Source organism: Hemiscyllium ocellatum, chromosome 8, assembly GCF_020745735.1.
Source record: "Hemiscyllium ocellatum isolate sHemOce1 chromosome 8, sHemOce1.pat.X.cur, whole genome shotgun sequence".
Classification (NCBI taxonomy): domain Eukaryota; kingdom Metazoa; phylum Chordata; class Chondrichthyes; order Orectolobiformes; family Hemiscylliidae; genus Hemiscyllium; species Hemiscyllium ocellatum.
Window position 1 is genome coordinate 105,946,375 of NC_083408.1, and position 1,153,433 is coordinate 107,099,807.

General features: G+C 43.1%; 1 protein-coding gene across 2 annotated transcripts; it reads left to right on the forward strand.

Annotated features, from left to right (window-relative positions):
* The first annotated feature begins 10,114 nt into the window (after positions 1-10,114).
* nrxn3a (neurexin 3a) lies at positions 10,115-872,473 on the forward strand. 2 transcript variants are annotated; one of them, XM_060829429.1, is made up of 11 exons: positions 10,115-11,407; positions 529,629-529,930; positions 532,889-533,050; positions 611,704-612,142; positions 620,770-621,153; positions 770,178-770,381; positions 777,400-777,426; positions 852,023-852,142; positions 868,242-868,623; positions 870,916-871,106; positions 872,053-872,473. In XM_060829429.1, exons 1-11 carry the CDS (start codon positions 10,714-10,716, stop codon positions 872,388-872,390), a joined length of 3,243 nt encoding a protein of 1,080 aa, XP_060685412.1. In that variant the 5' UTR covers positions 10,115-10,713; the 3' UTR covers positions 872,391-872,473. The 2 variants fall into 2 exon arrangements, with proteins under 2 accessions (XP_060685412.1, XP_060685413.1); XM_060829430.1 differs by having other exon boundaries at positions 852,023-852,100.
* Positions 872,474-1,153,433: the final 280,960 nt, after the last annotated feature.

Genomic DNA, 1,153,433 nt, shown 5'->3' on the forward strand with positions numbered 1-1,153,433 from the left:
TCTGAAATGCATCCAATAACCCTTCATGTGGCTAGCAATAAATGGACAATTTTAATAATTAATGACTGTGCCTTCCCATGGAAAAAGATGCAAGTAATTTCTGGAGGAAATGATGAATGAAACTGGGAAATCTTGAATATGTAATAAAGCTACTGGTAACTTTTAAATTAGATGTTACTTTTACATTTGAATTGAAGTTTCAAAGTAATGTTTAAACTGGAATTCATGCTTTTCCCAACCCTCTATTTTTGAAACAAGGAAGTATTGATTGGTCAGTCTCTGTCTGGAGCTGACTGAATGGAGATTATATACTTAATGTTCTCGAGGGGCTTACGAGTGTGATTGTCTTGTAAAGTCATAAATAATGAAGTCTGTCGATTACTTCCCTGATTGTTCATCTTAGAATGCAAGGTTATTGCAACACAGAATTTACAGTAAAATGGGATGAGGTGGAGAGGTGTGAACGAGATGAAAGTCAAAAAACAAGTACTGGAAATCAGAAAAATAAAGCATTAGAACATCAACTGTTATATGTGCAGAATGCTGCATGAATGGTGAGAGGACATGGTCTCAGAATTAAGGGGCACCAATTTAGGACTAAGATGAGGAGGAATTTCTTCTGAGGATTCTGAGTCTTTGAAATTCCTTGCCTCGGAGACCTGTGGGGGCAGAGACCTTGTGGCCATTTAGGATTGAGATAATAGATTCTTGATTAGTCGGGGTATCAGGTTAAAGAGAAAGTGAGGAATGTCGGATCAGCCATGATCCTATTGAAGTGTGGAGCAGTGTCGAAGCTTCCTGTTCCTATTTTTAATGGGTTTGTGTTCTTAATAGATCAATAGGATAAGTCAGGTTAAGGAATTTTGGATTCCACTCTTTATTAGAAATAATTTAAGCTTTTTATTTTCTTTTGAGAAGGGTAGCAATTATGTGAATCTTTTTATAAAATCATGAGGGGTGTAGATAAGGTGAATGACAAGGGTCTTTTCCCTAGGATGGGGAAGTTCAGAACTCATGGACATAATTTTAAGGTGAGAGGAGAAAGATTTCAAAAGTACATGAGGGGGTCATGAAGGGCATGAAACATTTTTACAAAGAGAATGGTGCCTGTGTGGAATGAACTGCCAGAGGAAGTGGTGGATGCAGGTACAATTACAACATTTAAAAGACATGAATAGGAAAGGTTTGGAGGGATATGGGGTTTGAAAATGTGTTGCTGGAAAAGCGCAGCAGGTCAGGCAGCATCAAAGGAACAGGAGAATCGACGTTTCGGGCATAAGCCCTTCTTCAGGAATGAGGAGGGTGTGCCAAGCAGGCTAAGATAAAAGGTAGGGAGGAGGGACTTGGGGGAGGGGCATTGGAAATGTGATAGGTGGAAGGAGGTTAAGGTGAGGGTGATAGGCCGGAGTGGGGGTGGGGGTGGAGAGGTCAGGAAGAAGATTGCAGGTTAGGAAGGTGATGCTGAGTTCGAGAGTTGGGACTGAGACAAGGTTGGGGGAGAGGAAACGAGGAAACTGGAGAAATCTGAGTTCATCCCTTGTGGTTGGAGGGTTCCTATGCGGAAGATGAGGCGCTCTTCCTCCAGCTGTCATGTTGCTGTTGGGACTGGCGATGGAGGAGTCCAAGGACCTGCATGTCCTTGGTGGAGTGGGAGGGGGAGTTAAAGTGTTCAGCCGCGGGGTGGTTGGGTTGGTTAGTCCGGGCGTCCCAGAGGTGCCTTGATGTCATGAGGAATTAAGGGCTACGGGGAGAATGCTGGTAAGTGGAGTTGAAATGCCCATCAGCCATGATTGAATGGCGGAGTGGACTCGATGGGCCGAATGGCCTTACTTCCACTCCTATGTCTTATGGTCTTATGGTCTTAGGTGTTCTCTGAAACGTTCCGCAAGTATGCGGCCTGTCTCCCCAATACAGAGGAGGCCACATTGGGTGCAGCGGATGTAGTAAATGATGTGTGTGGAGGTGCAGGTGAATTTCTGATGGATATGGAAGGATCCCTTGGGGCCTTGGAGGGAAGTGAGGGGGGAGGTGTGGGCGCAAGTTTTGCATTTCTTGCGGTTGCAGGGGAAGGTGCCGGGAGTGGGGGTTGGGTTGATGGGGGGTGTAGATCTGATGAGGGAGTCGCGGAGGGAGTGGTCTTTCCGGAACACTGGTAGGGGTGGGGAGGGAAATATATCCTTGGTGGTGGGGTCTGTTTGGAGGTGGCGGAAATGACGAAGGATGATACGATGTATCTGGAGGTTGGTGGGGTGGTAAGTGAGGACCAGTGGGGTTCTGTCTTGGTGGCGATTGGAGGGGCGGGGTTCAAGGGCGGAAGAGCGGGAAGTGGAGGAGATACGGTGGAGAGCATCATCAACCACGTCTGAGGAGAAATCGAGGTCTTTGAAGAAGGAGGCCATCTGGGTTGTTCGGTATTGGAATTGGTCCCCCTGGGAGCAGATGCGGCGAAGGCGAAGTAATTGGGAATATGGGATGGCGTTTTTACGGGGGGAAGGGTGGGAGGAGGTGTAATCTAGGTAACTGTGGGAGTCAGTCGGTTTATAGTAAACATCTGTGTTGAGTTGGTCGTCCGAGATAGAAATGGAGAGGTCTAGGAAGGGGAGCGAGGAGTCTGAGACAGTTAAATTTGGGGAGACAGGCTGCCTACTTGCGGAACGTTTCAGAGAACACCTCTGGGACACCCGCACCAACCAACCCAACCGTCCCGTGGCTGAACACTTTAACTCCCCCTCCCACTTCACCAAGGACATGCAGGTCCTTGGCCTCCTCCATCGCCAGACCATGACAACACAATGCCTGGAGGAAGAGCGCCTCATCTTCCGCCTAGGAACCCTCCAACCACAAGGGGTGAATGCAGATTTCTCCAGCTTTCTCATTTTCCCTCCCTCCCACCTTTTCTCAGTCCCAACTCTCAGACTCAGCACCTCCTTCTTGACCTGCAATCTTCTTCCTGACCTCTCCGCCCCCACCCCCTCTCCGGCCTATCACCCCTCACCTCCTTCCACCTATTGTATTCCCAACGCCCCTCCCCAAGTCGCTCATCCCTACCTTTTATCTTAACCTGCTTGGCACACCCTCCTCATTCTTGAAGAAGGGCTTATACCCGAAACGTCGATTCTCCTGTTCCTTTGATGCTGCCTGACCTGCTGCGCTTTTCCAGCAACACATTTTTCAGCTCTGATCTCCAGCATCTGCGGTCCTCACTTTCTCCTTGGAGGGATATGGGCCAAGCACAGGCAGGTGGAATGAGTTTAGTTTGGGGACGTGGTTGGCGTGGACTGGTTGGACTAAAGGGTCTGTTTCCATGCTGTATGACTGTATAACTCTACTTTGGGAAATATTGGCCTCCACATATTTGGAAATAAAAGTGACAACATTGAATGATGCAGCACAGAAGGAGCCCCTCAATCCTGTACTCATTCAAAGAGCTGTTCAATTAATCCTGTTACTTTGCTCTTTCCCCAAAACATTGGAACTGTTTTCTCCTCTCTTCATATATTTACCCAGTTCCTTTTTTGTGAACTATTATTGAGCCCACTTCCACTATCTTTCAAGGCCGCTTGTTTTAAATCATGACAATTTTGTAAGTTCATGATGAAAATATTCTTCTTATCGCCACTCTCTTTCTTTATTTTTGTCAATGGCCTTAAATCTAAATCTTAGCATACTGACATTTCTGTCAGTGGAAACAGGTTCTTGTATTCACCCAATCAGAACTTCAGCATTTCAAACATCAGTACTAACTTTCTCTGCTCTGAGGAGTGAAACCACAGTCTCTCTTACACAACATGAAACTGAAATTATTCTTCTGTTGTTTCATTCTTTAGAATTTCCTCTGTACCTTAATGTTCAAGATCTTGATAACCTTTCCAAAGCCTTGGCATCACACTTCACTTCTGTGCTGACGGAATTCCATAAAGTTCGACCTTCTTTGTTTCTTCCCTAAAAAGTCCTACTACCCAAAGACCCGTGAACTTTCAGCACTAGGTCTTAATGTTCACGTGTCACTTGAAAATGGTATCATTTATTTTCTGTTTCTCCTCTTTATTATTCCTGTTTAAAGGAATCACATCACACTTCCACATCAACTATCACCTGCCATTTCTTTGCAAGTCTGTCTATGCTCAACAGCGAAATGCTCCAGATGTTGGAAATCTGAAATAACAACAGGAAGTCTGGAAATATTCATTAGACCAAGCAACATCTCTGGAGGGAGAAAAGACACAGTTAAGTTTTTCAGATTGATAATATTTTTTTCCAGGAGTTCTGAAGGAAAGACCATTGACCTGAAAGATTGACTCCATTTTGTCTCTCCACAGGTGCAGTCTGACCTGCTGAATATTATCATATTTTCTGATTCTCAGTCCTTTTGAAATCTGTTACTGTGCTCCTCACTGCTGACTATATTTGAGTTTAATATGATCTGCACAGTTAGACATTTTGCCCTTGAGTTCAAGTCAGAAAGTTCTGTAATTAAGCTTTCTAAAATTGGGTTTTTAAAATGGGATTACGCTATTCTCCCACCAGACTGTTATGTGATTGTAAAAAAATGATCTAGCAGTTCCAGAGGCAGTCCTACTCCATAGCTTCTTTGACAGCATCTTCGGATTCCGTGACATTTTCCACACAGAAAACATTAAATGGGAGCATCTCCTGCAAGTTCTCCAAGTGACTTTGAAATATATTTTTTCTCTTATCATTGAGTCATAGAGATGTACAGCAGGGAAACAGACCCTTCGGTCCAACTTGTTCATGCCGACCACATATCCGAACCTAATCTAGTCCCGATTTGGAGATGCAGGTGTTGGACTGGGGTGTACAAAGTTAAAAATCACACAACACCAGGTTATAGTCCAACAGGTTTAATTGGAAGCACACTAGCTTTCGGAGCGACGCTCCTTCATCACCTGATGAAGGAGCGTTGCTCCGAAAGCTAGTGTGCTTCCAATTAAACCTGTTGGATTATAACCTGGTGTTGTGTGATTTTTAACCTAATCTAGTCCCATTTGCCAGGATTTGGCCCATATCCTCTAAGGAGAAAGTGATGACTGCAGATGCTAGAGATTACAGTTGACAGTGTGGTGCTGGAAACACACAGCAGGTCAGGCAGCATCTGAGGAGCAGGAGGAATGACGTTTCCTGATGAAGAGGTTTTGCCTAAAACATCGATTTTCCTGCTCTTCTGATGCTGCTGGACCTTCTGTGCTTTTCCAGTACTACGCTCTCGATCCATATCCCTCTAAACCCTTCCTATTCAGATGCCCATTCAGATGTTTTTTTAAATGCTGTAATTGTACCAATCTCCAGCATTTCCTTTGGCAGTTCATTCCATACACTCACCACCCTCTGCGTGAAAATGTTGCCCTTTAGGTCCCTTTTATATCTTTCCCCCTCACCCTGAACCTATGCCATCTAGTTCTGGACTCCTCCACTCTTGTTTACTTATCTCATCTATGCCCCTCATGATCTTATGAACCTCTATAGCGTGATCCCTCAGCCTCTGACGCTCCAGGGAAAACAGCCCAAGCCTATTCAGCCTCTCCCTATAACTCAAATCTTCCGACCCTGGCAACATCCTTATCAGTCTTTTCTGAACCCTTTCAAGTTTCACAACATCTTTCCGATAGGAAGGAGACCGGAATTGCACACAGTATTCCAAAAATGAACCTGCACTTCAAGGTGTCTATTCAGCAACACTCCCCACTGTCTTACCATTAAGTGTATAAGTCCTGCTCTGTTTGCCTTTCCAAAATGCAGCACCTCACATTTATCTGAATTAAACTCCATCTGCCACTTCTCAGCCCATTGGCCCATCTGATCAAGATCCTGTTGGACTCTGAGGTAACCTCCTTCACTGTCCACCACACTTCCAATTTTGGTGTTATCTGCAAACTTACTAACTATACCTCCTATGCTCACATCCAAATCATTTATATAAATGATGAAAATTAGTGGACCCAGCAGCGATCCTTGTGGCATACCACAGGTTACAAGCTTCCAGTCTGAAAAGCAACCCTCCACTACCACCCTCTGTCTTCTACCTTTAAGCCAGTTCTATATCCAAATGTGTAGCTCTCCCTGTATTCCATGAGATCTAACCTTGCCAACCAGTGTACCGCTGGGTCAAAATCCTGAAGAACAACACACACACACACACACACACACACACACTTCCCAGTCCGTCCACCCACCACCAGCCTGGATTGTTTGTGAAACTTTAAAGACTGCAGTGATTGAACATGGCTTACCATCACCTTCGTACACGCACTTAGGGTGAAGCTAAAAATGCCAGCAACTGCTATGAGTGGAAATTCAGTTCTCTTCCACTTTCAAGACTCTCCAGTAGATACAAAAGCTGAAACACACATGCTAAGAGATTCAAGAACAGCTTCTTCCCGCTGTTATTAGACTTTGAATGACCCTCTCAACATTTAAATGTAAATGTTGATCTCACTCGTTGTTCACCTCTGCAGCTGTAACATTGTATTCCTAGCTCTGTTCCATCACCCTAATGCACTTTGTATGGTATGATTTGTCTGTACTGTATGTAAAACAAAACTTTTCACTGTAGCTAGGTACATGTGACAATAATAAATCAAATCAAAAATCATAATTCTTTCTTTACATCATTGTTGATCTTTGTTTGATTATATTGCTGGCAAGTGTCTTGGGATATTTTGTCTTTGCCTATGTCGGAGTGGATTCAAAGGTGATTCACTGGCAAGGTACCAAAGATGAGGCTGTTCAGTTATGTGGGGAGGTTAGAACAGCTGGGATTGTTCTTTTTAAAGCAGGACAGGTTGAAGAAAGATTTATTTGAGGCGTTCAAGTGGAGTGAAGTGCCTTAAGGTGTCTATGGGAAGAAACAAGTTTCTATTTGTAAGAAATAGGCAAATAGCGGGCACAGATTTAAGATAGTTTTGGAAAGAACCAAAACTCGATACTTCACAGAGGACTGCAAATGCTGCTCTCGTCCTGCTACATCACAGAGCTCAACATAAAGTGAAAGGTTGTTCCAGATACTGAAGTGGCCAATTAAATATTTTACTACATCAGGTTTTAAAAGAATTATTAGTTTGTTATCGAAATAAAACTTATTTGATGAAGATGCAGTAATTGGTTAACGTACTCAGTTGGTTATAAAGACGTATACATGCTTCTCCCTCCAAAGATGCTGACCGGCTCCTGACCACAGTACATTCACTTTGGTTTTTGGAGAGTATCTGTTTGTGGAACAGCTGAAGCATTGAAATTTGGTACATACTTGTGATAGCAATCACACATCCCAGAAATCTAATTATTTTTCATTTAGTGTTAGGGATGGGTAACTTTACAAACGTTTACATTTTCACTGTTTGTATTGATCGCTCATGGGATGTGGGTGTTGTTGCCTGGGCCATTATTTATTGCCTATTATCCGTTGCCGTTGAGAAGGTGGTGGTGGTGAGTTGCATTCTTGAACTGCAGCAGTCTATTTTCTGCAGGCAGACCCATAATGCCCTGAGGGAGGGATTGCCAGGATTTTGACCCTGCGACAGTGAAGGAACGACAATGCCTTCCTAATGGTGGCTTGGAGGGAACTCTGCAGGTGGTGGTGTTCCCACATATCTGCTGCACCTGCCCTTCAAGATGGAAGTGGGTTTGGCAGGTGCTGTCTAATGAGGCTTAATTAATTTCTATAGTGTATGTTGTAGAAGTTGCACGCTGCTACAGAGCATTATTGGTCAAGAGGTCTGTGGTGCTGGAAAAGCAAAGCAAGTCAGGCAGCATCCAAGGAACAGGAGACTCCCTTGTCGGATCCACACCCCCACCAGCCCTTCTCCCTCACCTTCATCAATCTATCACTTTCCCAGCTACCTTTCCCCCACCCCACCCCTTCCCATTTATCTCTCAGCCCTGACCCATAAGCCTCAGTCCTGATGATGGGTTTATGCCTGAAACATCGATCCCTTGCCACGTGGTTGATGATGCCCTCCAGCGCATCTCCTCCATTTCATGCACCACCGCCTTTGAACACCACCCCTCCCAACGCAACAAGGACAGAACCCCCCGGTCCTCGCCTTCCACCCCACCAACCTCCGCTTACAACGCATCATCCTCTGCCACTTTTGCCACCTCCAAACAGACCCCACCACCAGAGATATATTTCTATCCCCACCCCTATCAGCATTCCGAAGAAACTATTATCTTTGCAACTCCCTTGTCAGATCCACACCCCTCACCAGCCCACACCCCACTCCGGGCACCTTTCCCTGCCACCGCAGGAAGTGCAAAACTTGCACCCACACCATTCCCCTCACCTCCATCCAAGGCCCCAAGGGATCCTTCTACATCTGCCATAAATTTGCCTGTACCTCTCCCAATGTTATCTACTGCATCCATTGCACCCCGTGTGGTCTCCTCTATATTGGGGAGACAGGACTTCTTGTGGGTCATTTCAGAGAATATCCCTGGGACATCTGCACCCACCAACCCCACTGCCCTGTGGTTGAACACTTCAACTCCCCCTCCCACTCCTTCAAGGACATGCAGCTCCTGGGCTTCCTCCACTGCCAAACCGTTACCACCCCTCGCCTGGAGGAAGAACGCCTCATATTCTGCCTTGGAACCCTGCAACCACATGGGATAAATGTGTATTTTAACAGCTTCCTCATTTTCTCCCCCCCGCATATTATTCCATCCCAAGCCTCCAACTCAGCACTGCCCCCCAGACCCATCTATCACTGTCCCCTCTGACCTATCACCGTCTCCCTCACCTTCATCCACCTATTGCTTTCCAAGCTACCTCCCCCCAGCCCCACCTCCACCCCTACCATTTATCTCTCAGCCCTGACCCAGAAGCCTCATTCCTGGTGGAGAGCTTATGCCCGAAACGTCGACTTTGCTTTTCCAGCACCACACTGTCGACACTGATCTGCAGTCCTCACTTTCTGCTGGTCAAGAGATCTGCCTTGTCCTAGATCATAGAATCATGTCCACACTGACCCTCCACAGAGCATCCCACCCTGACCACACCCCCATCCTATCCCTGGGACCCTGCATTTTCCATGGCCAATCCACTTAACCTGCACCCTGGGAGAAAACGGGAGAACCCAGAGGAAACCCACACAAACAGTCACCCAAAAGTGGGATCAAATCTGGGTGTGAGACAGCAATGCTAATCACTAAGCCACCGTGTCTCGGATGGTGTCCAGCTTCTTGAGTGGTGTTGGAGTTGCAACCATCCAGGCAAGTGGGGAGTATTCCATCGCACTCCTGGTTTGTGCCTTGCAGATGGTGGACAGGCTTTTGGGAAGTCAGGAGGTGAGTTCTTGTAGGATTAGGCTGTCATAACTAGTTCTAGAAAGCTTTTGAGCAAAGTTTTACTTTCTCAGTTAATTCAGAGAGTTGAGCCTGAGATTTCTCTTAATATTTTAAGGAAGGAAAGATACTTCCCTCTCAGATGACTGACCAGCTGGGTACTGAATGAATGAATGAATCTATCGTATCAGCAGTAGTGTGAGTGAATTATAATTTGGGATGTTCACAGAGGGTTTTGACAGATTTTGTTCAGTTACACAAATCACGGATGAGTTCACTGCTTGATGAAGCTGCTAACCTTCAGTGGCATTGCTCTTGTAGCCAAGTGGCAGTGTCCCACCCTCAAGCCTAGGAAGCTCCAGTTTGACTCCCACCTCTCTGAGATGTGACTGAACAGGTCGATTGAAAAATCTAGTTTAAAACTGTTGTTTATTTAGGAAGGTGTTTCTAAAATATTTGATCTGTGATTTAAGCAAAAATGCAGAGTTAAGGAGCTGCAGATGATGGAAATCAGAAACGAAAACAAATGCATTAAAAAATGCATACAAAAAACAGAACTGCGAATGATGGAAATCAGAAATAAATACAGAAATTGCTGGAAAAGCTCAGGAGGTCTGACAGCATCACAACCTGCTGATCCTTTCCAGCAATTTCTGTTTTTGTTTGTAAAATTAAATGCATGTTTTTAATCATGTTCTAATTTCATTTGCAGGTTGTCAGGGGTGATTTGGCTTCTCTGTGGCTGGAGCAGATACAAAAGCATCATGTGGCGCCTGTGGGTTACGCTAATAGCATCCAACAAGTGACAGTCAGGATCGATCTGCATCTTCCCATCCGCAGAGAGGAATACCGGTGCAGTTTTTGCCCTGTGGATGGTGGTTTTCTGTTGAATGACTCAGAGGAGTTTACATCTTTGACTATCCGGACAAACTGTTGGTCAGATTTGTTTGCGGACACATACACACACACACACACACACACACACACACACATACACACACACACACACGCACACACACACACACACACACACAGAACTGAAAGCTTTGCTGTGAATTTTTCTCATTGTCCGCTGCCTGTGCCTTTGGAATGTGGACAATCTTCTAAAACTGGGGATCTGCTGGTATTTGAGGGATTGCTTTGATCTAACTCAGCTGGTGACCTCTCAGATTTTGACCAATGTGGATTTAAACTACATCTTGCTGTGAGCGGGGAATTGTTTTTGTCTTAAAGAAAGAACCATAAATCAGAAACGAAAGCAGAAATTGCTGGAAAAAGCTCAACAGGTCTGGCAGCATCTGTGGAGAGAAATCTGAGTTAACAGGGGTGGAGTAATCTATTTTGTTTAGTCTGTTTGCTTTATCCCTCCCCTGGCTGTGTGTGTGCGTTTATATCTGTGCTTCTGTTAACACAATGTTAACCATGGATTCTTTCTGCTTGGTGCTGCTCCTGGGCCCCTTGGCTGGGATCTGCCTGGGGCTGGAGTTCACGGGGAGCCCCGGTTTGTGGAGTCGTTTCTCACGTTGGGAGGCTGGCAGTCGAAGTGACCTGAGTTTCCAGTTTAAGACCGATCTGCCCGAAGCGCTTCTGCTGTACCTGGACGACGGCGGCTTCTGCGACTTCCTGCAGCTGGCCATCGCTGGCGGCAGGGTCCAGCTCAAGTACAGCATCGATTGCTATGAAGCCTCGGTGGAGATGGACAGGAGGGTGGACGATGGCAAGTGGCACTTTCTGATGGTCAGCCGCAACTTCCTCAGGACCGTGCTGGTCCTGGACGGGGACACACGGTCAGCAGAGGTCAAGCCCCAGCGGCAGTACATGAAGGTGGCCAGCGACCTATTCGTGGGTGGGGTCCCCCAGGACATTCGAGAGACCACCTTGACTTCTGTCCTGGTGCAACGTGCACCCCCCTTCAAAGGATTTATCGAAGACTTGAAGTATGGAGACTCTGCGCCAGTGCTGCTTGGGAGTCACTTGGTGAGACTGGACAAGGAAGTCATTTGCACTGAGAATCCTTGTGAAAACGGTGGAGTGTGCTCGTGGATAGAAGGGGAGATTACCTGTGACTGTACTAACACGAGCTATATGGGGCGGTACTGCACTGAAGGTGAGAACCAATCTCTTTGCCAACTCATTACCCTGTGACCTGTTACAATGTGAATGAAATAGGATGTTCTCATTTCTTTGGCAATGAATTATTCACTCTCCTATCAAACTGGGTGCTCAGACTGACGGTTCAATGGCTTGCCATGGTGTGGAGGTGCCAGTGTTGGGACTGGATTGGACAAGGTCAGAAGTTACATGACACCAGGTTATACTCAAACAGGTTTATTTGAAACCAAAGCACAACTTTTAAACCAGAACTTGTGATTCCAAATAAACTTGTTGGATTATAACCTGGTGTCATGTGACTTCTGATGGATTGATGTCTCTCACTGGTTCCATCACACTGCAGACCATTACAGTTTGGAGTGGTAGTCAGGATGCCTCTTACACTTTACCTCAAACAATTTGGGCTGGGGGCAAGTAATGGGAACCCCACCATCAATTGCTAAATAGCAGTATGCACCTTTGCACTGTCATTGAGCTTGAGGTGATGTCCATTCAATTCGCTGGTGTTGTTCAAGGCTCAAAGGTGAACAACGACTACTTAAGCGCTAGTCTTCGAAGGGGTTTAGCATCTGCAGAATCTGGAGAGGCAGGAAAAGATCGGCAAGGAAGCATAACTTGCAGTCTTGATTCAGTCAGCTGAATGGTTAAAATTATTTTCAAATCCACCCATCAGTTTGTAAATGGAATTGATTCTCAGAGAAGCAGGAGGATTTGTGTTCATTCCCCTTTCTAAATCTCTTCACTTTTTTAAAAAAAATCCATCTTGCTTCACAGATAATTAGAATAGTATATTCATGTGAATATAAATGGCTCAAAATCTAAACCAAGTTCCTGACCATGTTTAAACCAATTGATTTTAAGCTTTGTTTTTCACAGTTATGTAATTGTCAGTACGGAATCAGGATATTGTATATTTTTCAATTTATTGGAAAATGCATTTGCAAATCATAATGATGTCTTAACACTTATAGTGTGTGAATGTACCTTACTTGTTTTAATTCTAACTGAACTGCATCATTTCACAATAGAGCTCTCGCCTGGCAAGATGGGACATGAACATTGTGTCATCGACTACCATTAGGATTCTTTGTGTATATTCTTGGTATCGTTTGGAAATATTTGCCTACTTAGTCAAGTTCTACTGCATTTGTGTTTTCATGGTTTATGCATCTCAGGGAATAGTGATTGTATCCGACATTTGTGTGGTTGGCATGTCTTTTCAAAAAACTGATCTTTTTTCAGCTGTAATTGATTGTGTATTTATCCCACTTTCTTATAGCCTTCATAATCCTTGTCTATTTGCTCCAGTGCTCACAGTTGAGAATTCATGTCGTAATCTACAAAGCAATTCTACTAAATTTTGCTTACTTAAAACAACTTAAACCTCAAATAATTGATGAAAGCTAACCAGACAGGTTTCTCATGGCTCAAAAGGTAAGAGTGCTAACCCATTTCACCCTGGAATGGTGCGACTCAGATTTACATCTGTCTGTGTCACCTGGTGGGTTGCAGGTTTTCATCAAAGCCATTGGGAGAGACAACTGAGAGTTGAAATATTTTCTCCAAAGGAATGGGAATTGTATGGAAACAGAAAACGCCTTGCAAAACAGAGACTTCCAGAAAGAAAATGGCTAACTAATATGAGTAGGAAGATCGCTAATACTAACTAGTCCTTTGACACTGCATTTCAAAATATTGATTATTTGTTGTGAATAATACAAATATGTGCACCAATCTCAACATGTTGATGTGTGTACCCTGCGCTTATCTTTGTGTGTTTCAAGTATCTGAGCAAACTTGAGAGAAAACAGTGATGGCTAAAGAAAGTTACCTTTTTCCTAAAGTGTAACAGATGCCCAGAAAAGAAAATTCATCATTTGAAAAATTGTAGAGTTGGTAAAGATTGGGAACAGTAAGCTTGGTAGCTAAATTTGTGTGGTTTCTTGGTAATCTTCATTGCAGACAATTGATTACATTTGAAATGACAGAACGATGACATAATAGTTTCTGGATCACTTGAATGAATGACTCCTATTTCATATAACTTCCCTTTAAGCTCTTTTCCCCCTTAATTGTAGGTGCTAAATTGAAACATCAATAGATTACAGCTCATTTTCATTGCAACTAAAAGTTAAGATTGCAGTCTTGTAGAAGCTGTTTAAAAGGTGGTGATGGTCGCAGATACTTATTATATTAACATGTATAATTCAAAGTGTCAGTTCTAAATATCGGATTTGTACCTTTTATAGCAAGGTAGATATCTGGCTGTTGATCCACTTTCAGGGATTGATATGCAGTGACAGTAATGACTACAGGTAATTTTGGACCATCAAACACTTGCATATTTACAACTGATCAATATCTTAAAGTTATTATGCAGGAGGCTTCAGGTAAACTGTTCGAACAGTTAGTGCTTCTGAATTGCTTTCAGGAATTGATCTGTTCATATTTGTTTGCACACACAAAGAATGTCACACGAGCATTTACAGAGTTGTAACATGCTCAGTACATCCTGAAGACCTGCCACAGCACAACATTTTCCTTTGTATATCATGGGCCATTGAGACAACAGCATGATCAGTTTTGTTCAGGACCCAACAGAGAATTCAACACACCTGAGAGTAAATTGATGACAGATCCTTGCTAAACGTGCAAAGAATATCTGGGGCAGATCTTTTGTACTGTTACTTTAGTCAGATTTTTAATGTAAAAAAACAACATAGTAGCTTCAGGCAAGATCTTAAAAGATGCACCCTGTTGTGGAACAAATCCCTCAAATGCTGCTGAAAAATCACGAACAGATTTTGCCTTTGTTCCTTAGTTATTATATTTAAATTTACATATTGAGAAGCTGTCATCCTGAGTTGACGAGCTGCTGTTTAAAATAGACACATACAGAATTCTTTGTTAGACTGTCTATCATACCCTTATAAATCACTTATGCTGCTTTTTAAAAAAATTGACCCTGACATTTTATTCTACTCTCCTCCCATTCTCAAATGTCATTCCAATCCATTTAAGCATTGATAGACACCAACAGTACGATGACCATGGACTGTTCTGTGCTGTTGGATTGTGGGATATTCCAGGGTAAGACTTGCAAAAGATAAATACATCAAATCCAAATAGTGCCACCTTAAGATTTCCATTTGTCCCCTTTCACAGTTATCTCACCACCAAGTGTTAGGATGATAAACTGATGAAGGTAAACTGTCATGAAAATTGGCATATTTACGTGATAGTAGGTAGAGGAGTAGAAGTAGACCATTTAATGCCTTGAGCCTTGACCACCATCATGGTTGATCATCAAGCTCAATACCCTATTTCTGCTGTCTCGCCCTATACTCCTTGATCCCTTTAGCCAAAGCAGCTCTTTTCGGGATGAGGTTAAACTCATGATCTTAATGAATGGTGGAGCAGGCTCAAAGACTCAGCTGGCCTATTTTTCTTCCTTTCTTGAATGACATCATTTTGATATGAGTAGAGGCAAGAACTACTGGTTTGCAGCTGGCTGTTCACCATATTTAACAAGATAAAACATGAAGCAATTGAGACGAATACCTGCTGAAGTCATATGCTCATTACCACACTCCCACTCTCCCATTCCCTCCTGACTTCATTTTACTGCAGACTGATTATTTAAAGCACACTCTTGACTTTCAGAGAGCAATCCAGTTGGTACCATTCAGTAGGAAGAAGGGAGAGAGAGCAAGACCAGCAAATCTGAATGATACAGTTTTGGAGAAACAGATAAGATGGGTCAAACAGCCTCCCTCTGCAGCGTAACGACTCTGTAAAGAACTGAAGGTGTTTGTGCACAACACTATTTGCAGATGATTGGAGAGCTTAACTAAGCAGTTTATAAAGACAGTGAAAACAGGAGGTGTTGGGTATGTTCGGTAGGTCAGGCAGCACCTATGGACAGAGACAAGGAGCTGAGCATGCCCAGGCCCTGGAATTCACAGGCAGTGATAAGTCAGTTGGGAAGATATGGTGAGAACAGAGAAGTAGTATTTTTCCAAACAGCCTTTCAATAGCTAGATGAGAAGATTGCTAGTGAGTAACAAGGGAGCTATTTACGTGCACCAACATTTCATTAGTACACATGCAGTTTGCAATTTTCCCAGGCAGTGGAGAGAAGTGAGATATTGACAATTCCTAACATGAAAGTCTGAGAGGAGACCTGTTGGCTACAGGCCTTCCGTTTGGTCGAGGAAGGGGAACTCAATCTTGGACAGCATTCACCAACGTCTCAGGGCACACTGCACGGGTGGCAACTGCCTGTACCCTCTGTCCAGAGAGATTGGCATTGCCCAAACACCTGCCTCACTACATCATCATGGCACATCTTAGTCTCAAGATAGCATTCAGTACTTCAATTCTCACCGGCACTTAACATTGCAATGCTTGCTTTGCTTCCTTAGTCTTTACTCACTTTGTGCCCACTTGGATGCTCACAGCATCTTTGCCTTGACCTTTTGCTGAGGCAGATAGTTCGGGAACTTGTCTTTCTTGGCAGTGAGCAGTCAAGGGAGACTATGTTCAACCAGGGTCTTGGTCTGCTTATCTGTCAGGAAAAGTGGTGAGGTTTCATGAGTAAATGGGAGGTATAGAGGACAGGAAGGATCAATATTTGAGGGATGCAGTAGGCAGGTGAGAGTCATTGAGGGAAAGTGCAGCACACAGTACTTAGAGTGGTAAACCATGGGTTTGGTGGGTGCAGGGGTGGAGTTAGTGAATGTGAGGCAGCAGGGATAAAGTGCTTGGTCTTCTGGAATACAGAAAGTAATTAAACTTCTTGTGACATTGCTGCACATTCCTCCAGACTAAGGACATGGTGAAGTGTTAGCATTTCCACAGCTACTGAGTGCAAGATTCCACTTGTGTGGTGCTGTGGATGTGCATGTGTACCTAATAAAGTGAGCAGTGTAAAATTGTGTGAGAAAGGTCACCAGGGCTCACAGAGGGGAACACTCCATGAAACTCCTTGAAGTTGTGAATTAGCTGATTTTTTTTGTGGCCATGGGGGAGGGCAAATTCAGCCCTGGATTTTGTTTCATGTTTCATCAGAACTGAAGGAAGTTCATTGGCCTGAATCATGAACTCTATCTCTCTCCACTGTTGCTGCCTGACCTATCTCGAGCATTTTCTGTCCTTGTGTCAGATCCCCAGAATCTAGAGTGTTCAAATTTTGCATTAGCATTCCAAGCATCATAAATACAGTACAAAAGCCAAGAAGGTATGCAAAATCTAGGTCAACTCTATATAACCACATGTTAGAAAGGATGTGAAGGCTTTGGTAAGTGCACAGAAGAGATTTAATAAAATGGTTCCTTGACTAAGGGATATCATTTCCACGGCTGACCAGAGAGTTGTGATTCCTTCACAGGTAGTGATGGCTAAGAGGAAATTTGATCAAGATTTTTTTTTAAATTATGAGGGATTTAGATCAAAGTAAATAGAAACTTTTTTTTCCATTTGCTAATGGGTTGATAAACAGAGGGCAGAGATTTTACACATTAGGCAAAAGAATATGAGGAGACAGGAAGTAAATGTTTTCACTCAGTCAGAGGCTAATTACTTATAATGACTGTGGCTAATTACTTATAATTTGGTTGAGTGGGGCTAGGAAATGGAACACTTGCACTGTGAGGAGTCCCAAAATTTGCCACTTTGACAAGTGATTGCTAGCCTGATGGCCTAAGTCAATCCAAATCTCAAAACTGTAGTTGTCACACGAGGACGAGAAATTCCTTCCTTAGAATGAGAAGATTGGACTTTGGAGAAAGACTCCAGCTTCTGGCAGTAAGTTGATGGTGTCTATCTATTCATTTTTAGAGGGAGAAGGAGCTGTTGAAAGTCTCGGTGAATTCATTCTGAGCTGACAGATGCATTGGCCTGCATTTTGCCAGATGTATTTACAGATTACACGGGGGAACATTAGTCCAAACTAATCAGTTTTTCTGTAGATTTAAAAGGATTTCTGCTTAAATCAGTGACTTACAACCAATCCAAAACTAATCAGTTCTTCTGTTTTTAATATTTCAGTCATAGTTTTTTTAGTGTGTTCCTGCACTTCACATCTGGTGTACTTGGTCTGCAATTTATTGAATGTTATACAAGCACCTCAATCAAGTGTCATTTGCATTTGAATTGACACCAACAACCTCAATTTAAATGTATAAATTTGTAATATATTAGCATAAATTGTTCTGGACATCTTATTTTGCAATGGTAAACTCTTGAAGGTTTCCTGATTAAACACTGATTGCATTGCAATCTTTGATCCTTAAAGGTTAACATCATTGCAGATCAAGCCTTGCAGATTGTATTGCTTGTCAACAGCAGTATTTGCTGTTGCATCGGAGTTTACAGAATATGCCAATGGCCCAGGAACTAAATAAGATGATCTACATTTTCACTGCCAATTCACAACACTTATTCACTGAAATGATTGCAGTCCTGTACTCTAAATGCTGGGCTCAGATTTAAATAGATTTTCCAAACCACTGTTATGATTCCACATCATCCACACCTTTATCATCTATACTTCCTGCAGCCAACATATAAAGGCCCATCCCACCCCGATTGTAATCTCTTCTAACCTCTTCCTCAGGCAGCTGACATAAACACAGGTATCAAAGGTTTCAAGAAGAGCTCCTGCCCTGCTGTTATTAGACTTCTGAACGGACCTGTCAAGTTTTAAATTTAATGTGGATCTCACTCTTTGTGCACCTTCTCTGCAGCTTTAACATTGTATTCCTCACTTTGTTCAATTACCCTGATGCATATTGTATCATATGATCTGCCTGTGCCACATGTAAAACAAAACATTTTACTGTACTTCAGTACATGTGCCAACAATAAATTAAATAAAAAATCAAATCAATAAAATTAGATTCTTGTAATCATCCATAATATCTTCTCATCATCCCTACGAGCTGAACTCTACTTGGCATAGATTCTATCTTCTGCACGTTGCCTACATTTCTGACAGTGCGACACTTTTTTTGGGAGGCAATACTCTTTTTTTTATTGACAAGTTTTCAGGGAATGACCATAAAGCTTTAGGAGCCCTAAAAGCATTAGCCATGGCTGGAGCATCATCAGTGTAGAGATAGGTGTGGCCCCAATAGTCACTTGATATAGAAGCAGAGGCAGGAAGATTAGTGTTAAGGTCGGGATGATGGAGAAGGGAGGTGCCATATCAAAAAAAAAGTAAAGGTTATAGGGAAACATTAGACTAGATTGGGAGGATTGGGATGACCAAGTACTGGGGAAGGAGAAGTGGCAATAGAAACAGAAGGTGAACAGTACCGAGCTCCAAAGAGAAATTGAGAATCTTTTCTGTCGTTCACTGAAAACATCAGCCGTGTCTTCAATACCATGAAACAACAAAGTTTGTTTAAAATCCTGGTTTCAGCTCTAAATGGAGTCTAAATCACTTTATTCATGCAATACCATCATTGAATACCAGAAATGAGAGCGGAACTGAATCATGTTGGTACTTGAGTTGTTGTCAGATGAGAAAGAAGCTGACTGTGTGTTTTCACAGGATAAAACATGGATCTACAATTGTGAGAGACCAGGGAAACGGAATACTTTTGCTGGGAAAGAGTCCATTCAGGCAGCTATGACAGCTTTTATGATACTGCAGGGGTTAAAGATGAACTGAACTTTAGTAGATTGCTTGGCACAACCGCTAACCCAGTAGCTACGAGGCATGGACTTAAACTCAGAAGGCGAATGGAGATTAGTGTTCTTATGTTGCTTTTTCACATGGGATGGTCGATCACAGAATCCGAAACATCAGCCTCCACCTTTTCTCTTCTAGATCATTCCCCTGACCAGAAACACCCCCCCACTGCAAAGGAACTTAGCTCTCTACCAGTTTATTCAATTCTCCAATTACAGTTATCAAACAGTAAATACTGCCCACCGGAGACTGTGTTTAAAATAAAAGCCAAAAAGGTGGGGAAACAAGCGAAGGGACTGAATGAAAATGGAGACGGATATAATGCGCCTCAGCAGCTATGGTGTCCACTTCTCTCAATAAGCTTTGAGGCTCCCAGGGGATATCGCATGGTCCCTCTCCAAGGATCCCAGGCATGAATGTAGCCATGGGGGAGGGGCAGGCAGTTATGAACTACAACCTCTCCTCAACCTGCTTATCTTAGTCCAGGAGTTGGGAGAGCTAACCTTTTTCTTGTGAGAAACCAACCACCAAATCAACCAATGACCTAATTTGTAAAAGTTTGATTCAATCTATTTTCTAATCAACCTGTTCAATGATGTTATTACACACCTCTGGAACTGGTGGGACATGAACCATGGCCTCCTGGCTAATAGATAGGGACATTGCCACTGCATCACAAAAGCCCTCCAATGAGCGAATTAAAGAAAGAATAATCAACAACCATTGACTGTAGTGGACAATGTCACAATGGCAAAAGGTGAACAAAAGGGTGGGGAGATGGGAGAGAACTAAATGGTCAGTGCATTGAGGATAGGAGTTGGGAGGTCATGTTGTGGCTGTACAGATCATTAGTTCGGTCACTTTTGGAATACTGTGTTCGGTTCTGGTTTCCCTGCAATAGGAAGTATGTTGTTAAACTTTGAATGATGCCAGGGTTGGAGGGCTTGAGCTGTTGGGAGAGGCTGGATAGGCTGGGGCTATTTTCCATGGAGCATCAGAGGCTGAGGGGTGACTTTATCAAAGTATGTAAAATCATGAGGGGCATAGATCAGGTGGATAGCTGATGTGTTTTCCTCATGGGTGGGGGTGTGGGGGGGACAGGGGAGTCCGAAAGCAGAGGGCATAGGCTTAAGGTGAGGGGGGAAAGATTTAAAAAGGACTTAAGGACCAACTTTTTCAAGCAGAGGGTGGTATGTGTATGGAATGAGCTGCCAGAGGATGTGGCAGAGGCTGGTACAATTACAACATTTAAAAGGCATCTGGAAAGGGATATGAATATGGGCGAAATGCTGGCAAATGGGATGAGATTAATTTAGGATATCTGGTCAGCCCATGCTGTACAACGCTATGACTCTATAATAGTGGTGGATCAGGGAAGGTTGGGGGAAACTATTCTAACTAATTAAAGAATTAATGCTTTAAAAATGCTGCCCAACTGGGGCAGAATGAAAACAAAAAGTACAGGGGAGGGTAGGTAGAGAGGGAGGGAACTAAATTAAAATGGAGATGGAAGAGGAAATGATGTAACCCCCATAGTAACCACCTCTCCTATTAAGTGTGTTGGTGGACACCACGTGTTGCCTGTGTAAGGGCACCCGGATGTGAATGCAGCCACAGGGGAGGGGAAGAGAAAAAAAAACTGCAGATGCTGGAATCCAAAGTAGACAGGCACTAGGCTGGAAGAACACAGCAAGCCAAGCAGCATCAGGAGGTGGAGAAGTTGATTTTTCGGCTCCAACCTCCTGATCCTCTTTGCAGGAGAGGGGAAGACAGTCGGGAAATATGAACCCTTCTCTGTTTCAGGCCTACTGCCTGGGCCTGTTGATGGCCACCTTGGCCAGGGCCAGCAGCTGACCCGAGTGGCCCTCTGACTTGCCCAACCCCTGTGCACTAAGTGCCCCAAGATCAGAACGGTGGAACTGATGTGCAACTGAAAGAACAACTAAAAGTTTTTTTTTTAAATGATCAAACAGGATGCAACCACCCACAACCAATATACGCATAAAGAACACAATTTTAAAAAATTCTTTTGTTGTTTTATAACTTGAAGTGCTTGAGCACATCACTGAACAGTTCTTTCCACCACAAGATCACCTGTGTGAATATGAAAGTATTAATTTACATGCAAAGCCCGTCAAGGGTAGTGCAAATGACAATGAACATGAGGGAAAGATAGAGAGGGAGCTGATGAAACCAAAATGGAGTTGGAGGTGGAAGCAAGGCATTCCTTCCCCCTCCTGCAATTTGTTTGATACTATTGCATTCAGCATCACATTTACGTTTTAGTGAAAATACAACCATAAGAAGTAGGAACAGAAGTAGGCTTGTCACACCATTATATGTGCCTCACCAATCAGTGAGATCATGGCTGATCTGGTAATCTTCAACTCCACTTCCTTGCCTTTTCTCCAAATCCTTTCATTGATTAAAAATTTGTCTATCTCAACTTCGAATGCACTGAATGAATCAGTCTTGACAGTGCTCTGCAGGAAAAAGTTCCACAGATTCACTAACCTCTGAGAGAAGTCATGATTTGGAGATGTTGGTGTTGGACTGGGGTGTACCAGGTTATAGTCCAACAGGTTTAATTGGAAGCATCAGCTTTTGGAGCGCCGCTCCTTCATCAGGCTCCAAAAACTAGTGAGAGAAGAACTTTCTCCTCATCTTGTCTTAAATGCGTACTCTCTTATTCCGAGATTATGTCCTTTAGTCCTGGACTGTCCCACCGTTCGGTAATGGAATGGAAAAGTTCATTGTGCCATTTTTTAGAATCATGCCTGGAGCATCCTTCAAAAAGTAGTGAATGATAAGCTGAACTCTGAATACTTTTTTGTTGGAATTATCCTAGTTGGCTTGTGGAATAGTGCTACCATGTCAAAATGTTTCAACAGGATAGCCTCTCCTCCTTATAAATTTCAATGAATACAGGCCCAACCTACTGAACCTCTCCGAATATGACAGTTCTTTCATACCTGCTATCAGCCAAGTGAATCTTGTTTAGTCTATCCTCTGCAGTTGCATTGTGACATTTGTGCCCATTATTAGGGTGCTAGCCAAGTTCTCTACCCCTGTTGAGCTAGGCAAGCATTATGCAAGTTGGCAATCCCACTGGTGTATTCTCCATGGCAATTCTTCTCCGATTCAGAGTCTTCTTCCACCTTCAAACTATAGATTGTTGTTCACTTTTTTTTAGAATCCTACCTTGTGGAAATAGGCCCTTCAGCCCAAGTCCACACTGACCCTCTAAAGAGTAACCCACCTAGACCCATTCCCCAAACCTATTGCTCTACATTTACCCCTGACTATTGCACCTATCCTGAACACAATGGGCAATTTAGCATGGCCAATTCACCGAACCTGCACATCTTTGGATTCCTCCAGAGCATCCCTAAGACTGGAATCAAAGCCGGGTCTCTGGTGATGTGAGGCAGGAGTGCTAACCACTGAGCCACCCTATTGAAATTTGGTATTCCAGTAATTCTGTTCTGATCAGCATGAGATAAAACACTTCTCGTTTTTTTCATCAATGCACACATATTTTTCTTCACTATGAAAATTCTCACTTTCAAAACAACATCTTCTGTTGAAATATTGTAAGATTTTGTGGCTCATGTCTTGTCTTGGCTAAGTATTTCTCACAGCACAGCTGGCAAACCATGGGAACATTTAAAAAGGCAAATAGGATAAATCATTAGAATTATTAAAACATTCTGATATGATGAATTTCATTGATAAACTGAGCTTTAGTATAATTTCTGATTCTTGCTGTAGCTACGGAGGAAATTTTCTTCACTTAACCTTCAAGATATTACACATCACATTTGAAATGAATGTATCTTTTTTTCGCAGTAGTTTGGAGAGCCTCAAGTTAGGAAAAGAAAACAAAATTTTAATAAATAAGAGAAGTTGTTAAGTGAAAATGAGCTGTTTTCTCATATGATAGGCTATGGAAAATATAATGTTGTTTCAATATGACCAATATGTGCCAATTTAATCAACTAACCTACTGTGTCTGCAATGAAAATGACTTAGCAAACTACCAACTGTTTGTATGGTATCTTGGTACTGTTAGTTCTACAAATGGTAGTAAATTTTTTCATCCTTTTTAGAGGAGCATGTTTAACATGCAAAAAATTTACGGGAGACTCCTTTTGTAGGGAATAAAGAACTTCAGTCAGTACAGTGCATAAAGAATATTTTCAAATATTCTTACTTAAAGCTGAGTAGCTTTCTTGATGTAAATCAAAATGATCTGATTCCAGCTGCCGGGACAGGTGATGAAGTGCAAGGTTTCTTTTGTTAAATTCACACATGCACAGTGTTTAATCGCTTGCATGTTCATGAGCATGGTACTTCTGTTCTTGTGCATGAAATAGTTCCATGCAAAGACAAGTGCATTCAGTGTGTCTAACATCTGATTCTCTCCTTCTTTGAAATTTCTGCTGTCAGAAGTCAACCGTGTGCCAGGTGAGTTCTCCCTCCACTGGGTGAACTGAGTTTAACCAATGACTAATTTACAGACTGTACGTATTCTTGTGCTGTGCAAGGAAAAAGCTTGTGGAAAGCTATGTTTGGGAGAAACAAAAAAAACACATAGTTCAGAACCCAATCCTTGATAATGAGGCTTTGTTTCTTGCTTTATACATCTGAAGTTATTTGATAAAACAAACTCATTGAAGTGTAGGACTTGCTTCTGGAAAAGTGCAGGAGAGGTTAAGCAAATCCCAGATCTTATTGAGAATAAGTAAATCTGAAATTGGAAAGGCTTAAATATTACGAATAGATACAGTGGATTAGCACTAAACCTTAATAAAGTGTTAAGGGAGAAAGATATTAACTTACTAGTTTTCGCAAAGCCTCCTGAATGACACCTTTTTAATACTTAATGACTAAAACTAATCTCATTAGGAAGCAAATTGCTTTTGAGTTGGCCGGTAATCTAAATTGTAGACTATATAGGAATTAACCTACATTCTTAGCAAAACAATTTATGGAATAAGTACTTGACTTAATTAATTCACCATCTTTGTCCTTCCTCCTCTGCCCCATCTTTACAAATAATAGATTACACTGTTTTATCTATGTTACTGTAAGTAAATGACCTTAATTCAGAAATAACTTTCCATTCCATTGTAATTATTCTGTCTGTTATCATAATGGGAATTAGTGCATGCTGCATTTTTATTGCTGAAAGGACAAAGAATGGTTATGTTACCAGGTTGAATGCCTTTCCTGTAAATCAATTGCATGTTTAATTCCCTGCAGCAAACTAATTCACTGATACATTCATTGTTGAGCCCTTAACTTGATAATAAATAATGATTTATTGCCTGTTTAAGAATAACTATAATGCCTAGATGTAAAAAAATTATTTGAAAAAGGGAGAAAATATTAAACTGAAAAATCTGCGTACAGCTTTAACTGTATGATGTACAAAATATTAATACAAAGTTAGCAGTTTCCATGATAGTTAGATATTATCAAGGACAAAAGATTACTCTTTTAAATCTCCATGGATTTTAACATCCATGTCAACATTTGAAGCCTCAAAATAGCTCAAAACACCGAGGTCAGCTTAAACACCTTGTTGACTGATGCAGTGAGATCTATGGTACTCTTACTCTACTCTTTTGTGAGCTAAGCTTTTATGCTCATGTTAGAAAGCTTTCTCAGTTTGATTGATGCCATACTTAGGCATAAGTATGGGACATCACAATACCAACTGGTATTGTATGAAACTCTCTGTTTATTCTCTTTTGACTGTCTTTCTTCCTCTTCAAAGGTTTCTCGCATCTGACGATGGGCGAGCAAGGTACGCTACCCTTTTCTCTCTTTCTCTTTCTACTAACTTGCTTTTTTTTCCTCCTGCTGCTGGTTTATTGAATAGCAATGCAGCGGGTGAATTCCTGTTTCTAAAAGAGAGCCATTTTTTTTTGGACCTATAGACAAATGCAATCATTTCAGTGGTTGTGTTGAATACTGAGTGGATCATTTAGACGGCTCTGTCAAAGTGTGACTGCAATCATGGGCTGAATGCTGACATTCAGAATGCTTTTTAATGTGATGCTACTCACACTTTCCGTGGCCACAAAATACGTTTATCTGAATACACACAGATACGTACTCTTTTTCAATATTGGTATTGCATGCCCCGAAGAACCCTTGGAAAATCTATTATTGACTGATCCAGCTGGGCTACCAATGTACTGAAATAATGCATATGGTACATTTTCATGTTGGTAAGCATTGATGCCCAGATTTGCATTTGTGGGTCTAGAAGATTTTTTTTCCCTTTGCATTCTGGGTTTGCCATTGCACGCAATTGTGTATTTTGTTTTACAGTGTGCTTTTTTTTTCCTGTGTGCATATAATCTTAAACTAATTTTGTGCATTACTGCAGAATGCTGCAACAATTCATAGTGCTTAAGTTTTTTTTATTGCTGTTTTGATTGTGTGTGGTGTGTTCAAGTGTTCCTAATCTGTTATCCTTCCCCCTTCTTCATTGCCCCTCAATGATGGAACTCATGCTTACTTGGATCCAATCTTCATTTCTATAGGTAGAAGTAAAGGTAGAGTTCTGTTCTTATTTCCACTTCCTATTAAATATGATGTCTTTTTAAAAATTTATTTTTATATTGTTGATCTGTTATTGTGGTATTACAGCTGAACTGTGAAGTCCATTATTTGTTGGCCTGATAATGATGACAAAGAGAAGTCATTTTCATCCGCATGAGTTTTGGTTTCTCTGTGTTAATTTATCTTGATTGCTAAGTGTATGCACAGAACAAACTCTTAGAGTATCTGTACTCTAATGGTGACATGGGTTTTATTTTAAATTGCAGTAAAGGATGATTACAGTCTCAATGTTTAAAGTCTGGATGTTTATCTTGATGAGCATTGAAAATGCTTTGTTTCATTAAAGTTCCATCACTACTTCGCTGTTTTCGATTAACTAAGCTGAGGGAAGGTTTTGCAATTGTCTTATGCGGAATCATGTTCTTTATCATGTGCAGGGTATGTAGTGCATATGGGATTGACTGTCAAAAAATGTGGTTGCTGAGACTTATTCTTGGCAATTAAATAGTGTTGGAAGTTAATTGAGCCGATCAATTCAGCACTTCATGCTCAACAATAAAAATAAACTTGAACAAGTATCTTCTTTAAAATCAAGATTCATGTTTCCCTGAATTTTAATTGTGCAAATTGAATTCTTAATAACAGTTGCTTAGAAATTCCTTTGCCTGTCAGATGAAGAGCTCAATGTCATATTCCATGTTTTATTTTCATGCTATGCATACGTGACTTTATTTGACAGAAAATGACTTCAACTCACTATAAATAGCTTAGAAAGAATGTGTGGTAACTATCATTTTATTTTCAGTCTGGTTTCAGGAATAGGGTGACAGCTTTTTGATAAATGATTTCATCATTTACACTTTCCGTTTGCTGTCTAATTAGGTTTTTCAGCATTATGTTGCTCTGTGTGTTTTTTGCTTGTATAAAAAGGAAAGACGCATGTGTTCACTGTGGGTGATGTGTCAACTTGCTAGTTAGTGCTTTCAAAAATCTTTGATAAGGTTTCTGAGGAATAACAGATGTTGGTTGAGATTCTGTCAGATCAAAATTAAAAGCTACTCTAGCTATAGATAAATACTTCAGTGAACAAAGGTTAGTACATTACGTTGAGCTCTTATTCACTTATTGGCTGGGGCAGTGGAGATGGGATAAAATCCAATGGCAAGTAGATTTGAGCAGATTCCTAACAGATTTCTATCTAGTGCTTCCTACTGTGTGACCTGGCTGGAATTGTATTTCACCTTTCGGAGTTACATGTAGCTTTAAGTTGTGCTGAATGATATCTGAACTCATAAGGAAGTCTTTGTGGCACATTGGGTAGCATCTCTGCCTCTCAGCCAGAAGTTCTGGGTTCAAGTCCTACTACAGGAATTAAGGACCTAGGTTCATCATAAGTAAATCCTTTCAATGTATCACAGTGGTGTGCAGTAAGATGACGGGATATACACCAAAATTAATTTGAATCCCTGTGTTAACGTAGGCTGCAGCATACATGAAAGAGTGTGTGTTGCCACCAGCATAGCCAGTTAGATCAGATTGGTGCTAACACCATGGGTTTATCCCTTTCTCAGATACAGTGGAATTAGAACTTGCCTCCTTGTCTGATCTGTTCTGGAGGTTGCAGGGCTACTGATTGGACAGCCTTCTGGCAGAGAGCATCAAGAGGAAGACTGTTGATATTTGTGTGAAGTTCCGTTGTTTGCTTTTTCAATAACAATTGCAATCTCTTTTTGTTAAGAATATGCTGGTTAACATTTATGTGAAAGAAATTTCAGCAGCTTCCATGAGTCATTTCCATAGAATTATCCTGCAGTATAATTTCAGAGCAATTAAGATGAGCTCTTTTCATCAGAAATAAAGCCTTTGATATCAATTGAAACACTCATGGAAACAGACATCATAAATTCATATATGCTTTTGTTTGTTGTTGTGCATAGTGCAAACATTAATGTTGCAACTGCTGTGATCTTCACATGTACCTCTGGCCATTTTTGTTCTCTCAGCACAGCTTTCAGGTTGTATAGAGAATAAATAATGACTGTGTTTTCTTTTTATTTGATAAGGTGTGCAGGCCATATCAAATAAAATGGCATTTGGTTTACAACAGTTTTTAGAACTTTCATACAAGTTCTAGAATTTGATTCTCTTGTGTGCCTGCTTTCGTCTGTCCGATATATAACGAGATGGTCGAAGGCATTTAGTTGATTGTTGAATATATATGGACGATTAAGAATTGTGCAAGATAAAGGGAAGAATTTTATGTGTATATATTCTATGCAGCATAAAATAAAGTTTGGATACAACAGATGTTGAATTCAAAGAAAGTGTTGGATTCTTATTGTATTTGGCCTCCAACTTCTTCCATCGTTATGTTAAATACTTTGCATTTTTCCAAGTAACACAGCAATGTTTGCATATGCTTAAAGTCATGAAGATACTTAGATGCTTTTGCAGTTTGATGTGCACATGCTTTATGTTGGCCAACATCTTTGATTGTGAGAGAGGACCTGACCAATTAACTGAGTTCGCAAACTTGCATTTTCCTTGTACCAATTTCAAAATTTTATTTTTTATATTTTAGTATTGAGTGAGTGTTTCTTGAGGAATGATCTTCCCCCTACTCATCAGTAATCTTTTAGTCACGCTCTAGTAATTGCCTGTTCTCTGCTCCTGGAAGTCAGCTTTCCTTTTTTGAAACTTTGAAACCAATACTACAATGTCAACTTAAAACAGCATTTTCATTTCTAAGAAGATCACTCTACCTTGAACAGACATCCTGTCCAAAACAAACTTTCCTGTTTCAATTTTAATTCGATTTTTCAACATCTCTATGACTCTACAATGAAGTCATTGTCTTAACTTCATTTGTCAGGTGACACTAAAAATGAAGTCTCTGAAACTAATTTCTGCTGAAAGTTGAAGGGCCTTACTCTGTTTCTGTTAATTCTGGGAACAGCTTGAGGTTAAGCTAACAAAAACAGAAATTGCTGGAGAAACTCAGTATCTGTGGGGAGAGAAACAGATTTACTGTTTCGAGTTTATTGACCCTTGAACAGAACTGAAAGCAGTTAATTGAATTAACTTTATTATCACGTACTCAAATATGTACTGCAAAAAAAAGGATAAGTCACTACATATGGCGCCATCTTAGGTACAAGGCACCTAAGCACAGATTCATCGGTAGAAGTTCTTAAGGGAAAAAAAAAGAAAAATACAGAAATAAAAAGTGCATCATTACGGATCTTAAGAATAAATTAGAAAGTAGAGAAATAAGAAGTTCAGAACAACAGCCCTTCCAACCCAGTCCATGCTAGCACCTAGCCTCCAGTCCGTGCTGGGCCTTGGCTTCAGATTGTGCCAGAATTCACTCAAGGCCGGGAGACCATTCTAGAATCACCTTGAGGTCGATAGGCCACTCTGGAATTCCCTTGAGGCTGGAAGACTACTCTGGAATCACCTCAAGGCTAGAGGCCGACGCTAAGGCCTGGCCAGGCCAAAAGACCTATATGGGTTGCTGATAGACCAGCATGCTGGGCCGAGAGACCATCACGTAGCACTGAGAGACTGCCAGGAGTTGGGGGCATTTATCCCTTACACCATGAGCTTTTACCTTCATCATATCTTCATTGTGGCACTTTATCAACTGCCTTCTGGAAGTCTCAAAACAGTATATCCACCAGCTTCCCGTTTTCCAGAGCATGTATTATCTTCTCAAGAATTACTACCTATAGCAATTAAATGCCTTATGAATGTTTGCTGTAATAATTTCCACAGTGACATCTCTCTGTAAAGTTCATTAATGAAATAATCTGTGCATTCCCTTGGATGCTGTATTTGGTTAAATCATGGTCTTTCAAGAATTGTATTCATTCTGAGGGCGAAATGCTTGTCATGTGTGTTCAGTATCTCTTCAAATGTTTTTGTTATTCCTTGTGCCCCTTCATGATCAATAATAGATCAGATAGAAGTAGGAAGACTGCTTCCACTGGTGGGTGAAATGAGAACTAAGAGCCTTAGCCTCAAATTAAGGGGGAGCAGATTTAGGACTGAGATGAGGAGAGACTTCTTCACCCAAAGGGTTGTCAGTCTGTGGAATTCCCTACCTAGTGAAGCGGTTGATGCTGCCTCACTGAATGTTTTCACAGCAAAGATAGATCGATATTTGAATAGTAAGTAACTTAAGGGTTATGGTGAGTGGATTTGTAAATGGAGCTGAGTCCATGAAAAGGTCAGCCATGACCTTGTTGAATGGCAGAGCAGTCTACTCCTGCTCTTATTTCTTACATTCTTATAATATCTAGACACCCAGATGTCAATAGAAGTATATTTAATTGCTCAACTTCTGTTCTACTATTCAGTTTAAAAGCTATTCTCTGCTTCAAGAATTATTTTCAGTAGGGTGGCCAGCTTTGTGTTATATTTAGCATGACTCAAATCTGAGTTGGCATTTTATCATCTTAAAGCTTTTATTTTGCGGTCATGGCGGGGAGACAGTCCCACGCTTTGCTGTTGTTCTGGAGGGTTTCTCATTCTTTTCAGTTTTAATAACAAATTCCATTTTTTTTATGTGATTATTCTGAAAGATTTCTGCCTTTTGTAGAGTCTCCTGAATGAACTTCCACCAGAATCGCTCACTCCTTTGAATTCTCCAGTGCTAATGTTCACGACTTCCCCAGCTCTCTGCTTGTGGATTAGGAGTTTTCTCTTTTGGCCCTGTTAGTTTTTTTTTCCCAACTGTGCGCCTCACAGTATCTGCTGATACGAGCCACAATTTAATTTTTTAGATTCTCGCCTTTCAGCCTGAATTACTGCACCTTTGTAAAGTTCCCAGAGATTTTTAGTTTGAATCATGCAATCTCAGCAGTTTGCTCACAGCTGAACTCTCACAGACCATAGTGCGCCTCGAGCTGTGCAGCTGCAAGCTCTGCTCTTTCAGCATATTCTCTTCCAGGTCAGAAACAATTTCCGGTGTTCCTTGAAATATCCTTTGGTGTTGAGTGTTGCCACATGGTATTTGAAGGTTGGCTATTCTCAGCAATCAGCAATTTAAAAGAAAAATGTTTACTTGTGGGATGTGGGTGATGCCCAGCATTTAATGTCCATGGCCAGTTATCCCTGAGAAAGATGGTGGTGAGCTGCCTTCTTGAACTGCTGCACTGTGCTGCTCAGAATGGAATTTCAGAATCCTGACCCAGCAACACTGAAGTAATAAAGTTTGAGAGAAGGTTTGTAGCTCGGGTGCTCGTTGTTGTGGTTCTGTTTGCCGAGCTGGGAATTTGTGCTGCAGACGTTTTTGTCCCCTGTCTAGGTGACATCCTCAGTGCTTGAGAGCCTCCTGTGAAGCGCTTCTGTGATCTTTCCTCCGGCATTTATAGTGGTTTGTATCTGCTGCTTCTGGTTGTCAGTTCCAGCTGTCCGCTGCAGTGGCTGGTATATTGGGTCGATGTGTTTGTTGATAGAATCTGTGGATGAGTGCCATGCCTCTAGGAATTCCCTGGCTGTTCTCTGGTTGGCTTGTCCTATAATAGTAGTGTTGTCCCAGTCGAACTCATGTTGCTAATCATCAGTGTGTGTGGCTACTAAGGATAGCTGGTCGTGTCGTTTTGTGGCTAGTTGGTGTTCATGGATACAGATCGTTAGCTGTCTTGCTGTTTGTCCTATGTAGTGTTTTGTGCAGTCCTTGCATGGGATTTTGTACACTACGTTGGTTTTGCTCATGCTGGGTATCGGGTCCTTCGTCCTAGTGAGTTGTCTGAGAGTCTGTTGGTTTGTGTGCTGTTATGAGTCCTAGTGGTTGTAGTGCTCTGGCTGTCAGTTCAGAAATGTTCTTGATATGTGATAACGTGGCTAGTCCTTTGGGCTGTGTCCTTGTTCCGTTATCTTTCCCTTAGACATCTGTTGATGAAATTATGGGGGTATCCATTTTTGGTGAATACATTGTATAGGTGTTCTTCTTCCTTTTCTTTTGCAGTTCTGGTGTACTGCAGTGTGTTGTGGCCCTTTTGAACAGTGTCTTGATGCAACTTCTTTTGTGTGTGTTGGATCAGCAGATCCAGACACTTTATACAGGCAACACAAGAATTCTTGGACATTATCAGAAATATACACATAGACAAGGAAGAAGCTATGGTCTCATTTGATGTATTCACTATTCACCTCTATCGACAAAACCCTAGCCAGAGAAACAATAGCCAACCTGCTGGACATACAGAACAGACAACAAGACGGGGAACCTATCAACAATGACTGCATACTCAAACTACTAGACCTGTGCCTCCCAACACACTTCACATTCAACAACCAAATATATGAACAAATCAATGGCACACCCATGGGCTCACCCATCTTTGGACTCATAGCAGAAGCTGTAATGCAAAGATTAGAACAAACAGTCTTAGCGCAAATTCAACCCAAACTAGATATGTGGATGACACCTTTGTAATCATTAAAAACACAGAAATAGACAACACACATCAGATCATCAACACCACACTCACAGGAATCCGATTCACTAGAGAGGAAGAAAAGGACAACCAACTCCCATTCCTAGACATGATGGTACAGAGAACACCGAATGGAGAATTCACCACAAAGGTATACAGGAAAGTCACACACACAGACCAAATCCTAAACTACGAAAGCAAACACACCCAACACACACAAAAGAAGCTGCATCAAGACACTGATCAAAAGGGCCACAACACACTGCAGTTCACCAGAACTGCAAAAAGAGGAAGAAGAACACCTATACAATGTATTCACCAAAAACGGATACCCCTGCAATTTCATCAACAGATGCCTAAGGGAAAGACAACGGAATGAGGACATGCCACAATCCAAAGGACTAGCCACACTACCATACATCAAGAGCATTTCTGAACTGACAGCCAGACTACTACGACCACTAGGTCTCATAACAGCACACAAACCAACAGCCACTCTCAGACAATAACTCACCAGGACGAAGGACCCGATACCCAGCATGAGCAAAACCAATGTAGTTTACAAAATCCCATGCAAAGACTGCACAAAACACTACATAGGACAAACAGCAAGACAGGTAACGATCCGTATCCATGAACACCAAATAGCCATGAAATAACACAACCAGCTATCCTTAGTAGCCACACACTCAGATGACAAACAACATGAATTCGATTGGGACAACACCACTATTATAGGACAAGCCAAACAGAGAACAGCCAGAGAATTGCTAGAGGCATGGCACTCATCCACAAATTCTATCAACAAACACATCGACCTAGGCCCAATATACCGGCCACTGCAACGGACAGCTGGAACTGACAACCGGAAGCGGCAGAGACAAACCACTATAAATACCGGAGGAAACATCACAGAAGCGCTTCACAGGAGGCTCCCAAACATTGAGGATATCACCTAGACAGGAACGAAACGTCTGCAACACAAATTCCGAGCTTGGCAAACAGAACCACAACACTGAAGTAATAACGCTATATTTCAAAGTCAGGATGGTGGATGGGTTGGAGGGGAAAGTGCCTTTTCCTTAAAATTTTTTCGGTTACCAGGATGTTTGCCTCATCGGAACTGGTACCGCTTAGTCAGATCTCACATTGATCACCATGTAGCGTGTGCTGCTATAGATTTCTTCTAAATGTGATGGTTCTTTGGGGCTTGTGTGGGCAAGACAGTGTGTGAATAATCACCATCTGGTCCAATGGGAAGAGCCTTGTAGAGTAAGGGTAGGGTTAAAATCCTGGAATTCCCTCCCTCATGGCATTGTGGGTCAATCCACAACTCATGGACTGCAATGGTTCAAGAAGGCAGCTCACCACCACGTTCTCAAGGGCAACTAGGGACAGGCAATAAGTGCTGGCCCAACCAGCCCCATCCCACAGAGGAATTTTAAAAAAAGCAAGATGCTGTTTATTGCATCTCCTCAACAAGTTGCAGGTTTTAAGAATAGGCTGTACATTACTACAAAGACTATTTGGAGAACCCAGCTTGAGATCTGTCTTCAAGAGATCCCACTTTACTGCCTCATGATATAATCACAGTGAATGGTGCTCATTTCATGCAATCAAGTATTAACCCTTCTGGACTTGTAAACAACAGCTTCCACTGTAGTATTCCATCTGCGATTGTGAGAATTTCTGATAACTACAGGAAGTTCATAGAAGATGAGTGGCAATCTTGGTTCAACCAGTTAATTAAAAATTTATGTATTGGGGACTGGATGATGGATTATAAAGCACTTTCCATTCTGTACCAGCTATCTAATATGCATTATTTATTTTTCCTTCCTCCCCATGTGTTTCTTTTTCCCTAATTTGCTTCCACATGAGTAAGGTCGACTGTATTTCTTTTGGATATATTGATTGGAGTTATTTAAATCAACTTGTTAAGAAATGTTCTAACACATCTCTGGAGGAGGTGGGATTTGAACCCAGGCCTCCTAGCTCTGACGTAGGGGCACTACAAGAGCCCCTACAGTGGACGTATCAGTTTAGACTGTGACATGTGACATGGAGGTTGGTAATAATTGGAAACATTGATTTACAGGTTTGCCAAAAGAGTAATATTTAGCTGCTAATCCTCAAATTCTAGTGTATCACAGAATGAAAGTTCAATTTGACTGATTTAGTTGCTGTGAACCAATAGCCCTCATGACCCATCTCACAGCAGTCATTAGGCTGCTTTCAAATGGGTCAGGCATGTAGTGCTCTACAGAGGGTGGTTAGCAGAGCAAATTGCATTTTCTTCCTTCACACTGATAACAAATACACAATCACAAACTTGCACAAGCTGACATACATTGAGATGGATTTTTTGGGGGCAACAGTGGCTCTCAGTGATGGGATATAGACCCTGCCCATTGTGTACCTAATGTGCTTCTGTCCCATCACTTTCAAGGAGAGGCATCTGCCTTCACGTTGCTGAGCAGTCAGGTGACTGCATCTCTTTAGTCAGGGCCATGCCAACTGGGTGTGGCCATCACTATCACTGCCACTGGCACAATTCTGAGGTGGCACCGAAAGGTGAGCGCATTCCAGCCCATACCTTCCTTCATTCTATTCTGCCTACCCTATCTCCCATCTGTCTCACTCTTGCAGGTCCCTGAAAATACAGACCATCATGTGCGGTGCCTTACGTAATGATATAACTTTAAACCCAGCTAAATTCAAACTGATAATCCAAACAAACTGGGTGTCCAGTGCTCTGCCAATGCAGACATTGGCTTGCTTCATTACATGAGGCCATTTCCTGAGGCACGAGTTCACTCATTTGTAACTAATCCACAACCTTAAGCTGGAGTCTGTTAACTGAATGAACTCTGGAAATGAGATGCTCAATGTTAAGATGTAAATTTCAAACTGTGATTAAAGGGGAAAAGATTCTTGTAAACGAGAATTAATTAACAATATATGCTTGTTGTATTTCTGTAATAGATCAAGGAATATTGAGCTATCATGCTGTTTTGTGAATCCAGTGGAAAGACTAATCATTTAGTCAGTATAACTAATTTTTTAACATATCCTAAATCGTAATCTGTTAATAAGTGACATTTTCACCATTAGAACAATTGTGTACATTAAGGTGGAATCACATGTACTGGTGCACTTAATACTATTAAACGTCACATTGGCTTTCAAATATTTTGCCATATAATATTGTAAAAAGGTCTGGAATTAAGCTAATAAAATATATTATTCTGCAATGGCTGGGATATAGAGTCAAGAGTGTGATGCTGGAATAGCACAGGAGGTCAGGCAGCATCCAAGGAACAGGAAAATTGAAATTTCTGGCAAAAGCCCTTTCCTCAGCCCTTTGCCTGAAACGTTGATTTCCTGCTCCTTGGATGCTGCCTGACCTGCTGTGCTTTTTCAGCATCACACTTCCGACTCCAATCTCCAGCATCTGCAGTCCTCACTTTCGCCTAATGGGTGGGATATGTTGACCCTTAAAACCTTCACGACTCGAAGTTCATACTGAACATTAAGGTTAATGAATAAATATGAAAATACACTTCCTTTGTACAATTATCTTGTTTGTTCCTTGTCACCTCCACTCCCTCCTTCCATGGTTAGGTCCAGTTTTATCATTTCAATTTATGGAAGTGACTGATGTTTTAAAACTGAAACTTTCTTGCGCAGTCCTGCTTCATTGCACCCTAGTGACTGGTTCTAATCTGCTCTGATTAAGACATCATCTTGAATGTGCATTGTTGGAGATAAAAGATAAAGATTGTTGAAGGAGATATGTGAATAATAATTGAAAACATTGATTTACAGACTTGTCATAAAAGTAATATAAAGATATTAATCCTCAAATTCTAGTGTATCTCTGAATGAATGTGCAATTTGACTGATTTGGTTGCTGTAAACGAATAACCCTCATGACCCATCTCACAGCAGTCATTAGGCTGCTTTCAAATGGGACTAAAGAACATCTCTTTCAAACATGTGGTTCTGTACAGTGGCTGGTTAGCTTAGTTAAGAGTGTGTGAGTGTGTGTGAGAGAGTGAGATTGTGTATGTGAGTGTGTCTATGTGTGTATGTGTATCTGTGGGGAGATGTGTGGGCGCAAATGGCGGAGTGGAGAGAGAAAACACACAAATGTTAAGGGTCAGGGACCCCATTTCATCATGATTCTGAACCCACTCCCATTCCTTCCCTTTCTTTTAGCTTTACTTGTTAAATTCGCTGTCACCATGCCCTCTCTCCCTTCCTTCACACTCCAATGGGACTGTCTGTTCTTTACATGAGGAACGTTTGAGGACTCTGGGTCTATCATCAATGGAGTTTGGAAAGATGAGGAGTTTCTAATTGCAAATTACAGAATACAGAATGGCTTGGACAAAGTGAATGTTGGGATAATGGAGAGACTAAGACCCAAGGGCACAGTAATACAGTAAAGGCAAGACCCTTAAGAACGGAGATAAGGAAAAACTTATTCAGCCAGAGAGTGGTGAATCTATGGAATCCATTCCCACAGAATTTAAAAGACATCTGATGGGTACAGGAATAGGAAAAGTTTAGAGGGATATGGGCCAAGTACTGGCAAATGGGACTAGATTAATTTTGGATATCAGATTGACATGGACAAGTTGAACCGAAGGGTCTGTTCTGTGCTGTACATCTCCATGACTCTAAGGCTGTGGAGGCCAGGCCATATATTTAAGACAGAGATAGATACGTTCTTGAATGTTAAGAGGATCAAAGGTTACAGGGAGAAGACAGAAGAATGGGCTTGAAAAACTTATTAGCCATGATTGAATGGTGGAGTAGACTTAGTGGGCTAATTTCTGCACCTATGTCTTATTGTCTTATTCCAATTACTTAATCTCCACTATCAACATCCTTTCTCCCCCAGCACTCCACTTTCCCTCCTAACTATTGCATAAATGCTATCCTCTCCACACTTCACGTCAGCTCTGATGAAAAGTCAACTATATTCAAAACGTTAGCTTGCTTTCTCTCCATAGGTAGCCCATGAATCTCTGTGATCTCTGGCATTTTTTGTTTTCAATTATCATTATTCCAAATTGGACAGGCTGAAGAATGGCAGGTGGAGTTTACTTTGAATAAATGTGAGGTATTGCACTTTGGTAATACAAATAAGGACAGGACTTGTACAATTAATGGTGGGGCCCTGTATAATGTCTCTAATGTTCAAACATTCCAATATAGGTTACTGACAGTGCTGATGTTGGGAGTTGTGTGGTGTTGTAGAACAGAGAGACCTAGGTGTTCAGGTGCATAATTCTTTAAAGTTTGCATCAAAGGTAGATGGGATGGTTAAGAAGACATTTAGCAAGTTTGCCTTTGTTGCTCAGACCATTGAGTATAAGAGTTGGGACATCATGTTAAGGTTGTACAGGATATTGTTGAGGCCTCTTCTGGAGTACTGTGTCCAGTTCTACTCGTCCTGTTATAAGAAGGATATTATCAAATTGGAGAGGGTTCAGAAAAGTATTTCCAGGATAATGCTGGGAATGGAGGATTTAAGGTATGAAAATGGGCTGAAAAGGTAAGGACTTCTTTCACTGGAGAGTAAGAGGCTGCGGAGTGACCTTATTGAGGTTTATAAAATCATGAGGGGGCGCACATAAGCTGAATGACAAGGGTCCTTTCTCCAGGGTGAGGGAGTTCAAAACTAGGGGGTGTGTCTTTACGGTGAGAGGAGAAAGAACATGAGGGGCAACTTCTTTACACAGAGTGGTTTATGTGTGAAATGAACTACCAGAGAAAGTGGTGGATTCAGGTACAGTTTATAACATTTAAAAGACGTTTGGGTAAGTTCATGAACAGGAAACGTTTGGAGGGATATGGGCCAAGTGCAGGCAAGTCTGACCAGTTTAGTTTGGGAACATGGTTGGCGTGGACTGGTTGGATGGGAGGATCTGTTTCTGTGGTGTATGACTCAATGACTCTTTGGATACCCGGAATTGTTAAATTTCTGGTTGAGGAGGATGAGCTGGGTCTCCTCCTTTATTTACCTGCCACCTCAGTCAGTTGCAACAAGGTTGATTTGAGAAGTGTCCCTTCCCTTTCTTATCTCTCAAATGAAGCTATGGTTTAAAAAGGAGTCAATTTAGCCAAGCGTTCTTCAACTAGCAGAAAGAGTGAGTTTATTAATTACGGCATGAGAATAGATATGAATGAATCACACATACACATAGATCAGTTACAGGAGTTGATTTCAAGATGCTGAAAGAGGAAAAGACACAGACACATAGCTCAGTCTCTAATGTTGCAACCATTCCATTATAGGTTACTGACAGCATTGATGTTGGGAGTTGAAACGTTGGTCATTGTTTCCAGGCCTGTTAGTTGGTTTGAGGGTCTATATTTCTGACTTCTTTTGACCATGAATGAATTCTAGCATTTTGAGTGAGTGAAGGTTTTTACCTGCAGCACAGGAATGACTAAGGGATTTAAAAAAAACTGTAACCTTCACAATACGCTAATGCTTGAACATAGGCTGATAGATTTTGAGTTAAGGGCTGCGGATTCCCTTTGTGCTTTGGGGTTTTGACCCATTGTTGTAATGATATTGACGTGTAGCACCTTCACATACTTAGTTTTTCAATTCTTTTGTCTGTAGAGGATCACCTTTTAGAAATGAGGTAGTCCCCCACTATGTTGTTTACCAGCTGTTCCTTTTTGATCTTGCTTTATCAATCACCGTTCTAGGACTATTTCTCTCAACCTTCTGTTGTATTATTTTCTGATTGCTCCTCCATTTCCTTGTACCTGTCTCCTTCCTGCAGCCACCCTCCCAAACCCTATCCTCCTAAGAAGTCCCCTTTTTGAGTATTTTCCTATTCCCCTGCTTTGGATCTGGATCTCACTTCCTGTATTCCTCTGCCATTGTTTTGGATAATCCTCCCCATAATGACGCATTTATTGGTAGTTACTTTGGCCAGCCTTGTTAAAGTTTCTGCTGCAGAATATCCTTGTGACGACAGCACTGCCACATTCATGCCCTTGGTCTTCTGTTTATCTTTTGAGCCACATAGTGCCTCCACGTCCTTTAGTTGAGAAACACTGAGAGTCTGTTCCTGGTCTACCCACCTTCCAACCAAGATTGTCTCGATCTGGGCCCTTTTGTAGTGAAGGCTGCTACGATTTCGCGAGTTCCTTACCTTCAGAAAGCACACTAAGCTGAAAGATGTACAGTGTAAATAAACACTCTTGAAACTTGAGAGCAAGCTTTTTGTATTTTCTGTGTTTTCAACTTAAACCATCCTGTTGAGTCACATACAGACAGTGAGCCATTGGGGTTATAGAAATTAAGTGAGGTAATCAACTTGCCCCCATGATAGTGAAGAGAAGAAATGAGAGTCACAGATATTCTCAATCTGTCTAGTGCCCCTTGTCCTTCCAGCAAATGTCACTGGGTCGTGATCGAGTGCAAATGCTGTAGCTAATTCCCAGTTTTCTGGCCATTTTCCTTCCTCTGCAAGCAAGAGATGCTGTGACCAGCTGTAAAGCCACCCAATTGCTAGGAATAAGTCACATCTGAATTTTCAGTCAGTAAAAGTGAGAGAGATGGAAAAAGTGTTGTTGATTTCCTAGCACACATTTCATACTAAAGTCACAATAATTCCATATGAATAGGAGTTTCCAAAAGCACCTCTTTTTAACTAAGTATGAGTTGGAATCCATAATGTGTCAAACATGTCTTTATTACTGATTGTTGGAACGGAACTGTTGAACTAGCTGGTGATTTCCTTCTATCAAATGCATGTAATATATTGCTTGCAACCTTTTTTCTCACATTGTCCATTTAGTTACATTAGTGTTGACAAAAGCACTTTAAGATGAAGTATGTCTATTCTGTAAATGAATGTTGGCTTTTCTGATTTATTGAATATGCACCTTCAATATTTTAAAGTCAGCATGATTGAATCAGAAGAAAATAAGGATTTTTTCGAAATTTTAAAATGTAGCTTTTTTCAAAATGCATTGCTCAAGTTGCACTTGGTAATGCATTAGAAGTATGACCAAAATGTGGTAGATGGTGTATGTCAAATTTAATGTGTACTTTGAAAGCTGGAAAGTACATTAGGTGTTCCAGAGGGTTAATGGGGTCTAGACCTTGGACAGCTCCAGACTGTGAAGCTTGTCCAGTATGTGTTGTCATTCAGGCTGTGTTCAGTTTATTCCTGCTTTCTGCTTTAGCCATGACAAAGAGTCTGCTGTCTTGTTGCGTTCTGTTCTCCCAGCTACAAGAGGAGATCAAACGCATTTTGGCCCTATTATTTAAAGGATTTGATTTTCAAGGAGATAGTTTGTTCATTTATGATGAAAAGATTTAAAGGATGTGTGAATGCTTCACTCTTTTTAACAGGCACCTCTAATCCTTTTGTTACTGTGGTCAGTCTGACTCGAGCAAAGAAAAACATGTAGATTATCCAGGAAATCAGATTATTGATCTGCAAAAGTCAGTCAGCAATGTATGCGAGTGGGCAAAATGAATTTTGTGGCAGAATTATTTTCAGTTCACAGATTTATATCCATTGGCTAGTTTACCTAGCAGTCTATTTAAATATGATTAGAATCAGCAGGTTGATGCAGTTAGTAGCAAACCATTCTTGTGCTCCCTCAGAGTTGTATTGCAGAAACAGGTTTTGTCATAGCTAAATGCCCAATTTTATTTTTTCTTTGGGTTGAGTGAGTCACGTGCACAGTTCCCCAACAAAGGGTAAGAGCAGAGTGGTTTTGCTGTCATTCTGCAATGCCTTCTCTTTTCCTGTAAAGTGGTGATAAAAATGTATGATAGAAAATAAAACAGTTAAAGAGGATTAAATATGTACAGCAGAGATTTTAATCATCGGCCCTTACATATTGTCTCTTCTTTTTAATGTTAGCTGCTGGTTATGAGAATGTTGTTAAACTGGAGCTGTGAAGGTCATTGCATGCCACAATGTCAAAGTGATTTACCAAGAAAAAACGGCATTTTTCTTTCACAGCTTGGCTTATCTCTGTTTAATAAGTGCCACTAGAGCCAGCATGAGATTTTGTGGGGCTTTTCCCACTCTATGTTGACTCCACCTGGAAGAGAAAATAATAATAAAGAATAATGAATTTTACACCTTTGGCAAAGATTGTCTGAGAGCTAGGCGTTTGTAGTAAGTAGTGTGCAATCGTGTTAATCATTTCTCTGGTAATATTGAATTTTACTGTTGTAATTTAAAAGAAAAAATCCGTGAACTTATGTAATATGTCTGAAGCACTTAATTTGATGTACAGCAATTCATAAGAATGATTATGTTAAAGCAGTTTAATTGAAATGTTGACAGCAATATAATAATGCCAGCATGGCTCGAGTTGTCTGCCAATATTAATTTTAAAGGTGGCACTCAAGAAAGAAATATATAATTCCAATTAAAGATGGTCTCCTGCTTTAATATGTCTGTGATTGAATCTTGGCAAAATGAATGTAGAATATAACACTGTCCATAACCAGCTTTGAATAGCTGTCGTCTCGTTTCTCAGGTAAAGGACTTGGGGCTATTGTCTCAGCATAGTGGATTCAGTCATTTGGGATTGAAATGTGGAAAATTTTATTCATTCAGAGTGCTGTGAATTTCTTTGGAAATTTCTACTCTGGGGTCCTGTGCATGTTTACTTGTTGAGTACATCCCAGGCTGGGATTTGGACATTTAGGGGAATTAAATGATATGAGGGTAAGGTAGGAAAGTGGAGTTAATGTGTGCAGAAAAAGGCACGTTCTTATTGAGAGGTGGAGAGACTCAATGTGTCCCTTGATGTACAATTGCTCCTATATCTTACGTTTTTATGTTGGACAAGTATTGGACCTTGGTAAAATTTGCTGCTTTCAAAACTTTTCTATACAAATTTATCTCATTGTTGATAATTTATTGTGTCACGCTTTCAGATTTCCTTTGTCCTCAATAGAATGTTTTTCCTTGCCTTCCATAGGCTTTTGTTTTTAGAGTTATTATTATGATTGAACTGCTCAGATTTAATAAAAATTTTATTCCATTTGAAAATATTAGAATGTTGTTGGTGCTGAATACCTGTTGTAGCCATGATTCTCAAGATGGGGGCTTTATTTTCCCCTTTTTCCATAGGGAGACTTTGTTTGCTATGGAATAATTTGATTAAGTTGAGAGACAAATTCAGTTGACATAAGGATGAATCAGAGAAAAGAATAGTGTTAGCATTATACTGCTGATGTTCACAACTGTCTCCAGTGATCTGGTTTTGGATTTTGGTAAGACAGTTTAGTTAAGACTCAAGATGGGCATTATGTATGACGTGCACAGTCAGGCGGGCAGGTTCTTGAGAAAGATAGTGTTAAGAGGAACCTGTTTGAACCAGCAAGGAAAGCTCACTGATGTTGGCTGTGTGATGACAGCAAAAGGCAGAGTATTTGGAGGAAAAAGTGTTATGCAACGCAATCCCTGGAAAACAGACTCTAGAATGATGCAAGATGACATATGCAGATAAGAGCAAAAAGTGGCTTCTCCACAGGACAGGCAGTGAGCACAGTGGAAAATATAATTCTGTGGATTAAGGTTGGCTAACCCTCTGAATGAAAATAAAAGACAATTCAATTTTCTTAATAGGTATTTATCTGTTGGTAGCTCATTATAATAGTGTTTATGTCAATAATAAATGCATAATGCATTATTAGGAGAAACCTTTCATATTGCTAAGAACAAGGCTAAATTTGGGAGATTCCTTTTGAAATTTGTCATTCTTGCCACTGTACTGATGATAGCAAGATGGAAATCTTCAACAGCATGTGTCTTTTTTTAATTCAGTAATGCTCATGTTTGATAAATAGCCTTCCTTGTTCTCTGAACCATTGCTTACTATTGAGCTTTGAGGGTTTTCTAATATGGAAATGCAGCAACACAAGCTCCAATAGATGTCTAACTTCTCAACTGCTCATGTGAACCAGAGCAGCTAGTGTCTAGCAACTATTTAATTACACGCCATTAACCAACAAGTCTATTCTCGCCTTCCTTGACTTTAAATATTCCATTTCACTCGATGAAGGAGCAGCACTCCTAAAGCTTGTGATTTCAACCAAACCTGTTGGACTATAACTTGGTGTCGTGTGACTTCTGACTTTGTTCATCCCAGTCCAATACCGGCACCTCCACATCAGTATAGAGACTTTCATTTATCTCTTCTCCCTTCGCCCAGTGTCCACTTCTGTCCCAAATAAGAACATAAAATAGACAAAAGACAAGAAAAACCTTGCTCATTTATCCAAAAGAACCTATTGTTCAGTGTTTCAGGGCTGATCAGTCTATGCTATTCAAAGTTAAAAATCACACAACACCAGGTTATAGTCCAACAGGTGAATGAGGAAGCACAAGCTTCCAGCATTTCATTGCAGGTCTAAATCTGCATCTGATTTTTTTAAAAAAAATCAGCCTTTGTCCCACTGTCACAGTTTATCTTAGGTTTGCATTTTCCACACGAATTGTTATTTTGGTTAGCCCTTGAGAATCGCCTCCTAGTTACCTGTAATTCAAGGTTGTGGGGCTCGACCTTCTTCAGTTGTACCTTGCAGCTGTGGTTCTGCCCTGTACCTTTGCTTGTCAATATTCTCATGTGTCTTGGTTTCCAAGGTGTGGTCTGCACAGAGCAGTTGCAGAGTTTGGATCCATGATTTTTCCAACTTCTACTCTCTTGCTTTGTCTATGTGGTTTGTGTTGTTTCTTCATCTTCCACAGTAATGGAGTATTTTATTAGTATGGCTTGATATTATTCAGTTTCACCATGAATGAGTTAAAAGATCCAGTGAGAGGGTCTTCTAAAGAAAAAGGGATCAAGAACCTTAACCACACAGTCCCCCAAAATAGAATATTCATGTGGCCTCCAAGAACAATGAAGGTGACATTCACTTCTGATCAGACTGAAGTGGTCATTTACATTGGATCAAAGAACACGTAATTCAGAACCAGTAGTTAGACGCATCAATTATGAGAAAACCTTGACAAAAGACTCATTATCATCATTCAGGCACCATAACCAATATACAGTGAAGGCACGTATTGAGATTCTGCATCAGAACTGAACACCTTGTAACTCCAGGAATGTTAATGCACCTTCAAGTCGTGATCTGAACGAGAGGGAAAAAAAAACACTTAAATACATTATTGCCCATTTACTGAGAAATTCCATTTGATTTCAATTACTTAGCAATAATGCTCTATGCATGTACAAAATTGCTGTCATTTGCATAAAGCCAACTAGTTAAAAATCACAAATGTGTAAGAATCCCACCACACTCGAACACACATTCCAACTATTATTATTTAGTTGTATGTTCCTTATGTCATGTCACCTGTAGGGTTTATATTTTTAAAATATATTTATTGTAAGTTTAAGTTTTGTTTTTTTTTCAGGTAATAACCATCTGTCTGATGTTAATAACTATCTTGTACTTATTTCTGTAGCCATGGTCATTTCTTTTAAAACAGCATTTGGGGCCGAGCCTTTGAGGGAACGGGTTTGTGCAACACCAAGTGACTCTGGTTATTTTAGACTGTTTTGGGACAAAGCAGGTAAAAAGCAGGTTTGTTAGAGATTTCTGGAGCTTGTATTTCTTAAACTGAAGGTGAACACACAGAAGAGATGGATTTCCTTGGGTTTCAATTTTTGCTCTGAGTTTGTGGCAGTCCTGCGATGTCATTGGAATAGGTTGGCTGTATAAACCCATTTTCCAGACCAGGGAAGGATGTATAGTGAACTGTGTTCTCTGAGTGAGGACGTGATGTTAATCCAGACCAGAAGTAGACAAACCCCTGAAGAGGTTACTTAAAACTGATTACATTGAAGCTTGATGGAGAATAGCTTCTTCCTGGAGCTAGCTGCAGTTCTGATCTCAAAATTGTATCTGCAGTTTCAGTCTAAAAGTGGGACTCATTAGTGACTTAAACCTACCAAAGTCCAGTATGGCTGTGTACTGGAGCATGTGAGTATTGTGTGAGTAGTGTTTTGTTTACTGCGCCAGGGGTGTGTTTCAGGTACTGTACAAAAGCTGTTTTGTTTCTTTTCAATTTATAAAAGAAGATTTTGAGATTAATGGGATTATAATTTTTACTGCATGCTCAAAATACTTTGAATTTATATTTTAAGTCGATAGTTTGGTAGATTCTAACTTATCCTCTTATCTCCTGTTAATATAATTCAGTTTTATTGCTGAAGAAAATGTTGCAACATTGCTTGCCTATGTTTCAGTGAAAGACCATTTTGTGAAAATCAAAATTATGACCAATCAAGTTGGTTCCTGTCTGTAATCTGAATTGCCCGGTATTAAACAGGGCTTAGAACACATCTTGGGATGAATTTATCCCCCCTGTATCCTGAATGTGAACACAATCTTAAATGCATCATGAGTCCCAAGATGGGAATACAGCATTGCTACCTAGATCTGCGCTACTTTAGGTATGACTGCTTGCTTGGTTAGTAAATTAGTTAATTTGCCCTAACAACAAAACTATTACCAACTATTACAGGTTCAATTGTAGGAAAATTATGGCCCGTAGCCTTTTCCACCATTCAAAGACATTGTGTTTGTTCATGGGCAACATATATGCCATTTTTTGTCCCAATTCTCTTCATAGTTTTGAATGTTAAAACCTATTAATCTTAGGATTATAATAAACAATTCATCTCAGTTCAGTTACTAGTATGAGGATGTGGGTTCCGTAATTCTAGCACTCTTTTTAGAATCACTGTGATTGGTAACTCTGCTGTTACCAATGTCAAATGTCTTAGTTTTCATTTCCCAATTTACTTCTGTGATGTATTTTCTCATTCTCAGTCCTGTTTTCCTATTTGCTTATGTGATGTGGGTCTTGCTGGTTTGGCCATCCCTAATTGCCCAAGAGATGAAGATAGTAACATTCTTTCTTGGGTTGAAGAGACAGTGGTGCTAGGAACCTAAAAGTGATGGCAATCTCATCCATTTTCTCATCCTTATCTTTCTGGTTGGGAGAAGTTACAGGTTGGGAATGTATTGTCAAAGGAACCTTGCTGAGATAGTGTTGTGTGTTGTGTAAATGATACACACTGCTGCTACTGAGAATCAATGGTGAAAGGAATATGAATGTTGGAAGTGGTAGATGTGGTGCCAGTCAACTTGGCTGCACTGTCCTGGATGGTGTCAAGCATTTTGAGAATTTTTGAAGCTGCATCAAATTAGGCAAGTGGGGAGTATCCCATCATAATCCTGAATTCTGCCTTGTAGATGGTGGATGAGCTTTGGGGGAAATAGGGAGTGAGTTTAGCATGTCAGGATTCCTGATGTCTGACCTGCTCTTGTAGCCTTTATGTGGCTTGTTCAGGTCAGTTTCTGGTAAATGGTAACTGCCAGGTTATTGATCATGAGGGATTCGGCAATGGGACTGTAGTCAGAATGGACACAACCAATATTGTGTCATTGGAGGTATTCACTGTCTGGCTTTGTGTGGTCTGAATGGTGCTTGCCACCTATGAGGATATCGTACAGGTCTTTCTGCATTTGGACATGGACTGCTTCAGTAGCTGAGGTGTTGCTAATGATGGTGCACACTGTGTGCAAATATCAGTGAACATTCCCATTTCTGATCTTAATGTTGAAGGGAAGAACTTAGATTACTTAGATTAGATTAGATTAGATTACTTACAGTGTAGAAACAGGCCCTTCGGCCCAACATGTCCACACCGACTCTCCAAAGAGCAACCCACCCAGACCCATTCCCCTACACCTAACACTACAGGCAATTTAGCATGGCCAATTCACCTAACCTGCACATTTTTGGACTGTGGGAGGAAGCAGGAGCACCTGGAGGAAACTCACGCAGACACTGGGAGAATGTGCAAACTCCACACAGTCAGTCGCCTGAGGCGGGAATTGAACCCAGGTCTCTGGTGCTGTGAGGCAGCAGTGCTAACCACTGTGCCACCGTGCCACCCATAAAATAGTTTAAGATTGGCCTAGAAACGCCTGCGAAGAGGTCGTGAACTGAGATGAATGACCTCTAACAACCACAACCATCTTCCTACGTGCCAGCTATGACTTCATCCAGTGAAGAGTTTTCCCCCAAATTGTCGTTGACTCCAGTGTTGCAAGGGCTCCTTAATGCCACACTTAGTCAAATGACAGTCATCTGTGTGTGTTGACCTCACCTCATCTTGGGAGCTCAACTCCTCTGCCTGTGTTTAGATGAATGCTATAATGAGGTCAAGAGCTGACTGGCTCCGATGGAAACCTAACTTAGCATTATTCCTTTGTAAGTGCTACTTGAAAGTGATGTTGAAGGCCCTTCTAGCACTTTGCTAATGATTGGTTAATGAGATCAGGTTGGGTGTTTTTTATGCTTTTCCACATGGTCAGGTAGATGGTAATACTGTAGCTTCACTGAAACACCCTGGCTAGGGGCAAGGCTGGTTTTGGAGCACAAGTTGTCAGTACTATTGGTGTAATATTGTCAGGGCCCATATCTTTAGCAGTAATTTGTTCCTTCAGTCAATTCTTGATAACGTGGAATGAATCAAATTGAAGACATGCATCTGTGATGATGAGGGCCTCTGGCAGAAACTGATGGGGATCATCCATTTGCCTCATCTGGCTGGAGATAGTTCAAATCGTAAGCCTTATCTTTTGCGCTGATGTCCTGAGCTCCCCACAAGGGTGGACGATTTGTGAAGCCGCCATATCTGTTGGCTTTACTCCCTCTCTCTTTAGTTCTTTGCGTACTAATAATTACTCGAACCAAATATCATTGGAGAGGGAAATCAGGCCAGTGCATTACAAGATATCTCATTTATTTCCAGATTGGTAGGTTAGATTAAAATTGGTGCAGGCTTAACCCTGAATGAACTTTAATCCAACCAATAGTGATGAAATGCTGTCAAATGGGCAGAAGTGGGAGCAGCCCGGTTTTCCAGTCTTACCAGCTAGTGCAAATGGCAAGCCTTTGTCCTTGCCATTGCTGTTTTATTATTCTCCCAATTAGTAGTTGGATTACTGTGAACAGTTTCAGTTCTGCTTCATTGAAAAGGATTGATACAACAGAGTGAGTCCAGTTCTTATTCACCAGGCTGCTTCCTGGCATGCAGAAGTGCATTTAGGCTGAGACAACCACGTAGGGTTAATCCCACTGGATACGTAATCCATAGACCGAACCAAATGCTCTGAGGATTCATATCTCTGACAGGAGCTGGTCAAATTTAAAGTTAGTTCAGTCCATGGCAACCATGAAACTTCACAAATTGTACTAAAAAGCCATCTGGTTCACAATGTCCAAAGTGGAAGGTAATTTGCCGTCCTTGCCTCACCTGGCCTGCAGGTGACTCCAGACCAACAGCAATATGGTTGGCTCTTGAATATGAATGTTGAAAGTGGTGGACGTGGTGCCAATCAAGCGGGCTGCTTTGCCCTGGATGGTGTTAACCATCTTCTGCATTCTTGATGCTGTACTCATCCAGGCAAGTCATCATACTCCTGATTTGTGCCTAGTAGGTGGTGGACAGGGTTTGTTGAATTAGGGGGTGAGTTTGACACGTTAGGATTCCTGACCTCTAACCTACTCTTGTAGCCTTTATGTGGCTCATCCAGTTCAGCTTCTGGTCACCCTTGGGTTTGACTCTTAACTGGCACCTAAAGTGGCCCAAGCAAGCCACTCAATTCAAGGGGCCATAGGTTTGGTTGGAGGAATGAACTGGCAGAGAATTGGTGGGGGTGGTAGGATGTGAGACGTGAGGACTAGGAAGCTCCAGATTGAATAAAACAAATGGGATGAAGTCAGATGAGGTAGACCACTAAAATGGCTGGGCTCAGCAGTCAGCAGCTCCTGTGACTTCCCATGTTCTCCATTCAACAACAATCAACTCAATTCAATCTCACACCGAATGAAGACAGCACCGTCTGGGGGAGCATCAGGCAAAATGGACACTTGTGTGAGCTGGCAAATTTCCTGACCCTGTCTTAGGAGCAAAACATTTGTGCCATGGATTTGGGAGTGCAGTTTGGTGGAATAGAAGCAACAGGGGCTGATTGTGCTGAACAATTTGTGTTGTTGCAATTTACCTGCAATAAAAGAAAAGGCTGCTCTTTCATTGGAGAGAGAGAGAGAGAGAGAGAAACGACGTGTGGTGGTTTAACCTGAGGGTCACTACGCCTCAGTTGAGGAATATTGTTGCAAAGGACAGTCTGCTATGGTAATCGCAGCCAGTGTGGGATATAATGCAATGTAATAAATCAGCACAACAATTGTTTTCAACAACGGATTTGAGTCTTTCTTTGAGCGATGTGTAACTGAAGCATCACATTCATCAGGAAAGATGATTTATTCTTATGCTAAGCTGCTGATACATGGAAACGTAAATGCGCAAGAAGATTTCAAAGTGATGCCAACTCCAATTTGTCTCTGTAAAAATGCTCCTTTCGTAAATGTTTGAAATATTACAAAAGGAGAGAAGGGACAGTATTGAACTTTCAAAAGTAATTATTGCTGAGAAGTGGGACGTGTTGCTAAAGATTTTCATGTTGCATTCATGAGGACAAACACATTAATGCCACATTTCAATGATCACAAGTTACATGCTAAGAGAAAAAAGCTGCTCTTTGATTGGCAAGTTAGACTGGGCATCTTGCAATAAAAAGTATCCAGAGAGTCTTAATCATCTGTGTCCATGATGTAACATTTTGAAATTCTCCAAATGATTGAATACCTGGGTCATAAAATCTGATGACTGAGAATGCCATTGTTAACTTTATTCTGTAGTTAATGAAATCGTTTGTTTTTAATACAGTCCTGGTTATGTGATTACTTGGAAATGAAATTTGCAATTGAAGAACTTTCTATAACATTACAATGCTTCACAATTTTCTCCCAGCTGAAGAAGATCAGGTTTTTAAAAAATATATTCACAGGATGTGTTTGTGTCACTAACTGGGCAGCATTTACTACTGAAAGGGCAGTTAAGAGTCAACCATATTGCTCCAGGTCACATATAGGCCAGACCAGGGACAGATGGCAGTTTCCTTCCCTCAAGGGCATGAGTAAACCAGATCGGATTTTCCCCAACAATTAATTCATGGTCATCATTAGACTTGTAATTCCAATTTTTATTGGCTTCAAATGCCACCATCAGTCAAGGCAGAGATGTGAACCCAGGTCCCGAGAGCATTACCTGAGACTCTGGATAATACTGTTTGGCCATTGCCTTCCAATTCCTAGGTCAGGAATCATGTGTATTTTCTCCACTTCTGATGAATCTGAGCCTTGATTTACTTTGAACACTGAACAAGTTTACATGTGTCTTTCATTGTTGGCAATGTAATTGAGTACCTTTGCCTTTTAATGCTCGTTTCAGTTGACTTTATGTCTGCAAAATTAAATAACGCACTTTTTCACCCATATTTTGCTCTTGTATATTGCCTTGTATTTCAGTGAATAATGAGACATTTTGCACTTACAAATTCCTGGAACTATCAGTAGTCAGTTAGATGGCATATTAGTGTAATGTTTTAGGTAAGAGCTAAGCAGCTCTTTATTCTGAGTTCCTTTCTTAAGGATAGAAGTCAATAAGACAAAGTCTCTCTCTGGGAGTGGTAATAGGACTCAATTGCTCAGTAGTGAGCACTGCTGTCTCACAGTGTCAGGGACCCAGGTGTGATTCCACCCTTGAGTGACTGTGTGGAGTTTGCACATTCTCCCTGGGTTTCCTCTGGGTGCTTCAGTTTCCTCCCACAGTCCAAAGATGCGCAGGTTAGGTGGATTAGCTATGGGAAATGCAGAATAACAAAGAGTAGGGCGGGGAATTGGGTGAGATGCCCCTTGGAGGGTCAGTGTGGGTTGAATGGCCTGCTGCTGTACTGTAGAGGTTCTATGAATCTGAGTAGACCAGTACTGCTCACTTGTTTTACATCAATGAGCATTTGATCGGCCCTAATACAGGGAGTTGTACGGTGCAGTGGCAGTGTCCCTACCTGTGAGCCAGAAGGATTGTAGTTTAAGACTCATCTGGTCCAGCCATGTGTCATAACACCTTTGAATAGGCTGATTAAAATATTGACTCAGCACTATAACAGGGAAGTGGTATTATGAATCACATGAGGTGCACCACCTTACAGTGAGCATGACAACAGACTTACTGGGTTAATATGCTGTTTGTGTGCATTAATATTCTACAGCTGAAGCCCATTTTACATTCCAAGAGGTGTAACAGTGATGCTGTTTAGTTTGTCTTCATTCTCAATAGGACAGTTTCCAGTGTCTGAAGCCAGATTTAATTGATTATCCTTTAAGAGTTTGATGTTATGGCATTTAATTAAATCATATATATTGGATCAAATTAAGTCCTTTCACTCAAATTCAGAGTAAAATCTTCCAAACTATATCCATTCAGGGATCTTGTGGCACAATGGTAAAATCCATAGCCCTAACCCAGGAGGCCTGGCTTCAAGTTCCACCTGCTCCATCGAGATGTGTGTGATACCATTTTTGGAATATATAATGCAGTGTGGTTTCGCGTGTACAGCTGTTAAATAAGTAATCAATAAATATTTTGTAAAAGCAATCGAAAATGAAAAATGTTCACGTTCTAGTGAAACACTGTCCACTTTAAATCAGAAAAAAAAAGCAGAACTTGCTGGAGAAGCTCAGCAGGTTGGGCAGCATCTATGGAGAGAATTCAGAGTTAATATTTCAGGTTGAGTTACCCTTCCTCAGAACACACATGCTGCCAGATCTACTGAACCTTTCCAGGAAATTTTCATTTTCAATTCTGATTTACAGCATCCACATGTCTTTCGTATTTTATGCAGTATTTCATTTTAAAACAGTGTGGATTAACCTTGAATTTCACACAAAAATAATGCTGAATCTAACCATGCTATAACCCTGAATTTCACATGGCTATAACGCTGAACCTAACCATGCTATAACCCTGAATTTCACATTGTTATAACTGTGAATTTAATAGTGCTATCACAATGAATTTCACAGTGCTATATTGCTGAATTTTATCATGCTATAACACTGACTTTGACACAGCTATAACGCTGAATTTAACCATGCTATCACTCTCAATTTAACATTGCTGTAATGTTGAATTAAACCATGCTATAACCCTGAATTTCACACTGCTGTAATGCTGAATTTAACCATGCTGTAACCCTGAATTTCACAATACAGTAATGCTGAATTTAACCATGCTATAACCCTGAATTTCACAATAGTATAATACTGAATGTAACCATGGTATTATCCTGAATTTCACATGGTAATAACGCTGAATTCAACATGCTGAAACCCTGAATATCACGTGGCTATATTGCTGAATTTAAAACTGCTGTAACTCTGAATTTCACACTGATGTAATGCTGAATTTAACATGGTATTACCCTGAATTTCACATGGCTATTACGCTGAATTTAACCATGCAATAACACTGAATTTCATAATGGGATAAGGCTGAATTTAACCATGCTATGACCAGGAATTTCACATGGGTATAATGCTGAATTTAACTATGCTATAATCCTGAATTTCGCCTGGCTACAATGCTGAATTTAACCTGATATAACCCTGAAATTCACAATGCTGTAACGCTGAATTTAACCATGCTGTAACCCTGAATTTCAAATCAGAATAATGTTGAATTTAACTGTGCTATACCCCAGAATTTCACAAGATGGTAATGTTAAATTTAACAACCCTGATGCAACCCTGAATTTGACAATGCTATAACACTGAGTTTCACAATGCTTTATTGCTGAATTTAACCATGCTATAATAATGAATTTCGAATGGCAATAACGCTGAATTTAACCATGCCATAACCCTGACTTTCACAATGCTGCAACGCTGAGTTTAACCATGCTATAACCCTTAATTTCACATTGCTATAACGCTGAATTTAATCATCTTATAATCCTGAATTTGACATGGCTATAACGCTGAATATAACCATGCTATAACCCTTAATTTCACACTGCTATAATGCTGAATTTAACCATGTTATAACCCTGAATTTCACATGGCTATAATGCTGAATTTAACCATGGTATAACCCTGGATTTCTCACTGCTGTAACACTGAATTTGACCATGTTATAACCCTAATTTCACAATGCTATAACCTGAATTTTTCATTGCTGTAATGCTGAATTTAACCATGCTGTAAACCTTATTTTTACATGGCTATAATGCTGAATTTAACAGTACTATAACCTTGAATTTCACATGGCTATAATGCTGAATTTAACCTGATATGACCCTGAATTTAACCCTGAATTTCACGCTGCTATGATGCTGAATTTAAGCATGCTATAACCCTGAATTTCACATGGGTATAATGCTGAATTAAACATGCTATAACCCTGATTTTCAAATCGGTATAATGCTGAATTTAACTGTAGGCTATACCCCAGTACTTCACATGGCGATAATGCTAAATTTACGAGCTGGGAATTTTGGTTGCAGACGTTTCGTCCCCTGTCTGGGTGACATCCTTAGTGCTTGGGAGCCTCCTGTGAAGCGCTTCCGTGATGTTTCCTCCGGCATTTATAGTGGTTTGTCTCTGCCGCTTCCGGTTGTCAGTTCCAGCTGTCCGCTGCAGTGGCCGGTATATTGGGTCCAGGTCGATGTGTTTGTTGATAGAATCTGTGGATGAGTGCCATGCCTCTAGGAATTCCCTGGCTGTTCTCTGTTTGGCTTGTCCTATAATAGTAGTGTCGTCCTAGTCGAACTCATGTTGCTTGTCATCTGAGTGTGTGGCTACTAAGGATAGCTGGTCATGTCGTTTTGTGACTAGTTGGTGTTCATGGATGCGGATCGTTAGCTGTCTTCCTGTTTGTCCTATGTAGTGTTTTGTGCAGTCCTTGCATGGGATTTTATACACTACATTGGTTTTGCTCATGCTGGGTATTGGGTCATTCATCCTGGTGAGTTGTTGTCTGAGAGTGGCTGTTGGTTTGTGTGCTGTTATGAGTCCTAGTGGTCGCTGTAGTCTGGCTGTCAGTTCAGAAATGTTTTTGATGTATGGTAGTGTGGCTAGTCCTTTGGGTTGTGGCATGTCCTCATTCCGTTGTCTTTCCCTTAGGCATCTGTTGATGAAATTGCGCGGGTATCCGTTTTTGGCGAATACATTGTATAGGTGTTCTTCTTCCTTTTTTTGCAGTTCTGGTGTACTGCAGTATGTTGTGGCTCTTTTGAACAGTGTCTTGATGCAACTTCTTTTGTGTGTGTTGGGGTGGTTGCTTTCGCAGTTTAGGATTTGGTCTGTGTGTGTGGCTTTTCTGTATACCTTTGTGGTGAATTCTCCATTCGGTGTTCTCTGTACCATCACTGAGAACCGGAAGTGGCAGATACAAACTACTGTAAATACCGGACGAAACATCACAGAAGCGCTTCACAGGAGACTCCCAAGCACTGAGGATGTCGCCTGGACAGGGGACGAAACGTCTGCAACACAAATTCCCAGCTCGGCGAACAGAACGAGCACTACAACGAGCACCCGAGCTACGAATCTTCTCCCAAACTTTGAATGCTAAATTTAACCTGATATAACCCTGAATTTGACAATGCTATAACCCTGAATTTCACATAACTATAACACTGAATTTAACCATGTTATAATCCTGAATTTCACATGGCTATAATGCTGAATATAACCATGCTATATTCCTGAATTTCACATGACTATAATGCTGGATATAACCATGGTATAACCCTGAATTTCACATGGGTATAATGCTGAATTTAACCATGCTATAATCTTGAATTTTACAGTGCTGTAATGCTGAATTTAACCATGCTATAATGCTGAATTTCACGCTGCTATAATGCTGAATTTAACCATGCTGTAACCCTGAATTTTACATGGCTATAATGCTGAATTTAACGGTTCTATAATCTTGAATTCAACCATGCCATAACACTGAATTTCACGCTGCTATGACGCTGAATTTAAGCACGCTATAACCCTGAATTTCACAATGCTACAACACTGAATTTAACCATGCTGTAACCCTGAATTTCACACTGCTATAACGCTGAATTTAACCATGCTATAACCCTGAATTTCACACTTCTATGATGCTGGATTTAAGCACTCTATCACTCTGAATTTCACATGGTTATAACACTGAATTTAACCATGCTATAACCCTGTTTTCACAATGCTTTGATGCTGAATTTAACATGCTATAACCCTGAATTTCAGATCGCTATAATGCTGAATTTAACCATAGTATAACCCTGAATTTCATTGGCTGAGTTTAACCGTGCTATAACCCAAGATTTTACATGGCTCTAAAGCTGAATTTAAGTATCCAATAACCCTGAATTTCACATGGCTATTACGCTGAATTTTACCATGCTATAACCCTCATTTTTACGCTGGTATAAAGCTGAAATTAACCATGCTGTAACCCAGAATTTCACATGGCTATAATGCTGAGTTTAACCATGGTATAACCCTGAATTTCACAACTGTAATGCTGAATTTAACATGCTGTAACATTGAATTTAACCATGCTTTAAACCAAAATTCTGCATGGCTCTAATGCTGATTTTAAGTATTCTATAACACGGAATTTCACATGGCTATTACGCTGAATTTCACCATGCTATAACCCGGAATTTCATAGTGGGATCACGCTGAAATTAACCATGCTATAATCCTGAATGTCACATGGCTATAACACAGAATTTTACCATGCTATAACCCTGAATTTCACACTGGTATAACGCTGAAATTAACCATGCTATAACCCAGAATTTTACGTGGCTATCATGCTGAGTTTAACCATGCTATAACCCTGAATTTCACACTGCTGCAACGCTGAATTTAACCATGCTATAATGCTGAATTTAACCATGCTATTACCATGAATTTCACAATGCTTTAATGCTGAATTTAACCATGCTATAACCCTGAATTTAACATGCTACAACCCTGAATTTAACATGCTATAACCCTGAATTTAACATGCTACAACCCTGAATTTAACATGCTATAACCCCGAATCTCACACTGCTATAACACTGAATTTAACCATGCTGTAACCCTGAATTTCACATGCTATAACCCTGAATTTCACATAGCTATAACTTTAAATTTAACCATGCTATAACCCTTAATTTGATGCTGCTATTGTCCTGATTTTAACGTGCTAAAACCCCAAATCTCATACTGCTATAACACTGAATTTAACCATGAATTTCACATGGCTATAACCCTGAATTTAACATGCTATAACACTGAATTTAACATGCTATAACCTTGAATTTCACATACTATAACCCTGAGTTTCACATACTATAACCCTGAGTTTCACATAGCTATAACGCTAAATTTAACCATGCTATAACCCTTAATTTCATGCTGCTATCGCCCTGAATTTAACCATGCTATAACCCTAAATTTCACGTGGCTATGATGCTGAAAGTAACCATGCTATAACCCAGAATTGCATATGGCCATAACGCTGAATTTAATCATGCTCTCATGCTGAATTTAACCATGTTATAACTCTGAATTTCACGCTGCTATAATGCTGAATTTAACAATGCTATACCCAGAATTTCACCTGGCCATAATGCTGAATTTAACCATGGTATAACCCTGACTTTCACATGGCTATAACGCTGAATATAACTGTGCTATAACCCTGAATTTCACATAGCTATAACGCTGAATTTAACCATGAATTAATCCTGAATTTCACGTAGCTAAAATGCTGAATTTAACCATGGTATAATGCTAAATTTCATGCTGCTATAATGCTGAATTTAACCATGCTATAGCCCTGAATTTCACATGGTTATAATGCTGAATTTAACAATGCTATAACCCTGAATTTAACCATGCTATAAACCAGAATTTCACAATGCTATAATGCTGAATTTAACATGGCTGTAACGCTGATTTTAACTATGCTATAATGCTGTATTTAACCATGGAATGCTGAATTTAACAATGGAATGCTGAATTTAACAATGGTATAAACCTGAATTTCAAATGGCTATTACACTGAATTTCACAAAGCTATAACACTGAATTTAACCATGTTATAACTCTGAAGTTCACACTGATGTGACGCTGAAAGTAATGTGCAATAGCCCTGATTTTCACATGGCTATGACATTGAATTTAACATGCAATAACTCTGAATTTCACATAGTTACAATGCTGAACTTAACCATGCTATAACTCTGAATTTCACATGACTATAGTGCTGAATTTAACCAAGCTATAACCCTGCATTTCACAATGCTGTAATGCTGAATATAACCATGCTATAACCCTGAATTTCACAATGCTGTAACGCTGAATTTAACATGCTATAACCCTGACTTTCACATGGCAAAAGCGCTGAATTTAACCATGCTACAAACCCTAATTTCACGCTGCTATAACGCTGAATTTAATCATACTATAACCCTGAATTTCATACTGCTATAACGCTGAATTTAACCATGCTATAACCCTGAATTTCACACTGCTATAATACTGAATTTGACCATGTTATACCCCTGAATTTCACATTGCTATAATGCTGAATTTAACCATGCTTAACCCAAATTTTTACATGACATTAATGCTGAATTTAACTATGCTATAACCCTGACTTTCACATGGCTATAATGCTGAATTTAACCTGATATAACCCTGAATTTCACAATGCTGTAATGTTGAATTTAACCATGCTCTAATCCTGAATTTCACAATGCTATATTGCTGAATTTAACCATGGTATAACCCAGAATTTCAAATGGGTATAATGCTGAATTTAACATGCTATAACCCTGAATTTCACAATAGTATAATGCTGAATTTAACCATTTTATAACCCTGAAATTCTCATGGCTATAACGCTGAATTTCAAAATGCCATAACCCTGAATTTTACAATGCTATAACACTGAATTTACCTGTTCTATAACCCTGAATGTCACACTACTGTAACGCTGAATTTAACATGCTATAGCCCTGAATTTCACATACTATAACCCTGAATTTCACATAGCTATAATGCTAAATTTAACCATGCTATAACCCTTAATTTCATGCTGCGATCGCCCTGAATTTAACATGCTATAACCCCGAATCTCACACTGCTATAACAGTGAATTTAATCATGCTATAACCCTGAATTTCACATGGCCATAATGCTGAAAGTAACCATACTATAACCCAGAATTTCATATGGCCATAATGCTGAATTTAATCATGGTATAATCCTGGATTTCACATGGCCATAACGCTGCAATTAGCCATGCTATAACCCAGAATTTCACATAGCTATAATGCTGAGTTTAACCATGGTATAACCCTGAATTTCACACTGCTGTAACGCTGAATTTAACATGCTATAACCCTGACTTTCACATGGCTATAACGTTGAATAAAACCATTCTATAACCCTGAATTTCACGCTGCTATAACGCTGAATTTAACCATGCTATAACCCAGAATTTTAAAAGGCTCTAAGGCTGAATTTAACAATGCCATAACCCTGAATTTCACATGGCTATAACACTGAATTTCACACTGCTCTAACGCTGAATTTAACCATGCTATAACCCTGAATTTGACCATGCTATAATCCTGAATTTAATCATGCTATAACCCTGAATTAAACATGCTACAACCCTGAATATAACATGCTATAACCCCGAATCTCACACTGCTATAACACTGAATTTAACCATACTATAACCCTGAATTTAACATGCTATAACTCTGAATTTCACATGCTATAACCCTAAATTTCACGTGGCTATGATGCTGAAAGTAACCATGCTATAACCCAGAATTTCATTTGGCCATAATGCTGAATTTAAACATGGTATAATCCTGGATTTCACATGGCTATAACACTGAATTTAACCATGCTATAATGCTGAATTTAACCATGCTCTCATGGTGAATTTAACCATGTTATAACCCTGAATTTCACACTGCTATAATGCTGAATTTAACAATGCTGTAACCCTGAATTTCAACTGATATAATGCTGAATTTAACAATGCTATACCCAGAATTTCACCTGGCCATAATGCTGAATTTAACCATGGTTTAACCCTGAATTTCACAATGCTACAACCCTCAATTTAACCCTGAATTTCACAGTAGTATAATGCTGAATTTAACCATGGTATAACCCTGAATTTCTCATGGCTATAACCCTGAATGTCACACTGCTGTAACGCTGAATTTAACATGCTATAACCCTGAATTTCACATGGTTATAATGCTGAATTTAACCATTCTATAATATGGAATTTCACAATGCTATAACACTGAATTTAACAATGCTCTAACCCTGAATTTGACGCTGATGTAATGCTGAATTTAACATGCTATAACCCTAAATTTTACATGGCGAAAACACTGAATTTCACCATGCTATAACCCTGAATTTCACATACCAATATTGCTGAATTTAGCCATGCTATAACTCTGAATTTCACATGGCAATAATACTGATTTTAACTATGGTATTACCTTGAATTTCACACTGCTATAACACTGAATTTCATACTGCTATCATGTTGAATTTAACCATGGTATAACTCTGAGTTTCACATGGCTATTACACTGAATGTAACCATGCTATAACCCAGAATTTCACATGGCTATAATGCTGAATTTAACAATGCTATAACCCAGAATTTCACATGGCTATAACACTGAATTTGATCAAGCTATAACCCTGAATCTCTCACTGCTATAACACTGGATTTAACATGCTATAATGCTGAATTTAACCATGGTATAATGCTGAATTAAACCATGCTATAACCCAAAATTTTAGATGGCTCTAATGCTGAATTTAACTATTTTATAACCCTGAATTTCCCATGTCTATAATGCTGAATTTAACCTGATATAACCCTGAATTTCACAATGCTGTAATGCTGAATTTAACCATGCTCTAACCCTGAATTTCACAATGCTATATTGCTGAATTTAACCATGGTATAACCCAGAATTTCAAATGGGTATAATGCTGAATTTAACATGCTATAACCCTGAATTTCACAATAGTATAATGCTTGAATTTAACCATGGTATAACCCTGAATTTCTCATGGCTTTAACGCTGAATTTCAAAATGCTATAACCCTGAATTTCACAATGCTATAACACTGAATTTAACTGTGCTATAACCCTGAATGTTACACTGCTGTAACGCTGAATTTAACATGCTATAACCCTGAATTTCACATGGCGAAAACACTGAATTTCACCATGCTATAACCTTGAAATTGCTGAATGTAACCATGCTATAACTCTGAATTTCACATGGCTATAATACTGAATTTCATACTGCTACCATGTTGAATTTAACCATGGTATAACCCTAAGTTTCACATGGCTATTACGCTGAATGTAACCATGCTATAACCCAGAATTTCACATGGCTATAATGCTGAATTTAACAATGCTATAACCCAGAATTTCACATGGCTATAACACTAAATTTCATCATGCTATAACCCTGAATCTCTCACTGCTATAACACTGAATTTAACCATGCTATAACCCAAACTTTTAGATGGCTCTAATGCTGAATTGAACTATTATATAACCCTGAATTTCCCATGTCTATAATGCTGAATTTAACCTGATATAACCCTGAATTTCACAATGCTGTAACACTGAATGTAACCATGTTATAACTCTGACATTCACACTGATGTGACACTGAACATAATGTGCAATAGCCCTGATTTCCACATGGCTATAACGCTGAATTTAACATGCTATAATCCTGAATATCGCATAGCTATAATGCTGAATTTAACCATGCTGTATCTCTGAATTTCACATGGCTATAGTCCTGAATTTAACCATGCTATAACCCTGAATTTCACAATGCTGTAATGCTGAATTTAACATGCTATAACCCTAACTTTCACATGGCTGTAATGCTGAATTTTATCATGCTATAACCCTGAATTTCGCATGGCTATAATATTGAATTTAACCATGCTATAACCCTGAATTTCACATGGCTATAATGTTGAATTTAACCTGATATAACACTGAATTTCACATGGGTATAATGCTGAATTTAATTGTGCACGAACCCTGAATTTCATAAGGGTATAACACTGAATTTAACCATGCTATAACCCTGAATTTCATACTGCTATATTGCTGAATTTAACCTGGTATAACGCTGAATATCACGTGGCTATAATGCTGAATTTAATTGTGTACTAATCCTGAATTTCTCATGGCTAAAATGCTGTATTTAACCATGCTATAACCCTGAATTTCACATTGCTATAACACTGAATTTAACCATGCTATAACCCTGAATTTCACATGGCTATAACACTGAATTTAACCATGCTATAACCCTGTTTTCACAATGCTTTGATGCTGAATTTAACATGCTATAACCCTGAATTTCACATGGCTGTGATGCTGAATTTAACCATGCTATAACCCTGAATTTCACATGGCTGTAATGCTGAATTTAACCATGCTATAACTGAATGTCATTTGGCTATAACGCTGAATTTAATCATACTATATCCCTGAATTTCACGTGGCTATAACGCTGAATTTAACCATGCTATAATCCTGAATTTCACTAACTATAATGCTCAATTTAGCCATGCCGTAATACTGAGTTCCACCAAGCTATAACCCAGACTTTCATGTGGCTATTACTCTGCTGTAATCCGAAATTCTAACACTGCTATAATGCTGAATTTAACCATGCTATAATGCTGAATGTAACTATGCTCTACCCTGAATTTCATATGACTATAACGTTGAATTTAACCATGCTATAACCCTGACTTTAACATGGCTATAACACTGAATTTCATCATGCTATAACCCTGAATCTCTCACTGCTATAACACTGGATTTAACATGCTATAATGCTGAATTTAACCATGCTATAATACTAAATTAAACCATGCTATAACCCAAAATTTTAGATGGCTCTAATGCTGAATTTAACTATTCTATAAGCCTGAATTTCCCATGTCTATAATGCTGAATTTAACCTGATATAACCCTGAATTTCACAATGCTGTAATGCTGAATTTAACCATGCTCTAATCCTGAATTTCACAATGCTATATTGCTGAATTTAACCATGGTATAACCCAGAATTTCAAATGGGTATAATGCTGAATTTAACATGCTATAACCCTGAATTTCACAATAGTATAATGCTTGAATTTAACCATGGTATAACCCTGAATTTCTCATGGCTATAACGCTGAATTTCAAAATGCCATAACCCTGAATGCCACAATGCTGTAATGCTGAATTTAACATGCTATAACCCTGAATTTCACATACCAATATTGCTGAATTTAACCATGCTATAACTCTGAATTTCACATGGCAATAATACTGATTTTAACTATGGTATTACCTTGAATTTCACACTGCTATAACACTGAATTTCATACTGCTATCATGTTGAATTTAACCATGGTATAACACTGAGTTTCACATGGCTATTATGCTGAATGTAACCATGCTATAACCCAGAATTTCACATGGCTATAATGCTGAATTTAACAATGCTATAACCCAGAATTTCACATGGCTATAACACTGAATTTCATCATGCTATAACCCTGAATCTCTCACTGCTATAACACTGAATTAAACCATGCTATAACCCAAACTTTTAGATGGCTCTAATGCTGAATTGAACTATTATATAACCCTGAATTTCCCATGTCTATAATGCTGAATTTAACCTGATATAACCCTGAATTTCACAATGCTGTAACACTGAATGTAACCATGTTATAACTCTGACATTCACACTGATGTGACACTGAACATAATGTGCAATAGCCCTGATTTCCACATGGCTATAATGCTGAATTTAACATGCTATAACCCTGAATTTCACATATTTATAATGCTGAATTTAACACGCCATAATTCTGAATTTCACATAGCTATAATGCTGAATTTAACCATGCTGTATCTCTGAATTTCACATGGCTATAGTCCTGAATTTAACCATGCTATAACCCTGAATTTCACAATGCTGTAATGCTGAATTTAACATGCTATAACCCTAACTTTCAGATGGCTATAATGTTGAATGTAACCATGCTATAACTCTGAATTTCACATAGCATGTTAAATTCAGCATAATAGCTATAATTCTGAATTTCACAAAGCTATAATGCTGAATTTAACCATGCTATAACTCTGAATTTCACATGGCTATAGTCCTGAATTTAACCATGCTATAACCCTGAATTTCACAATGCCGTAATGCTGAATTTAACCATGCTATAACCCTGAATTACACACTGCTATAACTATGAATTGAACTATGCGATAACCGTGAATTTCCCAATGCTATAAATGCTGAATTTAACCATGCTATAACCCTGAATTTCATGTGGCTATAATGTTGAATTTAACCTGATATAACACTGAATTCCACATGGCTATAATGCTGGATTTAACCTGATATAACACTGAATTTCACATGGCTATAATGCTGAATTTAATTGTGCACTAATCCTGAATTTCACATGGCTAAAATGCTGTATTTAACCATGCTATAACCCTGAATTTCACATGGCTATAGCACTAAATTTAACCATGCTATAACCTGAATTTCACTTGGCTATAACACTGCATTTAACCACGTTATAACCCTGACCATTACATGGCTATAACGCTGAATTTAACATGCTATAGCCCTGAATGTCACACTGCTATAGTGCTAAATTTAACCATGGTATAACCCTGAATTTCACATGGTATAATGTTGAATTTAACCATGGTATTATCCTAAATTTCACACGGTGATATCGCTGAATTTCAACATGCTATAACCCTAAATTTCACACTGCTATGACACTGAATTTAACCATGCTATAATCCTGAATTTCACATGGCTATAACTCTGAATATAATGGCTGTAACCCAAAATTTCACACTGTTGTGACCCTGAATTTCATACTTCTGTGATCCTGAATTTCACTTGGCTATAATGCTGAATTTAACAATGCTATAACCCAGAATTTCACATGGCTATAACACAGAATTTAACCATGCTATAACCCTGAATTTCACACAGCTGTAATGTTGAATTTAACCATAGTGTAACCCTGACTTTCACATGGCTGTAATGCTGAATTTAACCATGGTATAAACCGTAACTTCACACTGATATAACTCTGAATTTAACTCTGCTGTAACCCGAAGTTTCACACTGCGGTAACCCTGAATTCGGTACTGCTATAACCATGAATTCCATATTGCTGTGTCCCTGAATTTGATTCTGCTGTAACCCTGACTTTCACATGGCTTTAATGCTGATGTTAATCCTGAATTTCATACTGTTATTACCTTGAATTTAAAACTGCTATCACAATGAATTTTAAACTGCTATAACTCTGAATTTAGCTATGCTGGAACCCAAAATTTCACACTGCTGTTACCCAGAATTTAACGCGCTATGACCCTGAATTTCACACTGCTATAACTCTGAATATCAAACTGCTGTGACCCTGAACTTCAAACTGCTGTAACCCTGAATTTCAAACTGCTGTTACCCTGAATTTCACAGTGCTATGACTCTGATTTTCTCATTGCTGTAATCCTGAATTTCTCACTGCTGTAACTCTGAATTTGATACTGCTATAACCCTGAATTTCACATTGCCATAACACTGAATTTCACACATCTCTGACTGTGTATTTCACACTGCTGTGACCCTGAATTTCACACTGCTGTGACTCTGAATTTTACACTTCTGTGACCCTGAATTCCACAGTGCTGTGACCCTGAATTTCCCTGTGCTGTGACCCTGAATTTCACAGTGCTGTGACCCTGAATTTCACACTGCTGTGACTCTGAATTTCACACTTCTGTGACCCTGAATTCCACAGTGCTGTGACCCTGAATTCCACAGTGCTGTGACCCTGAATTTCTCAGTGCTGTGACCCTGAATTTCACAGGGCTGTGACCCTGAATTTCACACGGCTGGGACCCTGAATTTCACAGGGCTGTGACCCTGAATTCCACAGCCTGTGACCCTGAATTTCACAGGGCTGTGACCCTGAATTTCACTGTGCTGTGACCCTGAATTTCACAGGGCTGTGACCCTGAAATTCACAGGGCTGTGACCCTGAATTTCACACTGCTGTGACCCTGAATTTCACAGGGTTGTGGCCCTGAATTTCCCAGTGCTGTGACTCTGAATTTCACAGTGCTGTGACCCTGAATTTCACACTGCTGTGACTCTGAATTTCACACTTCTGTGACCCTGAATTCCACAGTGCTGTGACCCTGAATTCCACAGTGCTGTGACCCTGAATTTCTCAGTGCTGGGACCCTGAATTTCACAGGGCTGTGACCCTGAATTCCACAGCCTGTGACCCTGAATTTCACAGGGCTGTGACCCTGAATTTCACTGTGCTGTGACCCTGAATTTCACAGGGCTGTGACCCTGAAATTCACAGGGCTGTGACCCTGAATTTCACACTGCTGTGACCCTGAATTTCACAGGGTTGTGGCCCTGAATTTCACAGGGCTGTGACCCTGAAATTCACAGGGCTGTGACCCTGAATTTCACATTGCTGTGACCCTGAATTTCACAGGGTTGTGGCCCTGAATTTCACAGGGCTGTGACCCTGGATTCCACACTGCAGTGACCCTGAATTTCACAGGGCTGGAACCCTGAATTTCACACTTGTGGGTCCATGAATTTCACAGGGCTGTGACCCTGAATTTCACAGGGCTGTGACCCTGAATTTCACAGGGTTGTGGCCCTGAATTTCCCACTGCTGTGACCCTGAATTTCACAGGGCTGTGACCCTGGATTCCACACAGCAGTGACCATGAATTTCACAGCACTGGGACCCTGCATTTCACAGGGCTGTGACCCTGAATTTCACAGGGCTGTGACCCTGAATTTCACAGGGCTGTGACCCTGAATTTCACAGGGTTGTGGCCCTGAATTTCCCACTGCTGTGACCCTGAATTTCACAGGGCTGTGACCCTGGATTCCACACAGCAGTGACCATGAATTTCACAGCACTGGGACCCTGCATTTCACAGGGCTGTGACCCTGAATTTCACATCGCTGGGACCCTGAATTTCACAGGGGTGTGACCCTGAATTCCACAGGGCTGTGACCCTGAAATTCACAGGGCTGTGACCCTGAATTTCACACTGCTGTGACCCTGAATTTCACAGGGCTGTGACCCTGAATTTCACAAGGCTGTGACCCTGAATTTCACAGGGCTGTGACCCTGAATTTCACGAGGCTGTGACCCTGAAATTCACAGGGCTGTGACCCTGAATTTCACACTGCTGTGACCCTGAATTTCACAGGGCTGGGACCCTGAATTTCACAGGGCTGTGACCCTGAATTTCACACTGCAGTGACCCTGAATTTCACAGTGCTGTCTCTCTGAATTTCACAGGGCTGTGACCCTGAATTTCACAGGACTGTGACCCTGAATTTCACGAGGCTGTGACACTGATTTTCACAGGGCTGTGACCCTGAATTTCACACTGCAGTGACCCTGAATTTCACAGGGCTGTGACCCTGAATTTCACACTGCAGTGACCCTGAATTTCACAGTGCCGTCTCTCTGAATTTCACAGCGCTGTGACCCTGAATTTCACACTGCAGTGACCCTGAATATCACAGGGCTGTGACCCTGACTTTCACAAGGCTGTGACCCTGAATTTCACAGGGCTGTGACCCTGAATTTCACGAGGCTGTGACCCTGAATTTCACGAGGCTGTGACCCTGAAATTCACAGGGCTGTGACCCTGAATTTCACACTGCTGTGACCCTGAATTTCACAGGGCTGGGACCCTGAATTTCACACTGCAGTGACTCTGAATTTCACACTGCAGTGACCCTGAATTTCACAGTGCCGTCTCTCTGAATTTCACAGCGCTGTGACCCTGAATTTCACACTGCAGTGACCCTGAATATCACAGTGCTGGGACCCTGAATTTCACAGGGCTGTGACCCTGAATTTCACAGGGCTGTGACCCTGAATTTCACAGGGCTGTATCTCTGAATTTCACACTGGTCTAATCCTGAATTTAGTTGGGGATGTTCTCTTTCATTTGGGGCCATCTCACCAAGATATCACAAGACCTGCTTGAAGTTTTAATTTTGGATTTCTCGTGATTAGCTTCCTCCATTCCAAAAAGAGCTGGGTTTTGTGCTAGACCTGCTGCACAAGCTTTTGATTTACTTTGATTTATTGTTGCCACACGTACTAAGATACAGTGAAAATTATTGTTTTGTGTTCTTCCCAGACAAATCATACTTTACACAGGGACTTTAGGTTCATAGAATAAAATGCAGAATATAATGTTACAGTTGCCGAGAAGGTGCAGAGAAATATCAACTTTAAATTATAAATGATTAATAGTCCATGCATCCATTTTCCCAAACTAAACTCTTCCAACCTGTCTGCATTTGATCTTCCCAACCTTTCCTTTTCATGTATTTATAGTGCAAGTTTAATCTGGGATGCTCTGAACTGTGGGAAGACAAGGGAGAGGTGGGGGCAAAGCCATAGAACTTTAGACTCATACAGCACAGAAAGAGACCCTTTGCTGCCAACAGTTCAAGCTGACCATAATCGCAAACTAAATACGCCTCATATCCCTCCAAACATTTCTTATTCATGTACTCATCCAAATGTCTGTTAAATTTTGTAACTGTACCTGCGACCTTCACTTTCTCTGGCAGTTCATTCCACACACTGACCACTCTCTGTGTCAAACAATTGCCCCTCATATCCTTTTGAAAGCATCCTCCTCTCATCTTAAAAATATTGCTCCTAGTTTTGACCTCTCTCACACTTGGGAAAAGACACTTGGGAAAAGACACTTGCTGTTCAACTTGTCTATGCCTCTCATGATTTTATAAACCTCTGTAAAGCCTTGAAGTGATGACACTCCCACCATGTATTTATTGACTGTGTCACAAACAAACCAATGCACTATCCCATTCCTGGATTTGAGACTGCAACCAAGCAGCATAACTTGGATCCCAGAGACTGTGAGTTGACATTTTAGTTTCCGACTTGAGCTGAGCAGCTATTTTCCAACGGAACCCGAGTGATGCAGTAGTCAATAATGTGTACGGAATTGGATGTTCTTCAGAAACATTATTGCTTGTGTAGTGAAATAAAGTGCCATTAATTAATTTTATGTTTTTAGTATTCTCAGTGTGGAGCTTGTAGATTGATAGTTGCCTGAGCCCCTTCCAGTCTGAGTGATACCAGGTGTCAAACAAATCTCTCTCTTGTACTGAGTAAGAACCAGTGCAAATAGGTTAATTCCCCTGTCACAGTGAAAAGGTTAAGTCAACCGACTTAAGCATCCCTTGTGCCTCATAAATGTGAAGGAGTAAAGCTTGTACGTAGGTGGAAATTACTTCACAGTAGACTTTTTAAACATCTGTTTTGAATTGTCACGAGACGCTTTCCAATAGCACAAATGTATTCCAGCAGGAAATCCTCTGAGTTTTTGTACTATTTAGTCAGAGTGCTTTGTATTCCACCAAAGTTGCAACTGTCTTTTCTTTCACTCCCGAGTGCCTTGGGCTAGCTGGGCATCATTCTTATTCGATGTAAATTTGTGCTGTATTTGTGCCCTTACATAATCAGGTGTTACATCCATTTCACAGAGTTGGAAATGCTTGATGTGTTGCCAGAAATATTTGTGGGTTTTAAGCGCAGTCTTCACCTGGTCTCAAATTGTTATGCAAAGGATCTTGCAGTATTATTTGAAATAAAGTAGGGACGTTCTCCCACTTCATGTAAGAAAGGCAAACTATTGCAGATGCTGGAAATCTGAAATAAGCGCAGAGAATGCTGGAGAAACTCAGCAGGTCTGACAGCATCTGTGGAGAGTGAAACAGGGTTAACATTTTAAGTCTGGTATGACACTTCCTCAGAAGACTGTGTTTTGAAGAAAAGTCACACGAGTAATAAAGTCAAAATACTGCAGATGCTGGTAATCTGAAGAAACACAGAGAATGCTGGAGAAATCAGCTGTGCAGAGACAATTAATGTTTCCACCATGACTCTTCTTCTTTATCAGTCAGAAGTTCAGTTCTGAAGAAGTATCACTGGACTCGAAATATTAACTCTGTTTCTCTTTCCTCAGACCTGCTGAGTTTCTCCAGCATTCTCTCTGCTTGTTTCCCACTGACCTGTGGACTCAGTGTAGTCTTCCATCCGGTCCGTCTCTGGTAGAGGAGGGGAAATTTAAAGACGGCTTTGTTGCCTCATTTGACTTGGTACCACCAGCCATTTGGTGTCCTCAGTGGGAGCCTATCTGTAATCACTGAGATTCTGCAGGTATAAGTACACCAGTGGCAACTGCACACTTCATTGCTGCATGCCACTGCTGGATGGGTGAGCCAGTGCTGTCCTAAACAGCCTCTGACATAAGATTGTTCATGGTGGGAATATATCAGGTCAAGGACCCAACATGTGACTTCCATGAGTTCCCTTTCCATCTGCCAATAGGAAGGATATTTTTAAACTGGACAGGGTGCAGAAAAGATTTACAAGGATGTGACTGGAATTGGAGGGTTTGAGCTATCGGGAGAAGCTGGGATATTTTCCCTGGAGCGTAGGAAGTTGAGGGGTGACTTTATAGATTTTTAAAATCATGAGGGACATAAATAAGGTGAATAGCAAAGGTCATATCCCTGGGGTGGAGGAATTCAAAACTACAGGGCACAGCTCTGATGATGAGTCATCTCGACTCATAACTTTAGCTTGCTCTCTTTCCATGTGTGCTGCCTGACACCCTGTGATTTCCAGCATTTTTGTTTGCATGGTTCAAGGTGAGAAGAAGAAAGATTTTAAGATGGACAACTTTTTCCACACAGAGGATGGTGCATTTGGGAAAGGAACTGCCCGAGGAAGTGACAGACGCAGGTACAGCTGAAAGAGTTACAAGACTTTTGGATAGGTACATGAATAGGAAAGGTTTAGAGGGATATGGGCCAAACATTGGCAAGTGGGACTAGTTTAGTTTAGGAAATCTGGTTGGTGTGGAGAAGTTGGATTTAAGGGTTTGTTTCCATTCTCTATGACTCTATAACTCCCATTAAATATTGAACCTTCCACCAATAGTTTGGATCCTTTAATTCTGATTCTGTGCATTTGCATTTTGCCAGTCTCTGTTGTGCCCTACATTTTGTGCAGTAAGATTTATTGGAATCTATTTACTTCTACAATGAACTGAAAGTGTATAGTAGAGTGTGAAAGAGAAAAGGCACATTGTTTTCCTTTTGTGCAAGAAAATAATTTGAACAATGTCTCCCATCCTACTATGGTTCAAACATAGAAGGTTACTGTACATTATTTCAGAGTTTGTTATCTATGCATTCAACTGTTAAACCAGCTTCCAGGTTATACAATTTAACTGAATATATAGCTCTGAAATTTGCAATTATTCTTGCCCCAGATTGCTACATAAACGTTCAAGGAAATTGAACACATGGGAACACGACATAGCAGACATTTTCAAATTATACTTCCTCTTGGAAATACCTGACATTGTTAGTTTGTGAAAATTAATTGAAAACCTCTGAACGCACATCTAAAGGGAGACACATAAAATGTAGGAAGGGTGCATTATTTCAAAGTGAGAACCAACATTTATCCAGTAGTTAAATCAAAAGGCACTCCTTCAAGAGTGTAGAAATCTAGAGCTCTTTATTCCCCCCCCCCCGAGAAAGCGATGGATGCTAATTCAACTGAAGCCTTCATCTTTGATGGGATGTGCAAACTTTGGAATCTGGGGAAAAGCTTTCCTGCTTGATTTACCATAAGAAGTGCTGTATGTCATTTACTTTGCAAGCACTGATGGTGATAGTGTTTCTTGGATTTGCCATGATCCCTTTTTCCTGGCTAATCTGTCCTAAAACTGTAATCTTAATTTGAGAAGATTATGATCTCTCATTTCCTGTAAAGCTTGCATCTGTGGTGCCTGTAGCATATCACTGTCCCTCTGGTTGTGTTCCAGCTCATCACAGTTACATGAACCTTTCGATAATGCTGTTGGCTTTGCACTGAATGGTTGTGACTTTCATTCCGAACAGCATAAAGTCCATCTGGAGTTACAAAAACTGATTGCTTTTAGTTGCAGAAATTAATTAAATTAGCCAATGTCTCTTCGATAAAAATTTTTTTAAAAAAAGTTAAAGATCATGCTTATCCATTCCTCTCTATATATTATTCCAGTTGGAAAACGGAGTAAAATGTGGGAAAACATGAAATATAGTCAAGCATTTGATTTAGATCTTTGAGATGCAGTGGGATCTGGTTGTCCTAGTGCAAGAATTATGTACGGCCAGTATGCAGGTATGGCCAAGTAATTGAGAAGGTTAACAAATCTTATTGTTCATTGCTCAGGGAATTGAATCCAAAAGTAGGTCATGGTTCAGTTGTAAAGGGCACTGGTGAGGCTGCATCTGGAGTACTGTGTACATCTTTAAGGAAGGATGTAAATACATTGAAAGCAGTTTAGAGGAAGTTTTCCCAGAATGACCAGGTTGGACAGGCTGAGCATACATCCACCGAAGTTCAGAGGTGTAACGTACAACTTGACTGAAATGTATAAGAGTCTAGCGGCATCAGCAGGCTGTATGTCGAAAGACAATCAAGAGCTTTGGGTCACTGTTTAACAAACAGGGCTGGCTCATTTGAAACAGAGATTATGTTACTTCACTTTAGAGTATCAATAGTCCCAATATCGATAGTGGCTCCCACCAACTTTACAGGACAAATAGTCTTAAATATTTTTGATGTAGAGGTAGATGTATTTTTGTTAAAGGAGTGATTGATTATCAGAGTTAGGCAGGAATGTGGTTTTTGAGGTTACATTCCAATCAGCCGTGATCTTCTTGAATGTCAGATCTGGTTCATGAGGCTGAATAGCCTACTCCTGCTCCTAAATCATATGTTTTGTTCCCAACTATTCATTATTTCTTCAAATACTTGCAGTATTAAATTTGAACCTTGATCTCATGTATTTCCTTGGGTAACCCGTATCCTGTGTAAAAAATTCAACTTCTGCGCTGCCATTTTTGCCTTCATTTTTCCCAAAGTTGCTGCTTCAGGAAGTTTTGTCAGAACATCCATAAATGTTGCAAGACATAGGTTCCCACTTTGGATTTAAGTAGAGGTTCTACTTAATTTATATTGAGTCAAGATTAGAATGGTGCTGGAAAAGCACAGCAGGTCAGGCAGCATCCAAGGTGCAGGAGAATCGATGTTTCAGGCAGGAGCCCTTCATCAGGATCGTTCCTTTCAGAAGCCCTTCATTCCTGATCTGGACTCTAATCCTGACTCTAATCTCCAGCATCTGCAGTCCTCACTTCACCTACTTAATTTATATTGATGCAAATGTGTTGCTGGTCAAAGCACAGCAGGTTAGGCAGCATCTCAGGAATAGAGAATTCGACGTTTCGAGCATAAGCCCTTCATCAGGAATAAGAGAGAGAGCCAAGCAGGCTAAGGTAAAAGGTAGGGAGGAGGGACTAGGGGGAGGGGCGATGGAGGTGGGATAGGTGGAAGGAGGTCAAGGTGAGGGTGATAGGCCGGAGTGGGGTGGGGGCGGAGAGGTCAGGAAGAGGATTGCAGGTTAGGAGGGCGGTGCTGAGTTGAGGGAACCGACTGAGACAAGGTGGGGGGAGGGGAAATGAGGAAACTGGAGAAATCTGAATTCATACCTTGTGGTTGGAGGGTTCCCAGGCGGAAGATGAGGCGCTCCTCCTCCAGCCGTCGTGTAGTTGTGTTCTGCCGGTGGAGGAGTCCAAGGACCTGCATGTCCTCGGTGGAGTGGGAGGGGGAGTTAAAGTGTTGAGCCACGGGGTGATTGGGTTGGTTGGTTCGGGCGGCCCAGAGGTGTTCTCTGAAGCGTTCCGCAAGTAAGCGGCCTGTCTCACCAATATAGAGGAGGCCACATCGGGTGCAGCGGATGCAATAGATGATGTGTGTGGAGGTACAGGTGAACTTGTGGCGGATATGGAAGGATCCCTTGGGGCCTTGGAGGGAAGTGAGTGTGGAGGTGTGGGCGCAAGTTTTACATTTCCTGCGGTTGCAGGGGAAGGTGCCGGGGGTGGAGGTTGGGTTGGTGGGGGGTGTGGATCTGACAAGGGAGTCACGAAGGGAGTGGTCCTTGCGGAACGCTGATAGGGGAGGGGAGGGAAATATATCCTTGGTGGTGGGGTCCGTTTGGAGGTGGCGGAAATGGCGGCGGATAATACGTTGTATGCGCAGGTTGGTGGGGTGGTAGGTGAGAACCAGTGGGGTTCTGTCTTGGTGGCGGTTGGAGGAGCGGGGCTCAAGGGCGGAGGAGCGGGAAGTGGAGGAGATGCGGTGGAGGGCATCGTCGATCACGTCTGGGGGGAATCTGCGGTCCTTGAAGAAGGAGGCCATCTGGGCTGTGCGGTGTTGGAATTGGTTCTCCTGGGAGCAGATGCGGCGGAGACGAAGGAATTGGGAATATGGGATGGCGTTTTTACAGGGGGCAGGGTGGGAGGAGGTGTAGTCCAGGTAGCTGTGGGAGTCAGTCGGTTTATAATAGATGTCTGTGTTGAGTCGGTCGCCCGAGATAGAAATGGAAAGGTCTAGGAAGGGGAGGGAGGAGTCTGAGACAGTCCAGGTGAATTTCAGGTCGGGATGGAAGGTGTTAGTAAAGTTGATGAACTGTTCAACCTCCTCGTGGGAGCACGAGGCAGCGCCGATACAGTCATCGATGTAGCGGAGGAAAAGGTGGGGGGTGGTGCCAGTGTAGTTGCGGAAGATGGACTGTTCCACATATCCTACGAAGAGGCAGGCATAGCTGGGGCCCATGCGGGTGCCCATGGCAACTCCTTTAGTTTGGAGGAAGTGGGAGGATTGAAAAGAGAAGTTATTCAGGGTGAGGACCAGTTCAGTCAGTCGAAGGAGGGTGTCAGCGGAAGGGTACTGGTTGGTGCGGCGGGAAAGGAAGAAGCGGAGGGCTTTGAGTCCTTCGTGATGGGGGATGGAGGTGTACAGGGACTGGATGTCCATAGTGAAAATAAGGCGTTGGGGACCGGGGAAGCGAAAATCCTGGAGGAGGTGGAGGGCGTGGGTGGTGTCCCGAACTCGATTAATTTATATTGAGCCTGCTAAACACTTCCTTAAAGTTGGTGTCAGAATTAAACAGACTATTAAATGTAGAAAAACTGCAGAAATCTGCCACACAAAGGGACTTGGGTGCATTTGTGCATGAAACACAGAGAGCTAGCATACAGGTACAGCAGGCAATCAGGAAGGCTAATTGAATGCTGGCCCTTATTTCAAGGGCCAGAGTATAAGAGTAGGGAAATCTTACTGCAACTATACAAGTTGCAGGTGAGACCTGATATGTGGAGTACTCTGTACAGTTTTGGTTCCTTATTAAAGAAAATATATAATTTCAATGGAGGCAGTTCAAAGAATGTTCACCAGGATGATCCCTGGTATGGAGGGATGGTCTTGTGAGCAGAGGTTAAACAGGTTGGGACCCTACTCACTGGAATTCAGAAGAGTGGATTCTTGAAGGGCTTGATAGGGTAAATGGTGAGAGGCTGTTTCCCTTCAAGGAGAGTCTCGGACTAGAGATCATTGTTTCAGAACAACAGGGTGCCAATTTAAGACTGAGACAAGGTGGAGGTCCGGTCAACTCCTTGCTCTGGAAGACCAAGAAGTTTCCACGTTCCAGCCGTGGGCAGCACAGTGGCTCAGTGGTTAGCTCTGATGCCTCACAGCACCAGGGTCCCAGGTTCAGTTCTAACCTCAGGTGACTGACTGTGTGGAGTTTGCTCATTCTCCCCGTGTCTGCGTGGGTTCCCTCCTGGTGCTCCTGTTTCCTCCCACAGTCCAAAGATGTGCAGGTTAGGTGAATTGGCCATGCTAAATTGCCCCTAGTGTGAGGGGAATGGGTCTGGGTGGGTTACTCTTCGGAGGGTCAGTGTGGATTGGTTGGGTCGAAGGGCCTGTTTCCACAGACAGGAATCTAATCTAATCAGCCCATCCCACTTTGAAGCTGTTAAAATAGTACGTTTGCCCACAAGAGTCACTTCTCTCGGAATGAAGCTGCACGCTGTTTGACTTATTCTGCACTATTCTGAATTCTCAATTTTTCTGGCTTTGTGTTACGGGACTACATTGCTGACTAACAGCTGTTATGCTTTCTCTCTTTTTCCCTTTTTTCTCTTAAAGAAGTGACCTGTTAATCTCAAAGATTGAAATGTATGTAAACAAATCTCCAGCCACTACCACGACCACTCAGAAACCAAATCTGCAAAGAAACTAAAAGACAATTTCCTATTCGTAACGCACATAAAAAATTTCAAATTAAAACATTACATTGTCCTTTCAATTCAGAACCCAAACTTTCCATCACAGTAGCAAATTGGATTGCCTGCTCCAATGTTAGATCTTCCTTAGATTGACGGAAGCCTGGAAACTGCTCATCCCTCATGCTCACTAGTATGTAATTTCTAATTAATCCATCCTTCAAAGCTCTGCACAGACATTATCCTGGCAGTTGATATAAATTCATTAAAAAGACTACTTTTTTTTCCAGAATTTATTGCCAGTTCTCAGTTGTCCTTGAGAAGGTGATGGTGAGCTGTCTTCTTAGATTAGATTAGATTACTTTGATTAGATTACTTACAGTGTGGAAACAAGGCCCTTCGGCCCAACAAGTCCACACCGACCCGCCGAAGCACAACCCACCCAGACCCATTCCCCTACATTTACCCCTTCACTTAACACTACGGGCAATTTAGCATGGCCAATTTACCTAACCTGCACATTTTTGGACTGTGGGAGGAAACCGGAGCACCCAAAGGAAACCCACGCAGACACAGGGAGAATGTGCTAGCTCCACACACAACTGTCGCCTGAGGCGGGAATTGAACCCGGGTCTCTGGCGCTGTCTATATGCTGCAGATCGACCCACAATGCAGTTAAGGAGGGGATTCTAGGGTTCTGTCCCAATGACACTAAAGGAGCTGTGATGTATTTCCAAATCAGGATGATAAGTGGCTTGGTGAAGAACCTGCAGGTGGTGGTGCTGGTCTTGTCCTTCTTAATGGAAGTGGTCATGGTTTGGAAGGTGCTGTCTGAGGATCTTTGGTGAGTTTCTGCAGTGGGCCTTGTAGGTGGTACACACTGCGACCACTGAAAGCAGATCTAACTGACACCATATCCACAAACATTGATACTCCAAAATATCCAGCTTGCTGTTTGCATTTCATCAGTTCTCAATATAACTTTTGAACTAAAGTATACATCGACTGTTTCACCAATAGTACCTGTTCACAGTGCCTTCTTTCACACCTTGCCTGACCAGAACATCATCAGGTATTGGATGTACCGTGTATGACAATGTGTGACTTGGTGACACTGCCTTCCATATGTAAGCCTGGAGTGGTTCAATAGCTCTGCAGCTGCCATTAAAGCTGCCACTTCTAACCTCCTTGTAGACCTTCGACTATACCTCAACCATTTGAGAATGGTAAGGTCCCTGCCAGTACTGCCATCCCTCCAGATTATCTGACCGGGATGACCTGGGTTATTTGCTTGCTTGCTTCTTCTTACTGCCAGAGTGTTCCAGCTGTACGTTTACTTGCAGGATTGTTGCAGGATTGTTGCCTGTTTGTGGTTCAGCTTCGAAGTCTCACAAAGTCTTTTCTCTGCCATTGTCGTTCTCCTGCTTTTTCTCAGCAGCTCCTTCAAAGGCTTTTTGATGTTTGTCGTGCCTTGAAAGGCTTCCCTTTTCAGCTGTGCCCCTTGGATTCTTTATGTCCTCACATTCTGTCTGAAGAGATATTTTCCCAAGCTGCCACCTGTGACTTCATCCTGTGCTTTTGCTAATACTTCTATCTGTTCCTCGACAGACTGGTCTGAAGTACTTAGGCTGTGAGTGTCTGCCCATACACTGTCCTTGAGATTGCTCGCTCCTTATTGACAAGGAAGGCTTTTCCATTCCTTATCCAAAGCTTTACTCTTTTTTTTGGACCCGTACATAGATGATCAAATGCACTTGTCCAGTGTAGTGCCTGAGAGCCGCCTTTTCACATACTCACTCCAGGTTTATATTAACTCTCTTACTGATGTCTAACTCAGATATAAACATACTAGCATATGAACAAGGAACAAGAGTAGCCTGCTACTCCATTCAACATCTCATCTTCTGCCTGGGCAGCCAACAGCCTGGAGGACTCAGCATTGAGTTCTCCAATTTCAAATAACCTCCCTTCCCATTCCCCAACTCCTTTCCAGTTCCTCTCCCTCCCTCTCATTCCTTTGACCAACCCTTCCTTCCAGGTACTGACTGGATTCATTCCAACCAATGACTAACCTGGCCATACTCACTACCTGTGCTCAACTGTCACTACCTCACCACTCTACTCCTCTTCCCATCCAAAACCCTTCCCCAACCCCCACCCCCCTTAATCTGTATCTTCCCTTACACCTACCCTAGCCCTGAAGAAGGGTTACACCTGAAACGGTGACTTGTCCATCTCCTGATGCTGCCTAGCTTGCTGTGTTCTTCTAGCCTCCTGCCTGTCTACCACCATTCAATAAGATCATGGCTGATCTCATTTTAACCTCAACCCTACATACCTGCAGATCCCTAAGAATTTTCACGCGCTTGGTCATCGAGAGTCTATCTACCTCTGTCTTTAAAATATTTAAAGATTCCATATTCACTGCTTTTTCAGGAATGGAATTCCAAAGGCTCACAATGCTTTGAGAAAAAAGTCTTAAATGGGTATCTCCTTATTTTTAAGCTGTGCTTCCTCGTACTAGATTGTTCCACAAAAGGAAACATCATTTCCACATCCATCCAGTCAAGTCCCTCAGGATCCTATACAGAGTCATAGAGATGTACAGCATGGAAACAGACCCTTCGGTCCAACCTGTCCATGCCAACCAGGTATTCTAAATAACTCCAATCCCATTTGCTAGCATTTGACCATATCCCTCTAAACCTTTCCTATATACCCTCCAGATGCCTTTTAAATGCTGTAATCAGGGGTGGCACAGTGGCTCAGTGGTTAGCACTGCTGCATCACAGCACCAGGGTCCCAGTTTCAATTCCAGCCTTGAGCGACTGTCTGTGTGGAATTTGCACATTCTCCCTGTGTCTGTTTGGGTTTCCTCCGGGTGCTCCAGTTTCCTCCCACAGTCCAAAGATGTGCAGGTCAGGTGAATCGGCCGTGCTAAATTGCCCATAGGTTAGGTGTGTTAGTCAGAGGGAAAAGGGCCTGGGTAGGTTACTCTTCGGAGGATCGGTGTGGACTTGTTGGGCCGAAGGGCCTGTTCCCACACTGTAAGTAATGTAATCTAATCTTGTACCAGCCTCCACCACTTCCTCTGGCAGCTCATTCCATACACGTACCACCTCTGCATGAAAAAGTTGCCCCTTGGATCCCTTTTAAACCTTTCTCCTTTCATCACACTGAATGTACTATGCACAGTAAAGGTCACCGTATGGATTAATGCATTGGAAGCAATTCAGCGAACCCTTAAGCTAATAAGCAAATTGAGCAAATTGCCTTTCTGAGGAAGTCAAGGCAAATTAACCAATTTCCTCCAGAGTTTAAAAGAGGTGACTAAATTGAAACATACTTAATGGTAAGGTCCTGGGGGGTGTTGCTGAACAGAGATCTTGGTAAAATAAAGGGGGGTTCCCATTTAACAATGAGAATTTATCTTTCCTCACTTGATCATTGACCGGTAGCATTCACTTCCCAAAGAGTGGTGGAGGTTGAGTGACTGAATATTTCACGAGGGGTAAATAGATCCTGACTAACAAGGGAGTCAAATGGTATGGGTAGACAAGGGAATTGAGGCCACAATCAAATCAGCCATGATCTTAACGATTGGCAGAACACACTCAAAGGGTTGTATGCTCCACTTCCACTTGTGTTAAGGGAGGTGATGGCCCAGTGTTGTTAATGTTACACAGTAATCCAGAGACCCAGGTAATGTTCTGAGGAAGCTGAAAGAACTGCAGATGCTGTAAATCAGAAACAAAAATAGAAATTGCTAGAAATGCTCAGCAGATCTGGCAGCGTCTGTGGACAGAAATCGAAGCTAATGTTTCGGGTCCAGTGACCCTTCCTCAGAATGTTCTGAGGAAGGGTCACTCAACCCGAAATGTTAACTCTGATTTCTCTCTGCAGATGCTGCAGGACCTGCTGAGCTTTTCCAGCAATTTCTATCTTTATCTGTTAATGCCCTGGGAAGCTGGGTTTGAATTCTGCTGTGGCACATGATAGAATTCAAATTCGATAGAAATCTGGATTTAAGAGTCCAGCGAAGACCATGAATCCATTGTCGATCGTCGGAAAAACCCATCTGACTGTCTGGTGTCCTTTAGGGAGGGAAACCACCGTCCTTACCTGATCTGGCCTACATGTGACTCTGGACCCACAGCAATGTGGTGGCTGTTAGCTGCCATCTAGGATGGACAACAAGCCGCTAACTTAGCCAGCGATGTCCTCATCACATTGAATGAAACAAAAAATTGTACTGTTTATACTTTTCCGGCTTCTCTTTCTTAGATGACCACTTTATTGAATTATTTTTGATTATCTCATGACCTCATGTGCCAAGGTCAGAGTTTGGAGTGAGGAATATCCGCTTACTTCATCAAATACTTGTTGAACAGATTCTGCATTTACCACAAACTCCTCTGAGAGAGGCAATGGGAAAGGTTATACAGTTGTTTTGTAAATATCTGATGACTTGTGCATGTTGCTGGCGCAAAACAGATGCTACTGTGTAATTTGAAATTGGCTTTTCATGATCGACGTTTTTTTTGGGCGCTGAAAGGAAGCTGTAAAAATTATTTCCAAACTCCGGGCAGTTAGCATCTGGTAATATTATTTGCAATCTCAGCAATCAGGAAATTACTCGATATGCCGATGTAGTTATTTTCACATTAGTCAATGATATGTCCAATAGGAGTAAATGGAATCGACCAATGAATAATACATATTTTATCATTCAAGCCGACCTCATCGGCAGGACAGAAGTCATTGATGCTTCTCTGATATAAGCAGTTTATTATAAACCATTTCAGCAATGGAAACTCAATATGTGTTCATATGATGTTGCATTTTCACTAAACTGGTGTAATTGTTTATTGTAAAATGGCAAAAGACACAGGTCTAGATTTTGCGGTCAGTGGCAAAGAAACCGTCATTCAACCTACCTTGTTAATAGGCTTGTGCTCTGTGATTTAAGAAATTGGAAATCCAAAACACTAACGCAACAAATCTGAGACTTACACAAAACAGCATGCAGCTGTGTAAGTGCTTAACCAACGCAGTTGAAAAAATGGTCCTGATACTTGCTGACTCTAAACAGAAAGTGCCAAAATACCTAATTCGCAGTAAGATACTGTTTGAATATTTTAATAGATGGGGGAGAGTGATGCAATTGAAAGAGATTAGATTAGATTAGATGATTACTTTGTGTAGAAAGAGGCCCTTCGGCTCAACCAGTCCACACCAACCCACCGAAGCGCACCCACCCAGACCCATTCCCCTACATTTACCCCTGCACATAACACTATGGGCAATTTAGCATGGCCAATTCACCTAGCCTGCACATTTTTGGATTGTGGGAGGAAACCCATGCAGACACTGGGAGAATGTGCAAATGAACCCAGGTCTCTGGCGCTGTGAGGCAGCAGTGCTAACCACTGTGCCACCGTGCCGCCCACAACAGAAGATGTGATAAACACAACTTCATATTTCCAATAAAAATTAAAACCTAAATGAATGAGAATCTTATTTAAGTAAGTTTTCAGAAATAAAGATTGTTTGACAGTAATTTATCACACTATTAAAAATCAAACAGCTGAAGCCTAATGTAATTGTGGTATGTCTCATCATCACTATATGTCTAAGGGCCATGGTTATAATATCATTACTGTCATATCATATGACCAGAAGATATAAAAACCACATGCTCCACTTTAAACAAATCCGAAAGAACTGCAGATGCTTTAAATCAGAAAAAAACCCAGAAATTGTTGGAAAAGCTCAGCAGGTCTGGCAGCATCTGTGAAGAGAAGTCAATGTTAATGTTTTGGGTGCTGTGACCCTTCCTCAGAACTGATGGTATCTAGGAAAATGTTGGTTTATATGCAGAAATATCAGAGGAATTGTAGATGTATGTGGGCAGGGACTGGACCAGGGGAGAGAAGACAGGGTCAAGGCAGGCAGAGATGAATTCTGTGGAGCAGGAACAGACTGAAACAATGGGTCTACCCGGGCGGTCCTGTTTGTGGATTTTCAGAAGGAGGTAGAAGTGGGGTTGGGAGACTGTCAGCTTGGAGGCAGTGGGGGAGAAATGAGGTCAGTGATTGTAGTTCATATAGTGGCTTGATGTGCCATGGTGGAGTTATGATCCAGGGGAAGGTAGGAGGAGGTATCTGAGAGTTGATGCTCAGCCTCTGCAATGTCGAGATCAGTATACCAGACTACAACAGCAACTGCTCATCTTACCTGGAATCTCAAGAAGCATGGCGCTCTGCTCTATATTTGCACCGGTGGTGCAGACTGATAGCTTAATATGAATCCACATACTATTTGTCTGAAGTTTGAGATGATTATATATAATACTTAGTTGTAACAAATTTCTGTCAGATTATGTAATAATATAGTGTATCCACTTGCAGTTTCTGACTGTTATGGCTATTTCCTGCCTGAGGGAACTCAATTCCTAATGATTCTGGATGAGATACTCCCAAATGGTCCTGGTCCTGGATGAGGGGAGACAAATACCTTCTCCTCTTTACACAGCTCCTCCCTCGGCCGCTCACAACAAGCTGAAGTTTAAAGAAACAATTGTTCCCTCATGGGCACACTCGGTCAATCCAGTGTCGCCAGGATTTCTCAAGATAACAAAAAGAATTAATTTAATACCCACAGAGACACACACGCACAGACATACCTACTCCAAAGTATAGCCTTTGGCTTGTCTGATTGTGAAACATCATGGCCATTAAGGAGGATCATTCTTGTGGTACTGCATTTTGGCAGTTAAGTGGTTGTTTCAGAATTCTTGGTTTTGCAGCTAGCTGAAAGGATTGTGTACAGCAGTGACATTATTGACCTGACTTATTTTCAGCAGTCTGAGAGAGAGAATGAAACTTCTACTACTTTTAACCTGAGTGTACAAAGGTATCTAATGGAAGTTCTCTGCTGTGCCCCTACACAGCACATATTAGCACAGTGAAACATCAACCACAAACTGTCCTTCCAGCATGGCAGCTCTCTATCACACTGCCATAAGAGACCCTGGATTGCAATTGGTCTTTACTCCTTTTCCTATTTTTGAAAGGGTGAAACAGAAACATGCCTTTGTTCCAAGAATACCTTTCTTTCAACTCATCACATCCCTCCTTGGATATAAAGCCACGGGAGATCACAGCTCATTTTTTACAATGGCACCTCTCGCTTTGAAGGGTTGTTGTCTGAAGTTCTCCTGACACCCTTCAAGTGCACCATTTCACCGTTCCTCTTACATGGAAGAACACTTGGTGCAATTGGATTGTCAATTAGAGCCACCGCAGGTGCATTCTTAGCTATCTTCTGGCTTAAATATCATTATTTAAAATAAAAATGTAATTACACTCGAAAACTACATATTCATTAGTAATTTGGGTTATGATCCAATGTCATGACATGGAAAATAATCTAAGCATTGCTGCATTAGATAAAACACCCAGCTGAAACTCTTTGTGGCCTGTTCAATGGATGAAATCTGCTGTGTCTCTCTCGTGAATTAATGTAATCTCAGAATACAGGGGCATTAATTTAAGACTGAGATGAGGAGGAATTTCTTCTCTGAGGGTTGAGTGTCTTTGGAACTCCGTGCCACAGAGAGATGTAGGGGAAGAGTCCTTGTGTACATTTAAGGCTGAGATAGAGAGATTCTTGATCAGAAAGGGCATCAAGAGCAGTGGAGAATGGACTGTAAAGTGGACATGAGGAATGTTGGATCAACCATGATCCTATTAATAGCTGAGCAGGCTCGAGGAGCTGAACGGCCTTCTCCTGTTCCTATTTCCTGTGGTCATACAGTCTTATGGCACAGTGCAACTTTTGTAAGATTCCCCTGATTTTCTTTTTATTTGTTCAATGTGGGCCACACTGGGTGGTCCAGCATTTATTATCTATCCCTAATTATCCTGGAGAAGGTGGTTGCTTTTTGTTTTTGCAACATTGTATCCCTGCACTCCAAGGAATATAATGTAATTTGGAATGGAGGCACAGAAGTTTAAATCCACGATAATGAAGAAGCAGCAATGTATTTCCAAGTCTGGAAGGTGGGTGATTTGGAGGGGAGCCTGAAGTTGGTGCTTTTCCCATGTAACAGTTGTTTTACTAGATGGTACTGGTCACAGATTTGGAAGGTGTTTCTGAGAGAACTTTGGTGATTTACTGCGGTGCATTGTGTAGGTGATAAACACTTGTGATAATGCTATAGCTTTTGAAGAGAGGTTTTAAGGCATAGGTGCAGAGCTGTTTACTTGGAGCCACCAGAGTGAAGAGTTTGTGAGGCTTAGTTTTCTTTGAAAGGTAGAACAATTGAAGCAGCCTGAATGGGTGGGATCAAACTCACATACAGCCAAAAATTTTTAGTTTTATTTTTTCAGTAGCAATTGCTGAGGTCTTGAAGTGGGATTTGGAAGCTGCAGTACATCTTTCCCTGCTATTCTCTCTCTCGCTCTCTCTCTCTGTCTCTTGCTCTCTCTGTCTCGCTCTCTCTCTCACACAATTATTTTTAGTCTGGGCAAGAGAATTCCCTGTGAGACAATCTGTTTTACTGAATGTGCCTTTGCCAAGGTTGGGTTTATGGGATGTTGCTATATTGGAATAGTTACTGTTTAGTAATTCAATAATCTGTTATTCTGTTAAGTTTTCCAATAGAGTTAAGTTATTCCACTTCCATTTTGTATTTTAACTGTGGTGTATGAATGAAGAATGTTTGCTTCAAATCTGGTAGTTTGACCAATCGAATTGCATCTGCAACACAACATCTAGCACTTGCCTTTAAAATATAAAAAAAGTTAAGGTCTAGGCTATCTTCTTAATATATTTTGAGGGGGGTTTGGTCTGGTCCATGACACAGTGCTGTCACTGTGATTCAGTGATGAAAGGAGTGAGTATTGAAAATGGTGAATGAGCTGCCAATCAAGTGGGTTGCTTTTGCCTTGGATACTGTCAAGCTTCATGTGTGTTGATGGAGCTGTCCCCATCCAGGCAAGTGAGGAATATTCCATCACCCTCCTGACTTTTGTCTTGTAGATGAAGAGACAAGAAGTGAGTTCCTCATGCAGATATCCCAGCCACTGACCTACTCTTGTAGCCACAGTATTTACATTGCTGGTTGGGTTCAGTTTCTGGTCAAAAGCACTCCCAATCATAGTGGGGATTTCAGCGATGATGAAACAATTGAACAGTATGGGTCAGTAATTGGATTCTCTCTTGCTGGAGATGGTCATTCCCTGAGTTGAGATTAGAGTGGTGCTGGAAAATCACAGCAGCTCAGGCAGCATCCGAGGAGCAGGAACCCTGAAACTTACATGCACAATTGCTACTTGTCACTTAACACCCGGGCTGTCTAGATCTTGCTGCATTTGGTCATGGACTGCTTCATATCTGAGGAGTTGTGAATAGTGCTGAGCATTGTGTACTCACCAGCAAATACCCACAATCATTGAGGAGGCAACTGGAAATGTTTGGGCCAACAACACTGCCCTGATGGATTCAGGCTTTATGTCCTACAGCTGACGTAATTGACTGCCAATAATCCTAACAATGTTCCTTTCTGGTTGGTATGACTTCTACTAGTGGGGACCCTTTCTTCCCAGTTCTCTTGATTCCAGGTTTTCTAGGGTTCCTTGATACCACGTTTGTTTGAATGCTTCCTTAATCCAGTTACTCTCATCTCGTCTCCCAGGTTCAACTCTTTTTTTTCGATCTTTTGACCAAGACATGTCATGACCTGAGTAGTCCTGGTGAAACCCAAACTGAGTGTCAGTGAACAGGTAATTTTGCAGCAAGTGCTGCTTGAAACCACTGTCGACAACCCCTTTCATCCCTCTGATGATTGAGAACAGAATGATAGTCGCTTCATTAGATTTATATGTGCTTCTTTATCTGCTGAGTGGGACTGATTGATTGTAAGCAGCCGGAGGTTTCCTTGTCCAAATCTGACCTGATGCCATGAGACTTCACAGTGTCTAGAGTCAATGTTGAGGTCTCCCAGGGCAACTCCTTTTCTTACTGAATACTGTTGCTTCACCAGCCCTGTTGGGTTCTCCTGCCAGTGGGGCAGGATGTACACAATGCAAGCATTTGTGAACTTTGGGACATTGGAAGTAATGCTAAGACACTGTTCCTTGAATACTGTGTCTGACACTATTCCCAATGTTGGAAAAAAACCTTCAGATGTGGGTCTTACAACAGCACTCTGTTTGCCGTTGTTGTTTCTAGTTCCTCGGCTGATGCTGGGTGGTCCTTTAGTTTCATTCCTTTGCTTAGCAGCTTCTAACAACTAAGTGGCTGGCTAGACCATTTCAGAGAGCAGTTAAAGTCTATTTCTCAATTTTTTTTCTATCACATGTAAAGGGCTTAACCTAACTGTTGCTTCAACTCCTGGAAGGAGAGTCTGATAGTCGTCTTGCAATTGAGCTTAGACTTTCTCAGCATCCAACTTTACTAGCCACTTATGATCTGAAACTTTCAAACTGAACGCTTTACAGTTCAGAAATATATTTCTTAACAGTTTTAAACTACCTCCCTTCTTTAAGAGCAACTGTCTTACACATCTAACTTAATCCAAGATTTCTGCAAGGATTTTCAACTTATTGATTTTTCCCATGGGCCAAAATAAAGTATTTCTGGAAACTTCTAACTGAAGCCTAATGTTTTTGGTTTACTTTGTATGTTTGGAAGAAGAAAAAAACCTCTCCCAATGAAAATAAAACTCCCTTACTCCCCAGGAAGCCTTTGTCTCATATAGGTTATTATGCTATAATGTGCGTTTCATCAACGCAAATTCGCTTTAATGCGTTTGATGAATTGGGGATGCTTTTCTACAATGCAAACTTTTAAAATATGTTGGTTGTAACTTGATAACAGTGCCAACAATCTAAGTGCTGTTTCTCAAGTGCAATTTTTCTACAAGAAACACAAGAAAGCAACCATCATATCACAGAAGAACTGACTGTTCTCTATTTTAATAGAAATCACCATGGCTCCAGAAATACTTAGAAGTTAATTATTAAACCCCTTCTCACTCATGCAGATCAAATACCACATGTCACTAGATCAAACTCCAAGCTCTAAAACAACTGATATTAAAGCATATATAAATTACGCATTTTATATTATAGTGGATCTGGAGTTCTACGCAGGCTTGACCAGGTAAGGTTGACAGATTTTCTTCCTTAAAATACATTAGTGAACCAGTATGTTTTTAGAACAATTGACAATGGTTATACCATTATCATTAGATTGGATTTTACTTCCAGATGTTATCGGATTCAAATTTCACCATTCACTATAATATGATTCAAATCCGTATCCTCAGAAGATTAGCCTGGTGTTCTGACACGAAAACAGAAGTTGCTGAAGAAGGGTCAGTGGACCATAAGACTGGAAGACCATGAGACGTAGGAGAAGAAATTAAGCTGGCGAGTCTGCTCTGCCATTCACTCATGGCTGCTAGGTTGCCCAATTCCATTCTCCCATTTTCTCCCTGTAACCCTTGATCCCCATGATACTCAAAAACATATCTAACTCAGTCTTAAATATACTCAATGACCTGCCTTCCACAGCCTTCAGTGGCAGTGAATTTGATAGATTCACCACTCTCTAACTGAAGAAGTTTTTCCTTATCTCTATTTTAAGCGGGCTTCCTGTTACTCTAAGGCTGTGCCCTCAGGTCCTAGTCTCTCCAAGAAATGGAAGCATCTTCCCAAATCCAGTCCATTCAGTATTCTGTATGTTTCAATTAGGTACCCCTCATCCTTCTAAACTCCATCGAGCACAAACCCAGAGTTCTCAAACATTCCTTATATGTTAAGCTTTTTATTCCTGGGACCATTCCTGAGATATGGGGCCCAAACGTGCATACAAAACTCTAAATGAGGTCTTACCTGAAACATTAATGCTGTTTTCTCTTCATAGTTGCTGCTAGACCTCTTGTGTTTTTTCAGTAATTTCTGTTTTTGTTTCTGATTTCCAGCATCCAGAGTTCTTTGGTTTGTTTTTAGCCCGGAATTCTGGATTGCTAGTCCAAGGGCATTGTCACTATGGTGCTGCCTCCTTTTTTAACTGCACTTCTGTGAACACTGGAAGGTCCTTGTACTTATGCACCTGTGTACTTGTTAGTGGTGAACATCCCCACCATTCTTACTAAAATCCAAGGCATGAACTGCATTCACTAATCACAGCTGACACTCACTATTGTAATAAGAAAACAGCCAGCATCCTAATTTAAAGATTCCTGTAGATAATATAGTAGTCATGAGGGACTACTCACTCTGGAAAACAAAAGTTCTTTGTTAATTTGCTTGAACTTCTTTTTGAAGAAATTATTAGGTTTTCAGGGAGGTCTTGCAGCACAATCCCTACCCGAGGGATGAGAATATACGAGTCCTTTAGGAAGTGTTTGATTATTAAAGGTAACATCAGCATACTTCTACCAGATCATAGGACTGCAGTCTCATTAGAAAGAGAGAGAGCGAGAGAGACAGAGATAACTTGGTGGGGATTTAAGTTGAGGATCACATTTCTCAGGGTAAAAATGAGGTCTGCAGAAGCTGGAGATCAGAGCTGAAAATGTGTTGCTGGTTGAAGCACAGCAGGTTAGACAGCATCCAAGGAACAGGAAATTCGACGTTTCGGGCATAAGCCCTTCATCAGGAATGAGAATATACAAGTCCTTTAGAAAGTGTTTGATTATTAAAGGTAACATCAGCATACTTCTACCAGACCATAGGACTGCATTCCTGATGAAGGGCTTATGCCCGAAACGTCGAATTTCCAGTTCCTTGGATCACATTTCTCAGGCAAGGGGAGAGGATAAAAAAAAGAAGAGTCTTTCATTGTAACTGAAATAACTGCACAGAGGCTGGTATCCCATCGCCAGGTCACTCTTTATTGACAGGTGTGTATTAGTTGACACTGGTCCAGCTTCCTCAGAGCCAGCTCTGAGTGAACAGGATGTCTGACACTGTTGTTTATATCTATCAGCCAAGACTATCCGATTGGACCAAATTAATAGCCCCAATCAGGGAACTCAGATTTTGTGATGTCCACCTCACTACCCTCTTTACAATCATTACAGTAGCCTGAGCCAGTGCAGGAGTAGAGCCCATGCTGTATACACCACTCTGCATTGCAAGCCAACCAGTTGAGCAAAGTAACCCATATGTACATTTGTAATACATTGAGCTGCAAAGTTGAATCATGTGAAGTCAGTGTGCGATATTGTTTCAGTAGATTAAGAATTCCCTTCATTGACTTTTTTAAAATTTAAAACAAGATCCATCATGATATTGATTTGACCAGATTTAGAATGCTAGGCCCAGGCTTGGACCCCTCATTGTTGGCAGTATATTGGTAGCAAGGTGTTGGAGAATCAATTTAAAAATGTCTGCCAGTTTAAACAACCTTTTAAAGAGTTTTAACTGCAGGTTTATTCATGTTCTAGCAACGCAAGGCATTGCAGAAAGTGGTTGCATAGCAGTAATATCATTGGGCTGGTAAACCAGAACTCCGAGTTCATGTTTAGGATTTTCGGTTCAAATCCTATCAAGGTAAAATTTGAATTCAGTATGAATCTGGAATTAAGAATACAGCTAGCCCAATGGGGTGTCCATGTAGCCATGGTCAATTGTCATACAAACTCATCTGATTCACTGATTTCCCCCACAGAAGAAGATCTGCCATCCTTATCTGGTCTGGCTGAGATGTAATTCCAGACAAGGAGAAAGTGAGGACTATAGATGTTGGAGATCAGAGTCAAAAGAGTGTGGTGCTGGGAAAGCTCCACTGGTCAGACAGCTTCTGAGGATCAGGAGAGTCAACATTTCAGACATTTCATCAAGAATCAGTCCCTCACAGCAATGGGGTTGATTCAGAAATGGCCCTAGTACGTGACTCAGTTCAGTGCCTTTTGGGATGGGCAACAAATGCTGGCCTGCCCATGTTTCAATCAAAGTATCATGGTTATGCAATCACACCCACAAAAGGCTCAGGCTGCATTATTTCTATGATTACCTCAGAAGAGTGGCCAGAGAGAAATTTTCCAGACACTTTTCATCTTCGTATTGTGTTGTTGTTTTTGTTTGTAATACAGTGGTGAGCCCGGAATTCGAATGCCCTAATGTTCGAACAACTTGGAATCCGAACAATTATTGCCCTAAAATCCGAACACATTTTCAGAATCCAACACCACGTCCCATTCAGGTCGCACATTGTTTGTTCAGTTCGTCCCGGGAAGTAGTTGTGAAAGCATCTCTCATGTGTCCATCACTAGTTTACCTCGTGTTTTCACCTTGATTTGTGCTGGGTTTTTTTAATTATCACCCTTGTGCCTTCACCATGGCACCAAAGAAGAGCAGTGAAGCAAATAAGTGCATTCACCATTAGCACCCCTCACTAAGGTAAATGAAGTTATTTTCATGCTAGTACATTTATTTCTTGCTTTTATTACTGTTACTTGATATTTAGGTCATTTACTCATCTTATTTTACTTTAACCATGTGTATTTGCAGTTAAAAGTGTCTTGAAAATGTTTTTTTTGGGGGGTTCAGGAACGGATTAATTCACTTTCCGTTATTTCTTATGGAGAAAATTGTTTCGGAAACCAAACTTTTCACAATCCGAACAGCCTCCTGGAACGAATAAAGTCGGATTCCGAGGCATCACTGTATTTTGCTTCTCCAAGGAAATTCTGTGACTGCCCGTGGGTGTTGGACACCTGAACATAATGGTTTGACCAAGAGAGTGGGTGGTCTCAATGATCAGGTTGGCATTTTCCTTTGTTCAAGTCAAAACATTTTATATGTCTGGACTTTTTGAATCTTTACTTACCTTTGGCTGATGAACCCTTCAATTTTGTTGCAGTCAGTCTAACAGTGTATTTAGCTAAAACGTTGACCTTTACTTCATGCCAAAAATGTTCAAAGCAGTAACAAGGTATTTTGTTTGCTTGACATAATTTCTAATTAAATCACATGGTGAGCAGCATTATGGAGATTGCGACCTCGGTACAATACAGAAGAGGGTCATTTGATCCATTGTGTCTGTACCGATTCCCAGAATGAGCATCATGACTTGGTGCCCATCTCTCACCCATTCCCTGTATTTGTGCACATTTTGTTTGATTAAATAATCACCCATGTCCTTTCCAATGCTTCCATTGGACCTGCTTCCAACACACTTCCAGGCTGTCTACTCCAGACCCGAACCACTCATTGTGCGGAGATGTTTTTCCTCACATTATGTTTACTTCTTCTGCAAATTGCTCTTTAAATCTGTGCCTCTCTTCTTCATCCTTTTTACGAGTGAGAGGAAGTTCTCCCTGTTTGCTCAAATTTCCTATGTTTTTCCTTGTGATTGATCATTGCTGTTGCATCCCTAAAGTGTAGAAGTTGACCATTCGGCATATCGAGGCCACACTGGTCTTCTGAAGAGCATCTCACCCAGACTCACCACCATTATCCTATCCCAGTGAACCTGCACTTACCATAGCTAACATGTGTAGCCTGCACATGCCTGGACACTATGTGCACCTGACCTGCACATTGTTGGACTGTGGGACAAAACCAGAGCACACCACACGGACTCAGGGAGAGCATGCAAACTCCACACAGACAGTTGCCCAAGAGTGGAATCGAACCCAGGTCCTAGGTGCTGTGAGGCAGCAGTGCTAAGCACTGAGCCACCGTGCCACCCAGAATCTTTAGATTATGGAGGAAAGTGGGCTAAACTAAACCTTTGTTCTTATTAAACATTGGCTCAACTCAATGGTGTCTTCTGAGACAGAAACCTCTAGATTCATTCCCTGCTACAGGAACTAAGAACATTATTTAGATGCAGTGCTGAAGGAATACTGCACTGTTGGTGATACAATCTTATCATCATAACCTAAGTACTATCAACCTATTCAGGTGTTTGCAGATGATCCTTTAGTACTAATTGAAGAAGCACAGGAGATTTCTCCTGATAACCTGGTCACGATTTATTTCCTCGGTCAAATGCAAACAAAACTAGGTTAAATAGTCATTTATCTTGTTGCTATTTGTGGAGCCTTGCTTCATACAAATTTGCTGCTATGTTTGCCTATTTGGCCACAGTTAATATATTTCAAACTGTAATTAATAGCCTGTGAAGACATTTCAGACATCCTGAGGACACAAAAGAGGTTTAGATAAATGCAAGTTCTTCCTCTGATTGTTACTCATGTTAAAGCAGCTGCAAAATATTTTGCAGACCTTATAAAAAGGTTGACTGCAATTTCCTTGTAATTATTACATTGCAGTGCAACATCATATATTAATTCTGATCACAAATGAATTGTGGGTGGCTGTTAAGTCCAATTCGATAAGTAAAAAAAAAATTTTCGTAAGAAATTGCATACAAACTGTGACAATAACGCATAAATTGCTGTGCTCTCAAGAATGAGTAAGACTCCACTGGACTTCAGATTCCAGTGTTGCTGGTGTATTTGTAATGTGTTGCTGGTTAAAGCGCAGCAGGTCAGGCAGCATCCAAGGAACAGGAAATTCGACGTTTCAGGCGCAAGCCCTTCGTCAGGAATGAGGAAAGTGTGTCCAGCAGGCTAAGATAAAAGGTAGGGAGGAGGGACTTGGGGGAGGGGCGATGGAGATGTGATAGGTGGAAGGAGGTCAAGGTGAGGGTGATAGGCCGGAGTGGGGTGGGGGCGGAGAGGTCAGGAAGAAAATTGCTGGTTAGGAGGGCGGTGCTGAGTTCGAGGGAATCGACTGAGTCAAGGTGGGGGGAGGGGAAATGAGGAAACTGCAGAAATCTGAGTTCATCCCTTGTGGTTGGAGGGTTCCCAGGCGGAAGATGAGGCGCTCTTCCTCCAACCGTCGTGTTGTTATGTTCTGGCGATGGAGGAGTCCAAGGACCTGCATGTCCTTAGTGGAGTGGGAGGGAGAGTTAAAGTGTTGAGCCACGGGGTGGTTGGGTTGGTTGGTCCGGGCGTCCCAGAGGTGTTCCCTGGAGAGTTCCGCAAGTAGGCGGCCCGTCTCCGTCTCCCAGGAGCTCTCCGCCCCCACCCCACTCCGGCCTATTGACCTCTCCGCCCCCATCCCACTCCGGGCTATCACCCTCACCTTGACCTCCTTTCACCTATCACATCTCCATCGCCCCTCTCCCAGGTCCCTCCTCCCTACCTTTTATCTTAGCCTGCTGGACACACTTTCCTCATTCCTGACGAAGGGCTTGTGCCTGAAACGTTGAATTTCCTGTTCCTTGGATGCTGCCTAACCTGCTGTGCTTTAACCGGCAACACATTTTCAGCTCTGATCTCCAGCATCTGCAGACCTCACTTTTTACTCGGTGTATTTGTAATTTCAAGTAGGAAAAGATAAATTGCATATACTTGAAAATAATTAATTTACTTGTGTGGGCTCTCCTGATATGTTTAAATACTCTACTACTTGGCACCCAAGATTTGGACTCAACACCTTAGAATAATACTGTAAGTGTGAAAAACATTCTCGTCTTGCCTGTTGCAACGTGTTAGTGAGACCACATCTGAACTACTGTGAGCAGTTTTGCTCGCCTTATTTTTAGAAATATATTATTTCGTTGGGGGCAGTTGGACAAGGATGATTCCAGTTATTGAGGATTGTCTTACGAGCAAAGGTTTGATTAGATTCCCGACAGCGTGGAAACAGGCCCTTCGGCCCAACCAGCCCACAGTGACCATCCGAAGAGTAACCCACCCAGACCCATTTCCCTCTGAATGATGGGCCTAACACCATAGGAAATTTAGCATGGCCAATTCACCTGACTTGCACATCTTTGAACTGCGGGAGGAAACCGGAGGAAACCCACGCAGACACGGGGAGAATGTGCAAACTCCACACAGACAGTCACCTGAGGCTGGAATCGAACCTGGGATCCTGGTACTGTGAGGCATCAATGCTAACCACTGCTGGGACTGTACTTTTTGGGATTTAGAAGAATGAAAGAGGTGATCTCATTGAAACATCAAGGATTCTTAAGGGGCTTGGCAGGGTAAATGCTGAGAGGGTGTAACCCCTCCCACTCCCGGGGAGAGTCCAGGGCCAGACGAAAAAATCTCAGAATAAACAGGCACCGGTTTAAGAGTAAGATGAGGACGACTTTCTTTTCTCAGAGGGTTGTGAGTCTTTGGAACTCCTTGTCACAAAGAGCTGGAGGGACAGAGTCCAAGTAGATACTTAAGGCTGAGAGAAGTACATTCTTGATCAGGTTGGTAAAAACAATGACTGCAGATGCTGGAAACCAGATGCTGGATCAGTGGTGCTGGAAGAGCACAGCAGTTCAGGCAGCATCCAAGGAGCAGTGAAATTGACGTTTCAGGCAAAAGTCCTTCATCAGGAATAAAGGCAGAGAGCCTGAAGTGTGCACAGGTAAGCTAGAGGAGGGTGGGGGTGAGGAGAAAGTAGCATAGAGTACAATGGGTGAGTGGGGGAGGGGATGAAGGTGATAGGTCAGAGAGGAGAGAGTGGAGTGGATAGGTGGAAAAGAAGATAGGCAGGTAGGACAAGTCAGGACAAGTCATGGGGACAGTGCTGAGCTGGAAGTTTGGAAATAGGGTGAGGTCGGGGAAGGGGAAATGAGGAAGCTGTTGAAGTCCACATTGATGCCCTGGGGTTGAAGTGTTCCAAGGCGGAAGATGAGGCATTCTTCCTGCAGGCATCTGGTGGTGAGGGAGCGGTGGTGAAGGAGGCCCAGGACCTTCATGTCCTCGGCAGAGCGGGAGGGGGAGTTGAAATGTTTCGCAACAGGGCAGTGTGGTTGATTGGTGCGGGTGTCCCAGAAATGTTCCCTAAAGCGCTCTGCTAGGAGGCGCCCAGTCTCCCCAATGTAGAGGAGACCGCATCGGGAACAACGGATACAATAAATGATATTAGTGGCCTTGGGAATCTTCTGGAATGTTTGAGGAGCGTTGGTTATGGAGGTGGGTAGATAAAAGTTTGTTGTATTTAGTTTTTGATGATTTGGAGATGCCGATGTTGGACTAGGGTGTACAAAGTTAAAAATCACACAACACCACGTTATAGATCAACAGGTTTAAGGATGATGAAGGAGCGTCACTCCGAAAGCTAGTGTGCTTCTAATTAAACCTGTTGGACTATAACCTGGTGTTGTGTGATTTTTAACTTAGTTTTTGATGTTTGAGATGGAATTGAAATACTGTTTGTTGAGAGTATGAATTCTCCTGAGGATGTAGTACAGAGTGGGTCCTTTGCAATTCTGAGAGAGTGTGGCCCTCAGCTGAAGCAGGGGTGACTGTAGAGAGGTTAGGTGCCGGCGGATTGCTGCGAGCGTGGAGTGGAGGATCTTGAAGGAGGGCCATTGCTGGTGTTTTTGAATCTGTAGTCTGTATTGTTTGTCCTGTTCGCACCTGAACTCTGCTGTTTAAAGGTGGCCCGGAGTCCGTGTGGGACGAGTTGGTTATGGAGGCAGGCACTGAGGAAGCAAATGTGGCTGTGGTAGTGAGTCTGTTTCATGACGTGGTTGACGAGCTTCAGGGCAGAGGAAATGACCTGGGAATTGCAGTGGGAGAGGTAGAGGAATCATGGATTATGGGGAAATGCGGGGACAGTAGACACGAGGAACATCAGATCAGCCATAATCCTAAATGGCAGCACAGGCTCAAGGGCCGTAACTCCTGTTCCAATTTCTTCTCATGCTGGTTTTGATGATAGTACTCAATGCTCAGAGATTTTAATCTGGGATAGCAAAATCAACATCTTAAAGAGAAAGTTCACAATTTGGGTGCAAAGCCATCCCTGATTCATCAACTGCAGTGTTCTTCTTTTTGAATTCGATTTAAGCTCTTCTAATATTAATAGCTTCTTTTGGAAACAGTTCTTTTTTTTTAAAAGTTACAAGCCGCCTCAACACAGACTTGAACCTGAGCAGTCAGCAATATTCCAAATGGTCAGATTTGAAATTTACCCCTAAAATAAAGCAAGATTCAGCAGAGTTAAATTAGGATTGTTCATTGTGTCAGCAATGCTTTCAGAAGCGACAACAAATAATTTCCAGAAAAACCAAATCTTTCCATCATCAAACTTTGATATCTTTTGTACGACTCTACTTCTGAGATTTGACATTTACGGTAATTTGATGCTGTCTGTATAAACTGGAAGATGAATGAACTCAATCACTGAGCAGCAATAGCCACAAACCATGTGCACAGATACATTAGAAGTTTCATTGGGTCGAGTCACTTAATTTTGTACGAGATTTCATGCCCATTTGCCAGCATGTTTTCTAGGTTGGTTTTTGAGGAAATAAAATTGAAGGACTTTGTAAATGTTTGGGAGAAGAGAGAATGATCAACTTGCATTAGTATAGCACCTTCTTGCTCATCCTCACATTAGACAATTAGGTGCAGTTCAATGTAGGAAATGTGAGCAGGCACTTTGCGAATGGAAAGACCACAGAAGGAGATAATGACCAGACGTGTTTTGTCAATGAATTTTCAGGCAAACGTATTGATAATTCTTTTATACTTCTATGATATCATGTGATGGGATCTTTTTATCTGTTAAAGTAGATCGATGGGGCTTGGAAGTCTTAGGAGAAATCCAACATCAGTAATGCTGCAGCATTCCCTCAGTAAGACACTGGGAGTGGCAGTGTGGATTTCTGTGCTCCAGGAGTGGGAATTGAACCCACAGTGGTGCTGATTTAGAGTTGAGAGTTGTAACCACTGAGCTGTAGCAAATGCTAATGCCTGGTTTTTAACTCCGTGCAGAATTGGGAGAGAGGAAAATATGTTCCAGAGGTTTGACCCTTCATTCCAGGGTCACTGTGAGTCCAAGAATTGTGGTAGGTGACCCACAAACAGCAAGGAGGCTGTTTGGTATGGGAGTTTCCTGAGTGATAGATAGGCCTCCAGTGCTCCAACTATTAGTCAAATATATGGAATTTATAAAAAAAAAATCAATCCTCCAGCTCCCACTCCCCACATAATGCCCATGCCCCATCAATGCCAACCCATGCCTCCACTCATGGACCCTTGGACTCTCCTTAGCAACCGACAGTCCTCCATATTTCCTCCTTGGTTCTGACCTAGTTATGGCTCTATAGCTGTCACCTGTAAAGTCGACAAGGTTGAGGAGCCCTCGTAGTTACTAAGAGAATAAAACCAGAAGATTCCAGTTTTGAATGAACAAACAAAAAAGCAAGCTAAACATTATTATGCAGAGTTAGAACAGTCAAGCAATCTACTACATATATGATGTACTCAATATTTAACATTCCGAATTAATTAGATATTGTAGACATGCTATTGTCAAACACCTGACAAGTAGCAAATATACTAACGCAAGAAACTATGGATTTCTTAACAAAGCCCTTGCCCTCTGCCAGATATGAGTGACATTTAAAACTTTGTCTGTTAGGAACACAGCAACATAAGAGCAGAGTGAATTATTCAGACCCTTGAACTGTTCTGCCATTGTAGATCATTAAAAGCATGCTGTCTGGGTGCATAATGGCCTGGTATGGCAGCTGCACTGCCCAGATCCATAAGAAACCACAGAAGATTGTATCCAGACCACCATGGAAGCTAACCTTACATCCATGGACTGCATTCACACTTGTCGTTGCTGCAGAAAGGCTGCTAATATCACCAAAGACCCCTCCCACTCAAGTCATCCTCTCCCACAACCCAGAAGATAACAGAAGCTTGAGTACATGCACGAACAGGTTCAAAAACGGCTTCATCCCTGCTATTATTAGACTGATAAATGGACTCTTTAGCATCAAATAATGGTCTTCTTGTTAATGTTTATCTTGCCGGGTGCACAATCTGTGTGCTGTAACCTGTGTGCCTCACTCTGTCCAAGTTCTTTTTCACCTTATATTCTGTAACTCATATCAAATACAATCATGGCTGAAATTGAGCTGGAGCTCTGTTGATCCAGATAGGCCTCTGTACCAAGCTCTTTTCTGAAGAGACAGAAGTCACATTTTGTAACAACCCTGCTGACCTATGCTCTTGACCCCATCTTTATAGTCCCTTTGTCAACTTAGAGCCAATTAGGCCCTGCCCACCATGGTTTGTCCCTACACCTACCATGTCAAAGCATTACCATGGGCATATCTCATGACTGATGCTGAGATTAAATAATGCTTTTAAGAGTCTGCTGATTAATTTACTATATTCTTTAATAAACAAAAAAAATCTCTCTGTAGGCCAGATAAGATAGAGATGCAGATTTCCTTCTCTAATAGACATCAGTGAGTCAGATGGGTTTTGACGCTAATCAGCACTGGTTACATGGTTCCCACTGGGCTAGCATCTTATTGAATTCAGATTTCACCAACTGTCATGGTGGGATTTGAACCCATGCCCTATTGGTCCAGTGACATCATCACCTCCCACAATTATGCAGAAGATCTATTGAAAAGAAACAAAGATAGCTTTAGAAAGTGTGATTTAATACCGGGCAAGAAATGATGGAATGTGAGTAAGGCAATAAGAAAAGACATTATGTACGTTGTCTCTCAAGATACATCACCTCTAGGACTCACTCACCTGGATCAAGTTGAAAACTGGAATGGATTAAACAGATTGAGCTTTTTAACTTTCTAGTTTTCCATGATCAGCATTACAATGTCCATTTCATCCTTAAATTCAATTCACAAACTTCTCACTTGGATATTTTGGGAGCTGAGAATTGAAAATTGCAGGTTGGTGGTGTTGGGAGCAGTGGCGGGGGGATTTTGACCACCTCATGGTTGCCATACAGCCTGTGATACCATGTTCAAGAGGCTCTGCAAATTGGCATACTGTTGCTTTTCAGTATAAGTCTGTGGTGTCCACACTGGTTTCTGGGCAGATGCAAAAGTCTGGTAGGGATGAGAGATGTTTGCATTGTGTGACTTCCACCTAGTTGCACCAGATCTTGGGTGATGGAAAGAAAATTCAACCTGATGTAGGATTTGCCTTTGCTAAAACTGGCAGGGAATGACACCAGAAGCAGTTAGGTCTGTTGACCCATTGTGCGCTTGGTCAGTTAGTTCAATTAACTGGATGCCTGGTCAGTGATGCCAACAGCATGGGTTTAATTCCTGCACTGGTTGAGGTTACCATGAAGGACTCTTTTTCTCAATTTCTCCCCACCCCTGAGGTGTAGTGACCCTCTGGTTAAACCATCATCACTACTCATCTCTCTTGATCAAGAGATCAGACCAATTCTCGCAGTGTTAGGGACCAGACTATATGCCCTCATAATATGTTAAGAAGGTAGCCTAGACCCTAACGTTTTCTTATTTTAAAGTTGACTGTCAGGCATTGCGTTCCAGATACAATTTGATTGGTCAAACTACTCAACTTTAAACAAAACACACTTTATTTTTAAACTACAGTTAAAATACAGTCAGAATAATAAGAAAAGAAAGAACTAGAGGGCTTAGGTTTAGAGTGAGAGGGGAAAGAGAAAAAATAGACCCAAGGGGCAATGTTTTCATGCAGAGGATGGTACATGTATGGAATGAGCTGCCAGAGGAAGTGGTGGAGGCTGGTACAATTGCAACATTTAAGAGGCATTTTGATGGGTATATGAATAGGAAGGGTTTGGAGGGATATGGGTTGGATGCTGGCAGGTGGGACTAGATTGGGTTGGGGTATCTGGTCGGCATGGACGGGTTGGACCCAAGCGTCTATTTCCATGCTGTACATCTCCTGACTCTAATTGGCTTAGCTATAACTCCATCGAACTGCTTAACAAAATAATAGATATGTTGATTACTTTAATTAACTGTTCCAATGTAGTAATATCCCATAACACACCCTGGGCAAAGGCAAATTCAGTAAAATTGACTCACATGCAATTCTAGCAGCAGGAAGCGAACCCCAGCTTTTAACTGTAACTGAGAGGGGAATAAGAACTCTTACATCTAGATCTAAGCAACTGCAGAAAGCTAAACATAGAAATCCTGATTCAGTGGGAGCTGGACCTCACCCATTCGGGCTGCTTCTATTGTTCCAAATTTTGAAAAGAAACCTCAAGGCCTCACAAGCTGTTTACTCTATTGAATGTACTGCTCGGTATCTCTGTCTCAACCATTCTTCACAAAAAACAAGGACAAAATACACCTCTTAAAGCTTTAGTATCATCACAATAGAGTCTAGGATGAGAGGGCATAGTCTCAGAACAAAGGGGTGCCAAATTAAGACTGAGATGAGGGGGAATTTCTTTTTTCAGAGAATTATGAAACTTTGGAACTGTTTGCTACAGAGAGCTGTGGGGACAGAGTCCTTGTTTAGATTTAAGGCTGAAGTTGATGGGTCTTGATCAGTCGGGGAATCAATGGTGACGGGGAATGGGCAGCAAAGTGGCCGTGAAGAATTTCGCGTCAGCATGATCCTATTGAATATCAGAGCAGGCTGGAGGGGCTGAATGGCCTTTTGTTCCTATTTCTCATGGCCTGGTAGGACTACGATGAATTCACCTTTTCGTTTTGCTTTGAATGCAAGTGACCTTTCTCCCCTATTGCTTTTCTTCTGCTCAATTCTTTAACTATTTCAGTTTGTCAGTGGCAAACTGTTGAATGTAGAATTTATCTCTTGAGTTATTTTCATACCAAATGCAGATTGAGTTGAAAAGGTTCCATTTGTCAGCAGGATAAATGCTGCATTGTTTAGCTCCGTTCTCTTGCTGTATACTCTAGTTGTTTCCATGTAAAATGTAGTAGCTTCATTTTATTATTTTATGAGTTTTACTGTAGTCTGAACTGCAGTAAACATCATAGTTACTTAAATACCGTTCATGTCTTTTGGTTGTGATGTATTTTACACCCCTATCCCCCATTCCTTGCTATCTTAAAAACAAAATCATTACTGGAGAATAAGTTTGGCAGCTGAGTGCTGACAGGCATGTAATCTCTGAAAGCAAGGTATGCTGCTTTTCTACATGGATGTGGAAATGAGCTACATAGATCAAGAAGGTTTTTTTTTAAACCATACAAGATTTAAAAGAATAAAGAGAAAATTTATTCCAGTAGCTGTTGGAGGCAATAATCACCAGGCACCGAGTTAAGCTGATTGACCATAAAACCATAACCAAAGCAGGCCATTTAGCCCATTAAGTCCAATCTATTATTCAGTGAATTCATGGTTGCTTTGATAATCCTCAATTCCACTGTCCTGCCTTTTCCCCAAATCCTGACTGATTAAAAATCTATCTTAGCTCCAACCCACCCTCCAAAGCTCTTTGCAGTAAAGAATTCCACTGATTCACTCGTCTGTGGATAGAAATTCCACCTTATTGCTGTCTTAAAAAGGGCAAATCTTTATTTTGAGATTATGCCTTTGTAGTGATTGTAACAACGTCAGTCAGGTGGACCTCATAGAATATGAGTTCCCTGATTGGGGGTGTCAACCTGGTCCAATCAGGGAGCCCTGGTTGACAGATATAAACAGGAGGGTCAGGGATTCTGTTCACTGAGAGCTGGCTCTGAGGAAGCTGGACCAGTGTTGAGCACGTTGCACTCAGGTACTTTGTAAACAAAGGGTGATTTGCTGAGAGGATACCAGCCTCTGAAGTTATTACAGTGTAGCTTCTCCCACAAGGGGAAACAACCTTCCCGCATCTACTCTATCAAGTCCTTTAAGAATCTTGTATGCTTTAATAAGGTTACCGCTTATTCTCGATGAAATGACTTTTTTACACAGTGATTAGTTAGGATTTGGAATGCGCACTCTCGTAGGATTGGGGAAACAGACTCAGCTGTAGCCTTCAAATGCTTATTGAGTAAGTACTTGAGAACGGAAAGAAAAATTGGATGTGGGAATAGAGCTGAGCGGTACAAAGTTGGATTGCTTCCCGAAAGAGTCACACTAGTCTCAGTGGGTCAAATAGCTTCCTTTTTATACTGCAGTTAGCTTCTGTAGTTCGGCAGGAAGAAAGGTAGTGAACCAACTGGAGGCTCTGTGACTAATTCTCTACCCAGTAGTTCCCGCTGAATGTGATTTCTATGATCAGTCAGTCTGTCAATGTTCATGATCCTGCCTCTCGTATGAAAAATGATCCTTGGGCGAAGTACGAGGGGGTGCCTGACATGTATACAAGCATACTTCAGTAGAGGAGAAAATTGAATAAATGTTTTTTTAAAAACCTTTTCTCCCCAAGGCACTGCATAGTATGAAGCCTTTTATCTTTATGCCTTTTTAGTACTTGGTATTGAAGCTTCCAACAATCTATTTGATATTTCTCTGTCTTACACTGTTTGGTTTTGAGATTTTGTCCATTTTATCAGTAAGCACCTTGGCAGAAATCAGGATGTGGTTTTGATGCTAGCCTTGGAGCTGGCCATGTTGAAAAATGGGGAAAGTGGACAATCTCAAAGTAGTCAAACGATGGTGCATCATAAAATCTGTTTGAATACGCTCAGCATTTAAATCAGGGAATTGACTTGAGCGTTAGTGCCTGTAAGCTGTTACCAGGCTCTGATGAGCCATAAATCACCTCCCTGTGCCAAACAAAATTTCAGGAGCTTTGTGTTTGCATTGTACACGTGAAAAATTGAAGAGACCTCCCCCATGAGTGGTTTACAATTTTGGCTTTTCTGCAGAGTGTTGTAACATGCAACGTTTGCTGGGATGGAGCATATCAGCTATGGAGAGAGTAAAAAGTGAGGTCTGCAGATACTGGAGATCAGAGCTGAAAATGTGTTGCTGGTTAAAGCACAGCAGGTCAGGCAGCATCCAAGGAACAGGAAATTCGACGTTTTGGGCCAGAGCCCTTCATCAGCACCAGGGTCCCAGGTTCGATTCTAGCCTCGGGCGACTGTCTGTGTGGAGTTTGCACATTCTCCCCGTGTCTGCATGGGTTTGCTTCGGTTTCCTCCCACTGTCCAAAGATGTGCAGGTTAGGGTGAATTGGCCATGCTACATTGTCCATAGTGTTAGGTGCATCAGTCAGAGGGAAATGGGTCTGGGTGGGTTACTCTTTGGAGGGTCAGTGTGGACTGGTTGGGCCGAAGGGCCTGTTTCCACACTGTCGGGAATCTAATCTAAAGCTGATCCAAAAGAGATCACCTCAAGGAGAGGGGCTCATTGATTTGGGCAGAGTACAGTTGCAGGCACTACTGGTTAACTGTGCTGACACCGTGAAGAAATCAGTCCACTGGTATCTGAATGGAAAATACGTACATTTAATAGCTGTGGTCGTCCTTATTTCAGCCACATCTAATGTTTCATATTAAGGTAGCTGGAGGATTAGTTGAGCTTTTCCCCAGTTGTATTAACAAGGGAGAATGATTGAGCAGTTGAGTTGTTTGCTAAACCTTTGATCATTGACATTTTTTCATCAATGTGAATTTTGACATTTAAATAGGATGTGAACTTTTCAGTTTCAGATTGATTTGAATACCTTTCATCAGTTTTTGTGGTGAAAATTAAGCATGCTGTGCCATACAAAAAAAAATGTAGATGAATGTAATGTCATGAAATGGATGAAGGTCAGTGAGGCAGACTGAGCATTTAGTTTCTATGAACTGTTATTAATTATTATACAGCATTGGGTTATTCATAAATTGTCTAAAATTGTCAGGACCCTCTGTCCTGAGAATAATGGTCCTGAAATGAGAACAATAAGGAAGCACACCAATTCGGTTCCAATTGAAGGAATGTGTTCAATGGGAATACAGCACAAAGAACAGTACAGCGCAGGAACAGGCCCTTCGGCCCATCATGCTGACACATGATGTCTTTGTAAACTAAAAGCCTTTCGGCAATAAACGGTTGATATTCCTCTATTCACTGCCTATTCATGTATCTGTCGAGGTACCACCGAAACTTTGTTATTATATCTACTTCGAATGTTTCCTCTGGCAGTGCATTTTCCAGGCACTTACCACTCTCTGTGTAAAACACCTGCCTTTCACATCTCCTTTAAACTTTGTCTCTATATCTTAAATCTATGTCCCCCAGTCACTGACATTTCTAGCCCGGGAAAAAAAGACTTGGATTATCCATTCTATTCATGCCTCTCATAATTTTGTAAAATTCTATCAGGTCACCCCTTAGTCTCCATGTGCAAACAAACTACACTTGGCCAATCTCTGCTAATAACTAATATCTTCCAAACCAGGCAATATCATGGTAAACCTTACTTTCCAAAGTCCACACATCCTTTTGGTTAAAAGTGAGGATAGCAGATGCTGGAGATCCAGAGTCGAGAGTTGGAAAGGCACAGTAGGTCAGGCAGCATTCGAGGAGCAGGAGAATCGATGTTTCAGGCAAAAGCCCTTCATCAGCCATTCCTGATGAAGGGCTTATGCACAAAATGTCGATTCTCCTACTCCTTGGATGCTGCCTGACTTGCTGTGCTTTTCCAGCATCACATCCTTCTGGTAATGTGGTGACCAGAACTGTACAATGTACACAATGCTCCAAATGTGGCCTAACTAAAGTTCTATTCAGCTGCAACATGACTTGCCTATTTTTACACTCCATGCCCCGACCAATGAAGGCAAGTGTACCATACAGCTTCTTGACCACTTTCATTGTTACTTTCAGGGAACTGTGGACCCGTACACTTAGATCCCTCTGCATCTTAATGCTTCTAAGAGTCCTACCACTTACTGTTCTGGGTGTCCTGGTCAGGGATTTTTAAGAGGTGGTGTTTCCCTTCTCACCACCCTCAAGATGTAATGCAGCCATTTAACACTCCAAAGCGTGTTCATCGCACGAGACTAGGATTTCAGCAAATCCACCCCCCGCCAACAATCAGGCGGATGTCTCATCTCAGTTCTCTGAGCCCAGCGGTGTCAGAGGTTGCAAGTTTTCCCTGGAACCAAAGGCCAGGGAGCCCTGGACCCAAGTGTTTGGATCTTGGGTTAGGAGATGAGCTGAGGGGAAGATAATGTTGTGTGCAGGTTGATGGGAGACCCCTTGTATGTGGAACAGAGAAAGCACCCATTGCTGAAAGGAGACTATTGATCAAGGCCACCATCCCTCCCATCTTAGGTCTGAGTGGGGTCACTTTTCAGGTAAAAAGTGAGGTCTGCAGATGCTGGAGATCAGAGCTGAAAATGTGTTGCTGGTTAAAGCACAGCAGGTCAGGCAGCATCCAAGGAACAGGAAATTCGACGTTTCGGGCCAGAGCCCTTCATCAGGAATTCCTGATGAAGGGTTCTGGCCCAAAACATCAAATTTCCTGTTCCTTGGACGCTGCCTGACCTACTGTGCTTTAACCAGCAACACATTTTCAGCTGGGGTCACTTTTCAGCCTCCTCCACCAACATGTACCTCAGAGGTCCGTCCACTAACCTTGGAATTCAGGCTGTGCAGGAAATCACCATTATGGTCACAAATTACCTACTTGAGGGCCTCAATTGGGGCAAGGAAATATGGACCAGAGAATCACAGAATGCCTAGAGTGTGGAAGGAGGCCATTCATCCCATGGGGAATATGAGGAAGGAAAAGGGGGACATTGAAGGACCAAATGGCCTCATGCTGCAGGACAAGATCTACAAAGCATGAAAACAAAAAGTGCTGGAAATCACAGCAGGCCAGGCAACATCCATGGAGAGAAAGCTAGTCCAGACTGGAGACATTAGCTTGCTGTCTCTTCATGGATGCTGCCTGGCCTGCTGTGATCTTCAGCATTTGTTGTTTTCAATACAGATTCCAGCATCTGCAGTAATTTGCTCCAATTCTGTGAAGTATGGGAGAAAGTGAGGTCTGCAGATGCTGGAGATCAGAGTCGAGAGTATGTTGCTGGAAAAGCACTGCAGCTCAGGCAGCATCTGAGGAGCAGCAAAATCAACATTTTGGCCTTAAGCCCTTCATCAGGAATGAGGCTTGTGGTCCAGGGGGCTGAGAGATAAATGGGAGGGGTTGAGGCTAGGGGGAAGGTAGCTGAGACTGTGAAAGGTAGATGAAGGTGGGGGGGGAAAGTGATACGTCAGAGAGGAGGGAAGGACGATGGAGAGGTCAAGAGGGTGGTGCCGAGTTGGAGACCTGGAATTGGGATAAGGTGGGGGGAGGGGAAATTAGGAAACTGGTGGAATCCACATTAATCCCATGTGGTTGCAGAGTCCCAAGTTGGAAGATGAGGCATTCTTCCTCCAGGCATTGGGTAGTTAGGGTTTGGCGCTGGAGGACCTGCATGTCCTTGACAGGATGGGAGGGGGAGTTAAAGTGTTCAGCCACGGGGCAGTGGGGTTGGCTGGTGCGGGTGATATGTTTTGTTCAAGAGTTTAAGGAGTGGATTTAGAAAACAATTGTAAAATATCACAGCAGCACACAATGAATGAATGGGACTTGTTAAGGTGCTAATTGACCTTCAGCATTTTGAGAATAAAATGCATTTGTTTTTCTTCTCCAGTTTATATTTCTCATCAAACACTCTACATTTGGTGCAGGTGCTTCCTAATGGTTTAATCAATAGTGTGAGTTTTGAAATTTGCCTTTTGGTGTTGTGCTTCCTGCTTTGCATTTGGAGAAAATTCTTGCAGCATTTCTTTGATTGTCAGTAAGTTTTCAAAAGCCCCAAATGAATTATTCACAGCTTCTGGAACAATTACCAGGACGTGCTCTTTTCAGCTGAATCTCACTATATTCAAAAATGCAACGGGATTTTAAAAAAATCACTTAACTGCTCTGTGAAGTGGCTTAGTAGAATTGTCAAATGATGAGGTGTGGAAATTCCACCTCTCCAAAAGGTTTATCATTACAAATAGAAAGATTTAATGTCTAGATAGACATTATCCAGGATCTGTTGAAATCCTATTCCACCCAGAATTATTACTGCTTTAAAATCTATCTTGCATAGATTGATTTCTGCACATGCACACATGTAGGTTGAGAAATTGAACTTCTGTAAAGAATTCTACCTTTGGCCTTCATGTGGAGGTGTGCTGGCTCCAAAAGCTTGCAGTTTCAAATAAACCTATTGGATATAATCTGGTGTTGTGTGACTTTTGAACTTTGGCCTTAGTTAAGTTTCAAGCTGATGACAATGAGTCAATTTGTCACCCTGTATATAATGAGGCCACAGGTTTGCGTTACTTCAACCATCTATGGATTTTTAAAAATCTTTCAAAAACATATCGTGCAATATAATGAGAATACATATGTTATTGGTGCATATGCAATGATATGGCTCTGAAATTAACAGTCACATGCTGTCCAAATTTTGCAAAGAATGAAATAGAGATTTACAAGGATGTTGCCAGGATTGGAGGATTTGAGCTATAGGGAGAGGTTGAATAGGCTAGGGCTGTTTTCCCTGGAGCGTCGGAGGCTGACAGTTGACCTTGTGGAGGTTTACAAAATGATGAGGGGCATGGATAGGGTAAATAGACAAAGTCTTTTCCCTGCGATGGGGGAGTCCAGAAATTGAGGGCATAGGTTTAGGGTGAGAAGGGAAAGATATAAAAGAGACTAAGAGGCAACTTTTCATGCAGAGGGTGGTATGTGTATGGAATGAGCTGCCAGAGGAAGTGGTGGAGGCTGGTACATTTGCAACATTTAAAAGACACCTGGATGGGTATATGAATAAGAAGGGTTTGGAGGGATATGGGCTGGGTGCTGGCAGGTGGGACTAGATTGGGTTGGGATGTCTGGTTGGCATGGACAAGTTAGACCGAAGGGTATGTTTCCATGCTGTACATCTCTATGACACGAAGAACTATACTGGGTAGCTGAAATTCGTATTCTGTATTAGAGATCGCAAATAAAAGAGTGCGTGATGGACGCCCTGTGAATATTCACTCGTGGATAATACAGAGGCAGAGATGCTGCAGACTCAGTGTAGGAAATTCTCCCAAGCTGCTTTGACACTGACTTCCAAATCTATGAGCACTTCCATTTTGAAGGACAGGGCAGCTGATATATGGGAGCACCACCAACTGCACGTTCCCCTCCACGAGTTCTCCAGAGACGTTAGGGATGGGCAGTAAATGCTGGCCAAACCAATGAATGAATTAAGAAAAAACACAAAAAGTGTTGAGTCCAGGAGTGTAGCCTCAATTTCCAGATCCCATGAAGCTGAGTCCATGAGGATAGAGCAACTTGGGATCCATGGAGGTACATCAGTCCATTGTATCAAGTTAAACCATATTATCATCCTGCAAATACAGAGAATTGTTAATTTTCTGAAATCACCCCCAGAAGGTTAACTGTGAGCTGATCAAGAAGACATAAGTGACATTCCAGTGGCTTTGAGTGGCACTAAACTGAACTTCAGGAGAAACCAGAACTCCTCGAATAGAAAGATTCTTTCCTGCTTTTACTAATAGAAGGTACCACATGCTACTTCTTGTATCCTGATACCTCTTGGTGAATATAACAGGATGGCCGAAGGGATCTGGGTGCATGCTCTATAGAGAAGCTTATCAGATTGTATTTGAAAATTTAGTACTTGGGATTTGTAATGTCTATATTAAGCACAAATAATTTATTGACCGTTTTGCTGATCTGTGGTATGGCATTTTGAAATGATTGGTAATTCGTTTTGTATTATATTGAGCTGTCCCAAAAGAGTTAGCACTGGAAGATAAGGTGTGATTTATGCCCTCTAATATTTTACATTTATATAATATTTATTTTATTATGTTCTGTGCCTCTTTATGATATTCATTCAGAGAATAAATCAAATAAAAACCTGAAAGTATGCAACATTACTTTTTCCCACACCAGCATGACAGAACATAAAATGCACTTTGGCATCTCACACAGTCCTCTTAACCAGCACCTTCCAAACTCAAGATCACTGCCACCAAATAGGACAAGGGCAGCAGGTACTTGGGAACACCATCACATGAAAGTTCACTGTCTAAGAATAAGGCGTAAGCCATTCAGGACTGAGCTGAGAAAGAATTTTTTTCACTCAGTGTTGTGAATCTGTGGAATTCTAGATATATAGAATCCCTGCAGTGTGGAAACAGGCCCTTCAACCCAACAAATCCACACCGACCCCTCTGAAGAATAACCCACCCCAACCCATTTCCTTCCCCTATTATCTTACTGACTACCCTATGCATCCCTGAACATTGTGGGCAGTTTAGCAAAGCCAATTCACCTGGCCTGCACATCTTTGAATTGTGGGTGGAAACCGGTACACCCGGAGGAAACCCACGCAGACACGGAGACTGTGCAAACTCCACTCAGACTGATATCCCAGGCTGGAATCAAACCTGAGTCCCTGGCACTGCAAGGCTGCAGTGGTAACCAATGAGCCACCGTGTCACTCCTTCTCTACCAAAGAAAGCTGTTGGGGCCAGCTCGTTAGATATATTCAAGAGGGAACTGGACGTGGCTCCTGCAGCTAAAGGAATCAAGGGGTACAGAGAGATATCTGAAGTGAGGTACTGAAAATGGATGACCAGCCACAATCATATTGAATGGTGGTGTAAGCTTGAAGGGCTGAATGGCCTGCTCCTGTACCTATTTTCTATGTTTCTATGTTTTCATCCAAGCTACACACAATCCTGACTTGTAACTGTATTAATTTACCTTCATTGTTGCTCAGTTCTTTCCTAGCATGACTGTGGATGATTCATTCCAAGGACTGCAGTGGCTCAGGAAGGCAGCTCACCATCTGGTATAGTCAATGTTCACCACATAACTGTTGGCAGGGAGTCTATTTGTCTTTTATGATGACACAACTGAGGCAAAATTAAAGTCATCACCACTTGCATTTTATTTTAAGGGAGAGTGGCTATTTAATGCAAATGAGCATCGTCACTAGGATTGTGACTTCACCTGTCATCTCGGATCTTCTTAAGACTGCCTCAGAGTCATTTCATTTGGAGTCTTTGAAACTTTGGAGATGCATCCAATAATACTGAAGGAATGAGCATGGGAATTATAGTGACATTGGCCATAATCTTTCAGTCCTCCACATGGCCATCTATACCCATCACTCAACAATCTTGTTTAAGATGGTTTACAAAGGAAGTGAGTATGATGTGGGAATAAACATTTTGACACAGTAAGTGGTTTGGATCTGGAATGCATTGCCAGGAAGAATGAGGGCAGGAAGGGTTAATCAAGACATTCAAATGAACATTTGAATTTAAGCACTGTGCAGGCTTACAGGGAAAAGAACATAAGGATAGCACTACGTTGGGCTGAATGGCCTCCTTCTGCACTGTGAAGATTCTGATTCTGTGAAGTTCACCTCGCTGGAAGGTACAGTTAAAAATGCATTGGCTTTCTCTGCAGTGTTTCCCTTTTCATAGGAATGAGGCATTATTTCTGCACTCCATTCCATCTCCGATTACACCAAGAAGACAGTAGAGTCACAGTTCACTGTTACATTACTGGATAATGGAACTAGATAAGTAACTTGCTGATGTTGTTGTGTCTGAAAAATAAGCAGAGACCAGAACAAAATGAACCAAATATAATTTATTTGGCTAAGTTTTGTTGGAAGCGTGTATCACAAGATCTGCTGGATTAATTAATCCAGCTGGTGAATGTTTAGGCTTCAGAAGAATGTTGTCAAGATTAGAGTGGTGCTGGAAAAACACAGCAGGTCAGGCAGCATCCGAGGAGCTGGAAGATCAATGTTTCAGGCAAAAGCCCTTCAGCAGGAATGAGCTGATGAAGGGCTATTGCCCGAAACATCAATCTTCCTGTTCCTCAGATGCTGCCTGACCTGCTGTGCTTTTCTAGCACCACTCTAATTTTTGACTCTAATCTCCAGTATCTGCAGTACCCACCTCCATTTAGGAGAATGTTGTCCACTATCATGCCAGATTAGTTATGCACAGCGACACATGGAGGGCAGTTGGGCACCTGGAACGTTGGTGGAAAATGGGCAGAGCATGTCTCTCCTTTGACAGCAAAATGAATGAAATTCTCTCCTAATGGCATTGGGAGTCAAGCCACAGCAGATGAACAGCAGCGGTTCAGGAAGGCAGCTCACCACCACCTTCTCAAGGACGACTCTGGATGGACGATAAATGCTGGGCCCAACAAGCTATGCCCACGTCCCATGAATGAACGAGAAAAATAAGCAGAGGAAGATCAAAGATAGAAGAGTGGGCATATTTAAAACAAATCATGTGCAGAAACAGGGATTTAAAAAGGACAAGAAAGATCACAAACAGGGAAAGGAAAGAGGCTGAAATGAAAAGGAGAGAAAGAAATAAAGTGGCATTTCTTAAATTCCAATGTAATTCACAACCTGAGGGAACGGGGCCTTTCCTTAATTCATTTATGGAATGTGACATTGAAGGCTGGACAAGCATTTATTTCCCAAATCGCTTGTTTACTTTATGGCAGGAGACGGTAATTAGTCTTTAACAGTTATCATATTGTTAAAATGGTACTTGCGCTGATAGATGCCGGACTTAATTCTCTGTGGTCTGTTTAATGGCTCTATATGAAATGAGCAATGAAGACTTTGAGAATCCTCTGCTTAAAGTGTGCGGTGAAGGAAGTGACCACAAGGCACAGTCCAAGATCATTTTCAGTTGTTTTGGGGCTTCTCCATTGCCTGGAGACCCTTTGCAAAAGCCAACAGTGGCATGACAAGCATGGCATTAGAGTCTGTTTCTGTGCTGTACAACTCTATGATTCTATGCCTAAATTGTTGGCTGGTTTACTTATTTATGACAGCATTCACCGTGATTTTTTTTATTGCAAAATGTATCCCATTATTAATTTAAAACTTGCATTTTTAGCATACTGTGTCCCTAGATTAGCTTAGTTAGTTGGATGGCTGTTTTGTGATTTTGCAATGTAGATTGACACCAACAGTGCAAATTCTGTTCCCATAGTAACTGAGTTCACCACAAAGGTCCCAACGTCTCCCCTTGCATATTCACTCTGAGGTTAAACCACCACCAGTTGTTTCTCTCTCTCTCTAAAGAGAAGAGAGCAGCCCCTATTGTCCTCATAGATTATGGGAACTTTTGCATTTGATGGGGTTGAGGAGTGAAGAACACAGAGGAACATTAAAAGCCATTCAGCCCCTTTAGCTTGCTTCACCATTCATTGAGGTCATGGTTGGTCCACACCCCACAATACCTTTGCTTAACAAAAATGTATCTATCTCAGATCTTTGTCTGAATGTGTTTAACTGCTGCTATTGTTCTTGAGCACAGCATAGAGCACTGCATATTGCTTCAAAGTCATTATCTGAAAAATGAAAATCAAAATATATTGCTGAAAACTCATCTCTTTAATTTACATCCAGATTCTAATGTTAATTGGATTGAATGAAAACTTGACTATTGTTCTCTTTTATTGTTAAAACTGCAGTAAGCATTGAAGCTCATCTGCATTACACAGGCAAGAATAAAGTGAGATTGAGGTTAATAAGGGTTATGTTTTCATCACCTGATTGTGAAAAGGCATATTGCAAAGCGAGAACTTTAATCATTTTACCTGCAAATTTGTCAAAAAAAATTGCATTCATATATATGGTGCTCAGGGGCTTGTTAGCTCAGTTTTCCTGACAAGTGGTACATGCTATTAAATTAGCAAGAACAATGCAGGGTTCAATCCTTGTTCCAGCTGTGCTAGATTTGGGGCCTATCTCCTCTCCCTACCTGTAAGAAAAAAATTGATGTGGTTTGGTGTGCAATTGCCAAAGACCTGCCCTCTGGCAGAGAACTGAAAATGAATGTGATTACGTCATTCAACTTTATTAAAGCACATCACATTAAATTTATTCATCAGCGTTATGTGGGATACTGCAAGATCTTGCCAGCAGCAATGAATTGGATGACCATGTTAGGACAATTTCTTGACATTCCTAATGTAACAAAAAAACTAGAAATTCAATCTACAGGAGAAATTCCAGTAATAGCTGCTGAACTTCACTTAATGCATTGAGCATAACCTAGCTGAACTGAACCTTTGTGAAATTCTGCTATACGTATTGATGTCTTACTGACACATCAATTAATATAAAATGCTAACTTTTGCTGTTTATTTTAGCATCCTTTTCTGTGAAAGAAATTTCTGGAATCCTGATTGTAGTAGTTACAAAAAAACTAGCTGAAACAGTAAACTTGATAATAAATTGAAAATACATTGCCATCTGCTGGAGAGAATATTTTAACCCAGAATTATTTACATTTGTGCTGAAACTACAATGTTTGTTTCTCCAAACCTGTCAATTTTGTTATTTGAAATACCAAATCTATTTAATAAATGGCTTACCTTCAATCAACAGTGGATGGAATTACTTGCCAAGTTGTGTACCAAAGTTTAACATTTAAGATGGCATGTTCAACACAAAAGATTAAATTTATTGATTATGTTATTGGCATGGATTTCCAAACTAATAGCAAAGTAGTTTTGCTTTCTCTTGATTGCAAAGTCAGCTGTCCACAAAGTTCTAATAATCTTTCTGTTGCAGGATTCTTCTTGATGCCAATTGCAATCTTATGCTGTCAAGAGGACCTCCAGGCATGCAGTAGCAATGATGATAGCAAACTAGGCTAACAATCAACCACATTGAAGTACTCTCATAGTTGTCAAACCAGGGAGTAAAAACCCATCGAATATTTCTTTTTTACTCAAAACTTTATAGGGAATTAAATAAACAAAATAGAATTAAGTTAGAAGTTGAACTGTTTTAAAAATGTTTTATTTTCATCAGTTTGGAGAAATTTGAAATTTTGTAAAATATCAAATTAGTTATTCAGGCCAATGAGGCAGTGCAGCAGCAATTATACACATAGAAAGCTATTTAAAATCCAATTACATCTCATTCAAGGCAGTGTAACTTCTTCAGTGTTCTTTACAGCAAGGCTATTAGGATAAGATGGAAAGTTTCTGTCAATTCAGTAATTTCTAATTGAGTGCAGTCAAATGGGGTGGTGGCTGAGGCTATAGGATGTCTGCACACCATCTACAAATGAATAGGAGACTGACAGCAACTTCTGATCTTTTGTGTCTTACTGACATGACTGCCACAAATCTGCATCAATACATTGTTATGCCTGTGGTGTGTCACACATTTCTATTGCATCCATGGCATGCACAATTTTGTATTTAAAAGCCCACTTAATAATTGCTTAATTGCAATTGCATGCAATTTCTCAGAAGCCTCCCTATGCCTTCCCATGAATGTGAGCAACATCACAGGAGATCTCATCACATATTTTCATTAGTTGTTTGTATTTCAGTGTTTTTTTTTCCCTCCTCCAGTTCTATAGGTATAACTTGCCAGTGTACTGAGTTAGTGAATGCAACCAGAATTTGGCTACGTTTCTGTCTTGGGGACTTTTATGGACAGATTATCTCAGTGAGTTCTAGTAAGTTTTCTGAAGTAGTTCTCTGCTTACCTCATTATGTAAGCATCCGACCTTAACCAGAAATGGAAGGCTTTCTTTGAAGCCCAGCTGTGTATCAGGTTAAATGCTGCCAGCCAAGAATAGCTCTTCACAGTAGATGTACTGGGAGGGAAATGAGAAAAAAAATCTTTCAGGGACACTCTGGGGAGGCAGTGGCCTAGTCATATTATGACTGGACTGCTAATCCAGGAACCAACAAAATGTTCTGAGTTTGAATCCCAGCCAATTGTGGCATTTGAATCCAATGCAAATCTGGAATTAAGAGTCTAATGAATCCATTGCCAAGTGTCAGGAAAAATGCATCTGGTTCACTAAAGTCCTTTAGGGAAAGAAACTGCTATCCTTACCTAGTCTGGCCATGTTAGAATCCTATCTGAGGGAGTGCAGCTCTTTCTGTAATAACCAACAGAGCATAGCATCTTGTCATTGTTGGATGTCAAGTCATCACCTGTTGTAAACCTTTCAGACAGATGTTAACTGTAACTTTTATTAAGCAATACGAAGAGCAAAGAAAGAATACACAAAGAAGCTGCACTCAGTTCTGGGACTAAACAGGGGCAGTTCCAGTCAATGAAAGGGTGGTTTCATCCAACTCTGATCTATTGGAAGTGAGTGTCACCAAGCGCCTGCCTGTTCTTGTCCTGCTCTGTTTTAGCAATGGTGATCTTTCCCCTGCTCTTTCCTCACTCTTTACTATCGCGTGCCCACTTTGCTGACCTTAGTTGTGCAGAACACAGCATGCAAACATTATGCAGCGCTCTCTGTCTGGAAAGTGGTACAAGGCTTGTCCCAGACTGATCCCAGCGTCGGGAACTCATTTTCAGGAGGCATAGCGTCAGTTCTCTGATAGCCCTGGTCAAAGAATGGGTCATATTCCATTGATGTTACACCTCAGTCAGGGGTTTGTGTAAAGCAACAAAGGGTAGCTTGTTCCTCCCCATAAACGTGCTCATTTGGCATAGGACCTTTGAAATGAACCAGGGGTCTGAGAGTCATCAAGGATGTTGGTGTCCTGACAGTTCCCCGAATATCTGGCAGAGTTCTATGATGTGACTCTAATGGTCGCAAATGACTTGCACAAATGCGATCAATTTAGCCATGGTCATAGAGTTGTACAGGACAGAATCAGATCCTTCAGTCCAACTCATCCATGCCGACCAGGTACCCTAAATTAATCTAGTCCCACTTGCCAACATTTTGTGCATATCCCTCTAAACCCTTCCTTTTCATATACCCATCCAGATGCTTTTCAAATGCTGTAATTATACCTCCTCCACTTCCTCTGGCAGCTCATTCCATACACACACCACCCTCTGCATGAAAAAACTGCCCCCTTGGTCCCTTTTAAATCTTTCTCCTCTGACCTGAAACCTATGCCCTCCAGTTTTGGACTCCCCTATCCTGGGGGAAAAAAACCTTAACTATTCACCTATCCATGCCCTTCATGGTTTTATAAACGTCGATAAAGTCACCCCTCAGCCTCTGATGCTCCAGGGAAAATAGCCCCAGCATATCCAGCCTCTCCCTCTCGTTCAAACCCTCCAACTCCGGCAACATCCTTGTAAATATTTTCTACCCCTCTCAGGTTTAACAATATCTTTCCTATTTCTATTTCTATTTCTATTGATGAAGTCAGTCACATTCTGACATAATGCTCTCAACATGATGTGAGTACATAAAACCCATAAGAACTGCAGATGCTGGAAATCACAAAGTAAAACAGATTGCTGGAAATGTTCAGCAGGTCTGGAAGCATCTGTGAAGAGAAATCAATGTTAATATTGTGGGTCCAGTGAGCCTGTGTGTATAGTCTCAATTGGAGGCCAATGATGTTGGTACAGGACTGACCACATCACAGGGAAACAAGATGAAATGGCATGTTGTGGCACAAATATCATTGGTTATCATTTTGACACATTTATGTGTTGAGGATTCAGAGATCCCAAATGGGTCCCTAGTGGATTCTTGGAAGCAGCCAGTTATGCGTAACATTGAAACAGAAATTGCTGGTGAAACTCAGCAGGCCTGGCCACATCCGTGGGAACAAAGCAGCGTTAACATTTTGAGGAGAGTCTGGTGAAGAATCACCAAGTCCAAAATTTTCAACTCCGCTTTCTCCCCATAGATGATGCCAGGCCTGCTGAGTTTTACCAGCAATTTCTGTTTTTGTTCCAGATTTCCAGCATCCTCAGCTCTTTGTTTTATTGTGTATGAAACAGAACAGTGCTGTCACGTTGACAGCCACTGGAATATGATTGTCATCCACCTGTTTAGAACCAGGATTTTCGCTCTGGCAGAGAAGACTGTGGTGTCTGTTTGAGGACACCCTATTTAGTGCCAGCACTGAGAGTCGCCCATCTGGAGAAATGGCTTTGAAAATGATAGATTCTGGGGCTTCTTTACCTCCTCCACACCTGACACACTGTCTTCATGTGGAGTCTATTCACCAGTCACTGAACATTGTTCCTAGTCTTACTGATGCATTTATCCCTCCTCAGGTTCAGCCATCTAGTTCCATTATTGGTTCCAGGGATGGGACGCATAATTTATCAGGTAAGTCTGGGAAGTTACGACTGTCTTTCCTGGGAAAGGAGAAGGCATAGAGGAGAATTGTTAGAAGTTTTCAAAACAATGGGGGGTCTGGACAGAGTTGGTGGAGAGAGACTGTTCCCGCTTGTCAACAGCTTCAGAACCAGAGACCACCATTTTAAAGTGTGTTGCAAAAGAAACAAATGCAAGGTGAGAAAAATCTTTTTGAGCTCCATGCGATGCCTGAAAGTGTGGTGGAGGCAGATTCAGTTGAAGAATTGGATGATTATTGCATAGGGGTTATGAGGAAAAGGCACTAAAAAGATTGGATCTCAGTTAAAATTCTCAGAGTGCCTGTGTACATATTATGATCTGAATGGCGACCGTAATGATTCTGAGGTAATCTTTTCAGGAAAGACGTTCCCTATCTACGTGGCCTATTTATAAGAAAAAGAAAATCTCCTTTCGTCAGCTCTGCTTCTTTTGCCAATTGCCTTTAACTCCTATTGGCTTCTTTTGTGCAGTAAGGTTCTGTTGTTTGCTGACCCAGAATTGAAAGAAGCAAACTGGGGGCAAGGTCAATTGCAATTCTATTCATAAACCTTGTAGAAGTCACTTGAACATTATCAGGTGTTATCAGATAAATCAGACTGCTGTGTGCTCATCCATGTTTCAGCTCAGGTTTGCCATGTTCTTTGGTCAACGTAAGTTAAAATTATGTAGAGGTTAGCTTGATTGGCTGGACAGCTGGTTTGCAATACAGAGTAATGCCAACAGCATGGGCTCAGTTCCTGCACTGGCTGAGGTTGGGACGAAGGTCCAGCCTTCTCAACCTCTCCCCTTGCCTGAGGAGTAGTGATCCTCAGGTTAAATCACTGCTGGTTATCGCTTTCTTAGAATACAATGTGGTCGGACTGTGGTGACCTTTGCAGGTAATGAGGTCTGTTTGGGAAGGGAGTGTGAGATGACTTTCTGGGCTTCACAGAGACGAACCATCCATGAAACTCTCCAAAAGTTGATAATTATAGAGCCACAGAGGTGTACAGCACAGAAACAGACCCTTCAGTCCGACTTGTCCATGTCGACCAGATATACTAAATTAATCCAGCCCCATTTTCCAGCATTTGGCCCATATCCCTGTAAACCCTTCCTATTCACATATCAGCATCCAGATGCCTTTTGAATATTGTAATTGTGCCAGCCTCCCCCATTTCCTCTGGCAGCTAATGACATACACGTACCATTCTCTGCATGAAAACGTTGTCCCTCAGGTCACTTTTATATCAATCTCCTCTCACCTTAAACCTATGCCCCCTCGGGTCATAGAGTCATATAGTGCAGAAACAGACCCTTTGGTTCAAACCAGTCCATGCTAAACATTATCCCAAAGTAAACTAGTCCCACCTGCCTGCTGTTGGCCCATATCCCTCCAAACCTTTCCCATTAGCTGATTCCTAGTAAGATTCAGCCCTGTGTAATTACCATTCATTGTCATAAAAATTCATTGGATTCACTGATGTCCTGAAGGGCAGGAAATCTGCCACCCTGCTTTGGTCTGATGTACATGTAACTCTCTGTGCCCAGTCATGTGGTTGACTCTTAACTACATCTTGAAATGGTCTCTCAGATCAAGCAAACTTAGAGACAGGCAACACATGGCAATAATGCTCCCATGCATAAAATTAAGTGATTCTCATCATAAACTGGAGTTTCAATTAGATTAGTTTCCCTACAGTGTGGAAACATGACCTTCGGCCCAACCAGTCCACACAGACCCTCCGAAGAGTAACCCACCCAAACCCATTTCCCTCTGACTAATGAAACCTAACACTATGGGCAATTTAGCATGGCCAATACACCTCACCCGCATATCTTTGAACTGTGGGAGGAAACTGGAGTACCCAGAGGAAACCCACGCAGACACAGGGAGAATGTGCAAACTCCACACAGACAGTCTGCCCAAGGCTGGAATTGAACCTGGGAACCTGGTGCTGTGAGGCAGCAGTGCTAACCACTGAGCCACTGTACAACGAGTTCAGTAGTTTTACAGGACCATGGAGAGTGCTAAATTGACATGTTCTGAACTACTTCCAGGGATAAAATATTGAAGCCTTTCTGCTTGAGTTGTCTTCCCCAGTCTGTTTTATTACTATTGCTGCCAGCTTCCCCAAGTGAAGATTTGACATCAAACAAGACTTCCGAATGTTGGAGGAGAAGTTTGATGTGCAGTATTTTTTGGAAAGGGTTTGAAATGGTAAGACTCTGCAATGAGAAGAGTAGAAAGAGCACATTGAACGTCTGAAGAATTATTCTGTTCAGTTTAGTCACTGTCTTTAAAGTGACGAGCAAATGAATCAGATTCTGTGGTGAAAAAAACTGTAAAACTGTTGGTTTTCACTGTCAGTCCTCCACTGAAAATGACAAGAACCTCTGGAGTCTGCATATTCTCGGACTGTGGAGGTGCCAGTGTTGGCCTGGGGTGGACATGGCCAGAAGTCACATGACACCAGGTTATAGTCCAACAGGTTTATTTGAAACCACAAACTTTTGGTGCACTGTTCCTTTACCTTCTGAAAGCTTGTGGTTTCCAATAAACCTGTTGGACTGTAACCTGGTGCCATGTGACTTCCGACCTTTATTTTCAGAATAACATGGAAAGGTGAATGAATTGAGGAGAAACAAAAACAGAAATTGCTGCAAAAGCTCTGCAGTTCTGGCAGCATCTGTGGAGTGAAAGCAGAGTTAACATTTTGAGTCCAGTGACCCTTCTTCAGAATCTGATAAGAACTTCCACTTTTGTGCTGAGTTCTTCCCTGCCACTGCGCTCCCCCAATATCCTTAAACTAATCAGGTAAACTAGGTTTTTAATTGCATACTAACTTCGTAATTGCTTCTAAGTAATTGAAAGGATTGTGTTTATATTTCTAAATATCTCAATAAAAAAAATCAATGTTTTTAAAAAAACATCCTACATTTTAGGAAAGTTTTTAATCTTTAGTATAGCTTCTTTCTTAAACCAAACATATCTGTTTATTTTGCTAACTGTAAATTTAAATCAAAAGGGATGGATTATTGAAATGCTTTTAATGCCTGGCTATCTATAAGAAGACAGCATCCAAGGAATAGGAAATTCGACGTTTCGGGCATAAGCCCTTCCTGATGAAGGGCTTATGCCCGAAACGTCGAATTTCCTATTCCTTGGATGCTGCCTGACCTGCTGTGCTTTAACCAGCAACACATTTTCAACTGTGATCTCCAGCATCTGCAGACCTCATTTTTTATCTATAAGAAGACGTCAGTATGATTGGCTGCCTATTCTGCTCATCGACATTAGTGTGGCAGAGAGAGCAAGGAATTCCCCTTGACCTGACCAGAAGACTAGTGAAAGGGCTTAGGCCCGATTCTCCTGCTCCTCAGATGCTGCCTGACCAGAAGACTGTAAGAGTTAGGAGCAGAATTAGACCCTTCGGCCCACTGAATCTGCTCCACCATTCGATCCTAGCTGATATGTTTGCCTGCCTTCTCCCTGTAACCTTTCACCTCTAATGTTTGTTGGGAATGGTAAATGGATGTCATAGAGAGCACCAGCTCATTGTGAGCAGCTTTCTCCATATCGTAGCAAACATCCTTACTTCACAGATCCTGCAAAATAAGGACCACGACTGATAAAGAAACATGGTTTTCAACACAGCTGATTTTGAAAAAGATGAAGTTGCATTGATATTCAGCTTTGAAGGAAAGTGAAATGAGTCAGCACAAAGTACTTGCCGTGCAAAATTTAATTGTGCTTTTGAACAGAATACCATAATGGTGCAACCTGAGTGGTTTAGATGACATCTTTAAAAGTTCAAGATTAAATGTCAAATGCTTTGTGATTACATCCTTGATCTCTGGGTAATTCTAGTCTCATCTGCAGATGTCTGTGATCTACATCAGAATAGCATGTTTAATGTTTGGTTGTTAAAATTCCTTTTTTGTTTAAAAAAAAGAGAATGTTTGCAAGTGTACCAGCTGTCCCCAAAGGTGCCTATAAATTCTGTAATGAGGGATGTACACAGATGGGCGTTCTGCTGTTTTTGGTGGTTATAATGTAGATTTTCTGTTAAGCAAGTAGCAGCATATTAGTAACAAGGAAATATGCTGTGCATTGTAACTGTCTCAATCACCAAAATGACTGGTCAAAAATTGGAATTACCGTATATACTCGAGTAATAGTCGAATGTTTTTACTACTTTAAAGGTTAAATTTATGGGAACAGCTATTGCATGGATACTCTTTCTGATGGGCTGACATTCATGCCCGTCAAAATTCAAACCGTATTATTAGCAGAAGCCCAACTTCTCTCTAAACAAGTAATGATTTATGGCAATTCTGAAAACCTAGAACGGAACATAACAGCCAGCGGACTGGAAAGCTGGAGCAGAACATGACGGCTGGCACACTGAGTCATAAACATCGATCTGTTATCTGTGAAGAACTAGGGTCGACTTTTACATGAGATGTATGGAAAATTCCAAATAATTTGGCCAAAAATAGGGAATCAACTTTTGCATGAGATCTACTATTACTTGAGTATATATGGTACCTGATTGAACAGCAAACTTAACTTAGTCAAAGGAGAAGCTCCACTTTAGCAGAATACCAATAAAAGCAATTAAAACCTTTCTTCCTGGATGTAAATTTGACAGAAGAAAATCATTTGGAGATCATCATTTTAAGACTTTTTCTTACAACTTTAAAGATTTTTACTGGAATTTTAATTCTGTAATCTGCTGAAAGAATCAACATAATCATTTTAGTTATCAATATGGAGATAGCATAAAAAGATAGAAATAGCATCAGCACTTCATACGTTTGGTTTAATTTGCCAAATTTTTAGATCAAATAAATTACGATGTTCCATTGTACAATTGTTGCATGGTAAACCACAAAATTGCACTTGTACAATCTAATCTATCAAATTGATCCATTCCACGGGTGGTGTTGAAGACCTAAAAACAGGTCCAAACTAAATTGTGCTTCAAGACATTCAGAGACTAATCATTTACATTAATTGTGTTTGATTGTGGACAGGTGCCAGGCATTAACTAGGGATTAACTCGTGCCTCCTAGAAATAAACACATCATTTTAAGTTATTCACTTTAAGGTTTTGGTTTATTTTTGTTATATTGAGGTACAATTGCCTCTTTCGACAGGGTGCTTAATTGGTGATGGGTTTGTCAAAGAATTGTAAGTAAACACTGATTTAATGCTAAAAATGTGTTGCTGGTTAAAGCACAGCAGGTTAGGCAGCATCCAAGGAATAGGAAATTCAACGTTTCGGGCATAAGCCCTTCATCAGGAATGATGAAGGGCTTATGCCTGAAACGTCAAATTTCCTATTCCTTGGATGCTGCCTAACCTGCTGTGCTTTAACCAGCAACACATTTTTAGCTGTGATCTCCAGCATCTGCAGACCTCATTTTTTACCTGAAGATTTTAACACTGATTTAATCTCAAGTTGTTGGGAGTTGGAATTGCTTGCTTGTTACCTATTAAAAAACAACACAACACCAGGCTATAGTCAAACAGGTTTATTTGGAAGCACTGGTCCTTCATCAGGTGGTTGTGATTATAACCTGGAGTTGTGTGATTTTTAACTTTGTCCACCCCAGTCCAACACTGGTTCCTCTACATCATGCTTGTTATCTGTAATTCTGTAAATGCATGTTTGTAAAAATAAATGTTGGCTCCACTTACGTCCTTCTGGAATATAAAACATCACGCAGGCTTGATCTGGAGACCATGTATGATTCCAGAAAGGAGCTTTTTTTTTCACTGGCTTACATCATCATCCTGTTCTGTTCCAATTCTGGGAACACAATTCCTTAGGTAGAAAACTGTGTTACTGTTGAAAAAAAAGACCATACTCTATCAAAGCTTTTCACCCGCATTAGAGCCTCAGTGTGGAAGGGGTTATCAACAGTGCTACCAAGCATCAGTTACTCAGTAATAACCCACTCAGTTTGGGTTCTGCCAAGGCCACTCTGCTTCTGACCCCATTGGTTCAAACATGGACATGGGGAAGCAATGGCCTAGTGGTATTATTGCTGGGCTATTAATCCAGAGACCCAGGTATTGTTCTGGGGGCCTGGGTTCAAAATACTGCTATGAAAAATGGTGGAATTTGAATTCAACAAAAAGAAAAATCTGGAATTAAGAGTCTAATGACCATGATTCCATTTTTGATTGTCAGAAAAATCCATCTGGTTCACCATTGCCCTTTCGGGAAAGAAACTGCTATCCCTACCTGGTCTGGCCTACATGTGACTTCAGACCCACATCAATGTGACTGACTCTCTGGGCAATAGGGATGGTCACTGAATGCTGACCTAGCCAGCGATGGCCTCATCCCATGAATGAATTAAGAAAAAGAAAGGGGTGAAATTGTCTGTTTTGGACTGCAAAAGGAGAAATCAGGGTACATTCTGGATGGTATGAAGTTAAGTACAGTGGATGTCCAGGGAGACTTGGGAGTTCAGGGGCACAGATCTTTGGAATATCATGAACAGGTGTGGAAGATAATCAATAAAGCTAATGGAATGCTGGTCTTAATACAGAGAGGATTGGCGTATAAGGATACAGACGTTACACTGCAGTTATACCAAACCCTGGTTAGACCCCACTAGGAGTACTGTGAGCAGATGTGGACACCACACCTTAGGAACGATATATCAGTCTTGGAAGGAGTACAAAGTAGGTTTACAACAACGATACCTGGCCTTCAGGAGTTAAGTTATGAGGAGAGATTCAAAAGTTAAGCCTGTTTTCTCTCGAATTTCGAGGTTGAAAGGGTGTTCTGATTGAAATCTTCAAGACCTTAACAGGAAAAGACAAGGTAGGTAAAGATAAATTATTTCCACTGGTGGGGGATTCTGGAACTAGGGGCATAGCCTGAGAATTAGGGCTGGATCATTGAGCAGAGATGTGAGGAAACACTTCTTACAGAAAAGTATTCGACAAACAGCAGTAGATACATGATCAGTTGTTAATTTTAAATCTGAGATGGATAAACTTGTGTTGCACAAAGGTATTAAAGAATATGGGACAAAGGCAGTCAGACCATAGATCAACCATGATCTCACTGAATTGTGAAACAGGTTTGAAGGGCTCGATAGCCTATTCGGACAATTTGCAAGAATACCAATTTAAGGAGAAAACCATTGCCTACATTTTAACAGGAGAGTGCAGATTGGTTGGCCAGTAGACTCTGATTGCTTGATTGTCACATTGAGAAAACGTTTCCACCAGATTTTTAAAACTTGGGGGGAGATGGATACAGAATAAGTGACATTCATTTAAAACAGAGATGTAAAAGAATTGCTTCTTCCAGAGGATAAGTCATGCCTGTAACTTCCTACCCCAGAGAGTTGTGGAGGTTTAGAGCAAATTACTGCAGATTAGATTCCCCACAGTGTGGAAACAGGCCCTTCAGCCCAATAAGTCCACACCGACTCTCCAAATTGTATCCTACTCAGACTCATTTCCCTCTGACTAATGCACCTAGCACTATAGGCAATTTGGCATGGCCAATTCACTGACCTGCACATCTTTGGACTGTGGGAGGAGACCAGAGGAAACCCACGCAGACACGGGGAGAATTTGCAAACTCCACACAGAGTCAGTCAAGGCTGGAATCGAACCTGGGGTCCTGGTGCTGTGAGGCAGCAGTGCTAACCACTGAACCACTGTGCCACCGTGCCGCCTGCTGAAGTCTGTACTGAAAACAAGAAAATGCTGGAAATCGCAGCAGGGCAGGCAGCATTTGTGGAGAGACAGTCGTGGAGGCTCCATCACTCAAAGTAGCAAAGTGGTAGTAGGTAGATTTTTGAACTCTCTCAAGTCTGAGGGCTAGAATGAGCTGGCATGAAAGAGGAGTTAAAACTTGCAATGATCAGCATGATCTTGTTGAATGGCAGTGTAGGCTTGAGGGACTTTATTGTGTTCAGTTGGGCAATGCATCAGTTCATGATGATCAACAGTTAAATGCTCTGGTAGAATTTCAGCTTGCTTCTCTGGATCATTAGTTCGAGCCACTGGATTCTGTGTTCAATAACATAACCGTTACACTCCTGTAGCTTGTGATAGAGAAGTAACTATGGAGAATAAAGCAGATGAACTCTGAGCGCTAAAGGAAAAGATGTTATTCATTATTTAATATTATGCAATTGCTTAAGATGAGTATTGGCTTGGACTTGGTCATCAGACAGGAGGAAGGGCAAAGTAATAAATAACTTCAAAGTGGAGATGCTATGACAGGCTTCAAAAAGTAATGTACTGAGAAAACTTACAGCTGTGCTATACCAACAAAGAGATTGCGTAGACTTAAAGAAATAGGATCTAAACAGAAAGTGCTGTCTGGATTGGCAGAGACTCCAACAAAATGAAAATAAACCATTGCAATTACTTATTGGACAACTTAACAATGACAATAACTGCTCTGGTGGTTTTTTTTAATGCATTTACAGGATGTGGGGATCACAGGCCAGCCAGCATTCATTGCCTATCCCTAATTGCCCAGAGGGCAATTAACATTGTGTGGGTCTAGAGTCAGAAGTAGGCCAGACCCGGTAAGTGACAGTTTCCTTCCCTAAAGGGCATGAATGAACGCACAGCAGGTCAGGCAGCATCCAAGGAGCAGGAAAATCAAAAAAGCCTGATGAAGGGCTTTTGCCCGAAATATTGATATTCCTGCTCCTCGGATGATGCCTGACCTGTTGTGCTTTTTCAGCACCACACTCTTGACTCTAATCTCTAGCATCTGCAGTACTCACTTTTGCCCATTCTAAATTCTAACCTCTCTCTACATTTGAAAAGATTCACCTTATGTCACCACTGGTTCTTTCATCAGTAACCTGAAATCTGTGATCTCTGGTTCTCCATTCTTCCCCCACTGGGGACTGTTTTTCTCTCTCTGTTCTTTCTACACCCTTCACAGCTTGTAAAACCTGTATCAAATCTCTTCTGAGAAGAACCCCAAATTTGTTGAACTCTCCCTATAATTTAAGCCCTTCTTTGCTGGAATCATTTTCATGACCCTTTTCTGCATCCTCACATCATTTCCAAAATGGACCAAAATTGGATGTAGTTCGCAGTTCAGATTTGTCATAATTTCTTTGCTTTAGTACTCTGTTCCTTTTAAATTATTGCATGGAATGTCATTGGCAAGACTGGCACATCTGGCTCATTCCCAATTGTCAGATCGCTACTGCAGTGTGGAAGCAGGCCGTTCAGCCCATCGAGTCCATGCCAACTCTCCGAAGAACATCCCATCAAGGTCCACCCATTCCCTGTAACCCTGCCTTCCCCATGGCTAATTCACCTCCCTACACACCCCTGGGCAATTTAGCACAGCCACCTAACCTGCACATCTTTGTACTGTGGAATGGAATTGGAGCACCTGGAGGGAACCCACACAGACATGTGGAGAATGTGCAAACTCCACACAGACAGACAGTTATCTGAGGTTGGAATTGAACCCAGATCCCTGGTGATGTGAGGTAGCAGTGCTAACCACTGAGTCACTGTGCTACCCTATATACTTGAACTGAGTGGCTTGGCAGACCTTTGCACGGGACAGTGAAGATTAAACCACAGTGTTGTGGGTCTGGAGTCACATGAAGGCTAGACCAGGTAAAGATGGTAAATTTCCTTCCTTAAAGGAATCAATTGTGTTTTTAATGACAACCAACAGTAATTATCATGGTGATTATTGCTGAGACTAGCTTCCAATTTGGGATTGTTACAATGCAGTGGTTGAACCTTTCTGCTAATTAAACCCCAGAAAAGCTCACCTCACATCGTAATTCGCTAAAAGGCTGATTGAGTGATTTCCACTGTTTAACAGTGAACGCTAAACAAAACTATTAACAAGTCCGAGCCCTCTTTTTCATAACTAATCACTCTATCTGACCCCACTGTAAAATGCTGTGTCAGTAACGCAATTATTAAACATTGAATCAACTTAATCCCTCAAAGTCCATAAAGTCTGTTGTGTTGTCTTCCATCCAGTCTTCCAAACCTTCTTACTTTTTACTGCTTTTACGGGAAAAGGTACCTTTGATAGAAAATGTCTTCTGAGAGATTTCTTTTTGCAAGCCCTTTTAGATGATGTGTGCTCTCCAATTCAATGGACAGCTAGCTCTCTAATTTTCAACATGCCCTTCCTTTTTAAATGGAGAAAGTGAGGACTGCAGATGCTGGAGATCAGAGCTGAAAATGTGTTGCTGGAAAAGCGCAGCAGGTCAGGCAGCATCCAAGGAGCAGGAGAAGGGCTCATTCGAGAAACATCGATTCTCCTGCTCCTTGGATGCTGCCTGACCTGCTGCACTTTTCCAGCAACACATTTTCAGCTTCCTTTTTAAATCCCTAACATCATACCCTCTCATTGGTCTGATGTTGTCAACACAATAAATTCAAATTCAATTGGATTTTGGTATCCTGGGCATAATTTAAATTAATTTGTTAAATTCAAATCCATTTCCCTTAACATTAAAACACAACCCCAAGTTGACTGTTACCAATTCTCAGCACTCTCTCTATACCTGTCAGCTAGATACAGATACATGTTCTATCATAATCTCTCAGCTCAGAAAAGCGCTTTCAGTCTTAAAGTGACAATACACTTTAAATTTTGTAACAAGATGTTACTAATTGCATTTAAGTTTCACCAGATGCTGTGATGGGATTTGAACCCTTGTCGCCCCAGAGCATGGATTTCTGGATGACTCACTTAGTGACACTACCACTACAGCATGAGCTCAACTCAGAATAACCATGGTGTTAATCAATAATGATTAGAATAATATACTTGAATTTATGTTGTGCTTTCCAATATCAAAATATTAAATATGACTTTGTGCAGTAAATTATTTTGGAAGATTAGTGACTATTAATTCAGGAATATAGCCAACACCAACACCCTGCACTGAGGTCAATGACCAGTTCATTTAAGCTGAGGAGGGGCTTACTTTGCTCCATATCAATTTTGATCTCGCTGAGTTGCAGTAGGGCATTTTTATATATTATGAGATACTTTGTCAGCGCAAATTACTGGTGCACCACCTCCCATCATGAACCTAAACACTGAAGTTGATCCAGGCCATTCAGAAAGCATTTCTGGACATAAGGAATAAGTGATCATTTGTAACTGCCTTTGGTAAGATTCAGTGTTGATTGAAATTTTAAGCTTGAGTTTCATAGATTTTTATTAAGGTACTGTTCAACCATGGTCTCATTTGATAGTAGACCAAGTCTGAAGGATGGAACAGCCGACAACTGTTTCTATATTTCAGATCAAACTGGGCTTTGTATAATGCTATAAAATGGCAAGGAGATGATAAGTTACCATCCTGTTCTGTATTGCACCCAATGTTTATTTTCATGCTACAGGTAGAACCACAAGCACCACAAAAGCACTGGAGTTTACAGACTGTCAAAGCACTCTCATTATCCAGTGCCTGTCATATTGCAACAAAACAAGATTGTCTCCCTCATTCACATTCCCCTTGTAACTTGAGTGTCTTCAAATGGCAGGTCATATTTGACTTTGATGTACATTAAAAACAGCCTCTTTTCATTGCAATTGTAAAAATCCTATGGATCAAATACTGGCAATCGCTCAGTAGCAGGTATTTTTCTGTTTTCATCTACTTTATTACTCTGTATCTTATAAACTTATCCCTATTTTTTCTTCTGTCTTTACAGTACAGTAATAGGCATTTAGTGGTGTTGCCATCACTGAATCCCCCACTGTTAACATCCTGGGGGTTATCATTGACCCAAAACCCAACTGCTTCACCACATAAATACAATGGCTACAAGAACAGGTCAGAGGCTAGGATTACGGTGGTGAGTAACTCACCTCCTGACTCCCCAAAACTTGTCTGCCTACAAGGCACAAGTCAGGGGGTGATGGAATACCCACCACTTGTCCTGGATGAGTGTAGCCCCATCAACAGTCAAGAAGTTTGATACCATCCTGGACAACGTAGCCTGCTTGATTGGCACTGCATCCACAGACATTCACTCCCTCCACCACTAGCACTCAGTAGCATCAATGTGTACTGTCTACCTACACGGTGCATCGCAGAAATTCACCAAAGATCCTCAGAGAGCACCTTCCAAAGTGGTATGACCACTTCCATCTAGAAGGACAAGGGCAACAGATATATGGGAACCACCTTCAAGTTCCCCTCCAAACTACTCACCGTCCTGACTTGGAAACGTATTGTCATTCCTTCAATATCGCTGGGTTAAAATGCTGGAATTCCCTCCCACAGCAGGCTGACTGCAGCCGTTCAAGAAGGCAACTCAGTACCAACTTCTCAAAGGCACCTAGGGATGGGCAGCAAGTGCTGGCCGGGCAGCGATGCCCACATCCCACAAAATGAATTTTGAAAAAGCTGTCAGCTTTTATTTCCATGCAAGACTGTGCGCTTTTTAGATTAGAGAGGTACTGAGCATCACAGTGGGTCAGAACATTTCCTATACATGCAGAGTGCATTTTCTACATTGAATCATATATCAAGCAAGGAGGCTATTCAAAGTATTGAGTCTTGTATCAGCTCTGAGAAGCATGTTACAGTATAGCCTGTCCCTCAGGTCACTCCCCATACAACTGCAAATTTCTCCTCTTTTGAATAGAAGCATAAAGTCAGAGAATGGTTCAGCATAGAAGGTAACTGTTAAACTTGGTGTAATCTTACTGACTCTCTGGAACAGGAACTTGCCTCATCTCACTTTCTTGGCTCTTCCACAGTGCCCTGAACATGTCCTTTCTTCAGATCAGAATCCAAATCAGCCCTGAAAGCCTAGATTCTCTGCCAGTGCGTCTCGAATCCTAGTTGCTCGTGGTGGACAGTTTTTCCTTGTGTCAGTGTTGGTTCTTTTGCTAATCCATCTTAAATGGGTGTCCTCTGCATCTCAGTCCTACCACCAGCATGAACAGTTTCTCCTTGCCTGCCCTGTCCAGTCCCCTGATGATAGCTACACTTGTACCTAAGCCTTTTGTGTTTCCTATTTGAGTCCAGACTACCAACTGTTCATAGTAGTTTATTGTGGCACTGGAGTACCTGGTAGCCCTTTCTGGTGAGAGTATGGAGACGATGGGCTGAATGTACTGTAAAAGATCTGATTCTATAGAGGAAATCACAGAGATGGGAAGAGGAAAAAAACAAGAATGTGAATTTTAAAAATGAGATTTGATATATTGTAGTCACATGTACGTAAGTACAGTGAAGCATTTTGTTTTGGCGAGCAGTACAGGCAGACCGTAGGGTATTTAGACAGAGCAAGGCACAGGAGATTTACAAAAACAAGATCAATATTAGGTAGGAGCCATGAGGGTCAGTGAGCACAGGACTGGCAAGGGAGTGGGACTTAGTACATGGGCAGTTGATTTTGTAATACCATGAGTTTGCAGAGAGAACATGGGGGGGGGTCACCCTGGAATGTATTGGAGTAGTCAGGTCTAGATATAACAAGGACTTCAGCACCAGATGAGCTGAGACTGGAATGATGTTGGCCGATACTATAGAGGTAAAAATGAACTGTCTTATTGAAGGTGTAAATAAGAGGTGAGATGCTGTCCTTGCAGACAGATGTGACCCTAAGGTTCTGAACTTGCTCAGTCTGTTACTGTGGAAAGGAATGGAGTCATCAACAAGGTAGTGGAGTTTGGAACAAAGACTGAGCACAAAGGCTTCAATCTGCCCAGTAATTAATTGCAGGAAATCTCCAACTCAACAGAAAGATACTTAACTTCCTTTTTCTCTCTCTCAGCTGTTAATCCAGTGAAAAGTTAGGAAATCTAAATTTAGCCCTGTGTTGGAACTTCTATTTTATGATGTAGTGATCTGTGTCTGTGCAGTCCCACACCACTGCTAACAGTCAGCAATGTGTCTGTGTCTGTGCAGTCCCACACCACTGCTAACAGTCAGCAATGTGTCTGTGTCTGTGCAGTCCCACACCACTGCTAACAGTCAGCAATGTGTCTGTGTCTGTGCAGTCCCACACCACTGCTAACAGTCAGCAATGCTCTGAGAAACCCCAAGTACAGCAACAAATGTGATCTTTACCACAGTGTCTTAAATGTTATCACAGCAGGATAGCTTCTTCAGAGGTGAAAGTCTGAGCATAAATCTTCAATTGTTTAGTCCACAGGAATCTTACACTTCAGTGGAAACTGATACCTGGAGTTAATCTGCGCTTGTACGCTGATTGATTTGTTTCCTCAAACTAAATATCCAGTCATGGGTTGGTAGTTTTTTTTAAGTGACATTTATGAGAGTTAGTTTCAGGTCAGAGCTGCAGTCTTAGGAATGTGAAGTGTTGTTTGGTTTAGAATGTTTGAATTATTTTCTGAAGCAGTTTACCAAGTACACTGATCTCACTGGATTCTCATTGATGGTTTCAGCGCATATTCGGGAAGTTAAACTCCCCTCGTCTTATTGCCTGTTGTTCTTCCACTTCTCTGAAGTTTGATTGAATATTAATTTCTCCCTGATTGTTTTGGGATTTGTATTTGCTCCTTTTGTGTTTTTGTCACTTCTATTCCTTAGTCCTTATTTTTTTACCTTTCCAGGGTATTGCCACTCCTCAGTGTAATAGCTGATTTATTGAAGAATATTGTGACTCCCCATTCCACTTCACCCTCTATCTTGTCTGAATATCTGATAGCCAGGAATACTGAGCTGCCAATCCTGTCCATCTTTCAGTCACAGCTATAATGTCATATTTCCACATGCCCTATTTGTGCCCTCATCTCATCTGTTTGAATTCTCACGCTCTTTATATTAACATATATATTCCATTTTGTCTTGCTAAGCTCACTTCTCAACCAGACTATGTATCCTCTGCCTTCTTAAGGCACTTATTAGCATTTTAGCATCTAATTCATTTCTGTTTCCCGCTCCTCTAAGCTGCTTGTCAGGAGTTTATCACCCCCTCGATCTATTTTAAATTGCGAGGATGTTGGACTCATCCTTGTTCAGCTGTAACCCATTGCACAGCTCTGCCGGTGATTTGTCTGCTTCTGAGACCTATCTGTGCGCTCTGCTCCTTCTAAGCTCACTGCTGCCACTGCCAAGTCCCACACAGGCCCACTGAGTCGGTCAGCTTCTGGGATTTCTGATCTCCTTTAAACCTCACTGTTACTGCTCCTGAGTCATACACAGCTCTGCCACCAGTACCATCTGCTCCTGAGACCATTCTCCGTGCTTTCTGCTCCCTTTTACCCTCATTGTCTGAACCCAACAGGTCTACCTAGTTTTTGAAAGCAAAGTTGAATTTTGGGTTTTCACTTTCATCGATAGCATTTCTGATTTGTACATGGAATCCCAGCTCAGTGAACGCTCAAAAAGAGGAATACTGCAATTGTGACTTCTTAACAAGTAAATATATCTTGTGGAGCATTAATATTCTTGTATGGTGCTGTCACTGCAGCATTGTATGAACAGGAAGGTGCACTGATGGTATCAATGTGCTGGAGGTCATGTAGAAAAGGACAATCAGTTTGAGTTTTGAGAGATTGGCTAGTTTTAGGTTCTCAAGAAGAGAGGGCTCAAGAGTAATGATTATTCTTGTCTCTTGAGGGAATCTTGATAAACTGATGAACTTGATTACAAGGATGTTGCCAGGGTTGGACGGTTTGAGCTATAGGGAGAGACTGAATACACTGTTATCTCGGAGGCTGAGGGGTGACCTTCTAGACGTTTATAAAATCATGAGGGGCATGGACAGGGTAAATAGACAAAGTCTTTTTCCTGGGGTAGGGGAGTCCTGAACATAAGTTTAGGGTGAGAGGGGAAAGATTGAAAGGGGACCTAAGAGTCAACATTTTCACACAAAGGGTGGTATGTGTATGGAATGAGCTGCCAGAGGAAGTGGTGGAGGTTTGGACAATTGCAACATTTAAAAAACATCTGGATGGGTACATGAAGAAGAATATGGGCTAGGTGCTGGCAAATAGGACTAGATTAATTTAGAATATCTGGTCACCGTGGATGGGTTGGACCGAAGGGTCTGTTTCCATACTGTATATCTCAATAACTCTAAGACTCTATAAAATCTAGAACCAGGAAACAGACTTTCGTATGGACAGTGGACAGTTTGAATTTTACAGCCACAGTCAGAAGGTGGTAAACATACAGAACAGCAGACCCAGGATAAGGCAGAATGTGGAAATTCTTGAAGGAGTGGAGAGTTGTAGTTTTTTTTGACAAATATCAGAAGTCTATGCTGCATATTCTCTTGTGCTCAAAGGCAATGGGCAGCTAATTGAATGGTCAGTATCTGTGAACAATGAGATATTGCTCATTGTTCAGTTAAATGATGGCTCAGTCTAGGGGATATGAACACTAATCTCTTTTGTTACATATTTAGAAACTTGTGTGCTTCCAGTGTGTATTCCTCAGCCTTTATGGAATGTAAGTTAAAAAGCACTTGTGAGGTACGGCATGATTATAAAGTCTGTTTCCTGGTTCTAGATTTTATAGAGTCTTAGAGTTATCGAGATATACAGCATGGAAACAGACCCTTCGGTCCAACCCATCCACGGTGACCAGATATCCTAAATCAATCTAGTCCCATTTGCCAGCACCTAGCCCATATTCTTCTTCATGTACCCATCCAGATGTTATATTTGTGGGCGGCACGGTGGCACAGTGGTTAGCACTGCGGCCTCACAGCGCCAGAGACCCAGGTTCAATTCCCGCCTCAGGCGATTGACTGTGTGGAGTTTGCACGTTCTTCCCGTGTCTGCGTGGGTGTGCTCCGGTTTCCTCCCACAGTCCAAAGATGTGCGGGTCAGGTGAATTGGCCATGCTAAATTGCCCGTAGTGTTAGGTAAGGGGTAAATGTAGGGGTATGGGTGGGTTGCGCTTCGGCGGGTCGGTGTGGACTTGTTGGGCCGAAGGGCCTGTTTCCACACTGTAAGTAATCTAATCTAATCTAATCTATAAGTCAAACTTCTCCATGAACAGCAACAATTTCATTGCATTTCACAAATAAGCAGTGGATTCCAAGCAATGATGGTCACCGATATTTGGGAATCCTGTTCTTAATCTTGCGCTTGGTGTTCCTGTCAGATTTTTCCATCCCAATAAAAGCAGGAAAAACTGCATCAGGTGGCAGAGAATGGAAGTGGGAGAATCATAAATTGAAATTTCTTGGTATTTTTCCATTTTAGCTGGCACTGGGAATGTGACAGCTGTGGCTTGGTACCTGCAACAGGTGACACTGATATCAGCCTTTTAAGTAGTGGCTTCAACTTTAAATATCCCTGAACATGAGATCTCCTGTGAGACAGGTGGTTTCTGAAAGCCTGGCTGAATTATGTTGGGTCAGGGAGCGTGCAAACCGTGGGGAAAGCAGGTGCAAAGCACAAAAGTATTTAACAGGTAAATTCAAAAGATTATGCCAACGTCAAATCTTATTACATGCTATTTAATGTGTGCTTTTCAATGAAGTAAATGGTTTTAGTGTCCAGCCCTTAAAGAATAAAAGAATATTAAACCATTAGGCCAATGCACCACTTCCTCTGGCAGCTCATTCCTTACGCGCACCATCCTCTACGTGAGAATGTTGCCCCTCTGGTCCCTTTTAAATCCTTCCCCTCTCACCTTAAACCTATGCCTTCTATTTCTCCCCCAGCCCAGGGAAAACACCTTGGCTATTCATCCTACCTTTGCCCCCTCTGATTTTATAAATCTCTCTCAGGTCTCCCCTCAGCCTCTGATGCTCCAGGGAAAACAGCCCCAGCCTATTCAACTCTCCCAAAAGTGCAAATCCTCCAACCATGGCAACATCCTTGTAAATCTTTTCTGAACCCTTTCGAGTTTCACAACATCCTTCCTATAGCAGGGAGTCCAGAACTGCATGCAGTATTCCAAATGTTGCCTAACCAGCTGCAACGTGACCTCCCTAGTCTCAATATTCTGACCAATAAAGGAAAGCATACCAAATGCCTCCTTCACTATCCTGTCTACTTGCGACTCCACTTTCAAGGAGCTATGAACCTGCACTCCAAGGTCTCTTTGTTCAGCAACGTTCCCCAGGACCTTACCATTAAGTGTATAAGTCCTGCCTTGATTTACATTTCCAAAGTGCAGTACTGTCCATTTATCTACATTAATCTCGATCTGCAACTCCGCCCATTGGCCTATGTGATCAAGATTCCATTGTACTCTGAGGTAACTTTCTTCGCTGTCGACAACATTTCCAAGAGTCTTTTAAAAATGAATATTGTTTTCCGATTTACGCATGAAACTCTAAAACCGCCATCGTAATGAGGATTGCTTGTACCGATGTGGAATTTAAGATTTTGCAGTTTTGTTATTAGAGCTTATGGGCTGCCAGTATTGCTGTAAAAAGAATGCAGAGCTGCTTGGGAGATATGAAGGTGCATTAATAGTGCATGAGAATGTTTGGGGATTTGGGTGAAGCAATAGTGAATTAGCTGAGAGTGATAGGTGGTCTAATTGTCATGAGTAGAATTTTCCCAATGACATGAGGTAGGGTCTCTAACCTGCTGGTCCCAGCAGCAATCCTGGGAAGAAGCAACCCAGGCTTCATTCCATCCCTGACTCGTCAGCTGAAAATAATGGCCATGCCCAGGGTCGTTCAGTATGTCGGGAAATAGTCTAACTTGTTATTCCCGAGTATCTCGTGAAAATCGAACTTGTTTCCTAATCTCCAAAAGATGTTTGACCAAGATCTGCATGGAATGCTGTTTGTGGAGCTCTTATCAATTATGATTTGAGGGAAATCTTGTCAATGTATAAAACACTTAGTTTAATGAAAACAACAGTTGGTTATGAGAAAGGTCATCCTGCACTGGCCAAAAACAATAATTGCAGTGTCCAATAAGGTACCACGTATTCAATGACTATTTCAATGATTCAATAAACTGATCAATTTGCAAATAGAAAGGAAACCTGGGAGACAGACTCCAAGTATTTATACTTTCCAAATGGATAGCTGTGATACCCAGAGGGGTGGCACGGTAGCTCAGTGGTTAGCACTGCTGCCTTATGGCACCAGGGTCCTAGGTTTGATTCCAGCCTTGGGTGACTGTCGGTGTGGAGTTTGCACATTGTCCCCGTGTCTGTGTGGGTTTCTTCAGATGCTCCGGTTTACTCCAAAAGATGTGCAGGTTAGATGAATTGGCTGTGCTCAATTGCCCACTGTGTGTAGGTTATGTGCATTATTCATGGGTCTTTGGCGGGTTGGTGTGGACTTGTTGGGCCAAATGGCCTGTTCCACACTGTAGGGATTCTATGATATCATCTATGACTTAAGGGTCTTGCCTGACTTGGCACTCAACGTGTCTGACCAATGCAGAACACCAAAGAACAATCTGATGAAATTTATTTTGCCAAAATTAGTAAATTATGAGCCAAGGTATAATGATTAAACTCAGCTTCTTGGGTGATGCCTTGGGAATTGACTTTCTACCTTCTCACTGAGGCACAGGAGCGATATTTGTACTTTGGCTCCAAGGATACGCAGAGAAAGCAGGAGCAGAACACTGAGTTGAATGATCAGCCTTAATCACTGGAAAGGCAGAGCAGGGTCGAAGGGCCGAATGGCCTTTCTCCTGCTCCTGTTTCTATGTTTCAATGTGACACCATAGAGAAGGTCACAAGGCTGATCCCGAAAGTTATTTGCCTCATACTATGATCCAAGATAGATTAAACAGGTTTTATAATATTTGAAGGACACATTTCAGAGGTGATCGTATGTAAGTTATGAATAAGACATTGAGAATTGCACAAAATTGCTTCATATAATTTAAGCATTAGTGAGGCCAAGAGGGTAAGATTCTACATTTGCAGCTGAAAACAGGACTTGCAGACCCAGCAGTGGTTCCTACCCTCCTGGGGTAGAAGGGATTTTCAGATATTTTTGGATCTGCAAACCACGATGTGTTCAATGCTTTCCGTAGTTATCTTCTGAGGTAGGTGTGTTGGCAGTTCATTGTCTGTAGGCCCAACTGTTTTCCCAGACAGCTTAACGTTATCTACCAGGGCAATTGGAAACTACTGGGCTCATTAAAACGCACAAAGTTCTCTCAGACTCTTCCACTGCTTTCTCTTCCAGCACTACCTCTAGTTCAATAAACGCTGCAGATCCTGGAAACCCGAAACAAACATAGAGAATGCTGGAGAAACCAGGCAGGTGTGGCAGCATCCTTGTAGAGAGAAACAGAGTTAATGTTTCAAGTCCAGTCCACTTCTTCCAACTAGTTCTGCCTGCTGCATTTCTTGAGCTTTCTGTGTTTATTACCACCTCTACTTCAATTTGTAATGCAATATAGATCCAGGGGAAAGAGGACCCAAAATACCAGGTCTTCACTGAGGTCAGTGTTTTTAAATTAAATTTTTCTCAATTCTTGTAACAAAGTATGCTTCATGAGACCCTTAAACATTCAATACTTCTTTTGCTAATCCCTGTTTCAGTGCGCAAGATGAAGCAATTGAGTACAGTACATTAGAATTCTAAAATTGAAATTAATTGAAAGCAGCACCTTTATTGAAAGCAGCACCTTTATTGAGTCCAGTCTCCACGCTGATCAAGTGATATCAGTTTCATGATAACATTCATAATATCTGTTTTGAAGCATAAGCCAATGTCAGATCATTATGTGGAATCCCAGCAGTACCAAAGGAAGGTCTATCCGTGATTGAAATCAGATTTCTGAAGGTAATCAATATCCTTCCCAACTATAACATGGCTGTCATAGTAACGATTTGAGCCAGGAGAATAGAACACATTTAAATGCAACACTACTTGGCAAACTTGTCAGCTAGAAATTGCAGCTGGACTTGCTCTGAGCTTTTGAAACAATGATGTTCATCACAGCAAGAAATCATTGAAAGATCTTAGAAGCACTCATGGCCTTTATTTCGTTCTCTCCTTGACTAGTTTCTCATATCTGGTTCGGTGATTACTATGCATGACTCAATGAGAGCGAATATTATTTTGCTTAAATGCACTCCTAATGCTTACTCATGAAACAGTTTGGAGGAAATTTGTGAAGCCAGGAGCACTGGATCCTCTTTCAGTTGATTTCTCCAGCTGAGTCTTGTGTAGGGGGTATCACAGTACCCTAGTGAAGTGTGAATTTTCAAGTGGCCTCTATTCCAACTCACCGATCCCAGCCACCACATTGCAAGGTGGATTTGGAATCTGTGGAAATGAGGGATCATACTTTGTGCACCTGGGGTAGGACTGGAAGACAGCAAGTGAATAATCAAGGTAAAATCCCATCTCTTGTTGCAGAAGTATGCCTCAGTCCTCATTTCAGGAGCATTCCCCCTTGATATTGGTTTGATGGTCAATATTATAGGGCTCGTCATCCAGAAGCACATTCTGGGGACATGAGCTCAGATCCTACCACAGCAGCTGGTCGGATTTAAATTCAATTAGTAAATCTGGAATCGTAAACCAGTTTTAGTAGTGGTGACCCAGACAAAATATGTTGGAAAGCTCACCTAGTTCATTCATGTCAAAATCACAGCGAGTCAGGCCGCATCCATGGAGAGACAGCAAGCTAATGTTTCGAGTCTAGATGACCTTTCATCAGAGCATGAAGTGTCATCTAGATTCAAAACATTAGCTTGCTCTCTCTCCAGGGATGTTGCCTGACCCACTGTGATCTCCAGCATCTTTTGTTTTCAGTAATTTGCTCCTACCTAGTTCATTAATGCCCTCCATGGAAGGAAATCTGCCATCCTTACCTGTCCTGGCCTAATTGATTTGTACAGGATGATTAGGGGTTTAGATAGGGTTGACCATGAGAACCTTTTTCCACGTATGGAGTCAGATATTAGAAGGGGGCATAGCTTTAAATTAAGGGGTGGTAGATATAGGACTGATGTTAGGGGTAGATTCTTTACTCAGCAAGCCGTAAGTTCATGGAATGCCCTGCCAGTAACAGTGGTGGACTCTCCCTCTTTATGGGCATTTAAACGGGCATTGGATAGGCATATGGAGGAAAGTGGGCTAGTGTAGGTTAGGTGGGCTTGGATCGGCGCAACATCGAGGGCCAAAGGGCCTGTACTGCGCTGTATTTTTCTATGTTTCTATGTTTCTATGTAATTGTGACCCTCAGCAATATGGTCCACTACTCTCTGAAGTTGCTGAGTAAGTCACTCAGTTCTAGGGCAGTTGGGGATGGGCAGCAAATAATGGGCTTAACAGTGGTGTACACATTCTATGTCAGAACTAAGGGAATTAAACATTCATTTGTACACTCACTATTGTTATAGTGTACATCCTGAAATATCTTAGAATAGGAAGTTATCCCAGCAAGTCCTTAAAATTTACACAATACCATGTACATGAAATTTCCTTAACCAGTTGAGAAACCAGGGCATTATTGAGTTGGCAGTTTGTGGCTCAGGTTGATGATAAGCATGTAAGTTAGCTTGCTGAGCTGGACAGTTTGTTTTCAGATGTTTCATCACCATGACTAAGTAACATCATCAGTGAGAGTCTCTGGTGAAGTGCTGGTGGTATGTCCTGCCTCTCTCTACTTATAGGTCTTGGTTTCATAAGGTGGGTGATGTCATTTATGGTTCTTTTTTTCAAGGGAAGGTAGATGGGATCTAAATTGATGTGTTTATTGATGGAGTTTTAGTTAGAATGCCATGCCTCTAAGGGTCGTGTCTTTTGGTCACTAGTTGGTGTTTGAATGACACGACCCATTACCACTGGTTTCTATACATACAGACAAAGAAGGACACCACTTTTATTGGGACAACACACTTTATTCCTGATGAAGGGTTTTTGCCCGAAACGTCGATTTCGCTGCATTTTGGATGCTGCCTAAACGGCTGTGCTCTTCCAGCACCACTGATCCAGACACACATTCAGGGATAGGCAAAACAAAGACAGGCACAAGAATTCTTAGAGGCATGGCATTCTAACCAAAAGTCCATCGATAAATGCATCGATTTACATCCCCATCTGTCTTCCTTTTGAAAAAAAGCACTGTAAATGTCATCATCCACCTGAAGAAAGCAAGACCTATAAATAGAGAGGCAGGACATACCACCAGTGCTTCACCAGAGACTCTCACTGATGATGTTACCTAGTCATGGTGACGAAATGTCTGAAAATAAAGCTTCCAGCTCAGCGAGCTAACCGACGTACTTATAATTGAGTTGGATTTAGATCAGGTCTCACTTTTGTCTAACTCGCTCTGTCCATAAATGTGTGTGGGAATTAAAATATTAGCCAACTGTTGACTGCTGCTTGCTGCTTGCTGACTTATTTTGTTGACTAATGTCATATCTGATAATGCTTGTTTTTCTGTGGCTATCTGTGTCTTAGTCAAGAACCTGCAGTGGTTGTATTATTACAGTACAGAATACATGTATTTGTTTTTTTTGTATTCTTAATAGTTGTCAGTAGGAAGGTGTTGCCTTCCATGAAGGGCTGTTAATTGTTAGGCTACAACATTTAACCTAATCATTAATTGCTGTTACTTTTTGGAGCTCTATAAATTCAGTATATAATATTTGCTAAAAGATCAGTAAGAATAAACTTGAGAGTACTATAACAATAACTAATATATTCCTGAACAGAGAGTCACCATCATGAAATGTGCAGGTTAGGTGAAGTGGCCATGCTAAATTGCCCATAGTGTTTGGTGAAGGGGTAAATGTAGGAGTATGGGTCTGGATGGTATAAGCTTCGGCGGGTCGGTGTGGACTTGTTGGGCCGAAGGGCCTGTTTCCACACTGTAGGTAATCTAATCTAATCTAATCACCCTGTAGGGCTGCTCTCTCCTCAGAGAAAGAGATCTGGTGGTAGTTTAACTCAAGGGTCACCATGCCTCAGGTGTGAGGAGAGGTTGAGAAAGAGAGTCCTTCACTGTAACCTTCGCCAGTTTGGGAATTGAACCGACGCTGCTGGCTTCATTCTGCATCATTAACCACCTGTCTAGCCAACCAACCCCTATATGTACAATAGTCCCTGATGGTTAACAGGAATTTGTTTCAATTTTGAGAAGAGCTGATGAGAAAGCATTGTGCAGGAACAAAACAGAACAGGAGGCATTATCTGCTGCAGAGACTGAAATATTGTACAACAGACTCCTACCCTGACTTTATTGGAAGAAATTAAAGAATTATCAATCTCTTGTGGATATTTACATTTAGTTTTCCTGCTAATCTTCTGTTATGCGAAGCCTCTGAGATGCGTAAATCATAAATAAACAAACCAGTTCATTTGATTATGAAGAGTCAATTTCTGTTTAAAATCATGAACTGCTTACAGCACAGCTCATTCTGTCTATTCAAGGAGCAATTTATCTTTAAATTCTAATTCATGTTGAGTTGCGAGATAATATCGTGTGAAGCTATTTAAGATCCAAAGTTCAGGTAACTGAGATCGGACCATTGTTTCCTCTGAGTAACAGAAGGGCGGATGAGTGTATAGTAAACATCTGTTCTCAAGAAAGGCTGGTGAACTCTTCAGAGAAAATAGTACAATTAGAGCTTTTACAACATAAAGGTTATAAATTGGAACACCTGAAAAACATTTGCTTTGTCTGACTTATTTAAATGGAAACTATATTGGGATAATGTTTGACCTTTATGTGTTTGTAATCAGATGTGTGCACTGCACTGACATTCCAGTGTTACTAAGGAAACATGTTAACTGCACAACCCCTCACTGGTGTTTGTTGGAGTTTTGTTGTGTATAAAACAGCTGTTGAATTTCTAAGATCATAAAAGAAACTTCAAAGTACAAGTGGCCTGAAAGGTGCTATAAAAATGCAAGGCTGATGTTTGTTTATTTGTTTGTTCTTAATTCGCAATGCACAAAAATGGCACATGATTCTCCTCTAATAATCTGACAACTCTTATCCTGAATAGACAATATTTCCCAAAAGCTGTAAGATACTACAGGCTACATACAGATACAACATTTTTCTTTCTCCTTAGAGATGCTGTTTGAATATTAGTTTCTTTCAGTTGCAATATACTGATTAACTTATCTTTTGGGGGAACTCAACAGATCTGGCAGCATCTGTGGTGAGAGAAACAGAGGTAATGTTTCAAGTCCAGTGAAGACGAGTCATAAACTGAAGATGGATCACTGGACTTGAACCGTTAACTCCAATTTGATGCTGGCAGAGCTGTTATTAGATTAGATTACTTACAGTGTGTGAACAGGCCCTTCGGCCCAACAAGTCCACACCGACCCGCCGAAGCGCAACCCACCCATACCCCTAACCCCTACATTTACCCCTTATCTCACACTACGGGCAATTTAGCATGGCCAATATTTGGACTGTGGGAGGAAGCAGGAGCACCTGGAGGAAACTCACGCAGACACTGGGAGAATGTACAAACTCCACACAGTCAGTTGCCTCAGGCGGGAATTGAACCCGGGTCTCTGGTGCTGTGAGGCAGCAGTGCTAACCACTGTGCCACCGTGCCGCTGAGCTTTTCCAGCAATTTCTGTTTCAGATTTCCAGCATCTGCAGTTCTTTCGGTTTTAAACTTCTGCATGTTGTTTGTTTTAGATTGCCAGCATCTGCAAGTTTTTGATGAACTTGCTCTTTAGTAAGTTCATTCTATGTCATTTTTTAACATTTGCAAGTAAGTTGTGTAAAGTGTTCTAAGTAGTTCTGCATTTGCTTTTAAAGATGTTATTGATTTTAATTAGTGCTGTACAATTGGTTTATTAGAAAATATCTGTAAGAGAGTGCGCAGTAAGATGGATGTGAAATAATCAACACTGAATTAATTTAAAAGATTAATTTTTAAACAAGCAAGAAGATCTCAAATGTCTGCCATACGTCACGTCTCAAGATACCTTGGGACCGCATGCATGGGGCATGGCTGTGTTGTTGTTTCAAAAAGCTTATGGTAGGGGTTAGATTGGGTCTAAATATAGCAAAGTGTTTCTGACACATTTGTCTGCACTGTCCTCTGAACAAAAGGGAGAAGGGTGACATCAGTACTCGAAGAAAAATAAGACGTTATTGTTCTGTGAAAGAATAAATAAAACTGCTGCTGTCAACCTTGTAAAATTCACTAGTGGCAGACTGCAATTATATCAAATTGCAGTTAAAGAAACTTCCATTGTAAATGTAGATATAGGTATTTCTGGTTATAAGTAACGATAAAGACAAGATACGTGTCTTTCTTTTATTCATTAATGGGATGTGGGCATTAAAGACTAGCCCAGCATTTGCTGCCTATCCCCAATTGCTCAGAGGGCAGTTAAGAGTCAACCACATTGTTAAGGGTCTGGAGTCACATGTAAGCCTGACCAGGTAAGGGATTGACTAACTTGACTTGTAACAGGCATTAATGGGCCAAATAGGTTTTTCCCAACAATCAACAATGGTTGTATGGTTGCATTATTTAGATTTTCTATTCCATTGAAAATGTACCATTTTCCAGGGCTGGATTAAAATTCAGCATTGCTCCAGAACACTACCAGGGTTATTGGTTTAATAGCTTAGTGATAATACCATCAGGTCAGCATCTCCTCTTGAAATCGAGTCTCACCCAGGTCCATGAAATAAAGCAATTTTAAAATTCAGTCACTTTGCATGTACTCACTGTAGAGAAAAAATTAAAATCTGCATTAAAATCCTGCTCGGCAGTCTTATTGTTTGAGAGGGTGTGTAGAAGATAAACATGCATGTTGCTTTTTCTCAGTGCCTCACATTCACAAGAAATCACTGTTTGGATGTTAGACTCTTAGGGCTGGATTATAGGCTGAGCGTGGAATTCCAGCAACCCATCATTAATGTTGGAGATGAGCATCTTTCCATTTGCCAACTCACCCCACTTTAAGGTTTTGGGTGGTGGCTTTTAATTATGATTAGCTGGTTTTCCATTGGTCTATAGGAGGAAGTCCCACTAAATAGAGCTGTCAGAAAATTGGAAGCTAGTGGCTTTGCTCATGGCAAAGCAGGCAGGCACACCTTGGAGATTGCTGATAGGACAGGAGGCCCTTTCCTGCGGAGCTGAGAGCACTTGGATCATTACAGCTGCTGCTACAGTAGCCATGAAATGCCACAGATAACTCAACTCCACCTTGTGGGACTTCGACACTGTTGGCAAGGCAGAGCACCCAATTTTATAGCTGCATCTTTGACCAACCTACCTTTTGGGCGTTGGTAAGGGTGCTGAGGCGCTGGGTTGCACAATCAGCTGCCCCTACATTATAACATGAAAATTTGAGAGGAGTTGAGGAGTGTAGTGCTGGAAAAGCACAGCCGGTCAGGCAGCAACTGAGGAGCTGAAGAGCCGACGTTTCGGCCATAAGCCCTTCATCAGGAATGATACTTGTGGGTCAAGGGGATTGAGAGATAAATGGGAGGGGGTGGGGCTGGAGAGAAGGTAGCTAGAATGTGATAAGTAGATGGAGGTGGGGGTGAAAGTGATAGGTCAGAGTGGAGGGTAGAGCAGATATGTGGGAAGGAAAATGGACAGGTAGGAATGTTCAGGAGGGAGGTTGGGATGGGATGAGGTGAGGGGAGGGGAAATGGGGAAACTGGTGAAATCCACATTGATCTCATGTGGTTGCAGGGTCCCAAGACAGAAGATGAGGTGTTCTTCCTTCAGGCGTGGGTGGGGAGGGTTTGGCAATGGAGGAGGTCCATGACATGCATGGGTCTGAGAGTCCAATTTTGTGTCAGTCTCTGGCACAAAAATGAACCAAAAACCAGTTCCTGCTGAAGCACTTTAGTGTCAGAAAAAAATCATTTCAAAGCACAGTCTCTAATCTTGGGGGAACAAAATTGGAGCCAGTCCATCATGAGCTAGTGAGGGCTGCCTGTGTTTAGATATTTTCACAGCGTGATAATTAAAGAAATGATGTTTAAAAGCACCTCTTTAAAATGAGTTCCAAAATTGTTTACATTGACCACCATATTCAAGATTACTTCAGTAAGAAACCTGTATATATGTTATGAATCATAGTTGAAGTTACAGACTGAGACCATGGAATTGTTTGAGGGAAAATGTCAATTCTGTACTTTTTCTCATGATGTGGCAAATATCAATAGTGCAGTTGAGGGTAACCGGAGGGAGTTCTGAATGGTCTACTGTCAGTTTTCACAGTACAAATAATACGTGTGGTTGTGAAGAGTTCACAAGATATTTTCATCTGATGTTTCCCAAGTTGTGTGCTCAAACTGTGAGATGTATCATTTTCGACAACCATTCTTACTTAACAAGATCTCCTAGTGTCGAACATTCCTTGGTACCTTTAATGCCAGAACTTCTATCTATTTTTTATTATCATACTCTGAAAATATCTATTCACATGTTTCAAATAAAGCAACCTCTGCTGAAACAGCAAAATGGTCAAATATCTAGATTTACAATAAATGATAGATAGAAAGGGATAGCAGTTGCATGCAATGCAGTCTTAATAACCTGGAGTAAGCGGTTAAATCAGTCATGGACGTAGAATGATGCAAGATACTTTTTACATTAGTTTAATCTCTGAATTATAGTTACTCCTGTTACCTTCATTCAGAGTGTGATACCCCAATTTCCTATGGCACCCATCCTTACGCCCGGAAGAGTTTCAGACTGGGTGTGCAAACCTGGTCAACAATGTCTAAGCTCACTTGACCTGTAGGAGTATGAGGTAGTTAAAAAAAACACTTGTAATGTAAATGGAGAAAGAAATATAAATGTTTCCTCAGGTGTGGAAGGTCCAGAGTGACAAGTCATCACCCTAAAATGAAAGTGAGGTCATTCAGCATGATGTTAAGCAGCACACTTCACACACAAAGTATTGAGGGAGTCATCTTCAGCTAAAAGCAGCTGAGCTAGGGTTAAATGGAAATTTCAAAACTGAAATTTAATATTTCTTTTTAGTCAGGATCAAGAGTGAAGCATTTTTAAAATTGCAAGAAATGAATGAGGAGTATGATGAGGTATAGTGAGTCCTATCATGTAGGAAATAGACCGTCTGGTATTGACCCTTTCCAGGCAGGTACCCAGCCATTCTGTAGCTACAAGGGAAGAGAAAGAAGCGGTAGTTTACATTTAAATATATCAGTGGTTCAGTCCCAGGGAGTTTAGTGCAATGTAGTAAAAGGTTTAATGATCCATCGTGAGTTGTCTAGAATGTGAGTTCATCTTCAAAATAACATATTCTATTACCTACACTACCAACTTAGCCCCTGGCTCAACTTACTTCTAGTCACCGAATAACAAAGATACTGTTCAGAAACCATGGTCCTAATTTCAGCAGCTTTCACCTGGTGGAAACAGAGCTGAGGTGGGCCGATGGAATTAAGGTGCAGATTATCCATGACCAAATTGAATGGTGTAGCAGACTCATGGGGCTGAATGGTCTGCTCATTTTCCTTTTTATTCCAATCCCATCGGTTCAAGCAAAACTTGATCCCAGATCCTGGAGATGAAAGACTGATGCGCTAACCGATTTAGTCCCTTGGGAAGACGTACTTTGATTACTGTTTTTAATTATAATGAAATTTTAATTTACGTGGGTTTTTTTAATAATCTTGATTTTGATGTATTGTTCACTCCAGGGTTTGTGTCAGGGATATTATCTTGCAGCATGAGATTAATCCCTCACAGACCAACTGGTGCTATTGTTAAAACAGAAACAGCATATACTATTACCATGTGTGACAGACTGAAATTGAACCCATACCATTCCAGTATAAATAGTGCAATTTAATTGCAGGAACTGATGGTAGAGAGGTTGAACATTTACAAACAGCAAAAAAAAACAAACACTTTGGAAATTGAATAAATATTTAGCCACGGCTCAGTTGGCATAGCTCTCGTCTATGGGTTAGTAGTTTATGGGTTCATATCCAGCACCTTACACACATGCATTCATTTAATTCTCCCCAGATGGCAAAATCTTCTATTTAGCAATCTTCCCAGTTCTCTATAACCATATAATCCCTAGAGTGTGGAAGCAGGCCATTCAACCTATCAAGTTGACACCAACCTTCCAAAGAGCATACTACCCAGACCCATCCCCTCCCCTGTAACCACTGAGCCACCGTGCCGCCCATCATCAGTGGACATCCATTATTCTGATATTATGACAGAGTGAAAGTCACTGATGCCCGATGAAAATAGTTGGCTCCATGTAGACTACCCTGAGGAATGCCCTGTGACTAAGATGATTGTCCCCTCAGAAGTACAAATATTTCTTTGTGCTGGGAATGTCTTCAATCAGTGGAGTTTCCACCCTTTCTTCCCATTGACTTCAATTTTGTTTGCATGTCTTGGCACTGACTGCCAAACCTTGCACCTCATAACCTGTGTTTCAACCAACACAATGTTCAAAGGTTTAGATTTATGGAGCCATAGAGATGTACAGCATGGAAACAGACCCTTCGGTCCAACTTGTCCATGCCAACCAGATATCCCAAACCAATCTAGTCCCACCTGCCAGCACCCGGCCCATATCCCTCCAAACCCTTCCTATTCATATGCCCATCCAGATACCTTTTAAATGTTGTAATTGTACCAGACTTCATCACTTTCTCTGGCAGCTCATTCCATACATGCACCACCCTCTGCGTGAAAAAAAATTGCCCCTTAGGTCTCTTTTATATCTTTCCTCCCTTACCTTAAACCTCTGCCCTCTATTTTTGCACTACACCACCCAGGGAAACAACCTTGTCTATTTACCCTATCCGTGCTCCTCATGATTTTATAAACCTCTAAAATGTCACCCTTCAGCCTCCGACGCTCCAGGGGAAACAGCCTCAGCCTCTCCCTATACCTCAAATCCTCCAACACTGGCAACATCCTTGTCAAACTTTTCCAAAACCTTTCACAATTTCCTTCTGATAGCAGAGAGACCAGAATTGAAAGCAGTATTCCAAACCAATGTCCTGTACAGCTGTAACATTTAAAATAAATGATCGAGGCGAGTGTGTGGCGGTTAGAGAAACTGACTTTGTGTGCAGCACAATGACATGCGCAGAAAGGGGTGAAGGTAAAGCAATCTGGAATGTCACTGATAATGTAAGCGTGATTAAAGCAGAGTGGTCTGAACTGGAGCAAATACGGAGAATACTGGAGAAACTCAACCGGTCTGGCAGCATCTGAGGACAGAGAAACAGAGTTACTACTTCGGGGCTAGAATGACTCCACTTCAGTGAGTAACTTTTTCTGTCTACCCCAAAACCTGCCCAACACCTGTCAGGAGTATGATGGATTACTTTCCACTTGTTCTGAAGAAAAGTCATACCAGACTTGAAAGGTTAATGCTGATTCTGTCTCCAACAAATACTGCCAGACCTGCTGAGCTTGTTCAGTACTTTTGGAGTTTATTTCAGCTTTGCAGCATCTACAGTATTGTGCCTTTGGTCTGATCTGGAAAGGAAGAAAGCATATTGAATGGCAGGCTCGAAGGGCTGAATGGCCTACTCCTGCACCTATTGTCTATTGTCTAACACTCTTTTCCTGAAAACGTCTGGTTCCAACCAATGCACTAGCACTGTATGTAACATAAACAAAGAGTCAGACAAATGTTTACCATGTTTATATCCAGATTACTGGGAGAGGACATATTCCTCAGGGTGGTCTACACAGAGCCAACTATCTTCATCAGCATCATTGACTTTCTCTCTATCACAACATCAGAAGTATGGATGTCCAGTGATGATTACATAGTCTCAAGCCCCATACATGACTCCACAGATACTGAAACAGTCCGTATCCATATGCAGAGACACCATTTGCATGTTGCATAGTTTATGAACTAATCCATCAGAAAGGGGACTGTGATCAACCAAGCTATACATAATGTTTGGAACATGCTATAGTGACAGAGGTTCCTTCCATGGTCACTCCCAATCAGTCGTAAGGTGCCCCCATGACTCCTCATGTCTTTATGTGAAACATTTTTATTCTCTACTCGCATCATATTATTTCCCTGCTCTCGTATTTACTGCTGACTAATCTTTGCAGAAATAACGTGCTGTAAAATATACTGCATTCATGAGCACATAAAACCTATAAAATTTGTGATTTTGTAGTTAGTAGCTTTTAATTGGTCATTAAAATGTGATACTATTGGGAGTCGGCTAAATCAAGTTTGGCATTAGTATTGGTCTGAGGCTCTCAACTGTGGATATGTTATTATTCTGTACCTGCAGCTGCTAACTTCCCTCCTGAGGGGAATGAATCCCTTATGTCATTTTACTGCAGAGAGCTGATGGAAATAGTAACTTAAGAAAAGCAGATTAATGTGTACTGCAGACATTTATCTAATACGCCTGTGTGTTTGTATGTGGTTGTGTGTGTGTTCACGTGTGTCTGTGTATATGTGGGTGTGTGTTCATGTGTGTCTGTGTCTGTGTATATGTGGATGTGCGTGTGGGGGGTCTGTGTGTGTATGTCTGCACACGTGTTTGTGTGTGTATTTGGGTCTGTGTGTGGGTCTGTGTGAATGTGTATGAGTGTTTACACATATTGCTGTGTGTGTCTGTGTGGGTTTGGGTGCATGTGTATGTGTGTGTTACTCTGTGTGTGTCTGTGTGCCTGTATCTGTGTGAGTATGTGTCTGTGTGCATGTATCTGTGTGTGTGTGTCTGTGTTTGTGTTGTGTGCCTGTGTGTGTCTATGTGTTTGACTGTATTTGTCTGTGTCTGTTTGTGTGTGTGTCTGTGTGTCTGTGTTTGTGTTTGTGTGAGTGTCTATGTGTTTGTGTTTGTGTGTGTGTCTGTTGGAGTGTCTGTATCTGTGTTTTGTGTGTGTGTCTCTATGTGTGTGTGTGTCTGGGCCTGTGTCTGTGTGTGTGTGTGGTCAACAAAGGTGAATTCCTAATAAATTTGGGAGAGAGGAAAATGAAATTGACAGAGATAAAGAGCTCAAATGACTTTTTCTGTAAGAACGAATCCATCATCTTTGTTTAAAATTTTCCATTGTTGTGTATGGGGAGAAAAAGCTGAGGGGTGTGCAATATGTAAACAGCATTCCTAATGACATTTGCGATGCTGTCACAATGTATTCTATACATTATACAGGAGCTGGAGGATAACAAATTATGTAATATTGTTTAGTATTTGTCTTCTTTTGGAGAAATAAAAATTTTGTATTATGGTTCACTTCTGAGGATGAAAACATGAGGATAAAAGAATGGGAAATGGGGGAAATTTAGCATTTTATGTCTCTTTTATATTTTCTTTCTCCAAAGTTTATGAGGGGAGAAATCAGTAACACACATTGGAATTAGATAACCATGATAGTACATCCTTTGCCTCTTTTCTACAGTGGCTGGATGGCTCCTAACTTTCATGTGTAAGGGCTACTTGAACATCCATTCATAGTCAATGTATACGTGGGTGTACAACTTGCTACTCCTGTATCTGTCTAATTGAGTTTGATGCTGAAGCCGTTTTGCAGCTAGCTCAGGAGACCATATGGCCAGTTCCACCCTGATTTCAGTTTACACTGTAGCTTCTGCTGCCAAATCAAAATATGGTCCAGAATATGGTTTAATTCCAGGTGGTTTTATTTTCACAAATAATCTCTTTGTACAGATCCTTAATTAAATGTCTTTTCCAAACTCACAGAGATAATTGCCTATCTAACAACTCAGTAACCACATTGAGCAATCACTGAGAATATTTAGATACAATCCATCCTTCACAAATTCATACTGACTCTCTTCTATCAGCTCGCACTTATTCAAATATGCAGCTACTATTTCTGGTGAGAGATTTCAGTAACCTCACCAGAATTGATGGTGAAACTATCTGACAGGTCTGGAGAGACAATGAAGATGTTTCACATGATGATACCCATGCATGGAAAATGTTGGAAGAGGAATTGAAAAAGGTTTAACTGAGAAGTTCCATCAAACAGACGAGATGAAGAGGTGACAGAAGTTTTCAAGATACTGAGGAATTTCAATTGAGTGCATCCAAAAAAGGCTATGCTTCTGCTGAACGGGAATTAAACTAATGTGATGTTTATGTCAAGCAGAGGATTTTACCTAATGCAATGATGCTTATGTCATTGCTTGCATCACAAATTGGGCAGGGATGTCATGGTATTGCAGCATCCAACAGGTGGCAATTAACTAATTTGGCTGGAAGACTGGTTTGCGATACAGAGTGACACCACTGGCATAGGTTCCAATCCTGTACCAAACTAGCAATACCATGAAGGGCTTTTGTTTCAACCTCCCCCTCATCTGTTATGTGGCAATTGTAACATTAAGCCAGCACCAGTCATCTTTCTCTATGGAGAGAACAGTCCCATGGTCTGGGAGGACTATGTTGACTTGATTATTAAGTATGACATGCTACTGTAAAAAAGCTTTACATTCACAAGCACATCCATGTCTGGGCTTATATTGCTATTAATTTACACAGAGCAGAATGTTTTTGATAGCATGTCATACTGAAAATGATCCAAGTTAAGATGGAGTTTGGAATCTTTACACATTCAGCTCTGATGCAGTGACGATATCGTGACCATGTCTTTTAAAGTGCACTGACCATGAGACATTACACAATGAATCAGGCACCATTTATTTAGATCTGGAGGATAATGAGATTTCCGCTCCCCCCACCCCCATTCAACCCCCCCCCCCACCCAAGTACTTCAGATTTGGAATGCTGTACCTACAAGGGCAATATAAGTTGATGCACAAATAAATTGAATTGGATTCAATAGGGCAGGTATTTGATGAGAAATTGTAAGGCCACAAGCTAAAAGGAGGAGCTGTGAGATTGATCTATTTCTTTGCTTAAAATTTCTTTTTCAATATTGCAACATAGAGGCCCAACGTCTGAATTAACAGAGATTTAGGGACATAAGGACTAATGCATCCACCATCCCCTCACCTGTTTCTTTTAATATCCTGAAGTGGAAAGCATCAAGTCTTGGAGATTCTCCATTGTTTCATTACATTTTTCCCATTAGCCTTTCTTTTAACATTAAATTTAATAAGTTCTTCCACTTGACTTATTTTAGGTTCTCTTGCATTGCTGATCTATTGCCCTCTTCCTCTAATGCACAGTGGAAGCATTATTAAAGATAATTCCACAAATCTGCAATGAATTATCCATTGTTGTCTTACATCTGTGTTGTTAATGGGCCACAGTCCTCCTTTTGCACACACTGGCTTAGAATTACAAGAATTACAAAAAAAAGGCCATTTTTCATGTTTTTGCATTGAATTGCTTGCTTTGCATACCCTTTTAATAGATCACACAATCGACTGAATTTTCAGTTTACCTTAAGGAGTGTTAGTTAACAGGGGAAGCACTTTACAGGGAATCAAAAATTGGTTGTGGTTAAAGAGCAAATATTAAGCACGTGCAGTGTGACATTCTGAATCATTGTTGCTGAATTTGTTATTGAGGTCTAAATATCAGTGAGAGTGTTAATGGGTGACATGGTGGCTCAGTGGTTAGCACTGCTGCCTCACAGTGCTCAGGAGCTGGGTTCAAGTCTAGCCTCAGTTGACTGTGTGGAGTTTGTATGTTCTCCCCCATGTCTGTGTGGGTTTGCTCTGGTTTCCTCCCACGGTCCAGAGATGTGCAGGCTAGGTGGCTTGACCATGCTAAATTGCCTCATAGAATCCAGGGATGCGTGACTGGATAGGAGGCTGTTTGGAGGATTGGTGATGGGCTGAATGGTCTCTTTATATACTGTAGGGGCTTTATAATTAAACTCCTGTTGATTTTGAGCCTTTTCTATTGGATTACAAAAGCTGTATATATACAAAATTAAGAAAATGTTTCAGTGATACTTAAATAATATACATATTTAATTTCATCATATGTCTAGACTGTAACAGGAAAATAATGATTTTTTTTATCCTTAAAGTCATGGTCATGCATGATACTTAAACATATGTATGATCCACAGGGATTAGAATGGTTGGGTGGTTGCTTTTGACCAGCATGGGCAGAGTGGGGCTGAAGGACCCTTTTCTGTGCTGTAGAACCCTATGACTCTACAATATCAGCTTGCCCGATGAACTTACTTGACTTTGACTTTGTACAAAGTACCTGCTTAGCTTATTCATATTTATGATCTATACAAGTGCTCTCCCAAGTTAAATGATGAAAGAGGCTTCAAAGTGGGAGGATGCAAAAAGTCAATAACAGCTTAGGAAAAAAAGACAGAAATGCAGATGTGAAGTGGCAGCTGTGGCTTTTATTGAACAGAAATGATTAGTGAGTACAGAAAATCTTTGCATTTTTCAGGAGGCAGACCAAGAGGAGGCGTATCTACATGTGCCATCCATCATGTGTGGAAGAAAAGGACATTATGCACCCATTCCGTCCAACTTTGGTGTGGCTCTTAAATGTTTGTGTGATAAGGGTTTTAAAGTGAAGTCATTCGATTCAAAAACACGTAACACCTTTCCATCCTTTTCTTCTATCTGCTGGAAGTGTAAGTTCAGACTACATTACAGTTCCATGAGTCCTTGCATCCATCTACCCTTCTCATTGTCATGGAAAAGCAGCCAACACCAACAAAGACTTCTCCCAGCTATAATCTCTTCCAACCTCTCCAATCAGGCAGAGATACAAAAGCTGAAACAGATGCACCAGCTGGCTCAGGAACTGCTTCTTCTCCAATGTTAATAGACTGCTGAATGGGCCTCTCACATTTCAAATCTAAAGCTGACCTTACTATTGTACACCACCTGTGCAGCCGTAACCTCATATGCCTCATCCTATCTTTTGCCCGTAATGTTGATTTTCCTGCTCCTCGGATGCTGCCTGACTGGCTGTGCTTTTCCAGCACCATTCTAACCTTGACTCTGACCTTCAGCATCTGCCGTTCTCACGTTCGCCTCATCCTATCATCTATATGTCCTTGCTGTTATGATCTGCCTATACTGCACACAAAACAAAACTTTTCATTGTACTTAGGTACATGTGACAGCAATAAATCAAATCAAAACAATTCTTCTAAAAGAAAGGGTTTACAGTTGTAGAGCTTAATAATCTCAGGAATACCATGTCTTGTACAAAATGATGGTGCTGAAAGGGTTAGTGTTTATGTTACATTGGCTCCATCTCTTCTGTAGATACACTGTGCTGATGCATCATCTGTCACTCATTGCTAGACAGGCCTGAAGCAAAGATCTGAAATAACTCTCACTCAGTGCAACCTGCTGATAAAGATAGACAATGCCATGATACCAGGTGTGGTCATCTGGGAATAATTTGCAGTAAGTGTTATTCAACCAATGAAATACTTTCCAAAGTATATTCACTGTTGCAGTATGAGAAACAGGGCAGCCATGTGCACTGAGTCAGACAAAAGTGGTAATAATCTGACAATCGTTCAGTGATGGTGAATGATCAATATTAGCCAGCACACTGGGAAAAGCAAAATACCTGTTCTTCAAAAAGAGCCACTTCTGATGGAAGGAGCCTCTGTGGTGCAGTGGTAGTGTCCCCCCCTCATATTCCACCTTCACCAGAAGTGCTGAACCGGATTGATTACAAAATATTAAACCCAGAGGTACTACCCAACTCTTCTCCCAAAAGTTGACAACAGCTGAGTTTTTTTTATTCATTCACAGGACGTAGATATCGCTGACCAGGCCAGAATTTAGTGCCCATCCCTAATCGCCCAGAGGGAAGTTAAAAGTCAACCACATTGCTGTGGGTCTGGAATCACATGGAGGCCAGACCAGGCAGTTTCCTTCCCTTTAGGACATTAGTGAACTTGATGGACTTTTCCAACAATCGACAATGGATTCACGGTCATCATTGGACTCATAATTCCAGTCCTGAGCAGTCCTGATCTCACCCAAACCTACGTATGCACGTACCAGGACAAATTGTTCGACAGCAATCAAGAACCTTACCCGCCTGATCCGATAGGCCACAGGCATTTACACACTGGCTGTGACCATCCTAACTGTTCATCACATTGATTCTGGTTCATCTCATAATGTTGGTAAGAATTAATTTGGGAATCACTTCAGCCACTATAAGTTTGATTAGATTTATAGTAGCTACATGTACCTTAAATACAGTGAAAAGTTTTGTTTTGTGAGCAGTACAGGCAGATCATAGCAAACAAGGTGATGTAGATCATCAGGATGCTGAGACAGAGTGAGGACTACAGGGTTACAGCTGCACAGCAGGTGCACAAAGCAAGATAAACATCAGCAAGGTCAGCATTGTTTGAAGTTAGAGAGTCCATTCAGCAGTCTAATAACGGCTGTTCCTGAACCTGTTGCTGCATGTATTCAAGCGTCTGTATCTTTTGCCTGATGGAAAAGTTTGGAAGAGAGTATTACCAGGATGTGATAGGTCTTTGAGGATGTCGGCAGCCTTTCTGTGACAATGAGCTCTGTAAATGGAATCCATGGTTGGATGGAAGGTTGGCTTTCATGATGGTCTGGGCTGTGCACACAACTGTCTGTAGTTTCTTACAATCCCGGGGAGAGCAGCTGGACCAGTCCTTTCTGCAGCTGTATAAATTGCTTTCTGTGGTGCATCTGTAGAAGTTGGTGAGGTCCTCATGGATGTGCCGAATTTCCTCAACTTCTTGATGAGGAAAAGGTGCTGTTGTGCCTTCTTGACCGATGCATCTATGTGGTACGTCCAGGACACGTATGTTCTCGTCACTCCTCGGAACTTGATGTTGTTCACCCCCTCCACCTCAGCTCCATTGATGTAGATGGGAGCATGTTATCCTCCTTTATTCCTGAAGTCAATGATCAATTTTTTAGTTTTTCCAATATTGAGGGAGAGAAAGATTGTTATTACACCATGACTCGAAGCATTGTGTCTCGTGTGTGTGTGTGTGTGTGTGTGTGTGTGTGTGTGTGTGTGTGTGTGTGTGAGAGAGAGGGATATGAGTAATTCTAGTGAATAGGGAAGTTGTACAAAGGTGAAAACAGAATACTGAAATAAAGAACAGCGAATGCTGAAACGGCGATCTGAAACAAAAACCGAAATTGCTGGAGATACTCAGCAGGTCTGGCAGCATCAGCATCGGACTCAAAACATTAACACTGATTTCTCTCCACAGATGCTGCCATACTTGATGAGAATTTTCAGCATCACCAGTCTCTCTTTAAGATTTCTAGCATCTGCAGCATTTTGCTTTTGTAAACATGTGTAAAACAACTCACCTCCAGTGCTATCCTTCACTAGCTGGCTTTGTGGAACAGATTATTAATACTATATTTGGTAAATTAGCGCAGACCAGTTATTGAATGTGGAACATGTGGTCTGTGATATAAAGGAAATGGTGGCATTGCTCCCTGACGTTGAGAAAGCTACAGGGAGTAATCCTGTGCAGCATCAACACAGGGACCCATATACCTGGATATAGCAGAAGATAAACTGCTAAAAATGGAATGCTGAGTACGCTCTTGGGCTCCTGTTCAGTCACATCATCTAGGCAGCTGACCGTACTCCTTTACTGCAGTAGGCATTGGAAATATTAAAAATACATGAATCTACCTAGTTGCTGGCTTGGAAAAGACAGTCACGGAGGCAGTATTTCAAATTAAGAGGTGCACACAAAACTGTCATTCTCTCAAATTTGGAAAAGTTGCAGTCCGTCCTGAGGGAAGAGAACTGGAGTTCTTTTTCTGTCTTTTCACTGTTTCCTTTGGTACCACTCCTGTCTCTTGAGTTTGAGTTTGTCCACTCAAGTCTCAGTTCATAGTTTCACACCGGAGGATTGGGCTAGCATTTCCAGTGAAGGGCTGAGGGAGTTGTGCACTGCTGGAGGTGCCCAGCTTTGGATCAAGCCTGAAAGCAGGAGAGATCGGAGGATCTGTCGGGATGTCACTAGGATTTTCCATCACTATAATTCACAGTGCTGGATTTCTCCTCCAAATTTGAACATGCTCTTAAATGCTGACTGCTGAGAGAGATTCATCCATTTACATTGGTAAATGCAAAGAGAGTGCTGTCTGCTCAGATTAGGCTCTGTGTAACATGTAGTGCACTGCAATTCCTGTACAGCATCAACAATTGCAATGAAACTTTGTAAAGATTCAGCATGTACACGAATACAATGATATTTGATTAAACTGATGGAGAAGGTGGCTTTACTTGAATTATGTACTCTGCAGAATTTCATTACACACTGACATGCAGCGTAGGGAATAGAAGCGGTGAAGTGAGAGGGAAAAACCTTTGATTTCATCTTGTTGTTTTTATACCTCAGTACTAAATCAATGGCAGCTTAGTTAAAAGTGTGTTTGGATCTTCTGTTGCAGTGGTAGTCTCTTACTCCTGTCCAGAAGATACTGTCAGAGAGAGAGAGAGAGAGAGAGTGTATGTGTGTGTGTCTGTCTTTAGTAACTTTAGAACAGTATTTCACTGTGAAGTATTTATTTGCAGAGTGTCCCATTGTTATCCACCTTCTATAATTGGTAGCTCCACAACTGGTTAATTGCCATCCCAAACAAAGAGTTTGCTTTTTTAAACAAAATGCAATTTACACTAGGTATTGCTTTATTCATGTTGCCATTGTCAGATGGCACGGGTTACATTACAATAAATATCAATATCATCTCATTATAGGATCAGATTTCGTGGATGTATTTTGACTCTACCAGAGATGTGTAGTCTGGAGCCTAGCTCCCTGACTGTAAAAGCTGCTGTGTGATATGCCTGATAGATTCCATGTATCTCACTGTGAGCATCGTGCAGGGGACCTACTTTCAGATGCTTTTCTGTTACCAGGGCCAGGGACTCTCATGGCTGGGATTCAGCCACCTTCCTGATTGGCTTGCAGATCTCGAGCTTAGTTTAACCGGAGGGCCACGGGACTGTGGCAGTCTCCATCCCCAGCCGTGTGCCAATGTTTCGATCCACCTGGTAAAATCCATACTGCCCTGAACCTCTTGAGGGCGGGCTGGGGAAGATGTGACCACAGGCAGGGCGGGTGGAATAACAAGGAGTGGCCGACACGGTGATTGTGGACAAGTGGTTTAGACCGTTGTCTCACCAACACTGAACTCAATCTGGGAGAAATCACTCCTGCTGCCAATCCAACCATTTTCCATTGCAACTATGTAGCAGCTGAAGCAGGATTGTCGGTATTGACATCCAATTCTAATGGATTACCTCCCAGCATTGTGAATAAAAATAGAGCCAAAGATCAGTGATTCAGTTTTACTTGACACTAGGTTGGAAATTTTATTCTGAAAAGCCCAGAAGGTGTAGGTAAGACAGAGAATTGTAAATTTCTGTTCAGCCCCTTCATTTGGAGAATCATGTCCAATTTATACACAGCACCTCTAATTGTCTGCTTCTTGCAACAAATAAAAGGGCCTTATTTCCTCCTCTTAAACAACATTGATTAATTCAGTTCCATCAAATTCCAGGAGTCATTCTTCGAAGTTTTAACGCATCTGATGGTGGTGGGGGGTGGGGGGGGGGGTACAGGCTAGTTTCCAGCCTGGGATGTCAGTGATGAAATAGTGCAGGAGGAAAGTTGTCAGTTAAACTTCTGCATGAAGGAACGTCACAGTTTACCTGTCGACTACTGGAGGAAATTATGAATCGCAGGAAGTTTTATATCCCTAAGGCTTCATGTCAAACATAGGGGCACTTTTCTTTGCCCCTTCAATATTGCACTACAGACACATTTGCTTTGACTTTTACTCAAGTCGTAGAGTCATTTGGTAAAGATGCAGCCCCTTCGGCCCACCATGTCTATGCTAACCAAAACGGTACTAATCCCATTTATCTGCATTGCTCCATAGCTTACTATGCCCTAGTATTTTTAGTGCTCATCAGATGCTTCTTAAATGTTGGAGAACTATCTGCCTGTACCACCCTCTCAGCAATATGTTCCATATTTCTGACACCTCTGGGAGAAGATTCTGTTTCTCAGGTTTCCCCTAAACCACTTGCTTCTCACCTTACACTTGTGTCCTGTGGTCTTTGTCACATCTGCCATGCGGAGACGATTCTTCAAATTCTTTGAAGGTAGACAGAGTAGTTAAGAAGGTGTTTACCATGCTTGCCTTCATTGCTGAGACCTTTGTTTGAGTATTGGAGTGGGGGCAGCATGCTGAGGTTATTCAGGATGTTAGTGAGGCGTCTTCAGGAATACTGTGTCCAGTTCTAGTCACCTGTTATAGGAAGGATATTATTAAACTGGACAGGGTTTGAAAAAGATTTACCAGGAGGTTGCTGGTAATGAAGGGTTTGAGTTATAAGGAGAGGCTGGATAGGCTGGGACATTTTTCACTGGAGCTTAGGAGGTTGAGGTTTACAGATTGAAATGACCTGTAGAGGTTTATAGCATCATGAGGGGTATAGGTAAGGTGACGGGCAGATGCCTTTTCCCTAGGTTGCGGGATTTTAAAACTGGGAGGCATATTTTTAAGGGTAAAAAATGAGGTCTGCAGATGCTGGAGATCACAGTTGAAAATTTGTTGCTGGTTAAAGCACAGCAGGTTAGGGAGCATCCAAGGAATAGGATGCTGATGAAGGGCCTATGCCCGAAACGTTGAATTTCCTATTCCTTGGATGCTGCCTAACCTGCTGTGCTTTAACCAGCAACACATTTTCAGGCATATTTTTAAGGTGAGAGGAGAAAGATTTTAAAAAGACATGAGGGGCATTTTTTTTGCACAGAGAGTAGTTCATGTGTGGAAAGAACTTCCAGAGGAAGTGGTGGGTGCAGGTCCAGCTGCAATGGTTAAAAGACATTTAGATAAGTTCATGAATAAGAAGTGTTTGGAGGGATATGAGCCAAGTGCAGGCAGGTGGGACATGTTTAGTTTATGGTTGGCATGGACTGGTTGGACCAAAGGGTCTGTTTCCGTGCTGTATGATACAATGGCTTTGCCCCCACGTACCCCCTTTGCCTTCCCACAGTTCAGAGCATCCCAGATTAAAATTGCACTGGTGGCAAACCGCCTTTGTTGCAGTCGATCAGAGAATTTGTTTTCTCTCCTCAATGTGAACAGATGACTGTTACAAATGAGGATGAGAAGGTTGCACCGAAGCCTTGAAAAATGAACATTGGGTTGAACGGAAAGCAAACAATTGCAGAACATTTAAGTTTGAGAATTGTTTGTAGTAATGATTGTCTTAATGATTGTCATTCTTGAGAATCGTGAAACTTTGAATGTGGAAGGAAAGCAGCCTCCTTGATTTCCTTGTGAAGCTGTTAATGGGTATCATGGCAATGTCTGTGAAATCACAGATTAAAGCATTCAGAATTTTACACTAATTTAGATATAAGACTGCTGGGCAACGGCAACAACTTGTGTTTGCGTTGTGCCTGTAATAGAGTGTAATACCCGAGAGTTTTTGCAGGAGCATTTGTTGCTCAAAAAGCCAAAGCAGATGACTAAATTGCTTAACTGGTCAAATAAATTGTTCTGAATGACTGACTGGAAGGAAAACGAGTTTGCGAGGTGGAGAGGTTAAAGAGGGAATTCCAGAATTTATAGAGCCATAGGCGGCGGGAGATACAATTGTCAAAGGTGGAGTGATGAAAATCAGGCATGCACAAAATGGCAGGATGGGTGCAATGGAGAAATCTCAAGTGGTTCATGGCTGTTCCAGAGACGGGGCGACCCAAAGGCAAAGAGAGAATTGAGGGTAAAGAAGATGGGATTTTGTGAAAAAGGTCAGAATCCAAAAAAACCTGAAGGAGAATGCTCATGACAGATTGCTGGGGATGATGCAGAGTGGAGTTTGATAGGAATCACTAATTGTACCTTCCGTGCCTTTATGTCGGATGGCCAATGATAGGGCAAACAATCGGGAAAAACTCTGCAGCAGAAGATATTCAGTGGGACGTAAATTTTAAAATTATGCTGGATCTGGAGAAATGAAATCTAAGTATGAAATGTAAGCTGCTCAATTAATGGGATACATAGAGCTACACTGAATGACATTGTAGCTTGGAGAATAACCTTGGTTATAGCAGCAGACATATCATTTGAGGTGAAAGATTGAGAAAGGTAATATAATTGGAACAGGATTCTACAGACTGGTCTTGTCATGGGCAGGTTAAGTGGTGTCCAAAACAGCCACTTTGTTGTTACTGGCAGTGTGACAAGCAATACCTCTGAGGTTGATGGACAAGGTGGGGAAGTAGATTTTCCATCACATAGCTACCAGGTCACAACTATCTCCACAGAGGGAGTCTAACCATTGCCCTTTGATGCTGAACGGATGGTCCCTATCTCTATGCAAGAATCTCTGCATTCACCCCCGCTCCAGGATGTGGTGGTCACAAAAGGTGTGTTTGTCAAGTGGTCAGACAGTTGAGAATCAGCCTGTAAATGCTCCCAACCTATGGTTAGGACAAGCAGTAAGACCAACAGAGATTCCCAGTCAGCTCATAAGATGGAGGAGCAATAAACCATTTGGCCCAGTGACTCTGCTTTAGTGTTGAATGAGATCTGGAAGTCCTCAGCTTCTCTTTCTTACCTTAATTCCAGTGTTATAGTCCAGGCCAGACCCTCTCAAAATATTTCAGAAAGGCAACCCAGGCCCTAACTTTGTTCGTTGTTTTAATCTGGTGTTAAGTGGATATTGGTTAGCACTGTTGCCTCAAAGCACCAGAGACCCGGGTTGAATTCCCGCCTCAGGCGACTGTGTGGAGTTTGCACATTCTCCCCGTGTCTGCGTGGGTTTCCTCTGGGTGCTCCGGTTTCCTCCCACAGTCCAAAGATGTGCAGGTCAGGTGAATTGGCCATGCTAAATTGCCCATAGCAGTGGGTGAAATGTAGGGGAATGGGTCTGGGTGGGTTGCGCTTCGGCGGGTCGGTGTGGACTTGTTGGGCCGAAGGGCCTGTTTCCACACTGTAAGTAATTTAAAAAAAAAGAATCAGCTGGTCAAACAAAGCAGAATTTATTTACAAGATTGCTGAATGAAACACAAACAACAGAAAACAGAATACCAAATAACCTAACCTCTCCAAGAACCCAACAGATATCCCACCTTAATGATACTGTTCCCAATACTTGCAACAATCCCCATAATCACCCCTTGGCACAAAAGGTAAAATGAAACACACGGTTTTACAGAATGGAAGTCAGAGAGAGAGTACTAACATGGACCTGAATCTGAGTCCAGTAATATTTTCACATTACTCTGCTAAAAAAAAGAAAAGCCGAGCTAGGAGAACGCGCCAAACTCCTTTCATTGTACAAGTGTCTTTCTTTACTTGAAAGCCTTCTGCCTGATGCAGTATCTGTTAGGTAATATCAACTTGGCCCTAAAACCTTTCAATCTCCAGACTTTTCAGAGTCTGTATTGTTTACAACCTCTCTGGAAAAAATCTAAGGACTGCATCAGCTTGTTAAAGGAGCAGCTTTGTCACACCATAGACCTTGATCCCCTTACTGATTAAAATCCTGTCTATCTCAGCTTTGAATGTACTTAATGACCCAGCCTGTACAGCCCTCTGTGGTAAAGAATTCCTTCTCATCTGGGTTGCACGCTGGCTCAGTGGCTAGTACTGCTGCCTCACAGCACCAGAGACCCTGTTGGATTCCAGACTTGGCTGACAATTTGTGTGGAGTTTGCATATTCTCTCTGTGTCTGTGTTGGTTCCCTCCCAGTGCTCTGGTTTCCTCCCACAGTATCATGCTGAGGTGCGATTTTACCAATACAACTGAACATGAGTTTATCACAAAACACAAACATTTCATTCAGTGTCTAATCTGGCATCTTTGAGTAACCTGCATAAAATGTAGTCCTGTTTAGGGCAGCACAGTGACTCAGTGGTTAGCACAATGCCGGAAATCTGGATTCCATTCCAGCTTTAGGTGTCTGTGTGGAGTTTGCACATTCTCCCCATGTCCGTGTGGCTTTCCTCCGGGTGCTCTGGCTTCCTCCCACAGTCCAAAGATGAATAGGTTAGGTGGATTGGCCATGCTAAATTGCCCATAGTGTTCCGGTTGTGCTGGTTAGGCAGATTAGTGATGGGAAATGCAGGGTTACAGGGATAGGTTGAGATACTGTATGGAGGGTTGGATGAAACTCAATGGGCTGATTGGCCTCTATCTGCACTGTCGGGTTCTATCTCTGTCTTAGATGTGCACAGCCTTATTTGAAATTTTGCCCTCTGGTCCTATACTCTCCCATATTGGAAAACAACCTTTTCACATTCCCCTGTCAAGCCCTCTAAGATTATTATAATCTAATATGGACCATGTGAAGTGAAGAAAGTACCTCTACCAGGACTATGCATAGTCTCAGGCTGCAACATGCATGTCACATTGTAAGTTCCCACTGTTGAATTTCTTGCGGGAGCTGGCTGGTTGACCACTGGATGAGATTGGTGACAACAGCACCGCATCCAATCTCCAGTAAAGCTTGTGTGGGTTCAGGACCTGTCTCCTTGGCGATTTCCATGCTGTGGGTCAGATCTGCTATCAGGTGGAGAACTCGAAGCAGAGAAATTCATACTTTCATGCTTGTGTGTGTTCTCCTGAGGCTCGTTGTCTGCCAATGTCCAATAGTCTGGGCTGTTTGTGTGGCAGTTTTGGACATTGCCTTCCACTCCCACTCCCAGTGCTGAGGGAGGAGGCAAGTCCCAAGTCAATGTTGGGAGTCTAACCCTTGCGAACATTAATCTGGACCACACTAGCAATCTTGCAGACAGAACTAACCATCTCCTGAAATGCAGGTATAATAATCCAAAACTTTAAGATGTTTTTGACAACAAAGTATCAAACCTGCTTTCATCATGAGCTTTATGAACAAGTAGAAGGACTTTTGACCTTGCCTCCTCAATAGCTTTGGCAAGATTAATTATTAATGGTGAGGTTTAATTTACATCAATGGAGGTACAACCCCATAAAGTCTTCAGTCAATTACCAGAGGGAGAAATTTCAGAAAACATGTTAAGCTTGCTAATTTATGAAGAACCTTAGTTCAAGGTGTTGTATTGTAGCAAATAAACAGTAATTACAAAACAACTAATTAATATTTCCTCCAATTATAATAAGCACTGCATTGTATCACACAGGTTGTTACAGTCTTTTCCCAAAGGATCTACAGTTTGATGCTTAACTGAATCAGCTATTGCTTATTTTAATGAATTGTGTTTTTCCTTGAAATGTAATTTAATTGTGTAATTTCTTTGCAAAATGCTGCAGTGTCAGCAAATTTGTCGTGCCTCTTGAGCACAGACTACATATATACAAAAATGTACCTGGTAATTAAGTAGGAAAAATGGAGTGTGTCACACAAGATATTTATTCAATGACTAGCATATTCTATGGTCGTCCATGACAAACATGGCTCAGGTTTTTTGTGACACAATTATTAAACAAATACTCAAAGGATATCTAAATTTAACTTTGAGGGTTTTCTTCCGAGACTGGAACAGAGTTGCAGAGTTCCTGACCTTGCAGATTTAATGGGAGAGAAATTGCATCAATTTAAAGCCCCATCTCATGGTGTTTTTTTCCTTCATTGAGACGCTTTTACATTTTCCACTTTCCTGTTTTGGTTTTAAGATCCGTATGTTCACTGAACAATGCAAAGCTTTGCCGAGAGAATGTTGAATTGATATCTTCGCTTTGGTGAAGAGTAAATGTGCAGTGGGTTTTCTTAAAATGCATTTGCTCCATTTGATTCTTAGTGAGTTGGCAACGGCAGTGTGGTGGTAAATGTATGCTCACGGCTCTTTAGAAGCCATGAGTGGATAAACCATGTTTATTAACATAATACTTCCATATGAAGTAGCACAGGATTTTGTCAGTGATGAATAATGCATGTTGTATTTAAACTAATGATTATGAATCCTACAGTTGCAAGCATTTTGTACTGCTTTGCGATTTGTACTGCGGGCATTTGCTGAATATCTCCAGCTGGCGTGACCAGTCTGACTCCAGTGAGACTGACCAACGTTTTTCAGAATGCATCCAAATGCTTATGACATTGAAACAAATGAAAGATTAACTGTTGGGACGTTAGCAATCACTTGTATGTTTTAAAACTGACCTGTGGCTTGAACTACTCTTTTCAAAGGTTGGTCTGATGTAATTACATTACAGTGGTGTTTGGTTTGCATGTCAATTTTTGCACACAGCAGAACTGGTCTTGAGAACCTCCCTTTGCTTTTGTGCTGCACAAGATTCTAAGTCGATAAAGAATAATTTGAAATAATTATTTAAAATACCCACTGGTCTGTTCAGAAACTTACCTTCAGTACTGCAAGGAAACACTGTTATGCCAGGATGTGACATTTTGAACAGCTTTTAGTTTCCCTTTGAAATTGTATCTCTTGTGACATTTTACCATTTTACACAGCTTGTGTGTGTGCAGGATACAGATGTAAAGTTTACACATGCATTATGGTACACATGTTATATAATGGGTACATTATGTGGAGGAATTACTGGAACTCAAGTTTACTTTATGCATGGATAAGACCAACTGGAATGATGGGATCACCTTCATTGAAAATAACCTTGAATAAAGCTACTAGTTACTAGGAATAGATCCCTCTTGCATGTACTTGATGCATGCAAATCAGAGTTGAGTGGATTGCTGTAAGATGAATACAATGCTGCTTTAATTCCATATTGCAACGAAAAGGTTTTTTCTCATTCCTTTGTGTGCTGTGGGTATCACTGGCTAGGCCAGCATTCATTGTCCAGCCCAATTGCCCTTGTGAAGCTGATGGTAACCTGCCTTCTTGAAGCATTGCAGTCTGTGTGGTGTAAATCCACCTGCAGTGTCAGTATGAAGAGAGCTAAAGGGTATTGACCTGACAGGAGTGAAGGAATTCAGGATGGTGTTGTCGACAGGAAGGGTTGTGGCATTCCCATGTATCTGCCACCTTGGTCTTCTAGGTTGTCCAGGCAGGTGAAAGGAACCTTAGTGAGTTGCTGTTGAAGCATTGAGTTAAATACTAGACCATTTAATTATGAGTTCTATTAGTTGTGGAGGTGACAATCATATTTCAGTCATGTGCATTGTGATGGTGCCAGGAAGCCCATAGTGTGATGTGCTCACTGATTCGTGGGTTAAACTATAAGCATGTTGCTATAATACTGGGTAATTGGTTTCCCACTTTAAGTGTTGGCTATGTCTGCAATTTGCTGCAGGTACTTGTGTTTGATTCTCCACATGGAGCGTTCGAAGGGTCAAGTATCCACTGGGGAGAGATGTGTTTCAGAAAGCCATTTTAACCGATGCCATGTGTCACAGAAATGCTTGTCACATGAAACCTATTGTAATTATAGTTCAATCGTGGAATTCTAAACATTTTCACCTGTCTCTTTCTTTTGAACAGTTGCAATTATGACAAATGGTTTTATCGTTGGTTTAATTGGTTTTGAATAATTATCTTAAGTGTCAAATCACAAACAATTTTAAAATAAGCATTAATCATTGGATGTGAGTATCCCTGGGTGTTATGTGGAGAAGGTTATGAGTGGGGTCTCCATGGTCCTCTCAATGAGACAGCAAATGTTTTGAACCAAGGAACCTCTAGATGTATCATAGAATCCCTACAGTATGGAAACAGGCCATTTGGCCCAACAAGTCCATACCGCCCTCTGAAGAGTATCCCACCCAAAACCATTCCCCTACCCTATTACTCTGCATTTCCCCCTGAATAATGCACCTAACCTACACGTCCCTGAACACAATGGACAATTTAGCATGGCCATTTCACCTAACCTGCACATCTTTGGATTGTGGGAGGAAACCATAGCACCTAGGTACAACCCACATAGATATAGGGAGAACGTGCAATTGCCACACAGACAGTCACCCAAGGCTAGAATCGAACCTTGGTCCCTGGTGCTGTGAGGCAGTACTGCTAACCATTGAGCCACTGAACCTGACAAATGGAGCTCCCTGCCTACTGTTCTTTGAAAAGCAGTAGTGGAGGGATGAGGACCTGCAGTGGACTTAATTGATATCAGTGTTGGAATCAGAGGGAAGACAGGGTTTCATCACCCTGCACCCTTCCATCAATCAAACTTCCTTTGAGTTGGCACTTGCCCCAGAGGAGACAGAATGGGTTAAATTCCCGATCATTTTTCTTTTAATCATTCGCAGGATGAGGGTGTCTCTGGCTAAGCCAGCAATTTATTGCCTATCCCTAATTGCCCAGAGGGCAGCTGAGAGTCAACTGCATTGTTGTGGGTTTGGAGTCACATGTAGGCCATACCATGTAGGTTGACAGTTTCCTTCCCTAAAGAACTTTCGTGAATCTTTTGGAGTTTTCCAACTGAAAGAACTGTGGATGCTGTAAATCAGAAACAAAAGCAGAAGTTGCTGGAAAAGCTCAGTAGATCTAGAGTTATCATTTCGGGTCCAGTGACTCTTCCTCTGTTCAGAATAGATAAGCTTTTCCAGTAGCTTCTGTTTTTGTTTGGCTTTTGCCAATAATTGGCAATGGAATTGTGGCAAATGTTAGACTCTTTATTCTACTGACTGCCATTTTGGGACTTGAACTCATGTCCCCAGATCATTTCCAGATTCTCTGGTTTAACAGATGAGTAACAACCACTCAAAAGGCTCCGCTCCAATTTCAAGATAATGCTTCATAATTCTCTATCAATCCTGCTTGTTCCCCTTTACATTTTCTCAAGTCTGGGGTTAGTTAGCTTGATTGCTGACTTGCGATACAGAGTGAGATTCAATCCCTGCACCAGTTGGGGATCACCAATAAGGACTTTCATTCTCATCCTCAACACAGACAGACAGACACAGACACACACACACACAGACACAGACACACACACACACACACACAGACACACACACAGAGCAGGCTTATGGTCTGGTGGGGCAATGTCACTTTATCTTTATTCTCAGATCATCCATTTGTTCATCACATCCTCTCCCCACTCTGCGTGCAGGTGTTTAAGGTAAAGGAGTCGAAGAGTGTGGTGCTGGAAAAACACAGCTGGTCAGGCACCATCCGAGCAGGAGAATCGACGTTTTGAGAATGCGCCTCATCCCTGATGAAGGGCATATGCTTAAAATGTCGACTCTCCTACTCCTTGGATGCTGCCTGTCTGACTGTGCTTTTCCAGCATCACACTCTTCGACTCTGATCTCCAGCGTCAGGAGCCCTTATTTTCTCCTAGTTTAAGGTAAAGGACCTTATGATACAGGTTCACAATATTAGATGTTATCAGAGTGGAAAAGATGGTGGAGCAAATTGACGCTGAAGAGAAAACTGATTGACTTAAGTTCCAGTCCTGAGAAAGATGGAATTAGGTTAAGATTTTTTACAATAAGACCAGAGAAGAATTGAGCTGGGCTCCAGCGGAACAGTTGAGATGAGCTCAGAACAGGAATAATCATAGCAGCACAATGGGAAAACAATTGGGGAAAAAAATCACAGTATCAATACAATAAAGTGAGAGATTGCAGTAGAGAGTGAAGTCGGATTGTCATTGAGCAGTACATAATGTAGTCTTTTAGCAGTCTTAACGACTGCATATTGTTTTGGGTCTAGTATATCACAAATCAATGAGAAAAGAGCTGAAAAATGTTAGGCCCTTTTTATGGTTAATGAGCAATGGGTAATCAATTCCAATTGTAGCCTGTGAGGAGTGAATAATTATAGGTGTGATTGATGGTTTAAATTCTTTAAGTTTAAGATTCTAATGTTTTCTACAAAATGACTCTGAAGAATTATTTGGACGCTATAGTCAGTAGATGGTGTGGCACTGTGACAGACTGTGAAGTCTTGTGATTCAGTATGTGATCAATGTTGAGTTAACAGATCTGTGTTGTAGTGGTGATACAGGTGACATGGATAAGAAGAGGAAATGCGCAAATATTCTTGCTGTTATTCCTGTATTGTGGGTCTGAGGAGAATCTGCATGTGTGGATGTTGCAAGAAGGCAGAATTAAGCTTGAACCACAGTGCTACTGTTAGCTCCACAGCAGTATCTGTACACGCTGTGTGCCACTATTTCAGAGGAAACAGTCTCTTCCATTTCGATCATACCAGCATCTGGTTTCAGACGGCTAGAATGCAGATCTTCTTATCAGGCCTGATCTCCTGAAGATCAGTAACGATGCTGAGCTTAGTACCAAGTGGCATGGTACTAATGAGCTTAGATGATGATAAATCTGGTCTCAGGTTAGGAGCAATGGTCTAACTTCACAGAGACGCACAATGGTCCCTGCAGCAGAAAGATGACAGAGCCTGTTCTCAACACAGGAGCACTTGCAGTGTAGCTGCCAGCAGACTTATCCAGAAATTTAGTAACTTTGAAAAAGAACTAACATCTTTAATCCCGCTTTCCTCATGTTGACATAGAGTAGGCAACCATTTCAACAACCCCAGGTCAAGAAGAATGCTAGGTTACTCTTAAATGTTCATACATGAAGTTTTAAAGATGCATTCATTTGTGGGAGGTGCGCATCACTGGCTGGGCGAGCATTTTATTGCCCATCCCTAAATGCCATTGAGAAGGTGGTTTAAAGTCTGGTTGAAGATTTGTAGCTCGGGTGTCCATTGTTGTGGTTCTGTTCGCCGAGCTGGAAGTTTTTGCTGCAAACGTTTCGTTCCCTGGCTAGGGAACATCATCAGTGCTATTGGAGCCTCCTGTGAAGCGCTGCTTTGATGTTTCTTCCGATATTTATATATATATTCCACTATAAATACCGGAAGAAACATCAAAGCAGCGCTTCACAGGAGGCTCCAATAGCACTGATGATGTTCCCTAGCCAGGGAACGAAACGTTTGCAGCAAAAACTTCCACCTCGGCGAACAGAACCACAACAAGAAGGTGGTGGTGAGCTGCCTTCTTGAACTGCTGTAGTCCACCTGTAGGTTAATCCACAATGCCCTGAGGGAGGAAATTCCATCTGTCATGCGCATTGTATTAGGCTTAGGTGTGCCAGATTTGCAGGACAGTGACTCTGTGGTTAGCACTGCTGCCTCACAGCACCAGGGATCCAGGATTGATTCCAGCCTTGGGTGCCTGTCTGTGTGAAGTTTGCATATTCTCCCTGTGACTGTGTTAGTTTCCTCTGGGTGCTCTGGTTTCCTCCCACAATTCAACGATGTGCAGGTTCAGTGCATTGGTCATGCTAAATTGCCCATTGTGTTCAGTAATGTGTAGGTTAGGTGCATTAGTCAGGGGTAAATGTAGATAATGGGTCTGGGTAGATTACTCTTCGGAGGGTCAGTGTGGACCTGTTGGGCCAAAGGGCATGTTTCCACATTGTAGGGGTTCAATGATAATGGTAATATCACTGGGCTAGTAATCCTGGGACCTAGACTTATGCTCTGGGACACTGGTTCAAACGACAAGTGGTGCAGTTTAAAATCAATAAAGTAAATCTGGAATTAAAAGCCTGTTTCAATAATAAAGCCCCAGAATTATTATTTTTCTGTCATTAAAAACTGATCTGTTCACTAATGTTCCATTAGGAAAGGAAGCCTTTATCCAAACCTGCTTGCATGTGACTCCAGGCTTATAGGAATACAATCGATTCTTAATTGCCCTCAAAAATTGCGAAGCAACACCCTCATTTCAAGAACAACTAACACTGGCCTTATCAACAATCATACCCATTGGAGTAATGAGAAGTAGGTTTCGAGTATTTGAATGTGTCCTCTGTCGGTTGCTGCTGTTTCTATCGTGCACTGGGCTTGTAAGCAAGAAGCCTGAAATAATGCTGTGGTTAAACAGTTTCAAATCCCACCACTGTACCTCATGGCATTTAAAATGATTATTATATTAACACACAAAACAGAAATCTGGAGTGTAAGATATGTCTCAGTTATACTGCCCATGACAACTAATATTGGTGAGACAAGGGTATCTGACCTCCTTTCCTGGTTTGGCCCAGTCTAGATGTGACTCCAGACCCACAACAATGTGGTATGGGAATTGAATCCATGCTGGGATATTACTCTGCATTGCAAACCAGACTTGGTACTGGTGAATGGAACCTGTTTGTCTCTGGGTCTATTATTGAGTCGTAGAGTCATTCTGCACAGAAACAGACCCTTCAGTCCAGCCAGTCCATACCGAACATAATCCTAAATTGCCTCCAGTGATCTTCAGTATAACGATAGTTTGGGGCACTTACAATAATTATTAATTAGTCCCATATCCCTCCAAACCGTTCCTGTTCATGTATCTATCCAAACATCTTTTAAACAGTGTAATTGTAGCCGCATCCACGACTTTCTTAGGAAGTTCATTCCACAAATGAATCACCCTCTATGATTGCCTCTTATTGCCTCTGGATTGGCTCTGTGATAGCCAAAAAAAATTGCCTCTTCTGTTTCTTGATTTGCTTTCAGCTTGTGGGCATTCTGACAGAGCCCTGTCTGAACAGGTAGGGAGTGAGCCTTTACCTTGAACTGATGCTGTCCTCACACTGACGGGGTTCCTACAGTGGTGTTAGGTAGTAATTTCTGGGCATTGTCCCATCGGTGATGACACACTGATGATCTGTCTCCAACTCAGGATAATTGTAATTTTATAGCTGATAGTTTCCCCATACAACTACTTCAAGTTAAATTTGCAAGACCATGTACTAATAGTGAACTTGCCACAAATATGGGACAATTTGTAATGCGTGACACAGAATTGAGTTTGATTATTGTCTGAGTGAAAAATATCAACCAAACCTGGATCGAGTGCAACACTTGGTTCCTGTATCTTTTGAACCCTCTGATTGAAGGAAGCATGCTCATTCACACACACACAGCCATTATCCAAAAATTACATGTCATTGATAAAACAGTGTGGGATACCTATTTCCAAATCCTTTGAAAATTATCCATTAAGGCAAAATTACTCCGCTTAACCAGGTATTCCTGATCTGTGGCCAACATCTATTGAAGAACAGACTGTCTCAACTATTATCCTTTTAAGCAAAACCTACTAAATACACACATCGACGTTGATTATCTGGCCACTGAAGAGATACTTTAATCAATCGGGCTAACTGGACTTTAGAAGCATGATGGGTGATCTCATTGAAGCATATCGGAATCTTAAGGAGGTTGACGGGGTAAATGCTGAGAGGATGTTTCCTCCACATGGAGAGTGTAGGAGCGGGGGGTGGGGTGGGGGGTGGGGTGCAGGGAATGGGCTCAGAATAATGGAGGACCAGTTTAAGACTGAGACGAGGAGAAATTTCTTCTTCTGGGGGGTTATGAGTCTTTGAAACCTTCTCACAGAGGACTGTAGGGGCAGCCTCCTTGAGATAGATTCTTGATCAGTTGGAGAATCAAGGGTAAAGGCGAAGGAAAGCAGGCATGATCAGCCACAACCCTATTGAATGACAGAGCAGGCTTGAAGGGCAGAATGGCCTACTCCTGTTCCTATTCCTTATGGTCTCTTTCAGGAATGTTTGGCTGTCTCCATCCCAGTGATCATTTTCATCCTCACTTGTGCTTGGGTATGGATGGTGTAGAGATTTTGTGGCAACAGAGCATGAGCCATTTGTCATGGAGTTATCTCAAGACAATTGGTCTTCCTTTGCACTTACAGCCACTCTTTTGTTTTGGCTGGTGCAGTCATAATTATTGTCTCCAGTGACCTTTAGTACAACAATGGTTTGGGGCACTTACTAAAGGAGGTGCTATACATTAATGTGTTTTTCATATCCAGCAAAAAAATTAACACCGGATCCACTCAAGGGTTTAATTAGCATACATAGTCATAGAGTCATACAACACGGAAACAGACCCTTGTCCATGCCACATAATCCCAGACTAAACTAGTTCCGCTTGCCTGATCCTGGCCAATATATGTCCAAACCTTTCCTAATGTATCCATTCAAAAGTCTTTTAAATGTTATAATTGTACCCGTATCCACCATTTCCTTAGGAAATACAAAATTGCCTGCTATGTCTTTTTTAAATATCTCTCCACTCACCTTAGAAAAGGGAGTTATAGTTCTTACAGCTGCGCCTGCAGAACGTCAGTTGTGGGTAAGCAAAATTGGAGAGAGAACATTGAGCGACATTGATAGCTCTGTACAGTGTATTGCAGAGTTAACTGGAAGGAAATTTCCTTCAAGTACAGAAACAATGCAATTGGGGGCAGTGGGACAGCAATCTTATGTGACTTCTTTGTGAGTTATGCTTAAGGTGTGGAAAGATGGTTTCCTGTAGTGGAGTTCACTCTAAGATGCTCTTCACACTGACAACACTAGATGAAGCTCCATTAGCAAGTGTACTTGATTTAACGCTGTGGTGACAGATTAATAGTTGAATTCCATAGAGGCCAATATCCTGTCACCAAGTCACCCTTTATTTACACATGGAGAGTCCTTGGCACTGATCCAGCTCCCTCAGAGCCAGCTCTGAGTGAACAAAATCTCTGACATTCCTGTTCTTTTTTTTCCCCAGCACTCAGAGTGAACAGGATGTCTTGCACTTCTATCTTCTTTTTTTCTTTCTCCTGTTTTTCTTTTTCTTTTTTTCTTAAACTACCACCTAACTGCAGCATTTTTAATTTTTTCTCCGGCATCCATGTTGAGTGCGTGCAGGTGACATTCCTGTTCTTATCTGTCAGCCAGGGCTCCCTGATTGGGGCTGTTAATTTGGTCCAATGAGGGAACTCGTATTCCATGAGGCCCAACTGGCTGATGTTGTTACAATCACTACAGTAGTGACTATAATGGTATTCTACTCATGTGCTCCTGATGAAAACTGTCTAGCCGTTTTTTTTGTTACCAATAACTGTGACACCTGTGAGAAAACAAGGAATAATCAGCAAAAAGTGCTTTAAAAATCAATCTCCACTTTGGCTAAGGTCAAGAACAGGAGAATTACTAATTGACTTGACACAAATGGAGACTCTCATGGGAGAAAATTGAGGATTTAGATGGAGAATTACTGAAATGCTGTCTACAGAGTCTTTGAAAACATGCTTAACCTGCTGAAAATTTATATAACATGTTCAGAGAACTGTATTTTGTATTCAATTTGAGAATTAAGCTGATGCTGTAGAGGTGGAGAAGCCTTTTTTTTTAAAGATATGCTCGTTGGTTAGGAATGAATTGTTTTTCTTACCAATTGATTGGCTTCTTTTTTCCCTTCAACATCTGTAGGTTTTTCACGTATTTCCTGGAGGTTAATTTGTGAACTGTATCTGATTCGAACTGGCACATATTAGGAATTTCTGAACTTTGCTGCAGAGTCTTCGGAGAATAGTGGAGCTGAATTAAATGATTGACGGTCACTGGCCATCGATGTGACATGCTTCCAAGTGTCCATGGAAACGCTAAATAGCGCAACATTGGGAAAAGTGTTGAAAAAGTGTTTCCAATACAAAATTGAGATGTTGTAGAGGGCGTTGAGTGTTTCTTTAGATAATAATGATGTGCAGGGACATGGGGAAAGGGCAGGAAATTGGTACAGGATAATAGAGGTGGTTGCAGGTACAATGGGCCAAATGGCTTCCTTCTGTACAATTAGGCTTCTGTCACTTTGTGAAAGGTTCTCATGGGAGCAATTCAGGATTTAAAACAGACACCAGTCAAATTCATCTGATCTCTTTTTCAAGTGTTGTTTGACTTTATAGTGAACGATCTAGACCAAGTGTATTTAGGTTCCTTGTTGCTATAATGACTATTGCCAACATCAAGCAAGATATCAGAGTTCAGAGCCTCAACAGGTTAGGGTTACAATTAGTGTGAGCCATTGGTTCAAAGTCATAAGAGTATCTAAATTCTGATCAAATGCTGTTGCAGTTGTTTAATGTATATTGCCCAGGCTCTGAGGAAGACTGTTTGGATGCTGGACATCAGTCCCCTCAGCTCCAGGATATCTCTTAAGGGGTATGGAGCAGATAACTATGGAGCAGGTGGGACCTGAACCTGGGCCCCAGGCTCAGAGGTAGGGATACTACCACTATATCACAAGAGAGCTAAACAGTTACTGAGGCTAATGTTCTGTGCTCAATCATCTTCAGCTACTTCTTCACTCTGAAGATCAGAGGTGTGGATGTAAGCTGATGATCGGACACTGTTCAGCAACACTTACAACACCTCAGATACCTCAGCACTCTGTGTGTAAATGCAGCAAGACCTGGGCAACATTTGAACTTGGGTTGGTATGTGGCAAGCAACATTTGTGCCTCACAAGTGCCAGGCAATGAACATCTCATGCAAGAGAGAATCAAACACCTTGCCTTGAGTTCAAGGTTGCTGAATTTCCCACTGTCAACAGCCTAGGGATTACCATTGACCAGAAACTGAGCTGTATGAGCCATATGAACAGTGTAACTATTAAGATCAGGTAAAACCTGGATATTCTGCAGTGAGTAACTCACCTCCTGTCTCTCAGTGTCTGTCCGTTATCTACAAGGCATAAGTCAGGTGTGTGATGGAATTTAAAGTCAATAGATGTGAAGCTGGCAAAGCACAGCAGGTCAGACAGCATTAGAGGAGCAGGAAAGCCAAAACATTGCCCTTCCTACTCCTCGGATGCTGTCTGACCTGCTGTGTTTTTCCAGCTTCACACCTGTTGACTCTGGCTCCAGCATCTGCAACCCTTCTGTCTCCATGTGTGATGGAAATCTCTCCACTTGCCTGGGTGAGATGCCCAGCACCATTCATGACAATGCAGCTCACTTGATTGGCACCCTATTCACCGGGTTAAACGTTCACTCCCTCTGAAACACAGTGGCAGCAGTTTTATACAATATACAAATTGTGTTGCAGCAACTTCACAGGGGCAGCAGCTCCCCCTGCAAGTTTGCCTCCAAGTCACACATTACGCTGACTTGGAAGCATATTGCTATTCCAACACTGCTGCAATGTCAACATCCGAGAATTCCATTCCTATCAGCACCATGTGGACTTCAGTGATTCAAGAACGTGGATCACTGCAGCTTTTTGTTGGATACCGAGTGATGGAAAACAAATGTTATCCGAGCCTATGGTGCCCTCATTGCAACTAAATGCAACAAAAATTCATTCATAAAAGGCTTGTTTTCATTGAGATTTTATCCAGAAAATGTTGGCCTCCATATCACAAGGTGTAGAGGTGGGCACCTCTCACGACTTTGCTTTTAACCATTTACACATTGACTTTTGGAAATAGGAACAGGTGGAGGCCATTTGGCCCCTTGAGCCAGCTCTGCCATTTAATTAGATCAGGGCTGAGCCTACATTCCTTGCATCCACTTTTTCGTCCTTTCCCTGTAACCCTTGATTTCCCCAGCTGATCAAGAATCTATCTGTCTCAGATTTAAAGATACACAAATTTCTGTACAACTCTCCATAACAATGAGTTCCAGACTCACAACCCTCTAAGAGAAGAAATTCCTCCTCATCTCAGCCTTAAATTGATGCTCCCTTAAACTGAGACAATGATATCTGGTCTTTGACTCTCCTTGAGGTGAAACATCCACCCCGCATTTAACATGGAAAATCCCATAAGAATCCTACATGTTTCAATGAGACCAATGATTGTAATAATACAATGGAACAGAATTGAAACAAACAAACATTCTGACATACTCTCAACTTTTTATTGCGAGCACTTGAGTTCTGAGACAGTGTAACTTATTCTGCAAGTTAAGCACTGTTAAATTGATGATCTTGATGTATTATTTTGCCTGGATTTAATTTTAATTCTTATGAATAGATATGACTTGAAGCTTGAGTTTGAAAGATATTTCAGCAATGTGATTCTTTTTCTGACTTTTGAATGGTGGATAACTTACAGTGTGAAATAACTCAGTTAAAATGGTGATTGTAATTCTGTGGTGCAGTGTTTTCATCATGGTATGCGAAATAGTGTATCACTCAATTTATAAGAGTTATGGGCTCAACTCTAGAAACTACAGTTTGCTACGAAAACACAGGACAGAGCTCAAATTGCACAATCTCAAATATAAAATCTTCCATGAGCTAGCCCTGCCAGGCAGCATTCGCTTTAAAAATATTCATTGCTATGTATAGTACTGAGGTGCAGTTTTACCAATACAACTGAACATGAGTTTATCACAAAACACAAGCATTTCATTCAGTGTCTAATCTGGCATCTTTGAGTAACGTGCATAAGATGTAGGCCTGTTTAGGGCAGCACGGTGACTCAGTGGTTAGCACAATGCCAGAAATTTGGGTTCCATTCCAGCTTTGGGTGTCTGTGTGGAGTTTGCACATTCTCCCCATGTCCGTGTGGCTTTCCTCCGGGTGCTCTGGTTTCCTCCCACAGTGCAAAGATGTGCGGGTTGGGGTGGATTGGTCATGCCAAATTGCCCATACTGTTCAAGTTAGATGTTTTAGTCATGGTAAATGTGCAATTATGGCAAATAGAGTGAGGGGCTTGGTCTGGGTGGGACTTGATGGGCTTAATGGTCTTCTTCCAAACTGTAGGGGATACGATGGAAAATGTAATGAAAATAACTTTAAGTAAAACCTGTGAAGTGCCTTTTACTAAACCCCTTGGTGTATGCTAGTCATTTTCTTGGACAATTAAATATTTCTAATAGGTAGAAAAACGTTTAAAAAGTGCCTATTTATGCCTTTGTGCTAAGAAATCTTAATGTTAAGAGTCTTTCTAAGGAACTGCTATTGGCAGTAAGTTGTCAGCCAGTTGTATCGATCATAGGGGCAGCTAGGTTTGTGGCTGAATGAGCTGATGTGACATGATGTTGAAGATCATTTAAATTCCGATGTCATTTGCATTTAACGTCCTTTGAACTTGCACACTGTTTGGCCTCTATTGAACAGATGAAGGTGGTAAAACCATTGTATTGTTGCATAAATTCCAACCATTGTTCACTAATGTTGAAATCTCAAATGATTATGCTGTCTGTAAGAGTCAAATCAGCATAAATATCAATACTCCACTTTGCTGTGTACAATGCAATTTGTTCCAATTTGTTTTCCAGATTTTTAAAGGGTCCTTTATTGGAACGTTATGCACTGATGTGGGTGAGAGTTACAGCAGGATGTAAGGAGGCTTATATTGAGTATTGTCAGTGTCTGCGACCTGTTGCATCGAATCGACTGCTGTAAAATTCTCCCCTGACAATGAATGGCTGAATCAATTAAATTGCTAAGGTGGTCAAAGCTCTGAAGCCGATGTCTGAAAAAGAGCTGCCAATCGTGTGCTGTTTTAGCAATTGATTTTCAGTTTTTCTGATTCATGTTATTCTCGTGCCTTCAAAAGAATGGGAAAAGGAATACACTTTTACAGCTGAGGGTCAAGGGAGTAGGAGTCCTATGACATTACAGTGAGTGGCATTGCCTTTATGTCACGTATGTTGATGGAGCAAAGTGTGATTTTCTGTGATAGGAGGTGGGTCGTTCTGCTTTTTAAATGATGAAGATAGGCCCTTCAATCCTCCTCCACTATTCATCGTGGCTGATCATCTAACTCAGTATTCTCTTCTTCTTCCTCCCTCCTTCCGAGCCTTGAGCCTTAAGACCGATATCTAACTCCTTCTTGAAAACATTCAATACTTTAGCCTCAACTTCTTTCTGCAGTAGAGAATTTCACAGACTCACCATTCTCTGGGTCAAGACATTTCTCCTCATCTCAACCCTAAATGGTCCATCCTGTCTCCTGAGAGTGAGATCCCTGGTTCTGGATTCTCAGACCATTAGGAATATCTTGCTAGCATTTACTCTGTCTCCTGCTGTTATGGTGTTTATAGACTCGGGATGACTGGTACTGTGGACTGCATTTTTGTGTTCACTTACACTTGGGCCTTCCAACAAGGGTAATCTCCACCAAAGACCCCCAAAACCCTCCCCATCCCTGCCCCACTACCCCTACCCCAGGCTGTGCAACTTCAGAGTTTGGTGCAGAGGACAACTGAAAAGATGTAATGCATTATACAGACTGCCAACATGTAACAGCAACAACTTGCCTTTATACAGCACCTTTACCATGGGAAGACACTTTTGCATTAAGTGATATTAGGACAGGTGACCAAAAGTTACAGCTAAGAGTTAGCTTTCAAAGGACAGTTTGTAGGAGAATTGTATGTGGGAGACCAAGCTCCGAAATGGAGTTGAAGAGCTTAAGGCCCAGGCAGATGAAGGCACGCACTCCGCCCCCAGCCCCTATCCCAGTGCTTGAGCCATGGAGATTGGGAATGCTTAAAAAGCTGGAACTGCAGGAGTGCCAAGACCTTGGATATGCAACATCAGAACCGGGAAAACCCAAGGAATCTACCTCCAACCCTGGACTCGCACTTGCTCAGCTTGATTCAAAATGCAAACCCGCAATGCCTTCGAAGATAGCCACCCGAGGGCAGGTCCTACTGCCTGCCTGTTTGGGAAACTACCCCACTGTTGGCCTGTTGAAATGTAATGGTCCTAAAGCAAATCTTTGCAAGGTGAATACAACATCCAAAATCTTCACATCACAATCGTGGAATTTTCAATAAAAATGGTGTAAGCTCTGGCTTTCAGGTGAACATTCACAGCCACAATTTTGAGCCACATGCAGTTCCAATGTAATGTAGCATCATAATCCATTGATGTAAACGTACAGTTCTTATGTGAAGATCTCTGTGATATACTTGACCTATATTCAAAGAAATAGATTGCACAGTAACAAGTTACCTTTAAGGAGCATCTTTAATGTCATAAAACAGTTCCAGTTGCTTATTGCTATTGAAATGCGATCAGACAGAACAATTTACCAATTTTTGTATGTGCATCAGAGAAAGCATCCTATCGGGATGCATCACAGTGTGCTCTGCACAAGACCACAAGAAGCTACAGAGAGTCATGAACAGCTCAGTCCATCACACAAACCAATGATCCACTGACTCCATCTATACTTCCTGCTGCATCAGGAAAGCAGCCAACATAACCACAGACCTCTCCCACCCTGGTTATGCTCTCTTCCACTGGCCAGAAGATATAAACTTTTATACATACAAATAGATTCAAGAACAGCTTCTGCCCTGCTGTTATTAGACTTCTCAATCTAAGCTCCACTGAATGTAGTCTTAACTGATCCAATCTCTCTTCATATGTCAGTCCTGCTCTCAAATTTTAAATTCAGTATCGATCTCATTCTTTGTGCACCTTCTCTGCACTTGTAACACTGTATTCCTCACTCAGTTCTATGACCCTAATGTATTTTGTATGGTATGTACTGCTCACAAAATAAAACTTTTTCACTGTACCTAGGTGCATGTGACAATAATAAATCAAATCAAATCAAATCAAAATCTTGATCAAGGGAGCTTAGAAAAAGAGGGAGGAATCTTATAGAAGTCTGTAAACTTCTAACAGGACTAGACAGGGTAAATGCAGGATCATGGCTTTTGTTGCACCCCAATAATATCTTGTATGTTTTTACCCTGAGTAACTTTGGGACAGATTGTACCTTCCCTTTGGGTGTAAAACTGACCATAGAAATTGTCCCACTTTCATTATTGTGCCAAGCTATTAGTCTGCAAAGCAAATTTTGCATTTGGGAGTGATTTATTACTCGTACAATGTTTACTTTGCCCTTTGTCTGTTCAACAATGTGACCATGCAATAAACTTGCCAATTTACTGCAAAGCAATTTAACACGTGCTTTTAGCACTGCTGTATCAGTGACTGCTCTCCTGTAACCATGAGTAACACCATGGAAGATCTACACGTATTTCATAATTATCACAATCAGTATTTCGTTACTGACCTTTTGCAAACCACTTCAAGAAGGAGACATTTCAGAAAGATCACACAATAATTTCACTTACAATCTCGATCAATATTGCAGTTTTTGCAGGCAAAGCCAATTCTAGTTTCCATTATGCTTTCAAAATCTCATACAGGCACCACTTTATTCCTGTGTTAGAGGCACTCCAAGTTCATGCAGTATTTTGAGATTCATCGATTTAATGGTTGGTTAAAAAGCCATGTTGGCACTTCATTTTGAGTTATGTCATGAGCTGTTAGTTTGTGGTGTCATGACCACCATTTCCTTTCTTGTCAGATTCCATCTCTCATCAATGATATTTTGAGAAGGTGCCAAGTGATCTCCAGGTCAGTCCCATAAAGGAGGAAGGGGTTTCATGCTGTGATTCCTCATTGTCTTGCATTGCCTGTTTCCCATACTTGGTTGAAATCACAATGCTCACTGCACACCATGTCCATTGAAAAGTCAACTGATTCCTTATTGTTCGATTGATTGTCTTGCTGCAATTATACTGGCCCTTGGTGAGACCACACCTGGAATACTGTGTGCAGTTTTGGTCCACCTTTCTGAGGAAAGATGTTCTGACCATGGTGGGAGTGCAGCAAAGGTTTATCAGACTGCTTGCTGGGATAACAGGACTGACATATGAAGAGAGATTGGATCAGTTAAGACTACATTCAGTGGAGCTTAGAAAAAGAAGGAGGAATCTTATAGAAGTCTGTAAACTTCTAACAGGACTAGACAGGGTAAATGCAGGAATGATTTTCCTGATGTCTAAGAAGTCGGGAACCAGGCGTCACAGTATAAAGTTACGGGATAAGTCATTTAAGACAGAGATTTCTTCACCTAGAGAGTGGTGAACCCAGGGAATTCTCTGCCACAGAAAGCAGTTGAGGCCAAAATATTGAATGTCTTCAGGAAGGAATTGGATACCATTCTTAAGGATCAAAGGATATGAGGAGAAAACAAGAACAAGGGGCTGAGTTGGATGATCAGCCATGATCATACTGAATGGCGGAGCAGGCTCGAAGGGCTGAATGGCCAGTCAAGCTCTGATATTGCATGTTTATCTATTGTAATGATCATTGACTGCCTCTCAAATAACCTTTCGTCTCACACCCATCTCCCTGACAGTGCCATGAGAGTACCAACATCCCTAGTAGCTATCCCTAGTAGCCACACACGCAGACAACAAGCAACATGAATTTGACTGGGAAAACACTACTATCATAGGGCAAGCCAGACAGAGAACAGCCAGGGAATTCCTAGAGGCATGGCATTCATCCACAAACTCCATCAACAAACACATCGACCTGGACCCAATATACCAACCACTACAGCGGACAGCTGAAACTGACACCCGGAAGCGGCAAGGACAGACCACTATAAATACCGGAAGAAACATCAAAGAAGCGCTTCGCAGGAGGCTCCAAAGCACTGATGATGTTGCCTAGCCAGGGGACGAAACGTTTGCAACAAAAACTTCCAGCTCGGCAAACAGAACCACAACAACGAGCACCCGAGCTACAAATCTTCGCGCAAACCTTGAGTACCAACATCATGTTGACTGTAGCAGTTGAAGAGAGCAGCCTACCACCATGTTCTTGATGGCGGTTTAGTGACGGACAATAAATAATGGATACCTTAACCCTGTAAGGAGATATTAGGAAAAGTGTACAAAATATTGGCCAAAAAGTTACGTTTCATGGATTGTCTTGAAGATAGAGTGCAAATGGGAAGGAGAGGGTTGAGAGACACTCATGGAGCCTGGAGCCAGGTGGGCTGAAAGTGCCCTGCAAGAGACCAAAACTGGAGAAGTTCTGAGCATTGTGGGCTTGGGGGATGGCACTCATATAGCAAAAAAGAAGAGAATTTTGAAGTCAAAGTGTTGCATGATTTGATTCTGATAAAGACTTGGTGTGGGACTGGTCCCTTGGATTTGTATAGTGTGGATGTTCCTGAGTTCCAATTAGGGCTCAAACATTGGGTTGACCATATAAACGATTTTAATTTTCTAACCATGAAATCTTGTGTTCGATTATTAGGTTGCATTGCATTTGTTCAGAAACTCTCTCCTTTATCTCCTATTATACCTGAAAGATTCTTCTTGTTTGTTCCAAAGATCTGAATATCCATTGCCCATTTTTATTATGCTTCCTGAAGCCTATTGTGATTCCTGAAGAAGGGCTCATGCCCGAAACATCGATTCTCCTGCTCCTTGGATGCTGCCTGACCTGCTGCGCTTTTCTAGCAACACATTTTTCAGCTTTGATCTCCAGCATCTGCAGTCCTCACTTTCTCCCATTCCTATTGTGCCTTGCTGTTGAATGGAAGAGACGTACAGTAACCATTTTGAAAGCACAGTCGTAAAATAATCTTCAGTGAAACAATATAAGAAAAGAATTCTGGTAGAAATCTGGCCACGAGGAAAAAAATTCCAAAAATCAAGTGAGCATTGAACCAAATGATGGGATTTTGCATAAATTTCTGTATAATTGTGCCTAAATTAAATATTCCAGCATTCAAGCACAAAATACACTGTTGCCAGACTTATCAAATTGTCATTAAACATATTTCAGTGAATACAAGCTGCCTGAATTAGAGTTTACATTTAGAAACAAAGTTTGTTCATTTGTTGGCATACAGTTTTGTTCACTCTTTGTTAACTTCATTTATTTTTCCTCAAATTTTCATCTTAATGGACAGGGTGTTTCTTTGGTCAAGTGTAGAACAGTATGGAGTCAGGAATATGCCTCAGTGCTGCGACTTACTTTACAGTCAAGCAAGTACCACAGTCAAATTTGTACAGCCTCGATTTGACTGACAAATTGGAAAACCATTAGAAACAGCAAATGGCACCTTGCAGCAGCTTTAAGTTGCAAGAACAGGAGTAGGATGTGAAGGAGTCCATGGTGAGATGTTCAAATTTGAATATAATGAGGACAAAATTAAGATGTGAAGGTGGCTATTTATTAACTTCGAAAAATAGGAACAAGAGAAACCCTTTCAGCCTCTCGAGTCTGTTCCATCATTTGATGAGGCCACAGTCGATCTGAGGCCTCACTCCATATACTTACCTTTGGTTCATATCTTTGCTTAACAAAAATTTATCCATCTCAGATTTAGAATTAACAACTGATCTAGCATCCATTCCTGTTTACGGAAAGGAGTTCTGAAACATCTACTACCCTTTGTGTGTAGAAGTGCTTCCTTACATCTCTCCTGAAGGATCGGCCTGAACACTCAGTCTAAGTCCCCTAGCTCTAGAATCCACAACCAGTGGAAAGCTTACCTTTATTTACCCTGACTTTCCCTATCTGGCCCTTTGAACCTGCTCCATCATTCAAGATCATTGTTTGTCCTCTACCTCAACTTTAGCATTGCCCCACTATACCCATACCTTCTGATTTATCAACCTCTGTTTTTAATATGCTCTGTGACTGAGCACTCACAATTGTCTGTGAGGTTCAGATATCCACAGTGAAGACATTTCTCCTCAGAATATAAGAAGAGGGAGGTTTTGCTAAAATTGTACAAGGCAGACCCCAGTTGGAATACTGTAAGCCCTTATCTAAGGAAAGATATATGGTGTTGGAGGCTGTCCAGGGAAGGTTTCTTATGTTGAAATCAGGCATAGGGTATCTGTATGAGGAGAGGTTAAGCCTGTACTCCTTGGAGTTTAGAAGAATAAGAGGTGACACTGTTAAAACCTATAAGATTCTAAGAGAACTTGACAGGGTAGATGCAACAAAAAGTGTTTCCCCTTCTCGGAGAGTCGACACCAGAGACATTTTCTCTGAGTCAGATGTTGCCCACTTAAGGCAGAAATGAGGATTTTTTTTCTCTCGGTGGGTAGTCAACTGTTGAACTATTTACTGCAGAGGGTTGTCGAGGCTGGGTCATTAAGTATATTCAGGTCCATGATAGATAGACTTTTAACCAGTAAGGGAATCAAGAGTTATAGGGAACAGGAGGAAAATGATTTTGAGGATTATCAGATTGGCCATGATCTCATTGAATGGCAGACCATGCCTGAAGGCTGAATGGCCTACTTCTGCTCCCATGTCTTGTTGTCTTGTCTCAGTCTTCAATGACTGACTCATCATTGTGAGAGGCCATGACCATGTGTTTTTGATCCCCTGGCCGTGGATTTTTGTCGCATCTACTATGTCAAACCCTTTCCGATTTTATATTGTTCAATTAGAACAACTTTGATTTCTCTTACCTCCAATGATGTAGACATAGTCTACTGAAAGAATGATCACCTTAGTCCCGGAAACAGTTTAGTCAACTTGTGTTTTATTTCCTGTAGGAAAGTGAAAGTTAAAGTCGTCATATTCCCAGAGGACCTTAGGACTGCTCTGTCATTACAGAGGGATGATTGGTGGTGAGTTTAACCTGGGGGGTTCACCATGCCTCAGGCGAGGGGAGAGGTTGAGAAGGTGGGATCTTCTTGGTGATCCCAAAATGGCCTTGGGGATCAAAACTTGTACATCGTTCTCCAGCCTGTATAATGTGTTAAAAAAAAATTTCATTGTGAAAATGTGCCCACTGTGCCCACAAACCTTTGCAATTGTTGCAAATTGCTCGTATGAATTAAACATTTTGAATCTACTGATTTACAATGACTCATCTCAATTCTTCCATCTTTTATGATTTATGGTGCCCTAAATGGAGTCATAAGGGCCTCTTCTTTGAGAAAAAATACATTTCCATTTCTGTTGGGGCCAGTGAAAAATGCATATTTTTTCCCCGTCTTGAATAAGCCATACACATTTTGTCTTTGTATACTTTGTGCTCTTGATGAAAAGATTCATCAAGTTTGTCATTTTAATAGCTGTTGGTATTTTTTGATTTTTTTAAAAGCTAATGTTTACTTCATCCTTTTCTTCAAATATTGCTGGTGCTGACTATCGACTTGCTAATGACTTAGTTAATTACTTATAGGAACACGGCCACTTTGACTGCCAGGTTGACTCAGTTGGTAGCATTCTCCCACTTCTTAATCAAAGTGTTACATGTTCAAGTGCCACACTTGCATCTTTGCATGTTAATTGGGTTAGCCCTTCTGTGTAGTACTGAGAGGATGCTGAATTGTAAGATGTTCTGTTTCAGCGTGAGATGTTAAAACAAAGGTTCCATTGATACTGCCAACATTGATGCAAAAATAACATGAACGAAAAAGAAATAGCAGATTACCAAATGATTCATTCATTTAATGTTTATGGAATCTCGGTGTGTACAAATCAGTTGCCGCATCTGCTGACAGCAATAATCCAGCCATCACAAAACACTTGGCAAGACTGTGGTAATGAGCTAAATTAATGCAAGTTCTTTCAAGTAATTCAACTTCAACCTTTTATTGTCCTGAACTTACAGTGAATACTCAATTTGCATGCCCCTATCTGTACACCATGTTAAAATCTTTAACCCCACTCAGCCAGAGCTGTTGCGGTGCCTGGATGTACTGAAGCACAGCTGACCACCTCTTAGTGTCACAAGATCCAGTGATAGGGTGGATCATCTATTGGCTAAGCACCCTGTTATCACAGGAACCATAGGACTCCAGAGCAGGAGGATTGCATGTGACCCTGATTCACAATTCAGTAGGATCAAGGCTAATCTGGTTGTGGTCTCAGCATCACATTTCAGTCAACCCCATTAGCCACGAACCCTTGCCTATCAAAAAAATCTATCTAACTTGACTGTGAAAATAGTGCGTTGAATCGTTTGAGCAAAATAGCCTGACCTTTATACTCCATTCCCTTTGAAGTAAAGGCCAACTTTCTATTTGCCTTCTCTATTTGATTTGATTCATTGTTGACACATGTACCTAAGTAGAGTGAAAAGTTTTGTTTTGTGTGCATTACAAGCAGATCATAACATAGAAGGACATACAAATCATAGGGTGCATGAACAGAGCGAGGCATACATCTGCACAGGAGGTGGACAAAAGCAAGATCAACATTTGGAGGTGCAGGAGTTGGATTGGGGTGTACAAAATTAAAAATCACGCGACACCAGGTTATAGTCCAACAGGTTTGTTTGGAAGCATTAGTTTTCGGAGTGCTGCTCCTTCATCTGGTGGTTGTCCTGATGAAGGAGCAGTGCTTAGAAAGCTAGTGCTTCAAATACCCTTGTTGGACTATAACCTGGTGGTGTGTGATATTTAACAAAGCTCAACACTAGATTTGAAATTTGAGCGGTCCATTCATCAGTCTAATAACAACGGGGAAGGAGCTGTTCTTGAACCTGTTGGTCAGTGTGTTTGAGCTGATTTGTTGAACTCAGATGCCAGCCTTTGCAATCCAGCAGCAGAATAGAGCATTAGAGCAGGAGAGAGACACCAGGGGGAAATTCCAGAGCACCGGGCTGTAACAACAGAACACGTGGCCACCAATGGCATGGGTATTAAAACCAGAGTGTTCAGAAGAGTCCTAATTATTTGAAGGAGACCAGAGGGTTGTAGGACTGGAGGAGTTTGCAGAGATTGGGAGGGACAAGGCGATGAAGGGAATTGTAAAAAAAGAATGCAAATTTTACACCAGGACTAAATATAGGTCAGTGAACTTAGAGATGATGACAGGCAAACCGCTTCATTTGCCAAGGGCACAAAAGGCTTGACATCTTCTTAAATAAATAGGTTGCAAAGTTGGACATTATAAATTAGCTGGCAACCTTTGTCTGCACGGAGAAAATCAGTTTGTGTTAGTATAAGTTCATTGAAGATAATTTTGACTGTTGAGAAATGAAACAACTCTTTATTGTACAAATTTTAAATTCAGAGTGCTTTATCTGGCTGAGAGCAGTAGAGCAAAATCAGAGGATGTTTGAATGGCTTGAAGTCTGCAAATTGTCTGTTCGTGGCACATTTTCAATGCGGGTTCAAGCAGACCATTTTTGTGATTGATTTTGAATTCTGAGGAATTTGAACCCATTTTCCCAGTCTGCTCCCTCCTCACCTCCAACAACAGGCCCAATGAGCACTTAGCTCCCACTTACCTCCCTTCCCCTTAGCTCGTCAGGTCAAACTTCCTTTGAAATTCCCCAATTGCATGATGCATGTACTGTCATCGTCTGTAGTCTCTCTTCTATGTCCCACATGCCCCTTCTGCTCTCACCTATAGGCAACTCGATTCTCCCTTCGTTCTATTCCCACTAAACTGCTGACCAATGGAATATCCTTCCTGGATCCCATGTTAATTGACACTTCTTTGTGTTTGAGTGTTTGTCCTCTCCCTTCCGACTCACCCATCTCTGAAAAACAAACTTCTTGATCCTTCCATTGTTGAAGAATGCCATTCCATCTCTAACCTCCCTTTCATGTCAAGGCCTTGATTGACCCTACAAATAACGACTTGTAAATTTTCTGTGGTCTCATTTGAGTACATGTGACAGTAAAGCTATCTCAATTCAATTCAATTCAATTCATTGTTATCACCACTTAGACCTGTACCGTGAATTTCATGTTAGAATGTTCCCAGCCAGGTTTCTGCATGTTTCATGCACTGAAGCGGTTCTAATAAAATGTTCCTTAACTTTATTGACCGACCAGCCATTGACACAGCTGACAACACCATTCTGTGCAGCCACTACCAAAGAACTACCCATTCTGGCACCATTACCATTGTCACAACCCAAGGATATATCCTTGGCCCTCTCATATTTGTCATCTATTGTTCATCGATGATATCATTGGAAAGAAACCACAACACCAGATTCCAAATCCATGCTGAAAACATCAAGCTATCTTTCACCAGCCCATCTCCTGACTTGTCCACTCTCGCTTTCAATTGTCATACTGGTTTTCCAGCTTCTAGAACATCGAACATTACAGCACAGTCCAGGCCCTTCGGCCCTCGATGTTGCGCCGACCTGTGAAATCAATCTAAAGCCCATTTAACCTGTACTATTCCATTATAATCAGTATGTTTATCCAATGACCTTAAAGTTTGCGAGTCTACTGCAGTTGCAGGCAGGACATTCCATGCCCCTACTACTCTCTGAGTAAAGAAACTACCTCTGACAACTATCCTATATCTATCACCCCTCAATTTAAAGCTATGTCCCCTCGTACTAGCCATCACCATCTGAGGAAAAAGGTTCACACAGTCCACTCTATCTAATCCTCTGATCATCTTGTATGCTTCTATTAAGTCATCCCTTAACCTTCTCTATAACAAAAATAGCCTCTTGTCCCTCAGCCTTTCCTGATAAGACCTCCCCTCCATACCAGGCAACAGCCTGGTAAATCTCTTCCGCATCCTTTCCGATGCTTCCACATCCTTCCTATAATGTGGTGACCAGAACTGTACGCAATACCCCAAGTGCAGCTCGAGTTTTGTACAGCTGCAAGATGACCTCATGGCTCTGAAAGCATCTATTATCAAAGGAGCCAAAATTTCCTGTTCAGTTATCCAAAACCCTTACTTGGATCTCACCTAGAGTACTTTGAGCAGATCTGGGTACCACACCTTATGAAAAATATATTTACTTGGAGGGAATACAACATGGGTTTACAAGAATGATACCTGGACTTCAGGGGTTAGGTTATGAGAAGAGATTACCTAAATAATTAGGCCTCTTTTTTTGAGAATTTAGAAGGTTAAGGGTTGACCTAATTGAAGTCTTCAAGGTGTTAACAGGAAACGTTCAGGTAGATGAAGATAAAACTATTTCCGCTGATTGGGAATTCTAGAACTAGGGGCATAGTCTGAGGATTAGGGCCAGACCGTTTAGGAGAGATGTTAGGAAGCACTTCTACATACAAAGGGCATTTGAGGTTTAGAACCTCTTCCACAAATGGCAATGGATGCAGAATCAGTTGTTAGTTTTAAATCTGAGAAAGATAAATATGGGTCAAATGCAGGTACTAGGAGTTAGGCCTCAGCTTAGCTATTGAGGCCTGTTATAGGAAGGATATTTTTAAGCTGGAGAGGGATCGGAAAAGATTTACCAGGATGTTGCTGAGAATGGAGAGTTTGAGTCTTAAGAAGAGGCTGGATAGGCTGGGGCTTTTTTCACTGGAGCTTAGGTGCTTGAGGATGACTTCAGAGGTTTACAAAATAATGAGGAGTGTAGAAAAGATGAATGGCAGATGTCTTTTCCCTGGGGTGGGGTTGGTGAGGGATTTCAAAGCAAGGGGGCGTATTCCTAAGATGAAAGGAGCAAGATTTTAAAAAGATGTTGACTCTGTAACATGAGTGGCAATTTTTTTTACTCAGAATGGTTTATGTGTGGAATGAACTTCCAGAGGAAGTGGTGGATGTGGGTACAGTTACAATATCTAAAAAACATTTGGATAAGTACATGAATAAGAAATGTTTGGAGGGATATGGCCCAAGTGCAGGTGGGGCTAGTATAGTTTGGGATTATGGCCAACATGGACTAGTTGGACCAAAGGGTCTGTTTCTGTGCTGTATGATTCATGGATCCTATAAATGACAGAACAGACACACCAACCAACCCCACCGCCCTGTGGCTGAACACTTCAACCCCCCCTCCCCCACCCCACTCTGCTGAGGACATGCAGATCCTGGGCTCCTCCATGGCTACTCCCTTACCACCCAACACCTCGAGGGCGAATGTTTCATCTTCTGCCTCGGGACCCTCCAACCCCACAGCATCAATGTGGATTTCACCAGTTTCCTCATTTCCCCTTCCCACCTTATCCTAGTTCCAACCTTCCAGCTCACCACCACCCTCATGACCTGTCCTACCTGTCCATTTTCCATCCCACCTATCCACTTCAACCTCCCCTCCGACCTATCACCTTTAACCCAACTCCACCCACCTATTGCACTCTCAGCTACCTTCCCCCCAGTGCCATCCCTTCCCATTTATGTCTCCACCCCCGAGCCTCCCAGCTTCATTCCTGATTAAGGGTTTTTGCCCGAAACACTCATTTTCCTGCTTCTTGAATACAGCCTGACCTGCTGTGCTTTTCCAGCACCACTCTCTGAACAAAGGGCAGAATGGTCTCTTCAAATTCCTACATTCCAAGTTTTATTCTCTTTTTCTCGCTAGGTCACTGAAGGGGTCAGTGAGGAGACGACCACTCGGTTATGGGTTGAGAGTCACATGGATCATGGAAACATTTAACACAAAAGAGGCCCTTCAGCCCATTGAATCAGCAACAAGAAAAATTACTCTAAATCTAGTCTTACCTCGCAATACCAGGCCCATCGCCTTGAATATGATGACATTTATTGTGCTCATCCAAAGTACATTTTAAAGTTTGTGCAGTTTCCCTCTTCAGTTACCATCCCCCCCACTGCTCACCAGGCAGTGCATTCCAGACCTTTACCATCCTCTAGGTGAGAGAGAATTCCTCAAATCCCTTCTAAACCTCCTGCCTTTCACATTAAAATTATATTCCTTTGTTGTTGACCCTTATCCCTCTCCTTTTCATCTTTAAAAACCCCTGTTTGAACCCATTTCTTTGAATAAGCCTTTGGTTACCAGACCAAGTACTTCCTTTATTGGGTTGGAATCAAGTTTCCTTTGATAACTTGCCTGTGAATACTAGGTGTCAGTAACAGTTAGTCCCTGAGTCATCCGAATGAATTGATTATCCTTTAAAATTATCCCATTAGTTGCTGGGGAGAAACAAATACATCAAGATATAAAAATCCTTAGTATTGGGTTGCTTAAAGCTCTTTTCTGGGTTCACATATTTGTACGCTGTCTTCTGGAGCCGTGAAAGTCATTTCCCAAATGGCCGTGGGTGCCACACTATAGGAAGGATGTGAGTGCATTGGAGAGAGTGCAGAAGCAATTTACGAGAACGGTTCTAGAGATAAGAAATTTCAGTTATGGGGATAAATTGAAAATATTGGGACTCTCCTTCGTGGAGAGAAGAAGGGAGAGAGGAGATTTGAGAAAGGTTTCCAAAATTATGAGTAGGCTGGACAGGGTAGATAGGGAGAAGTTTTTCCTACTTATAAAAGACACATGAATGAAAGGGCGGAATTTTAAAATTATCTGCAAAGAAGCAAGGGTGATATGAGAAAGCCAATTTTTTTTGTGCAGCAAGTATACAATTCCAACATTTCAAAGGCATCTGGATGGGTATATGGATAGGAAGGGTTTAGAGGGATATGGACCAAATGCTGACAAATGGGACTAGATTGAGTCAGGATATCTGGTTGGCATGGACGAGTTGGACCGAATGGTCTATTTCTGTGCTGTATACCTCTACTATTCTAAGAAGTTTAAGTATAGAATGTGCTGTCTGGAAATGTGGAAGAGGCAGGTTCAGCTCTAGAGGGTATTTAATTGGTTATTTCGGCAGAAATGGTGTGCTGAGATCTGAGGAGAAGACAGGAGATTGGCACTCAGTATTGATGTTTGTTTGAAGAACCAGTTGAGAAATGATGGGCTGAATGGCCTCTGGTGCCAAAACCATTCTGTGATTTTAAATTTGGGTCTCAAAATGATTAAACTCCACTGTGCTTAACTTAATTATTCATCAAAGTGAAATTTCAAACGTGACAGATCAGATGGATTTTCAACGTCCATTCTGCTTCAGGAATCCTTTGGGAAAAATAAAATGATAAATGCCTTGCTTCTTTTGTCACAGTATAAAAAAAGCGTTTTCAATTTTCCTTTGCCAATTTCACAATGAACCAGTGTCAATTTCTCAATGAGCCCTGCCAGACTTGCAATCATTTGTTGTTTTCCAGGATCCATTTTGATTGCACCTGTTGGCATCTATCCTTGGAAATGATACAAGCGGGATCTCCAGCGATCCTTTCTATGTCCAAGTGTCCACTGAAAGATTATTTATGGCCTCAGAACACGTGTTCCCCAGTTTTGTGCGGATTATTGTGTTATGAACCAGCGTAAACCCTCCTGCTAAATTTAAAACCAGCAACACAGAAAAGATTTATCCCGTGCAGTCATCTGTAAAACGTTGAGTGGCCAAGAACTGTTTAAAGTAAAAATTAACAACTTTATTTCTTAAAGTATAACAGAGAATAATTAACAAACAGCTATTTACAATTCCTTACTCTAACCTATCTGTTACCTTCCCTTCCATAATCCTAGTCCAACAAAACTCCCAGTTAAGATTTACAAAACAAGACTTTTTATCTCAAAGCCAAGCAGCTTTCAGTTCTTCTGTTTGGATCTTCCTGTGTCTTTTTTTTAGGGATTTTTGCTTCACAGGTTACTGATCAAAAAAGGTACTTTTAAGAGAACTATTTATCAGGCACTCCTTTACCTGCCAAAGCTTGGCAGTTCTCCTCCCAACTGTTCAATTTTCTGTAGCTAGAGCACATGTTATATTGTGTCTTATTGAGAACACTTGGTGCTGTCACAGCTAGCTTTCAACTCTCTAAACAGATATAGTTCACCCACATTTTCATAACAATTGAAAGCACCAATTTCTTCCTTTTCAGGGTAAGTTCGATTCAGTTTTCTTTATTTTCATTCATGGGACGTGGGCATTGCTGACTGTCCCAGCATTTATTGCCCATCCCTAGTTGCCCATTGAGAAGATGGTGGTGAGCTGTCTCCTTGAACCACTGCAGTCCACATGTTGTAGGTTGACCCACAATGCCCTTAGGATTTGATTTGATTTGATTAATTGTTGCCACATGTACCTAAGAACAGTGAAAAGTTTTATTTTGCGAGCAGTGCAGGCAGATCGTAACAAGCAAGGATATATAGATCATTGGGTGCTTAGAGTGAGACACACCAGGTTATGTGTGCACAAAAGGTGCCCAACAGTAAGGTTAACATTACAATGAAATTTGAGAGAGGTCCATTCAGTCTAATAACGGCAGGGAAGAAGCTGTCCTTGAATCTGCTGGTGCGTGTGTTCAAGCTTCTGTATCTTCTATCTGAGGGAAGAGGTTGTAGGAGAGCATTACAGGGGTGGGAGGGGTCTTTGATGATGTTGGCAGCCTTCCCATGGCAATGAGAAGTGTAAATGGAGTCCGTTTGGCTTCCATGATTTCCACCCAGCCCTTTCCTCCTGCTCCCTGCTTCCCCTCCATTTTGGACGTGTTTCCATTGGCACCAAATAAGTTTGAATAAATGAGGACATAAATCAATCAAGAGGATGCAATGGCTGAGTGGTATTATTGCTGGACTGTTAATCCAGAGACCCCAGTAATGTCTTGGGGAGCCGGGTTTGAATCTTGCCATGGCAAATGGTGGACTTTGAATTCAATAAAAAATTTGGAATTAAGAGTCTAATGATGACCATGAATTCATTGCCAATTGTTGGAAAAAAAACCCATTTGGTTCACGAACACGAACATCATTACCTAGTCTGACCTACATGTGACTCCACACTCACAGCAATATGGTTGACACTTAACTGTCCTCTAGGCAATTAGGGTTGGGCAATAAATGCTGACCTAGCCAGCGACGTCCTCATCCTATGAATGAATAATAATAAAAAATACTTAACTGTGAAAGATGCCAGGACTGGCTGGCCGAACGAACAAGGCCCAAGAACCCTGTGAATGAATAAGGAAAAGTCTTATTCACAACCACCATCCAATTGAAATTACTCAATCCTAATCATATAGAAACATCATAAATACGAGTAGGTAAAAACAATGACTGCAGATGCTGGAAACCAGATTCTGGATCAGTGGTGCTGGAAGAGCACAGCAGTTCAGGCAGCGTTGGATGCTGCCTGAACTGCTGTGCTCTTCCAGCACCACTGATCCATAAATACGAGTAGGGCAGTTCCCGCTCAGAACCTGCTCTGTCATTAATTATGATCGTAGCCAATCAACCAACTCAGTACTCTGTGCATTTCAGTCTCTTTGATCCCTTTCGCCCTAAGAACCATATCTAATTCCACCTTGAAAACCTTTGATGTTTTGGCCTCAACCTCTTCCTGCAGCAGAGGGGTCCCACACTCTGCTTGAAGAAATTTCTCCACCATTTCAGGGAACTCTGGCTATTTTCTTACCCCTTCCTGTTCAGTTGGGTGGTTGAGGTCAATTGTTACAGAAGAGAATAAGAAAGAGGAGCAGGAGTAGGCCATTCAGCCCATCAAACATGCTCCACCATTCAACAACATCATGGCTGATCTACCTCAGGCCCTCAACTTCTCTTTTGTGTCACTGACTCAAAACCCTGATATTTAAATAATCTATCGATCGCCTCTTTAAATATTTTCAGTGATGGAACCTGCAGGGTAGCGAATTCCAGATGTTTGCGACCCTCTAGGAAGAAATGCCTTCACATCTCAGTTTTGAAAGAGTGACCGTTTATTCTATAACCATGCCCCCTACTTCAGATTTCACGGTGGAATTTGAACTCGTGTCCTCAGTGGGTAAGCCCAAGGTTCTGGATTACTAGTGCAGTGACATAACCAGAATATCACTGCCTCCTGTCTCTGCCTGTAGTGCTGATGTCCTTCTAGAAGGTGGAACTTTTAGAAGATGCTGTCAAAGGAGCCTTGTGAGAGCAACCTTTGTCACTCTGGGCTGACCCGTCTGATGATGTTACCTGAAAGAAAAACAAGAGCCTCTTCATTGTTTGTGTGACTCCTGAATGTCTGTGCTTCCCTATGAAAGGCCTTGACCCAAAATGTCGATTCTCCTTCTCTTCGGATGCTGCCTGACTTGCTGTGCTTTTCCAGCACCACACACTCGTCTGTGCTCGTCAAATACCTATAAACGCCTTCAGCTCTGACGAAGCGTCACCTCGACTTGAAACGTTAGCTCGCTGCCTCTCCACAGGTGCTACCTGACCTACTGTGATTCTACCATTTTTTGTTCCCGACCACAAATGAATGTGCTGTTCTGCAGTTGGATAGTGAATGGCCGGGTGGGTAGTATTCACACTCCGGGCCCACCTGCTTCGTATCACCAGGCCTGCTACATCCCTTTATCCTACCATCTTATGGTAGCCTTGGGTGAGGAAGGAGGTTCCGAGAGGCTGCTGCAGTGGAAAATGTGGTGTGGATCTGGCCATTCCTCATGGCGGTGTCCTTCAACTGGGCTGCTTTGAAGATGACATGGGGGCCGGGCCTGGGATTCCAATGGTCCAGGTTTTCCTGGAGACTTCTACAGCATCTCAAGATGCTGGGATATTATTGTGGAAGGATGTTTAAGACGGAGATAGATAGGTTCCTGGTTGTAAAGGGAATTAAGGGTTATGGAGAGAAAGCAGGAGAATGGGTTTGAGAAACTTAACAGCCATGATTGAATGGCAGAGCAGATTCAAAGGGCTGAATGGCCTAATTTCTGCTCCTATGGTTTATGGTCTAATGGTCTTCACAGTGGTATTGTTTATCTGGTTTAACCTGGGACACCTTTCACCAGTTTTGGCTGCTGCCTGGGATATTATCGTGGAAGGACTCTTACCCTGAACTTTTTATTTCTTTGTTTTTCTAATTTATACCACGATTTCATATTTTTAAGGGTATATATGCTGGACGTTTTATTGTTTTGCCTGCGAATTTATACTGAACAAGTTGTACCTAGGTACCTTTGTATCTGAGATGGCACTGCAAGTAGTGACTTGTAAACTTTTCACTGTACTCATGTGAACATAAAGCTAATTCAGTTCCATAAATGTCTGACCTTCTCCATGTGTTCAGCCCCTGAGCGGGCGACCAACTCCAGGCAAAGCTTGACATTATCTTGCCGCAGCAATGACACAAAATGGAGCCATATGTCTGCTGTCACACTGACCGCTTCTGCACTTACCCTCAATTTGCTGAACGAGAGCCAGTATCCCTCCTGAAGCTCTGAAAACAATTCCACTTGTAAATGCAAGCATGCGGAAGATTGTTCTGGGATGAAGCATTTGATTGGAAATGGCCAGAGCTGGGGCTTGGTTGGATTTGATTTTGACTTTGCATTTATATAGCTCCTTTCATAACATCAGGCTTTGTCCAAAGTGTAGCAGTTTCTTGTGGTCGTCTTTTGAAATGTTGACCTCACTCAGCCATTAGCTACTGAATATATGCCCCCTTTGAAAGATAGAATGAATGCATTTTGTCAGACTGCATATTAAAAACTATATGTTGTTGTTCAGACAAGAACCTTTCCACTTTCAGCATTTCATAAGGCAGCAGGAATGACTTCTACACGTGGGCTTGCAGAAGTTTTCAATAAGAAGAAAGAGTGGAAAAAGAATCTACAGTATATTTAAAAATGAGTCGTTATGCATTGGAGTGGAGGTTTGATACTTTAACCTTGTTAAAGCTGGCCACCTTTCAATCTTCGAGTAAAAAATGAGGTCTGCAGATGCTGGAGATCACAGCTGAAAATGTGTTGCTGGTCAAAGCACAGCAGGCCAGGCAGCATCTCAGGAATAGAGAATTTGACGTTTCGTGCATAAGCCCTTCATCAGGAATGAGAGAGAGAGAGCCAAGCAGGCTAAGATAAAAGGTAGGGAGGAGGGACTTGGGGGAGGGGCGATGGAGGTGGGATAGGTGGAAGGAGGTCAAGGTGAGGGTGATAGGCCGGAGTGGGGTGGGGGCGGAGAGGTCAGGAAGAAGATTGCAGGTTAGGAGGGCGGTGCTGAGTTGAGGGAACCGACTGAGACAAGGTGGGGGGAGGGGAAATGAGGAAACTGGAGAAATCTGAATTCATACCTTGTGGTTGGAGGGTTAGTCCGTGTGGGATCAGTCGGTTCCGTAGGCAGGTGATGAGGAAGGAGATGTGGCTGTCTTTTGAGGTCTCTCATCAATTTTTTTTTGGTAACTGCTGTGGTCTGTAATGCCACAAAATCGGAGAATCACTGCAGTTTGGAAGTATGCTATTTGGACCATACCCCCCGCCGTCCCTGTCACCCCACTTTTCCCAAGCTTGCCCACTTAACCTACACATCCCTGAACACTATGGGAAATTTAGCATGGCCAATCCACCGAAACTGCACATCTTTGGGCTGTGGGAAGAAATTCACACAGAGGGAGAAAATGTAAACTCCACACCGATAGTCATCCAGGGTTGGAATCGATCCCAGTTCCCTGGGGCCGGGAGGCAGCAATGCTAACCACTGAGCCACCACGCCACCCCACAGTGAAAAGTGGTTTAATTTCAATTCCTCTTCTGTTGAAAGAAGTACGTAGAATTTAATGATCCAATTCCATGATGTTATGAGCACCACGAACACAGCTGTTAATGCATATTTTATCCATTCCATTCCATTTGTTAAACGATTATTTCAACCATGTTGTAAAAAGAGCTATATCAAATATATTGTTCACTTCAATTTTTATTTAACCACCGTGATGTGAGTTGAAAGCACAAAAAAGACAAAATGGAAAACACCAGTAGTGAATTCAGGACAGTTTGAATGTGAAGCAGGAAGATTCAGCGGTTGACGTGAAACATTAACTTTGTCTCTCATTCAGAAGCTGCTGTCAGTTTGCACAAAGCAAGATCTTTTCAGACTCCCATCAGATAAATTACAAGATGATCTTTTTTAGTTGCGTAAAACAAAAGGCAGAAGTTGCTGGAAAAGCTCAGCAGGTCTGGCAGCATCTGTGAAGTGAAACTAAAGTTTACATTTCGGGTTCTCGGAACTGAGGAAGGGTCACCGGACCTGAAACGTTAACTTTCCCAGCAACTTCTGTTTTTGTGTCTGTTTTACAGTATCTGCAGTTATTTTGGGTTGTCTTTTAGTTGTGTTGGTCGAGCTCAAAGTGTTAATTGGATCATTGGGGATAAATCACCTGCTTCTCTTTGAAATGTGGTTACCTGGTCATAGGTTTCACATATGAGCATACGGCCAAGAAATTAGGCAAGGCAACTTGGTCTTTGAGTCTACTCCTCCTTTCAATAAGATTGTAGCTCATCTGATTTTAATCTCAGCTGTACATTCCTGCATATCCCCAAAAAGTCTTTCACCGCCCCTCCCTCTGGGAGTCAAGAATCTATCTCCCTCAGCCTTTAAAATATTTAAAGATTCTGTCTCCAGTCTCTTTTGAGGAAGAGTCAGAAGGTGGTGGGTGCCTGGAACGTGTTGCCAGTGGAGGTGGTAGGGGGCGGGAATGATAGAGACATTTAAGGTGCACCTTGACAGATACATGAATGGGCTGGGAGAGAAGGGATACAGACCCTTGGAAAATAGGCAGCAGGTTTAGATAGACGATATGGATTGGCACAGGCTTGGAGGGCCAAGGGAACTGTTCCTGCGCTGTCACGTTCTTTATTCTTTGAAGGGAATTCCATAGACTCACAACCCCCTGAGGGAAACAAATGTTTCATCGTCCCTGTCTTAAATGGATGCCCCTTATTTTTAAACTACAACAATGTATCGCTGAAAGGTGGTAGTAACATCAGTGTTTCAGCTTAGGTTGTCATATTCAAGTCAATGGGAACTGAGCAGTACTGTAATCAAATTGAGAGTGGCACTCCTGAGCTGTGGCCATCATGTTGACCTCTTGAAGTTCACCTTGATCAGCATCATACCCTTTTACAAAGAAGCAACATCCAAAAACAGATAGCGTCATAGTTAGTGTTTATCTTGGAGTTTGACCATCATTTTTCTTCTAGATGAGCAATTTCTTGTAAATACCTTCTGTATTGATCACTTGCAGTTAACTAGATAATTATCATTGAATTCAACTGTGAAATAGCTCCACAGAAGATTAGATTAGATTACTTACAGTGTGGAAACAGGCCCTTCGGCCCAACAAGTCCACACCGACCCGCCGAAGTACAACCCACCCATACCCCTACATTTGCCCCTTACCTAACACTACAGGCAATTTAGCATGGCCAATTCACCTGGCCCGCACATCTTTGGACTGTGGGAGGAAACCAGAGCACCCGGAGGAAACCCACGCAGACACAGGAAGAACGTGCAAACTCCACACAGTCTGTCGCCTGAGTCGGGAATTGAACCCAGGTCTCTGGCGCTGTGAGGCAGCAGTGCTAACCACTGTGCCACCGTGCCGCCCTTAAGCTGGTATCCTGTCACCAAATCACCTTTTATTTAGGCTTGGTGAGGCCTGGACACTGCTCCCGCTCCCTCAGAGCCAAATCTGAGTGGACGGGATCCTGACACTCCTTTCCTGTCAGAGCTGAAAATGTGTTGCTGGAAAAGCGCAGCAGGTCAGGCAGCATCCAAGGAACAGAAAATTCGACGTTTCGGGCATAAGCCCCTCATCAGTATTCTGTTCCTTGGATGCTGCCTGACCTGCTGCGCTTTTCCAGCAACACATTTTCAGCTCTAATACTCCAGCATCTGCAGACCTCACTTACTCCTTTCCTGTCAGCCAAAGGTCCCTGATTAATAGCCTTAATCAGGGAACTCATGTTCTGTGAGATCCACCTGGCCGAACTTGTTATAGTCACTACAAAGTACTTGTCAAGAGACTCAGTCTCCCCTTCCTGTTACTGCTTCTTCCTGCACTAACATCTAAGAGCCACCTTCAAGTGTTATGAAACTGCGTAATGACCAGTCGTCAATTATGCACTTTCCCATTTTCAGCCGAGTTCATTTTTATTCAGTGTCTTGAATTTATGCAGATAAACAAACATTTTGAATCAGAGCTGCTTAAAAGACAGCTGTTTTTCCTCTGGAAATTTCTTACAAATCAGAAACGTTGCAGAAGTGCGTTGGCAAAGTTAAATAGTGTATACAGTAACTAATTAAATTCCCAAGGGGCTGATTAGATTTGACTTGCAGATTTGCACTACATCAATCCCTCCCCATCCCTTCCCTCGGCACATATTTGACATTTGTACGAGCAGAAATGAAATCTTTCCACATAGAATCATAGAATCCCGACAGTGTGGAAGCAGGCCATTCAGCTCATCAAGTCCATGCTGTTCAGAATGGAATAGTTACATGGAAACAGCGTTAAATACGCTTCCAGCTTTCCATATTTGCCACTTGGAATGGGAGAACCTGAGGAAACAGCTATAAATACATGATCTGTACTGCCTTGCAAGTGCAAATGCATTTTTATAACCTTTTCCTGAGAGAAGAAGTAAGTCTGCTTAGACCCCAGGTGTGGGAATGTGAAGGCTAATTTCACTTTATGTTAAGGATTCACCATTTTGTTTCTCCTCATCTCTTTCATGAGATGTGGGCATTACTGGGAAAGCCAGCAATTGTTGCCTATCCTTAATTACCCTTGCCCTTGCCAGTGCCATTTCAGAGGGCAGTTAAGAGTCAACCACATTGCTATGGGCCTGCAGTCACTTGCAGGCCAGATCAGGTAAAGGAGGCAGATTTCCTGTGAAAGCCGATGCATTTTTACAACAATTGACAATGGTTTTGTGGTAATTATTGGACTCCTAATCCAGATTCAAATACTCAGTGTCAAGAACGCACTATAAGAACTAAGAGCGAGAGTAGGTAATTCAGCACCTCAAGCCTGCTCCACCAATTAATACATTCATGGCTGATGTCATCTTGACCTCAAATCAACTTTCCTGCTTTTGAAATTTTTTTTTACAACAGTTGGTGATGGTTATAAACTTTAGAATCACTGGTGCCAAAGTGGACTCATTTTCCCAGAACATTAGCCTCGACAGTGGATTACTAGCCTGGTGACATTTCTAATGTGCCATCAGTCACCCTAATAGGAAGAGGATCATTGACAATAGAAACATAGAAGATAGGACCAGAAATAGGTCATTCGACCCCATCAATATGGTCATGGCTGACCATTAGATCCAATATGCTAATCCTGCCCTCCCCCCACCCCTTAATCACTTTAGTCACAAGAGCTATGTCTACCTTCTTCTTGAAATGTAAATCCATAATTTGCTCCTGTCTTTACAGAGGATGACATAAATCATGTACCAGTAACGTTAGGGAACACAGGGTTTAGTGAGGGTGAGAAACTGAAGCAAATCTGTAGTCAAGAAATAATATTGGAGAAGTTGATAGGGTTGAAAACTGATAAGTTCTCAGGCCCTGATGATCTACATCTCACAGTACTCAGGGAAGTGGCCCTAGAAATAGTGGATATTTTGGTGGGCTTCTTTCTTCCACCTTTGGACTCCACCTCTTAAATTAGACTAGATTAGATTAGATTCCCTATAGTGTGGAAACAGGCCCTTCGGCCCAACAAGTCCACACCGACCCTCCGAAGAGTAACCCACCCAGATCTACTTCCCTCTGACTAATGCACCTAACACTATGGACAATTTACCATGGTCAATTCGCCCGACCTAACTCTTGAAGCTTGTCAAGATGATTCCCACATTTACCTTCCTGCACAACTCCCTTTTTCAAGTGTTCTCGTTATTCATGAGATTAATTCCAAATGTGAAAGGTTTGTTTTATGAGGAGAGATTGTACAGTTAGGTCTTTCCTCACTAGGGTTTAAAAGGATGAGAGGAAATCTAATTCAGGTGTATGAGTTTTAGGATGAGGGGTAGCAGATGAGAAATTACTTCTAACAAAAAGTTGTGCATTTGTGGAATACACTATCTCAAAGTGCGACGGATGCTGACATACTGAGTAAATTTAAGGAGGAGACAGACAGATTTTTAATTACTCATAGGTTAAAGGTTATGGGAAGCATAAGCTCGGACTAAACCATTTACTTCTGCCTATTCAGGAAAAACCTTTGTTCAGGCTGGCAAGGTCTCCAGAAATTTATACATGAATCGAAAGTTTATATCTCTTTATTAACCCCCAGATTCTATTTCGTATGTTAATCACTTTTTATGTGAAGTAGAGCTTTTTGTCATCAGTGTTGAACTGCCTTTTACGAGTTTAACCCAATCCTTTTTAGATATTTTCTAATCAATGGTTATAATCTTGAGGATTACTACCTGAGTTGCATGAAAATTGGGCAGATGATAGATCAAATTAGAGAGATGAATACGAGGCTCAAAGACTCATAGAAGGGGGTTCCAGATTGTGGGCCATTGGCATCTATTTTGGGAGATCTTCGACTGTACTGTTGGGACAGTTTACATCTGAACCAGTGTTTTCTGTGAATAATATATTCAAGGAAGTAGAGAGGGCATTAAACTAAACAGCGGAGGCGAGGGAGTCTGAAATAACTCCACAAAGGTCAGTATCCCATCACCAAGCTACCCTTATTTATATACACATAGTACATGACACTGACCCTGCTAGCTCAGAGCCAGTTCTGAATGAACAGAGCCTCTGACACTCCGATTTATGTCTGTCAGCCAGGGCTCCTTGACTCGACCAGATTAACAGCCCCAGTCAGGAACTCGTTTTCTATGGGGTACACCTTTCTGACTTTGTTCCAATCACTACAGGGTCACATGTGGAAAGGTGTGAGAAGGGAAGAGAGGAACAGAGTAATATAGGATATGAGGTGCAGAGGATGACAAGAAGGAACAGAGCAAATAAACTTAGGAATACATCAATAATAATGATTAGATAATATAAAGGTAGCAAAACTAAAGAATCTATGACTATGTCCAAATGCTTGGAGCAATCAAAATAAAGTAAATGAATTGATAGAAGTAAATAATTATAGTTTAATAGCCATATGGAGAGGTATCTACAAGATAAATAGGATTAGATTAGATTTTAGATTACTTACAGTGTGGAAACAGGCCCTTCGGCCCACCAAGTCCACACCGACCCGCCAAAGCGCAACCCACCCATACCCCTACATTTTACCCCTTACCTAACACTACGGGCAATTTAACATGGCCAATTCACCTGACCCACACATCTTTGGAATGTGGGAGGAAACCGGAGCACCCGGAGGAAACCCACGCAGACACGGGGAGAACGTGCAAACTCCACACAGTCAGTCGCCTGAGTCGGGAATTGAACCCGGGTCTCAGGCGCTGTGAGACAGCAGTGCTAACCACTGTGCCACCGTGCCGCATTGAGTCCTGCATTTTGATGCTTATACGACCTTCATTCAAAACAAGAAGCTAGGTAAAGGTGGAGGGCTAGCATTGTTAGTCAAGAATGGCATTTATGCAATAGTTAGAGACGACCTTGGTTTAGGAGGTGAGGAAGTAGAATTAGTTTGCATGGTAGGGATGAATATTTGAGGAAGCAGTTAATAGTTAGAGTGTGTACAGGCCCCTGAATGGTTATTAAAACAGTCTCTCATGGCATGTGGGCATTGCTGACAGGCAGGTATTTATTGCCTGTCCCTAGTTGCCCTTGAGAATGAGGTGGTGAGCTGTCTTCTTGAACTGCTGCAGTCCAGATGCTGTAGGAAGACCCACAGTGCTCTGAGGGAAGGAATTCACAAAATCCACAGTGTGGTTCAAAGTATGCAGGAAGAAATAATTGCTGCTTGTGATAAGACCATAAAATACAGGAATAGAATTAGGGCATTCAGCCCATTGAGTCTGCTCCACCATTCAATCAAGGCTGATGTGTTTCTCTATCATATTTACCTGCCTTCTCCCTAGAACCCTTGATCCCCAGACTAATAAAGGAATTCTCATTTACAGTTAACTTGGAGAAATAAGATTAGCAGTTGTTGTCTGGATGAGAAGAATGCTTGTGAAATTGTTTCTTTGGAACTGACTGGGCAGAAGGTTTTATTAGACTCGGTGTTGAGTAATGTGGCAGCATTAATTAATGACCTTTGAGAAAAGGCACCCCCATGTAGAAGAGACCAGAATAAGATTGAATATAACATCCAGTTTGAAAGGGAGAAGATTGGCACTACTGCAAGCATTTTAAATCTAAGTAAGGGCAACAATGTTGGCATAAAAGCTATCATGTGGAGATGCTGGTGTTGGACTGGCGTGGACAAGGTCAGAAGTCACATGACAGCAGGTTATAGTCCAACAGGTTTATTTGAAAGCACAAGCTTTCAGAGAGGTCTGATATAGTGACTCCTGATATGAAAACTGAGCTTGCTGAAGTGAACTGGCTTGCTGTGTTTTTCCAGCCTCCTGCTTATCTACCTTGGATTCCAACATCTCCAGATTTCTTTGTCTCTAGCTGAAGTGGACTGGCATTCTAGACTAAGTCCAGATGGATTTAATTCTTGAATCTTAAAAGAGGTTGCTAGTGAGCTAATAGATGGGTTGCTGTTAATTTTCCAATATTGCTTTGATTCTGGAAAGGTTTCATCTTCTGAAAAAATGACAAATGTGACCCCTTTGTTCAAGAAGGTACAGGAAGCAAAAAACAATATGTTACAGGCCAGTTAGGTTGATGTTCATTATAGGAAAGGTATTGGAATGAACTATTAAACTCAATGTAGCTGCATATTTAGAAAACCAAAAACACTTGGGATAAGTCAACATTGAATCATAGATTCATAAAATCCTTGGAATGTGGAAAGAGGCCATTTGACCTTTCGGGTCTGTACCAACCCTTCCAAGAGCATGCCACCCACACTCTGTCCCTATAATCCCACCTTTACCATGGCTAACCCTCCTAGCCTGCACATCCCTGGGAACATGGTTCCATGGAAGGAAGATTTCTTTGAAGGGGTAACATGCGCTGTGGACAAGGGGGAGCCAGCTCCTGTCCTGTGAAGGTACTGTACTTGGATTGCAAGAGGAATTTTAAAAGGTACCACACCAAATGTGAACTTGTTTATTCGGGCAGGAGGAGGGAATGAACAGCATGGTACGTCAGTGCAGAACAGCTGCAAAACTCCAAGATGCAGAGGAATCTAGGTGTTTGAGAGAATGAATTAGACTGTGGTTACATCACAGGATCAAACAGACTAATAGGATGCTATCATTTATTATGAGAGGAGTTGAAAAAAACATTAAGGGTGTAGTAATTCAATTATAAAGGGCATTCATGAGACTGCATCATGAATACTGTGTGCAGTTTTGGTCTCCTTATTGAAGGAAGAATGTAAATGCATTGGAAACAGTTCAGAGGAGTCATAGAGTCATACAGCACAGAAAAGGCCTGTCAAGTCTGCACCGACAATAATTTCCACTAAAAGTGCTCGAATCCCAATTTCCTGCACTTGTCCCACCTCCTTGAATGTTATGATATTTCAAGTACTCATCCAAATATTGTTTTAAGGGTAATAAGGTTTCCAACCTTCACTACCTTCCTAGGCAGTGCATTCCAGATCTGAAAATGTGTTGCTGGTTAAAGCGCAGTAGGTCAGGCAGCATCCAAGGAACAGGAAATTCGACGTTTTGGACTAAAGCCCTTCATCAGGAATGAAGGGCTTTAGCCCGAAACGTTGAATTTCCTGTTCCTTGGATGCTGCCTGACCTACTGCGCTTTAACCAGCAACACATTTTCAGCTCTGATCTCCAGCATCTGCAGTCCTCACTTTTTACTGGTGCATTCCAGATTCCCACCACCCTTTGAGTGAAAAAGGTTTTTTCTCAAATCCCATCTAAGTGTCTTGCCCCTTCATGATTAACCCCTCAATCAAGGAGAACAGCTCTCTACTCACCCTGACCATACCCCTTATAATCTTATATACCTCAATCACATTCCCCCTTGACCATCTCTGCTCTAAAGAAAACAGAATCAGAAGTCACATGATACCAGGTTATAGTACAGGTTTATTTAAAATCACAAGCTTTCAGAGTGCTGCTACTTCATCAGGTGAGGTTTTCCAAAAGCATGTGATTTTAAATAAACCTGTCGGACTATAATCTAGTGTAATGTGACTTCTGACTTTGGCCACCCCTGTCCAACACCAACACTTCCGCATTATGACTAAAGTAAAAATTTCCAAGCCTACCTAATCTCTCCCCATAGCCCAATTGCTCCATCACAGGCAACATCCGAGTGAACCTCCTCTGTGCACCCTCTCATACTATCATATCCTTCCTGGAGTGAGGTGAATTGACCTGCACACTGTACTCCAGCTGTGGCCTGATCAATGCTCTGTGCAACTCCAATATTACCTCTAATACACTCGGTCATGACTGATGAAAGCAAATGTCCCATATGCCTTCTTTAACAATCCTATTCATGTTATTTGCCGACTGCAGGTATCTATGAATAATTACCCCAAGATCCCTTTGTTCCTCTGAGCTACCCAGGGTCCTGCCACTCATTAAATACTCCCTCACCCCTCCCTCCCAGCTCGGCGAACAGAACCACAACAACGAGCACCCGAGCTACAAATCTTCTCACAAACTTTGAACTCCCTCATCTTATTTCTTCAAAGTGCATCACCTTGCACTTATCAGGGTTAAATACTGTCTGCCACTGCTCAGTCCATCTGACCAATCCATCTATACCTTCCTGCAACTTAAACCCATCTTATTCACAATTAACCATCTTGGTGTCGTCTGCAAACATGCTTAACATTCTCCCCACATTTTCATCTATATCGTTTATGTGTATAACAAACAATAAGGGTCCCAGTATTGATCCTTGTAGTACACCACTGGACACTGGACACTGGCCTCCAGTCACTTTGGCATCCCTCTACCCACTGCCCTTTGTGTCCTATTAATAAGCCCATTTCTGATCCATCTTACCAGGTTTCCCTGAATTCCATGTACATTAAGTTTCTTTGCTAAATTCCATATAAATTACATCAACTGAACTTCCCTCATCCACACAAATGATCACATTTTCATAAAATTCTAACCGAATTCATTAGGCATGACATCTCTCTCGTAAAGCCATGCTGACTATCCCAAATTAAGCCAGGCTTTTTCAAGTGAGTATTAATTCTGTCCTTCAGAATTTTCTCCAGTAGTGACATGAGATTCACTAGTCTGTAATTTGCTGGCTCATCTCTACCAGCTTTCTCGAAAAGTGAAACCATATTACCAGTCCTCTGGCACATCCCCTATGGCCAGAGAGTAATTAAAACATTGTGTCGGGGCCCCTGCAATTTCCGGCATCACCTCCCACAGCAGTCTGGGGGGCAATTTATCCAGGCCACAGGATTTGTCTGTTTTAAGCCTGACAGAGCCTCCATTACCTCCCTATTTCCTATGTCAAACTGTGCACGTTCCTCCCAGTCCACCTTCCTGAATTCCATACCCACTTTCTTCTTTTCCAGAGGAAAGATTGAAGAGAAATACTTATTTAACATCCTTCCAATATCCTGCAGCTTCACACACAGATTGTCCCCTTGGTCCCTAATGGAACCTACTCTTTCCTTAGTTAACCTCTTCCCTTTGATATATTTGTAAAATATCTTTGGATTCTCCCTAATCCTGTTTGCGAATCCTTTGTTGTGCCTTTTTTGCTCTTCTAATTGCTTTCTTAAGCTCCGTCTTGTACTATCTATCTTCCTCTGGGACTGCAGCTGAATTGCTCTGTATGTACTTGCTAAAAGCCTTTCTCTTCTTCCTCATTAAGTTCTGAATTGTCCTGAACTTCGAGTTCTCTGAACTTATTGCTCCTACATTCTCCTGTAAAATGTATCTCCATTCTCCTCAGCTCCTTTTTGAATGTCCCCCATTGCTCTGCTGTAGACCTGCCCACAAGTAACTGTTCTCAATCATTTTTGGCCAGATCTTTCTTTATTTTAATAAAATCTGCCTTCCCCAGGAAGTTAATCAGATTGATACATGGAATGAGTGAGTTCAAAGAAGTATGGGCTAGCTGAATTGGCCATGCTAAATTACCCATAATGTCCAAGGATGCGCAGACTTGGTGGATTAGCCATGGCAAATGCAGAGTTACAGGGGTAGGGTGGGGGTTGGGTCTGGTAAGGATGCTACTCGGAGGGTCAGTGTGGACTGGATGGGCTGATTAGCCTGCTTCGATACTGTAGGGTTTCTGTGATTCTGTAGGTGGGCTCATTTCTGCAGGAGTTTAGAAAAGTGAGTGATGACTTGATTGATGTATGTAAAATCTTGAATGGTCATGGCAATATGGATGTGGAAAGGATGTTTCCTCTTGTGGTTGAGTCTAGAACTAAGGGGCACTGATTTCAAATTAGCGGTGGCATTTGTAGGACAGAGTTGAAGAGATTTTCTTGTTTCAGGTTGTAAAGGTCTCTAGCCCAGAAGGCAGCTGCAGCAGTCATTGAGTATTTTTTTACGTACGTAGGTTCTTGTTCGGGATGGGAATGCGAAATTTAGAATGCAAACAGATCAGCCATGGTCTCCTCAAATGATGCAACAGGTTTGATAGGCTGAATGGTCTACATCTATTTCATATGTTTGTATGTTAAGGACTTTGACTGATAACAGTGAAGGAATGGAGATGTATCTCCAGGTCAGGACTGTGTATGGCTTGAAGGGGGACTTGCAGGTGGTAGTGCTCCCGTGTATTTGCTGTCCTTGTCCTTCAGAGCAATAAAGGTCACAGATTAGGAAGGTGCTGTCTAAGCCTTTGTTGTGTTACTGCCATTCATCTGATCAATGGCACACACCACTGATGCTGTACGTTGGCAGTGAAGGGAATGGGTGTTAAAGGTTGCGATTAGGATGACAGTCCAAACAGGCTGCTTGATCATGGATGCTGTCAATCCTCTTGAGTGTCCTAAAGGAACACTCACCCAGGATACACATTGATTTATTTTATTTGTTCACGGGATGAGGGCATTGCTGACCAGGCGAGCATTAATTGCCCATCCCTCATTGTTAAAAGTCAAGTAAATGAAGAGGAAAGAGCACTAAGTCAGCATTATGTTGTCATTGGGACATAATGAGTCATGAAAAATGGGCACATGGCATTCAGTTATATGTTGGCATGGTTGTGCCATGGGAAATGTGTCAGGTGAAGGTACATCAGGAGTGAGTGATGGAAGAATGTTTATATTTCTCACCTTTTGGAGAGGTATGGTACCCGGCGGCATTATGCAAAGACATGCTCATGTGTGAAAAGTGCATGAACTCAGTCGGCCTTGCAAAATGGTCAAGAAACTGTCCAAAGTAAAGTTCAATTTTAAAATGAAAGACTGCTAGCAAATTCACTAGAGTGGCCAGCTGTACCATACCATTACAGGATGTATGCTGAATGACTGCTTTCCCAAACTCTGATTTTTACAATGTGGAGCCAATTGATGGACCGCTCTAATTGCTTATTGAATGGAATAGTTTATTGACTTACAGTACTTACATACTTGAGGGAAATGTTTATTAGTTTCAGGTATTAACCACAATATGTTCCAACCACCTTCACCTGCTTCATTAGTGACCTTCTCTCAATCTTAAGGTTAGAATTGGGAATGTTCATTGACGTTTGCACAATGTTCAGCATCATTTACAACTTTCCAACACTGAAATAGTCCATGTTCAAATGCAACAAATCTGGATAATACCCAGCTTGGGCTGACAAGTGGCACACAAATGGCAGGCAATGACCATCACCGTAAGAGACAATCTGACCACTGCCCCCTGACAAGTAATGGTGTTCCCATCACTGAATCCCCCACCATCAACATCCTTAGATTACCATTAAATAGAAACTCAACTGGACTTGTCACATAAACACAGTGACTACAAAAGCAGGTCAGAGGCTAGGAATCTGTGGTAAGTAGCTCATCTTCTGACTCCCAAAAGCAAGTCTTTCATCTACAAGGCACAAGTCAAGAATGTGTGGAGTACCCCACACTTTCCTGATGGGTGCAGCTCCAACACCACTCAAAACGTTTGATACTATCCAGGACAAAGCAACCCATTTGATTGTCACAACATCCATGAACATCTGCTCCAGTGTGTCCTGTCGACAAGATGAACTGCAGCAATCCACCAAACATCTTTTAGTCAGCAGCTTCCAAACCCATGACCACTTCCACCAAGAAGGCCAAGGGCAGCAGATCCATGAGAGCATCACCACCTGCAAGGGCCCCTCCAAGCCCCTTGCTATCCTGACTTGGAAATACATTGCCGTTCCTTCAATGGCACTGGGTCGGAATCTTGGAATTCCCTCCCTAAGTGCATTGTGGGTCAACCTCCAGCATGTGGAATGCAGTGGTTCAAGAAGGCAGCTCACTCCCATCTTCTCAAGGGCAACTAGGGACAGGCAATAAATGCTGGCCCAGCCAGCTATGTCCACGTCCCATGCATAAATTAAAAAAGTCATTGAAAACTTGTTCGTTTTCATAAGGAATTTGTTCTTGTAATTTTACTGCATTGGATGTTAGTTTTGTATCAATAATAATGTGCTTTCTTTAAATAGTGAAATAACCAATGGTCTAGTAACTTTACTTCTTGTACTGATTAATGTCTATCCTAGTTAGTAGGTGGGTTTTCATGGACGGAAAAGGGCAATGGTTGATGGTTCAGAGGTGAATTGGCACTGAGTTGGTGTGTGTGCGTATTATAAAGGACTGTGAGGGATTATGGAGTGTGAGGAGCCACGATATATGGACATAGGGTGGTGTAAGGGGAAAGACAAGGGTGGCACTGGGGAAATGGATGGTCACGGGAATGGGTAGATAGGTTTAGGGTGACACATGGGTAGATGGGTGTTGGATGACACATGGTGTACGAGGTGCCAATGGATAAGCTGCAGGGGTATTAGAACATAGAACATAGAACATTACCGTGCAGTACAGGCCCTTTGGCCCTCGATGTTGCGCCGCCCTGTCATACTAATCTGAAACCCATCCCACCTACACGTTTCCATGTACGTCCATATGCCTGTCCAATGACGACTTAAATGCACTTAAACTTGGCGAATCTACTACCGATGCAGGCAAAGCATTCCATACCCTTACTACTCTCTGAGTAAAGAAACTACCTCTAACATCTGTCTTATATCTGTCTCCCCTCACTTTAAAGTTGTGTCCCATCGTGTTTGCTGTCCCCCTACTTGGAAAAAGGCTCTCCCTGTCCACCCTATCTAACCCTCTGATTATCTTATATGTCTCTATTAAGTCACCTCTCAACCTTCTTCTCTCTAACGAGAACAGCGTCTCTAACGAGAATCTCCTCGGCACCCTTTCCAAAGCTTCCACATCCTTCTTATAATGCGGTGACCAGGACTGTATAGAATATTCCAAGTGTGGCCGTACCAGTGATTTGTACAGCTGCAGCATAATCTCCTGGTTCCAGAACTCAATCCCTCTATTAATAAAGGCCAAAACATTGTATGCCTTCTTAACAACCCTGTCAATCTGGGTGGCAACTTTCAGGGATCTGTGTACATGGATACCGAGATCTCTCTGCTCATCTGCACTCCCAAGAATCTTACCATTAGCCCAGTACTTTGCATTCCGATTACTCTGGCCAAAGTGTATCACCTCACACTTGTCTACATTAAACTCCATTTGCTACCTCTCAGCCCAGCTCTGCATCCTATCTATGTCTCTCTGCAACTTACCACATCCTTCATCACTATCCACAACTCCACCGACCTTAGTGTCAACTGCAAAATTACTAACCCACCCTTCTAAGCCCTCATTCAGGTCATTTATAAAAATGACGAATAGCAATGGACCCAACACTGACCCTTGCGGTAAGCCGCTAGGAACTGGACACCAAGATGAACATGTTCCGTCAACTATAACGCTGTTTTCTTTCAGCAAGCCAATTACTGATCCAAACTGCTATACCTCCCACAATCCCATTCCTCCGCATTTTGTATAATAACCTACTGTGGAGAACCTTATTGTTTGGCCTTATTGTTTGGCCTGGATAAGGAATGGAATGAAGGGTGAGAGACATTTTCTGATTAAATTTCATTTCAAACTCTGTATACAGTGGCAGAATTCCCTAGACAGTTTTCCCTCCAACCTGCCTTCTGGGAACTTCCTGAAAATAAAATCTCTCCCACCCCCTACTCAAATATCCATGGATTTTAAATGTTAGGTGTACAGAAACTGTATATCACCCAACTCCGTGCCTGACGTTGACCGAGGGAGAAAATCTGGTCCCAAAAATGTGAATTCATGTTTCCTGGTTCATTCCATCAGCTGCTGAGAGATTCTTTCTCTTTTGCTAAAGTTATTAAACTCAGTCAGGCTTAGAACAGCCTAACTCCATTTGTAATAACTCCACAGAGACAGGTGTCCTGTCACTAAGTCACCCTTTATTTAAACATGAACGAGACTTGACTTTAATACAACCTCATTCAGATGCAGGTTCTCGAGAGCGAGTATCTCTGACACTCCCTCCTTTCATCTGTCAGCCAGGACTTTTTGGTTGGATCAGATCGACAGCCCCAATCGGGGAACTCATACTCTCTCAGTCCACCTTTCTGACCTCGTTACAATCACTACACTGTTATGAAGTAACTGCAAATGTAAAATCATGTGATCAGATTGCATGTAATATATTCAGCAATATAAGTAAAGTACATCCCATGGCACAGTTGAGCATGAATGTCTGCATCAATTTAGTTTGTACTTAATGACAAATATCTATGACTTTTGAGCACTTGATGTAAATGGAATGCATGGGAGATTTATCTGGATTTTCCATTCATGTTGCTGACCATAATGTCATTCGTCGGATTAAAATCAAATCCTCTCGGTACTTCATCCTTTATCCCCTGTGTGCTTTTTTTCTTCCCCGTGATAGCTCCCAGTGAAATTAATCCCTTTCGAATTACACAGATCTGATGATTATTTCTGTCATACTGGTGCTTTTCAAAACTCATCATCTGCGATAAATTGTTGGATAAGAGTCCACCGCCTGGTTGGCAGAGGCATGCATTTTTGAATGAGCTGGTGAATAAAATCAATCTTTACACTGGAAATATCCGAACGTCAACATCTTCAACCTTGAGCAAATCCGATGGGCTCTCAAGATAACTCTGTCGGATAATTAAATGTGTTGCTTGATAAATCCATGGACTCGTTGAGCAAAATTGACCATTAATCTGAATTGTTTCCTATGCTGGTTTTACATTTGAGGTAAAGCCTTCTCTGTATAATTAACCTACATGATTGTAATTGTACTAATTACACTCAGCATATTCCAATGCTGCCAATTAGGACACAGGTTTTTAAGCTGAGAGCCCTCAAGGTCATCAGATTTCTATCCATCTGCTTCTAGTTTTCTGTATTTGATTTGCTAGCACATTATTCCTTCTACTGTACGCTGTGAAATATTCTATCAGCAGGCAATAAGAAAGAGGAAGACTTGCATTTAAAGAGTGTCTTTAGGATATTCCAAAGGACTTTGCAGTTATAATGTAGGAAACGGGGCCACCAATTTGCCCCACAAACAACAAAGTAACAATGACCAGGTAATTGTCTTTTGTGATATTCATTGTGAGATAAGTATTGGCCATGACCGGGATGGGGATAGGAATCGGGGGTTAAAAATGTGTTGCTGGTAAAGCGCAGCAGGTCAGGCAGCATCCAAGGAGCAGGAGAATCGACGTTTCGGGCATAAGCCTTCTTCAGGACTTATGCCTGAAACGTCGATTCTCCTTCTCCTTTGATGCTGCCTGACCTGCTGCACTTTTCCAGCAACACATTTTTAAGCTCTGATCCCCAGCATCTGCAGTCCTCACTTTCTCATAGAAATCGGGGGCACTGGTGCTGCTCCTGACGGGGGTTTCAAGAACACAGTGTCTGTCCCCGGTTCGCGAGCAACAGTTCCATGTTGACCCCAAGCATAGTGGGATCCCTCTGGAGCCATAGGCCCCCAGTTATAGAGCCCTGATGTATCCCATGATCATGGGCCGAACATTGGGAGAACTTCCCTGCTGTTTTTCGAGAAAGTAACATGAGATCTTTTGCATTCACCCAGCAGTCACATATGACCTCTGTTAACATCACATCTGAAAGACAGCACCTCCAACAGAGCAGCAGTCCCTTAGTCATAGAGTCATAGAATCATACAGATGTCTAGCAAGGAAACAGACCCTTCAGTCCAACCTGCCCATGCCAACCAGATATCCAAACCCAATCTATTACCACCTGCCAGCACCCGGCCCATATCCCTCCAAACCCTTCCTATTCATATACACGTCTAAATGCCTCTTAAATGTTGCAATTGTACCAGCATTCACCACTTCCTCTGGCAGCTCATTCCATTAATGTACCACACTCTGTGTGAAAAAGTTGCCCCTTAGGTCTCTTTTATACCTTTCCCCTCTCACCCTAAACCTATGCCCTTTAGTTCTGGGCTCCCCGACCCCAGGGAAAAGATTTTGCCTATTTATCCTACCCATGCCCCTCATAATTTTATAAACCGCTATAAGGTCACCCCTCAGCCTCCGACGCTCCAGGGAAAACAGCCCCTGCCTGTTCAGCCTTTCCCTGTAGCTCAGATCCTCCAACCCTGGCAACATCCTTGTAAATCTTTTCTTAACCCTTTCAAGTTTCACAACATCTTTCCGATGGGAAGCAGATCAGAATTTCCCGCAATATTCCAACAGTGGCCTAGCCAATATTCTGTACAGCTGCAACATGACCTCCCAATTCCTGTACTCAATACTCTGACCAATAAAGGAAAGCATACCAAACACCTTCTTCACTATCCTATCTACCTGCAACTCCACTTTCAAGGAGCTATGAACCTGCACTCCAAGGTCTCTTTGCTCAGCAACACTCCCTAGGACATAGAACATAGAACATAGAAGGATACAGCGCAGTACAGGCCCTTCGGCCCTCGATGTTGCGCCGACCGAATCCTACCTAACCTATACTAGCCCAATAACTTCCAAATGCCTATCCAATGCCCGCTTAAATGACCATAAAGAAGGAGAGTTCACCACTGATACGGGCAGGGCATTCCATGAACTCACAACCCGCTGTGTGAAGAATCTACCCCTAACATCTGTCCTATACCTACCACCCCTTAATTTAAAGCCATGTCCCCTAGTAACACCTGACTCCATTAGCGGTAAAAGGTTCTTAGTATCTACCCTATCTAAACCCCTAATTATCTTATACACTTCTATCAGATCTCCCCTAAACCTTCTCTTCTCCAATGAGAACAGCCCCAAGTGCCTCAGCCTTTCCTCATAAGATTTTCCTACCATTCCAGGCAACATCCTGGTAAACCTCCTCTGCACTCGTTCTAAAGCTTCCACATCCTTCCTATAGTATGGCGACCAAAACTGCACACAATACTCCAGATGAGGCCGCACCAGAGTCTTATACAACTGCAACATGACCTCAGGACTCCGGAACTCAATTCCTCTGCCAATAAAGCCCAGTACACCATATGCCTTCCTCACAGCACTATTTACCTGGGTGGCAACTTTCAGAGATCTGTGTACATGGACACCAAGATCCCTCTGCTCATCCACACTACCAAGTAGCCTACCATTAGCCCAGTAATCCATCATCTTGTTATTCCTACCAAAGTGAATGACTTCGCACTTAGCTACATTGAATTCCATTTGCCACATTTCCGCCCAGCTCTGCAACTTATCTATATCCCGCTGTAACCTACCACTTCCTTCCTCACTATCCACAACTCCACCGACTTTTGTGTCATCCGCAAACTTGCTTACCCAGCTTTCAAGTCCTTCCTCTAGATCATTTATAAAGATAACAAAAAGCAATGGTCCCAAAACAGATCCTTGTGGTACACCGCTAGTAACTGCGCTCCAAGATGAACATAATCCATCAACTACTACCCTCTGTCTCCTTCCAGCCAGCCAATTCCTAATCCAAACCTCTAATGTATCCTCAATGCCATACCTCCGAAGTTTTAGCATTAGCCTACCATGGGGAACCTTATCGAACGCCTTACTAAAATCCATATACACAACATCTACTGCTTTACCCTCATCCACTTCCTTGGTCACCTTCTCAAAGAACTCAATAAGGTTTGTGAGGCACGACCTGCCCTTCACAAAACCATGCTGGCTATCCCTGATCACGTTATTCCTACCCAGATGTTCATAAATCTTATCCCTTACCATTCTCTCTAAGACTTTGCCCACCACTGAAGTCAGACTCACTGGCCTATAGTTGCTAGGGCTATCCCTACTCCCTTTCTTGAACAATGGGACCACATTCGCTATCCTCCAGTCCTCTGGTACTATTCCTGTTGACAACGACGACATAAAAATCCAGGCCAATGGCTCTGCTATCTCCTCCCTAGCTTCCCATAGGATCCTGGGGTAAATGCCATCAGGCCCAGGAGACTTATCTATATTCATCCTTTCCAATATTCCCAAAACCTCTTCCCTGCATATTTCCAGGGCATCCATTCTAATTATTTGTGATTCCATATTCACATCAGCAACAGTGTCCTGTTCCTGAGTGAATACTGATGAAAAGTACTGATTTAATGTCTCTCCAATCTCCTCCGCCTCCACACACAACTTCCCACTACTATCCTTGACTGGACCGATACCTACCCTAGTCATCCTTTTATTCTTGCCATTAAATGTATAAGTCCTGCTAAGATTTGCTTTCCCAAAATTCAGCACCTCACATTACTCTCAGTCCTGCATGGGAGCACTAGTCTTGACTCTATTGAGATTTTTTTTGTGTCCAATTCTATAGCCTTCTGACTCACATGCGAGAATATTACTAGCAGAACCACTTATGATTATACATGACAAGATTATAGACCTATATCTAATGTAATTGGAGCACAGGAAATTAAGGGGTGACCTTATAGCGGTCTATAAAATCAAGAGAAGCTTCAATAAGGTAACAGCCTTTCCCCATGGTCGGCGAGTCTAAAACTAGAGGGCATAGGTTTAGGATGAGAGCGGAGAGATACAAAAGGGTCCTGAGGGGCAGTTTTTTTCACACAGAGCATGGTGAGTGTCAAGAATGGGTTGTCAGAGGTGGTGCTGGAAATGAGAACTTTTTTTTCTTTTACATGGATGGAATGAGTATGGAGAGATATGGATCACGCGGGCAAATGGGACTAATCTAATGTGAAAACTGGGATACCTAGGCAGTTTGGGCTGAAAGGCCTTTTTCCATGATGTAGATCTCTCTGACTCTGACTGCATAAGGGTTTATATAAGAAAGACGTGCATTTAGTTGGAAGCAAAACATTCCAGGTGCTACAAATCTGAGACAACCACAAAGAAAGCTGGAGAAACTCAGCAGGTCTGGCTGTATCTGTGGAGAGAGAAAAACAGAGTTAATATTTCACGTCTGGTGTGACTGTTTTTGGAACTGAATGTGGTTGTAATTGTTATTTTATACTTGTAGTACAGGCAAAGGAGGAGCAAGAGGGCAGATGGTATGGAGGCAAAGGAGCAAGATTGTTAATGATGTGAAAGAGAAAAGGAATGTAAGATGCGTGTAAGTTAAGACGTGAAAGGGAGAGAGTGAGTCCTCGTACCAGATACACTGAGTTTCTTCAGTATTCACTATGTTTTTGCATTTATATAGTATCTTTTATGATTTCAGGATACTCCAAAATGTTTTACATTACAGCCCATGAGGTACGGTTGAGTTGTGGTCACTGATCTACTGTAATATGTCAATAATCATCTTCAATAAGCATGTCCTGAACTCCCTAATTGCATTCATGCTGTCATTGCCCGCCTCTAGTTGCCCTTGAGAAGGTGGGTGGTGAGCTGACTTGATAAAGCGTTAAAACAGAAAAGAGCCCTGTGTTCAGATTTTCTTGCAGTGTGTGGCCGAGGCTGAAACATCACTGTGACTGGATGGCATGCACTCTGCTGTTCACGTTTCTTGTCACTGAGCTACCAGCTGTATCAATGGATTGTGAGTACAGCTATACAGCCTTTTATTGCAGAAGGTGACTGCAGCAATTTCCACTGTGCATGGAGATATTGGGGAGCTCATGTCGGAGCTATCCCTCTGTAAAAGGTTAAATTTGTAGATAGTAAAATTAACGCTCCTTGTTTTATCTGTTTTAAAAAAACATTTTAGGCAATGTAATTTCCTGTCTGCTGTGCATATATTATTGATTGGAAGTAGGTCTATGTCAGAAGATTAACTCAGTTTATCCGAAGCATCAAATATGAAGGTAAGTCTTGCAGTTCGTGCACTAGTCCTTCAATTATTTCCATGCTCCTTCTGTAGACTTATCAAGAATTCCCTCTCTCTCCCCATGATAAGGAGTGAGAATCTTCCTGAAAGGTAGACATCTAGGAGGCTGGAAGAACACAGCAAGCCAGGCAGTGTCAGGAAGTGGAGAAAGGTCCTGAAGAAGGGTTACACCTGAAACGTTGACTTCTCCACCTCCTGATGCTGCCTGGCTTGCTGTGTTCTTCCAGCCTCCTGCTTGTCTACCTTGGATTCCAGCATCTGCAGCTTATTTTTGTCTCTAACCTTCCTGAAAGGGCCGGAAGTCTGTCAGATTCATCATCAATCTTCCTGAAGCTTTGCGAGTTGAGCTTTCTGTTTCGATTCACTCGAAGGACATGGGCATCACTCAGTGGTCAGCATTCATTGCCCATCCCTAGTTGCCCTTGAGAAGGTGATGGTGAGCCGCTTTCTCGAACCCCTGCAGTACGTTTTCTCGTAATTGTTACAACTGAGTGACTTGCCAGGGCCATTTGAGAGGGCAGTTCAGAGTCAACCATGATGGTATGACTCTGGAGTCACAGATGAGCCAGCAGTTCTCTCCCGTAGAGGACATTAATGAACAAGATGGGTTTTGAACATGGTTCATGGTCACCATTCAATTCTTAATTCCAGATTTTTATTGAACTGAAATTTTTAGATCTGCCATGTCAAACTTTTGTATGATCATAGAATCCCTACAGTGTGGATATAGGCCATTCAGCCCATTGAGCCCACACTGCCCCACCAAGAACATCCCAGCCAGACCCACCCTGTAATCCTGCATTTCCCATGCCTAACCCATGGAAATTGCACATCCCTGATACTATGAGAAATTTAGCTCGGCCAATACACTTTTAACCAGCACGTCTTTGGGCGCTGGGAGGAAACCAGAGCACCCTGAAGAAACCCACGCAGACACGGAGAGAACATGCAAACTCCACACAGATGGTCATCCGAGGGTGGAATCGAACCTAATCACTGAGCCACCAGGATGCCCACGTCCCCAGAACAATGCAGTACCTGGTTCTCTGGACTGATAGCCCACCAGTAGCATATGTAGACCATTACCTTTCCAACAGGAATCTGGCAGTAAAACTAACAACTCTGTCATTTGAGCTTTCTCTAGCTGGACACAGGCTCACGTTCTGTGTCCAAGGACTGCTGCTTGCTCCCTGTGCTATCTTTCTCCTTTTTTCAACAAGGCTTGAACTGAGTTGACCTTAATGAGACCAACAGAGCCCCAGTGAAGGAACAATCTTGCTTGCCTGGAAATTCAGCTGTTAGCCTTGAAATGTTTACACACAGCATGCACGCCGCACTTATACCTCCCAGCTGAAAGCAAACCCTGAAACATCAGGTAAGAATGATAGCACTGCTCCATGTTCATTGCTGGGCTAGAGAAATTGCATTGGTTTAAAAACTTTAAAACGTCTACACCTGGAAAGATTTCCACCAAATGTCTGCCGTTCCTTCCATTTTACATGAAGATGTAGACATTGGTATACAGTATACCCTGACACTTCTCATACACTCTTCAAAAAAAGATGGATTTACTGCATGCAGGTTTGAAAATGACAGGTCAAACGTCATTGGAGGTTAACATCATGGTCAGAGAAAATACTTGTCTGGAAGAGCTTATCTCTGATCCACAAATGCTATCCAGTCGAGGGCGTGCCACAGTTAACTCCTGTTCAATACTGGGGAAAAGCCATTGCCTTTGAACCTGTCATAGACACCCTTCAGAACCCTGCCATCAGTTCCTTCTCTCACTCTAGCCACTGACTCACATTGAACCAGACTCTTTCCAACTCTGATTGTATGGAGTTTGTGCTTGTGACAATAATGGAAGGCAGATCACCAAAATCTTCTCAGTGGCAACTTGGGGTGGGCCAAGCCAAAATCAACATCAACATCTCAAGTATGAAAGTAAAGAAAAATGTTTTAGAAATGAGGCAATAAAGTGAAAATTAAATTTTTATCAAAATTTCTGAGCGTTGATGACAGGGTGTCATTGCATATGTTGTAAAAGTTCATTTGCACGTGTGCGCATGTGTGTTTGTTTAGACAATTACTAATATTAGTCCTGATGATAATGATCAACTAGCTGAACTTCTCTCTGATTGGTTTTGGCATTTGGATGACTTCTCCATGATTAATAATTTGCATGTTCTTCGGAGACTGAATTTATAAGCTTCCATTCACCTGTAAGTGACTAAAAATGTGTTTCCCTCGAACTGAAAATAACGATTTGGTGAAAATTGTAGGCGAAAACTTGTGTGGAACATAAATCTTAGCATTGACTTAGTTGGGCCTAATGGCTTGATTATTTGCCATATCCTTGTAGTATCTGGGGAAGGTAGGAATTTGTAGGGCATACATATCTCCCTGCTCTTGTCTTGAGTAGCTTTCGTGGAAGTTGTAACACTGTTGATGGTGAGTATTGGAACATGAGAGAAAAGGACTACTTCATACAATGAAAATGAAAAAGAAATGCTTAAGAAGATATACAGCAACCTGACTTGCAGATTGAGTCCGTGGTTAAGAAAACAAATGTAATGTTGTTGTTTATTTCAAGAGGGTTGGAATGTAAAAGCAGTGATGTGCTACTGAGACTTTATAAAGCTCTGATTAGGCTCCATTTAGAATACTGTGTCCAGCTTTGGGCTCCTCACCTCAAGAAGGACATACTGGCACTGGAGTGTGTCCAGTGGAGATTCACACGGATGATCCCTGGAATGGTAGGCCTAACAGATGATGAACGGCTGAGGATCCTGGGATTGTCTTTGCTAGAGTTTAGAAGGTTTAAGGGGGATTTAATAGAAGCGTACAAAATAATGCATGGCTTAGAAAGGGTGGACTCTGGGAAATTGTTTCTATCAGGCAGCAATACTAGGCTTAGAATTAGAGGGCGGCCAATTTAGAACGGAAATGAGGAGACATTTCTTCAGCAGAGAGTTTTGGCCCTTGGAATTCATTGCCACGCAGCACAATGGAGGCCGGGATGTTAAATGTCTTCAAGTCAGAGATTGATAAATTCTTAATCTCACAAGGAATTAAGGGATACGTGGAGAGTGCGGGTAAGTGGCGTTGAAATTCCCATCAGCCATGATTGAATGGCAGAGTGGACTCGTTGGGCCAAATGGCCTTACTTCCACCCCTATGTCTTATGGTTTTAAATGCACGAATCTTCCAGTCATCTGTCATAATCATAGACTTAGCAGAAAACTGAAATATTAGGTCTTCTGTAGTAATCCTTGAGGAGAGACTTAGAAGATAATAAATTCTCACAGGAAGTTTTTATTCCTCAATAAGCTTTTAGAAGGTTCTTATTCTGATGATGCAGAGGAATCATCAGAATGCTGTGCTTTGATGATAATTATGCCAATGTAATCTGGCTGCTGATCTTGTCACCTTTACTCCCGGTGAAAGTGAATCAAAAACAAATAATTTATTTTTATTTGTTTATGGGTTGCAAGCATTGGTGGATAGATGAGCATTTATTGCCAATCCCTAATTGCCCAGAGGGCAGTTCATAGTCACACGTAGGCCATACCAGGTAAGGATGGCAGATTTCCTTCCTTAAAGAACATGAGTGAACTCGGTGTTTCTTTTTACAGCAATCGTTATGTGCTCTTTATTGCAGACTTTTTTTTGTTGAATCTTCATTTCCCCATCTGCCCAAATTGGAATCTAAGGCATTGGCCTGGGCTTTCTGGATTGCTACACCAGTGACATCACCGCAACACCACCACCTCCCCTCACTGGAGGGATTGGAAACCTCCTCTTCCTCCCTTGAAACCCAGTTAAATTTCTGAGTGCAAGTTGCACTCTCAGAGGGTGAGCACAATCTCTGGCCTGGTGCTTTAGTGCGGTGTGCTGCTGGAGTGGTTTCACTCTTGGAGATGTAATTTTTGGATGAGGTGGTTAACCAGTGCCACTTGTACCCTTCATTGTTGAAAATAAACTTTGCCACAGCAATATTTCAAAATAGAGCAGCAATATTTTGCATGTGTCCTGGCCATTATTCATCACTCAGCTAGCATCACAAAAGAAAGACAATTAAATCGCCTCACTGTCCCTTTGCTACTTGTGGGATCTCGTTTTGGATATGACATTACAGCAGGACTCTATTACCCAGGGAGCACTTTGGGATGTTCTAAGGTTAGGGATCATCAATACCGATCAGTTATTTTCTCAAAGGACTCATTGAGTTATAGAGGTGAAAGTGAGTACTGCAGATGCTCGAGATTAGAGTTGAGAGTGTGGTACTGGAACAGCACAGTGGGCCAGGCAGAATGAGCCATCATTTCTGATGAAGGCCTTTTGCCTGAAACATCGATTTTCCTGCTCTTCAGATGCTGACTCACCTGCTGTGCTTTTCCAGCACCACACTCTCAACTCATTGAGTTATAGAGACATACAGAGTCGAAAGATGTGGCGTTGGAAAAAGCACAGCAGGTCAGGCAGTATCCGAGGAGCAGGAAATTTGATGTTTCGGGCATAAACCCTTCATCAAGAATATAGAGAGGGAAGGAGGTTGAGGGATAAATAGGAGTGTGGGGGTGGGGCTGGAGGCTAGGGGGCTGGGATGGCAATTGTTAGATGTAGGTGGAGAGTAGCTGTGACAGGTCGGTGGGAAGGAAGATGGACAGGTAGGACTGGTGAAGAGTGTGGTGCTGAGTTGGAGGGTTGGATCTGAGATGAGGTTGGGGGGAGAGGAGATGAGGAAACTGGTGAAGTCAGTGTTGATGTCGTAGGGTTGTAGGGTCCTGAGGCAGAAGATGATGCCTTCTTCCTCCAGTCAGAGGGTGGCTTTGATTTGGCAGTGGAGGATTAGCATGTCCTTGAGAGGGTGGGGGTGGGGGGAGTTGAAATGGTTGACCACAGGGCGGTGGGGTTGGTTCATGCATGTGGACCAGAGATGCTCCTTGAACCACTTATCCAAAACAAAAACAGGTTCTTTGATCCAACCCATCCATGCCCATCAATTTTCACAAACAAAACTAGTCCCATTTGGCTGCGAGTGCCCCATATCTCTTGAAACTGTTCCTATTCATGTCAGTTTCCGAATGTCTTTTAAATGTCACTCTTCCTCCAGCTGCCACTTTCTCTTCATTCCACATACGTACCACCCTCTGTGTGAAAAGGTTACCCCTTAGGTTCCTTTTAAATCTCTTTGCTCTCATCTTAAACCTATGCCCTCTTGTTTTGAACTTGCACACCCGTGGGAAAAGACACCTGTCATTCACCTTACCTATGCCCCTCATGATTTTATAAAGTTCCATAAGGTCACCCTTCAACCCCTTACACTCCATTGAAAAGAAGTCCCAACCTATTTTTAAATCTCAAACCCTCCATTCCTGACGACATCCTTAAAATCTTGTCTGAATCCACTTCAGTTTAATAATATTCCTCCTATAGCGGGGCAAGCAGAACTGTACATAGTACTGCAAAAGTAGCTTCACCAATGTTTTGTCAAACCTCAACATGACATCCCAACTCCTACAGGAGAAAGTGAGGACCGCAGATGCTGGAGATCAGAGCTGAAAATGTGTTGTTTGAAAAGCCCATCAGGTCAGGCAGCATCCAAAGAGCAGGAGAATCGACGTTTCGGGCATGAGCCCTTCTTCGGCTCATGCCCGAAACGTCGATTCTCCTGCTCTTTGGATGCTGCCTGACCTGCTGCGCTTTTCCAGCAACACATTTTCTGATCCCAACTCCTACACTCAATAGTTTTGAGTGATTCTGTTGCAAATTCAGTGGGATTCCAGATTCCGCTCTCATTTTTCCGATAGGTTGCAGCCGTGGAGTTTGCTCTGTATTGCCATCCTCCTCCCATTACACACAGCAACGAAAATGGCAAATGATACAACATTGGATGATTAATGGTTCAGCAGGAATCCACCATCAGATCTGCTTCCAGTACTCATTTCTATTTTTACCTCCTTCCACTCAGCAGTGGATGGTAAATGATTAACGTTCATATATGCAGTTTAGCTCCACTGCTATTTAAACGCAAGATGACAGGACTTTCCCACAACTTGACTTTATTTTCCAGCAAAGTGAGTTGACATTTAAAAATCCAGAGTTTTTATTGATGATAATATGGTCTCAATTCATTTTGATTGTAACAGACATCTGAAATGCCATTTGTCTCATGTTGGAGCTTCGCAGTGGATCCAGCTGAATGCCTAATCCTCCTTACTCTCAGTCATTAATAAATTAATTATTCATGCAAAAGCAAAGCTGAATGCCTATATAATATCACATTTCCATTTCGAATGACAGACCTGGAAATGGCACGGCCAGATAGTCAGAGTCCTCAAATGAGAGAAATCGAATTTAAAATAAGTATCCGTGCAATTCCTGTCCTTCCATGCTTTGGGCTAATTAAAATGAACACAGCAAAGTGAATTAATTAACGTGACTAAATGAAGCATGCAGCTCATTGCTGTCAGGGAAAGCACTCAGCAATCTGGGGCAAGGTGAACAATATAACCCAATCGTTTCTCTCTCTCCCACTCTTGTTCCTTTCACTGGGTAATACTTGTGTAAAAAGGGGCCACACATTTCTCTCTGGTACCTGAAACTGTAAGAGTCAAACGATTGAAAGGTTTCTCTAGGAAATGATCGTGTCATTGAGATGTAAGGGATGGAAACAGACTCTTTCATCCAACTTGTCCATGCCGACCAGATATCCGAAATCAATCTAATCCCATTTGCCAGCACTTGGCCCATATCCCTCAAAACCCTTCCTATTCACATACTCATTCAGATGCCTTTTAAATGTTGTAATTGCACCAGCCTCCGCCACTTCCTTTGGCAGCTCATTCCATACACAGACTATCCTCTGCGTGAAAAAGTTTACCCCTTTCACCATAAACTAACCCTAGTTTTGGACTCCCCTATCTTTGGAAAAAAAGACCTTGACTATTCACCCTATCCATACCCCTCATGATTTAATAAACCTCTTTAGGGTCACCCCTCAGCCTCTGATGCTGCAGAGAAAACAGCCCCAGCCTGTTCAACTCTCCCTGTAGCTCAAACCCTCCAACCTTAGCAACATCCTCGTAATTTCTTTCTGGACCTTTTGTAGACATGGTGGCTCAGTGGTTAGCACTGCTGCGTCACAGCGCCAGGGATCCAGGTTCAATTCCAGCCTCTGGTGACTGTCCGTGTGGAGTTTGCACATTCTCCCTGTGTCTGCGTGGGTTTCCTCTGGGTGCTCTGGTTTCCTCCCACAGTCCAAAGATGTGCAGGGCAGGTGGATTGGCCACGCTAAATTATCCATCATATTAGGTGCATTAGTCAGAGGGGAAATAGGTCGAGAGGGGTAACTGTTCGGAGGGTCGGCGTGGACCAAATATGTTGGGCCTGATTCCACATTGTAGGAAATCACAACATCTTTCCTGCAGCCAGGAAATCAGAATTGAATGCAGTATTCCAATGGTGTCCTAACCAATGTTCTGTATCGCCACAACATTACCTCCGAACCCCTCTTAGTCAATGCACTGACCACATTTATCAAAAAAATTGAAGAGTATTGATGATAAGTTGTGCTTGCATTCATCAGTTAATCCATGTAATTAAGAACATTGGGGTAGGAGTAGGTCATTCAGCCCATCAAGCCTGTTCCACCATTCAAACAGATCATGACTGATCTTCCCACTCAGTGGCATTTCCCCACACTATCCCTGTATCACTTGATGTCTTTAAAATCTAGAAATCAATTGGGTCCTTTATTGAACATACTCAATGCCTGAGCTTCCACAGCCCTCTAGATGGAGACTTCCAGAAACTCCTGCACCAGAGTTCAGAGAAAGTTCACAACGATGACAAAGTTCACTAGGATAATTCCTGGTATGAAGGCATTGTCTTTTGAGCAAAGGTTAAACAGGTTAGGGCTCTACTCATTGGACTTTAGGAATATGAGAGGTCATCCTGGTAATGCATTTAGGATTCTTGGGCTTGGACGCAGTAATTGCTGAGGAGAGGTTTCCTTTTCATGGGAGAGTCTGGGACAGTGTTTCAGAATAAACGGGCACAATTTAAGAGGAGAACTTTCTTCTCTCAGAGGTTTTTGAGTCCTTGCCACAGAAAGCTGTTGGAGCAGAGTCCTTGTGTACGTTTAAGACTGAGATAGAGAGATTCTTGATCAGATGAGGAATTGTGGACTGAGGAAAGGGCAGGAAAGTGGACATGAGGAATGCTGGATCAGCCATGATCTTATTGAATGACAGAGCAGGCTTGAGGGGCTGAACAACCTTTTCCTGTTCCTATTCCTTATGATCTAAAGGTCACCCTGAATGAAGAAATTTGATTTTAGTATGGTTGCTTCCTTGTATTTCCAAAATCATTACTAAGATATTTGCACTCTGAAAACCAGTACATTGCTTGTTTTCTGTATGGACATACAATACTGGCTCAAGCTTCCTGTAATATTGACTGCTTGTGTTTTGCATTTTGGTGGATTCAGTGATGAACTGTTTAACTTAAGGCTTGTTTGCTGGGCTATTTATGCAAATATCCACCAAGTATCCACTCCTTGTGAAATAAATGAATCCTTGTGCATTGAAAAATAATCATCAAACATAGAAACATAGAAGAGAGGAGGAGCCAATTTGTCCCTTTGAGCCCAGTCTCCCATTCATCACAGACATGGCTGATCGTCCAACCCAATATTCTCATTCTGCTCTCTCCCCATGCAACAGGATCAGGTATTCAGGTAATTCATTGCTAAACAAGCATTCAGTGACAGCACACGAGAGTCACAAAGACTTTTCTTTCATTTGTTCATTGGATGTCGATATCCCTGGCTCAGGACCATCATTGATTGCTGAAAATGTGTTGCTGGTCAAAGCACAGCAGGCCAGGCAGCATCTCAGGAATAGGGAATTCGACGTTTCGAGCATAAGCCCTTCGAATTCCCTATTCCTGAGATGCTGCCTGGCCTGCTGTGCTTTGACCAGCAACACATTTTCAGCTGTGATCTCCAGCATCTGCAGACCTCATTTTTTACCATCATTGATTGCTCATCCCTAACTGCCCAATTGAATCAGACATATTTCTGGGGATCTGGACTCACCGGTTGGCCAGATCAGGTAAGGATGGCAGATTCCCTTCCTTAAAGAATATTTGTGAACCTCATGGGTTTTCAGTCAATCGACAATGGTTTCATGGCCAGCATTCGACTCATAATAGGCAAAGGTGAGGACTGCAGATGTTGGAGATTAGAGTCGAGAGTGTGGCGCTGGAAAAGCACAGCAGGTCAGGCAGCATCCGAGGTGCAGGAGAATCGACGTTTCATGCAAAAGCCCTTCATCAAGAATGGCAATTCTCCGGCATGTTAGACTCATAATTTCAGATGCTTATTTAATTCAAATTCCAAGATCTGCCATTTATCCCCAGAACAAGATGGGTTACTGGGCTACTGGTCGGATACTTGGTAGTGTGGATGAGCAGAGGGATCTTGGTGTCCATGTACACAGGTCTCTGAAAGTTGCCACCCAGGTAAATAGTGCTGTGAAGAAGGCATATGGCGTACTGGCTTTTATTGGTAGAAGAATTGAGTTCCGGAGTCCTGAGGTCATGTTGCGGTCCTGAGGTATAAGACTCTGGTGCGGCCGCATCTGGAGTATTGTGTGCAGTTTTGGTTGCCATACTATAGGAAGGATGTGGAGGCACTGGAACGGGTGCAGAGGAGGTTTACCAGGATGTTGCCTGGTATGGTAGGAAGATCGTATGAGGAAAGGCTGAGGCACTTGGGGCTGTTTTCATTGGAGAAAAGAAGGTTTAGGGGTGACTTGATAGCGGTGTACAAGATGATTAGGGGTTTATATAGGGTTGACTATGAGAACCTTTTTCCATGTATGGAGTCAGATATTACGAGGGGGCATAGCTTTAAATTAAGGGGTGATAGGTATAGGACAGATGTTAGGGGTAGATTCTTTACTCAGTGAGTCGTGAGTTCATGGAATGCCCTGCCAGTAGCAATGGTGGTATCTCCCTCTTTATGAGCATTTGAACGGGCATTGGATAAGCATATGGAGGATAGTGGGCTAGTGTAGGTTAGGTGGGCTTAGATCGGCGCAACATCGAGGGCCGAAGAGCCTGTACTGCGCTGTATTTTTCTATGTTCTATGTTCTATGTAACATTACCTGGGTCTCTGGATTACTAGTCCTGGGAAAATATTACTATAAGCCCATAGGAAATAGGTACTTGAGTAGGCCATTCAGCCCCTCAAGCCTACTCTGCCTTTCAGTAGGATCATGGCTGGTCTAACATTCTTCAATGTCCACTTCCCTGCCCTTTTCCCATAACCCTTCATTCCTTTGTTGATCAAGAATCTATCTTTTCAGAGAATAAATTCCTCCTCATTTCCATCTTAAATTGGTGCCCATTTATACTGTGACTATACCCTCTGGTCCAAGACACTCCCATGAAGGGACGTACCTGTCTCAGTATTTACTTGTCAAGCCCCCTAAGAACCCTTTTTGTTTCATGCGATCATCTCTCATTCTTCTAAGCTGCAGTGCAACCTGCTTAGAAGCTGTTCATAAAATAATCCCTGTACACTGGCGATCATCCTGGGTAATACTTCTAGGCTATAACCTTCTCCAAGATTAAATGCACTGAATGAATCATTTTACTTTGCGCAATAAAATGTAAATTTGTCATTCAGAAATTTTTCCTCTGTAGATGTTGAGAAGGTATATCTTCGTTTCTTTCATTTCTTTTCAAAGATGCCCTGTACAATGAAGGTCCGGTTGATTCAAACTGTGGGATCAAAGTTTCCACACCACTTTGCCTCTTTGGTTAAATGTGCTGCACCTTGTGTAATCTAGTGTGGCATCTTCTAGGTCTAGGACAGTGGCATTCCTCAGCGACTGAATTTGTTGTTGGATGGAAGTGGAGATCTTTGCATAGAGTGATAAATTAATTCCACAAGCTGCTCTGTACACTCAGTGTAATGCACCCCGCTCCAGGAAACCGCCAGTGAAAAGGCAGTCAGTGTTTCAGGCACCAACCCTGTGCCAGCCCTGCTTGCTCTCAGTCGCACACACAACAAAACGGCAATACTGGAATCCAAAGTAGGTGAGCAGGAGGCTAAAAGAACACAGCAAGCCAGACAGCATCAAGAGGTGGAGAAGTTGATGTTTCAGGTATTAACCCTTCTTCAGGAATGGAGGTGGGATGAAGGAGCTACAGACAAAGAGCGGGACAAGGGTTTTGGGTGGGGAGATGGGCGGAATGGTGAGGTAGTGATAGGTGAACATAGGTGTTGGATACGACCTGATAGGTCAATGGGAGGGATGAATCTGGTTGGTAGAGCCCCACCACCTTCCTTCCATTCTACCTTCTGACTCTTCCTTCCAGCTACCAAATGGATTAATTCCTGCCATCGGCCTATCAGGTCATGCCCACTACCTGCGTGCACCTATCACTACCTCACCATTTCACCTCTCTACCCACCAAAAACCTTTCCCCCTCTTTATCTGCAGCTCCCTCTACACCCACCTTTTTCCTGAAGAAGGGTTAATACCTGAAACGTCAACTTTCCCACCTCCTGACGCTGTGTTCTTCCAGCCTCCTGCTTGTTAACTTCAGTTGTAGACATTTGGCGCCATTTCAGGATCACTAATGTCCTTTGGGAAGGAATCTGCCTACTTTACCAGCTCTGGCCTACACCTGACTCAAGACTCACAGTAATATGGTTGACTCTTAACTGCCCTCTTGGCAATTAGGGATGGGCAATAAATGCTGGTCCACCCAGTGACGCCCACATCACATGAATGTAGAAAATAAACAAAAATGGATTTGATCTGCAGCCTGCAGATAGAACAGTGTTTCCACCCAATGTCAGCTTGTGAAATCAGCACCTCTGATGACCATCTCATAGGGTCAGAATCCTTGTCTGTGACCCGCTGTTGATTTTTGGTTGGCTGAATGCATTGCACCCATTTGGCACCCGCTGAGGTTGGCCTTGCATTCTTTGTACCTTTTATGTGACATGCCTTTCAAGTCTGGAAGTTCTGCATTTTACAAGCAAGTAAAGTTTCTGAACAAAATCTCCTCAATTTCATGATTTGGAGATGCTGGAGTTGGACTGGGGTGTACAAAGTTAAAAATCACACCACACCAGGTTATAGTCCAACAGGTTTATTTGGAAGCACTAGCTTTCGGAGCATTACTCCTTCATCAGGTGGTTGTGGAGGACACAATTGTAAGGCACAGAATTTATAGCAAAAGTTTACAGTGCGATGTAACTGAAATTATATGTTGAAAAATACCTTGATTGTTTGTTGAGTCTTTCATCTGTTTGAATACCATGACAGAATACCATGAATTGAAACTATCATGGCATTCAAAACAGATGAAAGACTCAGCAGATAATCAAGGTATTTTTGAATGTATAATTTCAGTTACATCACAGTGTTGAACCACCTGATGAAGGAGCATCGCTCCGAAAGCTAGTGCTTCCAATTAAACCTGTTGGACTATAACCTGGTGTTGTGTGACTTTTAATTTTGTACACCCCAGTCTGACACCGGCACCTCCACATCAGTTTAAAATGAACCTCCATTTACATTCACATACAGAGGTACACAAGCCTCTCTTCTGATGAGAAAAAAAAACCTACGTTCGGAGAGCTCCAGCATATTGAGTGATAAAAGCAACAGTGTTTTTCAAAACCACAGATCCTGACAACAAGTTTTATTAATATTTTACATTGGTGGAGCCTTTTGAAAGGTGAACATAGCATGTTCTCTAATTGTCTTAAATTGCATGAGATACCTTTTAACGAGATTTTCATGTATTTCCTTTCAATTTGGGATCCTGTTTGAAATTATCCACATTTTCCTTTTTTGTTTAGTCCTGTTGTTAAATAGCACAGAGATCAGCAATTCATAATTGCTCAAGTGTGCTTCAGTTATTGGAAAACTTACAGGAAAGACATTGAAAAATTAAAACATAGATTTATTTTAATTTTTGAAATGGCAATATGTTTTGAATGTTTTTTCCCAAAGCTGGATTAGTTAGTTCATTTGGCTGGCCAGCTGGTTTGTGAGGCAGAGTCATGTCAGCAATTCCTGCACTGGCTGAGGTTACCATAAAGATCCCTTCTTTGCAACCACTCCCCTCCGTTGAGGTGTGCTGACCCTCAGCTTAAATTTATGTAGAGGATAGCAAAGACCATTCAACCCCTTGAGCCTGCTCTGCGATTCAGTTGATCATTAAGATGCATACTGTAATCCCACCTCAGTGCTCTCCATATTGTGCTCCATACTGTAGTCCCACCTCAATACCCACCATGCTGAGCTTGATACTGTAATCCCACCTCAGTGCCCTCCGTTCTGAGCTACATACTGTAATCCCAACTCAGTGCCCTCCATTCTGAGCTATACACTGTAATCCCATCTCAGTGCCCTCCATTCTGAGCTTGATAATGTAATCCCACTTCAGTGTCCTCCATTCTGAGCTACATACTGTAATCCCACCTCAGTGCCCTCCATTCTGAGCTTGATAATGTAATCCCACCTCAGTGCCCTCCATTCTGAGCTACATTCTGTAATCCCACCTCAGTGCCCTCCACTCTGAGCTTGATAATGTAATCCCACCTCAGTGCCCTCCATTCTGAGCTACATACTGTAATCCCACCTCAGTGCCCTCCATTCTGAGCTTGATAATGTAATCCCACCTCAGTGCTCTCCATTCTGAGCTTGATAATGTAATCCCACCTCAGTACCCTCCATTCTGAGCTTGATAATGTAATCCCACTTCAGTGTCCTCCATTCTGAGCTACATACTGTAATCCCACCTCAGTGCCCTCCACTCTGAGCTTGATAATGTAATCCCACCTCAGTGCCCTCCATTCTGAGCTACATACTGTAATCCCACCTCAGTGCCCTCCATTCTGAGCTTGATAATGTAATCCCACCTCAGTGCCCTCCATTCTGAGCTACATTCTGTAATCCCACCTCAGTGCCCTCCATTCTGAGCTTGATAATGTAATCCCACCTCAGTGCCCTCCATTCTCAGCTACATACTGTAATCCCACCTCAGTGTCCTCCATCCTGAGCTACATACTGTAATCCCACCTCTGTGCCCTCCATCCTGAGCTACATACTGTAATCCCACCTCAGTGCCCTCCATACTGAGCTCCACATATAATCCCACCTCAGTACCTTCCATTCTGAGCTCCATGCTGTAATCCCATCTCAGTGCCCTCCATTCTGATCTTGATAATATAATCCCACCTCAGTGCTCTCCATTCTGAGCTCCATTATGTAATCCCACCTCAGAGCTCTCCATACTTAGCTCTGTACTGTAGTCCCATCTCAGTGCTTTCCATACTGAGCTCTGTACTGTAATCCCACCTCAGTGCTCTGCTTACTGAGCTATATACGGAGCTCTGTACTATAATCCCATATCCCTTTAGTCACGAGAGCAATGTTTAATTCCTTCTTGAAGACACATAATGTTTTGATCTCAATCACTTTCTGTGACCTTGAATTCTATAGGCTCACCACGCTTCTGGGGAAGAAACGTCTCCTTACCTCAAGCCTAAAAGGCCTACCTCTTTAAACTATGATGCCTGGTTCTGGACACTGCTGACACCAGGAACATCCTTATTGTATCTGGTCCTGTTAAAATTTCAGAGGTTTCTATGAGATTCTCTCTCATCCTTATAAACTCCAGGGAATGCAATCTTAACTGATTCAATCGTCAGCAAGAAGTGCTCCATGGATGATTCATCTTGGCCTACGCTGGTTGTTCCCAGTGTCGCATGCCAGAATTCAGCCATGTGATATCAAGAAATGATTGGAGGCACAGGATACTGCAAAGGCTATGAACCCTGACAACATTCCAGCAATTGTAATGAAGACTTGTGCTCCAGAACTTGCTGTTCCCAAGCCAAGCTGTTGCAGTATGGTCTCAATGTGAAACATTGCTGAGGTATGTTCTGGACATAAAAATAAGGACAAATCCAACCTGGCCAATTACTGCCCCATCAGTCTTAGTAAAGTGATGGAAGGTGTCATCAACAGTGCTGTCAAGCAGCACCTGCTCAGCAATAACCTGCTCGGTGACACCCAGTTTGGGTTCCACCAGGGCCACTCAGCTCCTGACCTCATTACAGCCTTGGTTCAAACACGGACAGAAGAGCTGTTTTCCAGAGGGTGAGGTGAGAGTGACAGACCGAGTGTGGCAGCAAGGAGAGCAAGCCGAGCTGGAATCAATATGAACAAGACAAAAGATGGAAAATTATAGGCCAGTTAGCCTAACCTCGGTTGTTGGTAAAATTCTAGAATCCATCATTAAGGATGAGGTTTCTAAATTCTTGGAAGAGCAGAGTCTGATTAGAACAAGTCAACATGGATTTAGTAAGGGGAGGTCATGCCTGACAAACCTGTTGGAATTCTTTGAAGAGGTGACAAGTAGGTTAGACCAGGGAAACCCAGTGGATGTGGTCTATCTAGACTTCCAAAAGGCCTTTGATAAGGTGCCACATGGGAGACTGCTGAGCAAGGTGAGGGCCCATGAGTGTTCGAGGTGAGCTACTGGGATGGATTGAGGATTGGCTGTCTGACAGAAGGCAGAGAGTTGGGATAAAAGGTTCCTTTTCGGAATGGCAGCCGGTGACAAGCGGTGTCCACAGGGTTCAGTGTTGGGGCCACAGCTGTTCGCATTATATATTAATGATCTGGATGAAGGGACTGGGGGCATTCTAGTGAAGTTTGCCGATGATACGAAGTTAGGTGGACAGGCAGGTAGTACTGAGGAAGCGGGGAGGCTACAGAAGGATCTCGACAGTTTGGGAGAGTGGTCCAGCAAATGGCTGATGGAATTCAACGTGAGCAAGTGCGAGGTCTTGCACTTTGGCAAAAAGAATAAAAGCATAGATTACTTTCTAAACAGTGAGAAAATTCGTAAAACCAAAGTACAAAGGGATCTGGGAGTGCTAGTCGAGGATTCTCTAAAGATAAACATGCAGGTTGAGTCCGTGATAAAGAAAGCGAATGCAATGTTGTCACTTATCTCAAGAGGGTTGGAATATAAAAGCACCGTTGTACTACTGAGACTTTATAAAGCTCTGGTTAGGCCCCATTTGGAGTAATGTGTCCAGTTTTGGTCCCCACATCTCAGGAAGGACATACTGGCACTGGAACGTGTCCAGCAGAGATTCACACGGATGATCCCTGGAATGGTTGGTCTAACATACGAGGAACGGCTGAGGATCCTGGAATTGTATTCATTGGTGTTTAGAAGATTAAGGGGAGACTTAATAGAAACTTACAAGATAACACATGGCTTGGAAAGGGTGGACACTAGGAATTTTTTTCCGTTAGGCGAGGAGACTAGGACCCGTGAACACAGCCTTAAAATTAGAGGGGGTAAATTCAGAACAGAAATGCGGAGACATTTCTTCAGCCAGAGAGTGGTGAGCCTGTGGAATTCATTGCCGCAGAGTGCAGTGGAGGCCGGAACGCTAAATGTCTTCAAGGCAGAGATTGATAGATTCTTGATGTCACGAGGAATTAAGGGCTACGGGGAGAATGCGGGTAAGTGGAGTTGAAATGCCCATCAGCCATGGTTGAATGGTGGAGTGGACTCGATGGGCTGAATGCCCTTATTTCCACTCCTATGTCTTATGGTCTTATGGTCTTATGGGGTGAACTCTAGTTCTATATCACTCTCAATGAACATCCCCCCCCCCTCTTAATTTACAGCCATTCAAATAATAACCTGCCTTCCTATTTCTGCACCCAAAGTGGATAATGTCACATTTTCCCAAACTATAGTGCATCTGTTATGTATTTGACCACTCACTCAGCCTGTCCATGTCACAGTGCCATGTATCTGAGTCCTCCTCAGAGCTCACCCTCCCAACCCACTTTGTGTCATTTGCAAATTTTGAGATATTATGTTTTTTGTTGCCTCATCTAAATTATTAACACATCTTGTAAATAGCTGAGGTCCTAGTACCAATCCTTGCAGTCCTCCACTAGTCACTGCCTGCCATTCAGAAAATGACAGATTAATTCTGTCATCTTTGCTTCTGGTCTGCTAAATCCATCTCAGAACACTAACCCAATCTCACGTGCTTTTTACTTGACACATTGATGTTTTTTTTTAAATAATTTAAATATTATGTTAATAATTTACGTGCTTTTTACTTGACACATTGATGTCTTATGTGGATCTTTGTCAAACTCACCACCAGTTGTCTCATGCTTTGTAATGAGAGAGTGGTCCTCTGTGATTATGGTAACATGTACTATTTGGTATAATGGTACAGTACGAATCCTTGCCATTCATTATCAATAGGAACATTTTAATTCCAATTGTGAGTCTTTCAGTATAGTGTGAAGAGAGTTGTGTGCTGATGAGACGTTGGAGATGGCAGGTGGAGTAAGATCATTGTTGTAGACTGAGATCACAAAAAGAAACTATCATTGTTAAGGAAACTAAATATATGTTGTGATGAAATATACTGCAATGCTGTATTTCTACCACTGATTATCATTTTATTCAAAAATGTTTCTTACTGTGTATAATGACTGTTGCACAAAAAGGCCATAAGAAATATAAACATAAGTAGGTCATTTGGCCTTTGAGCCTGCTCTGTCATTCAATAGGATCAAGGCTGATCCAGCATTCCTTGCATCCATTTTCCTGACCATTCCATCTTTATGCCCTTTCTGATCAGGAATCTGCCAATCTCAGCCTTAAATATAATCAAGGACCCTCATAGCTTTCTAAGAGATGAAACTTCTCACTATCAAACTTATGAGTATTCTTATACTCATAATATTTACTTCTGTGCAAAAATGGAATGCAATTCAAAATCTCATCAGATGCTGGAGGATGTTCGTGTATTTTAATTTTGTCTATCACGTGTACACAATGATCAGTCTAATAAGCCAGTTTATCTCAGCCATAAAACATTATCATTTGTATGAAGATTAATTTCTGATTGCAAGCTGTCTCAGTGTAGTACCAATGAATAGGACTCAGGTGTATTTAGAAGGCTATATTTCAGTTTCTGGTATCATGAAGTGTCTCGAGGCATTTATTTCAAAGGAAAGAAATGTCTTTGCCAGCAAAACAGTTCACACTCATATCGTTGTGTATACTGTATTGAAATGCAGTTTGTCATTTAAGAATGTTGCGTGCAAAGTGAGGAATTGGCCACACATATTGCTATTTTTATTCATTCTTGGAACATAAACGTTACGGGCTAGCATTAATTACCCATCAGCCATTTGGGCAGGCAGTCAACCTGCAGCTCTGGAGCCACATGTAGGCTAATCTGAGGAAGGAGGGCTAATTTTCTTTTCCTTCTGGAGGGCATTACTAAGCTGAAAAAGGTCTTTATAATGGTCAAGTTACTTAGTGATCTTCATGACTGAATATAGCTTTTTCTAAATATCCAATCCAGAAGGAAAACAAAACAGCTAAATTTGAAAATGATGCAGTCCAACAGCAAGTAATTAAGAGGACAAATGGAATTTTGGTCTTAATTTGCTAAGGGTTGGGAGCTTAAAAGGTCTTGTTACAGCTTTATGGGCTGTTGGTGAGGCTGCACTTGGAGTGCTACGTACAGTTTTGGTCTCCGTATTTAAGAAAGGATAGGCTAGAGTTGGAGGCAGTTCAAAAGAGATTCACTGATTCCTGGGATGAAGGGATTAGTTTGTCAAGAATAACTAAACAGATTAAGCCTTTATTCATTAGAATTTCAAAGAATAAGGGATGATCTTATTCAAACATACAATACTCTGAAAGGCCTTGCCAAGGAAGGTTTCAAAAGATGTTTCTACTATTGGGGAAGTCTCAGACAAAGTGTCAGAGTTACTTTATGAGGGGACACTCATTTAAGACTGAGATATGAAGACATTTCTTGTCTCAGAGGTAGTAATCTTCTAGAATTTTCTAGCCATGAGAGTTGTTGAGGCAAGATGACTGAAAGTATTTAAAAGGGAGGTGGAGAAATTTTGAAATGTTGAGGAGTTAAGGGCTTTGAGGACCTGGCATGAATGAGGAATTGGGACTTGGGACAGGTCTGCCATGATCTTGCAGAATGGCAGGACAGGCTTGATGGGCAGAGTGGCCTCCACCTGCTCTTATTTCGTCTGTTCTTATGACTTGAGTACTTCAAACTGGACCTGCAGTACCATCATTTCCACATATTATTTATGACATTATTTGGGACAGATATTATGAATTGAACTTAAATTCTCATAGCTCCTTTGGTGGCATTTGAAATTGTGTTGTGTAGGTCATTGGCGTGCGGTAGTCCAATATATTACCACGATAGTTTTGTCGTCTTCTCAAGTGATTAAAGTTTTACCATGCATGCTGATGAAGGTGGAATAATCCAGTGAGGATTTATTTTAAATTTCATTCAACTCACTATCTGCCAATTAGGATTGCTACAGTGGGTAAACAGGCTATTCAGCCCAACAACTCCACACTGCCCTTCCGAAGTGTATCCCACCCAGACCCATTAGCCTACATTTCCCCCGATTAATGCATCTAACCTATACATTCCTGGACACTGTGGACAATTTAGCATGGACAATTTAGCATGGCCAATTCACCTAACTTGCACATCTTTGGACCATGAAAGAAACCCATGCAACACAGGGAGAATGTGCAAACTTCACACAGTCAGTCACTCAAGGCTGGAATCGAGCCCACACCCCTGGCGTTGTGAGGCAACAGTGCTAACCACTGAGCCACCATGCCATCCTGTTGAGCAAATGTTGGAGAGTATGGGTTGTATCGATGGTGAGAACACTAATCCTTTACATCTGACATAATGTTTAACCCAGGTTAGAGGGGGTGAAATTTAATATTGCACATTGTAGAGATCATTTTTTCTTTTCCATTCACGGAATGGCAGCATCACTGGCTAGACCAACATCTATTGCCCATCCTTAATTACCCAGAGTGCAGTTAAGAGTCAACTACATTGCTGTGTGTTTGGAGTCACATGTAGGCCATATTATGGAAGTTGGCAGTTTCCTTCTCTAAAGGACAATAGTGAACCAGATGGGTTTTTCCAACAACTAACAGTGGATTCATGGTCATTCAGTGTCCTTTAGGGGAGGAAACTGCCCTTCTTACCTGGCCTGGCCTGCAAGTGACTCCAGACTCACTGCAATGCAGTTGACTCTTAACTGCCCTTGGGACATTAGGGATGGGCAATAAATGTTGACCTAGCCAGTTATGTCTCTATCCCTAAAAAACAGTTACACTGTTAATTCCAGATTTTTATCGAATTCAAATTTCGCCATCTGCCCTGGTCCCACAACATTACTTGGTCTCTTGATTAACAGTCCAGTGATAATAGCAGTAAGCCATCACTTCCTCGAATTGTTATTTTTTTGAGTATGTGAGTCTGTTTACTGTTGATGCTCATTGTTTTTGATTGGTTTAGTCTGGGTTTGGAGGCAGAGAAAAGGTAAATAAATGATAAACGTTGCTGGAACCAAAAACCTACTAGTACGTCAGATATTTTACAAAATCTCTAGTAACTTAATATCCTGCATGCATCAAAACTGGTGTGGAAATCTGCATTTGCTCCAAGGTGTAAAAATAATTCACATTGCATTCAGAAGTAATAGAATGAAGGAGAATGGGTCCATGAAGGGATTTAAAAACAAAGATGAACCAGAGCAAATGACGATCAGTGGTGATTGAATGAAATGGTGTAGAATAGAATACATGATGTCGATATTTAGATGGGCCAAAATATAGAAAAGAAGACACTAAACAGTCATGAGAGCATTGAAAAATCTAGGGAACAATAAAGAAAGTTATACAAGATTACAAAGAGATCTTGATCAATTGGATCAACGTGCTGAGGAGTGGCCAATGAAGTTTAATTTGAATAAATGTGAGGTATTTCATTTTGGTAAACAAATGTGGGCAGGACTTACTCAGTAAATGGTAGGGCCCTGGGTGGATCAGAGAGACCTAGGGGTTCATGTGCATAATTCTTTGTAATTTGTGTCATAGGTAGACAGGGTGGTTAAGAAGGTGTTTAGCACGCCTGCATTCATTGCTCAGACCATTGACTACAGGAGTTGGGATGTTATGTTGAGGTTGTACAGGGTGTTGATGAGGCCTCTTCTGAAGTAATGTATGCAGTTCTGGTTGCCTGTTACAGCAAGGATATTATTAAACTAGATAAGATTCAGGAAAAGATTTACCAGGATGTTGTGGCATGGAGGGTTTGAGATATAAGATTAGACTGAAAAGGCTGGGACTCTTCACTGGAGCAAAGGAGATTGAGAGGTGACCTTTTTAAGGTTTATAAAATCATTAGGGGGAATAGATGAGGTGAATGACTAGGGTCATTTTCCTATGATGGGAGGTGTTCAAAACAAGGGGGCATATTTTTAAGGTGAGAGGAGAAAGGTTTAAAAAGGTCATGAGGGGAAACGTTTTTTACACAGAGAGTGGTTAGTATGTGGAATGAACTGACAGAGGAAGTGGTGGATGTAGGTACAGTTACAATGTTTAAAAGATATTTGTTTAAATACATGAACACGAAAGGTTTGGAGGGATATGGACCAAGCGCAAGCATGTGGGACTAGTTTAGTTTGGAAACATGGTTTGGCATAGACTGCTCGGACCAAAGGGTCTGTTTCCATGCTGTATGACCGTCTGACTCTGAGACTGGACCTCTTTCCTGTACCTGAAAATCTGTAAAATCCTAATAGCACCAGACAGGTTAAAGGCAGAAGGATGTTCCCGAGGACTGGAGAATCTAGACCAGGGGTGACAGTCTAAGGATGCATGATGAACCATTTAGGAATAACATGAGGAGAATTGTTTACACACAGAGAGTGGTGAGCCTCTGGAGTTCTCAACACAGGAAGACACAGGTAATTTCAGAAAAACAAAGTTACCTACAATCTCGCGGTAAAACTTCAATTCGTTTAGTGGTAAAAAGGTTTTGTCAGTGAATGTTTTCCCAAATGTCGGTGTGTGTTTTGTTTGGGTTTTCTCTCGACTCTCTTTCTGGTGCAATCAGGACACAAAGTGGTTGAGTTGAGCTCTCCATTATTTAATAGGAAGACATCAATAAAACACATTGGAGCCCTGAGGCTACAGCATCTGAAAGCAAACTTGCAATTTGCCAAACTAACATCACATGGCTTTCTATTCTCATCTCAAACTTGTCTTAACGAGCACCTCTGCTGTTCCTGCATTTATCCTGCACATTTGGGTTTTACTGGTTCATTCAATGCTTGGTCCCTCGGCACTATTCACTTTCCCCATTTGTGGTGTTTCACTCTCTCCCACGAGCAATTTTAATTATACGCATTTTGGAATAAGAGCAATTTTAATTATACGCATTTTGGAATAATTGCTAAAATGACACGTGCTTTTCATTCAGCAGTAATGTTAGGTAAAGATTATAGAGAATTCAATTTACATAAATGTGATTTTAAATCTTCAACATCTGTTTCATGAATATACCTACTGCAGTGCCAATGGCACATCCCTGAGGGAAAGCTCAAACAGATGCGGTCTATCTTTGTTTCGATTGATCAATGAAAAAAGCAATTTATTTGCCCATAGATTGTTGCCGGTATATTACTGTTATGAAAATACATTTTTTTTCTAAATTGTTGCTGATGTGTGCATTTGCTTAAAACCAAGAAAATCAAAAATCTGCAAACATGTGCAAGGTTACAAGGTCTTGGCAAACCAGAGGAGGCCAGTCAGCCTGCTGACACCAAGTCAGCTCCTGGAATGATTAATTCAAATAAGTCTCACAGCCCAGCGTTTTCTCACAGCTCGGCAAAATTAATTCTGTTGAAGTGCATGACCATGCATCAGGTCAAGTTTGTATGGTTTACAGGGAGAGATACTAGAGGCTCAGGGTGGGAGGATGTGGTGAAATGCGACTGGGTGGCCATCATTCGAGGAGTAACTCGCCTTCTGCAATTCTGTGTCCCCTGACCAGCAGAATTAGCGGAAATAAAGGTTGATGCATAACAGCAACAGGGCCGCTTTTAGATTCCAACTCAGAGTGCAGTCAATCCCCTTTGCTACACACACACGCACACACACTTTGCAAGGTTGCAATTTTAACCAGGAAGCCCTCAATTTTGAATCAGCCAACCTAACTCTATACGTTTTCATAATCTGAATGGTAAATTACAGACTGAAAGCAAGCATGCTTAATTTCAAATTCTCATAACTATTTATACTGCTGGAGAAAAGGATTGCTTGGCAATTCTGATTGGTGGAGGTCTTGGCTCAGGGAGAGCAACTGGGAACAATGGGATCCCAAACTGCTGGGCAATTAAAACAAGTGCAAAGCTTAAACTAATTCCTTCTATTTGCAGGAAACAGGTATCTCTGTGTGAATTTATGTTGCTTCCAGCAAGTATTAATGAGTTCCACTGATTTTCTTAATTTGGTTACTGATGTAGCTTTTTAACACAGTTAGAATTGTTTGTCAAATGTTGCCCCATTGTGGAATCACATCTGTTAGTTTAAAGACCTGGAACAAGCTTATGTTAAAATGACTGACTTTCTGATTGTTTCTGTATCATTCTCCATTTTGTTGGGATTCGCTGGAAAGATGGGTGCATTGTGGATTTGATCACTTACAAAATTATCAGTTTGTGAGGCTGATCTATTTTCCAGCCTGCCACTTTAAAGATTTATCAATCGCCCGAGGTTTTAACTGCTCCGATTTCCTCCTCCCCTTCTTCGAAAGCACTGACTTACACAGAGAATAGTTCCACAGGGATTTGATGCTGTTCAGGACCCAATCCAAGCAGCCTGTCTTCATATGGAGGCTGAGACAATGAGAGTTAGCAGGTCATTCCACCACAGGGAAGCATCTTATCAAATGGGTTTGCAGTTTGCATTCTTCCTGTCTGGTGCATGCTTGAAGTCAGAGACAAAGTGCATGCATTTAATTTTGTTACCTGGGGAGATGAGATAAATGTATTCCCAAGCTATCAGAAATATAAAAGATGAGATAGCAAGGTTTAACTTAGCCTCAGGGTTAATTTACAAGCAAGAACTTGCTGTGTTCAACAATACTGACATTTTTCAATGAGATGGTGAACGCTAGAATGGCAAAACATTCATGGGCATGCCTTCTTTTCTACTCTCCTTCCTCCCCCCCACCAAAACTTTGCTCAGTTGCACAAGACGCCGTCTCCCTCCATTACGCTGGTATCTGTCTTCTTCCAATTACCATGGATCAGTGCTTTTCCTCAGCCCTAATCCCAGTATTAGGTTACCTTTCCTGGTTCCCTGGACATCTCCTGGGTCCTTACATCTCAGAATCGGTTGGAGCAGCACTTATTTGGGATGGGACCTTCCTCCCACTCTGCCAAGGACATACAGGTCCTGGGCTTCCTCCACCGCCGCTCCCTCACCATCCGATGCCTGGAGGAAGAACGCCTCATTTTCCGCCTTGGAACACTTCAACACCAGGGCATCAATGTGGTCTTCACCAGTTTCCTCATTTCCCCTCCCCCCACCTTACCTCAGTTCCAACCTTCCAGCTCAGCACTGTCCTCATGACCTGTCCTACCTGTCAATCCTTACACCCACCTGTCCACTCCATCCTCCTCTCTGACCTATCACCTCCATCCCCACCCCCCATTCACCTATTGTTCTCTTTGCTACCTTCTCCCTAGCCCCAACCTCCTCCCATTTATCTCTCCACCCTGGAGGCTCCCTGCCTCTATTCCTGATGAAGGGCTTTTGCCCGAAATGTCGATTTTCCTGCTGCTTGGATGCTGCCTGACGTGCTGTGCTTTTCCAGCACCACTCTGATCTAAACTCCTTTCTCTCCCTGCTGCTAATTACCTGACTGATTAACAAGCTAAAAGTCTTCTCCCAGCCAGTGACACCCTTGTTCAATGAGTGCACAGGAGAAAAAAACCCCAAGAAAATGGAATCCATATGGCTCAGTAATTAACTGTAATTTAACCGTTTACTTCCTTGTTGATGTTGAGGATTGTGAAATGACACTGCCTCAAAAGTCAAGGTAACATTGTCATTTTATCTTCACAAATGCTCGGTATGATTCAAAAGCAGCATTGTGTAAATAGTAAATGTATAACCATATATCTCAGCTGAAAACTTACATTCAAACACATAAATATAATACCTACACAGTACAAGACCTTGAAATGGACATGCCTCGAAACTATTTTTAAATGATTACATCTGAAGTACTGTGTACAGTTCTGGTCAGTGTACTTTAGGAAGGATGTTAGTGCATCGAAAGCAGTTCAGAGAAAGTTTATTGGACTAATACCTGGAATGAGCAAATTGCCTTATGGGGAAAGGCTGGACCTGTATCCTCTGGATTCTGGATTAGTGGTGCTGGAAGAACACAGCAGTTCAGGCAACATCCAAAGTGCAGCGAAATTGACGTTTTGAGCAAAAGCCCTTCATCAGCTTTTATTCCTGATGAAGGGCTTTTGCCCGAAACGTCGATTTCGCTGCACTTTGGATGCTGCCTGAACTGCTCTGCTCTCCTAGCACCACTAATCCAGAATCTGGTTTCCAGCATCTGCTGTCATTGTTTTTAACCTCTGTATCCTCTGGAGCTTAGAAGAGTCTGAGGTGACTTGATTGAAACAAGATCTTGAGAGGACTTGACCAGGTGGATGTCGAAAGGATGTTTCCTCTTGTGGATCGTAGTTTAAATATAAAGGGGTGCCCATTTAAATGGAGATGAGGAAACATCTTTTTTCTCTGAGAGGGTTGTGAGTCTTTGGAATTCCCTTCTTCAAAAGGCAATGGAGGCAGAATCTTTGAATATTTTTAAGGCAAATATAAATAGATTCTTGATGAACAAGGGGATGAAAGGTTATTGGAAATGTTCGGGAATGTAGAGTTGGGGTTAAAATCAGATCAGCTAAGATCTTACTGAATGGTGGAGCACACTGAAATGGCTTATTCCTGTTTTTTATGTTTGTATATCCTCTGCCACTTTAGCAGACTGTTCTCTCAGCTGGAGCACCTAGTGTTTTGTTTTATGGGGTATGGGGAAGGATTGAGATTTGTGCATTTCTCACCTCCCTGCCTGGTCCACCACCTTCACAATAAAGCTGCCCAGCAGTGAGAAAAATTGGAGGGACACCTCAATGTCAGAAGCAACTAGTAGGCACTGCTGAGACTATAAGGTAGTCCCTAGGAACATCAGTGATAGATGCTGGTCTATGGTAATAGGGGTATTTTTGGCTGGGAGGGATCGGGAACCATTGGGTGGGCTGGTTGGGCTTTGTAGGGCTGTTGTCAAGCTTTATGACCAGAACTTGCATCTTCACAGCCTTTCTGGAACCAGAGACAATAGTAGTTGACATAAAGAGAGCAGGGCCCACTATTATTAACCCCTTCAGCAAACTTTCTGGAATATTCAGCCCATTGTGACTGCACCAGTTCTGTGATCTAGTCCAGCTCTATTATCTAGGACTAATGTCTTTTCCACATATCCCAGGATATCACTATGATCCAAAAAAAACAGCTTGATGGCCTCAATAAAACCTGCCTCGACCACATTTCCAACAGTGTATTCAATACTCTAAGTACTCACTGAGCGGAAAAGGTTTGGTTCACGTCATCCTTGCTTAGTTTAAATCTGCACCCCCTTGTTCTAATTTCTTTTAGGAGTGGGAACAGCTCTCTATCTATTCTGTCCAGCCTGCTCGTTATTTTGAAATCACCAATCAAATCGCCTCTCAGCTGCTTTCTGTACAGGGAGAACAGTCCCAACTTTCTCAAGTGGAAATTAATCCACTTGTTATTTTTACAGCCTTCTGCAGTCATCTGGAATTTTTGAACCATACAGGCAAGCCAGGCATTGCTCACTGAAGTAAAATTATTTGAGTAATTGTTTCCTTGTTGCTTATTGATGAACCCTCGGCCAGTTATTCCTTTATGTTCCAGTGAACATAATTACAGTTAAGTACAGTATGCATTTATATAACTTTTAAACATCTCAATACAGTAATTGGAAAGAAGAAGGCTAAGGGGGGATTTGATAGAGACATACAAGATGATCAGAGGATTAGATAGGGTAGACAGAGAAAGATTTTTTCCTAGGATGATGATGTCAGCTTGTACGAGGGGGCATAGCTACAAATTGAGGGGTGATATTTTAAAGACTGATGTCAGAGGCAGGTTCTTTACACAGAGAGTGATAAGGGCGTGGAATGCCCTACCTGCTAAGGTAATCAACTCAGCCACATTAGGGAGGTTTAAACAATCCTTAGATAAGCTTATGGATGAGTTTGGGCTAATGTAGGGGGACAAGCTGAGAAAAGTCCACAGGTCGGCGCAACATTGAGGGCCGAAGGGCCTGTTCTGAGCTGTATTGATCTGTGTTCTGTGTAACATGGCCATGTGCAACTTGTAATGGAGGCCAACCCAAGATCCCGCAAGTGACAACCAGATCAATAAAGAATTGAGCTGTGGTCAGGGCACCAAGCTCTGTGTTCCTTTGCTATCTTCAATGCTGACTAGACCCATGGAACAGAAGAGCTCTTGGTTCAGAGGCGACTGCAATCCTTTATTGCTGTTCTGTATTTTCAAGTTAACTGATGTGGAGAAAGTTAAAAAAATCACACAACATCAAGTTATAGGCCAACAGGTTTATTTGGAAGTACTAGCTTTTGGAGTGCTGCTCCTTCATCAGGTAATTAAAGGAGCAGCACTCCGAAAGCAAGTGCACCCAAATAAACTTGTTGGATTATAATGTGGTGTTGTGTGATTTTTTAACTTTGTCCACCCCAGTCCAACACCACCACCTCCACATGATGTGGAGAAGACCTTGAAGCCGCAATACACTGACTTATGAGGGAGAGGTTGTACCAACTGAGCCAACCTAGTCCCTGCCCTTGATGTTAAAGATGTCACAAGATATGTGTACCATGTGGTACAGTGCTGTAGAGGTAGAAGATCAGCCAGGATCATGTTGAATGGCAGAGTAGCCAAAAGGCCTATGACCTGTTTCCTATGGTCAAATAACTTATTTATACGTTTGACTTTTCAATCAATTTTATGAAAGGGATTTGAAATCATTTGAATAAAGATAAGATACAATATGTTCTGGTTGGTTCAGCATTGAGTGTTGTCAGTCTATTGAGAACTGAGATATTCCTACGATATATAGGATGTCCTTGACATGTGTTTTGGGACCACAGTGATGTCAGTAAGGAAGCCATTCCAGTAACAAAATGAATTGTGTGGAAAATGACTCAAGATGGGTAACAAGTTTTTTTCTTAATTTTCCTTGATCTAAGACATGTGGAAGATATGAAGGCATTTGTAGACTTCCTTGGGAGATTGATTAGATTGAGTCAAAATCATGGTCGATTGCACATAGTTGCTGGTGAATTGAAAGCACTTTTCTTATTCTAGCCATTTCTCCATTATTTAACTTGGTAGTATGGGGAAATAGGGATTAATACATGCAGCTGAAATGATGTCTGAAGCATTTGTTAATAACGGCATTTTGCAATACTTCCAGTCCCATTCCACTGCCGAGCGCAATATTCCTGTGTAATCAGACCTATGTGTATTGTTTGACTTTACTGCAGTAAATCAGTGCTCCTTATCAGGTCTAAAACAAAAAGTTCAAGATTAAAGGATTACTTCATGTAATTCAAGGAAATGATTGGTCTATCTCCACATCTGTGTTATTTTCCCAGAACTCCTGATTTTCAGCTTGAAGAGATAAACCCATTCTTGCAGACAGTATTTTTGATAAACATTCAACACACAGTCCATTGACATCTGTGATACTTTGTCTAAATATTTGATAATGGAATAACAGTCATGTTTGTTGAGGCATGCACCAAATATCATTGAGATCAGATTTGATCTTTGTCACAAAGGCTTGCCTGGTCATTTATTTATTGCAGCCTTATTTTGTATAGATTCTTGGATTACAGCAGCAGTTAACATAGCTGCCACATCACAAAGAACAGAGACAGGACAGTGGATTGACAGCAACATCTTTTCATCTTGCAAGATTATTATCTGCTTCTTTGAAACCTTGTAAACAATGTACATTTTATTTAATAAAATCATCCAGTTGAATAAAAACAAGAAATGCTGGAAATTCTTCTCTGCTTTGGTGATATCTGTGGAAAGAACAATGCATCGGGCCAATGACCTTTCATTATGATGGACATCAGTTCCAGTTCTGATTCTCTCCACAGAAGCTGCCTGATCTGCTGAGCATTTGCAGCAAACTTGTTTTCTCTTTCAGTTTTCCAGAATCCATAGTATTTTGCGTTAGTATGAGTGAATACCATCACTGTCTGGGTAGAAGAGAGAAAAGTAGCAGCTTGCATTTACGTAGTGCTTTTCATTATCTTTGCACACCCAAGAGTACCTCACAGCTCGCTGAGCTCCTCGTAAAATGTAGGCACCATGTAAGGTATGAATTTGGGCACAGTGCTCTCGCTTAGAAACAAAAACAGAAATTGCTGGAAAAGCTCAGCAGGTCTGGCAGCATCTAATCATAGTGTGGAAGCAGGCCATTTGGCCCATCAAGTCCACACTGACCCTCTGAAGACCAGTCCACCTAGATATCCTATCTTTGTAACCTTGCTTTCCCCATGGCTAATCCAATTAGCCTGCACATCCCTGGACACTATGGGCAATCTAGCATAGCCAATCCACCCTAACCTGTACACCTTTGGACTGTGGGAGGAAACCAGAGCATCCGGGGGGAAAACCCACGCAGACACGGGGAGAACTGCAGACTGCACACAGACAGTCACCCAAGGCTGGAATCAAACCCGGGTCCCTGATGCTGTGAGGCAGCAATGCTAACCGCTGAGCCACTGTGCTGCTCCACTGAGGTTCTGAGGAGGGGGGGTCACTGGACCCAAAATGTTAACTCTGATTTCTGTACACAGATGCTGCCAGACTTACCGAGTTTTTCCAGCAACTTCTGATTTGGTTTCGGATTTTCAGCATCAGCAGTTCTTTCGGTTTTCATTTTGTATTTTAATTAGATATTGATGGATAAAAATTGGCCTGAATTCCAGGAAAATTTCCTCTGTTGTGGTTTGAGGACAGGTAAGGACTCAGGTTTAGTCTTTTTTGAAAAGTGGCCCCTCCAATATTGCCGCACTCCCTCAACGCCATTCTGATGTGTTAGCCTAGATTTTTGTGCATGTTTAATGTGTTCGTCAGGCTTTCACCCCATTAACTTAATGCTTCCCCTGATTGAAATAATCATTTTACATTGACATGATAATATAAAATCCAGACTATTAATCTTTAAAACGTCATCAATGATCTTGAAAGCATTTGACTTTAGGTTGAGAAAGGCATGATTTAAAATGGGCTGGGATGCTTTAAAATGGCTTCCAAAGTCACCTGACCTGAAAGTAGACAGCTCCCAGGAGTCTACGAAACAATTTCAAAACAGCATGGGTACGTCACACCCTTAGGAGATCACAATTTGGATGTTGAAATTCATCAACTGGAATGTATGACTCACAATGAAACCATCAAATGTCTGTACATGGGGAGTGAGACTTCTCAAATTTTCTTAGTGCTAGAATAAGCTGAAACTCGTTTTGCATTCAGGAAAATAAGAGAGCACATCCTTAATGCCTTCCTTAGTACCAGTTCATAAATTTACCTGCTTCTTTACTTCAGAAAACCTTATTGGTTGGCTCCTGGTGTATTTTTATTCACTGCTGGGACATGGGCATTGCTGTCCCTTGAAAAGAGGGTGGTGTGCCACCTTGAAACATTGTAGTCCATGTGCTGTAGTAGACCCACAATGTGAGGGGATTCCAGGATTTTGACCCAATGATTGTGAAGGAACGGCGATATATTTCCAAGTCGAGATGGTGAGTGATTTGGAGGGGATCTTGCAGGTGGTGGGGTTCCTATCTATCTGCTGCGCTTATCCTTCAAAATGAAAGTGGTTGTTGGTTTGGAAGGTGCTACCTGAGGATCTTTGGTGAACTTCTGCAGTGCATCTTGTAGATAGTACACACTGCTGCTACTGAGTGTCAGTGGTGGAGGGAGTGGATGCAGTGCCAATCCAGTGGGCTACTTTGTCCTGGATGGTGTTAAAGTTCTTGAGTGTTGTTATTCCTCCCAACAAAACACAGTTAACATAGAATCACAGTCATAGAGATGTACGGCATGGAAACAGACCCTTCAGTCCAACCCGTCCATGTCGACCAGATATCCCAATCCAATCTAGTCCCACCTGCCTGTACCCGGCCCATATCCCTCCAAACCCTTCCAATTCATATATCCATCCAAATGCCTCTTCAATGTTGCAATTGTACCAGCCTCCACCACTTCCTCTGGCAGCTCATTCGATACACGTACCACCCTCTGTGTGAAAAGGTTGCTCCTTAGGTCTCTTTTATATCTTTCCCCCTCACCTTAAACCTATGCCCTCTAGTTCTGGACTCCCTGACCCCAGGGAAAAGACTTTGCCTATTTAGCCTATCCATGCCCTTCATAATTTTGTAAACCTCCATAAGGTCACCCCTCAGCCTCCGATGCTCCAGTGAAAACAACCCCAGCCTGTTCAGCCTCTCCCTATAGCTCAAATCCCCCAACCCTGGCAACATCCTTGTAAATCTTTTCTGAACCCTTTCAAGTTTTACAACATCTTTCCAATAGGAAGGAGATCAGAACTGCGCGCAATATTCCAACAGTGGCCTAACCAATGTCCTGTACAGTCACAACATGACCTCCCAACTCCTGTACTCAATACTCTGACCAATAAAGGAAAGCATACCAAATGCCTTCTTCACTATCCTATCTACCTGCAACTCCACTTTCAAGGAGCTATGAACCTGCACTCCAAGGTCTCTTTGTTCAGCAACACTCCCTAGGACCTTACCATTAAGTGTATAAGTCCTGCTAAGATTTGCTTTCCCAAAATGCAGCAATATTTTGAATTGGACGTGGGTCTAGCCTTGAGCAGAAATGAATTAAACCTTTGTTGTGACTAACTAATGAGGTTGAACAGAGGGGTGCAGATGCATCCATCCTCACCAGGTCATAATATCCAGAGTGAGTTATTGCTGCTTTTTGTTCACTTTAACTATTTTATTCTGGCTCTAATACAGCAGTGTCATTTAAAATGGTGGCCGTGATCCATCTGCGCAATTCAATCACACAATTCCTTTTGGTTAGAACGTGTTGCTTACTTCACTGTTAATATCAGCCAAAGCTGTTGTCAAGATGAGAAAAATTTCTGTTGTTTTGTGACATCCTGAATACTTTATATTAATTAAGTCAGAGGACAGGATCTGGAATGAAGAGAAATTTCACTCTGTAGGAACTTTGCTGATCTTCAAGACCCAGGAATGTGAATAGACTTGGGGTAGCCAGTCTTGTGAGATCCTTCTCAGGAGGCATAACAGCAGACCATCTAGCCCATTGATTCTGCACTGCCATGTATACCCATGGGCTCACCCATCTCTAGACTCATAGCAGAAGCGGTAATGCAAAGATTAGAACAAACAGTCTTACTGCAAATTCAACCCAAACTCTGGGTCAGATATGTGGATGACACCTTCGTATTCTTTAAAAACACAGGAATAGAGAACACACACCGGATCATCAACGCCACACTCACAGGAATCAGATTCACTAGAGAGGAAGAAAAGGACAACCAACTCCCATTCCTAGATGTGATGGTACAGAGAACACTGAACGTAGAATTCACCACAAAGGTATACAGGAAAGCCACACACACAGACCAAGTCCTAAACTACGAAAGCAACCACCCTAACACACACAAAAGAAGTTGCATCAAGACTCTGATCAAAAGGGCCACAACACACTGCAGTACACCAAAACTGCAAAAAGAGGAAGAACACCTATGCAATGTATTCACCAAAAACGGATACCCGTGCAATTTCATCAACAGATGCCTAAGGGAAAGACGATGGAACGAGGACATGCCGCAACCCAAAGGACTAGCCACACTACCATACATCAAGAGTATTTCTGAACTGACAGCCAGACTACTGCGACCACTAGGACTCATAACAGCACACAAACCAACAGCCACTCTCAATAATTCCACAGATTCACCACCCTCCAAGAGAACATAATCCTCCTCATCTCAGTCTTAAATGTGTGACCCCTTATTCTGCAATCATACTTTCTGGTCCTAGATTCTTCAACAAGAGGAAACAGACTTTCCACATTTATCCTGTCAAACCACGTAAGAATCTTCCATGTTTCAATAAGGTCACCACTTGTCCTTCTATACTCCAATGTGTACATGCCCAGTCTTCTCAACCAGCTCTGATTGGACAGTCCTTCTGTTCCTGCAGTCAGCCTTGTGTCCCTGCACAGACTGAATGCATTTTGACCTGGGGCTAATACGTCCTGCTCTGTGGGCAGTTGTTTGTTTGAAATACGACTGAATAGAATTAATGTTCAGCCAACATTGCACTGCATTTCTGCTCATATTTCCACCAAGAGGTGACATGATTTGTAAATGCAGCCTCCAGACATAGGATGAGGAGAAAGTGAGGACTGCAGATGCTGGAGATCAGAGTTGAGAGTGTGGCTCTGGAAAAGCACAGCAGGTCAGGCAGCACCCGAGGAGCAGGAGAATCGATGTTTCGGGCATAAGCCCTTCATCAGGAATGAGGCTTGTGGGTCTGGGCTGAGAGATAAATGGGAGGGGGGGTGTGGGGTTGGAATCCTGCATGGGACCCAGCTATGCCTGCCAGTTTGTCAGATATGTGGAACAGGCCATCTTCCACAGTTACACTGGCACCACTCCCCACCTGTTCCTTCAGTACATCAATGACTGTATCGGTGCTGCCTTGTGCTCCCACGAGGAGGATGAACAGTTCATCAACTTTACCAACACCGTCCACCCTGACCTCAGATTCACCTGGATCATCTCGGCAACCTCCCTCCCCTTCCTGGACCTCTGTATCACCGTCTCTGGAGACCAACTAACCACAGACATATACTACAAACCTACCGACTCCCACAGCTACCTAGACTACACCACACCCGTCCTAATCCCTGTAAAAACGTCATCCCTTGTTGCCAATTGCTCCGTCTCTGCTGCATCTGTTGCCAGGATGACCAATTCCACCTCAGAAAGTCCCAGATGGCCGCCTTCTTCCACGATTGCAACTTCCCTTCCCACATGGTTGACGATGCCCTCCACCGTATCTCCTCCACTTCACGCACCATCGCCCTTGAACCCCACCCCTTCCAACACAACAAGGACAGAACCCCCCCGGTCCTCACCTTCCACCCCATTAACTTCCACTTACAACGCATCATCTTTCGCCACTTTCGCCACTTCCAAATAGACCCCATTATCAGAGATATATTTCTCTCCTCACTACCATGCATTTCAAAAAGACCATTCCCTCCACGACTCCCTCGTCAGGTCCACACCCCCCACCAGCCCACACACCACTCCTGGCACTTTTCCCTGCTACCACAGGAAGTATAAAACCTGCGCCACACCACTCCCCTCATCCCTGTCCAAGGCCTCAAGGGATCCTTCCACATCTGTCAGAAATTCACCTGTACCTCTCCCAATGTCATCTACTGCATCCGTTGCACCCAATGCAGTCTCCTCTACATTGGGGAGACAGGACGCCTTCTTGTGGATCGTTTCAGAGAACATCTCTGGGACACCCACACCCAACGACCCCACTACCCCATGGCTGAACACTTCAACTCCCCCTCCCACTTCATCAAGGACATGCAGGTCCTGGGCCTCCTTCACCGCCAAACCATTACCAACCGACGGCTGGAGGAGGAATGTCTCATATTCCACCTAGGGACTCTGCAACCACACGGGATAAATATGGATTTCCACAGCTTCCTCTTTTCGCCTCCCCCCACAGTATCGCAATTCCAAGCCTCCAATTCAGCACTGCCCTTCAGACCTGTCCATCATTGTCCCCTCTGACCTATCACCTTCTCCCTCACCTTTATCTACCTTTCACTTTCCCAGCTACCTGCCCCCACCCACCCCCCTCCCACCTATCTCTCAGCCCCGACCCACAAGCGTCATTCCCGGTGAAGGGTTTATACCTGGAACATCAATTCTCCTGCTCCTCAGATGCTGCCTAACCGGCTGTGCTTTTCCAGCACCACACTCTTGACTCCAGATAAATAACTGCTTGATTCGATGTGAAACTTGTAGATACAGTAAACTTCTTATTATCTGGCATCTATGGAATCAGGAGTGTCCTGATTGATCAAATAATCTGGAGAATCAAGAGGTCCACATAATTAATGTAAAAATCGGGTGTCTCAGTGGCACAGTGATTAGCACTGCTGCCTCACAGCGCCAGAGACCCGGGTTCAATTCCTGCCTCAGGCGACTGACTGTGTGGAGTTTGCATGTTCTCCCCGTGTCTGCGTGGGTTTCCTCCGGGTGCTCCGGTTTCCTCCCGTAGTCCAAAAACCTGCAGGTCAGGTGAATTGGCCATGCTAAATTTCCCATAGTGTTAGGTAAGGGGTAAATGTATGGGTGGGTTGCGCTTCGGCAGGTCGGTGTGGACTTGTTGGGCTGAAGGGCCTGTTTCCACGCTGTAAGTAATCTAATCTAATCTAAAAAAAATAGTAAAACACACACTAATTAATGGAAACATAATGCAGGTATACACATCGCTGTGACACTATATTTACAGCATCAGTCACTTCAATAATAATGCAATTTTTCCTTAAATAATACTTATCGACAGACAGCCTTCTCACTTGCACCCTCAACTGACCACTTGTATATCGCGGTAGATCACTGGATTTGAGGAGAAATTAACTCGAAATTCAATCAACTGTTAGTATTTAATGTTACCATTTGAATGAACAAGTATATTTACATTGAGATAATTCAATTTTTAAAAAAAACTATAGTAATTGGACAGAATGATACAGTAAACTCTGCAGTATTTGAGGTGTATATAATTTTTGACAGATTATCAAGAGTGCTGGAAATAAGGTGCCAATTAAAGCAAAGTTTGCTGTATTTCTTCATCAACCTGTTTGCAGATGCAATGAAAAACGTTTGTAGAACAGGTGGGCCTTTGCTGGCCCAAACATAGGGACACTACCACCTGCCAAACTTGCTTCTTTGCAGTTGACTCAGCACAATGCCAATTAGCAATGGGTAATAAACATGGGTATCAGACAGTTAGCAATGGGTAATAAACGTGGGTAAGAGGCAATTAGCAATGGGTAATAAACATGGGTAAGGGGAAATTAGCAATGGGTTAATAAACGTGGGTAATGTGCAGTTAGCAATGGGTAGTCAACATGGGTAATGGGCAATTAGCAATGGGTAATAAATGTGGGTACTGAGCAATTAGCAGTGGGAAATAAATTAGGGTAATGGGCAATTAGCTGTGGGTAAGAAAATGTGGGTAATGGGCAATTAACAATGGATAATGTTAATAATAGGAAATTAGCAATGGGTAATAAGTATGGGTAATGGGCAATTAGCAATGTGTAATAAGCCATGAGTAGTGGGCAATGAGCAATGGGGAGTGAACGTGGCAATGGGCAATGGGCAATTAGCAATGGGCAATAAATCTAAATAATGGGCAATTAACAATTGCTAATAAATCTAAATAATGGACAATTAGCAATGGGTAATAAATGTGGGTAATGGGAAATTAGCAATGGGTAATAAACGTGGGTGATGGGCAATTGGTAATAAACATCGGTAATGGACGATTTGCAATGGGCAATAAACTTGGGTAATGGGCAATTAGTAATGGGTAATAAATGTGAATAATGGGCAATTAGTAATGGATAATAAATGTGCGTAATAGGCAATTTACAATGTGTAATAAATCTGAATAATGGGCAATTAGCAATGGGTAATAACGTGGATATTGGCAATTACCAGTGGGTAGTAAACATGGATATTGGCAATTAGCAATGGATAATAAATGTGGGTAATGGGCAAATCGCAATTGGTAATAAACATGGATAATGAGCAATTAGCAATGGGAAACAAAAGGTAATGGACAATTAGCAATGGGTAATAATTGTGGGTAATGGGCAATTAGCAATGGGTAATAAATATGGTAATGGCAATTAGGAATGGGTAATAAATGTGGATAATGGGCAATTAATAATGGGTAATAAACATGGGTAATGGGCAATTAGCAATGGGTAATAAACATGGGTAATGGGCAGTTAGCAATGGGTAATAAACATGGGTAATGGGCAGTTAGCAATGGGTAATAATTGTGGGTAATGGGCAGTTAGCAATGGGTAATAAACATGGGTAATGGCATTTAGCAATGGGTAATAAACATGGGTAATGGGCAGTTAGCAATGGGTAATAATTGTGGGTAATGGGCAGTTAGCAATGGGTAATAATTGTGGCCTTGCTGGCAACACCCAAACCCTATGAAAGAATTTTTTTTTAAATGTCTTGACATTGGGACCGCTTGAGTAATGGTTTTCCTGTCTTTATTCTGCGCTGACTTCCTCAGGAAACCAAACGTGTTAGAGCAAATCCTCACATTCTTAACAAAGTCAAAATGCTGCAGATGCTGGAAGTCTAAAACAAGCACAGAGGATGCTGGAGAAACTCAACATGTCTGGCAGCATCCGTGGAGAGAGCAACAGAGTTAATGTTTCAAGTCCTGCAAGACTCTTCTTCAGAACTCAAAACCGATCTGATGAAGGATCATTAGACTCAAAATGTTCAGTCTGTTTCTGTCTCCACAGATGCTGCTCAAGGTTCGAGCATGGCTTGGCTTTTTTATTTCTGTCTTCATCAGATTTTCCCTCCGTGACCAGCTCTCACTTTTGGGAATTTGAGTACTGCAAATTGGGATTTCGGATCTCATCAGTTGGTCACATCGATGCCTTCTGGTTCTGCAGCACAGTACAATGTTTGTTTTTGATACGGCTGATATTCCTAGTGATCCTGAAGACAAAAAAAACCCAACCATTTTGGCCAGTAGCCGCCAAACTCATTTCTGACCAAGCAATAATTTGTTGCTGATTCAGCACCTGTACAGATTTAGCAAAATAGGGACATCATCAGTGGCTCACAAAGTACATGCTGTGACTGTGTAGCATTATGCAAGAACAATTCTGTTTAAATCTGTGCTCTCCCACAGTGCACATTCCTTTCAATGAAAGAAAATACTGCACTTAGACACAGGAGCTCCTGAAGCAAGATTTAAGTCTGTTTATATATCATTCCATCAAAATTTTATATATGTATATGTGGCTACCTATGTCAGGGTGAGTACCAGAGTCCGTGGATAGACAGTAAAATCAAGGACCCTGCTGCCTTTGTAACAGAGAACAGACAGGCAGAATCAATAAATGTACAGCCAGTTCCTTCCTCAATTTGTGACAGAATAGTCTATTTACCATTCCATTAAGGGGAACAATAACGTTGAGAGACTGCAAATGTCTTGGAAGTACATAGTTAATGAATTCCTGCCAGGTCATCTTTGGAAGAGACGGGATATGCAGTATGCAGTAAGGAGCACGGCATCTTCCTGATGTTGAAGGAACTTGGAAGAAAACAGGACAAGGCATCCTCCATTACAAGGGAAGGATTCCACGCCCAAGTAGACATTCTTTTCAGGGAGCGAGAAGAAACAAAGAGTCCTGGAAAGAATGCTGAAGAAATATACAAGGATGCTGCCAGGACTCAATGGTCTGAGTTATAGGGAGAGGTTGGACAAGCTAGGTCTTTTGTCTTCAAACCATAAGAGATTGAGGGAGGATCTTATAGAAGTGTACAAGATAATGAGAGACATGGACAGGGTGAATGCACTCTGTCTTTTTCCCAGGTTTGTGGAATCAAGGATTAGAGGGCACCAGTTTAAGGTTAGAGGGGAAAGAATCAAAGGGAACCTGAGGGGCAGCCTTTTTGTACAGAGGATGGTATGCATATGGAATGAGCTGCCAGCGGAAGTAGTTGAGGTGGGTACATTAACAACATTTACAAGGCATTTGGACAAATACGTGGATAGGAAAGATGTGGAGGTGCCGATGTTGGACTAGGGTGGACAAAGTTGAAAATCACACAACATGAGGTTATAATCCGACAGGTTTATTTGAAAGTACTAGCTTTCAGAGCACTGCTACTTCATGAAGTAACTAGAGGGACAGGATCATAAGACACAGAATACATGGGCCAAGTAGCATGGATGGTCAACATGGACCAGTTTGGGCCAAAGGGCTCTTCTCCGTGCTGTAGGACTGTATGACTCTATGACTCTAAGATGCTGTTCCTGATCCACAGCGAGTTGTGAGGCTTTGCGGCTCACTTGAGAATGTCAGCTTCGGTTGCTGAGGCCTGGGGATTCCTTTGGTGATGTACCTACAGCTGTCACTTTGTCTGTCATATGGCTGACCACTCCCTCAAATCCCACCCTCACCCCTACCTTCCACAGGAGTGGGATGTTTACCGGTGTCACGTCATCTGAACAGGAGAGGCTTGCAGGAAATTTCCAATCGTGGCATTTTCCTTTACGTCCACTAGGCCCTGGCCACTATAGTTCACCAAGGTCAGTGTGAGGTGGATTATGCTTTGGTAGATTCTGTAATCAATATGAAATATGATATTTTATATTTGATTGTACTTCTAATTTTAAATAGTGCAATGCAGAAAACCTGACCCATGAGCAGCGTACTTTAAAACCTTTATTCCTGTGTATTTGAAGAATTATGATACGCACCGGGAAACATTCTCTGGCATTTCTCACAAAGGGTATACCATTACCTATTTCAGCATGTGGTATTTACGCCTAAATTATGCAGCACTGTTGGTTGGCCCGTAGAAAATAATCACAGACATTTTATGGTATAGATGGAGGCCAATCAGCCCATTGTGCCTGCCCTGATTGTTCATCATTATCTATTGCCAATCCCCTGCTTTTACCATGCCCTTGCAGGTTATTTCTAACCAGACAACCATCCAGTGCCCCTCTTGAATGCCTTAGTGGATCCTGCCTCCCTCACATTTCCAGGCAGTGCGTTCTATCCCCAAACTACTCACCATGTGAAAACATTTTTTCTCACATTACCCTTTTATCTTTTGCAAATCACTTTAGACTCATGTCCTCTCATTCTTGTTTCTAGTATAAGTGGGAACTGTCTCTCCCTCTGTTTTCTGTCCAGATCAATCATGATATTGAAATCATCTGTCAGATCTCTCCTATCTCCCAGGAGAACTTCAATCTTATCCTCATAACTGAAGCTCCTCCTTCCTGGAGCCATTCTTGTAAACTGCTTCTGCACTTTAGAAACATAATAACTTAGAAAATAGGTGCAGGGGTAGGCCCTTTGGCCCTTCGAGCCTGCTTCACCGTTCAATATGATCTTGCAAGCTCAGTATCCCATTCCCGCCATCTCTCCATACCCCTTGATCCCCTCAGCTACAACTCCCTCTTGAATATATTGAACAAACTGGCCCCAACAACTCTCTCCAACGCATTGGTGTCATTTCTACAACTGTACACAATACTCCAGCTGAGATCTAACAAGTGTGTTAGACTTTGGAGACTTCTTTCTTTTTCACAGTTGTTACCTGAAAAAGGCATTGGGCTGTTTGAAAATGCAAGTTTTAGCTGGCAGCAGTGTTATCCTTCTGAATGTAATCCTTCTGAGAGCAAATGAGTGCAGCTTGCATTGCTTAATCATTTACCTCATTCCTAAGGGGGTTATGACATCAGAGGCTGGCATAGTGTCATTGATGTGTTCCTGCATTCATACTTCAGAGGACATGTTTAATAATCTAAAGAACATAAGTTCAAATCCCACTGTGGTTACTTTGAGAATTTCCAATCTGTATTAAACAAAACATTCTGAAAATAAACTTAGAACAACTGGTATTGTGAAGGCTACTTAAATAATTAACAAGTAAATGGGTAAATATTTAAAACATGCATGAATAACTTTTTCGATGTTGTCCACTGATAGCTTTCCCTGTTAAATTAATAAAATGTTTAAATAAATTGTAAAAGGCCGAATTGAAGTTCTGAGCCTGCCTCAGGCTTGTTGCAGTCCATGCATTGAACTTTTTATTCCATGTTTGCTTTTTTTGCTGTCTTATTGTAGATGTTGCCCAGTAACCAAATAACCTAAAGCACTTTCGACAAGGAGATGGAACAGACAAAAATACTCCAGATGCTGTCTTCTCCAATTTCAAATAATCTCCCTTCCCATCCCCCAACTCCCTTCCCAGCCCCTCCTCCTCGCTTCCATCCCTCTGATCGACCCTTTCTTCCAACCACCAACCAGACTCAATCCTCCCATTTACCAACCAGGTCCTATCCTCTACCTGTGTTCAGTTGTCCTTACCTCATCACCCCCTCCCCCACCCTCCCCTTTGTCTGCAGCTCCCCTGACACCCACCCCTAGTCCTGAAGAAGGGTGACACCCGAAAGGTCAACTTCTCCACCTCCTGAAGCTTGCAGTGTTCTTCCAGCCTCCTGCTTGTCAGCCAAGAAGATGGAACATGATGCTTTGGTTTAACTTTGAAAGGGCCACATCAGGTGCTGGATTCCAAATTCTGTGCTGCTCACAGCTTGCTCGTGCTTTAGTGAGGCAGGGCAAAATATTTCTTGGGAATAACTGGGGTTAACCTGACTTTGGCACCAAATCCATGCTGTAAGCCCCACAGGCAAAGTCAGCCAAACAGGCAAAACAGCAAGCCATGGAATTGGATGGAGCTCCAGCTTTACACCCTGCCTAATATCACTCTTCATTGTCTTAAATCGTAGCAGCAAAAAAGTAGTGATCTGCCTTAGAGCAGGTCCTCTCTGTTCATTCCTCTGCCCCTTGTGCACTTCTCTAATCAGATAGTTGTGGGATGCTCCCATTTTCAACGTCAAGTTGCCTTACCTCACAGCATTCTCCCTCATTCTCTAATCTTCCTTCAGCAATTTCTCATTTCAAAATTTGTGAGAAGATTTGTAGCTCGGGTGCTCGTTGTTGTTCTGTTCGCCGAGCTGGGAATTTGTGTCGCAGACATTTCGTCCCCTGTCTAGGTGATATCCTCAGTGCTTGGGAGCCTCCTGTGAAGCGCTTCTATGATGTTTCCTCCGGCATTTATAGTGATTTGAATCTGCCACTTCCAGTTGTCAGGTTCAGCTGTCCGTTGCAGTGGTTAGTATATTGGGTCCAGGTCGATGTGCTTATTAATTGAATCTGTGGATGAATGCCATGCCTCTAGGAATTCCCTGGCTGTTCTCTGTTTGGCTTGTCCTATAATAGTAGTGTTGTCCCAGTCGAATTCATGTTGCTTGTCATCTGAGTGTGTGGCTACTAAGGATGGCTGGTCGTGTCATTTCGTGGCTAATTGGTGTTATCCTTACCTGGTGTTACCAGCTATCCTTAGTAGCCACACACTCAGATGACAAGCAACATGAATTCGACTGGGACAACACTACTATTATAGGACAAGCCAAACAGAGAACAGCCAGGGAATTCCTAGAGGCATGGCATTCATCCACAGATTCAATCAATAAGCACATCGACCTGGACCCAATATACCAGCCACTGCAACGGACAGCTGAACCTGACAACTGGAAGTGGCAGATTCAAATCACTATAAATGACGGAGGAAACATCATAGAAGTGCTTCACAGGAGGCTCCCAAGCACTGAGGATGTCACCCAGACAGGGGACGAAACGTCTGCAACACAAATTCCCAACTTGGCGAACAGAACCACAGTATTTCTCATTTCATATGACCAACCCAACCTAGTTAACTCTACTTGGTGCTCACCAACTATCTTCCCACCCCACTTTATCCTGAGTGCTTTAATGTCACTCTCATCTTCTCAGCAACAGATCCAGTCCAACGTTCTGCAGAATTACATTTCATAACTTGCTGGATTTTGGATTGACATTGTTACAGCCCCATGCAACATAGAATCCTGAGGGTCTACAGCCCAGAGAAGTGTCCTTCATCCTGTTGAGTCTGCTCTGGTCAAAAACATGCACCTAACTATTCTAATCCCATTTGCTTCTACCACCCTGACAGGCAGTGAGTTCCAGATTCCTGCCAGCCTCTGGGTGCAAAAGATATTCCTCACATCTCTTCTAAAAATGCCCCAGGTCATTGATCCCTCCATCAAAAGGTTGGATAGTAACCAAATGGAATGCTTTGGTGGGAAGAGCTTGTGCCCTTAACATTGACACTCCTGCTCCTCAGATGCTGCCTGACCTGCTGTGCTTTTCCAGCACCAACTTTTCGAGTCCGACTCTCCAGCATCTGCAATCTTCACTTTCTCCTAACGCACCAGGAATACTTGGTATTCTTAGCATTGCAATATGGTTATCTGTATTAAATTGTTAAATCTTTAATCTTCCTGTCTGCCCTATCTATGCCCCTTATAATTTGATACATCCCAATTATGACTCCTCTCAATCTGATCTGCTGTAAGGAAAACAACCCCAGTCTCTCCAGTCAGAAGACTTCTCGAGGACTACAGTGCTCCCATTGGTGAAGAGGAAAATACCACAAAATAATAAGGGCATGGCATCATTTCTTTGATACAGATGCACTGAAGCAGAGGACAAAGGGAGGCTGTGGTGCAGTGGTAATGTTATTGGGCAAGTAGTTCTGAGACTGGAGGTATGGGTTCACATTTCCCATGGCAGCTGGGAGGAATTGAACACAGATCTGGAGTAGATTTGATTCCCTACAGTGTGGAAATAGGCCCTATGGCCCAACAAGTCCACATCAACACTCCGAAGAGCAACTCCCCAAACCCATTCCTCTACATTCACCCCGACCAATGTACCTAACACTATAGGCAGTTTAGCATGACCAATTCACCTAACCTGCACATCTTTTGGACTGTGGGAGGAAACCGGAACACCCAGAGGAGAATGTGTAAACTCCTCACAGATAGTTGCCCAAGGCGGGAATTGAACCCAGATCCCGGGTGCTGTGAAGCAGCAGTGCTAACCACTGAGCCACTATGCCGCCAAGTATAGACACGTCACTGGATATACTCAAGAAAGTGGTAGTTTAAATGCTTAAATTTTGAAGGCATCGAGGAGAATGGCGAGAAAGCGGGAATATGGCATTGAGATAGAGTATCAGCCATGATCATACTGAAATGGCAGACCAGACTTTAAGAGTGAAATGGCCAACTCCTCTTCTTAATTTCGATGTAAAGCTATTCTCATGCATGTTAACCATGAAACATATCATTTAATGTTGTGTTAAAATCCATTCGGTTCACCAATGCTCTTCAGGGAAGGAAATTTACCAGCTTTACCTGATCTGGTCTACTTTATTCCCTAACCTTTGAAATGGCCAAGAGAGCGACCCAGTTCAAGGGCAATTAGGGATTAGCAACACGTGCAAACTTTACCAATGATGCCCACATAATCACGGCTCAGTGGTTAGCACAGCTGCCCCACAGCACCAGTGACTGAGTTTAATACCACCCTCCGGCCACTGTCTGTGTGGAGTTTGCACATTCTCCCCATGTCTGCGTGGGTATCCTCCGGCTGCTCTGCTTTCCTCCCACAGTCCAAAGGTGTGCAGGTTAGGTAGTTTAGCCATGCTAAATTGCCCGTAGTGTCCAAGGATGTGCAGGCTATGTGGGCTAGCCATGGGAATTGCTGGGTTACAGGGATAGAGTAAGGGAGCTGGGTGGGTGGAATGCTCTTCAGAGGGTTGGTATGGGCTTGCTGGGCCAAGTCGTCTGCTTTCACACTGTAGGGTTTCTATGACATGATGAATAACAAAACAGAAAATGTTTTAAAAATCCATTGCAAGTAGAAAAGTACCAAAGTGGTACATTACATTGTGCTGCACTGTGTAACATTTATGAAGTGTTGTGGAATGAGAGGCACTACAGCAGTGATGAGGTTGTTAAGCAAAAGAAGCATTGAATATCAGCATGAGGTATACGCCTGCTCTGTGGATTTTGAAATTGTGTTCGACTGGATGAGCTGAGAAGAAAAGCTGTTGAAATTGCTGGAGGTGATCAGAGTTGACTGGGACGATGATTGTCCCTCTGTCTACAGGTCAGATTGCTAATTTCAAGGGTGTATTTGGTGAAACTGTAATCAGATGAGAGATGAGACAAGTCCATCTACAATCCCCATCACTCTTCAATACCTGCATGGTCGCCGTGATAAAAGAATCACTTGACAAAGTGCGGAATAGCCTCCAAGTGTGAGGGAAGTTGATGAAAGTTGTGAGATTTGATGATGGCAAAGCAGTTGACCTGCAGATACTGATAGACAGAGTGAATGAAATGGTGAACGCTTCAGAAATGGGAGTTCACGTTAGAAAGATTTCAATGATGTGAGCTGCAAAATTGGCATTGCGCCAGTTATTGTGGGAATATTGGAGGTGTGGAACATTGCGTGGGCATTTTCGCTCAAGTCTGATGCTTGTGTGGGTTGATTCATAATTAATTCAACTCTCCTTACTTGTAGCATGACTTTACCTGCTTTGCATACTGAAAATGTTAGTGTTTCTGACACCTGCATAAATGGCCTATTTCTGTGATTGAATATTGAACTTCTTCTGAAGACACTGCACTGAAGTTCAAGAGCTGCTGGGGGAGGTTTTCCATTTGTGTGTCAAATATCTGAAGTTCTTTGTTCAAACACACTTCTTCAATTTAATTACATGTAACGCAAAGTTAACATTGGATATTCATAAGTGGGGATGTAAGAGCAAAATGCAAGATAAATACAAAAATCCCAGAAAATCTTGTTCAGATACAACTCCAAAAGGACTGAACTCTGACAGAATGAGAATTCCATTAGAGTCAAATGCCATTGAAGCTTTGGCTGAGACATGATTCTACAATTGATGTGATAGCTTTATGCAGTAGGACAACAACGTCTTTCAGTGTGGATGCTCATTTCTGATGCCAACACTATTCTTACTGAATGTTACAACAACAGCAGCAGCTTGCATCTATATAGCACCTTTAACTTAATAAAATGTCCCCAAAGCACCTTGTAGGAGTGTTGGCAAGATTTGACACGGAATCATGTAAGAACATTTCAAGATCAATGAAAGAGGTAGCAGTTTGATTGAAGGAACGGAGAGATAGATGTATTCAGGGAGGGAATTCCACAGCTCAGGACCTAAGTAGCTGAAGGATATGGAGGATGCAGACTCGGAGGACCTAAGTGGCTTTGAGGATGTTAGGGCTGCTGGATCTTACAGATATGATTGGGAAGTTTGGGGACATGGAGATGGATTTGATGACAGAATTTTAAATTTTGACTTGCAAAGTTTAGTATCGCATAGGCTGCAGGCAGCACTGATCTGAATAGTCCACCACACTGTTGTATCAGTGTTGTTGTAAATGCTCTTTAACTTGTTAGGTTGTAATTATCAATCACCCATTTAAATAAAGTAGAGAGATAAATATTAATACATTTCTTTCCTCTGAAGCGATTTGTTTTCGGCAACTATTTAACTTATGGTCTGGAGACGAATGTTAATTATTGGAGTGCTGTGTCCATTTAGCAAACTGTATGGAAGCACCATTAATACTGATTTAATGAGAACTGGTAAATGATGATGTGCCTGCGAGGAAAATGTGAAGTATGGTCAAACTTTGAATATTAGACATTGCTCATAAAGACCATTATTTTTGCAACATGTTCCCAAGTGTTAAGTACCTTCAGTGGCCAACAGCAACTCTTTTTCTTTCTGAATGCAAAAATTGCATTCTCATTGCCATGTGTGTATAATGCCTTAATAACCACCTAAGGTGCTTTTGATCTTTTTGCACTAATCAGTTTTGGAATAAAGAAGTATTTTTAAAAGACATGAACTCAGCAAATAAAACTTTCACAGCTTTTGGATCTATCTTACTTTTAGAGTAGTGCAATCACACCTTTGAACTGAGACAGGGAGAAAGTGAGGACTGCAGATGCTGGAGATCAGAGCTGAAAATGTGTTGCTGGAAAAGCGCAGCAGGTCAGGCAGCATCCAAGGAGCAGGAGAATCAATGTTTCGGGGGAGCAGGAGAATCGACGTTTTGGGCATAAGTTCTTCTTCAGGAAGGGCTTATGCCCGAAACGTCGATTCTCCTGCTCCTTTGATGGTGCCTGACCGGCTGCGCTTTTCCAGCAACACATTTTTCAGCTTTGAATTAGATTACTTTAGATTACTTACAATGTGGAAACAGGCCCTTCGGCCCAACAAGTCCACACCGACCCGCCGAAGCGCAACCCACCCATTCCCCTACATTTACCCCTTTACCTAACACTATGGGCAATTTAGCATGGTCAATTTACCTAACCTGCACATCTTTGGACTGTGGGAGGAAACCCACGCAGACATGGGGAGAATGTGCAAACTCCATACAGTCAGTTGCCTGAGTCGGGAATTGAACCCAGGTCTCTGGCGCTGTGAGGCAGCAGTGCTAGCCACTGTGCCGCCCACAAATTGAGACAACCCTGTTCAACTTTTACACAAAAAAACCCAGAAATTGCTGGAAAAGCTCTGCAGGTCTGGCAGCATCTCTGCAGAGAAATCAAAACTAATGTTTGGAGTGACCCTTAGCCACATACAACCATAGAGATGTACATTACCGAAACAGACCCTTCGATCCAACTCGTCCATGCTGACCAGATATCCTAAGTTAATCTAGTCTCATTTGCCAGCACTTGGCCCATATTTCTCCAAACCCTTCCTATTCATATACCCAGCCAGATACCTTTTAAATGTTGTGATTGTACTAGCCTCCACCACTTCCTTTACTTGCCACCCTCTGTAGGAAAAACTTGCACCTTAGGTCCCTTTTAAGTCTTTTCCCTCTCACCCTAAACCTATGCCGTCTGATTCTGGACTCCCCTCACCCGTGGGAAAAGACCTTGTCTATTTATCCTTTCCATGCCCCTCATGATTTTGGATTCCTGAAGAAGGGCTTATGCCCGAAACATCGATTCTCCTGCTCCTCGGATGTTGCCTGGCCTGCTGCGCTTTTCCAGCACCACACTTTTCAACCCTCATGATTTTGTAAGCCTCTATAAGGTCACCTCTCAGCTTCTGATGGTCCAGAGAAAACAGCCCCAGCCTATTAAATCTCTCCCTGTAGCTCAAATCCTCCAACCCTGGCAACATATCTGTAAGTCTTTTCTGAACCCTTTTGAGCTATAGGGAGAGGTTGGGGATGTTTTCCCTGGAGCGTTGGAAACTGAGGGGTGACATTGTAGCAGTTTATAAAATCATGAGGGGCATGGATAGGATAAATAGATAAGGTCTTTTCCCTGGGGTGGGGCAGTCCAGAACTGGAGAGCATAGGTTCAGAGTGAGAGGGGAAAGATATAAAAGGGACCTAAGGGGCAACTTTTTCATGTAGAGGGTGGTGCGTGTATGGAATGAGAGGAAATGGTGGAGGCTAGTACAGTTACAGCATTTAAAAGGCATCTGGATGGGTATACTAATAGGAAGGGTTTAGAGGGACAGGGGCCAAGTGCTGTCAAATGGGACTAGGTTAAGTTAGGATATCTGGTTGGCCTGGACGAGTTGGACCAAAGGGTCTGTTTCTGTGCTGTACATCTCTGTGACTCTATGACTGTATGTGTGAAAAATGCTGATTTCTGAAGAAGCCATATTGGACTCAAAATGTTATTGTGTTTCTCCTGGCAAAGATACTGGCAGACTTAATGGGTTTCTCCAACATTCTCTGTGTTCGTCTCAAATATGCAGCACCTGCAGTATTTTTGCTTTTATTATGCTTCTGAGAATGTACTGCTTTGCTGTAATGTAAGGTCTACCTGCTGTTGGAATGAAAAGCACTAGACCTGATTGGAATAAGGAGTTTCCTCTCTCAGAGATGAGTGAATCTTTGGAACCCTTTACTGCAGAGGGCTGTCAAGCCTGCATAGTTAAGCAGATTCAAGGCTGAGACAGACAGATTTTTAATCAGTAAGGGCGTTGAAAAGAGAAAGGTAGGAAAGTAGAGTTGAGGATTATTAGGTCAGCCATGATTTCACTGAGCAGACTTGCTGGGCTGAATGGCCACCTTGAGTCCGTATGTCTCATAGTTTTGTGATCTAATATAACTGTATGTAGAGAATGGTAGAGAGGCCATCGAAACAAGTTTTGAAGAAGGAGGTGGGATCTGATTGAAACTTACAGAATACTGAACGGGCTGGACGTTGGGAAAATGTTTACATTCGAATAGGATCCCTACAGTGCGAAAACAGGCCCTTCAACCCAACAAGTCCTTGCCGACCCTCCGAAGAGTAACCCACCCAGACACATTCTCCTACATTTACCTCAGACTAATGCATCTAACCTACACATCCCTCAACACTGCAGGCAATTCAACATGGCCAATTCACCTAACTTGCACATCTTTGGACTGTGGGAGGAAACCAGGGTACCCTGAGGAAACCAACACAGACACAGGGAGAATGTGCAAATTCCACACAAATAGTTGCCCAATGCAGGAATCAAATTCGGGTCCCTGTTACTGTGAGGCAGCAGTACTAACCACTGAACCACTGTGCCATCCCATTGGTAGGAGAGACCAGTACCTGAGGGCATAGCCTTAGAGCAAAGGGAAGACCTCTTAGAATGGAGATAAGGAGAAACCTTTTTGGCCAGAGAGTGATGAATCTGTGGAATTTATTGCCACAGGTGGCTATGGAGGCCAGGTCATTGAGTATATTTAAGATAGAACTAGATCGGTTCTTGATTGACAAGGGGATCAAAGGTTATGGTGAGAAACTGGGACAATGAGTTTGAGAAACTTATCAGCCATGATTGAATGGCAGAGCAGATTCAATGGGGGCAGAATGGCCTAATTTCTGCTCTAATGTCTTATGGTCTAAATAACTCCACAGTGGTCAGTATTCTGTCACAAAGTCACCTTTTATTTAAACATGGACAGTCATTGACTTTAGTGCTGCCTCATACAAAGTCAGATACTAGAGTATCAGCAACTCTGACACTCCTGATTTTTTCTCTTTTTTTCTTTTTCTTTTTTTTTTCCCCAGCCCCCATGTTGTGTGTGTGCAGGTGTGAGATACAGTGAAAGACACAAGGTGCATGAATCTTTATTCAAATTTCCACCACCAGGAAGCAAAGAAACACCTGAGTAGCCAGTGACAAGCAGTGCCCTTCACATCAAAGGGCAATGCTGTGTGATCAAACAGTGAAGGGGAGGGCAGGGATTAAATCAAAAAACAGTTGGAGGGGGGAATAATGCACTCCACTCCCTGCGGTGCCCACCTCCCCCTGAACAACTTCAGGGTGTTGGTGGACACCGCGTGCTCCTTTTCTAGAGACACCCGGGCTCTAACGTAACACTCTCCTTTTTGCCTGTAGGCCACAACTCCCTGATTGAACCAGATTAACAACCCTAATCAGAAAACTCATATTCTATGAGGTCCATCTGACTGACCTCATTATAATCACTCCACATGTGACCTCATGTCATTATGACAAAGCTCCTTTTATCTTGTTCAACAACATGCTAAAAGTTAAAGTACAATTCCCTTCACTCTACACTGCATCATCAAGGATGTCATCATGTGGATGAGCCATTAAACAGATTAAGTGAATGTAAATGATTCCACTGTGCTATTTTGAAGAGGAGCAGGAGTGTCCTGTCTCGTATGCTGGTCAATATTTTAGGGAAAGAAATCTGCTGTCCTTACCTGGTCTGGCCTATCTAGGCACTAGAAACGACAATAGCAGAAACAGCCCAATCAACTCTGTAAAATCTTCCTTACTCACATCTGGGGGCCAGTGCCAAAACTGGGAGAACTGCCTCACTGACTAATCAATCAACAGCCTGACATTGTCTGTAAGTTATGATCCTGTGAGAATGGCAATGTCTCAGGCACCATCATCACCAATCCTGAATGAGCCATCAGAGGTAACAGGACAGTTAAAGTCATAGAGGTCTCCATTACAGAAAAAGGCCCTTTGGCCCATTGATCCTGCAAATTCTCATACAAATTTCCAGCGCTTGACATCACAAGTGTATATCTAAAAACTTCTTAAATGTTATGAGGGTATCAGCCTCTACAGTCCCTGCAGGCAGTGAGTTCCAGACTCCCATCACCCTTTGGGTAAAAATATTTTTCTCTCATCTCCTCTTAACCTCCTGTCCCTTACTCTAAATCTACATCCTTAGTTATTGATTCCTCTACCAAAGGGAAGAGTTCCTTTCTGTCTACCCTATCAGCGCCCCTCATAATTTTAAGTCTTGTTTTCACTTTGAAGATACCACCATAATTCTGTGTGGCTTGATTGCTATGCTAGATAGATTGGACTTAAAGTAGGAAAAAGTGGGAACTGCAGATGATGGAGATCAGAGTCAAAAAGTGTGGCACTAGAAAAGCAATCAGGCAGCGTCCGAGGAGCAGGAGAATCAACATTTTGAGCATTAGCTCTTCATTCCTGATGAAGAGCTTATACTCGAAATGTCGACTCTCCTGCTCCTCGGATGCTGCCTGACTGGCTGCGCTTTTCCAGCACCACACCTTTTGACTCTGGATTTAAAGTAGATCTAGTAAGTGAAGACTTGGACATTAATTAACTATTGTGGGCCATTTACAGCGGGAGAACTGCATTTCAATTCATTCTGCCATCTCATGCTGTCCCCCACTCTACCATTACCATCGAGTCAGGGGATCAAGCCTGGTTCAGGAGACCGGACCAGGAACCACAGCAGACCTACCTGCACATAAAATGTCAACCTGGTGAAGCTAAAAAACAAGACTACCTGTGTGCCAAACAGCAGAAGCAGCAAGTGGTAGTAAGGACAAAGTGATTCCACAACCAATGGATTAGATCTAAGTTCTGCAGTCCTCCCACATCCAGTCATGAATGGTGGTGGACAATTAACCAACTGATTGGAGAAGGAAAAGGCTTGTAGGGCGGCACGGTGGCACAGTGGTTAGCACTGCTGCCTCACAGCGCCTGAGACCCGGGTTCAATTCCCGACTCAGGCGACTGACTGTGTGGAGTTTGCACATTCTCCCCGTGTCTGCGTGGGTTTCCTCCGGGTGCTCCGGTTTCCTCCCACAGTCCAAAGATGTGCGGGTCAGGTGAATTGGCCATGCTAAAATTGCCCGTAGTGTTAAGTAAGGGGTAAATGTATGGGTATGGGTGGGTTGCGCTTCGGCGGGTCAGTGTGGACTTGTTGGGCCGAAGGGGCTGTTTCCACACTGTAAGTAATCTAATCTAAATTTTTATGGGCGGCACGGTGGCACAGTGGTTAGCACTGCTGCCTCACAGCGCCTGTAGACCCGGGTTCAATTCCCAACTCAGGCGACTGACTGTGTGGAGTTTGCACGTTCTCCCCGTGTCTGCGTGGGTTTCCTCCGGGTGCTCCGGTTTCCTCCCACAGTCACAAAGATGTGCGGGTCTGGTGAATTGGCCAAGCTAAATTGCCCATAGTGTTAGGTAAGGGGTAAATGTATGGGTATGGGTGGGTTGCGCTTCGGCGGGTCGGTGTGGACTTGTTGGGCCGAAGGGCCTGTTTCCACACTGTAAGTCTAATCTAATCTAAATATCCCCATTCTCAATGAAGAAAGAGTCCAGCCTATCAGTGCAAAAGATAAGGCTGAAACATTCACAACCTTCAGCCAGAAGTTCAGAATGAATGATCCATTTCAGCCTCTCAGAGGTTCCCAGCATCAAAGAGGCCAGCCTTCACCTAATTTGATCTACTCTATGTGATATCAAGAAATGACTGAAGTCACTGGATATGGCTAAGGCTATGGGCCCTGACAACATTTTGGCAGTGCTACTGAAGACATGAGCTCCAGATCTTGCTGTACCACTAAGCTGATCCAGTACAGTCGCAACACTGGCATCTACTAGAAATGAGAACATTGTCCAGTATTATCCTGTAGACTCAAAACAGGACAGATCTACCTGGCCAACTCCCACCCATCAGTCTACTCTGAATCATCTGTAACTGAAGCGGTACGGTGACAAGTGGTTAGTACTGCTAACTCACAGCGTCAGGAACCTGGATTCATTCCCAGCCTGGGGTGACTGTCTGTGTGGCGTTTGCACATTCTCCCCGTGTCTGTGTGGGTTTCCTCTGGGTGCACCAGTTTCCTCCCGCAATCTAAAGATGTGTGAGTTAGGTGAATCGGTCCTGCTAAATGGCCCATAGTGTTCGGGAATGTGTAGGTTAGGTGCATTAGTCAGGGGTAAATGTAGGGTAATAAGGCATGGGAATGGGTTTGGGTGGGATAGTCTTTGGTGGGTCAGTGTGGATGTGTTGGGCTGAAGGGCCTGTTTCCACTCTGTAGGGATTCTATGATGGAAGATGTCTTCAACAATCCTATCAAGTAGCACCTGCTCAGTGGCGCCCAGTTTGGGTTCTGCCAGGGCCTCTCAGCTCCTGACCTCATTATAGTCTTAGTCTAAAACATGGACAAAACAGCTGAATTCCAGAGATGAGCCCTTGATATCAAGACTACATTCAACCAAAAAGATCAAGCAAAGCTAAAATCTGGGAACTTTCTCCACTTGTTAGAGTCATATCTGGCACAGTAAAGATAGTTGTTATTTGAAGTCCGTCATTTCACCCCCCCAGACGTCTCTGCAGTTCCTCAGGGAAGTGTCCTCTGCTTAACCATCTTCAGTTGCTCCACCAATGATCTTCCCTCCATAAGGTCAGAAGTGGGAATGGCCACCAATGGTTGTACAAAGGTCAACACCATTCAGGACCATTCAGACATTTAAAAGCAGCAAGACAAGTAGCAAGTAACATTTGTGCCATGCTAGTACAAGGGAATGACCACCTCCAACAAGAGAGAATCTAACCATTGCGCTTTGACATTCCTGATGAAGGGCTTATGCCCGAAACGTCGAATTTCCTTTTCCTTGGATGCTGCCTAACCTGCTGTGCTTTAACCAGCAACACATTTTCAGCTCGATTGCGCTTTGACAGTCAATAGCATGGTAATCACTGAATCTCCCACGATCAAATGTTGCAGTTCATTCATCAGAAGCTAAACTGGATCAGCTGTATAAATACTATGGCTACAAGAGCATTGTGGCAGTGGGTGTACCTAACCATGTGGACTGCAGCCATTCAAAGGGAGCTGACCACCATCTTCTCAATATGGCAACTAGGGATGGGCAATTCATGCTTGCCCAGCCAAGGACATCCCCAAATGATTAAAAAAAACACTCAACTAATCAAACATAATGAAAATACCAGATAATCTGATCTTTCTGAGCCAGCAAGATACACTGAGACAATGCTGCTTATTGGAGCTCTCTGTTTGCAAATTCAATATTGCATTAGAGCAGCAACCATGCTTCAAAGGAGAACTTAAGTTCTAGTGAAACCACAATTGCCGAATGGTCTCTTTCGGTACCATAACAGCATGTGTTTTGAACATCCTGATTCTTCTCAATTCATTTGCATTATATTTTGAAGAGGACAGTAAATGTGAAACTTGACATTTCTTGAAGTAAAATACCTTTTGTTTTTTGACTCAAACTTTGAGCAGGGAGAAGGGTAAAAGATTGACACAGAAAACCATCATTGTAAAAGTTTTTTTTTAATTTAAGGGAGTCATGAACACCACAGTAATATAAAACGTGGAACTGTGGATGCTGGAAATCTGAAACCGTGGTGTCAGCATCTGTGGAAGAGAGAAACCGAATTAATGTTTCAAGTCCAGTAACTCAATTCCGAAGACGAATCCATGGATTTGAAACGTGAAGTCTGTTTTCTCTCCACAGATGCTGCCAGACCTGCTGAGTTTCTCCAGCAATTTCCATTTTTGTTTGTTATGAACACCACAGTTTAATCAATGTTTTGAGTGCTGTAACAGCCTTTATCCCCTCCCTCCCAAAACAGAATTGTAAGATTGTAATCTTTTACATTGGACCAAAAGTATCACAATGTCAAAGTTCTGTATCTTTCTGCTTTAACACGACTGTCTAGTACAGTCAGCTGTGGAAGAAATTCAAGTGTGGATTAAGGGTCAGCCAGGCTGGTGAATTGCCATTGACTGTAACAATATGCCATGCAGTCCATCAGCCTGAAGTGCTAACTTCTCTTTGTCCCACCGATGTTACCATGACCTGCTGTGTGTATTTAGCATTTTCTGTCTTTATTCCAGATCCCCACCATATACAGTAATCTACTTTTCAATTAGTTCAAAGGGGAGTTTTTTTTTCTCTTTTCTGAATTTCTTGTAACCATCCAAAAGGCAAACACTGAAATAAGTAATAAAAGATACATGATCTTGCATTGTTCAGTAAATCACAGCCTTCAGCAGCTTGTAGCAAAGTATAAGAAACCATGTACTTTTGTATAATATTGAGAATGACATTTGATCGTAAAGGCAATTTTAAATGTACACCAAGTACATAGTATGCTTTGCCTAAGCTGATAGCAGTGTTTGTATGTAATGCAGTAGAAAAAGGATTAAAATGACCTTTGTTATTTATTACTGGACTAAATCATCTTGAAAACCAACCATGCAGAAATGTCTAAAGCAACCAGCAAGAATAGGGAGGAAGAAAAACACTAGGAGTTGCAGGACTCACTTGTTAATTTACATCTCTGCCATTGGCTCTGCTATTACCTTTAGCTCTCTATTAATGCATTCAGAACTTGAATATTAATTGGTTATGAAACTCTGCACATGAAAATGGTACCTTATAATTAATAGCATCCCTTTGACAATGTGGCAATTGCTAACATAATGCCACTCTGTCCCTCCAGCCCAGAAAGTGAACAACGTAACTGTGGAGTCCTCTGTTGGAAATGGTTGAGTTTTTTTGAAAATTAAGTGTGTCTGTCGTATTTTTCTTTTTTTAAGATATCACTCGAGTATCTTTTCCTCGCTTTATTTCCCTTTCTTTTCCTGATTAGCCTCTGGTTCATCTAGTTACTATCTCCTGTGTGTTTCCCTCTAAATAAGTTTCTTTCATTAAAGAGATCGATTGGTCATTATGCTCCCAAATGTGTCACATTTTCAGCATGGTAAGATGCAAATAGTCCTTAAAGTTTAAAATGCAGGAAATTAGCTAATGATAATGCATCGGCAAACTTCAGCTCAGTGATGTTGGAAATTGTACCATCCTCGAAATTTGAGAAATGGGAATGTACTATTCAACATTCAGATAGTAACCAGGATGCTGAGGAATTTTTCTATCCTGGAAAGACCTGTTGATTCTTTCCCAGGAACAAGGAAGAAACATTAAGACAAGTGGCAATTGCTGATTGAACAGAGAGGAAAGCATCTCCAAGAGGACCCGATGGTTCACTCACAAGTTCATTAAGGAAGTAACCAATGAAATTGATCACTTACCAGCAGGAATCTTTAAGGTGTCTGTGGAACCAGGAAGTGTAGTGTTGGAGTAGAGAGAAGGCAGCATAATCTTGGAGTTATAGAATGATTGGGCGGCACAGTGGCTCAGTGGTTAGCACTGCTGCCTCAGGGTGCCAGGTTCGATTCCAGCCTTGGGTGACTGTCTGTGTGGAGTTTGCACATTCTCCCTGTGTCTGCGTGGGTTTCCTCTGGATGCTCCGGTTTCCTCCCACAGTCCAAAGATGTGCAGGTCAGGTGAATTGGCCATGCTAAATTGCCTATAGAGTTAGGTGCATTAGTCAGAGGTAAATGGGTCTGGGTGGGTTACTCTTCGGAGGGTCAGTGTGGACTTGTTGGGCCAAAGGGCCTGTTTCCACACTGTAGGGAATCTAATCTAATGCAGTGCAAAAGGAAACCATTCAGCCTATTGAATAAATTAGACAGACTAATTCTCTGTCTAAGCATTTTTCCCCTTGGATTATTCAACAAACTTGAATACTTTTTTTGAGCCTGCTTCCAGCACTCTTTCAAACTTTGCATTCTCAATCATCTGCAGCAAAGGAATCCTCATCTCACCTCTAGGTCTTTTATCGATTGCCACAAATCTGAGTCCTCCAGGTATAGAATTATAGAATCCCCACAGTGTGGAAACAGGCCATTCAACCCAACAAGTCCAAATTGACCCTTAGAAGAGCATCCCACCCATATCCCTACCTGATTCGTGTAACCCTGTAGAACCCGTGGCCAACATATTTATCTCTGAATACTATGGGCTATTTGGCATGGCCAATCCACCTAACTTACACATCTTTGGACTGTGGGAGGAAACGGGAGTACCCAGAGGACACTCCAAACAGACACTGGAAGAACATGCAAACTCCACACTGACAGTTGCCTGAGGTTGGTATTGAACCCAGGTCCCTGGCACTGTGAGGCAGCAGTGCTAACCACTGAGCCCCGTGCCACCCTTTCAGCCGGGGAAAGAGTGGAAGACTTCAGTTACATGCAGAGACTGGAGAAGCCGGGTTTATCCTCCTCAGAGCAGAGGAGGTTGAAGGGAGAAGGTTTTGAAAATTATGACTGGTTTTGGTTGAATAAAATATGAAGTCATGTTTCCACCCAAACTCAAGTCATGGCAAAGGGTTTTGGACCGAAATGTTGACATTCCTACTCCTCGGATGCTATCTGACCTGCTGTGCTTTTCCAGCTTCACATCTATTGACCCAATAAACCTGCTTCACCTCTTCTGAAAAGACACCTCAGCTTGTACATAACTCAGTGGATATTTTTCCTTAAATCATCTTTTTGGCGAGCCTGTTGTTATGATGCCACACACATGGCAGGTTAGTTTATAGATTTGGAAAGCATGGGTTAGGAGGACAATCAAGCAACTGCATAACAGACCATTTCTGAATGGAGCTATAAGTTAATCATTAGATATCAGAGCCCCTTTTTTTGTTCATGTATGGGGTCAGGGCATCACTGGCTAAGCCAGCATTTATTGCCCATCCCTAATTGCCCAGGAGTTAGTTAAGAGACAGTCACATTGTTGTGGGTCTGGAATCACATATAGGCCAGATCAGCTAAGCACTAAGGTAAGCAGGATGGGATTTTCCCGCCAATTAACAGTGGATTCATGGTCATCATTAGGCTCTTAATTCTGCATATTTATTGAATATGCATTCCGCCGTCTTCCATGGCATGATTCAAACCGTGTCCCCAGAGCGTCACCTGGGACTCTTGATTAATAGCCTAGCAATAAGGCCATCACCTCCCCATATTCCTTCCCATAGTCACGTCAAGGGATTGGAGGGCAACCAACAAAGTCACAAACGAGGAGAAAATGAGGACTGCAGATGCTGGAGATCGGAGTCAAGAGCGCCATGTTGGAAAAGCACAGCCAGTCAGGCAGTCTCCGAGGAGACTGGAATGCCGATTCTCCTGCTGCTTGGATGCTGCCTGACCTGCTGTGCTTTTCCAGCGCCACACTGTCAAATTCACAAATGAACATAATGCAGAAGATGTCATTTGATCTTTTAAGCCTGGCCCTGTTTCCTAAAAGAGGAAGCGACTTGTGGGAATTAGTGCTAACAGTGGCTCAGTGGTAAGCACTGCTACCTCATAGCACTGGGGACCCTTGGGCGATGTCTGTATAGAATTTGCACATTCACCCTGTGACTCTGTGAATTTCTCTCGATTCCTCTGACAATCGCAAGATTTGCAGGTTAGAGTGGATTTGGTCATGCTAAATTTCCCTTAGTGACTCAGCATGTGCAGCCAAGGTGGATTGGCCATGGGAATTGTGAAGTTACAAGGATGGGATTAGGATGTTCTTTGAGGGGGGCAGTGTGGACTTGATGGGCTGAATGGCCTGCTTCCACACTGTAGGAATTCTGTGATTGCTGTTTATCATTCATTGAGTGTATCAGTGATTTGAAACTGAGAAGACAGAAAAATAACTGGCAGCACCAAAGAGCTTGCTAAGATCCAAATGGGTTGATCAGGTAGAAAAAGTCCTGTCAGTTTGTAAAGTTTGGCCATGTAAAGGTAAATTACATTGTGTGTTTGCAACTGCAAAGTATTGACATTTGAGAAGCACAGCAGACCACATAAGTGTTAGCCATAATATAATTTAAGTGGGAGTCCATTATCCAGGCCATTGAGTCTGCTGAGCTATTTAATAAAGGTAGGTAAAGACAGTGCCAGATCATAGGGCAGTCCTGTCATTGGAGATAATGCTTTAACATGTGGATCATCTTATCTGGGAGAGATTGAGAAGGAGAGTCCTTCATGATAACATGGGCTGGTCTCGGAATTGAGCCTGCAATGTTGGCATCATCTTGTATCGCAAACTAGCCATCCAGTCAACCATCATCCCTCTGTCGAATAAGATGATGGTTGAATCTCTGGAGTGACTCCATTTTTCTACCTGAAAAACAGGAATCTAATCTAATCTAATCTAAAGAATTCTGAGATTCCCAAAAAAATCATCATACTACACTATTAAATGGATCATAGAATCCCAACAGTGTGGAAACAGGCCCTTCAACCCACACCAACTCTCCGAAGAGTAACCCACTCAGACCTCACCTTATATTTGGCCCAACTAATGCACCTAACCTACACATCCCTCAACACAATGGGCAAATTTATCATAGCCAGTTCATCTAAGCTGCAGATCTTTGGACTGTGGGAGGAAACCCACACAGACAGTTGTCCAAGGCTGGAATCGAACCCGGGTTCCTGGTGCTGTGAGGTAACCACTGAGCCACCGTGCTGCCCCAAATATGTGTGTCAGCTCAGCGTCCATTGTGTGCTAGATTAGAAAGCCTTAAAGATTCACAACATTCTTGTCAGACTTGAGGCCTGTGACTAGTGACGTACCTCAGGAATTGGTTCTGGGCTCATTACTGTTTGTTATCTGTATCAATGATTGGACTAGAATGTACAAGGCTTGATAAGTTTGCAGATGACACTAAAATAAGTTGTGTTGTGGACAGTGAGGAAAGTTATCAGAAGTTGAAGGTTATCAGAAACTGCAGCAGGACCTTGATCAGCTGGGGGAGTAGGCTGAGAAATGGCAAATGGAGTTTAATGTAGATAAGTGTGCGGTCTTGCGTTTTGGAAAGTCAAATCAAGGTAGAAGTTTTATGGTGAATGGCAGGGTCTTAAGAAATGTAGTGAAACAGAGGGAGTTCAGGGGCATGGTTCTCTGAAAGTGGACTTACAGGTAGACGGGACAGTGAACAAGGCTTTTGGCACACCGGCTTTCATCAGGGCGCTAAGTACAGAACTTGGGAAGTTACGTTACAGTTACGCAGTACGTTGGTGAAGCCGCACTTTGGGCACCTTGTTGTAGGAAAAATATTATTAAACTGGAAAAAGTGCAAAGAAATTTACAAGGATGTTGCCAGGACTCAAGGGTCTGAATTATAGGGCGAGAATGGACAAGCTAAGACGTTTCTCTTTAGACTGTAGGACACTGAGGTGGGATCTTACAGAAGCATATGAGATCATGAGAGGCTTGGAAGGGGTGAATGCACTCAGTCTTTTTCTCAGGGTTAGGGAATCGAAGACTAAAGGACATCAGTTTAAGGTGAGATGGGAAAGAATAAATGGGAACCTCAGGAGCAATGTTTTTACACAGAGGTTGGTGCACATGAGTATGAGCTGCCAGTGGAAGTGTTTGAGGTAGATACATTAACACCATTTAAAAGCCATTTGGACAAATACATAGTTAGGAAAGAATTTGAAGGATAAGTGCAGGGAAAAGGGGTGAGCGTGCATGGATATTTTTGGTCAGCATGGACCAGTTTGGGTCAAAGGGCCTGTTTCCATGCTGTTGGACTTTCTGACTCTCTGACGTCTGAGTGAAGATGTTTCTGTTCATGTGACCTACGAAATCTGAGAATTCTCAATCAACGAAAGCAGCCTTTCAACTCCTCCCTTTCAGTGAGATCAGACTTTAGTCTCTAAACTTCAGAGAATGTTGATTTCCTTGCAACAGAGGGAAGGATTTAGAGAATTAATGGACAATATATTGAAAATATTGAAACAATGGTACAAAATATAAATAGACGTTTAATTTACTATTTTCATCTGGTGGGCAAATCTCTTCATGGAACCCAATTTTCTTGAACAGTTGAATTCTGCATTGGAATTTCTATTGGGTCGGCATTCTACTAATGTGATTGTGGTGCCATAATTGTGTTTTTGTTTGTTTCCATTCTTCTTTTTGTTTCTTGTATCTGCAACTTTCTGTGACCACATTAAGCATGTGAAATGCCAGCCATCTGTAAGAAATCGGACTGGGATTTGCAGAAGCAGAGCTGTTGCAAGTTGGCGGGCACGCAGACAGTTTGCTCAGCTGGCACTGTGTTATGTAAAATTAGTTTACACTGTTGAAGAAAAACATGCAAATTATTCAATCTGGTAACATCATTTATGTATCCAATGGGTTACTGATCTTTGATGGTCCCTTTTGCAAACAAAACTTGCTCGTTTTTTGTTGCCCACATGACAGTCTCAGCTCAGCTTTTTGGTTTCAATATCATAAAACACGGAAGCAGAGCTGGGCCCTTCGGTCCATCAAGTGTGCTCCACTGTTCATTGGATCGCGCAAGTCAGGTGGAATCCTTGCAGAGTTCTCCTGATCTGGCAGATGACTGATGTAAGCACTGTACCCTAAATATGATTCCTAGAGTAGTTTTGTGCAGAAGAAGGCCAGTTGGCCCATCAATTCTGTGCCAGCTCTTTTGAAAAGCAGTGCAGTCTATCCCATTCCCTGGCTATTATTGAATTTAGAGTCATAGAAGCAGACCCTTCGGTCCAACTTGCTGACCAGATATCCTAAATTGAACTCGTCTCATTTGCCAGCATTTGGCCTGTATCCCTCCATACCTTTCCTATTTGTGTACCCATCCAAATGCCTTTTAAGTGTTGTAATTGTACCTTCCTCTCTCAACTCCACTGGCAGTGCATTCCATACACTCATCACCCTTTGTGGGAATAAGTTGACCCTCAGGTCCCTTTTGAATCTTTCCCCTCTCATCTTAAGCCTATGCCCTCTAGTCTTGGACTCCCCTACAAGAAAAAGACTTTGACTATTCACTCTATCCATGCCCTTCATGATTTTATAAACCACTATACGGTCACCTCCTCAGCCTCTGATGTTTCATGGAAAAAAATTGCAGCCTAGCTAACCTCTCCTTCTCGCTCAAACCCTGCAGTCCTAGCAACATCCTTGTCGATTTTCTCAGTACGCTTTATAGTTTAACAATTTCCTTCCTATGGCAGGGTGACCAGAATTGTTTGCAGTATTCCAAAAGTGGCGTCACCAACATCTCATGCAGAAAGTGGTGGTAGAGAGTGTTATTTGGGCTGGAGGCCTGTGGTGTGCCGCAAGGATGGTTCCTAGGTCCACTATTGTTTGTCATTTACATTAACGATTTGGGTGAGAATTTAGGTGGTATGGTTAGTAAGTGTGTGGATGACACCAGAATTGGTGGCATTGAGGACTGAGAAGAAGATTATCTCAGAGTACTACAAGATTTTGATCAGATGAGCCAATGAGCCAAGGAGTGGCGGATAGAGTTTAATTTGGATAAATGCGAGATGGTAAGACAAACCGAAGCAGGACTTACAATGTTAACGGTGGTCCTCTGTGGAGTGTTGTTGAACAGAGGGACCAAGAGATTCATAGTTCCTTGAAAGTGGTGTTGCAGGTATACAGGGTCATGAGGAAGGCATTTGCCATGCTTTTTTTTATTTCAAAAATATACTTTATTCATAAAAAATTCATAAAATAATTTGATAGACTGTACATTTGGTAATGCCATACATATGTCCACATTTACATACACAGCTCAGAATTATTAGTATTACATACAGGTCTGTGCATTTCTCGCCCATATATTGAGCTGAGGCATCAGCAAAGCCCAAATGACTGCATGGGCCCCCTGATCTTCTTTAGACAGGCAGATGTTAAACGGTGGTCTTTCCCCACCGCGCCTTGGTGGCAGCTGCCTCAAGCTTCAGCGCATCCCTCAACACGTAGTCCTGGACCTTGGAATGTGCCAGTCTGCAACATTCAGTCGGGGTCAACTCCTTCAGCTGGAAGATCAACAGGTTTCGGACCACCCAGAGAGTGTCCTTCACCGAGTTGATGATCCTCCAGGCTTAGTTGATATTCATCTCGGTGTGTGTCCCAGGGAACAGGCCGTAGAGCACGGAGTCCCGCGTCACGGCGCTGCTCGGGATGAACCTCGACAAACACCACTGCATCCCTCTCCAGACTTCCTCTGCATAGGCACATTCCAGAAGGAGGTGTGTGACAGTCTCATCCCCCCCGCAGCTGCTTCGAGGGCAGCGTGCGGTGCGGCAGAGAGTCCGGGCATGCATAAATGATCTCACAGGTAGAGCCCTTCTCACCACCAGCCAAGCCATGTCTTGGTGCTTGTTGGAAAGTTCTGGCGATGAGGCATTCTGCCAAATTGCTTTGACAGTCTGCTCAGGGAACCACTCAACAGGATCCACCCTCTCCTTTTCCTGAAGGGTCTCAAGGACGCTACGTGCTGACCACTTCCTGATGGACTTGTGGTCAAAGGGGTTTTTCTTCAGAAATTTCTCCACGAAGGACAGGTGGTACGGAACGGTACAACTACTCAGAGCGTTCCGTGGCAGCGAGGCCAGGCCCATCCTTCGCAGCACCGGGGACAGGTAGAATCTCAGTACGTAGTGACACTTGGTGTTTGCGTACCGGGGATCCACGCACAGCTTGATGCAGCCACACACAAAGGTGGCCATCAGGGTGAGGGTGGCATTGGGAGTGTTTCTTCCCCCATTGCACCGGTCTTTGTACATGGTGTCTCTTCAGACCCGGTCCATCTTTGATCTCCACATGAAGTAGAAGATGGCCCGGGTGACTGCGACAGCACAGGGTCTGGGGATAGGCCAGACCTGTGCCACATATAACAATACTGAGAGTACCTCGCACCTTGCCTTCATTGATCCTAGCATTGATTATAGGAGTTGGGATGTCATGTTGCAGTTCAATTTCTTTTCTCCTTCAAGTATGTCACAGTTTGGTTATAGTAGAAAGAAGCTGCTTGGGCTGTTCACTGGCCATGTGAAGGAAAACAATGTACGAGTACCCTGCTTTCTCCCTGCAGCCCTGCACATTTTTCCTTTTCAGTTAACAACCCAATTCTTTCTCAAATGCCTTACTACAACAAGCATCCACCAAAGTCAATTAGCAACACAGTCCAGATCCCAGCCACTAAATTCACGATAAATGGTTTTCTCAATCGCCATTGCAAATTTTCTCAATTACCTTTAAATCTGTGTCCTCTTGTTCTGTTTTCTTTTATGCAATGTGAACAGTTTTCATTTATTTACTTCCCATTAGAAAGTTACTGCTGAGTCCATTGTTATTTCAGGCAGTGCTTTCTATTTGCTGTCAAAGTGTTTTACACCGTGGAGCCTGGCTGATTCTAAATCAGCACACTTTCAACCATTAGAAATGGTTTCTGTTTATTCTACTTAGTCCTTTTTTTAAAACACCTTCATCGAATCTCCTCTTAGCCTCCTCTGCTTTAAGGAGATTGCTGAGCTCTAAGCTTTTCAACCTGTCCCTCTAAATGTGATGAAAGACCACATAGGAGAAATGCACAAAGGGTGTTTCTGATGACTGGGGAGTCTGGAACCAGGGGTCATGATCTGAGAATATGGGGTAGACCATTCAGGATTGAGATGAGAAATTTAATCACCTACAGAGTGGTGAGCCCTGTGGAATTTTCAAGCACACAATGCGGATGAGGCCAAGATTTAGAATGTTTTCAAGGAGAAGTTAGGTATAGTTCTTAGGGCTAAAGGGATCCAAGGGTATGCGGAGAAAGTGGGAACAGGGGACTGAGTTGAATGATCAACCATGGTCGTATTAAACAGCAGAGAAAGCTCGAAGGGCCAAATGGTCCACTGCTGCTCCTATTTCGTATGCTTCTATGATCCCTCATCTCTGGAACCGTTCCAAGAAACAAAACCACTAAAACAGAAAATTGGGAAAAGACATGTGGAAACAAGTCGCTCAGTAAAGGGACCCATAGCCACACTGGGTTTGTTTGTGATTGGCAAGATTGATTTAATCCTTGATTTGATTTATTTTTGTCACATGCACCTAAGTACAGTGAAAAGTCTTGTTTTATGTGCTGTACAGGCAGATCAACAAATCATGCAAAATGCGTTAGGGTATTTGGTATGAAGTTGAAGGTGTGTACTATATCTTTAAGAGAGAACAACTGCCATCGAGAAAGAAATGCCTGGACAATTAACATCTTGTCTGCAAGAAATTAGGAAACACTCTCCATCAAAGGGATCTTTTGATATGAAACATAACCACAGTAAAATGAAAGAAGATGACCCAGGGAGAGCTTCAGCCAGAAGAAGAAAGGCACAGAAGAAGATAGTGGCTGTTGAGTTTTAAAATTAAGTTGATGTAATTTTAATAAGTGTTTTAATGGAACAGCATATTGTTATAAAGTTGGAGTCAAATGATAAGCAGTTAAGAGAAAAATGGGTTTAGAATTGTGAATAGTTGTTTAATGTTCACTTTTAGAGTTAAAAAATAAATTGATGATATTTTCCTTAAATAGTGGAATTTGTGAGGTCTCTGTCACTCACTTCAACAGATTACAAGGCAAGGTGAGCTTTTCTGGTTTAATTAACAGAGTGAGTCACGTCTGTGTCATAACAGTAACTGAGTGAGGAATACAATGTTATAGTTGCAGAAAATGTATACAAAGAGCGAGGTCCGCATTAAATTTAACATTTGTGAGGTCCATTCAGAAGTTGAATAACAGTGAGGAAGAAGTTGTTCTTGAACTTGTTTTTACATGTCTTCTGCCTGGTGGAAAAAGTTGGAAGATATTATAACCGGGGTGGGAGGAGTCCTCGATGATTTTGGCTGCCTTCCTGAGGCAGCAAGTAGTATGGATGGAGTCAGTGGATGGAAGGCTGGCTTGCGTGATGGATTGTCACTGTGGAGTGGAATATTGCTAGCACAGGCATCACTTCTAACTGAAGCACATAATGCTCTAGTTAATTTGAGGGAACAACTGGACTGTTGAAAGTGCTTGTCTTTGGATTCATTGGGAGCATAGCTTCCTGTGATTTACTTTCGCTGTTCAAAATCCCCCCCGTGACACTTTTCGAAGAATGCTACTCTGAAAATATTAATTTTTAAACCAATGCTGCCAAATGAACTAATCTTGCTGCTTTGTCACCTCATTGTTGTTTGCAAAACTCCTGTGGCTCCGACCAATGCAAGTCAATGCAGTCCAATGCAATAGGCAGCTTTTGCAGTAATTGGCAATTAGCAACCCATTCAGCCTGGCCAGTGTTTCTCATTTCTGCTGAAGAATAGTCCAGGCCTGTATTTGCTGCTAAAGATTCTCGTGGTTCACAAGTGCATTAATGATATCCGCCATTGTTATGAGCTCACTTAATTTCTCCACTGCTCCCCTGTTGTACAGGTTTCAGAGGGAAGAGGGCACATAAAATAGGTCAGGTAGCTGGCCCATTGATACCCTGTGCATACCTGACCCAATTCCCATGGAACATTAGGGAGGCAGACACCAAAATCAGCTATCTGCTCACCCTCCCACCATTTGTAGAATAATAATTAACAGGTTGAAATAACTTATTAGAGGCCGTATCCTGTCATCCTTTATTTATATATACTCAATGCTTGAGCAATGACCAGCTAGCTTAGAGCCAGTCCCTAGAATGTGGAGACTCTCTGAATCTTCTGTTTATTTTTTCTTTTTTTTTCTTTTATTTTCTTCTTAGAGTGAACAAGATATCTGACACTCCTGTTTTTATTTTTTATTTTTAAAATTTTTTTTCTATTAACCCCCACACTACCGCCTAACTGTGGTAGTGCTTATATTTTCCCCAGCACCCATGGTGTGTGCGTGCAGGTGTGAGACACAATGAGAGACACAAAGTGCACGAATCTTTATTCAATTTCCACCACCAGGAAGATAGGAAAACACCCGGGTGGCCAGTGACAAGCAGTGCCCTTCACATCAAAGGGCAATGCTGTGTAATCAAACAGTGAAGGGGAGGGCAGGGACTAAATCAAAATAGAGTTGGAGGGGGAAATGATGCACTCCACTCCCTGCGGCGCCCACCTCTCCCTGAACAACTCCAGGGTGTTGGTGGACACTGCGTGCTCCTTCTCCAAGGAATCTTCTGTTTATCTCTGTCAGCCAGGGCTTCCTGATTGGCCCGGGGTTAACAACCCCATTCGGGGATCTTATAGTCAGTGAGATCCACCTGGTCTTCATTCCAGTCACTACATAGATAATTGAGCATGTTAACTATCCCTTTCATCTAAATATGGCACTGTCCATGTTATAATATGGTCAATGTGTGCAGGCAGTTGACAGATTGATCATTTTTTTAACCCAGCTGGTAAACATGTGAGAAGGAAGGGGGTTGACGACTTTAGTCTGAGTGGTGTTTACACTGACGGCACTGCCATCCAAATCTTATCTACTTAACTCCTGTCAACCAAGGCTGTTCTAGCCTGGTTAGCAAAATCCATACACCCAACTATTCCCCCTCCTTAAATCCCTCACTACCTCCCTGAATGCATAGCCAAGAATTTACCAGGGTCTGGGATTCATCCCTGATCATTGTGATCTTCAATTGCTGAATTGCTAGAATTGTGCAGGAAGATCTGGATGACATCTGGGCTTGGGCTAACAACTGGCATTCGGACCACACAAATGTCAGGCTTATGACTATCACCAACAAGAGACAATCTAACCACTGCACCTTGACATTCAGTGGGGTTACCATCACTGAAATCTCACTATCACCATCTGGTGGGTTACCATTGACCAGAAACGCAACTGGACTAGCTGTATGAACACAGTGGCTACTAGAGCACATCAGAGGCTACAACTACCACAGCAAATGACCCATCTCCTGACTTCCCAAAGCCTATCCACCATCTACAAGGCACAAGTCAGGTGTGTGATGGAACACTCCCGCTTGCCTGGATGGATGCAGCCCCAACAACACTCAAGAAATGGGACACCATCTGGGACAAAGCAACCCCCTTTGATTGGCACCACATCCACAAGCATCTACTCCCTCAACCACCAACACTCAGCAACAGCAGAGAGTTCTATCTATCCGACGTATTCATCAAAGATCCTATGACAGCACCTTCCAAACCCATGGATAACTCCATCTGCAAGGATAAGGATAACAAATATATGGGAACTCCAACACTTGCAAGATGTCTTCTAAGCCACTCACCATCCTGAATCAGAAATATATCACCGTTCTTTTACATTTACCAGAGCAAAATCTTGGAATTCCCTCACTAATGGCATTGTGGGTCAATTCATAACAGGTGGACTGCAGCGGTTCAAGACGGCAGCTCATCACCACCTTCTCAATGGCAACTATGGATGGACAATAAATGCTGGCCCAACACTTCACATCCATGTCCCTTAAGTGAATTAAACGTTATGGCGGAGGAACTTCCTCCAAGAAGCAGTGAAGGGAGTGAATGTTTGTGGAGCTTGAATCGTCACCACCTCAAGGCTGTCTTGAATCAATGCATATGGTGGAGTCTTCCTGTTTGTCCTCTTGCAATGGCCCTCCTACAGGGAGCGTGAGTGGTGTGCACCCCTACCCCACCCCCCGTCCCCCTCACACCCATCACCCCTCCAACCTTTCCCCCCCCCCCGCCTTATAACTCATAACCTACATAACCTACATAAAGGTTTTGGAGAACATGAATGTCAATATATTACGGTTGCAGAAATTATATCACTAAGAAGCCTTCTTTTACGAAAATTTTGTTTACAAACTTCAATTGGCTTTTTGAGAAGATACACGGAGAATACTGGAGCTACCCAGCAGGACAGGTGGAACCTATAGGGAGGGAGGACTAGAGTGGATTTTGAAAGTCAGGCGTGGTAACAGGTATCCGGGAGATCTCCAGGTACTGACCCTGTATCATCCCACCATAAAAATTCAGGTGGGCTGATTGGTCCAGAGGCAAATTAGTGGCACTGAGGATCTCTGGGAAATGAAAACTGTCTGTCTGGAGCCAAAGGTAGAGTTAGGTGCCAGCCATTTTGGGGGCCTCCCCACAACACCCCACCCCGCCCTGCCCCCGTAACTCTGGACTCCCTTGTCAGTCGAAAAAAATCTGTCTAACTCAACCTTGAACTTATCAGTGGCTCAGCCTTCATTGCTCTTTAGGGAAGTGAATGTGAAGATTAACACAGCCAACATTGGAGAAACTCAGCAAATGTGGCAGCGTCAACACTGCAACTCTGGAATGACTCTTTTTCACATGCCAGACTCAACTTTGTATCTCTCTCTCTCCACAGACACCGCTGAGTTTCTCCAGTATTCTCTGTGCTGGTTTCAGATTTCCGGCATCCACAGGATTTGGCTTTTATTGTGTATTTTAGCAAAGAATAACGATCCTATGAGAGAAGGAATTCCATCTTAAAAGGGGAACCCCTTATTTGTAAACTGTACCTCATGGGTTCTAGATTCCCTCTTGAGGGGAAACATGCTCTCAGCAGCTGTCCTTGCAAATGCCTGAAGAATCTTAGATGTTTCAGTAGGATCACCTACCATCTTTTGAAACTCCACTGGGTTTGAGCCCGACCTGCTCTATTGTAGCTCCTTCGACAACATCCTTTTCCTAGTGACCATCCTTATAAACCTTCTCTGAACTGCTGCTTCCTTAAATAAGGAAAACTAAGCAGTATCGAGTATTTCAGATTAGCAGTCACTGACAGCAAGACTGTCCCACTGTTGCACACCCTCATCCTTGCAATAAAGACCAATGTTCCATTTGTTTGTCCAGACTTAAAACTGTTCCACATCTAAACCCGGCCAATTCCAACGAACAGTCATCAACCAGAAATTTTGGGCTAGACATTTAAAGGGCTGTGGTGCCACAAGGCATGAGGAAGATACAAAGAGTCTGCAAAGCGATAGAGAGATTAAAGGAGTCAGCTAAGCAATGACAGATAGAGGATAACAGGAGTAAACGTTATCCTCTTTAGCAGGCTGCATAAGTTAATTGCCAATAGAAGTTCCCTGATTTCCGAACGTGTGACTTACGAAAGCGGTATTATTTAGGGGAGCATTTCCTATAATTAGGGATGGCTCTTTTATATTGCCTTGCGTTGTGTTCCATCTTGTGTACAAATCACTAGTGATCAGACTTCAGAATGGAACCTATTTACAACTGTCTGTATTATTGAAATTGGAAAAGACAGCTGTGTCCTTGTGGAAGGTTGTAAAATTTCTTATATTTTTGCATTGTGGTGTAGCTGTTGGTGAGGCCACACCCGGACTACTGCACAGGGAACCTTGATTATCCAAACATGATGGGTAGGCAGTATTTCGGTAGGATAATCGATTATTTGGTTAATCGATTAAATGCCTTCCCCCTGGGGCTCGGGGTTTTAAAAGTCTGCTCCCCGCAGCGCACCACAAGCGAGACCCCGCCCCCAACACTGCCTCCCTTTCCCCGACGCTGTGCAATACCACCCCCACCCCCGGCTGCGTCCAACAACAATCCCAACCATCCCACACACACACACGCCCTCTCCGGGGCAACCGAATTGGACACCAACAACATGATTGCTGCAGCGCGTGCGTACACACACACACACACATCAGTACCTGACCCATATTCCTCTTAAACCTTCATATTCATATACCCATCCAGATGTTATAATGTTATAATTGTAACCACTTCCTCTGGCAGCTCATTTCATACATGCACCACGCTCTGCACGAAAAAGTTGCCCCTTAGGACTCTTTTACATCTTTCCCCTCTCACCCTAAACCAATGTCCTCCAGTTCTGGACTCCCTCACCCTAGCGAAAAATCCTTGTCTATTGACCCTATCTATGCCCCTCATGATTTTATAAACCTCTGTAAGATTACCCTCAGTCTCTGATGTTCCAGGAAAAACAGCCCCAGCCTATTCAACCTCTCCCTATAGCTCAAATCCTCCAACCCTGGCAACATCCTTGTAAATCTTTTCTGAACCCTTTCAAGTTTCACAACATCCTTCTGATAGGAGGGAGACCAGAGTTGTACATAATATTCCAACAGTGGCCTAACCAAGGCCCTGTACAGCCGCAACATAACTTCCCAACTCCTACATAAATAAAATTATGAAGGGAATAGACAAGATAGAAGCAGGGAGGTTGTTCCACTGGTGGGTGAAACTAGAGCTCGGGGGCATAGCTCCAAACTTTGGGGGAGCAGCTTTAGGACTGAGTTGAGGAGGAACGTCTTCACCCAAAGGGTTGTGAATCTGTGGAATTCCCTGCCCAGGGAAGCAGTTGAGGCTACATCATTGAATGTTTTTAAGCCAAAGATAGATTAGTTTTGAACAGTAAAGGAATTAAGAGTCATAGTGAGTGGGCAGGTAAGTGGAGTTGCGTCCATGAAAAGATCAGCCATGATCTTATGGAATGGCGGAGCAGGCTTAGGGATCAGATGGCCTACTCCTGCTCCAATTGCTTATGTTCTGATGAAACTATTCTTAAAACGAAAATTGAATGCTTGCCATTTTTAACATGAATAGCCAAAGTGAAAGTAGCCATTAATTCTGAATGTTTTATCTTTTTAACATTTTAGGATGAGGCCTAGACTGCAGGAGGTGTGTTCAAAAACTCTTTAAAATTTAAATGACTAGTTATTTGACTGGTATTGATCAAACTCAGATAATCCAGTTTAATGCCTCTCTGGTCTCTTATTCCAGCTGCTCTTTTTTCCCGTTCCTCTCCCTCTGTTGTATAATCAATATTTAAATTTTGATTAACAAAATACAATTACCAGTGATTAGTTTGTGATTAGGCATCTTGTCAACTTTCCAGAGGGCTTTGCATGGTGGAAATGGATGATAAGAATGAAAATTAAATTTTAAGAAGCACAATCGATCCCACAAAGCGAGCTGTAAACAGTTTTTACAATCTTGCCATGGGCTTCTGCAGACGTGAATGACTCCTCATTTTCCTTGCCCTCGACATTGCTACAGAATGAGACCTGTGTTGCATTCCAGCCCTGGGGAGGCAACAACATCCATCAACCATGAGCTATGGACTCTCTTGGACAGGTAGTGAAATCTTCAAACAGTGTCTATTCTAACATGGCACTGGAACCTCCAGAGAGTGTGATTCAGTTCAATTTAATGCAATCTTATTCAGTGTTGACAAGTAGTTTAACCCTCTGATGCCTGAGCAACTCATGGATGAAACTGTTTTATTTTGTCCTTTGCTAAGCAGACGTCCCCAACTGATTGAAAAGATTTACAAGGATGTTGCCAGGGTCAGAAATTTTGAGCTACAGGGAGAGGCTGAATAAGCTGTGGCTATTTTCCCTGGATCATTGGAGACTGAAGGGTGCCTTTATGGAGGTTTATTAAATCATGAGGGGCATAGATAGGGTAAGTAGACAAGGTCTTTTCCCTGAGGTGGAGTCGTCCAGAACTAGCGGGCATAGGTTTCGGATGAGAGGTGAAAAATTTAAAAGGGATCTAAGGGGCAACCTTTTCACTCATGGGTGGTACGCGTATGGAATGAGCTGCCAGAGGAAGTGGTCGAGGCTGGTACAATTACAACATTTAAGAAGTATCTGGTTGGGTATAGAGAGATATGGGCCCATTGCTGACAAATGGCACTCGATTAGGTAAGGACATCTAGTTGGCATGGACAAGTTGGACTGAAGAGTCTGTTTCCATGCTGTACATCTCGATGGCTCTATGACTGTAACTGACCTCTTAGCTCGTATTATTTTGAAGAAGAGCAAGTGATATCTCTCCAGTGGACTAGCCAATATTGATCATTTGACCCAACAACTCTTTCTTTCGGAAAGTCTTGACTATCTATCAAAAGTAGAAGACAGAGGGTGGTGGTGGAAGGTTGTTTTTCAGACTGGAGGCCTGTGACCAGTGGGGTGTCACAAGGATCGGTGCAGGGCCCTCTACTTTTTGTCATTTATATAAATGACTTGGATGCGAGCATAAGAGGTACAGTTAGTAAGTTTGCAGATGACACCAAAATTGGAGGTGTAGTGGACAGCGAAGAGGGTTACCTCAGATTACAACAGGATATGGACCAGATGGGCCAATGGGATGAGAAGTGGCAGATGGAGTTTAATTCAGATAAATGCGAAGTGCTGCATTTTGGGAAAGCAAATCTTAGCAGGACTTATACACTTAATGGTAAGGTCCTAGGGAGTGTTGCTGAACAAAGAGACCTTGGCATGCAGGTTCATAGCTCCTTGAAAGTGGAGTCGTAGGTAAATAGGATAGTGAAGAAGGCGTTTGGTATGCTTTGCTTTATCGGTCAGAGTATTGAGTACAGGAGTTGGAAGGTCATGCTGCAGATGTACAGGACATTGGTTAGACCACTGTTGGAATATTGCGTGCAATTCTGGTCTCCTTCCTATCGGAAAAATGTTGTGAAACTTGAAAGGGTTCAGAAAAGATTTACAATGATGTTGCCAGGGTTGGAGGATTTGAGCTACAGGGAGAGGCTGAAAAGGCTGGGGCTGATTTCCCTGGAGCATCAGAGGCTGAGGGGTGACCTTATAGAGGTTTACAAAATTATGAGGGGCATGGGTAGGATAAATAGATAAAGTCTTTTCCCTGGGATCGGGGAGTCCAGAACTAGAGAGCATAGGTTTAGGGTGAGAGGGGAAAGATATAAAAGAGACCTAAGGGGCAATTTTTTCACGCAGAGGATGGTACGTGTATGGAATGAGCTGCCAGAGGATGTGGTGGAGGCTGGTACAATTGCAACATTTAAGAGGCATTTGGATGGATATCTAAATAGGAAGGGTTTGGAGGGATATGGGCCAGGTGCTGGCAGGTGGGATTGTATTGGGTTGGGATATCTGTTTTGTATGGACAGGTTGGACCGAAGGGTCTGTTTCCATGCTGTACATCTCTATGACTCTACTTGCTCATTATTGGGAGTGCTGTTTGTGGGAATTTTCATTGTGCAAATTGACTTGCCAGGCTTCCATACATGACCACAATGGCTGCACCTAAAATGCTTAGAGTCATACAGCACAGAAACAGACTCATTGGTCGAACCAGTCCATACTGACCGCATTCCCAAACTAAACTAGCATCACCTGCCTGTGCTTGGCCCATATCTCTCAAAATCTTTTCTATTCATGAACTTATCCCTTTCATTAGCTCGAAAGAGATTTTGGACGTCCCATGGCCATGACAGGTATGATACCTTACCAATTTGTAATCTCTACCACCCAGAGAGTCCATGGCAAAAGTCACATGGTCTGTGTGATTCCCTCTGAGCCATATACCTTCCTGACATGGAGCAATGCTATTGTTCTTTCACTGGTGCTGAGTAAGATTCCTGGACACCTCTCCTTAACAGCACACTGGGTCTCTCTACACTCCAAGAGGGGCCATTAGGGATGGTGACCTAGCTAGCAATGCACACAACCCATGGAAGAATAATTGTAAAATGTAAATCTGTTAATTAAGTAAACTCTTTAAACAGAACAAACAACATTGTACTGTACGTACTGTAAGAAATTGTTTCTCAACATTAATGCATTAGGCTTGATTTGATTTGATTTGATTTGATTTATTGTCACGTGTATTTATTACAAATACAGTGACAAGTATTGTTTGCTTCTAGTTAAAGATTCTATCACCATCTGGAACCAAAATTCAATCCTTGAACCAGAAATAAATTGCCAGAGTAACAAGGCTATCACTTTTGGAGGTTTAGTTGATGACCATAAAAATCTTGGTTGGTTAGATGGCTGCTTTGCAATGTGGAGTGATGCCAATAGAGTGGATTTCCCCTCTCAGTCTCTCCCCTCACCTGAGATGTGGTGACCCTCAGGTTAAATCACCACCTGTCGCCTCTGTCTAATGAGAGAGCAGCCCTCCGGTGCTCTGGGACTGTGGTGACTTTACATAATACACCATTAAAGAAGTTACTGCCTTGTGCTTAACCATTCTCCATATGGAGCCTGATCAGGCGTGGACCTAACCAGGTAGTCACGGAGGGAATGGTTTTTGCGGAAGGCAGAAAGGGGTGGGGAGGGAAATATATCCCTGGTGGTGGGGTCTTTTTGGAGGTGGTTTCTTTTGGAAATGTTGGCCGATGATTTGGTTTATGCGGAGGTTGGTAGGTCGGAAGGTGAACACCAGGGGCATTCTGTCCTTGTTACGGTTGGAGGGGTGGGTCTGAGAGCGGAGATGCGGGATGTAAAGACCCCACCACCAGGGATATATTTCCCTCCCCACCCCTTTCCGCCTTCCGCAAAGACCATTCCCTCTGTGACAACCTGGTTAGGTCCACGTCCCCCTACGACCCACCCTCCCATCCTGGCACCTTCCCCTGCCACCGCAGGAACTATAAAACCTATGCCCACACCTCCTCCCTCACCTCCATCTAAGGCCCTAAAGGAGCCTTCCACATCCTTCAAAGTTTTACCTGCACATCCACCACTATCATTTATTGTATCCATTTCTCCTGATGCGGTCTACTCTACATTGGGGAGACTGGACGCCTCCGAGCAGAGCGCTTTAGGGAACATCTCCGGGACACCCACACCAATCAACCACACCGCTCTGTGATCCAACATTTCAACTCCTTCTCCCACTCTGCGGAGGACATGGAGGTCCTGGGCCTCCTTCACCGCCGCTCCCTCACCACCAGACACCTGAAGGAAGAATGCCTCATCTTCCGCCTCAGAACACTTCAACCCCAGGGCATCAATGTGGACTTCAACAGTTTCCTCATTTCCCCTTCCCCCACCTCACCCTAGTTCCAAACTTCCAGCTCGGCACTGTCCCCATGACTTGTCCTATCTGCCTATCTTCTTTTCCACCTATCCACTCCACCCTCCTCCCTGGCCTATCACCTTCATCTCCTCCCCCCCCCCCCCCACTCACCTATTGTACTCTATGCTACTTTCTCCCTACCCCCACCCTCCTCTAGCTTATCTCTCCACCGTTCAGGCTCTCTGCCTTTATTCCTGAAGAAGGGATTTTGCCTGAAATGTCGATTTTACTGCTCCTTCGATGCTGCCTGAACTGCTATGCTCTTCCAGCACCACTAATCCAAAAAATGACAATGACCATTAACTCTATCTATAACCCTCATTATTTTATAAAATTCTATCAAGTCAACTGTTAACCTCCTACGCTCCAGTACGAAAAGAGTCCCAGCCTATCTAGCCCTTCATTATAACTCAAACCTTCCATACCTGACAACATCCTGGTAAAGCTGAAAATGTGTTGCTGGTTAAAGCACAGCAGGTTAGGCAGCATCCAAGGAACAGGAAATTGGACGTTTCAGGCCAGAGCCCTTCATCAGGAATTCAACATCCTGGTAAATCTCTTCTGAGCCCTCTCCAGCAAAGGAAATCTGCCAGTTTGATGTAGTCTGGCCTACATGCAACTCCAAATCCACAGCAATGTGCTTGTATCTTAACTGTCGCTTTGAAAGTCACTTAACAAACCATTCAGTCATATCAAACTTCTCAAGGAACAGCACAGTGGATTGTCCACCTTAGGGACTGTAGTGGTTCCAGAAGGATATTGCCTTATCGGTGAATCCAGAACCACAGGACACTGTTTTAGAATTGAGGATTGCCCAGTTAACACTGACTGAGGGGAATATTTTTCTCTCAAATGGTTGTGGAAACTCTCTCCCAAAGAAGTCAATGGTGACATGGCTCATTGAATGATTTTTCAATTTCATTTCTTCAACAATTTTTGCGTTAAAAAGTTTTTCGTCCAACAATTCATGTGTAAAATGTTTTTTCTTTAATTTGTGATATCCTGTGTATCCTAAAAAGTCAAAGCTCTATATAGAGTCTTTGTTTCCCTGCAATAACATTTCAATAATGATATATTGGTCTTATTGCTAGACTGTCAATCTGAATGACCCAGGTATTATTCAGGGCGCCCGATTCAAATCCAGCCATGACAAATAATGGAATTTGAATTCAATACAAAATCTGGAATGAAGACTCTAATAATGACCATTAAACTCTTACTAACTGTTGTGGGGAAATCCCATATGGCTCACTGATATCTCTTAGTGAAGGAAATCTGCTCATTCTGTCTTGGTCTGGTCTGTATGGGACTCCAGACCCACACCAGTGTGGTTGACTCCGAGCTGCTCCCTGGGGTGATAAATCCAGGCCTATCCAACGATGTCCATGTTCTGTGAATGGATTAGAGAAAAAGTCTTAGCAGGGGTAGAGTGTGTGTAAAACCTGACTTGGTTGTTTGAGTGAGTAAATGAGGAACATTCAGATTGTGGGCAGTGTGCAGTATAACAGCTCAGCTCCTTCAATATCAGCGCTAATCAATTCACCCTCAGGTCTATTGGCCTTCAGTGCTGTGACCCAGACAGCAGCATGATTCAAGACCATGGGATATTTCGCAGCATTTCACAGCTGATGAAGTCATACAATCCCTACAGTGTGGAAAGAGGCCATTCAGCCTATCAAGTCTGCGCTGACCCTCTGAAGAGCATCCCAACCTATCCTCATAGCCCTGCAATTACCATGGCCGATCTACCTCACCTGCCCATCTTTGGACTGTGGGAGGAAACTGGAGCATCCAGTGGAAACCCACTCTGTAATGTACGAAATGTAGATGCATAAAATAAATTGGACAGGAGTCAAGTGCCATTGTCATTTTTTATATATCTGACCATCATTGTGGCTTGGGTCAAAATCCTGGAACTCCCTCTCTCCCAGCATTGTGAATCTACTCACAGTATAGGGCCTGCAGCGATTCCAGAAGGCAGCTTACAATTACCTTCTCAAGGGCAACTAAGGATGGACAATAAATGTTGGTCCATCCAGTGATACCCTTGCCCATGAGTGAATTTTAAAAAGTGCAATATTTAAATATCACGTTGAGGGGACGCAGTGTCGCATCTGTATGCTTACCCAAAAGCCCAGGCTAATTTTCTGGGCATAGATGCTCTTCAGAGGGTCAGTGTGGACTTGTTGGGCCAAATGGCCTGTTTCCACACTGGTGGGATTCTGTGATTTATTTGAGATTAGATCCCAACATTGCAGATGATGAAATTTGTATTCCATTGGTACAATCTGTTATGATCTATTGGTGTCCAGGAAACCATCGTCTGTTGTCTTTAAAATAATTTAGTGGGCGGCACGGTGGCACAGTGGTTAGCACTGCTGCCTCACAGCGCCTGAGACCCGGGTTCAATTCCCGACTCAGGCAATTGACTGTGCGGAGTTTGCACGTTCTCCCCGTGTCTGCGTGGGTTTCCTCCGGGTGCTCCGGTTTCCTCCCACAGTCACAAAGATGTGCGGGTCAGGTGAATTGGCCATGCTAAATTGCCCGTAGTGTTAGGTAAGGGGTAAATGTAGGGGTATGGGTGGGTTGCGCTTCGGCGGGTCGGTGTGGACTTGTTGGGCCGAAGGGCCTGTTTCCACACTGTAAGTCTAATCAAAAAAATCTAATCAATCTGTTATGATCTATTGGTGTCCAGGAAACCATCGTCTGTTGTCTTTAAAATAAAATCCACGTGGTTCACCAAGACCCTTCAGGGAAGGAAATCTGCCGTCTTTACCTGGTCTTGCCTACATGTGACTCCAGGTTGATGTGGTTGCCAAGATGTCCCCTGGAAAACCACTCGATTCACCGCATTTAGAGTTAGGCATCAAAGACTGATCCTGCCAGTGACCATATCCCAAAGGAAAAACACAGTTGGTGTTCTTATAAAGACAGGGAAGTGAGATATTTTTTCCAAACTATGTATTAATTCAACTGTACCATCGCACCTTTACTCTGAACCTTGGTGTCGCCCTCAAAGGTTTCAGACATAATTTTATATTTAAATAATCTGGTGCTAAATATAGTGCAGCCATGCACAGTAACAGTGCGTTTTTTTTTAAAAGGTTACGCAGCAAGATAATTGGCAGTGGGCTCGATGTAGCCTTAAAGAGGTGTGTTCAGAGCAAAGCCTACAAAAGATGAATACCAATTTCCACTGAATCGCAAGCGTGAAGCACAGACAAATAGCACTGCAGCATGTTGTTGAACAAATGATGCATTTCAAAAGATAAAGGGCATGCACCTTCCTGGAGAATTACAGCAGCTGTAGGCTCCTGGGGCATTAAAACCTCGACAACATGGCAATAAGATACAGTTAATGAATCTTGATGAAGCTGTATTTATTTATGCAGATTTTATTTTCCTCTTAATCGAAATGCAGCTGAAATGTGACCCCGATCGGCCCAGATGACAGCAAAGGTCAACTATAATTAATTCCATCTGCACAGATGTAGCAAACATGGTAAACCTACTGAAAAGTGGTAAATAATAACAGAAGGAGGTTAGGCAAAAGTATTAAAATCATTGACCTTGAGATCTCACAGCAAGTTTAATGAAGCTTTTTGTACCTGTTTTGTTCCGAAGATGCTAGTTACTTGCTCTTTTTTTTAAGTTTTAACAATGTGGATGTCTACACATGGAAATTTAGTGTGAACCACACATGCAAGATAATTCTAAATTAACAGTTTAGATCACGGTGCTCTGTGGAGGGAATCCCTGGAATACTGATTCCACTCCATTAGCGTAGCATGGTGTCTCACAGCGCCAGGGACCTGGGTACAATTCCAGTCTGGTGCATCTGTCTGTGTGAAGTTTGCATGTTCTCCTGTATCTGTGTAGATACCCCTCTGGGTGCTTTGGTTTCCTCCCACAAGTCCAATGATGTGCAGGTAGGTGGTTGGCCATGCTAAGTTGCCTATTGTATTCAGGAACGTGCAGGCTAGGTGGGTTAGCCGTGGGAAATGCAGGGTGACAAGAGTAGGGAGGAGGGATACTCTTATGAGGGTCAGTGTGGACTCAATGGGCCAGATGGTCTGCTAGGTGAAAGTGGGTACTGCAGATGCTGGAGATCAGAGTCAAGATTAGAGTGGTGCTGGAAAAAGCACAGCAGGTCAGGCAGCATCTGAAGAGAAGGAAAATCCATGTTTCAGGCAGGAGCCTTTCATCAGGATTCCTGTCACTCTAATCTTGACGAATGGCCTGTTTCCACACTGTAGGGATCTATGATCTCCTCCCTTTGCAGCCATTACACATATTCAACCTTGTTATAGCCTCATAAACTGGCAACATTACAAAATAAATTGCTGTAATCGGTGCTGGAGTCAAAGTGCTCAGCCACCTTCTTAATATTTTCTGTTGTTCACCTATACAAGCAGCAACTGCCCTTTTGACAGCATCTCCTAAACCCTCCACCTCTCTCAGCTCCAAGGGCAGCAGAACGTCAACATCTGCAAATTCCTCTCCAAACCACACACCATCCTGACTCAGAAATATATCACTGTTCCTTCACTTTTGCTCGATCAAAACATGAGGTACATGTATGAGATGGACAGCAGCGGTTCAAGATGGCAGCTCCCTGCCGCCTTCTCAAGGATACCTAGGGACAGGCAGTAAATGCTGGCCCAGCTCACTTCCTGGTGAAAGAAGCCCACAGCCAGAGGAAGGTTCTAAGTCACTGCTGCCACTAAGCAACAATCTTAGGAGAACTATCTTTCATTTTCAGAAACAAAAACAGAATTTGCTGGAAAGGCTCATCAGGTCTGGCAGCATCTGTGGAGAGAAATCAGAGTTAATGTTTCGGGTTGAGTGATCCTTGCTCAGAACCCTTCCTCCATCATTTGCAGTTTTCATTTGCTTGCTCAGAGCTAGCCGACAGTGTACTGAGTTGACAGCCTATAAGTTGGAGGATTGGGATATCTCATAAGAGATCCTGCCATGAGATCATATCAGCTGAGTGACGGGAAACATAGCTTTCTTGACACTATCAATATGTGCATAACCTTGGAGACTGTCAATTGTCCATATGCTGTGGATCTGGGGATTAATGGAAGAATAAACCAGACATTGCATGATGCTGAGGGGCATTCCAGGCCAAATGAGAACAACAGATTAGGGAAAAAAGAAGGAATATTTGCAGAAGAGTTGTCAGAGAGCTAGAATGGAAAATTAGAGAGAACATCAAACTAAAGAAAAGGAAGCATGCCCAGCATGTGACAAACAGTGTTCTCATTGAGAGGAGTGGAATCACTTTGCATGTAAGAGATGAGTTTAAAGGAACTGAAACAAGACGCGATACATATACTGCAGATACAATTTTAAAGAAAAGCCATAACAGACTCAAAGCATTAACTCTGTTTCTCTTTTCACAAATGCTGCCAGAGGTTCTGAGTTTCTCCAGCATTCTCTGTGTTTGTTGCAGATTACTCGCATCTGCAGTATTTTGCTTTCATTTCAGGACTGGGGCCGCTTGAATAAACAGTGACTGTTGCCTGTGCCGTTGCAACCTGGCACAAGGAGGTAGAATAGTGAGAAACTAACAACCTCTCACCAGTAAGTCCATGTACTTCAAGATAAATAAGTGCTGCAGAGTGGGGCAAATACCTTTCAGTCTTGCTGAAGCCTCAAGTTGATTTTACTTACCAACCTTTGTCAACACCATGATTGACAAAGAAGGTGATGTCCTAGGATAAGAACTCAAGTAGAAATAAGCCCAGTATGGGTAAGAGTTAGAGCGATAGCACCTGACTTCCTGTTTGAAGGCTTAGATATGGATGAGGTGTGTGTGTATGAAAAATAATAAACGATATATACGTTTTGAGGTGGACTGAAGGTGTAGGGGTTAGTTATATAATATAGGGGAACTGTGGCCCCTCCAAACCTGACCATAATAAAACCATAGTCCGTTATTTAGCAAGTTGAGCCACATTTATATCAAAATAATCATAAAACATTCCACTCTATAACTGCACTATATGAGGACAAAATGATTAATGAGAAGTCTTCACCAGCCTGGTGATAATTTTTAATTTAATAATTAATAATTTTTATATTTATACAGCACTTTTAAAGACATTACACTTCCCCTGGTGGAGTGTAAAAATGTTTCACAGCCATAATTTGACACTGAGTTATATAAAAAGAGAATCAGTCCAACGGCTTCTCATACGTCTCCCATTTTTTGTGAAGCCTGAGAGTTTCACCGTAATAGAAACCTGTCTGTGGTGAAAGTGGGAGACAATTCTTGAAATATGGCATTGTCTACTTTAGCAGAAGTGGGATCCGGTCAGGATTTCATAGAGTCACAGAGTTGTACAAGCAGAGAAATGGACCCTCCTGTCCAACTGTCCATGGCAACCAGATACCCTAACTTGAATTGAATTGGCCTTTATTGTCATGTGTTTGTAATGTCCATTTTAGGCACAGAATACTTAAATATGTGTTACAGACTTGAAAGATTCAGAAATAAACTTTCAACATAAGAATAAAGAATAAAAAAAGTTTTCTTCTTAAAAAGCACTCAAATTTGAGGCTTTTCACCAAATCTGTGCCAGCACCAAACCTTCAGATTGCCCCAGGTGAGTCTCGAGACCGAGCTGGGCTTCAAACCTCCAGGCCTTGCTTCCAGTCCCCAGAGCTCACCACACTCCCAACCCCCACTGGCCTCCACCTCAGGAGTCACTGACTCCCCTGGCCTCCACGCTGAGACCCTCTGCGCTGCCATCTGCTGTAGGACTTGCCACTTCCCCACTCACATCCCCAACTTGCTGGACTGTGCCCCGGTACTCACTGCACTCCCATCCCTGCCAGGCTCCACCCCGGGACGCACCGATACCCGCGCTGGCTTCTGCTCCGGGACTCCCCCAACGTCCCGACATTGGCCTGTGCTTGGGGATCCATCACCTCATTCCCCCCCACCAACCCGCTGGTCTCTGCTCCAGGACTCTCCCCCGCCAATGCTGGCCTGGGACTTACCTCAGGGATTCGTTGACCATCGTTTTGATATTACATCTCCCGGCGGTAAATAAAGATTAAAGTGGAGACCAGTGTTCGGCACAATATTCCAATAAGAAGGATTCACAATTATCCAGTTTTCCCATGCCGCGTTTTAAGCCGCACCGCAGACAGACTCAGGCCTCTTCCCAGAAACAGGCATGGATGAATGACTGCCATCTTGGTTCTAGTCCCATTTGCCAGCATTTGGCCCATATCCGAATGCCTTTTAAATGTTGTAATTGTACTAGCCTCCATCACTTCCTCTGGCAGCCCATTCCATACACGTACCAGCCACAGTGTGACAAAGGTGCCCCTTAGGTCTTTTTTACATTTTCCCCTCTCACCCTAAACCTATGCCCTCTTGTTTTGGACTCCCCTGTCCCGGGGAAATGACCTTGTCTATTTACCTTATCCATGCCCCTCGTGATAATATAAACTCCAGTAAAGTCACCCCTCAGCCTCCGCAGTTGCTCATGGCCAGTTCACCAGGGCAGCTGGCTATTTAAATGAACAGCTGGCTCCACTGAAATGGGATAGTGTAAATAATGCATCTTGAAACCTCCAGTGTGCAGAATAGAGGTGGAATGAACCACCCTGAATGGTATACATTTCTTTGGATGTAGCTAGGGTCTACCTTTGTTGAGATACCGTTTGAACCTAGCCCCCAGCAACCCTTTGGGAGAGGCAAGGTGCCCTTTGGAATTTGTTTTAATGTTAGGCACATTGAGTAAAAGAAGTGGATAAGCTCATTACTATCAAACTCATTGGAACTGTCAACAGTCCTGTCAAAATCAGCCATCAAGCATTTGTCAAAGACACATCTCAACAACGTCGAGACAACCTCTCAAAGGGATTTATCAAGGTGAGCTGTCAAAGTGTACAAAAGGACCTGGCAGAGGGAGCTGTCAAGGCATTTAAAGTCCCGCCTTTTAAATGTGTGAAATAAAAATGTCTGGGTTGTTAAAGGGAATATGTACTTGCTACTTGACTCTGTTGGCATTCATCTAACTTTTTCCTTTACTGGATTTCTGCTGCATGATCAATTTCACTGCCACTCAATGTCTCAGTTTGAAGAGCAGGTAAATGTGGTTCCGAACACTTTGATGTTGGACAATGAATTCCAGTACTTGTTAAACGAGATTATACACATGAAACAAATGTTTATTGTTATGAGGCATTACTTATTTGGAGGAATGTGGTTTTCTCATTATAGCATAGTGTGCAGTAGAGACTTAAAACGTAATCTGATAGAAGTTTATATTATCACAACCGTGGTAGATGCAATGTGAGATGGTGTGAGGGTGAAGGGGTGGGATGGGGTTGAGTTGACGTAAATTGATACGATGTTGATAAGGGGCTATAATGAAAGAATAAATGACTTATTGTCGGGTGTATTTTAGAATGAAATAGAATAAAATAGTGAAAAGCTTTCACTTATCCCCATCATGCACCACCATTTTGAAGTTTAAGAGTAAGAGAAAGTAAAAATATATAGTTTAAATAGAAATCCATCGATGTATGAGCTTTGATTGGGCTCAGAAACACAGCCCCTTGCCAGACTCAACTATCAGCAAAGTTGTTGATCCTCAGGCACCATCTTCAGCTACTGGACCAATTCATCTTTGCCATAGCCCACGCCGGGCACCCCAACATGACCACTATTGCCATGGTCAATGGAGGCTGTGGTGCCTCCTGCTGCCATCAGTGTTAGAACCAGCCAATTACAAAGTTGCCTATGCTGATAAAGGATCATGGGAAGTGGTGGAGGGGCATAAGGAGCAATAGGCTTTTTTTGGTAGACGTGAGTTGCATTGGGGGTTGGTGTTAGGGATCATGGAGGCAGGTGGGAAGGCTCGACGCATCTCGAGTTGACTTAGATGTGGCATGGTGAAGCACGTATGGGAGTTGAGAAGGGGATGAGAGCCAAAGGGATATTTCCTGTTTCATTCTTTATTTTTAATCTTTGGACATATGCTGGATGCCAGCCTTTCACCCATCCCTCCTCCACACCCAACAGCCTCCTCAGTTGTTCTGGGCCTGTCTTCCCTGACTTCCAAAATGATCCCAACTTTCGCAGCAAACACTCACAGACATTTTGAAAGTCAGGATCGTGGAGCAGAGAATCCTTCTAAGCCTGCAAACTGGGAGCGAAAATCTGATCCTTAGTCAAGTAACTTCTTCCTGCATTACTCTGCTTTTTTCTGTTAATGTGTATTGGCACTGGGTCGGGGGGGGAGGTGGGGGTGCTGGATGGATGTTTCACAGCTGCGATGGATGATGACTATGTTCACTATCAAAACCACACCAAAAGGAAAGAGCTTGTTAGCTGTGTGTTTCACACTGATGTTGGCGTGGGTCGATATGGCACCAATCCTAACAGAGTGTGCTTGCTGTAAAATATAATGAGTTTACAGTTTGCTACTTGCCTTTGCCAGTCATGCTGTGAAATAGAATTGCTCACAATAAGTGCAGCTCAGTCAGACGGTGCCTAAGAAAGGGAAAACAAAACATAGACAGTGAGAGAAAGGGAGAGAGAGAGTGAGAAGGAAGAACTAAATGGACACCTCACCATTTTCATCGTATGACAAGCATGAATACAAAGGGTGAGCAAAGACTAAGGTTAGTATTTTTCCACAGTTGGACAGTGTTGGACTCTTGCTTGAAGAAAACTGTGTTGATTTTAATCCGCTATCTTGATCAACATTGCAGAGAACAAATGGAATGCAGTTGCAGTTGGGATAGAACAGAATGGCCCTAGTTATCAAGTATTCACAGAATCACCGAACTGTTAATGGTGTAGAAGGAGGCCATTCAGCCTATCATATACTATTACCTAGTGCCAACTTCTACCATTTCAATCCAATCAACTATCCAATGTCTTAGAATGCCTCCATCGAACCTGCCCCCACCACATTTCCAGACAGTGTAGCCTTGCTGAATTAAAATATTTTTCTCACCACATCTTCGCTTCATCTGCACATTACTTTCTTGTCCTTTTCTCTTTTCTGAGTGGTGCCAGTCTCTCCCACTTCAGCCCCGCTGATGATTTTGAAAACCTCTATCAAATCTCTTCTCAGTCCCCATCTCTCCAGGGTAAACAGCCCCAACTTCCTCAGTCTAACCTCAAATTGGAAATCCATGAGTGTGTTCAAGGATGCGGTCTAAATCAACTTGTTCAGAGATGTTATGACACACCTCTGGAGTGGGTGGAACTTGAACCTGGGTTGAAAGGTTACGGACAGCGGGCAAGAAAGTGGAGTTGATTCTGCGACAAGGTCAGCCAAGATTGTATCAAATGATGGAGCAGGCTCGAGGGCCGAATGGTCTGCACCAGCCCCTAGTTCGTACCGGTATGGTGAGAAGCCTTTCAAAAAGATTTGACACAGCTAGTACTTAGCCAATAAAAAGTAACATTTAGCCCATTAAAGTTCTTTTTTTTTGAAGAAACCTGTTGCATTGATTTAGAGTCATAGAGTCATAGAGATGTACAGCATGGAAACAGACCCTTCGGTCCAACCCGTCCATGCCAACCAGATATCCCAACCCAATCTAGTCCCACCTGCCAGCACCCAGCCCATATCCTTCCAAACCTTCCTATTCATATACCCATCCAAATGCCTCTTAAATATTGCAATTGTACCAGCCTCCACCACTTCCTCTGGCAGCTCATTCCATACACGTACCACTCTCTGTGTAAAAACGTTGCCCCGTAGGTCTCTTCTTTATCTTTCCCCTCTCACCCTAAACCTATGCCCTCTAGTTCTGGACTCCCCGACCCCAGGGAAAAGACGTTGCCTATTTACCTTATCCTTGCCCCTCATGATTTTATAAACCTCTATAAGGTCATCCCTCAGCCTCCAACGCTCCAGGGAAAACAACCCCAGCCTGTTCAACCTCTCCCTATAGCTCAAATCCTCCAACCCTAGCAACATCCCTATAAATCTTTTCTGAACCCTTTCAAGTTTCAGAACATCTTTCCGATAGGAAGGAGACCAGAATTGCATGCAATATTCCAACAGTGGCCTAACCAATGTCCTGTACAGCCGCAACATGATCTCCCAACTCCTGTACCCAATACTCTGACCAATAAAAGAAAGCATACCAAACTCCTTCACTATCCTATCTACCTGCAACTCCACTTTCAAGGAGCTATGAACCTGCACTCCAGGTCTCTTTGTTCAGCAACATTCCCTAGGACCTTACCATTAAGTGTAGAAGTCCTGCTAATACCTGCTTTCCCAAAATGCAGCACCTCGCATTTATCTGAATTAAACCCCATCTGCCACTTCTCAGCCCATTGACCCATCTGGTCAAGACCCTGTTGTAATCTGGGGTAATCCTCTTTGCTGTCCACTACACCTCCAATTTTGGTGTCATCTGCAAATTTACTAACTGTACCTCTTATGCTCGCATCATTTATGTAATCATTTATGTAAATGACAAAAAGTAGAAGACCCAGCACCGAACAATGAGTTATTTTTAGGAAATTATTAGAACACCAAAAGTAGTAGAGATTTCCACCTGGTTGGGAACATGGGGCAGAGATGTCCTGAGTCCATAGTCATTGGGTTGGAGATTGGTGGTGGGAATCCAGGAAGATAGTGGGGGAGCCATACCCTGCTCTGCCAGCTTTTTCCAGGCTTGAACCTGGATCAGTGACAACAAATCAATTTACATAATTAAGTCCTGCATTAGAAGTGATTTAGAGGGCCATGCTACATTTTTCTAACATTATAATCTACCACATGCAGAATTAACCCTTGGAGTATAATGAGAATGCATACATGAATAATACAGTGATGTAAAGGGTGATCTGATCCTGATGTCAAAAGTCACATCTGTGATGATGCTGTGACTTTAAGAGGTGTATTTTGTCCCCATTTCTTTTAAGAGATGATGTGAAGGAGCTGGTGTTGGACTGGGGTGGACAAAATTAAAAATCACACAACACCAGGTTATAGTCCAACAGGTTTATTTGGACGCACTAGCTTTCAGAATGCTGCTCCTTCATCAGCTAGCTCCAAAAGCTAGTACTTCCAAATAAACCTGTTGGACTATAACCTTGTGTTATGGGATTTTTAATTCTTTCAAGAGAGAAGATTGAAGGAAAGGTGGTGGGAAACCTGTGGTAATGCAAACAGCTTGTGAGGCCTCAGGTTTTTTCTTTGTTTAAGTTGGTACAATAGAAGCAGTCTGGATGGGTGTGGCCAACTCTCAGACCAGGATTTTGAGAGTTTTGTTTTCAGCTTTTAGATTCAGAAGAAGCTGTTAGAGTCTTGACAAAGTAGAAGCCACTTTGTGCCCTCTCTTAGTTACAGCTAAAGGCTGGGGTTTCTCTTCCTACTGCAGGCATCACATGGGAGAAAATCTGATTTCTGAATTTGCCTTTTTGCCAAAGGGTGTGTTAATGGAATGTTACTATATTGGAACAGTTAATTAGTAATAGTTAATGTATCCATTATTTTGTTAAGTTATTGTAAGGTCTTTTGTTTTGTATTTTAACTACAGTGAATGAATAAATTGTGTTTTGTGTAAAATTGAGTAGTCTGACCAGTCGCATTGCATCTGGAACACAGCGCTTCACATTTGCTTTTAAAATAAGAAAAAGTGAGAGTCTAGGCTACTTCAAATATTTTGAGGGGCCTGGTCTGGCCAATAACAGATGGTGTTGTAATTTGAGAAGAGAGGAATGGTAGAAGTGTACATGAGAACTATCATGCAAAGTTTGGAATTCTGTGTGATAGTCTGTAAATAGTAGCTTTTATTGGAACTTCTGAATGTCAGAGGTTGATCACTTAACCCCATCACCTAAACCATGGTCTCAGTTTAGATCATAGTGTAAGCAGAAATCAGCCAACACCACAGAGGCATCCTCCCTAATGGGATCCTCCCTAATGGGATCCAAGGGGTGTGTGAAGCATTCATCGAAAACAGGGGCTCAGTATTGCAAAGCCTCAGGACCCCAATGATCCAAACAAAGCCAATAATGGATGTTTCGCTTCCACACTGCGGGGCTGATTACCCTCCTCACCACTAGGATCACTATTCATTTGTATCCTTCCATGCTGAGGTGAAGCCCCTGCTCCTCCCATTGACCCATCAGCAACGTGTGCATCTTTCCCAGTGCGGCTGCTGACAGAATCGGGAGCGAGCTCATGGGACAGTTAGGGAGATCCTGAAGCCAGTGGAAAAAGTCCTGCCTGTGGAATGGCAGAATGGTGAGGAGGCCAATCAGCCCAGAAACCTCTTCTGGCTCTCTGCAAGAGTAATCCCACTCATCTCTCCCCATCACTGCCCAGTACAGAGGAAGCTAGATTATCTGGCATTCGATTCCCGAATATCAGATTATCTAGCAAGATCGCAAGGTCTCAATGCTCGGCTAAGCTATGTTATCCGGCATTCAATTTTCCGGAATTTGATTAACCGAACAAAATACTGCTCACCTCTGTACTTCGGATAATTGAGGTTCCTCTGTCATTTTAATTTCCCCCTTTGTGTGCTTATCCGATCTCCTTAATACATTGCGATTGAACCTTTTCCATGGCAGTACCTTCCACATCCTAACCCCTCGAAGTATCAATATTTGATGACACACTGTGCCCTCGATAATTATTGCTAATCCCCTTAAAGCTTTGCCCCCTGGTTCTATGCCCTGCTGTCAATGGAAACAGTTTATTTCTTCTTTCTACTCTTTCCAGACCCCTTAGGATATTGAACGCCTCCTAATAAATCTTCTATTAGCCTTCTCTAAATCAGACAACCCCAGCATCTCCAATCTATCCAAGCTCATTTATTTATCATAGAAATATTACAGTGCAGAAGGAGGCCACTCACTCCATCATACCTGCACCTGTTCTATACCCAGTGCCAATCTCTTGACTTTTTCCTATCTTTCTGTGGTCACTTGTTTTGCCTAACTAGCTTTACATCATCAAACTGGGCGTGTTCCTCCTCAATTCCCACTTCCCCAGTACTGATGTCATTAATACCTGATGGATTACAATTCTTCAGGAACCAGCCTGCCATTCCAGACTATTCTTCCAAGTCCAAGTGGCGATGGGCTATTCAGTCATGGGAGCAGCATCGCTGACCTCAGTGCTAGAAGAAGCCTAATTTCCAGCTGGAGTCTTGGCCAGCATCATGAAAAAAAGCTTTGTTTATTTTTTTCTCTTGTCCAAGGACATTGGGGGAAAGACGTGCTAACTGGAACACTATGAGTTACAGGAGTAGAATTAAGCCATTCAGCCCATCAAGTCTTGATTGATTTGGTTATCAACCCCATTCTTTCTGTAACCTTTGACCCCTGACTACTCAATAACCTATCAATCCTGATCTTAAAAACACTCAATGACTTGGCCTCCACAGCCCTCTGTACCAATGAGTTCCACAGATTTACTGCCCTCTAGTTAGAGAAATTCCTCCCAATCTCCATACAAAAGGGTCATCCCTTCACTCCGAGGCCTGGAAACGTCTTCTCCATATCCCAGAATGCTGTGCACAACCTCAGGGCCCTCAAAGTGTTTTGCGGCCAGTTAAATACTTGACAAATGTTGGCGATGTTGTACTGGAAGAAAAATGGCAACAAATTTGCACAAACTCTCACACTTAGCAATGTGATAATGACAAGATTAACAGTGTTTTGTTTAAAATACTGGTTGAGAAATAACTGGACACATAATTCTCCCACTCTTCCTTAAAGTAATGATGTTTTCCATCCACCTGAAAGCGCATACAGAGTTTCAATCCATGTTCCTATCAAAGGATAAACTTATGGGAGGTAATTAACCACAGACACATCCCATACAAAATATCAAACCTAATACCCTTTGCTTCTCTAGCTCAACACTACATGACATAATGCACTCATGAAATCTGTGTGGTTTAATCTTATTTCAAACGTAATAACAAATCATGGACAAAATACCATTTGCGACGCTTTATTGCGCACATCTTCTCCCAGCCAAAGGGAATGTCATTGCTTTTAATTACCCAGATTTGGTCAGTGCCTCAGAATTTACTGATGCATTATGTAAATAATGACATGCCTGCAGCATCATTAGAGAAGAAAATCGTAAAGCGAAATGTACATTGAAACAATTGCACAAAAATATAAGGCAGCTTGGGCAGCGAAATAGAGGATTGTTTCACCAGATATGTTCCTGTGAGTCGAGGTTGACCCCGTCAAAGCTCTTTACTTTGCAGTAGAATTGTATTGATCAAACCATACTAATAACTCAGACTGATGTATGACATATATTGAACAAGCCTTTGTCTTTCCTCATGGAGCCTGTTATGTTTTACGAGGTTATTTGCAGTATTGTATTTTTTTGTCAGTGCCCTTAACACCATTTTGAAGATCTCTTAAATCATTGATGTAGCTTTGAATTTTTCCCAGGTAAGGATAGGACAGAAGGCTCACATAAACGCCAAGCACAAACCCTGGGATACTTCCCTTTATTAGCCGAGGCATAGAGTTTATGAGAAGCTGGTGATACTGAAACATTGTAAACCGTTGGTTAGGTCTTTTCCCTGGGTTGGGGGAGTCCAGAACTAAAGGGCATAGGTTTAGGGTGAGAGGGGAAAGATATAAAAGGGATCTAAGGGCCAACTTTTTCACACAGAGGGTGGTACTTGTATGGAATGAGCTGCCAGAGGAAGTGGTGGAGGCTAGTACAATTACAACATTTAAAAAGCATCTGGATGGGTATTTGAATAAAAAGGTTTGGAGGGATATGGGCCAGGTAGGACTAGATTGGGTTGGGATATCTGGTCGGCATGGACGAGTTGGACTGAAGGGTCTGTTTCCGTGCTATACATCTCTAGGACTATGTTATCCCTGGTAGGATTCGAACCATGTCCTCAGAGCATTACCCTGGAGTTCTGGATTATCAATGCACTGTAATAGCACTTCCCCCTCGGCGGACTTGAAACATTAACTCTCTATCTTTCTTTGCTGCCAGACCTGTTGAGTTTCTCTTTTATTTCAGATCTCTGCAGTGTTTTAATTTTATATAGCTCATTGGGGTCTTGCATTAGGTCAAACAAGGGCTCGAGTTGGAGAGGTCCGAGCATGCTACAGGTGAGGTCCACACCATCCTTGTAGGACTTGGCAGAGCACCCTTGCCCTTCTTAGCTCCCAGTTGATGTGTGGATCTCCTCTCAGCCTAACCTTCTTCCCACTTGGTAGTGACCTAGCAATGATACTGCTGAGGCTTGATGCTCAGGTATTCAGTTAAAATAGCACACTAGGCCGCGGTACCACTACTGGGAGCCAAATGGAAGGAAAGAATTCTGTCTGTTTTGCGTGGGTGTGTTCACTGGCTGGATAGATACAAGAAGAACGGTCCTGATGACAGGGGTGTCCAGAACCAGGGGTCACAGTGTAAGGATGCAGGATGGGCCATTTAGGGCTGAGTCAAGGAGAAATTTCTTCCCCTTGAGGGTTGTGAACCAGTGGAATTCTCTGCCACAAAAAAGCAGTCGAAGCCAAAACATTATACGATTTCAAGTGGAAGTTGGATATAGCAGTTGGAGCTAAAAGGATCAAAAGACATGGAGGAAAGCAGGAACAACAGCAACATCATGAGTTGGATGATCAGCCATGATCACAATGAATGCTGTAACAGGCTCAGAGGACTGAATGGCCTATTCCCGCTCCTATTTCATATGTTTCAATGTTTAAAATAACCATTTGACTTAGTGTTTTCAGTTAAGCACCCCCGACGATTCGTTTTGAATTGTTGCCATTGTTTCTTCTGTTCCAATTAATAACCTTTGTTCTGAGTTTGTCCCATGTATTTGGGAGAGACAATGAATGAGGAAAGTATGTTGCAGTTGGAATAAACAAGAAAAAGCTTCACTTCCTTTGAATGAGAGGGCCCCAATTTAAAATAACCAGAGAAAGAACCAAAGGCAACGTGAACAAAGCACAAAGAAATGCTGGAAATCCAAAACCGAAACCGAAATTGTTGGAGAAACTCAGTAGGAATGGCAATGCCCGTGGAGAGAAAGCAGATTTATCGTTTTGGGTTCAGTTCTGCAAAAGGGTCACTGGACTCGAAACGTTAACTTCGCTTTCTCTCCACTGATGCTACCAGAGCTGCTGAGTTTCACCAGGAACTTTTCTGTTGGTTCAACATAAAGAAAATTACTTTTCCTCCCCAGCAAATGTTTTGGGTCTGGAACATATGGCCTGAGATTGCAGGAGAGAGGTTCAAGCCGTGGTCCTCAACGAATTATCTCAAGAAAAGTATGTAGGGCTTCGGAGATAAAGCAGGGGCGTGAGTCTACTGAGTTGCCCTGTCAGACAGCTGGTGTGGACGTGATGCCAAATACTCTTCCTACTCCACTTCAAGCATTCCATCACTCTAGATTATAGTTCTGTAAATTGTATTTCACATTCTTTGCCTCTGACTTAAGAGTAATTTATATAATGAGAATCTTAATATAGACTGTATGACCTACTTACCATTCAACATAAAATTAAATGACAGTTAAAATTACTTTCTTGGCTGTAGTATTTACATAGTTAGCATCATAATTGTAATTATTGATGCTGTTAGGATCTGTGTGGATAACAATATATCTGGGGGGAAAGAAATTAGAATGATTCATTCCCCAAGTAAATTAATGGCTTATTCTATAATGAATTAACCTTTGGACATTGTATTCTCCCTCCCTTCAATCATTATCAGGTTATATTGATGTATTATGACTGTCTTGTTGTAAAATAATGATTCAAACCTCAGTCACGCAGCAGTGTCTGTCATTTTAAAGAAAATAAATCATGTTTACATCAATTGTAATAATTTTGTGAAACTGATTCCGAAATGTAGTCAACAGAAAGTGTGCTGGTGGCTGAGTGGTCACTGGGTGAGTAATCCAGAGATCCAGGGGACAATGGGCTTAGATCCCACTACAGTAGGTGGGCAGCATGGTGGCTTAGTGGTTAGCACTGCAGTCTGACAATGCCACTGACTCAGGTTTGATTCCAGCATTGGGTGACCATCTAAGTGGAGATTGCATGTTCTCCCTCTGTCTGTGTGGATTTCCTTTCACCGTTTAAAGATGGACAGTTAAGGTGGATTGGACATGTAGGCTAGGCGGATTAGCCATGGGCAAAAATGCAGAGTTCCAGGGATAGAGTGGGTAGGATGCTCTACAAAGGGTTGGTGTGGACTTAATGAGCCAAATGGCTTGCTTCCACATAGTAGAGATTCTAAATGATGGAACATAAATTCAATTTATTCTCTTAGCTTGGAATAGAAAGCAAATCTCAGTAATGGTGATCATAAAGCTATCATTGCCTGTTGTAAAAATCTATCTGGCTGTTTTTGTTTTAATTTGTTCATGGGAATTGGGCATCCCTAGCTAGGCCAGCACTCATTACCTATCTCAAATGTGCCCATAGAGCGTCAATTAAGCATCAAACCACATTCGTATGGGTTGAGAGTCAAGTATAGGCCAGACTAGATAAGCACAGCAGATATCCTTCCTTAAAGGACATTAATGATCAGATTATTTTGAAAAATCATAATTGATCATTAGACTTTTCTTTGTTCCATATCTTCCTTTGAACTTAAGTTTCACTTCAGGTGTGGATTCAGCAATCCAGAATACAAAACAAAAACTGAAGTTGCTGGGAAAACTCATCAGATCTGGCGGTATCTATGGAGAAAAAGCAGAGTTAATGTTTCAGGTCCAGTCACCCTGTTTCAGACTGATTGTAGCCATAAATGGCTGGTATATATGCTAGAGAAGGGGTGGAGATGGCGCCCAGAGAAGGAGAACAGCAATTGGGCAAAGGAGTGGGCAAAGGTCAGCCTGGGAGAATCATTAGTTGCTAATGGCGACCATTAGTAGCTGACAATGGGTTGACTGTGGGAGTTGCCCATGCAATGACAAGGCCTGGTGTGTGGGGATGGGGTAAGGACATGGGAGAAGGTGCTCAGGCCCAAAAATGATCGAAAATGAGGTGCTGTCCTTCCAGCTTACCCCGAGCTTCCTGGAGCACTGCTGCAAGCCCGAGAGGACTTGAATATAACAGCAGGGATGTACTTCTCAGGCTCTTGTCAGACAACATTTGGAGTATTGTGTACAGTTTTGGGCCCCATATTTGAGGAAGGATGCACTGGCCCTGGTGTGGGTTCAGAGGAGGTTCATGAGAATGGTCCCAGGAATGACCGTTTGAGGACTCTAGGTCCGACTCCACAGACCGCTGTGGAGGCTCGGTCATTGAGTATACTTAAGATGGTGATAGATAGGTTTTTGAGTATGAAGGGGATCGAGTGTTACAGGAAGAAAGCAGCAGAATGGGAGTTGAGATACTTATCAGCTGTGATTGAATGGTGGAGCAGGCTCAATGGGATGAATGGCCTCATTTCTGCTCCTATGTCTTATGGTCTTATGATCTTATGGAGCCAGAGATGTTGGGCAGGGAACAGAGTGGCATATTAAAAAGGCAGGCACCTGGAAGCTCAGGGTCATTTTTACAGGTGGAGCGAAGCATACCAACGTATATACCAAGCTTTTCCTAGCTATAATCAGTCTGAAGAAGGATCATTGGACTCGAGATCTTCACATTTTTCTCTCCACACATGCTGCCAGACCTGCTGAGTTTTTCAGCAATTTCTGCTTTTGTTTCTGATTTCAAGCATCTGCTGTTCTTTAGATTTTTTTAAAATTACAGAATATGAGCCTGGCTTTCAGATTCCTAATCAAATAATACTACTATTTATCCAGCACCTCCCACTTTTGCATATGCCTTTCAGGGAAGGAAATCCTCTATCCTTACCCAATCTGGCCTACACATGACTCCAAACTAGCAGCAATGTGGCTGACTCTTAACTGCTCTCTCCAAATCCCCTTGCAAGCCATTGAGATTGAGAGGAATTAGCTATCAGCAAAATATGCTGGCCTTTCCAATCATGCCATTTTGTCTGATGTAGGCTGAGAGAGGTACTTGACCCCAACCTTTCTTGCCCCCTCAGCAATGAGATACTGGACGTGACTCTCAGATGGGTTGACCTTCTCAACCCATCAAGGTGAAAGTAGGTACTACAGATGCTGGAGATTAGAGTCAAGATTAGAGTGGTGCTGGAAATACACAGCAGGTCAGGCAGCATCCAAGGAGCAGAAGCCCTTCATCTTCTTAACCCACCACCAATTATTGAAGGAACAGTCAAGCACAGTGATCAAAGGGTATGGAGAGAGGATCCGGTTACTGAGCAAGGTGACCAGCCATGATCATACTGAATAGTGGAGCAGGCTTGAAAGATTGAATAGCCAACACCTGCTGCTATTTTCTGTATTCCTATGTTTCTTTCCTAATGGGTTCGCTTCTTCCCAGCTTGTCAGGGTGGTCCTCCATTGGGTGTCACTTGGATCAGAGATGCTGAGGCGTACAGGGGCTGTGACAGCTGAAAGCAAAGCACTGTTCATTATCTCCAGCCACCTCTCCAGGCCTCCACCCCTCCCTCCTCCGCCCGCAAAAAAATTCTCACTTCTTCATCAATGCAGCTCTCCCATGGCTGAACAGCCTGGGTGTCCAGGGGATATCCTTCAGGTCTCTGAGGCTGGGAAGCAGGGAAGGGGCTCTGAGATCTCCTCTGTGACTAGGTTGTTGATTGGGTGAAATGTTCTCCTGACATCACATAGGGGATCTGATTGGTCCTTGATCTGGTGAGCCTTCTGTCTTGTGAAGTTGGCAGTCACAGTGCATACTTATGATGTGGAGGTGCTGGTGTTGGACAGGGGTGACCATAGTTAATAAAAAATTGCACAACATCAGGTTATAGTCCAACAGGTTTATTTGAAAGGAGCAGTGCTCCGAAAGCTTGTACTTTCAAATGAACCTTTTGGATTATAACCCAGTGTTGTCTGATTTTTAATGTAGTACATAGTGTCATGGAGCATTAAATCTCAGGAGACTAAATCACAACCCTTGTTGTGTTATCTCCTACCTTGTTGAGGCAGACACCATACAGTTTGCATTCTGCAGCTAAGTATGACATACATGATCCATATCGATAAAGAAAATTGCAAATGCTGCAGATTTGAGGCAAGTGGGCTCAGTAACTTGTGAGTGGACTTCTTCAAAGGAGATTGGTGAGAAATGAAAAGTGATAGGTGATGTTCAGAGGTCATTACAGGGTCTAGAAACAGCTTCAACAAATCCAATTATTTAGACCAACTCTGTGATCAAAGGCACAAATGTATTTGTTGTTTGCATAAAGCCTTGGAACACCAACAGATACAAATTGAAGACAGTATTCATGCTGGGAGATTTTGTCTCAATCAATCTGCTGTCTGCATGCAGTTATTACTCAGTGTTTTGCTGTCCAGTGTTATCGCACATGTTGGAAGTTGTGTTGACATGGAAATGTGCAGCAACAAATTAGTCCATTATTATTTGACTAATTTGCTCTGATCATATGTTAACTTATTGCTCAGTACTTTGGATATCAGCATTTGAGATTTGTCAAATAAATCTAGAAATGTGTTCAAATTTATCAGTTGGGCATATTGATGAAAAAAATAGCATCTCGTGTTTTCATGATGTTGTCATGAGCTGGGCAAATTGTCATAGAAATAATTAGCGAATATTTGTTTGTGGGTGTCAGTTGTGGTTTTTGTTTCCTGGCTTTGCCTTTACCTGAGATGCAATTACAGAATTAATTCACTTTCTAACATTTGTTGACAAATAAACTGTTGGCACCCTTAACTGGGATGATGACTTGATTGTGTTAGTGCTGTGGAAAAAGTGAGGACTGCAGATACTGGTGATCAGAGATGAAGAGGGTGGCACTGGAAAAGCACAGCAGGTCAGGTAGTATCTGAGGAGCAGGAGAGTCAACGTTTCGAGCATAAGCCCTTCATCAGGAATGATGTGTGTGGCCCAAGGGGACTGAGCGATAAATGAATGGTGGCTGGTTTGGAGGGGTTGGGGAAAGCTAGCCAGAAATGCGATAGGTAGGTGAAAGTAGGGGTGATGGTCAGAGAGGAGGGTGGACTGGATAGGTGGGATGGAAGTGGACAGGGAGGACAGTTCAAGTGAGTGGGGCTGAGCTGGAAGGTTGGATCTGGGTAAGGTGGAGGGAGCTGTCAGGACAGAATAGCACTGATTTTCAAATTAATAGTCATACGGGACTCGAGACATTAATTCAGTTTTTCTTTCCACTGATGCTGCCAGACCTGCTGAGTTTCTCTAGTGTTCTCTGTGTTTGTGTCAGATATTTCTAGCAGCCACACTATTTCCCATTAATCAATGTGTAGTCTTTGTAGTATTGTGTGCAGCATTAACCACTTGCATTGACATGGTGCTGCTCAGGACCACTAGACACTCCCAACACTTTGCAGTCAATGAAAACCTTTTGAAGAATAGTAGCAGTGCAGGAATTAAGCATAATAGCCATTGGGTCATCGAGCACGGAAACAGACTCTTCAGCCCAACTCAACCATGCTAACCCAGTTTCCTAAACTGAACTAGTCTTTTGCCTGTGTTTGGCTCCTATTCCTCTAAACCTTTCCGATTCATGTACTTGTCCAGATGTCTTTCAAATGTTGTAATTATACTTATCTCTAACACTTCCTTTGGCCATTCGTTCCATACACGCACCACCCTCAGGTTCGTTTTAAATCTTTCCCCTCTTATCTTAAACCTATGGCCTCCAGTTTTGGACTCCCATATCCTGGGGGAAATCACTATGGCTATTCAACATAGCTGTGCCCCTTATGATATTACAAACCTCTATGAGATTGTCACTCAGCTCCAAGAGAAGAAGTCCCAGCCTATCCTGCTGCTGAGTACAAGTCGAACCTTCCATTCTTGGGAACATCATGTTAAATGTGTTTTGCATGCTTTCCAGTTAAATAACATCCTTCCTATAGCAGGGTGACCAGATTGTGTGCAGTACTCCCAATGTGGCCTTACCAATGTCTGGTACAGCCAATCTGTGCAGAGGGAACTCCGACAAATTGCATTATGATGATGACTGGATAATCTCTTGTGATGTTGATTGAGGGGTAAATATTGTTCAGGACATTAGTGATAACTTCGCTAACCCTCTCGGAAATAGTGCCGTGGGATATTTTTGCAACCACCTGAGAACATTAAGATGTCCTGAAATTATATAAGGTTTTATGAATTGAGCATTTTCTCTCTAACAAACTTTTCAGCTACTCAGCTGAGAGGCATCCCTTTTGAAAATGTAAGAAATTTTAAGATGTAAAGGTATGAAACAAAGTCTTAAATTAATTCAGATTTCCTTTCATTTAAAGGCAGACTCTAGTTGATACTAAAGTTGTAGTTAAAACAAAATGTACCATGAAAAGTGTCAAAAATTGAAATTTCCTGGGGAAAGGAATGGGATTTGGAACATAGTTCCAAACTATCCTACAAAATTTGGTTGCTCTGTACTGAACATGGTCTTGTCTTTTTGGAAGAGCTAAGTGGACAAGATTCTGCCTGATGAGCAAGATAAAACTGTCTGCAATGAACTCTCAGCCTTTTTAGAATCATGGCTGAAAATGTGTTGCTGGAAAAGCGCAGCAGGTCAGGCAACATCCAAGGAGCAGGAGAATCGACGTTTCGGGCATGAGCCCTTCTTCAGGAATGAGGAGAGTGTGCCAAGCAGGCTAAGATAAAAGGTAGGGAGGAGGGACTTGGGGGAGGGGTGTTGGAAATGCGATAGGTGGAAGGAAGTTAAGGTGAGGGTCTTAGGCTGGAGTGGGGTGGGGGCGGAGAGGTCAGGAAGAAGATAGCAGTTAGGAAGGTGGTGCTGAGTTCGAAGGTTGGGACTGAGACAAGGTGGGGGGAGGGAAAATGAACTCAGATTTCTCCAGCTTCCTTATTTCTCCTCCCCCCACCTTGTCTCAGTCCCAACCCTCGAACTCAGCACCACCTTCCTAACCTGCTATCTTCTTCCTGACCTCTCCGCCCCCACCCCCACTCCAGCCTATCACCCCACCTTAACCTCCTTCCACATATCGTATTCCCAACGCCCCTCCCCCAAGTCCCTCCTCCCTGCCTTTTATCTTAGCCCGCTTGGCACAACCTCCTCATTCCTGAAGAAGGGCTTATGCCTGAAACTTTGATCCTCCTGCTCCTTGGATGCTGCCTGATCTGCTGCGCTTTTCCAGCAACACATTTTCAGCTCTGATCTCCAGCATCTGCAGACCTCACTTTCTCCTTTTTAGAATCTCCTTTTTAAATCTTTAAATCTCGTCTTAAACCTGTGGCCTCCAATTTTGGACATCCATACCCTGGGGAAAATCACTATGGCTATTCAACATATCTATGTTGAATTGTCAGGCAGAGTATGGAGGTGACTGTGATCTTCCAAACTTACAGACCGTAGCAACAATTAATGATTTGAAGTTCTGGTTAAGTTAGTCTTTAATCCTGTATCTCTACTTACTTCAGTGTCAGCCTCTTGCTCTCCATTCATTACTCTTTGGAGTGATTAGGTACATCAATCCTTCTTCACGGATCACATGCCCAGAGAACTCCATTTGTCTTTTGATGTTTTTTAAGAGTTCTCATTTTCTAACTGGGTCATTTAGGGCTATATTAATTGAAGGTTAGAAGAATGAAGTGGAATCTCCTTAAGATACAGGAACAGGATTAGGCCGTTTTGTCTATTGATTCTACAATATGTTTCTCATGCCTTCTCCCAGTAACCCTTAGAGTAGCTTTTATTTGTCATTTCTACCATATACAACTGGTAGAGTAAAAAATAACAGAACAGCGTTCCTCCAGGACCAAGGTAGCTACATGAACAGTGCAAACTACATGATCATGCCAAGGGCAGCATAAAGTGCATAAGAAGTGCAAAATACTCAAATTACAGTGTAATAAAGAATAATATACATTGTTCTAGCATCAACTTTCGACGTTGTGCAAAGAATTTCAAATGAAAAAGAGTCCGATCATACAGTGTTAAGGAGCCTGATGGCTTGGGGGAAGAAACTGTTGCACAGTCTGGCCTTGATCCCCTTGCTAATGAAGAATCCATCTACACCACAGCAACCTGTAAATTTCTAACGGGGCACTGCAGGATGAATGTGGGAAAAATGTTCCTGATGACAAGGGAGCCCAGAACCAAAGGTCATTGTCAAAGGATCTATGTTTCTGTGTTTCTAGCCTCAGTCACTATTTCTTCATCACTCCTTTCTTCCACCCTTTCTTAAGGACCACATTTCACAGAGCATTCCAGTAAGATCCCTTCCAGCAATTCCGTACGATACCCCTGCATTCTCCCTTTCCTCCTAGTATTTACCCAGTTCCCTGACCGAAACATTTTCCACGAGTAAAGATATACACCATCCTTAAAAGGTGAATATTCAAAAAGGTAAGAATGTAAGAAGTGTTGGCTCGAGTCTTGAAATGAATGTTACGTTAAGGAGTTGGAATGTCATGTCAAGGTTGTACAGGATATTGGTGAGGCCTCTTCTGGAGTACTGTGTCCAGTTCTGGTTGCCCTGCTATAGGAGGGATATTATTATGTTGGAGAGGTTTCAGAAATGATTTACCAGAGCATTGACAGGATATGAAAGGTTTCAGATATAAAAATAGACTGGAAAGGCTGGGACTTTTTTCACTGGAATGTAGGAGGCTGGGACTTTTTTCACTGGAATGTAGGAGGTTGAGGGATGACGTTATTGAGGTTTATAAAATCGTGAGAGGCATTGGTAAGGTGAATGGCAGGTGTCTTTTCCCTAAGGTGGGTTATTTCAAGGCTTGGGAGCACATTATGAAGGTGAGAGGAGAAAGATCTAAAAAGAATATGAGCAGCAACCTTTTTACACAGAGAGTGGTTCATGTGTGGAATAAACTATGAAAGGAATTGGTGGATGCAGAAACGGTTACGATATTAAAAATCATATGGATACATACATGAATAGGAAAGGTTTGGAGGGGTTTAAGCCAGGAGCAGGCAGGTGGGACAAGTTTAATTTGGGAACTTAGTTGGCATGGACTAGTTTCTGTGATGTATGACTCTATGACTCTATGTCTGGTTATGAATGAATTACAGGAGTTCAAGTTTGAATGCTTGAAGAAAGGAACTAAAATAAGCAATAAATTAGAAGGACAGTGGAGTTAACCTTCAATCTCTGGCATAGCAGGTTGTCTCTCACCTGCTAATTTACGCATTCAGGAACAGGAACCTTAACTTCAAGTAGCTAAAGGGTGTAATGATGTTGGTGAAAAACACATGAAATAATGAAGGGCTGAGATCAAGCAAGGGAGGATAAACTGTCTGGATTGATAACTGTAGAGGCACTGATTGGAGGTGATTGGCAGAAGAACCATCAGCAATGTAGGGGTTGTGTGGGGAGTTGCTAAAAGGGATCTCACTAGATGGCTCTTTGAAATTGTTACTCAGTGGCCTCCCCAGTGTTGTGTGAACTTATGTGGAACCTTGAGCTTCTCTTTCTTTCTCCACTGACAACCACTGGCTGAAAGAATGGACAGTTCTCAAGATTATCCATTGTGATGTTCTGGTTTGCTTCAAAGCTGTGATTACAGACCAGATACGCACATGTTTACTTGTTTCTAGAATCTGAATGTAAAGAGGAATTTATTTTCTGGAGACACTTTAATACATTCCAGCAGCATATCACTGCAGGAAGACAGAAATCCCATGGCTGTTGATGTCTGTTTGAAACGCAGTACTATCATCAGAAGCACACCATTTTGACCTGGTGATGAGATTTGTGGACAGTGACGCCTTTGGGTGAATTTGTCCTTTGAAGCAGTATCTTGAATGTGGAAACATCTTTTTGTGTGCGAGATGACAGGCATAACTCATTTACATTTTGATCTCAGCGATGGTTTGTACTATTTCAGTGGATGTTGCCCATCTTGCACAGAGATCAAGTGGAAACCGTAGGCCAGAGATTTTCCACTCAAACTTATTTAAATTTGTCCTGAGGCTTTGGAATGGCCTATTGATCTACTTCAAAAAAACTAAGAGTATTGTCTGTAGCTACTTCAGGAATGTACACATGTAAATTGAACGGGTACTTACATTAGTTTGTGGCCCTGACTCACCATTGAAATGATAAGACAGGAGCAGGTCCATCAGTCCAATTGATCCATGCTATAATTTATAGACCACATGAGTTTTTTCTCACCCCTTTAATCAAAACTATGCAAGGAGCCACTTATTACTTTCTCCTGTATGCATTTATCAAGCTCTCCCTAAAATGCTACTCGCCATGGCTGTTCTTTCTCAGTGCCACCTTCTAATAATTCATTGGGAAAAGAAGCTTCTCCTGATGTCCCTCTCAGTGACAACTCTGTATTATGGCGTTCGGTTTAGTCTCTCCCAAAAATTGGGAACATCTCCTGGGCACAGCTTCTGCTCTATAAGGAGACCAAGTAGCAGCTATCACCCTTCATGATCTTGACCTTCAAGATCAAGCCACCCCCCAACCTATTCTTTTCAAGAGAAAATAACAGAAACCTATTCACCCCGTCCTGACCTCCTGATCATTTGGCAATGACCCCGAGTCGCGTGATATTTCCAGAAATTAGGTTAATTTTGCAGGCACATTCATTAACATCTGAAAGAAAGAAACAGAACAATCAAGGTCTTTTTACCAGGCTTGGGGAATCCAGACCTAGAGAGCACAGGTTTGAGGTGAGAGCTGAAGGATGTAAAAGGGACCTGAGGGGCAACTTTTTCACACAGTGGGTGATGCACGTTTGGAATGAGTTGCCTGAGGAAATGGTGGAAGCTGATACAATTACAACATTTAAAAGACATCTGGATGGGTGCATGAAGAGGATGGGCCAAATTCCAGTTAAATGGGATGAATTAATGTTGGATATCTGGTCAGCATAGACAAGTTGGACAGAAGGGTTTGTTTCTGTGCTGTATATCTCTATGACTCCATGTGTCTGGGTGTATTGATACCTTAAGCAGGATATCTTGTTGTCCAGAACATGAGCTGGTGTTCACCTTTGAATGCCAGTTGACCGGCTCTGCTTTGACAGTATTGCACTGGTCTCTTTACAGCCTTTCGGCATTCACAGGTTTCACTGATTTACTCAGCACAGGAGGAGGCCATTCAGCCTATCATATCAGTGCTGGATCTTTGAAAGAGTTCTCCAACTAATCACTCAAATCCCTTAAAATATTTATCCCGTTCCAATTTGAAAATGGCCTTTGTATCATTACTGGGGCGATACGTTCCACATCTTTATGATTGCCTAAGGTAGTCCTGGAATTTTTTTCTCAATTAGGGTGAGAGGGGAAAGATGTAAAAGAGACCTAAGGGACAACGTTTTCACACAGAGGGTGGTGTGTGTATGGAATGAACTCCCAGTGGAAGTGGTGGAGTCTGGTACAATTGCAACATTTAAAAAGGGTTTGGAGGGATATGGGCCATGTGCTGGAACGTGGGACTAGATTGGGTTAGGATATCTGGTCAGCATGGATGAGTTGGACCGAAGGGTCTGTTTCCATGCTGTACATCTCTATGACTCTATGACTCTTCATTCTCATCTTTGACCCTGATGCCAGTGGAAATCATTCCTCCCTGTTTATTTTCAACCAAGACCTTCAAAATTTTGCAAGCTCCCCAGCATCATGTTCCTGAGCTTTCTTTAGTTTGAGGGGAACCACGTTTGGTCAAGTATTTCCTAATTACTTGAACAGCAGTGGGCTAATAATTGAGAGCTTCAGACTAATATTCTGGAAGGTGGGGGAGGGTGCATGGGTTCAAATCCATCCCTTGTCAGGAGTGAAGTTGAACTCAACAAAAGCTGTGCTTCAAACAAAATCAAATGATGAGCTTGCAACAGTTGTGGATTGTCGTGAAAATGTATTGAATGCTTTTAGGGGTGGAAATCTGCTGTCCCTGCCCAGTCTGTGACTCCAGATCCCAACATAACACAGTTGACTTTGACTGCTGTCAGAAGTGGCCAAGTCAATTATGTATTTTTAGCAATAATGATTGGGCAACAAATCCTAGACTTTTCAATGGCATCCAAATCCCATGATGCCATGTTTTAAAATGCCCCTTATGAAGTTTACTTTATCCCTCACTATTTTCTCAAAGATTCTTCCCTGCCATGCCTTAGCCCTCTACTTTGCCATCCCTCACCAGTGTTGGCAAGTATTTGGACCAACAACATTTTCTTTTTCTATACTCCCAGGTGCTTGAAGGGAACAGCACCGACAAATTTCATAGAGAGTCTGCTGTGGACCTTGGAATATGCATCTCTGCAGAGAGTATTTTGTCGTGAAAGAGATCTGACATGCTTGCAGGCATTCCCCCCCCATGCCTAACCATTGCCTCTCGCTGACATATACCTGTAACCAACTGGAAACATCCACAACATCAACTATATCATGTCGTTTAGGAAGATTTATTATTGTTCAGCGTATATGCCACCTAACAGTGTGCTGTGCAGCATTCTAATGACCTTCCTGTGGCTTCTGATAACACAGCAGATGGAAGATGCTCAACTCAGCTTTTGTAGAGATAACTTGAGTCGAGATGGATATCTGCACTAGCTTTTTCCAATTTTGTAAGGGTCAATGTTGTTTCAAAAGAAAATTGCTTCTCTAATATTCCATTTTTCTCCAGCTAATTTCTATTTGAGGGAATCGCTTCATCTATGTTTGTGAGATACAGAAATATACCACACAATGGAATGGGTTGAATGTGTGGTGTAGTCATTGCACAGTACTGAATTTGCAGTATTTGATTGGGGTAGTGGAGCTAGGGAAATTCATCAGAGGTAAACACAAATCATTTTTCTTGTATTTTATTTTTGACGAGTTATTTTGACGAGTTATGTTAGGCTTGTACCCAGAGTGCACAGAATCCAAGCACCATTCAACTGTTTGTCTTTAGCATGTGGATTTCGATATTACAATTCCAACCAGGAAATCAGGAGCAGGAGTTGGCCATTTGGTCCTTCAAGCCTGCTCCACACTTCAGTTATGATAGTGGCTGATCACCCAGATCAGTCCCCTGTTCCCCATTTGCTCGCCATGCCCTTTGATCCCTTCACCCCTAAGAACTATATTTAACGCTTTCTTGAAAACATTCAATGTTTTGGCTTTCTGTAGCCAAGTGTTCTACAGGCTCCTGGGTGAAGATATTTCTCCTCACCTCAGTCCCGAATGGCCGATGCCATATCCTCGGGCTGTGACCCCTGCCTCATATTTCCAAATAAATTACAATTAAACAATTGGAGGACATACCAATGAGAAGTGATGGCGTGAAGTGATCCAGAGATGACAATGACCTGTTAAATCAAGCAGTCAGAAACCGTCTTCCAATAGATAGAAGACCAAGGAAGGGAGTTTTGAACCAGATTCGTAGAATTTAAAGTAAATTTGTATTAATGCTTCATGTTAACCTTCTCCCATTTTTAAAATTTATCTCACTCCATCAATACTCTTTCTTTTCTTCCTCGTTGTTCTGCTAACTGACAATTATATACTGCCATACCAATCACATCCATCGTTCCATGTGGGAGCGAATGACACGTTCTCATCTCTGTCGGGGAAAAGACATTTTCTTTCTCAATTCCTTAATGTATTTTGAGGGTCTGCTTCATAAATGTGAAGCTAAGCCCCTACACAAATCTCAAGTCATTCTGAATAATTTTTTGAGATCTCTATCATTGGTTCAACAGTCAGGAGAGTACTTAATTCACAACTGTCTCATTGGGTTCCTGAGTGTGCGATGGAGACAGATTCGGTCATGACTTTCAAGAGAAAATTTGGTTATTTTACGCGTTCTTCCGTGGGATATGGGTGTCATGGTGAGGCCAACATTTATTGCCCATCCCTAATTCCCTTGAATTGAGTGGCTTTTGAGGGATGTTTCTCACTGATGCTGCCAGACTGGCAGAGTTTGGCCAGCAATTTCTGTTTTTGCTTTTTTCCCTCAAGCTTTTGAGACTTGATTTATAGACTTTGGTTAGTTGTGTGTATCTTAAAGATGATGGAATTGGATGTGTAAATGGTGTTAAAACACAGATCGGCCATGATTTAATTCGAATAACAGAACAAGTTTGAGAGCTGAATGGCCTCTTCCTCCGATGCCTCTGCCCCTAATGCTGATGAATGACTACTTGAAACTCTTTCTTGTTATTTTCTCTGTAGTGTAAGTTGGGATTGTTTGAAATTTGGCATTCTTGCATTTGTCCTGATCAGTACAGCAGGAAAATTTTCAGCATCATGTCTTTCTACTGAGCAAGAAACAAGCTCTATATCATTCAGTGACTGTCGGAATACTTAGAGTCATACAACACGGAAATAGACCCTTCGGTCCAACCAGTCCATGCTAGCCGTGTTCCCAAGCTAAACTAGTCTCACTTGCCTGCTCCTGGCCATTATTCCTACAAACATTTCTTACTTATGTACTTATCTAAGTGTCTTTTAAACATGATAACTGAGTCCACATCCATCACTTTCTAAGGAAGTTTTCACACGCCAACCAACTTCTCTGCGTTAAAAAAAAATTGGCCCTCGTGTCTTTTTAAAATCTCTCTCTTTTCACCTTAAAAATATATCCCTGGTCTTGAAATCCCCCATCCCAAGGAATAGGCACTTTTCATTAATTCCATCTATACCCTCATGATTTGATAAACCTCCATAAGGTCACCTCTCAGCCTCCTATGCTCTAGTGAACAAAGTCCCACCCTGTTTGTCAGTGAGGTTTTCAACAGAAATCTGAGATATCAGGGTTTATTTAGCGTACAGTCAGGGGAAAGAAAGAGCTTGCTGTGAATATGGTTACTTTCTCCAGTTAATACTTTGACCAGAAGCCACTGCTGATGTCCTAAGTATCTTCAGAATGGGTCAGTGTAATAGCAAAGTTGAATTCCAGTTAATCGGATTGGGGTTTTTCTAGTGAAGTAATGTTGTTTCCTCAACTGAGACTTAACTCTGATTTGTTCTGATACGCGGATTTGGTGGATTTGTGCAATACTCAAGTTGCAATGTAGTTTTGAAGCAGAAGGCCAATGTTACCACTATCAGCCTCCCTCAGTGCAATGCCTATTGATGATTCATAAGATTCAGAGCTTCAGCTGTCATCAACCCTTATAGACAAAGAATTTGCATTAGACTACATTTGCTAGGTTTGCATGTACTAAATTAAAGCAGAACATTCTGGAAGTGCATAATATGCCAGTTGCCACCTGGTGGAGAAAGATAGGTTTACATTTAGATGCGATACAGGAACATAGGAGCAGGAATAGGCCATTCGGCCTGTTGAGTCTGTTCTGCCATTTAACGAGATCATGGCTGACATGTGACCCAACTTCATTTACCTGACTTTGGTCCATATCCCTTAACACCTTTGCTTGATAAAAAATGTATCTGTCCCAGATTTAACATGAATAACTATCCAGCATGATCCAGCTGCCATTGACTAGAACCTATGTATTTCTGCTCTCATTAATTGCTGTCGGACTGTGGCCACCAAGATTCTGATCGGACTGCACCGTGGGAGCCCTTTCACCACGTGTGTTTCCGAAGTAGACACATTACTGTTTTTGTATGGGTTTAAAAGGGTTAATAACGAGGAGGGACATGCGTAATGCCCACCATGTTGATACTTTGTGGGGAGATACAGCGACCCTTCCCTCTTTATAGTTTCCTTAACAATATCTCTCTCACCAATGAAACCTGGAACTAGTCGCAAATCAGTTGCCAAAATGCTTCTTGTTCAATATTCCAGTTAGACCAGGGAGAGGTTTTTGTCTGGGAGGTCTGCAGATGCTGGAGGTCAGAGTTGAGAGTGTGCTGCTGGAAAAGCACAGTCAGTCAGGTAGCATCCAAGGAGCAGGAGAATTGAAGTTTGGGGCCAGAGCCCTTCATCAGGAATCAGGTCTTTGTTTGCTGTACTAGACCAATCAGACCTTGGAGATCCCTGAATGTAGAGCAGGTGGTGTCAGCAAACATAACCCGTGATGAAGTGCGCACCTGGTTTCAGTGCACTGACATCAACTGGCACAATCTTGAGCGTACCTGGGGATGGGAGAAACAAGTGCAACTCTCAGAAGCAACAGCCAAAACTCAGCAATCTATTGGCTTCATAAACATGTTTGGATGGGGCCTCCATCTATGACTGACAAAATCAGGCAGCCAGTGATGAGAAGTCAGTATTTCCTTCACAAGGGGAGAATGCTCCTGTGACTCATGCCTGTGAATTTGTCTTCCTCCGAACAGTGACAAAACATGTAAAGACCTTTGCAAAGGGTGATGTCAGGCTTCTCCTCTTATTGGACGACACAGTATTTCTGAGGTCCGCCCCAGCAAATGTAGCTGTGTCTACATCAAGTGCAGATCCACTCTGTCTACAAGGGTCTTATTTATCATATAATTTATGAATGTCTGAGTTACAAATGCAATCTCATATAGGACTGTAATTTTAAAGATCCTGCATTGAACATTTCCTAAATACTTAGGAACATCTCCTTTGTAATGTCTTGCATTGTGTTCTGAGAGAAAGTGAGGACTGTAGACGCTGGAGAGTCAGAATGGAAAAGTGTGACCTTGGAAAAGCCCAGCAGGTCGGGCAGCATCGAGGAGCAGGAAAATCGACATTTTGGGCAAAAGCCCTTCCTGGTGAAGGGCTTATGCCCAAAACGTCAACTCTCCTGCTCCTCAGAGGCTGCCTGACCTGCTGTGTTTTTCCAGTGCCACACTGTCCCATTCTGCGTTGTGTTCTGACTTTCAGACAAATCGACTTGCGAGAGGATTCAAGAATGGAACCCATTCCCAACCCAGGCACTGCCTGTATCATAATCAGGCAGGGGAGAGTTTTATTTATGTCCTTTTTTATTTTGTGAGCCAGTGAAGGGGCACATCTCTGATGCCAATGCCTCAGTTTGTCAGCAGATCTCCTGCACACAGAGTCTCTCCAGGTCTTTTTCTGCACAGCTCCAGGGTCTGTGTTCATCTGGGATAGCATATTGGAACCTTCACAGGGAAACCTCTCTACTCGTCTGTGCATGGGTTAGCTGTTGAGATGATTCTGCTATGTTCTGATGAGGATTCTCATGCCTCTCTTTGTGAAGAGTTTCTAAAATTCTGAGGAAGAGTTATACCAGACTCAAAACATTAACTGGGTATCTCTCTCCAGAGCTGCTGAGTTTCTCCAGCAATTTCACTTGTTCACTTATGGAGGTGGGAATCCTTTGGTTGAGTTTAAAGTAATAACTTGCTCTATGGCATAGTTTAACAGTTGTGAATCCCAGAGAGTGCAAAGCATATTCATGGATTGGGGAAATGGACAGCAGCAGGACCAGAAGAGTTAAAGAAGGTGATTGAAGTAGTTGAGGTGAAAGGGATTGGTCTGCTTCTGTGTTTTTTGAGCTTGGCCAGAGGTGTTGGGAGATGGAATGGTTTGGGATATGAGTTTGTCAGTGTTGATGTAGGATCTTCCACTGATGATGCAGGAGCACTCACAGTGGGCTGAAATTGGGAAGCTGAAGAGTGTGCATAGGGAACATGAGCGGGAGTGAGATTGAAGAGGTAGGGAAGATTCGGGAAGGATTTTTGCATGGCGCATCTTACTAAGCTTGCATAAACATGGTGATGAAAAATGTGATAAAAAAAACCTTTTTATTCTTTCGTCTTCGACACTTACAAAAAGAACTTTGATGGTGGTTTCCTTGGCAACAATTTTATTTGGAGCCATTTGTGTTGCACGTGTACTCCTTGAAGAACTAATAATGTTTTTTTAAAGTAGGGAATGTATTTACATATTACTTTTCACAATGTTAACATGCTCAAAACACTTAATAGCCAATGAAATACTTATTAAAATATCACACTTACTGCAGTGTTGGAAAAACAACAGCCAATTTACACACAGTAAACTCCCCACAGCCAGCAACACAATAATGTGTAGGCCGTCTACTATGGTGATATTGATTGTGGGAATAATATTAACAAGAATATAAATGATAGTCCTCCTGGTCTTCTTTAAATTGCTGTCATAGATCTTTTACCTTTGAGTGTTTCTGTTTAATCTCTGACACATAGAGATGGTCATTGTGACAGTAATTTTGATCCCTCACACTGCACTGGGGGTGACTGCTGCCCTCAGAGTTAAGAATTGGGATAAATTACTGCCACTCCGACACTGCCAGTTCCTGTAAATATAGTGCTATTGTGGTTTGTAGAAGAGTAGATGCAAATGTCAGCAGTGGCACACCTGAAAAAATGTAGTTTCACTTAAAATGAAAGTGCTTCTAATTTTACGGTGTATCCATTTTAAAATTATAAGCTCGGCTTTAACTGGAGACAAATGGCCCATATGGTGGCAGCAGACAAAATATGTTGGCAGCTAATGGAAGTTATGCCTAGTATTGTAGCCAAGGTAAAAAAAATCAGTTATATTTAAGGTAAGCGCATATGGGAATACTTTCAAAGCAAGTAAATCCCTCTATCTAATTAGGGTGTGAGAGTTGTTTCAGTTTTTCTTGTAAAGTAAGGGATATTTATAATTTTAATCCCCCTCTTGCAAATTTTGGAAACAAGCCATTTGAGTCTGTAACTTTTGTCAGAGCCGATTTCAGCTGCAAGTGCGATTAGTGAACAGCTTTGTTGGATCCAACTGTGATTGGAATCCTGCTTTGTTCTGGGTGGAAGTCATGAAAAGGCATCCAGCATTGAAATACTCAGCATCAGATGGATGCCACTGTGCACTGTATTCTTTCAGAACCAGATGGCGGGGAGTACTTTACATTGAAAGTACTCTCTCTATATTTAACATGTTAATGGAGCAATCTTAAAGCAGGTCACGGTAACACCTCATGATTAATGGTATACCAGCTGATTTGAAGAAGCACAGGATTGACTGAGTCATATATATTGAAGTCACATGTTTTGCAGCAACATTTTGTGATTTGCATGTTGCAAAAATTCTTGTTGTTAACATTTCAATTGGCAATGTATACATTTTGAGAAGTATTGCTCTTCATGAGTAATGGACATATACATAAGCTTTAGTGTTAATGGGACAATTAATTCACAACATTTTTAATTGCGACTTCCCTGATGGTTTGCTTTGGACAATATTAATTTGCATTTATATGATGCATTTAATGTATCAAATGATTTAAGGTGCATCAGAGAAACACTATCAAACAATATTTGATTTTCAACCACATAAGGAGCTATCGAAACATTTGGTCAAATGGGTAAGTTTTAAAGAATTCGAGGAGAAAGTGAGGGCTGCAGATGCTGGAGATCAGAGCTGAAAATGTGTTGCTGGAAAAGCGCAGCAGGTCAGGCAGCATCCAAAGAGCAGGAGAATCGACGTTTCGGGCTTAGAAACATCGATTCTCCTGCTCTTTGGATGCTGCCTGACCTGCTGCGCTTTTCCAGCAACACATTTTCAGCAAGTTTTAAAGAATCTCCTAATGGAAGAGGAAGAGGTAGAGATGTTAAGAAAGCAAGTTCTAGAGCTTGGGTCGAGACAGCTGAAGACACGGTGATCAATGACAGAGCACTGGAAGTAAGAGATGAGCGAGTGGCCAGAAACAGAGATACATTAAGATTTCAGATGTCTGTGAGGCTGGAGGAGGTGACAGAGATGTAGGTTGGATAAAACCATGAAATCATTTGGACAGTAAAAGATTGGAATTTTAAACTGGGACATTTCAGGACTGAGAGGGCAATATTAACCAGTATTGAGTGACAGGACTTGAACATGACCAGGGTTTGCAAGATTTCAAGGGATGTCTTCCAGAGCTCTCTGCCTGAAAACTGTGATGCCTCCACAGTTAGACCATCCGACCAATATCAAAACATCACCCTCTCTGAAAGGCATCTGAGTTGCCATGGCAACATGCATCCATACATGTTGTAGTCTGAAGCTAAGGATAGTGATGGCAGAGGCTCCAATTTCCTTTCACTCTCATGTAATGTTTGACTGTGTTATTACCCCACCTCCCTTGGCCATGAAATGCTGGAATGGATTAAAAACAACAAGTGTTGGAGAAACTCAGGAGGTCATACAGTCATAGAGATGGACTGCAAGGACACAGTCCCTTCAGCCCAATTTGTCCATGCTGACCAGATATTCTTCCCTAGTCTAGTTCCATTTGCCAGCACTTGACCCATATCCCCAATTCATATACCCATCCAGATGCCTTTTAAATGTTGTCATTGTACCAGCCTCCACCACTTTCCCGGCAGCTCATTCCATACACGCACCACCTTTTGCATGAAAAAGTTGTCCCCTACCAAACGCCTTCTTCACTATCCTAACTTCCTGTGACTCCACTTTAAAGGAGCTATGAACTTGCACTCCAAGGTCTCTTTGTTCAGCAACACTCCTCAGGATCTTATCATTATGTGTATAAGTCCTGCCCTGATTTGCCTTTCCAAAATGCAGCACCTCACATTTATCTAAAGTAAACTCCATTTGCCACTCCTCAGCCCATTGGCCCATCTGATCAAGACGCCATTGTACTCTGAGGTAACTTTCTTCACTGTCCAATAAACACCTCCAATTTTGCTGTCATCTGCAAACTTACTAAGTATACCTCCTATGTTCACATCCAAATCATTTCTATAAATGACGAAAAGTAGTGGACCCAGCACTGATCCTTGTGGCCACAGGCTCCAGCCTGAAAAGCAACCTTCCACCACCACCTTCTACCTTCAAGCTAGTTATGTATCCAATTGGTCAGTTCTCCCTATATTTTATGTGATCTAACCTTGCTCACCAGTCTACCGTGAGGAAGCTTGTCAAACACCTTACCTTTAGGGCGGCACGGTGGCACAGTAGTTAGCACTGCTGCCTCACAGCGCCAGGGACCTGGGTTCAATTCCCGCCTCAGGCGACTGACTGTGTGGAGTTTGCACGTTCTCCCCATGTCTGCGTGGGTTTCCTCCGGGTGCTCCGGTTTCCTCCCACCGTCCAAAGATGTGCGGGTCAGGTGAATTGGTCATGCTAAATTGCCCGTAGTGTTAGGTAAGGGGTATGGGTGGGTTGCGCTTCGGCGGGTCGGTGTGGACTTGTTGGGCCGAAGGGCCTGTTTCCACACTGTAAATCTAATCTAATCTAATCTAAAGTCCATAAAGACTATGTCTACCGCTATACCCTCATCAATCCTTTGTGTTACTTCTGCAAAAAACTCAATCAAGTTAGTGAGACATGATTTTCTCTGCACAAGAGCATGTTGACTGTCCCTAATCAAGGTGTTGTAGCATCTGTGGAGAGAAAAACAGAGTTTAACCTTTAGAGAACAATTTGACCCTCCTTCAGAAGTGCTGGTGTAGAATTGGGGCTCAGAGGGAGGACGTTAGCACAGGACTTTGTATCTGTTCTGTTAATTTGCAAACTTCATGTAGTTATTGCAAAGAGAGAGAGATCTGTAGGATTTGTTAATTTTGTCAGGAATCTCTTATCTTATGATTTGCATAATTTTAAACTGCCAAATGAGAGCAAGCTGTGTTAGTTGGTTTGTGCAGAATGTTCCATGCTGATTTATTGTTTAGCAGATACCTAGCAAGCCAGAAGTTGCCTTTTCCCAGACTGCCAAGTGTTGGACTTGCCCCTTTTCTGTTCATCATCTTTCCCCCTGCTTTCTATTATGCAGAGGTTAGTGGCCAGGCTCCCTCTCAACAATGTCACTGATCGTTGGATACTTTTCTCAAATGATGAAAACTAATATAAAATAAAAATCCAAAAGAAGGGGTTGGTAGCTAAGCTGTTACATCATTCAAAGTCAAGATCCAGCCCTGTGTCTCTAAGTAAAATAATCTATGTTTTTGTCTTTTTTTCACAATTTTTCTTTTTTATATTTCCAACATTCTTTTGTTCTGAGTTGTTAATGATCTTAAAACATTGCGGCCAAATATATGACTAATTGAATGAAGAATGGTACTTCACCAGAGCAAAGAAGATTTGCCAGGTTAAGTTACAGGAAGGTCGAGTATTCTGTGTCACTCACTATAAGACTTTGTCATTTCCTGGCTGTTGTGTTACAGTATAAAAAAGAACTAGCCTTGATGCAGCAGATTTAATGTCAAAAATATTTCGCACCACTTTACTGAAGAGTTTCAGACATTGATCCCGATGGTGTTTAGAGTGGTAACTAAAAGCATGGTTGAATAGCAAGGTTTTGTAGAGGCTTTTGGAATCAAAATGGAGGAATAATAAGTTAGTCAAGTTCCACAGAGGCAGGTTACAATAGCTGCAGGTTTTGCTGCTGATTGTGAACTGGGAGGAAGATGAGGTATACATACAAGAAAACCAGTGTTGGAGGGTATAGAGAGGAACTTGAGGATGGATAACATTTCTGAGCTAGCATTGGGTAATGTTATAGAACAGGAAGAGACGGAAGTGTCTTAAAGGCCTGTTCTATCATTCAAAAAAAATAGAGCGAGTCTCTTCACCTTTACCTTCCTGACTTAGCCTCTTGATTCCCTTAATGTTGAGGAAGACTGCATCTTTAATTGAGGGAGGGGAAATTAAAATGTAGATTGTGGATTTGTTACTTTGGTGTGAAGGAATGAAAGGAGCTTGTTATATTCATCTGTTGAGTGTAAATGTACCAATTACACAGCAGAGTAGGTGAAGCGATAATTGAGTTATTCATTTTAAAATTAGACTATATACAGATAAGGTTTTCTGGGATCTCACTATAGAACATCTAATCTCTATCACTGCTGATTCAAACTGACTAATGAGTCCTGGAAGAAATCATCCCATCCTGCTGTTGTATGCAGTGATTGACACCAGTTTAAGATGCACCTCTTTAAAGGTGTATGCACATGATATGACAATACTGGATTTGCATGGAATGGAACAGTGGAGGGGCTGGAGGCAGAATGTTGGTGGGGCTGTTTCTGGATCCAGCAACCTAGAATATGTGTAGTTCCTGAGGACCAGAGGAAGAGATCCTGCTTGAGTGCTGCGGGGGGTCGTGTTGCGAGTTTTCGGAGCTGCTGGAGATCATCGCTGGATCGTGATTGGACATTGGAGGTTCGTTTGGTTGTGCTGACCTGACCTGCTCTTGGTGGATCTTTATGCTGGTTTCAGCCTAACGCCAATTCAGGTACCAGTCAATTTCGGAGCTATGGCCTCAGCAGCCGCTCGCAGCCCAGGCCAGGGCATTCGCAACACAGTCAGGGTGACTGTGAAGAAGGTGGAGGAGCGTACACTGGTCGATCGGATGGTGTTTGTCAAGGAGATTTTGTTGGAATGCTGCAGGTTTGAAGCAGCGGATGTCCTGACCTTCCTGAGAAGATAGGTCCAAGTTGAGGGAGAAAGCACCGATGTGGATGATCCTTTTGGGATCTGGACCAGCAAACGACAGGTCAGGGTAACCCTGAGGGTCAATGCCAGTGGGAACATCCTCCACCCACCCTCCAGCTTTGCCATCAGAGGAAGCAGAGGTTACCTGACATACGCAGAGCAGCTGAAAGTGTGCCGAACCTGCGGGAGGTCAGGCTACATGACGACGGATTGCAAGGTGACCGTCTGCTGAAACTGCAAGCAGGAAGGAATGTAAGGAGGACAAGAACTGTAATCTGTGCGGAGAGGCGGGCCACATGTACAAGGCCTGCCCAAGACGAGGGGCCGCCACCTATGCACAGATGACCGAAGGTGGCAACACGAGCTGTGGACCGCCTAAGGCCAGCAAGGTACCACAAAACAGCACAGGAATGGTGTCTGGAGGCTCCCAGAAGGAAGGGCAGGCTGTAGCGGAGCAGATTGCGGACAGCGGGGAGGTGCAGCAGTCGATCCAAGCTCCGTCAAGACAGACGGAGGAAATGGAAGAGGCGGGAACAAAGGAGGCAGAGGATTGGATTACTGTCAAAAACAGGAAGAGGAAACCTCCCAAGGGCCCCAAAGCCACCCAGCGAAGTGGGAAGCGACACCTACACGACAAGGATACAGGCAGCTCTTTCGACGGTGAGGACGGGCGCAAGGAGGGTTGTCACCAGAGGAAGAGACAGCACCGTAGGGAGAAAGGAGGGCAGCCCAAGCAGGAAAGGACGATCCCTCTGAGGGGATGGGTAAAGGCCTCCCCCCACCCGGTGAGAACCAAGAGGTACCCACCGGCCCACAGCTCCAGGTAACTGGGAGCAGCGGTCCTGTGACAGCCCCGCTGTCAGATGGAGAACTGGACGTTGCGGACCCTGGGCTCGACACGAAGACACCAGAGCGGGGAAATGGCCCCGGCGTGGAGCCGGACAGCTACCTCAGCCCTGGAACGGTCCAGCAGTTTGCCGTTACCACGGGGATGCACACAGCTACCCCAGAGGGGCAAGACCAGCAGCAAATGGACACTGGTAGCCTCGTAAACTGTTAAAATGGGGATAAAAATTGCCAGCATCAATGTGCATAGCATCAAATTGACTACACGATGTGTTTCTACAATGGCCTTCCTGGCCAATGTTAAAGCCGACATCCTGTTTCTGCAGGAGTGTAGGATACCGCACCTCAGCAGCTACAGGAGATGGTTGAGCTTGTGGGCCCATGGGCCGTCAGTTTGGTCGGGGGGCAATGATAGCCGCTCCTCCGGCCTGGGTATCCTGTTGTGAGAGGGCAACTTCACCATCTCTGAGGTTAAGGAGGTGGTGGGCGGGCGCCTCCTCGTCATCGACATCATGTACAGGAATGCTCCCCTGAGACTGATTAATGTGTACGCCCCCGTGGGTAAGAGTGAACGGTTGGCCGTCCTGCAGCAGCTTCCACTGTTGCTGGCTACGTCCAGGCTGGTCATTCTGGCCAGATACTTCAACTGTATCATTGATGCAGATGGATGATCCGGCGGGGGGGACAGTAAACTGGGACAGAGCCCTGATGGACACGGTAAAAGATGCCAAGCTGCACGACATCTTCAGCGCCCCTGCTGACGGAGCACAGCGTAGATACACCTGGTCACGGGCAGACGGGTCTATCCGCTCAAGGATAGATTACCTGTTTGTGTCCCGAATGCTCTCAGTCAGATCTACCGACGTCAAGCCGGTGTTCTTCTCTAACCACTGCCTCCTGCTGGCCGACTGTCATCTACAGGATGAGCAGCGGGCTGATAAGGGAACGTAGAAGCTGAACACAAGGCTGTTGACCCTGGGAAAAATTGAGGAGCTCAAGAGGGATTACACAGGTTGGAGAACCGTGAAGCCCCTCTTCGAGTCCCCAGCAGACTGGTGGGAAATAGTAAAAGGGGACGAGAGAGACGCGGGGAAAACTGTCCCAGCTCCAGGAAAGTATGTAGAACCTGTTCCTGCTGCAGACGTTGGGGGTGGATGTCATGGAGGACCTCAAGGAGTGAAGGGCCAGCAAGCCTCGCTCTTTGCCTCAGAGGCCTCCTCAAAATTCTTCCGGACCAGGGTCCGCTCAGTGGAGCAGGACGAGACGTGCTCACGTTTCTTCTTCCAGAAGGTGCACAAAGAGAGCTCTGTGCTCAGCAGCCTGAAGGAAGAAGATGGCTTGATAACGTCATCTCAGGCTGACATCATGAGAATCAGCAAATCCTTCTATGCCAGTCTGTATGACGCGAAGCCGACCGACAGCGCGGCCTCCCAGTCATTCCTGTCCTCTATCATGGAGGTCTTAGACGACAGAACACGCGAGAGGCTGGACCAGCCGCTATCTCTGGACGAGCTGACCAAGGCCCTCAAGTCCTTCGAAAAGAATAAAACTCCAGAAGTGACGGTTTACCGGTCGAGCTCTATTCCGCTCTGTGGGACTTGATTGGCCAGGACCTGCTGGAGTAAAAAATGAGGTCTGCAGATGCTGGAGATCACAGCTGCAAATGTGTTGCTGGTCAAAGCACAGCAGGTTAGGCAGCATCTCAGGAATAGAGATGCTGCCTAACCTGCTGTGCTTTGACCAACAGGACCTGCTGGAGGTGTATGTCAGTGTGCTTCGGGCAGGTACCATGAGTAAATCCGTGAGAAAAGGCATCATCACCCTCATCTACAAGCAGAAGGGGGAGAGGGAGGAACTCAGAAATTGGAGACCAATCTCACTATTGAATGCAGATAACAAACTTCTGTCAACCTCTGTTATCGCCAACCGGATCAGGTCTGCTCTGGGGTCGGTGATTCACCCTGACCAAACCTTTGCTGTACCAGGCAGTAAGATTACTGAGAATCTCGCACTCCTCAGGGATATGATCGCCTACGTGCAGGACAGAGGGTTGGACTTCTGCCTGATCAGCCTGAACCAGGAGAAAACCTTTGACAGGATATCACACAGGTATATGAGAGATGTTCTCTCCAAAATGGGCTTTGGGGAGGGAATCTGTAATTGGATCATACTGCTCTATACCAACATTGTCAGTGCAGTCTCAATCAATGGGTGGGAATCAGATAGCTTCCCAGTCAGATCTGGAGTCAGGCAGGGCTGCCCTCTCTCTCCTGCCTTGTCTGTGTGCTGCATAGAGCCATTTGCCGAGTCTATCAGGAAGGATGCGAGCCTGAGAGGGGTGACTATTCCGGGCAGCGGGGGCCTGCAGGTTAAGGCCTCCCTGTACATGGATGACGTCGCCGTTTTCTGCTCGGATCCGCTGTCCGTGCGCAGATTCATGTGCATATGTGACCAGTTCAAACGGGCCACGGGGGCCAAGGTAAACTGCAGCAAGAGCGAGGCCATGCTCTTCGGGAACTGGGCCGACCAATCCTCAATCCCCTTCACCATCAGGACCAATCACCTGAAGGTGCTGGGTATTTGGTTCGGGGGGGCTGGGTGTGCGCCAAGTCATGGGAGGAGCGTATCAGCAAAGTGAGGCAGAAACTGGGCAGATGGAAGCTACGGTCGCTCTCCATCGCGGGAAAAAACCTGGTCATCAGGTGTGAGGCACTGTCAGTGTTGTTATAGGTGGCACAGGTCTGGCCTATTCCCAGAACCTGCACCGCTGCAGTCACCCGGGCCATCTTCCAATTTATATGGAGATCAAAGATGGACCAGGTCCGAAGGGACTTGATGTATAAAGATCTGGGCGACGGGGGAAAACATACATCCAATGCCACCCTCACCCCGATGGGCACCTTTGTGTGTGGCTGCATCAAGCTGTGCGTGGATCCCCAGTACGCAAACACCAAGTGTCACTATGTACTGAGTTCTACCTGTCCCCGGTGTTGCGAAGGATGGGCCTGGCCTCGCTGCCATGGAACGCTCTGAGTAGTTGGACCGTTTCGTATAACCTGCCCTTCGTGGAGAAGTTTATGAAGAAAAACACCTTTGACCTTAAGTCCATCAGGAAGTGGTCAGCATGTAGTGTCCTTGAGACCCTTTGGGAAGAGGAGAGGCCGGATCCTATCGAGCGATTCCCTGAGTAGCCTGTCAAAGCCATTTGGCAGAATGCCTCATCGCCAGAACTTGCCAACAAGCACCAAGACATGGCTTGGCTGGTGGTGAGAAGGGCTCTGCCTGTGAGATCCTTTATGCACGCCTGGACTCTCAGCCGCACCGCACACTGCCCTCAAAGTGGCTGCGGGGGAGACGAGACTGTCACACACCTCCTTCTGGAATGTGCCTGTGCAAAGGAAGTCTGAAGAGGAATGCAGTGGTGTTTGTCGAGGTTCGTCCTGATGTGGGACTCCATGCTCCATGGTCTGTTCCCCGGGACGCACACCAAGACAAACTGTGCCTGGAGGATCATCAACTCAGTGAAGGATGCTCTCTGGGCGGTCTGAAACCTGTTGATCTTCCAGCTGAAGGAGTTGACCCCGACTGAGTGTTGCAGACTGGCACATTCCAAGGTCCAGGACTACGTGTTGAGGGACGCGCTGAAGCTTGGGACAGCTGCTGCCAAGGCGGGTGTGGAAAGACCACCGTGTAACATCTGCCTGCCTAAGAACAGGGGGCCTTTGCAGTCATTTGGGTTCTGCTGACGCCTCGGCTAAATATATGGACATATGATTGACAAACATACAGACCAGTATATACAAATGATAAATTCTGATCTCTGTATGCAAATAAATGGAATGTTTCCGTATGTATGGCATGACCAACTGTACAGCCCATCAAAATACTTTATGAATAAAGTATATTTTTGAAATGAAAAAAAGTTTCTGGATCCAGCAACCTGGTTCAACAGTAAGGGAAAGATAGTAGACATCGTAGCAAGGCATAAAACTATGGCTAAGGCAGCAGTGTGATTAAAGTAGAGAGAAGTGGGTATGAAATTGGGTTGGAAGATAAGCTTTCAACTGAACTGGGCAATAAAGTTATGTCTCAGCTAATTTGGCCAAGAAATGCAGCCAGTTAAGAAGGTGGTCTCTGGGAACAGTACAGAGTTTCTGACAAATACTAATTAAGTTGACTTCAATCCTCCTGGTGTTGAGTTGAAGGAAATGTTGGATGGCTTATGATTTATTGTCAGATAGGAAGTCCAACATTTACAATATTGTATTTTCCTATTCTAAAATCTCTGTACTGCAATATCCCACGAGCCCCAATCAAAGATATGATGCAGGATCACTCGACAGGTTTATCGTGTTGTTGCAAAATTGACATACAGCCCAGTAATATGAATGGCTGTTTGAGCTCATGTGTAGTGAGGTTGCACTAAACTTTAAGGTGAGAGTATTGATTTCCTGTTTCACTAATGTAGCTAAGTTATTTAATGGTATTCAAAACTAAAATACTGCAGGTACTGGCAGTCTGAAATGGAATCAGCAAATGCTGGAAACTCTCATCAAGTCTGCCAGCATCAGTGGAGAGATGGGGGAAAAGAACAGTTCATGTTTCAGGTCAAATCAGAGCCAAACAATAGGTTGTACATCAGAAACCTTAACTGGGTAAATCCTCTCTCCAACAGATGCTGCCAGAGCTGCTGAGCATTTTCAGATTTTACTTAATGTTGCTGTGAAATACAAAAGTTAAGATACCCAGTGGCATCTTTAATTCTGTTTTCCAAACCATTCCTCAATAATATAATGTTGTGCATTGACATTTGAAAATTCCAGTTGATAAGAGTGGTGCTTGCCGATGATTGCATTTTCTAGTGGTGTTCAGGAGCCTGATGATTTCAAGAGCATAATCCTGTTGTGAACTGCTTGGTCCATCTGTTGTTTGTGTTCACCTACTTGGCAGATGACATCTCTCTTTCAGAATCAGGAGATATATAGTTTTACTTTTCCAGAAATGGCCAGTGTTCTAAAATTTGCATTTGTTATAGAGTTATTAGATTAGATTAGATTACTTAGAGTGTGGAAACAGGCCCTCTGGCCCAACAAGTCCACACCGACCCGCCAAAGCACAACCCATCCATACATTTACCCCTTTACCTAACACTACGGGCAATTTAGCATGGCCAATTCACCTGACCCGCACATCTTTGGACTGTGGGAGGAAACCGGAGCACCCGGAGGAAACCCACGCAGACATGGGGAGAAGGTGCAAACTCCACACAGTCAGTCGCCTGAGTTGGGAATTGAACCTGGGTCTCTGGCGCTGTGAGGCAGCAGTGCTAACCACTGTGCCACCCACTATACAGCAAGGAAACACATCCTTCGGTCCAACCAGTCCATGCCGACCATAATCCCAAACTAAACTAGTCCCACCTACCTGTGCTTAGCCCATATCTCTCCAAACATTTCTTATTCATGTACTTATCCAAATGTCTTTTACATATTTAAACTGTACTTGCACCCAATACTTCCACTGGAAGTTCATTCCACACAGTCTGTGTAATAAAAGTTATCCCTCATGTCTTTTTTAAAATCTTTATCCTCTCACCTTAAAAATGTACCCCCTAGTTTTGAACACCCCCACCCTGGGGAAAAGGCATCTGTCATTCACTTTTTCTGACCCCTCATGATTTAATGAACCTCAAAAGGTCACCCCTCAGCCTCCTAACTCCAGTGAAAAAAATCCCAGTCTAGATCAGAGTGGTGCTGGAAAAGCACAGCAGGTCAGGCAGCATCCGAGGAGCAGGAAAATCATCGTTTCGGGCAAAACCCCTTGATCAGGAATGAAAGCAGGGACCCTCGGGGGTGGGGACTTTCCACCCTGGAGGCTCCCTGCCTTCATTCCTGATGAAGGACTTTTGCCCGAAACGTCGATTTTCCTGTTCCTCGGATGCTGCCTGACCTGCTGTGCTTTTCCAGCACCACTCTAATCTGGACTCTGATCTCCAGCATCTGCAGTTCCCACTTTGGCCCTGAAAAAAGTCCCAGCCTCTCCTTAAAACTCAAACCCTTCATTCCCAGTAACATTGTGGTCAATCTCTTCTGAACTCTCTCCAGTTTAATAATATCCTTCCTATAACAGGGAGACTAGAACTGGACACAGTACTCAAAGTTGGAGTTTCATCTATTCATTAATCTTAAACAGCGACTCTTAAGATATTCAAACATTCAACATTCATAGAAGCCAGAGGTAAAGTTGCTGATCGATGTTTTCTTAAACATTTTTCCATTATATCTCCCAGCTGACCTTCACAGCCCTGTATGGATAACATTTGCTGATCCTGTAGCTTTATTCTCAGGAGCAGCATCCCACTTTACATGACTATAACAATCAGTAGAGTTATTCTCAGGGTAGAGGGTAGGCCATTTAGAAATTTCTTCATCCAGAGAGTGGTGGGACTGTGGAATTCTCTGTCATAGTAAGTGGTCGAAGCCAAAATATTGAATGTTCTCAAGCAGTTAGATATAGTTCTGAGGGCTGAAGGCATCAAAAGATCTGGGATAAAAGTGGAAGCAGAAAGCTGAGCTGGATGATTAGCTATGATCATATTGAATAGTTGGGTAGGCTCAAAGGGCTGAATGGTCTCCTCCTTTTCCTGTTTTCTATGTTTTTATTTTAACAGCTGGCTAGGATTTTCTGTCTCTCACTTTGCTCCCCCTGCTTTCACTGCTGTCGTTCTCTCTCCCAACCTTGTGTAAGCAGCTAACACAGATCTGCTATTGTAGGTAATGACAATGTCTCACAGTGAAAACCATGGGACCCGCTGACCATACCTCCATTTGACATGAGCACTCTGAGTCATCAGTCACTTGTGTTCACTTTATATTACAGTTTTCCTTTCCTCAGGACAGTAAGAGATAATTGAGAACTTGTCACAGGTTGGAATCTGATTGGGGATTTCACATATTTTGGAGGGTTCAGATGATTATGAGATTTCATCTTTTTCATCAATTTCAACCATCTGTTGTTCTAACTAGAAAAATTTAGAGCTCTGGATTAGATTGCAGCCTGGTAATCATTCCCATCTATCTATTATTGCTTATGATTGATACTGCAAAGTCGTTTTTATTTAATTTTTCAGCCATTTGTTTTTCTGACTCATGTCATGACAGGATACTGTATGTCAATGTCCTGAAGATTGATGATGTGATATTATCACTGCAGGTTTATTGGATGATAATCAATGCCATATAATGTGGGAAATACAGAAATGTTTATTTGAAAAGACAGGTTCAGGTTGTAGCAAGAGATATGTGGTTTTACTGAGGGCCGCGCTATTGTTAATCAGAGCATTCGTTCTCATATAATTTAATATGTTCTCGAAATGTGCAAAAGGAGGAATCAATTTTGAGCTAAAACAGAATTGGCTAGAGAGACCTGCTGAGCGTTTCTGTCTTTGTTTCTGATTTCCAGCATCTGCAGGTGTTTGTTTGATTTCAGATTTGAGCTATTGCCTCAGTCAATGGAATGAGGTACCTCTCCGACACTGAAAAGGCTGAGTAAAGCGATGTAATCACGTTATAGCCAATGCACATTTTAAACATTCATGCTTCAGAAACAGAGTCCCCATTCGTCAATCACGTTGCAGCCAATTCAAAGAGAACTTAGAGTTTAGAATAATGAGGGATACAGCATACAAGATTTCCAAGTTTAAACAATGAGAGACCTTAATGCAAATTATTACCCATTTATTTATTTGTGCATTATTCTGTGGAGTAATGCTTAACTTTTATAATTCTTATTTCTTTTACTACTTTGCACTTAAGGTTTTCTTTTGGACCTAGGTACCTAAGATGGCACCATGCGTGGCAACATTACAGTACGCGCATTTTGTCAATGCGAATTATGCAATTAATGGATGAGCCTTGGGAAAAGTTGAGGGGCAGAGAGATCTGGGAGTGCAGGTCCATTGTACCCTGAAGGTTGCTGCACAGGTGGATAGAGTGGTCAAGAAGGCATATAGTATGCTTGCCTTCATTGGACGGGGTATTGAGTATAAGAGCTGGGCAAGTCATGTTAACATTGTACAAGACATTAGTTCGGCTGCATTTAGAATACTGTGTACAGTTCTGGTCGCCACATTACCAAAAGGATGTGGACACTTTGGAGAGGGTGCAGAGAAGGTTTACGAGGATGTTGCCTGGTATGGAAGGTGCTAGCTATGAAGAGAGGTTGAGTAGGTTAGGTTTATTTTCATTAGAAAAAGGGAGATTGAGGGGGGACCTGATTGAGGGTTACAAAATCATGAAGGGTATAGACAGGGTGGATAGAGACAAGCTTTTTCCCAGGGTGAAGGATTCAGTAACGAGAGGTCACGCTTTCAAGGTAAGAGGTGGAAAGTTTAAGGGGGTTACATGCGGCAAGTACTTAACACAGAGAGTGGTGGGCATTTGGAACGCATTGCCAGCAGAGGTGGTAGAGGCAGGCACGGTAGATTCATTTAAGATGCGTCTGGATAAATGCAGGAGTAGCTGGGGAGCAGAAGGGTACAGATGTTTAAGAATTGACCGACAGGTTTAGACAGTACATTTGGATTGTCTCAGGCTTGGCAGGCTGAAGGGCCTGTTCCTGGGCTGTAAATTTTCTTTGTTCTTTCTTTGTTCTCTCTGAATTGGCTGCAACGTGATTGACAAATGGGGACTCTGTTGCTGAAGCATGAATGTTTAAAATGTGCATTGGCTATATCGTGATTGCATCGCCAACACATTAAATGCAATTTAGATTGCGTGATTCTTTTGTATAGCACAGGGTTGCGCAGGGATGGAACCTGTCGCACAATAGAAGAAATGACTGTATACAGACAATAGACAATAGGTGCAGGAGTAGGCCATTCTGCACTTTGAGCCAGCACCACCATTCATTATGATCATGGCTGATCATCCTCAATCAGTATCCTGTTCCTGCCTTATCCCCATAATCCTTGATTCCACTATCCTTAAGAGCTCTATCCAACTCTTTCTTGAAAGTATCCAGAGACTTGGCCTCCACAGCCTTCTGGGGCAGAGCATTCCAAACACCCACCACTCTCCGGGTGAAGAAGTTTCTCCTCAACTCTGTTCTAAATGGCCTACCCGTTATTTCTAAACTGTGTCCTCTGGTTCGGGACTGACCCATCAGCGGAAACATGTTTCCTGCCTCCAGAGTGTCCAATTATTTAATAATCTTATATGTCTCAATCAGATCCCCTCTCAGTCTTCTAAACCCAAGCGTATACAAGTCCAGTCGCTCCAATCTTTCAATGTAAGATAGTCCCGCCATTCTGGGAATTGACCTCGTGAACCTACTCTGCACTCCCTCAATAGCCAGAATGTCTTTCCTCAAATTTGGAGACCAAAACTGCACACAATACTCCAGGTGTGGTCTCACCAGGACCCTGTACAGCTGCAGACGAACCTCTTTACTTCTATACTCAATCCCTCTTGTTATGAAGGCCAGCATGCTATTAGCCTTCTTCACTACCTGCTGTACCTGCATGCTTGCTTTAATTGACTGATGTACAAGAACACCTAGTACTCGTTGTACTGTCCCTTTACCTAACTTGACTCCATTTGGGTAGTAATCTGCCTTTCTGTTCTTGACACCAAAGTGGATAACCATACATTTACCCACATGAAACTGCATCTGCCGTGCATCCGTCCACTCACCTGGCCTGTCCAGGTCACCCTGTAATCTCCTAACATCCTCCTCACATTTCACCCTGCCACCCAGCTTTGTGTCATCAGCAAATTTGCTAATAGTACTTTTAACACCATCACCTATATCATTAATGTACATTGTAAAAAGCTGCGGTCCCAGCACTGATCCCTGCTGTACCCCACTGGTCACCACCTGCCATTCCAAAAGGGAGCCATTTATCACTATTCTTTGTTTCCTGTCAGCCAACCAATTTTCAATCCATGTCAGTATTTTGCCCCCAATACCATGTGCCCTAATTTTGCTTACTAACCTCTTACGTGGGACTTTATCAAAAGCTTTCTGAAAGTCCAGGTACACTACATTCACTGGATCTCCCTTGTCCATCTTCAGAGTTACATCCTCAAAAAATTCCAGGAGATTAGTCAAGCATGATTTCCCCTTCATAAATCCATGCTGACTCTGACCTATCCTGCTACTGCTATCCAGATGTGTCATAATTTCATCCTTTATAATTGACTCCAGCATCTTTCCCACCACTGAGGTCAGACTGACTGGCCTATAATTCCCTGTTTTCTCTCTCACTCCTTTCTTAAAAAGTGGGACAACATTAGCCACCCTCCAATCCGCAGGAACTGATCCTGAATCTATAGAACATTGGAAAATGATCACCAACGCACCCACGATTTCTAGAGCCACCTCCTTCAGTACCCTGGGATGCAAACCATCAGATCCCGGGGACCTATTAGCCTTCAGACCTGACAGTCTCTCCAACACCATTTCCTGGCAAATATAAATTCCCGTCAGTTCAGGTCCTTCAGCCACTATTATATCTGGGAGATTGATCGTGTCTTCCCCAGTGAAGACAGATCTGAAGTACCAATTCAACTCTTCTGCCATTTCTTTGTTCCCGTAATACATTCCTCTGTTTCTGTCTTCAAGGGCCCAATTTTAGTCTTAACCATTTTTTTTCCTTTCACATACCTAAAAAAGCTTTTACTATCCTCCTTTATATTTTTGGTCAGTTTACTTTCGGACCTCATTTTTTCTCTGTGTATTTCCTTCTTAGTTATCCTCTATTGTTCTTTAAAAGCTTCCCAGTCCTCTGTTTTCCCACTCATCTTTGCTATGTTATACTTTTTCTCTTTTGACTTTATATGTTTCTTAACTTCCCTCATCACCCACAGCCACCCCTTCCTCCCCTTAGGATCTTTCTTCCTTTTTGGAATGAACTGATCCTGCATCTTCTGCATTACACCCAGAATTACCTGCCATTGTTGTTCCACTGCCGTCCCTGCTAGGGTATTGCATTATTAAACTTTGGCCAGCTCCTCCCTCATAGCTCCATAGTTCCCCTTATTCAACTGAAATATTGTCAATTCCGATTGTACCCGCTTCCTTTCAAATTGCAGATTAAAGCTTATTGTATTGTGGTCACTACCTCCTAATGGCTCCTTTACTTCAAGGTCCCTGATCAAATCCGGTTCATTGCACAATACCAGATCCAGAATTGCCTTCCCCCAAGTAGGCTCCAGCACAAGCTGTTCTAAGAATCCATCTCAGAGGCACTCCACAAACTCCCTTTCTTGGGGTCCAGTACCATCCTGATTCTCCCAGTCTACCTGCATGTTGAAATCCCCCATAACAACTGTAGTAATATCTTTGCATAGGCCAATTTCAGCTCCTTATTCAACTTACACCCTACATCCAGACTACTGTTTGGGGGCCTGTAGATAACTCCCATGAGGGTCTTTCTACCCTTAGAATTTCTCAGCTCTATCCATGCTGACTCTACATCCCCTGATTCTAGGTCGTCCTGCGCAAGGGACTGAATATCATTCCTTACCAACAGGGCCACCCCACCCTCTCTGCCAGTCAGTCTGTCCTTACGATAGCACGTATCGCCTTGAATATTCATTTCCCAGGCTCTGTCCACTTGAAGCCATGTCTCCATTATCCCCACAATATTGTAACTGCCAATTTCCAAATGAGCCACAAGCTCATCCACCTTATTTCTAACACTTTGTGCGTTTATATATAATTTTTAATTTGTTACTGCCTTCACCCTTCGTATCAATCCCTATTTCACTCAACCTTACGGCATGATCCCTTTTTGAGTTTTCTGCTTCGTTGATACAGTTGTCTTTCTTGACTTCTCTTGTTCTAACTTTCCCTTCAATTTCCTTCTTAAAAATCCAGTTTGTCCCCTCCCTCCTGCTATTTAGTTTAAACGCAGCTATATTGCAGTAGCAAACCAGCCTGCCAGAATGCTGGTCCCCAACCTATTAAGGTGTAAACTGTCTCTCTTGTATAATTTATCTTTACCGCTAAACATACCCCAGTGATCCAAGAATTGAAATTCTTACTTCCTGCACCAGTTCCCCAGCCACACATTCAAGTCCATTATCTCCCTGTTTCTGGCCTCACCAGCCTGAGGAACTGGAAGCAAACCGGAAATAACCACCCTGGACGTCCTGCTTTTCACCATTCTTCCTAGTTCTCCGATGTCCCACTGTAGAATGTCCCTCCTGTCCTTCCCGACATCATTTGTGTCGACATGTACCACCACCTCTGGCTCTTCACCTTCGCCCTTGAGGATTTCCTGCACTCAGTCTGCCATGTCCTTAATCCTGGCACCAGGAAGGCAACAAACCATCCTCAAAGCCTGCCTCTTGCCACAGAAACCCCGTTGAGTTCCTCTCACGATGAAGTCCCCTATTGCCATGCCTCTGTGCAATGTCTGACTCCTCGGCTCTGCCTCCATGCCAACTTTTGATTGACAGACCTGACCGCCTCACGGACTGGCAGTGTTGTCTGTCTCTACTGTTTCCAAAAGATTAAACCTGTTCCTGACAGGTACTTCCTCTGGGGTCTCTTGCACTTGTCTCCTCTCTGCCTTCCTCATCATCTTCTCCATTCTACTCTCTTTGGTATGGTCAGTGTAATAACCTCACTGAAGGTCCTGTCCAGAAAGATCACGTTCTCTCGGATGAGCCTGAGGTCATCGAGTTCTTTCATCAGTGCTGCAATATCCTCTGTCAGAAGCTGAACATGTACACACTTTCCACAGTTAACAATCACACAACACCAGGTTATAGTCCAACAGGTTTAATTGGAAGCACACTAGCTTTCGGAGCGACGCTCCTTCATCAGGTGATTGTGGAGGGCTTGATCGTAACACAGAATTTATAGCTATAAATTCTGTGTTACGATCGAGCCCTCCACAATCACCTGATGAAGGAGCGTCGCTCCGAAAGCTAGTGTGCTTCCAATTAAACCTGTTGGACTATAACCTGGTGTTGTGTGATTTTTAACTTTGTACACCCCAGTCCAACACCGACGTCTCCAAATCATGACACTTTCCACAGTTATACGAGCCAGCTACACCGGAGTCCTTGACCTCCCACATCATGCACACAACACACTGAACCAGCTTGGCTGTCATATCTTCACCCTCTTCAACTGTGGCGTAGTACTTCACTCAACCTCCTTGTCGAAGACTCCTGTGCTAAAAACCCACTCTTTTCTCAACAGAAACTCCCCTGGACCTCTTTTTTTGGTGCAAGTCTGCGGACTTTTAATTTAGGTTAAAGGAGGAGGTTGGGAGGGAGGCCCTACTGTGTAGGACCTGGGGTTTAGAACACACCTGTTTAAATAACAGTTACTCACTTTCCCAACCGCCTCTGCGCTCTGACTTCACTTCCGCCCAGCTCCCGCCGCTCTGTGCTTTTCACTGTACTCCTGTTCTTGAGTACTTGAGTACATGTGCCAATAAAATCTGAAATCTAGAAAGGCTAAATCTCAGATAGATATTGAGAGACGGTTTTGGCTGATAGGGAAATCTAAAACTCAAGAAACAGGAAATGGAGCTAGTCCTTCAAGGCTGAGATGGGGAGAAATTATGTCATCTGATGGGTTCAGAATCTTTGGAATTCTCTATCCTAGGGGGTTTTGAATGCTTGCATGTTGAATACATTTATAAGATAAATGTGTGGTCTGTTAAGAAATCAAGGGAGTGGCTGGGACAGTGGAGTTGAAGCCCAAGTTGAAGCTATGGTCTGGCTGAGTAGGCCTATTCCTCTTGTTTCCCGTTTTCTGGGCATAAAGCTAGTTTGTTTTTTGATACCTCGTCCCATGTAACCATCCTGTAAGGCTCACAACTCCTCAAACAAAACAAGCACCTCCAGCATTACTGTACTTCCTCTTTGACTCACATATGAACCAGGTTGAAATGGGAATATATAAGGCTGGATTTCAGTGACGTTCTGGAACCACCCATGGATCTTTTAGAAAGTTGGTGCAGTTTAGATTTCTGATCAATCCCACTGTTGCTAGAAGAGGGAAGGGCTTGGGAGCTCACACAGAAGAGGGAAACTCAAACTTTGTCAGGTCATTTGTGCTCACGACTAAGTTTACACAGACCCCATTCTCACTCTAACCTGGATTGTGTGAAAAATTACAAACATTTAGAGTTTATATCGGTGATTTTAAAGAATGGATAAGGCTGTGCAACTGTCAAGATGTGAAGTTATTTAAATCTCCAGTCCTTTAAAATTTTAAGCTCAGCTTCCTGTATGGTGACAGTTAAAGGCAATCTTTGTCAGCAGGACAGTAGCTGTTTATTGATATTTCCCTAAGGTTTATCATTATTTCATGATTAATGTGGCTGTTTTCCACCAGTTTTTAATCTTTCAGCAAAGGGGTCTTAGGTTCACGGTTTGACAGTTCTTCCTAGATCTCCAGCATCTGCAGACCTCACTTTCCCCTTGCTCAAAAGGTTATAAAAGTATTAGTTATCTTTGATGCAGGATTAAGACTTTGATATTTTATAAATGATTCAATATTTGAGGGAATTTACAGGCTTTGATGAAGTCTTGATCAGTGGCTTTTTGAAAAAATATAATTAAGCTATAATACATATTTAGATGTTTATTTTACTTTACCTTGACATTGCTACTGAGATCTGGGCAGTACGTAGTTCAGTGTTAGCACTGCTGCCTCACGGCACCAGGGATGATTCCACCCTCGGGTGACTGTCCGTGTGCAGTTTGCATGCTCTCCCTGTGTCTGAGTGGGTCCCCTCCCAGTGCTCCAGTTTCCTCCCAAAGTCCAAAGATGTGTAGATTGTGTGGATTGGTCATGGGAAATGCAGGGTTATAAGGATAGGCTAGGGGTGTGGGTCAGGATGGGATGCTCTTTGGAGGGTCAATGTGGATTTGATGGGCTGAATGGCCTGCTTCCGCATTGTAGGCATTCTATGATCTGCTCATGCTGAATATAGTGATGAGTTGGAATGGACAACTCATGAATAGAGTATGGTAAGTGGGACCATTATGTTGATTTGAGGTTGAAAGAGATCATCTGAGTGGCTGGAAAGCAAGGATTAATATAGGGACATAAAGGTAACATAAGGATTGAAAGTAGGTGAGGTTAGAAGGCCTAAGATTTATGAAGACAATGAGGATGAATTGCCAGCGATCTGGGGTAGGCTGTTTAAAAGGATTGAAATGTCCATGGCACGTCCTCCTTTGCTTAGTTTTTTGATTGTCCATCAACATTCACTACAGGATGTAAAGACGGCAAAGGTTTGAATCTGATCAACTGGTTCTGGAATCACTGAGATTTGTCTACTGTCTGTAAACAGTAACATGTAAACTCGCTTCACCAGCTTTACACTTCATTTTAGACAGGCTTATTGTTGTTCCTGGGATATTGTCCTGCACTCATTGTATATAATAATTAGATTAGATTACCTACAGTGTGGAAACAGGCCCTTCGGCCCAACAAGTCCACACCGACCTTCTGAAGAGTAACCCACCCTGACCCATTCCCCCTAACTAATGCACCTAACACTACGGGCAATTTAGCATGACCAATTCACCTAACCTGCACATCTTTGGACTGTGGGAGGAAACTGGAGCACCAGGAGGAAACCCACGCAGACACGGGGAGAATGTGCAAACTCCACACAGACTGTCGCCTGAGGCTGGAATCGAACCCTGGTCCCTGGCGCTGTGAGGCAGCAGTGCTAACCACTGAGCCACTGTGCCCCCCCCAATGATAGCACGAAGTCAAAAATCATATGACTCTGTGGTATAATCCAACAGGTTTGTTTGAAACCACAAGCTTTCAGAGTCCCCACTTCTTCCTCAGGCAGCTCATGAGAGAGAATATGTCGGACACAGAATTTATAAGTACCCTCACATCAATAGTAGCACAATCAGCATTACACTAAACCATGTTGATCAGTTTTGAGCTGGAAAATCTGTTCTGAATCTATCCATTTAGCACGATATAGGGACATACAACAGGGTGACAAATGTCCTCATTGTGGAGATGGAATTTGTCTTCACAAGGATTCTACGGTGGTCGCTCTGTGAATACTTTCATGGACAAACAGGGGGTTTGCCATATATATATTGAACACATGAGTAAGGGGTTCAATGCAGTTTATCTTTGTGTTGGCCTCCTCATACCTGCTGCAAACCCAATATGACAGCTATGTCCTTCAGTATCTGACCATCTTGGGTGATCATGGTGCTATTCCAGTATGTTTTACGAACTTGCTTCCCTCAGTGCTTTTTCAATCCAGTTTTCAACATGGAGTATTGCTTCATCCCTTGGCCGAGGGTGAAGGAAAAATGTAGGTGGTAATCAGGAGATTTCCTTACCTGTGTTGAACCTAAGATGTGGGACTTCCTGAGCTTAGTTGTCAATGCTGGGGCCAGGACCTTGCCACCGTGTAACAGCAGCTTGTTCATGGGATAAGATATTAACCCAGGGATGGGATTGGCTGTCAGGTATGACGTTTGACCTTTCCCAATTTTGATACAACAAGCCTCCAGATTTTAATGAGAAGGGTTTGCAGAGTTGACTGGGCTGGACATGTGTTTATCATAGCCAGTTCCTAGTCAGTTCCAGGTGGTTTATCTAATTTTATTGCACCATTCCTGTTTCCAGTTGGCGTACCTACCAGTGATTTCTGTTCTCATTGCTAAGCTAATTTCCACTGAGCTAATAACCAGGCCAATCATTGCATGGGTTTCAACTTTTGCCAGCAGTCTCTTGTGTGAGATTCTATTCACATGAACTTCCATAAGGCATTTGATAAGAGCAGCGACATTCCCCTTGTCCTTTGCTTCAGTCACCTCTACAAAGAAATTCAATCAAGTTGGTCAGGCATAACCTACCATTTACAAATCCATGCTGGCTGTCTCCAATCAACTGAACATTTTCAAGGTGTTCAGTCACTCTCTCCTTAATTATAGACTCTAATAATTTCCTCACAACAGATGTTAGGCGAACTGATCCATAACTCCCTGGTTCCCTGTATCACTGCTTTTAAATAGCAGGGTAATTCATGTCTGTTCGATGAAGAGGCATTGAATAAAATTGATTTACTAGAACTCAAGATGCACTGTGGAAATGCACCAAAGATCCTTCGACAGCACCTTCCAAACCCACAACCACTCCCAGCAGAACAACAACAGCTGATACATGGGAATATCACCCCTTCCAAGTTCCTTGCTCAGGTACTCACCATCCTGACTTGGAAATATATCACTATTCTGACAGTGTTGCTGGGTCAAACTGCTGGAATTTCCTCCCTAAGGGCATTGTGGGTCACCCTACAGCACATGGACTGCAGGGGTTCAAGAAGGTAGCTCAACCCCACCTTCTCAAGGGCAATTATAAATGGGCAATAAATGCTAGCCACGTCTCAAGAGTAAATTTTTTAAAAAGTGGCTCATTTATGCAAACATAGAAAAGGATTAGGGAGCTTTAGATTCCCTACAGTGTGGAAACAGAGCCTTTAGCCCAACAAGTCCACACCAGCCCCTCTGAACAGTAACCCATCCAGACTCATTTCCCCTGACTAATGCACCTAACACGATGGGCAATTCACCCGAGCTGCACATCATTTGGAATGTGGGAGGAAACCAGAGCACCTGGAGGAAATCCACACAGATATAGGCAGAATGCTCCACACAGATAGTCATCTGAGGACAGAATTGAACACAGATCCCAACTTTGTGATGCAGCAATACTAACCACTGAGCCACCTAAATAGTGGACTGATGGTGGGAGCATGTTACCCTGACTGTAAAGTTTAGAAGCAGGAGTCACTAGGATGAAATCTAGTTCTCCTGGATGTACTCCCTGCCCAACCTGTTCAGAGATATTATCACACACCTCTGGTGCAGGTGGGAGGAGTTAAATGCAGGCCTCCTAGCTCAGAGGTAGGAACATGAGAAGTGCACAATTAGAAACCTTCCTGTGTTCCTGGGAAGTGAAGAGGGAGGAGGCAGGCAGCACATTTAATTCGGCAGGCAGCTGGTCTGAATCCCCACTATGGCAGATGGTGGAATTTCATTTCAATAAAAATCTGCAATTAAAAGTCTAATGATAACCATAAAGCCGATGCTGATTGTTGTAAAAATGCAACAGGTTCACTCATATCATTTAAGGAAGGAAATTTGCTACATCTGACTCGAGACCCACAGCAGTGTGCTCTTAATTGTCCTAACAAGCCACTGAGTTCATAGGCAATGGGGGATGGGTAACAAATGCTGGCCTTGGCAACAAAGTCCACAATTCATTATGGAAGAATAGAAAAAATATGCTACCCTTGTCCTGTGAGGTGGAAGATGATGTTGAAGGAGGCTTGTTGAGTTGCTGCAGTGTCAGTGGTTCATTCTACTGGTACCATGGTGGAAAAGGTGTCAGTCAAGAGGACTACTGTGACCTGGATGGCGTTGATTCTCCTAAATACTGTTGGAGTTGCACTCATCCAGATGTACATACTTTGAGGAGTTGGAAGGTGAGTTACCTATCACAGAATTCCCAGCCTCTGCCCTTTTTTTGTCGTCACATATTTATATGACAGGTCCAGTTCAGTTCCTGGTCAATGGTAGCCCCCTGCATGTTGATGCTGGGGAATTCGGAAATGTTAAGGAGCATTCTCGTGTTACGCATGGTCATTGTTTTGTTGCATGGGTGTTGATTTGCCATTTGACAGTGCCCAGGTCTTGCTGGATATGGACGCAGATTGCTTCATTATCTGACAAGTTATGGATGATACTGAACAATATGTGAACATCCCACTTATTACCTTATGATTGAGAGAAGATTGTTGAAGAAGCAATTGAAGATGGTTAGATCTAGAACACTACCTGAGAAACTCTGAGCTAGGAGCCCTGGGTTCAAGTCCCACCTGCTTCAGAGGTGTGTAATAGTATCTCTGAGCAGGTTGTTGAGACAATATCTACTGTAAGGAGCTCCTGCAGTGATGTCGTGGGAACGGTGTGACTTCCAGCAGTCATGAGCACTTTCCATTGTGTCAGGTCTGACTCCAACCAGTGCAGAGATTTCCCCTGGATCCCCAATGACTTGAGTCTTGCTAGGGGTCTTTGAGGTCATGTGCTATCAAAGTGACAGCTCTTGACATGAAGGCTGCATATTACCTCCCTCCTCTTTTGCCCATGTTTAGACCAATGCTACAATGAGGTCAGAAATGAACCCAAACTGAGTGTCAGCAAACAGGTTTTTGGTGTGTAAGTGGTCACTGTACATCACTGTCACTGACAACCTACATCATTTTGTATTTTATGTGTACAGGACATACTAGGCAATTTTCCACTTTGTCGTGTTGATGCCAGTGATGGATCCACACTGGAACAGCTTGGCTAGTGGAATGGCAAGTTCTGGAGCTTACATGGTCAGTACTATTGCCGGAATGTTGGCAGGGCCAATACCCTTTGCAATATCCAGTCTCTTCAACCATTTCTTGATATCCCATGGAGTGAATTGAATTTTCTGAATGAAGACTGGCAGCTGTGATACTGGGGACCTCTGGAGAAGGCTGAGATGGATCATCTACTCAGCACTTCTGACTGATGAGGTTACAGAGAGGTCAGACTTACTGATGTGCTGAGCTCCCCCTTCAGTAAGGATGAGGATATTTGCGGAGCTGCCCTCCTTCTGTTAAGCTGACTAATTGTCTGTCATTATTGACAGGTGGGTGTGGCAGGATTGCAAGTTTTCAAGTCTGATCTGTTGGCGTAGGATTGTTCAGCTCAGCCGATTGCATTCTGCCTCTGCTCTATGGCAGTCCAGTGATGTAGCTTCACCTCATTTTTAGGTTTGCTGGCATTCCTATCTTCGTTGAGCCTGGGTTGATCACCTGGCAATGGTAGAGTGGGGGAGTATGCTAGGCCATGATATTGTAGACTATTGTTGAATACTATTCTGCTGTTGCTGGCCTCCAGCACATCATGGATAACCAGTTTTGAGTTGGTAGATCTCTATTACATTTTGCACCAATTACACTGGTGCCACACAATGCAATGAGGATATTTTCAGTGTGATGGCTGGGCTTTATCTCCACAAGGACTGTCCCTATTCCTACTCTCATTTCTTATTTCTCAAGGAACAGTTACGGAGGCTGTGTGATACGTGGGAGTTTGGCAAGGAGTGCAGAATTACCGGCAGAAGAATAAGGGTGGTTGGATCTTAGTAGAAGGAGGTCGTTGAATCATAGAATCTCTACAGTGTGAAGCAGGCCATTTGGCCCATCGAGTCCATGCTGACCCTCTGAAGAGCAGCCTTTCCAGGCAATCCTACAACCATTCATCCTTCCCATCCCCTTACACCATCCATAAGACATAGGAATGGAAGTAAGGCCACTAGCTCATCAAGTCCACTCGGCCATTTAATCATGGCTGGTGAGCATTTCAATTCCATTTACCTGCACTCTTCCCGTAGTCCTTAATTCCTTGTGGGACCAAGAGTTTATCAATCTCCGTCTTGAAGACATTTAACGTCCTGCCCTCCATTGCACTCCGTGGCAATGAATCCCTGAAACCCTGCACCTCCCTTGGCCAATCCATCTAACCTGCACATCTTTTGACCGTGGGAGGAAACCAGAGGACTTAGAGAAAATACCCCACACACGGGAGGACTGTGCAAACTCCACACAGACTGTCGCTCAAGGCTGGATCGAACCCAGGCACAGTGAGGTGCCAGTGCTAACCACTGAGCTACCGCGCCATCCCCATGATTGCCATAGGAGAAGGACCGAGGTCTGAAGCTCTCTCAACTTAATGCAAAAAAAAACCATTCAGAGCTATGATTGATAATATGCAGAGATATAAACATAGAATATAGGAGTAGAAGTGGGTCATACAACCCCTCGCGAGTACTCCAACATTCAGTGTGATCTTGGTTGATCATCTTACTCTGTACTCTGTTCCTGTTTCCTTCCCATCCATTTGATTCCTTTAGCCCTAAGAATTGATCTAACTCCTTCTTGAAAACATTCAATGCTTTAGCCTCAACAACTGCCTGAGGAAGAGAATTTCACAGGATCGCCACTCTCTAGGGGAAGAAATGTCTCCTTATCTCAGGCCTAAGTAGCCTCCCCTACATTTAGAGATAGTGACCCCTGGTTTTGGACACCCCAGTCATCAGGAACATCCATCCTGTACTGACTATCTAATCCTGGTAGAAGTTAGCAGGTTTGTTTGCAACCCCCCTCATTCTTAACTCCAGTGAGTATGTAAGTATATTTGAAAGGATGCAAGTAGTACTATCATATATTTAATAGGCTGGGGCTATTTCCTCTGGTGTATTGAAGGTTGAGGGGTCACTTTAGAGGTTTATAAAATCATGTGGGACATGGACAGGATAAATAGACAAGGTAAAAACAATGACTGCAGATGCTGGAAACCAGATTCTGGATTAGTGGTGCTGGAAGAGCACAGCAGTTCAGGCAGCATCCAAAGTGCAGTGAAATTGACATTACGGGCAAAAGCCCTTCATCAGGAATAAAGGCAGTGAGTCTGAAGTGTGGAGAGATAAGCTAGAGGAGGGTGGGGGTGGGGAGAAAGTAGCATACAGTACAGTGGGGGAGGGGATGAAGGTGATAGGTCAGGGAGGAGAGGGTGGAGTGGACAGGTGGAAAAGGAGATAGGCAGGTAGGACAAGTCCGGACAAGTCATGGGGACAGTGCTGAGCTGGAGGTTTGGAACTAGGGTGAGGTGGGGGAAGGGGAAGTGAGGTCCTTTCCCAGGTTAGGGGAGTCCAAAACTAGACGGCATAGGTTTAAAGTGAGAGGAGAAAGATTTAAAAGTGATCTAAGGGGCAACTTTTTCACACAGAGTGGTGCATATATGGAATGAGCTGCCAGAGGAAGCGGTGAAGGCTGGTACAATTACAGCATTTGGATGGGTATATGAATAGGAAGGGTTTAGAGAGACGTGGGCCAAGTGCTGGCAAATGGGACTAGATTAATTTAGGATATCTGGTCAGCATGGACGAGTTGGACCAAAAGGTCTACTTCTGTGCTGTACATCTGTATGGTGGGAGGCAGTGCGATGATAAATAAGGATGAAGTGTGGTTTTTCTTTACCTTGATTCTTGTGAGAAGTGCAAATTAATAGGTCAGTAGATAATTACCCATAATTCACAGGGGACCATAGGCATCATTGTCTATCAAACAATTGGATACTTAGCTTGAAGGACATCACTTTACAAAATAAGGCAGGTCTATATCTACCTCAACCGGAATGGGAATGGAAAGTCCTGCTCACCATCCAGATGACTGAAATAACCAGCCCCTCCACAGGATTATTGTTTCATGTTTGGCTCTATTCTTTGTTCTTTATCCCACAATGAAAGTGCCAGGAATTGAGTGAACGCCAACAGTGGATCACTCTCGGTAATGTCATCGGAATGTGGAATCCTGCTGGGAATTTACTGCCTGTAGGCCAGTGCATAAATGATCCAGTCACCAGCATGGGATAAATGGAACATAGCTGCAGATTCTAGAAACTTAAAATAGAGGAAGAAAATACTGGAGATGCACTATATATTCATTAGCATCGTGAAGAGAAGGACAGGATAATATTTCAACTGCAAAGGTTTCATCAGCTCTCCTGTATTTTTTCTGACACTATCAAGATAGGAAAGGTTTTTGAAACAGTTTGGGGAAATAAGGTTTCGCTGGGATAAATGTTACAAGTCTTCAATACCAGCCAAGGAATTTTGCACATTATTGATAAGATGCCTGATAACTCTTGCCACCTATTGGAAAATAAATCATTGGTCTTTCCTTCTGCAGCAGTCCTCCGGTTTTTTGCTGATGCATGATGGGTGAGGTACAGAGAAGCATTTATGCTTGAGAACATCCTTTTATCTCTGAACCTCAGAGGACCTTTTACTGTACAACAATGACACATCCATTTCTCTTGCCATCCATTATTTGAGCTTCTTCAGAGCAAGACTGACGTTTATGTCAATTAGAGCTGAGCGGCTGTCAGTTTTAAACTATGGATTCACATGTACACAAGAATCTGGATAGACTGCCAAACTCATTTCATTTCTGAACCTTCAGTGCAACAGAGAGAAAGGCAGCACTCGTTCTATCAATCTGGATTTGGACTCCCCAAGTGTTACTATGCAGTCTGCAAAAAGTCAGATTCTAAATGGCTAATGTCAGATGTTTATATTCCATCGCATGAAACAACAGCAGCATGCATTCATCTAGTGCCTTTCATGTCATAAAACATCTCAAGGACTTCCTGCGAGTATTATCAAGCAAGATATGACACCAAGACACAGGGGAGATATTCAGGAATTGGCCGAGATGTTGTTTAAAAGGTGTGCCTTAAGGAGGACTATGTTGCCCCTGGGAAGACCACTCTAGAGCTTGTGGTCTCCACAGCTAAAGACACAGCCAATTGCAAATAAGCAAGACCACACATAACCATATTTCTGCTATACCAAACTTAAATGAATCATTCTACTGAAGTGACCTTGAAATAAAAGAATGATGTGGGCATTGTTAGTTGGGCCAGCATTTATTGCCCATCTCCAGTTGTCCTTGAGGTTGAGTTGCTTTCTTGAACTGGTGCAGTCCCTTTTCCTACAGGGCTGGTAGGGAGGAAATTCCAGGATTTAAACCCAGTAACACTGAAGGAACAATGACATAATTCCAAGTCTGGATTGTGTGTGGCTTGTAGGACAACTTCCAGGTGCTGCCCTTGTCCTTCTAGTTGGGAGTGGTCATGGGTTTGATTGATGCAGTCTGAGGAGCTTTGGTGAGTTCACTGTCTGATGGCTACACATCTGGTACTCTAATCCCATTTTACTGCCTCGTACGTATGAACAAGGAGCAGGAGTAGACCATTTGGCCCCTCAAGTCTGCTGAACCACTTGATAAGATCATGGTGGGTCCAATTGTAACCTCAAATCCACATTCAAGCCTAATCCTGATAACAAATAAGCATGTTTACCTCCAAATTGGCAGCAATGAATGGGAAGTTCACTGACAGCTGAACCACTGATGGGCATGAATTATGTAAGACAAAAAATATTTTGGAAGGCAGCAGTCATAATATATGCACATGTAAACTTTGAAACATAACTTACCTATCTGCAAATATGCCAAGCGATATTCATGAAATTGACTGCAGTGCTTAGATAAAGCTCTTTTTCCTCTTGGGAAGGCTGATCAATACAATTCAATTAAGAAAGTACATGCAATTTTGTGTTGAGCTTGAGTTAAGTGAAGGGTGCTGTCTAGATTGTAGATTCTGATTTCAGGTTTGAGAATTCATCAAGGAAACCTGAATCTTTAGGTCATTGCTATTCTAGTTAGCCTTCTGTTTGAAGTGAGCGGTTAGTTTTGAAAAGCACTCAGTCTCTCTCAATCAGCAGACCAAACCCACAATTCTGAAATCGGATTCTCATTTTTTTCATTCAGAATGAACCCAAAATGATTGTGTCTGTCTGTGAGATGAAAGAAGAACTGTGTATGACATCAAATATTGTACCAGATATTCGTCCAATATTTGAGTGCTGTGAACCCCATAGACTTGCAAATAACTTTAACAAAAATGCAAAGTTCCACTTAATTTCTGACAGGACCATGAAAAGACATTTTACATTTTAACTGATGGTAAGAGATCATCTCCATGTTGTCTGCTGTTTCTTCTGTCAGCAGCCTGGGATTCATTTCATCTAGGACTAATGGTTTGCTTACTTAATTCCTCAATATATTAATGGAGCAAAGTGTTTGCACTGTTTAAAATGGGCCATTGAGCTGATAGGGGAGTAAAATGTGTGCTATCAGTTACTATCCTTAAAGCACAAAATTTAAAAACAGACGTGATAGTTTGAAGACTAGAATAAGGGCAAACTCTTTTGACTATACCATGCAAAATTTGATTTTTCAGGGCTACCCAGTGAAATTTATCAACTAATCTGGATTATGACACAAAGAATTAAAAAGACTCAAATTCATCTTCCACCTTTCACATCCACCAGATGTTGCAAAGAATAAAAGCAAGTTACTGTGGATGCTGGAAATCTAGAACAAGTACAGAGAATGCTGGAGAAACCCAGCAAGTCATTCTGTAACAAGGAGCAGCAACTAAATGTAAATTATGTAGGTAGTGGACCATTTAACACCACTGCCAAATGGCTGGAGTGGAATGTATTTCCAAGTCAAGTTGGTGAGTGGCTTGGAGGGCAACTAGAAGATGATGGTGTTCCATGTATCTGCTGCCCTTGTCCTTCTGGATGGAAGTGGTCATGAGTTTGGAAGGTGCTAAGTGAGGATCTTTGGTGAATTTTGGCAGTGTCTATAGTGCACACTGCCAGGTACAACTCCAACCAGTGGAGAGTTTGCACTGATCGCCAGTTTAGCTTGGGCTCCTTGATGCCACACCTGTTCAAATGCATCCTTGATATCAAGGGCTGTCACTCTCTCCTCCCAACTGGAGATCAGCTGCTATTTCCGTGATTGGACCAAGACTAAAATGAGGTCAGGAGCTGAGTGACCCTGGTGGAACCCAAACTGGGCATCACTGAGCAGGTGCTGCTTGACACTTTCCATCATTCTACTGATGATCGATAGTAGCCTGATGGGGTGATAATCAGCTTTTCATGTACAGGATATATCTGAGCCATTTGCCACATTGTTGGATAGATGTCAGTGTTGTAATTGCACTAGAAGAGCTTGGCTAGGTGAGCATACGTCTTCTGTACTATTGCTGGAATGTTGCCAGGACTCGCAGCCTTTGAAGTATCCAGTACCTCAAACAGTTTTGTGATATCTTATGGAGTGAATCGAATTGGCCGAGGACTGGTATCCGTGATGCTGAGGACCACTGGAGGAGGCCGAGGTGGATCATCCACCTGGAGCTTCTGGCTGATGATGTCTGCGAATGCTTCAGCCTTACCTTTTGCACTGCGGAGTCATCTGGAAGTTGTGAAAGGTGCAAGATGACTGTGAGAATCTTCTTCGCTCCCTGGTGCAATATTCCAGGTTAGCTGATAAATTCCACAGTGCAACCCGAAAGAAAAAAAAATCAGTATTGGCTGGATTAATGATTTTGCTGTTCTCTAGACTTCAAACCGTATCAGCCTTGTGTTTTTTTTTCCTTTTGTGCTTTAGGGATCGTAAGTGATCTTACACGGGGAAATAAAATGTGTGCTATCAGACCAATGTCACATTTTAAACAGTGCAAACACTTTGTTCCATTAATAAATTGAAGAATTACGGCATTACGCACCTTTTGAAAGTGCATTAAAACATCAGTCCCAGGTGGAATAAATCCCAAGGCTGCTGAGAGACAAAGAGAGGAGCATACTGGAGTCCATCTACGACCATCACTTTCCCATCTTCATGGCTACTACTGCCGAAAAGCTGCTAACATTATACTTCTGTTATCGTTTAAAACTGAGGCAGTGTGTTACCTGAGGAGTTGCAAAATTTGATAGCAAGAAGCAAAATGAAATGGTTCACTGATGTTGTTTCTGTGGAGTCCCGCCAGGCTCTGAGCTGGTTGTTTTTTTTGAGGATTAGGAGAAAGTGAGGACTGCAGATGCTGGAGATCAGAGCTGAAAATGTGTTGCTGGAAAAGCACAGCAGGTCAGTCAGCATCCAAGGATCATGCCCGAAACATCGACTCTCCTGGTCCTTGGATGCTGCCTGACCTGCTGCGCTTTTCCAGCAACACATTTTCAGCTTTTTTTGAGATTATACAGCATTCTAGAAGTCCAGTAGCGGGCAAGATTAAGGTGTTTCCAAACATGAGCCCTGTGGTTGAGAATGAGGAAGGAGGCTGTGCACTGTAAGGAAGTGTCAAAGGTTTGGGCAGGTGGGCAGGTAATTAGGAAATAGAATTCAGTATGGAGGTGTATGAGGTAATTCACCTGAGGAAGGGAAACCAGGCAAGCAAGTAGACATTAGATGGCGAGATCTTGAGAGGGATGAAAAAGACGTCAAAGAAACTAAGGTAAAGAGATCCCTAAAATGATTCCAGGGATGATGAACTTAATTGAAGCAGAAATATTTCAGAAGTTGAGATTGTTCTGATTGCGGAAGGAAAGGGGACTCGTTAGAAGTCAGAAGGAGTCTGCACAGATTTTGGGCTGATTGGTCTCTTGCTGAGATGCTCGTTTATGTTTTGTGTTATATAATGTCCAGGAACACTTCAAAGTGACATGGTCTAAAAAGTGGATGACCGGGCGGTTTAATTTGGATGCAGTTTCTGTGAAGAAAATCTTAAATCTTTATTAAAGTGACTAAATTTGGAAAAGACACTGAATTTCTGTTTTATTGAGATTCTTATTTTCTCAGCTGCAGGTAATTTTCTTTATTGGATTAGGGGAGCATGGTTTAATGCTGTGTTAAAGTATTGGTGATGCAATTTTTTTAAATAGCTAGAATTTTAAAGAATATTTTTATTGCAAGAATAAAAAAGTCGTTTCTTCAGATGACTTAATGTTTAGACTAGTGGTTAACTAACTGAGCGAATAGTAAGTTTATTGTGTTGTCTTATTTCTCCAATCTGACTTTGTTCTGGCCTAATTAGATAGCCCACTAATCTCTGAGACAGGTGATGGAATTTTCCTCTCCCTTGGGGGTTATAAGGTGTCAGAAAGGGGAAATATTGAGGTGAATTTGCCCTGAAGAGCGACATGTCCCCTTCTGGCCACATTTTGCAGTTACGTGCTGGGCGAGAACGTCCATGGCCAACTTGTTCAACGTACCAATGATTCAGGCTGTTAAAGTGGTCAATTAATGTCAACTTCGGGGCCTTAACTCAATCGACTCCTCTATCACCTGATGCCCTGGTGGATGGAAACTGTGGCTAGTTTCCTGACTGGGAAATTTCAGCGACCAGCCTGCCCAGTTGATGGGGGTGGCCTCTAATTATTCTGATTGGTGGCAGTGCAAATGAGGGACGATGTGTCTTTCTTGGAAAGTCACCCTCCCACCTGTAGCTTTGACCCCACATCCCTCCCTCCCCCGTGGAAAGAAGGGTTTAAAAACGATCTTACCTTCTCATGGCTATATCATGTCATACCAGGGTAGGCCTCAAACAGCATACATTAGAATGTAGAGGTTGCCGGTCTCTGGTTGGTCTGGACCTTCTGGTAACATCATCTGTCAAGGTATCAGATAGGATGAGATATTCACCCTCACCTTGACCCTGAACTCTTCATGCTTTAATTGGCAAGCACTCTGTTGTATTCCCTGGCCCATGGAGAATACCCATGTTCATCACCTCCTAACAACAGGATTGCCCCCACCCTTAGCAAAACAAATGTGAACAGGCTGACCAAAAAGTTGTGCATTCAAATTCTCACCTGGAGTCTCGAGTGAAATGTAAGATGAGAGTTGAGTGCTGAACAAGTGCTGTCCTGTCAGACATGCTGTTTTTCAAATGAGTTGAGTTAAAGATTAAGGTCATCAAGGTACAAGAACATAAAGAGCAGCAGGAGTAAACCATTGCACTCACTTAGCCTTCTCTATGACCAAGTCTGGTCTTGGGCTTTGATTCCAGTTTCCTGATCACTCCCTATCTGCCTGGATTCCCTGAGAAACTGAAAATATATTTGTCTCAACCTTAAATGTTTTCTACGTTGGAGCATCCACAGCCCCCTGGAATTCACAACTCTTTGGATGATGAAGCATCTCCTCATCATAGTTGTAAATAATAGTCCCCTTGCCCTGAGACTGTGCTCCTATATCACAGACTCCCCGACCAACAGAAACAATCTGTGTCCGCACAATCAAGCTACTTCAGAATGATCACCTCTCATTCTTCTAAACTCTGGAAAGTACAGGCCCAATTTCAGCCTCTCGTTTCCAGGGACCAATTTAACAAAGCCTGAGCTGCATTCAATCCAAGTTTATCCTTCCTTAAACATGGAGATTGAAACTAAACATAATTTTCCAGGTGCGTTATCCCCAAAATCATGTGCAATTGCAGCAACACTTCGCTATTCCTTTACTCTGAACCAGTTGCAACAAAAGCCGGCATGCTATTTGTCTTCCTAATTGTGACTGTGACTTGCATGCTAACTTTTTAGTTCCTTGTACAGACAGGCGATGAGTGTTCCCTCCGGTAAAAATGCAAAGAAATGGAAGGAAGTTACAATGCTCTCCCGACCAATATTCATTCCTCAGTTGACACAACAAAAACCAGTTTGTTTGGTCATGATCACATTTTTGCCTGTTGAAGCATAACCTATTTGCTGCATGTAGTAAACTGGATGAACATTTAGAATAAAAACAACGTGCACTGGGACAAACAGGAAATTGGCACAAGGCAAATTTGTAATAAGTCACTGCAGGCACGATGGGCCAAATGGTCTCCTCTGTGCTGTAACATTTCTGTGATTTCTTGCAATGACTGTTCTTCAAAGCACATTATTGCCTGTGCAGGGATTTGAGTTATCTCATGTTGTTATGGTATCCCACATACATCCAAGTCAGTCTACCTTTACTCCTGGTGATGGGAGTGCAAGGAAAAATAAATTGAACTTTTTGTGATGATTTTGTACTTTGTGGCATTTTGCAGCAGTGTGTGTTGACACTCTTAACATTTTATTTAAGACATTTCATCCTTTCCAAGTTTGGAACAGTTTGCAGTGACCCGAGCTATTTTATCTTGATGGCATGAAAGGGCGTTTTTATTTTAATCCAAGCAACCTTTACAAAAAGCTCTGCCATGAGAACAACCTACTAAGAGTCTGTCTGAAATCTTGGTTTCATCTATCATATAAATCGCAGGCAAATGTGACACTCACTCTGGTATTGCCTTGTTACATTGTTTTTGCTCTCTCGACCATACTCACACTGGGAAAAGAGATGCTGACCAAATTATGTCACTCATTTATTTTCAACTGAGCTTTCAAATAGGTGAGACTCTCATCAAAAATTTAAGGTAGGGTGCTGCACTGATGATAGTTTTCATTGTCTGATACATCTCCATCTATACTTTCTGCTGTGTCAGAATTGACAGGCAGTGTCATTTAAAGACCACTCCTGCCCTGGTTATAATCTCTTCCAAACTCTCCTACTGGGCAGAAGGTACAAAAGCTGAAACACACGTACCAACAGATTCAAAAACAGCTCCTTCCCTGCTGTTATTAGACTGCCGAATGGATCTCTCAAATTTTAAATTTAATATCGTGTACCTTCTCTGCAGCCATGACATTGTATTCCTCACTCCGTTCCATTATCCTAATGCATTTTGTAGGTGTGATCTGCCTGCACTGCACACAAAACAAAACTTTTCACTGTACCTCGGTACACATGACAATAATAAATTAAATCAAAAAAATCATTAGGACTTGTCACAGACTAAAGCAGCTAACCAAATCTGGAGGCTATGAGGTTCATTGTTGTCCTGACTGGGTCTATGAGGGAGCAATTTACTTTGCATCAAAACTCCTGCCTTTATCCCAGTAGCTCTGCCCATTCTTCCTTTTTTAATTAACCATCTAATTCTTTTTTTAAATCTCCCAATTAAGCTTGCCTGCATGCACAGTCTTGGGCATTACCGTCCAGTCCTTAATCACCCACTATGCGAGACAATTTTCTTCTGCTGTTGTCTCTTTTCCCAATTACTTTGAATCTGATCCTGTGCGTTCTTCATCCTAAAACTATTCTGGAAACACTAGGCCTTCAACAATAATCATCAAAGAAATGTTACAGCACAGAAGGAGACCATTTAATCCATTGTGTCTCTGCCAGCTGTTCAAATGATATCATTACCAATTTCCTGCTTTTTCTACATACCTTTGCATATTCTTTTCTCTCCACATATTCATCCAGTACCCTACTGAAAATCTGAAGTGAACCTAACTCCACCACACTTCCAGGCAGTGCATTCAATACCCTAACTACTCAATCAACGAAAGCAAAATCTTGCGTCCCATCTGCTCATTTTACAAATTACTTTACATTTGTGTCCTCTGATTCTTGACCCTTTTTCCCAGCATTTCCAATGAGCTATTCTCTCCAACCTGCTCATGATCTGGAAAACCTCTATCAGGTCTTTTTGTACCCTCCTTTTTCAATCTGTCTGCATGACGATAGGGGAGGTGATGGCATAGTGGTATTATCACTGGGCCATTAATTCAGAGACATGGGTAATGTTCTGGGAACATGGTTTGGATCCTGACCTGGTGGAATTTGAATTCATTAATTTTTTTTAAAAAAAGAAGAATTGAGAGTCTAATGATGACAGCGAATCCATTGTCATTTGTCAGGAAAGACCCACCTAGTTCACTAATGCTCTTTAGGGAAGGAAACTGCAATCCTTATCTGATGTGTTCAACATGTGGCCACGATCACAGCAATATGGTTAACTCTATGCTTCTCTCTGAGTAATTAGGAATGGATAATAATTGCTGGTTGAGCCAGTGATGCCATCATCCTGTGAATGAATTTTAAAAAAAACTACTGAGGTTTCTTATCCGTGGAGCTGAAAATGTGTTGCTGAAAAAGCGCAGCAGGTCAGGCAGCATCCAAAGAGCAGGAGAATCGACGTTTCGGGCATGAGCCCTTCTTCAGGAATGAGGACTTTCCTGCAACATATTTTCAGCTCTGATTTCCAGCATCTGCAGTCCTCACTTTCTCCCCTTCTTATCCCAGGAACCGTTCTTGCAAATAACTTGTGCATTCTCTCCAATGTATTCACATCCTTCTGCTGCTCGCAATATTCCAGCTGAGGTCTAGCACAGAAAACCGCAAGCCTACCACCAGTCTTCTTGTTCCACCCACCTTGTACCTGAGCATTACCAACATCCCCTTCTTTGGAGCCATGTGGAGAAGCCATTCGATGTTTCCCTCTCCTCTCTTCCTAGCTTCATTTCAACACTGGAGAAAGTGAGGACTGCAAATGCTGGAGAGTCAGAATCGAAAAGAGTGACACTGGAATGCACAGCAGGTCAGGCAGCATCCGAGGAGCAGGAGAATCGACATTTGCCCGAAGCATTTGAGGAACAGGAGAGTGGATGCTGCCTGACCTGCAGTGCTTTTCCAGTGCCACATTTTTCGACTTCACTCAAAGTGACCTGTTCATTAGAGTTCATTAAAATGAGAGCTGGTGATGCAAGTGATCCACACTCCTTGTGCTGATGCTGCCATCACTCCTCCTCTCTCACTGCCTGCATATGGGCACTGATTGTCAGCCTCATATGTCTGAAATACTATGGTTATAGCAAATATTTGCTTTGGATTATGAATTTTGTTGTCATATCACATTTTGTGTTCACCTGAAGAAAGTCAGGCTAAACAAATGATACTGGTGAGTGCAAACCTTGGTTCAGTTTTCCTTTGGTAAACCTCCCTTTTTAAGTATGAGAGATATCTGCTTCACCACAGTCCCAGCTGGGCTGGATATTAAAATCCAGGATCTTCCTGAATCGTCACATTGTAGCTGACCCCTCTCATAAGCAGGTTAACCATGTGATAAAAGTTGAGTAATAGGTGTTTGCATGGGCCAAGTTAGAGGAAATGTGAGATAAAAACAATTGCCAAACACGTCATTCAGATTAAACCACATTTTAAAAATCAATGGGTTTTTACAAAACCTGTTTTGAATTGTATGTGAACACATTGTATCCACCTTCCTGAATAATCATTAAAAATGTTGTTGAATGAAGATTTGTCAGCTCATATCCAACGGGCCCAATTTTAACTCATGTGAGTCGGTGAATTCAGAAAGAGTTAAAATCTCATCTGATAATTGAGTTCCTGATGCTCAAGTTATGCAACATTTATTGTCCTTGTCAGTCAGAGCAAATAAAATGCAGCACTATTTATAGTGTCCTGTTTCTGAATTATTATATTACATGTATATTATTGATTACTCGTTGGTCTGTGAAATCTAAAACTTCCATCAAAGTTTGTAAGCAGTGACTCAATTGAGAAGGTGACTCGTACAACGTGGAGGTGTCATGTTAACGGATGTCACTTGGAGCACAGTGCATGTTCCACAGGGGGATAGTGCAGGAACTAAATGCCGAAACAGATATTATTGATGGAACGGAAAATAATTTTTCTTCGAGTTATATTTGTTCACAGCTCTGAAGAGTTTTCTCAGTACTTCACTGTTTTAACTCAGCACAAAACTTCAAAGTACTTGTAGCATTGAAGACAAGATTCATTTGCCTTGTTTGTTTATGAAGCAAACACTTGCACATCTCAATTAGTATCCTTCATGCACATCTTCCAACCTCACAACCTCTACTACCTGGAAGGACAAGGACAGCAGCTACATGGGAATATGGTTCAGCCTTTTGTTCAGCGGGTTCTGCCTTTATATTAAAGGCTCCTCCTGTCTTTATATTAGCAGGTCCTGTTTGACCTTATTCAAAGAAGGACCTACACTTTTGTATTAATGTACACAATTACGAGGCATCCGAAAGTGCCATATAGCCAATTATGTTCTTTCTGAAATAAAATCATGAGCAAATGCGACTCTGCAAGTTCCTACAAGCAGCAATATGACGGTGACTAGATCATTTGACTTGAGCTATGCTCTGATGCTCGTCAAAGTAGTGCCACGGAATCCACCCGGGGGAACAAATATTGAAGCATATTAGCACACAAAATAGGAGGAGTCAGAGACTATTCAGCCCTTTGATCTTGCTCCTTCTTTTGCTAAGATCATGACTGATGTGATTGTGTTGTAAATTTTACATACCCTTCTACCCACATAACCCCCACCTAGCAGGAATCTATACAAGGATCAGATATAGCCTGGGATTAAGGTCTCATTGAAAATCAAAGTGGATGGAATCTTACAGGGGTGTGAATGACCGAGGCAATAGCAAGAAATGTGGCAGAATTGCCTGAGATGTCCAGGGAAGCCTATCGCAACATCGGGAACAACTTGCTGCATCTTATGACTAAGTTCTGGGTGTCAAAGTCAGGATTCTTGCTAGGTAGTGGCAAGTTACTTATTAAAGAGGTTCATTGTTTCTTAGTGACCTTATTAAATGCACTTTGCAGCTCATTAAGAGGCAGTTTTCCCATGCTGCCATCTGGTGTGGGCAAGCTAGATGCTGAGAATAAAGCTACCTGGCGAATTCCACTCGCTACTTGACACCCATGGACACCAACACCTCTGGGCACTGGGTGCGAGACAGTTACCCATGTACACGGACATTGGCATCTAGAGTGATAAAGTCATAGAGGTGTACAGTACGGAAACAAACCCTTCGGTCCAACTCGTCCATGCCGACCAGATATCCCAACCCAATCTAGTCCCACCTGCCAGCAGCCAGCCCATAACCCTCTATGTCGATCTCTCAGAACCTTCAGGACAAATCTCCGATCTGTGTGTAGTATATCTTTGCACTGTAGTACACCACAGGCTGCCCCAATAACTCTCTTTGTAATGCTGCAACAAGGACACTCTACCCAGGGACATGCACCCAGCTCATAGATTAGACCAGGCTATAGCTCTAGTCTACATAATGCTCAGTCACTGTGAGCCTATGTGGATGCCCAGCCTCACTGTGCTTTTCACCTCCTCAGTCAAAGATTCTGGGCTAACCATACCACTGTATTGTTGTGATACCTAATGCAGGCACAAAGCTAGGAAGCTTGACATGGTTACCAGCAGGCCCCAGTCCAATCATGGGAGATAGCCTCTGCTTAAGGAGTCCTGGCACATTATGTCAAGGGTAGCCTCTGAAATCAGGGCTTGGATGTGATTAGTCAGCCGCTGTGAATGGTCAGAATTCATGTTCAGTCCTCATAAGGAGTGAAGTTCTGAATGCTACCCATCTTGACTCTTTCTGCCTTTTCCTGGCTGCCTTCCACTTGGAATGAGATAGAGCTCCATGTTAAGGGAGATGATAGGGCGTGGCACAAATATTATACTTCGAGCTGTTGGAGAGATTTCCCGAATGAGTGAATAGGCAGCACAGAGGGAATGCAGGGTTAGTGCTGTCAGAGGTTTAGGATGGGTGACAGTGAGTGAGGGAAGGTGTTGCAGTTGTTAGAGAGAGAGTGGTAGAGCCTGAGCCTTGGTGGGAGGTGGCAATAGAGGGATTGTGAGGGATTGTGGAGAGGTTTGTGGCACTTACCCTGGCAGAGTGGAGCAGGCCTTTGACCTTTTCCTGGCATTACCGTGCATTCCTCCAACTAGCTGAGACAGCACTGACCCAGGTGGTTACCTCAGGCCAGGATGGCAGGGTATGGTGTCTTGGCTCCCGCTGCCAACCCTGGGGGCAGTGAGTATTATGCCACTGCAACTGCATCATTTAGCAGGACCTCCAGGCTGTTGCCCAGAGAGTGGTGCACTACTATTCTGTCGTCTGGCATGCCTACGGTAAATGTCAGGAACCATGCAGGACAGTTCTGGACTAACAGCACTTTCCTGGCTGCACAATAGCCTTTTAAAGATGATTTTAGATTTAAGATTCCCTACAGTGTGGAAACAGGCCCTTTGACCCAACAAATCCACACCGACCCTCTGAAGAGTAACCCATCTAGACCCATTTCCATCTGACAAATGCACCTATCACTCTGGACAATTTAGCATGGCAAATTCACCTGACCTGAACACCTTTGGACTGTGGGAGGAAACCGGAGCACCCAGAGGAAACCCACACAGACACGGGGAGAATATGCAAACTCCACACAGACTCGAGGCTGGAATCGAACCTGTGACCCTGGTGCTGTGAGGCAGCAGTGCTAACCACTGAGCCACCGTGCCGTCCAGAGATGATGTCAGGGATGTTGGTCCTATACAGGCAGCTGTGAGTTGTAGCATGATGATGGATAGAACAGGACTAGAAATCGACGAGTGATGCTGCAGGAGTAGGGTAGGTGGTGAATGAGGTGCGTTTCAGGGGTCGAAGAGAAAACTCTTTAAGCTTCACAGAGAGAAACTCCCCGTGAAACCTGATGAACCAGATACTTGGCTAAAGAAGTGTAAGCTTCAGCTCAATATCACCAAGAGCGAGCAGTACTCTGGTGACAGCAGTACTATCGGGCCTCAGCTGGCCAGACAGCTGGTTTGAAATACACAGTGACACCAAAAGCATAGATCGAGCATCAGCTGAGGTTCCCATGAAGGACTCCCCTTCTCAACCTCTCCCCTCGCCTCAGGCGTGGGAACCCACAGGTTAACTCACTATCAATCATCTCTCTCTAATGAGGTCTGGTAGAGCTAGAGTGACTTCGTAGTGTCACTTTAGACTTTGATTGTTATTGGAATATATTTTCCTCAATTAAACTGTTGAGATCAAAATATTAGTCTTCAGAATAATTACTTTTTTGCTCTTTGACTTTCTGAAAACAAAATGTATTCCATTCTGCCTTTGAACCCTGATCTAATTTGTTCAACTGGTTAGTCAGACAGCAGAGTATGCTGCACTGTGGGGAATGCCAAATTTAAGAGAGACAGTCACTATCTGAAATATTGCAACACATTTGCTGTTATACCGAAAATCTTTGCAAATAATTCCAAATGCTGAATGCTAATATTTATAGCGATTAGCTTTTGGAGCGCGATCAACTTTGCCTAATTCATTTTAATAATCCTTTTAAATGAGGTTTATGTTCTTATCAGTGTGGTAGAGGAAGTCCACTATTTTGCAATTGTAAGGCAACAGTTTCAGCCCAGGTATATTTTATAAGAATAGTACTAAGGTTAGAAGGCGTCTTGAGGCACTTCCTTCGATTTTGACTCTACCAATGAGCAGACGATAGGGTGGGTTCCTCTTTAGGCATTTCTTCCCTTTCTCTCTTTCAACAGCCTTAGGTCCAGGACTAGGGAAAAAAATGCTCATATGTTCACTCTGTGCACATTCATTTGAAATGATTCAGAGTAAAAATCTAACCAATTTGACACATTTCCACTGCCAATGATGGGATCTTTACAAGCTCTGTAAACCTGACCAGGGAGAAACTGCCTTGGAAAGTTGCTTCTTTGTTTTGGAGTGGGGGTGGTCCTTCTGCATGGAGAGCAGTCACTGATGGTTTGGCCTGGGGTAAGATCTGTTTCTGTGCAGGGGCTCTATGTGGAAATAAAACATCAAGCCATAAAACAGCACGGCCCTACAGACCTCACAGCTCATGGTTCCCCTTCCTGTGCACACTTCCTGTTCTCCATCCGTGCTAACACTGCCTGCTAATGGCTTGTACTCACACCTTGCATGGCCTCCATCCGTCCTTCTCATGCTACCATGCCACCTTATGATTTCGTGCCCATTTCCGTGATTCCCCCTTCATGTCTATGACAGTCAGTTCCTCCCTGCTGCGCTCATCTCTGTGGTGCTTTTTAACTGCCATGCCAACTTAGTGCTAACATATCAGTCCATAACATGTCTCCCACCTTCCACCTTTTGCCCTCCTCAGTGATAATGCACCTAACATATGCCACAGACAGATCTCAGGAGCAATCCTGACATAAAATAAAGTTGTGTTTCCTGACTCATTCAGCTAATCTCTTACGTAGATATTTGTAGTCAAAGTTATTTGACAGTTTTGACATCTTGAGCAGTACATTGACAGTTTAACAGTTCCATTGTACTCATTAAGCCCATTCTTGCCTATTTTTGATAACCTCAAAGGGTACCAGACACTGTCTAAAGGCACTTGATTATCTGAAGAGCATCTGACACTCCCCCCTCGTATTCCACACAGATCGCCTGACCTCTTTCACCTGCTTCCCAATGTGTCCTTGCACATTATCCACAGAGCTGTCTCAGACGACCAAAGAAGTATGTTAGCTGTTCGAAATAAAGTTGCTGAAACAGACCTCGTTCTGTCTGTGCACTCCAGGTTCCCGAGTGTGGTGGTATTTAGAATGTGAAATACATTTGCAGTATACAAATGTGCAATATATGTATGTGGTCATAGATTCATTTGCCAAGCTGATGTGCTTTTCTGCAAACATTTCTTCGCCTTGCTAGGTGACATAATCTTTGAGAAAGCATTGGTATCCTGCCTGGTATTTATAATATATACATGGATTTGTTTTTCATTCCTTCATGGGATGTGGGTGTTACTGGCCAGGCCAGCATTCATTGCCTATCCCTAATTACCCCGAGGGCAGTTACCCTGAGGGCAGTTCAGAGTTGACTACATTGCCGTGGGTCTGGAGTCAGGTGTAGGCCAACAGATTTCCTTCCCTGAAGGACATTAGTGAACCAAATGGTTTTCCCTTACAATCGACAATGGCTTCATGGTCGTTATTAAATGTTTAGTGGCAGATATTTACTGAATTCAAATTCCAACATCTGCCATGGCAGGATTTGAATGCAGGTTTCCAGAATATATCCTATGTTCCGAATTAATAGTCTGGCAATAATGCCATTAGGCTATTACCTCCCTGTACTGTAAGAGTGTAGACATTAACTTCTGATATAGAAATGAGGAATGTATTTCCTTTTGGTCAGTTAATAAAGCACTATGTGGGCATTGTTAGGGCACTTTTTTAAAAATTAGATTAGATTCCCTACAGTGTGGAAACAGGCCCTTCGGCTCAACCAGTCCGTACCGACCCTTCGAAGAGTAACCCACCCAGACCCAATTCCTTCTGACGAATGCACCTAACACTATGGACAATTGAGCATGGCGAATTCACCTAACACGCACATCTCTGGATTGTGGGAGGAAACTGGAGTACCCGGAGGAAACCCATGCAGACACAGGGAGAATGTGCAAACTCCACACAGATAGTCGCTTGAGGCTGGAATCAAATCAACTTAGTTGGCTGGATGCAGTTTCCAATGCAGAATAATCCCAACAGCATAGGTTCAATTCCTGCACCGGCTGAAGTTGCCACATAAGGTTCTCCTTCTCCACCCCATCCCTCATCTGAGGCATGGTGACACTTAGGTTAAAGTACCACCAGTCACCTCTCTGGGTGGTACAATGGTTAGCACTGCTGCCTCACAACGCCAGGGACCCAAGTTTGATTCCAGCCTTGGGTGACTGTGTGGAGTTTGCACATTCTCCCAGAGTCTGTGTAGGTTTCCTCTAGGTGCTCTGGTTTCCTCCCACAGTCCAAAGATATACAGGTTCATGGATTACCTATAGTATCCAAGGATATGCAGGCTAAGAGGGTTAGCTATAATATTTACTGAATTATGGGGAGGGGATAGGGAGATGGATCTGGATGGGATCCTGTTCGGAGCATCAATGTGAACTTGATGGGCCGAATGGCATGCTCCAACACTGTAGGGATTTGATGCTATTCTCAGTTCCTCTGGGCTGTGAGGGGTTTCCCCTTGATTACACAGACAAAATGGAGAGCTTAGACTTTCTCAGGCTTTTCATAATCTACAGGTTTCACCAAGATACTCCTCACCTAGATGTTTTCATGAACTAAACTCTCTCTCTCTCTCTGAGGTAATCTATTCCCCAATTGTTCCAAATAATTTCCTTTTACACAGAAAAAATATTCTTGCTCCTGACTCCAGGCTGGTCACAAAAGCTTGCTGTACTTTGCATTTTTCTAAGTTAACAATCGGTCCTTAAATATCCTAAACCCAAAAGCAAACTAATATTTCTCAATGTTTTCTCTCTTCTATTGTCAATCTCCATGATAAGAACAAACTTCACCAACACTTCAGAAGGCCTTCTGTCATTTGCACTCTGATGCACATTAGCATAAAACCATGGTGGTGGAAAAGCTGACTTAGTTCATAATTTTCAACTCTTTCACACAAAAAAAATCAACAATACTCATATGCCACTAGTACAAAATCCACACTTGTAAGAATAATTGAAATTGATCAAGATAAATCATATACATTTCATCCTAACAGTCATGTCAGAGGTATTTTTTGTTGACTCATGGGACGTGGGTATCATTAGCGTGGGCAGCATCTATTACATATCTCTAGCTGACCTTGAAGGTGGTGATGAACTGTATCCTGCTTCAGGCCATAATCAAAAGAAAAGTTGCTCTTGCCTCATGTTACTCCCAAGTCCTTTGCCTCAGGAGTTTTAACAGTAAGGTGTGACTTTGAGAAATTTGGGGTGGTGAGGTGTTGCTTGAGAAGACAATAAAAGGGATGTTTAAATTCCAAATAATTTCTACCATGAACTGTTAGGAATCCGCCTGCTGTTGCTTTCAGCGTTTGATCACTTCCTTCAACTGGGTCAAAGCCCCTGTGAGTGGTATGATGTAGCAGTCAGTTAGCTCAATGCCTGGCTTGTAATGAATGTTGAGTGATGCCAACAATATCAGATCAATTCCTGTACAGCTGAGGTTACCATGAAGGGCTTCCTCCTCAACTTTTCCCCTTACCTGAGGTGTGGTGACCTTCTGTTTGAACCAGCAGCAGTCAGAGAGCACGCAATGGTCTGTTAGGATTGCAGTGACTTTAATGAACTGTTCAGGAACAAGAAATCCTTTTGCTTTAGTTATTGTTTTCTTCAATTCCACAATTTGTTTGGTGTATTGAAGAATCATGCCAGGAAAATTTATAAGAGGTGAGAAAAAGGTGTTCTAATTTTGAATAATTCTGATCCAGCAACTATTGTGCATTGATGTAATTAGTCACAATTTTTTAAATATAAACCATGATTGCATTTTGTTTGGACCAGAGTGCAAAATGGATAGCAAATTACTTTGTGACCCTTTTAACCTGTAGCAAACAGTACTCTAAAACTGTCATTATCTGTTTAAATTGCTTTGTGTACAGAAAGACTGTGAGAAAAATGCATAAACTGAGTGTGTTTGATTCACATTATTACGCTGTGTACTTGATGGCAATGATAAATTGCCAAGGCCACAAATGTTTGTTTAAAAAATACATTCTAGTTCTAAAATGTAATCTTCAAAGTGATGGTTAAAAATAACAAAAATAGCAGTTGTCTTAGGCAGGCACAGTGTTTTCCACATACTTTAAGAGAGTTAACCCATTCCTGACTACCCTTTTTTCTTCCTTCTTGATTCAAGGACTTTGCACTGTTCGCTTACACATGATGGTGAGGGGATGTATTTCCATGGTCCTGAGTGTGTCATGTTCAAGCTCACTATGAAAAGATGCAAAGTCTGAGGCAAGGGAAGCTCAGTGTTCCTGATGTGGAGCCAAGCTGCCTGTCGAGAATGTAGTAGCATTGGGTGCAGTGCCCTTGCACAATGTAATTCAACACAGTGTAAATGTGAAGCAAGATGCAGAATTGGCACTCTACCTGATCAGCTGGTGGACGAGATTGATCCTGTGGCATTTTGTTTGGCTCAATTCATGGCACTCGTGCATGTGGATGCAAAGGATCACATGAAGAATTCAGGATGGCGCTAATGAAGGACTGCTTCAGAGGTGCTAATTGGGTGTGATGTTAAAGGAAATTATTGAGGGTCTGTTCAGAGGCACTTTAAGATTGTTATGGGAAATGAATAGAGTTGATATCCTGGGAAGATGACATTAAATTGATAGAAAGACAACTTCTTCTGAACCATCTATCTTTTAGGAATATAGGAACAGGAGTAGACCATTCATGAGGAGATAGATAACAAGTGATTGTTTACTTCAATACCATATTTCTGCACTATCTCCACATCCCTCAACGTATATCCAATTCTGTCTTGAAATTAATGATTTGAGTCTCTGGATTGAGAATTCCAAAGAATCACCAGCTTCTGAGTAAAGGCATTCCTCCTCATCTCAGTCTGAAATGGCTTGTCTTTTATTCTGAGGCGATGTTCTCTGGTTGTAGACCCCACAGAGTCAGGGCAAACATCCTTTCCATGAGATTGCCTGTATTTCTTCTAAACTCCAGTGAATGCAGGGACAGCCTCTTAAATTACTTCTCAAAGGACAGCCCCACCATATCAGGAATCAGGCTGGAGAACATCCACTGCAGCCCTTCTATGGCAGTAAATATCCTTCGTTAGGTTAGGGACCAGAACTGTATACAGTATTGTAGGTGCATTCTTTCCAATGTTCTATACAATTGAAGCAAGACCTCTTTGCTCCTGTACTCCATCCTCTTGTGCCAAAAGCTAACACACTACTTGCCTTCTAAGTTACTTGCTGCACTTGCGTGTTAACTTTCAGTGATTTATGCACAAGGACACTTCAGTCCCTTTGAAAATCAATGCTTTGCAACTTCTCATCATTAAATAAATACTCTGCACCTCTCTGATAACTTCATATTTACCATAACTATATTCTATCTGACGTGCTCTTGGCCACTCCCATGAACTGTCTCAATCTCCTGAAAGCCTCTTTGCATCCACACCAACCTCATTCACATCAATGTTGTGTCATCTGCAAATTCAGAAATAATACTTGAAGAATCCTTGAAGAAACAAACTTGGAAGTATTGATGTAGACTGTGAACAGCTACAGTCCAGGTACTGGTCTTGGCTGTACCCAGAGGGAAAACCAGTAAAATTTATGAGTGATGCATCGATCATGTTTTGTCCACTTTAGCACTATGCTGCAGAATGACCAGTATGTTCACTTCTAAGTAGCACCGTTAGTTTTTACCTTCTGGTGGACACAGCCTGCCAAGAATGAGCTATTTGTTCCTACTCTCTGCCTTTGTGACCAATCCTCAATCCATGCTAGTTTATCACACACAATTCCGGTCACTTTAATTCCAGTTCTTTTTTGTTACTTTAATTTTGATATAAACTTTTGCTATTCCATTCAATAGCTAAAAGAAAATAATTAGATTAATGTATTGGGAAGAAATGCACAGTTCACGTGTGCATTTTATTTGAACTGAAGAAATACAAGATCTGCTTCGTATCAAGCTAAATATCTTGATGCACCATGTGAATGATGCAATGGTGTTGTGGTAATCACAAAATAAAGTGTATGAACCTGGTACATGTTCCTTCCAGTATCTCAGTCGAAGCAAAAATGCTGAAATACATTTGCATACATATGTCATTGTCCCCATGGTGTTATCCATTGGAAAATCATACGTCTTTATGTTTTGGCTGTCAATGCTCTATTCAGGTAGCAGTTAAGAGAAAGGTTGAAGGATTGGGCGATGTTATTAGGTGTCCTCCAGACTATTAAAATGCCCCACAACACTGTAGCTCCCATGTAAGCATTGAGTTAGAACTGCATCTGTTTTTCTTGACAGCTAAAATCTTGAGGAGTTTGAACTCAGAACTATGTTAAGATTAAACTTTTCAGCTGTGGAGAAATGCAGAAATATAACAGAGGGCTGTAAAAGCAGTTCAGCATCTTCCTTCCACTGAAATTATTTTGTCGTCCAGCAGAAACGCGAGCATTTTTAGGATGTTAACTTGTAACCAGTAGAGTGACTCATAGAAATTTACAGATGGAGACCATTCTTTCCACCATAACAGCACTAGTCAACAATGATCTGACCAGACTAGTCCCATTTTCCAGCAATTGGCCTATCACCTTGGTGGCTGTGGAAAACACACACATGAATGACGAAATACCTCTTCGATGTTACAAGGTATTTTGAAGCAACTGCCCTTTCAGGCTTGAGAGTGTGTTGCTGGAAAAACACAGCAGGTCAGAGCATCCGAGGAGAGGAAAATCAACGTTTCAGGCAGGACCCCTTTCAAGCAGTGAGTTCCAGTCTCCTACCATCCTCAAGGAGAAAAAGTTCCTCCTAACTCTCTTCAATCTTTTATCTTAAATCCATGTCCTCCAGCTACTGACTTCTAACAGAAAAGATACCTTTCTATCCATCGCTACTCCCTTACCACCTGATGCCTGGAGGAAGAATGCCTCATCGTCCACATCTTACACCTCGGGACTGTTCAGCCCCATGGCATCAATGTGGATTTCACCAGTTTCCTCATTTTCCTACCTCCTGCCTTACCCCAGTTCCAACTTTCCAGCTCAGCACCACTGCCATGACCTGTCCCATCTGTCCATCTTCCTTCTGCTCCATCCTCCCCTCTGACCTATCACCTTTACCCCCACCTCCATCAACCTATTGCACTCTCAGCTACTTTCGACCTCAGCCCCCACACCCTCCCATTTATCTCTCCACTCCCGAGACTCCCAGCCTGAAACGTCGATTTTCCTGCTCCTCAGATGTTGCCTGACTGGCTTTGCTTTTCCAGCACCACACTCTTGGCTACCTTCCTATCCATCCAATCTAAACCTATCACAGTTTTGTAAACCTCCATACCTCTCTCAACTTTCACTGCTCTAAGGAAAACAGTCCCAGACTTTCCAATCTTTCCTCATAGCTCAGACCCTCCAGCCCAGGCTGCATCTTGGTGAATGTCCTCTGCACCTGTCTTCTATCATGCATTGACCAGGACAGCACACAGTACTCCAGTTGTGGCCTAACTACCATTTTGTACAGTTCCAATGCACCCTCCCTGCAGAAAGCTGTAGCACAGCATGTAATGATGAAGGTAATGAATGTTGGCCTTCATTTCGAAGAGAATAGTGTATAAGATGGGGAAGTCTTGCTAAAATTATACAAGGTACTATTGAGACCATTGCTAGAATGCTGTGGACAGTTTTTGGCCCCTTATCTTCACGACAGTCAGAAGAAAGAGACAGCTAAAGCTGACAATATGACTTAATTTATACAGCTTGTCACCATGGAAACCATGGTGGTCAGTTCCCGGCAATCCTGGGAGAGGCACTTCAAATGCTTGGCAAAGGGACCACCCATCCCACCTCCTGGACGGATGGCTTCTGAGGAAGTGTTGTTTGTTTCAGTACTTATGGTCAGAATTAGCAAATTATGATACTGGTAGTGAGGGATATCAGTGGAGTGGGGTGGGAAGCAGTCATTAATATTTTAATGGCTTAGCTGTTGTTGGGTTGACAAATGTATTGTCCATCCACCCAGGAGGTGGGAAGGGTGGTCCCTTTGTCAAGCGTTTGAGTTGGGGCCTCTCCCAGGATTGCCGGGAACTGGCCACCATAGTTTCCATGGTGACAAGCTGGATAAATTAAGCCCAATGACTCAATCATCTCGATCAAGGTGCTTTCCGCCATATCGTCAGTTTTAGTTGTCTCTTTCTTCTGACTGTCGTGAAGATAGGGCCCAAGCTTCCAAAAATCGGAGGAATGAGGGAATGGGTCAGGGTGAGTGGGCAATTGGCTGAGGGAGAATGTCAAAGGCACCTCAGCTCCCCCCTTCCCTTAAATGCCTGAAGACCCCTGCTGCCAGATGTGGAAGATTTACCACCAATGGAATAGTTTGCATGATTGGGGCCTCTGACATAGAGCTCAGTAGCTGCTGCATCATCCACACACAAGAGTCACAAATTTGTAAAGATCACCCAATGTCCTCTCCACACCTCCCCAACCCTACCAAACAATCCACTGAAAATAAATATTAAAAATTAGTACAATTCTCTAAGCATGATGGATATTAGAGATGTTGAACTAAGAACAACGAGTGGGACTGAGCTACATCCCAGCTCTGAACTAATTGAACAGTGAAAGGGCTTAGGTGGACTATTCCTTCTCCTACTCCAGTTCCTATTTGCAAAAGGAACAAACGTGTTGTGAGAAAAAGCTTTATCACTCAGTGAGCAGTTGGGGTTTGGAGTGCACCCCCTGGAAATGTGGGGGAAGCAGGTTCAATTGAGGCATTCAAGAGGGCATTGCATGATTACCTGGATAGAAATGGCATGCAGAGTTATAAGGGAGAGGCAGGAGATTGGTCCTAGGTAATGGTGTTCATTTGAAGAGCCAGTGCTGACATGACGAGCTGATTGGGACCTCTGCTGTTTGTAATATACAGATAAGTGGAGGTGGATTGATTAGTAACTTTGCAGATGATACAAAAATTGTTGGAGTGTTGGACCGTGAAGAAGATTATCAAAGGACACAGCAGGCTATAGACCAGTTGGAAAGTTGAGAAAGTTGCCTTCGAGAAATGGCAGATGGAGTTTAATCCGGAGAAGTGTGTGAGATGATACATTTTAGGAGACTAAGTGTAAGAGGAAAGTATACAATAAATTACAGGACCCTTTGGTGCATTGATGTGCAGAGGGATATTGGGGTGCAAGTCCATAGCACCCTGAAAGTGGCAACACAAGTGAATAAGGTGGTAAAGAAGGCACATGGCAGATTTGCCTTCATCAGTTGGGACATTGAGTATTAAAGTTGTCAAATGATGTTGCAGCTTGTATAAAAATTTAGTTAGGCAACTTTTCAAGTATTGTGTGCAATTCTGATCACAACACTATCGGAACGACGTGAAGGCTTTGGAAAGGGTGTAAAAGAGGTTTATCTGGATATTGCTTGGATTGGAGTGTATTGACTATAAGGACTATATGAAATGGCAATTTACATCCAAGATATGAGTGGCTGGGAGGGGACCTTGTAGGTGATGGCTGACTGTTATATGGACACACTTGGAACAAGGAGCAAGTCTGTATGATTCTAACAGAGCTCCATGCTACCTATTTCCCAGAGAGGCCACTCCGAGAACAGCTCCTTATACATTTAAAGAAGGGCATGTATATGAGCTTTCAGTGAGGAAAGTTACCTGGGAAATATTGATTGGTCAAACACCTGGTTTCCCTCAGTGGACTGGATTAAAATTGCTCTTTTTTTAATTTTATTTTTAAAATTGCTCTTTTTAAACATGGTCTTGAGTTTTGTGGCACTGTGATAATGCCCCTGTCTCTATCCCTAGGCAAGGAAACCTGTTGAACAGGTTGATTAGAAAATATCTTGCCAATGATCGAACTGCCATGAGGTAGATGGCAATCCAGGGAGTTAGGCTTATACTCTAGGGAGATGGGTTCAAATCCCACCATACAGCATCTGGTGAAATTTCTATTTAGTTAATGATTCACCATCATTGACCTTAGCTGTATAAATCTTCAGTTCGGTCACATTTTGAGTAATGTATACAGTTCTACTTATGACAACATAGGAAGGCTGTATAGGCCTTTTTGAAAAGGATGCAAGAGTTTTACCAGGATGTTGCTGGATTGGAGTGTATTAGCTATATGGCAAAGTTGGACAAACTTGGATTGTTTTCACTAGAGTGTGTAAAACAAGGGTGACCTGATAGCAGTGTAAACAATTATGAGAGGCATGGATAGGGTGGATAGTCAGAGTCTCTTTGTCAAAGTAGAAATGTCACACACAAGGGAACCTGAGTTCAACGTAACAGAGGGAAAAGTTTAAAGGAAATGTGCAAGGCAAGAATGTTTTACACGAAGTGGGAGGTGCCTGGAACGAATTGTCAGGGGAGGTGGTAGAGGCAGCTACATTTGTAAGAGGCATTTAGACAGAGACACGAACACAAATAGAGGGATATAGGTGAAAGTGAGGACTGCAGATGCTGGAGATTAGAGTCGAGAGTGGGGTGCTGGATTAGGCAGCATCCGAGGAGCAGGAGAATCAACGTTTTGGGCAAAAGTCCTTCATCAGGAATGAGGTTGGAAGCCTAAGGGGGTGGGGAGATAAATAGGAGGGGCGGGGTGGGGGTAAGGTAGTTGAGAGCACAATAGGTGAATGGAGGCGGGGGTAATGGTGATAGGTCTCCCCAATGTAGAGGAGACCACATCGTGAGCGACAGATACAGTAAATGACATGTGGAAGTGCAGGTGAAACTTTGATGGATTTGGAAGGCCCTCCAGTAGGGCCTTGGACAGAGGTGAGGGGGGAGTGTGGACACAGGATTTGCAATTCCTGCGTTGGCATTGGAAGGTGCCAGGAGGGGAGGGTGGGTTGGTGGGGGAGGCGTAGATCTGACCCGGGAGTTGTAGAGGATTGGGTCTTTACGGAAAGCAGATAGGGGTGGGGAGGGAAATATATCTCTGGTGACTTGTAGATGGCAGAAATGGCGGAGATGATGCAATGTGTACAAAAGTTAGTGGGGTGGAAGGTGAGGACCAGGGGCATTCTGTCCTTGTTGCAATTGGAGGGATGAGGTTCATCATTGTGTTGGAGGGCATCATCAACCATGTGGGAGGGGAAATTATGGTCTTTAAAGAAGGAGGCCTTCTGATGTGTTCTGTGGTGGAACTGATCCTCCTAGGAGCAGCTGCGGCTGAGGCGGAGGAATTGGGAATAAGGAATAGCATTCTTACAGGAGGCAGGGTGGGAGGAGGTGTAGTCCAGGTAGCTGTGGGAGTCAGTGGTAGAAGATGTCAGTGTTGAGTTGGTCCCCGTTGATTGAGATGGAGAGGTCCAGGAAGGGGAGGGAGGTGGCTGAGATGGTCCAGGTGAATTTAAGGTCAGGGTAGACTGTGCTGGTGAAGCTGATGAACTATTCAATCTCCTCATGGGAGTACAAGGTGGAGCCGATGCAGTCATCGATGTAGTGGAAGAAAAGGTGGGGTGTGGTGCCGGTGTCACTGCGGAAGGTGGACTGTTCCACGGAGCAGACATAGAGACAGGCATAGCTGGGGGCCATGCGGGTGCCCATGGCTAACCCTTTCATCTGGAGGAAATGGGAGGATTCAAAGGAGAAATTATTGAGAGTGAGGACCAGTTCAGCCAAATAAATGAGTGTCAGTGGAAGTGTACTGTTGGGGATGATGGGACATGAAGAAATGGAGGGCTTGGAGGCTCTGGTCATGGTGGATGGAGGTATATAGGGACTGGTTGTCCATGGTGAAGATGAGGCGTTGGGGGCCAGGGAAACAAAAGTCGTGGAGGAGGTGGAGGGTGTAGGTGGTGTCCCGAAAGTATGTGGGCCGTTCCTGGGCCATGGGGACAGGACAGTATTGAAGTATATTGAGATGAGTTTGGTGGGGCAGGAGCAGGCCGAGACGATAGGTCGAACAGGGTAGTCAGGCTTGTGGATCTTGGGTATGAGGTAGAACCTCTCAGACTATGAGGTTGGAAACTGTGGGTGGAAGACCGCTGAGGTGATGTGATTGTGTATGGTCTGGGAGATGATGGTTTGGTGATGGGAGGTGAGGTCGTAGTTGAGGGGGCAGTAAGAGGAGGCGTCTTCAAGTTGGCACCTGGCTTCAGCAGTGTAGAGGTCAGTGCACCAAACTACTGCTGCACTCCACTTTGTCTGTTGGTTTGTTGGTGAGGTTGGGGTTGGAACAGAGGGAGTGGAGGGCTGCGTGTTCTGAGGGCAGGAGGTTGGAGTGGGTGAGAGGGGTGGAAAGGTTGAGGTGGTCAATGTCGCAGCGACAGTTGGAATTAAAGAGATCAAGAGCGGGTAACATGGGATGTCCAGATAGATGGGGTGTCTTAGAGGTGGGCAAAGGGGTCCTCGGAAGGTGGGTGGGAGTCATGATGGAAGTCTTGATGGTTTTTCCTGACAATTGATCATCATTAGATTCTTAATTATAGAATTTATTTTTTGAATTCATGGTGGCATTCGAACCCAGGTCCTCCAGAACATTATGTGGGTCTCTGGGTTAGTAGCCCAGTGATCATACCACCAGGCCATCATCTCCTGAGGGTCACCACACCTCAGGCAAGGGGAGAGGTTGAGAAGGAGAATCCTTCATAGTCACCTCAGCTGGAATTAAACCCATGCTGTCTGTGTCATTCTGCATTACAAACATGACTACCCAGCCAACTTAGCTAACCAACCCTCATTGCAGGAGCAATACAGAAATGGATGGCAGAGAGGTTTTGTGAAGGAATTCCAAAGCTGTGGGCCAGAAGCTTTGAAAGGAACAGCAATCAAGCATGAAGGGATTAAAGCATGGAAGTAGGCAAGAGATTGGGACAAGAGGAGTGTTAAGATTTGGGAATGTTGTTGGGAAGTTGGCGGCGACAGGGAGGGACAAGGCCAAGAGGGATTTGGACAGAGGATGAGGGCTTTAAAGCCAAAGTACTGCTGACTCGACATCGATGTGTTATACTCTATAACAAAGGTAGGAGAATGATTGATGGCTTTAAATACTATAGCCAATGGAGGCAAATATCTTGATCAATTTTTGCAATTCATATTCTAACAACATTTGGGCTGATTGCTGCCAGAGAGCTGTTGCAGAATGAAGAGGGTGAATCAGTGAAGGAGACTGCAGGCACCCAGTGAAATTTGCTTGGGAACAAAATTGCCTTGTTGCTATCTTTAATCTTCACAGCTGATCAGCTGATCTTTGTTTGCCTGTTCAGCTTAGTAGCCCCTGAACAGATTTTAATCATTGAAAATTGGCGCAGAATGAATGATGGATAGGTACTGAAGTGCATGTCGGCTTGTATTTTCGGAGCAAACAGCAGGAGTTTGTTTTATTCATTCATTCAGGGGATGTGGGTGTTGCTGGTTGGGCCAGCATTTGTTGTTTGTCCCGCATTGAGCTTGAGAATCGCGAGAATCCTTTTTCATTCATTCAAACAAAGTTCTAATGGTGCTTTGTAAAATAACTGCAGAAAGGCCAATATCCCATCACCAAGTCACCCTTTATTCACCCGTGCATAGTACATGACAGTGACCCAGCTAGCTCAGAGCCAACATGTATTGCCCATCCCTAATAGTTCAGAGGGCAGTTAAGAATCAACCACATGGGGTCATGAGTCACGTGTCGGCCAGACCAGGTGAGGATAACGAGTTTCCTTCCCTGAAATGCATTAGTGAACCAAATGGGTTTCCCCACCCCCAACAATTGGCAATGGTTTCATGGTCATCATATTAATTCCAGATTATTACTGAATTGAAATTCCACCATCTGCATGGCAGGATTTGAACCCAGGTTCCCAGAACATTACCTGGGTCTCTGGATTAATAGCCCAGTGATAATACTACCAGACCATCAATCGCCAGTTTGGGGCTCTATGTGTTCTGAAGAAAGGTCCTGGACCTAAAATATTAACCCTGTTCCTGTCTCCATTTCGCGAGACCAGCTGAGTTTCTCCAGCAATTTCAGATTTTATTTTGGATTTCCAGCCTCCACAGTTGTTTGTTTTATGTTATTGAATTGGCTGATCAGCACGGTCATTGGATAGTGAAGCAGGCCTCCTCCTGCTCTTATATTCTGTCCTTCCGTGTTAAGCCATGAGTAAATACAATTTTTTGTTCCGAGGGAGTCCCACGTGCACACACACACAATGCAACCAGATAGGTTCAGTATCAATTTCCAAACGCCTGCCAGTTAACACAAACAATACATCTGTATGTCTTAAGAATGATGGTCAGCCATCTGCACAAGGCAACATTTGAACAAGCTAAGCATAACCATAGGTCAATGTACAAATCAATGATTGGTTGCTGTACTGAAAGAGAGACAGACAGACAGACAGAGTGTGTGAGAGAGAGAGAGTGCAGTGTAAGAAAGGCCTCATGCAATTGAACCCTTGAATCATGTCATTGAGTATTTCCAAATGCCCATCCCTACTGTGGTAGAATTGTGTGGACCTATTTGTTCTAGCAATTGCTATGAATCATGCATGGAATCACAGCATGGTGCAGTTGATTCAGACATATACGGCCTTCCCAAGTGTGCAGTCAAAGTATTGAAATTATGTTTGTTTTCATTGAATAAATACACCCAGGAATATTTGTGTTTGAATTGTCAGTCTTTTGCGCGAGAATGCTTCGGTGAACCTGATGTTTTTTTAATTGAATGCATGATAAATCCTTGATAAATGTTAACATTTTAACTCATTAAATTATGGAAGATTGATTGGTATTTATTTAGCAGTGTGGCTGCCAATTTTACAAAAACATACTGTGAGACATATTTTATTTTGCCCTCAATAGTGCAGCAGCCTCTGGTTGGATCTATGCAGAACGTTTTTATTGGGCCAATTTCCATTGATTTATAACTCCAGTTTTCTGAAAGTTTGTTGATGTGTTCTATGTCAAACTTAAAGGAATAGCTAGGGCAGATGAAGGGAAGATGTTTCTCCAGAATCAGGGCCACAATTTAAAGATGAGCGAGATTCCACTTACGTCTGAGATGAGGAGAATATCTTTTACTCAGAGCGTTTGCAGTCCTCAGTCAGTTCTCAGCTCTATGTTTGAGTATGTTCAAGGAAAAGATTGTTAGATTTCTGATTACCAGTACCCATGGTATACAGTGTGTTTAAAAATATTTTATCAAACTGTATGGTTGTTTGGTGACCCAGGTTCAATTCTAACCCCTGACAGACTGTCTGTGTCTGTGTAGGTTTCCTCTGGGTGCTCCAGTTTCCTCCCACACTCCAAAGATGTGCAGGTTAGGTGAATTGGCCGTGCTAAATTGCCCTTAGTGTTCAAGGATGTGTAGATTAGGTGCATTAGTCAGGGGTAAAGGTAGAGTAATGGGGAATGATTTTGGGTAGGATAGTCTTTGGAGGGTTGGTGTGGACTTGTTGGGATTCGATACAAAATATAAACAGTCAACAGATGTGGAGGTGCTGGTGTTGGACTGGGGTGGACAAAGTTAAAAATCTCATGACACCAGGTTATAGTCCCACAGGTTTATTTGGAAGCACTAGCTTTCGGAGGTCTGCTCTTTCGTCAAGTGGACTAGCTACCTGATGAAGGACCAGTGCTGTGAAAGCTTGTACTTGCAAATAAACCTGGTGCAGTGTAACCTGGTGTCATGTGATTTTTAAACAGAGAACAATAAACAGCAACTTACAGGGGAAAGTGATGGCAAAGCCAAACCCCAAATCCCACTGTCCAACCAATTCACAGGGAAATGTGGACAAATCCCAAATCCCACCTTAATTTACCAAAGCAGAAACAGTAGACACAAAAACGTACAAAACACTCTGATCAACCACACAGTAAAACAATGCATGTTACACAGAGAGCCCTGGTAAACCAGCGAATGGCCACCCCCTGCCACTTGTTGGCCACTCGAAGGCAGCCGGCCGCTATGTTGCTTCCAGTTCTTGGTCTGCCCTAACACACCTCTGGCCACCTCTCAGACAACCTGTTCAGGTACCTTTCCAGGACAACAGCACTTAGAATGGCCTCCCCGCTTTCCTAGTCTCAGTTTGCCCCGACACATCATATGGCCCATGGACTGCCCGTTCTATACGTCCCTGGGACAATAGTGATCAGGACGGCCCACATGCCTTCTAGCTCTCGGCCCACCCCCATCCACCTTCCAGCTTTTGGTTTACCCTGACACAACCTTCGGCCACCTCTAGGACAGCCTGTCTTGCTCCTTCCTCAGGACAATGGAACACAGAGTGGCCTACCCACCATCCAGTTCCCAGAGCGGCTGGCATCGGGATGGCCTACCCACCTTCTGGCTCTGAGCGACTGGCATCAGGATGGCCTACCCACCTTCTGGCTCTCGTAGCGGCCTTCTCACCTTCTGGCCCTCAGGGTGACCGGCATGAGGATGGCCTACCCCACTTCCTTTCCGGTCCTCGGAGCGACTGGCATGGGGATGGCCAACCCACCTTCCAGCTCTCGGGGTGACCAGCATTGGAATGGCCTACCCACTGGCTGGCTCTCTGAGTGACAGCTTTCAGGATGACCTATAAACCTTCCGGCTCGCAGTAAGGTCTGCCAGACCCATGGGCACACAAGACAGCACAGGTAATAAAAACCAACCATCAATAAAGCGGAGTCCACGCCCATATGCGGAGTGCCCGTCCGTATGTGGAGTCCACACCCGTATGTGGAATCCACGCCCATATGCGAAATCCACGTCCGTATGCGGAGTGCACGTCCGTATGTGGATTCCACACCAGTATGTGGATTCCATGCCAGTATGTGGATTCCACACCAGTATGCAGCGAATGCAGACCTCACAGCACACACACAGGTGTTCAGTTTCTGTAGAGGCCTGGTCCATCCACAGAGGCTCTTGTGTGAGTTCGCTTGTAAATGTGCAGTTGACTCTCAGGGACTCAGTCCAAGCACCAAAAAGTCAAAGCACATGCAAAAGGAAAGTGCAGACACTAAAAACCATAATACAAGGGCTAAGACCTGCATCAAAATCAACAAAAAGAGTAACGCACAGTCTACAACCAGCCATTGAAACAACAGTTCCCCATGAGAACTGAAATGCAACTGTGTGGTCAGCCAGCCCAGAAATCAGTCTCTAAGAAGGAACAACAGTAACAAGCTGGCTGTGTTGATCAGCCAATTCAGGAACCATTTACCAAAAAAAACCAACAGTAACTCACTGGCTGTGAGGCCAGCCATCTCAGAGTCAGTCACCTGAACTGAGGTGGTTCAAAATCCCCTGTTTTTATTTTTCTTTTCCTTTTTCTTTTTCATACAGTCCAGTTAAAGAAAATACACCCAGGAACACAAAAATAAAGATTAAAAATGCTAGGAAATGTCTTCTAGTCCAGGGAATTAATTTCTTCCCGCAGTACAGTGGCTCTGGCCAGCCAGCACACAATTCAGTCCTGAATTTAGGAGATTCTCTGAATCCCCTGTTTATATTTTTTTCTTTTTTCTTTATTTTTTTTTTCTTAGGGGATTTGGAATCCCTGTTTATAGTTTTTCTTACCCTGCACTACCATTAGACAGCTGTAGTACTTATTTATTACCCAGCACCCAAGTTGTGTGTGTGCAGGTGTGGGACATAGTGAGAAGAAATGATTGCAGGAATCTTTATTCATACTTCACCACCAGGAAGGAAACACCTAAGTGGCCAGTGACAAGCAGTGCCTCCTCAACAGAGAGCAGTGCTGAGTGAATCCCCTTTTTATCTTTGTATTTTTTAGCAGAACCCCAGACACCCCTTTTTTATTTCCCCCCACAGTACTGCCTAACAACGGGATTGCCGTGTCTGTGCAGATGGAGGACACAGTGAAGAACAAGCGTATAAATCTTTGTTTTATTTCACCATCAGGGAGAAAAGAAACATCTGAGCCGTCAGTGACAAGCAGTGCGCTTCTCGACAGAGGGCAATGCTGAGTCAATTCCCTGTTCTATTTTTACCCCAACACCACCTCCTCACTCCAGTAGTGCTTATATTTTCCCCAGCACCCATGGTGTCTGTATGTCTGTGTGTGTGAGACACAGTGAAAGGTACCAGGTGTACAAATCTTTATTCAATTTTCCCTGTTTTTTTCTTTCTTTTTTTCTTTTGTTTTGTTCTTTCTTATTTTTTCTTTCTTTCTTCCCACACTACCACCTATTTTTTCCCCCAGCACCCATGTTGTGTGTGTGCAGGTGTAAGACACAGTGAAAGACACAAGGTGCACGAATCTTCATTCAAATTTCCACCATCAGGAAGAAAGGAAACACTGGAGTGGCCAGTGACAAGCAGTGCCCTTCTCGACAGAGGGCAATGCTGAGTCAATCCCCTTTTCCTTTTCTACCACCACCACCTAACTGCATTAGTGCTTATATTTTTTTTTCCCCAACACCTATGGTGTCTGTGTGTGTGAGACACAGTGAAAGGTACCAGGTGTACAAATCTTTATTCAATTTCCTCTGTTTTTATTGGTCAGTCAGGGTTTCCAGATTGACCCAGGTTGACAACCCCAATCAAGGATCTTGTAGTCAACAAAATCCACCTGATTCCAATCACTACAAGATGTTCAATCAGCCATGATCACATTGAATGACGAGGCAAACTGGATGGGCTGAATGGACTACTTGCATTCCTATACTCATGAATCTTCTTTGATTTCAAAAGATGCCGCTTAGACCTGCTTATAAAAGCATAAGCTACATCGTTTGTTCTTGGACTGAGCATTCTTGGTTACCCATCACAATGTAGTATTGACATTTATGACTGATTCATTGTAAAGACACTGAATGTAAGTGATAGCTCTTCAGATGTTTCAAAGCAATGGAATTCTTTTTATATGTATTGCTTTCCTCAAATGTGAAGGATTGTTGATGTCTTCCATTACTACAGTGTACTTTGTTTCCCTGCAGCTTGTTTCTAGTCTCAATAAATTCACAGTGTATTCATGTAGCTTTAACATTGACGAATAAAAAATGTGCTTCAATCCGAAGCACAGGGCATTTCAGGAATCGTTATAAATGCATAAATTTTCATCAGTCAAAGTAGTGGGTAGTCAGCCTAAACCATCTTTGATTCAACATTGACCTTCAGCATTAGATAGTGTGGGCTTTTGTTTCCCAAAGCTAACCTCTTTTTTGTCACATGATAAGTAGGAGCTGAGGTAGACCATTCAGCCCATCAATTCTGCTCTGCTATTCAATGAGAATAATGCCTGGTCTGATAATCCTCAACAACACTTTCCTGCCCATTCCCTGTTACCCTTGAACCTTCACTGATTAAAAACGCCTGTCTCAGTTCTGAATGTACTTAATGACCCAGCCTTGGGAACCACCTACGGTTAAGAATTCCACAGATCATAGAAACTGTACAGTGCCAAAGGAGGCCATTTGGCCCATCAAGACAACACTAACCCTCTGAATGGCATTTCACCCAGATCCAGACCACCACCCTATCCCCATAACCCTGCCTTTCCCATTGCTGACCCATCTAGCCTGCACATCTGTGGGACAATTCAGCATGGCCAATCCATCTAACCTGTACATCTTTGAACTGTGGAAGGAAACTGAAGCACCCAGAGGAGAGCCATGCAGACACAGGGAGGATGTGTAAATTCCACACTGACAATTGCCCAAGGCTGGAATTGAACCTGGGCTCCTGATGCTATGAGGCATCAGTGCTAACCACTAAGCCACCATGCTATCTACTGCCCCTGATTCACTACCCTCTAAGAGGGTATTTCTCAATAACACTGTAACATGGATTTAAAGTTGGGGGAAGGGGGAGGTGAGTCTTTGTTTAAGCCAGAGGACTGCAGCTCACTGCTGAAAGGGTATTAGAAATACAATATAATACAATACAATACAATTCCCTCTATTCCTGATGAAGGGCTTTTGCCCGAAATGTCGATTTTCCTGCTCCTCAGATGCTGCCTGACCTGCTGTGCTTTTCCAGCACCACTCTAATCTAGAATCTGATTTCCAGCATCTGCAGTCATTGTTTTTACCTACTCAATTCAGCACAGCAAAGGAACACCAAGTCTTCACCAATTCTAATCCTTATTTACACCCGCTACTTATTGCCTATATGCAGTTTCTATCTGTTCACCTTCCGTTCAGGTGTCTATCAACTTATACCTTAAACATTAATAACATACCTGCATCCACCACCTCCATTGGCAGTACATTCCAATACTCCTCCCCCCACCTTCTGTGTGAAGAACTTTCCTCGAATTTCTCCCTTAAATAGAAACTGTTTTGCATTAAAAAAAAATAGATTGGCAACTACAAAGGAACAGACCAAGTCCTGGAAATATGGACTGGTGACCCTGACCTTTTGGACCAGGCAGATGGCCCTGTTCCATATTGCAAAGTTCAATATCTCTCAAGCCCATTGGAAACACAGGACAGCAAGTTGCAAAATGACCATTGAAAAGTCTTACGCATCGGCATTCAGTGACAGTCAGTCACTGGTTCCGTAGGTCAAAATATTTATTTTTCCCCTGTTGCTGTGTCACTAAAATGAAGGCAGTTTTGATGCGTCTGTCAACTCCATGATCCTCCTCCAATGTGGTTGCTAATACGGTGATGTTGGATGAGGGATCACTTTTGATAAGGGAAGTATTCCCAGCTGAGTGGGTTTAAATCCCACTCCTTTAACTTGAGCTCGCAATCCAGGCTGATGGTACAGCAGGGATGGTGACGTGGTAATGTCACCCAGTGCATAATAGACACAGGCTCAAATCTCACCACAACAACTGGAATTAGGAAAGTCTGAATCTGCAAGATTCTGAAGGGGGAGGATGAGCAGCTAGAAGTCGTAGTGCACATTGATACCAATGACATAGTCAGGAAAAGGGATAGTGGTAGCAGAGTCAGAGACATTAGGACTGTTTACGTGACTGCTCAAACAAGCACAGGGATGTGTAGGTTAGGTTGATCTTAGATTAAGATAAGTGCTCGTCACAATTAGATTAGATTACTTACAGTGTGGAAACAGGCCCTTCGGCCCAACAAGTCCACACCAACCCACCGAAGCGCAACCCACCCATACCCCTACATTTACCCCTTACCTAACACTACAGGCAATTTAGCATGGCCAATTCACCTGACCCGCACATCTTTGTGACTGTGGGAGGAAACCGGAGCACCCGGAGGAAACCCAGGCAGACACAGGGAGAATGTGCAAACTCCACACAGTCAGTCGCCTGAGGCGGGAATTGAACCCGGGTCTCTGGCGCTGTGAGGCAGCAGTGCTAACCACTGTGCCACTGTGCTGCCCACAATGTTGTGGGCCGAAGGGCCTGCACTGTTCTATGTTCAATTCGCTGACTGAAATTTAGGTTAATGTTACCACTCCAACATATGTTTGAAAGAACATAGAGATTCAAGTTGAAATTTTGACTCTTTCTACAGTACTGAGTTTCTGCAGCACTTTGTTTGCAATAAAATCTGGAACTGGGCAGCAAAGTGGTTCAGTGTTTAGCACTGTTGCCTCACAGTCCTAGGGATTTGGGTTCGAATCCAGCCTCAGGCAATTGTCTGTGTGGAATTTGCACGTTTTCCCGGTGTTTATGTGGGTTTCCTCTGGGTGTGCCGGTTTCCTCTCTCAATCTAAAGCTGTGCAGGTTAGCTGCATTGGCCATGCTAAATTGCCAGTAGTGTCCAAGGATGTGCAGGCTAAGTGGGTTAGCCATGGGAAAAATGGAGTGGGTCTGTGTGGACTTGATGGGCCAAATGGCCGAGGTCCACACAGTAGCCATTCTATGAAAGCTTGTCTCAATAATGGTGACTATTATTGATCTTGGTTTTTAAAAAAAAGCCTATCTGTTTCATTAATACCCTTTAGGGAGGAAAACCTACCATCATTACCTGGTCTGGCCAAATGTAACTGCAGACCCACAGCAGTCTGACTGTTTCTTAACTTCCTTCTCACTGCCACTCAAGGGCACTTAGGGCAACAATTGATGTCCAAATGCCAGCAACAACCGCATTCAATGAAAGAATAAAGGACATGAGGTGCATTGTTTTTTGGGTGCAGTTCCCCCCATCTGTGAATCGTGGGAGAGTCTGGGACCAGAGGACATAATCTCAGACAAAATGGAGTACCAATCTAAGGCTGAGATGAGGAGGAATTTCTTCTGTCAGACAGTTGTGAGTTTTTGGAACTCATTGCCACAGAGAGCTGTGGGGCCAGATCTTTTATATATATTGAAGGCCGAGACAGATTGATTCCCCTACTCATCAAGAATTGAGGGTTATCAGCAATGCTCCATGAGGAACGAGGAATGAGGAATGTCCCATTATTGTATTGGATGGCGGAGAAGTCTTGAGGGGCTAAATAGTCTGTTCCTGCTCCAGTTTCTATCATCTAAGGTCTTTTTCAAATGGATGCAAGTGATCCCACAGCATTAAATTGAGAAAAACCAAGGACTTTCTTTCAATGACTTGGTCAAAAATCATTTCTCAGCTAACATGGGATGTGGGCGTCATTGGCTTGACCAATATCTATACCACAGAGGGCAGTTTAGAATCGACCACATTGCTGTGGATCCAGAGTCACACATAGGGCTGGCCAACTTTGCTAAAGGGCGTTAATGAACGGGTGGAGTTTTTACAAAACTTGGCAATGGCTATCACTAGGTTTTTGAACTCAAACTTCACCCGCTGCTGTGATGGGATTCAAGCTGACCTCGTCAGGATATTAGCATAGTTTTGTGGATGACTAACTCGGTGACATTCCCATTATATCACCACCTTGCCTACCTACTGAGTTATCATCCACTCCATTTGGAGTGGCTTGCACTGCGCTGAGATGCACACTGAATTTACCCAATAATGAAGAGGAGCGCAGACCACTGATGGAAGCGGGCAAGTCTCTCTGCACGTGCAGCTGTTGAAAAAGATATCGGTGATTTTTTTTTCTTTTGACTGTGGACTTTCTCAGTTGGACAGCGATCCACATCAGTGAGCAATGTAAAAAGCCAATTGTTGATCTTTACAGATGGGCTGCCCTGCATTCGTGGCATAATTACACATCATATGCCAGGAAATGAACGGTATAAAAATTGAACAAACATATTTATTTGTCTTCAGTTGAACTGCATCTGCTGCTCTCAAGAAAAACCCTGTAGCCATAATGTTGATGAATGGGAGTTTGATATTAACTGCTGCAATAGCCCATATTACCAGCCATTTTACAGACTCAGGAGGAACACGTATGTATGATAGTTGACTCTCTGTCGCTTTATTTTTGTTTGAAAGAATGAGAAAGCACTTGACTGGGAACTACAGTTCACACCATCTATAAAATTGAAGTAACATTCAAACTGTTTGTCACAATGAATCTGGTTTGCTTGCGGCGAGTGTGCTGAGACTTAGATTGCTGGGTGTTACACTCGAGTTGGAGCCTTTATTGTGGCCGTGGTAAAAATAAAACGATTCCACTGAATATAAAGCTTTGTGTCCCTCAATCCCTGCATCCTGGTGTTGCTAAGGAGAGAATGGCTCACGGTGAATGGTCGCCGCTGTTTCTCGAAGTTTCCCCCTTCGGTTCACCAACTTCTTTGAGACTTCCTCAAGTGCCAAGCATTCCAAAATATAATCTGGAGGACTAAATTGCAATGCACTCCCAACTGCATACACCACAGGCTGAAAGTGCGCTGATTTACTTTAAATGATTATTATTTGACTGGATATCTTTTCCTCTTATTTTCAACGTCCTTTTACTTTCTCTGTTCTTGTCTTATCTAAATTCTATTATCTAACATTAGGAGAGTTTAGCCCAATGCACCAACCTAAATAGCGGATGGATAACATTCTATAAGTAACGCCTTTCAATGACTGTATGATTCAGTTGAATATATTACTGCAGTTGCAGCATGAGTTCTGGTATCATCTTTGTTTTAAGTCTCTGGTTTGATCATTGTTTCTCAGTTAGCAAGGCAGTCATATGTACGACATCTCAGTTGAGAATATCTTGTTGAGTCATAGCATGGAAATAGATCCTTCCACTAAACTTGTCCCACCTGCCTGTGCTTGGCCCACATTCCTTCTAACATTTCTTATGTATCTACTTATCCAAATATCTTTTAAACGCTGTAACTTCTCTGAGGTGTATGGAAGATGCACCTGACAGTGCTGCCATCCTTCAGGTGAATGTTTGTTCCTGACTTTGTCCATCCTAGAGTCAGCACAACTAAATCCAAAGACTAAAGAGGAAAGGGATAACATCGTGGCATTATTGCTAATCTATTGATCCAGGGACCCAGGGAGATTTGGTGTTTCATGTTTTTGTGATCTGTGCTCAATTCCTTGTGAATTTGAATTCAATCTTTTTTAAAAAATGCTCTGGAATTAAGTGCTTAATGATAACCATGAAACCTTTGTTGATTGTCAGAGAAAAGTCCATCTGGTTCACTAGTGTCCCTCAGGGAAGGAAACTGCTGCCTTTATTTGTTCTGGCCTCCATGCGTCTCCACAGCAATGTGGTTGATTCTGAACTGCCCTCTGGGCCATGAGAAACAGGCAATAATTGCTTCCGAGACAGTAATGCTCCCATACTAGGAATGAATCATGCAGGAATTGGTTTGTTCAAACCTTCCTGACTCTGTAGGACACCAATTACATGATGCCAAGTGAAGATTTATTGAATTTGTTCAGGGCAATTTACGTATAGCATTCCAGTAGTAAAACCAAAGCATTCACATGTCATAAAGCCAGCCATGAGTAGTCATCGGAGCCAGTTGTAGTTGGAGATTCCAAAAGATAGTTTCGGATTCAGTTTGATCCTTAGTGAAGGAATGAATTTAATGTTAGAGTTTAAAATGTCATGTGCACAAATCATGGTTTTGATTACCTGTTGCCTGAGCTGAATTATTGAACCTACCTTGCAACTTGGTTATGAAAAGTTAAGCAGCATTCGGATGTACTGGTGGTGACAACATGAGTATTTTCAGAAAAATGTATTAAAAATCTATAAGATTAAAAACAAGGGGTAAATCTTTTAAAATGAAAGGCAAGAAGTTTAGAGGTGATTTGAGGAAAAGCCATTTCTCCCAGAGGGTGGTGGGAGAATGGAATGGACTCCCTGAGAGGGTAGAGAGTCAAGATGAGAGTGGTGCTAGAAAAGCGCAGCAGGTCAGGCAGCATCCGAGAAGCAGGAAGATTGATGCTTCAGGCAGCAGCCCTTCAACAGGAAGGGCTGATGAAGGGCTCCTGCCTGAAATGCCAATTTTCCTGCTCCTCGGATGCTGCCTGACCTGCTGTGCTTTTCCAGCATCACTCTAATCTTGAATCTGATTTCCAGCATCTGCAGTCCTCACTTTCACCTCCCTGAGAGGGTAGCTGAGATGGGAAACCCCATAACTTGTAAAACTCATATGGGAAAGTGAGACTGGTGTATGTAGTAATGTATTTTTGATAGTACAGACTTGATCGGCAGAAGGGCCTCGTCTGTAATGTATGATTCTATGAATTGATGTTCTAGAAGATTGCATGGATTTGATTGAGTTTAATTTTAGATATGTTTTTCTTAGAATGTGTTAATTTCATGTGTGTTGAGGTGGTGAGTATTAATTGAGACAACAACTGCACTGATAGATGGGCTAAAACTGGATTGCCAGCTAGGAGTTGGGTGATGATGATGCGTGTGTCTGTGCTAAAAAGCTTCTAAATATATAAAAGCAAGACTACTGCTTGATCTTTCTAAACCTGATTATTTGAATTCTGATGATTAATTAGTCTTGTGGCAAATGTTGAAACAGAGAAAGACAGAAAGGGAAATTTGATGATGATTGTGTAAACTAAATTTTCTGATCGTCTTGAGAAGTGCAGCACACAGCGTGATTCGTGATCTTCTGTTATTGCTCACTCTGTGATGTGTGTAATGTATTTATGGAACATTCTGAAAGGATAGTGCATCAGAGCCACAACGAGAATGCACCAATTGAATGCAAATTTTGTAAACTGCTTTGATTTATTTATTCAACAGACACTTTTTTTAAAAACATGAGCGTTGCTATTTCGTGATAGGTTAGTACCGCAGGGTCTGATGAGTGAAAAAGAAACCAGAAAAATAATACAATTTGGTTAATGTATTAAAGTATCTCAGGGTCTTTCAAGGAACAAATATGTAATGCAGTTTGACGTTGAGTGTTATGGCAGGTGACCAACAACTTGGTCAAAAGCTTGTGGAACATTTTAATGGATTAATTAAATTTGAAGAGATGGCAGTGTTTAGGGAGAGAGTTTTAGAGCTGAGGGCTGAGACCAATGCTTCCCAAACATTTTCCCGCCACAACCCCATTTCGTGGTTGGATAATTGTTGCTTATCCCTCGGAGAGAACTGTGGGAGTGAGGGCCCATTAGGGCAAGAGCATGGGTCTTATCTATTGCTGGCCATTACTGCCTCGCATCTCACAACCCCAAAAATGTTGACTCCCAACTTCAGGAAGCCAAAATCAAAGTTTCAAAATAATATCAATTTCAACGTTCACATCCCCATTTTCCAATTTTGCCTTTCTGTAAACTCTGCCAGCCCCACAACCTTTGAAGTTGCTGTGTTCCTCTACTTCTAGCATTTTCAGCAACATGCATGGTTCTATCCCCAGGAGCCTTTCAATCACATTCAAGCTCAGTAATTTCCTGGCCAAACCTTTCTGTCTCTCCCCTATTCCTTTAGGTTCTCTTAAAACCTAACTACTTGACCAGGCTTTTCACCACCTGTACTGATAGCCCCTGATCAAAATCAGAAAATGCGAGAATTAAAACACTGGATGCTGGAAATCTGAATTGACAACAGTAAACACTGGAGAAACTCAGCAGGTCTGGAAGGTCAGGAGAGAAACAGAGTAAACGTTTCAAGTCGGATACGACTCCTCTTCAGTTCTGGAGTTCTGAAGAAGAGGCGTGTGGTTATACAGGCCGAAGTATCATGGTGTCTGTGCTAACGTAGCAGCCTCAAAAAGCTGATACTTTCTTCACAGATCTTGCCAGACCTGCTGAGGAGTTTTTCCAGAACTTTCTGTTTTTAGTGTTGAAAATACTCAGGAGGTCAGACAGTCTCTGTGGAGAGAGAAACAGAATAACAGGGGATTTGTGGAGGAGATTCAGAGCCTTCAAGAATAAGGTGATGTGCAATTTCAACAGCAGGTTCCGATGCAGGGATAAAGTCGGTTTTTTAAAATTTGTTTGTAGGATATGGGCCTCGATATCTAGTGCCAGCTTTCACTGCCAATCCTTAATTGCCCAGAGGGCAGTTAAGAGTCAAACACTTTGCTGGAGTCACATGTGACCAGACCAGGTTAAGGTTGGCAGATTTCCTTCCCTAAAGGATATTAGTGAACCAGATTGGGTTCTTCTGAACTGTCAACATGGTCATCATTAGGTTTGTGTTTCGAGCTTTTTATTGAATTCACATTCCACCACCTCGCATGGAAGGATTCAAACCCAGGTCCCCTGAACATTTCCTGCGTCTCTGGGTTAATAGTCTGGCAATAATACCACCATTCTGGATTAGTGGTGCTGGAAAAGCACAGCAGTTCAGGCAGCATCCAACGAGCAGCGAAATCTCGTTGGATGCTGCCTGAACCGCTGTGCTCTTCCAGCACCACTAATCAAGAATCTGGTTTCCAGCATCTGCAGTCATTGTTTTTACCTCAGTAATACAACCAGGCCATCGCCTCACTTACTGTAAAATAAATGTTGATGTCACTTCTGATATGGAAATGTGGAATGTTTCCTTTTGGTCAGTCAATACAACACTGAGAGGATGTTGTTAACGTGGGCGGATATTTAAAACCACTCCCATCTTCCATTACCTTTCATCTTACCTTTGTATCTTATTACCTTTCATCAGTCAAGTACAAATTAATGAGGAGATAAGATTGGCAGTGATTTGATGCAATCGTTTGTGGAACTTAAAACCGTGATTTGAACTCAGGTCCCCAGAACGTTACCTGGGTCTCTGGATTAACAGCCCAGCCAGTAGGCCATTGCTTGTAAAATGTTGAGTATGACACCAGCATATGGGTTCAGGCTTTTTACATACTCACATGCCATCTATAGTTATTCCCATGTAATAGTTTCCAATAAATTCTGAACTTCAGGGTAAAATCGCAGGCACGAGGAGTCTCTTAACATTGGAAGGCTGTTGTACTGCTGCTACCACATGGTTTCTGACAGACCAGGAAACTCTTCTATTCCTGACAAGGGCCTATCAGAAGGAATTATAGAAACTGGTAACCGAACCATTTGACCATGCTGTGAACACAGCTTTCAGTCCTGAAGTGAGACTTGAAGCCAGAGGCTCCTGGTCTGGAGGTGAGAACACAACCCACAGTGTGATGAGACTTTCACTCACTGAATTTTGTAGAAAAGCTGTCAATGAAGCAGTTCCTTTTCATTTTATTCATTTATGGGATGAGGGCGTCACTGGCTGGGCCAGCAGTTATAATCCATCCCTAAGTTAGGAGTCAACTGCATTGTTGTGGGCCTGGAATCATGTGTAGGCCAGACCAGGTAAGGATGGCAGACTCCTTCCCTAAAGGGTATTAGTGAACCAGATGGGGTTTTTCCTGACAATCAGTAATCGATTCACGGTCATCATTAGATTCTGCATTCCAGATATTTATTGAATTCCAATTCCACCACTTGCCATGGCAGGATTTGAATGTGGGTCCCCAGAACATTATTTAGTCTCTGGATTAACAGTGCAGTGATAATACCATTCCAAGCTTCCTTTCTGTTTGCTATGTTGGGATCTTTATCTCTTCATCTTCACTTATGTTGCAATATCTTCAGACTTGAGAATGAAATGTTCTGATGCAAATTAGAATAAAATTCATGCTGGGTCTAGGTCCCTCTGGGCTCCGAAGTAGTGTTTTGTATTGTTTTATTCATCATTTAATGCCCTTTCAAATGATGCTGTTATCTTCAGCAGTTGGTTTCAATTAACTTGACTGGTTGTGCTGCTGTTCCACAGTAAGTAGGCTCCAGGCTATGTGCCATTTTTCTGCTAAACTCTCCAATCATGTTAATTGTTTCTGACCCATTTGAATTTAAGGGATTTAAAGGTAACTAAGAGATGAAGAGGAATTAGTTTCCAGGGCTGGTTACAGGCACAGAGCTTACAATGGTCATAACCCTGCGACCATTCCAATTCATCCCAGCAGCAAACCACATGCATGTGTAGTGCTTAAGAGAGCATGCCCACTGAGTCTTATCTTGGGACCTTTGATACTGTCTGACTGAGCTAACTTCAATCAAGGCAGAACTGAGCTAGTATCACTTCCTGTAATGGTAATATTTGATGCTTTTTCACATGGTGACTTTGATTAGATTCCCTACAATGTGGAAACAGGCCCTTTGGCCCAACAAGTCTACACCGATCCCCCGAAGAGTAACATACTCAGACTCATGCACCTAACACGATAGGCAATTTAGCATGGCCAATTCACCTGACCTGCACATCTTTTTGGAATGTGGGAGTAAACTGGAGCAGACCTACACAGACACAGGGAGAATATGCAAACTCCACACAGACAGTTGCCCGAGTCCAGAATCGAACCCTGTTCCTTTGCTGTGAGGCAGCAGTGCTAACTGCTGAGTCACTGTGCCACCCTTTGGGAATGGGCGGATATTTAATAAGATAAGTGGGCGGGGATGCCACCATCTTCCTACTTCCTTCCCGTGTACAGTATTACAGCCTGAGCAAAGGTTAACGTTTTGAACTGGTCTGGTGAGTAGGAACATGGTGGCTCAGTGGTTAGTACAGATGCCTCACAGCACCAGGGACCCAGGTTCGATTCCACCCTTGGGTTACAGTCTGTGTAGAGTTTGCATGTCTCCCAGGAAGGTTTCCTTCAGGTGCTCTAGTTTCTTCCCACAGTCCAAAGATATGGCAGCTCGGCAGATTAGTCATGGGAAATTCAGGGTTACAGGGTCTTGGTGGGATGCTCATTGGAAGGACTTGATGGGCTGAACAGCCTGCTTCCACATTGTAGGGATTCCAACAGTTGCTACCATTGACCAAACGCTGAACTGGACTCGCCATATACAGTGGCCACAAGAGCAGGTCAGAGACTAGGAATACTACAACAAATAGGCTCATCTCCTGAATCCCCAAATCCTATCTGTCATCTATAATGCACAAGTCAAGATTGTAATTAAATATCCCCCATGTGCCTGGATAGGTCCAGCCCCACCAATGCTCAAAACATTTAACACCATCCAAGAAAAGCATTCTGCTTGAGTGGCACCACAACCACTCTCTCCACTACTAAGCTCAGTAACAGCAGTGTACCACAGAAATTCATGAGGGCACTTTAAACTAAACCTTCCAAACCTACCACCAGTGGCACTTAGAAGGACAAGGGCAGCAGATACATGGGAATGCCACCATAACTGGAAGTTCGCCTCCAAGCCACTCACTGTTCTGACTTGGAAATATATTGCCGTTCCTTCAGTGTCATTGGATCAAAATCCTGGAATTCCATCCCTGGGGGCATTGTGGGTTGACCTGCAGCACATGGACTGCAGTGGTTCAAGAAAGCAGCTCACCACCACCTTCTCAATGGCAACTAGGGAGAGGAAATATCAGCCTACATCCCATGAGTGAATAATAAAAAAATATAATGGGAGAGACGGGACACTTAAATGGGCGGCATTAAACTCCCTCCATGTCACAGTAAGAGGATTAAACAAAAATCTTCTTAATGCTTACTATTTGGCAATTCGCATTGAAGAGGAGCAGGGAGAAAATAATAGGAGGGATTTCCTTGTAAATAATGTCTCAGAGTCAAACAAAGGAAATGTGAATGAGCGAAAGTATAACTACATCCCCAACTGTATGTAAAATCACAGGAGGAAGATGCTGCAGCCATTAAACAGGTCAAACATTTATGTGGAAAATGATCCAGTTCAATGTTAAATGTTTCAGGTACAACCTGCTGAGGGCTTCCAGTCTCTATTTTGTAGCTTTTAATTGTTTTGGTTTCTTCAGTGTATAAGCAGCTAGAAATCTGTTGTATTTGTGTTACTAAGTGCTGTTGGCTTTAAAAATCAAAACACACCCTTCAAAGTCGATTTCTCATCTAGTCATGTTAGATCAGAAGTATTATATTAGGCAAGTAACCAGTGAATGAATACCTAAGATAAAATGTTGTGTAATTTTGAGACTTGTTCATGTCAATAAATTTTATTAAAGGAACTAAAAATGTAGTGCTGTATACCTTACTTCAAGTTCATTGTCCTTTATGATGGAGTCATGTTCAAGTGCTGTTTTAACTGCCTTGTGAAAAAGGAGTAATACGTGGCATGAACCAAACTTGTTCAGAATCTATTAATGTTAATGGCTACCTTTGGTACAAGATAGAGAATTCAAATAGTTTCAGTAATAAGAGTAGAATTTAAATCCACTGAGACTGATCCATCGTTAAATCATGGTCGATATATTTCGTTGCCCCATCCTCCTGCCTTCTCCCTGTAACCCTTGGTCCCTTTACTAATCAAGAACCTATCTATCTCTGCCTGAAAAGCACTTAATGATTTGGATGTCCATGCCCATTGAACCGCTGCAGCCATAGAACGTGGTTTTGTAAAAAACACTTTAAAAAGAATACATTTCTTCTTTCTGAAAAAAATTCCTCTCATTGCAGACCAACAAAAGACTCAATTGTCCAGATCCTTTTAAAGTGTCAGTAGCAGCGACTGCAAACACTTGAAATCTTGTGGAAATAAATGTCGCACCGTTGAGAGAAGAAATTAGAGAGCTGGGAGTTTTTGTTGCAAACGTTTCGTCCCTGTCTAGGTGACATCCTCAGTGCTTGGGAGCCTCTATATCACCACTATAAATGCCGGAGGAATCAGCACAGAAGCGCTTCACAGGAGGCTCCCAAGCACTGAGGATGTCACCTAGGAAGGGGACGAAACGTTTGCAAAAAAAACTCCCAGCTCGGCGAACAGAACCACAACGAGCACCCGAGCTACAAATCTTATCACAAACTTTGAAGAAATGAGAGAGCCAGAGCTGTCTATCAAATAGTGTTTCCTTAAGGGCTCAGCTGTTTCAACAATCTAATGGATGACTTGGCCCTCTACCAAGTCTCAGAATCACAACCAGCTGCCATGATATTGGTTCTATCCAGTGTGTATTATGGTTGAATGGGCATGCAGGTGCAATAGCTTGGCATAATGGATAAGAGGGACCCTGGAGAGAATAGGTACCCTTGGGGGCATAGTTTAGCATTGATTGTATGAATGACCATGGGAGTCGGTGGAGGGTTTGAAGGGCAATGGGAATTGAGAGATGGCAGAAGATTCAGAAACTTGAACACGCGCACCAACAGATTCAAGAACAGTTTCTTCCCTGCCCTTATTAGACTGCTAAATGGATGTCTCTAACTTTCAATAATGTTGATCTTGCTAATGTTGATCCAGCTTTGCACACCTCTATGCAGCTTTACCCTTGTATGCCTCACTCTGCCTAAGCAGCCTATGATCTAAATGTCCTTCTTTGCTATGACATGCCTGTACTGCTCACAAAACAAAGCTTTTCACTGTATTTAGGTACATGTGACTACAATAAATCAAATAAAATCAAATCTTGCTTCCCCTTCAGAATTGTATTTATTTTAATAAACTTGTTCCGATGTGTTGTGACACACGTGTAGGACAGATGGAATTCAAACGGCATGCTTCCTGGCTCAGAGGTAGGGACGTGATGATTTCATTGCCACCCCCCTGCCCCCGCCCCCGCCCCCACTTCCACCCACGATCCCCCTTAGAATTGTATGCCTTATTTTGTTTAGTTTCTCTGCCTCCTTCCTATCGAAATGAATCACTCCAACTTCAAATTGGATTGCTGTGTGTTTTTCGATCTTTTCTTCTAGGAGATTATTTGGCAGGGATGAGAAGGAGAGGTAGCATCTGGTCATAATGCACGAGCCATCATGACAGTAAGGCAGACTTGATGCACCAACTGGTAATTTCCTACCCATCAGTTTCACAGACTGTGTATCGCTTGCAAGTCCCGGCTCATATTCCACACTGGAAATGCTGTGCTAACATGTACATTAAAAATATTCACCAACATGGTGCTGACACATGGATTCAAGGATACACAGCAATACTCTGTTTCCTGATGTATTTCACAACTGAGGAAAGGTAGGCGTCTTCTCTGTAAAGTTGCAGATCTTCAGGATTGGTTTTCCTGAGACATTGGGAAACCTGACCAGGGCACTTCCGAAATGTGAACCAAGCCCATTGTCTGGAATTCTGATTTTTCACCCAGCATTTGGGGTGCACGGTTGAGAGCTGCGGTGGAGTACTTGGGGAGTATTGATACAGAATCCCAGCTTAGTTCCCCAACAGATCTGCCCAGCTTTCAGCATCATTTGCAGTTCTCCTGAACATCACTGCTGAGACCTCTCACCATCCCAGCCCTTCGCGCGCACAATCTTTCTCAGATTACCCATTTTGCCATATGCTATTTCTACCCCCACCCATCCCCATTTTCATTATCATATTATAAAATGATTGATGAATTTTCTTACATTCAGACAAAAATCTGAAGAAAAACCCGCCCGATGCGAGATGCTGTAAATGCTGGAGGGGGAAAGGATGATGAGGGGGAGCTGGTGTATTGTGAGGGTGGATGGAGAATGGACGAGGAGGGGGAGCTGGTGTATTGTAGGGGCGGATGCTGGATGGGTGAGGAAGAGGAGCTGTTGTATTGTGGGAGTGGATGGGGGATTGGTGAGGAGGGGGTGCTGGTGTATTGTGGGTTTAGATAGTTAAGTTTAAGAAGTTATTTTCTGCTGGTTTCATTTAAGAGCGAGATTAAATAAGAGGTAGTAAGCTGGCTACTGAAGATACTTGAGTAAACAGCTTGGGGGGCCTTGTTTTAATTTTATTGGATGAATGTGGCCATCTCTCACAGATCAGGGTGTCTGGTTTTTGATTTTTCAGCAGTGCCAGAAACCATTGGGGTACCAATAGACTTGGAACATTCAGTAAAAGTGTTCCTAGCTGCTACTCCCACTGAATTTGTCTTGATGATTTTTTCCTCCTGGATTGGAGAACTGTATGTGAGAATCTGTGTCTGAATTTGCCTTTCTGTCAAAGGGTGTGTTTATGGCATGTTACTATATTGGAACAGTTAATTAGCCCTGATGAAGGGCTTTTGCCTGAAATGTCGATTTTCCTGCTACTCGAATGCTGCCTGACCGCATATGCTTTTTCAGAACCACTCTAATCTAAACTCTGATTTCCAGCATCTGCAGTCCTCACTTTTGCCTAATTAGTAATAGTTACTGTATCAATTATTCTGTTAAGCATGCCAATAGAGTTAAATTCCTTTCTCTTTTGTTGTGTTTTTAATTACAATGTTAAATATATTGTATTTTCATAGAATCTCTACACTGTGGAAACAGGCCCTTTGGCCCAACAAGTCCACTCCAACCCTCTGAGGAGTAGGCCACCCAGATTCATTCCCCTACCCCACATTTACCCCTGACTTATGCACCTAGCCTACACGTCCTTGAACACTATGGGTAATTTAGCATGGCCAGTTCACCTGACCTGCATATCTTTGGATTGTGGGAGAAAACTGGAACACCCAGAGGAAACCCACGCAGACACGGGGAGAATGTACAAACTCCACACAGACAGTGGCCCAAGACTGGAGTCAAACCCAGGACCCTGGCACTGAGAGCTAGCAGCGATAACCACTGAGCCACCATGACACCCTAGCGTGGCCAATTCACCTAACCTGCATATCTTTGGATTGTGGGAAGAAACCTGAGCATCTGGAGGGAACCCACGCAGACAAGGGAAGAATGTACAAACTCCATACAGACAGTCACCTGAGGCTGGAATCGAACCTGGGTCCCTGGTACTATGAGGCAGCAGTGCTAACCACTGAGACACTGTGCCATTTTGTTTAAGGTTGAGCAGTTCGACCAGTCACATTGCATCTAGAACACTGCATCTTTAAAATAAAAAAGTTAGGGTCTCGGCTAAATAATTTGAGGGGGCCTGGTCTAACCCATAACAATTGATCCCAAAAAGAAAACAAATGTACTCAAGTTTAAAGAAAAGTATAATACTTTAAGGCTTATCAGGTTTATAAACAAACAGGAAACCAGATTCGAAACATACTTGGTTAGTGCATGTTTGAATAATGTGTATCATATTTGGATTAATGGGCCACCTGCTAAACTGGAGATGATTGAACTTTTGAAACTCAGCCAAACATTCATAATGGCTAAACATTCATAATGGCTAATTCTGTCAGCACAAACTTCTCCAGCTACATTGCCTGCAGCTAACAGAGTGTAAAGATGGCCCATTCCGATTTCAACATCTGTCAACCATTGGAGAGGAGTCAAAAAGTGTGGTGCTGGAAAAACACAGCTGGTCAGGCAGCATCCGAGGAGCAGAAGTGTCGATGTTTCAAGCATTAGTCCTTCATGAAGAATATGAGGGGGCCAAGGGAGCTGAGAGGTAAATGAGGTGGGACTGAGGAGAAGGTAGCTGGAATGTGATAAGTAGATGAAGGTGGGCGGGGTGGGGGGGGAGTGTGATGGTGATAGGTTGCGGGGGGGGGGGGGTCGGCCAGAGAGGTGGGAAGAAAGATGGACAGTACAAGTGGGTGGTGCTGAGTTGGAGGGTTGGATCTGGGATAAGGTGGTGAGAGGGGATATGAGGAAACTAATGAAATCGGCATTGATTCTGTGTAGTTGAAGGGCCCCAAGGTGGAAGATTAGGTGTTAAGTCCTCACTTTCTCCTAACCATTGGAGAGGGTTGGGTGCAGAGTTATATTTTTCAGATTCCTTGAGAAAGGTTTTTAAGAACCAAAAGCTGCCAGTCAACTTAAATGACAATGCAAAATATGACAGCAAAAGGTTGACAGGGCATTTTGTTTGCATTTTAAATACATTATACGACTTTCTTCAATGGAAAATTTATTGAAATGTATTCGAACACTTACCTGTTGCTAGTCAACGTAAGAGAGCCTACAGGAGTAGGTCAGATGCATGTGATGAATCATTCATTAAAAACATACCTACATTACAATATAACATTTAATTGTGACATTCAAAGCTGTCAAATCATTTTCACTGAACTTTCACAATACTCCTGACACTGTACCTTTCCCCCATTCATCACAGAATCTCCAAACAGGTACTTATAGAGTCAAGTCATAAAGCATGGAAACAGATCCCAACCAGTCCATGTTGACCATAATCCCAAACTAAACTAGCCCCACCTGCCTGCATTTGGCCCATATCCCTCCAAACCTTTCCTATTCACGTACTTATCCAAATGTATTTAAAAGGTGTAATCGTACCTGCACCCACCACTTCCTCTGGCAATTCATTCCACACATGAATCTCATGTAAAAAAATTGTCCCTCATGTCTATTTTAAATCTTTCTCCTCTCACCTTAAAAATTTGGCTGGAGTCTTGGATATCCCTTATCCTCAGGAAAAGACAACTACCATTAACTATGTCTGTATCCCTCATTATTTTATAAACTTTTTATTAGATCACATTTCAACTTCCTATGTTCCAGTGAAAAAAAGCCCCAACCTTTCTTTATAACTCAAACCTTCCATACCTGGCAACATCCTGGTAAATCTCCTCTGAACCCTATCAAACTTAATAGTACCCTTCCTATAACTGGGTGAACAGAACTGGAGACAGTGTACCAGAAGAGGCCTCACCAATGTCCTGCACAGCGTCAACTTGACTTCCAAACTCCTATACTCAAAGGACTGAGCAATGAAGGCAAGCATGTATTTCAACTTCTCTATTAAAAAGAGATTCCAAAATCTACACCAGCAGAAGAACATTGTGCACGAGAGGAAATACACTTTTTTTTCCCTGAGGTTTTACAATAGAGACTCTGACCTTAGAAGTGCTCCTTGTGCAGTTTTCCATCCAAGGCCTTCCTGACCCACAAGCTATTGCATGAAAATCTTGTTTGATGTTGAAAATGCATTGGGACATTATTTTTCCGACAAAAAGGCCAACATTGGGCGGCCTGATTCACACTTCTATTGGCAGACAAAATGACCCTTCCCGATTATTTTTTCTCTTATAGTAAAATAATTTGTTTATTAAGTCATGTGCTACATAAGTAGTGTAAAATCTGCCCATTGGGACGCAGAATGGTGAATTTGTGCAGTTCAGGGACTAACCCTATCTTCTTCATGTGATCAATTAAGAACTAAATTTAATGTTGACTTTTATCCTCTTCTCATTTCTCAATTGAATTCCACTATTTATGACTTCAATCCAGATTATATATTATTTGATTGAACTATCCTTAAAAAAATTCAATTGGGAATGTAGGCCCATGTATCTTTGTTATTCCCATATCTCATTAGTTAAATCATATTCATGGGTTTATTTATTAACCAATCATCTGAAAACCAATTAAATATGATAAACAATCACATGGCTGGAATAAGAGATATTTAAAAGCAGAAAGTTCTTTTCACCTAATTTTACAAGATTAGGGAATGTTGCAAGTTAAGAGTAATTGTCGCTGGCATTAATTTTCAAGACCTTTTGGGAGGGGAACTTAGAGCTGTATACTGCACTGGTTAACAGGAAGTTTAGAGTTTCATTTTGCAGTTAGCACAAAAGCAGTCAATTCCTTCCAGATATTTGACTCCATCCGTTGTATTCTCCCATAATGGTGTTATCATTTTTAGCTTGTCCCATTGATATGACCTTCTCTGCCCTCCATGCTGTCCCTTCCCTCCAGGTAGGGTGAAACATAATGTGAGTTTCGGCTGTCTTATAGTTTGATGACCTGATCAGAGACCATAACCATATCTGACCATTGATCTCACAGTGGAAGACAAGTCCACAGTCTAGAATAAACATGCAGGTCATTGGAGGGAGCAAACATAATATCTAAATGACCTTTCCTTACTGTGTTCCCAGGGACACTGCATTGTTCTCTGCAGTCTTCAATTACAAGGCATTAGAGAGCAGCACAATGGAACCCATTGGATGTGTTATGTACATTAATTTGAATGCCAATTAAGTGAAGAAATATAGGACAGCCTTTTCCCTTTCCCTTTTGCTAATCATTTAGTGGTGTGTGTGTGCTGTCTCATGGTTTTATGCAAGATAACACAATAGAAAATAGGACCGGGAGTAGCATTCAGCCTGTTCAGTGTGTACCACCATTTCATACGATCAAGGTTGATCATCCAACTCAGTTTCACTTTCTCACTTTAGCCCTAAGAACTATATCTGGCTCCTTCTTGAAGACATTCAGTATTTCGATCGCAACTACTTTCTCTGACAGAGAATTCCACAGGCTCACCACTCTCTGTGTGAAGATATTTCTCTTCACCTTAGCCCTATCCTCAGACTGTGATGCTATGACCCTATAAATTGATCTTGTTTGTACCTTAATGATCTGTGATGTCACTTAAGTGTTGGAGTCAGTGTTTAATGCTTTTAACTGGATTTGAAGGACCTTGGAACCTGGTGTGGCATGATGGCACCATGGCTAGCACTGCTGCTTCACAGCACTAGGTTCCTAGGTTCAATTCCAGCCTCAGATGACTGTCTGTGTGGAGTTTGCACATTGTCTGCGTGGGTTTGCTCCGGTTTCCTTCCACAATCCAAAGATGTGCAGGTTAGGTGAATTGGCCATGTTAAATTGCCCATTGTGTTAGGTGCATTAGTCAGAGGGAAATGGGTCTGGGTGGGCTACTCTTCGGAGGGTCAGTGTGGACTGGTTGGGCTGAAGGGCATGTTTCCACACTATAGCAAAGCAAAACTTTTGCAAAACCTACAATTCCTGACTGAATAATCATGTTTACTTGATACATGTTCAGCAAATTCTTCAAAGGTTGGCTGTTTCAAAACAATTAATTTCACAAATGCTGATGAAAAGCCATGGTAAGACAACACTGGAAACAGTCGATGAGAAGGTTCGGTCAGTTGAGAACAGGCTTGGTGTTCCAAGACAGCGAGAATAATTGGAGAGCACATCCACTCCAATCTAAAGGAAAACAGTTTGGACATTGCTGCTGTTTGTGCTATCATCAGGACGCTTAGCGCATCATGCCAGTGAAGCACCCATTGACTGCTGCCATCTGGTGTTGACAATACAGCTGAATGGCTTATTTCTCTTCATATTTCCTCTTCAATTGACATCACTGGGTATTCTGTCTTGCCTGCCATTTTTGGATGACAACTGGAGTTCGTTGAAATAATTTACTTTTAAAAAAATTGCATTTTTTGCAAAAAATTCCCTTTCCATCACGTTATCTCTTTGCCAATGTGACAGAGATCGAATCTATCGGAATTGAATCTCCAGCTGACTATGCCAACAGATTTTGAGTATTTGTTTCACAAAGCAGGTTTTCAGATGCGATTTTGCAACAATCTGACTGTGCAAAAGGGATTATTCAACTAGTAAGTGCAGTGAAATGAGATTCGTGTAAATCGAGATATGAAACTGATCCCAAGAGTTTAATCTCAGCAGGTGAAGGAGACACTTGTCCCAAATGAGCTGACAGAGACATCTTACATCGCTTCAAATCAACCTATTCAGAGATGTTATTACACACCTCTGGAGCAGGTGGGAATTGTACCCAGGCATTGTAGCTCAGAGGTAGGGACATTACCACTGCATGACGACAGCCTGATATGAGAACAACAGAAAAAAACAACTGCGGATGCTAGCAATCTGAAACAATAGCAAAAATTACTGGTATATCTCAGTAAATCTGGCAGCATTTGTTGAGATAAAGCAGAATTAACATAAATTTCTTCAGAAATGAAGAAAGGTCAATGGACCTGAAATGTTAACTCTGCTTTCTGTGCACAGACACAGACACTGCCATACTTGCTGAGTTTGCAGTAATTTCTGTTTTCATTCCTGTATGAGAATAGTCCAAGACATGACAATAGAGAATTGTATTTGGTAATCTGTATACTGATGTACATAAACACTGTCAGTAGAATATGTAAGGAGTTTTTAAAATCAGATAAGGACAGTGTAAATGCAGATCCCCCACAGCCAGTGGTTTCTCTAATTTTCTTCTTGGCCATACTGTGTCACCAAGATCTGTGTGTGGCAGTGACTTCCAGAAACATATATTTTGTTTTCCAATGGTTCTCATGACAGGTGTTCCTCTATATTATATTATACGTAAGGGGCTGAAAATAGGCACAACAGTTTTCTGTCTTCCTCAAGGGATTTTATGGGTTGAGAGAGAGCAGCTACCAGGTGAGCGAGAAGGAACAGACATTGCAAAGTGTCTGCAGGTAAAGCAAGACCTTGGACCATTTTTGCACTTCCTGCTGTGGCACCGGGTTGGTGTTGGGAGGTTCGATAATTCAGGACACCATCATTAGTGGCAATTGCACCATGTCCTTCGAGGAGGTGGCAACATTATTACACTATTTCGAGGACTCATAGACAATTGCTTGAGACAATACCTGCATTAAGGAACCTGCCAAATCATGATAAGCCAACAAGATTGATTAATTTGCCCAACTTATAAGCCATAGACTGTTAGCCTGCTCCACTTTGCTTGCAGCATGCCAAATTCTCACATGTATGCAGGCTTCAGTGTAGCGTACATTCATGATGAAACTAAGCTCAACCCCTCCCCATCAAATTAGACACATGTTAACCATCAGTGACTCCCTGTGCCTCAGGGAAAACCCCCATTGAGTATAGCGTTTAGTGGAGAAAGATGTGCTCAGTAGTCCATGGCACCCCTTGTTGATTCATACCATTCTGCAAATTGACAAGATGAATACAAACTCCATGAGGGCATTGTAGATCATAGCAGATTGCCCTGTTCTTGTGTTGCATATTTGCTGCATGGAGTTATACAGCACGGAAACAGACCCTTCGGTCTAACCAGAGTCGAGAGTATGGTGCTGGAAAAACCCAGCAGGTCAGTCAGTATTGTAGAAGCAAGAAAATCAATGTTTTGGGCAAAAGCCTCGGTCTAACCAGTCTGTGCCAAACATAATCCCAGACTAAACCGGTCTCTTCTGCCTGCTCCTGGCCCATACCTTTCCAAACCTTTCCTATTCATGCAGTGATCTGTCTGTTGTCCCTGCTGGTGGAGTTGAAGGCAGTGGACACGGGGGGTGGGGGTGGTGGGGAGAGGTTGTAAAATACACCATGTGACTTGTTAATAATTGGAGATTACATCCAGTCCACTGCCACTATGTTATTTGTGGCATGGGGACATTTTTGTAGTGGTATCCTGGCAATGCACAGGCTAGTGTTGCACAATGGGGTATATATCTCCTTTGGGTTGTCCCCTGTGCCCATCAGATACATCCCTTGCCCAAGAGTGAGGCCCAACCTTCAGCTATCAACCCAGAACCCCTCACTGGGGTTCAGCCAACTCTGACATAGCCATAGGGATCAATAGCATGGAAAAAGCCCATTGAGTGGGCGCTGATCAAAAACAACCACCCGACTATTCTCATCCCATTTTCTAGCCCATAGCCTTGAGTGCCTTGACATTGTGCACGTAAAGTGAAGTACTTCTATCATGTCATGAGAGTTTCTGCCTCCATTTTTCACTCAGAGGATGGTGCTTGTATGGAATGAGCTGCCAGAGGAAGTGGTGGAGGCTGGTACAATTGTAGCATTTAAAAGGCATCTGGATGGGTATATAAATAGGAAGGATTTAGAGTGATATGTGCCAAATGCTGGCAAATGAGACTAGATTTATTTAGGATGTCTGTTTGGCATGGACAAGTTGGACGAAAGAGTCCGTTTCCGTGCTGTATATCTCTATGACTCTGAGTGGGACATGCCTACAGGGAAAGCGGTATCTGACTGGTAGCACAGGAAACTCCGCCATCTAAAAGGTCCTGCTCTTTGCTCTGTCTAATAACTGTGATGCAGCAAGCTTGGGGCCATTGACAGGCTAATGCTTCAAGCACGACAGAATGGTCCATGATACACTAATCTCCCTTCTGTGCACGCTTCCATTAAGTACCACTTGCAGAAAACCTCTTGAGTTGCTTTCAAAGTAAACAGGAAATGAAAATAAAATCAGATTATTTAAAAGTGAAATGAACAAAATTTTTATAGTCTAGCTAAAAATAATCACAATTTTACAGTATCATGCATAAAAAGAATACTTTTAAGAGCTATTAGACAATTGCACTCTCGAGGTCCTTCTTACTTACAAAGCATAAGGGGATATGAAGCAGACAGAGCACAGCGAGCACAGATAATACTGAAGTGCTCTTGGTGCATATTGAAATATTTTTGCATTAACAAGGCTCAGGAAAATTCCCAGAGTGTTTCACTTCATGAAAAGTAGAATGGCAGGCCAGTCAAAAAGGAAATTAAACTGGAGAGGGTTCAGGATATCACCAGAAATAGAAGGTTTGAGGTATAAAGAGAGGCTGGGTAAGCTAGGACTTTTCTCACTGGAGCATAGGAGGTTGAGGGGATGACCTTACAGAGGTTTACCAAATCATGGGCAGTATAGATAAATTGAATGTCGAGTGTCTTTTTTCGAGGGTGGGAGATTTCAAGATGAGGCGGCATATTAGATTAGATTACAGTGTGGAAACAGGCCCTTCGGCCCAACTAGTCCACACCGACCCACCGAAGCGTAACCCACCCATACCCCTTACCTACCCACAGCCCTAACCTAACACTACGGGCAATTTAGCATGGCCAATTCACCTGACCTGTACATCTTTGGACTGTGGGAGGAAACCGGAGCACCCGGAGGAAACCCACACAGACACGGGGAGAACGTGCAAACTCCACACAGTCAGTCACCTGAGTCGGGAATTGAACCCAGGTCTCTGGCGCTGTGAGGCAGCAGTGCTAACCACTGTGCCACCATGCCGCCCGTTATATTTAAGGTAACAGGAGAAAGATTTACAAAGACATAAAGGGCACCTTTTTTATATGCAGAATGATTCACGTGTGGAATGAACTTCCTGAGCAAGTGGTGAATGTGGGTACAGTTGCAATGTTTAAAAGATATTTGGATAAGTTCATGAATAGGAAAGGTTTGGAGGGATTTGGGCCATGCGTGGGCAGGTGGGACTAGTTTAGTTTGGGGTTATGGTTGGCATGGACTGATTGGACCAAAGGGTCTGTTGCTGTGCCGTATGATTCTATGAAAGCCTAATCTCCTGGTTCATTGTCTTCTGCTACCCTTCCAGACTCCAGACTGAGGCATTACACCCTTTGTCGTTCTGGGTAGTCATTTAGCTCAGTTGCCAGGACAGATGGCCTCCACTGCACAGTGTCAGCTCAATTCCTACATTGCTTGAGATTGCTGTGGAAGTCTCAACCTCACCTCTCACTTGAGGTCTGGTGGCTCTGAGGTTAAACCAACACCTGGAGAAAGTGTGGACTGCAGATGCTGGAGATCAGAGTCAAGAATGTGGCGCTGGAAAACCATCGATTCTCCTGTTCCTAGGATGCTGCCTGACCTGCTGTGCTTTTCCAGCACTACTCTCTCAACTCTGTCTTCACCTATCCCCAAATCACCAACCTGCCTTCCCCCCCCAATCCCCTTTATCTGCAGCTCCCCCTACACCCACCTCAGTCCTGAAGAAGTGTTACACCTGAAACGTCGACTTCTCCACCTCCTGATGCTGCCTGGTTTGCTGTGTTTTTCCAGTCTCTTGTTTGCCTACTAAGAATACAAGGCAGGCCATTTAGGACTGAGTCAAGGAGAGGCTTCTTCACCCAGTGAGTGGCAAGCCTGTGGAATTCTCTGCCACAGAAAGCAGTCAAGGTCAAATCATTGTATGAGTTCAAGAAGGGGTTGAATATCGCACTTGGGTGTAAAAGGATCAAAGATTATGGGGGAAAAACAGAAACAGGCCATTGAGCTGGATGAAAGTGAGTACTACAGATGCTCTGACTTATCACCTTCACCCCCACCTCCATCTACCTATTGCACTCTCAGCTACCTTCCCTCAGCCCCACTCCCCCTCCCATTTCTCTATCCGCTCCTGAGGCTCCTAGCGTCATTCCTGATGAAGGGCTTTGCCCAAAGCGTTGACCCTCCTGCTCCTCGGATGCTGCCTGACCTGCTGTGCTTTTCTAGCACCACACTAACATTGAGCTGGACGATCAACCATGATTATAACAAATGGGGGAGGAGGCTTGGATACCGAATGGCAGCATCCAAGGAGCAAGAGAATCAACATTTTGGGCAAAAGCTCTTGCCATTAAAGGTCATGGAACCAAGGTGTGTGATGCAGTTTACGTTTAATGTTCAAGTTGAACAGGCCCATAGGGTTACATTCCTGACGGCTTTTACATAAAATCCTCATCCTTGTTTTCAAACCTCTTGCTCCCTTACCATCTCTAATCTTCTCCCATACTCCATCTCTCTGGAGTAGCTGCAGTTCTGGTTTTGATTGGAATCATTCCATTATTTGTAGATGCAAGGATCCTGAGCTTTCCCTGATTTTTTTTTCCACTCCCTACCTCGCTCTCTGCCTCTCTCTATTGCTCTCCCAGTTTTTACTTTGTTTGTTAAAACCTATCTCATTGACCAAATTTTATTTTCATCAGTCTTATTGAGAAGCTTGGTGTCAAATTTTGATTGATAATGCACCTGCCTTGGAATATTTTTCCTCCATTAAAATTGTCATAAAATGTAATGATGTTCAATATACATAACTTCAAGCATTGGGGAGCCAATAGTAGAGTCCAAGGAAGTACAAAAATCAGCTGTCCTGGTACCTAACCCAGAGGTAACTCCATAACAAAACTGAAAGCCCATTTTTACTGTATCCTTTTAATATTTTTCCACTTCATGTTTCTATCTAATTCCTTCTTCAACACCTTGATTAAATTGGCTTCATAAGCCACTTGTGATAATGAATTCCATTATCTCCCCCTTATACTGGGGCTAACATCAAATAGACACTCCAGTAAAGTATTTCAATTCAATTTATACCGTTGTACAGTATGTTTGTTAATAAATGGGAAAGTTCACTGAATACCTATTTTCTTTGGAAGTGACAGTCAAGGTATCCGAGATCTACAGCAGAGCAAAAGATGCTTTGGCCCATCATGTCCTCACCAGTCAAAAACAACTACATAATGGTTCTCTTCCCATTTCCCAGCACTTGGTACATCACCTTGTATACCTTGGTATTGCAAGTACTTATCTAAATACTTCTTCAAAGTAATGAAGGTTTCTGTCTCTACAGGCAGCGAGTTCCAGATTCCCACCACCCTCTGGGTGAAATTGTTTCTCATCATACCTCCTTCTGCCACTTCCTTTAAATTTATGCACCCTGGTTATTGATTTCTCCATCAAAGGGAAATAATTTTTTCCTGTCTACCTTGCCTGTGCCCTCCGTAATTTTATATATTTCAGACATGGTCTCTGTCAATCTCGACTTCTCAATGAAAGCAACATAACTGAAAGCCCAGCCAATATTCTGGTAATTTTCCTCTACACCTTTTTCAGTGCTGTCGCATCCTTTTAATAATGTGGATTCCAGAACTGCACAGAATACTCTAGCTGTGGCCTAACCAACATGCTATACAATTCCAGCATCATTCTCTACTCTTTAACTATATGTCTCAGCTAATATACCAAGGTAAGCATACCATATACCTTCTTAACAAAAGGGAGGCATGGTGGCTCAGTGGTTAGCACTGTTGTCTCACAGCATCAGGGACCTGGGTTCAATTCCTGCCTCAAGCAACTGCCTCAAGAATGTTGAGTTTGCACATTCTCCCTGTGTCTGTGTGGGTTTCCTCCAGGTGCTCCAGTTTCCTCCCACAGTCCAAAGATGTGCAGGTTAGGTGAACTGGCCATGGGAAATTGCCTGTAGTGTTAGGTGCATTTGACAAAGGGAAATGAGTCGGGGTGGGTTAATCTTCAGAGGGTCGGTGTGGGCTGAGTGGCCTGTTTCCACACTGTGGGGAATCTAATCTGAAGAAGAACAGGCCCTTTGGCCCATCAAGACTGTACTGGCACATGTTGCATTTCTAAACTAAAAAGCTTTTGCATCGATTCTGTACATATCCTTCTATTCCCTGACTATTCATGTATCTGTCAAGATACCTTTTAACTGCTGCTATGGTATCTGCCTTTACCACCTCCTCTGACTGTACATTGCAGGCATTTACCACCCTCTGTGTAAAACCCCTGCCTGTCATACTTCCTTTAAACATTCCCCCTTTTACCTTAAATCTACGTTGCCTAGTAGTTGACATTATCTTGGGAAAAAAACTCTGACTATCCATCCTATCCAGGCCTCTCATAAATTTGTAAACTTCTATCAGGCCATCCCTCATCATTCAACATTTAAGTGAAAATAAACTGAGTTTGTCAAATCTCTCCTCATAGCTAAACACTCCAATACGGGTTCTGGCATTTACTTCCATCGTGCATTAGATCTCCCAAAATGCATCACCTCACATTTGTCCAGATTCAATTCCATCTGACATTTCTTTGCCCAAGTCTTCAGCCTATCTGTATCCTCCTCACTATCAGCAACTCCTGTGGTCTTTGTATCATCTGCAAATTTACTAATCAGGCCACCTACATTCGCCTCCAAATCGTAATGTGTATATTACGAACAACAGGGACCCAGGACTGATCCCTATGAAACACTAAAAAAATTGAAGAACTGCCGATGCTAGAAATCAGAATCTAGAGGTGACCTAGTTGAGCCTTGAGGTGAACAGCAGCATGTATGAGTGTTTCAGCAGCCGATGAGCTGAGATGAGGTGATGTTGTGTGTTGCTACAGTGCTTTAGGCTTAACTATTCCAATACCCTGCCCCCGACAGTTCTCCCACACTTTACTCTGAGGCTAACCGATTCTCTGCTTTCTGTGTTTTAATTAGCACCAAGGCCCCATTTCCCAATCACTCCTGAGCTCACTGACCTACATTGGCTCGAAGTCAAGCAATGTCTTGACATTAAAATTCCCTCAACTTTGTTTTCAAATCTATCAGTGGCCTCACCCCTCCCTATCTCTGTTATTAGCGCAGTTCTTAATGAATATTCCTGTACCGATATTCCTGTTTATAACCCTCCTATCTCAATATTATAAATCCTTCCCCCTACCCAATGTAAATAGCAATCTCTGTCTTTGCAGTTTATGCTGCAAGTGTTATCAAAAAGACAGCAGAATGTAGGAGTATTGTAATAATTTTGCATTAAAAAACAATTGCATACAAAGTAAATTAAATGTCATATCCTGGAAAAAGTCCCAAATATTCATGAAGCAGAAATGTCAAGTTTAAATTTATAGCAGAAAGGTTACGTGTTTCATGCTTTCTGCCACCAAATTTCCATAATTAATGCATTAATACAGCTCATTTTGGACAGACAAAAGTCTTCAGAAAGCTTTTACAACTATTGTGAAACCTAAATCTGCTCCGCTGGTATTTATGCAGGTTCATCTGATAGTCCAGTTACCATTTGTACTGTTAGTGATGTGGACCTGGGCTTTTACAGATCACAAAGTGTCCTGTCTAAACTTTCACCCGTTTAGGAGTTAGCTCAGACATCCCTTCAGCAAAAAGTAGCCACACCATAATCTGCCATCTATGGTTCTTGATTGTGCATGAGAAAAAACTCATTCAAAATTCCCTTTCCTCCTGAAAATGCACAGACTTATGCTTGGAGGTATGTCGGTGCGGTTGTCAGGTTAAGTTAAACATTTGATACATTTCGCACACCACCCCTGAGCCTGTAAGTTAACATCCCTCACAGCAGTAGCTCACAGCAGAATCACTCTCAGACTATAAGGTGCAGGAGCTGAATCAGGCCATTTGGCCCATTGGCTCTTCTCTACCATTCAATCATTGCTGATATGTTTCTCAATCCCTGCCTTCTCCCCAGAAATTTTGATCCCCTTACTATCCAAAGATGTGCAGGTCGGGTGAATTGGCCATGCTAAATTGCCCATAGTGGTTTAGTCAGGGATCTGAATGGGTTACTCTTTGGAGGGTCAGTGTGGACTTGTTGGGCCGAAGGGCCTGTTTCCAAACTGTAGGGAATCTAATCTAAAATCTAATCAAGGACCTATCTATTTCTGACTGAAATACACTCAATGACTTGACCTCCACTTCTGCCGTACTGGGTTCGCCAGACTCATCATCCTCTGGCTGAAGAAATTCCTCCTCATCTCAGTGCTAAAGAGCCATCCTTTCACTCTAAGGCCAGGCCCTTGGGTGCTGATCTCTCTGACTGGTGGAAACATCACCTCAAGTCCATTCTATCCGGGCCTATCAGCATTCTGTAAGTTTCCTCATCAGGCTTCAAGAGAGGAAGAAACAAGCATAGGGATAGTTTTAACTGAATGGAAACATCAAGTTTATCTAAAGCTGAGAGACCAAACATCTGCCTCGGGGAGACAGGTGGTTGGCCTGTCCAAGAATTGTGGGAAAAAGCTGAGAAAGCGGTGATGGAGCCGAGCGTCAACCATGATTGTATGGTTGCCCCAATTCCCAGCTCCGAAATAGCACACAAACTCCAGGTGGACAGAGGAAGCACTGCAGTGATGCCCTCAAGGACTCACTGGCAAAGTGTGGCATGCTGAAATTTGAATGGGAGAGGTAAATAACAACCCGTTTATTCTGGCAGTGTCATGACACCAGAATAGCATCTGCATTACGTACATGAAGCCCTGTGCTCTAAACTTGGATAAGGATCCAACTTTTAGGTTCAGGAACAGGAGTGGGCTAGCTGGTCTTTCTAGCTTGCTCTGCCATTCGATAGGATCTTGGCTGACCTGACAGTCCTCACATCCACTCTCCTGCCCTTCCCCGATAACCCCTTGATCACCCACTGATCAAAAATGCACTTCAGCGTTAAATATACACAAGGACTCTGCCTCCCACAACTCGCTGTTGCAAGGAGTTCGTCCTCCTCACTTAAATCTTAACTTGGTGCCATTTTATTCTGGGGCTATTCCCTCTATTCCTAGACTGTCCCATGATGGGGAAACATCCTCCCAGAATTTTATCTGTTAAGCCTCGAATGAATTCTATATGTTTCAATGAGATCACTTTTCATTCTTCAAAATTTGGTGAGTAGAGTTCCAACCTGTTTAATCCTTGCTCATAAGACAATCCTTACATTCTGGAGATCATCTTAGTGAGCCTTTTATGAGCTACCTCCAACGAAATATCCTTTCCTTAATTAGGGGACCTTGCACAATTGCAGTGTGACTTTCCTACTCTTATATTCCAACCTCCTTGAAATAAGAGCCAACATTTTAACAGCCTTCCTAGTTACCTGCTGCTCCTGTTTGCTAGCTTTCTATGTTTTGTGTCCAAGTATCCCCAAGTATCTTTGTGTTGCAACTCTGGACTTGGCGCTCACAGCTTTGTTGTAAAACGTTAAATTGCAGATGAGTTTGAGCTTGACAAGGCTGAACACTTGGATCCATTTCAAGTCATTTGTTCCATCTTAAACCAGCAATGTACAATGTCAACATTCAACCTGACCTTGTACTGAGCTTCAAGTTGTACATCCCATCCAACTCCAAGATCATCTTATTTTCCAATCTCTGGCATTGCTTGCATCTATTCTTACATTGTCCTATAGTCATTAATGCGCTTTCTCACACGTGAATCATGTCCAAACTGAACTTAACACCTTAAGCCAAAGGAACAGAAATTAGACCATTCAGCCCATCAAATCTGCTGTGCCAAGAATCATTGCTGATAAGTTTCTCATCACCATTCTACCACTTTCTCCTCCTAACCATTGATCCTCCTATACTCAAGAATCTATCTATTTCAGTCTTAAATATATTCAATGGCCTGGCCTCCACAGCCTTCTGTGGCAATGAATTCCATAGATTCACCTCTCTCTGGCGAAAGAAATTTCTCCTTAACTCCATTCCAAAAGGTCTTCCCTTTACTTTTAGGCTGTGCCCTCAGGTCCTAGTCTCTCCGACCAATGGAAACATCGTCCCAACATCTGCTCTGACCAGGCCATTCAGTATTCTGAAAGTTTCAATTAGAGTCCCCCTCATCCTTCTAAACTTCATTGAGTATAAGCCAAGAGTGCTGAAATGTTCATCATATGTTCAGCTTTTCATTCCTAGGACCATTCTCACGAACCTTTCTTCGAACACACTCCACGGCCAGTACGTCTTTCCTGAGATATGGGACCCAAAACTGTGCACAGTGTGGTCTGACCAGAGCCTTGTAGAGCCTCAGAAATACATCGCTGCTTAAATATTCAAGTCCTCTCAAAATAAATGGCATCACTTCTCCAACATTCCTGGCCCCTAAGTTCAATCCAACTCTAGCTCCACACCACTCAAACATCCACCACTCCCACTCATTAATATTCACATCTTTCTCATTTTGCTTGTTTAATGGATCATATCCTGGGTGAAGGGTGGGGGAGCGATTAGAAATGAAATCGGTCTATAGATTTAATAAGAATTGATGGAACTCGACAGGGGAAATGTCAAACTGACCATTCCAGTCGTAGTATTCCATGGCTTCCCCCTCATCTGCCCATTTTTTTAAACAAGTTCCGCTGGACCATTCTACTTTCACTATTCCTTTGACTGTTAGTGACTGTATGACTTTTAATTCTCATCTTTATTGCCCTGGTCCTATTATAAGGTAAGCATGCAGGTGCAGCAGGTGGTAAAGAAGGTGAATGGTATGTCGACCTTCATTGTGAGAGGGTTTGAGTACAGGAGCAGGGATGTGTTGTTGCAGTTATACAGGGCCTTGGTGAGGCCACACTGAGAATATTATGTGCAGTTTTTGTCTCCTTTTCTGAGGAAGGATGCTCTTGCCCTCGAGGGAGTGTAGCAACAGTTTGCCAGGCTGATTCTGGGGATGGTGTGACTGACATATGAGGAGGGATTGACTAGTTTGGATAGTTTTTGCTGGGGTTCAGAAGAATGAAGGGGGGAGGGGGCTCATAGAGACTTACGACATTCTAACAGGACTAGACAAGGTAGGTGCCGGGGGCATGTTCCCAATGGTAGGTGCATCCAGAATTAGGGATCACAGTTTGCGGATTCGGAGTGGATAGAGATGAGGAGACATTTCTTCACCCAATGTTTGGTGAACCTGTGCAAGTAGTTGATGCCAGAACATTGAATGTATTCAAGAAACAGCTAGATATCGCACTTGGGGCAAATGGGATTAAAGGTTATGGGGAGAAAGCAGGATTAGGCTATTGAGTTGGACGATCAGCCATGACCATGATGAATGGCAGAGCGGGTTTGAAGAGCTGAATGGTCTCCTCCTGTTCCTATCTTATATGTTTCTATGTTTCTACATGCCAGAGCTTTCAATTGTCATGCATCTGTGCTCTGAAACTCTATGGTTATGTCCGTCCAATCTTCCTGTGAATCCTCCTCGGAGCCTATCTGTTTGACATTATCTTTGGTCATCTATTCCCCCCTGCTGTTTCTAACTGCTGCTCCGAGCACATTTCTTTCCTGTAATAGACTTACTTTCAAAAATTTAACAGCATGAAAGGTATAAATATAAGACTTGCATTTTTGGAAAGACGGAGAGGGTCTGTGGCTTAGACAAAAATGTCTCTGGCTGTCCACCCTACGTATGCCTCTCAACATCCCTCATATTTCTTTGTTCCAATGTGAAAAGCCCTTGCTCCCTCAACCTTTCTTCATAACACAGGCCCACCAGTCCAGGCACCATCCTGGTAAATCTCCTCTGCACCCTCTCTAAAGCTTACACATCATTGCCAAATGTTAATGTGAAGATCCACTTTTCATCAGTGGAATGTTCAAAATGCAGCTTGTGGGTTTTGCACTTTTCAGGAGAAGGTGTGAAGAGGGACCTTTTATGTTGGTCACCTTTGGGTGGGAGATGTCCAGCACTAACTTTAAGTGGGCATGTGCTCTTTAGGATTGCTGAGAGTAGACAGGAACATACGTAAGTAGGGGATGAACTCATTGGAGCTGTCAAGCTGTCAAAGGATTGATGAAACAGCCAAAGGGACTGTCAATCAGTTGTAACTGTCAAGCTGTCAATGCATTTGTATCTTCTGGCCTTGAAATCAAATATTGCCTGCAATTTTAAAGAAAATAATTGCTTGCTATTTCACTCTCTGTTGACGTAGGATGGGGGCTGCCTTTCTAGGATTTGTGCTGCCTGAATGATTTCATAACCTGTCATTATCACAGTGGGATATCTGTCAGGTCGCAGTTTGATTGACAGCTCTAAATGTTTTTAAAGTCTTCGAAGTCAGGGTATATCTTTGCTTTTATTCATCAGGAAACAAGTCGTTAAAGGATGGTTAATTATATATAGAATGCATTTTTATCAGACTTAGTTTTTAAATAATGAATTATCCACACTTTGAACTTTATTTTATTACAGTCCAAGTCCCAAAGTCTACCCAGAGTGAATCTGAATAAGTTGACATGGCAGATGTAATAGCAAAGGATGGTGGGTTTAGGGCACGGCTAGGAATGTGTTGATACTGTTGATATAGAGCTACAAAAGAACATGAGAGTGAACAGAGTGGCATAGGTTGGCATTCAGATATGAGGATATATGAGGGTTGAATAGAGGAACAGAAATTGGGTTGGAGGGTGGTATGGAGGCTACAGGAGGTTGGTCGAGAGGCATTGGTTGATGTGGACAATATGAAGAGTTGTGGGGAGTGTTGGATGAGGCATAGCGTGGCATGGTTAGGCATGGATAGGTTCTGGGAGTGTGTGAGCTGACATGAGGCTGGGGCCTAGGGTTCATTTATTTTATTTATTGGCTGAGATTTAATGTTTTCTGCACTGGGTTTTGGATCAGGCATCTTCAGTAACTGCAAACATCCCCTAACCCAGGAGCAGGAAAGCCCACAGAACAAGCTCCTACAGACCAACAGGGCTGTCAGAATATCATGGGTCCTAACACTGAGGTTCCACTCTGCCCAGAATCTACTGACCAATAAGAGAACTTGAGATCATTGCCAGAGACCCAGGCTGCTCAACCATGTTGTCCTGTAATAATGGGATAGAATTTGTTTTATGGGTTTGCTGGCTGCGATAATGGGTTAAGGAGTGTAGGACTAGGAGATCCAAGCCAGAGGCTTTCTGCAACCTCATGCCTGCCTTCCCCCGCAACAAACTCTGATCCCATTTCCCCCCCATATTCTGGCAAATGGAAGTCCCCGCCCTCCCTCACCATCACAATGCAACACGTTGGTCACACTTGTTTCTCTTTTTTAAAAAGACTTTTACCTGTTTTTCAAATCAACCTGTTCAGAGATATTATAATACCCTTGTGGAACAGGTGGGACTTGAACCCAGACCTCCCACTGTGCCACAAGAGGAACCCCCTCACCTTCATTTCTGTTTCACGAAGCTGGTCACTCACTTTGCCAGGCTGCTGTAGAGGGTGGTGGGGGACTTAAACCTGTAAGGGGCTATAAACTGATTACCAAAAGGGGAATTGTTTTGATGAGGAGGCAAGAGATGCTGTGGCCACCTCGAGGGAAGGGATGATCCCACCCATTGATTTTTTTTGGTTTCTTTTGAAGCCCTATATCAAATGTCAACACATTCCAACCCATGCCAAGCATCGAGATGGGTCCTTCCTCGCAGTTTGCCTCTGTTGCTGATGGTTCCCGTGGCTCCAGGAACAGTGGGTCCAGCCCCCACTAACAGGTGCAGACCTCCAGCTCCCCAGAGCAACTACTCCCCCCCCCCCCACTCCAGTGTACATTCTCCCATGTTGGCCCTGCAGGGTGTGTGGTGGTTCACTGAAACTCTGCAGCAGTGTTTGATGCAATCATAGGTCAATTTATAAGTTGCATTAAATTTTGATTGTTTCTGCAAATATGAATAATTGTGTTATAATGTTTGCATCTTGTTGAAACAATAAAGAAATCATTGTACTGATGATTAAATTACTTTCCCCATTGCTGTTTAGTGCAATGGGAGTGTGCATTTAGATTTGATCTTAAGGTGATGGAACTTCAGAAGGAGACAATTACTGTACGATATTGCCAATTACCAGGCTCCTCAATCTATTCTGTTGGAATTTCTGGTCTTGTTTGCTTGTATTTCTTAAATTTAATGTGCCTGTTTTGATAGAATAAAAGTGCACACACGGCTGAGTGAAACACCTTTACGGTTCAGATTCAACTTTGTCTCTCACCACTCAGATACTTACTCACTTGCTGTGTTCTGCACTCTATTCTGCTATCCAATGCATTTTGTATGATATAATCTGCCTGTATAGCACAAAAAACAACACCTTTCACTGTGTCTTGGTACATATTGCCAGGGTTGGAGGATTTGAGCTAGTGGGAGAGTTTGAATAAGCTAGGGCTGTTGTCCCTGGAATGTCAGAGGCTGAAGGGTGACCTTTTAGAGGTTTATAAAATCATGAGGGGCATGGATAGGATAAATAGACAAGGTCTTTTCCCTGGGGTGGGGGAGTCCAAAACTAGAGGGCATAGGTTTAGGGTGAGAGAGGTAAAATATAAAAGAGACCGAAGGGGCAACTTTTTCACACAGAGGGTGGTGCATGTATAGAATGAGCTGCCAGAGGAAGTGGTGGAGGCTGGTACAATTGCAACATTTAAAAGGCATCTGGATGGGTATATGAATAAGAAGGGTTTGGAGGGATATGGGCCGGGTGCTGGCAAGTGGGACTAGGTTGGGTTGGGATATCTGGTCAGCATGGACAGGTTGAAACAAAGGGTCTGTTTCTGTGCTGTACATCTCTATGACTCTATGACTCTATTTAACAACAATCAATCAAACTCAGAGTAGGATAACATTAACAGGGAAATAGATTGGCACAATTTTGGCAATTCTGGTCTATCCCAAAATCACAGAATTCTTACAGTGCAGAAGAATCCCATTCAGTCCATTATGTCAACACCAATGAACGTTATGACTTAGTGCCAATCTCTTTCCTTTCCCTGTGTCCTTGAACACTGAGTAAAAAATGAGGTCTGCAGATGCTGGAGATCACAGCTGCAAATGTGTTGCTGGTCAAAGCACAGCAGGCCAGGCAGCATCTCAGGAATAGAGAATTCGACGTTTCGAGCATAAGCCCTTCATCAGGAATAAGAGAGAGAGCCAAGCAGGCTAAGATAAAAGGTAGGGAGGAGGGACTAGGGGGAGGGGCGATGGAGATGTGATAGGTGGAAGGAGGTAAGAGTTTCTGTGCAGAGGAGATGACCTGGGGGGTGCAGTGAGAAAGGGACTCACTGAAATCCTTGTAGAGGGAGGAAGAGAGCTTCTTGTAAGAATCCTCTTACAAGGATGCCTTCCTTGAAGAAGCTCTCTTCCTCCCTCTACAAGGATTTCAGTGAGTCCCTCTCTCACTGCACCCCCCAGGTCATCTCCTCTGCACAGAAACTCTTACCTCCTTCCACCTATCCCACCTCCATCGCCCCTCCCCCTAGTCCCTCCTCCCTACCTTTTATCTTAGCCTGCTTGGCTCTCTCTCTTATTCCTGATGAAGGGCTTATGCTCGAAACGTCGAATTCTCTATTCCTGAGATGCTGCCTGACCTTGAACACTGACTCTATTCAAGTAAGTATCTTGAGTGCCTCAATCAATTCTGCCTCCCCCACACCTCTAGGCGGTGCATTCCAGACCCCAACTATAAGTCTTGTGGAGATTTTATTTTCCTCATGTCACATTTGCTAATTTTTGATTTGGTCAGATTTATTTTCAACCATCTTTCAGCACTGAGATCTTTCTTAAAAACAAAGGTCAGCCCTTTCTCCTCTGAAATTGGCTAAACTCCTATCCTGGATTATGCCACACTCTTCCAGAATGACCGTCTATGCAGTGTTCGCCTGAGATTGAAAGGTAGAAGGCAGGCAAAGCTATTTGCAGTTTCTTCAATCTTGCTCACCCTCAACATTGGACAAGATTTTTTCTAAAGCTCGCACCTGTGCTCCTTTTCCAGCAGCTTCCGTCAGATGATGATCAGAGGCAGGAGGATTTGCTGACCCTTCATTTTCTAATTTTCATGGAGCCAAAGCAGTCTGCAGCAAGATAAAGGCCCTTTGGTCCATTGAGTCTGTGCCAGTCAAAAACAAGCATCTCGTTTTCACCTTCCATTTCGGTCGATTTGTCCACAGGATGTGGCACTGCTGGCTGGGCCAGCGTTTAGTTCCCTTCCCTAATTGGGGAGGTGGTGGTGAACACGCTTGGTGTGCAACTGCAGTCCATTTAGTGAAGGCATAACCTGAATGCTGTGCAAGAGGTTTGACTCAGTGACAGGCAAGGGACCACAATATATTTCCACATCTGGATCATGTGTGGCTTGGAGGAGAACTTTGTTTGTTATTATATGTGTTTTTTCGCAAGCTGAAGAGAAACTACTGAATTTCTTTCAAACAGCGCCTGTTCCCTATAAGTACATGATGGTAAGGCTGCGGAGTTGCAATCTCTGAGTCAGAGAAGTCCAACCTTCTAGCAGAATCCTATCACGTGATTAGCAGATTGATGGTCATACCCAGCATTCCTCAGAGACCCATCTCCATATTTGTTCAACCATGACCCTCAATGTTCATATGCATCTACAGCCCTTGTTCTTGGGGTAAGGGCCAAGGGTTTGAAAGGCATTGTGGAAGGAGCCCTGATGAGTTCTTGCAGTGCACCTTTCAAATGGTACACATTGCTGTCATTTGGTGTCATATGAGGAAGGATCAAGACTAGGCCACTTGGCCTTCGAGTTTGCTTCACCGTTCAATAAGGTGGCGGTTGATTTGATTTTAACTTCAACTCTGCATTCTTGCAAAATCCATGATAATCTTTCATCCCTTTGGTAATCAAGATTAATTGTGAAAATTGGACAGCGTGGGCAGTTTGGCCGAAAGGTCTGTTTCCCTGCTGTGGGACTCTGTGACTAAGGTTCTATCTACCTCTGCCTTACAGATATTTAAAGATTCAGTACCCACTGTCTTTTGAGGAGGGGAATTCCAAAGACGCACAACCCTCTGAGAGAAGAAAATTGCTTCCTTCGCTCTGTTTTAAATGGGATACCACTTAATTTTAAACTGTGATCTCTAGTTCTAGATTCTCCCAGAAGAGGAAACATCCTTTCAACATCTACCTGGTCAAATCCTCTCAGGGTCTTATATTAAGTTCTCTCTGACTCTTCTAAACTTGAGAGGTACAGGCCTAGCCTGTCTGGCCTTTCCTTATAAGGCAAACCACTCATTCTCAGTATTAATCTAATAAACCTCCTTTGAATTGGTTCCAATGCATTAACCTCCTTCTGTAAGTGCAGTGACCTGTAATGTACACAGAATTCCAGATGTGGTCTTATCATTGCCATGTAAAACTGATACATAACTATCTTATATTCAATTCCCCTTGCAAGAAATAAATATCAGAGTTGGAGGAAAGGAAAGTGGTGGAATGATGCCAGTCAAATGGACTGTTGTATTGTGCAGGCTTTCTGAGTTTCTCAAGTGTTTATTTTACCCATCCAATCAATTGGAGAGTAGTCCCTGACACTACTGGCTTGTGTCTTGTAAGTAGTGAGCTGATGTTCAGAAATCAAGAGGTCGCTACAGAATTCCCAGCCACTGACCTGCTCTATGTTCACGTTATTTACTTGGCTAGTCCGATTCAGCTTCTGGTCAATGGTAACTCCCTGGCTACTAATAGCAGCAAATTCAGAGATGGTAATGTCATTGAGTTTCCAGGTTTGTCACCCCACCTATATTCTCTCCAGCCCCACCCCACCACCCCCCTATTTATCTCTCAGCCCCTTCCCCCCTCCACATTCCTGATGAAGGGCTTATGCCCGAAACGTTGATTCTCCTGCTCCTCGGATGCTGCCTGACTGGCTGTGCTTTTCCAGCATCACGTGTTTTGACACTCTCTCCTGTCAGAGCCGATCATTGTCTTGTAGTTATGTGGCTCAAATGTTACTTGCCGCCTATCAGCCCAGGCCTGAATGCTGTCTCAGTCTTGCTGCATATCTTAATGCTGAGGTCAAATTTGGTCTTTCCTGAATTAACTTACGAGAACCAGATTTGGAATTGAATGAGAGACTTCCTGGGTTACATGCTGTAGCACCACTGTAACTATGTCACCTTACCCCTTAAATCACCTGGTGAAACTAAAATGCTGATATGTAAATCTAATATATCATTTATATTTACAATCATAAGGAGAGCACTTCAATTTTAAATCTGATACTTTGATAATCTGCTTGTGTGTTTGGTGCTTCAAGTGCAGGTCATAGTATTCTCCAAAGTCTGTCAAGCTAAAACAAAAAGTGCTTGAAAAACTCAGTTGGTTGAAGAGCTTCTGAGAGAAGACATTTCCAGTGGGAATTGGCTCTCAATTCAACATGACAAATCAGTTCCAATGAAGACTCATACTTGGCTTGAAACAGTTCCTTTCACCACAGATGCTTGTTTTACCTTTGGCTTCCTGTTTCTATTTCAGACTTCTGTAGTGTTTCACTTTCATACTTGTTAGTTTGTTAGAAAGCCAGAGGTTAACAATGTAGCAGAGCAGATCTGATGGGCTGGATGGCCTAATTATGCTCCTACATAGAATCATCGAGTCACAGAGCAGTATAGCACAAATCCAGACCCTTGTGTCCAACTTAGCCATGCTGACCAGACATCTTCAATTAATCTAGCCCCATTTACCAGCATTTGGACCTTATCCTTCTAAGCCCTTCCTATTCACATATCCATCCAGATGCTTTTTAAATGTTGTATTGTACCAACGTCCACCAATTCCTCTGGCAGCTCATTCCATTATAGCACCACCCTAGGTGTGAAAAGGTTGTCCCTTAGGTCCTTTTTAAATCTTTCCCTTCTCTCCTTAAACCTGTGCCTTCTAGTTCTGGGCTCCCCCACCCCAGGGAAAAGGCCTAGGCTATTTGCCCTATGTTCTTCATGATTTTATAAACCTCTATAAAGTCGCCCCTCAGTCTCCAACGCTCCAAGGAAAATAGCCCCAGTCTATTCAACCTCTCCCTGTAGCTCACACCCTCCAAACTCAGCAACATCTTTGTAAATCTTTTCTAAATCCTTTCAAGTTTCACAACATACTTCCTGTAGCTTGTATGTACCAGAATTGAACACAATATTCCAAAAGTGGCCGAACCAATGTCCTGTAGACCTACAACATGACCTCCCAACTCCTAATATCTTAGGGTCTCATGGTCTTACAATGCTTAAAGATCATCAAATGCACAGGAGACAAGGGTATTGGATATTCTGTGAGTACATTGGAGCTCTCAGTATATATCAGTCCTTTTGTGAACTCATAAGGACACGGATGCAGAGCTATCTGGTTGTAATGAACTTGGACAAGCAGGCTGCAGATGAGCTTTTGTCATTTGTAATCTATTAACGTGTTTGTGTAGTTATGCTGCAACGTGCAAGTTGCTCAAGGACCTGCCTATTTACTTTTCCCTTTAAATTATCTCTTACAAATTACATTTTTATTTTCAATTTTCTCACCTCTCTGGAAGACATGCTGAGATAATGTTTCATGAGTGCTGATGGCCTTCTGCTGCAGTGCCAGCCTGTTACATTGCCAGACTGCTACATTGCCAGAGGGAGTATTCTTCCAATGTTTACCTGGAATGTAGGTCTTGGCTGACTTTGGAGCTGTAGAGGGCAAAAATGTAGTTGAATCCAATCCAGCTCTCACTTGGCTTATTTTCCAGGACAACTATTGATCAAAAAGTGGAATCTTTGATTTTTTTTTCTACTGATTATACATTATATTTTTCCATGCCCAAGTTATTCACAAGTTCTGCATGCCTCATGGTGCCCATCTGAAAATCAGTATAGAATGGGAATCAAAGCTGACATCTCATTGTCTGCACAGTTTAAAGATTTGCCTTTATAAAGTACTTTTCATGACTTTGGCTCTAAAGTGCTTTAACATAGCGCAATGATGTACTTTTGAAATGTAGTCACAATGGAGTACCTCAGGCATTGAATTGCAAGGTCCTCCAAAGGACTGTGTGAGAATGACGAGATAGTCTATTCGTGATTATCATTGATAAAGATTGGCCGGAAAGTGACGTAAAACTCATCCTCTCTTCTCTTCGTAAGAACTTGAGGAGGCTTCAGTAGAGCATAGATCTCAAGCACAATTAGAGCTAGGGAGTAAGTGCTGGCCCAGCCAACACTGCCCGCATCCCAGAGTGAATAATAAAAAATAATATATTTACAATGAATTACCATTCTTTTTCATGATCTTAGCACATTGCCATCTGCAAGCCTGATTGTTTATCCTTATTGCAGTCCATAATGTTTAAAGAATCTTGGTAACATTTTAAGTGACCCTCTTGTGGTGCAGTGGTAATGTCCCTACTCTTAGATCAAGAGGCCCAGGTTCAAGTCCCACTTGCGCCAGGTGTGTAATAACATCTCTGAACAGATTGATTAGAAAAATGAATCCATTCTATACATTGTGAATGTGGGTTTGTTGTCTGACACTGCACAATCAAATGAGTGTTGTTGGATTGAAGGATCAGTTACTGGACTATATAACTTACGTGATTGTAGTGATGGGAGTTTGAGTTGCTCTTACAACATATATTGATGTATGCACATTTTAGTTTTGAGCTATGGATTTCAAGTACAGATGCTTCAACGTTCTTTCAATTACATTATTGGGCCTCTTGCTAAGATATTTGTACCATCGATAGTCACAGGTGAGGTGCTGGAAGACTGGAGGTTGGCGAATGTGGTGCCACAGTTTAAGAAGGGTGGTACGGACAAGCCAGGGAACTATAGACCAGTGAGCCTACTGTTGGTGGTGGGCAAGTTGTTGGAGGGAATCCTGAGGGACAGTGTGTACATGTATTTGGAATAGCAAGGCCTGATTAGGATAATCAACATGGCTTTGTGCATGGGAAATAGTGTCTCACAAATTTGATTGAGTTTTTTTGAAGAAGTAACAAGGAGGATTGATGAGGACAGAGCAGTAGATGTGATCTATATGGACTTCAGTAAGGCATTCAACAAGGTTTCACATGGGAGACTGGTTCGCAAGATTAGATCTCAAGGAATACTTGGGACTACTCACCACTTGGATATGTAACTGGCTGAAAGGTAGAAGACAGAGGATGGTGGTGGAGGGTTGCTTTACAGACTGGAGGCCTGTGACCAGTGGAGTGACACAAGGATCGGTGCTGGGTCCTCTATATTTTGTCATTCACATAAATGATTTGGATGTGAGCATAAGAGTTACAGTTAGTAAGTTTGCAGATGACACCAAAATTGGAGGTGCAGTGGACAGAGAAGAGGAAGCAGCTATGAGGACCTGGGCTATGTCTTCACTAACAAAACAAAAATAAAATAATGTCCTTGGAATTGTGGTTGCCCACTGGAACCATGATGCATTCTCAGAGCTAGAAGCTCAACAACTGGGCATTGAAGACGGATTGAACATTCTATTAAAATGCATGGACCAACTTTTCATGAAATATATGTATGAGGCCTGATCAGATTTTAATAAACTTAGAAAATGGGATTGGTATTCTACAGAGAATATATAATGGAATTTAACAGACGATATACAAGGTTGTAAAATTTTTATTTGGAAATTTCTCAGTCAGTGCTCACCTTTAAAGTTGTTGGACTGTGCTAAGGTATCAAATGTGGCTAGACCCCAGTGCTGACTGGAGTTAAATTTTCACAAAGTATCACACTTTTGGAATAGATGCCAGAAGCCTTAAATATTTCCTTGGAATGCATTTATTCTTAGTAAACCTTCACAGCTAAAGTGGGACATTCAGCACTAATACAAAGAATAGAGGATTCAATGATAGTGACAATGTGGGACCACCTAAATACAAGCTGAAAATGTTATTATAAAAAGAGAAACGTAGCTAAAAGGAGTGAGGGTAGAGAGTACCTCTGGCAACTGGAACCATGCTAAAAATCGCACAACACCAGATTATAGTCCAATAGGCTTATTTCAAAATACTAGCTTTTAAAGTGCTGCTCCTTTGTTATGAGGCAGGATCATAGGACACAGAGTTTATAGCAAAAGATCATAGTATCATACAACTGATGCGATATATTGCACAAACAAAAGGTGCCTGATTAAGTGACGCACATAATTCTAATTAATAGGATGATATTAAAAAGGTATATGAACATGGACGTGGGTTTGACGAAAAGAAGACAAAGTGTTGCAATGAAGTGAGCATTTCATGATGGCAACCTGTAACTGTTTGGAGTGTCACAGGGATCAGTGCTGGTGCCAGAATAATATACAGCATTATCAATGTCTTGGATGACAGAAGTGAATGTGCTATCATAGTGGATGTCACAAAAATAGAAGGGAACAGAAATAGCAAGAATGATAAAAAGTTTGTAGAGGAATATAAGCAGGTCAAGTGATAAGCCAATAGCCTATCAGATGAATAAAATGTTGGAAAATGTCAGCCATGAACTTTGGCAGGAAGAATAGAAGAGCTGAATATTATTAAAGTGGAGAAGGGATGAAGAAAACTGAAGGATTTGGGGGTCCTAGTACAGGAAAAGTGAACATACAGGTTAAGCAGTTAATAGGGAAGGGAGGTAGGCTGTTGGCCTTTGTTTAAAAGGGAATGGTATGATAATAGGGTGACACGGTGGCTTGGTGGCTAGCACTGCTGCCTCATAGCACCGAGGTCCTAGGTTCGATTCCAGCCTCGGGCGATGGTCTGTGTGGAGTTTGCACATTCTCCCTGTGTCTGCGTGGGTTTCCTCCCACAGTCCAAAGATGTGCACTAAATTGCCTATAGTGTTAGGTGCATTAGTCAGAGGGGAAAGGTTCTGGGTGGGTTACTCTTCAGAGGGTCGGTGTGGACTTGTTGGGCTGAAGGGCCTGTTTCCACACTGTAGGGAATCTAATCTAATAGGACTATCTCACTAAAACAATGCAAGGCACAAGACGGACAACACCTACAATACAGTGAACAATTTGGTCCCTTTGATTTTCTTATGAGGAGACGGTGAGTAAGCCAAGCCATTGGAATTTAGAAGAGTGAGAGGTGACCTTATTGAAACATACAAGAATCTTAGAGGACTTGACAGGGTGGATGCAGAAAGTCTGTTTCCCTGTGTGAGAGTCTAGGACCAGAGGGAATTATCACAGAGTAAATGAATACAGAGATATGGATGCTTTGCAGAGGGTACAAAAATCATTTACTAGGATATTGTCTGGTATGGGGATTTAAACTATGAAGAAATGTTTGTTTTCACTGGAATGCAGGAGATTGAGGGGTGACCTGATAGAAGTTGATAAAATTGTAAATGGGATGGATAGACTGGAATGTATGAGGCCTTTTCCTTTTGGAAGAGTCAATTACTAGGAGACACAAGTTCAAGGTGCGAAGGCAGAAGTTGAAAAGAGATGTGTGAGGCACATTTTTCGCACAAAGGGTGGTGAGTGCCTGGAACACACTGACAGAGGAGGTGTTTGAAGCAAACATAATAGCAGCATTCAGGAAGCACCTGGACATTTGGAAGTCAGATTTAAGTGATCTTCAAATATATTACGCTAGATATGAAACACAACGAATTAGTAGTGACTTTAGATAAAGTCTTATGTGCAAAGTGTTGATCATGATGATTTTGCAAACATCAAAGAAATTGGACAGTTAAATTAGTTGTGCACTCAGATGAGGCCTGTTACCAATTTTTGTTTAGATTAGATTCCAGAAGCAGGCCCAACAAATCCACACTGACCCTCCGACAAGTAACCCATCCCCCTCTAACTAATGCCCCTAACACTATGGGCAATTTAGCATGACCAATTCACCTGGCCTGCACGAGGAAACTGGAGCATCCAGAGGAAACCCACGCAGACAAGGGGAGAATGTGCAAACTCCACATAGACAGTTGCCCAAGGCTGGGATTGAACCCGAGACCCTAGTGCTATGACGCAGTAGTGCTAACCACTGTGCCACCCTTATGGTATGTGGAAATGGGATACCCTTATGCTATTTTGAGGCAATCGTGAGAGTAAATAAACATGAAAGAAATTAAATTCAAGAAAAATGTAAAGGTAAGTTTGTAGCCTGCGATGATGCAGCAGGTATAAAGCAAGTCCTTTTCATTTGTTTGAACACAACAGAATTTAACCTATTCTTGTTGGAAAGAGCATTGCCTGTTCAAGAAAATTTTAAAAAGTCATTAAAAGTACTTTAGCTGCTGAAGCCATGGTGCTAGTAGAAGTTAGAGATACAGGGGTATATTAATCCAACAGTCCAAAGGAAATCACATAGAACGGACAATCTGAGAAATGTTTGCCCACAGAATGTTATGTTGATAACTGTTCTGTTTGGGATAATGTACAATCAGCAAAGGAGTATTGTTGAGAAAAGGTTGAGAAATAACCTTGCTCGCATAAAGGACACGCGAGAAAGAAAAGGCATTTCCAAAATAAATGTGACTGACACAAATCGCCAGTTGTCAGATTGTTTCACAAACATGGATACTTGCGGCAAGAAATTATTGGAGATCTGTAAAGTGGATATGAGAAGTGTACGTCAGAACAAATCATCGTTTATTTGGGTCGCTTGATAATTAAATGTGTCATATTTTTGTACAAATAAAGAAAACAAATATTTTCAAGATTCATTGTATTATATGGAATGTGTGAAAAATATAATTCTGTTCCTGATTGTTTATATTATGATGCGATGTGGAGAACATGAGAAAACCTATTATGCTTCCCCTTTATTAGTTTGTATGTCTTCAAAAGATATTAGTTAAGAAGAAGAGGGGAGTCTGTTGATAAAGCAAGTAGTTAAGCATGTGATTAGGGTTAGTTTATTAATTAATTAACTGGATAGGTATAACAGGACAACAGGTTAGAGCTGTGTGAGCAAGGCTTAGCAGTCCCTTAACAGACTTTGCATGTAAATTAATCAATTAGAAAATGATTTACGGTGATCATAATAGTGTCATAGAGTTGAATGGAAACAGACCTTTTGGATAACTCATCTGCACCGACCAGATATCCTGAGCTGATCAAGTTCCATTTGCCAGCTTTTGGCCCATATTCCTCTGACCCCTTCCTATTCATGTACTAATCCAGACGCCTTTTAATCAGTGAAAAAGAAACACCACTTTAGTGATGGGAAAAGAAAATGTTGAGTTGTGTGCAAGAGCACCTTCTGGATATGACAAAAAGAGGCAAAAAAGAGCTTTAAAAGTAAAACCTAGTAGTCAATAAACTCTGTTTAGGAAGATATGTGTCTGCGATTTTGTCTCACTGATTGACCTGGACCTGAATTGACAACTCTTTTGTAGGTTAAGATAAATAAATGAGAGTTAGAGGTCACTCAGAATGAGGAGTGTTGGTGATATTTCAAACAACAGTACAGTAGAAAACCAGGCCCTTTGACCCACCAAGACTGTGCTAACCCATGCTGCCTTCCTAATCTAAAGAAACTTTTGCCTCGATGCTTCAATGAAGTGGTTAGTACTGGATCAAGGTTAACAGAAACCAGTTCTGTGCTATAATGTCTACTTCTATAGCAACTGAGGATTCATAGTACCCATTTTCCTGTAGTATCTGATTCAATAGCATTCGATGGCTAATCCACACTGAATGCTCAATAGAGTGTATGATGTGGAGAAGCTGGTATTGAATTGGGGTGGACAAAGTTAGAAATGACATAACACTAGGTTATAGTCCAACAGGTTTATTTGGAAGCACTAGCTTTTGGAGCGCTGCTCCTTCATCAGCTGGTTTTGGAGTTTAAGATTATAAGACACAGAATTTATAGCAAAAGATTAGTGTCACACAGTGATATATTAAACAAACCTGGATTGTTAAGTTTTTCATGTTTTCGAGTGCAGGCTTTGGTTCATTAATATGTAAATCCCAGAACTCCTTTTAAGTCACCTTCTCGAGATAACTGAGGGTTTTATAACAAAAGGTGACATCTCAGCTCAGACAATGTATTAAAGGTGTGAGGTCAGAGTCTGTCTGTATCCCAGTCTTGAGTCAGACTGGTTCTATTTCAAAAGTGGAATTTACAAAATATTACATGGATTGACTGTCTGCATTGACTGCCTGCAGATTGTGCATTGTGGACAACCCTGTCATGTCAATCATTGTAAGATGTGTCAGAGTGTAGACACAGATACCACCATTACACGTGGGACACCATTCATTATGTATGCGACAGGTACTCATATGACTCGGCCAACATTGTCTATCTCATACGCTGCAGGCCAGGATGCCCTGAGGCATGGTACATTGGCGAAACCAAGCAGATGCTACGACAATGGAAAAATGGGCTTGCCACAACAATGGCTGTTGTAAGGCTGTTCCCTCCCAGTTGGGGAGCACTACAGCAGTCTGGGACATTCGGCATCGAATCTTCGGGTGATCGTCCTCCACGGCGGATTTTGGGATAGTCAACAACGCAAAGTGGCCGAGCAGAGGCTGATAGCCAAGTTCGGTATCCATGAGGATGGCCTCAATTGGGACCTTGGGTTCATGTCGCACTACAGGTGACCCCACTAACTAGGCACTCTTCCCCCCCCCCCCCCCAACACACACACAAGCACATATACACACACGCACTCTCTCACATGCACTCACACTCAATGCATACACTTACATGCACACAGCTCTCTCTCTTGCACGCACACACACTTACAAGTCTATGGGGTGAATTTGTATTTGCAGAATTATATTTGCTGATACATTCTATTTTGTTCAAAAGAATGCACAATCTATAGACAGTTAATGCAGGCAGCCAGTCCATGTAATATTTTGTAAATTCCACTTTGGAAACAGACTCTGACCTCACACCTTTAATGCACTGTTTGAGCTGAGATGTCACGTTTTGTTATAAAACCTTAAATTATCTTGAGAAAGTGATTTAAACAAAGTTCTGGGATTTGCATATTAATGAACCGAAACCTGTATTCTAAAAGATGAAAGACTTAACAACAATTCAGGTTTGTTTAATATATCACTGTATGACACTGTAATCTTTTGCAATAAATTTTGTGTCCACAACTACCTGATGAAGGAGCAGCACTCTGAAAGCTAGTGCTTCCAAATCAATCTGTTGGAGTATAACCTGGTGTGGTGTGATTTCGAACAATAGAATATAGTTAACTTTGGTAACACACTGCCTGAGAGGTTGCATGAAAAGCTGTATCATCTTGCATGAAGTTACTAAAACATTCTGTGTTCATTAGTGCACTGACAGTGGAAATTAAACGTGTGTTGTTTGAGGGATAGAATCATAAAATAGAATCCCTACAGTGTGGAGGTAGGCTATTTAGTACATTGAGTTCACACTGACCCTCTGAAGATCATCCCACCCATACCCACCCCAATTCACTACCCCTGTAACCCTGTATTCCCAATGGCTAATCTACCTAGCCTGCACATTCCTGGATAATAGGGACAATTTAACATGGCCAGTTCACCTAACCTGTACAGCTTTGGACCGGACGAGTAAACCGTAGCACCTGGAGGAAACCCACACAGGCACGGTGAGAATGTGCAACCTTCACACAGTCGCCCGAGGCCAGAATTACCTGGTGCTGTGAGGGCTAACCACTGATCCACCGTGCAGCCCGTGTATGAATAGGAGAGAAGGGAGCTTCACATCATACGGAATCAAAGCAGATGTGAATGTCTGGTGCTGGTTTTTATTCTAATAATTGTTAACTAAGATAATCAAAACATCCTCTCAAATTGTCACAAGAAGTTGGAATAGGAATGTTGGAACGTGAAGAGAGATCTTGTTTTTGTCGAATGGGAAAAAATGTCGTAGATTGGGGGTGGGTGGGTGGATTTGGTGGGTGGGGGAGCCCAACATCATCAGAGCAGATACAAATGCCTTGTTGTTTTAATGTTCGTGTATTGAGCCACTTGTCTCATCCGAGAGAAAGAAATTTGCCGCACTCTTGGTGATCCTCATTTATTACTACAAATGTTTGAACTTAATTATGCCATCTTGCAGAACCTTTTAAGCAGCCATAATTAGGAGCCATAATAATAATTGCCGCTGTTACAGATGTTCAATAAAACAGAGATGACATGCCTCCACTTGTATGTGAAGAACTTGCAACAAGCAGCTGTCTTCTGGTTGTGCCTGCTGTGGATGGCATTTACTGGAGAACAGTGGCCAATTATGGACTGGTGTCGCTTAAATCATGGCGTGAGGTGGCAATGAAAATCTGAAGATGTTCGACAGTCTAACAATCTATTACAGGAAGTCATTTGCGGCAACTAGCAATGATTTTGTTCCCATCAGTGTTCAGTGATAATTAGGATGTTGCTATCCCAAAGCACTGTGTAATTTGTACTTTCTGGATGAGTAAAAGATGACTGTGTAAATGGAACAAAACATGAAATGGAATCAATCAGATCAGATCTGTACATAGCTTTTTTTTTATTGTTCTCCTCTTTAGTTTTGGACAGGGCTCATGTACCTTCAGATACGAAACCACTAAGTGCCTCAACAGGATATATATTGTACAATTCAAAACGAGGATGTTTGTTCAGTAAAAAGTTATTAAGGTTTAATGTAGTAGGAGGCAGTAGAAGGTGTTAAGACATATATCAGCAATGACCACAACAACAGTAACGGCATAGATTTATATAGGACCTTTAATGGAATGAATTCTGTTAAAGTGCTTCAGAGGACTGTTAGAGAACATTGTATGATACTCAACTCCATAAGGAGATATTGGGGAGGTGATGAAAAGCTCAATCAAGGAGGTAAAATTTAGAGGAGTGTCCTATAAACGATAAGGGTTTGGAGACTTATAGCAAGGATATTCCAAAGTTTGGGGCCCAGGCAACTGAAGGGATGTAGCCACCATAATTTGGAATCAACCATAATTTGGAATCAACCATAATTTGGAATTCCCGAAAGTCCACAATTAGAAGAAGCCTGGTATCTCAGAGCATTGCTGGGCAGGTGAAGATGACAGCCCATGGAGGGATTTGTAGATGAGGACACAAATGCTAAAGTCCAGATAGTTCACTGAGCGGGAAATGTAGGCGAGTAAGCACTGCGCTGATGGCGGAGTGGGACTTGCTGTGAGTTAATACGGGGACAGGAAAAGTTTGGATACTGTCATGATTAGAGAAAATGGGATATAGGTGAGCAGCTAAGAATGCGTGAAATAGTCAAAATGGAAGTTAGTGAGGGTTTCAGCAGCTGGTGAGTTGAGACAGAGGTTGTCGGGCGATGTTCTGGAGATGGAAACTGGCGATCTTAGTGATGGAGAAAGTGAAGACTGCAGATGCTGAAGATCAGAGCTGAAAATGTGTCACTGGAAAAGTGCAGCAGGTCAGGCAGCATCCAAGGAGCAGGAGAATCGACGTTTCAGACATGAGCCCTTCTTCAGGAATCTTAGTGATGGCATGAATAAGATCAGAGGCTCATTGCAAGATCAAATATGACACCAGGGGTTTAGATTAGATTCCCTACAGTGTGGAAACAGGCCCTTTGGCCCAACCAGTCCACATCGACCCTCCGAAGAGTGACCCACACAGACGCATTTCCCTCTGACTAATGCACCTAATTCTATGGGCAATTTAGCGTGGCCAATTCACCTGACCTGCATATCTTTGGACTGTGGGAGGAAACCGGAGCACCTGGAGGAAACCCACGCAGACACGGGGAGAATATGCAAACTCCACACAGGTAGTCACCCAAGGCTGGAATTGAGCCTGGGATCCTGGTGCTGTGAGGCAGCAATGCTGACCACTGAGCCACCATGGGTTCCACGGACCAGAATAGAGGAGCAGAATTTACATTTCTGCGTGTGTGTTTGTGTGTGTGTGTAAGAGAAAAAGTTTTAAAAGGGATCACAGTCAATAGGAAATAGTGTTGTTTACTAAAGAACGATAGACATATATTAGAGGGAAATGTTGCACAGTTTATAATCATTGACATTACAGAGAAAAACAAAAATGGAAAAAATGGTATTTTGTTGAGTTGAACGTGTTACATAAAATAAACCCCTTAGCGTGGTTCACAGGAGTGCTTATGAACAACTACCCCCCGCCCCCAACCTCCCAGCCTCGGGCGACTGTCTGTGTGGAGTTTGCACATTCTCCCCGTGTCTGCGTGGGTTTCCTCCAGGTGCTCCAGTTTCCTCCCACAGTCCAAAGATGTGCAGGTTAGGTGAATTGGCCATGCTAATTTGCCCATAGTGTTAGGTGCATTGGTCAGAGAGAAATGGGTCTGGGTGGGTTACTCTTCAGAGGGTCAGTGTGGACTGGTTGGGCTGAAGGGCCTGTTTCCACACTGTAGGGAATCTAATCTAATCTAAATTGACAGCACCCAGTTTTCACATCATGAGCCTTGTTGTAAGGCTAGGTTATACACTCATCTAATATGAGGAACTAACAGAAACCTGCCCCCTTAGAAACTAGTGAAGTTGGAGAGAGTTTCTAGTGATACCTGTTATGGAGTCATAGAGATGTGCAGCATGGAAACCGACCCTTCGGTCCCACCCGTCCATGCTGACCAGATATCCCAACCCAACCTAGTCCCACCTGCCAGCACCCGGCCCATATCCCTCCAAACCCTTCTTATTCATATACCCATCCAAATGCCTTTTAAATGTTGCAATTGTACCAGTCTCCACCACCTCCTCCTTCCATACACATACCACTCTCTGTGTGAAAAAGTTGACTCTGAGATCACTTTTATATCTTTCCCCTCTCACCCTAAACCTATGCCCTCTAGTTCTGGACTCCCCGACCCCAGGGAAAAGACTTTGTCTATTTATCCTATCCATGCCCCTCGTAATTTTGTAAACCTCGATAAGGTCACCCCTCAGCCTCCGACACTCCAGGGAAAACAGCCCCAGCCTGTTCAGCCTCTCCCTATAGCTCAAATCTCCAACCCTGGCAACATCCTTGTAAATCTTTTCTGAACCCTTTCAAGTTTCACAACATCTTTCCGTTAGGAAGGAGACTAGAATTGCACGCAATATTCCAACAGTGGCCTAACCAATGTCCTGTACGGCCACAACATGACCTCCCAACTCCTGTACTCAATACTTTGACCAATAAAGGAAAGCATACCAAATGCCTTCTTCACTATGTACCTGTGTCTATGTACCTGTGACTCCACTTTTAAGGAGCTATGAACCTGCACTCCAAGGTCTTTTTGTTCAGCAACACTCCCTAGGACCTTACCATTAAGTGTATAAGTCTTGCTAAGATTTGCTTTCCTAAAATGCAGCACCTCGCATTTATCTGAATTAAACTCCATCTGCCACTTGTCAGCCCATTGGCACATCTGGTCCAGATCCTGTTGTAATCTGATGTAACCCTCTTCACTGTCCACTGCACCTCTGATTTTGGTGTCACCTGCAAACTTTCTAACTGTACCTCTGATGTTCACATCCAAATCATTTACGTAAATGACAAAAAGTAGAGGACCCGCGCCGATCTTTGTGGCACTCCACTGATCACAGGCCTCCAGTCTGAAAAACAACCCTCCACCACCACCCTCTGTCTTCTACCTTTGAGCCAGGTATGAAAAGAGTTCACCTTTTAGAACTCCATGTAGGTATACCCTGCCTGCCGACTGTGAGTTGCAAGCTGGCCAGGTGTAGCAATCTGTTTTCTTTTTGCTGAACTGTCTGCTTCTTGAAGATAATGTTTTTGACTGTTTGAAATAAATTAATCATTCCCTAACGAGCACTTGATGATTAAAACTATTTGCATTGCGACAACAAAAAAAAAAGAAATTTGGTCAAATTAGCAACTGAATGAAGCGACATTCCAATCTCAAAATCGAGTTTTGCGATTGTTAAGACCAGGAGTAGTACATTGTGCGATTGGATTTTTTTAGATCTGTTTGGATTCAGAAAATATTTGTGCTTTGTTTTTGTTCATGTTGTATTTGGTGGCAAGGGAATGACGCATTCTGGAAACATAGCAGGTAGATGGGTTGAAGGTGCAGATTAGCCATGATCTACCTGAATGGGAGAATAGGCACAGGAGGCTGAATGATTTCCTCCTGTTATTATGTGCCTAGTATGTGTCATCCCAGATTTCATTCCAGACAAGAAAACTCTTGGGTCACGTAATTACATATACAGCTGCTTCTTGCCTTCATAATGATCAGGAGACATGCAGAACAATGTGCAGTGGATGTTTTACATGGATTTTATTTGTTCTGGAGTCACGAACCAAAGGTGCACTGCATAGTCTATGACAAATCTTACAATTGGCTTTCAGCACGTGAGGATTGGATATGGATTTTCTGCCAGTGAAAATGCTGAACTCCCACTAAGTTTTGAACTCCAAATTGTTGGTTTGTAGTTCACTCCACTTGTTTGCCTGAGGTAGTTGGTTCCAGAGCTCCGCCATCTGGAAGTAAGCTGCCTTATGTGTTTGGATACAATAGAGGGTTAGAATTCATTCCAATGTTTGCAGACGGTTGCACGCATCTTTGGAAATGTGTGGAGATGAATATTGAGTAGAGTTGAGAGTGGGGTGCTGGAAAAGCACAGCAGGTCAGGCAGCATCCAAGGAGCAGGAGAATCGACATTTCGGGCAAGAGCCCTTCAGCAGGAAGTCTGCTCCTCGGATGCTGCCTGACCGGCTCTGCTTTTCCATTACCCTATTCTTGACTCTGATCTCCAGCATCTGCAGTCCTCACTTTCTCCTATGAATAGTGGGTGGTTTTGCTGAGAAATTGAACTTGAGTATGCTATGCATTAAGCAAAGTCCTTCCTTCTCTAAGAAGTATGGATGCCAATGTCAAAGTCATTTTGTTGTGCTCACAGATTAGCAATTCGACCAACATATCTGATGTCTACGTAGATTGGTTGCCAGTTTCCAATACACTGCACAACCCACATTAAGCTGTCACCTTCTCAACTGAAGCAAACTTGTGTTCAAAGCCAGCTGGATGTAAAATCCTGCAGGCAAATACTGAAATGTTTGGGATTTTAAATACCAGAAGGGCTGCTGCTTGTTTCTTTTTAAGTTTGTAATAACACAAAAAATGCTTTCGTTTATGTGTTGAAAGCTGACTGCGGAACTCATGCACCACAATGTTTTTATTCATACACAGCAACAGATCAGCAATTTGGCAAAATCACAGAAGTAGAGAAATCTGTTCAAAAATGTAGGTTGATGTTAGGTATGAACACACAGAATTGACAGGCAGGAAAATACCAGATGGTTTGTCAAACCTGCCCCACATAGCAGCAGGGCCTGGAGAAACGTCACGGTTAGGCACCTGATTCCACATGCTCACAGACCGATCTCACTATTACTATCAATCATGCAATCCCTGAAGAGAGCACAATAACCCAGAAATAAGAACTCACATGGCCACAAAGGGAATTTGAGAATATGTTGAATTCCTCTCCAGTTACTTTCAGTGTTCGACGTTAGTCCAGGTGACCATGCCAGCCATTATACAGCACCTTTGTGTTACCTAACTATACATTTTGTAATTCACAAACCTCTTCCACATTAAGAGCTGTTCCCATTGCCCTCCATCAAGGCCTTGCACTATCATAATGAGACAAAACAAGTTATTTCATTCTACCTGCTATCCATTGGGAAAAGATGTATAATCCAATATTGAACCATATCCTGATATAGAACACATGCACGACCTCTGCAATTCCCCAATCCATGTAGTTGAAAAGCCTCCCATGAAAGATGTAGTCAAGTCCAAGAACTATTTAGGATTCCTAAAGTCTATGCATTAGACCCAACCTTTCAAGCCATTCTGAATACCTAAGGTGTTTAAAGTTGACAATGATTCTCTTGACCCTTCTGTCCAAGTCTCCTAAAGCTTCCCAACCACCTACATAGTGAGAAGATCGAAGTTGCATTTAATATTTCAAATGCATATTAGCTGAGAACCAGTGCCAAGACAAAGATAGTGCGTGTTTAATTGCATTCAATGCTTCTATTATTTAACCAAATTGTTTGGCTACAGTATCTCAACAATGATCATAAAACCTGGGAGACAGGCAATAATGCTATGACCCCTTTGGTTTGCAATTGATTTTAATTTGTTGCCACGTAGTTTGTAATGAGACTTGGCATTGACTTGCACAAGTGCATTAAACATCATCCATCTAAGCTAGAGGCATCTGCTCGAGCTTGGTCTGTTCCCCCAAGTGCATTTTGATTTGCTATCTGAAGTTCCTCTTCTTTTGTTGTCCCAAATTCTAGCATCTCGTGAGAACTTGTCAGCCATTCCTTGAACATCTGCAGCTAGGTCAATTATGAAAGTAGCAGAAATGAAATTTACAGCGACTGTTAGGGATCCTTTTGTGCACCTTCTAATACCTGGAAAGCTCAGTTTAGAAATCTAATGCCAGTGCAATGTGCAGCTCAGATATGAAATTCCACTAGACCTTTCAGATTACTGGTGCACTCACCATAAGTAAACGTGGGTATATTATTGTGTCTAACAAGAGTTCCAAAATGTTCGCTGCATTATTCCCCATAGACTTTGATAAAATTGCATTGAATCACTGTTAGACCAACAAGGATCTGATGTGTTACACATCCATTTCATTGCTAAAGATAAGGTGATTTAACAACATCTTTGCTGTAACCCTTCAAGAACAGGCCCATTGCCCATGCAACTAACTCACAAAACAAATGTGAGAGCTTCAGAGATCTGATGTATTATTGCTACTCAAGGATCTTAGATGGTCAGAATCATTGTGCATAGTATGTCCCATTTCACCTTGCAACAATTGCATATTGCATTGCAAGTGAATTGCCAACTTTATTTTTGGAACATGGGCACCATTGGCTGGGCCAGCATTTATTGCCTGTCCCTGGTTGTCCTCAAGAAGGTGGTGTTGAGCTGCCTTCTTGAACTGCTGCCATCCATGTTCTGTAGGTAGGCCCACAATGCCCTGAGGGAGAGAATGCCAGGATTCTGACCCCTTCACAGTAAAGGAACAGTGATATATTTCCAAGTCAGGATGATGGTGATTGGCTTGGAGGGAGGCACACAGATGGTGATGTTTCCATGTATTGGCTGCCCTTGTCCTTCTCAAGGGAAATGGTTGTGGGTTTGGAAGATGCTGGCTAAGGATTTTAATGAATTTCTGCAGTGCATCTCGTAGATAGTACACACTACTGCTACTGAGTTTTGGTGGTGGAGGGAATGGATGCTTGTGGATGTGATATCAATCAATTGGGCTACTTTGCCCTGGATGGTATCAGGCTTCTTGAATGGTGTTGGAGCTAACACTACGGGCAATTTAGCATGGCCAATTCACCTGAGCTGCACATCTTTGGAAGGTGGGAAGAAACTGGAGCACCCGGAGAAAACCCACGCAGACGCAGGGAGAATGTGCAATCCTCCACACAGACAGTCACCTGAGATTGGAATAAAATCTGGGTCCCTGGTAAGTGGGGAGTATTCCATCACACTCTTGACTTGTGCTTTGTAGATGGTGGGGTGTCAGGAGGTGAGTTACTCGCTACATTAATCCTAGCCTCTGATCTGCCCTTGTAGCCTTTATAGGTTCATCCATATTACTACTTTAATCTCTGGTCGGCCAAAACCTTTAGATATTGATTGAGAGAGCTAACTCATTGAGGATCATCTGATTGTGTGGGTTAAGGCAGAATCTTCCTTGTATATGTTATATATCAAATTTTTCAGTGGTTTGACTTCAAATATTTTTTGTCTGGTCATGAGACATCAGTGAACCACGTTCACTATTTGTTGGGTAATAAATAAACAGAAGACAGATCAGGCAGAAAGCTACGAAAAACTATTCATGGATGATAGAATGTTGTATGGTAGGATGCTCAGTCCAAAGATGTGCAGCTCAGGTGAATTGGCCATGCTAAATTGCCCGTAGTGTTAGGCGCATTATTCAGAGGGAAATAGGTCTGGATGGGTTACGCTTTGGAGGGTCGGTGTGGACTTGTTGGGCTGAAGGGCCTGTTTCCATACTGTAGGGAATCTAATCTACTGTTTGAAATGACTCGTCAATTTGCCCATAATGTAATAGAATTTATTTGATTTTCTCAGCAAAAAAGAACACAAAGTCCTGTTGGATGATAGAATGTTGTATGGTAGGATGCTCTGTCAAAGTGCATTGGAAACGTATGGTCGTATTATAAATAAACTTCTGCCCCAGAAGCATTAGCTTGCTCAAAGTGTCCAGGCATGTGCAGGCTAGGTGGCACAGTGGTTAGCACTGCTGCCTCACAGCGCCAGAGACCTGTGTTCAATTCCCACCTCAGGCAACTGTCTGTGTGGAGTTTGCACATTCTCCCCGTGTCTGTGTGGGTTTCCTCCCACAGTCCAAAAATGTGCAGGTTAGGTGAATTGGCCATGCTAAATTGCCCATAGTGTTCGGTGAAGGGGTAAATGTAGAGGTGTGGGTGGGTTGGTCTTCGGAGGGTTGGTGTGGACTTGCTGGGCCGACGGGCCTGTTTCCACACTGTAAGTAATCTAATTAGCCTGAATCTGGGCGGGATGCTTTTTGGAAAGTTGGTGTGGATTTGATGGGCTGAGTGGCCTCTACAATGTAGGAATTCTACAATTCTAAGAACAAACAAAAATTAATAAAATGCACCCCTTTTTAAGTATTTCAGTGACAGACTGGCTGACTCTGAATCTATGTTCAATCATCTGACTTGTGGCTCCAGCATTCTAGGTAAAAACAATGACTTCAGATGCTGGAAACCAGATTCTGGATTAGTGGTGCTGGAAAAGCACAGCAGTTCAGGCAGCATCCGAGGAGCAGGAAAATCGACATTTTGGGCAATAGCCCTTCGTCAGGAATAGAGGCAGAGTGCCTGAAGGATGGAGAGATAAATGAGTGGAGGGTGGGGGTGGGGAGAAAGTAGCATAGAGTAAATGACCTGGGAGTTGCAGTGGGAGAGGGACTCCCTGAGATTCTTATAGAGAGAGGAGGAAAACTTCTTCAAAGCAGGCATCTTTGCAACATTCTGTAGGAGGTGACACCAGCTCAGCCAGCCCCACTACAGAATCTTGAGTGAAGACCAGAATTCCTGAGTAATTTCCACTTTGGATTTCTGACTTCTCCCCAGAAGACTATTGTATGTTTCAAAGGCAGAGTTAATCACATAGAATATATGTTACAGGAACAGATCATGGTCCCTGGCAATGTGCAAGCTTAACATAAGCATTTCCACAGTCTATTGTTTTTAACTGTATCAGCATATCTTTCTCGTCCTTCCTCCCTCATGTATTTAGCATGGTACTATGTTGTCTGCCACAAAAGGGAAACAGTTGAGTCCATTGTTTCTCCACCGGCTTTATTACAGATCATTCCTTAATCTTGTCCTCCAGCTCTTTTTCCTGTAGTGCTGTAGTGTTTTCTCTGGTTTTTAATCATGCTCCCCACCTAACTGAAAAACAAAATATTGTGTAAGTCTGAAACAAAGCAGAAAGTGCTGGAAGCACTCAGCAGGTCTGGCAGCATCTGTGGAGAGAGAGAAGACAGAGGCAATGATTCAAGTTGAATATGAAGGGACATGATTGGTTTGAAATGTTAACTCTGTTTTGCAGTTCACAGGTACTGCCAGACTGACTGAGTATTCCCAGCATTTTCTGTACTCATGCCTTATCCAGCTTCCCCCTCAATGCATCTATGTCATAGATTATTACGTTGATGCTAGACAGATTTATGAGAATTTAGCTTTGCTAAGCTAAGAGTTTATATTTTACTTACTATCCTTGAACCTCTTAAATCTCTGTACTGAAGGCTATTTCTGGCAAGCAGAAAGTATCTGAGAATAGCTTTCCTTGTATTTTCTTCCCTTTTTTGTTGTAAATGACAGGATTTCTACATAGCAACATGCTTAAAAGGGGGAACACAAGACAGTAATTGTTCCTGACCTTTACATCTCAGCTCGCCCTCACATTGTGATGTATCATTCTCCAATCGCATTGACCCAACAGGGCTCCTGCCAGCATCACCCAGACCTATCCAACTAGTCCTCCCCAAACAATTTCCAGACAGTCCTGCAAATTGCTTCACTTTTAATTCTCTTCTGAAATTTAAGATTGAACCTGCTTCCACCAGCCATTTACAACATGCATTCTAGATCATAAACACCACAGAATCAGAGAATCAGATATAGAAGAGGCCATTTGGCCCATTGAGTTTGTACTGCCAAAAATACACTATAACCTACACTGGTCCCACTTGCTACAGCCCTGAATGTTAAGACACTTCAAGTCTCATCCACATACGTTTTAAAGGTTGTGAGGTTTCCTGCCTCAACTACCCACCCAGACAGAGCATTCCAGACCCTAGTACCCTCTGCATGAAAATACGTTTCCCCACATCGAGCCTTTCACTTTAAAATTGTGGAGTCCTCTTGTTATTGACCCTTCAATGACAAGGTGCAGGTGCTTTCTGTCCACCCTGTCCATGTCCCTCTTTACATACCTCAATCAGCTCTCTCAACCTTACCTGCTCCAAAGGAAACAACCCAAGCTTATCCAGCCTCTCTTCATATCTTAAACGAGACAACATCTTGTGAATTGCCTTTGCACCCCCTCCCATGCAATCATGTCTTTCCTATCATGTGGTCACTCGAACAGCACTACAACTATGACCTAACTAAGGTTGTGTGCAGTTCTGACGTGACCTCCTTGCTCTTCCAACCTGCTGTACAATCAGATAGATAGTTCTTTCAAAAATTCAGCAAGCAGACAGGATGGCTGGTCAGCACGAAGCTTTATAATGTTTTGTTTATTTTGTCTCCTGTTTATTTCGGACCATTTTATTCTTTTGCAGTTATATTAATCAGGTGTGGTGAAAGTGAGGACTGCAGAAGCTGGAGATCAGAGACAAGATTAGAGTGGTGCTGGAAAAACGCAGCGGGTCAGGCAGCATCCGAGGAGCAGAAAGATCAATGGTTCAGGTAAAAACCCTTCATCAGGAACCTTCCTGATGAAAGGCTTTTCCCCAAAACGTCGATTTTCCTGCTCCTTGGATGCTGCCTGACGTGCTGTGCTTTTCTAGCACCACTCTAATCTTGACTATTAATTAAGTGTGTCACTCACAACACTGGAGCTTTGAACAACTACTGAGCCAATTTGAGTTAGATACTGAACTTGACAGTGCAAAGTCACAATATGGAAACAGGACAAGGCCATTTAGCCTCCTAAACCTTTTTGCCAATTAATGAGGCCATTTGGCCCATTGTGTCCTTGCTGGTAGTTACAGCGGCTCAACGATCTCACTCCACATCCTTCTCTCTATATCATTTTTTGATTTTGATTTGATATCTTTACTGTCACATGGACCTCAGTACGTTGTAAAGCTTTGTTCATGACCGGTACAGGCGCATTATAGTAAGCAAGCACATATAGATTATTGGGTGACAAATGGAACAGAGGCTTACAGATGCATGAGGCAAGATCAACATTAGCAAGATCAGCATTATTTGAAGTTAGAAAGTCCATTCATCAGTCTAATAACTGCAGGGAAGAAGCGTGGGTTGCAAAATATTCATTAATCTGATTTTCAAAATTAGCGATTGATCCACCATCAGTTGCCATTTATGAACAAAATTTCCAACACTGTTTCGTGAACAAGTGTTACCTAATTTCATCCTGAAAGACTTGAGTTTTGTCTATGGTACCTCATCCTGTACTCAGCAATGAGCAGGAATAGTTTCTCCCAGTCTCCATCATGAGTTCCCCCCAAACGCTTTTGAGATCTCTGACCAAATTATCACATTTCATCCTTCAGATTCCAGGTTGAATCAGGTGCCCAGTTTGATTGTATGAAGATTCAGAATTTGACATGAAACCTTATGGTATGAAGTTGCTGAATTAACACAAATGCTTCAAGTAAGGTAACATGCAAAACACCAGGTTGTATGACTTTACTGACGTGCATGATATCACCAGCGTCTTGGAGCTAAATTAACTCCCCCAAGCTAAGGTGTAGCTTCTCTCTAATAATGGAAAATCGACAGTGCAGTAATAAAATTGGAATTGCCACTTGTGGTACCCTGTTAGCTCCAGCTCAGCGGAAAATTTAACACGTTGTGTTCATTAAGAAATGTGTCATCATGCTAAAAACATTTTTTTATAACTGTTAATTGCACACAAATATGAGGTAAGCTTCACTGTACAAACATTTGTCATATCTTGAGGTATTTTTTGTTGATTTTTGAAAAGGATTTGTTCATGGAAGCAGAAATTGCTAGCTAAAGTTGCACTTTTGTGCCTATGTTCAATTCTATTGGAGAAGGAAATGGTGAGCTACCGTCTGGAACCTTTTCAGGTGTTAGGGTATGCTGCTATTAGGAAGGGAGTTCCAGGATTTTGACCCATGATAGTGAAAGAATGATAATATAGTTTCCAATCAGGATGGTGTGTGACTTGGAGTGGAACTTATAGATGGTGATGACCATTTACTTGTTGTCCTTATCCTTCTGGGTGGAGGTTATGGCTTTGGAAGATGCAGTTGAAGGAGACTTACTGCATCACTACAGTGCATTCTTATAGATGGTACACACTGCTACCACTGTGCCAAAAAAGTAGGCGGCATTGTCCAAGGTGATGTGAAATCTCTTGAGTGTTGTTGGAGCTCTACCCATCCAGGCAAGTGGAGAGTATCCTATCATACTCCTAACCTGTGCCTTGAAGATGGTGCTCAAGCAGTGGTGAGATATTTAAAACACAGAAACATAAATAGAAGCTGGACATTTGACCCTTCAAACTTGCTGTGCTATTCATTATGGCATGGCTGATCATCTGATTCAGTATCCTGTTCCCTCTTTTGCCCCATACCCATTAGTGCCTTTATCCTAAAGAACAAAAGTTAACTCATTCTTGCAAACATTCAATGTTTTGGCCTTAAACTATTTCTGTAGCAGAGAATTCCACAGGCTCACCACTCCCTGGGTGAAGGCATTTCTCCTCATTCAAGTGGCCCACCCCATATGCTTAGATTATGACCCCTGATCTTGGACTCCCTGGTCATTGGTAGTGTCCTTCCTGAGACAGAAGGTGATTGATTTGCTGGAGAATTCTTAACCTCTGACCTGCTCTTGTAGCCACAGAATCTATATTATATTGTCAACGGTAACCTCCAGAATGCTGATAGTGTGGTAGACAGCACTGGTAATGGCATTGTATGTCAAGGATGAATCATTAAATTCTCTGCTGTTGGAGATGTTCATTGGTATGTGAAGGATTTAGTGGAAGCCCCTTAAATCTGAGTTAACATTATTATGGTTCCCGTAGGATGCAGGAAGTAGGGAATAGAGAGGAATGCGGAGTTGAAACCACAGTCAAATCATTTCACAATGGAGATAATATAACAGCTAATGCCCTGTTCCTGCTCCTATTTCGAGGTTTTGTATCATTTACTTACAGCTTTCCATTTTAGTGTCATCTGCACTTCAAAAGTGAAATACCTGCACAGAGGCTGGTATCCCATCACAGCTCCAAGCCAATACCCAGGACTCAGGAGACCTTTTGAATCCCCTGTTAGTTTTATTTTTCTTTGTTTCTTTTCTAATTTTTTAAAATTTAATTAACCCCCACACTACCGCCTAACTGCGGTAGTGAATCCCCTGTTAATATCTGTCAGCCAGGGCTTCCTGATTAGCCAAGCTGAGCAGCCCCATGTAAAGATAATGACTTCAGTTTGATGGATCAATATACTTTGAACACTGTTGCTCAACATTCAGGAATGGGACTTGAACCCACAACGTTCTTGGCTCACATTGTGAGAGCAATACTAATCGTGTCGAGCAATACTAACTCTGAGACATCTGGCTTTGCAATACCTGCATTCCATGAATACATTAAAACAAGATATCTTGGATTATTATAAATATTTGTGCCCTGAAGCTAAATTTGTGCTCCAGTGTGTAATTAAGTTATAAAAAAAAACACTTGATTTGTCCAAAAAGCTTATAGTCATGTGCATTTAATGCAAGATTTCATTTTTAAAAAAGCGTAAGAATTCGCTGCAAGGAATATGGCCCCTCAAGCTTTCTGCATCATTCAGTGAAATCTACTCCTCAATTACATCATTGGAGAAAAGAAGGTTTAGGGGAGATTTGATAGAGGTGTACAAGATGATTAGGGGTTTAGATAGGGTTGACAGTGAGAACCTTTTTCCGCTAATGCAGTCAGCTGTTACTAGGGGACACAGCTTTAAATTAAGGGGTGGTAGGTATAGGACAGATGTTAGGGGTAGATTCTTTACTCAGTGGGTTGTGAGTTCATGGAATGCCCTGCCAGTAGCAGTGGTGGACTCTCCCTCTTTATGGTCATTTAAGCGGGAGCATATGGAGGTTATTGGGCTAGTGTAGGTTAGGTAGGTTTTGGTCGGCGCAACATCGAGGGCCAAAGGGCCTGTACTGCGCTGTATTTTTCTATGTTCTATGTTCTATGCATCTATTCCCCACATTCCTCGATTCACGTCCGATCCAAACACCTATTGATTTCTGCTTTGAAAATACTCAACAATCCGTAACTTATTGTTAGATTGCTTCGAAAGATTTTGTTTTGAATGTCATTCCTGATCTTTGAACTCTGTGTTCTGAGACTATAATGCACCCCCATCTCCGTCACAGACAATCTGAAACCATATTTGTATCACACCCTCTCAAAATCCTCAGGATATCCAAAGTAAGTGATTGCAAGTTAGTTCCTTTTGTGAAGTAGCAGTCAAGCCCGAAGAAATGAATGGACTGCATTATTAATGAATCGTGAGCTGTAAAGGTATCCATCAGGACATAAATAAAAAAATACGAAAAGGTAATTACAGAGAATATAAAAAAAAGGTTTGCTAGAAGCTAATGTACTTTCAACTCTGCTTCAAAGAATCACAGATCCAAAAGGGACATGAAGGATAAGAAAGATGGTCAAATATCAAACACTCCTGTTAAAGTATTAAAGGGGAGATTAATTTAGAATACCAGTCCATTTGATTTTCTTCTTGGCAAATTCTGGGCTAATCCACAGTTCAAATAGTCATATGACACTAGGTTATAGGGGAAAATGAGGACTGCAGATGCTGGAGATTAGAGTCAAGATTACAGTGGTGCTGGAAAAGCACAGCAGGTCAGGCAGCATCCGAGCAGCAGGAACATCGACGTCTCAGGCAGGAGCCCTTCATCAGGAATCACTCCTAATGAAGGGCCCCTGCCCAAAACGTTATTTTTCCTGCTCCTGGTATGCTGCCTGACCTGAAGCGCTTTTCCAGCACCACTCTAAACTTGACACCAGGTTATAGTCCAACAGGTTTGTTTGAAATCACAAGTTTTCAGAGCACCGCTCCTTCATCAGGCAAAGCTTGTGATTTTAAATTAACCTGTTGGACTATAACTTGGTGTCGTGCGATTTCTGACTTTGTCCACTCCAGTCAAACACTGGCACCTCCACATCACAGTTCAAGTACACATCTTGTGGTCGTTTTCTGTTATGGCTTCTCATGTTTTATCATGTTTTGGAGGTGCCAGTGTTGGACTGTGGTGGATAAAATTAAAAATCACACAACACCAGGTTATAATCCAACAGGTTTATTTAGGAGGACTAGCTATCGGAGTGCTGCTCCTTCAACAGATTGCTAGTGGAGCAAGATCATAAGACACAGAATTGATTCTGCCCCAGTAGCTTTCTGATGAATGAGCAATGCTCCAAGAGCTTGCAATTTCAAATAAACCTGTTGGACTATCACCTGCTGTTGTGTGATTTTTCATTCTGTCCACCCCAGTCCAACATTGGCACCTCCCCATCATTAATATTCAATGGCATTGCCACTGCTGCCTTCCCTTACCATCAACATCCTGGAGGTTGCCATTGGCTGAAATCTCAACTGGACCAATCAGATAAGTGCTGAGGACACAATGGTGGGTCAGAAGTTACGAACTCTGCAACAAGTTACTCATCTCTTGATTTCCCCAAAGCTTGTGCAGCATCCACAAGGCACAAGTCAGTGAGTGATGGAAGATGGAATAAGCTCAATTGGAACCACTCTCCCAAAATTAAGTCCCTCCACCACCAACACTCAGCGTGTACCATCTACAAGATGCACTGCAGAAATTCAGCTAAGGTCCTTAGTTACACTTTCTATAAGCACAGCCACTACCAGCTTGAAGGACAGGGGGCAGCAAGACTTTTGACCATCATCACATGCAGGTACCCTGCAAGCCACTCACCATCCTGAGTTGGATATACATTGCCATATACTGTTGCTGGGTCACAAGACCAGAATTCCCTTCCTAATGCATTGTGGGTCTACCTACAGCACATGGGCTGCAGCAATTCAAGAAGGTAGCTCCCACCCCACCTTCTCAAGAGCAACTAGGGATGGGCAAAAAATGCTGGTCCAGCCAGCGATGCTCAGATCCCAAAACTGTTTAATTCAAATTTCTGGGTGATCTCAGGACCAACAAAATGTGAGATTCCCAACATCATCTAGCACAAAGAAACGTGCCTAATTGTTAGTTCTACCACCATCTATGTCTGCAGTTACTCCAGCATGGGGGCACAGTCGCAGAACTGTGATACAGGATGTTTGTGTCATGTTGTTTTCACTATTTCTACAATTACTGAGGGGCAAACATTCAGCACGAACCCACCTGCAGCCATCAGGAGAAAAAAGCTTAAAATTGTGGTTTCAGCTGCTAGGCAATTGTTTAAAGAGAAAGCACTCGACCATTTCCTTCTCTAGTGCTGAACTCCCGATCGCAAGAGCCAGGAATTCTCCCACGCTGCAGGCTTCCTTCATTATATTGGAGGTTCTGCTTTCTAATAACTGTATGCTGTGGGGAATTAACAGCTGGATTTTACACCTCCTGAACACTATCTTGTAACCACTGCTGGAGATCTGCGTATACAACCAGCAGGATTGTTCTAAAAAAGATGAAAGAACTACGGATGCTGCAAATCTGAAACAAAATCCGGTGGTACAGTGTTTATCACTCTGCCTCACAGCGCCAGAGACCTGGGTTCAATTCCCGCCTCAGGTGACTGACTGTGTGGAGTTTGCACATTCTCCCTGTGTCTGCGTGGGTTTCATCCGGGTGCTCCGGTTTCCTCCCACAGTCCAAAGATGTGCGGGTCAGGTGAATTGGCCATGCTAATGTAGTGTTAGATAAGGGTTAAATGTAGGGGTTGGGTGGGTTGCGCTTCGGCGGGTCGGTGTGGACTTGTTGGGCCGAAGGGCCTGTTTCCACACTGTAAGTAATCTAATTAAATAATCTAATTTTAAAATGTCGGAAATTGCTGGAAAATCTCAGCAGATCTGGCAGCATCTGTGAAGAGAAATCAGAGCTAACATTTCGGATCCAGTGACCCTTCTTCAGAACTGGTGGAAGCTAGGAAAGTGCGTGGTTTTTATAGAAAGGATGGAGTGTGGATTGTTGGGGGGGGGTGGTGTGGGGAGGAAGGGGGTAAAGAGTAAATGATAGATGGCGATAGAGCCCAAAGAGAGAGAAAAGCCGTTGGACAGACAAAGGAGTGGATAAAGGTCAGTGTGGAGGATTGAACGGCTGCTAAAGGGGACTATGGGTGACTGACAATGGGTGGTTTGTGGCCGTAACACATGTGGTTTGCTGTGTGGAGGTTGGGGAAAGCATGGGAGAAGGTGGTCGAACTCTAAAATTGTTGAACTCGCTATTGAGCCCAGAAGGAGGCAGGGCTCCTAAGCAGAAGCTGAGATGCTGTTCTTCCAGCTTGCATGGAGCTTCACTGGAGCACTGCAGCAAGCCCGAGACCGAGACGTCGGCCAGGGAACACGGTGGTGTGATGGAGTGGCAGGTGATCGGAAGCTCAGGCTCTGTGTTTGCGGATAGAATGTCGGATTGCTCTCAACTTGGAGGCTCCTGCGTTGTGAAGCTTGATAACTCTCTCCACTCAGAATGATGAATAGTTGAGTTGATGGAGACCAGCCATCCCTGTAAACCCTTTCAGGAAGGAGCAGCAGGAAGAGAAGGGTAGAGAACACAAGCATTGTGGTCGAGATTAGAGTGGTGCTGGAAAAACACAGCAAGTCAGGCAGCATCCGAGGAACAGGAAGTTCGACGTTTTGGGCAAAAGCCCTTCATAAGGAATGAAGGCAGGGAGCCTTCGAAATGGAGAGCTGCCTGACCTGCTGTGCTTTTCCAGCACCACTCTAATCTAGACTCTGATCTCCAGCATCTGCAGTCCTCACTTTTGCCCAACACAAGCATCATGTTTGAGTTTCTGGGCTAGCCATTCCAGGGACTGGGCTAGTGATCTAGACCGATCAGATCAAATCCCACCATGGCAGCTGAGCAGTTCATATTCAGATAATTAAATCAGTCTGAATAAAATAAGGTCGTATCGGTGATAGTGACCATGAAACTGCCATTCAGCCCATCTGGTGCATTGTGCTCCTTAAGAGAAGGAGATCTCTGGTATGGTCTTCACATGACTGCAGACCCTCAACAATCTTCCTCTGCCCTCCGAAATGGCCTAGAAAGCCATTCGACTGCTCACCTTTCTCAAGGGCAATTAGGGATGGGTGAAAAAAATATCAACTTTTCTGACAATGCCCTGTGAGAAAATCAGTAAGAAGAAGCAAAGGGAGTCTCACTGCCCATTTTTAGAGCGTGGGATGTAACTTTAGTAAAGCTGCTCAACTGGCTGTCGCAAATTGACTCTAAAAACTGGACTCGAAACGCTAACCTGTTTCTCTCTGCACAGATGCGGTCAGACCTGCTGAGTTTCTTGAGTGTTCACTGGATTTGTTTCAGATTTCCTGCATCTGTAGTATTTTACTGTTATTATAATTGAAGGGCTCTATGCTAAACTTACTGTTTCCCTCTGTGATTCTGTCATGGGTATTTGATAATCTGTCTTTATTGGCCCTGACTAAAGTTGAGTTCCTTCCCCCAACCACTCCTTCTGTCATTTAATTTTATTTTAAATCTATTTTCTAATGTTTAGAAATATCATTACACATCTCTAGAACAGATGAGGCTTGAACCCAGCTCCTCTGGCTCAGGGATAGGGCCACTACTACTGTGCTACAACAGCCCTTGAAAACATGATCCAAGATTATAGCTCATAAAATCTCAACAGTCTAGAAACAGGCCATTCGACCCATACCGACTCTCTGCAGAGCATCCCACCCTATCCTTGTAATCATGCATTTCCCAAGGCTAACCCGCCTAGCCTGCACATCCCTGGACACTGTGGGGGCAATTTAGCATGGCCAATCCACCCTAACCTGCACATCTCTGGGACACTATGGGCAATTTAGCATGGCCAATCCATCCTAACCTGCACATCTTTGGATTATGGGAGGAAACTGGATCGCCCAGAGGAATCTTCGGGTAAAAAATGAGGTCTGCAGATGCTGGAGATCACAGCTGAAAATGTGTTGCTGGTTAAAGCACAGTAGGTTAGGCAGCATCCGAGGAATAGGAAATTCGACGTTTCGGGCATAAGCCCTTCATTCCAAAGACATGGGGAGAATGTGCAAACTCCACACAGACAGTCACCCAAGGTTGGAATTGAACCTGGTTTTTGGCGCTGTGAGACAGCAGGGCTGCCACTGAGCCACCATGCCTCCCAGAGTGCAGCTGTTCTGCTGTTGACTGGAGCACAGTTAAGAAATGACTTTCAAACATCTTTGTTCGAATCCAGACTGTTAGGATGCACGTTCTCCCTCTCTCTGACAGGTATAAGTGCTCTAAGTGAAAAGAGGTTCCTAGTGAGAGCAAAGCGCAGCGTAGGAAAAGGCCTTAAATGATCAATTTGATGCACGCCGTGCCTGATAATTAGGCATCTTGCCCATAGCTCAGGTTAATCTCAAATATATCAAAATGATTTACACTTGATGACGAGACTCTGATACAGCTGTACTAATACAGCTTTAAGCATTGCTGAGACAATATCTACAGAGTGACAGGATTAGAAACCATTCTACAGTCAAAAAAAATGGGTTTGGTATTCTTCAATTTTAAACGTAGGTGAGAAAATGCATTAAATTATCCCAAGTATTTTTCCAGTTGGATCAAATGAGTAGCAGTGTTTTCCTTTTTAAATGGTATTTATTTAACGTATCGGATTCAGGTGCATGATAAATGTCCCTGTTTCCCACTGATCTTCCTCCTGTCGCCATGGCAACAGGTCGACAGCTGAAAAATGGCAACTAAATGGAGGTGCCCCTCATTTAATATCAACACTGCTGCTGCTGACAGAACAGATAATGGGCAATAAGACACTATTATGTTCTTGGAAAATGAAATGCTTCAGCAGCCAGCTGTCACACCTCAGGAATTTATTTGTTACTGAGGAAACAGGGATGCTTTTTTTTTGATTTTGTGTGTTTGTGTGCGTCTGCTGCGCACTTTGTGACCGCTTAGACCTTGGTGAATGAATCTGTTGCTTGGGCAATGTCCTGGGTTTGAGTGGTGAACCGTGACAGAATAGACTGGCAAGCAATGGATACTGCGCGCTTTGATAACTAATGACAAATGTGGAAGAAATGACTTCAGCATTTACTGGTGCACCTTAGGCAAAGTGTTTGGGATATGGCAGGGGAGATAAAAGGTGGGGTAGGTCACATGAATTAATACCATTGGGTAAATAGGCACTTCAAAATGTATTTCTCTGCATTTCTTTGGAGCTATCCCCCTTACTACCGTCCTTGGGTGGCACAATAACCCAGTGATCAGCACCACTGCCTCACAGTGCCAGGGACTCAGGTTCAATTCCAGCCTTGGGTGACTGTCTGTGTGGAGTTCGCACATTCTCCCTGTGTCTGCGGGGGTTTCCTCTGAGTGCTCCAGTTTCCTCCCACAGTCCAAAGATGTGCAGGTTAGGGTGGATTGGCCATTCTAAATTGCCCAGTGTGCAGGCTGGGTGGATTAGCCATGGGAAATGCTGGGCCACAGGGTGGGTCTGGATGGGGTGCTCTTCAGAGGGTCAGTGTGGACTCAAAGGGCTGAATGGCCTGCTTCCACACTGTAGGGATTCTAGGACTTCAATATATTACAGTAAGTTTAAATAGGATGCACTCTTGAAATTGCTGGATAATGATGTTCTGTTTTATGTCAATTTTCAAAATATGTTAAACATTTGTTATTTAAGAAGAAATTATAATTCTGGTTCTGGACTATTTATTTTTCTGATGCATTTGGAAAAAGTGCTATCAAATTTCAACAACGTAAATTTGCCTTTTCAATTAAATAATAAGAAAATTGAATGAATGGCACATTATGAATAAATAGTCCATTATAGCACATACAATAAATTGATAATCACAACTATATTGAGCTTTAACATGCACCTCTTTGCATTTCCACTTCAGTGTCATCATGGATATTTTGTGTTGCTGAAATATATACTTACTGTTAAATGTCTCCTTTTTAATAACTTTGGCATCAATTGTAGAAGGAAATTTGGTTAGGTAATAACTTTGTATCATCAAGAACGATTCATTTACTTTGTAATGACTTCTTTTCTAACTTTATAACCTGTAATAATTTCTGCCTTTTTCACATTTTGGTTCCTTTATGACAGGAATATTGTTGGTGTGATCGTTTGCCCTTGTTGCAATTTTTACAGTAGATTTAACGATAGACCATTTTTCCATGTTGCAGACTGTTCAGATGGAGGTTAATTTGCCCATCCAGTCTACCTCTGATCTCCAAACAAGCAATTCATCAAGTATTATTCTCTTGTATTCTCTCTGTAACTGAGCACATTGTTCACTTTTAGAAAACCACATGTTCAGGCAGTGCTTGCAAGACACGAAACCACTTAGAGTTATTGAGTCATATAGCATGGAAACAGACCCTTCGGTCCAACTTGTCCATGCCGACCAAGTTTCCCAAACTGATCAGTCCCATTTGCCTGCATGTGGCCCATGTCCCTCTAAACCCTTCCTCTTAACGTATCTTGCTTCATTCATTTTCTCTTCACATGTCATTTTTGCTTCAGTTGCCATCACAGGGTTTTGTAATGATGTTAGACCAAGTTGTGTCGGAATGATGTATCTTGTGGCATGTTATGGCAGTTAGACTTTTCCTTGTCCACTTTAACTCCAGTCAGTTTTGTGTTGTACTTGCTGGATTTGTGAGGTAAGAGCAACAGGACAAGGGCAAGGGGGGATTTGGGATTTCAAAGAATGGTCAGACAGTCTAGCTCCGTATCAATGAGATTCAAGAATTGAGAAATAAAAAGAGGAACTGAGCAAAATGGAGAGTAAGGAAGGGTCACAGGACCTGAAATATTTTCTGTTTTGTCTCCACAGATACTGTTAAAAATCATACAATACCAGGCTATAGTCTAACAGGTTTATTTGGAGGTACTAACTTTCGGAGCTCTGCTCTTTCATCTGGGAGCAGTGCTTCGAAAGTTAGTACTTCCAAATAGGTCTGTTGAACTATAGCCTGGTGTTGTATGATTTTTAACTTTGTCCACCCCAGTCCAACACCTCCACATCATGTCCACAGATACTGCCGGATCTGCTGAGCTTTTATAACAATTCCTGTTTTGAGTTTCTGATTTCTAGCACCCGCATTCTTTGGTCTATTTTTGTAGAGTGAATTATAGAGTCAAATATTCCTAGAGTTACACAGCATGAAAGCAGGCCCTTCAGTGCAACTCATCCATGCCGAACAGATATCCTAAATTAGTCTCGTCCCATTTCCCTATAAACCCTTTCTATTCATGTTCCCATCCAAAAGCCTTTTAAATGTTGTAATTGTACCAGCTTTCACCACTTCCTCTGGCAGCTCATTCCATGCACACACCACCCTCTGCATGAAAAAGTTGGCCCTCAGGTCCCTTTTAAATCTTTTCCCTCCCACCTTAAACCTATGCCCTCTAGGTTTGGACTCCTGGGGAAAAGACCTTGGCTATTTACTCTATCCATGTCCCTCATCATTTTATAAACCTCTGTAAGGTCACCCCTCAGCCTGTGTCGCTACAGCCTCTTCATCCTCTCCCTGTAGCTCCCTGTAGCTCAAAACCTCCAATCCCAACAATATCCTTGTGGATCTTTTCTGAACCCTTTCAAGTTTCACAACATCCTTCCCAGAGCAGGGAGAGCAGAATTGGCTGCAGTATTCAAAAATATTGTCAAATTAGGGCAGGAAGAGTAAAATGAACAAGGGAAATTTTGTGATTTCTGTGTGTGATCCCACAGATAATATATGCCACAGAGAGTTAGGTTCATAGTGAGTCAGCTATCTTGAAGTTTACTAACAACTAATGAGCTTGTTAAGGCTCGAACAGCTTGTCACTGGAATTTCTGGAAGGTCTTACTGGTAAAGCCTGAGCACTGTTAGGCATTTTCACATAAGCTGTCATGTTTTTATATGGGAGAAAGTGAGGACTGCAGATGCTGGAGATCAGAGCTTAAAAATGTGTTGCTGGAAAAGCGCAGCAGGTCAGGCAGCATCAAAGGAGCAGGATAATCAATGTTTAGGGCATAAGCCCTTCTTCAGGAATGAGGAGGATGTGCCAAGCAGGCTAAGATAAAAGGTAGGGAGGAGGGACTTGAGGGAGGGCGTTGGGAATATGATAGGTGCAAGGAGGTTAAGGTGAGGGTGATAGGCCGGAGAGGGGGTGGGGCCGGAGAGGTTGGGAAGAAAATTGCAGGTCAAGGTGGTGCTGAGTCTGAGGGTTGCGACTGAGAAAAGGTGGGGGAGGGGAAATGAGAAAGCTGGAGAAATCTGCATTCATCCCTTGTGATTGGAGGGTTCCTAGGCAGAAGATGAGGCGCTCTTCCTCCAGGCGTTGTGTTGCCATGGTCTGGCGATGGAGGAGGCCAAGGACCTGCATGTGGAGTGGGAGGGGGAGTTAAAGTGTTCAGCCACGGGGCGGTTGGGTTGGTTGGTCCGGGTGTCCCAGAGGTGTTCTCTGAAACGTTCCGCAAGTCGGTGGTCTGTCTCCCCAATATATAGGAGGCCACATCGGGTGCAGTGGATGCAGTAAATGATGTGTGGAGGTGCAGGTGAATTTCTGACAGATATGGAAGGATCCCTTGGGGCCTTGGAGGGAAGCGAGGGGGGAGGTGTGGGCACAAGTTTTGCATTTCTTGCGGTTGCAGAGGAAGGTGCCGGGAGTGGAGGTTGGGTTGGTGGGGGTGTGTGGATTTGACGGAGTTGCAGAGGGAGTGGTCTTTCTGGAACACTGATAGGGGTGGGGAGGGAAATATATTTTTATATAGCCTAGGAAAATCACTAAATATAAATCAACCCCATGGGTGCCAGTGGGGAGTACTGCTCCTATTCTTCTCATTCATGGCCCCTTCTACCTCAAGAATTAAGGCTACATTTGGGGTACTGCAAACATTTATGTTCACCCTGCTATTGGAAAAATGTTATTTAATTGGAGAGGGTGCAGAAAAGGTTTACCAGAATGTTGCCAAGACGATACAGTGACTTTGTGGTTAGCACAGTTGCCTCACAGCGCTAGGGACCTGAGTTTGATTCCAGCCTTGGATGACTGTCTGTGTAGAGTTTGCACAGTCGCCCCGTGTCTGCATGATTTCCTCTGGGTGCTCCAATTCCTCTCACAATCCAAGAAACGCAGGTTAGGTGAATTGGCCATGCTAAGTTGCTCATAGTGTTCAGAGATGTGTAGGCTAGGTGCATTAGTCAGGGGTAAATACAGGATAATAGTGTGGGGGGAATGGGTCTGGGTGGGCTACTCTTCAGAGGGTTGGTTTAAAGTTGTTGGGCTGAAGGGCCTGCAGGGATTCTAATTCTCTAACTTGGGGAATCTTTTTTTTCCATAAAAGATCAGCTTTTTTTCTTTCCCTGGAGTGTAAGAGGCTGAGGGGTGACTTTACAGAGGTTTATAAAATCATGAGATAAGGTGAATAGTCAAGGTCTTTTTCCCTGGATAGGAGAGTCCAAAACCAGAAGGCATAGGTTTAAGGTGAAAGGGGAAAGATTTCAAATGGACCGTGGGGTAACTTGTTCACACAGAGGGATGCATGTATGCATCGAGCTGCCAGAGGAAGTGGTAGAAGTTGGTATAATTACAATATTGAATAGACATTTGAATAGGTACATGAATAGGAAAGGTTGGGAGGTATATGGGCCGAACACAAGCAAATGGGACTAGTTCAGTTTAGGAAACCTGTTGGCATGGAAAGGCTGTTCCCGTGTTGTATAACTCTAAAAAGATCTGCCTGCCTGCAGAAGTGGCAAGGCAGTGGCAGTCCCCAACATGGCAGTTGCCTTCATTCATAGCTGGCATCTGACAGACAGCTCCAGCCTCTAACTATGTTCTGATGTCACTGTCTGGCCAGTTGAGCTAGTTTAGCTTTTAATAATAGCATTGTGGGAAAGAGAGTTTGGGTATGAGATAGGCATGCAAAATTAATACAAGACTCAGCATTGAAAACTTGCTTCACTGTCCCTGTTGTAATGCAGATAAAAGATCCTGAAAAGGTTCACTCTCGATGCTTTTGTGGCGTTGGTGAAAAAAATTATAAATATTGATCAGAGCACTGAGGATAATGTCTTCCTTTGTTACTTGAAATCACACCCTTCCAATTCAGAGGATTCAACGAAAGTGTGGCTGACACATCATATTGGTTAATGTAGAACCCGTCAATGTGCTTGTGCGTTTTGAGTTCATTATTCGCATTAGGTCTCACATCTTGCAACCTGTTTAATCATACTAAGTGACTTGTATTGATTGAGTATGCACTGAGCTTCTACTTGTAAATATTAATGATTGTTATCTGAAACTACGTGCGATAGAATGCTGAAATCAAGGCACTTTGACAACCAATGACAACTGTAATATTGATCTTGCCATAATCTGCGATCAAACATAGGTGTTTCTAACAGGTTGGAGTACAGCCAGCTCTTGCATTTTGTTTGTCTGCAGTCTGATTACTCAAACAGTGGCATCAGACTGCAAAAACGAGTTTGGAACATTTCTTTCCCCAAAAAAGTGTCTTGTTTACAATTATTTGTAGTTCCAGGTGCACAGAGCTGCAATCATCCAGTATATTCTGTCAGGAGGTGACATAATGTGTCTGAATATAACTTTTCCAGAGCTCAAAGACTCTGTGGAGTATTAATTGCTGCAAAGTCTATTCTGTTCGGCTTCAGGTGCAAGATGTTATCGCATGAGCCGTTCTGCGATATGATACATATTGTCTGGCTTCATTTACAAGATCAGCAGTTATTGTCCAGCCTGAAGTGGGATTTCCAAAGAAATGTATTTTTGCAGAATTTCTTTGCCAAGTCATTGAGAGTCAGGTTTATTTTTGGAGATGAGCATGTAATATTCACCCGAAGGCCACTGATGACTAATTTCTCCAAATGCTTGATCTTTTGCAGTAAGCATCCTTGGCAGCTTCACAAAGTCAAGTATCATTGATGATTATTGCTATTCCCCTGTCACATTGCTTTGGGGAAATGAGCATTAGCTCCGAGTCTAGCTTCAGAGAGATGCTGGGGATCGAGAGTCACCTGCTGCAAGGACAAGACCACATTTGACTCAAGCTGCTAATTCTTTCACAGCCCCGCCTAAAGCAGGAAACTGTTAAGTAAGCTCGCAGAGCCTTCCTTATGTCGAGGGTAATGCCCATAAAATGTATGATCACTGTATCATTCAGGGTGTAATTGCAAATCAGACATTGTTTAATCCGTGTGGACTCCAAAGGTAAAATTTGAATATGAAATAGGAAATAAAGCAGCTGCAGAGATTTTGTAGACATCTGGCAGAATTAGCTGGAGTCTTGAATATTTTTCCTGATTAGTTGGCTCCAGTGTGCGCGTTTTAACAGAGTATAAAAAGCACTAAGCAGAAAAACATTGACCATATTCCCCTCACCAATCATGCAGATTCTTTATACTGATGCAGTTAAGGGATTCTAGTTGAATACACAAGGGGTTAATAAATAGAAAGTTATGCTGATAGAATGTGAGATCTGGAAGTGTGAAGAGCATAAAATCTGGCAAGGAGCAGTTGGTTCAAATAGGTTGCTTCCATGCTGTATGTTCTGTGCAATTCTGCAGATTAGCTGGTTTGTATCTAGTGGCTCATTTAACACTACATTTCTCTATGGATCAGATAGATATGGATTGAAATACCACCTGTTCAAATTTGAACTCAAATTTCAAAGGGACCCTTTCTTATAATGTAATGGATTCCAGTGGCACAAGCTTTATTATCTCCTCCTTTTTCTGAGCTAACCACTGTGTTATTTACATTCCAAAGCACTGTTAAAGTAAATCTGCTCAGTAAGTTTCTTCAGGGCAAGAACAATACAGAGATGAGAGATCTTTGTCAGGTAATATTTGAAACACTGGGAATTTGGCTTTAGGTTCAATAACATGGTGCTCAGCAGTGTCTCATTAAATAATTGGTACTACAGAATTTGATTATTGTTGAGAAAAGATAGATTTGTTGAAACTTTTCATTTATCAGGACTCATTTGCAAGAATACAATGGAGACCATTTCATACTGTATGAGAAGAGCATGCTGATTGGCTGGTGAATGGACTGTGATTGGTCGAGGCCTTGTTATGAAGAATTTGTGACTGACAATTAACTGCCAAACTTTATTTCAGTTTAAACCAAGCAGGTTGACTCGGATTGACCAAGGCATTACTCTGAGGAATGAATTAGAGAATAGCTGTAGTGTGTTTTGTGAAGCTGAAACAGGTGTGTTTATTCTGTCTGCAATATTGTTGCTGTTTCAATTTGACAAATTGGTGACAGCCATTCACTCGTTCATTGCTCAAGATAATGCACTGAGTGATCGAAGCTGACCTGCGTGGTTTAAATTTAAACAAAACTTGGTCTCTTCTGTTGCATCCACCATGGCAACCCCTCAACCAAATTGTTTGTCTATCAATCAGTCATCACTCTCTTCTCATGCAATATAAAATGTTGCTCCCCCTTGGATGAAAAATATATATTTTTAAGCAATGGTTCATTAACGTTCTTAATTACACTCTTGAAAACCCAGATGACCTTGCACAATGTTCAGGAAGCAATTCTTAAAAAAACATTTGCTGATTTCCAAAATATTTAAATATTAGTCAGAAGCCAAACAAATGTAATGTTGTTCAATCATCCTGGAGATATAAAGCACATTTTGTTACTGCTCATTAGAACCAAAAAATGAATTATTAACAGAGCTGATAGCACTGGGAAAAGAATGCAAAATGTTCTACCTTTCAAAATATATGTTTTTCTCAAATCACTGGATATATGTCCTTCTTTATATTGCAGTGTAAGGCTACCTCACAAGTTTATTAGGTTTTAATGGAGAGCAAGGGTATTGGCTGCCAAATGTTTGAAAATCATTCATCTTCCTGTTGCTTGTAAAATTGCAATTAAGAGATAAAAATCAGCAATGCAGTTATTTGAGAGAAAATAAGCTGCTTCCTTTTGTAACAAAATAAAATGTAATTATTTTCTCATTGCGTCAGTTATTCAAAAAGTGCTCAATTAAGATCATAAGAAATGCAGAAGAAGGCTGTTTGGCCCTTCGAACCTACTCCGCCATTCAATAGGATTATGACTGATCTCAAACGCCTCACATCCACTTTCCTACCCTTTCCCCATAACTCTTGATTGACCTATTGATCAAGTATCTATCTCAGCCTTAATTATACACAAGAACTCTGCTCTCACAACTTACTGTGGCAGGGAGTTCTAAAGAATCTCAACTTCCAGAGAAAAGAAATTCTTCCTCATCTCAGTGTTTAATTGGGTCCCTTTGTTCTCAAACTATGCCCTCTGCTCCCAGATTTTCCCATGAGGGAAGTATCCTGTCAGCATTTTACCTATCATGCTCATTAAGAATTTAATATGTTTCAATGAGATCACCTCTCATTCTTCTAAACTCCAGTGAGCCCCAACTTGTTTATTCTTTGTGTATAAGTCAGTCCCTCCATACCAGGGATCGTCCTAGTGAACCTTCTGTGAACTGCCTGCAATGAAATGATATCTTTCCTTAAATAAGGAGATCAAAACTGGTCACAGTACCCCAGATGTGGAATCATCAGCACCTTGCACAGTTGTAATAACTGTGTAATAACCCTACCCTTACACTCCAACCTGTTTGAAATAAGGACCAACATTCCATTAGCCTTCCTGATGACCCACTGCACCAGTTCACTAGCTTTCTGCATTTTCTGCAGAAGTGTCTCCAGTCCCAATGTGTTGCAGCTTTCTGCAGTTTTGTATCCATTTAAACAAACTCTGTTCTCCCTTCCAAAATGAACAAATTCACTGTTGCCCACTTGATTAACCTATCAATATCTTTCTGTAAACTGTTTGTAACCCATTCGCTGGTTGCTTAAGTTTGTCTTCATATTATTTAGAATAATGGGATGCTTGAAGTATCTTCCACCATAAAGACTAATGCAAACTATCTATTTAACTCCTCTGCCAACTCCATAGCGATCTCCCTGGATTCAGTTTCTAAGGGGCCTGAGTTCACTTGATCTCTCTCTTCATTTTTTATATTTGAGGAATCTCTTTTTGTCAGTTTTGATGTTCCTTGCTAGTTTGTCCTCACAGATTATGTTTGTTCCATTTATTATCTGTTTAGTTCCCTTTTGCTGAATTTGTCCCAGTCCTTGGGGGGTATCACTGATCAGGTTTCTTCTTGTGATCAAAGAGTATATTTTCCGACTGATCTGATGCTGTAAGCCTTCTTCCAGGTCCTCATTCATTTAAGCATAGAGAAGGTATTGCGTGGGTTGGCCATGCTAAATTGCCCTGTAGTGTCCAGGGGCATACAGGCTAGGTGGGTTAGCCTTGGGCAATGCATGGTTATAGGATTAGAGTAGGGGTTAGCGTGACTCAATGTGCCAAATGGCCTGTTTCCACACTATGACGATTCTATGATTACTCCCAAACTTTCACCTACCTAGTCGAAATGTGCGTTTCTGCAGTCCTTATTAAGTGTTGTGTCTTGTGCCAAACTTTCAGTAGTGCATAGGACAAAGTGTTAGGAAATTCCCCTGTTAAAGAGAAAATTAAATTTGTTATTCCTTTGATATTGGCCTTGTGAATTCTCATAGCGGAATTGACAAGCAACTACACTGTTAGTGATTTCGGCAGATGACTGCTATATGCATGTTTCAAGTATTGATTTAGGTGCGAAATAATTGATTTTAAAATGGGCCGGTTTCCTTTAAAAATAATGGATGTGGTGGTGTATCATAAAGAGTGTTGAGAGTCTGTTAGAACCCTGGGACGGACTCCTACTCACTGCTATAACTAAGATACAACATGCAAGTGATTTCCTGACACAGGAAATATTTGAACCTTGGTATGACAGAGCAACAGAACTAAACTGTGGTGATTATTTCAAATTCTGTATTCTTGTATTTGTCCTGATGAGGGCAAGCTGAAAACAATTAGTGACATGTCTCTCTCATTCAGCACTTTCCTTTTCTTTAAACATCATCTCAAATGTATAAAAAGCACTACTAATTATTTACACATCTTGTCAAATTATATGAAATGTCTGATTATTGTGAGTGGCAGGGTGAATCAGTGGTTAGCACTGCAGCCTCACAGCACTGGGGACCTAGGTTCGATTCCACCATCGGGTGACTGCGTGAAATTTGGATATGCTCCCCGTGTCTGTGTGGGTTTACTCTGGGTGCTCCGATTTCCTCCCACAGGTTAGGTGAATTGGCCAGGCTAAATTGTCCATAGTGTTAAGTGCATTAGGCAGGGATAAATGTAGGGGAATGGGTCTGGGTGAGTCACTCTTTGGAGGGTCGGTATGGACTTATTGGGCCAAATGGCCTGTTTCCACACTGTAGGCAATCTAATCTAAATTGCCCGTAGTGTCGAGGGATGTGCAGGCTAGGTGGATTAGCCATGGGAAATGTGGAGTTACAGGGGGAGGTTTGGGTCTGGATGGGGTGCTGTTTGGAAGGTTGGTATGGGCAGAATGACCTGCTTCCACATGGTAGGGATCATATTGTGAGCTTTTGTGAGCTTTCTTCCACAAATTTGCTTGGTTTGAATACATCCATTCTGAGAGTGAATGATATAAACTGTCCTAAAGAGATCTGAAAATATTGAGACAAAATGTGAGGCAGAAAAAGGAGAGACATTATGGACTTGAAACATTATCTCTGTTTCTGTTGCTTCAGATGCTGCCAGACCTGCTGAGTTTATCCAGCATTCTGTGGGTTTGTTTCAGATTTCCAGTCTCCACAGTATTTCTCTTCTAGTCTATTAGTGTCAACTGTGTGTGTGTGTTCATTCACCTGCTTCCAATTAGATTAGATTCCCTAAAGTATGGAAACAGGCCCTTCAGCCCAACAAGTCCATATCGACCCTCCGAAGAGTAACCCAACCAGACCCATTCCCCTACCCTATATTTACCCCTAACTAACGTACCTAACACTACAGGCAATTTAGCATGGCCAATTCACCTGGCCTGCACATCTTTGGACTGTGGGAGGAAACCAGAGCACTAGGAGAAAATTCACACAGACACGGGGAGAATGTGCAAATTCCACACAGATAGTTGCCTGAGGCAGGAATCGAACCCAGGTCCCTGGTGCTGTGAGGCAGCAGTGCTAACCACTGAGCCACTGTGCCACCCATTAAATTAAGGGTGTTACGCAGAAGTAGATCTTTCAGGCTAAATAACCCATGCTGGCATTCATGGTCTACATGATCCAACTACCAAACCCCACTTCACTTGACTTCATCTATAGCTTGTATCCGTTTTCTTTCCTTTATGTTTATCAAGCTTTCCGAGCATGATGAGGCCTATCTGTAGGTATGGTAACATGAGGATTGTGTTACGGGATTAGTAATCTGATGATTGTGAGGAATGAGTTCAAATCCCACCATGGCAGCAGGAAAGAGCTTTGAACTCAGATGATGAAACTAATCTGGAATGCAATGATAACCATGATGGGCAGGAAGAAGCCATCTGCTATGTTGACAGAAAAGTAAGGTCCTGGAAATCTGAAGTAAAAACAGAAAGTGGTGGAGCAATTCAGCTGGTCTGGCAGCATCCGTGGAGAGAGAAACAATCAATGTTTTGGATCTTCATCAGAATTGAAAGGGATGGGAAGATGGTGGTTTTTATGCTGGGGTTGACGGGGTTGGGGATGGAGGTGGAGGGTTGAGTGGAGCAGATTGTGATGGTGGTCCACTGCCTGTTACCCTGACATAAGAGAAAGTCTGATATCCTTACCTGTTCAGGTCTATCTGAGACCGTAGGCAAACACCAATGTGGTTGACACATACTTGCCCTCTGAAGCAATATAGCAACCTGCTCTGTAACGAGGAATAGATGCTTTGCCAGTGATGCCCATATTCAGTAGATAGATTTCTGTAAAAGGCTTACTGAGGAAATATCCCTAATGTGTTCATTGGTATTTATCTCATTAACAATAAAAGGTAATATTCACGCATTACAAATAAAACGTCTTTTTTAAAAAAAAGGGAAACAAGCAAAAAAATCGCAGCAATGTGAATCATGGTTCTTTATAATACTTTAAACAAAAATTGTAATTGTTGTATCCGCAAACAAGTAAATAATGCACAGCTATGATTAATGGGCAAATCAAAAGGTATTTAAAAATGTCAGCAAATAGCAAACAACTGCTGCACAGAAAGAAAATGACCTGCCTTCTGTAAAGAAGAAAACATTATTTTTGCGGTTCATCTGAGACTGAATTGAAATATTCTTTCAATTCTTCGCCTTTTGAAAGTAGAACAAAAGAGCAGTTGCCTGAAGAGCAGCTGACCAGAGCTGATAAGGCACCCGGAGAGATTGGACTGAAGTCATTAAATGCACCATCACTCAGGGCACACGCATCTGCAGGGCTGTTGGAATATATTCGCAGATGTTATATTTATTTAGTCATTGCCTGTTTGTTTTGAACATTGCTCTGCTCATCACCAAGGTGTCGTTAGGTCTCGATGCCAGGGAGTGATTCCCATTAGGGCTCCTGCTTTTAAAATGTTGCTTTTAAAATGTGAAAGGTTTTGTAAAGCACTGGCTTCAATGTAGCACTATTAACAAACTGCTTATTTTAATTTTAACCCCTTATGTTTACTTTGTTTTTAGTAAATACACGCTCACATAGATAAGGCGATGGTCTAGTGGTATTAGTGGACTGTCATTCCCGAGACCCAGATCATGTTCTGGGTTTCTGGGTTTGAATACTGCCACGACAGATTGTCAAATTTGAATTCAAGAAAAGTCTGGGATTAAGAGTTTAACAAGTTTGTCGATTGTCAGGAAAAAAACCAGCTGGTTCACTAACATCCTTTGGAGAAGGGAGCTGCCATCCTGACCTGGTCTGGCCGACATGTGACTCCAGACCCACAGCAATGTGGTTAACTCTTTAACTCTGGGCAGTTAGGGATGGGCATTGAATGCTGGCCTAGCCAGCGACACCCTCATCCCATGAATGAACAAAGAAAAAACTACCCCACTCATTTTTAAAAGATTGTTTCAAAAATTGCTGCACTGTTTTGTTTGACAAGTGAACATAATATGGGCAATTATGATGTTGAGGTTGAAGATCAGCCATGATCCTGTTTTGGTTGGATCATCACCTGCTCTTTCTGACCTTGCTTTTCTGGTCCTGTGGTGTCACTGGGAAGATTGGCGTTGGTGGCCTCTCCCTAGTTCCCCCTTGAAGTCCATGGGAGTGAAAATATACCCATCATGCTGTTGGGTGCAAAGTGTCAAGACTTTGTGTGAGCAAAAATGAATGATTGCAGTTGAAGGAATATGTCAAACATTGCTCATGCACTGTGCTGTGACATGTGTAGGTTTAAAACATGAACCATGGAAACTTGGAACTGCAGTAGGCCATTCAGCCCGCTCTGCCATTCGGTATGATGCACTGATTAGATTTCTTACAGTGTGGAAACAGGCCCTTCGCCCCAACAAGTCACACTGACCCGCCGAAGCGCAATCCACCCATACCCCTGCATTCACCCCTTACCTAACACTAGGGGCAATTTAGCATGGCCAATTCACCTGACCCACACATCTTTGGACTGTGGGAGGAAACCGGAGCACCCGGAGGAAATCCACGCAGACTGGGGAGAATGTGCAAACTCCACACAGTCAGTCGCCTGAGGCGGGAACTGAACCCGGGTCTCTGGCGCTGTGAGGCAGCAGTGCTAACTGCTGTGCCACCATGCTGCCCACAATTGGTGCAGATTCAATGGCCAAACAGTCCCTTACTGCACTGTAGGCATTCTATGATTCTACGAAAATCCTGGAGCTCCCTCCCTAATGTCATGTGCATCAAATGCAGCTCACCACTGCCCTCTCAAGGGGTATCTAGCGACGGGAAATAAATGCTGGCCCACATTGATGCCCACATTCCTGCAAACGATTTCAAAGAAATCAAAAATAAAGTGGACGCAGAGTGGGGGTTAGGGGTTGGGAGACAAAGAAGCTGAACCGAATAAAAGAAGTTGCATCTTCATCAATGCATGCGATTATTGAAAACCCTAGCAAGTGAGAATTAATCCAAACCCTCTGGAGTTTCGTGCATTCTCTAGTAGAGCATGCACTCTCATTAACTCCACAATCCCCAGAAGATGAGGCAGGGTCAGGTTTTGTTTCACTTGGAAAGTCCAGGCAGTGTGGTGCAGACAAGCTGGAAGCTAATAGCTTTTGAAAGCTGCAAAAGGGAGGAGCGAGCTAGCCAAGCGTAACCTGAAATACTGCAGCTCCTTCATTGTGAGCCAGCCTTCCCTGGCCCTGATGTGTACATGTGCTTTTCATGGATACAGCCCCCCCCCCCCCCGCCCCCCGTACTTTATAGCTCACTCCCACCTCCTGTTATCAAAACTAAGCATACAGCAAAATGCACCCACCTTTCACTCTCTACTGACTTCTGGCCGCATTCTCACTCAGCAAGCATTTTAAAGAGATTTTCTTCAAATTGCAGGGAGGTGGAATTTTGTCTTAATTTTAAAGAAAGGAACGTAAGTTGTCATTATGTCAGACAGGGGGTGTGTGTGTGTGTGTGTGTGTGTATCACCTTCTGGGGAAAGCAAATGCAGTGAACACATGGTGTGTGAATGAACCAGATACATAGAATTACAGAACACCTACAGTGCAGACAGAGGCCATTCAGCCCATGGAGTCTGCACTGACCCTCTGAACAGCATTCCACCTCAATCCAACCCCCTCCCCTATCCCTGTAACACTGCATTTCCCATGGCCAACCCACCTAGCCTGCACATCCTGGGCAATTTAGCACAGCCAATTTACTTAGCCTCTACATCTTTACACTATGGGAAGAAACCAGAGCACATTGAGCGCAGCAGGAAGAACAGTGTGTAATCATGCAATGCGTTTAGACAGTCAAAAACACTTCAAAGGAGCATTAACAAGCAATTTATGAGACTGAGTGATACAAGGAATTGTTGGGACAAGTGGTCAAAAGCTTGGTTGAAGAGAATGGACATCCCCTTTTTAGGCACCCCCTCTGGATCAAGGATAACTTCCATCAATTTGTTCGATTGAGGCATTCAAGAGGGCATTGGATGATTATTTAAGTAGAGACAATATGTAGGAAATGGAGTGGAGGACACGCCCCTGTGAGTATCAGTGGTGCTGAGGTGGAGATGGTTGAGAGCGTCATGTTCCCAGGAGTAAATATCGCCAACAATCTGTCCTGGTCCATCCACTATTTTCGCTATGCACACCCATGCCTCTACTTCCTCTGAAAGCTCAGAAAATTGGTCATGTCCACATTGACTCTTACCAATTTTAAATGTGCACCACAGAAAGTGTCCTGTCTGGATGTATTACATTATGATATGGCAACTGTTTTGTTCCAAGGCTGCGAGAAATTACAAAGAGTTGAGAACGCAGCCCAGTCCATTACACAAACCAGCCTTCCTTCCATTGACTCCATCTAGACTTCCCTCGGGAAACATCCAAAATAAACAAAGACCCCTCCCACCTTGGTTATACTCTCTTCCATCATTTTCCATTATGCAGAAGATGCAATATTTTGAGGACACATGCCAACAGATTCAAGAACAGCTTCTTTCCTGCTATTATTGGACTTATGAACAGACCTCTTATATATTAGAATTGATCTTCCTCCGTACCTTCTCTGTCTCTGGAACACTATATTCTGTATTCTGTTCTATTATCCTGACTTATCTATGTAAGATATGATTTGTCTGGTTAGCATGTAAAACAGTACTTTTCACTGTATCTCAGTGCATGTAGTGATAATAAATCAAATCGGTGAGTGGCGTTAGGGAGCTTTTTTTCAGATTAGCGATCCGTAACCACTGGGGTTCTACAGGGAACAGTGTTGAGATTGCAACTGTTTACAATATAAATTAATAACTTGAGGAAGGAAGCAAATGTACTGTAGCCAAACTTTTAGATGAGAAAAATAGGAAAGGCAAATTGCGAAAGAACTACAAACAGTTAGAGAGAGATAATGGTAGGATAATTAAGAGGGCAAAATGTTGACAAATGGAGAATAATTTGGGAAAATATGAAGTTGGTCATTTTGGAAGGGACAACCAAAAAAAAAAGAGAATATTATTTAAATGGAGAACAACTCTAAAAAGCTGTAACACAAAGGGTCTTGGGGGTACTTGTGCACGAAATACAGAGAGCTAGCACACAGGTGGAGTCAGGAAAGCTAATGGAATTTTGGTCCTTATTTCAAGTTTTGGAGTATTAGAATAGGAAAGTCTTACTGCCACTGTACACACGCTGGTGAAAGCATATCCAGAGTACTGTGGGCAGTTTTGATCCCTTTATCTAAGAAAAAAAATTATTTTTTGTTTTCCCTGTAGTGTTGAAAGTTGAGGGGTGATGTTATAGAGATTTACAAAATCATGCGGGGCATGGATAGGATAGATAGACAAAGTCTTTTCCCTGGGGTCGGGGAGTCCAGAACGAGAGGGCATAGGTTTCGGGTGAGAGGGGAAAGATATAAAAGAGACCTAAGGGGCAATGTTTTCACACAAACAGTGGTATGTGTATGGAATGAGCTGCCAGAGGAAATTGTGAAGGCTGATACAATTGCAACATTTAAGAGGCATTTGGATGTGTATATGAGTAGGAAGCGTTTCGAGGGATATGGGCCGGGTGATGGCAGATGGGACTAAATATCTGATCGGCATGGACGGGTTGGACCAAAGGGTCTGTTTTCATGCTGTACATCTCTATGACCCTATGAAGGTTCACTAGGGTGCTAACGGGTGCAGAGAGATTGTCTTATAAGCAGAGCTTAAGCAGGTTAGGACTCTTCCCATTGGAATTTACAAGAATGAAACGTGATTTTACTGAAACACTTTGGATTCTTAAGGAGCTTAGCGAGGTAAATGCTGTGAGGATGTTTCCTCTCATGGGGGAGTCTTGGACCAGAGGCCATTGTCTGCAAATAAAGAGACACCAATTTAAGACTGAGATTGGAATGAATTTATTTTTTCAGAGGGTTGTGAGTCTTTGAAACTCCTTGTCACAGAGAGCTGTGAGAGCAGAGTTCTTGTTTAAGGCTGAGATAGATTCTTGATCAGTAGGTGAAACATGGGAAGGGCAGGTAAGTGGATGTGAGGTGTATTGGATCGGTTAAGATCTGATTGATTGACTGAGCATGTTCAATTCCAGCCTCAGATGACTGCCCATGTGGCGTTTGCACATTCTCTCTGTGTCTGATTGAGTTTCCTCTGGGTACAGGTGAGATGGATTGGCCATGCTGAAAGCAAAAGCAGGTTAGCCGGATTTGCCAGGGTAAAAAAAAACGAGGGGCTCTGGAATGGGGTTGTTGGATCTGGGTGGGATGCTGTTCAAAGGGTTAGTGCAGACTCAATTGGCCAAATGGCCTCTTGCTGCAATGTAGGGATTCTATGATTCAAAGGGCTGAATGGCCTGCCCCGTTCCCATTTCTTCTGGTCTTTCTGTAGTAGAACCCATTTTTATTCTCTATTTACCACTGTTACAGAACTTTCTGCTTACTTGGGATACACTGATTAAAATATCCTCCTCAAAATCTAAAGTTATGTCACATGGACCTGATTTAAAAGATTTTTTTGTTTTTTGGTACCCATTAAGTATGATCTGTTCCTCTCTTGGAAGCCTATCATGTATTTCCATCCATTAGGAGCCTTCCAGTGCTTCCCTTAGTCAGCATCATGACAGAAATCAGACTTTGCTCCATAGGTCTGAGTGCACCCAGTTTTTCTGAACTTCACTTATAAAGAGACTTTTATTTGAGAGGCAGTACTTACACGGTAAATCCGTGGGTTCAGATTATTGGCAAAATTTAAGTTGTTTCTTGTTTATTTTTGTTCCACCGAGTGATGTAATAGGTTGAATAGTTAAAGAGCAGAGCACAGCTGAGGTCCCACCCCTGGGATTGTGGGTGTGAGAGCCCAGTGAGAACACAAGAAGCAACGTACAATGGAATCCATTTCTAATGAACACCTTTGGGAATATCTTTGGGTGGTCTTTCTGGGTGAGTTGGCTTTTTGCACTGACTCATATCTGCAGTTGATTTCTGCTTTCATGCATCAACATGTGATGTCATTTTCAGTCAATTCCAAATGGAGAGACAGTCACATGGTCAGTTTAAAATATGTAACTACACAGCATTTCATTGCCCCTTCACCTCTTATTTGGCCATGGGACATAAACTGTTGGCATAACCGTGTGACAGTATGAATAAACAGGCTGACATTAATTTTAACTTTTGCAATCTTTCATTCCCATTGTTTTATAGTGATACATTCTGCTTGTCCCAACTGTCCTTGGAGATAAACCACATCAATGTATTGATTAAATGCAGAAGCCGTAGGCTAAAGTTTTTAATCAACACATTAGCACATTATTGCCTGGAACATTCCTGACAAGCAGTGCTTATTGTTTAATGTGACTAATCTCATAGTCTGTGCGTTGTGTGTACCATATCGTTATTGTAATTGACTATTTATCTTACATAATAACTGCACGTTGTGAATGTGCCAATTTTCATTTGAAAAAGGACTTGAGCAAAGAAAGGCCAATTGGATTGGTTGGGGAGGTGATGGTCTCATGGTATTATGGCTAGACTATCGAACCTGAGACCAAGGTAATGGTCTGGGGACCAAAAGCGAAATTGCTGAAAAAGCTCAGCAGCTCTGGCAGCATCTGTGGAGAGAAATCAGAGTTAATGTTTTGGATTGAGTGACTCCCTCTGTTTCGAGGGTGCTCTCCCCAGATGCTGCCAGACCTGCTGAGCTTTTGCAGCAATTTCTGTTTCTGTTTCTGACTTACAGCATCCACGATTCTCTCAGGTTTTAATTGATGTTCTGGGGAATTGCGTTTGAATCCTGTCATCGTGGATTGGAATTCAGTAAACAAAATTTAGAAATAAGACTCTAAATGATGACCTTCAAGCCATTGTCAATTGTCAGGGGGAAGAAAAACCCATCATGTTCACTGAATCCCTTCAGGGAAGCAAATTGCTGTCCATGTAACTCCAGGCTCTCAACTGTCCTCTTAAATGGCCCAGCAAGGCATTCAGTTGTATCAATCACTGTGAAGTCTCAATGAAGAAATGAATCTGGATGGATCACCAGGCATCAGGCTAGGCCATAGAATGCACTCTGGCTGGGGAATTTCAATGTCCGCTGTATAAATACAGTGGCTGCAAGATTAGGAATATTTCAGTGAGTAACTCACCTCCTGACTCCCCAAAGTCTTTCCACCATTTAAATGGCACAAGACAGAAGAGTGATGGAATTCTCTCCTCTTGCCTGGATGAATGTAGCTCCAAGAACACTCAAGAAAGCAGCTCACTTGATTGGAATGACATCCATAAGCATCCAATCCCTCCACCACCGATGATCAGCAGCAATACGTACCATCTACAAGATGCACTGCACAAATTCACCAAAGTTTCTCAGACAGCTCCTTCCAAACCCAGCCCGCTATCATCTAGAAGGACAAGGGCAGCAAATACATGGGAATACCACCTGCAAGTTCCCTGCCAAGCCAGTCACCATATTTGGAAATATATCGCCATTCCTTCACTGTTGCTGGATCAAAATCCTCGAATTCCCTCCCTCAGGGCATTGTGAGGTGCAGTGGTTCAAGAAGATAGCACACCATTACTTTCTCAAGGGCAACTGGGGTTGGATAATAAGTGATGACCAATGCAGGATCACCCACATCCCATGAATTAATCGAAAAGGACTGTATCTAACTTCCAAAATCTACCACTCTCCTGTGCACAAAGAACAATGAACAAAGAACAATACTGCACAGGAATAGGCTCCTTGGCCCTCCAAGCCTGTGCCACCACATTTTGCCCTTCCTTGCTGAAACTGTCTTCACTTACAGGATCCGTATCCCTCTGTTCCTTTCATTCATGTGCTTCTTGAACGCTGCTTTGTGTCTGCTTCCACCACCTCCTCTGGCAGCACGTTCCAGGCACTCACCACCCTTTGTGTGAAAAACATGCTGCACACATCTATTTTAAACTTACCCTCTTGCACCTTGAACCTGTGTACCCTGGTAATTGGCCCCTTAACCCTAGGAAAAAGCTTCATGATTTCCACTCTAGTCATGCAACTCACAATCTTATGAACTTCTGCACACCCAGATCCCTCTGCATATCAATGCTCCAAAGAGTTCTGCCATTCACGATATAATTTCCACCTGTACTTGACCTTCCAATGTGCATCACCTCACATTTGTTTGGATTAAGCTCCATTTGCCATTTTCCTGCCCAGGCCTCCAACTGATCTGTATTCTCTGACAATCCTCCTTACTATGCGCAACTCCATCAATCTTTGTATCGTCCGCAAACTTACTAATTAGATCAACTACATTTTCCTCCAAATCATTTATATAGATAATGAACAGCAGAGCTCCCAGTCCTGATCCCTGTGGAACACCACTAGTCACAGCCTTCCATTTCAAAAAACATCCTTCCACTGCTATATTCTGTCTCCTATGACTAAGCCAGTTCTGTATCCATCTTGCCAGCTCATCCCTGATACCATTTGACCACCTTTTGTACCAGTTTGTCATGAGGGACCTTGTCATAGTCTTTACTGAAGTCCACGTAGACAACATCAACCACTTTTCCATCATCAATTATCTTCCTCACGTCCTCAAAAAGCTCAATCAAGTTAGTGAGGCGTAAAACCGTGCTATCTACCGCTAATAAGTCCATTTGCTTTGAAATGTGAGTAGATCTTGTCCCTGAGAATCTTTCCTAATAAATTCCCTGCCACTGACATGAGACTCACAGGCCTATAATTTGCAGGATTATCCCTGCTACCCTTCTTAAACAATGGGGCAGCATTGGCTGTTCTCCAGTCCTCTCAGACCGCACCTGTGGCCAAAGGGGACACAAAGATGTCTGTCAAAGCTCCAGCAATTTGTTCTCTTGCCTCCCTCAATATTCTGGGATAGATCCCTTCAGGACCCAGGCACTCAGCTACCTTAATATTGTTTAAGATGGACAGTACCTCTTCTTTTTTAATAACAACCTTCTCCGCCATTCAGTATGACCATGGCTGATCTATCCATCATCTCAGGTCATCCTACATTATCCCTATTATCCTTAATTCCCCTACCATGCAAAAACACATCCAACTGTGTCTTGAATCTATTTATTGGAGCTGCCTCTCCTGCTTCCTTGGACAGAGAATTCCATAGAACTGGGAAAGCAGTTTCTCTTCATCTCTGTCCTAAATATACTCCCCCTAATCTTGCGGTCAAATCCCCTCATCCTAGTCTCACCCATCAGCAGAAACAACTTGACTGCCTCGATCTTATCTATCTCTTTCATAATTTTATATGTTTCTATAAGATCCCCTCTCATTCTATTAAATCCTAGTGAGTACAATCCGAGGCGGCTTAACCTGTCCTCATAAGGTAGCCCCCTAATTTCTGGAATCAACCTGGTGAGCCTCCTCTTCATATCCTTCCTCAGGTAAGGAGACCATGGAACTTGCCATCCCGACCCTTAATTCTCACATGAATGTGCTGCTCCTGAACTATTATCAACTGCCATTTGAAATACTTCCACATGTCTCATGTGGATTTACCCTCAAGCAATCACCTCCAATCAAAATTCTCCAGTTCCTGCCTGATATTGTTGTAGTTTGCCTTCCCCCAAATTAACACCTTCACCTGAGGACTGCTGTTATACCTATCCATGAGTATCTTAAAACTCACAGTATTATGGTCACTGCTTCCAAGATGCTCCCCCACTGAAACCTCACTCACCTGGCTGGACACATTTCCCAAAACCAGGTCCGGTATAACCCCTTCCCAGGTTGGGCTGTTCACATATTGTGTCTAGAATCCCTCCTGAATGGTCCTTACAAATTCTGCCCCATCTAAGTCCCCAGCCCACAGTGAGTCAGAGTTAATATTGGGGAAGTTAAAATCACCCACCACAACAACCCTGCTATTTTACATCTTTCCAAAGTCTGTCTACATATTCTCTCCTCTATCTCCTGCGGGGTGTTGAGAGGCCTGCAGTATAGTATATCCCTAACCCTGTGATTTCACCTTTCCTATTCCTGAGTTTCACCCGTATTGGGTCACTGCATGAACCCTTGATTTAGCCTCCCTCAGTGCCTCCCTGTGAGATACTCCTTTATGAGTAATGCAACTCCCCCACCCCTTTTACATCCCTTTCTATCAGACCTGAAATATCTAAAATCTGGGACGTTCAGCTGCCAGTCCTGTCCCTCTTTCAGCCAAGTCTCTGTAATCACAATAATACTGTAGCTCCAAGTACGAACCAAAGCTCTAAGTTCATCTACCCTGCCTATTATATTTCTCACATTGAAACACATGCATTTCAGACCACCTCCCCGACTATTCTCAGCAGGGTTTCCCTTCATGTTCTTGTTTGCCTTGGTTTCTACCTCTCCCTCAGTTTTTGCATTGACTGCCTAACTCCTCTGGTTCCCATCCCCTTCCGCACCAGTTTAAACCCTCCATCATCACTTTACCACAAGTCCTCCCAAGGACATCAGGTCCTGCTGAGGTATAACCTGTTCAGTTTGTACAGGTCCCACCTTCCCCCAGTAATTTGTAATTGCCATTTAGTTAACTAATCTGCAATATAAAAGCACTAAAAAGACCTGTAGTAGCTCATACTGAGAAAGTATTGTGTTTTAAGGTGATCCTTATTTATTTCTGCAGATCAATATTGTAATGGTAGATGTGGGGATCAAAGATATGGGGAAATGGCTTTCCTTGGGAATAAGAACATTAAATTCCATTCCTTTCAATGAATGGTCAGCTAAGTTGACAACCAAATTATCTTGACCAAGTATAGGGTGCTCTTCTATGTCTTCCAGACCTCATTGATAAGTAACTAATTATTGAGAAACAACACAGAGACCCATCAAGCTTAGCTTCTGCAGTATATTGCTTTATAATACAGTGCGATGTGAGTTAAGGTCCTCAAGATTCAACCTGGAGAAAGTGAGAACTCCAGATGCTGGGAGTCAGAGTTGAGAGTGTAGTGCTGGAAAAGTACAGCAGGTTAGGCAGCATCTGAGGAGCAGGAGAATCGATGTTTCGGGCATAAGCCCAGGGCTGTTGCCTGATACGTTGATTTTCCAGCTCCTCGGATGCTGCCTGACCTGCTGTGCTTTTCCAGCACCACACTCCGTACTCAAGATTCAAACAAGGTGTGTTATCATTTTGGCTGGTTCGTCACTGGGAAAGCTGCCTTGCGCAGGACATTGTTTTGCTTACAGCAATTATACTTTTAAAAAGTAGGTATTGTTTTTATCTATTTCCGTTCACTACTTCTGGACGTCCCTGGGTATTTTATAGCCAGTAAATTCCTTTTAATGTCCATTCAATATTATAACATAGAGAATGCAGCAACTAACTTACACACACCAGCTACCAGCAGCAGCGATAATGACTAATTCATTGATGAATGTTTACTCTGCTTCCCTTGGTACCATGTGATCTGTCACAGCCACCTGTGAGGCCGAGGCGAGACCTCAGTTTAGAGACTCATCCAAAATACAGCATCTCCAACAATGTAGCTTACAACCTCTCTCTCAGGTGACCATATGATTTGTGGTGGTTGAGACAACAAAGAATGAGCAGAAAAAAAATAAAATAGAAGACTGGAGGTTGGCAAACGCGGTGCCACTGTTTAAGAAGGGCGGTAAAGACAAGTCAGGGAACTATAGACCGGTGAGCCTGACCTCAGTGGTAGGCAAGTTGTTGGAGGGAATCCTGAGGGACAGGATGTACATGCATTTGGGAAGGCAAGGACTGATTAGGGATAGTCAACATGGCTTTGTGCGCGGGAAATCATGTCTCACAAACTTGATTGAGTTTTTTGAAGAAGTAACAAAGAAGATTGATGAGGGCAGAGCAGTAGATGTGATCTGTATGGACTTCAGTAAGGCGTTTGACAAGGTTCCCCATGGGAAATTGATTAGCAAGGTTAGATCTCATTGAATACAGGGAGAACTAGCCATTTGGATACAGAACTGGCTCAAAGGCAGAAGACAGAAGATGGTGGTGGAGGGTTGATTTTCAGACTGGAGGCCAGTGACCAGTGGAGTGCCACAAGGATTGGTGCTGGGCCCTCTACTTTTTGTCATTTACATAAATGACTTGGATGCAAGCATAAGAGGTACAGTTAGTAAGTTTGGAGATGACACCAAAATTGGAGGTGTAGTGGACAGCGAAGAGGGTTACCTCAGATTATAACAGGATCTGGATCAGATGGGCCAATGGGCTGAGGAGTGGCAGATAGAGTTTAATTCAGATAAATGCGAGGTGCTGCATTTAGCAGGACTTATACACTTAATGGTAAGGTCCTAGGTTGTGTTGCTAAACAAAGAGATCTTGGAGTGCAGATTCATAGCTCCTTGAAAGTGGAGTCGCAGGTAGATAGGATAGTGAAGAAGGCATTTGGTAGGCTTTCCTTTATTTGGTCAGAGCATTGAGTATATGAGTTGGGATGTCATGTTGTGGCTGTACAGGACATTGGTCAGGCCACTTCTACAGTACTGCATTCAATTCTGGTCTCTCTGCTGCAGAAAAGATGTTATGAAACTTAAACGAGTACAGAAAAGATTTACAAGAACGTTGACGGGGTGGAGGGTTTGAGGTTGACCAGGCTGGGTCTATTTTCCCTGGAAAGTTAGAGGCTGAGGACTGACCTTATACAAATTTATAAAATCATGAGGATCATGGATAGGATAAATACACAAGGTATTTTTCGTAGGCTCGTGGAGTTCACAACTAGAGGGCATAGGTTTAAGGTGAGAGGGGAAAGATATAAAATGGACTCAAGGGGCAACGTTTTCATGCAGAGGGTAGTGCATGTATGGAATGAGCTGCCAGAGTAATTGGTAAAGGTTGGTACAATTGCAACTTTTAAACAGGGTCTGGGTGGGTATATGCAAGGGTTTAGAGGGATATGGCTGAAAATGTGTTGCTGGTTAAAGCACAGCAGGTCAGGCAGCATCTCAGGAATAGGGAATTCGACGTTTCAAGCATAAGCCCTTCATCAGGAATGATGAAGGGCTTATGCTCGAAACGTCGAGTTCCCTATTCCTGAGATGCTGCCTGACCTGCTGTGCTTTAACCAGCAACACATTTTCAGCTATATTTAGAGGGATATGGGACAAGTACCAGCAAATGAGCCTAGATTACTTTAGGATACCTAATTGACGTGGATGAGTTGGACCAAAGGGTTGGTTTCTGTGCTGTACATTGCTATGATTCACAATGAAAGTTTGGAATAACAGACAGGGTAAGCAAAGAGATATCTGGGCAGATTTGCTCATTCAATTGGACAGCAACATTACAAGAAATCAGAGAGTAATCATTTTCTTTAGAAAATAAGAACTGCAGTATTTCAGGTGACAAATTATCCTGGCATCATAGTGTCAATCATTCAAGATTTTATTACAGGCTATTAATCTGGTCATACTGAACTTAACCGGATTCATCGCTTTTGCAATGTGCATGTAGCATAATGCTTGTAAAATGTCTACAAATCATATTAAACTAAAGTGGATGATAACCTGTGTATAGGATGAAAATAGCAATTGCAATCTATTTGGCTGATTGCACATTTACCATCTATTTACCCGGTGCGGGAGTCTTCAAAAGAGGTGTTTTTGTACCTTGCCATCCAAAGAGTTTGCAATGAACACTTATTGTTCACTAAGCATTCTCTGGCTGGCGCAAGACATCCAGTTGTCACTCAGGATGAGGAAGTCTTCAAGACCTTTCGGCCAATCTGATTGGTCAGCAGTTGTATAGTCTCAGCAGCACTACTTCAAATGGTGGCCACTGCTGGGACTGCAAGCAGTTCCACCTACCTGAACGCCAGGGCACCACAGGACCAGGAGAACATGGGTCTCACGGAAGGAAGAGGAGATCAGGAGGTGGAGGTCATGGGAGCATGTCCAGATGTGGAAGGATCATCCACAGATGTGGCTAAACATAGATCCTGGAGGTGGGATGGGTGGAGGAATCCAACCTGTATAGAGGCCAGTTATGTATGTGACTTTCCCATGTTCCTGCCCAAGACCCAAGCAAAGTTATTAGCATGTTTGACTGCCACTAGACTCTGAAATCCTCCCAGCAATAATGGCACATTCCAGATTCTCAGGCCATTGTGCTACCCTCAACCATAACCATAACTATAGAGTTAGGAGACCACCGGGTTTATTGTCCAGGCTCCTCATTTTGATCTCAGCTACAAATTCACTGACATGTGTCCAAAAAATTCCATCTTCTCAGCTGATGCCATACTTGTGACTCAGATGTCTAATTCATGATACCTGTTTAATTACATTTCCTTTTACGTTGCCTTAACTTTGCTGGAGTGACAGGAATTAAACACAATAGTCAAATGGAGTCAGACCAGTATCTGTCTTTAGGTCTTTTACTTTATCCATTTATAATTAGGGAAGGAATGGTCTGGGGGTTTTTTTGCAATGAAGTATTGATTTATTGTCAAGACATACGTTGATTTTATTTTTTAACAATACTGAAGGTACCACCTGAGCAGAGTGGACGAAACCAGTTCGAGAATCTAGGATGGAATTTGATGTTAATACTTAAGATTGTGTGCGCTTTGTGTTAGTCTTTAAATAAATGCTTCAATATTCACTGTAAACAGCACTGTCTCGAGGAACCCTGACAAACTGAAAAGCCAAGAAAATACAATGCAATAAAGTATCAGGACAGTGTGAATGAAGATCCATTTGAGTAATACTGGAGTCTGTCTGTTTCATTCCTGGGATGTGCACATTGCTGGCAAATTTGACAGTGTATTTTTCTTTTGCAATGCTAATTGTCCTTGAGAAGGTGATGCTGTGGCTGAGTGTTTCAGGGAATAGTTAAAAGCCAGCCACACTGCAGTGGATCTGAAGTCATACATTGTCTAGATTGGATAAGGTCAGTAGTTTTGCTCCCTAAAGATGATTAGAAGGGCCTTTCTGATCATTCAATCACTGTTACTGATACTAGCTTTTAATTCTGGAATTACATAACAAATTGAATTTAAGTTCATCAGCTACCACTGTGGAATTTGTATTCAACTCCAGACTTCTGAGTTACCAGACCAATCACATAATGACTGTGCTACCATACCCCGAGATAATTTAACTTTGATCTGGCACCATCATTGAAAGTACGAGTCTATGATTTGGAGGAACATCAAGTTTTAATTTAATGTTTCCAACCATGTGCATAATGCACAAGGAGAAAGATGGATTAGAAATTGAAATTCTATTGAAAGCTGTTGCAAATGCAATCATAGTCTGACCCAGTCATTGTTACATATGTAAACTGGACTTGATTTTATATTTCACAATTAGCAATGACAAGGTGTACGCCTTGATATGCTCAATGTTGCTGGTTATCATTATTAAACAATAAAGATATGAACAGCATATATTTCTGCACTGCAGAAATTCACCAGTGATCCATCCTCAACACTTTCTACATCCACGAACGCTCTCATCTGGAAGGACAAAGGCAGCAGTTACATGAAAAAGACACCACCTCTATGTTCCCCTCCAAGCCACTGACCATCCTGACTTGGAAACATATCACCGTTCCTTCAGTGTTGCTGGGTCAAAGTCCTAGAATTGTCTCCCTAACAGCATTCCGATTGTACCTGTAACAAATGGATGGTAGCAATTGCAGAAGGTATCTTTGCAGCATCTTCTCAAGGCAATTCGAGACAGAGGATGAATGCTAGCCCAACCATCGATCCCCATGTCCTAAGAGTGAACCAGAAAAAGCACAGTGACAACTCTCGCATATCCAGGCATGGTTGCCTGTATCTGGTAATTTGTGAGAAAGTAATCAAGATGGTGACCCCCACATGAAAATGGAAATCGGAAATATTGCAGTAACTTCCATTTCTATAAGACTACTCGCATAAAGTCATAAAGCAGACATTTCACTACATTTTAGAGAGTACAAGAAAACTGGAACGTGTGTGGGAGAAAGAAAGGGCAACAAAAATGGATGGAGAGCAAAAACAGTCAAATGGGATTGATTATTCTGAGGCAAGTTTTGAATATGAGGGAACTTCAGGTATTTCAGCAGAAAGTGGGGTGTATTGATTAAAGAAATGATTGCAAGTGTTCAAGTGGAAGATGAGGAGGTGTCTGGTTAGTTAAGAGACTAGAAAATTATTCTAATTTGCAGCAATCATCTTGGGCTTTTGTTTAGCACTTACATCAATGCAAAATGGTTTGCTAGTCAGTTGGCTGATTTGACTAATTGGCTCATTTTGATCTGTGATACAATCACACAAACAATGAACAGGAGTAGGCCACTCAGCCCTTCAAGTCTTCTCTTCCATTCAATAAGATCATGGCTGATCTGAGTTTAACCTCAACTCTACATTCATGATAATCCTTGATAATCTTTCATCCCCTTGGGAATCAAGAATCTATCGACCTCTGCGTTAAAAATATTTATAGATTCTGCATTCACTGCCTTTTGAGGAAGGCAATTCCAAAAAAAATCTGAAACTGCTGAGAAAATAAGTTTCCTTTTCTTTGTCTTCAATGAACAGCCCTTTTAAACTATAATTCCTAGTTCTAGATTCTTCCACAAGAGAGGACATCCTTTTAGTCTCCATCCGGTCCAGTTATGTGGATCAACCTTGATTCATGTTGTGAAATACCTCCAGGGAAGAGGAATACCTATGGGTGTATAGATTACTTTGGCCATTAACTCAGCCAAATGGCTCTTGTACACATTCAAAAACCACTTGGGATTCATCAACAAGGATTGGAAGCCCTGAGCGTGCAGATGATCTCATGGCTGAGCCTGCTGCCAATGTGTGTAGCCAATGGTACAATTCAGCTCCTGCACTTATCCTTTGCATTCCTGTACTTCAGACCAAATCCAATTGCCTTCAGGAATCAGTTTACATTGAGTCTACAGTATATTCTCCCTGCTAGCTCTTACCCAACTCTCTAAATCAAACCTTACCAGAATTCCCTTTGTCTTTTCGAATGTACTTATTCACCGGACAAGGGCTGTTAGAGTGAGTCTGGAGTCACATGTGGGCCAGAGAAAGTAAGGATGACAGTTTCATTCCATTAAGAACCAGATGGTTTTGTTTTCTCCAATGACCGATAATGGATTCATGATCATTATTAATCTCTTTAATTCCACATAATTATTGAATTCTAATTCCACTATCTGCCACGGCAGGCTGAGAACCTAGGTCTCCAGAGCATTACCAGGTTCTTCAGATTAACAGTCCAGTGATAATATCACTAGGCCACTGCCTCCCCATTGCATGTTGCTCTGGCTTCCCCTTGAAGGCATCTTTGACATTTGTCATGAGGATTCTTTGTGGAGGTATCTTTAACATTCCAATTGTTCTTTTGTAATTTGGATGTAAAATGTTCCATGCTGTGGTCTAATCATTTGCTTATTTTTCAAGGTCTCTGATAAATAGAAAGCATGAATGTGATAGTTTCATCTGATGGAATATGGAACATTCACTGATCCTTTTAACAATCACTCTTAATGCATCAGCACACTTGATGGCACTCCACACGCTGAGAGTGGTGCTTTATAAAACAAAAGGCGATGACTTGTATTCAGCCTCTCTCATATCCAATCTACCAATGTTGTATTGTTCAGAGACCGAAGCATCTGTTAACTTTGTGTCCCTTCTCTGTCATATAATGTTTGTATACTTTTTAGTGGTTTTTCTTTTGTCTTTAATGGTCACAGTGTGCTCATAAAGTGTGTGCTACAATATTTCATGCAGAAAATCTTTTCTGGTCTCAAACATTATGTTCTTGCCTGAATTCTGTAAGACATTGTTCTGTAAAACAATGTGCACAAAGATCAGAAATTGTAAGGAATTTACCAGAATTGGGATGAACTTGAAAGGGTCAACCTCAAGCCTCCTGCTCTGATTTGACAGCCAGTTAACCTCTTGCAACAATCTTAAATATAACTGTGATTTTTTTTGAAAAATATTGTTTAAAAATTACATTAAAATTCTATTAACATTAATTTGGACTCAACTGTAGCATTGCATCCAATTCTGGATGCCACACTTGAGGGACATGATTTGGAGGTGCCAGTGTTGCACTGGGGCGTACAAAGTTAAAAATCACACAACACCAGATTACAGTCCAACAGGTTTAATTGGCAGCATTAGCTTTCAGAGCGCTGCTTCACATAGCCACCTGATGAAGAAGCAGCGCTGTGAAAGCAGTAGTTCCAAATAAACCTGTTGGACTACAACCTGATGTTGTATGATTTTTAACTTTGTACACTTGAGGGAAGATGTGAAGTTATTACATACAACCTTATTGAAACATGTAAGATTTTGAGAGATCTCAGAGGATGAATACCAAAACGATAGTTCCCCTTGTGGGAAAGGTTGGAATTGGGAGTCATGGTTTCAAAATAAGGGATGTCCCATTTAAAATGGAAATGAGTAGGATTTTTTTCCGTGATTTGTGAAAGACTTTCAGAGTCTGTTATCCAGAGAGGGATGGGGGTTGGGGTGGGTGCAATTAAATATCTTTATGTCAGAGGTAGTTAGATCATTGACTATCGAGAGTGTCCATGCTTTTCAGTGATAGGTGGGAATGTGAAGTTGGTGCCACAATTAAATAAGCTGCAATCTCATTGAATGACAAAACAGGGTCCATGGGCTGAATGGCCCTCTCCTGGTCCTAATTGTTATGGTTGTATGTAAATTCATTGAGAGAATGCTGCAAAGATTCATGAAGATTAGTCAGAAACCATTTGGACTATTGTGTTCACCTCTGGGCATCTTATTAAATGAAGAATGTTAAAGCCCTGTAGAGGGCTCAAGTGAGAATTACTGGAAAGACATCAGGAAAAGGATTTTTGATAGAAGGAAGGATGAAAGAAATTGGGTTTACTCTCCTTGGAGTGGAGAAGATTAAGAGATGATCTTATTGAGGTGTTCAAAATTATGAATAATTTTGATGGGGTAAAGAAGCATATTCTGTTTCCAGTGGTTGGTAGGTCAGAAACAGGGTCACAATTTCACGATTGTCAGCAACAGGGCTAGGAGTGAGATGACGAGAAAGCTTTTTACTTAGAAAGTTGTTAGAATTTGGAATGTGCCGTCTGGGAGAGTAGTGGAGGTGGATTCTGCAGTAGGTTTCAAAAGCGAGCTGGGGATATATTTGAAAGGGATGAAGTTAGAGGGCTATGCATGTCAGAGTGGGGAGTGGGACCAGCTTTCTTGGCAGCTGTCGCAGACATGATGGGTCAAGTTGCTCCTTCTGTACTATATAAATTCCCAACGTTGATTCCAGGGTGAAGGAACATCAGATATGTAACTAGGTTGGAAAAGTTGGGACTGTTTTCCTTGGTAAAGCTGGGTTTGATGGAAGATTTGATGAAGGTATTCAAAACTATGAGGCATTTTTGAACAGAATTGATAGGGAGAAATGATTCTCACTGGTGGAAAGCTTGAGAATGAGAACTCATGGATTTAAGGGAATTGACACAAACAGCATCAGTGACAGGAGAAACATTATGAAAAAGTGTGTGATTTAGACCTGGAACACATTGCCTGAGAGTGAAGGCAGGTATAATCCAGGCATTCAAGAGGAAGTTGGATTGTTACTTGTCAAGGAAGACGGTGCAGGGTTGACAGGGAAGGGTGGAGAAATTGAACTAAGTATATTGCTCATTCAAAGAGCACGCACAAGCATGATGGGCTGATCAGCCTCCCTTGCTGTAACCATTCTGTGAGTTCTGTATCCATCTCTCTTCATTAAATCCATTTTTGGGATCTGGGCCTGCATTTATTGCCAATTCCTAATTGTCCTTTAAAAGGTGGTGGAGTGCTGCCTTATTGAATTGCTGCCATCCATTTAGTGTAGGTGCATTCAGGGAGGCAATTCCAGGAGTTTGATCCAATGACACAATGGTAAGGGTGATATATTTCCATGTCAGGGTGGTGAGTGACTTGGACTGGAACTTGTAATGGGTGCTGGTGTTCCCATGTATCTGTTGTGCTTGTTCTTCTAGGGGAAGTGATCATGGGATTGGAAAGTGCTGTCTGAGGATCTTTGGTGAATTTTTGCAGTGCACCTTGGAGGTAGTATACAAGATCGCTACTGAGTGTTGGTCATGGAGAGAGTGGGTGTTTCCAATTAAGCGTCTGTTTTCTCCTGGATGTGAGTTTTTTAAGTGTTATTGAAGCTGCACTCATTCACACAAATTGTAGTGTTCTATCGCACCTCTGGTATGTATCTTTTGATGGTGGACAGGCTTTTGGAGTCAGGGGGTGGGTTACTCATTGAAAGGTATGTAACCTGTGACCCGTTCTTGTGACCAATGTGTTTAAATGGCTGATCCAGTTCATTTTCTGATTAGTGATAATTCCCAGTGGGATTGAGAGTCGGGGAGTTCATTAACAGTAATGCCATTAAATGATGGTTAGATTCTCTCTTCTTGGAGGTGATCCTGGTGTTTGTGTGGTGAATATTGCTTGTCATTTTTGCCTGGGTATTGTCTAGGTAGTGCGGCATTTGGACCTGGACTGCTTCATATCCAAGGAGTGCTGCTGAAACATTGTGCAATCATTGATGAACATTCTCACTTCTGACCTTATGATGGAGGCAAGGTCATGGCTGAAGCAGCTGAAAATGTTTGGGCTTAGGACACTACCCCGAGGAACTCCTGCATAGCTCTGGACCTGAGATGATTGACCTCCGACAACTATAACCATCATCCTATGTGCCAGAAATGATATCAAACATTTTGGTATTCAACTCAATGACTCTTTATCTCCTTTGTCAGACACTGTAAGACACTGATGTGATTTGGGTGCCGAATTCCACAGCTTGTTGGAAGATAGTTCACATGCCATGTCCCAGAGGAGTTTGCCGGTCAGGAGCCTGAGAAATACACTTGATTATAATGAGGAGCCAGATTCTCTTTGCCTTCACATTAATGCCAGTTAAAACAAAACTGCCCCTTTTTATTAATTGGTTTCCAGTAGTCGCTTTTTAAGGAACACATTTTAAGCCGTCAGAGGCCTATAAACACCAAGTTAAGTACGCACATTTCAGCGGGCTCCCACATATTGTCAAATTCTGCACCGTGCTCCTCAAACAATTGTTTGATGCCAATTCATTGTCCAAACATCAGATGTCTTGTCACAACAATCATTTCCTGAGACATGCCTTCCACATAATTTCTTGGTCCAAGTTGTTCCCCTTGATAGTATTACTTCCATTTATTTTGCCCCCATTTGGATGAACCAATTCAGATTGTCACTCGAACCGTTACTCGATTGAAGTGGCTGTTTTCCATTTGTTTCCATGTTCACATTCATCCAATATTGAAACAAGGCATTACGATGTGCAGATGGTTTGGCGTACTCTGGTCAGGAGTGGCACTTGTTATTGGTTATAAAGTGCTTTTCCCAGGTTTGAGAGATTTGGAGAGCCCTGATCAAAGTACAAGTCAATGTTGCAAGAGTGGGAGGGGGGCTGGGGTCAGGGAAAAAAATAATTCATTGATGCACCCACCCACCCACACTGGCATGACAGAACTAACTCCACAGAGACCGGTATCCCATCCCCAAGTCACCCTTTATTTACACAGTGACACTGATCCAGCTCCGTGAACAGGATGTCTGACACTCCCTTATCTTTTTCTTTTTGAATGTAGGAACCATTCAGCCCCTTGAACCTGCCCTGCCAGATATAATGAAAATCTGAGGCTCTCATTGAGCGACACAACTTGTCAGATTCCAGCAATTGGACATCATTAATCCTACTCTGTGATTCCTACCTGTCAACAAATTATACACAACCTATACAACAAGGCCACTTCTAATTCTGTATCAGTTCTTTATTAATAAGCTCTTCTTCAAATCTTCATCAAATATTTTCTGGAAATCCACTTGAAAAACATGCGTGCATACTTCCCTGTTCACCAGACTGGTGACTTCCTTTAACAGCAATAAGCAGTGGAATATTTGGGCCTGCATCTCTTTGGTTAACCCAGATCTGTCTTCCTGTGGGAACGAATAAAATCCTCTCATACTGGTGGATAGTAATAAGTGGTGTTCCCTGAAATAACTCGACACAGGCTGGTATCTCGTCACCAAGTCACCCTTTAAATATACATGGAGAGTCCTTGACACTGATCCAGCTCCCTCAGGGTACACTCCCTTTTCTTTTTTTTAGAGCCAGGTCTCACAGTGAACAAGATGTCTGACAGTCCAGTCTATTTTTAATTTTTTTTTTCTGCATTGTTTTTGTTTTTCTTTATTTTTATCCCCACACTACCGCCTAACTGACAAAGGGCAATGCTGTGTGATCAAACAGTGAAGGGGAGGGCAGGGATTCAATCAAAATAGAGTTGGAGGGGGAAATAATGCACTCCACTCCCTGCGACGCCCACCTCTCCCTGAAAAACTCCAGGGTGTCGGTGGACACTGCGTGCTCTTTTTCCAGAGACACCCGGGCCTAACGTAACTGAGGAAGAGGGGCAGGCAGTCGGCCCTCACGACCCTCTCCATGAACACTCTTTTCTATTTGTCATCCAGGGTTTGGTGATTGGACCAGATTACCAGCCCCAATCAGGAAAACTCATATTTTGTGAGGTGCTCCTGGCTGACCTCATTACAACCGCTACAGTTTCATCCAATTACTGAGCAGATATCCGCATTCACTGTGCAATGTCCTCAGTGACAGCAGGTCATCAAGATTGGCCAAGTGCAGAGAGTCACATGGAAGGTGCATCATCGCACTGTGAGTGAGGGGGAATTGATACATGGTGGCTATTAATTTTTCGAGTGTTGAGCATTCATCTTTTATTTCTGAAATGTATTTTTTCAGCATCAGTGCCAGATTGATCCCTTGATGTGCCTGGTAGGTTTTATTGCCGAAAAATGGGATTATTGATTTCTGGTGTCATGTTGGAATCTTGAAACGGTTCCGTGGTCAGGTTGTCCAGATGGATATACAGTAAGGTTAAGGAAAATGTTTGCAAGGATTTGCACTGAGAGAGGAGTGACAGTGTGCCAGCGCTATAATTGTAATCTCCTATTAGATGGTTGACATCTTGCAAAGTAAATTTGACATGACTAAGGATTTACAATCTATTGGTTTAATTTATTGCCTGCAGTTAGGTAACACTCCACATCTATATGCTAGCAGAAAGCAATGCTGAAATACATATTGGGTACCTCTCTGAACCAGCACCCTGGCAAATTCTGTTCCTCAGCAGCAGCGGTAATTCTGGTTTTCCCTCCAGTGACTCTATGTTGACCTGTATTCATCTGACTTTGTTGGACATTCTCATTCCTGTTTTTGGTGCCCAGATGAAAAATCATGGATCCATTAGATGCTTGATTGCTACAAGTCAAGGTGAGGTCTTCACTTTTAAAGGGTTTGTTCACTGAATATTCTTGCCCTCCTGTGCTACAGCAAAGGCCCAGTCTCATACTGAAACAATACTGAAGTGCAGGAGGTCTAGAATAAAATAGACAATGCTGGAAACACTTAGCATCTGAGGCAATGCCTGTGGAAATACACACAGCAGTGATATTCCAGATATCCTTGTAAACAGATCTGATGAAAGGTCATTGATTAAGAAACATAGAAAATAGGAACTGGAGTAGGTCACTCCGAGTGAAGGGAGAGCCCTTTCGAACTGAGATAAGGAGGATTATTTTCAGGCAGAGCATGGATAATCTATGGAACACATTGCCACAGTAGGCTGTGGAGCCAAGTCATTGATTGTATTTATGACAGAGGTGTATAAGTTCTTGATTGGTAAGGGGACAAAGGGTTGTGGGGAAAGCAGGGAAATAGGGTTAAGAAACACATCAACTAGGAGAAAGTGAGGACTGCAGATGCTGGAGACCAGAGTTGAAAAGTGTGGTGCTGGAAAAGCTCAGCAGGCCAGGCAGCATCCGAGGAGCAGGAGAATCGACATTTCGGGCATAAGTCCTTCTTCAGGAATGGGGCTTATGCCTGAAACGTCGATTCTCCTGTTTGTTGGATGCTGCCTGGCCTGCTGCGCTTTTCCAGCACCACACTTTTCAACTTAAGAAACACATCAGCCATGATCGAATGGTGGAGTAGACGCAATGGATGAAATGGCCTAATTCCGTTCCTATACCTGATTGACTTATGGTCAATTGGCCCTTCAAATCTTCTGTGCCCATCATTATGGTCATGGCTAATCATCCAACTCTGTACCCTGTTTCCCACTTTCTTCGCATTCCCTTGGATTTCCTTTGCCCTAAGAACTATATCTAACTCCGTCTTGAAAACATTCAATGTTTTGGTCTTGACCGCCTTCTGTGACAGAGAATTCCACAGGGTCACCACTCACTGGGTGAAGAGGTTTCTCCTCAACTCAATCCTAAATTTCTTTAGACTCTGACCCCTAGTTCTGGACTCCCCTGTCATCAGGAACATCCTTTCTGCATTTACCCTGGCTGGTCCTGTTAGAATTTTATAGGTTTCTATGAGCGCCCCTTCATTTTTTTTTGAAGCATTCACTCTGTTTCCCTCTCTCCACATTTATTGTCTGACTAGCTGTGTGTATCTCCCTTTTGATTGAGTTGCAAAATAGAGTGATGCCAATAGTGAGAGTTGAATTCCCACACCAGCTGAGGTTACCTCGAAGGACTGTCCTTCCCAATCTCTCCCCTTGCCTGAGACATGGGGTCTATCAAGTTTAACCACCATCTGTCGTCTCTCTCAAATGTGAGAGCAGCCCTATGGTCTGATAGGACTTTCTTTACATTGTATTGTCTGTCTGAATGGAGGCAACTTGATACTGCAATCCAGAATACCCGTTGTTGGTAAAGCAACCATAGCCTTAAAAGACCATAGGGTTGCTCTCTCATTAGAGAGAGACAACTCGTGGTGACTTAACATGAGATGCATTACACCTCAAGCAAGGGGAGAGGTTGAGATGGAGATCCTTTCTGGTAGCCTCAGTCAGTGCTGGAATTGAGCTTTCACTGTTGACCTCATTCTACCTTGGAGAAAGTGAGGACTGCAGATGCTGGAGATCAGAGCTGAAAATGTGTTGCTGGAAAAGTGCAGCAGGTCAGGCAGCATCCAAGGAAAAGGAGAGGGACTGAAGAAGGGCTTATGCCTGAAACGTCGAATCTCCTGTTCCTTGGATGCTGCCTGACCTGCTGCACTTTTCCAGCAACACATTTTCAGCTCATTCTACCTTGCAAACTAGCCATCCAGCCAACTGAGCTAACCTGCTGCTTTATTTGATTCATTATATCGTAAATGAAAGATTTTTTTGTGGATTCGAAGGCATGGAAAGAGAACAGAAACCGATAGTTAAGTGCAGTTAGCATCCTACCTCAACCCCCTCTCCCTTTGAAGTTATTTTGTGAGTGTTCATTGCAGATTTGTTGTTTTTGTGAAACCTTTTTGGATATAAATGCACCCAATTGAATGAATTATTTGTCGGGACTTTTTTCAGTTGAACATCACCCTCTCCTCTACCCATGACTCTGCCAAAGACTAATCAAAATTAGCTGCTTCAGTAAGCTGTTAAATAGAACATAAATATGAAAAATGATAACATAACATTTCTTATTGTTTGAAACAATTACTTGGGAAAATCACTGATGAAATGATAGCTTAACCAATAGTGCAATCAAATTAGTGCTTGATAGAAGTCACTGCATCAATATCTCGAACATTCAATCACTTGTCACAATAGATGCAAAACTATACTGTGTTCTTAACTGAAATGATTAGTCGCATGAAACAAGGGCACTTTTTTTCCTTTCCTTTGGTGAAAATGGAGAACATTTTCTGTTATTGCCATATCAAAGGACTGTGATCTGAGGTATCACCTACAGACAAAATCCCCAAGACTGACCCCTGGTGTTCACAAAACAAACAGGACTGTGTTGCCTTTGAAATGAGGTGACAGGGCAAGGGGCCTTGTAGGTGGGATGTTGAGGTGGGATTAAAGATCTGAAGCAGTACCTAAAAGCAAACTAAGAAGCAGGAACAAAGAACGTAAGAACTAGGAGTAGATGTAGACAATTCAGCACCCCCCGTGGACCTGCTCCGCCATTCAATATATGGCTGAACCCATCTTGGCCTCAGTTCCACTTCCCTGCCCGTTCCCCATTATCCATTAACCCATTACTAATTAAAATCTGTCAATCTCTTCACTACATTTAATCAATGTCCCTGTATCCACTTCTGGGACAGTGAATTTCACACATTCACTACCCTTTGAGAGGAGTTCTCATCTCTGTTTTAAATCTGCTAGCCCTTATCCTAAAACAATCACCTCACTTTCTAGATTGTCCCCCAAGAGGAAATATCGCCTCTCCATCTTACTTGCCAATCAGCTTGAGCATCTTATATGGCTCAATTAGATCCATATCACATTTCTAAACTTATAATGAGTATTACCCTAAACTGCACATTTTCTTTTAGTCATAGATCATCTCTTTACTCAGCAAGTCGTGAGTTCATGGAATGCCCTGCCTGTAACAGTGGTGGACTCTCCTCTTTATGGGCATTTAACCGGGCATTCGATAGGCATATGGAGGAAAGTGGGCTAGTGTAGGTTAGGTGGGCTTGGATCGGCGCAACATCGAGGGCCGAAGGGCCTGTACTGCGCTGTATTTTTCTATGTTCTATGTTCTATAGCACAGAAACAGACCCTTCAGCCCAATATGTCCATGCCAGCCAGACATCCCAATCTGACCTGGTCTCATTTTCCAACATTTGGCCCATATCCATCTGAACTCTTTCTATTCATGTACCCATCCAGAAGGCTTTTAATTGTTGTAATTGTACCATCCTCCACCATTTCCTCTGACAGCATATTTCAAACATGCATCAGCCTCTGCATACACAAGTTACCCCTCAGGTCCTTTTCAAATTTTTCCCCTCTTACCTTAAACCTAAGCCCTCTAGTTTTGAACTCCCCCATCCTGGGAAAAAGACCTTGTTTACTCATCCTATCCATGACCCTTCTGGTTTTATAAACTTCTTTAAGATCACCCCTCAGCCTCCAGTGCTTCAGGGAAAAAAAAGTCCCCAACCTATCAGCCTCTCCCAATAGCTCAAACTTTTCAGTCCCAGCAACATTCTTGTAAATCTTTTCTGCACCCTCTCAATTTTAGCAACATCCTTCCTATAGGAGGGAAACTAGAATAATGTGCAGTATTCCAAAAGTGGCCTCACCAGTGTCCTGTACAGCCGCAACATGACATTCCAACTCCAATACTCAGTGTTCTGACTAACGAAGGTAAGCGTGAAAATGCCTTCTTCAACATCCTGTTGACCTGTGACTCCATTTTCAAGGAGCAATGTACCCCAGGTCTTCATAAGACAAACCACTTATCCTTGAATTAATCCAGTGAACCTCTTCTGAACTGCTTCCAATCTAATTACATTGTTCTTCAAGTAAAGGGACCAGAGACATTTGATGGTAATTGGAGAAAGAATAATTTCAGATGGATGTTGGAAAATGTTTCACATCTTCAAATTTGGACAATACTCAGGGCAGGGAAGTAGAGATGGAAACATGAGGTGGAATATTTGCATTATCAGCGAGGGATGTTTCAGGAAGAGAAACCTGTGGTCTACCTTGGTCAGAAAGCCTTCTCCTGTTCTTACATCAAGGAGGTTATTCAGCCCATCTGAAGCAGTGGGCTAATCAGAAACCACCATCTCTAGATTGCAATAGATTTCAGAATCAGGGTTGGGGTTCAAGTGAGGAATGTGGGAGATTATAAGAAATGAGGGCAGGGTTGTGGTCTCTAGATTCAGTCCCTCAGTCTCGTTCAAAAAGGGGCAGATTGAGAGATTAGCCTCCCCCCCCCCTCCCCTTGATCACACTGGTTGACTGGTCCCATAGGATGATTTTTTTTTCTCATTCTGTAATTGCAGACCACGCATGATGAAGTTCTGGAGTAGTCATTATTTCATGGTAGGGTGGCAGGATTGACCATTGGACTTCCCGCTCAGAACTTACATTCTTGAGGAACAGGCATGCATCTCCCATAGCCTAGTCAGTTATGAACTAGATCTTGGTGCGCAGGGGGGAAACTTCCCAGTGTGTAGATGACGCAAAACTTGGATTCAGAGAATTGTAATGCCAGAAGTGCATTAACACCTTAAACAAAGCCCATAGCCTTGAATGTTGTGACATTTTAAATGCTTATCCAAATACTATTTAAAGTTTGTGAAGTTTCCATCTCAACTATTTTCCCAGACAGTGCACTCCAAACCCACCACCCTCTGGGTGAAAACAGTTTCTCTGAAATCCCATCTCACCCTCCAGCCTTTCACTTTAAAATCATGCCCCTTTTTATTGACCCATCAACTAAGGGGAACAGCTGCTTTCTATTCACCCTGTCCCCAGCACTGTTGCCTCACAGCACCATGGGCATGGGTTCGATTCCACCCTCAGGCGACTCTCTGGCTTCCTCCCACATTCCAAACATGTGCGAGTTTGATGGATTGGCCATGCTAAATTACCCATAGTGTGTAGGGTTAGGTGCATCAGCCATGGGAAATGTAGGGTTACAGGGTTGAGGGCTGGGGATGGGTCAAGGTGAGATACTCTTCGGAGGGTCAGTGTGGATTTGTTTTGCTGAATGGCCTGTTTCCACACTGTAGGGATTCTATTCTATTCATGGCCCTCATAATCTTATACACTGCTGTATGAGAGCCTGCTCAGCCTTCTCTACTGCAAGAGAAACACCCTGAGCTTATCCAGATTCTCTTTTTAGGTAAAATCCTCCATCCCTGGCAACATCCTGGTGAACCTCCATTGCACTCCAAGAACTGTAATCTGTGAGGAGAACAATGTAAAACTCCAGAAGGTAGAGACCAATTGGCAGAGCGGGTGGCTACGTTGCAGATGAGATTCGATGAAGAGAAGTCTAAGATGATGCATTTTAATAGGAAGAACATTGAAAAACAAAGTGAGGTGGGGGTACAATTCTAAAGGGAGTGCAGGAGCAAAAGCACGTGGGTATAATGTGCACAGATCATTCAAGGTGATAGAGTTAGAGTGTAGACTTAAAATAATTCGCAACACTATCAAACCTGAAGTGTGGTGAATATTTTTCACTCAGTGATTCATTCAGATATGGAATTCGCTCTCTGGAAATGTGGTGGAAGACGTTTCAATTGAGACATTCAAAAAAGTATTAGATCATATTTGGAGGGTATGGGGAGAGAACAGGAGATTGGCACTTCGTATTGAGACTCGCTTGAGCAGCCGGTGAATGGCCTCCTTCTGTGATTCTGTGATTACTTCTCCTTCCCACAACTATCCTGTCAGGGGAAAATTCCACCCAATCCAACGGTAACTCCAATACGTTCTGTGATACAGGGAACAATCACCATCTGTTTCTCAGATAGAAGAATAAAGAGGAACCACAGGCATCTCTGATCCTTATTAATCTAATGACTTGTTTATGACCTCCACACCACTGAGTTTTGTAACTTTGGCTGAAGTGTTTTCTGAAGATGCCAGTGATTTTCTTCTCCCAGTAATACGGGATACTTTGAACTGTCATTGAACCTCAGGCAGTGAGTCAATGTGATGATGGGTGAGCTGGACTTGAAGCTGTGTAAGGCAAAGGTGGCCGAGTTTAGAATGAGCCCATAAGAAGGTGATAGACAAGGGGCTGGCAAAATGATCAGAGGGAGCGCTGTGTCAGGAAGCCTCAGATGGGCTGGGTCAGAGGCAAGGGCATTGCACCGTGCTACACACAGAAAGAACCCTGGTTTGTCCAAACACTTACTTAATTCATGTGCATCTGTTTATTATTGTTACTTGCATGAAATAACAATCAAAGTCAACCAAATCCCACCATGGCTGATCAAATACAAAGGAAACCTAGAATTAAGGACCTAATGATGATTATGAAACATTGCGATTGTCAGAAAATAAAAAACATCTGATTCATCAATGTCCTTAAGGGAAGGAAACTGCCATCATTACCTGCTCTGGCCTGCATGTGACTCCAGACCCATGGCAATGTTGTTGACACTTTTAACTAACCTCTGGGCAATTAGAAATGGGCAGGAAATGCTGGTCTAATCATCAACACCCACATCTTATGAATGAATTTGAAAAGAATATTTGTTTGGATTCATCCTACTCCCATTCTCTTGCAATTTGAATAAAGCAAAGCATAAGTGTTTACCAAAATGGTTTCTTAAAAACACTCGACAGTCACGCATTTTAAAGCAGTTGGGTGTAGGTGATGCATGAATTGTTGATCGCCCACAGCTCCTTAAATAGAGCAGCTGCATAAAACACATCTGCTGTAAAACATGCGTTTAGTTTGACTTGCAAGGACGAAATGACTGTAAAGGTCCACTGCACTGAGGAGAGGACCATCACCAAATCGGTGAAGATTTCTTTGCACTGTCTGACCTCAAGACAGCAATTAAACTATCATCATTTGTTTTGTTTTGTTCAATGATTTCTCTGTTTCAGTGGTTGAGATGAATGTTGGATTTCATCGAACAAATCAAAAGCAAGGCACTTGTCCAGTCACCAAATCAACCTGTCTTTCTGAGGCAACCTCAGCAAGGGCAGATTCATGACTCATTGCTTCTGGCATTGTGCTTTGTAAAAGAACATCTGCCATATTTGCTCAGCTAACTCATAGAAGCCCACATTGCACTGTGAAGCACTACCTTTGATGTAGATATGTGGATGGAGGATATGGGTCAGCCATGACTGGTGCAGTGTGTTTAAGGGACTTTTACATGTCCCCTTGTTTGAAGTGAACAAAGTCATTACTGTGTAGTGGGCAAAGTGTAATTGTGAGTCCTCCTTTGCTTTCCTACAAAGATAATTAGATAGTTTTTTAAGAGTAAAAGCCCTTGTTTTTTTTCTCCATACTAAGCCTTTCAGCCTAAGAATGATTGTCATTTTTTGGAATGGTAGTGAATGTATTGTACAATCCCCAGAGACCAGGACCATTGAACCAGATAGTTTTTATCCCATTACAGTAGTTAGGGTGTTTAAATTTCCTTAATTAAATAAATCTAGAATGAAGAGCTAATATAAGCAATGTTGATCGTAAAACTACTTGACGGTCATAAATTACGATTGGATCACTCGCGTTTTTTGGGGATGGAAATCTGACATCTTTACATAGTCTGCCCTATATAAGGCTCCAAGCTGTCAGTAATATGACTGACTCTTTATGCTGATGGTAATGATCTCAGAAGTCAGAAGCTGATTCCCAGCCCCATCTTAAAGTCAATTGTGGTGGATGATGTAATCCATGGTGCCCATATACCGGGAACAGATTTTCAAAAAAACAAGCAGTACTTCACTTACTACCTTGAACCAAAGACAGGAGTAAAAGCCTTGAAATAGATTATATGATCCAATAAGTAAGTGATACTGGGAGTTCCGTGTCCAATGGTTCAACTCTCTTGCTAAGTATAGCACCTTTACAATTGTGTTAATAAAACATGCAATACACAAACTGTCTGCCACACACAACATGCTGTAATTTATGTCTATGGAAAATCTTGTGCTGTCTCTCCATGATATGTTTGGTGGCAGGCAGCAGGGCAGCCTTCCTGACCCAATGTCAATGGAGTACCCTAAGAGACCAATTAATGACTGCATAATGCTGCCTCTGGCCAGGTTAGGGGTGAGATGACATTTTAACCCTGGCGTCCCATCCTTCAAAGGTACACGGTGCCCGGTGGAGGGTCCTGGCCTTGGTAAAGGGGGCCAGGAACACAAATTCCCCTTGATTCTGAGGACTTCACTCCTCTGAGTAGATCCATCTCTTGCATCTCTCCTTCTGTCACCTCCAGCCTGAGAGTCTGTGACCATCCTTAGTCTTGATTGGATGACATACTGGCATCAACCACTATCTTCCCAGTGGCGCCACTGTTCCATAGATTGTCCAGATTCTGATTGACCACAGAATATTTTCCCTCAGGATTCTTGATGGGGGTTTGGGCCCATCTTTGGCCTGTCAATTGCCTTGTTGTCTCAGGATGCAGCAGACCTTCTTGATAAGAGGTGGTGTGCAGAGGTCCATACCTCTGCTGACCACACAAACTTCATTGGCCATCAAGCATCTTGGAGCATCCTGAGGGCATAGAAGGTGTCCTAATAATGTAGTGACTGCTTTACAGTTTCACCAAAGAGCAATCATTGTCACATTCTGAAATAGTTTTGCTTACCTCATACTTTGTGCAATTAGTTCTGTTTGGAAGACAAGGACAGTTGCTCCCCTTCCATTTCTGGCAACTCAGAAGCTAGGTGGATTGCTAAAGAAATGTACCAAATCAATGTGGTGTGACTTGGCTTGTGGGTTTATTTTATCGCTGATGGAAGTGCTACAGTTAGAAAGACATAAAAAACTGGAGATGCTGGAATCCAAACTAGACAGGCAGGAGGCTGGAAGAACACAGCAAACCAGGGGGCAGCATCAGGAGGGGGAGAAGTTGACATTTTGGATGTAACCCTTCTTCAGGATGTAGAAGGGTTGAAGAAGGCTGAAGAAGGGTTACACCCAAATGTCAACTTCTACACGGTTAGAAAGGACAGCACATTAAGAACCTCAGAAATTAGACATTTTATTTGAGGGCAGTTTATTTGCCTGTGGTCCATGTCTTTTAACTTCACATCACTGTATTAAACTGTGAGGAAAAGCTAAGCAGTTTTGTAACCCTGAATAGGAGTCAAGTAAGAATTCTGTGTTCTGTACCAATCTATTTCTGTGGCAGTGTGAATGAGGGAGTTGAGGATAATCTGGTTGGAGGGTCAGCCAGCAAATAATAGTTGGATCGCCTGTGGCTTTGCTGAAATGTTGGAGTATTTTTGTGACCTGACATGTTGTCTTTCTCAATGTACCATGGTGAGCTCTATTTCATTTGTGAATATATATGTGACTTTTGAAATGTTTATTTTAATTTCTGAATGTCCTCTCTTTCTCTGTGACCCGTTCTATAAGCATAAAGCAGTACAGCGCAGGAATAGGCCCTTCGGCCCACCATGTCTGTGCCAACCATGATGCCATTCTAAACTAATCCAATCTGCCTGCGTATGGTCCATATCCCTCTATTCTCTGCCTGTTGATGTCTCTGTCTAATGCCTCTTACACTTTGCTATCATGTCTGCTTCTACCACCTCTCCTAATAGCATGTTCCAGCTGCAAACCACCCTCTGTTTAAAAGAAACTTTACTCGCACATCTCTTTTAACCTCTCCCCACTCTCACCTTAAACCTATGCTCCCTAGTAATGGACATTTCCACTTTGGGAAATAGACTCTGACTATCCATCCTATCCATGCCTCCAATAATTTTATATGCTTACATCAGGTCACCCCTCAACCTCCAACACTCCAGCAAAAATAATTCAAGTTTGTTCAACCTCTTCTTATAGCTAATATACTCCAAACCAGGCAGTATCCCAGTAAACCTCTTGTGTACCTTATTAAAAGCCTTCACATTCTTCCCTAATAGTGTGGCAACCAGAACTGCACACAATACTCCAAATGTGGCCAAGCTAAAGCCTTGTACAGCTGCAGCATGACTTGCCAATGTTTGTACTCAGTGCCCTGACCATTGAAGGCAAGTGTGCCAAATACCTTCTTTACCACTTTATCCACTCGTGTTGTCACTTTCAGGAGCTGTGAACTTGCACCCCAAAGTCTCTCTGTATATGACTGCTCCTAAGAGTCCTGCCATTTACTGGAAACTTTGGTCTTGCATTTGACCTCCCAAAATGTATTGCCTCACGCTTGTCTGGATTAAACTCTATCATCCATTTCTCCACCCAACATTCTGACTGATCCTGCAGTAACTTTTCACAAGCTTCCTCATTATCCACAATTCAACCAAAGTTTGTGAGAAGATTTGTAGCTCGGATGCTTGTTGTTGTGGTTCTGTTCGTCAAGCTGGGAATTTGTGTTGCAGACATTTCGTCCCCTGCCTAGGTGACATCCTCAGTGCTTGGGAGCCTCCTGTGAAGCGCTTCTGTGATATGAGAAACATCACAGACGTGGTTCACAGGAATCACCCAAGCACTGAGGATGTCACCTAGGCAGGGGACGAAACATCTGCAACACAAATTCCCAGCTCGGCAAATAGAGCCACAATAATTCAACTAATTTACATGTCATCTGCGAACTTACTAATCAGACCACTGAGTTTCATCCAAATCATTATTATGTATATAACAACCAATAGAAGTACTAGCACAGATTCCTGTGGAACACCACTGGTCACAAACCTCCAGTGAGATAACCACCTCTCCACAACCAACCGTCGTTTATGGTCAAGTCAATTTTGTGTCCAACTTGCCAATTCACCGTGGATCCCATGTGATTTAATCTTCTGGCCAGCCTACCATGAAGGAGGCCAGAAATACTTTAGTAATGCCCATGCAGATAGCTTCGACTGCTCTCCCCTCATCAATCATCTTTGTCACTTTCTTGAAAAGCTCAATCAAATTTATGAGACAAGACCACCCTCGCTGACTCTCCCTAATTAGTTCTATGAGAAAGTGAGGACTGCAGATGCTGGAGATCAGAGTCAAAAACTCTGGTGCTGGAAAAGCCCAGTCAGTCAGGCAGCATCCGAGGAGCAGGAGAGTTGACATTTCAAGCATAAGCTCTTCATCAGGACGGTCCTATGCCCAATCTCTCTGGATTGTACTGATCTTTGTATGTACGCTTCTGTGTTGCTGTATATTTTTATTTTCAAAATTCCAAATTTAATCTTTGTAAAATTCACGCCTTTTGCTTGTGATCTTTTTCTGAATGGTTCTATATACTGTGTGCATATGCTGTGCAGTCTGTTTGTCTTCAACTTCATCTTTGCTTGTTGATTTATTTTACTTTTTCTGCATTTTGCTATTCTGTGTTTGTCCCCCACTTGAATTTGAGTTCCTGTCTGGATGTAAATACGTTTCTGCCCATCTATGTCTGCCTCTCTTTCTGGCTGTTCAATTTTAATTCAAAACCATGCCCCGTCCCTGCTGCCTCACACCCACATCCCAGCTCTCTTTGGTTCCCTCCATCTTGTTTTTACCTGCATTCCACTCATTCGAGCTCTGATCTTTGTTACTCAGCTAGAAAGGAATTGGTGGATTCAGGATAGACACACTGTTATCCTCAGATAGAGAAGACAATTCAGACTGAACTGACTATAACCTCAGTTCTGAATTTCCACTTCCCCCTGATAACATTTCATCCCCTAGCTTAACAAGTGCAGAAAATACTTACAAGAATTTTGCTAGAGTTGGGGAGGCTGGGCAATTTTCCCTGGAACATCGGAGGCTGAGGTGTGACCTTATAGAGGTTTATAAAATTCATAGGCGCATGGAGAGGGTAAATAGCCAAGGTCTTCTTCCCAGGGTGGGGAAGTTCGAACCTGGAGGGCATAGGTTTAAGAGGTGAGGGGAAAGATATAAAAGGGACCTGAGGGAGAACTTTTTCATGCAGGGGGTGGTATGTATGAGGAATGAGCTGCAAGAGGAAGTGGTGGAGGCTGGTACAGTTACAACATGAATAGGAAGGGTTTGGAGGGATATGAGCCAAATGGATGGGACTGGATTAATTTAGGATATCTGCATCTGTACAGTTGCAACATGACCTCCCAACTCCTATACTCCATGCTCTGACCAATAAAGGAAAGCATACCACACAACTTCTTCACTGTCCTGTCCACCTGCAACTATACTTTCAAGGAACTGTGAACATGCATCCGATAGTCATAGAGTCATAGAGATGTACAGCATGGAAACAGACCCTTCGGTCCAACCCGTCCATGCCGACCAGATATCCCAACCCAAACTAGTCCCACCAGCCAGCACCAAGCCCATATCCCTCCAAACTCTTCCTATTCAGATACCCATCCAAATGCCTCTTAAATGTTGCAATTGTACCAGCGTCTGCCACATCCTCTGGCAGCTCATTCCATACATGTACCACCCTCTGTGTGAAAAAGCTGCCTCTTAGTTCTCTTTTATATCTTTCCCCTCTCACCCTAAACCTATGCTCTCTTGTTCTGGACTCCCTAACCCCAGGGAAAAGACTTTGCCTATTTATCCTATCCATGCCCCTCATAATTTTGTAAATTTCTACAAGGTCACCCCTCAGCCTCCGACACGCCAGGGAAAACAGCCCCAGCCTCACGTACATTAGACTAGACTTACAGTGTGGAAACAGGCCCTTCGGCCCAACAAGTCCACACCGACCCGCCGAAGCGCAACCCACCCATACCCCTACATTTACCCCTTACCTAACACTATGGGCAATTTAGCTTGGCCAATTCACCTGACCCGCACATCTTTGTGACTGTGGGAGGAAACCGGAGCACCCGGAGGAAACCCACGCAGACACGGGGAGAACGTGCAAACTCCACACAGTCAGTCGCCTGAGTCGGGAATTGAACCCGGGTCTACAGGCGCTGTGAGGCAGCAGTGCTAACCACTGTGCCACCGTGCCGCCTGTTCAGCCTCTCCCTGTAGCTCAGATCCTCCAACCCTGGCAACATCCTTGTAAATCTTTTCTGAACCCTTTCAAGTTTCACAACGTCTTTCCGATAGGAAGGAAACCAGAATTGCATGCAATATTCCAACAGTGGCCTAACCAATGTCCTGTACAGCCGCAGCATGACCTCCCAACTCCTGTACTCAATACTCTGACCAATAAAGGAAAGCATACCTAACGCCTTCTTCACTATCCTATCTACCTGCGACTCCACTTTCAAGGAGTTATGAACCTGCACTCCAAGGTCTCTTTGTTCAGCAACACTCCCTTGGATCTTACCATTAAGTGTATAAGTCCTGCGAAGATTTGCTTTACCAAAATGTAGCACCTCACATTTATCTGAATTAAACTCCATCTGCCATTTGTCAGCCCATTGGCCCATCTGATCCAGATCCTGTTGTAACCTGATGTCACCCTCTTCACTGTCCACTACATCTCCAATTTTAGTGTCATCTGCAAACTTATTAACTGTATCTCTTATGCTCGCATCCAAATCATTTATATAAATGACAAAAAGTAGAGGACCCAGCACCAATCCTTGTGGCACTCCACTGGTCACAGGCCTCCAGTCTGAAAAACAACCCTCCACCACCACCCTCTGTCTTCTACCTTTGAGCCAGTTCTGTTATCAAATGGCTCATTCTCCCTGTATTCCATGAGATCTAATCTTGCTAATCAGTCTCCCATGGGGAACCTTGTTGAACACCTTACTGAAGTCCATATAGATCACATCTACTGCTCTGACCTCATCAATCTTCTTTGTTACTTCTTCAAAAAACTCAATCAAGTTTGTGAGACATGATTTCCCAAGCACAAAGCCATGTTGCCATTGTCTTTTTGTTCGGCAACACTCCCAGGACCTTATTAATAAATGTATAAGTGCTCTCCTAATTTGTCTTATAGAAATGCTATGCCTCACTTTTATCAAAATTAAACTCCATCTGCCTCTTCTCGGCCCATCTGATCAAGGCCCTGATATTGTCTGAGATAACCTTCGCGGTCCACTACACCGCCAAATTTGGTAGCATCCGCAAACTTATTAACCATTCCTCTGATATTCACATCCAAATCATTTATATCGATGACAAAAAGCAGTGGACCCAGCAGTAATCCTTGCAGCACACTGCTGGTCGAAAGCCTGCAGGCTCCATCACCACCCTCTGTCTCCTATTGTCAAACCATCTTTCTCTTAAATGGAGATGAATTATTTTTTGAAATGTGCCTCCCCAGTTCTGGTGTCTTCCATGTTTCAATTTTACTTTCTTTTTGAAGTTTGGACTAAAATGGGAAATGGAAACTTTTTTCAACCAAGGAGACTGTGAAAAGGAGATATTGCATTTTTAAAACAAGGTCTTGGAACTCATTGTAAGTTGTGTTTACGCTATTGCCAGTTTAAGTAGTGGGGGGGAGGATTGTTGAATCTATCTTCACCATGGGTATGGGTTCAGGTTTGCCCAAAGATAGCCTTTTTGATTGCGGTTGGGTGGGGATGTTGGCAATCAGGACCAGTTGTGTGCGTCAGGCCTACTCAGCATGACAATGGGTTTCTGATTGGTTCCTGGTCAAGTCAACAGACCGTGTGTAAACAATATAGCAGCAGAAAGCTTCCAAATTCTAGAAAGACAATATGCCCTCTCTCATTACTTACACAAGTAACAAAGAATTGGAAAATAGCTAGCTATTGTCCCTCACCATTTGCCCATAATCTGGTTCTTCTAACCAGGAACTGAGGCATTGAACAACTGAAATTCTAACCTCACTGTGTCTCTCATAAAGAACTGAGGGGACTTGGTACAACAAAGATCAGAGATCAACACACACTGGCGATATTTAACTGTGTTCCTAATCGTTTGAACTTCATCCATAACCTCTATGCTTTTTGTTTGTCTCTGTAGGAATTTAAGAAGGGATACAGTTTAAGTTAGAACGTTACAAGTTGAGAAATTTTGTTTCCCTGTGATTAGAACTGATTATCTTTGTAATGAGAAGTAACATCTTGTTAAGTGCAGAAACTGGTCAATGTTTTCTTGTTGACCTGAATTCATCAGGCAGGAAAATTGGTGACATTGAGCAATTTGGTTAAACCTTTAGCTTTTAACTGATCCTGGGAAATATTGTGGCTCAAGTATCAATGCATATTTCCAAATGACTCATGACACTCAGAGTACCTAAGTTATCAAGTCCCCTCAGGATGTTACATGTCTCTGTGAGATCACCTCTCATTCTTCTAAACTGCAATGGATATCTGCCCAACCTTTCAACCTTCCCTCATAAAGTAACCAAGTTATCTCAAGAGTCAAGCAAATTGCCTTCTACAAAAAGTCCAAAGATGTGCAGGTCAGGTGAATTGGCTATGCTAAATTGCCCATAGTGTTAGGTGCATTAGTCAGAGGGTTTGGATGGGTCACTCTTCGGAGGGTTGGTGTGAACTTGTTGGGTTGAAGTGCCTGGAGGGAATCTAATCTCATCTAATCCAAAACTGCCTTGAATGCATTCATATCCTTTCTTAATGAATGAAACCCATAACTGCACATAATACCATTGCTGTGGTCTTAGCAGTGCCCTGAGCAACTGCAGCCAAACCACCTTCCTTTAATATTCCTTTCTCCTTGTAATAAATGACATGCCACCACCTTCTTAAAAGGCAACCAGGGATGAGCAATAAATGCTGGCGAGCTGGTGACACCGTGGCCAATGAGGGCACAAAAAGAAAATTGGTATCAAGAGACAAAGAGAACATAAAAGCTGTTCAAAAAGAAAGAATTAAGTGTTACATCTTCACAGCTGCCTAACTTGCTTGATTATCAAATGTCCCATGGCCACAAGCCACCTCAACTGGGTTATCATGTCTGACTTAATCAGCTGCCCTGGCAATTCATTAAAAAGGTTGATTGCCATTTGGATGAAAAACCTCTTTGAAAACCAGATGAAAATTCTCTTCCTACTCCTACAGTTATGGTTGTTGATTTGCCTGTTCCTCTGGTATTTCAACCCTTGATAATTAGAGAAGTTAATAATCTGCCTCCACTGTCTTTCTTAATCGCGTTCATGATGTGAAATTATTTCGTGTACAATGGCGGTGGAGAGCTAGGAAGTAAAATGTAACAGTTCCGTTCATCTGGCAAACCTTCTAACGTCAATCACATTGCATGTTGGTGCACTCGGTAACTCAGCTTTTCACCCCTGTGGGGGGTACTGGCAAGTGGGACTAGATCGGGTTGGGATATCTGGTCGGCATGAACAAGTTGGACCGAAGGGTCTGTTTCCATGCTGTACATCTCTATGACTCTATTTGGCAATATAGTGAATTGTCAAAGAATTGACCATGTGCTCATCCCATTCTATAATGAATGATGACAGATTTGAATGTTGTTGATACTGCTACTTTACTTACCTAACACCCTACACAGCTAGCACCCCAGTCTCCTGGTATCCTACTTATTTGGCATCTGACCTTACCCATCTGGCAATTTACCTACTTGGCACTCTACCCTACCACACCCGAGCCTCACACACCTTTAAATCACAATATGTAGCAGCTGGCTGCAGTGAGAAAGGGAATGGGTTTTGCCTTGATCCAATGGTTCTGCATTATAAGGGATCTGTGAGAATCATATAATCCCTACATTGTGGAAACAGGCCATTTGCCTGAACAGGTCCACACTGACCCACTGAAACGTATCCCACCCAGACTCATTTCCCTATCCTATTCCAAGTTCACCTCACCTGCACATCTTTTGGAGTGTGGGACAAAATCAGAATACCCAGAGGAAACCCACACAGACGTGGAGAGAATGTACAAACCACACAGACTGGAATCAAACCGGGGTCCCTGGCGCTGTGAGGCAGCAATGCTAACCACTGAGGCACCCTGCCAACTGTAATGGAGAATGGAAGTAATGGCTACACTTTTCTGATGGAATCTTGATCAGAATCTTCTTTCAGACATGAGGAGCTCTTTGCTTAGAGTCATAGAGTCATAGAGATGTACAACATGGAAACAGACCCTTCTGTCCCACCCGTCCATGCTGACCAGATATTCCAACCCAATCTAGTCCCACTTGCCAGCACCCGGCCCAAATCCCTCAAACCCTTCCTATTCATATATCCATCCAAATGCCTCTTAAATGTTGCAATTGTATCAGCCTCCACCACTTCCTCTGGCAGCTCATTCCATACACGTACCACCCTCTGCGTGAAAAAGTTGCCCCTTAGGTCTCTTTTATATCTTTCCACTCTCACCCTAAACCTATGTCCTCTAGTTCTGGACTCCCCCACCCCAGGGAAAAGACTTTGCCTATTTATCCTATCCATGCTCCTCATTATTTTGTAAACCTCTACAAGGTCATCCCTCAGCCTCCAACGCTCCAGGGAAAACAGCCCCAGCCTGTTCAGCCTCTCCCTGTAGCTCAAATCCTCCAACCCTGGCAACATGCTTGTAAATCTTTTCTGAACCCTTTCAAGTTTCACAACATCTTTCCGATAGGAAGGAGACCAGAATTACATGCAATATTCCAACAGTGGCCTAACCAATGTCCCGTACAGCCGCAACATGATCTCCCAACTCCTGTACTCAATGCTCTGACCAATAAAGGAAAGCATACCAAATGCCTTCTTCACTATCCTATTCCATAAAAGAACTGAAACATAAGCAGCCATGCTGAGAACACTCAGTAGTCAGGCAGCATCTATAGAGCAAGAAGACAATTGGCTTGGTTATACAGTCCCTTTGTCCAAACATGTCTTACCTGAGGGAGTAGGTGTCGGCACGATGGGCTGAATGGACTGTTCTGTGCTGTAAAATGCAATCATGCTGAATTTGCTATGAATGGAATTCACTAAAATATAACCAGCCTACAGCATATGCTTAGTAGAATTTACAACTTGATATGTTGCAGTTTAGGGACTTTATTTAATCACATATGAACATCTAAGATGCAATGAATAATCCCAACTTAAAATTGGAAAACAAACGTTTAGATAAATATCATGGCCAAGCTAGACAGTTTTATGATCATGCAATAGGAGAAGTTTATTCCCAGGGAACATTAAAATTTGTAATAAAATCAGTGCTGATTTAATTTATTAAAGTGTTAGTTTATCTTGTTTTCCTTAAGAAGCAACACATTAAACATTCTTACTGCACGGTGGGTTAACAGGTATACTCTTGTGAGATCTCGTTTAACTAATGAAAGAATTTAATAGTTTTCTTTTAAAACAAATACGATTCACTATTTATTGCCTTTTCTTTCCCAGTGACTGGCAACCTATTACCCACTTTATCTCGACAGCTGTCTCCTCCCCCATCTTTTCATTGACATTGTCATGGTTGACACCATGAGGGATATTTTTAGTTTGCTCTCCAGTTAATTCTGGTCAACCCAGTGACAAAGGGAGGTGAATTGAAAATTAGCTGTCAGTCAGTCCATCCTAATCCAAAAGCTGAAATAATGGATGGAATTTAATCTCTTCCCCCCCTCACCCCCATACCAACTGAGTTTGGTGTGAGTGGGCATTGAATCGAGCAGGAGGATGATAGGCATTGATATTATACCATGATTATTGTTGTGGTTCTGCTCGCCGAGCTGGAAGTTTTTGCTGCAAATGTTTCGTTCCCTGGCTAGGGAACATCATCAGTGCTGTTGGAGCCTCGTGTGAAGCGCTGCTTTGATGTTTCTTCCGGTATTTATATTGGTTTGTTCTTGCCGCTTCCGGGTGTCAGTTTCAGCTGCAGTGATTTGTATGTGGGGTCCAGGTCGATGTGTCTGTTGATGGATGTTCTTGCCGTTTCCGGGTGTCAGTTTCAGCTGTAGTGGTTTGTATATGGTGTCCAGGTCAATGTGTCTGTTGATGGAGTTTGGGGATGAATGCCATGCTTCTAGGAATTCTCTGGCTGTTCTCTGTCTGGCTTGTCCTATGATAGTGGTGTTTTCCCAGTCAAATTCATGTTGCTGGTTGTCTGAGTGTATGGCTACTAGAGATAGCTGGTCGTGTCGTTTTGTGGCTAGCTGATGTTCATGGATGCGGATTGTTAGCTGTCTTCCTGTTTGTCCTATATAGTGTTTTGTGCAGTCCTTGCATGGTATTTTGTAAACTACGTTAGTTTGGCTCATGCTGGGTATTGGGTCCTTTGTTCTAGTGAGTTGTTGTCTGAGCGTGGATGTTGGCTTGTGTGCTGTTATGAGTCCTAAGGGTCGCAGTAGTCTGGCTGTCAGTTCTGAGACGCTCCTGACGTATGGTAGAGTGGCTAGTCCTTTTGGTTGTGGCATGTCCTCGTTCCGTGGTCTATCTCTTAGGCATCTGGTGATAAAGTTGCGTGGGTATCCGTTTTTGGCGAATACCTTGTATAGATGTTCCTCTTCCTCTTTTCGCAGTTCTGGTGTACTGCAGTGTGTTGTGGCCCTTTTGAATAGTGTCCTGATGCAGCTTCGTTTGTGTGTGTTGGGGTGGTTACTTTCATAGTTTAAGACTTGGTCTGTGTGTGTTGGTTTCCTGTGTACCCTTGTGGTGAATTCTCCGTTGGGTGTTCTCTCTACTAACACGTCTAGGAATGGGAGTTGGCTATCCTTTTCTTCTTCTCGTGTGAATCGGATTCCTGTGAGTGTGGCGTTGATGATTCGGTGTGTTTTTTCTATATCTGTGTTTTTGATGATTACAAAGGTGTCATCAACATATCTGATCCAGAGTTTGGGTTGGATTTGTGGTATGGCTGTATGTTCTAACCTTTGCATAACTGCCTCTGCTATGAGTCCCGAGATTGGTGATCCCATGGGTGTTCCGTTGATTTGTTCATATATCTGATTGTTGAATGTAAAGTGTGTGGTGAGGCACAGGTGCAGTAGTTTAAGTATGCCGTCCTTGTTGATAGGTTCGGCCTCCTGTGTTCTGTTATGTATGTCCAGTAGGTTGGCTATTGTTTCTCTGGCTAGGGTTTTGTCAATTGAAGTGAACAGTGACGTCACGTCGAATGATACCATGGTTTCTTCTTTGTCTATGTGTGTCTTCCTGATGACGTCCAAGAATTCCTGTGTTGATTGTATGGAGTGTTTGGATCCGCTGACTAGGTGTTTCAGTTTTTGTTGTAGTTCTTTGGCCAGTTTGTATGCTGGTGTCCCTGGTAGTGATACTATGGGTCTGAGTGGGATGTCTGGTTTGTGTATTTTGGGTAGTCCATAGAATCTGGGGGTGGTGTTGCTTTCAGGTTTCATTCTTTGCTGGTCCGCTTTGGTTATCTGTCCGTTTTTTTGTAGATTCCTTAGTGTGTTGATTATTCTATTGGTGAGTTGTGGTGTGGGGTCGGAATCCTTCATTTGGTAGGTGTTGGTGTCTGCGAGTAGTTGTTGTGCTTTACTGATGTAGTCTGATTTATCTAGGATGACCGTCATTCTGCCTTTATCTGCCGGTAGTATGATTATGTTTTTGTCATTTTTCAGTGCTTTCAGTGCTTCCCTCTCCTTGGTGTTGAGGTTATGTGTTTGTCGTTTTCTTATCATCATGGGTACTACCGTTTGTCTCACTGTTTGTTGTGTCTCTTCTGTCAGTCCATTGTTCCTGAGTGTGCTTTCTAGTGCTGCTAGGAAGTCTGCTGTGTTGGCATCCCTGTAGTTGTATTTGAGTCCCTTGGCCAGTATAGTTCTTTCCATGTCTGTGAGCTGTCTGTGGGAGAGGTTTTTAACCCAGTTGTGTGTTGTAGTGTCCTCCTTTTTGTGTGTTAGTTTGTCCATTTTTTCTCTTAGTGCATTTTTTTGCGGAGTGTTGTCCTGTTCTGTCCTATAGTGATAGCCTGTTCTATGGTCCAGGTCCATTCCTGATTAGTGGTTTTTGAAATTAACGACTTTTGGCACGCAATTTCTTGCTTGTATCTGTGCAGTCGGTTTATCACGCAACTTTATCACCAGATGCCTAAGAGATAGACCACGGAACGAGGACATGCCACAACCAAAAGGACTAGCCACTCTACCATATGTCAGGAGCGTCTCAGAACTGACAGCCAGACTACTGCGACCCTTAGGACTCATAACAGCACACAAACCAACATCCACGCTCAGACAACAACTCACTAGAACAAAGGACCCAATACCCAGCATGAGCCAAACTAACGTAGTTTACAAAATACCATGCAAGGACTGCACAAAACACTATATAGGACAAACAGGAAGACAGCTAACAATCCGCATCCATGAACATCAGCTAGCCACAAAACGACACGACCAGCTATCTCTAGTAGCCATACACTCAGACAACCAGCAACATGAATTTGACTGGGAAAACACCACTATCATAGGACAAGCCAGACAGAGAACAGCCAGAGAATTCCTAGAAGCATGGCATTCATCCCCAAACTCCATCAACAGACACATTGACCTGGACACCATATACAAACTCCTACAGCTGAAACTGACACCCGGAAACGGCAAGAACATCCATCAACAGACACATCGACCTGGACCCCACATACAAATCACTGCAGCTGAAACTGACACCCGGAAGTGGCAAGAACAAACCAATATAAATACCGGAAGAAACATCAAAGCAGCGCTTCACACGAGGCTCCAACAGCACTGATGATGTTCCCTAGCCAGGGAACGAAACGTTTGCAGCAAAAACTTCCAGCTCGGCGAGCAGAACCACAACAACGGATACCCGAGCTACAAATCTTCAATCAGATTTTAAATACCATGATTATATTTGTTATGGACCAGACCAAAATCCCTTTGAATATATCAGGGAGATAGCCTAGACCTTAACTTTTTCCCATTTAAAGGAAAGCATAAGATGCTGTGTTTCAATTTTAATTCAACTACACTATGCAACTTTAAGCAAAGTGCACTTTATTCTTACTTTACAGTTAAAATACAAACAAAAGAAAGAGGAATTGGTTTATCATTAACTCTGTTGGAAAACTTAACAGAATAACAGATTATTTAATTACTAAACAGAAAACTGTTCCAATATAGTAACATCCCATAAAAACACTCAAACAGAAACAGAAGTGGCTGGAAAAGCTCAGCAGGTTCTGGCAGCATCTGTGGAGAGAAATCTGAGTTAATGTTTTGGGTCCAGTAACTCTTCCTCAGAACTCTATTTTTGTTTCTGATTTCCTGCACTCTGCAATTATTTCATTTCCTATAAACACACCTTTGGCAAAGGCAAATTCAGTAAAATAGATTGTCTCACATGCAATGTTTCTCCAGTCCTGGATGAAAGAACATCAAGAGGAAATTCTGGCAGACAGAGAGAACTCACGTGCTTTGCTGTAGTTGGAGTAATGTATAGCAGCTTCAAATACCCAACAACAACTGAAAGCTAAACTAAAACCCTGGTTCTGTGGGAGTCTGACCACACCCATTCAGGTTGCTTCTATTGTTCCAATATTTAAGGCATCACAAGCTGGTTATTGGCTTGGAACAGGCCGCTTGGTACCTCTGACTCAACCTCTTCATAAAAGGTAAAACAAGACAAAATACGCCCCTTAAAGCCATTGTATCATCACATATTTTGCACATTACTAAAGGAACAGGTCAGGAGAAAGGAGCTTCTGATCAGTGTTTAATTAGCAGTAAGATGGGCACTGTGTAATGGTAACATTTAATGTTTCTACTGAGGGACTGTCACTGCAAGTTTGTATCACCCGATTCAAGCAGTCTGTGGTCCAGCAATCTCTGTGTTCTGACACCCTCAGTATTCCCATGCTCTCCCTTGTGGCTCTGTCATGATATCCTCATGTCCAGCAAAGGCCCAGTTCCAAGGCTTGCCGGATTTGCAGATACAACCTATGTCCCGCATTACAGCTGAAATTGGCTTCATTTATGGATTTCCTTGTATGCATTAACAAGGAACCCGTGTCATCCTAAAGACTTAATCAGTCTGAGCTTAACTCACAGAAGTGAATGTGAAAGTCCTCAAAATGAACATTCAAAGCTGAATCAAAATTCCCCCTTTTCTCAACTTTCCTCTTAAAAATTCTTTAAAAACCCTTTTTTGCCTTTTATTACCTACCTCTGCTAGAGCTTATAAATTGTGTGATGCAAGAATAATGTGGAATGATGTCAGAAAAACACAAGACTGGTTGTGTGTGTGTGTGTGTTCAGTGGGTGACACTGTTTCCACCAAATCTAACATTTGAGGGGACACCTGCATTATTCCCCTCCGGGACTTGTGCATATATGTTCCCTTGACAACATTTTAAGCCAAAGTTCTATATCAGATGTATATAAATGATTCCCATGACATTGTTGGGAAGGAGAACTTGGATTGGAGAGGAGATGGGGTCGTGGAGCAAGGAGTTTGAGATGGAGGGGTTTCTCTGACCAAGACTTGTCACTTACCAAGATCGCGATGTCCAAATGCTCTCGCCATTTCCAACTTCACACATGACAGTTTTGGAGGGTGGGTGCTGGGCCATATTTCCAAAGTGCTCCATTGGCTGTAAAGTGCTTCTTAAAGTCCTGATTCATGACAGGTTGCATATAAGTGCAAACCAAACAGCTCTTTCTTTGTGTGAAATTATTCTTTGGACATGGATGGGTGTAGCTCCAACAACACTCAAGAAGCTTGATACCATTCTGATAAAGCAGCCTACTTGATTGGCACCACACCCACAAACGTTCACTGTCCATCACCAACACCCAGTAGCAGCAATGTGTACCATCTACAGGATGCAGAAATTTGTGAGGCTACAGAAGCAGCTTCTACCAAACCCACAACTACTTCATCTGGAAGGACAAAGGCACCAGATACATGGGAACACCACCACCTCCAATTTGCTCTCCAAGCCACTCACCATCCTGCCCTGGAAATTACGCCCCTATTTCTTCACTGTCGCTATGTCAATTTCCCTAATGGCTTTGTGGGTCTACCTACAGCACATGGACTGAAGCAGCTGGAGAAGGCAACTCAACCCCACCTTCTCAAGGGCAACTAGAGACCCTTGAGAAATAATAAATACTGGCCTAGCTAGCAATGCATGCATCCCATTAAAAACAACTATTTCATTTTTTGAATAGCTAATAGGGATGGGAAGCCAGCTAAATAAATGGAAAATAACCATTGCTGCTTACTTTTCGAAGTGCCCACCTTCAGTGATGCTGCATGGATAATTTTCTTTTATGTTATAATTACAACTTCATCAGGTTACATTTATCTGTTTGCTTTCATGCTGTATTATGAATCGCTCCTTGGCATTTTGGTGGTATTTAGCACAGATTGCTTGCCTTTACTTTTCTTTTCTGCCATTATTATTTGTATAAAAAAAATACCTTCAGTGAACGAAGGTGAGATCACTAATAAAATAATTTCATTCAAGCACAGTTGAAGGAAAATGTGTCGCTAATCTGTCGGCATCTGAAGAGAAAAGTATTTATTAGCATTTGAATGCCCGCTTTCATCCAAACAGGAGAATACCAAAAGGCATTCTGTGTGCACTCCTTGACATGGACACTTGATGTGTTATCTGATGTTTAAAATAAAATTTCTGAACATGAAGACAGGAGGAGCTGGAGTGCTGCCTCCCAATTACCTCACACCCTTTCCTCCCCCTGACCTCCTGCCTCCTTCTGCACACCCCTCCTCTCACTCTCTTTGATCAATTCCCTGATCTAACACCTTCCCCCATCAATCACTTCCCACCATCCATTCCCTCCAACCATTCCCTACATTTACTCACCTCCTCGATTTTCTACAGTGTGGAAGTAGGCCATTTGGCCCATTGAGTCCACACTGACCCTCCGAAGAGCATCCCACTCAGATCAATCCTATAACGCTGTATATCCCATGGCTAATCCAACTAGCCTGCACATCCCTGGACACTGTGGACAATTTAACATGGTCAATCCATCTAACCTGCATATCATTGGGAGACAACCGGAGCATCCAGAGCAAACCCATGCAGACACGGGGAGAATGTGCAAACTCCACACAGACAGTCACCCGAGGCTGGAATCGAATCCAGCTCCTGGTGCTGTGAGGCAGCAGTGGTAAGAGCCACCATGCCACTTGCGCTCCTGCAATCACCCAAATCCTCCCCCTCACCCAGGTACCTCACCTTCACTCTCTCACCTCCCCCACACAGTCATAGAATCATAGAGTCATAGAGATGTACAGCATGGAAACAGACCCTTCAGTCCAACCCATCCATGCTGACCAGATATCCCAACCCACTCTAGTCCCACCTGCCAGCACCCGGCCCATATCCCTATAAACCCTTCCTATTCATATACCCATCCAAATGCCTCTTAAATGTTGCAATTGTACCAGCCTCCACACTTCCTCTGGGAGGTCATTCCATACACAAACCACCCTCTGTGTGAAAAAGTTGCCCCTAGGTCTCTTTTATATCTTTTCCCTCTCACCCTAAACCTATGCCCTCTAGTTGTGGACTCTCCAACCCCAGGGAAAAGACTTTGCCTATTTATCCTATTCATACCCCTCATAATTTTGTAAACCTCTGTAAGGTCACCCCTCAGCCTCCAACGCTCCAGGGAAAACAGCCCCAGCCTGTTCAGCCTCTCCCTGTAGCTCAGATCCTCCAACCTGGCAACATCCTTGTAAATCTTTTCTGAACCCTTTCAAGTTTCACAACATCCAGAGTTGCTGACTGCATGTTGTTCTAAGGGAATGCCTATTATTTCAATGAGTATGTCTTTTGCCCCCTGTTTCTAGCACAAATGGAGAACAATGAACTCAATAAAGAAGGAGATGAAAGCTTATCAGGGTAGGTGGGACTGTGGACTGACCAGAACAGCCATGATGTTATTAAATTTACAACGAACATCACCGGAACTGGAGGGTTTGCTTTATAAGAGGAAGTTGGATAGGCTGGGACACTTTGGAGTTTCGGAGGTCGAAAGGCGACCTTATAGAGATTCATAAAATCATGAGGGGCATTGATAGGGTGAATAGCAAAGGTCTTTTCCCTTGGGTAGGTGAGTTATAACCCAGAAGGCATAAGCTTAAGGTAAGGGGGAAAGATTTAAAAGGAACCTGAAAGGCAATGTTTTCATGCGGAGGATGATGCATGTATGGAACGAGCTGCCAGAGGAAGTGGTGGAGGCTGGTACAACTACGACATTTAACAGGCATCCAGATGGGTATAAGAAGTGAAATGGTTTAGAGGAATATGGGCCAAGTGCTGGCAAATGGGACTAGATTTAGTTTGGATATCTGGTCAACATGAATGAGTTGGACTGAGGTAATGGAGGTGGGTACAATTACAACATTTAAAAGATGTTTGGACTGGTACACAAAATGGAAAAAGCTTTGAGGGAGATGGGCCATATGCAGTCAAATGGGACTATTTTAATTTGGGATACCTGGTTAGCTTGGCCGAGTTGGACTGCAGGATCTGTTTCCGTGTTTTATGACTCTACGACTGTATGACTGTAAGAACGGTGAAGCAGGCTTGATGGGCTGAATGGCCTCCTCTTGCTTCTAATTCACACGGTTTCTATGGAATACACTGCCTGAAAGGGCAGTGGAAATAGATTCAACAATAACTCTCAAAAAGGTAATTGGATAAATACTTGAAAAGTTTAATTTGTAAGGCTTTATTTAAAGTGGAGACTAGGCCCAAAAATTCTGAGTAACTAACTGAGGGATTTGTTATGGAGAATAATGGTGACGAAATATTTTTCTGACTGGAAGGGGAAGTTTGCTGTTCCCCTCTCTTCTGCATCTCAATACCTCCATCACTCTCCACCCAGGGATTGATACTTGGATCATTGTCTTTCTTGTATTACATTAACAATCCAGATCTAGGAGTACAGTTGCAAACTTTGGAGAGAGATGGGTAGGTGATGGTCTTCTCTTGTATCTGCTACCTTTGTATGACAGTGGTCCTGAGAGTTTGGATTGGTACTGTTTCGAGGATAGTGTAGTGATTGTAATGAGGTCAGCCAGCAGGATCTCATAGAATATGAAATCTCTGACTGCTACTGTTAAACTAATCCAATCAGGGAGCCCTAGCTGACATAAAAGAGTGATTGTTGGGGATATTAAGACACTGAATGCCGGACTTAATGAGAGGCAGTGCTATTGTCAAAGGCTATACATTTGTAAATAAATTGTGATTGGTGATGGGTTGCTGACCTCTGAAGGGTCAGTTGTGGGCACAAGAAAAGTTGAGGGTACTCTCACAACTCCTTGAAAATGTAGGGCAGATGGAAAGGCAGTAAAGAAACTGTGTGGGACTACCTAATTTTATTAAATCTGGGCACTGAATACAAAAGCCGGGCTTTACCATTTACCTTATGGGCTGTCCACATTAATGGAACTAAATGGAGTTAATGTTCATGTTAAATTAGCTCCACCTATTCTATTGGGTCTGTGTGTGTCTACTGCAGTTTTGGAGGGCACATGTCTATCTGCATCAGCTCCTCAAGGCCTGAGTCATTATGCCTGATCAAATGTAGCTGTACATGTTGCTATTGTACAGTGAATTGTCTTGTTATATAGAAATGTTGTCTCTTCTGCAGATTTACTAGTCTCCAGACAGGCCTAAGATAAAGTAGAATTGGCATCAACAAACTACCTCAAACAGCCCATACCCAGTAGCATGTACTGGTAGTGGCAACAAATACCAAAAAGAGCTAGGAGTGTCCATCTGGGAACATACCACTGGATCTTAGCTGGAATATCATGCACAGTTTAGGATGCTTTGGAAGGAAATAATAGACAGAGTGATCTCTCTCTCTCTCTTTCATTTTCTGTCTCTTGTGATTCTATGACTATCTAATGATAAATCCTGACCGATTTTTCTCCTGGTATTTGATTAGTAAAGTTTTATTACACCATACATAGTGCTTGGGTGTTCTGAAGGAAAATAAAGGCTGACATTCAAACCTGCAGTTAATATTGGCACAGAATTTGCCTTGGGAGATTTGCAGAAGATAATGTTATACAGTGAATAGCATCTCCAGTTTGTTTGATTAACTGAAGAAGAATGAAAGTCTTTTTGCTTGTACAAACTGGCAGCATGCCTCTACTGCTTCCTTTAAGATTAAGAGATGAAGTTCCTTTATGAAACATTTCTGATTTCTGATCTAGTAGTTGCCACATGAAACTGACATTAATAAGACACTGCGCCACACTTCCTCAGCCTGATTTGTATTACAAAGAAGATCAAGCAATGTGATGTTCATTATTATATGAGTACATTGGCAAGGCAAGGTTTCTGTGTCAATTTGTGCAACTGACAACCTAGATTCCCAGTGCAACATCACAGACTGGCTTTTCTTTGTTTGAAAGAAGAACTTAAGATTTCAGTAAGTGGCCCAGGTCTTTTAGTTCTGACAGACAGTTTTGATGGGCAGTTTGGAATTAATCTTTTAGCTGATTTGTTGCTTTGCAAAACTAAAAGCGAATTGTCACCTAATTCTTCAAATTACCTCACTTCGATATGTGGAGAAACCATTGAATGTTTGTATATTGCATAACTGCTGGAGAAGTATTTGCAGTAGGGAAACAAGGCAGTCAGTCCAACAGGGCTCCAGTGTTTATGGTCGTTCTGAGCCCCTTCCACCCTGGTTCATCTCACCCGTGCTGCTGCTCGGAGTGGAACCCCAGGAGTTTGATACATTGGCAGTGACAGACTGATGACAGTCAAACTGTGATGACAGAGACAGTCCACTTGTAAGAAACTGAATGTGCACAGGAAGGGACTTATTGATCCATGGGCACAATGAATGCATCTTGTTGAGTCAAAGCCGACCCGCCTGAACAGGTTAGAATAAATTGCATAACATCCACCCACCCCTATATAGTGTGACATTTCAGGCTTTGAAATAGACATTAACATGTTTGGGAGACATTACTCATTGAATGCTGCTACTCCCATCATCTCCTCAAGCAATTTCAGCCCAATTAATTTGTCTATTTATAACCTAAACCACCCCTACCGTGTAAACAGGTGTACTTTTAATTGGTAATGTATGTTACTGTAATTACGTTGAAGAAAATTCTCCCTAATACACACTATAATCTTTTCAATTTGTTTTAAATGATACAAACAAGGTGTGATTTAGAGTAGAAGTATTTTTGGGTTGTTCCAATGATTTATGCTTCTGATGTGTATGTAACAGGAAAATCTATGTTGTGTAGGAATTTTTCAAAGATTCTAAGGTAGCACCTTCCTAACCCACAGCCACCTCCATTCGGAAGGATAAGGACAGTAGGTAGAGTCATAGTCATAGAGTCATACAGCACAGAAACAGACCCTTTGGTCCAATCAGTTCATGCCAACAGTAATCCTATGGAATACATGGGAACACCCCCCCCCCCCCCCCCCACCTGCAAATTCCCTTCCAAGCCACTCACCATCCTAACTTTGACATATATTGCTATTCATTCACTGTTGCTGGGTAGAAATCCTGGAATTCTGTCCCTAACAACATTAGACTTAGACTTAGACTTACAGTGTGGAAACAGGCCCTTCGGCCCAACAAGTCCACACCGACCCGCCGAAGCGAAACCCACCCATACCCCTACATTACCCCTTACCTAACACTACGGGCAATTTAGCATGGCCAATTCACCTGACCCGCACATCTTTGGACTGTGGGAGGAAACCGGAGCACCCGGAGGAAACCCACGCTGACACGGGGAGAACGTGCAAACTCCAAACATTGTGGGAGTAATTACACAATGTGAACTGTAGGGATTCAATAAGGCGGTTCACAGCCGCCTTCCCAACAGCAACTAGGGACAAATAAATTCTGACCCATCCAGCGATTCACAATTCCCTTGAGTGAATTTTAAAAATCTTATGTTCAGATGCTCTATCAGAGATAATAAAGATATATAGAAATGAGAGACTCACAAGGAATTCCCAAACTTGTACAGTACCTGCACATTAGAATATTACCGTCATTGAAATATAGTTAGGCCCACTTTTTCCTTTTTGTTGTGCATGCAGAGCCCTTGATGAACATTAATGATTCATTTCCATTATTATTTGGAAACCTGATTCTAAAGTGGAGAAATGAGGGATAGAATTAAGCCTGAAGGGAAGGACATGTTTTTAATTTATTTGTTGCGCTCTGTGAGTGGTACAGGATGAAATAGCTCCACAGAGGCCAGTATCCTGTCACCAAGTCAGCCTTTATTCATGTATGGAGGGTCCTTGACACTGATCCTCAGAGTGGCAGGATGTCTGACACTCCTGTTTATATTTGTCAGTCAGGGCACCCTGATTGAACCAGGTTAACAGCTCCAATCAGGGAACTCATATTCTATGAAGTCCGGATTAGAGAGGTGCTAGAAAATTACAGCAGGTCAGGCAGCATCAAAGGAGCAGGAAAGTCGATGGTTCAGGCGTTTGGATTCCTGATGAAGGGCTTTTGCCCGAAACATCGATTTTCCTCTCCTCGGATGCTGCCTGACGTGCTGTGGTTTTCCAGCACCACTCTAATCTAGATTCTGATTTCCATCATCTGCAGTCCTCGCTTTTGCCCTCTGTGAAGTCCAGCTGACTGACCTTATTACAATCACTACAAGGGACATCTGAGCATTTACTAATATATGCATATTTCATGGGATTTTACAGCTTTGCAATCTTGGAGCTTGTAGTGAACAGTAAAGTACATTAGAAATAAGAATAGAAAAATTGCCTTTGCCTCCTCTTGTGTTGAGGTCCGGTATCACAGAGAGACAGAACCATCTAGAAGGTCAGACATTCTGTGCAGATTCAATCAGAGTGGAAGGGCTCTGTTAATATAATGGTCTCCAAAGCAGCTAGGGCTGGGGACAAAAGTCTTAAGTAGCTTAGAAAACACTTCCAGAAGCAGATGAACGCTAGAAGCTGAGGTAACGGAAAACCCATGTGTTTCCTCTGAAAGTTTTTAAAAGACAGTAAGAAGAAAGCTCCTGAGTCATGGCAACGAAACAAGAAACTTTGAACTTTAAATTGGAGGGTTTGAGCTATAGGGAGAGGCTGAATAGGCTGGGGCTATTTTCCCTGGGGCATCGAAGGCTGAGATGTGACCTTACAGAAGTTTATAAAATCATGAGGGTACATGGATAGGGTACATAGAAAAGATCTTTTTCTCAGGGCAGGGGAATCCAAAACTAGATGATGTAGGTGTAAGATGAGAGGGAAAATATTTGAAAGGTACCTGTAGGACAACCTTTTCATGCAGAGGGTGGTGCATGTACGAAACGAGCTTCCAGAGGAAGTGGTGGAGGCTGGTACAATCATAATATTTAAAAGGCATCTGGATGCATATTTGAATAGGAAGGGTTTAGAGTGATACGGACCAAGTGCTAGCAATGGGACTCGATGTCTGGTTGGCATGGACAAGGGTCTGTTTCCATGCTGTACATCTCTATGACTCTAAAGGTTGATCTTTCACTAATCTTTCAGTGTTTCTAAGGTTATTGCAGGGAGTAAAAGGAATGAAACTTTCTTTCTGACATTTGTAACAAAACCATTGCAAAACATTCTTCATCAAAATAATATAGATTTTTTTCCTTTTTCTATCTAAGAAACCTGATATAATTTTGTTAGAACTGCATTGGCAGACTCTTGTAGATATATTCAGTGACTGACTACCACAGTGTACAAAGATTGAGAATACCCAGTAGAGGACCTATCAAACCAGATCTCACCGTGGGATCTGCCTTGTCCAGTATAACCGTCAGCTGGGGTTCTAACAGTATCAAAAGAGAAAATGGGATCTGGGATCTGATTTTAGATACAGGTTTGTTCTCTGAGCTGCAAGGTTCATTCCCAGACATTTCGTTACCGTACTAGGTAACATCTTCAGTGGTCCTCAGGCGAAGCAATGCTGAAAATTCCTGCATTCTATTTATAGTTTGGTTTTCTTTGGGTTGATGATGCTATTTTCTGTGGTGATGTTATTTCCTGTGGTGAAGTCACTTCCTGTTCCTTTTCTCAAGGGATGGTAGATGAGGTCTAACTCGATGTGTTTGTTGATAGAGTTCCGGTTGGAATGCCATGCTCCTAAGAATTATTGTGCGTGTCTTTGTTTGGCTTGTCCTAGGATGGATGTGCTGTCCAGCCAAAGTGGTGTCCTACCTCCTCCATATGTGAGGATACTAATGATAGAGGGTCATGTCTTTTTATGGCTAGTTGGTGTTCATATATCCTGGTGGCTAGTTTTCTGCCTGTTTGTCCAATGTAGTGTTTGTTACAGTGTTTGCATGGTATTTTGTAAATGGCATTAGCTTTGCTTGGCTGTATCGGGTCTTTCAAGTTCATTAGCTGCTGTTTTAGTGTGTTGGTGGGTTTGTGGGCTACATGATGCTAAGGGGTCTGAGTAGTCATACAGACATTTCTGAGATGTCTTTGATGTGGGGGAGAGTGGCTAGGGTTTCTGGGTGCGTCTGGGATCTGATGCTGGGCTGGACAGCTGCCTTGTTTTACATGCGGCACAATCCCTCATCTCCCATGTGTTCAAACAAGTGAAAGGCGTCAGTAAAATTGACTCCAATGATTTTGTACATAGCCTATAGATTACTCGGCATGGTTTTCGATGATGACTTAGTAGCTAGTTGAGCACCACAGCAGTCTGTGCTGTTTTGCACAGGTTGGAACACCAGTGTTTTCCATCCAGATGGAGACTTTCCTCTCTCACTCTGAGAAAAATTTGCTTTGTCAGTCTCAGTTCAGTTGTTAGTGACTGTGCTTCTAACTCATAAATGATATGTAAGAATAAAATCTGTTACATATCTGTGCAAAATTGAAGGTCATAAGTGGCCTGTGACAATGATTGTTTTGGATGATAGAAGTCTCACACTAGGGTGATTTTTGAAGACAACCATCAGTCTCAGGTTGTAGGTGTCATTAACAAAATCAAACACTTGTTGTGCATCACTGATTGTCCTTAAGATGCTGTTGGTGAGCCCCATCATGATGATAACCCAAAAGGAACTTGAGGGAGAATACTACATGATTTTGACCCAGCCACAATGCTGGGATGCCCATTTCTATTTAATTAAGGTGGTGTGTGACAGAGTGCAACTCTTCGAGGAACTGATGACCTCATGCACCAGCTGTCTCTTCCCAACCAATGGATATACCCCTAATATGGGAGTTCAGACCATCAGAACAAGAGATGAAGCTGGAATGGTTGAAGGTGGATGATCCAATCAGTCCTCACTGTGTAGGTCCCCAGCATCACAGATGCCAGTCTTCAATCAATTCATTTCATTTCATGTGATCATGCTGAAGACACTGGAGACTACAAAGGCTATGGGTCCTGGCAATATTCTAGCAATGGTATAGAAGACCTTTGCTGTAAATCTAACTGTGCCCTCTCTCCTCACTCCCCCAGCCAAGCTATTCCAGTACAGTCACATCTAACTGACAATGTGGATAATTGCCCAGGTATGTTCTGCCCACAAAAAGCAGGACATGCCCAATCTGACCAACTACTACCAAAGTAAGTCCATTGTCAGTTTTCAGCAAAGAAGGGTTGTCAGCAGAGCTATCAAGCAGCACTTGCATAGGAATGAACAGCTTTATTGACACCCAGTTTGGATTCTACCAGGACCTTTCAGCTCCTGATCTCATTACAAACATGAATAAAAGGGTTAAGCTTGAGAAGTGAGATGTCATCAAGGCAGTGTTTGACTGACGGATCATTCAAGATCCCAGACAAAACTGAAGCTCTTTCTTTATTATTCTCCCTGATTGGACTAGCATTTATTGCCCTTCCTTAATTGCATCCTTGTGCTGACTGGCATGCTAGACCATTTCTGTGGGCAGTTAAAAGTTAACCACATTGCTGTGGGTCTGGTATCACACGTCAGCCAGACCAGGTTAGAATGGCAGATTTCCATCCCTAAAGGGTATTACTGAACAAACTGGGATTTTATGGAAATTGACAGAGATTACATGGTATTCATAAGTCTATCTTTGAATTCCATATTTATGTCAAATTCAAATTTTACGAGATTGTTGTGGTTTTCCACTGGTCACAGGCCTCCTGTCTGAAAAGCAACTCTCCTCCACCACCCTCTGTCTTCTACCTTCCAGCCAGTTCTGCATCTATCACCATTCTGACTTGGAAATATATCCTTCGCTACCACTGCATAATTATTCTGTATCTCCCTTGGTAACAGGCCAGTTCCAACTCCGTGAACTGCAACATTTCAGGAAGGCAGCTCCCCCACCAAAGGGTAATTAGGAATGGGCAGTCAATACTGGCCAGTGACATCCATATCCCAGCAACAAATAATAAAAAAAAGTGGAGATTGTGAAGTTTGAGAGGTGTTGTTGGATTGCAGGGTGATTGAAGAAACTTTTCTCTCTGTAAAATACATCCTGTATAAACTTTGGAAATGTTCAATGGCTAATAGCACGTGAACACAGTGGAAAATGGGTTCAATTCCTGGCCCTGTTATTGTTCACCTGGATGATCCGAGGGCAGAGTGCTGAGAGAAATGTAACTCACTGAATTCCAGGAAATTTGAAGCAAAACATATTTGTGATTGCATTTATTTTTGTTTTCCAGCTTGTATGTATTCTAACTTGGTATGTTTGAATGATAATTTGTTGGTGCTGATGTCACCTTTTCTAAGCATTGCTATTGCTGTTAGTTTTCCCAAATAAGTAACGTCCATTTTGTTTTTTTTCTCTGTTTTATTCTCCCTCTTCCTACATAGCCAGGGAAGACAACTCTGCAACATTCCGAGGATCTGAGTACTTCTGTTACGATCTATCCCAGAACCCTATCCAGAGCAGCAGCGATGAGATCACTTTGTCCTTCAAGACCTGGCAGCGGAACGGACTGATCCTGCACACAGGGAAGTCAGCTGACTATGTAAACCTAGCACTGAAAGATGGAGCAGTTTCACTAGTCATTAACCTGGGATCTGGCGCTTTTGAGGCGTTGGTTGAACCAGTAAATGGGAAGTTCAATGACAACGCCTGGCATGATGTCAAAGTGACACGCAATCTGCGACAGGTAATAGTGGAGGCGGACGCTAACTCTGCTCAAAGAAAACAAAGCCAAAAAAAAGAACAGGCAGGATGAGGAACGTTACAATGAGCTGGTCATGTTCACGTAAAAAAAAAATACGACATGCAGGTCGCAGCTACCAGATCTGTTTATTCTTCCCCTCCCCACACCATCCCACCTAACCTTTACCTCCTTCCTTGAGAGAGAAAAAAAAATGCTGATGGTTTCTTTTGTAACCCTTTGAGCCTACTTGCTTTTGTTACATTTTCCGTTCTTTAAAATTCATTCCCAATTTAGTTTGTTCAGTGTCCTATCCTTGGAACAACTGGTGGCTTCAATTTATTTATTCTGTATTTGGTTCCCTCTGTTTTGCTTTAGCTTTGACTTTTGCTCCCCTTTTTCTACTTATTTCAATGTTCTGTGATACATTCTCTTATTATTTGTTAATTTCGTTGATTTAATCATTTTCATTAACTTCCTAGTAAGGCTTAGTTTTTGGGCTGTAAGTTAGTATGCTGGAATATTTGTAAACTCTAGTGTTGTGTGTGGCTGGCTGAAGTTTTTTTCTCTTTTTTTTATTTCCTGTGTATGTGAGAGACATTCTTAGCTCAGATTAGTGAATTAATTGTCCTTGTGTTGACCCTTTTACTTCATTCTTTGCTTCCTTAAGCAGACATCTCTGTCAGGGGCCCATGACTTTTCTTGATGGCTTTGGAAGACTGAATACTCCTGTTAATAATAACTTCACCCTGTAAAGGTCCCTGGACTAGTAACTCTGATATGATTTCTGCAGCAGCAGCGCTTCAAGATGTCAAGCCCATTTATTATTACTGCATGGCAGTGTGGCTGTTGAACTTAAAAGGAGAGTCAGTACTTGTGTTTCTGTCCAATGGTTAAATGTAGGGTGTTTTTCTTGTCTTTTTCTTCCTTGAGTGTCTCTGATAATAGGTTTGGATTGCCTCACCAAAAGAAAAATGCTTGGTGCAGTCAGGAACGGGGGTGATTGGGAGTTTTGCCATTTACCTTTAAGTAACTGGGAGAATTGTTGAAAGGAGGAATGTTGTTGTAAAATAGGCCGTAATGTTTTCCAAAAGAGCCCCCTGCCCACTAAGATTCATATTGGACTCACATTGAAGATGACTCAGTGGCATCAACCTATAAAGCAAAAATCAGTTTTAGCAACCACTTCACAACTCACGAAAGTTCGGCTTAATTGTGGTAACGGTAATGTTTGTGACCGAATGTATGAAAATAAGCGTCCTTTCCTTATTTCAAAGACAAAAACAAAACAAAAAGTCACTATTTCATTGTTAAGTAATTGAAAAGAAAAGAGCTATTGAGAACCTTTTTACTCGTTTTTTAGTCTGCTTTGGTCCTGTAGAATTTGTTTGCATCTTCTCTATATGTCGATGACACGCTTTAAAAAGAAAAACTAACACTGATCATTCATGGAATGTGTCATTTTACTAACCGTTACCTAACCAACTAATGTACTAACACCCTAATTATCATCATGTTTTATTTTAAGTAACAATCGTTCTGTTCACAATTTTTAATTTCCTTTCTTCCCCTTTTCCGCAAAGCACTCAGGCATTGGACACGCTATGGTAAACAAACTACATTGTCTGGTAGATATCATTCTTATTGTCTCTTTTTTTGGGTTTGCCGTGTGTTCCCCTCTTCCCCTCCTCCTTTTTCTTTTGTTCATTGTCGACACCTTTACAATGAGGAAATGGGGTTGGTATTTCACTGCTTACTTCAGTCACTTTTTTTTCCCTTTTTGTTTCCATTTTTGTTTCCTTCCCCCCCCCACCACGACTAGTTTGCTTTGTTTGGTTTCCAGTTTCTCTCCTTTTTTTTTTCTCTTTACTCTACCAAGTACTTAGTTCAGACCATCGTAGGGCCTTTAGATGAAAGAACGAGCCTCTGCACTTCTTGGTGGTGGCTGTCGGCCAACTGGCAGGAGTCCAGACATCCTAAGAGTGGGCTCTGCCATTTTCTTTCTGTACATAGTGCATGGCATGACCAAATTGAACCTTCAGTGTGACCGGAAAAAGAAAACCCAGACAATCAAACTCCATCCAACATCTTGCCTTCTAACCTATTTCCACTAACATGTCGATTGTTAACTTTCCCCTCCTCCTCCTCCTCACTCCTCCACACCATTCCTTCCCCACCCCTCCTCCATCACATACACACCACAACCCCCCCACCCCCACCTGTTTATATGCATGCAAGTGGAAGCAATGCTGCTGTAGTTCACTTTCGCGATCCATGGCTTTTGGGTTTTTTTTGGCATGAGAGTGTCGAGTTTGACACGTGCATGTTTCCTTTTGGATTTCCTTTTGCTTTCCTTTTCTTTGCATTTTCTTTTTGAGAAGTTATTTTCTTAAGAACGAGGTGATGCAGTTGCTCACAGTGATGAAGCTGGTGACTTTTATATAGTTGAGCTTTGACTCATGTCATGCGCATTCATGCTGTAGACGGTAAGAGCTCTCTCCTGATGCATGCTTGTCAGTGTTCAAATGATAATAAAGTGGGGAATAAAGTTTATTTTCTTAAAAAAAACTTATATTTTTTTCGACTGATTTTTTTTTTGAACGCTCCAACTCAAGTTTTATTTCGTAAAGAAACGAATTGGCACAAAAGTGGATAGTTCCATTTTCTCGCCTGCATTGTCACCCTGCTTCATATGTTAAAAGTAAAAGCTCAGAACGATCACTCATGGGTTCAGTGAGATGAACCAAGAAGCATGGGCAAACTAGATGATAGAATCTCCAACTCCAACTGTGCCATTGTGCAAACACAGACCAGAAAATGGGACTTCCCCAGTATTTACTCAAGAAAACGCAAACCTGAAATAAGCACAAAAAAAAAGTAAATTGAGAGACGCAGGCAGGTGCCAGGCAGCACAATGTGTAAAGGTCACTCTGGGCCGTTTTCTTCATTATATCCTTTGACTAGGTCACCATTTCGGTGGATGGCATCCTCACTACCACAGGTTACACCCAAGAAGACTACACCATGTTGGGATCTGACGACTTTTTCTACGTCGGCGGAAGTCCGAGTACAGCAGATCTGCCCGGATCACCTGTCAGCAATAACTTCATGGGATGCCTCAGAGAGGTAGGGCTTGTTGGTTTCAATTTGTTACGCACTTAAGGTTTGATGATTGCATACTAAACTAAATTAATCACAAACAGACAGGCGATCAACTGGTCTTTCTACTGCACCCCATGCCACTTCAACTAACAGCAACTATATATCTTTCTGTTCAGTTCGCTCTTTTGTGTCAGTTTAGCTTCCAATTAAATGTATCAATACTACTGATAAGATATTGACAAGTCAGTTGTGAAGAGAACATAAGTAAGCTACTAAGGAAAATGGTAGTGAGTAGGCAAAGGTCTAGCATTTGGGAAAATGCTCCATTTTAGTTCTTCCTGTCAGAATGGACAAAGAAGCATGTTTTCTAACTGGTGAAAGATTGCAAAGCTCTGGAGTGCAGTGGGATCTGGGTATCCTAGTAGCTTAATATGTCCGTATCAATTCGGAAAGTTTATAAAATGTTATCACTTATTACCAGACAAACTAAAAAATAGGAAGAATATGCTTTAGTTACACAGGGCACTGGTGAGGGCACATCTAGAGTACTGTGCACAGTACTAGTCACTGAATTTAAGGAAGAGTGTCAATGCATTGGAGGCGGTTCACAGGCTTTTTTTTAGACTAATACCTGGAATGAGTCAGTTATCACATGAAATACCCCGTGGTAGGTTAGCCTTATATCTGCTGCAGTTCAGCAGAGTCAGGGGTGATTTGATTAACATCATGAGGGGCCTTGACAAGGTAAATGTGGAGAGAATGTTTCCCCTTGTGGGAGAATTTAGAACTAATGGTCACTCAGGATTTGACCATTTAACAGAGATGAGGAGAATTTATTTTCTTGCAGAGAGTTGTGGGTCTTTGGAACAATCCCATAAAGTCCTTGGACTAGAATGGCTGTGTAGACCAGTGTACCTGAGAAGGAATGAATATTGTGCTCTAGATAGTCTAAGAGTAAAGAGTTGGGATAAAACCCTGAAGTGGTTACTTAAATCTGAGCACTTTAAAGCTCAGGAATATATGAGCTCCAGGAAGAAGCTATCTGCAGCTCCAGTCTAAAGAAGTTACAAGTAACTTAAACCTACCAAAGTGTTGGATTCAGGGACTTTGGTGTAAATATTGTGCAAGTGGTGTTTTGGGTTCTGTGTCATCAATCTGTTTTGTGTACTGCACAACAGCTGTTTTCTTTCTTTTCAGTTTATGAAAGAGTACTTTGAATTTAATGGATTTGTACTTTTACTGCATGTTTCAAGGACTTTATATTATAAATAGATAAATTTGCTTATTGACTTTTTTTTCTTAATTTCTTCTGTTTTATTGTTAAAGTAAATGTTTCAATATTGTGTTTCAATGACAGACCACTTTGCTAAAGCCAAAATGAATAAAATGATCATCTGGGATCTGACTGGTTTGGTAATGATATCAGCTGGGATCATAAAACAGTGTAGCAATCCAAAGACAGAAAGGTCAAAGTGGTACAAAGTGAAGGATAAAAATGACCAGCTCAGGAAGGTCAGAGTCATTCTTGCAGATCTCTGTAAAACAGTTACCCAGTCTGCATCGGGACTCCCCAAAACATATAGGATACTGCACTGTGAGCAAGCAATATGATATTTTTAAAAAATTGAAACAAATATCAGTAAGTCACTGCTTCATTTGCTTGGAGTATTTAGGGCCTTGGTTCATGGGGAGGGAGAGGGTAATACTTCAGCTGTTGCATTGCCTGTGATGACCTGGAAATGTACTGGAGGAAAAGGAGGGTGTGTTAGGGTTGACTGTATAATTGACCAAGGAGGTCACAGGAGAACCTTCACCTCAAATTGTTGAAAGGGGAGGGAAAGGGAGATGTAGTTTGGAGGTGGCATCACACTGGAGATCATTAAGATTACCATGTTATCGATGGTGAACTAATAATCAATCACAGCGATTGATTGACTCATCAACTTGTTTTTCTTTGACTTTCTAATGGGGCAGGGGCATTACTGGCTCGATCAGCATTTATTGTCTGTCTGTAATTGCCCTTGAGAAGGTGGTGATGAGCTGCCTTCTTGAACTGATGCAGCCTTTATGCTGCAGGTAGACTCGCAATGCCCTAAGGGAAGGAATTCGGAGATTTTTGCACAGTGCCACAGAAGGATATATTTCCAAGTCAGGATAGTGAGTGGTTTGGAGGGGAACATGCAAGGGTGGTGTTCCCATGTATCAGCTGCCCTTGTCCTTCTTAGATGGAAATGGCCATGGTTTTGGAAGGTGCTCTTTAGTGATGTTTTTTGCAGTGCATTTTGTAGAGAGCAGTGAGTTGGTTACTTTAGATAGATCAGTTTGAAAAAATTGTAAACAAATTATAAGTTATAAAGTAGACATTACAACAAATCAGCTAATTTCAATGTGCACATAGCTTGCAAACCTACAGCAGACTCACTGTGAGTCAGAGTCACATTCTATACACACAACACAATGATAAAGCTAAATGCTGTTATGGGTAAGATACACATATGACAGCAGTTTGAAGGATGAATGTGGAGGTTGATATGGTGGGAGTTTAGGTCAAGGGGACCCTATCGTGCTTTTGGCAAGGAAGGGGAAAGGATATGCGTGTAAGTGTGAATGATCGACATGGTGGGTTGTGCTGTCAATCATGCTGAATGGGAATCGGTGGAGGACAGAGTTTGGTTTGGGGGTCTAGAGCAATGGAAATCTCCTTGTGTAGGAAAAGGAAGACATAGCAGAAAGCACTGCTGTAGAAATTTACATTTCCTGAATCTTAGAGTCAGAGAGTTATATAGCAGGGAAGCAGACCCTTCGGTCCAACCAGTCTATGTCGACCATAATCCTAAACTAAACACATCCCACCTGTCTGCATTTGGCCCATATCCCTCCAAACATTTCTTATTCATGTACTTATCTAAATGACTTCTAAATGTTGTAACTTTACCCACATTCATCACCTCATCTGGAAATTCATTCCATGCCTGTTCTGTGTCAAAATATTGCCCCCATTTCTTTTTAAAATCTTTCTCCACTCACCTTAATTTTGAAAGTCCCCCCACCCCCCCCCCAGGGAAAAGACACTTGTCATTCACCTTAAGTATCCCCCTAATGATTTTATATGCTTCTGTAAGGTCACCCCTCAATCTCCGACGTGCCAGTGGAAAAAAAATCAATGTAATAGAGATAGGGAAACAAAGAATGGAAGGGAGTCCTTCGAGGAAGTGGAATGTGAGGAAGTATAGCCAAGGTATCCTGTGAGGGTCTGTGGTTTGTCGTGTCTATTAATTGCTAGCCTATTCCCAAAAGTGGAGGCTGAAGAGCAGTATTAAACCCACACTTTCAGTATTAGCTTTGCATTGTAAAGTAGCCACTGAGCTAACTGAGCTAGATACATAGGAGACTGGAAGAACACAGCAAGCCAGGCAGCGTCAGCAGGTAGAAAAGGGCTACACCCAAAATGCAGACTTCTCCATCTCCTAATGCTGCCTGGCTTGCTGTCTTCTTCAGGGCGGCACGGTGGCACAGTGGTTAGCACTGCTGCCTCACAGCGCCTGAGACCCAGGTTCAATTCCCGACTCAGGCGACTGTCTGTGTGGAGTTTGCACGTTGTCTGCATGGGTTTCCTCCGGGTGCTCCGGTTTCCTCCCACAGTCCAAAGATGTGCGGGTCAGGTGAATTGGCCATGCTAATTGCCCGTAGTGTTAGGTAAGGGGTAAATGTATGGGTGGGTTGCGCTTCGGCGTGTCGGTGTGGACTTGTTGGGCCGAAGGGCCTGTTTCCACACTGTAAGTAATCTAATCTTATGCCTGTCTACTTTGGATTCCAGCATCTGCAGTTATTTTGTCTTTAGATGGAGCAGGTCCTTTGACAAGTCCAAACTGAATGAAGAAAGTGACAGAAGGAATAAATTGGAAATAAAATCAATGACAGTTTCCACTTCAGGACAATAGCAGGAAGGGCACAGATACAGTTAGGAATGTAGCAACTAAAGAAGTGTGAGGTGGGGACGGAATTTGGCAACGGACTTGTTGGTGCAGGTTGTCATCTAATACAGGAAATGGTAATACAATTTCACTTTTAATGTTTACTTTGAGAATATGGATGCGATGGTGGAAACAGCTAAGTACAAAGTTATGCATTTCAGATTGTAAATGCTTGCTGCTACTGAAGGGGGAAGGTTGCATCATAAGTGTCATGGAATTCTCAAGCAAAGAACAGGAGTGATAAGGGTTTAAATGTGATTTGCAGAAAGAGCTCGTTGACTCACCTATTGTGAAGGATTCTTATTATTCATTATGGGCTGACAAAGAGAACAAAGAGGTAAATTATAACCTCACTAAATAAACGTAGATCATTGTCAAACTGTTCATTCAATGAGTGTTGTAATGCACAGTTTGAGGCATAAGTTTGGGAATCATTACAATGGGTGGTGCATTTCAAATATAACTTGAATAGACAGATTAAAAAAGAACCAGTCACATCACAACCAACTTGCTTGTATTGTTTCAGTCCTCTCTTAGTAGAAATAGTTCATTGTAACACTGTTAAGTTGAATCTAATAGAAATGTGTGACAACAAAAGTAAATTAAACTGAAAACAAGCCACTTTATTCTGTAGATGTAAGGTTCTGATTTTCTTTGGCTCCCAGTGGGGAACCTCAGACACTGAGGATATATAATCAGGGAATTAGATGGGCATTGCGTATTGAATTGGATGAGGACCTATTACCTCCAGTCTCCATCTCACACTCCTTTCGATGTTACATTGCTAATTGTATCAGTACACTTCCTGCTCCTGTTTACTTGTAATTACATTAACTGGTCAAAAATACAGTGCATTGAAAATTTAGACACGCACCTTATATGCAGGTGAAGCTTAATGAAAATTCTAATGATGACTATGAAATTGCTGGGGGAGAAACACTTGCCTGGTCTACTAATGCCCCTTACAGTAGGAAATCTGCCTCCCTGACCCAGTCTGACTTACCTGTGACTCCAGTTCCACAGCAATGTGGTTAACCCCTAAATGCCCTCTCATTAATCAGTGCTGGTCTAGCCAATGATGTGGAGATGCTGGTGTTGGACTGGGATGGAAAAAGTCAGCAGTCACATGACACTAGTTTATAGTCCAACAGGTTTATTTGAGATCACAAGCTTCCAGAGTGCTGCTCCTTCATCAGCTCTTCAAAAGCTTGTGATTTCAAATGAACCTATTGGACTGTAACCTGGTGTCATGTGACTTGGCCTACCCAATGACACCCACATCCAATGAATGAATACACTGGAAGAATCTTTGATCAAATTTAATTCCATTTGGTCCTCCTGCATTTCATTGTTATTGCCCTGTAATCTATAGCTTTCTTCCTCATTTCAAGCACACACCCACTTGTATATAATTTACAGAATTCTTAATCACATTTAAATCTCAGTCATTAATTTATGACGCAAGGAGAGTTATTGAGGTCCATTAATTTTTGGAGAAAACTGCCATGTCGATGCGAAAACCTTAATGATCATTGCGCATTGTTCCTTTACCACTGAGGAAGTTTTGATCCACCTTGGCACTTTCTCTTAGATCCTGTGCTTTTAGATTTTTCTACCAAGGCTGCCATTTGGGACCTTGTCAAATACCTTGCTGCAGTCCGCAGAGTCTCACTGAACTGTGTTACATGAATGGCACAAAGATCAGGAAGAAAACAAGTAGCAAATTAAGAGCATACAAAATGAAATAGATATACAATCAGTGAGTGTGCAACGAGCTGGCAAGTAAAGTAGATGTGGGAAATTAATGGAATATAAACAAAATAAATAGGAGCCGAAGTAAGGCACTGAATCCATGAGTCTGTTGTATCATTTAGTAAAGTCATGGTGGATGGATTTCATGTTCATTTAGCAGTAAGTCATGAAGAACAGTAAACATCACACATAGGTGTGTGGGGTAGGTGTTGACATTGTGGGGTAGATACTGACTGGACTAGTAAGCTAGAGAATCTGATTAATGCTGTGGGGGAGATGGGTTCAAATCCGACCACAGTACCTAATGTAATTTGTATTCAATTTAATGGTTTGCTGCCTTTCTTTTTAAGAAACACCCTTATGCTGCATTAATGTCTCCTTTAAGGAAGGAAATTTGCTGTCCTTACCTGGTCTGGCCTACGGGTGGCTCTAGACTCACAGAGATGTGACAGACGGCCCTCTGAAATACCTGAGCAGGTCAAAGGCAGTACACCCACATCTCATGTAAAGTTTTGGTGAATTCAGTTAAAAGTGAATCCTGAACAGTTAGAATTTTGCACAATGGATGCAGATTATTTTTATGATTTGCCAAAATGGGCTTCGATATCTCTCTTGGCTTTATCTACCTCATGCATTGAAGCCATTGGTAGAGATGGTGTTGCATTATTTCTGCTCCAACTTCGAGCATCCACTGCTGACTTATATTGTTTTCAGTGTTACAGCATAGCCATTGGACATTGTGTGAGAGCTTAGGCAACACTAAGCAGATCAGGTGCTGGCAGGTGGGACTAGGATGGATTGGGATATCTGATGGGCAAGGAATCGTTGGACTGAAGGGTCTGTTTTCGTGCTGCCTATCTCTATGACTCTATAACAGGGAACCAGCTGTTTCACATTTCAAACTTGGGAGTATATTGAAATTTTTTGTCAAACAAAGTAAGACATTGCCATCAGTAGTTCACTTGCTGTGTCTGGATAAGGCTGTCATAGGACCTTTCCCTGAGATATCACCAACAACCAGGTCTATCCTCAAATTTGTTGTTGCAAGAAAACAGAGTCAGAGAGTCACACAGCTCAGAAACAGAGCCTTTGGTCCAACTCACCTATGCTGACCAGAAATCCTAAATTAATCTAGTCCCATTTGCCGGCATTTAGCCCATATCCCTCTAAACCCTTCCTATTTAGATACCCATCCAGATACCTTTTAAATGTCGCAATTGTACTATCCTCCACCACTTCCTCTGGCAGCTCATTCCTTGCACCCTCTGCATGAAAAAGTTGTCCATTAGGTCCCTTCTGTATCTTTCACCTCTCACCCTAAACCTATACCCTCTAGTTTGGAATTCCCCTAGCCTGGGCAAAAGATCTTGGCCATTTATCCTATTCATGCTCCTCATGATCTTATAAACTTCTATAAGACCACCCTTCAGCACCTGATGCTATAGGGAGTATAGCCCCTGCCTATTCACTCTCTCCCTGTAGCTTAAACCCTTCAATCCTGGCAACATCCTTGTAAGTCTTTTCTGAACCCTTTCAAGTTTTACAACATCCTTCCTATAGCAGGGAGACCAGAATTGAACACAGTATTCCAAAATTGGCCTAACTACTGTCCTGTACAGCTGCACATGACCTCCTGACTCCCATACTCAATGCACTGACTAATTAAGGCTAGTCTACCAAATGCAAGAAGAAATTGGTTTCATGAAAATCTTCACAGCTCCCTTGTGACTTTCTCACGAGCTCTTTAATGCTTGTCTCTCCTTTCGTAAGAAACTAAGCATTTTACCATTCCCCCACTGTGTATCTTCAAGCTGCTGTCTAACCATCATCTGCTCTCCAGGTGTACAACAGTAAAAGTTAAAGAGCCAGCCACCACATCACACTTCCTATGTATAAATGAGAATTAGATTAGGAATGTTTTTTCTTCTCCCCAACAGGTATTGAGTAATGTACATCAAGTAATCAATGCAAAAGATATTTAGACGAGATGACAATTCTCTTTAGAAACACCATATGCCAAAGATTACAGACCATCATTTGTCATACAAGGAGCAAGAAAACCAAGGTGTTTAGATAGTTTCCCCTTTGGATAAAGTTTACAATAGAAGTGACTCAAACTCTCTATCTAAACCTTTACATACCATGGAGTAGATGGCTCATCTGACTGCTCTGTTGAGTGCCATTATTCATTAACAGTTCTCCCTGGGTCTCAATGAGTTTTGACACGAAATACTTGGATCAACCTTTGCATTATGGTTTGACTGCCTTCACAATTTTGTTTAGCAAGTGACTGGACAGCTGATGTTGCAAGCAGTTTTGAGTATGATTTTCTTTTTTAATAACATTAGTTCCCACTCCCAAAATGGAGAATGTCGAAAAAGGCAGGGAAAAAGTCAGTTACAATTCCATATCTGAATATATTGGATGTGCACCAACAAATCCACCTCCCTCCTTATGTAAAAGTAAAGTACCCAGGTATATGAGGCACTAGATTACTTGTATCTACTGGGCAGAGAGGGGGCACCTGCTGAAAAGAATACAGACTGTCCCTCAACAATTTCATGACCAAAGTGCAGTGAGAATACTTTGCATTGCACAAAAATACAGGACAGAAGTAGGTGGTTTGTGTGTTATAAATGCCATGGAATCCAATGTGATGTGATCACACTTCTACCAGTTTACTTCATCAACGTATTGACATATCTCCCTCTATCTATCCCTGCCATCTGTTGATCCCACTTCTCCAACACTAACTCTCAACTGCTCCATGTAGGAGCAATCTCCATATGAAGTCACAGAGTCAGAGAGTGTCACGGAAAAGTAGAATGGTACAGGGTGGCCGTTTGGCCCATTGTGCCTGTTCTGGCTCTTTGGTAAAGTAGTCCAATCATCTTCCAATTCCCCTGCTCTTTTTTCCATTGCTCTGGATAATTTTGCTTTCTTCAAAGTATTTTTTCTCTTGAAAAGAGTACTGTTGAATCTGCTTCCCCCTCCACACAATGCAGACCAGATCATACTAGCTTCCTGCGTATTTACAAAAAGCTATTTCCTCTTTTAACTTCACCAAATACTAGACGACTAGATCAGTTGAGGAACCTGGTCGACAGGGACGGGTTTAGCTGAAGGGTTTGTTTCTGTGCTCTATGACTCTATAAATATTACAGCGCAGAAAGAGGTTATTCAGCCCATTGTGTGTGTGTGTACCTTCGCTTCAAATGGGTCTCATTGTCTGCTATCAAACCCCTCCTCTTTCTCCCACAGTATTTCCATCAAATAATCAGCCAATGCCTTCTTGACATTTTCAATTGAGCCTCAATCTACATTTCCAGACACAGGATTCCATACTCTAACTACTCATTGAGTGAAAATGTTTTTTTCTGTCAAAACATTTGTTCCTTTTACATATAATTTTACATGTAGGGCCTCTTGTTTGTGTTCCTTTCATGAGTGGGAACAGCTTCTCCCTTTCTTCTCTGTGTTCATGCTTTTGAAAACCTCTCTCAGATCCCTTCTCAGCCTTCTTCTCCCCAAGGAGAACAGTCCCAACGTCTTCAACCTATCCTCATCGCTGAAATCTCTCACCACAGGAACCAGTCTTGGAAATCACTTCTGCATTCTCTCCACTGCACTCACATCTTTCCTATACAGTGGCACATATTAAGATCCCTTGAATTGATGATTTATTGTTGAATGACTTATTGCTCCTCTGTGTAGGATTCACCTGCATGTCGGGGCATCTTTTATGCCTATCCCAATTGAATCCTTTCATAATTTTATCATCATTAGAGTTTTATATCATGAAGCAGGGGTAATGTTAGATGAATGCCATAAGCAATAGAGTTAATAACGTTGAGAATTTTCATTCCCAAGGAGAATATTATTCTAAAAACTGTCTCTACTTAATGGTTGATGCATATAAGTTTTACATGTTGCTCAGAGTCTGCTCTCCAGTCTCAGAATAGGGATCTCACCTACTACGCATTCTTTTAATTTACTCAGGGGATGTTGTCATCGATGATGGTGCCAGCATTTATTGCCCATCCCTAGTTGCCCTTGAGAAGGTGGTGGTGTTATGACAAGGGGAAGACCCCTCTGTTAATTTAAACCCGACGCACAGAAAAGCTCACCTTGCGCGTAATCTGTTAAAGTTTGAGAGGCAAAGAACTATCCTAGAGGTCACTATTTAAAGTAGAAGTTAACAATTTTATTCTTTAAGTCCAAAAGCGAACATTAAACAACTATTTACAACTCCTCTCTCTTAAACCTATCTTTTACCTCCCACTCTACAATACTGGTCCAATTTTTAAAAAAATCGATTGAGATTTATATTAAAAAAATCACATTTTGAAGCCAGTCAGCTTTGTCGATTCTCCTTTGTAGATTTTCCTCTGTAGATTTTTCTTTTGGTCAGCTTCAATGTTCTGCTTCACAAATTTCTTATGGACAGGTACCTTTCAGAGAGCTCTCCGGTGAGCAGACTATACTTAGAACATAGAACATAGAACATTACAGCGCAGTACAGGCCCTTTGGCCCACGATGTTGCGCTGACCTGAAATCCCAATCTAAAGCCCATCTAACCTACACTATTTCATGTACGTCCATATGCTTGTCCAATGACGAATTAAATGCACTTAAAGTTGGCAAATCTACTACCATTGCAGGCAAAGCATTCCATACCCTTACTACTCTCTGAGTAAAGAAACTACCTATGACATCTGCCCTATATCTATCACCCCTCAATTTAAAGCTATGCTCGTCATCACCATTCTTGGAAAAAGGTTCTCCATGTCCACCCTATCTAACCCTCTGATTATCTTATATGGCTCTATTAAGTCGCCTCTCAACCACCTTCTGTCTAACAAAAACATCCTCAAGTCCCTCAGCCTTTCCTCGTAAGACCTTCTCTCTAACAAAAACAGCCTCAAGTCCCTCAGCCTTTCCTCGTAAGACCTTCCCTCCATACCAGGCAACATACTAGTAAATCTCCTCTGTACCCTTTCCAAAGCTTTCACATCCTTTTTATAATGCGGTGACCAGAACTGTACACAATACTCCAAGTGCGGCCGCACCAGAGCTTTGTAAAGCTGTAGCATAACCTCATGGTTCCGGAACTCAATCCCTCAATTAATAAAAGCTAAAACACTGTATGCCTTCTGAACAACCCTGTCAATCGGGTGGCAACTTTCAAGGATCTGTGTACCTGGACACCGAGATCTCTCTGCTCATCTACACTACCAAGAGTCTCACAATTAGCCCAGTACTTTGCATTCCGGCTACTCCAACCAAAGTGAATCACCTCACACTTGTCCACATTAATCTCCATTTGCCACCTCTCAGCCCAGCTCTGCAGCTTATCTATGTCTCTCTGTAACCTACAACATCCTTCGTCACTATCCACAGTTCCACCGACATTAGTGTCGTCTGCAAATTTACTAACCCACCCTTCTACACCCTCATCCATGTCATTTGTAAAAATGACGAACAGCAGTGGACCCAACACCGACCCTTGCGGTACACCACTGGTAACTGGACTCCAGGATGAACATTTGCCATCAACCACCACCCTCTGTCTTCTTTCAGCAAGCCAATTACTGATCCAAACTGCTAAATCTCCCGCAATCTCATTCTCCTGCATTTTGTACAATAGCCTACTGTGGGGAACCTTATTGAACACCTTGCTGAAATCCATATACACCACATCAACCGATTTACTCTCATCTACCTGTTTGGTCACCTTCTCAAAGAACTCAATAAGGTTTGTGAGGCATGACCTACCCTTCACAGAACCGTGCTGACTATCCCTAATCAAATTATTCTTTTCTAGATGATTATAAATCCTAATCTCTTATAACCTTTTCCAACACTTTATCAACAACTGAAGTAAGGCTCACTGGTCTATTATTACCTGAATTGTCTCTACTCCCCTTCTTGAACAGGGGAACCACATTTGGTATCCTCTGGTCTTCTGGCACTATTCCTGTAGACAATGATGATTTAAAGATCAATGCCAAAGGCTCGGCAATCTCCTCCCAGACCTTCCCAGAGGATCCTAGGATAAATCCCATCCGGTCCAGGGGACTTATCTATTTTCACACGATGCAGGATTTCTAATATCCCTTCCTTATGAACCTCAATCCCACCTTGTCTAGTAGCCTATACCTCAGTATTCTCCTCGGCAACATTGTCGTTTTCTCGAGTGAATACTGTTGAAAAGTATTCATTTAGTGCTTCCTCTTTCTTCTCTGACTCCACACACAACTTCCCACTACTATCCTTGACTGGCCCTAATCTTACTCTCATCATTCTTTTACTCCTTAAATACCTATAGAAAGCCTTAGGGTTTACCCTGATCCTATCCGCCAACAACTTCTCATGTCTCCTCCTGGCTCTTCTGAGCTCTCTCTTTAGGTCTTTCCTGGCTACCTTGTAACCCTCAAGCACCCTAACTGAGCCTTCACATCTCACCCTAACATAAGCCTTCTTTTTCCTCTTGACCAGAGATTCCACTTCCTTCATAAACCACGGCTCCTGCACTCTATAGCTTCCTCCCTGCCGGATAGGTACATACTTACCTAGGACACACAGTAGGTTTTCCTTGAATAAGCTCTACATTTCTAATGTGCCTATCCCTTGCAGTTTCCTACTTCCTAAATCTTGCCTAATCGCATCGTAATTGCCTTTCCCCCAGCTGTAACTCTTGCCCAGCGGAATGCATCTATCCCTTTCTATCACTAAAGTAAACATAACAGAATTGTGATCGCTATCACCAAAGTGCTCACTTACTTCCAAATCTAACACTTGGCTGGGCTCATTACCCTGTACCAAATTTAATGTGGCCTCGCCTCTGTTGGTCTACATACTGTGTCAGGAAGTCCTCCTGCACACACTGGACAAAAACTCGTACTATAGTGTCTCCAGTCAATATTTGGAAAGTTGAAGTCCCCCATGACAACTACCCTGTCTCTCTCACTCCTATCGAGAATCATCTTTGCTATCCTTTCCTCTACATCTCTGGAACTATTCAGAGGCCTACAGAAAACTCCCAACAGGATAACCTCTCCTGCTCAACGGGTGATGAGCTTCCTCTTGAATCATTGCAGTTCATCTGCTGTGGGTTGACCCACAATGCCATTAGGGAGGGAATTCCAGGATTTTAACCCAGCGACCCTGAAGGAACGGTGATATATTTCCAAGTCAGGATGGTGAGTGACTTGGAAGGGCAACTTGCAGGTAGTGGTGCTCCTACGTATCTGCTGTCCTTTTCCCTCTCGATGGCTGTAGGTGCAGAAGGTGTTGAGTAAGGATCCTTGGTGAATTTCTGCAGTGCATCTTGTAGTTGGTGCACTGCTGCTACTGAGCATTACTGGTGGGAGGGAATAGATCTTTATGGATGTGGGTGCAGTGCTAATAATGCCAGTAATGACAGCACACTATCGACCTCCAAGCTCTCCCATCTCGAAGGACAAGATCAGCAGAAACATAGGAACACCACCCACCTGCATGTTTCTCTCCAAACCACCCACCATCCTGACAAGAAACATGTATCCCCTTTCCTTCAGTTTTGCTGGAGAGGTCAAAATCCTGGAACTCTTTCCCTAACAATGTTGTGGGTCTCCCTGCAGCACATTGACTGCAGCAGTTCAAGAAGGCAGCTCACCACCACCTTCATGAGGACAATTGGGAATGGACAATGAATTGATGGCACACATTGCAAGGATGAATAAAAATCTTGTAACTTTTCTTAATTTTGAAATAACTCGTCTGCTTTTGGTGACATTCACAGTCTGCAAGTTAGGAAGGGAGAACGATATGTATACGTGCAATGGGAGGTGGGAAAAAAGGTGATTATCCAATGATCAGTGGGTTATTGATGGAATTTGTAGCCCAGAAACAGGCCATTCAATCCAAAGGGGTCTGTACCAGTGTTTATGTCCCACGTAATCCTCCTCCTATTCCCTGTTATCTCATCCTCTCACCCTATCTTTCCACTCCCTCTTCCTAGTCCAGCCTGAGCCCTGAGCTTCATAGTTCCCTGACCTAGGGGCGGCACGGTGGCTCAGTGGTTAGCACTGCAGCCTCACAATGCCAGGGGCCTGAGTTTGATTACCACCTTGGATGTGTGGAGTTTGCACATTCTCCCCGTGTCTGCGTGGGTTTCCTTCAGGTTCTCCGGTTTCCTCCTACAATCCAAAGATGTGCAGGTCAGGTGAGTTGACCATGCTAAATTGCCCGTAGTGTCAGGTGCATTAGTAAATGTCGGGTGGATTGCTCTTCAGAGGGTCGGTGCGGACTTGTTGGGTCGAAGGACCTATTTCCATATTGTAGAGAATCTAATCTAATCCAGAACCGTGTTTTCCCCATGATCTCCGAATCCACAGCCAATCTTCCTATGTCACTCCAGCCTCTGTTGATCATCTGGAGATCCCACTGACAGCCTAGTTTTCCACTTTCACTGTGTGCAGCAGGAGACCCCTGTTTGTCCAGATGGGCAGCCAGGAGGCCGGATAACTCAGCCAAACTGACAGAGCTGTCTTTTGGAGATGTTGGGAAGAAACCGGAGGCTGTTCTGGACATTTTCCTCCTTCAATGTTGGGTTTAATGACCCACCAGCGTGTGCCTAGAATCCGTGATAGAAATTTAGCATCAGAGACATTCAGTTCATTTCTTGTGTAGAAACAACCTTATTCTACTCATCCTTGTTGGATTCTCTGAGGCAGGTCCAACTCCCAGCACTGTCCTCTCCACCATAACTCAGACAAGGGCATAAATCTTGAATCCCTTCCTAACCTAATGGAGACTGTAAGACAGTAAGAAATAGGAGCAGGAGTAATCCATTCAGCCCTCCAAGCCTGCTCCAGCATTCAATAGGAGCATGGCTGATCCAACACTCCTCCCATCCACTTTCCTGCCCTTTCCCCATAATCCTCGATTCCCTGACTAATCGAGAATCATCTATCTCAGCCTTAAGTATTCACAAGGATTCTTCCCCCACAGCTCTCTGTGGCAAGGACTTACAAAGACTCATAGCCCTTTGAGAGAAGAAATTCCTCCTCGTCTCAGGATTAAATTGGCACCGCTTAATTGGAGATTTGGCCCCATGCTATTGTCACCAATCTAATTCACAGTCGATGTCCAGCCAACTGCTCCTTCCTGCCCAAGGAATCCAAGCTGCTGTGGAAACATTCAGTAACAGCCTGACTCTGCAGGTAATGATTGAAGAGACTCCCATTTTTTCTATCACGTAGCTGAGTCAGAATGTCACACTGTTACTCTCTGTGTAATGGAAGGATTTACCTTTGGGTGATACTCAGGCTCTTATGTCATGTCATGGGGAATTGATGGTTCTGGAAAAAGGGCAAGAAAGTGGATCTGAGGAGTGTCAGATCAGCCATGATCCCATTGAATGGTGGAGGAGGTCCAGGGGGCCTATTCCGGTTCCTATGGTGACCCACCTTCTTTGGCCATCAAGTCTTGGAGTGGGATTTGAAACCGAGCTCCTGGCTCAGAGACAGAAAAGTTACCTGCTGTGCCACTAGATTTCTATTACAGTGGATCTGCTTGAGACAGATGGAGTAGCAAATGTCCCATGGCCATTTAACAGGTCCCCAGATGGAAAAGGTGGGGAAATCAGCTATACCCCCAAAATATGCATTCATCCCACATGTTCATCAGGTTTCCTTCTTTGATGGCTCCCTGTCATCAGGCATTCCACATTCTCTGAAATTAAGCATCGGGTGTCGGAGCAGAAGTAGACCATTCAGTCCATCGAGCCTAGTCCCCCATTCAATGAGAAATGGCCAATGTGATAATCCTCAGGTCCACTTACCTTTTCCCCATAACCTTTGATTCCCTTACTGAATAAAGTTCTGTCTGTCTCAGCCTTGAATATACTAAATGACCTCGCTTCTGTAGTGAAGAATTCCACAGATAGTCTGCTCTTTGAGAGAAAAATTCCTCTTATCTCCGTCTTAAGTGGAGACCTCTTATTATTGGAATATGCCTACGCTCCTAGACTCTCCCACAAGGGAAACATCCTCTCCATATCTACCCTTTCAAGTCCCCGAATATCTTGTATGTTTCAATGAGGACTCCTCTTGACTTTCAATATTCCAAAAGGACAGGCCCTACCCACAGAACTTCTCCTCAGAAGACAACCCATCCTGTACCTTGAACTCCCATTTGCAACGGGTTATATTTTGGTAACTTCTTCTGACCTTGCAGTTGCACTCAGTTTGTCACTTTCAGGAGAATATGCTGGAAATACGTAGCTGGTAAGGTCTGGCAGAATCCATGGGAGGGAGATCCAGATTTTAACATTCCATGTTAATAACCTTTCTTGAGAACTGGAAGACGTTAGAGATTTAATCGCTGTCCAGCAATTTTGTTTTTTTTTTAATCCTGGAAGAATTAGTGGCAGGAGAGAGGAAAGAAGGAAAAGGGAAGGTCATTTCGAGGGTAGAAGGTTAGAGATTTTAAATGTCCCAGAATTAAAATATTGCGGATCTCAGGAATTTGAAATAGAAATAAAAAATGCTGCAACCGCACACCACATTAGGCAGCATCTGTGGATTGGGAAACAGAGTGAACATTTCAAACTTTTTTCACAGTGTCCCTGATGATAGGTCATCCCAGAGATCAAAAATAGAAATAATTGGTAAGCAATGTCTGCCCTGGTTGTTTGGACTTCTATTTTGAAGTAGACAAGGCCAGCTCCTGTTACTTGCCAGTTTTGGTTTCAAATCATGAGACATACGAACAGAAGCAGGCCATTCAGCCCATCAAGTCAGCCCCTCCATTCAATGAGACCATGACTGGTCTGATCAACCTCACGGAGGGGAAAGTGAGGACTGCAGATGCTGGAAATCAGAGTTGAGAGTGTGGTGCTGGAAAAGCACAGCAGGTCAGGAAGCATCGAAGAAGCAGGAGAATTAAAGTTTTGAAATTCCTGATGAAGGGTTTATGCCCGAAACATCGATTCACCTGCTCCTTGAATGCTGCTTCACCTGCTGTGCTTGTCCAGTACCACACTCTTGACTCTAATCAACCTCAGCTCAACTTTCCTGCCTTACCCCCTCCATTCCCTTACTGATTAAAAATCTGTCTACCTCATATACATAATGAATATACATAATGGCCCTGCCTTGACAGCTCTATGTGGTAAAGATAGATGGATTCACTCCCCTTTGAGAGAAGACATTCCTCCTCATCTCTGTTTTAAATGGACAATCTATTATTCTAAGATTATGCCCCTCTCTTCCTAAATCTCCCACAAGAGGAAGAAACTATCCTTTAAGAGCTTTGTGTGTTTCAACCAAGGCACCTCTGATTTTCAGACACTCCAATGGGTACAGGCCCAATCTACTCAGCACCTCCTCATGAGACAATCCCTCCATACCTGGTATCAGCCCAGTGAACCTTCTCTAGACTGCCTCCAATGCTAGAATATGTTCCCAAAGAATAGCTGGTTTTCCCTTCTGCGATTGACCCAAAGTGTCATCAGTCTCTTCTCATTCTCACACGCTCTCCACTGTCGTTGCCATCCTGGCAAATTCCAATACCCAGTAGCCACGATGATTTATTTCCTGTTTGTCACTTGGACCTACGTTTGCGATTCTGGTACTAGGCTGCATCCCCATGTTTACGACAAGTGGCTGGTGATATCTCACCTTGGCTCCCTGCAATATTGACAGCTCTGCTGATGTTACGAGGGTTAAGGAATAGAATTTTACTGCGGTGTGGTCACCCTTAAGCCTATGCTTTACGATGGCTTTCGGGTAATAATCTCTGCTGCGTGACATCTACAGGCAACGTTCTGTGATCAAACACTGATAAGAAAGGCAGACAGTATTACTGAGCAGAGCCAGTCAAGAAATGTGTATTCTAGTGAGATGACTTCACATTATTCTGAGGCAGCTACTCGCTGCAGGGTATTATCTGTGGATTTTTTTGTGTGTGTGTAATTAGAAGGATCCACCAAAGCAATCGAAGGATCTTCCAGTTTGAATGTGATCTTTCGCCTTCAGCTACATGGCGGACTATATATATGAAATTGCATCTCCTTGACATGATGTAGCAGATTTTTGCCTTGTCCCTCATACTGACATTTAACTTGGTGGCCTCTATTATATAAGAGTTGACTCAGGGCAGTGTGAATTAATAATGTAACCTGCCGTTAATTCTTTATTGAACCGCAGTCAAAATGCATCTGAAAGACCTTGCACTTACAGCTCTGTTTCAAATATTATTCAACTAGCCTGCACCGTGTGGGATTCACAGTAACGTAACTCTCATTGCAAATTAGTGCAGGATAATTGCAGATCCATTTTCCGTACATAATTACTAGAAGTGCAGTGTTAAGAAAGTGATGAAATTTTCAGTTTAGTTCCCTTGCCTGGTAAACAAGCAACAGTAAAAATGTTCATTTTTGCTCCTCAGCTGCCCTTTTCCCTGAACTGGGTTCCATCTCTGCTGATTAAGGGAGCTTTCGGGGGCATATTCACAAATGAGTATCCCAATGGCACTTCAGTACAGCATGATATTTTAAATGTCTGTTTTCTTTCATGTCATAGAATCCCTACACTGTGGAACCAGACCCTTCAGCCTAACAAGTCCACACTGACGCATCCGAAGAGTACCCGACCCAGACCCATTCCCCTCCCCTATTATCCTAACCTACACATCCCTGAACACTATGGGCAATTTACCTAGGACAATTCACCTAACCAGCACATCTTCGGATTGTGGGAGGAAACCGGTGGAAACCTACACAGATACAGGGAGAACGTGCAAACTCCCCACAGAAGCCTGAGTCTGGAATTGAACCTGCGTTCCTGGTGCTGTGAGACAGCAGTGCTAACCACTGAGCCACTGTGCCACCCTTAAAATATACACCCAAACAGACTTGTTATGATCAAGGATTTCATAGCCTGGCAGGTTGTAACTTGTGGTAAAGTAAAAAATGAGGTCTGCAGATGCTGGAGATCACAGCTGAAAATGTGTTGCTGGTCAAAGCACAGCAGGCCAGGCAGCATCTCAGGAATAAGGAATTCGACGTTTCGAGCATAAGCCCTTCATGGTTGTAACTTGTAAAAAGGGGTTTGGCTGCATTCTTGAATCCAAATCCTCAAGGGGAACGAACACATGAGTAGGGCACTTTGTAAAGGTCCTGTAGAACAGACAGACCTAGGGGTCCAGGTGCATAACTCTTTGAAACCTGCGCCGTGGGTAGGCAGGGTGGTTAAGAAGGCGTTTAGTGCACTTGCCTTTGTAGCTTTGAGTACAGGACCTTTGAGTATAGGAGTTGGGATGGCACGTTGAGGTTGAACAGCACATTGGTGAGGCCTCTTCTGGAGTATTGTGTGCAGTTCTGGTCACCCTGCTGTAGGAAGAATATTATTAAACAGGAAGAGCGTTCTGAAAAGATTTATCAGGATGTTGTGGGGAATGGAAGGTTTGAGATATAAAAGTAGACTGGAAAGGCTGGAATACGGGAGGTTGAGGGGTAACTTGTAGAGGTTTATGAAATAATGAGGAAGCATAGATAAGGTGAATGATGGATCTTTTCCTTAGGGTGGGGGGAGTTCAAAGCTGAAAATGTGTTGCTGGTTTGGGGGGAGTTCAAACCTAGCAGGTGTATTTTTCAGATGAGAAGAGGAAGATTTGAAAAGGACATGAAGGGCATTTTTTTTACACTGAGTGGTTCTTGTGCAGAATGAATTTTCAGAGGAAGTGGTGGATGTGGGTGCAGTTACACTTGAAATGTTTAAAAGATATTTGGACAGGACATTTGAAGAGGAAAGGTTTGGAGGGATATGGGCCAGGTGCAGGCAGGTGGGACTAGTTTAGTTTGGGAACGTGATTGACATGGACTGGTTAGACCGAAGGGTCTGATTCCACACTGTATGACTCTATGGCACCATGAGTGGCCACCCACCCCGCTCCATCATTCTGTGATTCTCTAACCAATGACGGCATCCTTCATTGGACCCAGAAAGACGTCAGAGCACAGCCGGACTCAGCTTGAGTGAAAAAGCCAATTGGAGAAGATAAGAAGGCCTTCTTCACTGGGCTTTGTTATTAATTCTTCTTCCCCAAAACCAAACCCATTGAGTGAAAGTCAACAGGTTGGAGTATTTAGGAGATTTTGAGAGGATTTGTAGCTCGGGTTGTGGATGAGGTCATAGAGTCTTTGATCTGGTCTGTTTTTCTACAGATGTTTTGTCGCCTCGCTAGGTGACATCATCAGTGCATCCTTGATAATGTGTTGGTGGACCAGTACATTCTCATTTCCAACCACACAGACAACAAAGGACACGGATTCAACTGGGACAATGTAACCGATCCTAGTACAGGCAACACAGAGACACACCAGACAATTCCTTGAAGCCTGGCACTTCGATGAACTCATTGAACTCAAAACCATGTACAAACCATGCAGACACAGAATGGGAAGTACCGACAAACAGAGACACGTGATACTGGGTAGGCCAGACCACCAACATCTTGTCAAAGATGCACTGACGATGTCACCTAGTAAGGTGATGAAATGTCTGCAGAAAAATGCATAAGCTCGGCAAACAAATTGACAATCTCAGGTTGGAGGTAGTTCAGAGAAGGTTCACTAGGATAGTCCATGGTATGGAGGGATTGTCTTATGGGCAAAAGTTAAACAGGTTGGACTCTACTGATTAGAATTGCAAAGAATGAGAGAAGGTTCATTGAAACATCCAGGAATCTTAACGGGCTTGACAGGGTAGATATCGAGGGAATGTTTCCCCTCGTGGGAGAGTCTGGGACCAGATGGCATAGTCCCATCTTAAAAGGAGGGGGGTCATTTAAGACTGAGATGAGGAGGAGTTTATTCTCTCTGAGGTTTGCAAGTCTTTAGAATTCCTTGCCACAGAAAGAGTGTGATCAAAGTCATTGTGGATATGTAAGGCTGAGATAGATTCTTGACCTGTCGAGCAATCAAGAGTTATGGCAGAAACGCAGACGTGAGGAATGTTAGATCAGCCGTGTTTTAATGAATAGTGAAGCAGGCTGAAGGGGCCACATGGCCTACTCCTGTTCACATTTCTGATGATCATATGGTATTAAGAATTTCACAGGGACGTTGTCAGGACTTAAGGGACTGAGTTACAGGGAGAGGCTGGACACGTTGGGACTTTTTTCTTTCGAGCGTAGGAGACTGAGGGAGGATCTCATAGGAGTGTATTAGATCATGAGAGGCACAGATAGAGTGAATGCACTCAATCTTTTTCCCAGGGTTGGGGAATCGAGGACTAGAGAGCATCAGTTTAAGGTGAGAGGGGAAAAAATAAAAGGGAACCTGAGGGGCAGCCTCTTTTTACACAGAGGGTGGTATGCAAATGGGATGAGCTGCCAGCGGAAGTGGTTGAGGTGGGTACATTAACAACATTCAAAAGGCATTTGGACAAATACATGGACAGGAAAGATTTAGAAGGATATGCAGAAAGTGAGGACTGCAAATGCTGGAGATCAGAGTCGAGAGTGTGGTGCTGGGAAAGTCCAGCAGGTCGGGCAGCATCCAAGGAGCAGGAGAATCGACATTTCGGGCAAGAGTCCTGAAGGGCTTTTGCCCAAAATGTCGATTTTCCTGCTCCTCGGATGCTGCCTGACCTGCTGTGCTTTTCCAGTGCTCCACTCTCGACTTGAAGGAAATGGGGTTAGTGTGAATGGACATTTTGTTCAGCATGGACCAGTTTGGGCCAAAGGGCCTATCTCTGTCCTGTCAGACTCGGTGACTCTGATTTCATGGGCTAGTAGTTGCAGTGTTGTAATCTCTAGTTATCAAGGTGATCCATAATAAGGATTTCTTTATTCAAGTTCAATCATATTGTTTGATAGTTTTTGGTGCCTTGTCTAAGGATCACTGCTGAACAGCCACATCATTGAAAGGAGAAAAATAAACAGCTGAAGGAACGATGCAGCGAAAAAAAAAATGTTGAGTCAGATCTCACTGGGGCTCAGCCTGACATTTTGTCCTTCTGTTCAGCCAGAACGAGAATTATGGTGTCTTCAAGATTGTTCACTTTCCACTTTGTTGCTTCAATATTGTTTTCAAAATGAGAGTGTTCTTAACAACAATACAAATATCATATTGACCTTCTCAGTTCCAAGCTGGTCAAGTTTGCCATCTAGTGGCAGGGTAGATATGTTGCAAGTTAAAAGATTCTGTAGAATTAATCATTATCACTCGCTGTTGGGATATGGGTGTCGCTGACTGGGCTAGTATTTATTGCCCGTCCCGAGTTGTTCTTGAGAAGGTGATGGTGAGTTGCCTTTTTGAACCACTTCAATCTATGCCATGTAGGTATGCACACACAATGTTGTTCATGAGTATGTTCCAGGACTTTAATCCAGCAACAGTGATGGAGCAGTGGTATATTTCCAAGTCAAAATGGCGAGTGGATTGGAGGGGAATTGGCGGGTGCTGATGTTTCCAAGCATTTCTGCCCTTGTTCCTCTCAATGGAAGTGGTCATGGGGTTTGGAAGGCACTGACTAAGAAGCTTTGATGACTTTCTGTAGTCCATCTTGTAGATGGTACACACTGCTACTACTGAGCACCAGTGGTTCAGGGAATGGATGCATGTGGTGCTAATCAAGTGGGCTGCTTTGTTCTGGAAGGTGTCAAGATTCTTGAGTATTATTCGAGCTAGACCCACTCAGGCAGGTGGAGAGTATTCCATCACACTCCTGAAGGTAGATGGAGGGTAAGCGTTGGGATTCAGTTAGAGGTTTTGCTAACATGTGAGTGCAGTGCTGATGGAGTGCTGGACTGTTGAAGGTAACATAGAACATGGAACAGTACAGCACAGAACAGGCCCTTCAGCCCACAATGTTGTGCCGACCATTGATCCTCAATCCTCACCTAATGTACGACCCCTCAAATTTCTGTGACCATATGCATGTCCAGCAGTCTCTTAAATATCCCCAATGACCTCGCTTCCACAACTGCTGCTGGCAACGTATTCCATGCTCTCACAACTCTCTGCGTAAAGAACCCGCCACTGACATCCCCTCTATACTTTCCGCATCTTTCATCTCAGGCAGGCGGAAATAAAGACCACGCGGTACAACTTTAAAGAAGAGCAATGGAGTGCTCCATGGTGTTCAGGCCAATTATTCCTCAGACAACATCCCATAGCAGATTATCAAGTCATTTTTACATTGAGGTTAAGTGGAGCTTGTTCTCCACAAGTTTGTCCTGTGTGTCCTATCATGCAGCAAAGGTCTATGCTGGGGCCACAGATTTCTAACAATTCCCATCGATGAATTAGCTGAGGAGCATTAAAGCTCAGAGTGAGATTTCCAGATGACACAAAGCTAGGTAGAATCACTGCAGTGTGGAAACAGTCTCTTCTGCCCAACAAGTCCACACTGACCCTTCAAGGAGTATCCCACCCAGACCCATTCCCCTCCCTTATTACTCTACATTTACCCCTGACTAATGCACCTGAACACTGTGGGCAACTTAACATGGCCTGCACATCTTTGTGACTGTGGGAGGAAACTGGAGCACCCAGAGGAAACCCACGCAGACACGGGGAGAACATACAGACTCCACACAGACAGTTGCCCAAGGCTGGAATCAAACCCAAGTCCCTGGTGCTTTGAGGCAATAGTGCTAACCACTGAGCCACCGTGCCACTCAGGTAGGAAAGTACTTCATGAAGAAGGTAGGTTGAGTTAGTGGTCAAAGATCTGGCAGCTGGGGAAAACCGAGACTAACTGCGGAAAACCGAGGTGCAGAGGGATTTAGGTGCAGAATGTAATCAAGCAGTCTAATGGGATGCCATGCTTTCTTATGAGGGGAATTGAACAGAAAACAAAGGATGTGATATACTTCAGTTATACAGGATATAAGAGAGACCACATCATGAATACTCTGTGTAGTTTTGGTCTGGTTATCTAAAGCAGTATGTAAATATGTCACATGCAGTTCAGAGGAAATTTACTTGATTAGTACTTGGAGCAAGGGTGTTATCTTATGAGGATAGGTTGGACTGGCTGGGCTGTAATTCCAGTGGAGTTTAGAAGAGTCAGTGAATAATCTTGATGAGGTGAACCTGGAAAGAATTATTCCACTAGTGGATGTGTCCAGAACTGTGCGGGATGGGGAGGGGGGAGCAATTTGAAAAGGGGCTGAATGGTCAGCATCTCACCTGTTTTATACATTAAGATGCATATTGTAGGCTTCAAGCAACCAGTGTTGTGAAAGGTGCTGTATAAATGCAGATCCTCTTTATTTCTGCTCTGTGCATTGAAGTTACAATGGATTATTACTGGACAATTTCCTCAGGTGATCCATTCGAGTTCATTGAATCATTTATTGTCACACGTATTCAATGTAAAATACAGTGAAAAGTGAGTACTGTCGCTATGCATCAACACCATACTCATTAATTTAAAATAAAGATAACTTTCAGAGAGTTCAACTTTTTCTTCGCCACTGCTATGTTCAACATGAGGACTTCATTTAATTATTTCATGTATTATTGTATGACGCAACGAGTATGTACGCATGTAAAAGCTGAGTTTTCAAAACCAAATTGTTAGTTAACTAATGTCTGAGCTACATTCCCACGAGGTTAAAATTCAAACCAGGTTTTGGGAACTGCCGATAATGATGGAGCTGTGGTGGTCGCTGGTCATGGTGCTGAATTCAGCAAGGAGCGCTGTCCAGTGATCTATTTCAGGTGACAATTTCAAAAAGGAACAATTATGAGGGAGGGAGAAAGGCTATTCCTGCCAAAACCAATACAAAGTATGTGAAAACTTAAGGACGTTGGTCCAAATGTCAGAGGTCAACTTACAATGGAGAACTAAGAATATTTTTACGTAAAAAGAAGGGACTTTGCAGTACTTACACTTAATGGTAAGGTCCTACAGAGTGTTGATTGCATCCGAGGAGCAGGAAAATCGACAGTTTGGGCAAAAGTCCTTCATCAGGAATCGGGCTTTTGCCCAAAACGTCGATTTTCCTGCTCCTCGGATGCTGCCTGACCTGCTGTGCTTTTCCAGCAACATACAGATCTAAACTCTGGTTTCCAGCATCTGCAGTCCTCACTTTTGCCTATAGGGTGTTGCTGAACAAAGAGACCTTGGAGTGCAGGTTAACAGGTCCTTGAAAGTGGAGTCGCAGGTAGATAGGATAGTGAAGAAGGCGTTTGGTATGTTTTCCTTTATTGGTCAGAGTATTGAGTACAGGAGTTGGGAGGTCATGTTGCAGCCATACATGACATTGGTTTGGCCACTGTTGGAATATTGTGTGCAGTTCTGGTCTCCTTCCGGTCAGAAAGATGTCATGAAACTTGAAAGAGTTCAGAAGAGATTTACAAGGATGTTGCCAGGGTTGGAGGATTTGGGCTATAGGGAGAGGCTGAACAGGCTGGGGCTGTTTTTCCTGGAGCGTCGGAGGCTGAGGGGTGACCTTATAGAGGTTTACAAAATTATGAGGGGCATGGATAGGATAAATTGACAAAGTCTTTTCCCTGGGGTGGGGGAGTCCAGAACTAGAGGGTATAGGTTTAGGGTGAGAGGGGAAAGATATTAAAGAGACCTAAGGGGCAACTTTTTCACACAAAGGGTGGTACGGGTATGGAATGAGCTGCCAGAGGAAGTGGTGGAGGCTGGTACAATTGCAACATTTAAGAGACATTTGGATGGGTATATGAATAAGAAGGGTTTGGAAGGATATGTGCTGGGTGCTGGCAGGTGGGACTAGACTGGGTTGGAATATCTGATTGGCGTGGACATGTTGGACCGAAGGGTCTGTTTCCATGCTGTACATCTCTATGACTCTATGACTGACTCTTACTATTGACTATTTATCCAGTGTACGTGTAACTGGTGACAGTTGTTGGAGGCCTGGGGATGTAACTTACATTCAGAACACTTTCCCAAGCAAATTTTGCCCATTTTGCAAAAGGTTTGTTGACAATAAAATGGTTAACAGTAAATAGTTGTTCATAATAAATGGTAATCATGATTGGAGAGAATGGCCCATTCTTTGCAGAGCCGGAAGTCGTGTATTGTTGTTCTGCATTTTTCTCTCCCTTCGCCTGTTACAATCTAAATTGATGGCATGGATTAGATTCCACAAACAAGAGAATGAAGTATAAAAATGGGTTGATAGCTGTAAGTTTATGAAAATTAAGAATGTAAGAAACAGGAGTAGTAATTGACGGTATAGCCAATAGAGTTATATCCAGATCAAATTCCCTAAGCCAACGTTTCCCATGATGTCCTGAGAATCCAATTTGTACTAACCTTAGTCTTGAAAACTGAGCATCTCAAGGCTGGAAAATTCCAAAGATTCCAGAATAAAAAACATCCTCTATATCTTAGCAGTGATGTCCCTTCAAAAGCACTTCAGAGATGCCAAAGCATTTGGTTCTGTGTTCAATACTTTTCACATTCTCTGCCATTTTGGGTAATTAAAAATAGGGATTTGTTTTGCAATTTGTTTTGTTTCAGCAGATATACACATTGCAACTTCATTATATCTTACATTAAGCCACCCATGATTTGCTGTAAGGGTGTTTTAAATTAGCAATTTCACATTCAAAGATAGCGTGCGCTGCTTTTTGGAGCTGTGAAATGTAATTAAATTGCATGTTGCTTTACCAAGTGATAGCCTCTCATCTATATAGGTTAAGCTGAGCAGATTAATAATTTGTTTTTTTTTAAGGAAAGCACACAATAAAAACGGGTAATAATCATTCTACAACTGTTTATTTTCATTGTTGTCTTCTCTGTTCTAACATTTCTGAGGAAGTGAAAGGAGATTGCACTTAATATTCTTTGAGACTGCTGGTCCCTGGTTCTTCTCTGCCTTTGCATTGACATTTTGTATTTCATTTGAAGGTGAAATTAATCATCTTGGGTCAATTTTGTATCTTAGTATTTTGAAGGATCTTTGTATGGACACATTGTATTCTGGAATCCTTTGGCACTCATAGTCAAACAAAGAAATCTCAAAGGTCAGACATTGCTTAGCTGGAGATGGAGATTAAATCCATATTCCTGAGGGAAAATGCCAGAGATATTTAAGGAGAAGGCCAAGCAGATCCTACTGTGAGTAACTCCAAATAGGGTAATAGATAACCGCATCAACAATGCTCACAACAGAGAACAAATTAACTGAACACGTGCTTGAATATAGAATCATAGTTGAATGTAGGTTGGTTATAGGTCTCCAGTATGTGAGTGGATAAACACATGGCAGGTGAAGTAAAACATTGATAAGTGTGAGGTTGTCCACTTTGCTGGCAAGAAGTAGGAAGACAAATTATTATCTGAATGGTGATAGATTGGGAAAGGGAGAGGTGCAATGGGACCTGTGTGTCGTTGTATAATAGATGCTGAACATTCTGAAGGAGAGTCGCTGGACTCAAATTATTTGCTGTGCTTTCTCTGCAAATTCTGTGAGACTTACTGAGTCTCTCCAGCAATTTCTGTTTCTGATTTTGAAACAAACTGGTATTCATTCACTGTTGCTGAATCAACATCTGGAACTCCTTTCTTAACAACACTGTGACTCATCCTGTAATCCAGGTACTCCAGCAGTTGAAGAAGATAGCTCATCATCACAAGGGCAAATAGGGTATAGCAATATGTGGTGATCTAGCCAGTAACGTTCACATCCTTGAATGGATAACGAAAGCAACAAGAGTTGATGTGAGTTAGTAAGAGGGCAGCAGTGTCAATTCCACACTGGTGACTTTTTACTCAGTTGTATCTAACATTTTCTTTATTCTTTCACAAGACACAGACATCGCCAGTGTTTCTTGCCCATATTTAATTGCTTTTGACTGAATGGTCTTCAAGGTTGCTGCAGTGTGTAGTTAACGGCCAACCACATTTCTGCGGTTTTAAAATCACTTGTAGACAAGGTCATCCAGTAACGGTAGCAGATGCACTTCTCTAAAACAGACATTAATGAATCAGATGGGTTTTCACCACAATTACTGATCACTCTGATGGTCACCATTGCAGAGAATAGCTGCATCATCCCAATTTTCAAATCAAATTTAAATTACACTCTTCCAACCTGGTGAGATTTGAGCCCGTGTTCCCAGATATATTCACTTGGATCTCTGGATTACTCTAAAATTGAAAACCTGCAGATGCTGGAGATCTGAAATAAAAACAGAACTTGCTGGGAAAATTCAGCAGATCTGGAAGCATCTATGGAGAGAGAAACACAGTTCACAGTCTGAATCTGATGTGACTCTTTTAAGGTGGAAAGGTAATTTGAGAGGAAATACAGAGATTTTCATAGCTTATATGAATAGGCAAACATTTGGCAAATATTCCTTACTTTAGCCTTGTTCTCTGCTCCATCTTACCTCATTTTCAGTTTCTTTGTGTCAATCAGTACTCTTCCACTCAAAACCAGGTCTCTAGAATGTGTAAAGTACATAGTTCAAGAGATTGTATGAAGGCAGCTGTGCTTCCACTCACTTGAATAAGTTTGAAATTGCAGGTAGAAGTACTTTTGCTTTTATATCTAATTGTGGCAGAATCGATCAGTTCAGCTACTTAGAATCCCATTTGTGGAAGCAGGCCATTCAGTCCATACTGACCATCCCAACCAGATACAAACTATCTGCATTACTCTGCATTTCCTATGGCTAATCCACCTAGTTTAGGTATCCTTGGACAATATGAGCAATTTAGCTCAGCCAATCCACCAAGCCTGCACATTTTGAACGGTGGGAGGAAAATGGAGCAAACTACAGGAGAAGGTGTAAACTCCACACAGATAATCACCTAAGACTGGAACTGAACCAAGCTCTGATGAAAGGCTTTTGCCCGAAATGTTGATTCTTCCGTCCTTGGATGCTGTCTGACCTGCTGTGCTTTTCCAGCATCACACTCTCGACAAGGAACTGAATAGTGACTGTTTTGGATATGTGTATATATAAAATATTCTCTGATAGGAAGGATCACAGTCTCAGTTTTAGCAAAGTGCATCTTCCCCTTTTTAATTGCCCAAATGTTTTTTTTAATGCAGATGTTTGGTGATACCTGTTTTGCAGGCTGGAAAGCTGACATGTATGGGTCCAATATGGTGGGAAGCATGCACATAAAGCATTACAACCTCCCACCCAAAACTGTGCCAACTGGCAAAGGCTCTTGTGTGAGGATTGTGACCTAAACGAGTGTTGGATCTCTTGTGTATGCAAACTGACCTCTTTGAGGTCCCCTTTCCAACTTCCTTCAGCAGTTCACCTCAGCACTTGGTACAGGGCCATTAATCTCGGGCAATTGTTAACAAAACCACTGGCCCTTCAGGACACTACTAGAGACTGCCACACGATGTGTTATTCTTCTGACTCACTAGAATAGGCCTCACCAATGTCCTGTACAACCTCAACTTGGCATCACAACTCATATACAAAGGTCTGAGCAATGAAGGCAAGCATGCCTGACATCTTCTTAACCATCCTGTCTACCTATGATGCAAACTTCCACAAATTATGTACCTGAACCCCTAGGTCGCTCTGTTCTACAACACTACCCAACAAATGAGTTAGAAGATAAGAGTATACCATTCATCCACTTAAACCTGCCACACGATTCAAAAAGATCATGGCTGACCTGATTGTGGCCTTAATGGTGTTTTTGTTGCCTGTCCCCATAACTCTTTACTCCCTCAACAGTAAAATATTTATTGTCAATTAAGGACTTTTGAAATAGGTCAGGCTATTGTCTACAAGTTTGACCCCGAGAGCTCCAGTCCTCATAGCAACACTGGGCAGCATGGTGGCTCAGTGGTTAGCATTGCTGCATCACAGCCCCAGAGACCTGGGTTCAATTCCACCTCGGGTGACTGTGTGGAGTTTACACGTTCTCCCTGTTTCCGCGTGGGTTTCCTCCGGGTGATCTGGTTTCCTCCAGGGATTTGTAGGTTGGGTGCATTAGTCATAGGGTGTAGAATGATAGGGCGGGGGAATGGACCTGGGTGGGTTACTCTTCAGAGGGTTGGTGTGAACTTGGGCCAAATGGCCTGTTTCTACACTCTAGAGATTCTATGACTTATATGAATTACAGTAGTCCACACAGTGTCAGCTGAAGCTGGTGAATGGAGTATTAACCTCAACATGGGCTCTTGTTAAAAATCACACAACACCAGGTTATAGTCCAACAGGTTCATTTGGAAGCACTAGCTTTTGGAACAGCATTCTGAAAGCTAGTGTTTCCAAATAAGCCTGTTGGACTATAACCTGGTGTTGTGTGATTGTTTTTAACTTTGTACACCCCAGTCCAACCCCGGTGTCTCCAAATCATGGGCTCTTGTGGCATAGTAGTAATGTCTCTACCTCAGGAGCAGGAAGGTTGGGTTCATGTGCCCACTGATCTCTGGATGTATGTAATAACATCTCTGAGCAGGTTGATTAGAAGCTTTAAAACTGCCACATCAGGCCATCTGAATAAAATCTAGAGAAACCTCTTTGTTTCCCTTTCAAATTGGTTGTAATAACATTACTGTGCAGCTGTTGAATGAATGCCATTTTTGTGAAACTGAAACATTGACAGCTGTCCTCATCTAATTGTAATTCCGAGCAGGAGCCGTCCATTTGGTCCCTTGAATCCGTGCTATTTAACAAGATCACTGGTAATTTGATTACTGCATACCCACGCCTATACCAATAACTTTCACACCCTAGCTTATCCAGAATTTATCCAACTCTGCCTTTTGGGTTAAATGAACAACCACCATCATTTGTGTTGCATCTTTAGCCTGTTGAAAAATGTAAAGGTGCTTAATTTGTTCCTAGTTCACCTGAGCTGATGCACTTTGGTCAAAACAACATTAAAAGACAATATAAAATAGAGGGCACAATTTGAAAAGGGGTGCAGGAGCAGAGAAACCACTGTGTGTATGTACACAGATCATTGAAGGCAGCAGGACTGTTGGAGAGAGCAATTAATAAAGCGATAGCATCCTCAGCTTTACTAACAGTGGCATAATGTACAAAAGCATGGTACTGTGGCTCAATGGTTAGCACAGCTACCTCACAGCGCCAGGGACCTAGGTTTGATTCCAGCCTCAGGCAACTGACTGTGTGGAGTTTACACCTTCTCCCTGTGTCTGCATGGGATTGCTCTGGTTTCCTCCCACAGTCCAAAGATGTGCAGGTCAGGGTGGATTGGTCATGCTAAATTGCTCATGGTGTCCAGGGAAGTGCACAGACAAGATGGGATGCTCTTCAACGGGTCAGAGTGGACTCAATGGGCTGAATGGTCTGTTTCCATACTGTAGGGATTCTGTGAGCACAGAAATCTTTTGAACTCATACAAAACACTTGTTACATCTCAGTTTTGAGAAGATTTGTAGCTCAGGTTGAGATTCTGGATGTAGGTTTGCTCACTGAGCTAGAAGGTTCATTTCCAGATGTTTCGTCACCATACTAGGTAACATCTTTAGCAGGCCTCCAGGCAAAGCACTGCTACTGATTCCTGCTTTCCATTTGTATGTTTGGGTTTCTTTGGGTTGGTGATTTCATTTCCTGTGGTGATGTCATTTTCTTTTCTTCTTCTCGGGGGTGTACATGGGATATATAAATAGAAAGTAGGAATCAGTAGCAGTGCTTCGCCTGGAGGCACACTGAAGATGTTACCTAGTATGGTGACGAAATGTCTGGAAATGAACCTTCCAGCTCAGCGAGCAAACCTACATCAGGCAAAGTGTTGTGGGCACTAACTTATGGGAAATTTGTGAATGTATTGGAAAGAAGTGATTTCCAAGATTGGACCCAGGAATGAGAAACAAAATAAGAAATTGCTGAAAAAAAATCAGCAAGTCAGGCAGCATCTGTGGGGAGAAAGCAGAGTTAACATCTCTGATCCAGTGATACTTCTTCAGAACTGATTGTATTGAAGAAAAGGTTGGTATGTATGCTAGAGAAGGTGTGGAGGGAATTGGGAAGGAGTAAATGGTAGGTGAAGGTAGAGCCCAGAGAGAAAAGAGAGGTTTTGATTCCCAGCATCAGCTGTTCTTTGGGCTTTTTTGTCTGGGACACGTTGGACAGAATCGTTAAGGAGATGTTTCCACTCAGTAAAGGAACACGAATGAGAGGGGGTCGGTTTGAAATGCTGCACAAATGAAGCAAGGATGATAGGAGAAAACATTTTCCCCAAATAGCAAGTAGTTAGAGGATGGAATACACTGCCCTGAGGTGTGGTAGATGCAGGTTCAACTGAGGAATTCAAGAGGGCATTGGATGATCGTTTGGATAAAAATCAAAGAATCTCTGCAGTGTGGAAGCTGGCAATTTGGCCCATCGAGTCTACACCAGACCCTCAAAGAGCATCCCACCCAGATCCACCCCCCCTCATCCCTGATCCTCTGCATTTCCCTAACTCTTAACCTCCCTAGCCTGCACATCCATGGGCAATTTAGCATCACCAATTCACATAACCTACATATCTTTGGACCATCGGAGGAAACGCCAAGCAACGAGTCACCCAACGCTGGAATCGAGCCCAAGTCCCTGGCACTGTGAGGCAGCTGTGCTGACCACTGAGCCACCGTGCCACCCCTGGTATGTAGTGATATTGGGAAAGGGGCAGAGATTGGTTCCAGGTAATAGAACTGGTGCCAGCTCAATGGGCCAGATGGCCTCCTTCTGCATTATAACAACTCTGACACTGTGTTAGGGCAGTTCAAGAAAAACTTGGACAAAGAGTTTGTTTTTAAGGAATGTCTGATGGAAAGAGTTAATGAGACTGGGAGAGGAAGAGGTTTAGTGGGGAGAGGGGAAATGGTGAACAGAACCTGCTGGTAAAGGATGGGATATTTTGAATGAAATATTGTCAAACACTTTCTTTATCGAACATGTATTAATTGGACTGTCACCTCATCAATGACTTAGTAAGTTGTAAATAAACCTAAATTAAATAACCACATGTGTCTTAGCTAAGATAAAACTAACAGTGGGGAACCAAAAACAAAAAAGAAAAGCTGCCATTACTCCATGGAAAGAAACAGGTCTCACCAGAATGCAGAAAGAAGGCACAGTACTGAACCTCGAAGTAAATAACAGGGTTAAATGAAGCAAGCCAGTTAACTTGGTAATTAAGTAACAGATAGCAGAAACATTAATAAGCCCCAAAAAAATTTAGAAAAAAGGCTAAATGAATTCTCCCAAGTTCACGAAGTGCTGTGAGGCATGAAGTTGTCTCTCTTTCAGTGAACAGTGAACATCACTAACATCAACGATTACTACAACAGACTGATTGCTCCCTCATGCATGGCTTTCATGGGAGCTTGCTGTGACAAAATGGCTGCAACATTTCCAACATTGCCTCAGTAACTGATGGGTTGCAGCCTAGGGTAGCTACAGAGTTAGAGAGAGAAAGTGGTTTAGCAGGTTGTAATCTTCCAAGAATTCTAGATTCTGGAAAAGTCCCAGACAATATAAGTCTCAGAAAAAGTTTACAAGGATGTTGCCGGGGATGGAGGATTTGAACTATAGGGAGAGGTTGAATAAACAGGCCTTGTTGTCCCTGGAGACTGAGTGGGGAATTTATGGAGGTTTATAAAATCATGAGGGGCATGGATAGGGTAAATAGACAAGGTGTTTTTGCATGGGGTGGGGGAGTTCAAACTAGAGGGTATAGGTTTAGGGTGAGAGGGGAAAGATTTGAGAGGGACCTAAGGGCCAACTTTTTCATGCAGGGTGTGGTGCGTGTGTGGAATGAGCTGCCAGAGGATGTGGTGGAGGCTGATACAATTGCAACATTGAAAAGGCATCTGGATTGGTATATGAATAGGAAGAGTTGAGAGTGATATGGCAGAGTGCAGGCAAATGAAGACGAGATTAATTTAGGATATCTGTTCGGCATGGATGAGTTGGACTGAAGTGTCTGTTTCTGTGCCGTGCAGCTCTATGACTCCATATACACCAAAAACACTTCCCTGTTTGTGAAGTGTTTGACATATTCCGAGGTTCCGAGGACATTATCTGACCAAAACATTTATTGGCTACCTGATGGCTGAATTGATATCCATTCTGAGAGCTTTGAGAAAATAGATTGCGCTGTGTTTTATTTTTTTCTCCCTGTAAGATTCGGGAGACAGAACCTCAGGGGTTGGTTTTGCAATCAGGCTGTCAGGGAGAGAGGTTGATGTTGTGGGGAACATGCATTGGCCTTCAGGCTATTTGAGTATACTCACAATTTTGCTCCAAGTGTCCTTTTGGCTGATCGTGTGATCTACTCTTTTTAGGATTCCTTAGTGCACCGAGCAAAAAAAAAACAAACCATCTCACAGGTGAATAATCCAATCTGAACAGTGAGTGGAATAGATTTGGTGGGTAGGAGGAATTGTTTGCTCCATCGTTTCTTTATTCATTGGAAATGGGAGAAAATGGTGCTGTCTTCAAAATCATCCTGCCTTGAAAACAGTGCTTGTGAGACTGTGTTTTCAGAACCCTTTCCTTTCGAGTGTGGAATTATGGGACTGACAAAAGCTTATGTTCTGGAAGTACCACTGACTGCATAAAGTAGGTGTTGTTTTAATCAAGGAGAAAAGAGTAGATTTCACACATGGACTCGTTTCCTGTGTCACGTGAGTAGTGCAGTGTTGAGGTATCAACGATCTGATGGCAGGAGTAAGAAAGACAGAAAATAAAATCCAATAAGTCACACCATTTTAAACTAATTTTAAAACCACCAGCTTGTCTTCTTCCTGCATCTTAAGCTTTAATCTCCTTGCTATATAAACTAATTTATTGTGTTCAATTACAGTCATTGAGTCATAGAGATGTACCACACAGAAACATACCTTTCATACCAACTTGTCCATGCTGACCATACCCTAAATTAATCTGGTCCCATTTGCTAACATTTGGCTCATATCCCTCTAAACCCTTCCTATTCGTATACCCATCCAGATGCCTTTTAAATGTTGCAATTCTACCAGCCTCCACCACTTCCTCTGGCAGCTCATTCCACCCTCTGCATGAAAATGTTGCTCCTTAGGTCCCTTTTAAATCTTTCACCTCTCACCCTAAACCTATGCCATCTAGTTCTGGACTCCCCCACCCCAGGGAAAAGACCTTGTCTATTTATTCTATCTATGTCCCTCATGATTTTATAAATCTCTATAAGGTCATCCCTCAGCCTCTGACGCTCCAGGGAAAACAGCCCCAGCCTATTCAGCCTCTCCCTACAGCTCAAATCCTCCAACCCTGGCAACATCCTTGTCAGTCTTTTCTGCCTCCTTTCAACTTTGCAAACAAGTCTATTACCATGATGCTACTGAACTTTGTTTTCTGCTTTTGAACTTGTGTCTGCCCTACAATTTCATTTTGATCTCTTTCACCAACATGAAGTATGTGTCTTTTGAAAGAAAATTTTTCTCCTCAGTGTCAACTTTGCCAAGTTAGGCACACTCCACCCTTTCGTTTTTCACTCATTCACAGGATGTGGCATTGCTGATTCAACCAGCATTTACTGCCCATCCCGAATTGCCCTTGAGAAAGTGGTGCTTGTTGTATAAGTAAGTTGTGCAAGGGTATCTACTTGAAAGTGATGAATTTCGAGGCATAAGGAGATAAGGCTGGAGGGTGGGACTAGCTAGGTCGCTCTTTCGTGAGCCAGTAAAGACACAATAGGTCGAATGGCAACCTGGTGTACTGTAAAATTCATTTAATCTAAGCCAGTTAATACCTGAAGGGTTAGCAGGTATCACAAGGTAAGCTGCCCATCAGTTTATAGTGGACTCTTAAAATAAAACAAAGAAATGCTGGCAATCCGAAACAAACAAAAACAGAAATTTCTGGAGAAATCCAGCAGGTTTGGCAGCAACTATGGAGAGTGCTGGAAAAGCACGGCAGGTCAGGCAGCATCCGAGGAGCAGGAAAATCGACGTTTTGGGCAAAAGCCCTCCACCTGGTTTCCAGCACCTGCTGTCCTCACTTTTGCCGAGCAGCTGAGGGAGGTTAGCACAAAATGGCTAGCTGAAAGAAGACAGAGGGTGGTGGTTGATAGGAAATGTTCATCCTGGAGCTCAGTTACCAGTCGTGTGCCGCAAGGATCTGTTTCGGGGTCACTGCTGTTTGTCATTTTTATAAATGATCTGGAGGTGGGCAGAGAAGGATGGGTTAGTAAATTTGCGGATGACACTAATGTAGGCAGAGTTGAGGATAGTGCTGAAGGATATGGGCGGCACAGTGGTTAGCACTGCTGCCTCACAGCGCCAGAGAGCCGGGTTCAATTCCTGCCTCAGGCGACTGTGGGGAGTTTGCACATTCTCCCCGTGTCTCCCTCTGGGTGCTCCAGTTTCCTCCCACAGTCCAAAAATGTGCAGGTTAGGTGAATTGGCCATGCTAAATTGCCCATAGTGTTAGGTGAAGGGGTAAATGTATGGGAATGGGTCTGGGTAGGTGCGCTTCGGCGGGTCAGTGTGGACTTGTTGGGCTGAAAGGCCTGTTTCCACACTATAAATAATTTAATCTATATTGTGGATTACAGAGGGACATAGATAAGATGCAGAGCTGGGCTCAGAAGTGGCAAATGGAATTTAATGCAGAAAGGTGTGAGGTAGTTCACTTCGGAATAAATAACAGGCATGCAGAGTATTGGCCAATGGTAAAACTCTTGGCAGTGTATGTGAGCAGAGAGATCTCGGTGTCCAGTGTATGAATCCCTGAAATTTGCCACCCAGGTTGACAGGGTTGTTCAGAAGGCATATCGTGTGTTGGCATTTATTGGTAGAGGGATTGGGTTTCGGAGCCACAAGGTCATGCTTCAGCTGTACAAGACACTGGTGTGGCTGCACCTGGAGTACTACATGCAGTTCTGGTCACTGAATTTTAGGAAGGATGTGGAAGCTTTGGAAAGGGTTCAGAGAAGATTTACTAGGATGTTGTCTGGTTTGGAAGGAAGGTCTTATGAGGAAAGGCTGAGGGAACTGAGGCTGTTTTTGTTTGGGAGAAAAAGGTTGAGAGGTGATTTAATTGAGACGTACGAGATAATCAGAGGATTAGATAGGGTGGACTGTGAGAGCCTTTTTCCTAGGATGGTGAAGGCCAGCACAGTGGCTCAGTGGTTAGCACTGCTACCTCACAGCACCAGGGTCCCGGGTTCAATTCCAGCCTCTGGTGACCTGTCTGTGTGGAGTTTGTACATTCTCCCTGTGTCTGCGGTTTCCTCCCACAGTCAGAAGATGTGCAAGTTAGGTGAATTGGCTGTGCTAAATTGCCCATGGTGCTAGGTGCATTAGTTGGAGGGAAATGGGTCTGGGTGGGTTACTCTTCGGAGGGTTGGTGTGGACTGGTTGGGCCGAAGGACCTGTTTCCACACTGCAAGGAATCTAATAAACACAAGGGGACATTGCTTTAAGTTGATGGGTGATAGATTTCAGACAGATATCAGGGGTAGGAGGGATGTGAAACAGCCTGCCTGTAACAGTAGTAGACTCACCAACGTTAAGGGGATTTAGATGGGCATTGGACATACGTATAGATAATAATGGAATGGTGTAGGTTAGATGGGCTTCAGGTTAATTTTGAGGGCCAAAGGGCTTGTACTGCACTGTAATGCAGACAACAACACACACACATTTATAATATTGGCACACTGCCTTCTTGAACTGCTGATGTCCATCAGAGGGTAGGTTTACTGTGCTGTGAGGAAGGGAGGTAATCTTTATGCATTACCTTTATGATTCATGCAAGTTAAATTGACACTTTTTTTTAGATTAGATTAGATTCCCTACAGTGCGGAAACAGGCCCTTCGGCCCAATCGATCCACACCGATACTCCGAAGAGTAACCCACCCAGATCCATTTCCCCCTGACTAATGCGCCTAACACTATGGGCAATTTAGCATGGCCAATTCACTTAAACTGCACATTTTGGGAGGAAACCGGGGCACCCAGTGGAAACCCACACAGACACAGGGGGAGAATGTGCAAACTTCACACAGTCAGTCACCTGAATTGAACCTGGGACCCAGTGAGGTAGCAGTGCTAACCACTGAGCCACTGTGCCACCTTCCAGTGTAGCTTCAGTGATCCATCATCAGGGCTTCACAATACTAAATTCAAGTTAACACCCAAAACAACTTCAATCCACTTTTAGTACCTTCTGTGTCTGCCATAAACATATGGATATATGTACAGAGGAGAGAAAAGAGTTTCTGCCAGGGTTAAGGAGAAAGGATCATAAGAAAGGTGTGAAGAACACGGCAGTCTAGAAAAGTGTTATGGTTGGTAAGGTAGAATATTAATTTAAAGCAGTTACCGAGAACATAAATTTTATTTTGTTAAAAATTAAAACAGGTCTTAGAGAATATTCTCATCTTTCAAATATTCTGTGAAGGTGCCAGTGTTGGACTGGGGTGGACAAAGTTGAAAATCACCCAACACCAGGTAACAGCCCAACAGGTTTATTTGGAAGCACTAGCTTTCGGAGCACTTCCCATTTCATCAGGTAACTGTGGAGCAGGTGCAGGGTCTGTGTTTTATGATCCTGCCCCACAGCTATGTCATGAAGGAGCAGCACTCCGAAAGCTAGTGCTTCCAAGTAAACCAAGTTAGACTGCAACCTGGTGTTGTGTGATTTTTAAAACATCATTTAAATAGTGCAGCGCTGCAGTCTCAGTTATTTGTAAATGCTGATCCTCCCCTCGAATGCATTGACTAAGGAGGAAAGATCAACAGAAGTCAAGCTGAAAATATGCAGTTTTGGCGTTGCCAAAATAGTTTATCGATTGCTTTGTGAAGTAATGGTTGAGTAGTATGATTCTACGCTCATTAGAGTTTAGAAAAATAAGAAATAATCTCATTGAAATATACAGAGATTCTGAGATACAAGCTTCTAGTGTGGATTCAAGAGAGGAAGTTCCTTCTCATGGGAATTTACAATTTGGGACATCATTAAAAATACAGGCTCCCCCACTTAAGACACAAACCAGAAGGATTTCTTTTTTGGTTAAGAGATGTTAGTCCATGGACTTCCGTTCTTCAAAGAGCAAATCAATATATTCAAGGCTACAAGTGACAATGGAATCAATGGTTCTGGTTGCCAAACAGGATAGCAGACTTGTGGGCATGTTTGGATCATCCGTGATCATACCGTGGGGCAGACTCAGCTGAATAGCCTATTCCTGCTTCTATTTCTAATGTTCTTATGACATAAAAAGACATCAAACCTTTTCACAATGGGAGTAGTCAAACCTTCTGCTATATGGATTAAAAATCCCAAAGAATTGTGGATGCTGGAAACCAGAAACAAAAGCAAAGGTTGCTGGGAAAACTCAGCAAATCTGGCAGTAACCAAGAGAAAGCAGAGTTAACATTTCAGGTAGTTTTGTAGGAACAGACGCGACAGAGATGCAGAAACTGGGAGAATGGAATAGAGTCTTTCCAATAACCTCCTGCCTCTCCTTACTCCAACCCCTTGTCGCCACGTGAGCTGATATCACAACCATCCCATTGTCAGCTACTAATGGTCGCCATTGGCAGCTATTGATACCCCCCGCAGTTGACCTTCACGCATATCTATGTCCAAATGTTTATCTCTCTCTCTGGGCTTCATCTCCACCCATCAGTTACCACCCCCACCATTCCCCAGCCCCATCTTTAGCACTTATATCGACCCTTTACCTAGCTACAGTCAGTTCTGAAGAAGGGCCACTGAACCCAGAACATTAACTCTACCTTTACAGACATTTGTGCATAGCATGAAATCTGAAGATTTCACAGACTCATAACAATTAATTCCAAGCCATTGTAGGAGAGGCTGGACTGTGGACAGTGGTAAGAGCAGCAGGAGGTGATGGTTGTGGTACTGGTGGCGGGGTCGGGGTGGGGCAGCGGTGGGCTTTGATCATAAAGTCAATTACGAAGGGGACATAAGGAGGCTATGTAAATTGCGAGAATAGGTTGGAGAGGTTGGGACTGTTCATCTTGGAGAAGGCTTAGCATTGAGTAGATATTTTCACAATCACTAAGGGATTGGATAGAGTAAGCGGGAAGAAACTGTTCCTACTCATTAAAGGAGCAGAAATGAGGGTTATAATTATTTTTGCAACAGAAGTGGACACGACGTAAGAAAAATCTGTTTTGCGCAGAATGGTTTGGACGTGTATGGAAAGCACAACTGGGAAATGTGATGGAGGTGGTTCAGTTGAGACATTCAAGAGGAAATTCGATGATTGTTTCCATTTAAATAATGTGCAAGGGCATCGGGAAAAAGCAGATGAGTTGGACTAAATCATGGTTCCCATGTAGAGAGCTAGTGCAAACACAATGGGCAAAATGGCCTCCTGCTGCACAGTAATAGTTCTGTGATTCTGCATCCATTAAGCACATAATACCCACTGCAACATCAATCGGAGACTTGAAGGTTGTCATGAGAAGTGCAAGTGTTTAAAGGTAGAGGAAGAATTGGGGGCAGTGGTGGGTGGAAGAATGTGACACCAGTGATTTATAACTTGGCGAAAACTCTGTCAGAGCTCCATGGCCATTGCAGCCTCAAAGCTTCCAATCCTGAAATTTCAGCGTGCAACCTGACACATACTTCCAGTCCCCTCCTTCGGGAAGCCCTGTGTCAGAACCAAGAGGAACCAGTCTGAACCAGTCTCCTCTCCTGTACATGCAGCCTGCCAAAATTAAAACGAGATAGGATAACGGCTTGAAGTGTGATTGCAAAACTCATCAAACTCAGATCAACATACAATTGTAAGACATGGTGTTGATTCGTCCAGTAGCTATCATGTGAATTTATAGATTTTAAGACTTTTCTTGGAACTGAATTTCTGGCTCATATCTTCATGGATGGCTCAGTGTCATAGTTTTTAGATTAGATTAGATTACTTACAGTGTGGAAACAGGCCCTTCGGCCCAACAAGTCCACACCGACCTGCAACCCACCCATACCCCTACATTTACCCCTTTACCTAACACTACGGGCAATTTAGCATGGCCAATTCACCCTAACGTGCACATCTTTGGACTGTGGGAGGAAACCGGAGCACCCGGAGGAAACCCACGCAGACACGGGGTGAATGTGCAAACTCCACAAAGACAGTCACCTGAGTTGGGAATTGAACCCGGCGGTCTCTGGTGCTGTGAGGCAGCAGTGCTAACCACTGAGCCACCGTTTTGTGTTGTAATGCACTTGAGAAGCACCCAGTGACACTTTATCATGTCAAAGCTGCTGTGTTGGTACAAGTTGTTGTTCTGTTTGTAATTAGAAGTACATGTGCATTATGTGTTTGTAAATCATTGATTCCAGCTGCATGGATATAGCAAGAACTTATTTGAGATTAATCTGGCATTTTATCAGTTGTTGTCATTGATGTGAATCATTACAATGATCCTATTGTATCATATTAAACATGATCTATAAATCATATTGCTATGAATAAGCACTAGTCAAGAAAAGCACGGACAATAATTTTGTTGAGAATTTGACTTACATGGGGCATTAAACCTGACAGAATAAAGAATAGTTTTAATTTTTTTTTAGTATATGCAGACTGGCTGTTGTCCCATAAATCAGCACAAATCAAACTAACTTTCAAATGAACCAGAGGATTTACAACGAAACTTATTATGTACAGGCAGTGAAATATTAATGGTCATTGTATTTCTTGCAGTTGTTAAAGTGCAGGTCTGTTTCAATGCATTGTTGGTATGCTGTAAGGCATCAACAGGCAGTGAATTCTTTAAGAAATAACTTGTTCCTAGGGCAGTTCAGTAGCGAGCACTCCTGCCTCACAATGCCAAGGACTTGTGTTTGATTCCACCTTTGGGTGACTGTCTTTTTTATTTATATTAGATTCCCTCCAGTATGGAAATAGGCCCTTTGGCCCAACAAGTCCACACTGACCCCCTGAAGAGCAACCCACGCAGACCCAGTTCCCTACATTTGCCCCTGACTAATGTACTAACACTATGGGCAATCTAGCATGGCAAGTTAATCTGGCCTGCACATCTTTGGATTGTGGGAGGAAACCGGAGCACCTGGAGGAAACCCATGCAGACATGGGAAAAATGTGCAAACACCACACAGTCTCCCAAGGTTGGGATCGAACCCAGGTGTCTGGTGCTATGAGGCAACAGTGCTAACCACTGAGCCACTGTGCCACCCATGTTTGCATGTGGCGTTTGCATGCTCTCCCCATGTCTGCGTGGGCTTCCTCCCACAATCCAAAGATGCACAAGTTAGGTCGATTGGCCATGCTAAGTTACCCATAGTGTCCCGGGATGTGCATGCTGGTTGGGTTAACCATAGGATATGCAGAGGTACAGGGATAAGGTAGGGGGTGGATCTGGATGGGATGCTCTTTGGAGTGTTGATGTGGACTTGATTTGCCAAATGGCCTGTTTCCACACTGTAGGGATTCTGTGATTCATCCTAAATTCTCATAGCAAACTGTTTCCGTTCCTTGAGAACCCATTTCTTCCATACCTAAATCAAATCATCAGGACATTTTCTCTTAGGCATCTGTGAATACTGTTCTACAGCTGACTAGGCACAAGATTCCCAGACTTTGGGATTGGCCATTTAGGACTGAAATGAGGAAAGATTTCTTTCACCCAGAGAATGCTGAGCCTAAGGAATTCTGTATCACAGAAAACAGTTAAGGCCAAAACATTGAATGTTTTGGGGAAAAAAATAGATATAGTTCCTATCACTGAAGGGTATACGGATAAAGCAGGAACAGAGGACTGAGCAGGATAAATCAGCCATGATCTTGTGGAGCAGGGCCAGATGGCCTACTCCTGCTCCAATCCTCAATGTTTCTCTGTTTTGAAGAGTGTAATTTGGGCTGATGATAACTCCCGATTTGAGGGAGAAGTACTCCTTCCTGTAACCTCTGGATGTACAATTTCCCTTGGAGGGCCAATCATTATCAGAGTGTGTTGTTCCAAAACCACAACCGAGAATGGGCAGGGTGTCATTCATATCAGTTATCCCCTTGGATGGAAAGACATTGACAAGGAGTAATCTTAATCGGTTTGCTATGACACTTTGGTATTCATATCCAGGGTAATTTCTCAGCTTAGAATATAGAGCATAAGAACTAGGAGCAGGAATAGGCATTCTGGCCCTTCGGGCCCGCTCTGTCATTCAATAACATCATGGTGGAGCTTTCTGTAGTCTCAGCTCCACTAACCCACCCTCTCACGATAACCCTTAATTCCTTTACTGTTCAAAAATGATCTGTCTTAGGTTTAAAAACATTTCCTGAAGAAGCCTCAACCACTTCTCTGAACAGGGAATTCCATAGATTCATAACTCACTGAGTGAAGTAGTTCCTTCTCAATTCAGTCCTAAATCTGCTCCCCCTAATTTTGAGGCTGTGTCTTCTTGTCCTAGTCTCACCAGCCAGTGGAAGCATCCTCTCTACTTCTATCTTATCTCTTCCCTTCATAATTTTACATATCTCTATAAGATTCCCCCCTCATTCTTCTAACTTCCAATGAATGTAAATCCAGTCTTTTTGATGTCTCCTCACAAGCCAACCCCTTCAACTCTGGAATCAATCTAGTTAACCTCCTCTGCACCCCCTCGACTGCTAGTATATCCTTTCTCAAGTAAGGAGACCAATTATACATGCAGTATTCCAAGTGTGGCCTCACCAGCACCCTGTAGAGCTGCCACATAACCTCCCTGCTTTTAAGCTCAATCCCTTTAGCAATGAAGGACAGAATTCCATTTGCCTTCTTAAATACCTGGACACTTTGGGCACCTGCAGACCAACCTATTGTGATCATGCAGAAGGACACCCAGATCCCTCTGCACAGCAGCATGCTGGAATTTCTTATCATTCAAGTAATATTCCTCTTTACTGCTACTCCTAACGAATTGGATGACTTCACATTTATTAACATTGTACTCCATCTGCCAGACCTTTGCCCACTCAGTTAAACTATCTATGCCCCTTTGCAAAGTTTCATAGTCCTCTGCACACATTGCTCTGCCACTCATCCTAGTGTCATCCACAAACTTTGACACCTGACACGTGGTTCCCCAATTCTAAGTCATCTATTTAAATTGTGAATAATTGCAGTCCCAACACTGATCCCTGAGGCACACCACTAGTCACTGATCACCAACCAGAATAGCACTCAGTTATCCCCACTCTTTGCTCCCTGTTGGTTAACCAATTCTCTATCTATGCTAATACATTGCCCTTATCATTATCTTATACAGCAGCCTTTCATGCAGTACCTTGTCAAATGTCTTTTGGGAATCCAGATACACCACATCTACTGGGTCCCCATTGTCCAACGTGTTCGTATTGTCTTCATAGAATTTCGAAAGATTAGTTAAGCATGACCTGCTCTTCATGAACCCATGTTGCATCTGCCTAATGGGACAATTTTCATCTAGATGTCTTGCTATTCCTTGCTTGATAATAGACTGAATCATTTCCCCACTACAGAAGTTAGGCTAACTGGTCTATAGTTCCCCATTTTTTGCCTACCTCCCTTTTTAAACAGTGGCATCACATTTGCTGTTTTCCAATCTGCTGGAACTTCCCCAGGGTCCAGCGATTCCAGTTGATCACATTATTACTAGTCTTTGCCACCCCCAGCTCATGGTCTAATAAGAATGTCTACCGAAAATGCAAAATCCATTAGACGGGGCAAGTCTGCAGCAGATATTATTTGTGATCTGACTGACTGGGTCATTGGACAGCCAATAGTGTGGGTGGCAGGGTGGATGAGTGGTTAGCACTGCTGCCTCACAGAACAAGGGACCTGGGTTTGATTCCATCTTTGAGCAACTGTCTGTGTGGAGTTTGCACATTCTCCCCATTCTGTGTGGGTTTCCTCTAGGGGCTCCGTTTTCCTCCCATAGTCCAAAGGTGTGTGCATGTTAGGTGGATTGGCCACTCTAATTTTGCCCAAAGTGTCCAGGGAAGTGCAGGTTAGGTGAATTAACCGTGGAGAATGCAGAGATACAAGGATAAGGGAGTGGGTCTGGGTGGGAGTGTTGGTGTGGACTCAATGGGCCGAATGGCCTGCTTCCACACTGTAAGGATTCTGTGTTCTGTAAGTAAAGATTAGATGGTGAGGTGACTTTTGTCTTCCTGGTGTATGGCTTACCTGGTTCCAACATGGATCATCAAGTGAAAGGCACAATCTGTGAGCAAAAATGGAACCTGTGGACGAAGACTTGTAGAAACAGCAGCAGTAGGCAAAAACTGGAATTAATTAACGATATAGTTACAGTTTTCCCAGTGCAGCCATTACAGAAGAATTAACTTTGCAATCACACTGACTGGTTTTTAGTATGTTCAGAGTTTATGCTGTACATATTGATGGAGTAGGTAATAGCATAGGAGTTTATTCTGTGTACGTAAGTAGTAGTTTTCAGTATGTGCTGATTTTATATTCTGTACATTAACAAAGTAAGTTTCAATATGCTCAGAGTTTATACTGTAAACCTTAACAGGTTTCAGTACATTCATTTTGTACTTCATATGTTAACAGTGTTGATTTTAGTTTGTTCAGATTTTCTACATAAATAGGCTCAATTTCAATATAGAGTCATACAGTGCAACAGCAGACCCTTTGGTCCATCCAGTCCATGCCAACCATGTTCCCAACCTGAACTAGTCCCGCCTGCCTGCATTTGGTCCATATCCCTCCAAACATTTTTTTTTAATTTGTGTCCATATCTAAATGTTGTTTAAATGTAACTGTATCCACATCCACCACTTCCTCTGGCAGTTCATTCCACATATGAACCGCTCTCAGTGTAATAAAAAAATTGAACCTTGATTCTTTCATTCTCCTCTCACCTTAAAATATGCTGCATAGTCTTGAAATCACCCACCCCCTAGTGAAAAGACAGTAATATGTTCAGAGTTTATACTGTGCTCATTAGCAATATAGGTTAGCAGCTAAACATATCTTTCTCCCCCAAATCACTTCCCAGCACAAACTGAAATTGGAAGTCAGAATCTGAAATGTTGTCCCCCTCTGGGTAACTCCTCAGTATTTCTGTTAACTTTCTCTCACTTGCACATATAGAGGAACCTCGATTATCTGAATGAGATGGGCAGGCACTATTTCATAATTGATCATTCGGTTAATTGATTCAATGTCTCTCCTCTGGGGCTTGGAGTTTTCGGAAGTTTCCTTTTCCCTTGCTTTGCCTGCCTTGCTCCCTCTCTCTGTCTCAGGGTTTGTTTCTGTGCAAACACACACTTGTGTGTCAGGGACCTGCAGCATTGCTGAAGATTCCCCTCCTCCCCAATCAGTTCAATGGGAGTGAAACACCGAGCACTTGCTAAAGTCTGCTCCCCATTCAAGAGACTTGGCAGAAGCATACCGCATGCCAGCCCCCATCCCCCATGGGCCCCAACCTCCGCCTCTCTGTCTGACCCCCTCAAACCCGTCCCACTATCCCCCCAAACACCCACTCCCCCGAGGCACCAGACTGGACACTAACAGTAAGACTGCTGCTAACTTTTGGGGGGGGGTTGAGCCTCCAAATAGTGTGCGCACGTACACACACATTTTTGATAGGTTCCACCTTTGCTCTGTCCAGGACAATGTTGGAGAGATTATCCAGGGAAGGGGTGTTGAGGGTACACCCTTGTGTAAAACTCCAGAGAAAGTGTGGGGAGAGAGACAGAGAGGGCAGGCAGTCGGTCATTTGGAGATGGTGACTGATCTCACATTGATTTCCAGAACTGTTCTTGGCAGCATTTCTGTAAGCCGAGTTCACTTTTAATCATTGTAAACAAAAGATGCGATCAGTGTTGGAAACACCTCTTTGATGTAATGTTTCTATCGGGACCTCAAGATCTCTTTGGGATAACACAATATTCGGATTATTGATATTTGGATAATTGAGGTTCCTCTGTATAGGTATTGCAGTTGTTAAAATCTAATTCTTAACTCCAAACAGAAAGACAAACCTGAATGTTTAAATTAGAATTCTAACAACCAAAATTTGCAGTAGACAATATTAAAATACAAGTCTATAGATGAAATAACTCCCTGGAAGCTGATATCCCATCACCAAGTCACCCTTTGTTTACATGTGCACAGCACATAGGCTCTGATCGGCTCATTCAGAGCCAGTCCCTAGAGAGAGGAGGATACCTGAGACTGCTGTTTACTTTTTTTTCTTTTAAAGTGTGGAAACAGGCCCTTCGGCCCAACAAATCCACACCAACCCTCTGAAGAGTAACCCACCCAGACCCTCTGACTACTGCAGCTAACACTATGCACAATTTAGCATAGCCAATTCACCTGACCAGCACATCTTTGGAGCGTGGGAGGAAACCGCTGCAGACAAAGGGAGAATGTGCAAACTCCACACAGACAGGTGCCTGAGGCCGGAATCGAACCTGGGACCCTAGTACTGTGAGGCAGCAGTGCTAACCACAGAGCCACCGTGCTGCCCCTGAGACTGCTGTTTACGTCTGTCAGCCAATGCTCCCTGATTGGCCAGGTTAACAACGCCAGTCAGAAACTCATAGTAAGAGATCCAGTTCTGAGGAAAGGTCACTTGACCCAAAACACTAACTCTGATTTCGTTCCACAGATGCCGCCAGACCTGCTGAGCTTTTCCAGTCATTTCTGTTTTTGTTTCTCAACCTCAATTCCAATCACTCCAATTAACAAACCAGTTTTTTTTTAGATTAGATTACTTACAGTGTGGAAACAGGCCCTTCGGCCCAACAAGTCCACACCGACCCGCCGAAGCGCAACCCACCCATTCCCCTACATTTACCCCTTTACCTAACGCTACGGGCAATTTAGCACGGCCAATTCACCTGACCTGGGAGGAAACTGGAACACCCGGAGGAAACCCACACAGACACGGGGAGAACGTGCAAACTGCACACAGTCAGTCGCCTGAGTCGGGAATTGAACCCGGGTCTCTGGTGCTGTGAGGCAGCAGTGCTAATCACTGTGCCACCATGCTGCCCATTTCAGTGTGATCAGAGTTCATACTGTGTGTGTTAATGTAGCAGGTGTCAGCATGTACAAACTTTATACTGTATACATTAGCAGAGTCGGTTTCAGTGTGTATAGTATTAATACTAATGCTAGTTCAAGTGTCTGCAGATCTTAGTGTTGCTGGCACATTTTCTGTAGCCTAGGTCATTATCTTTTTGCTCCCAACTTCACAGCATGTGGGTGTACCTACACTGCATTGAAAGCAGTTAGAGAAGGTGGCTCTTCATCACTTTCTTAAGCCATGTAACAAATGAGAATAATGTGCTGGCCTTGACACCATTGCTAACGATCATGAATTAATAGAAATATTTATATATAGCCTTCTGTTTCTCAGTATTATGTTCTTGGTGACTTAGGTTTAACTGATAGAGACTTCTTCAGTTTTGTGGAAGCATCTTTTTTGTCATTGTTCTGTCCAGGGATGTGAGTTGCGTTGGCAAGGCTAAACTTTGGTGCTTACTTCTAATTGTCCTTGAGAATGTGTTGGTGAGCTACCTTCTTGAACAGTTGCATTTTATGAGGGCCAGGTGTGCTTACAGTGCTGTTCGGAAGGGATTTCCAGTGACTGTCAAGGATTGATGGCATGCAGCAGCTCCAAGTAAAAATTGTTTGTGGCCTGACAGGTAACTTATCGGTGGTGATATTCAGTGAACTTTATATATCTTAATCTCATTTAAGTAAACCCAAAGACTTTTGGGGAAAAAAAGCACTCTTTAAATAAATATCAGATATTTCAAGTCATAAAAGTATCAGTCTAAGAAAGCTCTCCTCCAGTCTGTGTCAGCATTACTTATACAGTTGAGTATATTAATCATTTTTGAAACCCAGCCAAGCATTGACAATGAGGCGACTTGGTAGGCATATCAACAAAAACGATGTGAAAATGTGGCCAGACATTTCTATTTCCCAAATGTATGTTTATTTACGTAACATGAGGAGGTGTGACGTGGATTCAAGCTTTTCATCATGGATGTTATGAATAACTCTGGTTAACTGACACATTCATGAGGTTATTTATGTATCTATAGTTCAAAGAAGATTTTCAAACAACATGTTTCTATGTTGTCAATTTCAGGATCATTTCAAAGTCCTCACAGACCCAACAATTGCTTATTGATTCTATGTGTAATGAACAGTGGAAGAATGGATATTGAGAATGCATGGGAAATTTGTAAAAGACCGTATGGATTATAAGGGGGCACTGAATGGATGTACAGATCATAGAGGGTCGAGGAGCATGGAGCGGGAATGGGTATGTGTTGAGGCTGAGCGTCTAATAATGTAACATTAGTGGCTAGCTTACTGGGGTGTCCATAGGAAAGAGGATAGCCTCACACCCCACTGATCTCTTTGTCCTGTGGCCTGATGGATGGGAGGGCTGTATCTGTATATGTGAACATAGAAACAATGTCTATATGCACACAAAACCAGATAGAAACCAGGAACAGGAGTAGGCCATTCAGCCCTTTGCGCCTGCTCTGCCATCCAACATGATAATGGCTGTTCCTTGATATCAATGTATATTCTAACTTTCTCCTCATAACCAATTGATGCCTTTAATAGATAAAAATATATTAATTACTTTCTTGAATATATTTGAATTGAATTGAATTGAATTTATTGTCACGTGTACCGAGCCATAGTGAAAAGCTTTGTTTGTCTGAGGCAGATCACAGAGTTAAGTAGCTTAGATAAATAAATAATAGGTAAACAGTAGCAAAAACAAAAACACAGGTACAGGTGAATGCTAAGAGTTTGTGAGTCCATTCAGTATTCTAACAACAGGCGGGTAGAAGCTGTTTCAAAATCGGCTGATGAATGTGTTCAGGCTTCTGTACCTTCTTTCTGATAGTCTGGAGAAAAACATTGCCAGGGTGGGATGGATCTTTGGGAATGCTGGCGGCCTTTCCTTGAAAGCGGGCCAGGTAGATGGATTCTATAGATGGGAGGTTGGCATTTGTGATTGCCTGGGTCAAATTCATCACTCTGTGTAACTGTCTCTGATCTTGAATGGTACAGTTGCCATACCAGGTAGTGATACATCCAGACAGAATGCTCTAGATGGTGCGCCTATAAAAGTTGGCAAGGGTATTCGCCGTCATGCCAAAGTTCCTCAGCTGCCTGAGGAAGATAAGATGTTGTTGGGCCTTTGTAACCAGTGCGTCCACATGAAGGGTCCAAAAAAGCTTGTTATTAATGACCACTTCCAGGAGCTTGACATTCTCCACTCGTTCCACCTCTGTGCTGTTAATGTGTAGGGGGGCATTTGTAACATCCCGCCGAAAGTCAGTAATGAATTCCTTGGTTTTTCTGGCATTGAGGGTGAGGTTGTTCTCAGTGCACCATTTTTCCAGGTCTTCCACCTCCCGTCTGTAGTCTGTTTCGTCGCCATCTGAGATTCGACCGACTATGGTGGTGTCATCAGCGAGGACATACTTGCTACAGAGGGAGTGCACTGGAGGGTCAAGAGACTGATACCAGGAAAGTCAGGGCTGCCCTGTGAGCAGAGATTGCTTCGGCTTGGCCTGTATTCACTAGAGTTTAGAAGGATGAGAGGGGATCTGATTGATATGTGTAAGGTTCTGGCAGGATCAAACTGACTGGATGCAAGGATGCTGTTATATTTGTTATTTATGTGATGGCTTGGCATTCACAGCCATCTGTAGTAGAGAATTGCACAGCATCACCACCCTCTGAGTGAAGAATTTTCTCCTCATCTCAGTCCTAAAAGATCTCCCCTCTATCCTGAGACCATGAGCACTTGCTCCAAGCTCCTCCCTACCCTCCCAGTCAGGGGAAGCAGCATCCTTGCATCCAGTCAGTTTAGTCCTGCCAGAACCTTACAAATATCAATCAGATCCCCTCTCATCCTTCTAAACTCTAGTGAATACAGGCCGAGCCGAACCAATCTCTGCTCACAGGGCTGCCCTGACTTCTCTGGTATCAGTCTCTTGAGTCTCCAAGGCACTCCCTCCGTGGCAAGTATATCCATTCTGGGGTAGGGAGACAGAAGCTCTACTCCAGATCAAAAAGAGCTACCGTTCTCTTTTTGACAGATTGAAAGAATTGGATCACACCTAGAATTCCTACTTTGTTGTAAAGTTGCTAGACCATAGGGCTCCTTTCACATTATTGGAACATTTAAGCTGAGAGTCACCACACCTCAGGCAAGGGGAGAGCTTGAGAAGGAAAACCCTTCGTGGTAACCTCAGCCAGTGTGAGAATTGAACCCACGCTGTGGTCAGTATTACTTTGCATTGCAAACCAACCAACTGAGCTAACCAACCCCTACAGCAACAATAGGGTCAATATAAATGGCAAATATCATATATAAAAATCTTGCATTGTATTAGCCCATTTCACAACTTCGGGACATCGCAAAGCCAGTGAACTGCTTCTGAGGTCTTGGGACGAATGCAACGTGGGAAAGACAACAAGATATCTACATACTCGAAGGTCCCATAAAACAGAAATATGATAGTTAACAAATAAAGCTCTTGCAGGTGTGGTTTACGGGTGAGATGCAGGGAGATCTCTCCAGCTGTTCTTTGAAATAGTCACATGGAATCTTTTACTTTCCCCTGTTCATGACAATTGGCCTCACCTCATTGAAAAGATAGTACCTGCAACAGCGCAGCATTCCCTCAGTAATGCATTGGAGACTGATAGCTGGCAGGACATCCCGTGGATCAAATTCAATCCGCATTTTAGAAAGATTGGAACAGGTATCATGCTGTATAGGACATGGTGGGATAGGTGCAGATTCAATGGGCCAAATGGCTTCCTCCTGCACCTAAACTATTGTGTGGTTTGACCTATTGCATTCCTTTGAAAGAACAATTCAATTAGTCTCACGCTCCTGTCTTTTCATCGTAGCTTACCCCATTTCAATACGGTCAGGAATCCAATTTTTTTTTGAAAGATATCATGCCACTTCATCCCATTAACAGTTCAGGTAAATGTCCAATGATGAGTAAAGGTGTAAAGGACCCAAAACACAGAGCGAATACAATGTGAACAATTCAGGTGAGAGTTATAGTAAAGAGTTCTGTGAATGGCAGCACATTTTGCAACAGCTTTACATAAAATGACCAATAAGGTGCCAGGTTGTATGAGTGAAGGGGAAAAATAAATTGAATTACTGTTATATGAAGCACAGATCTTGTCCATCTAGAGTATTGCCTGGGTTTCTGGTCATTGAATTATCAGAAAGATATGAATGCCCTGAAGATATTGCAAGAATTGAGCAATAAAGATTTCAGAATTTGTTACAAGGAAAAGCTTAGGAATTGTGGGGGAAGATGTTTCCTTGGGGACTCAGTGATGTCAGGATGTCTGTAATAAAACCAGTCTGAGATTTTGGTCGGTAAAGATGGCAGTGAGGAGTTTTAGACTAAATACAAATGAGATAGATCCTCTTCACTTAGAATTAGTAAAAGATCAAGAAGGTACCAATTAGCAAGGCCACGGAAGCCTAGAGTTTATGGGATATCTTTCTGGAAAGCAAGAGAGGAGATTGAGCTAGGTCCTGAGACAGGAATTGAGTTCTGAATAGTTTCTTATTTTAACATATGTTTTGAACTTTGACTAGGAGTTAAACTTGTGATTTACCTGGTTTAGCTGGGCACTGTGGCTAGCACTGCTGCCTCACAGCGTCATGGACTCAGGTTCGATTCCACCCTTGGGTAGCTGTCTGTGTGGAGTTTGCACATTCTCCCCATGTCTGCGTTGGTTTCCTCTGGGTGCTCTGGTTTCCTCCCACAGTCCAAAAATATGCAGGTTTGGTGGATTGGCCATGATAAATGGCCCATAGTGTCCAAGCTATGTCCATGGGAAATGCAGGGTTACATGGATAGAGTAGGAGATGGATGTGAGTGGGATGCTGTTTGGAGGGTTAATGTGGACTCATTGGGCCGAATGGCCTGACTCCACACTGGAGGGATTCTATCATTCTGTAAAATACTGGATGTAAAATATGCTATTTCCAAATGTTAAAATAACATTTGATGTGTTGTATGCTATGATGACATTAAATAGCATCGTTCGCTTTTGTATCTTTTGCAAATTTGAGAATTATTTTCAGTGTCAACTTTAAATGAGAATTAATGGAAATGATGATGAATTGAAAGAAGATATAGCCAGAAGTGAACGGCAGCAGACTTCAAACTATTAAGTGCGGTGTGACCTTGATGTCCTTTCTAACGTGGAGGACTACAGGAATAGAGGAACAGGAGTTGGCCATTCAGCCCTTTGAGTCTGTTCCGCCACTCAATGAGATCATGGACAATCAATGGTTTAACCTTTGACCCATATCCCTTATTACCTATGCTGAACAAAAATGTATCTGTCTCAGTTTTAAAATGAGCAGCTAGGCCCAGAATTAGACACTAAACTCCACATGAGTAGAATCTCCCAAGTCTGTTCCCGTTGCAGATGCTTGTTAGTCCTTAGCTGCATTATTCCGCTCTGGCATCTTCAGAATGAGACTCACTGGGTCACAATATCTCTAGGGAAAGCAAGGTCACTGTGGTCTTCTGGGGGGACATGTTTGAGTGTGACCATGGCAAATCTGAATTCAGTTAATAAACTGGAATTAGAAGTTAATCTAATGGTGATCAAGAAACCATTGACGATTGTTTTTGTAAAATATAATCTGATCCACTAATATCCTTTAGGAAAGTAATTTCTGCAACATTCAGCTGGTCTGACCTACATGGCATGAGTGACTCGTAAGTGCCCTTTGGAATGACCTAACAAATCAATGGTATTTCCTTAACTGGACCCGCCATTATCAACATCTTGCGGGTTACCATTAATCATTGGATTAATTTTACTAACATTGGGGCTACAAGAAAGGGCCATAGCTTAGGAATACAAGGCTGGCAAGGAATTCACCTCATGAGTCTCCATCTCCAAGGCTTGGGGCAGGAATGTGATTGAATACTCCCCATGTGTCTGGAGGAGGCAGTTTCAATAACACTCAAGAAGCTGAACAAGATCCAAGACAAAGCAGTTTCCTTGATTGGTACCTTATCCACATTCAGCACTTACTCCCTCCACCACTGAGGGACAGCGTTCACCACTACAGGAGGAACTATCATGGAATCCCTAAAGTGTGGAAGCAGGCCATTCTGCCCATTGAGTCCATACTGAACCACCTCACAGCTGAAAATGTGTTGCTGGAAAAGCGCAGCAGGTCAGGCAGCATCCAAGGAACAGGAGACTCGACATTTCGGGCATAAGCCCCTCTTCAGGAAGCCCTTCTTATGCCCGAAACGTCAATTCTCCTGTTCCTTGGATGCTGCCTGACCTGCTGCGCTTTTCCAGCAACACATTTTCACCTCTGATCTCCAGCATCTGCAGACCTCACTTTCTCCTCCCTGAACCACCTCACACCCAGACCCACCTGGTCCCTGTAATTCTGCATTTCCCATGGATGGTCCACCGAGTCTGCATATCCCTGGGCACTGTGAACAATTTAGCCTTGCCAGTCCACCTGACCTGCACATTTTTGGACTGTGGGAGGAAACCTATGCCCTCTAGTTCTGGACTCCCCAATCCCAGGGAAAAGACCTTGCCTATTTATCCTATCCATGCCCCTCATAATTTTGTAAACCTCTATAAGGTCACCCCTCAGCCTCCAACGCTCCAGGGAAAACAACCCCAGCCTACTCAACCTTTCCCTATAGCTCAAATCCTCCAACCCTGGCAACATCCTTGTAAATCTTTTCTGAACCCTTTCAAGTTTCACAACATCTTTTCGATAGGAAGGAGACCAGAATTGCACACAATATTCCAACAGTGGCCTAACCAATGTCCTGTACAGCTGCAACATGACCTCCCAATTCCTGTACTCAATACTCTGACCAATAAAGGAAAGCATACCAAATGCCTTCTTCACTATCCTACCTACCTGCGACTCTACTTTCAAGGAGCTATGAACCTGCACTCCAAGATCTCTTTGTTCAGCAACACTCCCTAGGATCTTACCATTGAGTGTATAAGTCCTGCTAAGATTTGCTTTCCCAAAATGCAGCACCTCGCATTTATCTGAATTAAACTCCATCTGTCACCTCTCAGCCCATTGGCCCATCTAGTCCAGATCCTGTTGTAAACCCTTTTCGCTGTCCACTACACCTCCAATTTTGGTGTCATCTGCAAACTTACTAAATGTTGGCCCAGCCAGTGACACTTTCATTCCATGAATAACTGAAAAAAAAATACTGCATGGAATGAAGTATCTCCTTGTTCCTTTGACAGTTCTTCTGCCAATTACCATTAATCTGTGCCCTTTGCTTCTCAGACCTTCCATCAGTGGGAGACAGTTTTTACCTTGCATGCTCTGTCAATCCAGACCCTTCACAATTTTGAGTTCATCTGTCAAATCCCTCAAACACCAAAACACAGTCCCAACCTCTGCAGTCTGTCGGTGTTGCAATCCTTTCACAGTGCTGTTTATCTCGTCAGCTTGGCAGTATTCTGTAAGGACACCCATCCTTTAACTTGAAGTGACTCAGTGTAGCAGTGACCCACGGTTGAGAACTCTCCATTGTTTTGAGAACTCGGAGCTCCAAAACACCTCTCCTTCTGGTGCAGATATTGATAAGCTGCGGGAGCTTTGTGCATTTGACTGTGCAGACAAGAGCCCACATGGAGTAGCTAATGTATGCAAATCCCAAAAATCAGAAGCAAACAGTCTTGAAAATGCAAGCAGTGGAAAGAGTTTCATTCCAGTATTTATCGTGGATTTGCAATTCATACAGAGTTGTTTTGACTCGATAGATGTGGAAAGGCTATTTCCTCTTTGGTGTCAGTCAAGAATGAGAGAGCATTGTTTTAAAATTTAAGGTTGCCTTTTCAGGACAGAGCTGAGAAGGACATTCGCCTCTCAGAGGGTCCTGCAACTTTGGAATTCTCTGCCATAGTAGATGGTGGAGGCTGGGTCATTGGTTATTTTGAAGTCAAAGTTGAGTAACAACTTCTTGGCATGAGGAAGGTGCAGAGGCAGCAACAGGAGTGTTGATGTCCGGGCAACAGCAGGGCACACGATTCCTGATTCCTGGTGAAGGCCTTATGCCAGAAGTGTTGATTCTCCTGCTCCTCGGATGCTGCCTGACCAGCTGTGCTTTTCCAGCACCACACTCACGACACTGATCTCCAGCATCTGCAGTCCTCACTTTGTCCTAGTCAACAGGGCACAGCCTGTTGGAGACGAGGAGCATGTAGTCTTGAAGAGAGAAGAGTTTTTTTTAAATTTTTGTGGGATGTAGGCGTTGCTAGCTGGGCCCAGTATTTATTGCCCATCCCGAGTTGCTCTTGAGAAGGTGGTGGTGAGCTGCCTTCTCGAATTGCTGCTGCCCACCTGCTGTAGGTTGGCGTACAATACCATTAATGGGAGAATTCCAGGATTTTGATCCAGTGGCAGTGAAGGAACGACAATATAATTCCAGGATAGTGAGTGGCTTGTAGGGGAATTTGAAGATGGTGATGTTCCCATATACCTGCTGCCCTTGCCCTTCTAGATGAAAGTGGTCGTGGGTTTGGAGGGTGCTGTCTGAGGATCTTTGGTGAACTTCTGCAATGCATTTTGTAGATAGTACACACTGCTGGTATTGAGTGTCGGTTGTGGAAGGAATGGATGTTTTTGGATGTGAATCGAGTGGGCTGCTTTGTCCTGGATGGTGTCAAGCTTCTGGAGAATTGTTGGAGCTCCACTTGTCTCAGCAAGTGGGGAGTATTCTATCACACTCCTAACTTGTGGCTTATAGGTGGTTTGGGGAGTCAGGAGATGAGTTACTCACCACAGAATTCCTAGCCTCTGACCTGCTCTTGGAGCCACTGTGTTTATGTGGTGAGTCTACTTGAGTTTCTGGTCAATGATAACCCCAGAATGTTGACAGAGGGGCATTCGGTGATGGTAACACCGTTGAATGTCAAAGGGAGGCAGTCAGGTTGCTTTTAATGGATGATGATCATAACCTGGCAGTTGTGTGGCACCAATGCTACTTGTCACTTGTCAATCCAAGCCTGGATATTGTCCAGATCTAGTTACATTTGAACATGGACAGTTTGAACACGTTTGAAGCTCTGCAAGTACATAGTGAAAGAAAATCACTATTCCCACCTCAGGCAGCAATGTTGGAGGAGGAGCCTGGAACTCAGACCCTGGTGGCCAATGTCCATTATCCAGGAGGAGCAAGAGGTAGGAGACCTATGCAGTCCCTGGCCCCTCAGTTTGGACTCAGCAGATACAGGAGTGGTGGTGGCAATGTGGGAGGAGAAGCTGCGGCGGCCGGAGGATCTGATTATTGTACATTCCTGCCTTTCCCCAATGATCTTTCACCCTCTTGCTTATCAAGAATTGATCATTTTGAGATGCTGATTCTTTTTAATCTACTCAACAATTAGGAGAAACATCTTTTCTGCTCTGTGTCATCATAATTCTATATAATCATTGATTCAATGATCAAGTCGACGAGGGATTCTGTGATTGTGGAGCAAGCACAGTTTCTCAGTCTGCTCCTTCTAATCAGAGTTCCTTTTCCTTGGCACGAGACAGGAAAGCCTGAATAATTCTGTGCTTATTGACATCTGTGGTTCCTGACCATTGCCAGATCATTGCTAGAATATTAACACAGTTTCTATCTGTGCAGATGCTTGCCAGACCTACTGAATATTTCCAGCTTTTTCTGTTTTAATTTCAGATTTCCAGCATCTGTAATAGTTTACATTTTTATTGTACTGGAAGCAATATTGGAGATCACAGCGTGATGGTTACTGTGATGTTTGAGAAGGGGCAATTGACTCCTGATATTCTTCTGCACGTATGTGCTAATCTAAAGCATAGGCTCTGCCGCTGGTTATCACATTATAACCCAGACTTGGTGGCAGTTCCATAGTTTGGCAAGCTCTTGTGTCAAGAGGTGAAAAGTTGGGGTTTCTAATGTCGTAGCATTAAGAACAAAAGCAGAAGAAATTGCTATGGTATTGGCTGAGGGACTGCAATGTTGAATGATTTGAAAGGAGGTGATTCATTTCTGGTTTCGTCAGTTTGAGGAATGAAAGAGATGAAACATAGGAATAACTTCCTCTGTGCCCCATAAGCAAGAAAATTATAAAACTGCTCATTAAACAAAAAAGATTTCCAAATCTATTACGAAAGGCAACTGTTTTTTCAGTGTGCTCTGGATGAGTCAGCTAATTTGAATGGATCTTTTGCATTCTTTCCTATTTTACTGATGACTCGTTAGCAATTATGTTGCTAATGTTATGACACAGAAATAGACAGCTGAATCAAAATCAACCTTTCTACCTCTGTATTTGCAACACGTTAAAATTAAAAGTTTCTAAGAACTTCAAAGTTAACCCCAATCGTTCCTAACCAGAATGTTTTGAATAACCAATCCAAAACTCTGTGAACAATCAATTCGAAACACCAGTTTGTAGCTTAAGCAAAATGCTTAGCAATTTATTAACAATACAATGCCTTAGCAGAGCAAGATCAGACTGCAAAGTAATCTAATGATGTCAACGATTTAAACTCAGTAACTTTTGTTTTGAGCCCTATTCACATCAAAGGCAGACAGACAGACAAACAAACACAGTAAAGGGTTAAATAAAATTATAAAACCAGCCAGATGTCTATCCAGTTTTCACAATGCACTGTTCCACGGGCAGAGTTGATTTTTTCTCTTGGTTGATTTTCTGAAGATTCGATCCGTGCCATGTTTTCAGTTCACTCTGAAGAAGCCAGCGATACTTATAACTTAGTTTCTACTTGCATAACTTTCTGTAACTGATGATGAGGAGCTTTCTAATCTTTACACTGGAGCACCAACAGCCAAACTCCTTCTCCCAGAAAACACAATCCAAAACCCAGTTCAGACTCTGGCTTCTCCCTGTCATACTGACCAGCCTCCCGTAAGGTGTTGGTTAGCAATCAATATCTTCCATCTGCTAGAGAATAAAGTCTCTCCCAGGCTTGCCTTGTAACAACCTTGCCAACGGCCAAACATCTGCTATCTGCTTTGACCTGTTGCTTGCCACCAGTATTGAAGAGGATAGTAGAATTTTTTCATCAAGAACCAGCTTGCTATTAACTTTCAGGCCTGGCCTCACCGTTCTCAGCTCCAATGAAATGGTAACGTGGCTTCACGATGATTTTGTCCTGTTGTTTTTATGAAAAGAAGTTGAGACAGAGGTACTGAGCAGTCTGTTCCAAAGCCAATAAACAGATTTTGAGGCCTTAGAGTTTTTTTTTAAGTTGGAACAATAGAAGCGGCCTGAATGAGTAGGGTCAAGCTTCCACAGAACCAGGATTTTTTTTTTGTTTTAGCTTTCTGCAGTTGCTGGTGTCTTGAAGGTGGATGTGGAAGCTCATATTCCTCACCTAAAAGTTACAGCTAAAAGTTGAGATTCTCACCCTGCTGCTAGAAATGCCTGTGAGACAATCAATTTTACTGAGTTTGCCATTGCCGAGAATGTGTTTATGGGATGTTATTATATTGGAATAGTTAATTGGGAGTAGTTAACATATCTAGTATTTTGTTAAACATTTTGATAGAGTTGCAGTTAAGCCAATTTTTTTTTTGTCTCTATTTTAATTGTAGTGGATGAGTAAAGTGTGTTTTGTTTCAAGCCTGGTAATTTGATCAATTGAATTGCATCCAGAACACAACACCTCACACTTACCTTTAATATAAGAAAAAGTTAAGGTCTAGACTATTCTCTTAATATATTTTGTGGTGGTTTGGTCTGGTCCATTGCACAAACCAAAAATGATTTTAAAAAATAATAAAATAATGAAAAATCGGTTGGAGTGATGCTCATGTAATAAGAAAGTTAGTCATTTGTAGCCAGAGAATCAGCATGGTTGCAAAACTTAGCATAGATTAGATTATTTACAGTGTGGAACCAGGCCCTTTGGCTGAACAAGTCCACACCGACCCGCAACCCACCCATACCCCTAACCTAACACTGCGGGCAATTTAGCATAACCAATTCACCTGACCTGCACATCTTTGTGACTGTGGGAGAAAACCAGAGCACCCGGAGGAAACCCACGCAGACACGGGGAGAACATGCAAACTCCACACAGATAGTTACCTGAGGTGGGAATTGAACCTGGGTCTCTGGCGCTGTGAGGCAACAGTGCTAACCACTGAGCCAATGTATACCCCTCAAACTCCACACAGTCAGTCGCCTGATGGTGGGAATTGAACCCAGGTCTCTGGCGCTGTGAGGCAACAGTGCTAACCACTGTGCCACCCATAGTTATTGTCCTGACTTTTACTTGAATGTAACTAGGCATTCCACTTATTTGCTGGAGTGGGAATTCAGTATGTTTAATCTACTGACATTGTTGGTGCTAGCAGCATCAAAAAGACTTCATCACTGATTGCTTGCAACAGTAGGCCCACGTGGGGAATCAGCAAGAAGCAATATGCAGAGTTCAGGTCCTGAATCAGATTATTTTCCTTAGCTCACATTCATGTTTTATATTGTCAGCCCCTGCAAAATCCTCTTCAATCAGGATAAGGTTTCCTGACTGCTACTTAGCAAACATGTCTCGTCATTCTTTCCACGTTAAGTGCTTCTGGCTGTTTATAAATGGCCGATGAAAGTGTGTGACATATTAGTAGAGATTACCAAGGGCAAGGTCTTGCACTTTTTATTTCAATCCATTGTGCAATTGCTGCACATATTTCTTGGCTGCTGGGTCAACAATCAATGTAATCGGTTTAGTGATCACTGTTGAGTTGTGCTTTCAGTCCAGGGAATGTTTGAAACTTTTATGATCTTTCAGAATCCAAATTTACAATTGCACAAGATAAGGTGAATGCAAATACCATTGATTTTTCCCAGTACACTTCACAAAGTGACAGCACAGTGTAAGACTACAGTATATCCAGCAGCTGAAGTGAAAGTCTATGAACCTAGGAGGAGCATGGTGGTTCAGTGGTTAGCACTGCTGCCTTATAGGTACCTGGGTTCAATTCCACCCTTGGGCAACTGTCTGCATGGTATTTGTGTGTTCTCACTGTGTCTGTGTGGGTCTCCTTTGGGTATACTGGTTTCCAAAGATGTGCAAATTAGGTGAATTGGCTAAGGTAAATTGTCCAGGGATGTGTGAACTAGGTGGGTTAGCCATGGGGAATGTTGCAGAGATATGATGTGATGCTTTTTGGAGGGTTGTTGTGGACTCAATGGGCCAAATGGCCTGCTTCCACACTGTAGGGATTCTATGATTATTGAAGCAAAGTGTATTAACTGAAATGGACAGTTTTTTTTAACATTTATGTACATTCAATGGACAAAGAAGACGTAATCTGCGGATTGTTTTGGAAGTGTTGTTTCTGTATCCTATATTTGACAATCTCATCAATCTCCCCTTAACAATTTGGTTTAAAGAGGTTCCCAGAAAAAGGGTGTGTAATTACTTTCTGAAGGGGTGTGTTTTGACAGGGAATGTTTGAAACTTTTATGATCTTTCAGAATCCAAATTTACAATTGCACAAGATAAAGTGAATGCAAATACCACTGATTTTTTTCCCAGTACACTTCACAAAGTGACAAGTTTTCCCAGTACATTTCACAATAGTTACAAATTCCTTATTAGTACCTTTGCAGTGGATTAGTAAATTCTTGTCATGTCCTCAAGTTTCATATTAACCATCTTGGCTATGGATTAGCAATTATCATATGAATTTCATCAGTTCTGTTTCCTCCAAAATTATTGTGGAAAAAGGAAGCTGCACTTCAGGGAGGTGGCCGATCTGATTTTTAACCTTACATTCCCTAAGTTTTCAGATGATACAAAGATAGTTAGATTGACAGGTAGCATTGAGGAGGCTGCGGAAGGATTTGGACTGGTTCGAAGAGTGGATAAAGAAGTGGCAGATGGAGTACATTGTGGGAAAGTGTGAGGTTGTGCACTTTGGTCAGAAGAATAGAAGCATGGACTATTTTCTAAATGGGGGAAAATTCAGAAGTCTGAAGTGGAAAGAGACTTGGGAGTTCTAGTCCAGGATTCTGTCAAGGTAAACTTGCAGGTTGAATCAGTAGTTAGGAAGGCAAATGCAATGATGGCATTTATTTTGATATGACTGGAATAGAAAAGCAGGGGATGTACTTCTGAGGCTCTATAAGGCTCTGGTCAGACCACATTTAGAGTATTGTCCAGGTCTAGAGCATATTCAGAGGAAGTTCATGAGAATAGTCCCAGGAATGAAAAGCTTAATATATGAGGAACGTTTGAGGACTCTGGATCTATACTCGATGGAGTTTAGAAGGATGAGAGGGAATCTAATTGAAACGTACAGAATACTGAATGGCCTGAACAAGAACATATGTTGGGAAAATGTTTCTATTGGTAGGAGAGACTATGACCCGAGGGCATAGCCTTCGAGTAAAGACATTTTAGAATGGAGATAAGGGGAAACTTCTTCATCCAAAGAGTGATTGATCTATGGAATTCACTGCCACTGAAGGCTGTAGAGGGCAGGTCATTGAGTATATTTAAGATGGAGATAGATAAGTTCTTGATTGTAAAGGGAATCAAGGGTTATGGGGAGAAAGCAGGAGAATGGAGTCGAGAAACTTAGCAGCCATGGCAGATTGGTCTCAATGGGCTGAATTGCCTAATTTCTAATGCTACCTGTCTAATGGTCTTCTCTAATAGAAGTGAAATGCCTTTGGTTTTGTGTGGTTTGTGGCTCCTTTCATTAATGAATCAGTTGTTATAGAACAGCATTTTCTGCTGCTGTTTGTGAGCAACAGCAGGGGGCCTAGTGGTATTGTCGCTGGACTATTAATCTGAGATCCAGGTCATAATTTGAGGACCTGCGTTCAAAGCCCACCATGGTGGAATTTGAATTCAAGAAAATAAAAGTCTGTAATTGAGAGTAAAATGATGACCATAAAAGTGTTGTTGAGAAGTTGTACAAAAGCCCACCTGGATCATCAATGTCCTTTTGAGAAGGAAATCTGATGTGTTACATACCTTCAGTAATGTGATTGACTCTTAATTGTGTGATGGGCAATAAATGCTGGCCTAACCAGGGATACCCACACCCCGTGAAAGAATTAAAAAAACAGTAATTTTATGGTTATGCAGCTGAGCACCTATAATAATCTGCAAATTATATTTTCTGTTAAGGACATTCATTAACTACCAAAGGTCTCATAACAGACACTGTCTGGAGTTTACACGTTCTCCCTGTGTTCACGCAGGTTTGCCCAGGGTGCTCTGGTTTCCTCCCACAGTGCAAAGATGTGCTGGTCAGATTGAATGGCCATGCTAAATTGCCCCTAGTGTCCAGGGATATGTAGGTTAGGTGAGTTTGCCATGGGAAATGCAGGGTACAAGGATAGGGTAGGTACGGTTTAGGTGAGATGCTTTCTGAAGAGTTGGTTCTGACCTATTGGGCTTAATGGCCTGCTTCTACACTGTAGGGATTCTGTAATTCTTTTCTGTGACACTCTATTAGCAGTTATACTGATTTGAGGCAAGGTTGAAATGTTGTTTTAGTTTGATAAGAGCATGACAGAATGAATGAAGTCGAGGTGGTGAAATTTAAATCCATTCAATGGCCAAGAGGGGAGGAAATTTTATCCCAAGCCTAGTTTCTGATTATCTTCAAGTGTTCCTGAGTGACCGATCTGAATCCACATCAAAACAGTCTAAACCAGGTTGGTTCCCATGCCGACACTATCTTCGATCTCTCCCACAGTCAATTTGACAGCTGACTATTGAAGACAAAGGAACTGGAGAAGACTCTTTGACCAGTGATCTGGTTCCACCATTCAGTGTGATCATGGCTCACACAGGGTTTCAACTCCTCTTTGTTGTCTTCTCTTCCTATCCAATGATTCATTGAAAGATTAAAAATATATGTCAATGTTGATCCTAAATGCAGCAGGACATACTGAACCCACTAGGGCAAACAATTTGAGAGATTCACAATCTTCTACAGAGAAATTTCTCCTCAGCTCTGCCTGAACTGATACTATTCTGAGTCTGTACCCAGTGTTCTAGCTTCTCCAACTGGGGGAAGCAACTTCTTGGTATCTACCCTGTTAAACCCCTCATAATCTTTAATGATTCAAGAAGACTAGTTGTCATATTTTCCAAACCCTAGAGAACATGGACTCAATTTATTCATCCTCTAATAGCGAGGAGCAATCTAATGAACAGTTGCTGTTCTGCCTCTCATGCATTATATCCTTCATTAAATATGAAGATCAAATTGCAACTATCTGTGGTCTCGTCAAAACCTGACATAACAGCAGTGAGAAGTCTTTATTCCTGTTCTCTAACTGCTTTGCAATGGTGAATATGTCATTTGCTTCTCTAATTGTTTGCAATGCCCACCTGTCAATATTATTTTTTCCTGATATGACTACACCCAAGTTTCTTTGAACAACATTTACAAATCTCAAGACTTTCAATCAGTACTATGCTTTTGTATTCTTCTAAACTAAAGTTTGGACTAAACTGACCAAAAGGTGAATGGTTTCAAAACATCCCCACATAATACTCAAACTTTTACCTTGTTGACATTACTGAACCTGTCTAAATCAATTTGTGGCCTCTGTCCTCATCACCACTTGTATTCTCACCAGTTTCCTGTCGCGTTACAATTCCCTTTGCCTCAGTAATTAATATAGATTGTAAATAGTTAAGCCCCAGCAATGATCTTTGCTGCACTAACTACATACCAACTTTGAAATATCCCATTTATCTTTACTCTCTGCTCCCTGTTGGCCATCCGATCTTTGGTCCATACTATTGGATCACCCTCTAACTCCATGAGTCCTTATCATATGATTTTTGAAAATCCAAATGTGCTATTGAGTAGTTTTTCTTAATCCAGCTGGTTACATCCTCAGCTTTATCGAATACCATTTCCTTTTCGTAAAATGATATTGACTTGTTCTAATCGTAGGAGAAAGTGAGGACTGCAGATGCTCAAGATCAGAGTCGAAAAGTGTGGTGCCGGCAAAGCACAGCCAGTCAGGTAGCATCTGAGGAGCAGGAGAGTTGACGTTTTGGGCATAAGCCCTTCATCAGGATTCCTGATGAAGAGCTTATGTCCGAAACGTTGACTCTCCTGCTCCTCAGATGCTGCCTAACCAACTGTGCTTTTACAACATTGCACTTTTGTTCTAATCATACTCTGCTTTTCTAAGACTTCCCTACTAATACATTTCCAGCAACCTATCTCCCTCCCTTCTCGAATAGCAGTATTACATTTCCCAACTTCCAAACTTCGAGTTCCATTCTAGAGTTGAGGGGGTTCAGGAAAAGTCCTTGCCAGTGCATTCATTAACTTTGCAGTAGTCTCTTTCAGAACCGCAGGAGGTCAGCCATCAGGTCCCAGGGTTTTGTTGGATTTGAGTTGATTACATTTTTCCATCAAAAGCAATAATCCTTCGGTGATCTTCTCGCTTTCTGTAATGTAACTTTGTCCTCTTTTGTGAAGACAGGCACAAAGTTAAGCCCCAAGCAAAAGCTGTGCACAAAAATGCAAAGTTCCCAAAATAATGATTTTTTTCTAGGATTCTCAAGGTAGTACATGTTCATGCTGAGGACTTGGTGTTTCAGTACTGATCGTGCCCCGACCCGAGCTGCCCCTTTAGTGTCACTGGGATAAAATCCTAGGATCTCCTTTATAAAAGCTCTGTGAACATACTCCAGCAATCAAAGAGGTCAGCCCATTGTCTCCTTTAGCGTGATTCTAGCTGGGCATCGTATGAGAGAAAATCCACATCCCATGAGTAAGTCAACAAACAGTAAAAAGGATGTGAAAAAATGTTGGGAGAATTGCACGCTTTCAATTTTGAATACCTAAAGGCCAAATTTAGATGTGTCAGATATTTGGAGGAAAAACACGTCTTTCTTTTATTTTTTATTAATTTATTCACAGGACTTAGCCAACGCTGATTAGACCAGCATTTATTACCCATCCCTAATTGCCCAGAGTGCAGTTACGAGTCAGCCACATTGCTGTGGGTCTGGAGTCACATGTAGCCCTGACTGGTTAAGAGCAACAGTTTCCTTCCCTGAAATGACATTAGTGAATCACATGTGCTTTTCTGACAATTGACAATGGTTTCATGGTCATCATGAGACTCTTTATTCCAAATGTTAATTAATTTAAAATTCCACCATCTGCCATAGTGGGATTTGAACCCAATCCCTTGATCATGACTTGGGTCTCTGGATTAACACAAAAATAGAAAGTGCTAGAGAAACTCAGCAAATCAGGTAGCGTCTGTCGAGAGAGAAACAGAGTTAATGCTTTAAGTCTAATGACCCGTTGTTAGAACCTTATTGGTTGACTGGGTTCAAAACATTAACTCTGCCTTCTCTCAACAGATGCTGCCAGATCTGCTGAGTTTCTCCTGCAATTTCTATTTTTGTTTCATACCACAAGCATCTGCAGTTCTTTGTTTTAAGTTTGGATCAATGGTCTGGTGATAGCACCAGTAGGCCATCATCTAGCCAAAATTTAAAATAATTCCGGTCACTTGACCACATTTCTCCTGCAATTGGGTGCAATTTGTAGCACCCCTGTTCAGAAAGTGGAAGATACTTCTTTAAATATGCAGATTGGACATGGATAATGCCATCAGAACCTGACCCGAGGCTCATGCACGCTGTTGCAGCTTCCTCTCCTGGCTAATCAGTGGAATTGGCAACGGAATAAACTCAGTAAAGGAAGGCAATCTTAGCTCTTTGTGTTTGTTGATCAGCCCAAGAAGATGTACCTCCTCCAGATCTCCACAAGGAGATGTCTGTACCAAACCGAATGGCTTTCATGAATAATGAATGGCTTTGTGGAAACAACATGCATAATTCTTTTTATAATGAAAACAAAGTGCTGGAGATCACAGTGGGTCAGGCAGCATCCATGGAGAGAAAGAAACTAATATTTCAAGTCTAGATGACTCTTCATCAGGGCTGCACTGACAAATGCTCTCCCAGGTTGCTCACAGAAGTGCCCTGGAAATTAAACTGCATTCCTGGAGAGTCTGGGATAATCCTTGAGAGTGTTGATCCAGCTGGAGTTAAAAATTCCATGCCTTATACTGCAAGGAGCAAACCCAAGCATGCTGGAGTGTCTATGGGGAAGAGGATAGCCTCACACCCCACTGATCTCTTTGTGCTGCAGCCTGTTGGAGGGGAGGTCTGTATCTGTATATGTAGAAACAATGTCTATATACACACAAAACCAGATAGAAACCAGGAGCAGGAGTAGGCCATTCAGCCCTTTGAGCCTCTTCTGCCATTCAACATGATAATGGTTGTTCCTTGATCTCAATGCAATGTTCCAACTTTCTCCTCATAACCCATTGACGCCTTTAACAGCTAAAAATATATGAATTACTTTCTTGAATATATTTGATGGCTTGGCATTCTCAGCCTTCTCTGGAAGAGAATTCCACAGGGTACCACCCTCTGCGTGAAGAATTTTCTCCTCACCTCACATCTAAAAGGCCAACCCTCCATCCTGAGACCATGTGCACTTGTTCCAAGCTCCTCCCTCCCCTCCCAGTCGGGGGAAGCAGCATCCTTGAATCCAGTCAGTTTGGGCCTGCCAGGGCCTTACACATATCAATTAGATCCCCTCTCATCCTTCTGAACTTTAGTAAGTACTAGGCCGAGCTGAACCCATCTCTGCCCACAGGGCAGCCCTGACTTCCCTGGTATCATTCTCTTGAGCCTCCAGAGCACTCCGTCTGTGGCAAGTATGTCCTTTCTCGGGTAGGGAGACAGACGCTGCACACAGTACTCCAGATTGTGAATATATGTCAAAGAGAGCTATCATCCTCTCTCTGACAGACTGAAAGAGCTGGATCACGTCTTAGATCAAATCACCACAGGGCTGCTATCTCATAGAGAGAATCAACTGATGATAGTTTAACCTGACAGTGCCAGGAGAAGTTGAGAAGGAGAATCCCTCGTGGTATCCTCAGCCAGTTTGAGAACTAAACCCACGCTGTTGACATCACTTTGTCAAAATCCAGCTATCCAGTCAACTGAGCTAACCAACCCCCCCCCAGTTTGATGACACTGTATGTTTAAAACTGATTTTATTCTGAGTTAAGGTGACATTGTTTAGCATTCTGAGCCCATCAGCTTTGCCTGAAACTTAATATTCTCAGACTGCAAGCAATTTCAAGTCAATTTCTGCCGCCAGCCCTAAGTAAATCCCTAAAAGATGTGAAAATAACTCATGTTAGTCTACCTGAAGAGGCAGTGAAGATTGTTTATTGACCCAGTCTATTTTAATTGGAGTAGAACTAAAACCAGCAGTAAGAAAAAAATAGAAACTTCAAATTGGAAGCAAATAATGGCCTGACATGCCCCTTAAATATGTATCTTTCCCATAATTTGAAGAGTATCTGTTAGTGGAGAAAACCTTCTAAGAGCAGCTAACCAGGGAGCGATTTGTAACAGGAAACAAACTGTAGTAACTGCCTCTGGGGCACTCCTATTTTACCTTTGAAATCTTAGAGCTCAAATAATTTCTCTCAGCCTGTCACAGAAATGACAACAGCGCTTCGAAGAACTGTCACAGGCTTCTGAACTGTGAGCTGTGAGACTGTAATACTTGAGGGCAGTATTTGCAGCAGCAATGAGAGAGATGGGAGAACAGAAGCAATCTTTCTTCCTTCTTCCATAGACTGTCACCATTGCTGACCATTTGTTGCCAGGCCCTAACTGCCCTTGAACCGAGTGGGTTGTTGGGGCCAGCAAGAGTCAACCACATAGCTGTGAGTCTAAAGCCCCAGGTAGGCCAGACAGTGGCAAGGATGGCAGATTTTCTAATAGGCAGCTGGGTTACTTTTCCCTCTCTCAAGATAGTGTGGGTCAACCTACACCAAATAGGCTTCAGTTGAAATGCCCATCAGCCATGATTGAATGGCGGAGTGGACTCGATGAGCCGAATGACCTTACTTCCACTTCTATTTCTTATGGCCTTATTCAAGAAGGCAGCTCATCTACCACCTTATCAAGAGTAAATAGGGACAGGCAATAAATGCTGGCCCAGCCAGCGACGCCCATGCCCCATGAGTGAAAAAAAAAGAAATCCAGAACGTTCAATAGAATTTTATTTGATCCGAGTTCTAAGGTGGAGTATTTGTCTGAACCTCTACTTGCACTGCAGTAATTCTCTTCAAGGCTGTCCAAACCTTCAAAATATACAATGTCTGAGCTAACAAGGGCACCAGGCGCAGCAGAGACCACCACCATCGAGCTCCATCCAAGGCACACATCATCCTGATTGGTGGAGGTGATGGTCTTGTGATATTCTTGCTGAGCTGTTCATCGAGAGACCCAGGTAATGTTCTGAGGAACCTAGATTGAAATCCTGCCATGGTGGATTTGGGAATTTGAGTTCAATAGACATCTGGAATTTAAGTGTTTAATGAGGATTATGAATCCAATGTCAGGAAAAATCCCTCTGGCCCAGCGGTCAGCACTACTGCCTCCCAGCACCAGGGATCAGAGTTCAATTCCAACCTCGGCAACTGTATGGTGTTTTCACATCCTCCCCGTATCTGCAAGGGTTTCCTCTGGGTGCTGCAGTGTCCTTCAGGAAGGGAAACTGCCATCCTTACCTGGATTGGCCAATATATGACTCCAAGGCTCACAGCAATGTATTTGACTCTTAATGGCCAACTCGGTAATAAATTCTGGCCCAGCCAACGATGCCCTCACCTTATGAATGAAAAAAAGAATTGGAACGATATCCCTGTTTCTTCATTGTCACTGGATCAAAATCCTGGAACTTCCTCTCATACAGCATCCCTACCCGACATGGAGTTCGACAACAGTCTCACACCATTACACCTTCTCAACAAGAACAATTAGGGATGGTCGATAAAGGATGGTGAACGAACTGAAAAGAATGTAAGAAATTTGCGATAAACCTTTGCACACTACTATTTAAATCTCAGCTGAGGAATTGGGTCCAATTCTGGGCATTAAATTCAGATAGGACATCAAGCCCTTAGAGTAGGTGTGGAAGAGAGCATGACCAGGGATGAGGGTCTTCAGCTGTGTGGAGGTACTGTAGAAGCTGGACTTGTGCTGGTGTCCAAAAGCACATCACCTAACAACCAGAGAACTCAGATTTGCTGAAAAAACCAGAAGTGTATGCTGGAAAAAAAGACATTGAAAAGTAACCCTGAGAAGGGAATTAGATAAATGTGTGAGAGGGAAATTTTTACAGAGTATTGAGGTGAAACTAATTGATAGCTGTACCAGAAAACCAGAACATAGCATGTGGACTGAGTGGTCTCACGGTCTATTTTAGTCTTTTTTAATCAAGCTGTTTGGATCTGTCATGATACACTTCCATTCAGGAGGATCTTGACCTGGATCTTCTGACCCAGACAGTACCACTGCACAGAATATAATCAGTTTCATGTTGTGTTTTAAGAGTAATTGGTTGTACAGCAGAAATGAGGCAATACAGCTCATCATGGGTATGCATGTTAGTTATTTCCCTCTTTTACACAATTATTCACTTTCCTTTTGAAGTTTGGGCTCTGTTCCTATTCCTATCTTGGAAGGATACTTTATATAATAACAGATCCCAAATTACTTCAGAGGTCATTATATTCAATGCGTAAAGAACTTTATACAATTGTGAGGAGCTGTATCCTGTATTACAAAAATGGGTATCGAATACAAACTTTCTTACCTAATAAAAATGATGCTAGAACTAAGAGGGTTCCGCTTTGAGGAGAAACTGTACCTTTTCCTGTAGAAAAGAGGAGGCTGAGGGGTGACCTGATAGAGATGTTTAAGATTATGGTGAGGTTCAGGTAGCTGCAGGGAAGATGCTTGCATGTGTGGGGGAGACCAACACTCGACCCATAAATAAAAGGTATTCACCAATTGATTGAATGTGGAATGCAGGCAAAACCACTTCACCCGGAGAATGCCGTAAATGTGGAGCTTTCGACCAGGGGGAATAGCTGAGGTGATAAACATCAATGCATTAGGTAGAAGTTGAATAAGTGGAAAAAACTTTGTCTGTATCGGTAAGGTTGAATTAAGAGAATTAGGAGATGGCTCATTTGGAGCGTAAATATTGGCATGGATCTGTTGGACTGAATGGCTCGTTCCTTGTTGCATATTCTGTGTGAGAGTAGGGGGGGACACAAAACACAGTGAATCTTCAAACCATAGAGCCACATAGTACGAAAGAGGCCCTTATTGCTCATTCAATCTGCACTAACTAAACGACTAAATCGACACACGAGTATCACTTTCCCACACTAAGTCAATAGTCTTGAATATTATAGCATCTCAAGTGCACATCCAAATACTTTTTAAAGGTTCTGAAGTTTCCTGCCTCTACTACCCTCCCAGGCAGTGCATTCCACCCCCCTCTGGGTGAAATGATTTTTCTCTGAACCTTCTGCCTTTCACATTAAAGTTATAGCCCCTTGTCATTGACCCTTCAATTAAGGTGAACAGTTGTTTTCTATCTCACCTTTTTCATGCTCCTCAATTTTACACAGGTCAATCAGGCCCCCTTTCAACCTCCTCCGGTCCAAAAAGAACAACCTGAGCCCTCCTGTTATGGACCAGATCAGATCCCCTCAAAGTATTTTAAGGAGGTATCCTAGACCCAAACTTTTTCTTATTTTAAAGGCAACAGTGATGTGCCATGTTCCAGATGCAATGTGACTTGTCAAACTACTCGACAATAAGCAAAACACAATTTCTTCAAACACTATAGTTAACATACAACAAATGAAAGAAGAACTTGGAAAACATAACAGAATAATAGCTAGCTATTACTAATTAACTGTTCCAATGTAGCAACATCCCATAAACACATCCCTTGGCAAAAAGGCAAATTCAGAAATCAGATTTCCTTACATACAACACCCACATGGGAGGAGAAACCCCAGGTTCTAGCTGTATGAGAGAGGGCAAAAAAAACCTTCTACTTCTTCAAAACTCCAACAGCTTCTGCTGAATCTGCAAACTAAAAATAAAAACTAGAATTCCTAGTCTCTGAGAGAAGGCCACACCCATCCAGGCTGCTTCTATTGTTCCAACTTTAAAAAGAAAGCCAAGGCCTTACAAGCTGTTTATGTCAACAAAACTGCTCAACTTCTCTTGTTCAATCTTTGTCTTAAAAAATAGTGGGACAAAATATACCTCTTGGAGCATTGTCACACTATTCACAACTGAACTGCTCCATCCTAGGAGCCAACCTGGTCTGCAATCTTTCTACGGCAGTCATATCATTCCTATAGTGAGGTGATCGGAACTGCACACTGTACTCCAACTGTGGCCTAACCAGAGTTCTGTATAGTTCCAACATGACCTCCCTGCTCTTATTAATCTATGCTTCACCTGATAAAATATGCTTTCTTAACCAAACTGTTAACCCATCTTCCTGCTTTCAGGGATCTGTGGTCAAGAACCCCAAGAACCCTGTGTTCATCTGAGCTAAACACTGTCTAGGGTCACGGTGAGGAATGTTTGTCGCGTTGCAAAATAATGAGGAGAAGAGACAAGTTTTCCAGTTAATTTTTGTGAAAGGAATAAAGGCTCTTGTCAGGCACAAAGATTGAGCTACACAGGGAAAAAAAAGTAATAAAGTGGAGCTAAATGATCTTAGCAAGCCGGACCTCACTACATAAAGGTTTCTGTGTGCAATAAACTGACTTCTCCACACCTTTAATATGGATTGATACTGTCATGCAGAAAGGTAATTTATCCCCAGAGGTTATTGTAAGGAAATGATTGTGAATGTGGTCCTATGTGGTTTATATCAAAGAGTACAGCGCACAGTAATTGGGTATGGAACTTATTTCACAAGCAGAAAAGACTCATAACTCAGCAATGACAGTATTATGAACGAGCTCTGAGTTATTATTTGCTCAGGGGTGAAGCTCTGTTCATCTGCCACCAGTATGTATGCTAACCGAGGAAACCGGTGACTGACTAACAGTTTCAACAATGCTGACTCATCAAACCACTCCCCCTGCCCTTCCCGCCCCACCAGCATTCCCCACAATCCTGTCCCCCACCTTCCCCCCCAACATAGACCCGTAGAATTGGTCCCCTGAGTCTGGAATGACAAAACTACAATGCAACATACTCTAGTCCCACTTTGTCGCACTGGGCCCTTATTCTTGAATGTTATGATATCTCAAGTGCTCAGTTCAAGGCTTTTAAAGGCTGAGAGTTTTCTTGCCTCAACTGCACTCCCAGGCACTACATTCCAGATCCCCACCACCCTCTGGATGAAAATGTTGTCCTTCAAATCCCCTCATAACCTCCTGCCTTTCGCTTTAAAATTATGCCACCTTGTGATTGACCCTTTGACCCTGTCCATGGTTCTCATACACGTCTGTCAGGTCCCCCCCCCAGCCTGATCTGCTCCATAGAAAACATTCCGAGACTATCCAGCCTCTCTTCATCATTGAAATTATGAATCGCCAAAAACTAGTGTCCAAGTTCATCAGGTAATAGGGAAGGCAAATGGATCATTAGCCTTTATTTCAAAGCCACTGGAATATAAAAGTAGTGAGGTTTTGTGAAAAGGCATTCATCAGACCACAACTGAAATACTGTAAACTTTGAGCCCCTTATCCAAGGAAAGATTTGAGTCATTGGAAGCAGTCCAGAGAAGGTTCACAGGCCTGATACCAGATGTGGAGAAACTGTCTTATGAGGAGAGGCTGAGTAGATTGGGCCTGTACTCATTGAACATAGAACCTTATAGTGCAGTACAGGCCTTTGGGTTATTGATGTTGTGCCGACCTGTGATGCCAATCTGAAGCCCATCTAACTTACACTATTCCATTCTCATCCATATGCCTATCCAATGACCATTTAAATGCCCATAAGGTTGGCAAGTCTACAACTGTTGCAGGCAGTGTGTTTCACGCTCCTACTACTCTCTGAGTAAAGAAACTACCTCTGACATCTATCCTATATCTATCACCCCTCAGTTTGAAGCGATGTCTCCTCATGCTAACCATCACCATCTAAGGAAAAGGCTCTCACTGTCCATTCGATCGAACCCTCTGATTATCTTATATGTCTCAATTAAGTCACCTCTCAACCTCCTTCTCTCTGAGGAAAACAGCCTCAAATCCCTCAAACTTTCCTTGTAAGACCTGCCCTCTATACCAGGCAGCATCCTAGTAAATCTCCTCTGCACCCTTTCCAAAGTTTCCGCATCCTTTTCATAATGTGGCAACTAGAACTGTATGCAATACTCCAAATGTAGCTGCACCAGAGTTCTTGTACAGTTGCAGCATTACCTCATGGTTCCGAAACTCAATCCCTCTGCTAATAAATGCTAACACACTGTACACCTTCTTAACAACCCTATCAACCTCCATAGCAACTTTGAAAGATGTATGTACATGGACACTGAGATTTCTCTGCTCACCTACACTACCAAGAATCATACCATTTGCCCAGTACTCTTTAATCCTGTTACTCCTTCCAAAGTGAAACACCTCGCAGTTTTCTGCATTAAACTCCATTCGCCACCTCTCAGCCCAAGTTTAGAAGAACGAGAGGTGACCTTTATTGAAATGAATTGCATTGTCAGCAGCCTCAGGCTCCAAAGTGGCTCGCAGTGGCTTCCAGCCCCTGATTGGCCAATCACTTTAGGCATGGGGTAGAACATTGCAGGATGTGGCATGCTGAAAAACCCAACAAGTGATCACTCAAATGCCCGATAGGCACAAGATCCCGTCAGCATTCACGTTTATGGTAGTTATATGGGTTACAGTGCCCATTCCAAAAAAAAACTAGAAAATCCCAGTCTCATTCTGTGAGGTTGTACAACAGCAGTTTAGAGACATAGGCTCTGTCAATGATATCATGGTGGCTCAGTGGTTAAGACTGCTACCTTATAGTACCAGGTTCCTAGGTTCAATACCAGCTTTGGGTGACTGTTTGCATGTTCCTCTGTGGGTTTTCTTCAGGTGTTATGATTTTTCTCCACAGTCCAGTTTAGAAGGCTGAGAGGGGATCTAGTTGAGACGTATAAGATTATTAAAGAATTGGACACTCTGGAGGCAGGAAGCATGTTTCCGCTAATGGGTGAGTCCCGAACCAGAGGACACAGTTTAAAAATAAGGGGTAGGCCACTTAGAACAGAGTTGTGGAGAAACTTCTTCACCCAGAGAGTGGTGGGTGTATGGAATGCTCTGCCCCAGAAGGCAGTGGGGACCAAGTCTCTGGATATTTTCAAGAAAGAGTTGGATAGAGCTCTTAAGGATAGTGGAATCAAGGGTTATGGGGATAAGGTAGGAACAGGATACTGATTGTGGATGATCAGCCGTGATCATAACGAATGGTGGTGCTGGCTCGAAGGGCTGAATAGCCTACTCCTGCACCTATTGTCTATTGACCAAAGATATGCAGGTGAAGTGGATTGTCTATGGTAAAGGTGGAGTTACGGGGATAGGGTGGGATGCTCTTCAGAGGATTGGTGCAGACGCGATTGCCTGAATGCCCTCAGTCTGCACTGTAGGGAATTCTGTGATTCTATGAGAGGATCCCACATGAGTTAGCAGAGTCTCTGAGCAGTGGTTTTGTCACTTCCTTTGTTGGCTAGTTAAGAAGTAGACTTGATGTTTGATTTTCTAAGTTTTTTAGCTCGGGGATGAATTTTGATATCATTGTTCTGCCTGAGGACTGACAGTGACGAAATGTGCAATTCCATATTCCAGTGCAAATGAATTTGCCTTAATAATCACTGATTCTTGTTTTGGAATGTTGATCATGCACTGAGAAGAGATGAACTTGTTCATGCACTAGAAAATTAGTGACACCCGAGGCTGCCGAACTGACAGTTTGAACAATGCTAAAAAACAAAACAAGAACACAGTAAATAGCAGCGCCCCAGATATCTTTGTACACTTTGCCACAGAGTACAATGATGACACCTTCAACGATGCATGAATATTTCACCCACTCCACTGTTGGAGTGTAAAATTCATGAATTCGGAGCATCAGAATACAACTTGTTTAGCACTGAATCACATTTACCCTCATGTAGCTCGTGTGATTTAAGTACTCCTGTAATTTATTACCCTGAGCTCATTTAATTCAGATGAATGTATGGCCTTTAGTGCCAGTGAAGGAAGTTTGATAAGCCAGTCCCTTTTGAGTTTTGTGTACATTTTATCAATATGGATTTCATAATGTAGATCCCAGCTTGTCATCAGTCTTCAGTCAGATTGTCATGAAATCACCAGAACCACTGTGGGCGGCATGGTGGCACGTGGTTAGCACTGCTGTCTCACAGTACCTGAGACCTGGGTTCAATTCCCGACTCAGGTGACTGACTGTGTGGAGTTTGCATGTTCTCCCCGTGTGCTCCGGTTTCCTCCCACAGTCCATAGATGTGCGGGTCAGGTGAATTGGCCATGCTAAATTGCCTGTAGTATTGGGTAAGGGGTAAATGTAGGGGTATGGGTGGGTTGTGCTTCAGTGGGTCAGTGTGGACTTGTTGGGCTGAAGGGCCTGTTTCCACACTGTAAGTAATCTAATCTAAAGATTGATGGTCACAGGAGAAAATTTATAATGACATGAAAAATAGTGTTTTAAAACAAAAGATTTTTTTGAACACCTTTGTTCATTACCAGTAATTGTCAAAGTGTTGGACATTGGAGGTTAAAAAGAAATGGTCTATTGGTTTGTTAGTGAAGAGCCTAGTTGTTTTCTGATTGTACAGGAAGGCCATCTACTTTAGCTCAGTTGGCTGGATGGCAGAGTGATGCCAAAAGTATGGGTTCAATTCCCACACTGGCTAAGGTTACCATGAAGAACTGTCCTTCTCAACCTCTCCCCTTGCCTGAGGTGTGGTGACCCTCAAGTTAAATGATCACAAGTTGTCTTCTGCTAATGAGACAGCAGCTCTACAATCCAGTAGGACATCATTCTACTGTTTGAAGAACAGTGTTGGGTGACAGGAGATGTGGCACGGTGACTGGAGACAAGATGGAACTTTCAGAAGTTGGAAAACTCTATTGATAGAAATGATGGGTGTTGTGGCCATTAAATGGGAGTGCACCCATTTATGGGCGGCACGGTGGTTAGCACTGCTGCCTCACAGCATCAGAGACCCTGGTTCAATTCCAGCCTCAGGCGACTGACTGTTTGGAGTTGGTGTGGGTTTTCTCCGGGTGCTCTGGTTTCTCCCACAATCTAAAAATGTGCAGCTCAGGTGAATTGGCCATGCTAAATTAGCCGTAGTGTTAGGTTCCGGGGTAAACATCGGGGAATGGATCTGGGTGGGGGCGGGTCAGTGTGGATTGTTTGGGCCAAAGGGTCTGTTTCCGCACTGTAAGTAATCTAATCTAATCTAAAACTGGTAGCTAGTAATCCAAAACAGGGCCAGACATGTAACAGGTCAATCTGCATTTGTGGAGAGTAGGAAAATAGTTAATGTCAGAAATGAAAAGTCAATGGTCTTGATTTGTGGTTCAGTATCTGAGGTGATTTAAAATGGGACAATGGAAATTGCCTCAAATCCTCATCAGCAATACAACTTAAGATGTGACTGCAGTTTGGTGAAAGAGTTTTTTTGGCAAGACTGACATATAAAGAAAGATTGGATAGCATGGGCTTGTCCTCTCTGGAACTTAGAAGAATGAAGGGGGAATCTCAGAGAACCATACAAAATCCTGACAAGAATGGACAGGTTAGATGCAGGAAGAATGTTCTCGAAGTTGGGGAAGCCCAGAACTAGGGGTCATGGGGTAAACCAATCAGGACTGAGATGAGGAAGAATTTCTTCACTCTGAGAGTTGTGAACCTGGGTATTTCTCTCCCACTGAAAGCTGTTGAGGCTAGTTTGTTAGATGTATTCAAGAGGGAGCTGGATGTGGGCCCTTGCAGCTAAAGGGATCAAGGGGTATGGAGAGAGCGTGGGAGTGGGATACTGAAATTGCATGTTCAGCCATGATCATATTGAATGGTGGTGCAGGGTTGAAGGGTTGAACGGCGTACTCCTGCACCTATTATCTATGTTTCTATGTTTTCCAGAGTCTCTTGTTGACTCCCAAATTTCAATTTACAGTTAGCAGGCTACAGAAGCTGTGGAGGAAGTGAGGACTGCAGATCTTGGATAGTCAGAGTTGGAAAGTGTGGTGCTGGAAAAGTACAGCAGATCAGGCAGCATCTGAAGAACAGGAGAGTCAACATTTTGGGCATAAGTCTTTCATCAGGAAGGCGTATGAACTGCTGTGCTTTTCCAGCGCCACACTTTTCGACCATAGAGAAGCTGTGTTGCTTCACCCTGAGCAGAGATGGCAGAGGGCGTTTGATTTTAAACTTATGAGAAGTTTAGGTAGAACAACTACAGAGAGTCTGGTGGTTGACCTGTAGGCTTGACAATCAAACTGAAGGCAAGGTGAGAGCAATGGTTGGACAGGAAGTGGCATGGACTACCTGAAGTAACGGTAGATATACTTGCAGTAGTAGGGGAGCTGGATAAAGATGAAAAAGAAGGAAAGTTATAGAGATATGGGGAGAAGAGGCAGGGCAGTGGAGCTAACTGAAACAACTGACATAAACTTGATACTACACCAAGAGTCTGTGACACAGTTTCTGAAATATATTCAGCATTGCAGATTTATTTTCCCTTAACCAAAAACAGTAAGGATCAACCAGCCAACTTGAGCAGGACTTCAGTGTTGTGAGATGAACAAAATTGATTTCTCCTATGGTGTTTGTGTTCCCCTCCCCAGCTAGTTTTCGATTAACATCTGACGGCAGTTTGAATCTTTTGATGCTGTCAAATTGTTTGCGTCAGTAGTCAGAATAAGTGTACAAAAGCCTACAAGGAGGAGGCATTGTCCCCTTATTGCCGACTTGCAGAGGTAATGAAACATTTACGTCTACCACTGAACTAAATCTGACTCCTTCTGCTCTGTCCATTTTTGTGATCGACAGGTTGTTTATAAAAACAATGACATCAGGCTGGAGCTCTCACGCCTGGCCAGGATCAAGGATCCCAAGATGAAGATCCATGGTGACGTTGTCTTCACATGCGAGAACGTCGCCACCCTTGACCCCATCTCGTTTGAGACACCAGAGGCATATATCAGCTTGCCAAAGTGGAACACCAAGAAGATGGGCTCGATTTCCTTTGATTTCCGCACCTCGGAGCCCAGCGGCCTCATTCTGTTCACTCACGGAAAGCCTCAGGAGAGGAAAGACCTGAGGAGCCTGAAGAAAACCAAGGTGGACTTCTTCGCCGTTGAGCTCTTGGATGGAAACCTGTTCTTGCTCCTGGATATGGGCTCCGGTGCAATCAAAATCAAATCCACAACCAGGAAGGTGAACGACGGGGAATGGTATCACGTGGACATACAACGGGATGGTAGATCAGGTGAGAGACATTACGAAATATCGAAACCAATTGACAAGTTTGCCAAGAGTGAAAACAGAAAGTAAAATTGAAAATGCATATTCCTTCCCCAGAGGACAAAAGAGTCATAAGAGCAGTAAGGTTTGGCAGAGGATGAGAGCTGATTGCATTCTGATAAATGTGCAGCAGACTGGCTTGAAAGGGGAATGGGATTTTGCTTTACCCTTGCAATATCATGTGAGGTCAAAATCAGTCTTCCCTGTTAAAATGATTTCTGACTTCTACCATGTTTCCAGCAGGATCGAAAAAAAAATTAAAGTATTGCCCCTCTCTGTCAAAACCAAAGAAAATACAATGGGTTTAAATTGTTTTTTTTTCAATCACGGGATGACGACATTAGAACATAGAACATAGAACAGTACAGCACAGAACAGGCCCTTCATCCCATGATGTTGTGCCGAACATTGATCCTCATGTAAGGTAAACTTAATGTACAAACTCTTAAATTTCTGTGACCATATGCATGTCCAGCAGTCTCTTAAATATCCCCAATGACTTTGCTTCCACAACGGCTGCTGGCAATGTATTCCATGCTCTCACAACTCTCTGCGTACAGAACCCGCCTCTGACATCCCCTCTATACTTTCTGCCAAACAGCTTAAAACTATGACCCCTCGTGTTAACAATTTCTGCCCTGAGAGAAAGTCTCTGGCTTTCAACTCTATCTATGCCTCTCATTATCTTGTACACCTCGATCAGGTCCCCTCTCCTCCTCCTTTTTTCCAATGAATAAAGTCCGAGCTCAGTCAACCTCTCTTCAGAAGATAAGCCCTCCAGTCCAGGCAGCATCCTGGTAAACCTCCTCTGAACCCTCTCCAAAGCATCCACATCTTTCCTATAATAGGGCGACCAGAACTGGATATAGTATTCCAAGTGCGGTCTAACCAAAGTTTTATAGAGCTACAATAAGATCTCATGGCTCTTAAACTCAATCCCCCTGTTAATGAAAGCCAAAACACCATATACTTTCTTAACAACCCTGTCCACTTGGGTGGCCATTTTAAGGGATCTATGTACCTGCATACCAAGATCCCTCTGTTCCTCCACACTGCCAAGAATCCTGTCTTTAATCCTGTACTCAACTTTCAAGTTCGACCTTCCAAAATGCATCACTTCGCATTTATCCACGTTGAACTCCATCTGCCACCTCTCAGCCCATCTCTGCATCCTGTCAATGTCCCGCTGCAGCCTACAACAGCCCTCAATACTGTCAACGTCACCTCTAACCTTTGTGTCATCTGCAAACTTGCTGATCCATCCTTCAATCTCCTCATCCAAGTCATTAATAAAAATTGCAAAGAGTAGAGGCCCAAGAACAGAGCCCTGTGGAACACCACTCACCACTGACTTCCAGGCAGAATACTTTCCTTCCACTACCACTTGCTGTCTTCTGTCGACTAGCCAATTCTTTATCCAGGCAGCTAAATTTCCCTGTATCCCATTTCTCCTGACCTTCTGAACAACCCTACCATGGGGAACCTTATCAAATGCCTTGCTGAAGTCCATATACACCACATCTACAGCTCAACCCTCATCAACTTGTATAGTAACATCCTCAAAGAACTGAATAAGATTTGTGAGGCATGACCTGCCCCTCACAAAGTCGTGTTGACTGCATTTAATCAAGCCATGCACTTCCAGATGGTGATAAATCCTATCCCTCAGAATCCTTTCTAACATCTTGCAGACAACAGATGTGAGACTGACTGGTCTGTAATTGCCAGGGATTTCCCTATTTCCTTTCTTGAAGAGAGGAATTACATTTGCCTCCCCCAGTCCTCAGGTACGACTCCGGTGGTGAGCAAGGATGCAAAGATCTTCGCAAGTGGCGAAGCAATCACATTTTTCGCTTCCCAAAGCAGCCGAGGAAAGATCTGGTCTGGTCCTGGCGACTTGTCAATCATAATGTTTGTCAAAATTTTCAGCACATCAGCTTCCTCAATCTCTATCCGTTTCAGCATGCACACCTGCTCCTCAATGGTTTCATTCACTGCAAAGTCTTTTTCTTTAGTAAGGTAGCAAAAAACTCATTTAGGGATTCCCCTGCCTCCTCAGATTCTATACACAATTTCCCTATGCTATCCCTTTTGGCCCTACTCTTTCTTTGATCATTCTCTTATTCCTCACAGACGTGTAAAATGCCTTTGGATTCTCCCTAATCCTTCCTGTCAAGCCTTTTATGTGCCCTCTGTTGGATCACCTCAGACCATTTTTGAGCTCCTTCCTCGCCTGCCTGTAATCCTCTAGAGCTGAGCAAGACCTCCACCTTACGTAAGCTGAGGAGCTTCTTTTGACGAGAAGCTCTTCTGCTCCCATCATCCAAGGTTCCTTTATCTTACCCCTTCTTGCCTGTCTCAGAGGAACACATTTGTGCATCACTTGCAACAACTGTTCCTTAAACACTCTCCACATGTCTACAGTGCCCTTTCCAGGGAACAGTTGCTCCCAGTTCACGCTTCCCAACTCATGTCTGATAGCATCATAGTTTCCTTTGCCCAATTAAATATCCTCCCATTGTGCCTGCTTCTCTCCTTCTCTATAGCTTTGTAGAATGTGAGGCAGTTGTGGTCACTATCACCAAAATGCTCTCCCACCACAAGATCTGAGTCCTGCCCCGGCTCATTGCCAAGCACCAAATCCAAAATGGCCTCTCCCCTCATTGGCCTGTCAACGTACTGAGTTAGGAAACCATCCTGAACACACCTTACAAAAACAGCTCCTTCCACACCATCTGCTCGAAGGAGGTTCCAATCAATATTGGGAAAGTTAAAGTCATCCATTACAACAACCCTACTACATTCATACTTTTCCAAACTCTGCTGACCTATGCTTTCTTCCATCTCCCTGCTGCTATTGGGAGGCCTATAGTAAACCCCTAATGAGGTGACTGCTCCCTTACTGTTCCTAATTTCCACCCATACTGACTCAGTAGGCAGACCCTCCTCGACAATGGTAACTTCTGTAGCTGTGATACCCTCTCTGATTAGCAGTGCTACACCCCCTCCTCTTTCCCCCCACCCCCCCATTCGTTTTAAATGTTCTAAACCCTGGAACATCCAGCAACCATTCCTGCCCCTGAGAAACCCACATCTCTGTTATGGCCACAACATCATCGCACCAGGTACTGATCCACGCTCTAAGCTCATCACTATTATTCCTGATAATCCTTGCATTAAAGCAAACACACTTTAACCGATCCCTTGGTTCTTTCCCAGGAAATTCCTTCCCACTGGCTGCGCTACCTCTTGCTATTGCCTCATCTCCATCAACTCTCACCACCGGTATATAGCTCAGGTTCCCACCCTCCCGCCATACTAGTTTAAACCCTCCTGAACCACTCGAGCAAACCTTCCGCACTGGACATTGGTCCCCTTCCAGTTCAGGTACAACCCATCCTTCATGTACAGGTCCCACCTTCCCCAGAAGGCATCCCAATTATCTACATATCTGAAGCCTTCCCTCCTATACTAGCTGCGCAGCCACGTGTTAAGCTGCGCCCGCTCCCTGTTCCTCATCTCGCTATCTCATGGCACTGGTAGTAAACCCGAGAACACTACTCTGTTCGTCCTGCTCTGCAGCTTCCACCCTAACACTCTGAAATCACTCTTTATATCCTCGATCCTTTTCCTGGCTATATCATTGGTACCAATACGTAACACGATTTTTGGCTGTCGACCTCCCCTTTAAGAATCTTATATGATCGGTGACGTCCCGGACCTGGCACCGTGGAGGCAACATACCTTCTGGGAATCCCGATCCTGACCACAAAATCTCCTGTCAATTCTCCTAACCATCGAGTCTCCTACCACTGGCACTTTTCTATTCTGCCCCCTTCCCTTCTGGGCTACAGCGTCAGGCTCAGTACCAGAGAACTGACCACTATGGCTTTCCTCAGGTATTGTTGGCTAGGCCAGTATTTATTCTCCATTCCTAATTGGCCAGCGGGAAGTCGAGAGTCAACCACATTGCTGTGGGTCTGGAGTCACATGTAGGGCAGACGAGGAAAGGACTGCAGTTTCCTTCCCTAAAGTGAACCAGATGAGTTTTTCTGACAATCTGCAATGGATTCCAAATTGGTTAACATTGTAGACAGCGGTGACAACAGCATAAAATCACAACAAAATGTTGATAGTTTCGGCAAATGGGCAAAGCTATGGCAGGTGCATTTTAATAGGAGGAAGTGTGAGGGTATCCCTTTCAGACCGAGAAAGGATAGATCAGGTCAGTTTCTTTTTTAGAAGGCAGGAGTGACAGGAATATGCATTGTTGGGGAAATTAAACTATTCTTACAGATTGTTTTTATGGTATAACAAGATAAAACATATGCATATATCTCAGAATTAATTATTACTTCAGTATTACAAATTGATTTTCTGAGAAATAATTATTTTTCTCCAAATTGATTTTAAAAAATCATGTAAATAGAATACAGTGTGCAGTTCTGATCTCCCTGCTGTAGGAAGGATGTTATGAAACTTAAAAGGATGCAGAGAGGTTTACAAGGATGTTGCCAGGGTTGGAGGGTTTGAGCACCAGGGAGAGGCTGAATTGACTGGAGCTAATTTTGTGGGGTGCTGGAGGCTGAGGAGTAACCTTGTAGAGGGTTTATAAAATCATGAAGGGCATGGACAGGGTAAATAGGCAAAGTTGTTTCCCCAGGGTAGGAGAATCCAAAGCTAGACGGCATAGGTTCAGGGTGAGAGGGGAGAGATATAAAGGGGATTCGAGGGGCAACTTTTTCACGCAGAAGGTGGTGCGTGTGTGGAATGAGCTGCCAGAGGAAGTGGTGGAGGCTGGTACAATTACAACATTTAAAAGGCATCTGGATGGGTATATGAATAGGGAGCGGTTAAAGGGAATTGGGCCAAATACTGGCAAATGGAACTAGATTAATTTAGGATATCTGGTCAGCATGGACGAGTTGGACAGAAGGGTCTGTTTCTGTGCTGTACATCTCTAAGAGTCTATAAATGAAGAAGTTTATTGTTAAAACATTTGAGATATAAGACATGTTGAAGGCATACAGAATATATAGTAATGATCATTGTTCCAGTGTTATATAGGGAGAAATATAAAAGGATCCAGAACAAGAGAGCGAAGTATAGGAACATTTACAAAAGAAGCAAATGTGACATGAGGAGAAAACCTTTCATTATGCAAGTAGTTAGGGTCTGGAGTGTGGTGGAGGCAACTTACAATTGAGGTATTTAAGAAGACACCAGATTATTGTTTAAATTGAAGTAATGAACAGGTTTGGGGCTAAAGTAGAAGAATTTAGCGTGCCAGGGCAGACACAATGGGCTGAATAGCCTCCTTTCATAGAACATTGAATAGTGCAGCACAGGAACAGGCCCTTTGGCCCACCATGCTGCCATTCTGAGCTAATACCATCTACCTGCACTTTAATCTCTGCCTGTTCACGTGTCTCAGTGCTTCTTAAACATTGCTATCAGATCCGCTTCTACCACCTCCCTGGCAGCACCTTCCAGACACCAACCACCTTCTGAGTAAAAAATAACCTTCCATAGAATCCCTACAGTATAGAAACAGGCCATTTTGACCCAACAAGCCCACACCAACCCTCCAAAGTATATCCCATCTAAATCTAGTCACCTACCCTTTTACTCTACATTTCCAGTGACTAACATACCCAGCCTACACATCCCTGAATGTTCTGGGCAATTTAGCATTACCAATTCACCTGAATTGCACATCTTTGGACTGTGAAATGAAACTGGATCACCCAGGTGAAACTCACGCAGACACGGGGAGAATCTGCAAACTCCACACCAAGAATCACCCAAGGCTGGATTTGAACCCAAGTCCCTGATGCTATGAGGCAACAGTGCTAGCCACCATGCCACCCCTCACCCATTCGCTTGAACTTTTCCCCCTTTACCTTTAATCTCTGTTACCTGGTATTTGACATTTCTACCCTGGGAAACAGACTCAGACTATCCACCCTATCCATGCCCCATCCAATGTCCCCTGCACAGCTTTGTGCTCAGACTTCTGTGTGTGCCGTGCACAGACCTCTGAGATCCCGACAGTACCAGGAAATGTTTGCGGGAATGTAGAACATAGAACATAGAACATAGAACAATACAGCACAGAACAGGCCCTTCGGCCCACGATGTTGTGCCGAACATCTATCCTAGATTAAGCACCCATCCATGTACCTATCCAATTGCCGCTTAAAGGTCGCCAATGATTCTGACTCTACCACTCCCACGGGCAGCGCATTCCATGCCTCCACCACTCTCTGGGTAAAGAACCCACCCCTGACATCTCCCCTATACCTTCCACCCTTCACCTTAAATTTATGTCCCCTTGTAACACTCTGTTGTACCCGGGGAAAAAGTTTCTGACTGTCTACTCTATCTATTCCTCTGATCATCTTATAAACCTCTATCAAGTCACCCCTCATCCTTCGCCGTTCCAACGAGAAAAGGCCGAGAACTCTCAACCTATCCTCGTACGACCTATTCTCCATTCCAGGCAACATCCTGGTAAATCTTCTCTGCACCCTCTCCAAAGCTTCCACATCTTTCCTAAAGTGAGGCGACCAGAACTGCACACAGTACTCCAAATGTGGCCTAACCAAAGTCCTGTACAGCTGCAACATCACTTCACGACTCTTGAATTCAATCCCTCTGCTAATGAACGCTAATACACTATAGGCCTTCTTACAAGCTCTATCCACCTGAGTGGCAATGTAGTCTCCGTCCATGCAGTATCACTCCTATGTGGACAATAAAGCATATTTTTTTCCCCACTGCCATTTGTTCCCTCAATTTTCTTGACTGAAGGTGCAACATTCTTTCTGGAAAATAATCTCAGGGACTTTGGATTTCTGTTGACTGAGGGGAGATGGCCTGTATAAAGTTAGCATTGGGTCCCTGGAGGTTACTGTAAGAAAGTATTCCTTTACGCACAGTGATGGAAATCTTGAATTATCTTCTCAAATCTGTTTGGGCTGGTGATTAGTTGAAAATTAAATCTTTGCTAGGCAGAACTGTCAAAGGGGGCAATGTGGTAGGGTTATGATACTGATCAGCCATGGTCTGGTTAGATAGTGATGGGGCTGAATAGCCTCCTCCTGTTCCTCGATTCCTATTTCTGGATGAACTGGTGACTTGTCATGTCCAAACATTAATGCCAAGACTCAGCAAGCTATTCAATTTATACTGTTGTAAACAAAATCTATTCCTGAACCAGCATTACGTAGAACATAGGAGCAATCATTCAATATGGTTGTGGCTGGTCGTTTAACTCAAAACACTACAACTTTGATCCCTTTAGCCCTAAGAATTATATCTAACCCCTCCTTGAAAACGTTCAATGCTTTGGCATTAACCGCTTTCTTTGGCAGAGAATTCCACAGGCTCACCAGCCTCTGGGGGAAGAGATATCTCCTCGTCTCAGTCCGAAATGGCCAACCCCATATCCTTAGTCTGTGACCCCTTGTTTTAGACTTTCTAGTCATTGGGAACATCCTTTCTGCATTTTCCCTGTCTAGTCCTGTTTAAATTTTGTAGGGTTCTGTGAGATTCTCCCTCATTCTTTTAAATTTCAGCAAATACAGTCCTAACTGATCCTGACATAAATCAGTCCGCATTGAAACAGTTTATCTCCTTCTTCTATGTGGGGCTTTGCTGTTTGCAATTTGGCAAAAAGGTGTTACATTAATTCATGTTCCTCACTCATTTTGTGCTGTCCTGTTAATTGTTCGCTAAGCTTCCTACACACCAGAGATCATGCCCTTCTCTCCTGATGTGAGTGTTGCTGACGCATCCAACATTTATTGCCCATCCTTGACTTCCCTTGAGAAGGTGGTGATGAGCTGCCTTTTTGAACCACTGCAGTCCATGTGGTGTACATACACACTGTGAGGAGGATGTTCCAGAACTTTAACCCAGTGAAGAAACAGTGGTATTTTTCCAAATCATGGTGGTGTGAAAGTTGGGAGTGGGAACTTGCAAGCGATGGTGTACCCATGTTCCTGCACCCTTGTCCTTCCGGCTGGTAGAGACCTGGGGAAGGTGATGACCTTAGTGATATTATCACTGGATTGTTAATCCATAGATCCACATAATGTTCTGGTACTCGGGTCCAATCCCGCCACAACAGATAGTGGAGTTTGAATTCAATAAAAATCTGTGTTTAAGAGTCTGATGATAATCATGAATCCAATGTTGATTCTTGGAAAAACCCATCTGGTTCACTAATGTCCTTTAGGGGAAAAATCTGCCATCCTTACCTGACCCTGCCTGGCCACGTGTAACTCCAGACCCACAGCAATGTGGTTGACTCCTTAACTGCCCTTTGGTCAATTCGGAATAGGCAATAAATGCTAGCTCGGCCAATGATGCCCTTATCCCAGGAATGAACATGTAAAGAAATCAAAAAGATTGCATTGTCAAAGTGCTGTTAAAGAATTTCTCATTAGATTAACACACTGAGTTACTGGAGGAAGCCAATGCAAATATTTTGGTGACATTGGAATCAGAAACATAGTCTTTTACATGTTTCTGGCACTTAGTAAAAGTTGGACCAACATTTTACAAACATTTGATTTTCTCTTGCAGGCACGATATCTGTGAATAGTCGACGCACCCCATTCACAGCAAGTGGAGACAGTGAGATTCTTGACCTGGAGGGGGACATGTACCTTGGAGGCCTACCAGACAACAGAATGGGGTCCATCTTGCCCACAGAGCTGTGGACAGCCATGCTCAACTATGGCTATGTTGGCTGCATCAGGGACTTGTTTATTGATGGGAGGAGCAAAGATATCCGGCAGTTGGCTGAGGAACAGAACGCGGCTGGGGTCAAGCCATCTTGCTTACGCCTTAGCACGAAGCAATGTGACAGCAACCCTTGCAAGAACAATGCAGTGTGCAGGGAAGGCTGGAACCGGTTCATCTGTGATTGCACAGGCATGGGCTACTGGGGGAGAACATGTGAAAGAGGTAAGTGTGGTTTACCTTTCTAACAGGGCTGGTGTAATAGCATTCAACACCTTGGGTGAACCTTCACTGTTGCATACATTGTAGCCACCCCAACAACAACATTTAGAAATTAAATATTGTGTATTATAATATGATAATGATGAGATTTATTTTATTTGATAAAAGAGGATACCGTGATATTGACCGTGCGTTCTCATTGTTCTACTCTTTTCATAAGATATGTACTGGAAGAAACCTGAATTATAATCGGTAGTAGGTTTGACATGAAGTAATACTGTGCATCAGTTACGAGATGATGTTCTGCACAATTTGCACGCAGCCAATAGTGATTATGATCGAGTGGGCTAGATTAAATTACTTCCTTGCATGTTATTTACCGGTGAGTGGTTTTCAAATAATCAGGCGGATGTGCAAATCAGTAAAACTTGCAAAAAGAGAATGAGGGATGTCAAATGAAATATTGGGAAAGAACAGCAATGTAAATGCACACAAATCTAAATGTATGTTGCTGTCTGCGGATGAAGACTTTAATGATCACTGCTGAAAGATGTTTGTTAACCTTTGCAACTTCTGAAAGAGTTGATTCTTCCCCCTCCATCCCCATCCCTGGATTTTGGGAAGCAATTTCCTGGCTTGCCTTTTGTTTAGTGCCTGTATACTGTGACAAAGTAAAAGCACATCAGTTATTTGCCTGAAGGATTTACAAGGTGGAAGGAGTATGGCCTGACAGGATGTAAGTTTGACCTCCTGCTCTCCTTCTTTCATGATCTCAGCCACATGAATGAGGAACAGTCTGGCATTACCTCTGAGAGAGGTCAGAGCGAATTTCCATGCCCAGATCTTCATGCTATTTATCTTGGCATGTTTTGTAGATATTCCTGAATCAACCTGTTCAGATATGTATTTGACAAACCTCTGGAACAGGTGGCATTTGAACATGCACCTCCTTGCAAGTTCCCACGCCCAACTCTCACACCACCATGATGTGGAAAAATACCACTGTTTCTTCACAGGGTTAAAGTTCTGGAACACCCTCCTCACAGTGTGTATGTACACCACATGGACTGCAGTGGTTCAAAAAGACAGCTCATCACCACCTTCTCAAGGGAAGTCAAGGATGGGCAATAAATGTTGGATATGTCAGCAACACTCACATCAGGACAGAAGGGCATGATCTCTGGTGCGCAAGAAGTTTAGCGAGCAATAAACCGGACAGCACAAAATGAGTGAGGGACACTACCAGTGCAGTACAAGAGCCCTCTTTCTAGCCAGTTTTGCATTGGTGGAAGGAATGTCACCTGCCTGTTGTGTTTGCTTAGTGGCTCAGGGGAGCTTGGAAGCTTGGTTCAGGAGAGAAAAGAAAAGAAGTCACCTTCATTTGGAAATTGAAAATGTTCACTTTTACACCTTGCTGCCTCTCAATGCGAATTCAGATGAATTGACCAATTAGTGGATATGCTCACGATCCAAAGGGAGGCTTTTAGCCCATGGGAGAATTGGCAGGCCAGATTCAGAATGGGGAAGATGGTGGTATAGTACTACTGGACTACGAACTCAGAGGCCTTGGTTATTGCTTGAGGGATATTGATTCACATCCCACCCCAGGCAGCTGGTGTAATTTGCAGTCAATTCATAAATATCTGGAATGGAATCAGTAATGGTGATTCTAATGAGAGGCCGTCTCCTTTCATTAGCTGGGACTGAGCAGGGGTTCCTGCTGTATTAAGAACAAAAGAGCAAAGAATAGCATGGGCACAGGCCCTTTGGTCCATAAGACAATGCTGACACACAATGCCATTCTAAACTAAAAGCCTTTCCCCTCTATGCTGTCCGTATCCCTAGTCCGTAGACTGTTTATCTATCTGTTGAGATACCTCCAATTTTGGGAAAGCAAATCAGGGCAGGACCTATACACTTAATGGTCAGGTCCTATGGAGTGTTGCTGATCAAAGAGACCTTGGAGTGCAGGTTCATAGTTCCTTGAAAGTGAAGTTGCAGATATATAGGATAGTGAAGAAGATACCTCTTACATGTTGCTATTGTATCTCCTTCTACCTCCTCCATGTAGAGCATTCCAGACAATTACCACCCTCTGTGTAAAAGGCCTGTCTCTCACATCTCCTTTCAACTTACCCACTTTGACCTTAAACCTATGCCCCCTGGTAATTGATGTTCCTACCCTGGGGGAAAGACTCCGATGATCCATTCTGTTTATGCCTCTCATAATTTTGTAAGTTTTTGGAAATTTTGTAATCTTGTCATAAATTTCTATCAGGTCACTCCACACCCTTTGATATTCAGGTGAAAAACGTTTTGTGCCTTTAGTAGGCTTTTAAAGACGCCTCATTGGCTGCACCATCCTTCTCTAATGGCCTAGACCCAGCAGCAGACTGACTAACTGGCTGCTGTTGGACAATTGCAGGCTCATTCTCCTCCAGTCTCCCTTCTGTGACTGTTTAACTATTTGACTCTGGATAGACACTGTTTCTGTTCCACCTAGACTGTTTTAGTTGTCTGCAGTGATGGATGTACTAACCCTGGAAAAGGTAACAGAGTGTATGTTAGAATATATCCACTTTGAAAGACGTTCATAGGTTCAGAGAGCTTAGTCTCTTTTTATAGGCAGAGCGCAGATTAATGAGCTGATCTAATTGAAAAATGTGAAATAATAAATGGAACAGACTCTGTCTGAATTGATGAGGTATGTAAAATAGACATGCTGGGAGAACAAGGGATCCAATATATAGATTTACAGTGATGTACAGCGCAGAAACAGACCCTTTGATCCACGCCAACCAGTTATCGGAATCTAGTTCCATTTGCCAGAATTTGGTCCATATCCCTCTAAACCCTTCCTATTCATATACCCGCCTGGATGCCTTTTAAATGTTGTAATTGTACCAACCTCCACCACTTCCTCTGGCAGCTCATTCCATAGACACAGCACCCTTAGTGTGAAAAAGTTGCCCCTTAGGTCACTTTTCAATCTTTCCCCTCTCACCCTAATCCTATGTCCTCGAGGTTTGGACTCCCCAGTCCCAGGGTAAAGACCTTGTCTATTTACCCTATCCATGCCCCTCATGATTTTAGAAACCTCTGTAAGGTCTCTGAAGCTCCAGAAAAAAACAACCCCAGCCTATTCAGCCTCACCCTGGAGCTCAAATCCTCCAACCCTGGCAACATCCTTGTAAGTCTTTTCTGAACTCTTTCAAGTTTCACAATACCGTTCCTACAGCAGGGCAATCAGAATTACATGCAGTATTCAGTATTTTCCTAACCAATGACCTGTATAGCCAGAACATGACCTTCCAGCTCCTCTAATCAATGCGCTGATCAATAAAGGAAAACATACCAAATGCCTTCTTCACTATCCTATCTATCTGCGACTTCACTTTTTCAAGGAACTATGAACCTGTACTCCAAGGTCTCTTTGTTCCGCAACTCTCCCTAGGACCTTACCATTAAGTGTATACGTCCTGCCCTGATTTGCTTTCCCAAAATGCAGCACCTGACATTTATCTAAACTCTATCTGCTATTCCTCAGCCCATTGACTCATCTGATCAAGATCCTGTTGTAATCTGAGGTGACATTCTTTGCTTGCCCACTACATCTCCAATTTTGGTGTCATCTTCAAACTTACTAACTGTACCTCCCATATTCACATCCAAATCATTTATATAAATGATGAAAAGTAGTGGACCTAGCACTGACCCTTGTGGCACAAGGATAATCGCATGCCTCCGGTCTTAAAAGCAACCGTCCACCATCACCCTCTGTCTTTTACCTTTGAGCCAACTCTGTATCCAAATGGCTAGTTCTCCCTGTATTCCATGAGATCTAACCTTGCTAATCTGTCTCCCATGGGGAACCTTATCGAACTTTTACTGAAGTCCATATAGATCACACCTAGCACTCTGATCTCATCAATCTTCTTAGTTACTTCAAACACTCAATCAAGTTAATGAGACATGGTTTCCCATGCACAAACTTATGTTGACTAACCCTAATCAGTAGAGTAAAAAGTGAGGTCTGCAGATGCTGGAGATCAGAGCTGAAAATGTGTTGCTGGTTAAAGCACAGCAGGTCAGGCAGCATCCAAGGAACAGGAAATTCGACGTTTCGGGCCAGAGCCCTTCATCAGATTCCTGATGATGGGCTCTGGCCCGAAACGTCGAATTTCCTGTTCCTTGGATGCTGCCTGACCTGCTGCGCTTTAACCAGCAACACATTTTCAGCTCTAACCCTAATCAGTCCTTACCTTTCCAAATATGTGTAAATCCTGTCCCTCAGGATTCCCTCCAAGAATTTGCCCACCATCAATGCCAGGCTCACCGGTCTATAATTCCTTGGCTTGTCCTTACCACCTTTCTCAAATAGTGAACCATGTTAGCCAGCTTCCAGTCTTCTGGCACCTCACCTGTGGCTATCGATGATTAAAATATCCTTAGCAAGGGGCCCAGCAATCACTTCCCTAGCTTTGCACAGAGTTCTAGGGTACAGCTGATCAGGTCCTGGGGATTTATCCACATTTATGTGTTTTAAGACATGCAGCACCACGTCCTCTGTAATATGAACTTTTTTTTTAAGATGTTGCTATTTATTTCCTCACGTTCTCTATCTTCCATATCCTTCTCCACAGTTAGCACTGATGGAAAATACTCACTTAGTATTTCCCCCATCTCCTGCGGTTCCACACATAGGTGGCTCTGCTGATCTTTCAGGGGCTCTATTCTCTCTCTAGTTACCCTTTTGTCTTTAATGCATTTGGAGAATCTCTTTGGATTCTCCTTAACTCTATGACTCCTTACCTAACTATAGGCAAACATAGAAATGGACTAGATCTGTAGGACCTACATTATGCAGAGGTTTAGAATAAAGTACAAGTGCATGTGATGAACGGTGGGGTTGTTGCAATAGCTTGCAAAAGAGCAGAGCATGTAACTTTCTGTGGCCAATATCAGTATATATGAAAGAAGGTAGGAGTTTGGATATTTTCCCTATAGGTACTGTGATGGTACCACAATAAACCATAAGAAATAAGAACAGGAAAGGGCTGTTTGGCCCCTCGAGCCATCTCCACCCTTCAAGGGGATCGTGTCAGATCCAACATTCCTCACATCCACTTGCCTGCCTTTTTCCCCTTACCCTTGATTCCTCGACTGATTAAGAATCTCTCTGTCTCAGTCTTAAATACTCACAAGGACTCTGCCTTACCCTCCTGCTCTCTGTGGCAAGGAATTCCGAACTCAACCCTCTGCAGAGAAGAAATGGTGTAAACTGAATTTAAACATTTCCCAGATTCCCTGGATCAGTTTTGATGAATTAGCTTAATTTTGTTTTGTCTTGCCAGGTGTGAGGGGTCATTGAGGGTCATGGTCACGAGTGGAAGCACATCTCTGTAAGTCATGACAGTGGAAAACGGCTTGCTGGAACTGTCTTTTCCCATAGTCATAGGTCGAAGACAGACTAAAGAAAACCAATGAGGACTGTGTTGGCAATGTGGGAGTTACTAGAAAAATTGAGCATTGACTTCTTCTTAAAACAAGAAGATAAGAACTAGGAGTTGGCCATTTGTCCTCTCTGTTCCACCATTTAAAACCAACTTAACCTCAACTGTCCTTTCCCGCCAACTCTCCATAACATTTCAACCCTTTACTGATTAAAGCTCTGTTTGTCCCCTTCTTAAATGTAAAGGATATCAGTCAGCTCAGTTGGCTGGTTGCCTGGTATTGCAGTATAGAGTGAAACCAGCAACAACCAATTCAGTTCCCATATTGAGTGAGGTTACTGTGAAGGGCTGGCCTTCTCAACATCACCCTCGCCTGAGGTGTGGTGACTCTCTGGTTAACCTGGCCCCCAGTCATCCCTGTATAATGAGCAAACAGCCCTCTTGTCTACTAGGGCTGTGGTGACTTTGACTTCAACTTATTTGGCATTCACCTCACTCAATGGTAGTGAATTCCACGGCTTCACAATCCTTTGAGAACATAAGAACTAGAAGCAGGAGTAGGCTATTCATGCCCTCAAGCCGGATCCGCCATGGGATCAAGACTGATCTCACCTCGGATTCCGCTGCACTTCCATGCCTGATCTTTATAGTCCTTTAAGCCATTCGTAATTAAAACAAAATCTATCTCCTTATATTTACTCAATATCATCACACCCATCACACTGTGGGTTAATGACTGTTACAGATTCACGACCCTTTTAGAGAAGCAATTTCTCCTCATCTCTGGTTTAAATCTGCTATCTCTTCTCCTCAGATAAGGGATCTCTCATTCCAGGCTACTTCACAAAAGAAAACTTCACTCTACGTCTATTACGTTAATCCCTTTTAGTGTCTTATAAACCTCACTTAGATCTTCTCCCATCATTCTAAACTCTGGTGACTACAGGCCGGAAGTACTCAATTGTTCCTCATAAGTCAAGCCATTCATCTCTGGACATCTGAACAAAATGACAGTAGGGTTCTATACTTTGCTCCCTCAAATTCTTCAAGGTGGTTTTGAATAGGGTGACAGGTCACTGACACTTGACTGTTTTCTCACCACAGCATCAATGATCCAACTGGGTACATGTCGTTGCAGGTCCTGGGAAATTTCGGCCACCTTTATGTATTCCTGCAGTCCATACAGTGACCATGTATCAAGGACAATGTGAGAGAATTCCAAGATTTTGACTGTCACAATGGAAAGCTAGTTCCACCTGTCCATGCCAGGGTGTTGTGTAACTCAGAAGTGATAGCGTTAAGCGGTTGAAGCCCAACCATTGAATGTTCTCAAGAAGGAATCAAATATAGTTTGTAGGATGAAACCGGATGGAGTGAAGGTGGGAACAGGGACACTGAGTTGAGTGATCAGCCATGATCATATTGAATGCCTGTGGCAGAGGGTCAGATATTCAGTGACATTCCTGGTTTAAGCCTTGTAGATAGTGAAGGACTGTTCATTATCGAGAGGCTGACATTTAAACTGGATGAATACTCTCTGAGTGTCAGTAAGCAGCTAATTGGTGGGGAGCTGCCATTTGATAAATAAGAGCAAAAGAACACAAGAAATAGGAGTAGGAGTAGGTCATTCGACCCTGGTCCGCCATTCAATAAGATCATGGCTGACCTTTTCATGGACTCAGCTCCACTTACCCACCTGCTCATCATAAACCTTAGTTGAATTGAACTGAATTGAATTTATTGTCACATGTACTGAGGCATAGTGAAAAATTTTGTCTTGCAAGTAATACAGGCAGATCACAGAGTTAAGTAGCGTAGATAACAAAAACACAGGTACAGGCAAATGTTAAGTTTTTGTGAGTCTATTCAGTATTCTAACAACAATAGGGTAGAAACTGTTTCGAAGCTGGTTGGTGCGTGTGTTCAGGCTTCTGTACCTTCTCCCCAGTGGGAGAGATTGTAGACAAACATTGCCAGGGTGGGATGGATCTTTGAGAATGCTGGCGGCCTTTCCTTGACAGCGGGCCTGGTAGATGGATTCTGTAGATGGGAGGTTGGCCTTTGGGATTATCTGGGCTGAGTTCACTACTCTCTGTAACCGTCTCCGATTTTGAATGGTACAGTTGCCACATCAGGTAACGATACATCTAGACAGAATGCTCTCGATGGCGCACCTATTAAAGTTGGCAACGGTATTCGCCGTCATGACAAATTTCCTCAGCTGCCTGAGGAAGAAGAGACGTTGATAGAACTTTGTAAACATGAAGAGTCCAAGAAAACTTGTTGTGGATGACCACTCCCAGGAGCTTGACACTCTCCACTCGTTCCATCTCTGTGCTGTTAATGTATAGGAGGCCATGAGTAACATTGTGCCGAAAGTCAATAATGAGTTATTTGGTTTTGACGGCATTGAGAGCTAGGTTGTTCTCAGTGCACCATTTTTCCAGGTCTTCCACTCCCATCTGTAGTCTGTTTCATCACCATCTGAGATTCGACTGACTATGGTGATGTCATCAGCGAACTTGTAAATGGATCATCTCAATGCCTTCTGTGCTCGCTTTGAGCAGAGTTTCGGCGGAGAAGTAACACCTAATCCGACATGTCCTGACAAACCTATCCCAACAGTCACTGAACTAGAGGTCAGATCAGTTTTCTTTCGTGTGGAACAAACAGTTTAGATAAAATATAGTTATTAGTAATTTTTAAAAGTATGTTATTAAGTTTAAAGAGTGTAGGATGATTGTAGGAAATAGGAAACTTAGGTCTGCATGCAGGAACTCGCAAGGAGTTCACCATGTCCGGCGCCATCTTGTTGGATCTTTCCAACTTTAGTTCCTTTGCTGTTCAAAAATCTATCTATCTTTGCCTTTAAAAAATCAACAAGATCGCTTCTACTGCTTCACTGGGCAAGGAATTCCACAGATTCACAACCCTTTGGGTGAAGCAGTTCCTCCTTAACTCAGTCCGAAATCTCCCCCAAATCACTTGATGGTTTTGGCCTTCACTTTACTGATGATTGAGAGTGAGCTGGGAGGTAGAGTATGACACATGAAGATACAACTTAGGAGTGGGAGTAGGCTCTTTGGCCACCTGAGTTTGCTCCATCATTCAGTATTGTCATGACAATACTTGTTAGTGTTCTGAATTCCACATTTCCATCTACTGCGATGACCTTCAATTCTCCCTGCCCAACTAGAATCTCTACACCATCACCTTACAAATAATCAGTGACCTCACCTCCACTGCTTTCTGAGTTTCAAAGTCTTGACTATTTGGACATGGAAGGGATGTTCCCTCTTGTGGGTGAATCCTGAATGAAACTTCAATGTAAATTTGAATTGAATTAAATTAAAATCAGGGTCCGGCCCTTTTAAGATGGGGATAAGGACACATTTTCTTTCAGTCAGTGCTGCGTTTGATAATGAAATGATGATGCAGCAGACAGTCCGGCAGTCATGAGCAAGAGATTGTCAAGAAAGCTTAGAATGGTCTATCCAAATGCAGAGGATAGTGTTATGTACAATATTGCAATTAAAAGAGTTGGCAGAAAGCTATCAGACTCATAGAGAAGTTCCCAAAGGTGGGGAAAAGGGAAACCATTGCAATCTGCAAGAGAAAACGAGACCTGGATAGTGCAAATAGAACCTTGAGTCACAGGCCTTGCGTCAACATTACACGATAAGGACTACATTTTTATACCAGCTGCTCAATTCAGAAACAAAAGTGAATGAATGAATGATGATTTAATGTCACATGCATTTTAAAAAAAGTGAAAAGTGTTCATTGTCCCCGTGCTCCAGAGCCATTTTGAACTATTGAATATGTTAAAAGACACTCAAAGTGAATGTGTTTCCACTCATATGATGCCCCACTAAAGCAAAAATTTACATTTTGTTTTTTGTTAATGGCAAGCTGTGAATAATTAAGTGAAATAAAAACCACCGGTTTTGAATAAGATATCCCTTTGTATAGTTTTCAGGATGACAAGCGTATAAAATGGATAACAAGGCCTCAGTATTACTCAGGATGGCCCAGGTCTTCCGATTATGATTGGAAACCCTGTTTAATGAAAGATGTGCACTTATCTTTAGAGGAGGTTTTCAACTGAACTTCTGGGTAAGGGGCCACACTCCTGGATCACACTCCCTGAGAGAGGGTAAAGTGCAAGGGAAGTGATGAGATAAACAGCCAGGTGGTTAAAGGGGTCAGGGGGCAGGTGGCTGGGGAGTAGGGTGCCGGATGGATGTAGTGTACAAAATCCCATGCAAGGACTGGACAAAACACTACATAGGACAAACAGGAAGACAGCTAACGATCTGCATCCATGAACACCAACTAGCCACGAAACGACACGACCAGCTATCCTTAGTAGCCACACATGCAGATGACAAGCAACATGAATTCGACTGGGACAACACTATCATTATAGGGCAAGCCAAACAGAGAACAGCCAGGGAATTCCTAGAGGCATGGCACTCATCCACAGATTCTATTAACAAACACATCAACCTGGACCCAATATACCAGCCACTGCAGCGGACAGCTGGAACTGACAACCGGAAGCGGCAGAGACAAGCCACTATAAATGCCAGAGGAAACATCACAGAAGCGCTTCACAGGAGGCTGCCAAGCACTGAGGATGTCACCTAGACAGGGGACAAAACGTTTGCAACACAAATTCCCAGCTCGGCGAACAGAACCACAACAATGAGCACCTCAGCTACAAATCTTCTCCCAAACTTTGAGAAGATGGATAGAGGGTCTGGGGAACCAGACAGGTGTGGGGCAGGGTACTAGGTGAGTGAAGAAGTTGGTTGCTACAAGTTCAATAGTTCAATGAATTGGAGTGCCAGACAGATGGAAGATAAGGTAACTGGTGGGTGAGGGAGATTGAGGCCAGCTTGGTGATGTGTAGGATGCGAGGTGGTGAATGAATTGGGTGCTAGGTCGATGAACAGTAGGGTGCCAGGTGGGTGGCGCAACTGACAAGCCAGGCAAGCATCAAGTGGGTAGGGAGGGTCGACACTGGTGAGTCAGAGTCAGTCAGCTTATCATTGAGGTTGGGCAGATTTTAATTCATCTAATTTGTTTCTGCGTAAACATTATTTCATGTCGGAATTCTCTGCAGTCTCCAACTAACTCAGAGTTGGGGACTCATTTGTAGGCTTCCATGTGCTGGGTAATTGAGCACCAGAGGTTTCAACTTTCAGAATAATGCCCAGTCCCAAGAGGCAACTCCAACCTATGCAGCTACAATGACTACCTTCCCAAACAGAAGGTCTGGGTCCCCTTAAAACTTTTCCACTCAAGTAGATGCTTTATTAATAATGATTCAGGCTAATTTCAAGGCACTGGAGATGACTGAGGAAGAACCTTGTGGTAGTTAACAGCGAAAAAAGAGTAAATTTGCCTCCCATTTTAATAAATCAGGAACTGTTAGACAAAGGTGACAGGTTTTTAAGTGAGAGCAGTAATTCTACTTATTAAACAACAACCTTTTTTAAAATAACTCATTTGAACAGATGTGGCATTCAACTGAGCACATTTAAACCCAATGTTTGAGAAATAAAACTGACATGCAGCTCCTTATCAGCTGCTGAGAGTTTCACCTGGCATTCCCTACTGGACACTGTCAGGAAGCTCATTTCCTTTGTTTTTATTTTAGATCTGTGATTGGCTTATTAATGCAATATGATCAGAAGAGATATCTTCCTAATCAACCGCTTCGAGGTACATATGTCACATCGCTTGAGCAATTGAACCTGGACCTCCTGGTTCAGAGGTAGTGATCCTATCACTGCACCACAAGAGCTCCCATATGATAAGACTTGATTGTCACTTATTTTGACAGCTGCTGTCAAGCAGAGGGGCTTTCATTGAGGTAGAAACATGCAATGAGGACAATCACTGGCACTCTGGGTTAACGGGTGGGGAAGAAACATTTTTATTAAGGTTATAAAAACATTTCAGCAGGGAAAAGTTAGAAACGTTAGTAGACCACCCAGCCTTTTGAGCCTGCACCATGGACTGCACTCTGCCTCTTAATTCCATTATTGATTCCTGATGAAGGGCTTTTGCCTGAAACGTCAACTCTCCTGCTCCTCGGATGCTGCCTGACCTGCTTTTCCAGCACCACACCCTTGGCTCTAATCTCCAGCATCTACAGTTCTCACTTTGGCCTCTTAACTTCATACACCCAGACTGGTTCTGTGGCCTTTAATAACCCTTTCCAGTAACAATCAATCAATCTCAGTTTTTAGAAAGTGTTTCAATTAACCCCCACCCGCCAGAACAGCTTGGGGTCAAAGTGATTTCCAATACGGTTTGTATATGAATCTTTCCTGAATGAATTATGAGGGGCACAGATAGGGTAAATAGGCGAAGTCTTTTTCCTGGGATCGAGGAGTCCAGAACTAGAGGGCATAGGCTTAGGGTGAGAGGGGAAAGATATAAAAGAGACGTAAGGGGCAACATTTTCAGGCAGAGGGTGGTACGTGTATGGAATGAGCTGCCAGAGGAAGTGTTGGAGGCTGGTACAATTGCAACATTTAAGAGGCATTTGAATGGGTACATGAATTGGAAGGGTTTGGAGAGATATGGGTCAGGTGCTGGCAGTTGGGACTAGATTGGGCTGGGATATCTGATTGGCATGGACAAGATGGACTGAAGGGTCTGTGTCCGTGCTGTACTTCTCTATGACTCTATGATCTTATTAAATGGTGGAGCAGGCTTGATGGGCCAGATGGCCTACTCCTGCTCCTAGTTCTTATGTTACTGTAATTTTAAGGTTCTGCCTCGCTCCACCCTTTGTGTCCCGCACTCTCTTCATCACAGGAAATTGATATTTTTGAAATACACGTACAGCACGTGTGACTTGAACCCAGGTAGGGGGACACTACCACTCTGTCAAAACACCCCTTGGAAGTTCTCTGATCAATTTGCTCCAAGATGTTGGACTGGAGCAAGTAAGGCTGGAACCCAGATCTCCTAGCCCAGAGATAGGGACACTACCACTGCACTACATGAGCCCTTAAACAGTCAAAGGAAAAAAAAATCTTCCCAAGATCTACCCTATTAACTCCTTTAATAAACTTAAATGCCTCAATTAGACCAACCCCTTAATCTTCTAACGTGAGTGACTTTTATTGCAGATAATTTGATGTTTAAACCTTGAATAGAGTTTTGGATGATTAAAGAATTGTCATGAGGTAAGTTTGTGTATCTTTGCAGCATCATTTACCTATCATTGGTGGCAGGGGAGAGAAATGACATCATGACACTTCATTTAGCCCGATATAGTGAGCAGCGACTGCTCTGATTAGAATGATAATGAACAGCAATTAGGCCGAAAGAAGCTCATGAAAGGAAATGTTTTCGCTACTAAGGTTTGATTTGCCTTTAAGGACTGTGAGTGAATAGAATTTTATAATGTACTGTAAAATTCGTTTTCCTGCTGTATTATTCCCATTTAAAATACACAGGTCGTAGCTTTAGTTAACATACAAGAAGGATTTTGATGGGAATTCATTAAAGGTTCAGATGACAGTAGCAGTCTAATTTCTTGGCTTGTACATTTCAAACTAATCCTTTTAAACTTTGAAGAGATTTAATATGGACTACGGTAATTTTTAGTCCTAATGAACAGTCACGTTTTACAGTCTGACATCATGTCTATGTGCAGTCGGCCTGCAAAGTTAATTTGGAATGATAATTAGTGCTGCGCTCTCCCTCGAATAAAACATGAAACATTAATTACAGAATTGCTGTCATTCGAAAGGGCTGAAAAATTAAACCAGACAAAGTCAAAGTTCAAGAGAAAAATGACAATGGTTTCTTCTTGTGAAAAGAACATTTAATGAGGACAGTTTTAAGGACCTGCCAGGACAGGAATAGGCCATTCAGAATTTTGAGACTGCTGCAGCATTCCGTGAAACGTTGGTTGATCAGCACCCTACCTCCAAGTCTCTTGCCATTAATGTATGCCATCCTCAATCATGTCTAGTGTTCCTGGGGGAACTGAGCACACACTTTGTGAATTGTTTGTTAATTGAGTTTAAACACATGAAACTATAACAGCTTGACTACTGTGTATGTTGTCTGAGGAGATCTGTCCTTGGCAGGCTGTTACATTGTACTGTTATCAGAGTGGTCATGGAGAGTGAATGAGTTGCTGCATTATCCATTATCCTGTTTTTATCCATTATGGTTTCCTCTGTTTTAACGATTACTTACTTGTAAAATCTTGTTTACTGGATTTGGTGTTTGGATTAGTTACTTGATACTGAAACTCCTTTTTTGGAGGACTCATTGCATATATGTTACGTGTTGACAAGAAAATGAAAGACTAAAAAAGTTTATATTGAAATAACTCTATAGAGGCCTGTATCCCATCACTAAGTCACCATTTATTTACATGTACATAGTAATTGACAGTGATCTAGCTACCTCACAGCCAGCTCTGAGTGACCAGTAAACGATGACTTGACATTCCGGTTTCTTTTGGGTCCAGCTCCTTCAAGAACCAACTCTCGGAGCGAACAGGAAGTCTGACCCTCCTGTTTATCTTTTTTTTTCTCTCTCACTTCCACACTGTCGCCTAACTGCAGTAGTGCTTACTTTTTCCCCAGCACCCATGTTGTGTGTGTGCAAGTGTGAGACACAGTGAAAGACACAAGATATACAAATCTTTATTCAATTGACACTCCTGTTCTTTTTTGGGAAATAAACACTCCACGCGCCATGGTGCCCAAATCTTTTGGTTATGTTTTTTTCCTTTGCTTATTTTTCCCCACCTTTTGTTTTTTTTTCATCTTTTTTTTTCTTTTTCTTTCTTATTATTTCCCCCACACTACCGCCTAACTGCGGTAGTGCTTATTATTTTTATCCCCAGCACCCATGGCGTGTGTGTGCAGGTGTGAGACACAGTGAAAGACACAAGATATACAAATCTTTATTCAATTGACACTCCTGTTTTTTTTATTTTAGAAGGGGAAATGACGCACTCCACTCGCTGCGGCGCCCACTTCTCCCTGAACAACTCCAGGGTGTTGGTGGACACCACGTGCTCCTTCTCCAAGGACACCCGGGCCCTAACTACATTTTTTTTTCTTTTTCTTAATTAACCCCCACACTGCCGCCTAACTGCAGTAGTGCTTACTTTTTCCCCAGCACCCATGTTGTGTGTGTGCAGGTGTGAGACACAGTGGAAGACACAAGATATACAAATCTTTATTCAATTGACACTCCTGTTTTTTTTTATCTGTCAACCGGGGCTCTCTGATTGGACCAGATTAACAGCCCCAATCAGGGAACTCATATTCTATGATGTCTACCTGGCTAACTTTGTTACAATCACTACATATGCCTTTTACTTGGGAACAAAGAGCTTGTGTTATAGAATTGAAATTGTAAGGGTTATGAAAAAAATAGACAATGTGAGTTCAAAAGATGGGGTGGTGGCATAGCAGCAATCCAGAGATCAGATTAATGTGCTGAGGTCATGGGTTTGAATCCCACTGTAGCAGGTGGTGAAATATATTCAAGTTTTTAAGAAAAGAATTAAGAAGTAGGGTAATGGTGACCATGTAACCAATGTTGACTGTTGTAAAAGCTCATCTTGTTCACAATTGAGCTGAAAGGAAGGAAATCTATCCTTACCTGGTCTGCCTATATGTGACAGGATATGGTTGATTCTTACCTGTCAAGTGACAGGATGTGATTAATTCAACTGTCATGTGACATGATGTGGTTGTCTCTGAACTACTCTCTGGGTAATTAGGAATGAACAATAAATGCAGACCTGGTCATAGGCACCCACACCGCTGAAAGAATTTTGAAAAAGTCGTTTAGCACAATGGAGAGTTTAGATATCAGGAGATATCAAATAAAAATGAACGACTGAAGAGTGAAAAGCAAAGTCATGTTGACCTGTTGAACTTGCTGGATAAGATATTGATGCAAGTTAAAATAATCTGGAATTCGTGATATATGGGATGGTGGAAGCATATTTAATGGTAGCTTTCAAAACAGAATTGCCTAAACACTCGAAATGGGTGAACTTTCCAGGGTGAAGGGTCAACTGCATCGTACATCCAAAGAGATGTGGGCGCAATCAGCAAATTGGCCTTCTTCTATTTTGTAAAAGTTTCAGTTTAAAAGACAGACCTTTAACATGGTTAGATGTGAGCATAAAACCTTATTTATTCATTCAACATTACCTCCAACTCTCCCATTTCCAGCTTTACTTGAATTTGGAAGGTTACTTCTCTCCTAACATGGTCTAAGCAGGCGAATTGAAACACTTAACAAAATACTGTGCCTGTGAGCCTGATTCTCACTGAGCTTTCCAACTGCGGTCTGGTGGCGAGCGTCAATGCTCTCGATACTTTCAGAGAGAGAGAGAGGTGGGCAACATGAAGGATACAGTGTTTTATCTTCCCCTCTAACTCCATTTTGATTTCGCCTCTTCCCACTCTCCCTCATTCCCTCTGTTTTTTGATGGTTTGTATTGCCTAGAATGGGCTCTACATGTAAATGTCTTCGAGTAAAAAGTGAGGTCTGCAGATGCTGGAGATCAGAGCTGAAAATGTGTTGCTGGTTAAAGCACAGCAGGTCAGGCAGCATCCAAGGAACAGGAAATTCGACGTTTCGGGCCAGAGCCCTTCATTCCTGATGAAGGGCTCTGGCCCGAAACGTTGAATTTCCTGTTCCTTGGATGCTGCCTAACCTGCTGTGCTTTAACCAGCAACCCATTTTCAGCTCTACATGTAAATGAGTTGGCCGCACAGGTGATTACTGATGGTAGTTAAAAAGAAATTGCTGCCTGTCAGTGTTTCTCAAGTGTTGAAAAATCTGACAGTCCCGCTGAGGACAGGACTTGGTGGATTCAGGAGGCAGGTAGACCACATCTGCCTGAGAACCCGCCATCCCCAATGACTGAGCATGCCCCACTCTCCCACAGTAAAACATGAACTTCCTGTTTGACTACAAGGCCTCTGCAATGGCTCACAGCCCATCAAATGGCTCTCTGACCTTTGAACTTAAGAAATGCAGCAGGAGTGTGTTGGAAAGGCAAGGACTGATTCGGGATAGTCATGTCTCACAAACTTGATTGAGTTTTTTTGATGAAGTAACAAAGAAGATTGAGGGCAGAGCAGTAGATGTAATCAATATGGACTTCAGTAAGGCATTCGACAAGGTTCTCCATGGGAGACTGATTAGCAAGGTTAGATCTCATGGAATACAGGGAGAACTAGCCATTTGGATATGGAACTGGCTCAAAGGTAGAAGACAGAGGGTGGTGGTGGAGGGTTGTTTTTCAGACTGGAGGCCTGTGACCAGTGGAGCCACAAGGATTGGTGCTGGGCCCTCTACTTTTTGTCATTTACATAAATGATTTGGATGCGAGCATAAGAGGTACAGTTAGTAAGTTTGCAGACGACATCAAAATTGGAGGTGTAGTGGACAGCGAAGAGGGTTACCTCAGATTACAACAGGATCTTGACCAGATGGGCCAATGGGCTGAGGAGTGGCAGATATAGTTTAATTCAGATAAATGCGAGGTGCTGCATTTTGGGAAAGCAAATCTTAGCAGGACTTATACACTTAATGGTAAGGTCTTGGGAGTGTTGTTGAACAAAGAGACCTTGGAGTGCAGGTTCATAGCTCCTTGAAAGTGGAGTCACAGGTAGACTGGATAGTGAAGAAGGCGTTTGGTATGCTTTCCTTTATTGGTCAGAGTATTGAGTACAGGAGTTGGGAGGTCATGTTGCGGCTGTACAGGACATTGGTTAGGCCACTGTTGGAATATTGCGTGCAATTCTGGTCTCCTTCCTATTGGAAAGATGTTGTGAAACCTGAAAGGGTTCAGAAAAAATTTACAAGGATGTTGCCAGGGTTGGAGGATCTGAGCTACAGGGAGAGGCTGAACAGGCTGGGACTGTTTTCCCTGGAGCGTTGGAGGCTGAGGGGTGACCTCATAGAGGTTTACAAAATTATGAGGGGCATGGATAGGATAAATAGACAAAATCTTTTCCCTGGGGTCGGGGAGTCCAGAACTAGAGGGCATAGGTTTAGGGTGAGAGGGGAAAGATATAAAAGGGACCTAAGGGGCAACTTTTTCACACAGTGGGTGGTACGTGTATGGAATGAGCTGCCAGAGGAAGTGGTGGAGGCTGGTACAATTGCAACTTTTAAGAGGCATTTGGATGGGTACATGAATAGGAAGGGTTTGGAGGGATAAGGGCCGTGTGCTGGCAGGTGGGACTAGATTGGGTTAGGATGGACTGCATGGACGGGTTGGACCGAAGGGTCTGTTTCCGTGCTGTACCTCTGAGTGGGCCACTCTTCCCATCAACTCTACTCTACCATTCAGTAAGGTGAAAGGACTGACTAATCCACTCCTGCTTCTAATTCCAATGCTAATATGTAGTCAATATTAATATTAATTGTACACCATGTGTTCACAATCCATATGGAATAGTAGAATGATGGGCAGAGTTTTCATTGACCTCACCCATTTTGAGGTGTCTTTCGAAGTCATGACTGATCTGATTGTAACTTCAAATCTACAGTCCTATCTATTCCTGATAACCTTTCACCCCCTATCACTGATAACCTTTCACCCTTACCTCTGACAACCTTTCCCCTTTGCATAACATACACCTGTCTAATTTGGGCGTCACAAATACTCAAGGTGTCTGCTTCCAACTGCTTTTTACAGAGATTTCCAAAGACTCACAACCTTCAGGAGAATGACAGTTCACCTTTGCTTTTATATGGGAAACCCTTCATTTACAATCAGCGACCTCTAGTTGGATTCTCCCAGAGGAGCAAATATCCTTTCCTAATGGATTGACAATCAACTGCCCATTCCCAATGGCAGTCAAACAACCTTCTTCCCATGATTTACTCACTCCCCCCAGATGGACCCAACGATCAGTCAGGCTAGTGGCCCATTGGATGTGGAAATGATCAAGAGTGCTATTAACCTGCAGTAGAGCTCCACAATGAGCTACTGGTTGTCCATGACTTTTGAAATGACCCACTCTCAATGTGTTAGTCAGCGATAATACTACCGTATCATTGTAATGTGAAATGTAAACTTAGTAGAGATGGGTTCGGAGCAGGAATAAGTTGTCTGGATTTGTGAGCCTGCTCTATCATTCAGTAAGACCACATTTAATTTAATAATTGGCTCAAGACCACTTTCCTGCCTGATCCTGATATCCTTTGACGTTTTTCCCATAGAGTGAGACACTGTGTACTGAGAATGTGAATTCTTCCAGTGATCCTGATCTATCTGAAGGAGAACCCTCTGAGATGCCATCCAAACAATTGGACAGAAGGCTAATTTGGCTTTTTATGTGCGATGCTATCGTTGTTTCAGTGGCAAGGTTCTCTTCTGTCATTTTGATGTGGCATTGGAGTAGGGAATCTTGGAGTTTATGTTAACATTCCAAAGATAAAGGTGATGTGTAAGCCACTTCGGTGAAAACTGCTGACTATTTTCTTTGAGGAATAATTGTTTCCACTGCAGGAAGGTTAGTAACCAGAGGACACAGCACCTGAGATCACTGGCAACATGTGCAGAGGTGAAAATGAGGGGAGAGATATGTTGACGCAACAAAATCCTGAAAACTAGGGCAAGAAAAGTGGTTCATTCATAACTTTCAACAGGCAAATGGATAAATATTCAAAATAAAATGGGTGAATAACTGAGAACAAGAAGAAATTTTTGAGGAGAAAGTGAGGTCTGCAGATGCTGGAGATCAGAGCTGAAAATGTGTTGCTGGAAAAGCGCAGCAGGTCAGGCAGCATCCAAGGAACAGGAAATTCAACGTTTGGGGCATAAGCCCTTCATCAGGAATGAGGAAGGGCTTATGCCCGAAACGTCGAATTTCCTGTTCCTTGGATGCTGCCTGACCTGCTGCGCTTTTCCAGCAACACATTTTCAACAAGAAGAAATTGCAAGGATGTCGAGTGAGATAATGAAAATAGCTCAAATTTGATAATTCTTTTCAAAGCATGGTGTACCACCTTCTGTGATTCCATTAAGGGAACATATGAACAAATATCAAGACTACACCCTTTGAGCCACTCCGTCACTCAGTAAGATCATGGCTACAGGGGTAAGCCACTCTTCCCAGCAATTCTACATATCTCCAAGAATCTTTTGCATCCTTGTTAATCAACCTCTACCTCAGCCTTAAAATAATATAAATATTCTACATTCACTGCCTTATGAGGAAGGGAATTCCAAAGACTTTGAACCCCTTGAGAGAATAAATGTTCCCTCACCTCAGTTTTAAATGAATGGCCCCTTATTTTTAAATCATGACCCTCCATTCTAGAAGTTCCCACAACCGAAAGCATTCTTTCAACATCCACCAGTTCAGTGTTAGGTGTGGTCCTGAATTGTGGACTCACAGTTGGTTGCTATAATATTGAGCCGTGGTTACCCTTCCTGCTCAGCGTAGATTGTTAACCAGAGGATGAACTTGAAAAGAAATGTAGCAGAATTGAAAGAACCAGTTTAACAGTGAACCAGTAAGTGATGGGTCATTTGCATGCTTTGACTCTTTGAATGCCATACAAGAAATAGAAATAGGAGCAGGCCATTTCACCCATTAAGCCTGCCCAACCATTCTGTACTATCATGGCTGACTTTGAGGTTAGACTCTATTGGATATCCTTTGATTTCCAGAGTGACCAAAAAACTGTTTACCTCAGCCATAAGTGTACTCAACGGTGGAGCATCCATGATCCTCTGGGGAATCATTGAAGAAGGACTAGGGACTGTTTTGGTGCAAAGATTTTCAGATGGCTCAACTCAGATTAGACATGCCAGATCTTTCCCCTCATGAAGGACTCTCTTCCACAATCCAGGACGGTTCAAATAAGATGGAATTCTCAAGAGTTGCTCCTGTCAGCCAGTTTTCAGCTTTGCCACATTTACCTTGCAGCAGTAGCATGGGATCTACTAGTTTGTTTCTATCCCTGTCCCAGGAAAAGGTATAATGTCTCGACTGAGTTTATTGTCAGGGAGGAAGTGAGGATTGCATATACTGGAGATCAGATTCAAGAATGTGCGGTGCTGGGAAAACACAGCAGGTCAGGCAGTATCCGAGGAGCAGGAGAATCAATGTTTCAGGCAGGAGACCTTCATCAGGAATTCCTTGAAGGGCTCCTGCCCGAAACGTCAATTTTCCAGCTTCTCGGATACTGCCTGACTGCTGAGCTTTTCCAGCACCACACACCCTCAAGTGAGTTTGTTGTCAGTGTCAATGAACTCTGCAAAACCAGTATTAATTTGCAGAAGGACTCCACAAGAATTTTACCATTTAACAATATGGAAAACTGTCAGCATTGAAAACAGTGATAGAATAACAGACTTCTGAATTTTAGTGGGAAGTACTTGAGTAGGAAAATCATTTTAACATGATTTTCCTGATTCAAACACAGTGGTACACTCAATGGTATGTACTGTATATTGGGGGCTCACCCGATGTGGGCCTCCTCTATATTGGGGGCTGCACCCGATGTGGCCTCCTCTATATTGGGGAGACAGGCCGCCTATTTGCGGAACGTTTCAGAGAACACCTCTGGGACACCCGGACTAACCAACCCAACCACCCCGTGGCTCAACATTTCAACTCCCCCTCCCACTCCACCAAGGACATGCAGGTCCTTGGACTCCTCCATTGCCACACCATAGCAACACGACGGTTGGAGGAAGAGCGTCTCATCTTCCGCCTAGGAACCCTCCAACCACAAGGGATGAACTCAGATTTGTCCAGTTTCCTCATTTCCCCTACCCCCACCTTGTCTCAGTTAAATCCCTCAAACTCAGCACCGCCTTCCTGACATCTCCGCCCCCACCCCACTCCGGCCTATCACCCTCATTTTGACCTCCTTCCACCTATCCCATCTCCAACGCCCCTCCCCCAAGTCCCTCCTCCCTACCTTTTATCTTAGCCTGCTGGACACACTTTCCACATTCCTGATGAAGGGCTTATGCCCGAAACGTCGATTCTCCTGTTCCTTGGATGTTGCCTGACCTGCTGCACTTTTTCAGCAACACATTTTCAGCTATGTACTGTATCACTCAAGCACTCGTGTTTCTCTTGAATCACAAATGCATTATGAAGCAAAAATTTCACTCAATTAATATGAATCAACATAGGATGAAAAGAAGTTTGATGGAATACCTCAAATGGTATAAAGTCAGAGCTTGTTGAGGCTTTTGGAGAACTCTCTTTGGAATGCTACCAGCCAAGCTTGCAGCTTGGAATATTAGACAAAAAAAAATGAAAGAACTGCAGATGTTGGCAAACAGAAATTGCTGAAAAACTCTGCAGGTCCTGCAGTGTCTGTGGAGAAAAAGTAGAGTTGATGTTTTGAATCCAGTGACCCTTCTTCAGAACTGGTTGATCTGAAATGAGCTGGATGAAAGCTGCAATGTTCAACTCATATCCTGAAGCCAGTGCAGAGTTCATCGAGTAACATATTGTGAATTTGGTCCAGTCAGCTACATAAAAACTTCAAAATAGCGCAATTGGTGAGATTAAATGAATTGCCATTTTCGTGTTGAAAAGAATGATTCACCAGAATCTCTTGCAGTTCCCTTGGAAATTAGAAATACTGCAGATCGTGGCATATATTATCACCCCAGTTTTGTGGTCCCAGAAGTCATGTTCTTGCATGTATTCTGCATATAGATCAACACTCTCCCTTTCCGCTATGACATGCTACGCTTGCATGAGCAGTCAATCTCAACTTTCCACCCAGCACTTTTATGTTATAACCAAGTATAAGAGACCTAGCAAATGGTGCAAGCTGTGTTGCAAAGATTTAAGAGTTTGAGACATACTCACACAATGCAAATTGCAATGGTGGCCACCCATCCTGGTGGTTCACTTTCATACCCAGGATATAAGTCAACCAATGTCTTTCTCGAGACTTCTCAAGGCTGCAGTGCCAAAATCATGACATTCCCTCCATAACATTCCCATTTTAAACTGTCCAACAATTTATATTGAGGAAGAGATTTCCCCCAGAGCTGTGGGGCAATTTAGGTTGCTCCATTGTTAGTTTTGCAAAGGTCATTAATTGACCAATGAGTATCCAGAAACAGGCTGCTGCATTGCTGCATGACCTTTCAATGAAGTAAGGTAGAGCTGGTATTTAGCAATGTAAGGATACTTTTAATGATGAGATTTTATGCTCCACAATGCCAGTTAACTTGAGTGGCACAGAATTGGAACAATTCAAATTGTCCATTGAGATCTTAAATTAAATTAGTTTTGTGAATAAATTTTCTTGACATTTGGCATTTAAAATTAATTATTTTGATACTTCTTTCCCTGTTGTTCCTACTCAACTTTCATAAAATGTGGCTCAAATTCTCGTGATTTTCTTCTGTTATTCCAACTTTATTCCCATTCATTAAATGTCATTTGTTTTTGAGATACTCTGTTGGTCCATTGATGTAGGCCATTTCTCCCCCTCCCCACCCCCGCCCCACATTATCAGATCATACAATGAGCCATCTGACCTCAACATTTTTTTTTCGCTCTGAATGGTATGGGAAACTTCCTAACTTCATGGAGAAACATCGATGTAAAATCTCACTCTGAGCCAATGTATATTGAGAGTCGAGAGAGGGGTGCTGGAAACGCACAGCAGGTCAGGCAGCAGCCGAAGAGCAGGAAAACCGACGTTTCAGGCTAAAGCCTCGAGGGTGGAGAGATAAATGGGAGGAGGTGTGCAGCTGGGGAGATGGTAGCCAATAGTGCAATGGGTGGATGGAGGTGGAGGTAAAGGTGATAGGTCAGAGAGGGGGGTGGAGCTGATGGGTGGGAAGGAAGATTGACCAGTCATGAGGGCGGTGCTGAGCTGGGATGTTGGAACTGGTGTAAGGTGGGGGGAGGGGAAATGAGGATACTGGTGAAGCCCACATTGATGCCCTGGGGTTGGAGGGTTCCGAGGCAGAAGATGAGGCATTCTTCCTCCACGTGTCAGCTGGAAGGGAGTGGCAATGGAGGAGGCCCTGGACCTGCATGTCCTTGGCAGAGTGGGAGTGGGAGTATTTGGCCATGGTGCAGGTATCCCAGAGATGTTCTCTGAAGCGCTCTGCAATAGGCATCCAGTGTCCCCAATGTAGAGGAGACCACATCAAGAGCAACAGATACAGTAAATGACGTGTGGAAGTGCAGGTGAAACTTTGATGGTTGTGGAAGTCTCCTTTGGGACCTTGGATGGAGATGAGGGGGGAGGTGTGGACGCAGGTTTTACAATTCCTGTGGTGGCAGGGGAAGGTGCCAGGAAGAGAGGGTGGATAGTTGGGGGGCATGGAACTGACCAGGTGCTCGCAGAGGGAATGGTCTTTACGGAAGGCAGATAGAGTAGGGAGGGAGATATATCTCTGGTGGTGGGGCCCATTTATAGATGACGGAAATGGTGGAGGATGATGCAATGTATACGGAGGTTGGTGGGGTGGACGCTAAAGACCAGGGGAGTTCTGTCCTTGCTGCGGTTGGAGGGGTGGGGTTCGAGGGCAGAGGTGCAGGATGTGAGTGAGATGAGATGGGAAGGGAAATTGCAATCTTTAAAGAAAAAGGCCATCTGGTGTGTTCTATGGTGGAACTGGTCCTCCTGGGAGCAGCTGCAGCTGAGGCAGATGCTGCCTGATCTGCTGTGCTTGTCCAGCACTCCACTCTTGACTCTAATCTCCAATATCTGCAGTACTCGCGTTCATCTATACTGAGAGATGGTTGACAATAGTGCAGGGAAGTATGAGTATGTTGGGTGCCTCAGATTGAGTGACATTTATTTGTTCCATCTTTTGCTTGCATTGGATGTGGACTGCTTACAGCCGAACATTGTGGGCGGCATTGTGGCACAGTGGTTAGCACTGCTGCCTCACAGCGCCTGAGACCCGGGTTCAATTCCTGACGCAGGCGACTGACTGTGTGGAGTTTGCACGTTCTTCCTGTATCTGCGTGGGTTTCCTCCGGGTGCTCCAGTTTCCTCCCACAGTCACAAAGATGTGCGGGTCAGGTGAATTGGCCATGCTAAATTGCCCATAGGTAAGGGGTAAACGTAGGGGTATGGGTGGGTTGCGCTTCGGCGGGTCGGTGTTGACTTGTTGGGCCGAAGGGCCTGTTTCCACACTGTAAGTAATCTAATCTAATCTTAACTTCTTGAGAGCTATCATTGCTTACCTTGCTGATTAACCTTCTGCCAACACAGTCAGGCTACTGTTAACACTAGCAGGCAGCTGACATTATCTGACAATTTAATGGAACATGTATCACTACTCTACGATAAATGTGCTTCTTCAGAAATTGACGTTGAATACTCAGAGGTGTTTTTCAATGGCAATAATGAATCAAGAATAGTGTGTTAATTAAATGGTAATTAATGCTCTTCAGATTTGTGGAAGCATTGGCACTCACTCTACATCTGCGCCACTCTGCAAAGACATTCATTAACAATTGATGAATTTTTATTTTCTCTTGTTTGTTAGTTCAAGTTAATTTGTGTGCCATAGATTTTGCCTTTGGGTTAAACAAAACTGACTAAATAGGAATTGACTTGGAGAGTTAAGAATCTAAACAAAGATGAGAATGTTGGGATGTGTGGATGGTAAATGGGAGGAGAATTATTAATTCAACTCAGAATTTAAAAGGGACTTGGGTAACATGTAGGTGTATGTTAACGTGAGATGAACGCACCTCCATTATAAATCGAATTTAGAATGTAAAGTGGTTTTGTCAATTCAATTTGTTAATTTAGTGACATTGTAAATTTGGCATGAAGAAGATTAATGGTGATGAAATAATGCAGTTATATTTCAGATGCACAGTGGAGTATACCAGCAGCAGCCTGCTGCTTAAAGTGCTGAAAGAATTAAATCATCTTCTGTCAGACAAAATGACGCTGAGGGAGTAAATTTACAGAGGAGACTGAGATTTTTAATTAGTATTGGATTGAAAGCTTCTGGGGAGCAGGCAAGAAAGTGGAGTTGGGGCCGAAATGATTCAGAAAAGATTGTATTGAATGGTGTAGCAGACTTGAGGGGCTGAATTGCCTACTCCCGTTCCTATTGATGTGCTGCCTGGTCACATCCTCAGAAGTCACAGGACACCAGGTTATAGTCCAAACATTTAGTTGAAATCACAAGCTTTCAGAGCGCTATTCCTTCATCAGGGTGAAGTGGTCACATCCTGTTAAAACATAAGTTGTAGTCAGTTACCTAAGTCTCTTTTATGGTTGTACATTGGTGTTTGATCACATTCGAACACTGAAAATTGAGATGTTTTGGAAGTGAGGGACAATGAGAGTCAAGTTATCTTGATTTTTAAAACAAATTCATCCACAGGATGTGATTGCTTGCTAGGTCAGCATCGGTGGCCAGATCAGCATTTAACACCCAACCCTAATTACCCATTGCTGTAGGTCTGGAGTCACATATAGGACAGATCAGGTAATGATAGCAGTTTCCTTCCCTAAAGGGCATCAGTGAATCAGAAGGGCTTTTGTGAAAATCGAAATAGGTGCTTAATTGCAGATTGTTATTGAATTCAAATTCCATCATCTACCATGGCAGAATTCAAACTGTGATCCCCTGGACACCACCCATGTCTCTGGATTAGTAGTCTAATGATAGTACCATTAGCCAATTGGCACCACTTAAACATCAGTATTCTTCACAGTAGCATAGACGTCATGTATATTCTTCTGTTGCTGTAGTAATGCATAGACTAATACTACTCTATATAAATGCCGCAGATAATTTAAAATATTTATGGGAGAATAGCTCCATTTATAAGCCCTTATTCATGCTCACTAAGTGTCACCTGTGACTCAGTGGGTAGTGCTGTTGATTCTGAGTCAGATGCTTGTAAGTTCAAGTCTCACTCCAGGTCGTTCGAGTTGGGATGAACGTGAAGAGAAAAGTAGGAGGAACATAATTAAAAATGATTAAATACAAGAATTAAGTGATAGTTATATTTAAAGTTAACCTATATATCTTCCATTGACATAAAAACAGTAAATGGCCTGTAAGATAATGGTGTACTGATTGTATCCCTGCATTAATAATGCAGCGAACTGCACAGTGGTAGATAGTGAAAATGAAAAATCCATCTGGTTCAGGGAAGGAAACTGCCACCCTTACCTGGTCTGGCCTGCATGTGATTCCAGGCACGTAGCAATGTGGTTGACTCTGATCCATCCTCTGAAATGACCAGGCAAGGCACTTTTTTTAAAAGTGATAAAGGAAGGACCCCAAATGCTGGCCTTGCTAAGGATTCATACATTCCATAAAAGGATAAAAAGGAGGAGTTGTGGGTTGGCCTTTCAGGTACAAAGGAAGTGATGTATGTTTGGAAGCACAGGAGAAGGCAAAAATAATCATTGTGTACTTCATATTGGTTTTAGTAAGGAGACTGAATGTCTGTCTCCGAGTTGATGGCACAGTGGTTCAATAATTAGCACTGCTGTCTCACAGCGTCAGGGAGCTGGGTTTGATTCTGCTCTTGAGCGACTGTCTGTGTGGAGTTTACACATTCTCTCGTATTCCTCCCGCAGTCCAAAGATGTACAGGTTAGGTAGACTGGCCATGCTAAATTGCCCATAGTGTCCAGGAGTGTATAAGTTCGGTGGATTAGCCATGGGAAATGCAGGGAGTGGGGCGGGGTGGGTGGGTACAGGTGGGATGCTCTTTGGACGGCTGATGTGGACTTGATGGGCTGAATGTCTGGCTTCTACACTGTAGGGATTCTATGATTCTATGAAGTTTGCAGACAACACATGGCTGGGCGGGAGGGTAAAATGTGAGGAAAATGTAAGGATGATTCAGTGTGATTTGGCCATGTGGAGTGAGTGGGCAGATGAAGTGTAATCTGGAAAAATATGAGGTTATCCACTTGGGTAGCAAAATTAGGTTGTGTGATTATTATGTGAATCTTGGTAGATTGGAAAGGGGGATGTGCAGCAAGACTAGAGTGTCCTTGTGCCAGCCACTGAGTTGCAGGTGCAGCTGATGACGTGTGCTGGCTGTTATAGTGAGAGGATTTGAGTACGAAAGCAGAGACTTGTTTAAATACATCATTCATGGGATGCTTTAGAGGTGTGCAATAACACCTCTGAACATGTTGAGTGGGAAAATATCGAGATTCTTGTTCGGCAAGGGGATCAAAGATTATTGGAGGCGGTTGGGAATGTGGAGTTCAAAGCACAGACAGATCAGGCATGATCTTATTGAGTGGTCGACTTCTGCTCCTATCTTGAATTTTAATATTTTGTCTGTGAGAGCTTGCAGTGTGCAGATTGACTGCTATGTTTCCTATTTTAGAGCATCTTTAAAGTACCTTGTTAGTGATAAAGCACTCGTGGGCTCCCTGAGGTTTCATTTTTTTTAAGCAATGGACAAATGAGCACAGTTTCAATACTTTTCTGAAGTCAGGAAATCTGAGATTATACGAGGGAGTACCTTGCTTCTTCGGTTTTCAACTAGCCCTGCTGTGTACTTGACTGTTTGCAGGTGTATAAGAACATCACCAGTTTAACTTTGATTATCTCTCTTCACCCCCATAGGGAAATGAATTGGTTGCTGATTGATGGCTTAAACGCCTTTTCATTTACTTCCCAATAGAAATGTCTGTGACGTATTGCTGTGATTAACTTAAATGTGCACACAGGAAATGTTCAGCACCTTAATGGGGAACTAAAGAGGCTCTGGTAAATCAAAGGATAATTGTTGTTTTTGTCAGGAAACTTTGACACTTGGAATTTGCTCAACATTTGCAAACTCCAGTGCAAAATAAAACCACTTCATTTGTGTCTGTAAACCACAATGTCCCTTTGCGTTCTATTTTCTGTTTTTGTAACATTATTTATCGGCAGATGTTGATTGCCGCAGCCACTTACTTAGATCATTGCAATGTGGGAATAGCTGGCACTGATTTCAATAATATGTACCTGCTAGAATTCACAAAGTTAGCTGAGTAATTTTGGAACAAAGATGGTGAACCATCTGCAGTGCACTTTAGAGCAACAGGAAGATGGTGAGAAGCATCTCGTCACCTGAATAGGATCACAAAATTGTGACAACGCAGAAGGAGGCCGTTCAGCCCATCGTGCTTGCACTGGTTCTATTAAGTCATGCCAATCTCGTGCCTTCTCCCCCATATTCCTGCACACTATTTCTACCCAAATAACCATCCAATGATCGAACCTTTCTCCACCCCATTTCCAGGCAGTACGTTTCATTCCCTCATCACTTGCTGTTTGAAAAAAGATTTTCTCATGTCACCTGTGCTTCATTTGTGCATTTCTTTAAAACTACATCCTCTCACTCTTCAAAGAATTCCTATTGTATGTCGCATCCTGTACAGCCCATCACGTCTACGCCAACCCTCTGAAGAGTATCCCATCTCAAGCCCGCCTGCATTTCCCATGGCTAGCCCACACATCCTGAGACAATTTCCCATCGTCCGTCCATCATTGGACTGTGGGAAGAAATTGGGATACGTGAAGGAAACCCACACACAAATGGGGAGAAAGTGCAAACTCCACACAGCCAGTTGCCCAAGGGTGGGATTGAACCCAGGTCCCTTATTCTATCATGCAGCAGTGCTAACCACTAAGCCACCATACCAGTCCATTGGTTTATCTTCTTTCATAGAATGAACAGCTTTTCTCTGTCTGTTGTACCCAATCTGCTCCAACAGGCCTGTAGATGGATCGGTGATGTGAATCAGAAGCTGAGGAGTGTTAGGGGGCAGTTCCTGGTTTAAGAGAAAGCTAGTCCAGATTCTCCTAAAATCGTACTCATCCTTCCGGCTGTAAATTCCAATAAAGCCCAAGGAGTGCTATAAGCATTTGAGAGTGGAGCGGTAGGTAGAAAGGATTCCCAGTACTAACCACTTTCTTGAGATGGTCTGAATACCCCTTCCCTCCTCAGCACCCCTCTCAGATCCTTAAACCACACTCCTTGGGCTTCATAGATAGAGCTGAAAATGTGTTGCTGGAAAAGCGCAGCAAGTCAGGCAGCATCCAAGGAACAGGAAATTTGACGTTTCGGGCATAAGCCCTTCATCAGGAAGGGCTTATGCCCGAAACGTCGAATTTCCTATTCCTTGGATGCTGCCTGACCTGCTGCGCTTTTCCAGCAACACATTTTCAGCTCAGATCTCCAGCATCTGCAGACCTCACTTTCTCTTCATAGATAGAGGTCTTGGGTTCAAAAATGAAGGAGTTAGTTGAACATGTTAAATCTCCAAATAAAAACTGAAAGAAGTGTGGATGCTGTAAATCAGAGACAAAACCAGAGATTGCTGGATAAGTTCAGCAGGAGAGAAATTAACGTTTGGACTCGACTGACCCTTCCTCAGTGTGAACTCTGATTTCTCTCCACAGGTGCTGCCAGTCCTGCTGGGCTTATCCAGCAATTGCTGCGTTTGTCTATGTTAAAGCTCTAGCTAAGTCACAACTAGAGCACTGGGTCCAAACCTGCTTGGTACACTTTGGAAAGTCCCTTGAGAGGGTGCAGCAATTTACCAGAATGGTCCTTGGGTTTGTAGGGGGGAATGGGAAGTAAATGGTGGGGTTGATTACACGGTTACTTTGGAGAAGAGCAATTCTTTTACCTTGAGCAAAGAAGATTATGGGGAGATTTGACAGACGTGAACAAGGTCATTGAGTTTCATGGTATAGAAGGAGACCATTCAGCTCAATGTGTCGGTATCAGCTCCCAGTCCCAATTCGTCCCAGTCTCCAGCCCTATCATAGAGTCATAAAGATGTACAGCACGGAAACAAACCCTTCAGTCCAACCTGTCCATGCCGACCAGATATCCCAACCCAATCTAGTCCCACCTGTCAGCACCCAGCCCATATCCCTCCAAACCCTTCCTATTCAAATACCCATCCAAATGCCTTTTAAATGTTGCAATTGTACCAGCCTCCGCCACTTCCTCTGACAGCTCATTCCATGCACATACCACCCTCTGTGTGGAAAAAGTTACCCTTTATGTCTCTTTTATATCTTTCCCCTCTCACCCTAAACCTATGCCCTCTAGTTCTGGACTCCCCGATCCTAGGGAAGAGATTTTGTCTATTTATCGTATCCATGCCCTCATGATTTTGTAAATCTCTATAAGGTCACCCCTCAGCCTCCAATGTTCCAGGTAAAACAGCCCCAGCCTATTCAACCTCTCCCTATAGCTCAAATCCTCCAACCCTGGCAACATCTTTGTAAATCTTTTCTGAACCCTTCCAAGTTTCACAACATCTTTCCGGTAGGAAGGAGACCAGAATTGCACGCAATATTCCAACAGTGACCTAACCAATGTCCTGTACAGCCACAACATGACCTCCCAACTCCTGTACTTAATACTCTGACCAATAAAAGAAAGCATACCAAACGCCTTCTCCACTATCCTATCTACCTACGACTCCACTTTCAAGGAGCGATGAACCTGCACTCCAAAGGTCTCTTTGTTCAGCAACACTCCCTAGGACCTTACCAGTAAGTGTATAAGTCCTGCCAAGATTTGCTTTCCCAAAATGCAGCACCTCGCATTTATCTAAATGAAACTCCATCTGCCACTTCTCAGCCCATTGACCCATCTGGTCAAGATCCTGTTGTAATCTGAGGTAACCCTCCTTCGCTGTCTACTACACCTCCAATTTTGGTGTAATCTGCAAACTTACTAACCATACCTCTTACGCTCTCATCTAAATCATTTATATAAATGATGAAAAGTATGGACCCAGCACCGATCCTTATGGCACTCCACTGGTCACAGGCCTCCAGTCTGAAAAACAACCCTCCACCACCACCTTCTGTCTTCTACCTTCGAGCCAGTTCTGTATCCAAATGGCTGGTTCTCCCTGTATTTCCACTAGCCCTCTAAACTTCCAAATATATTTCCAGCCCTCTTTTGAAATGTCCTCTGAAAACTGCCTCCACCACTCTCCCAGGCAGCACCTTTCCAAAGGTGATACTCTGAGTTATGAAGCTTTTCCTCATGTCACTCCCAGCTCTCTTGCTGATGACCTGGAAAGAGTGAGCGTATTGATAGCTAAACAAAGAGAAGTTATTCCCATTCAGCTGCTCGAACAAAGACTAGCAGACGTAGATTTTGGAATTTTGGAGAGAGATGAAAGGGTGGATGCGAGAAATATCTTTCTTACCCAGCCAGTTGCAATGATCTGGAATCATTACCATCTTGGCTGCTGCTTTGTTATTTATTATGAGAGGGGATTGGATAGTCATTGATGAAATTAAAATTGGAGGGCTACATGGGTTGAGCGAGATATGGGACTGATTAGATTGCTGTACAGACAACCAGCATAGACTACTGGGCCAAATGGCCTCATTCACAGTTGCATAATTGCATGATACTATGTCCCAAGGCACTTGGAGTAAAGTAATAAAGCTGGACACTGAGCGACATCAGCAGATAACAGAGCAAATAGGCAGAAAGTTGGTCAAAAAGACAGTAGGTTTTAAGTTGCTCCTTGAAGGAGGAGAGAGAGAGAAAGGCAGAGGTTTAGCAAGAGAATTCCGGAGTTCAACCCAAGGCAACCAGTGAGGGGAGGAGAGATCACTAACTCCTCAGAAACTTACCTGTTTGAGTTCATTGGAGAATAAGCATCTTCACAGAAACAAGATACAGATCTAAAGGGAATGCGCAAGTTACTGAGTCTATGTTGGACATTAAATCAATGAACTTGCTCATGTGACTGAATTCGAACAGACTTCTTCACACATTGAGATGGATGCTCCTTTGTGAATAATATAATCTGCGTGAAATGTATGGGAACAGGACTCATTGTTTCAGACTGCTACTATTGTCAGTACATTTAAGTACACAGCTGGTTTTTACTCTGTTGGCTGGAGTTTCTTGGTAAATGACTCAATTAATCTTTTGATGTATTTATGTTCCTTTCTGCCAGGATGAATAATAAGTTGTCTGCCATCGCCAACATAGGGTTTCAGAAGGTATGCGTTGCTAACTTGCTGTTAATCTGATGGTGAAAACACTGAACTCATCTATCAGTCTTCATGCAAAGCTGCTCCCTTATTGGGGTGGCATGGTGGCTCAGTGGTTAGCACTGTTACCTCACAGGGCTCGGGACCAGGGTTTAAGTCCTATCTTGGGTGACCGTCTGTGTGGAGTTTGCACATTCTCCCCGTGTCTGCATGGGTTTCCTTCGGGTGCTCCGCTTTCATCCCACAATCCAAAGATGAGCAAGTTAGGTGAATTGGCCATGCTAAATTGCCCAAACTGTTAGGTGTGTTAGTCAGGGGTAAATATAGGCTAGGGGAATGGGTGTGGGTGAGTTACTCTTTGAAGGGTCAGTGTGGACTTGTTGGGTTGATGGGCCTGTTCCCAAACTGTAGAGAATCTAATCTATTACTAATCCAAGGACAGGAGAAAGTGAGGACTGCAGATGCTGGAGATCAGAGCTGAAAAATGTGTTGCTGGAAAAGCACAGCAGGTCAGGCAGCATCCAAGGAGCAGGAGAATCGACGTTTCGGGCATAGGCCCTTCTTCAGGAATGAGGAGGGTGTGCCAAGCAGGGTAAAATAAAAGGTAGGGAGGAGGATGATTGCAGGTCAAGAAGGTGGTGCTGAGTCCGAGGGTTGGGACTGAGATAAGGTGGGGGGAGGGGAAATGAGGAAGCTGGAGAAATCTGCATTCATCCCTTGTGATTGGAGGGTTCCTAGGCAGAAGATGAGGTCCTGTTCCTCTAGGCGTCGTGTTGCCATGGACTCCATTGCCAGACCATGGCAACACGACGCCTGGAGGAAGGGCACCTCATCTTCCACCTAGGAACCCTCCAACCACAAGAGATGAATGCAGATTTCTCCAGCTTCCTCATTTCCCCTCCCCCCACCTTTTCTCAGTCCCAACCCTCGGACTCAGCACCGCCTTCTTGACCTGCAATCTTCTTTCTGACCTCTCCGTCCCCACCCCCTCTCCGGCCTATCACCCTCACCTTAACCTCCTTCCACCTATCGTATTCCCAATGCCCCTCCCCTAAGTCCCTCCTCCCTACCTTTTATCTTAGCCTGCTTGGCACACCCTCCTCATTCCTGAAGAAGGGCTTGTGCCCGAAACGTCGATTCTCCTGCTCCTTGGATGCTGCCTGACCTGCTGGGTTTTTCCAGCAACACATTGAGCCAGCTGTCCTTGGATTAGAGCTGAAAAATGTGTCAACACTTCCGGAATCATAAAATCACATCGCATAGAAGGTAGCTATTCAGCCTATCTTTGCTTCTGCTGATGGTTTGAAATGCAATTAGTTTGAATTTGATACCAGGAAGGTTGACTCTAATCAGCCAAAGCATTGCCCTGAGAAATGAAGCTGTTGAGTTGGAACAAATGCCCATGTTCATATTCTTTCTGTCTACAAAGAACAGTGCCCTGTTTGGTATTCTAGCCTTCACACAAATACACCACATTGTTAACCTAACACATAAATCTAAATTGGTTTTCAGCGAAATTCTTCACAAACTCGGGATTGTTCGGTACATTTCTGTCCAGTTGCAGAATTGCATCTCTTGTTGCACACTGTGCTGCGAGATCTGCAATTGCTAATCAGGACAAAAGACTTTGACAAAATGTTACCTTTTACAGCAATACTTAATAGACATGTGGAAGATTATGAGGGGCAGAGACTGAATGAATAGAAAGCAATTCGTGGAAAGGTCAATAACAAAGGGATAAAATTCTATGGTGAACAGCAGGAGGTTTAGAGAGGATTTGACGAAAAGCAATTTTACACAGAGGGTGATGGGGGTTTGGAATACACTGCCTGTGAGGATAGATGAGGCAGGAAACCTCAACCTTGAAAAAGCACTTAGACGGGCACTTAAGGTGTCATAATTAAATTAGATTCCCTACAGCGTGGAAACAGGCCCTTCAGCCCAACCAGTCCACACTGACCCTCCGAAGAGTAACCCACCCCGACCTATTTCCCTCTGGCTGATCTACCTAACACTACAAGCAATTTCGCAAGGCCAATTCACCTGACCTGCACATCTTTGGACTGTGGGAGGAAACCAGAGCGCCCAGAGGGAACCCACGCAGACACAGTGAGAATGTGCAGACTCAACACAGACCGTTGTCCAAGGCTGGAATCGAACCTGGGACCCCGCTGCTGTGAGGCAGCAGTGCTAACCACTGAGCCAACGTTTACCCCTCAAAGGCATAAGGCCAAGAGCAGGGAAGTGAGATTAGTGAGTTAGTATATTTTTTAAGCAGTACAGATTTGATGGGCTGAACAGTTTCTTCTGTACTGTAAGATTCTGTGCTATGATTCTACTGACTTTCTGTGGTACCAAATGATTATTGGAACACTCAAAGAAATTTGTTACCATCCTGTGAAAAGCTCTGCTTGGTCAGCAGTCCATGCACCACCAAGATCATTGATTCCCTCCACACACTGACAGCATTGCGTATTATCTTTAAGGTGCACTGTAGCAACTCAGAAAGGCACCTCCTGCAGCATCAACTAAATCCATAACTTCTACCTAGCATTCTTCTGCCATCTGCTGTGGCAGGATTTGAACCCGGGTCCTCAGAACATTAGCTCAGTTTCTGGGTTGGTAGTCTAGTAATAAAAATACTAATAATAACAGAATGGACTGATGGGAATTTGCAGAAGCAAGTGCCCAATTCCCCTAGGAATGTCAAGATGGCTTCCATGCAGCTACAGGACTATCGGTTTCCAATAGTCGTAATGGTGTGCAAGGAAAAGGCAAGAGATTGGCACTAGGTAATAGAGCCTGGTGGGCTGAGTAGCCTTCTTCTGCATCATCATAACTGTGATTCTGCCCAGTTTATGAGCAAACTTTCTTTCCAATCCCACTGCAGAACGAACTGTCAAAGGAAATGATTACAGCCCAATCACTTGAAATCTTCAAGTCCCATCTTTTCAATTATTTTATGTATAACTTTTCATGAGCAGGGCTATCATCTCAGAAGATAATGCTTGCTTTAACCAAGATTGTCCATGTAAGTGCAGGCAGAATACAATGCTTGCCTGTAATGCTGACACGACCATTTACAAGACGCATTGTCACGTGGCCTGGAAACTGCTGACTTAGCTGAGTCCAAGTTGAACTACACCAATAATCCTCCACTTGTGAGGAAGGCCGACCTTGTTTCAAGATAAAATTGCCACAGTTCTACTGGGCCATAGGTCTGCGCTCTCATTAGGGAGACGTGACTGGTGGTGGTTTAACCTGAGGGTCACTGTGCCTCAAGTGAGGTGAGAGATTGAGGAGGAGAATTCTTCGTTGTAACCTCAGCAGGAATTGAACCCATAATGTTGGTATTACTGTGCATCTCAAACCAGCCATCCAGCTCTGAGCTAACCAACTCCGGGCCCTTGCGTGCCTTTTTAAGGATATGAAAACAGAATGACAGCTTGGAATTGAATTTTACCTGGCTGAGCAAATGGAAATTAAAACAAATTAATATAAATAGCGACAAACATGGTGCAGTGAATCGGCCATTTGCAAGCAACCTGTTTGTATTCTGTAGTCTGGGCTGTTCCAACTGATGTTTCCTGATGGTTTCTCATTGTTGCATCTGTTGTTATAGAGTCATAGTGATGTACAGATGTGGCTCGGTGGAGTTTGAAATGGAGCAGCAGTTTCCAACTTCATTATGAGCTGATCCGTGGGTCTGACAGTACAAGGGTACACTGGCACGGGTTGGCTGTAGGCAGTGAGGGTAGGCAGTGATCAAAGGGACTGCACAAGGACAGATGGCAGGCAGTTGGGGCACCCTTTGATCTGGGTTTATCAGAGCCAAAAAAGAAAACAAAGGGGTGGAGGCGAAGTTGGCAGTGCAACCCGGCCATTTTGGCCCACTGTAGCCTGGGAGATTGGTGCACAAAGGAAAGAGCAGCAGAAGACAGATGGAAATCAGTGTATTGTTAAACAGAGCCGAGAGTGTGGCGCTGGAAAATCACAGCGGGCCAGGCAGCATCCAAGGAGCAAGAGAATCAACGTTTTGGGCATAAGCCCTTCATCAGGATTCATTCACCCTGATGAAGGGCTTACACCCGAAACATCGACTCTCCTGCTGCTTGGATGCTGCCTGACCGGCTGTACTCTTCCAGCGCCAGACTCTCGACTCTGATCTCCAGCATCTGCTGTGCTCACTTTCCGCTGCATTGTTAAACACCCTTCCCACAGATTGCGGAATTAGCGCTCAGTTTGGCCGCCTGTGCGAGCAAGCCTTTAAATTTACAACATCCACAATCATGTTGTCTGGAAACTCGTGACACAACTGAGTCCAGCAGATACAATAGGGGTGTTTAAGGGGCGTTTAGATAAATACATGAATGTGCAAGGAATGGAGGGATGTGGACCAAGGGCAGGCAGAAGTGATTAGTTTTATTTGGCGTCATGTTCAGCCCAACATCATGGGCTGAAGGGCCCGTTCCTGGGCTGTACTGTTCTATGCTCTGAATGAGCTGTGAAAAAATGGGAAATCACAAGGAAGTGTTTGGATAAGTAGAGTTACACAGCTGTTGACTTATCAGTTCTCCATGTTAGCTAATAGGAGAATAGTCCGGTCAGTAGTTTAAAGTTATTCCAAATTGACACTGGCCAGAACCTTTCAAAGTCTTAGTCATTTAATTTAGAAGAATGAGACCCCTTCTTAAAGACTGGTGTTTGTTTTTGGAATGCATTCTTAATCAAGTTAGTGAGAGATTTGAGAGTTTAATCAGGTTAGTGAGAGAGGTGGGGGGAATTTAATCAGATTAGTGAGGGAGGGTTTTAATCAGATTAGTGAGAGGGTTGGGGGTTTAATCAGATTAGTGAGGGTGGGGTTTAATCAGGTTAGTGAAAGGGATGGGGATTTCATCAGGTTAGTGAAAGGGGTGGGGTTTTAATCAGGTTAGTGAGAGAGGGGTGGGGTTTAATCAGATTAGTGAGAGGGTTGGGGGTTTAATCAGGTTAGTGAGAGAGGTGGGGGGATTTAATCAGATTTGTGAGGGTGGGGTTTAATCAGGTTAGTGAGGGGTGGAGTTTAATCAGGGTATTGAGAGGGCTGGGGGTTTAATCAGGTTAGTTAAGAAGGTGGATTTACTCAGCTTAGTGAGAGGGATCAGGTGTTTAATCAGGTTAATGAAAGAGGTTGGGGGATTTAATCAGATTAGTGAGGGAGGGTTTTAATCAGGTTAGTGAAAGGAGTGGGGATTTCATCGGGTTAGTGAAAGGGGTGGAGTTTTAAACAAGTTAGTGAGAGAGGGATGGGGATTAATCAAGTTAGTGAGGGATGGGGGTTTAATCAGGTTAGTTAAGGTGGTGGATTTACTCAGCTTAGTGAGAGAGTTCGCGTGTTTAATAAGGTTAGTGAAAGAGGTGACGTTTAATCAGGTTAGTGAGAGGGCTGGGGGTTTAATCAGGTTAGTTAAGGGGTTCGGGGATTTAATCAGATTAGGGAGAGAGGTGAGGTTGCAATCAGCTTAGTGAGAGGGGTTGGGGGTTTAATCAGGTTAGGGAGAGGGGTGGGGTTTTAAGTGCTCCCAATCATCTGTGCTGTTGCTGCAATCTGTTACAGATGGATCGGCTGTTCAGCAGCTAGTTTCAGCTGGGTGGTGTGCATTAGTGTGCTGCCTTCTGGGTTTTCATCCTTAACTCCCATCCTTTCCCTCCTCCCCCTCTGCCCCCACTCCCTCACCTTCACCCTGAACCTTCCCTCATCCACAGTTGATGCATTATGAGTCTGCATCATGAATTCCCTACTTGGAAGGGTGTTTGGTTACTGCTTCAGCAATTCCTTCTTTACCACGGGTCAATGGTGTACATCTGCATAGCACCTTGAGAAATGTACCATAACACTTTGCAGAAATAGGGGTGGCAATGTGGCTCAATGATTAGCACTGCTGCCTGACAATGCAAGGGACATGAGTTTGATTCCATCCTCTGGTGCCCATCTGTGTGGAGTTTACATGTTCTCCCCGTGTCTCTGTGGGTTTCCTCCAGGTGCTCCAGTTTCCTCCCACAGTCCAAAGATGGGCAGGTTAGGTGGATTGCCAAGCTAAATCATCCACAGTGTCCAGGGATTTTTAGGTCAGGTGCATTAGCCATGGGAAATGCAGTAATGGTGTGAGATACTGTTTGGAGAGTTGATGTGGACTCAATAGGCCAATGGCCAGCTTCCACGCTATAGACATTAATTTAAAAATAATCATTAAACAACATTTGACACTAAACCACACAACCAGCTATTCACACTGGAGCATTGGTCAAAGACAGAGGCTTGAAACACCTTAACAGCAGTTACGATGGGGTTGGCAGATGGCCTAGTAGTGTAATTGTTAACCTGGGTTCAAATCCTGTCAGGGCGGATAGTGAATTCTGAATTCAATAAAAAACCTGGAATTATGAGTCTAATGATGACCATGAGTCAATTGTTGGGGAAAGAGCCCATTTGGTTCACTAATGTCCTTTAGGGAAGGAAGCTGCCATCATTACCTGGTCTGACCTACATGTGACTCCAGACCCACAGCAATGTGGTTGACTCTTTTTTTATAGGTATTTTTATTGAAAGAAAAAAAAGAAATTTTTCAACATTTTTTACAAAATTACAAAGTAATACAAACATGTATAAACACGAATATACAATTTTCTATATAAACATAGAAAAAGAAATAAATAATCAAAATACAACAAAAGAAAAGAAGAGAAAAAATACTCAGCTAACTACTAATCTATCCTGCAAACAACCAAAGCATAAAATAAGATCCCTTACATTACTAATAAGAAATAATGTAATAATTAAATAATTAAGTATGTACTCAAAATGGATTAACATCAAGTCATAATAAACACCCGTGTTTTTAGGGGTTCCTCTCCCGGGGGCCCCCAGACCAGCAAAAACCACTACCACAACTAAATAAAAGCCCTTGACAAAATGGCCGAAATATTTGTGTCTATATAGTTCAGAAAGGGCTGCCATATTTTTTAGAATAATTCAGTTTTTTGATACACCATGTTTGTGATGAAGTCAAGGGGAATACATTCCATGATTAACCTGTGCCAATTCGAAAATCCTGGAGAGCCCTCAGGTACCCAATTAACTAAGATACTTTTCCTTACACAGAAAGAGAGAATGGAGAATAGTTTCCTCCCGTGCACATCCAGGGAGGGCAGATTTGAAAAGCCCAGGAGAGGAGATACTGGATCCAATCCAATCTCCGTTCCCAAGATTTCTGTCAGAGCATTCGCTACTCTGTCCCAGTAATCTTGTGACATGTCCATTAACAGTGTGTGAGAGTGCCCACTTCTATTTTGCATTTACGACACATTGGGGATGTCCCTACCCTTAATTTTGCCAGTCATTCTGGTACTATATGAGCCCTGTTGAGTATCTTTAATTGAATAGCTTGAGTTCTATTACAAATAGAGAACTTTCTGGCATTTTTCTAGATGTCCTCCCATATTTCTGAAGGGATTTCTAATCTCGATTCCTGGTTCCATGTTTTAAACAGTTGTTCCACGTCTTTCGATACCTCATTATGCAATGAGTGATAAAGAGTATTGACCGAGGGTGGACCCATTGGCCATAGCACTCTTTTCTCCCTATCCGATTTGTAGGGACTGCCTGATAATGTGATCTTCTTCTGTATATAATCTCGTATTTGGAAATACCGAAAAAGGTCTCCATTAGGCAGTCCAAACTTCTGGTGCAGCTGCTCAAAAGACATCATAACCTCTTCATCGAACAGGTCCCCTCAGCAAGAGACACCTCTGGACCTCCAGGTTTTAAATGTAGCGTCTGTCAGCCCTGGCTGAAAAGCACCTGCTCCCACTATAGGGGTATAAGGAGAGGTTTCTTTATAGGTTACCCTCATCTTGCTGCATTATCCTCCAGGCTTTAATTGGATTTAATACAATAGGGTTTTTACAATGGTCCATAATAGCTCTCATCTTATCTAAAAATAAAAGATTGATGAGGGGACACTTTGCTGGGGAGGTCTCGATGTCTAACCAGCTACAGAGCCTAATAGAGAGCTCAACTGATACCTCCTAAAGTCTGGAAAATCTAGTCCTCCTCTTGCTTGTGGAAGCTGCGCTTTTCTAATTTGATAAGGGGCCATCTATGATTTCAAACAAAGGAACCAAGCCAGCTGTGTAGTTTACATAACGCCAGTCTCAGTAACATCAAAGGGAGCATTCTAATAGGATATGAGAGACGAGGCAGAATATTCATTTCAACTAGGGCTACTCTGCCTAACCAGGAGATCTCCCCAGCGTTGAAGGTCCTGCCTTATTATCTCTAGTAGGTGCACAAAATTGGCTTTTTACAGCTGACCAAATACTGGGGTGATAAAAATACCTAAGTATAGAAAACCCTGCAGTGACCACCGAAAGGGAAAACCAGATCCGTCCGATAAATTGGATACACTAGCAAGACTACCCAACGGCATGGCCTCCAATTTTGTAAAATTGATTTTATAGCCTAAATAGATTAATTACTTGAATTAAGTGGAGCACGGATATCAAAGGAGGACATCATCTGCATAGAGAGTGATTTTATGTTTACCCGAACCAACCCTCGGAGCCACTATGTTAGATTCGGTTCGTATAGCTTCCACTAGTGGTTCAATTATTAGCGTGAATAATAACAGTGAGAGAGGACATCCCTGACGACAGCCCCTACCCACACTGAAGCTATCCGAACCTAAATCATTGGTAATCATGGCTGCTTTGGGATCATTGTATAATATTGAAACCCATTTAGCAAATACCTCTCCAACACCAAACCTTTCCAATGTGTCAAAAAGATATGACCATTCAACCCGGTCAAATGCCTTCTCTGCATCCAAGGAGACTACTATCCCCGGTATTCTTTCTTGTTGACAGGCTTGTATCATATTTAAGACCCTTCTAATGTTGTTAGATGATCTATGCCCTTGATAAACCCCGTCTGGTCCTCTTTTGTGATACATGGTAAGACCCTCTCCAAGCTTAATGCTAACATTTTAGAAAGGATTTTAAAATCTACATTTAGCAAGGATATTGGTCTATATGATGAGCAATCTTCTGGGGCCTTTTTTAAGAATGAGAGAAATATTTGCTTTTCTCAACGAAGGTGGGAGGCAGCCCTGTCTATGTGAGTAATTGTACATGTCTATAAATGGACCAGCCAGTTCCCCTATGAATTCTTTATAAAATTCAACCTGGAATCCATCTGGTCCAGGTGCTTTGCCACTCTGAAGCTGTCTAATTGTGTCGAGGACTTCCTGGGTTGCCAGGGGAGCTACAGGATCGACACCTGCTCCAAGGTTAAATCTGGAAAGGCCAAGTTTTTAAAAGAAGGACTCCATCTTCTTAGTTCTATCCTCACAGTCCTGCGATTTATACAGTTCAAAATAGAACTTTCTAAAGGTTGTATTGATCCTTTTACAATCACAACTCAGAGTACCCAGCACTTTCCCTAATGGACGTGACAGCTTGAGGAGTCTTTTTTTTCCTAGCAAGATATGCTAGGTATCTGCCAGGCTTGTGGCCATATTCATATAGTCTCTGCTTTGCACATAATATTTCCCTCTTTGCTGTTTGGGTAAGTGCGATACTCAAGGCTGTCCTAAGGGCTATGATCCTTTGTAGCTTAGTAATAGAGGGCCTATCAATATATGCTGTCTCAGCTGCCTTCAAGCGAGTCTCAAGCAGGCGCTGTTGTTCTCCTTTTTGTCTTTTCTGGGTCGCAGAATATGAGATGAACAAACCTCGCACATAAGCCTTAATGGTCTCCCACATCATCGACAGGTTACTGGCCGTACCTGAATTAATTTCCAAAAAGGCTTCAAATTCTTGAGAAAAATATTTTATAAATTTGCTATCCTTCATTAAGAAGGAATCCATACGCCAATGTCGGGAGCCTGTCCCATCGTCCCTAGTCTTAACTAGCATATACTGCAGCATGATCAGAGATTGCTATATTACCTATTTTACAGGACAATATGGAATTCAAAAGAGTCAAGGGAGCAAAAATCGTTATCAGTTCTAGTATGACACTTGTATGGGTTAGAGTAGAAAATAAAGTCTCTGCCCTTGGGGTGAAAGCACCTCCACACATCTACTAGCCCTAGCTCCTTATTCAGATCCGCCAATTGTCTGGATCTAAGAGATATGCCCATAGTACTCTTGAGTATCCTATATGTCTCTGAGTCCAAAATACAACTAAAATCTCCTCCTATAGTTGTATGGCAGGCCCCAAAAGCCATTAACTTGGAGAACGCTTCTGTTACAAATTTGAAGGGGTGTGCTAGTGGGCAATAAAGATTCAAAATCCCATTCTCCTCTCCAGTTATTAGGGCTTTGATCAGTATTTACTGTCAGATTCATATTTTATCTGGCTTAAGATTTTAAGAGGAAGATTCTTCTGAATGAGAATGACTACTCCCCTACTTTTTGAGCTAAAAGATGAGAAAAAGGCCTGGTCAAATCCACCTTGTTGTAATTTTAAGTGCTGTTTGTCAAGTAGATGTGTCTCCAGTAAAAGAGCTATATCAACCCTTTCCTTTTTGAGGTTTGATAATATCTTCTTCCTTTTGATTGGTGAATTACTCCCCTTGACATTCCAGGTGCACCACTGAAGTGAATATCTAGCCATGATCATCCAGACAAGCCTGAGACCCCCAGGAGGAAGAACCCCACCCAAACCACCCTGAGTAAAGACCATGGAAACTTCACAAAAGCAAAAAATTTTTAAGACATTTACACCAATACAATTAAAAACTATCCCTAAGTAAAAAAAAATACAAAACACATTTGAAAGGAGATTTTCCCCCTTGCTCCTGGGGGCGGCGTAACTACCTATTAATAACCCCACCATAACCTCTCCTAACTAGTGCCCCACCCTCGAGCCAGGCATTATAAAATGGAGTAGACAAATTCAAGTGTTCTATAAAATCAAAATTAAAAGTGAGTGACCCCTCCCCTAACACCAACACCTAAATGTGTTTAGCAAGCATAATACAAAATATAAATATATAAAACTACAAAGTTACAGTCTTAGCAATTATTAGAAAACTAATTAAGATGACAGAAGAAGAGAACCCCACTCTCAGAAAAAGGTAGGACAAAACAAACCTCCCTCCCACACAAATGAAATAAAGCCGCACAGCCTGTAAAAAAAGAAATTACGTAGTGAATAACAAAAAAGTCCTCCTCCCTGACCCCCGGAGAAGGTAATGAACAAAAACTGGATGGAGAAGGAAAGAAAGAGTAAAGGGTGGGGGGTAGTAAAATCATTATCCATATGGTTTGAATCTTACTGTCTATTTAAGAGAGTCCAAAAATTCTTTAGCCTTCTCCGGTGATCCAAAGTTGTATACAGATCCTTCGTGGCTGAAGCGCAGCGTTGCTGGGTAACAGAAGGAATATTGGATATTTAGGTCTCTTAGGTGCCTCTTCACCTCATTCGAATGCCCTCCTCTTGCGGACCACTGCTGGAGAAAAATCCTGGAATGACATTATCCTGGAACCCTTGTACATCATGGCCTGGGGATCCTTCCCAGGACTCTGGAGACTTCCAGGAGTATCTACTTCTCTTTATAGCATTGGAGCTGGAACAGAACCGGGCGGAGCACTGGTCCGACCTGGTCCTACGTAGAGCAACCCGGTGGGCCCATTCTACCCACACCTGGCCTGATCCTGATGCCAACTTTAATATTTGAGGGAGACATTGCTCCAAAAAATACTGCAAGCTGGCCTTCCTCTTCCCGATCAGGAAGGCTCAGCGACTGAATATTTTTTCGACGACCCCGATTGTCGAGGTCATCGATGTGCTTTTCCAAGGTCCGGACTCGCTGCTCGAGAGCCCAGACCTGGCCCACGGCCGATTCGGCAGCAGCTTTCGAGATCGTGGCCCTTTGCTCCGCCCTTCTGACGCGTTGTTAGCGTTTCTCAATTTCTCGGTCGTGCTTCTGCAGTACAATTGAGAACGAATCCCACTTGGTCCTGGATTCTTTGATGAAGGCATCGATCCTCTCCTGCAGTTTGTTGATCCCGGAGGTCAGGCTCGCCTCCGCAGGTAAGTTCGCTGAGGTGGTCGCGGGCATCCCTGCTGCTGCTGGAGGGGGTGGGGGAGGGGTCCCTGCATGTTGCGAACTTCGGGAATGTTTGCCCTTAGTCATTTTAAGAACAACGCGAAACTGTTCAAGTTTGATGCAAAATGACTAAGTATACTGGGCAAAATCTATTTTAAATGAATTAAAAGGTGTGGTAAAGGCGGGTGCTCCACTTTGCCCGAGTCTTAGGCAGAGCATTACAGACTCAGACTTGCTGGAGGTTGCTCCCATCTGGAATCTTGCAGTTGACTCTTAACTCTGGGCAATTAGAGATTGGATATAAAGGCTGCCAAGTCAGTGATACCCTCATCCTGTGAATGAATAAAGAAGAAATAAAACTTAAAAGGAGGAAAAGCAAAGCTTCGGTCCTCCTTTATCTACATTGAGTCTCATCAACAAAGCATACTGCAGACTTATCAAACAGGATTTCCCTTTCCTATTACTATTATGACTTTAAGTATCCTCCTAACACTTAGTAATAGATTCCATCGCTTTCCTCACCATCAGTGTGTTAAGTCAGTTGGCCTAGAAATCCCAGTTTTCTCACTCCTTGCTTGAACAAGAGGGTTCCATTTATTAATTTCTAACCAAATGGAGCTCTTCCAGGATTTAGGAATATTTATCTACTGTCCTTGCAGCTGCCTCTTTTAGAAATATAGGGCTTTGGGGCAAAGTGATTTGTTCGCTTTTAATCCCATTAATTTCTTCAGTACTTTCTCCTTCCATTAAGCCCTTGGCTCTCCTTTGACCCTTCTCTGGAATGGCCATTGTATCTTCTACTGTGGAGGCAGGCAACAAGTTTATGATCTCTGACATTTCCATTTTCACTATTATTACTATCTCACCTGCCACTAAGTGTCCCATATTTAATTTTGTGACTCCCACGGTGTGACAGAAGCTTGTAGATGCTGGAATGTGCTGGTGGTGAAACCCACAGATCAATGGAACAGAGATGAGGATTTTTTTTTCTCTGAGGATAGAGTGGACTTGTGGAATACTTTATCACAGAGGGCTATCAAGGCTGGGTTGTGAAGTATTTTGAAGATTGAGATAGACAGATTTTTTAATCAGGAAAGGAATCAAGGGTAATGGGAAAAGATAGGAAAATAGAAATTGAGGATCATTAGGTCAGCCTTGATATCATTAAGTAGCAGAGTAGCCTTGATGCCTAAATGGCCTACTTTTTTCTGCTCCTACATCTCATGATAAGCTCAGATAATGTGACCTTATATCAAATAAAGCTTAAAACGCAGTTGCATTTTTCATATTAAACTGATATATAAAGTATTTCTAAAATGTCTAAAGGTAACGATACATATAAAGGCTTTGATCTTTCCAATCCAATGGTTAGTAACTTCTTAATGTAGCGCGATAGCCTTCAGAAGCTGTTAACCTGAAATGAAGCTTGAAAGAATAAACCATGGTGTGATGTACTGTCAGTTGGACCATTGGGTAGCACTGTCAGTTGGGCCATGTGGTAATCTGAACTCAGAGAATCACATTCCAGTATTGGGGTCCATCACCTTTCTTAGCAAGTCATCAGTGGACTTGCAAAGTTTCAGTTCAGTACTGAAGTGTGGAATACGTGTGTGTGTGTGTGTGTGTGTGTGTGTGTGCGCGCGCGCGCCACCAAAGTCTTTTCTCTTAGTATGAAAAAATGTAGAAACAATTGGACTGGATAACTTAGCATTGGTGTAGAAATATTCAAAAAAACACTGACTCATGTTGTATGGGACACCATTTGGGTAAGTGGGTCACTTAAAAATGTAAAATTTGGAATTCATCTCATGCAATAAGTAATAGCTCCGGTGGAAAGACCAACACTTTGGGGCAGCACGGTGGCTCAGTGGTTAGCACTGCTGCCTCACAGTGCCACGGACCTGGGTTCGATTCTACCTCGGCCGATTGTCTGAGTGGAGTTTGCACATTCTCCCCATGTCTGCGTGAGTTTTCTCTGGGTGCTCTGGTTTCCTCCCACAGTCCAAAGATTGGAATGGCCATGCTAGAGTGTCCAGGGATGTGCAGATGAGGTGGATTAGCCATGGGAAATGCAGGGCTATAGGGTAGTGTGCTAGGTCTAGGTGGGATGCTCTTCAGAGGATCGGTATGGGCCGAATGGCCTGCTTCCACACTGTAGGGATTCTGTGATCAAACCTGAACAGTTAAGATGATCCTCAGTGCTGAAATTACCCAGAACTGTTGGCAGTTTCTCCTATGCTCAATCAGGAAGGTTTACATAGCTCCTACCGTTTGATTGAAAATCCTGGCATTTTCAGACTCGTGTGCTCAACCCTTTGTAGTCTGCTGTTTGAAGTCTTCCAACCTGTTTGCCTCAATGTGTTTCACAAATATCATCACATGTGGTGTTTAAAATTATGCTTTGGCTCTAGTGGCAGAATATCTATAGCAAACTGACCTGCCTTCTCATTGTATTGACAATCTATCCAACCTGAACAGCTCGGATTCTTTGGTGTCCAAATGGAACCATCAACCCATAAACCTACAATCACAAAGAATTCTTTAAGAAATGGATGGTATTTGAGCACTATGATATTTTAACATATAGTGTAAAGAGTATGTTAGCTGGTCAATTACCTCCAAAGGTATTGCAAACAGCTTAAGAGAATTATGAATCATAATAAAACATTCACGCCATCACGTCCTCTCAATAGAGCAGCCATTCTCCTTTTTAATCACTGAGATAGCTGCCGACCGGGTCATAATCTCTCAAACTTTCATTCTTCAGATGCATTTTTATCATGCTTGACTCTTGTAAAAATGCAAGGACGTGACCTTTTAGGTCATTCCTGATTGGTAGTTCAGTTATGAATGTATTGCCTGGATGCATGCATTGACAGGGAGACAAGGGAGCGAATGTGTTTTTGTTTCATGTTATTCTTCTGCTGGTGGGCTGACGCGGGAACTTGAGAGACAATAACTTAAATAGATTTTTACGCAGAAGCAGAATGCTAGTGCAGTTTGGAGCCAGTCTGTAGGGCTCCTGAGATGGAGCACATTTGCAATCAAGCTGCCATGAGTCACTCATTGATGCCAAAGCTGATTACGTGAGGGCTGATTTTAGAGCAGTGGTTTCAACATTTTCCCATTCTTTAAGTGAAGAGGAGTGCTGACGTAATGGGATTTAAAATGAATTGTATCAGAAAAGCTGATACAATGCAATAAGCAAAACAAGCATTTTTTGTTGTACTAATTAGTCTCCCTAAAAAAAACACTGCTCAAAAGAATGTTGTGCTTAAAATTACTAAGTATAATAAAGGTGAAGTTACCAAAATCTCACCTGACCAAAGGACTGCTCTCTCATCCAAGGGGAGACAACTGGTGGTGGCTTAACCTGAGGGTCATCATGTCTCAGGCAAGGGGAGGGGTTGAGAAGGAGTGTCCTTCGTGCTAACCTCAGCTGGTGCAGGAATTGAACCCACACTGCGAGCATTACAAGCCAGCCAACCAGCTAACTGACCCCAATAAGAGTGATATACTGATTGAGATCGCAAGATTGTTATGCATGAAGAAAGCAATTTGATTCATTCTAGTTTACACCTATCTGAGGATTTGTCCCTAAACATTCCACCATGCAACATCCCATTTTTTTTTACAAGATTTCAAAGACTTTGCTTCTCTCTGGAATTACTGAATGTTTGCTTTCCCTGACGAATTTCCTGATTTTTGGAACCGAAACCGTATTTTTAGCGGCAGTAAAGCTGGGCCCTATATTCCCACTGTAACCTTGTTTAAGGTTATTTGTCTTTTGCATACTGTTTGCAATCTAACATAACTTCTTGCAGAGTTGAGAAATCTGTAACCCACCAGGGTTCCTTTACGACACAGACTGTTTCTTCATAAAGTAGAGCACTGTGACAATTATTATCAGTCCCTCGAATAGTTAAATACCTCCCCTGGTGACCAGAGCTGGGCACAGTACACAGAGCTATTCTCTGTTCATATTTTTTCAGGGTAACTTTGTTTGGCTTAATTGCATTGAATAGTTCTGGCGATTATTGTTCAACTTTTCATTGGCTTCCATCTCTCAGCCCCCTTGACCTCCCCCCTACATTCTTGTTGAAGGGCCGAAACATCAATTCTCCTGCTCCTTGGATGCTGTCTGACCTGCTGTGTTTTTCCAGCACCACACCCTCGACTCTGATCTCTGGCCTCTGCAGTTCTCACTTTTGGAGTAGGTTTTAAGAACCCCAAGACATGTGGTTATATTTAAGGCATCGTATAAAAGCAAGTTGTTGCTTTAATATGTCTGAGATTTACTTCCCCTTCCCACATGTAGCAGTTTACAGGTGCCGACATTGTAATTCATCTGCAGTGGTTTGATGACCAGCTGCTGTGCTCTGTTTAAAATATCTGCTACATCCCTGGAAATGTCATGCCATGCCACAGATTTAAAGATGGATGGGCATAATGATGTTACCTTTGGAAAACAGTGAGGAATTTCAGATCCTTTTGGACAAATGTGACAGACTGGAGACAGTGATTGGCTGGATTGCACCAAGCTATCGGCTTGATGGATACAATTTCCCTTTCTTACTCCTTTTCTTCAGTGCATTTATGGGATTTAGGGCATCACTAGTAATACTCATTGTCCATCTCGAGTGCTGTTGAGTGGGTGACAGTGATCTGCCTTTCTGAATGAAACTGATGACTTGCTCAGCTTCACATTAACGTTTGAGTGGGTTACTCTTCGGAGGATCAGTGTTGACTTGTTGGGCCAAAGGACCTGTTTCCACACTGTAGGGATTCTAATTATAATTCTAAAAGTGTGAGGTGACATCATTTGGTGGAAAGAACATGAAAGCAAAGGCTATAACTCTAGAGAGGATGTTAAGTGCAGAGAGTCCTGGATGTATGTGTGCATTTGTCGCTAACAATAGCAAGGTGCCTTGAGAGAACAATAAATAAAAAGAACAACAACCAACCTAGACCCATCCCTTTATCCTGTCCCTGTAACTTTGCAGTTCTCATGGCCAATCCACCTAGCCTGCACACCCCTGGATACTGTGGGACAATTTAGCATAGCCAATCCACCTAACATGCACATCTTTGGGTTGTGGGAGGAAACTGGAGCACTCACAGGAAACCCACACAGACAGGGAGAATGTGCAAACTCCACACAGACTGTGGGAGGAAACCCATGCAGACTCTGGGAGAATTATACAAACTCCACACAGACAGTCACCTGAGGTTTTGTTAACAAGGGCATAGAGTACAAAAGTAAGAATGTTATGTTAAATTTATATAAGGCACGGATTTGACCTCAAATTGAGTATTTTATACAGTCCAGGATTTTGAGAAGGCATTGCAGAAGAAGTTTACATTAATAAATTCAGGTATGAGGAATTATGAAGACAGATTGGGACTTTCAAGTCTTGGGAGGGAGAAAGTTAAGAGGAGAATTGATTGAACTATTCAAAATCGTATGGTCTGGACAGGCTAAATGTTGAGCAATGCATCTGTTCATGGAGACACAGGGTGCTGTTGTGGTAATGTCACTTGTCTAGAAGTCCTGACGCCTGGGGGGAGGGAAGGGTGGATTCTGTGATCCCATGAGAATCCCTACAATGCGGAAACAGTCCCTTCAGCCCATCAAGTCCATATCATTCCCCCTACCCCTCCCGAACAACAACCAAACTAGACGCATCCCTTTATCCTATCCATATAACTTTGCAATTCTCATGGCCAATCCACCTAGCCTGCACGCTCCTGGATACTGTGGGACAATTTAGCATAGCCAATCCACCTAAGGTGCAGATCTTTGGACTGTGGGAGGAAACCCATGCAGACATGGGGAGAATCATGCAAACTCCACACAGACAGTCACCTGAGGCTGGAATCAAGCCCAGGTCCCTGGTGCTGTGAGGCAGCAGTGCTAACCACTGAGCCACCATGCTCCCCCTGATGACACCAGGCACACATCAATGTGGTTTACTCTTCACTATCACCCGAGATGTATGTTGAATACTGACCTACTCCATGATTACCTGATCCCATGAATGAATCCGAAAGGGAAGGGACCACAAATGAGAAACACCAATTTAACTAATTAGTAAAAGAAGCAAAGGTGATATGAGGAAAATATTTGTCTGCAGGGAGTGGTAAGAGTGTGGAATTCACTGCCTGAGAGTTTGGTGATGAGTGTGGTTTGATTGAGGCATTCAGAAGTTGATTCTTTGAGAAAGAAAAATGTTCAGGGTTTGAGGATGGAGACAGGAGAATGGGAGGAAGTAAGATTTATATCTGGAGAGCTGGCACAGATACAATGGGTTGAATGGCCTCCTCTACATGACAGTGACTTTGTGAGGTAATTCAGAAGTCTCATCAGTGAGGAGTGTCCAATTATCAAATGGTAACCTCATATAAAAAGCAATGATAGCCATTGGACAGCTATTGAGTCTTGGCAAGTTCAGTTATTGAAGCCTTCAGAAGACTTCAGCAATACTCGTGATACTGTCGCACAAGGGAGACTGACAGCAAAGATGAGAATCTTTCAGATCCAAGGAAATTTGGCTAATTGGCTAAGTGGCAGGAAGCAGAGGAAATAATCAAGTGGTGTTTTTGTAATTGGAATCCTGTGTCCAGTGGGGCTCTGAAGCCAACATGGTATAAATGATTTTGATTCCAATGTAAGGGGGATTGGTCAGTAAATTTACGGATGAAATGAAAATCAGAGTGGTGATAAGTTGTGTGGACGATATCCTTAGATTACAAGAGGCTGTAGACTGGCTGATCAGATAGTGTCAAATGGAATTCAGTTTGATACGTATGAGATGTTGCACTTGGACAAGATGAACAAAGCAAGGGATTTTATGATAGACAGTAGGATAGTGGGAGCCACAGAGGATCAGAGGGACATTGATTTGTGCGTGTGCTGGTCCCTGAAGGTATCAGTACCGGCGGATAAATTGGTTAAGAAGGCATATGGGATATTTTTATTTTATTTGTAGAGTTCAGGAGCAGGGAGGTTATGCTGGAACGGTATAAGATGTAGGTTAGATGACAGCGAGGGTATTGTGTGCAGTTCTGGAATCCACATAGAGTCATAGAGATGTACAGCATGGAAACAGACCCTTTGGTCCAACCAGATATCCCAACCCAATCAGTCCCACTTGCCAGCACCTGGCCCATATCCCTCCAAACCCTTCCTATTCATATACCCATCCATATGCCTCTTAAATGTTGCAATTGTACCAACCTATAGGAGGGATGTGATAACATTGGAGAGGGTGCAGAGATGATTTACCTGACCTAGAGATTTATGAAGAGAGATTGGACAGACTGGGGTTGTTTACCTTGGAGCAGATGAGACATGATTGAGATGTATAAAATCATGATGGACATAGATAGGATAGACAGGAAGAAACATTTCCCTTTGGTGGAAGAATCAGTGACCAGGGGGGCATAGATTTAGGGTAAGGGGCAGGAGGTTTTGAGGGTATGTGAGGATAAACCTTTTCACCCAAAGGGTTGTGGGAATCTGTAACTCACTGCCTGTAAGGGTGGGAGAGGCAGAAATCCTCATCATATTGAAAGATTACTTGGATGTGCAGTTGTGATGCCAAAGCCAGGTGCTGGACAATGGGACTAAAATAGTTAGATGGCTGTTTTTGACCGGTGTAGTCTTGATGGGCTGAAGGGGCCTTTTCATGCTGTTGATCTCTGTGTCTCATTGGCTAGGCCTGGGAGTGTTAGGCTGCCTTTAAAAGTTGTAATGTATATTTATGAGCTGGTTTTTTTAAAAAAAAGCTTAAAGATTGACTTTCTGAAAGAAACTGAATAATATTTCCCCTTGAAATGTCACATTACTCATTGGCTCAAATCTGTCACATGCGCTGCCATGTGACTCTTATGGCATTCAAAGACCAAGGATTCTCCAAACAGCGGTTTCAACGAGACTCCCTTCTGCGCCGAGTTCCAGTCTTCAAAAACATTTTCAACATTTAAGCCAGAATTCTGAGTCGATTAATCTCTAACCTGACTTGTGTGGGGTACAATTGAGGCTCCCATTTAGATAACAACATCAGCAGGTCAAACAACACTGTGAAGGGAAGTGCTCAGATTTCATTGGAACAATGAGCGCTTACCATTTATCTTTGCTGCTTTCAAACATGTTTGTGGGCAGTTTTCAGCAGCAACCTGCAGTATGAGCTGCAGGAGGGAGCTGTTACGTTAATCAGTATTAATTTAAGCAGCATGAAGGTCACCCCAACCTGGCCTGAGGCTGCGGGTGGACAGTAAAGCATCCCAAGTTCCTGCAAACAGCGTTTGCTCTCATTTCCGAAAGATGGTTACACGGTGGCACAAATTAATGTTGCGCAGATCACAATCCCTGCTGATAATGGACAAAATTTCCTATGAGAATTCTTCAGTGGGCTATTTAGAAATGTTAGCATGACTGCCAGATTTCCAGTAAGGGAGATAATGGTTACTAGGTCAGGTAATTTTTTCTCCCTAGAAAGGCAGCAATGGTAACAATAGAACATTTATTTTCAGACAGCTCTTTTAAGTGAGCAGATGTGGCCATTTCTGCACTGGGAGAAGGGAACAATTTTTTTTGAGTAATTGCATTCATTGCCAGCAATTAGATAAATTCAAGTGAAAATTCATTCCATTTATGATCCCCCCCCCCCACAACCAAGACCCCTCTCTCTCAAACAACTCACCCACACCATGCAAAAACAAACCAAGAACTGCAGATGTTGGAAATCAGAAAAAGAGGAAAGAGAAGCAGTTTTCCGGTAATTTCTGTGTTTGCCTCCCTCAGCATTTTTCTCTCCTGCTTGCAATCATAGAGATGTACAGCACAGAAACAGACCCTGCTATCCAATTCATCCATGCCAACCAGATATTCAAATTAATCTAGTCCCATTTACCTGCATTTGGCCCATATCCCTCTAAACCCTTTTTATTCACATGCCCATCCAGATGCTTTGTAAATGGTGTAATTGTACCAGCCTCCATCAAAGGATCAGTACTGGGTCCACTACTTTTCGTCATTTATATAAATGATTTGAATATGAATACAGGAAGTATAGTTAGTAAGTTTGCAGATGACGCCAAAATTGCAAGTGTAATGGGCAGCAAAGAAGGTTACCTCAGCTTACAATGGGATCTTGATCAGGTGGGCCAATGGGCTGAGGAGTGGCAGATGAAGTTTAATTTAGATAAATGTGAGGTGCTGTATTTTGGGAAAGCAAATAAGAGCAGGACTTACACACTTAATGGTAAGTTCCTAGGGAGTGTTGGAGTGCAGGTTCATAGCTCCTTGAAAGTGGAATCGCAGGTAGATAGGATAGTGAAGAAGGCATTTGGTATGCTTTCCTTTATTGGTCAGAGCATTGAGTACAGGAGTTGGGAGGTCATGCTGCAGCTGTACAGGATCTTGGTAGGCCACTTTTGGAATATTGTAGGCAATTCTAGTCTCCATCTATCAGAAAGATGTTGTGAAACTTATGAAACTTGAAAGAGTTCAGAAATGATTTACAAGGATATTGCCAGGATTGGAGGATGCGAGCAATAGGGACTGGCTGAATAGGCTGGGGCTGTAATCCCTGGAGCATCGGAGGCTGAGGGATGACCTCATAGAGGTTTATAAAATCATGAAGGGCATGGATAGGATAAATAGATAAGGTCTTTTCCCTGAGGTCAGGGAGTCCAGAACTAGAGGACATAAGTTTAAGGTGAGAGGGAATAAATATAAAAGAGCCCTAAGGGTGGTGTGTGTATAGAATGAGCTGCCAGAGGAAGTGGTGGAGGCTGGTACAATTGTAAAATTTAAAAGGCATCTGGATGGGTATATGAATAGGAAGGGTTTGGAGGGATATGGGCCAAATGCAGGCAAATGGGACTAGATTAGGTTGGGATATCTGGTAGGCATGGGCGAGTTGGACCGAAGGGTCTGTTCCCATGCTGTACATCTGTGGCTCTCTGTGGGGCCTATCAGGTCGAACAACATTAGATGAAGTGATCACGAAAGGTGAGGACGAGAGTGTGAAATCTCTTTTTACGGCAATATTCACCATATCAAGAACCAACAGTACAATCGCAGTAAGGATAAATCTCACTGTTGCCATTACACTTTGTCCAGCCCAGTCCAACACCAGCACCTCCATGTCATGGCCACGACAGTCAGAACTCTTTGAGCTGGCACCATTACAATGCAGTGAGAAAGTCACTTTTTTTTTCACAATTCCAGTTTGCCTTGCTGCTGGTGTCAGCCATGCCTCGATGATGTCACCATCACCCGAGTCAGAAAGTTCTAGATTCAACTAGGCCAAAGTGAGGACTGCAGATGCTGGAGATCAGGATCGAGATTAGAGTGGTGCTGGAAAAGCACAGCAGGTCAGGCAGCATCTGAGGAGATTCAAGCCCCACTTCAGAGGCAAGCTGTCCATATTTTCTCATCAGCCTGTTCAGCAATATTATTGCACACCTCAGGAGCAGGTCAGCTGACATTTTAAGAAAGTGTGAGGAAGTGCCACACTGTGAGAACTCTCATCGTTAAGATGAGACAAGAAAAGCAAAGACATTAACGCCTCAGGTTGAAGGAAAGTATCTCAAGGCACTATTTCTAAGAGAAACAAAGGGGCTTTCCTCAGAGCCCTGCTCAATATTTCATTCCAATCAATATCACAAAGGCAGAAGCGATTATCTAGAAATTATCACACTGCTGTTTGTGGGTGCTTGCTGTGTCAATATCAGTTGCTGCGTTTCCTACATTACAGCAATAACTCCACTTTACAAATGTCTCACTGACCATGATGCATATTAGGGAAAGCACTTGGGACACTCGTGAGGTCACGAATGGTGCTTTGAAAATGCAAGTCTTACACTTTTTTTTAATCGCTTTGATCAAAACAGGCCCCTCAGAGGAGATAAATTGCCAAAGGTTATAATGAGTTAGGCATTGCTAAATACACTCAGGTGGGAAGAGCTGTCATTCTATAAATTGACACAAAGAGTCTGGAACAGGAACTGCGAAGCTTCAGAAAGTCAATTCCACTTTTCCTGAACTCATGAATGAGCCAAATCAATAGAGGTCATAAATATTTCTATTTAAAGCGCAGCCAGCCTCAGGGATAATGTACACGATGAAGTTGTGGATCACCTCTCAAACTTGCCACAAAAAGAAAAGATCAAGCCATTAAGTGGAACTGTTATTCATTAACAACTCCCTTTTGTCGTCTATAAGCTAATAAATAATGCAAAGTACAAAGTTAGCTAAGAGTCTTCTTGTATCCTCAGATAAATGCCTGGTTCTATTCAAGCCTGTGAACCTTTTTGTGTTGATAAAAAGCTTATCAAAAATAATAATATTTAAAATATTTAGCACTCAGGGCTAATTTGGACATTTTGTAAAAATTGCAATTTCTTCTCCCAATTAGAAGCAATTAGCAATTATAGTTTATTTCAACATGTTGATATTTGACTACATTGGAGAGGAAGGTCTTTCATTCTAGTATTTCCAGGGGCATGGATAGGATAAGTAGACAAAGTGTTTTCCCTGGGGTTGGGATGTCCAGAACTAGAGGGCATAGGTTTAGGGTGAGAGGGGAAAGATATAAAAGGGAACTAAAGGGCAACATTTTCACACAGGGTATAGTGTGTGTATGGAATGAGCTGCCAGAGGCTGGTACAATTACAGTATTTAAAAGGCATCTGGATGAATAGGAAGGATTTATAGAGATGCGGGCCAAATGCTGGCTAATAGGACTAGATTAATTCATCATATCAGGTCAGCAAGGACGAGTTGGACCGAAGGATCAGTTTCTGTGCTGTTTCTCTCTAAATGGAGCGTGGTTTGTTTCTGTGTTGCATATAATCCTGTGTGATGATTGAAGTGAATGGATAATTAAGAGAAGTTCAGTTTTAAAAATTTCACACAGGTTTTTCTGTGGTAAACCAACTCCCACTGTAACGCATGGAGTCTCTATGACAGCATTCAAATACCTAACTGTTTATTGCATCCTGTGTGCCTGGATAGAGGTGACAGCAGGATCATGAGAAGCAGCCCGATATATCAGGGGTTGGGGTTGGATGCCAACATAAGGCACTGCCCCCAACAGTACAACTGAGTTCCAATATGACACAAATTGCCATCAGTAGCACTCCCACATTCATGGGAATGGCTGTGGTAAACCCTGGGCTCGGTTGCATGTCGACTGCTGGTCCTTTCATGAGATCGATGTTCCTGGTCACTGTGGATGCCGAGTCAAAGTGGTTGGACGTGCCTAAAGTTTGGTTGGCAAACTCAGGGATGAAAATTGAGAAGCTGTGAGCATTGCTCACAACACATGGACTCCCGCGAGTCTTGGTCACGGATATTTACCAGCAGGGAATTTGAAGATTTCCTAAATTCCAATGGCATTAAGCACATTAGTACAGCTTTATATCATCTGTTGAGAGTGCGCTGCTGGAAAAGCACAGCAGGTCAGGCAGCATCTGAGGAGCAGGATGTTTCGGGCCCAAGCCCTTCATCAGGAGTTCCCTGCTGTGCTTTACCAGCAACATACTGTCGACTCTGATCTCCAGCATCTGCAGACCTCACTTTCTCCTCATAATCATCTGTTGTCCAATGATGTAGCAGAACCAATACTCCAGATATTGAAGGCAGGCTTAAAGAAGTAGCTTACAGCGTCAATAGAGACCAGACTCTCCCGGTTCCTATTTGATTATAGGACCGTCCCACATGCGACAGGGATAGCTCCAGCTGAGTTGCTGATAGAGAGAAGACTCTGCACCAGTTTAAACCTGATACTCCCAGATCCTGGAAGACAGGGAGGTTAAATAGCAGCACATGCCTCCTCCAAGTGAGAGAGAAGCAGGTTAATTCAGGGGAAGAAGTTTGAAGCTGGAACAATAGAAATGGCCCTGTATGGGTACAATATGAGATTGATGCAAGGTCAGGTCCAGTCACATACAAAGTTCATGGAGGTGATACAGTCCAGAACAAACACATGGATCATCTGAAAGCTGTAAACTCACAAGCAGGGCAGGAGAAACACATACCTGGCCCCTCAGAGAAGCCATAATTTCTCTTCCTCTGTCTAGTGTTGAGGAAACCTTTAGAGTCTGAGATGAACACAGCCTCAATACCATTACCACCGGAACAAGAGGAGGAAACTCTCCCGACGTGCTCCAGGGGCACAAGGTCTGTTACACGCCACTTGTGTCAGAGTCCGAAACAGAGGAACCGGACCTGAGGCGAAAACGTCGCAGAAATGCTATCTGTGAAAGACCAGGCCTATATCCCCGGAACCAAGGGAAGGGGGAGGGGGGAATGTAGTGATGGAACCAGGTGGACCTCTGACTATGTGGCCGCTGAATGAGATCGCTAACCTGGGTCAATCAGGAAAGGCCTGGCTGACCAATATAACTAGGTGGTTTTCAGGGAGAAGTGTGCACCGTGGGGTGTCGGGTGCTATGTTTCCCACTTTAACTCTATTTCGAGTTAATCTCTATCCCACCACTTCACTTTTGCATTCACTTCAGCATTGCCCTTGATAAGAAGGGTACTGCCTGTCACGGTCCACTTGGGTGGTGGAATATGCATGAAGGTTTCTGCACTTGGTTCGTCACTGTGTCCTACATCCCCACACACAACCTGGGTGCTGGAGAGAAATAAGCTCTGTCGAAGAAGAAAAACATAACCAGGAGGTCTTCGAGGAGAGGTGGAGTGCTTTGTCTTCCTGCCAACTCTGTTTTGACTTAACCCCTGTCCTCCCCATCACTTAGGCCATGCCTTTAAGGAACGGGGCATTGCGTGTCACTGGCCACTCCGATGTTTTTTTCCCCTGGTGGTGAAATACGAATAACGTTCTCTGCGCTCATTGTTTCCTCACTCTGTTCTACACCTACACACATGGGTACTTGGAGAAATAAGCATGGCAATGTAACCAGGAGATTAGAATCTCCTCAGTTGAGGACTGACTCCATGCTGGCTGGCCAGAGCCAGTGTATTGTGCGTGTGCAAATCAAGGGTGACTTGGTGATGGGCAAAAAAAAAGAAAAAGATATATATTAAATTAGGAAGTCAGTATCTCCCCAGTTCAGGGGACTGACTCTGAGATGGCTGGCTGGTTGGTCACAGCCGGCGCATAAATAAATAAAGGGTGACTTAGAGGCAAGGAGATGTACAGCATTGAAACAGACCTATTGGTCCAACTCATCCATGCTGACCAGATATCCTAACCCAATCTAGTCTCATTTGCCATCACCCCCTACGTGAAAAAGTTACCTCTTAGATTTTTAAAAAATCTTTCCCCTCTCACCCTAAATCTTTGCCGTCTAGTTCTGGACTCCCTTATCCCAAGGAAAATACCTTGTCTATTTACCTTATCCATGCCCCACTTGATTTTGTAAACCTCGATAAGGTCACCCCTCAGCCTCCGACATGCCAGAGGAAATAGCCCCAGCTTAATCAGCCTCCCCCTTTAGCTCAAACCCTCCAACCCTGGCAACATCCTTGTAAATCTTATCTGAACCCTTTCAAGTTTCATAACATCCTTCCTACAGCAGGGAGACCAGAATTGGAAGCAGTATTCCAATAGTCCTCACCAATGTCTTGTGCAGCCGCAACAAGACATTCCAACTCCTATTCACATTGCACTAACCAATAAAGGCAAGCGCACCAAAATTCCTCTTCACTACTTTATCCATCTGTGACTCCACTTTCACTCAAGCCTTTCTGCCATCTTTTCTCATCTAAGTCTACCACTGCGACACTCTTACCCCTTTACCCACATATGTTTCACAAGTTTTTCTACAATCCATCGCTGTAAGTCTCATTTCCCTAGGAATATGATTCAAGATAAGCCCAGACTTTCTGGAAATTGTTCACAGGTCAAACAGTTTCTGTGGAGAAAGAAACAAGTTAATGTTTCAGCTCAGTTCATTAGAACTCAGTATTCTGTGGACAGCTATAATCTTGCAGAGTCTGCTGGAACAAATTATTTACATATGCTTCTATGTCACTTAACTCGATGTCCTCCAGTTACTGACCTTGCTATTTGCTGTTATTACTGTCCAATCTTATTCCCGCTTGAATCTGATTTTTGGCGGGTTGCCAGAACTATGTGAAGTGGCAGCATAGTTGAAAAGAGCTGGAAATGACAGATTCCTGCTTTTTGTTAATCAGCTAATTAGAGTCACAGAGTCATCGAGATGTACAGCATGGAAACAGACCCTTCGGTCCAACTCTGAATGCTGAGCAGCTATCCTAAATTGCACTGGACCCATTTGCCAGTAGAACATAGAACATAGAAAAATACAGCGTAGTACAGGCCCTTCGGCCCTCGATGTTGCACCAACTGAAGCCTACCTAACCTACACTAGCCCAATAACCTCCATATGCTTATCCATTTGGCCCATTTTCCAGCATTTGACCCATATCCCTCTAAACCCTTCCTATTCATTTACCCATCCAGATGCCTTTTAAATGTTGTAATTGTACCAACCTCCACCACCTCCTCTGGCAGTTCATTCCATACATGCACCACCCTCTGTGTGAAAATATTGCCCCTTAGGTCCCTTTTAAGTATTTCCTCTCTCCTTAAACCAATGCCCTCAAGTTCTGGACTGCCCCACCCCAGGGAAGAAACCTTGCCTATTTACCCTCTCCATGCCCCTCATGGAGGATCAGGAGGAATGGGATACAGGGGAACTTAGCTGTCTGGATACAGAATTGGATGGCCAACAGAAGACAGCGAGTGGTAGTAAAAGGAAAATATTCTGCCTGGAAGTCTGTGGTGAGTGGTGTTCCACAGGGCTCTGTCCTTGGGCCTCTACTGTGTATAATGTTTATTAATGACTTGGATGAGGGGATTGAAGGATGGGTCAGCAAGTTTGCAGATGACAAAAAGGTTGGAGGCGTCGTTGACAGTAAAGAAGGCTGTTGTGGGCTGCAGTGGGACATTGACAGGATGCAGAGATGGGCTGAGAGGTGGCAGATGGTGTTCAACCTGGATTTTGCGAGATGATGCATTTTGAAAGGTTGAATTTGAAAGCTGAGTACAGGATTAAGGATAGGATTCTTGGTAATGTGGAGGAACAGAGGGATCTTGGTGTGCAGATACATAGATCCTTTAAAATGGCTACCCAAGTGGACAGGGTTGTTAAGAAAGTATATGGTGTTTTGGCTTTCATTAACAGGGGGATTGAATTTAAGAGTCGTGAGATCTTGTTGCAGCTCTATAAACCTTTGGTTAGACCACGCTTGGAATACTGCATCCAGTTCTGGTCGCCCTATTATAGGAAAGATGTGGATGCTTTGGAGAGGGTTCAGAGGAGGTTTACCAGGATGCTGCCTGGACTGGAGGGCTTATCTTATGAAGAGAGGTTGACAGTGCTCGGACGTTTTTCATTGGAGAAAAGGAGGAGGAGAGAGGACCACATTGAGGCATACAAGATAATGAGAGGCATAGATAGAGTCGATATCCAGAGACTATTTCCCAGGGCAGAAATGACTAACACGGGGGGTCTTAGTTTTAAGCTGTTGGAGGAAAGTATAGAGGGGATGCCAGAGGCGGGTTCTTTACACAGAGAGTTGTGAGAGCATGGAATGCGTTGCCAGCAGCAGTTGTGGAAGCAAGGTCATTGGGGATACTTAAGAGACTGCTGGACATGCATATGGTCACAGAAATTTGAGGGTGCACACATGAGGATCAGTGGTCGGCACAACATCGTGGGCTGAAGGGCCTGCTCTGTGCTGTACTGTTCTATGTTCTTTGATTTTATAAACCTCTATAAGGTCACCCCTCAATCTCCAGCGCTCCAGGGGAAACAGCCCCAGCCTCTCCCTACAGCTCAAACTATTCAACCTTGGGAACATCCTTGCAATTTTTGTCTGAACCCAACATATTTCCTAAACACCAGAATTGAATGTAGTGTTCCAAAAGAAGCCTAACCAATGTTCTGTACAGCCTCAATGTAATGTCCCAGCTCCTTTACTCAATGCACTGACCAGTAAAGGAAAGCATACCAAATGCCGCTATCACCATCCTGTCTCCCTGTGACTTCACTTTCAAGGAACTATGAGCAAAGGTTAAACAGGGTTGGACTTAACTCTTTGGAATTTAGAAGAATTAGAGGTGACATCATTGAACCATGTAGGATTCTTAAGGGGGCTTGACAGGCTAAATGTTGAGAGCATGGTTCCTTTATGGGAGATTCTGGGATCAGAGGGCATAGTCTCAGGAATCAAGATTGCTAATTTAAGAGTGCGATGAGGAGAAATTTCTTCTCTTTGAGGATTGTGAGTCTTTGGAAAGCCTTGCCACAGAGAGATGTGAGGGCAGTGTCCTTGTGTATGTTTAAGGCTGGGAGACATTTTTGATTGCTTAGGGAAACAAGGGTTATGGTGAAAAGACATGAAAGTGGATGTCAGGCATGTCAGATCAACCATGATCCTGTTGAATGGTGGGGAAGACTGGAGGGGCCAAATGGCCTTCTCCTATTCCGATGCCTTATGACCTTATGCTCTTAAAACCACAGCAACTTGGTTGACTTTTAACTGATGTCTGAGTAAATAAGGATGGACAATAAATGCTGGACTGGACCTCGACCAGTAAATCCCCTGAACAAATGAAACAAAAGGTAGATTGCACAATCAGAATGTAACTTAACAGAGCTAATTATTGCAAAATAAAACCAAGAACTGGAGATCTGAAACAAAAACAGAAACTGTTGGAGAACGTCAACAGATCTGGCAGCATCTGTGTGGAGAGGGAAACACAGATAATGTTTCAAGTCCACTGACCCTTCTTTAGGTCCTTTTTGGGAATGTTAATTGTTTTCTCTCCACAGGTGGAGCCAGCTGTTTGCCTGGGAGAAGGCGCAGTTGTTTTCCGTTCATTGGTTAGAGACTTTGTGAGGCCATACCTAAATACGGTGATAATAGGATAAAACTTGGTTGTGATGCCTCTCAGTATTGAACAGCCCAGTGCCAGAGGCTTCCGTCTGACAGGCATTGATTTTGGTGAGGTGTTGAAGTTAATTAACATGCATAGAATCACACGTCAGTAAGGAGCCAAACCATTCAAAATGGTGAGAAATGTTGTGAAGGTCAACAAAAAGCCTGCGCTAAACTTTACGAGTGCCCTTGGCACACTTTTTCTGGGTGACAGATTAGGGAGTTAACGCTTTGTCGCTCTTTCTGCTAAAGCAGCAGAAGCTGCTGCTTGTAGGCAGTTGATATGAAGCACTTTCAGGCTTGTGATTGCAAACAAAGCATTGGGACACGTGAAGCGAGCTCCTACATCTCAAACTACTGCTGTTTAATTGGCTCATTAACTGCAGTGAAGTGCTGTTTGCAATTCAGCAGTGCATCTCCCACGGAATCTTCACTTCTACGAGGTCGCATGAAAATGCTACACTGCCCTGTCTAAATTGTTTTGGCTAACAGCCCTGAAATAAAGGGAGTGAGTGAGAAGGGGAGGGGGAGTCCAGAGGAGATTTACGAGAAAGATCCCGAGGATAAAGGACTTGCCATATGAGAAGCTTCATTTTGCCCACTCTCTGAGGCTGTCCATGTCCTCCTGGGTCTCCCAGCATTCTCGACTCTACCCACACCTTCACCTATCTTTGTGTCACCTGGGTCTGTACATGCTGAAGGTTGGAAGGATAATGGGGTCTGATTGAAAATTATAGAATACTGAGAGGCCTGGACAGAGTGGACATGGAGAAGATGTTTCCACAAGGATGGTACAGTGGCTCAGTGGTTAGCATTGCTCCCTCACAGCACCAGGGACCCAGGTTCGATTTCAGTGACTGTCTGTGTGGAGTTTGCACATTCTCCCCATGTCTGCGTGGGTTTCTTCCTGGTACTCTGGTTTCCTCCCACAATCCAAAGATATGCAGGCCAGGTGAATTGGTGTTAGGTTCAGAGTTAGGAGTGAATATAGGGTCTGGGTGGGTTACCCTTCAGAGGGTTGATGTGGACTTGTTGAGCCGAAGGGTCTATTTCCACGCTGTAGGGGATCTAATCTAGTTAGAAAGACTAGGACCTGAGGACACAACCTCAGAGTTGAAGGGATGACCCTTTAGAACTGAGGTGAGGATGGTAAATCTGTGGAACTCCTTACCACAGGCCAGTTCGCTGAGTGTCTTTAAGACTGAGAGAGAGGTTCTTGATCAGAAAGGGATCAAATGTTACAAGAATAAGGTGAAGAAACCATGATCCAATGACAAAGCAGGTGTAATTGGTCAAATGGTCTAATTCTGCTCCTATCATTTATGGTGTTATGGTCTGAAATTGGGGTGTTTTGTGTATTTTTATAACATCCTTTACAACTCCAGGATTAACGGGGCTCGATTTCCAGTGCACTACCCCAGTGAACGATAACAAATGGCAGAGATCTTTAACTCCAGCTGAGTGAACGGCAGATCTTGGTTTTGTGCATCACCTGAAAGACGCTATCTCTGACAGTCCCACAGATTTGATGGTGAAGGTTTTGATTTTAACTCTGTTCTGACGCATTACACAGGTACATCTGAAACTGAAATGAACACTCAGTGTTCTTGCACCAACCTTCTCTTTTATACAATCATATAGCATGGAAACAGACCCTTCGGTCCAACCCTTCTATGCCGACCATAATCCCAAACTAAACTAGTCCCACCTGCCTGCATTTGACCCATATCCCTCCAAACATGACTTATTCATGTACTAATCTAAATGTCTTTTAAGCCTTGTAACTGTATATCAACATCCACCACTTCCCCTGGAAGTTCATTCCCCGAACCATTCTCTGATGTTTTGAAAAATTTATGTTGCCCCTCATGTCGTTTTTAAATCTTTCTCCTCTCACCTTAAAAAATATGCCCCTGATGCTTTCATGAAGCTCTGTAAGGTCACTCCTCAACCTTCCAAGCTTCAGAGAGAAAAGTCCTGTTAGGGTGAAAGGAAAGGCTGGTAGGTGTTGGAAATGTTGGATGACTAAAGAAATTGAGGGTTTGGTTAAGAAAAAGAAGGAAGCATATGTAAGGCATAGACAGGATAGATCAAGTGAATCCTTGGAAGAGTATAAAGGAAGTAGGAATATACTTAAGAGGGAAATCAGGGGGGGCAAAAAGGGGACATGAGATAGCTTTGGCAAATAGAATTAAGGAGAATCCAAACAGTTTTTACAAATACATTAAGGACAAAAGGGTAACTAGGGAGAGAATAGGGCCCCTCAAAGATCAGCAAGGTGGCCTTTGTGTGGAGCTGCAGAAAATGAGGGAGATACTAAATGAGTATTTTGCATCATTATTTACTGTGGAAAAGGATATTGACTGTTGGGAAATAGATGGTGACATCTTGCAAAATGTCCATATTACAGAGGAGGAAGTGCTGAATGTCTTGAAATGGATAAAGGTAGATAAATCCCCAGGACCTGATCAGGTGTACCCTAGAACTCTGTGGGAAGCTATAGAAGTGATTGCTGGGCCTCTTGCTGAGATATTTGTATCATCGATAGTCACAGGTGAGGTGACAGAAGACTGGAGGTTTGCTAACGTGGTGCCACTGTTTAAGAAGGGTGGTAAGGACAAGCCAGGGAACTATAGACCGGTGAGCCTGACGTTGGTGGTGGGCAAGTTGTTGGAGGGAATCCTGAGGGACAGGATGTACATGTATTTGGAAAGGCAAGGACTGATTAGAGGTAATCAACATGGCTTTGTGCGTGGGAAATCATGTCTCACAAACTTGATTGAGTTTTTTGAGGAAATAACAAAGAGGATTGATGAGGGCAGTGCATTAGATGTGATCTATATGGACTTCAGTAAGACGTTCAACAAGGTTCCCCATGGGACACTGGTTAGCAAGATTAGATATCATGGAATTCAGGGAGAACTAGTCATTTGGATACAGAACTGGCTCAAAGGTAGAAGACAGAGGATGGTGGTGGAGGGTTGTTTTTCAGACTGGAGACCTGTGACCAGTGGAGTGCCACAAGGATCGGTGCTGGGTCCACTACTTTTTGTCATTTACATAAATAATTTGGATGCGAGCATAAGAAGTACAGTTAGTAAGTTTGCAGATGACACCAAAATTGGAGGTGTAGTGGACAGCGAGGAGGGTTAGCTCAGATTACCACCAGGATCTTGACCAGATGGGCCAATGGGCTAACAAGTGGCAGATGGAGTTTAATTCAGATAAATGCGAGATACTGCATTTTGCGAAAGCAAATCAGGGCAGGACTTATACACTTAATGGTAAGGTCCTAGGGAGTGTTGCTGAACAAAGCGACCTTGGAGTGCAGGTTCATAGCTCCTTGAAAGTGGAGTCGCAGGTAGATAGGATAGTGAAGAAGGCGTTTGGTATGCTTTCCTTTATTGGTCAGAATATTGAGTACAGATGTTGGGAGGTCATGTTGGGCTGTACAGGACATTGGTTAGGCCACTGTTGGAATATTGTGTATAATTCTGGTCTCCTTCCTATCGGATAGATGTTGTGAAACTTGAAAAGGTTCAGAAAAGACTTACAAGGATGTTGCCAGGGTTGGAGGATCTGAGCTTTAGGGAGAGGCTGAACAGGCTGGGGCTGTTTTCCCTGGAGCGTCAGAGGCTGAGGGGTGACCTTATAGAGGTTTACAAAATTATGAGGGGCATGGATAGGGTAAATAGGCAAAGTGTTTTCCCTGGGGTCGGGGAGTCCAGAACTAGAGGGCATAGGTTTAGGCTGAGAGGGGAAAGATATAAAAGAGACCTAAGGGGCAACGTTTTCACACAGAGGGTGGTATGTGTATGGAATGAGCTGCCAGAGGAAGTGGTGGAGGCTGGTACAATTGCAACATTTAAGCGGCATTTGGATGGGTATATGAATAGGAAGGGTTTGGAGGGATATGGGCCGGGTGCTGGCAGGTGGGACTAGATTGGGTTGGGATATCTGGTTGGCATGGATGGATTGGACCGAAGGGTCTGTTTCCATGCTGTACATCTCTATGACTCTATCCAGCCTCTCCCTCTAACTCAAACGCAAACCCTCCACTCCCGGTACCATCCTGGTAAATGTTTTCTGAACCGTCTCCAGCTTAATAACATTCTTCCAATAACAAGGGGACCAGAACTGGGAACCCCAGTCTATTCCTTCTTTCCGGTGTGACCTATACAGCTTCTCTACTCTGAGTCCAGAGTCACATACACTATTCTGCTGTGGCTCTGAAAATGTGGATGTCAGATTAGTGTATCAGTTAGGACGAAATAAGAATGGAAAGAACTGTGGATGCTGCAAACCATAAACGATAACAGACCTTGCTGGAAAAGCTCAGCAGGTCTGTCCGCATCTGTGTAGAGTAATGAGAGTTAACATTTCAGGTCCAGTTATCAGCAACGGTCACCAGTCCTGAAACATTAACTCTGATTTCTCTGCACAGATGTTGTCAGACCTGCTGAGCTTTTCTAGCAACTTCTGTTTGTGTTTGAGTTAGAATGAGCTCCTACTTGTGTTTTCTGCACAAATCCTATCCAATATTCTCCTCTGGAATTGGAGAGATCAGATTTCATCCCCTGAAGAAAGATGTTATTTCATTTATTTCAAGTAGCCTCGAGGAACTGCAACTATGCTCCGCATTGACTACTTCATCAGCTGTTCAACGAGGGCCACTTATTTTCCGTGGACGCTGCCTCCTTGATATTGACAGCCCAATAATTGTTACACAACAATTGTTAATGGGCGGCATGGTAGCTCAGTGGTTAGCACTGCTGCCTCACAGTGCCAGGGACCCAGGTTCAATTCCTGCCTCAGGCAGCGGTCTGTGTGGAATTTGCATGGGTTTCCTCCCACAATCAGGTCAGGTAAGTTGGCTGAATTGTATATGGTGTTAGGTACATTAGTGAGGGGTAAAGTTAGGGCAGGGAATGGATCAGGGTGGGTTACTCTTTGGAGGGTTGGTTTGAGCCAAAGGGTCTGTTTTCACCCTGTAATAATCTAATCTAAAACCTTATGGAACATTTGGTAAGACCAGATGTCCAGCCTGCTGTTTTCCCTCCCTCTTTATTGGTTGTTCATCTCCTAAATATAATATTTTCAAACGGTAGCTACCTCTTTCTCAAACATGTTATCGCACCATTCTGAATTTATGACCTGTCATAAAGTCTTCTGACCTGCCAGACCGAGTGTTAGGCCAGTGAAGGATTACATTATCATGAATATGACAGCGTTAGATGTATTAAAGCACTGTTGATTAATTTATCTGTTCAAAATATGGATTGAATGATTCAAAATGTTTAAAGCATCATGAAGTCAGGGAGATGCAATCTATATTAGAACAAATGGTCCCCTACGTTCCAATCATCAATTCTAATTTTAGCTTGTCTGGGACATAGATAAGCTTTTGCTGAAGCACTTTTCTTATTCATTTCCTTACACAGTGTGGCAGGTGGGTAATCAGCTATTAATGGCTTTGCCATAATTGACTTTTTCCATTGAAATTTTAGCTTGAAGTGGAAGAAAAGGCTGAAGGCAGACGTCAATCATTTTTGCACTGTATTAATGACTCTATCAAGGTAAGGGAGGTTGTTAGTTATAACAGCTAGCAATTTACTATCTAAATACTGTGACAGGTCACTTTGAAAGAATGATAACAAAATGTGTGGGGGTAAAGCAGCTTTAATTTCAGACAATGATCTTGTCACTTGTTTAAAATATGCATTTTCCCCATAATACTTGACTCAGTGTGGAACGAAAGATGACATGTCAGGGCTGTTATGCGTTTTCACATTTTGCAGTGACAGTGATTTCTGAAGAGCTGACATAGACACAATGGGCCAAATGAGCTCCATCTGTGTTGCAAGATTGTGGTTCTAAAATAACATCAGAGAGTCATAGAGATGCACAGCACAGAAACAGACCCTTCAGTCCAACATGTCCGTGCCGACCAGATAGCCTAAATTAATTTAGTCCTATTTGCCCACTTGGCCCACCTCCCTCTAAACTCTCCCTAGACATGTACCCATCCAGATGCCTTTTAAATGTTGTAATGGTACCAGCCTCCGCCGCTTCCTCTGGCAGTTCATTCCATACACGCACCACCTTCTGCATGAAAAAGCTGCCCCTTAGGTCCCTTTTAAATCTTTCCCCTCTCACCTTAAACCTATGCCCTCCAGTTTTGGACTCCTCTACCCTGGGGAAAAGACCTTGTCTATTTACGCTATTCATGTCTTCATGATTTTATAAACCTCTAAGGTCACTCCTCAGCCTCCGATGCTCCAGGGAAAACAGTCCCAGCCTCTTCAGCCTCTCCTTATAGCTCAAACCCTCCAACTCTGGCAATATCCTTGTAAATCTTTTCTGAACATCAGAGCCATGTTGATCCATATCGATCCACTAAGTATAAGAATTGAGCCTGTTCATGAAGGAGGGAACCATACTGGTCCTTGTATTGGGAAATGAGCCTGGCCTGGTGATCAATGGCGGAGCATTTTGGGGATAGTGACCACAATTCTGTAAGTTTTTAGACACTTATGGATAAGGACATGAGTGGAACTCGGATGAGGGATAAAACTGGGAGAAGGCCAACTCTTATCAAATTAGGCAAGAATGAGAGAACTTGGATTGGGAGCAGGTGTTTGAGGTAAATTCAGATCTGACATTTAGAAGCCTTTTAAAGACCATTTGATTAAACTGCAGGATAGGGATGTTCCTGTGACAATGAAGGACAGGAATGGTAGGATTCAGGAACCTCGGATGATGGGGAAATTATCAGCTTAGGAGAAAGTGAGGACTGCAGATGCTGGAGATCAGAGCTGAAAATGTGTTGCTGGAAAAGCGCAGCAGGTCGGGCAGCATCCAAGGAGCAGGAGAATTTTCGTTTCGGGCATGAGCCCTTCTTCAGGAATGAGGAAAGTGTGCCAAGCAGGCTAAAATAAAAGGTAGGGAGGAGGGACTTGGGGGAGGGGTGTTGGAAATGCGATAGGTGGAAGGAGGTTAAGATGAGGGTGATAGGCCGGAGTGGGGATGGGGGCAGAGAGGTCAGGAAGAAGATTGCAGGTTAGGAAGGCGGTGCTGAGTTTGAGGGTTGGGACTGAGACAAGGTGGGGGAAGGGGAAATGAGGAAACTGGAGAAATCTGAGTTCATCCCTTGTGGTTGGAGGGTTCCTAGGCGGAAGGTGAGGCGCTCTTTCTCCAGCCATCGTGTTGCTAGGGTCTGGCGATGGAGTCCAAGGACCTGCATGTCCTTGGTGGAGTAGAAGGGGGAGTTGAAGTGTTGAGCCACGGGGTGGTTGGGTTGGTTGGTCCGGGTGTCCCAGAGGTGTTGTCTGAAACGTTCCACAAGTAGACGGCCTGTCTCCCCAATATAGAGGAGGCCACATCGGGTGCAGCGGATGCACTAAATGATGTGTGTGGAGGTGCAGGTGAATTTGTGGTGGATATGGAAGGATCCCTTGGGGTCTTGGAGGGAAGTAAGTGGGGAGGTGTGGGCGCAAGTTTTGCATTTCTTGCAGTTGCAGGGAAAGGTGCCGGGAGTGGAGGTTGGTTTGGTGGGGGGTGTGGACATGATGAGGGAGTCACGGAGGGAGTGGTCTTTCCAGAACACTGGTAGGGGAGGGGAGGGAAATATATCCCTGGTGGTGGGGTCCGTTTGGAGGTGGCGAAAATGACGACGGATGATACGATGTATATGGAGGTTGGTGGGGTGGTAGGTGAGGACCACTGGGGTTCTGCCCTGGTGGTGATTGGAAGGGCAGGGCTCAAGGGCAGAGGAGCGGGAAGTGGAGGAGATGTGGTGGAGAACATCGTCGACCACGCCTGGGGGGAATTTGCGGTCTTTGAAAAAGGAGGCCATCTGGGTTGTACGGTATTGGAATTGGTCATCCTGGGAGCAGATGCGGTGGAGACGAAGGAATTGGGAATATGGGATGGCGTTTATACAGGGGGCAGGATGGGAGGAGGTGTCGTCTAGGTAGCTGTGGGAGTCGGTCGGTTTATAGTAAATGTCCGTGTTGATTCGGTCGCCCGAGATAGAAATGGAGAGGTCTAGGAAGGGGAGGGAGGAGTCTGAGATGGTCCAGGTAAATTTGAGGTCGGGGTGGAAGGTGTTAGTAAAGTGAATGAACTATTCAACCTCCTCGTGGGAGCACGAGGCAGCGCCGATACAGTCATTGATGTAGTGGAGGAAAAGGTGGGGGGTGGTGCCAGTGTAGCTGCGGAAGATGGACTGTACCACATATCCTACAAAGAGGCTATCAGCGTTCCGAAAAGACTACTCCCTCCGTGACTCCCTTGTCAGGTCTAAATCCCCCACCAACCCAACCTCCACTCCCGGCACCTTCCCCTGCAATCTCAAGAAATGCAAAACTTGCACCCACACCTCCCCCCTTACTTCCCTCCAAGGCCGCAAGGGATCCTTCCATGTCCGCCACAAATTCACCTGCACCTCCATACACATCATTTACTGCATCCGCTGCACCCGATGTGGCCTCCTCTATATTGGGGAGACAGGCCGCCTACTTGCGGAACGTTTCAGACAACACCTCTGAGACACCCGGACCAACCAACCCAACCACCCCGTGGTTCAACACTTCATCTCCCCCACCCACTTCACCAAGGACATGCAGGTCCTTGGACTCCTCCATCGCCAGACCATAGCAACACGACGGCTGGAGGAAGAGCGCCTCATCTTCTGCCTGAGAATCCTCCAACCACAAGGGATGAACTCAGATTTCTCCAGTTTCCTCATTTCCCCTTCCCCCACCTTGTCTCAGTCCCAACCCTCAAACTCAGCACCACTCTCCTAACCTAGAATCTTCTTCCTGACCTCTCCGCCTCCACCCCACTCCGGCCTATCACCCTCACCTTATCACCCTCATCTTAACCTCCTTCCACCTATCGCATTTCCATCGCCCCTCCCCCAAGTCCCTCCTCCCTACCTTTTATCTTAGCCTGCTTGGCACACTTTCCTCATTCCTGAAGAAGAGCTTATGCCCGAAACATCGATTCTCCTGCTCCTTGGATGCTGCCTTACCTGCTGCGCTTTTCCAGCAACACATTTTCAGCAAATTATCAGCTTAGTCAATAAAAAGGAAGCATACCTAGGTCTAGGTCTAAAAATAGCGAACAAAATCCTTGAAGAATGTAGAGTAAGTAGGAAGGAGCTCAAATGGGGAGTTAGGAGGACTAAAAGGGGTCATGAAATGTGCTCGGCCAGCAGGGTTAAGGAGAATGCCAAGGCATTTTACACATATATTAGGAACAAGAGGGTAGTTAAGGAAAAAGTAGGCCCACTCAAGAGTAAAGGAGGAAGGTTGTATGTGGAGCCAGAGGAAATGGGTGAGATCCTTATTGAGGACTTTACATCAATATTCACCAAAGAGAGGGACGTAAGGGATGTTGAGGTTAGGGAAAGGGTGTGAATAGTCTCCAACAGGTCGACGTAATGAAGGAACATGTGTTGGGTGTCTTGAAATGTATGAGGGTAGACAAGTCCCCAGGGCCAGATAGCATCTTTCCCAGGTTACTGTGGGAGGCAAAGGAGGAATAGCTGGAGGCTTAATAGATATCTTTGCATCATCTTTGGCCTCAGGCGAGGTTCCAGAGGACTGCAGAATGGCCAAAGTTCCCTTGTTTAAAAAGGGAAACAGAGATAATCCAGGTAATTACAGGCTGGTGAGCCTGATGTCAGTGGGTGGGGAAGCTGTTGGCGAAGATACTGAGAGACAGGATTTATTCACATTTGGAAACAAATGGATTTGTTAGTAATAAGCAGTATGGGTTTGTGCGGTGAAGGTCATGTCTCACCAACTTGATTGAGTTTTTTGAGAGGGTAACAAGCATGATTGATGAGGAAGTGTCTACATGGACTTTCATAAGGCATTTGATAAGGTACGTCATGGAAGGCTGGTACAGAAGATAGTCTCTCATGGGATCCGGGGTGAACTGGCTAGATTGATACAAAACTAGCTTGGTCATAGAAGACAGAGTCGTGGTGGAAGGGTGCTTTTTGGAATGGAGATCAGTAACTAGTGGTGTTCTGCAGGGATCAGTGCTGGGACCTTTTGTTTGTAAAATATAAATGACCTGGAGGAAAATGCAAATGGTCTGATGTGTACTTTAGTGGATGATGCAGTTTCAGACAGTGAGGAGGATTTTCAAAGGATACAGTGGGATATAGATAGATAGCAGACTTGGACAGAGAAGTGACAGTTGGAGTTTAATCTGGACAAATGGGACGAGATGCATTTTGGAAAATCAAATTCAGATGCGAGTAACATAATAAATGGCAGAACCGTTAGGAGCATTGAAATACAGAGGGCTCTGAACATACAAGTCCACAGATCCCTGGAAGTGGCAAGACAGGTGGCTAAGGTGGTCAAGAAGGCATACTGCACATTTGCCTTCATTGGGTGAGGCATTGAATATAAAAATTGGCAAGTAATGTTACAGCTTTAGAGAGGTCACATTTGTGATATTGTGTGCAGTTCTGTATGCCACTCTACCCAGAAGGACGTGGATGCTTTGGAGAGGATGCAGAGAAGTTTCATCACTATGTTGCCTGGTCTAGAGGGTTTTAGTTATGATGAAAGGTTGGATAACCTCAAATTGTTTTCACCAGAAGGACGGAGGCTCAGGGGAGACCTGTTAGAAGTCTACAAACGTTTGAGAGGTATGGGTAGGGTGGATTGTCAGATGCTTTTTCCCATGATGGAAAGGTCAACAATCAAGAGGACACAGGTTCAAAGCAAGAGGGAGAAAGTTTAGGGGAGAATTGCAGGAAAGATGTTTCACACAGAGATTGGGTGCCTGGAATGCACTGCCAGTGGAGATGGTGGAAGCAGGTGTATTAGCAACATTTAAGGCATATTTTGATAGGCACATGAATGGGTGGCAAACAGAGAGTTAGACACTGCATATGGACACTGCAATAAGTGGCGGGTCTAAACAAGGATTAGAATTGGTGAAGTCTTAGTGGGCCAAAGGGCCTGTTCCTGTACTGTATTATATTGTATTGTATTTTATTGATCTTTACAGTACCAAACAATGTCCTTGGATCCACCAGTAGATGATCAAGGCAGGTGCACTCTTCATGTGAAGTCATTTTAGTGGTTAAGGATAATTAAAAGCATGTAATTCTGATCTTACTAAGGTGTCAGGTTTCATTACATACCCAATGTCTTTGTGAGATTAAGGTTCCAATCCTCCAGGAATTGACTTGCAGTCTTCAGAAATTGGAAATTATGGTCCAGGAGACTGACAGGAGCAAACCCTCGGGAAAATCTTTGGACATTTCAAAAAAAAAGTTGTGATTTTTGTTTTTCTGTTAACTTTAAAAGCATCAGCTTGTTTGCAATAAAAGTCTTGGAATCTGATAACGAGCTGTTCAAAGTTTGTGCGAAGATTTGTAGCTCGGGTGCTCGTTGTTGTGGTTCTGTTCACCGAGCTGGAAGTTTTTGTTGCAAACGTTTCGTCCCCTGGCTAGGTGACATCATCAGTGCTCTGGAGCCTCCTGCGAAGCGCTTCTTTGATGTTTCTTCCGGTATTTATAGTGGTCTGTCCATGCAAGGACTGCACAAAACACTATATAGGACAAACAGGAAGACAGCTAACAATCCGCATACATGAACATCAACTAGCCACGAAACGACACGACCAGCTATCCCTAGTAGCCACACACGCAGACAACAAGCAACATGAATTCGACTGGGACAACACTACTATCATAGGGCAAGCCAAACAGAAAACAGCCAGGGAATTCCTAGAGGCATGGCATTCATCCACAAACTCCATCAACAAACACATCGACCTGGACCCAATATACCAACCACTACAGCAGACAGCTGAAACTGACAACCGGAAGCAGCAAGGACAGACCACTATAAATACCGGAAGAAACATCAAAGAAGCGCTTTGCAGGAGGCTCCAAAGCACTGATGATGTCGCCTAGCCAGGGGACGAAACGTTTGCAACAAAAACTTCCAGCTCGGCGAACAGAACCACAACAGCGAGCTGTTTCATATATTGTCATGTATCATCCAGTTGGAAAATGGAGTCTTTCAAATTGGCCATGTTAGACATAGGCAATCTGACAATAGAACACAAGTCAGCCAGTGGCACACGTGTAAGGGTGGCCAAGTTGGTAATAGGAGACCATGTGATTCAAACTGTTTGGACGGAGGGAGATGGTGGTGTGAAAGGGCTCATAACCTGGAGGTCCACCTTGATTCTCCAGGACATGGGTTCAAATCTCAACATGGCAAGTGGTGGCATTTAAATAAAGCTGGAAATAAAAATTACCACCGTTGGTAAGGGTGACCATGAAACTGTTACCGATTGTCATAAAACCCAACTGAGTTCTGTAATGTCCTTCAGAAAAGGAAACCTGTTGTCCCTACCTGTTCTGGCCTACATGTGACTCCAGACTCTCAACCCCATTTACTAGGGCACCTACAACAGCATCTTCCAAATTCACGACCAGCAGATATATGGGAACACCAAAACCTGCAAGTTCCCCTCCAAGCCACTCACTCTCCTGATTTGGAAATATATCACCTCTACTGTTGCTGGGTCAAAATCCTGGGATGCCCTCCCTTTTATTCCTGATGAAGGGCTTTTGCCCGAAACGTCGATTTTACTGCTCCTCGGATGCTGCCTGAACTGCTGTGCTCTTCCAGCACCACTAATCCAGACTCTGGTTTACAGCATCTGCAGTCATTGTTTTTACCTCCCTGTTACTATACCAAATGGACTGCTACAATTCAAGAAGGCAGTTTCATCATCGTCTTCTCAGGGGAAACTAGGAATAGGCAATAATTGTTGACCTAGGCAGTGATGCCCACATCCTAGGAAGGGTAGAGTGTTGACTCTTAATGGCCTTCTAAAAAGACCCAGCAAGGCATGATGGGAAACGAGCACTGGCTTTGACAGTGATGCGTACATCAAGCAACTTTAGTGGCAAACATGACAGCAATATGACCCATCAGTATGAGTAGCGCCAAGTTCACACCGCCTGAGACTGAGTGTACGGGTAATGAGAAAACAGAATGCTGGAGAAACCCAGCAGGTCTAGCAGCATCTGAGGCAAGAAAAACAGAGTTCATGTTTCAAGTCTGGTCATGACTCTTCTGCAGAACTGAAATTCAGAAGGTAATTTCTGAAGAAGAGTCATACACTAATGCTTTGTTTTGAATTGCAGCATTTTCAGAAAAAGGCCACTACCCTTGATATGTTATCAAATTCAAACTGTTCCAAGCTTTAGTCGGGAATGGTATCAAATAAGCCAAGCTAATACACAATTTTTTGCAGGGGTTAAAACTGTATGTAAGTGTCAGCTTTCAAGTATAAAATACAGCTAGACGTTAGTCAGAATACAGATATCTCCCATTTCTTGTAATTATTGTGAAGCAGTTCAGATGGATAGGCTTCTCATTGTAGCTGAGACATGAAAATAATTGCAACATCCAGATATTTTTCTTAAAGAAAAGGACCATATTACTGGTTGATAGAAATACTGCAATGAATAGTGTGCTTTCTGTCTTGATGTATTAGATTGCTTCATAGCAGCCCATAGTAATGGAAACAGAGTTCTGTCGTTCTTTGAGCCTCACGAACATGCAGTATGTGCAAAACCTTGGTCGATGACATTGAGCTATGTCGCATTGTACAAGAGGAGCTCATGACCTGAATGAGTTGCTAGCATGGGGAGTTCTTGTCACCTGATGGTGTCACTGTTCTGCCTCAATTACAGAGGAACCTCGATTATCCGGCATTCCATTATCCAAATTTCAGACTATCCAGACAAGATCACAAGGTCCCGATGCTTGGCTTAACTGTGTTATCCGGCATTCGCTTGTCTGACAAAATACTCCCTACTTGTGTCATTCAGATAATCGAGGTTCCTCTATAATTGTATTCATTGCTTAACTGAGGTTGGACGAGGGAGGAGCAGCAGGAGAAAGGAGACAAAATATGTTCAAAGCTGAGTATAAAGAATGTAGCAGTTATCTTATGTCTCACGACTTCGGGAGCTTTTCCCAGTCAGTGTGGTACTTTTGAAGTTGGAGGGAAATTTGGCAGCCAATTTGCTCTCACGAAGGTGCAGTACATCACAATGTGATCATGACAAGAAAATTGCCTTTTGTGATGTTAAGAGGTAACCATTCGTCTGAAGACTATAAGATAAAGGAGCAGAATTAGGCCATTCAGCCCATCAACTCTGCTTCACCATTCAATCATGGCTGATATATTTCTCAACTCATCTCATGGATTGGACCAAAGTGCATATTCCGAGCTTCTCATAGTGCATACGTACTTGTGCCTATTTCAGTGCCCATGGCAGTGAGTCATAGAGTCATTAAGCATGGATGCAGACGCTTCGGTCCAACCAACCTATGCCAAACATAATCCCAAGCTAAACTAGTCCCACCTGCCTGCTCCTGGCCCATATCCCTCCAAACCTTTCCAATTCTTGTACTTATCCAAATGTCTTTTAAATGTCGTAATTATACCCAAACCTGTCAATTCCTCAGGAAGTCGTTCCACACGTGAACCATCTTCTGTGTAAAAATATTTGCCCCTCATGCCCCTTTTTCTAAATCTCTCTCTCCTTTTACCTTAAGAGTGTGCCCCTAGTTTGAGATCTCCCATTCTAGGTAAAAGACACCTACCATAGAAACAATCTATACCCCTTGCGATTTTATAAACTTCTGTAAGGTCACCTCTCAATCTCCTACACTCCAGTGAATAAAGTTCCAGCCTTTCTTTATAACGCAAAACTTCCCTTCCTGGCAGCATCCCTGTAAATCTCTTCTGCACCCTCTCCAGCTTAATAACATTGTTCCAAAACTGGGTGACCAGAACTGGACACAGTATTCCAGAAGAGGCTTCACCAATGTCCTGTACAACCTCAATATGACTTCCCAACTCCTATATTCAAACTACTAAGTAATGGAGGCAAGCATGTTAAAGCTTTTTTAACCACCCTCTCTATATACAAACCAAACTTCAAAGAATTATGTACCTGAACTGCTAGGTCCCTCTGCTGTACAACACTACTCAAGGCCCTATCATTAATTGTATAAGCCTGTCCCTGTTTGTTTTACAAAAATGCAATGCCTCACAATTATCCAAATTGAACTCCATCTGCCATCTTTCAGCCCATTGGCCCATTCACTCAAGATACCTTTGTAATCTTAAATCTATGCCACCAATTTTGGTGTTGTCCGCAAACTTACTCATCATGCCTTCGATATTCTCATCTGAATCATTTATATAAAAAATTTACAAACAAAAGAGGACCCAGATCCAATCCCTGTGGAACACCATGGGTCACAGACAACCATTCCAAAAACAACCCTCCACCACCACTCTCCCCCCAACCCCATCCCAGATCCAACCCTCCGACTTGGCTCTGCCTCTTGACTTGACTTACGTGTCCAACTTCCTTCCCACCAATCCGCTCCATTCTCCTCACCAATCTATCACAATCACCTCCTACCTTCGCCCACCAATCGCCATCCCATCTACCTTTTTCACAGCTCCACCTCCCCCAATTAATATCTCAGCCCTCGTCCCCTTCCCAAATCCTGATGAAGGGTAATGCCTGAAACATTGACTCTCTTGCCCTGCAGATGCTGCATGACCTCCTGCGCTTTTTCCAGTACCACAAGTTATCAACTCTGAAATGGCCCAACCAGGCTATTCAGCGTGAAGGCAAATCAGGAAGGGCAATAAATACTTTTTTTATGAGTGATGCCCACATCTCATGAATGAATAAAGAAAAAAATTGGGAGGATACTTCTCCTCAAAATAGAGTAGGTTAGGAGGAGGTTTGATGAAGGTGTTTGAAATCTTGAATTCTATTCTCATTCAGGGGAAACTCTTTCCAGTGACAGGAGGGTCAGTAACCAGAGGGCACAGATTAAAGATAATTAGTAAAGAAAAAAGTTGCAATTATCTGGAGTGCATTTCCTGGAAGCAGAGTCAATAAGAACTTTCAAAGGGAATTGGATAACAATTGAAAAGGAAAGATTTTGCAGTTCTGTGTTCAAACCAGATGGTGTGGGTCTAATTGGGTAGTTCTTTCAAAGCATTGCCACAGACAGGATGGACCAAATGATCTCCTTCCCACAATCTTATGAATCAATCTTTTCTAATATTCCTTTCACCCTCATAATCCCTGCCTGTGCAGCTTGCAGAAGTACAAATATTTTGAGAAATTTAAATCAAGCATATTCTTCCTGAAGTAGGATGGTCTATCTTCGAAGAGTGACACAACTCAACCACATTGGATAGATTACCTGGAGAAAGGTAGCTTATTAGATAGCTTATTGGATAGGGCAGTGGTCCTTTCTGTAACTGAGGTATATAATACAAATCTAAAAGTACGATTCGAAAATATCTGCAACTGTGGTGTTGCGCCTCAGGATGCATAGTAACTCTCATTGTAATGCTGCAGGAACAACACTGTTTGTTCAGGGACTCATGGACTCAGCTCATGGACTGGACCAGGCTGTAACTCCGGGGTGTTCATTGGTTGCCATAGCACTCAATCACTCCAAACCGACCTAGATTCTCACAGTATCCCTGTCTTGGATTGCCTTGCCTTGCCTTTTTTTGTTGTCTGAATTTTGAGGGAATTGTGAGTTGCTTATTCTGTTAGGCTTCCTTTTTAAAAAAAAATGTTTATGGGATATGGGCATCACTGGCTGGGTCAACCTTTACTGCCCATCTGTGATTGTCCAGAGGGCACCTTGCTGTGGGTCTGGAGTCACATGTAGATCAGAGCACCCTAGGATGGCAGATTTCCTTTCAGGAAGGACACTAGTCAAACAGATGGGTGTTTATGACAATTAGGTGTCACCATTGATGTAACTTTTTTGTAAAAGAAACAAGTTCAATTCAGATTTGAAAATCTGCCATCTACAGGATTTGAAACCATGTAACTGGTATTCAACTCAGGTTGAGGATTACTAGTCTAGCCACGGCACTACTATGCTACTGACTTAGTGTTATGCATAGACATAAACAGATGACTTTCTCATGGGTATGCCCCTGTCAGTGAGTGTTTTATGTTGATTCTTATGTTACTGCTGTCAAAAGCAAATTTCAGACTACAGTCAGTGGTAAGGCTGGGGGTGTGTTATAGAACTAAGAGTTCTAGGAGTACAGGTTCATAACTCCTTGAAAGTGGAGTCACAGGTAGACAGGGTGGTAAAGAAGGCTTTTGGCCTGCTTGCTTTCATTGGTCAGAGCATTGAGTATTGACGTTGGAACGTCTTTTTGCAACCATACAAGATGTTGGTAAGGCCACATCTGCAGTACTGCACGCATTTTCTACTTCAGAAAGGGTGCAGAAAAGATTTACTAAGATGCTAGCTATACTGGAAGGTATGAGTGGTAAGGAGAGGCTGGATGGCTGGGAGTTTATTCCCTGCAGCGTTGGAGACTGAGGGGTGACCGTAGAAAGGCCTATAAAATCATAAGAGGCTACGAGAAGATGAATAGCCAACAGCTTTACCCCGTGGTGGAGGCGTCTAAAACAAGAGAGCACAGATTTAAGGTGAAAGGGTCCAGAGGGGCAAACGTTTCACACAGAAGTTGGGCGAGTGTCTGGAACGGCTGCCATAAGTAGTGGTAGAAGTGAATGCGATTTTGTCATTTAAGAAACATTCAGACAAATATGTGGATGGAATGGGAATGGAGGGATATGGACCAAAGGCAGTCAAATGGGACGAGATTAATTGTGAAAACTGGATGGGATGGGCAGGTTGGGTTGAAGGGACTGTTTCTATGCTGCAGACCTCTGTGATTCTATGACATTGTATGGGAAAGAAAATGAATACAATAGACATGCTCATGAAGAGTCACTCAAAACATGGTCTCTGCTTTCTTTCCATTGATGCTTCTAGACCTGCTGAGTTTCTCCAGGACTTTCTGTTCTTGTTTCAGGTGTCTGTTGGATACACAGATTCATTACAAACTTTGGATCAAGGATAAGAAAAATCCACACATGCAGTCTGATTGAGAACCATTCAAAATTTCAAGTGTATTCACCCAGCGTTTTAACAATATATAATCCTGGGGAAATGAAAAACAAATCTTCAGAACACAGTGTAAGATCGTCCAGTTAATTTCATAGGAAAAGGGAGATTGGGTAACCCAATTTTGTGTTTATACCTTTGGTACCCACTTGGGATACAGCAAAATGTTACTTGCCAACTCAAGTAGAAAGAAATATCTTGAATATCACGCATTTAACCCAAACCAGACAAAAGAAAACAAAAGCAGAAACTGATAGAAAAGCTCAGCAGGTCTGGGCAGAGCAATTGCCATACCAGGCTGTTATGGACTTGGACAGTATGCTTTCCATGCTGTATCTGTAGGAGTTGGTGAAGGTCCTTATGGGCATACCGAATTTCCTCAACCTCCTGAGGAGGAACAAGTGTTATTGTGTCTTCTTGACCGATGCCTCTATCTGGAAGGTCTAGGACACATTGTTGATTATCATCACATCTAAGAACTACAACCTATCACTGTAACTTACGGCTGCACAGATCGTTTATTTGCCCTTTCAGTAGGGAGTGACATGTTAACATAAGGAAGTATAGAGTATAAAAAAAATTGAAAATATTCCAGTACATTTTTTCAAATGCCTTTGTCCATCTCTCTCCCTGGATCTGCACTACGCTGAAGGTGACTTCTCATTTATCACGGTGAATTACTTCCAGCCCAATGTTGCCACATCAATAACTTTAAACGTTCCTCTCTGGCCTTTTGTTTTAGTCACTCATGGGGTGAAGACATTGCTGGCTGGAGGATCTGGATCAGCGCTGCCTTGGAGGGCCAAAGGGCCTGTTCCTGTGCTGTAATGTTCTTTGTAGGCCAGCATTTATTGCCCAGCTGGCAGTTGACAGTCAGTTGTTGTATGTCTGGAGTCAGAAGAAGGCAGGACCAAATAAGGATGGCAATTTCCTTCCTGAAAGGACAGTTGTGAACCAGATGGGTTTTTTTTTCCTGACAATCATTTGACTCTTAATCTCAGATATTTATTGAAATAAAACTCCCCCATCTGCCAGGGCAGGATTTGAACCTGGGCACCCGGATTAACAGCCTAGTGATAATTCCACTAGGCCGTTGCTCAACTCTATTATTCCCACTTGTATTGAGGAGAGCCTGTGCTGTCAGTACCTGTTTTCTCTTCAGGTTTATTGTGTTTGACAAAATTGTGCTGAGATCGAAATGAAATACAAAATCAGCTAGAGTCTTCTTAATAAGCAAACTATTTCCAAAAGAAAAGCGAAGCTGGAGGCAAATAAAACCACTACAATATAGTTAATAATGTTGCCAGCATTAAGATTGCTTACCCGACAGAATGGTCCCCGATGGATGGATTTAATGGGGACCGAAACCATGGAGACAAATTACCCGTGCTGTTACCCAATGGCAATTGAAACTCAGTGAGATTTCTGCCATTGAGCAACAGCAAATTTCATTTAATAATTAGGGAAAGAGGTGCCAGGGCACTTTGTTGACAAAATTGGACATTGAGATATAAAAAGAGATATTAGGACAGAACACCAAAAGCTGAGAGTCAGAGAATTGAACAGCCTGGAAACAGACCTTCTGGTCCAATTCGGCCATGCCGACCAGATATCCTAAATTAATCTAGTCTCATTTTCCTGTATTTGGCTTATATCCCTCCAAACCCTTCCTATTCATATACCCATGCAGATGCCTTTTAAATGTTCTAATTGTACCAGCCTCCACCACTTCCTCTGGCAGCTCATTCCATCCACGCACCACCCTCTGCGTGAAAACGTTTCCCCTTAGGTCTCTTTTAAATCTTTTCCCCTCTCACCCTAAACCTGCTGCCTCACAGCGCCAGAGACCCGGGTTCAATTCCCACCTCAGGCAACTCTCTGTGTGGAGTTTGCACATTCTCCCCGTGTCTGCATGGGTTTTCTCCGGGTGCTCCGGTTTCCTCCCACAATCCAAAAATGTGCAGGTTAGGTGAATTGGCCATGCTAAATTACCCATGGTGTTAGGTGAAGGAGTAAATGTAGGGGTCTGGGTTACGCTTTGGCGGGTCGGTGTGGATTTGTTGGGCCGAAGGGCCTGTTTTCACACTGTGAGTAATCTAATCTAATCTAAACCTATGCCCTCTAGTTCTGGACTCCCCCCATCCCAGGGAAAAGGCTTTGTCTATCTACCCTATCCATGTCCCTCATGATTTTATAAACATCTATGAGGTCACCCCTCAGCCTCTGACACTCCAGGGAAAATAGCCTCAGCCTGTTCACCCTCTCCCTGTAGCTCAAACCCTCCAACCCTGGCAATATCCTTGTAAATCTTTTCTGAACTCTTTCAACATCCTTCCTACAGGAGGGACACCAGAACTGCACACAGAATTCCAAACATGGCCTAACCAATGTCCTGTACAGCCACAACATGACCTCCCAACTCCTACACTCAATGCACCGACCAATAAAGGCTTAAGCAAAGAAGTAGATTGATCTTAAAAGAAGAGAGAGATTGAGAGGTGGCAAGGTTTCAGCTAGCTATTCCAGAGCTAAGGGACTGTGTAACTGAAGACATGGGTGCCATCTTAAAGGGCTATAGCATGGAATGTGACGAGATTAATGGCTGATTCAGGCAAGGCTTGTCTTGTTTTTGGGAATATCACATCTTTTATGCATCTGCCAAGAGACCAGGATAGATTCATGCCGGGCAGTGATGGGTTGTCAGTTAAGGGGGATTATTCTTTGTTAAACTGTTTATTAATGGTCTGGCTCGCCTCATTTATGTTTAACACCGTGTCTTACCAAATGCAGCAAAACAAGCGAGATATGGAGCATTCTCAATATGGAAGCCAGAGTAGGTTCCTGCTGACTTTATCTTGCCATTTGTTCTGAGGAGCATCCATGTTGGACACCAGGTGCTAACATCTCAGACTATGCTTCATGGGCACTAACCATGTACACCCCACTTGCACAAACATTGGCATGCAACATGTGCCAGCCTCTAAGAACCCTCATTACAAATCTCCAGTCCACTTACCTTTGAACTAGGAAGCCCAGGTTCAAGACCCACCTGCTCCAGAGTCCTGTCATAACGTCTCTGAACAGGTTGATTAGAAACAATCTACACCTGCAGTGCTGGAGCTCAGGGAACACCAGCAAATCTCAATGTAATGCTGTAGTAAGGATCCTGTTTGCTCAAGAACACACACCCAGCTCTTGGGCTGGGCCAGGCTACATCTCTGGGATGTTTTCTTGTTGCAGCACTCAATCGCTCTGAGCCTACCCAGATTCTCACAGAACCCCTGCCTTGCCTTGTCATTTTGTATGTTCCCCAACCCCTTCCACCAGGAATACCAGTCTCATATTACCTCTGTGTTGCCTTGCCTAGCCCAGGCACAACCTTGACATGGTTGTCAGCTGTCCTCAGTCAATTGCACATTGACTGGCACGTTAAGTGAACACCAACATCCAGTAGCAGTCCATGGGTTTGGACGCTGTCAGTCAGCTGTTTGATAGTCAAAATCAAGATACTTTTCATGTAAGGAATGGCCAAATGTCAGGCAGAACACCACTCAGCTTGGCTCAGCATATTGTGAGCCCTTTTCCTCTTGGAATTTGGAGAGAGACATGTATTACAGAAGATGAAAGTGAGTGACACAACTGGCAATGCCAATGCAGATGAGAAGGGGCCCAGGACGTATGATTAAGCAATGAGCATGGAGGGATGGTGCTGCCAGGTGTTAGGGTGCGAGACAGTGAGTGGGGAAGATATTAGAAGGAATGATGGAGCATGAGTCTTGGTGGGAGGTGGGTGCCATAGCAGGGTGTGTGAGGCATCAGAGACAGATTGGTGGCAAAGTGCAAAAAGTTATCAAGCCTCTTCCTACATCATTCCTAAATTATGTGGCAATGCTATGGCTTTAAGAGATGCATCTTGCCCTGGTATTTTTTGAAGAGTGGTTTTGAGGCAGAGGCACCAAGCTGTTGACTGAAAGCCAATGAAGTATACAGCTTGTGATGCCCTGGAGATGGTTTTAAAGTTGGAACAATAGAAACTGCCTGACTGGGTGGGATCAAACTCCCACAGAAATAGGATTTTTTGTTTTCGCTTTTCAGTGGCAGTTGCTGGAGTCTGGAAGCTAGGTTTGGAAGCTGCAGTACATCTCTCCCTGGTATTCTCTCTCTGAGTTTTCTTTTGATGCTTTTATTTTCCTCCCAGGCTGGAGAATTGCCTATGAAAGAACCTATTTTACTGAATTTGCCTTTTCCAAGGTTGTGTTTCTGGGATATTACAACATTGGCATTTTTTAGTAGTTAAATAATCTGTTATGCGGTTAAGTTTTCCAATAGAGTCAATTATTCCAATTTCTTCCTGTGATGTATTTTAATTGTAGTGTGGAAATTAAGTGTGTTTTACTTCAAGCCTGGTAGTTGACCAATCAGATTTGCATCTGGAATGCAACTCCCTGCTCTTGCCTTTTAAAATAAAAAAGTTAACATCTTGGCTATCTTCTTAGTATATGAGAGGTAGTTTGGTCTGGTTCACAATGGTAGTTTAGGCCTGTGCTCATTAGAGGTTCAAAGCAGAAGAGGAGAACTTTTTGAAACGTGAAAGGTTCTGAGGAGACTTGACCGGAAAGCTATGGAAAGGCTGTTTCACCTTGTCTAAGGAGTGTATCAGACCAGAGGCATGACTTCAGAGTAAGGGGCCACACTTCACATACGATAGAAATGAAAAGGAAGACCTTCTGTCAGGCATTAGTGAATCTATGGAATTCCTTATACAGAGGCCTATTGAGGCACAGTCATTAAGTGTATTCAAGACTGAATTGGACAGATTTTAATCAGTAAACGAGTCAAGGAAAGTGGAGTTGGAGGATTATGAGAACAGCCATGATCTCATTGAAGGACCAAGCAGATTCGATGGAGTGAATGGTCAAGTTCTGTTCCTACATCTTTGGGTCTTATGGTATATAGGACAACTTTGTCATGGACATTGAGTGAAAACAGCTTGGCAGCGATGGATGTAGACAAGGGCATCCCAATGCAAGAGAATATGAAATTGTAGAGGTGGCGTGGGGGTGATCATTATGACCATCAGACCACAAGAAAAAGGAACAAGAGGAGGCTGTTTAGCTGTTTGAGGGGGCTCCTCCATTCAATAGGATCATGGCTGATCCAACACTCCTCAAGTCCACGTTCACGCCCTTTCCCTTGATTCCACGACTAATGAAGAATCTATCTCACCCCATCTTACACCAGGTAGCAGCAGCCTGTGGGTTTTCAGGAGCAGTGATGCTACTAGAAATCTTTGGAGCTTCACAAAATGCTGCAGCCTTGGCTGATATAAGGTTAGATTCAGAAACAATTTGAGCCTCAAAGACTTGCAGCAAATGGAATTGGTTTTTTTACGTTGCACAGCACAACATCGAACCTTTAATAAATATCTTCAAAAAGACAATCTCTTCTGATATGCCATTGTTATTTCTTGGGCTCGGTAAGAGTAATAGAGATTAAATGCTAGAAGCATTGCTCTGATGTTTAAGCACGTGAACATTGCATTTAGCTTCAGGGTGTCATCTGTCCTAAGAGGCAGGCTGGCGGAACAGGACAAATTTGCTGCAAGTCTTGAAGGTTATCATTGTGGATCTGACCTGACGGTGAGACAAGGCTGCAGATAGTGACACCATTATTCCAGGCCAGTTTGGAGATGACTGATTAATTTCCCTGTCAATCATGGAGACTGTGCTACAGTTGGTGTCTGGGATTGATTCTGTGCACATAATTTGCATTACGTAACCGTTCACCAAACGCTGCATTATGCTTGGGAAATCATTCTGCTTTCAGCAGGAGCCATTGCTGCAGTTTTGGTCATGTGTTCTGTTTGTCACAGGCTACAAACTGTTTGCTTCTCTGTGCACTGTTAAAATAGAGTTTGGAGTTCAAAATAAGTGGATATCACGTTTGGAGGAAAATGTTTAGTTCTCCCTGACTGACATGGTGTTTTCTACAGGCACACCAGTGTTGGCCAGCACACTCAGAACATCTCCATCTCCTTTAAAGTTCTTTTAGAACTGGAGATACTCTGATGTGTCTTGATCCCACCACACTTCTGGAAGGTAAAAGTTGTGACTCAGTTAGTAATGACCTGTCCTTTGAGTCAGCAGGTTGTGGGTTCAAGTGCTGTTTCAAGTTAGGGTGCAGGAGTATCAATGCTGACAGCTGTAGTGGAGTACTGAGGGAGTGCTGCACTGTCAGAGGTACTGCTTTTCACATGAGGCACTAAAGTGAAGCCTCATCTGCCTCCTCAGGCAGGTGTAAACGATCTCCTGATACTACAACCTAAGGAAGGGAAGAGTTAACATTGGAAGGAGCACAGAAAAGATTCACCACTCCCACTCCTGAGAAGGCAGGAGTAGCTAAAAAGAAAAGTGTGAGGCAACTGAGCCCGTATTCTCTGAAGTTTAGAGGAATAATGAGCTGTCCGACTTTGTCAGTTCTAAAAGGCCCAGCAAGTCGGAAGTGATCCTTTAAGCTGTGGCTACGGAGGCAAAGTGCAAACAGACAAAGCAAGAAATGTTTAGAAGGATATGGGCCAAATGCAGGGAAATGGAGTTAGCATGGATGGACATTTTGGTCGGCATGGACCAGTTTAGGCCAAAGAGCCTGTCTCCATGACTCTAAGATAATGCAGAGATGCAGTGAGTATCCAAGAAGGTGCAAAGTGAATGACCACCAAAAGATAAGTGAAATAGCCTGATTTGCATCCTGCTCAGCTCGTTGAGTTCAGTGTCGTAGCAGCAGCATTACAATGGTAGATACCAGTTCTACCATTGAATTGCAGAGCACTGTAAGTGGGTTGGGAATGATGTTCCAGGAAGGTCGGTGTGTGTCAGATGCCATTCTTTACGGCTGAGGGATACAGGTGGTCACTGCTCACGAAGTGTGTGTCCCGAGATGTTGCTGGTAGCTGTCCAGGAGGGAGGCCCAGAGGAGCAAACAGTGCGCTGATCTCTTGTGTAGGCCACTCCCAGGTTGGGATACTAGAACCGGTGAGCAAAGTAGGACTGGAGTGTGGAGAAATTTCTTCATGAAAAGATATTTGGAATTTATATCCCTAAAGACTGTGGTTGAGTTCTAGTTACAAATGGCAACAAGAGCTGGGGTGATAGAGCAGAAGACTAGAATTGAGGTAGATGATTGTTCATGCTCTAAGCATCCTTGAGAGGCTGAATGAGCACCTCCTGCTCCTGTGTACCTATTTTGAAATAGAGCAACAGAGTTCTGCTCAGTATCTTGGCCTACATTTCTCTCTCAAGCAGCACCCATTAAAACAGATTATCTGCTCATTAACACATTGCAGTTTGGGACATTCATGTATGTAAATTGACTCTGTGTTTCCTACAGTTCAATAATGATGTCACTTCTAAAGAGTATAGTGTGCTTTGAGGTGTCCATTTTTTATTCACTTGTGGGACATGAGCTGGGCCAACAATTACTGCCCGTCCTTAGTTGTTGTTGTGAGCTGACTGCTTGAACTGCTGCAGCCCAATGGCAAAGGCAACGTTTCCTCTAGGCTGCCTTGCATGGACCTCGGAGGGCCACACAGTTGGGAAGTAGATTAGAGGGAATGTTGGCTCTACAATATGGCAGAACGTCCATGATTTTGAGCCAGCTACACTGAAGGAATGGTGACGTATTTCTAACTCAAGATGGTGAGTGGCTTAGAGGGGAACTTGCAGGGAGTGATGTTCCCATGTATCTGCGGCCCACGTCCTTCTAGGTAGAAGAGGTCATGTGTTTGGAAGGTGCTGTCTCGGGAGTTTTGGTGAATTTCTGCAGTGCATCTTGTAGATAGTACATATTGTTGTTACTGAGTGCCGGTGGTGGAGGGAATCAATGCTTGTGGATGTGGTGCCAATCAAGCTTTTTCCTGGATGGTGTTAAGCTCCTTTAGTGTTGTTGGAGCTACACCCAACCAGGCAAGTGGGGTGTAGCCTAATTCGGGAGATGAATCACTTGCTGCAGTATTCCTAGCCTCTGACACGCAATTGCAATCAATGCATTTATATGGCAAGTCCAGTTGAGTTTCTTGTCAGTGGTAATGTACAGGATGTTGGTAGTGGGTGATTCAGTGATGATTACACCATTGAATGTCAAGGGCTGATGGTTGGATGGCCGATTGAAGATTGTCTATACCTGGCCTTTGCATGGTGCAAATGCTACTTGCCACTCACTTGTCAGCCCAAACCTGGATATTGTCCAGATCCTGCTGCATTTAAATATAGACTGCTTCAGTATATGAGTAGTCGCAAATGCTGTGGTTCAGTGTACAATTATTTGTGAACATCACCATGTCTGATGTAACGATGGAAGGAAGGTCATTGATGAAGCAGCTGACGATAGTTAGGCTTTGGACACGACCCTGAGTATTTCCTGCAGAGATGTCCTGGAGCGAGATGACTGACCTCCAACAACCATGACCATCTTCCCATATGCCCGGTATGACTCCAACCAGTGGTGAGTTTGACCCTGGATTCACATTGATCCCAGTTTTGCTCAGGCTCCTTGACACGACACTTGGTCAAATGCATCCTTGAGATCAAGGGCAGCTGCTCTCATTTCACCTCTGGAATTCAGCTCTTTTGTCCTCGGGTCATGAAAGTACCATTGAAAAACAAGGCTTTAAATGAGCAGTAACACTTTAGCTTGTGCACTGGGAACAAGCAAGCAATGAGAGAAATTCCAATTATCCACAGTCTGGCCTCCAATTAGTTTTGTAGCTGAAAGGAATACCTGACCAGAACAAGTATTAGTACGTCTCCAACTATAGTAAATGCAGACTATTTACAAACTGCTCAATAAAGTATCAGAATAGAAATGATGTCTAGCTTTCCACCGTTTGGGATAAGTGGCTTGCTCATTTGATTTGAAATGACCTGTACTCTATAAATCCCGGAGAGTATTGTCTGAAAATTCAGTATTTTTGTCTTTTGAACTCCTGTCAATCAGTGCCCTGTTACTCTGGATATCTGTCGAAACAGGATAAAACCAGATAATTTCACTCGGCTGCCGAGAGAACGTAGGTGAACCAGTTATGATGCTGTTTGCACAGATAATTTGTTCTTAGAGTGTTGCTCCTAATGCTGCACAATAATTAGATGCTTTTAGCCAGGCACTTTATTTATTGGATGCTGAATTTGATTGAAAAAGATATGCAAATTCATGTTGAACAACAGCAGCTTTTTCTCTCAACATTATTTGCTTTTTGTGGATAATGAAAAAGGGGAGAGAAAATATTTCATTCAGTATAGGTTCGCTAACAGCTACAGATTATTACTTTCGTTGATGTTAATGGATTTGTGTTAGCAAGTGGGATGTTACAGACAGACACAACACTCAGAAAGCAACTCTACTGTGAATACAAATTAGGAATTAGCTGACAACTTTTACTTGCCAATGTACGACTGACACAATGAAGTTTGCTATTGGTAGCTGCAAAACATTGTCATTTCACAAAAGCCAGATCGCCTTGAATCCTTTCCATTATGTAGCCTGACCTGTAGCTGTGCCAATGGGTGAGATTTTGTGATATTAGGGTCACGAGTGAAGGGAGGACAAAGGTTAGTAACTAGGACAAGGATTCTACAACAGGTTCCCAACTCCACCCCCCCCCCCCCCCCCCCCCCCGCCCCACCTTAGCCTTGACACCTTACCCCTCCCTCCTTCCAGAGAAACACTGAAACTAAGGAGAAGGCTTTTTATTATTTACTCATGGGATGTAGTTGGTTCATTTACTCATGGGATGCTGGTGGTTGGACCAGCATTCATTGTCTGTCTACAGTTGCTCTTGAGAAGGTGGTGGTGAGCTGCCTTCTTGAACCACTGCAGTCCATTCAGTGCATGTAGTCCCCTAATGAGAGAATTCCAGGATTTTGACCCAGTGACGCTGAAGGAACAGTGATATATTTCTAAGTCAGGATAGTGTGTGGCTTGGAGGGGAACTTGCAGGTGGTGGTGTTCCTATGTATCTGCTGCCCTTGTGGACATTATGGAAGTGCTCATGAGTTTGCAAGATGCTATCTAAGGATCTTTTGTGAGTTTCTGCAGTGCATTGTGTAAGTGGTACACACTGCTAATACTGAGTGTCAGTGTTGGAGGGAATGGATGTTTGTGGATGTGTTGCCAGTCAAGTGGGTTGCTTTGTCCTGGATGGTGTCAACCTTCATGAGTGTTGGAGTAGCACCCAGCCAGGCAAGTGGTGAGTATTTCATCTCACCCCTGACTTGTGCCCTGCAGATGATGGACAGGCTTTGGGGGAGTCATCCATCGCAGTATTCCTAGACTCTGACCAGCTCTTATGGCTCTGTGTTTATGTGACAAGTCCAGTTGACTTTCTGGTCAATGATTCCCCCAAGGATGTTGATAGTTGGGGATTCAGTGATGGTAAGACAGTTGAATGTCAAGGAGCGGTGGTAAGATTGTCTCTTATGGACTTGGTTATTGCCTGATATTTGTGAATGCTACTTGCCACGAGTCAGCTTAAGCCTGGATATTGTCCAGATCTTGTCCCTGGTAACATTGACTGCTTCAGTATCTGAGGAGTCTTGAATGGTGCTGAATATTGAGCAATCATCAACAAACATCCCTACTTCTGACCTTAACATAGAATCTGTATAGTATGGAAGTAGATCATTTGGCTCATCAAATGCACACCTACCCCTGAAGGCCATCTCACCAAGACCAGCTCCTAACTCTAACCCTGGAACCTTGCATTTTCCATGTCTAACCCACATGGCCTGCCTCTCCCTGGATGCTATGGGGTAAATTAGCACGGCCAATCCACCTAACCTGCACATTTTTGGACTTTGGGAGGAATCCAAAGCACCCAGAGGAAACCTCATAGATCAAGCAAGAATGTGCATATTTCACACAGTCATCTGAGGGTGGACTTGAACCCAGGTCCCTGGTGCTGTCAGGCAGTTGTGCTAACCACTGAGCCACCTTGTCATCCATTATGATGGAGGGTAAATCTTTGACAAAGCAGTTGAAGTTGGTGGGCCCAGAACTCTACCCTGAGGAATTCCTGAGGAGATGTCCTGGAGCTGAGATGACAGACCTCCAACAATCACAATCATGTTCCAACTACCAGGTATGACTCCAACCTGTCGAAAGTTTACCCCCTGATACCTATTCATTCCAGTTTTGCTCCTTGATGCCACATTTGGTCAAATGTGGCCATGATGTCAAGGGCTGTCAACATCACCCTACTTCTAGAATTCAGCTGTTTTGTCCATGTTCGAACCAAGACTGTAATGAGGTCAGGAGCTGAGTGGCCCTGGTGGAATCCAAACTGGGCGTTACCGAGCAGGTTATTACTGAGCAGCTGCTGCTTGATAGCACTGATGTTGACCTCTTCCATCTCTTTACTAATGTCTGACTGTAGACTGATGGGACTGTAGTTGGCCAGATTGGAATGGTCCTGCATTTTATGCACAGACCATACTGGGACAATTTTCCACATTGTCGGGTAGATGCCAGTGTTGTAACTGTACTGGAAGAGCTTGGCTAGGGGAATGGAAAGTTCTGGAGCACAAGTCTTCAGTACTGTTGCTTGAATGTTTCCAGGTCCCATAGCCTTTGCTGTATCCAGTGCCTCTGTTTTTTGATGTCACGTGGAGTGAATTAAATTGGCTGAAGCCCAGTATCTATACTGCTGGGGACTGGGGGAGGTGGAGACGGATCATCCATTTGGCACTTCTGGCTGAAGATTACCTTGAATGTTTCAGCCTTATCTTTTGCACTAATGTTTTAGACTCTTCCATCATTGAAGATGGGAATATTTGTGGAGCCTGCTCCTTCACTGAGTTGTTTAATTGTCCACCACCATTCATGACTGGATGTGACAGGACTGTAGAGTTTAGATCTGATCTGTTGGCTGTGGAATCTCTCAGCTCTGTCTATCACTTGCTGCTTTTTTGGTACACAAGTAGTCCTGTTGGTAGTTTCACCAGGTTGACACAATATATTTCAGTATGCCTGGGCTGAAAAGGTGTTGCTGGTTAAAGCACAGCAGGTCAGGCAGCATCCAAGGAACAGGAAATTCGACGTTTCGGGCCAGAGCCCTTCATCAGGAATGAAGGGCTCTGGCCCGAAACGTCGAATTTCCTGTTCCTTGGATGCTGCCTGACCTGCTGTGCTTTAACCAGCAACGCATTTTCAGCTCTGATCTCCAGCATCTGCAGACCTCACTTTTTACTCAGTATGCCTGGTACCACTTCTGGCATGCCCTCCTGCGCTCTCCACGTAATCGCAGTTGATCCCCTGGCTTGATGGTAATGGTTGAGTCGGGGATCTGCCAAGCCATGACATTATGGATTGCACTGGAGTGCAGTTCAACTGCTGTTGATGGTGCACAGCGCCTCATAAATGCTTAGACTTGGGTTGCTTGATCTGTTTGAAATCTCTCCAATTTAGCAAGGTGGTAGTGCCACACAACTCGATGGAGGGTATTCTCAATGTGAAGGCGGAACTTTGCCTCCACAAGGACTGTTCGGTAACCGCACTTACCAATACTCTCATGGACAGATACATCTGAAGATTTGTAGCTCGGGTGCTCGTTGTTGTGGTTCTGTTCCCGAGCTGGAAGTTTTTGTTGCAAACGTTTCGTCCCCTGGCTAGGCGACATGATCAGTGCTCTGGAGCCTCCTGCTATATAGGACAAACAGGAAGACAGCTAACAATCCGCATACATGAACATCAACTAGCCACGAAACGACACGACCAGCTATCCCTAGTAGCCACACACACACAGACAACAAGCAACATGAATTCGACTGGGAAAACACTACTATCATAGGGCAAGCCAGACAGAGAACAGCCAGGGAATTCCTAGAGGCATGGCATTCATCCACAAACTCCACCAACAAACACATCAACCTGGACCCAATATACCAACCACTACAGCGGACAGCTGAAACTGACACCCGGAAGCGGCAAGGACAGACCACTATAAATATCGGAAGAAACATCAAAGAAGCGCTTCGCAGGAGGCTCCAAAGCACTGATGATGTCGCCTAGCCAGGGGACGAAACGTTTGCAACAAAAACTTCCAGCTCGGCGAACAGAACCACAACAGATTCATCTGCAGCCAGCAGATTGGTAAGAATGAAGTCAAGGATGTTTTTCCCTCTTTTTGGTTCCCTCACCACCTTGCTGCAAACCCAGCCTAGTATCTGTGTCCTTCAGGGACCTACCCAGCTCAATCAATGGTATTGCTGCCATGCCATTCTTGGTGGTGGACATTGAAATTCCCCGCCCCAAGTAAATTTTGTGCCCTTGCTATCCTCAGTACTTCGTCCAAGTGATGTTTAACATGGAGGAGTACCAATGCATCAGCTGAGGGAAGGCGGTGCGGGGTATTCAGCAGGAAGGTTCCTTGCTCACGTGTAGCCTGAAGCTGTGAGACTTCATGGGGTCCAAACCGAATGTTGAGGGCTCCCAGGGCAACTCCTTCCTGACTGTACACCACTGTGCCGCCACCTCAGCTGGGTCTGTCCTGCAAGTGGGACAGGACATATCCAAGGATGGTGATGGTGGTGTCTGTAAGATCTGATTCTGTGAGTATGACTATGTTAGCTTGACTAGATGGTGAGACAGTTCTTCCAATTCTGGCACTCTCCCCCAGATATTAGTGAGGAGGACGTCGCAGGGTTTTAGATTAGATTACTTAGTGTGGAAACAGGCCCTTCAGCCCAATAAGTCCACACTGACCCGCCGAAGCGCAACCCACCCAGACCCATTCCCCTGCATTTACCCCTTCACCTAACACTGCGGACAATTTAGCATGGCCAATTCATCTAACCTGCACATTTTTGGACTGTGGGAGGAAACTGGAGCACCTGGAGGAAACCCACACAGACATGGGGAGAATGTGCAAACTCCACACAGAGTCGCCTGAGGCGGGAATTGAACCCAGATCTCTGGCGCTGTGAGGCAGCAGTGGTTGACAGGGCCATTTCTGCCGTTGCCTTTTCTGGTGCCGAGATCGTTGTCAGGTGGTCTGTCTGGTTTCATTTCTTTATTGGAAGGCCATTTGCCTCTTCCAGTCTACTCCACCGTTCGGAATAATCATGGCTGAGCCTCTAACTCAATGCCATATTCCTGCTTTCTCACCATATCCATTTGATGCCAAAAAGCTGCATAAACTCCTCCTTGAAAGCATTTAATGTGCTGATCTCAACAGCTTTCTGTGGCAGCTCAGTCCTAGACTGTTTTCTTGATTTTCTTGAAAGTTATTGATCTCCCTTCCTCCCTGCTTCCATCTATCTTTCACTGCCTCCAACCAGGTACTGCCTGCCAGTAGAGGAAGACAACCCATTCCTCCTTTCCCTGAGATGACAAAATGGCTACATGGTGTGTGTGTATAAAATGAGACGTCTGGTGGTGGCTGGTTTAATCCGATTTGAAGAGGCTTGAGGTTCATGCCTGGTCATGGATTGGCCACTTGTGGACCTCAACTGGTGACCACGCGCCTTCCCACCCAGACCATAATCCTGGTGTAGCTGAGAAGGTGACTGGGTTTAAGTACATGCTGTATTAAGTGCCTGTCGTGCCTCCATGCCTCTAGTGAAAGCAGAAGATTAAACCCAATGCTTTAAAAACATAGAATCCCGACAGTGTGGAAACAGGGCATTTGACCCAACAAGTCCACACTGACCCTCCGAAGAGTATCCCACCCAGACCCATTTTCCCTACTCTATTACTTTACGTTTCTCTTGACTAATGCACCTAACCTACACATCCCTGAACACTACGGGCAATTTAGCATGGCCAATTCACCTGACCTGCACATCTTTGGACTGTGGGAGGAAACCGGAGCGAGGAAACTCACGCAGACAGGGGGAGAATGTGCAAACTCCACACAGACAGTCGCCAAGGCTGGAATTGAACCCAGGTCCCCTTATAGAAATAAATATTTAGTATCATCTTGATTTTTGTTTTAAAGTTATTGATTTCCTTCCCTCCCTGATTCTGTCCCTCCTCATTACTTTCATAGTAACAGGAGCCAGCCATTCAGCCCTTCAAGCCTGCCCTGCCTTCAATGGGATCATGGCTGATCGTCCAACTCAGTACCCTGTCCCCACTTCCCCCATCCCTTTTGATCCCTTTACTTCTCAGGGTTACGCCTAACTCCTCCTTGAAAACATTCAATGCTTTGGCCTCAACCACTTTTCGTGACATGGGCTCTGGGGGAGCAAGTTGTTTCTCGTCTCAGTCCGAGACTGTGTTCTGAAGAAAATGCAGTGTTAAACCAGGGGGAACTGTAAAGGAAGATGTTTATGTCTTAAAAAGCAAGCTACTGGGACTCATTGAGTTGGATTTTCAAAGTTGCCTTGTTCAAATATTGAGAGAGAACGGGGGAGAATAATGGAAATATCAACTCTGTATTTGTGTTCAAGGGCAGTTTCGCACAGAGCCAGCCCTATGATTTGTTTGTCAATTGACCTGTTGTTGTGGGTTCAGTATAGCATAGCAATAAGCACTTGACTAGCTCCTAGGCAAGTGATTCCAGCTGGTATGTCTCTAGTCTACAAATAAAAAAAACACCTCAATCTCTCTCCTTACTGTGTAAAGAAGTAACAAAAAAAAATCACCTAGTAGTTGTTCCCACTCACTATTTTCCTGCAAACTGCTCTTTCTGCAAATCCTGTATTGAAAGCAAAAATGGAAAAAATAAATACCTTCAGGGTGAATCTTCAGCCTGTGAATGATGGACTGAGAATGGATGTACTCACAACGTTGTGTCATTAGCGAAGATTCAGCAGGAGTTCACCAAAGCCGAAAGAGAGCAATTCATTCCTGCCTGTACCCCGACCAGTGCCAGAATTGAGTATCTCCAACATTTCTATTCCTCGCCCAACCAAAATACCTGAGGCTCGATTTGTCTCTTTACGTGTCTGTAGCTGTATGGGAATTTTAAACAAAAGGGGGAGAGAGGCACAGAAAATGCTGCCGGTACTCAGCAGGTCTTCTCGTCTCTACAGACAGTGAAACAGTTAACACTTCGAGTCAAGATTTAAGTGGGGCTGGAAAAGCACAGCAGGTCAGGCAGCATCCGAGGAGCAGGAAAATTGACATTTCAGGCAAAAGCCCTTCATCAGGAAAATCCCTCATTCTTGAGAAAGGGCTTTTGTCTGAAATGTTGATTTCCCTGCTCCTCGGATGCTGCCTGACCGGCTGTGCTTTTCCAGCACCATTTAAATCTTGACTCTGATCGCCAGCGTCTGCAGTCCTCACTTTCGCCAAGTTAACATTTTGGGTCCAGTCTGACTCTTCAGCTCAGAGTTGAAAGAACTGGATTCCAAACGTTAACTCTGTTTCTCTTTCTTCAGTCGTCGGTAGACCTGCTGAGTTTCTCCAGCATTCTCTGTGGTTGTGTCAGATTTCCAGCATCTGCGGTACTTTACTTTTTGCTTAAGTGAGCAACTCACGTTTCTTTCTTGCCACTGGTTAAAAACAGTTTGATGACAATATTACAATAAATAGTTGTTTAATTGTTTATGAAATCTCTAGCGTGCTTATTCTCTTAACCCGAATTGGGAACTTGGGCCGAATGGCAGTTTAAACAAATTTTCACCTGTGTGATGACTCTGGGCTTTGATTTCTCGTGTGAACCTCTGTAAATGAAGAGCTCCTGTGGCACTGAGGTGAGGTGAGGTGAGGCCCAGTGGGCGGGTTTGTGCTGTGGGGGTCTTGAATGAAGAGGCCAGGCAGAGTGGGACCACCTGTGTCAGGGATACCACAGAATAGAGGCTGATGTAAGAAATCTACCTTGAATAAATTATACTTTTAAATTATAAGTAAGGAAGTACTCAATTGATAGGCAGAGCATAAGACTTCCTCAGATTCATCGAATCATTATGGTGCCGCAGAAGACCTTTCAGCCCATCCACAGACTCCGTTCCTTTGTGCCAATCTTGTGCCTTTTCCCCATTTCCCTACACATCATCCCTATCTAAATCATTATCCCATACCCATTGTGAATTGAATCTGCCTTCCCAACATTTCCAGGCAGAAAGGAAGTTGTTTTCTTTCTCGGCCTGAAAGTGCACAAAGACAGAACTCGGAAGTGTTTCGGATTTTGGGTCAGGCTTCCATGTTGACACCCCAAGGTGTTGGAGTGGTCCTCATGTCCACCCCCATATCTGTGCAAGTGTGATTTCCATTCATATGATTTGTACACTGTATCAAGTCATCTGGAGTCATTGTTACCGTAATGGGAAATGGGTAGTAGGGCAGGTGATATCTGGGCACCTGTCCTGTATTCATTGGTTGGAAGGATTCAAATGTGTGGTTGTATAACAGAAACTACCAGCTGCTAGAAATAAAGAACCTTGATGAATATTTCAAGATGGGGGTAGCAAAACTCATCAACTTCCACCACCTCAGGCTGAATATGAACCAGAAAGGGGTGGGGGGTGGGGGGGGTAGGCTCAGGTGGGAGCTCCCCAGTATTTCTACATTGAGTCAAAGCCCCCTTTGGCAAGAGAGCAGCACGTGTACCCAACAAGCTATGGGGAATCTACAAACTCTGCACCAGCCGCCTGTTTGCATTCTGATATCAGCGAACCACCCTCACTCTTCATTGTTGAGCACACTCTCTATCCAATTCAGTAATACACTTCACCCAAACTGTTACCTCTTAATAAACTTAAATAAACTCTCTGGAAGTCACTTGCAAATAGTTGACCACCAGTCCTGGGCAACTGTAGACCTGTATCCCAGATCCTACACAGGGCAGGAAGTGGCCCTTCATTAAGGGCTACAGTGGAAGTGACAGTGGATGGTTGGCCTGTCCCATGTAGAACTATGGAAAGATTGGGTGTAACTGGGTGGTTGGCAGGAAGGCCACCTGGTGAACATTCCACCCCATGCCTCCAAACCCCCCAATCCTGCCACCATTATCCCTCACCCCACCCCCAGAGAATTCTGTTAATTAATATTAGATCAAAACAGTATGGACCTGGTCAATCTCAATTCAGACCAGCAAGACTGGGTAGATGGGCAATGTACTGGAAGATAAATGACGTCATTTGAATGAGGATGACACAGCAGTGCGTTGTTTAGCACTGCTGCCTCACAGCGTCAGGGACCAGGGTTCAGCCCCACCCTCGGGTGTCTGTGTGGCTTTTGCACATTCTCCCTGTGGATTCCTCCCATAGTCCAAAGATGCGCAGGTTAGGTGGATGAGCCATGCTAAATTGCCCATGCAGTCCAGGGATGTGCAGGCAAGATGGATTAGCTATGGTAGACGCAGGGTTTTATCGGGATAGAGTGGGGGAGTGGGATGTCTGGGTGGGATGCTGTTCAGAGGGTTGGTGTGGATTTGAATGGGCTCAGTGGCCTGATTCCACTCTATAGGAATATTATTCCATCACAATTTATTGGAGTTGATCTTAGACGTCGACAATAACAATTGCAAGAGTATTTCGAATTTGTTTCAAAACCGACCTCATGGATTTTGCAGGCAGTGAAAGGAAGTGGTGAGGGAGAGAAAATGAAGATTTAACATGGCTGCTCCTCAAAGAAAGCAGCAAATAGTGACACAGCTATTCCTGACCAGAATAGAGATGATGGTATAATTCCTCTCTCAGTTTCACCTGGAGAAGACACTGCTCTAGGTGACCAGGATTGGCTTCAATAAACAGCAACCTTTTTATTGACTGACTCCTACGGGACCAGAGGTGTGCCAGTTTTGGATAATCAAGATGTCCACCGAATCAGTGTAAAGCACACACACTAAGTCATAGAAATGTAATGCAGGGGTTTTATATATATATATATATATATATATAATATACACACACATATATATATACATACATACATATATATATATATATACACACACATATATATATATATCAGTGTTACACTTTATTTACAGCATAAACCTCTGAAATAACAATTCAACTTTGCCTTTGAAAACATTGCCGAGAGCCGACTACTTGCGATAATTGCATTAAAGTTCAGTATTTGAGAAATGTACTATTTGCTGCTTTATCCAGAGTGCCGGTTCATAAAATGCCCGTTAGAACAAAGTGTGCTGTACTACGCTAGTATCTCTGTACTCCTGTATTTTGTTGGAGATGTTGTTTGAGATTTTGCCATGAGTTTTGTTTGCTGTAGCTTGCAGAAGCTCTTTATTTAAACTAGATTCTGTGGATTGTTTGCTGCAGTGCGCAGTTTAAGCTGAACATTTTATCACCAAAAAATAAACTTTTCTGGGAGTCTTCCTGTAAATTCCAGCCAGCCTGCAATTTATTAGCTTACACAGTTGTGTCAGTTGAAACTCTTTACAAAGAAGAATGCTAATATTGCTCATAGTTCTTTAATGTCCAAGTTCTTAATCATGCACCAATTAGAATCTAATTAACAAAGACCAATTAGATCACTGTCAGATGATAATGACGTCTGTGTGGTGTTACTGTTTCCTGCTATTATGCACCCATTACTTCAGCTAGGCCCATTAGCTAGCTAAAAAATGGAATTACTCAGATCTGCTGGGAGTTAACATGTGCGCTCTCCAGCTGTTTTGGAATGATCTATCAGCAAGTTTATGCTGTAGTGGCACTTAGTAGAACTTCATCTCAATAGGAAATTCACGACCAAAACAAATTTTTTGTTGTAATTTTGGGTCTCCACCAACATGAGGCAGCATTAATGCTATAAAATGAAATACTCTCTAATTTGGGAGCCAGTAATAAGCGAGGACTGTTTTCCCCATTGGATTGGAATCTGAGGGGACCTTGTAGATGTTTATAAAATCACGAGGGGCATGGATATGATGAATAGTCAAGGTCTTTTCCCCAGGGTAGGTAACTCCAAGACAAGAGGGCATAGGTTGAAGGTGAGAGGGAAAAGATTTAAAAGGGACCTAAGGGGAAATGTTTTGATGCAGAGGGTGGTGTGTATCTGGAATGAGCTGCCAGAGGAAGTGATGGAGGCTGGTACAATTCCAGCATTTAAAAGGCATTTAGATGAGTATATGAATCGGAAGGGTTTAGAGGAATATGGGTCAAAAGATGGAAAATGGGACTAGATTACTTTAGGATATCTGGTTGCTATGGGTGAGTTGAAATGAAGGGTCTGTTTCCCTGCTGTACAACATGATGACTCTATCTATTGCATGGTTTGATACCAACCTTAACTCCCATTGTTCTATTCCAACACCATCCTTCACCTGACCGTGAAATGTCTTTGGGTCCTCAGTTTTGTGTAAAGTTTCCAATATGTGGTGTGCGATGTGGAGGAATATCACAGGTGCACAGCAGTGGGAATCCTTTTTCTGATCTCTGTGGCTTCATTTTGGGCTGGATTAGTATCCACATCCAGGGCTGAATGGCCAGCTATCTTTCTGCCAGCTACTGAGATTGGCCACCTATTCCTCATCTTGACCTGGAGTCCTTTTAAATGCTGGCTGATTGAGCATTTAATGGCCATCCCTAATTGCCCAGTCAACCACTTTGCTGTGGGTCTGGAGTCACATGTAGGCCAGGCCAGGTAAGGAGGGTAGATTTCCCAGCCCCTAAAGGGCATCAGAAAAGAGGATAGTTTTTCACAACAATTGGCCATGGGGGTTGCATGGTCTTCCTTACTGAGACCAGCATTTTTGTATTCCATACTTTAATTTCATTTAGTTTAGCAGCGAGTCTTGTCGTTAGTTGGGTTTTCGGATTACTTGCAATCTACCACCGCCTGTCCCAAGCCTTTGTGTGTTTTTATTCCCAGTCAATTCCTATTTTCCATCATTGTCATCCTATATCACCTTGTGGGAGCTTTTATTGAAACCAAACTTCACCCTCTATCGCAATGAGATTTGAACCCATGGCCCTGGGTTATTTACTTGGTGTTCTGGATTACTAACTAAAAACTGAAAGAATTGAAAATGCGTGAATTCAGAACCAAAAACAGAAATTGCGTGGAAAAGCATAGCAGGTCTGGCAGCATCTGTGGAGAGAAATCAAGTTAACGGCTTCTGGTCCAGTGACATTTCCTCAGAACTGAATTTTTCCAGCAATTTCTGTTTTTGGTTCTGACTTCACACATTTTCAGTTCTTTCAGCTTTTTTTTTGTCTTGTTCTGAGTTTGCTGATGGTTTCACTCAAAGTGTAGAGGAAGTGTTAACTTGGTGGTGGTGTCGCTGGGCTCATAACCCTGAAACAAAAACAGAAATTGCTGGAAAAACACAGTGGGTCTGGCAGCATCTGTGGAAAGAAATCAGAGTCAGCATTTCTGGTCCAGTGACCCTTCCTCAGAACTGAGCTTTTCCAGTGCTTTCTGGGTTTGTTTCAGGATTACTAGCCGAGTGACATTACCAACACATCACCACAACTTGCACACTTTGAGTCAAACCATCAGCAAGCTCAGAACAAGACAAGACCCAAAAAAAGCCCACGTTTCACAATTAGTGAATTGTCCAAACACCACCAGCGATAGTCTTGTGCAAGATGCAGTGGAAGTGGGACTGACGATCGCTCTTTCCGAGAGACAGAGCAGACAGAATGGAGCTTTCTCTTTTCCTTTCCTTGTTCTCTGCGCAGTGTACAAAGACTTTTCTGAAGCACAGCTGGTCTAGCTGCGCCGAGAGTCTGGTGAAAACAAATTGCCCATTTACTTCAGTCTATTCAGCCAAGACAACATGAGACTTCTGAGTTTCAGCTACAGAGCGTGTGATTTATAGATGTAGCTTTGGTGCCATCTAGTGGGTTTGGACTCATCTTGCGACACAGAACAGAAGCCATCAGATCACTAAAAGGACTTTGCCCTCTTAGAACATTTCTGTATAAATTATTAGCACCACCTACTGTACCTGATACATTTACACTGGATGGAATACACAATAAATTTTTTTTCCTGGTGACACTTGAAAGAAAGAAACAAAATTAAGATTGCGCATTTGTTTTGCGCTTTTCTTTCTGTTGTATTCATTTAAGGATCAAATTGTGAGTGCATTGTGTTTATTCTTCCTTGATCGCTTTGAATTTCTTTCATGGTACAGCAACAGAAAGCTATGACGGTGACATGGGGGAGTTGCATATGTGAGCACAGGTACTGCATAACAACTCAACAAGAAAGACTTTTTTGTACTGATTACTCCTAACAAGGGATCAACATGTCTAGCTAACATGTCTTTGTTATGTGAAGAGATGTGATTTCCAATCAAAGATTGAATTGAAATCATTCACACGAAAGGCATATGGTCCTAAATGTTGCAAGGAAAGAAAGAGAAGGTGCTGAACACTTGCTGGAGTTATTCGGTATTCTCTGCTCACAGGCAGACCAGGAGCAGACACTGAACACTATTTACATTAAGTCGATAATTCTGGTTCCCTGCCTGACTGCACTCAAATCTAGTGTGTGACACAGGAAAAGCTGTTATTCCACCCAATTACAACAAGTAGATGGTATTTTGTTAGCCAGTTTTATGGCCAGCGTTCTCTGAATCTTGATCAGTTTTTTGCAGTTTTTCCACCTTTGACACAGCCTGAAATCTGCAAGTGGCGAATGTGATGGCCCCTATCACATCTTCAGATTTTTCCAACAGAATGCTCCGAGAACAACAGTCAGCAGATAGGATAGAAATCAGGAGACTGCAAGACCAGAAGACATTGAGGCAGAAGGAGGCTATTCAGCCCATCAAGTCTGCTGTGCCATTCAATGAGATTATGGCCATCCGATCGTTCTCAATTCCACTGCCCTTTCACCATAATCCTCCAATCCCTTCCTGCTTAAAAACCTGTCTATCTCAGACTTGAGTACAGTAATGGCACAATCTCAAAGCTCTCTGTGGTAAAGAATTCCGCAGATTCTCTACTCTCCGAAAGAAGAAATTCCTCCTCATCTCTGTCTTAAATGGGTGACCCCTTACACTGGGGTTATGTCCCTTTGGTTCCAGACTGTCCCACAGCGGGGAAACAACCTTTCCACATCTAGCCTGTGAAGTCTCCTGAGAATCTCCTATGTTTCACCAAGGTCACATCTTATTCTTCTAAACTCCAATGAGTACAGATCCATAACCTGTGCTGAACCTCTCCTCAGAAAGCATTGCCTCTGTACCTGGTACCAGCAATGTGACCCTACTCTGGAATGCCTCCAATCTCAGTCTGTCTTTCCTTAAGGGAGGGAGAAAGAGCTGTTCACAGTTCTCCAGCTGTAGTCTGACCAGTGCCTTTAGTCTTCCTCCAGTTGAAATATCAAATCAAGGTTCAAGTGCCCCTCTCAGTTGAGCACCATCAATTACACAGTACTGTTTGAAAGATGCGCTGTTGGGTTCTCCCCCCATGGTTGTGGACAAGATTTACACTTCAAAAAACAGCTGAAAGGATATGACATTGTCACTGCTTCATTGCTGTTTGTGAGAGTTGTTGTCTGAAGAAAGGCCGCTGCCTTAAATTGCATCACAACAATGGCTACATTCACTGATACTTTAGAGTCACGGAGATGTACAGCACGGAAACAGACCCTTCGGTCCAACCTGTCCGTGCCGACCAGATATCCTAAGCTGGTCTAGTCCCACCTGCCAGCACCCAGCCTATATCCCTCCAAACCTTTTTTATCATATACCCATCCAGATGCCTTTTAAATGTTGCAATTGTACCAGCCTCCACCACTTCCTCTGGCAGCTCATTCCACATACGTACCACCCTATGTGTGAAAAAGTTGCCCCTGAGGTCCCTTTTTTATCTTTCCCCCTCTCAGCCTAAACCTATGCCCTATAGCTCTGGACTCCCTGACCCCAGGGAAAGTACTTTGGCTATTTATCCTATCCATGCCCCTCATGATTTTATAAACCTCTATAAGGTCACCCCTCAGCATCTGAAGCTCCAGGGCAAACAGCCCTAAATTATTCAGCCTCTCCCTATAGCTCAAATCCTCCAACCCTGGCAACATCCTTGCAAATCATTTCTGAACTCTTTCAAGTTTCACAACAGATAGGAAGGAGACTAGAATTGCATGCAATATTCCAAAAGTGTCTCAACCAATGTCCTGTACAGCTGCGACATGACCTCCCAACTCATGTACTCAATAATATGACCAATAAAGGAAAGCATACCAAATGCCTTCTTCACTATCCTATCTACTTGTGACTCTACTTTCAAGGAGCTATGAACCTGCACTCCAAGGTCTCTTTGCTCAGCAACAGTCCCTAGAAACTTACCATTAAGTGTATAAGTCCTGCTAAATTTGCTTTTCCCAAAGGCAACACCTCGCATTCAACTAAATTAAACTCCCCATCTCCCACTCCTCAGTCCATTGACCCATCTGATCAAGATCCAGTTGTCATCTGAGGTAACCATCTTCACTGTCCATTACACCTCCAATTTTGATGTCATCTACAAACTTACTAGCTATACCTTTATGCTCACATCCAAACCATTTATATAAATAATGAAAAGTAGAGGACCCAGCACCAAACCTTGTGGTTCTCCACTGGTCACAGGTGTCCAGTCTGAAAAGCAACCCTCCACCACCACCCTCTGTCTTCTACCTTTGAGCCAGTTCTGTATCCAAATGGCTAGTTCTCCCTGTATTCCATGAGCTCTAACCTTGCTAACCAGTCTCCCATGGGGAACCTTGTCGAACGCCTTACTGAAGTAATATAAATCACATCTACCACTCTGCCCTCATCAATCCTCTTTGTTATTTCCTCAAAAAACTCAATCAAGTTTGTGAGACATGATTTCCCATGCACAAAGCCATGTTGACTATCCCTAGTCAGTCCTTGTCTTTCCAAATATATGTAAATCCTGTCCCTCAGGATTCCCTCCAACAACTTGCCCACCACTGACGTCAGGCTCACCGGTCTATAGTTCACTGGCTTGTCCTTACCACGTTTCTTAAATAATGGTACCACGTTAGCCAACTTCCAGTCTTCTGGCACCTCACCTGTGACTATCAATGATCCAAATATCTCAGCAGGAGGCCCAGCAATCACTTCCCTGCCTTCCCACAGAGTTCTGGGGTACACCTGATTAGGTCCTGGGAATTTATCCACCTTTGTACATTTCAAGACATCCAGCACCTCCTCCTTCAATGGTTGTAGAGTCTTTCAAAGAACACCTGAATTTAAATGTGTTTCCACCAACTCGTCTTTCCCTCTTCATTTAAGACAAAATAGGAAGTCTGCTTCAATTCAAAATGCCAGCTTGAAAATGACCTTGGGCAAAAGGTGGTGTCCTGCCATGGTGGGCTTCGAGATGGGGAGGCCAGGCCAAATACTGGAGGGATGCAGATCCTGCAGTTACTCCACCTCCACCCCAATAGTGTTCATGGTGTGGAGGACTGTGGAGTGCTTTCCCATCCCATCAGGCTGGGTGGATCGGCAAATCTATGGCAGACGCAGCATAACCTGGATAAATGTGAGGTTATTCACTTTGGAACAAAAACAAGAAGGTAGATTACCACCTGAATGGCTGTAAATTGGGAGAGGGGAGTGTGCAGTGGGACTTGGGTGTCCTTGTGCACCCATTGCTGAAGGTTAGCATGCAGGTGCAGCAAGTGGTAAAGAAGGCAAATGGTATGTTGGCCTTCATTGTGAGAGGGTTTGAGTACAGGAGCAGGGATGTGTTGTTGCAGTTATACTGGGCCTTGGCGAGGTCACACTGAGAATATTGTGTGCTGTTTTGGTCTCCTTTTCTGAGGAAGGATGCTCTAGCCTTCGAGGGAGTGTAGCGAAGGTTTACCAGGCTGATTCCGGGGATGGTGGGACTGACATACGAGGAGAGATTGACTGGGTTAGGATAGTTTTTACTGGAGTTCAGACGAATGAGGGCGGATCTCATAGAGACTTATAAAACTCTATCAGGACTAGACGGTAGATCCTATGGAGGATGTTCCCAATGGTGGGTGCATTCTAAACCAAGGGTCACAGTCTGAGGATTCAGGGTGACCAATTTAAGACTGAGATGAGGAAACATTTCCTCACCCAAACAATGGTGAGCCTGTGGAATTCATTACCACAGGAAGTAGTTGATGCCAAAACATTGAAAGTATTCAAGAGGCAGCTAGATTTAGCATTTGGGATGAATGAGATCAAAGGTTATGGGGAGAAAACAGGATTAGGCTATTGAGCTGAACAATCAGCCATGATCGTGATAAATGCCAGAGCAGGCTGGAAGGGCAGAATGGCCTCCTCCTGATCCTATCTTCTATGTTTCAATCCCATTGCTATTGGAGGGTGATCCTTAGGCAAAGAGCCATATGCCACTAGCTCCGGTATTGACCCAACAACAGGCAGTGTGTCATGCCCTGCCACAGGAGCATGATGGGATTGCTTTTGGATAGCAAGGACTCCTGGCTTTGTTCACAGGCTGCACTGGATTGCTGCTTTGGTGCATTGGAGTGTGACTTGGTGAAAGAGGGTGAATCAAGGGTATATTTTAAGGAATACTTTAATTTAAGAGCTAATTTCAATCAGAAGTCCAGTCTATTCTATCAAGTCAGATATTCATAGAGTCATAGAGATGTACAGCATGGAAACAGACCCCTCGGTCCAACTAGCCCATACCGACGAGATATCCTAAATTAATCTAGTCCCATTTGCCAGCACTTGACCCATATCCCTCTCAACCCTTCCTATTCATATAGCCATCCTTTTGCCTTTTAAATGTTGTAATTGTACCAGCCTCCACCACTTTTTCTGGTAGTTCTTTTCCATACATGCACCATCCTCTGTGTGAAAAAGTTGCCCCTTATGTCCCTTTTAAATCTTTCCCTTCTCACGTTAAACCTATGGACCTTCTAGTTTTGGACTCCCCTACCCTGGGAAAAAAGACTTGGCTATTTACCCATCCATGCCCCTCATGATTTTATAAACTTCTATGAGGTCACTCCTCAGCCTCCAGGGAAAACCTATTCAGCCTCTCCCTATAGCTCAAGCTCTCCAACCCTGGCAACATCCTGGGAAATCTTTTCCGAGCTCTTGTAAGTTTACCCAGAGGACGGAGACCAGAATTGAACACAGTATTCCAAAAGTGGCCTAAACAATGTCCTGCGTAACTGCAGCATGACCTCCCTACTCCTATAAATTGAAGAACAGGACCTCAACGATTGTAATCTCTGGATTATTACCTGGCAAAGACATAACAAGATTAGGGAAGCAACCACGTGGCTAAAGGAGTTGTATGGGAAAGGCGGGTGATATTTCGTGGGGCACTTGTATCTGTATTCGGACAGGGAGGAACTGTATTATTGGGACACGCTGCACCTGAACCTATCTTAGCAGAAAGACTAAATAAGTTGGTCACAAGGACTTTAAACTCGTTAGAGGGAGGGCTCAGGAGAGGATACTAAAGTTTTCACAACAAGTAAGAGGACAAAGAGCATCGAAAGGGTCAGAAATCCAACTTCAGCAGAGCAAATAAGGGGATAACTATGATAACGGGTGTGGCCAAATAGTGCGATAAAGGACTGATGCTGTTGTGCTTAAATACACGAAGTATGTGAATCAAAGTAAATGAGCTTGTAGCACATGTTGAAATTGCCAGCTATTGTGGGGATCACAGAGATGTGGCTGCAAGGGGATCAGGGATGGAAGCTAATATCCGACGATAGACATCCTATTGAGAGGATAGGCAGATAGGCAGAGGGAATGGTAAAGAAATAAGATTAAGTCAATAGCAAGAAGTGATACAGAGTGAGAAGGCAGAGAGTCTGTGTGAATAGAATCAAGGAACCACAAAGGGAAAAAGATGCTGATGGGAGTTATGTACAGCCTCTGAGCAGTAGCCAGGATGTGGAGCAGAAAATAAATCAATAAGCTTGGGCGACTTCAACATGCAGGTTGTCTGGGAAGATCAGGTTGACAGCAGATGCCAAGGAAAGGAATTTGTGAAGTGTCTATAAGATGGTATTTTGGAGCAGCTTGTGGTAGAACCCACTAGAGAATAGGTGATTCTGGATTTGGTGATGTGTAATGAGGCAGACTTGAGTAGAGAGCTAAAGGTGAAGGAACTGCTAGAGGGCAGTGACCGTAATATGATAGAATTCATCCTGAAGTTTGAGAGGGAGAGGATCAAATTAGATGTAACAGTATTAATGTTGACTACAACGACATGAGAGAGGAGCTGGCAAGAGTTGATTGGAAGAGGAGCTTAGCAGAGAAGATGATGGTGTAGCAATGGCAGGAGTGTCTGGGGGTAAATCAGGCGGCGATCAGCAATTCATGGCAAGGAGGAAGAAACATTCTAAAGGAGGTCAAGGCATGGGTGGCTGACCAGGGAAGTCAGGGTCAGCAGGGTGGCAGCACTGCTGCCTCACAGCGCCAGGGACTGGGGCTCAATTCCCGCCTCGGGCAACTGTCTGTGTGGAGTTTGCACATTCTCCCCGTGTCTGTGTGGGTTTCCTCCCACAATCCAAATATGTGCCGGTTAGGTGAATTGGTCATGCTAAATTGCCTGTAGTGTTAGGTGGATTAGTCAGGGACAGATGTTGGGGAATGGGTCTGGGTGGGTTGCTCTTCAGAGGGTCAGTATGGACTTGTTGGGCTGAAGGGTCTGCTTCCACACTGTAGGGAATCTAATCAAACGGAAAAGCATGCAATGTGTTACAGATTAATTGTAAGCTAAGAAGATTGGGAGGCCTTTAAAAACCAGCAGATACAACTAGAAAAGCAGGAAGGAAGAGAAGGTAAAATATGAGGGTAAGCTAGCTAGCAATTATAAAAGAAAATTTCAAGAGTTTGTTTAGATATCAAAAAGATAGAGTAGAATAGCTTCCATTTGCCATTTCTGCCATATACAACTGAGATAGTGAAAAAAGAACAAGACAGTATTCCTCCAGGACCAAGGGTACTTCAGGGTAAGAGAAAGGCAAGAGTGGACTACTAGGAAATGAGGCTGGAGAAGTAGTAATGGGGAACAAAGAAATGGCAGAGGAACTGAATAGGTACTTTGCATAAGTCTTCACAGGGGAAGACACCAGCAGCATACCAGAACTTCAAGAGAGTTAGGGGGCAGAGGTGAGTGTTGTGGTCATCACTAAGGAGAAGGTGTTGGGGAAGCTGAAAGATCTGAAAGTGGAAAATCACCCAGAATCAATGGACTACACCTCAGGGTTCTGAAGGAGGTGGTAAGGAGATTGTGGAGGTGTTGGTAATCTTTAAGGAATCACTGGTGTCAGGGATAATTTGATTCAATTTGATCTTCTTTATTATCGTCCCATGTACCTAGGTACAGTGAAAAGTTCTGTTTTGCATACAGTACAAGCAGATCATGACATATAAGGTGCATTAGGATAATAGAACAGTGTGAAGAGTACACGGTTATAGGGCAGAGAAGGTGCACAAAGAGCAAGATCAACATTATATGTAACATTCGAGAGGTCCATTCAAGAGTCTCATAAAAGCGGGGAAGAAGCTGTTATTGAATCTATTGGTATGTGTGTTTCAGCTTTTGTATCTTCTGCCTGAAAGAAGAGGTTGGAAAAATTTATAACCGAGGTGGGAAGGGTTTTTGCTTATGTTGGCTGCTTTTCCGAGACAGCAAGAAGTATAGACGGAGTCAGTAGATGGAAGGCCGGCGTGCGTGATGGACTGGGCTATGTTCACAACTCTCTGTAGTTTTCTTGTGGATCTGCGCAGAGCAGTTGCCATATGAAGTCGTGATACATCTGGATGGGATACTTTCTATGGTGCACCTGTAAAAATTGGTAAGAGTCTTTATAGACATGCTGAATTTCCTTCACCTCCCGAGGATGTAGTGAAGTTGTTGTACTTTCTTGACCGTCGCATCGATATGGATGGACCAGGACAGATTGTTGGGTGATCGTTACTCCTAGGAACTTAGTGCACTCATATACATACAGAGGAACCTACCTGAGCATCGATTCTCCAAATTTCGGATTATCCAGAAAAGATCGCAGGTTCCTGATGCTTGGCTAAACTGTATTATCTAGCATTCAATTATCCGAACATTTGGTTAGTCAAACAAAATATTCTCTGCCCGTGTTGTTTAGATAATCGAGGTTCCTTGGTATATGAAGCAGACTGAATGGGCTGAATTCTGCTCCAACATCTTTAGGCCGAGTGATTGTACGCCCTCACCAAGTTCTCATGACATTGTCATAGTAAGAGGTGCTTATTGCCCTCACTCAAGTATCAGACCCACATACAACAAAGGACATTGATACAGCTCTTGAAGTTTGCAAAAATGAATATTGCAGATGCTGGAAATCAGAGTCTAGGTGAGACCGGTGCTGGAAAAAGGTAAAAACAATGACTGCAGATGCTGGAAACCAGATTCTGGATTAGTGGTGCTGGAAAAGCACAACAGGTCAGGCAGCATCTGAGGAGCAGGAAAATCAACATTTCGGGCAAAAGCCCTTCATCAGGAATCACAGCTCTTGAAGTGCGCTAATTCCATTCACATTGTGAAGCCAACAATTTCTGAATTTGTTCAGCCATGCTCGTTGCGTCAAAGATTAATTTTACACAAAGACCTTCCGGAGGGTGAACTGGTCACTAGGTCACATCACTCTCCCTTAGCTGAGGAACACCTGTGAGTGAGGTGAAGGAATGGTAGACCATGGCAGTGTCAACTGGGAGACTGTCTCTAATACCCATGAACTTCAGAGCGTGAACACTTTGGAGGGGCAGTGGAAGAAGATGGCAAAACAGAAAGAACAGCTAATCGAGAAGATGGCCTGGCAACGAGGCCAACTAATCATGGATCTGCTCAGCCCACTATTTTCCTCTACAGAAAATGCAGCAGAGACCTCTAGAGCAACAGTGAGGAATGCTGAATCTACCGATTAATCTTTGTAGTAAGGTAGAGCCTCTCCTTATAACCTGTAGATAGTTGCAGAGACACAATTAATTATGTCCTGCTTACAATGTTGTTATTAGACCAGACAGAGGCTCTCCTCCTAGACTGGATCACCTAGGACCCTGGAGAACCCAAACACTTTGAAGGTAATGATGGCCCACACACAACAACCTTGTCTTGTCAAGAGGTGTCTGAGACAATGATTTTTCCAAGTCTAACATTTATTGTCCAAGTCTCACCACTGACGGTGGCATGGTGGCTCAGTGGTTAGCACTGCTGCCTCATAACACCATGGGGCAGGGTTCAATTCCAGCCTTGAGTCACTGTCTGTGTTCCGTTTGCACACATTCTCCCTTATGGGGGTTTCCTCTGGGTGCTCTGGTTTCCTCCCACAGTCCAAAGATGTGTAGGCTAGGGTGGATTGGCCATGCTAAATTCCCCTTAGTGTCCAGGGATGTGCGGGCTCAATAGATTAGCCATGGGGAAGGTGGGGTTACAGGGTTAGGTTTTATGAAGTTGAAAGCATGTAATGTACCTTTAAGAGAGAGTGATTGCAGTCGCCTGTCATGTGATTAACAACATTCTCAACATGTACTGGAAAATTGTAAGTTTGTAACATTTGGCTGTGAAACAAACTTCTGAACTTGTTGAACTTTCACAACTGTTTGAATTTAACCATTCAGTTTAAGTTATGCCCCAAGATACTAAAACCCAATCAAATTTGACTTTTATTATTTTGGCTAAAGAGGTTTTGGGGTTCGAAGATGATTCCCAAATTTGCCAAGAAAGTTTCGAAGGAAAGAAAAAGACCTTGCTTTTAGAATTAGCAAAGAGGTTAGAATTCAGTTTAACCAAGGACAAAAGTAAAGCTGAAATTGTAAGAGAGTTACTCAAACAAGCAGTGTGTCAGAGAAACAGACTAGTGCAGAAGAGTTAGAAAAACTTAAATTACAATTGAAGAAAATGGAGTTACAAGATAAAAAGAGACAGAGAAAGAGCAGCTTCTGCCATTGTCAGACAGATTGCCTGAAAACTCTCAAAAAGGTACCTTCTTTCAGATGAAAAGTCTGTGCAGCAGAAGACCGAAGATGACACAGGGAGATCTACAGAGGAGGATTGACAACACTGTCTGGTTTTGAAAATTGATTTGCTGCAAATTTAATAGGGGCATTATCAGATCAATATATTGTTATGGAGTGGAAGGTAGATAACTAATCTTTAAGACAAAGGAGGCGGGGTGTTGAGCTTTTCTGTGTGTTTGGTTTAAGTAGCAGTAGGGTTTGCCACCATGTCGCAACATCGGGTAGAGGGTTGGGTCTTGGGGAGATGCTTGTTGGAGGGGTGGTGTGCATTTGATGGGTCAAATACCTAATTCAACACTGTGGGGATTGTATGATGATAACTCAGTCTCACGTTATATCAGCCATACCTCCTGTAATTTCTACCATTATATCAGCAAAGGTTAATTTGAGATGGGATGAATTAGAGGAAATTAAAGACGAACCTTGTGAAAGTTTTTGACCCACCCCCCTCCTCATTCGTTGGTGCCTCCCGATTCATTACTGTCCCAGTAATGTTAATGGTAGCACACATACATATTCCCCACAGAGACTGGTGAGCTACAAACCCCTGTTCAATAATCCCTGCAGATTGCAGAGGAGAGTAAGGCAATACTGGGCCTGTGAATGCAAGCAGAGACTAATTATTCTTTAAGTCACTTCATTGTCAGAAATCTGTGCGACGTTAGTAATTGCATGTTATGATGAACAGAAATGTGGAAAGTGATCTCCAGTGACTCGCTCGAAATAAAAGTGTCACAGGTTCTGAAGCAGGAGGGTTGGAGAGGCCATTATGAGGGTTAGTGTTGCATACTCCTCGGCCCACAGAACAGCACTGAGTGAGAAACAGCAGTTTGAGGCCTATGTTGAGTGAACAAGGTCAGAAGTCACAGACACCAGGTTATAGTCCAGCAGGTTTATATATAATCACAAGCTTTCGGAGCACTGCTCCTTCGTCAGGGTGAAGTCACCAAGACGTTATCTGATGAAGGAGCAGCGCTCTGAAAGCTTGTGATTTCAAATAAGCCAGTTGGACCAGAACCTGGTATTGTGTGACATCTGACCTTGTCCACCCCAGTCCAACACCGGCACGCCCGCACCGTATCCCAAGTAAGTACAGGAACAAGGATCGTAAATAGAAACAGAAATTGCTGGTAAAACTCAGCAAGTCCGGCAGCACCCATGGAAAGGAAGCCGTGTTAATGTTTTGGATCCAGCACCCTACATCTGGACAAGGATGTCTTGCTGCAATTAGACAGGGTGTGGGTGAGCTAGCAGCTGGAATATTGTGTGCACTTTATGTCTCCTTATCCAAGAAAGCATGTTCTTGCTGTGGCAGGAATGCAGCGAAGGTCTTCCAAACTGATTTCTGGGATGGCAGGACTGACATTCGAGGAGACATTGAGTTGGTCAGGATTGTGTTCACTGGAGGTTAGATGAATGAGAGGGAATCTCTCAGAAACCTAAGGTTTTATCAAGACTAGACAGCTTAGATGCAGGAAGTATGTTCCCGGTGGTAGGGGAGTCCAAAACCAGGTGTCATTATTTAAGGAGAAAGCATAAACCTTTTAGGACCAAAATGAAGAGAAATTACTCCACTCCGTGAAATGATGAACTTGTGCAATTCACGACCACAAAGCAGTTGAAATTAAAAGATTGGATTTTCAAGAAAGAAGTATATACAGCTGAGGTGACGAAAGGGATCAAGGGGAATGGGGTGAGGGCAGGATTAGGGTATTGAGTTCAATGATCAACCATTGAATGGTGGAACAGGCTTGAGGGGCTGAATAGCCTCTGATCTTCTGTTTCTGTTGGTTTTGATTTGACTGAAAAGAAAGGAATTAAGAGATCTAAAACTGGAATCAAGTGAAAACCAGGGAATAACAAAAGACTGATCAAGAATTGGATGAAATAAAAGAATAATAGAGAGTTCAATGAGAGGGAGAAGCAAATCATAGAATCTTGACAGTGTGGAAGCAGTGAAATGAAGAGAAAGAATGAAAAGGGAATGAGAGTACTTTTTCATAAAGTCAAATGTCAGAAATCCTTTTTTATACGGCACGTTAAGAATGTTAATTTCAATTGTAATTTTGGTTCACACACTGTTAAATGAAATGATTATCTGTAACAGAGCGTGGCATAGTGACTAAAATGCAATAACAAGTTTCAAACTTCTAATGTTAATTGTCTTTTGTCTCAAGTCATTCATGTTGGAAATTCCAGAATTCCTCTGCTTCTGCCGGATGGGATTTGGTATCCAGGCAGCGTGATACCAGGGCTAAGGAAATCTAACAGACAGAGATAAGGAATTGGGCGAGAGTTAAACAGGTAGACAAATGTGAGAGCTCCACGCTACTAAATTATCAAGAATTAGTGTAGAATCACTTCTCAAATACTGCAAAAGACAAATGTTTTGAATTTTAAAAAAACCCAGAAATACTGCCTGTGAAGACTCATGATTCAAAATTGAAGGAAACCTTGCACTTCCGTGTTTTGTTGCAAAGTTAGACTTCCCAGTATGAGGCAGCCCGAACATGCTTGTGTGGTTTTGCCCACTCTCCATCCTATGTCACTCTTGGGTAATTGAAGATATTCCTTTGTTCACAGAGACCGAGTCAGAGGACAATTGCTGAACAATCCTAAGTGTGCTACTAACTACACTAAGAGCCTATTTGAGACATTGAATTAATATCATGGTTCACTTGTGCTTCCTAGGAATGGCATGCACAGGAACCAATTCTGTACAATCAAAAGCGATATGTTCACATCTAGTGCTTTGTTTTGAATTATCTGGGAGCGGGGACTGCTTAGTTCCCTGGTGCTTTCTCTACACCTCACCCAATCAGAGTTGACTTTCTTTTTGTAGTATAACTTATTTGTGATAGTTTGAAATTTGGCATTCTTGCATTTGTCCTCTGAGCACAAATGAAAAGCTTTGGTAACATGCCTCGTTTTCAGTCATACATGTGTGGTGCAAGCAATGCTTTGTGTCATTACCTGTCAAAGGAAGTGCAGAAGTATTAATGTTTGTCAAATTCTAACAACTGGAAAATATTGTTTCCAGGTATGATGTGTTTTAATATTTACTTTTGAATTTGGATTTGAACTCGTGTCATGTAGGACTTGTCTATGTCAATGACATGGTTTATTGATTAATTTGAAAGTATTTCTGTAGGAGATAGAGACTTTCTGGAGACCAGAAGGGTTTTGTTTTAATTGGGTGAATTTTATGAGCAGTGTAAGCAGCGATATGTATTAGGATTTAGTTAGAAGATTCTGGAATTTTCTTTTAGCTCAGTGGGAATACCCAATATCTTGAAGAAAGCCTTTTTCCTTCTCAGGTTTGCCAAGTCTTGTCTGAAGAGGGATGTCTAAGACAGTTGTTCCTGAGAAAGGTGATTGTTTAGAAACAGTTAAGAAATAAGTTACTTCAGTGTAAGATGTTAGTTTGAAAATTCCTGAGCAGAGATATTTTGTTAAAGCCCTGAAAATGGTATTTTAAGCTGCAAATGTCTAAACTTGAATGTATGAAGTCTCCTGGAGGAGGCAATCAGTCTAAACTACATCTAAGTCAAACCTGATGTATGATGGAGAAGGGACGTCCTTGTTTGGTGTTTGAGTACTGTGAAAGGGTGTGGTCGGAACTGATTGGAGTGTAGTTTACCATATCAGATTTGAAAATCTAATCTCGTGTTACATGCAAATATTTTTTAAATTATTCTATTTTATATGACTTTCTTGTGTAATAGGTTACATTAATGTTAAAACCAAATCTGCAGCATTGCCTGATTGTTTCAACGAAAGTTCATCTCATTGAAACCAAAAGAAGACCAGATCAAGCTTTTAGTGTGGAATTTGACTTATCCAGTTGTAAGATGATCTTTCAATTAGATTCCCCACAGTGTGGAAACAGGCCCTTCGGGCCAACAAGTCCACACCGACCCTCCGAAGTGGAACCCACCCATCTCCCCCTGACTAATGCACCTAACACTATGGGCAATTTAGCATGGCTGATTCACCTAACCTGCATATGTTTGGACTGTGGGAGGAAACCGAAGCACCTGGAGGAAACCCACGCAGACACGGGGAGAATGTGCAAACTCCACACCGACAGTCGCCCGAGGCTGGAATCAAACTTGGAACCCTGATGCTGTGAGGCAGCAGTGCTAACCACTGAGCCACTGTGCTGCCCCTTGGGTCAAACCATTCGACCACATGAAGGCACAGGCAGAAAGCAGTCCCTGCTAGTCAGGCCTGATTTCCCAGAGGTGTAAAGACATTTTATGTCATACATCTGGAACATGTGGGACCTGGATCCAGGCCTCCGCAGGTCAGAGGTAGGGACACTACCATTGCATCAAGGGAGACATAAAGTAGTCATAAAGCTGTTCAAATGGCCATGCAATGAAACAAATGACTCTTCCACTCCAAAATAGAAAGGTAACACTGTGATGAGGCGAATTAAATTCAATCTATGGCATATAAAGGGTTACTCCTGTCTTATGTCATCACAGCTGCAACAAATTTCCATGTCACTTGAGAAAATTTAATCTAAGTGTTACACTTAAAAGTCACAGGTGGTAGGATTTTTTATAAACCTTTGTTGGAGGAACCAAAAGGTTGAATCAAACTCATTAAAAATGTTAATACAGACATCTGTGGCTGTAATGAGACCAATTTTAATCTTGCAGTGGCTTGCATAATCATTGATTAGGTTACACAGGAAGAGCAATGTGTTATTAAGATGGTAGCCTTGAATCCTTGCACAGCCTTTCATGAACAGGTACAAGAATACAAATGCAATTCATGTATCATACCTAATTAATAACTGATATCATTCAAAGGTGTTTGTAAAATACTTGAATTTTAATTTCCCAAACAATATTTTTTTTTTAACTTCCCTGGAAAAGGTCAGTTTTGGAATATGTTTTCCAACTACATTTCCACTCACTTTTGCAAATTGTTTAGCAGCTGGACTATCTTCCACTGGGAAATCAGAGTCTAAGGGAAAATGTCACGGAGTTTCCAATGATTATCAACACAGTTTGTGAGAAGGTTGATCTAGACAAGGGGAAACCCAAACCATTGTTAGATTACTTACAGTGTGGAAACAGGCCCTTCGGCCCAGCAAGTCCACACCGACCCTCGGAAGAGCAACCCACCCAGACCCATTCCCCTACACCTAACACTACGGGCAATTTAGCATGGCCTATTCACCTACTCTGCACATCTTTGGACTGTGGGAGGAAACCGGAGCACCCGCAGGAAACCCACTCAGACACGGGGAGAATGTGCAAACTCCACCCAGACAGTTGCCTGAGGCAGGAATTGGACCCAGATCTCTGGCGGTGTGAGGCAGCAGTGCTAACTGCTGTGCTACCGTGCCGCCCATAATCCAGGGCACATAAATACAAATTCTGAAAGAAAAGTAAAGAGAGATACCGAAGATCTTAAATAAAAACAAACTGCTGGAGAAATTCAACAGGATCCAAGGAAAGAGAAACCGCGTTCATGTTTTAAGTTTGATATGACTCTTCTTCAGAACCGAAGTGAGAATAGAAGTGGTTTATTCAGTATCATCTGAGTTTGTAGAGAGAGGTTTAAAAAATACATGAAGGGCAATTTTGCTTTACACAGGGCCATTCGCTTGTGGAATGAGCTTTCTGAGGAAGTGGTGGATGTGGCTTCAATTACAAGGTTGAAATACATTTTGATAAGTCCATGAATAGGAATGGTTTAGAGAGATGTGGGTCAGGAGCAGGTGGGTAGGACTAGTTTAGTATAGGATTATGTTCAGCATGGACCAGTTGAACTGAAGGGCCTGTTTTTCATGCGGTATTACTCTATGTGCGGCTATTGTGACTTGGCTGTGTTACCTTACTCTGAGTTGCCCATCATCACAGGCTCCAAAGTGAAGTCAAGTAGAGTTACTGGCAATAATGTATCCCTCCCCAATGAGCTCAATGCATTCTACGCTCGCTTTGAATAGAAGGGCAGTGAAATGATGTCACCTGTCCCTACAGTCTCAGGTGCTCCTGTACCCATGGTCACCATTGCAGGGGTCAGGTCTGCCTTCTTGAGAGTGAACCCATAGAAAGCGACCAGTCCAGATGGAGTCTCCAGCCATGCACCAAGATCCTGTGCAGACCAGCTGCTGGGAGTACTCGCTTATATCTTTAACCTCTCCTTACTACAGTCTGAGGTTCCCACCTGCTTTAAGAAAACCACTATCCCGGTGCCAAAGAAAAATCAGCCACCCAGTAGCTTTGACATCCATTATTATGAAGTGCTTCGAGAGGTTAGTACCAGCACACATCAACTCCAGTCTCCCAGATTGCCTTGATCCACCACAATTCGCCTACTGTCACAATAGGCGAAAGTGAGGACTGCAGATGCTGGAGTTTAGAGTCGAGAGTGTGGTGCTGGAAAAACACAGCAGGTCAGGCAGCATCTGAGGAGCAGGAGAATCGCGATTTCAGCAAAAGCCCTTCATCAATATGTCTAGGGCAGATGCCACCTCCCTGGCCCGACACCCATCCCTGGAACATCTTCAGAGCAAAGACATCCACGGCGGCACGGTGGCACAGTGGTTAGCACTGCTGCCTCACAGCACCAGAGACCTGGGTTCAATTCCTGACTCAGGCGACTGACTGTGTGGAGTTTGCACGTTCTCCCCGTGTCTGCGTGGGTTTCCTCCGGGTGCTCCGGTTTCCTCCCACAGTCACAAAGATGTGCGGGTCAGGTGAATTGGCCATGCTAAATTGCCCGTAGTGTTAGGTAAGGGGTAAATGTAAGGGTATGGGTGGGTTGCGCTTCGGCGGGTCGGTGTGGACTTGTTGGGCCGAAGGGCCTGTTTCCACACTGTAAGTCTAAGTCTAAGTCTAAGTCTAAGTCTAAATCTGGCTCATATTTATTGATTTATAGCTCCACCTTAGCTCCATAATTCTAACATAACTCATCTCCAAACTCCAAGACTGTGTTTCCCCCCTCTGCAACTGGATCTTTGACTTGCTGACCCACAGATTGCAATCATTAAGTAGAGGTGACAACATCTCCACCACAATAATCCTCAACATTGGTGCCCCACAAGGCTGTGCCCTCCACCCCTTACACTACTCCTTTATACACTTATGACTGTGTGGCCAAATTCGGCTCTAACTCCACTTACAAATTTGCTGATGACACCACTTTAGTGGGTCAGATCTCAAACAACAATGAGACAGAGAGCAGGAAAGAGATAGACAGCTTAGTGGCACAGTGTAAGGAGAATAATCTCTCCCTCATTATCAGCAAAATGAAGGAGCTGATCATCAACTTCAGGAAGCAGAGTGGAGGACAGGTGCCTGTCTGCAACAGTGGTGCTGAAATAAGGATGGTCAATAGCTTCAAGTTCCTCGGAGTAAATAAATATACTCAACAATCTGTCCTGATCCATCCACATCAACACTATGTCTTCAGAGGGCTACGGAAATTCGGTATATTCGGTACCAGTTTTTATAGATGCACCATTGAAAGCATCCTATCCAGATACATCACAGCTTGGTAGGCAACTGCTTTACTCTAGACTGCAAGAAATTACAGAGTTGTGAATGCAGCTCTGTCAAATATGAAAACCAGCCTTCCTTCCTTTCACTCCATCTATTCTTCCTGCTGCCTCAGGAAAATAGCCAACATCATTAAAGGCCCCTCCCCGGTTATACTCTCTCGCACCCTCTTCCATTGGACAGAAGGTACAAAGGGTTGAAACACGTACCAACAGTTTAAAGAACAGCTCCTTATCAGATTAATGAATGGACCTCTCATATATTAGAGTAGATCTTTCTCTGCAACTTCTCTGTAGCTGTAGCATGGCACTCTGTATTCTGTTCAATACCATGATTAGGTTAGATTACTTACAGTGTGGAAACAGGCCCTTCAGCCCAACAAGTCCACACCGACCCGCCGAAGCGCAACCCACCCATACCCCTACATTTACCCCTTACCTAACTCTACGGGCAATTTAGCATGGCCAATTCACCTGACTCGCACATCTTTGGACTGTGGGAGGAAACCGGAGCACCCGGAGGAAACCCACGCAGACACGGGGAGAACGTGCAAACTCCACACAGTCAGTCGCCTGAGTCGGGAATTGAACCCGGGTCTCAGGCGCTGTGAGGCAGCAGTGCTAACCACTGTGCCACCGTGCTGCCCACAATAATGTTTTTATGTAAGGTATGATTTTTCTGGTTAACATGCACAACAATACTTCTCACTGTATCTTAGTACAAGTGACAGTAATATATTAAATGAAACCACTGGTGGATCTCTATCATTTGTGGATGTTGTCTGACATGGTGACTCAGATACTGAATTTATTGTTATGTATGACGTGGTCAGTGATATGCATTTCAGATATGTTGTCTACTTCTTCACAGAACTTGACCATTGTCAGATGTGATCTAGGATGGTCACAACATTCTAATATCTTTCCATACACTCCATCCATTGGGGCAGAAATCTTGAACTTGCAATGTCCTCATTCATATTGGGATAAATGTCAGCATGCTCATTGGTCTTTCCCCCAGCACATCAGGAATGAGTGGTTGCATTGTGAACATGTGGGATGGGAGAATGTTGTGGATAGACATTCCAAGCACAGAAATGACTCAGCTGGAGGAGGACCACCCCAATTTAGCATAGCTTTCCAAAACCCTTGGCAAATTACTTTAACATCCATGATTAGTAAACGTACAGCACAGTTTGTTCTTCGACACTGTTCAAGGGAAGTGCGGAGCGGAGGTATTTTGCTGAACACTCCCATTTCCTGCATTGTTTTGGAAGGGTGCACCAATACACTGTGGAGCCTTGTCAGAAATTCCAAACACATTTGAATACAGTGGTCAATGTGCCAGTAACTCTTGAACTACCTTGAATTAAGTTTATCTTTAACTTGTTGACCAAAAGAGAATTTGGTGCAACAGTCACTAGAGTGTAAGATATGCCGTTGAATAGGGCATGTATCAGCCACAATCTTGCAGCTTGGCTTTGAAAGGAATCTCACGTAGAAGAAGGGTTTCTCTCCATTATTGAGGCTGATGGAATTGTTCACACCATTGAGCAATCTCCTTTTTAATGTAGCGCACTCTATTGTTTTCTTTCTGCGCCCATGTGACCTCGGTATGGAGTCTGCCATGTCTTGACTTAGAGCTTGTGAAATTACGACTTGTTCCAAATTTCATTTTTGAAATTAATGATTAATCTCACCAGTGTTTCAATAATGTAAAGATTAATTCTTCATTTAAACAGCTGAAGAATGTCAATGGATTAGAAATCCATAGCTAGAATTTTGACTATCCACTTTTCTTATGGATATCTACTCTCTCTAATAATGCCAGTGCAAAAATCTGTATTGCGGAATAGAGTTTTTCCTTGCTTATTTCTATTTGCTGTTTGGGTCTCCTTTTTTATTTTGTGGGCAGCACAGCGGCACAGTGGTTAGCACTGGTGTCTCACAGCGCCAGAGACCTGGGTTCAACTCCCACCTCGGGCGACTGACTGTGTGGGGTTTGCACATTCTCTCCATGTCAGCGTGGGTTTCCTCTGGGTGTTCCAGTTTCCTCGCACAGTCACAAAGATGTGCAGGTCAGGTGAATTGGCCATGCTAAATTGCCCGTAGTGTTAGGTTAGGGGTATGGGTGGGTTGTGCTTCGGCGGGTCGGTGTGGACTTGTTGGGCCGAAGGGCCTGTTTCCACACTGTAAGTAATCTAATCTAAAATCTTATTGAGTTCATTGAGATGGTGACTAAACAGATGGATGAGGGTAAAGTGGTTGATGTGGTGTATGTGGATTTCAGTATGGTATTTGATAAGGTTCCCCATGGTAGGCTATAGGCTATGGAAGCATGGAATTGAGGATGATTTAGTGGTTTTAGATCAGAAATTGACTAGCTGAAAGAAGACAGAGGGTAGAGTGGCTGATGGGAAATGTTCATCCTGGAGTTCAGTTTCTCGTGTGTACTGCAAGGATCTGTTTTGAAGCCACTGCTGTTTGTCATTTTTATAAATGACCTAGATGAGGGCATGGAAGGATGGGTTAGTAAATTTGCAGATGACACTAAGGTCGGTTGAGTTGTGGACAGTGCTGAAGGATGTTGCAGGGGTAGATGAGCAAAGAGATCTCGGTGACCATGTAAATAGATCCCTGGAATTTGTCAGGTAGGTTGATAGGTTTATTAAGAAGGCATACAGTGTGTTAGCTTTTATTAGCAGAGGGATTGAGTTTCGGAGCCACGAGGTCATGCTGCAGCTGTCCAAAACTCTGGCGTGGCCATACTTGGAGTATTGCTTACAATTCTGGTCACCACATTTTTGGAAAGATGTGAAAGCCTTGGAAAGGGCTCAGAGGAAATTTACCAGGATGTTGTCTGATATGGAGGGAAAGTCTTATGAGGAAAAGCTGAAGGACTTGAGGCTGTTTTCATTAGAGAGAAGAAGGTTGAGAGGTGACTTATTTGAGACATATAAGATAATCAGAGGGTTAGATAGGGTGGAGAGGGAGAGCCTTTTTCTTCAGATGATGATGGCTAGCAAGAGGGGGCATAGCTTTAGGACAGATGTCAGAGGTAGGTTTTTACTCAGGATAGTAAGTGTGTGGAACACAGTGCCTGCAAAAATCGTGGGCTCGCCAACTTTAAGGGCATTTAAATGGTCATTGGATAAACATATGGATGATAATGAAATAGTGTAGGTTAGATGGGCTTCAGATTGGTTCCATAGTCTGGCGCAAAATCGAGGGCTGAACAGCCTGTGCTTTGCTGTAATGTTCTATGTTCTAATATGTTCCACCATTCTCTTAACTTTCATGTGAGTATCCATCTACCACCTATCGCTTAAGTGCTGTTGACCTTGACCATACCCTGCAGGTTTAACATTCTCATCAGTGTAATTGGCAACCTCCATGAGAGACCTCTGAAGTATGGTAGATGGAGAAGTGAGCAATGACTAAATGGCTAAATGGGAATGTTTAGTGCACCTTTTGTAAGCTTGGGAACATGATAAATTATTATTAGAATAAAAGGAACGTCACTCAGCATAAGGCAATGCTGACACCTTGAGTTACGTGTTCCAATCATTAACATTGATATTTTGCACCCAGATCACTGTAATAACATGCATGCACACAAAATAATTAATTGCTGTCATGTTGGCAAGCAACTGTATGCAAGTACACATCCGTATAAACCTGCATCTGACAATGTTATTAATGAACCTCATTGTTCCGAGCATTAATGCAGAATTAATATATTTATTTTGACTGAACTCTTAACACATTGATGGATGTTTCAAATCTGAAACCAAAGGCTACATTATTAAAAATTCAAATTGCAAAAGTTTAGAGTTTATTTTCTGTTCCTTGGAGTAATGCTCTTTTCCACTGTTAAGTAGAGCACAGCTGCTATCTTGTATGCAATGGTTGGATGTTCCCATTTAGCCACTTGCTCTTTATCTGAGGTGTAGCAATGAGAATGACAAAGATATATGGACAGCGATGGTCAGAGAATTAGCCTCAGATCTATCCAGACATGGATGTATCACAGGGACAGCATCACTGAGTATTTTGAAGGGAGATGTAAATGGATTCCTAACCAACAGAGTCTGAGGTCTCATTGTCACCCTCAATCCCCTTGTCCCCATCACAACACTAACCAAGGCCAGTCATCATGACAGGTTGATTTGAATGATGGAACGCCACTTTGAGAAATTTGTCAAGATCACTGATGACTTTTGAAAAAACTCCACAGAGGCCAGTATTCCATCACCAGATCACCCTGTATTTACATGTGCATAATGCTTGACACTGGTCCGGCTCCCTCAGAGCCAGTTCTCTGAGTGAGCAGAACCTCTGACACTCCTGTTTGTGTTTCTCTTTTTTTCAGACACTCCTGTTTATTTTTTTTAACCCTCACAACACGAGCGCCTAACTGCAGTAGTGCTTATTTTTTCCCAGCGCCCATGTTGTGTCTGTGCGCAGGTGTGAGACACAGTGAAAGTCACAAGATGCACAAATCTTTATTCAGTTTCCACCACCAGGAAGAAAGGAAACACCCGAGTGGCCTGTGACAGGCAGTGCCCTTCACATCAAAGGGCAATGCTGCGTGATCAAACAGTGAAGGGGGAGGGCAGGGATTAAATCAAAATAGAGTTGGAGGGGGAAATAATGCACTCCACTCCCTGCGGCACCCACCTCTCCCTGACTCCCTGAACACCTCCAGGGGGGGTGTTGGTAGACACCGCATGCTCCTTTTCCAAGGACACCCAGGCTCTAACGTAACCGAGGGTTAGGGGCAGGCAGTCGGCCCTAACGACCCCTTCCATAGCCCGCTGCCTGGACCTGTTTATGGCCAGTTTGGCCAGGCCCAGGAGCAGACCCACGAGGAGGTCTCCAGCACTCCTGTCTATATCTGTCAGCCAGGGCTCCCTGATAGGACCAGATTAACAACCCAGTCAGGGAACTCCTATTATGTCCACCTGGCTGTATTTATTCTGGTTCAATGTACAGTGCACAACCTGCAGTCTCTGCCAGGTGTGGGGAAGGTGTTGCTTGAAGGGTTGGCTCATTTGGAGATTTGCTCTCTCCCTACCACATCTCAGCTTTGCTCCTGCACCTACCTGCTGAAATTTCCCAATGCGTTGGGTACCGTGACAGATGTACGTCCTCCAGTTCGATCGGTCACAGGGAAGTGACTCCCTTGGTGCAGTGAAGGTGTTTGACCTCTTCAGGAATGCTTTGAGGACAGAGAGATAGCCAACTGGACACAGAATTGGCTTGACCGTAGGAGAGAGAGAGTGCTGGTAGAGGATTGGTTGTTCAGGTCGGAGGCCTGTGACCATTGGTGTGCTGCAATTATCGGTCCACTGGGTCCACTGTGTATAAATTCACGAAGGGCATAGGTAAGGTGAATAGCAAAGCATGGTAGGGGAATCCAAAACTTGAGGGCATAGGTTGAAGTTGAGAGGGGAAAGATTTGAAAGGGACCTGAGGGGCAATATTTTCATACTGAGGGTGGTGTGTATGTGCGAGTTGACAGAGGAGAGGTTGGAAGCGGGTACAATCACAACAATTAAAGACATTTGGACGGGTACATGAATAGGAGAGCTTTAGAAGGATATGGATCGAATACAGAAAAATGGGACTAGTTCAATTTAGAAAACTGGGTCAACATGAATGAGTGGGCTGAACAGTCTGTTTCCATGTTATATGACTCTAAGGTTATCATTTTCCACTGTCCTCCTGGTTGTGTTCTACCATTGATTGAGCTCAGTGTGCCACCACATGGATATTTGAGAGCCTGAAAGTTCTCTCTTCAAAAACAATAAAAACTAGCCTCATTGCTGTTGGTTTAAGTGTAATGGATGACAGTAAGAGCTGAGGCCTAACACCTTTATGGACTTTGGATGCTGTAAATCTGAAACAAACACAGAAATGCAGGAGAACCTCAGCAGGTCTGGCACCACCTTTGCGACTGGTGACACTCAAGTCTGGTATGACTCTCCTTCAGGGCTGACATCTGAAGATCACATCTTTATCGATGTCCTGGAGCTAGATGGAGTGGATGATTTGCAATTGCTGGCTAAGTTTGTCAAGTTGTACCATTGTGTGCACTGAACCTTGGAGCCTATTCCTATTGGGATTCTAGTCTCTGAGGGTCAGTATTTGTCTCATGCTACTAGGTGTAAGTCTCCTTTTAAATTTCATACATGTTGAAATTACACTGGGTACAGCTTAACATTTGTTTGCTTATCTGCTGAGTGAACGAAACATTTCAATAAGTTAATAACTGCATTGAATAATGGATCATGAATTTTTGATTTGATCCATCCTTATTTGATTTGATTTATTAATGTCACATGTACCTCAGTATGGTGAAAAGTTTTGTTTTGCATGCAGTACAGGCAGATCATACCATTATAAAGTGCATTAGGTGACAGAACAGAGCGAGGAATGCAATATTCTGGCTGCAGAGAAGGTGCACAAAGAGCGAGATCAACGTTAAATTTAAAGTTTGAAAGTTCCGTCCAGCAGTATAATAACAGCGGGGAAGAAGCAGTTTCTGAACCCTTTGTTATGTGCATTTAAACTTCTGTATCTTCTGCCCAATTGAAGAGATTGGAAGATATTATAACCGTGGTGAGAGAGGTCTTTGATTATGTTGGCTGCCTTCCGAGGGCGTGGGAAGTATAGATGGAGTCAGTAGATGGAAGGTCAGCTTGCACGATGGACTGGGCTATGTTCACAACTCTGTGTGAATATGTTTGGCAGCCTTAAACTGTAATCAGATCTGAGTATCAAGGCCTTTAGCTGTGTTTCTACAGAAATGCTGAGAATTACCCGCCTCAAAGGTTAAATAAAAGATCTCTCTTTATCGTTTCATGCATCATTGTTTGCTGGAATTGTGTTTGTTTAGCTAATGAAAATGGAATTAAGTTGCTGCTTGCAATGTGTACAATGTACAGAAAATGTCTCTTTTCTTCAAATCTGTAACCATGCTGTGTTTCAATTGCCAGCCACTCATTCTGAGATTTCTCTCAGTCATTGCTGTCCTCGATTTCTCAAGTCACAGGATATGCTATTATAATTAGGGCTGAACCACTTAAAATAAACCCTGTGACGAAAAACCATCCAGGTTTGAATTAGGCAAGGGTCCAAAGCGTGAGTGTGGAGCTGACTCGCAAGGAATTCTGTAGCAAATCCCCAAAGACACTGGGGAGATTTCAAATTGTTAATCCGCTTAACTGCAGCGGTGACCTTGTATCTGTTTTGGAAAGAATTGTACTGCTGTGTAAATGTTAAAGTGGTATTTGATCTGACCTCAAAGCCAATGTTTCCTGGTTCGGGAGAATGTCATGTTGCATAAAGTTTGCAGGTCCTTCAACATGCACTCCAACACTCTATTCAGGCATCCATTCACCTAAGGCAGATAACTGGCTAGCCTATGTTTTATTAGCACATTTTAGTAGAGATGATCTTTTCCTTAATGGAGCTTTTCACACTTTTTTATATTGTTGCTGGCAAGAGACATGCATTCGAGGGGAGACATTGGCCCGTTGTATTATCACTGCATTGTTAATTCAGAGGCTCAGGTAGTACTCTGTTGACCTGGATTTGAAACTTGCAATGGCAGATAGTGGAATTTGAATTCAGCGGACATTAAGAAGTACAGTAGAATTAAGAGTGTGATGATGAGCATGAATCCATTGTCAAAGCTGGGTGAGCAAGTTTGCGGATGACACAAAGGTCGGTGGAGTTGTGGACAGTGAAGAAGGATGTGGCAGGTTACAGCGGGATATAGATAGGTTGCAGAGCTGGGCAGAAAGGTGGCAGATGGAATTCAATGTAGCTAAGTGTGAAGTCATTCACTTTGGTAGGAGTAACAAGAAGATGGATTACTGGGCTAATGGTAGGCTACTTGGTAGTGTGGATGAGCAGAGGGATCTTGGTGTCCATGTACACAGATCTCTGAAAGTTGCCACCCAGGTAAATAGTGCTGTGAGGAAGGCATATGGTGTACTGGGCTTTATTGGTAGAGGAATTGAGTTCCAGAGTCCTGAGGTCATGTTGCAGTTGTATAAGACTCTGGTGCGGCCTCATCTGGAGTATTGTGTGCAGTTTTGGTCACCATACTATAAGAAGGATGTGGAGGCATTGGAACGAGTGCAGAGGAGGTTTACCAGGATGTTGCCTGGCATGGTAGGAAGATCGTATGAGGAAAGGCTGAGGCACTTGGGCCTGTTCTCATTGGAGAAAAGAAGGTTTAGGGGAGATTTGATAGAAGTGTACAAGATGATTAGGGGTTTAGATAGGGTAGACACTGAGAACCTTTTACCGCTAATGGAGTCAGCTGTTACTAGGGGACACAGCTTTAAATTAAGGGGTGGTAGGTATAGGACAGATGTTAGGGGTAGATTCTTTACGCAGCGGGTTGTGAGTTCATGGAATGCCCTGCCAGTAGCAGTGGTGAACTCTCCCTCTTTATGGTCATTTAAGCAGGCATTGGATAGGCATATGGAAGTTATTGGGCTAGTGTAGGTTAGGTAGGATTTGGTCGGCTCAACATCGAGGGCCGAAGGGCCTGTACTGCGCTGTATTTTTCTATGTTCTATGTTCTATGTTCTAATTGTTGGGAAACAAATCCATCTGGTTCCCTAATGTCCGTGAGGGAAGGAAATCTGCCTTCCTTAGCTGGTCTGATCTATATGTGACTCCAGTCACACAACAATGTGGTTGACTTGTAAAATAGTCCCAGCCTATCCAGCTTCTCCTTATAACTCAAACTGTCCAGTCCCAGTGAAATCCTTGTCAATTTTTTCCACATCTTCTCAACTTCAAACAACATCCTTCCTATAGCAGGGTGACCAGATTTGTACGCAGTATTCTAAAAGTGGCTTTAGCAATGTCTTGTACAGCCGCAACATGGCATCCCAACTCCTGTACTCAGTGCTTTGACCAGTGAAGGCAAGCATGCCAAATGCTTTCTTCACCACCCTGTCTACCTGTTACTCCATTTCCAAGGAACTATGAACCTGCACTTCTTGGTCCTGCTGTTCAAGAACACTTGCCAGGGCTGCATCATTAACTGTGTAAGTCCTGCCATGGTTTCTCTTACCAAAATGTAACACCTCACCTTTATCTAAATTAAACTTAGTCTGCCATTCCTTGGCCCATTGGTTCATCTGATCAAGATCTCATTGTACTCTTAATTGATCTATTGCACTGTCCAGCATAGAATCAATTTTGGTGTCATCCGCAAACTTATTAACCATGCCTCATATATTCTCATCCAGATCATTTATATAAATGACAGAATGCAATGGACCCAGCACCGAGACTGATGGCACACCAATGGTCACAGACCTTCAGTCAAAACAACAATGCTCAACAACCTCCCTCAATGTTCTACAAATATTAATTGTTGTTTAGTACAGAAACAGAGTCATAGAGCACGGAACAGACCCTTCAATCCAACAGTCCATGCCGACCATAATTCAAAATTAAATTAGTCCCACCTATCTGTATATGGTCCATATCCCTACAAACGTTTCTTGTTAATGTACTTATCTAAATGTCTTTTAAATGTTGTAACTGTTCTCACATCCACCACTTCCACTGAGAGTTCATTCCATAGACAATCACTCTCTGTGTAAAATGTTGTCCCTCACGTTTTTTTAACCTTTCTCTTCTCACCTTAAAAATATGGCCCCTAGCTTTGAAGGCCCTCCACACTAGGGAAGAAAAAGTACCTATCATTCCTCTTATATATACTCCTCATGATTTTATAAACCTCTATCAGGTCATCCCTCAACCTCCTATACTCCAGTGGAAAATGTCCCTGCCTATCCAATCTCTCCCCATAACTTAATCCCTCTATTCCTGGCAACATGCTGGTGAATTTTTTTCTGAACCCTCTCTAGTTTAATAATATCTTTCCTATAACAGAGTGACCAGATCTGGACACAGTACTCCAGAAAAGACCTCACCAATGTCCAGTACAACCTTGACATAACATCCTAGCTCCGATGCTCAAAGGTCAGAGCAATAAGGGCAAGTGTGTTAATCATCTTCTTCACCGTCCAATCTATACGTGATGCAAATTTTAAAGAATGATGTACCTCACCCATAAGTCTCTGTTCTACAAGACGACCTCAGGCCCTACGTTTAATTATAGAAGTCCTGCTGCTGTTTGTTTTACCAAAATGCAATACCTCGCATTTACCCAAATTAAACTCCATCTGCTGCTCATCGGCCCATTGACCCGATTGATCAAGATCTCTCTGTAATCCTAGATAACCTTCTTCACTATCCACTGTACCACCAATCTTAATGTCATCTGCAAACTTACTAATCATGTCTTCTATATTCTCATCTCAATCATTTATATAAATGGCAAGCAAAAATGGACCTAGCACCGATCCCTGTGGAACACCACTGGTCACAGGCCTCCAGTCTGAAAAATAACTCTTCACCATCACCTTCTTTTTCTTACCATCAAGTTAATTTTGTACCTAATTAGCAAGCTGACCCTGAATCCCATGTGTTCTAACTTTACGAATTAGTCTGCCACGTGGAACATTGTCAAAGGCTTTACCAAAGTCTAAGTAAACAATGTCTACTGCTCAGCCCTCATCAATCCTGTCGGTTACTTCTTCAAGGTACTCAATCAAGTCTTGTAAGATGTGACTTCCCTGTCTCCAAACCATGCTGACTATCCCTAATCATTCTTTGCCTTTCCAAATGCATATAAATCCTATCTTTCTATCATCCTGGGTCTGAAAATCACACAAATTGAGGAATTTTGGTGTAGCTATTTGAAAAATTTTAAATTTGGTCATGAATCCAGGAACAATGGGGCTTGATTTCCAGTGCACTAGCCATGAGGTTTGGCAACACCCAGTGTCTAGGCCCGAGGGTGGTCAGAATCCATGAGGACAGATATAGAACAGGGTTTAATCCATAGAATCATCCCAGTCTGTGAAGATATGTCGAGGGGATCAAACGATATAACGTCAATGCCAGGGCAACCATTGCTGCTACTCACCTCAACAACAGTCAAGGTACCTGCATAGTAAGTTAACACCAACCTATCCATATGTGGACATCAATGAAAATGTCCAAGGTTTCGAAGATTAAATGATATTCCAAGCCATGCAGCAGGAAAACATTGTGTCATGCCAGATGATATGCTTCTTGACTTTGTTTTTACCTCTGTGGCATTCTGTCGAATTTCTATTGATATCATTTACACAAGAATTGTGAGCAGGAAGATGCTATTCAGCCTCTCAAGCCTGCTTCCCCATTGCAGGCAGTCAGGGCTGGTTTAGTTTTCATTCCTTGGCAGCACTAATGGGAACAAATTATCTGCAAATTATTTTTGCAAAGGTCCACTGATTTAGCCGGCAGTTGTCTCTGGTGTTGCAGGAGCAGAAAAAAAGAAACATATTCTCTGCGTTAAAAAATAAGCATCCAGTAAGTTGTGTTAAACAGATGCATTCTCAATGAACAGGATGAAGAATCTATTCAAATCATCAGTATGTCTCATTGATTTTGTTTAGCTGCAGCAAGCCTATCCTCAGTTATGATCTATCAATCACCACATGTACATTTTGTGTTGATGGACCAATTTATTGTCTCAACAACTCCTGTCAGCGCAAAGAGCAGGAAACAGAGCAATCACACATCCTTTCAATGGCTAAATTGACAGAAGAAATTTAAAGGAGAACTTGATCTGATTTTCTTTTAATGATAAATATAACAGAGAATAAATTGATGACAGTCATTTGCAAAGCTGTCATTCAATCAAGTGCTTACAACATCAGAGCCATGAGAGTCTGCCATCTGTTACTTTGACAAAGGAATTAGAACACTTAGAATGGTAATGTGGAGGTTTGTGCCAGATATTGTCCACCATGGCCTTAACCCGTGCTACATAATCAGCCAATTTACTCTATTTGTATCAATTACGGCTTGTTGTTGAAATGGAAACATCCTCAGTGTCACGGAATTGTTACCACACAGAAGGATGGCCCATTTTGTCTCCAAGTGCACATCTCACTCCATAATGTTCTCCTACCTAACCCAGCACATTCTTCCTTTGTCACTCTGCCAGGGCGTTCAGTGTTTCTGTCATCGCAGAGGATTGCACTGAACTTTCACCTTCCTGATCGGGCTGGAATGGACATTCTCAGGAATGGCCAAAACGTTACCACAGCTGCAAGTCCAGCCTCCCATTTCCGCCCCTAGGCAATTTTCACAAAAGCAGGAGAGGGGGAGAGGGCAGAGTCATAGAGTCATGGAGATGTACAGACCCATCAGTCCAACCCATTCATGTTGACCAGACATCCTAAATCAATGTAGTCCCATTTACCAACACCCAGTCCATATCCCTCTAAACCCTTCCTATTCATATGCCCATCCAGATGCCTTTTAAATGTTGTAATTGTACCAGCCTCCACCACTTCCTCTGGCAGCTCATTCCATACATGCACCACCCTCTGCATGAAAAAAGTTGCCCCTTAGGTCCCTTTTATATCTTTCCCCTCTCACTCTAAACCTATGCCCTCTTGTTCTGGACTCCCCCACCCCAGGGAAAAGACCTTGTCTATTTATTCTATCCATGCCCCTCATGATTTTATAAATCTCTATAAGGTCACCCCTCAGCCTCCGACGCTCCAGGGAAAACAGCCCCAGCCTACTCAGCCTCTCCCTATAGCTCAAATCCTCCAACCCTGGGTCTCAATTACCAAAAACTGGTTTCAACTAACAATATCATTCTGCATAATGAAAGCCCAATAGTGGCACACTGGTAGTATCCTTGCCCCTAGACTGGGAGGCTTGGGTTCAAGTCCCACATCTCTGAATAGATTGATTAGAAAAATTCATTGCATAGGAAAAATAAAAGCCCACTTCTGCCATCTATTTGAATTCTCCCAAGGGTGCGAGACTTCGCTGCTTCCGATTTAGGAGGTGATGGCCTAATGGTCTTATTGCTGGTCTGTTAGGCCAGAGACCCCAGTAATGTTCTGGGGACGTGGGTTCAAACCCTGCCAGGACAAATGGTGGAATTTGAATTCAATAAAAAAAATCTCAAATTAAGAATTTAATGAAGACCATGAATCCATTGCTGATTGTTTGAAATCCCCATCTGGTTCATTAATATCCTTGAGGGAAGGAAATCTGCCTTCCTTACTTGGTCTGACCTACATGTGACTCCAGACCCACAGCACTAGGGTCGGCTCTTAACTGCCCTCTGGGTAATTAGGGATAGGTAATAAATGCTGCCTAGCCAGCGATGGCCTCATCCATGAACGAATAAAGAGCAATGGGGTAGTATGGTGGCTTGGTGCCTCACATCGCCATTGAACCAGGTTCAATTCCAGCCTTGAATGAATGTGGAGTTTACAAATTCTCCCCATGCCTGCGAGGATTTCCTCTGGGTGCTTCAGTTTACTCCCACAGTCCAAAGATGTACCAGTTCGATGGGTTAGCTGTGGGGATGCTGGGGGTGGGTATAGGTCTGGGTCTGGGTGGGATGCTGTTCTGAGAGCCGAGGCAGGCTTGTTGGGCTGATTGACCTCTATCTGCATTGTTGACATTCTATGATCGCACAAAATATATGAGTTTAATTGGGAGGTGATGGCCTAATGGTATTATCACCGGACTGTTAATCCGGAGACCCGGCTAATCTGCTGGGGATCCATGTTCAAACCCAACCACGGCTGATGATGGGATTTGAATTCAGTGGAAAAAAAATCTGGAATTAGGAGTCTAATGATGATTACAAATCCATTGTTGATTGTTGGAAAAACCCATTTGGTTCACTAATGCCCTTAGGGGAGGAAACAGCCATCCTTACGTGGTCTAGCCTACATGTGACTCTTGGCCCATAGCAATGCCCTCTGGGAAGGGCAATAAATGTTAGCCTAGTCAGCAATGCCCTCATCCTGAGAATGGATAAAAAAGGAAAAGCCAAACAAGTAAGAAGAGTACATGTGGGCAGCTTGTTCTTAAAAACACAGGAGGTGATGGCCTAATGGTATTATCACTGGACTATTAATCCTGAGACCCTGGTAATGCCCTGGTCTGGGTTCAAATCCTGCAGATGGTAACATTTGAATTCAATATATATCTGGAGTTGAGAGTCTATTGATGACCATGAGTTGATTGTCAGGAAAAATCCCATCTGGTCCCCTAATTCCCTTTGGGGAAGGAAACTGCCTGGTCTGGCCTCCAGTCTGACAGCAATGTGGTTGACTCTTACCCACCCTCTGGGCAATTAGGGATGGACTATAAATACTGGTCTAGGCAGTGATGCCCACGAATGAATTAATTTCTAAAATAAAACATTTTGGCCAAACTTGCCATAAACAGGTCCAGGCAGCGGGCCGTGGAGGGGGTCGTTAGGGCCGACTGCCTGCCCCTCTTCCACGGTTACGTTAGAGCCCACGTGTCCTTGGAGAAGGAGCACGCGGTGTCCACCAACACCCTGGAGTTGTTCATGGAGAGGTGGGCACCGCAGGGAGTGGAGTGCATTGTTTCCCCCTCCAGTTCTGATTTAGTTCCTGCCCTCCCCTTCACTGTTTGATCACGCAGCATTGCCCTTTGATGTGAAGGGCACTGCTTGTCACTGACCACTCGGGTATTTTCCTATCTCCCTGGTGGTGGAAATTGAATAAAGATTCGTACACCTTGTGTCTCTCACTGTGTCTCACACCTGCACACACACAACATGGGGGTTGGGGAAAACAATAAGCACTACTGCAGCTAGGCGATAGTGTGGGGGTTTAAAAAAAAATCAAGAGTGTCAGAGGTTCCGCTCACTCTGAGAGCTGGAAAAAAAGAGTTAATCAGACTGCTGTGGGTCAGGAGTCACAGTGTAGGCCAGACCAGGTAGACAGTAGTGATCCAGATTTTAATGACAATCGATGGCAATTTTCCCATCTTCTTGGACTATGTTTATATTCCAAATTTTATTAATTCTTTAAAAATTCACTTGTGGCACATGGGAGTCAGCATCACCCTCACCTTGACCTCCTTCCACCTATCCCACCTCCATCGCCCCTCCCCCTAGTCCCTCCTCCCTACCTTTTATCTCAGCCGGCTTGGCTCTCTCTCTCTTATTCCTGATGAAGGGCTTATGCTCGAAACGTCGAATTCTCTATTCCTGAGATGCTGCCTAACCTGCTGTGCTTTGACCAGCAACACATTTGCGTTTGTTACCCAGAGGGTGATTAAAAGTCAACCAAATGACTGTGGGTCTGGAGTCACATGTAGGCCAGACTGGGTGAGGACAGCAATTACCTTCCCTAAAGAACATTAGTGAACGAGATGGGTTTTTCCCAACAATTGACAGTTACTTCATGACCATGATTAGACCCTTAATTCTAGATTTTTATTGAATTCAAATTCTACCATGTGCCAAGGATATAGACTGAGTTTGAACACCAGAAAGACAAGGTCAGTGGTAGTTAGAAGGAGTACAGTAGAAGAAAATAGCATAACGATGGTGTCACACTGGAATAAACTGGAGGGAGGAACCTTATTGGTTCTGAATGATGTGAGCTATGGTGAAAAATCTGGGAGAATTGTGGGAAGTCAGACAAGGCCTTCCCTGACTCCAGGAACAACCCATTACATTTTCTAACAGAGCTCTAGTCATTGCAACAAGATTTTTGCTGAGAGTGATGAGATGCCTATTGAGGGAGATTATCACTTGTTGAAAGCCTCATTAACGATGAATCTCACCCCATTAATGTTCAGCTTCACACAACCCACTATAAGATATTGACAGTACCCGCTTAGAAGTCACAGTGGGTGCGTAGTGACTCCAGTCTGCTCTTCCCGGCCACCATGTTGGTCTCCCATTAACAAGGTCACAGGACATGCCTAGGGGTCTTGACACACTCAGTCCCCCAATCCCAATCCATGAACGCTGGTTATCTGACACCTGGCAGCCTCCTTGGACCATCATGGGACCTTTAGAATCCACTTAGAGAATGCTTCTGTACTTTAAAGGGGCACTTAGGGACATGTCCTCAACTGGAAATACTGCAGCAAGGACACTTTGTGCACAAGGCCAGGGACTGGGCCAGTCTGGATCTCAAGGCTGTTTGCTCATACTTTGAACACTCAAATCTCCCTGGCTGCTTACTATATCTTTGGCTTGCTGTGCCATTTTGCACGCGTGCTCCCAGGTTTTGTTAATTTTCTCCTTTGTTCATTCACGGGATGTGGGTGTCAGTGGCTAGGCTAGTATTTGTTGCCCATTCCCCATTTGTTAAGGGTCAGCCAGATTGCTATAGTCACACATTGGCCTGGCTGAGTAAGGGCAGCACTTCATTCCCTCAAGGGCATTAGTGAACCAGATGAATTTTTCTGACGATTGACAGTAGATTCATAGTCATTGTTAGACTCTTAATTCCAGATACTTACTGAATTCAAATTCCACCATCTGCCTTGGTGGGATTTCAACCGGGTCCCCTTGATATTGTCTGCGTTTGTGGGTCAACAATCCAGTGATAAAACCAGTAGGCCATTGCCTCCCCTTCACATGACTTCCACCTTGCCTGGTGGATTAGTGCAGACACAAAGCCAAGAGGCTTGTCGTGGGTGTTAGCAGCCTTCAGTCAAGCCAAGGAAGTTAGCCTTCAGTTAGGAGGTCCCCGGAGAGTAAGTCAACAGTGAGTGTGCCACTCGGGGTGGCCAGGGTGAGGATCCCCTCTTCAAGGTGGGTGAAGGGCCAAATGCTACACAGCCCATCATCTACCTTGGCTCTTTCTGCCATTCCATAGGCTGGTTTGTCCTCAGTGAGAGAAAGGGAAGGATTGCATTAGACCGAAGTGAATGGCACAGCTGTTAGTGCGGTTGAAGGTAGCCAAAAGTTGGCCAAAACTAGTGACTTTGTTATGGATCAGACCAGATCCCACCAAAGTATTGTAAGAAGTCAGCCTAGACCCCATCTTACATGTTCACTGAAAAATAAGTGTAAGATGCATTATTCCAGATGTAATTCATTTGGTCCATCACAGGGCTTTCACCAAAAGATAGTTTATTCTTACACCACTGTTAAAATACAGAAAAATGAAGAATTGGCATAACTTTAACTCAATTGACATACTTAACAAGATCACATGGAATACAGGGAGAACTAGCCATTTGGATACAGAACTGGCTCGAAGGTAGAAGACAGAGGGTAGTGGTAGAGGGTTGCTTTTCAGACTGGAGACCTCTAACCAGCAGTGTGCCACAAGGATGGGTGCTGGGTCCACTGTTTTTCATCATTTATACAAATAGTTTGGATGAGAACATAAGAGGTAGAGGTAATAGGTTTGCAGATGACATCAAAATTAGAGATGTAATGAACAGTGAAGAAGTTATCTGCGAGTACATTGGGATCTTGATCAGATGGGTGAATGGGCTGAGGAGTGGCAGATGGAGTTTAATTTAGATAAATGAGATGTTCTGCATTTTGGAAAGGAAAATTTGGACAGGACTTATACACTTTGCTGAACAAAGAGACCTTGGAGTGCAGATTCATAGCTCCTTGAAAGTGGAGTCGCAGGTAGATAGGATAGTGAAGAAGGCATTTGGAATGCTTTCCTTTATGGGTCAGAGTATTGAGTACAGGAGTTGGGAGGTCATGTTGTGGACATTGGTTAGACCACTTTTGAAATATTGTGTGCAGTTCTGGTCTCCCTCCTATCAGAAGGATGTTGTGAAACTTGAAAGGGTTCAAAAAAGATTTACAGGATGTTGCCAGGGTTGGAAAGTTTGAGCTTGAGGGAGAGGTTTAATAGGTTGGGGCTGTTTACCCTGGAGCATCAGAAGTTGAAAGGTGACCTTGTATTGATTTGTAAAATCATGAGAGGCATGGGTAGGGTAAATGGACAAAATCTTTTCCCTGGGGTGGGGTCCAGAATGAGAGGGCATAGGTGAGAGGGGAAAGATATAAAAGGGACCTAAGGGACAACGTTTTCATGCAGAGGGTAGTATGTGTGTGGAATGAACTGCCAGAGGAAGTGGTGGAGGCTGGTACAATTACAACGTTTAAAAGGCATCTGGATGGGTACATGAATAGAAAGGATTTAGAGGAATATGGGCCAAGTGCTGGCAAATGGGACTAGATTTATTTTGGATATCTGGTTGGCATGGATGAATTGGACCAAAGGGTCTGTTTCTGTACTGTATATCTCTATGACTCTTAGATAATGTATAATTTAAATGCTAATTGTCAAACATTCCAATATTGGCAGCATCTCATAAGTACAAACTTTGGCAAAAATGCAATTCAGAAAAATAGCTATGGGTCTCACATGCTGTCTCCCTCTCGTCCATAAGGAAGAAACAATCAGCATCTTTTGATTTTTAAGAGGAAGCCTCACTATCTAAGATTTTGGTCTCCTTCCTATTGGAAAGATGTTGTGAAACGTGAAAGAGTTCAGAAGAGATTTACAAGGATGTTGCCAGGATTGGAGGATTTGAGCTATATGGAGAGGTTGAACAGGCTGGGGCTGTTTTCCTTGGAGCGTCAGAGGCTGAGGCATGACCTTATAGAGGTTTACAAAATTATGAGGGGCATGGATAGGGTAAATAGACAAAGTCTTTTCCCTGGAGTAGGGGAGTCCAGAACTAGAGGGCATAGGTTTAGGGTGAGAGGGGAAAGATATAAAAGAGACCTACGAGGCAATTTTTTTCACGCAGAGGGTGGTATGTGTATGGAATGAGCTGCTAGAGGAAATGATGGAGGCTGGTACAATTGCAACATTTAAGAGGCATTTGGATGGGTATATGAATAGGAAGGGTTTGGAGGGATACGGGCCAGGTGCTGGCAGGTGGGACTAGATTGGGTTGGGATATCTGATCGGCATGGACGGGTTGGACTGAAGGGTCTGTTTCCATGCTGTACATCTCTATGACTCTATATAGTCTGTTAAAACTTTGCAGCACTCCTTACATTGCCGGAACATCCTTCCTCAGATAAAGAGACATATCTTTATACAGTACTCCAGGTGTGGTCTCACCAAGGCCCCTGTCCATTGCAGCAGGACATCCCTGTTCCTGCACTCGAATCCTGTTGCCTTGAAGGCCCAACATACTTTGTAGGAGACATTGTTATCTCCTAAAAGTTAGTATCTTGGTCTGTGCCACATTACTCCTGAAAGTATAACTGATTTATTTGATTTGAATTGATTTATTTATTGTCACATGTTCCGAAGCACAATAAAGAGCTTTGTTTATTTGCAGTACAGGCAGATCATGATAAGCAATGACATACAGCTCATAGCACGAAAAAAATGCTTAAGCAGATGCATACAGGTTACATCACATAGGACATGTGCTGGACAAGATCAACATTAGCAAGATCACCATTATTTGAAGTTTAGAGAGGTCCATTCATCAGTCTAATAAGGGTAGGGAAGGAACTGTCCTTAAAGCTGCTGGTGACTGTGTTCAAGTTTCTGCATATGCTGCCTGATGGAAGAGGTTGTAGATGCGCATTACTGAGGTGGGAGGGGTTGTTGATGATGTTGGCAGCTTTCTGTGGCAACGGGCAGTTTAAATGGAGCCCATGAATGGGAGGTTGGCTTCTGTGTTGGTCTGGGCTGTGCGCACTACCTTCTGTAGTTTCTTATGGTCCTGGGCAGAGTAGTTGCCATACCAGGCCATTATGTACCCAGACAGTATGCTTTCATTAATGCATCTATGAAAGTTGGTGAGGGACCTTCTGGACATGCTAAAGTTCCTGCGCTGCCTGACGAGGAAAAGGTTTTGTTGTAACTTCCTGACTGTTGACGGGAAGTCCAGGACAGATTGTTGGTTATCGTCACTCCTAGGAACTTGTCGCTCTCCACCCTCTCAACTTCAGCTCCATTGATGGAGATGGAGGTGTGTTCGCCTCCTTTCTTTCTGAAGGCAATGATCAGTTCTTTAGTTTTGCTGACGTTGAACGAGAGGTTGTTATCATTGCACCATGTCACCGAGCCCTCTATCTCCTTCCTGTTTTCTGACTCATCACTGTTGGATATCGTCCTGCCATGGGTGGTGTCATCGGCGAACTTGTAGATGGCATTCATTTGGAATTTGGCAACGTAGTTGTGGGTCTACAGGGAGTTTTGTAGGAGGCTGCGGATGCGTCCTTGGACAGCTCCAATGTTGAGGAAGTGCAGTTGCCTATCTTCACTAAAGAATGTGGGAGGTAAGGGTCACCACTAGTGTCCCTGCTGACTACATCTGTGGGAAGTGCACCCAACTCCAGCTCCTCGAAAACCACGTTAGGGAATTGAAGTTAGAGCTGGATGAACTTCGGATCATTCGGGAGGCAGAGAGGGTTACTGAGAGGAGTTACAGGGAGGTAGTCACTCCTCAGGTACAAGAAAAAGGCAAATGGGTTGCAGTCAGGGAATGGAAAGGGAACCAGCAGGCAGTGCAGGGATTCCCTGTGGCCATTCCCCTCAACAATAAGTATACCATTTTGAATACTGTTGGGGGGGACAACTTACCAGGAGAAAGCAGTGGGGTGCAGGGCTCTGGCACAGAGTCTGTCCCTGCTGCTCAGAAGGGAAGGAGGAAGAGGAGCAGAGCAGTAGTCACTGGGGACTCTATAGTTAGGGGGACAGATAGGAGGTTCTGTGGAGATGAGAGAGACTCACGGTTGGTGTGTTGCCTCCCAGGTGCCAGGGCTCGTGATGTCTCTAATCGTGTTTTTGGGATCCTTAAGGGGGTGGGGGAGCAGCCCCAAGTCGGGGTCCACATAGGTACCAACGATATGGGCAGGAAGAGAGATGGGGATTTAAGGCAGAAATTCAGGGAGCTAGGATGGAAGCTTAGAGCTAGGATGAACAGAGTTGTTGTCTCTGGTTTGTTGTCCATGCCACGAGCTCATGAGGCAAGGAATAGGGAGAGAGGAGTTGAACGCATGGCTACAAGAATGGTGTAAAAGGGAGGGTTTTGGATTCTTGGATAATTGAGGCTCTTTCTGGAGTAGGTGGGACCTCTACAAGCAGGATGGTCCTCATCTGAACCAGAGGGGTACCGATATCCTGGGGGGGACATTCGCTAAGGCTGTTGGGGTGGGTTTAAACTAATCCAGCAGGGGGGTGGGAACCTAAATTGTAGTTTGAGTATAGAAAAGGTTGAGAGTAGGGAGGTCCAACATCAAGTTTCAGGGAGGCAAGATGGCACCGGCAAGCAAGAAGTTGGTTTGAAGTGTGTCTACTTCAACACCAGGAGTATCTGGAATAAGGTGGATGAACTTGCAGCATGGATTGGTACCTGGGACTTCGGTGTTGTGGCCATTTCGGAGACATGGATAGAGCAGGGACAGGAATGGTTGCTGCAGGTTCCAGGATTTAGATGTTTCAGTAAGAACAGAGAAGATGGTAAAAGAGGGGGAGGTGTGGCATTGTTGGTCAAGGACAGCATTATAGTTGCAGAAAGGATATTTGGGGACTCGTCAACTGAGGTGGTATGGGCTGAGGTTAGAAACAGGAAAGAAGAGGTCACCCTGTTGGGAGTTTTCTGTAGGCCTCCGAATAGTTCCAGAGATGTAGAGGAAAGGATAGCAAAGATGATTCTTGATAGGAGTGAGAGAGACAGGGTAGTTGTCATGGGGGACTTCAACTTTCCAAATATTGACTGGGAACACTATAGCATGAGTATTATAGATGGGTCAGTTTTTGTCCAGCGTGTTCAGGAGGGCTTCCTGACACAGTATGTAGACAGGCCAACAAGTGGCAAAGCCACTTTAGATTTGGAACTGGGTAATGAGCCCGGTCAGGTATTAGATTTGGGAGTAGGTGAGCACTTTGGTGATGGCGATCACAATTCTGTTATGTTTACTTTAGTGATAGAAAGGGATAGGTATATACCACTGGGCAAGAGTTACAGCTGGGGGAAAGGCAATTACGATGCGATTCGGCAAAATTCAGGAAGCATAGGATGGGGAAGGAAACTGCAGGGGATGGGAACATTAGAAATGTGGAGCTTATTCAAGGAAAAGCTCTTGAGTGTCCTAGATAAGTATGTACCTGTCAGGCAGGGAGGAAGCTGTAGAGCACGGGAGCCGTGGTTTACGAAGGAAGTGGAATCTCTGGTCAAGAGGAAGAAGAAGACTTATGTTAGGATGAGATGTGAAGGCTCAGTTAGGGCGCTTGAGGATTATAAGGTAGCCAGGAAAGACCTAAAGAGAGAGCTCAGAAGAGCCAAGAGGAGACATGAGAAGTTGTTGGTGTATAGGATCAGGGTAAACCCTGAGGCTTTCTATAGGTATTTAAGGAGTAAAAGAATGATGAGAGTAAGATTAGGGCCAGTCAAGGATAGTAGTGGGAAGTTGTGTGTGGAGTCAGAGGAGATAGAGGAAGCACTTAATGAATATTTTTCGACAGTATTCACTCTAGAAAATGACAACGTTGTTGAGGAGAATACTGAGACACAGGCTACTAGACTAGGGGGGATTGAGGTTCACAAGGAAGAGGTATGAGAAATCCTGCATAGTGTGAAAATAGATAAGTCCCCTGGGCCGATAGGATTTATCCTAGGATCCTCTGGGAAGTCTGGGAGGAGATTGCCGAGCTTTTGGCATTGATCTTTAAATCGTCATTGTCTACAGGAATAATGCCAGAAGACTGGAGGATAGCAAATGTGGTTCAAGAAGGGGAGTAGAGACAACCCAGGTAATTATAGACCAGTGGGCCTTACTCCAGTTGTTGGTAAAGTGTTGGAAACGATTATAAAAGATAGGATTTATAATCATCCAGAAAAGAATAATTTGATTAGGGATAGTCAGCACAGTTTTGTGAAAGGTAGGTCGTGTCTTACAAACCTTATTGAGTTCTTTGAGAAGGTGACCAAACAGGTAGATGAGAATAAACCGGTTGATGTGGTGTATATGGATTTCAGCAAGGCGTTCAATAAGGCTCCCCACAGTAGGCTATTGTACAAAATGCAGAAGAACGGGATTGTGGGAGATATAGCAGTTTGGATCAGTAATTGGCTTGCTGAAAGAAGACAGAGGATTGTGCTTGATGGGAAATGTTCATCCTGGAGTCCAGTTACCAGTGATGTACCGCAAGGGTCGGTGTTGGGTCCACTGCTGTTCGTCATTTTTATAAATGACCTGGATGAGGGCGAAGAAGGGTGAGTTAGTAAATTTACGGACGACACTAAGGTCGGTGGAGTTGTGGATAGTGACAAAGGATGTTGTAGGTTACAGAGAAAAATAGATAAGCTGCAGAGCTGGGCTGAGAGGTGGCAAATAGAGTTCAATGTGGATAAGTGTGAAGTGATTCATTTTGGTTGGAGTAACCGGAATGCAAAGTATTGGGCTAATGGTAAGATTCTTGGTAGTGTAGATGAGCAGAGAGATTCTTGGTGTCCAGGTACACAGATCCTTGAAAGTTGCCACCCAGGTTGACAGGGTTGTTAAGAAGGCATACAGTGTTTTAGCTTTTATTAATTGAGGGATCGAGTTCCAGAACCATGAGGTTATACTACAGCTGTACAAAGCTCTGGTGCGGCCGCACTTGGAGTATTGTGTACAGTTCTGGTCACTGCATTATAAGAAGGATGTGGAAGCTTTGGAAAGGGTGCAGAGGAGATTTACTAGGATGTTGCTTAGTATGGAGGGAAGGTCTTTTTAGATTACATTACAGTGTGGAAACAGGCCCTTCGGGCAACAAGTCCACACCGATCCGCAACCCACCCATACCCCTACATTTACCCCTTACCTAACACCTATAGCATGGCCAATTGACCTGACCTGCACATCTTCATGACGTGCAAACTCCACACAGTAAGTCACCTGAGGTGGGAATTGAACCCGGGTCTCAGGTGCTGTGAGGCAGCAGTACTAACCACTGTGCCACCGTGCCACACACTAGGTCTTATGAGGAAAGGCTGAGGGACTTGCGACTGTTTTCGTTAGAGAGAAGAAGGTTGAGAGGTGACTTAATTGAGACATACAAGATAATCAGAGGGATAGATAGGGTGGACAGAGAGAGCCTTTTTCCAAGTATGGTGACGGCAAGCACGTGGGGGCATAGCTTTAAATTGAGAGGTGATAGATATAGGACAGATGTCAGAGGTAGTTTCTTTACTCAGAGAGTAGTAATGGTATGGAATGCTTTGCCTGCAACGGTAGTAAATTCGCCAAATTTAAGTGCATTTAAGTTGTCATTGAACAAGCATATGGATGTACCTGGAATAGTGTAGGTTAGATGGGCTTCAGATTGGTATGACTGGTTGGCGCAACATTGAGGGCCGAAGGGCCTGTACTGTGCTGTAATGTTCTATATTCTACGATTGTGGTCAGTGGGTCATGAAGCTGAGGATCCCGTTGCAGAGGGTGGCGCTGAGACCAAGGTGACCAAGTTGTGAGATCAATCTGGAGGGAGTAATGGTGTTAAAGGTTGAGCTATAGTCAATGAGCAGGAGTCTGACGTAGGTGTCTTGGTTGTCCAGATGTTTCAGGGATGAGTGCAGGGCTATGGTTATGGTGTCTGCTATGGACCTGTTACATCGGTAGTCAAATTGTAGAGGACTGAGGCAGGCTGGGAGATTGCAGTTGATGTGGGCCGTGATCAACCTCTCAAAGCACTTCATGATTATAGATGTCAGAGCCACTGGGCAGTAGCCATTAAAGCATGTTGCATGTGCTTTCTTTGGTACTGGGATGATGGTGGTCTTCTTGAAGCGGTTGGAGACTTCGGCTTGTCGGAGGAAGAAGTTGAAGATGTTGGTGACTACCTCTGTCAGTTGGTCCACACAGGATCTAAGTGCTTGGCTGGGGACTCATCACTTTCCTTGGGTTGACTCCCTGGAAGACTAATCTGACATTTGCAGTGGTGACAGTGGGCACAGCTGTATCTGGAGCTGTCAAACCGAGCATAGAAAGCATTGAGTGCATCAGGGAAGGATGTGTCTTTGTCCGCTATCTTTTTCTTCATTTTGTATCCTGTAATGTTGTTTAGGCCTTGCCAGAAGTGGTGGGAGTCTGGTTGGTAGGTTTGGGCTTCTAACTTGGTTGGGTCCTGTCTCTTAGCATCCCTGAAATCTTTGTGGAGGTCATATGTGGATCTCCTGTATAAGTCTGGGTCATCCAACTTAAAGCAAAAGGCAATGGGGTATGCTTTCTGATCAATATCTCCTGGTATTCAGGCATTGTGACCTTTACAAGCCCTTGCTCCCCCCACCTCGAATGCCTTACAGTGATATGCCATCCCTATGACCATGACTTCAACTTAGGAGTTTTCTGATACTTATGGCTCAGTTATTCACTGCCTTCACCAGCTGCTGCATTGAAGAATAAGCAGTCTTACTTTAATTATCTCTCTTCCCAATGTTTTAGAAGTTCCCATCTTTAAAAGGAACTCTCAGCAGGCTTTTCACTTGCTTGAATTTAGAATACAGTCATACTGCACAGAAACAGACCCTTCAATACAACCAACCCATGCCGAACATAATCCCAAACCAAACTAGACCCACCTGCTTGCTCCTGGCTCCAAACCTTTCCTATTCATGTACCTATCCAAATGTCTTGTAAACATTGTAATTTATACCCACATCCACCACTTCCTCAGGAAGTTCAATCAACACACAAACCACCTTCTGTGTAAAGAAGTTGTCACTCATGTCTTTTCTTTAAATCTTTCTCCTCTCGCCTTAAAGTTGTGCCCCCTAGTCTTGAAATCCTCCATCCTGGGGAAAAGACACCGACCAGTAACTCTATCTACACCTCTCATGAATCTCTTAATTCACCCATTAACATAGGTTCTTCATTCAATATAGCTGAAAATGTGTTGCTGGAAAAGCGCAGTAGGTCAGGCAGCATCCAAGGAACAGGAAATTTGACGTTTCGGGCATAAGCCCTTCTTCAGGAATGGATTATGGGCGGCATGGTGGCACAGTGGTTAGCACTGCTGCTTCACACCACTAGGGACCCGGGTTCAATTCCCACCTCGGGCAACTGTCTGTGTGGACTTTGCTCATTGTCCGCGCGGGTTTCCTCCGGGTGCTCCGGTTTCCTCCCACAGTCCAAAGATGTGCGGGTCAGGTGAATTGGCCATGCTAAATTGTCCGTAGTGTTAGGTGCATTAGTCAGGGGTAAATATAGGGAAATGGGTCTGGGTGAATTGCTCTTTTGAGGGTCGGTGTGGACATGTTGGGCCAAAGGGCCTGTTTCCACACTGTAGGGAATCTAATCTAATCTAAAAAATATGACCTACTGCTAGAGTTCACCTCCGCCATCCTGACAGCAGTTTACATGCCACCCCATGCAGATGTGAAGAATGCCCTGGTCAAAATTTACAAATACTCTGGAGCCGTACTCATTGTGGCCAGTGACTTCAACTGGGCCAACTTGAAGAGGGTGCTGCCAAACTAGCACCAAAACATCCTCTGCCCCACCAGAAAAGTGAATATTCTGGACCACTGCTACACAACCGTCAAAGACACCTACCTCTCCATCCCCCGCACACATTTCGGAAATTCACATCGCGGCGTGGTGGTCCTCCTCCCAGCTTACAAGCAGAAGCTGAAATGGGAGGAGCCTTCATAAAAGGAAGTACAATACTGGTCTGAGGCTGTGGAAGACCATCTCTGGGACTGCATGGAATCAGTGAACTGGACCGTGTCCAAGTACTCAGCAGATGAGTACGCCACACCGTCACGGACTGCATTAGCAAATGTGTGGAGGACAATGTATCAAAGAAGTCAATCTGAGTGTTCCTCCACCATAAACCTTGGATGAACCTGGAAATCCACTCCCTACTGAAGACCGGACAGGCAGCATTCAAGTCAGGTGGCCTAGACCAACACAGGACATCCAGAGAAGGTCTTCGCAAAGCTATCAGGGATGCCAAGAGGCAGTGCCCAAACTAAGCTAGAAGCTCAAATCAGTCATCAGTCTTGCACCACCTGTGGCAAGGCCTAGATCACATTATGATACAAAACTTAAGAGCTCATGGTGAACAACAACTGACTAACATTTCCCAGAGACGGTCTTTTATATATTTGTGGATGGAACATTTCCATAGTTTTTAAGTGAATCCTTTTGGTCTAGCCGTCTTTTACAACAGTTACACAGGAGATGCCCAGGCTAAAGCCAACATGTTATCATTTTCGAAGAGATTCAGGGGAATATTTGGTTACGACTAACTGCACCCTATAATATGAAATCACATCTGGTAGTCAAAGTCTTGGACGTGAAGGTACTGCTGGTAGATAACATTGAAAATTAACATTCTTGATTGTGCACAATTTGGAGGAGCAGGGGACCTCCATAATGAAGCTGCAGGCCACTCATCATCTTCTGACCTTATCCATTTGGTATTCCCTGACGTCTACTAAATTTCCAACAATATTCCCTCCTCTGGCCCCAACCTGACTCCACCCACCACCACCCACCACAACGCTCAGTTGTCAGCTAACTTCTATCATCCTCAGAACGGCAATGTGATCATTGTCATGTATGTTTAAAAACATGTGCTGAAATCATTCAGAAGTGATTATGTTCCTATCATATTCCTTTCCTCTAACTGTAATTGTTGTGGCTTCTTCAATGGGTTTTATATACACATTTAGAAAATTGTTCTTTATGAACATCTGACGTAAAAACGCTTGTACTTACGAGCATGATTGTATCCAGGCATGTAATTTTAAAGATCTGACATACAAACATTTCCTTTAGAGCTATAGAGTTATACAGCACGGAAACAAGCCCTTTGGTCCAACCTATGCATGCTGACTCAGTAAAAGCTCTCATTCCCTGACTGAGAAGCATTAATTAAATAATTAATTAAATGCTTAAGAATTAAGAATTGCATTAGGCAATTTTAGTATGAAAGGGAGAAATGTGACGGTGTAGGCTTGGAGGACTGAAGGGCCTGTTTCTGTGCTGTTTTATTCTTTGTTCTTGATTCAATGGTTGTTTTATATTGTCTTGCATTATGTTCCAACAAGTCAATTTGTGAACAAGTTCAAGAATGGACCCCATTTTCAGTGTGTGTGTGTGTGTGTGTGTGTGTGTGTGTGTGTGTGTGTGTGTGTGTGTGTGTGTGTTGCAGTTGTGATTGTCCTTCATTTGAGAGTAGCAGCATGGGGCAGATATTTTAAAGCACTGTGAATCAAATAATTTATACACACCAAAACTTGTATTATCTCTGCATAGACCTGAAATATAAAATAAACAGTAATTGGCCTCTTCAGCATGCTGGTCCAACCCAGACCACTGTACCACAATCAGTGAGGAAGAGGACTCTGTGAAATTGGTCCTCTTCCTCATTGATTGTTTTGCAGAATTTGGACATGAGCCACCTGGCAGTCTAGTCTTTCAGAACAAAAACCTATAGACGCACAACGCTCCCTTGTTACGTTGAATGTGAAAAGGAGAATAAACATGCATGGGTCATAAGCTTTTCTTGGGTGTTGCAAACTCATCTTGCTCTGAAACATCATTGATGGGTGACATAACTCCATAAAATATCTCATCACCAAATCACCCTTTATTTAGACATGCATATTACATGATATTGACTCACCTTTCTCAGTGAACAGAAGCTGTGACATTCCTGTTTATATCGGTCAGACAGGGCTCGCTGATTGGACCAGATTAACAGCCCCAATCATAAGTTTATAATATATAGGCGCACAATTAGGCTATTCAGCCCATCACATCTGCTCCTCCATTCGATCATTGATACGCTCCTCACCTCCATTTTCCTGTCTTCTCTCCATAACCCTTCGACCCATTCCCAATTAAAAATCTGTCCAACTCCTCCTGTCCCAGCATCCATCACAATTTGGGGTAGTGCATTCCACAGATTTAAAACCCTGTGGGAGAAGTAGTTTCTCCTCAACTCTGTTTTAAATTTGCTGCCCCTTACCCTAAGACCATAAACTGTCTTCAGGGAACTCATATTCTATAAGGTCTTCCCTGCTGACCTTGTTACAGTCACTACAGTGGGGAGTACCTTTTTGTTCAAAAAATTGTAAATTCTTTTAGCTTGAAACACAAGAAATTGACATCCCCTCAGATGGGGGAAAGCACAAGTAACATTAACTGAAAGCTATTTTCATTTCTGTCTCTGCAGAGGCATCCATCCTGAGCTACGATGGCAGCATGTACCTGAAGATAGTCATGCCCTGGGTAATGCACACGGAAGCTGAAGATGTCTCTCTCCGATTCATGTCCCAGCGAGCTTACGGTTTGCTCGTGGCTACGACCTCGAGGGACTCAGCAGACACATTGCGCTTGGAACTGGACGGAGGCCGTGTAAAGCTGACAGTCAACTTAGGTATTGTATGACGTCACGCCGTGTGGGTGAACCAGCTCGTCTCTTGTGTCCTTGTTTTCCTCGCGGTTGTGAAACTGCCCACAATTATTCCAGTGCAGGAAATACTTGATCTTAATTTATCCTGCACCTATTTCGCGAAAACAGTAAAGTTCATTAGTCAGTCGTTTGCGTATTGTGCAAAGCGTGCATGGAATTATTCTCCAATATGAGATGACTATGAAATGTTGGATTTGAAATCCATGTTTAAATGGACCATCTTTTGAGCAACTACCATGATTTTTGCAACCATATCTGTCAGCACTGCCAAGTAGGTCACAGCTACTCTTTAGTGAAATACTTATAGAGACGTGGTGAAATCACTCAAATGTAATGGGGCTCCCATAACAATTCCATCTTTTAAAAGAAAGAGCTGTGACCTACTCAGGTGGATTTCATACGTATATGAAACTGTTTTAAGGAATATTTTGTAAATGTGCGTTTTTTTTATAGTGGTGTTCGTTCTTCATTTGAGTAAAATTTTGTAGTTTTATAAAACGTAATTGCTTCTTTTACGTTGTCGCTTGAATTTTTGTTTTCCAAATTGCTTCATGAGTCATCAGTCAAAAGATGGCTATCAACCCTTCAAAGGCCTGAAGCCTGCGGCCCGCTTGGCAAACAGCCCTGAGAACAGAGTGCACTAACCTAACCTGCAGCTGGCTCGCATTACCTCACCTTGAGCGCCTTCCCTCCTGTCACTTCTTCACACAAAATCCGACCAACCCCTCCCCCCAACAAAATTTGGAACCTCAATATCTGCTCTCCACATCAAAACAATTCATCCAGAGTAGACATCGAAGGAGAGTTCAATTGTGCATCAGCTTTTTTTTGTTGTAACAGCTGCTTCAAATCTCCACTGAAACGGTCCTCTTGAGGTGCAGCAGTAATGTCCTTACCTCTGGACCATAAGTCCCGGGGTTCAATTTCCCATCCCCCCTCAGCTCCAGAGGTGTGCAATGACATCCCTGAACATGTTGATGAGAGGCAAAAGATAGTTTGTATGTTCATGAACACCATTTGTTCTGAAATTTGGTTTTTTTAAACTTTTCACTGTACTTCTGTACTTGAGTACGTGACAGTAAATCTAATTCTAATAAACCTAATTCTGAATTCTAAATTCCAGTGCAAGGAAGCTGGTAATTAGAGATACATTTGCATTATTCTTATGATTTCCATTTGCTTCATATGATAAAGGAAAAATTAAAGTTTCAAATTTAAAAATGTGCTTGTGAGAGCTTTGGGGACAAAGTGATTCTCCCCTTTGAGAACATTAATTAATTATTTGATCAGGCTGGAAAGGTCAGTGTTGATGTGTTTAGGCAAATAGATGGACCCATCATTCTTTAAAATACAAATTCACGGTTCAACCTCACCCTCTTCAATGCTGCAAATAAGCGTTGATATTGTGAAAAACATATTGGATTATTTTGGACATTTCGCAAAAAAAAGGATGCACTTTTGAAAGACAAAACAAAAACAAGGTCTGTACTGATTTTCTAATGGGGGAAGAAAGTAGAAAAGAAATTAACATTGTTTTATGATGCAGATGTTGTTGCTCCTCTGACCCATCCCAGGAGTCTTACTGAACCTACTAATTTTCAATGAGTCCCAGTATCGTCAGTCAATGTTTAATCCTATCAAAGCTTTCCTTCATCATTGTATCCATTTTAGTGGTTATGCTATCTAGTGATCACTGTGCGACATAAACTGAATGCTTCCTGTTGATGTCAAGTGTGAATTGGGAGTAGCAATTCAAGTCTGCCAGTTTAGGCGCCTAAACGTTGCATTTCTCATTTACTTTTAAGCTAAAGGTAAGACAAGATTGGTCATTGGTAGTTGCCTTGCGAATAAAGCCAAGTTGACTTTGAAACCTAAGAGTATTCTGTTCCCAATGAGATACAAAAACCAAATCAATGGAAGATATGTGGACACACAAAGTCCAGATTTCAGTTACAGTGAAGTCTTTGCACAGATTTCAACATTTCCTTATTGCCTACTTTTCTGGAGAAGGGACCTCCGTGGAACTTAAGGAGGTATCCATGGAGATGAAGGAGAGTGATTCTTGGCATGGATAATCCATTGACAAACATTTCAACTCTAAAATCAGCTCACCTACTGTCCCTCCACGAATTTGCTTGAAAGTATAATTAACTTCACTGTCTCTGACAACATTGATTAAGGTCAGTAATTTCTGTTTATAAAATAAATGCATTTAAACCAAGTTGAGTTATTTACACAAAATAGGTTAATTAAATTATTGCATGTATCAAATTATTTCAATCAATAACATCTTTAAAACATCAGGAGCCTATTGTTTCATCACCACACCTTCACGATCTCTAAAAGATAGAAGGGGAAAATATAACACAATTCTGGACAGAATGTTTGCTCTCACCCACAATGTCCTCTCCCCACTTCCCCACGTTGGTGTGTACTCCTTTCTTTGTCGCTGGTGTTGGCGGACACAGCCTGTTTCTTTCCACTCCCCTTCCCCCAAACCAGTTACTGTTGCTCCCCAACACCATCAAGGACAATAGTGGTAAGGATCTGAAATTCCTGAATGCAGAGAGTTTCAAATAAGTGCGCCACAAGGTGCCATAAAACACCTCACATTTTCGGCATAAGGTCGACATAAGCTTTAATGAACCTTTTCTTTCCTTCAGGCCATGTTGAAGTGGCCAATCGTGTTTTTGCTGGACCAGCAACAGGCCATGTTGCACCTACCATTGGCTGGCATGGACTTGCATCTGAAATCCTTTGCGAAACTGGGCCTGAGTGAGCGCTGTCTGATTCCAGAATATGTGTCACGTTCAGGCAGGGTCAAGAATCCATTCCCATTCAGACTAGAGTCAAAACAAGCAATTGAACCCTTTTATCTCTTGCTATATGGTATGTCATCAGCTGTCTTCCCAATCTTCAGGGTATTTGTCAAGATTACCATCAGAATTAGAGTTGGCTTTATTGTCACATGTACTCACATGAGTGCTGTGAAAAGTTCACAAGTCAGCACTTATGGCACCATCTCAGGTACAAAGCTACATAGGTACAGTGTCGTAGGACTATATTGGAAAGAAATAAAAGATCAGCATTACAGTCCTTCAAGCAGACAGCACCGACACACTCCTGGCCAGACTGTGCTGAGACCCCTGCCCAGACCGCACTGAGACCCCGCCCAGACCGCACTGAGACACCCACCCAGACCGCACTGAGACCCGCGTATAGACTGCACTGAGACCCCACCCAGACTGCACTGAGACCCCGCCCAGACTGCACTTAGACCCCACCCAGACCGCACTGAGACCCCACCCAGACCGCACTGAGACCCCCGTATAGACCGCACTGAGTCTCCCGCACAGACCGCACTGAGACCCCACCCAGACTGCACTGAGACCCCAGCACAGACCGCACTGAGACCCCTGCACAGACTGCACTGAGACCTCCACCCAGACTATACTGAGACCCCCACCAAACTGCACTGAGACCTTAACCCAGACCGCACTGAGACTCCCACCCAGACCATACTGGGACCCCCACCCAGACTGCATTGAGACCCCCGCCCAGACTGTACCGAGACCCTCCCTCCAGACTGTACCGAGACCCTCCCTCCAGACCGTACTGAGACCCCCACTCAGACCACACTGAGACCCCTGCCCAGACCATACTGAGACCCCCACACAGACCCACTGAGGCCCCCACACAGATCGTACTGAGACTCCCGCCCAGACCGTACTGAGACCCCCTGCCCAGACTGCACTGAGACCCTCCCTCGAAACCGTATTGAGACCTCCTGTCCAGATTAACTGGGTCCTCCCCTTCAGCCTGGCACCAACACCTCCCCCCTCCCGCCGCCCCCCACCCCCCCACCCTCACGAGACCGCGCCGTCACTGCCCCTCCAGACCGCACCAAGACCTCCTCTCCATACTACACTGAGACCTCCTCTCCAGACCCACTGGGTCCTTCCCTCCAGCCTGGCACCAACACCTCCCCCCCTCCCGCCGCCCCCCGCCCTCACGAGACTGCGCCGAACTTGCCTTCAGACTGCGCCAGAACCTCATGGAATGGTAAAGATATACAGCACGGAACCTCATCACCAGACCATGCTGAACTCAGCCTTATATCTTAGAAAGGACACAGCCCCACTTTGGGTCCACCGCAGGCAATGACCTGCAGTGAGCATCAGAAACTGCAGCAGCCAACGTCCCATCTGCCCTTGCTGTAGGCCTATCACAGACCTACCCAAGGCACCAAACTCCACCGCTCTTAGCTCCGGCAACAGTGCGAGGTAGTCCCTTAGTATGTTACTTTATAATACAGGTCGCTGGAGCTATTAAGGAGAAGAACTTCAGCGTCTACTGATCTTCGATCAAGATTCCCATCACCTGCACTGTAGATCAGTGCAGCTTCTTAAGCAGTTAAGGGCTCGTTTAAATAGATGAAAATAATTGCTTAGCTTATTTCATGGAATTGGAGCTGAAATATGTAGCATTGAGTCTCAAAGCGAGTCTAAGGAGTCAAATGTTAGGCCACATATGATCACATTTTTCACTATAAAACCTCTATTTGGCTCTCTGTAATAAATAATTCTTTCAAAATTCATTTATCCATTCTTCCACACTTCTCAGACAGCATGGCTACTACAATTAATTCTGAACCAATTTTTAATTTCCTTTGTAGTTGCCTGTTCGTTTGCCTCAGGCACACAATTGTTTGTTTGATCTGACTGAGAATTGGACCCACTTTGTGGTCAGATCAAGGCTCCAAATGTTAAACTTGGAATGATTTACAGAATGCAGTAATAAATGCCTGTGTCCTTGAGAAGGAACCCAGGCTTTCAGACTTAGCCAGCCAGACAGTCTTCTGCCAATGCAATGTTAATAATTGTCCTTTTCCTCATCACTGTCACAGCTCCTTGCATTCAGGGTCCATCAGATCCAAAAATTCGGGATCAGAAGGTCTCCGTATTCCAAGAATTTTATTGACAAAACAAGAAATGAAAGATTTCCCTTTGCATATCTCCACCTCTCAAGATCTCAGCCATTGTGAACATAGCTCCCTTTCTCATGTGGTCAGTTCCTGAGCGCCAGTCACTTCTGTCTCATCTGGTCACCGAGGTTCCTCAGGTGATCCATCCCAGGCAAGTGATCAGAAACAATCACCCTGAACAAGTGTGCTCTGTCCCTTCCCATCTTCTACAGTTATGTTGTGAGCATTGAACTTAACTCTAAGATCTCCCTGTTGACACCCAGTTTGCAATCACTGAATTCAGCATGCAAGATTAAACTTTGCAGAACATGCACTTATGTAAATCACTACCATATTTATCCATCTATCAACTGAACCACTGGGAATCTTGCAAAACAAGTACTTAATGGCTGACAGAAAAGTCACAAAGAATAAAAACAGCTTTCCTTTAATCTCATAATTAAGTAGGAATCCAAGTATGTGATATCATTTCGCTTGATTGAAGTTGCTGGTATAATAAAGAATGATTTATTCTCTGAGTTTGGAATTCCTAACACCATAACTGCTTTAAAATCTGACAAATCTGATGGAGTTCCATAATCACCAGTGATATCAAACTTCTGCTCAGATACCTGTACCTCATAGCACCTGGAGCCCATCATAACTTCCTGCACACACATCGAACATTTTGAGTTAAGGAACAGCGCTCCTTTATCATTGTTGTCGAGCAGTTGGGTTTCAGATAGGGGCATACAATGATGAAGGAAAGTTATGTAGCCCCCCACTCCCAAAAGGTATCACGGCCTCTGTATGGTGATTGTGCCGAATGGTCCGCGGCTGTTTGCACCCACTTTTCTGTTGCGGTTGACGACACATGACAAACCTGGCCACATGAAACCGAACCCAGATTGTTGATGTAGCTTTCCTCCTTGTTGTTTCTCAAGGATTTCTCAACAGAGTCCAAATTTTGGGAGCTGGAAGTGAGATAGACTTAATACATATTACTGAAATTCATAATGCTTCATGAAAGTCAATAATGATGCTTAACCAAGTTTGCAAAACAAAAATACCTGTTCGTCGAAAACAACAAAAGTGAGGGAAGTACAGGTTCAACAGCTTTAATTGGATTAAGAAATGCATCAAAATTGAGTAGGAGGAATGACAAAGATCATTCTCTTCTGAAAATAAAAGTGGTGGTAATCCATTTGATAATCGATGAAAGCATTTCACCTGTATCAATACTTCTGCTGGTCATAACAATCTGAAACAACAATCTACTGCTCTTAACTTCTGACTTCGATCTGCAAGTAAGATTTGAGAAAGATTGGCATAATTCTCAAATTTGCTTTCTCGTGTACTTAACATTTTCAACACAACAAAGTCCTTGAGAAACCGGCTAGACCTTTCAAAGATTACTGGCCCTGCCAAAACACTGCTCACCCATCTTCTTGCTAAATGCTCTCTTCGACAGCTTCCTTAGTCTGTATTTGGCAGGCTAGTTGGTCATGAGTTTGTGAAATGGTTGAGCCAGTCACCTTTGAGACTGACAATTGAAATGATCTCCACGAAATCTCGGTTTGGGTGTTCATTTGGTTAGCTGTTTGCAAGTGGCCATTTTATAGCTAGAGGTGGTGGTGGGGGGGAGCTGAAGGGGTGTGTGGGTGGGTGGGGGGGGGGGGGTGGCAGGTGAAGAGCGTGCAAACAAATGTTGAAAAAACGTTGTTCATTTTTTTTCCCTGGAGAGACATAAGCTTCTGCTACTGCAGTGGGGCTAGAAAATAAGTATAGCGTCATGTGCAAAATTGCAGTGAGAATTCTGTTGTATGGAGGGTACAAATCTATGTTTGAGTCTCATTGTATGAAGATCGTTTGATGTCTATGTGATATGAAGGGTGAAGTAAAATGGCCACCTCCTTGCGTGTGTCTGTCCCCGGAAGGGTGGACTTATTGTTATTGGATGTCTGCAGCTGTTACCTTGAAGGATACGATTTCATCTTTCATTTATTCTTCCCCGTCTAGACTGTATCAGGATTAACTGTAACTCCAGTAAGTCATTGTTCAAGTTTCATTTTGTTTCTTAATGCTTTTATCATGTTTAAAAGAATTGCTTAATATGTCTGTTGTTGTGTCCTTAGATGCACTGGGGAAAAGACTGCAGAGGTTAACTTTCTGAATATGCCAAAGATCTGAGTTACAATAACCCCGCAGTCAAATATCATTAAAAAAACAGTAAAATGTGCAAAGTTCTAATTTCCTTTGTCTGTTCAACTTTTCCACACAGAAAAGTTATTGGATACCAAAGCAATGGATCACGATTTTGAAATTCTGTTATGTGGTGCTAATCACACCACTAGTAAGTTGTGTTACTGAAAATTCACTGTGTTCTTCATCAGATCAAAGTTTAATGGCATTTGACTGTGCTGTAGTAATTATCTGCATGCCTTAAATGGCTGAATGGGTAACAAAATGCTGAAGGTTTCTGCAGTCACAAAACAAATAAATAGGTGTAGCCCTTTCATGAGCAATGTAAAAGCAGTAAATCAAAGGATTAGAGATAATTTATGATAATCTTACCTGTATCTGGGCCATTGAGGGTGACTGAAGGTTCATTGCTGGAAAAGGTTGTACTCGATTTTCCATCAAACCATGTATAACACAATCTGCAACATCTTAAAAAGGTTATTCATGGGATCTGAGTGTTACTGGTAAGGTTAACATTGCTCGCCCATCCCTAATTAATATTGAGGAGGTAACGATGAGCTGTCGATTTGTACTGTTGCAATCCAGCTGCATCTACAGTGCTGTTAGGGAGGGATTTTGACTTAGCGACAGTGGAAGAGTGATGACATTTCCAATTTAGGGAGATGGGTGGGGTTTGGAAAGGAAACTGTTAGTGTCGATGTTCTTGTGCATCCACTAGCTTTGGTGGTAGAAGCTTTGAAGGTAGAAATGGTGGAAGGTGTTTTTGTAGGAGACCCAGCAAGTAAAACAGTCTCATTGGATTCCTGCCTGGAAATTGCAAGTGACCCAGAATCCACGTATCTTCAAGGTGTGAGTAATCCATTTCATTTCCATTCCATGACTGCATTCAAACATATATATTTTTATCCTCTACTTTATGGTTGGTAGACATACCAGTTATTTTCCAAACAAATGGCTTTACATAGATCTGAAAGTCTATATGCATTTTACACAACAAATAGTTAAATCTGCACCCACAGCAGGAAATCTAACCTGGGAAAGGACTCTATTATTTTTGCTTTTATGCGGCCAGCATATTCAGTTGCTTTTTCATTCTGATCACCAGGTCTGAGATTTGGTTTTTAGTGTTTTGTATCCTGTTGATGCTACCTTGATTTTTTGGAGGGTGACCTTTTGGTTTGATTTTCAGGGGTTGCTTTTGGATTTTCAGGGGCTGCTATCTCATTTTTGCAAACTTATTGAAGAGGTGATACCATCCTGTAATGTCAAGAGCTTTTTTTTTGGGGTTGACATATCAGGTACTTGGACTGACACCAGAATTGGAGAGTCAGAAATGTGCATCATTATTCTCAACAATTACCAACCCTCCATTGGACATAAAGCACAGCACACAAGGGAAGCGTGAATTCTTAAGAATACAGCAGAAAAAAATGAGCAAACAAGGTATTTTCGAAGCAACTGACATAATCTTCTATCACATAAAAACATCAAAATGCAACTTCCGCAGATTAAGCAGGAAGTGAGTTGGATGATCAATCATTCACATATTGAATACAGGAGCAGCATGGAAGGGTTGAATGGCCTCTTCCTACTCTTACTTTCTATGTTGGGGGTCACAGCTCAATTGTTCCTTAAAGACTCCTTTTCTTTTAATTTGATTTATTATTGTCACAGGTACATAAAAATTTAAGAGGTCCATTCAGCAGTCGAATAATGGCGGGAAGAAGCTGTTCTGGAACCTGTTGATGCGTGTGTTTAAGATTTTGTATCTTCTGCCTGTAGGAAGAGGTTGAAAGAGATTATAACCAGGATGGAAGGGGTCTTTGATGATGTTGGCTGCCTTGCCAAAGTAATGAGAAGTGTAGATGGTGTCATGGATGGAAGATTGGCTTGCATGATGGAATGGGCTGTGTTCACAACTTTCTCTTCCCCAATCCCCCCCCACCAACCCAACCTGGCCTTAGCTCTGCCAGAGGCCCAACCACCCATAGGCAGCTTTGGTCCTGGAATATGACTCAAATCTGTGGGCAACATCCAGCCTGTGAGCAGATTTCTCACCTATTCTGTCACTCTGTTTTCTGTGGTTGTCCTCATGATTAACGTTCCCCGGACATCTTGGGGCCTTTCAGATACAAATTCACACACTGCATATTTTGAGAGCTGCCTTGTGTGTGCAACAATATCACGCTGGATTTTCCCTCTTGAGGCAGCTCGCTCGAGTCAGGAAATTTCCTTGTAACGCCGGATTCAAATGAGCCTGCTGAAATTGAGATCCTCTCACGTGAGGGTTCACGTCCTGCTCTTTTCCCCTTTATGACCAGAAATGGGATTAGTTGTAGTTTTCACGTCTAGGTCCGGTCTATCATTTTTAAAGGTCTAAGAAATTTCCATGACTTGGAGAATATTTTCCACAAATGTTCCATTCCTCAAAAACATTCTGGAAAAAGTTTAAGTCAGACAAAATTATTATTTATTGTTTTAGTCATTTGGTAACACAGAAACATACAAAATGGGAAGATAAAAAACATTTGGATAAGTACAGGAGTGAAAAGGTTAGAAGGGATGAGCTGAGTTTGGGATTATGTACGGCATGAACTGGTTAGGCCGAAGGGTCCATTTCTGTGCTGTATGACTCTGTAAGAGGTTATAATCGCTTAAGACTGGTAACTTGGTACACTTAACACTTGGTAAACATAGAAACATGGGTGGATGTCCTCAATGTGAGCAGCTTTAACAACATTCAGGAAGCTTGACACCATTCAAGACAAAGCAGCCCCCTTTGATTGGCCTCACATCCACAAACATCCACTCCCTCCACCAACAATGCTCAGTGATAGCAGTGTGTACTATCTATAAGATGTACTGCAGAAATTCACCAAAGATCCTTAGACAGCACCTTCCAAATGCATGACCATTTTCGATTAAAGGACAAGGGCAGCAGATACATAGGAAGACTATCGTCCTGAAGTTTCCCTCCAAGCCATTCACCATCCTGACTTGCAAATGGGTCCCCATTTCTTCACTGTCACTGGGTCAAAAATCCTGGAATTCACTCCCTAACAGCACTGTGAGTCTACCTACAGCACATGGACTGCAGCAATTCAAGAAAGCAACTCAGTACCAACTTCTCATGGGCAGCTAGGGAACAGGCAATGAAGTGCTGGCCTGCCAACAATATCGTGTCCCTCTCGTGAATAAAAAAAAGTGCATAAAAAACACGAGCTGATCATCCAAGTCAGTCCCCTGTTCCCACTTTCTCCTCATACCATACAATCCCTTTAGCCCTACGAACTATATTGAACTCCTTGAAGCATTCAATGTTTTGACCTCAGCTGCTTTCTTCAGACCAATACTTGAACGTTGCTGAAAGAAGACTCATTTTATCAAAGGCCTTTGCCCTGCTCTCATCAGGGCAATTTGCAAAAAATATCAAAACATAAAGGTAAATCAGAATGTATGTCGGTGTATGAGGAAAATACCTCTTGGACATCCTAAAACAAGTTAATTATAATCATTGTGGCTTCTGTGCCTTGGTCAACTTTGTTTTCCTCAAAATACTTTCCCAAGATAAAATGCTTTTAAAAGCTTATTCTGTTGAACCTGATCAAGTGGTTCCTCCCCAAAATGTCAAAGGGGATCGAACTGATGATCCCTTCATCCAAAGTTATTCAGTAAAATCACTGCAGTAGGTGAGAGTTAAACAAAGCAAAGAAAGTAATTAAAGCCTTGATGCTTATTTTGTTCAGAGGAAGTGTTTTCTTTGTGAGAGGCACCTTAAATGCTCCAGTTTCCCTTAGGCAATGCTATTTGTAGGCACATGTGAAAAAGTAAGGCACTTTGTTTCTCTGCAATGACTGAAATATTCTGCAAATTAGAATTTTGCTGTGTACAGAGACAATTTCATTCCCCTGTCAGCCATTGTAGCAACATTCTTTCAGGGGAATTTCAGAGCATGACACTGTCACTGTTTTAATTTTTGGCAAAAAAAGCATTATTTATCAGCAAATTCCCAATTTTCAGGTTGACTGTAATTTAAGACGTATTTGATTTTGGATGAAGTGTCTTTGTAGAAATCATAGCAGGAGCAGCCATACAAGAATGTACAACAATGGAGTATAACCTGCAAACAGTCAGGGGTTTCATCGGGAACCAAGCAGAGCAAAAAATCATTAGATAAATGGGTAAAATTTAGAAAAAAGACATTAAGTAAATGTACAGAAGTGTTCTTGTTTTGCAGTGGTACTGCCCCTACCTCTGGGTCAGGCGGCCCAGCTTCAAGTTCTCCCAGCTCCAGAGATATGTAATTATGGACCTGAACAAGTCGGAGCAAATTACTGCAGATGCTGCAATCTGTACTGGAAACAATAAATGCTGGAGGTCACAGCAGTTCAGGCAGCATCTGTGGTAAGATAGCCAGCTAACATTTCGAGTTGCTGTGATAACGTGCTGTGATGAAGAGTCATCTGGACTTGAAACGTTAGCTTGCTGTCTCTCCATGGATGCTGCCTGACCCGCTGTGATCTCCAGCATTTGTTGTCTTCAGTAAATATTCCTGCACAGGTTGATTAGAAAATATATAAGACCAACAGAATATCAAAACAATTACAGGGTTATTCCTCATCGCATCTTAGTGATATTATCGCTTGACAATTAATCCAGAAAGCCAGTATAATATTATGGGGACCTGGGTTTCAATCCTGTCATGGCAGATGGTAGAATTTGAATTACATTTTTAAAAATCTGGAATTTAGGGTCAACTGATGACCATGAAACCATTGTCAATTGTTGGAAAAAAACATCTAATTCACTGATGTTCTTTCGGGAGGGAAATCTGCCATCCTTACCTGATCTGGCCTACATGTGACTCCAGAGCCATAGCAATGTGGTTGACTCTCAGCTGCCCTCTGAATGGCCCAGCAAGCCACTCAATTGTATCAATCGCTCTGAAGTCACAACAAAGAAATGAGACTGGATGGACTACCTGGAATCGACCTCGGAACCGAAAAAGACCAATCAAAAACCCAAACAGCCCTTTTGACTATGCAGAGTCCTCCCTACCAACACCTGGGGGCTAGTCCCAAAATTGGGAGTGTTGTCTCACAGACTAGTCAAGCAACAACCCGACATAACTAACAGATAACACCCCAGACACCACCATTACCATCCCTGGATATAGAACATAGAACATAGAAAAATACAGCGCAGTACAGGCCCTTCGGCCCTCGATGTTGCGCCGACCGAAGCCTACCTAACCTACACTAGCCCAATAGCCTCCATATGCTTATCCAATGCCCGCTTGAATGACCATAAAGAGGGAGAGTCCACCACTGATACTGGCAGGGCATTCCATGAACTCGCAACTCGCTGAGTAAAGAATCTACCCCTAACATCTGTCCTATACCAACCTCCCCTTAATTTAAAGCTGTGTCCCCTAGTAACAGCTGACTCCATACGCGGAAAAGGTTCTCACTGTCAACCCTATCTAAACCCCTAATCATCTTGTACACCTCTATCAAATCTCCCCTAAACCTTCTTTTCTCCAATGAGAACAGCCCCAATTGCCTCAGCCTTTCCTCATACGATCTTCCTACCATGCCGAACAACACCCTGGTAAACCTCCTCTGCACCCGTTCCAGTGCCTCCACATCCTTCCTATAGTATATGTCCTGTCACTGGCAGGATAGACCTAGCTGAGGTGGTGGCAGAGTGGGATACAGTCGGAGGGAGTTGCTCTGACAGTCCTTGACATTGAGTCTGGACCCAGTGAAGTTTCATGGCTTCAGGTTAAACATGGAGGAGAAAGTGAGGACTGCAGATGCTGTAGATCAGAGCTGAAAATGTGTTGCTGGAAATTCCTGAAGAAGGGCTCATGCCCAAAACGTCGATTCTTCTGCTCTTTGGATGCTGCCTGACCTGCTGCACTTTTCCAGCAACACATTTTCAGTTCAGGTTAAACATTGGCAAGGAAACCTCTTACTGGTTACCACGTACCATCCTCCTTTGGCCGATGAATCAGTGCTCTTCAATGTTGAACAACACTTAGAGGAAACACTGAGGCTGGCAAGGGTGCAAAACGTACTCTGGGTGGGGATTTCACTGTCCACCATCAAGGGTGGCTTGGCAGCAGCATTACTGTTCGAGCTGGTTGGGTCCTAAAGGATATAACTGCCAGACAGGGAACCAGTAAAAGGTAAAAACATACTCGACCTCATCCTTACCAATCTGCTGGCTAAGCATCTGTCCATGGCAGTATAGGTAAAAGTGACCACCGCACAGTCCTTCTGGAGACAAAGTCCCACCTTCACATTGAGAATAACCTCCATTGTGTTATGTGGCAATATCACTGTGCGAAATGGGACAGACTTCAAACTGATCTAGCAGCTCAAGACTGGGCATCCATGAGGTGCTGTGGGCCATCAACAGCAGCAGAATTTTACTCCAGAACAATCTGTAACCTCATGGACTGGCATATCCCCCACTCAAACATTACCATCCAGCCAGGGGATCACCCCTGGTTCAATGGAGAGTGCAGGAGGGCATGCCAGGAGCACCTAAAAATGAGGTGTAAACCTGGTGAAGGTACCAAACAGGACCACTTGCATGCCGAAATGGCGTAAACAGCAAGTGATAGGCAGAGCTAAGCGGTCCCACAACCAATGGATCAGATCGAGGCTCTGCAGTCATTCCACATCCAGTCATGAATGGTGGTGGACAATTAAACAATTCACTGGAGGAGGAAACTCCACGAATATCCCCATCGTCAATGATGGAGGAGCCCAGCACATCAGTGCAAAAGATAAGGCTGATACATTCAAAAATATCTTCATTCTGAAGTGCCGAGTGGATGTTCCATCTCGGTCTCCTCCAGTGGTCCCCAGCATCACAGATACCAGTCTCCAGCCAGTTTGATTCACTCCACGTGATATCAAGAAACGACTGAATACACTGGATACTGCAAAGGTAATGGGCCCTGATATCATTCCGGCAGTAGTACTGCAGACATGTGCTCCAGAACTTGCTGCTCCCCTAGCCAAGCTCTTCCAGTACAGTTACAGCACTGGCATCTACCTGACAATGTGGAAAATTGCCCAGCTATGTCCTGTACGCAAACAGCAGGACAAATCCAACCCAACCAATTATAAGCTAATCAGTGTACTCTCCATCATCAGTGAATTGACGGAAGGGGTCATCAACAGTGCCATCCAGCAGCACCTGCTCAGCGACTATCTGTTCAGTGATGCTCAGGGTCACTCAGATCCTGATCTCATTACAGCCTTGATTCAAACATGGATGAAAGAGCTGAATTCCAGAGGTGAGGTGGGAGTGACAGCCCTTGACATCAAAGGTGCATTTGACTGAGTGTAGCATCAAGGAGCACTGGCAAAACTGGAATCAATGGGGATCAGGGGGCAAACACTCCACTGGTTAGAGTCACATCTGGCACAAAGGAAGGTGGTTGTGGATGTGGTGAGTCAGTCATCTTAGGGTAGTATCTTAGGCCCAACAATCTTCAGCTGCTTCATCAATGACCATCCCTCTGTCATAAGGTCAGAAGTGGGGATTATTGCCAATGATTGAACAGTGTTCACCACCACTCAGAACTCCTCAGATACTCAAGCAGTCTATGTTCAAATGCAACAAGATCTGGGCAAAATCCAGGTTTTAGCCGACAAGTGGCAAGTAACATTTGTGCCACATGAATGCCAGACAATGACCATCACCAACAAGAAACACTCTAACTATCACCCTTTCATATTCAATGGTATTACCATCAGTGAATCCCTCAGTGTCAACATCCTTGGGAGTTACCATTGACCAGAAACTCAACTAGATTCACCACATAAACACAGTGGCTACAAGAGCAGGTCAGAGACTAGGGATACTGTGGCGAGTAACTCACCTCCTGACACCCCAAAGTCTATCCACCATCTACAAGGCACAAGTCAGGAGTGTGATGGAATACTCTTCACTTGCCTGGATGGGTGCAGCTCCGACAACACTCAAGAAGATTGACACCACCCAGGACAAAGCAACCTGCTTGATTGGCACCACATCTACAAACATTCAATCTCTCCACCACCGGCGCTCATTAGCTGCAGTATGTACTATATACAAGATGCACTGCAGAAATTCATCAAAGATTCTCAGACAGCACCTGTCCATCTAGAAGGACAACAGCAACAGATACTTGGGAACACCACCACCTGCAAGTTCACCTCCAAGCCACTGACCACTCTGACTTGGAAATATACCACCATTCCTTCACAGTCGTTGGGTCAAAACCCTGGAATTCCCTCCCCAGTGGCATTGTGGGTCAACCCACAGCAAGTGGACTGCAGCGATTCATGAAGGCAGCTCACCACCACCTTCTCCAGGGCAAATAGGGATGGGCTATCAACACTGGGCAGCCAAGTCCCACAATTGAACAAAAATATATATGTGAAAAATGTATTTTATTCTCTCCTCATTCATCAGCTTTCTTTTATCTCTTTCATTTGCACAAATTTTGCATAGTCTGGTGTATCTAATTGCAATTCTTCACTGTAATTTTAACTGGGACTGCAGTCAAACTTCACTAGTACACTGTAGCAACCCAAATAGTGAACAAATATTTTAGATCATATACTGGAAGAGTCACATGTGCACCAACCTAATACAAAAGCAGAAATTGCTGGAGAAATTCTGCAGGCCTGGCATCATCTGTGGAGAGAGAAACAGTGTTAAGGTTTCCCGTCCAGTGATCGTCTTCAGACGGTTTCTGAGGAAGGGTCACTGGACCTGAAATGCTGACTCTGTTTCTTTCTCCACAGATGCTGCCAGACCTGCTGAGTTTCTCCAGCAATTTCTGGTTTAGTTTCATGATTCCAGCCTCTGCAGTCCTTTGTGTTTTTGCATTAACTTACCCACCGGCACTATGCCCGATTCTGAATGATTTTCTTATACCCATTCTTTTGGGAACTATTTGCGACTGAGCACTGCACACTCTCCTTTTACCTTTATTCAAACAACAGTTGAAGCCTCAAGTAAACTGATTCCAAAGAAACACATTTTTTGTCAATTATAAATTTCCTAATAGATACACTTGCTGTTTGGAAGTTCATGATGTGGTTGTGTTGGAAGTGCCACATTGAGTGACTAAGCATAAATGATGCTGCTCTAAGGTTAGTTTGGGGTAAATTACTGGGATCTAAGATAAGGAACATTAACTGAACTCCCAATACATTGTCTGTATCACTTCCAAGGATTGATCATAGAATACCTACAGTGTGGAAGCAGGTCATTCGGGCCGTCGAGTCCACACTGGTGCTCCAAAGAGCAGCCCACCCACATCCACCCCTTATCCTATCCCATTACCCTCTATTTCCCATGGCCAATCCACCTTGCCTGCAGATCTTTGGACAGTGGAAAGAAACCAGAGCATCTGGAAGAAACCCACACAGACATGGGGAGAATATGCAATCTTCACACAGATAGTCACCTGAGGGTGGAATTGAACCCAGGTTCCTGGTGCTGCGAGACAGTAGTGCTAACCGCTGAGCTACTATGCCGCCCAGAATAATAGCAGAAACATAGATCACTCTCTCAGAAGTCCACCTTTAGAGCCTCAAACAGCCAGTCTAACTCATTCAAGATTCAAATTCACTTTCAGAACTCCATTAAACCACTGATTTTGTATTAACACAAATCTATTTGAGACTCTCTTTCCACTTCAACAACTCAGTTATTATAAAAGGAAGACTTGCGATATGTGGCACCTTTCCTGACCTCAGGATGTCCAGTGAAGTGACTTTGAAGTGTTGTCAATGTTCTAGGAAATATGACAGCCAATCTGCACAGCAAGATCTCAAAATAAAGCAAGTGGCAGTGTCCACGTAGCCTATTTGTAATATTGATGGGAAGATATCAGGATAACTCCTCTCTACTTGCTCTAAATCTAAGTAATTTCAGTAATTCCTGATATGTCATCCTTAGACCAAGGCTCTGTCCAATTGCTTAACTAGGAGGTGGTACCAAAGTCAGTGCAGCACTCCCTCAGTACTGTTCTGGAGTTTCAACCAAGGTTTTTGCACTCCTGTCTTTAGATGTGATTCCAAAATCAACTGACCCAAAGGGCATTAATGCTACCTGCTGATCCACAGCGTACACTTTAAGCATAGAGTCAGAGAGATGTACAGAATAGAAACAGACCCTTAAGTTCATCTTATCCATGCTGATCAGATATCCTAGATTAATCTTGTCCCATTTGCCAGCATTTGGCCCAAATACCCCTAAACCCTTCTTACTCATCAACCTATCCAGATGCCTTTTAAATGTTGTAATTGTGCCAGTCTCCACCACCTCCTCTGGCAGCTCATTCCATACATGTACCACCCTCTGCGTGAAAATGTTGTCCCTTCAGTCCCTTATAAATCTTTCCCCTCTCACCTTAAACTTATGCCCTCTAGTCTGGACTCCCCCATCCCAGGGAAAGACATAATTTTCATCCTATCCATGCCCCTCATGATTTTATCAACTTCTATAAGGTCACCCCTCAGTCTCCGATGCTCTGGGGAAAACAACCCCAGCCTTTTCAGCCTCTCCCTATCGCTCAAACATTCCAACCCTGGCAAAATCCTTGTAAATCTTCTCTGAACCCTTTCAAGTTTCACAACATCTTTTCTATAACAGGGAGATCCGAACTGAATGCAATATTCCAAAAGTGGCCTCACCAATGTCCTGTACATTGTACATGTCCTGTTAATTCTTTCTCCTAAAAGCAATTTTCAAACCAGAGCTGGTCATATGTTAAAATACTGCTAAAATATGATGCCCTGTTCAAATGGAACAATTAAATGCTGTTGCCTTAAATCCACATACCAAAAACATCACAGCAGATGTCAGTGACCAATATGTTTCATACATAATCTTTTCCAAAATAGTGGGGCATGCAATTAACCTAAAACATCCTTTACCATCACATTTATGTTAATCTTTCAACAAGCGAAACTTCTATATATATATATAATATATTTGCCTTGTTGGAAATAATTCATGATTTGAGTGAATATTGTGACAGGGCATAAGATGCTTTTGACAGACAAAGACTGGAAGGCATCCTATTGAGCATACATTGCATATTTAAGTTGAGACTTCTTTCCTTGGAGCGTAGGAGACTGAGGGGTAACCTTACAGAGGCCTACAAAATCACGAGAGGCATAGATAATGTAGATATCCAATAGCTTTTCCCCATGATAGGGGAGTCTAAGACTAGAGGCTGTAAGTTTAAGGTGAGAGGGGAGAAATATGAAAAGGTCCAGAGAGTCAGTGTTTTCACACAGAGGATGGTGAGTGTCTGGAACAGGCTGCCACAGATAGCAATGAAGGCAAGTACAGTTTTGCCATTGAAGAAAGATTTAGACAGGTACATGGATGGGATAGGTGTGGAGGGATATGGACCAAACACAGACAAAGGGGACTGGACTAATAATGTTGGACTGAAGGGCCTGTTTTCATGCTGGAAACCTCTATGGCTGCCAACAAACATTCTACCCTCATGTCAGTGCCATGTAATCTGACACCACTGGTGCTGCACTCTATTATTTTAACAGCTGTTAACCCCCGATGGTACAAGATTCACCAAGTTAAACAGGAAGCTACAATTTGTGTTGAGTCATGTTCTCTAGTCAGCGTAGAGGGTGCCCAGTTAGTAACACCACATATCTGTCCCAACAGACACTGAGCAAGCAAAATCAGATAGGTTGTTCATCTGCTTGTAATCTGAACCATTCTTACTGTCTCCAATGTGTAGTACTTGACAATCTGGATTGTCTCCTACATTATGCATCCCTGTTATAGGAAGTCGTGATTTGGAGGTGCCGGTAATAGACTAGGATGTACAAAGTTGAATATCATGCAGCATCAGGTTATGGTCCAGCAGGTTTATTTGGAAGCACTAGCTTTCAGAGCACTGCTCCTTCACAACAACCTGATGAAGGAGCAGCGCTCTGAAAGCAAGTGCTTCCAAATAAACCCATTGGACTATAACCTGCTATTGTGTGATCTTTAACTTTGTTATAGGAAGGATATCATTAAATTGGAGAGGATTCAGAAGAGATTTACCAGGACATTGCTGGGAATGAAGGGTTTGAGTTGTAAGGAGATGCTGTATAGGCTAGGACTTTTTTTAACCTGGACTGTAGGAAGTTGAGGGATGATCTTAGAGGTTTATAAAATGATGAGGGGTACAGATAAGGTGAATGGCAGGTGTTTTTTTTACCGAGGGTGAGAGATTTAAAGATTAAGGAGCATAGGTTTAAAGTGAGAGGAAGAAGATTTAAAACAGAAATGAGGGGCAATATTTTTACACAGCGAGTGTCTCTTGTGTGGAGTGAGCTTCCAGAGGAAGTGGTGAATATGGGTACAGTTGCAACTTTGAAAAGATTTGGAGATGTCGGTGTTGGACTGGGGTGTACAAAGTTAAAAATCAAACAACACCAGGTTATACTCCAACAGATTTATTTGGAAAGAGTAACTTCCAAAGCTACTCCATCCAAATAAACCTGTTGGACTATAACCTGGTGTTGTGTGATTTTTAACATTGAAAAGGCATTCAGTTAGGTACATGAATAGGAAGGGTTTGGAGGGATATGGATCAAGTTCAGGCAGGAGGGGCTAGTTTAGTTTGGAATTATGGTTGGCATGGACTGGTTGGACCAAAGGGTCTGTTTCTGTGCTGTATGACTGTGTACCTGTTTGAATGAGGGGACATACTGAAGAGAAAGATTTTGTCTCTCAGTAAGTGACTAGTGTTTAGAAATTTCTCCCCAAGTTAGCATTGAAGGTTGGGTCATAGAATATTATTGAAGGCTAGATTAAACAGATTTTAATCGGTGAGAGAGTTATGGGAAACACAAACAGAATTTGCCGGAAAAACTCAGTCGGTCCTGCAGCATCTGTGGAGAGAAAGCAGAGTTAACATTTCTTCAGATGAATGGACCCAAATGGTTAACACTGCTATCTGTCCAAAATCACTGCCAGACCTGCTGAGTTCGTCCAGGAATTTCTGTTTTTTTTCTGATTCCCAGCATCCGCAATTCTTTGTTTTTTTTAGTTGCACAGTTATGGGGCTGGGGAGGGGAAAAGGCAGGAAAGTGAAGGGAAGGCCACAACCAGATCAGCCATGATCTCACTGAATGGCACAGCAGGTTTGAAGGGCCGAATGCCTTCCTCCTTCTCCTTTCTTCTTATGTTTTCAATCACTTGTTCGGAGGCTCAGAGGTCTTCAAGGACTGCCCAATCTTCACCTGCCAGTTACCACTCCGTTTGGATAGGGCTCAGGGAGACCAACAGCATTTAAAGAGGTGCATTAAAAAACTTGGGCCTGAAACTGAATGCCTCTTTGTTTTGCCCTCACACCTACCTGGAAGCCTTTCTGAGTTAAAGTCCATTCATATAGCTCCCTACAACCATAGACAGAGCAGTCATGAAACAGACACACAGGGACAAGGCAGCCACATCTTTGTCAGGCCGTATTCACTATTTTATAGGGTTCCTCCCTGAAAGAACACCACAGGGCTGAAATGCCATCACCAAGTCACCCTTTACTTACACGTGCACAGTACATGGACTCTGACCAACAAGCTCAGAGCTAGTTTCCAGAGTGAGGAGAATCCCTGAGATTTCTGTTTATATCTCGGCAAAAGTGGGTACTGCAGATGCTGGAGATTAGAGTCAAGATTAGAGTAGTGCTGGAGGTGCACAGCAGGTCAGGCAGCAGCCGAAGAGCAGGAAAATTGATACTTAGGGCAAAACGTTAATTTTCCTGCTCCTCGGATGCTGCCTGATCTCCTGTTTATATCTGTTAGCCAGAGCTCCTTAATTGGAGCTGTTAACTTGAGGCAGTCAGGGAACTCATACTCAGTGAGATTCACCTGGGCATCCTTGTTCCGATCTCTGCACTCCCCTTCTGCTTCCCTTTCTTTAGCCCTGTCAAAACATTTATTCGGAATGGTTACCCACATAAGCTTTTTGAAACAGTGAGGCTCCAAGAAGGAACGACAGCAGAGCAAGCTGTAGCTTAAAATGAATGAAATCTTGCCAGTTTATCTGCTGAAAAAAAACATGACCTCCTATGAACTTCAAAGTTCCCAGATTCTAGGATCACTCAACCCTTGTTAACTTGCCTTTGGGTGTTTTTTGATCAATTTTTATCTGAAATAGCATGAGGAAATGGGATATTTTATCTTGAGGCTTCGGGGCTGGAATGTGTCCCTATAATCTAAGCAGACTTGTTTCAATTAAGCTTTCTACTGGCCCTGTGCGGATTCATTTCATGTTCAGCACACAATGAATTAAATTCTCATACAATATGAATGAAATAAGTGCTAATATGGATTATTCCCATGTTGCACTTGCATCACATCTAACACCATGTGAGGAGTGCACAAAGAGTGAGCCTCGCATTTTTGTTTAAAGCAGTCGAAGTGCTGGCTGGGGATAAAAGAAGCCATGTGTTGGATTAATTAGGCCTAAGGCAGAGAATTCCACTCCCCAAGTGAATAAACCTCTCCTTATGTCAGTGCTAAATGGTCTACCCCACAATCTTAAATTGCAACCTTTAGGTTTGGATACCTCCTGGTCATCAAAACATTCTTCCTACATTTGCATTCAGTATTTTGGCCTTAATTGCTTTCTGTGGTAATGAATTCTACAGGCTATGGGTGAAGAGATTTCTCCTCACGTCAATCCTCAGTGGCCTACCCCATATCTTTAAACTGTGACCTAATATTCAGTACTGAATCTCAGGCCTCATTGGGATTGTTGTAACACTCCTCAGGTACCTACTGGTCATGATCAAGTATCTCACCTTAGAGACCAAGATAGAAACAGGAAGAATAGGGGCAGGAGTAGGCCATTCAGCCCATCAAGCCCACTCCACCGTTCAATATGATCATGGCTGATCATTCATCTCAGTCCCCAATTCCCACTTTCTCCTCATACCCTTTGATTTCTTTAGCCCTAAGAACTGTACCTAACTCCTTCTTGAAAACATTCAGTTTTTTGTCTGAACTTCTTTCTGCAGGCAGAGAATTCCTAGAGGCTCACCACCCCTAGAGTGAAGACACTTCTCCCCATTTCACTCCTTAATGGCCTACCCTGTATCTTTAAACTGTGACCCACACCTCCATCTTAATAAAGGGTTAAATATGGATTGAGATGGGGGAGAGTGGGGTGGGGGGGTGGTGGTGGGGGGGTGGTTTGCATGGAGTGGTAACTGGGACAGATGGAGACCAACCTGTGATGAGGTGAGTAAGGGTGTAGTGTGGTGAAGTTACTGGGAGAGGGAAGGAGTGGGGAGAGTTGTCCATGCGAGTGCATACAGGAGTGGGTAGGGAGGGAGCAACTAGAAAATGGAAACTGAAGAGAATGGAGGGAGCAGAGCAACTGAGTGACAGAGGGTGGGCTAAACTTAGTGCCATTGTGATTAAAGGGTATAGGGATAAATTGTGCAATAGCATGGATGGGATGAGGATGAGAGTCAATCAAAAGGTGCATGAATGAAGTTAATTTTATTCTACAAAGTTAATGCAAAGTTTAACTAACTAAAACCAGATATGTGATATTATTCACAACATGAATTGTTTATATATACCCGTAAATTTCAGTTCATTGATATATAACAAAGTTAAAATACTTTGGGAATTTTTCTGAAGTTTAGCACAATTATTTTCTTTCATATTTCTGTTGTGTTTGGGCAAAATTATATAAACTAATTTATTAAAAGGACATTAAGTGAAACTCCCACAACATAGTAATTTAAAATAAGAAGCAGAAATTTGAAATGTGTGTTTTACAATAAGCAGATAGGAAAGAAAATCATCAATGTGGAAGATTGTTTCTTTCACTTTCATTCACCCAAGTAGAAAGAACATTCAATTCGCTGCTCCTTCCTTTCTTCTCTTCTTCTGACCCTGCTTCCTCCATCCCTTTTCTCCCTTCCTCCATCTCCCTTCCCCATCTCCCCTTCCTCCATCCCCCCTTCCTCCTCACTTTTCCTCCCTTCCTCTATTCCCCTTCTCACTCTCCCCTTCCTCCATCACCCCTTCCTCCTCTCCTTTCTTCCCTTCCTCCAACCTCCTTTTTCTCCTTTCCTCCCTTGCTCCATCCCTCTTCCACTTCTCCCCTTCCTCCATCACTCCCTTTCAACTCTCCTTCCCTCCTTTCCTCCATCCCCTCTTCCTTTTCCCTTTCCTCCTTCTCTGCCTTCCTCCATTCCCCTTCCTCTGTTCCCCCTTTCTCCTTTCCTTTTTCCTCTGTTCCCTTTTTCTCTTTCCAACCTTTCCTCTGATGTCTGCTCCTTCTTCCATTCTTTCTCTTTGCTTTTCCTCCTGCCTTTCCTTGATCTATCCCTCCTTCCTGAACTTCACTTCTCTTTCCCCCATTCCTATGTTTGTCCCCCCTCTTGTGCCATCTAACCCATCTGTGTTGCCTTCCTCCCCATCCCCATTCCTCTTCCCTGCTCTTCATCCTGTCCCCTTCCTCCTCTCCAACTTCCTTCTCTTCTCTTCCTCTTTCCACCCCATCCCCTGCCCTCACTGCAGACCCTGTTTCATACATAATTGATGCTGAAGTTTTGGGCTCCGACACTACCCAGAAATCCATTCACTTCCCCAAGAAGTGGAAAGATTTATCAATCTTCATGTTGTACTCAAAGCAATGGAAATTGAGACGTGCATTCTTTTCCATTGTCCCACTCCATGGTTTTATTGAAATAATTTTCCATATTTACCTCCAACACATTTGGGATAGCTCCCACTCAGAGGTTTTACGTTGCTATTAAAAAGCTACTGTTTTGAAATCAGCTTTTTCTCTCCTTCACTTCTAGTGTTCGAATGCCTCATGTTAGTTTATTTTTGTATAAGCTTTCAGATTTGCTGCTCAGTCAACGACTCTAATTGCTGGTCCATAAGCCGTAGATGGTGAATAATCCTTAATCTCGAGTTTGCCAATTGAGACGGAAGGGGCCACTTACACCGTTGTGTCAGTCATTGTCTATTTGGTCCCTGAGGTAAACCACAGAATCCCTACAGGATAGAAACAGGCCCTTTGGCCCAACAAGTTCACACTGACCCTCTGAAGAGTAACCCACCCAGATCCCTTCCTGTGTCCTATATTTACCTATCCTCCACATTCCTGAACACTATGGGCAATTTAACAGGGCCAATTCATCTAACCTGCATCTTTGGATTGTGGGAGAAAACCCACACAGACACGGGCAGAGCATGTAAACCCAGGCCCCTGGCACTGTGAGGCAGCAGTACTAACCACTGAGCCACGTGCCACCCTGTACGTCTCCAGTTTCAGTTCCCACTGCAGGAGCTGAGCACCAGAATCAAGGCTGACTCTCCTTCACGGTATCTGTGCTGCTACCATTTTGATGAGGTGTGAAAATGAGATCCCATCTGCTTTCTTGGATTCGGGCAAAATTTCCCAGTGGTACGGTATTGAAGGAATGCTGTTTGTGGAAATCTGCTGAGTTTGATTTTATAGGTCCCTGAATCCTCCCGTACTTACAGCGAGGGGCATGAGGAAGCTTGTAAAGTACAAAATGATGCGAGCCCACAGCCATCCTGCTTATCCAGGTGACCACCCCCCCAAATATTTGGTGCTGAACAAAGTACTGACCAGCTCTTCATCCTATTGAGGCCCCAATGTGGGACATTATTGCCCTCAGTCTTTTTCCATTGCCATAATAGACTGGGCAGTGGAAGGTAAGAAAGGTTGCTGTTGAAAAGGTGGAGAGGTAAATGGAGGGGAGGAGGGTGGGGCAAGTGGAGGTGAGGTGAGGTGAGACGACCTCATTTACTGATGTGCATTGGGAGCATCTCTTCAGAGGTCGTACCAACCCCTTTCCTCCACTCATTTTGCCTCCCTGTTGGATCTTCAAATCGAGGCACCAAATCCATCCCTCACCTGCCTAGGTACCTGATTTCCGCACATCTCCAAAATCTAAAAGGCCTGGTCCTTATGCCTGTAGCGACACTACTTTGTGAGCCTGCTCACAGTCCAAGCTGGGAACCCCACTGAGATCCAGCATTGGGACCAAATACATTTCCAGTCACTCCCATGGGCTGTATGTTTTCGAGTATGAAACCCCCTTCCAGCAGGTGACAGAAGTCTACCTCTTTGCTTGTTGAGGTCTCTCATGGTATCTTATTGATATGGGTGGTCAAACATTCTGACTTTTCGCCACTGCAAGTGCAAATGAACTGCAAATTCAGCCCCTTCTGCTGTTATAATAGCAGCTACACTTCAAAACATTGAGTGTGAAAGGCACAATGTGAATGCTATTTAAATTTGTACTTTTCTTAAATTCATTCATGGAATGTGCACTTCGTGGTCCAAGCCAGCGTTTAGATTAGATTCCCTTCAGTGTGGAAACAGGCCTGCCTATCCCTTATTGCCTGGAGGATAGTTAAGAGTCACCCACATTTCTGTGAGTCTGGAGTCACATGTAGGCCAGACCTGATAAGGATATCAGGCAGGCAGGATGCTGGAAGAACCAGGCAGCATCAGTAGGTGGAGAAGTCCACGTTTCAGGTGTAACCTGTCTTCAGGACTGGGGAGGGGTGTAGGGGGAGTTACAGATAAAGGGGTGGCAGGGGAAGGATGGTGAAGTGGAGATGGGTGAAGACAAGTAGAGGGTACAATGTGGTTAGTCAGTGGGAGGAATGAATAATGTTGGTGGCAGGGAGAAGTGAAAGGGAGAGGGAGGGGCTGGGAGGGGACTCAGAGTATGGGAAAGGAGGTTATTTGAAATTGGAGAACTCGGTGTTGAGTCCTCCATGCTGCAGGCTGCCCAGGCAGATGATAAGGTGTTGTTCCTCCAATTTGTGGTGTGGTTCGTTGTGGCAATGGAGGAGGCAAAGGATGTTCTGCAGTCTTTTTTATCTCAGATCAGATAAGGATGGTAAACTCCCTTCACAAAAACCCATGAGTGAATGAGATGGATTTCTTTTACCAAAAATAAAACAAAGAACTGCAGATGCTGGAAATCTGAAACAAAAACAAAATGGACACATTTCTGGAAAAAATTGGCAGGTCTGGAAGCATCAGAGGAGAGAAAGCAGCGTTAACATTTTGAATCCAGTGATCTTTCATCAGAACCTTTTACAACAATTGGTAGTGGTTACATTGTCAGCGTTTTCATTCCAGATTAAATTTTGATTGAAAATGTTATTATCTGTGATGATGATAATTGAGCTCTTGTCCCCTGGAGCATCAACCTGGAGTTCTGAATTGCTTAATGGTAAGGTCCTAGGGAGTGTTGCTGAGCAAAGAAACCTGGGAGTGCAGGTTCATAGCTCCTCAAAAGTGGAGTCACAGGTAGATAGGATAGTGAAGAAGGCATTTGGTATGCTTTCTTTTATTGTCAGAGTATTGAGTACAGGAGTTGGGAGGTCATGTTGCAGCTGTACAGGACATTGGTTAGGCCACTGTTGGAATATTGCGTGCAATTCTGGTCTCCTTCGTATCGGAAAGATATTGTGAAACTTGAAAGGGTTCAGAAAAGATTTACAAGGATGTTGTCAGGGTTGGAGGATTTGGGCTATAGGGAGAGGCTGAACAGGCTGGAGCTGTTTTCCCTGGAGCATTGGAGGCTGAGGGGTGACTTCATAGAGGTTTACAAAATTATGAGGGGCATGGATAGGATAAATAGACAAAGTCTTTTCCCTGAGGTCGGGGAATCCAGAACTAGAGGGAATAGGTTTAGGGTGAGAGGGGAAATATATAAAGGAGACTTAAGGGGCAACGTTTTCACGCAGAGGGTGATATGTGTATGGAAAGAGCTGCCAGAGGAAGTGGTGGAGGCTGGTACAATTGCAACATTTAAAAGGCATTTGGATGGGTATATGAATAGGAAGGGTTTGGAGGGATATGGACCGAGTACTGAAGGTGGGACTAGATTGGGTTGGGATATCTGGTCGGCGTGGACAGGTTGGACCGAAGGGTCTGTTTCCATGCTGTACATCTCTATGACTCTGGTAGTCTGGTGACATTACCACCACACCAGCACCATCCATATCTGCTTGGAATCACCTGAGTGCTACATGCCATTGCACTTTTTCGCACATTTTCCCTGTTCTCTCTCATCCCCTGGCCTGCTGTTTTTGGTGTGTGGTGCTGGAAAAGCACAGCCGATCAGGCAGCATCAGGGGAGCAGGATTCAAGCATAAGCTCTTCATCAGGAATGTGACACGGTTTGACTCTGATCTCCAGCATCTGCAGTCCTTGCTTTCTCTGCTCTTTTTGGTGTTCATATTGCCTCAAGCTCAATGGTCCTTTGCTCCTGTTTCTCGATTGTAACAAAGAACAGATTTTATTTATTTTTCCAAGATCACCTTCAGTAAAATCTGAGATATCTTTTATGCTGTACCGATTATGGTGGCTCAGTGGTTAGCACTGCTGCCTTACAGCGTCATGGACCTGGGTTTGATCCCAGACTCGGGTGACTTTCTGTGTGGAGTTTGCACATTCTGCCCTGTCTGTGTGGGCTTCATACCACTTTCATAAATATGTGCCGGTCAGGTGAATTGGCCATGCTATATTGCCCATTGTGTTAGGTGCATTAGTTAGGGGGTAAGTGTAGGGGTTGGGTCTGGGTGGGTTAAAGTTCAGAGGGTCAGTGTGGACTTGTTGGGCCGAAGGGCCTGCTTCCATACTGTAGGGAATCTAATAAATAACCTAATATAAAGATGAAGTGGTGATAACACATGCTGGAAGTCATTGCCTATTTAGAAGCTGATTACGGCAACGGTTCGAAGATATTTTGGAGCAGCTGACGTTATGCTTTCAAGGTGAGATGTGGAAAGTTTAAGGGGGATACACGCGGCAAGTACTTCACACAGAGGGTGGGGGGCGTTTGGAACGCGTTGCCAGCAGAGGTGGTCGAGGTAGGCACGGTAGATTCATTTAAGATACGTCTGGACAGATGCATGAGTAGGTGGGGAGCAGAGGGATACAAATGCTTAGGAATTGGGCGATAGGTTTAGACAGTACATTTGGATCGGCTCAGGCTTGGAAGGCCGAAGGGCCTATTCCTGGGCTGTAGATTTTCTTTGTTCTTTGTTATTGAGTTATTTATCTCTGAGTTTGAGCTGAGCAATACCAAGGCTCTTGTGGTGTGGAGATAGTGTCTCTACCTCTGAACTAGGTGTATTAAGCTTAAGTGTCACCTAATCCAGAGGTGCACCATAAAATATCCGTACAGCTTGATTTGCAAATATCCCAGAGTTAATTTCCATCTCTCCCTTCTTTTAAGGGCTGTTGTGATGGTGACCCCGTCTCTAAGCCAGGAGTACTGAGTTCAAATCCAACATCTCTGATCAAGTTGATGACAAAATATCTGTGGGCCCCGAGGTATGGGGTCTTGTGGTGCAGTGAGAGGGTCCATACCTTTGGGGAGAAAGTGAGGACTGCAGATGCTGGAGATCAGAGCTGAAAATGTGTTGCTGGAAAAGCGCAGCAGGTCGGGCAAAGCATCCAAGGAGCAGGAGAATCGACGTTTCGGGCATAGGCCCTTCTTCAGGAATGAGGAAAGTGTGTCCAGCAGGCTAAGATAAAAGGTAGGGAGGATGGAGATGTGATAGGTGGAAGGGGGTCAAGGTGAGGGTGATAGGCCGGAGTGGGGTGGGGGCGGGCCCAGGATATCTAGGTTCAAGTCTGATTTTCTCCAGAATTTGGTAACAACACTCTCTGAAAATGTTGATTCGAAAGTATCTTTTAGCCCAAGAGATTAAAAGTCAGACTGAGGGCTCTTATGGTGTTGTGATGGTATTCCTACCTCTAGGCCAGGAGACACAGGTTCGAGTCCCAACCATTCCTGAGCTATGTGATAACTCATCTCAATAGATGGAGTCAGAAAGTATCTATAATCCTGGTTTATATTTCACTGCAGTACTGAGGTAGTGTTGTCATGTGAGAGATATTGTGTAGCTGAGGAAGTCTGATGTATCTGCTGAAGTGACTCAGTGGGACCATTGTTTATTTCAAAGCAACAAGAGGGCTAACCAATAATCCCCCAATAAGCTTCACCAGCTTCATCCTCACCCAAGACAAAAAAATAATTCTCTCATTACTGCTGTGGGATAACTGTTGGATTGTGATGACAGTAATAAGTTCACCACCCTTTGAAGTGATTCTTTGAGTGAAGTTCTTTGACACTTTAAAAGTGCAAGGATGGACATTCATGCAAACGTTGCTACCTCTGACCGTGATGAGTACAACAACAGTAACGAGTCTTTTAGTGCAGCATTTATACTGTAATCAAAAGGAGGCAGCATTGGCATAATATCATTGGACAAATAATCCAGGTTCATGGGTTGCGGGAATTCAAGATTATAATCACACTGTGCTGACAGTACAATTTCAGTTGAGTAAAAATCCTGGAATAAAATGAAGATCTTATAGCCATTGTTGATTTTCTTAAATACTCAACTTCTTCTGGAATGCCCTCAGGGAATGAAATTTGATGTTCTTACCTACTCTGGACTACTGCAATGTGTTGACTCTACACTGCCCTCTGGTGATTAGGGATGGACAATAAATGCTAGCCTAGTTAGCAATCCCCACATCCTGTATGGACAAAATAAATATCTCCGAAAGTGCTTCACAAGACTGTCATGAAACAAAGCATAACACAAAATACAGAACTGAGACAGGTCACTAAGATCCCTGCACCTGTCCCAGGCTAGGATTTGGAAATGAATTGAGGAAGGACTGCTTTGAAACAGGCCATCCTACCTCAGAGAACTGCCAACCATTCAGACACTTGCATCCAATGTCTGTTGTCAATGTTGCAGTAAGGCCAAGTGTTTGTGTGTAATGCTGGAGCCACACCTGGTAGGAAAGACTGGTGTCTCACAGAGCCAAGTGTGTAGGCCCTGGTGAGGAACAGTGTGTGGAGGGGTAGGATGTGTGCATACGAGGGGTTAGGGGTGGGTTGTGGGATGTCAAACAGGACCTGGGAGTGGGGCGCTGTTTAAGGAGAATCACTTGTGCTCTCCATCAGGTCTCATAGGAAAACCCTGACAGACTGGTCACTTCATGTGGCCCTCCCCTATCACTCATTAAACCCTGATAGGGCTGGATGGTGGGTGTTTACTGACCACTTAAAGGCTTCAATTGGTTCACAGATGGGAAGAGCACCTGATGCCCACCCTGCCACTAGTAAAATTGTAGCAGGGGACAGTGGCAGATGGGTAGGCAGTGGGCTCAGTGCCTATTGGTTCCAATTTGCCCTTTGTCATTGAGGGAGCACTAAATGAAAGAGGTATCTGGCCAGATGAATGAAAGCTTGTTCAAGAAGATGGATTTTAAGGAGTGTCTTTAAGAGGATAACAATGCTGAGAAGCAGAGAGGTTGAGGGAGGCAGTTCCAGAACATAGACCCAGGCAAGTGTAGCCACTGAAGGAGCAATTAGAATCAAGAACAGTTTTGTCTTAAAGCTTGGCACTCATATAAAAAACTGCTGCTTAGTCTTGTTATCTAATGGCCTTAATTAATTCATGCAATGTGTGCAGCTGGATTGTAGCTGCTGTTAGATATTAAGATTGAGATCTATGAGTTGAGGATGGTGCTCCAACAGGTCTGAAGTGGTGAAAATCCTTTTCCTGGGAAGAATCTGATGAGTTTCAGTAATCCCAGCCTCGTTGGATGTGGCTGCACAACTTTAGGCACGATTCCACCAACCTTAATCGCTTGTGAACAACAGTATGAAATGAGAAGTTCACATCAGCGAATTACTATTGCAAGGCCTTCTGAAATTGTAAATAGACAGGGAGTTGGGGAACTTTACCTTCCATCAGCCAAACAAAAACAGCTTTTTGCATCATGGTATTGTTTCCTGGAGAAGTTCTTCCCCTCCATTAAATGACTTATGTCTTTATGGGCTGTAATATGAAGCTTAATGTGAATGTTTTGTTTTCATTTTCATTCCAAGTTTTATAGATGCGTATAAAATTATGAGGTGTCTGGACAGAGTCGACAGGGAAAAGCTGTTCCCATAGGTTGAGTAATTGGAAACCAGGGGGCTTAGATTTAAGGCACTTGGCAAAACTGGCAACAGAGTTGAATGTGTATTGCTGGAAAAGCATAGCTGATCAGGCAGCAACCGAGGAGCAGGAAAATCGACGTTTCGGGCCAGAGCCCTTCATCAGGAATTGAGAAGACTGGCAACATGACAAGAGGCGAAACTTTTGTCCAGCAAGTGATTGGGATCTGGGATTTATTACCCAAGAATGTAATGGAGGCAAGTTCAATCGAGGCATTGAAGAGACAAGTCGATTGCCTTCTGAAAAGGAGGAAAGTGCAGGATTATGGGCAGGAGTATTGCTGACAAAGTTGGCCGAATGGCCTCTACTGTGCTGTAATCATTCTGATTCTGAAGTATTTTCCAAAGATATGCTTGACTCTGTTTTATTCTCCTCCGTGCTGCCAATCTACACTTGATAATAATTGGTGTGGAATGTGTGTGACAGGACACATCCCAAATCCTCCCTGGTGCTTGCTTTAGGAGATTAGATTGAGGAAGGGTCACTCGACCTGAAATATTAATTCTGATTTTTCTCCACAGATGCTGCCAGATTTGCTGAGCTTTTTCAGCAGTTTCTGTTTTTGATTAGATTGATTCATCAACTTGCTCAAAGTTTCCCACTAACTTCCATAATATACACACTGAGCCATCTGCATCAATCAGAATATCAATAAGCCTAACACATCATCTTAAAGACCATTCTAGAGACTCTTGCTTTGAGACAGGACATTGACTTTATGATTTACTTTATCCTCTGGGATTGGGTGTGTGAGGTAGCAAATCACCAACCTCCTTCGCCACAGACCGCTCACACTCCAATCAGCTCGTGCTCAGGCGAATCTCCTGTTAGATTAGGGGAACTCCACACCAGTGCTCCCGGTCCTGACAGCTTCTGGGTCAGGGTCGATGCCTTGGGAGCTCCAATGGTGGGGGAAGGGAAGTTGTTTCTATCATCTGAGGTTGGAGTCCACTTCGAGATAGTCCGGGATTTTGGAGACAGGGACAAGGAGTTGGCTTTCAGAGGACTACCCTTTTGGCCCTCCACAAGACTGTTGTAATTGAAGACTCCATTCCCCAACCAGGTAAATCCCCTTGGACTTCCAATTGGGGGTAGTAGCCACGGGGGAGACTGGTAACCAGTTGGAGAAGGGCAGGGGCAAATTGAGACCCTTAGAAGGCAATTAATTGATCACTTAAATGGCTTCATTGGTGTCAGGCCAGGCAAGTCTCCCATGGACCTTGTCACTCAGAACTTATTGAGTAAGATGGTGAGAAGGAAATGTCTAGTCAGAGATGATGGATCCAATATTTCTGCCTCTCACGACTTGCTACTCTTGCTACCTCAAGGGAGGGGCATACTGATATAGAGTTGAGGTTGACAGGGTCATTCAGATAAGAGGAAAGTCTAACGGCACCTGCATCAAGAGAATTTGAATTGGTTTAGGGTGGGGCAGAGGCGTTGGAAGGTAATTGGTAGTTTAGGGTTGGGCAAAGTAGAGTTGATGGAAGAAAAGTGAATTCCATTGTTAGTCAGGATTTCCAACAAATGCAAGACCAAAATATATTGAAGGACAAGGTAAGTTAGCAGCTCAAATGAACTGATCAACCAAGATGGCGGTGTGTTGCAGTTCACCCAGGGAGTCTGAGTCACTGCAGTAATACACATTTCAAAATGCATGTATCTTGGAACTGTGGTAGAGGCTTGCAGATTCTTCAAAGGCTAATAAAGAGTCCCCCCCCCCCCAATCTTACAAGCTGTCATTGATAAATGTTGGAAGGATTTGAAAGTTGATACCTGACCCATGTTACAAAAGTTTCCTCATTGCCTGTCAAAATCTAGGAGAAAGTGAAGACTGCAGATGTTGGAGATCAGAGTCCAAAGGTGAGGTGCTGGAAAAGCACAGCAGGTCAGGCAGCATCCAAGGAGCAGGATAGGCTATGAATTTAACATCTGTTACTGAGAAAATGTTAGAATCTGTTAGAAAGGCTGTAATAGCAGAGCATTTTGAAATGCATTATACGATCAAGCAGTTCAGCGTGACTTCACAAAGGGAATATCATGCCTGAAAAATTCACTAGAATGTTTTGAGGAAGTAACAAGTAGGTTAGATAAAGGGGAAGTAATATATTTGGATTTTCAGAAGGTGTTTGATAAGGTACCAAACTTTAGGTTACTTAAAAATGTAATTGCCTTGGTGTTGGAGTTGGTATATGAGCATGGCCAGACGATTGCTAACCAATAGAAGGCAGACAGTTGGGATAAGGTAGGCACTTCCAAGCTAGTGGAGTACCACAGGGATTGATGCTAAGGGCATAATTATTTGGGGGAGGTGATGGCCTGATGGTATTATCAGAGTCAAGAGTGTGGTGCTGGAAAAGCACAGCAGGTCTGGCAGCATCAGAGGAGCAGGAGAGGCTGATGAAGGGCTTGTGTCTGAACAGTCAACTCTCCTGCTCCTCGGATGCTGCCTCACCTGCTGTGTTTTTCCAGTGCCACACTTTTTGCCTCTGATCTCCAGCATCTGTAGTCCTCACTTTCTCCTGATGGTATTAGCACGTGGGGTTATTAACCCAGGAACTCAGCTAACGTTTTGTGGAACCAAGTTTGAATCCCATAGTGGCAGTTGGTGGAATTCAAATTCAAGAATAAGCCTGGAATTAAGAAGCTACTGGTTGACAATTGTCGAAAAAAACCCTCTGGTTCAGTAATGTACTTCAGTGAAGGAAATCTGCCATCTTCACCTGGTCTGGCTTGCATGCAGAAATGTGATTGTCTCTTAACTGCCCTCTGAAATGGCCATACAAGACACATAGTTCAAGGGCAACTAGGGACAGATAATAAATGCCAGTCAGCTGTCATGAGTGAATTTTTTAAAAAATAAAATGTATGCTAATGATTTGAATAGAAAGGTGAATGTATTATAGCCAAGTTAGCAGATGAGACAAAAAACAGATGGGAAGACAGGGAGTGAGGATGACACAAAGAAGGGTATGGACAGAGGTAAGTGGGTAAAAACTTAGGAGAATGAATACGATATGGGGAAGTGTTAGGTTATGCACTTTGGCAGGAAGAATAGAAGAGCTGAAAATTTTTAAATGGAGAAAGACTGCAGATAAAAGAGCTGTCTTATATGAACCACAAAAAGCTAGCATCCATGTTCATCAGGTAATAAAGGAGGTAAATGGGAATATTGGCTTTTATTTTAACGAAGTCAAGTCAAGCAGCCTACTACGGAATCTAGAGGTAAAAACAATGACTGCGGATGCTGGAAACCAGATTCTGGATTAGTGGTGCTGGAAAAGCACAGCAGTTCAGGCAGCATCCAAGGTGCAGCGAAATCGACGTTTCGGGCAAAAGCCCTTCATCAGGAATAAAAGCAGTGAGTCTGAAGCGTGGAGAGATAAGCTAGAGGAGGGGTGGGGGTGGGGAGAAAGTAGCTGAAGTGTGGAATTACAAAATCCTGTACAAACCATAGAGGAAACTGACTAAGATACTTTCACCCAACGAAAGCAAGAAAATTTCTTCAGCAACATGTAGTCAGTGCAGGATAATAACAAAATTCGAGGCATGTACATGAGTTTGATCACAGCGTTGTGGTCTCAAGGTCATTGGCAGGAGATTTATCCAATCATCTTTGTTCTGGCTGAGAATAGGCATATCACATTGAGGAGCCACTGAGTGTATACTTGTGCCTTGTGTGTGAGAAGAAATACACTGCAAGAGAAACATACATTGGAAACACCCACCAGCAATACCTGAAAGGGAAGGATTGGCTGGATTTACTTGATGGGGCCCATCATCAGAACTAGTAAGGCCAGGAAGAAGAAACTGCATAGCCTCCTGTGAGTGAAACAGAACTAATGAATAGTTGTACCTAAAATGCTAGGACATATGAACTCAGAACAGGAGTGGACATTTCAACCCCACAAGCCTGCTCCACCGTTTGATGTGATCATGGCTGATCTCATCCTGGACCCAGCTCCACTTTCCTGCCCGCTCTCCATTACCTTTCAACCCGTTATTATTTTGAAAATCTATCTATCTCCCCCTCAAATTTATTCAGTGTCTCAGCATCCCTCACATTTCGGAGCAGTGACTTCTATAGCTATTAAAGTTCTGAGGAAAGGCCACTGGACCCAAAATATTAACTCTGATCTCTCTTCACTGACACTGCCTGACCTGCTGAGCTTTTCCAGCAACTTCTGTTAACTACAGATGTTAACCTGCTCAGACACTGGATTTTATACTCGGATGCATTTGGCAGAATAAATGGGAGAAACAGCTGAGTTAATGAAGGATACGCAAAGCATAGAGGTTGGATATGTTGGCAAAGCGTTAGGAATGGTGAAGTTTTCTTTATTCCTTACACTGAGTTGTTATAAACTGGAATGCTCCACCTGAAAGGAGGTAAAAACAATGACTGCAGATGCTGGAAACTAGATTCTGGATCAGTGGTGCTGGAAGAGCACAGCAGTTCAGGATTTCGCTGCACTTTGGATGCTGCCTGAACTGCTCTTCCAGCACCACTGCTCCACCTGAAAGCACATTCAGTCAAATTTCATCAGTGAATTGGCTACTAATAACATTATAAAATAAAGAATTGCCGATACTGATGATCTGAAACAAACAAAAGCAGAAATTGCTGAAGAATGTCAGCAGATCAGGAAGCATCTGTGGAGAAAGGAACAGAGATAATTTTTGGGACCAGTCGACTCCAGTTCTGAAACATTGACTCTCTGTTTCTCACTCTGCAGATGCTATCAGACATGCTGAGTTTCTCCAGCAGTTTTTGGTTTTGTTTTTACATTCTATATGTTGACTTGCTTCAATCTTTCTTGCAAATTGCCCTGATGAGTACAAGATGAGAAGCATCAACAGAACTCAAAAGAGTGAGGAAATGGGACGAAGTGGATTTTAGAGAGCTAGCGCAAAAGACAAATGGTCTCCTTTGCTGTGCGCTTGCCACAATATTCAGAAATTCCTGGAAAAACTCAGCAGGTCTGGCAGCATCTGTGGAGAGAAAGCAGAGTTTGCGTGTCAAGTCCAGTGACCCTTTCTCTTTCCAGTAATTTCGGTTCTTGTTTCTGATTTCTAACATCCACAGTAATGAAATTGGAGTCATTCAGCACGCAAACAGATGCTTCTGTCCAACCAGTCCATGCAGACCATAATCCCAAACTAATCTCGTCCCACATGTCTACACCTGGCCTATACCACCTCCCAACCTTTCCTTTTCATGCACTTACCAAATTGTCCTTTAAACATTGTAACTGTACCTGCATTAACCTCTTCCTCTGGCAGTTCATTCCACACATGAATCTGTGTGTAAAAAAAAAAATTCCCCCATGTCCTTTTTTAAATCTTTCTCCTCTCACTTTTAAAATACACCCCCTAGTCTTGGAGTCTCCCCCCCTCAGGAAAAGACATCTTCCATTCACCTGATCTGTTCCCCTCATGATTTGATTTATTGTAGTCACATGTGCCTAAGTACAGTGAAAGACTTTGTTCTGCGAGCAGTACAGGCAGATCATAGCAAACAAGGACATACAGATCATAGGGTTCTCAGACAGAGCGAGCATACAAGGCTGCACAGGAGGTGCACAAAATGAAGTCAACATTAGATTTGACGTTAGAGAGATCTATTTAATAACAGCAGGGAAGAAGTTGTTCCTGAATCTGTTGGTGCGTATGTTCAACCTTCTGTATTTTCGGCCTGACGGAAGAGGTTGGAAGACAGTATAAACCATTGTAAGGTCAGCTCTCAACCTCTTACGATCCAGTGAAAAAGGTCGCAGCCTATCCAACCTCTCCTTATAACTCAAACCCTCCACTGCTGGCAACATCCTGGTAAATCGCTTCTGAATCCTTTCCAGCCCCCTTCCTTAAACAGGACCAGAACTGGACACAGAACGCCAGAGGAAACCCTAATTTTTTTTATTGCCACAATGTTGACTGGCTTGTCATTTGCTTTTCTCTCCAGATTTCTGAGATGACACTTTTACTTTTACCTCCAGATCTTAAATTTTGGGATGGCAGATGTCAGCTGCTCAAACATACGATGAACAGATGTGGTCTCCCTGAGTAGAATGCAGAATCATGGTGCAGTTTCTCATGAAGGGCAGTTCGAAGTTTTGCTTGAATATAAGTAAATAGTCGCAAAGCTGAGAAATGGAGAGCTTTGATTAGTTTCTCCTTGTGGACGGTGCTGTCACATTTTCCCTTCAGTCGCTTTGAAAGCCTGTGCTGCTGCACACCACGAAGGATGTATTATTCAAATATTCCGTAGCTTTGCAAGCATTCCGTTTGCAGTGTGATTGTGGCTTCTATTTTTACACTGCCTCTGCCACCTAGTTAATTAAAATTACAGAGCTAGAATGCCTTTGGGGCATTGAAACCATCCACTGAGAAAATTGAAATGTCAAAGGATGTCGGAACTGAGGAAAAAAAAATTAAAGTGCGAAATGATACCAACTTTTGTGCTTAATTGCTTGTTGAGAATTGTCCCTTTTCTGAATATCAAAAGAAATGTTTTCACGCCACGAGATGATTAATCCAGAGAGCCAGCTAACATTCTGGGGACCCTGCTATGGCCGGTGATGGAATTTGATTGCAAAAGATTCTGTAATTAAGAATCTAATGATGGCCAGGAAACCGTTGTCAATTGTTAGAAAGACCCATGTGGCTCACGAATGTCCTTCAGGGAAGGAAACTGCCATCCTTATCTGGTTTGGTCTAAATGTGACTCCAGACTCACAGTGTTGTGGTTGACTCTTAACTGCCCTCTGGGCAATTAGGGATGGGCAATAAATGTAGGCCTAGCCAGCCACCTCCTTATCCTGTGAGTGAATGAAAAGAAAGTAGCCAATTTTTATTGAAGAACTTTGGATACTGTATCAAAATGTAGTATCGAAAAAGGTAGAAGGAGCCCATTTGGCCCATTGTGCCTATGCCAACCATTTAAATGTGGAGTGATTATCTGAAACACAATATGGTCGCCACACACACAGAGGTGGCCAGTGATGTCACCTGGCAAAAACAGGGCAGGCTGCTGGGCTATTCTGTGCATACGACCCAAGTCGGGAATGTCAGGCAGAGGCTCGGCCCAGCCTGGAGTGTGGTAAAGGGTGGTGCAGGGAGTAGTTGGGTGGGGGAGAAGCTAGATATAGGGAGGTGGAGATACAGTGCTGCAGCTGGTAGGGGAACTGGTGAAGTCTCAAGTGTGTTAGGTTGTCGGCCTGTATCAAGAGTTAACCTTTTCACCTGAGACTGAAGGAGGATTGGGAATCTGCGGTGAGAGAGAGAGTGTGAGGAGAGGGAATGTGTAGCGATGAAATGAAATATCCTGCAGTGCCACTTTTAAAACAGACAGCTACCTCCTGTTGCTTGAGATGTCAATCTTATCTCTTCACATCCCATGGAGTGTATTCATAGGAATTCCACTCCTTAGAAAAAGCTTTTCAATTAGTCACACTAATCTGCCAAATTCTTTACCACAAAAGGCTGTTGAAGCTGGATCATTATGTATATTCAAGACAGATGCAGATTTTTAATCAGTTAGGGAATCAAAGGTTATGAGGATAAGGCAGGAAAGTTGAAGGTTATCAGATCAGCCATGATCTCATTGAGTTGTGGAGCAGACTCAATGGGCTGAATGGCCTCCTTCTCCTATGTAGGGAAGGTGATGGCTGAGTGGTAGTATCTCTAAATTATTTTCACAGAACCCCTACAGTATGGAAGCAGGCCATTCAACCCATCGAGCCCACACTAACCATCCGAAGAGCATCCCACCCAGACCCTACCTTGACTCTGTCACCCTAGACCTACATTTCCCCATGGTTAATCCACCTAACCTGTACATCCCTGTACACCATGGGAAATTTAGCATGATCGATCCACCATACCTCTACATCTTTGGACTGTGAGAGGAAACCAGAGCACCTGGAGGAAACCCACGTAGACATGGGGAGAATGTGCAAACTCCACACAGACAGTCACCAGAGGCTGGATTCAAGCCGGGGTCCCTGGCACTATGAGGCAGCAGTGCTAACCACTGATCCACCGTATTAATCCAGAGACCCCAAGCAGTGTTCTGGGGGCCTTGGCAGATAGTGGCAATTGAATTCAATAATAGTTTGTAAATCAGAGTTTAATGATGTTCATGAAACATTTGCTGGTTGTCAGGAAAAAAACCCCATCTAGTTCACCAATCTGCTTTAGGGAAGGAAACTGCCATCCCCACCTGGTCTGGCCTACATGTGACTCCAGATCCACAGCAATGTGGTTAACTCTTGATGCCATCTGGTCAGTTAGGGATGGGCACTAATATTAATCCAGCCAGTGATGCCATGAGTGAATAAGAAAAAGATGAAATGACCCTGCCTCTCTCCTCCGTGTACTTCTGTAGTTCTTTTTCCAGTACCATATGTTTATCTGATTCATGTTTGGGAGTTTTTGATGTGTTTACCTCCATGTCACACAACCTCAGGCAACATAGTGACTCAGTGGTTTGCACTGCTATCTCACAGTATCAGGGACCCAGGTTCAGTTCCAGCTTTTGTGACTGTGCACGGTGGTGAGTCAATAGTTGTATTTTCTTTAATACAACATTCTCCTCATCTCTCCAATGGATGTTTTTTGTCAATTATCTTGCATCTAACTTCTAGTCTTCTTGTAGGTCAAAGTAATTACTCCTCATCTATCAACCCCATCCCGGACACTCGCTTTGGCACATCTATCAGGCAGACAAATTGTGGAATTGCCTCTCACAATATGCATTTGATGTTAGCTCAATTAATGTTTTTTAACAGTTGAGAGGCATAGATTTTGCTCATCAAAGGTATATAGGGCTATATATCCAAGGTGATTTTCTGTAGCTTTATTAGGGGGCAAAATTATTGAAAATAAGAGACAAATAGACTGTTTGGCTGACAGTCAATCATCATCTAATTGACACATTAGTCTTTTCATTTTCTGATTGGTGTCAAAATGCCATGTTTTACGTGGATAAATGTGTTGGTTAACTAATAGTTGGAGATGAGAGTAGGGGCTGCGGGTGACTAAACCCCCAAGAATGCATTTAATCCAGTTCGCAACACTCGCAACACCAAACTATAAGAGGTTATAGAGATTGTAACAAGGTCAGCCAGGTGGACCTCATAGAATATGCGTTCCCTGATTGAGGCAGTTAACCTGGTTCAATCAGGGATCCCTGGCTGACAGATATAAACAGGAGTGTCAGAGGTTCTGTTCACTCTGAGAGCTGAGCAAAAGTGAGGACTGCAGATGGTGGAAACCAAAGTTTAGATTAAAATGGTGCTGGAAAAGCACAACAGGTCAGGCAGCATCCGAGGAGCAGGAAACTCAATGTTTCGGGCAAAAGCCCTTCATCAGGAGGACTCTGAGAGCTGGCTCTGAGGAATCCAGATCAGCGTCAAGTAATATGCACATGTAAATAAAGGGTGAATTGAGGATGGAATACTGGCCTCTGTGGAGTTATCTCAGTGGTGATAAGAGAAAAAAAATACACTCCTGAAGAAATTTGGTTGCAACAGTCATCTTTGAGTAGGGGAGAGCATCTCTGGCATTATTTGTGAAGCTTAACTTGTTTGATTCTGCCGTTGAAGACTGGGTCCACTATGTAAAAAGAAAGCATTATTTTTTTCCCGGGCAAATGACATTGGGGCAGATGAAAAGCAATGAGTAATTCTCCAGGTGGCTTGTGGACCCACAGCTTTTTCTGTTATTAGGAGCCTAACTTTCCTTAAGGCAAAACGTTTCAAGAGTTGACAGATTTAATTAAGGAATATTACAATCCCAAACCTCCTGGAATTCTGAGATGCTATTGATTTTTCTCAGCAATTTGAGAACCATTCTGGAATTTTTGGCAAGAGGTTAAGATGATTGGCAGAGGCTAGTGACTTTGTTTTAACCCTTCAAGAGATGCTGAGAGACCGTTTGGTACGTGAGATTCATGATGTAACCATGCAAACGTGCCGACCATTTGAAGATTAACATGGGCTCCAGGCAGGCACTTCAACTGGCTTTGTCAATAGAAAATACGGCAAGTGGAGAATATAAGTTACAGGGTATTCCCATGGAAATGGACTCCCTCACCAGGCCAAAAGAGCTTGGGGGACACCACTTTAGAGAAGGCAATTGCATAGCCTCACTCAGGACAAGGGACAGCCCGCAGCAAATCCCCAAAACAAAGCCAAGTTTTGGCCAAATGATTCATATTTTCTTCATGATCCGGGCTGGCAAGTCATTGTAGTTGCTCTCGGTGTGCGGACTCGAGACAGCAAAAGAGTCTCGACTAGGGCCTGATTGAGTAAGAGAACTCATAGGCCAGTATCCAGGTGAGTGCACACCCTGGAAGACCCACTTACATGTGCCTTGAAGCAGTTAAATTGTTTAGGAGCATCTAAATCAGAACCAGTCAAAATAAAAGCACGGTTAAATGATTTAATGGAGAATGATACTAGCACGGCTGTATCAGTGATCACAGAACCAGTCTTTAACAAACTTCATCCATCGCCAGACCATAGCAACATGACGCCTGGAGGAAGAGTGCCTCATCTCCTGCCTAGGAACCCTCCAACCACAAGGGATGAACTCAGATTTCTCCAGTTTCCTCATTTCCCCTCCCCCCACCTTGTCTCAGTCCTAACCCTCGAACTCAGCACCACTTCCTAACCTGCAATCTTCTTCCTGACCTCTCCGCGCCCACCACTACTCTGGCCTATCACCTTCACCTTAACCTCCTTCCACCTATCGCATTTCCAACACCCCTCCCCCAAGTCCCTCCTCCCTACCTTTTATCTTAGCCTGCTGGGCACACTTTCCTCATTCCTGAAGAAGGGCTAATGCCCGAAACGCCGATTCTCCTGTTCCTTGGATGCTGCCTGACCTGCTGCACTTTTCCAGCAACACATTTTTAGCTTTAACAAACTTCACTCTGGACTCAAACCCTTAAGATTGCCTAAGACCTCAGCTGGATTGAGAACCTACACGGGGGAACCTTTACAGATTAAGGGTACAACCTTTAGTTCAGGTTGGTATGAGAAGCAGCTTATTCAGTTCCCACTGATCACAGTAAAAGGCTTGGACAGGCTTGACAGGGCAAAATTGATTGAGAAAGGTTCACCTTGACTGACACAACATTTTTCATGAGAAAGTGAGTGGAGTGGAGTCCTAATTAAATACCTGGAAGTTTTTCAAGAAGGTCTAAGGACTGTCAAAGGAGCCAAGGCCACCTTGCATATTGACATGGAAGCTATTCCGCGATTCTGCAATGTCTACCCAGTGCCATTTGCCTTACGGGCAAACGTAGAGGTAGAAATTAGGAGGCTGGAAAGCAAAGGAATCATCAAACCAGTCCAGTTTGTGGAATGAGCAGCATTGCTCATGATCGTGAAGCCCAACGAGACTGCTCGCCTTTGTGGGGATTTTAAATGAAAGGTAAACTGCCTTTTGCAGCTGGATAAATACCCCATCCCTCTCATTGAGGACTTATACATGCAGCTGACAGGGGGACAATCCTTCACAAAGCTGGACCTGAGTCAGGCACCCCGGCAATTGCAGTCAGATGAGGATTCCCAGCAGTATGCTACAGTTAATACCCATAAGACTTTATCCCAATCTACGTGACTGCCTTTTGGGGATATCATCAACCTGTGCCATTTGTCAGCAGATGACGGAGAACATTTTCAAGGTCTACCCCAGATCGCCACTTATCTGGGTGACATGCTAGTAACACGGAGGAGCGATAAAAGAACACTTAGGGAACCTGGCCATAGTGCTTGAACATTTCTCCCAGGTGAGTGTACACTTTAGAAGGGAAAAATGTGTGTTCCCGGCACCTCAAGTGACCTGTTTAGGGTACAGAGTCAATCAGACCAGGTTACACCTGTTGCAAGATAAAGTGAGGGTGACCAAAGGTACCCAAACTCCCACATGTGTACTGGAACTTGGGTCTTGGATTGATGACTTATCACAAAAGGTTAATACATAACCTGGCTTCCATCCTAGCACCTTTGCATTAACTCCTAAAAATGGGTCATTGTTGGAAATGGTCACGTAGCCAAGACATTGCCGTGAGGGAAGTGAAGAAGCTGCGATCATCATGGAAGGTTTTGGCACAGTATGATCCCAAGAGAGATCTGATGCTGACATGCAATGCCTCTCTGATTGGTATCAGGGTAATGTTGGCTCACAGATGGCCCATTGGCGAGAACCACCAATAGCGTTTGTTTCTTGGACTTTGGCTAATACAGAGCACAAGTATGTCCAGGTAGAGAAGGAAGCTTTGGTAGTAATACTTGGCGTGAGAAAGTTCTACCACTATCTTCCTGCTGACAGAGAAAACCACTGGTGGTGCTGTCACTGGAAGACTCCATTCTGGTTTTAAACTTTCTGGACATCCTTTCAGTCACCACTGGCAATATGAGAATGTGGACTCAAAAAGATTCAACCCTGGCAAAACTACAACAGCTGGTGGCGATAGGGGATCTGAAAGAATTGAGCCCTTTCTGGATACGGTGAGACCAGCTCACCGTAGAGGACAGCATATTATTACGAGGAGCGAGAGCATTTGTACCAAGCAAAGATCTGCACCAGATTCTGTCTGAACTCCACCAGGCTTATCCACGGGAAGCTGTTGGCAAGACGTTATGTCTGGTGGCCAGGATTGGGTGCAGACAGAGCTGTGTTGGTGGGCAATGCCCAGAGTGCTTCTGTGGAGTTATTTCAGAGGGCTTTTTTAGGACAGACGATAAAAGCTCAGTCAGAGAGATGGGTCGTAACAACTGTCCTAAAGGAAGTGAGGTGTGGGGAGAGAGGAGGAGAGGTTTAGGAATGGAATTCCAGAGCATAGAGCCTGGGTTGTGAAAGTGTTTAATATCAGCGATTGGCGAGACACCCTTGTGTGGTGATAGGGCTGGAAGGGTAACAGTATCACAGAGACATGAGGCCTTGCTAGGAATTGAAAGCAAAAGTGAATATTCCATAATTGAAATGCTGATGAACGAGGAGTCAGTGCAGGTCAATGCGTACAAGGAAATGGAGGAACAGGAGTTGGTGTGTGTTATTTGGTATGACACTGCAACATAGGATCAGGAGTAGGCCATTGAGCCCTTCAAGCTGATCTGTGGTCCAACCCCAGAAAACTTTTGGTTCAAATCCCCTCACACCATTGCTCAACAAAAAGGAATTTATCTCCAATTTAAAATGAGCAACTGATCCGGCATCCACTGCCATTTGTGGAAGAGAGTTCCAAACCTCTACTATCCTTTTACATGTAGACCTTAAACAGAGAGTAGTAAGGGTATGGAATGCTTTTCCTGCAACGGTAGTAGATTCGCCAAGTTTAAGTGCATTTAAGTCGTCATTGGACAGGCATATGTACGGACATGGAATTGTGTAGGTGGGATGGGCTTCAGATTAGTATGACAGGGCGGCGCAATATCGAGGGCCGAAGAGCCTGTACTGCGCTTAATGTTCTATGTTCTATGTTCCATATGGAGGGGGAACTAGAGGGTGACCGGCCTAGGGAGCATTGACTGAGATCACTCTATAAAGATAACAAAGGAGTGAACATTTACAAACTGCAAAGGTAGTTCTTCTTGACCAGAGATTGCTATTGTGAATGTGGGCAATATTGCCATTGTAACTGGGATACTATTGAACCTCACAGGTTAACAGCACAGACAGGGGCCTGGTATCCGAGCATCGGCCTTTCCTTTCCTCCGTTCAGTGAGCTCTCCCTCAGGCATCCCATGACAGTGGGATATTTCGTGCTCATAGTAAAGCATTTTTTTCTTCTATGCTGCTTGAATTGTAGAAAGAGGCCATTCTGTCCATCAAGTCTGCTCTAACCCTCTGAAGAGAATCCCATCCTGACCCAACACCCCCCTCGCCCTGCACCTATAACTCTGCATTTGCCATGGCTAATCTACCTAACCTGCACATCTTTGGATTACTTCGCATTTCCAAAAATGCAATTTTGCATTAAATATCTTCAACTCCCTAACCAGAAGAAATAGCTTTCAATATTCACCCTCTCAAAACACTGCGCTGAGATAGCCTCCAGTGGTGTCCACCAGTAGAAGAACACTTTAATAAATGTGAGAGAGGGATGGATCGAGGCTCTGCCATTAGCTGGCCAACACTGCCTTCCATGGGGGCAATGGTGTGGCCTTCCCTCCGTAAGTCACCACCAGCTCAAGAAGGAAGCTCACTGGGGACACCTCAGCAGACCAGAACTCATCTGCTTTCACATGAGACCCACATCCACCCCTCCGGAAATTGCTGGAGAAACTCAGCAGGTCTGGCAGCATCTGCGGAGAGAAAGCAGAGTTAACATTTCAAGTCCACTGACCCAGGAGCAATGTTGACCAGGGGTTGGAGAATTCCCCAACTCTTCTTTGAGTATTGCCTGTGGGGTCAAGAAAACATGCCGTGGGACCATCTATTGTCCACTTCAGTGCAGGTTTGAATTTCCCCAACAGGCCAATTGGAATTAGTGTTTGGGGAGAAAACAAGAGATTAAACTGACGCGTTCTACATAACCATCTGGAAGCCTAAGTCTGCAGCTCCATAATGATGGTTGTTGAAACAAAGCTGAATGTATAATAATGTTCCAGTTACAATTGACAGAGAATATTACTGTGTAAAGGTTCACAAAGGTGAAATGTTGAAAGGAAAGACTTGGAATTTTATTAATGCATACTTATACAAACATTTTAATGAGACAGAAGCTTCTTTCTATTGATCAAATGGCAGCAATATATTTCAAAAAGCAAGTATATTTCAGTTTTCACTTCTGCAGTTTTTAAAGTAGCACTTTGTTTGTTTTCACCTTATCATCTCTGATAAATGTTTGGTTAGTTCAGTTGGTTGGACAGCACGTCTCTAATGTAGAGTGAGACCACTGGGTGTGGGTTCAATCCCTGCACTCACTGAGGCTACCATGAAAGACTCTCCCTTCACCCGATGAGTGGTGACCCTCAGATTAAACTATCACCAATTGTCTCTCTCTAACAGCGAGCAGTTTTATAGTCTGATAAGACTCTGGTGATTTTACCTTCGGTCTCTGACATGCTTACAAGCTTGTCTTGATTGCTCACTGTTGGAATGCAATCATTAACCAGTTAGCTATTGAGTAGGTCAGTCTTTGGTATTGCAGCAGGATTATTTTTGTCGGTTAACCACCTGTACCTGGTCACTCTGAACAGGGCACCTTGAACAAACTGCACATTGCAAAAGGTCCAGCGCAGGGAAAACTAAAAATAAAATCACAATCTGACAGCCACGGTCGGAGAGAAATAGCTTCTGCTCCAATTCAGAAGTGTCTTTATCCGGAGAGTTGATAGAAAATGGAAGACAGGGACTACATTTGGAGGATATCATGGATACATTTGTGAGGAAGCTGGTCCAAAGATGTGCAGGTCAGTTAAATTGCCCATAGTGTTAGGTGAAGGGTAAATAATATAGGGGAATGGGTCTGGGTGGGTTGCTCTTCAGAGGGTCAGTGTGGACTTGTTGCTGAAGGACGTGTTTCTAAAAAATGTAATGGGATTGAAAGGGATAGAAAATATGCTGCCTGGTCTTTTATTGCAGGGGTTGATGCCACACAACAATCTTTGGATTCTTTGTAGATATTTTCTCATCTCATCATTAGTTCTTGCAATGAATGGCATCTCTGACTAGGCCACCATTTATTGCCCATCATTTAATGCCCAGGGAGCAACCCCAAATATAGCCACATTGCTGTGGGTTGAGAGTCACATGTACACTAGACTAAATAAATGTCCTTCCCTTAATCTACTGGATCAGGTACAACTTGAGCCCAGATGTCCTAGTTCAGAGGTAGGGACATTACCATTGTACTACAAGACCCCTTGGGCACTTTATAGACTGATTAAGGAGATGACAGTCAAGACCTCAGGCCTCAAAGTAATTTATTGTACATTAATACAAGATATTGTGATGCATGGTGCACATTGTTACACCGGCCTCTGATTTATAGCTATACTGGGGAAGGATAAATCTATCTACTTGATCAGTATGTTCATATCTATGTTGTAGTCTGGTCTATTGGGAGTCTGGACTAGACTGGAGAGTTTTTCAATGAGTGAGATCCACCCACTCTGTCTATTTACACCCTGCAGGAAACAGCTCCATTAAATCATCACTAGGTTATTTCAGGGTCCTCATCCCCTTACCAAACATTAGGGGTGGTAACATCAGACACTCTTAAGGAAAATGAATACTGGCACACATAAGATTTAAATTTAGATTTTCATTGTCATGTGTACTCAAGTACAGGAGTACAGTGAAAAAGGATACAATATTGCCACACACTGTGCCATCTTAGATATAAAGGTACCTTAGTACAAAAACCTAGATAGAAAGTAGTAAGAGAAATAGCTTTAAAAAGTTAAGCATTACAGACCATCACATCGTAAGTAAAAAAAGTAAAGAAATAAGGTAATAGTTAACATTTAAGGCCTTCTTAATATAAGCTAAAAAGATAAAGAAATAAAGTTTAAGAACCTCAAGTCTTTCTTGAGTGCTTAGCCGTCATGGGAGACTATATTGTTTGACTTATTTCTATGTAGGAAGTTCTAAGTTCTTTCCAACGTACGACTAGCTAATTTGGCAAAGAGGTTTCTCCAACTTGCACTCTCTCCAGCACGCATGGTAAATGTATGTTAGAACCGTAGGATTGAGGTTCAACTAGAGATTTAGAAGCAGTCGTCTTTCAAACAGTCATTGAGCAGCTGCAACTGAGCCATCAAACTCAGGTTCTTTAAGACCGGGCTAATAACTGATGGTTTTCGCTGTCTAAAATGGCTCAGCGCTCTCCATTTGTAAATTTTCAGCAGGAAAGGTTCTCTGAGTGAAGAGCCCCCTGCTCAGTAAGATATTGCCAGAAAGCTCAGCCTGAATGACAGGCAAGATCTTTCAAATTAGTTCATGAAATGGCCAACACTTATTGCCCATCCTCAAATGCCCAGAGGATAGCTAAACGCCAGCCACATTGCTGTGTTGTGAACCAGCTGGATTTTTTTTAACAACAATGGTTGCATTGTAACCATTAAGCTAATATTTTTTTCCTCATCATTGAATTCAAATTTCAAACTTTGATTTGAACCCAAGCCCCAGAACATGAATCCTGGACAGGTAGTCCTGTGAAATTACCACCAAACAGCTACCTCCCCTGAAGAGCTGGAGAGTGTGGATTGTCAGCTTAATTTAGAAATTTGTTCATTTAACTGTCTTCTCCTTCATCAGTCTGTGAAGAGCCCAAGGTCTCTTGTAGTGCAGTGGATGTGTCTCTATCTTTGAGCCAGGACAGCTGGGTTCAAGTCGCACCTACTCCAGCAAGTTAAGGGAAGGACATTTTAAAGGCTATTCCACTCTATTCAATTACTTTTCTGACTTACTGGAGAAGAAAGAGATGAAAAGAACTTGCAGGATAAAGCTCAAAGCGGGTGAGACACAGGTTCACAACTGAGTGTTCCATGCCTTGATTCCATTAAAACATCTGTTTGGGTGACAGTGAGATCAGGGAGGATAGCTCTATACAACCTGAGCTTCCACAATAACACAGACAACAATACGAACCCCAGGGACACTTTCAATCATTGGATATCTTGTAACATCAAGTATTATTGGGTTACTAGCACCTTCGATGATGCTGGTCCTATCCTTCACCCTGGCTTCCTGCACATTTATTAGCTCCATTAATATGTTTTTGTTCATCTTGGGAAGGTAGCTGTCACTGGGAAGTCCAATATTTGTTGCCCTTCTAATCATTCTTTTACCATGTAGCTCACAAGGCCATTTCAAAGGGCAGCTAAGATTCAGCCACCTTGCTCTGGGACTGGCCAGGCAGGTCAGGGCAGCTTATTTGTTCCCTTGAGAATTTGAGAGAACCAGATGGGCTTTTCTGGCAATCAATGATAGCTTCATGTTTGTGTTACTGAGATCAGCTTTCAATTCCACATTTTATTAATGGAACTTTCATTCTACTGGCTGCCCTGGTAGGATTTGAACCTGTGTGCCTTCCTTCCCCTCCAGTCCCCTGCTCTTCACTCTCCCAATCTCTTTTCCCAACTCCCTCTCCTCCCCTCTCCTCCATCTTCCCTCCCCTCTCCCTCCGAGCATTAGCCTGGATTACTAATGAAAACAGAAATTGCTGGAAAGGCTCGGCAGGTTTGGCAGCAGCTGTGGAGTGAAATCAAGTGTTAGTGCTTCGGGCCAGTGATCCTTCCTCAGAACTCTGCGGATGACCAGTCCAGCCGACATGAGCACACAGTGTCACTATTCCCCCCACAGTTGTGAAAGTTGCCATGTGGTGGTATGAGCTACAGAGGATGAATCACAACCCTTTCAGAGAGGAGAAGGGCTCCTGCTCACCGGGGCTAACTGGCCTTGCAGCAGGAAGACCTTCTGTTTGACACTCCCCCTTACCAGATTTGCCAGAGACAGCTCGATGGTAATAATTAGCTTCTGTCGTATGAGATGGAAAGTCGACCTGAATTAATGTTTGTCAAGTACCATCAGTTACAACACAGGGCCCCCATGAGAGATAAATGTTTCTATCACTTCCTGTCCCAATTTCTCATTTAACATACAGCCTGTGCTTTGTCAACCAGTAAAACGTAATGACCATTCGCTTCAGCAGTAGTTCAAGGTTCCTGGGAATTGATATTTGAGAATATTACCTGAAGAGGTCATTGTAACCCGGTTGAGTCATTGCTAGAACTATCCAAACATCCATCTCGTTGTTCCATTCTCATCTCACAATCCAGTGGCTTCTTCTTCAAATGTGAATCCAATTTCCCTGGAAAGCTTTGTAACCCTCTCTGCCTCACTGGGTAAAGAACTCCAGTTTTCTAAACTCCTCAGCCTAGAGAGCTAGGCCTCCCCCGAAAAGGCACAGGCCTGGTTTTCTGCTCCGGGAGATGGGGTGGCCTGAAAGGAGGCCAGTGAATAAGCACCTCAGGGGCCTCGTTCCGCAGTCGCTGGGAATATCTAGCTGGTATATCACCATGCAGCCTGTTCAACAGGTCGGTCATTTGGCTCTCTTTGTGGGGGGGGGCAAGGGATGGGGGTGGGGGTGGTGAGCTGAGATGGCTTCCTTGACACAATGGCAGGACATCTCCCAGGGTCCTAATGGTGGGTGGTGGCCTTGCTGCTGACTTATTGGCAGTGTTGGGAGGTGGAGCTAGGGTGTCTCTCATTAGCTATGCAGCCAGAAGATAAGACCCCCTGATACAGATAGTTCTTCTACAATGTGATGGTTGCGTTCTTGTGCAACCCCGTGCTATAGAAAAATCATGCCTTAGAAACAATGCTTAAAATGTTGGCAGTACAGTCACGTTACAGCCAACGCATGTTACAGAAGCTTGCAGTTTAGAAACAGCATCCCCAGTTCTTCAGCTGGGCTGCAGTGAATTCATGTTAACAAAACACGCGTTCTAGCAGAGCGACCTATACCTCGGGAAGATTCCACCCCTGGGGTCAGAATCAACGAGGCTGGGTGTGGGAGGATGGGGGACATGGAGGAAGGAAATATGTGCCCAATATCATCTCTCTAATAACAAAACGTATCACGATGGAAATAACAGAATATTAATGAGGTGGAATTTTATTTTCATTCATTAATGGAATGTAGGCATCACAGGCTGAGCCAACATTTATTGCCCATCCCTAATTTTCCAGACGGCAGTTCAGGTAACTGTGTTGCTGTGGGTCTGGAGTCACATGTAGGTTGGACCAGGTAAGTTTCCTTCCCAAAAGGGTATTAGTGAACCAGGTGGGTTTTTCCAACACTCGACAATTGTTTCAATTGTGAAGGGACAGCTGTCAATCTCTGTCCATTGGGGTAGAATGATAACATGCTTAAATACGCTTATTGTGTGCAAACTGTCCTATTATAGTAAGGAACTTAAAAGGTAGAGTTTTCTTTGATGTTGTGTTAATGAAGGTCTTGATCAGGCAGTTGTTCGTGTCAGTTAGCTGGGTAGTTGGTTTGTGGGGCGTGAAGTAATACCAAGAGCATGGGTTCAATTCCAGCATCAGCTGAGGTCCCAATGAAGGACTCTCCATCTCGACCTCTGAGGCGTTCTGACCCTCAGATTAAACGATCACCAGTTGTCTCTCTCCAATGAGAGAGCAGTGCTATGGTCTGGTAGGACTGTGGCCATTTTAGCTGAAAATGTGTTGCTGGTCAGGCAGCATCCAAGGTGCAGGAGAATCGCGTTTTGGACATGAGCCCTTCTTAAAATATGGCTATTTTACCTTTACTTGTGCAAATAACAACAGACATAAGAATGTGGGTGTGTATCTTTGCGTTTCTCCTCATCCAAGTTTAAACCGTGTGAGCTGTTTGCCCTGTTTACAATGTACAGACTAGCCGTTATTTTGGAAAGGAAAGTTACGATTTTCTCTTTCTCACGTTTACATGGAGGCTGTCTGCTTCACAGCAGGCCAAGTCAGCATTTTGCCCAGTAATGGATGTCATGGTGCAAAATCAATCACTTTTTCCATTAAAATGCGTTATTTTTATGCTGAGCATTTCTCTTGCCAGAGACTGCTGTAATCTATGAACTGTCTGGGCAATAAGTGTGTGACATGAATCCAATAACTTATGAACCAGAGACTTGGCTTTGTATGTATTTGCTTACCAACATGTTTTCTGCTGGTTTCAGAATCCCTTACACGCTGGTTTCTATTCTGTATGAAGCACAATAGCTGACTGTTATCACTTTGCTCACAGTGAAAACTCAAAATAACCTGCTTGGAATTTGCTTTTTAACCCATGAGTGCGAATGGGAGCAGTAAGAAGAGAGTCAGTTTGATTGAGCCAGCATTGCAACATGAGGAGCCCCTTCAACAAAAAATTGCTTTGCTCTCTTTTTGGAAAGGAAAGGGAAAGGGATCTTTGCTGTTGTTCCTGTTGCTTGACATGTGGACATAATTTTAACATTTAAAAAAAATACTTGGAGAGGTACATGAATAGGAAAAGTTTAGAAGGATGTGGACCAAATGCTGGGACTAGATTAGTTTCAGAAACCTAGTCAGCATGGACAAGTTGGATTTAAGGGCCTGTTTCTGCTCATTATGACTCTATGTGGAAATCCCTCAGCAAGATGCTAAGAAACCTGATTACAGGGCCCTGTAAACTTTGCTGTCAATCAACATAACCAAGAACACAAGAAATAGGAACTGAAATAGGCCTTCAGATTCATTCCTGCAAATGTGTTGCTGGTCAAAGCACAGCAGGCCAGGCAGCATCTCAGGAATAGAGAATTCGACGTTTCGAGCATAAGCCCTTCATCAGGAATAAGAGAGAGAGCCAAGCAGGCTAAGATAAAAGGTAGGGAGGAGGGACTAGGAGGAGGGGCGATGGAGGTGGGATAGGTGGAAGGAGGTCAAGGTGAGGGTGATAGGCCGGAGTGGGGTGGGGGCGGAGAGGTCAGGAAGAGGATTGCAGGTTAGGAGGGCGGTGCTGAGTTGAGGGAACCGACTGAGACAAGGTGGGGGGAGGGGAAATGAGGAAACTGGAGAAATCTGAATTCATACCTTGTGGTTGGAGGGTTCCCAGGCGGAAGATGAGGCGCTCCTCCTCCAGCCGTCGTGTTGTTGTGTTCTGCCGGTGGAGGAGTCCAAGGACCTGCATGTCCTCGGTGGAGTGGGAGGGAGAGTTAAAGTGTTGAGCCACGGGGTGATTGGGTTGGTTGGTTCGGGCGGCCCGGAGGTGTTCTCTGAAGCGTTCCGCAAGTAAGCGGCCTGTCTCCCCAATATAGAGGAGGCCACATCGGGTGCAGCGGATGCAATAGATGATGTGTGTGGAGGTACAGGTGAACTTGTGGCGGATATGGAAGGATCCCTTGGGGCCTTGGAGGGAAGTGAGTGTGGAGGTGTGGGCGCAAGTTTTACATTTCCTGCGGTTGCAGGGGAAGGTGCCAGGGGTGGAGGTTGGGTTGTTGGGGGGGTGTGGATCTGACGAGGGAGTCATGAAGGGAGTTGTCCTTGCGGAACGCTGATAGGGGAGGGGAGGGAAATATATCAGCGTATCATCCGCCGCCATTTCCGCCACCTCCAAACGGACTGCGAATACTCTTCAGATTCATTCACCATTCAATAAAATCATGGCTGATCTGTTCCAGGCCTCAACTCCTCTCTTGTACCAGCTCCTTGTAGCCCTTTACTCACCGAATTTTCAAAAATCTACCTCCCTCCTACTTAAATACTTTCAGTGCCTCCACAACTCTCATCTCCACACTCCTCTAAGGTAGATAATTCCAGAATTCACTTCCTTCTGGAGAAAGTATTCCTCCACATTCTCAGTTTCAACTGAGTCTCCCCTTATTCTGTGAAATGGCAAGTCCTTGGTCACTAATGTTCTCTCTTAACTGTGTCATAGAGTCATAGAGATGTACAGCATGGAAACAGACCCTTCAGTCCAACCCGTCCATGCCGACCAGAGATCCCAACCCAATCTAGTCCCACCTGCCAGCACCCGGCTCATACCCCTCCAAACCCTTCCTATTCATGTACCCATTCAAATGTTTTTCAAATGTTGCAATTGTACCAGCCTCCACCACTTCCTCTGGCAGCTCATTCCATACACATACCATCCTCTACATGAAAAATTGCCCCAAAGGTCTCGTTTATATTTTTCTCCTCTCACCCTAAACCTATGCCCTCTAGTTCTGGACTCCCCCACCCCAGGGAAAAGACTTTATCTATTTATCCTATCCATACCGCTCATAATTTAGTAAGCCTCTATAAGGTCACCCCTCAGCCTCTGACGCTCCAGGGAAAACAGCCCCAGCCTGTTCAGCCTCTCCCTATAGCTCAAATCCCCAACCCTGGCAACATCTTTGTAAATCTTTTCTGAACTCTTTCAAGTTTCACAATGTCTTTCTGATAGGAAGGAGACCAGAATTGCACGCAATATTCCAACAGTGGCCTAACCAATGTCCTATACAACCGCAACATGACCTCCAAACTCCTGTACTCAATACTCTGACCAATAGAGGAAAGCATACCAAACACCTTCTTCACTATCCTATCTATCTGCGAATCCACTTTCAAGGAGCTATGAACCTGCACTCCAAGGTCTCTTTGTTCAGCAACACTCCCTAGGACCTTACCATTAAGTGTATAAATCCTGCTAAGATTTGCTTTCCCAAAATGCAGCACCTCGCATTTATCTGAATTAAACTCCATCTGCCACTTCTCAGCCCATTGGCCCATCTGGTCCAGATCCTGTTGTAATCTGAGGTAACCCTCTTCACTGTCCACTACACCTCCAATTTTGGTGTCATCTGCAAACTTACTAACTTTACCTCTTATGCTCACATCCACTCTTTCTGTTTGTCAGCAACTCACTTCAGTTTTAAAACCTCCTGCATGTCTCCTGTCGTTCTTCTGCTTCCGATTTAATTTCTGGAAATCATGCCTCCATACAAGTCAACATCCTCTTAGCTTGTACCCTGCCCAGATTCTCTGTCCATTCCCAATTATGTCCAGCAAATTTCTTAGTTTGTTCACTTCACATGTTACTTTTTCTCTGCCCAGCAGTTCCTTTCTGCTCTCCCCCTCCGAACCCTGGCTTTAAAGTTATTGAGGTGAAAATGTGTTGCTGGAAAAGCGCAGCAGGTCAGGCAGCATTCGACGTTGCGGGCATAAGCCCTTCTTCAGGAATCTTCTCCAGCCCTTCTCCAGCATCTGCAGACCTCACTTTCTCCTTTAAAGTTATTGAGAAAGGCTGATCTCCATCTTCGTAAGGTCCTCACCTCACATCCAGAGAAGGCAACATTCCATCAAACCTCTTTAGAAGTCACTCCTCACGTTGTTTATTCAGGAACTCTCTCTTTTTACCAAACACAGCCTTTCCCATCATTATCATTATTCCTCAGTACTCTCCATTCCTCAGAATTGTGTTTCTTGAATTCTCACGCTGGTTCTGGGTCTTTCTTTTGTATGAACATTGAAATAAGTGTCGATGGGGCTTTAAGACTTCCATCACTTTGGTGAAGTACTTGAAATATCTCCGAGTAGTTTTTTTCACTCAGAGAGTTCTCAAACTTTACATTTTCTTGATGGCAGAAAATGGGCAGGCTGCATCATTAACTGTACTTAGAGTCGTGAAGTCAAAAACATTCGGTCCCACTCATTCATGTCGGCCAGATATCCTAACCTAATCTAGTCCCATTTGCCAGCACTTGGTCCAGATCCCTCTATGCCCTTTGTATTCATGTATCCATCCAGATGTCTCTTAAATGTTGTATTTCTACCAGCCTCCACCACTTCATCCAGCAGTTCATTCCACACATGCACCACCCTCTGTGCAAAAAAGTTGCCTCATGGGTCTCCTTTCAATTATAACATCCTTAAATCTCTTCAGTTTTGGACAAGAGACTGTCATAGGGTATTTTTAATCTTTCAAGCATTCAGGAGACATGAGGAGCAGGCAGCCATGGGTAGTTAAGGCTGAAGATTGATCATTATCATATGGGATGACAGAGTTGGCTCAAGTGGCAGTGTGGTCTTCCTATTACTTAAGTGCTGATGTTCTTATAGCATTAACAACATTCTTATAACGCCACCAGTGGGCGGCACGGGGTCTCGGTGGTTAGCACTGTTGCCTCACAGAGCCAGGGACCGAGGTTCAATTCCTGCCTCGGGTGACTGTCCGTGTGGAGTTTGCACATTCTCCCTGTTTTTGCATGGGTTTCCTCCCACAGTCCAACGATGTGCAGGCCAGGTGAATTGGCCATGCTGAATTGCCCATAGTGTTAGGTGCATTAGTCAGGGGTGAATATAGGGTGGGGGGAACGGGTCTGGGTGGGTTGTGTGTCGGTGTGGACTTGTTGGGCCAAAGGGCCTGCTTCCATACTGTAGGTCATCTAATCTAATCATTTCCATTCTACAGAGCTACACACTGAGTACTGTAAGCCCTGCCTTTTCAGAAACTATACTCCATTCTTATTCAGCATTCCTTAGCAACTGACGTTGACTGTCAAACCCTTGAGACTATTCCTTCATTTACAGAAATTGTTGCTGATCTGGGTCTAAGCTCTTTCCTACCTGCCTTGTCTCCATATCCTTTATAAGGTTGTACTCGCATGAAGAGAAACATTGATCTCAAATTTCGCATGATTCATTCAGCTGATATCCTTTGGGTTTTCTGAGAGAATGGTGCACACCTCTACCACAAATGCCCTTCCCCACTGTCTGCAGCATACCCTCAACAACTCCCACATGGACACAAAATGGCTATGAGCAGGAAAGGCAACTTTTTCACGCAGAAGGTGGTGAGTGTATGGAATTAGCTGCCAGAGGAAATGGTGGAGGTTGGTACAATTACAACATTTAAAAGGCATCTGGGTGGGTATATGAATAGGAAGGATTTGCAGGGATATGGGCCAGGTGCTGGCAAATGGGACCAGATTGGGTTGGGATATCTGGTCGGCATGGACGGATTGGACCAAAGGGTCTGTTTCTGTGCTGTACATCTCTATGACTCTTCAGAGAATTGTGTGTTCCAGTATAGCTTATTCCATAATGTGCTTGACGATCTCCATCGGATCCAACTCTTCTCCCAAATGCAACCAGCCCAACCAGTTGAAAATCAGAATTTTACCCAAACATTGGAACAGGAGTAGGCCATTCAGCCCCTGTTCTGCCATTCAATGACATGATGGCTGATCTGTGGCCTAATTCCCCTATAGCTGCCTTTGGCCTATATCCCTCATTCCATCACCCTAATGAAATTTCATCTATCTCACATTTAAGATTAACAACTGATCCAGCATCCACTGTCATTTGTGGAAGAGACAAAGATCTACCATCCTTTGTGAGTCGAAGTGTTGCCTAAAGTCTCTCCTGAATGCTTTGGCCCTAAATTTCAGACTATGCCCCCTAGTTCTAGAATCCCTAACCAGTGGAAATAGTTTACCTACTGCGTCTTTTATGCCACTAAGACACTGACGTATTATAGATTACTGCAGAATACTCTTCACATTACGATATACTAAAATGCGTTGTAAACTTTAACAACTGCATCACATTTGATAGTGTCACAGTCCTGGAAGTGTTGACTTCCACTTGTTGGAAAACATCACTGTACTGAGTCTCATTTCCAAATTTCAGGCTCAATTGCTTCTGCCATCTCAGTGATGTGTTTCCCCGAGGAATATTTCCCACACCTGACTTACTTTCAAATGTCCTTCCTGAAGAAGTTGGTCCCATCCTATTATCTACTAAATAATCTAAAATTAATTAATGATATTGCTTTCGGTCTCATTTCAATGCAACGTGATACTGAAGACTGCTGTGAATGTGCAATTCTCCCAGTGTGATACACACTCAAACGATAGATAGATGATTACTGTGAGCTTCCAACCGAGTGGGCTTCCTGAGTTTGGGCTGGCAGCTATTTGCTGGATTTTCCCCATCCTGACTTTACTTAAAAAGTCACAAAGTGAAACTACCATCAGATTTGGGAACGTTTTTAGAGTTTCCTCTGAGCTAGGTGTCAGAACTGTATAAAACATTACTAAGGTCACAGCTGTTCTGGAACCCACATTGTAGCAGGGATGTGACAGCACTGGAGAGGATGCAGAGGAGATTTGCCAGCATGTTGCCTGGGCTGGAGAGCATTGGATAGACTGGAGTTGTTTTCCATAGAGCAGATAAGATTCAGAGGGGCCATAGAGTCATACAGCATGGAAATAGACACTTCAGTCCAACCAGTCCATGCTGAACCTAATCCCAAATAAAACTAGTCTCACCTGCCTTATCCTGGACCATATTCCTCCAGACCTTTCCTCTTCATATACTTAACTAATGTCTTTTACATATTGTAATTATACGCACATCCACCACTTCCTCAGGATGTTCATTCCTCACACGAGCTACCCTCTGTGTAAAAATAAAAATGCCTCTCATGTCTTTTTTAAATCTTTCAAATTGTGAGAGGCATACACAGGGTAGACAGGAAAAGAAATCCTTTTCTTTTCAGTGACTAGATCAGTGACTAGGAGACATCGATTTAAGGGCAGGGGCAGAAGGTTTAGAGGAGATGTGAGGAAATTCTTTTTCACGCAGAGGGTGGGGAATCTGGAACTCTCTACCTGTAAGGGTGTAGAGATAGAAACCTGCATAACATATAAGAGGTATTTCAATGTGCAGGCACACAAGACTGTGGGCCAAGTGCTGGAAAATGGGATTAGAATCATTAGATGCTTGCTTTTGACTGGAGTAGATGTGATGGGCCAAAGGGTTTTTTTTTATTGGCCTGTAAATCTCTGTGATATAAATCAGTATCAATTTATTGGTGTTACACTGTGTTGAGCTGTGAGGTGCTTTTGGATATTTCACTGTGTTAAAATGCTCTGTAAAACCAAATAGTTATTGGTAGATTGGCCTGTACATTGTGGTCAGTAAGCAATTGGCAATACTAGCTGCTGACCTCGATAAAAGTTGCTCACAAAGATTAAGCCATACCTGCAGGATGGATTCACCTTTTCTATGTACAGTTTGCATGAGCACCAGGTCAGATTGATTGACCTGATAGCAGTGATGTCAGCAGGCAAGGGCAGACAGCATTTCACAGACAATAAACCAAAGAAGTGTTTTATTTAATTATTCACTCACAGGATGTGGGTGCCACTGGCTCGGCCAGCATTTATTACCCATCCTTAATTGCCCAGAGGGCAGTTGAAGGTAAACCGCATTGCTGTGGGTCTGGAGTCATATGTCGGGCAGACCAGGTTAGGATGGCAGTTTCCTTCTATGAAGGACATTAGTGACTCAGATGGGTTTTTACAACAATCGACTCATGGTTAGATTCTTAATTCTGAATTTTTTGTAGAATTCACGTTCCACGACCTACCATGCTGGGGTTCAAACCTAGGTCACAAGAAGATTACTTGAGTCTCTGGATGAACAGTCTAGCAATAATATCACTAGGCCTTCACCTCCCTGATGAAACTTGAGAACAGCTTTATCAATGACTTTTAACTCCAAGAGTAGTTGTGGTGGGATTTGAATCCATGTCTGTGAAGCATCACTGCAGTATTATTAGCCTAATGACATTACTAATACACCATCTGCTCCCCCCAATCAGTAAACTTCACTGATTATTTTTCACTTTACAACAAATGTAGACAGTGTGAAATAAAAATTTGGGGCAACATTCCCTGTAAACCACACACTTGCAAGGCCATTCAACAACCCAGGAGGTACCACCCAAGCTGTTTATAAACTTTATCCTTTATTCTTCAGGTACATAGAACATAGAATATTATAGCCCTCAATGTTGCACCGACCTGTGAAACCAATCTGAAGCCCATCTAACCTGTACTATTCCATTATCATCAATATGTCTATCGAATGACCATTTATATGCCCTTAATGTTGGAGAATTTGAGGAGACCTTCAGTGATACTTCAAGTTAACTCCATCAGTCAGCAATGCCATTGTTAGGCAACAGAATCAATGGTTGCTGAGGGTAAATGGGGAACATGGAATTCAAAGCATAAACAGAAAAGCCATGATCTTATTAAATGGAGGAGCAGGTCCCAGGGACCAAAATGGCCTACTCTGCTCCCATATCCCAATTTCCTCATGATTTCCTAATCTGCAGGGATCTTTGACAACTATTCTTGTCCTGCTATAGGCTTTTGTGGTTGCCAGTTGAAATTTAGCTTGGCCTACATATATATGTGTGTGTGTGTGCATGAGTAAGTAAAAATGATTAAGTGTCCAACCCACTGAAATGAACATGCCCGCACAACAGAGCACATTTAAGGGATGGTTTGATTGGAAGCATATGTTAAAAGCTGATATTTCACTGTGTAAGAATTAAAATGTTACTTTGTGGGATTTTATTGTAATGAAAAATTGACATTACTCTTCCTGGATCAGAGAGATTATTCAGGAGTAGTCATAACTTCAGAAGTTACTGAAAATCCAATGTATAGGTTTATAGGGAGGCCTCCTGTGGCACAGTGGTAGTGCCCCTCTGAGACAGGAGGCCCATTTTCAGGCCCTACCTGCTCCAGAGGTGAGGAATAATAATCTGAACAAGTTGATTAGAAACTATCTGCAAGGTATGGGGAAAAGACAGGAGATTTCCATTAGATATTGATGTACTGCTGAAGCATTAGTGTAAGCAAGATAGGCCAAATGGTCATCTTCTGTGTTATAACAATTCTGTGATTCATCTTGTTAATGAGACACAGAATTTTATCAATGGTATTTCAGAGTCGAAAGGGAGGTTCTGTTAAGTTGAGTGATTTTTGAAGATCGTCAACTGAGGGGGAAAGGGAATCCCACGGCCCGACTTTCGATGTAACTGCGATTGCAGTTGGTTTCAGTAAGTTTTACAGAACAAGAATAGCAAATAGTTTCACTGTCACTCTGACTATAAAATCCAAGCTAGGATCATTTTCCATGTGTTTTATTTGTTATAAATGCCTTCAACCCAGAACAACATCTCATATTTTTCACTCTATATTACATCAAATAGATTGTAGCCAAGCAATCTTTCTGGTAACCTTTACTGAACCCTCGATAAGGCTGCAATTCTGCCTATCATTTCTTTCGAAGACTGGGAAAATACTTTTTTTTTATTGAGTATCGTATTAAGAATGAACTACTTTAAGCCTTGAACTTGGAGGGTTTAGCTGTCAGCCTGTGTGTAATCTGAAGTTGCAAATGTGTTGCTGGTCAAAGCACAGCAGGTTAGGCAGCATCTCAGGAATAGAGAATTCGACGTTTCGAGCATAAGCCCTTCATCAGGAATAAGAGAGAGAGAGCCAAGCAGGCTGAGATAAAAGGTAGGGAGGAGGGACTAGGGGGAGGGGCGATGGAGGTGGGATAGGTGGAAGGAGGTCAAGGTGAGGGTGATAGGCCGGAGTGGGGTGGGGGCGGAGAGGTAAGAGCTTCTGTGCAGAGGAGATGACCTGGGGGGTGCAGTGAGAGAGGGACTCACTGAAATCCTTGTAGAGGGAGGAAGAGAGCTTCTTCAAGGAAGGCATCCTTGTAAGAGGATTCGCAGTAGGTTAAAATCTCGAGTAAAAAATGAGGTCTGCAGATGCTGGAGATTCGAGTAAAAAATGAGGTCTGCAGATGCTGGAGATTCGAGTAAAAAATGAGGTCTGCAGATGCTGGAGATTCGAGTAGAAACTGGGCTTGTTTCTGTAATCTGAAGTCCAAACATGCAACCACCTTTCTGAGACTGCAGTAATAAAATTGATCCTAGCCCTTTGGAGGCAATCGAATAAAATTCTCTTCTAACCTGGGACTCAAGACTTCATGAGGTGGTGGAATTTGGTAGGAAGATTGAGGCATGGCACTGTGGCTCAGTGGTTCACACTGCACCAGGGTTCAGGCTTTGATACCAGCCGCGGGTGACTGACGGTGTGGAGTTGCACATTCTCTGTATGGGATTCTACTAGGGGGTGCTCCGGTTTCCACCTCGCCCCACCAAGTCCCAAGATGTGCAGGTGAGGGTGGATTGGCCATGCTAAATTGCCCCGTAGTGTCCAGGGATGTGAAGGTTCGGTGGATTAGGCGTGGGAAATGAGGGCTTTGGGAGGGTCCAGATGGGATGTTCTTTGGAGGGTCAATGCAGTCTCAATGTGCCGAGTGGCCTCTGTGCTCAGTGCAGGAATTCTGTGTTTCAAAGCAGCAGGGACTAAATGGTGCAATATGTTATAGGGGTGCAGGAACAGGGAGACCTGATGTGTTTATATACATGTCTTTGTAGATGGCAGGACTGCCTGAGAGAGCTCTTCAATAGCAGCATATGGTATCTGCTTACAAACAGAGGTATAGACTGAAAATCTAACAGCAGAGCTGGACAAGGAAGGATGGAACTGGACTCTGAAATGGAACTATCCTTTCCCTGGGGATGGCAGGACCAGGAAGTCACTGATATTTTGTCCTCCAAAGAAACTCATTCCCACTTATCGCTTCTATAATTGAGTCCTGGGTAAGAAAGTCCTAGGCTGACTTTATGGGCTTGTCAACCATGAAAGCCCTCACATTGCCAAGGAATGGATCTCCAAGGGAGTCCAGCTTACTCCCTCCTCGATCACCTGCGTCCCTCAGCAGACAAGAGAGGAGGCCAGCTTCTTCAATGGGAAACCAGGAGCAACCTCCCTTCTGGGTTGCCAGAGGGAGTGTGTGGGTCCAATTTCTCCAATCTGGGCTCATTTAGAGGCAGGGAGGTTTGGGGTTTTGGATGTCAAGTGAGGGGGAAAAGGGACTGGCCTCTGAAAGCTGCCCTACTGCGTTGCCTCTGACTACAATCGCCACAGCACAGGAAGAAAGGGACAAAGACTCGCTGCTGAAACCCCAAGGACTGGGCCTCAACCAATGGATTGTCCACCAACATGTGGGCAGGATACTCAGCGTCACTGTCTATTCTTGTAGGCATAGTAGTGATGTTACTGGGCTAGGAGAAAGTGAAGACTGCAGATGCTGGAGATCAGAGCTGAAAATGTGTTGCTGGAAAGGCGCAGCAGGTCCTGCTCCTTGGATGCTGCCTGACCTGCTGCGCCTTTCCAGCATGTTACTGGGCTAGCAGGGCTTTTGCCCGAAACATCGATTTTCCTGCTCCTCGGATGCTGCCTGACCTCCTGTGCTTTTCCAGCACCACACTCCCAACTCTAATCTCCGGCATCTGCAGAAGTCACTTTCGCCTAGCACTTTAGAGATCAGGCTAACACTCTGGGTGGGGTGGGGGCGAGGGTAATACGTTGAAATCCTACAATGGAGACTGGCAGAATTTAAGGGTTTCTGCAGTTAGCCCTGAGCCCAGGATCAAGTCTCACCTGCTCCAAAGGCATGCAAGAGCATTTCTGAGCAGATTGATTTGAAATATTATCATTTGCCTGAACAATTAGACTAGAATGAGTTGAGTATCTGTAGGACATAGGAGCAGAATTAGGCCATTCAGCCCATTGAGTCTGCTTCACCATTCGATCATGGCTGATATGTTTCTTAACTCCATTCTCCTGCCTCCTTGATCCCCTACCTATTTAAGAACCTATCTGTCCCTTTCATAAATACACTCAATGACTTGGCCCCCATAGTCTTCTGTGGCAATGAGTTCCACAGAGTCGCCACCCCCTGGCTGAAGAAATTCCTCCTTATCTCAGTTCTAAAGGGTTGTCCCTTCACTCTGAGGCTGTGCCCTCAGGACCTAGTCTATTCTACTGATAGAAACATCTTCTCTATGTCTATCCAGACCTCTCGGTGTTCTGTAAGTTTCAATGAGATTGGTGGAGTGGTGTCCAAGGAGAAGCCACAGCTTCTGTTTTCATTTCTGGACAATTTTTTAAAAAGTCCAATTTATACAAAAAGTGAGGAAATGATGTTAAACCATCATACATCACTGGGGTTAGGCTCTGGTGAGGGTATTTTGCTAATTCCAAGCACTGCGCTGTAGAGAGGCTGTTGAAGAGTTTTCTTGGAATGCTGTTGGGACTGCTGGATCTCAGGAACAAGGAGAGACATGCAAAGCTGTGCTTACATCCCTCGGAGCACAGAAGGTTAAAGGGAAACTCAAAAGGCACATTCAAAATCATGGACCTTTTCCTTAAGGAAAGAAAGAGAAACCTTTTCCACCAGCCGGAGTGTCAGAGAAAGGGCACAGATTGAAAGTTTAAAGTGATGTGCAAACAGAGTAAGGGTGAGATGAAAAAAGAAACATTTTCACAAAGTAAAGAGTGAGGGTATGCTCTCCCTGGAAATGTGGAGGATGCGGATTCATTTGAGGGCATTTAGATAGTAATGGTATGCAAGGATTTGGGGAAAAGGCACGAGATTGGCTCTCGTGGTAATAGAGCCAGATTAGATAGCAGAGCCAGGATGGACAGAATGGCATCTTTCTGCAACATCACCATTCTCTGATTCTGTGAAGGTAAACGACAAAAGGAGCCAGACACAATCTGAAGTCCTTTTTAATACAGTGAGTTGTTAGATCAGGAAAGCATTGCCTGAACAGGTGCTGGTATCTGTCCAATAGTGCATTTCAAAAATGCATGGAGGGGGGGGATCCTTTGCAGGACTGTGGGGAAATGGCAAATGAATGAAACAAATAGGATAGCTCACTCTCAGAGGCAGCCCAGGCACAGTGGGCTGAATGGTGCCCCTCTGTGCTGTGGAGACTGTCTGTTTTATTGCTCAGGGAGAACAGCTTGTGGTATCAGCTTTAACTTTCATGAAACCTTTCAATCTCCTCCACTGTTTCACTCCAATAAAACACTTCATTACCATGATGTTGACGACTACAAACCCAATTAATAACTGAATTTGTCCATTGAAGACTAAGAGAGTTTCATTATAATTCATGGTGAGAGTGAAAGGTCGCTCCCCCATGTTGGTAAAAACAATGACTGCAGATGCTGGAAACCAGATTCTGGATCAGTGGTGCTGGAAGAGCACAGCAGTTCAGGCAGCATCCAAGGAGCAGCGAAATCGACGTTTCGGGCAAAAGCCCTTCATCAGGAATAAAAAGCTCCCCCACGTAGTTTGCCCCTCCCCCAATTCCATCTCATCATTTGTCATCCTGTTTATCTTAATTGATGTCCTATCCATGTAAAAGTGCCTGATGCATCTGGTTCTCCCTTTGGTTTTGTGTGATCCATAGACCCCAGGCTTCAGCATTTTCAGAGCGACAGCAATAAACCACAGCACGTTCCACGCTGCTGTGCTAGAGTGTTGTGCATGCCTCATCCCCAGAAAATGCCTCTGCAACACTGAGGCTTATGTGTCAAGCTTGATAGAGGAAATGGATGTGAGGATGCAATTGGAAATGTATAGGTATTGGCCACTGTATTTATTGCCATGGAAGTCAGGAGGTAAAGTTTTGATGTTTCATTGCAACACTTCCACTCTTTGTATTTGAATATGACTCCCACAATCCATCAGTACTGCACAAAAAAAAATCTACCACATTGATATTGAAAAGGAATGGGTACTTTGACTGTGCTGAGGCTTACATACTCACATGGACTCACATACTCACGCAGAATTGGTACATTTATTCTTTAGTTCTGAAGTTCCTGACCTGCGCCTGAGTATTTGCGGAGAGTTCTTTTTCAGCTTCAGTTGCTGCCTGTAAATACTCCCCAGCCCTACACAAGAATGGACGTCCCTGTGTTAGCTTGAGGACTAACACTACCTTGGCTCAGGTGGAGAAAGGTAAAAGGGGCACGCTTTCATGTAGCCCCTTTCCTGACCTTGACAATGCAGTGTAGCGCAACGACTGTAGGAAAACACAGCACATAGTAACACACAGTGTTCAGATAAATGACCGGCTGTTTGTTCGAGCCAGGCATGTTAAGGGATAAATATTGAACACAAGGCTATAATATGTAGGAGCAGAATTAGGCCATTCAGTTCATCAAATCTACTCCACCATTCAATCATTTCTGATATGTTTCTCAATCCCATTCTCCCTTGCCTTCTCCCTGTAACCCTGCTCCCCTTCCCAATCAAGAACCTTTGTATCTCTGACTTTAAAACACTCAATGGCTTGACCACCACAACCCTCTATTGTATTAAGTTCCACAGATTAACCACCCACCTCAACTCAGTTATAAAGTGTTGTTCTTTCCCTCTGAAACTGTGCCCTTAAGCCCTAATCTCTCCTACTAGTGAAAATATTTAGTCAGGACTCTCAGGTCTGTGGGTAAAAAGTGAGGTCTGCAGATGCTGGAGATCAGAGCTGAAAATGTGTTGCTGGTTAAAGCACAGCAGGTTAGGCAGCATCCAAGGAACAGGAAATTCGACGTTTCGGGCCAGAGCCCTGATGAAGGCCTCTGGCCCAAAACGTCGAATTTCCTGTTCCTTGGATGCTGCCTAACCTGCTGTGCTTTAACCAGCAACACATTTTCAACTCTCAGGTCTGTACCAGGTTCTCGAGAGAATTCTCCGGCTCATCTTTGAATGGTGCAGGGTCATCTTTTGTATCCTGTTAGACATCAGATGGTGCTTTCTTTCAGCCCAAAGAAGGAGACTTATGACTGTGCAGCACACCTTCAGTACTGCACAAAAACGTCTACCTCACTGATATTGAAAAGGAATGGGCACTCTGTTTGTGCTGAGGCTGCCATCATTACATACTCACATCGACCTTGTGAAGGTGTCTTTGCTACATGCTCTGCTGTTGAATATTGAGATGAACATAATTGTCTCGATTCATAACTGAAGGATAAGACTCTAGTTGATGAAGCAGAGGGGCCATCTGCAAAAACAGACTTGACAACAGAAGCTGCAGGATAAAAGAGAGAATCAAAAGTGAAGGAATTGCTAGTTACTGGTTTTGACAAGCCTTTGCCATAGTGAAAGTCAATTGTAATAAGTTTCTGATGTTACAAACAGGGATGACTAGAAAAGTATTCATGTTCAGGTTTTTACCTCTTTGGCCACTGTGGGGTTTCCTCTGCTGGTGAAATGGGCATGCCAAGTATTTTTCAGGGGTACCATGCTTACCTTAGAGTGAGGAGATGATGAGTTCACTCCAGAGACTCGCTTACAAAACCATAAAGGAGGATGTCCATTCATCGCGAGTTTTTGATAACCTCAGGACGTCGAAAAACTCTTAACAGCCAATAAGTTACACTCGTGTTTGTAATGTAGAAATATGACATCCAATGTGAACACGGTCATGACCTGAAAACAACACGTGGCAATGATCAGATGAACTGTTTTTTTTGGGGGGTCGTGGGAGTTTGTGTAGGGGTCAGTATTGGCTGGAACATCGGAGAAAACCCTTTTGCCATGGGATTCTTCTGAGAGGATGGTGGGAGCATCAGTCCAATGTCTTCTCCAAAAGGCATCATTGTTGACTCGGTGTGGCCCAAAAAGGTTAGCCTGGATTTTGTTGTCAGCTCTCTGTAGTGGGACTTAAACCCTCAAGTTTCCGACTCAGTTGAGAGGACTGGGTGTTTGGAGACTGGTACCGTCCCAACCTCTGGTTTTTATGGATCAGTTCTCATTCCATCTCAGACTTTGATGGCCTTGGATAGTGTGTTCACAATATGGGCAAAAGTATCAATTATTAATCTCTAAAGCCTTCTGGTATGCCGATGGCAGGCAGTAAGAGTGGGAGAAACTCCTGGTCTGTAAGAACCAAGTGTTAGCTGAACTGAATTGATTTTATTGTCGCATGTACCGAGGCACAGTGAAAAGCTTTGTCTTGTGAGCAATACAGGCAGATCACAGAGTTAAGTAGCATAGATAGCAAATAATAGGTAAACAGTGGCAAAAACAAACACAGGCAAATGTTAAGAATTTGTGAGTTTATTCAATATTCTAACAATAGTCGGGTAGAAACTGTTTTGAAACCGGCTGGTGCGTGGGTTTAGGCTTCTGTACCTTCTCCCCAGTGCTTGAGGTTGTAGACAAACATTGCCAGGGTGGGATGGATCTTTGAGAATGCTGGCAGCCTTTCCTTGACAGTGGGCCTGGTAGATGGATTCTGTAGATGGGAGATTGGCTTAACAGTGCAACTGCAACCCCATGCAGGTCTGTTTCATAAGTGATAGAAGGTCACGTGAGCACACACCAATAGCTGATACTGTCTTATTTCTGTGCAATTAGTTACCCCTAATTACTTCCTTCTCATGGTCATTCTTCTTGTGTGTGCTTAGACCATGTGGGATAGCAGGATTTTCAATCATGGAACCTGTTTCCCAATGGCATACAGGAATTTGTGGATGGGGGCGACTAAAGGGCATTGAAGTGTTTGATCAGCCCTGATTTTGTTGAATCTTAATGGGCTGAATAGCCTTCTCCTGTCCCTGTGTAATGAGATATAAGTGAAGGCCACCAGTGCCTACCACTCGGGGGGAGATGGTATCCTAGTTGCAATTTCACTGGAACAGTAATCCAAAGGCTCAAGTGAATGTGCTGAGAACGTGGATTCCAATCCTACCAGGTTAGCTGATGAAATATAAATTCAGTTATACGTCTGGGATTAAATTACACTCAGTAAAGCTGATCATGAAACTACCATCAATTGTCAAAAGGACCCATCTGCTTCATAGATGTCCCTTAATGCAGGAAACCTGCCCTTACCTGGTCTGACCTACAGACCCAGAGCAATGTAGTTGACTCTTAAATACTCTGTGAATCAGCCTAAGAAAGCACTCTATTCAAGGCCAGTTAATAATGTGCAACTAATGGGCATATCCAGCGATGCCTGTGTCTCAGGACGGTGTAAAGAATATTCAAAACTCTGTATATAATGATCCCTTGATTGTAACTGCATTCTGGATGTTATTCCCACAGCGGGGTTAGTTGACTTCAGCTGTCATGTGGTTTGGAGATGGATAATCGATGGCTTTGCCTCTGGAGGAGAAAGAGGTGTCCCACTCCCAATGCTTGGCCAGACCCAAGGAAGGAAGTCACGTTTCACTGGGAGACCCTTATGCTGAAATAACCTGTTGTCATTCAATATCCAGTTTCACTTGGTCCTGGTGTGGGATGGTCCTACGCCATTGGACAAGGACAGCGTGAGTGAGAGCATTGACTCCCACCCCCCAACAACATGTTCCCCTCCAAACCACACTCCAATTCTGATGTGGTGATATATTGCTGTCTCTTCACTGTGACAGTGTCACAATCCTGGAACCGGCTCCCTCATAGCTCTGTGAGTCTCCCAACACCAAGTGGGCTTCAGCAGTTCCAAAAGGTAGCTCACAACGACCTTCCCAAGAGGAATTTGGGATGGGCAACAAAAGCTGGCCCAGCAGCAGCTCCCACATCCCATGAAAGAATAAAAGGTAAGTAAGAAATTAGAAAATGCAAGTGTTAATTTTCTTAGGAAGGAACAACGGATTTTAGACAAAGGTATCAACACTGCATGATCTGTATGGAGATCAATTCAGTACTGCTGGAGTGTTCCATCATTCCCCATTCCATCAAAGACTTGAGTCAAAAAGGATAATAGAGTGACAAGAGGCACAGTCCCCACCTGCCAGCACACTCTAAACGTGTATTGGGAGGGGAGGCAGCAAATTCTGCAAGACTTTTCTACAAAGCAGGAAATGTATGATGAGAGGGCTTTCTGGGTTTTGAGGGTGTTCCAGATTTATGAACATCTGTCTTATGAATGCTAATGCTTCAATACGGTCCTACACAGAGATGTAACTTTAAAGACCTGACATAAAAACATTTCCTGTACTCTCGACTGGCTTCTTTGTATTGTCCTGCATTGTGTTCCGACTTGTGTATAAATCCACCTGTACAAGGACTGCCGCATAGAACCAGTTTGCAACATGGGGACTGTCAGATTAGTCAGCTCCTGCAACAACCTTATTAGCTTCTTGAAGGCTCATTGAGTCATCGGTTCCAAGCAGAGGTGTGTGGCCTAGAAACCACTTCAAAGAAAGAAAGAGCACAGTTAAGACCACAATGTGTGTAACCTGAGAGACCACTCAAAGGGGATTGAATATTGTTCAAACCAAAAGAAAACAAGTTTAACTTAAAGTTGTTGAAAAGAAACTGTAAGGTAACTTAGTTTGCACAAAATTGCCATACCTTACCTCCCAAACGTCTTCAACTGAAAGAATTATATAGTGTGAAATATAATAACTTTGAATGGAATGGTTCAATGTTCAAGAATTACAGTTGGAATTCTATCACATTGTCCAACATTTCTTTTGATTTATGTTTGAAAACAGTCAAAGCCAACTGGAAATGGTGGAATGTTCCATGTCATCCATTTTCACGCTCCCCAGTGGTTTAGGCTTTGGAAACATCTATGTTTCAGATCTTCTTGCACCACTGTGCACGATGGTGAAAGCACATTGGACTGGAAAAGGGGTTAGTAGATCACTGAACACAGAAATTTGTTCTTCCAAATGTCCAAAGCTGTGCAGACTAGGTGGATTGGCCACCCGTAGTATTCAGGGATATTTAGGTATTATTCTGGGGATCTGGTAGGAGTTTGGGTCTGGGTGGGATGCTCTTTGAAGGGTCGGTGCATACCCAATGATTCGAGTGGCCTCTTTCTGCACTGTAGGGATTTTGTGATCAATAACTTATGAAGGGAAAGCAATTGCAAATGACTCACACTAGTACACACTGAATGCAAGTCCTTGATTTCAAATCCTTCCGTAGCCTCACCCCACTCTATCCCTCTGCTGTAAATTATGTTTATTGCTATTCATTGAGCAGATGGCTTGAGTGACAGCAGTGAAATGTGACTTCAACCCTTTCTATTGTGTGTGTCTCAATGCAAACTGGACTCCAGTCTGAGGGTGAGAGAATACTGCAAAATTAGGTGTTGCATTTTAGTGCTTTCCATGCACAGTTCAGCTTGTTTCAAGAGTTATGCCATAGAGTGTTGAGCTATGGTCAACAGGTGCAGCTTGTGGAAACATGTGCAAGTTTCCCTCAAAGTCTCTCACTATCCTGACTTGGAAATGGGTCACTGCTCCTGCTCATTCGCTGGGTCAAATTTTGGGAATGCTCTCCCTAAGGGCACAGTGGCCTACCTACAACCACATGGACTGCAGCAGTTCAAGAAGGCAGCTCACCGAAACCTTCTCAAGGACAATGAGGGGTGGGCAATAAATACAGATGATATCCACATCCCAAAAATGAAGTTAAAAAGCAGCAGCAATTCGCAGTTTTAACATCATTGAAATAATACCAGAAGTGCTTCACAAGAGAGTTATCAGATAATCTTTGGCACCAAGTCACATATACAGGTTAGGTGAGGTAACTGAGGTAGGTTCTGAGAAATATCTTTAGGGACAAGTATGTATGAGGATATGCTTGAAGATCAGCACATCCAATCAGTACAATGGTCGTCAAACAATTTGGAAAGCGAAGGTGACATGGAAATAGATTCTTCACTGTTGCTGGGTCAGTTCCCTCCCTAACAGTATTGCAGGCCTACCCACAGCACAGGGATTGAGTGGTTCAAGATGGCAGCTCATAACTCCCTTCTCAGCTTGGGACAGGCAAAAACACGCTGGCCCAGCCTGTAACGACCATATCCCATGAATGAGTTAAAGAAAAAATCTCTTGTGGACATGATTCTTCCACAAGCATTATGTGACTGAAAAGGCAATGAATTAATCACCTTTATTTAGTGTCAAAGTTCATTCTGTTGTTATTAGGTATGTGTTTAGATTGGTTCCCCACATCCATACAACAGCACGCTGGCTCGTTGGTTAGCACTGATGCCTCACAGTGCCAGGGACTTGGGTTCAATTCCAGCCTTGGGTGACTGTGTGGAGTTTGCATGTTCTCCCTGTGCCTGATGTAGGCTTCCTCCCACAATCAAACAATGTGCACGTTAGGTGGATTGGCCATGGTAAATTGCTCATATCTCCAGGTAGAGAAGATAAGCTGTGGGCAGTGATGGGTTTGGCCTGGGTCAGGTGCTGTTTGGAGGGTTAGTGTGGGCCTGACAGGCTGAATGGCCTGTTGTACACTGTAGGGATTCTGTGATCTAAAATGTCTTCTGAATAGTGCTTTGGGGTCATTTATACCCACCCTAGAGGACAGGTAACACCTTAGATTATTAATCACACAGCAAAAGAGGGCTCCTCTGGTAATGCAGTGCTCCGACAATTCAACCCATTGAGAGACATGACAAGCCAGAGTGTTACAGAGGATGCTAAAACAATCTGTCCTTTGTGTGGCAAGATGACAGTGCTAATTCAAATATTATTTTTCCTTCCATTACCACAATTTGACTTTGATTCAATGTGGCATTCTTAGTTATGTGAGCTGAATTGAGCAAACAGTAGATTCACGTGATGGAAAGGATTGGAGCATCTTCAAGTGCCAATGTGTCACTTTCCAGTTCGGTTGAATGTTTTCTCTTTTGATCCCAAGGTGCTGACCAGTTGAGAAGGCTTGCTGGGAGTAATTGTTGAGATGAGCAATTAAATAGTGAGCCTAGTGCCTGAGGGTGGCTGACATCAAAGTCCACAACACATCAACGGCTTTGGGAGGACAGCAAGAGGGAGAGAACATCTGAAATAGCATAAATTTAATCCCATATCATTGGAGTCATTGTCCCTCCTGTGTCTGTGAACAACTTCGCATCACAACTTCTGTCTTTTTAAAAGAACATCTCTGACTATAGTTTGTTTCCTAAATCTTGTGCAAAGGCTAAACTTATCATAACGTCAGGGAGCTGCTTCCCAAGGGACATAAATAGCACGATGTGGGTGGAGTTAACTCATCTTGAATAGGATTTGAAGAGAGAAGTACATGTAGGTAACAGTCTTTTAAGAAAAACTGAAACCAAAAGCAGAAATTACTGGAAAGACTCAGCAGGTCTGGCAGCATCTGTGAAGAGAAATCAGAGTTAATGTTTCACGGAGTTATAGAGCTGTGCTGCACAGAAACCTTCCTTCTGTCCAACTCGTCCATGCCAACCAATCATCCTAAATTAATCTAATCCCATTTGCCAGCATTTGGTCCTTATCCCTCTAAACTCTACCTAATCATTTACCCATCAGATGCCTTTTAAATGTAATTGTATCAGTCTCCATCACCTTCCCTGGTAGTTCATTCTATAGCTACACTATCCTCTGCATGAAAAAGTTGCCCCTCAGGTGTCTTAAATCTTTGCTGAAAATGTGTTACTGGAAAAGCGCAGCATCCAAGGAGCAGGAGAATCGACATTTTGGGCATGAGCCCTTCTTCAGGAATGAGAAAATTGTGTCCAGCAGGCTAAGATAAAAGGTAGGGAGGAGGGATTTGGGGGAGGGGCGTTGGAAATGCGATAGGTGGAAGGAGGTCAAGGTGAGGATGATAGGCCGGAGAGGTCAGGAAGAAGATTGCAGGAAGGTTAAGAAGGCGGTGCTGAGTTCGAGGGATTTGACTGAGTCAAGGTGGACTCTAAATTATTTACTATAAACCGACCGACTCCCACAGCTACCTAGACTACACCTCCTCCCACCCTGCCCCCTGTAAAAACGCCATCCCATACTCCCAATTCCTTCATCTCCACCGCATCTGCTCCCAGGAGGGCCAGTTCCAATATCGTACAACCCACATGGCCTCCTTCTTCAAAGACCGCAATTTCCCTCCAGACGTGATCAACGATGCCCTCCACCACATCTCCTCCACTTCCCGCTCCTCCGCCTTTGAGCCCCACCCCTCCAATCGCATCCAGGACAGAACCCCATGGTCCTCATCTACCACTCCACCAACCTCCATATACATCTTGTCATCCGTCGTCATTTCCGCCACCTCCAAACGGACCCCACTACCAGAGATATATTTCCCTCCCCTCCTCTATCAGCGTTCCGCAAGGACCACTCCCTTCGTGACTCCTTCGTCAGGTTCACACCCCCCCACCAACCCAACCTCCACTCCCAGCACCTTCCCTTGCAACCGCAAGAAATGCAAAACTTGCGCCCACACCTCCCCCCTCACTTCCCTCCAAGGCCCCAAGGGATCCTTCCATATCCACCACAAATTCACCTGCACCTCCAGACACATCATTTACTGCAGCCGCTGCACCCGATGTGGCCTCCTCTATATTGGGGAGACAGGCCGCCTACTTGCGGAACGTTTCAGAGAATACCTCTGGGACACCCGGACCAACCAACCCAACCACCCCGTGGCTCAACGCTTCAACTCCCCCTCCCACTCCACCAAGGACATGCAGGTCCTTGGACTCCTCCATCGCCAGACCATAACAACACGACAGCTGGAGGAAGAGCGCCTCATCTTCTGCCTAGGAGCCCTCCAACCACAAAGGATGAACTCAGATTTCTCTAGTTTCCTCATTTCCCCTCCCCCACCTTGTCTCAGTCAAATCCCTCGAACTCAGCACCGCCTTCCTAACCTGCAATCTTTGTCCTGACCTCTCCGCCCCCCCACCCCACTCCGGCCTATCACCCTCACCTTGACCTCCTTCCACCTATCACATCTCCATCGACCCTCCCCCAAGTCCCTCCTCCCTACCTTTTATCTTAGCCTGCTGGACACAATTTCCTCATTCCTGAAGAAGGGTTCATGCCCAAAACGTCGAATTTCCTGTTCCTTGGATGCTGCCTGACCTGTTGCGCTTTTCCAGCAACACATTTTCAGCTCTGATCTCCAGCATCTGCAGTCCTCACTTTCTCCTCTTTCAAATCTTTCCCCTCTCATCTTAAACCCTTGCTCTCTGGTTTAGAACCCCCTACCCTGGAGTAAAGACCTTGTCCATTTATCCTGTCCATGCCCCTCATGATTTTATAAACTTCTATAAGGTCACCCCTCAGCCTCTCACGCTCCAGGGAAAACAGCCCCAGCCTTTTAACATCACCTTACTGCTCAAACCCTCCAATCCTGGCAACATCCTTGTAAGTCTCTTCCAGACCCATTCAAGTTTAACAAACATCTTTCCTATAGCGGCAAGACCAAATGGGTTCTTAGGAAGAATGTACACTAACAACCAGTCGAAATCGGTTATGGCAGCACGGTGGCTCAGTTGTTAGCACTGCTGCCTCACAGCACAAGGGAGTGGGTTCAGTTCCGGCCTTGTGTGATTACCTGTGTGGCGTTTGCACATTCTCCCTGCGTCTGTGTGGGTTTGCTCTGATTTCGTCCCACAATCCAAAGATGTGCAGGTTAGGTGGATTAGCTGTGGTGAATTGTCTATGATGTTCAGAGATGTGTAGGTTATGTGGATTAGCCATGGGGAATGCAGGGTTAGGGTAGGGAGGGTGAGTCTTGGTGAGATGCTCTTCTGAGGAACAGTGTGGACTTGTTGGGCTGAATGGCCTGTTTCCACACTGTGGGGTACTATGAAGAAATCAGCAGTGCCCAGTTTGCGATTAGATTATGACTGTCTCTTCAAACTTGCATTTGAGACATCTTGACTTATACAATAATGCTCAATTTTCTTTCGTTTGTTAAGTAATATAACTGAAGAGTGAAGAGTTTCAAAGCAGAACCATTATTAAATTGCAGACAGTGAGATGAGGCTTTAAGGCACAGCAAGTTTGAGTTTTCCAAGGTTGTAGAGATAAAGTCACCATAGTCCGAGAGGAACAAGGAGGCTGCTCTCTCATTAGAGAGAGCCAATTGGAGGTGGTTTAAGCTGAGGAACAACAGACCTCAGGCAAGTGGAGAGATTGTGAAGAAGAATCCTTCATGGCAACCTCAGCTGGTGTGGGAATTAAACCTATAAGGTTGGTAATGCTCTGCATCCCCAGGCATAAGCCTCTAACTTCTGAAAGGTAGAGAAGTCTGAAAGTAAGGACAAAGGACTTCATGCTGTAGATGTGCCAGGAAAGAGTAGGAGACGAGAAACCTGACTTTATTAAAGATTCAAGGAGCCCGGATGAGGAACATGTAGAATAATATGTTTGAAGCTCAGGATTAATTTCTCAGCAGTGCCAAACACAATAATAATGGCAGAATGTTGAAAGAAAGGAAAGGGTTTAATAAAGACAGAAGAGTAGATTGGAGTGGCACTTCTGAAACCCAGTGGGTTATGTTGTGCATCTTAGCACTCATCTCGTAGCACTCTCGCACTTCTGAGTCACAAATTTCAGGGTTCAAGTCCCACAGGAGGGCTTGCATACAAGAATCAAGGCAATCATTCCTAGGACCTCAGGATGTTTATCACACAGAAAGTGTCCACTTGGCCCATCATTTCTGCACTAGCCACCCAGCCTACTTTCCAGCATCGAGTCTGTTGTTCTGTAGGTTACACATGTTTATCTTTTTGAATGATTTGAGGGCTTCACTCTCTATTACACCTTCAGGCAGTGACTTTCAAACCCTTACTACCCTGAGTCTGGATCATTCTTTTTTCCACATTTCCTCTCTAGCCTTTTTATCAGACTATTAAAATCTATGCACCCTAGTCATTGACCCTTCTGCTAATGTAAGTAGCCCCTTTCTATTCATTCTATTCAGGACCTTGTGGACCTCAAACCTGACCACAACCTACTCTGTTCCAATGAGTATCCTCGAGACTGTCCACTCTTTCCATAGACCTGTATTTTTCCAATCCTTGATTCTTGTAAATCTCTCTGTTCTGTCTCTGGTGTACTTATATCCTTTCTGGAATGAACGAATGAAGAAAGACCAGAATTGTACACAATATTCTAGCTGTGACATATCTAGTGTTTAGTGTATTTTCAACCTCACCTCCTTGAACTTGTATCTTATATCTCGGTTAATCTTAGAACAGACAAAGTGGGAGCAGGAGTAGGCCATTTGGCCCTTTGAAAATGCTCAGTCATTCAATATGATCATGGCTGATCATCCAACATCGACCTCTGTTCCCTTTTTTGTCTCATTCCCTTTGATTCCTTTAGCATCAAGAATTATTTCTAACTCCATCTTGAAAATGTTCCATGTTTTGACCACAACCATAGCCTCGCTGCTCTCTGGGTGAAAAGAAAACTCTCCTCATCTCAGTCCTAAATGGCCTACCCTGTATCCTTAGACTGTGACCCCTGGTTCTGGACTGCTCAGTCCCAGGAACATCCCTCCTGTATATACTCTGTCTAGTCGTAGAATCATTGAAATCATAGAATCCCTACAATGTGGAAGCAGGTCATTTGGCCTATTGAGCCAATACTGACCCTCTAACAAGCATCCCACCCAGACCCACCCTATTGTGGGTCCTGTTAGAATTTATAAGTTTTGAGATTTCCCCAATGTTCTTCTTAACTGCTGTGAACATAGTCATAACTGATCCAGTTTCTCTTCATACCTCATTCCTTCCATCCCAATAAGGACTCCATATGTCTTCTTAGCCAACTTATTGACTGGTCTTGCTACCTTCAGAGATCTGTGAACTTTTACTCCGAAGTCCCACACATTCAAGTGTGGGTGCTGAGAGACTATCGGTGTTCCTCTCTTTCAGTTGAGACATCAAACTGAAGCCTCATCTGCCTATGTGGATGAATGGAGAAAGAAACTACATGCCCTTGTCTTGAAGAAGAAGCAGGAAGTCATCTCCATTGCTCTTATCTTTCCTTCGATCAATATCACAAAACAGAGTTTTCTGAACATTACCACATTGCTGCTTCTGAAAGCTTGCTGAGTGGCAATTGGCTGTACCAGTACATACAGTTCATTGACTGTAAGGTGCTGCTAGATCTTCTTGAAAAACACCATATGAATGCAAGACTTTTATTTTCAATTTTATTTTGTTTTCTCTCTATTTTTAATTTTTTAAAAATTTTCCTTCCTCTTCATGCTCTTAATTATTTTTCCTTTCTTCCTCCTCTCTCTCTCTCCGTCTTCTCATGTTTCCGAACACTTGGCGCCAGACTGGCGTGGGCATTCAGGTAAATTGAAAACACCAATCCGAGGCCAATGATAGTAATGAGTTCATTATCCATGATTCCACTCCTCTTGACAGAAAGTACAGTGATATACAGGTGTAAAGCAGGATGTTATATTGGCAGGTTTGGGTGTGTTGTTTTAATGTCCATTCCTGGAATGGGAACATTTCTGCCAAGACCAGTATTCATTACTCATCCAATTAATTATTGAACAGTGACTTTCATTTTTAGTATCACATTTGTGATTGGGTGACTCATCCTTTAGGCCATCAAGCTGTTGTACAGATGGTTGTGTTGGAGATACATGTTAACTGAGTTTGATGCTGGTTTGGGCATCCTGTTGTTGTTTTTGTTCAGTCGCTGCTGTCAATTGAACCTGGAATGACTGGGTTATCTGAGGAAGATAGGTTTGTCAGATTGGGACTGTTTCCGCTGGAGTTTAGAAAACTGAGAGGTGACTTTGACAGAAGATCCCAAAAGGCCTTGACAAACTGAACATGGAAATGATGTTTTCACTTGTGGCTCAGTCTGGAACTTGGGGGGTCCATTCTAAAATTAGGGTTCTCCCTTGTAGGACTGAGGTGAGAATTATTTTCTGTCAGAGGGTTGTGCAACTGTGGAAGTCCTTCAGAAGGTGATGGAGTCATTTAATGTTGTTTAAGATGGAGGTGGATTGTTTCTTGCTAGGCAGGAGAATTGGGGACAGAATGGCAAAGTGGTATTATCACTAGGCTATTAATCCAGAAGCTCAACTAATGTTCTTGGGATCTGGGTTCAAATCTTGCCATGGCAGATGGGGAAATTTGAATTCAATGAAGAATCTGGAACTAAAGGTCTAGTGATAACCATAAAACTATTGTGGATTGTTGGAAAAGCTCACTTGGTTCACTAATATCCTTTAGAGAAGGAAATCTGGTATTTTACCTGGTCTGGCCTCCATATGACTCCAGATCCATAGCAAAATGGTTGACTCTTAAATGCCCTCTGGGTAATTAGGGACGGGCAATAAATGCTGACCTCGCCAGTGATGCCCAATCCTGTGAGTAAGTTTAAAAAAAAGAATCAAAGGCTACTGAAGATAGATGTGATGATGGAATTCGGAACCAAAGGAGATCAGCCATGCTCCTATTGAATGGAATGGACTGAAGGGACCAAATATCCTACCTCAGCTCCTAATTCCAATGTTTGCATGTTCTTATATGAGTGTGCTTCAGTTTTTAAGTGTCATTTAAAATGGTCTGGTTGTGAGTCAGTCTTAAGGGTGAGATTCGGACAAGCTTCCAATCAGCCTGCAGAGTGGGGAAGGTTGCACTGTTGCAAGACACTCTGTGATGGAGCCGAAACCTCTCAAAGGCCACCCTGCTTCTACTATGTACCTTTCTGAGCTCAAAATGGCCTTGACATTGGTAATATTCACAGATTGGCCCTGGGCGTATAACACACAATTCTTTCAATGAAAGACTGGCCAACATCTTTTCCAGCAAACATTTGGCAGAAAATTGGAGGTTTAAAAATAAGTTGTTAGATTTGGAATCAATCTTCTATTGATAGTCTCAAATGTGCCACACTTACAACTCAAGATATAAAAAAATCTACTTATTATTAAATTTAGCTGTGAGGAGTCATTACGAAGCTGAGTCTTGTGTAAAATAAAAGCATTCTTGTATTCCAAATGGACAGTGAAAGTAGAAGAGGGTGAAAAGAAGTAATAATTAATTCTTGCTTTTGGTATAATTTTGAAAAAGTTAACAATATCCTGCTAGAAAATAAAATAAAAAGAAGGAAGGCTTTTGCAAATATATGTTGGATTGAATGGCTGGCCACATTTGTGTAGAAAACCCATTCAGTAAAATGCAGCTCTGCAGAAACTAAATGGTGTCAGCTCAGAGTAACTACTACATTCGTTATACCTGAGACTCTCTTGAGGAAAATAAAATTAAAAGCAGAGTTTGTTCTCCTCAGTGAACACTGTGGTGATGTGAAACACTTACAAAAGATTGTTGTTAATGTACAAAAGGGGCAACCTGCATCTTGTGTTAAGATATACAATAAAACCCATTGTGTCCAACTTGCTGTTTCTCAGGTCCTTGAGCAGACAAGGTTGAACATATCACGGTTTATAATTATCTGTCTTTTTTAAAACTAATTGGGAAACGCAGCACAAGTGAAATATTTATGGTAGCAGTGTGTTAAAGGGTGGATCATATTAAATGCTTTTACAAGCTTCTGTTATCAAATTGTGTGGGTCTATTCAAAGTTTAGTGCCTGTTTTCTCTTGAAGAAGTGTCATTTGGACATCCATGTTATATTCACAAACTACACAAGTTGTCCTTCAATATGACACCCTCTGTTAGTATGTTTGTGTGCAGTTTTGCATTTTCTTTTCAATTGCTGTCATATCCCTCTGCCTACTTGCCATATCTCCCCACGACAATATATTATTTTTTAAACATGTCATTCTTGTATGGGGCTATGGGCAGCATCAGTCAGGCTAGCATTTGTTGCCTGTCTCTCGTTAAATGATTGAAATGATTGGTGGACAAGGTCATTTGAGAGGTTAGTTATGGGTCAAACCACATTGCTATGCATTTGGAGTCACAAGCAGGCCAGATCTAGTAAGAATGACAGATTTCCCTCCCTATAAAACCTTTAGTGAACCAGTTGAGTGACAACAGTTGCCATTAGGCAAGCATTTTTATTCCAGATTTTTCTTGAATTTGAATATCATCATATTGCCCTTTGAATCCATGTTCCCCAGGACATTAGACTGGGGTGATAAAAACAGAAATTGCTGGAGAAACTATGCAGGATCTGTGAAGAGAGAAACAGCATCAACACTTCAAGTCCAATCTGACTACTTAGACCAGAAAGTCTAGAGCTCTAAATTAAAAGGCCAGTGACATTCCCATTCCTCCACCTCCCATGTACAGTGGCACCTTTAAATTGGATTGCATCCCTTTCTTATGCTAATGTTCCCGTCCTCACTTTCTCCTGTTCCCTATATTCTGCTGCATCACTAACAATGCAGTTGATTCAACAGATTCTGGTTCCCCTTTGAGCTTTCCCCCACCTTTAAGGGGAATCTCCTGTCCTTGACTGAACCAGACAACCTGACTCAGACAGCATCAAGTATGAAGCCTGCTGAAATACTGCCACACCAGTCCATTCTCAAGGCCATGATTGAGGCTACATTTTTCATTTTTATTTGGGTAATTATTTCAGCTCTTTCCGTCACTTGTGGATGAGATTCCAGCTGGTCAGCTCCTCTCCCACACTGTCTTAGCTGAGGCACGTGAAGGATTCAGGTTTGATCCACAGCCAAGTTCACCCCAATTATGGCTTTGTTTGACACAATGTGGAACCGTAAAGGAAGGCCACTAAGAATGTAAAACAGAGTACAATGTGCTAATAAGTATTATTATCATTCAGTTATGTATATCTTCCAAAATAACATCCAAGCCTAGATGTCTATATTATTCATTGTAAGTCGTACTTAAAATGATCATTAGCCATGACCATCGATAATTGAGTACAAGATGCATCTTAATTTCATAGGAACATTGTGTTGAAGATGAAAAGATCATCTGAAGCTCAAATCAATCATGTTCTTCAGTTCCCCCAAGTCACTGGCATGCCTCTATGACTTGTAGCTATCCACATACCTCACACACTCTTAAAACTAGAATATCTGAAAGTTCTTCATTGTGAATCTAAGATGGATGTGACCATATTGAGATTAATAGGGACATTATTAAATCAGATGTCTAGTTACATGTTGTATTTGTTTGAATGGTTTATATCAGGGCTGGAATAAAGATTTGTGTTCAAGACTTTGGAGAGTAGAATCAAAACATGCTTTATTACATTGAGCATGTGACTAAAAGGTAAATTGAGCTGTAGCTGATAAAGAAGTGTCAGAAATCTATTAAATGGTAGATGCTGTTTTAAAATTCAAGGCAGAAACAACAAGTCTTTATCGCAGCCTGAATAAACATAATGTCAACAGGCCGATCATGAATGTGTAAAGTAACACTTTTTGACCAACACCTTTCCCAGGCAAAGGACCAGAGACCATTTACGCTGGACAAAAGCTCAATGACAATGACTGGCACACCGTCCGAGTGATCCGCCGAGGTAAAAACCTGAAGCTCATGGTCGATGAAGTCACCGCGGAAGGTACAATCATTCACTTCTTTTAAAACAGTCTGTCCTTTTATTGTCGACGTCAAAATAAAACTTCACTTTAACTGCTTTGATGAAACTAGCTGCAATTGTCTTCAGGAACACATGATGGGTTTGACGTAATTTTCAAATGTAATTTTATTGATCGTATATTGTGTGATATACCTTGAGCTCAAGGGTGGCACAGTGACCAGCACAGCTGCCCCAGAGATCCGGGTTCAATTCCCACCTTGGACAGCTGTCTATGTGGAGTTTGCACATTCTCCCCGTGTCTGCGTGGGTTTCCTCCGGGTGCTCCAGTTTCCTCCCACAGTCCAAAAACATGCAAGTTAGGTGAATTGGCCATGCTAAATTGCCTGTAGTGTGAGGTGAAGGGGTAAATGTAGGGGACTGGGTCTGGGTGGGTTGCTCTTCGGAGGGTCGGTGTGAACTTGTTGGGCTAAAGGGCCTGTTTCCATACTGTAAGAAATCTAATCTAAATCGACTGCAAAAAGCGATCCTTTAGCAGGAAGGAGAAAGTGAGGACTGCAGATGCTGGAGATCAGAGTCGAGAATATGGCGCTGGAAAAGCACAGCAGGTCAGGCAGCATCTGAGAAGCAGGCACATTAATGTTTCGGGCAAGAGCCCCTTGCCGGAAACGTCAATTCTTCTACAGCAGGAAGACAACTGAGATGGACAAAAGTACCCACATGGGCCAGACGGACTGAATGGCCTGTTCCTGTGCTGAGAACTGTGTGTATATCATCAGCTGTCACCTCGATTCTTTTTCAAAGGATCTTTCAAATTATCTTCCTTTAAGTTGTTTCCTGATCCAGCTGTAAGGTTCCATGAACAGCCAGATTAATCATGGCTTTAATGGGGGCTTTGGTTTAACATGGCATCCAAAATGACAGCAGTTGGTAACACTGTAGTGCTCCTTCAGCACTGTCGTGATGTGTCAGCATAGATTCTGGGGCTCAAGTGTCAGAAAGGGACTTAAAGTGACAATCTGCTGAACAAGAGACAGGAGTGTGACCCATAGACACAAGGCAGTTGGTCCCTTTAACAATCTTTCATCCAAGCTACCAAATTGACTTCTAACTATCTTTGTACCCTGCAATTTTCACCAAAATTGAATTCGTTTTTCTGTAAACGCCACCTGTAAGTTCCTACTAAATATTAGGAATAATCACCAATGAGCAGTGGTTAGCTCTGTCTCAGAGACCTAACCAGCCAAGAGATGGTAGTAATGTCTATGTTGAACATCCTGAAGTATTGAGCTTCCACAGCCCTCTTGGGTAGAGATTTCCAGTGATTCAGCATTCTCTGAGTGAACAAACCCTCCTCATCTCAGTCCTATATGGTCAATCTCTTCCATTGAGACTGTGTCCTCAATTCTAAATGACCAGCCAGACGGAATTTGAATGAGATCACCTATCATCCTTCCAAATTGCAGAGGATCTAGAGTCAATTTATTTGAACTTTCTTCATTAGACTGTCCATCCACCCCAAACGGTCTGACACAAAGGTATATTTCTGAAGTCGAGCCACCTGTAAACTTTAAAATGTTTTTAAAATCTCAGCAGTACATAAGTAGACAGCACTGCACATTTATAGCATTGATCAAACAGCACATACTCCCCATTCCAAAGAGTTTAAAACCTGGCACTCTCACCCTTTGAAAGGCTGTTGGCGGTGAGTCACATTGAGTTGGGATCTGCGTTCCTTACATTGTTCATCACGTTCTTCTAACATGGAGTACGAAGACATCAAGAGGAGACATCGCACGACTGTGCGAAACCTGACTCTGCACCTGGACAAGAGCGAGGTTCTGCATCTCGGAATCTCTGCTCTTAGATCTGCACACTTCAGGCTAATTGCAACAAAGTATTCTTGTTTAAGACCTCAGTCAGAGGAGTGAAAAGGTTCTTCACCTTCCTTGCTCTCCTTTCAAAAAGGAGTACCGAGATAGGGTGGCACGGTGGTTAGCACTGCTGTCTCACAGCGCCAGAGACTTGGGTTCAATTCCTGCCTCCGGCGACTTTCTGTGTGGAGTTTGCACGTTTTCCCGGTGTCTGCGTGGATTTCCTCTGGGTGCTCCGGTTTCCTCCCACAGTCCAAAAATGTGCAAGTTAGGTGAATTGGCCATGCTAAATTACCCATAGTGTTAGGTGAAGGAGTAAATGTCGGGGAATGGGTCTGGGTGGGTTGTGCTTTGGCGGATCAGTGTGGACTTGTTGGGCCGAAGGGCCTGATTCCACACTGTATGTCATCTAATAGACAGTGAGAAATTGGTTTGGGGATCTATCTGCTGCTCTTAACAATGATGAAAACTATTACTGACTGTTGCAAAAACCCCTTCTGATTGTCTAACACACCACTTTAAAGGAAGGAACTCTGTTGTCCTTAGCTGGTCTGATCTAAAATGTGACTCCATACTTGCAGAAATGTAGTTGACTCTGAACTGCCCTTTGAAATGGTCTACCAAGCAATTCTTATGGACAATTAGAGGTAGGAAACAAATGGTGGTCATGCTAATGATGTCCTCATCCCACAGAGGAATAAAGAAGGCCAGACAATCACTTTTGCTGGTTTTTGGATAAAATGCTCAGATGCTCCAGGGAAAATAGCCCCAGCCTATTCAGCCTCTTACTATAGCTCAAACCCTCCAACCTTGGTAACATCCTTGTAAATCTTTTCGGAACCCTTTCAAGTTTCACAGCATCCTTCCTATAGCAGGGAGAATAGAACTGAATGCAGTATTCCAAAAGTGGCTCAACCAATGTCCTGTACAGCCACAACATGACATCCCAACTCCTATACTCAATGTACTGACCAATAAAGGCAAGCATACCAAATGCTTTCTTCACCACCCTGTCGACCTGTGACTTCACCTTCAAGGAACTATGAACCTGCAGCCCAAGGTCTGTTTGGCAATACTACCCAGGGCCCTACCATTAAAATTGTCATTTATCTCAAGAGGGTTGGAAGGTAAAAGCGATATGCTACTGAGACTTTATAAAGCTCCGGTTAGACCCCGTTTAGAATACTGTATCCAATTTTGGGCCCCACACCTCAGGAAGGACGTAATGCCACTGGAACGTATCCAGCGGAGATTCACACGGAAGATCACTGGAATGGTCGGCCTAACATACGATGAACGGCTGAAGATCCTGGGATTATATTCATTAGAGTTTAAAAGGTTGAGGGGAGATCTAATAGAAACTTACAAGACGATGCATGGCTTAGAAAGAGTGGGCGCTGGGAATTTGTTTCCATCAGGCAGGAATAGCGGTGGGCACAACCTTAGAATTAGAGGGGATCAATTTAAAATGGAAAGGAGGAGACATTTCTTCAGCCAGAGAGTGGTGGGCCTGTGGAATTCATTGCCACAGAGCGCAATGGAGGCCGGGACATTTAATATCTTCAAGGCAGAGATTGATAAATTCTTAATCTCACAAGGAATTAAGGGCTATGAGGAGAGTACGGGTAAGTGGCATTGAAATGCCCATCAGCCATGATTGAATGGTGGAGTGGACTCGATGGGCCGATGGCCTTACTTCCACTCCTATGTCTTATGATCTTATTGAGTGCAGTAACACATAATGGAGCAGAGCCAGCATGCCCCAGTGTAGTTTTCCAGCACCATTCACCCTCTGGTCCACGTTTAAACCCACCTATTCATGGCTGGTGAGATCCTGCCCTCAATCGGTGTGACCTTCTATTCTTCCTGTTGCTCATTTAATGTTCAATGCTCCCTTGAAACGTCTGAAGTTTTCACCGCGATCTGTCGGTCAGATAGTGAACATTACCTTCACACAATTCTCAGAGAGTCCTGGCAGTAATGAGCATTCATGGTGCATTGTACAGCTCTGGCATTGGGCTGAAGATGATTAAATTTTAAGTGTCTCAAAGGTGTACAGTTAATCAGGGAGGTAATTAATTACACACTTTCCCAATCTTCTCAAATGTTTGATTAAACAAAAGAGAAAGAACCTTTCTTCAGTTGCAGCTAAAGTAACTGTATCAACGCAGTCTCCACAGACTTCCATCAGTGGAGAGCATCTCTCACCTCAAGGCTAGTTTCCCAATTATAAATGTTTAGTAATAATTAAATAATAATAAATGAAATAAAGGACACACATTTGTCTGGCACCCTTCACAGTTTCAAGGCATCACACATTTGTTTTCACGGATAATTCAAGAAATTACGAGTCGTTTCACAGGTAATTAAGTACTTTTTGAAGTGTTGTCAGTACACAATTGAGGAAGGAAGCAGCCACACTGCTCACAGCTCTAGGGCTACGTGACTGAATGTTTCCCACAGCATTGATTGAGGGATACAAGTTGTCCAGCATGTGAGAAGAACTCTTTGAGTCGTACATTGGGGCCTTTTGCAGTGACCTGAGGGATGCCTCAGAAAGCATGTGGAGTTCCTGAGGGCTGAAAGCTTTAGAGTAAGTATTGAACATCCAAACTCCTGTTCTCAGAGGAAGGCCAACATCAACCGAGCTACGACTGATATTTAAATCTAAGCCTCTAAATTCTGAATGTTCGTTTATTACATGTAGGCTTTGCTGTATAGTGGAACATTCGTTGCTCATCCCCAGTTGCACAGACTGTCACACACAAGGTCTGGAGTCTCATGTGGATTATGTAAGGACAAAGGATTCCTCCTCAAAAGAGCATTAATGAACTAGATGAACTTCTATAACAATCGGCAGTGGTTGAATACTCATAATTAAATGAACATTTATTCCAATTTTGTATTAATTTAAGATAACTTTCACCATGGCTATGACAGGATATAAACCCATGCCCCCAGTACATTGGCGGGTCACTAGACTCGATGCGTTACTTCTGTTTTCTTTCCACATTTGCGGTCAGACCTACCGAGTTTCTCCAGCAAATTCTGTTTTTGTTTGTTTCAGATCTCTAGCATACTCAGTTCTTTGTTTTATATTAGCCTGAAGGATGATGCTACCATTATGCCACCACCTCCTCTCAATTAGCCAAGCTCAGGAACACGGAGTGAAAGCTCAACTATGGCAGTCAGGAAAGAGGATCTCTCCCTGGGTCGTTATGACTAGTAACCCAGCTCTCCGATGCTGTCCATCTCGATCACTGTCTGAATCTTACCTCTTTTTTGTTTTACTCCACACATTCCTTTAGTCTCACCAACATCTACAAAGATCAGAAACAGTGAGTGAAGTATCTGGTGGATTTTTAAATATCAATTTGTGGGACTTGGATGTCGCTGGCTGCCCAGCATTGACAGCCCATCCCTATTTGCCCTGGAGAAGGTGGTGGTGAGCTGTCTTCTTGAATCGCTACGTCCACTTGCTGTGGGTTGACCCACAATGCTGGTAGGGAGGGAATTCCAGGATTTTGACCCAACAACTGTGAAGGAACAATGGTATATTTTCAAGTCAGAGTGGTGAGTGGCTTGGAGGGGAACTTGGAGGTGCTGCCCATGTCCTTCCAGGTGGAAGTGGTCGTGGGTTTGGAAGGTGCTGTCTAAGGATCTTTGGTGAATTTCAAACGGAAAACAGTAATCAACAAGTGCCCAGGTTTTCTGGAGAGATTTTCATCTTGGAAGGACAATGTGCACAGGGAACCTGCATTTCTTCCTGACTATTATCAAGATGCAAAATCTACCAGGCTCCATTATGAGTGTTCATTCTCCCTAGTTCATGTTTCTTAGTGAAATCCATTCCTGGACATTATATGCACATAAGCAAGGAAAAGCCCCTTGAGTTTTTTTGTCTCTAAATGAATGATGTTTACAAGTGTTCCCCAAACACTTTCATAAACTCGTGTCACATTAATGCAACTAAAACAGATCAAATTTTTAGTTATTTCAAAATAAGCTCATCCTACAGCAAAGCCTGCTGCGATCAATATAACACAAAACTCATCAAGTCACTTTTAATCAGGATTTCATTCACTAGAATTTCTACTTTCTTGGGAAGAAGAAATGTATTTGGTGATTCTCTCATTCTGGAGCCTGCTTTCTGTGTCGTCATTGCTGGGATTAGCCAGCAGATGGCATTTGGCCACTGCCGAGAGCTTGAATTGCAACTCAGCAACAGCCAGCGGCTAATGCTTTACAACACGGGAAAATCATCGAGACAACAACATTGAAAATCAGGACAAACAAACTCATGCTCAGCAGCATTTCATGTGACAAGAGTTGATTTGAACCCACACCCAAATAAACATGAAGTGCGAAGCTCGTATTCAGCCTGGAGAGGAGTTAGGCGGTGGTGGGGTGGGGAGGGGAGGAGGTGAGAGAGTGAGAAACTGGAATAAAATGAGCACCTTCCATACTTGCAATGCAACCCTGTTCCCTGCCCTTGAGGGGATAAGTAAAACCTTCCTTTGAATCATCAAAAGATGCCTTTCCTGTATGTCACCTCCCATGCCTGATTCACAGCATCTTTGGGCTTCAATGACTCCATCTTTATGCCTTCTTCTATTGATATTCATGGACAAACTCATTTTTCCTTTGTCTTTGATGTTACTCTTTCATGCCAGTTGCTTCTTTTCTTCCCAACCCCTGGTAACTCTGAATAAAATCAACGATCATCCAAGAATTGAATAATGTGAGGAAGCTCTAATAGTAAGAGTTGAAGTGAACCATTCAGCCCATTGAGGTTGGTCCACCACTCAATGAGACCACAGCTGATCCAATAATCCTCAACTCCACCTGTATTTTCATCACTACCCTTACTTCCCTTGCTGATTAGAAATCTGTCTATTCAGTCTTATATATACTCAGTGGCCCTGCCTCAACAGCACTAAAGAATTAAACCGATTCAGTACCTTTTCAGACAGGTTAAAAATTACACAACACCAGGTTACATTCTCAGAGAGAATATTCCTCCTCTTCTCCATTTAAATGTGACCCCCTCCCTACTTTGTGATGATGCTCTCTGGTCCTCGACTCATACGGGGAAGCAACCTCTCTGCATCTACCCTGTCAAGCCCCCTAAGAATCTTTTCAATAAGATTTTACCTCATTCCTCTAAATTTCAATGAGCACAGACCAAACCTATTCAAACTTCTTCTGAAGAAAATCCCTCCACATGTGGAATCAGCCAAGTGAATCTTCCCTGGACTGCCTCCAATGTCGGTATATCTTTCCTGAGATTAAGGGACCAAAGGTGTTCACAGTATTCCAGCTGTGGCCTGACTAGTATCCTGTACAGATTTTACCAAACCTCCCTCCCTTTACACTTCATTTCTTTCAAAATAAAGGCCAACATTCAATTTGCCTTCCCTATTAACTGCTGAACTTGGATGCTAGCTTTTTTTTGATCCTTACACATTCACACCCAAAACTCTCTGTTCTGTCACCTTCTTCCGTCTCTGATCTGTTTAAATAATATTCAGCTCACCTATTCTTTCTGCCAAAATCCATAAGCTCACATTTTCCCACATTATATTCTATTGGCCCAAGCTTCACTCACTCACTCACTTAACCCCTCCACGTCCCTTCATGAGGCTATTTGTACCACCATTACAACTTGCCTACCCATCTATTTTTGTGTCAGCAAACTGGATTCTGTCACAAATCATTCTTATATTTTGTAAACAATTGTGGTCCTAGCACTGATCACCATGATCCCACATCACCGTCCTGAAAATGCTCCCTTTATCCCAACTCGCTGTGTTCTAGTAGTTAGACAATCATATGTCCATACAAATAAAGTATCCACAACATTACAGATTCTTACTTTAAGTAGCCCTGTGTGCGCTATCAAATGCCTTTAGGAAATCAAAGTATATTACATCTACTGATTCCCCTTTATCTAACTTGCTTGTTACCTCTTTAAAGAAGCCTAATAACATTGTCAGACATGAGTTTTTCCTTCATAAAGGATGCTGAATCTGTTTGAAGATATTAAGTATTTCAAAATGTTCTGCTATTATATCCTTTATAAAACTTTAACATTGTCCCAGTGGTAGATGTTAAACAATACACTTAATGGTAAGGTCCTGGGGAGTGTTGCTGAACAAAGAGACCTTGGAGTTCAGGTTCATAGTTCCTTGAAAGTAGAGTCGCAGGTAAATAGGATAGTGAAGAAGGCGTTTTCTTTTATTAATCAGAGTATTGAGTACAGGAGTTGGGAGGTCATGTTGCGGCTGTACAAGACATTGGTTAGGCCACTTTTTGAATATTATGTGCGATTCTGGTCTCCTTCCTATTGGAAGGATGTTGTGAAACTTGAAAGGGTTCAAAAACGATTTACAAGGATGTTGCCAGGATTGGAGGATTTGAGCTATCTGGTGGGGTTGAATAGGCTGGGGCTGTTTTCCCTGGATCGTCGGAGGCTGATGGGTGGCCTTATAGAGGTTTATAAAATCATGAGGGGCATGGATAGGGTAAAGAGACAAAGTCTCTTCCCTGGGGTGGGGGAGTCCAGAACTGGAGGGCATAGGTTTAAGGTGAGAGGGGAAAAAATATAAAAGAGACCTAAGGGGCAACTTTTTCATGCAGAGGGTGGTATGTGTATGGAATGAGCTGCCAGGGAAAGTGGTGGTGACTGGTACAATCGCAATATTTAAAAGGCATCTGGATGGGTATATGAATAGGAAGGGTTTGGAGGGATATGGGCCGGGTGCTGACAGGTGGGACTAGGTTGGGTTGGGTTGGGTTGAGTTGTAGGATATCTGGTCCGCGTGGACGTGTTGGACCAAAGGGTCTGTTTCTGTGCTGTACATCTCTATGACTCTAGCTCAGCCTTTAGCTACCTGTGTTTTTTAATCTCTCCCCCTTTTTAAGTAAAAGGGTCAAATTGGTATTTTTCCAATCTACTGGGACTTTTTCAGAATATAAGGATGCTTGAACGATTGCTACCAGTCCATCCACTGTCTCTGCAGTTATTTATTTAAATTGCAAGGATGCAACACATTATGGGAACTCTCTATCTTTAACCCCATTAATTTTCCAAGTATTATTTCTCTTATTGGTTTATGGTAGATATTTCCTCCCTACCCAACCCCTTTTGCTCTTCATTACTGAGTATATTTGGAATGCTATGGTGTCCCCACCATGAAAACTGATGTAAAGTACTGAAACAACTCCCCTGTCATTTCCTTGCTATCCAGTGTTACCTTTCCAGCATCATTCTCTAAGGCCACTTTGGCCTTTCTCTTTTTATATATTTAAAGAAGCACTTACTGTCTGTTTTCCCTCATATTTTATTTCCCCTCTTTGCAATCTATTTGGTCATCTTTTATTGGTTTTTAAAACTTTCCCAATCCCTGCTATAAGAAGGATGTTGTGAAACTTGAAAGGGTTCAGAAAAGAATTACAAGGATGTTGCAGGGGTTGGAGGGTTTGAGCTACAGGGAGAGGCTGACTAGGCTGGGGCTGAAGCGTCGGAGGCTGAGGGGTGACCGAAGCTTCATCTGGAGGCTCATTGATGATGTTATCTGGTATGGTGACAAAATATCTGAAAATGAATCTTCCAGCTCAGCGAGCAAACCTACATCCCTTTAAAAAGTATCTGGATGGGTACACGGATAGGAAGGATTCAGAGGAATACCAGCCAAATACTGGCAAAAGGGACTGGATTGATTTCTGATATCTGGCCGGCATGGGCAGAAGGGTCTGTTTCCGTGCTGTGTATCTCTGTGTATGACTCTGGCCGAAGCGTCGGAGGCTGAGGGGTGACCGAAGCTTGGCCTCCCAATAATCTTTGCCACATTATATCTTTTTCTTTCAATTTGATACTACTTCCTTGGGTAACCATTGTCGATTAATACTCTTCCTAGAATCCTACTTCCTCTCTTACACTGCAATACTCCTGATCACAATACCAGGAAAAGATGATCGTTGATCCTTCTCTGGTTTTTTCTTCCACATCTTTCATTCCTTCTCCATTGGAACTTTTCTTGCCTACCGAGTTAATTGACTATATTTACTCTTCCATGAGCTGAGTTTTCCTCTCATGCTCTTTTGCTGTCCCAGATCTTTTTCCTATGTGTGTTCTCTCCTTGCTGTGTTGAAAATGTCGTCACTTATTCCCTCTATTTACCAGTCCTCCAAGATTATGAACAGCAGGTCGGGCAGCATCTGTGAAGAGAAATCAAAGTTAATGCTTTGAGTCCAATGACCATTGAGGATTGCTGAATCTGAAGTGTTAACTTTGATTTCTCTTCACAGACGCTGCCAGGCATGCTGAGCTTTTCCAGCAACTTTTGTTTTTGTTTCTGATTTACAATATCTGAAGTTCTTGTGGTTTTTTTCTAAAATTATTATATCTCTTACCTCCCTCATTTCTCTGTTCTCAGGCAATGGCTTTATTAAAACGTAGGCTATCTTTGAATTCTTTACAAAGTTTGTTAAAAGTAAGTTTCTTCTTCCAAATGAATGGGAAATGATTACTTGATCTTTAACTTCCAAAACCAATTAAAGTACTGATCTTTGACAGTGTCTTCCATTTCCGCAGCACTGTAAGGTAAAGGTGACGTCACCATGGTCTCGGAGGACCATGAGGCTGCTCTCTCGTTGCAGAGAGATCACTGTGAAGGCCCCACCATCTCAACCTTTCCCCTCACCTGAGACATGGTGAACTTCAAGTGACATTGCACCAGACCTTCGGAAAGTCTCTTATATTTCACCGATTTTGAAGAGCAATGCTTTTTGGGAACTTCCTGAAACACAGTCCATTGGACCACAGGGCTGCTGTCATATAAGAGAGAGAGGGAGAGAGAGATAGACAAGTGGTTGTGGTTTAACCTGAGGGTCACCATGTCTCAGAAAGGTTGAGAAGGAGAGTCCTTTGTGATACTCTCAGATACATAAGGAAAGATATGCTACATTATGAAGTTCAGTTCTGAAAATGTGTTCAGAAGTAAACTCATCCTTGGGCTTGGTATCACTCCAAATCATGCATTAAGTGACTTTTTTTATAATGAATTAATACTACTCATGAAAGTTGCTTCATAGAAGCTTGCAATTGTTACCAAGTCTTCATAAGCTAGTCATTTTTTCCGTTCTCCTGTTGATGCTGCAACCTTCCATATTTCCAATATAAATCCACTCAACAATTTGTTTCAAGGACTTAAAATCCCAAGCTAAGCCTGGTCGAACCACAGCATTACAAGAGCTATACTCAAAAACCAAAAGAACTGCATATGCTGAAAATCAGAAACAGAAACAGAAAATGCTGGAAGAAACTCAGCAGGTCTGGCAGCATCTATGGAGAGAAAGTCATTTTGAAGAATAATCACTGTCGCCACAATATTAACTCTGCTTTCTGTCCACAGGTGCTGCCAGACCTGCTGAGCTTTTTCCAGCAATTTCTGTTTCTAATTCAATAGACAGTAGGTGCAGGAGTTGGCCATTCAGCCCTTCGAGCCTGCACCTGCCATTCAATATGATCATGGCTGATCATTCCTAATTAGTATCCTCTTCCTGCCTTATCTCCATAACCCTTGATTCCACTATCTTTGAGAGCTCTATCCAACTCTTTCTTAAATGAATCCAGAGACTGGACCTCCACTGCCCTCTGGAGCAGAGCATTCCACACAGCCACCACTCTCTGGGTGAAGAAGTTTCTCCTCATCTCTGTCCTAAATGGTCTACCCTGTATTTTTAAGCTGTGTCCTCTGGTTCGGCACTCACCCATCAGCGGAAACATGTTTCCTGCTGCCAGAGTGTCCAATCCTTTCATAATCTCAGTCAGATCCCCTCTCAGTCTCAGAACTGTAATCTTGTAGGAGTTTGGGATAACAATTAGAAACTGGAAGTAGATTGTTTTACCCATCCTGTACATGGATTAGCAGTACAGTTGTGGTGACTACAGCATGGTGTTGATTATGGTCAAGTAATGGTGATCTCAAAAGTGTATTTGCAGTTTACAAGTGTTGCTCAAAGTAAAAATTACACAAAAACCTTGCACTGGAACTCACGTTAGGAGTATAAATTGATTGAGAAGCTCGGAGATGACATAGATCTGATAAGATGAGGAAGAATTCCCTCTTCCCAAGGCGCATCTCGGTTGCCATGCAGTTGATTTTTTCTTGCATTTCCAATTCCCTGGACTTTTCTAGAATGTAAGAATTCCTGGAAGATTATGATCAATGCATTCACTGTCTCTGTAGCTATCTCTTTAAACCCCAAGGATACAACTCATCGAAGGAAGTAAAGGAATTCTCAAACCTCCCAAGGAGCAATTATAATATCAACTGACACGAACAGTTGGGAAGTGAATGCACCCTTGGGCTTAGTACCACTCCAAATAATGCATCAAATGATTTTTTGTTAATGATTAATTTTGATTTTGAAGTACCAGACAGCTGTTTCTATTAGTAAGTAAAAAATGAGGTCTGCAGATGCTGGAGATCACAGCTGCAAATGTGTTGCTGGTCAAAGCACAGCAGGCCAGGCAGCATCTCAGGAATAGGGAATTCGACGTTTCGAGCATAAGCCCTTCATCAGGAAGCCCTTCATTTGCAGCTGTTTCTATTAGCAGGACGTGATTCCAGATTACTTTTATTAAGTCAGTGGGTCGTAGGAACGAAGTAGACAGTGAAGAAGATTTTCTAGGATTACAAAAGGATCTTGATCGAATGAGTCAATGGGCTGAAAAATGGCAGAGGGAGTTCAATCTAGATAAATGTGAGGTATTATTGCATTTTGGTATGACAAGCAAGGAAAGGGCTGATACAATTAGTGGTAAGGCATTGGGTAGTGTTGTAGAACGGAGAGACATGGGGTGCAGGTGCATAATTCTTCGAAGTTTGCGTCACATATTGACAGGGTGACACAAAACGGCAGTTGGCATGCTTGCCTTCATTACTCAGTTCTTTGAGTGTAGGGGTTGGGACGTCATGTTGAGGTTGTACAGGACATTGGTGAGGCCTCTTCTGGAATACTGTGTCCAGTTCTGCTCACCCAGTTTTGGAACAATGTTATTAAGCTGGAGAGGGCTCAGGAGAGATTTACCAGGATGTTGCCAGGTTTGAGTTGTAATGAAAGGGTGGAGAGGCTGGGACTATTTTCACTGGAGCGTAGGAGGTTGAAAGGCGACCTTTTCGCAATGTATAAAATAATAAGGAACATAGATATGGTTAGTGGTAGTTGTCTTTTCCCTAGGATAGGGGATTTCAAGTCTAGAGGGCACATTTTTAAGGTGAAGAGACAAATGTTTTACTCAGAGGGTGTTTCGTGTGTGGAATGAACTTCCTGATGAATGTGGGTACAATTTCAATGTTTTAAAGGCATTTGAATGTATACATGACTCAGAAAGGTTTGGGAAGATATGGGCTAAGAACAGGGAGGTGCACTAGTTTAGTTTGGGATTATGTTTGAGATGGACCGTTTGGACCGAAGGGTCTGTCTCTGTGCTGTCAGACCCTATGACTGTATAAGTAAGTCAATGCACTCGAGAACAAGTCCATGGCGTCTGAGTGGCCGTGTTGGTCCCAAATTATAAATCTAAGCACAGTAAATGAGGAAGATTATTAGCTCACACAGTTACAAAGTACTCTCAATAAAAAATTGAAGTAGAGTCATAGAGTCATATAGCTGTACAGCATGGAAACAGACCCTCAGTCCAACCCATCCATGCCGACCAGAGATCCCAACCCAATCTAGTCCCACCTGCCAGCCCTGGCCCATATCCCTCCAAACCCTTCCTATTCAGATACCCATTCAGATGCCTCTTAAATGTTGCAATTGTACCAGCGTCCACCACTTCCTCTGGCAGCCTATTCCACACACGCACCACCCTCTGCGTGAAAAGGTTGTGCCTTAGGTCTCTTTTATATCTTTCCCCTCTCACTCTAAAACTAAGCCCTTGAGTTCTGGACTCACCCACCCCAGGGAAGAGACTTTGTTTATTTACCCGACCCATGCCCCTCATGATTTTGTAAACCTCTATAAGGTCACCTCTTAGCCTCTGATACTTCCAGGAAAACAGCCCCAGCCTGTTCAGCCTCTCCCTATAGCTCACATCCTCCAAACCCGGCAACATCCTTGTAAATCTTTTCTGAACCCTTTCAAATTTCACAACATCTTTCTGATAGGAAAGAGACCAGAATTGCATGCAATATCCCAACAGTGGCCTAACCAATGTTTTGTCCAGCCTCAACATGACCTCCAAATCTTGTACTCAATACTCTGACCAATAAAGGAAAGCATACCAAACGCCTTCTTCACTATCCTATCTACCTGTGACTCTACTTTCAAGTACTGTATTGGGCATGTTACCATAATGGTTATGTTATTGAACGAGTAATCTTGAGGCAGGTTCAAACCCTACATGCTCATTGGAGCATGAAAATTCAGTTCAAAACATTTTTGTAATACGTTCATAGGATGTGGGCATCCCTGGCTGGCCCAGCATTTGGCATCCACCTCTAGCTGCCCTTGAGAAGGTGATGACAACCATCTCCTTGAACTGATGCAGTCTATTTATTGTAGGTACTCCCATATTGCTTTTGGTGAGTTTCAGTATTTTGACCAGTGGCAGTGAACAAGAACAGTGATATATCTTGGAAGACACAATAGTGTATGGCTTGGAGGAGGACTTGAGGGTAATGGTGTTCCCATGTATCTGCTGCCCTTGTACTTTAAATGGAAGTGCTTGTGGGTTTCCAAAGTGCTGTGTAAGGAACCTTGGAAAAGATCTGACGAAAATATGGAATAAAGAGCCAATATCAGCAATTACGATCATGAGACTATGGGAATGTTGCGAAAAACCTGATTGGTTCACTAACGTTGTTTAGAGAAGGAGATCAGCTGTCTGTACCCAGTGTAACTCATCTGTGACCCAGAAACACAACTGTATTTCACTGCCTAACAGTTGGCCTAAACACAGTTATTATCTCCATCTTCTTAAGAGCAGTTGGGAAAGGATAATGAACATTGGTTTTGCTATCAAAGTCCATCCACGCCCAATCGGTGAACAAATGAAAAATAGACAAACCTTTCTGAGGTGAAAATGTGTTGCTGGAAATGCGCAGCAGGTCAGGCAACATCCAAGGAGCAGGAGAATCGATGTTTCGGGCATAAGCCCTTCTTCCTCATTCCTGAAGAAGGGCTTATGCCCGAAACGTCGATTCTCCTTCTCCTTTGATGCTGCCTGACCTGCTGTGCTTTTCCAGCAACACATTTTCAGCTCTGATCTCCAGCATCTGCAGACCTCACTTTCTCCTCAAACCTTTCTGAGGGCAAAGTAATGGAAGGTTTCCTGTGCATCTTGTTGATGCTGAACCTGGCCCTGTTTCACTCCTTTTTTTTCTGTTCATAGGCTGTGGCCATCACTGGCTGGGCCAACATTTATTGCCCATCCCTGACCACCCTAGAAAAGATGGTGGTAAGCTGCCTTCTTGCAACATTGTGGGATAGATAATCCAGAGTGCTGTTTGGAAAGAGTTCCAGAATGGTGATCCAGCAACACTGGAGGAACAGCGATTTTAGATTAGATTATTTTAGATTAGATTAGACTTACAGTGTGGAAACAGGCCCTTCGGCCCAACAAGTCCACACCGACCCACCGAAGCGCAACCCACCCATACCCCTACCTAACACTACGGGCAATTTAGCATGGCCAATTCACCTGACCCGCACATCTTTGGAATGTGGGAGGAAACCGGAGCACCCGGAGGAAACCCACGCAGACACGGGGAGAACGTGCAAACTCCACACAGTCAGTCGCCTGAGTCGGGAATTGAACCCGGGGTCTCAGGCGCTGTGAGACAGCAGTGCTAACCACTGTGCCGCCGTGCCACACACAAATTTATTTCTAAGCCCGGATGGTGAGGGGCTTGCAGTAACTTGCAGGGTGTTCCCATGTATATGCTGTCCTGATGAAGGGAAGGAAAATACCATCCTTACCTGCATGTGACTCCAGACCCATGGCAGTGTGATTAACTCTGCCCTCTGAGCAAGTAGGGATAAGCAATGAATGCTGGCCTAACCAACGGCATCTATATCCTGTAAATGAATATATTTAAAACATGGCAAATTAGAAAGATACTATAAAAAGGAGGAAGCTGTTGTTGAATTTGTGCTTTTAATGCTTACAAAGAGTGTTTGGGAGAAATATGAGCTGGCCAGCATTTGTGATATTGTATTTTCTTTGTTGATTTTAGGTCAAATGCTTGGTGACCACACACGACTGGAATTTCACAACATCGAGACCGGGATCATGACGGAACGACGCTTCATCTCCATTGCCCCCTCCAGCTTCATTGGGCACCTGCAGAGCTTGATGTTTAATGGAATGATGTACATCGATCTGTGCAAAAACGGGGACATTGAATACTGTGAAATAAACGCAAGGTTCGGCATGAGGTCCATTATTGCAGATCCCGTCACTTTCAAAACGAAGAACAGCTATTTGACCTTGGCCACTCTGCAGGCGTACACATCCATGCATCTCTTCTTCCAGTTCAAGACCACATCTCCTGATGGATTCATTCTCTTCAACAGTGGAGATGGCAATGACTTCATCGCTGTGGAATTAGTTAAAGGGTAAGGGAGATTTTCCTCGATAGTTTGATGGTTTGGTTACTCTTCTATTGGTCAATGGCTCATACAAATATGTGAAGACCCTTTAGAATGGAGATAAGGAGAAACTTCTTTTGCCTGAGAGTGGTGAATCAGTGGAATTCATTGCCACAGAAGGCTTTGTAAGGATATTTAAGATGGAGGTAGGAAAGTTCATGATTGCCAAGGGGATCAAAGGTTACAGGGAGAAAGCGGGGTTGACAAACCGATCAGCCATGATCAAATAGCAGAGTAGACTTGATGGGCTGAATGGCCTAATTTATGCCCCTTCATCTTATGGTTTTATGGAATGAGGACCGGGGCTGTCCCTTCACTCCCTCCAGCCTGCTTGTCCATGCTACAAGATCATGACTGATCTGATTATGACCCCAGCTCCATATTTCTAGCAACCTTTGCTATCCTTTGACTCCATTGTTATCTCCTCCTCCCGTCGAAATATTCAATGGCTCTGCCTCAAACGTCTCTAGAGAAGAGAGATCCAAAAACATTTCGCTCTTTTTTTCAGGGGAAAAGGATTTTCCTCAACTCTGTATGAAATGGAAGGCAACTGATTTTTAAAAACATGTCTCCTACTTCTGGTCTTTCCCACAGTACATCCTCTCAGTATTTATTTATTTTCCATCCCCATTTGTCCTCGAGAAGGTGATAGGTAAGCCAAGGTAAAAATCCCACAGTGGATTACGGGGATTGAATGGGGGCTTGGTTCTGGGTGGGAACCTCTTTGGGAGGTTGGTGCTGACTTCCTGTAAGGCTTCTATGACACTGGCCTTTTCCAGGCCCTCCTGTGATTCTTAGTGCCAGCACCACTGTTAAAGAGCAGCCATCTACGCCGTCAAATGCTCACATTCTGCAGGGATACTGCTCCGTGCCTGCCAATTGCCTGGATATGTCAGACAAAGGTACCCCGCTTTGCTGACATGGATCTAGAGATCCTGGTAGATGTGGAGAGAGGACGTGCACGGCCACTGCCTGCAGAATGCAGTCTGAGTGTTGGTATCCAAGATGGAGGTCTGGCAGAGCAAGCAACGAGCTAGGGGGTGTTACTGCTCTGACCCTCACATTGGGAATGGTCACTGTCAAAATGTGTGGCACTGGAAAAGCACAGCAGGTCAGACAGCATCTGACGAGCAGGAGAGTCCTTCTTCATTCCTGATGAAGAGCTTATGCCGAAGCGTTGATTCTCCTGCTCCTCAGATGCTGCCTGACCTGCTGTGCTTTTCCAGTGCCACCCTTTTCGACTCTGACTCTTCAGGATCTGCAGTCCTCACTTTCTCCTTGAGGAAGGTCACCACCCAGTTTCTATCCAGCACATGGGAGAATGGGAAACTATGTATCAAGGAGGCGGGGTTACATAATTGTGAGGATGTTAGCACATGCAAATAGTCCTCTCTCCACACATGAGTGAGAATCCTGTCTTGCTTTTGACACTTGGGCTGGGAAACAGAACGTTTTCCCTTCAACCTGAAGAATCCCCTCCTGCCGAGCTCACCTGATTTTTCCAGCTTCCTTGTTGTTGACCATGTTGTTCAAATTCCATCCAACGTTTGAATTAATTCACTGTGCATGATGACATTCCAAAGAAGTGCGCAAATACACTTTCTTTTGAATTCTTCAGTATTAAAGCCCACAGTTGAGTACGGGATACCTGGACCTGACAAGGAGAGAAAAAGACTTTGGAAATGGGAAGAAAATGCATGAGTGCTTTTTCGAAAAGTGGAATTGAAGTTAAACTATAAGCCTTTGCTAGTTGCTCAAATGGTTTTTCTATTTCTTAAATTTGGTATTCACTTGACAAGTAGAGTAAAAAGTGAGGTCTGCAGATGTTGGAGATCAGAGCTGAAAATGTGTTGCTGGTTAAAGCGCAGCAGGTCAGGCAGCATCCAAGGAACAGGAAATTCGACATTTCGAGCAGGAGAGTCCTTCTTCATTCCTGATGAAGGGCATTTGCCCGAAACGTCGAATTTCCTGTTCCTTGGATGCTGCCTGACCTGCTGCGCTTTAACCAGCAACACATTTTCAGCTTATTCACTTGACAAATCATTTTTTTATTAAGCAGTCTAATGTTTTCTTGCAATTGTAACTTGTATTTGCAACTTACAATAGATATTGATAGTATTTCCTAATCCATGGTAATTGATATCCTTTGTTTAGTTTGTGGGATATTTTTCACTGCATCTTCAAGATCAATGAGACAATAAATAAATCATTCATTCAGAACTTTTTCTTTTAACTTGGCAAACCCTTCTCCTCCCGTAGGTACATCCACTATGTGTTTGACCTGGGAAATGGGCCAAATGTTATCAAAGGGAACTCTGAAAAGTCCCTGAGCGACAATCAATGGCACAATGTGGTAATTACTCGGGACAACAGCAACACACACACCCTCAAGGTGGATGCTCGATCTGTGACTCAGATCATCAATGGTGCCAAAAACCTGGACCTGAAAGGTAAGCTTCTTACAGCTGTCACCTCTCCCTGCACCCGCCAAAAACAACCCCAATTCAGTCAATGCCACTGCAAAATGAATTCTGTTACACCCATATTTCTGTTTGGAGAGCATTTAATTTCACTGATAAACCCAGGGCTGTTGATAACCACAAGGAGATTGCAATTCTGCACAGTTGTCGTGGTCAATGCCTAAAACAGCACTATTCATAGCAACAAGAAAAAACCATCCCGGGTGGTCCTGGAACTGTGGGCATCAGGGAATCCTGGGTATTTAACACCATGTGATTTGTCCTGGAGGATGTTGTGAACTGACTCCCCAATGTGGAGTTGGGGTCAATTGTTTAGCAAGTTCCCAAGTTGGATCCTTGGAAGTATTGCAGTCTCTGACCTCTACTGGTGACTCCAGAACATCTGGTCAAGGTGGAGTGAACTGAGTAGATCCCACTATTGGTTGCATCTTTTTGGATTTTATGGACATCTGGATGGAACCAAATGTTCTCGCCTCTGAAATTGTGCCGCTTCCCTTGTGTTGATGTAAGTGGAATGAGAATTGTGTCTGATACAACATGGAAAATGCACAAGTGTGTGTTAGACACTGTGGAAGATCCTCTTGGATTCAAGTCCCATCATCCCCAGAGGTGTGTAATACCAGTAAAGCTAAGATGGATCATGTTTTGAACAGTAAAGGAATTGTGGGTAATGGTGAGAAGGTGGATAAGTGGAGCTGAATGGGGGAGTGGGCTCAAAGGGCCACATGGTCTACTCCTGCCCCTAGTTCTTAGAACATCTCTGAAAAGGTTGATTTTAAAAGTATATCAGACCTTTAGCAGAAGATGGTGGGAGTGTAAGTTTCAATGGTTCAATTGTTCTATATTTGATTTTGTGTAATTGTTGTGCTTTCTGCTTATCACAGTTTTTTTTTTGCTGTCTCCTTTCTCTAACCAGGTGTCCTATACATTGCTGGGCTGGCCCAAGGCATGTACAGCAATCTGCCGAAACTTGTCGCCTCCAGAGATGGGTTTCAGGGTTGCTTGGCATCTGTCGACCTCAATGGAAGGCTGCCAGATCTGATTCATGATGCGTTACATCGGAGTGGGCAAATAGATCGTGGATGTGAAGGTACAGGCTTTAGCAACTCTAGTTCAGGCTCTCTCGTCAACTCGAACAGTAGCTCAAATCCACACCAGTACATGCTTCCATCTGAGAAACTCCCCATAATGCTAACCATCATCACAGTGTCTTCCATTGTAATCATTTGTTCACCATTGGATCTGTCCATTTAAACAGTTAAACCTTCACTGTAGAACCAATGCCAAACATGTAAATCTAATCACCTTCTCTTGTATGTAACAGCAGGCTTGTGAGTGCTCCTTTATATTTTGGACTTTACATATGTATGTTGTAAATGTGTAAATATATTACTTATCAAAAAAAAACCCTGCCTATCCTGATTTTATTTCTTCAAGTAACTTTTATTTTGCTCCCATCACTCAAGGTGTGGTGCATTTGCATGGATCATGGCACATTTTAAGCTTAATTGGAATCCTTCAACAGAAAGTAAAGTTCTGTAGACTTGCATATTTTGGATTCTGCATTTACGTAGTGTCTTAAAAGTGGAAGATGTGAGAAGAGAATGGGAGCGGGATTCTTTTTCAAGAGCCAACATAACACTTTTTCGGCCTCCCTTGATGACGTGTCACTGTGCTGTATCACTTGATCCCAGAATTGAGAAGTTCCTATGCTTAATTCCCAAACTAGCGGAGTTAATTTTGGCCACAGAGACATTTGGAGTGTGTGCTACTGGCTTCAGACCCCATCAGTGCCAGCTTTGGGTGGGTGAGCGAGTTGGTGGGATAGCAGTGCAGGTGACTGGACTCAGCTGTGGCTAGAGATGGGATGCCACTTCTTGATTCTGCCTCAGGAGATACATATGTGTGAATTTCACATAAGGACAGATTTGGCCATAAAGACCTCAGATTGATGTTTGACATTCATTATCCAGACTGGCATGAAAACAATGGTTGAGTAGAGAATGCTTAAAGGTACCTGTAAATCTATTTTCCACAATGAGATATAGAACCACAAGGAAAGAAGAGAAGTGAAGAGAAGATTAGGAGGTGTCTGGGAATAAAAATCATAAAGATTTGGACCAGACATTGACAATCTGGTACTGTAACTGGAAAAGAATTCAGAAGCCAAGACTGATGCCCTGAGCACATGGTTGAGTCTTCCTGTGGTAGGACTTCAATTGAATTACTCGGTGGCTCAGTGGTTAGCTCTGCTGTCTCACAGCACCAGGGACCCAGGTTCGATTCCAGCGTTGGGCGACTGTCTGTTTGGAGTTTGCAAACAGTGTCTGTGTGGATTTCCTCACTTACGCTGAAGGCAAATTGTCTGTAGTGTCTGAGACATGCAGGCTTGGTGTATTAGCATGGGAAATGTAGTGTTACAGGGATAGGTAGGGATGAGTAGAGCTGGTTGGGATGCTCTTCAGATGGTTGCTGTGGACTTGATGGGCCAAATGGTCTGCTTCCACACTGGAGGGATTGTATGAACTGAGAAATATGCAACACAAAAATGCTAATCTCAGTAATGGGGTCATGCAACCACTATCGATTATTGTAAAGACCCATCTCGTTTGCTGATGCCCTTCAGGGAAGCAAATTTGCTGTCCTTACCTGTTCTGGCCTACCTGTGAGCAATGTGTGGTTAACTCTTCAATGGCTGTTGAAATAACTAAGGCAATCTCTCAGACATAATGGCAATTAGGGATGGGAGGAAAATCATGGTTTTGCCAGCAACACCCATATTGCATGAAAAAAATAGAAACAAAAACGAACCTGAATTCCTTTAGAACAACATCCAGAGACAAAATCTATCCACTTTTTATTCTTAGTTGAGCAGTCATTGACTTTGATCTAGTCAATTAATTTATTTTGACTGATTAATTCAATTTCGTAGCTCCCTGCCCAATTTAGTTACTGCACAGAAAAGTTTGCATGAGGCAACGTATATTTGGCTTTGTTGATATCAGTCTCCCTTCTCATAAAATCAATTTCCTTGTACATCTCAGATTCCAGTACTGGATAACAAGGAGAGATAAATAGAGTTGTTTTTATTATTTACTTTGTTGTGTTGTGCAGATTCCATCTGATCTCGACTGTGCAGGTTGTAGAAGAAATAAAAATGTGAGAATAAAATGTATCAGTTGTGTTGGTGAGGGCATTGCAATTGTATTTTCATAAAGGCATTCTGGGCATTGCCATAGCTTTTCCTAAAATATTTTAATTTGCATGAGATAAGACCTTCTATAATTTATTAGCATTTTATCATAAGGCTGTGGTATTAAATATACGTTTTTTTTTACAGTTTCATCAAAACTGTTCAGTAAATGTACGAATCGATTTTACTGTGAGGTGATCAATATTCTGTCTCTGGGTTCCAAATAATATTTTAATACTCAATGCAATTATTTCAAATTTGCATTGGTTAGAGTGTTTTTTTGTTTTCCATTTTTGATTTTGACTTTGAATGAAATGCATTATGATGCACCAATAAATTTATGCCGTGTGTCAATTATAACCCCGCCATTAGGTTGGACGTATCAGGCAGGGATTGCATCTAAGTGAAAACGGAATGGGTTCGCGGCCAGAGAGAGGTGTCTGAAAGTCAAGCGAATATAACACACGTAATGCTGAAAGCTTTCAGAACCAAGCACCTGGACTTTAATGCTGCCTTTACTTAGGGTCTCACTGAGCTCAGTTGGCTGGATGGCTGGCTGGCTTGCAATGTTACCAACAGTGCGTGTTCAGTTTCTGTACCCACTGACATCCTACCTTCCCATCCTTTTCCTCAGACCTGAGCTGTGGCCAAACACACCACCATTCACTGCTTTCTAATGTGACAGTGCGACTGTGGCAACATGACCTTGGAGGGTGGCTCAGAGGTTAGCAGTGCTGTCTCACAGCACCAGAGACCTGGGTTTGATTCCAGCCTTGGGCGACTGCGTTGAGTTTGCCCATTCTCCCCATGGGTTTCCTTTGGGTGTTCCAATTTCCTCCCACAGTCTAAAGATGCGTACGCTAGCTGAGTTGGCCATGGGAAATATAGGCTTACAGGGACAGGATGGGCAGATGGATCTGGGTGGGAATCTCTTCAGTGGGTTGGTGTGGACTCAAGGGGCTGAATTGCCTGTTTCCACACTGTCAGGTTTCCATGACTCTATGAAAATGAATGTGGCTGGTGGAGTTAACTTACAGATTCACCTTGAGCTCAAAAACATTTTAATTCACTCTGTTTAGGGAGGTTGTGATTCACTCTGCCACTCCGCCAGTCCACTCTGCCAAGGATATGCAGGTCCTGGGCCTCCTCCATCACCACTCCCTAACCACCTTGTACCAAAGGAAGCACGCCTCATTTTCCAACTTGGTACTCTCCAACCACATGGCATCAATGTGGACTTCATTAGTTTCCTCATTTCCCCTCCCCCCACCAGTTCCAACCTTCCAACTCGGCAACGTCCTCATGACCTGTCCTACCTGTCCATCCTCTATGCCACCTATCTGCTCCACCCTCTCCTCTGACCTATCACCTTTACCCCCACCTCCATCCACCTATCGCACGCTCAGCTACCTTCACCCCAGCCCCACACCCCTCCTATTTAGCTCTCCATCCCTTTGGATGACAGCCTCATTCCTGATGAAGGGCGTATGCCCAAAACGTCAACTCTCCTGCTCCTCGGATGCTGCCTGACCTGCTGTGCTTTTCCAGCACCACACTCTTGACTCTGATCTCCAGCTTCTACAGTCCCCAACTTCTACGTTGTGACTCACCTCCAGTGAGGTGGGACTTGAACTCTGACCTTCTGTCGATCTCAATACCAGAGAAGTGTTTATTATAACTGCATCTTATGGTATTTACAGTCAGTTATTTATATGCAATATACCTGAGCATAAAAGGTTCAATGCAAGGGTCTTGTGATACTGTCGTGGTGTCCTTAGAAGACCCAAATTCAACTCTAAGCTGCTCCAAAGGTGTGTCATAGCATGTCTGAACAGGTTGAAACAAAAATATCTAAAAGTTTCACCAGCCTTAGCATGTAACATCAAGATTGATTTTTTTCAAAAATCGTCCCTGAATCTATCCTCCTTGTTATGTATTTAGGTGACATTTGAAGTGGTTCATTGCTGCAGGTTGGCAATCTGTTTGGATGGTATTGTCCTGCACATTGCTGTAACATCTCACTCAGGGGGCTTTAAAAGCTATCTAGCACTGGGATAAATAGGGGAAGGCTGTGTCTGAAACCACAAAGTGATTGTTACAAACAATTCTGTTGATTTGAGTGTTGAACCTTCTATGCATTCAGCTGCGCAATCATACATTTAAAAAGGGATGAACTGGAACCAGCTAAGATTCATTCGAAATCAACAAAAGTTTCTATCTGAGCCAAGTTTTCAAAAGGACTAATCAATGCTTACTAAGTCTGTATAGAAGGAGCCCCTGTAGGGACACGCAATACCTATGGACACATCTGTTATTCAAAGTGAGTTGCAGTATGACCTTTAATGTGGTGAGATGTTTGTACCATTGCTTGATGGAATTGCAGAGTAAGTTCTGTGATGAACTAACAACAAACACTTTGCACTAATTTAGCAAAATGCCCCAAGGCCTGACAGATCTATTGTCAGAGCGCCTGACACCGTGTTACGTAAGGAGATGTCAGAACACATGACTAAAAGCTCAGACAAAGAGGCAAGTTTTAAGGAGTATCGGAAATAAAGAAGTTGGGAGATTTACAGAGTGAGCCGCTGAACTTAAGGCCTAAGCAGCTGACGACACAGAACACCAGTGGTGAGGTTGGATATGGCTGAGAGTCCAGAATTGATTTCTTGGAGGGGAACGCGTCAATGCAGGTATGGCTTAGCACTGACATCAGGATGAACCTTTGGGATATAGAGGCATGTCATTTGCTTCTGAGTTTTTCTGCTGAATTCAGCTCAACTCCACGTTCTAGCTGCATCAAGTATCACGTCCTGGGGGGCTTTTTGTACCAGTCATCTGTGCTTACAACCTACCATTGTGCAGCCAAAGTCCTGAGTGTGGCCTGACCAATGTTTATTCATCTTCCTCTCCTCAAACTGGGACAGTTTAGAGTTCCATTTCACGACTGATGGTGAGTTTCTGAATCTTAGAGTCAGTTAAGAATTATGGACAAGAGTAATTACTTAATGGACATGCAATTTAATGTACACACTTTCACACCAGCAACTGTCATGACATTTTAATACTTACATGCCTATTCTTTGAATTTTATCGTTGTTTGCTTTTAGTCTGCAGTTTGCCCTTTGAATAAATCGCAGCATGCTTTTCTCATTTCCAAGACCTGGTCCTTAAAATCTATCCAGAAGCTAGTGATTTTCAATGAGAACAGAATACACTTTTTAAACATGGTGTCGGACAGCGTGCTGGCTGTCACAAGATGGGTAAGGTGTGCCCAAGCCAAGGGAGTTATGAAGAACTGACAGTAGAGGAATAATATGCTATAGGGAGGATGTTATGAAACTTTGAAAGGGCTCAGAAAAGATTTAGAAGGATGTTGCCAGGGCTGGAGGGTTTGAGCTATAGGGAGAGGCTGGGGCTATTTTCCATGGAGCATTGGGGGCTGAGAGGTGACCCTATAGGGGTTTATAAAATCATGAGGGGCGTAGATAGGATAAATCGACAAGGTCTTTTCCCTGGGGTGGGGAGTCCAAAACTAGGGGGCATAGATTTAAGGTGAGAGGGAAAAGATTTAAAAGGGACCTAATGGGGCAACCTTTTCATGCAGATGGTGGTGCGTGTGTGGAATGAGCTGCTAGAGGAAGTGGTGGAGGCTGGTACAATTACAACATTTAAAAGGCATCTGGATGGGCATATGAATAAGAAGGGGAATATGGGCTGGGTGCTGGCAAATGGGACGAGATTTACTAGGATATCTAGTCAGCATGGACAAGCTGGACTGTAAGGTCTGTTTTTGTCCTCTATCTCTGTATGTCTTTATGACATGTGGTTCTGTGGAAAAGACACCGACTGGTCCCAGGAATCTGATGTTCATCAATAGAGTCTTTACACCGAATCACTTTCTGTGGCTTTGGAGAAAATGTTTCTCCTCTTCTTTTGTGATGTGTTTTTATGATTTCTCCCAAAGGGCTTTTAGGAAATTGCCCCAGTGACAGTGTTAGCAGTGTCATGTACACAACAGGATTATTCCTATATTTGTCACTTCAAGCAAAAACACTTGTCCATGATTTCAGCAAACAGCAACCATGCCCTCTGATTGTAACCACGCCCTTGCATTCTGTACGAAATACAAGGAGAACTGACACCTTGTTACTTGCTGAATCTTTTTTGACTTGGTGTTTTGATTTTCTCATGACTTATAGGAACAGGAGTTGACCATTCAGCCCTTGATGCCCGCTCCACCATTTGATAAAATCATGGCTGATCTGATTGCAGCCTCAACTCTATTTTCTTGCCTTTTCCCCACGAACGTTAACTCCCTCATTGATCATAAATCTATCTAACTCAGCCTTGAATACATTCAATTAATCCTGTTAATTATTTTCATTCGTTTACATTTCATTTTAATTCTGTTGTCTCAGAGCAAGTTGTGGTAAAAAAATGTATTTTTTAATATATGTATATTTATATTGGATTTTGGTGTTTGGATTTTAAAATAGATGCAGTTGGAAGAGGGCCAACTTTGTGAAATTTTGATATTGGTTGTGGTCATGTCTACCAGAGTCACCTGGGATGCTTTGGGTATAATCTCTGCTACCGATCTTTCTTATTGCTACTGACTGAAGTACAGATAGCAAGCTGGGAAGAATATCCATGTTACATCTTTGGCAGAAAAGAGGCGCAGTCTTGCTCAGTATTTTTTTATTCATTTGTGTGATTTGGACATTGCGGCTGGGCCAGGATTTATTATTACCCGTCCCTAGCTGCTCTTGAGAAGGTGGGGGTGAGCTGCCTTCTTGAACTGCTGCAGTCCACCTGCTGTGGATGGATCCACAATGCCCTCAGGGAGGACTTTAACCCTGTGACAGTGAAAGAATGATGATGTATTTCCAAGTCAGGACAGCGACGGCCCAGTGATATTATCACTGGACTGTTAATCCAGAGACCCAGATAATGTTCTGGGAGCCCAGGTTCAAATCCCTCCACGGCAGATGGTGGAATTTTCATTCAATAAAAGTCTGGGATTAAGAGTCTATTGATCACCATGAATCCATTGTTGATTGTTGGAAAGCCGACCTGGTTCACTAATGTTCTTTAGGGAATGAAGCTGCCATCCTTATCTGGTCTAACTGACATGTGACTGCAGACCCACAGCAATGTTGTTGATTCTTAATTACCATCTGGGCAGTTAGGGATGGACAATAAATGCTGGTCTAGCCAGGGACATCCTCATCCCATGAATTATTTTTTTTAAAAATGTCAGGATGGTGAGTGGCTTAGGAGGGAACTTGCAGATGTTGTATCTGCTGCCCTTGTCTTTCAAGATGGAAGTCGCCATGGGTCTGGAAGGTGCAAAGAAGCTTTGGTGAATTTTTGCAGAGCATTTGTAGATAGAAAACACTGCTGCTCCTGAGTGTCAGTGGTGAAGGGGGTAGATGTTTGTGGATGTGATGCCAATCAAGCAGGCTGCTTTGTCCTGAATGGTGTCAAGCTTCTTGAGTGTTGTTGGAGCTGCACCCGTCCAGGAAATTGGGGCGTATTCCATCACACTCCTGACTTGTGCCTTGTAGATGGTAGTGCTGGAAAAGCACAGCAGGTCAGGCAGCATCTGAGGACCAGGTGAATCAACATTTCTGGGCAAAAGCCCTTCACCAGCCCTTTTGCCCGCAACATCGATTCTCCTACTCCTCGGATGCTGCCTGACCTGCTATGCTTTTCCCACACCACACTCTCAACTCTAATCTCCAGCACCTGCAATCCTCACTTTTGCCTTGTAGACAGGCTTTGAGGAGTCAGAGGATGAGTTGTTCACTGCAGTATTCCTCACCTCTGACCTGCTCTTGTAGCTACTGTGTTTATGTGACAAGTCCAATTGAGTTTCTGAGAATAAACTCTGAGAATATATTGTACTTAATGGCTGGTTGCATTATATTTGAGTTGCATGTTTGACAATGCTGCTCCTTTAACAAGATTATGATAGCCTTGGTGTTTTTTCAGTGTGGTCGTAAAGACACAGGTTGAGTTGTCTAGTTTGGATGGGGTTATTTGGGCCAACTTGATTGTAACTAACAGATACTGCCTCAGGAGAAAGGCTTTCAAATTTTAAAAGAATATACAATGAAAGTGGCCAGTTCTCCCAGCTCAGCTTTTCTCTGGACTCTTTTGTTTGGTTTGGTTTTAGCAGTCTGGCTGCTCACTGAAAGCAGTCAGTGTATGGCTGCTGATCCAAGAAACAGCTCTATGGAAGAAGGCGTTCCATGCTGAATCCCTCTGCCATCTCTCTCTCTGTCTCCTGTAAGATCCTGTGTTTGATTTTACCTTTTGTGACAAGGGTGTTTACGAGCATTGTTGCAGGAATTTGGAACAGCAACATTAAGTTGGGATAATCTGTTGGCTTTTCAGATCGGTTAAGTTATTCTATAATCTGTTCCTTTTCATTTGTATTTCAATCAGTAATCTTACAAATAAATTCTGTTTTGTTTAAATCTAACTAGTTTGAGCAGCTGTATCCCTCCTGTAATATCCACGTTACACCTGCTTAAAACAACAAGCAAAGTTAGAGTGCAGTCTACTTTATTGAAATGTTTTGAGGGGGTCTGGCCTGGTCCTTAACACATGAGAATCCTTTGGAAGACATCCGGTTGAACTTAAGAATCTGTCCATTAATGTTAATGACACTGAGCTTAGCTCTACAATAGCTACTGGGATCCTGTTGAGGCAATGGTTAGCTTCTCCCAGCAGCACTTCATTGTATCCTGATGGAAGGAGCTTATCACATGATGCCAATTAACCCTTTCAGTTGCTAATTTCCTGAGACAACGGGGTAGGTATACTTGGGACTTGATAGAGCTTCTTTTGTAGCTGCATGTTTAACTTAGAGTCATAGAGATGTACAGCATATCCCACCTGCCAGCACCTGGCCCATATCACTCCAAACCCTTCCTATTCATATACCCATCTAAATGCCTCTTAAATGTTGCAATTGTACCAGCCTCCACCACTTCCTCTGGCAGCTCATTCCATACATGTTCCACCCTCTGCGTGAAAAAGTTGCCCCTTAACTTCTGTGCAGGTTTCACATATAATACCAACGTAATGCAATATTGTATTTCTTATTAAAAGACCCTCATCTGACAATATATAAAACTGTGAAACAAGTGGTTCAATCTATCTTTTTCATGATAAGTGAGTCTATTCTGTTCCACCATGACAAGATCACAAACTTAAATTTAGTAGTTAGCACAATTACATTTGACTTGATTTCTATGGTAATTAAAAGAACTGAATAAAGGCACTAAACATGATTTAATATTTTTATTCTCTTCAAAAATGGATTTTCTTCCATTAATTTTATTTGAAGCCTTTCTTCAGAAGTAACGGCTAATTTGTTATAGAATCATACAGTAAATCAGAGGCCCTTTGGCCCATCAAGACTGTACTACCAGGACTACACTACCCCCATTTTCCATCACTAGGCCCATTGCCTTGAATATTATCACCTTTCTAGTGCTCACCTAAATACTTTATAACTTCCATGCATCAGAGTTCTGATTATCCACTCAACATGGAGCGGCTAATATTGATATGAGAGATATAAACAGGTAGAAGGTTGAAGGAAAGGGAAGTTCTTGTGCTCAAGGAAATCCATTCATTTACCGTTCATGTACTGTCTTTCCAACCGTGGTCCCTATTTCTGTGATTTGACCTGTCGAGGGAGAGTTCTGCCCAGTTCTCTAAGGCCGTCCCACCCCCCTGACAGTTCCGGCAAAACCGTGGGGGGGTGTGCGAAAGTGAGTACCACAGCTGCTGGAGATTAGAATCAAGTGGTGCTGGAAAAACACAGCAGGTCAGGTAGCATCCGAGGAACAGGAAAATCAACGTTCTGGGCAAAAGCCCTTCATCAGGAATGGAAAGTCAGTTCCAGCAAAACCCCCATCACAGGTATTCATATACAAGAATACAAGAATGGGGAAGGACACATTTGCCATGTCATAGAGTCATACAGCACGGAAACCCTTCAGTCCAAAGTGTCTATGTCGAACAACGTCCCAAGCTAACTATTCCCATCTGCCTGCTCCTGCCCCATATCCCTTTAAACCTTTCCTATTCATGTACTTACCCAGATGTCTTTTAAATGGTGTAATTCTACCCACATCCACCACTTTCTCAGGAAGCTCATTCCACACACCCAACAAGTAAAGTTTATCCCTCAAGTATCTCTCTCCTCTTCCCTTAAAAATGTGCCCCCATTCTTGAAATTCCCCCATCCCAAGCCATTTGCCCTATCTATACACCTCAAGATTTTATAAACTTCTTTAAGATCATGTCTTAACCTCCTATGCTCTCATGAGAAAAGTCCCAACCTATCCAGCCTTTCTTTATAACTGAAACCTTCCATACCCAGCAACATCCTGGTACATCTCTCCTGAATCCCCTCTAGCTTAATAACGTGCTTAGGCAGCATGGTGGCACAGTGGTAAGCACTGCTGCCTCACAGCGCCAGAGACCCGGGTTCAATTCCCAACTCGGGCGACTGACTGTGTGGAGTTTGCACGTTCTCCCTGTGTCTGTGTGGGTTTCCTCCGGGTGCTCCGGTTTCCTCCCACAGTCCAAAGATGTGCGGGTCAGGTGAATTGGCCATGCTAAATTGCCCGTAGTGTTAGGTATGGGGTAAATGTAGGGGTATGGGTGGGTTGCGCTTCGGCGGGTCGGTGTGGACTTGTTGGGCCGAAAGGCCTGTTTCCACACTGTAAGTAATCTAATCCTTCCTGTAACAGGGCGGCCAGAACTGGACATAGTACTTTAGCCTATTATATTGTTCATGGCTGATCTGTTAGTCCTTTTAGCTGCCTGCGCCCTGTAATTCTTAACACCCTCATCAAACCAAAATGCCAGCTTTTTTTGACATTTATGATTGACACATGGAGTCAACGGGGTCAGGGTGAGTTTGGGTGAAGGCCATGAGTTCCAGATTCCCACTATCCCCTTGTGTGGATGTAGGTTTGCTCACTGAGCTGGAAGGTTTGTTTTCAGACATTTCGTCACCATATTAGGTAACATCATCCACAATCCTTTGGTTTTAGAACAGCTCTTCATTTACATTTCAGTCAACAACTGGAAATATAGAAATGATATGGTTTTTAATTTGCATTAAAATTAAAGCAGTGGCATTCGGGAGTCATTCATTCACACAAAGGGATAGCAAGTTTTGAGAAGATTTGTAGCTCAGGTTGAGGCTCTGGATGTAGGTTTGCTCACTGAGCTGGAAGGTTCGATTTCAGGCATTTCCTCACCATGCTAGGTAACATCATCAGTGAGCCTCTGTTTCTCTTTATGTGTTTACTTTTCCTTGGGTTGGAGACATCATTTCTTGTGGTTATATCATTTCATGTTCTTTTTCTCAGGGGGTGGTAAATGGGATCCAAGTCAAAGTGTTTGTTGATAGAGTTCCGGTTAGAATGCCATGCTTCTAGGAATAACAGAGACACACACAAGAATTCCTTGAAGCATGGCATTCCAACTGAAACCAATGTGGAATACGTTGACTTGGATCCCATTTACCACCCCCTGAGAAAAAGAACAGGAAATGACATCACCACAGGAAATGACGTTCCCAACCCAAGGAAACCGAAACACAAATAGAAAATGGACCATGCCACCAGTGTTTCATCCAGAGGCTCACTGATGATGTTACCTAGCATGGCGAGGAAATGCCTGAAATCGAACCTTCTAGCTCAGTGAGCAAACCTCCATCCAGAACCTCAACCTGAGCTGCAAAACTCAAAACTTGCTATCCCTTTGTGTGGATGAATGACTCCCAAATGCCATTGCTCGAATTTTAATGCTAATTAAAAACCACATAATTTCTGTATTTCCAATTGTTGACTGAAATGTAAATGAAGAGTTGTTTCAAAACCAAAGGATTGTGGAGGGAATTGCTGCACTGAAGAAAAAAGTTACTGAAACTCATTGTGTGTTGTGCTTACACTGCTGCTTTGCTAAAAGCAGTGGAGGAAACTATTTCTGGATGGCAGCACACCAGGGGGACGTATTCAGTGTAGGATTTGTTTTGTTTGTTCAGTTGTGAGCAGTTGTACACACCAAAGACCATTAGCCTGATGGCAATTGTCTGATTGGTTCCTGAGCAGCCAAACAGATTATGAGTGTGAGCGATACAGTGAGAAGCTTTTGGACTGATGGAAGAACTAGTGGTGTGTTCTTGTCTGCAGTAAAAATTCCTGAAGCAAGCCAGTTTTATTTTCTTCCTATCAGTTGCTGTAAACTATTACCTTTCATCAGTAACTAAAATACTTCATTATCAGTGTAACAATCATACACTACCTCCCATGAAAAAGTTGAAAGAACCGAGATAATGGTGATTTAATAGCAGAAAGTTTTTTAAAAATTTATTCATTTGGGGGATGTGGGCCCTCCTGGCTGGGCCAGCATTTATTGCCCATCCCTAGTTGCCCTTGAGATGGTAGACTTGAACTGCCTTCTCAAAGTGCTGCAGTCCTCGTGCTGTGGGTTGACCCACAATGCTTTGAGGCAGGGAATTCCAGGATTTTGACCCAGCGACAATGAAGGAACGGTGATATATTTCCAAGTCAGGATGGTGAGTCAGGTAAAGGATCATCTTTGCTGACCCTGCAGACTGGTGCTATTGAACTCTCATTCCTAGTGTTCTTTCCCTTCACCCAAGGGGCAGCATGGTGGCTCAGTGTTAACACTGCTGCCTCACAGGACCAGGGACCTCAGTTTGAATCCAGTCTCAGGTGACTATCTGTGTGGAGTTTGCATGTTATCCCTGTGTCTGCTGGGTTTCCTCCGGGTGGTCCGGTTTCATCCCACAGTACAGAGATGTGTAAGTTAGGTGGATGGCTATGCTAAATTACCCATAGTGTTCAGGGATGTGTAGGTTAGGTTCATTAGCCATGGGAAATACTGGATTATATGAAGGGACGTAGGGTCTAGATATGATACTCTTCGGAGTGTTGGTGTGAACATGTTGGGCTGAATGGCCTGTTTCCAATTGTAGGGATTCTATGGTATTCTAAAACCAAGAATCATTTTGTCTGTTTGGGTGTGTGTTTGGGGATTTTAAAAGGGCCCTTCACTTTCAACTAGAAGAGCCATCTGTTGATAGTTCATTGCTGTTTGCTTGTGATTAGAATTTGCTTATTTTTAATAAATCGTCATTTTTGATCAGTAGAGCAACCCAATCACAGGTTTCTGTTCACTTGATTTCCAACAGACAAGTAAATTGGGAAGTCTGTGTAAATTGGGAAGTCTATGCACCTTGATGAGATTGTTGAATTCTGATGCATAAGAGGGGAGCAGCTGGTCTTGGGAATGAATGATCTTTCCCAAGTTAGGTTCCTTTGTTCTGAGCATTCCCCATGTCAGCCACGCGAATCCCCCTCTGATTCTATCCTCCTTTCCCCATACTCAAACAGGGAAATAAACTTTATTCTATCTGCCCCATAACTCCCTTATTGATGGTAAGAAGCTGAATTAGAGTCGGGGATATATATTTAAGGGAACGTGAGTTTTCTTTATTCCTTGTTTTCTTTATTCTTTCACAGGATTTGGATGCATTGGCTAGGCCATTATTTCTTGCTCACCTCTAGTTGCCCCAGAGAAAGCGGTGGTGAGATACACATTAAACCGCTGCCCTCTATTTGATATAGGTCCACACTGTAGTTCCAAGTCAGGATAATGTGTAGCTTAGAGGGGTACCTACAGGTGGTAGTGTTGCTATGCATCTGCTGTCCTTGGCCTTCTAGATGTGAGAGATTGTGGGCTTGGACAGTGTTGTTCCAGTTACAGGCTCCACCCCCAGTCCCAGCTCCACACCTACCCCAGGTCCTACTCCCAGCCCTGCCGAGTTTTCACCATCCCCCCAGGTCTCTCCCTCACTGAGGACAAACGATCAGTCCTTGGCAAAGGCCTTACCTTTCTCCCCCTCCGTCCACGCATCAATGAATTTCATACACGCCATGACGTTGAACACTTCTTCCGCTGCCTCCGAGCTTACTTTTACAATCAGGACTCCCACCCTCCTTCCAAGGACCCCTTCACTCGCCTCCAACACACTCCATCCACCTGGACACCCCGCGCTGGCCTATTAACTGCCCTCGATTTCTTCATTTCCAACTGCCGCCGAGACATTAACCGCCTCAAACTGTCTACCCTCACCCAACTCCAACCTCTCACCCTCACAACGCGCAGCCCTCCAATCCCTCTACTCCAATCCCAACCTGACCATCAAACCAGTGGATAAAGGGGGTGCAGTGGTCGTTTGGCACACTGACCACTACATCACTGAAGCCAGATGCCAACTCAATGTCACCTCCTCCTACTGCCCGTTCGACCATGACCCAACCCCCCCAACACCAAACCATCATCTCCCAGACCATACAGAACTTCATCACCTCAGGAGATCTCCCACCCACAGCTTCCAACCTCATAGTCCGGGAACCCCGCACTGCCTGGTTCTACCTCCTTCCCAAGATCCACAAACCTGACCACCCCGGCCAACCCATTGTCTCAGCCTGCTCCTGCCCCACCAAACTCATCTCCACCTACCTCGACACTGCCCTATCCCCCCTAGTCCAGGAACTCCCCACATATGTTCAAGACACCACCCACGCCCTCCACCTCCTCCAAGACTTCCGTTTCCCCGGCCCCCAATGCCTCGTCTTCACTATGGACATCCAATCCCTCTACACCTCCATCCGCCATGACCAAGGCCTCCAAGCCCTCCATTTCTTCCTCTCCTGACATCCCCAACAGTACCCTTCCACTGACACTCTCATTTGTTTGGCTGAACTGGTCCTCACCCTTAACAATTTCTCCTTCAAATCCTCCCACTTCCTCCAAACCAAAGGGGTAGCCATGGGCACACATATGGGCCCCAGCTATGCCTGTCTCTTTGTTGGCTACGCAGAACAGTCCATCTTCCATAATTACACCAGCACCACTCCCCACCTCTTCCTCCGCTACATTGATGACTGCATCGGCGCCACCTCGTGCTCCCGTGAGGAGGTTGAGCTATTCATCAACTTCACAAACACATTCCACCCTGACCTTAAATTCACCTGGACCATCTCTGACACCTCCCTCGCCTTCCTGGACCTTTCCATCTCCATTAATGACAACCGACTTGACACTGACATTTTTTACAAACGCACCGACTCCCACAGCTACCTGGATTACACCTCTTCCCATCCTACCTCCTGCAAAAATGCCATCCCATATTGCCAATTCCTCACCATTGCCGTATCTGCTCCCAGGAGGACCAGTTCCACCACAGGACACACCAGATGGCCTCCTTTTTTAGAGACCGCAATTTCCCTTCTCACATGGTTGAAAATGTCCTCCAACGCATCTCATCCACATCCTGCACCTCTGCCCTCAGACCCCACCCCTCCAACCATAACGAGGACAGAACCCCCGGTCTCACTTTCCACCCTACCAACCTTCGCATTAACCATATCACCTGCCGACATTTCCACCACCACCAAATGGTGGTTTCCCTCCCCACCCCTTTCCTCAAAGACTGTTCCCTCCGTGACTACCTGGTCAGGTCCACGGCCCCCCTAACAAACCACCCTCTTGTCCTGGCACCTTCCCCTGCCAACGCAGGAATTGCAAAACCTGCACCCTCACCTCCTCGCTCACCACCATCCAAGGCCCCAAAGGAGCCTTCCACATCTATCAAAGTTTCACCTGCACATCCACCAATGTCATTTACTGTATCCGTTGCTCCCGATACGGTCTCCTGTACATTGGGGAGACTGGACGCTTCCTCGCAGAGCGCTTCAGGGAACATCTCCGGGATATCCGCACCAATCAACCCCACCACCCCTTGGCCCAAAATTTCAACTCCCCCTCCAACTCTGCCAAGGACATGCAGGTCCTAGGCCTCCTCCACTGCCGCTCGCTCACCACCAGACGCCTGGAGGAAGAACGCCTCATCTTCCACCTTGGAACACTTCAACCCCAAGGCATCAATGTGGACTTCATCAGTTTCCTCATTTCCCGTCCCCCCACCTCACCTCAGTTCCAACCTTCCAGCTTAGCACTGTCCTCATGACCTGTTCTACCTGCCAATCTCCTTTTCCACCTAACCACTCCACCCTCCCCTCTGACCTATTACCTCCATCCCCACCTCCATTCACCTATCATACTCTTTGCTACCCTCTCCCCAGCGCCTCCCCCCCCCCCCCCCCCCATTTTATCTCTCCACTCTGGAGGCTTCCTGCTTCCATTCCTGATGAAGGGTATTTGCCCAAAACGTCGATTATCCTGCTCCTTGGATGCTGCCTGACCTGCTGTGCTTTTCCAGCACCACTCTGATCTAAACTCCGGTTTCCAGCACCTGCAGTCCTCACTTTTGCCTGGAAGGAAGATGGCTGAGTTGCCACAATGCATCCTGTAGAAGGTACCCACTGCTTTCACTGTGCATCAGTGGGGAAGGCTGTGAATGTTGATAGTGGAAGGGGTGCCAATCAAAGCCAAATCTTTGATGGTATTCATCCAAGTGGAGAATATTTATTAATGTTTATTGATACAATCACGCAGGTCATAGGCAAGATGGATAGCTAAGGTCTTTATCCCAGGGTATATTGGCATTGTGAGCTAGGCCCTCATTTAATACCCAACCTTAATTGCTCTTCAGAAGGTGATGGCAATCCACCCTACTGAACTGATATTGTTTCTCAAAGCAATGCAATGGTACAAGTTTCTCAATATATACATCAGGTTTTATTTAGAATGCCTTAAAGGTTGTCAACATTCAATAAATGTCTGTACTCATGATTACAGCTCAGCTTTCACTAGTTTCTCTGGTATTGTAGACTCATAGAGTCACAGATATGTACAGCATGGAAACAGACCCTCTAGTCCAACTCGTTCATCCCGACCAGATATCCTAACATAATCTACTCCCACTTCCCAGCACTTGGCCCATATCCCTCTGAATCCTTCCTATTCATATACCCATCCAGATGCCTTTTAAATGCTGCAATTGTACTAGCCTTCACCACTTCCTCTGGCAGCTCATTCCATACATGTACCACCCTCTGCAGGAAAAATTGCCCCTTAGGTCCCTTTTATATCTTTCCCCTCTCACCCTAAACTTATGCGCTCTAGTTCTGGACTCCCACATCCCAGGGAAAAGACTTTGTCTATTTATCCTGTCCATGCCCCTCATGATTTTATAAACCTCAATAAGGTCACCCCTCATCCCCTGACACTCCTTGGAAAATAGCCCCAGCCTATTCAACCTCTCCTTATAGTTCAAATCCTCCAACCCTGGCAACATCCTTGAAAATCTTTTCTGAATCCTTTCAAGTTTTGCCACATCCTTCAGAAAGGAAGGAGATCAGAATTTACTTTGCTCTGAATGAACGTCCAAGCATAACCAATCAAGCACAGTGACCATAGATCAGTTTTAGATTAGATTAGATTCCCTACAGTGTGATACAGGCCCTTTGGCCCAACAAGTTCACACCGACATTCCGAAGAGTAACCTACCCAGACCCATTTCCCTCTGACTAATGCACCTAACACTATGGGCAATTTAGCATGGCCAATTCACCCGACCGGCACATCTTTGGACTGTGGGAGGAAACCGGAGTACCCGGAGGAAGCCCACACAGATACAGGGAGAATGTACAAACTCCACACAGACAGTACCCAAGGTTTGAATCGAACTCGGGTCCCTGATGCTGTGAGGCAGCAGTGCTAACCACTGAGCTACCGTGCGGACTTTCAGAACCAAACACAGAACAATCGATCAACTGAGCACCTCATAGTCTGTTTTTTCGTCCTGAATGTGTATTTTTAGGATGGGGTGAGTGAGAATTCCAGATCTAGCCTCATTTGGATCTGGTAAATCTGATACCTTATTGGTTGAGCTAATCACCAAATATTTGGGCCAGGGCATTAAAACAATTAAGGAAAAGATTCAGATATTTATTTGATCGAAGGTATTTCTAATTTGGTAGGAAATGGGAGGTTCCTAAAACAAAATAGGATGTAGGTTTGCTCACTGGCTGGAAGGTTCATTTTCAGATGTTTCGTCACCATACTAGGTAACATCTACAGTGAGCCTCCGGACGAAACATTGCTGATGATTCCTGCTCTCTATTTGTATGTTTGGGTTTCTTTGGATTGGTGATGTCATTTCCTGTGGTGAAGTCATTTCCTGTCCTTTTACTCAGGGGGTGGTAAATCGGGTCCAAGTCAATGTGTTTGTTGATAGAGTTCACATGTGTATCTCTGTTTGGCTTGTCCTAGGATGTATGTGTTGTCCCAGTGGCTCGTTCAAACCAGTGTCTACTGGAAAACAACACATTCGGACCAAATATTGAACTCAGAAGCAATCACCCCGACATCCACAAATGAAGCTGCATCAGAACATTATTCCAAAGAGCCAACACACTGCAGCACAGAGGAATTATGCAGAGCAGAGGAAAATCACTTATATAGTGTATTCAAAATGAACGGGTACCCAATGCACACTGTCTGCAGATTTCTCAGCAACAAACCCAAACAAGCAGACAAAACACGTCCAGAAACCCGAGCCACTCTGCCCTACATCAAAGACATCTCAGAAATGACTGCCAGACTACTCAGACCCCATGGCTTCATGGTAGCCCACAAACCCACCAACACACTAAAACAACAGCTAATGAACTTGAAAGACCCTATACAGACAAGATGCAAAACAAATGTCATTTACAAAATACCTTGCAAGAACTATAACAAACACTACATTGGACAAACAGGCAGAAAACTAGCCACCAGGATAAATGAACATCAACTAACCACAAAATGACACGATCATCTCTCACTAGTATCCTTACATACAGATGAGGAAGGACACCATTTCGACTGTGACAACACATCCATCCTAGGACAAGCCAAACAGTGCAAAGAACACCCATTTTGAAACATTCCACTGTGGAGGAGAAAGTTTAGGACTGCAGATGCTGAAGATCAGAGTCAAAAAATGTGGCGCTAGAAAAGCACAGCAGGTCCAGCAGCATCTGGGGACCGGGGAGTTGACATTTCAATCACAAGCTCTTAGATTAGATTCCCTACAGTGTGGAAACAGTCCCTTTGGCCCAACCAACCCACACTGACCCTCCCAGATCCATTTCCCTAATGCACCTAACACTACGGGCAATTTAGCATGACCAATTCCCTGACCTGCACATCTTTGGACTGCGGGAGGAAACCAGAGCACCTGGAGGAAACCCACGCAGACACGGGGAGAATGTGCAAACTCCACACAGACAGTTGCCCGAGGCTGGAAGGCAATGGCAAATCCCACTGCAGTACCTTAAAACAGACAGACCAATACAGAGACCATAGTTGGCATCAAGAGCGAAGGAGCCTTTCATATGTCACTGACAGGTGTGCCTTCCATATTTCTCAGTTTGGCACAGCTGCACTCAGTGAGTGTAACTTCATTTATGATCGATCTTTAACCTCTGTCATAGGATACAAGATGGACTGCAGAAAATTACCAAAGATCCTCAGACAATATCTTCTAAACTCACAAGCTTTTCCATCTCGAAGGACAAGGGCAGCAGATACATGGGAACACCACCACCTGCAAGTTCACCTCCAGGCCACTCACCATCCTGACTTGGAAATATATCGCCATTCCTTCACTGTTGCTGGGTCAAAATCCAGGAACTCCCTCCCTATGTGCATTGTGGGTCAGCCAACAGCAGGTGGACTGCAGCGATTCAAGAAGGCAGCTCACCCCCCACCTTCTCAAGGGGCAACTAGGGACAGGTCATAAATACTGGCCCACCCAGTGACACCCACATCCCACAAATGAGTTACAAAAAAAGACAAATCTTGAGGTGTAATTTTAAATGGCTGCATGTATTTCTGATTAAAATCCCCAGCACATAATGATGCAGAAAAAAAACCAGGCTTCTCCCTGACAATACCTAAAAAGTAATGTGAAAAGCATTAAGATGACTTTTCATTCATTTACGTCAACAGCATTGACGTTGGATAGGTGAACATGGAAATTAGACATGAGGGCACTTAGAGTTGTTTGGTTGGAGGGATGAATGTGCATTCCTTTAATCTGGGTATCTCAATCAATCCTTTTTGGATCTGTTACATGGACTAAACTTATTGCCACTGGCTTAATGAGTACTCTAAAAGACAGTAACTCCCTGACGACATCATTAGAGTGCTTTATATTTAGTTAATCTGTTCCTGTTGCTGTGAAGATACTAGTCTACCTGCAGTGAATGATGATGGAATCATTTAAAAAGAAAATCTCTTTCATGTTAATGTAACAGCACTTCAACCAGTCAAAGTAAGACCCAAGGGTGTTCATGAATATATATACACACATACGCACGCAAATTTCATTAATGTTTCATGGTGGTTCCAAATTGGAAAATGTTGGTGCCCTACTTCTTAAATAAAACTAACTTTGCATTGCTTTAACCAGTCCTTATTATAAAAGTGATTATTTTGTTACTGCTACAATTTGTTTTTTGTTAATTCCTCATTTCTTGGAGTATATTATGTGCCTCTTTATGATTCAGCAGTTAGTTCACTAAGTGCGCCTTCTCCGAGACGGGAATCATTGACTTAGCTAAAGACCACTAATTGCTCCTGTCAATGGCTGGATAGGTAAACTCACTGTCAGTGTCATGGTACTACACGGAACAGGAAGATCCCAACGTAAAGAAAAGCAGTGCAGGTCCTGGAGGTCTGAAATACAGATGGTGGCAGAGGAACTGAGCAAATCTGGGAGCATCTGTGGAACAGAGTTAACTTTTTGAGTCCAATTCTTCCACAGAAGATGCATTTTGCAATTTTTTTTATCCACTCGTGGGACATGGGTGTCATTGGCTGACCAGCATTTATTGCCCGTTCCGAAAAAGGTTAGCTCTGCTTCTCTATCCACAGATGCTGCTAGACCTGCTTCTCTGGTGCTTTCTGAAGAAGATTCCATGGGTTTACTCACTGCTCATGGACTAACCAATCTCAGCAGCAATGATTATAAGGGTGCTTTAATGAGACACGGTGCCTTTACTCTGGGAAAGGGAAGAATAGCATTTGAGTGATCCAAGCATCCATGAAGCCAGGGAGGATTCAGCATCTTCAGGGAAGAAAGGAAGAGAATTAGCCAGGTGGGACAAAGAGCACAATCAGTAGCCTTGCACAACAAGTTCTTGTGATTCCAAATGGGCCGCCTGAAAAGCAGTGCATGATATATCATTGATAACTTTTGGAAAGGAATTGAATGAAGACTTGAAGATGGAGTATTTGCAGAACTGAGCAGAAGGGTGAAACTAACTAATAGGCAGCTCCTTCAAGAAACTAGAACACTCACAGTGGATGGAATGACTGTACTGTACCATTGAATTATTGCATCCGGTAAATAAAACAGCTTTCCAGAGCAAGTGACTTTTTTAAAAATTTGATTTATTATTGTCACATGAACCACAATACAGTTATAAGTATTGTTGTGGTTCTGTTCGCCGAACTGGGAGTTTTTGTTGCAAACGTTTCATCCCCTTTCTAGGTGACATCTTCAGTGCTTGGGAGCCTCCTGTGAAGCGCTTCTGTGCTGATTCCTCCGGCGTTTATACTGGTTTGAATCTGCCGCTTCCGGTTGTCAGTTGCTGTCCGCTGCAGTGGCCGGTATATAGGGTCTAGGTCGATGTGTCTGTTGATAGAATTTGTGTATGAGTGATGGCACTCATACACAAATTCTATCAACAGACACATCGACCTAGACCCTATATACCGTCCACTGCAGCGGACAGCAACTGACAAATGGAAGCGGCAGATTCAAACCAGTATATATGCCGGAGGAATCAGCACAGAAGCGCTTCACAGGAGGCTCCCAAGCACTGAAGATGTCACCTAGAAAGGGGACGAAACGTTTGCAACAAAAACTCCCAGCTTGGCGAACAGAACCACAACAACGAGCACCCGAGCTACAAATCTTCTCACAAACTTTGAGTTATAAGTATTGTTTGGCGTGCTAACCAGATATCATACCCTACTTAAGTACATCAGGGTAATAGAACAGAATGCACAATATAGTGTTATAGATACAGAGAAGGTGCAGAGAAAGATCAACTCTAATAAATGAGAGCTCAGTTCAAAAGTCTGATAACAGCGAGGAAGAAGCTGTTCTTAAATCTGTTGGTACGAGTTTTCAAATGTTTGTATCTTCTGCCTGACGGAAGAGGGTGGAAGAGAGTAAGACGGGGTGGGAGAGGTCTTTGGTGATTTTGGCTGCTTTCCCGAGGCAGCAGGAAGTGCAGATGGAGTGAGTGGATGGAAGAGGGGCAGAAGGTCAAATGGTTATTAGACATTTGGCATACCTTGTGGGAAATATGAGAGGAAGGAGGTCAAGGAGGGACATGGGTATCAAGTGTAAAGATTGGCCAGATGTTTGGTTTCCAAAAGTAAAATCAGCTGTTTGCGTTGAAATAAGTATTCCTTATTCTAAATGCCTTTTGATTTTGCACCAGATTCATGATGTGATAGGTAATGGTTTTTCTTATCAAATATTGCTCTGAACTACCATTTTCCATTACTCCTCATAGTTCGATTGAGTCTTTTATGTTGTTCCATTACAGTATATGGATGGACTATGTGGTCACATGGATTCTTCAAGACACCCATTAGTTAAGTTTTCATGCAACAGTTCATTGAAGCATAGAAACTAGAAGCAGGAGTCGGCCATTCAGTCCATCGAGCCTGCTCAACCATTCAATATGACCATGGTCGACCATCATCTTAGTACCCTGTACCAACCTTCTCCCCATATTCTTTGATCCCTTTGGCTCTCAGAACTATATCTAACTCCTTCTTGACAACATTCAATGTTTTTGGCTCAACTTGTTTCTGTGGCAGAGAATTCCACAGGATCACCACTCTCTGCGTGAAGACATTTCCCCACATTTCACTCCTAAAGGGCCCGCCCCATATCCTGAGACAGTGAGCCCTGGTTTTCAACTTCCAGTCATTAAACAAATCTTTTCTGCATTTATCATGATTAGTTCTGTTACAGTTTGATAAGTTTCTATGAGAAAGCTCATCATTCGTCTAAACTCCAGTGAATATAGTCCTAACTATTCTGATCTCTCTTCATATGTCAGTCTTACCATCCCAGGAAAAAATCTTTGTTGCACTCCCTCATCAGGTACAGAGACCAAAACTGCACATGCTACTGCAGAGCCATAAGACCATATGACATAGGAATGGAAGTAAGGCCATTCAACCCAGTGAGTCCACTCCGCCATTCAATCATGGCTGATGGGCATTTCAACGCAACTTACCCCACACTCTCCCCGTAGCCCTTAATTCCTTGCGAGATTAAGAATTTATCAATCTCTGCCTTGAAGACATTTAACGTCCCTGCCTCCACTGCACTCCATGGCAATGAATTCCACAGGCCCACCTCACCCTGGCTGAAGGAATGTCTCCTCATTTCCTTTTTAAATTGACCCCCTCTAATTCTAAGACTGTGCCCGTGGGTCCTAGTATCCCCACCTGACGGAAACAAATTCCCAGCATCCACCCTTTCTAAGCCATGCATTATCTTGTAAGTTTCTATTAGATGTCCCCATAACCTTCTAAACTCTAATGAGTACAATTCCAGGATCCTCAGCCGTTCATCGTATGTTAGGCATACCATTCCAGGGATCACCGGTGTGAATCTCCGCTGGACACGCTCCGGTAGCATCATGTCCTTCCTGAGGTGTGGGGCCCAGAATTGATCACAGTTTTCTAAATGGGTCCTCACCAGAGCTTTATGAATTCTCATTAGCACATCGCTGCTTTTACATTCCAACCCTCTTGAAATAAATGGCAACATTACATTTGCTTTCTTAACTATGGACTCAACCTGCAAGTCAACCTTTAGAGAATCCTGGACTAGCACTCCCAGATCCCTTTGTACTTCGGCTTTATGAATTTTCTCACCATTTAGAAAGTAGTCCATGCCTGTATTCTTAATTCTAAAGTGCAAGACATCACGTTTGCTCACATTGAATTTCATCAGCCATTTCCTGGACCACTCTCCTAAACCGTCTAAATGTTTGTGCAGCCTCCCCACCTCCTCAGAACTACCTGCCTGTCAACCCAACTTCTTACCAATGGTCCTAGTAGTATTATTGCTGAATTGTTAACCCAGATTCCCAGATAATGTTCTGGGGACCTGGGTTTGAATCCCATCATAGCAGAGGGTGGAATTTGGACTCAATAACTACCTGGAATTAAGAGTCTAATGATGACCACTTAAGGAAGGAATCTGCCATCTTACCTGGTCTGGCCTAATGTGATTCCTGACCACATTTGCAATGTGATTGACTCTTAATTGCCCTCTGGGAGAGTTTAGGAGAGTGGTCCAGGAAATGTCTGATGAAATTCAATGTGAGCAAATGTGAGGTCTCGCACTTTGGAAAAAAGAATCCAGATTCTAGATTAGAGTGGTGCTAGAAAAGCACAGCAGTTCTGGAGCATCCGTGGAGCAGGGAAATCAATGTTTCAGGCAAAAGCCCTTCATCATTCCTGCTTTTCCAGCACCACTCTAATCTAGAATCCGGTTTCCAGCATCTGCAGTTCTTGTTTTCACCTAATTAAGAATACAGGCATGGAAAATTTTCGAAACCGTGAGAAAATTCATAAAGCCAAAGTACAAAGGGATCTGGGAGTGCTAGTCCAGGATTCTCTAAAGGTTGACTTGCAGGTTGAGTCCGTGGTTAAGAAAGCAAATATAATGTTGTCATTGATTTCAAGAGGGTTGGAACGTAAAAGCATTGATGTGCTAATGAGACTTCATAAAGCTCTGGTGGGCAATTAGGGATGGGCAATAAATGTTACCAAGCCAGCAATGACCTCATCCTGTGAATGAATAAAGGAAAACAAAAGGTATAGTCTCACCAGGGCTCTGTACAATGGCAAAATTACAAAATCCCCGTGCCTTCACAGGCATACATCATACCCTCATAAAATATTTTTAAGGTGCAATAATTAAAAAGTGGCATGGAATTTGTGAGTGTAGCATGCTTTTTCACATCATGTTTAACTGGTGTGCAACATCTTGCTTAATATGGCTTTTGTTTCTGCTCCAATAAAAACCAAATACTGCATGTATTAATTAGCTTTGCTAGAAACTGAGTTGGGCAAGTGATTTGTGATTACTGAGACTTGCTCAGGAGATCAGCATCTTCACTCTTACTGTGATACTATTAAGCAAAATGTGGACGTGGGTGGCAAATGTCTCAATGCACGGTAAGTCAACAGTAAGATGGGCCATGGTGAAACCATTTTCCTGAGCAATAGACGTCAGTTTTAAATGTGCTTGCTTATGACATTGATATATTAATGCTACATGCATTTCTTTTCCAAAAATTGTGATTAGTTGCTTTTATTGACACCACTGCCAGCTACGTAACTAACCCCTGCTATTGTTCTGCTTCTTTATTTTTTTGCTCACAAAGTTGAGTTAATCAAGGCAAATAGGCAAGGTAGAAAATCGTATTTCATTCTCGATGAATTGAAGTTGCTCTGTGTAATGACTTGTGCTGATTACTGCACTCTTTTCAAGCACTGACTCATATTTCTGTTTTAAATATTTTGACCTTCCATTGCAATCCTGAAACCTTTTTCGTCCTTTCAATTGAGAGACATTGCTCTGAGATATTGACCATTCAAAGTCATTGCCCTTACTAACACTCCATTCCAATTCTGCTGTCACTCTCAACTTTGAATGCCTCGCACAGTATTTGGGGCTGAAACTGTGGTGACCGTTCTTTTACTGTTCGAGAATGTGGCCGGTAATGTTGGTCAGAGGCAAATCACTGTTCGTGCAAAGTGAGAATGGCTGTATCCGCAGTGAGAGAAAGTGAGGACTGCAGGTGCTGGAGGTCAGAGTCGCAAAGTATAGCACTGGAAAAGCACAACAGGTCAGGCAGCATCCGAGAAGCAGGAGAATCAACATTTCGGGCATAAGCCTCACTCCTAATGAAGGGCTTATGCCTGAAATGTTGATTCTCCTGCTCCTTGGATGCTGCCTGACCTGCTGTGCTTTTCCAGTGCTGCACTTTTCAATTCTGTATCCATAATGAACCCCCCAGCCAATATTATTTTACGCTATTTGAATTGATGAATATAGGTCCAGATCTCTCTCAACTGATGCTATATGTTTGTTTTTCACCTTTTGTTGCTAATTGATAACAAGTTGATGGGTTATGGGGAGCAAACAGGAAAGTGGAATTGAGGTCAAGATGAGGTCAGCCATGAGTGTGTAAATTAGTAGAGCAGGCTTGAGGTGCTGAATGGCCTCCCCTCCTGCTCCAAGTCCTGTTATGATTCATCGCCACATTCCAGCAAATCACCAATGACCTTTCATTAAGAAACCATCTGTCTTAAAAACTATTTAGAGATTTTGCATCCACTGCATTTTGAGGAAGGGAATTCCAAAGACTCTCAACCCTCTGACAGAAAAAATGATTTCTCATCTCTGTTTTAAATGGTCAGAAGCCATACAACATCAGTTTATAGTCCAACAGGTTTATTGAAAATCACAAGCTTCAGAGCATCCTTCATCTGGCGATGAAGGAGCAGCGCTTTGAAAGCTTATGTTTTCAAATAAACCTTGGACTATAATTTGGTGACGTGTGACTTCTGACCTTGTTCATCACAATCCAACACCAGTACCTCCACATCTCTTTCACACAGGCACCGTCTGATTCTTAATCTATTAATCCTATTTCTAGATCCTCCCTCAAGGGAAAACATGCTTTTGACATGCATCCGGTCAAGTCCTCTCAGAACTTTTGACATTTCAATTCAGTTACATTCTAAAAATTTGTGTTCTCACATCAGTATCAAGGAAGACTTATTGGAGCTGCAGTGTGACCTGTGTCTGAGTCCTGATAGACTTCATCCCTAAGTTGGAAAAGAATTGGTTAGTGAGATAGTTGACATAATTTTCCAAAATTCCCTGGATTTTGGGAAAGTTCCAATGAAAAATAGAGAATGTAACTCCTTTATTCAAGAAGGAAGGAGGCAGAATGTTGGAATCTTTTGGCTGATTAGCCTAACATCTGTTATTGGGAAGATTTTAGAAGATGCTGGTTTTATTGGAGATGTTATGAATTCAAAGCAAACAGGTACATGGTTGTGAAAGGGAAATCATGCTGAGCCAATTTAGTGGAGTTATTTGTCAAAGTCAAAAGTACTGTGTATAAACATGTCTGTGTTGTGCTCGGATTTCCAGAAGGCATTTCATCAGGTACTGCAATAAAGCTTATTGTGGAAACTTCAACTCCTGTTGTAGGGGTAAACATTTTGATATGCAAAGAAGATTAAGTGGCGAACAGGAAGCAGACAGTAGTCTTAAATGTGTCATTTTCTGGTTTGCAAGCTGTAACAAGTGCTATGTTGCAGGGATCAGGACAGGGACTCAAAATTTTGTAATTTTTATTAATAACTTTGATGAAGGGACACAAAAAGGACCGGAAAGTAATTTGTTGAAGAGAAAAGCTACAAAGTAATATAGAATAGATGGCTGAAGTGAATGGGCAATCTTTCGAATTATGTGGGGAAATGTGAAATTGTTCACTTTTGTAAGAAGAATAAAAAGGAAGTGTGTAATCTAAATGGTGAGAAACTGCAGAGCTCTGACATGCAGAGGGATCTGAGCATCCTGGTGTATGAATCACAAAAGGTTAGAGTGCAGGCACAGAAACTAGTTAGAATAGCTTTTAGAATATTGTCATTAATTGCAAGGGTAATTGAAGGAAGGTTATGCTTCAGGATTTGTGATTTGTATATTTGTAAGTTCTGTCCAGTTTGATGGGCTCTCAGATGGCAGTCCATTCCATTGTGTAATCTGCAGACTCCACAGTGTTGCTTGGAGGATATTAGTGAGACTGCATCCTGTCTACTGTGACTGATATTGGCCTCCGTATTTAAGGTAAAATGTAAATACTTAGTAAACAGTTCAGGGAAGATTTGCCAGATTAATGAGCAGATTGTCCTACGAGGATAGATCAGAAAGACTAGACTTGTATCTGCTGGAGCTTAGATGACTTGTGTAAAACATGTAAAATCATGAAGGGATATATGGTGCATGCGGAAAGGATGTTTAATTTTATGTAGAACTAGAGTTCAAAGGTAGAAGACAGAGGATGGTGGTGGAGGTTGTTTTTCAGACTGGAGGCCTGTGACCAGTGGAGTGCCACAAGGATCGATGCTGTGTCCTCTACATTTCATCATTTATAAATGATTTGGATGCGAGCATAAGAGGTACAGTTAGTAAGTTTGCAGATGACACCAAAATGGGAGGTGTAGTGGACAGCGAAGAAGGTTACTTCAGATTACAACAGATCTTGATCAGATGGGCCAATGGGCTGAGAAGTGGCATATGGAGTTTAATCCAGATAAATGCGAGGTGATGCATTTTGGGAAAGCAAATCTTAGCAGGGCTTATACACTTAATGTTAAGATTCTAGGGCATGTTGCTGAACAAAGAGACCTTGGAGTGCAGGTTCATAGCTCCTTAAAAGTGGAGTCATAGGTAGATAGGATAGTGAAGAAGGCGTTTGGTATCCTTTCCTTCATTGGTCAGTGTATTGACTACAGGGGTTGGGAAGTCATGTTATGGCTGTACAGGACATTGGTTAGGCCACTGTTGGAATATTGCATGCATTCCTGGTCTCCTTCCTATCAGAAAGATGTTGTGAAACTTGAAAGGATTCAGAAAAGATTTACAAGGATGTTGCCAGGGTTGGAGGATTTGAGCTACAGGGAGAAACTGAACAGGCTGGAGCTGTTTTCCCTGGAGCATCGGAGATTGAGGGTGACTTTGTAGAGGTTTACAAAATTATGAGGGGCATGGATAGGATAAATAGACAAAGTCTTTTCCCTGGGATGGGAGAGTCCAGAACTAGAGGGCATAGATTTGGGGTGAGAGGGGAACAATATAAAAGAGACGTAAGGGGCAACTTTTTCACACAGAGTGTGGTACATGTCTGGAATGGCCTGCCAGAGGAAATGGTAGAGGCTGGTACAATTGCAACATTTAAGAGGCATTTGGATGGGTATATGAATAGGAAGGGTTTGGAGGGATATGGGCTGGGTGCTGGCAGGTGGGACTAGATTGGGTTCGGATATCTGGTCAGCATGGACGGGTTGGACTGAAGGGTCTGGTCCCATGCTGTACATCTCTATGACTCTAGATGTTTCTGTCTAATGATACACGGTTGCCTGTTTAAGACAGAGTTCAGGAAAATTGTTTTATCTCATAGGGTGGTGAGTCTTTGGGACTATTGTCCTGGAAAGACCAAGTCCTTGTATATTTGTAGAGCAGACGTAGGTAGGTTCTTGATAAGGGAAGGGAGTGAAAGGTTAATGGGAATACTTGGAATAATAGGATCAGCAGTGAATGGTGGAAGAGACTCGAGGGCCCACTCCTGTTTCTGATTTGTATGTTTGTAAGTTCTATCCAGTTAATGGGCTCTCAGATGGCTGTTCACTCCATTCTGTATAATAAAAACTCCACAGTATTGCTTGGAGGATCAGGTAGCTGGCAATAAAGGAAATGTGCGTGCTCTCTTCGGCATTGCAATTTAACCTCAACGTGCTCCCAACTGAGTCTCTCGATGCCAAAGCTACTGTCCCACCCTGTATGTTAGTTTGCACCTGGCAGCAGTTTTGACAATGAATCTGGGAAAATTTGCTTCTGGGTTTTTCTCAAGGGCCAGCGCATGCAGCAAATGGAACAACTGAAGTGGCTGAAGTCACACAGTGATATATTAGTAATGATCACAGGTGGTAAATCGTTTTCCCACTATTTTCCCAACTCTGTTCATTCCATTTGTTGGAAGTACGTTTAGGCTTTCACTTAAATGGTAGACAAAGGGAATTTGATCATACTGAACAGAACTATTTCAATTTCCGTTATCTGTAACATGCCAAAACCTGATCATTTTCGTAAATGTGTCATGCATTATTTTGCTCTGTGTAAGTATAGGAGGTGTCCTATGTCCCCTCCCATCTTCTGCTGAATACATTGACTCTTGCTGGCCTTTGGTTCCATGATTGTCAGAAAATCTTTGGAACATGGACTAAGTGAGACCATTCTTCTGTGTTCTATGGACTGTATTTGGCATCAATGGTAAGGCTAACACTTATTGCAGTTTATAATTCCTCTTGAAATGGTGACCTGATCTCTTGAAAGGTTGCAACTGATGTGGTGAAAGTATTTCCACAGCATAAAGATCCAGGTGTTGGCCCAGTCACAATGAAAGAGCGATGTTGTATTTCCCAGTCAGGCTGGTGAATGACTTAGGGGGGAACTTGCAGGTGATGTTCCCATGCATCTTCTGCCCTTGTCCTTCCAGGACGTAAAATGCTGTTGTTTGAAAAGGTGATGCTGAAGGAGTTTTTGTGAGTTGCTGCATTATAGCTTGGACACATTTATTGCGATAGTGCATCAGTGATGGAGGGAATTAAAGTGATGGATGGGTTGCTTTGTCTTAGATGATTTTCAGTCTCCTCATGGCTCATCTGGCCAAATGGAGCATGCTTCATCATAATCATGGCATGTGTGTTATTGATGCTGCTTATGTTATAGAAAAGATTTACTCACTGCAGATGTCCCAGCCTCTCCCCTGCCATTGTAGCCATTCTTTTAATGTATCTTGTCCAGTTATATGTCTGCTAATGGTAAGTGTCAGAAAATTGTTGGTGTGGGACTTGTCACACATGGGAGTTCAACAGCAATTCTGAAAGAAATAAAGTGAAAGTACTTGCATTTGTATACAGCCTTTCAGGATGTTCCAAAATAAGTTAATGTTCGTGAAGTACTTGTGGGGTTCTATCATTATTGAACCACAGCATTCGATTTCTACAAAGCAACGTGCACACACAGCCATGTGAAAATGACCAGATAAACCTTTTCGTGATGTCTTTTTAGCAGTACATATTATCTAGGACATCGGGGCCCTTGCCTGCCCTTCTTTGCCAGCCTCTGGTTGGCCATCAGCTGTGACGTCCGAATGAAAAAGGACTGGGGTCGTCCCTCATCAACTGCACAAGGACTTGGTGAGACCATACCTGAATTATTGTTTGGGGCTCTTTCTCTGAGGAGGAATCTTCTGATTATAGTCGGAACATTTACCAGACTGATTCCTGGGCTGACAGAACTGATGTGTGAAAGGAGACTGGTTTGTTTAGGAGTCACTGGAGTTTGGAAGAATGAGGGGGAGGAACTTATAGAAATCTTTAAAATTCTAGCAGGATGAGACAGGGGAAATCCAGAAAGGATGTACCTGATAACTGAGGATTCAGAACCAGGACCTACAGTCTAAGAGTCCACTTAGGTCCGAGATGAGGAGAAATGTCTTCACCGAGAGAGTGGTGAGCCCATGGAATTCTCTGCCACAGAAAACAGTTGAGGACAAAACATTGAATGTTTTCAAGTAGGAATTAGATTTGGTTCGTAGGGTTAAAGGGACCAAAGGGCAAGGGGAGAATGTCGGATAAAGAGGACTGAGTTGGACGATTAACCATGATGATATCGAATAACAGGCTCGAGGGACTGATTGGTCCCCACATGCTCCTACCTTCTATGTTTCCCTCATCAACAAGAAAAGCCTGTTGGCTCTCCATGGGGAGACAGGCTCAGCCAGACATTTACGGTGGGAAACAGGTAGCCCACCTCTCCTTATAAAGCCCAGGATCCCGTGTACAACTTTTCAATGGCCTCCTCCACTTGCCTGAGTGCCTTCAACGATGACCGAGAGGATGTGGAGCAAGAGAAATTCTGTTAGGAGTTGCTGTGTGTAATTTAAATGCACAAGCTGGCAGACTGGGGAATGGAGAATTCAGGCTGCAGATGTAGAGGGGAGGTGCCAGTACGCACTGTTTGGCTCACCCAAGTTTAAATATTGATGGATCAGGCAGGAATAGCAGGAGCTGAGCTTCAAAGGACCAGTGACTCACTGGTGGAGAAAATAGGGCAAACGTCATTGAGAGACTTGTGAGTCTCTCTGTGTCTCTGCTGCTATACAGCCTGCTCAGTCAGCACTAGACCAACAATAATCAAGTGCTTTGAGGTTCCTATGCGTCCATCTCATAGAACATAGCTACAGGAGTAGGCCGTTCAGCCTATAAAGCCTGTTCTGCTTTTCAATGGGATCATGGCTGATTTGTGCCCTCACTCCATATATCTCATTTTGGCCTTCTACCTTTATACCTGAATACCTTACGGTCTTTCAAGTTCATTAGCTGCTGTTTTAGTGTGTTGGTAGGTTTGTGGGCTACCATGATGCCAAGGGGTCTGTGGCTAGGGTTTCTGGACGCTTGTTTGGGTTTATTGCTGAGAAATCAGCAGACTGTGTTCATTGGATACCTTTTCTTTTTGAATACACCATATATATAGGTGGTTTTCCTCTGCTTTTCGTAGTTCCTCTGTGCTGCAGTGTGTGGTGGCTCATTGAAATAATGTTCTCATGCAGCTTTGTTTGTGGGTGCTGGGATGATTGCTTCTGTAGTTCAGTATTTGGTCTGTATGTGTTGTTTTCCTGTAGATGCTGATTTGAAGTTCCCCATTGGCTGTTTGCTCTACTGTGACATCTAGGAATGGCAGTTTGTTGTTGTTTTCCTTCTCTTTAGTGAATTTTATACCAGTAAGGGCATTATTGATAGTCTTGAAGGTTTTACCTAATTTGTTTCATTTAGTGATGACAAAGGTGTCATTCACGCAGTGGACTCAAAGCTTGGGTTGGATGGTTGGCAGAGCTGTTTGTTTGAGTTTCTGCATTACTGCCTCTGCTAAGAACCCTGATATCAGAGATCCCATAGGTGTTCCCTTGGTTTGTCTGGAGGTTTTGTTTTTGAACATGAAGTGGGTGATAAGGCAACACATTCCACCCTGACCTTAAATTTACTTGGACCACCTCTGACACCTCCCTCCCCTTCCTGAACCTCTCCATCTCCATTAATGACGACCAACTTGACACTGACATTTTTACAAACCCGCCGACTCCCACAGCTACCTGGATTACACCTCTTCCCATCCTACCTTTTGCAAAAATGCCATCCTCCAATTCCAATTCCTCCACCTCCACCGTATCTGCTCCCAGGAGGACCAGTTCCACCACAGAACACACCAGATGGCCCCCTCCTTTAGAGACCGCAATTTCCCTTCCCACGTGGTTAAAGATGCCCTCCAACACATCTCGTCCACATCCTGCACCTCCATCCTCAGACCCCACCCCTCCAACCGTAACAAGGACAGAATGCCCCTGGTGCTCACCTTCCACACTACCAACCTTCGCATAAACCAAATCATCCGCCGACATTTCCGCCACCTCCAAAAAGACCCCACCACCAGGGATATATTTCCCTCCCCACCCCTTTCCGCCTTCCGCAAAGACTGTTCCCTCCGTGACTACCTGGTCAGATCCACGCCCCCCTACATCCCATCCTGACACCTTCCCCTGCCACCACAGGAACTGCAAAACTTGTGCCCACACCTCCTCCCTCATGTCCATCCAAGGCCCTAAAGAAGCCTTCCACATCCATCAAAGTTTTACCTGCACATCCACTAATATCATTTATTGCATCCATTGCTCCCGATGCGGTCTCCTCTACATTGGGGAGACTGGACGCCTCCTAGCAGAGCGCTTTAGGGAACATCTCCAGGACACCTGCACCAATCAACCACACTGCCCTGTGGCCCAACATTTCAACTGCCCCTCCCACTCTGCCAAGGACATGGAGGTCCTGGGCCTCCTTCATTGCCGCTCCCTCACGCCTGGAGGAAGAACGCCTCATCTTCCACTTTGGAACACTTCAACCCTAGGGCATCAATGTGGATTTCAACAGTTTCCTTATTTCCCCTTCCCCCACCTCACCATAGTTCCAAACTTCCAGCTCAGCATTGTCCCCATGACCTGTCCTACCTGCCTATCTCCTTTTCCATCTATCCACTCCACCCTCTCCTCTCTGACCTATCACCTTCATCCCCTCCACCACTCACCTATTGTACTCCATGCTACTTTCTCCCCACCCCCACCCTCCTCTAGCTTATCTCTCCACGCTCCAGGCTCACAGCCTTTATTCCTGATGAAGGGCTTTTGCCCGAAACGTCGATTTTGCTGCTTCTTGGATGCTGCCTGAACTGCTGTGCTCTTCCAGCACCACTGATCCAGAATCTGGTTTCCATCGTCTGCAGTCATTGTTTTTACCTATCCCGAATCAGTCCTTGCCTTTCTAAATACATGTACATCCTGTCCCTCAGGATTCCCTCCAACATCTTGCCCACCACCGAGGTCAGGCTCACCAGTCTATAGTTCCCTGGATTGTCTTTACCGCCCTTCTTCAACAGTGGCACCACGTTTGCCAATCTCCAGTCTTCCGGCACCTTACCTGTGACTATCGATGATACAAATATCTCAGCAAGAGGCCCAGCAATCACTTCTCTAGCTTCCCACAGAGTTCTCGTGTAAACCTGATTTATGCACCTTTAACCGTTTCAAGGCATCCAGCACTTCCTCCTCTGTGATCTGGACATTTTGCAAGGTGTTACCATCTATTTCCCTACATTCTATATCTTCCATATCCTTTTCCACAGTAAATACTGATGCAAAATATTCATTTAGTATCTCCCCCATTTTCTGTGGCTCCACACAAAGGCCGCTTTGCTGATCTTTGAGGAGCCCTATTCTCTCCCTAGTTCCCCTTTTGTCCTTAATATATTTGTAAAAATCCTTTGGATTCTCCTTAATTCTATTTGCCAAAGCTATCTCATGTCCCCTTTTTGCCCTCCTGATTTCCCTCTTAAGTATACTCCTACTTTCTTTATACTCTTCTAAGGATTCACTCGATCTATCCTGTCTATACCTTACACATGCTTCCTTCTTTTTCTTAACCAAACCCTCAATTTCTTTAGTCATCCAGCATTCCCTATACCTACCAGCCTTCCCTTTCACCTTTTCCCTTTCACCTTGAGAGGAATATACTTTCTCTGGATTCTTGTTATCTCATTTCTGAAAGCTTCCCATTTTCCAGCCGTCCCTTTACCTGCAAACATTTGCCTCCAATCAGCTTTCGAAAGTTCTTGCCTAATACCGTCAAAATTGGCCTTTCCAAAATTTAGAACTTCAACTTTTAGATGTAGTCTATCCTTTTCCATTATTATTTTAAAACGAATAGAATTATGGTCGCTGGCCCCAAAGTGCTCCCCCACTGACATCTCAGTCACCTACCCTGCCTTATTTCCCAAGAATAGGTCAAGGTTTGCACCTTCTCGAGTAGGTACATCAACATACTGAATCAAATTGTCTTGTACACACTTAAGAAATTCCTCTCCATCTAAACCTTTAACACTATGGCAGTCCCAGTCGATGATTGGAAAGTGAAAATCCTCTACCATAACTACCCTATTATTTTTACAGATAGCTGAGATCTCCTTACAAGTTTGTTTCTCAATTTCCCTCTGACTATTGGGGGGTCGAGAATACAATCCCTTGCAGACAAAGGACGCTTGACAGTCATTTTAAATCAAAGAAGCTACATTGAGAAAGCAAACTCACTACTTGCAGATGCCAACATTTACCACCAAGTGGCGATAGACCCAACCTCACAACTAGAGAACCGAATCAAAGCCCTACTCACAAAACTTCAGAAATCTGGAGAAATAAATAAGACCGACTTCCAACAAATGAAACCAGACAAATCCAACACACCACGCTTCTACAGATTACCCAAAATTCACAAACCAGGAGCCCCTCCCTCAGACCTGCAGTCTCACTACCCAGAACAACAACTTACAGATTGACCAAGGAGCTACACCAAAGACTAAAACACTTAATCGAAGACTCACTCCACTCCATTCACTCCATCCAAGAATTCCTGAAGACCATCAAAGACACCAAGATAGAAGAGAATGAAATAATGGTCTCCTTTGACATAACAACCCTGTTCACATCCATCAACATCGACCTGGCCAAGGAAACACTGACTACACTATGAGAAGAACCAAAGACACATACACCAAACACCAACAACTTCATCAGCAAGGACAGTATCATCAAGCTAGTGGACCTATGCCTTACCGCCCACTTCATCTTCAACAACAAAATCCCCAGAAAAACCAATGGAACACCCATGGGATCTCCAATATCAGGGTTCTTAGCAAAGACAGTAATGCAGAGACTTGAACAAACAGCTCTGCCAACCATCCAACCCAAACTTTGGATCCGCTACGTGGATGACACCTTCGTCATTATTAAATGAAACAAATTAGGTAAAACCTTCAAGACCATCAATAATACCCTTACTGGTATAAAATCCACTAAAGAGGAGGAAAACAACAACAAACTGCCATTCCTAGATGTTACAGAAGACCGACAGGCAATGGGGAACTTCAAACCAGTGTCTACAGGAAAACAACACATACAGACCAAATACTGAACTAGAGAAGCAATCATCCCAACATCCAGAAACGAAGCTGCATTAGAAGATTATTACATTGAGCCACCACACACTGCAGCACAGAGGAACTACGAAGAGCAGAGGAAAATCACCTACATATTGTATTCAAAAAGAACGGGTATCCAATGAACACAGTCCGCCGATTTCTCAGCAATAAACCCAAACAAGCAGACAAAATGCATCCAGAAAACCTAGTCACTCTCCCCTACATCAAAGGCGTCTTGGAAATGACTGCTATACTACTTAGACCCTTGGCATCATGGTAGCCCACAAACCCACCAACACACTAAATCAGCAGATAATGAACTTGAAAAACCCCACACAGACAACAAGCAAAACTAATGTCATTTGCCAAATATTTGGAAGACCTGCATTGGACAAACAGGCAGAAAATTAGCCACCAGAATTCATGAACATCAACTAAGTCATGAACATCACAAAAAGACATGACCCACTAGTATCTTTATGTACATAAGACCATAAGACCATAAGACATAGGAGTGGAAGTAAGGCCATTCGGCCCATCGAGTCCACTCCGCCATTCAATCATGGCTGATGGGCATTTCAACTCCACTTACCCGCATTCACCCCGTAGCCCTTAATTCCTTGTGACATCAAGAATCTATCAATCTCTGCCTTGAAGACATTTAGCGTCCCGGCCTCCACTGCACTCTGCGGCAATGAATTCCACAGGCCCACCACTCTCTGGCTGAAGAAATGTCTCCGCATTTCTGTTCTGAATTGACCCCCTCTGATTCTAAGGCTGTGTCCAAGGGTTCTAGTCTCCTCTCCTATAGGAAACAATTTCCTAGTGTCCACCCTTTCCAATCCATGTATTATCTTGTAAGTTTCTATTAAGTCTCCCCTTAATCTTCTAAACTCCAATGAATACAATCCCAGGATCCTCAGCCGTTCCTCGTATGTTAGACCAACCATTCCAGGGATCATGTGAATCTCCGCTGGACATGTTCCAGTGCCAGTATGTCCTTCCTGAGGTGTGGGGACCAAAACTGGACACAGTACTCCAAATGGGACCTAACCAGAGCTTTATAAAGTCTCAGTAGCACAGCGGTGCTTTTATATTCCAACCCTCTTGAGATAAATGACAACATTGCATTCGCTTTCTTAATCACGGACTCAACCTGCATGTTTACCTTTAGAGAATCCTCGACTAGCACTCCCAGATCCCTTTGTACTTTGGCTTTACGAATTTTCTCACCGTTTAGAAAGTAGTCTATGCTTTTATTCTTTTTTCCAAAGTGCAAGACCTCGCATTTGCTCACGTTGAATTCCATCAGCCATTTCCTGGACCACTCTCCCAAACTTGCGAGATCCTTCTGCAGCCTCCCCACTTCCTCAGTACTACCTGCCTGTCCACCTAACTTCGTATCATTGGCAAACTTCACTAGAATGCCCCCAGTCCCTTCATCCAGATCATTAATATATAATGTGAACAGCTGCGGCCCCAACACTGAACCCTGCGGGACACCGCTTGTCACTGGCTGCCATTCCGAAAAAGAACCTTTTATCCCAACTCTCTGCCTTCTGATAGACAGCCAATCCTCAATCCATACCAGGAGCTCACCTCGAACACCATGGGCCCTCATCTTACTCAGCAGCCTCCAGTGTGGCACCTTATCAAAGGCCTTTTGGAAGTCCAGATAGACCACATCCACTGGGTTTCCCTGGTCTAACCTACTTGTCACCTCTTCAAAGAATTCCAACAGGTTTGTCTTTCCTCATTCCTGAAGAAGGGCTTATGCCCAAAACGTCGAATCTCCTGTTCCTTGGATGCTGCCTGACCTGCTGCGCTTTTCCAGCAACACATTTTCAGTTCTGATCTCTAGCATCTGCAGTCCTCACTTTCTCCACGACCCCCCCTTACTAAATCCATGTTGACTTGTTCTAATCAAACTCTGCTCGTTCAAGAATTTAGAAACGTCATCCTTAATGATGGATTCTAGAATTTTACCAACAACCGAGGTTAGGCTAATTGGCCTATAATTTTCCATCTTTTGTCTTGATCCTTTCTTGAACAAGGGGGTTACAACAGCGATCTTCCAATCATCCGAGACTTTCCCTGACTCCAGTGACTTTTGAAAGATCTCAACCAATGCCTCCGCTATTTCCTCAGCCACCTCTCTCAGAACTCTAAGATGAGGAAGGACACCACTTAGACTGGGACAACACATCCATCCTAGGACAAGCCAAACAGAGACACGTGCAAGAATTCTGAGAAACATGGCTCTCCAACTGGAACTCTATCAACAAGCACATTCACTTGCATCACATTTACCACCCCCTCAGAAACAGAACAGGAAATGACATCACCACAGGGAATGACATCACCAACCTAAGGAAACCTGAATTCATAAATAGAAAGTGGGCCATCCCGAGGTGCTTCACCAGAGGCTCGCTGATGATGTTACCTAGCATGGTGACGAAATGTCTGAAAACTAACCTTCCAACTCAGCGAGCAGACTTACACCCAGAACCTCAACCTGAATGACAAATCTCCTCAAAACTCAATAAAACAATAGTGTTTTGACCTGTTAGATGGAGAGAGCCACGTCAGAGCTGCCCAGGTTAAATCTGGAGACAGGTCTGCTGTCACAACTGTTCCTGGTTTTGCTAAAAGACTTCCAATATGCCTTTAGTATTTGACCGCTTCAACTAGCACGCTGAATAATCAGAACTGTGATTTAAGCAAGGCAGCAAGGGATGTGGTGTCACAGTAGTGTTGTCCCTGGAATAATAAGTCAGTACACCAAACCGGAGTTCTGAGGACAGGACTTTGAATCCCAACATAGAAAGTGGTGAATTCTAAATTCAATTTAAATTTAAAAACCTGGAAATTAAAAAAAAGAGAAACGAACCTAATAGATTAGATTTCTTACAGTGTGGAAACAGGCCCTTTGGCCCAACAAGTCCACACCGACCCACAACCCACCCATACATTTACCCCTTACCTAACACTACGGGCAATTTAGCCAATTGACCAATTCACCTGACCTACACATCTTTGGACTGTGGGAGGAAACCAGAGCACCCGGAGGAATCCCACGCAGACACGGGGAGAATGTGCAAACTCCACACAGTCAGTCACCTGAGGCAGGAATTGAACCCGGGTCTCTGGCGCTGTGAGGCAGCAGTGCTAACCACTGTGCCACCGTGCCACCCACTAGTGACCTTGCAACCTCTGTCGATTGTTGTAAAAACCCATCTGGTTTACTAATGACCTGTAGGGAAGGATATCTGCTATCCTTACTTGGTCTGACTTACATGTGACTGCAGACCAGCCAGTAACACTCTCATCCCATGATGAAATGAAAAATCATTCCTTTGATTGGTAGATGATCAGTCCCGAAGCTTATTTTCTGCCTGCTCTCGAGGCAAGGCTCGGTTATCGTAGAGTTATAGAATTATACAGTGCAGATGGAGGCCATTCAATCATTGTCTCTGTATCGGCTCCTGAAAGAGCTACTCAGCTAATCCAAGCCTTCAGCCCTATTTCCAGACCCTCTCAATTCATCGCTTTCATATATATATCCAGCTACGTTTTGAAAGCTCCTCTAGAATCCACCTCCACCACTCTCCCACACAGCGCATTCCAAATCCTAACAACTCTCTGATTAAAGAAATTTCTCCTCATCTCACTCTTAGCTCTCTTGCTGAATATCTTGAAATTATAACCCTTGGTTATTGACATACCAAGTAATGCCATAAAATCTCTATAATATGGAAGCAAGCCATTTGGCCCATTGAGTCCACATAACCCTCCGAAGAGCATCACATCCCCTACCCTATCCCAGTGACCCTCCATTTTCCATGGTTAACCTTCCTGGCCTGCACATTCCTGGACACCATAGCCAATCTATCTAACCTGTCTTTGAACTGTGGGAATTAACCTGGAGGAAAGCCATGCAGACACTAGGAGAACATGCAAACTCCACACAAACAGTCGTTTGAGGCTGGAATTGAAACCTGGCCCCTGGCACTGTGAGTTGACAGTGCTAACCAGTGAGCCACCATGCCACTCCATAAGGGGATAGGGATGGCAGATTTCCTTCTCTCAAAGTCATGAGTGAATCAGATGGGCTTTTATAGCAATCAATGATAGTTCCACAAACTACCAAAACTAACTTCATATCCCAGAATTATGAATTGAAATTAAATTCTAACAGCTGCCTAACATGGATTTAAACCCATTTCCCCAAATTATCACCCAGAGTTCTGAATCATAGACTCTGTGTCATTATCACTACGCCACTATCAAATCAGAGAATGGAATCTGCAGTCCTGTATCACTTTACATTTTGACAGGTGGTCCCAACATGCCTAACGTTCAAAGAGGTATATTTTCCAGGTTCTTTTCCTGGAACCAAAGAAGTGCTGGAAATCCGTAAATGCTGTCTGACCTGCTTTGTTTTCCATCATTTTTCATTTTTAGTATATCTTCATGTGTAGTCAATCACTTTGTGGTTGAGGCTACAATAAAGCTAAGGTAAAGTGGCCTGAATCCTATCAGACCTTCAGCTGATCTTTCAGAGAGTGACGATTGGCTGTGGTTTAACCTGAGGGTTAATCTCAGGCAGGTGGAAAGGTTGAGAAGAAGGTGATAACCTTCATGGTATCCTCAGCCAGTTTGAGAATTCAACTCACAATGTTGGTATCACTCTGCATTGCAAATCAGCTAATTGGCTCCCTTTAAAAATGCGATGCAGCATGGTAAATAAGTAGACAATCTGTCTTTTAATTGCAGTGTTAATTGAGGAATAAATATTGACCATGATGCTAATGAGAAATCCCCCGTGGTTTATTTAAAGTAATTTGGGATCCTTTATGTCTGCCTTGCAAGGCAGATGGAACGTCCATTTTTAAAATCTCATTGGAACAATGGTGTGCCTGACAGTGAAGCACTCCCTCAGTGCTGAGGGACCAACAGATTACATTGCCAGAGCCTTTCTGGTCAGACCTGTGACGCAAATAAGATCGGCAACTCTGTATCTGAGGGGCAGGCCATCAACTCACAAGCTAACTGTGACTGTGCACACCCCCAAAAAATTCTGCACACATCTTCTCGGTTCCAGTTGTGTGATTGTCTGTGCGGATGCAATTGGGTGAAGCAGGAAAGCTGAAGGAGGACAGAAGAAGTCAGATCCCAAATATGGGAACCCCCCCCCCCACAACCTCCCTAGCACCAGCCCAAATTAACGCAGTATATAACTGCGTATGAGGTGCCCTGTTGTCTGAGCTATCATTTCACTGTGTGCAATGAACTGTTGCATGTTACAATAGTTCTCCAAGAATGTTGTGACCAAGCTGCCTGGATCAAGAGTCAACACTCCTGTTTTCCATCTGTATGTGAGATGAAGGTTAATTGAGGTTAGCTGAGGTGTTTGTTCCAAGCAAAGACTGATACAGTATCAACCATGCTCCAGAATCAAATAAATTGCATAATGATTGAAAGGATGTCAGCCCAGAGGCCCAGCAGTTCTGTGAAGGGAAGACAATGATGCAAAACATGATAATGAAGTCTTTTTTATTTTTCTGCAATCGGATCCTGTAGAGTTCTTTGTGAGGTCCCATGAAGCAAAGGGCCTGGCAAATGTGTCAGTATTGATTGTCAAAGATATATTGATACCACAAGTAGCATGTATTACAAAAAAGCCTCACATTAGAGAGTACAATATGGATTCTAACCACGTCTTGATGGTGCAAATTTCATCTCTTCTTAATTAGCAAAAATCATGAAGTGCAACTTCTCCCTTTGCAGATTGGCATGCCTTATGTGACAAGTGGCCTGGGTCTTTCAGTTTTGGACAATCTCAGAATGAATTTCTGGGCTGTAGATGGTAATCTAATCTGAACCAAGGCAGTGACTAATTAGCTAATTCAGAGTTGTTGAATTTATAAGAGTTGGGAGGTCATGTTGCGGCTATACAGAACATCGGCTAGGCCACTTTTGGAATATTATGTGCAATTCTGGTCTCCCTGCTGCAGGAAGGACATTGTCAAACTTGAAAGGGTTCAGAAAAGATTATTGAGATTGTTGCCAGGGTTGGAGAGTTTAAGCAATAGGGAGACGCTGAATAGACTGTTTGCCCTGGAGTGACGGAGGCTGAGGGGCTGACCTGATAAAGGTTTAATAAATTATGAGGGGTATGGAAGAGGTCTTTTCTGCAGGATGGGGAGAACAAAACTAGAAGGCATAGATTTAAGGTGAGAGGCGAAAGATTTAGAAGAGATCTGAGGGATAACTTTTTCACACAAAGGGGTGGTGCGTGTATGGAATGAGCTGCCAGAGGAAACATTTAAAAGGAATCTGGAGAGGTATGTGGATTGGAAGGGTTTAGAAGAATATGAGCCAAGTGCTGGAAAAGGGACTAGATATATGTAGGATATCTGGTCGGCATGGATGAATTGGACCTAAGTGTCTGGTTCCCTGCTGTACTCTCTATGACTCGAAGAAATGAATAATCCATTTGATCTATCTAGCCTACTGTGGTATTCAATACAATCATGGCTGACTTCATTATGACCTCATCTCCACTTTGTCCTGTGCCCACATACCCCACCCCCATTGAATAACATTTGCCCCCATTGTAAATCCAGAATCTATCAAACTCTGTCTTGCATATATTCAATGACCAGCCTCTAATAATCTCTGGAAGGAAATTCCGAACATTAACCACTGTCTGTGAGAAGATATTACTCTCCAGCTCTGTCTTAAGTGGGAGATTCCTTCTTTTGAAACTGCATGCCCCCTAGCTCCAGACTCCCACAAAAGGAGAAACTTCATCTCCCGTCTATAAGACCAACCCTCAGTCTTTTAAATACCAAATGCCCAACCTGCTCAGCCTACGCTCATAACACAACCCATTCATTCCAACACTCCTCTAGCAAGCTTTTGAAAGAATTGCTTTCAATGTAAGTACATCCTTCTTTAAATGAGGAGATTGAAACAGCTTCAATGTGGACAGTATGCAGGACCCATGCGGAGAATAAGTAAAATTAAGACCAAGTATGCAATAATTAGTTTAAAATAAAATCGGTGCTTTAAATCCTTCAACAACATAATCCCTCATAAACATAAGCATGTGTGTTGTAGCTTCACATCAACCATATCATAACCACTTGGAGCCCGCATTCAAACTATGAACTGACTGGCCGCCCATTGTGCTAATGATTGGTCATTGGCACATTCAGTTGTATCATGGCACCATGCGATGTGGAGAGTTTTATTTTCCCCTCCAACTCTATTTTGATTTAATCCATAACCTCGCTTTCACTTTTTTGATCACCCAGCATTGCCCTTTGTTGAGAAGGGCACTGCTTGTCACTGGCCACTCTGGTGTTTCCTTTCTTCCTGGTGGTGGAATGTAAATAAAAGTTTCTGCATTCGTTCTTTACTGTGTCCCACATGTGCACACAAATGACATAGGTGCTGGAGAAAAATAAACACTACCACTGTTAGGCAGTAGTGTGGGGATTATACAATAAAAAAAAGATTAGACTCTTCTCAGAAAAAAAAGAAACAATATAAGTGGGAATTAGAAAAAGAAGGGTATAATTGTATCATAATAACCCTCAGGCTTATGTCAACAGACAGGGTGATTATTTTGTTTTTAATCCAAACTGTTAAAGGGCAGGAGATTTAAATGCCTTCATGGTTTGGCAGCTTCAATGAACTTGAAAGTTTTCTTGACAGTTCCTTTGAAAGCTTAATAGTTCCAATGAGCTTAATTATTCAAATAAATTCATTCACTTTCCTCCAGACACCCATGATGACTTTTGACAGCTCACCTTTCTCTCTGAAGTGTTTGGTAGGTTTTCTTTATGAATTCTGTGCCTCTTAAGCAGATATTGACAGACATCGAGTGCAGATAAGGAACAATCTCATCGACATGTACACCCAAAGGGAATGAGTGACCTGAACCACCTCTGATTAGACAGCTCATGTGAGAAATAGGAAGAGTCAGAAATGGATGAGATGAACAAGCTAATAGAGCAATATCCAGCCAATTATTAACCTGATGTTCTCCAGACTGTGGGCAAAATGCAACCCACTTCAGTGATACAGTTGTTGGCAGCTACAGTGCACCATTCATTACACAAGATGCACCTTCAGTGTCATTTATGTTTGGTTCTGCTCTTTTTTTTAATGCTTGCAGTGCTTAAATCGTTCAACTCTTCTTCATCCAAGCTTATTTGCCACTTTTTAAATCATGCAGCAAATCATCAACATGTTTCCTACTCTCCAGCCCACATTCCTTCAAAGGTGCCAGAGGCAACTGTCTGATAAACTTACACAATCAAAGAACTGAAGAGGCCGGAAATCAGAAATTGCTGGAGAAGCTCAGCATGTCTGGCAGCATCTGTGGAGAGAAAGCAGAGTGATCTGCTGTTCTTGATTGTCTCCCAGCAGCGTTAAACCCAGTCCTCCGAATACTGATTGCTTAACTGATTAAGAAAGCCAGCTGCAGATTTATTTTTTTGGTGACATTTTAGCTTGAGGCCATAGTCATTTGTCAATTTTTTTTAACCCAGTACCAATGTATCTTGTTTTTAAAACATGGAACTGTACTTGCAAGCAAAGCATAGAATTCAATAGCGGTTGAATGGCTAATATTCTGAGCCTGTGCCCATCGCACTCTGAAATATATAGATTCTTGTCACACGTTGTTATACAGACTGTAAAGGCTCCCCTGCAAGAATTCAGAATGTGGATCAACCCTACCTGATCCCAACCAGACTGACTTATTGAGTACTGGAGTTGCGACTATTTCCTGCAGCTCCACAGGGCATATTTGGTGAGGCCACATTTGGAGTACCACGTGTAGTTGTGATCGCCCTGTTATAGAAAGGGTAGTATTAAGCTCGGAAGAGTGCAACAAAGATTTACTAGGATGCTACCTGGACTGGAAAGTTTGAGATCTAAGGATAAGGTGGATAGGCTGATACCTTTTTCTTGGAACATAGGAGACTGAGAGACTGACCTTCTAGAGATCTATAAAATTATGAGAGGCATAGATACGGTAGTTAGCCAACAGCTTTTTCCCATGGCAGGGGAGTCTAAAACATGCATGCATAGGTTTAAGGTAAGGGGAGGGATACAAAAGGGTTCAGAGAGGTATTTTTTTTTCACAAAGAGAGTGGTGAGTCTCTGGAACAGGCTGCCAGAGGTAGTGGCAGAAGTGCATATAATTTTGTCATTTAAGAAACATTTGGACAGACACACAGATGGGATGGGCATGGAGGGATATGGACCAAACGCAGGCAAATGGGACTGGACTAATTGAAAACTGGACAGTATGGACAGGTTGGGTTGAAGGGCCTGTTTTCATGCTGCAGAGCTCCATGAATCTATGATTCTGTTCAGATTCAGAAATGAGATTATTTGTTTTCCCAGTTGACTTTATTTTGAGGAACTACATTCCATAAAGGAAGCTCAGAGAGAGTACAGGCCGACAATGATTGGAGTTTAGAAGAATAAAAGGTGAAAGGTATGAGATCCTAGGGGACTTGATTGAGTGGAAGACATTCCTTGATAGAGTAGAAGGTGTTCCTTCTTGTGAGGGAGACTAGAGCTAGAGGGCACCGTTTAAAAATAAGGGGCTATTCTCTTTCAGATGGAGATGAGGGTAAATCTTTCCTGTTGGGGTTTTCTTTAGAAAAGTTTTGAAAAAGAGGTTTTGTGGAATTTTCTCCTCAGAAAATAGTGGATTCCAGTTCAATGTATTCATCTATTTTCCATTCATTAAGGTAATGTAGGCTGGCTAGGCCAGTATTTATTGCCCATCCTTAATTCCACAGAGGGCAGTTAAGAGTCAACCACATTGCTGTGGGTCTGGAGTCACATGTAAGTCAGACCAGGTAAGGATGACAGTTTCCTTCCCTGAAGAACTTTAGTGAACCAGATGCGTTTTTCCAACAATCAACAATGGATTCATGGTCAGCATTAGATTCTTAATTCCAGATTTTTAAAAGAAAATTAATTTAAATTCCACCATTTGCTGTGAGTGGATTTGAACCCAGATCCCCAGGAGATTATGAAGGTCTTAGTATTAGTAATAGTATTACTAGGCTATTGCCTCCCTACGGTAGAGTTACACAGAGTTTTAAAGCTTCAGTTCTGACAATTGGAGATGCTGAGGCCTTTTTATTCTGAGAGGAGGAAGCTCAGAGGAGATTTGATAAAAGTTCATAAAGTCTTGGAGGGAGGTAGGCAGTATGGACAGAATGGACAGGGATAGAACTGTTTCCACTCGTGAAAGGATCAAAAATGAGAGGGCACAGATTTAAAATACTTTACAGAAAAAGGAAACATGATAACAAAAAAATATTTATCATGCAGTGAGTGGTTGAGATAGGGAATGCTGGAAGTGTTTAATTAGTGACAGATTCAGTCAAGAGTGTATTAGATAATATTTTAAATAGAAATATGCAGAGTTATGGGGAAAAGGCAAAAGATTCATCAATGTGGTCAATTCGTACCTGCCCTCTGGGCAATTAGGAATGGGCAATAAATGCTGGTCTTGTCAATGACAGCCACACCCTGTAAATGACTATATATTTATTTGAAAACAATTGACATTAGTGCAAACATGATGGGTTGCGTGGACCTTTTCTTATTCATGGGATGAAGGTGTTGCAGGCTGGGTCAGTATTTATCGCCCATCCCGAATTATCCAGAGAGCAGTTAAGAGTCAACTACATTACTATGGGCCTGGAGTCACAGTTTGGCCAGACCAGGAAAGGATGGCAGATTTCCTTCCCTCAAGGACATTAGTGAACCAGATGTGTTTTTCATCCAACAATCAACTCATGGCTGTCATTAGACTCTTAATTCCAAATTTTTATTGAATTAAAATTCCACTACCTGCTTTGGGATTTGAACCTGGCTCCTCAAGCCCTTATCCAATTCCATTTTAAAATTGTTTATGAAGTCAACCAACACCACCTTTTATAGAAAGGTATTCCAAATGTAGAATTTCAGTCAGAATCATAAGGTAGAGGCCAATTAGATTTCCACTTCCATAAGTCCTAAAATTTTCAGGAGAGAAGCGGCAATAAAATGGGAATCTGATTATCGAATCACTATTTTGTTGCAACTATGGCCTACAGCTCTTTTACATTAGGTTGTGAGAGCTCTGATAGAAAAGTTTACTCTGAAATCCAGTTTCCATTTGTCTAGTAAATTAACCTCAATACACAAAAATGTGTCACCATAATACCCATTGTCCTATTGATATGTACTGTTTACAATGTGCTTATATTTTTCAAAGCAGGAGATGTTTTTAAAGAAGTCCTTGGAGGGAATGTTTTTCACGAACTAACTTGGTTGGGTTTGTAGCAGCATGTATAATTGTGTGTGTGCTTTGAAATTCATTTGATTTGTTCCCAGGAAGTGGACCTCTCTGAATAAAAAAAACGAAAGAACTGCGGATGCTGTAAATCAGAAACAAAAACAGAAATTGCTGGAAACCCTCAGCAGGCTCTGGCAGCATCTGTGGAGAGAAATCAGAGTTAACTTTTCAGGTCCAGTGCCCCTTCCTCAGAACTGGGCCTCACAGGTTGGGTCAGCATGGATTGCCTATACTTGAACTTGTGGAGAGCTGTCTTCATAAACCACTGCAGAATGCCACAAGCCTTGTTTAACACAAACTGCCCATTTCTCTATTGTTTCCTCTCTTGATAACTGTCTTCTTGTTTTTGATTCTTCCCCCTCCAAGGTCCCAGCACAACCTGCCAAGAAGACTCATGCATGAACTATGGGATCTGTATCCAACAGTGGGAGGGGTACACATGTGACTGCTCCATGACTTCATACAGTGGCAGTCAGTGCAATGACCGTAAGTAAATGGTTTCTCTTCATAGTTCCTCCTTTGCTGTCTGAGCTCATTGTGCCTTTATGAAATGCTTTCTCGGTGGTTCATTATAACAGGTGGGAGGCAGAAGCAGCAGGCTAACTCTAAGGTCTTGGATGTGCTTGGTAGCTGAAGGTAGAAAGTGAGAGGGTTTTCTGACATGGTTTTTGGTTTTCTGGTGATTTGACAGTAGATTGTGCATTGTCAGACATTAATGTTGTCACTGTTTTCTGACTGAATCGCTCTTCGAGTTGTCCGCTCAGCAGTCTTACCTCAACACAATGAGTAACCAAAATAAATCATTGTTCTCTGATTGGATTGTATATTTCTTGGATTTTACAGCGAAATTTCTGCCAGAATATCTATCTGAGGAAGTTAGAAAGGGTGAGGTACAACGCAGCCTGTGATTTTCCTGGTATAAAGGGCTTGGAAATATCCATCAGATCCTGCCACCTTTGCATAAGTGAAGTGCTCCCACAACATCTTAGCAAAACAACTTTGGGAAATGGGCAGCTTCTGCTCATCTACTCGGCTTGATTGGAATCTGAAATCAGACAGAAAGCGTCTGTGTTTTAATCTAAGGTTTGGAGGAAGGAAGCACTCGTGAAACTTGAATCTATTTTTCTGCATTGGAGCGTTGATGGACTTAGAACCCAAATAAAGATTGCATTATGCACACAGGCCCTCTGGGGCAGCCAGGCCCTTCTCATGATTATCAATCAGAAGGAGGCAGTAGTGAAAATCCCAAATGTCACCCTTGTGCGGAAATGATAACTTCGCCTTCACTCAAAGGTTAATGTATCCAATACAGTACTGGGGCTGGGGAGGGTTTGGGTGCCAGTTGCAGCCTGTTCTGCTTTGACTGTTGTTCACAAATGACTAGGTTTGAATCCAGATTTGAGCTCTCAGTCCATTCACGCTCTGAATGCTTCCTCCTCAAGTCCGGTCCAGATAACTTGTGCATATTTTCTCATTACCACTTGTAATATGGAGTTGTGATCAATTTGGATTCCTCAAACTTTCACCTGGGAGTTTGCAATGTTCGGGAGAACAGGTGGATATTCACAATGCCCACCCTGTGTTGCCATGATTATTTTAATGTTGCATATTTAACAAAATATGTTGGACAATATTACTCATTACGGCCTAAAGCATACAAGGATTTTACTTCAGCCCATTGAGAAAAGAGGAAGAATTGAGTCCTTCGCAGGTAGGTCTTGTTCATGTTCCTCCACTACAAGTGTTACTCATGTCAGGATGAGATGCATTTTATGTTCAGAGTTGCTGAAGAGAAGTGTTGCAGGATGCAGCACTGGGATTGTGTTTCACTAAAGTTGGCCTGGTTGAATGTTTGCATTGGAATTGGCTTAAGGACTCCATCAGCTGGAAGATCTTCACACAGTTTTATATAGCTCTGTCTGATAATGATGGTAACAAAGATAAATCCCATTGGAATGTGTAAGTTTGTTCTGTATATCAGCCTCATCATGGTCACTGCCGAAGAGAATGGAATGGGATTCTGTGTGGGCTCAGATTGCATAGACAAGCTTGGAATTCCCCTTGGACCTCTCTCAAAGTATTTTGCTACAAATTCATCTGTCTGTTGCTTATCAAAGGGATTCATTAAAGTAAGAAATGTGTGTCTTTTTTACTGTACAGCATGATTTCTACTTTATTGTTTCTGTCCCATGCAAGATGTCTTCTATGACACCCCCATGTTGTGTGGCGGTGATGTTTATACTGCTCAACCTGGATAAAATGTGCATGGTGATATCAACATGGGAGAGATGTTGTTGTTCCTGTTGACCATTCTTTGAGAAAGGTGAAGGATGTCTTGGCTAATGTAAAGTGTCTCGATGATGTCAAAAGGTGTTCTCTGAGGCATGCAGGCCAATGAGGAAAGGGGATGTGTCCGTAGCTGCATGCGTAGTTTTCTCAATGTGTGAGTACACGGTCTATACAGTCGGTTCTGCTGTAACATGGTAGTTCTGTTCTCGTGTTATAAGAAAATTGTAGCACCATTTAAACTAATGGGGTCAGAATTGCATTATAACCAATACACGCTTTAAAGGTTTGCGCTTTAGAAACAGTGTCCCCAATTTGTCAATCATGCTTTAGCGAATTTACCTTAACAAACACGCGTTATAAAAGAACAACTTGGACAGCATGAATTGGCATAAGCCAATGCAAAATCTCATGTAAACACATTCACTCAATCACTTCTTCTTTTGTTACCTTCTTTAAGAGGTGGATCAAAAGCCAATCGATGTCTTGCAACCAAACCCTTACGATTTTCCATCATGAGATGTCACAGGGCCTTCCAAGACACGTAGTTCTACTCCCATGAACTGCAAGTCAGCCACCACTGCCTTGTTTGGCCCGGTTTTCACCATTTGTCAGGGCCAGCTATGGCCTCATCTTAAATAATATCTCTGCCCCATTGCAATGCTGACCTTGAGAGTTGCCCATTAGCCCAGCATTTCTTTTTGTCAGTGTTCAGGCTAAGGCTCTTGACTTGCCACAGAGTTAATTCAACACTTCTCTATTTTTGCCCATGGGTATTTAGTAACCATCCCTGGCCTGAGACGTTTCCCAGCCTAATGATCGAATCCGATGTGACAAGCCTAGCTTGTCCTTCCTGGATCTTCCAGCAGGTGGTGTGATGTTCAGATGCTAAATCCTGGTCCTTGATCGTGAATGATGGGAGGACAAGTGAAGAGAGATAGAGAAAATCAATAGGGCCATTCTACACTTTGCCTCTGGTGAGCATTGTCAGGAATGGCACTTGGTCAGAGGGTTGGGTGACAGTTTCTTCCCCACCTTCGTTAGGAAAAGTAAGTGATGAACAAAATATAGATGGACAAGGAGGAATTTAGAGAATGGAAGAAGACAAAACAAACTTTGCTTCAGCAAAATGTTAAATCTGCTCCAACTCTCATTTCTGTTTTTAACATGAGTTACAGGGAAGAAAATCAGGCTTGCACTATGACATCTGTATCTGTAAAAACTTGCTTTATGTTCTAGATGTCTATGAGTTAACAGAAGAAAGGGAAGCTTTCTGTTTGCTGGTGTTAGAGAATGTGTTCAGTGAGATGCAGCAATGACAGTCCAATGGGTAAGGGGACTGTTCCAGAAGCATCTTGTTCTTTGGTTGACTGGAAGATCTTTTCACACAGTGGTAGTGACCTTATCTCTCTGAGCCAGAGACTTGGGTTCAAGTCCCATCTGCTCCAGTGGTATGTAATAACATCCCTGAGCAGGTGGACAAACAAATATTTACACCTGAGTGAAAATGTTGGTGGAATGATTGGAGAGAGAGAAAAATTGAGCTGTTCCTGTCTCTAGGATCTACGATAACCTGTGACTTTCATCCTGTCTGCTTGGAAAGCACATGGACCCATTTCAGCCCCTCTCCATGGTAACACATTGGAGATCTGGAGTTCTGGGTGAGGAGGTGACTTTTAAAGGAGACTCCCCATTACTCCACACCTCCTGCTTTCTCTATACCAGCAAAACGTGGTGCTAATGCTCCCACTGCTTCACAGAGTACCTCCGGCCATGGTCTGTGTCTGACAAAAAAGCAATGAATTGTGCAGTTCTTGGTAGTTAGCTTGCATGAAGTAATCTCCCTGAAGTCTATACCCAGACACTAACAAAGGGGAAAAGGAGATAGGAAGGATTTTGTAACATACTGCTTGTCTAGTGCTCTGATGGAATACATTGCTGAAAGTGGAAGCAGCTAGAATTCCCATTGCTAGTCACCAGCACTAAAACAGCCTGTGTTCATTTATGTATCTATCCTGTGCCAAATACTTCTCAGATTTGTGTATGAAAGCTTCAGCAAGAAAAAGATTAAATCGTATTTCCAACACAATGACAGCTAATTTCCTGGAACAGCTAAAACGCTCTTTAAAATTCCACCAGGGAAGAGATGTGGGGAGGCAAGAGAAAAACAAAATGACTCACAAAGTGCAAAGAGAAGTTGTGAGTGTTGCTGTAATTGTCTAGTGTACTGTCAAAGTGTGAGGTGGTGCACTTTGGGAGGATAAACACACCAAGTATACTAGGACCATGATGGTAATAACTGTGCTCTTAAAAATATGAATGAATGCGAAGCATTACTGGGAATAGCGATAAACTGAAAAACTTGACACACATACTAGTCAGCATGGATGAGTTGGGCCGAAGTGTCTGTTTCTATGCTGTTTATCTCTATGACTCTCGGACTCTAAGTGAGCAATAGGACCCTGGGGAATGCAGAGGATCAGACGGACTTTGATGTGGGTTTCTACAGATTCTTAAAGGCAGTGGGAAGGCTGTATCAAGTGGACAAGATGATGTATGGGATACTTGTCTTTATTAATTAAAGTATTGAATACAAGAACAAAGGAGTTGTGGTGATAAGGTATATAATGTTAGTCTTGTCTTAATTTTCAAATGATCAACTGCTGGAGACTGAGTGTAGCTTTACATATTGTTATTTTATTCGAGCAACACAAGGAGAGGTCTGCCTCAGTTATTGGAATGAACCTTCCATGGTACTTGAAATGCCATAGCAGAGAAGACAACAGACCTAGTGCTGGAAAACGGGGTTAGAATAGATTGATGATTGATGACAGGCTATAAAAAAATCTACGATTATCTCTATGATTATCATTATACTGTTAGCATTTAATTACATACATTCGAATTTTCCTTTATTGACTACAAATAGACTAATGTCCAACCAGGTCATAGGTTAATGCGGTAAGGTCTCCTTCACCCATTCTAGGACGTAAACAGTCAATTTTGCCCTAGATGTAGCTGTCTCCTCTTTATCAGCGTCTGTCCTACACTGTTTCCTCCCAAGGCCGTCTTTATTTGTTTTTCTTCACACTGTCTCTTGTTTATACAAGTATCTACAGATATCCTACTGACAGAAGCATCTAAGTGGTTTTAGTGCAGCAATATCATTTATCCCTTAAGCTTAAAATCTAGGTATTCCCCCTGTCAGTTAGTTCGGGCATAACTGGAGTACTTGCATGGAAGGATGTGATTGCACTGGAGGAAATTCACCAGGTTGGTGCCCAACTAAAGCAGTTCAGCTTTGAACAGAGTTGGGTGGGCTGGAGGTGTTCTCCTGAAAGCAGAGAGGGCTGAGGTTAGGGGGTGGGGAGGGGGCAGGGGGATCAGACAGTCAGAAACGTCTTCCCTTAGCAGAGGGGTCAATAACCAGGCGCACAGCTATAAGATAAGAAGTACAAGATTTAGAGGGGATTTGAGGAAAATTATTTTCACCGAGATGGTGTAGAATCCTGAACTCTACATATAATAATGGAAGAGACAGGAACCATCATGTAGTTTCAGTAATTATGGGGAAGAGCACTTAAAATGCTATCACATAGAAGGCTACAGTCCAAGTGCTGGAAGATGGGATTAAAAAGATAAATGTTCAATGACAGGCATGGGCACAATGGGCTGAATAGCCTTTATTGAGCTGTAAAAACTCTACAATTCTCTCTCTGACTGAATGACCCAATACCTATAGCTATAATGTGTTCCCCCATGAGGCATTGGATCCTCAAAGTGTTCCTCTTCCACCTACACGGTAAATTGTAAGTAAAGCCAGAGAGTAAGATGGGGGTAAGCTGTATAACTCTGCATTGCTTCATTTTCTGACTGACTAACATCACGTCACATGTCTTGTTGGAACGCCATGAGAAGCCTCGAGTTTCACTTTGTCTCTCCTCCTTGCGCCTGACGCACTCATGCAGACATCAAGGGGGATGTGGTCTTGCGATTATGTCTGACCATGTATGGATAGGGGTTGGTCAGGGTGTTGTGGGCCTGGGGCTGTAACATGCCATAGCATAGAAGGCCACAAGACAAGTGCTGGAAAACAGGATTAGAATAGACAGATGTTCAATGACAGGCATGGGCATGATGGGCTGAATAGCCTTTACTAGGCTATAAAAAAACCCCGAAGGGGCCCTGTAGAGTGAAGACAGGGAGGAAGTCACCTTGTTCAAATAAATGGAACCACCTTCGTGGCAGGACAGACTGAGTGGTGGGCTGGAATGGACGAAGGAAAGTCAAGCACACCACTGTGCTGAGAAATTAAAGAGACATCAGATTGAGAGCTTATTCTGATCCATTGATTGCTTAGCACTTGTACTGAGTAGGCAAGCAGGGGGCTGGAAGAACACAGCAAGCCAGGCTGTTCGGGGATAACCCTTCTTTAGGAATGGAGGTGGGCGTGGGGGGACCTGCAGATAAAGAGTGGGGGGATGATTTGGGTGGGGACAGAGGTGGAATGGTGAGATGGTGGTTGGTAGGTGAACACAGGTGAGAGGTGCGATCCAATAGGTTGATGGGAGGAGGAATCCAGTTGTTAGCTGGATGGAAGGGTCATTACGAGGGAAGAGGAGGGGCTGGAAAGGCAGTCAGGGAATGGGTGGGAAGGTTACTTAAAATTGGAGAACTCAATGTTGAGTCCTCCAGGCTGTAGGCTACCCAGGTAAGATCCTGGGGAGTGTTACTGAACAAAGAGACCTTGCAGTGGAGGCTCCTTAAAAGTGGAGTCACTGGTAGATAGAAAAGGGCATTTCATATGCTTTCCTTTATTGGTCAATGCATAGAGTATAAGGAGTTGGAAGGTCATGTTGAGGCTGTTGAGGACATTGGTCAGGCCACTTTTGGAACAGTGTGTGCAATGCTGGTCTACCTTCTATTGGACGGATGTTGTGAAACTTGAGAGGGTTCAGAAAATATTTGCAAGGGTGTTGCCAGGGTTGGAGGATTTGAGCTATCGTGTAAAGCTGAAGAGGCTGGGGCTGTTTTCCCTGGAGCGTCAGAGGCTGAGGGGTGACCTTTTGGAGTATATAAAATCATGAGGGTCATGGATAGAGTAAACAGACAAAGTCCGTTCCCTAGGTTGGGGAGTCCAGAACTAGAGGCCATAGGTTCAAGGTGAGAGGGGAAATGTTTAAAAGGAGCTCAAGGGGCAACGTTTTGGTGCAGAGGGTGATACGGGTATGGAATGAGCTGCCAGAGGACGTGTTGGAGGCTGATACAATTATAACATTTAAAAGGCATCTGGATTGGGAGAGGAATAGGAAGGGTTTGGAGGGATATGGGCTGGATGCTGGCAAATGGGGCTAGTTTAGGTTGGGATATCTGGTCAACATGGAGGAGTTGGACTGAAGGGTTTCCATGCTGTACATCTCAATGACTCTATCACTACCTCACTCTTCTGCCCATTTCCTCACCTAATACATACCCCCCCCGCCACCCTTTATCAGCAGTTCCCCAACCCCCAGTCCTGAAGAAGGGTTATACCCGAAAAATAGACTTCTCCACCTCCAGACGCTGCCTGACTTGCTGTGTTCTTCCAGCCTTCTGCTTGTCTCCTTTGGATTCCAGCATCTACAGTTCCTTTTGTCTCTAGCACTTGTGCTTCTCAACAATCGAATCAAATTGATGAGTAAAGAATGCTAACCACATGTATGTATGCAACAGTAGTTGCACCTTCTCCTGAAAATAGAATGGGAATGTCTTAATGTGAGCAAACTTGATTGTATGAACAAAAGATAATTAAAATGGGGAAAGAATATCCAGTTAGCAATTCACAAGAGTATCTATAGACATGGAGTCGATGGGAGTGTAAGTATTTTGAGCTTCACCTCATGGTGCATCATGCATTTGTTGTAAAAGTTCTTCCTACTTTACCAAGGGCTGGATTGGGGATGGACTCATTGTTTTACTGCCCAAGGAAAGATCTACTCAGGTATTTCCTTTGGATTCTCTGTGCAAAATGACTCCGCAAATCTAGGCTCGTCACAAGTCTTTAAGGGACTCAACAGGGTCAATCTGGAGAGGTCGTTTCCCCTTGTGGGAGAGTCCAGGATCAGAGGGGCATAATCTCAGAATACGCAGATGTCCATTTAAGACAGAGATGAGGACGAATTTCTTCTCTTGAAGTGTCGTAAATCTGTGGAATTCTTTATCACAAAGAGCTACTGAGGCTGGGTTATTATGTATATTCAAGGCTGAGATAGAAGCAGGGAAGTGGATTTGTGGATTATCAGATTAGTCATGATCTCACAGAGTGGGGGAGCAGTCTGGATGAGCTGAATGGTCCATGTTGGATTCAGTGTCTTATAACTGCTTAGTGACCCATTGTGGTTACAGGTCATTTACAAATTTCCATACACAAAACTTGCCAGTTCCAGGCTAAGTCACTATTTTTTTAATGACAAGGTCCAAACATTAACTTCTTTTGTGTGAGTGCTGGCACGAGTTTGTGTGTGTGTGTGTGTGTGTGTGTGTGTTGGGGGGGTGTGGGGGAGGGGAGGTGGATACCACTTTGGGAAATAGGGAGAGCAGGGAAAGCTGCGAACTGAATCCATCCTTCCATAACACAAGCACACTCTTTCTTGTCTGACAGACTAGCTTGCTTTTCGGGACAGCTCATGAATAAGGAATATGGGCAACGCGGACTTGGTAAAACAATTAACCCACTGCCTGACCCCAGCTGAAATTACACCAGTGCTAGCATCCTTTCAAAGAAGGCAGTTGAAAAATATCACTTTCCAAGGTTGCTTCAGGCTTTTCAGTCAAGAATAGGGGGATTTCAAAGGTAAAATTCTGAATGACATGGGAAAAAATAGAACATTGCTTCAAATTAAATTGCGATAATGGAACTTTGGGGCACTGGCTCAAATTAGCATGAGGCAAGCTTAAGGTGTCAGGAGGATATTCACGAATAGCGTGATCAAGATGTGAAAAGGTTTCCCAGGCTGAATATTGGTTGTTAAAGCCATCCGATCGTTCAAGAAACAGCTGACTGGCAGAACAAAAGCCGTTGTTCTGGATAACTTAAAGGCGCATCGCCTCTGACAGCCTTCCTCACCCGTTACTTTCTTGTACAATGAGGTGTTCTGCAATACAAAATCATCAAGTGAATGCAGGAAATAAAAGCACACCTTCAGATTGACCTCAGCATTCCGCGCCCACCTCCCCTGCTTGTAGCATCTAATTCACATAGTCACAGCATTGTTATTGGCACAGATGGATGCCATTCAGCTCATCGAGACTGCATCAGTTCTATCAGCTAGTATCAATCTCCTGCCTTTCCCCATCTCCTGTGAGAAGTGATGTCTCATGGTATTGTTTTAAGAATATCAACCCAGACACCCAGGTAATGTTCTGGGAACTTGGGTACAGATCCCACCGTAGCAGATTAATTTTTTTAAAATCTAGAGATAATCACTACAGTGTGAAAGGAGGCCATTTGGCCCATTGAATCCACACTGTCCCTTTGAAAAGCCAACCACATTGATGTGGGTCTGGAGTCACATGTAGACCAGACCCAGTAAGGATGGCAGTTTCCCCTCCCAAAAGATCATTAGTGAACCAGGTGAGATTTCCCCCAACAATCAGCAATGGTTTCATGCTCATCATTGGACTCTTAACACCAGATATTTATTAAATTCAAGTTCTGCCCCCTTCCATGGTCGGATTCAAACCTGGGTCCTCAAAACATTATCTGAGCCCTGGGGGCTAACAGTCCAGTGATAAGAATGGCAGCTTCCCTCCCAAAAGGACATTAGTGAACCAGGTGGGTTTTTCCAACAATCGACAATGGATTCATGGTCATCATTAGACTCTTAATCCCAGATTTATTTTTGAATTTAATTAAAATTCTGCCATCTGCCACACCGCGAGTCAAACCTGGGTTCCCAGGACATTAGTTTGGTCTTTGGATGAACAGTCCACTGTTAATACCACTGGGCCATCGCCTCTCCCATTGCTCAAAGTGATGCACTATTCTCAATCAGCTGCCTTCTATCATCTTAGCATAATATTCAACCAACTACTCATTCTCTGATTTTCTACACCCCTTTATTTCTTTCTCTTTCAAACCGCATAGCAGCAATAACAATGGCTTTTCGGTAACCAACATGAATGATTACATCAGTGCCAGGATATTAAATCAGTTCCCACCTCTTGCACCCTCACAATTTAATTATGGCTTAAGCTGAAACTCTGGAACTCCTTTTCCAAACCCTTGTAATCCGCGTCTCTCTACCCCTTGACAAAGCTCCTTAAAACGAATTGCATTGACTGAGTTCAAAATTGACAATTTTCCGGTCCCTCATCCAGATATCTCCTGGGTTTAAGTGATATAGGGTTTAGTTCGAGTAGATGGGGCGAATCAGTTGCCTGGAATGTCAGTAACCGTGTGACATAGATTCAAGATAACTGGCAAAAGGACTGAAAGGGAGATGAGAAATGTTTTAATGCAGTATGTTGTTATGCAATGCCTGAAAGGGTGATGGCAGTGAATTGAACACTAATTTTCAAAAAAGAATTATGCATGTGCTTGAAAAGGAAAAGGAGGTTACTCAGATTGACAGCGCAAAGGGGTTGAATTAACATTGATTGACTGACAGATGTAACTGTGCACGATAACTCAGGCTCTGCCACAGTACATTAACTCCTGCAGGCTTGTTAACTGATGATGTAATTAGCAACTTACAGCTGAAATTAAACTTTTTAATCCATTGACAGAACCAAATATTTCCTCTACATTACTTTGATATCAGATCGGTTTTAGATTAGATTACTTACAGTGTGGAAGCAGGCCCTTCGGACAAGCAAGTCCACATCAACCCTCCAAAGAGCAACCCACCCAGACCCATTCCCCTACATTTACCTCTTCACCTAACACTACAGGCGATTCAGCATGGCCAATTCACCTGCCCTGCACATCTTTGGACTGTGGGAGGAAACCAGAGCACACAGAGGAAATCCACGAAGAGACGGGGAGAATGTGCAAACTCCACACAGATAGTTGTCCAAGACGGGAATTGAACCCGGATCTCTGGCGTTGTGAGGTAGTATTGCTAACCACTGTTCTTTGGGTCCTAGCTTTTAGAGTTATAGAGATGTACAGCATGGAAACAGACCCTTCGGTCCAACCCATCCATGCCAACCAGATATCCCAACCCAATCTAGTCCCACCTGCCAGCACCCAGCCCATATCCCTCCAAATACTTCCTATTCCTATACCCATCCAAATGCCTCTTTAATGTTGCAATTGTACCAGCCTCCACCACATCCTCTGGCAGCTCATTTCATACATGTACCACCCTCTGCGTGAAAAAGTTGCCCCTTTGGTCTCTTTTGTATCTTTCCCCTCTCTAATTCTATGCCCTCCAGTAATGGACTCCTGACCCCAGGGAAAAGGCTTTACCTATTTATCCTATCCATGCCCCTCATAATTTTGTAAACCTCTATAAGGTCACCCCTCAGCCTCCGACGCTCCAGGGAAAACAGCTCCAGCCTGTTCAGCCTCTCCTTGTAGATCAGATCCTTCAACCCTGGCAAAGCCTTGTAAATCTTTTCTGAACCCTTTCAAGTTGCACAACATCTTTCTAATAGGAAGGAGACCAGAATTGCATGCAATATTCCAACAGTGGCCTAACCAATGTCCTGTACAGCCGCAACATGACCTCCCAACCTCTGTACTCAATACTCTGACCAATAAAGGAAAGCAGATCAAACGCCTTCTTCACTATACTATCTACCTGCGACTCCACTTTCAAGGAGCTATGAACCTGCACTCCAAGGTCTCTTTGTTCAGCAACACTCCCTAGGACCTTACCATTAAGTGTATAAGTCCTGCTAAGATTTGCTTTCCCAAAATGCAGCACCTTGCATTTATCTGAATTAAACTCCATCTGCCACTTCTCAGCCCATTGGCCCATCTGGTCTAGATCCTGTTGTAATCTGAGATATCCCTCTTCGCTGTCCACTACACCTCCAATTTTGGTGTCATCTGCAAACTTACTAACTTGTACCCCTTATGCTCACATCCAAATCATTTATGTAAATGACAAAAAGTATAGGGCCCAGCACCAATCCTTGTGGCACTCCACTGGTCACAGGCCTCTAGTCTGAAAAACAACCATCCACCACCACTGTCTGTCTTCTACCTTTGAGCCAGTTCTGTATCCAAATGGCTAGTTCTCCCTGTATTCCTTGAGATCTAACCTTGCCAATCAGTTTCCCATGGGGAACCTTGTCGAACGCCTTACTGAAGTCCACATAGATCACATCTACTGCTCTGCCCTCATCAATCGTCTTTGTTACTTCTTCAAAAAAACTCAATCTTGTCTTATCCTTTATGTGATCAACTTGTTGTGCATTGGACATGGCATCACTGGCTTAGGCAGCCCAAAAGGCAGTTAAGAGTCAAGCTACATTGCAGTGTGTTTGGTATCACATGTAGACCAGACCTCCGGTAACAAAAGCAGACTTCCTTCCCACTGTTAGCAATGGAGTAACAGTTTCCATGAACAGCTATTCACCCTCCTTGGCAGGTCGTGATCCACTCCTTTGTATGTCCAACTATTCTTCTCTCTCTCTCTCTGGGCTCTAACCCCACCCATCATTTACTCCTTACCCCCTCCCCCACTCTATCTTCTGCACAAAAACTGAAATTTTCCTAGCTACCATCAGTTCTGAGGAAGGGTCACCCGACCCAAAACATTAACTCTGATTTCTTTTCACAGATGTTGCCAGACCTGCTGAGTTTTTCCAGCAATTTCTGGTTTTGTTTCTGATTTACAGCAGCCGCAGTTCTTTGGGTTTTCATTTCCTTCCCGAAAGTGTCTATTTGCTTCCTTTCGCCTCCATATATTCTCACTGCTGCACAGAGAGGGGGAAACAGAAGTAAGGCAACACTTTCCAAAGGGAGCAGTTATACTGGGGAGAAAAACATACCCAGCAATTTGGAGAAAAGAGAACCGAATGGATAGCTCTTTCAGTGAGGTGCAGTGGGCACAATGGGCCCAACAGCCTCCTTCGGTGCCACTTGATCCTACAACCTTATAACCCTGGAGGAAAACAAGGTCCATCCAAAACTTGGAGTGTTGTTGCCACAGTCTCTTCTGTTATCATTCAGAGATTCTCTGTCATCTGGCAAACATCTTGCAATTTATTTTTTATTTGTTCGTGAGGTGTGGGCATTCCTGTCTCGGACAGCATTTGTTGCCTATTTTTAATTGCCCCAGAGGGCAGTTTGGAGTCAGCCACATTCCTGTGGTCTGGAGTCACATGTTGGTCAAACCAGGTCAGGACAGCTGACTTCCTTCCCCACAGCGTCCATTTCCTTCCTTTAGCCGCTGTACGTTCTCTCAATTACAAATTATCTTGTCTCAATGCAGTTGTGATCAACGCTCCTGCACGTCGTCTTCAGACGTCCCTCTGTGTTTTCCAAGTCCACTCTTGCTCTTACCATTGAGGAAGTGCAGTGAAGGTTTATCAGGCTGCTTGCGGGGATGGTGGGACTGCCGTATGAGAAGGGATTGACTACATTAGGATTGTTTTGGCTGGAGTTCAGACGAATGAAAGGGAATCTCATCAAGACTTATGAAATTCTAACAGGACAAGACAGGGTCGATGCAGAGAGGGTGTTTACAATGGCGAGTGTGTCCCGAACTGTGGGTCACAGTCTGACTATTCGGTAACAGACCTCTGCTGGGTTTCTCCAGCATTCTAAGTGCAATTTTCAGATTTAAGGCATCTTGCAGTATTTTGCTGTTACATACGGGTTAGCTGTCTAGTTGAGGGCCACTCTTAAGTGGGCTGTCTTGATTATGTGTGATGCGGAGGTGCAGGTGTTGCACTGGGATGGACAAAGTTAAAATCACACAACACCAGGTTATAGTCCAGCAGAGGTACCTTCACCACCACCTCTGGTAGCGCGCTCCAGACTCCTAACACTTTCCATGTAAAACAAAACGTGCTTCTCACATCTCCTTTGAACTTGCCCCCCTCAACTCAAGTGCATGCCCCATAGTTTTAGATATTTCAACTCGGGGGAGGGGGGATGGGAAAGATTTTGACCATGACCCCTATCTATGTCTCTCATAATTTTACTGACTTCTATCAAACATAGAACATAGAACATAGAAAAATACAGCACAGTACAGGCCCTTTGGCCCTCGATGTTGCCCCGATCCAAGCCCTCCTAACCTACCCTAGCCCACTATCCTCCGTATGCCTATCCAATGCCAGTTTAAATGCCCATAAAGAGGGACAATCCACCACTGTTACTGGTAGGGCATTCCATGAACTCAAGTCTCCTGTTGGATTATAACCTGGTGTTGTGGGGTTTTTAACTTTGGTTATGTGTGTTATTTTCAGCTGAGTATTATAGTGAATGTTTGTAACTTTGGAAAACTCTGGTGAAACCAACTTCAAGTCAATAATAATTATACATTTGAAAGGTATATCAGGTGAACAAAAAAAAGAAAAATGAGGCTTCCTGCTGAAATTCTCCTGAGACCGTCCAATTCTTTGGAGTAATTAAACTGTCTCTCCCTTGATCTATCTGTGCAAACCAGACAGTGAAGTTACTGTCAGTTATAGGTAATATGTCTACATATTATTCTAGCAGGGATCATGTGAAATTGTTGGAATGTTCATCAATTTAACGGGCGTTAGTGTGAGCTGAGTAGAATTAAAAATGAAATTGGTATCTAGTTTGTTGAATACAAAGTTGCTAATTGTTTGCAGCACAAGAAAGGCCCCAATAGGTTTGTATTAAAGTTAAGAGGCTTCAATTTTATCTCCTCCCACCTTCAAACCACATGGCATCAGCGTTAACTTCACTAGTTTCCTCATCACCCCTCCCCCACCTCATCCCAGATCCAGCCTTCCAACTTAGCACTGCCCTCTTGAACTGTCCTACCTCTTGATTCTCCCTCCCACCTATGCACTCCACCCTCCACTCCAGCCTATCACCATCACCCTCCACCTGCAGCTACCCATCGCCTTCCCCTCCCTCCTATTTACCTCTCAGCTCCCTTCCCCCTCAGCCCGAAACGTCGATTCTCTTGCTCCTCAGATGCTACCTGACCTGCTGTGCTTTTCCAGTGCCACACTTTTCAATTCCTCCCACTTCATATAATCCCACATTACTATCCCTTGAACATAGAACAGTACAGCACAGGAACGGGCCCTTTGTCCCATGATGTTGTACCAAACCAATTAAACTAATCCCTTCTGCCTGCCCTTGGTCCATATCCCTCCATTCTTTGCATAGACATGTGCTTATCTAAAAGCCTCTTAAGTGCCCCAATCCTGTCTGCCTTCACCACCACCTCTGGTAGCGCGCTCCAGACTCCTACTACGCTCCATGTAAAACAAAACGTGCTCCTCACATCTCCTTTGAACTTGCCCCCCTCACCTCAAGTGCATGCCCCATAGTTTTAGATATTTCAACTCGGGGGGGGGGGGGATGGGAAAGATTTTGACCATTACCCCTATCTATGTCTCTCATAATTTTACTGACTTCTATCAAGTCTCATGTCAGCCTCTGCCACTCCAGAGAAAACAACCTGAGTTTTTCTAGCCTCTCCTTATAGCTCATGCCCTCTTATCCAGGCAGCATTTTCTGCACCCTCTCCAAAGCCTCCACCTCCTTCCAGAATTAAATGGAATACTGTAGGTGTGGCCTAACCAAAGTCTTATAAACCTGCAAAATGACATCCTGACTCTTGTATTCAGTTCCCTGCCATACACCTTCTTTACCAGCCTCTTTACTTGTTTGCCCACTTTTAGAAAGCAATGGACTTGAACCTCTGCACCTCAATGCTATTCAGGGTCCTGCCATTAACTGTATACGTTTCCTTAACATTTGATCTCACAAAGTGCAGCACCTCACACTTGCCTGGATTAAACTCCATCTGCCATTTCTCTGCTGATATAGAATCATAGAAATGAACAGTACGGAAACAGATCCTTAGGTACAACTTGTCCATGCAGATCTGCAACTGATGTCTATCCTGTTGTACCCTTTGACAACCTTCTAAACTATCCACAACTCCATCGATCTTTGTGTCATCTACAAACCTGCTAACCCATTCAACTACATTTTCATCCAAGTCAGTTGTATATATCACAAACCATTTCCTTTCTCCCACCATATGGTTACAATCCCTCTCCCTGAAACTCCACTTATGTTATGAGCCAAAGCTTCTCACGAGGAAAAGAGTTGAATTTTCTGACTATTCTTTCAGTACCGATGTTTCTCCTGAATTCCCTGGTAAACTCAGCAGTGACACCCTTAGGAAAATGGCCCATTAATTGTGATCTCACAAGCAACTGGAAGCATATTTTGTCATCAAGATGGAGTTAAATACAGTTCTCAGAGCTCAAGGGCACATAGGGGATAGGGAGTAAAGTAATGATCATGTTGAATGGCAGAGCAGATTCAAAGGGCCGAATGGCCTACTCCCACTCCTGTTTTCTGTACCCTATTCATCCGATCTAATTCTTTATTATCTCAAAGATCTTATCAGGCTATCCATTAGTCAGCTCTTTCCTGAAGAAAGTATCGCCAACCTGTTGTGTCTTTCTTTATAACCTCTCAGTCCGATTCTTTCATAACTAACTGTCATGCGACTGAATTATCCTTACTACATGAAGATGAGAACTGTTCCTGCTGTCCATTTATGGCCCATTACTTACAGATTGTAATATGATAAAGATACAGTTTAGGAAAAAGAATCTAATAAAAAAACCTAAAAAACAAGTCAACAGAACACCTATGGGAACACCAATATCAGAGCTCATTGTGGAAGCAGTAATGCAGAGACTTGAACAAACTGCCCTCTCATCTGTCTTACCCAAACTTTGGGTCCACTATGTGGATGATACCGTTGTCATGACAAAATGGAACAAATTTGAGGAAACATACAACACCATCAACAATATCCTGACAGGTGTGAAATGTACAAAAAAGGAGAACGACAACAGAGTCCCATTCCTCGATGTGACAGTTGAATGTGCAGTTAATGGAGAGCTTCAAACTAGTGTCTACAGAAAAACAACAATCACAGACCAAATGCTTAACTTCAGAACCAATCATCCCAACAGCAACAAACGGAGCTGAAACAAGACATTATTTCAACGAGCTACATCACACTGCAGCACCCAAGAACTACAAAAAGCAGAAGAAAAATATCTATACAACGTTTTCAAGAAAAACGGGTACCCAATAAACACAATCCGCCGATTCCTCAGAAACAAACCCAAACGAGCAAACACAATGCAACCAAAAACTGTAGCCACATTACCATACATCAGACATATCAGAAATAGCTTTCAGACTACTCAGGCTTCCTTGACATTATGGTAGCCCTCAAACCCACCAGCACACTTAAACAGAGACTAATGAAACTAAAGGATCCATTAGATACTCCAAACAAATCTAACTTCATTTACAAGACACCATGCAAGAACTGTGAAAAACACTATGTCAGACCAACTAGCAGGAAACTTGTCACCAGGATACACGATCACCAAATAGCCACCAAAAGACACGACCCTCTATCACTAGTTTCTATACATACAGACAGAGAAGGACACCACTTTGATTGGGACAACACACACATCCTAGGACGGACAAAACAAAGACAGGCACAAGAACTCTTAGAGGCACTTCATTCTAACTAGAACTCCATCATTAAACACATTGCTTTCGACCCGATCGACCTTCCTTTGAAATAAAAAACTGGAAATGACATCACCCACCTGAAAAAACCAAGACATATAAATAGAGAGATGGGAAATACCACCAGTGCTTCACCAGAGACTCACTGACGATGTTACCTAGTCATGGTGATGAAACGTCTGAAAACAAATCATCCAGCTCAGCGAGCTAACTGACATGCTTAGAATCTAAACCTTCCTAGTTAGTGTTTGTACTGACACGTCTGTTTTGACTCCTTGGAATATCAACCTTCAAGTTTTATTTTCCGAATGGGTGTGTGAAACAGCAATAGAGTAAAAAATGAGGTCTGCAGATGCTGGAGATCACAGCTGCAAATGTGTTGCTGGTCAAAGCACAGCAGGCCAGGCAGCATCTCAGGAATAGAGAATTCGACGTTTCGAGCATAAGCCCTTCATCAGGAATCCATTCCTGATGAAGGGCTTATGCTCGAAACGTCGAATTCTCTATTCCTGAGATGCTGCCTGGCCTGCTGTGCTTTGACCAGCAACACATTTGCAGCTGTGAAACAGCAATAGCTTGCATATATAGAATAAATGAAATAAAAACAGAAAGTGCTTGAGAATCTCAGCAAGTCAAGCAGCTTCTGAAGAGAGAGAGTCATATTTAATGTTTTAGGATGAGTCTCCTTTGGAACAAAAAGGGAATAAGAAATGTTCTGTTTCTTTTGTAGACGGAAGGGGAGGAGGAGTGATTGGAACAAACTGTGACGGTACTAGATTTGCTAACTTTCTCCAGCATCAACTGTTTGTATTTCAGATTTCCAGCATCTGCAGGATTTTGCTTTTATTTGCATCTATATGGCATGTTTAATGTAACAAAATGCTTCAACATTCCACATAGGAGCATTGTCAAACAAAGCTGCATAAGGAGACATGGGATAGGTGGTCTGAAGTTTGGTCACATGGGCCACATCACAAAAGAGGAGTGAGGTGTTAGAAGGTGAAATATGTTATAAAGTGGAGATTGACAACCCCGCCCTGAGAACTAAAACCGAAGCGCCCAAGGAGGAGCGTCTCATCCTATAATGTGTAAGAAGAGTATGAAAAGTGGTGTAACCTGCTTTTCAGCATCTTTTTGTGGTTACGTAAAATAATTTCCCTGACACTCACTTTAAAATCAACAAATAACAATTTATTTATCTAAGTCCAGCAATGAACACAGCCAAAATAAATTATTAACAAACCAAATAAATCCCTTCTAACTACTAACTACTCCTGAATAAAACGTGGGTGGCATGGAGGCACAGTGGTTAGCACTGTTGCCTCACAGCGCCAGAGACCCGGATTCAATCCCTGCCTCACGCGACTCTGTGTGGACTTTGCACATTCTCCCTGTGTCTGTGTGTGGGTGCTCTGGTTTCCTCCCACAACCCAAAAATGTGCAGGTTCGGTGAATTGGCCATGCTAAATTGTCCGTAGTGTTTGGTATAGGGGAATAGGTCTGGGTCAGTGTGGACTTGTTGGGCCGAAGGGCCTGTTTCCACGCTTTACATAATCTGAAAAAAAATTCTAATTGTATGCTGTTCCAATAAATATAAGTCCCAAAAAAATGTAACAAAAGTAGAATTTAGTCTTTTAAAATTACAACCAGGTTATGTATCTTCTGGAATGTTCTGTGTCAGTTCTTCTGTCATGAATGCTTCTCCATTGTTGGTATCATTGTTATTTAAATGGTACTATCTCTGAGACATAGATGAGGCTATGAGAGCCAGCGATTCTCTCGAGAGAGAGCTAATGGCTGTGAGCTCTGGTGGATGGCAGTCAGCTCTGGAATCTTTGTCTAACTGCCCCTTTCTTTTATACCCTTGATGACATGTCTATATTTCTAATAAAGGATTGATCCTATGTTTTCAAAACCATCAGATTTAAATTTAATAGATTTTTGGTATCTAAATGCCTAGTTCAAACTGACTGGCTAAATCTAAAAGTCTGTTGTCTTGTTTAAAACTGCTGCTTGGCCTGCTAACTGTATGGCCTTTCGATACAAATGTTTCAGTTGTTTCTGTGTACTTGCAAACATTTCAAGCTGCTACTCATAGACATCCATTTTAAATCTCTAGGCACTGAAAAAGCACCATCTTTTAAAGGGGACCATGTATGCTTTTCTCCACAAGCATTTTACAATTTTACACAAGCCAAATTCTAACTTCCTGTCTCCCAATCTATAATGACTCTGCCCAACGTTGTAACAAATAGTTTTCGGAGTGAATTCCAGGGTTTCGGGCCGCGGCAGGAGGAGGTACAGCCCCCAATGATGAAGTGGTGAAAGTTGGCGATGCTGAATTTTGAATTAGAGGACTGTAGAGGTTGCACAGGACTGGAAGGTGAGATTCCTGAAATAGGGTGAGGTCAGGGAAGGATTTGAAATGAATCAGATGTATTCAGATTTATGGAGGAGAGGCTGGTCAAGAGAATACTGGAATAAAAAGGGCTGAGGCAGGCACTGAGCTGGGAGCTGTTACACAGATCGGAAGAAGTTAGTGATGAAGTGGATATGTGTCGAAGACCAATCGGAGCAGGACCTGACCCAGCTATGATGTTGTCCTCTGTAACACATATTCTCTGTTAACTCAGAATATGTGAAAAATGACTTCCTGGTTGAGGTTACAGAGAATATCCAATACCTCAGTCTGAGGCAGTGCTTTTAAAGGAAAGAACAGAGAAATTTAGGTTTGACCATAGACATTAGGCATAGATGAGGATGTAGGCTATTCAGGCCATCGAGCTAGTTCTGCCGTTCATTGGTTGTTCGTGGCTGATCTGATAATCCTCAACTCCACTAGCCTGCCTTGATTCCCTTACTGGTTAGAAATCTGTCTATCTCAGCCTTGAATATCCTTACCAACACAGCCTCTGTAGCCCTCTTAATGAAGATTCTACAGATTCATTGCCCTCTGAGAGAAGAAATTCCTCCTCCTCTGTCTTAAGTGTGTTCTGAGATTATTCTCTCTGGTCTTCAACTCTCCAAAAGGAGAAACAACCTCTCCGTTGGGTGGATTCAGTGAAGGAACAGAGCAGTCATGATAGCAGAACAGGTACTCAGTTTAAATGGGTGACTAAGTTTGGAACATTTTCATACCTCCGTTGGAATATTGTAACATATCGTTTGAAACAAACGTGAAAAGTAATTAGTGAACAAAATAATGAAGTTGAGACTGCTGTTTCAGGTGATAATAAATGTGCATATGAGTTGAATGAACCTGAACAAATTCACTGAAGCAGGTACCACACAATCTAACTGCAAATTACCACAAACAATATTAACATTTGAGCAAGAGCTTTGTATACAATGAATTATAAGATTTGTTCTGACTCTTATCTTTATTCATGGCAATTTGATATGGCACCTTGACTTTCTCTGATCTGAAATATGTTCATGCTGTGAATGGGTCAGTGTGATTAATAAACATTTTTGAAATGGAATTTCTCATAGCCTACTCATCATATATTCATGTTTCATTGGATGAACAGACAAGCAAATTCCAATCGAATTGTCTAGCGCAGGCTAAATACCGACATCAGATTTATTGTTGGAAGAAAATTCAAATTGAAGTGAGATGGACCAGTAGGTAAATAGCGACTAATATTTGCAATCCTTTTATCAAACAAAAGTAAGAAGGATCTGAATTCTTAGAGCATTTGTCAACATTTTAATTCCTTCTTCCTATGGTTTGGATAGTTACTTGAATGAACTACAGAAAGGGGAACAAATGGTGCTCTTCCAAGTAACTTTTTACACTTCAGATCGAAGTGGGAATTTTTTTTTAACAAAATGGACAGCGATATATCAAGAAATCTCAAACAAAAGCAGAAATTGCTGGAAAATCTCAGTATGTCTGGAAGTATCTGTGGAGAGAAATTAGAGTTAATGTTTCGGGTCCAGTGAGCCTCCAGTTTTTATCAAGAAATCTTGATGTTTCCTCAGCGACACAAGTTTTTTTTTACTATTTATGCAGGGGATGTGGGTTTTGCTGGCTTGGTCAACATATATTCCCCATCACCAATTGTTCTTGAGAAGGTGGAGACAGGTAATTTCTGGAACTGCTGCACTCCATTTAATGTAAGTAGATCCACAATGCCAAATTCTGGGTGATCAATCAAATGGCGACTGTGCAATCTGTTAACTGAGTGGAGAGAACAATGATGGTAGCTCTTCCACTGTCTTGAGTAATCCTGTAAACTCTTTGAAATTTCTCCCTCTGATCACAGGCTCCTCAGTGACAATGGCAGCAGCAGATTACTAACCTTAGCAGTCCTGAATAAGTCTGGTCAATGCATTTTCCCCAGACGCAACATGAAGGAAATCCAGCAGTTAGAGTTTCATTTGGCAGACATACCCATGTAATAGACTAGTTTCTGAGATTAGATATTTCAGCCAAGGGGTAGAGGGTCAACAAGTAACACATCAAGGGGTTGTCTCCTCAAAAAAAAACATAAGACAGATGAGCAGAAGCAGGCCATCCATCCCTTCAAGTCTGCTCTGCCATTCAGTGAGATCATGGCTGATCCGATAATCCGTGACTTCACTTTCCCGACTTTCCCCTGTTGATTAACAGTATCTCCCATTGCCTGAACTCTTTACAATGTGAGATCAATGGTTTGCAATGTTTCCAGGTCAGAGACTGTTCCTGCCAAACCCAACTCCAAAATTAGCCAAAAAAGCACTTTCTTACTCGCTGCAGACTGGAGGAATTGAAAAGCCACCTTTTGAATGAGTAGGTTTTCACCAGGGAGAGGTTGATGCCATCAGCAAGAAGCTAATAAATACAAAAGGTTTGGAATTTATTTCAGCAAGACGTTGGAGTTTGACTTTGTGCATGAGTTAACAGGGTATCATCCTGAAACATCCCATGTATCGAACTTAAAGGTTCCTTCAGCAATGCTGCCGGTGCTGAACTGCTGTCACAGGGGAAACCATTTACAGTTTTTAGTCCAGTTTTCACACCTGGCCGTGTTGCATATTCAGTGCTGGGAATGTAGGTCAGCTCAATTTGCCGTGTTAACACCAAAGAAATAAGGCACAAAGCAGATTCGGCATCGGTTTGTAGTGTGTAAGTTCATCTATTTTCGATTTTTCTGACCTCGTTCACTGTATTCCTGATCAGGCACCTGCAACGATTTTAAGCAATGCTATAAAACATAATTAAATCAGAGAAACCCGAGGGGAAAATGTATCATATTCTGAGTTAAATTAAAATGTCGCAGTCATAACTGAAGGCAAATCCCATCGAGACTTCAGGCTTTCCAAGATATCTGTCTCTTTAGAGAGGGCTGCCTAATGCCCCTGAGTCCATGCTGAGTAAACTCATCTCTGATGCATGTCATTGGCATCCACCCCCTTGGGCTACAGAAACATTTAAAATCCCTGCCTTTATCTCTGTAACCTTCTGCAGCACAATTACTACACCGCCAACCTCAACCACGAGATCTTTGAGCTCCTTGAATTCCAGCTACCCCTTCAGCCACAGATTTTATTGCTGTGTCATTGGTGGCCTCACCTACAGATTTCTGTTTAACAAACTCTGAAATCTCTCTCTCTCACACACACACAATTCACACTCACCTGCACACTTCTATTCACCTACATACACAAGTACATATTCTTTCTCTCTCTCACACACAATGTTCATACTCACCTACACATTTATATTCGCCACCACACACATGCACATCTTCCCACACATAGGCACATATTCGCCCACACACACCCATGCACATGCACACACATGCACATTTTGTCCTATTCGATGCCTTTAAGTTTACTTTTTTGGTCAAGACTTTCACCATATTCTAATCTCCTGATGTGGTTAGGTGTCAACATTTGGCTGAAACTACCTCTATGAAGCCATTTGAGGTGTTCTAACTGGATTTATCAAGTGTTTTATAATTCACAATTAGATTAGATTAGATTAGATTACTTACAGTGTGGAAACAGGCCCTTCGGCCCAACAAGTCCACACCGACCCGCCGAAGCGCAACCCACCCATGCCCCTACATTTACCACTTACCTAACACTACGGGCAATTTAGCACGGCCAATTCACCTGACCCGCACATCCTTGGACTGTGGGAGGAAACCGGAGCACCCGGAGGAAACCCACGCAGACACGGGGAGAACGTGCAAACTCCACACAGTCAGTCACCTGAGTCGGGAATTGAACCCGGGTCTCTGGCGCTGTGAGGCAGCAGTGCTAACCACTGTGCCACCGTGCCGCCCAAATCTCCCTCTATCTTCCTACTCCAGGTGATTGGGGCCAGTATTCGAGTGCCCATATTGAGTGTAACTCAGATAAATTACAATGAAAGCTCAGGTGTTGGATCGAGGCTGAATTTGAATGCCAGTCACAGGGGTGGAAGATGCATATTTGACCCACTGCTGCACCTGTTCCCAAGCAGGTGTCATGAATGTCCACTCACACTATCCACCGTCCAAACAAAGAACCTCTACATCCAGAAGACCTGACTACTCCAACCCATTGTTGGTTGACCTCAGTAACCTCTATAACTTTGACTCTGTCCAAAATTGCACCAAGTCCCATTTATCCACCACACCAATGTACACTGGAGCAAAATGTAATATCTTAAAATTTGCTAATGATACAAATCTGGGTGGAAAGGTGCGCTGTGAGATGTTGCAGTGAGATATGGACAGGCTGAGTGAATGATCCAATGCATGGCAGGTACAGTATAATGTTGGTCAATGTGAGGTCATTCACTTTGTGAGCAGAAAAAGGAAGGCAGATTATTATTTGAATGGCTTTACATTTATAGAGGGGAATCATAGCGTCATAGAGATGTACAGCACGGAAACAGACCCTTCAGTCCAACTTGTCCACGCCAGCTAGATATCCCAACCTACTCTAGTCCCACCTGCCAGCACCTGGCCCATATCCCTCCAAACCCTTCCTATTCATATACCCATCCAGACGCCTTTTAAATATTGCAATTATACTAGCCTCCACCACTTCCTCTGGCAGCTCATTCCATACACATAACACGCTCTGTGTGAAAAAGTTACCCCATGAGGTCTCTTTTATATCTTTCCCCTCTCACCCTGAACCAATGCCCTCTAATTCTGGAGTCCCTAGGAAGAGACTTTGTCTGTTTACCCTATCCATGCCCCTCATGATATTATAAATCTCTATAAGGTCACCCCTCAGCCTCCGATGCTCCAGGGAAAACAGCCCCAGCCTATTCAGCCTTTCCCTATAGCTCAAATCCTCCAACCCTGGCAACATCCTTGTAAATCTTTTCTGAAGACCTGGGATTCCTCATTCACCAGTCACTGAAAGTAAGCGTGCAGGTGCAGCAGGTAGTAAAGAAGGCAAACGGTATGTTGGCCTTCATAGTGAGAGAATTCAAGGACAGGAACAAGGATGTCTTATGGTAATTATACAGGACATTGGTGAGGTCACACCTGGAGTATTGTATCCTCCTTATCTGAGTAAGGATGTTCTTGCTATAGCATGAACGTTTACCAAATTGATTCCTGGAACGGCAGGACTGACGTATGGGAAAGGTTGAGTCGGTTAGGATTAAAGTATATTCAAAAAGGGTGTTGCTGGAAAAGCACAGCTAGTCAGGCAGCATCCAGGGAGCAGGAGAATTGTCGTTTCGAGCATAAGCCCTTCATCGGGAATGAAAAGCTTATGCTCAAAATGTTGATTCTCCTGTTCCTCGGATGCTGCCTGACCTGCTGTGCTTTTCCAGCACCACCCTGTTTGACACTTCTCACCAGCATCTGCAGTGGTCCCTTTCTCCTAGAATTATATTCACTGGAATTTAGAAGAATGAAGTGAGATTTCATGGAAACCTATAAACAGGGCTAGACGAGTTAGATGCAGGAAGGATGTTCCTGATGGTGGGGGAGTCAAGAACCGGGGGTTAGAGTTTAAGGATAAGAGGTAGACTTTTTAGGACTGAGATGAGGAAAAATTAGCGAGCTCCCACCACAGAAACTGGTAAGGCCAAACCATTAAATATTTTCTAGAAGGACTAATTCTTATGGCAAAAGTGATCAACGGATGTCGGGGGAGGGTGGGCTAAGGTAATTGAGCTCGATGATCAGCCATGATTGTATTGAATGACAGAATAGGTTCGAGGGGCTGAATGGCCTACTTATGCTCCTATCCATTGTGCTCCAATGTTTCTGCAACCTAAATTGGCTCCCAATTAAAATTCCCAACATTATTTTCTGATTCCACTGTGACCCTGCCCACCTTTATTCCTGTTGGTTCCTCCAATTCCAAATCCTTCCAAGATATCTGTTTTCCTCCCTTTCTGCCCCTCTTTAGCATCCCCAATTTTAGTTGCTTCACAGTTGCTGGCTTGTCTTCAGCTGCCAAGACTCCTGTGACCTTAAATTCACTCTCTAAACGTCTCGAATGCTCTGTTGGCTGTTCTCCTTTAAGAGGTTCCTTAAAACTACCTTTTGGTCAGGTTTTTGGTCATCTGCCTTAGTGATGTTGCTCTGAGAAGTGGTTTGAGGCAAATAATTACCTTCTAGTTGTTATAAAAATGCAAGACTTTGAAGTTATTGAATAAATTACAACTATCAAATGTACACAAAAAAAACGTGCAAAATCGTTTTTGTACCATTAGAAGGTTATGGTATTTTCAGCATTTACAATCAAAAATTAAATGAGAATAACTAGAATGTTGTCAGGGTTGGGGGATTTGAGCTATAGTGAGAGGTTGAATAGGCTAAGGCTGTTTTCCCTGGAGTGTCAGAGGCTGAGGGGTGACCTTATAGAGGTTTATAAAATCATGACGGGCATGGATAGGATAAATGGACAAAGTTTTTTTTCCCTGGGGTGGGAGAGTGCAGAACTAGAAGACATAGGTTTAGGGTGAGGGGAAAAGGTATAAAAGAGACCTAAGGGACAACTTTTTCACACAGAGGGTGGTACGTGTATGGAATGAGCTGCCAGAAGAAGTAGTGGAGGCTGGTACAATTGCAACATTTAAAAGGCATCTGGATGGGTATATGAATAGGAAGGGTTATGGGCCAGGTGCTGGCAGGTGGAACTAGATTGGTTTGGGCTATCCGGTTGGCATGGACGAGTTGGACCGAAGGGTCTGTTTCCGTGCTGTACATCTCTATGACTCTCTGACTCTAATAACTGCATCTTACACTTACATAGCAGCTTTAACATAAAGCAGTGCTCAACCTTTCCTAACAGTGTTCGACAAAAGAATATGATGTCATACCATATAAAGAAAGCTTGATCAATGAGGTAGTTTTTAAAGAGATGTCTTGATAGAGTTAACTGAACTGGAGAGCAGTAGGGAGAGAATTCCAGAGCTTAGGACCGAGGCAACCGAAGGTGCAGTCGACAATGATGGAATGACAATAATACTTCTCCATAATATAAACACTATCATAAAGTTGTCATAGCCCACGTTATTTTGATCAAAATTTGCAGATTAAATCCACTTACTGTGAATTGTTAACACACTGTTTCCTCCATTATTATTCACAAAAATGTACTCAAGCATATGTATCACATCAAATCCCACTTAGCTCTTGTGCTGCCCTAGTACTAGAGTTTTTCAGTAAATGTCCCTGAGGCAGTAAAAGTGTTGAGTTATGATTGCTAGCAGATCACTTACAGCACCCAAGGTAGATCTAACCATGCAACTTCGAGTTGAAAGTATAGTGAATGCTACTTTTCCTAAAATGTAAGATCAGACACTTTTTTATAAACACTCCACTTGAATTTGCTCTGAGCCATGTAATATTTTTTATCATGCTTTGTAGATGGATTTTCATTTCCTGAAGGGATGAATTTTACAGCCAGATATGTGAACAGATTTCAAGACCAACATCTAATAAGCCTTTCTCATGCAAGGCCAACTGTGAAACCATTAACTTGCTGCTCCCTGTAAACCACCCCCCCCATTGTGAACCCATTAACCTTCTCCTCCCTGTAATGCCTCCACTGTAAATCCATGAACCCTCACCTCCCTGTAACCCTAACCACTGTGAATCCATTAACTCTCACCTCCCTCTAACCCCTCCCTCTAACTCCTCCCCACTTTGAACCCATTAACCCTCACCTCCCTGTAATTCCTCACTGTCAACACATTAACCCTCACCTCCCTGTAACCGCCCCCCTCACTGTGAACCCATTAACTCCCACCTCCCTGTAACTCCTCACTGTCGACACATTAACCCTCACCTCCCAGTAAACACCCCCATTGTGAACCCATTAACCCTCACCTCCCTCTAACCCCAACCATCAATACATTCACCCTCACCACCCAGTAAACACCCCCACATTTAACACATTAACCCTCACCTCCCAATAACCCAACATATTAACCCTCACTACCCTGTAACCCCACCCATTAACACATTGACCCTCAACTCCCTGTAACCCCACCCATCAACACATTAACCCTCACCTTCTGTAGCTCCCCAACTGTGAACCCATTAACCTCCACCTCCTTGTAACCCCATCCGTCAACACATTAACCTTCACCTCCCTGTAATCCCACTGGTATCAAAACATTAATCCGCACCTCCCTGTACACACCCTACTGTCAATACATTAACTTTCACCTCCCTGTAACCTCTCCTATAGTCAACACACTAACTTTCAACTCTCTGTAACACCCCCATTGTCAAGCCATTAACTCTCACCTCCCCGTAACCCCCTCTGTTAACTGCTTAACCCTCACACCTATCAAAACACTCCCACTCTGAAGTCACTAAACACCACAACTTTACAAACTCCTGCTATGAAGGTGTGATTTCATCACTCAACCAAATCCTAATTTGAATGCGCAGAGAAAGAGCCCATGACTGAGTAAACTGCTCATTCCCCCTGGAAAAGGATAGGATCAGTGGAATTACTTCCTTATTTTCTCCATTCTTTTAAGCCACTTATGAATTGCTAACGAAATCCATGGAAGTGGCAACAGATTGGGAAAGGGAAGTTGAGGTGGAAAATCTGTATTGAATGTTGGAGCTGTTTCTTGGCTGATACGTCCTATTTCTAGTGATGTGTTCATGGTTTATCCTGTAGTGTTGGTCGGAAAGATGTGTGCGGGAGTGTCAAGTCAGGAAACGAGTGCATAATGTGTTCCAATACTCCGGAGGGAATGTTAATGGAGGTTCCTGCAAGTCTGTGTAAGCACGGAGGTGCAATGAGAAGACCGAGGGATTGGTTTGTAGTCAGGGAATGCAAGTCTCCCAAAGGATTTTGTCTATCGGAATGCATCAAATTAACAAGTTACTGCTGTTCACGGTTACCAAAACAAAAGGCTTGGTACTCATGATAAGGGAAATGACTGAGATGACAAATAATGAATACGTTTGGGGGTGCGGGGGTCTGTGGGAGGCTGATTTTGCTGTTGGTCTATTCAATGCTGTTTTGTGAATTTTCAACTGGGGTGTTCAGGAAATAGCAGATCAAGGCTACTCTTCAATGAATTACAGTAAGTGACTTAGAAATGGAAATGGAGCAGGTCCTGCGAACCAGAACTGTTCACTGGTCAGTTGAATACACAGTCCAGTGCTCAGTTCTGTTGCATCATGTAGATTAGACTTACAGTGTGGAAACAGGCCCTTCGGCCCAACAAGTCCACACCGACCCGCCGAAGCGCAACCCACCCATACCCCTACATTTACCCCTTACCTAACACTACGGGCAATTTAGCTTAGCCAATTCACCTGACCCGCACATCTTTGGACTGTGGGAGGAAACCGGAGCACCCGGAGGAAACCCACGCAGACACGGGGAGAACGTGCAAACTCCACACAGTCAGTCACCTGAGTCGGGAATTGAACCCGGGTCTACAGGCGCTGTGAGGCAGCAGTGTTAACCACTGTGCCACCGTGCCGCCCAAAGCCTCAGAGTTTCTTGTTTATCCTTAGTTTCCCTGTCATAGAATCCCCACTGTGTCGATGCAGGCCATTCAGCCACACTGACCCTTCAAAGAGCATCCCACTCAAACCCAGAACCATACCCATACCCTATCCCTACATTTCTGATAGCTAATCCACCTAGCCTACATACTATGGGTAATTTAGCAAGGACAATCCACCTAACCTGCACATCGTCGACTGTGGGAGGAAACCAGAGCGCTCAGAAGAAACCTATGGTAACACAGGGAGAACATGCAAACTCTATGCAGACAGTTGCCTGAGGCTGTGATTGAACCCGGGTCCCTGCGTTATGAGGAAGGAGTATTAACCACTGAGCCAGCCAGCCACTCATCATGTTTATAATGACTTGATGCCATTGAAATAAAGAAATCCTGCTTCATGATCTTTGGGCTATCCATGCTTGTTGCCTTTAAAAGCAAAGCAAAGCTTAAAAGAAAACTATACAATGCAGCCATCATCCATTCCCTCTTCCATTTTAACCATGGATAGCCCAAAGATCATGAAGCAGCATTTCTTTATTTCAGTGACATTAAGTCATTATAAGCATGATGGGAAATGAAGGATAAGAAACTCTGAGGCTGTTTGTATGTGATACAAGAGAATTGAGCATTAGGTAGTGTTTGGAGAAGACTTGTAGCTCCGGTTGAGGTTCTGGATCTAGGTTTGCTCGCTGAACTGGAAGGTTCATGTGTGTTCAATTAGATAGTGTGTTCAATTGACCAGTGAAACCATTTCTACACCAGGTTCAGTCACATTGAAAATTAATGGCCTATGACTCACTCTGGTGGCTCTCATGGAGCCAGGAACAATAGTAGAGGAAACCGCTACTCACTGAACATCCTGCTGGCCTCACCTTAACATCTGTTGATATTTAGATTCTGCTAGACAGTAGATGGTGGCAGTGTCACTGGGTTAGTAATCCAGAATCTCAGACTCATGATCTGAGGAAATGCTTTCAAATCCTAGCGCAGAAAATTTGAATTCAATTAAAGCGTGGTGATGACCATGTAGCCTCTGTTGATTGTTGTAGAAACTCATCTGGTTCACTAATATTTTTCAAGGAAGGAAACTTCCATCCTTACCTGATCTGGCCTACATGTGACTCCAGACTCTCGGTAAGATGGTTGACTCTTAACTGTCCTCCAGCCAATTAATAATGGGCAATAAATGCTGACCTAGCCAGTGATGCTCACATCTCATGAACAAATAATTTTAAAAATTCAAAGAAACCAGCTCTATCCTTTCTTTGATAGAAAGTTCCCCTGTACTTTGCAACCCAGGTTATTTCTTAACGATTTTGGGCTGGAGGGCTGGCTGATTGCTTGAAGCCACAGTGTTCCAAGATTAAGAGTAGCGCTTACTGTAAAATAAAGGAGGAAAGAAATGACATTTCTCTAGCTTCTGTTATAACCTCAGGACTTTAGCTGTGCAATGAATGAAGTTCTTTTTAAGGGCTTCCACTGATTTAATGTGGGTAAATTGGCAGTCAGTTTGCATACAGCAAGATCCCACCTTATAGTAGGCTCAGTGGAGAGACTTTCTAAAATGGCACACTCTCAGGAAGGTTTAAAGAGCATGGGGAATATGTCTTTTACTCTGAACTATTCCATACAAAACTCTAGAACTAGGTGTCACATTCTCAGGCGACTGAATAGGCCACTTGGGACTGAGGTACGAAGTTTCTTCACCCAGAGAGTGCTGAGCCTGTGGAATTCTCTGTCACAGAAAGTGGTTGAGGGCAACACATTGGCATGTTTTCGAAAAGTAATTCTATTTAGTTCTTGGGGCTAAAGGGATCAAAGAGTGCAGGGAGAAACTGGGAACAGGGGACTTAGTTGGATGCTGCCTGACCTGCTGTGCTATTCCAGCACCACTCTAATCTTGATTCTGATCTCCATCATCTACAGTCCTTACTTTCGCTGACTTAGTTGGATGATCAGTCATAATCATACTAAATGGCATGGCATGAGCAGGCTCACATTACCTACTCTGCCTATTTTCAATGTTTTCATCTTTTGAAAGGAATTAAAGGGGCAAGGATTTTGTTTCACTGCATTGAGTGCTTATCAGGCATGTTACTGGGCAGCAGTAAGCTTTTCCCAGGATTAAGGACCCCAGAAGAAGAAGGTTTCCTCTACATTCCCCTGTTGTTGCTCAACAGTGTCACCAAGGAGATAGTGGTCACTGTTGGTACTGCACACAGCTGAGGCTCAGGATTGTCGATGTACCCAGGTACAGGTGAGTGTCAGAGGACAGGGGCCACAGAGAAGAGTTGGTAGCAAAGGGATTGGATCTCAGTGACCACCCCACTTCCTGATGCCAGCTCATTCAGTCAGACAGTGGTGTTCCTTTAAACCAGCTTGACCCCAGAATCACACAAATGTTTTGCAAGTGGCTTATCCTCCATCTGCCTCTGGCTGTTCATCAATAGCAGTGGGATAAGGGTCTCACCTGAACACTAATTGAAATAGCTTCATAAAGGCCAGTATCCCATCACCAAGTCACCTTTTATTTACACGTGCATAGTACATGACACTGATTCAGCTAGCTCAGAGCCAGCTGCGAGAGTGAGTAGGACCCTCCACATTCTTGTTTATGTCTGTCAGCCAGGGATCCCTGACTGGATCAGGTTAACAGCCCCAAACAAGGCTTTCTATGAGGTCCACCTGGCTGACATTGCTGTAATCACTACACAAGCGCCCACTTACATAAAATGGAGGAGAGGTGGGACGGGTGTCAATGGGCCTTTCTGCCTTGGTCTTAATTGAGGTAGAAATGGGAAAGTGGTGGAGTCTCTATCTGCCTGAATAAATGGACCTCGTTACCCCAAACACACCATGGGTTGGGCATTAAACTCCACCCAATCTTCTTCAAACATCATCACATGTGAGTGAGGCTCAGGGAGGAAGAATTTTATTTTGAAGAAACTGGCAACATAGGTTTAGTCAGATTTATTGGGTGACTTTAGGCATGATTTTCCCATTATTTTTCTGAGTGCAGAGGGCAAGCTGTGTTAGTTAGCGACTAAGAAATGTAAGCAAGTGCCTCACCCTGTCACAGCACCTCGCCATTCGCATTCCTGCACCAGCAGTGACCAGCCTACAGGGACACTTCCATTTCCGCCTCCAATCCATGCCTCAAATGTCTGTCCAGATTGGAGGTCTTCTTCCATCCTGGGAAACAATTTGCCCTTGCTTCCAGGGATGCAGGGGGTGAATTGAAGTACTTGTGTAGCCATTAATCCATCACTTCAGTGGCGGCAAGTCAGCAAAGTCCTTGATAGACCTATCTACCTATGCTGCCTGAACTGCTGTGCTCTTCCAGCACCACTGATCCACTATCTACCCAATAGTTAATCGCTGGGTTAGTGACCTCACTCCAGGACCAACTCACTCTACTATTTCCCCCTTTTACCTTCTTCTTTGGACACCTTCCAGAAAAGGAAAATCCTGCCCTAGGTCTCCACATCAGTCATGTACCTCCCAATGAATGCCTTTGACCCTGGTACATCACGCGGATGATCCCTGGAATGGCAGGTCTAACATATGAGGAACGGCTGAGGATACTGGGATTGTATTCATTGGAGTTTAGAAGATTAAGGGGAGACTTAATAGAGACGTACAAGATAATACATGGCTTGGAAAAGGTGGACGCTAGGAAATTGTTTCCGTTAGGTGAGGAGACTAGGACCCGTGGACACAGCCTTAGAATTAGAGGGGGTCAATTCAGAACAGAAATGCGGAGACATTTCTTCAGCCAGAGGGTGGTGGGCCTGTGGAATTCATTGCCACGGAGTGCAGTGGAGGCCGGGACGCTAAATGTCTTCAAGGCCGAGATTGATAGATTCTTGTTGTCTCGAGGAATTAAGGGCTACGGGGAGAACGCTGGTAAGTGGAGTTGAAATGCCCATCAGCCATGATTGAATGGCGGAGTGGACTCGATGGGCCAAATGGCCTTACTTCCACTCCTATGTCTTATGGTCTTATGGTCTTATGGTGGATTTTAATGTCCTCCCTCTGAGTGATAAGGCTCTCTCTGTCTTGAGTTTCTCCTTGTTACCTCACATTGTCTTTTTTTGATTTATAAGATTGTTTTGTTTGGAAATCAATGTTGCACACTCCACCCTTAATCCATTAACAATGAGAATAATATTACAGGTAAAATGCAGCCATCAATCACAAGCTTGCAACAAATCCATTTTTACCAGCTGCCAGACAGCTTGTGTGAACAGTGCTTTTAAATGCAAATATAATTTCTGAGACATACTTCTGTGACAGAAATGTGTAAATACTGCAATTGAAATATTCCAAACATTTTTCAGTAAACAGCTCTCCATCGAAAGCATCGTTATGCCACATCAGCGCGCTGATTTGTGTTGTATTGTCAGTGGCCATCTCTGTCCATAGCCAGGGCTCCTTGGCCCTTTGATCCTGATGTAGGTTGACATGATCCTGTCCTCGCTGATGTCCAAGGTGCACACTTACTGGCAGAAGCCACTGCTGGGTGGTGTTGACATGATCTTCACCCGTTCATCATTCCTTTCTTAAACATGAGGGACTGAGGCTAACTGTAGTCCATGTGCAATCAGTTAAATTTAAAGAACTGACTAAATCTGTGACTTGCCCACTTTGGGCAGAATCTTCCCTCAGCAATGGACTCGTACCTGCTGGATGAAGAACCAATGGCAGTGTCCAGTGATGGGCCGGCATGGTGGCTCAATGTACCATTGCTGTCTCAAAGTGCCAGGGGCCCGGGTTCGATTCCAGCCTCGGGCAGCAACCTGTGTGGAGTTTGCACGTCCTCCTTGTGTCTGCATGGGTTTCCTCTGGGTGCTCCAGTCTCCTCCCACAGTCCATCGATGTGCAGCTTAGGTGGATTGGCCATGCTAAATTGCCCTATTGTCCAGGAATGTGCAGGCTACCCATTGGAAATGCAGGGCTACAAGACTGGGGGAGAGTCTGGAGGCGCTGCTCTTTGTGTGTGGGGGGGGGGGGGTCGGTGTGGGCTCAGTGGGCTGAATAGCCTTCTTCCATAATGTAAGGATTCTATGATTTCTTTTGGCTCTTTCTTACATCGATCTACTCCCATGGTACAAGATGACTCTAGCTGATTATCTGGAAAGTCACAGACTTACAGATAACTATGCAGAAAGTTGCAGTAAACCGATGCAAAATATTCCCTCAGAGAAACATAGCAGGGAACTGTAGGCGATTGGTGTGATGTGTATCTATGTCAATCTCTGCAACCACAGCTCTTTAACAGCTTTCCATTTCGCCCTTAAGGGAATACAATATCCTGCAAAGATCTTTACTGAATTGTCCCACGGTGCTTTCACAAATGGCGCTGTACTGATTGAGTGTGGTATTATTTAACTTCATGTGCAATGCTGGCTTCAGTCCTGCAGTGCAGTTAAATTTCCCAGCTTTCTATTTGAAATTTACAAGCACCTCGCATCTAATCCCAGGAGGGGCTCATGTAAGTTGCGGCAATTGACTGGTGCCAACAGTTTGATGGATGGAATTCTGTGGAAACGTAGGCACTCAACTGTGTCTTAGTTATGGGTATGCAGTCCTTTGTTTGACACTAGCTTGTGTCTTTGGTGAGACAAGAGAGTTTTTCGATAATGTGCAAAATATGTTGAATATGCACATCTTTGAATCCTTGAAGCAAACTTGCAGGACAGAAGCAAGTCATTTGTCCCAGCTTTTTTTGGATTTGTTTCTGCTCTATCTGAGCATCCGCACACCCCTCATGATCTCGTTCTATGACCATATCCTCCAACCCTTTCTCCCACACTTACCTAGCTTCCTCTGAAATGCATCGGTGTTCCTAGCCTCGTCTATTCTCTGTGACACTGTGTTTCAGGGCTGGTGGAAGCATGAACGCACCAATCTTTGTTTCTTTGTTCTGAAAAGGAATTGGTTTTATTGTTTTCATCCCTCAAAGACCATTGGAGATTTAGGTTTATTTGTCTAATCCTCTATTCATGTATGAATGGGAGGTGTACCTATTAAAGATTGTAGACAGTTCTTCAATTTGCTACAATGATTTGTAGTATTTTTAGTCCACAGCTGCTCTTATTTCTGCTGTTCTGTTTTATGATCTTAAAGGTCCTTGCCCAAGCACTGCACTGGTCAACATTCCATCTTTTTGGCCTCCTCAGAGCTTACTTTTTATCATCAGCCATCTTGGGTTCATTAAACTCAGTTAGTTCATCTGAGTGATTACCCTAGATTGTAAAAAGTTGAGTCCGAAGCACGAGTCCACCAGTCACAACTTGCAGTCCTGAAGAAATATTCCTATTCATTGCTATTCCCTGCTTTCCATCATAAACCACAAGAGCGAGAAACAGGAGTAGGCCATTCAGCCCCTCAAGCCTGCTCTGCTACTTAATACAATCACAGCTGATCTCATCATGGCCTTGATTCCACCTGCCTACCCACTCTCCTTCAACCCATTGCTAGTCAAAATCTGTCTATCTCCTTGTTAAAATTGTCCGAGCACTGGGGGATAATGAATTCCACTATCCTTTAATGAATTCTCAGTCCTGATAAATACACAACTCCCATGAGCTCAGGTCTTGTGTAACAACCTTTTACATAACATCTTATTGAATATCTTCTGAAAATCTAAATATGCTATTTTCATGAATTCCCCACATCTATCCTGCTTGTTACCCTCGATTAACATTAAGGGACAAACAAATTTAGAATGCTTGTATCGATTAAATATCATTCCATATTTGGAATTGCATTTTATTAATTTAAGGTTAACATTCCAGAAATGTTATTTGAAAAATAGGATAAGCAACCCTAGGAGTTGACAGTGGGTAAGTTTTTAAAGGTTATAATGTGCAACTAAATTAATATTCACCTAGAAAGATTGAGGTTAATTAAGGCTGGCACGTATGAATTCATAAAATCCAAGTCATGTCTGACAAACCTAATGAGGCTCTGTGATGAAATAATGGAGTGTATTGATAAAGGACATGCAGTTAATGTTGTATAGATGTTTTTCAAAAGGTCTTTGATAAGGTGCCACAGTGGAGTCTTGTTTGATAAACCGAAGGTGTACAGCAAGAAAAGAAATTTAACAACATGGACAGAGAGCTGATTTAATGACAAGAATCAGTGTTGACTAGTTAATGGGTAGTTTTCAACCAAGATAATGTAACAGTTGGAGACTTCCAGTGCCATTATTGGAACTGCTGTTTGTCTCAAAATGTATGCGCGTGTACATGCTTCTATGGGAGAGGTCGGAAGATATTTTTGTTTTACAGAAAGGTCAGGGGGAAGTTGATTTTCGATGGGATTACCTTGCTTTGTTTGACTGAACATCTGTTTGCATTGACAGATAACACAACCACTTCCATCCCCACAAGGGTTTGTCAGAGTAGGAGAAATTCTGCAGACATTGTCTATCCTAAGAGCATCCTACCAAAACCAGAAACCAGATTATAAGTAGTCATTTAGTAGGATAGAACTTGAGTCTTGTTGAATAAAAGGCATATTGTGTCAATGTATTTCATTTTGCATTCATCAGGACATTCACAAGAATGAATCGAATTGAATTGAATTTATTATCACGTGTACCAAGACACAGTGAAAACCTTTGTCTTGCCAGCAATACAGGCAGATCACAGAGTTAAGTAACTTAGATAAGTAAATAATAGGTAAACAGCGGCAAAAACAAAAACACAGGCACAGGCAAATGTTAAGAGTTTGTGAGTCCATTCAGTATTCTAACAACAGTAGGGTTGAAGCTGTTTCAAAATCAGCTGGTACGCATGTTCAGGCTTCTGTACCTTCTCCCCGATGGTAGAGATTGTAGACAAACATTGCCAGGGTGGGATGGATCTTTGAGAATGCTGGCGGCCTTTCCTTGACCGCAGGCCTGGTAGATGGATTCTGTAGATGGGAGGTTGGCCTTTGTGATTGTCTGGGCCGAATTCGCCACTCTCTGTTACCGTCTCCGATCTTGAATGTTACAGGTGCCATACCAGGGAGTGAAGCATCCAGACAGAATGCTCTTGATGGCGCACCTATAAAAGTTGGCAAGGGTATTCACCACCAGGCCACATTTCCTCAGCTGCCTGAGGAAGAAGAGACATTATTGGGCCTTTTTAACCAATGCGTCCACATGAAGAGTACAAGAAAGCTTGGTTTGGATGACCACTGCCAGGAGCTTGACACTCTCCACTCATTCCACCTTTGTGCTTTTAATGTGTAGGGGGAACATGGTTAAAAATCACACAACACCAGGTTATAGCCCAACGGGTTTAATTGGAAGCACACTAGCTTTTGGAATGCTGCTCCTTCATCAGGTAGTTGAGGAGTGGCGCTCCAAAAGCTAGTGCTTCCAATTAAACTTGTTGGGCTATAACCTGGTGTTGTGTGATTTTTAACTTTGTACACCCCAGTCCAACACCGGCATCTCCAAATCTTGACTAGGGGGACATGAATGACATCCCGCCGAAAGTCAATAATGAGTTCCATGGGAATGTCAGTATAGAGGGAAGGAACATGTTATGCTGCATGAGAAGGGAGTGATAATGGATAGGCTAATGGACTCTGATTGGTAGAAGCATTGCCACATGGAATGAAAAGCTGATTTGATTTATTTTGGTCACATATACCTAAGTACTGAGCTACTTGGATGATGACTGATGGTTAACTGCCAAGTTTTGTTTCAGTTTAAACCAGGCAGGTTGACTCTGATTGATCCAATACTCAGGGTGCTGACTTGACCAGTGAATGATTGTCACCTGAAACTTGAAAGTGTTCAGAAAGGATTTACATGGATGTTGCCAGGGTTTGAGGATTTGAGCTATAGGGAGAGGCTGAATAGACTAGGGATGTTTTTCCTGGAGCGTCGGAGGCTGAGGGGTGACCTTATAGAGGTTTATAATATCATGAGGAGCATGGATAGGGTAAACAGACAAAGTCTTTTCCCTGGGGTAGGGGAGTCCAGAACTTGAGGGCATAGGTTCAGGGTGAGAGGGGAAAGATATAAAAGGGTCCTAAAGAGCAATATTTTCACACACAGGGTAGTGCGTGTATGGAATGAGCTGCCAGAGGAAGTGGTGGAGGTTGGTACAATTGTAGCATTTAAAAGGCATCTGGATGGTTATGTGAATAGGAAGGGTTCAGAGGGATATGGGCCAAGTACTGGTAAATGAGATGAGATTGGGCTGAGATATCTGGTCGGCATGGACCAGTTGAACTGAAGGGTCTGTTGCTGTGCTGTACATCTCTATTATTCTTTCTTTCTCATGTTGAAGTGGCCACAATGTACGTTCTTTCTGTCTGCAAAGTACAGGGCCCCGGGTGTGCATATGAGGAGATTTGAGTAAACGCATGCCCACAATACGGTCTCGATTAGCAATTCTAAATTGATTGTCTGTATAACTCCTCAGCACACTCAGGATTGTCTAGTAAATGTTGCCTAATTGCAGAATCACATCTGTTATTGGACACTTTGTATTGAGATTCACACGCTGGTGGCTTAAAACGAGTCCTGTTGTAAACATACAATTGGATATGAGGCACCAGCCTTTGGGATGTACAGTGTTGAGAGTGTGTTGCTGGAAAAGCACAGCAGGTCAGGCAGCATCCAAGGAACAGGAAAATTGATATTTCGGGCTGGAGCCCTTCGTCAGGAATGCATTTGGGATGTACAGTGTACAGATCTGGCATCACACCAACATTGAAACTCATATAGCACATTAATCATATGCAATAGGCAGAACACCTTCTTGGCTTGACAGAACCATCCTGTTATTGGCAAGTACTACTTCTACATAGTCACTGTGTGTAGCTGTTAGCTTCACCTAGTGGCTCAAGTGTTTGAGATACCTTACTCTACCTTAATCTGAAGTGGACTGGGCATCTTTCAGGATGGAAGAGACAGTCTTAGAAGATGTGAAACTAGTTTGATAAAGGTTTGACTGGTTTAGCTAATTTGACAAGTTTCATCTTGAAATGGAGCAATCAGACGAACTTCCTTTCCTTGCTGTGCTGGTTGAGTGATCTTTACATCTGTCTCCTGCAAACCTAGCTTTCCTGGTCAGTATATGGCCTCGGGATTCCTATGATTCTTCGCTCTATAGGACTAGCCTCATCAGCAACTTCATAAATGGAGCTTAAATTAGTTGCTGACTGTGGAGGCTTGGCACTGAAATAGAGGCCAGCAAAACCATTCTATGTGGTAGTTTCCTGTTACTCATTCATGGAATAAGGGCATCATTGGCCAGGCCAGTATTTATTGCCCATCCCTAATTGCCCAGAGGGTAAATATGAGCCAACCACATTGCTGTGGATCTGGAGTCACATGTATCCAGACCAGATAAGGATGGACGTTTCCTTCCTGAAAGGACATTAGTAAACCAGATGGGCTTTTCCCAACATCAACAATGGATTCATGGTTATCATTAGTCTCTTAAGTCCAGACTTTGTTTCTTCATATTTAATTCAAATTCCACCCTCTGCCATCAAATCCTGGTCCCCAGAACATATCTGAGCTTCTGGATTAATAGTCCAGTGAAAATACAATTTGATCATCGCCTCCCCACAGTGGCTGCCCAGATGAGACTACTTTTCCTGGTATATCCTGTCAATGCATGAGCAGGCAGTCCTGAAGATTGCCTGGCACTCCTCAGATAACCCTGGGAGGGTAAATTTAAAATTCATTTTTAAAATGTAAACAAGGCTTGGTAGTTAACTGTCAGTTGTCATCTAGCTGGTACATCTCCGCAGTAACACCTCTACCAATCAGCGTGCTCTCTGCTCTTGCAGTGTGAAAGATTGTCTGTCTTTACTTCGGTATTCCTTGGGAATGTCCTGATGAGTGCAAGATGGAAAGCTTCGACGAAGTGTGACTTCCTCCAGCAGAACTGTAATAGCTTCTAAAAAGACGCAAATGGATAAATAGATATTTGATGTCAGGAGATGGAAGCAAATATCTGTCACGTTTGGAAGCTGGCACAGGTGCGATCATTTGAATGGGCGAGGTGATGTCGAAGTAGTAAAGACACTGGACTAGTCATCTGGAATGCTAGGCTAATGTTCCGCGAAGGTGGAATTTAACCCATCGTGCCAGATGGTGAAATTCGAAATTAATAATAATCTGGAATTTTAAAAAAGCTGAATGATCACAATGTAAACACTGTCAATTGTCAACAGAGAGATGCCTGTGGTCCTGTGGCTGATTACCTGTTACCCACTCTAAATTGCATCCTTGAGAGTCTATTGACAACTGTAGAAATAAGAGAAATAAGTGAATGATAAAGTAAAACATGCATGAGGGCAGCTCTCTTATTTGAGGAGACTAAGAATTTATGTTGAAATTGGGTGTTGCTTCTGACAGAAAGCAGTGGGATCTAAATTCCTTATATGCAGGAAACTGTCTTTGCTGTATAGATACACAGGGGGCCGAAAGCTGGGACTTATCCCCACTGGAAAGAAGAGTGAAGAAAAAAAATCACTGCTCTCCAGACATTTCTGTGTTTTGGATCTGTTGCAGTGTTCCAACAAGACTCAGCGCAAGCTGGAAGAACAGTAGCATGTCTCCTGCAGTCCTCAGGGCTCAACATCAATTTTAGGGCATTTCATGTCTTTTATTCACCCCCGCTCCCCTAGTTTCTGTCACCACATGGTCACCACTTTTAATATAACCAACGCCACAGGTTGACAGTGCTGCCTCACAGCTTCAGAGACCCAGGTTCGATTCCAGTCTCGGGCGACTGTCTGTGTGGAATTTGCACATTCTCCCCATGCCTGTGTGGGTTTCCTCCCACAGTACAAAAATGTGCAGGTTAGATGGACTGGCTGTGCTAAATTGCCCATAGTGCATAGGGTTGCAGGGGTAGGGGGTTGACTCTGGGTGGGAGGGTCTTGCAAGGGCTGCTATGGGCTGAATGGCCTGCTTTGACACCGTAGAGATTCTATGATTTCCACCTACTCATTGTCCCCATTCTCAGTTTTTCTTTTTTCCTGGCTTACTTTCTCTTGCTCTCTGGGCTCCACACCCGCCTAATGGTTTACTCCTTCCCCCCCTCACCCCCCCTCCACCCTCATCCCCTGTTATCAGCGTATACACCACTTTTCCTCAGCTCCAATCAGTTCTGATAAAGGCCACTGGACTTGAAGCATCAACGCTGCTTTCTGTCCACAGGTTTGCTGAGTTCTTCCAGCAATTACTATCTCCCCTTGCAGTCCTGGATCACAGAAACCCTGTTTTCCCTGGAGGGTCGGAGGCTTGTAAAATCATGAGTGCCATGGATAGGATGAATTCACAAGATCTTTTCCCTGGGGTGAGGGAGTTCAAAACTAGAGGGCATAGCTTTAAGGTGAGAGGGGAAATATTTAAAAGGGACCTTAGGGGCAATTTGTTCACAGAAGGTGGCGCATGTATGGAATGAGCCTCCATGGGAAGTGGTGGAGGCTGGTACAATTGCAACATTTAAAAGGCATCTGGATGGATATATGAATAGGTAGGGTTTAGAGGGGTATGGGCCAAATTAGATTAGATTACTTACATTTTGATAAAACTAACAAGTACAGGACTTACACAATTATTGGTAGGGCCCAGGTAATGATTAGATTACTTACAGGGTGGAAACAGGCCCTTCGGCCCAACAAGTCCACACTGAAGCGCAACCCACCCAGGCCCATTCCCCTACATTTACCCCTTCACCTAACACTACAGGCAATTTAGCATGGCCAACTCACCTAACCTGCACATTTTTTGGACTGTGAGAGGAAACTGGAGCACCTGGAGGTCACGGGGAGAATGTGCAAACTCCACACAGTTAGTCGCCTGAGATGGGAATTGAACCCGGGTCTCTGCCGCTGTGAGGCAGAGTGCTAACCACTGTGCCACCCACGCATGAGACTAGATTAGTTTAGGATATCTGGTCAGCATGGACGAGTTGGACCGAAGGGTTTGTTTCCGCACTGTGTTTCTCTGTGACTCGAAATGTGCAACAATCAAGTTACGTACTCACTAACTGAACTTTATCTGCATTTTATCAATGAAGCATCCAGCCAAGTGCAGGTCCAAATCTTGGAAACATTTGGCTGAGTCCTTTCAGATAGGGTAGCGACACTAGATGGTGCTGTGACACTAGTTTGGGCAGGGATGTGTCTCAACCCCTTTCTCGGTAATTTGTAGGAGAAAGACTCTGAAAGACGTATGGAGGAAGGGATTTATTTTCTGCTTCTCTAACAGTGTAAATCTTTGCCTCTGTCCACATCAATTTTGGAGATGGAGGGCTTTTGAAAGCCAATATTCCCAATGCAAACTGTTCAAAAATAAAATAAAGCAAAGTATGTCCTACTGATTAAGGCTCAAATGGTATAAATTTACCCATTGAAAACAAATGACGATTTTATGATGAGGGATGGGGCTGTACACTTCCTGTCTGTTTTCTTAAGGGGCTTTTTTTCTTTTGATGCAGTATCGTGACTTTTAAACAACACAGAAAGAGAAATCTGTGCAGAATTTTGCAGTATTCATCTGATTAAATGCTGCTCCGTGCCTAACTCATCATCAGTCTTTTCATTGCCCCAAATACCAATTACCTTGGAGAATGTTCATTCAAGCCATGTAATGAATGCATTCTTTTTATGTTTATGACCTAATTTTTTGCTGTTTCTGCATTTTTCTTCCCATTGATTAGAAAGCTTTCTTGTACAGAAGATGATACTGTGGCATTCAATACAGTCATATTTCGAAACAAATAAAAGGTTCTTGAGTGCTGGGGTTGGGGAAGAAATATTCAGCCCTCTTTGTTCGACAGGCCAGTTGCACAGTTGGGTTCCATCACAAATGAATGGTACAACATCAGTAATCCATCTGCAATGAATGGTACAACATCAGTAATCCATCTGCAAATGATGCCAGGTATTCCAAGGGTGCATTGGAGAGAAAAGTAGCAGTGTAGTGGTTATGTCTTTGGCACTGGTTATTAAAAGATTAATGCTCTCATTGAGGCAAGGAGTTTAAATGCCATCCCTGCAACCGATGGGATTTAAATAAAATGTGGAATTAAAAGCTACCGTGGCAACCAGGAAACTGCCTTTTTTGACATTCAAAACCCCATCTTCTTTAATGGAGTGTTGAAAGCTGAGGGGTGACCTTATCGAGGTTTGGGAAACCATGAAGGACATGCAAAGGGTAAATAGAATAGTCCAAAACTAGGAGGCATAAGGTGGAAAAAGTTTAAAAGGGACTTAAGGGGCAACTTTTTCACACAGAGGGTGGATGCATGTGTGGAATGAGCTGCCAGAGGAAGTGATGGAGGCTGGTACAATTACAGCATTTAAAAGGCATCTGGACGGGTATTTGAATAGAAAGGGGACATAGGCCAAATGGGATTAATTTAGGATATCTGGTTGGCATGGACGTGTTGGACCGAAGGACCTGTTTCTATGCTGTGACTTACTCCATGTAGGGAGAGCAAGGTGGTCTGGCAAGAAGTGTGACCGTGGACCCTCATCAGTAGAACTAGCCCAAGCAACGATGTGACTCAGCGGGGCTTCCTCGCAAACCACTCAATTCAAAGACAGGAGACAGGCAGGAAATGCTAGCCCAGAAAAAAGCTGCAATCCGACAACCTTCATTTGTCCAGCCCCTTTCGTAACATGGAGATGTACAGAAAGGCACTTATGGCCATTGAAGAGTAATCGCTGTTGTAATGTAGGAGGTGCAGCCACCAATTTGAGCAGAGCAAGCTCCCACAAGCAACAACGCAATAATGGTAAGACCATCTGGGTTTTATTTTTGTGTGTGTGTATATAGGGTGGTAGTGGGTCAATATCAGCAGTCACAGCGAAGGGGAATCTCCCTGCGGTCCTTCCAAATGGTGCAACGAAATCTTCCACAGCCCCGAGAAAAGGAAGGCAGGTCCTCAGTTTAATGCCTCAAAATGAAAACAAGCATGTCCAACAAAGTAGCACTCCCTCAGCAAGTGCGCTGGGATTGAATATGCCTCCTCAAAACTTCACCGAAAGAACAGCGTGATCTGTTCCAATTTTAAGCCCAACTCTCCGTCCCTGCATACCCCCGATAATTGTTCCTCCTCTTGAAAATCAAGGATCCATCTACATCTGCCTCACAATGCATCAACTCCCTCTGTTTTGCCTCTGTCCATGACCTACGAGCTTCTAAAGTCTGCAGTTATCTAATCTTTGCTACCAGACTAAACTCTATTATTTAATTTGAGGTTTGACTCTTAATAAACAACAGGTTCTTTGAGAAAGAAGTATTTTTTCCTGTTGGTATTCAATGAGGTCAGGTGGAAGGAAGCTTCTGTGTTAGCTAAACACCTGTATAGGTCCAAATGGGTTTTTTTCTCTGCTGTAAAGTGAGTATAATGTCTATATTGCAATGTAATTCTGAGATATAGATACATCACAGAATTGTTATAACGCTAGAGGAGGTCTTCATTCAGTTGCACCTGTACTGTACAATATAATTGTACAGCCTTCTCCCTGTAGTCCTGCATCTGGATGTTAGGAGGATGAGCAGCATTCTGATTGAAGCTCTCAGAATACTGAGAGGCCTGGATAGAGCAAACATGGAGAGGATGTTTCCACTGGTAGGAGAAATGAGGCACAGCCTCAAAGTGAAGGGATGACCCTTCAGAACTGAATTGGGCAGGAATGTCTTCAGCCAGAGGATGGAAAATCTGTGGTACCTATTGCCACAGAGGGCTGAGGAGGTCAAGTCTTTGAGTGTATTTAAGACAGAGATGAAGAGAGAGAGAGAGAGTGGGGGGGTGGGGGAGGTTGATTGATCAGGAGATCAATGGATATGGGGAGAAGATAGGATAGTAGAGTTGAGAAATGTTTCAGCCATCATCAAATGGTGCAGCAGACTCAATGGGCCGAATGGTCTCATTCGGCTCCTACTTCTTATGATCTCAAGATTACAGGGAGAAACAAGGAACGAGGTAGTGAGTTGGGTGACCAACCATGATTTTACTAAATGGTGAAGCAGGCTCCATCGGCTGAATGCCTTACTCCAGTTCTTATTTTCAATGTTCCTATGCTGACTCCAGGTAGCAAAGAGGATTCAGTGGCATTCAAGAATATACAAGCGAGAAACAGAGAAGAAAGAAATGTTGATGGAACAGAAAACAAACCAGGCAGGAAGATTGGTTAGGTTAATGCTTGTTTCATTGGACCAAAGATGACTGGGTGTTGACCTGACTGAGTGCTCTGAGTTCGTCTAGGAATCCTCCAACCACAAGGGATGAATGCAGATTTCTCCAGTTCTCTCACTTCCCTTCCCCCCACCTTTTCTCAGTCCCAACCCTCAGACTCAGCACCGCATTCTTCCCGACCTCTCCGCCCCGACCCTCTCTCTGGCCTATCACCCTCACCTTAACCTCCTTCCACCTATCGCATTTCCAATGCCCCTCCCCTAAGTCCCTCCTCCCTACCTTTTATCTTAGCCTGCTTGGCACACCCTCTTCATTCCTGAAGAAGGGCTTATGCCCAAAACGTCAATTCTCCTGTTTCTTTGATGCTGCCTGACCTGCTGCATTTTTTCAGCAACACATTTTTAAGCTCTGATCCCCAGCATCTGCAGTCCTCACTTTCTCCTGAGTTCTCTGAAACCATGAAAGAGATTGTCAAAGTAGTTGCAAAGAAGTTGTTTCCACTTGTAGCAACATTTAAAATTGGGGTCAAATATCTGTCATAGTAAACTAATAAATCCAGTGCCTCTCTTTTAGAGAGTGTTTAGAGTGGGGAACATGGTACAATGGTGCGGTATTAAAGGAAAAGTTAAATTAGTACATAAGGGAAAGAAGGAATAAAAGAATATCATTTAATGCTAACAAAGGAATAAAATGCATCAATTCTAGCCTTGGAAGTTCTCATTGTTCTCCCAGAATTTACTGGGATGCATTTACCAGCTTAAAATAAATAGAAGGTTGGAAAGATATTGAGAAGGAAACAGCCACCAAGGTGATATATTCATGACACCCTAAGCTGGTTAGATATACATAGAATGGTCTCAGTTGTTATTTCACCTTGTGTCGCATTTGCATTCATGTAGACAAGTCTTCTTACAGTATTAATGATTCTGCTGAATCACTGAAATACAACCCTTTCCATCTACAGCTTCCAGCTAATTTACAATGGCATGTGACTATCCACTGGAAGAACATTCCCACAGCCTTTTTTTTAGATTAGATTAGATTACTTACAGTGTGGAAACAGGCCCTTCGGGCCAACAAGTCCACACCGACCCGCCGAAGTGCCACCCACCCATACCCCTACATTTACCCCTTACTTAACACTACGGGCAATTTAGCATGGCCTATTCACCTGACCCGCACATCTTTGTGACTGTGGGAGGAAACCGGAGCACCCGGAGGAGCACCCAGCCTTCCTACACAATCTGCAGAATGTACAAGTACGTTAGTTACTGTTAGTGGCTGTTACTTTTATAACATTCCAAATGGCAGAGGTCAGCAGGTTGATGTGCTTTTCCGCACATCTGGATTTGTCAAGGTGGCCAGTATATGTTCCTCACTGGGAAGGCAATGGCCTCGTGGTATTACCGCTGGACTGTTCATCCAAAGACCAAACTAATGTCCTGGGGATACAGGTTTGAATCCCACTGTGGTAGATGAAACATTTTTGCATTCAATTTAAAAAAAACATCTGGGATTAAGAGTCTAACAATGACCATGAATCCATTGTCGATTGTTGGAAAAACGCACCTAGTTCACCAATGTCCTATATGGATGGAAATCACCATGTTTACCTGGTCTGGCTGACATGTGACTCCAGATCCTCAGCAGTGTGGTTGACTCTTAGCTGGCCTCTGGGCAATTAGCCATGGGCGATAAATGCTGGTCCAGCCAGCAATGCCCTTATCCCATGAAGGAACAAAAAAAGACTCAATCCAGCCTGGAAATGTCTGATCGCCTTCAGTGGAGTCACAGTGAAGAAGGGTTTGGCACAGGGCCTTCAGTCAGGGCACTGAGTATAGAAGTTGGGAAGTTATATTGGAGTTATACAGGACATCGGTGAGGCTTCACTAGGAGTATTATATTCAGTTTTGGTCATCTTGCTGAAGGAAGAATGTTATTAAACTGGAAATAGTGCAGAAGAAATACACAAGGATATAACCAGGACCCAGTGGTCTGAGTTGTAGGGAGAGGTTGGTCAAGCCAGGACTTTTTTCTTCAGACCTTAAGATATTGAGGGAGGATTTCTGAGAGGTGTATAAAATCATGAGAAGCATGGATAAAGTGAATGCACTCAGTCCTTTTCCCCAGGTTGGGGAATCGAGGACTAGAGGGCATCAGTTTAAGGTGAGAGGGGAAAGAATAAAAGGGAACCTGAGGGGCAGCCTTTTTTTACACAGAGAGTGGTGCACATATGGGATGAGCTTCCAGCAGAAGTGGTTGAGGCAGGTACATTAACATAACTCAAAAGGTATTTGGACAAATACATGGAAGGAAAGGATTAGTAGGATATGGGCCATGTGCAGGGAAATGGGTTTAGAGTGTGGACATTTTGGTTGGAATGGGCCAGTTTGGGCCAAAGGGCCTGTCTCTGTGCTGTAGGACTCTATAACTCTATGTTATGGAACATGTTGTGCACACATTGACAGCTGCATTTCATTCATTGCAACTTGGTAGTAAACTTCAAAAATGCTTCATTCGATTCCAGTGCACTTGGAGCATCCTGACATTGTAAAAGTCATTACGGGAATGAGAGAGTTTTTATGCCGAAAACAAAAGTGCTGGAAATCACAGTGGATCAGGCAGCATCTGTGGGGGGAGAGAGAGAGGAGAGAGAGAGAGAGAGAAACAGACAGACAGAGAGAGAGAGAGAGACAGAGAGAGAGAGACAGAGACTGAGAGAGAGAGAGAGAGAGAGAGAGAGACCAAGCTCTGATGAAGAGTCATCTAGACTTGAGACACTACCTTGCTCTCTCTCCTTGGATGCTACCTGACCTGTTGAGATCTCCAGCATTTGTTGTTTTCAGTACAGATTCCAGTACTTTGCTCCTACAAGTGTTTTTATACCCCTGAGAAAAAGAATCGAGTGAAATATGGTCAGGAATATTGCTGAATAACATGTATTTTGTAGCCATGTTTGGAGGCTTTCAAGGCATTAACTTCTGGGACCAAATGAACGATGCTGCTCTTTGGTTAAGTGTTCCTCTCCAAGGGTTCTAACCGTGCAATGTTAAATACAGCAAGCGGCACAGATTAAAAACCAGACATACCATCTCTGCTGGAGTCGTTTAGATGATACAAGTTAGTTTAGAGGTTTCCGGGAACATTCCCAGCTATTGAAGAGTCGGTTGTTATTTCTGACAGCGCTGCTTAGACTGTTTGTTGCAAACATCATCGTGGGAGGTAGGGTTAGTTACTTGGCTTCATCCTCAGCCTTACTGCTTGAGCAGGTAGGAATAGAGTCAACAAGGAAACCAAGAGAATGCGAACAGTAAGAGGCCGGTGTTGATATGGAATAGAAAGGAAAGGAATGCCAAAAATGAGGAGGGAAAATAGTCAAAAATCAGGCAGGGCACATTGCTAATTATTTATTCTTGTTTTCCAAGGAGAGATCATGAGCCAGGTAAAGGAAATGGGAATTATTTGTATCCATATGTTCACTAATCAGCTGGAAGATAAAGCAGCTTAATGAATTGCATCATTTCAATTCTCAGTTCTCCCTCCAGAAGGAATAAGGAAAATAATGACACAAAATATCCCGGGTGATTAGAAAGAGATATCAGTCTGGATTTGTAAAGGGAACACTCATGCCTGACAAACCTGATTGAAGTTTTTGAAGAGGTGGCGTCACTGCTGGACAGGGGAATGTGTGGATATTAATATGTGTTTCCAAAGGAATTTAATCACATCTCTCAGAAGAGAGTGATCAGCACATTTGGCGCTTTATAGATTTGAAGGCAAGTAATTAAACTGGTTAAGAAGTTGGCTGGGAGGCAAGAGTCCAAGAGTAGGAATGACAGACTTTTACCACTCTCCTGAACAGGGGAAGTGTCCTGCCCGATCTGTAGTCAAGGATTGCCAAGCTTGTGCTTTGCTAACAGGTGTCTTTTAGTAGGGGTTAGTGTTCTGGTCCAGTGCTCATTTTACACGGCACAAAGCCTTTGGGAGGATAGCAAACAGCCATTTGGTGGACATGGCTGACCTATTGCAAACAATGTTTGCTTTGCAATAAGTGATGGAATTAGCACAGTGGCAAAGAAGAGCAGGTCAGAGGTGAGGAATCCTGCGACAAGTAACTCACCTTCTGACGCCCCAAAACCTGTCCACATCTAGTCAAAAGTGTGATGGAATACTCACTATTTGCATGGATGGGTGCTGCTCCAACAAATTCAAGAAGCTTGATACCATCCAGGCCAAAGCTGCCCGCTTGATTGGCATCACATGATGACACCTTCCATCACTTTACTGATGATTGAGAATAGACTCATGAGGCATTAATTGGCCTGGTTGGATTTTTTTTGGCTTTTTGTACAGGATGTACCTGGGCAACTTTCCACATTTTCTAATAGATGCCAGTGTTATGGCTGTACTGGATTAGTTTGACGAGAGATGCAACAAATTCTGAAGCACTATCATCAGTGCTCATGCTGGGATATTGACAGGACCCATAATCTTTGTGGAATCCAGTGCCTTCAGCCATTCTTTGATATCGCGTGGAATGAATCAAACTGGCTAAAGACGGGCACCTCTGATGTTGGGGAGCACTGGGGGAGGCTAAGATGAATCATTTCCTTGACACTTCGGGCTGAACATGTTGCAAATGCTTCAGCCTGATCTTTTGGAGTGATCTGCACGATTCCCCATTGCTGAGGATGGAGATATTTATGAAGCCCCTATGTCCTGGTAGTTGGCTAATTGCCCACCAGTATTCATGGCAGGATTGTGGAATCTGGATCTGACACCCATCACATGCTGCTTCTGTATAGTCCGCAAGTCATCCAGTGCAATGGTGTCACCAGATTGCTACTCCTCCCTTGCATCTGAAATCTTCCTTTCTCTCTGTACTAACATTGTTTGTACATAATCTTTTTTCAATTTCTATTGGTGTGGAATCTGTCAAAATCACTGAGGTGGACAAAAAAACAGAATGCATTTTGGAAAAGCAAATCAGAGCAGGTCAAGATGCACTTAATCATAAGACTTTTGGGGCGGCACGGTGGCACAGTGGTTAGCACTGCTGCCTCACAGCGCCAGGGACCTGGGTTCAATTCCCGCCTCAGGCGACTGACTGTGTGGAGTTTGCACGTTCTCCCCGTGTCTGCGTGGGTTTCCTCTGGGTGCTCCGGTTTCCTCCCACAGTCCAAATATGTGCGGGTCAGGTGAATTGGCCATGCTAAATTGCCCGTAGTGTTAGGTAAGGGGTATATGTAGGGGTATGGGTGGGTTGCGCTTCGGCGGGTCGGTGTGGACTTGTTGGGCCGAAGGGCCTGTTTCCACACTGTAAGTAATCTAATCTAATCCTGGAGAATGTCACTGAAGAAAGAGACCTTGGAGTGCAGTTTCATAGTTCCTTGAAAGTGGAGTCACAGGTAGATAGGATAGTGAAGAAGGCGTTTGGTATGCTTTCCTTTATTGGGCGGAGCACTGAATATAGGAGTTGGAGATCATGTTGAAGCTGTACGGGACATTGGTTAGGCCACTTTTGGAATATTGTGTGGAATTCTGGCCTCCTTCCTATCAGAAGGATGTTGTGAAATTTGAAATGGTTCAGAAAAGATTTACAAGAATATTGCCAGGATTGGAGGATTTGAGCCATAGGGAGAGGTTGAATAGGCTGGGACTGTTTTCCCTGGAGTGTCAGAGGTTAAGGAGTGACCTTATAGAAGTTTGTAAAATTGTGAAGGGCATGGATAGGGTAAATAGATGAGGTCTTGTCCTTGGGGTGGTGGAGTCCAGAACGAGAGGGCATAGGTTTAGGGTGAGAGGGGAAAAATATAAAAGGGACCTAAGAGGCAGTTCTTTCACGCAGAGAGTGGTGCGTGTATGGAATAAGCTGTCAGAGAAAGTGGCGAAGGCTGGTACAATTACAGCATTTAAAAGACATCTGCGTGCGTATATGAATAGGAAGGGTTTAAGAGGGATATGGGCCAAGTGCTGGCAAATGGGACTAGATTGGGTTGGGATATCTGGTCGGCATGGACGGTTGGACCAAAGAGCCTGTTTCCATGTTGTACATCTCTATGACTCTGTAACTGTTTACAAAAAGGTAGAATTTGGGACTTGTTTCCCTTGAGAGATGGCTGAGGGGTGATTTGATAGAGTTCTTCAATATTACTGGCATATATTTGAAAGTGATGAATTGACAGGGTTCTAGATAGAGGGCTGGAGGATGGGATGAGCTGGGTAGCTGTTCTGGAAGCTGGTATAGACACGATGGGTTGAACGGCCTCCTTCTGTACAGTTAAATTCTACGATCCTATGATTCTGTCATAAAGGGACTCTGTAGAGTGGACAGGGAGAAACTGTTCCCACTGGGAGAAGAAACAAGAACCTGGAGAGCACAGCTTTAAGGTCATTGGGAAAAGAAGTAAATGCAATGTGAAGACAATTTTGTTTTCATGCCTAACACAAAATACAAGGAACAGCAGTAGGCAGTTGAGCCCATTGAGTGTGTTCCACCATTCAGTGAGATCATGCTGATCTGATAGACCTCAACTCCACTTTCCTATCTTTTCCTTATTACCCATGCTTCCCTTAAAAATTTGCTTGTCTCAGCCTTGATCTTACTTAAGGACCCAGCTTCAACAGCCCTCTGTGCTAAAGAATTCCACAGATTAACGCAGGGAAGACAGTCCTCCAGGAGAGGTAGATCATTACCTAAGAAAGGAAGTCATGATTTGGAGATGCCGGTGTTGGACTGGGGTGTACAAAGTTAAAAATCACACAACACCAGGTTATAGTCCAATAGGTTTAATTGGAAGCACACTAGCTTTCGGAGTGACGTTCCTTCATCAGGTGATTGTCACCTGACAATCACCTGATGAAGGAGTGTCGCTCCGAAAGCTAGTGTGCTTTCAATTAAACCTGTTGGACTATAACCTGGTGTTGTGTGATTTTTAACTAAGCAAGGAAGAATATCCAGGGCTATCTGGGAGAAAGTAGGGAGGCTGCTCGTTAAGTTGCTCCTTTGGGGAGTTGATGGGCCAAATGGCCTCCTTTGGTACTGTAACAACTCTGTGATCTTGGCAGTTTTTCCAACTTAACCTGTAATTTACAAATTTACAGAAATCGGTGAGGAAGCCGTTTAAAATAAACAGGATGTCCTCCTCCTTGATGAAATGATTTATTTGATTCCTGGCCGTCAGGCAGATATTTTGTATTCAGCCTCAGATAAGCTGCACTCAGGTCGCTGGAGTCACACAGCGGGTCCTATTTTGGGTGGAGACTGAAGGCATCATTCCACAGTGGGGAAGTAAGATGGAATTGGGAAACCTGAGAGACACTTCATCAACACTTGAACTGTGAGTAGGCAGGAGGTGGTGAAGGATGTTGAATTTATCACTGTTTGCTCGTAAGACCGTGGAGGGAATATCCCCCATGATTTCTGAAATTTCTTAAATCAGGAAATTTGTTGAATGAATTGTTGGTGCACAATTCCTAAGGGAGTTTCTCTCTCTAAGCAAAATAATTACTTCCCTTTTCCAAGAAATTTGATTTAAAAGCAGTGAAACGTTACCCCTGGTGTTTAAATTTGGTTTCCGTCACAAATGTGATCCTGCTGGCCAGGTCTCCAGTGCTTATGCTTTGTAATATATTCTGGAAGGGAGATGGGATGGAAGAGGGGGAGGGAGCGAAGGGATGAGGGAGAGTAGGAGGAAAGTGGTGTTGTAAGGGTGTGAGATTGGTGGCAGAAATTTGTCTTTCTGTGTCGTTTGATAAAGTTGGAAAACAGATTTCTGCAGTGGGAATTTCACTGGGATAGTGCTGTAAACACACCCAATATTCTAGGATGATGTATTCAAAGCTGGTGGAATTTAAATCCAGTTAACAAATCTCAAAATGAAAGCCAATCTCAGTGATACTTATCATGAAGCTATCATCAATTGATGTCAAAGCCCATGTGGTTCACCAATATCCTTTAAGGAAGGAAATCTGTTGTCCTGTCCTACATGTGACTCCAGACCTACAGCAATCCGGCTGACTCTGCAATAGTGGGGCAGGTCACTTGAAGTGAGAATTTGTGAAGCACGCTATGGAACATCTTTCATGGTCTCAAAAACTTCTCAAAGTGTCAGGTTGGCTGCTTGACTATAGAGTTTGCTGCCTTCTCATGTAAAACCAAGAGTAGCTTTAGTCAGTCCTGGTTCTGAAGTTCAAGAACCAAGACCTCCCTCAATACCATCACAGTTGACTTGTCTGGCTTCCATTTGTTTGGTTGACTTCAACCTGGCTGGCAGCAATGGTTTACTTTGAGTACCATGAGGCGTAATTCTCTCCATGCTCACCAATGGTGTTCAACCCCTCAACAGGGTAATAGAGATCTACAGCACAAAAAAAAAGGCCCTTCTCCTCATCATGCCCATACCAGTTAAAAAAACAACCACTTGTTCTCTCTCACCTTTTCTCTCTCTCTCTCCACCCTCAGTCTCCCTCTCTCTGTCTCCTCACTTTATCTGTCTCTCTCTCTCTCTCTCTCTCTGTCTCACACTTTCTCTTTCTCTTTTCTCTGTCTCTGTCTCTCCTTACTCTCTCTGCTTCTTATTTTCTCTCTCTGTCTCTATATGTCTCACCCCTCACTCTCTGTGTCACTCACATTTACTCTCTCTTTTCTCTCTGTCTCTCTAAGTCTCTCATGGTCTCACCCCGCACTCTGTACCTCTCTCTGTCTCTCAAATTTACTCTCTTCTCTCTGTCTGTCTCTCTATGTCTCTCTCTGTCTCGCCCCTCATTCACTGTGTCTGTCTCTGTCTCTCATATTTACTCTCTTCACTCTCTGTCTGTCTTTCTGTGTCTCTCTCTGTCTCACCCCTCACTCTCTGTGTGTGTCTCTCTCTGTCTCTCTCCATCTCTTACACTCTCTCTCCTTTTTTCCTGTCTGTCTGTCTCTGTCCATCATTCTCTTTTTCTCTGGTTTGCAAAGGAAACTGAGCTGATGCATTGCTTCAGTCAGCTGAATTACGTGTCAGCATGAGTTATGATCCCGGTGGGGTGAGGGGTGTTGGGGTGACTTGCTGAAGACAGCTTCTTCAGATGAAGGATGCAAAATACCAGGTCCTGAATTGACTTTTTGAGGGTCAGGAGCCAGTCTGCACAGCAACTGTAACCCCAATTTATATAGCACCATAACATGGCAGAACATGAAAAGGTGTTATCAGGACCAGTGTGTTTGTGGACCACATGAGGACCCTATTATGTACAGACTGGAGCTCAGTGGGTGGCACTGCCATTTCTGAACCACAATGGTCAATTCCAGTCTGACAAGAATCTCGCCATTTTCAGCACATACGTTCATGGGATATTGGTGTTGCTGTCTAAGCCATCAATTTAGCTCATCCCTAACTGTCTAGTGGGCAGTTACAAGCCAAAACCATTATTTTAGATCTGGAGTTACGTGTAGGCCAGACCAGGTCGGGAGAGCAGATTTCCTTCCCTAAAGGAGATGAGTGAACTAGCCGAGTTTTTATGCCAATTACATGGTTACCATTAAGAACAGGAGTCAGCAATTCGCCATCAGCCCATCCCAATCCTGAGCCTACTCTGTTTTTTAATAGGGTGGCTGATCTTATCTCGCTCTCAAGCCCACTTCCCTGTCCACTCTCCATAACCATTCAGTCATTAAAGATCTGTTAACTCAGTTTACTCCCTTTAAGTCAGTTTTCTCAGATTCCCAACCAGCACCACACTCTGAGTCAGTGAATTCCACAGATTCACAACCCTTTGAGGAACGTAATTCCTCCTCACCTCTGTTTCAAATTAGATTATATTTTTATTCAATTCAAATACATTGAGGGATTTGAACCAATGACCCCATAACATTTGCCTATAGAGTAGACAGGGAGAAACTGTTCCCACTGGTCGAAGAATTAAGAACCTGGAAAGCACAGCTTTATGGTCATTGGGAAAAGAAGTAAATGCAACTTGGTGATAATTTGTTTTCAGTCGGAACACAAAATGCAAGGAACAGCCATAGGCAATTCAGCCCGGAGGTTCGGGTTTACTAGACTGGTGACATTATGCCATACCATATAAAATTGTAGTCTTTGAGAGTGTAGACAGCTTGTCCCATGGTCAGACATGGCTTTCATGCTGTACATAACACAGAGAACGCTGGAGAAACTCAGCAGGTCTGGCAGCATCCGGGAACAGAGAGAAAAACAGCATTGATGCTTTGAGACTTGTGAGATTCTTCGACAGTATTGTAGAGTCATAGCATTGTACATTTCAACAATAGACCCTTCTGTCCAAATGGTCCATGCCAACCAGATATCCTAAATTAATCTAGTCCCACTTACCAGCATTTGACCCATATCCCTCTAAACCCTTCCTATTCGTATACCCATCCAGATGCCTTCTAAATTTTGTAATTGTACCAACCTCTGCCACTTCCTCTGGCAGCTCATTACATTCACGGACCACCCTCTACGTGAAAAAGTTGCCCTTCAGGTCCCTTTTAAATCTTTCCCCTCTCACCTTAAACCTACGCCCTATAATTTTGGATTCCTCTAACCCTGCAAAAAAAGGTGTTGGCTATTCACCATATCTATGCCCCTCATGATTTTATAGAACCCCTATACACGGTCATCCCTCAAGCTTCGACGCTCTCTGGGTGGCATGGTGCTCAGTGGTAAGCACTGCTGCCTCTCAGCACCAGGGTCCCAGGTTCAATTCCAGCCTTGGGTGACTGTCTGTGTGGAGTTTGCACGTTCTCCCCGTGTCTGCGTGGATTTTATCTGGGTGCCCAGGTTTCCTCCCACAGTCCAAAGATATGCAGGTCAGGTGAATTGGTCATTCTAAATTGCCCGTAGTGTTAGGTGCATTAGTCAGAGGGAAATGGGTCTGGATGGGTTATTCTCCAGAGGGTCGGTGTGGACTTGTTGGGCTGAAGGGCCTATTTCCATGCTGTTAGGGAATCTAAACCCCCAAACGGGAGCTCTGTTTCTCTCTCTGCAGGATCCACCATACCTGCTGAGTTTCTCCAACATTCTCTGTGCTTCAGATGCCCACCATCTGCCATATTTCACTTTTATTGATATGGCAACTCCCTACTTTTACATGCCTGATGATGCTTATTGACTGGACCTACACTTGAGCAGATATTTTCTGATGGTGGACTTTCCTTTCTCACCTGTGCCAGCTGGTAGCTCAAACAGGAATGCAAGCAGAGCTTTCTGATGGAAGGCAAGACTTCCATCCTGTCAGGGGGGAGGACATTTCACCTCAGGATGGCGGATCCTGCCAATCTATAGTCTCAGCAGTGCCACCAAGACTGGTGGCCACTTCTAAGACTGCAAGCCACTCCAGCAAGCCACTCCAGAGTCAAAGTACTGAAGCTGGGAAGCAGTGTGATAATACTATGGCTTTAAGAGGTTATGTTGTCCTTTTTTTTTCAAGGGAGGTTTTCAGGCAGGGCTACCAAGCTGTCAATTTGGAAAGCCAGTCAAGTAAACAGCTTGTGAGGCCTTGGTATTTTTTTGAAGTTGGATCAATAGAAACAACTAGGAGAAAGTGAGCACTGCAGATGCTGGAGAGTCAGAGTGGTCAAGTGTGGTGCTGGAAAAGCACAACAGGTCAGGCAGTATCCGAGGAGCAGGAGAGTCGACATTTCAGGCAACAGCTCCTCATCAGGACTGTGATAACTGATGATTCCTGATGCCGGGCCACGCAGCAGCCTTCTATTGGAAGCATCACCGGACCCGCAGTGTCAACGCTGATTTCTCTCCGCAGATGCTGCCAGACCTGCTGAGCTTTTCCAGCAATTTTTGTTTTTGTTTTTAGTTTCTTAGTTTCTCAGTAGCAGTTGTCGCTGGTCGATTATAGCAGTACATCTCTCTCCGCTACACCCTCTCAGAGTTTTCCCTTGACTTTTTTTTTACCTGCTGGAGTTGCATGGGAGACAATCTGCTTTCTGAATTTGCCTTTTTCCAAGTGTGTGTTTATGGGATGTTACTGTATTGGAGCAGTTAATTAGAAATAATTACTGAATCTATTATTGTGTTTTGTTCTGCAATAGAGTTACAGCTAAACCAATTCATTTCTTTATTTTTTCTTTTGTCATATTTTAACTATAGTGCATGAATAAATGATGTTTTGCTTAATGTCAAGTAGTTTGACCAATCAAGTTGCAGCTGCAATGCAGCACTTTATATTTACCTTTAAAATAAGAAAATGTTCGTGTCTAGCTCACCTTCTTAAAATATTTTGAGGCGGTTTGGTCTGGTCCATAATAGCAGGTTGGCGCCAACAGCTGTGGTGGGGCATGAGTGTGCCATGGCTGGGTTGGGAGATGAGGGTCATTTGGATAGGGGGGTGTGGTGGGGGGAACTGCCAGGAGTGTGGGTATTGTGATTTGAAGGGCAACTGGTGATACAGAATCCAGGACTGAAATCCTCGGGGGAGAGGGTGACTGACCTTCAAAGTTGGCCCCTGATGCAGACCCCCTTCCCGCCCCTGTTCTGAACAACTGTGCCCCAAACCACCCCACTCCCCACTCAGGCCTACCTGGGAGGTCCTCACCTGACTCTGAACCCTTCCCACTGGCCACTGAGTTGAAGCTGGGGTAGCAAGCGGATGTTATTGGACCACTTGAGGATCTGAAGTTTAGCAAGCGCACGCAACTCCGCCTTCCCCCTGTGAGGATGCCAGGCAGATTCTGTCAGGCAGGACAGTGGTGAGAAGACCCTGCTCAGGATGAGAGGAGATCTGTTTCAAGTACCCGAGGCTGTAAACCCACCGCTGGATGCTTTTGGGTGGAGGGAGTGAGGAAGCATCCAGTTGTGCCTCTGGAGTATATCCATAAGGCCTAAGAATACCAACATCCTTCAGTGTCTGCAAACTCCACCAGCACAGTGAGAAGGGAGAAAAATGTCTGACTGAGAATGAGAAATGGTACTTTATGGTTTTCGCTCCTTGGCAACAACAGAAAAAGAAAACATAAATGTGTTGGGAAGTGTGTTTGAGTCCATTACATGCTTAAGGGCTTGAAAGACATTATAAACTACTCAAAAAAAAGCACTGCTCCTACAGGTGACAACATGATTTGAATTCCATGTAGCCCAATCTCAGGTGCTATTCATATAAACACTTGGAAATGTTTCTGGCTGTGAGACATGCTGCAGGAAAGAGGGAGCTCAGTTATTGCTGCCTTTCAGAAAAAGAAAATCCTGCCACAATGAAGCTCCTTGGATTTCTTCCCTCCAGGTTTGATAACATTTGTTGAGCGTGCAAATAAAATGCCAAAGTTATTAAAATTTGATCTCTTTTATGGGACAAATATTTTACAGTGTTCTGTAGAAGTTAGTACATCAGATGCTAAAATTGGCTACGTAGCTTTTTGCAAACAAGGGAACCTATCTTGTACACCTTTATTTTGTTTTGAATTATTTAAAACTATTTTTTTTAAGGCCATAACCTTGCGAACGTTGTGCATCCATGAGGTGGTTAAGCTGTCTCTGAAATTAATTAACTGGCCATGTACGCTGGAGAAAATGATGGCTGTCTGTTCATGACCATCGCTCTAACCTTTCCCTGGTCATCAAGTCTGTTCGTGGATGAGAGGGTGTTCAACCCTTGGCAAGAATGGCCCACCTAAGAGATAGTATCCCTATAGTATAGAAGCAGGCCATACAGCCCATTGAGTCATGCTGACCCTCCGAAAAGCACCCCACCCAGACCCCCCCTATCCCCGTAATCTCCAAATCCAATGACTAGTCCACCTAACCTGCATATTCCTAGACACAGTGGGACAATTTAGCATGACCAATCCCCCAACCTGCACATCTTTGGACTGTGGGAGCAAACCCATACAGACACAAGGAGAACATGCAAACTCCACATGAACAATCACCCGAGGATGGAATAGAACCCGGATTCCTCACCCTGTGAGGCAGCCATGCTAACCACTGAGCCACCATGGGTAAAAGGCTTTGGGAATGCAACCTAAATGCACATCAGTGTGAAAATTCATGTTAATGTTTAAACGTGTACCTTTGTCTGGAAGAGTTGGAAGAATAGATACACTATCTGTAGATATACTACCTACAGTCCTTCACTGGTTACAAATTTGACCTGGCAAACACTGCATTGTCATGGTGAATAAACATTGCACATAGGATTAAGATGGATTCTGTGATTTTTACAATTGTTTTTGTTTTAATATTGATCTTTTTTTGTTTCACTTGTGGACTTTGACTGACTCTGGCTGGGTGAGCATTTACTACCCGTCCCTAGTTGCCCTTCAGGAGGTGGTAGTGAGCTGCTTTCATGAACTGCTGCAGTCCACCTGCTGTGGAATGACCCACAATGCCCTGAGGGAGGGAATTCCAGGATTTTGATTTTCTGCTTCAATGTCATTAGCTACCTTTTGATTCATCTCCATTTCAACTCAACGCCCAATCTCAGAGTGGGGACCGTTTTCCAGTGGGACATTCCTGTTTACCTCATAGCCATTCTGTAAGGGAACTTACACTGGAACTGAGACTGGATGTAATCTTGGTCTTACATTTTCATTAAGTCGTAAATTCAATTTTAAAGCTTAAATTAGTGGTAAATCTTAAAAATCCTTGGAATTGAATTGAGTTGGTGTTGATCTTCTTAGAGTCTTTATTCCAGTGGAGAAATTCAAATCAGGGCTGATAGGTGTTTTTCTCTTTCATTAATGTTCCTGTGCAAGTTTTGGATCCTCCACCTGTTTTGGAATGTGTTACCATTTAGATACTGAGTACCCCTTACTGAACATGTTTAAGAGGTCACTCGTTGAGAATGCAGTGGGGTAGTTGGTGGTCACTGCTCCCTGGGAATACTCTATGTTGAAGTACACTTGGCAGCACCTGAACATGTTCCTCACTGTGCAGAGTGTTCCTGATTTACGGATGCAATCTCACACAGAAATGTCATGTTACGGACCGACGTATGAACATTTCCTGTCCTTACAAACAGCTGCTTTACATTCTCCTGCATTACATTCTGACTGCGAACAAATCAACTTGCAAATAGATACATCATAAAAAGCACCCTATCTGGATGCATCATAACCTTATTTGGTAACTGCTCTTCCTAAGACTGCAAGAAACTACAGAGAGTTGTGAACATAGCCCAGTCCATCACACAAACCAGCCTTCTATCCATTGACTCCATCTGTACTTCCCACAGCCTCAGGAAACAACCAATATAATCAAAGACCCCTCCCAGCCCTATAAGAGGTACAGTTAGTAAGTTTGCAGATGACACCAAAATTGGAGGCGTAGTGGACAGCGAAGAGGGTTACCTCAGATTACAACAGGATCTTGACCAGATGGGCCAATGGGCTGAGACGTGGCAGATGGAGTTTAGATCAGATAAATGCAAGGTGCTGCATTTTGGGAAAGCAAATCTTAGCAGGACTTATACACTTAATGGTAAGGTCCTAGGGAGTGTTGCTGAACAAAGAGAGCTTGGAATGCAGGTTCATAGCTCCTTGAAAGTGGAATCGTAAGTAGATAGGATAGTGAAGAAGGCGTTTGGTATGCTTTCTTTTCATGGACAGAGTATTGAGCATTGCTTCGCATGAGGTCCACTGAAGATGTTACCTAGTAAGGTAACGAAATGTCTGGAAATGAACCTTTCAGCTCAGTGAGCAAATCTACATACAAAGCCTCAATCTGAACAACATATCTTCTCAAAACTCATTGAGTAGTACAGGAGTTGGGAGGTCATGTTGCGGCGGTACAGGACATTGGTTAGGCCACTGTTGGAATATTGCATGCAGTTCTGGTCTCCTTCCTATTGGAAAGATGTTGTAAAACTTGAAAGAGTTCAGAAAAGATTTAGGAGGATGTTGCCAGGGTTGGAGGATTTCAGCTATAAGGAGAGGTTGGACAGTCTGGGGCTGTTTTCCTTGGAGCGTCAGAGGCTGAGGGGTGACCTTATAGAGGTTTAAAAAATTATGAGGGGTGTGGATAGGGTAAATAGACAAAGCCTTTTCCCTGGGGCCGGGGAGTCCAGAACTAGAGGGCATAGGTTTAGGTTGAGAGGGGAAAGATATAAAAGAGATCTAAGGGGCAACTTTTTCACGCAGCGGGTGGTGCATGTGTGGAATGAGCTGCCAGAGGATGTGGTGGAGGCTGGAAAATTGCAACATTTAAGAGGCATTTGGATGGGTATATGAATAGGAAGGGTTTGGAGGGATATGGGCCGGGTGCTGGCAGGTGGGACTAGATTGGGTTGGGATATCTGGTCGGCATGGATGGTTTGGACTGAGAGGTCTGTTTCCATGCTGTACATCTCTATGACTCTATGACCCCGGTTATACTCTCTTCCACCCTCTTCCATCAGGCAGAAGGTACAAAAGTTTCAAAACACATACAAATAGATTCAAGAATAGCTTAGTAGACTTATTAGACTTCTGAATAAGCCACTCAAATTTTAAATTTAATGTTGATCTCTGTGCACCTTCTTTGCAGCTGTAACATTGTATTCCTTGCTCTGTTCTATCACCCCACTGCACTTTGTACGGTACGATCTGCCTGTTCTGCACACAAAACAAAACTTTTCACTGTGCTGAGGTACACGTGACAATAATAATTCAAATCAAATCAAGTGGTCTGCAGAATGGAACCCATCCACTCCCTGTGCATCCAGAAGTGTTTACTTTCTACCAGAGACTGGCGAGCAGCAGTAAAGAGTGCATGAATGGTTTACTAATTGCAGTGAGCCCCTCTATTGCCCCTTTGCAACTTGTTGGCTGAGGTAACCAATACAGCACAGACGGGATGCAAAGCTGTGGCCTGTGACTGGCCAAATCATCCAGGCGAGGTCATACAAGCCAATGGGGAGCTGTCAAACCAAGGCAGAAAGAAGTCCTCCTGAGTTCTCACCGAATGTGCTGTGCCCATTTCCCTTTTCAGTTTATTTCGCTCCAGTTGTCAGGAGATTATACATGTTTTAAATCACTGAGCTTTGACTGTAGTTTTCAAAAGAGAGAAAATAGGAGGTATGTTTTATTGGCTGCATTAGCATCTGGCATTTTGCACATCCTCACTTAACTAAATCCAGCGCTGGTGACAGGCGATGAAGGGCCAAGAAATTTATTAGTGATTGGAGCATCCATCAATCAGCCCCGCTGTGCTGATTTGAGGTGGCTCTGTTATAAAATAAGGAAGTGTAAGGAAGATGATGGTCGATTTGCAAGGAGACAGTTGAGTGTGCAGGTTTGAACGATGTGGTGAAAAATCACTACATGCAGAAAATGTGATTAATGCAGCGAGTGTCTCCAACAGGTACGCAATCCAAATTCTGGTAATCTACTTCTGGTGAAATAGGAAATTTTTCACGTCGCCTTGATAACGAAAGATGAGAGGGCCTGAGGCAAGAAGTTATTAAATCTCTGGTAGCAAAACAAGATTGGCCAATTTCCAATCTTTGATTCTGGTAAGCAGAGATAACTCTGCTGCCATTGTCCTAACAGGGATGGTAATCCAACGCAGTCAGAGCATGAGAAAGTTGACTTGTGCTCTATGTTGATGAAAGTCCAGCAATAGACCTGCGTATGAAAAACCCATATCATCTCATGAGCCATGCCCAAGTTCAATCAATGCTGATCTTGTCTAGCACATGTCCTATGCAGTGTAACCTGTATGAGTTACTCTGTCCAAGTTTTGTTTTCACTCTATCATCTATATATCCTTGCTGATGATGATCTGCCTGTACTGCTGACAAACAGCTTTTCACCGTACTGAGGTACACGTGATAACAAATAAATCAAATTAAATCAAAAGCCATTAGAATGCAGACTGGAGGACATGGTTTGAGGATTCTCAAGGACAAATTGAGGCTAGCTATCTGGAGGTACAAGTTTGCAGAGTGAGTGATGAATGGTTGGAATGGGGTAACCAGGACGATCTGGTGAATCCAGGATGTTTCCTTTTGATAAATAGCTTGAATTTTAAGGTGAATAAGGCTGAGGTGAAATCACGCAGGCTGTTAAAGCTCATCAGATGAAGCACAATGTCATCCCCAGAGGAAAACGCTGTCTCTGAACATGTTGGTCAACATTGACACCTCAATCAACGTCAGTTAAAAAAAAAAGCAGATTATCTGCTCATTAATCATGTTGATGCTTTGTTGGGAGCTCACAGTGTGCACGGTGCCTTGTAAAGTTTTCTTCACTTCGACAGTGAGTGTGCTTCAGAAGAACCTCACTGTCTGTATCACGTTGAGACATCCTGAGGTCATGAAATGCTAGTCTTTCTTATGTCAGCGAACTTGTTTGAACTCAGTGTTGCAATGTGGGGACTATCAAAGTGGGCGATGAATTTGACATGTGTTGAATATCAGGTTAAACAAACAAGCTGCATCCACAGAATTCTACCTTGTCAATGTTTTCTGCAAAGAAGGGTAAGTAACAAAATTGATTGAGGAAGGGTGATGGGTGAATCTGAAGGGTTAAGTATTCATCACAGTTCATTTGACATTCTGCTTGGTGCATTGTGTTTTTACATGAGGTATGGAAATCTTTGTAATGTCCTCCAGCTAACAATCCTGACAATTTTTGATTTATTCATTCGAAAGATGTGGGGTTGTTGCTGGCTGGGCCAGGGGCCAATTAAGAATCAATGATATTACTGTGATATCTGATTGAATTTTGTTTTTTACCGTGGGTTTCACATATAAGCCTGGCCAGGTAAGGATGGCAGATTTCCTTCCCGAAAGAGCACTTAAACGCCATGAGGCTGGATTTTTACTGAATTCAAATTTCGCAATCTGCTCTGGTGGGGTTTGAAACCATGACAGCAGTGCATTAGCCTGGCTTTGTGGATTTCCATTACACCTGCCCTTAATCTTTGCACTCTGCCAACTCTGACCTCTGAGATTTTAATGGCTTCACCATTTCTGGCTGCAATTTCCTTTGCAGTCTGCAGCCTCTAAGCTCTGGAATTTCCTCTCTACACATTTCCAAATCTCCTCTTCTGTTACCTCCTTTAACCCAGTCCTTGAAATCTACATCTTTGACCAAGCCTGGTATTTCTTGGTGTCAAAATTTCCTCCATGGCACTCCTGTGTAACTACCCCTGGGTAATTTTACTGCAGTAAAGGTACAATCAACATGCAGGTTGTTGACATCATTTTACACTCTTTCCAGGAATAGATTTCCTTTGATACCTGATTGTAACTTACCTTTTATTGATTTATGCATAGGGCCTCTGAATCCATTATCTTCTTTTCCTTTACGAGTAATACATGGTGGCTCAGTGGTGGACACTGCTGCCTCACAGTGCCAGGGACCTGGCTTCGATTCCAGCCTCGGGTGACTGTCTGTGTGGAGTTTGCTCATTCTCTCTATGTCTGCGCGGGTTTCCTCCCATGGTCCAAAGATGTGCAGGTTAGGTTGTGCAAAATACAAGGTTATCGAGTCTGGGTGGATTCCCTTTGGAGGGTTGGTGTGGACTTGATGGGCTGAATGGTCTGCTTCCACACTGTAGGGATTCTATGAAATAATTCCTTTCTAAACTGTTAAACCTTGCCTGCAAGTTAAAAAAGATTAACAAAATTCTCTCTCAGCCTGAAAGATTGAGTTTTACATCTTACAAAATTCTCTCCCTACGAGGATCTTTCAGATAACATCTGTGCTGAAGATTCCCAGAGAATTTTCTGCACTCGTTCTTAGTGATCTAACTCTTAGATTATACTTTTTTAATGCTGTTTTTGTTTTCTTTTGCGCGAAGATTTGCTTGTCGCTGGCTCTTAGATGGCAATAACTATATAAGTGTGCGGTCAGCCAGGAAAAAAAGTAGACACTGCAATAATGCCGATGAATCACAATGTAGCTCTCCTGAAAACCATGTTGACTCTGTTAAATATTGCTCAGTGCATTAATCCAACTGGGGAAAGCACCTATTTAGAGGGCTGGAGGCAGATACACAGAAGCTAGGAGCAGGAGTAGGCTATTCGGCCCTTCAAGCCTACATTATCATTCAGTATGATCATGGCTGATCATCCAACCATTTTTCTGCCTTCTCCCTACTCCCTTTGATCCCTTTCACCCTCAGAACAATATCTAACTCCTTCTTGAAAGCATTCAAATGTTTTGCCTTGACCTCTTTCTGTGGCAGAGAATTCCAGAGGCTCACCACTCCCTGCGTGAAGACATATCTCCTCCTCTCAGTTTTCAATTGTAACCCTTGGATCTGGGCTCTCCAGTCCTTGGAGCATCCTTCCTCCATTTCTCCTGTTAGAATTTTGTGAGATTCCCCCGTCTTCCTTTTAAAGCTCGGTAAGTAGAGGCCTAACCAATCCCATCTCTGTTCATATGTCAGCCCTGCCATCCCAGGAGTCAGTCTGATAAACGTTTGTTGCACTCCCTCCAGCACTAGGACATTCTTCCTCACACAAGGCATGTAATATTTCAGCTGTGTCTCACTAAGGTCAAGGCAATTGCAGCAAGACATCCACACTCTACTCAGGCATAGAAAGGCCAATGTTCGGAGTGAATTTCTGAAGAATGAAGTTGGTAAATATTTAAGCAATAAATGAGACTGGTCAGAAGAAAAGCCCAAGCAGAGGCTGCAGCTGTTTTGGGAGGACTTCATCTGGAATGCCTACAAAGTCTGCTGTCCCAGGGTAGAGTTTGGGTTGCCGCGTCTTGCTTGGTTGACTTTCTGGAGGTTTTATCTATTGCCCTGCCACTTTGCACCACCCCACCATTTGAAAATCTGCAGATTGGTCATCCACTCTGCTCCTGCCAACCCCGAATCAATTAGTGCAGACACCTTCCTGCCCAACCGAATTAATCTTGAATATTCTTAAAGTGTGGAGCATGGAAACAGATCCTTCGGTCCAACTCGTCCATACCGACCAGATATTCAAAATTAATCTAGTCCCATTTGTCAACATTTGGCCCATATCCCTCTAAACCTTTCCTATTCATCATACAGATGCCTTTTAAGTGTTGTAATTGTACCAGCCTCCACTACTTCCTTTGGCCACTCATTCCATACATGCACCACCCTCTGCGTGAAAACATTGTCCCTCAGGTCCCTTTTAAATCTTTCCCCCCTCACCTTAAGCCTATGCCCTCTAGTTTTGGACTCCCCCACCCCAGGGAAAAGACCTTGTCTGTTTATCCTATCCGTGCCCTTCATGATTTTTCTGCAATTAGTAAATGAAAGTCTTCAAAGAAAATAAAGTCAGAAACATAATCTTTATAATGCAGACGGCACGGTGGCTCAGTGGTTAGCACTGCTGCCTCACAGCGCCAGGGACCTGGGTTCAATTCCCACCTTGCACATTCTCCCCGTGTTTGCGTGGGCTTCCTCCGGGTGCTCTGGTTTCCTCCCACAGTCCAAAGATGTGCAGGTCAGGTGAATTGGCCATGCTAAATTGCCTGTAGTATTAGGTGCATTAGTCAGGGGTAAATGTAGGGGAATGGGTCTGGGTGGGTTGCTCTTCGGAGGGTCGGTATGGACTTGTTGGACTGAAGGGCCTGTTTCCACACTGTAGGGAATCTACTCTAACCTAGTCATGCACCAAGGATCTTTGCTTGCAGCAGCAGCTCGGAACATTAATTTCCAATTGCTGAAGACACTAAAGCCATTCAAAGAGTTGGCAACTCTCTTCACAGTATGAGGATCATACAGCTGTGTTGTTCTGCAGTATATATCAGTATGAATCAATGATTTTAAACTGTGATTTAGAGCAAGGGACACCAATTATCTTGGGTAGAAATAGCAGTGTCATTCAGTAGTTTCACACAGAAATTATTTCACCCAGCCTTGTCTTCTGCCGTATTGATTTGTAGGATTTGATAAAAGTCAACTTTTCGATTTTTTTTCTTTAATTTATTTCATTGTCACAATTTAGATAAAAGCATGCAAGTTAGACTCATTAAATTGGCTATTTTCTGACAAGATTTAGCAAACTGCCCATCAATGATATACAGTTTTTGACTGAAATTGAGGCAACATCTTAATCAGAAGTGAAACATGTTGCGTAGGTTTTCAGAAAGATTCTCAGCTATTTTCAACAGGCTGGAAAGATCAAGAGGCAAACATCTTCATAACTTTCCTAACACCAAAGGCCTTTTCTCCTTAATCTTCCATGGGATGTGACCGTTGCTGGTAAGGTCATCATCAGTTAGCCGTTCCTAATCGTGGTTGAACTGAGTGGCTTGTTAGGCCATTTCAGAGGCTAATTAAGAGCCAGCTACAATTAGTGTGGCTTTCAGTGTTGGTTAGAGTGGGTAAGGACAGCATGTTTCTTTCCTTTAAGGAGATTAGTGAATCAGGTGGTTTGTAACAACAATGGTGCTATATTTCATGGTCAGCATCACTGAGATAAAGTGATGGTCTTCAGAGTATCATGTCCATGTTCCACATTAGGTATCCCTTAGCCAACCAAAGGTGCTAATGTCTGATCAAGGTACGGAAGAGGAATAGAATTAAAATTAGGTTTATTGTCAGGTGTACTCAATTTGTAATGACACCTCTCATGGCGCCATCTTAGATACAAATCTTAGATACAAAAGAGGAATAAAGATGAAAAGCAATTGCATTACCTTTCAGTGATTCATAGTATAAGTTAGAAATAAGACATAGTTAACAGGGCAAACATTACAGTCAGATACACATTAAATTGCAGTAGGTTAGTGCAGGGGCTTCCACATGTGATCTGACTGGCCTCACAAGCCGCTGACCCCGCCTGCGCTAGACCCCAGTCCAGCAACTGTCCATGCTCCACTCCATGCCTCCTGCCCTCTCCACACCACTCGGTACTCATTTTCAATCAGCATACTTAGCTTTGCATATAATCGTTTGCATCCAACAATCCATAACAATGCTGCTCCTTAACATATAATCCACGCAAGTGTTAATTTCACACATAAACTCCCCTTGTGAATTTATCCAGCATTGCTCATTGGTTCAGCTTGTGAAGAAATCTCACTCTGATCCACCTTGTCTTCCGCTATATTGATTTGTAAGATTTGGTAAAAATCGCCTCTTCGCTTTTTTCTCTTTATTTTATTTCATTGTCATAATTTAGATAAAGGCACACGAGTTAAACTCATTAAATTGGCTATTTTCTGAAAAGACTTATTGAACTGCCCATCAAGGAAATATACTGAAAGGAGAAAATCCATTTGTTTGTTATAGCTATGTGACCTTCAGGCAACCTGCACATAGTTTGCTTTAAGCTTGAGCGGTGCCCAAGGAGCCATCAATCACCTTATGTTTGCAGTTCGAATTTATAGTATAAACCAACACATAAAATCCTACAATCAATATGGTGCTTTCTTCCTGTGAATTGTTCGGTTTCCCCTGATTACCTTCTTGTGCATGGCTTTTATGAGTTTGAGTGTGCTGATGGATAGTCTAAATAGAACGTCTTTCAATTGGAAATTTACTGATTTTTGGAGCAGTCAGAAGTAAATGTATGAGGGGAATCTTTCTGAGTGGAAATGAACCTGTGGTCTGAAGGAGATAGTGCCAGGGTCTGAACTATCACCAACGGGCAGAGTGCTTGCCTTGAGGCTGCAGCCTTGGCTACATTGATTGAGGAATTGTTAAACTCCCGTGGCTTACAACTCAGGGTTATTTCCTGAGACGTTTGAATTCGGTTTGTCTCATTATTTGTTGAGAACTTTTCTGCACAGGTTTCAATTTTAACTGTGGCACCAAACTGTCAGTTTTCATTGTCTGTCTTGTGGACTGGCCTCCCTGATGATGGAACCATCCCTCAAGCTCAAACACAGCTGTAATGGCCCTTGTATGAATTAAGTAGGAAAATTGACAATTTATTGCAGACTTTCAAAGCAAAAACAGAACTTCTGAGAGATAAGTTTACTCTTCAATCGTGTGGTGATGATAAAATGGGTGTCCATCAGGATGCTAATTTTGAAAAGATTTAGACCAGTTCACAAGCCAAATTCTAAGATTGGGCACAAAATTTAGTGGGTAAATGGATTAAGTAGAAGTTCCCAAAATCCTTTTGACCATTTGCTTTCAAATGTGGAGCCACTCTTTATTAGTTCGTAAGATGTGGGCAACTCTAGTTCAGCCAACATTTATTGCCCATCCCTAATTGCCCAGAGGGCAGTTAAGAGTCAACCACATTGCTGTGGGTCTGGAGTCACATGTAGGCCAGACCAGGTAAGGATGGCATTATCCTTCTCACAAAGACATGAGTGGCTAGATGGGTTTTTCCAACAATCAACTTCACAGATTCACGGTCACATCATAAGACTCTTAATTCCAGATTTTTATTGAATTCAAAGTCCACCATCTGTTGTGGCAGGATTCAAACCCGGATTCCCAGAACATTGCCTGGGTGTCTGGATTAACAGTTCAGCGATAATACCATTCGGTTGGTGGTTCCCTTGTTCCCCTGTTTCTCCAAAAGACTCAGATAAAAGCAACGTTCAATGGACGCTAGTGATTTGAAGTAAAAGTACTGAAAGTGCTGGAGAAACTCAGCTGGTCTACATTTTGTTTTGCTCATTCATGGGATATGGGTGTCACTGACTAAGCCAATATTTATTGCCCTCCCTTAATTGCCCAGAGGCAATTCAAGATTTGAATTCAGGATTCGAGCCTGATTCCACAGAACATTACCTGGGTCTCTGGAATAATATCATCACGAGGCCATCACCTCCAGCTCTAGCGAGAGAGAAATAGAAACAGGTTCTAGACAGCAGTTATAACAGACTTGAAACATAAGCTCTGTTTCACTCACAAAGATGCTGCCAGACTTGTTGAGTTTCTCCAACACTTCTTTTTCTGAATTTTATGTGACTCAGAATCGTTTGCTGCACACATCACCCTGCTGTTCGCTGGGCACAACCTTTACGTTATCCAGTGGAAGCCTGCACATTCACCAATCCCCCAGCAATTTGGAATGGCTAAAAGATAGGTGCAGCAGGCAGCGAAATGATTTCAACGACACCATTTCAAAGGCTGAGCAGACTGTCCTACCTATAGAATCTCACAGTGTGGCAGCTGGCCATTTGGCCCATCGAGTCCATGCCGACCATGAGAAGACCACCCCACCTCCCTAATAACCCTGCATTTCCCATGGTTAATCCACCTAGCTTACACATCTCTGGGCACAATGAACTATTTAGCATAGCCAATCCACCCTAACCTGCACATCTTTGGACTGTGGGAGGAAACAGGAGCACCAGGAGAGAATGTGCAAACTCCACACAGTCACCCACAGATGGAATTGAACCTGAATCTGTGAGGCAGCAGTGCTAACCACTGAGCTACCATGGCAAACCCCATTCCTTGTTTGAAGTTCTACAGTGCTTTGGAAAACTAGAAATCAAGTGGAGGAGTCAAAAAAGTCCCCATTTAAGGGGGAATTGAGAAAAAGGCTGGAAAGAGCAGCATGATATTTTGGGTGAAGGTAATGGTGTTATTTCTGAATGGGATTCAGCATGATGTGGAACTCAGGGCAGTGAAACATGGTGTTCAGATTGTGCCTGCTACTCAGGTACCCCCAATATCCTATCAGTATGAAGCTCTCTACCTTAGTCAGGGATGAAAAGAGTGTTGGTTTCCACAAAAATGAAGTCTCGAAAATGTGTGTATCAGTTAGACAGAAGATACTGCAAATAGCATTGATCCTGCGTGTCCCTTCTCCCTCATCCTGAGAGCTGAAGACCACTGCCAGAGAAAAGTTCAATGCCGACGCAAGGGCAGAGAGAGTAATATGTCAACCACCTTTCTAATTGTGGGCAGCATGGACATCAACACACTGTTCACATTGGAAGATTAATTGCTGCACTGCTCACCCTTCACATTGCGTTGCGGTTAAGGACTTCTGCTAACCATGTCTTACAAGGCGTGATCTCATCTCCTTTAATTACGAGCCCACAGAAGCTTGTAAAGCCCTGCATCCACTTTAACTGACTGATATGAGCTAATCGGTTGCATCAGTTATCTGAATGCACCTGGGACATATTACTCAAATGTTATTTTGCAACTAAAGCATTTAGTAGAATTTGCACACGTTCCCAATACAGTACTGAAGAAGGCAGACTGAACCACCGGCCATTATGCATCATAGAGTTTGAATAATGTTGAGAAAAAAAACGTAATATTGACAAAAACATTCAATTCGAACTTAAAGGGACAATGTAAACAGGAAAACAGGGTTTACACTGCATGACAAGAGAGTTATCATTGATTGGGAAGCAGACTCGAGAGGTGGTGCAACCATGGAGAATGACCCAACTAATGATGGGTGACAGTTAACTGCCAAGCAGTTTGCCTGTGATTGGTCCAGGCATTGCTTTGAGAAATGGCTGTCACCTAGTTTGTTAAGTTGAGCACTCTCCTCTCAGTTATTATAAATGTTGATTTCACTCTACCTTGGTGAATCTTCCTGATGAGTACAAGGCAAAAAGCTTTGGCAAAATGCGATGTTTTCGAGAAATCCTCAAAGTTCTGAATCACCAAACGACTACATGCTCCAGAGTGTTGGAGTTTGTAACCTCACTCCCTTCAAGCAGTGGGGGGAGTGACATTTCAGTCGATGGTTAAAGACCAAAGATGTCCTCGTGGCATCGTTGCAAGGAATGCACAGACAGATATCTCCACACCCTTGTTTGTCTTCTGAAATGCAAGAACGATCTACTCATGCGCTCTTAGTTTATGTCCTTTTCATCTGCAGCTCTGTGAAAGATGGGGTTGAAGAGCAGGCAAGGGATGAACCTAATGATAAGCAAAAGAGCAACAAGATACGGGGCACACAGAACAGCAAATCCTGCATTTATGCACATCTGTTTGTCAGGATCCCAGACTACCTCAACTCCTTTAAAGGCAGTGTGATATTTGGAAGGGCAGTAACCACTGTAACTTAGGAAGTGCAGTAGCCAGGTTTTTGGAGAGTGGTTATGACCAGATAGGTTATCGTGACTGATATTGATCAAGCAATAAGTATTGGCCGGGACGGTGGCAGAACTTTCCTGCACTTCTTTAAGGTCGTCTGTGGTCCTGTATGACAACCTGAAAGGGCAGATGAAGACTTAGATGCCTCACTAAAGTCGCACACATTCTGACAGGGCAGAATTCCCTCTGTATTGCTCTGGAGCTTGTGTGTTCATATATATGAATTAGAGGCTTGAACAGGCCAATCGTCTGCATCACAGGGTTTCCACAGAGCAAAGGCGCTATATAAATTCAAAACTTTTCTCCCCTTTCCCTCTCTGACAAATATCAGGAATGAGATGTGTCAAACTATAGAAGAATGTGAACAGGTACATTCACTGCCCTGTGACACTGCTGCTGAGGAACATAGGAGATAGAGACACGAGTAGGCAATTTGGATCCGCTCACCTGCTGCATTATTCATAAGAATGAGGAATAGGAGGAGGCCATTCAGTCCCATGAAACTGTTCTGCTCTTCAATAAGATCATGGCTGATCACATCTTAGTCTCAACTCCATTTTCCTGCCCATTTCCCATAACCTTTCATTCCATTACATATTAAAAATGTTTCTATCTCTTCCTTAAGTTTATTCTCTCTCCTCTTTAAGCATTCAGCTCAATTTGGGGTAGGAAACGCCACAGATTGCCAGCCCTTTGAGCAAAGTGACTTCTCCTCATCTCTGTTTTAAACCTGCCACGCCTTCGCCGAATTCAACCAGGGTGTGGCTCGTAGCTTGAAGTGCCGTCGTGCATCAGGACACTGCACTATATTATGAACTGTTTGTCCTTGGTCAGTTCAAACAAGTTGAAAATCTGTCCAACAGCGAAGGACTGCCGACTTCAAGAAGGCAGCTCGTTACTACCTTCCCAAAGATAATTTGGGAAAAGCAGTAGATATGGGCCTTGCCAGCGATACCTGTACTCCATGCCAGAATATAAAGAAACAGTTCCAGTCTGGTGGAATTACATGATCTGGTAGCAAATTTGAAATTTGACAAATTGACACTTGGAAGAAAAGTCTCTCAACACGGTTGCCCAGCGACACATTTCAATGTTTCTTATTTTGCAAAGACTTGACAAAAAGAGTGTGCTGTCAGCTTAAATAACCAAGATGAACCTGTCATCATTGTTTGACCTAATTGCTTTGCATCTGATGAAATATAATTTGCAAGAGAAGTGTTGATAGTTTATACTGAGTACTCACTCAGTCGTGTCAATGTGCGTGATCTTTTTCTTTTATTCACTCGTAGGATGCGAGTGTTGCTGGCTGGGCCCAGCATTGATTGCCTGTCCCTGATTTCCTCTTGGAAAGAGGCAGTGACCTGTCTTCTTGAACCACTGCAGTCCATGTGCTGTAGATGGACGCAAAATGCCCTTAGAGAGGAAAATCCAGGATTTTGGCCCAGTGACAGTGAAGGAACGGCAATATATTTCCAAGTCAGGATGGTGAGTGCCTTGGAGGTGAACTTGCATGTGGTGGTGTTCCCATACCTGCTGCTCCTGTCCTTCTAGTTGCAAGTGGTCATAGGTTTGGAAGGTGCTCTGTAAGGATCTTCAGTAAATTTCTCCACCTTTTGGATGGTAAAAGTTAAAAGTCATACAACCCGTGTCTGCGTGGGCTTCCTCCGGGTGCTCCGGTTTCCTCCCACAGTCCAAAGATGTGCAGGCCAGGTGAATTGGTCATGCTAAATTGCCCACAGTGTTAGGTGCATTAGTCAGGGTAAATATAGGGTAGGGGAATGGGTCTGGGTGGGTTACTCTTCGGAGGGTTGGGTGTGGACTTGTTGAGCTGAAGAGCCTGTTTCCACACTGTAGGGAATCTAATCATACACTGATACTATTGAATGTCAGTAGTGGAGGGAGTGAATACATGTAGTCATGGTACCAATCAGGCAGGCTGCTTAAGTGTTTTCAGAACTGCCCCTGTCCAGGTAAGTGGGAAGTATGATGAAGGGCTTTTGCCCAAAGCATCGATTTTCCTGCACCTCAGATGCTGTGCTTTTCCAGCACCACTCTAATCTTGACAGTATTCCATCACAGTCCTGGTTTCTACCTTGTCGATGGTGAACAGGCTTTGGGAAATCAGGAGGTGCGTTACTCGCTTCAGTATTGCTAGCCTCTGAAAATAAGGTAAAACAAAGAGTTGCAAAAGCTGGAAATCTAAAGCAAAAACAGAAATTGCAGGAGTAACTCGGCAGATCTGGGCAACATCTGTGGAGAGAAAGCAGAGTCAATGTTTTGGGTCCAGTGACTGTTATCCTGAACCAAGCTAGTCACCACTCAGTGGTAAAATTGTGAAATCACCATTTAAGGTTTGAGGGAAGAATCACACATGATTTTTTTCAGGATTGAGATTCTGATTTTGTTTTGCTCCTTTTGCATTTTCCCACCTCTCTCGACTTTACTCACACCACACCAGGGTGGGGAACATTCTGCTGTGTTCTTGAAGTTAGCAGCTAGACAACATCAATCAGTTTGTGAAGTGTCACGATCAGGATGTTCATGTTTTCTTGTCACCTCGGTATGTTTTGCAGGAGGTGCATATACTCTTCCCATTTGGATTGTATACTTTAATTGAACTTCAACAAGCTTTATTGAGTAAAACCGAAAAGCTGATTTGTTCTCACACACTTAGGCTGATTTTAAATGCAATATCTCACTGAAAGACACACTCACTCAAAAAATAGGCACTGGTGAATCTGATATTGCAGACTAGAATTATCTCAGTCTCTACCTTATGATCTTTGGTCTCCCTCAGGGTCAGAGTGAAGTTTCTAAGATGGTTTTCAAGGCTTTGAAATGGCTTGTAAAGCAATGATTTGGAGGTGCCGGTGTTGGACTGGGGTGTACAAAGTTAAAAATCACACCACACCAGGTTATAGCCCAACAGGTTTATTCAGAAGCACTAGATTTCGGAGCACTGGTCTTTCATCAGGTGGCTGTGGCTGAAGGAGCAGCACTCTGAAAGCTAGTGCTTCTGAATAAACCTGTTGGACTATTGCCTGGTGTTGTGTGAATTTTAACTTTGTAAAGCAAGTGATTCTCAGCAATTTGTGAGGGTTGCTTCTCAGATGAACTCAAATGGCAAACAGGAAGCAGCAATCCTTTTCTCTGTTTGGATCTCCCTTTGCCAAGATATTGTTGCCAATTACTTTGGCTGTTTGGTTACTTAAAGCTATTTTGTGGTCTGGCCTTCTGTCAATTGAGATGTTGACCAATTGTTTTCTGGTGAAACAACAGGCAGAAAACATGGCTCTTTCACCATGCGACTTTTGGAAGTGCAAAGTAGTAATCCAAAGTTTAGTGAAAACAAAAATGCTGGAGATCACAGCAGGTCAGGTAGCATCTATGGATGACCCATCATGATCTCCAGAATTATTTGTTTTTAGTTCAGATTCTAACATTTGCAATAATTTGTTCCTACAATGGGGTAATGCTTATGGTGATTCCTACATCTTATGTTGCAGTGTAACACTTCTGAAACTTGAATCCATGATACAATGGAAGCTTGTAAATGTCCATTCACTCATGTCTATCACCGGTTAAATTTTTATCTCTTCTTTTGTTCAATGTGATCCCTGGAGTTGAAGCGACTGGAGAGTTTATAGCTGTTTTGTGTTAGTCCATCTGCAATCAAAGAGATATGTATATTCTCTGCTTTTGCTCTCACCTCCATCCATTTGGACGAATTGCACATGCCTTGGAGATTGTGTTGATAATTATAACAAAGAGAGTGGATGGGACTGCGCAGTATGTTGGACATGACCAATTTGGATTCCAGCGACAAACAAACTCATTGGCTTTATAGGCACAAAAAAACTATTCAGTCTATTTTGTCTACACCAGCTATTTGGTAAAGCTATCCAGTTTATCCCACTTCATGAATAGAACCTGACATAGTTCCTTTTCAAGTACTTGTCCAATCCACTTTTAAAAATAACAATTAAAAGCAGCTTCCTCATGTCATAACTACTGACTGCACTTTAAAAAATCATCCTTGTTTTCTAATTGGCGATTTTCTTGCATGTTCACGTGACCAACTTTTATGTGAGTGAACTGTTTCTAGATCCTCACTGGTTCGTAGTTTTTGAACATTACTGTTTATTTTCCCCTTAACCCTCCAAATCCCTACCTCTTTGGTTCTCTCATGTGGAGGTGCTGGTGTTGGACTGGGGTGGACAAGGTCAGGTTATAGTCTATCAGGTTTATTCGAAATCACAAGCTTTGGAGTGCTCTGAAACCTGGTAGTTTCAATTAAACCTATTAGACTATACCCTGGTGTTGTGTGACTTCTGACTTTGGTGTCTCAGTATCACTGAAACCTCGAGTCCCCAGTAGGTTTGCAGTAAGTACCCTCTGAACCCTCACCAATGCCTTGACATCCTGCCTAGAGTGTGGAAAAGGCTTCAATAATCTAGTTGAGGCCCACATGCTGTGCTTCTATAAATGTTGGGCAAAACATGCAGGCATTTCGTTATGGGGCCTTATCGTACGCTTTTCAAACGGACTCCTCGATTTGTCCGGTCATCTTCAAAGATCGGTATAGGTGGATTTTGCTTTTCTCCCTCTCTGTGTCTGGCTGTCCCCAACTGGAACTCATGCGCTCGCTATCACAGCATCACATTATGACAGGAGTAAGTGCAGTTTGCAGAAGGCCAGGCAGCACAAGTTTTAAGTTATTAATGACACCAAATCCTGGTCATATATCTTTGAAGTCAAGGAACAGTTGCATTCGATTTCTTTGCAAATTGCAGAGATTTCACGAGGGCAGCTCCTTTTTAATGAAATACTGCAAATAGAAATGAGACAGATCCGATGCAGAGAGAAATAAAACAATCATGGTCAGGGATAGCCACAGTTCAGTTTATTATTGTGTCTTCTGGGGAGGAAGGTGGAAAAGAATTATGATTCCAATCATTTATTTTTGAAATTGTTCTCATAGCTCTTTGAATAAAGGCCCACTGCCAATCTGTTATGAATATAAAGAACTCCGATGTTTGAAGTACTTCCAATTATTTTCATCCCAGTATGACCTTCCTACATCCTAATCAATTGGGTAGCCGTTGATGTACTCCTTTGAGAATGTCACCATCAGATCATAGGAAACAGGAGCAGAATATTCAGTTGCTCAAGCCCATTCTGCTGCTCAGTATATCCTGGCTGATCTGTATGGATTATAGTCACTGGAGTTCAGGAAAAATGGGGGGGGTTTGTAAGGCCTACAAGAAATAGGAACAAGAGTAGTCCATTTTGCAACTCAAAGCTCCTCCACCATTAAAAAGGATCGTGACTGATCCAGCATTTCTCATGTCCACTTTCCTGTCCTTTCCTGATGAAGGGTTATGCCTGAAATGTCGACTCTCTTGCTCCTCAGGTGCTCCTTACCTGCTGTGCTTTTTCCAGTGCCACACTTTATTGACTGTTAACCCTTACTTTCCCTAAGGATTATGAATCTATCCGTCTCAACCTTCAATATACACAAGGACTCTGCCCCCACAACTTTTCCGAAGAAGGTTTAGACCCAACACATTGACTTCTCCACCTCCTGATGCTGCCTGTATTGCTGTGTTCTCCCAGCCTCCTGCCTGTCTACCATGAATTCCAGCATCTTTACTTTTTTTTGTCTTTCACAACTTACTGTGACAAGGAGTCCAAAGACTCTCAACCCTCTGAGAGGAGAAATTCCTCCTCACCTCAGCCTTAAGTTGGCACTCCTTTATTTTGACACAATGGCCTCTTATCCCAGACTCTCCCATGGAGTAAGCATCCTCTCAGCATTTACCCTATCAAGCCCATTAAGAATCCAATAAGTTTCTATAATATCATCTCGCGTTGCTCTAAATTCTAGTGAATAGAGTCCCAATCTGTTTAAGCTTTGTTTAAAAGACAATCCCTCCATTCTGAGGTTCTCTTTTCTTGAGCTCCCTCCAATGAAATGATATATTTTCTTAAATAAGGGGAACAAAACTGCTCCCAGTACTCCAGATGCAGTCTCACCAGCACCTTGTACAATTGCAGTAGGACTTCCCAACTCTTATACTCCAAGTCCACTTGAAATAGGCGCCAACATTCCATTGGCCTTCCTGATTACCTGGGTGCTAGCTTTCTGTGTTTTGCATATGAGTAGCCCCAAGTCACTTTGTGTTGCAGCGTCCTGCAGTTTTTCTCCATTTAAATAATACTCTGTTCCTTTATTCTCCCTTACAAAATAAACAAGTTCCCACATTGTATGTCTTTGCCAACTTTTATGCCCACTTACTTAAACTATCAATATCTTTCTGAAAACTGTACATATCCTTCTTGCAGCCTGCCTTTCCACCTATCTTTGTGTCATCTGTAAATTGTAAATCTGTAATGCATTTCAGCATTATCTTCCTTCCAGAAGTCATTTCTATATTATTTTCTCCTGACTGATCTCATAGAAACCTGTAAAATTCTAACAGGACCCAGACAATGTAAACACAAGAAGCCCCTGTTCCTGATGATCAGGCGGCCCAGAACTGGGGTCATAGCCTGAGGATATGGGGGAGGCCATTTAGGACTGAGATGAGGAGACATTTCTTCACCCAAAGGGTGGTGAGCCCGTGGAATTCTCTACCACAGAGAGCAGTTGAGGCCCAAACATTGAATGTTTCAAGTAGGGATTCATAGTTGGTAGGGCTGAAGGGATCAAAGGATATGGAGAGAAAGCAGGAACAGGGGGCTGAGTTGGATGATCAACCAACTTCATGTTGAATGATGGAGTTGGCTTAAAGGACTGAATGGAGAGTGTGGTGCTGGAAAAGCACAGCAGATCAGGCAGCATCAAGGAGCAGGAGAATTGATGTTTCGGGCAAAAGCCCTTCATCAAGAATAAGGACTGAATGGCCTACTCCAGCTCATAGTTTCTATGTTTCTATGATCTGATTGTGTCCTGTCTTTGCTTTCCTACTTGCTGCCCGATAACCCTTGACTCCCTTATCAAGGGAAGGGTGAGGGACTGTTAACAAGACACGTCACCTATAGTCTGCATCCACTAGGGTTGCATGGAGAGCTCCTTTACATCAAAGTGAAAGGGGTTTGGGGAGCGACTTAACACTCGAGATAGGGTTCATGTCTTCTGGTTGGAAAACAGTTTCCAGAAAAGGGTTTACAGTCTAAGGATACTGGGTAGGTCATTTAGGTCTGTGATGAGGAGAAATCTCTTCACCCAGAGAATGGTGAATCTGTGGGATTCTCTGCCACTGAAAAGGCAATCAAGGCTTTAAAACATTAAGTGTTTTCAAAAAGGAGTCAGATATAGTCCTCAGGGCTAAAGGGGCCAAAGAGTACAGGAAAAAAGCAGGGACATGTTATATAGTTAGCTGCTCAGCCATGATCATATTGAACGGGGGAGCAGATGTGAAGGGCCGACCAGCCTCCTGATGCTATATGCTAAGTTTCTATGTGGCAGTGTTGTGCATTGCAATGGTGCGGACAGAATCAGACTGAGACTGCATTAACTCGTTCTCTAAAAGCCTGTCGTTAAAGCAGTCTTCAACACAGATATCAGCCCTTTATTTATCTCCCACATAAAATATAACGTGTTCATGGCCGGATGCTCTGTTTGCAGTGTTGGTTGAAGGATAAGGCAACAGTTACAGAAAGTATCTGATGTTCTTTTCCCTTTCGTTTATGTGAATTTGATATCAGATCATATGAACAGGAGTAGGCCATTCGGCCCCTAGAACCTGTCTACCATTTAATGACACTGAGGCCTGACTGTGGCCTGACTCTTTTGCATATATCCCTTTGCTTGGAAAAAAAAGTGTCTACCTTACATTTAAAACTAACAATTGATCTAGCATTCATTGCCATTTGTAGAAGAGAGTTCCAAACATCTACCACCCTTTGTATGTAGAAATGCTTCCTAACATCTCTCTGGAATGGTATGGCCCTTATTCTCAGACTATACCACCTTTTGTCCCAACAGTGACAGAGCCAGCCACAGCATCGCAGGGTAACTGGGAACTTAACACTCCCTACGTTAGCTGTCTGTCGACGAGATTTTCACATCATATATGTTACTGGCTTTTCTTTATTTTTCTTCAATCAGTTCTGGTTTCCTAAGAATCTAAGAATTGGACTGAAACAAATGTTGAGAGGGGATGGAATATTTTTAACCTACAGCATAATTGATGCTGTCAGGGGAATTTGACAGTGAGAGGTGCCTGAGACTGACAATGTGAAGGAGCTGAATTAACATTCATTGGTCAACAGCTGGAACTGTACATTGTAATTTGGCTCTGCCACAGTACATTAGCTTCTCCAAGCTTGTTAACTGATGATGTTATGGGCAACTTGCAATTTAAATGCAAGTTTTTGAGACATCAACAGTACCCAGAAAAACGGTGAAGATAGTTGCTGCTCCTTTCAATCCCGCTTCTCTCAGTGTTGGCTCTTATTGGCTTTAATACAGGCTCATGGTTAACGAGAGGTCAAGGAAACCAAAAGGGAAGCTCTGTGATAGGGTGCGAGGCAGGAGGGATTTAAAAGAACGTGATTGTGTCAAGGCAAAAAGAGAATGACGGTGCAATAAATGGTGGGACAAAGCTGAGATTTTTAATCAGTCAGGGAATCAGGAGTTATGGGAAAAAGCAGGAAGTGGAGTTGAGGCTGATCAGATTAGTCATGATCTCATTGAATGGCAGAGCAGATGGGCTGAATGGCCTGCTTCTGCTCCTTCATTGTACGGCCTGAGTAAAGAAAATGAAGGTGGATCTGGAGGAGGTATGGTGAACGTATGGAAGGATGGCACGGTGCCTCGGTGGTTAGCACTGCTGCCTCACAGTGACAGGGACCCAGGTTCGATTCCAGCTTCGGGTGACTGCCTGTGTGGAGTTTGTACATTTTCCCCATGTCTGTGTGGGTTTCCCTCCAGGTGCTCCGGTTTCCTCCCACAAAAATGTGCAGGTTAGGTGGATTGGCCATGGGAAATGCGGTGTTACAGGGATAGGGTAGGGAGGTTGGCTACACCTCGGAGGATCGGTGTGGACTAGATGGGCCTTTTTCCACACTGTTGGGATACTACAATCAGCAGAGGAGCCATTACTAGCATTTATTGTCTGAAAGAAATGGAAACAGAGTTGTGATTTGAATTTATTGAAATCTGTAAAGTATGAATTAAACAAATAAGACTTCTACATCTGGACAAGTTATTTACACATTGCACGTTATGGAGAATTTCTTCAAGCGAAGGTAACTTTATCATCCAAAAAGGAAGAAAGATCCTAGGAGGAGGCATGGGTGGCCATGGCTGATGAGCGATGTTAAGAAACATACAAAGTTAAAAGGGAAAAAGTAAAACATAGCAAAGATAAGTGGGAAAACGGAAGACTGGGAAGCCTTTAAAGAACAACAGAGGATAACTAAGAAGGAAATACGCAGAGAAAAAATGAGGTTTGAAGGTAAACTGGCCAAAAATATAAAGGAGGATAGTAAAAGCTTTTTTAGGTATGTGAGAGGCAAAAAAAAGGTTAAGACTAAAATTGGACCCTTGAAGACAGAAACAGGGGAATATATTACAGGGAACAAAGAAACAGCAGAAGAATTGAATTTGTACTTCAGATCTGTGTTCACTGGGGAAGACACAAGCAATCTCCCTGAGGTAACAGTGGCTGAAGGACCTGAACTGAAGGGAATTTATATTTGCCAGGAATTGGTATTGGAGAGACTGTTAGGTCTGATGGTTGGTAAGTCCCCGGGGCCTGATGGTCTACATCCCAGGGTACTGAAGGAGGTGGCTTGAGAAATGGTGGATGTGTTGGTGATTATTTTCCAGAGTTCGATAGATTCGGGATCAGTTCCTGTGGATTGGAGGGTGGTTAATGTTGTACCACTTTTTAAGAAAGGTGGGAGAGAGAAAGCAGGAAATTATAGACCAGTTACTCTGACCTCAGTGGTAGGAAAGATGCTGGAGTCTATTATAAAGGCTGAAATTACGACACATCTAGATAGTAGTAACTGGATAGGTCAGAGTCAGCATGGATTTATGAAGAGGAAATCATGCTTGACTAATCTTCTGGAATTTTTTGAGGATGTAACTCTGAAGATGGACGAGGGAGATCCAGTAGATGTAGTGTACCTGGACTTTCAGAAAGCTTTTGATAAAGTCCTACATAGGAGGTTAGTAAGCAAAATTAGGGCACATTGTATTGGGGGCAAAATACTAACTTGGATTGAAAGTGGTTGGCTGACAGGAAACAAAGATTAGTGATAAACGGCTCCATTTCGGAATGGTAGGCAGTGACCAGTGGGGTACCGCAGGGATCAGTGCTGGGACCGCAGCTTTTTACAATGTATATTAATGATATAGAGGATGGTATTAGTAATAACATTAGTAAATTTGCTGATGATACTAAGCTGGGTGGCAGGGTGAAATGTGAGGGGGATGTTAGGAGATTACAGGGTGACCTGGACAAATTAGGTGAGTGGTCAGATGCATGGCAGATGCAGTTTAATGTGGATAAATGTATGGTTATCCACTTTGGTGGCAAGAACAGGAAGGCAGATTACTACCTAAATGGAATCAATTTAGGTAAAGGGGCAGTACAAAGAGATCTGGGTGTTTTTGTACACCAGTCAATGAAGGTAAGCATGCAGGTATAGCAGGTAGTGAAGAAGGCTAATAGCATGCTAACCTTCATAACAAGAGGGATTGAGTATAGAATCAAAGAGGTTCTTCTGCAGTTGTACAAGGCCCTGGTGAGACCACACCTGGAGTATTGTGTGCAGTTCTGGTCTCCAAATTTGAGGAAAGACATTCTGGCTATTGAGGGAGTGCAGCGTAGGTTCACGAGGTCAATTCCTGGAATGGCGGGATTACCTTACACTGAAAGACTGGAGCAACTGGGCTTGTATACCCTCGAGTTTAGAAGACTGAGAGGGGATCTGATTGAGACATATAAGATTATTAAAGGATTGGACACTCTGGAGGCACTCTGTTTCCGCTGATGGTGAGTGCCGAACCAGAGGACACAGTTTAAAAATACGGGGTAGACCATTTAGGACAGAAATGTGGAGAAACTTCTTCACCCAGAGAGTGGTGGCTGTGTGGAATGCTCTGCCCCAGAGAGCAATGGAGGCCCAGTCTCTGGATTCAATTAAGAAAGAGTTGGATAGAGCTCTCAATGGTAGTGAAATCAAGGGTTATAGAGATAAGGCAGGAACACGATACTGATTAAGTATGATCAGCCATGATAATAATGAATTGTGGTGCAGGCTCGAAGAGCAGAATGGCCTATTCCTGCACCTATTGTCTATTGTCTGTCTGTGTTGTGATTAATAATTGCTGATTTGTAGACCTGGAAGTACACTAAATAAATGTTAGAAACAGGGATAAGTAAAATAATAGCCTGCGGATGTTGGAAGTCTGAACCAAATTTGCTGTAGAAACTCAGCAGATCTCACAACATCTGTGGAGAGAAAGTATTTCAAGTCATCTGGCGCTTCTTCAGAAATAGCTAGTGTAGTGTTTCCTTTGAATATGTCAGTTCACGGTACCTTTCTTTTCTAACCTTTCCAGAAATAGGTGAAGTAGGATTTCATGATGCCATTCATAATTTTTTTATTGTAACTTATTTATTGCAATTGCAATTGACTTCTCTTTTAATGAATCTTAACACAGAACATGGATTGGAAACAGAATGTGACAAGCATAATTTCTGGTCTCTATTTTTCAACTCTCTCTAACTTAATCCACAGTCCATCATGGGATTGTACGTTTATTTATATTTCTAGCATGGAACGCCATGGGAATTTGAGCTTATCCAAAACTCTGCCCTTATCCTCGCTCATTTCAAATCCTGTTCACACAATTACATTGGCTTCTAGTCCAGCAAAGCCTGAAAATTTAAAATCATGATCTTTATTTCCAATCATTTCATGGCTTCATCCCACTTTATTTCAGTCACCCATCACACTAACTACCTTCTGAGATCTCTGTGACCTCTGATTCAGGGTCTATTGTGCAACTCCCGTTTTAATCATTCCTCACTTGGAGACCATTTCATTCGCTGCACGTGCACTAATGTTGGGTTTTCCTCCCTCAACCAGCCTACTTAAAAGGGTTCAGAAAAGATTTACAAGGATGTTGCCAGGGTTTGAAGGGTTTGAGCTACAGGGAGAGACTGGACAGGCTGGGGCTGTTTTCCCTGGAGCGTCGGAGGCTGAGGGGTGACTTTATAGAGGTTTATAAAATCATGAGGGGCATGGATAGGGTAAATAGACAACGTCTTTTCCCTGAAGTGAGGGAGTCCAGAACTGGAGGGCATAGATTTAGGGTGAGAGGCAAAATATATAAAAGGGACCTAAGGGGCAATCTTTTCACACAGAGGGTGGTGCGTGTATGGAATGAGCTGCCAGAGGAAGTGGTGGAGGCTGGTACAATTGCAACATTTAAAAGACACCTGGATGGGTACATGAATAGGAAGTGTTGAGAGGAATATGGGCCAAGTGCTGGCCAATGGGACGAGATCAATTTAGGATGCCTGATTGGCATGAACGAGTTGGATTGAAGGGTCTGTTTCCACGTTGTCCAACTCTCTGACTCTATGACTTTGTTACCTCCCTATTCTGGTGAAGATGCCCCTTTCAACATGCACCTTTGATGAAACTTTTGGCCAGCTCATATTTCTTACATGGCTCATTGTCAGGCTCTGGTCCAGTAGTGCATTCGGAAGTGTTACTACACTGAATGCTATGTAAATGAAAGCTATTGTTGTTAACTCATATTTCTGGCATATATTATGTGCATCTGCCTGCCCTGTTACAAAGCCTTTGGAGGGTTTGGGAATATGTTCAATTTAAACCCTTTTCGAGCAAAGCATAGATCTCGAAGCATATGGCCTTGAGCCTATACAGCTGCTTGCAACGTTGATGTAGGACGAGAAAAGGTGAAGGGTGTTCATTCCACCCACTCAATCTTTGGGTAAAAATAACCAAACTGTAATGGGAGTACGTGCAATCTGCTCGTCAAACATGACTGAGGTAACTTCTTGCTTAATCCCAATGTACTGTTGTTGTCAGCTGTGTACCAGAGAGACTCCCCATCAAACACAGCAGTGATGGATTGAAGACATGTCGTAATACATGTCGAATACCATCTCAAATGGGATTCCAGTCTGAGGGCTCAGATGTACATAGCAGCTGCTTTTACAGCGTCTTGAACCTGTGCACCGCATTTTGTAAATCCTCTGCCATACAACAATGTGAATTCTGAAATAAATTGCAGCATAAGTAAACGGAAGAAGAAACAACTGGGAAACATTTAGTGTCTGGGTTGGTATCTGAACAGAGTTAACATTTCAGTTATGTTTGAACTGGAAAAAGTTTAGAATTAATGCTGGCGACACCTTATAATTTCATAGCACCTGAACTGTATCAAAGTGTCCCAAAGTACTCTATGGAAGGAAACTTAATAAAACACACAGCAAGGCATATTGGGTGAGATGCCAAGGTAGATGTGAAGGAGAGACTCAAAGGATGAAAGTGATAGTGAGGCGCAGAGCTAAATGGAAAGAGCTTCAGACTTCAGGGTTAGGCTCACTGGGCACATGGCATTCAGTGGTTTGATTTGAAGTGATTTATTCTTGTCACATGTATCGAAGTGCAGTGAAAAGTATTGTTTTGCATGCTATACAGCCAAATCATTCCTTACAGAAGTATATCCGGGTAATAGAACAAAATGCAGAATATAGTGTTACAGCTACAGAGAAGGTGCAGAGAAACATCAACTCTAATAGGGGAGCCAATGGCCAAGTGATATTATCACTGGACTGTTAATCCAGAGAGCCAGGATATGTTCTGGGGGCCTGGGTTTGAATCCTGCCATGGTGGAATTTGAATTCAGTTAAAAGTCTGGAATGAAGAGTCCAATGATGACCATGAATCTTTTGTTGGACAAACCCACCTGGTTCACTGATCTCCTTTAGAGAAGGAAGCTGCCATGCTTGTTTGGTCTGGCCTACATGTGACTCCAGACCCACAGCAATGTAGTTCATTTTCAACTATCCTCTGGGCGATTATAGATGGGTAATAAATGCTGGCCTAGCCAGCGATGTCCACATCCCAGGAATGAGTAAAAAGAAATTGAGAAGTATGTTTATAAATCTGATAACAATGGTTTTCTAATAACAGCAATGGTGAACCAATTAAAGTCAGAGACACTCTTGCAGCCAGAATTAGTTGAGGGCAATTATCTCAGAAGCCTCTGGGGGAGAAGATTGTCAAGATTTGGGGTGTGAATGTGGTCACAGAAGGATTTGTAAACAGGGGTGAGCATTTTATAACCAAGGCGTTGCTTGGTTGAGAGCCAGTGTAGTTCAGGCAGCATAGGGGAATGGCAATTGCTGCAAGATAAGACATTAGCAGCAAAGTTCCAGGTCACCTTGTGCTCACAGAAGGTAGAATATTGGAGATCAGCCAGCATGTGGAATTGTCGAGTCTAGAGTTGGTAAAGACTTGACGGAGAGTTTCAGCAGCAGATGAGCTGAGGCCGGAGCACAATCATGGAAGTCGAAATGAAACAGATTTGGAGGTGGCACAAGTATGAGAATGGGAGTTCATCTTGAGGTCAAATATAACATCAAATCTTCAAGCAGACTGCCTTGCCCCAAACTGTTGTCAGTGAGATGGATGGATTTGGTAGTGAGTGAAGTTCGGAGTGATGACCATAAACAATAGCTTTAGTCTTCCTGGTCTTTAAGAATCCCCACAGAGTGGAAGGAGGCCATTCAATCCATCTCTATAACCCTGCATTTCCCATGGCTAATCCACCTAACCTGCACATCCCTGGACAATTTAGCATGGCCAACCCACCCAACCTGTACACCTTTGGACTGTGGAAGGAAACCAGAGCACCTGGAGGAAACCCACGCAGACACGGGGAGAATGCACAAACTCTGCGCAGACAGTTGCATGAGGCTGGAATCAAACCTGGGTCCCCAGCATTGTGAGGCAGCAGTGCTAACTACTGAGCCACTGTGTCACCCATATGGAAGGACATTTAAGCTCATCTAGTACTGGCTTTCAGATGAGCAGTTTATGACAGTTGATACACAAGTGTACAAACAAGGAACAAAAGGAAGCTATTCAGCCCATCATGGCTGCACCAGCCCTTCAAACAAGCATCATTACTGGGACATTTGGCCATACCAGCACAGAGAGAATAGTGGGCCACAGACATGATGCAGCATTGATTCACTAAGGTGAAAACTGGATGAGAGACTTGGAAAGTAGTAAAGATAAAATGATGATCGATTGGAAATGTTTATAAATTGTTTGATGGAATAGAAGTTAAACATCCCTAAATGGAGAGTGGAAGTTAAAGTCTTTTTATCATCAGTTCATCAGGTCCAGGATATAAGAAGCAGACTTGAGAAAAGAAACATCACTTTATAGAGTATGAGAAGAGGGGGCTGGTTGGCCGGGATCAGGCAGCAAGAACAGTTAACTGTCAATCGTTGTTCTCCGACAAGGCAAGTACACTCTGATTGGTCAGGGTGTTGCCATGGGAATGCCACAGAAATTGGCAGCCTCCATGACACTTGTTTCATTTCATGGAATATAAAGATTGTATCATATGGATAAAAAAATTCCACACAGTGCATCTTTTTTAATGCATAAATATAGGTATTATGGAGTGACAATTAAAGACCAGATTTTGTCTAAATTTTAAAGCAGACACAAAGCATCAGATTCAACTTGCTAACCATTCAGCACCCTTTTCTCCTATAGTTCAAATTGTTGTGATCAGTTAAAATTTGGCATTCTTGCATTTGTCCTGATGAATGTGAGATAAAAAGCTTTGGTAACATGCTGCTTTTCTTTCAGTCTTATTTATAAGGAATTTATTGACAAGAAGCAGGTTATGGAGTGCGTTGCTCCAAGTGACTGTTCAGGTTGTCATTTACACAAGGAAAGAACATGCATTTATATAGCACACCCACCACAGATGAAGTATCCCAGAGCACTTCACTAACATTGAACTACTTTCAAAACACAATCAATGTTGTTATACGGGCAATTTATGAAACAATTGCAAAGGGTAAAGATGAAATGACATTTGGAAAGAGCCGTAGAGTGGAATTAGAGAACCTCAGGCCATTCGGGCTCAACAATAGCTGACATTTCCATAATTGTAATTTCACAGAATTTTTACTTCTGGTATGTTAACATAACTACTAAAAGATCAATCTTCAGCTTTGAGTGCAATCAGGAAGTTATACTCAAAATGTACCTGAAATTGTACTGGCTTGTTTTCAATTATGTAAAAAAAATACTTTTGCACAATCACAAATGTAAAATTCTCCATGAACAAACACAACTATCATAGAATGTAATTGTTTATTTTTTCCAGTAAGGTGCTTGCTTGATGAGTAACCTGGTGCTATTTCATTAATACAGCTCTATGTTACTGGCTTTGCTCTGTTAGTGGTAGCTCCATCATTTATCGATCTTTCTGATAACTGTAGTCATGAGATGATGCAGATGGTTTTTGAATCGTAGGAAGCAGACTCTTGTCTCGGTTTATCACATTGTTGACCACCTTAAGAATGACACATTTGCCATTTGTGCCTCATGCTGTGGCTAATCTTGACATCCATGCTTTGAATTGATTTGTTCAATGATCTGACCTGCTTCAAGTCATTTCACACCTTGGCACAGATGGCAAATGATAGCTGTCTAACAGGTTGACAAACTGGTGAAATTGATGTGTAATGTGAGAAACATGTAAGTACCCCATTCAACTCCCCACATTCACTCCATAAGAAAGGGTACTGCTACTTACAGCCCTTGTAATTGTTCACATCACCTTGAGCTCTAGTGGGGTCTTCAGGTTTAACAAAAAGGTTTACCTCCAGAAGACTTCTGTCTTCGCTTATACAGAACATGAGCCTGGCTAGGGAGATGCTTTTGTAGCAAACTGGAAATGTGAACATTCCCAAAACTGGAATAATCAAGTCATCATAACCCTGAAGAGTGTCCGTTGCAGGAGTGAGAACTTTGCAAAGCATAACAATAGTAGAGTTTGTCACTCATCGCCGTTGCTTATGTGGAGAAAGTGAGGTCTGCAGATGCTGGAGATCAGAGCTGAAAATGTGTTGCTGGAAAAGCGCAGCAGGTCAGGCAGCATCCAAGGAACAGGAGATTCGACGTTTTGGGCATAAGCTTCCTGAAGAAGGGCTTATGCCCGAAACGTCGAATCTCCTGTTCCTTGGATGCTGCCTGACCTGCTGCGCTTTTCCAGCAACACATTTTCATCATTGTTGCTAATGTACCAACGTCAATGGAAATCAATGTTCAAATGTTCTCTCTCTCAACCAGTCTTGAAAAGAATGTGCTTTATTATCTCATTCTCAGACTATCTCTACCTAAACACATTTGCAAAATGATTCCAATTTAAACACAATTTATACTTTTTTCCCTTAAACTGGATTTTTTTTTCATTATCAGCACAGGGACAGGCCCTTTGGCCCAACCTGGTCCATGCCAATCAAAATGTCCAGATGGTGAATAGAAGCAAAATGTACCTCCAAAATTTGGGCACATCTTTGAAAGTATTTGACGAGATTGGGTTTACAGGTGTTGTGACTCACTGGGGTAGTACCCTCGAAAACAATTCCCTCTATTCTCAGAGTTGTTATAAAAGTTAAAGATTTTATAAAGTACACAAAATTCCTTAAATTACATGACTTTCAAGTCCAGGTTGATAGTAGCAAAGGCCAGGTTTCTGTATTGAACAAAAATTACTGTTTATTGCAAGTAAATAGAATCTAGCTACAGAAAAAGAAAGCTGTCATAAACGATCAGTATATAACGCTTCTAATTAAAACTCTCATGCCCTTATAAGCTCTCCCTAATGCATGTGCGCGCACACACACACACACATACACACACACATAAACAGACAGGGTGAAAATAGATTATGGATAAAGGGAAAAACTAGAAACATTGTTCACTCATCTTCATTCCCATGTTCTTTTTTTGAGATGATCTTTATGATTGTTCTGCTGGCCAGCATGTTACTTCAGTCATTTTTCTCCAGATGTTTTCACTGGTTGTTAAAAGACACAAGGTGGACTCATCATTTAAAAGTCACAGCTTACAAGAACAGTTGCATGAAAGGTAAACTCATTTCCTTCAGTTTTTCAATGAACTTTTACTGCAGAGAACAGAGAGACTGCTCCCAAGCTGCAGAATAACTTTTTCTTTAACTTGTTTCTCGCTCTAAGCTGTTCAGTTACCTAAGAACCAATTGCATGTTGTTTGCATGTGAAAGGACTCTGTCATTGGTAACTAGCCCAAAGACCAATCAACTTCTTGTTGCCAGCAAAAGCTGCAAATGCACACCCCTGCAGTTCCAAAGCGCCTACAGCCCAACTACAATTATGGCTTGTTCAAACGATTGTTTGCTTAATGTTTGGTGTGGGTGACAGGTTACCTCTTTTCAAAACTGTGGACATACCTATGAAATATTGTTTTTTAAAATTGCACTTTCTCATTTCCGTCCACAGTTTAAAAGAAGAACGGAATATGAAAAGATGCATCCATTACACAGGCATTACTGACAAAACCCTAAATCACTCAAGCTTTTCTTAGCTGTAAAGTATTTTGCAGAAAGGGCTCACCACCTCCACTCACACCCATATGAAACATAGACATGCCTCTGTGAGCTGCTAGAAATCTACCCAGCCCCCCCCCCCCCCCCCCCCCCCCCCCTCCCCACCATGGGATGGTGACTCTTCCTCTTGTTGGGATCACAGCTGCCTTGCAGATTATTCATACCCATGGCTTGAATCCTGGAATCCATCAATCCCAAGATGCGGGTGGATCATATGATGAAGGAAGGAAAAGCTCTGGGGCTGAGGAACTTAAACTATTCTCCGTCTCTATTATCAGTTGCTGTGTTTTGTACTTCAGGGATCTACACAGGTGGCACATCAATGTCTGTGTTTAAACAGGCAGGGATTTTGTGACAGGGGATTTTAAAATGTGTTCCAGTTTCTTCTCCAAGTTTAGTTGTTTCTAAGTAACTGCTTAAGGGGAGGAGATGGTCATGGCGGTATTATTGCTGGACTGTTAATCCAGACACCCAGATAGTATATTGGGGGCCTGGGTTCGAGTCCCACCATGGCAGATGATGGAATGTGAATTCAATAAAAACCTGTACATAACAATCTTACGATTACTTGGAAAACCCATCTGGTTCACTCCATTTAAGGAAGGAAACAGCCATCCTTAGCTGGTGTGGCTTACATGTGACTCCAGACCCATAGCAATGTGGCTGACTCTTAACCGCCCTCTGGGCAATTAGGGATGGGCAGTAAATGCTAGCCTAGGCAGTGATTGATAAATAAATAAACAAACAACCCAGCCTCATTGATAAAGGTGATGTCTCCGTAGTCATGCCGGACTCCCAGAGGGTTGTGCTTGCATTATACAGGAATGCAACATTAAACTGAAGATCACCACATCTCAGGAATGTGGAGAGGTAGAGAAGGGGAGTTGTGAACAGCACATGGAGAGTAGTCAAAAAGAAACACAATCCAACAATGAGCAATTGAACAACAGAACATTACAATTTCCTCCCTGAGATGCTGCCCTATTTTTGTGGAATTTCAGTCCTTCTGAAAGAAAGACGATATACTAAGTGGGTGTTTTTCTAAATTCGTTAATCCTCTTCACTGGGTCTCTCATACCCTGAATGATTGAGCACTAAACTGGTACAAGGGCTTTTGCCCAAAATGTCGGTTCCCCAACTCCTTGGAGGCTACCTGACTGGCTGTGCTTTTTCAGCACCACACTCTCGACTGGAACAATAAACATGCTTGTTTAAGATGAATGGGTCAAGGGTGATAAATTTCAGATACTTAGATTGGTGATTAATGTAAAAGCCTTACAAACATGCCACATTCAAACACAATTAATATAATTAAATTCTGTTAGAATTACTATTGCATATTTTAAAAAGATATCTGTTACAAGTCTGTCAGAAGATTCCAGTATTGAAGAAAATGTCTCTTAGACCACAGCCTTGTGCTGAATGTCCTCTTAGTGGTTTAGGAGTTGTTTGTTTATTTTTATATGAATGTTTGAGTTAGGTTCAAGAAGTCAGCTAATGACCACCTTCTCAAAGACAACTAGGGACAGGCTAATCAGTTAACATCTAAGTTAAAAGGTTTGTTGTAACATGTTAATGCTATCCCTTTTCCCTTTCTTATTAACACAACACCAGGTTATCATCCATCCTGTTGTTCATTCACCTTATCATAATACCCTACCATTTGTTGTTCCCTTCCCAGCTTCCCATTTTGTTGTTGTTGGTGGTGGTGGTGGTGGTGGTGGTTGTGTGTGTGTGTACACGTTCTTCTTGCCTCAGAGTGATCTCCTACAGCCTCTTGCCTCAGAGTTATGATTTGGAGATGCCGGTGTTGAACTGGGGTGTACAAAGTTAAAAATCACACAATACCAGGTTATAGTCCAACAGGTTTAATTGGAAGCACACTAGCTTCCAAATTTACAGTGTGATGTAACTCAAATTATACATTGAAAGATTGATTGTTAAGCCTTTCATCTGTTAGAATACAGTGATGATCTAAACATCATGGAATAGATAGAGAACACAGAGGCTAACACCTTCAACATATTGTCTAGCTATCACCATTGTTAACAGCTAACCCGAGAATGCAACTTTCAAAAAAAAGGTTTTGTGATTTACACATGAAAGAAGTGAAACTATCACTGTATTCTAACAGATGAAAGGATTAATAGACAATCAATTTTTCAGTGTATAATTTCAGTTACAACATCACACTGTAAATTTTTGCTACAAATTCTGGGTTACGATTGAGCCCTCCACTATCACCTGATGAAGGAGCGTCGCTCCGAAAGCTAGTGTGCTTCCAATTAAACCTGTTGGACTATAACCTGGTGTTGTGTGATTTTTAACCTTGCCTCAGAGTGATCTCCTACAACCTCCTGGCTCAGAGTGGTCTCTGAGAGCCTCGCGAATAGAACTGGCAGCAGAAGGCAGTGTTAACTAGCTCCCCGACAAAACAAAAAAGAAGAAAAAGTACTCCTTCTAAATTGAGCCCAGCTGCCGGGAATGTGTTGAATCGAAACCAGGATGAGAGAAAGCAGCTTACCCGCTGTTCAAAATATGTAAATGTGAACCAGCATCTGCTGCAAAATTCTCAACAAATGCAAATTCCCAGCTGCACTGTAAACAGTGCCTAAATCTGCTCTATTGTGAGGCTGACACCAGCTCTCAGAGATCTTTGGAATACACCCCAAGTGTAAAAATATTCATACTTCTCCTCAGTACTCGCTAAGTGTTTGAAGGGGGATCTTTCTAAAATCTCGTCCTTCTGTTATCTATTTAATGTTCAATTTCTGGCTCATTGTTTATTGATTTCTTCTGGTAAAGCTCAATTTGATTAGGTTGTGTCTGTGACAATATTTCTCAAAGAATATCTGGACTTGAACTCCTAACACTTCATTAGGCTGTGAGAGAAAGTATCTTAATGTAACTGGGATGCTTTCTCTTTATCATGGCAGCCTTTTGTTCTGGTCAGCATGTCTTCATCATCCTGCTTGTGTTTGGCTTCTTTTGCCCACTTCTATCATGAAAACCGAATTGGGGTTTGCTTTTAAGGAGCCAGTAGCTCTCCCCTTCCTCCACTTCCCCCCTGCACCCCCACCCACACACACAGTCACCCCGTTTCTCACCCTTGAGTTAAAGCAGCGAGATCCAGCCAATTCAAATCCCTCTACTGCCTGTTGAAAAAAAAATCTGGTTTCCATTTCGAATCCTATGACTGAGTCAGATTTTGCAGTACCAGGTGCCGGACTATTCCGAAAAGCCATGATCATGACAGACCTCTCCAGTTTCTGTTGAGGAGTTCAGCAAGACGTGGGTCAGAGGTCAAAGGCTAACAGCGTTTCGTCAATCAATGCACAAAATCACAACCAAAGGCAAGAAGGGACCAAAGTACCTGTCTGTTTTTCTTGGCTTAGTCTCTCAGCAAATGAATAAAAATGGTGCAAGGTCCCTCTTCTCCTGAAGGGTGAGTAATTTCACAAGCACTCTAGGTGGTTGTTCGTTATGTATTGATCCATTTGGCAAGTCACCATTCACTGAGCCACAATGAGGCACCAAGCCTTCGAGAAATGTTCTACCATTCGCTGAGATTGTGAATGGTCAGTATTATAGCACCCATTTACACGCAATCATCTGTAACCCATTCTTGAGAATGATCCTAGGAATGAAAGGTTTAATATGTGAGGAACGTTTGAGGACTCTGGGACTATACTCGATGGAGTTTAGAAGGATGTGGGAAGATCTGATTGAAATGTACAGAATACTGAATGGCCTGGTCAGAGTGGATGTTGGGAAGATGTTTCCATTAGCAGAAGAGATGAGGACCCAAGGACACATCCTTTGGGACAAGGGGAAACAGAGAGTGATGAATGTATGGAATTCATTGCCACAGAAGGCTGTAGAGGTCAGGTCATTGAGTATAGTTAAGACAGAGTTGAAGAAGTTCTTGATTGCCAAGGGGACCAAAGGTTATGGGAGAAAGCAAGAAAATGGTGTTGAAAAACCTATCAGCCATGATTGAATGGCAGAGCAGATTCAATGTGCTGAATGGCCTAATTTCTGCTCTGATGTCCGATGGTCTTTTGGTGTAAAAGTCAATGAATTTTGTTTCTCAAGCTTCCAGTTGATTGACAACCACCCACATCTCCCACCCCACTCCACGTAGCTCAACAATGTTTGGGTAAGCAATTGCTGGGTCGCTACTTGCCTTCAGGAGGAGGAAAGAATCTGGACATTAATCCGAATAACCTTGTTCCAGTTTTATTTTTATTCGTTCATGGGATCAGGGGATCACAGACTGTGACTGCATTTATAGCCCATCCATGGCTGCCATTTGAACTGACTGGCGAGAGCCATTTCAAAGGGCAGTTAATTGCAGTGCTGTGGGTCTGGAGTTACATGTAGGCCAGACTATGTAGGGATGGCAGATTTTCTTCCCTAACTGGATATCACTAAGCCTAATTCTGGGACAGTCAACTTGCTTGTCAGTCCAGATTTTTACTGAATTCAAATTGCACCCTTTGCCATTGTAGGATTTGAACCCACGCTCCCAGAATGTCACCCTGGGATTCTTGATTACGAGTGCAGTGACATTACCACTACACCCATCATTCTCAGTTATTCATCAGAGGAGGGATCATGTCATTTATTGCCAATCCATAATTGCTTTAAAGAAGGTGAAGCCCCTTTGATGTAGGGACACTGCACTGTCATTAATGAGAGAGTTCCAGGAACTTGATCCAGCAATAATGAAGGAGTGGTAATAAGTTCCCAAGCTTGGACACTGTGTGGCTTGGAGAGAAGCTTTCAGCTGGCAATGTTCTCATGTATCTGCTGTCCTTGTCTTTCCAGATGGTAGTGACTGTGGGTTTGGAAGGTGCTGTTGGAGGTGCCTTCGTGAGTTACTGTAATACATCTTGTAGATGGTACACATTGCTGTCATTGTGTTTCACTAGTGGAGGGAGTGGGACTGAAGATGATGCATGGGTGCTTGACAAGAAAACTACTTTCTCCTTGATGGTGTTGAGCTTCTTGAGTGTTGTTGGAGCTACAGCCATCGAGGCAACTGGATTTCCATTGCATTATTTATTCCTTGTATATAGTGGCCAGGCTTTGGGGAATCATGAAGTGAGTTCCTCACAGCAACATCACTCGCCTCTGGCTTGCTGTTACTGTCACTTGATTTATTTGGCAAGTCCGGTCATTTTCTGGTTCATATTAGCCCCTAGAATGTTGGTATTGGGGAATTCAGTGATGCCATGCCATTGAATGTCAAAGGGCAATGCTTAGATTCTCTCTCGTTAGAGACAGTCATTGCCAGGCATCTGTGTGATACAAATGTTGCTTGCCAATTATCAATGCAAACCTAGATGTTGCTCATGGACGTCTTCAGTATCTGAACAATCCCCAATTTGGATCTTACATTGAGGTATACTCAGTGATGATGCAGGTGAATATGTTTGAGCTAAGGGCAGTACTCCAGCAGAAATGATCTTGGACTGCAATTATTGCCCTTTGACGCCCCCATGTATTCTCCTTTGTGCCAGGTCTGACCTCAATGAGCAGAGAATTTTCCTCTGATTCCCAGTGATTCCAGTTTTGATCAGGCTCCTTGATGCCACACTCGGTCAAATGCAATCTTGACATCATGAGTACTCAGTCACGCCTCCCCTCTGGAAATCAGCACTTCTTTCCATGTTTGAGTGAAGACTGTAATGAAGTCAGGAGTCGACTGGCTCATCTCAGAAGCCAAATTGGGCATCACTGAGCAGGTTATTCCTTTGCAAGTGCGAGTAGCATTATGGACAAACTCTCATAATCACTTTACTGATGAGCACACTGATGGGACAGTAATTGATGGATTGGATTTGTGCACGTTTTTATAGACAGAACATCGCTGGACAATTGTCCACATTGTCAGATAGATGTTGTAGCTCCACTGGAAGAGCTTGTCTAGGGGAGAGGCAAGCTCTGGGGTGCACATCTGGAGTATTACTGCTGGAATGTGGTCAGGGACTATAAGCTTTGCAGTATCCAATGCTTCCAACCATGTGGAGTGATTCGAATTGACTAAATACTGGTATTGTGATGTTGTGGGCGTAAAGGAGGAAATACTTGCTGCCCCAGCCAGAGGAAAGATTACCTTTTCATTTACATCGAGTATAGGAATTGAGTGTCATTGGTCAGGCCACTTATGGGATACTGCATTCAGTTCTGGTCTCCCTGCTATAGGAAAGGTAGTGCTGAACTTGAAAGGTTTTCAGAAAAGATTTGCAAGGATGTTGCAGGGGTTGGAGGATTTGAGCTATAGGGAGACGCTGAATAGGCTGCGACTATTTTCCCTGGTGTTGCGGAGGCTGAGGGGTGACCTTATAGAGGTTTATAAAATCATGAGAGGCATAGATAGAGTGAATTATCAAGGTCTTTCTCTCAGATGGTGGGAGTCCAGAACTAGAGGGCATATGTTTAAGGTGAAAGATTTATGCGGGGCAACTTTTTCATGCTGAGGGTGGGACGTGTATGGAAAGAGAAAGTGGTGGAGGGTGATACAGTTACAACATTTAAAAGGCATCTGGAAGGGTAAATGAATTGAAGAGTTTCGATTGATTTAGAATATCAGCATGGACGAGATGGATCGAAGGGTCTGTTTCCATGCTGTAGAACTCTATGACTCTACCCTTTAATCATCTTAAATAGCATAACAGATTAACCATTAATTTGTCATCTCTTGACCATTTAAAGAAGGCTTGTTAATGTGCTGTTATACTATGTAATGCAGTTCCTTTGAGGATGCTGAAAACAGATTCCTTTGTAACCTTTGCAAGAGAGTCGAAGATACAAGTGAAAGGATGATTTTGGGCATTGAAGTAAGATCTGGGCTGTAGGGGTTAACTGAAAAACTTAACTGAAACAGACTGGATAGTCTGAATGACCTCATTCTGTGCTGTGTGACTCTGAGATTGGTTTTGCATCTGTAATCTTTGTGTAAAATATTTGACATTTCCCTTTGATTGGCCAATCTGTTGTGTGCAAGTGACAAAGTGATATGGTTTGAATTGGTTTACATCATCACTGTTGAATAGGTGTTTTCAAAGTTGTTTAACACATGTACATGTCCTCTTAGTCATCTGGGTGATTAACAAAACCACTCCTGGGTTTGATCTCCTTGAGATATGACATCATTGAATAAGGCACACATCCTTTCCATTAATTGACACATTGTCAATGTGTCTTCTTCATTCTTCCCATCATTATTAATCACAATTACCACCTCCTTCCTGCTTCATCGAAGCAGTCTGACTCAGATCACTCCATCACTTGACCTGAACCCTACATTCAGAGCCACATAGCCTTGTACTGCTCTTAGAGAACAACGCATACTTTTGTACAATTGTTGACCTCATCGTCATTGAACTGTCACAGATGTGGCCGTTGTGGTAGGAGTTCTAACTGTACTGTTCTTGTGGAGATGAAGGTCCACCTGAATGCTCTGGATACTGAGGTCATGTCGCCATGCTAAATGAGCAGCCGTTGAATATTGAGCAACTCAAAACTGGGCAGCCCTGAGACTCTGTGGGCCATCAGCAACTTCTGAATTGCATTGAACCTGATAGACCAGCATATCCCCCATTCTACCATTACCATCAAGCCAAGATGTCAATCCTAGTTCAATGGTAAGTATAATCGAACATGCCAAGATCAGCTGCAGGTATACGCAGCAATAAAGTGAAGCTACAACATATGGTCGCAAAAGAGACCTAAGGGACAACTTTTTCACACAGAGGGTGGTACGTGTATGGAATGAGCTACCAGAGGAAGTGGTGGAAGCTGGTACAATTGCAACATTTCAGAGGTGTTTGAATGGGTATGTGAATAGGAAGGGTTTGGAGGGATATGGGCCGGCAGGTGGGACTAGATTGGATTGGGATATCTGGTCGGAATGGACGGTTGGACCGAAGGGTCTGTTTCAATGCTGTACATCTGTATGACTCTATGACTCTAACTAATGCCAGGAGGAGGGATCACAAACATCCCCTGTCCTTGAATGATGGTAAGAGTCCAGGAAGTGAGAACAAACATCAAGGCAGAAGCATTTACAACCATTTTCAGTAGTATCAAGTGGATGATCCATCTCAGCGTCTTACTAAGAAAATAAGCATTGCATATGACAGTAGGTCTGAAAGGGTTAATTCTAAAGCTCTGCAGAAGTTCCACTCAATCATGTGTAAATAATGTCTGTGGCAGGCACTCCTCACTTTGTTCTTAATTGTTCACCAGTTCTATAGTCTAGAGCTATCAGACGTAGATCTAGTTATTCTTCAGGGATACTGTCTATTTCCTAAGGTAAATGTAATTAATCAGTCTTAAGCTAATGTAACCCCTTGTCTTTTTCTAAATACTTATTCACTCCTGGGATGTGGGTGTCGCTGGCTGGGCCAAATTTATTGCCTGTCCCGAATTGCCCTTGAGAAGGTGGTGGTAAACTGCCTTCCTGAACTGTTGCAGCTCACCTGTTGTAGGTTGACCCACAATGCCCTGAGGGAGGGAGTTCTAAGACTTTTACCTGATGACTGTGAATGGAAGCCAATATATTTTCAGGTCAGAGTGGTAAGTGGTAACTTGCCGATGATGGTTTTCCCATGTATTCGCTGCCCTTGTCTTACTAGATGGAAGTGGTTGTGGTTTGGAAGGTGCTGTCTGAGCAACTTTGGTGAATATCTGCAGGACATCTTGTAGATAGTACACACTGCTGCTACTGAGCATGGATGTTTGTGGATGCAGCATTAATCAAGTCGGCTGCTTTGACCTGGATGGTTTCAAGCTTCTTGAACATTGTTGGAGCTCATCTAGGCAAGTGGGGAATGTTCCATCACATTCCCGATTCTGTCTTTTAGCTGATGGACAGGGAGTCAGGAGATGAATTACTCGCAGCCTTACTCCCAACGTCTAATCTGATATTGTAGCTGCTGTATTTATATGGCTAGTCCAGTTGAGTTAATGGTAACTACAAGGACATTGATAGTGGGAGATTCAGTGATGGTACATCATTGGAGTTGATTAGATAGTTTCTTATTGGAAATGGTGATTGCCTTTCGTGTGGCGTGAATTTTGCTTGCCACTTGTCAGCCCTAGCATGGATATTGTCCAGATCTTTTTGCAACTCCTATTTCATAATAAACACTTCTTGTTACTCAAGTATGTATCTCTTCTGCTGAAATCACATCAATAGTTCATTCTTCACTGCTTAATACGAGTAAACCCCTTGGGCCCACATTACAGGAGGGGCTGGTGACAACAAATCTACACAAAGCAGATCCTAGCAGAGCCAAGTATCAGCTGTGGACATGAATTACAATGATAAGCATACAAGAAATAGAGGGGCTCTTGTGGTGCAGTGGTAGCATCCCTAACTCTGGGCCAGGATACCCGGGTTCTTCTTGTTTCAGATGTGTGTTGTCACATGGTTGAGCAGGTTGATTAAAATAGCCATAAGAAATAGAGACAGGAATAGCCAAATGTTTCCTTGAGTCGCCTCCCACAGTCAATACCGTCATGGCTGGTCTTCTGCTTCAGCAATAATTCATACTCAAGGGAAAAGGTTGGAGCAACATTGAGGGCCAAAGGGCCTGTACTGCAGGGTAATGTTCTACGTTCTAGGTTCATTGCTGGGGTACAGGGAAAAGGGGGTCAGTGGGTCTGGGTGAGTTGGAGAGCATGATCTCAACAGGCCAAGTTGTCCACTCCTGTGATGTAACCATTCTGTTATTCTGCATGCTGCTTTCCCAGCCACTCCCGAGAGATCCAAGTATTCCTAATTAAATCATGGAGCATCACCATCCTCTGAAGTAGAAAATTTCAAAGATTCGTAGTCCTCTTAGTGAAAACATTTTCCTTCTCTGATTGACTTTTTTTATCTGAGGCTGTGCCACTCCCCCTAACAACTCATGCTCCCCAACCCATGTTCTGATTTCCTCACCTAGAAATAGGTGACCTCCAGTGTCAATCCAAACAAGCCCCTTCAGAACCTTCTGTATTCGGCACACTTCACAATGCCAAATGTTTGCTCCTATTTACTTAGCCTCATATGACATAAATCTTCGTGATACCATCTCCAAGACCTTAGACATGGACACAAACATGTGCACAATACTCCTTGGATGGACTAAACGACTCAGTACATCTGGAGCAAGACTGCTGGTTTTTGCACTTGTTCTGTGGCAATAATGAGAAAGCATCCAGCTTTCCAAGCACCACATCTACAAATATGCTCTCCCTCCACCACAAATGCTTAGTAGCAGCCGGGTGTACTATCTACAAGATGCCCTGCAGAAATATCACCAAAGATCCTTGGCAGATACCTTCTAAACCCATGACCACTTCCATCTGGAAGGATAAGGGCAGCACGTACATGGAAACACCACCATCTGCAAGTCCTGCTCCAAGCCACTCACCATTCTAACTTGGAAATATATCACCATTCCTTCAGTGCCTCTGGGTCAAAATCAGGGAATTCTCTCCCTCATAGCATTGTGGGTCCACCCACAGATGTGGACAGAGCGATTCAAGAAGACACGGCATGGTGGCACAGTGGCTAGCACTGCTGCCTCACAGCACCAGGGACCTGGGTTCAATTCCCACCTCAGGCGACTGACTGTGTGGAGTTTGCACGTTCTCCCCGTGTCTGCGTGGGTTTCCTCCGGGTGCTCCGGTTTCCTCCCACAGTCCAAAGATGTGCGGGTCAGGTGAATTGGCCATGCTAAAATTGCCTGTAGTGTTAGGTAAGGGGTATGGGTGGGTTGCGCTTCGGCGGGTCAGTGTGGACTTGTTGGGCCGAAGGGCCTGTTTCCACACTGTGAGTAATCTAAATTCTGGATTAGTGGTGCTGGAAGAGCACAGCAGTTCAGGCAGCATCCAAAGGGCACTTTGGATGCTGCCTGAACTGCTGTGCTCTTCCAGCACCACTCATCCAGAATCTGGTTTCCAGCATCTGCAGTCATTGTTTTTACCCGATTCAAGAAGACAGCTCACCCTCCACCACCTCAAGGGCAGTGGGCAATAAATATTGGCTCAGCCACCGATACCCCTGTCCCATGAAAGAATTAAAAAATAAACTTTGCCTTTCTTGCTGTACCTGAATTCCAACAGTCTAATATTCCTTGTGCAGATTTATCCAAGGGAAGGGACAGAAGGGAGCCAATCTAGACTAACATCCTGAGAGATATCTTTTATTTTTGAGGCTGAGGTTAAGACTCAGTTTAGCAACAAAATTCGCTCAACATCTACTGGGGGGAGGCAACAGCTTTGTGATAGTTTCGCTGAACTGTTAACCCAGAGACTCTAGTTCGAATCCCACCATGCAGAATTTGAATGAAATATAAAACAAAGTAAAATTCTCATGATGACCATGAGTCCATTGATTGTCGGGCAAAACCCATCTGGTTCAAATAAGCTACCATCCCTACCTGCTCTGGACTACATGTGACTCAAGACCCACAGGAATGTGACTCTTAACAATTAGGGATGGGCAATAAAATGCTGGCCTGGGCAGTGTGCCTACATTCCATGAATGAATTTAAAACAACAACCTTGTCCTAGCACTTTCGGGTGACCATCCTCCAAGACGGACTTCGGGACAGGCAGCAACGAAAAGTGGCCGAGCAGAGACTGATAGCTAAGCTCAGTACCCATATGGATGGCCTCAACCAGTACCTTGAGTTCATGTCACACTACAGGTGACCTCATTGCACTGTACACACACACACACACATACGCACACATACATGCGCACACACATGCATCCTCTCACAGACTTATACCCATTTATACTCACACTCACACACATGCACCCACTCTCTGGATAAAAAATGAGGTCTGCAGATGCTGGAGATCACAGCTGCAAATGTGTTGCTGGTTAAAGCACAGCAGGTTAGGTTGCTGCCTAACCTGCTGTGCTTTAACCAGTGCTGCCTAACCTGCTGTGCTTTAACCAGGAATTTCCTATTCCTTGGATGCTGCCTAACCTGCTGTGCTTTAACCAGGAATTTCCTATTCCTTGGATGCTGCCTAACCTGCTGTGCTTTAACCAGCAACACATTTGCAGCTGCACCCACTCTCTCACAGACACTCACAACCCCTTCCCTCCCCTCCCTACACACACACACCCACATGCACACATACACATATAAGCATGTGGGGTAAATTTGTACTTGCAGAGTTACATTTTACTTTGCTCAAAAACTGCATGAATCCTCAAAAAATTCTGTAAATTCATTTTTATTTAGATTAGAATCAATCTAATCATTGTGGCACAGCCAGTATCACACAGGGGAACCCATACCTTCAATACATTATCTGGGCTGGCAGACACCAACTGTTAAAGTTCACTAGAGAATGTAACCTTTTTTAAAAAAAAGTTTTGTGATTTACTTATGAAAAAACTGAGACCAACACGGTCATTCTAATAGATGGAAGACTTAACAAACAATCAAGGTCTTTTTCAATATATAATTTCAGTTACATCTCACAATAAACTTTTGCTGTAAATTCTGTATCTTACAATCTTATACTTCACAGCCACCTGATGAAGGAGCAGCGCTCCAAAAGCTAGTGCTTCCAATTAAACCTGTTGGACTATAACCTGGTGTTGTGTGATTTTTGTCCAATCAGTACTGACAAGTGGATGGAACCTGTATAATTGTGAAAGATAGGCAGTTAGACTAGTGAGAGTTAATAAGAATAGTTCTTGAAACTCCACATCCTTGCAATGAAATATTCTGACAATTGAAGATTACTGAGGCATTTAGACAGGAAAACCTGTCCTTTGACTCCAGGAAAGCTGGTAAGTACCAGATGGGTGGGACGGCAGCTTGCTTGTCATCGTGTTGATTGTGGAGGTGGTGACACAGCTCAGAGTGTGAAATCCACAATTGGGTTTGGCACCATTGCTTCACTCCGGAGGCCTGGCTGTAGAAATCCAGGTTGGTTGCTCAGGACACCTGCAAATGATGTGTCAGTTCTAAAATTAGCATCCTTCCACCTCCCACACTCTCCCCCGCATGCAAATACTTGCTTATTATACATATGAATATGCATTTATGTTATTATTAACACTGACGACCAACAAATCAACAAAAAGAAACTTCTGTCATGTTGCTGTCTGTCGAGTCAGTCCAGCAGTCCCAACATTCTGCTGGATATCCAAAGAAAGATAGGCTGGAATCCAGAATGGGCTTGTTGTCTTATGAGGAAAGATTGGATTGACTAGGCTTATATCCACGTGGGTTTAGAAGTCTAAGAGGCAACAACAACAAGATCCTGAAGGGTAACTTGACAAGTTGGATGTGGAAAATATCTTGCCTCTTCTACTTGCTCTCAAAGGTCATGTGTCTTGGAAGTTCTCATTCTCAAATGGCAGTGGAGGCACAGTCTGAAGTCGAACTAGTCGCCACATAGAATTTGGAATAGAATTAACAGACATGTGGAGAAAGGGGGGTTGATTTGGAAGATTAAGCATAAGTTTCTAAAGGAGAAATCGTGTTTGACTAACAGTTTTTTTTTGAAGAGTTAACAAAAAGGGCGAGGGTAACACTAATGGTGTGGTGTACGTGGATTTCCAGAAGGCATTTCATAAAGTGCCCCACAACAGGAGACTAATAGGTCATGTCATAAGAGGGACTGTGTTCACGTAGATACAAAATCGGCTGAGGGATAGGAAACAGAGAGTCAGGGTCAATGGATATTTTTCAGCTGGAGGAAGGTTTATAGTGGAATTCCCCAAACTTCGGTTGTGGGATCCCTGCTTTTCCTGAGATTTATATCAATAATACGGATCTTGGGGGCAGGTTCAAAGTTTACAGATGACACTAAATTTGGAAGAGTTGCAAATTGTGAGGAGCACAGTGTGGAACTTCATTGCCAAGTTGGTCTCGATGGATAGGTAGCAAATGAGGATCAGTGCAGAGAATGCGAGGGTGATGTACTTTGATAGGAAGAACATTGAAAGACAGCATAAAATAGGAGGTAGAGTCTGAAATGGGTTGCAGGAGCAAGGAGTATTGGGTGGCAGGATAAGTGGAGAGAGCAGTTCATAAAGCATTCAGTGTCCTTGGCTTTAAGAATGGGGCCAAGGAGGTGATGTGAACTTATATAAGACACTCAGTTAGACCTCAATTACAGTACTTTGTACAGTTTTGGGCACCTCATTGAAGAATAGATGTGAAGCATTTGAAAAGCGTGCAGATGTGATTTGCAGGAATGAGAATGGATTGGAAAATTTGGGACTGTTCTGCTTGGAGAGAAGAAGGCTAAGAGCATACATGATAGAGGTTTTCAACACCTTGAGTCGGGCGGATAGGGAGAGGTTGTTCCCACATGTAAAAGGAACAAGAATAAAGTGGTACAGGTTTAAAGTGATCTTCTAAAGAAATAAGCATGATACGAGAAAAAGCTTTCTCAGTCAATGAGTCCTTAGGGCGTGGAAGGCATTGCTGGGAAATGTGGTGGAGGCAGGTTCAATTCAGGCACTCAAGAGGACATTGATGATTATTCCCGATGAAGGACTTATAGCCGAAACACTGACTCTCCTGGTCCTCAGATGCTATGCTTTTCCAGTGCCACACTTTCTGACATTGATGATTATTTATCTGGAAATATTATGCAAGGCTGTGGGAGAAAGGCAAGAGATTAACACAAGATAATGACGCTCTTTTGAAGAGCCAAGTGCAGGCACAATGGGCCTAATGGCATTGTAACAATTCTGAGATTCTGGGGGTGAAAGCTCATCATGGTTGGGTGAGAATATGGAGTCATCAAATCATCAATGATTTTACTGATGGCACAGAAGGCTAAGGGGGCAAGTGGCCTACCCCTGTTCCTAATTCACATGTTTGTTGGTTGAAATTACATTTCTGTAGCACCTTTCACGACCTCAGGTTGGCCCAAAACCCCTTAAGAACCAATATAAGACCATAAGACATAGGAGTGGAAGTAAGACCATTCGGCCCATCAAGTCCACTCCGCCATTCAATCATGGCTGATGGGCATTTCAACTCCACTTACCCGCATTCTCCCTGTAGCCCTTAATTCCTTGTGACATCAAAATTCATCAATCTCTGCCTTGAAGACATTTAGCGTCCCGGCCTCCACTGCACTCTGTGGCAATGAATTCCACAGGCCCACCACTCTCTAGCTGAAGAAATATCTCCGCATTTCTGTTCTGCATTTACCCCCTCTAATTCCAAGGCTGTGTCCACAGGTCCTAGTCTCCTCACCTAACGGAAACAATTTCCTAGCATCCACCCTTTCCAAGCCATGTATTATCTTGTAAGTTTCTATTAGATCTCCCCTTAATCTTCTAAACTCCAAAGAATACAATCCCAGGATCCTCAGCCATTCCTCGTATGTTAGACCTCTCATTCCAGGGATCATCCATGTGAATCTTCGTTGGACACGCCCCGTGCCAGTATGTCCTTCCTGAGGTATGGGGACCAAAACTGGACACAGTACTCCAAATGGGACCTAACCAGAGCTTTATAAAGTCTCAGTAGCACAACAGTGCTTTTATATTCCAACCCTCTTGAGATAAATGACAACATTACATTCGCTTTCTTAATCACAGACTCAACCTGCATGTTTACCTTTAGAGAATCCTCGACTAGCACTCCCAGATCACTTTGTACTTTGGCTTTATGAATTTTCCCACCATTTAGAAAGTAGTCCATGCTTGTATCCTTTTTTCCAAAGTGTAAGACCTCACATTTGCTCACATTGAACTCCATCAGCCAAGACCTGGACCACTCTCCCAAACTTGCTAGATCCTTCTGCAGCCTCCCCACATCCTCAGTACTACCTGCCTGTCCACCTAACTTCGTATCATCAGCAAACTTTGCTAGAATGCCCCCAGTCCCTTCATCCAGATCATTAATATATAACATGAACAGCTGCGGCCCCAACACTGAACCCTGTCGGACACCGCTTGTCACCGGCTGCCATTCTGAAAAAGAACCTTTTATCCCAATCTCTGCCTTCTGTCAGACAGCCAATCCTCAATCCATACCAGTAGCTCACCTTGAACACCATGGGCCCTCACTTTGCTCAGCAGCCACCCGTGTGGCACCTTATCAAAGGCCTTTTGGAAGTTCAGATAGACCACATCCACTGGGTTTCCCTGGTCTAACCTACTTGTCACCTCTTCAAAGAATTCCAACAGGTTTATCAGACACGACCTCCCCTTGCTAAATCCATGTTGACTTGTTCTAATCCGACCCTGCTCTTCCAAGAATTTAGAAACCTCATCCTTAATGATGGATTCTAGAATTTTACCAAGAACCGTGGTTAGGCTAATTGGCCTATAATTTTCCATCTTTTGTCTTGATCCTTTCTTGAAAAAGGGGGTTACAACAGCAATCTTCCAATCATCCGGGACTTTCCCTGACTCCACCAATGCCTTCGCAATTTCCTCAGCCACCTCCCTCAGAACACTAGGATGTAGCCCATCAGGGCCAGGAGGTTGATCAATTTGAAGACCTTTTAGCTTTTCTAGCACTTTCTCTTTTGTAATGGCAACCATACACAACTCAGCCCCCTGATTCCCTTTAATTGTTGGGATATTACTCATGTTTTCTACTGTGAAGACTGACACAAAGTACTTATTAAGTTCTCCAGCTATTTCCTTATCTCCCATCACTAAGCTTTCAGCATCAGTTTGAAGTGGCCCAATGTCTACCTTTGCCTGTTGTTTGTTTCTTATGTATTGAAATAAACTTTGACTATCATTTCTAATATTACTGGCTAGCCTACCTTCATATTTGATCCTCTCTTTCCTTATTTCTCTCTTTGTTATCCTCTGTTTGTTTTTGTAGCCTTCCCAATCTTCTGATTTCCCAATGCTCTTGGCCACTTTATAGGATCTCTCTTTCTCTTTGATACATTTCCTGACTTCCTTTGTCAGCCATGGCTGTCAAATCCCTCCCCGGATTATCTTTCTTTTCTTGGGGATGAACCTCTGTACAGTGTCCTCAATTATACCCACAAACTCCTGCCATTTTTGTTCTACTGTCTTCCCCGCTAGGCTGTGCTTCCAGTCTGTTTTCGTCAGTTCTTCTCTCATGCCCTCATAATTACCTTTGTTTAACTGTAACACCATTACATCCGATTTTGCCTTCTCTTTTTCAAACTGCAGACTGAACATGACCATATTATGATCGCTGCTTCCTAAGTGTTCCCTCAATTTATGATATTTTATAAAGTCTGGTTCATTATATAGCACTAGGTCCAGAATAGCCTGCTCCTTTGGCTGTTCCATGACAAGCTGTTCCAAAAAGCCATTCCTGTAAGCATTCCATGAATTCCCTTTCTTTGGATCCACTGGCAACATTATTTACCCAGTCCACCTGCATATTGAGTCTCCCATGATCACCGTGACCTTGCCTTTCTGACATGCCTTCTCTATTTCCCAGTACATGTTGCGGAGCTGGTCCTGACCACTGTTAGGAGGTCTGTACATAACTCCCATTATGGTTTTTTTGCCTTTGTGGTTCCTCAATTCCACCCACACAGACTCCACATCATCCGACGCTATGTCATTCAGTGCCATAGATTTAATTTTGTTCTTAACCAACAAGGCAAGTTAAACATCCAAAATCCTTGGATGTTTAACTGCCAGTCCTGACCCCCCTGCAACCATGTCTCTGATGCCTACCACATCATGATCATTTACGATGATCTGTGCCATTAGTTTATCTGCTTTATTACGAATGCTACGAGCATTCAGGTAAAGTGCCTTAATGCTAACTTTCTTATCATTAGAGATATTGGAAGTCATAAGATGTCCTAAGTTATCCTTCCTTTTTGCTGCATTCCCAGTTTGCCTCAAGTTTAAATCCACCTGCACACATGCTATCCTGCTGCTTGTCTTTCCATTTAACTCCATACTCCCTGTCGCTTTCACTTTCCCTTCCCCCCCCCATTTTCAATCAAAAAGTGTGGCACTGGAAAAGTGCAGCCAGTCACGCAGCATCCCAGGAGCAGGAGAGTCGATGTTTCGAGCATAATCTCGTCACTTCTGACGAAGAGCTTATTTTCGAAACGGTGACTCCCCTGCTCCTCAGATGCTGCCTGAGCTGCTGTGCTTTTGCAGGGCCACATTTTTTGACTCTGATCAGCGTCTGCAGTCCTCACTTTCTCCTAGTCAATAGAGTCATTTTGAAGAGAAGTCACAATTGTCATGTAGGTCATAAAACAGCAATTTGTACAAGCCTCACCAACCAGCCATGTCTACATCCTCTTTATATTTTGTAATGGGGCTTAAATACCGGCTAGGACACTGGGGACAACTTGAGGGAGGGCTTTACTTGTACCATAGGGCTTTTTTTCCCACATGTACCTCAGAACGGGAGCCTCTGTTTAAAATCAGAAAGTGCTGGAGAAACTCAGCAGGTCTGCCAGCACCTGTGAGGAGAGAAGCAGTATTAATGTTTTGAGTCCAATAAATTTTCTTAAGAAGTGAAGGGGCCTGGAAAATAATGGGGAGGGGAAGGTGGAGCAGGTGGAATAGATGGTAGGGGTAGGTAAAAGTGAGGACTGCAGATGCTTGAGATCAGAGTCAAGATTAGAGTGGTGCTGGAAAAACACAGCAGGTCAGGTAGTGTCCGAGGAGCAGGAAAATCGACATTTCGGGCAAAGGCCCTTCATCAGGAATCAGGATTTTCCTGCTCCTCGGATGCTGCCTGACCTGCTGTGCTTTTCCAGCACCACTCTAATCTAAATGGTTAGGGTGTCCAGAGCAAAAGACAAAGGATTTATCATGAAAGTAAAGGAGAGATATCGATGCAAGATAGGTTCTGATCTGAAGTCCTTGAACTCAGTGTTGGAAAATGAGATACTATTGCTGCAGCTTGCATTAGACTTCACTGGGACACTGCAACTGACCTCAGATCGAGAATTTTTAGGTTGTGAGAAAACCTCTGTTTCATATCTTCTTGAGGAAGTGGCATGTTGGACATCTCTGCACTCTGCAACGTTCTTCCTTTGGCATTTGGCAAAGGAATTGTCTATTACTGTTGTCACCGAGAGTGTTTGATCTGCTTGTAGAACCAGTAGGTTTAACACACCAGATGTGAAGACCTGTTTGTTACCTGGTTCACCAGAAACAATGGTAGAATGACGGAGATCAGAACACACGATGGGACCATTCAGCCTCATCACTAGCATTAACTCTTTATCTGTGCTATCTATTCTAATCCAATTTAGCTGCCCTTTGCAATGTATCTGTTTATATATGTCAAATACAATTTTAAATTTTGTTATAATCTTTGACAGTTTTTCCCTTATGAGTTGCTCGTGGGAAGGTATTACATGCATTAATGACCATTTTTTTAAAATAAAAAATCTTTTTGCTGCTTCTAATGATAATCCAGGCTAATCCCGAATGTTATGTATTAGCCAGCAAGCTTTCATTTTTTTGCATAATTCTCAAAATCTTCCATATCCTTGAAAATCCTCAATTGATCCAACAAAAAATCTCCCCTGTTTTACCACAAAAAAAAGGAAATTTACAAGTCTTTCTTATCATAGAATTGTGTAGTTTTAGGGGGCCAATCAGACTCTCAGGGATCCAGATGCAATTAATTCCACTTCTCTCTCCCTCCTACGTAGCCAGTGATTATACAGAGGAACCTCGATTCTCCACAGGAGACAGTCCGGGAGTATTTTTTGCTCGGTTAATTGAATGCCGGATAATCAGTGTTGGACAACATAGTTAGCCACGCACCAGGACCTTGCCATCGTGTTCGGGTAATCCGAAATTCGGTTAATCGACTGCCAGATAATTGAGGTTCCTCTATTTTTTTCTCTCTTCATGTTTATATTTAGTTCTCTCCTGCAAACTACAATTGAACTTGTTTCCACTATCCTTCCAGCCAGGGTATTCCAGATCACAACAATTTGCTGCATAAGAAAAAGGAAGAGTTTCCAGTATTCTTCATTTCTTTATTTGATTATTGAGTTTATATCTGACCTTACTGTTTCACACACTGATTTCTATACATTGAAACAGGTGAGAAAAAGCTATCAGTGATTTACAAATTTATTTTATTGTAAATCTGTAATTAAGTACAAATTTTTACTTCAACCTTTCCCTTCTGTGTCCTTACCCCATTCAGATGCTCACATCCTGCTGGGAAAGAACTTTACTAATGAAAAGGAAAATGCTAACGATCACAGCGGGTCAGGCAGCATCTGTGGAGAGACAGCTAGCTGTACATGACGTGTTCAGAGCTGATGAATGTGGAGGGGGCAGCTTTTGTGCAATAGTGAGGGGTTAGGGTTGGGAGGGGTTGAGTGCTGAGGGTGGGGCAGCACAGTGGTTAGCACTGTTGCCTCGCAGCGCCAGGGACCCGGGATCGATTCCAGCCTCAGGCAACTGTGTGCGTGGAGTTTGCACATTCTTCCCGTGTCTGTGTGGGCTTCCTCCGGGTGCTCCGGTTTCCTCCCACGGTCCAAAGATGTGCAGGTCAGGTGAATTGGTCATGCTAAATTGCCCATAGTGATAGGTGCATTAGTAGAGAGTAGGTGAATGGGTATGGGTGGTTTACTTTTCAGAGGGGTCGGTGTGGACTTGTTGGGCCGAAGGGTCTGTTTCCGCACTGTAGAGAATCTAATCAAAACCACCTCTGAAAAGGGAGAAAGGATGTTGATAGTTCAGATTAAGTGATGGGAATGTGAGAATGGCAGAATAATGGTGTGTCCAACTGCCAGACCAGCCTGAAGAGGGGTTACATCCAAAATATTGACTTCACCCCCTGATGCTACCTGATTTGCTGTTTTCTTCCAGCCTCCTGCCTGTCTACTCTAGAATGGAAAGAGTAGACGGTCCCAGTGGGGTGGGGGAAGATGAAAGAGGACATGGTGACAGTGAATGTAACCTCTATTCCTGATGAAAGGTTTTTGCTCGAAATGTCGATTTTCCTGCTCCTCAGATGCTGCCTGACCTGCTGTGCTTTTCCAGCACCACTCTGATCTAAACTCTGGTTTCCAGCATCTGCAATCCTCACTTTTTGCCTGGTGAATGTAAAAAGCAAAGCTGAAAGAAAGGGAAGGAATGGATTCACAGTTTGAAGATGTTGAACTCAATATTGAGCCCAGAAGGTTGGAAAGTGCCTAGTCTAAAGATGAGATGTTGTTCCTCCAGTTAGCACTGCGTTTCACAGGAATATTGCAGCATGCCGAGGACAGACACATGGGTATGTGAGCAGGACGCTGTGTGGAAATAACCGTATACGAGAAGGTCGGCCCCTGCTTGCACACAGACTTGAGGTGTTCTGCAAAGCGGTCACCCATTCTGCGTTTGGTTTCTCCAAAGTAGAGTCGGCCACTCTGGGTGCAGGATTTGAGGAGGAACAGGTGAAATGCTGCTTCACCTGGAAAGACTGTTCAGGCCCTTGGATGGTGAGCATGGAGGAGGTGAAAGGTTACACCTTACCTAGGAAGGTGCCGTGTGAAAGGGGGGTTGGTGTTGATGGTTGTGGAATGGACTGTGGTATCCCGGAGGGAATGATCCCAGTGAAGTCAGAACTCTGCTGTCTTTCTTTAAAGGAGAAAGTGAGGTCTGCAGATGCCGGAGATCAGAGCTGAAAATGTGTTGCTGAAAAAGCGCAGCAGGTCAGGCATGCGTCCAAGGAACAGGAGATTCAATGTTTCGGGCATAAGCTCTTCCTGAAGAAGGGCTTATGCCCGAAACGTCAAATCTCCTGTTCCTTGGATGCTGCCTGACCTGCTGCGCTTTTCCAGCAACACATTTTCAGCTCTGTCTTTCTTTAAAACCAACCTTTTCAAACACATTTTTCCAGAACAGGTAGAATTTGAACCCAGATTCTTCAGCCCAGAATTAGAGTAACCACCATTGCACCACCACCTGGATAAAAACCCAATCACTGCACAATTACTGAAGCAAGCTTTATAGTATGAGATTTGTTAACTGAATCTACCCACTAGTTTCCACCTGAATTGAACCTATACCCCCAGTGCATTGCTCTTGGATTGGTGGTCTGGTGACATTGCCACAGTACGATTTCCCTACCATTTATTCTGTTTCATTCAGGGTTGTAGGAGTTAGGAGGCAGAAGCACATCCTGTTTTAATCTGCAAAAGACTGGCATCATTCAACAATAGGACCGAATACAGCTGCATCATGTCTAAGGAAGTGAGCTGCAGTTGAATCAAACTTTTTGTCTAATGAAACCATATTTGTCGACACTGCAATTTTAAATCTGACGTTCTTCTGCTGTCATAATTATGTTCTCTTGAGTTGAATTTGTAACACTTTACATTAATAGCTGATGCTTTAGAATAAATTTCTGGAGCAAAAAGAAATTACTGCAACTCTGAATTTCTCCCATACTCTGATCTGTTCTGCTGTTGTGATCTGCTGTGGTGCAGTGGGCTTTTACCTTCAGAAGGGAAAGTGTAGCTGATAAAATAATACTTACGTTGGCTCCTCTAACAAAAGAACTAAACAGTGATATTGAAGGACTGAAATAGATGTTCACAACAGCTCCAGGTACCTACATATGTACAATTCCCGTCACCATTGTGTCTGGGCTAGCATGGCGCAATTTGGTTCCAATCTGTTGCACATTTCCCTCAAGTGTATCATTTTGTAAGTGGCCTCAGTAAAATGAAAACCAGGATCTGTACACAAATAGGTCGTAGGCTATGATGTGATATCATGATCATGTCTTAGAAAGCCAACATTGCATAAAAGCTGTGAGACATTATTTGACACATTCTGTTGTACTTCACCAGCCTAGCTATTTCTAAAGCCTATGAATTTTGTGCTACACTCGACTTGATTAGAATTAATGGCCACTTACCTTTCCTGGGTTTGCAGATTCAGAAGCATTGTGTCAAATCCTTGCTGAAGCCAGAGTGGTTTGCTTATTTTCTCTCAGAGAAAGGGAAATGCTCCAAAATCCAGCCTGGGCAATTTAAACTCAGTCAACTTCTGATAGCTCTAAGAGAGCTCTGTAATTAATCTCTTGATCCTAGGACAGTGAATAAAGCCATGCTCCAGCTCCAGATCATTTCCAGGAACCCATACCGGAAAGGGTGGAAGTTGAGTGGCAATTGACTGCAATGCTTCTTCAGTTGACAGGACAGCGAGTCCTTGTGATGCTCGCTCATGTGTGAACGGTAGGCATTTGCTGAGATTCTCAAGGGTACCACTGGCATGTCATGGCTCCAACAATGAATAGAGGAAAGCCTGAACGTTGGATTGATTGACGTTGGTGGGTTGTAAATGGTGGTGGGTCAGAGCAGGTTTCTCTAGCTTTCAGCAAAATGTCAACACAGTTGTGTCCCCAGCTTCTCAGGGTCATCAAAGGTGGACAATAAGTACTTAACACAACGAGATGAGATGGTGCTGTAGTGGAAATGTCATTGATACGAGTACTTCAGATCCTGGGCGGATATGGTTCAAATCTCGGAATGTCAGCTGTTGGGGTTTAACTTCAAGTAATTAAAATCTAGAGTGTGGTGCTGGAGAAGCACAGCACGTCAGGCAGCATCCAAGGAGCAGGCGAATCGATGTTTCGGGCAAAAGCCCTTCATCAGGAATGATGAAGGGTCTTTGGCCAAAATGTCAATTCTCTTCTGCCCTGTTGTGCTTTTCCAGCACCACACTCTTGACTCTAATCTCCAGCATCTGCAGTCCTCACTTTTACTGAGTTAAAACATAGTCTCAGTAACAATAACCATGAGAACGATCAATTGTCATTAAAAAAAGGTTCATTAATTCCTTTTATTGAACTATAGGGAGAGGCTGAATAGCTGGAACTGTTTTCCCTGGAGCATTGGAGGCTGAGGAATGACCTTATAGAGGTTGATAAAATCATGCAGGGCATGGATAGGGTAAATGGACAAGGTCTTTCCCCTGGGGTGGAAGACTTCAGAACTAGAGGGAATAGGCTCAAGGTGAGAGGGGAAAGATATAAAAAGGACCTAAGCGGCAACTTTTTCACACAGAGGGTGGTGCACGTATGGAATGAGCTGCCAGAGGAAGTGGTGGAGGCTGGTACAATTGCAACATTTAAAAGACATCTGGATGGGTATATGAATAGGAAGGGTTTAGAAGATATGGGCTAAGTGCTGGCAAATGGGACTAGATGAGGTTGGACCAAATGGTCTGTTTCTGTGCTGTATATTTATGACTCTATGAAGAAGACCTGCCTGGTCTGGCCTACATGTGACTCCAGACCAGCAGCAATATACATCTGTAAGTACAAGAAGAAGTCATTTGACCCATTGAGTCTGCTCTGCCATTCAATCAGATCATGGTTGATCTTATTTTAAACTAAACTCTGCATCCCTGTATATCCCAATAATCTTTCATTCCCTTGGTAATCGAGAATCTATCTACCCCGGCCTTAAAGATATTTAAAGATTCTGCATCTACTACCTTTTGAGGAAGGGAATTCCAAAGACTCATAACCCTCTGAGAGAAGAAAAAAATGTTTCCTCATCTCTGTTTAAATTATGCACCCCTTTATTTTTAAGCTTTAATTCCCTGTTCTAGATTCTTACACAAGAGGAACCATCTTTTCCACATCCAATTGGTCAAGTCCTCTCAGGATCTTATATGTTTCGATTAAGTTACCTCTGAATTTTCTAAACTCCAGAGGATACAGGCCTAGCCTGTCTGGCCTTTCCTTATAAAGCAATCAACTCGTTACAGATATTAGTGTCTGAAATCACTGTACAGAGACTGGTATCCTGTCACCAAGTCACCCTTTATTTACCCGTACACAGTACATGGACTCTGACCAGCTAGAGTGAGGAGAATCCCTGAGATTCCTGTTTATACCTGTCAGCCAGGGCTCCCCGATTGGAGACTGTTAACCCAGGCCACTCAGGGAACCCATACTCCACGAGATCCGTTGGGTCAACCTCGTTCCAATCACTACACTGTCCTTGGGCCATAGAGGTCTAAAACACAGAAAAAGATCCTTCGGCCCATTGAATCTGCATCGGTCAAAAGCAAGACCGAAATATTCCAACCAGTTTTGCTTGGTTGTATTAATGTTAGATATTAATACAACGTGGTTGACTCTCGACAGTCCTCTGAAATGGCCCCAGAAAGTCATATTGACCAATTCAGGATGGGTAGCAAATGCTTGCTTTGCCAGCAATACACACATCACGTGCTAGAATCAAGAACAGGAAACGCTGACCCTGCCACCAATACCCACATCCCATGATTGAATCAGGAACAGGAAATGCTGAATGTGCCAAATCCCACATCCCATGATAGAATCAGGAACAGGAAATGCTGACCCTGCCAGCAATACCGACATCCCAAGAGAGAATCAGGAACAGGAAATGCTGATCCTGCCACCAATACCCACATCCCATGATAGAATCAGGAACAGGAAATGCTGAACGTTGATGGACTTTAGGCTCAATCTACACACTTATTTTCTTTTATGTGTGAGCCAAGTCCTGCGTGCCCTTTAAATAAAGCAATAAGAAAAGATATTTAATCTTACACTTTTAGTTTTATTCTAACAATAAGTGGATAAAGTATACAGAGCTCTGGGTCTTAACCTTTCTGTCCCTGACAAACTACTAAGTCAGTCAGTTCACAAAGACAAAAAGACGTATATCTGTCCCTGACCCAGTCTTTTATACCATACAAAATATCATACCATCACTCAAGTGAAATGTCTTCTAATTGGCTGTTGCTCTGACTCCATTCCCCGCCTCCTCGCATTCCCGGATGTCCGATCCCACGTGACCCTCCTTTGTCTCTGAAAAGGAGCACCACGCGGCCTCCTTTCGGGCGCGAAACAACAGACTCGCACACTTCCAGGGTGCAAAACGGCCGATCACGTGACCTCCCGGCACTCTTCCGGAACGAGAAACAGGGAGACCACGTGACCGCGCCCGTGTCTCGGAGCATCACGTGATCATCCTCTGCGCACGCATCAGAGGACCACGTGACCTCCGAGCGCCGAGGACACGCCCACTCAGACTCTACAATTTATTTTACCGGTAAGTTTTATATATATATTCACAACGTGCCAATTCCCACATCCCATGATAGATTCAGGAACAGGAAATGCTGACCCTGCCACCAATTCCCACATCCCATGATAGAATCAGGAACAGGAAACGCTGACCAGTACCCACATCCCATAATTGAATCAGGAACAGGAAATGCTGACCCCCTGCCACCAATTCCCACATCCCATGATAGAATCAGGAACAGGAAACGCTGACCCTGCCACCAATACCCACATCCCATGATAGAATCAGGAACAGGAAACGCTGACCCTGCCACCAATACCCACATCCCATGATAGATTCAGGAACAGGAAACGCTGACCCTGCCACCAATACCCACATCCCATGATAGAATCAGGAACAGGAAACGCTGACCCTGCCACCAATACCCACATCCCATGATAGAATCAGGAACAGGAAACGCTGACCCTGCCACCAATACCCACATCCCATGATAGAATCAGGAACAGGAAACGCTGACCCTGCCACCAATACCCACATCCCATGATAGAATCAGGAACAGGAAACGCTGACCAGTACCCACATCCCATAATTGAATCAGGAACAGGAAATGCTGACCAGTACCCACATCCCATAATTGAATCAGGAACAGGAAATACTGACCCTGCCACCAATTCCCACATCCCATGAATGAGCTCAAGCAATGATTAATTGGAAGGTGTTAACATTCTCCAGATGGTAACAAATTCAAAGCAATTCCTCCAGTCTGTGGTGAAACGGATGTGTAATACTTGATCCTTCAGTTTGTTTGTCAACGGGAGTGTAGTTTACAAATGACAAAGAGTCAGGCAGTTTAACATTCCTATGCTGCTCTCTGTTGCACAGTGAGGAATGTGTACTAAAAGTGCCTGTTGTGCTTGTAATAGGTCTCATTAAAAACAAAAATAAATATTAATGCAAACTTATTTCATAGCTTGTAGTGCGGCACACATTTGCAGTCTCTCCTGCAGGTCTGGTGATTACAAATCCACATGAACATATCAGTGCATTGACCCCAGTATTTGTCAATGCCTTTCCTTCATGACAATCCAGGCCAGGGATTCAAATGCACAACACTTGTTAAAATTATTGTATGTGTGTGAACAAGCTAGAGAAAGGTGTACGACTATAATCCCTGAGTGACTTGTTCACTGATGGACTTTGCCTCCATCCAGGACCTTCAACATGTGATCTCTCACCCTCATGTGTATCAAGCAGAATTGCAGATATTAACTGCACACCCCTGCTCTTAATATCCTTTGACTCATTTCTGCTTGTTTTTCAAAATATGGCACAGGTTAACCTAAGATTTTAATTTAAGGACTCAACGATGCAGGTAGTTGAGAGAAACAGGACAATGTGAACACAAAGTATTTTTTCTTTTGTCTCTGAACCTTTACTTTTAGAAATAATCACAGAATCAGCAAATTGTTACAGCACAGAAGGTGGCCATTTGGCCCAACGTGCCTGTACTGGTTCTATTCCCAGGAGCCGATCTCCTCCCTTTTCTTCATATTCCTGCACACCATTTCTATCCAAAAAAAACATTCAATATCCTCTTGAATGCCTCCATAACCTGTTCTATGCGAAAGAAAGAGTTACAAAGGAACATAATTATAACAGTATTGCGCATGAGATTTAAAATTACAGTGCATACAAATATGGCCTCATTAAGGAAGGTAAAAAACAAGTTTAATTCAGCCTTTGCTCTGTTATTCAGAAATGTTGCAGCTGTGTGATGCCTATTTACTGAACAGTGCAAGCTTCATGCATCATGTGTGTGCATTTGCCTCCAATTCCTTCGTTACAGTAAAACACAGAATGGAATAGAAACGTCAAAGCATAGAAAATAGTAATAGTGAACAGGAGCAGGTGCTACCCCATCCAGCATGATCGCGGCTGATCATTTAACCTGTTCCTGCTTTCTCCCAAAACCCTTTGAACCCTTTCACCCTACGAACGTTATCTAACTCCTTTTTGAAAACATTTAATATTTTGACCTCAACTGCTTTCTGTGGCAGAGAATTCCACAGGCTCCCCACCCTCTGAGTGCAGAAATCTCTCCTAATCTCAGTCCTAAATGACCTACCCCCTATCCTTAGACTTTCACCCCTGGTTCTGATCATCGGGAATATTCTTCCTACATTTATCCTGTTGGAATCTCTCTCTGTTTCAGTGAGAGTCCCCTAAATCCATTACACATGTCACTTCTCTAATGCAGGAAGGATCAAAGAAAAAAACAGGGGAACTTCAGACCAATAACTCCAATATAGCTGGTGGGAAAGTTATTGTCCATCTTTAAGGATGGGAAAACTGAACATCTTGAAAATTTTCAGTTCATCAGGGAGAGCCAGCATGCATTCATGGCAAGCAAATCATGCCTGGAAAACCTCATTGAATATTTTTGAAAAGAGATTCGGGGTGAACGTGTCGATTGCATACGTTACTGGCTTAATGGCAGGTGACAGAGAGCGGTGATGGAAGGTTGCTTTTCAGACTGGAAGCCTGTGACCAGTGGTGTACCACAGGGATCGTTTCTGGGTCCTCTTTTCTTTGTCATTTATGTAAATTATTTGGAAGAGATTGTAGAAGACATGGTTAGTAAGTTTGCAGGTGACACCCACATTGAGGAAACAGCGCTGAAAATGTGTTGCTGGTTAAAGCACAGCAGGTTAGGCAGCATCCAAGGAACAGGAAATTCGACGTTTCGGGCCAGAGCCCTTCATCAGGCCCTTCCAGACATTGGGGAAACAGTAGAGAATGCAGAAGATTTTCTAAGATTATAAAGGGATCTTGATCAAATGGGTCAATGGACTGAAAAATGGCAGATGGAGTTCAATCTGGACGAGTGCGAGGTATTTCATTTTGGTACAAAATGGGGTAGTAGGACTTACACAATTAATAGTAACGCCTTGGGTAAAGTTGTAGAACTGAGAGACCTAGGAGTTCAGATACATAATTTTAGCATCACAGGTAGACAAGGGTGGCTAAAAAGGCATTTTGAACATTTGCCTTCATTGCTCAGTCCTTTGAGTGTAGGAGTTGGGAAGTCACATTGAGGTTGTACAGGACATTGGTGAGACGTCTTCTCGAGTACTGTGTCCAGTTCTGGTCACCCAGTAAGAGGAAGGATACTATTAAACTATAGAGGGTTCAAAAGAGAGTTGGTTACAGGATGTTGCTGGGTTGTAAAGAAAGGCGGGATAGTTTGAGATTTTTTCAGTGGAGTGTAGGAGGTTGAGGGGTGACCTTTCAGAGGTTTTTAAAATAATGAAAGATATAGATAGGGTTAATGGTAGTTGTCTTTCTCCTAGGGTGGGGGTTTCCAAGACTAGGGGGTACATTTTTAAGCAGACAATGTGAGAACTGCAGATGCTGGAGTTCAGAGTTGAAAGTGTGGTGCTGGAAAAGCACAGCGGGTCAGGCAGCATCGGAGAAGCAGGAGAACTGCTCAGACCCCACCAGCCGCTCCCTCCATGACCACTGGGCTCATTTTTAAATTGAGAAGAGAGATTTAAAATACAGTGGATATCCATAAAGACTTGGGGGTTCAGCTGCATAGATCTTTGGAACATCATGAACAGGCGTGAAACATAATCAAGAAAGCTAAAGGAATGCTGGTCTTTATAACGAGAGGTCTGGAGTATAAGGATGTAGATGTTATGTTGCAGTTATACCAAACCCTGGTTAGACCCCACTTGGAGTACTGTGAGCAGATGTGGGCACCACACCTTAGGAAGGATATATTGGAAGGACTCCAAAGCATGTTTATAAGAACGAGGTTAAGTTATGAGGAAAGATGAGACCTGCTGTCTCTCGAATTTAGAAGAATAAGGGGTGATCTGATCGAAGTTTTCAAGATATTAACAGAAAAATAGAGCGTAGATAAAGATAAACTATTGAATGCATCAATGGGCCTTGACTCCACCATAAGTCCGGACTTGTCCTACCTGCCTGTCTCCTTTTCCACCTATCCACTCCACCCTCTCCTCCCTGACCTATCACCTTCATCCCCTCCCCCACTCATCCATTGTACTCTATGCTACTTCCTCCCCACCCCCACCCTCCACTAGCTTATCTCTCCATGCTTTAGGCTCACTGCCTTTATTCCTGATGAAGGGCTTTTGCCCGAAACGTCGATTTCGCTGCTCCTCGGATGCTGCCTGAACTGCTGTGCTCTTCCAGCACCACTAATCCAGAATCTGGTTTCCAGCATCTGCAGTCATTGCTTTTACCTCCTGGCAGCACATTTCAAGCTCTAACTACCCCACTGTGAGACATTGACCTTTCCTCATGTCATTTTTTTCCTCATGTCACCGTTTTAAATCTGTTTCCTCCTGATCCTTCCACAAGTGAATTCATAAGGCAGAGGGACACCAAAGGTGACAAAACAACTTCTGGAGGAGGAGTGATTTGCCCCCATCCGTCGAGTGAGTCTGCTCACTCTCTGCCAGAGAAATGATGGAAGGATCAGAGATCTGCAGCAATTTTGTTTTGAAAAGGAAAACATAAATGAAAGAAAACTTGAAGCAAATTAGTCATAAACTGAACTTTATGCTCTCCTGCCAGTGGGTTTCAGGTGGTGGTTGAGGGAGGTGAGTAGGGTGGAGTCACATATAATTCAACATGTGGCCTTCTCATGGGAAATCCATTTATCTCAAACATTAAGGAAACTGGGGACGTGGGTCCTTTGAGACACTGAAGTAGCCAATTGGCCAGTGAAGGTCTTCAACACCAATGCTATTTTACCACTCCCTCAAAGGGGATGCCGACATCATGTAGAAAGCTTTGAATGCACCGGCTGGTGTCAGGCAGGCAGCTACAGGGGAGGGAGTTTCTTTTGAGTGTCCCGTGGGTGCATTGGGAGCACCCCATCCCTGAAGGTCATCCATCCCTTTTGAACCCTGCCCATGGTCACAGCATCTCGAGCCCAGCTGCAATTATGATCAGTCCCCACCCACCCAATAAATCCAAACCCATTACTTGTTTCCACCTCTCGTTAAAGGTGCAGAACTTTATCAGAGTAAAATCCAACAGGGCACACACACACCATGGGTGCTGGGGAAAAAATAAGCACTACCGTAGTTAGGCGGTAGTGTGGGGGTTAAAAAAAAAGAAAAAAATCCAACAGGAGTCAGTTACTGATGGAGCTGATGGTGTGATCATGATAAAGGAGAGGGTGCGCTGGGAACATAGTCTGAGGAGGACACTGAGAGAGAAGCAGCTCTCTGTACAAAAAAGTGACAACATATATGACGAGGAGATCAGATTAACTGGATGGCTGATTTGTGATGTAGAGCGATCTAGGGTCAATTCCTGCTCCATCTAAGGTCATCATGAAGGTTATGCACTTTCAACCTTCCCCTTCCCCACAGGGATGGCCACCCTCACCTTAAACTCATCACAAGCCATCTCTCTGTAATGGAGGAGAGAATGTCGTGATTTTCTGTGAAAATAACCAGCTAAATTACTTTCCCATGTTCATGTCCAGATTCCTGGTAGAAGACACAGTGGCTCAGTGGATAGTACTGCTGCCTCACAGGGCCAGGAACGAAGGTTCGATTCCAGTCTCGAGTGACTGTCTGTATGGAGTTTGCATATTTTCTCCATGTCTGTGTGGGTTTTCTCCGGGTGCTCCGGTTTCCACCCATAATCCAAAGATGTGCAGGTTAGGTGCATTGGCCATGCTAAATTGCCCATAGTGTTCAGGGATATGTAGGTTAATATGTAGATTAGTCAGGAATATATGTAGAGTAATAGAGTAGAGGAAAGGGTCTGGGTGGGTTACTCTGTGGACAGTCGGTCTGGACTTGTCCCAGTTAAAAACATCACCACTCCCCCCTCCGCCCACACACACACACACACACTCACCTTGATGATTGATGGTTCATGCATTTATCCTCAGCCTCACACACTCATATAGCAGGTGTAGGCCTTAAAGGACTGAGAGATGGTGTCTACACTTAATACAAGGAAATTGGAAGTCACAAGTCCCATCTTACAATTAACTGCAGTAATTAATTGTGATGCATGAATTTATTTACAGTATTTGACAAGAGAGCAGCAATCCTGTTGGATCCAACATCCATTGAATGAAGAAAAGAACATGATAATAATTCTAACACTTGATTAAATTTCAGGCAGTGACTCATTTTAATATAAATGTATCCATGTCCTTAATTGCAACAAAAAAAAGCCAGTGAGGTACTCCTGAAGTGTGGTAGCTGTTGTACTGTATCAAGTGAGGGAGTCAATTTGCTTAAAGCCATAAAAATAATGTGCTTCATAAGAACACAACTTACAAATAAACAAGAGGAGGGATAGGCCATTTACTCTTTCAGGTCTCCTCGATCATTCAATAAGAGCACAGTCCCAACCGCACTTCCCTGTTCACCATCCCCATATTGTAGTGAAGTCCATTGTGTCTGCACCAGCTCCCTGAGTATATTAATTTAGGTACCAATTTCCTGCCTTTTCCCTGTAGCCCTGATCACCTAATGCACTCGTGAGTGTCTTGTTTGAATCTGCCTCCACCTCACTTCCAAGCAGTACATTCCAGGCCTTAACTCCTCACTGTGTGAAAAAAGTTTTATTTTCAAATCGCATTTCTTTCTTTTACAAACTGCATTAACTCTGTGCTTACTGAACAAAAATCATGTTGATTGAAGATAGATCAGTAGTCCAGACACCAAGTGCAGCTCTTCTTTGTAATAGTGCTGTGGGATTTTCCGTTGTCCACCTGAGAAGGCAGACAATGCCCAGCAACTCTATTGTTCTGCGTTTGATTATGTGTGGCTGGTGACTGATCTGTACTCGCTGTGTGTGACTGCTTAGGCCTGGGTGAGGGCTCAGAGCAAGGGGAACAGACACTTACAGGGATTTTAGAAGCTTGAGCTCTAATCATGAGTACAAGTATTATTTTTTTGATTGCAGTGATATTTTGAAACTGATACATAACAGAAAAAGAATCTTTTGAAATTCTGCATAGTTCTAATACCTAAAATATGTACAAGAGCCTCAGCTCAGACATCACTGTCCACCACTGTCAGTGCTCCCATGTGAGATTGCTAGCAAACTGAGCTATGTTCAATGCAACAGATTTGCTAATAATGAACTGAGAGCCACTTGTTGAAATCAGGGTTGCCTGGTTTTTCAGCGTCCTGGAGGTTTCCTCCTCTTGTTTTTATTTTACACCATGCTATCATTTACACTTCTTGCAAACACTCCAGAAATTGCTATTGAAATCTCACAGCAGATTATAAGAAGTTGTCTGTCTCGCTCATTATTAACAATTTAATGAACGTCCTGTTACTCCAAGAGCAAAATTTCTTTGGAAACCACTCACATTTTCTGCAATAAGGATTTTCTGAGAGGAAAAGAAAAATGCTCATCCCGCCTGGTTTATTTGCAAGGTTTAATGGAAGGTTTTAGAGGGAGGTTCAGTTAATCCTCAGAGTTCAATTTGCCAAGGGTTACTTAGGAATTCCCAGAAATAACGTTAAGCTCACTCCTAGTTCCCTGGTGGGAGATCAAAAAAAGGGATACACAATGTGTTTGTATTTTATTTTCATTTTTCTTTGAATATTTTGATTTATCGGTGATCAAAAAATGTTGATGTGACAGAAAAGCAGTTTGAATGTTGGGATGAAAACCATGAGGCGCAAGTTGTTGTTGGCAAATACCAAGGTATTCGTCTTCCTGTGATGGTACTTAACATACAAACTGGAAGAACAACATCTCATCTTCAGACAAGGCACCTTACAACCTTCTGGACTTCGTATTGAATTCAAGACCTTCAAATTATGAACCCACCCAAGTTCCTTCCCCCCCCTTTTTGCTTATTTTGTTACACTCTCTGTCACCATTCCTCTCTCTTCTCACCCCATCCCCTGTTACTGTCCTTTCCAGTCTGACAGTTAGACACACCATTGATTAGATTCCCTAAAGTGTGGAAACAGGCCGTTTGGCCCAACAAGTCCAACACTGACTCTCTAAAGAATAACACGCCCAGATCCATTTCCCTACATTCCGCACCCATGACCAGCACATCTTTGGATCTTTGGCACACATTCCAATCACTTAATCCAAATTATCAACATCCTTTCTTCGGCCAGCACTCCACCCTCCCCCACCAGGTTCCCTCCACTCCCCACCTCCCCTCCCCCCCTCCACCACACAATTGCAGAAGCGCTGTCCCCTCCACACTTCACATCAGCTCTGACGAACTGTCATCTAGACTCGGAAACATTAGCTTGCTCTCTTTCCATGAATGCTGTCCGACTTGCTGTCACCTCCAGCATTTTTTGTTTTTGGCAAGGAACGGGAGCAGGCCACTCAGCCCTTCAAGCCAGCTCCACCATTGAGTCAGATCACGGCTGACCTGATTTTAACCTCAACTCTACATTCCTAAATGTTCCTCGATAATCTTTCGTCCTCTTCTGTCGAATCGGCACCAGTTAAGAGGCAAACAGCACGTTTAGTTTTGTTGTCTCCCTCCCCCGCTCCCCACCCCCCTCCTCGTTTTCAGCCAGGATGACTAGAATCTGAAGCTGTATCATAAAGGAGTTTGATCAAAGGCATTTGGGAAGCTCCAACTGACTTGCTGTGACCCCTCACTGTGGGTCCAATGGGAGCAGGCTGCAATTTAATTCGCTTGTTCCTCACTTTGGCTGCTATTACTTGTAATTATGAATCATTATCTCTTGTCTTTTCTCTTCCCTCTCACCAGCCACAATCCGGGGAGTGACTTACATGAATAGAATTCTGATTTTGAAGAGAGCGAGCGTCTGTGTGAGAGATAAAGAGGGCCACTCAAATGGTGCAATTCTGAACATTGCACCATCATATTGTTAATGCGTCCTTTTGTGACGGTGAACTCAGCTCCAAAATTATAGTAATGAGCCTGGCAGATATTGACAACTGACACCCCACCCTTCCCAGCACCCCCTCCCAAAGAGACCGCCTCTTGGCATCTTGCAAAGACTTGATTGCATCTATGTGACAGGATTGAGATTGTAATTTGCTCTGCATTACCAAGCATCAGCTTTCATTGTAGATAATGAAAACTGTAGACACCAAGAGGTCACTGCTTATGAATATAACTCTTCAAGGGATTGTGCACTCAGAGCATACATTACCCAGCAACCCTGGTCTGTTTTAAAAATCATATCTCATTGCGCACTAAGCATCATCATCCCTGTTCACTCAAATTTCGATATTCCGGTGTCTCTGCCTGACTTCTTCCCCAGTGCTTCCACACGACTGAGTGCAGGGACAGCTTGGAAGCTGAATTCAGTGAAGACAGCTCGGGAAGTCAGACGGGAGATGTATTTACATACTGCCTTTTCTCCTCTGACATCCCCTTGCAGCCAACGAGGTCTAATCTTCCAAGTACTGACACGGCTGTAATGCAGCAGTCAGTTTCCAGACTGCCGGCTTCCACAGAGAGCAGCAAGGTGAATGACAGAATAAAGCAATTCATTCAAGGGATGGTCAGGATATCACGGCCAGTGCTGCTCATCTTCATGGCAGCACCACAGGATAATTGACAAGCTGCTGGAAGAATAGGCAGTGTCCCACTTTCACTTGTAGGGTGACACCTCCAACAGCACTCTCAGCTGAACAGTCTGTGTTGATTAAAGCTCCGAAATGGCAAGGGCCTGAAACCAGAACTGGCTGATTCTTTTTTCAATTTGTTCTTGGGACGTAGGTATCACTGGCTAGGTGAGAGTTTATTGCCCATCCCCAATTGCCTTGGAGGATGTGATGTTGAGATACCTCGCTGCAGTCCTTGGGGCTACAGAGATAGTGCCATTCAGGGTCAACAGTGCTGAGTCACAGATGAAAGCTGGTGGGTAGTGGGTTTAAAGTGCAGAGTATGAGCCCCAATCAGTTTGAGCATTCCAGTGCAATGGTGAGACCCCACACCCAATTTTCAGACTGAGGTGAACCAGCTTATCTCTGTTGTGTCCAGATAACCTCAATGCCTGAGGGTGAAGAAGGGAGAAAGCTCAGCTTGGGTTCCATCAACATTGTACCAATCTCATAGAGTTACACAACATGGAAACAGACCCTTTGGACCATCTTGTCCGCACTGACCAGGCATCCCAATCTGATCTAGTCCTGTTTTCCAGCACTTGGCCCATATTCCTATTCGTATACCATTCCAAATGCCTTTTAAATGTTGTAATTGGACCCACCTTCACCACTTCCTCTAGCAGCTCATTCCATACATGCAGCACTCTCTGTGTGAAGGCGTTACCTCTATAGTCCCTTTGAAATCTTTACCCTCTCACCTTAAACCTAGTGCTCTATAATTTAGGACACCCTTCTCCTGGAGAAAATACCTTGTTTTTTCACCCTAATTATGCCCCTCATGATTTTATAAACCTCTGTAAGGTCACCCTTTAGCCTCTGACGATCCAAGGAGAATTTAGTTTCTGCCTGGAGCTCAAACCCTTCAATCCTGGCAACATCCTTGTAAATCTTTTCTGTACCCTCTCAAGTTCAACGTTATCCTTCCTGTAGAAAGGTGACCAGAATTGTGCGCAGAATACTACAAGTGGCCTGAGCAGGGCTGCATTGGAGCAGAATTGCAAGTGATCGTGAGTACATAGAACATTTTAGCACAGTACAGGCCCTTTGGCCCTCAATGTTGCGCCAACCTGTGGGACCAATCTGAAGCCTATCTATGCCACACACTTTTATTCATATGTTTATCCAATGACCATTTAAATGCTCTTAGAGTTGGCGAGTCTACTACAGTTGCAGGTAGGCCATTCCATGCCCCTACTACTCTCTGAGTAAAGAAACTACCTCTGACATCTGTCCTATATCGATCACCCTTCAATTTAAAGCCATGCCCCCTCATGCTAGCCTTCACCATCTAAGGAAAAAGGCTCTCACTGTCCACTTTATCTAACCCTCTGATTATCTTATATGTCTCTATAAAGTCACCTCTCAACCTCCTTCTCTCTGAAAACAGCCTCAAGTTCCTCAGCCTTTTTCATAAGACCTTCCCTCCATACCAGGCAGCATTCTAGTAAATCTCCTCTGCACCCTTTCCAAAGCTTCCACATCATTCCTATAATGCAGTGACCAGAACTGTATGCAATAATCCAAGTGTGGCTGCATCAGAGTTTTATATAGCTGCAGCTTGACCTCCAAAACACAATCCCTCTACTAGTAAAAGCTAACACACCGTATGCCTTCTTGATAACTCTATCAACCTGGGTGGCAACTTTCAGGGATCTATGTACATTGACACCGAGATCTCTCTGCTCTTCTACACTACCAAGAATCTTACCATTCACCCAGTACTCTGCATTCCTGGTGCTCTTTCCAAAGTGAATCACCTCACACTTGTCTGCATTAAACTCCATTTGCTACCTCTCAGCCCAGCTCTGCAGCTTACCTATGTCCCTCTCTAACCTGCAACATCCTCCGACACTATCCACAACTCCTCTGACCTTAGTGTCATCCGCAAATTTACTAACCCATCCTCCATGCCCTCATCTAGGTCATTTATAAAAATGATAAACAGCAGTGGCACCAAACCAGATCCTTGTGGTACACCACTAGTAACTCGACTCCAGGATGAACATTCGTCATCAACCACCACCCTCTGTATTCTTTTAGCTAGCCAATCACCCTCAATCCCATGCCTTTGTACTTTGTGCAGTACCCTACTGTTGGGCACCTTATCAACTCCTTTACCTAAATCCAGAGACACCACATCAACCGCTTTACTCTCATCCATCTGTTTGGTCACCATCTCGAAGAAACCAATAAGGTTTGTGAGTCACAACCTACCCTTCACAAAACCGTGTTGACTATCCTGAATCAACTTATTCCTCTCTAGATGATTACAAATCATTTGTCTTATAACCTTTTCCTACGCATTATCTGCAATTGAAATCAGGCTCACTCGTCTATAATTACCAGGGTTGTCTCGACTCCCCTTCTTGAGTACCTCCAAGTGAACTGTTGAAGCTCGAGACAAAAAAGCTGCAGTTGCTAGAATCCAAGGTCAACAAATAGCAGGCTTGAAGAGCACAGCAAGCCAGGCAGCATCAGGAGGTGGAGAGGGTTCCACCAGAGACATTGACTTCTCCACCCCCTGATGCTCTCTGGCTTGCTGTGTTCTTCCATCCTCCTGCCTGTTAACCTATTGACACTCAGCTGCCTGTTCACTCAGATTCACTGTTGAATTATTGGTGCGCGGAGTACTGAATAGCAGTCAGTACACCCTGGGGCTCCTTAGCAAGGGTCTGGAACCTCATGTGAGGAATTTTGTTTCAAATAGTGCATTCTTTCATGCAGATCACAATGGACAGGTAGGCCAGCAGTTATTACCCATCCTCAATTTCCCTTGAATTGCATGGTTTCCTTAGTTACAGTACGGTGGCCCAGTGGTTAGCACAGATGCCTCACAACGCCAGGGACCTGGATTCAATTTCATCCCCGGGTGCATGTATGTGTGGAGTTTGCACGTTCTCCCCATGTCTGTGTTGGGTTATTCTGGGTGCTCCAGTTTCCTGCTGCAGTCCAAAAACATGCAGGTTAGGTGGATTGGCCTTGGGAAATGTAGGGTTACAGTTTGGAGGGTCCTGGGTGGGATGCTTTTCACAGGGTTGGTTTGGACTTGATGGGCCAAATGGGCTGCTTCCACACTGTCGCGATTCTATGATTTCAGAGAGCAGTTAAGTGTCAACTACGTTGTCCAGAGTTACACGTGAGTCCGATTGGGCAATGATGGCATATTTGGAATATTGTGTTCAGTTCCAGTCACCCCAGCATAGGAAGTGTGTGAAACTTTAGACAGGGTGCAGAGGAGACTTACCAGGATGCTGCCTGGACTGGAGGGCACGTCTTATGAAGAAAGATCACAATGGACAGGTCAGCAGTTATTGCCCATCCTCAATTTCCCTTGGGAAAAGCTAGGGCTTTTCTCATGGGAGCGAAGAAGGATGAGTGGTGACTTGATAGAGGTGAACAAGATGGTGTGAGGCATAGATAGAGTGGATCGCCAGAGACTTTTTCCCAGGGTGGAAATGTCTACAACGAGAGAACACAATTTTAAGGTGATTGAAGGAGGGTTTAGGGGAGATGTCACGGGCAGGTTCTTTACACAGGGAGTTGTGGGTTTGTGGGGTGGTGGTAGTAGAGGCAGAGACATTCGGGACATTTAAGCGACTCTTGGTAGATACACAGATGATAGTAAAATAGGATATGTAGGTTGTTTGATCTTAGGGTAGGATGGAAGGTCAGTACAACATCTAGGGCTGAAGGGCCTGTACTCTGATGTACCGTTCTATGTTCTATTTCCTTCCCAAAGGGACATTAGTTAACCAGGTGGGGTTTTACTGCAAGTGGTTTCATGATCAGCGGTCCGATTTATTTATTAACATTAAATTCCACCAGCTTCCTCAGTGGGATTTGGAACAACATTCCTGGAATATTAAGCCTGAACCTTTGGAATGTGAGTCCCCTGAGATCACCAACAGGTTATTGTCTCACCTCTGAGTACACCCCTCTGGTACAATAATCAGATGAGAAAAAAATACAAGGTGTATGCAGGAAAATAAAGGATAAACAGGTAAAATACAGATGGATTTTCTAGTTTTGCAGATGAAATAATTGCACAGAGGCTGGTGGCCCATCACAAAGTCACCCTTTACTTACATGTGCATAGTATCTGCACTCTGGCCAGCTTGTTCAGAGCCAGACCTGAGAGAAAGGAGACTGTCTGACACTCCTGTTTATGGGTTGTTTGTTTAGTGACATTACCACTACACCACACACGCTCCTGTTTATATCAGTCAGCCAGGGCTCCCTGATTAGAGGAGAAAGTGAGGTCTGAAGATGCTGGAGATCAGAGCTGAAAATGTGTTGCTGGAAAGGCGTAGCAGGTCAGGCAGCGTCCAAGGAACAGGAGATTCGACGTTTCTGGCATAAGCCCTTCTTCAGGAAGAAGGGCTTATGCCCGAAATGTCGAATCTCCTGTTCCTTTGATGCTGCCTGACCTGCTGCGCCCTCCCTGATTAGACCACATTACCAGCCCCAGTCAGGGAACACATGCTGAATGAAATCCACCCAGCCAACCTCATTTCAATCACTACAGTGGAAATTGCTGGAGCACCCCCATAACATTGTATGAAGCCAGCTGGCATGTTCAGTCGTTCTATGTACATCTAATAAATGATCTATGCTCACTGCATTTAATTGGTGAAACTTGGGTGTTGACTTAGAGATAAGCAACAGAATACCATTAGAAGCTGAGCTGGAAGGATAGCAGAGACCTTTCATAAATCTTGCCAAAAAGATTTGTGTAGTTAAATACTAGCATCATTTCTGCATTGTTTAATTTAAATGTGTACAATGCACAACACTATTTTGTGCATACACATATATACTGTACTGTTGTATATGCAATACTTAATGGCTTCATTTAGTGCATTCACGTGATATCTCATGCACCACTTGAATGAAAACAATATCAAAGGAATGTGTCATGAAGCGAACCATTTTCGCCCTCGCAGTTTCTGTTGTTCTCTCTCTCTCCCTAGTTCTGTACCTGTTTCTGCTTCAGGAACATAAAAGGGAAAGTCTATTCAGTTTTCCTTTAAATGACATAATGGTCTGTATCTTGACTATTTCCTTTGGCTAAACATTCCACAGTCCAGTGCCTTCCTTCATAACGAAATTTCTCGTTTTTTTCACTGTCTCTTAGCGACAACTTTAAATCGATGACCTCTTTCCACTGACTCCCGAGCCATAGAAAATGATCTCTCGCTGTTCGAAATCCTTCATAATTTGAAAATGTTTAGTCAGCCTACCCTGAAACATCTCTGCCCTGGAGGAAATAGTCTGAGTATCTCCAACCCCTCCTACATGAAGAAAAAAGAAATATAGGTTAATTCTTGCAATTAGATTGAGGGCAGAGACGAGTGTCATGCAAATGTCTTCAGCTTTCACTTGTTTCTCTCGCCAACAGGAATTTCTACCCTTATATTACATTGCCTTTCGTTTGTAGAAACTGGAATTGAAAATGATGTGACATCATTTCAGAGAAATGCCCTAATTCTTCACAAGAATGAAACCGAAGGAATGAAAAAAAACCCATCATAAACGATTTGTGCACCTCACTCACCATGTTACATCATGTATGAGTAACGTTTCAGTCAATAGGAAAGCAATCTTTGTCAATGAAAAAGGAACTTGCATGCACACAAAGGGATGTTTTATTTCACTGCAAAGCCTTGAAAGGCACTTGTCAAGACAGGAGATGTCTATGCCAGGCTATACACCTATTGGTTTATTTCTTCCACCCACGGTTATCATTTAAGCATTCCAAAGTCACGTACAAGAAGAAAATAAATGGGAACATTCAGCCCCTTGAGACGGCTGTGCTGTCAGGACAATCATGGCCAATCTTGGCTTTTCTTCACAAGTGGAGTTGAAACCACACTGGACTCAAAATGTTAACTCTGTTTCGCTTTCTGACGATGCTACCAGAGCTGCTGAGTTTCTCCAGCATGTTCTGCTTTTTTTAAATTTCAGATTTCCAGGATCTGCAGTATAGCATCGTAGAGTCATAGAGATGTACAGCACGGAAACAGACCCTTCGGTCCGACCCGTCCATGCCGACCAGATATCCCAACCCAATCTAGTCCCACCTGCCAGCACCTGGCCCTATCCTTCCACATTCATATTCATATACCCATCTAGATGCCTTTTAAATGCTGCAATTTTACTAGCCTTCACCACTTCCTCTGGCATCTCATTCCATACACGTACTGCCCTCTGCGTGAAAAAGTTGCCTCTTAGGTCTCTTTTATATCTTTCCCCTCTCACCCTAAAGCTATATCATAGCAATTACAGATGGACAGGACTGGCAGCTTAATGTTCCAGGATACAAATGCTACAGGAAGGACAAAAAGAGAGACTAGAGAGGAGGGGGAGGGGGGTGTTTTTGGTAAAGGATAGCATTACAGCTGTACTGAGGGAGGATATTCCCAGAAATACATCCAGGGAAGTTATTTTGGGTGGACCTGAGAAATAACAAAGGGATGATTATCTTACTGGGATTGTATTGTAGTGACCCTAATAGTCAGAGGGAAATTGAGAAACAAATTTGTAAGGGAGTCTGTTATCTGTAAGAAAATTAGGGTATTTGTGGTCGGGGATTTTAACTTTCCAAACATAGACTGGGACTGCCATGGTGTGAAGGGTTCAGTTGGAGAGTAATTTGTTAAGTGTGTACAAGAAAATTTCTGTGCAGTATTTTGCTTTCTTTCAACTGCTCTCCCCTGTTTGCTCCTCAATCAACTACAAAATGGAGTTTGAAGCTTTTTGCCTTGCACTCATCAGAACCAGGGGCAAGAATCAGACGTGAAAGTCGAATACAAAGCAATTATTACCCCTCGATTCTCTAAGGGATGAAATATCTGTCTATCCCAGATAAATGTAATAGAGCACCCTCAACAAGAAGTCAACAAGTTCACAACTCTTAAAGTGGAGATATTTCTCTTCATGTCAGTCCTAAATGGTGGCTGCCTTGCCCTAAGATAATGTCCCCATAATTTAGTTTCAAAGACCAGCAGAAAACATATCCGTCAAGCTCCTTCAGAATCTTGCATGTTTCAATAAGATCACCTTTCATTCTTTTAAACATCCTGAGAATTTGCCTGGCCTTTTGTTGTAGGACAGTCCTTTTGTCCCAAGGACCAATTTCATAAACCTTTGCTGTACCATCTCCTTCGCAAGTATATCCTTCCTGAAATATGAAGGTCAAACCTACACACGATGTTCCAGATTAGGTCTTACTAATGCTGACAATGTGTTGCTGGAAAAGCTCAGCAGGTTAGGCAGCATCCAAGGAGCAGGAGAGTCGACGTTTCGGGCATGAGCCCTTCAGGTCCTGAAGAAGGGCTCATGCCCGAAACGTCAACTCTCCTGCTCCTTGGATGCTGCCTAACCTGCTGAGCTTTTCCAGCAACACATTTTCAGCTCTGATCTCCAGCATCTGCAGTCCTCACTTTCTCCTAGGTCTTATCAATGCCCTGCACAATTGTAACAAGACTTCCTTATTTCAATATACCACTCCCTTTGTACAGCTTGGGCAAAGTGAAAATTGGAACATCTTACTCCCTGTTTTAACATGATAACCTGAAGTTGTGGAGGAAGGCAGTGTGATACGTTTCACATGTCACATCAACTACTGATGTGGGGTTTCTGTGTGACGTTGTTGAATCAACAATAACTAAAAGGCCATTTCGTGTTTCTGATTATGATGTGGAGGTACTGGTGCTGGACTGGGGTGGATAAAGTTAAAAATCACACCAGGTTATAGTCTAACAGGTTTATTTGAAATTACAAGCTTTCAGAGCACTGCTCCTTTACCAGGTAGTTAGTGGGGGCAGGATCACAGAGGACACAGATAATTTATAGTAAAAGATCAAAGTGTCATACAACTGATGTGATGTATTGAACAAACTTAGATTGCTGTTCAGTCTTTAATCACTTCGAGATCTAAAAACTTGCACTTTCAAATAAAGCTGTTGGACTATAACCTGGTGTTGTGTGATTTTTAACACTGTACTGATTAGCAGCCATTTTGATCTGGATTGAGGTGGTTCACAGCCACTGCCAATTAACAGCTGAACTGTAAGACGACTCCTGTTCCATGATTTGGAGATGCCGGTGTTGGACTGGAGTGGACAAAGTTAAAAATCACACACCAGGTTATAGTCCAACAGGTTTAATTGGAAGCACTCGCTTTCGGAGCACTGCTCCTCATCAGGTGGTTGTGGAGTATAACATTGTAAGACACAGAATTTATAGTAAAAGTTTACAGTGTGAAATTATATATTGAAAAAGACCTGGATTATTTGTTAAGTCTCTCATCTGTTAGAATGACCATGTCGGTTTCAGTTCTTTCATATATAAATTGCAAAACTTTTTTAAAAGTTACGTTCTCAAGTGAACTTTAACAATTGGTGTCATGTTGGACGAGATAATGTATTGAAGGTGTGAGCTTCCCTGTGTGAGACTGTCTGTCCAATTACCAATTACCTCATTAATTGCAAAAGGAAACGCTTGAGTGGTGGTACAATGTTCCAATGTCTATGCCGTTCTTGCCATTAATGTTAAGACTTCACTGTACCACTGCTTTGCTGAGTAAAGCTATGACCACAATAAAAAAAAGTAGGGCAAATTAGTCTGAATAAAAGGAAGTTTACTAAGAGTCCCAAATCTACCATCTAAATGTCTTTTATGTGTTGCTTTTCCAGTGTCTTGACCATCCATTTGCATCCCATCCATTAATGGATGACCGAAACAAGTGTTCACTGTTTGCTTGACAAACATTCCCATGTCCTAATTCTCAACCTTTACAATGGAGAGTTGTAAGGTTCAACTCTGACACTCAGTGGGGGAGGGGTCCTTTCTCTGTTGCAAGGTTTCAACCACAGTCGTTTACTGCAGTTCGATCCTCTGGACTGACGAAAATGGAGGGCAAAGCCAATTCATTCCAATCTGACCAGGTCTTGTGCACATGGATTTTCAATTAGATTCACATTTACATTTTAGAAGAGGTGTTGTGACAGCAAAGCCATTTATGGATCGTGGCAGGAGCAGGAATTCATCTAAGTGTCAGGCTCCTAAGCACACTTTTAAAAACCAGAGACATCATTGTATGCGGCCCTTAGAACTTCTTATGGCTAATGTCTGTTGGTTCAATGGATAATTAATCATGGAGTCATAGGAGTCTCCAGCATAGAAACAGGCCCATTGGCCCAACATGCCCATGCCACCCAGTTTCCACAATTAAACTAATCCCGTTTGCCTGCATTATCCCTCCATACCTAATCCATCCATGTACGTGTCTAAGTGTTTCTTAAATGTAAAATTGTACTCGCTTCCACTGCCAACTCCGGCAGCCTGTTTCAGAGACTCACCACCCTCTCTGTGAACACAATTGCCCCCTAGACCATTTTATATCACTCCCCTCTCACCTTAAACCTATGCCCTCTAGTCTTAGACTCCTCCTGCCGATGGGGAAAAGCTGTGGGCTATCTACATTGTCTAGGCCTCTCATGGTTTTATAGACCTCTCTCAGGTCACCCCTCAGTCTCCTATGCTCCAGGGGGGAAAAAAAGTTGCAGCCTATCCAACCTCTGTTTGTAACTCAAATGATAAAATAAACAATACGACATAAAATTTCTGAATAATACCTCAAATAGGACGAATGAAATGGGAACTCAAGGATGAGTTGGGCTAAAATTCAATGAGGTTGTACCGTACAACCCAGATGGCCTCCTTCTTCAAAGACCGACGATGCCCTCCACCGCATCTCCTCCACTTCCCGCTCTTCTGCCCTTAAGCCCCGCCCCTCCACCCGCCACCAGGACAGAACCCCACTGATCCTCACCTACCACCCCACCAACCTCCATATACAGCGTATCATCCGCCGTCATTTCCGCCACCTCCAAACGGACCTCACCATCAGGGATATATTTCCCTCCCCACCCCTATCAACGTTCTGAAAAGACCACTCCCTCCGTGACTCCCTCGTCAGGTCCACACCCCCCACCAACCCAACCTCCACTCCCGGCACCTTCCCCTGCAACCGCAAGAAATGCAAAACTTGCGCCCACACCTCCCCCCTTACTTCTCTCCAAGGCCCCAAGGGATCCTTCCATATCCGCCACAAATTCACCTGCACCTCCACACACATCATTTTCTGCATCCGCTGCACCCGATGTGGCCTCCTCTATATTGTGGAGACGGGCCGCCAACTTGTGGAACGTTTCAGAGAACACCTCTGGGACACCCGGACCAAACAACCCAACCAGCCCGTGGCTCAACACTTCAACTCCACCTCCCACTCCACCAAGGACATGCAGGTCCTTGGGCTCCTCCATCGCCAGACCATAGCAACACGACGGTTGGAGGAAGAGCGCCTCATCTTCCGCCTGGGAACCCTCCAACCACAAGGGATGAACTCAGATTTCTCCAGTTTCCTCATTTCCCCTCCCCCCACCTTGTCTCAGTCAAATCCCTCGAACTCAGCACTGCCCTCCTAACCTGCAATCTTCTTCCTGTCCTCTCCGCCCCCACCCCACTCCGGCCTATCACCCTCACCTTGACCTCCTTCCACCTATCACATCTCCATCGCCCCTCCCCCAAGTCCCTCCTCCCTACCTTTTATCTTGGCCTGCTGGACACACTTTCCTCATTCCTGGAGAAGGGCTTATGCCCGAAACGTTGATTCTCCTGTTCCTTGGATGCTGCCTGACCTGCTGCGCTTTTCCAGCAACACATTTTCAGCTAAAATTCGATGTGCAAAGTTTTCGTTAATGAATGAGAATTTATGGTTCAATTGTTATTATTCATTCATGGCCAAGCATTTATTTCACAGGAACTTGGGAATTAGGAGCAGGAACAAACAATTCAGCTCTTTGAGCTATTGTACCATTTAACATGATTATGGCTGATCTTATCCTGGTCTCAACTCCAGTTTCCAGCCCTTTTTCCGTTTTTTTTGTCAAAAACACAAGTATTTCTTTCATGAATCTATTGAATGATTCTGCCTCCACTGCACTCTGAGGCATGGAGTCCCACAGATTCACAACTCTTTGAGAGTAGTTTCTCCTCATCTCAGTTTTGAACCTACCCCCCCCCCCCTCACTCAATATCCACGCCTTCTTGTTCGAGACTGCCCCACCCAAGACGGAGCATCAGACTACTCACTGTCCACCTTACTAATCCCCTTCAGTGTTTTATCCACCTCAGTCAGACTCCCCCCTCATGCTTCTGTACTCCAGCAAGTACAAACACATTCCTAATTGCCCAGATTTCAAGGAGGTAGGTATAACTATTGTGGTGAAAGAGATCAAGGGGTATGGGGGAGGGTGGAATTAGGATATTGAGTTGGATAATCAGCCATGATCATATTGAATAGCATTTTTTTTTTAGAAAATAGACAGCATGTTTAGAATGAGCATATGGATGGGCCCAGGCTTGGAGGGTGAAGGACTTTTGCCCAAAACGTTGATTTTCCTGCTCCTCGGATGCTGCCTGACCTGCTGTGCTTTTCCAGCACCACTCCAATCTAAACTCTGATTTCCAGCATCTGCAGTCCTCACTTTTGTCGCGGAGGGCCTGTTCCTGCGCTGTAACGATCTTTGCTTTATTTAGAGCAGGCTTGAGCAATTGAATGGCCGACTGCTGTCTTCAACCGGCTTGCTGTAGGTCTGGAGTCACGTCTAGGCCAAACCAGGTCAGGATGGCAGATTTCCCTTACCTACAGGGCACTTGGGAACCTGATGAGCCATTTCTGACAATCGAGCATGACTCTATTGTTCACCATTCAACCAGCTTTTAATACTCGATTTTAATATATTCAAATTTCCTTATCTGCCATGGTGCAATTTGAACCAGAACATTAGCCTGGAGTTCTGGATTACTGAGTTCAGTGACATTACCACAACAGCGCTGCCTCACGATTTAAATGAGAATAAAGCAAAAACATTTACTGTATTCATTATAGTTCTTTTGTTCTCACATTTGATTTTCCCTAGAAATTCATAACTCCGTTAAGGAATGTGATGATCTAAATAACGATAGAAGGTATGATCTAAATTCTATTATGCCAACCCAATTCACTGTGCAGTATAAAACTGTGCTCATTGACTTTTTCTGGGGATGACTTGCAACAACTGATAGTATAGAGAGAGACACTGGGTACAAAGTTGTGGAGGTATTTTCAGTTCACTTAGGCGCGCTTCCAGTTCAGTGGAGGAGAAATATGGGGAAGCGAATTGCTACAAAGCCTTTGGCAACAAGATGAGCAAATTCAGTTCTGAACTGATAAGATTTCACATCCACAGTTATAACATAATTCTACTGAATGTGCAGCAGAGAAACAAGCCACTTGCTCAAAAGGTCGATGCCAGGATTTATGATGCACACCAAGCCTCCTCCCAATCTCGCCCATTCAGAATCAAAGAAACCCTCCAGTGCCATTTGGCCCATCGAGTCTGCACCAACCCTCCACAGAGCAGCCCACTCAAACCCAGTCCCCTACCCTATCCCTGTCATCCTGTATCTAACATGGCTAATCCGCCTAGCTAGCACATCCTTGGACTCTCCGTGGCAATTTAGCATGGCCAATCCACCTACAGTTTTGGACTGTGGGAGGAAACTAGAGTATCCTGGAGGAAGATCCGCGCAGACACAGGGAGAATGTGCAAACTCTATGCAGATGGCCGCCTGAGCCCTGGTCCCTGGAGCTGTGAAGCAGCAGTGCTGCCCAATCAGCATATCCTTCAATTCTGTACTCCCTCATTCAACTTCACTTTACATACATCAAAGTGATCCATGACACTTTGTGGAAGCACTTTTCACTCACAAGGGAAAGAGTTTTCTCTTGAATGCCCTATTGGAATAATTGGTAACTATCTTATACTGTTGACTTCTGGCATTGACTTCCCAACAAAGATGAAAATGTCATGTTTACTTGCAACATCTACAAACACCATTGTAATCTGAATGATTACCAATCAGCATCCCTGATGAAGGACGTATACCGAAAATGTCAACTCTCTTGCTCCTCGGATGCTGCCTGACCTGTTGTGCTTTTCGGGTGACACACTTTTTGAATCTGACTAGCCAGCATCTGCAGTCCTCACCGTCTCTTATTCACAGATTGAAGGTCATGTCTACAACCCTAGGGGGCTAACAGAAATCCCAAAGCATGGATCAAGACCGTAAGAAATAGGAGCAGGATTTGGCCATTCTGCCCCTTGAACCTGCTGCGTCATTTAGACACTGACTTGCATTTTCCCCATAACCCTTGATTCCCCGACTGATCAAGAATCTATCTATCTCCTCCTTAAACTTACACAAGGACTCTCCCCCACTCCACTCTCTGTGGCAAGAGATTATAAAGAATCTCACCCCTCTGAGAGAGGAAACTCCACCTCACCTCAGTCTTAAATTGTCACCTCTTTATTCTGAGATTTTGCCCTCTGGTCGTGGAATCTCTCATTAGGGGAAACGTCCTCTCAGCATTTACCCTGTTAAGCCCCTGAAGGATTCTCTATGTTTCAATGAGATCACCTCGTGTTCTTCTAAATTCCAATGAGCCCCAACATGTTTAATCTTTGCTCATAAGGCAATCCCTTAATAGCGGGGTTGACCTCAGAGAATCCTCTCTGAACTGCCTCCAAAGAAATAATATCTTATTGAAGAAAACTGGGACATTCCTGACTGATATTTACCCTGCACATTTCAGTGATGTAGCTGCACCTCACAATTGCCCAATTCCTCCTCTTAGTTTCCATTCATCGTTAGCGTCTGAGAATTGTGGAAAAAAAAACATCTTTGCTCACACAAGTATAGAAGATGCTTGCTTTTTCACACTCCTGTGTTCACAATATCATTACCAAGGAGGATGATTCCCAATGCATTTCAGTCCCTCAGAGATCAAAGACGACTCCAGTGTAATGGATTCTGAGAAGCCAAATGGATGACTTTAAATTCAGCCATGGGACATAGGTGTTTGTGATTGGGCCAGCATTTATTGCCCATCCCTAATAAGCGTCACATGTGCAGGGATGGACACCACTTTCCTTTTACACAGGACATTAGCGAACCAGATGGGCTTTATGACAATCAACAACTGGTCATTATCACACTTTTAATTCAATGTTTTATTGAATTGAAAATGTAATTCCACCACATGCTGTGATGGGATTTGAACCCAGCTCACTAGAACATCACCTGGGTCTCTGGATGAACAGTTCATTGGCAAGACCACTGGGCTATCACATCCACTCCCCATGTAATGGCCGGGTGGTGCTTTGAAGGATTCGGGAGATGGTTTATTAGCTCGGTGGTGCATTTTGACTTCTGCACGTCTCTGACAAAGTCTTCAGGTCTGTTTGGTACCTTTCTGAATGGACTTTCTCTATTTTGATTGGTGACAGTCAGGAACTCACACTGACCTTTTCAGGGAAGCAGGAAGTACATTGCTTTGGCATTCCTGCAGCCCTCGTAGGAGTCTCCGCCTTGGTTTCAGGATCTGCTCAATGTAATTAATTTTGAGTGATTATGGTATGTCTACAGTCTCACTGATGCACATAGAGAGCAGAGAACAGCTTGCTGTATTTACGGCGCCCCTAATGCAAAGTCTTCCTGCTATATTTACAGTGTCCCTAACACACAGTCTTCCTGCTATATTTACAGTGATCCTAACACACAGGCTTCGTGCTATATTTATAGTGACCCTAAAACACAATCTTCCTGCTATATTTACAGTGATCCTAACACACAGTCTTCCTGCTATATTTACAGTGTCTGTAACACAGTCTTCCTGCTATGTTTACAGTGACCCTAAAACACAGTCTTCCTGCTTTATTTACAGTGTCCGTAACACAGTCTTCCTGCTATAATTTCAGTGTTCCTAACTCTTAGTCTTCCTACTATATTTGCAGTGCCCGTAACACACAGTCTGCCTGCTATGTTTACAGTATCCCTAGCACAATCTTCCTGCTATATTTACAGTATCCATAATGTACAGTCTTCATGTTATATTTACAGTGTTCCTGGCGCACAGTCTTCCTGCTATATTTACAGTGTCCCTTACATACAGTCTTCCTGCTTTATTTACAGTGACCGGGTACGGCAGGTGGGACCAGATTGGGTTGGGATAACTGGTTGGCATGGACAGGTTGGACTGAAGGGTTTGTTTCCATGCTGTTCATCTCTATGACTTGATGACCCTATGATATTCACAGAGTGAATTCACTGCGGTCATTTTGGTGTCCCTCGCACAAAGAGAATCTGCCTGTTATATTTACTAAGTCATTAACACATAGGAAGACCAGAGGAAGTCTATCTTCTCTGCTTACAATGTCCCTAACACACATTGACTTCAGGAAATACTGACATGTTATAATTTTCAAGTAATTTTCACTTGAACAAAAATGCACTACTGTCAAAAATAAATTCAGTGTCTAGGTGTCACTGTTAGCCTGAATAATAACCACAAAATAGGGTCACCCAGAAATGGTCTTTGTCTTGTTACCATAGCGTCTCACTGAATTACCAGTGAATGATGTCACTCCAGGTGAGTTCCATGTCCTTGATGAACACTGACGAACACAAGCAGTTTCTGTTATCACTGTTGCAGCTTTCAGGATGTTCCATGGTGAAAATAGACTGGAAGCAGAGCTTAGTGGGGAGACAGTAGAACAAAAATGGCAGGAGTTTGTGGGTATAATTGAGGACACTGTACAGAGGTTCATCCCCAAGAAAAGAAAGATTATCCAGGGAGGGATTAGACAGCCATGGCTGACAAAGGAAGTCAGGAAATGTATTAAAGAGAAAGAGAGATCCTATAATGTGGCCAAGAGCATTGGGAAATCAGAAGATTGGGAAGGCTACAAAAACAAACAGAGGATAACAAAGAGAGAAATAAGGAAAGAGAGGATCAAATATGAAGGGAGGCTATCCAGTAAATTAGAAATGATAGTAAAAGTTTCTTTCGATACATAAGAAACAAATGACAAGCAAAAGTATACATTGGGCCACTTCAAACTGATGCTGGAAGCCTAGTGATGGGAAATAAGGAAATAGCTGGAGAACTTAACAAGTACTTTGCGTCAGTCATCAGATGAGTAATATCCCAACAATTAAAGGGAGTCAGGGGGCTGAGTTGTGTATGGTTGCCATTACAAAAAAGGAAGTGCTAGAAAAGCTAAAAGGTCTTAACATTGATAAATCTCCTGGCCCTGATGGGCTACATCCTAGAGTTCTGAGGGAGGTGGCTGAGGAAATAGCGGAAGCTTTGGTTGAGATTTTTCAAAAGTCACTGGAGTCAGAGAAAGTCCCGGATGATTGGAAGATCGCTGTTGTAACCCCCTTGTTCAAGAAAGGATCCAGACAAAAGATGGAAAATTATAGCTGAAAATGTGATGCTGGAAAAGCGCAGCAAGTCAGGCAGCATCCAAGGAGCAGGAGAGTCGACGTTTCAGGCATGAGCCCTTCTTCAGGAATGGTCGACGTTTCGGGCTTGAGCCCTTCTTCAGGAAGGATGTCTTCCTTGAAGAAGCTCTCTTCCAAAATGCTGCCTGACCTGCTGCGCTTTTCCAGCAATGCTGCCTGACCTGCTGCACTTTACCAGCAACACATTTTCAGCTCTGATCTCCAGCATCTGCAGTCCTCATTTTCTCAATGGAAAATTATAGGCCAATTAACCTAACCTCGGTTGTTGGTAAAATTCTAGAATCCATCATTAAGGATGAGGTTTCTAAATTCTTTGGAAGAGCAGGGTCGGATTAGAACAAGTCAACATGGATTTAGTAAGGGGAGGTTATGCCTGACAAACCTGTTGGAATTCTTTGAAGAGGTGACAAGTAGGTTAGTTCAGGGAAACCCAGTGGATGTGGTCTATCTCGACTTCCAAAAGGCCTTTGATAAGGTGCCACATGGGAGGCTGCTGAGTAAGGTGAGGGCCCATGGTGTTCGAGATGAGCTACTGGTATGGATTGAGGATTAGCTGTCTGACAGAAGGCAGAGAGTTGGGATAAAAGGTTCTTTTTCGGAATGGCAGCCGGTGACAAGCGGTGTCCCGCAGGGTTCAGTGTTGGGGCCTCAGCTGTTCAAGTTATATATTAATGATCTGGATGAAGGGACTGGGGGCATTCTAGCAAAGTTTGCCGATGATACGAAGTTAAGTGGACAGGCAGGTAGTACTGAGAAAGTGGGGAGGCAGCAGAATGATCTAGGCAGTTTGGGAGAGTGGTCCAGGAAATGGCTGATGGAATTCAATGTGAGCAAGTGCGAGGTCTTGCACTTTGGAAAAAAGAATACAAGCATGGACTACTTTCTAAACAGTGAGAAAATTCATAAAGCCAAAGTACAAAGGGATCTGGGAGTGCTAGTCGAGGATTCTCTAAAGGTAAACATGTAGGTTGAATCAGTGATTAAGAAAGCAAATGCAATCAAGAGGGTTGGAATATAAAAGCACCGTTGTGCTACTGAGACTTTATAAAGCTCTGGTTAGGCCCCATTTGGAGTAATGTGTCCAGTTTTGGTCCCCACACCTCAGAAAGAACATACTGGCACTGGAGCGTGCCCAGCGGAGATTCACACAGATGATCCCTGGAATGGTAGGTCTAACATATGAGGAATGGCTGAGGATCCTGGGATTGTATTCATTGGAGTTTAGAAGATTAAGGGGAGATCTAATAGAAACTTACAAGATAATACATGGCTTGGAAAGGGTAGACACTAGGAAATTGTTTCCGTTGGGCGAAGAGACTAGGACCCGTGGATACAGCCTTAGAATTAGAGGGGGTAAATTCATAACAGAAATGCGGAGACATTTCTTCAGCCAGAGAGTGGTGGGCCTATGGAATTCATTGCCGCAGAGTGCAGTGGAGGCCGGGACGCTAAATGTCTTCAAGGCAGAGATTGATAGATTCTTGATGTCACAAGGAATTAAGGGGAGAATGCGGGTAAGTGGAGTTGAAATGCCCATCAGCCATGATCAAATGACGGAGTGGACTCGGTGGGCCGAATGGCCTTACTTCCCCTCCTCTGTCTAATGGTCTTATGGTCTTATGGTCTTATGACCCAGTGTGGTCTTATGACCCAGTGTAAATGATCAGCTCTTGGTTCATTTTTTAGAATCATTTTTATTGCTGCAAGTATCTGAGTTATGCAATAATTAAGATCAGCAGTGTAACTAACCCAGCAGTGTTAGAAATCAAAGGTCTAAGGATGTGGAAATATTTAGATGTTTCAAACTCTGTGACTTTGAATTAGGGATAGTGCGCTTACTAGAAGTAGACCACATCTGTAATTAAAGACAGATTACTTTTTGGTAAATCTGGGATGTCAATGTGGTTAATCTCTCCTGTGAGGATCGCCATGTTTCAAGGACGTGGAACGTACTAACAGTTGGTTCCATCTTGACAGATGCTATCAACACATAAACAGACCAATACAGAATAAAGTACAGGACATAAAACTGAAAATGTGTGCTGGAAATAAGAACACATGCTCCTACTGATTTAATGACTTTTAACTTCAGATTTTGAAGAACTGCTCCTCACATTCAAATGTCTGCAAAATTTCTTTTCACTCAATTACCCAAAATGCCAGGTTTTTGTTATAGAATCCCTACAGTGTTGAAGTGTTGGTCCTTCAGCCCAGCAAGTCCACACTGACCCTCCAAAGAGTAACCCACCCAGACCCATTCCCCTACAGTTACCCCAGACTGGTGCACCTCACCTACAGTTACCTGAACGCTACGGGCAATTTAGCATGGCCAATTCACCTGACCTGCACATCTTTGATTGTGGGAGGAAACCCATCCAGACACAGAGAGAATGTGCAAACTCCACACAGCCAGTCACCAGAGTCTGGAATGGAACCTGGGTCTCTGGCGCTGTGAGGCAGCAATGCTAGCAACTGAGCCATCGTGCCATCCTGTGTCTTTCTCCATTCCTATTTTCTGAACAACTGTTAATCATTTGCACCCTCTAATCTCCTTTCAAATGTCCATTATTAAGTGTGTAGAAATTTTCTGAACCCTTCAAGTAAATTGTGTGTGTAACTTATCCCAGCAATCCATTGTTTCTGAGTATGCAAGGGCAGCCTGTGGAAACTCTCTGCTGGGTGGAGTCACAAAGGAAGATCAAAGTGGTTGTTGAACGCCAAAGATCTCAGTCCACTGCAGAAGCTGCTCACTGTCGGCTCTGACCCCCAACTATCTTCAGCTGCTCCGTCAAAGATTTTCCATTACCAGAAGACCAGAAGTGAGATTTTTGGTGTTGATTGCCCAACCTTTAGCACTATTCCCATCTTCTAAGATGCTGAAGCAACCTTTGTCGATATGTAGTAAGACTCTGACAACATTCAGGCTTGAGCTGACAACTGATAATGTGCCAGACAGTCAGAAATCTAACCATCTTTGTTTGACATTCAACAACCATCCTCATCATCATATTCCCCAGGTTAAGGTTAAAGTTTTACAATCTCTGATATATGAGTCATTCTGAATTACTCCACTGGATTGCAATCTTGTAATATCTCCTGGACATTAATTCTCCAGGTAGGTGATCTAACCTCTCAATTCTGCCTTGGAACTATCTGGTAGCTTCCATTGTTCCTTATTCAAAAGTGGCTTGTGCGCTGATTGGTATTACAAAGCAGCTTCAGCAGTGGATTGCCATTGTCTTGTAAATCTGTTTCGATTACAACAGCAGAGCAGTTAAAACATCAGTTTGTTTAATTTTTTATCTTGGTGAATCCTCCTAAACCACCACTCAGCGCAAGGTCACGAGAAAACACTGCACTAGACGGTTACTAATTTACAATAAATAAAATGAATCAGCAGTACCTGCTGACTCACATCACAGTTCAAGTCTAAATGGAAATCAAGAGATCAGTGAATTTATAGCAGAAAGTGCAAAGGGGTCATTCCCCATCCTTCTGGGCAGGAGTGGTAATTGCAAACGGAGATCAAGCTTGCAAAATGCTGCTGGTGCTAACTCTGCCACTGTTTCTGAAGTGTTAGCCCTGTTATTCCAAACCTGTTAATACAAGGATATTGAAAGCTGATAATAACTTGCGAAGAGGAGGAAAACAGTGGAAAGAGCAACGGGAGCCCGTCATGTCTTGATTTCAGTTCAGCTTCTTCACTGAATATATTATTGCTTCTGCAGCAACCGCTTATTGTACCAAAGAAATTTGCATTGGAGCACAAGGGTTTTCATCGATAGAGAAAGCTCGGTTGGGTACTTTGAATTGGATCCACGCAACCTCATTCAGTCGGTTATTCCTCGAGATCTTCTTCCTCCAGACACTATCCTTACAAGGCATTTAGTGAGGTGGGGGGGTGACAACGAAGAGATGGGGGGACAAATGGAGATGAAAGCATACCAGAACGCGAAGGAGTAGGTGAATGTGAGCATAGAGGCTGGACTCGACACTGTATCTGCCTTTGATTCCAGTTCCAAAGAACACCAGAGGTCTGAAGGGAGGACAATGCAAAAAGAGACATGAAACAAACACAGAAAATCTGGAGAAACTCAGCAGGTCTGACAACATCTGCGGAGAGAGAGAAACAGAATTAACATTTTAACAAACTGAAAACTAAACTGGGGTTCTGAAAAACCATCAGGGCAAGTTAGAAAATTATTAAAACTGAAAGCTGACAAGTTCCCAGGTCTTGATGGACTTCACTATAAGGTTTTACGAGAAGTGACTGCTGAGGTAGAAAATCTAAATTTCTCCAAAATTCTGTAAATTCCAGAAAGACACCATCCGATTACAAAATTATGAATGTAACTCTCTATTCAAGAACGGAGGGAGAAAATTGGAAACAGACCACTTTGCTAAACAACTATCGCAGGCAAAAGGCTAGATTCTATTATCAAGGTAGTTTTAATGGGATACAAGGCAGAATCAACATAGCTTTGTGAAAGGAACGTTTGAAATTTTACTTTGAAAATGTTTGAGGAAATAACAAGCCATGTAGATAATGGGAATGCAATGTGCTTAGATTTCAAGAAAGCAATTTACAAAGTACCACATCAAATTGCAGTGCACAAAATTAGAGGTGTGTTGTTGGAGAAAACATACAATTGTGGAAAGAGGAAGGAAATAGAGAGTAGTCACAAATGGGTGATTTTTGGGATTGCCAGGCTATAATAAGTGATCCACAGAGGATTAGGACTGGGCTATTAGTTGTTTTTATTCATTTGTGGGATGTTGCTGACTGGCCAGCATTTATTGCCCACCTCTAGTTACCCGAGAAGGTGGTGGTGATCTGCCTTTTTGAACCACTGCAGATTGACCCCCAATACAGTTGGGAGGGAATTGCAGGATATTGACCCAAATTTCCAGGCTATACCCACAATTTGAATAAAAGAACCCTGGCATATGGCTACTCAATTTACAAATGACACAGGATAGATAGGAGAATAACATGTGAAGAGAACATAAGGAATCTGCAAATGAACATAGATGGGTCAATTGAGTGGGCAAATATTTGGCCGGTGAATGTCGGCAAATGTGAACTTGTTCACTCCAGTAAGAAAAATTGAAAAGCAGAATATTATTTAAATTGAGAGAGATGTGTACTCTGGGTGCCCTGGTACATGATTTGCAAAAGGTTAGTATTCCAATTCAGCAAGTGATTAAGAAAACAAACACAATATAATTTATTGCAAGGAGAATAGAATATAAAAATAGGAAAGCTTTGCTACATTTGTATCATGCCTTGGTGAGATCACATTTGGAGTACAATTTTGGACATCTTATTTAAGAAAGGATGCAACTGCATAGGAAGCAATGCAGAGAAGATTTACTTTATTGATTCTTGGATAAAGGGGTTTTCTTGTGATGAAAAGGTGGATACGTTAGGTCTGTATCCATAGACAGTTTAAGGAATAAGATGAACTTATTGAAACATCAAAAGACCTGAGAGAATGTGACAGGGCGGATGCTGAAAGCATGTTTCCTCTTGTTGGAGAGGCTAGAACTAGAGGGGTCCTGTAGTGCAGTGGCTCAGTGATTAGCACTGCTGCCTCATAGTGCCAGGGACCCAGGTTCAATTCCAGCCTTGCGCGACTGCCTGTGTAGAGTTTGCACATTCTCCCTGTGTTTACGTGGGTTTCCTCCTGGTGCTCCAGTTTCCTTCCACAGTCCGAAGATGCGCAGGTCAGATTAATTAGCCAAGCTAAATCGGGGTAAATATAGGGTAGGGGAAGTGTGTTGCTGTTCAGAGGGCTGGTGTAGACTTGTTGGACCGAAGGATCTGTTTCCACACAGTAGGGATTCTATTCGAAGAGAACTAGGAAACCAATTTAAAAATAGGGGTCTCCCTTTTAAGACAGATATAATTTTTCTCTCTTCAAGGGTTGTTTGTCTATAGAATTCTCTTCCCAGAGAACAATGGAGGCCAGATCATTGAGTAATCTTCACTTGTGGCACAGTGAAGGGCCCTGTAGTACAGTGTTGGTGTGCCAACCTCTGAGCCCGGTGAGTCAGGTTCAAGTCCCAGTTGGTCCAGAGGTATGTTAATGCCATCTCTGAGCAGATTGATTAGAAAATACCGACATTGCATTGAGTGTGGAATAAAGGGTTGGCACAGTGGGTCAGTGGTTAGCACAGGTTTGATTCCAGCCTCGGGCAACTGTCTGTGTGGAGTTTGCACATTCTCCCCGTGTCTGCGTGGTTTTCCTCCTGGTGCTCCGGTTTCCTCCCACAGTCTAAAGATGTGCAAGTCAGGTGAATTGGCCAAGCTAAATTGCCCATAGTGTTACGTGCATAGGTCAGAGGGAAATGGGTCTGGGTGGGTTACTTGTCGGAGGGTCGGTATGGACTAGTTGGGCCAAAGGGCCTGTTTCCACACTGTAGAGAATCTAATCTAATCTAAAAATGCATCAGCACTGGCTTGAAAATAATTTCAGAAAGGAAAACAATCTCTTTTAAGTATGATTTGGGTAAATTGGCAAGGTTGGCAAAGGATATAGGATAAGAAAAGAGAGTAAGGGCACAGTCAGATCATGCCATCATCTGATCAAATAAGCAAGAAGCCACATGGGACTGATAGCAGGTCAGGCAGCATCCGAGGAGCAGGATGAAGGGCTCCAGCCCGAAATGCCAAATTTCCTGCTTCTTGGATGCTGCCTGACCTGCTGTGCTTTTCCAGCAACACCCTCTCAACTCTGATCTCCAGCATCTGCAGTCCTCAATGTCTCCTCGTGGGACTGATAGGCCTAATCCTGTTTCTAGTTTGAGGTTTGTGCTCTAAAAGCAGATGGCATCTTGCGAATAGAAAATCCAGGTAATTACACCATCAGGCACAAAGCTGTTGTGTTGATGGCAGCTGATGTGATAGGGGCATTGTTACCTGGAATTCATATTCAATTACCTGGGGAGCTGCATGACAACAACATTGAATTCTCAATTAGTTTAGAAACAGTTTGTAATTAAACAAATAGGCACATGGCAGCAAGCCCACAGCATGCTTCACGTCAGTGGAACTTCTCGAGAAACCCAAAACGCAGATTTCAGTATATCATTTGGTTGGGGTCAGAAGCATTGAGTACAGTAACAAGAGTTTATCCCTGTACTCTCTACAGAAAATCAAAATTGAGAGGGGCTGTGTGAATGCTTGGATGTTACGGTGAGGTAACCTATTTTTCTAATCATCCTGGTCAGAGTTGTTATTACATACCTCTGGGGCAGGTGGGACTTGAACCCAGGTCTCACAGGTAGGGAATCAACTTCTGCCCCCCTGCAAGAGTCCTGCTAGCATTATGACAATCTCTGAGTAAGTTGGACTTTAACCAAGGCCTTCTAGCCTAGATGTAGGATTCCACCGCTGTGACACAAGAGCATGATGGGAGGAGGCGCAAGAGCAGCATAAACACCAGCACAAGTTTAAGGGACCGAATGGTCCACTTGTTCCACTGCTGTGTAATTCCAAACGTGGCTGACCTATTTGTACAGAAGATTCAATCAGGGATGAGGTGGGAGCAAAGTGGTTAACTAGGATTCTCTTGGAAATAATACAGACTCAACAGGCAGAATTAATTTCGTCACAGAAAGAGGAAATTTCTCCCTCTGTTTCTGTAGTCACTTTAATTATATTGTAGAGACCATTTATCTCTCTGCTGATGCTGGCTCTTTAATAGGTCTTCATTTACACTAATTTCATTCTCCTTACCTTTCATTGGCCATAGATTAATGTTCTGTTTGTTATAATTGTGTGTCTGTGAGAGAAAAAGTGTGTGTCTTGTACGTATTTATGAGTTGGTGCGTGTAAGTGCATCGATATGTCTTTATGTGTCAATGTGTGTATGTCTGCATCTATATATCTCTGTACATATCTGCTTACACATGCATCACTCTTTGTCTGTGCCTGCTGTCTGCATATATGCCTATGTATGTGTTTGACTGCGTCCATGTATACATATGGGTGTGCATATGTGTGTATCTCTATATGTGTGTCAATGCATGTGTCTGTGCGTGTGTGCATTCACATCTGTATGTGTGTATGTGTTTGTCTATGTGCATGTGTGCATCTGTGTGTGTATGTGTGTACTAGTGTGTGAGAAAGAGTGTGTGTGTACATGTGTGCATGTGTGTATGCATGCATGTCTGTGTGTGGGGTGGGTGTGTGCATGCTCACATACGTGTATCTGTGTGTGTATGTATGTTATTTAAGTGGTTCTCACCTTAATCCCTGTCACATTCTCCTACCCTGAAATCCTATCACACCTGGCAGTGCAGTTCCACAGGCACCAGGAATATTGGTAATAATGGCAGGAATACTGATGTCCAAGTTATCTGATACTGCCAGTCACTTAGATTACTCAGAAAATTATGGCAACGTTGTGGGATTGATAATGATGGCAGTAACTACAGGCTGGTAGACCTAACTTCCTGGGAGTGGAGAAACTGCGAAATAAATGACTATTTGTGACAAAATTAGAAGTCCCAAGGACAAGTGTGATTTTGGGCAGAAAAGCCAACATAAGGGAAAATTATGTTTAACAAACTCGCTGGAGCTTTTTGAAGAGGTAACAGGTAGAATTGTTGAAGGCAGTGTCGTGGATGAGGTGTACAGATGATGTCTGCATGGGTTTCCTCCAGCTGCTCCAGCTTCCTCCCACAGTCCAAAGATGTGCAGGTTAAGTGGATGGGCCGTGCAAAATTGCCCATAGTGTACAGGGATGCACAGGCTAGGTGGGTTAGCCACAGTGAATGCGGGATTGCAGGGTTTGGGTGGGATGCTCTCTGGAGGGTTGGTGTGGACCCAATAGGCCATATGGCCTGCTTTTACACCGTAGAGATTCTATGGTTCTATTGGTGGAGCTTTAGTAAAGCAAATAATATCCTAGACTTTATTAATGATGGCATAGAGTAAAAATGCAAGGAGCTGGTGTTGGATACTAGTTTGGCCCAAGCTGGAAATTGGACAGAGTATAGAGTTTTACAGGATGAGGAATTTCAGCAATGAAGGTAGATCGGAGATGTTAAGGCCGGTTTCCCTGGAGTGGAGAAGACTTGGATAGGATCTGACTAAAATTTTCAAACTGATGAGGGGACAGTACAGAGTGAACAGAGAGAGGCGCAGTTCCCAATCATGAAAGGATTGAGAATGGGAGGGGACTGATAGGAATCAGTTGGAACGAAAAAGCCAAAGTGACAAGTTCTGCACGCATTGAGAGGTGAGGGTCTGGAATGAGCTGCCTGTGAGTGTGGTTGAAGGCAGTTTCAGTTGAGGCTTTCAGATGGAGGTTAGTCTGTTGTTTAAAAAAGGAACAATGTTAATGGAGAGAAAATGGGAGAATGGCGCCAAGTAAGAAGTTCATTCAGAGGGCCGGGCACAAAGGCGATGGGTTGAAGAGCCTCTGTCTAAGCTGTGTTGGCTTGGGTTTCTGTGGAAGCTATGGCTCTGCTGGGTGTCTGAGCAATCTGGCAGTGTCAGTCACTTCCATTCATCGGAAAACTGTTGCAGGATTAATGTGGGATTGATAATGATGCTGGGATACAATAGGTCAGACGTCCAAGTTATCTGACTCCCAGCAGTCACAAACATCATTGTGTATGGCAGCTGGATCATTGAGGGTCCACAGACGAGGAGATTTCTCAATGTGAGAGCATGTTTAAAGAACTCTGGAGCGAGGTAACTTGCATGTTCCTTCATGTGGGTTGTGGTGTGTGGTATCTCAACGACAGGAGAAGACAAGTGGGAGGTGGGAATGTAAAACAATCTGAAAACAGATGCAAACAAAAATTAGAAGCTTATGCATAATGTAACATTCCATATGTTGCTTTCCTTATTCCAATTTCTATTATCGGAGAAAATATCCAGTTGTTCTCTTTGGTCAAACTGAATGACCAAAAATTCCGGCACATCCCACCTGGGGTTCAAAGTTGTTCTGGCTTACATTCTCACTTTATTCTTTAGGCTACAATGTCACAGCAGTGGCTGTACTGAGGCATGGAGTCAGAGCACCAGCTGCTGCACTGGGGTACAGTATCAGACCACAGATTGTACTGAGGTAAAGTATCAAAGCACTGGCCGTACTGGGATTTGGTATCAGAGCGTAGACTGTACTGAGATGCAGTATCAGAGCAGTGGCCATTCTGGGGTGTAGTATCAGAGCACAGACAGTATTGGGGTACCATATCAGAGCACTGGCCATTCTGGGGTATAGTATCAGAGCACAGACTGTACTGTGGTACAGTATCAGAGCACAGACTGTACTGGGGTATCGTATCAGAGCATTGGCCGTACTGGCGTACAGTATCAGATCACAGACTGTACTGGGGTACAGTATCAGAATGCAGACTGTTTTGTGGTGCAGTATCAGAGCTCTGGCCATACTAGGTACATTATCAGAGCACAGATTGCACTGGGGTACAGTATCATAGCACAGGCCGTACTAGGGTACAGTATCAGAGCACAGACTGTACAGAAGTACAATTTCACAGGATTGGCCGTCCCTTGATTCTTTGCCCAGGTGGGTTGTATTTATTTGTGTGGGCATTTATTAGTTTTTTTATCTTCAGTGTTCATCACTGAGCTTGTGTTCATATCCATCTTGGTCTATTTCCCACAGCTAGACGGTTTCTGATAGACCTTTCTTTTACCTTCTCCAAACAGAAATTAATCCAGCCTTACTGTAATCAGCTGTCTAATTGTAGGCTATGTATCGAAGGTGCTGGACCTTTGTCAATGTGCACTTTAAGCTTTCAACTGCCCAGTGTGCGAGTGAGCAAATATGTTTACACATGTGAGTGAGTGAGTGATTGTGTGCTGGTTATGGAGAGATGGAAAGGGAACTGTGGGGACTGACATATAAACCTCTGATTTACTGAAATGCAAACCTTTTATTCCTTGGTGCCTTTCTGCCTTCCTTCCTCTCTGCTGAATTATTCACTGAGTGCTTCGATTTTGGACAAAGCAGCTTCTGTCTGTCCTCTCGCTGTATGGAGAGCAATCAGCAGCTTTGCAACACACACACAAAAATATTCATCGGGAAGAATGAAATGGCAGGCAAATTCACAGGATGAGACCTCCAAACCAGTGGAGGCAAATGTGCAGTGTGACACAAATATATTCAGTTTCAGAAGCAGCGTGTTAACGGTTGTTAAGACCTGTCTAATTCAGTTGCTCAGGTGGTGATGTTTCGTCAGGACTTTCACAATGCACATTTTGCATTTGACACTTCTGGAGTCTGAATTATCAAGCGCATGAGACCTGTGTTCCTCCCTGCTAAAGCCAGCTGCCTTATCCTGACAATACCAGAGTATTGCAATGACTTTTGCAGTACACTGAAAGGCCACTTGTCCAAATTGGTTTATTCCAATGTTTATGCTACAGACCAGCATTTATTTTATTAACTCGTGGGATGTCGGTTACGCTGGCTGGGTCTGCATTTGTTGCCGGTTCCTAATTGCTCTTGAGAAGATGGTGGTGAGTTTCCTTCTTGAACCACTGCCATCCATGTGCTGTAGGTTGACCCACAATACACATAGAGATGGAGTTCAAGGATTTTGACCCAAAGACAGTGAAGGAGCGGTGATATATTTCCCAATCCGGATGGTTGGAGGAGAAATTGCGGGTGGTGGTGTTCCCACGTATTTATTAGAGGGAAATGCCTAATTTCCTGGTTGATCAAAAGAGGCATATGCTGGAATTACATCTGCACTATGGCCTTTTTGTTGGCTGGTCCTATTGAAATCACATTGATATAACTACTAACGATACAGACTCAGTGCTGACTCACAGCGGAATCAAATCAAATGCCCCTCTGTCCACCACAGTTCCTGCGACTTTCTAAGATTGCTGTGCATAAGTAGAGACATGCAGGGTCCTGACATGGAAGGCTAACTGAAATTTATGTTCTGACACACAGCCCTTTTTCCCTCTTTCACATCCTGCACAATGTAATTTGTTAACTCTGGATGTAAGGTGGTGTCAGTTGAAAGCATCTATTCAGATTGTGAGTTGAAGACTCTGTTAGCTTGTTTCTTAGCAACAGCTGTCAGGCTGTTTCATTCTGACAACTGAATACCTTCATCTCTGTGTTTTTCTTTCTTCGGGCTATCAAGTTCAGTGATCGAATTAGCCTTCTTTCTCAGTGAACACCTTGTTGCTTGTTTGCCCTGTCATTCCCTGACTCATACGTTGGCCCCAATACCACCCCCTCTGTACAGCGTGACAATAAATGTAGGTGCTGACATTGCTAAAGTAACATGCATATCATCGTAGCTACTCTCCCTACATCCTTCATCGCTATGAATCAGTGCAAACTGCAATGCATCTATTTCATCCATTAGGATGGTGGCTCAGTGGTTAGTACTGCTGCCTCACAGTGCCAGGGACCTGGATTTGATTCCACACTCGGGTGATTGCATGTACTACCCATGTCAGCATGGGTTTCCTTCGGGTGCTCCGGTTCTCTCCTACAGTCCAAAGGTGTACAGGTTAGGGTGGATTGGCCATCCTAAATTGCCCCATTGTGTCCAGGGATGTGCAGGCAAGGTGGATAAGCCATTGGAAAAATATAGGGTTACGGGTGAGATGCTCTTTGGAGGGTCAGTGTGGATTCAATGGAGTGAATGGCCTGCTTCCACACTGTAGAGATTCTATGATTTGTTCAAGGTGTGTGAAATGACATTAATTTATTCTTCACCCTGCACCTATAAGAGTTTGTAACCTCCAGTGATGCCATGATATGAATCCACACTCTTTCTAGATCCTTCCTTAATTGAGTTGGCGACCATTATGGAATGGTACAAGACAGAAGGAGGTCCATTTTAGCCCTTTGTGCTTGTATACAGCATACAATAAATTTTATGTAATTGTGTTTGATACCATATTTATCATGGACAGTAACTATATGATGGATGACAACAGGTGACAAGGAAGTCCGTATATTCACTTTCCATGGTGCCGCAATTGTTTTAAGAAGCACATACATGGCCATGATAAGGCAAAAATGAAAGACAAGCAACGTTTCACTGTTCACCTCTCAAGAAAGAAGGATGTTAGCCGATAGTAGGTGCGTTCAGTCCTGATTTCAACCAGTAGAAAATGTTTCAGAGTGGGACACATTTGATTTTCATGTTGGAGTGCTAATTGGTTAACATTCTGTGAACCCAGTGAGTCTAACGGCCAGGAAAATTCTCATGACACTGTCCTGATGCAGGTTTGAGACAGTAAAATTCTAAACTTTGCTGATGTTGTTTGGCAATGGTTCAATTTGCATCCAACTGATGTTTTAAAATTGAGAGACAGTTTATATTCATGATCCCTGAATTCCCTGGAAATCATTTCAGGCATATTAAAAGTAAATGCCTTGCATTTAAATCAAAAGCAGTTGGAATATCCCATTAGAGGATGTTGTTTGAAATCTCAGAGCAGTAATTCAGTCCTTGTTTAACATTCCCATCACAAATGGTAAAGACAGTTCTGTGTCTGTTAGTTAGTTTTAATGGCAGAGTTAGCCATGGATTGGTGTCAGCATTCTCTCCCCCAAGGTACGAGTTAGTAAGTTCATGTCCCTGTTCCACAGAATCTAATATTGAGCCTTCTGAAGAAGGGTCCTAGATCCATGAGCCAGAGGCAAAGACACTGACCTCAAGAATCAGCCAAATTCTCAATGGTCATGATGGAATCTTGCTCATGAACACTTAAGTTGAAAATCTGAACAACAATGAGGGTTGTGAAATAGACTTTCCAGACTGAACATCTTTACTTGACCGAAAACTGTTTATTTTAGTAGGTTAAAAATCACCCCCGCCCACCTCCCCCCACCCCCCACCCCCACCCACACCTTGCATTATCCTGTTGTTGTAGTGAGGAGGTGCCAGTTGGCAACTGTGTTTCCTGATTTACAATGGTGACTGCTCTTCAAGGGCTACTGCAGCAGGTATGAAGCTCTTTGGGATGTTGCGATGAACACCATACATCGTGAAACTGTCTTTGTTCAAAGTATTCAGATAGGGTAAATTTACAAGGTCTTTTCCCTGGGGTGGGGGAATCCAGAACTAGAGGACACAGGTTTAGGATGAGAGGGGAAAATTTTAAAAGGGACCTAAGGAACAACCTTTTCATGCAGAGGGTGGTGCATGTATGGAACGAGCGATCAGTGGAAGTGACAGAGGTAGGTTCAGATACAACATTTAAAAGGCACATGGATGGGTATATGAATAGGAAGGTTTTAGAGGGATGTGGGCCAAGAGCTGGCAAATGGGACTAGATTAGTTTAGGATATCTGGTCAGCATGGTCGAGTTGGACTGAAGGGTCTGTTTCTGTCCTGTGCATCTCTATGGCTCTATTATCTTATTAGGAATCACTTTCCAATGAATGGTCTACTGGAGATACGAAACCTGACTGTGATTAGTGCCAAAGCTGGAGATGGTGGAATGGGGTCACCCCCTGAGGAAATTCCAGCTTATGTTTCTGCCTTTTGAGCCCCGTAAATTGGGAATGTTTGGACGATCCTCACCTGTGAGCCATTTTTCTAGAAGGAGCTAGTTATTGTTCTTGGGGTGAAAAGATCGATACATATGGGAAGGAAGGGAACTGAGTTGGATGATCAGCCATGATCATATTGAAAAGTGAAGCAGGCTTAAAGGGCTGAATGGCCTACTCCAGCTCCTACTTTCCATATTTCTGTTTTCCTCATGTTCAGTTTTAACATGAGGGTTGTCAGTTCTGACGCGATGTCGTCACTGCAAGACTTCCTATTTCCAACCATTCCCACCCTGCAGCCTTCCCTGCCACTCGTCATCGAAATGCCTGTCCACACATTCCCTATCTCCCCACATCGATGAGAAAGGGATTGAACCATAAATGGATAACTCTTGATTGCCAACCATCCTGGAAATTGTCATTATTATGTCATAATTTATTACGGCAATCCCAGCTGAAGTATTTGATGTGCTGTGAATGATCAAATGAGAAACAATTTACTGAATATAAAGACCGTTGAGGTGTCACATTGTGGAGAAGATGTGAACGTCATGGACAGAGAGCAGAAGCAGCTCATTAGAACTGTTGCAGGCATGGGAAAACTTCTGCAATGACGATAGATTCAAGAAGTGGGGACTGCTCTCTTTGGAGAGAAGAAGGCTGAGGAGAGGAGATCCGATTGAGGGTTTTCAAAATCAAAAGCAAGCTGGACAGAGTTGAATTCTACTTGGTAAAGTAACAAGAACATAAGGGTGTAGGTTTAAAATGACATGCAAGGGAGATCTGTGAAACATGTCACACAGCGGAGTTTGGGGATGGGCTACACTGCCTGAAAATGTGGGGGAAGCAGATTCAACTGAGGCATTCAAAAGGGGCATTGGATCCACTTTTGGGTAGAAGTGGTGCAGGAGATTGGCACTTGATAATAGAATAGGAGTAGGCACGACGGGCTGAATATCCTCCTCCTGCGCCGTAACAATCCTGCGATTGGAATAAATACCGGAAGAAACATCAAAGAAGCGCTTCGCAGGAGGCTCCAGAGCACTGATGATGTCGCCTAGCCAGGGGACGAAGCGTTTGCAACAAAAACTTCCAGCTCGGCGAACAGAACCACAACAACGAGCACCCGAGCTACAAATCTTCGCACAAACATTGGAATAAAATGAAATACAAAGTATTTCTGAGATAGTGCATTTATCTCAATACAATAACTTGGAGAGAGTAAATTCATTAAGTAATTCACTAATGCTGTAAGGTCTATATCAAGAATTCAATGTGCAATCATCTCCTTTATCACAAACTCAATATTACCAGAGGACCCACTTCATAAAATTGATATTTTGTTTTAGCCATTCATCACAACAGCATCTGCAAGTGACAGAAGGAAAGTATGGCATCACGGGAGTGAAAATACAACCCTTTAGAAAATGCACTGATTAAGCTGTGACAATAGGCACTGGCAAAAAAATGACAACATTATAACTCTGGGGTCAAGCAATGAACTCAAGCCATTTTGCGGTTAGCTTCCACATTTGTAGTGTCATTTGGACGTCCTAAATAGGATTGGTATTATACCAATCACTCAGCTATTCCATAAAATCATCTGGAAGAGGTAAATTTACTCTCTAATCACAATTCACTAAGTGGTACCTGTTTTCAGGCATCCACTCTCCTTGCATTGGATTGCAGCCTTCTCAACTTTAAATATGCACACACCAGAGATGTAATGAAGACACATTTCTTTGAAGCAGCGAGTTGTTTTACAGAATTATTTTAATTTGGTCACATTTGTTACTCATCCCTATTTACCTGAGAACTGTATGGCTTGCTACAGAGAACACTAAAGAATCCATTCCATTGATGTGGGCCTGGACACCAGACGATTTCATTCCCCGAAAGACATTGGTGAACCAGATGGGCTTTTCCAATAATCAGTGACAGTTCTCATGGTCTCCATGACTTAGACTCTAACTTTCAGTTCCAGATTTATTCACTCGATTTAATATCCCTCAGTTCATTAACCCAGGCCTCCAGATTATGAGAGTCAGAAAGTTATACAGCATGGATATAGACCCTTCAGTCCAACTCGTCCATGTCAACCAGATATCCTAAATTAATCAAGTCCCATTTAATAACACTTGGTCCATATCCCTCTAGATTCTTCCAGTTCATACATCCATGCAGATGCCTTTTAAATGTTGTAATCGTACCAACCTCCATCACTTCCGTTGGCAGCTCATTCCATACACACACCACCCTCTGCATAAAAAAGCTGACCCTTAGGTCCCTTTTAAACATGTTCTCTTTCATGCAGTATTTCCAAAGTGGCCTAACCAATGTCCTTTACAGTCACAACATGATCTTCCAACTCCTATACTCAATGCACTGACTAATAAAAGCAAGCATACCAGATGCCTTCTTCACTATCTCATCTACCTGTGGCTCCACTTTCAAGGAACTATTAACCTGCACTCCAAGGTCTCTTCATTCAGCAACATGCCCCAAGACCTTACCATTAAGTGTATAAGTCTTGCCCTGTGTACTAGGCCATTGATATTACCTCTGTGGCACAGTCTCTTAGAACGTAGAACACTACAGCACAGGAACAGGCCCTTCAGTCCACCATGTCTGTGCCGACCATGAGGCCATTTTAAATTAATCACATCTGCCTATGCAACATCTGTAGTCCTCTATTCCCCAAATGCTGCGAATGTATCTCCTGCTGTGACCTCCACTGGCAGCATGTTTGAAGTGCCTGTCGCTGAGAACCTCTGCCCACGAATGTCAAGAGTGAAATACAAAGTGGAGTCGCAGGTCGCTAGGGTAGTGAAGAAGGCGTTCGGTATGCTTTCCTTTATTGGTCAGAATATTCAGTGTAGGAGCTGGGAGGTCATGTTTCCACTGTACAGGACATTGATTATGCCACTGTTGTAATATTGTATGCAATTCTTGTCTCCTTCCTATCAGAAGGATTTTGTGAAACTTGAAAGGGTTCAGAAAAGATTTACAAAGATGTTGCCAGGGTTGGAGGATTTGAGCTATAGGGAGAGGCTGAACAGGCTGGGGCTGTTTTCCCTGGAGCATCGGAGGCTGAGGGGTGACCTTATAGAGGTTTATAAAATCATGAGGGGCATGGATAGGGTAAATAGGCAAAGTCTTTTCCCTGCAGTGGGGAAGTCCAGAACTAGAGGGCATAGGTTCAGGGTGAGAGGGGAAAGATATAAAAGAGACCTAATGGACAACCTTTTCACACAGAGGGTGGTACGTGTATGGAATGAGTTGCCAGACGAAGTGGTGGAGGCTGGTACAACTGCAACATTTAAGAAGCATTTGAATGGGTATATGAATAGAAAGGGTTTAGAGGAATACGGGCCATGTGCTGGCAAATGGGCCTAAATTAATTTAGGATATCTGGTTGGCATGGATGGGTTGGACTGAAGGGTCTGTTTCCGTACTGGACATCTTGATGACTCCATGACTATGACCTGAAAGATCGGTTGAACCAAATTCAATAAATCCTGTCTAAATTAAGTTGGATAAATCTGTGAAGAGGAAGCATTTGTAGAACTTTGAAAGGAAGCCAGGTGGAGTCAAAATTATTGGAGGCCTCTTTTAAAGAGCTGGTATAGTGGGATGGGCTGAATGACGCCTTTAGTCTGTTGGCTTCTGTGACACAAAGGGAGACCAGGGGAATCCCTGATATCTGGCTCAAGGTCCAACTGTAACTTTTCTTTTTATTTGCTCTTTCACGGGATAGGGATGTCCCAGACAAGGCCAGCAATGGTTGTTCATCCCTAATTACCCTTAAACTGGCTCAGTCAGCCACCTCAGACAGCAGCTCAGAGTCAACCACTTTGCCAACTGTTGGGGTACTAGTTCAGTGGTATCACCACTTAGAGTCATAGAGATGTACAGCACAGAAACAGACCCTTCGGTCCATCCCGTCCACGTCGACCAGATATCCCAACCTAATTTAATCCCATTTGCCAGTATTTGGCCCATATCCCTCCAAACTCTTCCTATTCATATACCCATCCAGATGCCCTTTTAAAAGTTGTAACTGTACCAGCCTCCACCACTTCCTCTGGCAGCTCATTCCATACACGTACCACCCTCTGCGTGAAAAAGTTGCCCCATAGGTCTCTTTTATATCTTTCCCCTCTCACTCTAAACCTATGCCCTGTAGTTCTGGACTCCCCGATCCCAGGGAAAAGACTTTGCCTATTTACCCTATCCATGCCCCTCATAATTTTATAAATCTCTATAAGGTCACCCCCTCAGCCTCTGATGCTCCAGGGAAAACAGCCTCAGCCTGTTCAGCCTTCGCCACCAGCTTTCCCAATCATCATTGCCTGACCATAATAGCCATATGATCAGAGTTAAATGTGGTAGACTGTCTGTGGTTGGGTGCTGTTCACTCTGCTTATTGAGTTAATAGAGTTGGTCGTATATATAGACCACTTACTGTGAGTCCTTCTATCATAAATCCCATTCAGTCCACCATCCCCGACCCCCGCCTCCACCATGCCACCTCCCCCCCTCCCCACTCATTGGTTAAAACCTTCATGCCTGTAGACACTCTGCTGAGAAAGAGCTGAAAATGTGCTGCTGGAAAAGTGCAGCAGGTCAGGCAGCATCCAAGGCGCAGGAGAATCGATGTTTCGGGCATGAGCCCTTCTTAAGGAATCCTCATGTCCGAAACATCGATTCTCCTGTTCCTTGGATGCTGCCTGACCTGCTGCGCTTTTCCAGCAACACATTTTCAGCTCTGATCTCCAGCATCTGCAGTCCTCACTTTCTCCACTCTGCTGAGAAAGAACTGCTTAGGGAAGTAAACCTGTGGCTAAGGGATTAGTGTGGGAAAGAGGGATTCCATTTCATGGGGCATTGGCATCAGTTTTGGAACCTGGGGGGATTTGTACCGATGGGACGGTCTCCACCTGAACCGACCTGGAACCAGGGTTTTAGCGAAAAGGATAAATAGGGTGGTCACTAGGACTTTAAACTTCTGAGTTGGGGAGAAGGGAAAGCAAAAGTGACAGGGAGTATGGAGTTACATGGAAAGATAAGCAGCAGGACAGCAGGTGTACAGGTGGGTTTAAGCCCGAGGCAGACCAGGAATGCAGCAAAAAAGGATAACTTCAGACAACTTACGATTTCCAATATCTCTAATAATGATAAGAAAGTTAGCATTAAAGCACTTTACCTGAATGCTCATAGGATTCATAACAAAGTTGGATGAATTAATGCCACAAGTCATCATGAATGATTATGATGTGGTAGGCATCACAGAGACATGGTTGCAGGGGGGGTCAGGACTGGCAGTTAAACATCCAAGGATTAACAACTTATCAAAAAGACAGGGAGGTGGGCAGAGGGGGCAGGGTTACCTTGTTAGTTAAGAATGAAATTAAATCTATGGCAGTGAATGACACAGGGTCAGATGATGTGGAGTCTGTGTGGGTGGAGTTGAGGAACCACAAAGGCAAAAAAACCATAATGGGAGTTATGTACAGACTTCCTAATGATGGTCAGGACCAGGGGCGCAAGATGTACCGGGAAATAGATAGGGTATGTCAGAAAGGCAAGGTCACGGTGATCATGGGGTCTTCAGTATGCAGGTGGACTGGGTGAATAGAGTTGCTGGTGGATCCAAAGATAGGAAATTCATGGAATGCTTATAAGATGGCTTTTTGGAACAGCTCGTGATGGAGCCCACAAGGGAGCAGGCTATTCTGGACTTAGTGTGATGTAATGAGCCAGACTTCATAAAAGATCTTAAAGTAAGGGAACACTTGGGAGGCAGTGATCATAATATGGTAGAGCACAGTCTGCTGTTTGAAAGAGAGAAGGCAAAATCAGATGTCATGGTGTTACAGTTAATTAAAGGGAATTGCAGGGGCATGAGAGAGGAACTGATGAAAATCGACTGGAAGCAGAGCCTAGTGGGGAAGACAGTAGAGCAACAATGGCAGGAGTTTCTGGGTGTAATTGAGGACACAGTACAGAGGTTCATCCCAATGGGAAGAAAGATTATCTGGAGGGGGATTAAACATCCATGGCTGACAAAGGAAGTCAGGAAATGTATCAAAGAAAAAGAGAGAGCCTATAAAGTGGCAAGAGCACTGGGAACTCAGAAGATTGGGAAGGCTACCAAAACAAACAGAGGATAACAAAGAGAGAAATAAGGGAAGAGAAGATCAAATATGAAGGTAAGCTAGTCAGTAATATTAGAAACGATAATAAAAGTTTCTTTCAATGCATAAGAAACAAATAAGAGGCAAAAGTACACTCTGGGTTGCTCCAAATTGATGCTGAAAGGCTAGTGATGGGGGATAAGGAAATAGCTGAAGAACCTATTGAGTATTTTGTGTCAGTCTTCACATTGGAAGACATGAGTAATAGCCCTACAATTAAGGAAAGTCAGGGGGCAAGGTTGAGTATGGTAGCCATTACAAAAGAGAAAATGCTAGAAAAGCTAAAAGGTCTAAAAATTTATAAATCTCCTGTCCCTGATGGGCCACATCCTAGAGTTCCGAGGGAAGTGGCTGAGGAAATAGTGGAGGCATTGGTTGTGATCTTTCAAGGAGTCAGGAAAGTCCCAGATGATTGGAAAATCACTGTTGTAGCCCTCTTGTTCAAGAAAGGATCAAGACAAAAGATGGAAAATTATAGGCTGGTTAACCATAACCTCTGTTGTTGGTAAAATCCTAGAATCCATCGTTAAGGGTGAGATTTCTAAATTCCTGAAAGAGCAGGTTTGGATTAGAGCAAGTCAGTTTGGATTTAGTAAGGGGCGGTTGTGTCAGACAAACCTATTGGAATTCTTTGAAGAGATAACAAGTAGGTTAGACAGGGAAACCCAATGGATGTTATCTATCTAGACTTCCCAAAGGCTTTTGATAAGGTGTCTTATAGGATGCTGCTGAGTATGGTGGGGGCCCATGGTGTTCAAGGTGACCTACTGGCATGGACTGGGATTGGCTGTCTGACAGAAGGCAGAGAGTTGGAGTAAAAGGTTCTTTTTCAGAATGGCAGCCAGTGACAAGCGGTGTCACGCAGGGTTCAGTGTTGGGGCCGCAGCTGTTCACTCTATATATTAATGATCTGGGGGAAGGGACTGGGGGCATTCTGGTGAAGTTTGCCAGTGATCTGAAGTTAGGTTGATAGGCAGGTAGCACTGAGGAGGTGGGAGGCTGCACAAAGATTTAGACAGTTTACGAGAGTGGTCCAGGAAATGGCTGATGAAATTAAATGTGAGCAAATGCGGGGTCTTGCACTTTGGAAAAGAGAATACAGGCAAGGACTATTTTCTAAATTGTGAGAAGATTCATAAAGTCAAAGTACAACAGGATCTGGGAGTGCTAATCCAGGATTCTCTGTAGGTTAACTTGCAGTTTGAGTCCGTGATTAAGAAAACGAAAGTAGTGTTGTCATTTATCTCAAGAAGTTTGGAATGTAAGAGCAGCGATGTGCTTCTGAGACTTTATGAAGCTCTAGTTAGACCCCATTTAGAACACTGTGTCCAATTCTGGGCATCACACCTCAGGAAGGACACACTGGCACTGGGGCGTGTCCAGCAGAGACCCACACGGATGATCCCTGGAATGGTAGGCCGAACATATGATGAACGACTGAAGATCCTGGGATTGTATTCATTAGAGTTTAAAAGGCTGAGGGGAGATCTAATAGAAACTTATAAGATAATGCATGGCTTAGAAAGAGTGGATGCTGGGAAATTGTTTCGTTAGGTAGCAGACTAGGACCCGTGGGCACAGCCTTAAGGGGTCAATTTAGAATGGAAATGAGGAGACATTTCTTCAGCCAGAGAATGGTGGGCCTGTGGAATTCATTGCCACGGAGTGCAGTGAAGGCTGGGACATTAAATGTCTTCGAGGCAGAGACTGGCAAGTTCTTGATCTCGCAAGGAATTAAGGGATACGGGTAAGTGGAGTTGAAATGTCCATCAGCCGTGATTAAATGGTGGAGTGGACTCGATGAGCCAAATGGTCTCACTTCCACTCCTATGTCTTATGGTCTTATATCTTGTTGTATCAGCAGTTTTATCTTCTGAGATAAGGACCCCTTACAGGAATCAACCAAACTATCAACCAGGTGTAAATAAGCAATGGACACCAATAAAGTTTCTAAACCAATAAAGGCTAAATGTTTTCTCTGTAGCCAAGTGATGCTAAGCCAGCAACATTCTCAGGGGAGTTGCAGTTTATTTTTAATGTGGTGCTTTTCACAATAGCCTTCAAACCACAATTGTCACAACAGGGCCCTGATTTGCAATTTTAAAAAGGAATACAGCTTGTTATAGATACCAGAACAGGCAAATGAAGAATAGGGAGAGAACAGCTCACTAAAAATAATATCTCTGCCACATCCAATCACAGGGAATGTGATGAAAAAAACTAAAGGGGGAAGAAGAAAATACAATTTAAGGATTTACTACTATTTCTCTTGAATTGTCTTGGATGTTTTAGTTTTAATAAATGAATCAAGTTTTTTTTATAGAACATAGAAGGATACAGCGCAGTACAGGCCCTTCGGCCCTCGATGTTGCGCCGACCGAATCCTACCTAACCTATACTAGCCCAATAACTTCCAAATGCCTATCCAATGCCCGCTTAAATGACCATAAAGAAGGAGAGTTCACCACTGATACGGGCAGGGCATTCCATGAACTCACAACCCGCTGTGTGAAGAATCTACCCCTAACATCTGTCCTATACCTACCACCCCTTAATTTAAAGCTATGTCCCCTAGTAACACCTGACTCCATTAGCGGTAAAAGGTTCTTAGTATCTACCCTATCTAAACCCCTAATCATCTTATACACTTCTATCAGATCTCCCCTAAACCTTCTCTTCTCCAATGAGAACAGCCCCAAGTGCCTCAGCCTTTCCTCATAAGATTTTCCTACCATTCCAGGCAACATCCTGGTAAACCTCCTCTGCACTCGTTCTAAAGCTTCCACATCCTTCCTATAGTATGGCGACCAAAACTGCACACAATACTCCAGATGAGGCCTCACCAGAGTCTTATACAACTGCAACATGAATACAACTGCAACATTGCAACTGCAGATTGCAACATTATTTATTGATAAAATGTGACAGTTGTGTCGTATATATAAGGCATTTAAGCAGAGATAGCATTCTGACCAGTTCTCTGGTCAAGCAGAGGAATCTTGCATTCAGTTCATTGTCACTGTTACTCTTTCAGTCCCAAAGGAGGAGATGGATATTTAACACTTATTTTGGAACTTCGGTCTCAATTTACCACTCTCTACTGCCCTTATTTTTTATTGTGATAAGGTCACAAAAGGGAACAAACAACCAAACACCTAAACTCTCCCGAGTTAACCAGGGCTAACAAAAGACATTAAAGTGGTTCGATCTCATGTACTTGGAGAACCAGCCATTTGGATACAGAACTGGCTTGAAGGTAGAATACAGAAGGTTGTGGTGGAGGGTTGCTTTTCAGACTGGAGGCCTGTGACCAGTGGAGAACCACAAGGGTCGGTGCTGGGTCCTCTACTTTTTGCCATTTATATGAATGATTTGGATGTGAACATAGGACGTATATTTAATAAGTTTGCAGATGATACCAAAATTGAAGGTGTGGTGGACAGTGAAGATGGTCACCTCAGATGGGCCAATGGGCTGAGGAGTGGCAGATGAAGTTTAATTTAGATAAATGTGAGGTGCCGCATTTTGGAAAAGCAAATCAGAGCAGGACTTATACACTTAATGGTAAGGACCGAGGAAGTGTTGCTGGTTCATAGCTCCTTGAAAGTAGATTTTCAGGTAGATAGGATAGTGAAGAAGGCATTTGGTTTGCTTTCCTTTATTGGTCAGAGTATTGAGCACAGGAGTTGGGAGGTCATGTTGTGGTTGTGGCATTGGTTAGGCCACTTTTGGAATATTGCGTGCATTTCTGGTCTCCTTCCTGTTGGAAGGATATTGTGGAATTTGAAAGATTCAGAAAAGATTTACAAGGATGTTGCCAGGTTTGAAGGATTTGAGCTATAGGGAGATCCTGAATATGCTGGGGCTGTTTTCAGTGAAGTGTCGGAGACTGAGGGGTGACCTTATAGATGTTTATAAAATCATGACGGGCATGGAGAGAGTAAATGGACAAGATCTTTTCCCTGGGGTGGGGGTGTCCAGATCTAGACGGCATAGGCTTAGAATAAGGGGTGGGGGAAAGATGTAAAAGGGACCTAATGGGCAACTTTTTCACACAGAGGGTGGTGCGTGTATGAGATGACTGCCAGAGGAAGTGGTTGGGGCTGGTACAATTGCAACATTTAAAAGCATCCGGATGGATATATGAATAGGAAGATTTAGAGAGATATAGGCCACTTGTTGGTAAATGGGACTAAATTAGGTTAGGATATCTGGTCAGCATGGACGAATTAGACCGAAAGGCCTGTTTCTGCGCTGTACATCTCTATGACTTTATGACTTGAAGTAGGCAGAGTGGTGATGAAGGCGATTGGTGTGCTTGACTTCATTGGGCAGTGCATTGGAGACTTGGAGTTGGGAGGCTATTTTGAGGCTGTACAGGACATTGGTGAGGCCAGTTTTAGAATACTGTGTTCAGTTCTGTTTTCCTGCTATTGGTAAGATGTTGTGAAACTTCAAAGATTTCAGAAAATATTTACAAGGATGTTGCCAGGATGGAGGATTTGAGCTGCAGGGAATAAGCTGGGGCTGTTTTCACTGGAACATTGGAGGCTAAGGAGTGACCATATAAAGGTTTATAAAATCATAAGGGGCATGGATATGGTAAAGAACAAAGGTCTTTTCCCCAGGGTAGGGAAGCCCAAAACTTGAGACCATAGGTTTAAGGTGCGAGGGGCAAGATTTAAAAGGGACCTGAGGGGTAAATTTTTTATGCAGAGGGTAGGACATGTATGGAATGAGCTACCAGAGGAAGTGGTGGAAGCTAGTACATTTATGGCATTTAAAAGGCATTTTTGTTGGGTACATGAATAGGAAGAGTTTTGGAGCAAATGCTGGCAAATGGGACTAGATTAGTTCAGGATCTCTGGTCAGCATGGATGAGTTGGACCGAAGGATCTGTTTCTGCGCTGTACAACTCCATGACTTTATGATTGCAGTTGATCAAAGGAAGTGCCTTATAAAGTTGGCAGAAAATGTGGTAAGCTCAAGGATTGGGAGCAATGTAGAATCCAGCAAAAACCCGATCAGGAATCAAATAAAGAAACAGAAAAGAGAATATGAATGCGAGCCAGTGAAAGACACACAGGTGGACTGTTATTGCATGTTAGTTTTGTGAAAAGGCAACGATTGACATGAAAAAATGTGGGTGCATTACAGTTGCAAGGTGGTGAATTTAGAATGGAAAATAAATAAATGTTGGACTAAATAAACAATTCATATATGGCTGTCTTCAAGAGGAAGAGACAGAAAATTACTTACAAATACAAGGGAATCAAGGGATATATGAGAGAGAGAAAAACTGAAATAAAGTAGTTTTGATAAAGAGGTAGGATTTGAACAAGTAAGTATTGGATAAATCCCCTGGACCAGACCAGCTATATTCCAGAGGTGTCTGTAGAGATAATGGATTCATTGGTGGTCAGCTTTCATATTTCAATAGATCCTGGAAAGGATCCTGCAGATAGGAAAGTAGGAAATGAAATCCTTCCATTTAAGAAGTTGAGGAAAAAAGAACATAGAGAACTAAAGTCATGTTAGTTTAAACAGTGGGGAAAATGTTAGAATCTATTATGAAGGATGTAATAACTGAACCCAAAGAAAGTAATGAAATGATTGAGCAGAGTCGATATGTTGAACAAATTTGTTGGAGCTGTGATGCAGGTATCATCACGGTGATGTCATTGGACTGATAATCCAGAACCTCAGGTTGGTTAATGTTGGTTCAAAACTCACCATGATAGATGGTTCAAATGTGAGTTTTGTAAAATCTGGAATTATTAAAGAATATTAGTTCAGTGCCAACCATGTAACAAATCAGTTGTTGTTGAAAACCTGTCTGCCCGTGAACGAAAGGAAATCTGCCATCCTTGCCTGGACTGACCTACATGGAAGCCTTTGTTCAATGGTGTACTGCTTCATCACTTGTTGTATGTTTTGATTTGATTTTTTGTAGTCATGTAGACCTATGTACAGTGAAAAGCTTTGTTTGCAAGCAGTATAGGCCTATCATAGCAAGCAACGTCATACAGATCATAGGCTGCTTAGATTGAGTGAGGCATTCAGGTTACACTGCACAGGAAGTGCATAGAACAATAGCAACATTAACAAAATCAGCATTACTTTAAGTTAAACAGTCCATTTATCAGTCTAATAATGGCAGGGAAGAAGCTGTTCTTGAACCTGTTAGTGCATGTGTTCATGTTTCTGCATCTTCTGCGTGATGGCAGAGGTTGTAGGAGAGCACTTCCGGGGTGGGAGGGGCCTTTGATGAAGCTGGCAGCCTGTCAGCAGCAACGTGAAGAGAAAATGGAGTCCATGAATGGGAGTGGTCCGTAATGGTCTGGCCTATGCACACCACCTTCTGTAGTTTCTTACCATCCCGGGCTGAGCAGTTGCCGTACCAAGCCGTTATGCACCTGGGCAATGTATTTTCTCTGGTACATCTGTAAAAATTGGTGAGGACATGCCAAATTTCCTCAGCCACCTGAGAAAGAAGAGATGTCGTTGTGCCTTCTTGACCGTCACGTCCAGGTAGGAGGTCCTGTGTCACTTAGGATGTTGCCTGGTGTAGGAGAAAGGACTTATGAAGACAGGCTGAGGGAACTGAGGCTGTTTTCATTGGAGAGAAGGTTGAGAGGTGACTTAATCGTGTCATATAAGATAATCGGGGGTTAGATAGGGTGGACAGTTAGAGCCTTTTTCCTCAGATGGTGAAGGCTAACACGAGGGGACATAGCTTTAAATTGAGGGGTGACAGATTTAGGACAGATATCAGGAGTTGTTTCTTCACTCAGAGAGTAATAGGGGCGTGGAACGGCCTGCCTGCAACAGTAGCAGACATTAAAGGGATTTAAATGGGCATTGGACATGCATATGGATAATAATGGAACGGTGTAGGTTAGATGGGCATCAGATTACTTTCACAGGTCAGCGCAACATAATGGGCCAAAAGGCCTGGACTGCTCTGTAACATTCTATAATCTCTGTTCTATGTATGTGGTTTGGTCAGTAGGTTCATGGTTCATACAAGAGTTTGTGGTGTGGTAAATAATAAGTAGATGATAGCATTATATCGGTAGGTTGGTCAGATGGGTAGGACAGTGCAAAATGGAATTTGATACTGAATTGTATGAGATGATATGATAGTGTCAGGGATTTTGGGAAGATTAGCAAAGTGAGGGAGTATAGAATGAATGGCAGCACCCTGGGATGTACTGATTATCAGCGGGATTTCAGTGTGTACATCCACAAGTCCTTGAAGGCAACAAGGCAGATCGATAGCATGCTTAAGAAGGGCATAAGATGTGGCACTGAATACAAGAGCAGGGAAGTTATGTCAGAGCTGTACGAGATGTTAGCTAAGTCACAGCTGGAGTACTGCGTGCAGTTCTGATCACCACACTACAAGGAGGATATGATCACACCAGAGAGAGTGCAGAGAAGATTCAGTAGATGTGGCCTAAGCTCTGAAGGGACAGCGAATGGTTTGGGATTTTCCTTGGAATATTGAGCACTGGTGGGGGGAGGGGGATCTAATTGAGATCAAAAAAATGTGGGACATAGATCAGGGAGATAGGAACATTTTACCCTAGTGGAGGGGTCAGTAACCAGGGAGCATGGATTTAAGGTAAGAGGCAGGTGGTTTCAAGGGGATTTAAATAAAGCTCTTGCCTGTCCAACCTTTCCTCTTAAAATGACATGTCCATTCCAACACCAGTCTTGTAAACAAATTGCTGGAAAAGCTCAGCAGGTTTGGGGCAGCATCTGTAGAAAGAAATCAAGAGTTAACGGCTCAGGTCCAGGTGAAGGGCTTTTGGCCGAAATGTCGATTTTCCTGCTCCTTGGATGCTGCCTGAACAACTGTGCTTTTCCAGAACCTCTCTAATCCAGAATCTCTCTAATCCAGAATCCAGTGACCCTTCCTCAGTGCTCGTCCATTAAACCTTCACTAAACTGCTTCCAATGCTCAATGTAAACCTCTCACGACATTTCACAGAGGAATTGTGAAACCGAATTTGCAACTCAGCTCTGCAGGAGACATTAGGGCAGATGGTGTTATATAAATGCAGGTCTGTTTTTTTCCCTTTCAGATGTGTGGAGATGATTGTCAGTTTCATCATGTGGAAGAATACTCACAGTTACTGGACTATGTATGGAATGATTTAATGAAATGCTTAATGGGACAGAACATCTTGTGCTGTTACAACTAAGATAGTGTTTTAACCAGTCCCTTTATGAAGAGCAACAATGGATGGATATTCTGAAATGGGAGCAACAGGTTTCATGGCATGAAATATAAAAGTGCAATTAAAATTATAGCTAGGATATGGAGATTCCAGCTATAAGATTTGGTGCCCCAAAGTAAATTTAAACTGATTTTCCCCACGCAAACTAATTGCGGTACAAAAATTTCTGGAATGAAGTCATCCTTCAACTGCCAAGTCTCCCTAAGCCTCTCTATTGGCCTTTTGGTTTGTTCAGGCCTTTGGGACCTTCTTACCCTTTGGTCACCTGGCCTCACATCGCACTGTGTGATCGACAGTCGAGTTTTTACTTGATGACATGCAAAACCTCTTGGAATGCTTTGCTACACTGTGGAAGGTTGTTGTTGTAGAACTGTCATGGTCGATAGAGAAAGCGTGCATCTGATGTGCACCTCTCTGCTCATTTAGTCACTGCATGAGCTCAGCCATTATAAACAAGCCAGCACCAACATAATGCTGCTCTACCATGCAATTGTCAAGCTTCGGAATTTTTGCTGCTGTGCCCACATGTTACACTAGAATGATTTTGCAAAGTGATAGATTTCCAGAAATCCATAGCAAGGAATGTAATCTTCATTTCCACAATTCTGGGGCAACCTAACGGTGAACAGAATGGGAATTAATTTTGGTTACCGTTCTGCAGGCCACTGTACAATTGACACTAGTGTCTCTGGTAATGACACATTAGATTGTATTCTTTAAAAAAATAAATTACCTGTGTAATGCAAATGCCCTAATAATATGGTTGTTGATTGAACTAATGATGCAGTAAAGTGGATTCATACACAGTAATGGTGTGATTGCAGACTGATGTACGATGGAATTACAGATTAGAGAATTTGGTCTGTCACATGATTGCCAAGCCTGTTGATCATTTCATTCTTACTTTCACCCTTACTGTCACCTCAACGCCCACCATCGCATTTACTGTGCAGCAGGATCCAGGTAAATTGCAGCTCGATGCTATAATGGGAAGATGGTAGAATAGGCATACTGAAACATGAGATAAAATGACCTATCTCGAAAGCTTTGGGAGTGAATGTTGCTGCTAAGTGAACAGAAACACAAAATCTCAGCCTCTCTCTCTAGTGTGTTTAAGACAGCAGCCCTCTCCCCTCCCCCTTTCCCTGTCCAAATACCAAATAATAGTATTGTATTTTCATGCTGACAGTGCACTGAGTGTTCAATATTAAAGCAAAAAAAAAACACATAGGATAAGTTGATAACCTGTTTAAGTACCTAATAACGAAGAAGTGTACTGAGCAGTTTCTGGATCTATGCAACTATGCTTCTGACTGATGTGTGCCAGAACATTAGAATAGATTTCAACGATGCAACACCACATTATACTTGGCATTGTAGCTAGGCACTGCTGCCTCACAGCTCCAGGGACTTGGGTTCAATTCCACCCTTGCATGACTGTCTGTGTGGAGTTTGTACATTCTCCACATGTCTGCGGGGTTTCCTCTGGGTGCTCTGGTTTCCTCCCACAATCCAAAGATGCTAAATTGCCCATGGTGTTAGGTGAATTAGTCAGGGGTAAAGATAGGGTAGTGGGAATGGGTTTGGGTGGGTTACTCTTCGGAGGGTTGGTGTGGACTTGTTGAGCTGAAGGGCCTGTTTCCATGCTGTAGAGAATCTAATCTAATAACTTAATATTAATAATGAACATGGATTGAGGTTTAATATCAACATTACTGGATGAAGCAATGGGTTTGAAGGGTTGTTATTCTGAAAGAGCAGACTGTAAGATACAGAAAAGCTGGGGGTGTGAACAATCAATTAAGAAAAGATTTATTGAAAGAATGTACATTGACTTTATTCTTAAATGGTTCAGATTGATTCATCTTTGACACATGAGAAAAACATTGTGTGTGCGTATATAAAGAGGTATCATAGAATCCCCACAGAGTGGAAACAGGCCATTCACCCCATTGAGTCCACACCCACCATCTGAAGAGCACCTACCTCATCCCTGTAACCTCACATTCCCCAGGACTAATCCACCCAGCCTGCACATCCCTGGACACTACGGGCACAGTCACCCAAGTCTGGAATTGAACCTGCGTCCCTGATGCTGTGAGCAGTGCTAACCACCGAGCCACTGTGCTGCCCCAAAGTGTCTTTGTGACTTTGTCCGCTGCAGTCAGCTCAGCCCAGATCATAGAATCCCTACAATGTGGAAGGAGATCATTTGGCCTATTTGAGTCCACACCAACCCTAAGAAGAACATCCCTCCCTATCCTTATAGCCCTGCATTTCCCATGGCTAATCCACCTAGTCTGCACATCGGACTGTGGGAGGACGCCGGAGCACCTGGAAGAAACTCAATCAGACACAGACAGAATGTGCAAACTCCACACAGACAGTCACCCGAGGCTGGAATCAATCCTGGGCCCCTGGTGCTGTGAAGTAGTAATGCTAACCATTGAGCCAGCATGCCAATCTGTGTTTCTTCAAGCAGTATGTATTATGGGATTTTGGCTCCCCTTATTCCTTTCTGAATTATTAGGAGAGGTTATGCAAATTCGGCCTGATTTCTCTTGAATTTAGAAGGTTAAGGGGTGATCTGATTGAAGTCATCAAGAGTTTTGTATTCACACAGAGACCATGAGCATCACTGGCTCGGCCAGCATTTATTGCCCATCCCTAATTGCCCAGAAGGCAACTAAGAGTCAACCATAGAGCTGTGTGTCTGGAGTCACGTGTAGGCCATTTCAGGTAGGAATGACAGTCTCCCTCCCTAAAGCACCTTCACGTGGATGGATTTTTCCAACAATTGGCAATGGACTCAGGGTCATTCTGAGATCTCTAATTCCAGAATTGTTTTATGGTGAATTCAAATGCTACTATTTGCTGTGGCAGGATTTGGTCCCCGGAACATTATTTGAATCTCTGGATTAACAGTCATTCCACAAGGCCATCGCCTTCCCATGATATTAATAGCAAAAGACAGGGTAGATAAAGTCTAACTACTTCCACTTGTTGAAGATTCTAGAATTAGGGGACATAGACTAAAGATTAGGGCCAAATCATTCAGGACAGATATTAGGAAGTTCTTTTATACACAAAGGAAGTTAGACTTTTGGAACTCTCTTTCCCCAGCAGCAACTAATGCTAGATCAGTTACTAATTTTAAAACTGAGGGAGATAAATTTTTGTTAAGCAAATATGGACCAAAGGTACATGGAGTTAGGCCACATATCAACGAGTAGAACGTGAGGACTGCAGATGCTGGAGATCAAATTTGAGAACATGGTGCTGAAAAAGCACAGCCGGCCAGGTAGCATCCGAGGAGCAGGACAATCGATGTTTCGGGCAAAAGCCCTTCATCAGGAGTGACTGGTCATTCCTGGTCGACCAGTGACTGAATGAACAGTCACTCCTGACGAATGGCTCCTCGGATGCTGCCTGACCTGCTGTGCTTTTCCAGCACCACACTCTCGAAACCAGGCCACAGATCAGCCATGATCCCATTGGATGACAGAACAGGCTCAAGGGGCTGAATGACCTACTACTGGTCCGATGTTGTAAGAGAATCACGGTCACAGGACAACTATGGTCACAGTTATGTCATAGCACACTTCAAGGTGCTCGGCTGCTTATTTATTAATCCCTGTCCCTCCAATTGACAGGCCTATCTAATTCATGATAAAAACTACCATTGAAAATGTACTTTAGAGTTATTAGCATTTTACTATTCATAGGTGAAATTGCCCAAAGTCATCATTTGGAGGATCCATTGCTTCGGCTAAGAACACTGTATAAATTTAAGTTGCATTTATATTTTGTCTGCTAAGAAGGGGGAGATCAGATTTAGTTTCATTTTAGAGTCGTTCTGTGAGTGATTCTGGGAAATCTGTAGGTCCATTTTCTTTTACATGCATTTTAATGAGATTGAAGTGAAGAGTTGGAGTAGAATAGTTGGAGTAAAGCTTAACAGGGTCTAGTGTATCATTTTTAAAAAGTGACAAACAGTGTGTTCGTGCCAAGTGAGAGAGGTCCAGACATGCAGAGAGCCCGAACAGTGTTGAAAGTCTGTGTATATATGTGTCAGAAGGAGCAGACAATGCCGCTGGACAGCTGGACAGCTGGACAGCTGAGTTTAGAAACCTCACATAGTTGCTTTAAAGTTACAATTAGAAGCGAGGTAAGTTAGGTGGTTGTGTTTGATTGGTGCAGACGTGATGGGTCAAAGGTCCTTTTTCTGCACGGTGCATCTCTATGAAGAAAAGTTTGCAGTTTGTTTCAGATGTGTCAGGAAGAGCGGCCAGAAGAAGGAAAAGGTTGTATCTACTGACGGCATAGAAACTTGCCGCACGGAAATCGGTTGCAGCTGTCGCAGCCTGAGAGAGAGCACGGTGCTTTAGTATAGTGCTTCTTCACTAAGTGGGTGGCACAGTGGTTAGCACTGCTGCCTCACAGCGCCAGAGACCCAGGTTCAATTCCTGACTCAGGGCGACTGACTGTGTGGAGTTTGCACATTCTCCCCGTGTCTGCGAGGGTTTTCTCCGGGTGCTCTGGTTTCCTCCCACAGTCCAAAGATGGGCAGGTCAGGTAAATTGGCCACACTCAATTGCCCATAGTGTTAGTTAAAGGGGTATGGGTGGGTTGCCCGTCAGTGTGGACTTGTTGGGCTGAAGGGCCTGTTTCCACACTGTAAGTAATCTAGTCTAATCTAATGTTTGAGAATTCTTTGTTGAGATCAAAAGGATAGTATGGTGTTCAATCTTTTTCTGATGTCTGTTAAAAAAAACTTTCCAACATTTCGTCTGGTGTAATATGGCTTGTGATTTTTCACTCTTGCTTAATAGTCCCACAGCCTCTGATGTTAAAGTGAAAACAAACAAATCTCTCTTCATATTTGTCGACTACCCTCCAAACCAGGCAATATCCTGGTAAATGTGTTCTGCGCCCTGTCCATAGCCTCCACGTTCTTCTGGTGGTGTGGCGACCAGAACTGTATGTAGCATTCCAAATCTGGCCGAACTATAGTTCTATACAGCTGCAACATGACATGACAACTTTTATACTCTCTGCTCCACCAACGAAAGCAAGTATGCCGTATGCTTTCTTGACCACCTTCTCCACTTGTGTTGCCAGGGAACTGTGGAGCTGTACGTCTCAACCTCTCTGTATGTCAATGCTTCTAAGGGCTCTGCCATTTATTGTATACGGTCATTGAGTCACAGGGTCAGACAGCACGGAAAATGACCCTTTAGTCAAACATGTCCTTGCCAACCAGGAGTCTAAAAATTAATTTTGTCCCATTTGCTAGCATTTAGCCCATACCCCTCTAAAGCCTTAATGTATCCATCTAGATGCCTTTTAAATATTGTAATTGTACCAGCTTCCACCACTTCCTCTGGCAGCTCATTCCATACACACACCACACTCTGCATGAAAAAGTTGCCCCTTAGGTCCCTTTTAAATCTTACCTCTCTCACCTTAAATCTATGCCCTCTATTTTTTTGGATTCCCCTACCTTGGGGAAAAGACCTTGACTGTTCACTCTAAACCTGCTTGTCATGATTTTATAAACCTCTATAAAGTCACCTCTCAACCTCCAATGTTCAGACCTCACGCTATTTCCAGATAGAGAAAGAACGATGTGAGTGGGTGCCCCTCACTAATGGGGTATAAATCTCAAGTGAACCTAAGTAGCTAGGTCCATGAGAAACAAGGCAGTGAAACGATGTCAGTGATCAACACAAAAGTGGAGTTGAGGCCATAAAGAGAACAGCGAGACTGGGCTGAATGGCTTGCTCCAAAACTGTATGTGTGTTCCTATAAGAGAGAGAGGATGTGGGTCTCGAATCTACCATCAACTGGCACAGAGACAAGCCTATTGTCATTGAGATGAAACAAAGAACTACAAATGGGTGGTATGGTGGCACAATGGTTAGCACTACTGCCTCACACCGCTAGAGACCTGGGTTCAGTTCCCGCCTCAGGTAACTGTCTGTGTGGAGTTTGCACATTCTCCCCTTGTCTGCGTGGGGTTCCTCCAGGTGCTCTGGTTTCCTCCCACAGTCCAAAGATGTGCAGGTTAGGTGAAGTGGCCATGCTAAATTGCTCGTAGTGTTAGGTGAAGGGGTAAATGTAGGGAATGGGTTTGGGTGGGTTGCTGTTCGGAGGGTCGGTGCAGACTTGTTGGGCCAAAGGTCCTGTTTCCACACTGTAAGTAATCTAAAAATACTGGAGATCTGAAAGAAACATAGACAGAGGTCACTGGAGAAACTCAGCAAGTCTGGCAGCATCTGTGGAAAGAAAACAGAGTTAATGTTTCAGGGTAAGGGACACTTCTTCAGACCAAATAGCAGCTAGCAAGATGGTGTCTCTGCCAATAGCTCTTCAAGTAAGGTAGACTGGATTGAATGAAATGTTTTGGTTGACAGCACTGTAGGCTGTGGGTGTCTTTATGTTCCGGTACCACCTCTAGCAGCATAGCACTCATTGTTGCCATTATAATTATTATTTTCAAATCTGTTTGACTGCCTCTTGTATTTGTCTTGTCAGATTTGAGCTGATCTACTTTCTGGACTGCAGTTATTAGTCTGACTCGATGCGAATGGCAACTACTATAAACTTGCAGGCAGGATTATCATTCCTTTCTCATTCTCCGTGACCTTCAGTGAACTCCTGAAATCTCAGAAACATGGTAGCGTAGTGGTAATGTAATTGGTCCAACGATCCTGGGCTCAGGTTAATGCCTTCGGGACATGAGTTCATATCCCACGAAACTGAAAGTTTCAAGCTAACTTCTAAGGAAGCCTGGAATAAAAAGCTTTCCTAGTGATGACCATGTAGAAATTGTTGGTTGTCATTGTTTTTAAAAGAGCCACTAATGACTTTAGGGAAGGAATCTGGCCTACATGTGACTCCAGACCCACAGCAACATAGTTGACTCTTTACTGCCCTCTGCAATTACAAGTGGGCAATAAAAGCTGGCTGAGACAAGGATGTCCACGATGAATGAGGAAATATTCTGTTGATAGTGAGCTGCTTCTAATATTCCATTGTCATCATAAATTTGTACCATATTAACTTGCAAGTCAATAGAGTTTTCAATTAACCTAAATGCACTGTTTAGAATATGTTTGATAACACCAAGAAACATTCCCATTGGAGTCTTGGCCTGGGGATCAGGCTAAATTTACAAATTGAGGATATTTAAAACTACTTTTGGAAAACTGCATTCAATACTGGTCTCCCTGCTGTAGGAAAGATGTTAAACTTGAAAGGGTGCAGAAAAGATTTACAAAGATGTTGCCGGGATTGGGGGGTTTGAGCTTCTGGGAGAGGCTGAACAGCCTGGGGCTGTTTTCCCTGGAGTGTCGAAGGCTGAGGGGTGACCTTATAGATGTTTATAAAATCAAGAGGTGCACGGATAGGGTAAATAGACAAGGTCCTTTCCCCAGGGTGGTGGAGTCCAAAAACTAGACGGCATAGGTTTAAGGAGAGAGGGGAAAAATTTAAAAGGGACCTAAGGAGCAACTTTTTCACACAGCGGGTGGAGCTTGTATGGAATGGGCTGTCACTGTCATAGAGTCATACAGTATGGAAACAGACCCTTCAGCCCAATCAGTCAATGGTGAACATAAGCCCAAGCTAAACTAGTCCCCCTCTGAAGTCTCACTCCATTAAAATCTGACTCCATCATTTTTAATAAAAGCATTCAATTAAACACTCGCTCATACCAACCTGTTCTGGATCTATGCAACTCCAACAGCTCCTTTTTAAAAACTATTCATTCACAGGATGTGACATCACTGGAGAGGTCAACATTTATTGCCCATCCCTAGTTACCCAGAGGGCAGTGAAGAGTGAACCACATTGCTATGGGTCTGAAGTCACATGTAGGCTAGACAAAGAAAGGAGGGCAGAATCCCTTCCCTAAAAGATATGAGTGACCAAGTTGGGTTTTTCTCAAAGTTCAAACTGGTTTCATGGTCACCATGAGACTCTTTGTTCTGCATTTCAGGAGGGGGTCTGTCTTTATTGCGGTTGGAGGGGTGGGGTTCGAGGGCGGAGGTGAGGGATGTGGATGAGATATGCTGGAGGGCATCATCAACCACGTGGGAAGGAAAATTGCAGTCTTTAAGATGGAGGCCATCTGGTGTGTTGTGTGGTGGAACTGGTCCTCCTGGGGACATTACTGATGAAGGGCTTTTGCCCGAAATGTTGATTTTCCTGCTCCTCGAATACTGCCTGACCTGCTGTGCTTTTCCAGCACCACACTCTTGATAAAAATACTGTTCTTGGTCCCCAGTGCAAAACTGTTTTGTCACACTGTGTGGAACAGCTCCGAGACAATGTTTGTTCAGGTAGATGTGGAAAGATTGAGGGTTTAATGTCAGAGTTGGGGGTGCCCCTTTAAGACAGAGACTTTCTTCTGTTGGAAGATGGTGAATCTGTGGAATTCTTTGCACAGAGGGCTGTTGAGGCTGGGTCATGATGTATATTCAAGGCTGAGCTAGATAGACTTATAATCAGTAAGGGAATGAAGACAAAGCAGCAAAGTGGGGTTGAGGATTATCAAATTGCAACGAATGGTGAAGCAGATGCAGTGGATCATGTAGCTTACTCTGCTCTGTCTAAAGTCTCGTCCTCCCAAAGACCCTCTCAGCCAGGGTCACTTTCAGACCAGGCACTGACAGCTACTCTGTAGGAGGAGAGCGGATGTGAATACACAGAATTGGAGAGTTAAAAGAGAAAGCCAGTCTATTAGAAAATCAATCAAGGGACCTCAGAAAATATAGTTCGATGATGTTTTTTAGGTTTTCAAAATGATTCAGAGACGTTTAAAAAAAAAGCAACTTGCAATGTGCCCCCGCAGTATTCCACTTGCTGTGATAGTTTTGTGTATCTCAGATGCACTGCTACACTGTCAGCATGGAGCTATCTGTGCTGTGGAACACATCATAAAAATGTAACATATTTGATACATCTTCCAGTGTGGGCGGTGAAAGCAGAGCAGCTGATTATCTATGTGTGACCTAATTTGCACCTTTTCATCCATCGAGCAGGTGCGATTTGCACTCTGAGTCGATAAAAGAACGCAATTAAATTTGAGACCGGATCCTTCTGGCTGAGCTGTACTGTGATAATCCCGTCACCAAGCAGGCGAAATCCCTCCTTTGATGAGGAGCGGGAAGGCCTGGCCTTTCTCTGGGATTGAGAACCCATGAGTGGGATTGCATCGCTCTCTTTGGCCCCACCCGTTTCACTCATGATCCTGCAGCCCAGCGGAACACCACAATGTGTCACCCCTCTACCATAAAAGCCCTCCCTTTTATCTAAGCTGTCTGTCCCTGCACACAGCTTGCACTTTTCCCCAGAGTTGTCAAGTAATTTTGATTTTTCAAGCATTCATCCGTACCCTTTTAGAAGAAACTATTGAGTCTGCTTCCACATCCTTTCCAGCTTGTGTATTCCAGGATATGATTTGGAGGTGCCGGTGTTGGACTGGAGTGTACAAAGTTAAAAATCACACAACACTAGGCTATAGTCCAACAGGTTTATTTGGAAACGCTAGCTTTCGGAGCGCTGCTCCTTCACCACCTGATGAGGAGCAATGCTCCAAAAGCTAGCATTTCCAAATAAACCTGTTGGACTATAACCTGGTGTTGTGGGATTTTTAACCTCATTCTAGGATAGAACAATTTAATGTGTCAAAATGATTTTCCTTATTTCCCCCTCTGGTTCTTTTGACAATCACCTTTACTGGCAATCACATCTTCTTCTCAACCAGGCCACCCAACTACACATTCTCCCTTCTCAGAGTAAAGGGTTGGTCCTTGAGGACTAAGGAATTTCTTTACTCGAGGTGGTGAATGTTTAGAGTGCTCTCACCCAAATAGCGGTGGAGCCTCAGTTGTTGAACACATTATAGAATGGGATGGATGCAGTTCTAGATACCAAAAACCTCAAGGGATACAGCAGTAGTGCAGGGAAGTGGTGCAGAGTATACCACACAGTCTCATGAAATGACAGCAAGGCCTCAAGGGACTGAATGGCCTACTAGTGTTCTCATAATGTGATTGCTGCTTTGGATGACAAATCCAGCCTGAGGACACCGTGACAGAATCTCCTTCTCAACGTCTCCCCTCGCCTGGGGCTCGGTAACCCTCAGGTCAAACCCACCAGGTGTCTCTCTCTGATGAGAGAGCAGCCGTATGGTCTAGTGAGGCAATAGCGATTTTAGGTTTACCTTTTGCAAGCTGATAGACATGCTAACGGTATGAAAAGGAGACCAAGGTTGCACACGTTTCTCCCCTTTACTTGGGCTAATAGAATGTAAGAAATAGGAGCAGGAGTAGGCCATTTGGCCCATCGAGTCTGCTCCGCCATTCAATAATGTCGTGGCTGACCCTTTCGTGATTCAGCTCCACTTGCCCGCCTGCTCACCATAACCCTCAATCCCTTTACTGTTCAAAAATCCATCTTCACCTCAAAAACATTCGACGAGGCAGCTTCCACGACCGTGTTACCTTGTTTTGACAATTAAGAACGGTGGGTTCTTTTCCCAACAGCTTGAATAAATTCTATCTCGAATGAAGTGTTTTTGTTTGGAGAAAGGTGGAGCTCTATCGATGTATCAACAAAAAGAAAAGCCATATCTCACCAGCTCGGCTGCAGCATTGTAATTAGAATGAAAAATAATAATGCTGACGAGAATTTGTCTTTATGCAATCAATCATAAACCTGACGCAATTATCTCAAAGAAGTGTTTTTTTTTCCCTGGAAAATTCTAATTTGCTTGATAAAGAAGGGATTCGCAAGAATGAGACCAGAACTGAAATGTTGCAGCTATCAGGAAGGGAATGAACAGACAACGGCTAATCTCTCCATGTGATTAAAAGCAAGACTGAGTGGAGCTGAATAGAGCTCGTTCAGGTTATGAAAAGGTTTGATAGGTCTCAGTGGTATGGACGAGAGCAAAGTGGGCACTCCGGTTTCCTCCCACAGCCCAAAAATGTGCAGGTTAGGTAAATTGGCCGTGCTAAATTACCCGTAGTGTTAGCTGAAGGGGTAAATATAGGGGAATGGGTCTGGGTGGGTTGCGCTTCAGCGGGTCGGTGTGGACTTGTTGGGCTGAAGGGCCTGTTTCCACACCATCAGTAAGCTAAATATTCCTGATGAAGGGCTTTTGCCCGAAACGTCGATTTCACTGCTCGTTGGATGCTGCCTGAACTGCTGTGCTCTTCCAGCACCACTGATCCAGAATAAATATTAGAGAGTTCCAAGTAAATCCAGTAGGGAACTTAGATTTAAAGAAAAGTCTTTACCCAAAAAACGTTGCTGGAATTTCAAGAATGGAATATTTAAGATAAAAGTGCAAGGGTGCATTCAGGGACAAGCTCAATAAGCAGTTGAGGAAAGAAGGAATCAAGGATTATGTTGGTGAGTTTGGCTGAATACAGTTGGGAGGTGGCTAGAGTAAGGCATAGACACTGGCCCAGTTGGATCAAACAAGCTGTTTCTCCTTTTTAAGTTTATTTACAGAGTGTTGGCATCACTGACTGGGCCAGCGTATATTGTCCATCCCTAGTTGCCTAAGAAAAGATGGCTGTGAGATGCCGTTTGGAAGTGCTGCAGTCCACAGTAGTGAATATTGTAGAATCCCTATAGTGTGGAGCAGGCCATTCAGCCCATCAAGTCTACATAACCCTCTAAAGAGCATCCCATCAAGAGACAACCATCGACCCTATCCCTGTAACCCTTCATTTCCCATGGCTAACCCACATAGTCTGCATATCACTGAGCATTATGGGCAACTCATGGCCAAACCACCCTAACCAGAGGAAACCCATGCAGACTTGGGCAGGAATGTGCAAACTCCATGTGGACTGGAATCCCCAAGGCTGGAATCAAACCTAGGACCCTGGCACTGTGAGGCAGCAGTGCTAACCTTTGAGTCAGCATGCTTTCCAGGAGCTTTTGCCAGGTGACAGTGAAGGAATGGTAGTATTATTTCCAAGTCAGTTTGATGCTTGTTACTAATTCAGTGATATTCCCACTCTGTCACAATCTGCCCCTATTTGAAGCACAGTCAATGGGCCCCGCTTCCACCACTGATTGTCGGTGATAGTTCCAAAGACTCTGCATCCTCTGAGAGAATCAAATTCCTCCCCCTCTCCTTTAAAGGGCAACCCTTCGTTTTTAAATGATACCTTTAGTTCTATGCCCTTTGCGCCCTCCAATCCCAATTATCAAACAAACAATAATTAACGATTTACCCTTTGTGTTGCTGACGAATTGCCATCCCCCAACTCACTTTGAAGGTCGTTGTCTTTTCGAGTTATAATGCAAATTACGGACTGTCAGTGCCGAGTTTCTTTGTGACAAATGTCTATTATGACTGATCATATATTTCATCCCAGTGTGAAGCCAGCACAGTTCTTGCCAACATCCAATTTGCATATTGTAGTGACAAGGCTTTCATTAGAAGCAGCACGTCAGTCTGTTCTGGATATTCTCGGCATCTCTTACCATTGGATATTGGTATTAGAAACAGAGCTGAACTTGTACTGTGGAATTTTATGTTAGCACACAGTTTTAAAAATAAATTTTAAAATTGGAGCCTCCTTCAAAGGTGTAAAGCATTAAAAATGGATGCAAAATATCAACATATTGCCAATACCACATAGATTTCACTCCTATAAATAATATAGGGATACACAGGACTTCATGACACCATCTGGACAGTCCCAAAGCTATAAGAAATATCACAGGATACTCTGTCTTGTTCTCTACTGCCAAATATCTATCGATTTTTGAATTTGCCAACATTTACCTCCTCTACTCTTTCACTGGACAGTTGGCTCAGTGATATTTGCTGGGGGACAGTTTGCTTCAAATTCACAGTGCAAACAAGTCCTGCAGGAATGGTGGGATATGATTTGCAGTGTTTTGTCATTTCTTTTTAAGTTTATTCTTTCATGGGAGGTGAACATCACCAACAATGCCATCATCCGTTCTCTGCCTCTAATTTGCCATTGAACTGAGTGGACCACAGAATATAGAACATAGAACTGTGCAGCACAGTACAGGCCCTTCAGCCCTCAATGTTGTGCTCATCTTTTATTCTACTCGAAGATCAGATTAACCTACATACCCTTCACTGTACTATCGTGCTAGGGCTTAGATAAAGCAGCGTTTGCAGGCAGACCAGCTAAGCCCATAAAACCAAGATGTAGGAGCAGAAATTAGGGCTATTCAGCCAATCAAGTGTGCTCTATCATTCAACCATGGCTGATAGGTTTCTCAATCCGATTCTCCTGCTTTCTCCCGGTAACCCTTGCTCCCCTTTACAATCAAGAACCTATCTATCTCATTCTTAAATATACTCAATGACCTGACCTCCACGGCCTTCTGTGGCAATGAATTCCATAGATTCCCCACTCTCTGGCTGAAGAAGTTTCTCCTTATCTCCGTTCTAAAAGGTCTTTCCTTTACTTTAAGGCTGTGCCCTCATCTCCTGACAATGGAAACATCTTCCCAATATCCACTCTGTTCAGACCATTGAGTATTCTATATGTTTCAATTAGATTCCCCCCTCATCCTTCTAAACTCCATCTGGTAGAAACCCAGACTCCTCAAGCATTCCTCATATGTTAAGCTGTTCATTCCTGGGTCCATTCTTGTCAATCTCCTCTGAACGTGCTCCAGTATATCTTTCCTGGGAAATGGGACCCAAAACTGTGCACAATACTCCAAATGTGGTCTGACCAGAGCCTTATAGACCCTCAGAAGTACATCCCTACTTTTATATTCAAGTCCTCTCAAAATAAATACCATTATTGCATTTGCCTTCCTAACTACTGACTAATCTGGCAAATTCCTTCCCTTAGGGACATTACAAACAAATTGGGTTTCTTTTCCAATGAGTGTCAGTTTCACAATGACTGAAACTAACTTGGTAATTCCTGATCGACTTGCTGGACTTCAGCTTTGCCAGCTGTTATGTGGAATTTGAACCATGTCCCCATGACATGAGCTGGATTTCTGGGTTTCTAATCCAGTGACATTGCCACTGATTCACCCAGCTTCATTGCCGTCTGAGAGAATACATTCCTCCTCACCTCTGTCTTGCAGTGTTATCTTTTATACTGAGGTGCTGCTCTCTGTGGAGGTCATGTTCCTGTGGTATTGTTGCTGTGTTATTAATCCAGAAGGTCAGCCAATATTCTGGGGACCTGGGTTCATATCTTGTGGTAGAGTTTAAATTCAATTCTTAAGGAAGTATGGAAATTAAGAATTTGGTATTGGCTATAAAAACCATTGCTGATGGTCAGGAAAACCCATCAGGTGCACTAGTGTCCTTTCGGGAAGGATATCTGCCATCCTTACCTGGTCTGTCTTCCATGTGACTCCAGACTCACAGCAATATGGTTGATTCTCAACTACTCTCTGAAATGGTCTAGAAAGTCATTCAGTTCAAGGGCAGCATGGGATGGAATGGCCTGGCAGCGAGGCCCATGTCCCATGAGTGAATAAACAAAAACAAGGTCCTGGAATCTCCCAGAATGCGAAACAACCTTCCCACATCTACCCTGAGAATCTGACAAGATTCAGTAAGGTCTTCTGTCATTGCTCTAATTCCAAGGGGTACAAGCCCAATGGCTAAATGCGTTACACTTGAGGAAGTTAGGAACAGAAGAAATAAGAGCAACAGAAGATCATGTGATGCCTCTTTAGGCTTATGTACCATTCAACAAGGCCAAAATGTTTATCTCAATTCCACTCTCTGACCCTGTCCCCTATCATTACATGAAGTCTGGAAATGCAGACTTTTTTTATGTTTGTGGGTAATGGACATTATTGCCAGGCAAGCAGTATTGCCCATGGATAATTGCCCAGAGGGCTGTTACTGATTTGCTGTAGGCCTGGAGCCATGTGTTGGCCAGACAAGATCAGGACAACAGATTTCCTTCCCACAAGGACCCTCATGAAGCAGATGGTTTTTTGCAATGAATGAAAGTTTATGAGTTGCCACTTACAGTGCCCTCTTCGGTACATAGGTACAATCCTTACTCACAGAGGAGAGAACTGAAGGAAAAGAAAGGTTACATTGCAGCTGTACACAGTGTAAAAGTTAGAGAAACAAGAAGCAAAGTTTAAAAAGGCAAACATCACTGTCAGTCTCCAAGGCCTCTCTGCAGCAGACCAGCGCAGGGGTCCTCTGCATAGTCTGACCGTTGGCTGCTGTCACAATCCTCACTGGACCACTGGTCCTGGCTAACAATCAATGGTAACCATTGGCCTGCTTTTAAATTCCTTGTGAGTACAAAAACCAAGTCCAACCATCTTCAGCATGGAGGAGCTGAATGGATGATCCAACTTCATATCTATGTGAAGTCCCCAGCGTAACAGATTCCAGTCTTCAGACACTTGGATTCATTCCACATGACACGAAGCAACAATTGTGTGTAGATGATACAGGAAAAGCCTTGACAACATCCTGGCTGTGGTGTTGAAGACTTGTTCTTCATAACTAGCTGCACTTGCATTCCCATTGTTGTTCCAGTGCAGTAATAATGCTAGCAGCTTGAGACCAGTGTGAACATGACCACAAAAAAGCAGTACAAGTCCAATCCTGTCAATTGGTGTCACACCATCCTACTCTTAAACATCAGCATAGTGATGAAGGGTGTCATTGACAGTATTGCCAAGCTAGGAACCAGCTCATTGATGCTCATTTCGGGTCTCACCAGCTGCCTCCTGAACTCATTCTGGCGTTAGACCAAAATGGACATAGGAGCTGCATTCCAGAGGTGAAATGAAAGTAGCTACCTTTGACATCAAAGCAGTGATTGGCTGAGTGTGGCATCAGGAAGTCTGACTGAAAGTGAAGTTGTTGAGAATCACAAGGGAGACTGTGCACGTTAGAGCCAGGCTGGGCACAGAGGAAAACGGTCCTGGTTGTTGGAAGTGACTCATCTCAACTTGAGGACATCTCTGTAGGAATTCCTCAGGGTCATGTCCTCAGCCCAACCATCTTCAGCTGCTTGCTTAATGCCATTCCCTTCGTCATGAGATCAGAAATAGGGATCGCCATTGATGATTGCACAAGTCATAACTTCTTATATCATGAAGCACTTGCTTTAACTTAAAATATTCCAGGAAGTGGGTTCCACTGACTAGGCCAGCATTTACTTCCAATCCCTAATTGCTCTTGAGAAGGTGGTGATTTTGATTTTATTTATTATTGTCACATGTACCAAGATACAGTGAAAAGTACTGTTTTGAGTGCTAACCAGACAAATTATATGTACAGCAGGGTAATAGAACAGAATACAGATTATTGTGTTTCAGCTACTGCGAAGGTGCGGAGAAGGATCAACTCTATTTTTTTAGAGGTCTGTTCGTCAGCCTGATAACAGCAGGGAAGAAACTATTCCTCATCTGCTGGCACATATTTCAAACTTTTGTATCTTCTGCCCAATGGAAGAGAGTGTAACCGGGATGGGAGGGGTCTTTGATAATGTTGGCTGTTTTCTGGAGGCAGTGGGAAGTGCAGATGGAGTCATTGGAAGGAAGGCTGGTTTGTGTGATGGACCAGGCTGTGTTCACGACTTTCTGTAGTATCTCACAGACCATTCATGTGATGCAGCGGATCGGATGCTTTCTATGGTGCATGTATGAAGCATCGAAGAGCTGCCTTCTGCAACCACAGTGCTGTTCAGGACCCCCAGGATTTTCACCCAGTGACAGTGAACAAATGGCAATATATTTCCAAGTCTGGATAGCAAGTAGCTTGGAGTGGAACTTGGAGGTGGATGGTGTTCCCATGTATCTGCTGCCCTTGTCCTTGCAGACACACTTGCCCTGTGAGTGAATAACAAAAGACGTTAAGTACAATACTTTCCTTAACCCAGGGGGTACTCCCTTATTGCATTTGAACGGTGCCCAAGTATGTCTGAAACTAGAAAAATGCCTTTTAATTTCCAGTTGCCAAGGACTAAGAGGCAAACAGAGAGAGGGAAGAAGGAAGCTTGGTTAAAAGGCATGTAATATTAGCTACTGTAAAGGACAAATCCTCGAAGAATTCGAGCTGAAATTTTATTCTTTTCTACTTTGGGAAATTATGCAGGTCTATGAAAGACACTCCTTATGCCTCTGGATATCAGCTAAGTTCTGTTCAGTCTTTGTGTATCCATCTGTTTGCTTTAAACTCCAGTCGAACTAGCACAGACACTGTCGTTCCTTCCAAGCTGTCAGATTTCAAAACCATAATATTCGCATGAGCAGAGAGTATTCACTTGTAAAGACACAGAGACATGATGGCCATTCTCTCTCACATTTGACATTGCAATTGGCTGTCTCCAAATTTCTGAAGTGGGAAGCTCATATCCCAGAAACCTTTACATATAAAATAAAAGCCAACCTTTACCCACTTCTTTCTAGGTCTCATGTCAGGGGATTATCAAATCTTTCTGTCTTTCTGGTTCTTCTTTGAATTTTCGTCAGAGATAAAGCAAAACTCAGAGATGCTGTCACTCCACATTTGGCTTTAGCCTTCTGGCAAAAACTGATGATGCTGTCATTGGTTTGATGCTGTAAATTGCATTCTCAGCTTCAAGGCTATAACTTCAAACTCCCTCACAATCCCTGCGGATACTTCATTGCAACTGTGTACCATCCATCAGATGAATCAGTCACCCAACGGCCTGATTTCAGTTCATTTTCATGATCTCGCTGTGCTATTCAGAGAAGGATGTTTAGTTGTCCTGATGGTAAGGCCGATGTTAAGCAGCATCCCGATCCTAATGCCCCACCGGTTGCTGGTTTCATTCCTGTACACGGGAGTCTGTTGGCATCCACATTTTCTCTGTTCTCTCACATTATAACTGTACTACGTCGTCCATTCTCTGTGTTGTGCTTTGGGAACTTTCTGAATGGTGCAATAAGACACTCAGTAATTGTAGTTCTTTGTTTCTGTGTCTGTGGCAGAGCCTTTGCGGGATCATAGGAATTGCCTGTCATTTTGTCTAGTCTGAACTGCAGCCAATTCCATTTCTATTTCATCCAAGGCACGGGACACTGCACAATAGTTAACCGGCAGCAAAGGGAGCTGGCACTCTCCCTTGTCTGAGTTCCTTGCAGAGTGTCCCTGGGTGATGGGGGCAACCAGTTATGTAGTCAGGTATTCTTTCGCTCTCGCCTCTCCAACCAGTGGCTGCTAACTGTGGTGATGTCAAACATAGTTCTTTGTCCAGAAACGGTGGTGTTGTGGAAACGGTCGAGGAGCATTTGAGGGCTGCATGGTCGCTCGGTCGTTGGCACTGCTGCCTCAAAATGGCAGGGACCTGGGTTCAATCCAGCCTTGGGTGACTGTCTATGCAGAGTTTATACATTTTCCCTGCGTCTGTGTGGGATGCTTTCCACCCTCCAAAGATGTGCAGGTTAGGTGGATTGGCCATGCTAAATTGTCCCATAGTGTGCAGGGATGTTTGATCTAGGTGGATTAACCATGGGAAATGGGGGGGTGGGTCTGGGTGGGTTGCTATTTAAAGGGTTGGTGTGGATTTGATTGACCAAATGGCCTGCTTCCACACTGTAGGGATCCTGTGCCAGAGGATTCCACAGGTGCACCACTCTCTGGGTGAAAGAAATTTCTCTTCATAGCAGCTCTGGAAAACCTGTCCTGCATCACTCATAAAGTCTGACTCTGGATCATTGGGAACAAAGTCACCCCGTGTTCCGTACTCCCTGGTCATTGGGAAAATTCAAGAAGGAATTAGAGATCATTCCTGGGTGTAAATGGATCAGTGGGGAGAAGCCAAGGGGGCTGAGTAGAATGACCATCCTTGATTGTATTGAATGGTGGAGCAGGCTCAAAGAGCCAAGTGACTATGCTCTTGTTCCTTCTTCATATGTTCATATAACCCTGACAGTAAATTCCAAATCTTAATCCACATTATGGAAATATTGAGGTTTAAAAATTAGTGGCAGGTGAAGGCCATACAGCCCTTCGAAACTACTCCACCATTCAATAAGATATGGTTGATCTGATTGTAACCTTTACTCTCCATCCCTGATAATATTTCATGCTCCTTGGGAATCTATCTCTCTGCCTTGAAATTATTTAAAGATTCTGCATCCACCACCTTTTGAGAAAGGGAATTCCAAAGACTCAGGGATCTTCTGAGAGAAAATAAAACGTTTCTGCAATGTTGTTTTAAATGTGTGACCCCTTGTTTTTAAACTATGAACCCTGGTTCTAGAGTCACAGAATTATGGATTCCCTTAAAGAAAGGAAACATCTCTTCAACATCCAGCCAGTCAAGTTACCCCTGACTCTTCTAAACTCAAGAGGATATAGACACAGTCCTTCTTACAATCCAGAACACATTGTGTATTCCAATGAGCAATACTGGGTGGGAAGGTATAATGAGCTTTGCACTCAGTTACACAGCTGTTAAGTGAGTAAACGTTCATGTGTTTTTTTGGGGGAGATGAGCATAATTCGAATAACGATTTAGCAACTCTTTGCAAGCAGTGCATTTTTTTTGTGTGCGCATTTATAATAAATGGGCTAACGACCCTGTTCCAAACTGGGCAGACAAAGATAATACGAATTTAACAGTCCATTGTGCCTGCATCAGCCCATCATGAAAGGACTATTTGCTTTGCATTATTCCTCAGCCCTCCTAACGAGTCAGCTAAAAGTAAGGCACAGACACGATTACAGTCTGCAACGCTTGTGAACAATTACTTTCGTGCAGCTTCTTCAATGCAGAGGATGTCACTTCAATGAGACAAAAGGTCATCACTAACCATCAGGAATCAGTGTGAAGACAAATGAAGCTCCTTTACTGGGTCAGCGACATCACTTCAAGCTGCAGATGTTTATCCAGTATCTTGTTTTGTTTTAACAAGTCTTCAAATTTAAAAAAAAAGTCTCCTGAAAGGACAGAAACGGTTTTCAGAAATGGTTGCTGTTCTATAATATTGCCACTTTTTTCGCTTTCCGACCCCTCCCCTTTTTTGGGGTGTGGAATGATTCTTAATCCCTCAGCAACATTCTCCCACTTAAGCCAGGGGTCACGTAAACCCCTACTATCCTAATTTGCACCCCTCGGAGATATATTCGCCCCTTCCATGCTCATTGGGCTGTACTGGCTCCTGATCAACCAATATCTCACTTTTAAAATTCTGAGCCCTCTTTCTCAGTCTCCCTCTGCTGCTCCCTCCACACCTCTGACTTCCTCCAGCTCCATTACCCTCCAGGAAATCTGCTCCCATAGCATTCTCAACTCTTGAACTTTATATTAATAAACACAAACTGGAGAGTAGGAGGTTGTGGCCTTACTGAGGTTTATAAAATCATGAAGGGCATAGAGCAAGTGTAAGACAAGGTTAGGGGAGTTCAAAACTTAGGGGCATATTTTGAAGGTGAGAGGAGAAAGGTTTCAAAAGGACATGAGGAGAAACCTTTTTACACAAAGAGTGGTTTGTGTGTGGAATGAACTTCCAGAGGAAGTGGTGGTGGTGGATGCATCTGGATAAGTCCATGAATAAGAAATGTTTGGAGTAATATGGGCCAAATATAGGCAGGTGGGACTAGGTTAGTTTGGGATAATCGTTGGCATGGTTGGGCCGAAGGGTCTGTTCCTGTGCTGTGTGACTCCATGACATTGCACTGTGTGTTAAGTGGCATAATCTTTGAAAAATTGTCAAGGCTATACTTTGGATTTTTTTTTTCTGGCACCAACAAAAATTCACGGCTCCTTAACTGAGTGCCAACCTCCATTGACTTTCATTGATCTTGAGATATTCACTGATATAGTACATATATTTAGCACAATTATATGTGCTCAATGTGCAGCCATTGCAGCTTGTGGTCTTCCAAGGACACAAATCCAGTTTGGAAAAGCGGTATGGTCTATTTGGTTGAGTACCAGCTGTGGTTCAGTGGGCAACATGTGCACCTTTGTATTTGCCTTTCAAGAGAGGTATTGAACCTACCTCCGGTCAGCTTGGGCACAGAATAAATACAGGTTTTTCCCTTGTGTGATGTGAATTCCCAATTTAAAGATTTTTAAACTCAAAACAACTCAAAGTGAATTTTGGAAATGCGTAGCTTAGAGACATTGACCTTTATGTTACAATATAAATTGCAACATTGATTAACTGTGTTTTTTTTAATGACTGTTGACTAGGACACTGAGGGGAATTTTGCTACTCAAACAGCCCTTCATAATTCAGACCTCACTTTAAAGCTTTTTCTGAAGGACAGTACTGACAGTGCGGCACTCACTCAGTCCTGCTCTGAGGCAGGGGAGTTGACCAGATTGTTCAACTCTCAGCAGGACTCATACACTTAATGGTAAGGCCCTAGGGAGTGTTACTGAACAAAGAGACCTTGGAGTGCAGGCTCATAGCTCCTTGAAAGTGGAGACGCAGGTGGATAAGATAGTGAAGAAGGCGTTTGGTATGCTTTCCTTTATTGGTCAGAGTATTGAATACAGGAGTTGGGAGATCATGTTATGGCTGTACAGGACATTGGTTAGACCACTGTTGGAATATTGCATGCAATTCTGGTCTCCTTCCTATTGGAAAGATGTTGTAAAACTTGAAAGGGTTCAGAAAAGATTTACAAGGATGTTGCCAGGGTTGGAGGATTTGAGCTACAGGGAGAGGCTGAACAGGCTGGGGCTGTTTTCCCTGGAGCATCAGAGGCTGAGGGGTGACCTTATAGAGGTTTACAAAATTATGAGGGGCATGGATTGGGTAAGTAGACAAAGTCTTTTCCCTGGAGTCGGGGAGTCCAGAACTAGAGGGCATAGGTTTAGCGTGAGAGCGGAAAGATATAAAAGAGACCTAAGGGGCAACTTTTTCACGCAGAGGATGGTACGTGTATGGAATGAGCTGCCAGAGGAAGTGGTGGAGGCTGGTACAATTGCAACATTTAAGAGGCATTTGGATGGGTATATGAATAGGAAGGATTCGGAGGGATATGGGCTGGGTGCTGGCAGGTAGGACTAGATTGGGTTGGGATATCTGGTCGGCATGGATGAGTTGGACCGAAGGGTCTGTTTCTGTGCTGTACATCTCTATGACTCTATAACTCCCTGAAATGAGCTGGAAACACGCAACCTATTGGGTTCAGAAATACGCATTTATTCGAAGAATAGACCAATATTTTGACAGTGTCAGTAATAATGCGGTTCAGTGAATGTGTCAGTCCTGAGCTGAGCTTGCACTGAGCTGAACAACATAATTATCCCTCCGTTCAGAGGAGTTAAAATTATTTTATATCAACTAAATACAACTAAGTAGTACAACGAAGGAGATAGCAGTTTTTGGATGAGAAGATTTTTCTGTAAAGGAAATGTTAAAATCTTTGAGTGTCCATGTCAGCTGTATTATAAGTACAATTGCTTCATATTAAATCAGTGTCACTGTACTCTGTCACAGCAGATTATAATCCTGGTTAGACTGTGATTCTCTTCCAACCCAGTATATGCTAATCAAGTTAAATAAGGTGGTTGGGGGGTGGGGAAGGAATTCAGAAGCTCATTAACCCATGCCATCATTAGGAACATGGATGGTTTTGGGTGAACAGTGTAGAGATGGAATCTGTGGGAGACTATGCTGCAGTAAGAGGCAGCTAGGAAATGTAAATATATTCAGCATGGCTGTAATTTGCTGGATCAAAGTGCTGGTCCCATTTGTTCAGTTCATGCTGACTTGCATCTGTTACAAACCTACTGCAGCAAAGTTTTTCAATTTATTACGATTGATGGAATAAATTACTGCAGATGCTGAAATCTGTACTGAAAACAAAAAAAAAATGCTGGAAATCACAGTGGGCCTGACAGTATCCACAGAGAGAGAGAGAGAGAGCCAGCTAACATTTCAAATCTAGATGTCTCTTCATCAGAGCATTGAGTGTGATCTCGAGTTTTTTTTTGTTTTTATTACAATTGCAGATGGGATACCCCAGACTGTTATACTCCTGGGCTAGAAGGCATGAACTAACTCCCCTTGTTTAACCAACCACCCCCTTGGTTGGTTCTACCAAGTTTAATCTGAAAATGATCCCTGCCCTTTCTCCCAGATCCAAATGAGCTTATTTTTTAACAGGAATTTAACCAGGCTTTCTTGAATTATGCCAGAAGTGAGTTTATGCATGATCACATGTGGGAACAAGTATGAACACAACATGCATACATGCAGATTAGGAATAGGAGGTGAGTCCTGTAAGATATACAGACCAATCTCTGAAGTGTTTGGAAAAGAAGACTGTTGAATATTTTGACCATTGTACTGGAGTTTGCTGGAACGCTGCTAAAAAATGAAAGGACTGCAGATGCTGTAAATTAGAGGCAACCATAGAGATTGCTGGAAAAGCTCAGCAGATCTGGTAGCATGTGTGGAGAGAAATCAGAGTTAATGTTCGGGTCAAAACGGGGGAGATATTTTCTTGAACCTTTGTTTTGAAGACTGGTGAGATTCTATAATTTTGATTCCTTCTGACCAAGATTGAATCCAGAATGAGATAGAGTCCTTTTTTTGTCCTGTTTCCCTTTCATCTGACTGCACCTAGATTGCTTCCATCATTCAGAGTGAGAGATCCTTTAGCCATCGCACAGGGATGACTAGGGGATAATTCTTCAACTGTGTTCTTCATAATATGCCAATGCTCCAATCCAGGCTGATGGACATGAGAATGTTCAGTCCCACTAGCACTCTCCAGTACAGTTGAAACTGGCTTTTTAACTCCACTCCTTGTATATTCCTCAAAGGGAAACATGAAATATGTTTGTAGTTTGGGACATAATCAATAGAGGGTAGCTTAAGCAGAGGGTCATCAGTCCCCCATTATCTTTGGAAACACAGGTGATCGCAGTCTGTTGAAAGTTTCTTTGATGCTTTTTGCTGTTACATTCCATTTGTCCTTTGAACCCAATGACAGAGTTTATGCTGATCTCTCAGAGTTAGCAAACCCAGGATTTTCTTTAGTGCTGAGATTTCAGCTTTTAGTCACAGTGAAAATATATTCACTTACTTATTTAAATATCTTTTCTTTTTGTAGATTTTGCATGGAAAGCAGGTATCACTGTCAAGGCAAGTATTTGTTAGCCATCCCTACTTGCTGTTGACCCATGTAGCTTGTGGGATCATTTCATGGACAGTTAAGGGGGGAACCACATTGCTGTGGATCTAGAGTCGAAGATGTAAGATTCCTTTCTTCCAAAGGCCATGAGCTGTCTAGATAGGCTTTAATAACAAGCAATGATAGCCACCAGCATAAACAAAGAACTGCAGATGCTTGAGATCTGAAATGAGCAAAAACAGAAATTGCTGGAGAAACTCAGCCCATCTGGCAACACCTATGAAAAATAGACTCAAAGTTAATGTTCTGGATCCAATGGCCCTTCTTCAGAACTGATAGCAGCTAAAGAAAGGTTATATGTGTGCTCATGATGGAGACTGGGGAGAAAGGAGGGACTGGGTAGGTGGAGAGAGAGCCCTGAAAGAGAGAGAAAGAGGAGGTGGACAAAGGGGTTGATGACCGTCAGCCAGGAAGATGAGATGCTGGATGTCTGTAAAATCATGAGGGGAATGAATAGGGTAAATAGACCCATTTGTCAGCACTTGGTCTATATTTCTCTAAACCCTATCTATTCATATAGCCATCCAGATGCCTTCCTCTGGCAGCTCATTCCATACATGCACCACCCTCTGCGTGGAAAATTTGCCCCTTAGGTCCCTTTTAAATTTTTCCCCTCTCACCTTAAACTGATGCTTTCTAGATCTAGACTCCCCCACCCCAGGGAAAAGACCTTGTCTATTTACCCTATCTATGCCCCTCATGATTTAATACACCTCTGTAAGTTCGCACCTAGTTGATTTAATTTAATTTATTGTAATTATATGTACCTAAGTACAGTGAAAAGCTTTGTTTTGCAAGCAGTACAGGCGGATCATAGGAAAGAAGGGTATGCAGATCATTGGAAGCATAGACTGATCAAAGTATACAAGGTTAAAGTTGCACAGATGTGCTCAAAGCTAGATCAACATCAGTAAAATCAACACCATTTGAAGTTAGAGAGTCCATTCATCGGTCTCATAACAGCCGGGAAGAAGCGCTTCCTGAATCTGTTGGTGCATGTGTTCAAGCTTTTGTATATTCTGCCTGATGGAAGAGGTTGTAGGAGAGCATTACAGTGGTGGGAGAGGTCTTTGATGATGTTGGCAGCCTTTCCACAGCAATGAGAAGTGTAAATAGATTCCATGATGGGAGGTTGGCTTGTATATCGGTCTGGGGACAATCTTCTGGAGTTTCCGACAGTCCTGGACAGAACAGTTTCCAATCCAGGCCATTATGCACCCAGACAGTATGCTTTCCATGGTACATCTGTAGAAGTTGGTGAGGGTCCTTGTGGACATGCCAAATTTCCTGAGCTGCCTGAAGAAGAAGAGGCATTGTTGTGCCTTCTTGACTGGTGCATCTCCATGGGAAGTCCAGGACAGGATGCCAGTTATCGTCACTCCTAGGAACTTGATGCCCTCGACCCTCTCCACCTCAGTTCCATTATTGTAGACGGGGGCATATCCTCCTCTTTTCTTCCTGAAGTCGGTGACCAGTTAGACATTGAGAGGGAGATTGTTATTACATCATGACACCAAGCCGTCTATCTCCTTTCTGCATCCTGACCCATCATTGTTTGATATCTGTCCTACCATGGTGGTGTTGGTCAGCAAACTTGTGGATAGCATTGGCAACACAGTCATGGGTGTACAGGGAGTACAATAAGAGGCTGAGAACGTATCCTTGGGGGCCGCTCCAAAATGGGAAGGGAATTCTGACCTTCAGATCTTAGCAGCTGAAAACACAGCTAAGAATGGTAGAACAATGGAAATCAGGGAGCTTGAGAGGCCAGAAATGGAGGAATGCTGATTCCTTGGAAACTCAGGGGTGATTGCAGTGATATTGAAGGGGCGAAACAATGGAGGGCTTTGTAAGCAAGCATGAGTATTTCAAAACTGTGGTACAGTTTCTAACCGGGAGCCAGTGTATGTCAGAAAGAAGCAATGGATGACCAGGACTTAGTTTGGACATGGGAAGCAGAGATTAAATTTTTGAGATTCAAATGTGTAATACTGGTAAGGAGCACATTAGAATAGTACAGTCTCAAAATAACAAAGGCACAGATCACCCCAAATGAGAATCAAAGTAAAAATCATTTAAATTCTATTTGCAGCCAATTCAGCTGAGAGCTGCCAAGTATACTGAAAAGGACTGAGCGAGGGAAAGGATCTATGCAATCAGTGATAATGAGTGAAATGGAGGTGATATAAGTGAGACAATTGCATGAGTTGCAATTGCCCACTGCTTGTGGTGTGGAGTTAATGCTCCATCCTATTACAATACAAATTGGACTGTATTTTCTTCCCTAATGCAGTTCAGCGAGACAAGGATGTTAATTGTGAAAGAAATTTTCAGTGGATTTGTCCACTTTAAATCAAAAAGGCACCACAGTGGAGCGAGTATGCAAAACAGAGTTTCGATCAGCAAAATATAGCTTTAGATTGAGTCTAATAACAGAATCCCTGATGGGCTGGTTCAGTGGCATTAGGATTTATTTGTATTAGCAGGTTTAGCCACACCTAATTGTTATTAAGTACACCCCAGCAGACTTCCCTTATTGGGAGTGGGGCAGATGGTACCTTTTCTGCTGATCCCAAGTGTCAGACAGCAACCAACCATTTGAATAGTGTAAAAGATGATAAATCAATAAACCCTGTGTTACCGTGAACACCATGCAGTGAGAAAACACATGTAAAGATCCAGACAATGGAGGCTTTTCAGTCCATCAAGCCTATGCAAGGATCGATCCAATCAGTGCCAATCTTTCACCATGTCAACCATTGAACCAAACCCCTTTTGAAAGTTATTGTTGAGTCTTTTCTCCCCCACCATCGTCACCGGCACATTTCAGATCACCTTCGTGATAAGGCTTCTCCTCATCTTGCTTTCTGGTTATTTTGCCCTGTTAGGGAGGGCCAATGAGTGTGATGCTTTCCAGGGCCACACTACCTTCCAGCATTCGGACAAAGGACGACCTTCGAGGATCTAAGGCATTGATGACTTCTATGGAGTCATTTTCCACATTTTCAAATTATCAAAAAAATTGAGCATACAAAGGGTGGCTAAGATGAAAGAATGGGTTGGTTGGAATAATAGCCTCTTCTGGTGTTGTATTATTCCACAAAGCTTTTCTGGTCATCCAAATCTCGCCAATTCTAGCTCCTTAAATGGAGCAACTGGAAACCCATTTGCCTGTCTGCTTTTTTACTTCCCATTTCTTCTTTAAATGATGTTATTTTCTTGGTCTCCGTGGATATTTTGAATCTGGTGATCTTTCGTTTCCAGAAAAGTTGTCTACTTTCCTATGTATTGTACTAATGATATTCCTGAATCTGTACCTTTGCCACATCTCCTTTTTTTTAATACTGCGCCGCCATGTTTCTTTCTACCAAAATGTATCACTTCAAACTCCTCCCCATTGAAAAGTAATCTCAAATTCCTGGGATCATAGAATCATAGAATTCCTGCAGTTTAGAAGTCGGCCATTCAGCCCATCAAGTCCACAGTGAACCAGTGTAACCTACATCAATTGAAGAATAAAAGCTAAATGTATGTGACTATCAGTGCAGGTTGCTTCTCTCTGGGCTGGGAAAGAATCAATGAAACTCTATTCCCCAGTAAGTTCAGCAGTCTTTATGAAGCTGGGGGACAGGAGGTGGTGGTGTGATGGGCAGTCGATTGAAACCTATAACATGTCCGAAAACTCCATCTCTATCACGCCCAATGCATTTCTTGGCCTGTATTATCTGCTCCTTCTTCAGAAAAGTGAATTGAATTAGTCTGGGATAGTGTTCCTTTAACAAATCTGGGATGACTTGATGACTTTGCAAATGTCACCTTGTGTTGTATAACACTGAGGACTACTCATAACTGAGGTGAAAATAATGAGTATATAGTTTCCTCAGTTATCTCTTTATTGAAGAAGGCTGGAACAATTTCCTGGTCTTTAACTCCACTTTGCAAAGGAATTTGTACTGTCACAGCCAGTCCCCAGTATGCACACCATTTTGGATCTGTTGCCTTTTCTAGTTTTGATATGATTATGTTCCTTATTGCAGTTTCTTTTTGTATGTTTATCTCCAGCAGCTGCTCTTTATCATCCGCCTCGGGTAACACCTACAGTATCATTCCCAACCTCCTCTGTAAAAACATTTGCAAGATGCTTATTAAGTATCACTGCCATTCTGACAACCTCCTTTGTTGCACCTTTTCTTTGAGTATCCTATTACTTCTTGAGTGCTTGCAAAAGCCATGGTTATTTCCCTTTATGTTGACTACAAATTATCTTTTTCACTCCCTTTTATCTGCTTTCATTGTGAACCCTGTTAAGTCATGGTCCCTATCTCCCAAGTGATCATCTACCTACAGATTACTTACTTGTCATCGAATTGTATATAGTGCAAGAGGAGACCATTCAATACTCATGCCTCTTTCAAAGAGCTCCCACTTCCTGCTCTTTCTCAATACCCCTTCAAGTTTCCCCTTTCCAAACATTTATTGAATTTGCTTTTGGATGTTAGTCTTCTGTCTGTTCCTTATGCCTTACATGCAATGCTTTCCAGATCATAATGAAAAAGAAATCGTCACCTCCCCCACCCGACTTCTGACATTTTATTGCAGCTATCCATCTTCCGTGTTCGGTGGTGACTAACCCTGACCAAACAGCGAGCATAGTCCCCTTTCCACCAACACCATCCTTGGCCTCCTCCATTGCCGCACTGCAAATTGGAGGAACAATACCTCATCTTCCACCTGGAAGATTCAACATTGAGATCAGATTAGATTCTCTACAGTGTGGAAAAAGGCTCTTCAGCCCAACAAATCCACACTGCCCCTCCAAAGAGAAATCCACCCAACCCATTCCCCTACCCTATATTTACCCCTGACTAACGCACCTAGCACTAAGGGCAATTTAGCACGGCCAATTCACCTGATCTGCACATCTTTGGACTGTGGGAGGAAACCGGAGTACCTGGAGGAAACCCACGCAGACATGGGGAGAATGTGCATACTCTACACAAACAGTTGCCTGAGGTGGGAATTGAACCTGAGTCCCTGGCACTGTGAGGCAGCAATGCTAACCACTGAGCCACTATGCCACCATTCTCCAATTTCAAATAACTTCCCTTCCCAGCCCCTCCATTTCTCTTCCACTACTCCCTGCCACCAACTGGATTCATTCCTCTCACTGACCAATCAGGTCATACCCTCTCCCTCTCTTCACCTATCCCCACTTCACCACCCTGCCCCTTCCACCCCCTTTATCTGCAGTTCCCCCCAAACCCACCCCAGTGTCGACGAAGGCTCACACCCAAAACATCGACTTCTCCACCTCCTGATGCTGCCTGGCTTGCTGTGTTCTTCCAGCCTCCTTCCCCTCCATCTCACACAGCATGGTTTTGAACAACTGAGTTAAATGTCCCCTCAGTCTGATCCGCTCTGCAGTGAACAATCTCTGTTTCTACAGGTCCTTCACACATCTGTCCCTTTCCCTTTTGGAACATTGTAAAAAGTCACCACTGCAGTCTCTCCAATCCCTTGACTTTCCCCTGAAACCCAGAATCAGATTCAGTCAATCCAGCAATGGCCATACTGTACCTGACTCATGAAGTTTTCAATAAGACTTATGCCATAGCTTCCAAAGCTCAGGGTCCTGTCTGCTTCTTCAACAGCCTTCTCAATCTGCCATGCCTTCTTCAGAGATTGAGTCAGACAGCACGGAAACAGACCCTTCTGTCCAACTTGGCCTGCACTGACCAGATATCCCAGTCTGACCTCATCCCATTTGCTAGGACTTAGCCCATATTCCTCTAAACCCTTTGTATTTTTATATTATCCAAATGTCTTTTAAATATTGTAATTGTACCAGCCTCCACCAACGCCTCTGGCAGCTCATTCCATACATGCATCACCCTCTGTATGAAAACATTACACCTCAGGTCCCTTTTAAATCTTTCCCCTCTCCCCTTAATCCATGCCCTCTAGTTTTGGACTCCACTACCCCCGGATAAGGATCCTGCCTGTCCATGCCCGTTATGATTCTGTAAACCTCTATGATGTCACCCCTCAACCTCCAAAGTTCCAAGGGTGAAAAGAGCCCCAGTCTATTCATCCTCTCCCTATAATTCAAACCCTCCAATCCCGGTAACATCATTGTAAATCTGTTTCACACCCTCTCAAGTTTAACTGCATCCTATGTGTGCGAACTCACATCTCCCTGTTTCTGCATCCCCATTGTTCACATGTCCTGCTTCATTGCCCATAACTAAGTATTGCACTACATTGCCATTTGTTCTCCATGGGAACTACCAATTCAGACACCAATCCCGCACTCTTTCTTTAACCACTGGACTCCCCCATCTATTTTTGGCTATAGACTTCAGTGTTATCCTAAGGTGACTCAAGGTATTCATAGCTTCCTATTATGGTATCCCGGTAACTACTTACAAACCTCCATTTCTGGTATTTAGAAATTTATAGTGTACTCCCTTACAACAGAAGCAGTATGTCCATTCCTTCAATATAGCTCTTTCCTATAGCTGTGACTTTTGTCCTTCCTTAGCAAGAAATTCTTCATATTTTCCTTCTTGCTCTTTCCTCAAAAATCCTAAGTTGGGAATATTTATTTCCCAGTCCCACTATGTTTCTGGCAACATGGTAGCATTCTAACTTGCCTCTACAACTCCCCACTGTTAGGTTTTATGTTTTTTGCAGACTTAGATAAATATTGCAACCTTGACATAACTTCCTTGGGACCACACTCAATGGTGTTGTGTTTATTTAGTTGTACAGTTTTCTGATTCCATTGTGATCTGTGTTTACATCTGTGTTTATCTTCCCGAAGAGCTGATTCACTGTACTTCTCCAGTCATTAGGGGTTTGCTATGTTAGATTGATTTATTTCTCACATACCATCTTTGACAAACAGCATTTCTTTCCATATTGGAACCAGCTATGGAGTGATGTCTACTGGATAGTGATGCTAACCCAGTAGTAATATCACTGGACTTTCTTCTAGTAATTTGGACCAATACTCTGGAGATATGGCTCCAAGTCACATGGTGTGTGTGTTCATTGGAGCTTAGAAGAATGAAGGGAGAATCTCATACAAGTCCATAAAATTCCAACAGGACTAAACAGGGAAATGCAAAATGGATGTTCGCAAATGAATGAATGATTTTGTTGTCATATAAATCTTGAAGAAACATTAGAAAGTGTTTTGACGCCACAATCTGGTTACTAAAATCGAGTTTGTCTTCTTTTCAAATTGAAATTCAAGCAAGGTTCTAGGGCTTCTGCAAGGTCTCTGCAAGGTGTTCTGGTCCTGAAGGGGTTCCCACACTGGATATATAATTACAACGCTGATGTCACAGGAGACCCTAACTCTGCTGCCATCCAACACTCTGCTGCTCAGTGTCCAGGCTCTGGGCCTACCACTGCCACTATCCTGCCAACACCTCTCTGACCTCAGAGATAAAGAAAGAAAAGAAGATGAAAGGTACACCAAGAAAAGGATGCTGCCGGCCTGGAGCAGATGGGATCCAGTGAGCCTAAACACGACTTACATCCTGGCACCACCATCTTGGCAGTGACCAGGGAATGTGGTTATAGTGCCAGGACATGGAGAAGACCATTTAGGATTGAGTTGAGGAGAACTTTCTTCACCCAGAGAAGGCCTGTGGAATTCTTTGCCACAAGAAGTGGTTGAGGCCGACGCATTGAATGTTTTCAAGAAGGAGTTAGATATAGCTGTTAGGGCTGAAAGGATCAAAGTTTATGGGAAGAAATTGGAAATATGATACTGAGTTGGATGATCAGCCATGATCATATTGAATACTGCAGAAGGCTTGAAGGGCTGAATGGCCCACCCCATTCCTGTCTCCAAATTTCAGTTGGCAATTTAGATTAAAAAATCCACTGGGTTCATTGATGTCCTTGAGGGAAGAAAATCTGCCATCTTTAAATGATCTAGCTGACATGTGACGCTACAATCACAGCAACATGGTTCACTGCCAGTTGCCCCCTGATATGGCTGTAGCATGCCACTTAGTACAAGGGCATTTAGTGAGAGACAATGAGTGCTGACCTTGCCACTTATACCCACATCCTATGAAAGCACAAAACAACTCCCGGCTCTGCAATAGTCTGGTCCATCTCAACAATTTCTCTTCCAGAGATGGAGACTGACCCCAATCTGAAATGGCAGAGGAGAAATGGGAATATATGTAAAGCAGCAAGTTGTAGTTTAAATTGTAATTGTAATTGCAAATTGTAATTAAACAGTAAGCCGTTCGACATCCATTCTATCAGCTTTTCATGTGCCAATGAAACTTTGACTAAAAATATTTGCATGCGTGGGAAATCTTGCTACTTGTAAACCAAGATCAGAATTAATTCTGTAACAGAGGAAATGTATCTGTGATATGGAGATTTAAACCACATCCATTCTCACTGGAATTGTTAAATGGAAGGTGAATGTAATGTACTTGTTCTGCAAATGAAACAAGGGATAGTTATTATTAACTACCCTGGGCACACTCCTGACTAGTTATCTCGGGTACTTGGATCAGCTTCACAAATCTGAATTTGTCGACTTGCTTCAACATATTTCCAAGGGCTGATTGTTTTGATATTCCTTCTTCAATGTTCATCATTGTCCTGTCTATCTTTGTCTATTCTGCTAGAACCATCAAACTTTTGAATTTTTTTCAACACCAGAATAGATCACCTGAACCAGGAAGAGTCCTGCAAAAAGAAATGCACTGTTCTCCTGTCTCCAATATCTTTGTCTGCTTTAAATATTTGTCCATGTTTGCCAGGTATGCAGTAATTTAGCCCTCAGGTACTGAAGCTGTCTGTGCTCAAATGCAACAAGATCTGGACAATATCTAGACTTGGGCTGACAAGTGGCAAGTAACATTCATACTACGTAAATGCCAGACAATGACCATCACCAATAAGAGACACTCTAACCACTGACCCTTGACATTTAATGGTATTCCCATCACTGAAACACCCATTATCATCATCCTTGGGGTTACCATTGACCAGAGACTCAACTGGACTCACCACATAAACACAGTGGCTACAAGAGCAGGTCAGAGACTAGGGATACTGAGGCGAGTAACTCACCTCCTGACTCCCCGAAGTCTATCTACCATCGACAAAGGCACAAGTCAGGAGTGTGATGGTATACTCCCGATTTATCTGGATGGGTGCAGCTCCAACAACACTCAAGAAGCCTGACACCATCCAGGACAAAGCAACCCGCTTGATTGGCACCGCGTCTACAAACCTCCATCACTGGTGCTCAGTAGCAGCAGTGTGTACAATCTACAAGATGCACTGCAGAAATTCATCAAAGGTTCATAGACAACACTTCCCAAACCCACGATCACTTCCACCTAGAAGGGCAAGGGCAGCAGGAACTTGGGAACAATACCACTTGCAAGGACCCCTCCGAACCACTCACCACCCTGACTTGGAAATATACCGCCATTCCTTCACAGCCGCTGGGTCAAAATCCTGGAATTCCCTCCCTACTAGCATTGTGGGTCAACCCACAGCTAATGGACTGCAGCGATCCAAGAAGGCAGCTCACCACCACCTTCTCAAAGGAAAATAGGGATGGGCTATCAATGGTGGCCAGCCAGTGATGACCAAGTCCCATAAATGAATAAAAAAAATTACTCTCAGTAGGAAAGACTTCTACAGTGTAATAGACCCCAGGGTAAAGCATTTTCTCCAGATACCATTCCTCATTTAAATGATTGACCCCTCAATCATCAACCATAACTCACAACCAGAAGCATAGATTTTGTCCAGAGGCAGATACAATAGCAACATGTAAGAAGCATTTTGACACTTACATGAATAGGCATCAAATAGGGAGATTTGGACTGTGTAGAGGCAAAAGATTTTCAATTTCAAAAGACATCATGTGTCAGCACAGTCTTCCTGGGCCAAAGGGCCTGTTCTTGATATGTACTGTTCTTCATTTAAATCTGTTCATCTTACATAGAGTCATAGAGCTCTACAGCATGGAAACAGACCCTTCGGTCCAACTGGTCCATGCTGGCCAGATATCCCAAACTAATCTAGTCCAATTTGTCAGCACATGGCCCACATTCATCTAAACCCTTCCAATTCATATACTCATCGAGATGCCTTTTAAATGCTGGAGTTGCACCAGCCTTCACCACTTTCTCTAGCAGCTCATCACATACTCGCATCACCCTCAGCATGAAAACGTTGCCCCTTAGGTCCCTTTTATATCTTTCCCCTCTCAACCTGAACCTATGCTCTCTAGTTCTAGACTTCCCAACACCAGGGAAAACACCTTGTCCATTTATCCTATCCATGCCCCTCATGATTTTATAAACCTCTATAAGGTCACCCCTCAGTTTCTAACACTCCAGGGAAAACAGCCCCAGCCTGTTCAGCCTCTCCCTGTAGCTCAAATCATCTGATCCTGGCAACATCCTTGTAAATCTTTTCTGAACCCTTTCAAGTTTCACAACATCTTTCCGATAGGAAGGAGACCAGAATTACATGCAATATTCCAACCAATGTCCTGTACAGCCGCAACGTGACCTCCCAACTCCTACACTCAATACTCTGACCAATAAAGGAAAGCATACCAAATACCTTCTTCACTCTCCTATCTACCTGCGACTCTACTTTCAAGGAGCTATGGACCTGCACTCCAAGGTCCTTTTGTTCAGCAACACTCCCCAGGACCTTACCATTAAGTGTATGAGTGATTTTTAGATTAGATTACTTACAGTGTGGAAACAGGCCCTTCGGCCCAACAAGTCTACACCGACCCGCCGAAGCGCAACCCACCCATACCCCTACATTTACCCCTTACCTAACACTACGGACAATTTAGCATGGCCAATTCACCTGACCCGCACATCTTTGGACTGTGGGAGGAAACCGGAGCACCCGGAGGAAACCCACGCAGACACGGGGAGAACGTGCAAACTCCACACAGTCAGTCGCCTGAGTCGGGAACTGAACCCGGGTCTCAGGCGCTGTGAGGCAGCAGTGCTAACCACTGTGCCTCCGTGCCGCCCCTTTTCAAAAATGCAGCACCTCAAATTATCTGAATTAAATTCCATCTGCCACTCCTCAGCCCATTGGCCCATCTGATCAAAGTAATCTGAGATAATCTTCTTCACTGTCCACTACACCTCCAATTTTAGTGTCATCTGCAAGCTTACTAACTATACCTCTTGTATTCACATCCAAATCATTTATATAAATGATGAAAAGTAGTGGACCCAGCAGCAATCCTTGTGGCACTCCATTGGTCTCAGGCCTCCAGTCTGAAAGACAACCCTCCACCACCACCCTCTGTCTTCTACCTTCAAGCCAGTTCTGTATCCAAATGGCTAGTTCATGTTCCAGGTAAAGTTAGTTCCAATCTCTGAAGAGTTTCTAACAGCAGTTTCCTGTTTCCTTCTCCAATCAATCTGAAACTTCCCATCCATCGAAGTCTTGGTCTGAAACTTTTTCGCCTTGAATTAGGTTCTTCCTTGGCCTCATGAGTGAGGAGCAGAAGTAGGCCATTCAGCAGTTAGAACCTCCTCTGCCATTCTATCAGATCATATCTGATTGTAACTTCAAATCTCCATTCCGGCCTACTCCAAGTACCTTTCACCCTCCAACTTAACAATAATCTGACTGTACCTGCCTTAAAAATGTTGATGAGACTCTGCTTCCATCAAATGTCCAGGATGACTCTTCCAAAGACTCATGATTCTCTGAGAGAGAAAAAAATCACCTCATCCTGCATTGAACTGGGTGACCCTGATATTTAAACAGTGACCCCTTAATTCAAGACTCCCCCATGAAAGGAAACATCTGTCAAGACTTGTTTGGATTTGTTATGTTTCAATCAAGTCACCTCTTCTCAGCTTCAATGGATATAAAACTAGCCTGACCACCCCTTTGTCAGAGGACAGCTTACCCATTCTAGGCATTGAGCTTCTCTGAACTGCCTCCACCCCATTTCGCTCCTTCCTTCAATGAGATGACCAACACAGAGCTGCAGATGCTGTGTAACTGAAGCATAATGCCCCGACTTGTGTATTCAGTTCCCCTTGTGATAAACAAGACTATTCTGTTACCTTTCCTAATTACTTGCTGTGCATTTGGAACTAACCTTTTGCGATTCATGCACTCAGACACCCAGATCCCTCCATATCTCAGATCTCAGCATTTCCACACCATTTCAATTATATGCTTTTTTTAATTCTTCCTACCCAAATGGATAATTTCACTTTAACATTCTTTATCTCTGCAATCTCCTCCAAATCCTTGGTGGTATCTGTGCTCCTCCATTTCTGTACGTTCCCAATTTCATTTTGACATCAATGGCTTTGCTTTCAGATTCCAAGACCCCCAAACTCTTGAATTTTTTCCTTCAATCTCTCTGCTTCTTCGTCTCTCTTTTCTCCTTTAATTTGACCCTTAAAGCCTCCCTCTTTATAAAGCCCTCAATATTTTCTCATGTGGGTCATTCAACAATAAGTGCTATGGTAGATTTGATTGAAAGGGTGTTTACAAAATGCACTTTGTTTCAATTGTCCACGCAAGTCAATACTTTACGTTTTTTGAGATGTTAATGTCCCTACCAAAACAGGGATGTAGAAAAATACTACATGTATTTCTTCACATGTATTTTTTCTTCACACAGCGGGTTGTGAGTTCATGGAATGCCCTGCCCGTATCAGTGGTGAACTCTCCTTCTTTATGGTCATTTAAGCGGGCATTGGATAGGCATTTGGAAGTTATTGGGCTAGTATAGGTTAGGTAGGATTCGGTCGGCGCAACATCGAGGGCCGAAGGGCCTGTACTGCGCTGTATCCTTCTATGTTCTATGTTCTATGTTCTATGTGGAGAGTGCAATGGAAGTTCTAATTTTAACCAGGAAGACAATATGGATTGGATCTATAGCTGTGTTCTGTTTTATATAAAGAACCCGGTTATTGAAACCTACTCAGTTCAAGCCTCCCAAATCTGTAAATTACACTGAGGTAGCATGGGAGCAGCAGAGACAGATTGAGTAGAAACTAAATCCAAAATGGATATTGGGCAGATCTTTACTCAAGATGGTACAGATGTTTTAAGTTAACCAGCAACCAAGTAGTGCGGGTTCGTCAAAATGGAAGTAGGGTGGAAATGTTGCAGGGTGAGAAGTTCAAAGACCAAGACCGATTCTCTGAGGTCGTAGGTTCACATCTCAGCACAACAGCTTCTCTGAACTGCCTCCACCCATTTCGCTCCTTCCTTCAATGAGATGACCAACACAGAGCTCCAGACGCTGTGTAACTGAAGCACAACGTCCCGACTTGTGTATTCAGTTCCCCGTGTGATAAACAAGACTATTCTGTTACCTTTCCTAGTTACTTGCTGTGCATTTGGAACTAATCTTTTGCAATTCATGCGCTCAGACACCCAGATCCCTCCATATCACAGATCCCAGCATTTCCACACCATTTCAATGACATGCTTTTTTTTATTCTTCCTACCCAAATGGATAATTTCACTCAATGAATGAAATCTGGCATTGGGAACACATAGAACCACAGTGACCATGAAGCTATTGTTGACGGAATCACTGAATTGTTACAGTGCAGAATAAAGTCATCCAGTCCATCGTGCCTGCACAGATTCCACTATCAAAACCCCACCTGGTTCACTAATGTCTTCGAGGAGAGAAAATCTGCCATAATTACCTTCCTGTGACTCTAGACCCACAGCAATCTGCTTGATTCTTAACCACCTCCTGAAATGACTGCAAAATGCACCAAGATCGGGGCATTTAGAGATGGATAACTAATGCTGGTCTTGCCTGTGTCAATCACACGAAGGAAAAAGACAAATTATTCAACCTCAGACAAACACATCCTTTGCCAGTTTGATGCACTTTCAGAATAATCTCGGCATTGTGCTCACTGTCAATATTTTTATATTCCTCATTAAAAAGAATCTCATTAATATTCATCCTTTACTCAATAGGCAGTCAATTAATTTATTCTTCCTTGACAACCTGATGAAACACTATCTCTGTGCTTCTATCCTCCAGTTAGACTTTGAGCCTAACAGGATAAAGATAGATTTGAAGACTGTGAACCCCTTTGTGTAAGTGATAGCATTTAACTCTGATTATTTAGTTCAGTTCAGCAGAGCTGGTTAAGAGCTATTGAGATTTACAGCAAAATCACAGTTCAGACCAACAGCAGTCCCAATCCTTAAGATGGCAATGGAATAAGGCAATAATCCTTTTCTAGTTTTAAGCATAGGAGTCAAAGAAATCGTGTTAGCAGTCAATCACTCAAATCAAGGTGTGACCTTGATTTGGCAGCGCCTGTCATTCGAAACAATCCAACAAGATTTGTAGATCACAGAAACATTAATGAATTATTGAGGCAGGAAGAGTAATAATTATCTGTGGAATGCCCAATTGTAAATCATGCAGACATTTGGAAACGTTCTATTCTCCTATTTTCTTGGCTGCATGCTTTATGTTTGCCAAACAGTTCAATTTTTAAAAATTATCTTTTGTGACAGAGGCATCACTGATTGTGCAAGTATTTACTGCCCGTCCCTAGTTGCCCTTGGGAAGGTGGTGGCGAGCTGCCTTCTCAAAGCAGTGCAGTCCCTGTGCTGTAGGCAGGTCCCTACCCTGTACTGGTAGGGGGACAATTCCAGAATTGTGACCAAGCAATCATGAAGGAACTTAGAAATAGATGTCAGGGTGGCTTGAATGGGAACTTGTGGATGGTGGTGTTCCGATGTATCTCTTGCCCGTGTCTTTCTGGATGGAAGTAATTGTGGATTTGGAAGGTGGTGTCCAAGGATCTTTGGGGAATCTCTGCTGTGCGTCTTGTCGAGACTACACACTGCTGCTACTCAGTGTCGATGTTGGAGGTAGTGGACATTTGTGGATGCAGTGCTAATCAAGGGGGCTGCTTTGTCCTGGATGGTGTCAAGTTTCTTGAGTGCTATTGGAGCAGCACCCATCCAAGCAAGTGGGGAGTGTTCCATCACACTCCTGACTTGTGCCTTGTAGATGGTGGACAGGCTTTGGGGAGTCAGGAGGTGAGTTACTCATCCAAGTATTCATAGCCACTGACCTGCTTTTGTAGCCACTGTGTGTATATGGCAAGTCCAGTGAGTCTTTGGTTAATGGTAACCTCAAGAATGTTGATAGCAGGAGACTCAGTGATTGTAATCCCTTTGAATGCCAAGGTGCAATGCTTAGATTGACTTTAATTGCCTGGCATTTGTGTGGTGTGAATGTGACTTGCCATTTGTCAGCACAAGCCTGGATGCTGAACGGATCTTGCTGCATTTGAACATGGACTGCTTCAGTATCTAAGGAGGCTTTACAAAAATGTACCCCTCCTCTCCTTCCAGTCAAACCTGGATCCCATAAGCAATAGGAACATTTAACTTCCTGGCCCTCCCGACACTCAAGTACAATATGCCCCAACCATCCTTGTCAGCACTGTCTCCAGGGGCAGGTTCCAGGACTTGCAATGATGCTAATGACATTTCAGCAGGTAGGCCAAGTGGTGCAGTCTGCACAACAACAACTTACATTTAGATAGCATATTGATGTAATGAAGCATCCCAATGTGATTTGAGGAATATGGACAGATAGAATTTGGCATCGAGCCACTTCAAGAGACATTAGAATGGCCGACAAAGATGTATGGTCGTGGAATTTGAGTTAAAGGATAATGCAAGAGTGAGAGATGATAGTTACAGAGAGAATTCCAGATCTCGGAGGGTTTGAGAGGTGTCAAACACAGCCACCAAAGAAGAGCAATAAAAGTTGGAAATTTATCCACAGTGAAAATTGGACGAGTGCAAAGGCTGGAGGAAGTTATAGAGACAGAGAGGTGTGAGGTGCATGGGAACAATGGGATGGGAAATTTAAACCAGTGATGCCCTAGACCAGGAGCCAGTATAAACCAGTGAGCGCTGGCCTCATTCTGGGTGAATGGATTGGATGGCGCGAGTTAGAATACAGGCAGCAGGGTTTTAAATCTGATCAGGCACAAAAATACATAGAAAACGGGAAATAGGCCATTCAACCCTTCAAACTAGCTGCACCATTTAATATGATCATGGCTGATTATCCAACTCAGTGCCCTGATTCCACTTTCTACTCCATACCCTTTGATCCCTGTAGCCTGAAGATCCAGGTCCAACTCCATCTCGAACACTTTCAGTGTTTTGGCCTCAATGCCTTCCTGTAGCAGAGACTTCCGCAGGCACCTACTGTCTGGGAGAAGAAATTTCTCCTCAGCGCAGTCCTAAATGACCTACCTCATATCATTAGACTGTGACTTGTGATTCTGGGCTCCTTTCCTGAGTTTACCCTGCCTAGTCCTGTTAGAATTCTGTAGGTTTCTATGAGATCCCCTCTCGTTCTTCTAAATTCGGGTGAATATAGCCCTAACTAATCCAGTCTCCTTTCATATGTCAGTCCTGTTATCCCAGGGATCGGTCTGGTAAACTTTCAATGTATTCTGTCCATAGCCCAAGCATCCTTCCTCAGGTAAGGAGAGGTAAAAAGTGGAAGACACAGCTCTCTTTGCTCTCTGATTCGCATTCAGTAGATACAGGAGAAGTGGCACTGGGGTGTGAAATGGTAGTATCACTGGAGTAAGTCTTCAGGACTCTTGGCTAATGCTCTGTGAGTGAAGGCTTGAATCTCACAGTGGCAGATGGTGAAATTTGATTCGGTATAATAGCCATTTTAGATGTCGTTCACTAATGCCTTTCAAGGAAGGAAATCTGCCAATTCTTTCCTGCTTTATCTGCGCATGACTCCAGTTCCTCAATAACACGGTTTACTCTTAAAAGCCCTCTGGACAACTCAATACAGGCAGCAAATACTGGTCTAGGCCGTGATGTTCACATCCCATGAATGAATAAATGTAACATTTAAGAGCATCCCAATAAACGGATGAACATGAGCTCAGTGTGAATGTATCCGAGGGGATGTCTGTGGGATTGACTTGAGCTGCCTCCATAAACTCTTTGGAGGAAGGAGCACATGCCACAAGTTTGCTGTTAATTTGTTCACACTGGCTGTTTTGGTCATAGAGGCCACAGGATGATTGATGTGTGAAGAATGGTAACCACACCCACAAGGATTGAAGATTAATCTCCAGGGCCTTGCCAAGAGGAATCGTGGAAAAACAGTATTGGGGCACAAAATAAATGTTTATTTTTCGCTTTCTGATCATCTTTGCTTTTCGGCGAGAGAAGTATTATAGATGGGTAGAGGAGGCTTGGAATAAACGTTGACTGGGTGATTATGAGTCAGACAGGAATAAGGCTGTCTGACTCATAATCACCCAGTCAACGTTTATGTGTTCTATTTGGCCATGGTTCCTGAGAGGGTGGACTAGCTCAGTAACCCAGCGGGGGTCAGTTAAGCTCAGTGAGCCGGATGGTTGGTTTGTGAAGCAAGGTAATGCCAACAGCGTGGTTCAATTCTTACACCGGCTGAGGTCACCATGAAGGACTCTCCTTCTCAGTCTCTCCCCTCTCGCCTGAGACATGGTGGCCTTCAGGTTAAACCGCCACCAATTGTCTCCTTCTCTCTCCAACTCATGAGATAAACGCCGTATGGTCTGGTAAGACTGTGGCTACTCAGACACACGAGGTTACCCGGAGTGTGAGGATGAGAGAGAGGAGTGATGTGTAGCTTTGCTACAGCTATGAGGCTATAAGTGCCCAGGAATATGTACAAGAGTTGGCAAGCCTAGTGGAAACTGTCACAAATAGCCTAGGTCTGTATTTAGGAGGTATTGCTGTAAATGAAGACATGCTGTTAAAGTTTTTCATCTTGCACTCATCAGGACAGATGTAAGAATTCCTATTTTTGAAGGAATAACAATTTCTGCCGTACGGCAAGAAGATAGCTGGTTGGTTGGCATTTTGATTGATCAAGGTATTCCAAGGAGAATGCACTAGGGAAGCATAGTTTATTAAAACAAAAACAATGCCTGAACCTGTTCCTTTTGCCTGTGTATGGCTAGGAAATGCTCTTCTGAGATCGTATCTGCTGAAAATGTGTTGCTGGTTAAAGCACAGCAGGTTAGGCAGCATCTCAGGAATAGGGAATTCGACGTTTCGAGCATAAGCCCTTCATCAGGAATGAGAGAGAGTAGCCAAGCAGGCTAAGATAAAAGGTAGGGAGGAGGGACTTGGGGGAGGGGCGATGGAGGTGGGATAGGTGGAAGGAGGTCAAGGTGAGGGTGATAGGCCGGAGTGGGGTGGGGGCGGAGAGGTCAGTAAGGAGATTGCAGGTTAGGAGGGCGGTGCTGAGTTGAGGGAACCGACTGAGACAAGGTGGGGGGAGGGGAAATGAGGAAACTGGAGAAATCTGAATTCATACCTTGTGGTTGGAGGGTTCCCAGGCGGAAGATGAGGCGCTCCTCCTCCAGCCATCGTGTTATGTTCTGCCGGTGGAGGAGTCCAAGGACCTGCATGTCCTCGGTGGAGTGGGAGGGAGAGTTAAAGTGTTGAGCTACGGGGTGGTTGGGTTGGTTGGTCTGGGCGGCCCAGAGGTGTTCTCTGAAGCGTTCCGCAAGTAAGCGGCCTGTCTCCCCAATATAGAGGAGGCCACATCGGGTGCAGCGGATGCAATAGATGATGTGTGTGGATGTACAGGTGAACTTGTGGTGGATATGGAAGGATCCCTTGGGGCCTTGGAGGGAAGTGAGTGTGGAGGTCGTATCTGAACTGTAATACAGGAGCAGAGCAGAAGGAACCTCTTCCTTTGGCTGTGCTGTTCCTCTCCGGGGAGGGTTTGATGCTGATGCTAAGTATCTCAATTGGAACAGATCCAATCCTTATCCATCAACACCCCAGCAGTGCCTGTGCCTTACTTACAGCACTGTGCCTTAGTGGTCAGCACTGCTACCCCACAGCGCCAGGGACCAAGATCAATTCAACCCTCGGCCAACTGACTGCATGAAGTTTGCATATTCTTCCCTTGTTTGTGTGGATTTCCTCTGGGTGCCATCTCACATCCACCCGTGCCGTTGCCAACAACAGGCTGCCATTATTGTAGTCAATTTTCTGGAGCTAGTTTCCAAAAAGAGGTATTTGACTGTAATCTTCTTTACAGACGGGACTTGACTGGCTTTTGTTTTTTTTTGTAATTTTGAGATGAAGGCCTTCACCTTGTTGCCAATGTAATAATTTCAAAACTTGGTTCTGCTGGTTAACATATAAAACACAGTAATTAGATACAAACTAATGACACTTATTTACAGAGTACATTATATGTTCCTCAGGCACTATTCAACATAATAATGAAGTGCAAAGTTTTGCACTTTACTAGGTACTTCGACTAACGCTGGGGGAAAATTAAATTTAAAGAAAGCAACTGAAGATATGCATATATATTGCAATTTGTTTTTTTTTAACTCCATGCTGATCATATTTTTCAAAGCTCCTGTCAGAATAATTCTGTGAACATTTTGATAGCGCTGTGTTATGGACCAAACCAAACCCCCTCCAAATGTGTTAAGTAGATAGTCAAGAGCTGAACTTTTTCTTATTTTAAAGGTAGGTGGGAGGCAGTGCATTCCAAATGCAATTCACTTGATCAAACTGCTTGGCTTTAAGGAAAACACTCTTTATATTTTACGCTGCATTTAAAATACAGACAAAATAAAAACAACAAAAAAGAAATGGCTGAACTATCACTCCACAGAAATGCTTAACAAAACAATAGATATATATTATAACTAATTACATGTTTTAATATAGTAACATCCCATAAACACACCCTTGGCAAAGGCAAATTCAGTAAAATAAATTGTCTCATATGCAATTCTAGCAGCAGGAACAGAACTCGGCTTTTAGCTGTAACAGAAAGAGGAATTTGAGCTTCCACATCCATCTTCAAGGTCCTAGCAACTGCTGAAAAAGAAAACTAAAAATCCGGGTTCTGTGAGAGCTTGACCACACCCATTCAGGATGCTCTTATTGTTTAAACTTTTTTTTAAAAAGGCCCCAGGGACACACAAGCTGCTTACCTTTATTGGTGTTTTGCAGTCTGCTTGCCACCTCTGTCTCAACCTTTTGTCATTAAAAAATGCACCTCTTAAAGTCATAATATCATTACCACTGACAATTTCAGGGAGTTCCACTCCTTTTCAAGGAGAACTATAAATAATTCCATCTGTTTTAAGCCTTGGGGAATAGAGAAGGCAGAGATGTTTGGAATTGTTGATGAACAGATGTTTCAGGGCTATTAGATGATCTGAAAAACAGAGGAGGGTGCACAAATGTCAGTGATTCAGAGTTAGCTCAGGAAATATCTGGGCCACGTGTGCTGAGCTAACATGAAGAATACCAAGCCTCTGGAAAATCCCCATAGTCTTCAGGCTTCACCTGATGTAGTAATGTGCAAAACTTTGCACTTCTTTATTATGTAGCTGCGGGAGTGCTCAGTGTTGTGTATGGTGAATGATCTGGTGCTATGTAAATGCATATGCAGCTTCCAGGGCTTGAAAATTGTAGCCGGCAAAACAATTCAGTAGGCTCGGCTTGTTTTACTCAGGAGGGAGGAAGCAGAGGGGTACCTTCATTGAGGTGTGCAGAATATTGAAGGGTTTGGGCACAGGGATATAACGAGGGCGCAGGGAATATCGCTACAGAGAAGCCAATAACCAGGGGCACAGATTTAAGGTAGAAGGTTTGGACACAAAATGGTTTCCCTCCGAAGGTGGTGGGTGCCTGAAGTTGCTACCCTGGTTTGATGATTGTGGTTGAAGCCGTCAACTGATTTAAAAGGAACATAGGTGTGCACTTGAGGTACCGTATCCTGCAAGACTATGGACCGAGTCCTGGAAAGTGGGATTCAAATGGACACCCATTTTCTTCAGCTGGACCGCCCCCGAGGGGCTGAATGGCCTCTTCTGTGTGTTGTTCCTTTTCTGGCTGGTTATGGCTGTGATGGCTCTACCTCCCTCTCGACACAGCGTGTCTCGTTGTGATTTTCACAACCAATCTGACCAATCTGTGAATGTCTGTTTTGTGGCAATTAGACCACGGGCCTGGAGGACATGAAATCTTGTACCCTCCCCTGTAACAGGTTTAATGAATGGGAGGAGGGGTATTTAATCAGGAAGGAAAGAAGGCATTGGAGAATCTGCTACATTTCCCCTTCTCTCCTTCTACCTGCCCCCTCCCACCCTTGCCCCACCAAACCTCTGGCATTTGAGAGATACAGAGCTTCCAGGTTCTACTTCCTGCTTATAATTTGCACTGTTTAAAAACCAACACTTGTCTGTTTTTTGTCAATTCTGATGGGAGGGCATCTCGACCTGAAACAGGTTCTGCCTGACGTGGTGTGCATTTCCAGTATTCTTGTTACCTTTATTTCCAGAGTCTGTATTTGTACCTCCTCTTTGTTTTAATGAACATGGCCTTGTAATTTCTTCTTCCCTTGGGCAGTGGGTCTTGGGAATAAACACTGAGCAGCATTTGAGCTGGGTACCAATTCTCAAAGTACTCCTCCTATCGGAAGGATGTTGTGGAACTGGAAAGGGTTCAGAAAAGATGTACGAGGATGTTGCCAGGGTTGGAGAGTTTCTGTTATCGGGAGAAGCTGAATAGGCTGGGTCTGTTTTCCCTGGAGCGTTGGAGGCTGTGGGGGTGACTTCATAGCAGTTTATGAAATCGTGAGGGGTATGGATAGGGTAAAAAACAACAAGTCTTTTCTCTGGGGTGGGGGTGTCCAAAACTAGAGGGGCATAGGTTTGGGATGAGAGGGGAAAGATATAAAAAGGACCTAAGGGGCAACTTTTTCATGCAGAGAGTGGTGCATGTATGGAATGAGCTGCCAGAGGAAGTGGTGAAGCCTGGTACATTTACAGCATTTAAAAGGCATCTGGATGGGTCTATGAATAGGAAGGGTTTAGAGGGATATGGGCCGATTGCTGGCAAATGGGACTTGCTTAGATTAGGATATCTGGTCAGCATGAACGAATTGGACTGAAGTGCCTGTTTCCATGCTGTACATATCTATTAATACAGATGTGCAGAACATTGTAGGTCACACCACTTACGTGTCCATCAAACTTCTAATTGGAGTCATTTGGCCTGTTCTGTTCAGTGTCCATTAGAACATGGTAAGACCTGGCTCATTGTGCTTTTTGTGACCCATTACAAAAACGTAGTTCATATCTCTTAGCCATAATCACACTAAAAAGGTCTGCTTCTGTTACTTCAGTGAAGAATCTTACAGAGGCATCATCTCAAAAGATTTCATGTACATAATGAGCCACATTTAACATTGTGGCTCACCCACATAGCTCAGGCACTTTAAACCTTGACAGCACTTTCTTGTCTCCTGCGAAATATTGCACATCTCAACTCTGAAGAAAATAGTCTTTCTTCGGTGCCTTTCAACAGTTTTACCCATGTACATTAAAGGAGTAAACAGAGGGGAGGATTGATCTGGGTTCGCAGAAGCATAAAATGATACAACAGAGCAAGAAGCCATTTCACCCATTGTGCCTGTTTGAATGAGCACTACAATTAGTGCCTTGATTTTTCCTCATAGCCCCTGAAGATCGGTGGATTTATCTAGTTGCCTTTTGAAAGACTTGAAAGCTCACGCATTATTTTCTTCAAGTTATCATATTTCAAAATGTACTTACTTTTAAGCCTCTATTGCTCGCCATTAGGTAATACTTCTTCATGACATTCAGACAAAGAATTTGGCAATACATTTACTTCATCACTTGATGGTTAATCCATCTTAATAGATATTACTATCTCGGAGCAAAATACGTTTTTCCCATACATTGTCTGCACTTTAATTAATAGTTTGCAGTACTTGTTCTCACTTGACTAATAGCTTATGAGAATCCATGTGAAATACCTTGGCCACAATTACTACCTGGCATACTGAAGCTATTGTTTATTACCTGAGATACCAATGACTGGTACCTGAATTTTTACTTTGTGTATGACATTGGGCAGCATGGTGGCTCAGTAGTTAATACTGCTGCCTCACAGCACCAGAGACCCGGGTTTGTTTCCAGCCTTGAGCTACTGTCTGTGTGGAGTTTGCACATTCTCCCCCGTGTCTGCATGGGTTTCCTCTGGGTGCTCTGGTTTCCTCCCACAGTGCAAAAGCATGTGAATGTGGAAGGACATGGACCGAGCGCAGGCAGAAGAGATTGGTTTAATTTAATGTCATGTTCAGCACAACATTGTGGGCTGAAGGGCCTGTTCCTGCACTGTATTGTTCCATGTGCAGAGACAAGATTAGTGTGTGTTGCTGGAAAAGCGCAGCAGGTCAGACAGCATTGAAGAGCAGGAAAATCGACATTTCGGGCAGGAGCCCTTCATGAGGAAGGACTACCCTGTTCCATGTGCAGGTTAGGTGCATTAGGCATGGTAAATGCAGGGTCACAGGTATGGGGTGAGTCTCGGAGGGAGGCTGTTTGGAGGGTCAGTGTGGACTCAATGGGCTGAATGGCCTGCTTCCACACTGTAGGGATTCTGTGATTCGATTCAACTGTAAACTCTGTCCTCGTGACCCTTACTCTTTGGTTATTCTACAGCCAGCAGGTCCAACGCTGGCTCAGCTAGCTGAATGGCTGTGCTGTGATGCCAACAGCATGGGTTCACTTCCCAGCTCTGGGGCTGCCTTTGTAGCCTTTCCCCTCATCTGAGGTGTGGTGACCCTCAGGTTAAACCATCACTAGTTTTCTCTCTCTCTCAGAGAACAGGCCTATGTTCTTCTGGGACAATGTTGATTTTATAACACTGTTTCAATGAAAAGGGTAGGAGAGCATGCCAGAGCAACACAGACATATCCAAAATTGAAGTCTAACCTTGAACTGCAAGCATACTACACAGTGGAAGCAATTTGCAATAAATAGTTAAGTGAAGTATTGCACTTCACAATGATAATCAAGCCCTGCTATGCTTGGAGTCATCACAAAAATTACAGAGTTCTAAAAGTGCACAGAATTTCCCAACTTGTCTCATTTTCTTGTCCAGACTGATAGAGAGCATGAGTCAGGTTTCTGTATTTAACATGTATCCATTACAAATAGAGACTCTAGTTATAGGTAAAACAAAGAATAGTTGACATATACCTCCAAGTAGTTAAAGCCCAAATTTCTCTATGCATTAGTCCTTATGCACACATGTGCACAAATGCACAACTCACAAACAGAGAAGAACACACATGGAAAACTTGGTGTTATGAATGAAAGGAAAACTGGGAAAGCAGTCCATGTTCACAGAATCTGCTGAGGTGGTTCTTGAAATTTTCAGCAGTGTTTTTTGGGGAAAATAATTTTGAACGTTCACTATACTTTGAACTCGGAAATGTTTCCTGTTTTTGCCTCTCACTGACCTTGCTGTAAAGGTTAAACTTTATGTTCTGAAGAAGGGCCACTGGACTCGAAATGCTAACTCTGCTTTCAGGCCTGCTGAGTTTCTCCAGCAAATTCCACTTTTGTTAAAGGTTATTTGCTTTGATCCCTCAGCAGAGCTTGGCTGTAATTCACTCTGTAACATCCACAGTATATTGTGTGAACAATGAGCAGAATCACAGAGGAACTTTGGTTTGCAAGTGTGACTCAGCTCACCAGTACAAGGGGCTGTATATTTGCATAATTTGAATACAGTAATTAACACGAATCTGCTTTGGTAATCGCATCATTTTTAACTGTTGATTAAGTCAGCTCACTTGTACAGTTCTGCGATAATGTCATCATTACTCATCAGTTGAATGAAAGGTACCCTGAATAGCAAAAAAAATTGTGTTATTGGCAAGAGTTTGTTTCTTTTATTTTTAGAAATGGGAGACACTTTCAAGTGAATAGAGTTATTTAGATTCCAGATTTGAAAACTACATTTGCTCATCATATAATCCCAAGTTTAAGTTTGACTTTGTAATGTCCAGAGGAGCAATGGCCTCATGGTATTATTGCTAGACTGTTAGTCCAATGAAGCCGATAATGTTTTGGGGACCCAGTTTAAACCCCGCCAGATGGTGGAATTTGAAGTCAATAAATATCTGGAATTAGAGAGTCCAATGATGACGATGAATCCATTGTCGAAAGTCAGGAAAATCCTTTCAGGCTCATTAATTAGGGAAGGAAACTGCCCTCCTCATTACCTGCATAGACCAGCAGGAGGCTGGAAGAACACAGCAAGTCAAGCAGCATCAGGAGATGGAGAAGTCAACATTTTGGGTATAACCCTTTTTCGTTAGCGGCAAAATACCAGCACATGCTGGAATCCAAGATCAACAAGCCTTTGTAACTGGTCTGGCTTATATGTGACTCCAGACCCACAGCTCTTCACTGCTCTCTGGGCAATTAGGAATGGGGCACCAAATTCTGGCCTAGGCAGAGGCACCCAGCCTATCCAGCCTTTCTTTATAACTCAAACCTTCTATACCTGGCAACATCCTGGTAAATCTCTCTTGACCTCACTCCAGCTTAGTAATATCATTCCTATAACAGGGTGACCAGAACTGGAGACAGTATTCCAGAAGAGACCTCACTGATGTTGGTGAGCAAACTCAACATGACATCTCAACTGCCACTTGGTAAGTGGAATACTACCACTTACTTGGATGGGTGCAGTTCCAATAATGCTCAAGAAGCTTGAGACCACCCAGAACAAAACAGCCAACATGACCGGCATCTTCAGCCTTCCTTCCCTCCATCACCAACACGCAGTGACAGCAGACCACACCATCTACAAGATGCACTGCAGCAACTCACCGAGGCTTTTTCATCAGTAGCTTCCAGTCCACAATTTCGACCATCTACAGGGACAAAGACAACAAGTACCTGGCATTATTACCACCTAAATTATTACCACCTGCAAAAGCTCCCTCCAAGGTACACAGGTCCTATCTTGGAGGTAAATCATCATTTCTTCACTGTTGTTGAGTCAAAAGCCTAGAATTCCCTCCCTGACAGAACGTGACCTACAGCAGTTCAAGAAGGGAGCTCACCACCACCTGCTCCCGGGTTGTTAGAGATGAACAATGTTTGTCCAGTCAGCAAAACTCACATTCTATGAAATACTGTTTTTAAGCTCCCTCCCTGTGCTTCAGTTGCTCTCTTTCCACCTATAAATCATCTTTTAAACATTTGACAAAGCTTTTGGCTATCTAGTCATATATCTCATTATATAACCCAGAGTCACGTTTCAATTTGGTACAGTAATTGCTCCTGTAAAGTCCCTTTAGGCTAATGTTTCACTGCATTAAAAACTAGAACACTAATACATGATGACAGAAGCTAAAGCCAGTGGATTCATTGAAGTCAATTGACAGGATAGTGCTCCAAGGCACAGCAGGCAGTCAATTCAATACTGCCCATCTCCTTCCTGTGCCAGAGTTGAGCCTAGCTCCTTGGCATAGAGAAAGCAATTTTACATTCCTTCCTCAGAGACAGAGTTCTTGTACTTTTCCCAACATTGTCCTGTGCTACCTGCTTTCTCTGCTTTGGCCCTTTAGCTAGTTAACTCCCTTACTGTGTAAGAATGTTCACTTAATTTTAATATATCTTGTTAATCAGATTGGCAATCCTATTAAATCCGAAAACAATGCCATGTGGATTAAGCATTTAAACATTGTAACCCATTGAGATGCCATAAGCTGCTTAGTTTTTTAGATAAACCACACATATGCATGCCATTTTGAAGAGGACAGATTCAGCCTCCGTGAAGAGTTTAATGAATTGACAGGACCGTAGACTCACAGACAGAATAGCTACCTGAGTAAACTATAAGAGGGCACCTCAGATCCCAGTGAATTAGAATCCCAAAAAAGACTGCAAATGCTGGATTTCAAAGTAGACAAACAGGAGGCTGGAAGAACACAGTAAGCCAAACAGTATCAGGAGGTGGAGAAGAGAACGTTTCAGGTATTAACCCTTCTTCAGGAATAGAGTTTAATCCTACTCGATTAATATCCAAAAAGTTGACTTCTTAATCTCCTGCTGCTGCCTGGCTTGCTGTGTTCTCCCAGCCTCCTGCTTTTCTACTTTGAATTGGAGCCCTTTTCCTCTTCCTCCTTGCCATCCAATAGACTTCGTAGTGTTTTGGCAGTAATGCAATATGAGGAGACAAGGCCTGAGGGAGCATGAAGATGTATTACTTTGACTTCTTTCCAAGATATCAAGCTTTCATTTTGCTGACAGGTAACAATTTCAAGAAGTTTTCTTTCAGTATTGTTTAAATATTCAATCAAGAATTGGAAATGGCCCGCAGTGTGTACAAGACATTGAGTCATCATTCTGTTGATATGCATAAAATCATTTGAGCTTCAGGATGTCACAGATTGAGTGAGTGTCCTGTAACTCATCATGACCCATCTATTACCCAATAACAAACTAGTCTAGGTAAGCAAAATTGGATTTAGACTTCATTAATTGTTTACAAAGGAATTTACACCCATCGATACAGGACAAGCAGCCAAGCATCCATCGATTAGCGCGTAATGAAGTTTAGGCATTGTTTACAGACTTTAGTGTCACAGTAGTCACTTGCCCCCCCTCTCAAAAATGCTAATTTATTCCCCATCCCTCAAAAATCCTGCAATCCGAACTGTAATTGAGAGGAGAGAGATTTAAAAAGATATGAGGGACAAATCTTTTACACAGAGGGTGATTTGTGCGTGGAATGAAAATTACAACGTTTAAAAGACAATTGGATAGGTACATCAATAGGAAAGGTTTGGAGGGATATAGACCAGGAGCAGGCAGGTGGGACTAGTTTAATTTGGGATAATGTTCAGCATGGACTGGTTGGACCGGAGGGTCTATATCCATGTTCTATGACTCTATAAGAGGACAGAAAGAATTTTTAAAGTCAGACAATATAAGTGATTACTCAGTCCTCATCAACAATCCCAGAGTATTTTCAAAATGTGTTATCCATAAGTTAGTATCAAACAATTGCACGTGTACATCTTTTTAGAACTAGCCTCAGCTTCTGTTGCTGTTCTGCATCAGTTTATGGGTGCAAAAAGCTCCTATTGCTCTTCATACCAATGCCCCATTCCCCAAAATTGACCCTTAATTGCAGTTAGGTCAGCCACTTCTTAACATATCAGTGTGACTTTCCATTGCCAGTGTCGGCTGGAATACTGTGTCTGTGACTGAAGCTGCCAATTTGATGGCAGTTTCTGCTGTGTTATTGGCAATGTTGTGCCGTGGGCCCATATCCAACGGGAGTTTAGATTGAACCATTCAGAACTATTTGGGTTGAAAATCTCGAACTTGGGATCGGAATTACTGAGCACCTATGGGTGAAATGGAGAGTGAAGCAACAATTGCTCTTCACAATCTAGAGCTGGCCCAAAGGACTTCGGAAACATTTTGAAGTACGGTCAGAAATATGGAAAATAGGAGCAGGAGTAACCATTTGTACCATTGGGCTGATGCTGCCATCTAAAGTGATCTTGACTCTATAGCATTTGGATAAGTACATGAATAGGAAAGGTTTGGAAGGATATGGACCAAACGCACACAGGTGGGGGCTAGTTCAGTTTGGGAATATGGTTGGCATAGACAATTTGGACCGAAGCTTCAGCATCCATGATGTATGGCTTGATGACTGATCCTCAGTATCAACTCTATACTCCTGCTCTCTCTCCTCACTCCTTTAATGTAAAGAAACCCTATCTGTCCCACTGGTAAGTATTTTCAATGACTTTGGCCTCCATGTGACAGAGACTTCCACAGATTCACCACACCCTGAGTTCATGTCGGTGTGGTAATGATCTCTGTGCTTGGGGAGATAGAACCCATTATTTTAGGGGGTAGATAATGGTAAGGTTCTGAGGAATATTGCTGGATGAAGAGTCCTTGGAGTGCAAGTTCATAGTTCTGTGAAAATAGAGTTGCAGGTAGACAGGATAGTGAAGAAGGCGGTTGGTATGCTTGCTTTTATTGGTCAGTGCATTGAGTTAGTAGGTCATGTTGCAGCTGTACAGGACATTGGGGAGGCCACTTTTGGAATACTGCTTGCAATTCTGGTCTCCCTGCTAGAGGAAGGATTTTGTGAAACTTGAAAGGGTTAGGAAAAGATTTATAAGGATGTTGCCAGTGTTGGAGGGTTTGAGCTGTAGGGTGAGGCAGAATAAGCTGGAGCTGTTTTCTCTAGAGCATCGGAGGCTAAGGGGTGACCATATCAAGGTTTATAAAATCGTGATGGGCATGGACAGGATAAACAGACAAGGGTTTTTTTTTCCCCTGGGGTGCGGGAGTCCAGAACCAGAGGGCATGGGTAAGAGGGGAAAGATTTAAAGGGGACCGAAGGGGCAACTTTGTCACACAGAGGGTGGTGTGTGTATGGAATGAGCTGCCAGAGGAAGTGGTGGAGGCTGGTACAATTACAACATTTAAAAGGCATCTGGATGGGGATATGAATAGGAAGGGTTTAGAGGAAATATAACTAGATTCGTCAAGGATATCTAATTGGAATGGACAAGTTGAACTGAAGTGTCTGTTTCCATTTGGACAGCTCTGTGACTTGGTGTCTCTATAATTAAGTCAAAAAACTGGGGTGAACAGTCATTTTGAGGTTGAAATCAAAGTTGGGATGATTTTGGCCATAATGATTTGTCAATGTCAGATTTGGGTTTCGAAGATCTGTGGATTGTAAGGGGTAAGGTATAACTGGGGAAATATAAGAGTTGCACTCATTTGTACTTCTGCAATTGGGTAAATTATCATGGTTAAGTTCGGCTGTGACAGCTCAGGATGTTGGTGGGGGCTGCGGAGTAAAGGTAGTTTGGAAACTCAAACAAACAAAAGCGATGGAAGAGGAAAAATTATAATATTCCTGATAAAACAATGAGAGGAAAGCTGGGCAAAAAAGCTAAATGTGATTTTGCTGACTTATGAACTTTCTCTTGTAACCAGTCAAGAGTTTTAGATTAGATGGTTAGATTCCCTACAGTGTGGAAACAGGCCCTTCACCCCACCCAGACCCATTTCCCTCTGACTAATGTACCTAACACTGTGGGTAATTTAGCATGGCCGATTCACCTAACCTGCACATCTTTGGACTGTGGGAGGAAACCACAGCACGCAGAGGAAACCCACACAGACACAGGGAGAACATGCAAACTCCATACAGACAGTTGCCTGAGGCTGGAATTGAACCTGGGTCTCCGGTGCTGTGAATCAACAGTACTAACCACTGAGCCACCATGGTTAAAGAGGGCATTGAAGGAGCCATCGCAAGGGAGAGGTTTCCAACGTTGACATGGCCTTTAAGGAAAGTAAAAGCTTTAGGGAATGATGAAGCACTTATCATGAGAGACATTGGTGTCTTAAAGTCAAAGTGAGCAATGAATGAGGTGTGGGATTTTGCAATGAGTGATGTTAAAAATGGAAGGACAAAAGGTAGACTGACTTTCAAAGGTAAGAGGGGAACATAATGGTTCTACTCACAGAATTACAACTGATGCAGAAGGAGGAATTTCAACCCATCATGCCAGTACTGTCTCATTAAACAAACATTATTACTCGAAAGTAATTGAACTCTAAAATTATTGAAGGCTAGGTCCAGGCTTGAGGACCCAGAAGCCTCTGGGAATTAACATCAAGTCAGAGCAGCATGATGGCTCAGTGGCTAGTGCTGCTGCCTCACAGCAACAGGGAGCCAGGTTTGATTCCACCGTCAGGTGGCTATCTACATGGAGTTTGCACATTTTCCCCGTCTCTGCATGGGTTCCCTCCAGGTGCTCTGGTTTCTTCCCATTGATTAGGTGGATTGGCCATGCTAAATTGTCCATAGTGTCCAGGGATGTGCAGGTTAGGTGGATTAGCCATGGGAAATGCAGGGTCACAGGAAAGGGTAAGGAGCTGGGTCTGGCTGGGATGCTCTTCAGATGGCCCACGTGGATTCGATGGGCCAAATGGCCAGCTTCCATATTGTACAGATTCTATAAAATTCAATAACTTTTGAGCCTGATTCTGTCCTTCTGTTTTTCACCCACCTCCACATTCAAATCCACTCTGCTCTGAATTGTTTATAGCACAGCCAATGGGTTCTGATGAAGAGTCACTAGACACAAAACATGAGCTCTGCTTTTCCCCCACTGCTGCTGCCAGACCTGCTGAGTTTTGCCAGCAATTTCTGTGTCTTTCAATGACGACCTGAAGCATACTCAAAGTTTGAGCTTCTACAGCTCTTTGGGATTGGAAATTCCAAATATTCATCATCCTTGGTCTGACAGCACCCCAAAGCCCTGACGTATAGTGGAGAAAATTGTACAGGCATTACTGCTGATCTTTCACGAATGGTGGAGGGGCCAGAGTATTGGAAAATCACCAATATAACATACTTGTTTAAGAAGGGAGGGAGGCAGAAGATGGAAACTATAGATCAATCAGCCTGACCTCAGTTTTTGTAAGATTTTAGAGTCCATCATTAAGGATGAGATTGCAAAATATTTGGAAATGCATGGTAAAATAGGGCTGAATTAGCATGGCTTTGTCAAGGGGAGGTCAAGCCTAACAGATCAATTTGAATTCTTTAAGGAGATAATGAGGAAATTAAACAAAGGAGAGCCAGTGGATGTGATCTATTTGGATTTCCAGAAGGCCTTTGAGAAAGTGTGGCATGGACGGCTGCTAAATAAGATAAGTGTTAGGGGTAAGGTATTGGCATGGATAGAAGATTGGCCGACTGGCGGGGATAAAGGGGTCTTTTTCACGATGGCAACCAGTGGCTAGTGGAGTTCCACAGGGGTCAGTCTTGGGAACACAACTGTTTACATTATATGTTAACAGTCTGGATGGAGGAACTGAGGATGTTGTTGCTAATTTAGCAGATGGCTCAAAGATAAGTGGAGGGGAAGGTATTGTTGAGGAAGTGGGGAGGCTGTAGAAAGCCCTTGGAAAAGCAAGGAAAGTGGGCAGAGAAGAGGCATTTGGAATACAGCGTGGGAAAGTCTAAACTCTGGCAGGAAGAATAGAGGTGCAGACTAGTTTGTAAATAGGAAAAGGCTTTGGAAATCTGAAGCACAGAGGGACTTGGGAATCCTGATTCAGGATTCTCATGAGGTTGACTTGCAGGTTCAGTGAGCAGTTAGGAAGGCAAATACAATGTTGCATTCATTTCAGGAAGGCTAGAATATAAGTGCAGAGATTGGGTAAGGCTCTGGCTGAACCATATTTGGAAAATTGAAAGAAGTTTCACACCCCATATTGAAAGAATGATATGCTGGTATTGGAGGGTGTCCGAAGGAGATTTGCAAGAATGATCCCAGGGATTTAGTGCTTGTCATATGAGGAGCAGTTGAGGACTCTGGAAATTTACTTGATAAGAGTTTCAAAGGATATGGGGGGTCTGATTGAAACCTGCAGAATACTGAGAGGCCTGGGTCAAGTGGACGTGGAGAAAATGTTTCCATCAGTGGGAGAGACTAGGATCTGAGGACGCAGCCTCAGAGTGAACGGATGACCATTTAGAACTGAGATGAGGAATTTCTTCAGCCAGGGGGTGGGGTGGATCTTGGAACTCATTGCTACAGTGGGGTGTGGAGGCCAAAACAGAGATGGTTAGGTTCCTGATTGGTCGGGGGATCAAAGGTTACAAGGAGAATGGGCTTCAGAAACATGATCGAATAGCAGAACAGATTGGCTGAATGACCTGACTTTTCTCCTATATCCTATAATCTCTGAATAAAAGAATTCCTCCTCAACTCAGACCTAAGTCAGATACCTTGGAAAATTGAGAGAAGTTTCACACCCCATGTTGAAAGAATGATGTGCTGGTATTGGAGGGTGTCCCCCCTCCCCCCCTCCCCCCCTCCACACCCCGGAGAGCTGTGAAGGTTCGTTTCAGAAATGGATAGATTTCTGGACCCAAATGACTCCAGGTGACCTCGAGATCCTGCTGGAAAGTGCTGTTGAGGTGATCCAGTCATGATCTGATTGAATGGCAGAGCCAGCTCAGCAGGGCTGAATGGTCTGCTCCGGTTCTGATGTTCTTTCAATTCCTCCCTCCACCACCCAGGAAAGGGAAGAGCTTGTCATTCAGTTCATAATTGTGCAATCTCGAGCTGTGAAAATGACAATTGTTTTTTTTTCTTTCTCTGCGTTGCAAGTCACTGCATTTCAAATCATATTACTGGATGTGAAATGTTTTGAGATGTTTCCAATTGATGTCATAAAAAAACTACTTAAAAATATACATTTATCTAAAGTGATCTGGAATACATGGCCTCTTAGAGAGATGTGCTGCTAACTTTGCAAAGGGGGATTGGCAGACGAAGGGAATGAGAGCAGAGCTGTGGGACTAACTAGTTAACTCTTTCAGAGAGCGAGCACAGATGGCTTCCTTCCATCGTCTGTTGTGCTCTGAGTCAATGGCGATGTTTCATTCAATCCTGTGGAATCTTTGTGGAGGATCTTTACCCAGCAAGTTCTGATGTGGGAGTCAAGTTCAAGCTTTGAACTGAAGAATAAATTAACTCCTGGGACCAAGTCAGAAGGCACATGACACCAGGTTATGGTCCAGCAGGTCTATTTGCGATTACACAAGCTTTCAGAGCGCTGCTCCTTCGCCAGGTGAAGTGACTTCAGCTGATAAAGTAGCAGCACTCCATAAGCTTGTCATTTCAAATAAACCTGCTGGACTATAACCTGGTGGTCATGTGACTACTGACTTTGTCCACCACAAGTCCAACACCGGTACCTCCACATCATAACTTCTGGGATGCGTTCAGTGCTCCGAGGGGCTGTACTATAAAGTGATTTCTGTTCAAAGAGAGGCATAGGCAAATCAAGAAATGCATCTGTCTCAATTGCACAATGTGACTCAACGTGGATCAGGAAGAATTACCATACTGTAATCAATGTATGTGATGCAGGATTGAGTTGATGGATGTCTCAGTCTGTGGTATTTGAACCATATCTAGCCTGTCACATGGCTAAAAGCTTGTATGTTCTTGAATGTCTAACTGTCTACAGATAAACACTTCACAGCAATATGCACCAACGCAAAGTTGAGATATGCTCCTGATTCAGACACTTGGAAGATTGATTCTGGTCAGTTGAATCTTAAGAAGGTGGCATAAGGGTCCCTTATTTTTCACCCCAGTGACTTATTTTCATTTCTTCACGAAGGCTGTTGTGCAGCAAAAGATCCATGGATACAATCTGGCTTTGCAGATTTCCACAGAGAGACTAATGTCCATCTTGAAAAGCCTATGTGAAGGAGAGAGTGAAAGTTCAAATCCCTGCATGTCAGTGTCTGGATCCAGAGGCTAGTTTTTGATGAGGTGACTGGTTAACACAGATGTGATCCTGGTCTTACCTGAAAGACAATATCTCTGACAGTGTCACACTCCCTCAACACTGCCTTATCATGCCGGACTTGGACTGTTATGCTCAAGTAGTGGAGGGGACTTGAACTCAAAACCGCTTAATTCGGAGGCCAGTATGAAATCAACTGAGCCACATCTAACACTGAGGGAAGTAGCTTTGAAACTCAGGGATAGTAGTGGCCATTCAGCCCCCTCGAGATTGCTCCTTCAATAAGAGAGAGGGCCCCTTCAGGTGGAGCATCCTTTGAAGATTTTTTTAAATTTAAAAAGCAGAATGTAGCTATGGCCATCTCTAAGAATCAGCTGCAGGTTTAGGGTGACAGGGTGCCAGAGCACTGACTATACCACCATTTCCTCCTCCCCACGTCACCCCCACCACCAACCCAGTCTGTATGTGCCATCAGGAAGTTACCTCCTTGTGTTGGCAGGGTTCTGTACAAATCCTGATGGCCACTAAAGATTGTCTCCGTAGGCTTTATCAGACTACGCATTGTGTGGCACAGTGGTTCAGTGGTTAGTACTATTGTCTTACAGCCTCAGGTTCGATTCCAGCCTTGGGTAACTGTCTGTGTGGAGTTTGCACATTCTCCCTGTGCCTCTGTGAGTTTCTTCCCACAGTCCAAAGATGTGCCGGTCAGGTGAATTGGCCATGCTAAATTGCCCATAGTGTTAGGTACATTTGTCAGAGGGAAATGGGTCTGGGTGGGTTACTCTTCAGAAGGTCAGTGTGGACTGAAGGGGATCTAAGCTCAAAAATCTCTTGACCAACCCCCACTTCCCACATCTGCTTTTATCAAAAGATTCAGAGGTGGGGACATGCTGGCAACCTTGTACACTGCTCTTCATTGCCAGTTTCCTGGCCGTCCCACCTTCAGCTGTGACCCCAATGCCTTTCAAACACCCCTCCCCATGTTATTGTGGGCAGTTTCCCCCCCTCAGCACAAATCAGCCTTTTGTTCCCAGAGTCTCTGGGACCTTAGAACCCCCCTCTAGCAGTCATTGGCAGATGCCCCCCTCTCCTCAAAGTGATGAGCGTCCTGGGGTGTGAAGAGGGACCACTTTTGTGACGTTTGTTTCTTGCTCAAGGTTGAACCTGTGATCTGGCCGCCCACTGTGGAATAGTTCCGGGGAAATGTCATCTGTTGCTCAACTTGTGAATGTAACTCGATAAAGGCTGTACCTCCGCCTCTTTATCTGTGAGCAGTCCCTGTTTGATTGAGTCAACAACAATCCAAATCCCATTAATTCCAGAGGATAGCAAATTGCAGGCTCAAAATCAATTTAAGAACTGTTTCACGACTTCAGCAATTTCTCCTTACTCATTTTATCCTTTAGAAATAAACCGAAACATAAAACTTCAAATATTTAGGAGACTGCTGTGTGCTTATCTTTGCTAAATGTAATGATAAAGTGAGTGCAGCACTGTGACTTATGACATTGCAGTGAGCAGTGACAGTATTTTACTCAGATGATAACATTCTATGGGACATTTTACCCTTCGTGATTGTGATAGCTTTTATTGAAAGACCTAATCACTAGCCGCTCGGAACCTACTCTTGCCTCACACGCCTACAATGCAATCCCCTGAAAATGTTTATTTTATGCGCACAGAGCTGTCTCGTGCTCCAGTGGGTAATGTTCCTACCTGTCAGCCTGGCACTCTGGATTCAAGACCCTCTCCATTTGATGGCCAAAAAACGGTTCATCATCAACGAATCCCGACAGTGTGGACTTAGGTTATTAGGCGAAAGTGAGGACTGCAGTTGCTGGAGATTAGAGTCGAGAGTGTGGTGCTGGATAAGCACAGCAGGTCAGACAGCATCTGAGTAGCAGGAAAATCGGCGTTTTGGGCAAAAGCCCCTCATCAGGAATGAGGCTGGGAGCTACAGGGGTGAGGAGATAAATGGGAGGGGGTGGGGCTGGGGATGATGCCCAGGATCTGCATGTCCTTCACAGAGAGGGAGGGGATGTTGAAGTGTTTGATCACAACGCAGTAGGGTTGGTTGGCGC

What these genes read in the sequence shown, in the direction of transcription:
- nrxn3a (XM_060829429.1), top strand. Translation starts at nt 10,714, where the DNA reads ATGTTAACCATGGATTCTTTCTGCTTGGTGCTGCTCCTGGGCCCCTTG. An exon ending in TCATGGGATGCCTCAGAGAG is followed by an intron (nt 533,051 to 611,703) that starts GTAGGGCTTGTT and finishes TGTGATCGACAG; the next exon opens with GTTGTTTATAAAAACAATGA. An exon ending in AAAGCTGACAGTCAACTTAG is followed by an intron (nt 770,382 to 777,399) that starts GTATTGTATGAC and finishes TTCCCCGTCTAG; the next exon opens with ACTGTATCAGGATTAACTGT.